Below are 1,114,054 nucleotides of genomic sequence, written 5' to 3'. Positions count from 1 at the left end.
AACTCAACTAGAATTAAATCAATTTAAAACAATAAGAGTCGCAGTTCGCGTTCGGTCACACAAAAGAACCGACGACGATGATGATGTTGATGATGTTGTTGATGCATTACGACACTCTGATAAGCACAGGGAGAGAGCGCGCGCAAAAGTGTGAGAGCGCTATACAAGTAATCTGCAAATAAACGCGATTATCAGCAAGATTACTATAAATTAAATTTGCAAAACTGTACCCAAGGCGTTACGTTGTCTCCGTTGTTGGGGTCTATTGGTTAGCCTCGACTGTTGGCTCGACTGTTTGCTCAACTGCTTGCTGAACTGCTTGCTTTGGGCTCGCCTCACGCTCAAACAAGATGACCAGCTCGGTGTGCGTGGTATGGGGAAACATATCTACAGCAACGGCGCATTTTGGATAGAAGGGTTCTCCTTTGTAATGCTTGGACTCGGGGCGGGAAAGTTCAATAAAGTTGCGCTTGGCGCTGTGAGCATTGCAGGCAACGTAGACTAATCTTTGTAGACCTGAAGCAGAGCGTATTGCAGTTATAGAACGATTATCTGAAATCAAAAAGAAATTAATTTATATAAAATGACTTTTAGTTTTAATGCCTTACGCAGTCCAGCGCGTGGTGGATCCACCACAGCCACCAAATCCAGTTGCTTGCCCGGCTCTTGAGCGTAGACAGCCTCATGCACCATACTCTTGATAAAATCATCAGCATTGCCCGCAATGAACTTGCAATTCTTTATATTATTCGCCTCTGCATTGAACTGTGCATCCTTTATGGCATCAGCAACAATATCTACGCCCAGCACATGCTTGCAGTGCTTGGCAAAGGCCAAGCCAATGGTGCCCGTGCCACAGCATATATCCAACATTGTGGTTTCCTCGGTGGGTGCAACCATGTCTATGGCCTGCTGATAGAGCACATTCGCTGCTGCTGTGTTGACTTGAAAGAAGGCCAAGGGACTAATGCGAAATTGCAGTCCTTGTATGCTGTCCGTTATGTGTGTATTGCCAAGTAGATGTGTGACTGGATTCACCTGTTGCCCCGCCTCGCGATGCTTGACATCCTGATAATAGAGAGAGCTGCATTTAAATTCTCCTGACTGTTGCTCTTCTCGCTCGTAAAAGCTTTTGATCTCTTGCTGCAGTTCCAGCTGCTCTGCCTCGCTGAGATTGGATGAGTATATGCCCGCTACTATCATAACCTCTCCCGTGTTACTAGAGCAGCGCACCATTAACTGTCGAAAGTGTCCGAGATTGCCTACAGGGTTAAAAGGCTGAAATTTGGATTGCCTGACCAGCTGCTGAAAGGTCAGCGCCGCCCACTTGGCCTGTGCTGGCAAATGCGGAAGCTCCTGCACTGCTGCCACCTCCACTGAGCCATGACAGTAACTGCCGAGGCGAAAGCCAACCACAATCTCGCCCTCAGCATTCTTGCCCACTGTAAACTCATTCTTATTGCGATAGCCCTCAATTGTGGGTGAGGGCAGCACACCTTTGAACTCAAACTTATCCAGATGAGGGATTGCAGCAGTATTTAAATGTCGCAACTCCTTTGTATACTTCTTAAGCACAGCTGCCATCTCGTCTTTCTTTTGCTCCAGCTGCTTTTCATAAGGCATATCGGATAACGGACATGTAGCTTCGCCGGCTGTGCGTTGTCGCTTTGGCTGAACATCGCCAGTCTCCTCATCGGCGCGCCTTTTTTGCAGCGGATCAGCGGAGGCCTTAGCCAACATGGCCTTCAATACCTTGCCCTTCCACTTATAGCCATCAAGCGTTTCTACAGCACGCTGTTGATCCTCTGCAGTCCTAAAGCAAACAAAAGCAAATTCCTTGCGTGTTGGCGACTTGATTTTGGTGATGTCAAACTTTAATGTCTTCTTCAGCAGCTTTTTAAATTCCTACAAGATATACAAAGCATTAGCCCAATGTTTACTGTCAGTTTATTAACTTACACCAATGCCGAAGTAGCCCAAATTCTTCACTTCAATTTTATATATCTCCGATGTAAATTCATTGCGCTCCAAATACTCAAACTCATTGCCGGCATTTTGCTTTTCAGTTTCCACAGCTTCTACAACACTTTCTTCAACCTGCTTTGGTTCATCATTGTTCGCATTACTATTATCAGTCTGCTCCGTTGGTTTTTCTGCATTTACACTTTCCATTTTAGTTATTTTAATTAAAACTACAGCGTAAACATGTGCAACACGTGAAAAATCGAAGTTTTAACAGCTATTTTCTACCGGCCGCCACAACTTTTAAGCAGCTAAAGTTGTGGCGGCAGGTCGAAAACAAATGTAGTGACCGCGTTGCCAACCAACTAAAACATAAAAGTTCAGCATCTGAACTAATTATTTTATTTACAATTAGTTTTTTTCTTTAAATAAATGAAATACTTTAATTATTGGACTGCAAAACGTGCCAGAGCCTCATCTAGCAATTGTTTACCTTCCACAAGTAAATGTTGCATCTCTGGCTCAGTTTTCATAATGCTATTAATTTCTTTCAGCAGCTGTGTGGCTTCTTTGAGTTTCGCTTCAGACTCAGTTGGTTCTGTGAGCCGCAGCGCTTGAGTTACAATAGCTTCCTCCAATTCGATAAGCAGATTACCACGAAACATGCTCCACCCGCTATCAAAGATGTTTGCCAGCTGCAATAGTTCCTCACAGAGTTGCACCTTGCGCGTCAAGTCTTGTTCGCTTAGCTCTGCAATGATGAAAATTGAATATCCTTATGGAATATAATAATTCAAGAGCTTACCCTCCAAGGAATAGCCTGGCGCACTACCGTAGAGCTGCGTCAACGCATATTTCGCTTGAAGCACGTGTGTGTTTGTCTCATGTAGCTCAATACGATGGCGATATATGAAATCCTCAAAGACCGAGGGCTGGCTCTTGTCAAGCGCCTCAAGCTCAGATTGCAATGCAGCATCCTTGGCCAAGTACTGCTTTGCATTCACCTTCAAATTGCAAAGCTGGCACTGCCAATTGGCATTGTTTTGCAAGGGATTCATTGAGATTACCTTAAAGACAATAATTAAATGAAGCTACAAATATTAAGCATACGCATGGTGTGACTTACCTTGCCTACTTTGCACTTGACGCACAGCTGCGCGCCTGCAAAGCTATCCAGCTCCGTGGGATCTGCACAACGAGCGCAGGCACAGTCAAAGCACTTGACAAACTTCAGATGCACTCGCCGCTGTATGGTGCTCCTCAAGGCCTGCGTATAGGAGATGCTTAAAATTTCGCCCTTGGCAATTTTGCGCTTGGCTAAGAATATTATGTTCATATCATCATCAAAGCGATGCCGCAAGTTAGGAACACAGTCGTGGTTAATCATGGCAGCGCCCGGAAACAAAGCGCGCACCTTGCGACGCTCGCTTGGCTGTCGCACCTCAAAGGCATTGGTGTCCAGTATGGCAGCAATGCGTAGTATGTCCATCTCCGACCAGTCGCGCAGACCCAGCACGGTTTTGATAAAGGTAATAAGATTAGCGCGCAGTACTTGGTAGAGTGGCGTCTGTAGACGCTCCTGCAAGTGATCCTGCAGCTGATTCATTTGCGCAAAGCCAGCGGGATTGCTGGACTTGAGTTGCAAGCAGCGCAGCAACAATATAACGCAATAGGCGGACTCCTTGCGCTCCGGCTCTACAGCATTGTAGCTAATCTTGCACTCAAAGTTGCTGGCGGCAATGAGACGACACTCGTCTACATGATAGGGCGACTGCTCGCATTCCTTGCAGCACATGGGCCAGCTGCAGCCGCTGCATTTGTAAAAGTCCTTTGCGGGATGCTCTGGTGCCAACAGATTGCGATGACAGCCCAGGCAAAGCGGCGTAGCCGCCACCTTTGGGCCAAAGACCAGCGGCGCCTCTTTCAGTATCTGCTCGCCCATTTTGATGTCGCGCGTGGCAATCAAATGCCTGCCCAGCTGCACGTTGCTGGCCACCTCATAGCACTTGCATTCCAGCTTGTGTCCACGCTTCCAGTGCTCCTTCTGGTGCTCGCGACTGCAGTAGACAACACTGCGGCAGGCGGTGCAGAGCTGCGAGGCCTTGGCCTGACAATAGGCACAAGTTGTGGGCGGCAGTGTCATCTTCCAAACAGCCAACTGAAGAGCCGATGCAGAAGACTTGCGTAACGCTCGACGCTCGACGCTCGAAGAAGAACTAACCGCGCTGCTGCTCGCTGTTTGAAAACAATTTGTGTGAGTGTGGAGCAGAACTTTTCCTTTGTCTCGCTACGCTGGCGGCGGCTCTCTACGCTTTGCTCTGCTCTCTATTGTCGATCGCCTGTTATATCTTCATCTCATGTCAACGCGCTATATATAGAACTTGACCGAGAGAACAGCGCGCGCGCCAGGCGAAACATTTGTTCAACATTTTCATTTACATTTCCATTTAAAACTTTAAAAGTGAAATTACAGTTGCGTTTAAGAGTTTAGCAATTCAATAATTTATTTATTATTTCTCATAAATTTTCTATTTGTATATATAATTATTTATGCATACGCAGTTAATTAATATATTGTTTAATTGGAAATCAGTCTTCTTTATTTAAATAAGAGTTAAATGCATTTTGCTGCTTTCGTTTTTAGTTTTGCATGGTTTGATTGATTGATTGATGGTTAGAAAATGAGTTGAGTTAATTAATAATAAAATTTAACTAAACATTTGTTGCATTGTTGCGTGTCTTGTTGGTTGGTTTGCGTTTAAAAATAAAAGTGGCATATAAATAATAATAAAATGTAAAAAAAACTTAAGCTTTAATTCCATACTATACATACACACGAAGAAAAGCGGCGGCGCATAAACTTTACATATTAATAGACAACAAATTCTCTGCATATTCTGGTAAACAATTTATATATGTTTTTTATAGTTTAGTTAAGACATTTACACACACAGCTATGATATGTGGGCTAGGCTGAAAGCGTCAAGCAAACGTTGGCTATATATATATATCATGTAGTATAATTTCGCTCAGTGTAGGCTAAGGCAAAGGCGCAAACTGCTTAACATTGGAGCGTGCTATGGAATTCAATTTGCATTGACAACAAATAATATCTTTTGGGGCTTTTCGAGTTGAAAGTTAACGGCTAATTAAATTACAAATTGCGCTAGCTTAATCATAAGAAAACAAGCAACATTTAGTATATGTGTAGTATTTCTTTTTAGTATTTGCTTTCAAGCGGCATCCTGCTGCTGCTCCTTGAAGTGATGATAGTGATGATGTATGTGCTCATGCACATAGCGATGTATCATGGAGCTGGAGGCGCTCGTGTCCAGCTCAGCGGCTTCGCAGCCAGCGGCGGGCAGCTCCTCGGCATCCTTGCTAACTGTGGTGACGGCCTCGGCGACAGCCTCGCCCACATCATCGTTCAGATCGATGAGCGTATTGGTGGAGACAACTTTGCGTGGCGTGCTGGTGAGCATGGGACTGGGCGCCAGCTCCTCCTCCTCGCTGGCCAAAAGATGCGCGCACTCCAGCGCATCGCCGTAGATTTTAGAGGCGCCTGAGCTGGAACTGGAGGTAACTGGGCGTGCTGGCTCTAGCTTGGCTGGCAGCTGTTGCTGCTGCTGCTGCAGCTTGTGACGCTGGCGTCGCTGCTCGTGCTTGCTGCTGCGCTGTTGTTGCTGCTGCTGCTGCTGCTCGAGCCGCTGATAGGCCTGCAGCTTGTGCTGACTCTTCTTGGGTATGGGCTGCACGGTGGCCACATTGCTGGGCGTGGCTGGAGGCGAGTGCGCGCTGGCGCCGCCGCCACAGATGGTGGCATGCAGAAAGGAGTCGTAGCCGCAGAGATTGAGCTTGTTGTGGGCGCTGTTGTGGCTATGCTGGGCAGCCAGGACGGCCGGATTAATGGCCAGCTGCTGATGGTAAATGGGAATATGCGGCTGTGGATGATACGCACTGCTGCTGTTGAGCGTGTGCTCGTGTGCGGCTTCGATGTGATTGTTGTTGTTGTTGTTGTTGGGCAGTGGTGCTGGCTCCGCACAGGGCTGAGGTTGAGGCGACTGCGGCGTGGGAGGACTGCAGCTGAGCGGCGACTGCGCGGACTGTGGCAGACTGTGGTTCGCAATAAGCGTCGGGATTTTCGAGCCTGTACTGCAGCGTTGGCGTTGCTGTTGTTGTTGGGCTGGCGGTAGTTGCCGTATGGGACTCACATTGGCTTGGGGTTTTCTGCAAAACAAAGCGACAAAAACTAATTAGTTGTGTTAATCGACGCAAAGTAGGTCGCCATGCAAACTAAATAAAGCAAACAAAATGCAATAAATGAAAAATGGGACTGGGACTGGGACTGGGACTGGGTTGTTGCTGTCGTGTCTGGCTGGCTGGCTGCTTACCCATTCAGTTGAAAACACAGGCGATTCTTCTCCATGCTCTCCCTGATGATGCTAATCAAATCGTTGCGATTTAGCGCCGACTTCCAGCACTCGGCCGACTTGCGCTGCTGCTGTGTCGCCAGCAGCGACTGCGGACGTGGCTGACGCAGCTGCACGCCATCCAGCATCATGTCCGCAGCCAAAGGCGGCGACACCGAAGCGCTCTTGGGCACAGGACTCGCCAGTTGCTGCTGTGTCTGTTGCTGTTGTTGCTGCTGCTGCTGCTGCTGCTGCTGCTGCTGCAGGTGGCGGTTTTGCCAGCAGGCATCGTTGCCCACGGACTGACTGCGTTGACGCGTTTCGAGGCAGTGATCCTGATACTGTTTTGTTGTTGTTTTGTGGTGAGTGGAGTGGCAATCATGCGTAATGAGGCGAGAGTCAACCAAAAATGACAAAAAAGAACAATACAAATATAAATATAAATATAAATATAAATTATAAATACAGCAGGCAGTACAAAAAATGCAATAAAACAAACTCAAAACTGTGGCGACATTAAAGCGAGCGCTGCATAAATTTCAACTTTTAATTAATTTTTATGCAGCAGCTCGGCTGGCGGCTAATCGAAATTGTAGCCTGGATTAATAAAAGTCTGAGGCTGCTCACCTTTTGTTTTCGCGCTCTTCTCAGCATTTTGACGCGCTGCGTTGCCTGCTTCATGTAGATATCCTGGCTATGCTGCTGCTGCTGGACGTGGGAGTGGGAGTGATGTGCCTGATGATGATGATGGCGTGAGCGCTGTGTGCACTCCAATGCGTCGCTGGCTTCCTTGTTGCTGCTGCTGCATTTGAGATTCAACAAATTCTCATAGGTATTGTGCCCATTGTCCGGCGTATGCTGTTCCGCCTGCTGTTGCTGCTGCTGCTGCTGTTGTTGGGCATTGCAGCACGCCTCCAATTTGGCATTGTTCTTCTGGTATCTGGCAGCTTTGCTGGCAGCTGCCGCTGTTGGCTTGCTGCCACTCCCACTGGGCAGCTGCTCGGCCGCGGTGAGTTCGCGCTCCTTGTCGCTGTTGCTGTCATCGTCCTCGTCATCGGACTTAATCAGTTTGCGTGGTCGATGGCGGTGCTGGCGGCGTGCGCCGCCGGATGTCGTTAGCGCAATGCCATTCACTGTTTTTGACATGGACGCCGCCATGCCCATGCCCATGCCCATGCTCATGCCCGTTGGCAGCTTCTTTAGTTTGCTGGCATTGTTGTTGCTGTTGCTATTATTGATGCTGCTGCTGTTGTTGTTATTATTGTTGTTGTTGTTGTTGTGACATGCGGCAGCAGCTGGCTGCGTTTTCGATTTGCCTTCGGGACTGACGGTGAGCCGCACGTTAATTGTCTTGCTGCCGCAGTGGGGCACCACCACACTCTTGCCAATGGACTCGTATATGGTGTACACAATGCCCACAATATCGTCCTTTGTTATTTTGCCATGATGCCCATCCAGATCGTAGAAGGTGAATGAGAACTGCAGCGGCTGCGTCGACTTGCCGCCCTCGACGGAAACATCGCAAGTGAATTCCTAGCAAAAAAAAAACAACAAGCAAAAGATTAGATTGCGCTTGAATATTTAATGTTAATAAACTGGCAGCATAAACTCGACAAAAATATTGGGGAATATTTTATTTCGACGCCCGCAAGTATGCAACAGTTTTGGACTAACAAAAACAATTACAAGCCAACAACAAACCACTGCGCAGTGGGTGTGGCAATGGGGGCGTAACTGTTGCAAAGTCGCACAATTGTGGCCATAATTTGACTAAATATTTAATTTCTCGCCTGCTGCGCCAAAGCCCCAAAGAGAGCGAACCGACGAGCGCAAGCGAAAGTGAAGTAAAGTGTGTGCCATTGATAAAGTGTTGCCCACCCAGAACCACCCCCCCCCCCTCATTAACAGTCAAGTACCCAACTCTAGCTAAAAGCGAAATAAATATAATTTCTTGCTACTTGGCCTGAAGATTTTTAATTGCCTTTAAGTGCTTTCGCCAGCGAGTTTTGTGTTTTTATTTTTATGTTTCACTCGTTGCGCTCTCACTCTATCTGGGGTGCGTTTTTGTTGTTTTTGCTACGCTCTTAATGGTTTTTATTGAATTTTAATGTTTTGATATTTTTTCTGCTGCTGCTGCTGCTCTCGCTTGGCAGTGGGTGGTAATTGAAAATTGCCGTCTACATTGTGTTAATGAAATATTTTCTGACTCCGCACGAAAAGAAAAACAAAATGCTCCAACTTTGCTACGCACCCATTGAAATTTTAATTAAAAGCGCATTTAAAAGTTGAGTTTATGTGCGGCGCTGGCACAGTGGGTCATGAAATATGACCAAATGGTCATGGCGTTGCCAGTGGATGTGGATTAAACTTGACCAGGCAGTGGTTACCTGGCCGGCCGAGCAGGCGGGCGGTGCCCATTACTAAATGAAAAACAAAACACACAACATTTAAATTATATAAATAAATTTGAACAAAAATTTTTAATTGAGCCACAAATTAGCGGCAAACACTAAACAAATGTTGCAAGCTAATGGCAAATAAAATAAGCAAGAGCAGCAGGCTGCGCATAAAGTTTATAAAAAATATACAACAAAAACAAAGACAAATATTGTTGCAACAAATGAATTGTTTACAAGAAATCGAGCAATTGAAGCTGATTAAATGGTTTAGCTAATCAACAAAATTTCAGCATATTTTTATAAAAGTAAATGCAGAACTTTGGGCCTAGAATTTTATAATTTCGCCTTTGGAACACACATAAATTTCTAAGAAATTAAAGCAAATATTAGCAAAGTATATAATCTATATATAGCGTAAAGTTTTTAGCTAAACTGTTGCACTAAATAAATAAGTGGCACTCGAATCCTTTGAAGCAACTGCATTGATTGCTTTATGCTCAACTTTCTATCTCGGACTTAAGCTCACCTCCAAACGTATGCGCTCCTCTTTGTTGTGATGATGTCGCGAATGCGAGTGCTGTCCATGCGGCATGGACATGGCAGCGGCAGCAGCATCCACCACATCCGCATCCTCCGCCGCTGCTGCTGCTGCAGGCAGCTGCATATTTGCATATTTGCCATGCTTGCCACTGCTGCTGCTGATGCGCAAGTGTTTGCCGCTCATGTCCTGGCGCGTTACGTGATGTTGCTGCTGCTGCTGCTGCGGCAATGGCAGCGACTGTGGCTGCGACTGTTGCTGTTGCTTGCTGGAGGCTAAGCCGGGGGGCGTGGTGATTATATTAACGACAGGCGTACGCAGCTGTATATTGTTGTCACGTTCGCTGCCCAGCAGTAAATCAGGCGGAGCACTGCAGCTGGAGCTGGCGCGCACCTGATGATACATCAGCTCCTCGGAGTCTGTGGTGCATTCTTGAACTGCAAGAGGGAGAGAGAGCGCGTATTAGCTTTTTAATTAAAATGCAAAGTGGCATGAAATCGACAGCACATTGTGGTTGTTTAGCTAAATGCAAACCCCCCACCCCACACCCCCCGCTTAAGCTTTCACGGCCTTTGACTGCGTCTGCTACTTGCAATTTATTTGCAATTTGCACAAAACGCATTACAAATAAAAACGCAGACAGCAAAGGAATGAAAAAAAATAGCAAAGTTTATGCCTCAACGCCAACACAAAGCGCTGGCGACCAGACGCGCCACTTGAAACGCGGCCGAGAGAATTCCTAATTAATGACATCGTTCATTTGCGCTCTGCGCTTTGCGCTCAAGTTTTTGATACACTTTGTGAGCAAGCAAATGCACAAAAGGGTAGCAGGCAATTCAAACTTAAACGTTTCCGCAGCGCTTCGTCTGTATGAGCCGCAAGAACTCGCAGCCTAGAGTCAGCATATTAAGCATGCAAATACTTTTAGACTAACTGTAAGTCGAGCTTAAGCTAAAAATTTGAGCTTATTGCTTAAAACTATTTACAAGCCTTGGCATAACTAAAATGCTAAACGATTTATTTTAACTTTCTTAACTATTAATAGTTAACGCTAACCTAGACCTGATTGGGGTGTCAACACACCCAATCTATCTATATATATTTTAAATAATTTTTTAATTTAATTTTAAATATCCTTTAATCCTTTTCTTTTATCGTCGACTGTTCATAGTTGACATTATTATTAATATAAAATATTATTGACAAAGTGTATGCATTGGCTGACTACTGCCCTTTTTTTGCTTGCTGCTTCTTTGCTTTTTAATTGAAAATACTGCTGCAGCGCTTTTGGGAGCACTTTTGTGGTTATAGCTGCGGCGCCGTCAGCGTTGCTGGCCACTTTCATTACTCATACGCCACATGGGCTGCAAATCCTAGCGCAAAACAAAAGGAAATGAAGCTATGCAATTCCCCAGTTGGCGCTAGCTATTGTAGTTAAAGCTTTTAATTAATTAGCAAGCAAAATATATATATATATATATACTTATATTCGAAAGCCGCTGACCTAGTTACAGGACATGCCTTTTAATTGCATAAACGTAAATGTAAACGAGTCGCTTAAGCCGTTCCCTGCAGTAACAATTGCTTGACAATTAGCCAAAGTGCTAGCCAACTTGTTGTTAACTTATTGTTATGATTGTTTGTTAGTCGAGCTGGCGCAGCGCTTGAGCGTGTTGCTGATTGTTGCAGCGCTGCAGCGCAAAAGTGAAAGCAACAATTCAAATGAGCTGAGCCAACTTCCCGGAAATTCTAGCAGTTTGGCTTTAAGCTAAGTTCGCATTCGAAATGTCTTTCAATTAACTTAAGCCACAAAAAGTTTTCAGCTCGCTGCTGCTTTATTTATTTTTGCCATGTGTGTGCTGCTCTGTTGATCTTTATCATAGAGTCCGAACATATTTGTGCGTTTGGCCCTCGGTATGCGACTTCTCATTAATTGTTGTTGCTGTTTCGCGTCAAAAACACTTAACTTCATTAACACTTACATGCGAGATATGAGCGAGTGAGTGAGTGAGTGAGTGAGCGAGTGAGACTAACAAGCGCTGGCTTTTGTTATAAAGTTTATCTTTGCCTTCGTATCTGGCGTTGCGTTCATTTTCTCAAACTGAAAACTGAAAACTTGGCAAAGCAACTTTTCGAGCTTTTCATACAAACCACATTCATTAGCTGTCGTCATTTTTCTTATGCTGCACTTTTGTTTGGGTCTCTCTACCACCTTTTCTAATTAAAGGCCAACCACTTGATGCGTCCCTGGCCGTTGCCTCTGTCTCTGCGTCTCTCCGTCTCTCTGTTCTCGGCCGCTTTGTTTTGCGTTTAATTATCGCCTTTGTGTTTTTGAGCAAATACCGCGTTCGCTTCGATTCAAGAGTCACAGCCTGCCCGCCTGCCTGCCTGGCTGGCTGCGATCGTGGCGCCAAGATAAAACCAAAAAGTAAAAATACAAAAAGAACATGTTTTTTTTTTCTTCTCTCTTGCTCAAGTGGCCCAAACAGATTTCGTTGAGTCATCTTGAAAGCATTTTAGCGTCTCTGATATGAAACATGCCGCCTTGCAAATTAACTTTGGCCTAAGCCACTCCAGTCCACTCCAAGATACATATCGAGGCATATGTAATGTAAATGAGGCCGCCCGACCGCTCAATACACTTTAAGCCAAATGCGCTTTGAATTGAATTCGAGCATTAGGCAAATGCTCTCTAGGCCATTTCGTTGACCACGCACGCACCTGTGCGTAGCGAGAGCTTAGCGACAGTCTCATGAATTTTCTATGATAAACGAACGTGCGGGGCTTAGCTATCACGTTGTACGTGGCGTATGCGCAATGTGTACATAGCACACACAAGTGAAACTTTAAAAAACAAAAACGCAAGTTCATTGAGCCAAGTTGTGCAAAATCAAATTAATTAATAAAAACACAGACAGAAATTAGCATGGCCGACTAACTAAGCAAGTGGCCCAATGCATTAATAAACTTTATTTATGTGCAATCAAAGCTTAATTAAGTTTAAGTCCTATGGCAAGCTAATAAAATAAGAATTAAGTAGTCACTAATAATTGTTAATATTATTGATAAAACAAATGTTAAGCGTGTATAATAAAACATTTAATATTAACAGCAGCTCTAATAGATTCTACGCGTATTAAATTTGTTTAAATTAAATTCCAACTTTAATGTTATGACAATATAAATAACACAGCTAAAAGTCTCTGTTATAATAATTAAAGTTGCTGGTAATCTTTTCGATAAATCGCTTATGGTTAAGCGAACTGCTATGGCTCAATTAATTTTCGAATCTTTTCGACAAATCGCTTATGGTTAAGCGAACTGCTATGGCTCAATTAATTTTCAACAATTTGCTGAATTTCTAAAATTTGCCGCATTGTTTAATAAGCTTTAGACCTCATGCTGCTGCTAATTCAAGTTTTAAATTTTCATTCATACATCAAATTGTTTGCAATTGAGCTTAGAATCGCTTAGCAGCTGCTTTAATCGCTTGATCAGGCGTCTGCTAGTTTTTGTAAATTGTCGCATTGTTTAATAAACTTTAGCTCTGTACTTTTATAAGCTAAAATGCTGCTGCTAATGCGAGTCTTAACATCAAATTGTTTGCTGCTGAGCTTAGAATCGCTTAGCAGCTGCTTTAATCGCTTGATCAGCCGCCTGCTAGTTTCACTTCAATTGTTTGCACTGCTGCATACACAAAACTTTATTTTGTTTATAACAAATTGCTCAAATCGCTGTGCCGCTTGCGTCATTTTTTTGTTTGTTGCTCACTCAACGCTCACACTGCGATCACTGACCGATCATTTAATAACCATAAAGTTTGCACATTTCGTCGAAGTCGCCGCCGCCAAATTGACTATTGATATATATATATTTTTTATATTGCAGCAAACCCGCACCCCATTTGATAATTTACAAGCACTTATCGAAACCCGTGACGAGCAACGGCAAAAATCAAACGACTGCGCCATATACTTTTTACTATCAGCCTAGAAAATCTGCCACAAACTCTTTTTACGCTTTTTTATTTTTTGCTTTGCGTCGAGCGTACTACGCGGCGTATGCGTTATCAGCGTATGCTTTGCTAAATACCAGTAGCAATTAGCTTGGGGGAGTGCTAAGCGGGGCAGTGACTGGCGCTGCGGTGGGGGTTTTAATTAAACGCCGATAATCGATGAGGGAAAACTGTTACAAGTTAAAGTCGCTGGCGTTGCCGCCTTATCAAGTGTCTGAAGTTCAGGGTGACGGCGTCACTAACTTGAGCGAGCGCATTGCAAAGCGAATTTCAGCCAAGTTGTCGGCTTGGCTTTAATGTTGCGACAATGGCAAGTCGCGTTGCTGTCTCAGATTGAGCGTGGCTTTTGTTTGATATAGTAGACGAGTGAGTACCTGGCCCTAGCCCCCGCTACACGCTCAGCTCAGCGCGTGTCGGCAATGGAGGCCTAGGCCTTCATCTTGCCGCTTAGCCTAACGTGTTGGCCAAACGAGTTTGCTGGCCATAAAAATGTCTAGCAGTATATATAAAGCTATATATATGAATATGTAATAATGTTTGCTATAGCATTGAGCAACAACAAAATATTAATAATAAAAAACTACACTTTATAAAAAAGCAATTAAAAGTGCGCTACCTGAGCTAAGCTCAAGCTTCGCATTTGAAATGCAATTGCTTCAATGTGTGTGTGTGTGTGTTGAATTGAATTGAATTTGCTTTTGGGGCCTTGCGGCTGCGGCTGCGGCTTTGGCTCTCTCTCGCGCTTTGCTGCGGTTTATTTAAGTTTTGCGCCCCAAGTTTGTTGCGGCTCTACACAAACGGAAATTAATTACAAACAGCGCGCCGCAGCCCACAACAACAACAACAACAGCAACAACAATAATGAATGGGCGGCATAATGAGCACAAACTGTTGTTGTTGTTGCCTAAGCTAACTTTTGGCTTGACTGTCGACTGCTCGCTTAGTCATTGGCATTAATATTGCTGCATAGGCAAATTTTTAGTTATTGGCGCCACTTGGCTGCGGCATTTTATCGAGAGCAGCAGCAGCGACTGCAGTCATTTCGCCAATCAATTGTCAATCAAACATTGTTCCCATTTGCTTGTAATTTGATTGCTAAAGCGTAGAAGCTGCCACAAAATGTGTAAATATTCATGTAGCAACAAAAACAAACGAAAACGCCAAGATAAGATACATGCTGCTCTAGTTATAACTGTGACAAGAATGTGGCTGCTGCTGCGAGGGCTGCCCAAGTAGTTTCCAACAACCTGTCGCGCTTATATACAAAAACTCATTTACATATGTGCGTATACTTAACGTCTGCCTTGGCATTTACCTAAATTATAGCTATGTGTGTGTGTGTGTGTGTTGCTTGTTTCTTTTTTTATTGTTGGCTCTGGCACTTTTATGGCCATGTAAAAATTGGACCTGTAACTGAAACTGACACCGTAGCCAAGCAGCTCAAGTTTATATATCTTTTTTATTTGATGTGCTTTTATTATTACAAATATGCTGGGGGCAGCAGCCTCAAGATCTTTATGGCCACCTGCAGCAAATAAAAAATTTGTATTAATAATTTAGCAAGCATAAAAATTGTTGTTGTTGTTGTTGTTGTTGTTGGCACATAGAATTGCTAATGCAGTTGAAGACGACGCTGCTGGCTGCTCATAAAATTGCGCAAATTATGAACTTGCAACGTGCCACGGCGACTTGCAACGCGACGACAACTGTTTGTGACATATGCACTCGTAAATTGATTTGCTTAACGCTACATTTGCATACAGTGCACGCTCGCTAAGCAAATCTATATATATATGTTTTCTTTTGATTATAATTAGACAACTTTCTACACACAAGGGGGGGCTGCCCACATAGCAAACACTTCAAAAGCATTCGCAGCGCTATAATAAAATACAAGAGAATTATTTGCTGCCTTTCAACTTTTGCGCCTAATTCACACATTTTGGCTGCTTTTGTTGTTGTCGTTGTTGTTGTTGCTGCTTTTGTGTGTGAAAATTTTATGTATTGCCTTTAGCAGCAGCAGCAGCAGCAGCAGCAAATAAGCAAAGCCAAGACGCCGCTAAAGAAGAAGACATCAATATGAAATTTCTGTCACGTTTGCTAATGTGCCAAAGGAGTCGGCGTAGTGGGTGGTGGTGCTGGGGGTGGCGTTTCTTATGTAGGCGCGAATTTTGGGCTCAAAGCCGCGGGCAGTGGCGTGGGGCTGGGGGGAACTTGTCAAATGTAAGTGTGAAATTGAAATTCATTTTGACGTGATGTGATAAGCAAGCGACGAAGTAGCTTTGGGCTATATATTTACATACATAACGAATTTGCTGATAACAGCGGCTTTAAGCAAATTGAATTACATTCAACTGAGCCCCTCTTTGAGCGACGCCACTGCCTTAGCCTTAGCTGTAGTTTAGCGCTTGGGCAATCTCTTCTTTTTTTTTCTCTTTAGCTTTATCATTTGCAGCCATCAATGTTTTTTATATTATGTTATGCCATGTGCTATTACTTTAGCATTGCCAACGCCCCACACATATAAACATGCCACATTAGCCGCCCCCCACCCACAACACTCATACGCACAGTAGTCACCTCCGCATTCACCCAGCGGCCATTAACAACACACACACACACATACAGATAGAGACACTCACACATACAGTTACGCATGACTATAAAGCATATTTTAGCATGTCAAGCGTTGCGCATCCGCTTTGATGTTTATTTGACAGTTTTTATAGCGGCTTTTATCTGCCAACTACTTGGCAATGAAACGCCCCCCCCCAGCCACCAGCCACCACCCCTATCCCTATCCCTATAGACGCTGCTTCCATAAACTCAATTTATTTTGCAGCTTCTTCCTAGTTTTTGTCCAAAATAAAACAACAAAGCCAAATCAAATAGAAATACTTTTGTGTACAAGTGGCAGGCGGAATGCTTTTGAAGATTTTTTTTGTAAATTGTATTTGGACTCTCTTTGGTGTGTGTATTTGCTTAAACGGCTTTGACTTTGAGCGCAAAATGCGTCACACGCATAAATTCGTTTGCAAGAGAAAGAGAAACAGCAACAACAAAAAGAGCGACAAATTGCCCACACAGTTTACCGTTCATTCAAAACTGCGCTGCTGTAATTGCCTAATGCAGCTCAAGTGCAGTCGCGCCGCTCTCTTCCGCTGCCGCTGCCGCAGCCGCTCTCGCTCTTGCTTTGGCGCGCTCTCTTTGCATTTAACACCTCAACATGCTCTCAAAACTGTTTGCTCTCAACTAGGCGCACATTGCTTGAGCGCTTTAGCTTTGTTGATGAAATTTAAAGCATTTAACGCATGCTGTGCATTTTATTTACAAACTATAAAAGTTATAAATGCTTTGAAGCAAGCAACAAGAATTTGATTTAATTTTTCAGCTCAAGTGCCAAATATTAATTGTCTGAGCTAAAGCAACGAATAAAAATATACAAAGCGTAGGCTAAGCAGCAATTTGATACAAATTTTTTTTTGCTTTGTTAATGCTTAGTCTTAAAATATTCTCTAGAATAGAAGCTCATTAAACCGAAATTAACACAACTTAAGCTTGCATAAGTTTAAGCAAACAAAAGTTTGTTTTTACATTTACAAAATATTATATATATTATAAGACTAAGCCTTGTAAGTTTTTGCTAAACTGCTGCTTTGCTACCACTGTGCCTGGCAGCTTCAACTAACTGTGCCTGGCTGGCGGCTCCTCAACCTGTTTTGGCTTGCGCAATTACTACAGTGTACACTCTGCTACACAAACCAAAAAAATATATTCGTGCAAACTGCGGCAAATTAAGTTTTTCCACATAAAAACCAAATGGCTGCTGCTGCAAACGAAACGCACAATTGGAGTTAAATATTTAATGCAAAATATGTGCGCGCAGCTGAGAATTGGAGACTGGGGATGGCCTGGCAATGGTCTTAGCCTCATGTTATTGTCATTGACTTTGCCTTTTGTATTTTTTTTTTTTTTGGTGGGTTACAATTGCAATTACATTAGCAGCTTTCAGCTTTTTGCGCATATTGCAATGCAATGGATTGGGGCGCGCTGCATTTATTATTCATGCAATGGCCTAAGCGTTGTTGGGGCTCATTATTTTAAAATCAACATAAACAAAAGCATTTGCATAAACTGATTGCATTTATGCCTTTGCTGTTTGTAGTTTTATTTAATTTCTTAAAGCACTTTGCGCAGTCAAGCAACTTTTATTAAATAAACTTTTGAGCAGCAGCAGCAGCAGCGCTGCTTTGGAATTGTAAGCCAAAAAGTTTTGGCCATAAAATAGTTTTTATTGCCAGCGTCTCTCCATTGTCGCAATTTTTGCTTAAGCTACTGCTACTTGTCTGTAATTAACTGTTTTTCGACTCGTAGCCTGGTTGGTCTCTTGGCCGAAAAGTTACGTGTGTGCGCTGCTTAAGCAGTTCGTAACTTTTAGCAGAGGCGTAGTCTAGTGGGGGCGGGGACTAATAATTGACTACGGCACTGCTTGCAAGCTCTTGAGGCTGTCGTTTGTTTACTTTTCATATGACAAAGTCAAGCGACGTTCGTTGTTGTCGGCAAACTTCTTGGCAAAAACAAAAATATTTTTTGTTTATACATTTTTTGCTTTTTTTTTCAGCAAATACTCAACACGCAGCACGTCGCTGCTGCTGCTGCTGCACGTAGCATATTTAAAAAGCCCCCAGATTTACGTACAAAAGTTTGCACATGGAGCTGGAGCTGGAGCTGCTGCCACACATGTGGGCACTGGCTCAAGCGACGACTGCGAATCTTTGGGTAGAGCTTTGACAACTGCTGCCTGCTACTGTTTGCTTTGGCTTGTGTGTTCTTTTTTTTTTTTTGTTTGTGGCTTGTGTGTGTCGACAGCACAAAAAACCAGTAGCCAAGTCAGGCTGCATGCCACGTTGCACTCGAGTGGCAACAACGTTGTTGTGATTGTTGCTATACCCTGTAAATTGGATGGCTCAGCCGTCTGCTGTTTTTTAATTTTGGAGCTGTACTCAAAATGAAATTCTCTTTGGCCTGTTGTGTTTGCTGCTGTGGCTGCCCGCAAAATTATTTTACCAAAACTACAGCTTCCAATTTGATTGCATTTTAACAACAGAGAGAGAGAGAGCGAGCTTGGGTTGCGGGTCAGGCCAATTTCTTGATGCCCGGAAAAACAATAAGCAGCATTTGAAAATTCAATTGTTATTGCGCCCGTTGCTGTTGCCTTTGCTTCTACGCTCTGCCAATTGTTGTTGTCCAAGTCCAAATTGTTTTCCATTATTTTCTGACTCAGCAGAGGGAATGAGTTTCCATCGACGTCGCCGTCTTCGTGGCCACTTCATCAGCTTTTGCTGATTGCTGTCCAGCTGCCTCTTGTGCTGCTTTTTCTGATTTGTCATTATACTTTTTGCCCCACCAAGCTCAGCCCAGCCCCAGCCCCAGCCCCACTCTATGCTCTAGCGCTGCAAATTTATGAGTTATGGCTGCTGCTGCTTTGTTGTTGTTGTTGGCATAACATGATTTCCGTTTTAGGCAAAGGGTCGTCGTCGTCGTCGCTCAGCCTTCGCTCAGCGTGCTGGCAATTAAGGCGCGCAGTGCCTCTTTGGGCGGAAGTCGTTCGAGAGCAGCCGCCGCAGCGTCTTGTAATTGATTTTCTTTCTACAGTTAATTGCCTGCCGCAGACCGCAGAACACGTTCGGGCCCAACCAAAGTGCTATGCAAATAATGCTCAGCGCTCAGTCGCTCAGCTGCACATTGGCTAGAGATCTAGCATATTGGCACTACACTTGACCCAATTTTACACAGTCGCTCATTATGGGAAAAGTTGCCAGCACTCGATTGTTGTTGTTAAAGCTGTGGCCAAATTAAATTTTGTTTTAATATGCAAACAAATCTAAGCGAAGCACACACTTTGCTCATTTTCTTTGCATTTTCATAGATAGTTTGCTCATAGTTTCGTCTATGAAATGAGCTATTTACTTTGTCACAGCACAAAACGTGACAAACCTAACAAATTGACACCCACTAAAGCGTCAACGAGAGAGAGAGAGAGAGAGAGCGAGAGCAACCACCAAAGTTAAAGTTTCTACCCCACTGGCCTGGCAGTGGCTTTAAATTTGATTGAACTAAACGCCAGGCCAGGCAGAGAGCGAAAGGCAAAGAGATGAGTGATAAGACCCTAGAGACTAGCTCCGAGGCACGCTTTTAAGTAAGTGCGAGTGGAGTTGGAGTCGCAGTTCGGTCAAAACGGCCACGACTTTTAGCTAAAAAGTACGACATGCCGGCTTCGGCTTTTGGGAACTTTTGGCGCAACACAAAAGTTAACTTGATTGAACTTTGTTTGGCTTTGCCTTTAGCTGCTTTGCTTTTTTATTTATGGTTTGCCTGCTTTCTTTCTCTCGTCTTGTGTTGTGTTGCTTGCGCTTTATATAAAAATAAACTAAATGGAAAATAAATTTTGTTTGCGAAAGGAAGTCGCAACTTGAGAAGTGTGAAAGCAAAAAGTTGGAGCGGATTATCGCTTGCTGCAGCGTTAAATTTCCAAACGTCGTAATTGTGGCGCATTTCCTTAACCCTTTGTTGCCTTTTGATACCTAGAGACGACGCATTGCGTCATCGCCAGCCGCAAGCCAAGCCCCGAAACTCCCACCAGCAACCCCCAAAAGGAAAAACTGCAAGGCCTGCAAGGTAGCTAACCAACCCCACTTGCTTGGATTTGGGTGGTTGCTGTCGCCGCCGCCGTTTCCGCTGCAGCAAACCTAAGCGCCTGCAATTCCAGCGATAACAATCCTCGACTCTTGTCATATTTCCTGACAATCTCTCTCTCAACTCGACTGGCAACTGGCGGCTTTACTAATTTAGGGACGTTAAAGTCCGCATGCTTTTCATTTTCTTTAAGCATTTCGTGGTCTAAGGGTTGCTTTAAAACTCAACACACTCACACACACACTTACACACACGTGTACGTGACTATTTTTTCGTTGGGCTAGCAAAAGTCACCCTCACTGATTTCTGCAGAGCTCCCCAAAAAAATTTTTTGGAATAAATTTATATATTTATGTTGAACTAAATAGAAATGGTCTCAAAACGTTGACTTGCCATCGATTTCCAAGCATTTATCGCTTTAATGCGATTATAATGCCAAGAATATTCCCAAAAACTGAGATTGCTGTCGTTGTCGTGCAGTTTGTTAAAGCGTGAAATACGCAAACCCCCGAAGCGAAGCCACACACACACACTTGCTTAAGGGTTGCCAAATAGGCAGGGATAAACCTTAAGTCAGTCAAGAGTACATACCTGCAAGAAAGAAAGAGAAAAAGAAAGGGTTCGAGTTAGTAATGCATATGTGAGAGATATAAACAAATCTTAGAGGCTGACAACTGACTGAAAAGTTCAATCAGGCAAGCTATCAATCAGTTGAGAAGCATATAAAGGGTAGTTGCCATTTAGATGGAAGATAAATAATTATATATGAGAATATGGAATACTATTGGACGTCCATTCCAGATTGTGTCCTAAAAATATTTCTATAATCTATTGGCTGTTGAGTACTTCTTCCAGTTAGATAGAAGATAAAAAGTATTACTATAAGCGAAGAAACAATATTCTCTTTAGATAACTATATGAGAATATGGAATATTCCAGAATATAGAAGATTTCTTTTATTGAGATGAAGATTAATAATATGGAATACTATATGAAGGTTTATTTCATATCCATTCCAGATTGTGTCTTTTCGGAAGAATATAGAACATTTCTTTTATTGAAATAGAAGATGAATAATATTTCTATAAGAGAAAAAGCATAAATTTTCCTTAACGTCCATTCCTAATAATATTTCTCTAATCTATACATTCGCGCCTGATTTTCTTAGCCACTTTCTAGTTCCTTTAGCTCTAATTGCACATACGTCAGTTTATCACAATTTTTTTGGCACTTTTATCTTCTCTTCTGTTGTACTTTACGCTTTGCATGGCACACACTCTTTCGCTTTCGGCTGCGCCGTCTGTTGGGCCCATTAGGCCTAATATGCGCTAATGCTATAAATAAAGCGTCCCCCATACGATTATGGCATACTAACAAAGTTCGTTTAAGACAAACACACAAGACACTCTCTCCCTCTCTTCGTTTCTATCTCTTTTGCTGTTTGGCATTCTGTGCTAAGTATGCAATGTAATTTACAGTTGCTGCGAAAAGGCAACAGACACACATGAGCATGAAAGAAATAGCGACGCTTTAATGTCTTTAATCCAATTTCCAGCGACATGAGACCAAGGAATGAATACAAATGTGGCGTACGTGTTAAACTTTACCAATTAAATGGGTTGCCAGCCAGCCAGAGTCGCTGGCTGTGACATCAAGTTGACCATAAGCGCAGCACTTTTGTTGTTAGCCCATGTCTGGCTAAGTGGGCTCAGTCAATTGCATTTACTCCCACACACACACACACACGCACACGCACACTAATCGATATTTATGCTTTGTTTTTGTTCGGCCATTGACTTAATTTCTTTTTTGCTTTTCCAAAGCTGAAATTATGCAATTCAAATTAATGACAACATTACAACGACGCTCAGGGCCAAGATTGAGGCCTGCAAGCAAAACAAACAGTTAGAGCTTGAGAGCGTAAGAGATACACGAAATGAAATTAATCCAAGCTGCCAAATGCCGAGCACGTATCGATGTGGCTTCACTTTTCCATGTTGTGTGTGTGCTTTGTGCCTTCTGCTCTTTAGCCATATGAGTTTTCAATAGGCCAGCATGCTATCTGGCTCGAATGGAAAACAAAAGCTTTGGATGCTGGCTTAATTTTGTGTGCCTTGAAATCGAATTAGACTGCTCGCTCGCTCGCTCTCTCTTCGCTACGTGAGCTTGTTGTCTTGCAGTTGTCATTGTCCTTTCTCAGAGCTTAAATTTATGCGAAGCTGGCAGCCCCTGCTCCAAGCTCCAAGCTGTTTCACACACGTAACCTGGCTGACAGCTGTTGCCTGGAGCGACCTTTTCCACATGCAGCATAGATAACGAACAAAGCGCAAAATAAGCAAAAATACAAACCAAATAGAATAAACCGAAAAGTAAAAATAAATGGAGGCTTTGCATTGTTAGCAGTTGGCAGCAGTTACCTGCAGCTCCAGCCCATGCCCATGGCCATACCCAAGCTGTCAGTCAGGGGGTTAAGGCTGTAGGAGGCTTTGCAGCATAATTGGTTACATTGGCATTTGCCACACAGCAGCTGTGGCAGCTTCAAATTGTAGCATCTCAGCAATATTTAGCTGCTGCCACAGAAATGGCATTAAATTGACCCAGTTTTGTGGCTAAGCGACAGGCGACAAAAGTGGCAGCAGCAAGAGCGTTACAAAAATTAATCAAATCAGTTACGAACTGCAATCAGATTCTCTGCTTGAGACATTTTCGAATTTGTGTCACCCCAGCATATAATTTAGATTTTGTCGCCTGCCGCTCAAGCTTGCCTCAAATTGCTGCACACGCCCACAAGTGCGCCACCTTAATGGGAAATCTTCACGCGACTGGCAGTCAGCAAACCTTGATGATAGGCAAGTGTAGTCTAGAAATCGAAACGTGTGTAGGGACGGAAAAATCTCCAGAGCATAAGCGTCTTTTATTTTATTGTTTTGTCAACGCTTAAGAGAAATGCTTTTCCATTTAGTTGAACACTTATGAGCATTGCCATGGATATGCGTTCAAAACGAACCAAAAAAAAAAGGCAAAAGAAAATGTCTCAAAGTCGGGGTCGGGGTCGGTGTTGGGGTTGGGGTTGGGGTTGGGGTCTGGGTGTGGCGTGTTGTTTGCTCGACGACTTTTCACACCACATCAAAAGCGAAAAAAGGCTGTGAGGCGAGTGCACTCAAGTGTATAAACAATGGCGCTAAGTGTTTAAGTGCACGGAAATATCAGAGCCATGGATTGGTACCCTCGAAGACCCCGAGACGCTCGGCAGCTTTAATATCATTTTATATGGCATTGGCAATTTAGCAAAATGCAGACACAAAGTTTAATTGCCGGGCAACAGCTTGCAAATAGAGCTACAGATACAGATACAAAAAAAAAACAGTTGCAGCTACAAATAGAGCAAGAGGCAAGAGCGAGCCTAACAGCTTTTCATTTTGTGGCCCACTCGTGTGTCTCTCTCTCTGTCGCTTTGAAATGGAGACATTGACTGTATGTATAATTTTATGGTCGGACAGACAGACGGATGAACGAACAGTTGGCGCCAGGATGAAGCCAAAGCCAATGCTGCCAGCTGCCTCTGGCGTACCGTTAGGTCGCTCTTGTTCCCACTGAGAGTCGAGTCAAGAGGAGGCGCTTAGGTTACAAACAGGCAGGCAGGCCGGCATAAAAAATGGTGCAAGGCAACATTGAAAAAGCAATAGTATTTATTTACAGGTGAAGCGAACAGACCACAGAGGGAATTGCTTTTAAAGCCAGCGACAGCGACAGCGACTAAACTTGACTTGGTAGAGTTGGGTTATTAGCCAATGTGCATGTCCGTTAGCTTAATTCAATAAACCAGGTCGGCTTAATCAAAGAACAGACGAGCGAGAGAGCGACTCTGATATCAATGCCAACGCATTGCCTGCGCTCAATTAACTAAAGTTAAGTCATTGATGTATGACAGCCAATTGCCTTGATTAGCAATTAGAGTTAGTTCAAATGCTTTATTTTTTATAATTAAGTGCAAACACTAAATGCGCTTTTTACTATTTTTTATTTGCCTTGCACCTCAATTAATGTCTGGCCTGCGCGTTCGCTCAAGTAACAGTTAATTGCAGCGAGTGGACCCTGAACCAGACACAGATATGGCCAGGCCCATGCCCAGGCCCAACACTTGGGGTTGCCTGCATAGTTGGAAGTTTAAGTTTATTTTTGTAATTAGATGCATGACTTGGCAGCCCTTGGTCTGTGTGCCTTGGCTACTCAATTAGCCAGAAAAGACATAAAACTTTCGCTCAGCTCCCCATGGCTAATGAAGTTACTGCAGGAAAAAAAATTTGAGCGCCACTTTTTAAAGCAGCTGCTAAATTGAAAATCAACTTCAGCTCTCTCCCACTTTACCACACGCTAAACGTCAGCCATAAATAAAATGCAAATTTTGCCAGCAAACAAAATTGCAAGGATGCTGCTCGCTTAGGGTGTGAGCGACTGAGCGGCAAGCGCTTGCGGTCGCCTGTTCGTGTTTTGTTATCGGTAGCTGCAACATATTTTGTGTATTAAATTTTCTGCGCAATATTCACAGCTCGATGAAAATTCTATGGGGAAATATAGCATACAGTTTTTTTTTTTTTTTTCGGTGGCAACAAATTTACAGGCTATACTCTTTCTATATAAAAGTTCAAGCGCTCTATGCTAAATTTATCGCTAAGCTGAGCATGTAAACTAAAAATTCAACTGAAATTGTTAAATGTTGTAAGTTGTACTTTAAATTCAGTAAAAATTATATTTGCCTGTATTAAGGGTTATGAAAAATATTTAAAATATATTTGACCCTATTTTAACATTTTCTACATCAACATTTCATTCAAAAGAAACTTCAAGTTTACAATTTAATATATCTCAAACTTTTCTTTGACTATTTGGGCCTAAGCTACAAACTACTCTAGTATTTCTAGTTCTTACCCTTGGCATTTGACACCTAAAAATATTCCATGTGTAGCATATTTTTTGCATTTTTTAAACTAATTTTATCTCTTCGCTTACTAGGCCTACAACTTAAGCGATTTGAACTTTTAGTGCCTGCTGTTATTTGATTTACGACTTGAATAATATTTACAGCTTAGCGTTATAGTGTGTATATAGTTTGTCGTAAATAATTTTTCACTTTAGCACAACTGTAGTGGATTAACGCTGACTCGGTTGGGGGGGTGGGGGAGAGGTCTCTATGGAGACCATTAAAACTGAAATGCCAGCGCACATATTATGGCAAAAGAAAATAATTTTCAACGAAATTTGTTGTTGAAATAAATGAAACAAAAGCGGGGCAGGCAACTACTATTAATAATCTCGGGGATTGTAATAGGCTCACTCATGCGCTCTCCCTCTCTCTCTCTCTCTCTCTCTCTTTCACTGTTTCTCTAATACAATCAGATAAATTACGCCAGAGCAAACAATCAATCAATGTCAAAGTCAGCCTAGGCGCTCACTCGTTCGTTCGTTCATTCGCTTGACTTGGGCTCGGGCATTTAAGCTAAGCTGGCCCCACGTACTTGGCCGCTCATCAATTTCAATGAGCGGCGAGCGTACGGACCACCAACGCCCTATTAGCACCTAGCTAAAGCTAAACGCAGCGGCATTTGTCAAAGTCCAAGAGAGACAATGACAATGTCGGATGTGACCAAAAAGACATAGACAAAGACGCCTTTGTTTTCCATGTGTTTTGCATATTAAATTGTGCCACAAATGAAATTGAAAATGGCTGCAAAAAGCAAAAGATGTGCAACTATGCGACAAACTGCATGTGTGTGTGTGTGTGTGCTTGTGTGTGTGTAAACGCTCTGGGTGGCATTGCATTGACAGCAAGTCATAAATTCTACAAATGTCAGTCGACAAGTGCTAAACGAGCAGCAGCAACAGCCACAGCCAACTTGACAGTCAGTTTGTCTGCACAATTTAATTTAACAAGACTACACTCCATGCTAAATAGTTTAAATCAGTTGCAGGAAGCGCACAATGGCAAAAGCAAACTCAAAGCAGCTTAGGCTACGGCTACGGCTACGAAGTTAACAAGCAGTTTGCAAAGCTGCTGCAGAGCAGAAAAGAATTAAACAAACAGCGCTAACAATAGAAATTAAAGTCAACGTTTTGATACGCTTTTTTTTCGTGCGCTGAACGGAATAAAATTGTTTAAAAATAAAAAGCAGCTGCAGCGCAGTCTAAAGTGTATGCATAGCAAGTTTAGTTGCACTAGCGCTTTTAGTTGCTGAGTTATTGCAGCTCATACAGACAGAAAGACGTAGGGACTGAGCTATAATGACTCATATTGTGTTGCTGATATGAAATTATGATAACTGTAGCGCTTTTGCTTGCAGTGTAGACCACACAACCAGATGCTTGGACATAAAACCACAAACTGCCAGCAGAACGGACGTGCACACACCTGCCTAAGCGTTGATGGACAGTCAAAGGGAGAGCGAAGGAGAGTGAGGTAGGCAGCATGAGATTTGCTAGAGCGGAAGTGCAGCCGCAGCAGCCAGGGCGAGCTTGCTACCCAGCGCTAATGGCCAAGCATTAGCAAAGAGAGGAAGAGCGAGTAGCTGGGGAAGTATTTTGGAGCAGCTGTGCATGCGGTTTATGAACTATGCAGGCGGAAGTTTTAACTGCGACACACACACACGACACACACAAACAATTAAAATCAATTGCAGTTGTAGTAGTAAACTGAAGTGCAGTTGGAGCAGGGGTAAGCCATAACCCCCTGCCAGTTACGCTCAAGACACACACGACGTTTCTCTCATTAGCTGCATGTCTGTGTCTCTCTCTCTCTCTCTCTCTCTCTCTGTGTGTGTGTGTCGCATAGTTTGCTGCATGTGTCACGCTGTTTGTTGTCCCGAAAATCTCAAAATCCCAAAAACTCGCCATGTGTCCTGGCCTAACCGCTGCTAAGACAACGACGACGACGACGACGACTCCTGCTATCTGCGTCTGCTCGTCTGTCTGCCTGTTTTGCTTGCTGACGTTTTTATAGCTGCCTAACAATGTGTCAGGTTTTCCTGGAACTCACTACGTCTCCAGCCGCAGCTATCGCAGTCGCTTCCTGCCGTGCGCTCTCGCTCTCGCTTCAACCCTGACTGGGTTTGATAATTAGGCGCATTTGCCTTGAATTCTGATAAAAACTAAACTCGGCTATATATATTTGCCCCAAGACATATTACATTGCTCCCTAAGCATATTTTTAGCCTCAACCCAAAGTCTATTTTTGCCAGAAATGAGCGCTACACAAATTATGCGTAAATATCTATACCCCTCTCGCTCTCTCTCTCTCTCACTCTCTTGCTCCCCACGCAATAATTCTCGTTTAACGTTTTGCGAAAAAGTCAATTTTATAACTTCTACGTACCAAAATATGATTTGTGGTTGCCTGAAATTGACTCAAGCGTGTGGGGGGCAAGGGGGTTTGACTGCCGCCCATGCGTGCGAGTCGCGTTCGCGAATTTCTGCTTGCTTGTAACAAATTTGTAATTTGAACGCCACAAATCATAATTTTACATAATGATCAATTCATATACGTCAAAATGTTGTTGTTGTTTTTCAGTTTGCTGCTCGTGAAGTGAATTATGTGGCCTCGGGTCGCCAATTTCGTGGAATTTTGCCTCATTTACTGACAGCTTATGATGCCATTCGAGACGATTGGCCGTGTCCAAACAGCGCGAAGAGTGTCAGAGAGGAAGAGAGAGAGAGCGAGAGCGAGAGAGTGTGCATTGCAAATGCATTACGGAAATATTACAGACCGGATACGCCGAGGACACACAAACTCAAAATGTTGTTGGGCTAAGCTGCTGGCTGCTGGGCTCGTTTGGTCTGTAAAACTTTCTACGAAAACTAATTAAACAAATTGCATTAACTGTGACTGTATTTGTGTGCTGGGCTCTAAAGTAGTAAGTGCAATGCACTTAGGCTAGCTGATTACGTGGGTGGTCAGAGCAGTTACGGCGTAAGAAGAAACAATTGGTGAGTTTGTTGGTGAATGCAGCAATGTTAGTTATAATAGAGTGAAATATTTGAACTGCACTCAAATGTTTTAAAATAAGCAACAAAGGGGTCATCTGTCTGTTGGTGAGTTTATTGGTGATGTTGTTGAACTTATTAGTGCTGACGATGAATTTAATTGTGCTTAGCTTAGTTTAATTTCATTTCTTAAATTCAACAATGTTTCAGCAAAGCAGGCGTCTGCCTGTTGGTGATTTTTCTTGTTGTGTTGGTGAGTTTATTGGTGATGTTTTTGTACTTATTAGTGCTGACGATGACTTTTAATTGTGTTTAGCTCAGATGAATTTCATTTGTTAAGTTCAACAAAGCAGGCGTCTGCATGTTGGTGAGTTTTCTTGTAGTGTTGGTGAGTTTCTTGGTGGTTGTTGTACTTATTAGTGCTGACGATGAATTTAATTGTGTTTAGCTTAGTTTAATTTCATTTGTTAAGCTCAACAATGTTTCAACAAAGCAGGCGTCTGCATGTTGGTGAATTTTCTTGGTGATGTTGTTGTACTTATTAATGCTGACGATGAATTTAATTGTGTTTAGCTTAGTTTAATTTCATTTGTTAAGCTTCAACAATGCTTTCAACAAAGCAGGCGTCTGCATGTTGGTGAATTTTCTTGTAGTGTTGGTGAGTTTCTTGGTGGTTTGTTGTACTTATTAGTGCTGACGATGAATTTGATTGTGCTTAGCTTAGCTTAGTTTAATTTCATTTGTTAAATTCAACAATGTTTCAAAAAAGCAGGTGACTGTCTGTTGGTGAACTTTCTTGTAGTGTTGTTGAGTTTATTGGTGATGTTGTTGTACTTATTAATGCTGACGATGAATTTAATTGTGTTTAGTTTAGTTTAATTTCATTTGTTAAGCTCAACAATGTTTCACCAATGGCAAAAGTAAACGTTGGTGATTGTTAAGCTGTTCACCAATGAGTCATACTGCAGCGAAACTACAAACTAAATGCAAGTTCACTTATTTATTTCTTATCTAAAACTTTTACTCACTTAAAGTTATGACTAACTAACTGCAATGCATCAAGCGACCCACTAACAGTGACAAACGCCATCTAGCGTCTGCTGCTGCTGCTGGCGCAACAACAATGAGTGCCACAAGCTGACAGCTGGCGATGGGTTCCTTCAGGCCTGCAGCATATCAAATTAACACAGACACACAGACTCACACAAGCGGCAAAGGCAAAGGCAAAGGGTATGGGCTGGCAATTGAGTGAGGGAGGGAGGGAGGGAGGGAGAGCTGGAGAATGGGATGCTGTTGCCCATTAACTGTGGCACTTTTGGGGGCAGCGCGCCGCAATTTGTTGGTCAGGTTTGTGCAACACACACACGCACTAACACATAGATACAAAGGGTATATGTAGAATGTATGTTATTTTTGTTTTCTTTGCTTTTTAATGAGCAGCCGCCACAGCAGGCAGCAGCAACGTCAGCCTGCTTTACAGTTCGGACTGCAGTCGCAGTCGCAGCACAAATTGCAGGTTCTGCGTGTTGCGGGCTCAAAAGTGTTGCACTCATATTTTTGTTGCCGCTGTGCGCCTTAATTATATGGCCGCCGACAGAAATTCAAGTGAAAACCATTCGGTTACAGCTCAACGCTAAATATATATGTAGGGCCTAAACACATGTGTGTGTATTGGTGTGTGTGTGTAGCCTAAGCCTATTTCGAGTCGCTGTTTAAAGCATGAAAATTTAATGCCAGCTTAGCGCACAGCACACAATGAAGCAAAGCAATGTCCAAGCTACAAGCGAAGTTGTCGATTCAAAGCATTTCCGCTCTCTCTCTCTCTCGCTCTCACTCTCTCGCTCTACACAGCTTAAGTATTAATTATGCACGCATAAAATATCTTTTGAACCTTTTTCTACTTTTAACAAACTCTCTAGAGCGGGCGACTGTTGAATGGCCAACATCAATGGTATGCAAATTAACTGTAGAGAAAACATAAATAACACTCAAAGAATTCCTGGAAAATATTAGACGCTAGGCATTTGTCAAAGCAATAAACTAACTTGGGCTACTGTTGTAACCTTTTTTTCTCAGTTCTCTTTCGCTGCTCTTTGTGATAAGCATGCTTATCAGGCTCAAAGGGCAGCGCCTTTTGACCCTCAAGTGCTGCTGCTGCTGCTTTTTTTAAATGAATGCCCAGGCACGTTGTAACCTTTTTAGCTACACTTGTTGCTAAGCTATACTATATATATATAGTGTTAATTATAGCGCAGCTTTCAAAAAATTCTTGTATGTATTGCCATCAATTATTCAATCTACTGCAGCACCAACCAACAACCCACCCACCCAGCCCAGCCAACGAAAAAGTAAAATGATTAATTGGCGCTACAAATTTATGACGTTGTTGGGATTTTTGTTTTCTTTTCTGACGCCGATAGCGAGTTGAATGTATGATAAAGGCAGCCAGCGCATTTTCTCTCACTCATTGCGTTTAAAACTTTTCGTCAGACGCGACTCGTTTATGCCATGCGCGTCATTATGTTTGCTGTTATTGTTTTTACATTGTGGCTATAAATTATATAAAACAGTCAATTTAAATTAAAGTTGCAGCAAAGCGACTGCAATTGTACTGAAAAAGTAATTTGGCCATATTGATTATTAATTTCCGAGTCCTGTGATTGCTTTTGCCTGCTGCGTCTTGAGCTTCAATGGAGTCGTCAGCGTTATTATTGAAATGCCAAAATTGGACTGCAAGGCGAGTTTGCCTGTCATTTTGCGCTTGCTATTGTTGTGGGGCTCAAGTCTATGCGTGTGCGTGTGTGTGTGTGTGTGTTTGCTTGTGTGTGTAATCATAACGGCTCGCTTGTTAACATGCTACATTAAATTTTTATCAAGAGCCATGGCAACAGCCAGCGCCAGCGCCAGCGACTGAGCCTGAGCCTGAGAGTTGGGTAGAGACCCAGGCCAGGCCATACATAAATACATAAATATCTAAAATAATGATGCTTTTGTTCTTATTGCTCTTGTTGTTGTTGTTGTTGATTATTATGATTATTGTGGCATGCTTGCAATGTAGCATGATTAACACGGCAAAGAGCGAGAGGGAGAGCGAGAGCAAAATACAAACAGCAAATGCTAAAAGCATTGAACAATGCCTTGGCCACAAATATAATACGCACACACACACACGCACGCATATATAACAAATAAACATAATAACAAAGCAGCATTGAGCATTGCTTGTTACGCATACGACGCGTACGCTGGGGGCAAGCATAAATTCGAGTGCTTTAACTTCTATTAAAGCTTTTCTATCAATTTTTCAATATTTTTTTTCATTGCTGTGACTGTGGCTATGGCAATTGCATATCCATCAACATCATCAAGCTGCCATCCATTAGCTCTTGTCGTGCGCTTTTCCAAAAAGCACTCAGCACTTGCCCAGTTTTGCATTAAAACGCATCAACTGCATCACTCGCCAGCGCCCAACTCACCACCACATCCACTACCCACTAGACATGCCGCAACGTTTTACAGCGTGGGAATTAATATCAATGTCGTTGTCGTTGTCGCTTGTCGCTGTTGTCGCTGTGTTTGCTATCAGTGCTCAGCAGTTTGGCTGCACAGCCACCATGGCGTATGTGTAATGCCGTTTACATTTTACTTTTTTTTTCTATGGCTTTATTTTACGCTGCTGTTGTTGTTGTTGCTTTTTGTGCTTTTTATCAATTAAAAGCCACTTCAAAAGCGGAAAGTGTCTGTGTGCCGTTGACACGCACACAAAAAAGCAAAAGAAGCGAACTCAAACCCAAACAGACAGACGCCCAAATAGCACACACACACACACACACAAGCACACACACACATACAAATGCATTGCTTGCTTTTTTTGTTGTCGCGCTGTACGCTTTTAGTTTTATCTCTCTGTGGCAAATACTTTTGCTGCCACATTTTGTTGAATTGAAAGCGTAAACTAAAAAAAAAAATGATTATTATAATAATGCCGCCAGTTTATGCGACAAAAGCTAAAGCAGCACAAGGGTTTGTATTTATTGGTAGCAGATTTCAAGAACTTTAAATGGGATATATCACATAAGCAGTGAATATCAAAAATGTTTGAAGTGCTGTACAATAAAATGTGTTAAAATGATGTATAAATTGAGTAACAATAAAAATAAAATTATCAAAATGGTTGTAATGAAAAATATGTTTAAAATGATAAGAGCAGTTTCCTGTTTATACAAGTAAACTCTGCTAACTTTTTTATACTTAAATTAACTATACAAGCAACTCTATAATTATTCGCTTTAATTTTTATGCAGGCAGAGCAACAGTTCCATAAAAAACTAAAACAAATTCTACAAGCAATGAGCAAATTCTTGCTTTGATTAATCAATGAACAATTTAAGCTTTAACAATGCGATTCTAATATTTTAAATAATAGTATCTATAATTTATATTTATAGTCTGTTTAACACTCCCAAACTATAAGTTTATCAATTCTAAAAACAAATACATAATTTTAAATAATTTTTAAATTTAAATTTAAATATTTTTTGTAATCCTTTTGACATTAAATAAATAAATAAATAATAAATAGCTTAAAACTCACTTTCTATGCAATTTAGATTATTTTTTGCTATATGGGCAACGCTTTCTGCATTAGGTATGTACCAGAAATTTCTAGAGATAAAGCAGCTAGCTTGATATTATAGCTTAGAATATTAAATACGACAACGAAGATTAATTTTGGGCTTTTTTTTGAAGTTTATTTCAAATGTAAGTAAAGATAATATGAATATTTTGCTCTAAATTTGCAAATTTATAGTTTATAGCGCATTTAACAATTTCGCTAAATCTGCAGCAACAAATTTCTGCATTAGTCTGTGGCGCTTTTGTTGCATGCAATGTCCCCAATGCAATTATTTGTGCAACTGTCGGTCGCACTGTGGGTCGCTGTCTCTGTCTGTCTGTCTGTCGCGCTGTTATTTGAAAATGCGGTTCGGTTTGGTTTTTGGCGGCTTTTCGCTTTGACACAATCAACGTAACCCCAGCGACTGGCAAAGAGCAGCAGAAGCAGCAGCAGACGATCCACCGAAATGCTCGAAATGTCGGCGTCCACTCAAAGAGCTAATGACCGACAAAGCGGTTTTTGTGCTGCTTCTTTTGCTGTTATTTCTTGTGCTTTTCATTTTCACACACACACACACAAATTGTTGGCGGCCTCCAAAGCAAGCGCCTGGCCTGGGCCCTGCATTAAATATTATTAAGATAAGGCATAGTGCGCGCTTATCAATCAGACGTCAGACATAGCGACAAGAGCGAGATAGCAAGCGTTAGAGCGAGAGAGCGCGAAATGACAGCGACATGATATTTCCATCATATTTATTGAAAGTAACTAGCATAAGTGAATGTAACGAGCGTTTCAAACGAAAATTTCTTATTGTTGTCTTTTGTAATTTACATATACATAAGTAGGCTAACAAATACACATGCAAGTGTGGGTGTGCGCGTGTGTGTGTGTGTGTACTTTATAGTTAAGTTATGTGCTTTTGGCTCTGTTTGCACATTGAACTCGCTTGGCGGCACATTTCCAAGAAGCCAATTGCTAAATCAACAAAAACAACAAACAAACTCTGACGAGCAAAACAAAAACCTCAAAAGTCATTACATATATCTTTTGATTCTACGCTCAGTAGTGTGTGTGTGTGTGTCTCTCTCTCTCTCTCTCTCTCTCTGTGGCTGCCGCAAAATGCAGAAGCTACAAGCTAACAGCTTTTTATCTTTGGCAACAGGCGGCTTTGTTTTTGGCGGCCCAGGCCAAAAGCCTGCCCCAGCCTCTCGTTTTGCCACAAGTTGAAACCAGTTGAAACTGCTGGCCGCGCTCTTGGGGCCGCGCAGCTCAGGCCTTATAAGGTCGCTGGCATGTCAGAGCAACAACAACAACAGCAACCATAACAACGGCAACCGCCAACTTCCTGGCTAATATTACGAAAATTGCTTAAAGAGTTCGCTGCTGCTGCAGCCGTCGCTGCAGCCGTCGCTGCTGACCGCACGCGTCTCGTCTCTGACTCCGCGCCTCGCCCAGGATCAGCCAAAAGTGCAGCTTGAGCCTGTCATGAATGCCAGCAACGCGGCTGGCCTGTCTCTGAGTCTCCAAGTTGCCATTGGCGTCGCCTGTTGCCTTCTACCGTAATTCACAGAGCGAGCTGAGCTGAGCTCTGAGCCCAGGCGAATGTTGCGAAACTCGCCAGTGGCACAGTGGGCAGCAAGCTATAGAAAATTGCCAGCAGCTAATTTTAAATATAGTGCTATATATATTTATATTTGATTGGCCACTTGCAGTCTAATTAGATTCCGCAGCGCATTTAGTTTTGTTTTAAAGCTTAATGAAATTAAACGAATTTTAGCAAATAGCTATAGCTATATTTATTATTAAATCTATACAAAAACTCTATGCAGCTTACTTTTAGCTCTGCATATATTCCATCCCGACTCCCCAGAAAGTAATGTAAGTAGAGCTGCTTGCCTAGTAAGCAGTCTTAGTTCTAGTCTTAGTTATACAGAGCTAAAAATTATTTTTATATGCATTTTTATTATTTTTAACATTTATTAAGCCTCAAAGTATTGCATTTTAATTAATATTAAATGCCAATAAATATTAAAAGTATATAAAATTAAATTTCTTAACATTTTACTAAGCTACTAACTCTTTAATTTTAATTTTACTAATTCTTTAATAAAATTGCTTTTTAGCTTTGTCAAAGTTACTAATTATTCAATTTTTAGTAAAATTTGTTGTACTAGCATTTAACATATTGATATGTTATTTATTTATTATAAATATTTTTCAATATTTATATTTTCAAATTCTTTAATTTTAATTCATAAGACAGCTAATTATTATTTTTTTAGAAATTGCTTTTTAGCTTTTGCTAAGTTACTTATTATTAAATTTTAAGTTAACTTTTTTTTGTAAATATATATAAAAATACTTTATTAAAGCTAAAATTTTTCAATATTTATATTTTCTATAGTTTCATTGCTCTTGCTCCACTGTGCGCATACGAACTCAAAGCAAAAAGCGCATCTTTTGAACAGTGCGCAAAGCGCAGCTTGTAACGCGGGCCACTCTGAGGCTACGGCTTAGGCCCAAGCCCAAGCAGCAGCAGCAGCAACAACAACAACAACCGATGAGGCACTCAACGAGCGGTGTGTGTATCTCAAAGATACAAAACAACGTACGCTCGTTTGTCTTTCTTGCCGTCTGTCTGTCGCTTTATGTGTATGTCGGCCTCTCTGTCGAACTGTCTGTCTGTCTGTCCGTCTGTCCGTCGATCGTCGGCTTTAAACCGCTTTTGTGTATGGCCGACGAGATGTTTGGCATAGTTGAAAGCGCGGAACTGGTTGGAACCGCCGCCGCTCCAAACTGAAGTTGAGGCTGCGCGAACAGCGACGTCGACTGCACAAATGGAGGAGTTGCAGCCACTGCCGCCGCCGCCGTAGCTCAGTTATTATTATTTTTGCTTGCGGCAACTGCGCGTTGCTCGTTGTGAGGGTTTTAAAAGGTTTTTGTGGCATGAAGCGCAGCAGCAGCTGCCTCTTCTACCTGCAACAGGTAAGAAATATTTCGCTTGCTCGTTCGCTTCGTTCGGCATTTCAATGTGTTTTTCTACTCGCTTTTCGGATTTTGTGTTTTTCTTTTATTTTTTTTATTTTTTTTGTTTTTTTGGTGTTGCCTCTGCTGCTTTCTTTGAAGTTGCATGCAGCATAGTTCGGCGTGCCTTTGGGTTTCCTTTGAATTCGAATTCTCTTGCCCAGCTATTGCGCTCTCTTTCGCACACTCAAGTTGGTTCTAGCTCTTTCCGAGGAGCAGCAGCAGCAGCAATTAGTGTATGGGGGCTTGTGGTATGCCAGGGTTACCAGCAGACCAGTCCATCCTGCAGTCCAGGGATTCAAAGTGTTGCCCTGGCATTTAATTGGCGCAGCAATTGAAACACCAGCTGCTGCCACATGCCCCAGCCCCAGCCCAAGACGTTTCCACTGAAAGCAACAACAACAAGAAAAAAGCAAAAAAAAAAAAAAATGCGCACATTGATTGATTGATGTTCGGTCTGGACGCGACGGTTTTCGTTTTGTTTGTGCAGAAAGGTCGTCCGCAGTGTTTTTGGAAACCCTTTGCGTACTCTGCTTCTTCTTCTTCTGCTTCGTTTGCCCCCACCCCCCTTCCCCTCCACCACTGCGTGTTGATCACGACTGCTGCATTGATCTCTGCGCACACTTAGTTCACCCTCCAGTTGCGCTCTCCCTCTCCCTCGCTCTCTCTCTCTCTCCCTAAGCACTTTGCTTGCTGCTCTTTGGGTTTTCTATTTTCTATTTATTTTTTTCGTGCGTCGTTTTCTTTTGATGTTTTTCTTTTTATTTGTAAGTTGCTGCCGCTGCCGCTGCCGCCGCCGCCGCTGATGTTGCTCTTATTCTTAGTCTCGTTGTTATGGATTTTCTAGGTTCTATTTTTATGTGTCTTTTTTTTTTCTGCTTCTTCGACCACAAGCGAACGACGACGACGACGCCAGCGCCGCTGCCTCTGCCTCTGCCTCATTCTGTGTATCTTAGAGATAAAGCGCACAGCTCGCTGTCGATTGCCTACATTTCTATTTTTTAGTTTATATCTCAGTTGTTGTTGCTTTTGTTGTTGTTGTTGCTTGTTATTGTACTAGAAGGATGTGGAAGAAGCCCTTGACTGAATGAATCTTGAAAATTTAGCTGCGCCGCATTTTCTATACAATTAATAATAATAAATGCTCTTTGAACTTTTCAAATATTGAATTGGAAATGCAAAATTCTCATGTATGCGCCATTAATAATAAATATATACTGTAAGTATATTGTTTTACTCAAAACAAATATTTTTAGCATTTCACACATTATAGAATTGCAAATAAATATTCAATTATTTTCTACGAATTTTAAATAAATATCAAAAACAAATTTGTGTAACTTTTGCATTATAAATCAAATGTAAATAAATATTTTGAAATATTTTAAATTATTGTGTGCAGCTAAAACGAATTTCATTACAATTAAAACAATAATAAATGCTCTTTGAACTTTCAGTGGAAATATATCATATAGAAATATATATATTTGAACCAATGAAATTGCAAATAAATATTTTATTAAATTTCAAAATATTCAAATAAATTTGCAGCAACATAATAATAAATGCTCTTTAAACTTTCAGTTTAAATATATTACATAAAAATATATGCTAACAATATTTTTTACCACTCTCAGTTGCATATAAATATTTTATTAAATTTCAAGAATATTAAAATTAATTTACAGCAACATTAAATGCTCTTTGAACTTTCAGTTAAAATATATCACATAAATATATATCCTAGCAATATTTTTAGCTTACACTCAGTTGCAAATAAATATTTAATTAAATGCCTAAATATTTAAATTAATTTGCAGCCACATTATTTATGCATTTGAGTGTTAAGAGACTCTTACCTGAGAATTGTTTGTAGCCGCCGAGAATTTTGTGTTTCCACCATTTGACAATGTTGCCAGCCATCTCGAAAGTTTTGTTGTTTGTGCTTTTTGTTGTCTCTCTCTCGCTCTCGCTCTTTCTCCACTGTTGTTGTTTATTTTGTTGACAATTTACGAGCCTGTAGCGGCGACTTTGCTTTGCACAAAAACACAAAATGTTTTACGACTTTTGTGCGCTGTATATGTTTGTTATCCTTTTGTTGTTGTTGTTGCTGCAGCTGCTGAGACTGCGACGCTCTCTCAGGTGCCACACAGAGCAATGTAGCGACCTTAATTTGTATCTGGCATTATTTTTGCTTTTTGCAGTGGGTGGTTGGGTTGAGTGGGTGGGTGTCTGGGGCGTAGTATTAAGCTTGAATCGTAAAACTTTTTACAGCTGTAATATGCTGCATTTTAGTTGAATTTTGCGCATATTGTATGAGCTGTACGCACGTTTTAGCAATGCCCCATTCCACGCTCTTGCTATCTCACTCACACACACTCACGCTGTGTGCCTCTTTGTGTGTGTGTGTTTTTGCAGTTACTTTTTGTATGACGTAGAACGCGTGTAATTTTAATTGTAAATTTCGTTGTAGTCGCTTTGACTTTTGTTGTTGTTGTTGTTTTTGTTATTATTATTGTTTGCGCGACGCGACGTAAATAACTTGGCGAAACGAACAACAACAATGGGCGCTAACAACAAATAACAAACTGCAAAATGCTAAAGCGCAAAACACGATTTGTATTTCCAAATGCGGGCGACTGACGCCAGCAGCGACGGCAGCAGCGACTTCGACAGCAAAAATTTTTGGGGTGTAATTATTTTTGTTGTTGTTGTTGTTGCCTGCAATTGTTGTTTGCTTATTTATGCGGGGGAGGTTTTTACCGTCAGTGCTCACTGCGGGCACTTTCTACGCTGCGCTGCACCCAAAAAATTTCACTTGTTATTCACGTTATTCACTTTATGCACTTCAAAAGCGATAACAACAAAAAATTGTCTCGTCTTGTTGTTGTTGCTTGTTTCTCGAAGTTTCCACGCGCGGCCCGCTCAATTTACCGATTAAAACAAAACGTTTATTATGTTATTACAACTCTTGTGTTTTAAACTATTGTTTACGTTTTAACTGTTGCGATTTTTTACGTCTTGTGTGATCATTCAGCACATTTTTAATTAACGCGCAGCGCACGTCTGCTTAAGGTGGTGGTTAGTTAAAGACTAAATTTGAGCACAAACACAGCTGAGCGCAAGCCAGTCAAAGCGAAACTCAACACAGCACAAATTCACCACAGGCGCGACTCAATTGTATGAGTTGCAAGCAAAGAGCGCGCGCGATAGACTGAAATATGGAACACAGCAGCCACTTGCCGAACGTTCCGGGGCATGACATAGAAACGTGTGGGAGAGCGCAGAGAGTGGGCGGCAAGCTGGGTATTTGGTGTGGGAGCGTATGTTTTGTTTATTTAAGAGCGTGCCAAGTGCGATTGCGACTCTTTGGGGCTGTGTCAAGTCTGTTTATTGTAAAATTTGCTATTAAATAATTATGCGCTGCGGTAAAATTATTGATGCTTAAATTGTCGTATGCAAATTTCATATTTTTAGCTGCTTTTAAGTGCAGCAATAATAACGCATTCGCTCGAAAAAATTTCGAGGGCTCTGACCACCTTTGTTCTTGCTGTTGCCGCCTGCTGAGCCACAGCAGCACTCAGAGCTAAGATAATAACAGAGTAAGCAGAATCCTGAATTACGCTGCAAATTTCACAGAAAAAAAACAAAAACCAAAGAGTTCGATCAGAGAGAGGGAGCAACAAGTGGTGGCAACGGCAGTTGGATACCCGTAAACGTTCCGCGCTGGTAATTGAAGAAGAACACGCGATCGCAGCGGGCAGCAGCCAAAAAGGAGTAACCGCCGCTTCACTCTCGCTCTCTCTCTCTTTCGCTCACTAACAGCGCCAAGGGCTGGGCTCATTCTGCTTTGTTTTCAAAATTCGTTCTACCTTTGAGTTTTTTTTGGTTTTGGTATCGTTTCCTGCAGCGCCTTTGTTCTGGCTTCAGCAGCATCATCAACATCATTATGATCAATGGCAGCAGCCGCAAGAGCAGCATTGATCCATCGCTAGTCGTCTTAATTTCATGCAGTTCTTTTGTATAATTCGAAACCCCCCGCCCCGTCAGCGACACAGCCCAACCTCAGATCTTGTGCTGTATTCTCTAAAGGATGCGGGCAATTTTTGATTGTTCCAAGCACTCATTTAACCTAATACAGGCCTTTGATTGATGTCTCTGCTCTTGTTCCCCAAAGGCAGCAGCAGCAGCAGCCGCCGCCGCACACGCCCCTCACCCACACCCTCGCCCACGCCTCTTGGTCTGTCAGCCTGCCTGTTATTGATTTATGTTTTTCTCTCTCACTCTCGCTCTCTTGCTGTCTGTAAAATTTCACACAAATTTTCACCATGCGCTTGACAAAAGTTGATGAACAGTCAGTCCTGTCGTTCGCCTCAACATTTCATCAGCGTAGTCGTCCCTATCAGAGAAATGTAATTACCCAAAATGGGCGCCAAAAGTGGGCGTTTATGTCTAGCTGCAACTGCAGCTGCAAAAAGTGGGCGTGGTCGCACGCCTGCTGTGACTGACAGGCCATGGCAACTGCTCGAAATCTAATTGACATTGGGGCCATCAGTTGGACAGCCCTGGACGCGCATATGAGGATGAGCGTACATGCAATAATTGGATTTTAAAACAAACAGTTTGTTGGTAAACACAATTTGCAGGTAAAGCTGAGAAGCTTTAATGAGCTTTTGGGCTTGCAAGCTGTTGCATTTTTTGTTGTTTGGTATTTTTATAGTCAAAGTTTTCTTGAGTAGAGTCATCAAGTTAATCGTGTTTTTGGCATCGTTAATCCAACGCCATAAACTAGCCCCAAACCGCAATTTGGACACTTTCCATAGTCTAAGCGTTTGATGAATAAATCGCCTAAAAAGAAAGATACATACATAAAATTGAAATGAGTTGGGCACACAGCTCATAAAAAAACTTTCGAGGCAGCAGCGCAGCAGCTCCAATGACTTTATTTTCTGATTTTTAACGATTTCGGCCGCATAAGCAACAATTGGCCGACAACTCGCTGCGCTGCCGAAAGCCAAAGCCAAAGCCAATCAATCGAACAACTTGTAACAACAATTTCCGCTGCTTAAATATATTTCTTTTTAAAATAGAAGTTTTCCATATGTACGGGCGCGTTTATCAAACTTAATTGGAAATTTTCGTTGATTCTTTTAACGACTTCTGCGTAAAAAGTCATTTGGAAAATGAGGCGAGCTGCATGCACATGTTGCCACATTTTGTTGTAGCTACAAAATAATTTCCTGCTCGAAGAAAAGACAATTCATAATTGCTGACGAAAATAAACAAAAACAACTTCATTTGAATTTTATGACAGGCCTAGCTGTGGGCATAAATATTTATGAGCAGCACTTACAACAAACTTAATTTATTTAATAGTTGCGTACACATATAAATGCAACAATCAAGTGTTTTGTTGTTGCTTTTATTTCTATTAAAAATTATATTTTTAATGAGCACAACAGCCAAACGCTGACGCAAGGCTAAAGGCAATGAGCTGTATCTGTATCTATAGCTGTATCTGTGTATCTAATTTATGTGGCAAGGCATAATTTATTGAAAATTATTACACACACATATGCATACATATATAGATTAAATGTTGTTTCGGCTGCTACATAAAAATATTTATTTATTGTACCAACTGTTGAGCAAGCAATCAATAGCTTACATTTAAAAAAGATTTATCAAATAATATATGAAACAGTGTAGACTGACTAAATAATAAAAACATAATTATTTTAAGTGCGCGCCCAACCCAAAAAAAATATAAAGAACGTGCATGCAACTGCCCCATGGCAGCCTCCAACGGCGTCTGCTGCTGCATTATCTGTCTCTGGGTCTGTCTGTCTGTCTGGCTGGGATAATGATCAACCGTTGGCCAGCGCCTTTGCCTTTTAATTAAACGCGCAAGCCGCGTTGCAAGCTCTCGAGTCGCGTCGTGCCACATAAAGCGGCTGCCCCTTTGACGCGCTTTTCTTACGTTGTCATATACCGAAAAACGCCAACAGACGATGTTGCATGCAGCGCAGGCACAACAAACAAGCGACCGCCACACAACACAACAGTTCAGTCATTCAGTCAGTCATTCATGCCGTCATTGCTTCATTACCCATGCGCACATCACTCAACTCTCCAAGCCCAAACCCAAACCATAGGCAATTCATCCATGTCCATTCGCCAAGGCCAAAATCAATTTTCAGCTTTTCACATCTTTCGTCATTTCACAGACGCAACAAATTTTGTATGTAAAAAATTGATTTGTCTTGCACAACAATAAAAAAAATTTAAATTTAAAATTTAAAGTCACAAATTGTTGCGCAAGTTATTAATATAATAAAAAATATAAGCAGCGTCGCAGCTAAAGATTTATTCTTATTTTTTTGTTGCTGCGCGTTAATGACTTTTTTGGCTGCCAGCGCAGACAGTTTGTATTTTTATTATTTTCGTATATATATAAGGCATATATATATTTTTTAGCGCTGCCATAGCTTGACTAATTTGCAATTGTTTAATATTAATTGAGCTGCCTGTTTATGTTGCGTAGTTTTATTTCAGCGCCTGTTGCTGTCTCAAACGAAATTGTCGGCGTGCTATATATGATATATATATATCGCTTACACCCACTGGACTGCCACTTGAGCAATTTATGTGTTTGCATCCTTGTCTGCGCCTTTGTTGCTATGCGTGGGTTGCAGCTGCGCTGCCTTTGCTGCTGCTCCTTGTCTGTCTGTCTGTCCGTCTCTCTGTCTGTTGGGGGCGCCTTACTGATTTATAACATTGTTTACACGCCACGCCAAAAAATTTGATTTACTAGCCAACGCTGCTGGCCACACATATGTGGCTCATTTGATTGCCATAACTCAGCGGCTCAAACGCATGCGTTGACTTTAGCTGTTGATTAAGCAAATCGCGCAATAATAATTAAGTAATATGCACAATTGCATTACTAATTGGATTTTGGCTGAATCAAGTCATAAAGTGCCAAAACAAAATTAAATTCAATTAAAAAGTTGCAGCTTTGGTATTAGTTTGTATATAAAATATAAAATAAATTTATAGCGCTTTGCTGCTAGAATTCGTAGAATGCATTCAATTTGAATTAATTCAGAATAAGCATTCAAATTGAGTTTAAAAAACGAATTATTTTAATATCAAAATAGTTGCTTAAGCATTCTTAAATATCCACGCAATTTTAATTCAGTTGGGGGAAAAATATTTTAATTCAAGATGTATGAATCAGGCGAATCATCAAACTTTGAAAAAAGTTTTGCTTTTTAAACATTTTTAAAGCTTCAAGCTTTCATTTAAATATAAAGCTAAAAGTGCTGATCAAACTTTTCGATTTTTAAATGTAGATAACTTCTAATGCGTAGTAGAAAAGATTTTCAAGCTGCTATTTCTTTTAAAAATTATTCTGAACCTTCAACATTAATGTTAGTTAAATAATTTATTTTAATAAAGCGTTAAAGTTAAAGTTGCGTTAAATTAAGAATAAGTTGCTGCTAGATGCTTTGAAAAAAGTTTTGCTTTTTACGTTTCAAAAGCTTCAATCTTTTATTTAAATATGAAGCTAAGAGTGCTGATCAAACTTTTCGATTTTCAATTAAAGTTCGTAGTAGAAAATATATACATAGCTAAGCTATTGCTTTAAATAAAGTTTGCTGCGCCTTTTAGCACTAATTTTAGTTAAATAATTTAGTCTTTTAATAAACTATGCTGTGCCTTTTAGCACTAATTTTAGTTAAATAGCTGCATTGCTTTGTAGATTTGCCTTTTGTTTGACAACTGCTCTAATTTTGCAGCAACTGACTGCAGCTAATGCTCTAAACTGCAATTGGAGTTGGGAGCTGGTGCTGCCTATAATTAAACACAATGCTAACTGCAAGTTGCTGACATGTTGCAGTTGCATATTTTTGAGCTGCATTTTTGGTTGCTAACGAATGAACGTGCAGCTTGCTGTTTGGCCAAGTGCAAACTTGAAACTCAGGCAGGATATAGCTGTGTGTGTGTGTGTGTTGCCAGCAGCAATCGTCAAGCATTTCCTGTGGTCGCTCATCAAGCATACATATGTATCTATGTGTGTGTGTGTGTGTGTGTGTGTGCGGCTGTTAGATGCAGATAACGGGCATGCAAGTTGTCAAGACTTTTGCTTTGATGTCTTTTTCATGTACACCGACCAAGTGGAGCCGAACCGAGCCAAGCGACTGTGTGGAGTGGGCGTGGCACTCTGGGTGCGTTGCCTTTGTCCATTGCTGTGTGGGTTGACAACAATTAAAATGTGACTGCGCAGCATGATGCTAACAGGGGGGGGGGGGGTTACATTTCATTTAAGAAGGTCGTCGCAAATACAAATGAAAAAGAAAAAGAAATAAAAGCAAAACACTGATTCGCTTGCAGTTCAAGTTTTCTGCGCTGCGGCTTAAAATAAGCCTCTGCCACACCCACACACACACACACACACACAGTGGAAAGAGAGGGGCGCGCGCGCGCTGCTTTGAAGTTGTCAGTCTGTCTGTTTTATTTTCGGACCAATTTCACGTATTAGCAAAGGGTTGGTTGGTCCACAGCTCTTTGAAGTTCAAGTATAGCCGTAATATGTGCACATACATCAAACACGAAATGTCAAGCGTAACAAATTGAAATATCACATCAATTTGCCATGCGGCGCAACGCGCTTTGTAATAAAAGTAAATAATAATTTAATAAAAGCCGCAAAAAAAAAAAAAGAGAAATAAATATAAAAAGCATTTAATGCGCACGGCAAAGAACAAAGGCGCAAAGCCAAAAAAGCCGCCGACAAACAGCTGGGCGAAGCGCGAAGAGCGCGAAGCTGAAGAGCGCGGCAGAGAGCAAGAGCGCGCGCCCTCTATGTGTCGGTCATGCAAGTGGCTTTCAAACGCCGCGCAGGCGCAACTCACCTCTCTCCCTCATGCGCTCTCTCGCTCTGTGTGGTGGCGAGCGCTTCAAATTGATTTGAACGAGCGTCTAAAGCTTTGGACAACAGTTGATAAGCGAGCCGAGTCGACAGCAACATTTTCGCACGGGTGGCACAGACACAGACACTGACCAGTCAGTCAACTGTTTGGCTACATTCGCGTCGCTGCTTTGGCGGCACATCAAACGCCTGCATGCCACCAACGCCTGCGGCACAAGCAAACTGTTTACAACGCAGGTGGCGTAAAACGCGAGGGCGTCAACGTAGCGGCAGCTGCATTAGTCAAGCCCGAACATTATGATCAGCAGCAGCAACATCATTACAATCGATACTATCGATTTCATTTAAACAAAACAAACTTAATTTAGACATTTGGCTGCAGCTTTTATTTATTTTTTGTCTTCAGGATCCTTTACCACGCCCGCAAGATAAACTCGCTGCTCGTCTTTTATTAGAAATACAAATGGATGATCAATGTTAACTTCGGGTCCAGTTAGACTTTTCCCGCGAGCAAACTGTATGGCTAAAATTGTAAGCAGTGCATTAAAAAATGATTTTTAATAAAAAACATGAGCGTTTTACCTTCAACAGCCGCCGCTTTCGCACCTTGCTCACTAACTTCAATAAATGCCTTTTGCAAGAACTTGGACACATTTAAACCCGTTAGCTCGCTCATTGCACTTAACTCTGCCATGTCAAACAAATCGTTGACGCCCAAGCTCTTTAATATTTTAATGAAATCAATTGCCACATTAAACTTGAATTTCGGCAATGTAAGCGTAATGAAAGTTTCAAACTCTTCCGTAACTGAGCCGATGTCGACTTTACTTAAATTCTCCAAAAGTCTATCCACTCCATCGATGCTCTCAGGCAGCAGTATAACCATTGAAAGATTTGCTGCAAAGGGCATAACAATAGCTGTGGCCTCCACATCCAGTAAGCGGCGATAAGCAAAATTTGCACTAATCTGCATAGTTTCAACTTGTTTGGTGCGTATGAATCCATTTGGACGCGCTATACTAAAAGCGCGTAGTTTAGTATGCAATTTGTTGAATTGTTGCTGCCACTTGGCCTTGAAGTAGATTGCACCAAGCAGCATAAGCTTGGTTTGCTCAGTGGTTTTGTCCAGCAGCTTAGTTATTTTACCCTGAGTTAATGCATTAGCCCAGCGGTTTATAATGCCAACTGTCTTGTCGCTGTCAGCAAAGTTCACATGCTGTATCGTAGCATTAAACACTTCAGCTACTTGATGCTCGTAGTCCTCCATTATGGGTACATTGCTTGCCAAGTAAATGCGGTTACCCATTTTCAAGTTCACATTTGCAGGCGCAATCAGCGTGCGATGCCATTTGTAATAATCTTCGATTGCTGCCGCTTTCAATGTGCATTTGATTTGTAGCAAATTCGCTATTTCCACTGCAGTGTTGCCCTCCGCGCCCATATAAAGTTGCATTAGACCCTCGCTTAGAAGCAGTGGCGAAAATATTGTATTACCCTTTGCTTTTCTAAGCACTGGCGATATAAGCGCACTGGAAAGTGCATCCAAAGTAGCTGACGAAAGTTCAGTCGCTAAAAACAGTAAGAGCAACACGTAAACAATTGAAAGTTTCGACATTTTGTTAGCACTGTGTACTAGTGTTAAATGCAAACGATTTATATAGCCATAGCATTAAATCAATTCGTTGTAGTTATGGCATTATAGCCTTTGAATTTGCTTTATAAATTCGCTTAAATTCGCTTTGCAATTTATACAAAACTTGGTCTTTATTTTTGCTTTAGTTTGCTGACCAATGACCAAAGCTATACAAGCGTGTTCTGAATTATGCATATATATATTATAAACAAGACTGCATGTTGTGTCCAAACTTTGTCCTTGCACATTGCGTATACGTTAAGTCAAAAGTAATTAAATTTCAAACTGCACACAAAGGGCGCACATGAATTTCTATGTGTGGGATTTAGTCGAGCCAAAAGTCAAGTACGCCAAGTGGGATGTAGACGTACAAGCCAAACGGCAACATGTTGACAGCAATTCCCAGTGGCAACTGTGGGCTAAACTTCTAGTTATGATGTTTGCTTGATTTACAGCATTAAGTATTTAGTTTTTAGTTGCAGCCTTTGTGTTGTAGCATGCAATTAATTTCAGCAGCATGCACTTCAAAGGCGCCACAAACCGCTGCCGCTGGACCTTTGATGCAGCTGCTGCACACACACATACAAACGAACACTCCTCGCTCAGTTGACAGTTGCGCTAATGGCTGCGCCTCTGCCTCACTCGTATTCGATCTGTGTTCCCAGTGGTAACCCGAGACCTTTGGTATGTCAAAATGTGCGCCTCACTGCATTGGACTGTCATTGGGAAGACTTGACTTTGTTCTTTTGCGGTTGACATGCGACGAGGCAGCAGCAGCAGCAGCTCCCTGTGGCAACTGCCGTTTGGATATTGATCAACACACGCTGCGAAAAATATTGATTACTCACAATGCACTTACAATTGAACTGCAGGCGCAGCTAAGCACAACAGGATTAAGTGACAGCGTTGCCTAACCAAAGCTATGCGCCTTAAATGGCTTCAAATAATGTTGCACATTAACGTTTTCAACAGCTAGCAAACAATTTATTGTTTTTTAATAGCACACAAACCAAAAAAAAAGAACAGCAGCGGCGCACAGAAATTTTTATAAACAATTTAAACAAATATAAACTTCGATGTTTACCGAATATTTAACAGCTGGCTGAAATGATTGATTTGATACATAAACAAACTTATTTTTGAATTATTTGCAAGCTTAACTGACTAAATAACAATAGCAAGACTTGCCATATGCTTTATTATTTATTTATAAGTAAGCCAAGTGTATAACTGTTATTTAAACCCCCCCCAACAACAGACAGCACAGACATAAGCCTAAAAAATAATATTGAAATAATTTGCTGTTAAGCAACCAACACTTTTAGTTAAAAAAGACATTAAAACGTATGAAAGTAAACAGTAATCTTATCTAGACTAGTTATAAACGCCAATTTAGTAAGTTGTGAAATCAATATGTGTGTGTGTGTGTGTATTATAAAATAGCTTATAGCCTGGCTATAAGAACGCGCGTCCTGCTTTGATATCCTGTGATGCTTTTGGCGTTGCATAAACGCCTTGATTAACATAAAGCTGCAGCGCTGGCACTGCACTCGATGATGTGGGCGTCAAGTCCAGCGGTGTGCTTGATGCCGTCGAGGGTGTTGTGGGCGTGGTTGAGCTAAAGCTGGAGCAGCTGGAGCGCGCCGACAACGATTGAGCGGAGCGCGTGCGTCGCAGCGGCTCCGAGGCGCCACCAGCGCCGCTAGTGCAGCTGCTGGGCTCACCATAGCTATGCATGCGACCCACAGCTTTGAGTGTAGAGCGATAGGGTTGCTGCTGCTGCTGCGCTGCCTGGCTGTAGTAGGAGCGGCGTAAAATGCAGCAGGTGACCACAAAGGGCACTGTCAGTATAGTAAACAGACCTAGCACTATAATAAGCAGCACATCCAAACCCTCGGAGCGCCAAAAGTTAAGCGTATTTGCATGCGATTTGAGAAACTGCGCGCCGCCCGTTTCCAGCACAAGCTCAATGTGATTCAGCGCGCGCGCTGTAGCCTGCGAGTTGATCATGTTGAGACGCAGCTTAAGCGCTGCCAGCTCATGCACATAGCTCTCATTGAGCGTCAGCTGTCGTATGCCATGCAGCAGCGCATCATAGCTGAGACTCTCATAGCTAATGCTCAGCGCTGCGCCCTGCAGCTGCAGCCGCTTGGCCAGCACCTGCTGCTCGGCCAGTATGGGTATGGCAAGTATGGGCGTATCACCCGCAATGGACTCCCAAACGCTCAGCTGGCCACAGCTGCTTATAAACAGCTTCAGCTGCGGATGAGCTGCAAAACAAATGCAAATTTAAAGCTGTCACTTTATGTTAGCTTGGCGCGCTTACCTAGCAACGCTTGCTGTGGCCACCAGCTGCTGAGCATTATGTTCTCCGGCAGCTGCTGCTGCACAAACTCCTCCGTTTCCCATTTGAGCAGAAAGTGAAACTCCTTAAGATGCGCAAACACATCCAGCAGCACAGCTAACTTATCGCTTGGTAGCTGCGCTGTTTGCACATCAGCGCCCAGACTAAAGTATATAACGCCACTAGGCGCTGCTGCCATAAAAGCATCCACATGCTGCAAAGATATTTAGTATTAAGCATAGTAAAATGATATTTAAGCTACCTACATTTGGCACTTGCAGCTGTGACTGCTCCAGTAAATGTAATCCACCCACTTCTAGCATATTTGGCAAATAGGCGCGTGGATAATCCAAGGCGGGATGCGAGTTGATTAGTGCCAGACTTAGATTTCTGCTCAGGTCACGATAGTGCGGCAGTTCCTTATGTGCCAGCAGATCAAAGTGATTCGAGTAAACCGACTGCTGCGAGATCAAATAGAAAAAGCTGCAAGAGCCAATTATGATCAGCTTAGTTCACTTTATAATAAGAGCAGTTTGACTTACTTGTAGGTTAAACGCTCGAAGGTGCTCATGAGCGTATTTATGATGCGCTGGCGTGTGCTCATGCGCTCGGTAAACGGCAGAAAGTTGCTGGGATCCAAGTTGGATGATTGGGGATTGCCAAACATGTGGTTTAGCCATGCATTGGCACCGGTGGGACTAATTGCAACGGTGGGCACATTATAGTAATAAGCCAAGCTGCAATTTAAACACGTCATATAAACATTCATTTCAATTTAGCTGTTGGCTATGGCTCACCCAAGCAACGCATCGCTGAGAAACAGGTCTACAATGAGTAAATCAAACTTTTCTCCGCTTGTAAGCAGCTTGCGCACCTGCGCATCTGACAGCAGCATATCCACATTGGTAGTGCCCGCATAGATGAGTCGCGTAAAGCGCTCCATAACGCTCTGTGCATGCATTTGCTCGGCCTCAAAACTCATGCCCATATCCAGCCAGTTTTGCATTAGATCCTGATCCTCTATACGTATTTCACGTATATTGGGCAGCTCCGAGTCGAGCGAGGCATGCGGACTGATCAGCGTCACAGAATGATTCTGTGGCCCTGCCACCAGCTGTTGCAGCAGCCGGCGTCCGAATAAATAGTGGGAGCGCCATACGCTGGGCAGCACGGCCAGCACATTGGCGCCTGTTGCTGTCTCCAGGCTGCCCAGCAGCGCTAGCGATAGCAATAGCAGCAATTGACGCATTGAGTACGTTGAACTGCAATGTGTCCTTGGTAGTTTTTCCGGTTTGCAGCTACTTCCTCCTTTCCCACTGCGCGTCGCGCTGCTTTTATTATCTGTTGCTACTGCTGATGCTGCAACTTGACTGCATTTCGCTGTTGCCAGTTGTTCCAATGGTTGAGTAATCTTACATTGCGTTTTGGACAGGTGCTAATTAATGCAAATTGCTTAATTGTGACGAATATTTTGCTTAAAATGCGCAACGAAAGTGAAAAGAACAGCAACAACACAAAATAATCGACAATACTGCGCCAGGGCTGCGGCGCACGTCGCTGTTATGCGCGTTGACAGGCGAATGGCAAAAAGTATCGATTGCTTGCGCGCAGAGCCATAACAAATGCAGTTGAGCAAACCTAAACAAACATAAGTAAATGTTTTTATAAATTAACCAAAATTTAAGTAATGTGCAAAAAATGCAATTTGAAATATGTTAAGCTTCAATGAGCTGTTTTTAGTTGTACAAGTTTGCACATTTAAATTTCAGTTGGCGCCCGTTGCGTTTTATCGATAACTGCGCAATTCCAAATTTTTTGCATTGCAATTAAAAAAAAAAAAAATCTGCCAACACGCTTTTGCCATATTTATAACAAAAGTTGCTAATTTAGGCAAGTTGCTCAGCGTTTCACAGCTGCGAATGCATGTCGACCGCAAGCGCAACAAGAACAAGTGAAATATCTTGAATATTTGGACGAGCGCCAAAGACTGCAGCATTGAACTGCATTACATGCAACAAAAAGAAAAGTGGAAACAGAAAACAGCGTGAGAAGTAGCACACCTGGTTACAGCTTATCACAGCTGCTTAGCCCTAGGTAAACAATAGCTCAAGTGTATTATCATCAAGTGGCAGCGGCAAAGGCAGCGCATAAAAAATTAAAGACAAGATAGAGGCTAAGCCAGCAGGAAGCGAACAGCAAACGCAAAAAGTTTACGTAAGCAGGTGCCTGTCAAAATGGCTCAAGAATTAGGTGAGTAGCAAATATTAAGCATAACTTACTACGAAATAATGCTAAACGCTCATTGCAGTGCACATCGATGTGGACAAGCCGCTGTTTGACCTCAAAACGTTTACGGGTCGCTTTCAGTACTATGCCTGGATGACGGATCCGCGCACTGTGCTGCTCTCCAGCGATAGACTGCTGCAGGCCAAGCAGATGATAGACAAATGCCGCGCAGGTGAGCAGCCGGTGTCGCTGCAGCCGCAGGAAGTGAAGTACAACATGAAGTTGTATAGCTCTGCCTTTCATCCGGATACGGGCGAGCTGCAGAACTTTGCCGGTCGCATGAGCTTTCAGGCAAGTGCTAGTCGCGTGGCTAACAAGCTGCCAATACAATTGTTGCATTGCAGGTGCCCGGTGGCATGCTCATCACGGGTGGCATGTTGGCCTTCTATCGTACGGTGCCCGCCGTAGTGCTTTGGCAGTTTATCAATCAATCGTTCAATGCTGTCGTTAACTACACAAATCGCAATGCCAACTCGCCGACAAGTGTAAAGCAACTGGGCATATCCTATGCAATGGCGACCACCTCAGCGCTGGTGGCAGCCATAGGCTGCAAGAACTATTGGTCCAGAAAAGCGCCACCGCTCTTCCAGCGCTTTGTGCCGTTTGCTGCAGTGGCAGCAGCCAATTGTGTCAACATTCCGTTTATGCGGCAAACAGAAATACTCAATGGCATCGATGTGAAGAACAGCGATGGCGAAGTAGTGGGCCAGAGCAGACTGGCGGCCATTAAGGGCATCAGCGAGGTGGTGCTATCGAGAATCACCATGGCAGCGCCTGGGATGCTGGTGCTGCCCTTCATAATGCAGCGACTGGAAAAGTGGCCCGTCTACAACCGCATCAAGTGGATAAATGCGCCATTCCAAACGCTCATGGTGGGCTGCTTGTAAGTATTTCGGTACTATTTATATATATGTTATATATAGTAACTGATTTATTTACAGCTTGTGCTTTATGGTGCCCACTGCGTGCGCGCTGTTTCCACAACAATGTGGACTGGACAGCTCCACAATGCGCCGCTTTGAGCCAGAGCTGTATGAGCAAATGGAGCAGCGCACGCAGGGCAATGTGCCCAAGCGCGTCTACTTCAACAAAGGACTATGAATTAGCCAGAGCAGAGGCTTCAAACAGGACAATAAGTCAATTAGTTGCTTAGGCATTTAGTAAAGAGCGCAACAGCTACGAATTGTTCCTTGTTTAAACAGCAGAGCTATTAGTTATTAAGCCAGAAAGTATCTCACAACTTGCATATGTGTCTCAAGTATTGTACAACAATAATTTATAATCTTTGTTGCCACTAGTCCAAAATGCCATAGAACAAATTTTACATTTACAAACAATTCCGTGTGCTTATCGTTCAAAATAAATGTTGTTAATTGAAATCGAGCAGCTGTGTGTTTTTTATGCGGGCTTCATAAACGGTTTTATTTTGGTATATGGTTGTTTTTTTTTTTTTTTTGTATATAGTATATATCATCGTATATAAGTGTGTATATATAACATAATTAGCAAACATTTGCAGGGCATTTCATTTTCATTCTTGGTTTTTAGAGTTTTTTTTTCGCTTTTTTGGTTTTTTTTCTTATATGAATTTTGTGTTGTAAAGTTTACAAAATGTGCAAAACACAACTAGTTAGATCATAAAGTTTATAAATATTTTAGTTTTAAGGAGACTTTAGTTTTATTGTTCGGGGCAGCTTGTTGTGCAGAGTTTTGTCGACAACAATTTGTGTTTTGGTTTATTTGTTTAATAAGCTTAACTTGCGACAATAAGGTACAATATGAATTTCTCTTTAAGTTGTAAGTATTTTTTTTATTTTTAAATGTATATCATTTTATTTTAATGTATATAATCCCTTTTGTGGTTGGCACTGTTTGCAAAATTCTAAACATTGATGGAAAAAATTCAACACTCAGATGTTAAGTTTTAATAAAAAAAACTTACATACACATATGCGGCCACGCCCACCACAACGTTAGTGAGCGGGGCGTGGGGCGTTGCATAACAACAAATAAAGCTGCCAAGCAGCCAGCTTCGTTTCCAATTTAATTAATGTTGTTTACACACAATTTGTTTTATGCGTAAATAAGAATTTCGTTACAATTAACGAACGGCAAATGTTAATTAAATTTTAAATCTCTTTTTACTGAGAAATACACACACACGCATAATTTGTGCGCTTTCTTGTCTGCGGGGTACACATTTGCTATAATTGTGTTTTTAAAAATTGTTTTATCTTTTGCATTGTTTATTAACATGCAATCGAAAACATTAAATGGCTTTTGCGCTTAAAATTTATGCTGTGCACAGCTTTTTACTAAATTTCATTATATTTTTTATTAATGTGCTTAAATTTTCCAACATCTAATGCAGGAACTCAATCCGTTATATAGCTGCCATAACTTCACATTTCAAAAAAGTTGTTTTGCAATTAATTATTTATAATAATAATAATAATAGCATATTATATTTCGTTAAGCTTACCTTAATGTTTGGGCGCTCTTAAGGTTTTCCATGTTCGTTTAACAATTTCATTTCATTTCGTTTCATTTTTGCACTAAATTTAATGGATTTTCTTTGAATTCCACATATGTATGTTTTGTTACTTTGTTTTGTTTGTTTAATATTTTGCGCACAGCCTTCTTTTTGTTTTGTTTGTTGTCAAAATATTTGTGTGTTTGCTTAAGAGTTAAATATTTTCGTAAACCGTTTTCCATGTTGACAGACACCTGATTTAATTTTTGTACCAACAATTGCCAGACTTCCACTATATATAAATGGAAAGTATATGCAACTTTCTTTCAACAATATGTTCATGTTTCATTAGCATTTGTCATTCGTCATTTAAAAACACTTAGATGCTATGACAATTATATGTAAAAAACGACTTGACAAACTGTAAGCATATTCTGGGTCACTAAAAAGTTGAATAACAATAAATTGTTATTATATTTTTGGGTTGCTGTTTGTTATTTGCTGTGGAGTTTGTACAAAAAAGTTTGTATTTTGTTTTTTATTCATCATTTTAGTGTTTAATATTTTCAACTTCAACTTGTGTTTGTTTTTGTTTTTCTTTTTAATATTCTTTATATGACTTCACGTTCATTATTTTTTAATATATATATTTAGATAATAGCATATGCAATTGGTTTTCATGTATATAACAATTATACATATAACTTAATTAAAGTATTTTTTTAATGAATGCTGTTTTTAGTAAAATCAAAAAAATCACTATATGCTATAAAATGGTTTAAGTTGAAACTTTAGTTTTTTTCGTTTTTCTTTAATAACAAGATATTGTATTTTATAAATTTTTCAACATTATGTTTGCGTTTTTATAATTCTGTTGACTTGGCTTAAGTTTAATTACAAACATGTAAATTTATATAAATAAATTTATGCATATTTATGCGCAATTGTGTGTGAATAAGGTTAAAATTTGCTGCGTTTACAAATCATTTAAACAATTTTTCTCATTTCTGTGTTAGACTTAACAAATTAACTACAATTTATATGTATAAGTAGTTTAATATTATGTTTTATATATATTTATATATGTGTGTGTGTGTGTGTGTGAGTTCCAAACTTGGGCATAAGAGTTTAGAGCTGCGTCTCCTCGGCCATGGCTTCGACAGCATTGGCCAAGACCACCTCAACCACAGAGACTGCCTCGGCTGTGGTCGTAGTGGAGGTGGAGCTGCTGGTGGTGCTTGCCGGCGATATATTGTCGGAGCCATTGGGCGGCGGAGAGCCACTGCTGCAGGCTGTTGTTAGATCCTGACATAGACTGGGCGGCAGCACGAAACTCTTACCCACAAGCTGATCTCATTTAAGCCCCGTATCCGAGGATGGTGTCCAGCGGTCGAATTCAATGCCCGAATCGGGTGAGACGCCCGTTGCCTTGGCCAAATGCGCAGCAATAAATCCGCCAGTTTGCATGCACTTGCAATCGGCGGCAATGCAATTGCAAGAGAATTTAGAGCCGCGACCGCAGCGAGCGGCAACCAAACTTTGATTGGCCGATGAGCAGCCGGCGTCGCTGCCGCTTTCGTCCATGGCCTGGCCAGCGCAGGGACTAAGCCGCAGCTGGGACTCAAAGGACTGTAGCTGCTGCATAAAGTGGAAGTTGGGCGACACATCCGGTTTGCGGGAGCGCACCAGCATGAAAGCGTCGTTCAGGCTGAGCGCACGCGTGTGCATCAAATAGGCGAGCGTCACCGTCACGGAGCGTGAAACGCCCGCCAGGCAGTGGACCAGCACTGCCGAATTTGCAGAGCGCGCTTCCTCTACAGAAGAAAGACAAAAGCGTTAAAAATATGAGTGCTTAGCTTTGTGTCTGTCTTGTGGCGCTTACCTATAAAGTGTATGGCAGCTGGAAAATGCATGGCCAGATCCTGGGAATAGTGATCGGTAATGGGTATTTGCAGATACTTGATAATGCCCAAGTTTTCAAACTCATTTGGCAAATCTGGTGTGACATTCAAAACGTACTGAGGACATAGAAAAATATGTAAGCAACAATTGAATTGTTTATTGTGTGTATAACTTACCTTAATATTGTATTTTTGCAAAGCATTCGAGTCGCAGCTGTGCGTGGCATTGCCTAGGAATAGATGCGGTATAATCTCCACGGGCGCCTCATTGAAACTATGATGATGATGATGATGATGATGATGTGTGGTGCTCTCACAGTCCGAGGACTCGGCGGAGCTGCTGCAAGCCGAATCGGAATGTGGCGTAGAGATGCGCAGCGATCTGCCAAACATAATTAATTAATTCATTTATAGGTTTGAGCTATATAAACTTACCTTAGACCCATAAGCTGATCGGCCTGTGCATTGCGACTAGATTCCATTTCTTTAGTGTGTGCTTGATTATCATCTTCGCACCATTCCGGAAATGCTTGACGAAAACTGGAAAAACCATCTGCAAAGCAAGAAAAGTTTGTTATTTAATATAAAGTAACTCAAGTCAACTCTTTTTTTTATGTTATGCTTCGCCAAGTGTAGCCGCGTAAGAGAACACCGCTCAGCCACGCCCACAACGCTTGCTGAAGCGTGCGTAGCTGCTTCATTCATAAAAAGAAAAGCGTTCCCACTTCAATTAGTAGCGGAAGTGGCTGCCATATAAGAAATTCTCGCTGGAAAATCATGACTCAACATTATGGGCTGTTTCTAAATTTACCTAAGCGCGCTCTCACTCAATTTTGTTGATGATGTGGACTGCTGTGACTGCGAATTGTCATAACACAAAACGGAAGCTTACAATTTCCTACTTGGCGCATAATAAATGCGATTTCGCATTTAAATCGAGCAGCAAAATCAAGGGCTAACAGCGCGTATGCGCAACATAATTCGCTTGCAACTGCAAAAATTCGTACTTTACGTTCTGACCATTAAATAATCTAAAACTCATTAAAATATCTATGTGCTTGGCACATAAATTATGCTACGCATTCATTGTATGTGCTGACAATAGAAATTTGTTGTTGTTGCTGTTGTATAAATAGAAAATTTATTTGATTTTCAATTGTTGATTGTATTTCTTTAGCTTTTGTTTGGCATATTTTGCGCGTGCTACGCTTCCGGTTTAAGCTCAATGGGAGTCGGTAGCAGGCCTGGGCATGAGTACGTGCCCGCTGCTGCGCTTCAGCGGCGGATGGACGCTCCACTTAAAGCCAAATGGGCGCACGCTGTTTAAAGTGCAGCGTGTGTGTTGTGCGTCATTTGCATGGGATGAGGAGCGAGAAAAATTAATTAACCCAAGGGGCTAATATAGTTACAAGTGTGTGCCAATACAAAGTACAGCAAACAAATGCGAGAGAGAGAGAGAGAGCCAAAGTCTTTCTAACTGTTTATGCGGCAACAGCTTTGAGCCTACGTCATATCCGCTGGCAAAAGACAGCGCCCAAGCAACTGAGCAAATGTGAATGAATAGTCTTGGGTGTGTGTGTGTATCTATTTTCTATACTTATCTCGAGTAAGCTAAAAGTTACTTTGCCTCACGTTTTTATGGGCTATAAACAAAATGTTTAAAAGGGTATAATTGACTTGAGTTGAGAAATGATAGCAGCTGCTATTTAAAGTTTATGTTAAGTGGGTTACATGCTGCTGTTAAGCAGTTAACATAGCTGCAGCAGCTGCTGCTGTTAATGCAGTAAATGCAATGACAAGCCGCTGTTAAGCAGCTGTTAATGTGCAAGCTGCTAGCGCTGTTAATACTGTTATTGCCTCTGTTAAGCAAACAGCATGCTGCTGTTAACGTGCTGTTGCTCTTAATGCAATTGCATAGCCGCTGTTATGTTATGCTGCTGCTGCTGTTACTTTTGTTTGCTGCCTGCCAGTTAACAGACTTCTGTTATTAGCTTTGCTTACTCTCACACACATACAAACAGCGCTAGATAAGCAAGCAAACAAATACACAGACATGCAATAAAAGTAAAATAAATATTATAAACAAACAAATAATAAAATATAATAAAGCGCAAAACAATGAATGGAAGCGACCTATAGCTATCTCGCTTGCACAGCCGCCGACTTGTTATTTTGTCAGTTGTAAAAACTTGCATGTATTATTTATAATGTTATTTCGCCTTTTGTTGTTATTGCCATAATAAATAAATAATCAAAATTTTGTGCTTAGCATGACAAGCACACACACGCATACATACAAATAAATAAATGTATGTATGTATGTGTGTGTGTAAATGTGGGCGCTGGCTGAAGTTTTGAGTGTGTGGCAAACTGAGAAACTGGTGGGTGTCTCGCTTATGCGTGGAGCTTGGAGCTTGGAGCAGACAACCAGGTGGCTGCGGATTTGCTGTGGCGTTGGAGTTGTAAGCATTGGCTTAGAAATCCGGTTTTGAAATTGAAAATAGACAAATGACAATAAGTAGACAATATGTATGCGTATTTTAGTTTCGCTGTTCAGCTCGCTCGCTCAGCGCTTACAAATTGTTAATGTTATTATTTTAGTCATTTTTTGTTTTGTGTGTGTATTTCAAGTTTACAATTTTTCACGTTTTGAAGGTCGTTTCCACACTCGTTCGTCATTGTGTGTGAACTCATCAATGAAACAATACAGAGAATGAGCGACAATAAAAAACACACACACACACACACACAGTCTGTCTGTTATATATGTGTATATGTATGCTTTATAAGGTGTGCTGATGCTGATAGAAACAGGTACAAGCGGCAGCTTGATAAACGTTAACAGCAGCAGTTTGCTATATACATATATATTATATAGCATGAATGGGGCTTGTGGGCGTTGTGTGATAAGCACGACCTTTAAAACTAAAAAGCTAATTACACTTTTCAAAAACTTAAATTGATCACACTAGACCACACAAACTTGCAGCACAACTTTGCAAAAGGTCAAACAAGGCGTCGTAATTACAGCAAAGCCTAAGCGGCAGGCGTTGCGTATACGCAACAGTGGCTCGTTCGGCGGCGGCGGCACATCAATCAATCAATGTTATAATCAATCAAGCAAGCGCGTCAACTTTAAATGTCAACGCGGGCATCCTTTTTGGCCAGGAAATTAATATGCAGCGTTGCTTGCATTTAATGTTTGCCACAACTTGCAAACCGGAAGTGGCACCCATTTATACATTTTTCCCGTCTGCACACAAATTTTTCTCTAGCTGTTGGAGCTACCAAAATAAGCGCAGGCATTACTGGAAAATTTGGGGCGTTTGTAAACAAAATGGGGCCATGTCGAACTGACTTGCTTGCTTTATTATTTTTTTATTTACCAATACGCATGCATGCTTTATTTTTCGTAATACATGTGTGTGAGTTTGTTTTCTTAAGCAAACAGCTAGCAGCAGCGCCTCAGCCCCCTTGACGCTTGTATCACTGAACTGACTCATTGACAAATAGCATTGAACTGCAGGCAAATGTTGTCGTCGCCTTCGTCATCAGCAGCAGCAGCGGCAGCAACATCGCTGTGGTTGCTGCTGTCTGTCTTTTCATTCATGAAACATGCCAGCCAGCCGTACTATATACACCAACAGTTCAGTTATGTATACATAAGGCGTTATATATATGCATATTTATAGTACTCATCGCTGCTGCTATTGTAAAAATCGGAAATTTCTAGTTAAAGCGAAAAATATTTCTTAGTATTTTTTGTTATCAATAAAAGCTTGAAATGAAATGATTAAATCATTTGCAGTTTCAAATAAAGCAAAACTAATGTAATTTTTAAGAATTATTGGGTTTGCATAGTCAAAAGATTAATTCGGGTACTTTTTTTATTGCTATGATTCAATTAATGTATGAAGCTATCAAAATTAAAACAATTTGTGTATTTTTTAGTGACTTTATAAAGTTGTATCTAACATTTTGAAATTTTTTAGGTATAGTTTGGAATTTCCGCTATTTTTTAGTGATTTATTTCTATGCATTTGCACCTGTGCTGCAGACTGTGTTAGCTCATATATATGCAAATATTAGGCATTAAATTAGCTGCTTAATTGCATGGCCGCAAACACAAAACTTGTTGAAATTGCACAACTTGTCCCACTGTGCCATGAAGCTTGCAGCACTTGACGTAACGGCGTCGCAGTTACAGCAGCAGCAGCAGCAGCAGCAGCTGCTGCCCACGCCAGCAACAATAACAATAACAAGAAGAACAAGCACACACACACACACACAGCCTCCGAAAAAAAACACCTACAGTCATAAAACCAAAAATGAACGTTAGCTTGGAATTGTGTATGGGCAGCAACAACAACAAAGTAACAGAAAAGAAAAAAGAATTCTAAATAAACCAACGCCCGCGCACAAATACATACACACATATATTATGTTGAAGAAGAGCAAGAGCGAAGCAAAGAGAGCGAGCGCAGCGCGCTGCGTTTTGAGTTTGAGAGCTGAGCTCAGAGCATAGAACTAGAACCGGCAAACAGCTTTGAATGCTGCTGACTGCGCTGCCTGGCTGCACTTTATATATGCATGTGTGTTTGTGTGTGTTTGTGTTGCGAATAAAAAAATGAAAGAAAGAGTTTTGTTTTCTACTTCAAAGTCGGCGGCGGCGGCGGCACCCAAAACGCCAATTGCTTTTTATGAATGAATTGCGCCACATGGCATGAAAGAAAACTATGCATACAAAATGTTTAAATGTATTAGTGTGTGTGTGAGCGAGACAGCGCGCGTTCCAGAGGTGAAGCTTTGAACACGCAACTATTTGTTCAGCCAACACACACACACACACACACACACAATGAATTTGCATTGAAAATGAGAAGCAAAGTAAAAACAAATAACAAATGAACTGTACTCCAAATGAAATGAAATGAAATAAAATAACATTCATGACCCGCAAGTCAACGCGAGAGAGTCTTTCATGCCATTTTCATTCCATTCATGCATTCAATTGAATTCGTCGTTGCCACATTTTCAGTCAATTTGATGCAATTTGCAAAGCTAAAGCGTAACAGCTAGAGCGAGATAGCAATAGAGCGGACGCACGACATCATTTCTCTCTGTGTGTATGTGTGTGTTTTGTTATTGCAGCGCGGCTTCCGCATTTTAGCTAGTTAATCAGTCCGCAGTAAAAAAATGTGTGCTGCAAAGACTTTGCAACCATAGCGAGTAAAAGTAACGAGTAGACCTGAGCAAAGCTTTTCAATCTGTCTTCATTTGAATTTCCCTACTATCATCAACCTACAAATAAACAAAGTAGGTTTGGGCATGCTTTTAGCTATAGCGAGTAAAAGTAACGAGACTTGGAATTCCTCTGTGTCCAACTTTTTAATAAACAAAGTTACTTTTAAGCTTTGATCATAATTGTTTGCTACACACGTGTTTAACTATAGTGAGTAAAAGTAACTAAATTTCCCTTTAAGCAATTTCCAATTTAAGAAAGTTATGTGCTTTAACTTTAGCGAGTAAGTATAACGAATGTGCCTCAGCACAGCTTGTCAATCAGAATTTCCCTTCAAGCTATTTTCAATTTACAAAGCAACGTTACTTGCTTTAACAATAGCGAGTAAAACCAACGAGTGGGTCAATCTGTTTGCTTGCCTTCATTTGAATTTCCCTTTAAGCTATTTTTAAACATTTGGCAGCTGCTCAACAATTAACCAACAAATAAATAAATAAAAACCTGTATAACTATTTTTTGGCCATAAACAGGTCCGCAGAGACGCTTAAGACTAATGATTGACTTAATGTGTGTTAAGCGGTACGCAAAAGTTCATTTAAAGCAAACGCAACGAATTTCATTGCTTCCGGGGCTGAAGTGAGGCACACAGGGCTGCTGTCTTGGCAAAATGTCAAACTGCCTAAGCCAATCAATCAAAATGTAAATAAGCAAAGTGAAGCGACCCCTGTACTCTATTTTTGGGGCCAAACCAAAAAGAGACGAGACGAGACGCGCAGCGACGAGAAAGCAAGACCCATGCCAAAATCAGCAGTTAGCTTGGGCTGGAGAGGTCCTGAGCTAAAAATAGCGTACAAAGCTTAGCTACGCTGCTTTTGGGAGCGTTTGAGGGTGAAAAAGCTACCGCATATTATTAATTAATTATGTAGTATAATTTTGTCGAGAGCAAAAACGCAATTATATGTAGGCAGTGAAGTTTGGCAACATCGCTGCCAGGCTGGGGCTTTGCAGCTAATTGAAAATTCGCTTTGTATCTGCAGCTGTGTAGCAATGTATCTATGTAAATGTATCTGTTACTTTTGTGCCTGGTTTGGGGGTTTTCGGGCAGCTTTTCATGCCAAATTGGGGTCAAGTTTAATGTGCAGAGAGTTTCCTGTTGCGCTCGCTTACTAATTACAGTTAGCTTTCAACTTAGTAGCATGCAACAAGTGCTGCAACACCCACCAACAAGCCAGAGAAAGAGAGAGAGAGAGAGCGAGCCAGAAAGTTAAAGTCGCATTTTATTTCAGATTTATTGATTTTCTGTGCGGACTCTCGGCCACTTCCGTTGCAAAGCGAGCTCCACGCGCTGCATAAAAATCGAAGCAGCTTATGTTGCATGCAACAGCAACGACTACCAAATGCTCTATGCTTGCCACATGCAACGTGTGGCAGGCAGCGCATTGGGCAGTCGCTAAAGCTTGACCAGCCAATCGCCTTAACAAAGGGCAAGAATAACAAATAACAATCCCAGCTCCGTTCCACATACAGTAGCCCACTCCTGCTGAACTTCTGCTTAAGCAGCAGTTACTCAGAATGCGACGCCATTGAGCAACGTGCTCAGAATTTCATTTGGGAATGAAATGGCAAAAGCCCCAAGACAACAACAACAAGTTGCTGGGGAGTGGAGTGAGCTCTTGTCCACTGGCATTTATAAATATTGCATGCTGAAAAGATGAGCGCATGAATTGTAAAACGAATGTGCAGCAGCAGTAAAGGATATCTGCAAGGACGCCATGGGCCAGCTGCTTTCAGTTTATGCAATACAAATGAATTTTGCAATTTATTGTTTAATTTACTTAGTCAAACTAAAGTAAGCGCAATTTAAAGCTGCCTGCTATGAAAATCAGCACAGCAGGCGTGCGAGTAATAGAAAGAGAGAGAGAGAGAGAGAGAGAGAGAGACAGTAAAAGTGTATGTCAAAGTTCAGCGCTAACTAAACTAAAATCTCACATTACTTACGCATGGAAAAAGTAATGCATGACTTAAGCGCAGACACGAACCAAACACACACACACACACACACACATACGCAAGTGAACAGTGAGCATCGTTTGTATTTACGCTGACTGCAGTTTGCGTCTCGTTTGGGCATCCGCCTGCTAATTTGCACTTTGATGAAATGCGTTGTTGTTGTTGCTATTACTGTAGATTTATGCATGCGAGCGCAACGCTAGCGTCGACAGCGACGTCGGCGCAACGGTTTTGGCTCCATTTCATTTTTGATGCGCCCCCTTAAAAGCAAAAGAAAACAAGAAGCAGCAGCAGCAGCAGCATTTCAATCGCGTTGTCTGCCTGCGTCTCTTCCTTTATTTTTTTGTTGCTTTGTCGCTCTGTTTGTTGTTGTTGCTATTTCTGCTGCTAATTCCAAGAATACAACAATTTGCGCGTTCAGCTCCCCCGCCAAGGCAGACAACTTGCTTAAAGTGTGCGCACAATGTAGGCGAAGCAGAGTGGAGAGAGAGAGAGGAGAGAGCAGAGCGCTGACGCTCTTGTATTTATGTTGAATCTTTGACTCACAGCTGAAACTTCCGCTGAAGTCATGTGAGCGACGCTGAGGTATGCAAACCCGCCGCCCGCGCCTGCCTATGACCGGAAGTTTGAATTCGCGACTCCCACTGTTGCCAACAATTATTGCAAATATTTAGTTATGCACATCGTGCTGTCTCGCTCGCTCGCTGAGTTACAACCTCTGCTTTAACAGGTGCTGGCTGCGCTGGGGCTGTGTGGGTCGCCTCGCCGTTAATTAAAACCCACACACACTTTGACCCAAATCCGTAACGTCTACGAAAAATGTTTGTCTCTTGTCAAATGCGAGAGCCGTAGGCTGTGGGTATAACCCACAAGCCGAGAGCCGGGCTCCAAAACGTGGTCAAATGCTTTGCCGGTGTGTGTGTCTCCCTCAATGAAATTAAACAACCATAAGCGTGTGTGTGTGTGTGTGTGATTGCTTTATGAGACGCCAACGTAGCCGTTTGCTGTTTGTCTGTGCCACGTCCATTTGGCCATGTGGGCAGTTGGTGTCGAAAAATTTAAAGCTACAAACAGTGGGTTGGACACACTGTGCGCGCACCACTGTGCGCAACAAATTTGGCCAACAACTTGCAAGCCAAAAATATAAAAAACCTCAGCGTCTGCTACGCTGGCAGCTTTGAGATTTTTTCGGTGAAGGCAGACCAGTTGCAGTTGCATGTTAAGCAAGCAGTGGCAGACACAGAGGGGCAGAGGGGGGCAGGGGGTCGCTTGTACTGCTGGCTGATGAATTATCATCAAATTGTAATGAGGCAAGCGGCGCGGCGCGGCCTTGGACACAGCTTCAGTCGCTAGCGTAGAAACTTTAGCTGCATTTGTAGCTGTGCCACGTGTTGTGTGTGTGTGTGTGTGTGGAAAGCGTTGAAAACTTGTGAAAATTGTTTAGGCCCAAAAACAAAATTAAAGCAAGTTGGTTGCAGGCAGCGCGCAAATGAGGCAAACAACTCTCATCGCAAGTCGACAAATATGTAGAGGAGAAAGAAAAATAAAGCGCAGCTAGTTGGGAAAATGCCATGGGATGAACACACACACACACACACACATACACATACATAGAGAGCTGCAGCTAGACAACGTTGCAGCAAAAGACGCGTGGAAATGCATACCACAAAGTTGTTTTTTATGGTGACGACGGCGTCGCCAGTTTGTGCTGCTTGCGCATGCGCAGCAGCCGCCGTCGCCGCCGCCACCGACGCCGCCACAGTTGCCCGAGAGTTCAATTTCTATAAAAGGGTCGAACGATGCCGCCAGACATCGTTCCAAGGCAGAGCGGACGACACCTCATTGAACAGTGCTGCAGCTTTGTATCCGCCTCGCTATAAAATAACAACAACAAGCAGAAGAGCGTAAAATGAAAATAATAAAAAAAACATACAGCAAGAATATCTGCCAGACAAGTTCTTCGACATCGGGGGCTCTGTCTATAATTTTAACTCACAACTTCCAACTCCCCAATAAAAGTGGCGACGCCGCGCAGTCAGCGTCGACCGCAACGCAGCGTTCGTTGACTTTGCTAGGGCCAGCAGACCAAAGAGCAAGAGAGAGCGCGCAAGAGCGCAAGAGAGCGACGAGTTGATCATGTTGTAGGTATGGCTTTGCTGCTGGGTTTGAAACTTTGCTAAAACTAATTCAATTAAATATTTTGTGCAACGGAAATGCTTAGTTTATGCGACTTAACTCTCCCACACATACAAGCGAACGCGAACTGCCCCTCCCACACACACACACTCTCTCTCGCTCTCTCTCTCTCTCTCTCTCTGTCTCTTTGTAACTATGGCACTTGCCCTCTTTCTTAATTGTTTTAATTCTGAGAAATGCATACAAAGTGGCATTTAATTAAAACGAATTTCGCAGCAGCTTGCAGCAACTGCGCTTTGTGCATGTGGCAAGCTTAATAGAATTATGCTGCTGCCACCCCAATTGTCCTGCAGCAAAAAGGATAGCAACCAGTTATAATTGGCTGACTTGATTGAGTTTCAAGGCTAATTGGCAGAAAATGTTGCAAACAATTGTCGCTAATTGCAACAAAATGAATTGTGTGCCAACTTAAACTTTATTGAATTGTGCGTTGGTTGCTTGGCTGGGCATTATTTATTTGCCATTAGCATTTTGCGAAAGCAAATAAATAATCATATATATGTAATAATAATAAAAGAATGGAACGGATTGCGCGACGCTAGGCATTCACTCAACTCAGCACAGCACAGCCCAGTCAGCCGATAAGATAAGTCGTTCCCCACATATAAAGCACTAAACTGGGCCAAGTGGCAGCTCTGGCAGCAGGGCAAGGTATGGGGGCGAATTTGGAAATAGTATGGGGAATATGAAAAGCAAAACGGGATACGGGAATGCGTTCGCTTATCTCGAAACAACAGTAAATACTTTAGGTACTACAAAAAAAAAAAAAAGTAAAAATAAAAACACCTAAAATACAAAAAAACAAAATGAAATGTAAGGCAAGCGAGCGATTCATAAGAATGAATGCCAGTCAGTCGCTCTCTCTCTCTCTCTCTCTCTTTTGCCTGCACCTTTTATGACCGCCATTCAAGTGGACCAGACCAGGCCGATTTACGTTTCGGACATCATTAAGAAAAACCGATTTGCAACAATAGCCGAACGAGCGTACCACTTGAGTCCAGAATCCTTTTTATGACTTACACAAGGTGCCAGAAATTTCACGCAAAAAATATAAAAGAAAACATATATCCATACATATGTATGTCCAGCAGGCTAAGTCTATTGCTATCTCGCTCTACACACACAGCAGGGAATTTCCAGTCATAAAATTATTTCGTCTGTCCCTTTGTGTGAGCCTTAACTAATTACCTGTGTATGCTGCTTGGACTACAGGTAGCTTCAAAATTAACAGTTAACAGTTGTTGCCACAAGGCACTGACGTCACTGATTTTCGTGGCAAGCTTATGTTACGTTAATTTGTAAAATTAAAAAAAAAATGCAGATGAGTTGAGCAAACACACACACACAAAAGCAAAGAACAGTGGGGGGCAGTAGAACGGGCGATAGACCCGGTCCAGTTGTTGACGTTCTATTGTCAATTTGCTGGATATTAACACAACGAAATGAAACGTGCGTATGTCAAGCCTGCTTTAGCTGCTGGTGGGGTGGGGGTGGTGGGTAGGGGGCGGGCTCGGTCGTGACAGCAGCCAAAGCGGAAAGCATGTTGGGGGGCAACGGGGTATTTGCTACGCTTGTAAGCGAACGGAAATTGAAGTGATAAAAATAAATAAATATATGGAGAAGCCAGCGAAAGGGACAGACAGCAGCTCTGTGGCAGTCGTAGATAATAATTATATTATTCCTTCAAAATAGATATAGCAACCTACACTTGAAGAAAGAAAGAAATGAAATCAAATCAATTGCATTTGAGTTCAGTAATTAATTCAACGCTAATCTCTTGCACATTATTTTTGATTTACATTTTAATATTTCATCATATTTAGCAAACTTTGCCTGCTTATCAATTGGCAAACATTTAAAAATACATTTTGCAACCCAAACAAGTTCAAAGCGTCAAATGAATTATGGGACGTCGCAAAAGTGTTCCTGCTGCTCTAAGTTCTTTACAGAGATTACTTTATATATGCATATATAGCAGATCTCTTTGTTTGTCTGTCTATAACGCTAGATGTGTCTGTCTGTCTGTCTGTCTTGTCTATTCATAGAGCCGGCTAACGCTTATCAGCGTCACAAACACATACAAGGCAACACCTTACGTTAGACGCTGCTGCTGCTGCTACAGCTGCTGCGACGTCAACGTCAGCGTCGACTGAGACATGTGAGTGCGTATTTATAGCCGTGGCCAGGCTATAGCCTCTTAGGCTTGATTATAAACATAATTACACATTTATTTTTGCACTGGGGACTATTAATAATAATAACCGCATATGCAGGCGAGGGCAAATCGTAGAGTTGCGACAATAAAATAAAACAAACTTACCTTGCAGCGAAACTACACGGCAGCCATCCTGCTTGAGACGACGATGCAGTACACTAATGGCATTAATAGCGTCATTGCCATTGCCAAACATAGCCATGGCCATGTCCTGTTGCTGCTGCTGCTGCTGCTGCTGCTGCTCTGGCTGCTGCTCCTGCAGCACGCCCACATCATTGTAGAGTATAAACAAACTGAGACTGTAGCATTTCTCAATGCGCTCCTTCAGCTCCGGCGATTTGATCGTGCTGGCCAAATCAATTTTACCCGCAGCCAGACGTCGCAGCATTATGCTGGGTATGCTAAAGTTAACGGCACTGCGTATATGCGATTCGCTATACTCATGGGAGCCACGACAATCGAGTATGATCAGCTCCTCGGCATCGTAGCTGGCTCTAAGCTTCGATTGCAGCCACTCTTTGTTGCAACACTCGTACTCCGTTTCCGGCATTTTGAAAAAGCTTTCTGCACACTCTCACTCTCACTCTCACTCTCAAAATTAAAGTTTTTGGTTTTTATTTTTTGTTTTTTTTGAAGTTTTAGTTTCTATTAAAGCCGCTCTGCTTACAGCAATAAGTTTACATCATCTGCTGCTGCTGTTGTTGTTGCCTTTGGCTGGCGCACATTTTTTTTCTTTTATTTTGTGTATTTCTGCTGCGACGAGTGCTTCTGCTTTCCTTTTTGTGTTGTGCTTCTCATTCACACGCACACACGAACACACACACACACGTACGCGCGCACACAGCTAAAAAAGCAACAATATTTGTGTTGTGGGCTGTGTTGTGTTTTTCTTTTTTAGTATGGAAAATTATTTAAAACAAACTTTTCGCTCGGTCTATTACTGCATTTGTTTATTGGCATTTGCTTTAAATTGAAATTGTTGTTTATTTTTTGGCAATAGTTACGTTTTATTTGACTACGCACTGTGTTTTTCTTTCGTGTTTATGTTTCACACTCCAATTCTTCTTCGTTTCTTGGTTTCTTGTTTTGTTGTAGGCTCACATTCACATTCACACACGCACACCAGCGCCCGCCAAATCACTGCCGTATGTATGTATTTGTATGCTGTATGTGCATGCTATGCTTCAGTATGTGTATGTGTGTGTGTGTTTGTTGGCATGTGTATGTACAAATGTATGTATCGCTATTACAGATGTAACACAATGAGCTGAGCTGAGCCTTAAACTCAATTTATAAGCATAAATGTTGTTTAATTTTATAAATCGCTGCACTTAAACGTTATAAGCTTTAACACGCTCACGCTCACTGTGTGGCTTAGTTCAAGTTAACAAGATTACTTTTCATAAATTATTCAGTTAACAGCAATAATAGATCACTGCTGCTGCGAACGGAGTTTTTTTTTATTCAATTACCGATTTACCGATTTTTTACAAGCCGCTGCGATGCGTTAATATTTATAAAATGTTTTGCTATATTGTTGTTATATTTGTTGCTGCCGCGCGTTCGCCGTTTCTTATTGTTTATAATTTTGAAAACACCCGCACTAAAAACCGACACAACCTGTCCGTTCAACAGCAAAATTAACAGTAATGTTAAGCGTGAAGAATTTTTTAGATAAAGATATTTCTGCTAACAGCGCTGTTAAGTGCATGCCGTGCTGGCCAGAAAACCGCTAAGCTTGGCAAATAGCTAAAATTAAAAAAAACGCTGAAAATAAAATAAATATTATTTTGGCATACAACATTTGCTTTGTTTTATTTCTCAAAGTAAAATTTCCAAATTATTTATGGTAGTTAGCTCTATCTGTAAGCTTTCAAAGCTATATAGATCAAGTCAGTTATGTATAAAAGTAATCCATAGAAAATTCAAAAGTATTTTGCCATACAGATTGTTTAATTTCTACAACGTAAATAGGAGTTTCCACAAATTGTAATATGCTTGTATATAAATTATGTATTGTACTTATAGAGCTATAAAAATCCAAATTACTGTGAGGAAAATAATACAGATGCAAATAAAAACAATACCAAATTTGCTGGTTGTAAGCAAATTCAAACATTAGTGGACTGGCTGGGCCTAGCTAAAATAGCGCTAACATGGCAGCACTGACTATGTTGCTGTTACCGACCGCCACAAGCATGTTAGGCAGCTGTTAAACCTGTTCAACAGCAAATGGATGAATTTAAAAAAGGCGTATTACTTATTTTAAATATGTATGTTGTTATGCAGACGTTAATTTTGCTTTAACATATGAGTAATAATTTGCATTGTTATTAATTTTACGATGACCATTTGCTAATTTAGTTGGCTTATTAATACGCTCTCACCAATACACACGCTCAGCGGCTTGCTTAAAAGTTCATTGATATTTGCTGTGTGTGTGTGTGTGTGTGTGCATGTGTATTTCTTATGAATGTGAATCCATTGGAGCAGCTTAGTAGGTGTGGGAGAGGGAGATGTTGGAGTAGTGGAGAAATTAGTGAACATGTACACTGTAAGCTCAACTAGGCGAATGTTAAGCGAGGTTGGCTTCAGCCTTCAAGCAAAATGGGGTGTGGTGAGAAGGAATAATTGTGGTAAGCATTTCACCCAACTCATCAATGAAGTTGAAAGCTTACACACACACACACGCACGCATACACACACATATACATACATACATAAGTATATAAGCACGACAGCAGGGTCGTTTTTGGAGACCAAGCGAGTGTTTAAATTTATAACCGTGACCCTGATATTTGCAAACAGCAGCCAACAACAACGAAGAACGAGCACAACAACAAGTAGAAATATTTCAAGGATATGCCTATGCGCGTGCAAAAATTTCTCCAAAAGCTGCCCCAAGCGGCAGACCGACCCCCAAATCAAAAAAAAAAAAAACTGTGCATTACTGCGCAGGCGCTTGGCCAACTAACAGTAAAGTGGGAGCCCCGAGTGAGCGCCAATGTGAACTTGATTCCCAGGCTTACACATACATACATACATACAAACATGTGCGACAGCGACGTCGGCGCCGACGACAGCTGCGAAAGTGCAACTCGAAACAGCAAAATTTTCATGAATGAAAATCCCACGCAAAGGCGAACCAAAGACAGCCCCAAGGCGCTTCCCCCAGCTCTCACACTGCACAGCTCTCGCTCAATTTAGCAAAAATCTATGCGCAGCCCACGCACTGGCGCTTTCCACACTTTGGAGTAACCCAGAGGATAGCTGAAAATACACAGCCAGGCAAAAAGGCGTGGGCCAGGACCAAGTTGTGCAGGCGTCCTTTGAGAAAATTGAAAATTAGGTAAAGCCTGCGGTGAAAATTACGCGACCTAGCAACATCAAAGTGCAGCCTACACACACACACACTCAAAGGAGCGCTACACACAAGGTCAAGGAGGTGCGTCCATAGGCGCGCCAAAAAAAAAAAAAACAATTGCCTAATTTACTTGTTAAGACAAAGCACAGGCCCCAATCCAAAATTCTAGGAAACTCTATGTGTGATTTCATATGCGTAGACATTTGTCTCTTTGCTGACTAATTCGTGGTGTTGCCCTGACTCACCTGCAAGAAATACCTGTACTTTGACTGCTAGCTAGATAGAGCAGTGAATGCGTAGGATTTAATCTATATGCTAACGCAATTACCACTAGCAATATCATTGTTTATAAGCTAAGGAAAACAATCAATCAAATAAATATAGAAATACGCGCTTGTAGATGTAGCAAGATAATTTTGACTTAAGTATTTGTTTCCTACTTGAGGCTTTTACTTTTATCGTTGGCACTAGAAATTCCCAATAACTTAATAATTAATCAATTTAAAAAGAAAGTATATGAACAAAGCGCTGCTGCGACGACTTGCGCAGCTTTTAATTAAAAGACACTCATGCAATTTAATAGCTAATTAGCGTATATATATATTTTATATATATATAGACTGTTACTTTAATGAGCAACAAATTCAGCAGAATAATAATCATATTTTTAGCCAAATATCCAAATCATAGCAATGGCATTGAAAAATACCTAAAAATTTCCATTTCATTGTAGTTCATTGGAATTGTGCAGGCTTTAGATATGGCTACGGCTTTGGGCTGGCTGCTAAGTACTTAATACACTTTAAACAAGTTCTGTGTAAAAGATTAAAACACTATCTAATAGGCAGTTCACATTTATCGTATATAGAACGTTACTGACCTAAAGCAACGCAGCGAGCATTAAGAATTTATTGAAAGACACGCCATAGGCAGCGGGGTGGGGCGGGACTTGCTTACTTCCGGTCTGATCCGCAGCATACCAGGCCAGAGTGTAGCCGGCCTCTGCCCACGGGTATCGCGCGTCTGATTCATGCCAAACGAGCGAGCGAGCGGATGCTGGTGGGCGCCCCAGCTGTGCTCGATCTACGCTTTTGACCAATTTGCAGGCAGTTCTGGGTGACGTCACAGCGGACAGCTTCACAGCTGTCGATTGATTGAAAACAAAACAGTTTTCTGTGTGCTCTACAAACTCTTTTTCATACACGTTCGTTGTACGCTTGTGTTGCACGTTATTGTGTCTATTGTTTCTTGTTAACACCGATGTCGAGTGGGCGAGCTACTGACGCAGCTTGCAAATCATTCAGCCATTCAGTCAGCCTGTGAGTTGGCCAAGCAACCAGCAGCTACACGTGTTATGCCTTCGTGACACCTACGCCCCAAAAATAACACAAAAATCCCTTTGACGTCACTGAGAACAAGACAAGTTGCTGCTGCGCTGCTGCTGCTGCTGCTGCTGCTGCTGCTGTAAAACGCTTTGAGCGCATAACATAAATTTAATTAAATACACGGCGAGACACTTGCAATGCTACCTGAGGACTAGCTTAAGTGGCAGCTTAGTTTTTGATTGAAAAACAAAAAAGTTACACTCGAATCAAACTTTGTTATGCACACAGTGCGTATGAGTAACAGCTTAATATTAGTTATGTGCTTTAAGCTGCAACAATTAATTGTTAGCTTTATATTTTTATAGCTGTTGGAATCAAAATCAATTCCTAACTGGCGGCCTTTTGCCACTTTGTGCTTTTTGTAGTGTTAGCAGCTGTTTGGGGCTTCAGTTTGGGGGCACTTTTCATTGAATGCTCAGCATTGAACAGCAGCATTTTTTTTTTTTTCTCAATTAAACCATGTTGGGGGCTAACGAAGGTTAATGCAGCTGTATTTGAACTCTGGGGTCAAGCCAGAGGCAAATTAATTGCGAGAATTGAGCGCATATTGTGAATGACTGTTGGATGTGGATGTGGAGTGGATGAGTGTGAGCTGTTGTTCCTGGGTGCCTGTAATTGATACAAATGCTTAAAGCTATGTGCTATATACTAAGTTGGGCAATTGCTGCCAATTGAATCAATAAACCAAAATGTCAACTCTTTGCTTGATTTTTAATTGTGAATTGGCTGTTGGTTGGCACTTCCGCTGGCTGCTGCTGCTTGCATTTGGGCTGGCCGTTAATTATGTTGACCCAAGTAATTTGTAAATCAAATGTGGAGCGTGTGCAGCTCTCGCACATTAGTGTGCGTGTGCGTGTGTGTGTGTGTGTGTTTCGTGGGCGTCACTCACATAAAAGTGCGCCGTCATCAACGGCCCAAACAGCCACTTGGATATTGTAATTTGCTACAGAAGGCAAAATGTGCGTCCCACGCAACAGTAACAGTTGGCCTGGCCAAAAATGCGTTATATACAAACAACACAGCTACAGCATATACATGCACGTATATAAATAGTATATGTATGTGTGTGCGTGTGTGTGTATATAGCCAAAAAGTTTGTATTCACTTTATTTTTGATAACGCGCAGCGGATTGAACGCCCACGCAAAGAGCCAGGCCCAGGCAACAGCATTGAGACAGCGACGGCTACAGCAGCAGCAGCAGCGGCAGCGACAGCGACGTTTTCGTTTCCAGCAAGCCATTGCCATTCATTTCCACACACACACACACACATACACGTGCAAACGCCCCCAACACGCCACCCGCTGCCTAAGCATGTATCTGTGCGTGTGTGTGTGTGTGTGTGTGAGTGAGTGTACAAGACAGCAAGAGCCTCAACGTCGACGGCAGCTGGGCGAAACATTTTACGCATTCCAATCAGCCAGCAAATATGCCAACGTGGGCGGCCAGGCATCCATTTCCCTTTTTAACTGCCACAGCGGCACCATGTTTATATATACAGCTACATGGGTGTGTATTGCTATACATACAAACAAACATATACACTGCCTGCAAACGTGTGTAGTAAGAGTAGCAGCAAAAAAAACTTATGAATGAAAAGCTGCTGCGCGTGGGCAGACAAAAAGCTTTCGGTATTGGGCGTTGCAAGTGCTGTGGGTTACTCACACTCATACACACACACATGCATACACACAGTTTAATGAGCTAAAATTTATAATTTAACGTTTAAATAACTTGTGATACTGAAAAGTTTTGTTACTATTAAAGCAGATTTAATAATACATTTAATATATATATATATATACATAATTACCCTAATACAAACACGCAAGAAAAGCCAAATTTAGCTTCAGGTATTTGAAAAATGTCATTGCATTTTTCTATAATTTATTTAATAAACTCGATTCAAACAACAAATTCAAAATTACTGGAACCATACAAACAAATTTTATTTAATTTGCCCATTTGGATTAAATGTGGAGTGGAAGTCTTGAACAATATATATTCTCTATTATCTCATTTCAAAATATGCCGCCCAATAACAGTGTTAGACAATGTGTTTCGCTGTGATACCAGAAAATGTCTTAACAGAAAATGTTATTGTTATTGAGTAAAAATGTTATGCTCATGTTAAAGTGAGCAACGGAACTCTCGCTTGCACGCCCGTCGCACAAAGTTTGAAAGTTCGCTTTTATGTCTCTTTTGCACGCACGCGAAAGTTGCCGCTGTCTTTATCGTACGGGTTCATTACCTTTTCTATCGTCTCCCACCCGCGCCATCCTCTTACTGTGTTACTGCTTACCACCCAAAAAAATCACTTTTGGCTGTATTGTATTGTTTGCATTAAAACAAACGGCGTCGAGGTCGTCTGCCTTGTGATACATACAATTGGTGCTTTGTGAAATACTCAAAATCAGGTTGCAGGCTCTAAGTGAAGATCGCAGCGCAGCATCGCAGACATGGAGTCGGATACGACGGAAAAAGAAAGTACGGCTACGGAACCAGTGGAGCTAGCGTCGCCAGTGCAAAGTGAAAGTGCGGCGGGTGATGCGACGCCGCCGCCAAGCAAGCGCCAGAAATTAGATGAGGGCACAGCCGACGCGGAGGAAGAAGAGGCGCCACAGCTAGTGGCTGTGGAGCGCGTACAGAGCACACAGAGCAGCTTGCGCAAGTTTGGCCGCATACCCGTGTTCATTGTAGACTATCACAACGATGTATTGGAATTTATTTATCGCTGTCTGGCCACGCGACATTTGCCACTGGAGAAGAATATTCTGGTGCACTTTGATTCGCATCCCGATTTGGTGGTGGCACGCGATATACCCGCCAGTGCAAGCTATGATAAGGACACCATGCTGACAGAGCTGAGCATCGAGAACTGGATTATGCCCACACTCTATGCAGGTTTGTGGTTTCTTTTATAGCGCCCATGGCTTAGTGTCTAACTAAAGTCTGTGTGCTCCTCTTTAGGTCACTTTGATCGCGTGGTTTGGCTGAAGAACTCGTGGTGCCAGCAAATACCCACAGGCAAGCACGAGTTCAAAATTGGACACAAGGATGATCGCATTGGCGTAGACTGTCCGCTGGACTATTTCATAGCCGAGGGCAATTATTGCACCGGCGATGAGCTGCAGGAATCTCGCACAGTGCAGCTGCAAGTACACGATGCCGACAACGACAAGCTGAATCCGCTGGACTTTCTCAGCACAGAGGATGCCACAAGCTTTGTGCTTGACATAGACTTGGATTTCTTTAGCACATCGAATCCGTTTTTGGAAATCTACAAGGATGCCAACTGCTATGCGCAGCTCACAGAAATCTTTCACTTTGAGAGCGTGGAGCCGGCTAAGCAGGCGGGCACAGCTACCACAGCGCATTATTGTGCTACGGCGGCCATACGACAGAAGCAGCTGGATGCACTAAAGCGCATCTTTTGGCATCTGGAGGAGCATCGCAGCTTCGATGGGCTTGAAAAGCCCGACGAGGCAGTCATAACAGCAGAGATCTATGCAAAAATTGTTAGCTTAGCCGAGCAGCTGCAGGAGAAGTATCCAGACGATGAAATCGACTGGATGCTCATCTTTGACTCGGGCAGCACCACAGACAACAATGGTTTACCTCATCACATAAGCAGTACCAAGGAGCTGGAGGACTACTTTGTCAGCTTTAAGCGATTTCTGCAGCAACTGCCAGTGCCACCTGTAGCCATTACCATGGCGCATTCGGCGCAGGACGACTATTGTCCACAGGACCAGGTGGCGTTCATTGAGGAGCAGGTGCTACGACTGCTGCGCGAAGTTTTTGGCGACAAGCTGCACGAGAAGCCCATACTCCATTACATGGACGACCCCTACGATGTGATGAAGCTCTAATATACATATACATATAATACTTATAAGCTGGATTCCTAAGCAAACTCGGACTGAATACAGTTGCAAGCTGATTCTAGAATTTCATAGTGATTCACCCACACCACTGCGTAGACTCCAAGCTAATTTTAAATCAACTCATATTGATATAAATTATTATACTATATACATACTTTACCATACAGATATGCTGCCGAGTTCCCCTAAGCGTGATTATAAATTTAACGCAATAAAGTAGATAAAAATGAATATGAGTATATTTTAATTACATTTTGGAATTGCCTACAAGATGTTTCAGTCGCTTGGCAGCTAATACAAACATGAACTTTTTAACTTAAACTAAACATGGTTACTTAAATTCATTGAGTGTGAGAATTGCTCCTAAAGTTCCTCGTTATCACCTTTAGCCTTCTTTTGCTTTTTTGGCTTTGTCGCTGGCAGCTGCTCACTTAGGCATTCGCGTTCCTCCTTCTTCTTGAGCACATGCTCCTCGCATAGATGTTGCGTTAAGCTCTTATCCTCCTGCAGCTTAAAGTACCAGTTGCTTATGGCGTCTTCATATTCCTCCAGCATGTTCTCACATTGCGTCTTCATTTGCGTCACTTCAACTGGCGGCTTGTCCCACAGCTCCATAGGAATGCCCAGATCTACCTTGACGCCCTTGTCAACCAAGCCGTGCAGTGTTTGGAATGTTTGCGACATGCCCTTGGCGAATCTTGTGCTGTCCGTGCGCTCCTTGTGTAGATTATACTCCAGCACACGCTCGCACACATTCTCCAGCGACTCTAGCAAGCGCAGTTCACTGCGCCTATACTCGGTGCGCTTCTTGGGCCGCACATCATCCACGGAGTAGCCCGTCTCAATGACATCGTGCGATTTGCCGGTTTCGCCCAAGCGTGCCTCCAGCTCTGTGGCCAGGATTTTGCAGGCCTCGCAGCGATTGGCATAACGCACGCCCTGTTCCTCCTCCGGCGTCTGTTCACAAAGCGTGTCCCTTATGGGCACAATTAACAGTAAAAAGGCTAACAACAAGTAGCGCTGCATTTTTTGCAAATTGATAACAAAACTGACGTGTATATTGGAGATGGCACCGGCTCATAAAAATAAAGCCCGTGTCCATCTCTAGAGTTGCAGTCAATCGTTATCGGCTGCGCGCGCAAATTAAATATTAAAATGGAGATGGCTGCCAGTGGCAACCTGGACGCCAAAACAAACACAAAAGCCAATATATAAAGCCCCCACTAGTGGCGCCTCTTTTTTCGGCATCTATTATTAAAATGTTGGACAAGAGATTTTATTTGCGTCTACAGCTCCAACTTCATGCGGTAGGTAGCACAGAGTTTTGAGCTCATAAATTTAAATCTTTCTTTTGTGGCATGAAGATCACTTGCCCCGGCGTCTGGCTGTGCTCGCATGGCTATCTGGAGGTTACTCTGAAGACTTTGGGCTACTATTTTCGCACTGGTGCTATGGAGCCACGTTTCCCGTTGCTGTGTCATGACACATTTGTTATGGAAGGTTACTTTAAAAATGTGAGCTCACTCGCAGAGATGCAGCGAATGGTGAGAGCGGAGCAGCTGGAGATAACTTTGTGGCAAAATGGACGCCGGCTGGCCTACTATATGGGCACGCTGTCAATGCTAATGCAGCCCGGAGTGCCACGTCTTAGTTGCGCCCATAGCGATCTGGTGCAGCTGCTTATGAAGGCAACACCTGCTTTTCCCGGTATATTGGCGCCCAAAGTTGAGTTGTCGGCACAGCTCAGCACGCAGGATAAGCAATGCGATAGCTGCTGTGGCAAAGCAGAACGTAGCTTGGGACGTCAGGTGAAGATTTGTAGTCCAAGTCGCGAAGAGCAGCCACGCAAGCAGCAAGCTGTATGCCATTCCAAGCAGTCCAGCTGTTATATGAGTAACTACTCCAGCTGCGATAGTCTGGAGAGCTTGTTGAATGCTCCACAACAGCGCAGGCTGTCCAGCTGCTCTGCTAGCACACAGCTAAGCAATGATTCTCGGACGCTGAGTCAGGATTCGAGCTGTGCCTCAAACAATGGCTGCTCGCATTGCTGCAATTGCTATATATGTAATGCATATGGACGCATGTTTAATTGTGCTTAGGCAGTATTTATAAAATACAAAATTGAGCTTAAATGCTAATAAAGTTTATGATGAGAGCTTGCTCATAAGTAATCTGCAAAGTCGGATTGGCCAAATACTAAAACAATCAGTGTTATGAGCAAATTATAGGGCGCTGCTTGCTTTACATTCACTGGCTGCAGCTCATTGCGCAGTTGCACACAGCTGCGCGCTATGCAACGCAGTGTGCTGTAGACATACGGCTCCAACGGCAGATGCAGACAGACCAAAGTGGCGTACAGCCAACGCGCCAACCAAGCATCTCGCGATAAGTCTACAGCGGGTGGCTGGGGCGCGCTGGAAGTGCTTGGCTCCTCAGCAGCATGAGCTAACAGCTGATCAGCATCTTGTAGCCATTTGCTTAGATTCTCCAGCAGCTGCTCCAGCTCGCTTTGGCTAAGACGCAACAAGGTGCTGAGCAGTGGCTGCTGTTCTCGGCAAAACTGCAACCACTTGCTGGTATCTGTTGTCAGCGGTGGCTCAATTAGTTGATCATATTGCTGTGCCTGCAGTTCCTGACGCATTATAAACACCTGTTCGCGTGCTTCCTTGAAGCTTCCCACCTGCGCATCGCGCCATTCCGGTGTCGGCAACAGGCATTTATGCGGCGGCAGTGCTGGCTGCAAGCAAACATTTATTAATTTGCACTTATCTATATATGTTCATGTCAAACTTACGGCGTCTATTAGTTCTATGTTGGTTACATCGTTTTTGATTTTGCTGCAGCGCTTTGTTACCACAGCCGGGCAACGTTTGCGCTCATACAACATGTGGGTAAGGTATTCCTCACCCGTCATCGGCATTTTCTGTGGATCAAAGTTCTCATCTGGCTCGCGTATCTCCAGTGCCTGTAATTGAAATGTTTCCTCCTCTGTTTGTCGCTGCATCTTGCGCTATTTAAATATTTAATGCGAAGCTGTTATTGTTTATTTCATCAACTGTAGGGTTGCCAGCAGTCCAACATATCGATATTTTCAAGCGATATGTATTTTATAATGTTTATCAACAATATATTACAGCTAAGATTAAAAAAAAAACATATTTAGGCAGCTCTAATTATTATTTTACATTTTGAAAACTTATTTTCTAGTTTAAATCTTGCAATTTTGGAAGACTATCGTCAACTATTATCTATCGAGCATCAATAGCAAGAACAGCTGTTTGCGCGATGTTTATTTTTCGCGCGGCAACGACAAACATAGTTTGGTTAATTTCAAAGCGCGTCTTACACTTTGTGCGTTTTAATTGGCAACGGCAATTGATTATAAACACAATTCTATGGGCAAGCTACAAGATAATTGCGTAAGTTTATGTAAAACTGCTTTTCTAAGTGCTCCTTTTTTCAAAGCGTTCGGCCTGCCCCCCATCTAATTTGAAAACACAGTCATCCCACTTGAGCCAAGCAAATAATAGGCTATAAAAAGGTCATTTCATAATTGTCTTATGAGTACCCAGGTGCCAGCTCAGAGACAAGGGTACCTTTTCCCCCATTTCCCTGTAGGCAGGACCTTTTATGTGCCAGAGCTATAAAACGGTCGTAAGAAGAAAATTTCTCCCAATTAGCTGTCAAGCACAGTGAACAATGTTGCTGCTCCAGCAGACTATGAATAAAGAGACTGAGTAAAAGAGAGTGAGAGCAAGAGGTGCAAGGTGGGCAGCATGTGGAGCTTTGATTGCTTTGCCTCGGCATGGACATGCATTGAATTTGTAGTCTGTTGTGTTGTTGTTGTTGTGACTGTGAATAGCAACATATCCAGAAATGCTTATTAAATTTGCGTAAGTGGAGCGCAATTTAAAATTCATTAAAACATTTGCCAAGCATTAGCCAAGAGCCAAAAAATAACAAAACTAAATTAAATGCAAGAGAATTGAAAATTGCATGGGGGCAGCTGCTGCTAGCCCGAGAGCTTATGCTTATGCTTATGTAAATCTGTCTGTGTGTGTGCGTTTGTCATAAGGAAATCATAAAAGATATGCAAAAACAAACGAACGTGCGAAAGAGACTAAGAGAGGGGAGAGGAAGCAGACAGCCAACGGCAGACAGAGTGTCGCTGTCGTTGATGCTTACGCAGTTGGCAGCGCTGTCCACTTCGCTGCGTGACGTTTATGAAAAAAAAACTTTGCATGCGTCTCTCGCTCTTTCTGAGCACAACAAAAACGAATTTAACGGTTTTTGCTACTGACTCTGTTAAATATTTGTTGCTGCTTTGGCAAACTAATTTCCATTGTTGCAAAGGGCAGTTTTGTTGTGACGACGCATGCATAAAATATTTATGCACACACACACACATACTATAGCAGAAAATACTTGTTCAGCAAAAGTTTTGTTTGGCTAAAATGTTGCGTGTTGGCCACACCAAATTTATTTACACTTTTGAACCCTTTTCTGGCTGTATATCTTTAATCAGCATTAATTGAAATGAAAAAAAAAGCAGCCCGAAGCTCAAATTGTTGCTTAAAGTTGCTACTTACTTATTTTCGCATTTGGCCGCTACACAATTTTTCAATTTTCGCAGGTGGCAGCGGCCTCAAGGACACGAACACACAGAGTCAAGGCCAAGCGTTGGTGCAAAGTGCGCTTTTTGCAACAAGTTTTGGAATTTCATACACATCAGCTGCGCTGCTGCTGCTGCTGCTGCTGCTGCTTTGCCGCTGAATTTGTTTTACTCTCAAGGCGGACGAGCGCGTGTGTGCTTAACCCTTGGCTGTCCCCCACACACTCCGCAGCCAAACGTACGCTTAACTGTTGCCTACCACTTTTCAAATCATCTACATCCGTATTCGCATCCGTCGCTTTGGCAACCTTGAGTGCTAAAAATATATGGCTCAGGCTCAGGTCTGGGCCCTATATAGGCATATCAAAAGGCAAAAAATGTTGAGCATTTTTAATGGACGTGGCGCGTCGGCCTAACACACAAACGTAGCAGCAGCAGCGGCGCATAAAATGGACATTTATATTACACACACACACACACACACGAATACACACGTACATGTAAGTGCATATATATATATTTAAACACATGCGGTGCTTGCATATGCTGTAAATGAATTTCACCACAAATGGCGATTGCTTGTGGTTGTGTAGGTGAAAGCATATTTTGTTGTTTATATTTTTTTACAGCTTAAGTGAATTGCAAGGCAGCGCTGCTTAAATTGCTACACAGCGCACAAAAGCAGGCTATGAAAATATTCTTACTTGCTTAAAGCTGCAAAAAAAGGAAACAAACATCGATACTCACTATTTGCTGCATATATATTCTCATACATATGCACGCCTGAGTGAGTACATGCATATCTGATTATATATACACAGCATGTATATATATATATGAACTCTCTGTATGTCTCGTTTCCGGCTATATGTGGCATTGCCATTGAAATGGTTTTGTTGCTGTTTGTGCTTTTTGCCTTGCGTTGTGGTTTTTGCGCTTAATTATGCTATGCCAAGTCAAACATGCATAGGGGTAGCAATTGTAGCTTGATAGTTATTAATATGTCCTTGCGCTACTCTATCAAACTGTCTTGCCATTTGCGAATCAAATCAACACCAGTACGCATTGCTCTCTCTGTATTTTAACTGACAGCACTAATTGAGTTTGTTTAATTATTTAGATAACAAATTCACAGCCAGCCAGCGCTGAAGGACATGCCAATTTATCAGCAGCAACGCATTAAGCGCTTAAGAGTTGTAGCTGCAGTATATAAAATCGATTTAAATATATAGCAGTTGAGCGTGTAATTTATGTTTGGTCTGAGTAGTTGCTAATCCTACTTGTGTCCCTCTAACAAATCAATTAACTTGCTTCGGCTGCTTCATAAATCTTCATCATCAGCTGTTCCTGCTGTATCCATGTCAGTCACAATTAGTGCAACTTTAAATACTTGTCTCTCTCTCTCTCATTTTAGTTGGCAAACATTGATTTTCCATTTGTGACTTGCAAGTAAAATTCCTGGAATTGCTTTATTTAAAAATTTGTTTATTGTTGCATATTTTTGAAATGTATTTCGTTTTCTCATTGCATGGCATAAATATTTGTTTAGGCCAGCCCCAAACGTCAGCCTCAATTAAAACCTTAATAAACGTCAACATCATTTTTGTTTTATAAATAATTTATGCAAAAAATACAGCAGCAAACTTAATTATATAGGCCAGCGTTTATTTTCCATATACATATATAATATTTGTTTTTTTTTTGTTTAAACATTAAATTTAACATATTTTTTGCTTTACAATTTTATAAAATGTTTTTTTTTTTATTTTTGTTTGTTGAGTTGTTCAAGCTAAGCTCATAGAAAGTGGAAATTGGAAAAAGGCGCTGAGATTTAATTTCTGTGCTCCCGTTATAGTTATTGTAGAAATGCTATAGGAAAGATAAGGCAGCAAGGTAGTATTAAATGAGTTTTCAAGATTTACTTATTGGGAGGAGTTAAGGCAGCAAGTTAAGAGTAGAGTTACGCTATTTTTTTTCTCTGATTTATCCTTTTGTATTCAGCAAGTGCTTTGTCACATTAAAGCATTTTATAAACATTTATACTAGTTTTATATATATTTGTCATTGTATAACTATAAATAACTACCATAAATATTTAAATTCACATACTTATGTCAAAGTATGATAACTATATGCCATGTAATATATTTAAACTCAGTACAAAGTTTTTTGTTGAATTAATTAATTTTCAAATGTTTTCCAAATAAATTGCGGTTATAAAAAAACGCGGAAGGGCTGTGGTTTTTGATTAAGACATATGCATAGAAGACTTTCGGGTACGTTTGACTTACAACATAGTAATAAAAAAAGCGGCAACCCTTCCAACTCAGCAGCATTTAACAAATAGTACTAATATATTATTTATTTTTGACTAACAAAGCGGCTGCCAATAGTTTAGCTAAGTTTTTAAATTCGTTATTCAAATGAAACGTTTAGTGTTTTTTTTTTGTATTGTAGCTCGAAAGTTTAGTTAGTTAGGCACTTAAAATACAATACAATTGTTTAAATTTAAAAGAACTTGGCCTAGGCTACCAAATGCAAGAATGCAGGCGAGCTCTGTGGCTCTTAAGACTAAATTTAACTATAATTACATATGAGTTTATATAAAAATAATGTTTATTTAGCTAATTGCTATATTTACTGCAATTGAAACGCGCTCTGTGGCAAGCTTAAGCCTTCAAGTGTTCCAAGGGCGTGCGCAAAGGGGGGGCTAAAGATGTTTGAGAATTTTTATAGTTGCTAAAGCGCTTAAAAGCTTGAAATGTTGCCAGCCCACCTAAGCATGTGTTGACTACGCCTTTGTGTGGTCATGGGCGTGCGCAAAGGGGAGCTCGTTTACATAATTAAAGTTGTTTAAGAATTTCATAGTTGCTAAAGCGTTTAAATTTTTACTAAAAGCCTGAAATACCCCCTTGACAAAGTGTTGACTACGCCCTTGTGTGTGTGTGGAAATTTGCTTTGTCATTTGAAAAGTTTATCACAAATACTTGTTTACAATTTCCGAGTATATGAGGGGGGCGTGGACTATTCAGCGCCCCAGTCAAAGTCAAAGTCCGCCTGCCTGAGACCAAATTGGCTCCTGAACCCCGACAAGTGTTTGCCCAGACTGCGACCCGTCGATGCGGAGGCGGACGCGGACGCGGACGAGTCAAGTGCTGGCTCGTAGCTCGTGTCCGTGCCCGTGCTCGTGGTCTGATATGTGAGGGCAAAGTCTGGCGTCGGGGCCAGGAGCAAACCTCACGTGCGCACAAACTTGTAGACAATGAGGAATACCATAAAGGAGATGGCCACCAGCACAACGGCGGTGACCACCTTGGCGCAGGTGTTCAGGCCGGACTCGTGCGGATTTAGCGGCCTGGAGCTGGTGTGCGTGGCCGAGCGGCGACGCTTGGTGGCCAAGCCGCGCGCCAGCGCTGGAAACGCCAGCGATTGGGTAAAGGTTAACTTATGTATCGACTCGCTCAACGAGTAGGGGCCAACGGAGCCGCGCGCCGCCGCTCGCAGCAGCACGTACTCCAGATCAAGTGCATCGAAGAGCGAGTAGCGTGCCGTCATTGTCGAGGAGCGCCGGCGGCCATCATGCTGATGACCACGCGAATCGCGATCGGACTGTGGCTGCAGCCAAGGATCGGAGACGCCTGCTGTTGCGCCCAGCCGCGCGACGCGAGCGCGGAGAGCACCGCCGCCGCCGCTGCTGGCGGTGGCACTGCCAGCGGCTGCTACGCTACCGCCCAGGCTGACCGCCGCCACGGATGTCAGCGACGATGTCGTCGACGACGAGGCCGAGCACAGGCGCATATTAGTCGCCAGCCCATTGTCATGGAACTCCGTTGCATCCTCAATGGAAGTCTGATCGGGCGAGGTCTGCGCCCGCTCCAGCGCCGCCGCGTGCTTCATGCGCAGCGCAAAGAGCCGCGCATGATCCGGATGCAGTAGCGCACTGGACTTGCGTCTATAATTGTTGGACACCACACAGATGCTATTGTTGCGCATATGCCGCCGCCCCAGCGACAGATTCGGTGATCCCTGCGTGGGCGTGCTGGTGGGCGAGACATGACACGAGCCGCCGCCGGTTTGGCCCATGGGCAGCACATGCACGCCAGGTGGCGCTATGAACGCATTCGGCGAGGGCGATGCCTGCACGGAATCGATGCCGGAGTCGCCGGCGTGCAGCGTATCACAGTAGAGCGAACTGCGTCTGTCCGTGCTCAGTGTCAAGTGATTGTTGCTGCCTCGTATTTCGAGTCCCTCCGCTTGGCTGCTGTTGTTGTTGTTGGGTGCATTGACACTGATGCTGGTCTCCACAATGGCGGGGAAGATGAAGGATTGGCCATCGGCTTCGCCGCGCGGCGAGTCCTGCAAATAGCAAAACGCTTGAGAGAGGCGACAGGCAATTTGGTTGAGGGAGTTACTTAAGCAATATTCGGGGTGCTCTTTAAGGCTGTGGGGACTTCGTTTTTTATTTATAGTGTGTTGGGTTTTTGCGCGTTGGTGAAAAGTTGTTGGTGAACAATCGTTGGTGAGCAATTGTTGGTGTTTTTTTTTTTTTTTTATTATTTACAGTGGCTTGGGGTTGTGTTTGGTGTACTAAAGAATTTATTGTTGAATACAGCAACAAATAAATTTTCAAAAATATTGTGCATAATCTTAAAAAAATGTTAGACCCAGAAAAAAATGTTAGTCAATCAAAAAAACCTTCGGTTATATGGTTGGGTTTTTTTTTCATTACAACTATACAATTTACAAATAGGGAAAAAAAGTTTTCTTTGTTTGGGAAGAATGAGCTCGAGAGCTGCTTAATTTGAATATTTATGTTAATCAAGGCATGCAAAAAAGTCTAGAAGTAGTTATTAAAAAAATGTCTAGCAGTCTAGAGCGAGTAAGAGTATAATAGTAAGAGAGAGAGAGAGAGAGAGAGAAATAGACTTGATGTGAGAACCATACCCGCTGGCCCTCGGGGCCGCTGTTACGACGCAATTGAACGAAGCCCTCCTGGCGCAAAAGCGGCTACCAAAACCAACCAGGAAATCAGGAAATTTCAGCAAACCAGCAATCAAAACCAAACCGAAAACACGCAACGCACACACAGAAACATTTTTTTTGTATTAAATTATTGTTTTTGTTGTATTCAAGAAGCGGTTGGTTTCGGTGTTAGGAGAGAGAGAGGGGGGCGTATAAAAGTTTCGGGTGTATTGTGGGAGAGAGAAGAGTTTGAAAACAAATTAACACAAAACGTACAACATAACCTCAAAACAACCAAAAAAAAAGAGAAACAAACTTTGTGGCAACAACAGAAAAACAAATACGATTTGGTTTGATTAAAGAGCAGTAACTGTTGCTGCCTTGAATTGCACACACACACACACACACGCAAACAAAAAAGAGAGACAGATGCACATACGCATGTGTGTGTGTGTGTGTGTGTTTGTCTGTGTGCTGCTGTTGTGCCTACCTGGCTGGGCCACACTTGCAACAATGGCAGCGAGCAGGATGGTTTGTTGCTAGTCGACGGCCCACCTCCAGCCCCATTGACATTCGTGGATGAGTTGGTGCCGGAGCCCTGGGAGAGGCTTGTGTAGTGCAGATGATTGAATCGCTGACCATCGCTGGCCGCGGGCTTTGTACGCGTCGGACTCTCATAGCCCGTTGAATCGTCCGATGATGTTGTCTTTGGCGAGCGCCAGAATCGCTTCAGACGCAGCTCGCGTCTTTTTTCTTGTTTCTGCAAAGTGAGAGAGAGAGACAGAGAGAGAGAGAGAGCAATGGATTAAATCATAGGGAATACATTGTATATAAATGTTGCCATATTTTAACTGAAACATGCAATGTTAAGTCAAGCGTTTTAATCTGATAAAATAAACATAAGCCTAATATGAATTTAATTGTGTAATTGTGTTACAATCAAACTCACACAATAAGCGCTAATGGCTTTATATTCTTTATCAAAACTCTTAATTATGACTTCAGCTTGATATTGTTTTTCATATGAAAGGCAGTGCAATCAAAAATATGTAGGCTTGAGTATTTGATGTTATTAAATGCCAGCAAATGTAAAAATAATAACAGCAGAGAAGAGAAAGAGAGAAATGAAAAGAACATGTGCTAAAGAAATTGTGTGCGGTAGCTAAGCAAAGGGCAGCAGCAGCAGCGCTAGCAGCAGCAGAAGAGAGCAGAGCCGAAGAGATCTTAACTCAAATGCAAGCTAAGTCACTTACACTCTCAAAGAAGCAGCAGCGATCGAGCAGAGGCGAAGAGAGCTTAAAATGAATGCTCGCCGTTGCGCTCGCTCAGCAACGAAGCTGCAAGCGTGCCGAGCCTAAAGCGCACGAAGCTGAAGCTGCCAAAGTGAGCTGATAGCCGAACGAATTAATTAGTCAAGCAGCAGTTGCTCAACAGCAGTTGAAGCGATCGCAAGTGCAAGCGGAGCATCGCACGCGCTGTTATTAAAGAGTATAAAATGTGCGCTCTCTCTCTCGCTTTGCTGTTCGTATACAGTTATGTGTGTGCGAGTTTTTTTTTAACTGCACTTTTGTTGAAATTGTGTGGCCAGAGCTTCACAAATGCAATTTTGTGACAATAAATATTTGCATTAGCTTGGCATCCACCTGTCTGCAGTTTACCAATTGGGATTTGGCCCATACACAAGCATTATTATTACATTTTTCTGCTGTCGCTATTTGCTGTGCCCGCATGACTTTCGATGTGCACAACGAATTACATTTGTATGTGTGTGTGTGTGTGTGTGTTATTTGCGTTGAGCTGAGCTTTTATGCCAAATTGTATTTTAAAATGCGCTAAAAGTTGCAATTGCACAATTTAATCCTGTAGGCCACACAGCAAATGGCATTAAAATTAATGAAACTGAATGAACTCGTATTTTTGCTTCGAACAAAAGCGAATGAAAACGAAAAAATAAAAGGAAATGCAAAGCTTGCTTAATGCATAGACAATGGGACTACGTGCCTTGTGGCTGACATGTTGCATTTTGGCTTTAATCCCAGGTGATTGCAATACAGTTGGGCGCTGCAGCATTTGTCAAGTGTAATTTGTTCGCAGAAAGTTTACTTAAAAATATTGGCATTTCACGCAGCGCATAGCGCATGTGTGTGTGTGTGTGTGTGTGTGTGAGTGTATATAATAAATAAATATTTGCATTTCATACCTGCATATTTTTGTAGTATCAAATCCGTTTTATATGTTTGGTATTTCATCCCCAGTCCGTTGTTGGCGCAAGATGAAAATCGATGGAAAGCTGCAGAGGCATAAATTCTGCAAGAGAGAGAGAAAAAAAAAAACAATGAATGGAAAGAAATTGCGCTGAGTGCAAAAAGCAATGAAAAGCAAAATTTTTGTTGTCAGCAGTTGCTTCACAGAGGAATGCAATCATACACACACACACACACACACACACACACACACACACAAAGCAAGAAAATGGTGAACACATTTCAATTACATGCCGCACACACATACAAACAAACAAACATGTCGCATGGTTTATTCGATTTGAGCTGCTACCAAAATGCATAAACAGCAAAAGCGCTTGTCGCCTTGACAGACTCAGGCATTAACAGTTAGAGCGGCAGAGTGAAAGAGACACGCATACAAGGAAGGACAATGGCGACGACGCCATTAGTGTTTGACAAGGACATTTGAGTCATGGTAGATGCAAGCGCACGAAGCAAAGAGTCCCCAACCCAAACCAACACCCACTACAGCCAACTAGACAGTCTGGTCAAGTTGAAGGCCGCCTGCTCTAGCATAAATCAGCAAATAGCCAAAGCTGCTGCTGCTGCTGCTGCTTCTTCTACTCATGTGTGCCTGGTTAGCCTTTGGGCCAGGCTAATTAGTTTCTGCATTGTGCTGCTCAAGTGCAGGAAATTCAAAAATGTCTATTTACATTTATTTACATATTTACATAAACTGATTTATTCGCTGCAATTCTCATTATCAACGCTCGATTGACTGCATCGAATATTGAAGCTTGCGTAGGATATAAAATAGCCTAGTTAGTTGTCAATTTGCATATGCTGCGTATACTTGATGAGGTTGCGGACTGTACTTGATCTTCGACGTTGCCCTTTTTGCTGCTCCTTACTTCGCAGAGTCTGTTCCACATGCACAAGACTATGCCACGCTGATAGTTGAGCTGGCTCAATTAATACCCAATTCACTTCCACAGCGTGCTGCGCACAAATATTGAAACTCCTGACTGCCTACGGTCTACTCCAGCTGTGGTCATGGACGCAGCTCTGTCCGCATTTCACTTGCTTCAACCAGAAACTAGTAGATGGCACAAATAGCCGCATTGTAAAAAATATATATATCTTATAGTGTTTAAATATTTACAAATTCTGTACTTGTTTGTTTAAAGAAAATTACACAACTGAATTAATTATAGCCCAGTTGTTAGCCAAGTAAAAATACATTTGACATTTGACGCAGTCACCTGCTCTAGCCAAAAAATAGTCGCAGCTGCTGCTTAAAACATTCTATAAACATTTAGCGTTATTTTAATGCATTCATTATTTTCCCAACTGAATATTTACTACAGACAGCAGCATTATTTTGATATTGAGTTAATTGCTTTTTTAAAATGCAATTAGAATTTATTTTATTGCAAACTGAATTGTTTCTTTAATTTTTAATTAAATGCACTTCAAGCTAAATAATTTGCTCAATTGTTGTAAGCAAGTTGGCCATGAATTTGTTGCAAATTAACGTCTATAGCGTTAGCCTTACATTAGCTCAGTTTATTTTTACCTATGCTAGAGCTAAGTTCATATTTTCAGCTGTGATATTTTAATTTAATGCAATTTTAATCATTTATTGCACATGGATTTGTAGTTAATTCAAAAAAGGTGAGTGCCAATAAAATTTAGCATTTTATTATAGTTGCTAAATATATATTTATAAACATATATAAATATAAACATATATTTTCAGCTGTGATATTTTAACTGATTAATTCGCTCCAATTGTCATAATTTATTCTCGATTGAGATTGAGAACTTCTGAATCTATAAAGCGCTGGTTAGTTGGCAAGTTGGGTGTGCTGCGTTCTGGTTATGCTGTGGGCGTGGCTGGATTGAGGATGCAGCTGCCTCTTCTCTGCTGTGTTTGGCTATCGAAGAGTCCAGCACACATGCGCAAGACTTCGCTACGCTAATAGTTGAGCTGGTAGATGTTTAAACGTGCGGCCCCTGTCAGCTCCAATGCATTTCCAGGACGAACTTCCCGGAAAGAAGCTGCGCACTGTTGTGGCGCTGATCGCACCTTAGTTGGTTCAACAAGATTCTTAGCAGATTCATAACTTAAGCAAACAGCTCAATTGTAAATATGTAAATAGTTCGCATCATATGTAAATAATTTTTTTTGTATATTTTTGTATATAAAGTTACACAACTCGACTAAATTTAAACGCAGTTATTTATTTGCCAAGTAAATTATATATAATTTTATTATATATTTAATATACTGCTTGACCTCGCTCTGCATTTCCTAGTAGCTCAATTCAGCTGTCTAGTCCGCCAACAAAGCAAAACAAAAACCATAACAAATCAAAGCTGTTGCCACAAACAGACGCCCCACACACACAACACCTGTGGTGGTGTTGGCCGCCGCATCAACTGCTATTTGACTCGACTGGCAACGGGCCAAAGGTGGCGGCGTCGTCTGCTTGTTGCATTCCATGTCAATTGAAGGACAACACGTGGTGCCCAACAAAAACTTAAACCGCTGTCCAAGCTAAAGCCCCAAGCATTGACTACACTGTGCAAAATAAATATTCATTGTTGAAATTTGTTAATAAATTAAATTATTATTAGCTTTGAGCAGTTACTACACTGTTTGTAGAATTTATTATTTTTCAGCTTTTTCTTTTTGTTATTATTTCGCGCATTAAATTGTTTTTAAATTCGAATAAATTGACTTGGCTGCTTTTCAATATGAAATCATGTCAGTAATATAATTTTTGCAGCAAATTATTACATATTTTAATTAATTTAAAATACTTTAAATACTTTTAAATATATTTTTATTCATTTTTCAAATTTAGTATTTGAAGTCATTAAGTTGGAGTTACTTATCAATACTTTTTCGCTACTGCGAGCTACTGCACTTTTTTTTTGCCTGTGTAATAGTAGTAGTAGTAGTAGTAGAATAGTAGTAGTAAATGTAGTCCTCGTGGTCGAACTTGTAGTGGCCTTGTCAATTGTTGTCAACGAGCTTTAGCTCTAGCCATGGTCAAGGACTATTGCTGGCAATATATATCCATGGCTTGGCCATAAATCGTTGTTGCTATCATTTCAATTAGACTGACGTTTTTTGGCTTTTTCTGTATTTTCTTTTTTTTTTTGTTTGTGTTTTCTAACCCCATGTCATGGTTTATCTTTTGTGACGCGTCCTTCAGGCGTGTCATGGCATAAACTAAATGGCGACAAACTTTTGCCTTATGCTCTCTCTCTAGCAATTAGACGAATGACACCCACACCAGACCGCCCAACCGCCCACCCACAACTGTTAACTCGCTCTGTGCGCGTGACGAAAATTTTTAAATTGAAATAAAGTTCTTTTGCTTCGAGCTTGAGTCTTGTTGTCCTTGTTCTTAGTGCTGAGCTGAGCAAAAACATATTGCCAAGCAGACGCGGTCGTTATCGTGTTTGCTTAACGTGTTTTTCTTTTGCCGTTTGTTACCAATTTCTTGTGCTTGTGTTTTTGTTTCGCCGTGTTTTCAAATTATAAGCAAATTGTGTTGCCCCCGAGGCTCGTTCGGCAATGTTGCCAGTTGCCCGCTGCCGTTGCCGTTGCCGTTCGCTAATGCCAAAGGTCAGGGCCAACAGATATCACGTGTATGTTTGTGTTTGTGTTTGCGTTTGCAAGGACATGGCCACATTGCTAACGTGTTTTTACTATTACTACACGCTCTGCACTGAAATATTGACAACTTGGCGCTTTGTCTGCTGCGCGCGTTGGACTATCCCAAATTATATTTAATAAGCAGCAATTATGAATAATTAAATTAAAGGCAAGGACACACATTACCTTTGCCATTAACCCCATGCCCGTCTGCAAAGTTGTCTGCCTAATGACAACAGCACACACATATGATGAGATTTAAGCACATTCGCTCTTGTTTTTGTTTCTAGGAAACACCCAAAGCAGTGCCAAACCAGACAAAAGGCAATTGAAATTTTATTACACGCCATTTAGTCAAATTGCCACACAACACATTTATATGTGTCTGTGTGTGTATGTGCATTATTTATGCAGTTTTTATTGCCATTTTTTACTACGCGTTAGCTTTAAAAAAACCGCATACAAAGTATTTTCTTTTTGTTAAAGCAAAATGACAGTGAAGCGTTGAATTTGTATTTTTTATAAAGTGCTGCATGCTTTAGTGGGCAATGCGTTCGGTCTACGGTATATGAAAAGCGTTGCCTACATTAGTGCGCAAGCAAATGTTATGAGTTCAACTTTTGGTCTTTGGCATTTAGTTGTCAACTTAAGTTGTGTTATGGCTAATCGATGATGCGTACATTGACCTCAACGTACATTTAAGCAGCTTTAATAGTTTTAGCTGCAGCTTAGCTGAGCTTAGCTATTAGTTGAGCTATCTGTGCTGCAAATTTAAATATATATTTAATAACTGCTTTGCGCACTGATTACCAGCATCGTCAGTTGCTATTGCCCATTGGCTTCTTTCGCGTTTTTTCCAGCATGAAGCGCGCGCCAATGAAAATATTTTTTTTCCGCACAATTGAGCAGCAATTCAACTGGCAGGCAACTGGCTGAAGCGCTTCCTTCGCTTCTTTTTTTTTTTATAGCACGCGCATTTGCCTTGCTTTTCAATTTTCTTTGTTTCCCTGCCAGTGGCGTTTGCTGCTTGACGGCTGCTTTATGCAAAAGCAATTAACTTAACTTGTTGTTGGGGCTACCTCACTTTCTTTCATGGCATTTCACGTTCCTCTATTTTTTTCGCGCTGCGCAGTTTGCTGCTTATGCAACAGCTTCCGCTCATAAGTAAGTATAAACTCAATTTTGAGGGCTATATATTTGCATGGCAAACGGCAGTTGGGCCGACACAAGGGTCAGCAGTGTGACCTGCTTTGTGGCTTTTGTTAGTTCTGCTGCTCACTTTACTGCTGTGCTTGCGTATTAACATTTAAACACATTTTATAGCCGAAACGTGACATTTGTTGCCATTGACATTGGCATTGGCATTGGCGAAACGTGTCGAATTTGCCAGACAAAAGCTGCAAACATAAAATACTCGATTTAGCCCCAAAGCCTTTTCCCTGCTTCTTCACACAAGTTTGTGCTGCTGTTGTTGTTGTTGTTGTTTTTAAGGCTTAGCCGTAAGTGTAAATTTAAAATAATATTGTTTGCTTCCGGATCGCCAGGAAAGCGAATTGCATGACTGATTTTATTTTATATTTGATAGCGCGATAAACTGAGTAATTGTTTATTTTATTCACAGCTAGTAGTTGCCTAGTGAACATTAAAAATATTTCTAATATTATTTGTAAATTTTAACTTACTATCATAGTTTATTCTTTTGCAGCAATGGAGGTTAGCATATTGATAGTTTCGATATTTTGCAAACATCGATGACATTGCTGCCCATCCAAGCACAAAGGCTGAGATCATGTGACTTTATTTTATTCACAGCTAGTAATTGTTTAGCAAACATTTATTATAATAATTCTGAATATTCTGTTATTCTAATTGTTTATATTTTGCTAGCAATGGAAGTCAGCACATTGATAGTTCCTATATCGATAACATTGTTAATGTTTCTCACCATTCAAACAACAAGGCGATCAGCTGAGCTATCGATTATTTTATTCCCAGCTATTAATCATCAATTTATATTGATAATATATCTTATATCATATAATATTTTTGAATTCACTCTAATTCTAATTGTTTAATTATTTGCAGCAATGAAAGTCAACACATTGATCGATGTTTAGACCGATGTTTCTTGCCCTACAAACAACAAAGCTGGATATATAAAGATATCTCATGTGAGCTATTGATTATTTTATTCCTATCAATTGCATCCGCTCGGCATTTGCCTCATTAACTAAAACAATTTGCTAAACTCAAACTTTTTGTTGAACTACACTTAGTTGTTGTTACTACAATTAGCGCAACAACTTTATTTTCAAAAATTTGCCTGCTGTTGCATTCAAATTCGTTTCCTGTGGCATAAGCACGTGCAACGAAACTTTTGCTGTTGTTGTGGTCGCTATTGTCTAGGCTATTGTTGGGCTTGCGGCTTATGTTGGCAACCGGAAACGCCAAACACTTTCCGGTCACGCAGCTTGACGACTCTTGGCGCAACCTTAACCCACAGTCTGGCACGCTGCTCCAGCCTCAGTTTGTGCGCCAGTTGTTGCTGCTGCTCTTGTTGTTGTTGCTGTTGTGGGCCTCAAGTCTCGAGCACTCACTTAAACTCAAGTGTTGTTGTGCGCCCAGCCATTTTGTGGCCACAACAATGCGCCCAAAATGGGGTCTTGCCAACTCAATTACTATGCGTGGCACGCGGCCAAGTTAAGAGCAGCAGAAACTTAAAAATTTATGCGACTTTTATTTTCTTTTTGGCTTGATGAATTGTTTTCTAATTGTTACGAGTCAATGGCCTGCGTTAACAAATTGTTATCGATAGTCAATGTGCTTAAATTTAATGCGCAGCGCATTTATTTAAACAGCCGCTTCCGTGTGGAAATTCAATAAAAGCCAAAAGTTAGCCAAAAGTCAAACTTTAGCAAATAGTCAACAGTTGGGCGAGAGCTGTGCCACAACTATGTAAGTGTGTGTGTGTGTATCGATTACTCACAAACTTTCGCCTAAGCCGAATTCAAGCAGCTCAGCTCACAACTCACAATTTTTGGCGTCGTCAATGTCGTTAGAGCTCGTTTTATGCCCGTGTCTGTATATTTGCGCACTCGCTAGTGATTTCAGTTGATGTCATTTTGGCACGCTAATATGGCGTGCTAACCAGGTCATAATCTAAGCTAAAAAAACAAACGCGCCATTTGTCAATTCAATGCGCGAGACTTGCACTTGCATTGCATTCAATTCAATTAAGCGCGTTTACTTTGAAACACTTTTAGCTTTTTAATTAAATTGCATATTTTGTGCAGCTTTGGCAAATTTAATTTGCGCATAGCAACTCAATAATTGGCCATGTTCGTCACACGTCAGAGTTGCAAGCAGCAAAAATTCTGTTGGCCCTAACCAAAACCACAATGAAAATGTAAAAAGTAAAAAGTAACAAGTGGACAGGTTAAAGTTGGGCGCCACCAACATTTAATACACTTTTGACTAGGGTATTCGCAGCAAACACCACGATGCAACTCACAACACTACACACAAAATAGCTAACGCGTCACAGCTCGGTTTCGCTGTCTGTAGCTTCAGCAGCGACGCCGCCGCTGCGTCGGCAGCGACGTTTGTATGGCGCGTCAGCACGTGCACCCCGCTGGCTATATTGAATGTGAATAATTCCTAAGTTATTTATCCGATCGTATTGAAACTTGCACAATCGGTTGAAAACATGACTAGCAATTTTGTGATTTCTAATTTCAGATTGTTAAAGATTTTTTTACTGCTTTATATATCTTTTTTTTCGATTTTGCAGGGAGACGGGGGGGGAAATTAAAAAAAAAAACATAACCGAGCGTTGGTTTGGGATATAGGTAGCACTAATATACCAATTTGGTTGCTCTAGATCTTATAGTGCTTGAGAACTTCAGACGGCAGACGGAATGGCTAGTATCGGACTCAGGCTCGTCGAGTCGATCAAGAATATATATTACTTTAATGGGTCTGCACCCTCCTTCTCCCTTTACATAACATTTGAAGCAACTTCATAATTCCCTTTTTTCATTTTTTACAAAAATGTCAAAGTGTATAAAAAGTAGGCGCCAGCAGATTTTGCTATAAATATATAATGCACTGCATACGCGGCGTATGAGTTTTAAATTGATGACAAGCTTACAAATATGCGACTTATGAAATTGAATTTGAAGCTTAAGCTGTTGCTTTTAAATTTATTTTTCTTGCTGTGCTGCACTTAATCTTAATAATAAATTTGTTTTGATAATAAAATGTTTATCACTTGTTGTTAACTGTTTGCGCTTTAACTACTACAGCAAATTAATTGTATCAACAGCAATGACAAAGCGAGACAAGCGAAAATTTGTGTGCTTAATTTGCTTAAGCAGGCAATTAATATGCGCAGCAACGCAGTAAACATTGCCGCATGGGGCATGCCGCTACACTCGTTTGACACTCGCCGCGTAATTAATTTCATTTGCACTTTTTCACATATATGTATATTATATTTTATTTATTATGGATTGCTTACACGTCCAGCAAAGTAAACATTCGTGTTATCTTTAATATAAAATATAAATGGATGGTTCACATTTATTGTGGGCAGCGCTGTGCGGGCAACGAGTTTGATTTCTACAAAAAAAAAAAGGCAACAGTTAGTGCTGCTTATTGTTGTTTGCTATTGTTGCTTACCGTTTGCACTGTAGTGTGAGCCCACGAATTCATTTATGACTATGCCAGTGGTTTGCCATATGCTGCTCAGTTGCAAATTTGAAGCGGCCGTCATCGTTTGCAAATTGGCAGATTCGAAAATATGCTTGAGCCCCAAGCGCTTGCCCACGCCCATCAAATCGATTTTGTACTCAAATTTGAATCTTGGCATAAACAGCTGCACCACAGTTCGTTCGCTATTGTTGAGCAAGTGCTGCGGATCTGTGTCTGACTGAGCCAATTGCCTGGTCAGTTTGGCGAGGCCATCGGCTTCATGCGGCAGCAGCACAAGCATTGAAAAGTTTAAACCCGAAAAGGGCAATGCAAATATTGTTGCATCCAATTCATGATGCCGCACCAGCTCCAGCTCCAGCTGATTGTGCATCATGTGCACCATGATGTTGCCATCGGGTCGAACAAAGTCCGCCTGCCTTGTTTCCGTTTTGTCAAACCTTTGCGCCCAATCGGCTTGAAAGTAGCCCACAGCTACTAGTATGAGCTTATTAAATGGATCGATCTCGTCTATGGCTTTGTGCAATCTCAGACTCGTCTGCTGCGACACCCACACATTGATTTTCTTTAGCGCCTTCTGCTGCTCAAAGTCAATAAACTCAACAGTGCTGCCGAATAATTTCTGTACTTCTTGCTGATACGAATGAAATATATTCATACCCTTTGCTGCATACAACTTGTTGGACATTTTTATGCGAATATTATGGGTGCCTACAACTGTTTTGCCACGCTGCCTCACATACTCCTCGAGCAGCCGCTCCTTGCCATGGCCCTTCAGCTGCAGCACGTGCTTCAGCTCCTTGGCCGTGCTGCCTTCGGCGCCGGCATACAACTGCATCAAGGCCTCTTGGAATAGGAACGGCGACACCACCACATTGTCGTCTCCATTCCGACGCAGCACCTCGGTTAAGAAACTAGCACACACTTGATTCAGTCCATATATTAGCAACGTACAAGCCACGTTAACTGCCAGCTGCATTTTGTTATTACTTAAGTTCAACTACTGTGCTGAAGTTCGCTTTTTTTATAAATTTGTTTGGCATTCGCTACGCTTTGCTTCATTTGCTGCGGCCTCAATATATTAATCAATTTACCAGCTTTACATTTATTGCAAAAGTTTGCATATACCACCAACTTATTTTAAATGTAAACTTTAATCGTAAAATTCTTGTTACTTGCAGCATTTAAATTCAATGCCGCACAACGAAATTTGAGTGCTCAAAGTTTTAAAGCGCCGCAGCTTCTAAATTTCAATCAACAATTAAAGTGAAATATTTGCAATTAATAATTACAAATAATACAATAATAATTGTTTACTATGAAAAATAATTTACAAACAACTTTAAAAGTGGCTACTTCAATTTTTAATTAGAATAATTTGCTTGTTTTTCATATAATCAAATTAAACTGCGCTCTTTGTGTTTATAATTTGTAATTATTTAAGCTATTTTAATTCATTAATTTTAATAGAATATAATAATCAAATTAATCTTCGGTGTTTCTGCTTACAATTGTAATTATTTTGAATAATTGTAATATATTATTTAATATATTAGTCTTGAACTATTTTTTGATATCATTTTGCAATTGAGCGAGCCCCGAAAGCAACTTAAACCTTTGAAATATAAATAATTGAGTGACTTAGACCTCAGCTTTAGATTAAGCACAAGCTTTTAAATATAAATATTTATTCTAGTGCTCATTAGTGCTGCCAAACTAATGCTAAGCTCCACTTTAAACACTTGTTGATGTCTTTAACTGTTTTTTTTAGTAGTTATTTGTTACCATTGTAATCTAGTTCGAAGCGCCTTCAATAATGTATAGCCATAAATTGAGTTGTGTAATAGCAGCTGTGAGTGTGTGGATTGCATCTATAATAAACTCAACTGCTTGAGCTAACTCAGCTCAGCTCAGCTCAGCTAGTGAGGCTTGCAACGTAATTTTAAATCAGAGCTTAGTCGCTAACGTTGCTGGCATAAAACGTTTTGTGGAGCGCTCATTGCATTTTAATGGGTTTTTCCAAAGCGCTGAGCAGCAGCTACAAACACACACACACACACACACACACACAGACATATGTATGTGTGTAAGCGCTTGCCACTTTATTCCCCAGCGTCATCGTCTGTTTATCTTTGTCGCCATAACCGCTGCTCACCTTGAAGCAGCCGCTAGTAGCTAAAGTGGCAGCTACTGCTGCTCTCTCTATGTATGTATGTGTGTGTTTATGTGTGTGTGTGTGTGGCATGTCAGTGAGCACTTACACTAATTTCCAGTTATTTGCATGCGAAATTAGCCAAAGCAGTAACCAGCAAACGGGCCCTACATATAAACAAGCGCTCAAAGGGGCGGCATGCGGGGGGGCGTGGCATATCCTTACACAGCGTCGTCTGCTAGCGTCTGGGCAATTAAAAGAGCGAGAGCTTTTGCAAATTATGTTAATTTTAGTTTTTGAGCGTCGACGTTTGCACTTTGACCGCAATTGCCGAACGATACTCACATCGTTTATCAGCCTGACCTCTTGACCTATTGCTATCTCACTCTCTAACGCACACGCATGTGTGTGTGTGTGTGTGTGTGTGTGCTGCCTACACGAAAAACTAAGCCGCTGCGTATCAAATGCAAAATAAAACGACGCAATGTGGGCGTTCACACATTGCTCATACGCCCAGTCAGCCGCACAGCCAAACAAAAATCGCCCACACACACATACATATGCGGCGACGGCATCAATAATTTATGCGCACACAGACATTTGATCAATTATTTTCTTTGACGTTTGGCTTTTGAGTGCGTGCGCTAATAAACTGGCAAACAACTTAATCATGGCCAAGAGCGCGCGCACACAAATTGGCTACGCAGACGTCTTTTAGGCGCAAAAACAAATCATAGAAGGCGCTGAAATTGCAGAGCTTAGGTGTTGGAATTTAAGCCTTTGCCTGCAAATCGTGCAAACAGCTCGAAGCGGTTTTAGCCTTTAGTTGATTGGCAGCTAAGCGAAAGGTCAGCATAGTTATCAATTTCTTATGGGTTAACTCTCCATAGCATAGAGTACTAAGAACTTGTTGAAATTTTATTATTAGATTTAGATTAACAACTAAAAGTTCTTAGCCCTTCGAACAAAATGTAAGCTGAACGATTGCAGCAATTTAACTGCTCAGCTTGCGTTTCACTTCAATATAATTCAGCATACGTGTTATATAATTGCTGCTAACCTTATCGATTGATTAGTTTGGCGCGTTCAACTAAATCACGCACAATTGTTCAATCGAATTGTTCGAATTGAAGTGTAATCATGTATAAATATTTAATTTCGCCTTTCGTTTGCGCTCTAAAAACGCCGCTCAATTGCAACTCAATTTGTGCACGAGCTACAGCAAATAAAGTAAGGTAAACATACACAGTTATGTGTGTGTGTGTGTGTGTGTGTGTGTGTAAAGGCAATCAGTGCGTTTGCCGATACCAACTGAAAAACAATTTAATTAAAAATTTATGAGCGTGTCGCTGTCACTGTCTTGGCAAACAAAGCAACAAACTGTTGCTGCACCCACATACAAACACAAATACAAACACAAGCGCACACACACACACACACACTTGTCTACCGGAAATGGCCTGCTGGCCATTGTTGTTGCTTTGGCTTTGTTTGAAGCGTCGCCGACGCTGCATTTATTGTTATGTTGGCTTTGGCTCATTTGTTTTTGAGTTTTGCTCGGCTTTTGTTTGCTAATTACTTTACGCTCACTAACCAATCAAAGTGAGAGCGAGCGAGAGCGAGTGTGAGTCTGCGCTTAATTAGTAAAGTTTTTCTTCTTTTTTTTTTTGGAAAGACTCGAGTCAGCCGCAAAAAGTTTTTGCAACATAATTGAAATGTTTATTTGCCATTTGTTTGTTGTAAACAAGTTGCGCCCCGACTTTTATTTCAATTAGTTTTGCAATTTGTAATTTCTTTCTGGCTTGTTGCTTACTTGTTTAATGAGCGAACTTGCCATTACTTCCGCCACATTTGCCAGCAGCTCTGTAAGCTGTAGGCTAATTATAAATCCACTCAATTACCCACCACCCACCAGCGGCACTTTAGCCTTTTGTTTTTTGCAGTTGCTGCGTAATTTATGGCCCAGGGTTTTTATCTATGGAGCAACGCTTCAAGTGTTGGCTATTTATAATCGCAGCAAGCTTCTTAGTCTGCCCTTCACAATTGACGTTGCGTGTGTGTGTGTGTGTGTGTGTGTGTGTGTGTGAAAGCAGCGCGTGTGTGACATTGAGCAAAACGCAAAGCCGCTTGGCCAACTCAGCAAAATCAGCGCCGCCGTTACGCTCAAATAATCCAATACAAAATATGGCGTGTGTACAAAGTTTGGGCGCAACTTTAATATGGAAATTGTTTCGGAGAAATTCATATAATATATGTAATTGCTTGAGGCGCTAGAAATGATTTAGGGCGGCAATAGAAGCAAAGCATAAAGTAAAGAAAACAGTTTGCGCTACGAAGTATGCTACATATATTTTAGCTTAATAAGTTGGTAAAGTAAGTTAAGTTAAGTTAAGTAAGCATTGCTAAGCTGAACAGTTGACGCTTATACAGAGCATTGTTGAAATTTAAATATACAACAATCAGCAATAAGTTCAACAACAAGCGCTTGATTTGTTTCCAAAAGATTATAAAACAATTAGCAGGCAACTGAACTGATAAAATTCTATAATAATCAGTTAAAACTTATACAAAGCATTGAAATATACTTACACCAATCAACAATAAGTTCAACAATATATACAGCACTTGCTTTGTTTCAAAACATTCTAAAACAATAAACTGGAACTCATATTAGCTAGCATTGGTGATTGTTGAAATCACTTTTATATTTACACCAATCAACAAAAATTCAACAACAAGCGCTTGGCATGTTTCAAAACATTCGAAAACAATGAACTGCAATCGTATGTTTTAATCAAATGCTATATTAGCTAGCGTTGGTGATTGTTGAACAAAGTCAACAATAGCTGCCTAACTAAACTAATACGAGTTACATGTAGAATAAAATGCAAAGTAATTGGGTTGCGTGCTCTAAAGTTTGCTTATATAGAGAGCTTGCCTGTACTTGCTTTGACAATTGTTGTTGTTGTTTAGCAGCGTTATTTTCAACAACAAATAAATCATTTGATTTTAAATGGCAGCCAAAAAAGGAAAGAAATGAAATCCTTTTCATTGTGCGTGTGGCACTCAGTTCCGCTTTATACATTTCTTACAAATTCAATACGCTGAAAATCCGCTTGGCAGCAGGTTGTGGTAAGCTGCGTTCGCCCGCAGCTGTGCTCGAGTGCCCACACACACACACATACACACACCAACATACAATATGTTATTCAATTCTTTTGGTTGCTTTTACGAGCGCAGCTGCCCCAACATTTTTTATATATTGCACGCGCATTTTTTCTTTTTTGGGGTTTTGTTTGTCAAAGCACACTCGAGTCCTTTATGTGCGGCATACTTTTGGTTTCTCGTTGTCTGGCGCCAATTGAGTACGTAGTCCTTATATTTGCATATGCTGCGAGGCTGTGGGCGTGCTGCTGTTTAAAAGCTTTTGACAATTGTTGAATATTTTTGGCATATCTTATTGGCTTTGCTTTGCTTTCGTTTTGTATTTTCCCAATGACGCCTTCAGTCAACAACAACAACAATACAAAAATACATGATTGTTAATTTGTTGTTTGTTTATTTGCTTGCTTGTGTGTGTGGGTTTAATGCTTATTTCTCATTAACAACAGTCGAGCTGCGCTTTTTGTTGGCCTCATTTTAATGACCCAGAGTACGTCTCATGCCTTTTTGTTGTTGTCGTGGTGTTCAGTTTGCTGTTGCCTTTGTTGATTTTTTTCACAAATTAGTCGCACGAACATTCTGCTGTTGTGGCACTAAATGGCAGGAACAAGGCGACCACGACATAGTCCTGCCAGTCGACTCGAGTCGAGGCTCGGCGCGATGGCGGCAAATTGTTTGCAACATGCAAAGCGAAGGCCGCAAATAGGCCAAAAGCGTGCCACCAAACCCCAAAAAACGAAATAAAATAACACACAGCGCACACACACACACACACACAGACACAGTCACATGGACATGGACACAGTTCCCAGCTCCCAGAGCTCCGGGCTAAGCAAACATGCAGGTAGCTCAGGTAGGCAGGCAGACAGTTGCTTATCTGGCACTCACATTGCTGTCCTCACAAAAGCACAAAGCAACATGCCACAGTCACACACAGACACACACACACAGGCACATACACTCGCTGTTTTATTTTGTTGTTGCATACTTTCATGCGCAGTACACACAAGACACGAAATGAATATGGATTTGCTTTTAATTACCAACTCGCAGTCCCCCAAAGGCATTTGAGCTCTTTATGCAACAACAACAACAACAACAACAACAACAACAACAGCAACAACATTTAACAAAAATTCTTCGTTTCGTTGCTATTTATGACTTGCGGCTTGGCTGCAGTTATTTTTAACGCTGCATGCCACGCGCTGCTTATGCTGCCAGCTGCCTGCTTTTGTTTTCATTATTGTTAATTACCGCAATAGATTATGGCTATTCGGAAATTAAAATATTGCTTGTAGTTGTCCGCAAAAGCGTAAACTGCAAATTTATGTCTGCTAATTCATATTTCTGTCTGTTTTAATAATGCTACGAAACTAGTTGCAAATTCAAAAGCCTGCGACAAACATTAAGTAAACAATAAATTCAAATTATAAGCATAGTATTTGGTTGAGCAGTAGCTAAAGTAAATAAATAGCATTTAGCAACTGGAAAATCAGCTAAAAAGCATTAAGGAGAAACTAATAATAATAATGATATGCTTATTGTTGCAGTTTAACTTTATGCTTGCCATAACAAATTGCGCTGCTTAATCGTCTTTAATAAAATGCATTTTGGACTCAATGGGAAAAGGCTCAAGGCTATTTCTATTTGCATGTGCTTTAAAATATTTATTTATAGCCCTAAATAAAATCTTTGCATTGCACTATGGCTCAAGTGAGCTCAAGACCGCATGCTTAGATGGGCTTGCTTAGAGGCTGGGGTTTTTTCCTTTGCACCTAGTGTAGTGTAGTGTGGAGAGCACGTGTGCGTGTAGAGACACGTAGTGGAAAAAACCCAAGCCCCATCGTACGATGCGCTGAGCGCTCTCTAAGCAGCGATTTTGTTCAGTCGCAGCAGCGCAGTCGATCGAGCGCACAGGAACGAATGAGGATGGCCGCGCTCTCTAAACAACGATTTCGTTCAGTCGCAGCAGCGCTTAAGAATGAAAGAGGCGAGCTGCGCTCTCTAAGCAACGATTTCGTTCAGTCGCAGCAGCGCTTAAGAATGAAAGAGGCGAGCTGCGCTCTCTAAGCAACGATTTCGTTCAGTCGCAGCAGCGCTTAAGAATGAAAGAGGCGAGCTGCGCTCTCTAAGCAACGATTTCGTTCAGCCGCAGCAGCGCTGCTCTCGCTTGCTAGCAGTCGCTGTTGCTTAAGCTCTCTGCGTAACTTGCGCTCTCAGCTTCTATTCTTGGACTGAGATCAGTGTGTGGGAGGCTGGGAGCTAAGTTAACGCGCTAGGTCAGTTCCGTTCGGAGTGTTAACGAGTAAGCAAGTGCAGTGCAGTGAGTTGCCGGTGGCTGGACAGAATATTAATAATATGCGTATATATATTAACTAACAATTAAAGTTAGTCAATAACAGTTGCGTAGACTGTATATCTTACATTGTTACATAGATTTCATATAATATTTTAAAAGTAAGTATAAATGCAGGTCAATTTAATTACTAATTAATATATTTAAATATTACTAACAATCAAACTGTTAAGCTAGTCAGAGCAACAGTTTAATTAACATCAGTGTATATAATTCAATTAAATTAATTTGCTACGAGAATTAGCTGTGGTATAATCTAAGTGTTAAAATTGTGGGGGGGTGTATTATAATTCAACGCACAACTATGGATTGGCTTGGATGTTACATTCATCAACAGCGGATAAACTGGTGAGTAAACTTATTATTCTTCTTATATTTACATTCTAAAAATCGTTTTAGCCTAATTATTAAGCTTAAGTTTACAACTGCTGGCTAATTTTACTTTAGCTAGCAAATTCGAAATTTCGCAGAAAGCTTTGTTTTAACTTGGAGCGTAAATTAATAACTAATTAGCATATTAGCATATTAATTTCAATTCATTTGTTTTAAGCAGCTCTTGCATATCAAATAGCATTTAATTGACTGACTGACTAACGGTAAATGTTGCTTAATGTAGTGCTACGTAAACTAAAAGCATTTCCTTAGCACCACTGTCATGTCACGTTTGCATATCAGTCACTCCCCCCCCCCAGCCACCTCTATAGTTTATGTTACAATTGCTGGAAGTTATACGCAATGCGTGCCAACGATATTAAGGATATTGCTTGTCATTGCTGTCGAATCAGGTCAGCAAGGCAGACCAGAGCGTCAACATGGGTAGGGCCACACACACACACACACACACAAAAGCACAAAAGAATGTGCGTTGAAATCTGTTTGCAGCTAAAAAAGCAACGAACATGGACGTAGATAAGAGTCTGACAGCTCTGGAGGCGAAATCTTTTGGCTTAGCTTGCATATTTTATAAAGTACACGTGCTTACAGTTTGACAGTTGCTTTGGCTAACTCGATAATATTGATTGGTTTATGTGTCACGTGCTTTGCGGTGGGATATGGGGTGGGTGGTGGGGCATGCAATTGTTGCAATTGTTACACTTACCCATTTAACATGCCACAAGTCTTAATCCTGCTGCCAGCGCTGCATGGCGCGTTACACTCACTCGTCTGTGTGTGTGTGTGTGTGCTGCTTATAACTGTTATTTTTATAGCCTTTTGTTGTTGCTGTTTTTTTACACTTTATTTGCTGCTGCAACGCACTTTGGGGATGCTGATAAATGGCTCGTTTGTTTTGAATTTTATATGCGCTGCTTGATGTGATTTTTCTTGCATTAAATGAATATTTAATATTTCAATTTCATTACGTGACAGCCAGAGCTGAATGAATGCGAATGAGTCTCTCGCTTGGCCATTTAATTGTCAGGCAACCCCACACAGCAGCCCACCCAATCATGAACTGTAACTAAGCTGCAAACCCTTTCATAGCATCAACAGCCCACAACCGCCCGCTCGCCCGCCCGCTTCACTGTGAGTCTCGAGTGCGTCATTAGGCGTTTGTTAATGGCATTTTAGTGTCGCCAGCAGCAGCAGCAGCAGCAGCAGCAGCTCATGCCTCACATGCCTCAGTGTATGCAACGCGCGTGTAAACTCATTTAATATGCTTTATGACGTCATATGCTTGCCCTTCTATTGTGCGCGCTCTCTCTCTTTTACTCTCTCTCTCTCTCTCTAGTGAGCCATGCGACAATTGTGTTTTTTTATTTGGGCACGCCTCTTTTGTTTACCTTTGCCTTTATTGTTGGCCATTTGAAATGCAGATAGCCTCGCTGCTTAGCCCTGAGCTACAAGATGCACTTTACTGTTGCCCAGCGTTTGTTTAAATTGTTGCCAGCGCAGCTGCCATTTAAAAATAATTTACTTTTAATTCGAGCTTTGCTTGACAGCGCTTTTAATTTAATAGTTTGCAACGCAAACATTTAATTACTATTTGCTTGCAATTACAGCTAATTAAATATAATGAAAACAAAAACTATTTAGTTTAGCATTACAATTCAAATTGCTTTTAATTGCTACACTCAGTTGAAGTTGCTTCCATTAAATTTCATGCATTGAATTCCTAAAATTATTGCTACTCAGCTTAAGTTGAATATAGAAATTTCATTGCAATTGTGAATTCTCAAAATTATTGTGCCTGCAAAATTTTAGCAGAATTTTTATTTGTTCACTCAGCTTATTCCTCAAATAAGTGTAACTGCAATTGTGACAAATTGTTTATAAAAACAGCTGCAGCTGCACTTGTTGCAAAATTTCTGCTTATGAAATGTTTGCAGCATTTTTGCTTACAAAATAAATTATTAAAGTGTTTTACTCAGTTGTTTGTGGAAATTGTAAATTTGTTCGGATTTATGAATTCCTCAACTAATTTTTTCAGCAATGTTTTGTCTGCAATTTCTCAAATATTTGCTGCTTCAATTGCTGCGCAAAAATAGTTTATAAAATGTTAGCAGCATTGTTTTGTTAACATATTAAAATTGTCTATAATAATTTGTAGCCATTTTAAGTTTTGGCAACAATTTTTGTAGCATACTTTTTGGAGCAACTATTTGAGACTTTGCAAAAGTTTTGCATTTGCGTTTTGAGCATGAACTAAGCATGTTTAAGTGGCAGTTGAAAGCTTAGCATGCCTTAAGCTGACAACACTACTTGTAGTTTTTTAGTTCATAATTAAATTACACGATCATTTGGGTAAAAGTTGTTGCCAAATTATTGCCACGACCACAGGTCAGTGCTGCTGACCTTGTGCTGTTTTTTTGGGTGAGCCAAGCCCTAATATGAGTGCTAGACGCAGTCACGATATGAACATGAACACCCAAGCCAGAAGAGTCGTTGATTACTTAGCGCAGCTGGCAACTGTCATTGGTTAGCACTATAGGCAGCGCTGTCTGTATGTCTGTCTGTTCGTCTGTCTATGTGGCTGGCAAACGTGTCTCAGCTGGCAGCTGATTATGTTTAGATTAGACTGCCTACACCTAGGCCAAGTCACGTTTTAAGTTAACATTGCTGCGTGACTTAAGCCAACTAGCCAACCTGGAAAGTCTTCGCACGCTTCAGCTTTGCTTTCGGCTTGAACGCGCTTTAAATACCGTTATAATATGCACACAGCTGCGCAGCTTGAGCTTCACTTTTAGTTCACAACTTCACTGAAAGCAACTGCATTTTTTTTTGGTTTTTCTTCGCTTGACGTGCCGCACTTCTCACTACTGAATTATAACTGAAACTCAAAACGGAAACGGAAACGCTGCGTTGCGTTGCGTTGCGTCGTCGCAACGTTTTGTGGACTTCTAACGTCCGCTGGCATGCAGGCTAAGCAACAAACTGTTGTCGCTTGGCCCAAACACGAGCAAGGACTCCTCGTGCAAAGCTTCGCGCTAGGCTTTTGAGCAAAGCTTTTGCTTTTGCTGTTGTCTTTGCTGTTGTCTTTGCTTTGCTTTTGCAGCAGCAGCGCAGCACGTGAGCTGTGCCCCGTTGTCTGTGGCTTTTTTCAACAAGTGGCGCAAGCTTTCGCTGCGCCATTAATTAGCGCCTCAGCTGCTAATTGAATTCTCAGGGCTCCCCTTTAAAACCAAAACAACAACAACAGCAACAGCAGCCGCAGCAACTGTTTGAAAGCTCAACCTGTTGACCAAGCTGCTGCTGCTGCTGCTGCCTCTGACTGCTGCATTGCATGTCCTTACAGCTTGCTTTCATTTTTTTGCTTTTTTGTGCTCAAGGACTTTGCCTTGCTCTTGAAAACTGCCTGAAATATTTATGCACACACATAAGGTCGCTCAAGCAATTTGTTCGCTCAGCTGACACTAAAAATGTTGCAATGTGTTTGCTACTTATGTTTGTTTGTGTTTGTGTTTCTGTGTTTTTTAATACTTTGCCAAGGACACTGCAAACTTTTGCAACAAACTCTATAATTGAAATATAATTGGTATATAATTGAATGCGGTTTATTTGTGACGTCAGCTCTGCGGCGCGTGATAAATTGACGTAGCGCTTACCAAAAGGTCAGACAGACAGACAGACAGCTAAGCCTCAAATTTGTGCACAACATTTTTTAAATTATAACCGCAACTTTCGTTGGTTAAAGCTTGTGCGCCATCTGGCGTTTGCTTGTTCAACTAAAAGAGCTTTTATATGTAAGCGGATCTGTTTGCAAACAAATCGCATCTTAGTTAATTGTATAAATCATATAATTAATTTAATTTAATTAGTTTCGAAAATCAAAAGTTTAATTTACAGCTATTTTGCATCAGTTATATTTTCTGTATATTTATTTTTTAATATATTTTGGCATACTAAACACGATAAGTAATTTTGCTTACAGTTTTAGCTTTTTCTGTTTTTTTCCTAGGCACAAAATAAAACTCTCCTTTTGACTTTTAAAATAGAATTTTTTGAATATTTTTTCTCACCATATTTTTGTATGCATAATTATATTAAATATTTAATTAAATGATTTAGTGCTATGTTTTCTATAATATTTGTAGGCTATACTAGAACTTAATTGAACTTCTTCTGCTGTTTTTCGATTTTTAAATCTATTGGCTGCTAATTCAACTACAATTAAAGTTGCTAAGACTTTAAGTAATTAAAATTGATGCTGTCTGCACTTCCGACTCAACTTTAGCCAACTTAGCAACTTATCTTAACTGCCCAAACTAAGCCCAAGCTCCAACTCATCCCTTGCTCCAAAAATTGACAAAATTTGTTGATTGCAAATATTTGTTGTTTACACTTTCGAATTGCGGTCTTTTGAAACAAAAGACAAAGTGTAAGCAAACTAAAAATTTCAAAACAACAACAAGTGTAAACACTGTGCAACAAAATAGCTGAGGCCAGTTGGATGTATCTTCGCTTTAGTTGGCTGCAACTTTATTAAATTAAATTGTTGTTTGCGGCTTTTCGCTTGAAATCCATTGAAGGGGAGATTGGCCAAGAGTTCTGTTGAAACAGTTTATTGGATTTAAATGAAAATCGATGCAAACTGGTTATACAATTGACGTAAATTTCGTCAAGCAGATGTTAAAGCGGAAACCGAAAGAGCAAAAAAAAAAAAAACTTATTTAATTTATAATTTAAACTCGTGTATGTAAATCCCAACGTGTTGGCTTGGCCGATTTCTTACTACGCTGGCAAATGTCAAGAGTGGGCAAAAACAAAAAACTAACAAAACTCGAAATAGACAATGACAACTGAAAAAGGTTTGTAGTAGTCGCAGAGTAGCAAAAACAAATAATGTATATAAAATGAAATAAAAATAATAACGATTTGGCACACTTTAAAGTTGAAGCGACGACGCGTTGGCAGTTCGTCACGCCTTTTACCCGCCTCTCGTGTCATTTTGGCCGTCGCCGCTGTCGCTGTCTACGGGCCATTATTGTTTTTAATTTGGCTCTAAACTGATCAAGGTCGCAGCCACAGCAGCAGCCGAAAGAAATATCAAATAGACTTCAACTCAAAAGTGAGCACAAAGTGGCAAAGAACGACTATTAAATACACTTTGCTAGACAAAACATTTTAATTGGTAAGAGTATTAAGTGCAGCTCGAAATTTGAGCTACCAAATATATTAATTACCAATTATAAAATTTATTAGATTTATTACACAATTTATTAAACACTTTATAATACCAAAAGTTGAGCTGTCTGCTTTTTGTATATTTAACTTGCCTGTCACAATTTAAAGCAACTTAACTTAAGCTTATCAGCAGTTGAAGCATTAAACTGACTTATATTAGAAATTAAATTGAATTCATTAAATTCAATAAATTTGGTACGAACTGCTCAAAAATGTGAAGAATGCTGGCCACGCCCCAAGCTTAAGCATTTGTAAAACTTAAAATAAACTGTTCCCGGTTTTATACTAAATGTTAAAGTGTATAAAAAGTGGTTTTTAAATTGGCACAACCAGATGACGACGACATAAGTTTTGATCACCAAAAAGAAATGCAATCATTTGGCAATACAAAATCCGCAACCAGTTGGTACAGCCACTTAATAAATGATAAATGAATTGAAACTGGAATATTACACATCTGCTAAAAATGAATTTAATAAAAATATTTGGCTATCGATGACTTGGCAACACAACGAATAACAATTAACATTAAACAAAGCTTAGCATTTGTCTGAGGGTGCGTCCAAATAACTTCTGGAACTTGCTAAAGAATTTCTATGCGCCTAAGCACGTACTAAGTGCATGGCACAGAAACTCAACACGCTGCACGCGAAACTCACCACAGTTGAATTGAACTGTGCGGCGCACTTGCGCAGCTGAAGCTTTACCCCGCTGCTGTACGTTTTGCATATAAAAGAGTGTCGCGCTCTCTTTCTCTCTTTTTTTCTTTTGCTGCTACTGCTGCTGTTGCTGCTGCGGCTGCGTCGCGTTCGAGTTTTTGAAAGCCTCTTGTGCAATCGCAGCTTTGTGGAACGCATTGCCCCAGTGCGAGCTTTTGGTGCTTGAAACTCAACACAGCGCTGAGCTGCGTGCTGCGAGCTGCAGAGATTGAGAGATCGACGGCAGCGTCGCTGCGGCAGCGCGTGTGTAATAAAAGAAGCAAATGTGAGTTGATTTTCGGGGCTTTGGCAACGGCTTCGAGAAATTGTGCGCGACAACGTAGCAAACAGTGTAAATGGAGCTTTGATAGCGAACGGAAGGACAAATAAAACTGCTGCTCCGCTGTCAAAACTTCGAACTGAGTGTGTGTGTGCGTTTTAAAGTTTATAACAAATAGCATAAATAAATAAGCAAGTGTGCGCGTACGTTTCTGAAACAAAATGGCAAAACTCTTTGTAGTGTTTGCCGTTTTGGCTGTGGCGGCCATTGGCGCAGGTAAGCAAATTAACAATTTAAGTAAATTATTCAATTAAGTGCCACAAGACACAAGTGCAATTTACATTTTGGCCAGCGGAAATTCAAGTCTTTGTGGCCTTCAAAAATACAGAAAAAAAAAAAAACGAAACACAACTGCATTGAATTGGGAAAGTTGAGCTGAGCTGAGCTTGAAGGACAGCGCCCAGACCTTGATTATGCGTAAAAAGGATGAAACAACTGGCCAAACAACTTTCATTTTCTTAGGGTTATGTTCAGATCCTGATTGCAATTAACAGTTAGCATGTTATGCAAAAATAACTTGGCAGCAACTTGGTTGCCAACTGTGACTGCAAAATGTCAAAGTTAGAGCCAACAACTTGTCGTTGTTATTACGCTTTTGATCTGTCTGCTGTTCTTTTGCACTGGTATTGGTGACATCGCATTTCATAATGGCAAACGTGTTTCAGCCAAACCAACCCCCCCAACCAACCAACCAGCTAAGCAACATGCCGTTAGCCACACTCTACATATATCAACATGTCTAAACATGTACGCGCATGCATTTTTCTGTTTTTGTGTAACAGGAAGTGGCAAATGCCAATGTGCCCAACCCACATTTGAAGTCGAAATTCTTCCGGTTTAATGCATATGTCAAAATATTTTACAATTTTCGCAATTTGCAATTTGCAATTACAGCCAATGCCGCCGAGACGCGTACAAAGCGTCAGGCCACCACCGAGGAGCCCAAGAAGGAGGAGTCGTTCGAGAAGGAGCTCTGCAAGGACAAAGATGCCGGCGAATGGTTTCGTCTTGTAGCTGGCGAGGGCGACAACTGTCGCGATGTTATTCAGTGCACCTCATCGGTAGGTTCTCCCACCCAATCCACTACTCTATATATAATCGAAACCTTTGCTTCCAACCTACAACCTACTTTAACCCAAATGCGCTGCGCGCTCTTCTATCATTTTATCTTAAAGGGTCTGCAAGCGATTCGCTGTCCCGCTGGTCTGTACTTTGACATTGAGAAGCAAACCTGCGACTGGAAGGAGTCGGTGAAGAACTGCAAGAGCAAGAACAAGGAGCGACGTGTCAAGCCTTTGCTGCATACGGACGAGCCTTTGTGCCAGGACGGCTTCTTGGCCTGCGGCGATGGCAACTGCATTGAGCGCGGACTTTTCTGCAACGGCGAGAAGGATTGTTCCGATGGCTCCGATGAGAACACCTGCGGTAAGTTTTTCGAATAAGAGTGAAAGCTCTAAGCTTGGGTCGCACCTTAAAACCGGTCGACGCGGCATTTAACAATTTGAATCTATGCAACACACATAACGAGTCGAGTCTCGAGTCTGGAGTCTCGAGTGTGTCTTGCAACAAGCTGACAAGCCGGTTTCGTAAAGCCCTTAAGACTTCCAAAGCTGTAGCTAAAGTCCAAATGTCAGCTGTGTGGCAAATACAAATGTCAAAGCAACAAACAGACAGACAGCTGATCTCAACTGTAGTTTACACAATTCGCGCGCAACATCTAAATGCTAAATAAATCAATAATTAAGCCTAACCTTGGACTTAAAAGAAATAAAGCCAAGCCAAGCGTCTGGTCCGCCTTGTCATAGAAAGGCCCAAGCAACTCATTCCGACCGATTCATGTGTAAATTAGCCTTACATAATCCGCTTAACAAAATATTTTTAGCAATTGCAAAAAACGCGAACCGAACCGACTTTATTTATTTATGTTTATTCAATTTGTTTTGCTCTATGCACAACTAATTTTTTATAATAACAAAGCACTAAGTGGTTGGCCTGCTCGCATATAAATGCGCATTAAGCAGCAAATCAGCAAATCAAATGCCACAGAATGGACAATTCTAATGCCACTCGTTGCCCACGCCAACTGATCTTAGATCATTGCTTGCCCAGATCGGCAGATCGTGTGCGCTTTAATGCGAAAATTGGCACGTTTTGTTGCCTCAATGCTTAGCCAAGCATTAACTTGTAAACAATTGAGCGACTGAAGCTGAAGCTGAAACTGAAGTTGAAATTGAAATTGAAATTGAATAATGCAACAGGCATAGCAATAAGGAAGCGACTACAAGTTATGAGCCAAATTAAATGGCCATCATTAAAGACATTCATCAAAATAAAGTAGAAAACACAAAACGCGACGCGTGCTCAAGTTGCAGTTGCAGTTGCAAGTGTTGATTGTTGCGCTTAGCAAATGAGTAATTAAAAATATACAACGCAGGCTTGCAAAACTTTTAGCTAATTGTTTATTAAACATTAAACATACAATAACTTTAAACTTTATGAATTTTATTCAATTGTTTAGCTAATGCTTAAAGTTACTCAAATTGCTCTAGGCCAACAGCAACTTTTAAAGCAAAGAAAACCTTTTTGTTCTTAAAATTTTGCTGCATATTTGTTTAAGAGTAGCAGCTGCTTTAATTAACCTTAATTTAAAATCTTTAAAATAAAAAGATCATGATAATCGAGTTATAAATCAAAATGTTGCAGCAAACACAAAAACCAGTTGCAAATAATTTTAAAAAATTTCTAAGAAATAATGTTGACATTCAAAATTGATTTAATATGCATAGATCTTATAAAGATATTGCATAAGTAGATGAAAGTTGTGCAGATTGTTGAAACAAATGTTTAAAATTTAACTAATTAAACTCGAGCAAATATGCTGAATGGCTTTAGACTTAGCCAAAGAATAAATTTGGCTATTAGCACTATATAGTCTATATAGCAAAACAAATTGTAGCTGACAAACCATCAATATTTGTTTGTTAAAAAGTGAAATTACTTTCGGCCCATATATATTTGATATGTTGCTTAGCATCTTAAAGCTGCCAGCTCAATTGTAATGCCAAACAGCACTCGAGTGTTCGAGTTTATCACGTAAGCGTGCGCTATTATCCTCTTGAACGGCATGTAAGCCACTCAATAAGCCAACTTACAGCTACAGCTACAGCTTGACTTGGCTTGGCCATGGCGAGACAAAGAAATGGCAGGAAAGACCAAAGACAAGCCCTAAAAGCAGCGAACATTTAAATGCCAGGGAATATCTTTCGACTCTCGACGCTCGACTTGATATGCAGTCGGAGCCAAGCTGCGCAACCGGTTCGATGTACGATGACATAACACTTGGCTTTAACGACAGATTATGGCCAACAAGGTGGGGCGCGAGAGAAAAGAAAAGGTCAGCTCCGAGATAAAAGCCGGCTGCGACCTACTAAAAAGACAAAACGTTTCGGAAATATGAAACCAAATGTGCCAAAAGCTAAAAAAAAAAAACAAAACCAAAAAAAAGCAAAGACAATTTATTTTTAGTTGATTTTATTTTATTTTTGGTATTGCTTTACTTTGTTTGTCTGGCCTTTGCGTGTTTGCTTGGCATTTCACTTTGGCAAGTGCCAAACGAAAATTACGGTAACAAATTTCTTTTTGTAGCGCAAAAAAACTTTCGCAATTGATTTATGCTGATGAGACGAAGTATGGCAATGGAGTTTGTCTTGGCGTTGGCCATGCAAGTGCAAGGCTTACAAATGACGCTAGCTGGCAAATAATAAATAAATAATTTGCATACCAACGTTAATGAATGGCAAACACGTGGACACAAATAATTAGTATTAGAGATAGAGATAGAAAGAGAGGGCACGACAAACCGCTAAGCGAACTCTTGGCTAAACGTTGACTGCATTTTAAACTATTAAGCGACTGCGTCTTCGCTTGATTGACGCTTTTGCGCAAATAAATTAATAATAGTAAGCAACAAAAAATATATAAAAACTGAAATTGTGCAGACATTTTTCCATTCACTTTGCGTTTTGGTGACGGTGGTTTTCCCAACGCCTGCGACCCACCGCGCCCCTCACTCTGTTCATTTGTGATTGGTTTTCCATGGTGTTTGCGCTTGAGGTTCATTGAACTGGCTTTTGTTTCAATAAATTAACGCTAAAGCAAAGTTGACTGCACTTTGGCAACAGAATTTTTAATTAAAAAAGTTGCATACTTAATATACCAGGGAGATTAATTTCCATTTGTCGCTTTTCGTTTACTTTACTACGAACTTTTAGCTTTTCCTAATTTGATATGCTTATTTTTTTATTGCTTGCAGACATTGACAACGATCCCAATCGCGCTCCACCCTGCGATCCCGCAGTCTGCGTGCTGCCCGATTGCTTCTGCTCAGAGGATGGCACTTCGATTCCCGGCGATTTGCCCGCCAAGGATGTGCCCATGATGATCACCATCACCTTTGACGATGCCATCAACAACAACAACATTGAGCTGTACAAAGAGATGTTCAAGGGACGCAAGAATCCCAATGGCTGCGACATCAAGGCCACCTACTTCATCTCCCACAAGTACACCAACTACTCCGCCGTACAGGAGACCGCACGCAAGGGTCATGAAGTTGCCGTGCACTCGATTACCCATAACGATGAGGAGCGCTTCTGGTCGAATGCCACAGTTGATGACTGGGCCAAGGAAATGGCTGGCATGAGAATTATCATTGAGAAATACGCCAACATTACGGACAACTCGGTTGTGGGCGTGCGTGCGCCTTATTTGCGTGTGGGTGGCAACAATCAGTTCACCATGATGGAGGAGCAGGCTTTCCTTTATGACTCCACCATTACCGCACCGCTGTCCAATCCTCCACTCTGGCCATACACCATGTACTTCCGCATGCCTCATCGCTGCCACGGCAATCTGCAGAGCTGTCCCACCAGATCGCATGCTGTCTGGGAAATGGTCATGAACGAGCTGGATCGTCGTGAGGATCCCGCCAACGATGAGTATCTGCCAGGCTGTGCTATGGTCGACTCCTGCTCGAATATTCTGACCGGCGATCAGTTCTACAATTTCCTGAATCACAATTTCGATCGTCATTACGATCAGAATCGCGCTCCATTGGGTCTGTACTTCCATGCCGCCTGGCTGAAGAACAATCCCGAATTCCTCGATGCCTTCCTCTACTGGATCGATGAGATTCTGGCCAACCACAATGATGTGTACTTTGTTACCATGACACAGGTCATACAGTGGATGCAAAATCCACGCACCATCAGCGAGGTCAAGAACTTCGAGCCCTGGAGGGAGAAGTGCGTCGTCGAGGGCAAGCCCGCCTGCTGGGTGCCCAACACCTGCAAGCTGACCTCCAAGGAGGTGCCCGGCGAGACCATCAATCTGCAGACCTGCGTCCGTTGCCCCAACAACTACCCATGGGTCAACGATCCCACCGGCGATGGTTTCTTCTAAGTCAGCTTATGAGAGAATTAAGGAGGAGCAAAGCGTTAGCAGCCGCAATCCAAATTCCTACAGTCAAAACCCCCAGTCCCAAGCCCCAACCCCTGCCCCCATTTCTTCTTCAGTTCAGCTATGAATCCAATACACTCAAGACTATATATTATAACATTTTATGTTTGACTGTGCCGCGTTCTCCAGACGCTACAGCAAAGTTTCTGCTGTGTTACGTTAAAAAAGAAAAAAGAAAAAACTAAAACAAATTGAAAAACAACCAACAAAAAAACTGCAAACAAGCAAAACATATTTGAAATTGTGTTATGTACTCATTTTTTGTAGTTTTACGTTAATTTGTATGTGTATATTTAAATATAAAAACGAAAAAACAATAAAAAAGTAAAAAAATTAATAAAAATACAAAATCAAAACTAAAATTATAGTAAACATTTCATTAGATCTGCTGATGATGATGATGATGATTATCTGCTTGACTAACAGCAGCCATAAAAATGCTTTTAGACTCGCTTGATGAGTTTGGCAATAGAGCCGCCAACCTGGCAACAAACACGACTGCAGCAGTAACCATATCCAGCTACAACTTCTTAGCCCAGTCCAACAATCAACCCAATTTGTGTGTGTGAGTGTGTGTGTGAGAGCTGCGCTACCCACTGACTTACTAACCAGTTTGGGAATTTGAATAACAAAACGCGTTTTTCAGTTTCGATTTCAGTGCATTTATTTCATATGTAAATTTCATTTTGATTTTATTTTATTAGCCCGGACTGGTTTTATTATAACACATATAAAAATATTTCTTCTTTTTGTTGTTGTTGGGTAGCGCTTAGCGTAACTGGTACAGAATTAGACACACTTATCATATTATACTATATATGTGGCTAGTAGGAGGGCCAAACAGACTTATGCAAAATACGCTGAAAGGCTTATTAAAAATATATATATACTATATATTTTTTTGCTAATTTATATGCGCACAAATGAGCAGCCAAATATGCAAATGTTGTGGCTGTGTTGGCAACAGGTTCTGGGCAAATAGTAGTTGCTAATTAATGGAAATACCACAAATATTAAGTATACGCAAATTTTGGCTGACGCTGCAATGCAGGCATGCCTAAGCAATCAAGGCAAGCTAGACGATGACGACGACTGCTGGTTGCTCTATAAATCTTAAACTATGCAAATAGCGCCTAAGATCAATTCTTTTATATGTATGTAAATATTTTTAAAAGCTTCCCTAGTTTGTTGTAAACAAGTTCTCGACTTAAGCCGTTTACATATGCATAAGTAAAAGTGCGTGTGTGTGTGTGTGTGTGTAACTTGAGCTTACTTTTACTTTTGCTGAGGTAAACTAGACAATCTACATAAATTGCACATCAGCTTGGCTGCAGAAGTTGCTGCTGGGCCTTGCCAATTGGCACTTCCTTGTTCTGACTTGCACTGCTCGTGGCTCAGATACAGGAACTTTAGTGGTCAATCAAGTTTGCAGACAGCCTCAGAGCTTAATTACTATATTCAACAAGATAGATTACTTAAGACAGTTGACGAATAGTTCCTAAAGCAGCTTCCGACAGCTGCATTGTTTGCTAGCCAAAGTGTAAAATTGTTAAAGCAAATTTAAATAAAAAGAAACTCAGTTAAGTACATTGGGCCTGCACAGCTATAAATTTCCAAGAGAGCGTGAGCAGGTGAAAGGGAATGCAGCAGCGGCAGCTTATGCAACTTGTGTGTTATTTATTTTGTTTTTATGGTTATGCATTTCTTTAACAGCTCCCCAAGTTTACAGTTTACAAATTGACAAGCGCATCTCTTTGGCTCATTTTCATCATTAACGATGCCGCTTTCGTGCTGGGCAGCAATTTCTCTTTTGGCAAATAAAACTACTATAATTTATAGAGGTAATTGCTTTTAATTATTATGCAAATAATTAGCGTTAATCGATTCAAGGACTGTGTGTGTGTGTGTGTGTGTGTGTGGGGGCTTATAGCGCAACATAATAAAATATTATAATATCGCATAATCAGCTACAAAAGCCCAAATTGAGGGCAATCTCAAATTATGTAAATATCAACGAACCAACAAAAAAAGGTTTTCACTCGTCGAAGAAGAAAAAAAATTAATTTCAATGCCGTCGCATCAACATTTTCACTCTAATTGAAAAACCAGTTTAACAGTTGATTAAAGCCAAACGTAAAAAATATAATACGTCTGCTTATATCATGAGCAACTAAATTAATTGTAACTAAACTACAAAAAAGAAAAAAGTAAGTGCAAGCAACAAGAGCAAGAAGGTAAGCAAGTTTTTTTTAGCATCTTCACCCTTCACTTGCTAATTGACAATTAAACCTTTAAGTGGCAATTGTTATAAGCTGCAATGTTAAGAATGCTGCAAATCACGCATACGTCATGTTGTGCAGCTTAACTATTTCTTGCTGCTGTCAGAACTTGTTTTCAAGTTCAGGAAATAGCAATGCATATATAATATATATATAGACAACGATTTGCAGTCGCCGCCATTCTTTTTCGTACTCAATCTTGCAGCGCAGCTAATTGGCGCCGCAGTCTATGTGATTATGCTGTCAATCGTACAACAATTTTACAACTCTAAACGTTAATATATAATTTTATTGCAACATCGGCAACAAGTGACCTACTAAACTGTGTAATTTTATATTGCAAATCAATTAAAAAACAAAATGTTTCTTTAATAATCATAGCTTACCCAATGTTTACCCAAATGCTCTTGAAAGCAAACACACAAATATTTGCTATGCGTTATTTGTTATTGCTAATTGAGACCAAGCCCCAACGAAAGTTGAAATTCAACGAACTTGTTCGTTTTTGTTCTTATTGTTCAAGCCAGCTCCACTTTCAAGCCAAAGTCAATTTCATATCCGCAAACATGCTGCGTTTTTTCCAATGCATACAAGCTCTTAACTTATTGAATAACCAGCCAGCCAGTCAGCCAATCCAGTCTGTTGGCCCTTTTATTGCTTGTTTTTGTACGTTTTGGTCTTCTGCCTGCATCTTTGTTTACATAAGCAGCTGGGGAATGCAAAAATGTTTACCAATGCATAATCAATTTGGCGTTTAATTAAAAATTTCGTATGTCTCTGACTCACAATTGAGTTGCTGCTTAGCTTTGCTGGAAGCTACTCGATGTGGTCGTTAGTGTGGCGGCAGGTTTATTAACCTTTTCATTGCGGGTCTTAGCCACGTTAACAAGAATTTAATGCGCATAAGCTGTGAGCAGCATAAGCAAGCAGCAGACACAAAGCTTATAAATGCAGCTGGCGTAGGCGTGGCACTTAATATGCGACGCACGTGTGGGTGAAAATAAAAAGTCAGTTGTTATTGCTAAGAAATTGAAAGAAGCGCGCTGGCAATAACAGTTACGAAATCGAGATTTTTGAAAATTAAACTCCACACACACACACACACACACACACACACACACAGAGCGTTGACAATGAGACAAAAGCCAACAGATTTCAGGGTCAAAACTTATAGATTGATGGTTAAGCAGCATTGATTTATGCAGCTGAGTTGGCAGCGCGCTCTGCCCACCTGAGGCTTGTCGTCCAAAGGTGCAGTTAACAATACAAACAATAGTACACCCACATATGCTACGCCTAAGCTAATTAACCTTTCTTCACACTCAAGCAGACACACACACACGCACACATACACGGGCAGCGACGCCTGCGCCTTGGCATTTTACGCAATGGAATCCACATTGCCCCTGCGCAAAGCTTTGAGTTGCGCGCAGGCCGCTGCGTCGGCGCCGCTGTTTTCAACACTCAAACTCACCACAGCAGCGGCAGCCACCTCGGCTTAATAAATAGAACTCGTTGCACGCGGACAACACCTAGTGTAAGCGTGGCTTTGTATTGGATTAGAGTGAACGCTCGTTCCACTCGCTCCCACTTCAAGTTCCACGTAGAGCCGTAGAGTCGTTACTGCTACCACGCCACAAGTAATAATTTATTAAATAAGCAGTTCAAGTGTAACAAAAGTGTAAACAATTTATATATTTTTCGCATTGCAGCCATGGCGCGTTGGTGGCCAATTTTAAGCATAGTGCTGCTTTGCTGCGCTGCTGGTGAGTACAACTAACTAACTCTAACTTTAGCTTAAGCTCAAGCACTTAGACTCGACTTAGGCCACGCTGGCACTAGCAACGCCCACTTGACCTTTAACAGCTGAACAAGCAGCAAAAATATAAACAGAGTTTTGTATAAATTTTCGCACAAGGTTGTTAAAGAAAAAATAAATATCGAGACGACGCGGTCGTTGGCCAAGGCAAATAAACTTGAAAAGAAAAGAGCAGCTGATAAAGTTGTTATAAGCCATTAGCAGCATGCAACAGTTGCCAGTTTCGAAGCGATGATGCAAGTTTAACAATTTCCTATAAAACACGTAAAACCAGCGCATAAAACAGCAACAGCAAAAGCCAATTGTAAAAGAAACTGTGGCAACAGGACAGACATAGCCATGGAGCTGCGGCGCCGTAGCCGGAGCTAACCATATTAAATGACAAAAAAAATTAGCATAGGCTATAATGCTCGCGATCGCGATCGCTGTTCGTGTTCGCAATCGGTTCCGTTTATTATTTTTGGACGCTTGTTGTTTATGCAATAATCGCGCTTGCCTTAATGCTAAACGGGTTTCCATCATTGGCCAATGCACAAACTTGTTTTTTTCTTCGATCCAGCATCCATTAGCGGCAGACATATACTCTAACTTATATACACTACGCCTAACTGGGCGCACCGCTTTCGTTTGCCCTTTCGTTTTCATTTTGGCCACTGCGATATCTGCGCGAGATTATGAATAAAAAATATAAAAAACGAGAGTTGTTTAGTCTCTGAACCGGTTCAAGCCAAACACGAAACGAACCTGGCCATAAATGTTAAGAGCTGTTGAAAGATTGACTATTTAAGCCAAATTATGCGCATAATTAAAACACGCGACAAATTTCGTTCAACAACAAAATTAATGCCACATTAATAATAAATTGCAAGCTCATTAGCTTAATAATGTGCCTGAGATATGAATAAAAAACGCATAAATTAATATATGTCTCAAATCCAAATAGGCTTAAATACTTAACAGTATAATGCAATTAGCTTTAAAGAGAAGCTTCCAGAATTTTACAAAATTTGGAATGGAATTTTATAAATTGCTGCTTATTTATATTTTTAAGTGCAGCTTTTAAATAATTTCTTCTTTTTTATTGATTTAGCACAAAGCCAAGACAAACTTGAGGGCGTTGATGTTGAGGAAGTCTGCGCGGATCGTCCAGCGGATGAGTATTTCCGTCTGGATACCGAGGGTGACTGCCGTGAGGTTTACAGGTAAGCGTTGAATAAAAAAAATGCTAAGCAAATACTGAAACACACACCAAGGCTAAACTGCTGTTTAAGTTGAACTTAATGGAGCTTAATAGTTTTGTTAACACAACAACAATTTCAATTCAAACAAATTTAAAGATGCGACAATGCCGGAGAGGGCACCGGCAATCGCCTGGCACGGATTAAATGTGCCGGCGGTTTGGCGTTCGATGTTTTGCGTCAACTTTGCGATTGGAAGGCGAATGTCAAGAATTGCGATGTCAATGAAAGTAAGCCCCCCCCCACACACAAGCTTGAGTGAAAGTGTCCTCTCTCTCTCTCTCTGTTACTCTCTCTCTCTGTCTCTCTCTAAACATACATGCAGCAGCTGAATGCTATGCACAAACTCTAAACTCTCTAACTCTTGGTTCAATGTATACTAAGTGTCTGTTACTATCTCTGTTCTCTCTGCATATGTGTGTGTGTGTGTGTGTGTGTGTATGTTTGTATCTGTGTGTGTGTCTCGCTGTTCAGCAAACTCATTGTGCGTTACTAAATCAACAAAATTTCCCTATCAAACTCGTATCATTCACCCAAAATCCGTTAAGAAAAAAAGCATAAACCAAAGTTCTATTAGACAAACAGTTTAGACAAATAGTAAAGCAGCTACAGCTAAATCAAAACAAACAAACGAAAAACACAACGCATTTATTTTTTAGATGTACAAAGTCAGGCCTGAAAGAAATTCAGTGCCCCAGCGGTTTGGCCTTTGATGTTATTAAACAGACCTGCGACTGGAAGGCCAAGGTGACTAACTGCGATGAGAAAGAGAGTAAGTGTGGCACACAGACACTAACAACACGCAACATAGACACAGACTTGTACTAAGAACTTGAACTTTGGAACTTTAGTTTTAACCCGCACCCACTAACCCGCCCATGCAACAAGAACACAGCTGTACATATATTTTCCCATTTCAAAATTCTAAACCAACAACTTGTCACTAATCGAAGCACACAGTTTAATCAGCAGCACTAACTAAGCGTAATTCTTAACTTTATACTCAGAGCCACGCAAGGCGCAGCCCATTCTGAAGACCGATGAGCCCATCTGTCCCGATGGCAAGTTGTCCTGCGGCGATGGCGAGTGCCTGGACAAGGAGCTCTTCTGCAACGGCAAGCCCGACTGCAAGGACGAGTCCGATGAGAATGCCTGCTGTAAGTAGCCAACAACGCCCAAAGCCTTGTTAACTGCCCGCTCAACTGTGCTCTGCTCCCTCAGCTGTCGATGAGGATCCCAATCGCGCGCCCGAGTGCGATCCCACGCAGTGCGCTCTGCCCGATTGTTTCTGCTCTGCGGACGGCACACGCATTCCCGGCGGCATTGAGCCACAGCAGGTGCCACAGATGATCACCATCACCTTCAACGGTGCCGTCAATGTGGACAACATTGATTTGTATGAGGACATCTTCAATGGCCAGCGCCAGAATCCCAATGGCTGTTCCATCAAGGGCACCTTCTTCGTTTCCCACAAGTACACCAACTACTCTGCCGTGCAGGATCTGCACAGACGTGGCCATGAGATCTCTGTCTTCTCGCTGACACACAAGGATGATCCCAACTACTGGACGGGCGGCAGCTACGACGACTGGCTGGCCGAGATGGCCGGCTCCCGTCTGATTGTCGAGCGTTTCGCCAACATCACCGATGGCTCCATCATTGGCATGCGTGCTCCTTATCTGCGCGTTGGCGGCAACAAGCAGTTCGAGATGATGGCCGATCAGTTCTTTGTCTACGATGCCTCCATCACCGCCTCGCTGGGTCGCGTGCCCATCTGGCCATATACTCTCTACTTCCGCATGCCCCACAAGTGCAATGGCAATGCCCACAACTGCCCATCGCGTAGCCATCCCGTTTGGGAGATGGTCATGAACGAGCTGGATCGTCGTGATGATCCCACGTTTGATGAGTCGCTGCCCGGTTGCCACATGGTTGACTCCTGCTCGAACGTCGCCTCCGGCGAGCAGTTCGCGCGTCTGCTGCGCCACAATTTCAATCGCCACTACAATAGCAACCGCGCTCCTCTGGGTCTGCACTTCCACGCCTCCTGGTTGAAGTCCAAGAAGGAGTATCGCGACGAGCTGATCAAGTTCATCGAGGAGATGCTGGGCCGCAACGATGTGTTCTTTGTAACCAATCTGCAGGTCATCCAGTGGATGCAGAATCCCACGGAGCTCAACTCGCTGCGCGACTTCCAGGAATGGAAGGAGAAGTGCGATGTCAAGGGCCAGCCCTACTGCTCCCTGCCCAACGCCTGCCCGCTGACCACTCGCGAGCTGCCCGGCGAGACGCTGCGTCTGTTCACCTGCATGGAGTGTCCCAACAACTATCCATGGATCCTCGATCCCACTGGCGATGGCTTCTCCGTCTAAGCCAGCTCTACTCAGTTTCCTTTCTTATCACCAACAAGTGAGCCACACTCATTTGTAGTTCAAACGAGAGTCTGATAAACTAAAACTCCACACACACACACAACTGAACTTTCTAACTCTATCTCTTTAACTGTCCTTTCCTTTCTTTATTTCCTCTACACTCTACACTTTCACTTTCTGCTTTTTATTTATGCAGCCTCTGCTCTCTGACTTTCTTTAATTTTGTGTTTAGTTATTTTCATTTGTTTTTACACTTAATTTTCTTTTTATTTTGTTAATTGATAAAGTGATTTGTTTTTTATTTGCAACAACAAGAAAACAATTTTAAAATCTATGCTGCTTCCTTTGTTCTGTTCAAAAAACAAAAACAACTACAAAACACAAATTTTCACAAAAATCGCGCCAAAAATCGCAAGCAGCTAAATATCTTTGTAATTATATAAGTATTTTTTATAAGAAAAATATAAAAAATATATAAAACATAAGACGAGTGTGTGTTTTTGAATATTTGCTGAGCTCAAATTTGTATTAAAAGTCAGTTTTGAAACAAAATACAAACAACAAAACAACACAATATAAACTACAAGAGCTGCAGACAACATGTATAGTGGAAATTTGTGGATTTTTCTTTTAGTAAGTATAGTTAGTTAAAAGTTGAAACTACTAAAAAACCCTAAATAGTTGTTAGGTATAGCAGAGCTGCTGGCATTTGGTTTAAATCGAAGCACTAGCTACGCAGCTGAAGAAACGCAGCTAAGTATAAATTCCATTAAAGTACCGTTAGTTACACAAACTATATTTGGTCAACGACTGCGCCGCAATAAGAGCCCAGCAGAATTCATCTTGGTAAACCATCGAGTTGCTGTCAGTGCGCGACGAGGTCATAAGAGATTTACCGAGGGACGCCTAACGGTTGATTCGGATCCTGTCAAGCAGTACTATCCAGAAACTGCAAGGCTCTCCGACGTTTGTTTGGGAAGCACCATACCCTATGGCATACCTAAGGTTATGAAGTGGATCAAGCAATTCAATCACAACAATGAGCTAAGTGCGCGGCCATTTTACATTGATCTGCGCAGGAAAATATTCGACGATGGCAATTCCGAGGAGTGCCATAAACTGAGTATGACGCACTGGAAGGCTTTTCAAGAATGCCAGCTGCGTCGTAATCAGCGCATGGAATACAACGTGCCACAATATCCGCATCATCAAAAGCAACTGACATAACAGACATAATTTTGGCTGCTTTATTTTTCCTTTTTTTTGGTAGTGCATTTAATTAAGTTATAATCAAGCTAGTGCTAAATTTGATTAGAGCGCTTTTGTTATTATACGCGACATTGAACTCTGAGTGTGGAGAAATTTAAAGCCAGAGGCGCACCTGTTGATCCCAACTGGTCGAGGCCATACACATGCCATTGGGGCAGAGGCTGATGCAAGTAATGCGATTCTCGTGACCAGACAGCGTGCCTGAAGCAGAGCAAAGCGCAAATGAAATAAATCAATAAAGCTGCCAGCAGTCTACGGCTTACCTGTATGCTTCTGCTTCATCGCATCCCAGGAGTGCACGTTGCCCTCAACGCCGCCGCACATTATGTAGCGTCCGCTAGTCGATAAAGCTAAAATGGGCACACAGCTTAAAAGTCAAGGCAATAGCAAAGGCATAGGCAAAGGCAAAAGGCAAAACATTGGAACTAAAAACGCACCACATGAAGTGAAGCCCGTGTTTTTCTGGGGCGGCTCATAGAGTCCAATTTGTTGATCCGAACGCAAGTCGTACATGCGTGCAGTCTGATCCTCCGAGCAGGAGGCAAAGCCATTGCCGCTTGGATGATACTGCCATATATAATTCATTACTATATTTATATATACATGTCCCAATTTTGTGCTACTTACGCAAACGGAGGACACGTCCATTTCATGGCCAAAGAACATTTGCTTGTGTCCTTGCTCGCGCACATCCCATAGCTTCGCAGTTTTGTCCACTGAGCCGGTTATATAAGTCTTCATATCGGGCGATAAGGACAGACCCGCTATATCACCAGCATGTCCATTAAAATCCATGGTCTTCACACCTTTTTCCAAATCCCAATGACAGCTGTAAGATTCGAATTTAGTCAACTGCTACAAGCTCATGCTCATCAGCTTACATTTTCATATCACCCGAGCCTGTAATCAAATGGCCATCATCTAGAAAACGACACGAGCTCAAGAATCCCTCGTAGCCCAGCAGCTCGCGCACCATCTTGGCCACTCCGGAGGCATCCCGATTGTTAACATCATAGACAGTACATTGGTTATCCATGCCGCCGCAAGCCACAAAATTGCCAGATGGTGAGAAGGCCACAGTCATTACCCAGGCCGAGCGTAATGGAATAATCTGCACCTTGTTTGCAGTCCAGGTGTCCCAGATGATGAGCTTGCCGTCCAGTGAGCCCGTCACACAATGGCGCGAATCGCCCGCAAAGTGCACCGAGTTGACCTTGTTAATGTGTCCCTTAAGAATCTTCTTCGATGAGAAGCGTATTTTGGATACGTCGCCCATGTCGCCGCATTTGTCCGCCAGCGTGCAGTCCGCCTTGGCTTTTTGATCATCCTAAGCAAACAAAATTTACAATTACACAAGATATAGCTCAAGATTTATATCTCAATGTTACTTTGAACTTTTGTATCATGCCATTTATCTCATCATAGAGAGCTTGCGTTTCTGGATCAATTTTAGGCATTTTTGCGCATTAGTTTTTGGCAAGTTTTAATAAATACAGCGATTCCCTTAGCCCACAAGTCTGTTTCAGACCTCTGCAATGCACAAACTAATGTCCAAAAACATATTATGATGTTTTCATTGCATTGCCTCAGAGGATAATGCAATTAACTAATTGGATTAGTTGTTAAGCGCAAGAGAATACAAATTTTAAGCAATGAATTAAACATGCGCGCCAAAGTCAAGCAGACTTCCCAACACTGCTTAGTAACTCAAGCACCGTCGATTTGAACTATTAGTGCAACACACTGTCATCCACAAATAAAATTTAGAATATATAGAGATAAATGTGATATTATTAAGAGTTTACATTTTTGTTAAAGTAAAATTTAATTTTAATTATGGCTAGAATATGCTAGATGAACAACAAAATATGCTATATTTTTGGCATGAAAAATACTAGATCTAGCCATAAACCCGCAAACATTGTTGTTTCTAGCCACATTTAATGGCAAAAACTCCAATTTCGCATTACAATGCTCGGATCTCTCGCTTGCACTGTTGTTGTTGCACTGCTTGCACGTTAAAAACAGCTGTGATTACCAAAACGCGTATCGCCTAACAATTTGCAAAAGTCTTGGCCAAATGCCTTGGCTCTGGCCAGCGCTTGTAAATTAGGAGCAGCATGGACGGCCTGTGCGAGAGCGTGGTCAACATACCCAAGGAGCTGATACTCATATCGCTAGTGTCGCAGGAACAGGCTCTCTACAACCCCAAGCATCAGCACTATCGCAGCACGAAGAGCAAGGATGAAAAATGGTGCGAAATAGGCAGTCATGTGGGCTGGACGGGTGAGTATATGCAATAGCTTAGACAATAAGTTGCTAATTAAGCATTTCAATAGATACACAATGCAAGGCCAAGTGGAAGGCGATGAGGGACCAATATTGTCGCGAACTGAAACGCGCCAAAGCAAATACCAAAAACAATGTAAAGTGGAAGTATTTTAAGGAATTGGACTTTCTGCGTCCCTATGCGCTGGCACGCAAGTAAAATGTGCTGCAAATGCATATGAAACTTGAAACTAATAAGCGTCTTTATTTGCAGCTATCGCTCACGCGGCTCGCAAGGCAGCAATGGAGCTGTCCAATTGACCAATGCTGCAAGCAACAATGCCAGCAGCAGCAGCAACAATCACAACAACACATCGTTCAGTAACAGCAGCAACAGCAGCCAGAACTTGAACTTGTCCGCTGATCCCAGCAAGTTTTCAAATATTAAAATCGAAGAGAGCAGCGGCTCCTTGCTGGACAACTGCACGTTTGTGCCCACGACAACAACGTCCACAATAGCCACAGTGAATGCGCTGAATGTGGAAAAGAAAACGGACACAACGCGTGGCCTGCTCAACGCCTTTATGGGCAGCGGCCAGCTCATAGAGCAGCAGCAACAACAGCAGCAGCCACAGACCAATTGGAATTACTTGACCGATGCCAATAGCAGCGCTGTCAACAACACGGCCATAACTGTAACATGTGAAATGCCCAATACCACGACAGGTGATACGCTCTATAATGATTTTGTTGATTGTGTAAATGCTGCCAGCGCTGTGAGTCAGTCCAATGCGCAGTCACATGGCAATCATGCCGATGAGGAGGATGATGATCCCATACACACATTTCTCAACATGGAAAGCTACTTTGAGAAGGAGCTCATCTCGCTGATACAGCAGGAGGACATGATCTACAACTATAGCAATCAAAACTATCGCAATGTAAAGCTGAAGCTAGCGGTCTGGGATGAAATAGCGCGCAAACTGAAGAAGCCGGTAAAGCAGTGCAGGCAAAAATGGAAGGCGCTGCGGGATCAATATGCACGCGAGTACAAGCGACTAAAGACGCAGCTGCACATCGATGCCACATCGCGCTGGAAGCACTACGATTCATTGAGCTTCTTGCAAAAGTACATACAACAAAAGACGCTGTAAGCCAATAGTTTATTTATAAAAATTAAATGCTATTAATTAATTCATTTCAGCAGCGATGGCGATGCATTGAATATGTTGCTGCCCAAGCACGATGCAGGCTGTGAACTGGATGAGCATATGACGCAGAGCCATGCGGAGCCACAAGCGAACAGCTTGTCAACATCGCCCAATAGCTTACCCAGTCTGCCGCCCTTAAGCGCGCCACACAAGGCTGAGCTGGCAAGCTTGCCGGATCAGCAGCAGCAGCAGCAGCAGCAGACGCCACAGGCCAGTGAGCTGTGTGTGGCTAGCTACGATGAAATGGATATAGAAAACTATATCAATGGCGATGCAGCGCAGGATGACGACACTGAAGAAGATGAGGACGAAGACATGCAGGACACAAGCACAACAGAGCAGCCAACGCAACATCAACAGCAACCACAACATGCTGTAAGCTTTCAAACAGCTGAGGAGCCTGTCTATAGCGCTGTGCCCACGCTGGCCAAAGTGGAGGCGCCTACAAACAGCAGCAGCAACTTGGAGCCGCCACAGCAGCAGCAGCAGCATCAACAACTGCAAGCTAGCACTGACTTTATACAAAAGCTGGAGGTGCACACGCCCACATCGACAGGCGCACGTTATCATAGTGTTAACAGCGCTGCAACTGCCACGCCCTCCACATCCAATCATGCGCTGTTTACGCAAAATGCCAGCTCCATGGCGGAAGAGGATGAAATCGATTTCTTTTTCAATTCGGTGGCCATGAAGATACGCAATGCACAGCTCGAGCCTGTGGCCTTTACGGATCTGCAGATTCACATTTTGCGTGTTATCAACGAAGCGCTGCGCAATCACTAGCCATAGCTAAAGATCTCCCTAACCCAATGCCCAAATATCCAGCTAACTAAAAAAAGGTTTCCATGCATGCTTTGGGATTTACACACACAACAAACAAACAAACACACACACACACACAAACACACGTAAGCAAACAAACATTTGTATAAAATTATGCTATTGTATTGTATATATTTAAATGGGACGCTGTGTCCTAACGATCAGTTGTTTAGCTTTTAGGCTGCTTCCGGTGCAGACAAACCGGAACTAAAACACAAAAAATTGTTGCATGTCTTGATAGCAGGTTTATGTGTAAACGAAAACGACTACAAACTAAGCTTAAAGAAAATCACAACAACAGCAAATTGCATAAATATATGTTTTTCAAATTTATTAACAAATTTTAAAAGCTCCACTCGTGCCTCTCGTTTTATTCATAGAGTATAAAAATCAATGCCTTGTTGAGCACTCCACACTTGTGTCAAGGCTTTAGCTTTTGTCGGCTGCCACCCACTTGGGCAGCAGCAGCACAAACATTTAGACAACTGCTGAGCAAAGCGGCGTATTGGAGCTGCCGCTCAAGTGCAAGCACTTGCGCAGATCCCAGTGAATGCCCCCAACCCACTGCCCCCCAGACAGGGCTAAGCGCTAAAGCATTTACTACATAAGCTTGCCATACAGCTGGGCAATTGGCCACCACCAAGCGAATCGGTTATTAACCGTTTCGCCAGCAGCGTCCAATCAGCAGCCAGCGCAAGCGAGACAACAACACTGCTTGCTTACTGCTTGCTCACTGCTTGCTTTACATAAACCACATGTCAAGTGGGCGGCGCATTGCGTTGGGTGTGGCGCAGCTGCTGCTGCTGCTAAATTTATGTAAAAGTGAAAATTTTTAATAAACATTTTCATTTTCAGGCGGAAGTTCACAGCCGTCGCTGCCTAATCAAACGCAGCAGCGAGCGAGCAAAGCGCCAATGTTTGTTATGAGGCCACGCTTGATTGATTTTCCACATGCATTGTTTGTTTATACATATATATATAAATTTATTTATGCCCATGAGGCTTGGTCTATCAAATGGTAGGCGCTCTGTCTTTGTTTGCAATCATTTGCTATTGCAATTAATTGGCATGCCACTCCGAATGGTTGACTGAGCAGCATTTAATTAAAATTCAAATGAGTGCGGTCACATAGGTGCGCAGCAAATTATTATTATAGCCAACAATCAGCATTAAGATGCAATCAATTGTAATACAAAGCATGAGCATTAAGTATATTATGTAAAACGGTCGTTTGCAAAATCAAATATATGTATTTTTTAATTCAAATTTACACAACTCAATCGAATATATTTCAAATTGTATGCAATTGGTATATATATTTAAGTTTAGTTACTATCATTTCAAATTTATAACTTCTGCTATACATTTTCTTAATTTTTTGTTTTATTATTAAACATTTAATGCAAATTCAATAGGGTAAACTCTTAAATTCCATATATTAGTTAAAATGAATTCCAGTTTAGATTTTCGTATATTCAATTATTTAATGTAATTTCCAAATAACATTTACGACATTTACTTAACTAAGGGTTTATTTATTCTTTTATTTAAAGCAAAACATGTGAAGCTCTTTAAAATTTGTCCTTGTTAGCTATGCAACTTTCTGTTAAATTCCAAAGCAAGTTACGTACCTAAATATATGCGCTAATATAAGCTACTAAACTAACCTTAATAATAACCTAAATAGCTTTACAGCATAACTTGAATAAAATACTTGATATGCATCTAATACTTTTCATAAGCGCTCTTCCTCTCTCTCTCTCTCTCTTGCTCTCGCTCTCAACTCAATCAACTCGGAGTTCCATGCTTGCCATAATCCTAGACTTTGGGAAACGGAAACTATTTTCGCGGCTCATTTAACGGGTTCGCCTGGCCTGGCCTGTGCTGGCAGTCAAGCAACTAAAGTAGAAAGATGAAAAAATGTGACAAGTAAATGCGAATAAATATTTTGATGGCCTGTGGGCAAAAGTTATAACACTTAAACTGCTGGCGCTGCAGTCAGGCTTAAATCAATTTGCAAAGTACATCAAATTTACGAGGATTAAGGACATGGCTCAATGCATTTAGCGCCTGCAGGCCATAAATGTACCACTACCTGAGCTATAAATATTTTTTCAAACTCATTTCCGCTGCGCTTAAGACTTTTTCTTTTTTTTTTAATTTGTGTATTGCCTGCAGCTTTGGGTCGCTCAAAATATGAAAAAAAGGCAGTAAGAGGGGCGCAAACGTAAAGTTAATGCCTGAAAGTTGGCGACAAAATGCTGACAAACTGCAGCAGTGCTGGCCAGGCAGCCAACTTGGCTAACTGCGTGGCAACTGGCGGCGGAGCTGTTATCATAAATAAGCCCAGCCAAATGTCAAACGTTGTCCGGGTTATAATATCATAAAGTAAATGCAAGTGGCGCAGAAATCAAACATGCAACATTTTTCGAGCATTTCGAACGTCGCACGATTTATTGGCCATGTTCATAATGTTGCGACTGTTTCGAGCTGCACTTTTTAAACTGAATTGTTTCCGGGAACTGCCGCAGCAACACCAACAACAACAATGAGCAACAACAAATAACGCAAGCGCTGAAAAGCTTGTAAAACATTTGTAGCAACTGCTGTTGCCTCTTGCCTGTTGCAACTTCGATTCAATTGCGAAGTAGCCAAGGCGGCTGGCTCTTGGGCTACTGTTGCTGTTGGCCACGTTCAGCCAGCAACAAAATGTTTTATTCATAAAGCAACAACAGCGACAAGATCATCGCCGTTTGGGCGATGCTTTTGCTCTTGAGTGTCCACACACAGTCGTCGGTCGGCAGTCGGCAGTCGGCAGTCGGCAGTCGACAGTTGTGAATGTCCTGGGGCTGGGTGCAGGCCTATGCTAATTTCTCAGTTGAGCTTATCGGACGGCGCGCATCTCTGCTGGCCCCCAAAGCATTTCTGCTCTGCTCTTAGACGACAGCACAACTCACAAAGGGGTGCTAATCGCCAAATTTACAACTTGATGCTAACGCTCACACACACACACACACACACACACACATGGACAATAACAAATCGCAAATGGTGCAGAAAACAAAACGACCGCAACAACTGAAGCTGCTACTAGACAAAACTATAAAAATCAACACAGCGCAGCGCAGCTCAAAAGTGTGAGAGAAAGAGAGAGCAAGCGTTGTGTCTGCGACTTTCTCTTCCTATTGCTTTCTTCGCCTAACTAAACCCAAAAGCGCAGTATTTGAAAAATGTACTTTTTTTCTCGCACTCTTTCCTACTACTACGAAACAAACTGAGCATAAGAGAGATGTGTTTAGTGCTGGGAGTGGAGTAACGGTGACACTCAGTAACGCACAGTGGTGCAAGACTGCAGCAACGCAGGCTAAATAAATTTGCATCAAAGCAAGACGCTCTAAATTAATTTTAGAAACAAATTAAAAATATTTAAATATTAATATTAGTTAGTGTGTTACTTATTATTAAACTTAATATTAATATTACAATTGGATTATGTTAAATTTGATTATTTAGTGCCGAAAGATGTGAAATTCAACAACTTAATATATAAAATTAAGCAATTGTTGCTTTAAAATTAACTATTTTACAAATAATTAAATGTTTGCTCAGCTGCATATATTTTTAGACGACATCAACTGAGATTAATACTATTCAGATTTATATATTGTAATATATTTGCTTTCGCTTATATTTTTCAGTTTTATAAGCACAGCAGAGTCTTCTAAAATTTCTAAATAAGCAAAAATTCAGCTTGGCAGAAATTAAATGAATTGCTTGGCACTTTATTTAAATTTTATTATTCATAATAATAATGCCTGCACCACTGTGCCACTGGGCCAAGCAGTTGCAGCATAGGGGGATGAAAGGGTATTTTTTTTTTTTTATGGTCACATAGTGTTAGTTACAAGGCACATAACACTTTGTTATGTGCGCTTGACAAAGTTGTGCGGTGCTAAAAGTGCTTAGTGCCTTAGTTTAAAGCAATTTTTACTGTTCTTTTTGTTGAGCTGAGCAGCGCCGCTGTGTGGTGTGTGGTGGGGTGGGGGGATAACAGATAAACGCACACGCATGTGTTTGAGCTTAAAAGTGGGAGGCAGCTAATATGGTCAAAGCGCAACGCTTGACTGGGAGTGGCGAATTCCTTTGTTGCCTTTTTATTTTGTAATTTCTGTTGTTTGTATTTTTAAATTTAAAGATTTGCACATGCTGATAAGCGAGCGTAGCGAGACGCAACAAATAAATCTCATATAAAGGAAACGGATAACGGATAAAGGATATTTGCGGAATTTGCCGACACGTGTAGGATGAAACAAAATGTGGCAAATGTAACATTGGGTGGCTGCCGAACCGACCCCCAGCTGTTAAGCTGGAGCAGCAGCAGCAGTGTGTGTGTGTGGTGGGGGGGGAGGTAAAAGTGCCAAAATGCGCGGCGCGACAAGTTCAACACCTTTGCGGCGCAAAAGACGCTACCATGATCCACTCGGGCCCAGACGCACAAAAACCAGGCTAACTGTTTTTCGGGCCCGTTGTCACAACTTTATTAAAAGAAATTATAAATTGGTATGCCAGTCAGTTGGCTCGACAGCGCACCAAAGGCACCGCGCGCAAAATTCCAGGCTCACACATCATTAAACGAGCAAGAAACTTGGCCAGCAGTCGCAGCCGCAGTCGCAGTCGCAGTCTGCAGACTTTAAGTGGTTGACCAGGCTTTCAGCCATTACAATTACTGACAAAAAGCATCAAGCTAATAATAAAAACAAAACCAAAACTGTACCCGGAGTCGCAGTCCCAGTCGCAGTCGCAGTCGCAGTCAAAGCTCATGTCAGCCTCTCTTTAGAATTATGATAGAGTTTTTGATGTTGTCATAAAAAAATTTAATTGAAATACCAAAAATGGCAATGAAAGCCGTCGAACGTCGACAATTGCCAAAGATGAAGATGTCGACGCAGTCTCGAGGAGTCGAGCCTTGACTTTTAATGCGTATATTTTTGGTAGGCATTAAGTATTTATTGCAGACAATGTCCACATGTATCACTCACTTTTGAGTAGAGCTGTCCAGTGCCCAGTGGAGAAGAGAAGACTCCGACTGCGCAGCAGCAAGATGTCAAAATGAGGCCACTTAGGCGCGACTTTTGAAAATCAACTTGATAATGATGATGATGATGATGATGTTGATGTTGATACAAAAAACAAGTCTGCGCTAAACTCTTTAAGGTGTCGCCACGACAAACAAGAACTTGCTCCAGTTTATGGCAACATTTCAATTACTTTGTGGGTACGAGCACAAGCAGCCATTTAAATGAAAATGCCACACATTGGCACAAGCCACAGCCAGCGGGCAGCACCACCAACTTCAGCGTCACAGCACAGCACGGGGTAGTGCTCCACACACACATGTGTGCGGCGGCAGCGGCGACGGCGACCAAGGTAAGTAATCATAATCTTAAGGTAATAACAGGCCACATTACATGTCACATTAATAAACGGGCAGGCGCTCAAATTAATATCATAATTCATAACGCAATAATTTAGCATGTTAGCAGCTTGTTTATGCCACTTGCCTGCAGACGCTGCTTATTAATTTTATGTGACTTGATTTTTCTGCACTACATGTGTGTGTGTGTGTGTGTGCCAAAAGTATAGGCAAAGTTCTTTAAGCCTGATAAATGAGTGTGCCAGCTATGCAGCTTTGCCTAACTAAAGCGGCGCATGCGGCGTATGCTTCATATGCATTGCTTACAATTTGCATTAAAACAAGTGCAGTGTGCACTAATTTAACTAATTTTAATACACTTTGTTATAAGATACAATTCTAAAGCGTAGCTTAAAGTTGTTCAAGTGTCAATTGATTTACTACTGTCTGTTTGTCTGTATGAGCAGCAAGATTTCAGCTGCTGTAAGCGTTAGACACAAAATTTTAGTTGTAGCTGCTGCTGCTAACAATGCGCTTTGCTTTAACTAAGCTGCGCTTAAATTTAATGCGCGCTTTTTAACAACTGCTAGCTAAGTTGCTGTCCCAATGCGCTTAGCAATTACAGCAGCAACAACTACACGTAACTTTAAGTATTGACTTAGTCGACAGCGCGTTGCGATCTTTTCGCTTGTATGCATTTCATTTTCATTGACAGTCGCTGTACAAATGTCAGAAACAATTTAAAATACCATTTTTACATGACGATTTATTTGTTGACATGTTTACAGGCACTGCCCCCCCGACCGCTACAAGTTGCAAAAGATTTGCAAGCAGCTGCCAGCCAACCAGCCAGCCCCATTGACCATTGTCAGCATACATACAGCAGCGACTGTAGCTGAAGATGGACGCAGACAGATTACGTGTTTTGCATGGCCAACAACAACAACCACCGAAGGGGCTGTAGTTGTTACAACTACAGCAAGCTAAACACTTGTCGCCAGCCAGTTTCAACTATAAATCTGCTCCAGGTAAAGGTAAGAGCCATAGCATTGTAAGCGCAGCTGCCCATTGACCTTTTGGCCACTGTTTGGTGTGCGTCTTTTAAAACTCAATTTGCGCTAATAAATCGCCGAAAAAACATTTTGACAGCTTATGATGCGCAATGGCGCGCGCATAAATCTTTCGAGCTTTCGAGTTTTTTCTGTTTTTCCAGCGAAAATCACGCACGCGGCATTGCGACAAAGTAAAGCGCGCGCTCTCACTTGCTCACTCATTGCCTCTCTCTCTTTCTTGCTGTGAGCCTTTCTCTGTCGCTAAAGCTGCAACTGGGTTCGGCATTCGTCATTATTTGTTCATTTTTAGCGTTTAACATTCCGCCAAAGTGTTCAAAGCTTCAAAGCCTTGAGAGGCAGCGAAACAATGGGCCAAACTGAATATATTATTAACAATAATTTTGCGTAACAGCTGCACTAGCTGCGCCTGTTGCTTATTTATAAAATATTGCCTACTTTAAATGTTAAAAATATCAACTATGAAAATGAAAGATACGAAAATTGCTACTCAATTTTGCAGTAATATTTACTTTAAAATTCAAAATTCTATTCTATTCTATTTGTTAAATTATTATTTGAGTAATCAGCACTATTAACTTTTGATCACTAGTATAAAAAAGAGGCTCAGCCAATAAGTATTTAAGCCAAAGCAAATTCAATTCAATTTTGTCTATGATGCGAATTTTGTCGCAAGACTTTTATCTATATTATTCTATCAGCGTTCAGCTATAGCAATAATAAAATTTATTTATCATATATGTTAGACTCTTGTGCTTGGGCCCATAGTACGCACTCAGTTTGATCAGTTTCGTTTGCTGACCCAAACTTATTGGGCATGTATTGTATTCAGTATTTTTTATTTTTTCGCAAACTGTTGTCGTCGCTTTGTCTGCCAGAGGCGTGCTGACCCCCTGCTCGTGTTGGCTAATTAATTCCCCATGGGCAACACTTTTTGGTAGCCCATAAGTTGTTTTGGCCATTTGCATTTGGCTGCAGAGAGTTTTGCTCTAGCGTAATACACACAGGTGTGCGATAATAATTTTTGTATGCGAGTTCAAGTTTATGGTGAACAGTAGCTGCAGCAGACTCCTCGCCTGCGCTCTGGTCTGCTCCAGTTTTGGGCCGAAATCCAAGAATTCCAACTGTGCGCTCAATTGTTCAAGCGCGCCGAGTAGTGCTCAAAGATTCTTTATAAGCGCGCGCAAAGTCAAAGACAATCAAAATATTTGCATATTACCAATTTTATATGCAAATACAGCGTGTCAGTCGTGAGCCGCCGCCATCGTCGTCGCTTTGGCTAGGACTTTGACTGAGACGCGGACTGGAACTTGGACTTGTACTTGGGCTGCACTTTTTTTTGTTTGTGGACGCTTTGGCGGCTTGTGGCCAGACTTACATTTTTACTTTACACAAGCAGCAGCAGCAGCAGCGGCAACAAAGGCAACAGACAAAGAGTCTCAACCCCAGCCCAAGTGGTGTGACAATCGCACGTGAAAGTGCATTGGACCCACTGTTTAAGTATCTGTTTCTCTTTTGGATGAGGAGCAGCAGGAGTGAGGCACAGGCTGTGGCTTTGGTGTAAACATAGCGCGTGTTGTCAGTGGTTTTTATAGATTTGTATATAGCAGCGAGACTTATATGAACCATATGGACAATAAACTGAACAATGAGTCATGTATATAATTATATAGAGCGGCAGCTATACATAAGTGTAACAAATTTTGAATTGAATTTCTGCAGTAAAGTAAATTTGCCATAAACAAAGATAGAACTGGAATCAAAGAGAGAACTGTACTCTCAACTGGAGACGCAACTGCCTTCGATGTATGTATTTATCGAAAGTGCGAATTTTCGAACTCGAATGCTTAATATTTTAATAAATTTATAATTGCTAATAAGCAATTCATTTAGTTTATTTTTGCATACAGACTTAACAGCATTTGAAAATATTTATTCAATACTCAGACACAAAAATTTGTTGCTAGGATTCCATTCAGAGCTGGTTTAGTGTTATTCACAGTTTTGAACTCGAAATCTCAACTTGAGTAAATTTGATGCTCGAACGCTTTATAGCTAAAGCTTAATAAATCGTTTTGTTTATCGATTTATATGTCAGTCTCTTCCGCTTTTGTTTATGCGACGTATTAACTTTTACCATTCGCCTTTTACGCTTGCAAATTATTTAATAAATTGCAAACAACATAAATCAGACTATGAATGTCAGCTTGGCTTGCAGCCATTTCCATGCCATATTGTTTTTTATTATTGGCACAGCCATCAATCCATTTAATAAACACCATTTTTGGTTTTGCCAACCATTTTTTAAGCCATTTTTAATGCATTGATCAAGTGCTGGAGCGGACCGCGTGCAAAACCAGCAATTAAGAAGCGAATCGAACAAATCGAACAGCTGCCCAGCAACAACAGCAACAGCAGCGTGTGATCTGCAAGAGTGAGAGGTGTAGAGTGCAAAAGAAAGAGAGCGCAACAGCTTAATGCGATTTATACGAACTGCAAGCGAACGAATGTTCGAATGTTCGAATGTTGCTCTTAATTGGTCGGCAGGCCGCAGTCAAGAAAATAAAGTTGCTTGTTCGACATGAAAAGCTGACTGCCAAAAGGGGGGGCGGCGTGTTGCTGGGGCGTGGCAGTTTTAATGCCATTTTCATAGACAACTCAAACAGACGCGAAAGCGAGCGTCCAGTTTGGCTAAATGATTAATTAAAATGGTTTGCTTTATATTTTTTTTTCACTGTTTGCTTAAATTTTTAGCATAAATTGCACGTTTTTTAAATTTCAAACGCATTACTTCAAGTTCGTTAGCGCTTTGCATACGAAATGTTGTAACTCACACCAATGCAAAGTCTATGGGTGTTGGCCGCAATGCAAATAGCATTGACAAAAAGAAACTGTATAAATATAGACGCCATATCAGTGGCTGACGCGTCTGCTTTTTATGCAGATAAGTTCGACGGCAAATCCGCAAAGTGCTTTGTTGACTTACTTAATTTGCCCGCAGAGTGAGAGCGCAATAGTGTGAGCGAGAGAGAGAGAGCGCGCGCAAGACTGACTGCACAATTTTTAATTTCCGTTCGACTCTTGAACAAACAGCTAAAGCCATAAAAAAAAAGACAGCTGAACTTCAAAAGCCAAACATCTTAGCCAACTGGCCACTTAATCAGCATAAAAAAAGAAGCAGCAATTTCAGCATCTTAAGCGCACAATTTTAATTAAATAATGTTGAACATTTGAGGCCACTTGCACAATTAGCTGAGCAATGCCAAATGAGCAGCTAAGTGGCGACACCTGTGGAACAGACAGTGGCTTAGGCTCACTCAAACAGCGCTAGCTGCCCCCCCTTGGCTGGCACGCCACTGTGTGCGCATCAAACTTCAAAAAGAAATCAAATTAAATGTGTAAAGCAGCTGAGATAAAAATGAGCGCAAAAAACAGTGAAAAAATGTGAAAAGGAACTACGGAAAAAAAAGGTCAAAGCGCGTTAAAATTTTTAAGGGATTTTTTATGCGCCAGGGTTGGTGTTGAAAATTGACACTTGAAATTAAGTTGGTAGTGGTGGGTGGGGGGTGTGTGTGGTGGGGTGGCTTAGCAATCAGACAAGCTGCAAGTGCGCAGTGCTAATGACAATGTGTGCAACAGTCAGACGTTAATGTTGCAACGCTGATTGCAGTTGCATGCCTCATAAAACGGCAGCAGAGCAATATAGACGATATTCAGACTAAATTGCAAAAAATATGCAACTCATGTGATTAATAAAAATACAGCAGCAGAGCTAGAGCAATACATTTGGCGCTCACTGTGCACGCATAAACAACAAAGCAAACAACAAATCGGAAATCAATTTCAGTAACAACAGCAACACTCAAATGTAAACTAAAACGTTGCCCATATGTTGCCAGCTGGGGGAAAAACCACACGCACGCACACACACACACACACACACATAGAATGAGAAGTTGAGGTCGAGGTCTGGCTACGCGTGGGCGTCAAAAGCGTGTGCGGGGGTTAGCAGCTTAGTCTACTTATATCTATGACCAAATGTCTTAACCCCATCTAAATAAACAAATTGCCCGACGCAGCGGCGACGGCTGCGTATGAAAAATATTTAAAATATCTTAAACGTGCAAAGTCTGCTGAACAATAAAACGACAATTTAATTTCATGTTCGCTTGGCTGTTGTCTGCTCTGCCACATGCCACATGCCAATGCTCCAGCATTGACGCCAACGATTAGCGTAAATTTAATTTTCTGTGACACACATTAAGCTGCCCCCACCCCCGCTCAGCCCTCACCACATACTCGCAGTATCAGTGGCAACCCTTGCGCCTGCTTAATTGCGCTCATTATTATCGTGCAGCCCACCCCCCCACTCAGCCCCCACACCCCACACAGCTTGCAGCCCTTTGGTTTTGACTGCTTCATGGTCATGGCCTGACGGCTGTTTGCATTTGGTTTTTATGCTGCTGCTGCTGCGCTTGTTATTTGTTATTGTTGCTGCTGTTTGAGTTTTATGTTTGACGCCACATTAAATTGGCGTTTAAGCAAATTGTATACAGCTAGGAGATAAAAGAGATTGAGATATGCTTGTTAACAGGTGTAAGCTATGGGCAGACTTTCATTCATTCTTACATTTATTTATTTCATAGCATTTATTTAGAATTAATTATGCTGCCAACTGTACTGTTCACTGTTTGTTTAAATACCAAAAGTTCATACACAACTTACTTAAATTATCTTTGAGTGCTGTAGTCTAAAATATTTCAAAGCAATTCGTTCATACTATTCATAACTTTACTTAACCTCAAAGACTCTAAAACTAACTCAAAACTTTGATTTTCTATACAACATATTTCACTAATATTTCAAACTTTAATTCATATTTATTTTCCAAGCTGTTAACTATCAAAACTTTTAAGCACTTTCAATGCTTTTTCGCTTGCACATCCATAAAGTAAATTCCTCAAACGGCTGTTGCATTGTTTTGTTGAACTTTTGACCACCAATTAATCAAAGTAGATTTAAACAAATTTCATTTGTGCAACATATGGCAAACAACAACAACAACAACACAGACTGCTTTTTGTTTATGCTTGTGTCCCCAGCCCCAAATGCGCATGAATAATTCACTTTTAATTAGGTTTTTACACATTTCGTTGCTTTGATTGTTGCTGCTGTTGCCAGTATAAATAATTTTGTATAATTAGAGACAGTTGGCGTCCAGTCAGAGAGTTTGACATATGAGCTCAAACCCAAACCCCAAGCCAACAGCCACCCGCATTGGCTTTAAGGGCGACTGAGATTTCGACGCTTATCTTTGTTGTCTTGCGTGCAAAATTGTGGCTGCTGGGCTTAGGCAAAATCCTTTTAGCCGTTTCGGCTAAATTAGCCACAGAGTCTCATAAATTTGGCAATGACAGCAACGCATTGTTTAAGGCCACACCAAGTGGGGGTCAGAGCCCAACTATTGCCAAGTTATTTTAATTCACTAAGCCAATTAGTGGGCGGCCTGCTTTGGTTTATTTGCGGCCAGGCCCCCGCCCCCGCACTAACCAACAATGTCATCAGGCACACGTGTGTCTGCAGCAAAAGCAACAACAACAACAACAAAAGTTCATCACTAAACGTGTCAAAACTTTTATAATATAGTCGCTCATACATCTGCGCAATGTCTGCTCATAAATCCTCAGTGTAGCATCGAAAAAGAAGAAGCAGCAGTAGCAGCGCTCTCAGGTCATCAGTAAAAGTTTAAATTACTACACAGGCTGTGACAAGGACAACAGCGACAAACACTGAGGGTCACATGTGTGCGGAATCCAAAGCGCAGCATCTTCAGTCGCCAAGGCAGTTTTACTTATGATGATGCATGATGCGCAAACTAGAGATGGACTAGACGAAAGAAAAACAGTGTAAGTAAAATTTAAATTATTTATTGCAAATTTAGCTTAAGCATACGCTAAATTAAGTTAAAGCAACAACTTTGTACTCTCAACTATAAGTTTGCTGTATAATGTTGTTTGAATTTATTTATTTATTTGAATATTAATATATATTAAAGCAACTTACTTAGTTGGCATATAAAATAGTTGGAATATTCAAGCATTTATTGCAAATTAAGCTAATTTTTAATAGCTTCGATGCTTAGTAAGCACATTTATAATACTTAATACTCAATATTTGTGAGCAATAAAAAATTAGAAGTCAAAAGTAATTGTTATTAAAGCTGCTCATATATTTTTAAGCATTAAGCATTATGAACATAATACAACTTATAAATATTAAGCTATATCCTACATATGTTATTCTTTATTAGCTTAAGTCTACACGCTGTCATCACTAGCATTTGGCTAATATAACTTTAATGGCTTTTTGTCGTTGAGTCTTGTGCCCCAAAAAGTATGCAACACAATAAGCCGGCGGTCATTGTAGCGTTGAGTGACCACAACAAATTGAGCTTATCATTGACGGATTAACACTAAACACACACACATACACACACACACACTTAGAGAGTGAGATGGAGCTACTTTCGTATCTGCTTAAGTTTGGGTTAGCCACTTGTTTTTAGCTACGGCCCAAAGGACCAACACATAAATCTGCACGTAGCAGTTGCCGAGGTTGACTAAAGCGTAAATTAGCGGCGCCTGCAAAGGCATATTGATGAAGCGTTAAGACCGCAGCTGACCCAAGGCTAGCTAGCTGGCCATGTCATGTAAGTGGGAAAATCAATGCTGAGCTGAGCTGGGCAAACATGACAAGTTGAGCCCTTTAAGCCGCAAGTTATGCCAGCCACGCAAACAAGCCTCACAAGGGGGCATAGAAGCTGCGCGGGGGGTGGTCTCTCTGTATGTGTGTGTGTGTGTAGCAGTCACTCAGTCAGTCAGCAGGGGTTGAGTTTTGTTTTTTTTGTTGCTCTTGCTGTTGCTGCGTTTTTCTGTCACTTTGTGCAAATGTGTCCTTGCAAATCCTGTTAAAATTGCATTTGGAACATGTCAACATTGCGCTGGCAGCCAAAAAACCACAACGCCAACAAGCAAACCAACCACCCTGCCCGCCTCCATCCACCTGTCGTCAAATATGTTAGCGCTTTGGCTTTTACAGCCATTTCGATTCCTTTTTTTATGAAACGATTTTGCTTTGTTTCGTACATTTATATCGCTTGTAATTCATTTCCATTCATATTTACATGCATGTATCGTTGAATTTCGCCACTGCACATTTGTCGTGGATTTTTTTGGGATTTACGTGTTTTTTGGGTATTTTTTTGTGGGTTCGGACTTTATTTTTTATGTGAGTCGCAGCTGTCTGAAGCTGGAGCTGGAGCTGGTATAGCCATGGAATTGGCTTTGACAGTCGACGCTTTGCACTTGTAATGCGGTTTCAATTAATTCAGAGGCGTGGCTAGCTGTGGGGATTAGCCTTAGATAGAGAGAGAGAGAGAGAGCAGCTGCTGCAGTTGGTGTGTGGGTTTAATCGAAGCGAAGTGATTAGTTGGCGTGGAGAATAAACTGAAGAAAAAGTTGAAGATAAGTACAAAAATGTTCACACTTCAAAAGACAAACTAATCGATCTATCTAGCTATATATACTTTATCTACTTCTTCAACTTACAGCTCAAATTGTATAATAAACAAAATTAGATTCATTTATTAGCAACTGATGTTAAATAAATTACAATACTCTTTGTATAGTTTGCATATTTAGCTAGATAGATCTATTAGTTTGCCTTTGAAAGTGTGTCTAGAAATAAAATTAAATTTTCGTTGGTTTCTTTTCTTGGTTTATTTAGATTTGTGCTCAGAGCAAAAAATAGTTAAATTCAAACTATTTGAATAAAAGTTGAATAAATTGCTTGACATTTAGTTTGTATGCCTAAAATATAATTTATAATCATTATCAAATACTAAGTTCTATAATTTTAAATATATTTTTTTTAATAATTTTACATACTGTCATTATTAAATAAGTAAATCTATATTGAAGAAGAATTTCAGCGGAATTATGGAGAGCTCTTTGAACTTCTTTATTTATAAACTTAAGTTGTGTTTATTAATTGCCGAGTGCAGACTTATTTCAGTCACAGAATCCCTCAGCTATATGCAAAAAGATCTCTGCCATCAAAATATAAATTTACGTACCGCAAAAGCAAATGAAATATGCACACAACTGATCGTATTTTAATTTAATCCACAGGCCACAGACAAGTTCCAATGGAAAATCGAGCAATTAAAAGTCAATTTTCGCCAAGTCATTGTCCAAGTAAGTAATCTATGTATGTGTTTATGTATGAGTGACCACACTAAACTTAACTAAATTATAGAAAATTGTTTGCCAAAAATATTAGAGAAGTGTTTAGGGTGGGGGGCGAGGAGGAGACGCAGCTGAGCAGCTGCCGTCTTGGCCACTACATAAATTAGCTGTCAAGCCAAAATGGCACACGGCTTATGGCCAAGTTGTATATAGAGAGAAGCTATATACAGCCACCCACAGCAGGCAGCACCAGCAGTAGGAGCAGCAGCAGGCAGAGGCAGAGGCAGTCAGCGGTCGTTGGCCATAAAAAACAAAGACAAGTATTTAATTTTGTAGCGAGCAACTGACAAACTGAGCCAAAGACGACAAGCAAAAACTCATTGCTGAGCAATCAGAGACAGCTGAGCGAGAGCGAGAGGGAAGTAGTTGGCTAGGCAGGGAGCACATAAATAAAATGAAAAATCTACTGCCAGCAGCAAATGCAGTTGAGTTGCAAAAAAGAACAGAAAAAAAAAAGAGAAGAGAAGCGAGCAGCTGTACATGGCAGTAGTCTTCTGCTTTGGCACTTGGTTACCTCGGCTCTGGCTCTAGTGGAGTGTCTTCCAACACACACACACACACACACACATATGTATATCTGTATATAGGTGCTGTGTCGAGTATATGAAATAGGCACATAATGTAGGCTACAGCGGCGGGGGCAACGGCAACGCGCATGCGTCTGTCCCACTCAGACACTCCCACTCTCTCGCTCTCTGTCGCGCACTTGGGCGCTGCGGCGACTATCTCTTTCGCTTGGGTAATAAACCAAGCAGTCACAGTGCCTGCAAATTATAAAGTGCGACTCTGTGCAGGAATTCTTGAAATGTAAATATAATGAGCAAAAAATTAGCCAAAGACTACGCAAGACTCTCGCGCTCTTAGCACTCGAGAGCCCCCCACACCAAACATGGTCAAAGCTAAATTTACTAGGCACCAATTAAAAACACGCTGGTGGTGCTGGCGGTGCTGGCCATAAAACATGTCCGCCCGAGACTTTTTGTCGACACTTGGTGCTTCGTCTGTTGTTTTTTTTTTTTTTTTGTTGGCTTCGGCCATTTTCTCATGCCATTTTTTGTGTGTTTCATCAAATTGCAGGCAAATATTTTATATAGTTTGGTGTAAAAAAATAAAATCACAACCCAAACTGTCTGTCGCTTGTAATTGCAGTTGTTGTTTTTATTTTATTAATATGCTGCCGACACCAGCAGCAACAACAACAAGAACAACAACAATTCACTGACATGACAGTGGGCAACAAAATTGACTAAAATATGCACATCAAATTAAGCTTGAGCTCGGGTATTTCAAGCAATTTATTTATAACAATTTAATTAAATGAAAAATGTCAATTGTAAATAAATTTATTACAAGTTAGAATATTATACAAACAATTTTAAGCTCGATTTGCTATGCGCATGAGATCAGCTAATTGATCTAAGTCGACTCTGCTTTTCTAACTGTTCAAGTATATATATGTATAGCAGTAGTACTACGTCTTGCTTAGATTATTAGACAACCGCCACATATGTTTACAACAATAACTCATTCTGTAAGAATATTCGAGCTCAGCTTAATAGAACAAGTTGTATATTTTTTTTTTATAATAAAAGCTCTCAATAAAAAAACGTTTGAGTGATGAGACTTATAAGTAAAGAAGAAGAAACTTCCTTTATATACTTTCCTTTGATTTCTAAACTCGTTCATTTACATAAAGCATGTAAATTATAAATAAATATAATAATGCTCCATAGTCTCTAAGTCTTTGTTGCTCATACAAAGAATGTGCAATGTGCTCAGTTTTTCTCGCCGATCAAAAAAAAACAATAACTTATGTTTATAAATTTAAAAGATTGTCTCTTGCACAACTTTAAGATACCCAGTCTTAGTCAAATTATTTGTTAATATTTTTAAAATATTTAGTTTGCATTTTATTGTTACGTTTTGAACATTCTGCTCTAACATTTAATTCCTTTGCTGCTCAAACTAGCAAAAAGCATATGCAGCTGTCTGTTGGAAACTTTAGCCAACATTATATATCAAAGCCGCAAAGACTTTCTCAAACCAACAATAACAACAAGAAATTGTTCAACATCTTGTGCCATGAATACCACAGTCTTTGGCTATATTAAGTGCCCGGCAAAAAAAAAGAAACAAGAAAAAAAGTGACTTCAAAGATACTTGTAGCCACTGCCCAAGCCAACAGCAATAACAACAACAACAACAAGAAGAACAGTGAGGCAAAGGCAAGTCAAAGTTAAAATGCTGCTCATACGGTTTATTTACACAAGAGTTGCAGAGGCAGGGGAGCAACAAAGAGAAAGAGAGAGCGGGCGAGAGTTGGGGAGCGGGTACCAGGTGCTGGCAGACAAACAGGCGTACAATAACCAGCAGATAAACAGACAAACAGGCAGCAAAAGCAACAACAACAACGAACGTTGAGATGTGCAACCATTTTGGAATAATAATGCACAAAAACAAACTGACTAAAGAGGTAAACATAATGTAAATGCCAAAGCGCTGCTGCGAAGCGTAAGAGCGAGCGACAGAGTGTGAGAGAGCGCGAGCGAGCGCGTGAGAAGGGGAGCTGTGGCTATGCGCGCTCAGTTCGTGCGGGCGAGCGAGAGCGCAAGACAGTCGAAACGGTTAACGACGCTCGCGACCAATCAGCGCTCAGCGCAGGCGGAGGCGTTGACTGAGGCCAGGCAGCAGGTTTTTTTTATGGACTCTCGGGCTGGGCAGGCAGCGAAGCTGAGTTCAGTTCGACTTTAGCTGCGCGTACGTGCGGGTGTCAAAACTGCTCTGCGTCTCTATTTTCTTCGTATGTTTGTGTGTGTTGAGTGTGTGTTCAACGTAATTTTACCGCCGCGTGCGCCACGTTAACTAAATCAAATATAAATAAATTAATTAAATATATATAGTACTTGCATAAATTTGCATTTTATGTGCCAATTAATTATAATTGCATTTATAGTTGTCAATTAAAGTGAAAGCTTGCACGTTATGCTGCAGCCCAGTGCCAAATATAATAAAAACAACAACAGCAACTGCAGCGACAACAACTCGTACAATTAACAACAGCAGCAACAACAATACGACGCGTTGCAGATGGAAAGCAACGCATTTGTTAGCAGCCATTTGCCATCTCAAGCGCTTGTTGTACTATCGGAGGCCGCTTCCGGTTTGCATGAGGCTCTGCGTGGACAACGTCCGTTTCCAGCAAGAGTAAGTCCCCCAACAACTATTGCCAGGTCTAACATAATATAAGCATAAGCATAAGCATATGTATGTATGTCTGTTTGTTGTGGCTGTGATCTGGCCTATAGCGACATATTTATGACAAATCATAAACTCAATTCAAACTTGGCTCAGCCGCAGGCAACGCCAATTCGGCAGCCTCCGTGGCCAGAAGCTCTCGGCTAACCATCAGCTGCTATAAATCAGCAGCACACCGCTGCGAGTCGGCCAAGCCAGCCTATATACATAGCATATAACCAAAACAATGCGCATTGTAAAACAGCAAGCCAAATACACTGCGAGAAATGTATAAAGAGCAGTGCAGCAGTAGCGTAAAATATATAACTAGGCATGGAATAAAGATAGAAGAAAAAAGTGCTTAATTTTTATATTATATTATATATTTTTGACTTAAACTACAGTAGGCAGTCTCCTCTATAAGCAACTTTTACTCAAGCAACATTGAACTATTGAAGCAGCAAAATCTCGGTGTTTCCAACTTATGTGTTGCCAACATTTTTAAACAAGCAACTTTATTATTTATTACATAAGACTGACAAGAACTAATCAAAATTAAGTGCAGAGTATCAATTTCATTTAAAACTAAATACTAGCTCATCAGATGAACTAGTAAAATTACTAATTTCAACTGTTTTTAGAAACTGTTTTCTTAAAATTTGTTTAGTTATAAAATGTTTACTGTATTTAAAAAGTTAGAGCTCTTACCAAAGCAAAAATTAAGCACACAAATTCTATTCTTGCAAATTCATCTATTCAAATATATTTTAGATTTTTAAAAATATTTTAAAGTCAATTTTTAATGCGTATAATTTCAGTTACTAAACAATTTGCACATTTCATTGAGTTTTGAGCAGTGTAATCAGCAGTTAGCAGTTGCAAACAATCGACAGTCGACAGTCAGTCAGATTCAAAGTTTCAGTTTTGCTGTTTTCGGTTGAAAGTTTTGCCCCTTGCTCGAGTCTGAGCCTGAGCTCGAGTCTGAGCCTGCGTCTGAGTCTCTGAGTCTCTCTCGCATTCCTCGATCAACGAATGCGTTTGCAAACGCCCCATTGTGTGTAGATTTTTGCGACGAACAGATTTATGATAGCTTCAGAGCCCAGAAGCTTCAGCTTTAGTCTCAGTTGCTTAGCCTACGATTGATACTCTCGACTGGGATCAGTTGCGAGTTTGGCTTCCGTAGCGCGGCTGTCATCATTGTAAACATGAGCAATGATCTTGACGCTGATGCTACAAATGATGAAGAACTCGTACTGATGATGAGCAGGCGGCTGAAATTCGCATAACTTGAACTGGTTAGAGTGGAGTCGATTGCGTTCTCGATCTGCTGCTGCTGCATAGCATTGAGTAGCGTTAAGATATGTTAAACATGACAACAATATGTCCAAGACTTGTAGATGCAAGCTGGGCGATATGAAAGATACTACACTGCGAATAAAAAGAGAAAGTTAAACCAGTTTGCAAATCTATAAATTTTGCCACTCTTGAGTTATGCACATTATTTATAGCTCTGCAGCCCAAGCATAATAATAAAAATTAATAAAAACAAACCCAAGCCCAAGCATATTAAATGCAATGTCAAATGGTTTAATGCGAATCTCCCCCCCTCAAGCAATTTAACCACCCAGCATAACAATTTTGTAACCACAACAACAATAATAAAGGTAAACAGCCAACTGACCCCACAAACAAAAGCGAGCAACAAAAAAAAAAAAATAAAACATGGCAGACGCTGCTCGGGGAAAACAAAAAGAAAAACCAGTAGCAAGTTCAGTTGCTGGACAAACGTTAAGTGTGGCAAATTATGAGCTAGAGCAGTGTGGCAACATATGAAATGTAATTCTTTACACACACACATGCATGTGTATGCATGTGTGTGAGGCTATAAATATGCTTGTGTGTGTGCTTAATTTAATTTATGGCAATTTATCAAGCAAGCAGCCACAGGCAACGAGGCGTGTAACAAGCCAAAGCAAATGAAAGAGAAGCAGTAAGCAAAAGAGACAACAACAGCTGCTTATAGCAGCTAATGTACGCCTAAACCAGTTGTTAGCTAAAACTATTTATGACTATTGAAGGTTTTCAATTAGAGCAAGTTGCAGTTTCGGAGCTACAACTAAACAGCAGCAACTTTAATGCGGCTTTGGCTATAGCGCAAATTTAACAATTGTAAGTGCAATTTTGAGTTTCAAGTGTTGTAAAGGCTGCAGTGTTGAAAAGGCTGCAAGTTAACTTAGCACTAAATTGTAAACTAATTAAGTTTGTTTTGCATTTTGCTGCAAGTGATGCGAGCTCAGCTGCTGAGTTTTTTCTGCTGGCAACAAATGTTGCATCGGTTGGCATAATATGTTTCCTTTTCATTATTAAAGAACATCAATTTGTATATATTTATTTATTTGAATTGTAGCTACACTAATGTAGAGCAACTAAAGCAACTTTTACATTCATTTGTTGAATGTTTAGTTTAAATCATTGACAATAATTTTCTTGTATCATTGACTGTCTAAATAAATAAATAAAAATATTGTTGAGCACAAAATTCAACATAGTTTAAATTTGTAACTTTACTTAAACATTTGTCACCTTTATTGACTTTTATTTTGAAATGTCACACTCCCAATATTTAAGGTTTTAAAATAAAGATAATAATATATGTATATAATTTACTTTAAAATATTCTTAATGATACTATAGGATTGTTAAATTTTCTTGCTGTCGACTGCTTAGTGACATTAAAATAATAATAAAAATAAAAAAAAATCATTTTATATTTGTTCAATTCTCGGCCAAAGTTTTTCAATACATTAATAATCCGATCATAACTACACATTATTTTACCATTTTAAAACTTGATCCTTTTTATGCCTGCTCCTTTTGAAACACGCCTTTGGTGGTATGACGACACTTGTTAAACTTGTTAGTGCAATCAAAAAAGACTTCCAATGCGCTGAGGGCAAGTTTTGGACCATACACATTTATTGAAAGAGAAATTGCCAATGTGCAGGAGGCAAGTAAACGTTTTGGTGAACTGCGCACAAATATCGGATTTATTTGTAGGCAAGCACGCCATATAGAGAGAGGAGAGGCGAAGGGACAAGTTGTTAGTGATTTATTTGTCTGTTGTGTGCGTATTATTTATTGGCGCTTGCTAAGCGAAATGGCAATTTGCATTTTGTTGGGACCATTGGCTTCATCGTTCGGCGTGTTGTTGTAATTAAGGCTTATTAATTGTTGCTCCTCGCTGTTGCCAAGCAGCTGCTGCTGATAAAAATGCCTAATACTCGTGTTAAAAAGCAAACAAAACAGCAAGAACAAGCGGACAAGGCGGCAAATGGCAAAGGGTCCGGCAAAACCGCGTCCAGAGCAAACATAGTCACAATTAATGTTCGCTAATAGAAAAGCAAATCAATGCGCCTAAAGGTCTGGTCCCGGCTTTGCGTCCCAAGCCAGCGAGCATGGCCAAGACGGCTGAACAACATCCACTAGTGATTTCTGCGAAGCCCTCTTGAAAGGACATATAATAATGTCTGTCAGTCCCCAACACACTCACGCATTATGCAAATCCGCAACCCTCGAGCAACAAATCACATAATGTCGCTAATAGAAAAGCAAACAATGCCTTAGGGGGTGGCAAGCCAGCAGCCAGCAGGCAGCACCTGCTGCACATAAATCAATGCATGCCTCAATTGCATTAAAACCTCATTCGTAATATGCTGACAAATTTGGGAAAAAAAAAACTCAGCTCTCCACTCAAGAGTGGTTGACCACTTGGTTTTGCCGCCGCAGCTGTGCACGTGGCATTTAATCAGTGCCACTCATTGGGGCGCACACAGAAAGTGCAACTCATGCGGTTGTGCCACTTGCTGTTGCATTATTTTGTTAGGCTGACTTGCAATTGTTGCTGCTGCTGATTGGCAACAGCTTTAAAATAAGTCTAGATCTCATTAGTCTTGTTGGCTAATGATGATGTGTGCCAGCTGATATGCTGCAACATGTGGCAAGAGGTGCTAATTTGCAACAATCCTAACGATAAGCGTTAATTTATTGCAGCTACCCCTAGAGAGTTGAGTTCAGTTGAGTTGAGAGTTGGGCAGGCTAAAGCTTTTCCAATTAGAAATATTTAAATTTAAATAAACTGCATTTATTTACAATTTTAAAATATTAAAATTATATATATTCAACTATAATTTTGTAGCATTTATTTAGCAAACTATTCAAATTAAATATTTATTTAATTTAAATTGAAGTTTGCTTGTGCTACGAATTAAAATATAGCTAACTAACTAACTGTCATACAATTTAAAAATAGCAACCACTAAATTATACATAAAATTACAATTTTGTTATTTATTATTAAAGTTGTGGTTTGGACTTTTGCATAGATTTAAATTATTTGAAGCTTAAACTTTATTTGAAGCTGCTCTTAGTACGAACTCAACTAAACATTTTATACATTTTGCCACACTTGCCACATAACTTTGCCCCCTGCCCAACACTCAAAAGCAGCGCAGACAAATTTGTATGTAAATTCCTTTTTTTTTCTATAGAAAGCAAAACTTTGCTGTGGGTGCGTTTAGTACTTGTCACACATGTTGTCGCTGATGTTGCACACACACACACACACACACACATGTGTATTGCAGACGCTTAACACTCATCAGGCTCAATTTGTTATAAACGGTTTGTCTGTTTATCCTTTGCTGTTTTTATCATCAATGTGCCCCGCCCCCCGCTTGCCTGGGCTATCGCTTGTTAACCCACCCTCGAGCACTGTACCCATATCAAAGTGTGTGTGTAAGCTCGTTATTTTACACCCCATTGGTGGCCCCACCCCCACAACCCACACCCACTGTCAATGCTCATGTGACACAGTTTATGTCTCGTATTTATCGCAGCTCTAAAAATCTCTCAATTTTGCGCCGTTTAACATTTATTTGTCGTAAATTAAACATTTGCGTTGCATATTTGAAGGCGGCTTAGCTATTGGCAATACTTTGCAGCATTTTTTGCATAACTTTCTTCATTTGCTTGTGAGTTTGCTTAGCTTATAATTGGCCAAGTCATGCAGCGCGCGTTCGACTCTCTTAACTGCAAGTAATGCCACTAAGTGTTGCAACAATTTCACGGCCACTTAGCTCAGGCAAAAGCAATTAAATCAATGTAGCTTGAGATTTAAGTAAAGATGCGTGTTTAAGATAAACAGTAAACTCTAGAAATGGCAAATCAGCTTATTTTTTATTTAAACTTGCATTTTGGCAAGCTAAAGATTTTAAAATTCAGCAGCAATTTTTTAATTTAATGAGTCGATTGCCTTAGTAGCTAATCTTAATCTTAAATAAATAAAATAATTTAAGTATTCAATTTGAAAGCAAAGCAAACAAAAACTAAATGAAATGTATTAATTCTTAAATTAATTATATTTAAGCAAAGCTGCAATTTAAACTTATAAATCAATTGCTATATAATATTTAGATTTAAAATAGCAAGCAAGCTAATTGTTACTAAAATAAAGTGACTAAAAAATGGAATTAAAATGCAAACTTAGTACGAAATATACTTGTAATATTATTAATATGAATAGTCTGTAAATAAATTTGAAGCCAAGAACGAATTTGGTTTGAATTTGATTTGAATTTATTTCTTTTGATTTAAAGTAACATTTTTATTGAGATATTAATCGTTAGTCATTTAGCCAAAACTTATTTAAATATCTACTATATAATACTTAATATTTTAAAATTTTTAATACTGAACACTAATTCAAATTATATTTATAAATTCCACATTTTGCTGACTGCAACTTCTTCACTTTTCTGCCCCTTTGCAGTTACCTGACGCCAAAGATCTACACAACATGTCCCTAGTCGGCAACTATAGCACACAATTCCTGCATAACTTTCATCCGCATCTGCTGCAGACGCTCAACCATGGGATGCTGGCGGCCAATGGAGCCGCTGCGGCTGCTGCGGCGGCTGCTGGGCCCGGCGGCTACTTTGCCAGCGAGCGCTCGCCGCTGGGCAAGCCGTCGGTGCTGTCGAACTTCTCACTGCCGTCGGCGTTTTCGCCACCCAAGTACATTGGCATATCGCTGGATCAGGTAAGCTATAGCGATATAGAGCGATTTGGGTTCGACACTTGTCATAATTGGAATTTGGAATTTCGTTCTTTGCGTGCAGAATCTTTTCAATGGCAGCGAATCGTTTCGCACAGACTCGGCCAGTCCCACGTGCACATCACACGAATCCATGGAGGGATCACAGGATTACGATGCTGTTGAAAAGGGTGAAAGTCCGCGCAGCAATAATTCGCAGGATCCCAGGGATTTGAGACGTAAGTTGGCAGTTTGCATACAAAATTTGCATGTTGGCTAAGAGATAAAAAAAAATTGCAATTCTGGGCGTTGTTGCTGTTGCCTCATTTTGATCAAAATCTTGGCATATTTGTTTCAATTTTACTTTTCTGCGCAATTTTAACGCTTCACTGGCTTAACTTTGACTGGCAGGCATAAGCCAAAGAGACGCAGAGAGTGAGAGAGAGCAACGCAACAAAATGTTTTTTATTAGTTTCGCAGACATTTAAATCAATTTCAAACAAATATTTACCTGAGGGGTGGCTCAGCCTCCAGCCCTCGCGCACTCAAACCGAATGTAGGCTAAGCAAATTTCAGTCAAATGCGTGGCTAATTGGTCGACATGGCCCAGAACGCTGGCGTTAAGCGCCTTATGTACTCCAGCATATGAAAATGAAAATGATAAATTTCAAGGATAAATTTGTGTAAAGCAGCAGGCAGTTGAGTAAACAAAACAAAAGCAGCGGCGCAGCTGCGGGGGCAGCAATTAGTAAGTTTTTTATTAATAAAAAATAGTAGTTAGGCTTTAAAATATTTGCTATTTATTTATTTAATGCCAATAAAAACGAATTACAAAATATATTTAAAGTTTAATTGAAAAGTATATAAAAATTATGTTTTTGTTTTTAAATTTAATAAGCTTATAGATTGGGAGTGTTAAACAGAGCCAACATACGTATGAATATTTATATATTTATATTTTATATATTTGAGTCCTTTTTAGTGTTATTAGTGGAACATTCAGCTGATTTCCAACCCACAGCTTGTAGTTTTCAATTACTTAACTTAGCATATATTCAACATTAGGCACCCATCGTTATCCTTAGATTGTTTTAAATTCAAAATATATTAATTTAGTTTGCTTTTTGTTTATACGCAGCTCTTAACAAAACAATTGTTTACTAACTCTAACAATTATTAGCAACACTGATTTCAATTAATTAGCTTAGGATAGGGATTGAGCATTTATCGTTGTCCTTGCTTTAAATTCAAAATATATTAATTTAGTTTAGTTTATTATATCTAACAATTGTAAGCAACACTCTCTCTTACCCCCCTTGCAACTACGCCACTGTGCAGCGACAGCTTTTCATGTTAAGCATGCATATTTACATATTTGCTTAAGCCGGAAAACCAGTTTTCCACACACATACAACGCTTGTGTGTGTGTGTGTGTGTTTAACTTTTGGCTTTGACTAACATGAGCCCATAAATTAATTTCAATAAATAATACACTTTTAATTAGCTGCGTGGCAGCAGCAGCAGCAGCATCGATGCTGCCTCAAGCTATGCGAAAAATAAAAAAGCGTCAGGCGTACGTGTTGTAGCCAAAAGGACATCCCAAAAGGGTTACAAGGGGTGGCGCGTAAAGTGTTTTAAATGGCACAGCGGCTTATTGAAATGTAACCACTCACCCTTTATCTCTCTCACTCTTTCGCTCTCTCTCACTCTGCCTGCCACTTGACTACAAAGTCAAACCACAAGCGCAGACAGACGCGCATCCTTTTGCGGCACGGCACGAGTCTCAGCTAATTACTCAGCCCTGCGACTTTGTTGCCACTTGAGCCAATTATAAGGCACACAAACTCAAGCTACCCCCTTAGCCAAACAAAAATTCATAATGTTTGCTCATTTATTCTGCGCAATTCACAATTTCTGTTTTTTTTATTATTATTATTTCAAAGGCTCTGCCGCAAGTGTTGCAAATCGCTTTGATTGCATTGTTGTTATTGTTCAGATGATGTATTATGTTCAATGCACACTCGGAATTTTCATATTAATTTCGGTTATATTAATGGCACACACACACACGCACACAGACACACAAATACAAGAGGCAATGTCATATTTCATGGCTTGCCGCATATGTGGAATGCGCCTCTAGGTTGGGAATTCAATGCGTTGAGCACTTTGAGCCTTGGGGGCATGCAACTTAGCTAGACACACGTGTCCACTGAGGTAATCAGTTTGCATTAAGATTTATAGTTGTTAATCTGCAGCTAAGAGTTGAGTGATGAGCTGAGCTGAGCTGCGCTTTGGCATAAATTTGAGAGAAACTTAGAGGCAACCAATATTCGATATTCAATATTCGAATAATAGTAAATTATATATAACGCATAGCAGCGCTGCTTTTTTTAATAGCAACAATATTTGGGTGTTCCTATATTTTGTATTTAAAAAATATAAATGAATGTGCAGGCTTTTGGCTTAAACACGCTTCGAACTTATGCAATCTTTTAACCTTTTGTTTAACATTTTCTTGCTGAAATTCAAATCAATTAATTGGCATCGTTCATTGAATTTTTAAGCAATTGCCATAAGTTGTAATCACTTGCACTTTGATCTGCTTTAACTAAATAGCAGCAAAAGTACTGCAGACTATTAAATATTTTGAGCTAAACTATAATATTAAATTGTTTAGCTGGTTTTATGTAACTGCAAACTTAAACTGCATAAATTGAATGCCATAATATAATTATTGTTGCTCGCATAAAATTGCATAGAGTTAAATGCTAATTGAAATGAAAGCAAATGTTTATTATAATGTTAATTTATAAGCAGCTCACGTGCGGAAATTTAGAAACTTGTGACTGTTGTTTGGTTGCAGTTGTTGCGCGGTTAACCGTTAACCGCCATATGCAACATATTATGTTACCAAAAACATATAGCATATATAGTATTTTAGCCCAAAACAGCAGCAGCAGCAGCAGCAGCAAGTGCCAGAGATTTTATTTATTGTTATAAAATATTTTAATTGCCGGCAAGTCACGTGCAGAACTTTTGAAGCAAACAGTTTGTATTTATTGTGGTTTATGCTTTTTTCTGCTGCTGCTGTATCCTGCGTCCTGTGTGTGCTGTACGTGCGTCTGACAGGACTTGAAGCCGCAGCAATTGTAGCTGAGCATAAAAATGAAATGAAAATAAATTCAAGCGCGCAGGCTCGCAATTAATTTGGGCTAAATACGTGTGAAAAATCTGTAGCATGCAATTAGAAAATCCGAGTGGAAATTTATAGCGCCAATACGCGTTACTGGAGAGGGGTGCATTGAAATTTACATTTGATTGATGATTGCGCCATGTCTAATTCCAGATCTGCATAATGCGAGCAAAGCGCATACGGTGGCCTCATCCTCGACCGCGTCCAGCAGCAGCAACTCCTCCTGCTCCACCAGCTCCGCAGCAGCAGCAGCAGCTGCGATTAGCTCGGCCGCCGTCGCTGCGGCCACCAGCAGCGCCGTCGTGTCCATGGCCACGCATCTGGCGGCGCATCAGTCTTCGTCGGCGGCTCATCATCATGCCCATCACCATGGGCATGGCCACATAGCAGCAGCAGCCGCTCCACCACCCACGCATCATCACATGGCGCACGCCCATCCGCATCCGCTCTCCCATCATCATCATGCCGCCGCCCATCACGCCGCCCTCGCCAGCCTCAGCATGGCCGGACTACGCGCCGTGCCCGGTGGCCTGAGCTTGGTCAGCGGTTTGCAGGCCGCCGCCGCCGGTGGTGCCATACCCGAAATGTGTCCCGTCTGTGGGCTCAAACTGAATGCGGAGGAGTGGCACACGCACTTCCTCACCGAACTGGATCGGCTCTATAAATTGAGCGCTGGCTTCGAGCGCGCCAATCTCCAGGCCACCTACATGTTTGCGCCGCCCTGTCCAGCCCAAGAGAACGCCATACGCACCAGCCACAATCGCTGGGAGGTAAGCGGCAGCTTTGGTTATGGCCTAAGCATTTAAATTATATAAGCAAAATTGTATTTAAAAATAACGTATACGTAATTTTTTAGAGTAGCACAATTATTTACTTTTACTCCCACTTTGAATTACTTTAGTTTGTATTGTATAATTTTAAATGATTTTTGACTATTTTAATTCATTTAATTTAATTTAATTTAATTATAATTCCATAATATGAAAAACAAATTGAGCTTATTACTGTCCAGCTGGCAATTTTTGATCATACAGTCTGTTTCTGATATATAGCTGCGACTACTCTGGTAGACTATCTACTCAGTCGCATTGCTATACTAACAATTTTGATTAGTAGTAATTAACTAAAAAGTTGCTTTTTGGCTATGGCTGCTAATTGAAATTTTTTGTTGCAGACTTTTCAGCGCATACGCAACAATCGTCAAAATCGTTTGCGTTTGAAGGTGCGCAAGCGTAAATACGGCGAAATGTACATGATGGAGAGTCTCTACTGTAGCAGCTGTCCCATCTGCAAGCGCAAGTATGCGCTGGAAACAGGCAAGCTGCCGCCAGAGGTGCGCACAGCAAAGCATTCAAATTAGCATAAATCATAATTCAATTCAAATGCGTTTTGCAGGAAGATGCCAAGCTGCAGGATGAAATTGAAACGGTGGATGTGGAGAGCTGCAACGATGATGTGCCCGATTCGGGCTCAGAGCTGCCGCGTGCGCCAATTGCCAGCAGCATGCACAACTCGAATGCGCAGCCCGGCAAACTGGATGGCATACTCTATCGCACGGCGTGTGTGATCAACCAGAAGGATGGCCAGCCCATAGAGGAAGATGCAGTTGCTGTGGCTGCCAGCAGCAGCAGCAGCGTCAGCTGGTCCGGCGACACCAGCGCCAGTCAGCAGTCAGCACATATCAGTGGTAAGTCTGGATGAGTTTAAATTAAAGCTACAACTTCAACTTGCTGCGCAATCTGCAGTTAAGAATGTCAGCGAGCTGTCATCGACCACGCATCATTATTACAATGCCGACTCCTGTGGCGAGCAGAGCAACAACAACAACAACAACAGCAGCAATAACAAGGAGCTAATGATGGATACGGCGGCGTGTCAGAACGACAGCGATGAGGATGTCATTGTGGATGATGACGACACAGTCAAACTGTCGGGCAAGACGCACAGTTACAAGCGGCGACAGGACGAGAACGTGGGCAGCAGCAGGTAAATTTAAGCGGAGTAATTAATAGAGCACTCAAATAGCAATAAGCATAGGTAGTAATTTTCTTTACTGTCGACTGACTTTGAATAAATAAATTAAAACTGTGCTAGGCACATTTCATTTGATGAAATTTATTATAGTTGTTAGCTCTAATTTTAAGCTTTCAAAAATATAGCGCACATGCTTTTATATATTTGACATTAATCCAGAGAAAAAATAATGCATATTTGTTGTTTAATTTGTTCAAAGTAAATGCCTTAATTATTATACAAACTTATATAATAACTAAAAGTGTAAATATAAAAACGCTCAACAGTTAACGTAGATGCTGTTTAGAGATTGATTTATAGTTCTAACAAAACTTAATTAATAATTCAACTTTATTGTGGGTAGGTGCGGTGAGAAGCGAAGTGGGTTGTTAACGGCCAAAATGCTGGATCCTCGAGTTGCTAAGTTGAGGGCAGGTATCCAAAATGTGTTGCGTTGATAGTTCTCCTCCGCTTTTGGGGCAACTGAGTCTGGGTTTGCCTTTTAGTTAGCTGGGTTTGCTCTTTTTAGTTATATAAATCGAATTTACTATAAAAATTGCTAATGTTGAACGCTAAAATATTTTTAAAATACTAGCGAATGCTTAAGAAATTTATTTCCACATTCAATAGTTACGATGAACAGTCGCTTAGCTACTTCTCTTTATATATTTATGACACCATTCATTAATTTATATCAAATTTGATTCTCAATTACTCCCAACAGAAGTGTCGAGAACATGTCGCCAGCCATGGAGGAGCGTCCACGCTCAGAGCCGCAAGTGAGCAGCACCGAGCCGGGACCCATGGACATAACACACAACAACAACAATAACAACAATAGTAATAACAACAATAATACAACAGCAACCAAATATGTGGAGCCAATGGAGCATAGCTTGGCGCAGTTGAATTCAATGGGCGTGCCGGGATTAACGCAATTGGACACAAAGGTGGGAATTAGTTCGGATTTAAAACCGGACGATGAAAACAAGTGTTTCATTTGTAAGGTAATTTTCTCAGTTTGCTTCAGTTCTTCGTTTTCTTGTCACACACACACACACACACGCACACGCACACACACTTACACGCTCCTTTAATTCGCTCGCTCTTTGTCTTAATTGCACTTGGTTTTGGTTTTTTTTGTGCATGTCACATTCATTTTACTCTTAGCTATGCTTTCGTTACTTAATTCGTTCTCTTCTGCTTGTTGCTCTCTTAAGACAGGCATAAAGGATCTCAACACGGATGCATTTCTGCGTGGTCGCAACTTTTATTTCCATCAGAGCTGCGCCAACGTCATGAGCAGCTACAGACTCAACAAGGAGCTGCTCAGCCAGGCGCAGGCTCAACGCGAGGCGGTCAATACGGCAACGCCGCGCAGTCTCTCGCCCTCACCTGCCCAGTCGCCGCAGCAGAGCGTTGCCACCCCGGCCATGGAGTAGCCAGTAGCGAACGAAGCAATCAATGCGTGAATTTATTACAGTTAAAAATTAATACAAAACAAAAAACAAAAGCAAAAACAATTAAATGCTAGCTAATGACAAACCCCCCAAATTTCGCTACGTTTAAGATTTTGGACGTGCGCCTAAAGAAGCGCTACGCTCTTTTCTTTATTGTATATTATTATAATTATTTATGTATTATTCGTTTATGTGTAAGTGCTGTATATGAGCCTGAGCTGTTGTTTTAATTTCTGCAAAAATTAATTCATTAAACTTTAGTGCAATTATTTTGTTGCCTTCTATTTGTTTTATGCAAAATTCTTACATGTGCTATAATTGTTAAATAAATATAAAATTTAGTTATGCGCACTAAGCCAATTAGTTGTACATTTTAAAGCAAACAAATATTTATGAAAAATCTAAATAAAAACAAAAACTATAAAGTACTAACGCTAATAAGCTGCCGTTTTCTTTTCTTATCGAACTAATATGCTCTACTGTAAGTGTAGCGTGCCAAGTCGAATTTAAAAAGCTTCCAGCTGAAGCAATGGAAAATTTTTACTGATTGACTGAATTAGCAATAACAAATAACAAGTGTTCATAAAACGCATTAGATGTGCTATTTATAAATAACTGTACTCCCCGCTCTATAACGCAGAAAAAATGAGATAAGCGCTGTAAGACACAGCAGAGCTGTAAAAAGCGAAGCAAAAACACAACAGAATTGCCAAAATGGGAACAAGGCGACGTGTGGATGCTCTAACTAACTAAATAAAGTCATAAAGGTTTGATTATAAACAAATTTCAAAGTGTATTAAAAACAGGTTAGGGATTATCAATGCTAATTATTAATTTAGCATAAAACAAACCATAAACATTAATTGAGATCATGGCAGAAAGACCTAAAAAGCTAAGCCAATAACATTGTGAGTTTAATTTTTTATTATTATTATTATTATTTAGCAAACCAACTCAGCTCAATTACAGCTGCGACTTCAAATCACAAAGCTACTAACTCAAAGTAATACTATTATTACTTTTACTCAATCTTAGGCAAATTACAATAAGAATCATAATTTAAATTTTTAAACTGAACCAATCAACAAATTAAATTCAATTAAAATTGCAGACTTGAACTGCTGTTGTTTGATATGTAGCGAATCTAATGATATAGCGCATATATAGTTCGCAGCCAAACTTAGCACACGTGCGCTCTCTTTAGCTTTCTTTGACTCTCTCGCTCACATGCTGGACGCTATGCTGGGGGTCTGGGCCATAAAAGCTTATCAAGCAACGCCGCTGGGCCCGCAGTATAAATAAAACGCTCGCAGCGTCAGCAAAACTTTCAGTGCGACCGCAGCAGCGATCGAGTGTACAAGTGATTGTTTAATAATAAATAGCCGAAGCATGTTCTCCAAACTGAGCACACGCGGCATTGCCAGCCGTCTGGGCAGCCTCGCCCAGAAGACACAGCCCAAAGAGACGCAGTCCACAGAGGCGGCGGGCAGCAGCGCCTCCGCCGCGGTATTTGCACGTGAGCAGAAATACGGCGCACACAACTATCATCCACTGCCCGTGGCTTTGAGTCGTGGTGAGGGCGTATTTGTTTGGGATGTGGAGGGCAAGCGCTACTTTGACTATCTCAGCGCCTACTCGGCGGTTAATCAGGGCCATTGTCATCCCAAAATAATCCAGGCACTCAACGAACAGGCAACCAAACTAACGCTGACGTCACGGTAAGTTTAGCGATAGAGCAAACAAGTTGACGCGCCCCCCTATTAAAGCTTAGCTAGTTATAGAGCTTTGCCCAAAGCTTTATTTATTTATTTTTGTTGCTGGCCTTGAATTGCGTGCGAATATTTAATGAACTAGAATTTGTTCGCGCTCTTATCAATTAATATCACTTGTAGCTGTTGTCAACCACAAAAATTTGTTGCTAGCTCAAATTAGAGGCGTTTTTTGTGCAGTGTATATAAAGCTATATATAGCTTAGCGATAACGCCTGGAATTACAGCAAAAAGTTCCATAAATTATGGAAAATTTTAGACTTAAACACCGCAACTAACCGCAGATAAGCGTTTGGTTTTATCAATTGTTCCTCAACTTACACTAAGCATTAAACTTTTGCGATATCGGTCAAGCCAAGTGCTAAAAATAATCATCATAATGCCAAAGTGATTAATCAAAATTATCAAAGTTTTGACCATACGACCTGCAAATCTAATGTCTTGCCGTTATCAGCTGCTAAACAAAAGAAACATTTGACAAATTTCGGTTCAGCGGAAATAATATTCGACGTAGTCAAGCAATTAAATTGATTTGCATTATGATTTATAGTTTGTGCTTAGAGTGTGAATTAAGTATGTGCAGTGGGGTTATCATTTAAACTATTTAAATAAAGTTCTTGTCTACGTCAGCGATTAGTTTCGCGTCATGTGACTTGAAAATTATTTTTAGAGATTATATTGACATATAAACAAAACTTGCCACAGCTGATATTTTTTATAATATTCAAAATAGCAGAAATAATAATCTTTCAATCACTTGCATGATCAATTTAACATTCTACATTTCTACATTTTATTTTTCTTGGCTCACATTTTAAGCACATGAAATTCTTTTTTAAATTAAATAAATACCCTCAAGGTAATTAAGTTAAAATTATCGTATGCTAAGAGTTTAACTCTTGAAAATTTGTTTGACTTGATTTCAACTATTACAATTATGAGTTTGAATTTAATTCCTATTAAATTCAATTACATTTAAAAGTAATTTCTATATTAAAATGTTCACTTAAAGAGATTCCAGGGCCTGACTCGGTCTAACAAAGTCAACTATAGATTTATGTTATGGTGGATTTATTTATTTATTTTTGCTTTCTATCCGCAGCGCCTTCTATTCGGATGTGCTTGGCGAGTACGAGGAGTATGTGACCAAATACTTTGGCTTTGACAAGCTGCTGCCCATGAACACGGGCGTCGAGGGCTGCGAGACTGCCTGTAAGTTGGCACGCAAGTGGGGCTACATGGAGAAGAAGATACCCGCGAATCAGGCCAAGATCATCTTTGCCAAGAACAATTTCTGGGGACGCACGCTGGCCGCTGTGTCCGCTTCGAGCGATCCCAGCAGCTATGAGGGCTTTGGTCCCTTCATGCCTGGCTTCCAGCTGGTGGACTACAGCAATACAGCGGCGCTGGAGCAGGCGCTGCAGGATCCGAATGTGTGCGCATTTATGGTGGAGCCCATACAGGGCGAGGCTGGCGTCGTGGTGCCCGACGAGGGTTATCTGCGTCAGGTGCGCGAGCTGTGCACCAAGCACAATGTGCTCTGGATTGCGGATGAGGTGCAGACGGGCTTGGCGCGCACTGGTCGCATGCTGGCCGTGGACTACGAGGATGTGAAGCCGGACATACTCATACTGGGCAAGGCGTTGTCCGGTGGTGTTTATCCAGTGTCTGCTGTGCTCTGCAATGATCCTGTTATGCTTTGCATTAAACCTGGCGAGCATGGCTCCACATATGGTGGCAATCCTTTGGCCTGTCGCGTGGCCATGGCAGCGCTGGAGGTGCTCAAGGAGGAGCGCCTGGCGGAGAATGCCTACAAGATGGGCGAGCTGCTGCGCAGCGAACTCTCCAAGCTGCCCAAGGATGTGGTGTCGGTGGTGCGCGGCAAGGGTCTACTCAACGCCATTGTGATTAATCCAAGTAAGTTAACATAGCTTCCATTTAAATCAAATCGCAGCTGATCTAATTTCTTTGCTAGAACACGATGCCTGGGATGTGTGCCTGAAGCTGAAGGACAATGGGCTGATTGCCAAGCCCACACATGGGGACATTATACGCTTCGCTCCGCCGCTGGTGATCAATGAGGCGCAAACGCTGGAGAGCATTGACATCATCAAGAAGACCATACTCTCCATGTAGTTTAGCCCTAGTTTTAGTTTTTACAGCAAACAACAAAGTCTGAGAATACGCTTTATTACCTGATTGCTTTTAAAGTTATAGATTCGCTCTTATTAAAATAAAAATATTTGCATTTTCAACTAGTTACAAAGTTGGCTTATGGCATAACTAAAATGCCGTCGTCCTGGCGGCAGGACTGTGTCAACAGCATTGTTGGCGTGCCTTAGTTTTTTAATTAAAATATAAAAAACGCAGCCCAGCGCATCGCACTTGAGGGGAACGTGCCGCGGTCGTTAGGCAATAAACTTGAACAACGCGCATCCTGCAGGACAATTACAAGGCGGAAAATGTCGCTACATTTCGGCCTTATCTTTGGGCCAGAGTAAGGCGCCAAGGCATAAAAAACGAATTAACGCCGTTAGACGTCACAGGGTTGTTCACAAAATAAAAGAAACAAAAATGTTGCTCCGCTTATCGTAGAAACTTGACTTGGTTCGCATATTTCCGCTGCTCGCTGCTCTGCACTTTGTTAAATCTTTATTTTTAATTTCAACGCTTTATTTAATTATGTGAAGCGCCCGCTGAGCGGCACAACAACGAGACAACTTCAAGTTCAAAAGTTTACTGCTAATAAAATGCTTAAGGACACTGTCTGCCAATAAAACCCACAAAAAAATGGGCTAAAAATTGCATTTTTTTGCCGCTCGCCACTTTGTGTGCTACTTTCTTTCATTTTTTCTTGTTTTTTAATAAAGACATCAACAGATGGACGGCGATAAAATGCCAAAGATTATGGACAAAAGGCAAAGGACACACACAAAAGGGCAGCCAAGCGGCGTGTGGTTTCTGACACCCACCACCCTGAGCCAGGCCAGCAACAACAACAACAACAGCAATCCACTGTCCTTTTTTTCTTTAGTGCCAACTGTTAGCGATAAGCTTTTGGTCTGCGTATGCAAAGTCCGCCGTAAGACGCTGCACTTAACCCCACAGACACTTGAACTGTCCGGTAAACTTTGATTTAGTTGCGTTTTTATGTGCTTTAAGATAAGCTTTAAGCATTAACACTTGTCTGCCGCACTTTTTTATGTGCCAAGTTTTAATTAGCTTATGTAGTGTGAGGGGGCCGTGGCGCGGCTGTTTGTTAACTGGCATATCGTTTTCAATTGCTTTTCAATTGCTGACAGCAAATTGCAGCAACAATAAAAATCAAATACAGTGCGATCAAAATCACAAATCGAAATGTTTCCCCCAAGGCGTATACTTTACACCTTGTTGACAGCCACAGCAAACAAATGGGCGAGGGTGCAGAAGAAAAAACGAGCTTGCTGAACTAGAAAATGCGCTGGAAATAAAAAATTGGTGCAAGTTTCATAGCTTCAAGCTAATAAAATTTAAATTACATAGCAGCTGATCAAACATCATTAGCTTAGTGTTATCGATAATCAAGCTGCTAATTGCACTGCTTTGCTGCTTAGGCTTTTAGCTATTTTTATTTCAAGCTATTAGTGCTGCCGCTTGTTTGTGTTTCCAGCTGCCCTTTTGAGTTTTGCTTACAGGATATTGTAGCCTACTTATGCGCGAAGTGTCACCTGTTGTGCCTGCCTGACTGACTCGAGGGCTTTATGCCGGCCTTGTTGTAAATCTTTAAAATCAATATGCATGTGACAAGCAGCTGAGACCTGTGCACACGCCCACACACAGCCCAACCCCAAAGAAAGTTAAAAGTTAAATGTTGACTTGACGGTTTGTCAACGACCTGCAAAGCCTTGGGGCCATAGACAGCCAAGCAAATTGAAATGGTTGGAATTACAAGCAAATTGTTGCATCATTCGCTGTAAGTAGTTGGCATTATTACTTAAATTTAAAGTTGCATAAGATTTGTATAAGATTTCGACTAGTTATAGGCATTTATTTTATCTAATCGATGCATCATAAAATCAAAATTTAGAGCCAATCAAATTTTATATTTCTAACAAGCCAACTAATTTAAGAGCTGCGATATTATGTGCCATGCATCAGCATTTTAATAGCAAATGTGCAAATTTATGCTCGTAAATTTATTAGAGCTTAGTCCTGCGCCAGCAAGCGTTTCACAATAAGCCCAAGCTGCGCAAAGGCTCACATGTGTGAACAGCCAATTTTCCTTGATTAAAGGGATTTGCAAAAAGGCGCAAAAAACACACAAAAAAACGAAATGCTTGGGTTTGGGGTAAAAAAAATCAGCAGCAGCAGTGAAAGTCAAATGATAAAATAAAGAGCAATGTAAAAGTAAAAGTAGCTTATTACAAACCAAGAGGGTGCAATGTAGACAAAGACAGTAAGTACCATAAGGGACATGAAAAAAAAAGAAGAAAATATGCGCAGGAACATTTTTATGCTTATGACTTGTGTGTTAATAATCTTGAGGCCACTAAATGGGTTTTTTCTGAGTGGTTTCTTTTTTTCAAGCATGATAATTACATAGAGATTGCGGTTGGACAAGAATATATTTGTTAGATTTGTTTGGCGCATGAAAATTCAATTCGTAGCACAATTAAAAATGGCACACGAGATAAAAGTTTGGGTTAGAGACAGAGAGAGAGAGAGAGAGAGAGGCAGTTGGGAAAACTTGCTTTGCATATTAAATACGATTTGAAAATCACGTAGCACTGAAGTTCTCTTTTTGCAGCACATTTTTAAATGCCTCGAGCCAAGTGAGGCACGTGCATTAAACAGCCCCAAGGCTCAAACAATAACAACAACAACAACAGCAACAAGCGCAGAGTAATTTACAAAACTCGTGTCGACAGTCGGCAGTTGACTTCAATGCGCGTTTGTCTGTCTCTTGCCTGCAATTAGGCAATTGACCATGTCAACACACACACACACACATACATACACATAAATATGCTTGTACGCACGTGGGTGTGAGCATGTAATTGACAAAAAATGACAGTCGTGCATGTACGGCACAAAATAAACCAAAAATTGATTTCCATGTAATGAGTTCAAAAGGGATGCGTTCAACTGTCCTGTACGACTACTCAACGATTTTTGCAACTTTTTTTTGCAGCATGCTGACTGCATATTAATATACGCGTGATGCCAAAGTATTTTTTATTGCGGCTGTCAATTTTTATGAAGTTAAATGAGCGGCCCATGGGGGGTGTGTTGTATTTTGCGCACAAAAGGTGTTGCATGTAATGAAGCGCATAATTTTAATTGGCTTTTGACTTGAATTTAATGTGCAGCCAGTGAACTGCAAAATTGTCAAGCTAAAAAAGCGGAAAAATAAATAAAATACATAATTAATGTAATTTAACTTGTGCGCTTGGGTCAATAACAAAGTAAAATTTGAAACACGCGCCCTAACACTGCTTGCTTTGCAGTGCACTGCTTGCCTGCTGCGAACTGGAACTGGAACCAGCATCTCAGCTGTTCATCAACACACTGTCATATTGTCAATAGTATCGCATAGACGATACGCTGTGACGACGTTAACGTCAACAACTCACTGTCATCCAATAGATAATTAAAGTGAAAAAGAAAATACATCTATGTTGTTGTTATGTTGTTTTATTCATAAACTTAACAATTTGATTTTGACAGTAGCAGGTGCAATTTGTCAACGCTCTCGCAAAGTGAAAAGTTTGTAAAAATGTCACAACAGGGTGACAATGCTAGCAAAACTAGCAAGAAAAACACTAGCCACGGCCAAGAAGACATAAACGCGATTATAAATTTGGACGAAGATGAGGACGAGGAAGTGCAATTTGTTGGAGTTGTGCGTCCTCCGTCAGTCATAGACCTAATTGATCTCAGCGTCTCACCATCCACATCGCAGGCAGCAGCGGCTGCCGCAGCAGGTGGTGCAGGTGATTCATTGAAAACGCCAGACTCGGAAACAGGTAAGCAGCGGGGGGAAATAAACAAAGCTTGCTGTGTAATATAAACATTTGATTTCTAGATGCAAGTGAATCCAGCAGCGGGGTTACTGCTTTAAACCCGCAAGTCATTGTCGTCGATCCGACCGCCGTCGCTCCAGCCGAAGCTGCAGCCGCCGTCCCCACCGCAGCTGCCACCGCCGCCAGCGCATCCGCAGGCGCTGCCCCAGTCGCGCCCGCTCTGGAGTGTCCCATTTGTCTACAGACCTGCATACACCCCGCACGTCTGCCCTGCGGTCACATCTTTTGCTTCTTATGCGTTAAGGTGCGTAACAGACGCGGAAGCGTTTGCGCATGCATGTCGCGACATGATTGATTTTTTGTTTTCGGGCGCTGAGCACGCGTCTATGCTGCGCACGCACACAAGTTCAAGGCTGCTGTGGGCTGTTAACCCTTGTGGGCGACTAGCTTAATAGTGGACGTGCGCCAGCTAAAACTTTATTGCCTTCCGCTTAGAATTAACAAACACTAAAGACGTTTGCCTTAGTTGCGCTTGGCGCGAGGGCAGTGCGGCAAGTTGTAGACATTGTGAAATAGACAAGTTTGCTGGCTGTTGCGGCTGCCCTCGTTGATCAATGCGCAACCAGTTTACAAACAGCTTTTTTTTTGTAAAGCGAGGACAACTAATTTCAAAATTGTTTCTATTACAGGGTGTTGCCTATAAAAATCGACGCTGTGCCATGTGTCGGCGCGAGATACCCGCCGAGTTCCTGGATCATCCCCAGCTGGTAAACGGCATTGACGACATTTGCACCACGCGTGCCACCGAGGACGGCTATCAGTGGTACTACGAGGGACGCAATGGTAAGTGTTGCGCTTGCTGGTGGCGGTGTACCCCTTAGCCCACACACACACCCCCTTTTAGCCATAATCCAAATCACCAAACACACATAAACCGTAGGCGGCTGGTGGGCCTACGATGCGCGCACCAACGAAGACATCGAAACAGCCTATCAAGCCTACGAGACGCACAAGAAAACAGCGCCAGCTGCTCCAGTTGCAGCACCAAACGCCGTTAGACAGCGGCCCTTCTGCAGTTGCCATTTGCATATGGACATCAGCTCCGAATCTGACGACGAACTGGAAGTCAGTTCACAGGAATTCAACGAAAGCGAGCTTCAAGATATTACCGAAGGCATCAATATGGAGCTTGAGGGCTGGTCGACTGATAGCAGCTCGGACTTTGAGCTGGAGTATGGCGACAATGCCAACGAGCCTGGCCACTTGCATCAGCTGATCTGTGGACAGCTGTACATCATCAACATGATTGATATGACGCAGAGCCCACGCTCGGATCCCAGCCGCAAGCGCAAAATAATGCGTTGCAAGAGCTCAGAGCCGGCGCCAGGCGTCAAAGGCATTGCTGGACTCAAACGCAACTAATCTCAACACATCATAAACACAAATCCCATACCTTACCCACACTCCCATATATCCCAAAATCCCCATTTAGTTTTTAAGCCAAAGCTTAATCCCAAAGAATACCGTTACTCAACTGCTTACTGCACAGGTTGGTGGCAATATGACGATCGCACCAGCCAGGACCTTGAGGAAGCCTTCAAGAAAGGCGAACACTCTTGCACCATACTCGTCGCCGGCTATGTGTACATTGTGGATCTGGAGCTGCTCATACAGCAGCGTCAGAACGAGCCGGCGCGCTGTCGTCGCGTCAAGCGTGATCTGGCCACCATAGCCAAGAAAGGCGTAGCTGGCCTACGCATCGAGGGCAACCAGGTGACCTGCGACACCGACTTCAACCGCCCGCCGCAAAATAATACGGCCACCGTTCAGCGGCTGATAAACACATTTGCAGCGCGGGATGCAGCTTTACGCATTGCCAGCGACATCATTAGCTCCACCATTGCGCAGGCGGATGAGCTCTCGCTGGGCTTGGCGGCCAGCAACATTAGCGACAGTGCCAACGACTTGAGCAACGGTGAGCAAAGCCAAACGAATCCCCTACAGTCAACACGTCAACAGACCACGGGTCACGGCTTGGGTCACTCTACGTCGCGTTCGCTTGCCTCCTCGCACTCGAGCTCCATACAAGATCTCATGCTCATTGCTACGACTGATCTGCTGGACAGTACTGAGGAGATTATTGAGAATAATCAGCACACCTTGGATCTCTTTGAGCAGGCCATAAACGACTTTCAGGCGCTCACAGCCTCACAACGACGACGCTTTGCTGACTCGAGTGACGAGGAAGATCCGCCTCCTGGTAATGCACGCAGAGGCAGGCAAGGCGGGCTGGAGGCAAGCGAACCCGATAATGAGCGACTGGGCTTTTAAGTCATCTAATCATGCACACGCACACACACACACACACAGACATATATAACTCGATGTATAACTCGAAATGCGATTGAAGTTCCTTAAGAAATGTCAACTAGAGAAAATGCCGCGTGTACCTGAGTAAACCTATATAAATCGCTATATAGAGCTCAATGCGTGAGCAGAGAAGCGTGTAACAGGGTAACAAACAAAACACACAAACACATATAAACATATATACATATTATAATGAAACTGTACATACCAGGATGGGCAGAAAAGTTGTGATTTGCAAACAGAAATATGCAAGGCTCTTAAAGAATTTAAGGTTTGACCAAGTCGAGTGATCACTATGCATATTATAAACAAATAACTAATCAACAGTTAATGTTAAACTTACAGTAGATATGTATTTAATATCAACTATGCGCATTCGAATCAAACATAAGCCCCCCGACGCCGAGCCAACCAAGCTATAGATCAACTGAGAAAAAAGAAAAACAAAAGCACAACAGTGTGAAATCGACAATACATACAAACATATATAACATATATCTTATTTCGAAGATTTGATTATTTTTATTAAACTTATCGAGTTTATGCAAAGTGCAATTGTTTGAACTTTGACTTCACCGAACTATGCAGCACACTCTGTATTTGTTATAATTAATTATAAGTCCGCCTTTAAATGCGTTAAAGAGCAAAAACATAAAGAAATTCTGTGAACATTTTTGTATACTCTAAGTTAAGGCCTAAGACAATTGAGCATCTATATAATTTATTTAAATTCATGTGAAACAGAACTCAATTGTTTAGTGCACAATCCACACACACTATTTACATTTATATATGTATTAATAATGTATATTCTGTGACTACTATTTTATAGATTCGCTTTGTAGCCCGTCATTACTTCTAACTGTGAAATGCCTATTCATAGCTACCCTTGTATCAACGATATTCCTAACGCTCTACTGACTGCGCGAGAGAGCTCCCACCCAAATTCCCCCTCCGGTAATATCCAACAAATTTAGTTCTGTATGCACGCTCATAGACATATAAACATATATCGAATGCATGAACTAAAAGCAAATCCAATCAAATTCATCTTCAGAATCTCTGCCCATTACTCTTCCTCTCTCTCTCGCGTTTGACTTTGTACTTACTAAACTATATCTTGGGGCTTTCGTATCATTCCAAATTTGTGCACTTTAATCAAAATGTCATTTCTTAATACCAAATTGTGCCAAGCTGCTATAGTTTAACAACCAACGATTTACACTTGTTTCCATTTAAAACCATCGTTAACTTGGTATTTCAATTGCAGTTAAAAACTCAACAGCGCAGCTCATGAAAAGCAAGACATGTTCATTTATTTCTATTTAAGCTTCCAATCTATTGTTGTTTTTAAGTTAGCAAATAAATATTCACAATTTATCTTGAAGTACGCAATGTGTTCTAATGAAATTTAATTATTAATTTTTACCTGTGCTTTAATCCTTCTTCTTTATTGTTTGCCAACGAAATCGAAGCCCCGTCTGTCTACAAATGTTTAACTATTGAGTCATACAACAGCATGGACCAAAAGAAAACAGACGCATGCAGCATATTAATTTACTGGACCCCAGTTCTTGTTGTTGTTGTTGTTGTTAGTGAATAAACAAGAAAACGGTCAACATGAAAAAGGCTTAAAAAAAGAGGCCGAACGTAGCTCTAACAATGGTTGAGAGAAAGAGCCTGGCATGGGGCAAAAGCGTGAAAGAGACGTAGCTGCGATCGTTGCTGTCAGACATAAATATGGGTTCTGGTTGTGGTCCAGGAGTTGGGGGAGAGTTGGGACTGGTCTCTGTGAGTCATCGTTGTTTACATAGAAATTATGCTACCTGCTGCACTTGCAACGTGTTCTACCTGCTGTGGGAACTGTCATTAAGTAGTTAAACGTTAGATTGTTAGCTCGTTGCCGCCTCTTATCAGTTGGTCACATGTTGCAATGTATAAGCATAATAAAGCAATTTAAAAGTACCTTATGATCTGATTCTAATCTGTTTGCCTAAAGAGCAGGCACTTGTTAGTTAAGTGCAAATGTTTGCTTATAAGATAAAAGCTAAGCATATGACAATAATTTCGGAAAAATAATTTAGTATAGATCGAACTTGATTTATTAGTTGTAATAAGCATAGTAATATTTTATAAAACTAATTGAGCATGCATAATTATAATTTAATAGTGTTTAATTCTTTTCCTCCTTCTCTACTTAATCTTTTTGTTTGAGCTTCTAAGTAATTTGTTTTTTTCTGCTTGTTTTTTTTTTCGAAACAACTTTTATTTTTATGGCTGAACGATCTTGTAAAATATTAAGTTCCCATTCTTCAACTTTTTGTCTGCAGGCTGCGGCAGCTTAGCCAACTTTCAGGTAACAGGCAGAACGAGCTTTGGCTTTGGAAACTTTTGAGCTTGCCTGCTCAGCAGCCAGAACAGCGCTCTGGCTCTTGCTCTCTCGCTCGCACACTCACATAGATACACACACACACACTGTTGCAGAGTCTGGCACATGCGCAGTTCAACCTGCGCTCCAAACTGGTTTTGAGGGAGGAAATTGACCAGCTCTGGCACATACCAATTTCGCTCTCTCTCTCTTTGGGCCAGAGCGTGCGCCAGTCGTATTATTTTTTGTTAGTTGATTTGTATCTACCTTTGGTGCGGACGGTTCGGTCGGTCGAAACGCTGCGTTAAAAGCGCCACTAAAAGGCAAACCAGTCTTTGTTTTTGTCAAAAATTGCTGTTAAAATTTAATTAAAATTAAACAAAAACACAAAGCAAATGTAAGTGCATAATTGAGCAATGGAAATTGTGTGTAAAGCAGCATAAAAAGTGCCAAATATACAGTGGGAAAAAGTGTGAATAAAAATTTATTGATTTTCTTCAACTGAACCAAACGAAGCAGAAGAAGCAGCAACAGCACAAAAGTATAAGCTGCGCTGTAAGGTTTCCACACAAGTGTGTGTGCTTGTGTGTGAGAGCGAGTATCTGTGTGTGTTGTGCATTTTGTATGTGTGTGTGCGTTAAAATTTCATTGTTGTTATTGTTATTTAGTAGTATTTGTGAGTTCTAGCCAACTTAAAAGCGCACAGCACCCAATAAGCTAAAAAAAAGCAGCAGCAGCTAAAGGCGAAGAACTGGCAAAAGAAGTGGCATAAAATACACACACAAGCAAAGCGTTTTGTATGTGTGTAGCTGTGGGTGTGTTAGTGCTGTTGTGCTATATAAAAAAAATATAAGGAAAAGCGCTTGAGTTTTATAGTTGGTAACAACTTTTAAATCTTCATTTACATAGACATAAATTTTAGGCAGAATTTTTGAATTGATTTCATTGAGTAGTTCAAATGCCGCTTCTTCTTCTTCTATCACGCGCTTCCGCAGTGGCTCTAAGCACGCGCTCTCTCACTTTTATGTGTAGCGCTCTCTCTCTCTCTTTCTGTGTCTTTGCCTGCGCTGACGTTTTTGCGTGGGTCGTCGCCCAACATCTCTTGTAATTTTTTGTTATTTGCGCTTTTGCTTTTATCTTTCACACGAGGAGAGCGCGCGGGGGGTTTGAGGGTTTGACGCCAATGCGACTGGCCATGCCTGCACCCCCGCTTAGAATTCAATCACACGCAAATACAATTACAGTGCCGTATCCTGGGCTGATCAACTGGGCTATTGATTAAATTTGCTGTATACCCTGCAAACAAAAAAAAGTAAAACAAACTTAACCCACAAAAGAGCGGCGCGTAGATTAGTTTAATTACTTTCGCTGAACAAAGTGTAGAGATAACAAATACTGGATGGAGCTGCTCGTAAAACTGAATGGCATGTGCTTAGTCGTGTATGCCCAACTTTTGATTTCTTTGTTTCATTCATAAGTAGCTTAGTGGAGTGTGTGAACTTTGAACTTATCAATCTCATTTCGCGTCTACAGCCGCCTACCAGCAACGCCGACAACATCATCCATTGCCATGCCCACTTTGCCGTAGGGCGTTAGCAAGTGCAGCCCTAAAAATAACACACACACACACACTACACCTACATACACTAATCAACAACAAAGCTAACGGACAATGCAGCCATTCAGCGACAGCATAAGCAAAAGTCGCGATGATTTGGTTCATTTGGCCGCCTCCAGGCAGCAGCAGCAGCAGCAGCAACAACTCTACAGCCAGCGCAGACATCATGGCAGCAGTCCGAATCTATCTTTGGATCAAACCGACAATTTGCGCAGAAGGTGAGTGCTATTCCATATTTAGAAAATAAATGCCAAGAAAGTTATTGGTCAAGGTCAGGTGCGTGCACATTGCGTGGGCGTAATTATAAGATTATTACAGTTACATGCAAGTCCAATTATTTTTATTTATAGTTGCTATCAATCAGATGTAGGGATGTTTTGCTCCAATTAAAAATTAGTACACGTGCAAAATGCACTTTATTATGAAATGTAAACAAATATGCACAGCAAGAAAACTTAAAGTTATGCACACGCATACTAAGACACCACCTGTCAGCAGCATTGGAAACTTGTTTCCCCGAAAAAGGTGACCAGCTAGCGCTAAGCCATAGGCAAGGCAAAAGCAGCGCGCACTTACAATGCACGCACAGCGAGGTATGGTCACTCTAACAACAACAAAAGCTGATAACACTGAACATGCCAGCCAGAGAGCAAGCAGAGGGAGAGAGCGAGAGTGAGCGTGAGCGTGAGAGCTGCTGCTGCTGATAATGTGAGCTTGTGAGCGCCGACTAAATGCTCGCGAAATTTAGTCTGCGAAAATCAATCGTTTGTGTTGGTTGTCGGTCGCTGGGGCACAATTAAACGCGTTTCGAGCCTGTCTTAGTCGCACAGTCTATCTCTGTCTAACGTGCCCGTTGCTTTTATGTGTGTGTGTGTGTACAACAAGCGCGTTATCGCCAAATCAGTGTAGCTCTGTCGCTAACTTTATTTTTGGTACGTGTATGCATACGTGTGTGTGTGTGTAACTGAGGCTGTCGCGCAGTTTTTGTTTTTGCACAGTTACAAAGGCAAACGTGTACTCCTCCAACACACATCAAACGAAAGTGTTACGCAGACGCTTCTTGTAATTACCGCAGTCGCAGCCGCCGCAGCCGCAGCAGCAACAACAACACCTTAGCCACTTACCTTGACGTCATTTTTTTTTCTGACGACAAAACGCCAAAACCATATTCATTGTTGTTATTGTTGTTGTTGGTGTTGCTGGTGTCGCTTGTTTTGGTGGCTGCCTGTGCTTGGCACGAAGCGAGCGGAACGTTTTTAATCAAGTTTTGTTGTTGTTGCTTTGTAGTCGGTGGGTTTTTTTTTTATTTATACACATATAGTGCGTAAAAAACGTCTGGGGCAAGAGAGTGAGTGTAAAAATTTGCATTTAATGCAGTGTGAACGCGTCGCTGCGCGTCTTTGCATGAATGAACGACAACAGCAACAACTAATTACAAAAACAAACAACAATTAACCGTGAAAATTAGCAAAGAAGCGCGCAAAATTTCACAATGGTCTATTACATACCGATATTCGGACGTACTGAGCCGCCGGATAAAACCATAACGAAGGAGAAAAGGTAATCAAAACAGAATTGCAGCTGCTGGACTGCTGAAATTCAATACAACATTTACCGTTATGCACAAAGAGATAAACAAAGATTGCCAACGCTGCAGAAATTGATTTGAAAAAGCTTTCGGCGCATTCTCTGAGTCACAACTGCGAGAGTTACCGTTATATGCGGTTGCACTTGCTGAGCACTCAAAACTAAGCCCAACAAATTTCCGCGTTCTATGAACGCAGCAAAACGTCGACGCCGACGCCCCCGCCCTGCCAGTACGGCCTAAACAAAGGTCAAAACGTGCTTAATTTAATGCGCTTAAATCTCATATGCATAGTATACAAAAATAACTGAAAGGTTTTTGACTTTATTTAGTCACAGCGTAACATGTGCGAGCGAGATGCCAATACGATCCACAGTGCGAGAACAAAATCTGCAAAGCGCCCATAGCCCATAGGTGTGTGTGTGGGTGTTGCGATCTGCATGTGTGTGTGTGTGTGTGTGTGTGTGCTTATCGCTGGGTAACAGGTGATTTTGCTTGTTCATGCATGTCGCACTTTCTAAGCAAGCGTTTGCTATTTTTTGATGCGCATGTATTTTTTGTCACCTGCAAAAACAAAGTTCGCTCACTCACACGCTCACCTCTCTCTTTTTGCTATTTGTGTGTGTGTTTGTTGTTTGTTTATCTTATCGTGCGCGCAAAAAAGCAAAAACAAAAACAATTATAAACATAAATTCCAAGCTGCTGTTGTTGTGTGTGTGTGTGTGTGTAAACGATCACCAATCAGTCCACATGTCCCAACTATTTATTTGCAAAGCTTTAGTTAGCCTACACACACACACACATGTATCTATATATAAACATTGATAATGGCAGTTAATTATAAAAAGTACCCACAAAAGTTTTCGATACACATTCATGAAATTGATTTATAGCCAGAGCTTTTAATAACTAGCTTTATATATTACATATAGCTATATATTGAACTTTCACCATTCTATGATTTGAATTGCAAACTGGTTTTAGCACTAAGAATTTATAAATAATGCAAATTTAATGATAAATTTTAATCTAAAAATATATGCATATGCAAATTGTTTAGAAGCCAGACAAAGCTTTTAAACGCGCAGAATGGAGTTCAGATTTATGTGCCTTACTAAAGTCTTAATTTGCTTGCAGCATGGCCTGTCTGCAGGATGAGTTTGGACATCTAGGACTGGCCGCCACAGATCTGCCCTTCAAGTCAGCGGACATTGATGCGACGGGGCCGCAGCTGCACACAAACTATGGCGAGATTACGGACAGCAGCGCGGAGAACACTTGCCAACAGCGCTGGCCACCACATGCGGGTGGTGGTGGTGGCGGCTTGGCTGGCGCCTTTGGCAGTCCGGACAAGCCCATTAACTGGATGTACGGCTTGCTGGGCTGCATGAAGCCCGTGCTGTCGTTCATTGGCAAGGCGGGCGTCATTGAGGTGAAGAGTCAGCGCAGCGAGCACTGGGAGATACCATTCGAGGCCATAACGGATCTGGAGTGGCTGGGCAGTGGAGCTCAGGGCGCTGTCTTCAGTGGCAGGCTCAAGAGCGAAACTGTGGCTGTGAAGAAAGTGAAAGAGCTCAAGGAGACGGACATTAAACATCTGCGCAAGCTCGATCATGAGAACATAATTAAATTCAAGTGAGTCGCACACAAACTTTGGCATTAGTTATTAAATCTAACTGCATTTTTGCTGTTTTAGGGGAGTTTGCACGCAATCGCCGGTGTTTTGTATTATTATGGAGTTTTGTCCGTATGGCCCGCTGCAGAATATTTTAAAGGAAGAGCAGGTTATGTTGCCGTCCCGTTTGGTCTCCTGGTCCAAACAAATAGCGCTAGGCATGCAGTATTTGCATTCACACAAGATCATACATAGAGATCTGAAAAGTCCCAAGTAAGTGTTGAAATTACAAAACTTTAAACGAATATATAATTCCTATTCTCCCTTTTTGTTTAGCATACTGATAAGTACAAACGAAGTGGTGAAAATCAGCGACTTTGGCACCAGTCGCGAGTGGAATGAGATTAGCACCAAGATGAGCTTCGCCGGCACCGTTGCCTGGATGGCACCCGAGGTTATACGCAACGAGCCCTGCTCGGAGAAGGTGGACATCTGGTCGTATGGCGTAGTGCTCTGGGAAATGCTCACCTGCGAGATACCCTACAAGGATGTGGACTCCTCGGCCATCATCTGGGGCGTGGGCAACAATTCGCTGAAGCTGCTGGTGCCCAGCACCTGCCCCGAGGGCTTCAAGCTGCTGGTGAAGCTCTGCTGGAAGAGCAAGCCACGCAATCGTCCCTCGTTCCGCCAAATACTCAGTCATCTGGACATTGCCGGGCCGGAGCTGCTGCGCAAAACGGAAAAGCAATATTTCGAGACTCAAAAGTCTTGGAAGGAGGAGGTGCGCTGCCATCTCAAGGAGATAACGCAGAACGGCACGAGCATACACAAATACGAGCAGGATCTGATTAAGCGACGCACCGCGGAGTGGCGGCATGCGCAGGACATACGCATGGTCTACGAGGATAAGTTGCAAAAGACAAATCAGCTGTTCTTCGAGCTCAGCGAGTGCATGACGCAGCTGCAGGAAAAGGAAAAGGAAATTGCCGAGTAAGCGCCACAGCAAAAATTCAATTATAAAATAATTGTTTATTAATTATTGTTTTGCTACTCTAGGCGCGAACGCAAGCTGCCTGGTGGTGGCTACAAGCAAACCCGACGCTTTGGCAATACGCTCAGGAAAATGCAGCACTATCGACGTCGACTGAATGCGCCGCCAGCAATACAATCGTCCACACCCGATCCCGAAACTACGCCAGAGGTAAGTCGCTCAGCTATGCATTGCGCATCCTTCACTAACATGCATCCCTGCAGAGTCCTGTCAAGTGCATGCTGTACGCTCAGCTGGATGGTAACTGTCAGCCCAAATCTTATTGCGCCGTGGGCAGTGGCGTGCTCGTTGGCGGCGTTTTGTCCAGCAAAAACAAAAAGACTTGGCGTCATCGACGCAACGGCTCCGGCTCCTTTGCTGCTCCGCCCAAATACAGTCCAACGCGCGATCGTCGCTACCAAAGCGAGCCGGAGAATCGCAAGGTGCAGCTGGTGGAGCGGCAGACGCAAACGGATGCCATGGATGTCAGCGAAACGGACGTCAGTCCGCTTGCCGAGCATCCAGAGGAAGTGCAGACGCAGCCGCTGCCGCCCACGCATCGCCAACTGCCGCTGCAGCTGCAGCGCGTGCAGCAATTGGCTCAGGCGCAGGCGCAGCAGCAGTCCAACACTTATCCGAGCAGCAGCAGCGCGCCAGTCAATGTCAACGTCAACGTCAACGCCTCCAATGGCAATTCGCTGAGCACCAGCGAGCTGACCTATCAGGATGCCTGCTCCAGTCCGGATCAGCTGATTGACGATGTGATGAACAGCAACGAGCGTCTGGACATCACCGACTGCTGCAGCGACAATGAGAATCTGGAGCGTCTGGGCCGCAAAGTCACCGAGTTTATCAACGAGAACCGCCTGTCCATACAATCGAATGCCACAGAGAACGGCAACAGTGGCGCCATATCCGCCACGGAGCTGCGCGAGGCGATTGCCAACAGCAGTCCCGCTCCCAGTCGCTGCAGCAGCACGCACAGCCGCAGAGCAACCATCAGTGTAACCGTGAGCAATGCCAATGGCGAGTGCACGCAGGAGCAGCTCAACGAGGACAGCTGGTCGGATGAGGAGGGCGAGGACACCGACTATAACTACGCGCTGCGTAGAAGAAGGTGCGTATACTTAATAATTAATAGCTCACAACTAACTTTGCTTTTCTTTGTCAGCATTGGACGCCTGCCAATTGGGCGTGGCATGCGTGCGCGACGCAGCTACAAAGCGCCGCTGTCTCAGAAAATTGCCATACACAAGCGCAGCGTAGTCATTGTCTCGGACGAGGAGAACACCTCGGAGTACAGTCACTCGCCATCGAGTCAACACTCGACGCTGGACAGCAATACGGATGTGCCGGCCGTGCTGCACCAGCATCAGCACCAGCAGAAGGCAAGCCACAGCTCCAGCGAGGCAGACTCCAGCGACTCCAGCGAGGAGGACGAGCAGCCAGCTTCAGCACAGACAACGACAGCTTCAACGGGTTTGCCGCCCATGCGCGCCATACGCAACAGCGACATTATATCCATACCCACATTCGAGGCTGATGGCGCCGTTAACATGGTCTAAGCTATATACCTAGTAAGATTTTCCTACAACAATTAATCGACTACCAACTAATGCCCTATATACTCAATAAGCTCCACAACTGTATGGTATTATCTATGTCGTCGTATATATACTATATATATATATATCATCTATGTTATGTTTACGTTTATGTCCGCAGTCTATATGTGCATTGTCTGTCTAGTTTTATATATACACCCTACTCTATATGCCGTCTGCAGCGTTGAGCGCTCAAACTCCATGTTCACATTACGGGTTAGGGGCAATCTTAATTCATTTCCAATTCCAATTCATTTTATATGCACCTCCTTTGCTGCAATCGTTGGATCATATTGTTTACTTTCTATAAGCTGCCTTTGTAATATATACATAGATACATACACACTATATATTATATTTAATGAACGCCGTAAATCTAGTTTAGTATTTAAGTAGTTTTTCAATCTTAAGAGCTTACAACTGCAACACGCTCCCAACAAAAGCAAAAGCAAATAGTTAAGAATCAGCCTCAGGCAACTAATAGGAAAAATGCATAATAAAATATATATATATGCAAAATAGTCAGGGATATTTTTTATATAACGAAATTTGCCAAGTTTGTAAGTATGAAACAGAGAGTACTTTTTTTTGTTTGTTTTTAAGCAGCGCATCATTTAATTTTGTAGCTCGCTTTTGCATATAAATGTACTCACAATATTTCGACTTGCACAAAATTCAAAGCTTCAGTGCCTTAAAGCAAAAAGAAATATTTAGAATCGACAAAAAAGAAAAACAAAGAATTGAATATATGTATATGTAGATAACTGTAATACTGCTAAACGCGGCTATGACGTGGAAAATGTGCGCTTTTCTCACAAAACACTCAAACTAAGTCTATTTGGTCCGGTCTACGCTGCTCGAAGGCGCACAGCACGCTGCAAAAGAGAAAATTCTACAAATTTAAAATATTTCTATATATACACAATATATACAACAATATATATTTACACACACTAGTTGGATGTTTAGCTTTGCTAAAAACAAAATATAACAAAAAAAAAAAGAAAATTCTCTACATTATGTAAATGCATTCCATATTAAGTTTAAATTTAACAACTCATACGAATTAGTATAAAATAAAAAATACCAAAAAAGAAAACTTAATTTGTTTTTATACGGATCACAGAAGCAGCATCAATTTTTGGCAAAAATTTTACAGTGTTACATCTTCACGTTTTTTGCAAAATATCGAAAAATCGTAAGAACCCAAGTTTGATGCAGTTTTATTCTTTATGGATCCTCACGACTTCCTACAAGCATAAAACTCTTGAAATGGACGGTCAATTTCGCTGAATACGGCCTATCAATTGCGATATTTTCCACAAAAATTTGGTCTTGTTGTTTTACTATTTTGTTCCATTAACTTCGCCAACTTGTTCACACATTTTTAGGCTCATTTTATTTGTATTTTCCGCCACCCAACATAAGGATGGTATAAATCAGTTCAATCAGATTTTTTTAAGCTGAGCTATAGCTTTGCAAAGTTGAAATTAAGCCAAAAAGTAGCTTCTTTGGCATTGTTTTTAATCCATAACTTTGTCAAAACATCTTTTTATTGATCAAACTAACAACATATTTATTTACAATCTCATGATTAAATAAAGGCAAACCTTCAGTCCGATTTTTTTTTAAATGCAGTCTATTCTTATCAAGAATCTAACAAGGCTTGAAACGCTTAAATTGAACGACTTTTCGCTGAGTTGCAGCCTATCAAAGTTTGATTATCCACAGAAATTTCGCTTTTGTTTCTTCTTCTTTGATTCCCTTTTTGTTCATCCACTTAGCCGCCAGGAATTATTTAAACATACCATACAAAATTGTACTCATTTTAATTGTGCTTATAACGCCGACATATACTGGTATAAAACAGTTCAGTCGCATTTTTTCTCGCTGAGTTACAGCCATTCAAAGGTTGGACAACGCAACCATTTGTTATTGATGTAACAATCTCTTGCGATTGAAGTAACTATTTTAAGAGCGGCGATCGTTTCTGTCTGCCAATGAAACAAATACTTACCTTAAATTGCCCGCTGTCCCGCTATAACTTAACTTATAAACTATCATCTCTTTTTTAGTTATACCCAGTTTTAAATAAAAATTTTGTTATGCATTGTTTTATTATGTATCATCTAACACCAGTGGTTGCTTGTTTTTTTACATTCAGCAACCAATGGTTGTTTGTTTTGTACATCAACAACTAAAGGTTTTGTACATCAACAACCAAATGTTGCCTGATTTGTTTTGTACATCAGCAACCATTGGTAGCTCGTTCTATGGTGCCTCTTTCTACCAATGAACTCTCAAAGTATGCAGCACATTTCTGACTGCATATCCGATGTCTCTCTTTACGCAATGCCACCCTTAAGGATGCAGCACTTTCTGCAGTGCAATGATCTATGGTCTCTCTTGTACCCTATGATACCTTTTGAACTTATTCCAATTAATCAATGTTTGCCCGCGCATGTCCAATAATGCATTGGTTGCCGCCGTGCGAGTCCTAAATCCAACTGGTTTTTTTGCCCGCATTCCAATTAATCATGTGGTTTTTGGCTGCCGTGCGTCTATACATATGGTTTGCCGCGCATTCCAATAATCGATGGTTTTGCCCCGCATTCCAATAATTCAATGTTGTTGCCGCGCATGTCCAATAATCATTCGGTTGCTGCCTGTGCAGTCCTCATAATCAATGCTTTGCCGCGCTTTCCAATAATCAATGGTTTTGGCGCGCTATCCAATAATCATTGGTTGCTGCCGTGCAGTCCTATAATCACAATGGTTTTTTTCTGCCGCGCATTCCAAAATTCAATGGTTTTGCCGCGCATTCCAAATAATCATTGGTTGCTGTGCCGTGCGAGTCCTATAGATTCAATGGTATTTGGGGCCGCGCATCTCCAATAATCAATGTTTGCTGCCGTGCAGTCCTATAATCAATGTTTGCGCCGCGCATTCCAAAATCAATGTTTTCGCCGCGCATTCCAATTAATCAATTGGTTGCTAAGCCTGTGGCAGTCCTATAGATCATATGGGTTTTTGCCGGCGATTCCAATAATCAATGGTTTTGCCGCGCATTCCAATAATCATTGGTTTTGCCGCGCATCCCAATAATCATTGGTTTTGCCGCGCATTCCAATAATCAATGGTTTGCCGCGATATCCATAATCATTGGTTTGCTGCAGTGCATCCCATAATCAAATGGTTTTTGCCCGCGCATTCCAATAATCAATAGGTTTCGCCCGCCATTCCAATAAACATTGGTTGCTGCCGTGCAGTCCTATAATCAATGGTTTTTGCGCGCATTCCAATAATCAATGGTTGCTGGCGTGCATCCCTATAATCAATAATTTAGCCGCGCATTCCAATATCATGGTTGCTGCCGTGCAGTCCATAAATCATTTGTTGCTGCCGTACAGTCCAATAACAATGGTTTTGCCGTCGCATTCCAATAACATTGGTTGCTGCCGTGCAGTCCTATAATCAATGGTGTTTTGCCGCGCATTCCAATAATACATGGTTTTTGCCGCGCATTCCAATAATTCATGGTTTTGCCGCGCATTCCTATAATCATTGGTTGCTGCCGTGCAGACCAATAATCAATGGTTTTGCCGCGCATTCAAATATGATCAATGGTTTTGCCGCGCATTCGAATAATCATTTGTTGCTGCCGTGCAGTTCTATAATGAATGGTTCTTTGCCCGCGCATTCCCAATAATCAATTGGTTTTCAGCGCGCATTCCAATAATCAATGTTTTTTGCCGCCCATTCCTATAATCAATGTTTTTGCCGCGCAATTCCAATAATCATTGGTTTTGCCGCGCATCCCAATAATCATTGGTTGCTGCCAAATAATCAATGTTTTGCCGCGGCATTCCTACAATCACTGGTTTTGCGCCGCGCATTCCAATAATCATGTGGTTGCTGCCGTGCAGTCCTATAAGATGTTTTTGCCGCGCATTCCAATAATCAATTGGTTTTGCCGCGCATTCCAATAATCAATGGTTTTGCCGCGCATCCAATAATCAATGGTTGCTCGCCGTGCAGCCTATATCGAAATGGTTTTGCCGCGCAATTCCAATAATCAATGGTTTTGCCGCGCATTCCAATAATCATTGGTTTTTGCCGCGCATTCCAATAATCAATGGTTTTGCCCGCATTCCAACAATCAATGTTTTGGCCCGCGCATCCAATAACATTGGTTGCTGCCGGGTGCAGTCTATAACACCTGGTTTTGCCGCGCAATTCCATAATCAATGGTGTTTTGCCGCGCATTCCAATAATCAATGGTTTTGCCGCGCAATTCCAATAATCATTGGTTGCTGCCGGGCAGGCCTTTAATCAATTGGATTTTGCCGCGCATTCCATATAATCAAATGGTTTTTGCCGCGCATTCCAATAATCTATGGTTGCTGCCGTGCAGTCCTATAATCAATGTTTTTTTTTGCCGCGCATTCCAATAATCAATGTTTTGCCGCGCATTCCATATTCAATGGTTGCTGCCGTGTATTCCAATAATCAATGGTTGCTGCCGAGTGCAGTCCTAATATATCAATGTTTTTGCGCCGCCATTCAATAATCAAGTGGTTTTACCGCGCATTCCAATATCAATTGGTTTTGCCGCGCAATTCCAATAACATCTTGGTTTGCTGCCTGCCTGTGTCGATAATCAATGGTTGGTGCCGCGCATTCCAATAAAATATTGGTTCTGGGCCGTGCAGTCCTATAAATTCAATGGTTTTCCCGCATTCCAATAATAAATTGGTTTGCTGCTCTGTGCAGTCCTTATAATCAATGGTTTGGCCGCGCATTCAATAATCATTGGTTGCTTGCCGTGGCAGTCCCTATATAATGGTTTTGCCGCCGCATTCCACATAATCAATCGGTTTTGCGCCACATTCGCAATAATCATTGGTATTCTGGCCGTTCACGTCCCTAATAATCAATGTTTTGCCGCGCATTCCCCAAAAATCATTGGTTGCTGCCGTGGCATCCTACTAATCCAATGGTTTTGCCGCGCCATTCCAATAATCAAAGTGTTTTGGCCGCGCATTCCAATATCAAAATGGTGTAGACGCGCATTCCAATAATTATTGGTTGCTGCCGTGCAGTCCCTATAAATCAATGTTTTTGCCGCTCGCAATTCCAATAATCCAATTGGTTTTGCCTGCTGCATTCCGCTATAATCAATGGTTTTGCGCGCATTCCAATAATCATTTGTTGTTGCCGTGCAGTCCTATAATCAATGGTTTTGGCCGCAACATTCCAATTAACATTGGTTTTGCTGCCGTGCAGTCCCTATCATCAATGTTTTTGCTCGCGCAAATCCAATAACAATTGTTTTGCCGCACATTCCAATAATCCATTGTTGCTGCCGTGCAGTTCCTATAATCATGGTTTTGCGGCCGCCGCAGTTCCAATAATCATTGTTGCTGCCGTGCACGTTCCTATAATCAAATGGTTGCCGCGCATTTCCAATAATTATTGGTTGCGCCGTGAGTTCCTAATAATCAATGGTTTTTGCTGCGCATTCAAATCATTGGTTCTAGACGTGCAGGTCCCTATAATTCATGTTTTTTGCCGCGCATTCCAAATCATTCACTGGTTGCCGCGCTTCCAAGTAATCATTCTGGTATTGCTGCCGTGCTAGTCCTAATAATCAATGGTTTTGCTCTGCGCAGTTCCAATATCATTGTTGCCCTGCCGTGCAGTTCTCCCTATAATCAATGGTTTGCCGCGCATTCCAATAAATCAATGGTTTGCAGCGCATTCCAATAATCAATGGTTTTGCCGCGTATTCCAATTCCAATAATCAATCGTTTTGCCGCGCAAGACAAATAATCATTGGTTGCTGCCGGGCAGTCTAATCAATGGTTTGCCGCGCATTCCAATATCAATGTTTTGCCGGGGCGCATTCAATAAATCTTGGTTGCTGCCAGTGCAGTCCTATAACTGCAATGGTTTTTTTTGCCTGCGCATTCATAATCATTGTTTGCTGCCTGCAGTCCTATAAGCATGGTTTGCCAGCGCATTCCAATAATCATGTTTGCCGCGGTGCAGTTTCTATATATCAATGTTTTGCCCCGCGCATTCCAATAAGTGCCATTGGTTGCTGCCGTGCAAGTCCTATATCAATGGTTTTTCCGGCGCATTCCTAATAATCAAGCTGGTTTTGCCGCGCGATTCCAATAATCATTGTTGCTGGCCAGTGCAGTCCTAATAATCAATTGGTTTTGCCGGCGGGCAATAATTTCCGATCACCACTGGTTCTTGCCGCGCATTCCAAAATCAATGGTTTTGCCGCGTGCAGGTGCCTTTAATCAATGGTTTTGGCCGCGCAACATTCCAATAATCAATGGTTTTTTTGCCGCGCAATTCCAATAATCATTGTTGCTGCCGTGCAGTCCTAAAATCAATGGTTTTGGCCGCGCATTCCAATATCCAATGGTTTTGCCGCGCATTCCAATAAATCATTGGTTGCGGCGGCAGTTCTATAACAATGTTTTGCCAGCGCATGCCAATAATTGTGTGATTTGGCCGCCGCGCATGTCCAATAAATGCAATGGTTTTGCCGCGGCAATTGTCCCATAATCAAGTTTGGCCGGCAATTCCAATAATCCATTGGTTGCCTGCCGCAAGTCCTTAATCAAATGGTTTGTGCCGGCGATTCCATAATCAAAGTGTTTTGGCAGCGCAATTTCCAATTAATCAATGGTTGCTGCCGTGCAGTCCAATAATCAATGGTTTTGCCGCGGCTTCCAATAATCAATGGTTTTGCGCGCATCCAATATATTGTTGCTGCCGAGCCATTCAACATCAATGGTTTTTTGCCCGCGCATATCCAATCAATCATTGGTTTCGCCGTGCAGTCCTATATCAATGTTTTGCCGCGCATTCCAATAATTCAATCGGTTTCGCCGCGCAAGTCCAATATCAATGGTTTTGGCCGCGCATTCCAATAATCATTGTTGTTGCCGTGCAGTCCCCCTATATATCAATGGTTTTTGCGCGCATTCCAATAATCAATGGTTTTGCAGCGCATTCCAGATAGATCAATGTTTGCAGCGCATTCCAATATATGTGCTGCCCGTGCCGAGCGCTATAATCAATGGTTTTGCCGCGCAGTCCAACAATCAAATGGTTTTGGCCGCGCATTCCAGATAATCATTGGTTTGCTGCGGCGGCAGTCCCTAATAATTCAATGGTTTTGCCGCCGCAATTCCAATAATCAATGGTTTTGCCCGCCTGCATCTTCCAATAATTCAACTGGTTTTGACCGCGCATTCCAGATAATCATTGTTGCTGCCGCCATTCACAACAATCAATGTTTTGCCCGCGCATTCCCAATAATCATCTGGTTTGTCTGCCGCGCATTCCAATAATCAATGGTTTTGCCGCGCATTCCAATAATCAATGGTTTTGCCGCGCATTCCAATAATCAAATGTGTTGGCGCGCATTCCAATATATTGGTTGCTGCCGTGCATTCCTATAATCAATGTTTTGCCGCGCATTCCAATAATCATTGTTGTTGCCGTGCAGTCCAATAATCAATGGTTTTGCCAAGCGCATTCCAAATAATCAATGGTTTGCCGCGCATTCCATATAATCATTGTTTGCTGCCGTGCAGTCCTATAATCAATGGTTTTTGCCGCGCATTCCAATAATCAATGTTTTGCCGCGCATTTCCAATAATCAATTGGTGCTGCCGTGCCAGTCCTATTAAATCATGGTTTTGCCCCAGCGCAATGTCCAATAATCAATGTTTGCCGCTGCATTGCCAAATAAATCGAATGGTTGTGCCGCGCATCTCCCAAAATCATTGTTCTGCCCGTGCAGTCCTAAATCAATGGTTTCGCGCAATTCCCAATAATGGTTTTGCCTGCGCATTCCAATAATACATTGGTTGCTGCCGTGCAGTCCTATATAATCAATGGTTTTGGCCGCGCATCCACATGTCATGTGTTGCTGCGTGCAAGTCCATAACAATGGTTTTGGCCGGCATGTCCAATAATCAACGGTTTTTGCCGCGCATTCCAATAACATTGGTTGCTGCGGTGCAGTCCAATAATCAATGGTTTGCCGCGCATTCCAATAATGAATGGTTGCTGCCGTGCCCTAATAAGCAAAATAGGTTTTGCCGCGCATTCCAATAATCATTGGTTGCGGCGCGCATGCCCATAAATCTTTGGTGTTGCCGCGCATTCCAATAATCAATTGGTTTTGCCGCGCATGTCCAATAGATCAATGGTTTTGGCCCGCGCATTCCAATAATTCATTGGTTGCTGCCGGCCAGTCCTATATCAATGTTTTGCAAGCGCATTCCAAATAATCATTGGTGCTCGGCCTGTGCTCCATATGCAATGTTTTGCTGCGCATATCCCAATAATCACCATGGTTTTGCCGCGCCATTCCAATATCATTGGTTGCTGCCGTCAGTCCTATAATCATTGGTTTTTGCGCGCATTTCCAATAAATTGGTTGCTGCCGTGCAGTCCTATAATCAATGTTTTGCCGCGCATTCCAATTATCAATGGTTTTTGCCGCGCATTCGCAATAATCATTGGTTTTCTGCCGCAGTCCCATAAATCAACTGTTTTGGCCGCGCAATTCCTATAATCAATGATTTTGCCGCGCATTCCAATATCCAATTGTTGCTGCCGTGCAGTCCAATAATCAAATGGTTTTGCCGCGCATTCAATAATCAATGGTTTTTGCCCGCGCTTCAATAATCGGTTGGTTGCCTGCCGTGCATCAATAATTAAGATGTCTGCCGTGACAGTCCCAAATAATCGTTGGTTGCTGTCCTTACTCAAGGTTTTATTGAAAAAGAGACCATCATCATGTCACTGCAGAAAAAGTGCTGCCATACCTTAGGTCATTGGTTGTTTGAGTAAATAAACAATGCAAACAATTTTTTATTTAAACTGGGTATAACTAAGAATTGGATGATAGTTATAAGTAAGTATAGCGGACAGACGGGGCAAGTAAGGTAAGTATTTGTTCATTGGCAGACAGAAACGATCGCCGCTCTTAAAATAGTTACTTCAATCGCAAGAGATTGTTACATCAATAACAAATGGTTGCGTTGTCCAACCTTTGAATGGCTGTAACTCAGCGAGAAAAAATGCGACTGAACTGTTTTATACCAGTATATGTCGGCGTTATAAGCACAATTAAAATGAGTACAATTTTGTATGGTATGTTTAAATAATTCCTTGGCTAAGTTATGAACAAAAAAGTAATCAAAGAAACGAAATTTCTGTGGATAATCAAACTTTGATAGGCTGCAACTCAGCGAAAAGTCGTTCAATTTAAGCGTTTCAAGCCTTGTTAGATTCTTGATAAGAATAGACTGCATTTAAAAAAAAATCGGACTGAAGAGTGGTTTTTTTAAGATTGTAAATAAACATATGTTGTTAAGTTTGATCAATAAAAAGATTGTTTTGACAAATAGGCAATAAAACATGCAAAAAATGTACTTTTTGCTAATTCAAACTTTCAAAGCTATAGCTTTCCAGCGATCCAATGTCTATACCCTTATGTTGGCGTGGAAAGTACAATTAAAATTAGTATAAGAAATTTATGATTTAATAATTTATTGGCGAAGTTATGAACAAAATGAGTGAACAAACAAAACAATTTGTAAAATATCGCACCCTTTGATAGGCCGTAAAATTCAGCGAATTGCGTCCGATTTCAGAGTTTCTTGCTAGAACTCGTGAGATGCATAAGAATAAAACTGCAATCAAACTTGGAAGTTTTAACATTTTCGATATTTTGGCATAAAAACGTGTATGTAACCTGTAATTTTCTTATCACTTTATAACTTTGAGAAGCTATATCTCAGCCAAAATAAATCGGACTGAAGAATTCTTAGGCTTAATTTAATCATGAGATTGTACATAAACAAATGCTGTTAGGTTCGATCAATAAAAAAATAGTTTTGGCAAAGTTTTGTTTACAAAATCCATATAATATCATAGTTTAGTTTAAATAATTGTAAATAGTTAAGGCTCCTTGTACCATATCTCACTTTCCAATTGTTAAATTACTATTACTTTAAAAAAAAATATAAATAAATTAGTCAAGCTATGCAAAATATAGTAAGTATTCAAGTTGAGTATTGAATGAATCAGGGATTGTATTTAAACATTTTTATTGAGAGCCCTAGAGTCAGTATTGTATTAAACTTTCAGCTTAATTGACTCTGCAACATTTTCTTGGCTAAAACGATTTGCATTTTTTATACAAAAGTACAATTTTAAAACAATGAATTTTGAAAAGGAATAACAGAAATGTAAAAGATTTTGTAAGCTAGGCCGCGCAGCTCAGCAGACTTTCAAACTGCTGCTCCTTTTCCACAGGCAAGTTGAGCATTTTCATGGCACGCAACTCGCGTGAATCAATCATATAGCAGACCACGTCGGACTGACAACGAAAGGGCAGCAGACCCGCAGTGCCATAGCTTAGATCCAAATGCCTAAAGCGATCCACATTGCAGGTGCAGCCGTCAAATAAATAAAAAGCATGGCGATCATGTAGATTAGTGGGCATTTTAAAGACCACAAAGTTGCCCCAAGGTGTCATGATGAGCACACGATTTGCCACATTGAAAGCCGAGTTGAGTAAACGATGCAGGCTCTCCACAGTGCCGCTCTCAGAGCCAGCAATGGCCAAATTGTAAGGAAATTTTGTATACACCGGATAGCTGATGTCTTTGGAGGAGTTTTCCGAACTTTCCGATACGTTGGCACAATCAGCAGCCGTTTGGCATGCGGCATTCGATTTGCGCTTAGCAGCTTGACATTTGCACTCAAATGTCTTGGGGCGCTGCAACTGGCAAGGCTCCTTCTTGGCTGATTTATCTTTCCAAAAATCTTTTGCTGGTTTTATGTCGTCTTTTTTGTCGGCAGCCATAGTTGCCTGCCGCTTGTCATTTATTGTCACACCCAAGGGTATCTGATGCTTCTCCATAGCGCGCTGGGCAGCTTTTGATAGCGCGCCACCAGCAACTCGTTGGGACTTGGGGTCGATTGGAGTAGCTACGATGCGAATGCCACCTGCTGCTGGACGATTGGTGTCTATTGTCACCTTCTTGGCTGCCAACTGCTTATTGGCCTTCACTGCTTTCTTTTGCTGCTGCTTCTCCTCTTCTTGCTCTTCTTCGCCTTCATCCTCGTCCAGCTTGTCGAAGTCCTTCTCATCGAGCAGCTTGAATTTCTCTATGTCGAAACCATCCTCCGTCTCGCTCACCAAGTCAGGCTCATAGTCGCTAATCTCACCCAATATGCTTTCACAATTGTTAAGCTCAACGGGAAAACCAATTGCTTCATTTAGTGACAACACCTCCAGGTCCACATCCTTTGGCAACGGCCTCAATGAATAGCCTGCTGGACATTTAACCAAATTCTTGATGTGCACGACGTGTATATTGAAGGGCGCCTGCCGATTCGACTCCTTGAGCAGCTGATGAAACACGCTGAGCAGCGTGGGCAGATCACGAAACATGCGCACTGTAGCCCATTTGGTTACCTCATCCTCGCTGGTCTGCAGTGCGGGACTAATGACTGTATGGCGATAGGGATCGAGTAGATAGTAAAAGTCATCCTTGCGCCAAAGCGCATACATTTGATTATTGATTTGAAACAAGGCATTGCTATGCTTATCCAAAGCGCGGCGTATCTCATATTCAAAATCGTTGCCCTGCAAGCAGCAAGTGTTAGACAGAAGCTCATAGTTTGCATTGCATGCTCACCTGGTAGCGTATGCCACAGCTCCATCTGCCTGAAGCATAGTTTGGCAACAGACGTAGCTCCATAAGAAACTGACCGAGGCGCAGCTGTGTTGGAAACGTGTCCAAGTCAATGGGCAAACGTTCCTGCACACTTGCGCCCCAACAGCTACGACAGAGCTCGACGCCGTAGCACATAAGGCGATCAAACATGTTCGTATTCCACCCGGCGGGATGATCAATTTTGGAGGCCAATATAGCGGCCACGCCCACCATTAGGCTGCTGTGATTACGCAATGTTTCCTTGGGATTCATAGACAAATGCAGCGTGCTCTTCAGATACGCATAGTTCTTGTTAATAACACTGTACTGGACATCGCGCTGATTGGAATCGCGCAAAAAGATGCGACCATCCGGCGTGACCAGACGCACCACACACAGCTCCCGTATGGTAAACTGATCAGTGGAGCTGTGGCTGCTCAAGTTGGTTATCAAATGCGTAACATTGCTGAGATTCTGCACGCAGACAACCGTGGCCAAGCCATTAAAGCGCACGCTGACCAGATCCGCGGCACGGCGTCCCTTAACATCCAGCACAAAATAGAATTTGCGGCGACGCCAGATGAGCAGGTAGCCACCTTTGCTTAGGAACAAACCATGATAGCTCTTGCGAAAGAATTGTTGCAGCATAGACTTCAGCTGCTTCATTTGGTGCATGCTATGCTCTGGGTCCGTACCCCTAAACGCCGGCGATAGTTCTATGGTAAAACTATGTCCTTCTAGCTTAAATTTACGACTGACGCGCTGCTCTATATTTGTATAAACCTGTGACCTGGGCAGGCCCTCTGCATCTGCCTCGGAGCTCTCTTGAAACAGATCCTCGCCCTCGCGCAGCAGCTTGTCTATGTTCTCACCACTCCACTGCCGCTCAGGCAGCACATAGATTAGCGCGAATGCCTTTAGGTAAGTAGCAAAGTCTTGGGCAAATGTCATTTCATGCATCTCCTCCTCCATGCATGCGCAGGGTCGCACTACGGGACGCGTGGAGAAGGCTGCGCCCACTGCAGGACCCATCGAATCGGCCTCCACTCGCGAACGCTTTGGTATTTCTTTGCATTGCTCAGCCAAATCCTCACGCTTAGGAGCATAGTCCCAACTGTCGCATGGATAGTTCTGGCAATATTTGTACTCCACGCACTTGAGGCAGCTGTTCAAAGAGATAAAATAGAATGAGTAGTGAATCTTAGCGGTATAACTTAACTCACCTGTTAGATTTGCTATAAATGGAGCGCTGTCGAGAGCAGTTGCATTGACTGGTTGGTTTGCTTTGGCAGCTTTGCCATTTCGTCTTCGACATTATTGCAATTTATATTTATTTATTTTTAACTTTATGTATATTTTTTTTTGCTTAGCCGTGAAAATTTAAGATTCTCTTCTGTATTAGACGCAAAAATTTTGATAAGGTTTCTCGAATTTGACACTAGATTTTGAATTAAAATTTCACGGCTACTTTTTCATTTGTTTAGTTGTTAAAAATAAATTATATATTCTTTAAGCTTACAAAATAAAACAATATTGTAATTTCTGAGTAAAGTATAGATAAATTTAATGGGTATAACTGCAATAAGTTTTTAAATTATATTACTTAATTAAAGAGCTTTGTTTGTGGGCAGGTAATCTTACAAGTCTCTGCGTGTGTGTGTGAGTTTTACAGTTAGACTGTTCTATAGCTGCATCAACATTCCATGGCAAGTGAATTTGAGTTCTCATTGAGCGCCTTGACACCGTTCTCCATGGGCATGGCCAGACTATTATCATCCATGGCGGCATCGTGATGAATTGCCGCCGAAGATGTGGACGGTCCGTCTTCGTGCATCATTTGTGCATCGTGTCCATTCTCCAGACCATTGCCATTGGTGTTGCCATCATCCCAGTTGATCTTGAAGCGCGTCACACGCGGCTTGCTGGCGAGTATGTTGCGTGTGAGTTTGTCGAACAAAGGCTTGGGTGGCGGATTTTCGCGCATTTCCTGGTCGGCATAGTCATTGTTCACATAGTAGCCCACGCGCACAAATTCTTGGCCTCGATAGGAGCAGGTAAGAAGCACAATAGTTACGCCAACCGCATCGGGTTCAGGTATTTTGCTGACATCCGGCGCATCAGCTTGAAAGACGAATATGTGACGACCCTCGGGCACGGGGCCAACGTAAATAGTGTCCAGCACTTGGTCATGCTCCTCGGACTCAGCCGAGCCCACATAAATCATTTTCCATTCAAGATCTTCCTTCAGCTCCTCAATGCACTCAAACGTCAGCTCAAACTGGAACGGATTGAAGAAGCTGCTCGGGTTGTCCAGCACCACTACGTTTGTGATATGCACCTTGGCCATGTTAACTGTACTTGGATTGTGTGGAGACTCTTCTGAACAATAATGACGATGACGCTAATGAAAGCGGCGCGGTTTTGTGCGGTGCGCTTTTCTTTTGTCGTTGACGCTTTCCAATTTCACAAATTTAGTAAACTCAGCGCCTTCGCAGTCAGCAATACAATTTCTGTCTATTTATAATAAATTTACGTTTTTAAATGACAATTATATTATTAATTTGATTGACCGAACTTGTTTGTTGCAAGGAAATTTCAGAATAGCAGCTGATGACTTCCCGCCAGTTTTTATTGTGACTAAGGAAACAGTATAAGCAGTATATACTAGAACTAACAACTATCATCCACAATATTTTTCATTGTCGTGAGCGATATATCGATACCTGATACCTTGCACTTGCTCAAAAGCAAACAACTGATTGTTAAAATGTTGCAAAACAAAACAAACAAATAAACTCGGCAATATTTTTTGTTATAAATAACTTTACTAATTAATTAATCAAAATGAGCACCAGTGGCTTTCATTTCGAAATCAAGCTAAAACGAGAAAATAAGGTTTATTATGAAAATGTAAGTTGAACACTATAAGAAACGCCAATGATATTATGCAAATTAACTTTTTTGATTAGGAAATGCTAGTGGGTTGCGTACAGTTCCAGTGTCCAGCAGAGACAAAACATGAAGGTATACAGCTAACACTAGATGCCATTGTAAATCTACAGCTGAGTACCAAGACAGTCGGCTTATTTGATGCCTTATACAATTCTGTAAAGCCCATTACATTGCTGCAGAACAGCCTGGAGCTGTCGGCGCCCGGAAAACTATCTGCTGGCAACTCAGAGTTCCACTTTGAGTTGCCCCTGGTCTGTAAAAAGGAGCCACGCAGACTTTATGAAACCTATCACGGCATATTTATTAGCATCAACTATCAGTTGAAGTGCGATGTAAAGCGTAATTTCCTGGGAAAATCCTTGCAGAAAGTGCAGCAGTTTTGCGTGCAATACAAGCCCAATCCGTTTGATGATGAATCGCCCAAGTTTATGCCCTTCAGCCTGAGCATGAGCAATGTAAAGGATCGCGTGACCATGCCAAGATTTCTTATTACGGGCCGCTTGGATCGTAGCGAATACTGTGTAACGATGCCAATTACGGGGAATCTGACTATACAACATACGGATACGCCTATCAAGTCCATAGAGCTGCAACTAGTGCGCGTGGAAACATGCGGCTGCGATGAGGGATACTCCAAAGATGCCACTGAAGTGCAGACCATACAAATAGCCGATGGCAATGTAATGCCCAAGCTGGAGATACCTATTTACATGGTGTTGCCACGACTATTTACTTGTCCCACGCTGTTGACAAAGAATTTTAAAATCGGTGCGTTAAACATAAACCTAATTGATAATTTTTTATGTATATTTTACATTACTTACAGAATTTGAGCTGAATCTGGTGGTGGTCTTCAAAGAGGACACTGTAAGCGAGAACTTTAAAATAGTCTTAAGACGTGCCGTTGGTCCCTTGCCGAGTAAGCTGACAACTGCAGGTCGCTGAATCAACAAAATTAGCTTTATACACAAAATGAATCTTTAATGTACTTCACATTGCCAATGTATAGTCTGTAAGCATAAAATAAAACGTTACAAACAAAAAATTCAAGTTGCTGGCGTTGCCAGCTGACTTTGAAAAGAATAAAATATACTGAAAATACCAAAAACAAAGCGCGAGTTTGAATTAGCATTTGAATTTCTAAAATCAGCTTAAAGCAGTTACTGTTATGCGAAACAAACAAAAATATATGTTTATTTGATGTACGAGCTTATGCAAAAAGCAATGAACGCAAATCTTTGTAACGCGTTGCTTAAGAAGTCGCCATCTTTTGTTTTCAATTGGATTATTATCTTTCAATTTGCAACAGCTGCCAAAACAAACTTCACCCAAGGCAATGCTACTGAAAGAATGTATGTATGCATGTTTAAAATGATATATGGCTGTGTGTGTATATTTTGGAGTTTAAGGTAGCAGCGCGTATAGTATATATTATTCTTATTTTCGTTAGTGCTGCTGCTGCTACTGCTGCTGCTGCTGCTGAGAGCGTCTGCTACCGGTAAGTGCATATCAATTTCCTGCTTGGCATCGTTGCAAGAACTTTAAATCTTTAATAAGCACGTGTGCGTGGTGATGTTTATATATGTAGTAGGTGTGTATGTGTATATAAGTCTGTGTTGCGCTCATTTGCACACATAAGATTTGCTTTTTATGCTACATATATAAATTACTTAGCATAAAATGCCAAGTTGCTTGCCTTGCTGCTTGTGGGGTGTAGGGTCCAGCTCTTTTACATTCAATATATAAATACATATATAAATATTTGTTGCCTACACACAGACATACATACATACATACATACATATGTATGTATGGGTGGAAGGAGAGATAGTGAAGGCAGACGACAGCGTAACAAGTTTCAAGTTCACTAAATTATGTACGCACACACACACACACACACTTGAGCACGTATGTATGTATGTTAGTATATATTTATTCCACTTGGCGGCGTAACTTTCTTGCAAGCACTCACACATACAAACTTATTTATTTAAGACAAATAACAACAAAAAATATATTACCAAAAAAAAAACTGTTGCTTTCTTACTCACGACAATGGCAAGGGGCGACGGCGGGTAGAGAGCGACGCTTTCAAACTGAAATTGAGTTGAGAAGCTGCCTTTCCGCTCACACACACACACACACACACACTCACACGCATACACTGTCTGTCCCTCCAACGCTATTTCCTTTAGTCAGGCTGCAATTTGTGTGTCACCAAATGTACCACTAACAAAAGCATCCACTGACAAACTTTTTCAAGACTTGTCGTATTTTATATTTATTTTTATTTTGCTCTCTGTATGTGTATGTGTGTGTGTGTGTGTGTGAATGGCAGTACGCTTTGGCAGCAACTTTTAAAGTAATACCCCGGCTGAAAATGGAAAGTTTTTCACACCAAATGTTGCCAACATGGCGCCTTGGCTTGTTTTCTGCTCTGCTCTTCACAGATTTCGATATTAGTTTGGCATTCATTGTTTCATGGGCAGCACTGCCAGCTGTCAAACTCTCCCGCTTGTCAACTTCAGGCGTGGATTTGGGTGTGGATTTGGGTGCGGGTGTGGGCTTGCTTTGTGGGTGGGTGTTTAAAGTGGCGTCACGTCGTGTAATTGATTTAAAATTAGCACATCGCTTACAAATTTAAATTGTTTACATGTGCCTGGGGACAGCTGCTGTTACTCTACTGCCGTCTGTGTTTAAGTGTGCCTGCATGTGTGTGTGTGTGTCAGTGTGTGTGTGTGTGTGTGTGTGTGCTTATGCATGTTTAATGAACATGAAACTAGCGCCAGGGCTACTGTAATCGCATTTCAATATGCTGTGTGTAAACCAAACCGTGTGTCCCATTGCGAACTGCTCGCGCCCTCTAAAGCTTGTGCCCTGTCCTTTTGTCGCCTCCTCCCTCCTCCCACAACTGGCACCTCCTTCGCTTTAAATCTGCACGTTGCAACGGCAATTTAGTTTGGCAGGGCAAACTTTTCATAGCTGCTCTGACCCGTAAACGAGGTCAACACAAAAACCATTTTGAAAAATTCATACGCAAACGTATTTGCAGTTGCAGTTGCAGGTGCCAGATTGCAAAAACAGAAAATTCCTTTTTCAAGTGCGCCCAAAAATACCATTAAAAAAAAAAGAAGAAAAAACAACTAGTATAGCAAAACTTTTTAATGGCCGCACATTTTAATAGCTGCTGCTGCTCAGGGTTAGGACACACACACACACAGGCATGCATACATACATGCATACATAGTTTAGCCACAGTGGTAATAGTTCTTGCACTCTTGGCGACCACCGCATGCAAATTGAAACTTTAAACTTGAAAGTTTAAATACCAGCAAATGGACAGTGCTGCCAATTATCGTGCATTTATCGATTACTCAGCAAGTGCAGTCAGTTCGGTTGGGCAAATTGGCCTTTGGCATACGCTACGCTGCTCCTGCTGAGCGCAATTTGAGCCTAGTGTACATTAGCTAATTGCCAGGTAAGTTGCTCAATTGAAACATTGCTTGCTCGCTTTATGATAAGCGCTCGCCCGGCCGGACCTTTGGACCGAGCAAGCGAGTGAGCACCCCCGCCAGCACTTAAGTGCACAAAAATGTTGAAAAAGAGCGTTTTGGAGTGAAACCGGTGTTGCTAATTGTTACACGGCGCTCTTGCCCTTGCCCAGGCGAACTACAAGCTTGTTGGCCATGAGTAATTAGGGTCTGGATTAGCCTGCCTGCTGGCCCAGCCTAGGCTCTAATAAATTTCGGAGGCCCTCAGGGCGTATACGTATTATATGCTACGATACCATCCGGCCGGGGCGTTTCCCGCTACGTTACGTGCACAGGCTCCACAGCCACAGCCCCAGCCCCAGCCAGAGCTAGAGCTACAGCTGGAGGGTTCCAACCCCAGTCTACATTATGCCAACTCGCGTCCGCTAACGCTGATGTATGTACGTGTTTCGGCGTGCTTCCGTGATAATTTCAAACTTTTGCACCAATTATGTGCACGGACAGCGTCGATTCTTCTCAACTATGAGTCTCCGACTATATCTGCATGTCTGTGTGTGTGTGTGTGTGTGTGTGTGTGGCGCCTTCGTTTTTGTGTGCCTGTAGTTTATGCTCATTACGTGAGTGCTGCGCGCAGCAAATTCACAAATTGTTGTACAAGAAATGAAGCCGGCAGCTACAAAGGCGCACTGAATTCACGACACGCTTACAAAAACACACACACACACATAGCAGCAGCACACACACATTCACCTTTAACGTATAACGAGCGTGAATGCAAAGGAATTATTTCTGCTTTTTGCGGCGCATTCTCGAATTTAATTTTCAGGTTAACTGCGCGCCACTTGCAAAAGTTTTCTTTTGGTTCTGCACTTGTAATATGCGGCGTATGCGCGATTTTTTATTTTTGCATTTTATTTCTTTTCATTGCTCATATCGTTTTGTGCCCCCCCAGGGCCGCGAGGTGTGCTCGTTGAGCAATGAGCATCGCTCCCACATTAAATGAGTGGCCATAAATAAGTTTGGCACGCATTTTTAATTAATCAATAAATAAAAAAACACTTAATAAATTAGCTGTCAAAATGCCGAATAAGTTTAATAAACAAGCTGTGCATGTTAACAGCGCTATGCTAAGTTAACAGAGCTATGTTATGGCATCATATATTATGTTGTGTCACATCATAATTTATACATAAGAGATTATTTAAAAATTTAATGCACACTCAGGCTCAGGCTCACAGGCCGCCCTCGCTGCTCTCTAGTCGTGTTAACTACTCAACTTTGGCCACGAGCCACGCCTTGTTTCCTGTGACTTGGCATCTAATTATGGCGGTCGTCTTTGGCTCTGGCTCTGGCTCTGACTGTGGCGCTGGCTTGTTGGCTGCTCTACTTAAGCGCAGATAAAAAAGTTATGTGCCGCTTGATGCGTTTCAAATGTTGACATTTGTAAAGTTTTCCTTTCGTCGTTTTTGTGTTTACGCTTTGGACATATCCTGGCATATATCCTGCAGCATTTGCAGCAGTCACGTCTAAGTTCTATGCGCGCCAGCGCGAATGTATTGGAGTGCCCTCCAAACTACTTGACTTCCAAAGCTCCTGGTGGCTTGCACTTGGTCTAGACAGACTGCCAGGCTAAATAAAATACTACATGCATAAAAATAAGCCAAACGAATAAAAAAATAGTTGTGCAAGTGGATGCTAAAAATTGTAAAAATTCCATTGCTTTATGCTGTCTGTAGGTCTTTATTACGTTCTACTTATTTTTTTGTATATTTTTTTTTGGTGTTTTATGCCTGGCGCGCAACTGCATAAACTATTTGAGGCAACTGAAGCTGAAGCTGAAGCTGTAGCAGTAGCTGTAGCTGAAGTGGGGAGGGGCAGGAGGAGCAACAGAGTAGCTGGTTAAAGGCAAACTTTCTGTCGCATTTTCATTGAAATACAAACTGTGAGCTCGCGCTCACTCCTTCGTTTCATATAAAGTATAGTTACATTTTGTTTGTTTGTTTACTTTGAAATTGTAAATGGATTAGCCAAACAGCAGCAGAGCGAGAGCGAGAGCGAGAGCGAGAGAGAGAGCGCATGAGAGTGTGAGTAAGAGAGAGATTTGATGCGCGCCAAGCCTGACAAATTGAATTTGTTAGAAGCACTCGGTTGGTAGCGAAGAGAAGTTTTTGAAAACTTTTGCTTGCATGGCTGAGGATATTGGACGTGGGTGTCATGCTTGAAGTGTGCCATAGCCATAAGCCACACACAAACACACACAAGCACACACACACATACACATATCGTAAACTTTGCCAAACAGCGAAAGTGTTGCAAAATAAATTGCTCTACTAAAGGTAGCCCTAGGCAAATGGCAAGCAAGTAAACTGTTTGTTGCTGTTGTTGTTGTTGTTGTTGTTTGTCTGCTTCTTGTTATTTGTTTGGCAGGTGCTATTGTATTAGAGCCTGACTGATGGAAAACTATCAAAGCCCAGCGCCATCAATACACACACACACACACACAGACAGGTTAAGCGCCTGTTGTAAAAAGTTTAGGATTGAACAGCAGCAGCTGCTGCTGTTGATGAGGTTTTAAAATCGATAGCACTTAATTATCGAACGTAAGCTAGCGCAGCCAACTTAATTAAGCGCAGCAATTTAAAATATGTTACATGCTTTTAATATATTATTATTGCTAGGGTGTGGGCCTGCTTATGTTAACTAAATAAAGCAGCTGCTTAGCTGAAAGCGCTGGCATGCATTTAGGCTAATTGCAAATCTAATTTATAGCACACACATGGGCGGCACGGCATGTACATCAAATTTGTTGCACATGTAATCCAAAATTTTGCAGCCCCTCCCGCACCCCGCCCCGCTCACTTGGCACACGTACATACTTTAATAAAACCCTTTTGCTAGTTATGTTAAAATCCATGTAACGACCACTCGCCAAAATGTTGCCTGTGTGCTGCTGCTGCTGCTGTTGCCGCTGCTGCTGCTGCTCTTCTCTATATGTCATTTACATTATTATGATGAGATGCAAATCTCGTTAAAGGACACTTCGCCCCGCCAGCATGAGAGTGCGCCCAGTGAGGCAAGTCAACAGCTAGCTAGACTATGTTGTTGGTCCTTTTGGCCATACTTCAATATGTGTGCCATATGCTTCAGCCAGCCTGTTGGTGTCTGCTATGTGAGCGTGTGTGTGTGTGTGTTATTCTTATGCAAATTACATTTCCTGTGTTTGAGCTACAGCTTGTAGCTACACATGTATGCACATATGTGTGTGTGTGTGTGAGGATGTGCGATGTGTCGCTGGGTTTTCTCTACTGTCTGTGCATATTTTGTATGCAGACACACATTTAGTTCAAAATATTATACAATTCTTTTGTAAAAGTCAACGACAAACAGACAGCTCATTTCCCTCCCACGCTCCCACTCAATTGGCGTAGTGTGTGTGTGTGTGGTGAGTGCATATTTGTGTCCCGTTATGACATATTTGTTACTGGCATCGAGTTTGTTTAGCATCTGATTTGCATTTGTAAACTTTACTCTCTGGCATGTGTCCATTTGTTTTGTTAGCTTTGCTTTTTATTTTGCAGATTTAGCTATCAGTAGCCAGTCGGCCAGTCAGTCAGTCAGGTATATCACACAAAAGTCATCTAATCTAAAGCAAACTAAACCATTCAAGCAAAGCAACCCACAATCCCCACAGAGTCCCACAGCTCAGCTCAGTTCAGCTCAGAAGCCTTCAGGTGGGTGTAGAGCGAGAGAGTCTCGTGTATTTTTGAGGTTTTGGCACGCACACACGCACACGTGTGCGCATTTACGCTTTTATTCGAAACTCATTAGCTGCTGACACACACAGAACACAGAACACAGAACAGTGTTCAGTCAGACCCATGGCAGCATTATCTGATTTTTGCAGCATCAGCACATAATACTACACTCACTAAAAGGGCATTGGGTAGCAACCTGCACGTTGCGCGTAAATAAACTTGCCTTAATTATAATTTAATTATGAATATTCTATTCATATGTGGCAGGCAGAAAGGCTCGTTAAACTTAAATAGAAATACTAAGTCGCTATCTTTGATATCAAAGCAAAGCAAATGCAAATTTGTTTTCAACATTAATTAATTATAATGAGCGCTACGTAAACATATATTTATTTTATATATGCAGCTGCATTTAATACTCTAATTGCTGTTGAGTGTTTAGTTTTACTACGAAATTTGCGTTGCAACTGGCGTATGCGTAATTTTTATTCAAACAAAAAGCAGCTGCTGCTGCTGCACTCAATGGTTAGGCGCTTAAACAAACTAATGCGCAATTTGAACATTTTAAATTACCAAAATATTACACTGCTATTTGCTATTTGCACAAAACCCAGTATTCTAGGCAAACACAAATTTCCCAACTTGTTACACTTAATTTTCCTCATCAATAAACTTGAAACTTTGCAAATAGTTAAGCGTTTAATTAAATTAGTGAGCGTATAGCGCATTCGTTTCCTTGTGCATGCACATAATAACACGTATACGCATAGATAGCCCCCCCGCTCGAATCGGTGTATGGCGCTGGTTAATGGCTGACAGGCAGGCAGGCAGGCAGGCAGTCTGACAATTGGGAAATTGGAAGTTAAAACCATTAAATAAATGAGCGTCACACAAGAGTCACCACAGAATCACATTTACTGTTAGCTGTTCGGTTTTTGTTTCTCTGTTGCTGTCGCTGCCGCTGTCTCTGCTGCTATTTGGCATTTTTATCTCTTTCGATTTGCACAGTCATTCAATAACCCGTACCCGGGCTGCTGCCAGCAATTTTTCAGTGCCCGATGGAGGGACGGACGGACAGACGAAGCGAAGCGCAAACAGGAAGCGCTTTTTGAGAGTCAACAGTTTTAACCTAATCACAGTGGATTTTATTGCTTGCCGCTAAATCGATACCCGGACTCGAGCCTGAACCCAAAGATAGTTACCCCCAAATACACACACAGCAAAGTCATTGTGGGTGCGCTCAGTGCGTTCAGTTCATCTAAAAGCTAACAGCGAGTCTAAAGAATCATTAGGATGCCCCCACAGCTCACTTGGCTCGGCAGCTCGCACTAGTGCTGCGTAAGAATTTTTTAGCCTGCGTAGAGTGAACTGTGCAGCGGTAGAAGGGTGACTGCTAAGCCCCAATGTTATTTATCTCTAGATTAAATGGATTTGTGTGCAAAATTGTCTATTTCAGTGCCTGAGCCGACAGACGGCGCAGCCCAAACCGAGTTCATTGTTTGAACTTTTCTCAATGTAAGCGATTTGATTGAGTTTCCACATTGGTTGGGAGTTGCTAGTGGAAGCTTAACGCTTTACAATTTGCTGGTTTTAAAGGCAATTAGAACTGACAAGTGCCTGTCAATTGATTGGCATTGGGACCAACGACGTTCGGGTTTTGTCAAATGGGCGCAGGTTGTTGGTCTAAGTTTCTATGTGTGTGTGTGTGCAATTGAGTGCTTGTCAACAAGCAGGCTTTTAACCCTTTTCAAAGCAATCTATCTATATAGATATATAACAAAGGTAGGACATGTGGGCTCGAAATTAATTAAAATGCGCACTAAATTAAACATGACAGGCGAGCAAATTATTTTTTAGATTTACATGGCGGCCAATTAACAAAGTTTTACAAACAAAATATTTGTTTACAATCAACAGCAGCAGCAGCAGCAGCAACAACAAGCGTAATAAAATTAAAGTTTCATTTTAAAATGGAATTGAATTCACGACTTGCGCGCTAACAATAGTAAACAATTTCTATTTACATTTAGATTCGTGCTAGACAAACTAATCTCAGATATGCCACATGCTTATTAAAAGTTTTCAGTTTGCTGCTATCACGATGCTAACCTTTCCATTTAGACTCGACTATATAAACTTGCCACACACACACACACACACACAGACGCACACACAATGGGCTTGAGCGCAGCTTAGAGCGAGACGCGCACACAATGGTCCAGGCAATTTCAAATAATAGTCTAATAAAGTTACTTAGCTAGCGCGCAACTGATTAGGTTACGTGTATGCCAGCACCCCCCCGCCCACTCTTGGACGCCCTTTCACTCGCAATCTCTTTGTCTGATTGTGTGCTGGGGCGCTGGGGTTTGAGTCTGTGGCGCAGTCTCAGCTTAAAGCCAATTTCAGCAATTTTATTATTGCGCTTTTTTCCAGTTGGACAGCCAGCCAAACCAGCGGCAGCAGTAACAGTTACGCTGTGGCATGCAACAACAAGAACAACAAACAAGAAAGTTGGCAACAACTTGGCGTTGCTCTGTCTAAAATTCAAGCACATAAATAATATATTGATTGTCAATTAATTAGCTAATAAATCAAGTGAACTTGTAATTGAAAACAGATAGTGATGAGTTTTTAGTTTAGAATTACTTTGCTTGAAGCTGCTGCAGCTGCTCAGCTTTATAGCTGTGATGAGCTGCCTTCCCGCAGAGTATACAAAACGTTGATTCGTTGCTGCTGCTGCTGCTGCTGCGGTCGTTTGTGTAATGCGCCGCGTGCCTTTGCTGCTTTGGCTCTGTCGCTGGCACTGGCGTTGGCGTTGGCGTTTTGTCGATGGCAATGGGCGATGGCCTTTTTGTGCTTATGGGTGAGAAATGCTTTCTTTATGTATTAATAGTACTCCCTTCAGCACTCGAGCGTCAATGTAGCCAGCGAGAGGGGTGAGCGGGATGAGCGGGGGCGCTTGGGTTTGGCACTGAGCACATTTATACCGGCGAATGACTTTAGTGTTGTATCACGTAGTAAATAATTCCTTTGTGGCCGCTGTCTTGGTTGGCTTTCGGCTCTGTCTCTGTCTCTGTCTCTGTCTCTGCTTTTGCTGTGTGTCGTCCCCTTGTTTATCGCAAAAATTGGTCTATGCAGTGTTGTGGTTTCAACTGTGTGCGGGGGGTGGTACGGGCGGTTGTTAGATGAGACGTCTGCTTTTATTGTTACGCTGGCAAATACAGCATAAAACGAACGTGTAAATGTTATTTCTTGATTTATTTTAGCGGTGCATGCAGATGCTTACGCTACCGATTTAAAGGTTGCTGTCGCTATATTACGTATACGTAGCGCACACGTCGTCGCAGCAGCAACCGACCGAAATATAAAAATTCAGCTTACCTTGCACAAATATTTATATATTTTGTGCTACACAATATAAAATTATACACGTGTGTGCTTGTGTGTGTGTGTGTGTGTCACATTGTTGAGCTTGGCGAAATTTTTCATTATCTTGTACATTTCTTTTGTTTATGTGCAGCATTTTGTAATAAATGTAAAGAGTGCTGCAGCTATGGCAAACAATTAAATGAAATTAAAAATTACTTCAATCAACACGACTTAATGACTTGCATACAGAATTTAATTTATTGTCCTTTGCCGTTGTCTTTTGTTGACTTCCTAGTGTATATTTGTCGTCGCCTTAAGCTTGTGTGCGTGGCTCTTTTTTATTGCATACCTTGCTGCAAAGCAAATACGTGTACTTGAGTCTTCTGAGTCTTTCTCGGGTGCAGGAGACTTTACATAGCACCTTGTAGACACCGCTAGGCAGTGTAGCCCCGATTTATGTTTGCGTTTCCTCTCAGCTCAGCACACATGGCAATATTTTTTTATACTGCCTGCCTGCACGCTTGTTGTTGTTGGATTTTGGTTTCCATGTTGTGCCTGTTGACGCAAATTGCCAAAATTGCCTGCGGTTGTGTTTACATGGCGAATGTAACAGACAAGTGACAGCCGCACGCACCAAATTCAAATAAAAGCCAATGCCAATGCCAGAGAGAGAGAGCGAGAGAGTGCAAGAGAGAGCGAGCGAGGCTTGAGTTTGGTAGGCAGCAATCGTGCGTTACATTATTTAATTCTGACATGTGCTTGAGGTTTGCTCATACGTGTATGAATGCGTATTCTATCTATTTATACACAAGTATGTGTGTCTGTGTGTTGCCAATTCAAATTTAAGCTAATATGCCTTTGATATATGCTCGGGCTTTTCATTTGTATATATGCGCTATATGCTTATAGATTTACGCCTAAAGTCATTTGCGGGCTATCAATAGATTGCCATCTTTGATGATTTATTGCATTACTATTTAAATGTTGCTTTTGATATATAGACGACACTAATCTCCCCAGCTACAATTATATACATAGCACATATATATATATCTATATGTTCTTGTCACGCTTCATATTTATTTGGCTTTTCATTTTCATCTGAATTTGATTGCTTGTCCCTTTGCTTCAATTGGCTTTCAACAGTTTTTGCAGCTTGTCGCACTACTTTATGTTGACTGCAGCATATTCTCAAGTTTATCGTATGATGAGTTACAAGCGACAGCAAAATTGTGTGAAGATTGAATTTTTGATTTGCGAGCTTGTTATCGAAAAAAGCCGCATGGATTTGAAAGGATTTAGTTAGTGATTGGCTTGAGAGCGCTTAAAAGTGCTTCAGAGCCTTACACTTCAAAGGCTTCGCTGCTAACAGCAGCAGCGTTAATTGGCTGCGCACACACACAACGCATTTTATTCCTGGTTGGAGGCTTTAATTGGATGCGCAAGTTTAGCCTCAAAATACTTTTCTAAGAATTACCAAATGCGCTTAAAGTCATAAGCAGTCAGTCACGTGGTCATAAACAGGCTCAAGTAGTATCTTTTGCATAATATCCAAAGTACACAACATATACATATGTGTGTGTGTGTGTGGTGTATCTGTATCTGTATCTCAAGCCGGGTATTTCATAGTCGTTCGCTTGCCTATTCAATCACTTGATGCTTGGCGTTAGCTCTCACTTTGAGCTGTGCTGCCGTTTTAGCTATTTTCTAGCTTTAAAATTGCTTTAGCTGCAAAAGTTTCATTCAGCAAGTCTAGTCTGTATTTTAGTTGGATATACTTTCAGTTCTTGCTTATTTCACTCAAATGTTTTAGTACATTATTAAATTATTTAATTGGAAATACTAAAATTCTAAACTAAAGAACACTTGACAGAATTAGTTTGTGAACTCCAAACAATTTCTACATTTGTTTCAAGACTCATGTTAATAGTTAAATCATTGAATTCTCTATCAGGTATATAGCATATAGAATTGTCGATAATAATACACAAATATATCTCAAACCTAGCTCTAAATAAATAAATAAATAAAATACATAGATGAATGATGTAAGCTGCTTTAATTACAAGTTTCTTTATACATGCATAATTATTAACATATATATAAGAAACTGCAGCTAATATTAACTGCTACTGTCTGTCTATCCTTGTTTTAACGCAGCTCTATATTTTCTTTTCTTTTTTCTCAGTTACACTTGCCAACTTTAGAGATTTTTCTTTTTTGCTTTGCCGATACAATTTATATATTTTATTTTATTTTTGTTTGAAAGTAAATCTTAGCACAGTGGACGTTTGCTTTGCCTTATCAAAGGCAAAAGCTTTAGGCAAACGCTTTGCACCTTTTTTTCTTCTGTAACTGTTTCTGTCTGTTTGTGTGTGTGTGTGTGTGTAGCCTACATAAATTTAGCAATGCCATAGCTAGGGACGGCATCAACAAAATAACTCAAAGTGTCATCCAGGCTCTTGAAGTCTATTGTGTGATGTCTTTTGTTATTGTTATGCTTTGTTGCTGCAATGGCCTTTAAGTTGCCACCCACACTCAGGCAACCCGCTGGGTGGGTGGGTGTCTGGGCTATTCGCATTGCTTATCCTCGCACAAAACGTTTGACGTTGTTGCAATCGCTTTGAGACGTTACACGTGTAACCTTCTCTAACAATGCGTATATTTGCTTTCAACTTTCAGCGATTGGTCCTTATGTCTGGCAGCCCCCAGCCCGCTTCCCGCCCACTCTCTTGGCACCTTTATAAGTGCGCACACCATTTTTATTAGGTGTGCTTTTCTTGTTGTACATAACGACACGGCTCTAGAGTCTCGACATTTGTAAATCACTATGCTGCCATTTAGAGGGTGCCCCAAGCATCAAGCGTCAGTCCATTGCCACTCAAACTGTACACACATACACACTTAGGCTTACAAGCCAACACCAACACACACACACACACACACATTTGTATATGTTTTTTTATTCATGGCATTTTAGTATTTGATAACAATCTAAGCAAAATGTATGACATTGTTGTGCGCCCAAACTTTCGCTCTCTCGCTCACTCTTTTCACTGCCCACGCTGAGAATTCTCAATTCCCCCAACTGATTTATATTTTTTTCTCGCTTTTTTTTTTGCTGTTTGCCCACTTCAAGTGTTTGGGGCCAATGCCAATGCATGGAAATTATTACATATTATAAATCATATCATGACATCACATTATGCTTACCATACAATTTTCATGCTGCAAAACCTTTTTCCGTTTATTGTTGCCACCCACAATTGTTGGCACAACAATTTCCACACAAGTCCTTGCTGTAGTTTTTACACCTTTCAAGTTGCTTCGCCTAGATGTTTGTAATATTTTTATCAGCCCACTATAAATTATGTTGTTAATTCTGTGTGAGCGGCAGTGTGAGCGAGAGCAAAAATATTGGGAAATATTGATAACACCTACATAAATTTCGTTTTAAGCACACACCACACAATTTATATATTTTCATGTCAGAGATGTTAATCCGTTTCACAAAAATAAACTAAAGCTAATTTATGACATAATTCATTTTTAAATATTCTAAAATTTTGCCATTAACCTCTAACACATACTCATAATGTTGTGAAAATTTATTCAACTTTTATAGCCTTAGTGATTTGAGCTTTTAACTAAACAAAGAACGCAACTGCATTAGCAGACTTGCGAATTTTAATTTCATTAGCACACACACACACATAAATATTAACATTTTAATGGCTATTTTAGCATAAATTAACCTAAATATTTTTTTGTTTTAGTATTTTATTGATGTGAGCAATCAAATTGCAGCATTTGCGATTTTCAAATTTAAATATTTTGTCAAACGAGTCTCAAAAATCAAAAAAAAAAATATAAAAATATTTTAAAATGCACATGAATTTATAGTATGAGCTGCTATAAATCTAAAAATAATACAAACTACAATACGAACTTTCTTAACTGAGCTATAGCCTGTTCAAACTTTAGTTTTAATATTCTAGCCTATGCATAACTCAACTAAATCTCAATCAAATGAAACCAATTTACACTCATTTTAATTGTTTGCTGCATAAGCAACGTAAAATTATTTAAAGCAGTACCATCCATTTAAATATCAATAAGTTAGAGCTTGTCAAAGTTTTCAATGCACAAATTTTTAAACCAAATGTTTAATATACTATGCATAATTAAACTATATATAAAATAAACAATAATTATTAAATATTGTAGTTTGCTTCATAAACAAAAATTGTCTAGTCCATTTAGCTACCTTTGAGTTGAAGTTATTCAATAATCAAAATTGTAACTGGATACAAAATCATTTTCCACATATGTACAAATGTAATTAAAGTGAAAGTAACAAATTCACAAAATAAAATGCTGTTAAAATTGCACTCAATTTAACTAACCTACTTACAATGTCATTTTTTTTCGAAAGCGCAGCATAAATGAAGCTTTTTAAATATTTAGTTGTGTAATCAACTGCAGCGTACTAATTACAAGCGCATAAAGGAATTATCTTACACACACACACATAACGTATACTTGTTGCTAATTATTGTGTGCACAATTTGTTTGAAATTGTTAATATTTAACTGAAAAAAATGTGCAATGCAAAGTCAAATAAATATACATGTTTACTTTTGGGAATACAATGAACTCAGCAGCAGCGCAGCGCATGCCAAAAAGCTGATTCACCGCAAGCGCTGCAGATACATATAAAAGATACAGATACAAGTGCAAAGAATGATTTGTTTGTTTATTGAGGCAATCATAATCGTAATAGTAATAATAATAATTATAGTGGATATACATTAATGGCAACGATCAGCAGCTGTTTAATAAAAATTGATCCAATTGCAATACTTTTTACTTTATTGTTATTGTTGTTGTCGAAGTTCTTATTAACAAATATCACATAGATATTCTAGCTTAGAATTAAAAAATCTATAGACTAAAGCAACTACAAGCTATGGCGAACAAATCGAATCGTATCGAATAGTTATATATATATATATATATGTGGTCGTTCGTCAGTAGTTGGGGGCAGGGTGTAGTTCGTATATGTTTTGGCATTTTAGTTTTTGTGCATATAGTAAATATATATTTATAATAAAACATTGGTGTGCTTAATACTAAACGCAGTTTGTGTGGCATGTGGCATGCAACTTTAATGTGCGTGTAATTCTATGTACAATAAAGTTTGCTGGCTGTTTAAACAAAATAAAAAAAGTATAAAGTGTAGTAACTTTTGTTTGCGCGTAATTTCATAAGAATACTTTTTATATATATTTTCATTTTTGCTGCGGATGTCTGTGTGTGTTTTGGAAGTGAAAGCGAAATTATAAATGAGATCCTTTAGATACCAAAAAAACAAAAAAAAAAATAAAACAAGTTACTAGTTGAAAGTTTTTGCGTTTTGCAGCTTAGACACGATCGATCTTCTCATCGAAATTGGAGACGGGCCGGTAGGAACGTTGCTTGGCTTTTAGGTGGCGTATATAGAAGCTGAGCGCCAGTATTACGATAAGCAGACATAGCACTATATATGGATATAGCTGCTGCACATAGTTGGAGCGATGCACTACCTCGACCACATTGGGAAAGTCATGATGCTGGCAGGGAGTAGTGGCGTCGCCTGCTGGCTGCTGATCCGCGTAGCCAACGTTGTAGCCCTCGTTGGGCATGGGCGCGCATTCGGGCCAGCAGATGGGACAGCAGCTGCCCTTGAGATTCACCTGCCGCTCGACGGGACAATCGACATGCCCGCACATGGGTAGCACGCACTTTTGCTCACCCCCCACACACTCGCACTCCTCGCAGCCATCCTTCCAGCTCTCGCCGTCGCTGAAGTCAAGGTTCAGATCCTTGTCATGGCAGAAGGCATTGTTGTTGCCCTCCTCGCAGGTCTGCTGGCAAATGCGCGCGCCCCAGCGGCACTGGCAGCGCTTGCAGTTCTGCAGCCAAAAGTAGTCCGTATCCCTGGCGGCAGTGCAATTCGGCTCCAGCCGGCACTCGTACGTGCCACAGCAATGACCCGGCGTGCTCATGCTCTCGGGCAGCAGTTCGATGACCACCTCCGCCTCGCCGCTGCAGTCCGGAATATAACAAGTGTTGCATATGCATTTCTTGTTCAGACAGCAGCGCGCAAAGAGCTCATCGCTGGGCAAGGGCATGGGCATGCCCATGATGCTGCTGCTGCTGCTGTTGCTGTTGCTGAAGCTTGGAGTAGTCTCCGCCACGCTGTTGATCTCAAGCATTTCACGTATGGCGCTATCCGGCGGACATTGCAGCTCCGCATCGGCTGGGCACACAACATTATCGCAAGGCTCCGGTATGGGCAGCAGCGCTGGCTCCACTAACAAAATAAATAAAAGAATAATTAGCTTCAATTTTATACTTGCGCATAAATAAATTTTTAAGCTTTCCAGGCAACTCACACACACACATTCAAACGAATATCTATTTTAAGAAAAACAATATTTAATCTTGCAAGCACATGGCATGCGGGTAATTCCTCAGATATGTTAATATGTTCCACACACACACACAAAAAAAAAGAAAAGCGAAAGAAAATGCTTTTAATTGCCAATTTCCTGTTGATTGGCAATGTGTAAACAACGTTTTTAGTAGACGCAAGTATCTCGACAATGGCCCAAACGAAATTATTTATAAAAATATACTATATACCATATAGTATATTAAGCGTATTGCTTGTGAGCCATAAATAAAATATGCCAAAAATTTATGCACATGCCAAAAGGCAACAAAAACAATTAGCAAGCAGCAGCAGAATTTTTTTATATGGGAAGCAAGTTTATCTTGGGAACTGTTAAATTTCAATTACGATTGCTAATCAGTTTACTAATAAATCGTTACGATTAGATAATGCTTGAATTCTTGAGGGTTTACATTAAAACTGTTAAGGTAGTGGCATAATTTAAGTTATTTTGAGTGAATTGCTGTGAATTGAAATTAAAGTGACTAACTATTTAATATTTTATAATAAATATACCAACACAATTTAGACTAAGCATTATTACCAGTTGCTCAATGAACAAAAATTTTAATTTTAAAATAAGCCAATTTTAGTAGCAACTAAAAGAAGCCAAAAATAATTTGTTTGCTTCTTTTGAATAATCCGCATAATTTGTAAACTATTTTGAATTATTTCAGCTAATTCTTATATATTCTCTTATTTTGAGTTACAATCAATAAGTTGCCGCATGATTAGAATTAACTAATCATTATTTAACAAGTATGCTATGGCTATATAGATAAAGTCAACATTAGTTGCTGCTGCTGCTCGTTATGCTTCAGATTAGACTAATTAGGATTCATTATGGCAGCCTACTTAGCTGAGAGTTCTGCCTGTTTGCTGTTGCTGCTTTGGCTGTGGCTTTGGCTGTGGCTGTGGCTTGGGCATTTGCATAATTGGTTAACACTTTTGTGTGAATGCGTTGCAGGAATTAACGCGAATCGCAAAATCGCTGAGCGTGCCGTGCCGAGTCGTTCGCTTGTCGCTTGTGTCGCATTAACTTAAATTGAAATGACAACTTTTTGATGCGCACGTGTGCGTGTGTCTTTCTCTATGTGTGTGTGTGTGTGTGCACACCTTTCACCAAGACATCCCGAAAGTCTTCAATTTACCTTTACACGCAGTTTTGTTTGCCAATTTTGGGTTTGGCAGCAGTTGCGAAAGTTTGCGGCTGCCTTTGAGCTCAAGCTCAAGTTAATTTGTCATTTTCACTCGCCCATATAATGGCCAAATGCCTTGCGTATTTATCTCTCTGCGCTCTGCTTTGCTTTTCTTTTTACTTTCAACTTTATACGTTTTCTGTTTTTTTTTTTTTTTGCTGGTAAACAAGCACGAACTTTGCTCCTTGACTTTGGCCAGCCCAAAGTCAAAGCGAAATGCGCGCGTATCTGATATAAAAATCGACTGGATTTGGAAAGAACAAAACGAAGAAACGAACTGAACTCAACTCCACTCGACTCGAGAGTCAGCCAGGCTTGAAGGCTTCGCTAACAAGCTGCTTACACTTTATTTAATTAAAGTTTTTTTTTTGCTTAAACATATATTTTGTCGTCGCGTCTTATCGGGCAGCGTCAGCTTAGACGCTTGTTTTGTTATTGAGTGCGCCATTTGACTTTGAAGTGTGGAGAGAGCGCAGCGGCAGGACCAAGGACTTTTAGCTGCAGTGTTAAGCACAAGATATGCTAGAAAAAAGACAAAGACTGCGACATAGCGTGAAATGTGAATGAATTAGCCGTCAGAGCTCGCGACACTGCAATGCCAAGCAACTGTCAGACTAGCCACAAACCCAAAGCCAAACCAAAACCCAAACCTGAGCTGAGCTCAGCAGCAGTAGCAGCAGCGTTAGTAAGCCCCGCAGGATGAAAGCCAGTCATATAACCTAGATAACAAAAAACAAAAAAAAAAAACGCAACAAGAAACGAACCGCACACTTGGCTGCCTACAGAACTGGAAAGCTACAGAACAGAACAGAACAGAACAGAGTGCGGCAATAACAGGACAAAGCATACAAAAAAAAGTTGCAGCTACACACAACACCCACATACAATAACTTTTTTTACAGCCACGCTCTAAGAAACTAATTTTTGTATTAAAAGCAGACCACTCTATATATAATATAATATATATATTATATATATATATACGCATATAGCAAGTCGAGTGCTTTGCATTTTATGTTGCATGAAAAAGGGGAAAAACTCTTTAAAGTGAAAACTTTTTTAATAATACAACGACAACGCCAAGCAACAACAACAACAATAGCAACAACAACAACAATAAGAAGAAACTCAACCACAAAGGCGCACTTCAAACAAGAATTTAAATTGTTAGTTTATCTCTTGACACTGATTGGAATCACGATTTTTACATCTCAGTCGCTGTCTGTGTGTGTGTGTGTGTGTGTGTGCACAATTGGTGTTTAATGCCTGAATAGCATCGGTCACTTGAGAATTGTAGCAGCAGCAGCATCAGAACCTGTCTCACATTCACTGAAGCAACAATGACCCAAATTTCAACAGCTGTGCATTTAAATTATAACAGACTTAAATTATTTTTTTTATCGTCTCGCAAATTTGAATATTATACAAATTAAGAAAGTGTGAGAATGAAATTGCCAAACAATTTTATGCATGATTTAAAAATAAAGTTGTTGTTGCTCGCAGTCTTTAGTACGCTTCTTGATGAGTTCAACAATGAAAAGCAAGCAGTGCATAAATTTTTGCTTAAGCCTTTAGTACGGCTAGCAGCAATTGGTGGTTAAATTTCAATTCACCAATGCTACGTATTGTTGAACTATTAAACTTAAACATTTGAGTTACATGTATTGTAATTGTTAAATATGTTTGTTGTTGAATTGAAGTCACAATGAAAAGCAAGCAATGAATTCATTAATACTTCAGATTGTAGCATTATTGCTTAACCCTTCATTGGTGACTTTCTTGGTGAATTTAAATCAGGCAGTAAATTTATTAACGCTTGGTAGCATTTTTGCTTAACCCTTTAGTACCGCTAGCATCCATAGGTGATTTTAATGCAATTCACAAATGCTGTTGTTGAACTTTTAATTAATCAAATAAACTTAAGCTAATTAGTGTTGAACTATTAATTAATCAATTAAACTTTCGTATTATATGTAATTGTTGAAGAATAAGTTGCTTGTTGGTGAATTGAAATCACAATGAAGAGCAGACAGTAAATTTATTAACACTTGATTATTGTACAACTTTTGCTTAACCCTTTAGTAAGGGTAGAAGCGATTTTAATAAAAAGCGCAATTCACCAATGCTAGGCATTGTTGAACTAAAGCTATATAGTATATACACTATACAGCTATTCCTATAAAAGTAATGCAAATATTAATTAAACAAACTTTTCAATTACATGTAATTGTTGAAAATTGTTGTTGAATTTTCTAGTGATTGCTGAGAATTGCTTACGCTTCACATTGGTGTAACCATTGGTGTAATGTGTTGATAAGCAAATTTCTTAACTGATAACTAGTAAAGTTACTACTTTTTCAACAATGAAACGAACTGATTACCCAGTAATTAGTCACTGCATCAGCTACAGCCCAGCGCGCAGTTCTACAGGGTAGTTATCAAGGCTATTTAACACTTTATGCGCCGCAAAACTTGAATTTGTTGAGGTGTGAAGCATTAGTTTATTGTTTATCATATTCCAATAAGCTATAGCTTTGCTTGTCAGCACACATAGCAATAACTAGTATCGAAAATATATATTTTCAATGATAGTTATGTTTGAATGATTTTGCTGCAGCACTTAAAATCATTTTATTTATACACACGGCAATTGAGGTCAGGACCAATGAATATGAATGTTTTGAATTTTAGTTCAGACAGAGTGTGTCTCGCTCACACAGCTGCTTGCTATATAGTGCATTATCTATTTTCCATCTGAACTGCTTTGCGCATAGACGAATTTATTCAAGCGTTGCACAGATTTTCATTCGTTTACACACAGACAGAGCAGCAAACACTTTTGTTTCACTACAGAGCTGAGCTGAGCTGAGCGGAGCTGAGCGTATCCTTCAGTTGGGTTATCTAGCAGCTGAGTGCGCGCACCTTGGAATTCAATCAGGCTAATAGCCAAAGGGCTGGGGTGTGAGCAATTCTGATTCAATTATGAACAAAGCGTAGCCAGACTGAAAGTTTAGTTTGTTGCATTATGCGGCGACGTACAGTACAGTGGCTCACTTTAGTATTTTTACAAGCGGGTTTTCAGCTAACGCGACTGCTTGGACTGCTGGCCATAGAGTCACCCAGTGCGTGGTGCGTACGTTACTCACGCTGCTGGCAGCGCTATGGCTACTGCTTGTTCGCTTGCTTTGTATGCTGCGCGCCCTTTGCTTTCCATATTACGTATACGCACATGGAGTTTCTGCGCCAGCATCAGCTGCTGTTCATTGTGGGCTGCGAGCGCTACGCGCTGCTGCTGCTCTCGGCCAATGTGACGCTTTGGCTGCATGCCACACGCCAGCGTCGCATCATCGCCTGGATCAAGCGCCTGCTGCGCTGTCGCCGGCAATTGCTGCAGCTGCTGCACAAGCAGCGACTGCAACAGTCTGCGCGCCAATTGTGCACCTCGAGCCACTTGTGCTGCATCTACGCGCTGCTCGGCTGCCTCGTGGCCTCCGCCAGCTATGCGCTGTTTCTGCTGCTGCACGACGCGGCGGCCAGCGCGCTGAGCATTTACTTTGCCAGCATTTGCTACGTCTACGCCTGCCAATTGGCGCTGCAGTTGTGCCTGGCGCTCTACGTGCTCGCGCTGCTGCTGCTGAGCCACTTGACGCGCCACTGCCACTACCACTTGCAACAGCTGCTTACAGATGCGTTGCACGTGCAGCGGCAGCAACAGAGTCGACTGCAGCGCGCGCAGTGCCGCTGGCTTTGCCTGGAGCTCGCGCAGCTCTGGAGGTTGCATCTGCAGCTGCAGCGGCTCAGCTGCCGTCTGTGTGCGCTGCTGCGCCTGCAGCTGCTCGCGTTCCTCGTGCTGGCGCCCACAGAGCTGGCCATGCACGCGTTCTTCAGCTACTTTGTGCATCACAGTCGCTGGTGGCTGCGCACGCATCACACGCCCGCGCCAGTCAATGTGCCAGCCATTGCGTCTATGTTTGGCATATTTGGTCAACTGCTGTTGGCGCTGCTGCTCACCCACAGGCAGCGGCGGCTCTTTGTGCACACACGTTGGCGCCTGCGAGCGGCAGCCCTCACATTGCCACAGCAACTCAATCGCTCGCTACACAAATCAGTAAGTGAAAATATTTGCCAAGCAACTTAACATAATGCGGCTATGTTAACTTACAGCTGTTAACTGCAGTTGCTCAAGTATTTCTTTGCTAACCCCAATAAACTTTCTTCAACGCAAACCCAAACCACAAAAAGTTTGCCAACTTCCTTTGTAGCTACAGGGCATTAATTTTTTAAAGAATTTGCTGTTGTTATAAATAAAAAGGCGTTGTCAAATATATGTAAAGGCATTTAATCAAACGATTTATAAGCACTAGTTAAGTTTAGTTTGCAGTACAAACATTTAATTTAATTTTATTATATCACTAACTGACATTTGTTTCCAATTCTATCGCTTTGACCCCATTTCTGTTTATTTCTTAGCAAAAGCAAAATTGCTATAGCATAACTAATTTAAATTCAATTATTTAAGATTGCTAATGATTCCAAGTACCTCAATTCTATATAATTTACTAACAATTTATTATAAAATGCGCTCAAATTATCCATAGTGCTGCTGCTGCTGCTGCAACTACAGCTCAAGTTTACTTAACTTTACTTGTGCTTTTGTTATAAATAAATAAATGTTAAACTTGCGCTCAGACTTCCGTTTGCCAAGTCAAGTGGCATATTTACACATCAAATACAAATGTTATGAACAGACGCACAAAAGTAAAGTTATTTATTATTTGTGCAACATGTTTCATGCTCAAGATGATTGCAACTAAATTGCAGCTTTTATTTCAATCATTTAGATGCCAACGAATTGCAATTGCAATTTGAATTTATTAACAATTTATTGTAAGTCGATTTGCACGCCCAGAGCCAGAATTGAAAATGGTCTAAAATTTAAATGGCACTTGCTTAAGCAGCAGCAGCAGCATTTAAAGCTTTTTATTTATTATTATGCACTGCGCCTAATTAAACATTTAACATGCAAAAGAGAGCGGCGCGTAATTATTTTTATTTGTTTTGACTGATTGCAGTTGTGTTTTTATGGCCTACAACTGAAGCTGAACGAACGATTATACAGATTAAATGTATGCGGATTATTCGAGCTCAACAATCGGCTGCTCTTTGCCATAGTGCAAACAATAATAAGCTACGTCATAATACTTGTACAATTCGATAAGCTGATCAACAAATGAGCAGCTGGACTTGGGACTTACGTGTGGCAGCAGCAGCCGCTGAGACGATGAGCAGTCCATGGAGCAGCAGCAGGTGCAGCTTACACATTTTGGCAAACAAGTGGGATGAATGGGCGCAGTAGTAGACAATCGATATGACCTTGAAGCTTGCTAAAATCATATACGAGTTATGATCGTTGGGGGCTGTCTGTGTGTGTGTGTGTCTCGTTTATGGCAAAATCAAAATCAATTGAATTTCGTTGTCATCTGCAAAAGAGAAAAGAGTAAGAGAAATAAATTGTCACATTTTTTGCTTGCTGCTTGTTGATTTTTATAGTCGCATACCAAACACACACACACGCACACATATATATATTTTAATTTAATTGCATTGCAAAACAAGGCAGTAAAGCGTTACTAAGTCAGCCAGAGCCGTCGCCGTCGCCGTCGTCGCCGCAGCGTTTGACTCGCTTGTATCATTGCTAAAAATAGCAACAAGCATTTGTTTTATGTGCTCTTTTTGTTGTTGTTATTTTTTCAACTGAATGTGTGAGCAGTAGTAGTTTTTAATGACCGCAGGCAACGACAACGACCTGGCAACCATTTCACTTCATTCCTGAGAGATACGAGAACGAGAGCAGCTCAGCCAGCAAACCAGCAAACCAAAAACCCAAAACCGAAAACTGAAAACTGTTTTGTGCACAAATAAAGCAACAAAAAAAAAAGGCAAAACTGATAAATGCAGCTGTATATGTTACAGGTAGCACAGGTAGCAACGCTGCCAGCTCTAAAACTGATTTGTTTTCTCTCTGCGAAGCACTTTGTATGCTATGCATTCATTCATGCAATCAATGCTAGATTTACAGCTGCTGAACTTATTGACAGCAGCCCAAGCTGCACGCACTTTAAGAACTTGACTTTGACTTTAAGCTGCACGCATATTTCATTTCATAACATAAAATGCTTTATAGCGCTTCTCAATGAAGCAGTTAATCGATTTGTTAATTAATCAACACACACACACACACACGCACAGAGGCGGCAAACCGCGCGCGTTTGCTCACTTCCGACTCAAGCTGAATGGAAAATCGTTTGCCCATTATAAATTTTATTTTTTGCGCTTTCTGTCTGTCTGTCTGTCTGTCTGCCTGATTGAATCTAAGTTGCGCGCTATTGTGTGGCAGCGCTGAATGCTTCATTATTTCAATTCATTGCATTCGATGAGCTGCAGCTCTAGCGCTTTTATTTACAATATTTGCTTATTGATGACTTAATCGCATTTCGTACTCAATTTTCAATTTTCAACGTGTGTCTTGCAATTAAAGCCATAATATGAAATGATATCATGTCATATGATTCATTGTCTGCACGCATTGTTTGCAGATTACGTATACGCCACATGCAACGCACACACTTTATTTAAACAGCGCGCAGCTTTAATCTTGTGCATTAACTTTCTTATCTAATTGCTTCGCTCTCTCTGTCTCTACTATGCATAAGCGTTAGTGAGATAAACATTTATCTATGCTACGCTCACATATTTGTATTTGTATTTGTGTGCCTCATAGTTTTTCCAGTTAAAAAATTTCTATGTATGTGTACCAGGTGTACATAGCTTCTCCACTATTTGCGATATAGGTGACTGAGTATATGGTACGGGTCTGAATACCTTGGGGGCATTCTTTCTTAGCTGTAATCTATCTCTGTCCTGCTCACTGCTTCGCCTCGCATATTTGTGTAGATGACTAAACTCTGATAGCAACTGCGTTATGTACACTAGGGTGGCTCGTTGTGATAGGTAAAAAAAAGCAAAATTTTAAGCTATGCTATGAAATAAAATTAGAAATTGAAAGTTCGTCAAAAGCAACAAGACAAACTCAAAGTTTGTTATAATTTTAATAATATATATAATAATAATAATAATTTTAATTTTAATTTTAATTTAAGCGTTCAATTTAGAACTTTTCATAGTTGACAATTATATAAATTTATGTTAATCAGCGCTTCTCATTGTATAACTTAGCTTATGATTATTATTATTATGATTATTATTATTATTATTATTATTACGAGAGTCACCCTAGTGTACACACACATACAAAACATACTATGTAGTAGTTACTCGTTTATGAGCCAGCAACTCGGCTTGGCTATGCTTTGGGGTCAGAGGCGCTATGTTTGTCGGTTTAAAGTGAACAACAACAGCAACAGGAATAACAACAACAGCAACAACAACTCAAAACAACAACAACAATTGCCGATCGGTAAGCATAATGAGTCTCCCCATTGGCGATAAGTACGTCTGTAGTTGAAACGCTGTCGCTGTCGCTGTCGCTGCTGTCGTTGACGTCGCTGTCGAGACGCAGCTTAGCGTCGCGCGGCTCTGTCAATGCTGCCAATGCTAACTGTAAGTTTTTACCTCGAACGCAAGATAAGCTTTATGATTGCCATAAATTTCACTTGAATGCGAAATCTGATGCATCTATTTCATGCCTTCGCTTCAGCTTATTCTACTTTTTTTCGCAGTCGCGCTGCTCACTCTTCGCACTCTTCACTCTTCGCTGTTTTCATTTTGTATTATTTATCTTGAGACGCTACACATGCAAAACAGCAGCAGCGGCAGAGGCAGTAACGTCGATGTTGACGGTCTCGGCTCAAATACAAGTGTGTGTGTGTGTACTCAGCCGCATGCATGTGTGTGTGTGTGTATTTACTCGTGTTCGCGTACAATAATTTCACGTTCAACAACTTTTGGCTTTTTTGATGAGCCAGCAGCAGCAGCAGCAACAGTCGCAGTCGCAAGTTGAAAGGGACTTTGGGCAGTGACGGGGCGTGCCAATGAGCGTTGAGAGAGGGGTGGGTTGTATGTTGATGTTGCTATAGCTACTGCAAAAATTAAGCTTGCCAGCTGCCTCTGAAGCTGAAGCTGACGCTGACGCTGACGCTAGCTTGGGCTTTGGTCGCCAACTTCGCCGCTGTCCCCTGCTCTTTTACACAACACACTCTCTTGCGCTCACTCTTCCCTCTCTCTCTCTCTCTCTGTCTCTTTGCAGCTGCACGCAATACACTTGCAGCTGAGCATAATTGCTTTCGCTTTGAGTTTGAGTTTTACGTTCATTAAAATCTTTCAGCGGCCTTAAAGGTAAAAAAGCGAAAGAGCAGCGCAAAGAGTTTTGGCTGAAAATTCTTGCTGTAATATAAATCAAATGAAAAAAATTTTCATAATTAAAGCGCAGTTTCTTATCTGCTTTGGCTATCTAATATCCAGGCAGCTTAAATTTACAAAAGCAAAGCGAGACAGCAAATGAAAAGAATAAAAAATGAACGAAAAAAAAAAAACAACTTGCGCTTTGTTGTTGTGCTCAGTTGGCAGTTTTAATTCTTAGTTGACAGTTTTTAGCGTTCTGTTGACAGCGTTTTTGAATTATCGCGGAAATGTAATCCAAGACTTGTAAGAATTTAAGGGCACCTGAGTTCTTGGTAAAGAATAATAAAAATATGCGCATATGTATAAAATGTCAACTGATGCAATGCTGATTGGTCAAAATTTTGAATTTATGTAATAAATCATACAGTAAACATTCTAAATGAGCAACAACAATCACATAATCAGTTTTGTGAATTAAATTAGGCAGTTTTTATAGCTAAAAATCATTGATTAAACTTTTTAAGTATTAATTTTTCTTTGAATGAACAGCATAAACAAAATTTGATTGCAATATTCTAGGGATTATTTAATTGTAAACAAAAATTAGCGTGTATATAAATTCTAAAATATTCCTGGAAGATGCAGGTTTACTTTATTACTCAGAATAAAATCTATTTACTCGTTGTTATCAATTTTAAGCGCTTTATGTGAATTATGGAATTATGTTGCTTCTAAGGAAACTTTGCTGCTTGTCTACATGTTGCTTATAAATAATGTTTACTGTATTAATTTTAATGCGATTACGTTTGCCAAATATGAGAGCTGCTGACTTCTGACTCCCGCAATAGACACGCATTGACCTTAAAGAGTTTTTGGGCTGCTTAAAGAGTATGAAAGCTTCGCTCTCAGACTTTGGCGTAAGCTTTACTTTCATGTGTGTGTGCGTGTTGTTTTTATTATTTGCTCTGCTTTCAGGCAGGGCTTAAGAGCTATAAACGCGGGAGAGCGCTACAGCAACTACAACTACAACTACAACTAGTCGGTCCACACGCTGGACGCTTTAATGTGAGGCTTTTGGTACTTTCGGTAAATGCTGGCTCAGCATACAGCGCGCGCGACCACAAACAAACATATGAACATGTGTATGTGTGTGTGTGTGTGCACACACAGATAAATATAGAGACAGCGACAGCGACAGGCAGACAGACTGACTAAAAACACATAATTTTTCGATCATTGCGCGTTTATTGAACGATATATTTATTTGCTTCCACCTTTTTTTTTCATTTACGCATGTCGCTTTGCGCTTTTAACCTTGATTTTTGTGTAAACAAAATGTACAAATACAAGCGCTCTAAACTAAACACACACACACACAGAGACACACACACAATGCAGCATATGCTTGTTTAGCAACAAAAACAAAAAGCTTTCGGCCCAGTGTGCGCGCCAGTGTGCGTGTGTGTGAGTTTTTAATTTGTTTGCGTTTGTTTAGTTTTTTAGTTTACTGTACATTTATTAAGTTACCTATTTATAATTTGTTTATTATTTAGCAAATGCCTGTGAATAATGTTTAAATATAGTGCGTCAAAGACATAAAACTTTGCAATAATTAGCTGGGAACGGAACTCAACCTACAAACATATTCTAAACAACATTGTCTAGCCTAGGCACATTTATTATACAACGGTACACACAGACAGACGTACGGACGGACGGACGAACGTACGGTACATACATAGATATGACGTTATGCGGCGCGATATTATTAGATATGCGCTATCTTAAGTATATAACATATGAGCCTAACCAACTACCCAAGGCCCCAATCAAGCGACTTATATAATCAGCAGCAGCTACAGCTACAGCTAAAAGGCAAAAAAACGTATAAAAAACTACAATTGAAATTGAAATACAATTGGTACAAGTAATATTTTATAACATGGTTAACCCTTCACATGATTTAAACGCGCCCCGTTTGCATGATTTGTTTTGTCGTGTGTCGCCCGTCGCGCTGTCGCGCTGTCTCTGTTTCACTTACGCTGCCGTCTGTCTGTCTCTATCTGTCTCTGTCTATAGATTATGTGCACAATCTGTGGAATGCGCACTGGAGCAGCGCTCTACTCTACTCTACACACCTGCCACGTAAATTTTGTAAGCTCTCCCAAGCAGCATTCAGAGCATAAATATCTTTTCGTTACGTTACGTTACGTTCAGTTACGTACGACGACTTCACATGCTGAACGTTGCCGTTGCCGTTGCTCTAGCTCTGCTTGCAGTTTCTTTCACTTTGCACTTTTCACACTTTACAGCACACACAGCAGCAGTAGCAGCAGTAGCAGCAGCAGCTTGTTTGAATTTATTATTTTCTCTTTGGCTCTGCTCGTTTGTCGCACTTTTCTTTTGCCTTAGCGCCTAATTGTTATATTACACGCACACTTGGTTTACTTTTTTGTATTTGAAATCGTTAAGCATCTTAGCCGCTGCTCACATCACAACAAACAACAACGCGCTAATCGAAACGTTTAACTAAATAATTGCATGCGTTTTCTTCGGCTGCTGCACGTTAACTAAACTGGCATAAGCTTTGCCAGCACAATATAAGCTCTCTGACGATCGTAGCGGCAGCGCACGATCGCTAGTCGTGCGCTCTCGTTGTAGTGCGCTCGCTAAGCGAACCACTGTACGCGCGCTAAACAGGTTGCGCTCTCGCTCTCGCATGCTCACCCACTAGACTCGCGCTCTTGCTAGCTGACCAGCCGGCTTAAGAGCGTGCGCAATGACAACAACAACAACAACCGGCTAACCGATGTGCTCTCGCGCTCTCTTAAACTTTACGCGCTCTTTTTTGTGCAGCGCAAAACGATTAAGCATAAGCGTATGTATGTAAATTCTTGTTAATACATATGGACACTTGTTGATTTGTATGCGTCAGCAGGTATTTGGTATTTGGCATATGTTTTAGCGCGGCGATTGCAAACGATTTTTCGGGCACACCATAAATTGTTAGCCAAGTCAAAACCACCAAAATGGTGCCGCTAAGGAATTTCTGCTTTTGGCAAGTGCCTGGGCCTGGGGCCTGCATCACACGCACTCGTCACGTGCAATTCATTACAATGCCACGACCGATCGATCAATTTAAAAATAAAAGAAAAACATTTTTTAATTTATTAAAGATCGTTGGCTTCATTACAATTTTCAGGCCAAAGCGAGGGCGTGTATGAAATGCAAATTGCGTACACGCCCAAGCTCCAAACTCATGTAACAATCATTTATAAAATCTGCAAAGTGACTAATTGCATTACTAATAATCATTCTAACTGGCAGCAAACTGCCTTAGCGTAGCTTTGATTCAATAGTAGTTATGTTTAAGCCAAAGTTTTGCGCAATGTTTGTTTTTATCTAGTTTCTTGATTGCCGTCAGCTGTTAAGTAGTTCTTATGATCTGATAATGGCCCCCAACGTTATGGCCTTAAATTAAAGTTAATGTTGCTCGCCGCTTGGGCTAGCAGCAGCTAAAAATATCATAATGCGTATAGTTTATTTGTTGAAACATTTAGCTTAACAATTTTCATGGTCAGTGGCCTCCGGTGTCACATAAACTGCCACAGATAACAGCAAAGAGGCAGACAAATCCTTATAATGAAATAAAAATACATAGCCAAATAAAGCGACGAGGACGACAGGACGAAACAAAGTCAAAATGAACATCAGCAGCAGCAGCAACAGCAGCAGCAACAGCAACAACAACAACATTGATTTCACTTTAACGAGCTTGTAATGTCTTGGCGACGCAAGTATATAAAAAGCGTTATGTATACGACATGTGTGCTGTGGGTGTATTTGCGTCTGTCTTTGTGACTCTCTCTCTCTGTGTGTGTGTGAATGAAAAGTTTGTGAGCTGCTGTCACATCCTAATAGGATAATAACGAGCCAAGCGACGGGCAAAGCGTAGCGAAAGTTGTTGCGCCTTGCAACTGCCGAAAAAAAAAACAAAAACAAAATAAAATGTATGTAGCCAACAATAAACGATGATAAGGGGCCAAAGAACGTGTCGGCTTCACGGACTTGGACTTGCAAGCGTGGACCATCTTCTTAGTCATTACGCCAGTCCGTACACTTAGTCATGCGCCTGGTTGGCTTTGGCTTTGCCTTAACTGACGCTTGTCCATTGCCCCAAAAACAGCGACAGAGAAACAAAAAAAAAAAAAAACAACAACAAACTGATAAGCAAACGAGCGCACATAATGCCCAGCATATCCCCAAATATCCCCATGAAGCGGATGCGTGCCACCCACCAAAAACTCCAACTAACATATGCATAGTGTGTGGGTGTGGGCGTGGGCGTTTGCCAAACGGTAATTTATGGGCGGTACGCAGCCAAAATGTTAGGCGTTGGCCAAAATCTTGAAGTTTGCTCCGCTATTTCATACTAATGCTTATTAGCCCAGAGAGTTCCAACTAAATTGGGCAGTCACTTAAGTAGCTTGGCCACTCTAAGCTAAAAGAATTTCACAATTTGTGCCCCAACAATAATAAATCAGCAAGCTTTTTAGATAAAAAGAACATTTAAATATTTACTCATACTCATACTCATACTCATACTCGTGCTTATGAACTTTAGTTGATAGGCCTTTGCTTAAAATTTTTACAAGACATTGAACTGCGCAGCAGCTGCGATTTTTTTATTATTACAATATTATATACACTTGTTAAATTTGTTTGCGCCCAAATTGCGTCAATTGCGCTTTATGCGTCTGTATGAGCCATAAGAACTCAATGACTGTAAGTTTTAAAGCAAAGTAACTTTCACATATAGTTAGAACTCGTTTTGAAGCTGCTTAAGTTGCTATTTGCAGTTTGTATGCGCGTCCCGCTACGCTTCGAACCCAGAAAACAAACAATTTATGCTTGCGCGCTACTCAAAGTGTATCAAAAAGTTGACTGCGCTTAAATTTAAGCCATGACTGTTGCCATACAGTAAACACAAAGTATTGCAATATACACGTTGAGAGGCAAAATATTGAACAGAAAAATGCACAAGGCGAAATTTCGTTGAATGCCCCAAGGTTTGACTCCAACACGTGTAAAATTGCAAAGCAGACAACACAATTGAAAGCCATGAATTCTAGGAAGCAACCATTTGTATGGGCCAAAATGCTGTTTAAGCTTTAAGCACTAAAGTGTACTATACATCAACAAGTAAACAAATGAGCTTTATGGCAACAATCTGTATAAAGCTTCAATTGATGTTGATGGCTTAATGTGAACGCAACTAAATAAACATGTTAAATTGTTTTCATGCCGCTGTGACAGTCGAGCTAACAGATTTCCTAGTGATTACGGGTTTTCAGTGCACACACACACACACACACACACACATACATAGAGAGTGAGCTGACAGCTGTACAAACAAGTCATAATTTGACGGGGAAATCGCTGGCAACGCTTTGATGCTTCCTGCTTCCTGCTACATGGGTCCCTTTTACCGTTAGCTGGCAAAAAGAAACCCCTAAACGTTCATTGTTCAGCATTCTAACGAGTTACGAATCACACACACACACACACACTGTGGCCAACAAACAACGCTTGGCATCTTAGCCTCGAAGCTCATCTAGCTGGCAAAATGTCGCTCATTTATTTTGATTACCTTTTCAAATGGTCGTGCGGGGGGGAGTGGGGCGGGGAGCAGCTTTTATACGCTATGCATTTTCATTTCTTCATTTTGAACATTTCTACAATTCAGTGCGTTTTATTTCAACACGCTTTTAATATACTCTCTGTCCACATTTAAAGTTTATCTGCAGTGCAGGCCAAGGACGAAATCTTAGTTAGAAGTTGAATCATGGCCATCAGCGTTGATGAGCTTAATTCCCTGGTGACACTTTTCCGTACAAATTTAGTGTAGCGCAATTTTACACATTCACAATATTACACAATGGCAATAATAAAGTTGCCACAAGGCGCAGCCCCCAACCCCCAATCCTCCAACCCGCAGCACTGTGGGCTAAAGTTTTCTGGCTTCCGTTGTGTCTTGACTTTTGGCCTGTTTACCAACGAAATTCCATTATGAATCCTTGCTCATTGTTTTGTGTGTGTGCATCTTGTGTTGGTCTGTGGGTTTATCAAGGACTCCCTGTTGTCATCCTTGCTCGCCTCGCTTCTGTTGTGTGCAGACAAAATTAATATAACAATTTTTAGCCCAAGTGCTTGGCTGGGTTGGTCTGCCTGGTGTCGTTTGGTAATGGGTTTCAGCTCAGACTCCGACTCTCTGCCCGCTGTCATATAAGAGTGAAAATAATTTCAGAAAGCATATTTCAAAATGAAATTTTCCTGCGGCTTTTTGGCTAAAACAAATGTTTGCCCATTGGCTGCTGCTGCTGCTGCTGCTCGGAATAAATTTCATTTGCTCATTGAGTCGACAAGCAGGGCAGGCCGACTGCCCAACATGTGTGTGGCCAAACATGCGAAGGAATTTGCATGCTCTACATATGAAAATAGAACAAGGCGCTGGGCTTGGGTTTAAGCTATTAAGACCGAGCGTACCGAATGAATTATGAGTTGGTTGACAAAAGACGCAGCTGGGCCATGTAACATGGCTGCAGCTCAAGGACATGAACATGGCCAACTCAATAGCAAATACAGTTTTTTCTCTTTTTTCATTGTCTACGCGTGTTGCATGTTCCGTCGCTGCATTAAATGCCACTCGCTGGAACTTAACTCACTTCCGAGACCAGCTGACTTCGCGTTGCTGCAACATTTGGTGTCGCCACACAAAAAAGCATAAGACAAGTTGAACTGCATGTACAGCGACTTCATAAACTTTCAACAAATAATCGAAATCAACTTTCAACTTCAATTTCCAGCCGCCGCCGCCGCTGCTGCAATTTATATGCAAATGTGATTAAGTTAAGCTGCGACCCCCAACCCCACCCCACCCCACCCACTCCTTAAGCTAAGTAATTGTAGCACAATTTATATGTATATGCATTTTGACCAGCGCTTTGGCTTAGCCGCTCGGTCCCTTGGCTTAACTAATGTAATTTAAAATGGACGAGTGGCAAATTATTTGGCCCTAAAAATACGCGAAGCGTTTGCCAAACTCCCCCAAAAAGAAACAACACAACGCGGAGTAGCAGCAGCAGCAGAAAAAAATAAATAAAAATGTAATGCCGTTGCGTAAATTGGCCCCGGCGTAAATCCCTTGAAAACAGAAAAATTGTTCAAAATAAATTGTGTGGCGTGGTCGCAAATTGGTTTGGCTTTATGCTTGGCTTAATTTGTAATTCAAATGTTGTGATGGCGTCCCAAGTCTGGCAACGCCAAAATGCATAATTGGCCAAGTAGTGTGTGCAGTGCTGCAAAGTGTTACAACAAAGCGTAGCTCGCAGTTTTGCATGCAATATTAAGTATACGCAGCGTGGCTGGCACTTAAGCGCTTCCAATTAGCTAATATTCTAAAGTTGCCTATAAAAAAGTCTTTTACCTTAATCAAGCGTCTTATGGGCAACATGAAAAATTGCCCATAATTTGGCCATTCCCCCAGCCCCTTCCACTACCATTTGCTATTGCTACCAATGTTGTTATTATATGCAAAAGAAATGTGTTTTACGGCAAAATGGCCAATAAAACTGTCATCAAAAAGTTGTAAAGTAATGAAGCATTGAGGAAAAAAGCATTTGAGCAATAAGTGGCGCACTGGAGGCGAAAACTTTTGCCGCCAGAAATGCTAGAGCGCAAAAAAAATTAATAAGTTAAGACGACTACGAAGTGAGCGGGGGCGGGGCGGGAACGTGGCTGCTGTGCACATTCACAAAAGAGATTTACATTTTAAGCGCTGCTGGAGCAAGCAGCAAGTGGCGCCCTCTACAACAATGTTGCACATTATTTTGCACTCTATCAATTTGAGCTCAAGTTGAGCGCAAGTTTCGCCCAACCAACCAGACTATACAGTTATATATATATATTCATATTGTATATGCGCTCTTTGTATTTTGTTGCTGCCTTGGCTGTTGTTAAAAAGTTTACCGCACTCATAATTCCCGATTGCTCTTTTGTTCAATTGCCAAGATTGATGGCAGCGGTGGCGCTGGCGCTGGCGCTGGCTTAAGGGCGTATCAAGTGGGGGGCGGGGCAACTTGTTTTACGCAACATTTATTGTGAATTTTTTGTTACATTTTTTTTTCGGCAGCAGCGCTGCGTGCTCTTCTTCTTTTTATATTTTGTGTGTTGCTGAGCTAATTGGAAAAGTTGCAGGCGCCGCTTTAGTCGCTGATGTCTTGACATTCAGCTGTCTGTCTAAGCAGTTGCAACTGTCCGCGTTTCTTTATGGCCAAAAAGGCGATGCTTATTAGCAGCTGACACGGCTACAAAAGTTTATAAACCATGAGATTTTACACTGCTAATTGCCCATTAGCCAGCCCCAGTAACAGTCCCAGTCAGTCAGCCCGGCTTGCAACTTCTTTGTAATTACAATAAGCGAATGACTTGGATTTCGTGGGCAGCAAACTCTAAAGCTGAAATTGAATACGGCGTTTGGCGAGCGCGCAGGCGCTGAGAGAATACGGGGAAATTTGTAAATTCCCCACATTAGGCGAGTCGAAGTCGAGGCAACTGGCAAATGGTCTGCGTTTTAGACAGTTAGTCAAGTCAGTCAGTCTCCTGCCTCAAATGGCCGCGTGCGGCAGACAAAAGCGCATGAAAAATTCATAAACTTCGTATCAGCAGCAACAACAGCAACATAATCAACAGCAACATCATCATCAACAACAGCAGCAGCAGCAGCAGCAGCATCAATGTCGAGCGTAGAGCCAATGAACGGCTGCAGTTGAAATAACCAACAACATAGTACAACGGTAAAATAAAAGTCTAACGTCTATAGTATGTGTGTGCGTGTGTGTTGGTGTTAGTGTGTGTGTTTTGACGTTCATTTTGTGTTGTTTAAAAATAAAAGCACGAGAGTCTAAAAATGCCCTCCATCAAAAATTGAATGCCGAATCGAAAAGTGCTTGACAAAAACGAGTAAAAGCAAAACCAACAAACAACAAGAACAACAACAATAGGGACTACAACAATAACTGGGACAACAATTTTCAAGTGTGTGTGCCACTGTCGAACGGCAATACAAATACAAATTGTATATACTATTTATATACTGAAGGTATTTGTATGTATAGAAAACAAAGCGCAAATGTTGATTGTTGTGCTTGGACTAGGGCCACTCAAATATCGACTGCCAGTCGCTTGAGTGCAAACCAAAACAGCTTCAACACCAATACACACACACACACACACATACAATTACATTAAATACAAATTAGTTGTGTATTTGGTTTGCTTTGCATTTATTATAAGCGCTGCTGCCTACTTTGAGGCGCAACATATTGTTTGGTCTCTCTCTCTTGGCAATTGCATTAAACTTGATTGTGTTTTATTTATTGCATTTGGGCCAGCTAATTGCATTGCACTGTTTAAAACAGCAAATGTGACATTTTACGTAATTGCTTGGCACAAAATGCAAATTCAGCAAAATGACAGCCATTGCATATTTATATAAAATAAAAATATACGGCAAATAAACAGCAAAGCAGCAAAAGCTGCGTGGGCCAACATGGCTTGCATATTAAATGATACAACAGCACCGAATAAAAATACAAAAAACAAAACAGAAGGTGCACAAAAGCAAAATATATAAGTACGCCAAAGGCAGCAAAGCGCGCTTTTTTATAAAAATTTAAGCAACATTTAAAGCTGAGCTGCACTAATTTTTATAAATAAATAAAAACATAAATTTATTTATTTTTTATTGTAGCCTAGAATTAAATTCTATGCTACAAATTGGTATTGCTAGAGCAACAAAGGCTGAAAAAACATAAATATTTGTATATATAAAAGCAATTGCTTTATATTATGCGATTTGCTCAACTTTTATTAGTTGCTATCAAATGTTTATAAGTCTTCAATTTTTTTAGTAGCAGCATAAAAATTGCAACTCCAGCGCCCAATGGCGCTCAAAAGTATGCTAAGCTTTAAAATTAGGCAGGACGTCTATATATTCGGCATACATATATTTTATATATACAAACTGCTATGCGCTTGGGCCTTGAGTCTAGCGCTTGAGCATAGTTTATGGCTTTTTAATCATTTAACAACGCTTTGGTTTTGCAGTCAACATGCAAATTGCCTGGCAAGCAACCAAACAGCTACAAACAGCAGCGACAGCGACAGCGACAGCAGGCAAACAATAAAAAAAGCAGCACAACAATAGCAATAAAGCAATAACAGCAACAACAAGCAGCAGCAGCAGCAGCGACAGCTAAATGGGCGACAGCGCAGCCAACGCTTTGGCTTTAGGTGTAGGCATTGCTGGCATGGATTTGCCAGCAAGCAGCAACAGCATAGCAACAACAACAACAAGCACAAGGACATTGAAGCACAGCAACAGCAAAGCTACGCTTCCGTTAAGGATGCGAGCAAACGGAAGTTATTTTGGTCGCTTGAACGTGCGCAGCTATCTCATCTATTTGTGCTGCTATCTGCTGCTGATAATGGCAGCAGCTGGCAACAACAATGTGGTTAACGGACTCAAATGCTATTGCAATCCAAAGGAATGCGACGTCATACGCGCTCTAGACTGCCCCGGCAAGGGTTTGATGCTATGGGATCCATGCCAGTAAGTTCTAATTCATATATATAGCACTATACACATATTTTATTTAACTGATACACATTTTATTCATGTGCTGTTCAGATGCTGTCGCATTTGCGCTAAAACGTTGGGCGAATCCTGTGGCGGTCCCGGCGGCTTTTCCGGACAATGTGAGCCGCCCCTACAGTGCGTGACCAAGCTGCCCATTAGCAGTGGTCTGGGCGTCTGCATGGGTAAGCATTTAATATGACTCTCCATTCGTTTTAGTGCGTCTGTCTGTCTGTTCGATTGCATTGGAATGCGGCACTCATGCAGCTCTAATTGGCTTTGGCGCTAGATTAGAAGTGATTTTGTTATTTAATTGTTTTACTATAATTTGCAACTTCCACGCTCTGCATGCGTTTGAAAAAATTAAACAGAATTTTAGACTTTGCCTGATTCAATTTAAAAGCCAAGTCAAAAGATTTAAAACTGAGCCGCAGGCTTTTAGCCGTCGCTTGTGCAACATGCAGCCAACGAGTCCTTAATTGCTGCAGGCTTCACATAAGAGAAACAAGTAAGAAGCACGCACAGCAGCATTTAAACAAAATAATTTAATCAAGCCATAGCTGTTGGGCTGCTAATTAAATAATTGTTGCTAAATAGTTTATTATAATTATACTTATGTAACAAATTTTGCTAAATATTTGGGCTTAAATTATTAGCAATTGTTTTTGCTTGATTGAAGTAGCTTTTGATTAATCAATTAAATTATTTTTGTTTAATAAGCGCAAAATAATATCAATTACTAATTACTAAGTTTGCATCTAAAGTTTTGCTAAATATTTGTGCTATAACAATCAAAGTAAATCTAGCTGTGAGCTTAGTTTTCAATTGTTTTTGCTTGATTGAAGTAACTTTAATTAAATTATTTTTGTTTAAAGCTGCAACCATATCAATTACTAATAACTGGCAGCTAAAATTGTTTAAATTTAATCCTTTAACCTGGCGCAGTTTCAATTTCCAATTATTTTTGTTTATTTGTAACTTTTGATTATTTGCCCATTTTTGATACATGCAGCAAATTTAATAACAATTAAATGCTAAGCTCAAGCCGTGCAATGTGCAAATGCAAATCAGCTTTTAATACGTTTAATGCATATTTAATGCATGTATTAAGAGCAATATTAAATGCTTAAACGCTCCACTAAAATGCTTTCTAACTAATTGTTGCTGCTGCTGGTCACAGCTGAGTGGACTTTAGTTAATTGTGTTGAAGCTTAGATTGCTAATTAGTTTTGAAAATACAAATTTTGATATAAACATTTGTATAAATAAAAACTTTATAGAAGAATTAAATTGCAACTTCAATTCAACAGCAATAAATTAACGTTGCTAAAATTTCATAACAATTCATTTGTTTTTTTGTAAAGAATTGAAATTAAGTTCTTTTCATATTACATTGCGTATACGCAATTTATTTAGTACACTATGCCTATGAATAGATACACAAGTGCCGCTGGCCTATTGTCCTGCAATATATGCAGCAGTAGCTCAAACTTACACTCGGGTATGAAAGCGGGATATTCATCTGATATTATCGTATAGTTGCGTATCTCAAAGACTTTGTTCTGCAAGCAGTAGCAACAGAAAAAAAAAAATAAAATTAAAGTGCGTAGCGCTTGGGGGCACTCACCGGCTCGACGGGGCACCTTTTGGGCAAATTGCTGGCACTTTGCAAGCGCTTGAAGAACTTGCCAAAATTCACATTGCTATAGAAAGATTCGATGTACTTGCAGCCATCGACTCTTTGCTGAGTAACAATCAGGCGGCTGTTGTCCTTCTTTACCAAAGACACTTTATAGTTTAACTCAAAGGCTGCGAAGCGGCGCTTGAGGCTAAAGCGCACAGCTAAAGTTGGATCATGTTTTTTCTTTAGCACCAGGCAACTTAAATCGTCTGCTGCATCATGATTCAATATAGAGCAGCTCATGTTATAGAGCTCAATGGTAAAGGAGCGCTTATGTCAAATGCAAATAAATTAAATATAAATTAAAGTGTTGGCAAATATTTACCTTAGCCTCAACTATAGCCAGCGGCATTATGAGTATCAACACTGTAGCTGCTTTAATTGCAAATTTGTTGTACATTACGCGATTGTTTATGCCACACTGAGCTGCGCTAAAAAAAAAGAAGCAAAAATTTAAAGGCTTATTAAATCGAAATTCATTTAATGCATATTTAATGTGTGTATTTAATATCATAATAATAGCAACATGAAATGAAATTATTAAAACTTTACGCTCATTAATGCGTTCTAAATAAAATTGCGTGCTTGCCACACACAGACCTGCAACACCTGACGGCGCTCACATACAACCAGCAACTGAGCAACTGCAGCGAGGGCGAGGCCATCGTTTTGGAACCGGGCTGTGAGATTACCAACAAACGCTGCCAGTGCTGGCCCACAATGCGCACCTGTCTCAGTCAGCTGTCCATCGATGGCGCCTCTGTTAGCGATTCGCGTTGGCATTTCAAAAATCTTGAGGTATGTATTTGTTGGATTGCGAGTGGGTGTGGGGTGTGTGGCACATTGTCTGAAATTCTTTTGTTTAGGACTGCCAATTGAATTTGCAAAATCTAATTAAACTCGAATTGGAATTCGATGAAGACTATAAAATCTCACCGAGCAAATTTACATATAAAAAGTTACGCAGAAAGCGAAAATCGCTGCGAAAGCGCATGTAAGTATCACAATTAATCTATAAGTAAATTTCAACTTATTTTTACTACTTTTAGCATCATTTTGCAGCATGATGCGGACAGCAGAGCAGCCGTATAAACGTCCCAAATATTTCGCATAAATAAAATTCTTGTACAGTTAGTATGCTTACTTCTATGAAATATGGCTATTATAAAATATGATAATAAACAATATATACACAACAAGCATATAGAAAAACAAACATTATATACATATTAACATGCATATGTATATATGCATGGCTAAAAATAAACTTAAACTATTGTATGTATATTCCCTAAGACATTTGTTACTTTATGGTTTTTTTGCAAAAACAATGTGTGCGCAAATTTCTATTCCTAACTTAAAGACAACAAATATAACTAAACACAATAAATTTGAAAACATTTTACGTGAGTTGTTGCTTTATAAAATGAATAAAATGCGCATTTGCAAAAAAAAAAGCAGCGAAAAATATATATGTATGCATAAAAAGGCCAAACGAAAAGTGTTTTTATTTCAACAGTGTGCTGCTTGCCATTTTCAAATTACGCGCCATGTACACTGCTTTGCAAGCAGTGCACGCTGATACAAGGCGCGCTGCTGGCAGCAAGCAGTTAACGCTAGCAGGCTCGCTGTTGTGCAAGCATGCAAACTAAAGCTGCTTGCTATATATTTTAGTTTGTACTGCAGTAAGCTATCGTTAATCGATTTTTATTATTTCGACAGTTATTAGTTATTTACAAGTGCACCGTCACAAAAAATTATGCATACAACTTTTTCAGCCTGCTGCAATTTCACTCTCACTTGATATTTCACTGCAGGCAACAATGGCTGATACTCATCAGCGGGCAGCGTAAAGTTGCGTACTTCGTAAACTTGATTCTAAAGCAAACAAATAATAAAACAATTTATTCAATTTATTAGCTGCGCTACTTACGGGCTGTACGGGACACGATTTGGGCACATTGTGTGCATTTTGTATGCGCTTGAACAGTCTGCCCATAACATTTCCCTTCATGTAGCCATTCAAATATTTGCAGCCATCCATTTTGCTTTGTGCCAAAGTCACTTTGTTGCCATTCGTTTTGATAATATCCAAACTCGCAACTATATCAAAGTTATTAACAAGCTTCTTCATATTAAAACGCACATATATTGTGGGAAACGGATACGCCTTATAATGCATGCAGCTTAACTCATTCACATATTCGTGCTCAAAAGTCACGCAGGTAAAATTATTTATGACAATGCTAAGCGAACGCTGTTGTATACATAATAAAAATCAAACTATATTTGGCAAGTGGCTTAATTCACACTCACCTTAGCCTGAGCACAGCTTATAAGCAGCAGCGTTTGTAGTAGCAGCAGCAGCAACGGAACCTTATGTGCCATAATTTATACGCAAAGTTTTCTTTTAGCACTAAGCTGTATTGCAGTTGCAGCAAACTTTTATATGAAATATATGAACATTAATTATTAAACATACATTTAATATTATTATAATGCAATCAGTGTGATTTCCTTGAACATTAATGTGTATTTGATTAATGCTGCGCTCAAGCATGAAATTAACTCTCTCTCTCTCTCTCCCGCTCTAGCTTTGCTTTCTTTTGCTACTCAATTGAAAAATTTGTAAATATGTTCAAATACTTTATTTCACTTTAACACAACATTTTATTTACTTGTGCACACCTTCGAAAATAAATGCACCCAAAAGCGTTTTGACCTTCGAAAATTTTAGTACAACTTGAAAATTTACTGGTGGCATATTGCCGGGATATTCGCCAGCTGTCACCACCGTAAAGTTGCGTATTTCATACAGCGTATTCTGTAAGCGATAATACTTATAATGCATATATATGTTGATTAAGTATACGCACCGCTGGCACTGGACACTTGCGCGGCAAGTTGCTGACGCGTAATATGCGCTCATAGTATTTGCCATAGACAAAATTATTGTACAAAGAGCCCAAATACTTGCAGCCTTCCAATTTGGCATTCACTAACTTCATTACTGTATTATCGCCTCTTATCAAATTCATTTCTATATGAATATCGAAGCTGCGTGTAATATCCTTCAAATTAAAGCGCACGGTAATAACAGGATTTAGTTTTGTATTATAGAAAGAGCAGCTAAACTCGTTTAGAGCTTTTGGCTGATAAATGGGGCAGCTTAAATTCTTCAGAAAAATTATGGGTGCCTGTTGAAATATATAAATTTAATTTCTATTTAATTTATGGTATCAATTTACTTGCCCTGGCCTGCACTGCAATTTGCTGCATAGCAAGTATAAACAGCATGAAACGTAGCCACATATTTTGTTAGTTAGACTGAGCTCAAAGCTAAATCGATTGTTACACTATATAGCAGACATGCATCATTAGCTGGCATTGCTAATAAATAAATTCATTAAGTAATCAAACTTTATTTTCGATTTGCATATATATTTATTATTTTTGTGCCTTTTGCACACCAGCAACAATTACCTCAGCTATAGCCTTATCGTGCTTTATGATTTTAATGCGTAATTCAAAGCTTACGGGCGGCATATTGCTTGGATAATCGCTAGCCGTTATTACAGTAAAGTTGCGTATTTCATAAAGCGTATGCTGAAACATTTTAATGTATTATTTCTAATGTATAAATAGCTAAAGTACATACCGCTGGCACTGGACAGCGCTTGGGTATATTGCTGACACGACTTATGCCGCGAAAGTATTTGCCATACACAAAATTATTGTACATGGAGCTGAGATACTTGCAACCGTCTAAATTTACATTCAACATGGTTATCTTGGAGTTGTCCTTACGCAGCATATAGATAATAAGCTGCAGATTGAAGGCTTTTGTAATCTCGGTAAGATTAAATCGAACGGTTATAGCTGGACCGTCTTTTTTCTGCAAGTAGGAGCAGTTGAGCTCCCCCTCCTTTGGCGCCAAGGTAAGGCAAGTGAAGTTTCTCATAATTATAAGTGGCGCCTTTGGAAAACAAATTGTTACAAATATAATTGTTTTTTAAAATAACTAACCTTTGAGTGCACTGCTTTGCTTATAGCCAAAATAATAAGTATACGCAGCGTTACTTTGAGGCACATTTTGATTGCTTTGCTATTGATAATCAACTGACTAAAAAGCTTAGCAAGATTGTTATGTTAAAATTGCACGCTTCATTAACTAAATATTTTGTTAGATTAACATTGCTTTCAGTTTAATTTAATAATTAAACCTTTTTATATTTGCCTATACCACTTGTACCATAGAATTTAGTTCTAGGCTACAATTAAAAATAAATAAATATATGCCAATTCATTTATTTTTGTGCCTTTTGCACTCCCGCAGCAATTACCTCCGCCATGGGCTTATCGTGTTGTATCAATTTTATGCGTAGTACGTAGTTTACTGGCGGCACATTGCTTGGATAATTTGCATCCGTTACGACGGTAAAGTTGCGTATTTCATAGAGCGTATTCTATGAAATACAAATTAATGCATTAATTATAAAGCGTAGCGAGCTAATGTACGTACCGCTGCCACTGGACAACTCTTGGGCAGATTGCTAACGCGTTGAATGCCTCGAAAGTATTTGCCATAAACGAAATTGTTGTATAGCGATTTGAGATACTTGCAGCCATCTACAGTGATATTGACAACGGTGATTTTAGAGTTGTCCTTGCGCAGCACGTCCAAAATAATTTGTAAATTGAATGCGCGTATTTCCTGCGTCAGATTAAATCTTACGCTGATGGAACTTTGCTTAGCCTGCAAGCAGGAGCAGCTGAATTCGTGCGCAGCTTTTGGCTCATGAGCAATGCACGTAAAGTTCTTTAGTATAATAAGTGGCGGCTAAAGTAACAACAAATTGTTACAAATTGTAGCAATTAAAGTGTGTGCTTAAATTAAATAACTAACCTTTGACTGCACTGCATTGCATTTAGTAGCCAAAAATAATAAGTATACGCAGCGTTACTTTGTAGGCACATTTTTAATGCTTTGGCAGTCGTCAGTGAACTGGCTAAAAGCTTTAGCAATAAAATTGTATGCAAAATCAAACGCTTCATTAACTAGCGTAATAAACTGTTTTTAGTTTAATGTTAAGCCGCTGTTTTTAAATTATATATTGTATTGTCATTGCTCTAATTTAGTATAGCAAACAAATTATTGTAGTGTTGGTGTGCGCTTGAAATTTCTCAAACCAGATTGTAGCAGTTTCAAGACTTGGAATTATTTTATTAAGCGCTATTAATATTAAAAATTTAAGCTGCTTATAACTAAATCAACTGAAACTTGAGCTTAAGCTTTAAGTTAATAATAGAATTTTATTTAAATATAAAAAATTGGCACTTTCATGCGCTTTTATTAAACTTAGCTTAGCTTAAAATATTTTTAAATTTGCTTTGTATAATTTTTGCTAACTAACAAACTATAAATGAAATGTACATCTGCAATAAATAGACTTGTTCTCATTTCCATATCAATAAGGCAAATGCTTAGCCGCAGCCAATGGCCATAAATAAAATTGTGGCAAAATGCACTAAGCGACTTGTTGAAGTGTCATAAATAAAGCAGCGCTGCTGCAACAACCACAACTGCCACAAACTGCTGTCATTTAATAAACAACACACAGTTTGTGTGTGTGTGTGTGTGTTTGAGTTTAGGCCTGCCGATTGTTGTTATACGATTTCATATATCATCAATGCTTGAGCTTGAGCTCTGAGGGCTTTGCCTGGCTGTTGCTGCTGCTGCTGCTGTTGTGGCAGCAACTTGTTGCGCATTGCGCAGGCGTGCAGCATTTAGTTCAGCTTGTCCGCATGCGGCGCTTGTTGTTGTTGCTGTGCTGCGCTTTTTGTTTGCTTTTTTGATAACATTTTATTGTTCGCTTTATAAATTATTGGCGTTTTGCTTTCGAGCAGCGGCCAGCGGTGAGTAGGGCGACTTACCCCGTATCCTTTTACGTGGCGATTTTGTGTTTGGTATGCAGCATGTGTCCAAATTTGTGCAACGCAAAATAAATACTAAAGCATCTAGAACAAGCGAGCTGCGCTGTCTGCGCGTGTTTTGGCCATTTACGGACTCTCGCGATCGATCGAGAGTGTGCGCCGGTGTTTTCTCAGGCAGTGTGAAAGTCGCTTTAAATATCGAGCCACCAAATCAAACCATTTATGTCCCATGCTCGCGACACATTCATCATCGTCAAGTGAGGAGCTGCTGCTGCTGCTGCACTTTGACTGCTCTACAGTGTCTACTAAAATTCTGTGCACAGCCACCTGTCTGGGGAGGACTCGCAAGTTCAATTATACAGCACACCCGCTGTGCCGCTCTAACTGGCCTACACTGCTAGAATTTATATACACATTATATATACATAAGTTTATATGGTATGCGAGCAATGCTTTAATATCGCATAAACTGCGCAGCCACAAGCCGCATGATCAATCGAAATGATATAATTATATGTCCGAGAGCCGCTGTAAATTGATATCAACAAATTACGCGAAAATATTTCAAAAATATTAACGAATGTGAATGATATAATGATGAGCTGCTGAATCTGTGGTACACTGCAAGAAAATCAGCAGCCTATTAATTCAATTTACAACAATGTTAAGCAAATTTAACAACGTTAGTCTGCATTTGCAACTTAAATTGAACGAAATGGGTTAAGCCATAGTTCAACAACACCAAACGTTGGTGAGTTCACTGCTTGGTTTACATTGTTGTTAACACCAATAGCACCAAAGCAGTAGTGCAGTATTAAACTATAATATGTAAAGCTGATCACGAATAATTCAACAACACGAAACGTTGGTGAGTTCACCAATTGCCCAAAAGGATTAAGCTATAAATTTATAATATCTAAAGCTGATTAATTTACGACACGCTTTTAATAAATTAATTCAACAATAATTCAACAATACTAAGCGTTGGTGAGTTCGATAGGTTGAGCTACAATTCTATAATAATAATAAATGAATTCACCAATCGCTCTAATGAGTTAATTTGCAACTATTTTGTCTTGCATTTCTTGCAGTGTACTTGCCTGCCCCCTAATTATGCCCAATTTAAAAAGGGTTAATTAAGGCACAAAACACAGCACACGAAATGCAACACCCTCTCCACACCCCGCCCGCTGGCAATGCGTTATTAATATGCGACATTTCTGATAAGTTTTTGTTTTTTTCTTGCCGCGCCGCGAGTCCTTTTGGAGTGAGATCAATGGAGGAGGCTATATACAATAATTACATACAGCATTTGTCATAACACCAGATATGGACAATGCTTGCTTGCCAATGCCAGCCAGGGCGCGAACGTGCAACAGAATTGGTTGCAAGCCCAGGGCACAAACTATGCGACAAATGTACGCAAAAAATTGCAAATATCATCATCGGGCAGCAGCAGCAGCAAACAGCAGCAGCTTGTGGTTGGTTATGCTGGAGCATTTTATAAATAAAATAAAATCATAAATGCAAGGCCAAGCGACTGAGCGGGGCGCTGCTTTAATAATTACGTTTGAGCCTTGGGCCAACGGAATTCGGAGCATTGTGTCATATTTAATACAGAAATTTTAATTAAACATAATTTGTAAGAAGTGCACGTTTGAGACCAGAGAGAGAGAGAGAGAGAGAGACATGCAATGGCAGCCGGAGCATGTTCAGGCCTATTCCCCAGTCGAAGCGATAGCTGCTGCTGGAATAGAGTAATTTATAGCTGCAATTGCTTTGACAGCCAGCACTACAAACAGTTGGCAGTATGTATGTCATATACTTATTACAGTTTATCAATTGATACATCTCTATATATGAGAGCGGAGCTGCCACTGCCTGTGAAACTTTCACACATGCAGCTGAGTCCGCGTCCGAAGTTTGCAAGGGCCCAACCCAACGATTTTTCAAATGATTTAACTAGTTCACCATGGCTGACCCCAACGGTTGTTATTTTTTTTTTTTCGTTCGTTGCCTACCAAGTTGAACTCCACGTTTGCTTTGGCTACAACGCCGTAGGCCGCATTACATTTGCAAGACAACAATGGGCATTTGGCATTGGCAAACTGAAGCGACTGCGGTGCTGGTGGTGCTGTTGGTGGTGGCTGCTGCAGCGTTGGGCGTTTTTATTTTTACAGATATTGTTTACTATTTTTTCTGCTGCTCTCTCACTCTCTTTCTTTGTGTTGTGCTCCAATCATCATTTTGTAGATATTCGCTTGGTGATATATTTTGGGTTGAGCGCTTCCGGCAAATCGCGAGCGCACAGTGAAAGGTCAACTTGCGGCCAAGTGAGTGAGACTGCGACTTCTGCCAGGGAGCCTGAGATTCGTGTGCCAGCGAAATAAACAAATCAAACTGCAATTCCCCCCCCCGCTCACTCTCTGTGCGGTATGCGCTCAATTTTCTATAACATATTTGATCGCAGCGATCTTTGCAATCGGCGGCGAGCGCTGACTTTCCATTTTGCACAGCTTTGTTGTTGCTACGTCGTGTGTGAGAAAATCTTATCGAAACGTAACTATCAAAAGTCATTGTGGAGCTCGGTGCGCAGCAAATTAAGCGCGCAGGTGACCAAAAGGCCAACAAGCTGACAAGCCAAGGAATTTTCACCGCACGATCAACCAAAAACACTCTCCCCCCCTCAGATGACAACTGTCGACAGCGATCATTGGCAGCTACAGTTCTGAGCTTGAGCTACGTTTAAAATATTTAAGTGCTGCCATTATTAAGTAAAAGTAAATATGACTAACTGCATTCTCCAATTTTCCATTTCCATTTGACCATTTTTTCGCAATGCGTTTTTTTCGGGGCACCCACACACATTTGGCCGAAAACAATGATCACGAAGCTGTTTTCTTTGAGTGGTTCGGGTGCGGTTATGGCCAACAGATTCAGCTGCAGATAGTCAGTCCAGCGAGCCTTTTGGACTGGGCTGCAGCTTTATTTCTTTGCCCTTAGGGCGTTTGAACTTGTTCCACATTTTTGGTTTAGCCAGCCAGCCAGTCAGCCAAGACAAATATGATTTTCAATTTGCTGCGATTGCTTTCACAAGATTTTCTACGACGCTGGAGCTTGCAGATTGCGAGTTGGAGGCAACTAGGCGCAGTTGCACATTAAACACTTGAAGCAGCTGCCAACTAGTCAAAGTTCAATTGGAGTTCGCTACTCATTGCAGCGTTTTTGATGGCCCATCAAATACGTCAAATGCAAAACGGTTGTTTGCTCTCTCGCTCTCGCGCTCTTAGCAGCTGGAGCACAAATCAAAATATTTATGACCCCAGCTAATGAGTCTGCCGTGTGTATAAATGTGTGTGTGCTCGATATACCACCCAAGTGGTTGCGGCATGCACCGCATAAATAGCCACAAAGTGTGTCGTAAACGTCGACGCGATCATTTAATGATATTTTCAGCTTCAAAGCGAACTGCAGTGCTAAAGCCAAATCCAGAGAGTTCTAAAGTTTATCAGTTTGGCGCATTTTGTGCCATAAATGCAAATTTGTTTTGCTGCTAGAACAAGTGCAAAAGCTGCAGTCGCTTTATAACTGTGACCAACTCAAACTGAAAACTCAAACTCAAGCTCTGAGATCTGCTGTAGACTTGAAAGTTTATGCATTTCGCATGCACATTTGAATCAATCGTTCCAGCTGGCCTGAAATTGCGGATTCGATTTTAATGGACCGGTCTAGAGATGCGCGCAGTTCGGAACACGAATGTCCAGCGTGATTATTCAAAAAAACCCAAGAAAAATCGGAAACGTGCCAAGCGAAAAGATGGAAGAAACACATGGAGCAAAGAAATCCGAACACTTATAATATGCTAATTATTAAAATAATATAAGCTGTGGCTTACTCGCTTAAGCGAACAAGTCTTTAATTAATTAAGCTATGGAAGATCTGTAGCTATTTATATCAAGTACAAGACCTTTTTAGATTGATCGATTTGCTTGCTTACCAAATTGGCTTTAAGCTGGGAAATGTTGATCGAACAACTGTAAGGAATGCATAAGAAGAACAAATTTCAGTATTTACAAATACAATTAAAATAAATGTGTTTAATATTGGTTTATATTTTTTCATTATAAAGTAGAGCAAGCATCATGAAAAATTATATATCGAATTTGTACGAATTTCTACTTTTTGTTCTTGTCAATCGATAAAGTAAAATGAATATTTTTATAGCGTTAATAACTTACAAAAAATATGTATATATTTATTTATAGCAGCGAAGCCCATGCGCATCTCTAGACGCATCCGCATAGCCAAAGAGCGACCACCTTTGGTTCGAACTGCACTGCTATCGTTACGTTGTGACATTTAGCAGCGCTAATTCATGGCAAATCACCAGCAGATTATGTTCATAAGCACACATTACGATTACACGTTTATTATAATTTAGGAGTTTAGAGCTGTTGTGGTTGGTTGGTCATGGGAAAGCTGAAAGCGCGCACCGCGCTGAGTCAGCAGTGCGAATTTATAGATCACTTTGAGTAGATTATATTCCGATGTAGGGAAAGTTCGCTGGCCAGGCCAAAGTGCCTCGGCGCATAAAGATACGAGAGACAAGTGAAATGGGCATATGGAAAGTTTCGGTCTGGACTAGTCTAGTCTGGTCCTGTATGTGTCGCACACAAGTGTTGCAATTGGCTTTGGAGGCATTCCATTGTTTGAAGTTCGTTGCGCTCGTTTGTGACATGCGCGCGGTTCCAGCAATCAAGCGACAACATTGGCGTCTGGCTAAGCAGACACGGCTGCGTCTCTTCGCACTAATTGAGCATTTAAATGCAAGGTAATTACTTTTCTAACACCTTCATCAGTTGCGACGTCAGTCAGTCGGTTGAAGTCAACACCGGCGGCCTTTGATGCCCACTGCAAATTAGCATATAAATTGTCCCGTGTGAACATAAAAATCAAATGACATGTGAGTTTGTCAAAAAGCTCAAAGAGCCGCTCCAACGCTCCAACGGAAGACTGTGTAGCCAGGACATGATGTGGTCGAAATTCACAGAGCAGACCCAGTCCCAGACTTGGACCCTTTAGCGAACGTGCAACTAATTGGAAATGGAACAATCGCGCATGAATGGGGAACTGCAGCTACAACTTTGAATGCCAAGTACAATCAATAGACAAATGTTCGACAAAAAGTAAACCCCTAAATTCAGGCGACGGCGCCAGCCAGACGTCTTTATGGCCCCTACTTGTGCTCAAAATGTGAACCGCGTGGGTTTGCATTCAAATTGAGAACGAACCTCAAAAAGGGCAATCAATTAATTAGGCATTAAAACTGTTACACGAGTACCCCACCCACCTTCAATTGACTGTGGTGTTTGCGCTGTGGGCGAGTTTTTTGAACCCGCGTGTTGGGGGCAGGAAATGCAGCGCAGTTCTGAATGCCAAGGCGTAGCGTCAACGATCGTTTTGTTTTGTTGCATGCCTCCGATACTTGCGACCGCGTTGCACTTTGCATATTGAAGTAATCTCTTTTGTGGCGACTGGCGTTATGCACTTGTTGCCACAGCAGAGAACCAACCCACAACTGGGTTTCCAACTTGAGAATGAGAATTTCATGTTGTTGGGCTTTACCGCATTAGAAGGTTTATGGCGCTGTGGGGCGGCGGCGGGCGTGCATCCGGTCGATCGGTCGGTCGGTCGGTCGATCAGTTCGCGAAGATCATAAAAGTTTGATAAGTACATTCATATTGATTATGGATTCATTGAACTGCGTGTGGACCACCTAGGCAATTAAACTGATTAGAATAGCTGCGCACCTGATCGCACTGATTAATTATTTTCTCTCTTACTCTCTCTCTCTCTCTCTTTCCTTCGATGCCGATTATCACGATTATTTATGCGCAATTAGTTATGATCACGCTTTGAGTACTCTTGATTATATAACTTGTAATTTAAAACAATTTTAAATATCGTGATATACTAATTTCCATGCGCATTTATTTATATAAAATGAGTTCATCGCTAGTTTAGAGTTCGGATCAGCGAACAGTTTTCAACTTCAATTCATTTCGTCTTCGGCTTCATCTGCCGCCAGTCTGTGGTTTTTCCCAGCAAACTGTTCATTGACTACGTTATTTCCCGTTAGCTTAACTTGCATGTGGCGTAAATAGATTAACGAGTATTAAACGAGGATCAGCAGCTCATGTTTTGCCTGGGCCAGTCCAGTCAGTTTGTCAGCGTTTCTCACAACTTGTGCAATTTTGAAAATTCCAAAGCCAGGATCTAATCAAACAAGTCCGGCCGCACACACAGCGGATTTAATTGAGATCAGCCAGACGAGCAAGAGAGGAGATCGCTGTGTGTGTGTGTGTGAAAAACCGCGAGTGTATTTTGGAAAATTTAGTTAGCGCAAACCGCAGCTTGAACTTCCGTTAGGGGGTTTTGCCCAGTCAAAGAATAATCTTCAACATGTGGGATACTCTGATATTAACATATCGTTAGTTAGATCTGATCCGTTCCATGCCGTGGGAAGTTTGAATTTTTGGCGAAATCAGCGGAAACTCCAAACGCACGCAAGGATTTGTTCGAAAGGGCTAAAAGGAAAAATGCAAATAGATCTGCTGCAAAAAGGAAAAACATAATTTTCATCGACAAACCAAATGTCATAATTATAGCGTAATTATTATTTATGCTGTCATGCGCGATTAGAAAATGTTTGCCAAAAGAATTAGGCAGCAACCCCTAGCAGCGCTACCCTAACAGCAATCATAACTGCTATTTGCATAAATTCATAATTCTATAACAATAAAAATGTTTTAAGCGTAGCTTGGCGTTAAAACAAGTTTTTTTTTTTTTTCGTTAATAAACACATTACCAAATGGCAATTTGTCAGCGAAGCAAACGAACAACATATCAAAATACACTTTTGTTTGAGAAATTGAGCAAACGCGTTTTATTGACTTTTCTTTGTGCGCCAATTGGTTTGGCAAATAAACGAGAGAGACGAGAGACGAGAGTCGAGAGTCTAAGCTAAACTGTTTAGCAGAATACGCTACGCTAACAAAAGCAACGCCTACGAAAAGATATATACAACACGCATTATAATATAACGACTGCTAAATAGTTTCAACAAGTCATTGCAAATAATGAATAAATCTTGGAGCTATGCGCATTGTAAATCTGTAAAGCTAAAGCTAAACTGACGACGCGTTTGTCAAAAGAGCTCGAAATTTATTTATTTATTTTTATTAATGAGCAGGTTAACGCGACTGCGGGCCCATTAGGCCGCCAGAGCGTCTGTGAGCTGCCATATCTTATCTTTGTGGACCAACATGGTACATCAACTTAATGTTAGCGCAGACACAAACAAATGCAAATTATTCACACATGATTACAATAACAATTCACAAACGTTGGACACAAAACAAAACGGCTAAAACCCCCAGAAACAAAACAAAAACAAAAAAACAAATCAACAAATTGTTGTTGTTGAGCTGGCGAGCTGTTAAATCAAAAATATGCAAATCGCAGCAACACGAGCTACAGATACATATTTGCTATAGCTACAGATACAGATACAAAGATACTGCTACAAAGTTTGCTGATTGATATGTGTACATTTGCTCAAATGATGCAATCAACATTTTATGTATGTAAATTGCAAACGGGTTGACATACGCGAGAGGGCGTGGCACACAACCAGGTAGTAGTAGTAGTAGTAGCTTAACCCTTGTGCTAGTTTAAGTAGTTTGCCTGCTTGCTTTTCTATTTTTTATGGCCGCGTGGCGAGTAATTAAAAAATTGACTTTTTTGCTAACCGTAAAGTCAAAAAGTCAACATGTCAGTTTTTTAACAAATACATATAGCGGCTTATATATGTTTTTAAGGTTGTCCTGATGTCCTTGGCTGCTTTCAACGGAATTTGTGTTTTTTACGCAACTCTTGTAACGGGCAATTGACTTTTTTATGATTTTGCATGGTAATTTTTGTAGCTGCGCTGCCATATGCTAAAGACAAAAAACAAAACGTCGAGAAAAGTTGGCAGTTATCCCTTTTCCACTTAAGCGGAAAGTGTGATCTGTTTTTTTGCTACGTTGCGGACCTGGCTCGGGTTATGCGCATAGTTTGCTCGACTTTTTATGGTTCCGGCTGACTTTATGACTCGTAGCAGCAGCAGCAGCTTGAGCTTCAGTTTTTTAGGCCAATTCATTGCGGGCTACCTAAGCACGCGATTCCGTTACCTAATCGCGGGATCAGCATACCTAAGCTGCAGATTATCCTAGGATCATAATTATGATGAGCCTGCCCCGCAGACGCGACGCGACGCGACGCTCGCTCAACTCGACTATTTTACAGTTTTTCACTTTTTCTTTCTTTAAACGTATTTTTTGCGCTCGCTGCTGGCAAAAAACTTAAGCCGGGGGATTAAACCGGATTAAAAGTCACAATGTCTCGCGCTGTCACTGTTGTCCTTATTTTCTCGCCGCGCGTTTTTTTGCTTTCGAGCTAACTAATTACGCGCCTCGGAAAACTTACCCATTTGCATTGTGCGGGAAATTCGCGAAATATATTTTTTGGGTAGTCGTATAATTTTTTATGTTTATTATGCGAACCGGGCAAAAAGTCAGGAGTTAAATTGAATCGATTAGAAGTTGCTAAAAAGGTCGCTGCGCAGTTTTTGGGTTCTACTTTTTTTTCGACTTTTTTGCAAGCCTTTGTTTAAATGTTTAGCAGGAATTTTGAGCGCATGTTGATGCAATTTCGCAAAAAATGCGTATACAAATAATTCTAAGAAGCGGCGACAGCAAGCGACTAAACTAAAAGTGAAACTAACTAAAGCAAATTGAGCTCAACATGCAATAAAGTCAAAGGTCCAGCACACAATGCTGATTCATAAAAGGGTTAAGCATTGACTGCTCAGGTAGTCAAACAAATATAATAAAAAGAGTTAAGTGTGTGGCATTGTAAAAAAAAAAAGGATTATAATGTTAAAGGATTGTTGTACGGGGCAATAAAAGTGCAAAAAGTAAATGCACACAAATAGGAAATAGGAAATTCAAGCGCAATAGTTTTGACTTGACTCCGCCCATGTTAAAGTGTTGACTGAGCAGCGCTTCTAAAATGAAGTCAACACTGCTTGCTTTAGTATGTGTGAGCAGCCGCCCTTAACGTGTGAGTTTTAATAAATAACCAAATAACGAATAATAACAGAGCAATGCAAATTGAGGCTCCAAACAGTGAGAGAGCGTCGCTCATTCATGCGGCTAACAGCGCTGCTCAAACTTAACAGCGACTTAACAGCAGCGCAGGTAAGAGAGCGCGCTTGAGCATTAAATTGAGTGCAATTGACTTGCGCTCTCAGCGCTGTTAGTGGTTGCTACGATCGTTGCAGTGATTTAGCAGAGCGCAAACTCGTTTGCTTGTGTGTGTTGGAGTTTTTGTATTGGGAGTCAGCCAACCGCACACAAATGCTTCTTGCCAGCGCTCAGTTTGAGCCACAATTCAGTCGTCAGCCAGTTGTCCAGGTGTGAGTTACACATCGTCGTCAGTTGCGTACGCGTGTCAAGTGTCGAAAGTTACAAAAATCACAGAACGTTAGTTAATTACGCTGTGTTCAAACTTAAAAGCAGAGACTGATCTTGCGATCTAACAAAAGTGTTGTGCTATAAAAAACAGTTACGTGTCTAACAACAACTACTACTATACTAAATATAAATACAAGGTAAGGTAATCTCAAGCCCACTCAAAAGTCAATTCACAGTTTTTAGTTTTACACGTTTATTTGCAATATTCTTGCCCGTCGGCAACTTTTATTGCGCTGCTTGCACTACTTACATTTTTTACAGTTTCTGTGAAAAAATTGCCGAAAAAATTATATATTTTTATGACAAGAGACAGCACGTCAAGGCCTAGTGGACTCTATATATATTTTTTTAAGCGTAATGACTTCATGTAAAAAAAAAAACACACACACACACAGTATAATAAAAATTGCAAATTTCTACCTGCGCGCGACTAAAGAAATGCCGCATAGGGTTGCATAATCCCCTAGTTTTTTGCCTGTCGATCATAAAAAATGTGTTCAAAAATGCGCTGCAGCTAATATAAATCTTAGAGCTGCAACATTTAGCAAAGCAGTTGCAACAAAACAGCGCAAACGTGCAGAACACACAGAGCGCAGTGAAGCTAGAAAATTCTAAAGTGCAGCAAGTTAATTATTTAAATAAAAAAGTGCAGCAGTCAATGCTAAAATGGTGTTTAACTTGGTTAGTTTCAAAATGCAACACGCAATGGATTAATTATATAAAATAAACAAGCTTTAAAGAATGAACTGCTGCTTGGATTAACTTGTACTAATTATTGTTTGAATTAATTTGGATTAACATACTAATTTAATTTAATTCATTTTGCAGATGAATCAAACGTGCAAAGTTTGCGGCGAGCCAGCAGCGGGTTTTCATTTCGGCGCCTTTACCTGCGAGGGCTGCAAGGTAAGTTAGCCAGCCCAAGCGCAGCTTTAACAGACGCTGCCTTTTAGCCACAACTGCCAACTAACTTTTTGTTTTATTTTCTTTTGTTGCTTTGCAGTCTTTCTTTGGCCGCTCCTATAACAACATTAGCACCATTAGTGAGTGCAAAAACGACGGCAAGTGCATCATTGATAAGAAGAATCGCACCACCTGCAAGGCTTGCCGCCTGCGCAAATGCTACAATGTGGGCATGTCCAAGGGCGGTTCGCGCTACGGTCGTCGCTCCAACTGGTTCAAGATTCATTGTTTGCTGCAGGAGCATGAGCAAGCGGCGGCTGCTGCTGCTGGCAAAGCGCCAGCTCAGCCGTTGAGTCCTGCGGGTTTTGGTGACTTGGCTGCGCATCTGCAGCAGCAGCAGCAACAGCAACAGCAGCAGCAGCAGCAGCAACAACAGCAGCAACAGCAGCAACAGCAGCGCCACGCACATTTGCCACCGCTGCTTGGTTATCCGGGTTATCATTTGTCGGAGCATTTTGGCGCTCGCCATCCAGCGGATGCTGCAGCTGCTGCCGCCGCTCTGCCCTTCTTCAGCATGATGACTGCACCACAAACTCCGTTCCAGCTGCCGCCGCATTTGCTCTTTCCGGGCTATCATGCCAGCGCCGCTGCTGCCGCCGCTGCCGACGCCGCTTATCGCCAGGAAATGTACAAGCATCGCCAGAGCGTAGACTCCGCTGCCTCTGCCGAGTCGCTGCAGCGCTATACGCCCCAGCAGCAGCAGCAGCCACCAGTTGTGCCACAACCTGCTGCATCGCCCATTGATGTTTGCCTAAGCGCCGAGGACGATCTGCAGTCACAGCATAGTCACAGTCACAGTCACAGTCACAGTCCGCATCACATACACACGCCCGTTGCCATACGTGCCACGCCCACAGCGCAGCTGCTGCCCACAGTCGCTGCTGCTCTGCCCGCCTCTCCTGCTGCGCCCAGCAGCCCGCTCAGCTTTGCCGCCAAGATGCAGTCGCTTTCACCCGTTTCCGTGTGCTCCATTGGCGCCGAAACAGTCACGCCCAACGCTGCAGCAGGCCACGCCAGCCAGGATGGCCCCATGGACTTGAGCATGAAGACCTCACGCAGCTCCGTGCACAGCTTCAATGACAGCGACGCCTGCAGCTTGGAGCAGGATGAGCATGAGTCGTCAGCAGCGCCGCGTCGCAAGTTCTGCCAGCTCGAAGCCGAATGCGCCAGCAGCGTTAGCAGCATCAGCTCCATGGCATCCTCCAAGCGCCAGAAGCTCGAGTCGCCGTCACCCACATTCGGTGGCTTTGCGGTGGCTCATGGCGCCGCCAGCACCATGCGCGGCATCTTTGTGTGCGTCTAGTGGGTGGAGCTTACACACACACACACACACACACGCACACGCACACAATTGTTGTTTATTTTTTTACGTTTGTTTAGTGTTTGTTTGTATGGACAGGTTTGTGCGAGCGAGACAGCTACACACACACACACACACACTATTGAGCTCAAGTCCAAAAATTATAAATAATTGCACAAACAACAAAAGCAACAAAATTGTAAGTTTGTTTAGTTTGGCTAATTGTACAAATGTTTTTAAATTTTTACCTTTCGAAATCCCCGCCCACCAAATAGCGCTCAATTGTATTGTATATAAATGAAATTTGTTTAGTTTAAGTTAGTTTAAAATATTTTATATAAATAGTTTTTAAATCTTAACGAATTGGCTAATAAAAAAGAAAATGAGTTGAAAAATATGCAAATTTGTTGTTGTTTTTTGGGGCGTGGCATGCGCCCCCAAATGGGTTGCTCGATCATAAAACTCGATATAGTAACGCGCGTCTGTACATTATAAATGCCACAAATGTTACGCATAGATATTTTATCGTAGGGCCTATGGCCTGCTTGATATGCTAAAGTGTTGGGCCTAGACTGGGGCGCACTTGATGCTTTGGCTACACCCCGAATCGCCGCTGACAGCACCACGTGCTGCTTCAAATAATAAACTTTATATTAACACATACAAAACTCATACGCAACGTTGTCGCACAGAATTTTAATCACTTAATTAGCCAGAAACTTTGTTTATGGCCTGCCGCGCTAAGTGAGCAGCAGCCAGTCAGCCAGTCAGTCAGTCAGTCAGTTAGTCAAATAATGAATAATGTTTAAAAAATCTAAACTATGCAGGACGAACAGTCAGTCAAGTCAAAATATCGCTTACAATCTTTTGTACTTTTTGTGGCAAAGTCAGTGCGCGCTTGACAACAATAAACTGCAACTGTATGTGTGTGTGTGTGTGTGTGTGTCATCAATATGCATGATGCATGTTGCATTGGGCGTGCGCTGGGGGGGGGTTGCTGTTGCAGCCGCACGCCATTGTTCAATTTATTTATTTTTTTTTGTTTAACTGCCGCACGCTCGAATTCCGATGCGTGTTGTGTCGTCATTGTTTCTAAATTTATTTTTATAGTTTATTAAACAGTCAACAACAACAACAAACAAATACAAAACTGTAACTTGCATAGTTTTATTTTTTTTATAGGCATAACATGCTTGCTGCCCAAAATATTAATAAAAATTCATTTATTTATAGCTTTTATTTAATTTGTTAGTAAACACAGCATTAATTAAATGTTTAGTCTATTCGCTTTCTCAAGTTCGTTGCCCAAGTCTTTTGTTTTGTGGCCTGTCAAACTGAAAAAGTGGTGCATTTGTATCGTCGTCGCCCCAATCTCTCCAATCAAAAAGCCATTTAGACAACAAAAGACCAACTCAGAGGTAACAAACATTAAAAGCGACACAGCAGACAAAAGCGAAAAGCACCAACCACACAAGCAAAAGTATAACATTTCAAAATTTTATTGACTGTCAAAATGCAGGCGCCGCTGCGCTGCGTGTGCGAGCGAGATAGCAGCTAGCAGAAGAAGCGGGTCCGATCACATTACATATGGCGCCAGACAGCGAACCAAACCAGCGACTGCTCCCCACCTGCAAAAGAAAAACTAAACTTTGACTTGAGAGCCATTTAAATGCTTTATTATGCATGTGCACATATGTGTTTGTGTGTGTGTGTGTGTTTGCTATGAAAGCAGCATTATTAATAGAGTTAAGATTAGAGATGGCAGCGGGTTCGAGCCTTAAGCGCTCAGTTCGTTGCAAAAGCCACAAACACAAGCTTATTATATATTTTTTATATATATTTGTTAAGTACACAAAATAGAAAATTGCTATTATTATTATTAAAGTAAATTAGTGTATATATTTTTCTTATTTGTTGCTACTTTAATCGTTTTTGTTTTACTCAAGCGATCAATAAAATGCAAAAGATTGTTGTGGTCTAAAAATCATTATTAGTATTATCTGTCTGACGTTTGATATCAATCTAGTCATAGATCAATACACTCATAACAAATTTAGTACTCTATAGTTAATCCATATATTTATATCTCTAGAACTACACTCATATTCTACTCACTTAGTGTATATATCCTTTAGATCGTTGATAAGTTCATTATATATATATATTTCTAACGCTCATTGCACACTAGTATCCATCTAAACAGAATATTGTTTTTATATATATATGATGTGTCAATCTGCTAAATAAGTTCTTTGTCCGTTGGTGGAATATAATCAAGCACAAGAGGTTAAAAATGCCCTTTATTGGCAAGTACTGATCATGCTGCAATTTCTAAATTATCTATACGATATATTTTTAGGTATATATATATCTTTGAGTCTCATGACTTTTAAAAAATTATTATTTTTCCTTAGTGTCTTATCTACAATATCTTGATAGTCTACTTTATCTATATGACAGTCGCATTATGGACATAGTAGAGATATATATTGTCTACGCTCTGCTGCTGTTATTATTATGTTTTGTTGTCATAAAAACTTAATTGATTATAATTGTCTTGTCAATCCTCTAAGATCGTAATTTTCTTAATTATATACGCTAAGATTGTGGAAGAGTGCGAGTCATCCTGAATCTCTATCTAATGTACACTCTTATATTAATTTTATTGTATAGGAAACATATGTCCACAAATATTGTAATGTCTAGATGAATGAATATTATGAACAAACCCTATATGTCTATAGTGTCTGTTCCTGGCTCCTCTCTCCCGCTCGATCTATTTCCACTCTTCTAATAACATCAAGTTAGTATCTACCATATTCCAGAAATTAATTATCTCTTTTGCGCTATATTTATGCTGCATATTATTAACACTTGCTACATTAATTAACTGTCACACACTGATTGTGTATATTATCTTTCTATCTTCTACGAATTATTATTTATGTATATACTTATACCGTGCACTCTGTACAATTGCTAGACTGTAATGCACTTTTTTATTATATAGTGTATATTCTGGAGAGGGAGCTTGAATTCATCGCGCTCGCTTGTATTTTCTGTCTGTCCATTAAAATATATTAAACTCTTTTATCGCCGGAATGGGGAGTTTGTACGACCTGAGAGCTGAGCACAATCGTTTAAAAATAGGTGCACGCAGCTGGATTTTTAATTATTATTTTATATGCTTAACACTCTAAACCGTATTAACATAAACATATTTAAAACATAAAACATTAAAGCTTTAAGGTTAGCACAGGGCGCTACTGCTGTAACATTAATGTGCAATTAATTTATTAACGCGCGAGAGATACTAATCTATACTTTATACACTTGTAATGGCTGCTGCACAATCGATTGGCTTTAAAACATGTTTATTAAATTAAATACTAATGCAAAATAATTTGCAAAATAATTTGCATTTTGAGTTAAAGTCGAAGTCTAAAGTTAAACTCTGCGCAGCTGCGGTAGCGACCTTAATTACGCGCTGGGGCGTGTTTGGCTGGCTGGCATGACTGACAAATAGTCAAAATACAATCAAGACAAGCGGCTGTCAAAGCCGCAGTTCAAACATTAAATGTCAGGAAGTTAATAACACACAGCACACATATTTATTTAAAACTTGAGTTGAGCAGCTTTAGTAACAATTGGCAGGCCCCAAGGGGCTTAACCCATTTCAAGTTAAGCAAACACTGCACACAATCAGCGCTGCCATCTTTATTGATTTCTTTTTTTACAAAAAAAAACATTTCTTTTGGTCAAGACAGGGCGCCTCAGCTGAGGCTGGCGCTGGTAATTAGTGATCTGGTGCACTTGATATCGAAGCTTAATTTAAACATTTCGTACACACCCAAGCGAGCAGCTTGGAGTTCAGGCGCAGTGGGCACGCATATCCCGTGCGAAAGTATCGAACTGGGTCTGGCTGCCACATAAAACTTGTTGCCCTTAACCCTCTCGAATTGAAGTTGAAGTTGAAGCTGCGTGCAGCGCATGCCATGCGCTTGTTGCTTGTTGTTGTTGCTTGATTCGTTGTGTTCTCGTTTATTTAACTTAAACGAACTTTGCGTGTCGATTAAACTGCAGCGATTAAGGTACGATGCGCGATCTTTAAGCTGCCCCTGCTCCCCCTGCGTGTCCAGTGAACTTTCAGGTCAAACTTTGTTTTTGTTTTACGCATTGCTCTCTCTCTATCTCTTTGCTGTTGACCTAACTCTGGCTTTGCTTTACGACAAATTTGCCCATTGTTCTGCTGCTCTTGATGTCCTTTTGTCTTGCCCCTAACCACACGACCGCACACACACACACACACACAGGGCCACAAAAAATATTAATTTGTGCGTCCAGCACCTTGTGCTCCTAACGAGACGCTGCAGCGATCTTTATCGCCAAATGTTTTGTAGATCGTTCTACGTTCTGTGCCTTTTTTTGTTTTTTAGTGTCTGGTTTTTTGTTTAAATGAAATTAGATTGCTATACGCAGCAGCCAGCAGCGGCTCGTAAAGCAGTCAAAAATTTCTCGTGTGGCGTTTACGAGGAAAATCCCAGCATTAAAATATCGATCGAACGCCACAGTAGGGCGACCAAAATTTATGTTCTAACTCGTTAAATTAGACTAAATGCGGACAGCTGCTAACGGCAAGGGTTGAACATCATTAGTTGTAAACTGGCCTAGAGATCTCTGAGCTGAAGCTCTCGTAGCTGTAGCTGTAGCTGGGCAACGTGTGCGAGCGTTTGCTATCGGCTGAAGCGGCTACCAAGTGCCCCAGACCGGCAATCAACGGCTCTGACACTTAAAGCTTCTTCAGCAGCAGCTCACACAACACTTATGCGCTTGCTCTTTGGCTTATTGTATGGTTAACTGATATGCTTAGTGCACGTATTAAGAACAGGCCAAGCGGCCAGGCAGCCATTCAGCCTAGACTCTCCACAAGCTGCGGAGCCAAGTCGGTGTCACTGTCAATGTCATTTACTTGCCACAGCAGCAGCAGCAGCGGCAGCAGCAGCAGTTGGTGACTCTTGCCTTGCACTTGGCCAAAGCCAACAAAGAGACGCGCAGTCTAAGCTCAAGCTCAAGTTCAAGTTGCCAGCTCAGTGCTCAGTGCTCAGTGCTGGGTCGAGCGGCTCTAGCTCTGGCTCTGGCTCCGTCTGCGTCTTGCAGATCGTGTGATCCATTACCAAACGTGCGCGATCGTTTGCGCCTGTATTTAGTGATATTTATTTACTTTTAGTTGCTCTCTACTATAACTGCTCTTATGCTCTATGACTAACTAAATAAATATAGCAATATATATAATGCAAATTTTGCTTACTTTCAGTTCAAATTGTCTGCAGACTTTGGCTTACCTAGAAATAAAAATGATGTACAAATATATTTAATTAATAAAATAAAATATTAAAAATTATTCGTGAATGCAAGATTTGTTATATATATATATATATATATTTTAAAGAATATATTTAATGCAAGTTTTGTCAACATTTAAAAGCGTTTGATTTATTTATTTAAATTCGCCACCTGCTCAGCAGTTTACGTTGATGCATATAAAAAATTATTCTAAAGCTACCACAGCTGAAAATCATTTTAACAAAAATATGTTAAACTATTTAATGCAAATTTTGTTAATACCAAAAATTTGCTTTATTTATTTATTTAAATTCGCAATTTGCTCAGTAGTTTGCGTCAATGACTTGGTACATATAAAAAATTATTCTAAAGTTAGCAAAGTTAAAAATAATTTTAAAAAAATATGTAAAATTATATTTAATGCAAGTTTTGTTAACTAAATGTTTGCGTTTGATTTATTTATTTAAATTCAAATTTGCTCAGCAGTTTGCGTTGTTACATATAAAAAATTATTGTTAGCAAAGTTAAAAATGATTTTTAAAAAATATGTAAAAATATATTTAATGCAATTTTTTTTAACATTTAAAAGCGCTTTATTTATTTATTTAAATTGAAAACTTGCTCTGTAGTCAGTATTAATAAATGTAAAGAATTATTTTAAACATATTACTAAAGCAAAAATTGCTTAAAAAATATTTAATGCAAATTTTGTTGATACCAAAAATTTGCTTTATTTATTTTTGTAAATTCGCAATTTGCAACTTGGTATATATAAAAAAAATCAATTTAAAGTTAGCAAAGTAAAAAATAAAAGAGCTTTAAATCGCAATTTGCTCTCGAAATAAAAAATTATTGTAAGCATATTTAAAAATATATTAAATGCAAATTTTGTTAATAGCAGCAACTGCTTTATTTATATATTTAAATTGAAAGCGAGCTACGCATTTTATTTCGATTAATTTATATATTTATTGCTTTGCCTTGCAGCGTCTTTGCTGTTCGTCTATGCCTTAGTTTTGCTCTCATGCCTGGCACCTTCCACATTTTGGTTTTGGCTTTTTGCATTGACATTTTGGTAAACATGGCCAAAGAGACGCGCATGAGGGCCATAGACAGAGAGTGAGAAAGAGCGCGCCTTGGTTATGGCTTTGGCTTTAGCTGCTGGCTATGACTTGATTTGACTCTCGACTCGCTTGGCCATATGCATATGGCAAGTTGCAAGCCCCAGCAGCGGGCACTCAATCAAGCCGCCTTTTGACTTTAGCTGCGTATTTTTGTTTGAACTCAACTCATCGAAGCGACGCTCGTCTCGTCGGTAGATTCTAATTAACTGCTCTAGCTGGTCAACACAAATGCGAGCAGCAGCAGCCTCAGTTTGCTTTTTGTTTGGCCTGGCTTTTAACTTTTTAACTTGTGCTGAGCTGAGCTCTTTTTATGACACTCAAAGTGACCGACACAACGCGTCGTACAATAAACTCCTTTCATGCCCATGACACAGTCGCTCTTGTTAGCCAGGGCAGGGAGGCGGTTTATTCCTTTTTGGCCCTGTGTCTATTTGCACTACATGTTCCGGGGCGAGAGTGCGGCGCGGCGCGGCTTATTAGACCAGCCAAGCGCGCATTGTTTGCTCAACATTTGGAAAGGATGCGGCGGCGGCGGCGTCGGCGCAGTTGAAACAGTTGAACCCGTTGAGGCCGCGTGTTTGACAAATGCAAACAATTTTCACTGCCGCGCTTCCAGTTAAAACAGATTTTACCTATAGCAATCGCTTATTATTCTATTTTTTTTCTTCTATACTTCGGCTTGTTATTAGAACACTCTTCACGCTATTTTAACTCCCAAGCTCAGCCGACGCAGCCAAACGGCCACTTAGGCACGAATCTTCCAACTCCAAACTCCAACTCCAACTATGATGTAATATGGCTTTTTGACTTTTGTAGACATGATAAAATACAAAACGTTGCGTGGCAGTTATATTGGCTAATGGCCCGCGCGGCCTTTTAGACCATTTGTGAGGTGTCAGTGAGGCGCGATCGCTGCGCAGCGCTGCGCTGTGGCTTCAATGAATTGACCATGCAACAAGCTGTTGCAGCATACGGCATTGGCGGTGCCAGATCAAAGCCACAAAGAGCTAAACAGCTCGCTCTTGTTCTTGTTCTGCATGTTGTTGTTGTTGTTTGGTCTTTTGGGGGCAAGCAGTTGCCAGTTGGCAGTTGTTGTTGCTGCGCAGATTGCAAGTGCCTCAATAATAATGATGATGATCTGTGTTTCTCTCTCTCGCTCGCTCTTTGTTTGCACTAGAGATGAACGTGAGTCGCACTCGTGACTTTACATTACTTTGACTTGGGGTTGGGGTTGCTAAAGACGCTGTTAACACCTTTAGAGTAGCTGCAGACTTAAGCTCAAATATAACTAAATGATATTAAAATTTAGACAGCACATTAAACATTTTATGTAAACAATAGAGTCGATAGTGTTAATTTTTTAATAATAATTAAATTTTGTAGCAATTTTCTAGCATTTTTTTTATTACATTCATCAATATTTTTATTTGACTGAACTAGAAATAAAATCAGAATGACTTTTGGCATATATTTCTATATCCATAGCACATATATAAGTTTCTTGATTTTAATTTGAATTTCCAACCCCAGTGCTCGATTTGCTTTTAAATTTCAGCATGAGCCACAGCGTTTAGCTCAAAAAGTTTTATAAAATTGGCAAGTTTGACTGAATTAGAAATAAAATATGAATAAATTAATTAGGACTTTGAGACTTTTGGCATATATAGAAATATAGCAGATATGAATTTCCAACCAATTTCAGCAAGAGCCACAGCGTTTGATTCAAATAGCTTGTGACCTAAGGCAACTAAACTAACTAGCAATAATATTTTGATGCTGCCATAAATTAGCTAAAATCAGTTGCTTAACAAATTGAATTTTGTTATAAATCTAAACTTGAGTGCTCAGTTGCTTATATAAAATGTTTACTGTAGCTTCTCTTGCTTACTTCCTTATCAGTTTCGATTGGAGTATCAGAGTTAAGTTTATGCCTTGTCAATTGCATTGGCTTCATCAATTTCCATAAAAGTTATTGCTTTGCATAATTCGCGAGTCGCGAGCTGCGCCCTTTTTGTTGCTTTTGGTTTGTGCCCTGCGCATGTCCAGAACTTGTCCATTGATGGGGCGCAAACGCATGCCCGTTATAAGGCGAACCAAGTGGCGTTCATTTGTATGCGCGGATGTGTGCGCTGACATGTGCTTTATATATAATTTAGGCTTGTGTGTGTGTGTGTGTGTGTTGCAAGTTCGTGTTGTGGCCAGTTTGAGGCGCGTCGTCGTCGCGCGAGTTTGTTGCCTAAGTCTTTTGTTTTATTCACTGGAATTGGCGACTCATTTCCGCAGCTTAAACGACACAACACTCGCTCGCTGCTCTTGCCACAAACAGTGGCATGCTAGTTTTATGTACGCATTATCAACGGGATCACAGCAGCAGCTTTTAAAACAGGTGCAAAAATCGGTAGCCCGTCGATATAGTCGCTCGATATGTCGCTTATGCAGATGCCACAAATGCGTGCAACCTGCGGCATGCAGCAACTGTGTGCGCAACACAATGAACAGCGACCATTTGACCATTTACAAGGCAATTAAATGCCGCGCATAACGAAATGAAATCGCAGCCGCCAGTGGCAGCTTTTGACCCTTGCTGGGTTTAAGCCAAGTTTGCTACCTTAAATGATTGTTGGCCTTATCAAATGCGCTCTATCGTTTACACACACAATTAAAAACCGTTTTAAGAAAGTAAAAACGAGTGTGAATGGGCACACAGTAGCTGCGATCGCTTACAAAAAATTTCATTTCCAATTTGGTTAAAAATTGTAGGAAAAGCTTGGGCAGGCCATGTTAATTAGCTGCAGAGGCGCCAGTCTACGAGCGTTGCTTACAATTAAAACGTGATCAGCCCTGGCAGCAGTTACAAATTTGTTCAACACGCAAAATGTCTGCGTGCCACCAATTGTTGCATTCGCTTTGGTTTGTTTTAGTTTGTCGATTCCCAGACATGGCCCTAAAAATAAAACTAGTTTTGCATACGTAAACGTGCCCCCAACCCCAAGGCACCAAAACAGTGGCACAAACAACAGGCAGCCAGCCTAGTTGGCCTAAACTGTACCACACTCCAATCCAAGCCCAGACGACTGGCGTCAGTGTCTAAACCATTTATGAATTGTTAAGCGACGACAAAGAAACAAAACAGACTGTGGCAAGTGCTTCAGTTGTCAGCGTTCTTTATTAGCTTTTTATTGCTACCAATATTTGTTAGGGTTATGTGCTCAGCAGCGTCTTGTCTTGCTGGCCAAATGTCAGCACATCCGGCCCTGACTGACTCGCACTCGAATTAGTATTCTAAGTCAACAACCAGCGACAAAACGTTGATGACAGCAGCAGCAACAACAACAACATCAGTTGTTGCAACAACTGCTGCTGCTGCACTTGCCTCAAGCTGTTGCTGCCTTGATTTGTCTGCATTTTACATTCATATTTTCCATTCATAGTACACTAGAAATTTATGACCATTGACAATCAGTTAAGACAATCGGATATCTGGCGTAATAATTTCTAATGCTGCTTCTTCTTTACTCTTTTTTGTTATAGCTGCCACAGCTGCTGCCACATCACGTACGAGGATGCAACTGCGCGTTTTTATGCGCGCGCGCGACCTGAAAGGAAGTTAATGGGGTTGCCCAGCGACTAGACCTGGGGCGCTTCCGTTCCAGCCTCAGCACACAACTGACGCTACTAATAACCCAAAGGGTCATAATAAGCAACAAGATCGATTGCTCCACAAAATGCAAACAGTTGACAAGCTTCAATATAAATAAACTACAAAAATAAATTGTTACGCATTGTGTTAAAATTTAGCTTAATTTTCTTTATAGTGCACTCAATTTTTTGTAGCTTTTGTCTAGCTTGCTTTTATTTTATGTAAAAAAGTACAATTATTAAAACAGTAAATATCTGTAGCGCCAAAGAGTTGACAAGCTCCAATATAAATAAACAAAAAAAAAAATTAAATTGCTACGAATTATGTGAAAATTTTATTCATTTTCTTTATAGAGGCAGAAGCTTTTTGTAGCTTTTGTCTAGCTTGCTTTTATTTTATATAAAAAAGTACAATTATTAAAAAATAATTAGCATAAATGTAAACTCTGCTTTGTCCTAACTTTGTCTATTTAATTTGTTTATCTAATGTAGTCAAAAGTAATAATTATATAAAAGAATTTAAGCATAATATTTTTAAAAATTAAATGTTATTTTCTTAAGCAATAATAAATAATACTAGCTGCAGTATATTTTTTGAATCGAAGTGCAAAGATTTTTTATGCTTTGTCAATTGCAATTGCTTCAATTTTCTGTAGACAAAGCGTCTACAAATTTAATATGAATAAATGAACTATAAATAGCAAACAAATTCAATCGAAGTCTAAAGATTTTTTATGCTTTGTCAATTGCATTTTGTTCAACAATTTGCTAAGAAGTTAAACTAAGTCCAGCCAAAGCGTACACAAATTTAATATAAATAAACTATAAATAGCAAACAATTCATACAAATTCTTTGTGCTTTTTTTATAGTAAAAAACCCAAACATTTGACAAATTATGTTCAATTTATTTGAGCAATAAAAGCAGCGCAACTGAAACTAAAAATGCTGCTGCTGCTTCTCATAAATTGAATCAGCGACGACTGCAGAATTCAGCGAAAAGCAATTCAGAGCACACGCACACACATGAAGCAAAAAAAAGCTAAATAAACATTGCCAATGATTCATGCGTTGGCATTGGTGAAGTCGCCAGCTTAAGCTTCAATTCTGTTCGTCTGTCTGTCTGTTGATGTCGCTCAAGTTGATCTCAAGCTGCGCTGGCTGCGCCTAATTGAAAGCGAAGCAGATGCCACACACACAAAAATTAGCTCAAATATATGCGCAAGATATGTAAAGATAAATATGCTGCTCAAATCGAAAGCTGTGCGCGGCTTAAGCTGCCCCAGAGCCACCTCGCTTACGCAGCAGCCACAGCAGCCGCACTTGAGGGCAGGCCACAATAATAATAATAATAATAATAAGGTAAATAAACAACAGAACAGGCAACGCGCTATGACTGAGCGCAAATAATAAATAAAGCGCGCAGTTCAGTTCCAGTTAACTTATATATAGCCATGATATAATTTAGCTTATTAAAATGAGTTGTTAACACCTTTTCCATTAGTCATGGAAAGTCTTGCGGTTAACTCTCTATATATCGGCCAGACCTTTACCTTAACATACTTGCCAAACTATTAAAGTGCAACGCTCCAGCAATTTTAGTTTTGTCAAAGTAGCAAATAATATGAGCGGCCGGCGCTGCCAACGACTTAAAGCAATTAATTGTATAATAATAAATGTTCAATGTGGAGCTTTAGCTAAAAAATTACTGAAGCGTCCGACGACAATTGACTTCCCTAACTTGACCTTCAAATATGGGGAGCAGGTCTCATTAGCGAGACTGAACGAACGAACGAACGACAAACAGAGTTTCGAACAATGCACAATTTCAGTTTCTGTGTCACTGAAAAAGCAACAACAACAACAACAACAAGGCATGGAAAAATCACACAACTCAGCCAACTATAGCGGGTGGGGGGGGCCGCTCATATAATTGACAACAGTTGTAGCTTGGCTAACGAATATTCGTTTGACTGATGAACGCGTCTCGACTTTGGGCAGCGAGTGAAATTGGGCGCTGGCGACCTTTGGTGGCAAGTTGCAACATAAGCTGGCACACTTCTAGCTTGTTGCATTGTTGCACACACACACACACACATGTCAAGCTTAGCGCCAGTTCTTTTGTCTTATTGTTTATGCCAAATTTCTGGGTTAATTTTCATGTTTCTTTTATTTTCAGTTGCTTTGCTGTCAAGGTTGGAATAATTTTCTATCAAAATGCTTGGCGGAAAATTAATAAAACACACACACAGCGGTGCACACAAGCATAAACACGCATTATGCGTTGTGTGTGTGTGTGTAAAACAAAAGACTTAGGCAACAAACTGCTGTGTTTTTTAAGCAATCAAATGAATTCAATTTTCGTAGAATTGCAATGACCTTAGCGACAAAACATGAGCGAACGACCACAATTGCTGGCGCCAGTGTGCACAGTGGTACCAGGCAGCGACCACACAATGCGTAGACTGCACTCAATTGTAGGTGTGAGTGCACTAGTTAAAAAGGATAAGATATGTCTTTATAAAAAACCAACACACACATATCTGAGAGCGACAGCTGTGCGCGCCTTAGGACTAAACAGTAGGTGGGCAGGCTCGTAAGGACAATTAATTGCGTTTCTTTATTTGTTACGTTTTTTTTTTGTTTGTTTGTCGTGCATAAATCAAATTTTCGACTTGAGGGTCGCAATTCATATTTAGCCTAAACGGAAGTTGCTCATAACTCAACAAAGGAAATGCGCATATCCTTTCGCTTTTGCCTGCACGACTTTGACAACTGCTTGCAACTTTATAAACATTAATCTAACTTAAAGTTTGCTCACGCAGCTCGCAGTACGTGAGCAGCAGCAGCAATGCGACATTGAGGTCCTTTTTCCGTTTGCCTGCGTTTATCTTTATTAAGAATTTTTTTCGAAGCGTTGATATCTTGATTCGATTTGATTGTGCGTTTGCTTCGTTTGTTCGTTGCATACATTAATCATATGCAATGTTGCATGTTGCATGCTAATTCTTGCAACGGAAGCTTTTGGCGCAGCGTACAAATTTCTCCGCAGCACTTTGAACTTTGAGCCGCAGCGGAATTTGTCGCGCCTCATGTAGGCGAATTTGTCAAAACGGATTATCACCCATTTTCACCCAAGCGCGCAGGCAGAGCCTCCAAAACTATTTAGACGAACCCATTAAGCGCGCACACCTGATAGCCCCAGACAGCGAGCAGCAGAGCTTGAAAAATTGCCAGCCAAAGCCGAGACAACAACAATGCAACTCTCAATGCAGCGCTGCCCGCGGCGGTCCCAAGCATGTTGATAATTTGAGTATCCGTATGGCAACACATGCCCCCAGAGACGACGACGACGACGACGACGACGCTGCCACCGACTAGACCACAGCAGCAGCAGCAGCAACAAATAAACAACAAAGCGCTGGCCAAGCTGTGGGCTTAAGCTTGACACACAATCATATTAAAAATGGTTGCCGTTTTATTTGCAAACATTTTGAGGTGACCTCTTATGCGCTGCATGCAATGCAAGCTGAGCGGATATGCCAGACTTGCAGCTAAAGCAAATTTGTGAGGCAAAAGTGCAGAATTTATAAATGTCAACTATGTACAGTCGAGGATAAAACAAAAGGTTTACAAAAAATATTTAAAATTATATTTAAAAATTATTTAAAATTATGTTTTTTTGTTTTTAGAGTGTTAAACAGACGCAACATTCGTTGTAAGGATTGAGGAAAACACAAAAACCCAATCACGTCTGTGTTAATGTTAATTATTAATAGTTAAAAAAGTTAAAATAAATCTTTTAGTTAGTGTTAATTATTAATAGTTAAATAAGTTAAAATAAATCTTTTAGTTAATTATTAATAGTTAAAAAAAATTTAAAATACATGTTATATATATAATTAGATATACAATGAAAGTTAAAGAATAATTTAGATTAGCAGCTACTCAGTTAAGTTAATTGCAATTTTCAATGCTTTGCACTTTTTTTTATTTATGCAACTCAAATGGCTGCAACTAAAAATCAAAGCGCTAAATAATTCAAAATAGTCCAAAGCTTAGTTGCTACATAAATATAAATATAATACAAATTGCTTACAATTGCTTAAAACTAAACTAAAATTGCATGTTAATTCGTTTATTTTGCACTTTTATTAATTTAAGTTTTAAAGCAAAGCTTTTAACTGCTGCTACAATTTCTAATTGTTTTTCTTTTTTAAAATAAATGCAACTCAAATGAATTCAATTAAAAATTAAAGCGCTAAATAATTCAAAATAGATCAAAGGTTGCTACATAAATATAAATGAAAAAAAGTGAAACAAATTGCTTACAATTGCTTAAAACTAAACTAAAATTGCAAAAGTTATAGCTTCATTTATTTTGCACTTTAATTAATTTAAGTTTTAGGGAAAAGTTTTTAACTGCTGCTTCATATGCTATAATTTCTAATTGATTTTTCTTTTTTTTTTTAAATGAAACTCAAATGGATTCAACTGAAAATGAAACAGATGAATAATAATTCAAAATAGTTTACACAAATATAAATGTAAAAAAGTAAAACAAATTGCTTATTAATTAAACTGAAATTGCAGTTTTATTAATTTAAGAATTTACAAATTTCTAATTGACTTTTATTTCAGCCGTTTGCTTAACTAGTTGGCAGTTCATTTCACTTAATTAGCCTTAAGCCTTGAGCATCAAAATGAACTTAAAGCAATTCAAATTTACATGTCCTAGGACATGCTTTAGTTCATCATTTAGTTAGTTGTCGTTTAGCTTGAGGCAATGCCCACCACAGCGCAGAGCGCAGCACAAAACGCAGCGCATTATTAATAATGGCCCAAGGAGCGGGAGCAACAACAGTTGGTCGTCGCTTTTTGTCTCCACGCGCAGCGAACGACCCAAAGCAAAGCAAAGCAGTTTCAAATGCGACTCAATGCAATTTTATTAACGCAACGACAAATGATGCCAAAGCCGGACAACACGCCAATGGCCTAAAGATGATGATGGCGATGCTGCTGCTGCTGCTGCTCCCAACGCTGCTTCGTCTGTCTCTGTCTCTCTGTGTGGGAGACCCTATTAAAATTGAAAATGTCGCGAGATCACTTATCAGACGTAATAAAAAGTTGTTGCTTTTAAAAAACAATTTGGCCATGCGGTCATTTATATCAAGTTGCAAGCACAAAAGGTGCTAAACACAAAAAAAAAATTTGAATGCTTTGTTTAAGGTTTAATAAGCGTCTAAATTCGATATTCGTGAAGCAAGTGCTAAAGACGAAAAGTACAACGCGTCGTATGCGCAATGTGGGCGCGGCCTAATGTGCGTGTGTGTGTGTGTGTGGTCTACACTGCGCTACAAAATAATAGCTAAGCGGACAAAATTATGAATGGAAAATCTAAACGCTTGACATTCAATTGCATTCAAAGCCACATCGATGGCTCTTCGGCACGTTTGCATAACTTAATAAATGATTAGCAATGCATTCAATTAGTTGAGATCCGGCTCAAGCAAAAGTTCAATTTTAATATTGGAATTCCCCCAATGGGAAAGCTTTGATCTGTGCACTAAACTAGTTTAGCAAATCACTTGAGCATGACTAAGTGCTACAAAATTCTAAGCTTAGTATGTAATTTAGCCAAAGATGTTGCTGTTGTGGCTGCTATAATTACAAATTGTGTGAACAAATCTAAATGCAAATGCAATAATTTGCCAAATCATGCAAATCCGCAGCTTAACTTTTTAGTTAACATATTAAGAGAGGCTTAGACGCGTATTTGTAACTTGTTAATATTTTTCTCGCAACGTAATTTCTAAATGCAATGATTTCCGGCCCCCCTCGCACTCTCTCGCTCACTCGCTCTATGGAGCTACTGCACCCAGTATTAACGCTCAGACTTGCACACACACACACACACACAATGTTAGCGTCATTCAGTGGCTGAAATATCAAGCGTGAGAAAATCTATTATTATCTATAGCTAGCGCGCTTGATGAGTGCAGCTTGTAGCTTCGTAAACGGAACTAGACGTAGCCCCAGCCAAGCACGTAGGGTCCAGTCAGTGCGGCTACGTCATCATCAGCACTGCCAGCTGTAGTCACTGACTGCTCTAAATTTGCGTCTTTATATTTTTATTTGCAATTTTTATACAACAAGCTGCGCGCTTTTAATTCTTATAATTTACACCCTTTTTTTTTATTAATGCCAGCGCATATTTATTTTTAAATTTATTATGCAATGAGCTCATTGTAAATAATTTTTATTAAATTATATTTAAAAACCACTTAGGCCCACCCCCAAGCTCAAGCTTGGCACAAGGCACAACACGTACCACGACTTGTGTTGCAAGTGACAAACTGCGGCATGGCCAACTTGTTAGCATATGTTAATTAAGTCGCCCGCCTGCCTCAAGCCTGCCTGTGTGTGTGACTTATGGGCTTAACTTTATTTTTTTTGCAGTGCAGTTCACAATTCGATTTGCGCCCAATTTCAACGCCTCAACTGCTGCGCCGCGTATAAATCACAAGTCAAACAATAACCAATCGCTTGAAGTGACTCATTGCTGCTCTACACATGTTTTGTCTATATCTGCTAGATTTATTTGTATCTACGCGATCTGTTAGTGTTAGCCGAACGATTTTCTATAATCATTTCTCAATATTTACACACAAAACATTGCGTTGGCAGCTCCCCCCCCACCCCCCCTACTTATTTGTAATGCATATTGCCTGCACTTCTATTGATTTATATGCATGCATAATTTGTGCATAAACTTTGTGGGTGAACTGTCAGCAACTGTGCAATATGTTTGTGCACTCAAAGAAATTTTGGTGGCAACTTAAGCGGCGCAAGCAAAGGAACTTCAATTCAAACTTGAAGCAATTAAATTATAATTTTAATTTAAATCTCTAAATTTAAAAAAGCTCTAAATCTGTTATGATATCAAAATATGAAATTTTATTAATTTAGTAAATTATAATTATGTAAAGTTGCCACAATTTAACAGCAAAATACACATCTGAATAAATTGGAATTTTATAATTTTATAATAAAAAAGGTATGAGAGTCCATATAATTGATTCCTGTTCAATTTTGGGTTATTAAATGCTTTTTGGGCAATTACGCATTTAAACAAAATAAATCTAAATTCTAAATTAAGTCGAACTATATCGAATTAAGAAGTTTTGTAGCTCTGCTGACTGTTGGTTTTTTTTTATATAAAATTATAAAATTCCATTTATTCAGATGTGTATTTTGCTGTTAAATTAGATTAAATCACCAAATTATAATTTACTAAATTAAACTAAACTGTACTAACCAAATAATTGAACACGATTCATTTTGGGAATGAATATCTTATGCTACTTACCCGAACATTTTACAAAAGTGCAATAAATATATTAGTCCAAAATACAAATGGAGAACCATTAACATCAGTAGCTTACCTTAAAAAAAATTAAAGAACGCATGAAAATTAGCTTCTAGTAAGAATTGTTTACTTAAATTACTGAATTAAAATATTTTATTTCACTAAATGTTGACTCTTATTTAATATTAATTAGCTTTTAAAATATTGCTTATTTTTATTTTTTTAGCTGCTTAACCCTTTAATATTTTATAAATGCTTTTAGCTTATTGCACAACTATTTTGCGCAGTGTTCTATTGCAACTCATTTATCATATTGTGTTCAATGCTATTTAATTTCTAAATTAAATCTTTAAGTTATTTATTAGCCAGATCTACAAATCGAGTTCAAGTTGTTACTGAACTTAATTGGACTGTTGCGTGTAGCGCTAAGTTCACATATTTGGAGCAGGAAGCTGCCAAATGAAATTAGAAGCATTTTCAGTTATGTTAGTAGCTTGGCCTGTTATTCCCATAGCTCATGAGAAAACGCTGCTACCGTTGGCAGCGTCGTTGTCGGGGCCCTCGCGTAATTTGGCTTTGGCCTTTGGGCTCAATATACTTAGAGTTGGTTTTTGGTAACAGGAGCGCTGCTTGGGCTACCGTGGGAGCTGCTGCTTCCGTTTGCTACAATTTCGTTACGAGCTGCGCTATTTGGACGTTGGCGTGACCAGCGCGTCGAGAGTCGAGAGAGCAATTGCAAGTGTCGAGTGTCGAGCGTCGATGTCGAGCACTAAATACATTGAATGGCAAGGCGATCGCGGGGGGCGATAACAATATTGCGCCCATGGCGTTGACGTTTTGCACTTATTTATAACAAGGCTAAGGCAACGCTGCTGATTGGAATCGCAGAACTGGAGACTGTAGCTTGTAGAAATTATGGCTGTCATCAGACGAGCAGTTGACATAAACACTCAGTGGCCACAGGGGGTCGTCGGAGCTCGACTCGTGGACGCGTCTTTTGTTTCAAGCGATTTGCATGCAGCACACGCAGCGTGCGTCGTAGCTGCAACGTTGTGGCACAAACTAAAAATATAAAATATGCTTTTAAACACATTTCACATTTCCGTTCGTACAAATAATTCCACACGAAACTAAAGTAAATCATTTGGAAATTTATGTGCCAGCGTCTCACTCTATAGTTGCCTCATTAATATGCATGCCACATTTGTTTTATAAAATCCATAATTGGTTCTACTGTACTTACGCACTTACGTTGGTGCGTATGATATATAAACAATCGGACACTTATGGTCAACACTTTAGAGCCAGATTTGGGCCGAGTGTCCAAAAGCCAAGCATTAAGTGGGGCTCCGCCAAGAGCCAATGACCCAACTGAGAGCTTAGCTCACGGCTCACGGCCCCCTATTTGCTTAGGTCGCCAAAAATGGGCGCAGACTGGCTTCAGTCATAAACACACACACACACACACAGACATACATATGATTTGATATGCTTTGACTATATATTATATCCTACTTGCGCTCTTGTTAGCTCCTTTAGCTCATTTGTGCCTCATTTTATGTGCGCTACGTGCAGCGTTTTGTCAATGAGCTTGAGCCAGCAATTCGATTTCGGTTTGAATTGAATTGCAAAAGCAGCGACAGCGACCGGCGACCAGCAACACATTTTCGTCAATTGTCGTTTTACCTTTTCGCTTCTTATTATTGCTGCAATTATGAAGTTTTAATAGACGCCGTTTATTGTTGTAAATCAAAGCACATTGTGACACTTATGACAACTAAAGTAGCTCACATAACCGTTTTCATAGCCCGCACTACGTGCCTCGTTCCATTTGTCGCTCGTTATGGTAATGAAATCGATATAGACTGACTCACTTGGGCAATCATAATGCGACATTATTTTTGCGATCTCCCAAATGCAGGTCAACCACATAATGGGCAGAGTTAAGCGCTTAAGGCAAGCGAAAGGCTTCGAGCTGCGCCATTTCATTTATAATAAATATTAAACAAATATTTTTTAAATATAGAAAATGTTAAATACTATGCACAATATATTAAAAAAAAATATTTGAATATTTTTAAAAAGTAGCTACAAATATTTAAAAATACTAAGCGTAGCACAATAATAATTCGCAATTATTTTTAAAACATGGAAATGTTATAAAATTATAAGTATTAAAATATATAATATGTTGGATCGTAAGCATTTATTTTAGCAAATTATAGACTGTTGAGAAATGAGCACAATAAATATAAAAAATATATATAAATATATGTATATATAATGAGCACAATATACAAATATAACATATATTTTAAGCAGAGTTGTAAAAAATATAAAATAAGTTGCAAAACATGTTAAAGCACAAAATACAATACAATATAAATTTAAAAAAAAATGTTGGAAAAATTTTCAAATAATTCCAAAATGCTCAAAAAGTTGTAAAAAAAATTTCGAAAAACTTTCAAAAAAATGTTCGAACATTTTCAAAAAAATGTTCAAAAAAATGTTTAAAAATTTCCAAAATGTTTAAAATATTGTAAAAAAAAATGTTAAAAAAATGTAGAAAAATTTTCAACATTTAAATTGATATTTAATAACTTGTTACAGCTGCTTAAAGATTTTCCAACTGCTGCCTGCTCAATTTTCCCTTTTGCCATGCCACACACACAAAAAGAATTTAGCTCGCCAATTTATCAAAACTGGCGCTTAGCCACACATTAAATCCAGTTCAAATGACGACTTGACGACTCCTTGGCGTGCATCCATCAAACAAAAGGTTAAGGCCACACACAGGCCGAAGGGTCTGCACAGGTTGCAAACTCACGCTACCTGCCGCACAAATTGATGTCTTACTCTCAAATTTGCTACAATTTTCAATTTGAAATTGAGCGTGCGAATTCTCTGCACCCAAATTACGGGATAAGATGTTTAAATTTTTGACTGTATTTCCGCCGGAATTAAATGTTGCTCTTTTTGCTTTGGCAATTGTTTTTTTCATTTCGCTTTTTGTTGTGTGCGCACATTAAAGACTTTAATCCGCTTATGGGCACAACTACTGGGGGCGTCAACGGAAGTAAGTGGCCCGGTCCGGCCACTGGCCACCTAGACAGCTTAGTTAGTATTATGTGTAGCCGTAATTGTTATTTTTGCTCACTTGGCTTGGCACTCGCCTTTAATTGAGTTCAATAAAGTTATTAAATATCTATAGGGTCTAATGAAGTTATTTTTGGCTGGCAGCTTAAGCGCGAGTCTGACTGCGACTGCGGCGGCGGCGGCGGCGGCGGCGGCAGCGACTGCGATTTAAAATGTAGTTTTGCCGACTACCGAATCACGATTAAGCAGTTGCCAGCTGCATTTACATGCAAGCGCATTCAATGCTTAAAGGAATTCAGTAGCAAATTGTTGCGTGCGGGCCACATTTGCAACACAAGCAGCAGCAGCAACTTGCAACTGCACCTGACATTTGGCAGCGCGGGGGAGCTTTGGCATCAATTGTCCACGATGTTGTGTCGCTTTTGGAAATTTGCGCAAATACTCAAATTAAATTCCAATTCATTGAGGGGCACACACACACACTGACACACACACACACACACACAGCTAAACAAAGAAAGAAAAAGTAGTCAACATTGTAGACTAAGAGAATTGCAATGCGCCATGCTCAGCATTAACATAAAACAAATTATTCCAACGTGACTTAGCCATAAATGAATGAGCCTCGCTTACAACTCTGCTCAATTGGGTTTAAGCCACTAAAAAACAGCAACAGAATCGGAATCAGAATCAGAATCAGCAAAACCAAAAAGCAGCGCAGTTCATAGTTAGCCCCCCCCCGGACTAGTTTTAATCAAAAGAAGTAGCAGCTGACGAGAGACGATAATATAGAAGAGAAGCGAAGCTAGTATCGAACTTATATCAAATGGTATGACCAATTGTAAGTTTGAACTAGTTGGGAATTGTAACAGCATTTGCAAGGAAATTTATTTTTTAAATAACTTTTGTGTTTATTAAACGATTGCGATAAGATTAACAGCATATAAACAAATGATTACAAGCTTTACATTAATATATTATAATTAAAGCTGTATGAACTGTACACAGTGCATTTTAACCAATTTATTGTGAGCTAAGTAGCAAATATCAAAATTCTAAGCTAAGCTTGCTTTTTGTAAGGGCAGACAGCGAGCTATGTAGCAAGTTTGGTAACTCTAGCGCTTACAGTTGCTGAAATCTTGACGCTCATACAGCCAACACTTTTGTGTTTAACAGCATATAAACAAATGATTACAAGCTTTACATTAATATATTACAATCAAAACTGTATGAACTTTGACAGTGCATTTTAACCAATTTTTTGTGAGTTAAGCGCCAAATATCAAAATTCTAAACTAAGCTTGCTTTTCTAAGGACAGACAGTGAGCTATGTAGCAAGTTTGGTAACTCTAGCGCTTACAGTTGCTGAAATCTTGACGCTCATACAGCCAACACTTTTGGGTTTAACAGCATATAAACATATAATTACAAGCTATGCATTTATATATTATAATTAAAGCTGTATAAACTTTGACAGTGCATTTTAACCAATTTTTTGTGAGTTAAGCGCCAAATATCAAAATTCTAAACTAAGCTTGCTTTTCTAAGGACAGACAGTGAGCTATGTAGCAAGTTTGGTAACTCTAGCGCTAACAGTTGCTGAAATCTTGACGCTCATACAGCCAAACAGATGGAAATACAGCGTTAAATAGGCACAGCTCGACTGCTTGAGCTGCTTGCTATGCACAAATTGCATTTGACATAACGCTGTAAGTTTTTCCATGTAGCTGGCTCTATATTTAGTACGGCTAGAGTTTATTATTTTGTTGTTTAATAACTGCAGTCATGTTATATCACCTTGTGACATGACATCACTAGCAACGGGTGCCCAGACACAGGAACTGCAGCACGTACGTCACGATATGAAAAAAAGCAACTTTAAGCGACTTGCTGTGGCACACAAAAATATAAAAGAAATAAAGACAAGAGCAAGAGCGAGAGCGACAAATATGTGCATTGGCATTAATCGCTGATGCTGAACCGCAAGCTCAAAGATACAAATATATATATAAATGGCATAACTGTTAACATAACTATATCGGTCATGTTCCAGTTGCCCTCGGTGGGTGCACAGGCTACGGCTACGTGGAGCGACTGCGACTGCATGTTTTAATAATTTATAAATGCTTATGCTAACTGCACGTATGTGCACCAGAGTTGCCGATTGAACTCGGCAAGGACTTTTGACACAATTGCATGCATTAGCATGCACAATTAGTCGACAGCGCTGTCGTGAGCGTGAGCGTGAGCGTTGCTGTCTTCGTTTGTAAGCATAACTCAAGACTGGCAGCTACTGTTATTCTTTCATCAATTGTGTAAACAGGATCAAGGACTGCTGCAGGTGCTAAACTGCCGTCTCATTACGTGACAGCACAATAACAGTTCAGGCCACATGTAATTGGCAGCAGTCCACAACGTTTATCTAACTGCGACGGCGACTGCGACTGCGACTGTGGTCTGTGTGGTCTGCACTGTGGCCAAAAATCAAAGGCTTCGAGTCTCTGGCGGCTATTCAAACAGCGCGCGAGTTGAGAATGTAAACAGCGGCAAGCGACTGCCAACTGCCGACTGCCGACTGCCGTCGATCGGCGGCTTGTTGTCCTAATAATTGTGTAAACAACAATGACGCACCGCTCTGCGCTGCGCTGTGGTCTACACTTTAGACTGGTCTACTCTACTCTCTAAGGAGCGAAGGCAAACACCCAAGCGTTGCAGCGGCTTTCTTTTAACTTACGGACGGCCAGCCAAGTGGGCTCGCTTGGCTTTCGGGCCAAGCCAACGCAAATGCATTTGTCTGTCAGTTAGAGTTTGGCTAATTTCTGTGCTGCAGCTGGCAGCTCTTGCTTCTTGCATCTTGAGCGGTAATAACAATAATAACAAATACTAATGGTGAACAAATACATTTGGCCATAATCCTGCTCTCTCCCCACACTCCTCTAAAAACTGTGCGGTCATTCGGTTGGCTCAACAAACAATTCACAAAGTCCAAGCCAAACAAGTGCAGTTGCAAATGCTGCTCACATAACTGTGTGTGTGTGTGTGTGTGAGTGTGCAACATCAAAGCTGAGGCGCGTCTATATTTGTAAATCACACTCATTTGCCTATGCGCTTGGGCCCTGTGATGTCATTGCCAATAATTAAGTTATTACAAGTTCAATACACAACTTCCGTCTTGATTCTAGAAAAAAAGGCAACAACAACGCTTAGTTCTTATCTGATCTTGTTGTACACTCAACACGGATTACGTTTTATTCGACCGCAGCAATTTTAATTAGAATGCATAAACTAAACAATGAAATAATCGATTGATGAGTGCAATCGATTGAGAATGTTAGTCAAAGTTCAATAGTGAAATTCCCAAGCTAAAAACGTTTCATTAAAAGCGGATTAAGGATATAAATAATTCACATTTTATGATAATTCGCTAGCGTCGTCGTGAATAGGCCAAATTAAAGGGGATTAGGAATACACAAGCTATTGTTTAAACTGATTTGTTAAAAAAATAATAATTTAAATATGTTAAAATAAATATTTATATAAATTGACAGCAATGTATTAAAATATGCTTGGAATATTTTGAATTATTCCGCATTACTACAATTATTTTATACACAACAGTTTCACTCAATTATGAAAATTAAGTTGCAATTATTTTACACAAAATCATAAATAAATAAGAAAAATATATAAATAATAAATAAGAAAAATAAAATAAGGTTTGTCTCAATTATAGTAAAATTTAAATAATAACTAAGCAAAATAAATAAATTTAAATACTAGAAAATAGCGTAAAAAATATTTAGCGATTTTCTTAAAACTGTTTTTAATATTTTAAATTATTTTAATATTTAAATTAAGTTGCAATTATTTTACACAAAACCATAAATAAATAAGAAAAATATATAAATAATAAATAAGGTTTGTCTCAATTATAGTAAAATTTAAATAATAACTAAGCAAAATAAATAAATTTAAATACTAGAAAATAGCGTAAAAAATATTTAGCGATTTTCTTAAAACTGTTTTTAATATTTTAAATTATTTTTAATAAATTTATCTAGTTCAATCTGCATATATAATTAATCTACTTGACAATAATTACGATTTAAACAATACTAATGTACTCTACTTTCAGAGTGTTCACTGTACTAACTCTAGAGTTGCTGCCATATTTCAACTGCTTTATTTTGTGTACTTACAGTAGCTTTCTAATAATTCTAAAAATGAATACTTAGCTGCAACACGCACACGCATAAATCCATCAACTTGCCTCCCCCAGGGCGCATAAACATAATTCAAATGTCATAAAACGTTTTGGCTTGTCTATGAAAATAGAATTCGAAAAACAAAAAACACATTTTCAATGCAAGGCGCAATTTCCTGTCGTAAATATTGAAAATTGTGGGCCAAACAGCCAAGCCCAAGCTCCAATGTGGCCAAGAGCACGTTACCAAAAAGCTAATAGCTTCATTACCACTTCATAAAGTCACGTTATTATTACGTTCGCCTGTCAGTGCACAAAAGAGTTAACAAAATGCGCTCAGATTGACGTGCGTGAAGTTGAAGTTTGAAGTTAAAGTCAAAGCCGCTCAGCACATCTGCCAAATGCAAAACGACTGACTGAACTGACTGACTGACGGCCAAATAATTGAGAGATATGGCAAGAACAAGAAATGGGGGCTTTAGACATATCGCTTATGTCTTGGGGTTATTATGCGCAACTTGTTGGCGTTGCATTCATCAAAATCAAACCAACCGTTCGTTGTATTGGCCAAGTTATTGAACTTACCGCAACAATTGAACAGGTCGAACAGTTTGGACATGTGTACAGAAGAAAGCTTCAGCGTCGTCGTCGGCGGCATTACAAACGCAAATGTAACTGTAAATGCCAAACAAGTCAAATGCGCGTTTAATGAAATTAAAATATTGTATTAAATTATGCGCTTTATGCTAATTTCTCTCTCTTGGCTGCTTTACAATTAAATGCACATTTCGTAGTGCCCCCCGAATAGCCCAAAACCGAAATTAATCAATATGCAACATGAGCTTTTGGCCCATGCATCATTTTGCCCCACAGCACAGGAAATTAAGCATAAAAATGCATGTAAAATATATTTGTTGTTTGATTGCTTGACTGTGTGTGTGTATGTGTGTGTGTGTGTGCTTACTTTGATTTTAATAGACAACAACAATAGGCAGCTATAGCCTCAATATGCACAGCAAGCTTGTTGCTGGGCAGGGCAGGGCCAAGGGGTAGCAGCCTACAAATATTTTCCCACATTAACGATTGGCAAGGCAAGTTTGTCGATTCGTCTCAATGACAATGAGTACACCAAACTATTTATGCACTACGACATACGCTATAGCATATATATATAATATTTCAATTTACAAAATTAATATGCGCCAGCATAATCCACAAATAATGCAATAATATAAATAAAATTGACAATAATTGATAGAAATATATTAAAAAAAAATCTGGAATATGCTCAAATAAAATATAAGCTACTGGCAAATAAACTAAAACAAATTAGTGCGAACTAAAATATTTGCCCTTGCAATGCAAAAGAAATTTATAAAGATCTATGGCTTAAAAAAAAATTGAGAATATGCTAAAATTAAATTGAATAAATATAAGCGACTACTATAAAAAAATCTTGAATATTCTAAAATTAAATTGGCAAATAAACTTAAGCAAATTAGTGCGAACTTAATGCTTGCTAAAATATTTCCCATTTCTGATATATTTTTTTATTATTTTTAAACAATTGATAGCTTACCAAAAACTTTAACATCATTTTATTATGCGCTTACCTGTGAATATAAAAATAATTTAAAAGTAATGCTAGCAATTATTTATAACAATTTAATAATATATTTATTTATAATTTTAAATATTTTTTGTAATCTTATCTTACATAATAAAATAAATCAAATATGCATAAATATAAATTTAAGGTTCGATATACCCTTTGCTACCCTCTAGCAATTGTTACAGTACTTTGCATAGCATCTTTAATCACGTTTTTATTGTTTGTTGCACAAATGAAAACGAAGCAATCGACCAAAATATTAACACCAGACCTGGACGACCTGAGCAATTATAGCCAAGTTGTCTTGATTGGCCTTACACACAAATCGCAGCAGCTGTTGTTGTTGCTGATTTGCTGGGTGGGTGTTAAAAGAGCTGAATAATGATTGAATGTGGCTAGAGGTCGACATGGATGATGGATCATGGGAAGCGGCGACCACACAACACAACAATTGGTAAATGCAGCTAAAAAGCTTTTCACTTGCTCGCTAAATGAAACTATCAACAGCCCAAGCGGTCGGTCGGTCGGTCGGTCTATTAGCCAACGATATAATTAAAATGCAAGCGCTGCCAAGTGCAGGAGAGAGCGAGCGAGTGGGGGGAGCGGCATAAGTCTATGCACATTCGATACGCTTGTTGCGCGCTTTTATCGATGAATTGTCTAAATTATCACACACATATAACAAAGCACAACAAAAGCAGCAACAACAACAAAAATTATCAACAACTGATTGCCTAAGCAAACAGTCAAGCCAGCCAGCCAGCCAGCCAGCCAAACATAAGGCATACTTAACACTTTTTGGAGCCCAACAAACAAGCCCAAGGGGGCGAGTCTTGGGGTCACACATACATTTGGCATTTGTTTCAGCAACGCACGAGTTGAGCGGCGATTGCGCATTGATTTAAATTAACTTTCAGTTAAGTTGCTGCTGCTGCTTCTTCTTCTTCTTCTTGTTGTTTGTGTGGCAGGTGCTAATTTTGTTGGACAACATGTTGGCCCCTAAAATGAAAGACAATTGTCGTTTGCACTGAATTTGAGCGCCTAACTGTACGCGCTGCTTGTACGACATACAAAGAATTCGTTGACATTAAACAAAAGACTTAAGACACAAACTTGCCGAGAACTCATATTTTATTTAGCAGCCTCACACTGATTGCCATTTGTCTTGAAAATTATAAACAATATACAGTCAGTCGATTGGCTCGGGCTCAGCTACCTAATAAGCATTTAAAATACATTTCTGTATGCAATCAATTAGCTGAGAATTCTGAATCGCAGCGTGTGGTCGACATTTTGTGGCGTCGTTAAGCGAAGCGTCGTCGTTGCCCACAACAATTTCATTTCATTTGCTGGAAATAAAGTTATTAATCTCGCCCATCGATAACACAGCATATGATTATTAAATGCTAAAATCTTTTTTATTAAGATTGCGATCGCGTCGCGTTGAGTTCGAGTTGAGTTGACGAAAATGAAAATACTCAGAACTCAAACATAGGTGTGAATTAGTCGTAATGACATCATTGAACTTTAACTTGGCAATTGCTTATAATAAGAGGCAAGCGCAGGGGTGGGGGCGGGGGCTATAACTGTAGCTTGGTACCACACCTTATACAATGAGAAAACAATAGGTTAGACTAGCTAACAGACAAGCTATAAGATTAGAGTAGAGCTGGCGGATTGGAAATACTCTCAACTAAAAATGGTAACTAAATAATGTATATGAAATTTGCATACAAAATAATAAACTTGAAGCTTATGGCTTTAATAATGATTAGATTAGTTTTATTTACAAACAATAATTAACTAAGAATTCTTATCGATTGCACATAAATGCGAAATAATTATTGCAGAAATGTTAAAAAAGAAAAGAAACTATGAAAATAAAGTATGTACCAATATGATCCGTATATATAACAAGATTTAGTTCCCCCAGCGCTTGAATTAAATAAAAATAAATTAAATAAAATATGAAAAAAATTTAAAATAATGAAAAATAATCTTAAATTATTTTAAAATTGAGCAATAAGTAATTTTAGAAAATATTGCATGATATTAACAAATAAAAAAAAAGAATTTCAGCCAGAACGCTTTTGTTTCTTGTTTGTTTTCTAGGCTACAATTATAATAAATAAATGAACAAATAAAACCTATACTATAATTCAAACAATTTTAAATTAATTTATATTATTTCTTTAAATTCTATTTGAATTACTAGATGTTTTTTATTTAATTTTTGCTTGCTAAGTTAACCAAATGTGCATTTTATCAACTATTCAATTAATTTTTCTTCATGTTACATTTGCAATTAGCTAAGTCGCATACTTTTTGCAGGCAGTGTAGCTGCAACTTGCGCAAATATTCAATCAGCACAAAAAGCTTTAACAATTGCAGCTCAATATAATTGTTAATGTCTCAACAAATTTCTGTTGAACGACAAGCGATCTACATTATGAATTATGGAATGAGCAATTATCTGGATTCCATAGAATCCGCAGCTGACTAAAGAGATTCCAAATAAATTGTAACTAAAAAAAAGGTGTTAAGTGCATTAATATATTGAAGCAAGTTTGAGTTGAGCTGCGCGCTAATGAAATTCTAAATAGCTGAGAGTATCAACTGCATATTGTTAGTGAGAACAATGAAATATCGTTGCTACTATATTGAACAGGATTCAAAGCCTTTTATAATGCATATATCGGCTGCGGCAATAATAAATCTATGGGGCATTTATGACAAGCGGCGTTACAATTAAAAGATAAACTGCCGCATAGTTTAAATTTAAAGAAAACCGGTTAAATGCATTTTGTGTAACAATGTGTCAACTAAGAAGAAGAAGCAGCAGCGGCAGTGGAAACTAAACATTTCAATTTTAATTAAGCATGATAAATGATTTCACTTGGACGCATAAATCTCTTTTAGAGTCGCGATGAAACAATGAAGTTCTTTTGTTTAACATTGCTCCACCACACGACGCCACAGAGCAAGAAAAATAATGCTGTTGATTTGGGTCCTCAGCGTTGGGTTAGATAACCCAAGCATAGCTGTGAAGAAAATTGATTTGAAATTAATGCAAGAATTTGTTATAGAAACACAACAAGCTCGCAGCTCGCAGCATTTGGGGGAAACGATAGAGTAAAAGCTGTTACAAGTCAATAAGCGCCCAGCTCTGATCTCAAGTCGATATCGTTTAAAAAAGAAATGCCATACAGATTGTGTTACCTTTAGCTTAAATAGGCAATGACGCGCGTTCGTATTTCGAACGAGTATTTAATAAATATGCATCCCAAGCAAATGGACAAACCTGCTGCTCCACACGCACACACACACAATTGTTTCTATCCCCATAATAATATTAGCTAAGTAGTTTTGTCTTTCTGTGTTTTTTTTGTTGTTAATGTTGTTGTTGTTTTTTTGTTTTCTGACTTAGATAAGCAAATGTTTATGGCACTTCAGTGTAGTTTTTATTGAGATATCACACACGTTAGCAGGGGCTGGTGGGGTGGGGTAGAGACATAACGGTAATAGCTGCTTAAGATAAGCGAGTCTACGGGTTGAGAGCGAAACAAGTGGAGCTGGTCCAACTGCTGAGGAAGCTTAGTTTAAGTTCTGATAACTCTCGAGCTATAATAAATTCCTAAAATACGAATATTAAGCAACTCGGCTATTTATAGAAAATAATTAAAAAGATTATAGCGCCATTAGTCCAAAAATAATTTGATATATACAATTATTTGCTTATATACAAAATAAAAATAAAATATATAAAATAATAGAAAATATTTAAAAAATTACAATTTAAAAGCAGTTGTATAATTTTCATTTGTTTAATATATTTAATATTTATGGTTAAACCAAACTGAAGCTTGCAAATGTCTTTGGCTGGATTTTGATAGCTCTGAGCTATAGCATAATAAATTCCCAACAAAAAAAACGAATATTAGCCAGCTCAGCTATTTATAGAAAATAATTAAAAAGATTATAGCGCCATTATTCCAAAAATAATTTGAGTTGAAAATAATATAAAATAAACTTTTGCAGTGCTTTCAATTATATGCTTGTATATAAAATAAAAATAAAATAAATAATAGTCCTAAAATAATTCGGTTGAAAATAATTTAAAAATAAAAATAAAATAAAATAATAGTCCAAAAATAATTCGGTTGAAAATAAAATTAAAATAATCGTTTGGATTTAAATTATTTGCCTATATTTATTTAATATAAGAAAGCGATTGATTATTTTGCATATGGGTATAATAAATATTAAAATAAAATAATGATAAAGTAATTGAAAGTTTTTAAAAATTATTTAATTTAAAAGCAGTTGCATATTTTTTACTTTTTTAATATTTTTAGTTATTGGGTTAAGCCAAACGGAAGCTTGCAAATGTCGATGGCTAAATTTTCTTTAAAATTATATTTATTATTCATAAAAGGTATATACATCGTTTTCTCAGCAATTTTATTGTTAAATAATCCTGCATTATTTTTCGATTATGTGTAATTTGAGCTGCAGCTTAAATTTTAAATAAAAATAAAGTAATTACTTATGATTAGTAGCAGCTGTGGAATGCTCTAAACACAATTTAGTTGAAGCGCTTACATAAAGCTTTGAGCTGCAGCATTTAACATTCCTGGCCGGCCGCTCAGGGCTGCGTTAATGGCACTTGCTCAAGAATACAAGCGGCTGAGCATTAGTTGCAGCAGAGAGTCCTCGAGGTAAGCGCTAATAAATTGTAATACAAATACATTAAAACTAAAGACTAATTAAATGACTGTACTTAACTGGCAAATGGAGCTGAGCTGAGCGCACATGCCTTAATCGCCAGAGAAGCTGCTGCGACGGCGGCGGCGGCGGTGGCGGCTGCTGTGGCGTAATCTCTGCGCTGCGCTGCTCGCTGTGTGTGCTCCGCTTTTTTCTGCAGAGCGTGTGTGTGTGTGTGTGTGTTGGAAGATAGAGCGAGCGGCCTTTTGTGGTCATTAATTCGCACTTAATATGCTTTTTATGGCCCGGGCCGGCCAGCCAAGTTGGCAACGGCGTCGAGGTTATGTGTGCAAAACAATTATTCCGCAATTAAACAGTTTGCACTTCGCAAAGCGCAGCCAACAGACCAAACAGCAACAGACAACCGACATACATATTAATGAAGTCGCCTGCCCCCCTTGGGAAAGCGGTGCGTGCTGAACAAATCACTTAAGCGGCTGTGGCAGCGGCTGTGGCAGTTGCAACATGCGCTGCATGCACCCCAAGGCAAATGACCACCAAGCAGCAACACTCACAACAAACGACGGCGACAATGCGACAACAGCAACTACTACTTGCAACATATGTGTCTCTCTCTCTCTCTTTATTTTTTTTTGCTGCCTAGTTTCGCGATATCAAAAGGGAGTGTTAAATATGTTGCAAGCTCAGCAGCGCTCAGCAGTCTAATTGCTGTCGTGCATCTGGAGCCGACTGCATGGCCTGGCCTGGCCTGGTCTGGCCTGGTTTGCTTTGATTTTGCTGCCCAGTTGGCCTTTAATGTCTGCTCATCATGGCTGCTGCCATCATTTGCTGCGCTTATGTGTGTTTCTTTTTTTTCATTTTGCGCTTTAAGCTGCTTTTTTTTTTTTTTTTTGTGGCAATTATTCACTTAAAGCATCAGCGGCATCAAGTGTCATGCTGAGTTGCAAGCTCGTGAACTACGAGAGCGCACATGTTAACAACGATATATCAGCTACACTGTGCTACAGCTTAATATGCCCAGAGATTTAATGTGCATATTGTAAAGTTAAGTGCAAGCAAATAATGAGTAAAAGAGTAAACAATTCAATTTATAAAATAAAAGCTGCAGCGCATTTCTTACTTACTTATATATAAATTTTTATTTTATAATTTAACCACAACTAGACTAAAGAAAATTAAGAAAAAAAATATTGAAAAAATACGAGCTTAAGGCCTCTGCTAGCTCTTTATAAAAAATAATGTTTATTTGTAAATATCATAGTTTCAATTTTCAAGAGAGAGACTAAGTGAAAAGAAGAATTCAATTATAAAAATATATAAAGAATTTTAGTAAATGAAAAAAAATTGCAAGTTCAAATGCTTAAATTCTTGTATAAAAATTTATATTCAATTTTTTTTTGTAAGTAACATAGTTTGAATTTTAAATTTGTAAAATAAATTCGTAAGAGTAAAAAAAAATATGAATTCAATTATAAAAATTTATATAATTTATTGCAAGTAAATTGCTTAAATTCTTATATAAAAATTTATACGCAAAAATTATTTTTTATTGTTATGTTGTCAAGTTGTAAAAATAACTGCAATAGGTAAAGAAAATGTATCAGAGCTTTTATGTTCAATATCACTTTATATAGAATTTCATACAATAAAATAAAAATTGCAAGTAAAATGCTTAAGTTCTTATATAAAAATTTATATTCAATTTTTATTTGTAAGTAGCATAGCTTGAATTTTAAATTTGCAAAATAAAAGAAGCAAGAGTAAGTGAAAAGAAGAATTCAATTATATAAACTTTATATAGAATTTGAATTAATGTAGTAAAATTGCTTAAATTCTTATATAAAATGTGTATACACAAAAATTATTTTTAATTGTAATGTTGTCAAGTTGTAAAAATAACTGCAATAAGTAATGCAAATGTATCAGAACTTTTATGTTCAATGTAACTTTCAATGTAGAATTTCATTTAATAAAACAAAAATTGTAAGTAAAGTGCTTAAATTCTTTTATAAAAATCCACATTAAACAATTATTTTTAATTGTTGTGACTCAGAGTTGTAAAAATAACTGCTGCTAATAAATGCTCAATAGAACTTTTTGTATAATGATTTAATTTTATATGAAAATCAGACATTTTATTATACACAAATTTATATTAGAAATTATTTTTAATTGTTGTGATTCAAAATTGTAAAAATAATTGCAATAAGTAATGCAAATGTATCAGCACATTTAGCCTCAATATCAGTTTTTGTATAATGATTTAATTTTATGGACAAGTCAGTCATTTAAGTATTTAAATTCAAAAATTATTAAATAAAGTTTGTTATACAAATTGTTTGTTTTTCTTACTAATTCAGCTAGCAGTTTAATTTTCATGCAGTCATTGGCTTTATGTAAATTAAGAATTTAAGTCTGCGCTCTCTACAGATTTTTTATCTCAACTCGGCGATATCTGCGCGCCTCTCTCTCTCTCTCTCTCTCTCCCTCTCCCTTTAATGCTTACAATTGTTCGCTATTAATAAAGCAATTCCAAAACGATTAAGAGCAACGGGCAGGGCAACAAAGTGACCATAACACTGCCAACTCTTGCAGTCTCTAGCGGCTGCTCTGGCTCTTCCCTTTACAATGCGTAGCTCTGGCTGTGGCTCTGGCTGATGGACGTTTATAGCCAAGATGATGAGTGGTCACAAATGCGTGGCAATGCCACCAAGCGTTGCGCTTTTACGACGGGGTGTGGAGTAGTCTATGCCCCGTCGTCAGATATAAGCAACGCAACAGTTATAAATCACTCGCTCTGGCTGCTGCTGCTGCTCTTAACCCGCTGTAGAGATCTAAAGGCTATGGGAGCTGCTGCTGCTGCTGTGGCAACATTGGCGACGCTTTCCATTCCTGACGTTCGGCTGCGGCGCCATAAATTTAATTTGAAATTAATTTTTTTTGCTGCTGCTGCTGTAGCAGCAACTGTTGCTGCAACTACTTGTGGCACAAATGGTTGGGTCATCAAAATGCTAAGCTATGTAAATGATAAGCACAATACACGAGCCTGCCGCCTTGCCACCTGCCCCCGTTGCCACTAGAGCGAGACAGCATGACTCTTTGGCTTATTTTTGCACGCCAACTAAATATGGTAAGGCACGCATTTGTTGTAAAATGCAAAATTGAATATCGAGTGCAACAGCAGCAGCAGCAGCAGCCACAAAATGTTGCAGGCACAGTCGTTGTCGCTGCAACTGCTTTTGGGCTTTTGTAATTATGAGCAATGCACTCGATAAAAATTGAAGTTTTCATTTTGCGAAAGTTGCTGCCACATTTGAATGCAACAGCAGCAACAGAGTTGAAAACATTTATTGTTCTGCCCGTTAAGGCAAGCAGCGCCGCAAGTCGCTGCTTTGGGGCAACCGCAAGGGCATGCGAACTAAATTTCGTACAATTATGAAGACCGAACCGAGAGCATGAAACGGTAGCAAAACAGGCCGCAGTCAAAACAATCGAGTTGCAGCAACATGTGGGAGGTCCTGACAACAACAACCGCAATGGAGACCACCAGCTAAGTCAGTTGCATGCAAATGCGCTGCGGCAGCGGCTTCAACTGCAGGCGACAAACTTACGAATTGCTCATGTCAAGGCTCGTTCAGCGCCCACGCACGGGCGGGCGGGCAGGGGGCTGTTTGCTGTTCAGGAAGCGGAAAACGCGGGCGCCATGATCATAATCTCTATGGGAAGCTACTGGCTGCAAAGTTGTTTTCTACTCTTTTTTTTTTATATATGCTGATTGGCATTAATAATGGATTATCACGATCAGTGTAGAGTGTATGGAAATATTGAGCAGCGCTGCTGCTGCTTCTTCTTCTCATATCGTGCGATCATCAAATAATGTGAACGTGTGATCAACGCTTCGCGCTTTTGTTGGCGCTTTTTGGGCTTGGACTGTGGCTTTGGCTTTGGCTTTTGGGTCTCGTGTGTTACACTAACTTATTTATGCGAAATATTTTGAAATCGTGTTGCAGTGCAGCGTGCGCTGCGGACGGACTCTCCACCATACGTGCCCCAACGATCGGGTACGCTGCTCGGTCCAGCATCGTCTGCTGCTGCTTCTTCTTGGGCAACAGCAGCAGCTACAACGTGACCCTCTTTTTGCGCCTGTGGATCACGAATTATTCAGAATTTTTGTTACTTTTATTTTGTGTTTCACTTTTGACGCTCAGGCGCAGCATGTTTTGGGGTATGCTCGACAACTTGCCACACTTTGAATGCGACTCTAAAATATGCGCAAAAGTTTCGACCAATTTAGTTTTATTATTGTTTAGCGCTTTTGTTTATCAAATGCCGTTTATTAGCATAAATTATTAATGTTGTTCTATTTATTATAATTGGCAGCTATACAGCTTAAAAATAAAAAAATATTATATTACAGTTTAACGCACAAATCAATTTAAGTTTTAGTGCCTGCGAAATTCGTTTTTTCTGTTTGTGGCATTGAGTTTGCTTTGCTTTTGGGGCTTGTTATGAGTCATGTGAAAGCGGCAAAAGAAGAGTTCGAAGCAGATGCGGCGCAGATTGTGCAAAATTATGTTTGCTCTCTGCTGAGGACAGCGGCAGGCAGCAACATTACGTGGCAGGTTCATATGGCGGTGAAAGGCTTAGCCTAATCGTCATTACCATTGTTATTAACATGATTATCTGCATTATGCGCCAAGAGGCCCCAAGAGAGCTCAAGTTGAAAGTTCAGGCAGCGTTTAAGCATGATTATGAATTGGGTCAACGTGCGGTAACTATCAGCTTGCAACAACAAGTTGCAACAACGCTCAATTATGCCCAGCAGTCGGCAGTGCCCAAATGCGTTTAAGGTTTTCATAACCTGCTGGCCAAATCAAATGAAAATGAGACATATCGCATGGAAATTTTTAACGTTTGCCCTTCGATTGACTGTGCCGCTCTCTCACTCGCGCTATCTCTTTCGCGCACAAATCTGAGCGTAAAACGTGTTTTTCTATATGCAAATTTCAGCAAGTTTGCGTATCTATTTAACTGTCAGCGGCCTGTAGCCTGCGTAAATTCACAAACTATTGACACCGACTCGACATTGATCGAAATGTGTCTTGGGCTCTGACAATGGGCACAATCCTTTGCGTGCGGTTTGCTCCTCTGTTGACGTTTGTTGCTTAACAAGAAGAAAATTGCTGCAATTCTTTAAAAGTCTCAGCCAAACGTGTTTCCCAGGCTTTGAGCCAAATCCTTTGCTCTTGTTAGGCTCGTCGTTCGCCATGCGTTTGTCATGCCAAAAGTGTAGTAAATTGTGTGGCACTTAAGTCAACACATGCAACAACAAGCTGCAGCCAGCCAATTTGCATGTGCAACAAGCTGCTTCGTTTGTTTGGGTGGGTGGGTGGAGACGCTGCGCTCTACTTTGACTTTGATAGATGTCGTCGCATGTCCAGGCTAAGTGAATGAGATGTGAGCGCATTGATTATTATGCCAGACGACGCTGCACATTTGGCTAACATAAAGTTATCAAGCAGCGCATTTAATAAGCCAAGTTTTTAAGCCTAAGCCGTATGCTTATGATATAAGCAAAAAATGTATTAAATTCAAGTCAATTCAAGCATTTTTGTTGCTAAAATCAAATATAATAATTATATTTCAATTTATGTAGACGAATTAAATTATAACTTTGGTTAGGAATTGCATAAAAATTGAACTACTTCAATTAGTATTAAATTCAAGTCTTACAACATATTAAAATTAATTTAAAAGCTTTAATGAAATATAATAATTATATTTGCATTTATATAGACGAAGCTTTTGCTTTAAATTGCATAAAAATTGAATTACTTGTAAACATTTCGTTTGAACTGAAATTTTTAGCTATGCACTAAACTTTAGCACAAATTCGTTAAATATTATAGCTTTAATAGCTAACTTTTCAATTTTGGCATGCAGAAAATTCAAAATTTCAAGCTAAACTGCAGCTGCGTTGATTATAAAAGTAGCTAGTTATTAAATTTGGTCTCTATTTAGTGTAGAACTCAAGTTTTAGTTGCTCATACAGACAGACGAACAAGCAGAAATGCCGCAATTGACTTAAAATGTGAGTAAAAATTAAAATAAGAGTAGCTAGTTATTAAATTTGGTCTCTATTTAGTGTAGAACTCAAGTTTTAGTTGCTCATACAGACAGACGAACAAGCAGAAATGGCGCAATTGACTTAGAATGTGCTTATGAAGATTGAGAATTGCCTCTTTATGCATGTAACATATATTTACAACTTTATAAAACGCTTTGTAGTATTATAAAGTTTATACTAAGCTCATTTTAAAGACTGTATATTAAAATTATGGGCATATATCATAACAATGTTATCAAGAACAAGCATACTACATATCAAAAATTAAAGAAATTCATGGTATATATAAATAATATAAAGCCCATAGTTCAAACTCCATCGCTAGCTTCTAATTTAAATTAATTGTAAGCTCTTTATGCATAAAAAAAATAAATATATTTTTTACTAGCTGTTAATTTAAATTTGTAGTGCCACAAATTTCGCATATATTTGCTAGTTTAGTCGCCAGTCTATTTAGTTATGCATTGCTTGCTTGCTCGGTCTGCTGCTTTTGACCTCTTGGCTTGGTGTGGTGATTGTGGCTTGTGTTAAGCTCATTATGGCCCCAAAATGAATGCAAAGCGGCGGCATTAATGTCACAGCCATTGGGCTGCGCAATTAAGTGCACTGCGTGCCACATCTGAGCGGCAGCTTCAGCTTCAGCTATCTGCCGCTGCCTTATCAAGCCGCCACACTCTCACTCGCTTAGTCTGTGTGTGTGTGTGTCGTCGTCGTAGCACAAAATTTGCAATTATAATTTTGCGCCCAGAGTCGCTCGCTGCGGCGGCGTTTTCCTTTTTCCTTTGGCTCTGCACCGATTAAATCTCCTCCACATCGACTCAGACTCGCGCTTAGCTCCAGTCTAGGCAGCGGCAGCCCAGGTATGTAGCGATTTTTTGGGTCCAACCCGCTTGCCAGCCCACAGAGCGTAGTTCAACAATTGAATTTTTTTTTTTAGCTTAAGCCGTAGCATGTAGCATCAGTACAGCCCCCCAAAGTCCTTTGCATAGCCCCGCACAACTCGCGCAACTAATTGGATTTCTCTCCTGGGAGAGCTTAGCTCTAGCTCCAGCCACAGCTCCTGCGCCAAGACTACGGAAAACATATCGATAATGTCTTGATCAGACAGCAGTTGCGGCTGTGGCTGTGGCTGTAGCCTGAGCCCAAATTGTAATAGTAAAGCACACAGCAGAAATTGTTGACTCACTCACACAGCGAAGTTTTGTTTGAATTTTCTTGCTAGATGAGCGATTTGGTCTTTGCCGCCGCAACGCGTGTAAAGCTGCAATTAATTTGTTGCAACAACAAAAGCGAGTGCGCCACACACTCCAGAGCTTGACTGCGTGACCACGAAGTTCATCTTCAGCTGAGCTGCGTGCAAAAGGTTACAAAGCAATTATAAGTCGCGTAGCTATAATTCGCTTATATGAACGTAGAGCGAGAGCGAGAGCGAGAGCGACTCTGACCGAAAAAGTTAGCACAGTTTATATTTTTTGTTTTTGTAATCTACGCTATAATCATGCGCTGAGTAAATTCGCATAGCCGCCCATTAATCCACCCACTTTTTGGGCAGCGAGTTTTTCGTTTCTTTTGATTTTGTTTTTGGCTCGAGAGCAAAGCATTCAATTTGTTGTTGTTGCTTTTTATTGCAGGCCAAAATACACTTAATGCCGCAATTCAAGCATTTCACATGGACCCCGTTGCGTTGCCGCCCAGCTGCCCGGCCCCGAACCCAATCCCGATCTGCCCAAACCCTCGCTCGCTTTTGTGCATCAATCGATCGAAGCGGCGGCGGCGTCCGCTAAGCGTCTCAGCGCCGCAAGATGATCTACATTAAGTGAGCGAGACAGAGCGAGAGCGACCTTTTGTGGCGAGTGGGCGTGTCCTGTTTGCCATTCCGTGCGCCTGTGCCCATGGTACAGATTTAAGTAATTGCATTATGTTTAAGTTGGTTGTGCTGCAATTTTAGTGGAGCAGCAGCAGCAACTGGTTCGCCTTGAAGTACAAGAGTGGGCGGCAAAGCTTTAAGCAAATAACAAAAAATTTATAACGCAAAGGTTATGCGATGTTAACGTTAAAGTTCAAGCAGCTGCACACACACACACAAACACACAACAAAATGACCGCAGACCCCCCACAAATCGAGCAGACTAATTAAAACTCATATTACGTTGGGGCTATTAACATGACAGCGAACACAGCGCCAGGCTCAGGCTATAAAAAAAAAAAACAAACAGAAAGAAACAAAAGCTAATGACCAGAATCGGAATCAGCAACAGTTACTATAAACGTTAACGATTCAAATCAATGTGCATATTTCGAAGGCTACTGCGAAAATTTAATCCAATTAACAAGACTCAAAATTATCGAAATCGAAGTTAACCCACACAGCAGCCAGCGCAGTCGCAGTCGCTTGGCATCCAAAGTCTCTCGCCGAGATATTGTCACTAATGAGTTATGAGGCACAGACGACGCGCATGCAACACACAGCTGCAACGTTCCAACGTACAACATTTTAAACCATAACATTTTATTAACATAATAAAATCAAAATTATCAACAAAGTCGTCAATGTCGCCAGACGACAGAACAAGACGAAGTCTCGTAGCTGAGCGTTGATTGGCATCAGTTCTCTATGTCGCTTGTAGCGCCAGAGCATAATATATATACTAAATAGCATTCATTTGTGTCTAAAGAGCACAGTTGATGGCGTTTAAACTTGGCCCACACACTCATTGTCAGCCCAGCGCCGTTTCAACAATAACTTGCCATAGTTTAGAGTTAAGTTCGAGCTGCCACCACATGCAGTGCTCAATGTTGAAAATTATGATTTACTATAATGATATCAGGCTACGATAAGCATCGCGCCCAGTCTAGAGATCATAAAGCTGATGAGTTGTTATAGATTTTTAAATAGCCAGACGATTTTCAGTTGAAAATTAACGCCCCAACCTCAGAGCTTGTCATAAATTTTATTATGAACTTTCCAAGTCGCGAGTCGCGAGTCTTGCTCTCCTCCCCCCCTGTTGTGCGCAGTTGCTCATAAACAACATGCAGAAATTACTTGTTTAAAATTTGTCACACCATTAGTAAAAAAAAATCAGCGGCGAAAGGACCTCGCTGTGCTCCAAAGACGCAGTCCATGTGCCTGGCCTGGCCTGACTTGGCTTGGCTTGTTTGCTCTTGATTTTATCAACCGCAAAACATCTACTCAAGTGTCAGTGTCACTGGCACAGCGGGCGGGCGGCGACGACGCAGACAACGCTCAGCTCGGAGCAGATGAGACCCTGGACCAACCCAGGCGTTGAAAAATGAAGAACAGACAACAAGAATGCCAAAAAGCAGTCGCGGGTCAGTCTCGCGGAGTCAGCGAACGAACTTTATCCAATATAATGAAAACACCCTCAACTTAAGTGCATAATTTATAACGAAACGAGCCAGCGAGACAATGAAAAGGTTGAAATACCAACGAGGAGCCTGCCTTGGCGTTGCAGTTGCTCTTGACCATTGGCATGCCGGACTGAGCTCTGTTCGTTTCGCTTCTCGCTCTCTCTCTCTCTCTCTGTGTGTGTGTGTTAATAAATTTCTTAATAAAACATGCAAATTCAAATGCATTTATCTAGATCAGAGCCAAAAGCGACAAAATTTTACGCTCATACCATTTATCAGACGAAGCGGCAGTTTGCCTGCTGCCTCTGCTGCGCTTCATCATTTGGCACACGTCGTCCTGCTTAACTTGGATTGTGGCCCAGCCCCGTTTGGCTTGAACTCAATAAATATTTTGACTTCTGACAAAGGCGTGAACCACAAAAATTGCAACAATAACATTTTTAGGGGCAGTTTTTGTGCGAATATAGTTGAAAGGCCGCCACAGCTGACAATGGAAAATTTGTTATAAATTTTAATAGAGGCGGACAAACTAGTTTGCTTTGACTTTAATCTATTTAAAGAGGGTTCGGGTTCGGGTTCGGACCTGTTCTCAACTTCTGTGTAAGCTGAAAATTTGTCTATAAACAATTATGAGTTAACGCGCGCATAAAAAAACGTTTATAACGTTTCCGCATAAACTTAACACCCGTTAAATATTATAAATATGACAAACAGACAAACGGATCAAGCAACTCAACTCAACTCAACTCACATTTGCATATTTCGTTTGACAAACGCGGCGGTGGGTCCCACCAAACAATGAGAATGAGTCGCTCTCTAGCGTGAACTGAAAAGCGTGTTAATTTTCACTGTGCATTTATTGGAGGAGCCCGCGAGCAAACGAAAATCGAACGTCTTATGTTAATAGCGCAGGGATCGCCCAAAAAGTTTCACCAACACTAAAAATCGCTGCTGCTGTTAAAAGTTGTTAATTAAAATGAAGCAGCAGAGACGACATAAAGATTTCGGTAGACCACACAAATGTATTTGATTCCCACCAAACGTAGTAGACAAAAAAAAATAAAGTCAAGTCAGGCAAGCAAGTTTGTTGCCTATTCAACTCTTTTGTTTTGGCTGCATTGCACTTGTCGTTTGAGTTTTTTGGGCAGGCAAATTTGAATAATTTTGCCCGCTGTACTCGTTTTATTGATTGATATACCAAGCGCAGGCCCCGACCCCAACCCCAACGACAACGAAACATGAAACGCGAACAAGTTAAAGTTAAAGCTCCAAGCAGGTTTTGCATCATTTGTGAGTTATCAATCACACATAGAAATTTCATCGTTAGATGAAGCGCGAGTTTGACTGACTACGCCTGGGCCTGGGCCGAAATGTTAGTCATTAATTATGCGACGTCGACGTCGCCGTCGCAGCACAAACAAGACCAAGAGCCATCATCAGCGTCAGCGTCAGCGCCTGAGCGTCAGCGTCAAATATTGACAGCACGAACATGTTCTTTAAACTTTTAGCCTTGAAATGGCAGCAGCAGCAGCATCAGTTTGCACATTTAATATTAATTCTTAGCAACAAAAAAATATGCACAAATAATTAAACAAAAAATTCGCTGCTTATTTTTTTGGCTTCTTTTTTTGGGCTGCAGACTCCTCTCTTAGCAGCTGTTTATTCACATAATTGTTGGCAGTTTTTTGTTTGTTTATATTTAATTGCTTAAAAACTATAATTCTGTCAAGTTTATTATGAAAATAATTATAATGCACGTTTTGTTTGTTTGTTACCAACGCGTGTTGCCATTGTACTGTGAGTTTATCTAAGTGCGCATATCTGTGTGTGGATTCGCAGACAATGGACGCGGCTTGGCTGATTTAGCGTTATAATTACCCTTAGACACAAACAGACAACCGAATATAAACAAACATAAAAAAATTGTATGTAAAGCTTGTAAAGAACTTGTCTATTGGGTCATTGGGTTAGTGTTAAGTCATTTTCATTGAAATTAACTGAGAATAAAAAAAAGCAGCAAAGAGCAGCGTAGACTATGAAATACGCTTTGAATTGCTTAGCCAATTGTTAAAATTGTCAACCCTATTCCACTGAAATTAATTCAATGACATAAAATTACATAAAAATAAAGAAATATATAGAAAGAAAATATATTAATGATCTATTTGATAATTTATTTGATAATTTATTTAATCTAAATTCTTTATCAAATGCACAGTTTATATTTTCAAATTTATGTCTCACTACTTCAATTGAAGCAATAGAAATTCGCTTATGAAAATCTTTCTTTGGCTAAACTTCAAGCATTCTGCACTTAAAACTCTCGAAGTTATCCCCATAGACCTCATCAACGATATACCAAGAAAACTTCCTTAATTAAGCAATTGAAAATTCAGTTATGGGTTTCATTTTCTTGTTGTAAAATCGTAGAATTCCTTAGAGACCTCAGCGCAAAATCGAGGGTTAATAGTTGGTTAACTTTGATTACAATTTAGTTGCCATTGCAGCTGCTTAAGCCCGAGTAGCCGCTTCATGGCCACACTTGATTAATTTCATAAAAGGATTAAAAGTGTCAGCTGTTATTAGTTAACTTCCGTATATAATCTAGATACAGATGAAGTCATCAGCAACAGACGCTGGCGTGTCGGATGCTGAGCAGGAAATTGACATTTATCACACACAGACAAACATTATGCTCATTTGCTTTTGTTTTTTTTACCAACGGTCGTTTTTTTATGCGCGCGCAGGCTACAATATCCTGTTCCCATTTCAATTGTTGCCCCTGTCCAGAGATTCGCGCCAGTCGTCAGTCATTATCATAATTAATGTGACTTAATCAAGAATAATGTGTGAGCTGCTGCTGCTCTAATCAAGTTGTTAAGGCAAAAAAAAAACTTGTAGTAACCCCTTTGAAAATGCGGTCAACCGCATGTTGAGTGCTGCGCAGGGTTGAAGGTCAGTTGAAGGAAAAGCAAAGAAAAACGGATTTGCATAATGGCAATAAAAATGTTATAGAAAAAGGAAAAAAGATTTATGCAGCTAGAAAAATATAAATGTAGAAATTGCAGGGAAATTAAAGTAGTTTATAGCTTGACAGTTGGTAGCTAAGGGAGTTGCTGCTGCTCCTGCTGCTGCTGCTGCTGGTTGCTCATTATGCGCACATTGTTGTGGTCGCTGCAACATTCGCACGCACACAGATCGACGCTCTCTGTCGATCTCGCTCTTTGTTTGCTTGATCTTTATCAGTTTTCGCTTCGAAGAACTAGACATCAATGCTATTTGTATCTTTTGCTTGCTGTTTTGTCTTTTTTTTTTTTGGTTGCAACTACTGTGTGCGCAGCAGATCGCACATGTTGACACATTAATGTGTCCTGCGTGTGTGCGTGAGGCCCTGGGGCATGATTCTAATCAGCGTTACTAACAGGAATCGTGGTTGTATCTGCATTAATTTACTATTGCACGATTAATACGATTGTTCTGCTATGATTTCTATGCGGGATTCGGGCATCCGCTTCCGCGATCGCTGGACGAGATTAGAAGAGCCACACAATAGGTGTGAAAACTGCACACTGATTGAATTTTGACATACAGCAACTGTACTACGTTCGCTCTATCTCTCTCTCGCTCTCTCTCTCAATTTGGCGGGCGTTGCAGCTGCTTAGCTGGGGCATAAACAAATCATAACAATTGCTACACGTTGTGGCAGCTTGCCAGCAATTTATCATCGCTGCAAACTAGACACCAATACAAACAATAGCTCGAAGGACTTGCCTTTGTTCTTCTCATGCCTCTTGCACATCTTGACTCCAACTCTCAGTTATCAGCGTCATATAAACATCAAAAACATTTATGTTTTTTTATTTAGATGAGTTTTGAGTTTTTTTTCCCAGCCCCGACGACGCTCGACTTTGTTTTTACGACTTGTCCTGATTTCCAACTGTGCCCAAAACAAAAAACAGTCCGAACCCATCTATAAATGCTTGTTATTGATTGAGAGCGCGTCTCTCTCTCGCTCTCGACTTGGGGCGTTAATAAAAAATGAATTAGTGCAGCAGGATTTGAGTGTTTCAGGTACAAACTGCTGGTGTAGATTTCCTTTGACTGCTCTCATGGCCCATGATTTATTATCAATCGTAAATTGTTAGAGTGTAGATTTTATAGCTCGATAAAAAACTAAGCCAAACTGACAAAACTTACACTGCACTGCAAGTTTTCAGTTTGATTTGTTTGACTTTTTCCCAAGCGTTTACTTCCGCACTTAGCACAGTTTACATCTCGCACTGTTATTTATTCTTTTTGTTTTTATTTTCTTTTGTTGCGCTTTGTTTTGTGTGTCAAAACCAAATTTTAATAATGTTAATTTGCTGCGTTTCATGGGATTTGAAATTTATGGATACGTACGCCCCCCGTTATAAACAAAATCTCCAGCAGCAGCAGCAGCAGCCAAAGGTGTGTTCGCCTGTGGTCCACTAATCAGAGACACTGACCAAGCAAAAAGGCGCTAATTGCTTGACATGGCGATTAGTTCAAACTAAATATGTTAAGTTAATTGAGTAAAGCTATCGATTGAGTAAACAAAACTCACCGTGGAGAAAGGCGCATAAATTCAGCCATTCAGAATTATGAATAAACTGTAAGAGCAATTCGGCAGCGTTTACTGTACTTACTTTAGCTCGAGAGGTCAATAGCCAGAATGTTTAAGCAATAAAATATAAATTAGAGATGGCAACGGGCCTCGCACGTTCCTTGAAATATTCGAAGCACCCAACCCAAACTGTTGTTGATTTTACTATACTGACTATAGCAATTAATATTAAAATAAGTTCATTGCTTTTCAAACAAAGTGGGTACCCGATTTCGTTAATTTCACAACACGAAACCCAAACGGGTCTCCGTTGCCATCTCTACTACAAATTGATGGATTAAACGCATTATAAAGTTTATAAAATGAAGAAGAACAATACACACACACACACATGCATGAAATGCAAGTTCAATTATTCAGCTCACATGATAAGCGAGGCATTCATAAATTACCCATAAACTCGCCAGCAAGGCATAACCGAAATACAAAAATCAACCACACAAATTTATGGACATTCATTGATCAGTGCATTTTATGCTTTATGTTGTGTCGTATGTGATTTCCGTTCGGGAACTGCTGGTGGTCAAACTCAAATTCAAAACCATTGAAGAAAAACTTGGAAAATTCAAGCTGCCAATATGCAGTCTGCATACTAAAACAATAGCTTAACCGTTTATAGTTTACAGTTGCCAGAGGCAGCTGCTTGGCTTGTAGCTCCTTCAGCACACACACATGACAAATGAGAGTTGAGGCCCGAAAGTTGTCAAAACATGCGACTCTGAAGCGGTAAAAACAATTAGAAAACAGTTGCAAAATGTGCAAAACTACTTCAAGTTGGCATAATCAATCATTGGCTCAAGCCCAGGCCCAGTAACGAAATCAAGCCACTTAACGCATTGCTGAACAAGGCTTTGGACCCTGCGCTCCTTGAGCGTTTTCGTCGTTTTAAACGTAACCAGATTGCAGCTAATGTTTGTGTTTCTTTTTTCTATTGATTGCTTGCTACACATTTGGTCATTAATTATGTTTTTGTTTGTTTGACAAAATTCAGTTTCGAGTGCAAATGTTGAACGGGTTAGGCACACAGACAGACAATTGAAATCTAGGTAGAGCCGACGCCTAGTCTAATGCCTATGAATTTCTAATGTGGCATCATTAATCAACAGCTGTATGCTTTGATTTTGGCATACGTTCAAGGCCCTAGCAACAAGCAAAACAATTGCCACACTCAATGCCGAATCCAAATCAGTGGCAACTTCACAAGTTTTTTTTATTTTTTTGCATGCAACGCGAAACTAGAACGCGACTGAGAACTTTTAAGCCCATTAACTAGACGCTTTGTTTAGCCAAAAAAAAAAATGGAAGCGGGTGCAAACAATTCTTAGCTAAGGTCAATTTTAATAGTTTTTGAGCCATTGAACTTGTTGTTGGCCACCTTGACTTCGTTGGAAGCGACAGCTAGAGAACTTGCAACAGGGCTGCATTGTTACGACGGCTATGTGAACAGCTCACGTCAGCAGCCTCAAGTCTTGTTAACATGACAAGCCCCAAAACTCAGTAACTATATATGCAGCTCATGGTTACAACACAACGACGCACAAAGTGCGTTAATTAACTGAAATATGCAGCGCCCAAAGCAACGCCCAACAGCGGCGAAGTGCCGGGGAGGGAGAGTTAAGACGGACTTTGGTTACGGATATTGAAAGTATATTGTCTATAGCAAAGTCTTGTTCGCCTGCAGGCTTATAATTTATGATTTTTCGCATAAATTTACGCGAACGCTCGTAAAACTTGCGTGAAATACGACATTTTGAGTTCTGTGAAAGTGTAACAGAGGCTTTGGACTTCGGGGAGCTGTGCGTGTGAGCGAGAACGCGCTAGAGTCTTAGGACAACTTAGCGTGAACAATGTGCCAACATAGCTGTGATTTGTTGCTTGCAGCATTAACATTGGCAACAATGTTGCTAATAGATGTTGCTGCCGTAACAGCAATCGCAACAGCAACTGATCGGTTTGCTAGCTGCTGGGAAAAGCAAAGTCCTTTTGGAAGAAACGAATACACTAAAAGAAGAATATCTATGAGAAAAAGTCGAACGAAACATTATCCAAAGTGGCAAAGTCCTTTTGGAAGAAACGAAGACTCTAAGGCGAAAAAAAACACATTAGAAATTATCTGTCAAGTTTAGTAAAAGTTAAGCGTAGTTGTCATTTTGGCTGCTTTCTTTCAGGCACCACCGACCCGAATTGTTCGTTTGTGCAGACACGTCTCAACGCCCCACTTATCTTGACGTATAACACCCGCAGTGGCACAGGGTCTTTGGACAGACACACGACGACCTTGTGCGCACCCAGTCTACCACGCCACATTAGCATTAATCTGTCAGTTAATTTAAGGCGTCAGTTAGTCACGTTCAGCGGCGTTGTCTTTTTTGGCTGCTTTCTTTATTTGACACACGCCACGCATTGTTCGTTTGTTGTTCCACCTACTCAGCCGCCCTAATGGACTCAGTTACCACGTTGCCCTTTGGTGGTGCTCATCACAGGACTTTCGCAATCTAATTTCATTATATACTGGGAGGTTTGGTTCATAGTTCTGTTTTAGTCATCGGCTAGATCGCCTACGGTTAGTGCTGCTGGCGGTGCTGTGGTCACGCTCAGCGGCAGTCCATGCTGCGTGGCCGAGGCCCAACTGCGTCGGGGCAGTATGCGTCCAAAGTTGAAATACTTCTGACGCAGCTTGTCCTTGATTTCATCCTCGTTCATTATGGCGCTCGCCTCGCGAAAGTTTAGAAAAATGCGTCCCTTTTCGTCGGTTTTAATGGGCAAAATCTCAGTGCAGACATTGCGCGCTTTGAGAAGAAAACCCTCCTCATCCTGCTCGCCATTGAGCAGCGTAGCCGCCGCCTCAGGCAGCACAGCAACGGCATCCAGACGTGAGTCCATGGACAGCGAACGTGGTGGCGGCTTGGTTAGCGCTGTGTGATGCTTCTTCTTGCGCAGGCAGAAGGGATCGCGATCGCTGGCCTTGACGTACTGCACCACGGGTCGATTGACGCCCCATTTGGGACGATCGTCCATTTTGTTGGCCTCCTTGTCTTTGCTCTGCTGCTTTTTGTTCTTCTCTTTGTCCTTGCTTTTGGCCTTGAATGTGGTCGTAGTTGTTGTTGTTGTAGTCGTTGTGGTCTCATGATCCTTTTCCGCTGTGGATTCCTTAGCGGGTTGAGTCTGCGATTTGCAGGTTTGCGTTGTTGTGGTAGTGGAGACTTCACGCTTGAGCAGCACCTTGTAGAAATTATCGTGAAATAGACACAAATCGCAATTGAGCGGCAGTTCCGTTTGTGTTTCCACATCCGTTTGAGTGGCGCCACCTGCAGCACGCGGAGAAGTCTGCAGCGGCATCAAGGCTAGTTTGTTGGACTCCGTTGCAGCAGCGGGCGTTAGTTGCACCTCAAGTGAGTCGGGCGAGAAGCTCGCCGAGCGCGCTGTCTGCACTTCTTCCTCCTCCTCCTCTTTCTCCGCCTGATAGCCGTCCTCAGTGTAAATGGAATTGTCAGTGCGCTGCGTCATGGTCGCTTTGGAATAACTCTGCGCTGTGCTTACCGCTGGCGGCGCCTGCATTAGGTAAGTAGCAATCTGTAGATTGCCAATGGTGTTCTGCAGTCCGAAAATGTCGCTGGTCACGGGCAAGGGTATCAATGTGGCCGGCTGCATAAGCAGCGCCTTTTCCTCGCTAAACTGCGCTGGAGAAGGCGCCGGCGAAGACGCTGTCTCCTCCTTGGGCTGCAGTATGGGCTTGGTTATAGTTCTGCGCAGATTAATGGGCGTGCCGATGAGCACTTTTTCCTCAGAGACCAGCACGGGTTGTTGTGCCGGCGGCGCACGTGGCGTATGCGTTACCTCTGCTGACTCTGGCGGCTGCTGCTCTTGCTCTTCTTCCTCCTCCACAGATAAAACTTGCAGCAGCTCTGTCTTCGCTGTTGCCGCGCGCTTCTTGCGCTGCTTTTGCTTCTCCAGCTTGGCTGCCAGCTCCGCCTTGGCTATGGCATCCAGCATTAGCTGCTGCTTCTGCTGCGCCGCCTGCTCGCGTTCCAGCTGCTGCTGTCGCTCATACTGCAAACGCTGCTGCTCCAGCTGCTTCTGTCGCTGCATGCGCTGCTCCTCCAGCTGCTCCTGCTGCCGCTGGCGATCCAGCTCCCACTTGCGTATGAGCTCACGCTCATGCAGCTGCTGCTTGATGGCGTTATGATACTCCGCCGCCTTGCGTCGCTTGTCCATGCGCTCGGCCAGCGTGTGCGCATCCAGCGGCGCATTCTGGCCACGCAAATAAGTGGAGCTGGACTGCAGCGACTGCACATCGTCCTCGCTGTCCTTGAGGTCATGCATGCCGCGATTGAGCCAACCAGGTGGCGGCAGTGCATCCTGCACTGGTGTAGCAGGCGCATAGTTGAGCCAGCGTGCGCGCTGCTCCTGCCCATAGAAATCCTGCTCGCAGGCATTGCTTATGGCCACCTGGTAGGTGTTGCTAGTGGAGACATCGCGACTAACACTCAAGTGGGAAGAGCTGGGCAAATAGTAGTGACCATCGGCCAAGTAACCATCAGCGGCCAGCGGTTCATAGGCGGGCGTCTTATTGATAGCGCGTCGCAAGCGTCTGCCTGGCGCAACGCCCACGCCCCCACCCACTGCAGCGCTTATGACGCTCTCCGCTTCAGCCTCCACTTCCATTTCCACTTGACTGGCGCCATCGTTGTACCAAATATCGGGCGTATGTATATGCTTGGGCGTGTCGCTTAGATAGCCCGAAGTGTCTTCCTCCTGGCAACCAGCAGCGGGCACCAGCGCTTGTCCCGCATTGTTTAATCGATGAGTCGCTGTCACGTTGCCAGGATCAATGTTTGTGCTCTTTGTGGCGTTGCCAGGTTGATTGGCCGCCTTTTGCTGCTGCGGCTGTTGCCTTTGCCGTATTGTAGGCAAACTGGGACTTCTCAAGCGTTGCGCTTGGGGTGGCGCATGCTGCATGCGCGCCTTGGCTGTCTGCAGCGCAGCGGGCGCCAGCTCCATGTAGCGTCCAGTGGGCGGCAGCTGCATGCCAGGCGCATAGCTGCCACGACGCTGGCGCCGCGCGCGATACTGCGCCTCATAGTCGCTGCTGCTTGGCGGCACATCCAGCTCCTGCATATAGCGCTGCAACTGATGCATATAATCCTCGCTATGCTGACGTCGATAATCCGCTGGCGCTGGCTGCATGGGCGGCGCTTGACTGGCGCGACTGCTGGCGCTTTGACTTAAATCCAAATTGGAGTAGTAGGTGCGTATGCTGGTGCGCTCAATCTTGTGATGCGATGTATGCTGATGATGATACATCTCATCCATGCGCGCAATTTCCGCTGCCAATATTAAAATTTATAAACTTTGCTTGCTTTTCTTTTTTTTTAGACGCACCTCGTTCCTTTGCCCATTGCTGCTTTTTCAAGTCCAACAACCTATGCGTTTGCCTCGCTTCCGGTCCCGTCGTTATCATGTCTTCAGTTCATTGCTCCAGGGTCTACAAGGACTACAACTCAGACCAAGGCTAGCTTCAGCACTGAATGTAAGTCACAAAAATTCCTTCAAATCCGCACACTGCATGGGAATTCATTTAAGTTGTTATTGTTGCTGCTTTTTATTGTTTTGTTTGACGTTGTCCTGGCAACGGGCAAAGCGTCAACAAAAACTTTTGGCTCAATGGCAAACACATTCAGCCCTGGGGCTGGGGCACAGTGGGTTAAACCAATTCGCGTGTCTATCTGTCATTGCGCAATTGGTAGCTCTACCAGGGCTGCCCAAAAGCTTTAACATTGAGCACGAAGTGTAACTCACAATTATATTTAACTAATACTTTTAATAAATTTATATGTTCTGTTTAACTTTAATCGTTGTTAATCAAGCTAATAAGCGAGCCAATTTTTATTTAATTTGCTTTGGCTTTTTATTTCGTTACACTGCTTGACATCATAGTCCAATATTTTCCACTTTATTTACTTCTCTTATAGATTCACTATCACGTTATTAAGCCCACAGCTGCTTAACTATCACTTCATGCAGCTATGCACCACTTTATTTTTATGTTATTATTGCTTTCATAATTCCAATTTTTTTATTTTATTTTTATTAATATTTTGCTTTATTTAGTACTTTGTTTATATTTAAGTCTGCATTGCAGCCCTAACTTGTTTACCCTCCAAAATTATAAATAGCATATTTTAATAATGCGCTCAAAATAGATATTTGCCACGATTGATATATAAACTAAGCAGCGCAGCAGTTGGTTTGGGGCTTTGCATATTTGGTTATTTGTTATTGATTAGTCGTTAGAGCTGGAGGCTCATTAGCTATGCAAATGGCTTATAAAGCGCCAGCAACAAGTTCAAAGTGGGCCTAACCACCACCCGAGGCTAGAGTCCAATTGCGCGTAGGTGTAAAGCGTCCTTAGCAAAAGGCAGCTCGATTAAGCGTAGATAGGCAAAAGAAAAAAGAAAGAAAGAAACAACAGCACAGAAATTTATTTCCCATGGTCAAATAGCAAATGGCTAAAAGATAAAAGGAAGAAATATCTCATAACCCATTTTCCATAAACATACATAAACCACAAAAGCCACCAGATCGCATTGTTGTTGTTGCTGTTGTTGTTGCAATGTTGCTGTTGGGTCTGCTTTATACGCGTGGGCGTAGAAATCACTGCCAGTCAAAAGGTCATGTTATGATCTTGAGCGAACTATGTGTCTAAGCTGAGAAGCATGGGAGCCCAAACGAAGTCAGAGGCGCGAGTCGCGAGTCGAGAGCCAAAGACACAGGCCAAGGCGCGCACACAGACAACAACCGAAGCAAAGAAGAAGAAAGAAAAAATGAAGATCAGAGCAAAATGTTGCAACGAAGCAGCAACGGCAATCAAGAAATCCCACTTGATACAAGTGCATTTTATAAGACATTATAATGAGTTTTTATAAACTTAAACAGGGTCGCCTCGCTCACAGTTCGCAGCCTTAGGGCGTCACTTAACTAGACTTGGAACGCTTGGACAGGCACTCCAAACGCAGCATTGATCATGATGTAGATGATAATTGCTTTGGGCGCTGCTGAGAGCAGCCAACATGTCACCAATATTTGTGTTATCAGCTTTCGAAAGTGATCGCTGATCGCTGATCAACTCAACAGGCTAAGACGTTTAGTCAAGCAGAGATCAGAGATCTCTAGAGATTTCACTTGTCCGCTTGTCCGATTGAACGATCAGCCTCGATCGCTCTATTCGAAGCACAAACTATGCATCATTTAGTGCATAACCTCAATAAACAAACAAGCCAACCAAATGTCTAATAATTGTAATTTGCCATATTTTTGTCGACTATATAGCCAAACACGATCGCGCTGCTGCCCCCCAAAGGCACTGGCAACTGGCACTGGCACTGGGAGTGGGCCAAGAAAGGAACCGTAACCGTTTAAATGGACAACAACAACAACTCAACTGAGCTCAACTACAAACTCATGTTTAGGCAATACATATTGATCAAAATTGATGATGTTGACACGAACTTTGAACGAGCTTGAGTTGGAAACCTCAATCGCTGTTCGTTGTCTTCATTTCACATTCGATTTTTTCTTATATTTCAAGTGATTTTCATAACAACTTTATGTGTGCAGCTCTCAAGTGAGTGTATCACACTTGAGTTTCGCTTTTCAGCTGCAGCTAATTGAAGATCGCCTTCGCTTAATTGACATTTGGCTACGAGTTGTTTGGCTCAAGAATTTCAACTTGCCACAGTATTTCTAAGCTAAACAAATCTTTTTTTTCGCATGTGGCAAGTGCGTGTTCCAGAGACCTGGCGACGCGTCGTTTGCCAAAAATGGTGAACAAGCCAAGCAACAACTGTTGCTGCTGTTAGCGCCAACAGCAACTGTCAGGTGTTTGGCTGCCCAGCCTCAGTTATTGTGAGCGCCACGAGTTGCATTAGCCAAATGTTAGTCAAAAAGGAGTAACTAGGCTAGAGCATTGAGTTTGGCAGGCAACAAATAGATATAAAAATATAAATTAAATTTAATTTTGCTATTATGATGACTAATCAATTAAATTAAATTAAATCAAAACGATTACTAAACAATTCAAATATTATAGAATAGCATATAAATAATAATAATAAAAAATAATAGGAAATTGTCTGTATAAAATATTTTCAGTTTGTAAAAGTCGAAAATAAATGCGGAAACATTTTGCATTATTAAAAATAATTGTACAATCGCCGAGTAAAATATTTTCAACTGTTTGCATTTAGAGAAAAAAATCCAGAAATAATTTGCGACTATTCGAAATAATTTCAAACAATCGTTTGAAGCAAACAGCTTTATATTTAATTTAATAAAATGATTATTTTTTAAATTACTTCATTATATTTTTATTGTTATATTTTTTTTAAATATTTTTCTTTGCTATAAAGTGCAACTAGACTTCGTCTGTGTGGCAGCTTAAAGAACTCGCCAAACTGTCATGTTGCAGCTTGTAATTGTTGCCACTCATTGTTGTAGCAATTGTTGTTGTTGCTGCTGCTGCTGACGCCGCCGAGTGTTTGCTGTTTGTTGTTGAGTTGATGTTGCTGTTGTCCTCCAGCTGACAACATGCTACACTTTGGTCACTATAATGAGCCGTAATTAGTGCTGATGTGTGGACACTTAGATGGCGGGCTTTAAGTGCCACACGAGTATGTGGCATGCCACGTCTGCGCGTGTGAAAAGTTGCGCGCGTTTTTGATAATTGCAACCAAAGAGTTGTCGGTGGTCGTTTGAAAGTGCAACAAACAAACCAAAGAGACACACACACAGACACAGACACAGACACCGACTAAGACTCTAAGCTATAAATGTGTGTGTGTCTCATTTAGTGTCAGTGGCTGACATGGGCCATGCATCAACGTCGGTGTCGTAAATGTCAAACTAAATGAAAGGAAAACTGATTAGCCTTGACAAGTTCAAATTGCTGGCCATGTCGTAGGGACTGTAACACTTTGCCAAGAGAGTGAAAGCCACCAAGGAACACACACACACACACATACGTATATAAGTGTTTTCCCAGCAACAATATTTGAGAGAAATTAGAAAAACCAAAAACATATCGAAATGTCCACACTGATTGCCAATGCTTGTCGTACGGGCCGCCAGCTAACGGTTAATACAGTCCATCATTATCAGCCAACGCCACCACCTAGCAGTAAAAGAAATGCGTTGCCAACAACCAAAACAACAACAGCAACAGCAGCAACAGCTCTAAGGTCAGTTGCACACCAAAAAAACAAAAATTGTTGTGCACACACGAAAAAGCGCAAAAGATTCTCACAAGGCTGGTTCTGCCACACAGAAGAGGAGCCTGCAACATGAAACAGGTGTGGCACATAGCGTCCACACAATGTGTGCTACGTACTTGCAACGCGAGGCAAGCAACCAACATACATAACAGCCGCAAAACTGGGAGGCAAAGGCTGTGGCTCTGGCTCTGGCTCTGGCCCGTTTGCTGGTCAAAATGCATCTCTGAGGTTTGGCCTCGCTGCTGCTGAGGCAGTAAGTGTGCACTGCGAGAAATTGATAACAACAATTGTTAAATGAATAAATTAATGTACCGCAAATGATGACTAGCTAAATATTATTTGAAATTCTAAATGTATAATGTGCATCTAATTTAAAATTATTATGCGAAAATATGTTTTTCGCACTTTACTTTATGTTTAAAATGAATAAAATATTTTTTTATAATTAAAATGAAATATTTTTTAACTTTCATTCAATCTAATTGAATATTTTTGATAGACATAGTGACGAATATCAATTTAAACTAATTTAATTTATATGAAATTATAGAGTACATCTAAGAATTTTCTTATATATTGATCGTAGACTGTGCTTGACTTTAAATATTCCATTTTATGAATTTAAATATAATAAATTTTTTGATTTTAAGTGTAAACTTGCTAGCTAAAATTTTTTAAATATTTATTTTCATATTTTTTCTTTCTATTCCATTTAGTTTGATACATTTTTTCGCTACATTTTTGCGCAGTGTAATTTTGGCGACGCTTTTACCGCACGTTCGTTATTTTTTCGCAATTTTTGAGGTCACAATATGATCATCGCTGGAAATCTGAGGCCGACTCGGCGGCTGCTGCTGCCGCTGCTGCTGGGTCTCTGTTTTTGACTCTGTGTGTCTCAGGCGGCTGGAGCGCTGCTGCTGCCTCTGGCTCTGGGTTGAGGTTTGTTGTTTGTCGCCTTAATGAAACACGCGACATGCGCACACAGCACAGCACAGCACAGCACACATGGCAAAACCTACGAGTGCGCGAGTCCGAGAGTGCGGAGCACACATGAGATGGCGATGGTTTCAACTTTGACCCGGGTCAGGCCAACTGCTGGAGCTGAAATTATGTAGCGTGGAGCGTGTGTGCAGCTTTTGCGCGAAATTAAAAAGATAACTCAGATGTGAAAACAATTGATAGTCACAGATATTGAGCTTTGACAGCAGAAACGATAGACAATGCATGATAATTTCAGGTTTAAGCTTAAGCTTAACTTGCGTAAAGTCAATTAAGGTTATGAAGATGAAGGCTTCAAGATGCTGCTGCAGCTGCTGCGACTGAGGCTGGCAGGTCTTGTTTGGTGAAGTCTCTGACATTTGAACTGCTCAAGCGTCGCCATATTTGGACACTAAGTGGGCAGTTTAGTGGCCCAATCCGAGACTGCGTATCAAACCGATTCAACGCCCGTAGCCTCTCAGACACAGTTAAACGAACTGTCTTTGAACTTTACTCATCTCTCTCTCTCTGTTTTTTAATGATTGATTGCTCGCTTGCGAGTTTGAGCTAATTTATTGTGGAGAGACCTTAAGCGGGGCGCTCCGTCTGTCAATATGAAATCAAAATCTTACAAATCGTACAATATATATAGAAAGCGTTGCTTGATCCTTTTGTTTGCCAGCAGCATTTTGATTGGGCGGAAATCCAATTCAACAAAGGCTCATCGTCAACGCCGATGACTAATGACGCTGGTGGAAAGTGGACGCAGTTGCTCAAGCTGTGTGCAAAAAAATCCAAAATTAAATGCAGTCAATCGACTACACTTTACACCTTCGATGATCCGTCATAACTTTTAACACATGATATAATTTTGTTGCATTGTCTGTCTGTCGTAGATTTGTTTGTTTGCTTGTAGCCGTGATTGATGAGTACCCGCCCCGCTGCCGCTCACCCTCTCGAAATTAGTACAAACAAACTGTCAATGATGTGTAATTGCATTTTCAATCATTCACCCAAATTTTTTTTTTTTTTGAGCGCTCAGCAGCCTTCACACAAAAAAACAAAATTAAACAAGCACAAGAATTAAAAATAATATTATTAAAAAAAACCGAAAAATCAATTCCAAAAGTTACAAGCAAAACGTGACTCAAGTCGAAACACTTTCAATAAAATATACCCTGGAATTAAAAGAAGTTAAAGCTGCCCATGAGCATATGAGACGTGGACAACAATTGAATTTGGCAAAATGGCAAAAATAAAAAATTAAAACTAAAGCAATACTTGTTAAAAATTATGGCTATAAGCCAAAGCCAAGATCGATAATATATAAATTAATATGTAGATAAGCCAATTTATAAGTTTTTTTCTTTTTAAAAAATTAATTTTATTTTAAATACCAAATTTTGAATATGATATTATTTTTATCCCATCGAACTTCCATTAATATGTTATCTTGCTACTAAATCTTAAATTCTTTAATATTTATTCTTTATTTTTTTATTTATTTATTCTTTAATTTATGTCTATATATTTACTTTTTTATAAATTCTTCTTCTATGCATCACTTCCGGTCGTAGCCCTACTGCAGCTGAATATTAAAGGGTAGGGTATCCAGCTAGGCCGCGCAGCTTCCTTGACCCGCCACCTTGCTGACTTGTCTGTTTTCATATGGCGCCCAGTTCATTTTCAAACTGTTGCTCTGCCTCTGAGCTGATGCACCACAATGATAAGAAATTTAATTGATTACCTTTTGTTTTTCGATATTTTCGTTTTCGTTTGGCTGAACAAATATATATATAGATTATATAGTTGCGCTGTTGATTTCAATTCCCACGCCAAGTCAACAACTGTGGCAAGTATTTTGATTTATTATTGAGAAAAGAGAAAATTGTATATCATATAACTGATTGGATCGTTCGTTTGTTGGCTCGTTTTTGATTTGGATTTCAGTTTATTAGGCAATGCGGAAATTTTCGTGGCTAATACACAGGTGTTGGCTACCGCCCCGGCTAATAATAATCATAACTCGTTGGTGTCTATGATATATGAGCTATGGAAATAAATCCATGGCATGACCTCAGCTATCAAACTTCACACGAATTTCGAAAATTTATCACCCCACCACACACACACACACACACACAAATGCGAGTGAGTGAGCAACACAATTCAACGAGTTGGCTCATTAACAAGAAGCTGCTGCTGCTCTTTTGTGGGCTTATGAATAATCAGTTTATTAATCAATGTACTGAGTGTGTGTGTGTGTGTGTGGATTGCAAATAAACGATGATGCTATTATAATGAGCGCACTATTACGGATTATACAAATGAACAATAACATATAGTATGCAATATTAGGGAGAGTCCATTTGATAGCAGAAAAAACTACGAAATTCTGTGCATATGTTAAGAAAAAAATTTCAATAAATTGTTATGTTAAAAATAAATTTCAATAAATTGTTAAAAGATTGTTTAAAAATTAAACGATTTAATGCTAATTTTGAGCGCGTCTTCATAACAATTTACAATCAATACATTTTCAACTTTTGAATTTATTTAGGGTTTAGTTTATAATATGTCAAATTTTGTTCAAAAATATTGCTAAAAAATTAAAAAAAATTAACAAATGCATTTAATGCTAATTTTGAGCTCGACTGGATACCAAAGGTTCAACTTTTCCATTAGAATATGAAAGCGATGCGTTTGATTTCAATTTGATCCGCAGGGCTTAGTTTATAATATGTCAAATTTTGTTAAAAAATATTGCTAAAAAATCAACAAATGCATTTAATGCTAATTTTGAGCTCGACTTGATACCAATTTTTCAAATTTTCAATTTGAATTTGAAAGCGATGCGTTTGATTTCATTTTGAGCCGCAGGGTTTAATTTAAAATGTGTTAAATTTTGTTCAAAAATATTGCTAAAAAATTAACAAATGCATTTAATGCTAATTTTGAGCTCGACTACCAAATTTTCAACTTTTCAATTTGAATTTAAAAGCGATGCGTTTGATTTGAATTTTAGTTTACATATACATATATTGCGTTGTTGCTAACGACTCACCCTAATGCATAATAGCGTAACTTAAGTTAACTAACTAAAACCTGTTGACCTATGCAGTTCTCTCTTGTCTCAGTTTGCTCACACCAACACAAATTTGTTAGTTTGCTTGTCTTTTTATCTTCTATATCTATCGCTATCCTTTTTAGCAATTAAGTTGTAGTTTAATGGCTGCTGCTGCGGCTGCTGTTGACCCTCACGCTTGGTCACTCAATTAGTTAGACGCTGCTCTGGGCCCACACACATGGCGCTGGACCCGAACAGCTGTTGTGCCTGCTATTTTATTTTATTTCAATTCGTTTCGTTTCTTTTTTAGCCGTCAACACACATTTGAGCGCTGAAATTTATGTGCGTGTGGGCGTGGCTGGCAAAAAGGGCAGCTAAATTGAGCTGCCAGAGATTGAAGCGGCAAATGCAAAACAAAATGCTGCACGTTGCAGTGACTGATGCGAGAAGTGCGTGTGCCAAGCGGCTTAACAAAAAAGCAGCAGACAAAGCGCAAATAATAAATACAAAATTGCCTAAACAAGCAAAATAAAATACAAAAATATTTCCCCAGCATTATTTGCGCATTTAGAGCGGCTCATGCTTGCAATTAGCATCCGTCCGGCCGTACTGGACTCGAGCTAAATCCGTTGTGCGTGTACTTAGCAGTTAAGTACGAGTCCGAGTAACGACAAAAGGCTTATTTGGTTGTCCTAAGTCCTGTCACATGTCAACAACGAATTTTCCCCGACTTTCTTTTTTTTTTGGCTGCCCACACAGCGATTAGCTAGCCGGAAATTTTGCTACAAAAGTCACAACATATGGTTGGGAAAACAGTTGGCGGTCGGATCCTGCGTTCGATTGATATAGTCATTAGGCTACCGAAACGTTTTCGATCTTAACCCGTGTAATTATAGCAAATTAGGCTGTCATCATCAATACACAAAACTTGCCACACGCATAAACTGAACAGCAAATTGCAATTTAATTTTCCAACTATTTTTAATTTTTTTTTATAACTAGTCGACACACCCAAGCGACTGTCATTAGACGTCGTTTAGCATAAAAAATATTTGCATTGACTAACAATGCAGCCTGTGGCATTATCAATTGCCACACTATGTGAAGATGAAGCCATCGCAAGGCAATACAAATATGGAGCTCGTTCAAACCAGCGATCAATCGATCGATACTTCGATTGTTGTTCTTTTTGTTGTTGTTGCATCACGACTGTTGCTTTATTGACTGGCACACATCTACATATTTTAATTCTAAGCTTTGCAAAAAAAAATCTTATTAAAATTTTATTGCAACAAAATGGAAAACTTGGCTGAAGCTGCTGCTAAAAACGGAATTCGTGCGCATCTACAGCTTCAATTTGTTGCTAGATCTTTTGTCTAGCTGGAACACCTGCTGCAGTTCAGCGTGTTGACGTCCCAAGCGCGCGCAGCTGTGTTGCTTGCAGACCGGAGCTGCAACTCAGAGTCAGAGTCAAGTCTCAAAGTGAAGTCAGAGGCTGTGTCGACCTTCTTACCGCCCCGTTCAAATTCGTAGCCGCCCCATCAGCAGCAGGCCGCATACGACCTTAGTCATTTGTCAGCCAACCCAACCACGAGTGTAAAGAGCTGGGAACCAACCAGCCAACTACTGCCTGCCACTTTCTTAGACCAAGATCAAGCCACACAGCCAAACAGTCGTCATGGCAATATGCCTAACTAAATATCATTGGGTCAAGTTCAGCGTGGCGCACATTTAAAACAATCTTAGCCAGCGAAACCTTTCAAATTGCAAAAGCTAAAGCTGCCAGCCAGCCACATCTGCATTGAGAATTGAATTCATATATATTTTTGATTTATACATTTTCATGTGTTTTTATTATCGTCAGACGCCTCTTCTTCTGCCAGTTCCAGCCATTAGATATATGATTCATTTCAAACTGATTTGCAGGCTCTTGTGGTTGTTCGGCAGGTGCAGCAGCTGTGAAGTTGACGCCCCAAAAAGCATTCGAGAGCTTTTATTACCACACAAGCAACAAATTTAACCGCTACTTTCTCACTTAACGAATTCATAACGTACGTTTGGGGCAAGCTGCAAGCGTAGCTGCCACATGCTGCATACTCTACAAATGAAAGCTGAAATTAACGGCGCGTATTTAAGTTGAGTTTTATAATTTTTGAGCGTATATAGCCGAACTTTTATTTCACTAGCTCTTCTGATATTAATTTATAATTAATTAATTAATAATTAATTCATCTGCTGTTCTTATTTATTCAAAATCTCTTTCTCATTCGTTTTCAAGTTCATTTTTAAGCTCCTATTCCAGTAATCCTCGCACTATTCAGTATTTCTTATATGAACCTCCACCTAGTCTAACAAATGCTTCAGCTTTGACTACTAAGAACTCAATTTTATGCTATTTAACTATTAATATTAAACACTAAACTGTTTTAGCTATATACAATAGCAAAACAAATGTTAGTAATACTTCGTATATAAAAATAATTTTTCTTTATATATATTAATTATATTAAATTAGCTGCAAGTTATACTTATAAATTTTTTAAAATTAAATAAGCTGCATATGCTTTAAATATTTTTTGACGCTCTGTGAGTAAAACTTTCATTTGCTTGTGGACTTTCCATGCTCAACATTAAAATAAATAAAATAAAATAAATATAAATGTTTTTTTTTCGAATGTGTTTAAGTTGAGGCAGGTAAACCGCTGCGCTTGCCGTGGATCACAATTAGGCCCCCTTGGGCAAAGCTGTGAACTTGGCAACGGAGACTTGGAAATGTGGCATGCAGAGCTCTGTGGTGCGCACATTTCTCACAATCAGCTGTGAAAATCTTGCCCATTTATGAGCCACTAAAAACGCCAAAAAAACAACAAATAAAAAAAAGTGAGAAGAGGAGACTCAAACTCATTTCTTCTTTATTTGGGGCAGTCAAACGTTATGAATTTAATGCATGTACATTATGCATAAATTCACGAAAAGAAAAATTTCATTTTGTGAAACAGTTGAAGCGTTTGTGCTGCTTTCTTGGAGGTTAAGCACCTGCCCCGAGAGCTTCAACACTACACTCGATTTCATAGTCCATTTGAGTTTGTGGCCGCGGTCTTAAGGTGTTAATAACAATCACAAAGACGTTACAATTACGCATTGAAATCGGTCCGTTCCGAACTCGATGTGTGATGTCAACGCAGCGCAGGTTCCCACAGCTGCCGCCAAAGTTAAAGTCAAAGCCCAAACAAAGCCGCAACTATGTGTGTTGAACAATTGTTAAATTGGTTTTTAAGCGTTGCTATTTTATGACCAACGACAAGACACAACAATGTGCAGCTTTTGTTGTTGCTCGAGGGGGAAATGCTAATGAAAATTCACGTGGAAATGGAACACGGAAGCTGTTCTTGGTCACAATATTTGATTTTAGCTTTTATTTTGGGTTTATTTGGCTTAAACCGGTTGCAATGCCATAAAATATGGTATAAGCTGTTGGCAGTAGAAACTTTCCCGTAATGGCGCGACCCGTAGCTGGAGCATTATAGTGCTGCCGATCCAACGACCATAGGCAATCAGATCTGTCAATTTATCACTGTCCCCGTAGCTAGAGAAGCTTTAATTCATTTCTGGCGCTCCATTGACAAAATATAATTAATTTGATTACGTTAACAACAACAGCAACAAAAAGCGTTCAAAGCATAACTTGACCAAATAGAAATCCAAATGAAGCCAAACTAACGTCAACTTGACAAGCTTACAGATATATCTGCATATATAGAGATAGAAATATTTTGTATATTTTGGTAAATTAACATTTCTGTTGTTGCCGTTTTCGGTTTGGCATGCGCGGCGACCCCTTAGGGTCAAATATGATTTCGTTTCAAGCTGATTGTGTTTAGTTTTTTGAATTTTATGTGGCACGCACCGCTGCCGCACCGGCTGCTGTCTTCAAATACAAATCGATACCAAAACAGATCAATGATCTCATTTGCATACGCAGAGCAGCCAAAGCAACGACTAAGATGATGATGATGATGATGATATAGCTGCCAAAACTGAAACATGCCAAAGAGCAGCGAAAAGCCGCAAGGTGGAAATCAATTTTAGGGGCATTCAATCAAAATCAAAGAAACACAACGACAAAAAATACAAAACAAGCAGCAGCAACAACAACAACAAGTGGCATTATGCACAAGAAAAATCATGAGCGCTAATAGTGAATAACAAATACACTAGCCTAACTTTAAATAATAAAATAGTTTAAAATAAAATAATACAAAGCAAAAAGTGGATAATTGCTATAAAACAAAAACATAATTTTAAATAATTTTTAAATTTAATTTTAAATATTTTATGTAATCTTTTCGTCGACTGTTCATAGTTGACATTAAATAAATAAGCATATTAATTATTATAGTATGAATTTAAATAAAATAATAAAGAAAAATATAAAAATATTAAATAAGCTAACTTTAAATAATAAAATAGTTTAAATAAAATAACAAATAGTTGATATTTGCTATAAGCATATTAATTATTATAGTATGAATTTAAATAAAATAAAGAAAAAAATAAAAATAATAAATAAGCTAACTTTAAATAATAAAATAGTTTAAATAAAATACAAAACAAAAAGTTTATATTTGCTATAAGCATATTAATTTTTATAGTATGAACTTAAATAAAATAAAGAAATTAATAACATAAATGTTTGCAAAATATTTTAGAAACAAATTAATTATTATAGCGACAGAATTCAATACAAAAGAAATTTGTTTCAAACTATTTGAAATTAATTAATACAAATTAATTAGTAAAGCATTGAATATTGCTTATATATTTATATTTTTTTTTTGCAATATTTTAAACATGTTTTGCATGTTATCAATTTGGCCAAGCTTTAAAAAATAACTTAATTTGCTTTATGCATTTTGTTTGCATTCATTATGCATTCAACTTTTGATTTGTAGGGTATAATTAAGCTGGAAGCTCTGACGAGTTGACACAAGCTGAGGAGAGCTCAGCTGAGCAGCTAAAGACAAACGGCTGAATCTTTATATACGGAATCGAACGCATAAATTAGTCAGAAATAAGCGCGAAAACGTGTTTTAAATTTTTGTTTTCATTTCACGCGCTCAAGAATTGATACGAAACGAGAGACGCGAGAGGCGCTGGCGATGCGTTGGGGACTGCGATATGAAATGTACGACGAACGCTCATGTCAGTATTTGTCAAAGTTTTTGGCAGTGATTAATGCATTTATAATTAATTTATTGTATATACAAACAGACAGAGAGAGAGAGAAAGAGAGAGAGAGAGAGAGAGACGAAATTGGGCTCCAACTATTTTGAGCGTTCATGACATAAGAAGAAAATTGGAACTGCGAAAAAAAATGTTAACTGGCTGGCTGGGTAACCTAATTTCGCCAGAAAATATTTATATTGAGCAGAATGAATGATTGATGATTTGGTTGGTTGTACAAAAAGGACAATGCCACAAATTTCGCAAGTCACTTAAACGGCGGCAAAATGTTTGAGGCGCGTTCTGCTGAGCACAAAGTCACATACATTAGAACGCATTAAAGTGTAACCGAAAAGGGGCGAAGAGAGAGCAGCGCAGCGCAGTCCCTTGCGCTGAACCATTGTTGCAATTGTTAAGTTCAGCAGAAGGAGCTGGCTGGGAGCTGGAAACAGCGAGTGCCAAAACACAAACAAATCAAGCAAACAATTGTTAGAGATAATCTGTTGCTCAGCAAGGATTAGCCAGGCCATCAGGCAAACACACACACGCATGCGCATGTATGTATGCAAATTAAAGCATGAAAATTTGTCAAAAGGCAAAACGAATGCCATGCACTTTGACCTCTGCTGCGGCGTGGGTGTTGTCCTCAAAAAAAAAAAGGTAGCAAGCTGAGTCTATGGTAAACCGCAAGGCAAACCACAGCGCCGCTGCTTGCCGCTTGCCGCTTGCTACGCCAGCTAATGGGTTTAAACACCCCTTTTAAAAAGAAAGTCGAGTTGAGTTCTCGATTTCTGTGTCGCGGGGCGTTGCCAGGGCCAGCCTTGACTTTTTCCGCAAAGGGTTGCGCGGCCCTAGCAAACGATAACGAAAATTGGATTAACTTCTGCTGCTTAGTGGGAAAATAGTTAGAAAGTTGGGCGTGCTTGCTGTTCTTGGCTGCAGCTGGGAAAGTCAAACTATCAAAGCAAAAGCTGGCTGCTATAAATATATATTGCTATGACTGCCATTTAATTGTTGTACAATAACAATAAATATGGCTGCTGACTTAATGTTAAACAAGTGTTGTGGCTTGGCTATCAAACAGATAACGCTTTTAATGATCAACGCTGACAGCTTGACAGTGGCAGCAAAGATGGCGTGCGAGCTTGTCAATTGCACCGTTAGGCAGCTTAACTAACTAACTAAACTAACTTGTAAGTCAAACAAATCCAGTTCGTCTCAAAAAATAAAAAAAATTATATACGCAATGTTTGTGCTTTGGTGTGGGGAGTTGTGTGGGGTACATAGCAACAGTAAATAGACCACGCCCACTCGACAGCGACAGCGACAGCGACAGCGACAGCTGCTAATGTGTTATGACACACACACACACACACACACACAGACTGAGTGTGTGCGCTTTGCTCTGCTCTGCATTGGTCAATGAAATGAGTAAATAAGTTCGCGCTATGTATAGCGCGCACTCGCTCTAACGCACAGCTTGCTCTTTATTTATAACACGATCGGCTGTTGCTGCATGTGTGTGCATGTTGCGCTCTTTGCATTTGTGTGTGTGTGTACTGGTTTACAAACAGCTGCTCCGATTGTGTTAATCGAGCCAATCAAATGTCGTAACGCAACAAGCGCGCGAGAGAGTGAGCGCAAGTGAGAGAGCGAGCGAGCGCGCGTGTTGAAAAGAGCGCGCGCTTTGCAGTTCTACAAAATGGAGTGAGAGCGAGTGGGCGCTGTTAACTTAACAGCTGCTGCTGTTAGCGCAATTGAGCGCAACTGTTAGCCGCTTAACAGTGACTTAACAGCACTCAAACTGTAACGACGACGCTCTCGCGCTCAAATGTCGCTTCAAATTGTCGACAACGACGAGCACCGTTAGAGCTGAACGTGCGCGCCGCTTCTTCTGCTTATTTTTTTTTCATTGTTTTGCGCCTGTGCCGATGAGACAACCAGTTTGTACTTTAATCGCAGTTGCTGCTGCTGCTGCTGCTGTTGTTGTTGTTGCTTTAATAGTCATAGTAGTCGCTTCTTAGACGTCGTCGTTGTGTTCAGCTATTGTTGCTGCTGCCGTATGGTAGCTTGGGCACGAAGACGAAGCTGCCGTTCGCATCTCGCAGCGCTCACAGAGACTCTCAGACTGCTGGCCGAGACCCGCTACCAGGTGGCGGCATTTTGCAGAACTGTTTAACATCAGTCTTTAGTGATAGCTCGCGCTTCTTGCTCGCACGGCTCGAATCGCATGTCGCACACGTTCGTTCGTCTCGTCGCGTCGCGTAAATAAAACAACAACAACAAAAACTAAAACAAGCGTAACAACGATCGTTGCAACAATTTTAATGTGTCTCAAGTGAATTACTTTTCACACCTTTGGAAAACAGCCGAGAAAAAAAGAAAACAGAGGCGCGCGCTTGTTCGCCATTTGCGCATATCAAGTCCAAGTGCCTTTTCACCAAACAAAGGTGTGGCCTAAAGTCGAAGCAAAACACTTGAGTTAAAAAACAAAAAAAAAAATGCAGCGCGCTCAACTGGCAACTGCTATTACACTATGTTCTATATAAATTAGACGGGCAACGAAATTGAAAAAGCAACACACACACACACACATGCAAAGCACACTGTATGGCTGTGTGTGTGTGCGCGCGCGTGTGTGTGTTTTGTCTATTTGCTGTGCATGCTTCACGCTCGCCTAAAGTTCTAAAAGTCAAGTGCAATTTAGCCCCAACAACAACAACAACAATTGCTAACAGACTCTACTCAAGTGACGTTTTATTGGCGCAAGGTGAAAAAACAACAACAACAGCAACAAATGTTAAATACGACAAAAATATTTTACAAACAACTTAAATGATTTTTGTCGTCTCAGTGCGCCGCAGTGCAAATTCGCCAACAACTAACAAAGTTTACTTAACAACAACAACTATAAGTTTGGATTAGCGGCTGCAGTTCAAAGCCAACAATTTGTTGATAAGGTACAGACTTTTTATACGCATGCTAAATAGCTTTAAGCCTAGTAGATAAGACTATAAACGCACTATCGGGCGATTAACATAACCATAATACACTGGGCTCGATAAATTTTTGATTGGCAGAACTTAAGCTTGAGCCTACATTCATCATGCATATAAAAGATGGCAGCAGTGGGGCATAAAAATCGAATCATGTGAATTTCATTAACGTTCATCAAATTCAAAGGCAAAGATGGCGAGACAGATAACAAAACGACAGAGCGACTGACTGACAATTGAGAGGCTTGGCGATTGAACATTGAGCTGTGAGAAAGTTTTGCTTTTTATTGTGCACTTTTTAGTGTGGCCATAAAAACAACAGAAAACAAAAACAAAACGCGAGCAGCGCATAAACTTTACGACTTTATAAACAGGCACAAGAGCAAAGCTTTGCGCGCAACAAATTGTTGCACATATTAAATCATCACACACACACACATCACACATTTTCGCGCAGTGCATTTGCCAGTTTGTTTGCTTTGACAAGTGCCTGAGCTGTTTGACTAAATTTCAAAGACTCGCCAAGTTAGTGGAGTTAGAATTATAAATATAACTACGGCTATGTTCAATTGTTGTTGTTAGCCAGTTGCCAATGAAATAGTTGCAACTATAACTTTGTCTAGCCAGCTGTCTATTTGATATATATAACTTTAACTAAAACTATTTTTCACTATTTGATATATAGAACTTTAACTATAACTATTTTTCACTTTGCCCAGTAGCATACTTTTGAGCTATGACAATAGATCTGGCGTTTAATATATGCACCTTATGAACTTGTGATTATTTTGCATTATTGTTGCTAGCTATTGTTTAAACAATTGTGCAGCTAATTGAAATTTGCAGCGGGGCAGTAAGTTCGCGACTTGTGTGCGGAGATTAGCGCACACACACACACACACACACACACACACACACACACACACACAATATGGGCTAATTAGTTAATTAGGCTCATTAGATTTAATAGCAAGTTCGTTGTGCGCACACAGTTAACACATCAAGGTCGTTGCATCCTTGTGGGGCAACAGCTGAGAGGCACACACACACACACACATACACATAAGTGTGAAAGTATTTAGTATAAACGCGTTAACTGCAGCTAAATATAAAATGCAAATCTTGGCAACAAGCACACCTGCTGTCAGTCTTGTTAACACACACACACACACATAGACAAGTGTACTACAATTAACGTTTAAGCCGAGCAGCATAAATTTGTATTCTAAACGTTTCTCTCTCTTTCTCTTTCTCTCGCTTGCAGCATCTCAGCGCTGCGCTCAGCTCTCATCCCTATAAAATGATGAATCAGGACAATCCGTATGCGGTAAGCTCACTCCCATATGCTTTAAAAAATTATGCGCTAAGCTAGCTCCGCTTCCAACAAAAATTTAAATATCTTGTTTATATTTTACTGCGCTCAAATCAGATAAAAAATATTTTTACGAGCGTCAAAAAACCAAAAAATTAAAGCACTTTGCTTAACGATTTTTGATATTTGATTTTTGATAAATATTTTGTTTTTTTTTACTCGTTTATTTGATAAGACAAGGCAATGAAAATTTAAAAGCAAAATCAACAACGAAACATTTAGCGCTTCCGCATTTCGCATATGGGCGCAAAAGTTTATGAATTATGAGTTGGAGAGCCATGCATAATTACCCAGACACACACACACACACACACACACACATACATATATGTAGATGCGCTGTAGCAATAATCATAATGCGAGTAATAATAAATAAAAAAATTCGGTGGCCTAAACCAGTTTACAGCAAAAGGCAGCGAAAATATTTAAATGATGTCATAATTTTTAGTAGTAGGGGATACAAATAAAAATTAAACACTCACCTGTTTTTTTAGTTTTGCGCGCTGTTGCTGCTTCATGTCAACTGAAATTAATGCAGATCAATTAGTTAATATTAAGCCGCGCTTATTTTTTTTTGAAAATTAGGTATGGCATCTAAGTTGTTGCTAACATGCCACTAAATGTCAATATTTGAATATTAAAATTTATTTAAGTGCGTTTTTTATGAGGCTAAGCCGATATTCGTTTAGTCGGCAAAGCTCACAAATTTTAGCTTGAGAGCAAAAAAGGGGGCGGCAACTCAAATAGTGTTAATTAGTTGAAATGTGAGACAATAAACTAAATTTTTGATTTGAACTATACAAAGAGTTTGGCTTAAGCCAAGTTGCATTTTTTTATTATAGCCAAGGCTTAATTAGTTACAAAAGTTGCAATTTTATGGTCGACAACTTTGTAAAAAGCAATGGGCGCAACTCTTTGCCATATTGATAATCAAACAAGCTATATATGCTATATATATAATGTTACGCCTACAATACAACAACAAAAGACTCAGGCAACGAACTTGTAACAATGTCTTACAGTCAAATGCACTTTGGCTCACGCAACTCCAACTGCAGCTTCAACTTTCAGCGCTTTGCTATTTTCTATTTGCAGCAGCCTGCTGACCATTTTGGTCATAAACATTTGCGTAATGGATTTTTTTCATATTTTCTTTCTCTCTCACACAAAGTAAATTAATTACGAGCCGAAACATATTTGCACGTTAAGCTGCAAAGCTTCGGAAAAATTCTTAGGCAGACAAAAAGTTATAAATCGCCTAAAAATAAATAAGCCAAAGTCGAAGATGCAAAAAACAGAAGCAGCCAGCAAATTAGCAAAAGGCCCAAAAAGCATTTGCCGCGCACCAAACTGAAAATGTAATTACAGCCAAGCTAACAACAGCAACAGGCAACAACAGGCAACAGCAACAATCAGTTGTTGCGGTTGTAGACGTAGCCGGTTGCAATTTTTCACATGCGTAGCCAGCAACAGCAACAGGCACCAGTTTGGCTTGCTGAGATGGAAAAACTCAGCGAGATGCTGTAAAAGTTGTTGCATCTCATGTTGTTGTTGCTGTTGCTGTTGTCGACTCCTTGTTGGAATTTTTGCTTGTGTGTTGTTGCGGTTGATAACTCAATTAGAATGTTAAATTTATGTTCGCCACAAGAAATTAACTTGCAATTAGAAAATGCTGCTTTGCCGAAACGAAAGACTTAGGACACGAACCAGCAACTTGATATGGAAAATGCGCTTGCAACGCGGTAATTAAGGCGACGTCGACTGCGCATTACAAATTGAAACAATTTAGCAAACAGACAGACGAACGAACGTTGGCAGACAAAACCAAAAGCTGATGATTTGGCCATTCGAGTCGAGACAAGTTGTAGGGCAGACTGCCAAGACAAGTCTATCCGAAAGCCAAAAACTAATGATGATGATGCAGCGCACGCATTTGCACTATTTATAATTTTAGCTTGTAGGCTGCAGCCTAGTGCCAAAAGATCAATGTGCAATCCTTGTGGCTGCTGCTGCGCCTTGATGACTTTACTAGTGCACAGCACAGACAACTTCATTTGTTTGCGTATACATTTCATAGACTTTGCCAAAATACAGCTAAAAAGCCTCAAGCGCGCTGTCTCGCTCTAGCGCTTAGCTTTGTGGGCTGTGGCTGTTGTAATCAGTTAACTTTGCTTTGATGATTAATGAGCGAAATTAGTTGGGCGTAGATTGAAAGTCATTGCAACATGCGAAGCTGCGCTGCTTGCCAAATGACTTGGGCAACAAACTTAGAACAATTACACTACATTTAAGCCGTAACCAAAAAAAAAAAAAAAATAAGCGCTACGCTTCCTCTCTGATGCTGCCACAGCCTCAGCTCAGCTCAGCACATGCATCAAGTCATTATATCCGCCCGCTCGACGACTTGACTATAAACTATAAACAACTTGCTAACCTTGACAAAAATCCTACACAGCTGAATGCATTAGTAGTTCAGAAACAGCAACAATTGAAAACTAACGACTTGCAAATGCGGCACAAGCAGCAACAGCCAAAGCCAAACCGACAAAGTAACCAAAACAAAACGCTATTAAACTTCTATTATTTAAGTACTACATTGTGCACTGATACTGAAAACGAAAACCAAAGAAGAAGCAGCAGCTAGCGGGTCAGCAGTGGCAACGATAATGAGGCAGCAGCAGCGACTGTGTAGCTAACAGAGCATAAATCCCAAAAAGCCAAAAGTACTTTTTGCAAATTATGCAATATTATGTAATTATAGCAGACAATCAACAAAGCATGCACTCGAAAGTTTATAGCTCGCTTTAGTTAAATTTATACACTTTGACATTTATATGTAAAACATGGCAAGGAGCACACAGTAGGCGTGGCATAGCCTAGCAATTCAATTAAAGTCGTTTTGAGCTTTAGCCTGTATGTATGAGCTACAATATCTCGCATACTATAGCAGCTGCATTGGTAGCTATATGCTATATATATACTTCTATATGCGTAGCAGCTTTATGTTGTATCAAAAATTGGAATTTGCTTAGAACTGTTGCTAAAATTGCATATATAAAATTTAAGCGCATACTACACTATAAAAGTGTATTACTAAGCTGGTTGCGCACATTTTTTTAATTTTTTTTGGCTTGTCTAGCTCAATGTGAAAATGATTGAGCGCATTATTTTCAAATTAGCGCGTGGCTGTGTCAAAGATAAAACTTTATGCTTAAAGGTTGCGTGTGTGTGTGTGTGTGCAACAAAGTGTGGCTGCCACCTTACTGAAGTCGAGTCGACCTTGTGGCGAAATTAAATTGTTTATCGTATCAACAAATTTCAAGTGCGCGCGGCGGAGCTTCAACGCTTCAAATTCATATTTAATGTAGAGTTGTTGTTGTTGCGGCTGCTGCTGCTTTCGATTTCAAGTTCAACACTTGTGGTGGTTCCAACTGGTTGCGCCACGCCACTTTATTACGTGAACTGTTGACTAGCGACTTGGAGGGGGTGGGGGGGGGCGGCAGTCTCAAAGAAGCGTAACAAAATTGTTATAATTTCGGTTTGTAATCCATAATAATAATAATAATAGTACAGCTAGGGTCAAGGTTGCAACGCTTATTGGTGGCAGCAGCAACTTGTTGCTTGGTGGCATAATGAGCTGCCAAATTGTTAGCCGCAGTTGCTGCTTTTGCAATTAATTGGCCAGCTGGCTAAGTTTATAGAAAATAGTTAAGCACGACTTTGCCAACTAAACAATTTGGCGCAGCAAATTGAATTAAATTTATATAAATTGCAAGCTATATATACTATATATTCTAGCAGCATATTGATGCTGCCGCTGCTGGCGCAAATTTGCGTCTATTGTTTGGTTTGTTTGCTTAGCCTGGCGCAGCGCACAAAATGCGCGTATCACTTGCTATTATTACGTTTATTATTTTGTTTATTGTTACAAGTTATTAAGTGAAACAAACACACGTGTCAGTGTCGCTCGCTGTGGCATTGAGAGCTGCAGATTATTTGCAGCCTCTTCCCACGCCAAAGTCTAGGCTAATTCAAATTTAATTAACAAACTTTGCGCAACGCAGATCGAAACAAACTTATAGAAACTTTCGCGTTGTTTTCCCATGGCCTAAATAATAGAATTTGGTGCATACCACACAAAAAAAAATTTAGTAAGCTACGCTCATTAGTTGGCATGATTTCAAAATTATTGCAGGCCACTTTAATTGCCATTTAATTAGCACATCGTATGTGCATCAAATCATGAAATCAAAGTGCGCCAAAATAATTCCCACGCCCCGGGTAGTCTGTAGATCAAATTCGCTTTTAATTAGACGCATTACGTATACGTAAAATTTTATTTGCCCACCCTTGAGAGAGAGACGAAGCAAAAATGTTGCCAGTTGCACATTTACACTTTGTGGGCGTGGCTGTGGGCGTTAAGGCAGCTTTCTTTGCCTGCCGTGAAATGATTCATGCAACAAGCCAATGCGGCTGCAACTCCTGCTGGCTTTTTAGCTGGTTTCGTTGCTATGTTTCTATGTGTGTGTGTGTGTGTGTTGTTGTCTCGCCATGGCGCAGACTATTAACTTTGAAAGTTGTTTAAACAGGCGCTGCCAACAGCAGCAGCAGCAACCTCCACCTCCAACTTCTATTTCGTTTTTTTTTCGTTGTTGTTGTTGGGCGCGCATCGTTGTCGTCTCCAGCAATTGCAGTTGCAGTTGCAGTCAGTGTCAACGACGGCGACGAGGACGGCGTCGCGGCTCGTGGGAATTGGATCATTAGAAGCAGCAAGCGGCCGCAAGAAGTTGGTCAAACTGCTGTGCGCTGCTTTCAGTTTGCTGCTAAAGTTTTGCATGTGTTTTGTTGTTGCTGCTGCTGCTGCTGGTTGCTTAAAGAGGCGCGATAAGTAAATGTGTCCGCGTCTCTTTTATTTGCACTTGTTGCTGTTGTTGGTCTTTTTGATTTTTTATTTTGCTTATTGTTGTTGTTGCCCAGCCTGGGCGACCCCAACATCGTCGCTTCGCTGTTGTTGTCGCTGCTGTGTCGTTGTCGTTGTCTTTGTTTGTTTATTTGTTTTGGGTTTTTGCTGCAAACTGCGCTGCTTTAGCTTCGACTCTATGTTGCATGCGATTTATTTGTTTGTTGTCTCGTTGTTATCTGCGCGCAGCGTTTTTCGCTTTTTTGCTGCTGCTGCTGCTGCTGCTTGTTCGCTTTCTGCACTTTTTGCAGCATCGCCTGATTTCGGGAGTCAAAAGTCAATTAAATAAGAGCAGTGCACAAGCTTGTACTTGTTGCTGTTGTTGTTGCTGCTGTGCAAAACGAGCAATTTGTGCAACTATGTGCTGCTTGTTGGGGGCGCTATGGGAACCATTTCAGCCGCAACAGCTACAAGTTGTGTGCGCTTGATTTATGAAAAGGTGGCAAGTTTGTTGCCCAAGTCTTTTGTTTTTTTGAAATCAAAACTGCTGCTTGGCCTTTCAAAACTTTCGCTGCGTACTTTCTACTAAGTTCTGTCTCAACAATTAGTCGCATACACTTCAAATCAAAGTCGCAAAGTCGCTGCAGTTGCACACAAATCATGAGAAACGCTCCCCAGTTGCAGTTGCTGCCCCCCGTCGCTGCGTCTGTCTATTTGTCTGGCTTGTCGTTCAATCTGTCTGTCGCTTTGAGCTTGACGTGTTGAGCGTCGTTTGCGCTTTTAGCCTCTTTTGATTCGCATGTGTCAAGTCATTGGCATCTAGTGCAGTTAAATGCTCATTGAATCAACAGCCTAAAGCCAACAGCAGCCAAGCAGCAGCAACATTAATTTTATGCCAATTCATGGTCAGCGCAGCAATTTGCTTTAATGCGATTTCTTTGTTTTATTTTTATTTGCCAGCCAAGTGCGCTTGCCCTTTAGGCCAAAATGTATTTCACTGTCAATTGCTTGCGTTCGTTTGGGGGAAGCAGAGGCGCGCGCGCGCGCGCATGCTAAAATGTCAAGCCAAACACTTGTTGCAACAATTGGCACAAGCGGCGTGCGGCTGCCAAACGTTTTGCCAAACGTTAACATTTAAAATTGTAACAAATGCCACAGCGGCTAAGCGAACGTGTGGCGACGAGCCAACGAAACAACGAAAAGCAACAGTCACAAGTCACACACACAGCAGTGAATGTTGCATCAACAAGCAACAGCAACAGGCAGAGGCTGAGGCTGAGGCTGGCACAAATGCTCAGCGGAAAACCTCGCACATTTTGCACGCATTTGCATAACATGTGAGCAGTGAGCGCTCAGCAACGACTGCTAAATACGCTGCAGCTCAAGCTTAACTCAGTTAAGTTGCAAGGCAGTTGCTAAAATTAGTTGCAATGCTATAAAAAGAGCTGCATATTTTAAAATATTAACAAATTACTTGCAACCCTAAAATGATTAATCTAAAATTAATTTTGTATATTCAAATATTTTAAAAAATGGTTTGAGCTGAATAATTGATTAATCTAAAAATAATTTTGTAGATATGCAAATATTTAAAAAATGCTTAGAGCTCAATAATAACATAATATATACAATATAAATAGTAAGAATTTATTTTTATTATAGAATATATTTTAAAAAAGGGTTTAAGCTGTGTAATTGATTAATCTTAAAATAATTTTGTGTATGTTCAAATATTTAAAAAATGCTTAGAGCTCTATAATAACATAATATACAATATAAATAGTAAGAATTTAAAAATAAAATATGTGCATGAATAAAATAAAATATATAACATTTTATATTTATTTTATTTTGTATAAATATATGAAAAATAAGTACAATAATAATATAAGATATGCTAAATATTAAAAAGCTTTAAATCAATTCAAAGTGCTCAATTTTATTTTTATAAATATTTGTTTATAGTTTTTCATACTTATGTACATTTATTTTTTTCTTGTATTAATATTTATTTATATTTTGTAGTACTTTATATTTCATTTGCTAGTCTGCTTGCATTTCTAGGCTGATCTATTGAGCTGCACTCTCGACTTGCTGCTGCTGTTGTTTTGCCCACACGTAGTTTGCGTTTTGGCTTTGAAGAAAAATTGCTTTGCAAATTTGTCGTGTTGGTAAATCATACGTGTGCACTCGTATTCTATTGAAAATTAGATGCTGCTGCTGTGTGTTGGGCTTAGCATAAATTGAGAAAAGCGTTTGGCGCATGGCTACAAATTTTAAGCGGAAATTGCACAAGCACTTGACACTTGGGCACAGCCGTTAACAGACGCTGACGTCGCTGCCGTCGCTGCTGCTGCTGCATTCTGGACAAAGACAAACAATTGCTGCATTTAAATTTCACATGAGCTCATAAAAATAGTTACAAATTAATTATAATGACAAAAACAAAGCTAAAGCTTAGACTTAGACTTAAGCTAAGTCAGTTGTTGTTGTTGCTGTTGTTGCTGTTCGCTTTGACTGACAGCAGCTCTGTACATATGAGCACATTATAAATCTAAACATTTCCTGCTTGACAGCTTGAAGAGCGCGCTGATGCGATGATGCTACAAGTCACACTAACAACTACAGTGATGCATACTAAAGAAAATAAAACGTTGCTTTTCATCATCATAGCTCATAATTATAGTGTTTTAGTTATAGTGGACAGGCAGGCAGGCAGCTTGAGTGGCGAGCAGTGCGGCGGCAGCAATTAGCTAAGTACAAATCAAAAACGAAAGACTTAAGCGACAAACGTGACAACAAGGATACGCAGCCATTTATTAGACACAGACACAGACACAGATACAGACACAAACACACGCAAGCGCATACAAATTGTAACAAATTTAAAAAAAGAAAGACTTAAGCAACAAACTTGACAAGTTGCCAAAGCAAAAGGACGCGCATACACACACACACACACATACACACACACTCTATAAATGCAGCAATTAGCTAAGTACAAATCAAAACGAAAGACTTAGGCGACAAACTTGACATGCCAAAAGGCTACGCAGCCATTTATCACACACACACACACGCATACAAATTGCAATGTGTAACAAATAATAATTCTGCACGCACATGATTTCAAATGATTGATCACTCCCCAAGGAGCGCTTGGCCCTCAGGGCTGCAGCAGATTCTTTGACAAATTACACGTCTTCTGCCATGACTAAGCTGAACTAAAAATACTTTTGGCAGGCAGCGGCTTATTGCAAAGAAAGCAGCCACCACGCTATATAACAATTTTGACAATTTCTTAGACTAAGGCGTGTGTAGTGTGTGCGCATCGCTTCAGTTCAGCTGTAAACGAGTTCGCATTACAGCATGACTCATCATCAGCTTAGCAGCAGCTGCTGCCTGCCCGTCCTCGCTTGCTCATCTAACTAGTTTTGTATTTTTATGTTCTGCGCGAAAGTTGCAACTAATAAACATTTGCTATTCCGTGTGAACTGCACACGCAGCAGTCGGCAGAGGTTACAGTTAAATTCTTTATGATTAATGCCAAAGTAACGAGCAAAGAGTTTGACTAAATTCATTGCCAATTGGCAGCACTAAATACACTTGAAGAGGATGCACGAATTTTATACGTAAAAAACAAATTAAATGTATTAAATTGCTTTAAATTCGTTTAATGAAGCATGAAAACATTTTGAAGATTTTTTACTAATTATTAATGCTGCATGACGAATTTAGAAATAAAACTAAAGCTTAAGGCTCATAATTTTATATAGAACTTAATTACAGCTAAATTTAAAGAAATTTATTTATTTGATTTGATGCATTTTTTGTGCATTTATTAATTTAATTAATTTTTTTTTTAAGTGCTGTATAAAAAATTGCTGTCCGAATTTGTTTGTATATATTTTATATTTTTTATATATATTTTTAGCTGCTTTTTTATTTAATTTAGTTTAATTTTGGTTTTTTTTTGATACATTGCCTTATGCATTTATTTCAGTGTAGGAATAACTAATATGCGCCCAGTTTGTTTTTAAAGCATGAATTATAATGTAGCTTTTGCTTTTTATTTTTATACAACACACAAGGCAACGTCTTCAGTGTCGACGAGTCATGCATAAAACAAAAACAAAAACTAGAACAATTTGTTGTTGAGCAGCAGTTTGCGCGCACAATGAACAAAGCGAGGCAATTGCTTTGTGCATGATTTCATTTTAATTAAATTATGTTTATATATATATTTTTTTCGTTTGTTTTATAATTGCATGCAAACAATACCAAGCTGAAGCTGAAGCGTTGAGTACCAACTTAAGCTTAGCAGACGTTTATGGATGTGCAAAAAAAAAAAATTGTGTGCGCCATGCAACGCAAATTAGATTTAGTCTTAGTATTTGTAGCAGCTGTTTTTGTAGTCAAGGTCAAGTTGGGCAATTATCATAATTTTTTCTGTTTTTTTTTTTTGAGCTGTGCGGTCACATTAATGGCACTTTGCTTGGCACTGAAACTGGAGTAAACGTGTCTTGAATTAAATTTAATAATTTTTTATACATATGTGTACATGTATTTATAATTAGCCAAGGTAAAACTTTTTAATTGCATCATCATCGGTATAAAAATTCTACTTGCTATTTTTATCTCTAAACAGCTTAAGCTTAAGGTTAACAACAAACAACAAGCTGACAAACAATTAATCAAAAAATAACCAAAAATCAAGTTGAGCTACAAAAATATGAAATTCTTTGAATTTCGAATTTAAACGGGGGGAACTTTTGACGCAACCAACTAATTAATTCAAATTAAGCTGCGTGCGTAAATAAACATTTGGCTCATGTTTTAAAAATAAATTGCAGCGTATAGTAACACTTTCACTTAATGTGCAAACTAATTGTTGTTAACTTTTGTTTTTAAACCTGTCGCATGGAACTGAACTTGTTAAGAATAAAGCTGAAATTTGATATTATGTGGCACACAGTAGCGTCAGTGGATGCTTTAAATGAGAAAATATTGGAAATCAAAGCTAATTTGCAAGTTGTTTCAAATCAAGTCTCGAAAGATTTAAATTTAAATTTTAGCCGAGCTCGCAAATCATGCAGCCTGACAGCTGCAAACAAGTTCGGGGCATACATGGCGGCTACTTAATGCACAACTAGACTTAGTTTATATTGTGTGTAAATTAGGCAAACTGCAGCAGCAGCAGCAGCAGCGCTCGCTGCTTTCTTTAGCTTTGATACTTGTCGCGTTCTGTTGTAAAATAAATGTTTATTGCTTTTTAATATTGCACATTGTCTGCATAAATTTCATGCTCAGAGCGCTGATCGCAGTCTCAGGCAACTTTGTTATTATAACTCTTGTCGTTGTTGTTGTTGTTGTTGTTGTTGCTTGATTTAAAATCAAACTAAATCTGGCTGCCGCAAGTTGTTGAAACTTGAAACTCATAATTTTTAATTTATTTTATGCGATTTTTATTTGTCGATTAATCCCAACAACAAGCAGCAGCTTCAGGCCTCAGCTTATGAAACCTAAACGTACGAAAATTTATTTCCTCTCTACACAAATGGACAAATCGACAATCGAAGCGAGTGGAGTGAGGACAACTCAACACATAACACGAAATCAGATTAGCATGTTTTACAGCCCGAAACAAGCCGCAAGGAGAACCTCTGAGCTGAGCGAGCGAACTAAGCCAATTGGTGTGGCATTCTTTTGTGGCAAGCAGCAGAGAAGGTTCACAGGTTGGCTCCGGCTCTTGGCCTGGCCAAAAGTGAATGTGTTGAATGTGCTTTCTCTACTTTGTAATGTGCCAAATTGTTTGGACAGTTGGGCAAACGGACACACAGCAAAATTATTGCCACCAATTGGCAGCGGGGCAATTGAGGCAATAAAACATTAAAAAAAACGCTGCAACAGGTGGCTGTCCAGGGGGGTGGGGGGTGGCTGACCTTCAGTTCAAATCGAAATAAGTGTCCCACGGCTTTGAGCGCGATGCGTGTTCGTTTTGCTTTGCTCCAGTTTATTGCCAGCAAGCTGCATGCCACAAAGGTTGTGTGGTTGCAACAACAATTGTGATGGCAATTTGTTGATAAACATTTCGCTCGCAATAAATAAACAAATGCGAATGCGGCTACAAGTTGCGCCTATTGCTAGCGACAGCTTCAGCTTCAGCTCCAGCTCCAGCTTTTTGTGGCAACAACATGCGCTGCTTGCAACTTGCAACTTGCCATATAAATGCAAATGCTTGTTTGCTCGTTCGCTTGTTGCTCTGGGGCAATTTTTCATTTGATTCCATCTTCATATTTTATTAGGCCCCAGACCCCAGCGACCATTTCCAACTTCTTTCTGCGCCTAGCAACGTTTTGTTTGTTTGTTCGTTCGTTCGTTCGTTTGATACCAATTTAGCGATATGACAAACTATGTTTGCATTTTAATTTTTAATGCGTGTGAATTTCGCTGGCGGCGACTGTAGCTGAAGATGCTCGTGTCATGATTTGCTGTTGCTTTTAATTGAAATTTTATGAATTTATTGCTTTCGTTTTTTATGCTGCACGCAAGCGAAACACAACAAACTGAGACAGTTTCTAGTTCTCAAACAAAACTAAATGTTCTCTCTCTCTCTCTCTCTCTCTCTCTCTCTCTATCGACAGATGAATCAGACGTGCAAGGTCTGTGGCGAGCCGGCGGCTGGATTTCATTTCGGCGCATTCACCTGCGAGGGCTGCAAGGTGAGTTTAAGACAAATCGCATGTCGATTTGTTAAGCATAATTAATTAATTATTAATACAAAACATACAAATTAAACAAACAAAACAACAATCAACCACATTTTGTTGGCCAACTTAACAAATTACGTTCAAAAATATTTTTAAAATTCGCTTCATTTATTAAAAACTTAAACTTTACAAATTGCTGCAATTTTAAGCTTGACATTTTTTTTAATTTAAATAATATAAAATAATTTTTGGGCTGCATTTTAAAACTTAAATTTAACTCAACTGTAGTAAAAATAAAATGTCTAAATAATTCGATTATATTTTCAATCTGCTTTAATTTAAAATCACAAATATTTTTGTTTTGCTTAATAAAAATTAAAAATAAATCTAAAACAAATATGCAAATTAATAAAAATTAAATAAATAATTAAAACTAAACTGTTTTGCTCAATTCGTTGAATAAAAATTAAAAATAAATCTAAATTAAATTCAGAAATTCTTCTATAATATTAATTAATTTAAATAATTAAAGCTAAACTGTTTTGCTCAATTCGTTTAATAAAAATTCAAAATAAATCTAAAAGAAATTCAGACTCTTCTATAATATGCAAATTAATAAAAAATTTTGTTTAATAAAAATGAAAAATAAATCTTAAACAAATATGCAAATTAATAAAAATTAAATAAATAATTAAAGCTAAACTGTTTTGCTCAATTCGTTTAATAAAAATTAAAATTAAATGCAAATTAATTTAAATAATAAAAGCTAAACCGAATTTTAAGACTGAGCGACTGTTTTGAATTAAAAATTTTGCTTAAATTCCTAAACGTTTCGCACTCAATGATTTCAAAACATTGTTATAAATCTCAGTAGGTGTGTAGAATGAAGTGCGATTGATGAGTCTATTTACATAGCTCGTTGCATTTATAGCCTGACCTTATATAGTTAGGATAAAAACTTAACGATCGACAAACAATGCACATGGCAACGATAAAAAAAATATAAATCGCACAGCATAGAGCGAAAAGCTATTCAAGTAATTTTCCATTAAGAAGAAACGAAACTCATAATAATCGACACTGAGGCGCCTCCCTGCGCCAATATGAATAATAGTTATCGATCGCTAGTAAGCTTGGCATTCCATAATAAATCGCAGAGCTTCGACTTCGACTTCGACTGCGACTGCGACTTTGGCGCATCGTCGTGACACAGCCGTAGAGCAAATGGTGCCATACTAAACTGGAATGTTGAGTTCATTACGAGCAATATCAAACGACAACAGCAACAGCAACAACAACAGCAAGATAAACGACAACAAAGAACGCCTCAGGCTAAGGTCAAAGTTAAGCAGAGAGCGAGAGAGACTGAGAGAGAGCAGCGCGCTCTACAAAATGCATAATTGATTTAAACACGAGTAGAGCGTCTTAGTCTGTGCTGGGGGGTTTGGGGGGGTGGGTTGCATCTGCCTATTTGGCAACGAGCGCAAAAAGGTCAACTAACGTACAATTTGTGGGTCAACATTATTTGATTTGTGCGCCATGGACGTAGGCGGGCTAATTTGACGCCCACAAAAAATACACAAAGACGAAAACTAAAATGCGGAAAGTTGTGCGCAGTCGACTTGACAACCACAGTAGCAACGAAAAAACAAATAAAACAAATAAGAATGCAAATAACAAATATAATAGAAAAAAACGAAAAATATATGAAATTAATAAAAAAACAAAATATAAATTATAAATAAAAAGTATAAAAATTTATAAAAAAATTGTATGAAAAAGATATAATAAAAAATAACAGATTGAGCATTTAATAAGAAATAGCATTGAGCTTATGTTAAAATAAGAATAATAATTAGAAAAGCAAAAAATATAAAATTATAAAAAAAATATAAATTAAATTATAAAATAATTCAAAAAAAATATAATAGAAAAACAAAAATATAAATAATAAATAAACAAAATAATGAGTATAAAAAAGTACAAATAAATAAAGTAAATGTACAAATAAAATTATAACAAATAGGCTAAAAATGCATAAAATAAAAATAATTAAAAAAAAAAGAATATATAAATTTTAAAAAAATATAAATAACATTATAAAAATTAGTATGAAGTTAGAATAAATTATAAATAATAAAATAAAAACAAATATAAATTATAAATAAAAAGTATAAATAAATTATAAAAAAATAGTATGAAAAAATATAATAGAAAAACAAAAATATAAATTATAAAAAAAAAGTATAAATAAATTATAAAAAAATAGTATGAAAAAAATAATAGAAAAAACAAAAATTATAAATTATAAATAAAAAGTATAAATAATTTATAAAAAAATGTTCGCTTACATTTTTATGCTTAGAACTTGGAACTTTTTGGCATTAAAATAATATAAAAAATAAATTAAATTGAGTTGGACTAAACTAAAAGACCAAAGCACATTGTAAGGTACCGGGTCTCGCTGTCGACGAAAAAAACGACGCATCGCTTGAATGATGCAGCAGAAGGCTAAGCTGGCAAAGCGTGGAGACAACAAACGCGAAACAAAAACCAACAAAAGTGAATTTGCTACAAAAATTGCTTGTAAATGGCCTAAACTGCCAGCAAGTTCGTCCGGTCGGTCGACGGACTTGGGCTGCTCTTTCAAACGAAACTGAAACTGAAACGAAAACAAATAAGCGAGAACTCTAAACATTTCCATTTCCGACCCACTAATCTTGATGCCCAATTAACCTTAAAAGTGAATATAGCCGCATACAATTGGCGCTCAGTGTATGCAAGCTACAGCTACAACTAAAACAGTTGCAGAGTCAAGACTCTGAGTTGAGTGACTGTCGCTCGCTACGTTTGTGTGTCTGTCTGTTGCAACTTGTTGTTGTTGTTGTTGTTGTTTGTTTGCTTTTGTAGCATTTAAAATTATAAATTAACTTTAAATCTTCTTTAACTTTTTGCAGTCCTTCTTTGGTCGCTCCTACAACAATTTGTCCTCGATTTCGGACTGCAAGAACAACGGCGAGTGCATCATTAACAAAAAGAATCGCACTGCCTGCAAGGCCTGCAGGCTGAAGAAGTGCCTCATGGTGGGCATGAGCAAGAGCGGCTCACGCTATGGACGTCGCTCCAACTGGTTCAAGATTCACTGTCTGCTGCAGGAGCAGCAGCAGCAAGCGGTGGCCGCCATGGCGGCGCATCATCAGCAGGCGGGCGGGCCGCCAGGTGGCGCCACTGCCAATGGCTGCATGAAATCGATGGCGGCGCCTTCCTCAGCGGCAGCGGCTACAGCGCTGGGCATGCTGGGACATGCCACTGGCGGCTATGCGGGATTATATGGCGGCGGTCCAGCGCGCAGCAAGGAGGAGCTTATGATGCTGGGCCTGGATGCGGCTGCATATGATGCAGGCATTAAGCATCCCTCGCTGGTCGCATCACCATCGGTCAGCTCACCCGATTCACACAACTCGGACAGCTCCGTTGAGGTGAGCAGCAAGCAGGCGACGGATGCAGCGGGCGCTGCGCCCGGACGACCGCCGCATCTGCGCAAGGAGCTCACAACGTTTTTGCCTTTGCCCTTTCCTGGTCTGGGCTCCATGCCTGTGATGCCGCCGCCTGCATTTCTGCCGCCCTCGCATTTACTCTTCCCTGGCTATCATCCTGCGCTCTATACGCATCATCAGGGACTGCTAAAGCCCACGCCGGAGCAGCAGCAGCAGCAGGCGGCAGTGGCGGCGGCTGCTGTGCAGCATTTATTCAACTCCAGCAATGCAGCAGCAGCAAGTGGGCAACGCTATGCGCCACAGCTGAGTCCCAATCACAACAACAACAGCAGCCAACAGTCAACAGAGCTTAGCAAGCGTTTCTATTTGGATGCAGTGCTTAAGTCACAGCAGGCGCCGTCGCCGCTGGCAACAAAGCTGAGCACAAGCAAACAAGATTACTCCATATCGGCGCTAGTGACGCCCAATTCGGAAAGTGGACGCGAGCGCGTGAAGAGCAGACAAAGCAATGGCGAGCTGGAGGAGGAGGAGCAGCAGCAGCAGGAGGAGCAGCAGCAGGCAGCGCAGCAAGCGAATGAAGAAGAAGAAGAAGATTTGGTAGTGTCCATGACGCCGCCTTGTTCACCAGCTACAGAGCAGCAAGCGCCGACGCCGGCACATCAAGACAATCCCATTGATCTAAGCATGAAGACCACAGGCAGCAACAGCAGCAGTCAAAGCCACAGACGTCGACGTAGCAGCAGCAGCAACAGCGACGACGACGACGGCAGCGACGCCGGCAGCAGCAGCAGCCAAGCTGAAGCTCAAAGCGAGCAGCAAGAGCAGCCGCTGCATATAACAACAGCTGAGGATTCAGCTGAAGCGCACAACAACAATAACAACAACAATATTAACAACAACAACAACAATAGCAACAAAAGTGATAATGAGCCCAGCAGCGAAAGCATCAAACGCAAACTCAACGCGCTGCTGCAAGAAAGTTCAAGCCAAAAGCGTCAGCGCTTAGAGCAATGTGCCACGCCCACAAAGGCGCATGCTGCAGCGCTTGATTTAACCAACAAAGTTTGAATGTCGCTCTCTCTCGCTCTCGCTCTCGCTCTCTCTGCGCTATTGCCAAATAAAATTCTTTTAAACGTGGCTTGTGCCATTTGCTTGCGATGTTATCACATCGTTTAAAATAACTAACGAAATGGCAAATATAAAACAATAAAACAAAAAGAAAACAATAACAAATTAGCATACAAAACAAAAAGTATAACAAACACACACACACACACACAAATGTTGCCGCTTAATTAAATGCAAACGCATTATAAACCATAAAAAAAATCAATTTGCTATAAATAGATGTGTTTAGCCAAAATACAATTTGTTTAAACAATTAAATGTGTGTTTGTTTAGTAAAAATTGTTAGACTCTAAGTTAGACTAGTTACCGTTTCTTTCTAGTATTTTAAAAGTTTAAATTTTATGCATATCAATTAATTTGTTTAGCGAATTTGAACTGTTAGTTTTGCGCGTTATTAGTCACAATTAGCAAATTCTATATTTAAACACACAATAAATCAATAAATGCAAATCAAACAGCATAGCATAAATTATTATTTTTATTACGATACAAAATTAACAAAACTGTAGGCCACACAATATATTATTAAATAAATAAATAAATTTAGTACTAACTTTGTGTTTTTTTTTATGTGAATTGGGTGCGTCGAAGCTACAAAAATGTGTGTCAAAGATCGTTATCGGCATAAACTATATAAATTTTATGCTAATGCGCAGCAGACTGAGCTTAACTATTTAGAGAGCGAGAAACTAGAGTTGCGATCTTAAACTCTTAAGCAGTCCCCAGGCAGTCGTCGGAGCAAGTGCAAACTGCTGCTCAATTCCCACACTCAGCAGCTCCAGCAGCTGTGTCAAGTTGCATACCAAGCAAGCCAATCAATCCGAAATCTATTTCAATCAATCTTTGCGTAATTGTAAATACTTTCAACATATTTCGCGTCTGTGCTGCCAGTTGCAGTGGCAAGCAACGCGCAGTTGACAGCAAATGGCGTGAAAATTATAGCGAGAAGCAGAGAGGAGAGACCTGAATTCGTTTCTATTTATTTCACACTTGAATTGATGCACAGCCAATAGATTGACATTTTGCAAATGCTTAGACGCTGCATGCCCCAAGCAATTGGCAGACACACACAGAAGAGCGAGCGACTTGCCTGAGACTAGACAGAAGCCCAAACGATTTTCGCGTCAAGCGACAAATGTTGCCTTTGGGGCCTTCCCCAGTCACTGCAGCGGGCTTGGCTTTTGGCTCAGAGATCTAGTCACAGCCATTGAAGCGTAGCTCTTGCGATCCCTTGGCGCATTGTCAGCACTGAATAGTAGTGCAAATAAATTTCAATTGCGAGACACATTCTCCCACTCTCGACATTGTTTGACACTTTGACTGCGCACAAACTTCAGACTGCAGCTTCAGTTTCAAGCGAATTTGCATGCAAATGCGTTCGACACGGCCACAAACAGTTTGAGTTTGCGCTAAGAGAAAGAGCCGCATTGCTTATTGTTTGATCTGCAACTGATTGGGCCAACACCCAGCGGCGTTTGCTAACAAGCTCAAGTCAAGACGCACCCAAGTCTAACTCTCTAAATGCTCCAAATGCAGCCAAATAAAGTTAAGCGCATGAATTGTAGCAATAGAGCAACTAAAATTTAAATATTCTAAGCGAAATTTATTAAAATAACAAAAGTTAGCAAACAGTAGTGTATATTTCAGTTTAATATTATAATTAGCGTGTTGTATATTTCAGTTTAATATTATAATTAGCGTGTTGATTTTGAAAAATGTTTCTATAATTTATAACAACATTTTAATATAACAAAATCTGAGTTGAGCATAGAAGATTTGATAGCTCTAGCTCTGCTAGTCTCTGAGTTATGCTCGCTCATACTGACAAGACTTGGCTTTTCAGTTTGAAATCGTATATGGCGCAAATATATTAAAATAACAAAAGTTTGCATAGATAGCAAACAGTAGTGTATATTTCAGTTTAATATTATAATTAGCGTGTTGATTTTGAAAAATGTTTATATAATTTATAACAATATTTTAATATAACAAAATCTGAGTTGAGCATAGCAGATTTGATAGCTCTAGCTCTGCTAGTCTCTGAGTTATGCTCGCTCATACAGACAAGACTTAGTTTGATATCGTATATGGCGCATGCCACGTCTACTGCTGCCGCTTACACACAAATTTTAATTGTTTTAAGAAATCATTTTTGCATTTTTATGTATAATATAGAATTTTTTATAGCATGTAAATCAAAAAATTAATTTTACGCAGTCGTTTTTTTCTTTATTAAGTTGTTAACGCTTTGCAAATTGGTTTAAAGCGCCAGCTAGCCTCAACTCATATCTATAACTTTACGCTGGCCATCACTACAAAAATTAAAAAATTAATACAATATTTTATATATAAAATAAGTAAACTTACAATTCCACAACAGCTGTAACCCTTTTGGAACTGCAAAATTAAATGCTGCTATATTTATTTTTAATAATTTTTAAAATACATACTGATGACCATGATGACGTGCGTGGCTTAGCTGCATAAAAAGCAAGCAGAAGCAAAGCAAAACACAATTCATTGCAAAGAGAGTTAACTAACTACTAAAGTTATAGAAATGCTTACAAAAGTTTTGCCAGCAGCGTAACAAAAACAATTTTATGCAAACTTAGCGCTTGATTTGATTTGATTTGCAGCTAACAAGGCGACGCACCCAGCTGCTGTAGCTCTTACTCCATTTATTATATTTATATGCTCCAAATGCATTAAGTGCAACCCACACTCGAAAGTTAAGAGAGACTACACCCCGAAACAGTTTCCGCACCTACAACAAGACCAAGTTGTGTGTACGCCAGCGCAACTGGCAACTGGAACTCCCAGCTTGGCGCAACTCACTCACACACGCATTTGTCTTAACACCAAAACAGTTGATGCGTTGATTGCTGCAGCAGCGTTGCCTTTAATGCATTTTAACAAGTAAACAACGAGCGCATATTGAGCGCTATAAACAACGCCCACGCGCAGTCTCTAAGACATTTGATTTGGACTAGCCTCAAACAGGGCTTGCTCTAACTGGGTTAAGCGTTGTAACTGAACGGAAGTTGTTGAGCAATTGTCATACGAGAAAGAGCGTCAGATCCTTAGTAGTAGCTGTCGAGCGTTAAAACCGTCGCTAAGTGACAAGCAGCGCAGCTAAAACTGAGAGCGGCGAGCGGCTTGGACTCTGTGGGAGCCATTGGCATGACTTTGCTCAATGCCAGGCGCGCATACCATGGCCACATTAACTACTCCATAAAAGGTGTAAAGAAATCACTTAAGTACTTGTATGTCACTCCTTTGTCAAACTAAATCATAGTGCCCAGCTGCCCGGACAGGTTTTTATGGTCGACGACCCAAAATTCAACAAGTGGCGGCATTAAAATTGAACGCTTCCAAATATTAAATACACTTTGAATTCGATGACTGTTTATATGTAAAATTAAAATGAGCATATATATTAAACTATATAGCAAATCAACTGAAATTTATGGCATTGGTTAAGAACAAAGATTAATTTTTTTAGAATTTTTTGTAGGCGTACATTGTATTTTTTTTTTATTTTCAATGTAGAAGTTAAGGAAAAATATTTTTTTTAAATATAAGCGTATTTTCCACAATTAGCAGCATCTATATGCCAAATTTAATTGCTCTAACTTGCTCTAAACTATATAGCAAATCAACTGAAATTTATGGCAAAGATTATGCATTTAATTTAATTTTTTTAGAATTTTTTGTAGGCGTACATTGTATTTTTTTTCGATTTGCAGCGTAGAGTTAAGGAAAAATATTTTTTAAATTAAATTCCACAATTAGCAGCATCTTTAAGGCAAATTTAATTGCTCTAACTTGCATAGTTTTCGAATTCTTGTCGCTCATACATACGCATTTTGCATAAAATATGTGCAAAGTGTATAAAAAGCGAAAACCCCCAAAGCTATATAGATTTATATGTGAAAAGGAGTAGAGCGAGCGAGATGGAGCTAGAGTTAGGCGTAGCTTTGCTTTGGGTTATAAAGAATAAACGGGGGAGTTTTATTGACAGCCGCAATTACCACATAATCATGCAACAAATATGATGCTTGCCACGCTGACGTCGTCGCCGGCAACTCCAACCACTCAAGTAGTCAAAAGGGGGCTTTCAAGCAAACGTGCTGATCCATTACGAACAGCAGCAGCAGCAACAACAACAACAAAAGCGACAATCATAGCAACAACAACAGCAACACATTTTGTCTAGACTTATTGAGTGATCGTGGCAGGAGCCAAGCACCAAACTCAACAGGCCAAGGCGCAGTCGTTGAATTTTTTTTTTGCTTTAATGGGGTGGCAATCACTTGCGACGACGTCGACCAGGTACAGGCCCCAACTTCAAATTATGGTCAAGAGGCGAGCTGTGGCTGCTCGTTTTGTGCTCTGAACTGGGTTGGCAGATACTTAAGAAATATGTTATTAAATAATAATGGAGTGCGTGGTTAATAGATACAACAGCAGCAGCAGCCACAGCCGAAGCAGCAGCAACCAACAATAATAACTGCATTCAATGCTGCGCGCGTTAAAGAAAGAAGTGTGCGGGCCCCATAGGCGCAATCATTGTTAACAATCAATTAAGGAAATAAGTTGTTTATAAAATGTTGCCAACGAACGCGCAGCCATAAATACTAGCTATATATTTTTCAACAATTACACTCGACTACAGGCGATCACTAACACTGGCATAATTCAGTTAATTGCAAATCGTGCAGCAGTCCAGCAGCTTTGAGTTGTCAAAGCGAAGAATTTAGCTGCGTCTAACTCAAGCTTGCTTTTAATTAAATTAAAAAATTCAATTAAATTATTTACTTAACTTTTCTTTTGCTTTGCAGTGTAGCAAACATTTTAGTTTACGCTCATATGTTTTAATTAATGTTCAGTTTATGTTTTTTTTCTTGGGTAGACACTTAATGAAACTGTTATAGTTCTACTATATAATATTACCATATATGTAACAAAGTTTATTAACCTGTAGCTTTAGCTCCAAAAAAGGGCCCCGAACTGACTTTGGGTCGCAGATCATTAATCAAGACACCCAACCCAGCAGGTGCGGGCTCGACTACTGAACTGTACTATGTCCAGACTACAAAAGTTCATGATTAGTAGCGCTGGTGTTGGTTGGTGGTGCTGGCTACTTTAATGAGCGTTAACTGCGCCGCGCAGCCACCAAAAGTTCATTAAGTGCAGTGAGCAGCAAAACTTTTTGGCGCACATGGCGTATGATTGATGCCTGAACATCAAGCAAGCAACGCTGGAAAATTCAAGCCAAAAATTGTTGTTGTTGTTTAAATGAAAACATCAATCAACAGCCACGCTGAGTGTTAAAGTTAAGAATGTTGTGTGTAGTTTTTTTTATTATTTTTTGGCATTTGCATTGGCTGCTCAAAATCAATGCGGAAATTCAGCTACAGCCAAAAGTCTAAACACACGCACACACGCACACACCGCTCGAAGCATGTGGCATTAATTTTGATTAATGGACAAAATACGCTGAGCTAAGCAAACTTTTAATTGTTTTCAAATCGGCAAACGGGGCGAGTCGCTCAAGAGTTTTGAAGCGTCGCGCTAAACTGCGCGTTCTACAAATAATTATAAGCAGTTTTTAATGATAATCAACAATCGTCTGGGGTTTTTGGCCCAGCACTAATTGTTACAGATCTCTGGCGAAGAGGTAGCAAAAGTTGCTACCAGCTACAGTCTACACTAAAAATCCACACACACACACACAGAGTTGAAAGCAAGTGCCGCCAAAAATGGCCCCAAGCGGTTAGGCAGACGCTCAAGCACGCGCTAAGACACAAAAGCGTAAAAAACAAAGCAAAGAGTTTGGCTCATATTACATATAGAACATTATATATTTTATTCTATTATTTTTTTAAATATAATACAATACGACGACGTTGTTGTCGATTTTGTTGTTGTTGCCAGTAAGGTTTATACGTTGGCTTATTTAAACGACCGTAAATGCACTTGCCCGTGCACTTGCAACATGCATCGTTGCACGTTCCCACCGAGCAACATCTGCGAAAGCTGCCGTCGCCACATTTTCCTCTATACGGATGATTACAGCACTGCCAAAAGGAATACGCGTAGCTCGCTTGCAAATGCAGCAGCAGCAGCAGCAAAATTAAACAACACCAAGTTGCAAGGCGCCTCATTTCGATCAGCGCAGTTTTAACTTTAACTATAACTAAGTATAACACAATTAGTTGCGTTTTGCAATTTAGCTATGCGGTAATATATATAATATATATATAGTACTTTGTTAATAGGCATAAAATATTAAATTTGTTAGCAAATTTCAGTAGTGATTCGTTGTCTATTAAGATTTAATATTAATTTTTAGTCTCTTTAGTAAAATATATAAATAAATAAAAGAAAAAAATCAATTATGCATGCTTGACATTTTAAAATGTATACATTTTAGTTAATTATAAATAAATTACTTTTCAAAAACAAACAATGCATGCATTTTAGCAATTTATTTATTTATTTATATAACTGTAGGCTTAAAGTTAGCCAGCCCTAGCTACTGTGTCTTTCGGCTAGGAATGTGCGGATGTTTTGCTTCCCATTATTTTTTTTTAACTAGTGTTGAGTGACTTTTATATATCGACGCATTTCCGTGAAAGTATCGTATGTCGCTTTGAGATTTTGATGCAAACATGTTCTAAATCCTATATCTTATAATCTGGATAAATATTAGAATGATATTCTCTATACAAACGATTTACTTCCTTGATTTTGTTCAATGCAACACCAGAAATAAATCATTATAAACGCTCTCCTGTAAAATTTGATTTTTTGACATACGATACTTTAAATTTTAATATATTTACATAAATTAATAATATTAATAAAGTGGTTAAATACATACAAAAAAATGCACAGAGAGTCAAAGTTTAATATGCAAAGCAGTTTCAGTTTTAAAGTGTTTTCATTTTCAGCTGCAAATTTTGATTTTTATTACATGTAGCAAAAATTTCTTATTTACTCATTAACTCTTTGTAATTTTTAAACATTTCGTATTATAAACTTTTTGTATAAGTCTTGGCATATTTTTCGTTTTGGCACTCGCAATTCATGCAGCTCAACATTTCAATCGATCCGAGCAGAGCTTGTTGATTGTTCTTAATTGCTGCCCACCAAGAAGATTCAAAAAAGAATTGAAAACTCCAAATGACTTTAAAACAAAATCGAAGACAGTTGCTGCTTTTGTTGCTGTTGTTGTTGCTGTTATTGTTGCTCTGACTAAATGCTGTAAATTCCATAAATCTGTCAGGCCAAGCCACGTCTGCACTTGTTCGGCTTACGGCCGCGCCTCACGCTTTAGCCCGCTTTGCGCTCTTGGTCAGAGGCAGGCGCAGCGCCTTGTGAGAAGCGCTTGACATGTGAAATACGCAGATTTGCAAAGTTTTATGGGCCAAACAGACAGCGCAGTGGAAATGGAGCTGAGCGCATAGCGGGGGCAGCTGCGTGTTCAGTGTTGGCAGTTTAGCTTATTTCAGGCTTGCTAGCTTAGCTTGCATGAATTTATTTGCTAGCTAAAAGTTGAGCTTGCAAAATATTAAAATTTAAGCCAACACTGGCTGCTGCATTCCGTTGCAAGCGCTGCCCAGTGCCATAAACTTGGGCTAAGCGAAGCGGCTGCCTTTTGAAAGTTGCCAACACGTGCAGAGATGTGGATATGGGGATGTGGATATGGAAGTGGATGACCCGGCCACTTGAACTGAACTCAAGCAGCAGAGCCAGCCGACTATATAGCGCTGTGGCATGCCACATTGCTTGCTAGATGGATTGATGGATTGTTGGCATGGTGGCCCCGCGTCGTCGTCGTCGTCCCAGTGTAAATGAAGACCTGCACTTTTAGTTTGACCACTTGTTGCAGCAGCAGCCGCAGCAGCAGTCGCGGCACCAAAAAGCAACCAAAAGCTAATTTAAAGCAATTTAAGTTTGAACGCGCGCGCATTTCCATGCCACAAGTTGCACGAAATGAGGCTGAATGATGCACGACAGCCAAAAGAAGAAGAAGCAGCAGCAGCAGCCAAACTGCATTGCCAGGCAGAACATTTGGACAGACATTTATTTATTATATCAATGGCTATAGCTCTCAAGCTCTGCGCTCAAGTCTCTCAGACGCTGATGGCCATGAGCTGATAGCCCAACAACAATTGACACAATGGGCAATAGCCAAGGCAGCCTGCCTGCATTTAAAAAAAAAATCTTAAATTCAGTGCAATAATGCGATTAGAAATTCCGCCCGCTCAACAGCAAACTGCACATTGTTGTTAATTTGGCGGCTTAGCACAACTAGTCGTATACTTAATGTCGCGTTAGCGCTAGCTAAAATTGAACTATTATAAATATATTGCCAGCCACAACTAAAACTAATAAAAACATCGCAAGTTCGTTGTCCAAGTCTTTTGTTTGGCACACACGATTTAATGGCAATTGCTTAGCTTAAAATTGATTAACGGCAAATTTAATTAATTTTTACGCCCGACCGTTGGCAAGACGCTGCTGAACTAACAAATACACTTTGCTAAACTTTTGCATTGAGTTAAGTTCAAGCTGAGCTAAGCCAATTGCTTGAGCTACGTCCAATTGCTTTCAATGGTGAAAGCTGCATAGACTCAACGCTTTATATATTTATTTTAAAACATAATTGCTTTCGATTTTTTGTGCACTACTTAAGGGGGGAGACCTCATTAGAATGTTGAAAAAATCGATTTTTTTTTTGCTTTATATTATTTCTCAAATATTTAAGAATGCCCACAAAAAATTTCATTGTGGAATTTGCAATATTTCGGAAGTTATAAGGCAAAACGTAAACACGGCCAAGCTAAATTACCAAAAAAAAAACCGTAGTCGTGCAGCGTAAAAAAGTCCAAGCTAAATTTGTCATGCAAAATTATCCAAAAAAAAAAAGCCATTCAAATCCGCAGCGCCATTCAGGCCGCATAAGCGTAAATATCATGGCAATCAATTTTCAAATGATGAAGACAACGAAAATAGTGATCCTAGTGCGAGTGCGAAAAAATTGTCAACTGCCATTACTGATAACGAGTAAAAAGACATAACAAGCGGCAGTCATTATCAAGCAAAGAAAGTCGTACAGCTCGTAGATTGGAACAAATGCATCAATATGAATTCTTCGAGGAGTGTGAAGGCCTGCTCTATGGGGCTGGAATAGCTGATTAATGAATAATAATGCAAAAAAAAAAAAAATTAAATAAAAAAAATTTAAAAAAAAAACTTTGAAGCGCATTTTTTCCGCTTTAATTTTTTATATTTGCACTGCACTTGCCTACACGATTAAAAAAAAAACTACACAACTTTTTGAAATGAATTTAAGCTCATTTTGTAGGAAATTACTAAATCTTCTATATGAACCTAAAAAATTTCAGAAAAAATAATTTTAAAGTGTCTTTACAGTGGGTCAAAATACAATTTTTCGTTCAAAAACGACATTTTTGACTTTCAAGGTTCACAACTTTCCCAATTTTTGAAAGTTTTCCAATTTTTTAGGTTCATATAGAAGATATACTAATTTCTAATGTAATGCAATTTGGTTTCCGCTACGACCTGCATCGTGTACGCAAATAGGTAACCTCGGCAACGCGACCCTCTACATGTGTGCGTGCGCATTCAACACAACATGATATTTAAAAAAAAAAAAAAATATTTTTATATAGTTTAAACATATTTCTAAGCACAAAAAAAATTTGGTTGAGCTCAGTTTATTTTTTCCCTGTCAAAAATTTTTTCGAAAAACAGGCCATTTTTAGGTCTCCCCCCTTAAACTGTTGCAATTTAATCTAAATCAGCTGCATATTTAATTTAAATCAAATGCTTGCTTAGCTAACAATTTAATTGTAAGCTCAGAATTCCAATTCGAGTTGTTCTTGCCACTTAAGACGTGTTGAGGCATCAAATTGCTACTGTCCGGCACTGCGGGGCTATTGAACCAATTACTAGTTGAGGCCTTAAAAATCGCTACAATGCGATCCACAGCTTTGAATTCCCACCGAGCGTCCGAGGCAAGAGATTTATATGCATTGAGCGAGAGACAAAAATCATGGCTGACCTCTATAGATGGCAAAACTGAAACCGAAATGCAGCGACCTCAACTAGACCAAGGATTGGCACAAGCGTTGAATCGTTTTGGCTGCGGCATCGTTTCGTTTTGTGGCACGAATGAAAATGCGCCTACACACACAAAGATATTGCGACTGTCATAAAACAATATTATTGGCATTATTACATTTAAGTGTTGACAGCATAATAAAATAATTGTCGACAGACAATTTACAACAACAACGAGCGAGGAGCGCACAAACGATTGCGCCTCGTATCGTTTGCAGCAGGAATTGGGGGGGGGGGGGAGCGATATCAACCTCATGTCTTTTCCCATGTAAAACACTTTTAAAAATCACACTCACAACTCAAAGTGCAAGCGACAGCAACAACAACAACAAGCAAAAGAGTTTCAGTTTTTCATAAAGACGAAGACGCTTGAAGATCAAAAGAATTGTGCGGCGCTTAACACTAGAGAAAGAGAGCGCTAGCTAGCTAGAGAGTGAGAGAGCGAGCGCGCATTTGCTGCTCATTCATATAATTCACCCTCATTTCATAATAAATTGCTCTCAATTGATCACGACAATCGACAGTCGATGAAAAGTCATGCCAAAGTTTGAGTCTGAAACGAAAACGAAACACGGCGCGCTAAACTTAAATTGGCAAAGGCAAAAGGTGCAACAACAACAACAACATTTTGAAGTCATTGATAGCATCGTCTTGATAGTTGGCGGCGTTAAGTTGTAGGTGCAAGAGTCACAGACTGGACGCTCGGCTTGCAACTCGTTGAGGCAAATAAGTCATACGGCAAATGAACGTGGCAAACAGCCAAAGGTTCGACTCTAGGAAATTGCTCCAATATTTTGTCCAGCTACAGCTACAGCATCGCCTGATTGCAAATATTGCAGACATAGACACAATGGCAATGTTGTTGTTGCTTTTGTTGCTCTTGCCCGCAGGAAGCGTTCACTGTGGCAATCGGCAAACTCCAACTGGCAGTTGGTGTGGATTGATGATGAATTATGTAGAGCACGATAAACTTGCTGCCGCTGCTGCCGCTGCTGTCGACTTCGGTGTGGGAGTTGTGCTCATTTTAAGCTCAGCGCACAGCTCACGAAATATTTCGTGGAATTTTAATGAAAAACTATGCACAAAGCTCCCTCCGCGCGCAGCATTTGTTGTTAATAAATGTAAAAAGGAAATTTCAAATTGTAAAATAGTAAATTTGATAAATCTGTACAATTATTTGCAGCCATGAATTGAGTAAGCAGTTTGTAGTAGGCGCCAAAAGCGAAATTCAAAAACATTTATTAGCCCCCCAAAATCGAAAGTTAACAAGGCTCAAACGATTGGCAAATTCAAAACAAATATAAAAAAAATGCAATTCAACTAAGTTGAATTTCAATTACTAAATTATATTAATGCATAGCTGAAATATTTGCAATTATTAATGGATTGCGTTTTAAAAATAAATTGGTATTAGTTCAGTTTATTCAAAATAGTGAACGAAAAAAATCTTTTAAAGTGTCAAAGTATTTATAAGAATTTTTTATAACTATTTTCAATTATTTTTAATGAATTTAAGTAATTGCTGCTTATTTTACAACAAAAAAATTAAAACATATATATATCGTATATATGTATATGTTACTTACCAAAAATAAAACTGCGAGCTGAAAGAATAAACGAAAAATTAGTTGAAATTAAATAATATGAAGAAAATTAAATAATTATATTAGAAAAGTACTTGCAATTGAAATACAATAAGAATAATTATTATTATATATAAGGCGATATTTATTTTATTATTTTGAATAAACTCAAAACATCTTCAATTTTTCATTTATTTGTAATTATTAAATTACTAAGATTTGAATTACAATAAGAATAATTATTATATATAAGACGATAGTTTTAGTTTTTTTTTTTAATAAACTCAAATCATCTGCATTTAATTTTCATTTATTTGTAATTATTATTAAAAATATTAAAAAAATTAAATAATTATATTAGAAAAGTACTAGCAATTGAAATACAATAAGAATAATTATTATTATATATAAGGTGATATTTATTTTATTAAATTGTAATAAACTTCGCTTAGTTATTTTTAATAAACTCAAAACATTTTCAATTTTTCATTTATTTGAAATTATTAAATTACTAAGATAAAAATTACAATAAAAATAATTATTTTATATATGTATATAATTTAATCGTCGATTAAATTGCAATAAACTGCGTATAGTTATTTTGAATAAACTCAAATCATGTGCATTTAATTTTCATTTATTTGTAATTTATCTGCAATTGCAATTTAACAATTAGCACACATTTAAAGTGAAATGAATTTAATTAGTAACGATTTGCCATCCACTAAATCCTTAACAGCTATGAAATGCAACTAAGATTGAGCGCAATAATTGCCTTTTTTTATAGCTCTTGGCATTCGCAACTATTTTATATGCCCAGGACCGTTGCGCGAGTTTACAGTGGGTGCCAAAAGGTCAAGTCAGGTTGTTGGCGGCTTTTAACGAGCAGAGCTTTATGATATGCTCGTGTTTACATTCCCAGAGTGCTTTGGGACTTTGATTACTGTGCCAATTCCCATAATTTCGAGAGCTGAAAATATCGAGCAAGCAAATTATATGGCAAACATATCTAAAAGACCCAATTGGATGGATGGGTGGGTGGTTGGTTGTTTATAGCAAATCACTTGCTGCAATAAAACACTTGAAAGAGCGACGGCGCCTCAAGAGAGAGCGAGAGAGAGACATAAAGCGTTTTACGATTGCATGACGAATAGAAAAACTAACCCAAAAGTCACGCTAATACCAAATTGAGCTCAATTCCAACGCTCAGCAGTCGTCGGCATGCAACAGGCATAAATTGCAGTTCAGCCTTCGTTCTTCATATGCAACAATTGACACCCTCTAGGCACACGTCGTCATCAGAGCCACAGAAAGTTCCCAGCTTAGAGAGTCTCGAGTCTGAATCGTGTTGGCAGCAGCAGACGACGACGACGACACAGCTGATGATGATGATGATGATGATGATGATGATGCTGCTGATGATGATGATGGTAAAGTGGATTAATGTGGCATGAAATGATTTGCTGAAATAATGCAGCCGTGAGTGTTAGTTTGAGTGTTTGGGACACACAGTGGACATCGCTCTCAGCTTCCTCTGCTGCTTCTTCTACTCACACGCAGCAGCGCGCTGGCCACTCTAACGAGTTTTTCTTTTTTCGTTTATAGCAGCAGCAGCAGCTACCAGTACAAATTCTTTTCACAATTTCCCTGGCCCGTATGAGTTTCGATTTTTGCTGCTGCTTTTTCGTTATTTTCTTCCTTTTTTTGCTTGCTGTGCATTTCCCAGGCTTTGATAACACAATTTGCTGCCTCGACTTCATTTACCGCAAAGTGCATGTGGGTTCAACTCGCTGCCTGCGCTTGGTGCGTGGTGACGTCGTCGAGTGTGTCCCGCGGTTATTACCACTAATAACAAAGCCACACAACCAACAACAACAACAAGCATGTAACGGACTCTTCTCTGCATGTTTGGCATAGTTCCATACTTGTTTAGCCATTTGACTACGCAGCTGAGTCAACTGTTAGCCAATGCCACTTGCTCATCTCATCACATCACATCACATCACACGCTTTCCCTCAGCTCAGCGCAGCATCCAAGAATGTTTGCAAAAAATCTAGATTTTGGAATATTTTGTGAACCAAAAAAAAAAGCTCAAAATAAATTGCAAAATGCTTTCTCACAAAAAGTAAAGAGCGTGGAATTGGGTTAGTTATAAGCAGAGACCGTAACTGTTATAATTTTTATTAAAAAAATTAAAAAATAACACTTATTTTTTATTTTATTAAAAAAATTATTTTTAATTATTAAAATCGATTTAATAAAAAATTATTTTCAATTTTTATAATAACAATTTTATTTGAAAATAAAAGTTATGACTTAATTTTTATTAAAAAATTGAAAAATAACAATTATTTTTAATTTTTATGAATTAAATTAATTTTAATAATTAAAAAAAAATTTTAACTAAAAATATTAAAAAAAAAGTTTAACTGGTTTTCGAATATGCCGCAAAAAAATTAGTTATGCGTACTTTTCCCACCCTCCTCCGAGGCTTTCTTGAGCTTCAATTTTTTTAAACTCATAACATTTCTAGCATTGAAATATTTATAAATTCAATTTATTTATTTGCTAACTTTAAGCCTTTTAATTTTAATGCTTAGTTGCGATATCTAAAACCTTTAACTACCTTAATAAAATTTTAATGAGCTTGTCAGACACTTGAAACCAGCAAATCAAACTAAAGCCTGCACATTAATTTTATTTTATGTATAACACACATAAACGATCCTTTGGCTTGGAGCTACCATATCAAGTTACTCCTGTCTGCTGATGCTGCTGCTGATAATGATGAATGTAAGTTTTGTAGAACAAACAGCAGCAGACAACATAAAACTGATTGATCGTTAAAGGCTTTTTATTAAGTCATAGACTCGTTCGTTCGTACGTTTTCCTTTTAAGCCACATCTGTTGATCATATGTAATTTATTTGTCATATCACGTGTTAAACATTTAACAACTCATGGGCTACGCTAGGCCATAACTGCAGGCGAGAGCGCAAAGCAAGTGCACTCGAAAAAACTATATATATATATAAACAGCTATTTATATATATATATATATGTGAACAAAGATCAATCTTGTGGCTGTGGCTGTGGCTGTAGCTTGGCAATAAGTCAAAACAATGGCCTGTCGCCAATGTCGTCGTCGTCGTCGTCGTCGTCGTGCTAGTCACAGTCACTAAGCAGACCGTGCCCAAGTCTGGCTGCGACTGCGACTGAGTCTGCTCGTCACTCAAGACGCAAGATTAGCCTTTGGGCTGAGCCATGCTAAACGAGCTGAATGAGTTGGGAATGAGACAGTAATGGGGGCTGCCTGGACTTGAGATTGTGAGACAAGCGCGCAGCGTGGGCGCAACTTGGCCAACAGGCTGGCCCAGACGACAGCTGGTAATAGATATGAATAGATGGTTAAGTTTCCTTTAGCTTAAGACAGTTGATAATGCACATTTTAATAAATTTATAATAATTTGTGTCGCAGCTTTTAATCAATAACTAACTAAAGTGAAACTGTTTGGCTTTTTGTGCTTTATCAATTTAGTAAAATTTAAATATTTCAAACTGCATTACGATTTTAATAAATTTATAATAATTTGCTTGGCAACTTTTAATCCAATAACTAATTAAAGCAAAGCTGTTTGTGCTTTTCTCAAAACTTTTAAGACAATTTAGAAGAATTAAAATATTTCAAAGTGCATTTTGATACGAAAATTGCGATTTTAATAAATTTATAATAATTTGTGTCTGCAGCTTTTAATCAATAACTAACTAAAGTGAAACTGTTTGGCTTTTTCAATCAATTTAGTAAAATTTAAATATTTCAAACTGCATTACGATCTTAATAAATTTATAATAATTTGCTTGGCAACTTTTAATCAATAACTAACTAAAGCTGTTTGTGCTTTTCTCAAAACTTTAAACACAATTTAGAAGAATTAAAATATTTCAAAGTGCATCGAAAATTGAGATTTTAATAAATTTATTTACGCAAATGCGTCGCAGCTTTTAATCAATAACTAACTAAAGTGAAGCTGTTTGGCTAATTTAGAGGAGTTTAAATATTTCAAACTGCATTACGATTTTAATAAATTTAAAGCCATTTGCTTTGCAACATTTAATCAATAACTAAATAAAGCAGAGCTGTTTAGGTGTTGGTGCTTTTCTCAAAACTTTTAAGACAATTTAGAAGAATTAAAATATTTCAAAGTGCATTTTGATTCAAAAATTGCGATTTTAATAAACTTTTATATTAATTTTGCGGCGCAGCTTTTAATCAAAAGCGGAGCTGTTTGGGTAATTTAGAAGAGTTTTTAATTTTTAATTAATTTTAATTTTAATTTTAATAAAAAATAAAAATAAAGTAATTTGCTTGGCAACTTTTAATCAATAACTAACTAAAGCAGAGCTGCTTAAACTTTAAACACCATTTAGAAGACTTTAAATATATTAAAGTGCATTTTGATACAAAAATTTCGATTTTATAGCCATTTGCTTGGCAACTTTTGACTTGTTACTGTTGCTGGGTTGCATGCATTACATGCAACACGCCACAAGTGCGATGTCAGCTGCTGCTGCTGCTGCTACGCTTTGGTCATTCACACGTCTTGTTAGCGCATCTTAATAAATTGCACGCAATCAAGTGGCGCGCTTAGCCGCATTTAAGTGAGCGCTCGAGCGAGTAAATCTTGCCCCAGCAGCATCAGTTGCAGCACCACCTGCTGTGCTGCTGCTGCTGCTGCTGCTGGTGGCTGGCTGGACTTTTACTTATGGCCAGGCCAAGAGACGTACTACCAAAGCCAAAGCCGCTGGTGCAGTCGGTTGGGTAATTGATTGCGCTTCAATTGCAATTACTTGCAACAAGTGTGGCAGGCACTGAAGCTGCGGCGCTTGCAACAAATAATTGTGTGTAAGCTGCTCGCTGCTCGCTGCTCCATTTACCAAGCGACACTTTTAGCCCACATGCTGGCGCCACCTATGTGGCCAGGCCAACTGACTAAGCCTCAGCTCAGCTCAGAGCTCTCGGATGTTCCCACGCAACGCGCGTACGTGTGGCAACAACACCTCGACTTTAAGCTAAATTAAACTTCTTTATTTCAATTAAATGTACGTCCGTCCGTCCGTCTGTTCGTCTGTCGCGCTGACTGACTGTTGCACAGTTTGTCAGCAGCCGTGCCCCATACATGTGTGTGTGAGGCAAAGCCAAAACAAATCAAAAAGGAAATGGCAATGGGTGCTGGCAAGTCTGCGTCTGGGCTCTGACTCTGACTCTGTGTTGGGAATGGGAGCAACGCGAGCAGCCTTTTAACTAAATGTTCAAGAGACTCTCTGCCTTGGGCTTGGGCTATAAGCTGCTCGCTTTTGTTGCTGCTGCTGTTATTGTTTTATTTTATTTTTTTTGTTGCTTGTAACCTCACCTTTAACATCCCACATGCGTCGCCAGTTTCTGCGCCAGACTTGTTGTTCATTCTTTTATTTGTGTAAGCAATACTCTTTATAAAATACAAAAAAACTTGCAGACAGCTTTGAAATTATTGAAAATTATACACAAATTATTTTAAAATGTATTTAATCAACTCTGCTTGCTTATCTTAAATTTATAATAAAAAAAATGCATAGCAATAGCATTTGTTAATTTTAAAATAACAAAATGTAGCAAAAAATTATTTTAATAAATTTGATCTAAGCAAAATGCTGCTTATTTCCATGAATTAAATTATTTTAAAAATATATATTTTAAAAATAATTATTTCTATCACTATCTGTTTATTTTTTACTCTCATTTGCTTTTGTTCTGAAATTGAAATTATAAAAAATTATACACAAATTATTTTAAAATGTATTTAATCAACTCTGCTTGCTAATCTTAAATTTATAACAAAAATTACTACAAAAATTCTTTCAAAAATTAATATTTTATAAATTCTGCTCTCATTTGTATTGTAGAATTTTTTAAAAAATTTTTATTATTTATTTAATAAGTTCTGCATACGTAACACGCTCATTGGTTAATTTTATAATAACAAAATGTATAAGCAAAGTGCTGCTTATTTAACTTATTTGAATGAATTAAATTATTTTAATAAATTTGATCTAAGCAAAATGTTACTTATGAAAATTATTTGCATGAATTAAATTGTTTTAAAAATGTATATTTAATTCTTTGTATATCTATCTGTTTATTTTTTACTCTCATTTGCTTTTGTTCTGAAATTGAAATTATAAAAAACTACATACAAATTATTTTAAAATGTATTTCTTATTTCTATAACTTATAATAAAACAAATGCAATAGCAAAAATTACTACAAAAATTCTTTCAAATATTAATATTTAGTAAATTCTGTTCTCAAGTATTATTTTTTAAATTTATATTATATATTTACTAAGTTCTGCATACGTAACTCGCTCATTTGTTAATTTTATAATAACAAAATGTATAGAAAAATTATTTTAAAAATTGTATCTAAGCTGAGTGCTGCTTACTTAACTTTTTTGCATGAATTAAATTATTTTAAAAATGTATATTGTAAATTTAATGCTTTGTGCCTCTATCTGTTTATTTTTTACTCTCATTTGCTTTTGTTCTAGCAGCGGTAAGCGCATTCTCTGGTCTACTTTATTGCAGTTGGTAACGCCAGCGCGCTTTGTTTTTTTATTTTTTTATTTTTTTGACTGTTTCCTCAAGAGTGAACTTCGCAACATGCAACGCGCGCGCAGGCAACACGTCATCGGCAGCTCGGGGGCATGTCATTGCGTCCAATTGTCAATTAAGTCAATGCAAATGTTAAATAAATAAAGTTAAGCAACATAATTCGACGTGAGGAAATAAAACTCGTAGCAATTTAAAGTTTAAAATCTTGAGACGCTGAGCTGATGATTAGGCGAAGTTCGCAGTTGTGGGCTGCAGCAGCATCGTGGGCAGTGCCCCAAGAGGCTGCCACCACCAAATGGAGCTACTGGTTGCAAGCTAATTAAAAGCCAGCGAGCCAAACCTTGAGCTCAATAAGTTGAGTGTGTGTGTGTGCGCCATAAAAAGCTGCAACATTTTGTTGCATGGGCTGTGGCTATGGGTGGCCGCAACACAAACACACACAAGCGGACATATGTGTGTGTGTGTGTGTGTTAACAGGAAGTTTGCCACACGCAATCAGGCAAAAGTCTTCACACTAGGCCGGGTCGTGGCATGCCACATTCCAGCTCTCGAACTAGACAAATATTGATGGCCGCTCATCAATAGCCAAAGCAGCAGCAGCAGCAACAACAAAATCAAACGCAGTCTTAAGCGCAAGAAAATTTGCAGTACGATTGATTTATTTACCACGGCTTAGATTTACCGCCTAGCCTAGTCGACTGGCATTTTGGCATTGTTGTTGATGATGATGATGTTCTGCCTTGCAACTTGTTGCAGCAACAGTCGAAGCAGCGCTTTAAATGCTGCGTTTGATTTGCTTAGACCGTCCGTCCGACGTTACACAAAACCACAAACAATTTATATTCCCATCCAAACATTTGACCGCAACGCTGATTCATCTTAATCAATTATAATCTTTTGGATCGAGTTTTTCCGCGTGTAATGAGCCCGAAAGAAAAACTCGCAAGAGGTCGTCGCCACGACTCTGCGTGTAAAGATTTGCGCCACAGGCGTTGCGCAGATAACAGAGCGTCCGTATCCTCCGCTCCTCCTCGCTGCAATTGCTAAACGAGATGATTGCATGCCAAACAATGCGCCGCCGCTTTGAGCGAACTTTGTTAGATCTTTCAGATCTGTTATGGGGCTGCAGTTATGGCATACATATCGCCCAAGCAGCCAAAGCCATTGCAACTGTCAAAAAAGCTTAAGCAACATTTGAAATTAATTATCACAAGTCAAAGCAACTATGTATGGACTTAAGTCTAAGCTAAAGCCAGCAAATCATAGCATAGTTAAATAATATATTAGTTTATTATTTAAATTATTTTCATTACAATTATTTATTATTTAAATTATTTTCATTACAATTATTTTCGCTTTGACTTTGATTTACATTTGTTGACGCTACTAGAAATTGCTGCTAAGCTTTCAACTATTTAAGTTTTCAAAGCCACTCCAATTATTCTTTTATCTTGCATCTTTAATCTTACGCGCACTTTGAATTTATCGCTCGCTTTTGTATAGACCGCAGCTAATAATCATAATAAGTAGCTTGACCTTGACTAAATGTTATAGCAACAATAATTACACAATTGTTAGTCAGCCCCTCCCTCTTTAGCCATTGAGTGCGCAGCTGTCAAAGCTCAACGTTTTCTTCATGCACAATTTTCAATTAGAATTGAAATTGTTTAATTTACAAATCATGTGAACCAATTAAACACACAAGCAACAACAACAACGGCACGAACACGCGGCTTAAATAGACTTTACTTGTTAACAATTATTAGGCCGAGAGCGCGCCAATCAAAACCAAATCAAATGATAAATGACAACACAAAAAGCCAACTAACCCAACAGAGCGAGCGAGCGAACGAGCGAGTGAGTCCAAGATCCATTAAGCGGCTCCAAGCGACTCCACACTTGACGGATGAGTTTGAACTCACATGTCTGACCCAGAGGCGGCGTAGGGCTAGGGACTCGTTCATGTATCATACAGCCAAATGAAACTCACACCATGAGCCACAAGCCAACGCATCCAGTCGCGCAGACTTCATCTCTATTTCTGTTTCTATTTCTGGAGCTCGAGCTGGTTACACATTTTATTTGATAAATGGCACACAACCTTTTCGAGGTTGATTATTGTGTTTTGTTTAGAGCTACAATTTCAATTGTTTGTTGTTGTTGCTGTTGTTTTGGTTACAAAATTGGCGAATTGAATTAATCGTTTCCATTTTGTTTATTTGTTGGTAATTAAACACCTCTGTGCTCTTTGCTTTGATTTCTTGTTCAGCTGTCTGTGAGCTCAGAGCTCAGCAAATGAATCATTTACATTTTGGGAATTTATTTGGGCGATCTTTAATGTTGAATCGTTGTAACTCATAAATTTGTTTTGTTATTTTTGGTTACGCTTACGTTTGAGGCCATGGGAATCTTTTGATTTTTTAAATTTTGACAGTGTAGAGTGAGGGGGGTGGGGTGTGTATTTAACGCATAGCAAATGGCGCCTGTTGTGAAATTATTAGGGCAGAATTATGGCAAAAACGAATCAGTTAATGAAGTTTTTGCCTACAAATTGAGGCTTGGCATATGAATATTATGGGTATATGGCTTAAATCATGCGATTTGACATTACTAAATTTATTTATTTATTTTAATTGTAGTCTATAATTAAATTCTAAGGTATAGCCAGAGCAACAAATACCATCAGGCTAATAATATTGAATAAAATGAAATGTAATTGACAAAATGTTAATGCAAAATAAGAAATATACGGAAAATTCAACGAATCGCATCTGAAATTAATTATCAAACTTTCAGTTTTAGCTTATTCTAAATTTATATTGAGTGGATTTGAAAAAAGGGAATTGACAAAATCAGAAATATACGGAATATACGAATAGCATCTGAAATTAATTATTAAACTTTCATTTTTAGCTTATTCTAAATTTATATTGAGTGGATTTGAAAAAAGGGGAAATCAGAAATATACGGAAAATTCTACAAATAGCATCTAAAATTAATAATAAAATTTATTTATTTATTTGATACATTCCAAATGTAAAATGTGCATGCTAAAATTAAAGAACTCAAAGCAAATATTTATATTTTCATACTCCAAAATTTGAATTTTAAATTAAAATATCAAAGCTGTAATTGCATTAAATATAAATTAATTTATATGAGCAATACACATTTGCTTAGCTTGTTATATAAATAAATAGCTTAAACTAACTCTTAGTTCATGCTCTAAATTTATTTCTCAATCCTCAACCAATCATTGACTTTACTCTTCAATTTCCCACTCAATTGCAGCTCAGTAAGCGCATTTAAAATTCGACTTAACTCTCTCTATCTCTCTCTCTCTTTCGCTCTTTCGCTCTATTAGTTTCAACTGCTCATCGCTGTATTCATATTCAGCCTTGTTTTGTGCAACTTTGCTTTTCAAATTTCAATTTATAGCAAAATGTTAGCAGCAGGTGTTCAAGCAACAACAACAACAACAACAAATAGAGAAGAAGACGCTCTGGCAATCGCTGCCTCATCAGCAGCTCTGAGCTGAACCCAAAATAAAGCAATTTAATGTACGCCATTGGTGGTGCTAGTGGTGTTGGCCCCATTTGGCATTTGCATTAAGTATGTTTTTTTTTTTTTGGGAAAGTTTTGGCGTTTGAAAAATTCTCCAATGTCAAAATGCAAAGTTAGAGAAGCAGCGAAGATTTGCATTAACTGCGGCAGACTTGGAGACTAGGCTTGGGTTAAGCTGAGCTGAGCTGAGCGCGCGCCCTCGGGCATTCAATTACAATCGATTCTGGTGTGAAAAAGTTCAATTTCTTTCGAAGACGACGACGACGACGACGACCCGTTCGCTAAGCGAGTAATGAGGAAATGGCAAACGCAGTCGCCAGTTTGCAAGCGCGTAGTAGTGTGTGGAGGGGGGGAGGAGCGTGGGGTTGACCATATGGAAAATGCAACTCATGCACTTCCTAGATTGAACAACTGGTTGGTTGGTTGGTTGGTTGGGCTTTGGCTGTAGCCAGCGCGACTTGGGCTGCGGCTTTGGCTCTGCATATGTGATTGCCATATTGTGTAGATAATTGTGAACCCCCCGCATAACCCCCCTTACTGTTAGGCTATAGCTCAAGCTAGTGAAGTGCTTAATGCTTTGTGACTATTCATGGGCACTCAAAGCGGGCAGCAGCATCAACAGAAGCAGCAGCTACACTTGGCCACATATGCAAATTCACACACAGGTGAAGTTCGCCAGCCTGGACAGGCCACAAAAGTGCAGCACTCCAAGCTGCGCAAATATACGCGGGTAGGGGGAGGGGCGGGCAGGCACTCAGCCATTGACAGCTGGAGTGGTCAACGTCAGCAGCAGCCGCAGCAGCCGCAGCAGCGTCAACAACAATAATTACCCACTTGCCTGCACTTGATATTAAAATCAGACAAAAGGCAAAACGACTGCTGCTGCTGCTGATGTTTACAGTTTGAACCGCAGCAGCAGCAGCAGCAGCAACGACTGCAAAAAAAACGTGCAAAATTATCAAAAATCGTTCATCAAATTACCAAAAAGCGAGCGCAACGTTGCCCACTTAACGACTCTATTACGAAATGGCAAAAAATGAAGACAACAACAGCAGCAACAAGTCGAGATGCTGCTGCTCGGGCGTTGCAGCTAAAAATTGCAAAAGCGTCAACACAAAAATTATTTTAAATTAGAACTTCAAACTGCGCTCACGTTTTGCAATTTTCGCTTTTTTTTTTGTTGTTTTGTATGGAATGTGCCAATTGAAGTGTTTGGCAAAATAAACAAAAGTCGCTGCTGCAACAACAACAACAACAACGAGAACATGAAAAATAAACTGAAGCATCATCAGCAGCAACGGGGGGTAAGCAACGGTAGCAACAACAACAAAAAAAATAACAACAACAATAACACGACTTTGAATTCAAGTCGTTTGGCTGCTTCACACTATTGCTATCTCGCTTGCACACTCAATTATATGGCTAGTGGGGGCCTGAGCCACTGGCAATCAACGCAAATAGCTCAAACGCCTCAAGTGTTTGCTGAAGATGTCACCCACACTTCAGTCGGCAGCAGCAGCAGCCAGCAGCAGCAGTCAAGTCAAGTTCGTTGCCTTAGTCTTTTGTTTAGACAGTCAGCGAGATCTCAGTTTGACTTTTGCAATTTGGCACAGCAGCAGCAGTAGCTAAAAACAACAACAACAACATAAACACAAATATTGGCAATATTTCGATGCAACAACAACAACTGAAGCTAAAGCTGCTGCTGCTGCTCGCTTACAGTTAAATGGAAATTGATGCACTTAGCTGACTCACTGGCTGTTCCACTGGCTGTTCTGTGTGTTTGGGGCACTGGTTATGGCTTCAGTACTTGTTGCTATGAATGCGCCTTTGCGACTTTTTCTATTCGTTGCAGGCAACGTGACTTTGAATAAATTAAGTGCATATCATATGCATGTGACGCTTGCCTTTGCCTTTGCCTTTTGGTCCCTTTGCACCACAAATAGAGCGTGCTACATTTACTGCTGCTGCTTCTTATTACGAGCAATGTGAATGTTGCCAACAAGTCATGACAAAGGTCAACGTAACAAACAATACGAAGCAACAGTTGCCAAAGCTGCTGTATAGGCTGGAAATGAGCTTAACAATCAGTTATGTTGAATATATCCAGCATTATACAAAAGCAGTTGGCAGACAATTAATTTAGCATGTTAGAAAAAATATTTGAGCATCACAAGAATTATTAAAAAAATACTTTTAATACTATTTGTATGAAAGAATATTTTAGTTATATATTTTATATGAAAATATGTAAATAGAGTTAATATAATATTTATTACTTTGTTATTTTTATGCATCATTATGTTAAAAAAAAACATTTTTAATAAAATATAAAGAATAATATATAAAAATAAATTGAGCAAAAAGTGTTGAAGGAAAATCTTTCAACAAGTGCAGACACACACATGCATATGTATGAGTATTTTCTCCAAATAGTTTATTTTTTTAGGACTCCCGCTCTCGACATAAACAAGTTTGACTTGAGTGAATGCTAAAAATAGCAACAATTTAAAAATAAACTTCCTGTTAAGTGCAATGCACTTTGGCTATATAGAATAGTTACAACTTTACATTTAAACAAAATTCAATTTTGTTGCTTTAACCTTGTGCATTTATCAGTTACAATTAGCTGCACTTTATCTATTATTTTTATTATTTTCTTTGCCGCAATTTTTCACACCACATGCCTGCAATAATTGCAATCTGCAGCTCTGTGCGGCAAATTTAATCAAAGCGCATCTTTCATAATTTTTTAATGCCTATTGATAAGCAATTTGACTGCTATACTGCCCATAAGTTTTAATAGTTTCGCTCTGGGGCTGCTGTTAAACAATATGTCTATTGATTGCAACTAATTGTTGTAGAAAACGCATAGAAATTTATCAAACGACCATAAAAACTATATCAACAGCATTGAAACTAAGCCGCTAGCCCTAGGCGCTGCTCTAAGGCTTGGTAATCATTCAAAAGCTTTTGGCTTACAAGTCGTTAAATCGTTTCTAAATTATGAAAATATATGTACATAATGAGTTCAAAGCGCGCCGGTTAGCATAGGCAGCCAAAAAAAAAAATATATGAAAAGCGTTGTTGATTATTAATTTATTAAAAGAAAAAAAAATATAAAAAAAATATTTGGGGCTTTTGTTGGTCACAATAATTAAATTTAGATTAAGTTTTCGAAACGAGCTGGCAACAGTGAGTCGCAACAGTAGTTTAATATATGCAAATAACATGCTGTGTAGCCTCCGCTCGCCCCGCTCCGACCTCTGACCCAAGCAAGCAACTAACTGCCTGTCGACATTGAGCCGAAGCCCTTTAAATGTGACGAATCGATTCCAAACGAGACATTGAGCATACACTACATACGATTTGAATAATTTCTATGGAATTTGTAACACATTTTTCATATAAAATATTTGACTTTATTTCGATTTTTCTTTGCGTGTGTGTATCTCATGGTTTATGGCCTAGCAACGCCCATTTTCTCAGCTTTTCGACTTTAATCGCGCTCCGCAGCCTAAACGCTTTCCATTTTAGCCAGCCCAAAATCTAAACCGTATTCGTAGGCGTTGCTAATTAGTAGTTGGGAAAATGAGCGCGATTTGATTTGTGGAAAATTTATGTGCAGCTACGGCCAAAGTTGTGTACAAAGTAGTTTTGAGCATTGTTTACGATGTGTGAGAGCTTTGGGGGCCGAACGCATTTTAATGAGCATAAATTTTGAAGTTCGTAATGCGTTCAAATATTTAAAGTTGTGACTCTTTAGTTGAGTAATAAATTTGAATAGTTACGACTTGTGTTTAGTATTTAAAATTAGAGCTTATTGGAGGTATTTAAGTTAAGTCTCAACTTTTGAGGCTAGAGCTGCAGTAAGTATCGATATCACGCGTTTGCTTTTGCTCAATCTATCGATAATTATGCATTTTTTGTAATATATAATGCAAAACAATCGATTCTATCGTTGCCTGTTCCATAGCACCATCGAAGAAGAAGATCTGCTAAATCTGAAGAAACTATCGATAGCACGCATTTGCTTTTGCTTAAAGCATCGATATTTATGGTTATATGCCATTTTTTTTTTTTTATATATATAATGCAAAACAATCGATTCCATAGCACCATCGATAGTTCTTCAATTCTACTGCAGCCTTAAGCCGTTGCATATTTCAGTTTAACCTTAAGCGCGAAACGTGTCTGAACCGCTGGCTTGACTTTCAATTGCCGACAATAACTCAATAAAAAGCAGCAGAATAAGGCAGCAGTCTCTAGTTTAAGTTTTTCGGACACACATCAAATTATGCATGCGACTGTAGCCAAACTACGACCCGACCTGATCTCAACTACATAATCGAAGCGAGACGAGAGAGCCGCAGATCAATCATAGGGACTTAGACTTTGGTAATTTAATATGGCTAAAGAGCAGTTCCCGCGAACTTTTGCCTCCATGCGCACTTGCCACACAGTCCAAGTCCAGGCAGTGTCTATAACTCAAGCGAAATGCTTTGTGCTTTATGCTCTCTGGTTCAATTGATTTCAAGGCAGCATCGCAGCATCGTTGCATTGAGCGCAGGCGGCCGTGCGAATGCAGTTTGATCATCTCGGGTCATTGCTACAAATTTTGAACGTTCGGGTCAGAGTCATAGTCACACGCTCGCTCTCGCTCTAGCTCTCGCTCTCGCACTTGTAATCAGCCGCAGCGAATTTGTATATGAGCATGCATGACGTGTGGGCCCGTTGGATGATGATGAGTCTGTCTGTCTGCCTCACACATCAGCAGCGATCGGCTTGTCTATATATCCATATCGTCACGTCGATTGAAATGTTAAAGTTCCAGCAAACAAAATCACGATTGAGCGCCCCATGTGAGCTGCACAAAATATAATTTCATAATTTTCAATTTTGCTATGCGCAATCAGCAGGTCAACAAAATTAGCGTGGCCAAAAAATCATAAAAAAAAAAACGACTATTGATTGCCCCGACAACAGACAAAACAATTGGCGCTCTATGTGATCTCTGCACTTGCAATGATCATAGTTCAGCTATATATATAGCTATAGCTATGTGTGTGTGTGTGTGGAGCGCGCCTGCGACTAATCACAACTTATGTCGCGAGATAAGCATAACTCATCTATGGCTGTGTTAGTGTGCGACATTTTCATTTATATAAATTGCAATTAATTTAATTTAATTAACACAGAGCAGAGCGCGGCGTCTCGTTTTTATTATCAACAGGCTGACAAAGTTTGCGGCCATTTGCCATAAGCTTGGCAACTTAATGTTGTCGCGCGCGCTCAGCTTGAGTTCAGAGCTTACAACAAATTGTGGCAGCAACTGTGGCGGCTGCTACTTGGCACTTGGATGATGATGCCTGGCGTCGCCACAACATTAACTGATTGTTTTAATGGCCAAGCCTTGGCTTATGATTTTTTAAAATCTATTCAAGTGGACAACTAACAAATTAAAGGCACTTTTATTAGCCAAGTCAAGCGACTTGTTCAGCAGCCACAAGGCAACTTCAACTGTAAACTGCCGTTTGCTCAAATATGCGAAATTAACAAGACACAATTACAAGACACAAAACGCAGACGCAAGCAAAACACGCCTCAGCCAACTTGCAACAGCTACAGCTGTGCCCCCAACCTATGCGCCTGTGTTATCGTTTAGTCTATGGTTTTATTTTTATTGCGCCAAGAGATGCGCCAAGTCAGCCAGACAAACCGCCAAGTCAGCCACTTGGCCATGTCCAGTGCCTGGACTCAAAATTTGCGAGATTGTTATCAACGGCAGAGGCAGCAGCAACAAATGTTGGAGGCGTTGCCCACGTTGGTAAGGTGAAAACGCAGACGCGCATGCAAAATGGAATTTATTGTATAATTAGGATTTGTCTTATTGGTAATAAGCCAAGTTACAGGCAAAAATAACGAAACAGCGAAAAGTTTTTGGTGTGCGTGCCACTTGGTTAGACGCACCTCTCTTCATATTTTTAGTTGCCAAAGGATGTTTTTGCTTTGCTTGTAATGTAAGCTCATTAATGCATCGCTGTACTTGTTATTGTTGCAAGTTGTTGTTGCTGCTGTCGCTGGGGTGTCGAAATGTACAGCCAATTACATGCGACAACAACAACAACAACAACAACAGTTGTTCGCGTAAAAAGGAATTTAAAGCAATGTCTGCGCATCGAATTTCATGAGTTCTCTCGCTCTAACTCTATCCTCACTCCCTGGTCAGGCTTAAGCGACCACTCGTAGCTTTTAGCAGGTTGCGACCTCAACGACGCTGCTAGCCACTAACTTATAGTGCGTTTAATTACACTTATTGGTGTCTCTGCTGCTGCTGCTGAGAAAGCTATGAGAGAAAATGAGGTCGTGTGCATCGTTGAGAAAATGCAAAGCATTAGAAATATGCAATGCGCTGTTCTAATGCTGCTGGCCCATGGCTTTGAGCTATATAATTAACTGATCAAGTTGTTTATAGCTGAAACTGTAATTCTTATATTAATATTTTATTTATATTTTCAATTAAAAGTTATTTAAATGATTATTGCCTATGAATATTTTAGTAAATATTTTTTTATGTACTTTATTCATATAATTATGCTAAACGTAAAGCGATACTGTTAAAAAATTTATTTGTTTATAACGCTCATTGCCACCAAACTTAAATTTTAAACAGCTAAATATTGTTAAAGCAAAAATTAACAACAAAATGCAGTTAAATACTTTTAATGCTTTATAAAATGTAAAATTTGTTGCATAAATTGAGTTTTTTTATTATATTATTAAGTGAAGTATTCAATTTAGTTAGCATAAAGTTACAACTTGCTACAGAAATATTTAGCTGCTTAAAAAATACGTTAAATGTTTAAATAATAAAAAAAAATTGTACTTGATTTTTTAAAGAATTGTTTGTTAAATTAAATGCTTATTGATTTTTGTGCTTATCTTGTTGTTAGAGCAGCACAGCAACTGCCCAAAAGTAACTGTTCAACTGTCTCAGCTTAATGCGCATTTGGTTTTGATTGTCGCACTGGCTCAACAGTTGCTCAGCGGTTGATTGAAAACTCAACCCCACCCCACGCTTGTTACGCCTTTAAAAAACAATTCAAAACATTTGACCAGCGCAGTCGCCACTGTGTAAGCTAAACAGACACATCTCCCCCACTCTTCAGCTCCCAACTCTCCAGCTCGGTAATTAAAAAACGCGCAAGTCGTAAAAAGAAAAGCAACCAAAATAAAACATACAGAGAAACAGAAATCAGTTGAGTTGACTGCAGGTCGCTCTCTATGGCGTGTATGGGGCGTAACACACAAGTAAAATTAATTTTGCGCATAGCTCTCTGGAGGAGGAGGAGGAGGTTGCTGTGGGGTTGGAGGTTTGGGGAGAATTGGAATTTTCTGCAGTCTTTTGACGACTTCAATCACATGAAAAATGTGCTAATTGCAATAGAAACACAAATTTCTATCGTAAAAAAGTTTTCAAACTAATGAAGCAAAAAAAAAAAAAAAGGCAGCAAAAATTAGTTGTTGAAAATGAATTGCACTAATATCGAATTTCACACTGTTGCGCTAATGGCTGACAGCAACAACAGCAACAACAACAATAAATAAGCCTAAACCTGTAGTGAGCAACAACAAAGCAAAAAGGCGCAATAGTAAAATGCAATCAACATGTGTGTGTTGTTTTTTTTTTTTTTTTTGCTAGCTAATGTGCAAAGCGCTGATTGGACGAAACCTGAGCGCAAAATGGAAATTATGATGAGACCACGTTTGGAGTAAAGAGCACAGCAAATAACGCAAACAGAGACAACAACAACGCCAACAACTTGTCGACGGGTTTCACTTTTTTGTGTGTGTGTTTTTTTTTTTCAAAGTTGGTTTTTTTTTTATCGAGCTCATTTGGCCAATTCTCGGTTGCAACAGCCAATAACAAACTATAACTAACAACGTAAGCTGATATCAAGCTGCAAGTTTATTGGTCAATCAAAGCGCCGAGAGAGCTGAGCGAGTTAGAGAGGACACGAGCTCAGGTACAGCGCCATAGACAGTTGGACAGCTCTGTATTTATTGTTAGTGCATAACAAGTTGACGAACGGGGCGTGCATATTAGAAAAGGCAATTATCACACAGCTGCAGTTAAAGATACAGATACAGATACAGCAAGATCTATGCTTGTGTATTAAAGATAAGCAAACAACAAGTTAAACTTAAGTTTAAAGTTTTATTTTGTTGCTGCACTATGAATGCAAATTGCAGCTTTTATTTATATATTTATTTGTTATTTGTATTGATTGTTCACATTTTTAATCCAAACTTATGAACTTTTTGTTTGCTGTCTTTATAAATTGCATTAAATTTTCTTGCGGCTATAAAAAGTATATAAAACATTAGTTGCACACTTAAAAAGTTTAACAAAATGAATGCCCAACACTTTCAGCTGGCTGAAGTTTCACTACAGTTCGAAGATTAACTGAAGATCATTAAAATGGCAACTGGCTGGCAACTTGGCCAACGCAATTGATTCGCATACATTAGCAGGCATGGGCTTTAAACTAATGATGAAATTATAAGCAGCAGCAGACACAAACCACAAATTGTGCTCATGGCGGCCTCTTGAGCCCGCCCCAAAGCCCGTTTTAGTTTAATTTATGTAGCTGAGGCGCAAACGTATAAACAAATCAATTGAAGCCAAAGAAGTCAATGGAGAACGAGTGAAGCATTTAATTGGCTTCATTTGCAATTGGCAGTTGGGTAGGTGGAGTCTCTTGAAGAGTTAAAAACGCAACTTTTTGAATATCAAAAAGTTTCATACTTGTGTTTGTTTGTGTGTCTCATAAGCTCCGCAAGCATCTCAAGAATGTTCAACTCTCAACAACGCCGCCGCACCCAATGTGACCCAGTGAAGAGCGAACAAACGTCGAAAAATAAAAAAAAAAAACTTTCCATTCCGAACAACTGAAAAATGTTATCAAATCACAGCAAACAAACGAGCGACCACAAAACTAAGCAAAGCCAATTTTAGCTCATATTAACCCGCAGCACAAAGGCCAAGCTGCCAAGCTGGTAAAGGGGCCATGCTACGGCCTCTGGGGCCAGAAGAAGAACTGGACAGGCTGCAAAGCTACACCAGAAGACTGCAGACAGAGTCTCTCTCTCTCTCTCTCTCTCTCTCTGCCCCCAAAGAGCCATTTCAACTTTCTCACGCACTTCAAATTTCAATTGGCAATAAATGTAATGCAAAGCAACACTTTAAATCATTTGCGAGAAGTTGTGGCGGCCAACAGACAACGCCAACACCAATAAGCCAAAAAAAAAAAAAAACGAAAAGCAGGTACAACAGCCAAGAGAGGTTTAAGGCCAAGCCTGATAGCTTGTATCTGTATCTGGCTGTAGACCAAAAGCTGCTGGTTGGACTGCTGGCTGGCTTGAATAAGTTGGCCGGCCTGGCTTGGCTATTTGGCCCTCGCGCCCCCGCAGCTCAAATTTGAAACTGCTGCTGCTCTCTACGCTTCTTCTTCTACTACTACTACTACTACTGAAACTGGTAATTAAACGTTACGTCTAATTGCCATTGCTATTTGCCATATATGCGCCAAAAATTTGCCACTCATAAAAAATACTGCAAACTGCAATAATAATGAAAAGAAAGCCAACGCAACAAATTTGTATACACCACCTACTTTTTTTTTTTCTAATGCAAGCATAAATCCTACAGCGAAATTCCTTGCCACACACTCAGCCTCACTCAAATTATATCTTAAGCGCAATTTATAGTATATAACAATAATTTTTTATAGCCATTGTTAGTCGAAAGCCTATAACAGATTTTTATGTTGATTCGCGTATATTAAATGCGTGTCTGCTATAAAATAACGTTTGCCATATTTATGCGTAATGTGTCTAGGTCGGCTGCGCTTAGTTAGGCAACCAACTGTGCTTCTTACATTGGTAGCCACTTGCAACCTAATGTGGCACACTTAAGCAATTGCAGCATGTACAAAATTTACACAGCATTACTTTATGCATTAATAAAAGAAACAAAAAGCACACAATTAAAAAAAAATAAATCAAATATCTTTTAAATTTGTAGTGCTAATCAGCAGCGTTTGGCTAAAAATAAGTATAAATATAAATAAATGTATAAGTATAAGTAAAGTATATATATAAAGGTATGAGTATATAACTATGTGTAAAATAAATTATTGATATATTATTTCACTACTCAACTGCTTAACTTTGCTTATTATAAACTATTAACTGAACCTAACGCTGGCATTTGTCTTACCAAAAAAAAAGTAGTTCAAACCATTCTAAACCTTTCAGTGCATGCAGCGTGGAGAAATCAAATGAATGCTCCAATTTAAATAGCTGACTGCCTACCGCTAAGCAAATGAATTTAATTCGAACTATAGTGCTGGGCCCTGCGGCTGCTGAGAGAATGTGAATGTTAATTTTCGATTACCAGATGAACTGCGTCCATGGGTGCAAAAGAATGGAAAGGTCACGTTCGAAATGCTTGCGCGCGAACTTGAACTAATTTACATAAAAAGGCAAGTACCAAAGACTGGCGAACTGAGCCTGAGAGACTCGACTCGAGCAACAGAACCACGCGGCAGACTGAACGACGACGCGTCTGGGACAAATGACTGACAGTTGCTGGCCTGGGGGGCAAGCGGCAGCAGCAGCAGCAGCAGCTACTTCAGTAGCTAAAGCCGACAGGATGATTGCAAAGTTTTTTTTTTCTACAGCTGAAGAACTGCAGACTTGACTTGGAGAGCAGCAGCAACAACAACTAAAACAAAAGACGCAATGACTTCAACTGTGACTAGGCCCTGTAACCCCCGCATCCCTCGAGCTATTCTAAATGCGCGTTAAATGATGCGCGTTCGTTGCGCCTGCACTTGGCTCTGACTTTGACTTTGACTTTGACTTTGACTATGGCATTGACTGCTTGCTGCCTCTGCTCCAGTCTCATGGGAGAGCCCCGACATTGCGCTCGTAAAAATCACGAATTGATGGAGTGTCCAAAGAGCGATCAGAGCAAATCATTTTCAGGCCGCGCAAAATTGCCGAAACATATGCAGATGAGTAGCGTGGTGAACGTTCGGTTCGGCTCGGTTCGGTTTGCTTCCTGAGCAGCAGCCACAGAGCCTAGACCTGACTTTAGTCTTAACGTTGAAGCCCTCAGGTGCACTTGGTGCTTGCCGCCTGCCCCACTTGTATGCAAAAATAAAAAACAACAAGCAGTAGGAGTTAACCGATATTGAAAAACCATTGAAACATTAAATACACTAACAACGAAGGCGGCAAAAATTTTATGTGTTGATTTTAGGCTGAAACTAAGCACCAGAGGCACTAAGAAATGTTGAGCAAGGAATTTACATTCTAAAAAAAATCAATTTTAACTTAAATGCGTAGCAAATTTATTAAAACATAATAATTTAATATGTCGTATTAAATAATATTAAATTTACTTCATAAATTTGAATTTGTAGCATAGCCAAATAATTTATTTTATATTTTTTTGTTTTATTTTATATATATATTTTTTTATTTTATTTTATTATGGCTGCCAGCTTGCCACCTAAGTCAGCTAGTCCTTTTAGTTTTAGCGTAGCGTACTAAAAATCAATTCACACTCGATGCCTGCACTGACTGAAGTTCTTCTAAGCTTTTGTTATTTGCTTTTGGGCTGCTGCTGCTGCACTCTCGAGTGCCGTGGCAATGGAATGCCACTTGTCTGTCTGGGCAGCAACAACACCCCCCCTAAAAACAGTTTGTGGGCCTGCGCTTTGGCTGCTGAATTTATGTTTAGGTTAGAGGGCGCAATGCTCGTCGATGAGCCGTTGAGTTAGTCGAGTTGAAGTTGCAGTCAGCAGTTGTAAGCGTGGCATAGCGAAATGATTTACATTTGCCACAGCGTAGCCCGTTGAAGCAACATAAATTTCGCATTGCAGTCCGTGTAGCTGCTGCGGAGCAAGCAAGGATCTCTTGCTGTAATTAATTCTGTAATTTTATGCATATTTTTACAGAACATGAACAATTTGCTGGCGTATCGGACTGTGGCGATCGTTAAGACCGGTAGCTGGTAGCAAAATAAAAAAAAAACACTAATAAAAAATCAACTTCTAACATTTCATTTGGCACAACAAAATTTCCTGGTAGCTCTCAATACGGTGGCATGTTGCACAGTTGAACGTACAAGCGCTGACCCTTTTTGCCACACACTCGAACGCTCTATCTCTATCTCTTTCTCTTTCTAGTGCTATGTGCAATTGTTGTTGTTGTTGTTGTCTTTGTGGCTCGAAAAATATCGATTACATGTGAGTCGCACTGTCGCTGCTGCTGCTTGCTGCTCATGCTTGGAAATTCAATTCCAATGAAAACAGTTAAATTCCGGTAAAAAGGTCTGCTTGCTAGCCAGGCCAGCAGCCACGAGAACGTTTCCACCCAAAGTGGGCTCTGCTTTGTGGCCATGGTGGTCCCAACGATTATCATGAATTGATCTGTAAGATGTCAAAGCGCAGACGCAGACGCAACTGCAGTTGGCCAAAAGAATGGCCAACACACACACACACACACACAGAGAGACATACTCTAGCAAGCCTAAGCCTTAGCCACTTTGTCTGTGGCTGCTGCTGCTGCTGCTGCTTTTGCTTCGTTCCCATGTCCAAGCCAAAGTTAAGCTTAAAGTCTTGGCCCAGTCAACTCTTGGCCAGACCCAGGCCCGGGCACACACACAATGTTGTTGTTAGAATTGCGCGCAGATAACAGCAAAATGTTGGCAGCACTGTTGACATTATGAATGACAGCGGTTATTTATTATGTCTTGGCTGCTGGCCTGACGGGCGGGCGACAATGGGAAATGGCCAAATGGTTTGCCCACAGAGCTAGAAGCTGGGAATGCAGTTTGGAAAACAATTGCATTATAAAAAATGCAAGCAACAAATAAACTTTATTTTAAGTATATTTAAAAGCAAAGCACGAACATTTACGAAATGCTCTAATAACATTAAAAAGTCTAATAAAGCGTTGACTAAATGAATACTAAGGAAATAAAAGAATATCCCAATCCGTAAAATCCTTATATAAATATTATAACAACTACAACAATAGAATTATATTTTACATTGAAACTGTACTAAGAGCTGCGTTTGCAGTCAGCAAAAATTATTTGTATGTTCACACACATGCAAATGTGATTACATACATATGCATAAGCACAAAAATGAAATCTAACGGACGCAACAAGTCTCGCAAGTCAAAAGCAAAACACTCATACATATAATACATACGTCATTGCATATGTATGCATAAGCACAAAACTGAAAACAAATAAAACTCAACAAGTAATGCGCAATTAATGCAACGAAAATTGCCAAAGCATAACAAATGATAAAAGGACAGCGTGACTTACCATGAGAGAGCGAGCGAGAGAGCAACTGCAGGCGACATCGGCACACTAGAAAAAGAGCACAAAGCACATAACAAAAATGAAAAAAAAAACACACACACACACACACGCACGCACACTGCACTTAATTTGCCGCCATGACACTTTTGAACATAAGGAGCGCTAGGGCTCCTTTGACTGCGGCACACGCTTTTTTGCGCCAAATTTATATTTTATTATTAAAAAACATTGCACCACGCACTATTACAGCATATTTATGTATTATTATTAATTAAACATGGCACACAGCTTTTTTAACAACACTTGCAACAAAAAAAAAATAAATAAATAAAAAAAATCTGCAGCCACGCGCTTTACACAATATAAATGTATTATTATTAATTAGGCACTGCACATACATAGCTTGAAATTAAAACACATTCCAATTTGCACACTAAAAAATTAAACTAACAAATTAAGTCACAGGAGCAGCCAAAATTAGCGACAGGCGAATAATCAAGTTCGCTTATCGATACTTACGCATGCAAGTATCGATACTTACGCATGTGAGTATTTATAAGTATTTAATTAGGACACAAACAGTTCCTATTCATATCGATAAGCTCCTTTTGGCTGAAGTTGGAATTTGGAGCAAAGCTAAATTTGTCAGAGCAAGTTGTGCATAATTATTTATACAGTATAAAGTTATTTATTGTTAAATTTAGCGCGCATCATAGCAATAATAGCTGCTGGTCAAAGGCAAATTGAGCTGTTGCGTAATTATTCTTGTTTATTCTATACGCTGCTTCCCCGATCTGCAGACGCCTCAATATTAACTGAACTAATTGCGGCGCTACTTGCACATGGTAAGTAAAAATCATTTTAATATTTTATATTACTTATTAGACTTCTGCATGAATGTATACCATAAGGGAATCATTAATTCTGAAATGCTGCTAAAATTCAGCACTTTTTTTCTGCAAATAAGTGTGAGTGTTAGGTAATGTTCACAGTAAAGAATGCGCGCAGTAGTTTTAACAACACTACGCTTTTCTACAGATCTGTCAAGTAAGAGCATGCACGTGCTTTATTTTTTAGCGCTTATATATTTAATTTTATTTACACTGAGCTTTAACTAATGGTACCATCTATTTTAATATTTATGCTACAGTTTTTATGGGGTCGAAACGAAACAAAATCTACGAGTATTAATTTTAGCAAGTTGCACTTTACGTACAATAAACCAAGTTTATTTATTAGCAGACAAATAAATATTTCAGTTTGCCTAGAGGCCAGCAAAATTTAACGCTTCATTTGCTGGCAACTACATCAAAATTGCGTAACGAAAGCCACTAAAAAAAATGTATAAGAAGAAGAAGCAGCGAAGCAGCAGCAACAAGCTAACAAAGCTGGCCAAAGAGTAGAAAACCGAGATAAAGGCAGCGCCTCCTCCTCTAACAACCGTTAAGTGGCAGGCTCGACTTCATTAGATTGTAATAAACGCGCGCCGGTTACAGCCCCAACAGCAACAGAAACAACAACAGCAGCAGCAACAGAAAATAAACTGACAGCAACATAAAAATGTAAGAAAGTCTAAGCTCAGCTTATAAATGCAATTTCGTTCGCACAAACTTCAATGGACTTCATTAAAATATGCGAAACACAAGCAGTTTAAGCACAAGCCAATGCCACAACCCGCTGCCCACTTGCCACTTGCAACACACACACACACACACACACCCAAAACTTGTCAGACGCACTATAAACTTAACGTTGCCTGCAAAAAATTTTAATGCATGTGTATGTGTGTGTGTGTGTGTTGCTACAGCAGCCCAAAGTCAGGCAAGTCCAGAGTTCAGAGGTCTAATTGAAAATGCGCAAACTTGAAGAAATATTGAGAGAGCTGGAAAAAGTCTCCATCGGCCATTAGAACTCAATTTGCTCGCCAAGCGCACGCACACACAAAAGACGCCCACAAGCACTCTTAATACTCTTCCCAAGCCTTGCCCCCCACTCCCGCTCCCGCTCCCAGTCTTCGTACTCCTTTGTATGTGTGTGTGTATAATTCTCTGGCATGCAAATTTATAACACGGCAGGCAAATTGGGGCCAACTTGTGACAATTTACGATATTAATACTAAATATTTGTGCCCCGTCGTGATTTACGGACTGTGGGCCCCAAATACAAAAGGCAACAACCACATAACAACAACAAAAGGCAGCTCGATAAGCTTGCTATAGTCAACTGCTTAAATACCCTATATAAAATATAGCCTAAAGAATTATTCACTGCCACAAAATTGTGATGTAAATTTTAGTAAAAATTCTTTAGCATTGAATTTATTTTTGTTCATTTTTGCAATTATTTTAAATAAAATACTCTTCAATTTGTTGTTAATGCAGCGCATGAGCGAAGCAACAAATATCAAGGATTATTTTGAGCTTTATGAGCTTTTATTGTTTGCTTTGCCATAATTTTAGCGCTTAAGCGTTGCCAGACGTTGCGCATAAAGTGGAGCAGATCATTAAATTTTATGATAATTGCAGCCTGTGGCGAGCAGCGAACTGACAAATGAAGTGATTTTAAATTTGCCATTTACCAATGGCTTTATATTAAAAAAAATAATCTTCTTCGTTTTTAGCTCGAGTGTGTGGCAACCGCGCCCCATGCACTCATTTGTGTATATCCCAAACGATTTCACCAAAAACAAAAACCTCAAGCGTAGAAATTGCTGTGGCTGCAATTAAGAGATCAGCGCTGAGTTTGAGTATATATTATTTTTGATTGCTGGGAACTAGTCAAAGTTGAAAATATGAGGCGTACCACATTTTGGGTCAATGAATTTGTTATCATCAAACTGTAACCGAAACGAACTTCATGCACATTTGCATGCTGGAACGCGGAACGCAAATTACAACGAACAAAATTCAAATAATATGAGACCAAACAACGTTTAATAAGGCAGCAGCAGCAGCAGCCTCATAAAGCTTTTTAAAATACAAGCTGACATAGAAATCTGCACCGTCGGCTATTAGCAATTAACTGGGGCTATTATGAGCTAAAGCCGACAGCGCAGCGCTTTGACTTTGACGTGCTACAAGCAGAAGAAGATCGAAACGAATCGATCGTAGTTGCTGCCAAAAAACGATCAAAGGCGGGGCGCATGGCTAGGGCGGAGGGCGCTGGGGGCGTACACTTGGTTGTGTTTGTTGGGTGAAACTTGATGGTGTGTGTGTGTGGTGGGCAGTGCGCATAAAATAAAGCCAAAATGCCATAATAGCCAAATTAATCAGTCACAGGTAACAAACCAGCAACAACAACAACAACAAGGCCTCAAACGACGTCCCGTTGTCTGCGCTGATGACTTAACACAAATGTCAAAAATTAGTCAGGCCAGAGTAGCAGATAAGCAACAGAAGAGAAGCAAATGCAATAAAGACAGAGACTGAAGCGCGACTCAAAGCGAAATTTGAATGCTCTAACCAGGCATAGAAATCAAATTTGATTTGTATTTATATTAGCTCAAACTTAAGTTAAACAAAAAACTAAATACATTTTAGACTGTCTAGCTGCAATTTATTAATTCTTTGCGCCTTCGATTAGAAATCGAACTTACTAAAAATATTTGTAACTAAAACTAAATGTTAAAGAAATTCCGTTGTACAGTTTGTGCTTTTTACAGAATTTGATGACAGCTGAGTTGACAAACGCTATTGTTGACATGAAGCCGGCGGAGCAGGCGGATTCTGATGCGGCTGTGAATGCAGAGCGTGCCAGCAGCTCAGCTAAGCCCGCCCAACAACAGTCGATGGCACTCGCTTCAAGCTCTTCAGCTCTCAGGGCAATGCAGCTCGAATGTAGAGCTAATCCTTACTCTTCAGCTGCCAGTGCGCCTTTATTTGAGCGTCGCAGCAGCGATGCAGTGCCCAAGCGCTACTCAAATCCATCGCCGCCCAGAAATTCGCTGGCAGCGCAGTATGCAGAGAAGCGCGCCCGCTCGTCGTCAGCGTTGTCGTTATCGCTGCCGTCTCTGAGAGCAGCAAAGTCAAACAGAACGTGCTATACACTGCCCATGGATTTAAATGTAAATGATCCGCGTGGTCAAAAGTATTGGAGCCTGCGCAACAAGACGCCAGCAAGCTCAAGGCCGCCAGCAGCAGCAGCAACTTACAGCAATTCGCCAAGCGGTGTGCCAACATCCCCTCACTGGAATCCTGCAAGGTTTCAGGCAGGCGTTTGTTATCCTGCGCAAGTCAATACTATGAGCTGCACTAACAACAAGAAGCACGTGGCACGCACCTATTTGGAGCATCGTCTAATGAAGGCGGCTGAAGCAGAGAAGGAGAGAGCGCGTTATACAAGTACCCAACAGCCCATGAGCAGCAATCCGCTGATGTATCGCGAGCAGCTCTTCAATACTTCGAGCAAAGATGAGCAACAGCCTAAACAGGATATGAGCAAAGAGCCAGAAAACTGGGATGAAGTGGAAAATGAGCCACCAGTAGTAGCAGCCCAAGAGAGCAGCGAGCAGCCGCTGCCTAAGATTGCAAAACTTAAAACGCATCGAAATTCAAACAATAGCAATAAGCAACAGTCGAAGCCGGCTAAAGCAAATAATAAGCCCATAAGGCAGCGAAGACGCTGCTTGCTGCCCATGAGCAGCGAAGCGCTTTCCTATAGTGAAATTAAGTCACAAATAGAAGCAGCAGAGTCTGCAGCCAAAGCTAAGCCAACTATGCAGCAGGACATAAGCAAGGGTAGGTGTGATCTAGCTAAGAGCAAAGTTAAATTGCCAGCAGCAACTCCGAAGCGTAAACGAGGTCGACCCAAACCTCGTGCCGATGGCAATAAGCTGCAAAGTTTGGCAGAAATGGATACAACTGATGTCAGTGCGCCGAAGCGTTTGTGCGTGCGCATGGAACTTTGTCAGCAGCTGGATCAATTGCTCAAGGAAACAGCAACAACAAGCACAACAGCAGCAGCTGCAGGCCTGGCCAACTGTTTAGAGCAGGAGTATGACACAACGAACAGCCAATTGCTGGAGCAGGCGCCAGTTCAGTCAGTTGCACCTTTACCACTGCAGATTACTAAAGTGGAATCGCTTGCAGCGTTGCAGTCTAATGATGCAACTCCAGAAGAAGCAGAGCAGCTAGCAAATGTCAAGCAGCAAACAGTGCAAAGCGCAACTCAAGCTACAGGCAAAACAATTTTTAGCGCATACAAAAAACTATGCGACAGATTGAAACGAATCTCGCGTGTATACACAAGGGTAAGTAATGAATTTAGTGCCAACAATTTGAGCCTTTGGCTGCATTTAAGTTTAAATTTAATTTATATACGATATGTCTAAAGCAACATCGATTCGAGACAGTGCACGTTGGACAGGAAGCGGAAACTCAGAAGGAAGCAACTAACTTAGCTGAGAATGCCACAGTGAGCACTGAAACGCCGATCGAAAAGCAGAAGATGCCTCAGCTAAAGCAAGAACAACTCAAGGATAACAGCGATACCTACGGCCAGCTCGCTGGACAGATAAGACATGCACTAGGCATTGAGAAAAAGGAAACTGCAGTTGCGCTGGAAACATGTGAACTGGCAAAGCTTCAATCCGAGCAGACAACTGAGCGCCAGCGAGCACTAGATATTGAAGCTATCAGCAGCAAAAAGGCGCAGGAAAAGGCAAGGACTAAAGCTGCCACAGAAAATGTAAGCGCAACTTCTGAACTAGCAACGCAGCAGTTGCCTCAGTGCGAAATAATCGAGCTCAGTGACGAGGAGCAACCACTAGACGCAAAGGAAAGAACTGAGACTGAAGCTGCCACAGAAATTGCTGTATCGCTGCAGTTGGCTCCATGCGCAGAGATAATCGAGCTCAGTGACGATGAAGAGACAGCACTAGAATTCGAAGAGGAAAAGCAAAAGACTGAAGCTGCGGAATTGTCTCATTGCGCTGAGATAATCGAGCTCAGTGACAATGAGAAGCTATCACAAGTTACCAGCGCAGCGGAAACGGAGACTGAACTAACCATCTCGGTGGCCGGCAAGCATGTGGTGCGTTGTCCACTCCATGATTACGTGCCCAAGGAGCAGCGCTTTGTATGCGGCGTCACTGATTGCCAGCAGCATTTGGCCAGCGAGGATGCAATGCGCTTGCATCTGGTACGTGAGCACAGCTATGCGCAGAGCTTCAAGTGTCCGCATTGCAAAAGGCCGCGACGATCGCAAGTGTCGGCGGAGACGATAATGGAGCATTTGGCCATGCACAAGCGGCATCTTTATCAATGCGGCGCCTGTGCTTTGTTTCATCCCCATCGCAGCCACATCGAGCAGCATATTCGCAATTATCATGTCAAGGAACTTGTGGACATTGTGATGCATAGACGCGACATGTCCACGGAGCTGCGTCGTTTCGTTGGGCAGACGCGTTGGCTTCAAGTTCGTAAGTACCAGAAACGAGGGGTGTATCTAATTTGATTATATATTGTTTGATATTGCTTATCGAAAATGGAAAAACGTATTATGAGTAGATATAGCTATGTCCGTCTGTCCGTCTGTCGCTCCGTCTGTATGAGCAACAAGAACTCAGAGACTAGAAGAGTTAGAGCAACTAAATTTTGTATGAAGGTTCTCCTGGTTCTTCTACGAAGTTCATATAAACTTGTCGTCTGTCGCTCGTCTGTATGAGCAACAAGAACTCAGAGACTAGAAGAGTTAGAGCCACTAAATTTGGTACGAAGGCTCTCCTGGTTCTTATACTAAGTTCATATATCGTTGTCCGTCTGTCTGTCTGTCGCTCCGTCTGTATGAGCAACAAGAACTCCGAGACTAGAAGAGTTAGAGCCACTAAATTTGGTATGAAGGTTCTTCTATTGAGAAGGTTCTTCTACGAAGTTCATATAACCTTGTCCGTCTGTATGAGCAACAAGAACTCAGAGACTAAAGTTAGCGCAACTAAATTTGGTAATAACGGTCCACTATTGTGAAGCTTTTTATAAAAAATTGAATAGGGTATTATGAAGTTCAACCGTCCATCCGTATGAGCAACAAGAACTCCTTCTCCTATTTACATAAGCTTTGTCATGTTCTCGACCGCATATATAACTCAGTATTAGTTTTCCATATAAACTGCCTCAAAGTGTATTCAAATGTTAGTTGCGACAAACTTTAATGCGCTTACTTTTGTTGTATTTCACAAATATTTTTGTATCTCTCTTTCCCTCTCGTTTATCATGAGCAACAAGAACTCAGAGACTAGAAGAGTTAGAGCAACTAAATTTTGTATGAAGGTTCTCCTGGTTCTTCTACGAAGTTCATATAAACTTGTTCGTCTGTCGCTCCGTCTGTATGAGCAACAAGAACTCAGAGACTAGAAGAGTTAGAGCCACTAAATTTGTTACGAAGCTTCTCCTATTTTCCATACGCCTCCTACACCCATTAAAAAATCTGAAATCACATTTAAGCTTTGTCAACACATAAGCCGCAACTTTAATGGTTCTTTCTTTTCAGCTGCTTTTCGCATGGATTGCTGGTGTTGCAACATCTGCAGCTTCCAAGCACCCGAACGCGACGCGATGTTGCTGCATGTGCAGCAGGCGCATGGCCATTGCGCCCGCTACATTTGTCCGTACTGCTGCGAGGGCAGCGACGAAGATATGGAGGTAACTGTATGCCACATTTTGCGGCAGCATGCGGGCAAGCGCGTGCAGCCGCTGGAAAGCTTTCAGCATCGCTCGCACAGCAAATGGAGTAAGAAAAGTGTTTGCTACTATTGCCACGCCTGCCGACGTGTAAGTCTCGGCTATCACTCCAAGCTGGGACACTGTGCGCAGCATCAGCGCTACAGGTGCGCGCACTGTACTTACGGCGCTGCCACAGAGCTGCCGGTCAAGCAGCATATGCGGCTTGCTCATGCTGCGCTGCTTGGGCTGGCGCTGCAACAGTGTGAGCTGCTGTGCAACGAGCTGCCCCATTGCTATAGCTGGCAGCTGGCGCAGCCAATGCAGCAGCAGTGCTTTGAGCTTTGCTGCGCGCATTGCGCGTGGAGCAGTGCACTGCTGGATGAGCTGCGTCAGCATTGGCGCTCAGCGCATGCGCAGCTGCCATTTTACTTTAGCATTAAGCCGCAGCTCGCTTGCCCCCAATGCATTGACTACGAAGACGATGCGCGCAGCTTAGTGCTGCAACATTTGCAGCAGCAGCATGATGCGCACTATCTGCTCGTCTGTGATGCGCGACGTCGGCAGCAGTGCGGCTACTGCGGCTTTAGCTACGCCAATCTGCTGCAGCTTGCGCAGCACATTTCGGATGCAGCGCATCAGCTGAACGATGTGAAGCAACTTACCGATGCCAACTTGCAGCCGCTGCTGCTGCAGCAGCCCAGCGCATACTTTCAATGCAACAGCTGCCGCGTCCTTATGCCCAGCATTAGCGCCATGAGCCAACACGGCCTGGAGGAGCACAGCCCGGCTGCCTTCTACTTTCAGCGACTCAGCGCGCATCTTATGTACCACTGCTACTCCTGTCAGTTCGCCTCCAGCAACGAACTGGACACACTGCGTCACATGCTGACGCACTACAAATCTCAGCGCATCTGCAGCTACTGCCATGCGCAGCAGAGCGGCGACTTTGCCGCCTACATCGAACATTGCTATGCCGCACACAGCGCGCAAATGCTGCAGCTTGCTGCTGTTCATATATTCAGCGAGCTGAGATCCTTTCTTCAGCAGATTCTGTATCACTTCAGCAGCGGTCTGCTCATCAGCAAAAGCAGCTTGCGCTTCACTCGCTACAAGGATGAGCGCCTGGTTCGCCAGCTCTTCAGCGAATTCATGCGCAATCGCAGACAAACTTAGATTGGAAAATTTTCAATTTTTATTGAAGCCAAATTGCTGACAGCTCAACGCGCTTTTTCGCATTGGTCTATAGAGAAACTATAACTATGTAACTAATACCATAAGCAGTTTGCTTTGAACAAATTATTTTTTAATTCAAATATTATTATTATAATTTTTCCATAAGCAACACTTATTAAAAAAATTTAATTGGCTTTATGAAATGAAATTAGGCTTAGCTATATATATAATATAATATAATAAGCAGTTTGTACTAAAGAAATTATTTTTTCATAAGCAAAACTTATCAAAAAATTCAATTTTCATGAGCTTAAGAAAATGAAGCTAAAACGCTTAACTATGCTAAGCTTTAAGCAACTTTATTAAAATATATGCGCACCCTTAAAATCTTTATTTAAATTCAAAAGAGAATTTAAAGCAATCCAAACATAAATCATATTTTAAAATGTACTTACAATGGGCGTATTTTTTGAGTTTTAAAATATTTATGCGCTGCACTGAAAATCAAAAGCTTTATGCTATTTATAAAATATTTGCACTAGTTTTATGTATTTTAAGTACAAATAAAAAATTATTTGCTGTGCCTGGCAGCTTAATTTATAAATATTTCAAATACTTTTGTTGATTATTACGCAAGAGCATTAAAAGGGTTTTTGTTTTTTTTTATTTTGGTACGACATGTGATTGGGAATGTATGCAAAGTATTGTGAACTGTGTGTGTGTGCGTGTGTGTGTGGACTATTGTTGGGCTTTCAATTGAAGGTGGGCGGTTGTTTCAATCGGTTTGTTTGAAGTGCCCGCGGGGCATTGGCTACCGTTTTGACTGTTCAATTGAACAGTCAGCTCGGCTGCTCGGCTGCTCGGCTGACAAAATGTAATTGTTATATAGGCGCAAAAATGGTCTTAGTGGTGCCATCAATAAAGGCGGCTGTGGCCAGAGCTTTGACAGCTGGACCGGACCGGCAGACCAGACCGAGTTGGCAAACGGGAAAATGCGAAGCTTGAATGTTAATTGAAATATGCGTATGACTGATGGACGGACAGTTGGTTTGGTAGGCGACTGAGGCGACTGTACACTGCGTAGCTTTCACAATTATTGATTGATTTATTGATTGAAATCTGCGCGCGCGCAGTGTGAGCGTAAGAGAGTCTCAGAGAAATGATCAGCATGATGATGATGATGTTCGAGTTGTTCGCTGGCTGGACTGGGAGTGTGTTTGTGGCACAAATTGTGCGTTGTTCGCTGCCAAGTTCGTTGCCTAAGTCATTCGCTTGGGCATTTGGCGCCCAGCCGCGACAGTTGGCAGCGTCGTCGCCAGCGTGGCGCAGCAACCAAACAATAAATAATTAAAGCAATTAAAAACGCTAAAAACAAACATTTAACAAGCAGCAGCAGCAACAATAACAATAACAACAACAAACTTTAAACTTTACTTACTTTGTAATCTCTGGCCCCAAATCGCGTCTAAATGTTGCACATTCATCAAAAGGCAGCCCCAAAAAAAGCTGGCCAAAAGCGTAAAAAGGTTAACGCACAGTTAGGCCATGTTCTTGTTTGTGTACAAACTATTTCCGCTGCTGGATCTGGGAAATGGCTGCGCAAATCTCTAACAACGCGCTTAGATTTTTGCACATGAAATTTCATCTGATTTTTTTTTTGGTTTTTGTTTGGCACAGCCGAAATTAAACTGAATTTTGTACTAGCCACAGATACAGTATCTGTATCTTATACATAACAGCTTCGTATGCAAATGTTGCGTGAAAGAAGCAAAAGCAAAAGAACATGCCCAGTCGTCGCTCGATCGTGTCGAAGCTAAAGCCTCGTTATCTCGACAGCAGCGATATGCAAATATCGTTGATATACAACATAATTAAATTTCATTACAGCAACGCCCCGTCGACCTCAAGCTCCAGCTCCAAGCTCCAAGCTCAAGCACACACATGGCATGTAACAAATTGCCAGCAATTAGTAGCCTTACAGATCAGCAGAGCAGCAGCAGAGCAGAGCAGCAGCAGCCGCAGTGCTGGGAGATGCAAATGAGTTGGAGTTGCAGATGCTGTGCGTTCGCTTAACCTGCGCCAACTGCAAATTGATGAGCAAAGCTAAATTGGAGCTGCAATTCATTTGCTTTGCTTCAAACATTTGCATATGAAGTTAAATTCCAAAACCATTAATGAACTCTTAAAGGCAATAAAACAAAATTTTAAGCACAATACAAAAAAGAAAAACAGCAGCAGTTCAAAAGCAAAATTGTTGTAAAAGCAACACTTAAACAAAGTATAGTTTAACTAGAATTTCTACTATTCATAAAACATGTGTTTAAAATTTAATTCTTGCCTGCAAATGCGAATTTGATTAACTGATTTTGAATTTAAGTATTTATATAAATTAAATAGAATATATATTTTTACTATTAAAATGTTGTATATTTAAGCCTAGACCAGTGTATTATAATTTTCCAGCATCTTCACTCCAATTTGTAGCATCTCTGCTCCTCTCTTGCTCCATCAACTGACTCACACTCTCAGCGATAAGCAGAAATGTTTTTACTCACGCCCTTGCTGGCCAAGCGACAACAAAGAGGCCACCTGAAAGTTCCAATAGTTGGCCAATTAATCATATTACTCAACAGTGTCTCCCACACGCTCTCTCTCGCTCTCCCTCTCTCTCTCTCTCTCTCTCTCTGTCTCTATCTCCGCACGCTTATGCTGACAATAGGTGCTGATTGCTCTGTGTGCAGCGAACATGAAACGAGTGGAACTAAAGCTTCGAGTTGGAGAGCAGCCTGGCAGTCGCCCTGGACGTGATAAATGATTTCGATTAGTTTGTTCTTGTAATTCGACGCCTATAAATGGGTCTATGATTGAGCGCAGACGACTTCGTTTACGTCAGGCCGTTGTCGTCGTCGTTCTAGCTGCACCCTGTGCTTGTTGCTGTTGTTGTTGTTGCTGTTGCTAGTGTTGCCTGTAAGTCATTTGACAAATTGTCTATAATTGAAAGATTAGCTTTCCACACACACACACACACGCAATGATGTTGACGTTGAGTAGAAGAACACGTCGCTTTAGTTGCAGCTCTGTCTTGTTTGCTTTGTTGTTCTTTTCTTCTGCTGCTGCTGCTGCTTGTTGCTGTTGTTGCTTCTTTCGCTGGCCACTTTGTTGCTGTTGCTGCTGCTGCCTAGGTAAACTTATACGTTCCTTATCAGTTGGCTTGCATCTGTGGCGCTGTTGGCGCGAGGTTTTATTAATCAAATTCACAAAATGGTTTTAGGGGCTGGCCAAGTAGGTGGAGCGCGTTTACATAGCCAGGCCCAGGCCCCAGACCCCAGACCCAGACTCAGGCACAAGTGTCTGTTATACGTAATTGGAAATGGTGTGAAATTCGCGTGCCAACAACGAGCAGAGATCGGTGACTAGAGATGGGAGAGCTGGAGAGCTAGAGCTAGAGCTAGAGCTAGAGCTAGAGCTAGAGCTAGAGCTGGAGAGCTAGAGCTGGAGCTAGAGAGCTAAACAGCTAGAGAGCTAGAGCTAGAGCTAGAGCTAGATCTGGAGCTAGAGCTAGGCACGATTCGGAATCGGCCAGGCCTGACTCAACCAAATGTTCAACAACGTCACCCCAAAATTTATTAATCATTGAATAATTATTACTAAAATAAAACTTTATTAAATTATGTTTAGCAAGATTTTATTATGTTTTATCAATTTATATAAAAAGTTTGATTCTGTTCGTGTTATTTGTTTAGATCTGAGCTCTCATTAAAAAAATATTCCGTTTGCTATTTACAAACATAAACATAAATAATATAGATAAATAGATTATATTATTTATTTATATATTTTGTTTATTTAATGTCGACGATAAAAGAAAAGGATTACAAAAAATAATTAAAATTATGTTTTTGTTTTTAGATTTGATAAACTTATATATATGAAAATTTTATGTTTGACTTAAACTTTTTCTTTGCTTTCACTGTTCAGCATATTCAAGCACGAAATCTGGGGATTGGTTTTGGAAGAGACCCATGCCCATCTCTAGCTGGTAGACCCACCGCGCTGGAACGCAGCGAAACGGAACACGGAACACACTCATTGTTGCTTTTGTAATGCGTGCAACATGTCAGCGCAATGCGATAGTCTTATCGCTGTCAATTATTCAACAGACATTCACCAGGACAGGCTTACAAATTACCCTCTTAAGACATAACAACAGAGACAGAAAGAGAGTGTGAGAGAGAGAGAGCGCGTTGTATGTTATGCTGGCGGCTTAAGCTGCTCATTACAGTTTGAGAGTGACTGTTTAATTGATAAATGCTTAGCTCTTAGTTTGTCAAATCTGCTTGGATATTGTTCTAATTGTTGCTGTATGGCTGCAATTTGGCCAACTTAAATGTTGGCCATCAATTTGCTGCGCGCAGCTTCAATTGAAAACTATTTAAGCCAAAGTGTTGCGCTATTTTGTGCGCATGATTGTTACAAATTGTTCAATTAAAGGCTTAAAGCCAGCGCAGGCTCCCATCGGTAGCCACTTGGCCAACACACACACACACACACACATGCTCAGCTGATAATGTATGTGCATTTAAGCAGGCAACTGATAAATCGCTGCCTGAACAGCAGGTGTCGTTGCCTCTGCCTGCACCTCCCCCTCACACTTTGAGTGTGTGGAAAACTGTGAGAATGTTGCGTGCTCAGAGTTTTCTCCTTAGCTGCTTCACACAATTTATTAAAAAAAAAACTCGCAAATGTGCATATAAAATTGAAGTAAATAAACAACAATAGTTGAAACTCAATTGCCATGACCCGAGCTGCACTTTTGCTGTTGCTGTTGTTGGCTGTTGGCTGTTGGCAATTAGGGGCGTGATTTTAGCCATTGTGCATTTAGCATAATGAAGCGCAATAAGTGTTAATTGGATTTGCACAAAAAAAAATGCAGTTGGCTTGATTTAGTGCAGCGTTGCGCATAATTTATAACTAAATAATATTATTAAATTGCCAGTTTTCGTATGCGCAACTTAAACAAATTGCATTCATTCATTCAAGGCGCAAAGCAATCAACATCACGTCAACATTATGCATATTTTATAAATTTAATCATTAAAAAAAGCAGCACAGATTTTTGAAATATGTATTTTAGCATAGAATTATATAAAACAATTAGGAAGATTTATTTATTTGTTTATTTTTAATTGTATCCTAGAATTAAATTCTATGGTACAAAGTATTTGCCAGAGCAACAGAGGCAATTAGGCAGATATTTTAAAGCTTGTAATTTAAAGCAAACTTTTTTATTTATTCATTTTTTATATTATTAGTTTTAGTATAGAATTAAACAGCTGTGAAAATAGCCGAGCAATTGCCCTAATAATGCAAATTTTATAGATTTAATATTAATAAGGCATGAAATTGTAATATTTGTATATTGTTTTATTTGTAATTAATTGTATGTTTTTTATACCAACAACTTTAGTTAAAATGTACACAAAATTATGTATGTAGAGCTTATGAAACATCACATTTTATACCTTAAAGCTCAACTTTTCTTTTATATTTTTATTTTTACACTATAAACTTAAGCATAATACAAAATCCTTAAAAATACAGCACATTGAATTATTTGAAGCTCAAATAAATATTTTTTTTACACTATCAACTTAAGCATAATAGAAAATAATTTAAATATAGCACATTGCAAGCTTTTGTTTTTTTTTATATGAAGCGAGAGCAGTTTCTATAAATCTAATATATTATTATTAGACTACAAATTTATTATTTAAGCTGTACGTAAAGTAAATAAGTAATTATTTTTCTTTTATATTTCTTTTATTTTAATTTTTATACCAACTTTGGTAGCTGTAGTTGAAAGCTCATTCACTCGCTCGCTCATCAGGCAAGTGCCCTAAATGTTGAGCAGCGTACACTTTCAATGGAATGAGGCTATAACTTTCCATGACCCGAAGCCATCAACGGGCAACAGCAAGAGCAGCAGCAGCAGCAGCAGCAACAGTAGCTGAGGCTAAAGACACACATAAATCAGGTGAAAATGGCAATGCCAACGCTTTTCACGAAAAATCGTAGAGTCAACTCTTTGCCCCGCTTATCGCAATGGGCAATCAAAAGCAAAATAATCAACTACAATTAAGTTTTGTGGATTTGGCTTAAGTAGCACAGGCGGCTAATGAAATTTGAGCGCCAGTCGCCACACGAGAGCGACACAGTAGACAGGGCATTGGCATTGGCCTGCATCCTCATCAAGGCCAGAGGCGACAGCAGCAGCAAAGTAATCAGCACCCGGTTGAAAGGCAAAGCTCGTCTCGGAGATCAGCTGAGATGCTTATCAGCAGAGACAGGCTCAGAGACTCGCGAGACTGTGCAGACTGTGTGCACCAATTTATGATCGACAGAAGGCTACAAGGCAACAGTCTGGTAGGCGACTGGCTGCTCCTGGCTCTGGCTCTCTCGCTCCTGTGCCAATGATAAATTCTCATCAAAAAAATATTTCACACTGCGGGACATCATCAGATCAGATCAGTTTGTTGTTTCTGTTTTTATTTTTTTTTGAAATTATTAAAGATCATGCAAAGACAAAAATCCCAAACACGCGCCCATTTTAGCTTAATTAGTGAAACATGAGCTGCCCCCAGCAGCAGTTGGTTCAATCTTAATCTTGAAATATCTTAAAAATATGCTAGACTGCAAGCTTTAATTAAAATTTATCTAGTCTGAACTGAACTTCTTTTGCTTTCGTTTTGTTGTATGCTCGACTTAAAAAGAAATTTATATATTTGCTTTCGATCTTTTTTTCATTTTCTACTATTTCTATTATTAGTGTTGTCGGCTTGTTTTTGGGGCTGCCATTGAACTAATAAATCTTTAAGATAATATGATTTTATTCACTTTTAAATAGATACAAATATTTGGCGCCTGCATCGTTAGACAAATCACAAACTGTTGTTTTCGTATTATACTCTAACAAAGAGTCGATGGGTTTTGATGCATAGTTTGGATAAGCTAGCAGATTTATTTAAATAATAAAAGTAAAACAAACATAATAATACCATGAATAATTTATAAGAACTATTCTATAACAAAAATTTCTAAGCAAACAATCCCAATATTTTTCATTCTTTAATAATTTAATTGAATTTTTAAATCACAAATATTTTAATCATTCAATTAATAAATTCAAGCAAAGATTATTAGATAAGTACTTTGATAAAATCAACACTTTCCATTTTAATTAACTTTTTACTAAAGTTGCTTATATAGAATGTTTACTGTAATCTAAAATAATTTTGTTACATTTATTTATAATATATTTTATTAACTATAGCTAGCGCATTTAAACTTCTGCTAAACCCTCAAACTTATTTCAATGCTGCTTTGCTTCATTTCTTGTTTTTCTTTCTTTGGGGGATTTCTGAATATTTAAAACTGTAGCCGTTTTGACAACCAAATTAGAGTACACACTGTATTTGTTGTTGTTTTATTGGTGTATATGTATGGTTTTTATTTTATGTTATTTTGTTGTTACCTTCGGATTGCATATTTAACGTTTTGGCTTTGGCTTACGTTGAATTAATTAAATATGCAAATGTTGATCAAGATTTGCGGTACTTGCCACGCACCAGCATCCATAAATTTGAATAACTTTAGGAATTTAGTCCGAAAATTCTTCAAGCTATTTTTATGAGGTGAGCTCATAATTTGTTATTTTTGTTATTGGGTTTTCTTTTGACCCAAAAGGTCAGCAGCAGCGGCAGCAGCAACCAGAAGTGATTAGCGCTGATTTCAAATCTGTTTAACATTTGCTGATTGAAGCAGCGTTTATTTATTAGATCAGCGATTATAATAGGCGTGCTGCCTAAATGCTACAACTCGTTAGAGAGCTTATAAAAACGATTTATCTAATTAAATAAATCTTACAGCTAGTATGCAAACTATTGTGTCTCTGCTCTAAACTAAGCTTGACAACTGTCAATTAAAAATGTCTCAACTTTGGCTGCAAATAAAAACCCCATGGGGGCCAACAACAACAACTATAATGACAAACGTAGCAAAAATAAGCAATAAAATTTGTTGCTAAAAATTTCACCAAAATAATAAAAACATGTGAAATATGCACGAGCAATGCAATGGGCAACCGATGCTATACCGATTTTCAGATTTTATGGCCTATTAAAAAGCCTGAATCATTAAGCGTTTCTTTCTTTGCCTGGGCACCAACCAACGAACCAGGCACAGGCTACAGCTTCACACACACACACACACTAACATACACATACACACACTTATGTTTGAATACACCTTCAGCGTCTATTCGCGTCCTAATTGATGTTAGTTCATAATTTTCTTTTGGAAAATGTAGCAATTAATTGCGTTGTCCATAAAACGCGTCGGTGTCCCACTGTGCGGCGCACATTGCGCAATGTGCCGCATAAAATTCCCAACGATCGTCCAATAAAAGTTTACAAGCCAACAACACAACACAACAACAACAACAACAACAACATCAGCAACTAAAAGTATTAAACAACAACAGCAACACATAATAGAGCATCAAATAAACGCTCAAGTCGAAACTAAATATACACTTAAGGGAGAAAGCTACAAGGAAGAAATCAATAAATGAGAGAGACAGAGAGATTTAACAGTTAAAAAATAAATATGAGTGTATAAATAATGCTTAGAGACAGCAAATTGCATTATTTAAATTATGATGATGGTATAAATTGAAAAGAAATATAAGCAAATAATAAAAACGGTTGTTAGCTTGATTAATAAATAGAATAACATAAAATAATTGATATTGCAACATTTTTTAAATTAGTTTTATTTACATAGAATTTAGAAAAAAAAATATTTGCATACAAATAATATTTTTCCTTTATTTAACTATATGCTCCAGCCATATGCTAAATGTCATATACCCTTTGGCCCATAAACAAATGTAACGAATGTTGTTGTTGTTGCTGTTGTTGTTGCCATTGTTTTTTGTGGGTGTAGCATGCAACATGACTTAGAGCTGAGCCTTGGTGGGCGATGCCTAACAACCAAACAAAACGAGTGTTTAAATAATTAGAACAACAGACAACCCCATGACATGTACTAAGCCAAACATAAACAGCAACAAAAATATTCAGCAACAGCAACAACAACTAAAAAATAATAATAAATTCGCATAATGATTTGTGTGGCGCATAAAAAATCGTTTGGCTATTTAAAACTAATAACGTTGAAGTTGTTGTTGTTGTTGTTGTTGTTGTTGTTGTTGTCGTTGGGGTCAGTGCCTGGGGGTTCAGCGCTGCTGCTGCTGCTGCTTAGACTAGAGCACTGTTGTTGGCTTGATTTATGGAAAATTAAAGAGCGAACGAGAGAGAGAGAGCGAGGGGCAAGTTAATTATGACTGCGTTTAGTGGGCACAGTTTGGCAGTCATTGGATGCGCAGCTAATTTGCAGTTAATTAGTATTACGTGATGAGAAAAAGTTTCTTCAACTTGATGCTGCTGCTGCTGCTGATGGGTGGTGCCACACACAGCTGCAGCTGCAGCCAAAACTATAAACAATTGACATGTGCAATGCATATATGTGTGTGTGTGTGTGTTAGCCAACAAATTGTGCACAATTTTCACCAATTTACAATTTTATGATATTGCAAACAAAACACACAGACAACAACAAAAAAGGCAGCAAAGCAAAAACTTCATTAAAGCAACTATTGCAAATAAAATTTATGTAGGCAATTTTAATACACAACAACGAAAAAATATCAACAACAACAACAAGCAGCAGCAGCAACCAAAAATAAATAGCAAAATAATAAAGGAAGGTGTAAAGACTAAAAGGCTGTAAGCAAGCCGCCAAGCAAACAGCAAAACAGCAACAGCAACAACAACAACTAATCGAACTGGTCATCAATTGGCCAAAGCCTCGGTAATGGTCGCTCCAGTCAAAGTCCCAGTCCCGTCCCAGTCAAGTCGCCAAACGATACGATCCAGCGCACACAGCGCCTCTGACTCTGAGCCAGCGACAGAGCCAGAGCCTCAACAGATCGATCGACACACACAGAGAGCGCTCAATACACAGGCCAGCGATCGATCTTCGAGCAGCAGCAAGGAGAGAGAGAGCGCAAGAGAGGCAGAGATAAAACGCTGGCCAAAGTGGGTGATGCGCTACGCACACATACGCACTGTGGTACAAAAGAAGATTATTGAAATCCTATTGTTAGTTGTGCTTAAGCAGCGTAGGCATGAGCTTGGTGATATAGCCAAATCGTAAGCTCTACACTAATCTGCATATTTATTGTTAAAAATCTGGTGCAACGCTTACATTTGTAACTAGTTATTATTGCTAGCTTAGCTTTAGTTGTAAGCTTAAAAATATATGCACAAGGTCTGATATATATGATATTGATCTATAAAGAATTCGAATTTGTTGTTGACAAAGGCAAAGTGGTTTATAATAAGCTCAAAAAAAAAATTACTATAATAGATAATAAATAAATAAATAAATATATAAGTTTAGTATAGAGTCTGGAGAATATTTGTTCAACTATCAAATCGACTCATGCTAATGGGCAAATTTCAGTTTCAACAGCTTGGCTCATTGACTCTAACGCAGTTTCGAAGTCTTGAGCCGTTAAATTTTTAATTGTTTAGTATGCATATAATTTAATAATGCTTTCAGGTTTAAATTTCTAGAATTGTACGTACATTTTATTTAAGCTCTGACTGTTCAAAATGCTTTTGATTTTGTTTGTATACAAATTTAATGTATTATACAATTTGCTTGCTTTGAGTAATTTAAATTGATTTTTTGTCTTAACCTGCAGCCCACTGTGCGCTGACCCGCCCTGGCCTGGCTAAAACGTCGGGGCCACATGTGAACGTCAAAGCGAGAGAAATAATAAAACAAAAACAACAAACACACACACACACACACACACGATGGCGAATGCGGCCAAGAGTTGGGAGTTTGGAGAGCAGCAAACATCGATCGTTGCACGTCGCACGTACGTTGGCCAAAAAAAAAATAAAGAAAAAATCCAAGTATGGACCGTGGCCTGACCGTATGGGGCAAGTCAACGGGCGGCCGATTCACCTGTCGCGAATTTTGTTTGCTTTACGCAGTCAAAGATGCAGCAAATGCAAATGGGTGGAGCACTGGAGACACTTGTGCCTGCCTAGAGGGGGGGGGAGGCGCTGAAGTGTGTGTGTGTGTGTGTGTGTGTGTTTGGAGAAACTGTGACCAGGTCGCTGCTTTATGCGAATTCCATGAATTTGATCATTTTGGTTGCAAGCGTATTAGATATTTGCAACAACAGCAATAGCAACAACAATTGTTGCACAAGTGACTGACGTACAATGCAAAAAACTTAAACATTAAATGCGCTGCTTGTCGCTGCCGTCGCTGCTGCTGCCTCTGATTGTTGTTGTTGTTGCTGTTGTTGTGGCAAGAGGTCAGCGCACACATGTGACCTCTGTGTGTGTTGCATGATCGATGGTATTGCCCAGGCAGAGAGTCTGGCAAATAAAATGGATTATAATTATTATGCCAAGCACACGAGAAGAAGAAGCAGCAGCAGTGGCTCTGACTGTGGCAGCTGTAGACACTTGGCTCACTTTTATTGTCAACCAATAAAACAGGCAAAGACGCAGACAACGGCTTACAACATGGCTGGAATTGATTTGGCCCGCAGCGGCTATTAACAGCAACAAAGCAGCGACAAAAGCATAAAGAAGCAGCAGCAGCGGCAGCAGCAGCAAACCCTCCAAGTCGGTTGCAAGTTCATGCGGCAGCCACAACCAGTTGACATCAGGTGGCCCACAGTGCCAATCAACTAAAGCAAACCAAATTGATTTTGAATTGTTTGATGTGCACCCAGCCGCGCTTCACTGTAACTAAAAATTCCTGCAAGCATTTTTGTGGGCCAAAAGACACAACTGCGCCATACTGCAACAACAACAACAGCAACAACAACAACAACACTGAGCCATGTAACAACATAAACAACTGAATACTATTTGGCCTTTTGCACCTTTTTGGCATGGAACATCTTTGGCAGCAGCAGATCCAGGCAAGTAGGCAGGCACACACACACACACATACATACCTAGATAAGCTGTGTGTGTGTTGCTTGCCGCAAAGATCTTTATTTTCGTATCGTAGGACTCTCTTGCTAGCGACGTCAACGCCCCGAAAGACACAATTAAAATTTCACGCTTTTGTGGGTTGGCTGCCCAAAAGGGGACAGGCCGACTAGCCGACAAAACACGCGTTGACCATTTTTGGATTTTCGGCTAATGCAGCCGAAAAGGTTGCAGCGGTGTTTTTGCTTTGAGGCAAGCTTGCAGCTTGAGGCAGTGAGTTATGCCACGCGCGTAACTGTTTTTAATTTTCATTATGTTAACTGAATTAATTAATTAAATTTAAGCTTTAGCTTAAATAAATAATATTAAATGAAAACCAACACAGTTGCTTTATAAGAATAAATAACATTTGTGTAATAAAACTTTCTATAACCGTCAGCCGTTTCAAGCAGCTCTTGACAGTTATTTGTATTTCAAGCAGCTTGTGCCAGCGAGCAGTCTTTGTTAGCAAAGTTATGTTCCAAATGGTTGCTGCATCGGGAAATTTAAATTTAAATTGTGCGCCAACATATCGATAACGTAAGCAGTTGAAATAGCAGCAAAATGTTCTGCGCGCTGTAATGTTAAGCTTGAGCACTGGTAACCCTGAAATGTTAGCGCGTACCTTTAAGTTTTAAAGTATACTATGTGTGTATTATTTAAAGCATTGTGCCTCTTTTAGCTATTCACTGCTCACTTAGCAGCTCACAGTTTAATATTAACCGCTTAACAGTTTGACAATCACTACTACACTATCTGCGCTTAACCGTTTGCCACCAATTCTGTTAACCGCTAAACGACGTTTGAACGATTTGTATCTTTTGGATCTTTGTTTACATTTTTTATTCTTATCAGACGTCGGTGGGAGCAGGTGTTTGCTGCTCGGCGCGATCAAATCGTTAAAAACTAAGCGAAAAGTGTGTGCAAGTGTTTGAAAATTCATAAGCAAATGAAAAGTAATAAATAAATAAGAAAATATAAATTAAAAGCAAACGTGCAACGACAAATAAAAAAATTAACTGCGCTGTGATTTTTTTTCGCTACAATAACAACACAACTGCTGCGCTTGGCTTGTGAGAAAATCAAGTAAATGCAACATAAAACCAAAAAATTTGTGCATGTGTGTTTAAATTGTTTAAAGAAGTGCTGCTATGAAAATGGACAGGCATAAATTAATTGACAGCAAAGACGATATTATTTAATTGTAATTGTGCTGGAAAACAGTTGAGACTACTACGTATGCGCAAAAGGTAAAAATCTGATGATGATTGTTGTTGTAGTTGGCTATAATGGAAAATTGGGGCCAAAGCAAAACGCAGACACACACATGTGTGTGAAATGAATTTTTAGCACAAAACAAAAACAGCAATTTAATTACAGTTTGCGGCTTTTTCTCTCGTTTTTAGTTTGTTTTTTGGTTATTTGTTTGTTGCCCATGACTAAGACGTCATTTATTGTGCGCGTTTGCTGCTGTTTCTTTCTTTTTTTTTTTTTTTGTTTGTTGGGCTACAACTAAAATTAACGCCGTGGTTGCGAAATTGTTTTTTCTTTTTGCTGCGCAGGTCGCAAATGCTTAAAATTGCTTTTGTTTGCAGTATTTGATGTACAGACTGGCAGAAAGTCGCCTTAAGTTGGCCAAAAGCGTCAACAGTTGACTATCAAATTATGCGCTACAGAAATATGCAATTAAATTGCAAAAAAAAAAAAAGAAAAAGAAAAGAAAAACACGAAAAGTTTTAAATGCCATTTTTTGTGTTGCTTTATTTTTGTTTTCTGTCTCACTTGCACTCGGCACAAGTTTGTGTTATTCTGTCGATTCAAAAGAGATAGCTTATCATGGCGCACCATAACATATGCCAAACTTATTGGGCTAGATAACTTAACGCTCGATAGCACATTATACGCCCAACATGAAATCTAGCACTCAAAGAAGTTCCCAATGCCAAATAATAGTCGTTAAGCGCATACCTTTTAAACAATTCCAAAATGAGTCATCAAATTTAATTTAAACGCAGTTTGCTCAAAAGCTACTTAAACTATTAAATATATATTTGCATTTTTTTGCACAAGCGTTTTAATTACCCCAACCAAGTCAAAATTATAGGGTAGCCCGCTTGGAAACCTTGCAGACTTGCTTACGGCGCAATAAAAAAATTATTGTTAATTGCAACGTCTAGCGCCACGCCTACTAACACTCCAACACGCCTACACACACGCAAATGTTTAACATTATCAATGTGCAATAAAAATTAAATGATTTTGCTGTTTGTTATTTCATTGCAGGATCTCTGATTGAGTTGTTAACGCAAACGCTTTTTTAACAATTTTTGATTAAAAATAAACCAAAAAGCCAACTAGACTATAAATAACAAAAAACACAAGTGCGATATGGCGTCGATCAAATTTATAAACATAATCTGTCTATGCTGCTGCCTTGTTGCTGTGACGAGCACATTGTCAGGTGAGTTCCTATGAACCGAATCATGTGTATTTATAGATAACTAACATGGCTATGAGCTACCTAAAGATATGTATATATATCGGATGCATAAAGCTCCAGATTTCAATACAACAATGAACTCATTTATAAACCCATTCAAGTGACTCATCGACGCTTAATTATCTCGTCAGATGCTGCTGCTGCTGCTGCTGCTGCTGTTGATGATGATGCTGACGATTGCTGTTTTTTATAGCTTATTGTGCTTATGGCCAATATAGCGCACACACAGCAAAACTGTCGAAGATCGTTTTTGGCAAACTCGAGATTCCCAACAACGAAACGACGTCACAGCTGAAGCATGACGTCAAAAGTGAGCAGCAGCAGCCCCCAAACTATGCGCTGATCTATCGAAAATATTTAGAAACTATAGCTGTTCGCTCAGCTGGGCATTTGTTTGGTTTTTGCACAAAACACATGTTTTTTGGTTGTTTATTATGTAGGCTCACTTTATTTTTCGTATTTGTGGCTGTGCGTTGCGTTGCTGTTGTTTCTTTTTAAACAATTTCATTCAGCTTTTAGATAGCGTGCGTGGGTTTATTTTTGTTTGATTTTTGTGGGCAACGCTGCCAATGCTAATGATTCAATTTGTTTATTTGCACGAGAGTTGCCCTTGTGCCAATGCAAATAGCTAGATAAGAAAGGCAGGGGGGGGCAGTTGGTCCAGTTATACATATGTATGTATAATAACAGTTACGTGACGTTGGGAAATGTGCGCACTGCGCAGTGGGTTTTGGCCAAGTTACCTAAAGATGCGCAGGCAAACAAAACTCGGTCAATTGCTCGATTGAAAACAATTTAAAATTCGCTAGCAAAACTCATCAAATCAAAAGCTGCTCCCCTTTTGCTTTCGTCAGTTTTTGTAGCAAGCAATCAATAGCTGGAGTTGGGGTGGCCTGGCGCCAAGGCCAAAAGAGCAATTTGCATAAGCCACCACCAAAAAAAATATAGTTTGGGGCTTTGTGTGTGCTTGCTATCCCTAACAGCTAACAGTTGACATTAGGCCCAAAGTAGAGTTGACAATTTGCATAAAGAGGAAGTTGAAAGCCACAACATTAGGCAAAGAGCGCTTTGGCTTTTGTTGGCTTAGCTGCGCTAACAAGGTCAAAATGTAGCACAATATTAGCCAAGAAAAGAGCGAGAGCGAGAGAGAGAGAGAGAGAGAGGGCGACAGGTAAGACATGTGTTCGTTGCTGGTAAAAGTGACAGCTGAACGAGTTAAATTTAGTTTTGCTAAACAAAAAGCGAAAGGTCTTAGGACTCAACAATTTCTCCATTGCGAACGAACGAGCGAGCGAGCGAGCGACCATTATAAGATATGTGGGGCATAAATCAAGAGAGCGTAGCATTTACGTATTTATCTCGAATTGTACTTGTGTGTGTGCGGAATTTATTAGTTAAACATTTTCGCTCTCAACTTAAATAAATTCACCAACTATTTGTCGTCGTAGAATATAAAAAGAAAAAGCCAAACAAAATTCCGAAACGCTTCCGCTCCGCCCGCGCCGTAACGCCGCTTACCGTGACTTAGTTGCTCGCTTGAGATAATACCAAGATAATAAGCAACTAAACAACATTCCACAGCTCAACAAAAAAGCGCAAAAAAGTACAATTTCTATATAAAGTAATGCCGGTTTGCTAAAAAACGAAAATAAACAAATAAATGGCGACTCAGTGCACACTATTTATACTACTGCTATATATATATAGCAATATATAGATATGTATATAACAAGCATATTACGCATTAGAGCGCAAAGAATATTGATAAGCGAGTCCACAAGAGTTGCATGCTTCGGACTGATTAGCTGCCCAAGTTTGCAGCAGAGATTTATATAATGATGAACAACTTCAAACTGCATGCCAAGTATATAATATGTATATGTATCTTCAAGTTCAAAGTCTATACTCTACACATGTAATTCAACAAACTTATCTTATCTGCAATGCAAGTTGGGATTACTGCAAGTGCAAATGCTAAAGCTTCCAGATTCCACTCAGAGACACCTACAGCTTGCCTAATTAGGCATTAAGAGAAAGGCGTTTATAGCTTGTTTTTGTTTCTAACTCAACCGCTTGTTTCATTAGTCTGTCCAACTAAAAGCCGGCTCAACTCTGCGTACTATTGCACCCAATATCTTAATCTCTATACATGCGCTATATATTTCTTGTTATGCAGTAATGTCCAGTTATAGCTCAATTGTTTAGACGCGACGTCATTTGCTTTATTAAATTAGCTGATTAGCGTTTAATCTACGCATGTCTCTCTGCATTTAACTAAACGTACTTTGACTTAACAAATACACGAGTTTATCAAAGCAAATACGCTTATCAAACGTAGCCCATATGTATTCGTATGTGTATTAATATCATAGAAGAAGCGCATGCCAACTGCATTAGTCAGCTTACAAAAATGCCAAATTGATGCGTAATGTTGGGCCGACATAAATATATATTTATATTGTTGCCGGGGCACTTAATGTCTGCCTGTTATATAAATTTTTGATCTGCAACAACAACAACAACAACACCACTTAAAGAAAATACTTACCTTACTTACCCAGTCTGTTCCACATACTTACCTAATCCATAGCAGCCAGCTTTTAGTTATGCCCAGTTCAAATTGAACTGTTACATTCAATTTAAACTTAGTTCTTTTCTTAATTCTAACTTGACAGCAGCATTTGTTGTACATCAGCAACCCCAGCAATTTCATCAGTATTCAACTTGTTGATGAAACAAAGTTGCTGATGCAACAATGTTGCTAATGTTCAAATTGGACAACAACAACAAACGCTTATGTTATAAGCAATCTTGTGTTGCTGATGTACACAACAAACAACCATTGGCTGCTGATGTACAAAGCAAAGAAGCCTTAGTTGTTGATGAACAAATGTTGCATTGTACATCAACAACCAAAGGCTGTGCTGAGTTAAAGTTTCTTAATGTTCGTATGCCGCAACGTTTATTGTTGTTACTTTATTTGTAACAAAATTCTGTTGGCTGCATTGGTTTTTTAGCCATAACTTGCTTAAAAATCATACGTTACTTAAATATGTCACTGCGTTATGCTCGTATTAATGCCAAAAACAAAGTTGCATCATTACATTTAGTCATTAATAACTTTAAAATTTTTCGCATTTTTGAAAAATAATCAAGGGGTAACACTGCATTTTCTGCCAAAATCTCGAAAATTTTAAAACTTCCCAATTTAAATGCAGTTTTATTCAGATTAATCTCACGAGTCTAACAAGGCACGAAACTTATAAAACAAACGCCATTTCGCTTAGTTATGGGCTAACAAAGTTGTATATTTCGTAAAAATTGTACTTGTTTGTTTACTATTTTGTTCATAACTTCGCCAAATAATTTTTGTATCACACATTTTATACACATTTTAATTGTATGCTTTCCACGCCAACATAAGGACGTATAGGACATTATTGGATCGGATTTTTTTTAGCTGAGCTATAGCTTTGCAATGTTTGAAATTAAGCAAAAAGTACTTCTTTGGCCATAACTTTGTCAAAACAATCTTTTTATTAATCAAACTTAACAACATATGTTTATTTACAATCACATGATTAAATTAAGCCAAACCACTCTTCAGTCCGATTTTTTTCGGCCGAGATATAGCTTCGCAAAGTTAGAAACTGATAAGAAATTAGGACGGCAGATCATTTTTGGCAAAAATTTACATCACGATTTTTGCCAAAATATCCGAAAATTTTAAGACTTTCAATTTTAAATGCAGTTTTGTTTAGCTGCATCTCACGAGTCTAACAAAGCTTAAAACTGTAAAAACAAACGCCATTTACATAAGTTACAGCTTATCAAAAATTGATATTTCGCAAGAAAGTTTTCTTGTTTGTTAACTCTTTTGTTCATAACTTTTCGAAATCATTTTTTAAAGCTTACATATTTATACACATTGGAATTGTGTTTTCAACACCAACATATAATGGTATAATATAGTTTAATCGGATTTTTTCTCGCAGAGTTAGAGCCTCTGAAAGTTTGAAGAACGCAATTTTTTATTGATGTAAACAGTTTTTGTTATTGAGGTAACTGATGTTGCTGCTAGCTGCAATTTCCAAACATTAAAGAGCGCAGTGTTATGCCTTTTTACAATCACATATATGCATATATATATATATTTTTAATTTATTCATTGTTGCCAGGGCAACTAATGTCCGGCATGTCGGGCGAAAAGAATGCAAAAAAAAAGTAGCCTATCAAAAAAGAGGGGAAAATATTGCGGAGACAAGCGAAACGTTACAGAAATTTGTGAAATCACTTGGCGCAGCTGTAAATAAAACCTTTAATGTATATAAATATAAGCCGGTGTGTATTTATGGGAATTGGTTATGCGCAGAATTGATATGAAACAAAATTGAATGCTAAGTGGCATCGATTACATTACATACTAACCCAGTGTGTGTGTGTGTGTGTGTGTGAGCTAAAAATGTATCTTTTACATATGTCGCGCAATAAATATAAGCTTACAATACTTGTAATTGCAGCAAATGTTTAAAAATATAAAATGTAATAAAGACAGCGGCTTAAAGTTCTTTTTGTAGCAAAAGTTTGGCTGCAGAATTGCAAATTAGTTTATGTGGATCGTGTGGATCGCATTGGCGGCCAAGCAAACTTTTTTGTAAAGAAATCATTAAGCATACTATAAGCCTTTGTTTGCTGACACGTAAAACCGCCCACACAGACAAAGACGCACACACACACACACACAGGCAGACACACGTATGAGCTAAAATTAAATGTGAATCATCTTAAGCTTAAGCTTAAGAAATAGTGCGAAATACAATTTCCCAACATACTCAGTTGGCCATCAAATTGAGGTCACTGCCCGCGGGCCGTTGAACAATCTAGACCACAATCTGCAGGCATTTTAATGGGTCGCCCACCAATAAATACACAGATACAAACGCGTACATATGTCTACATATAGTTAGCAAGCGATATATATAAATAAATAATCCCAGCGCTCATTAAATAATTTATTTAAATATATTCGAATAATTGGCACAGCTGGCGTTGTTATTAAACATATGCTCATATTACACATTTACTGTTATTAATCAGTCAACGTTGCCGTTATATGCCGCATAATTAAATTGTAATTGTGGCGCTAATTAATTGTCAATGTGCAAAGTTCAATCGTTTGATATAAATCCGAGAGCCCAAGCTACACACACTGAGGTTAGTCACAAAACGTTTCAGATTTCTTGCTCGCTCTCATTCGATGGCGCTCTGAGCATTTGTTTTGCCGGATAATTAATAATTCAGTTAGCTACTGCTTGGTACCATTTATATAATTGATCTATAATTAAGATAAGCTTTAATATACAACTGTCGTCGCTCGCTCGCTGGCTCGACTCTCGACTCGTGTGGACTGTTGGCCCTCGCCTATGAAATATGTTTTGTTTACGCAATTTCTTTAGAATTGCGCTTATAAACCTAAAATACACACAACTATCAAATAAACACGTATATATACGTATGTGTGTGTGTGTGTATTTTCTTTCACACATTATGAGCTTAAGTCTTGGCATTAAAAGAATAAAAAATCATTTTCAACTTTAATGCCACAAACTACGCGATTTCTAATTTAGTTTTTAGGGAATCGTCGCCAGGCGGAACCAAACTTTGATTGATCAGTCATATATAGTATATAATATATGGGTATACAGACAGTAGCTTATGGCACTTCATAATCAGTTTGTTTAACAAGCATTTAAAACTGTTTTGTTTATTAATTATTATGGCGCTGTAAGTTAAACGCTTTGTTTGCTTTTTTTGCACTACAAATAGATGAGTGACTGCTTTGGCTATAAAGCTATGAAGATCTTTAGATAAAAAGCTGACAGTAGCTGTAAATACTTATATTTTATGGATCTGTTATCCAAGTTTATATATTTCCTATGTGCCTGCAAATCAAATCAGAGCACATTAACTTGAGTTAAGTTAATTACTTTTTGCAACAAAAAAAAAAGTGAATGTGCCATGTTAACTTTGACCTCCTCTGTTGAAGGTCAAACTATATCATTATTCATTGCGCATTTTAGATATATGAGCAAACATAAATTCTAAATTTATTTAAACAACCGTTTACTAACAAAAAATAAACTTAATTAATTACTAAACCTCGCTTTGCTTACATCATTGCCATAAACAAAAGCCATAAATTTGTTGTATGCATTATTTTATTTTTTTGCACTGCAATTAAGATTCGCTCGTGATTGTTTAAAATACGCTGTCAGACGAAAAATAAAATTATACGCTTATGCGATAATTATGTGCAAAACAATTTTCAACAAATATTTTTGATTGACACCTGAAATTAGAGGAAGCCCAAGGGGCGGCGAGACGTGCAATTTGTTGTTTAACAAGCCAGAGAGTGAAACTACTACAATTATGACATGTACAGCAAAATTGTCAACTACAACAACAACAACAACAAAAAGTTTGTAACAACAGTTCTTCTCGTAGCTGAAGCTCAAGCTTAGCTGTTGAGTAGTTAGAGAGATTTGATGGCATTTCAGCTTGTTTTAAGTATTTTTATTTGTATTTTTTTAAGTAACTTTGCATGTCTGTCAACGAGGCTGACAGGCGGCGTGTCAACAAACTTGTCCGCTAATTGTACTAAAATTTGTTGTTATTTTTATACTCTACTGAGTGGGAAAGCTGGTTGTGAAAGAAACTTTGTAGAAATTAAAGGAATTAAAGTATAAAATATAGCAGCTGCAAATTTGTTTATGCCAAGCTATGCTATGTTACATTATTATAAATCAATCTGCACTTTATGCTAACTTCATTTCATTTATATGCTATAAACTCTTCTACATAATGTCTTAGCATTTATTATAGCGTATCTCAACTTCTGCCTTACTATGCTCCGCTCAGTTTATTTGTTATATTTCAAAATTGACAATGATGCTAACAGTTTGCTTTGCGGCATTTATCTCCGACACAGAGAATACGAATTGCACTTTTGCATGCAGCCTTCGACTGTAGATCAATCAAAAAAATATATACAGAAAAATGAGGCAAAAAGCACAGCTAACTTATTTATGATATATGTGAAATGTGTTTTGTTGTGAACAAAACACAAAGTGACGTAATTAGCACTTAAAGTTTACGTTATTCCTTACTAGTAGTAAGCGATATTCACACATACACACACAGACATATATTAGAGACGTTATCGCAGATGCCACCAAACTCAAACTCCCGCATCAGTCATTCGCTAATGAGAGCAGAAAGAGAGAGAGAGAGAGAGAGAGAGCGAGCCCCAGACAGTTTGAGATATGTGCCTAGTTAATTTGCAGTGAATTTAAAGACCTTTGAACGTAACCAACTCTAGCATATGCGTGTGTATTAGTCTGTGTGTGTGTGCGTAGTTTTGTTTACCTGGTTTAACTGCGTATCGCTGCTTTTTTCTGCTGACCAATGAACAGCAGCAGCAGCAACAGCAGCAGCAGCCGCAACCAACAAGCAGGTCAATAAACTCGCCAAAATACAAAAAGTAAAATAATATAATTTACAAAAAAGGTTTTATATACCAAAGCAATGAAAAAGAAAGCACATTAAGCTTTTATGCTGAGCAAAGGCATAAAGTAACGCTTTTCCAGCGCAATTAGTTTCAGAATGAATTTCTACGTGGGCTGGCAGTTAAATAAAAAAAAAAAGCGAAGTTGAATTCAAAAAGTATTTCGAGCAATATAAAAAACAGTTTGCAAAACCTAAAGCAATATCAACTTCAACGCATTTGATTTAATAATTTTATATAAACTGTTGGCTATATACAATTTTTTTTTACCTCTGTTCGCCAAATGTCTGCAGGCGTTAAAAGCCAATTACCACAACACTTTTTCTAGCTACAATACATATTTTTTTATTATAATAAAAGTTCAAGTCATTGGCTGCGGAGAGTGCTCTGCTCTGGCAAAGAATTTCCTTTTGACGAGATTGATATTTTTAGCATTTGAAATGTTTTGGCATACCAAAGTTCTGGGCACAGACCAAATGTCTCGCTATTTTTTCGCAATTATATTTTTCGAGAGCCAAGCAACTGGGCTGTAAACGACCCTCGCAATTATTATATGTATATTTTGCAATTACACTTGAGCTTGATTGATTCTTGGCTGGGCAGGCAGCTTCAATAGCCACAGCCACATTCCACCACAATTTGGAGCAGTTTGGGTTGGAGACCCAAAACGCAACTGGCACGCCAAGTTTCGTGACTTGTGCGCCCTTCTATGCGCTTCGCAATAAATAGCCCCTGCGTTTGTCATATATAGATCATGCTTGTCTGATAGCGTTGCCTATATCTATTTTAAATGATGTTCAATTGAATATGCGCTGCGCTTCTTCACCTATGTATATATGTATGTATTTGCCGTTATATGACGTCAATTTGTCTTGTGTAGTTTCAAAAACAAACAACAAAAGATAAATAAATAAAAGAAAATAAACAAATCAATAGCCTCGATAGTATTTGGGAGAGTTGAGAAAAACAATTGCGACGTACTTTATATAAAGGGCACCCCACACACACACACACACACACACACTACTATACAAATAATAATAATAATAATATTATTTAAGCACGTTCCATGGCACAGCATTCGGCATTTGGGGAGGCCAGTAGGTGAGCACCTTGAAAATGATTGGAACGAGCCAAAGAGATCGATCCATATCGATTGGCAATAGGAGCGTTCAAAGAAATTCTTGCCAACAAAAACAAAAATCAAAACAACAAGCAACATAATAAATAAATAAATTTTTTGTTCTTGTTGTTGGAATTTACATTTCTCCGTCCCCTGTCCATTGCCATTCTCCAATTTACTAATTCAATGATAAAATGTCAAAAATCAATAACAATAAATAAACGATAAACGAGAGCGTGCCGCTGTACTTTGTATCCAAAAAATAAAATATAAGTTTCGACTCTTTTATTTGTGACAGACAGTCTGTGGGCAGTTGAATCTACTGCTAATCAAATTGCAATTTTTATAAATTTAGCTAAATATCTATTGAGTAATATGAGGTCTTATTAAAGGCAATCAGCCAGGCCAATTGGAATTGGAATCCACATAGCATACACTAGCCTACTAAATGTCTAAACTGCAGATTAGACTAACAGTTATCTATTAAACAATTAAATATAATACAAATGAAATATATTTTGCTTAAACTTAGGTTAGTCTATAGCAAATTCGCATCCGCATCCGCAACTAAAATCCCCACTTAACGCTAAGCATTCCAACTAAAAATATTATACATCAAGCGCCGCTTACTTGTTTATTATCTACGCAAAAAAAAAAACTGCCAAATTCCAAATAGTTGTATAAAAAATAAAGTAAATCCGGTTGAGCGCTGACCTACTTCTTATTTTGTTTATCTATAAACAAAAAATCCCCGCCTCTTAGCGCTTTGTAATTGAAACTTGTTGAAATTTTTGTCACTTGGGTGTTAATTAAGTTTTCTAAAAACGCCTTCTCTCTCTTTCTATTGCAGATTTGGATTTCATTGCTATTGATAAGTGCGCCGGCGTCGTCTGCGCAGAAAAGTGCCCAGAAGACAGAAGACTCGACAGCTTGGTGACTAATACAAATTTCGAAGAGAATCTAGACTTGGTGCCATTGGTGCCATTAAGCCGCATCAAGCGCCAGCTGCAGCAGCTTTGCTGCACCATCGAAAACAAATGCCCAGAGCCGCCCACTTGCCAACAGAACGAAACGATAATCGAACTAAGCGTGGGCACTGGCCAGCCCGGCAACTGTTGCACCAAATACGCATGTGCGCCAGAGCCAACCTGCGAAGGAGCCGGCATCAATTACTGGCCAGATAAGTGCACCAAATGCAACAGCTGCCAGATACCCAATTGCATTAGCATCAAAAACTGTGCACCACCCACACATGCCAGTGGCTGTCATCACGAGGATGGCACTCAATCGCTCAATGGAGAAACCTGGCGCGAAGGCATTTGCACTCTCTGCAAGTGTGAGAATGGAGAATCGCATTGCTGGCCAGATAGTTGTCCCAACGAGGAGGAGACGATCACCGCTGTAAATGCCACCACGGAGGGCGTCAGCAGCTCCGCTAGCACCACCAGCGTGCCCACGCTTGATGCACTTGATGCATTCGACTATTATAAGCAGTTGATAAACTATTTTATCAAACGACAAACGCTTGAGGGTTCAACTGAGTCGACTACAGAGCCAAGCAGCACCACTATGGAGGAGCAGTCTACGCAGTCAACGGAGGGGAGTACTTATCAGACGGAGCTGCCCACAGAACAGCAGCCGGCAGCTGTGGAACTGGAAGCAAGCAGCACTACTGAAGAAAATGAATCAAGCACAACAATGGCATTGGAAACTACAATGATGCCCCAGGATGTGAGCTCCACTGTAGCTAGTTCAACTGTAGCTAGTTCAACGGTAGCTAGTTCAACTGTCGCTAGCTCAACAGTCGTCAGCTCAACTGTTGCTAGCTCCACTGTAGCCACCTCTACTTCAGCCAGTTCAACTGCAGCTGAATCAACTGCACCCAGCTCCACCTCAAGCCCTGATTTGTTGACTGAGTTTGAGCTTTGGCAAAGCAGCAGCGAGCAGCCTGCTCCACAAACTGAAGGTAGCAGCAGCAGCAGCAGCAGCGAGGCTTACTTTACCAGCACAGAGGGTTCCGTAGCTTTTATGTCGCCGCAAGCGCCCGTGTCCATCAACTATCAACGTGATGCAAATGTCAACGATATTGATTATCATTTGGCCAATGAGGCGCAGAGAGTGGCGCCCCAGGCTTACAATATTAATCTATTGCTGCAGATCTCGCTTTTTGCAGTTGCTCTGGGCTTTGTTTTTATGCTGGCATTTATTGTTTATAAGCGTTTGACGCGCAAAGGTGAAGTCTACTGCTCGGTGCCCAATTCGGATTTGAATCTGAGCGAGGACACAAATGCCACGGATATGGCTTAGGGCTCTGCTTGCCTCAAAGCGAAGAATTATAGTATACAAAGATTTGTATAATCATCTTTGAGCCTATAATAATTTTTGCTAAAAGTTTTAAGAGATCTGCATTAATTTTAAATACACAAAACGCTTAGTTTGTAAGTTTTATGCTTAACTTATTGCGAAATTTCATTAACAAATTCTTTCAAGCTAACCCTTAAAGATAATGCAACGATTTTGCAAACTGCTAAAGTTAGCAAACAAAACAAAACTACTTATAATTATTTATTATTATTTTGTAAAGATCTTTCTTTTAGTTATGCATTGTGATAATATGGCGTCTGATTGAAAAACAAAAACAAAAAACATGTTAATTATTGAAGTATCAAAGCAAAGTGGAACGACAAATGCGACATGCTAAATTAATTAGATAACATTGCGTTCCCTGCTAAACAAATAAAACAAAAAAAAAAGAACATAGTATTAAATTAAAGAACACAGCTTAAATTTGAGCTGGTCCAGCTTAAGTTTAACTTTAAGTCAGTAAATTTACCAAACTTTGTAGCCAGCTTAGCCTTTGCTTGAAAAATGCAATTGTATTTAAGTCTCTCACATACATATATACATAAATATATACACACACACGCACACACACACGAAAGCGCTTGGCACATACAGTAGACGCTGAGTAGAAAGTTCGTCTCTTTGGCAAAGGAACTGCAATGCACTGATTACACATTCCTTTAAAGCGTTTTTTCCATTTTAATTACATATATTTACATATTACGAAAGTATAGTAGCAAAGAAAACAATAACAGCAACAACATCAAGTTGAATGTTAATGAAATACCAAAGCTCTTAAAAATTATCGTTGTCTCTGGTTAAATTGTAAATAAAGATAACGATATCGAATGCACAATTTGCGTTTTATGGGTGTGGGGCTATAACAACAATGTACTCGTCTATACTATTTATGCAACAGTCAGCGCATCCAAGTGCTGTACTATGCCCCGCATGACTTGCGCCGTGCTGGAATCGGGTAGCTCGTTCAACACGGAAGCGGTGGTGCCAGCTAAGACCCCCACACGTGGATCGATGGGCAGTGTGCCCAAGTGTGGCACTTGTGCTAAATTCGCCAGCTCAATGCCGCCATTGGAGGAGAAGATATTTGTGCATTCGGTGCAATGCGGACAAACAAAACTGGAATACCAAATTTTAAGTCAAATGTTTAAAATATTTATAAGCATGCATGCTTACCCGCTCATGTTCTCCACAATGCCCAGCAACTTGATGCCAGTCTTTTTGCAAAATGTTATCTCTTTGCGCACATCGTCTAAGGCCACACCTTGCGGCGTGGTTACAATAATAGCGCCATTGCATGGCACCTCGCGCAAGCATTCCATAACCGTTATATGCTCATCGGATGTGCCAGGCGGTGTATCAATAATCAGATAATCCAGCTCCTCCCACTTGACGTCTGTAATGAACTGGCGTATCATCATGGTTTTCTTGGGTCCACGCCAAATGACCGGATCGTTGCGATCTTTCAATAGAAATCCAATAGACATTACTGCCAGCGTTTTGCTTTCATCCGTATAAATGGGCACCCAGCCATCGTCGCACTGATAGATATCGCTGCCTTCCAGACCAAGAAGATACGGCACACTTGGACCGCACAGATCTATGTCCAGCAATCCCACCTATCAATAGAAAACAACAGCAGTTGACATGCGAGCAAATATGGAAGCTGTTTACACGTTTATTTACCTTGTGTCCCGTGGCGCGCAGTGCTAGCGCTAATTGCGTGCTAACTGTTGACTTGCCCACACCACCTTTGCCCGAGAGCACTACGATGACATTTTTCACTTTATCCAGCATTATTACAAATAATCTTCAACTTAATTTCATCAGCACAACAAGTATATCAGCTGTTTGGCTTACATTTTTTTACAACACTCATATTTTGCTCATATGGCAACGCTGTATATATACTTTTCTTAAAGAAATTTGAACTTTTCGCTGCATTGCGCGTTTCAAGCTTTTACAACACTGCGCTCATCATCGATATCATCGATGGTCGATGCATCGATATTGTTTATATCAATACTAACAACAACAACATTAACTTAAGTAGCATTAAGTAATCACATTAATACATTAAATTAATACAAAGCGTGCTGCGCTTATCTCAAAATACCCGCTCATCGAAACAGTCGCCAGTTGAGAGCGTCAAGGGGTTGTAAATATACAAAGTACAATAAAATTAGGGCCACGCAATTGTAAATGAATTTAGGTTGCTCTCAAACTCTCAGCATGCTTGTCAGTTAATAAATAATCAAAAGGAGAATCGCAGCGCACGGCAAATCATAACATAAAACATATACCAATTGGCTGAAACGTTAAATTAATGAATTAAAAAGCGTTGCCGGCTCAAAGTTATAAGCAATATTAGGTCCTGCCGTGTGGACACATCCTATAAAACGTGGAACGAATGTTGCGCAACCCGTTGCTCGAACCGCGTGCTAAAACAACAACAACACAATTATATATACTATCACGCCACAGACGCAAGTGCCGCTGCCTCTGCCACTGATAAACATCAAGCGCCATGAAGAAACGTTCCAACTCACGTGGCACGCCAACCAATGGCGGGGAAGGGGAGGGCGAGGGTGAACAGAGTGTCACTAGCGGCAGGTACAAATCTGGCGCCGCAAGTGCGCCTGCCTCGCCTACCAAACGCAGCGGCAACGACAACAATGGCAAGAAGCGCAAGGAGGAAATCGCACAGACCTTTGTTATTGTCAATGAACGTCCCGTGGATGATATCTCATTGGATTTCTTTTACAAGCCACATACCATCACACTGTTGGCCGTCTCAATTCTGGCTGGCATGTACTTTGCCTTTGTCAGGTAAGTTCTTATTGGAAGATTAGGCATGCCATTCACATTCTGATATCGATCTGTCTATTTTTGCGTGTATGGGCTAAAAATGGGGGGCGCTAGCGGGTGGTGGGGCGGTCTTTAACTTGGCCAATTGTTGCGCTGCACGACGTCAACCTTGCCCGTCTTTTTTAAGTATTTTTCGCATGTGAAATTCTCAATGTGAAAACTTTGCCTTTAGCTTATTTAGAAATCTGAGCAGCTGCTTTATTTATCATAGAAAAATGACAAAACAAGTATTCTATGTTAAGCGTTAGCATCCTAAGCCTTGAGCTTACCAAAAAAAAAAAAAAAAACAGGCAGGACTGATTAAAACTGAAACGAGACAAAATCTCGTTTTATTTATCAAGTACGCACGCATAATCGCCTCGTTTAGTACGGAAAACAAAAAGGTCACTCAACCCGGTCACAATCCGTTCAAGGTCCACAACTGATTAGCTCGCAATCCAAATACTAGATGGAAATTTTGAGAAAAACGAAATTCATTCAATTGATTTTACAATCTCCTACAAATTTCAGAAACGAATCCAATCTTGATGATAATCTCTGGTCTGGCCTCTGCTGCATTGTATTCTTCTTTTTGATCATATCCGTAATTGCATTTCCAAATGGACCATTTACACGACCGCATCCTGCGGTCTGGCGCATACTATTTGGCTGTTCGGTATTATATTTACTTATGCTGCAGTTCCTTATGTTCCAAAACTATCCAACCATACGCAATATATTCTATTGGTTGGATCCCAAGCTAAAAAACTTTCAGATTGATATGGAAAAGGTATGTAGACAACAAATATTGTTTGATAACTTACTAATATTCACAATTTGCAGGAATATGGCGTCAATTGTTCAGACGTTAGCTGGGACCGTGTCAAAGGACACTTGGATGTCTTTGCCTGGGGCCACTTTTTGGGATGGGCCTTTAAGGCTATTCTTATACGTCACATGGGCATACTCTGGGCTATTTCGGTCATGTGGGAAATCACTGAGATAACCTTTGCACATTTGCTGCCCAACTTTATTGAATGCTGGTGGGATGCTCTTATTTTGGACGTCATCATTTGCAATGGCCTGGGCATTTGGGTGGGTCTAAAGATCTGTCAAATTCTAGAAATGCGCGAGTACAAATGGGCTAGCATTAAGGATATCTCAACAACTACAGGCAAAATTAAGCGTGCCATGCTTCAATTTACGCCGGAAAGCTGGTCAGCCATACGCTGGCTGGATCCCAAGTCAACTGCCATGAGATTTGCAGCCGTTATACAGCTGGTGATCTTTTGGCAAGTCACGGAACTGAATACGTTCTTCTTGAAGCACATATTCGAAATGCCGCCCGATCATTTTATAGTTATCGGACGCTTGGTATTCATAGGATTGTTTGTGGCGCCGTCAGTAAGGTGTGTAGATCCAACATATATTCAAAAAATATGCTTGCTAATTTGTTATGTTGCTTGCAGGCAATACTATGTATATGTCACCGACACGCGCTGCAAACGTGTTGGCACCCAATGTTGGGTTTACGGCGCCATTATGGTCTCCGAGGCCATTCTGTGCATTAAGAATGGCAAGGAATTGTTTGAGCGCACGCAAGCGATCAACATTGTGATTTGGCTAACCGTGCAGGTGATGATATCGGTGTCATTTGTCTATGTTGCCGTCTGGTGGCAGGTAAGTTCACGAAATTCACTCACAGAGCTTAGCTAAACAAATTTTCTTATGTCCCAGCAACGTCAACAGAAAAAGGTTTCAAGTACGCCAACGAAAAAGCACGGAGATGTTGCATCTACCTCACCTAAAAAAGGTAAGTTTAGCTGTTTAGGATAGCCCGCTAGCCATGTAGAAGTTGCAACGTTATGGAAAACTAACTAACTGAGCCAACTTGTCTAAGTTAATTCTAATCTTAACTTTTCTCTTGCTTGCCTGTGTTGGGATTGCATTTCTCCCGTTTCCGCGTATTAAGCACACGTGCCACGAAGTAATTACATAGATGCCCCTAGTTCTGCACACTACGATATTAAAATTAAAATAGTTTAATTTATAATTTTGTTTTTAACTCACTTTTGTTTTTGTTTTTCTAGGTAATTTGTCGCCCGCTAAAGAGAAGAAACTCAAATGAGGCCATTTTAGCAAAACCAAAAATTTAACAAAAACAATTTCATACTTAAAAAATCAAATAGTAATAAAAAAAAAAAGACAAGTTTCTTAAAATGTACATACAATTTATACAATCTGTACTGATTAAATTAATTTCTATTGTGTATATGTATGTATAAATGATATTAAACCAACGAAAACTTGTTAATAAGCAAACGTTCTAAATACTAAATTAATACAATATGTTTGTTTAGATACAGATAAAGATACAGTTATAGATACAATTAGCTATAAATTGAAACGAAAGAGTTTTATGTACAAAATAAGACTACTATACTTCAAAGCAGGCGGACACTGTGCTCCGAACCGCATCTCTTGCATAGGGTATGTATGAAAGCGAGTACCAGGTCATTGCCAGGGATTGTATGATAATGAATATTAGCGTGAGTCCGGCTTTTTTCAACTAAAAACATGACAAAATTATATACAAAATCAACGTAAACACAATGCATATAAAAATAGCATTAAATGAAAATAATATATATATACCACAATTGCTGATACGAAAGTCATGACTATAGCAACTATAACAATGCTTGTGGCAATCAGACGCGTTTCGGCAAACATCTTTTTGATTTGTTTGAAAGGACCCATGAGAAAACAGGTGCTATTATAGAGTAGACATTAGCAATTAGCCGGTATATACTAATTATAATTACCTCGCCATAGAGATCACATTGCCCAGAGTGTAGAACACTGCAAAAACAACAATACCTCGATGCAGAAAGAGCATTATAGAGCCGAGAAAGGAGAGCAATATGCCGAGCACGAAGCATATGATAAAGCCCTTAATACGCGATTCCCAACTTAGAGTGGACATGTCGTTGATCTATAGTTTATAACAATAAAAAAGCGTTGAGCGGTTATGAGTCACAGCTCTTGTCACACGATCGAGGGGGTGTATTCGAAGAAGTTGCAGACCAATATGGCCCACTGAAAACTAGTTAATACTTATACAAGCACAAAGAGGCTTGCCACAACATAATAAGTCAAACATTGGTTAGCTTAATATGGTTTCACCTGAGTAATTATACTGCTCTCCTCCTCCGGCGATGGCTCATTTCCACTTAGCACACGACGCAGTTTCTCCATGGCTGTTGTTTATATTTTGTATATTTTTGAAGAAATGCGGTTTAAATTAGCAAAATGTACAAATAAGTCGCGTTGCCTTTGTGTTTTTATTTACTTTATTCCAGTTAGAATAAAACAAGATCAGAATGTGTGATACGTTGCTAGCTCGATAACGATGCCAACTATTATAAATCTGTGGCGGCAGATCAACTTGTTGCTGATTTCTGGCAACGCCGTCAGTCAGCTGTTGCTATTAGAAGTGGAGAATGGCATCACATAGTTCTAGCTGCCATGTTTGGCTCGTGGATACGTAACATCGCAAGAAATGCAAAGTTAACACAAACCACAACAAAATACAATGTAGTCATACAACAATTATGTCAACTACGTGCCTTAAGAAGTGCGCCACGTGCAGTACAAGTGACAGAGCCGGCTGCAAAGGTTGCTGAATCAAGTGACACCCCAGACGCATTGCCACCCTTAAAGCAAAACAACAAGCAAGCAAGAGAGCTTGCTCTGGATTTCGGGCCACGGGAGGCACAGCTGCCCAGCTTTAATTTAGCCGCATATGTTAACGATTCACAGACACTGCAACAGCTGCTTCAGCTGGGTGTAGATCTCAGCAATATAGAAAGACGTAAGGGCCTGGGACAATTTGTTCTTAAGCTGGATTTTGAGCAGGATGTTAAGCCATACTTGATGTTTCTGTCGGATCAGGGTGTCTCACCAGATGACTTTGGTAAAATGATAACCAAGAATCCATTGCTATTTAAGGAGGACTTGCAAGATCTACAGACACGTGTCGAGTACCTGAAAAGTAAACGCTTCTCGGATGAGGCGCGGCAGCGCATCTTCACACAAAATCCCTATTGGCTAATGTTCTCAACGCGACGCGTCGACCGTCGACTGGGCTACTTTCAAAAGGAGTTTCAGCTTACCGGTCACGATCTGCGACTAATGGCCACAAGAGAACCCCGATTGATCACGTATAAAATGGAGCACATACGCAAAGCTGTGTTTACGTTACGTGAGGAAATGGGCTTTAGTGCCAAAGAACTTCAAACTCTAATTGTGCGCAAGCCTCGACTAATGATGACACGTAAGTTTAAATCGTTTTCAATATGCAAACAGCATTATTAATTTTTCTGTTTTAACAGCTGCCGATGTCCTTGTGGAACGCTTCAGTTATGTGCACAACGAAATGGCCCTGAGCCACGCACAGATTATCCAGTGTCCGGAGTTACTAGCCTCACGCGAATTTCGCCTGCGGGAGAGACATGAATTTCTCAAGTTATTAGGCCGTGCTCAGTATGATCCTCAGAAAGATTTGTACATTTCACCCAGCGAGATTGTGCAGGGCAATAATTTTTATTTTGTGCGCAATGTGGCCAAAAGTGATTTGGAAACGTTTGAGTTGTTTTTAAAAAATCGTTAATAAATTTATATACCACAACTAAAAGTTTATGTTATCATTTACAACAGTCTGGCAACGTCACAAACTGGTTTTGCCGAACTTAACAGTGCACTAACAGTCGACAAAATTTTCATTCCGCTTTGTTTTCATATCCGTATTTTTGTTGTCATTCATCTTCGTGTGTTTCAACGAACCGTTACCGCTGGCTGCGCTTAGCAGCTTTTAAAGAACTACGCATTAGGTATTTTGTAGTGTGCGTAAAAGAAAATTAAGTATTTTTATATTGCATTGAAAGAAAATTATAAAACTAATACGCGTTGAGCAATTAAATTTAAGCAAAAACCTGAACAGGCCGTACTGCAAAAAGTAAAACGCATATTCACGCATACGCTAACACAACACAAAGACAACAACAAACACACACAGACAAATAAAATAAAAGGGCCGCTGTGGCAAAAAGTTTAGTTTAATCTGCATAAATTTATTCGTATACCGCAATAACAAAAACGAGTTATCTATAGAGGACGTGTTTAGTTAAAAAAAACAAACTAGTAAAAAACAAAATGTCTACGACACCGAAATCAGAAGATTTGCTGGGTGGTAAGTTAACAAAACATATACACATACATATATACAATGTATACGTATGTAGTTATTTGTCAATAATTACAAAAACAATGCAACCCGCGACTGTGACGTGGTCGCTTTTTATTATTGTTATTGTTTGCAGTTATTTATAGCCGTTCTTTTGTATGTATGTATGTAACTTTCCTGTATATGTACACATTTATGTATGTATGTGTATACTTATATGTATGTATGTTGCTACTGCATTGCACTTGATTTTTATCTAGTCATTGCTGCTGCGGTTCAAGCCTTGACTGGCCCACCTTGTGTTGTTTACATACATAAATCTTTCTCTTGCGCATCAGAGAGACAAAGACTCGTTGGCCAGCTTGGCTGCAGACAAAGAAAGAGCGCAACTTTTTTTTAGACCTGCACTTGCAATTTCCATTATAATTTTGTACTCATATCACTTGTCTAATTGACGTCACGCGGTTTATTTTGACTTAACTTGCCTGTGTGTGTTTGTGTGTGTCTGTTTATGCAAATTTCGTTTAAAGGCAATTGCTGGAGAGAGGGCATTTGCCTTTGATTTGCTTGTCCAGAAATTGCGACTTTAACCTAGTTGCTGTTGCTATTTTGGTTGAACGACGCTTTCATTATCAAAAAATAACATGTGCAATTGTGTGTGTGTGTATGTGTGAGCTTGTATGTATGCATGATAAAAGCAAATCTGAATACAATACCTCGCAATAACAAAAGGCGGTTCATTGGGCTCCTGACATCCAGCGGCAGCTACAGCTCAGGGTTTAACAGCTGCGCCTGCTGCACACACCCACACATATACACACAGCAGCTGTATATACAGGAAAACAAAGAGAGAGCAAGAGACTGCGACTTCTGGCCTACGTGCTGTGAGTCAGCAAGCCAAGTTAACAGAGCCTACCCTTATTACTACAATTTGTTATTTGCCGAAGCTACCTGTTTGTGGGTCAGGCTTTGTTTATCTTTTGGGTATTTTTTTTTCTGTTATTCTACCTGTTACGTTTTCATAATTTTTGCATTTTACTGCAATTTGTCAGTCTGGTTGTGAGTTTCAGTATTTAAACATGAGTAAGTGTGCATTTTAGAACCGTGGCGTAATTAGCTGCATACATTAAATATACTTAGTTGTTGTTATTATTACCGCTTATCTATCAGCCGCTTGGCTGTCACTCTCATGTAGCTTGCACGCTCTTTTTTTTAATTGCAATCATCGCCTGTTTGGTTTAAAATGAAATTTGTTGATAGCGCACAGACAAAACAAATCAAACATGTGCACATTACAGCAAATGGAAATTGTGTGTGTGTATTAGTGCATTTTTATTTTGCTTATCAATGAAACGCGCTTTATTGCACGCACACGTAAACAGACAAACTCACACGCACACACATACATACATATAATACATTTTGGGGGCGGCATTTTGTTTTAGCATAGTTTGTCGCTGTTTAACAGCACTGTTAATGTAATGTTAATCTCTGTTTACTTTTTACAGAATCTTGGATTGAGCTAAGCACAACAGCTGCCATGGCAGGCATTAAGAGTCCCGACAGAATCACACCCTTGCCTTTCAGCAATGGTGAGGAATATTTGCGTTTGTTGCGTGAGGCGCAACGTGAATCGAATCAGTCCAGTCGTGTGGTATCCTTGGCCAGCTCCAGACGCGATACGCCACGGGATAGCCCCAAAAGTCCACCAAACAGTCCACAGTCTGAGCTTTGTCCGGACGACGAGCTGCGAAATGTGTACATCAACTATTGGACTAAGGTAAACAATAAGCTAAACGGCCTCGAAATTGGCACTTGTACTAATTAAATATTCATAACCCACTCACAAACACAGGCTGGCGATAAACAAAACACCGATAATGGAGATTGGTTGCAGAACTGGAATCGCGGCGTTGAGGAGCTGCCGCCCAAGTATGTATACACATTGATTTGCTATTTAACAATCATAATTATGTATGCATTAATTAATTTGTTTACCTGCAGAGAATGGAAATTCGAGCGTGGCCCAGAGAGTGATGATGATGAGAAAAAGAAGAGCACAGGTTATTCCATACGCTTAAAGCGTCTGGGCGCCAACTCCCTGTTCTCCCGCGAAATTCTTTACTCGCTGCTGTTCACCAATGTGCTCTCACTGCTGCTGGGCGCAGGCTTTGGGTAAAGTATAACAAAGCTTATTGTAGCTTAATCTAAATTCCACTTTCAATTACAGCTTATGGTTGAGCAAGCGCGGCATACTTCTAACCCGTGTGGTCATTGACTGAAAGACGCCATAAACAATAAACGTTTTCAATCTACAATATGCACACACATCAGTAAACAAAAACATCTAGGAGAACAGGACACGAAACGTTCCAAATTGTCAACAATAACCAGCCAACCGTATTCCAGCTCATGCGTATTTCTTAAACTCTTTATACACACATAATTCATATACATAAGCATAATATGTAATTTGTAAGCAGCAACAAGCTAATGCTAATATGCCTAGGCAAGGGGTTCAACAGATTTTCTACATACATATACTTATATGTTTAATACATTTTTTATATATAGAGAATTTAACGAAAAGAGGATACAGTTTGTAGGTGCATAGAGCGCCAATCATTCGCCCAAAAAAAAATATATGTAAACAATAGCAAACTTAGACTTTGACTCATAACAGTTATTAACGAAAATATATATTATATTAATTGCATACATACATCTAAATAGACATATTGTAGTTGAATCATACATATATGTATATCGAACATAATTCTTATGCGTCTTACATGTTTAGTTTTGTTTAATTTCGAACATTCAAAAGTGGAACTAGCAAAGTTCGTTAAAAAAATGTGGGCTAAACTCCCAAATAGAAAAGAATACACATACACACACACACAGTAGTTGTAAGTTACCAATGTAATCATTTTTATATTAAAAACTATTTTTCAATATTATATTTAAAAAACAATTGATTTTTCTATCTGGGGAAATACCTATTCGTAATATGAATCATATTTGTGAAATTCAAACAGTGCTCGCTGTCAATATTTGCGCTTGGCGTATCAATTGCCTTAATAATATTATTGCTACGTTGTTGTTTATCAGCGGTAGCCGCTAATTGTTTATAATGAATCAGGTGCATTAAAACGTTAAATCAAAATAACAAACAGTGCGATATGCTTAGTAGTATTGTCAAAAAACAAATTCAAAGGTCTTGTTGCATATCATTTAGGTTTTATTTTTTTTTTTTTAATTTGTTTTAAGTAATAGTGACTAAATACTTAGGTGATTAACACAGTTTCAAATCTAATACATATATGTGGCATATATTACCAAATGGGTACAATCTTTTTATTTTGTTTTTTTCTTCCAAATTTAAAAAGGAATAACGCAGCTTTTGCGCAAACGATCGCCTGGTGATCGTTTGTGAGCTTTGATTTGTTGCTATAATTGAGTAAATCTTTGCTTTGTTTTGTGGCAAATTGTTTGCCAGAAATTTAAGTACAGCAATTGCTAAGATATAGCTACATTTATATAGGCTAAGTATATATCAATGGGTTTGGGTAAATATCATATAACTACGTTTGAGCCTGTTGCGTACACATTGAGAGAGAGAATAAAACGCCTTTGACTAAATATATGTGCTAATTGCTTGGGCTGCAGCCTGGGCTATTCCTGTCCAGCATCGGCGCCGCTTTGTGCGTTGCATGTGGGTTCGAGCTTGACTTCCGCTGTTGCCTCTGGCGTCGGCGTACGCAAGGCGCGCTCAAAATCTGCCGCCAGCTCATCATCATCCACATGCTGTAGTTCATCCGGCTGCCAATTGTCCAAGGCAGCAGCTATATCAAATTGTGGCGACTGCAATGTTTCGCCAGTGACATCCACCAAACGCGTGCGCAGTCTTTGCGAGATTTGCTCCAGTTCCGTGAACTTGCGTTTAATGGCCTGACCCAGCTGCAAATGACGCAGCTCCAAGGACTGCTCAAAGTGTTCGATGGCATTGTCTACATTAGCAGTGTCTGTGCCTGCGCTGGCACTGGAGCTGCTGCTGCTTAGAGCTTGCACATGCAGCTCCAAGCCGCCAGTGACACGCCCATTAAAGTCCACAATGTTGTGCCAGCCGCTGGGCAAGCTGCCAGCGCTGGTTTGATTCAGATTCAATGCGGCAAAGCCAATTATGGCATCCTCCAAAGGCGTTGGCTCCGTGCCTGCACTCAAAGCGGTTTTCTTCCAAAGCTTAAGTATGAATAGCTTTTGTGGCTGCAGAAGACAAAAGTTAGTTTGAATAACAATTCACAATTGCAGCTACTCACGTTGCTTAAATAATCAGCGCTGACTGTCACCTGGAACTTGCTGTGCCACTGTGGCGTGGTGGAGCGTTCCACAATGTGCGTGGCATAGACTGCACCTTCGTGCGATTTGTAGGTCTGTGCATTGCAGCTTTGTGCCTGAAAGCTTACATATGTATTGGGCGGCTCATTGGGTGGGAATCGTTTGGCTGCCGCTTGACGCTTGGCCTGCTTTTTACCGCTTTTGCCATAGGCCGGGTTTAAAGGCAAGCCGGCAGCGCCTACAATATGCAGACTAAAGCTAAAGACGCCATCAGCTGCATGTGGCTTTGCTGCAGCTGCTACTGTGGGCAAAACGGAGGAGACGCCGGCGGGTGCAGTCAGTGCAGTCTGCAGCATGTCCAGCAAATCTGTCGTACGTTGCGGCTCCGGCTGGAAGCCACGTTGCTGCTTGAGCTGTGTTATTTGCGTTTCGCTGCCTATGGCCAGCAGCACCTTAAGCTCTCCCAGCTGCTTTTGACTCTCGGCGTGCAGTATGGGCGTCCAGCCGTCTATGGATATAACAGGCAGCTGCAAAAGCCAATTGTTAATATATATTTTATATTTATACTTATATTTAGCTACCTTGCCCTTGCACAAATGATTGGTAATGCTGGCATCTCTGTATGCTATGAAAAACTGATGCAGTGGCAGCTTCACTTGGCCACCTAGTGGATGCAGCTCCAGCTGCAGCTGCTGACGCTCCATGCTATGCAGAAACTTCTCATCATTGATTATGGCAAACTGCTCCTGCAGCTGAAAGCAGCCGTGGGCATTCATCTTGACGCTAAGCGGCTCGGTTTGCCAAAATGGTTGCAGCAGCAGCTCCTGGCAGGCATTTTGATGCTCCACGCTGAGCTGACGTGTCTCGCTGGCATAGATATAGCCACGCAGCAGGCGCACCTTGTTTGTCTCCGCCATAAAGTCCAGGCTGTCTAATGAGACTTTCCTGTTATCGTTGTTGTTGCTTAGCGAGGTCGTGGTGCAGGCCTTGGCGTTAAGATTGTTGTTGCTCTCGTTGCTGGCTGTAATAGAGAAGACAGTGGTAGTTTAATAAACTGATAGCAATCAATACGCAAGCAATTTGCACTTTGAACCCCCGCGAGACGCCAGTGCTGATTCAGCGTTGGGATGAAGCGAAGCTCTCTTATCACCTCCGCCTGGCAACACGCAATTGGCCAATGACGCTATCGCCACGGATCAGGCTATCAGTGGTTAAAGCGTGTCCGAACCGAACCGGGCGTAAGCTGTTCAGCGCACGAGCTCATGGAGTGGGCATTAAACCCAGAAGCCAATGGAAAATGATTACATATTATGGTTTTTAATTGTGTTAAGGTAAAGCACAGAGGGCAGGGATTTGTGAATTGTGCAAAAGAAAAGATTAAAAAATATCAATTGCTGTTTGAATTCTTGCAATGATTAATTATAAAGTTTGCAATTTAAAACTTTTGTTATTTTTCCATTGATTTCAAGCGTAAGCAACTTAATAAAATATTAATTTGGAAAACTACATTATATAAATTAATTATAACGCAATCCCTAATCAGTAACAAAGTAATATTACTTAATGAAACCGGATCAAAGCTCAATCAAAAAGTAAAACACTTATTGATTATTATTTAATCTAAACTATAGTCATAACTGTACGCAAAACTTTCCCTGGCTTATTTATTTCAAGCGTAAATCTAATCTGAACTCTCCTACCCACTGTGCGGCAACTTAAGTGATAAATCAATTTTATATATAAATAATAAATAAAATTTTAAAAATTAAAATTAAATTAAAGAAAATAGTTGAAACAAATGTTGTGTTTTGTTCGTTTGCAAATAAAATGAAAATTTTTATTGATTTTAACATGATGGGCAGCACTTTTATAACGGCAACCAATAAACGATAAATGCAGAGCAAGAGGAAGAGCGAAGTTGATAATATAGCGACATCAGTGTGCATATTTTTGTTGTAGTTGTTGTTGTCATGTGGTGGTTGTTGGTGTTGTTGTTGTAGACATTGTTGTTGTTGTTGTTGGAGTACTGGTGGTTGTTGTTGTTTGCAGCAACGAGAATTTAGTCAAATATATTCACCTGCGGCAGCCGTGTTGTGATTGTTGGTCTTGTTGTTCTTGTTGTTGGTGGTAGAGTTCTCAGCCGAATTCTCATTGGCCAAGGACTTGGCTTGCAGACTGATCTTGACATACAAGCTAGCCAAATGCTGATTGCGACGCTGTACCATAATGCACTTGCACTGCTCCAGCAGTGAGGCTTCATAGAGCTCGGAGAGCGGCAGGATACCCATGCCGAGCATCTCGTTGAGGCAAGTGCCAGGCTCACGCCACCAGATTACAAAATGAACGCTGCCCATATCCTCGTTGGCGCCCAAGGCAGGCAAGCGCACCTGGCGCTGCTGCGTCTGACCGAAACGGGTGCACTGCGTCAAGCTTTGGAACTTCTCCGACTCGAATAGCATGAATTGATGCATGGAAGCACTTGGTACAGTCTGAATCAAATCTTTGGACAGCTGACACTCGACAGTGAAAATGGGACGCACTTCGTTTTGCAGCAGTTCCATGCGCTTGGTGCCCTCCGCCTGCAAGGTCAATGCCTCCAAGTGCAGCTGCAGCGTATTAACGTTCTGGAACAGCTCCGGTGTAGCCTGCTCCGGGCTGGCCGTGATCAATGGCAATTCCCCGTCAGACCATAGCTGCGGCTGCTGCTTCTTCTGCTGCTTTAGCTGCTCTAGAGAGGGCTCAGCGGCCGTGGCGAATAGCGCCACCAGATTAGCGTCCAGTTTCTTCATGGCCTCCATTAGCTCGACTTTGGCTGGTGCAGCAACTGTGGATGGGATTGATTTGCCTGCTTTGGCTGTGCCTGCAAGTTCAAAAGCAAATAAAGATTAATTTTGAAACGCTTACAGCACATGGTGAAAATTATAATTACAATTGGACTATATTTGACGCAAAGCGCGCGATTCTATAACGTTCCGATCACCACAACGTGGATTTATAAAATGAACGCATAGCGGCTTCTGTTTCGCCTCCACATGCTCTGCCTCTTGCTCTCTCGCTCACTTTCTTACGCTCTTCTTATCTACAAATCTCACGCACGCCCGCTCAGTGCTGAAAGCTTCAGATAACCGATATTTGTACACTCTAACAAGTAACAAATGCACAACTTGTTATGCTTACATTAGTCACTAACTTATCATGTTTATTTTAAATTTGGCTTTTATCGAAATTTGCTTACAAAACAATTTTGTTTAAATTTCAAAGTCAAAATAAACTACTCATATTATTGAATATTTTCAATTAGAACAAGCTGTCAGCTTAGCAGAATAATAATTTAACAAACGTAATTGAAGAAGCAAATGGCTCAATTACTTTTATCTACAGGAATTACTTTGGTGAGTGTATATGACACTGGAAACTTTTCAGCAATAAATGGAAAATATTTAATTAAGTTTTGGCAAACACAGCAATTTGCTACATACACTTAGAAACGTAAGCGTTGATAAGTGTTGCAATAAAATACACTAAAATAGAGCCAGACTTAATTTATAATGTAACCTATAACTTTCCCAAAAAAAGGTTTTATTCGATTTGATTGCATAGCAACATAGCATATAGTACATACTAGATAAGAGTTGTCTGGTTCAATGACATAACTGTTAACTATGTGGAGTGAGATTAGTAAGAACCAGACGTAACCAGCTGGAAGACGAGGTCAGCTCGCCTCAAACTTTCGCTGTAGATTAAAAACCATACAAATTCGCATAGAATGAGAGAGAGAGGAGGTGGGAATGGAAATGAAAGCCCACATAAAATTTAAAAGTTAAAGGCAAAGGGACGACAGGGCAGGCTTTTATCAAGGCCTTTGTGTGTTATGTACACACATACAAAGTATATTGATTCTCAGCTGCTGTTTGTGTTTTTCCAGTGTCTTAACAACAAAAGTAACACCTATACATTCGCACCTACTTATGTATCGTATGTTTTGCTTTGAAATCTTATACGCTGTTAGTTCAGCATACAGCTGCTTTAAGCCTCATGCATATCGAATTATCCAAATAGGTGTTGTTTGGCTTGATTTATTTTTTTCGGTGTGCAAAGCTTTCTCATTTGCCTTCGAGAGATTCAATGCCACAATCTGAGCTTGCAAAAACGCCGGTAAACCAAAGAGAGAGAGAGCGCGCGCAAGAGAGCAAGTGACGCAATACAAACAAAGCATCATGTATTGAGCATAAAATAAAAATAAGATAACAATTCTCTTCTGTGCATGTGTGAGAATTTGCTGCCCCGGCTCCATTAGCGCCCAACCCTTCATTTTGGCTGCGCTTATGTGAACCGGTTAAGCAATACTTAACGAGTCGCCTCTCTGTCTCTCTTGGCGATATGAGTGCGCCAACACGTGTTTACTAGTTCGTACATACATATGTATGTGTAGCCGGAGGGCTCTGAGATTGCGATTTCGTTTTCAGTTGCTTATTCGTATTTCTAGGGGTTTTCTTTGGCAGACGATCCGCAGTGGAAAGTTTTGAAAAGAGTCCGCTAGATATACAAGAATAAATCTTGGTCTGCCAAATCAGTGACGCTGCTAAAAAGCTTGTGTGCCAAATATATTTGTACACACATTTGTTTGTGTCTAGAGCTATTTTGAGCATTGAATTTGTATTTTAATAAAAATAAGTCTTTAAAGAAATTTAATTACCAAGGCGAAGGCTATGCGGCGTCTCTTACGTAAGAGTCAACAAACTTTTGAGAGCTTGGTGCTACCTTTCAGATACACACAACACATATAGAAATGTATAAATAAATAAAATGCCGCATTAAAAAAATCAAAATAAACAGAATTGCATGCGTCGGCAGCGACGGCAACGAACCCACGAGCGTCACAACTATAACAACGTTGACCAGAGCGCCAGCAAGCGAGAGAGCTTTTTGCCTAGTGACAATCCTAGATGGAGGGATGATTAGCGGGTGGGAGGCTTATCTTACCTGCTATACGCTGATGATCCTGCAGCGCTGCTGGCACAGTCTTATTGGCACTGGCAGAGGCTGAGGCGGCGGCAGCGGCAAATAACATTTTGACGTGCTGTTGTAATTTGTCGCCTCTCAGCTGCTGTTGCTATTGCACTTTAACCGACGTCTCGATGTGACGATATAAAGCATAAATTTAGTGGTAACTTTTACTGCAGATCCTAGGCGTAGTGATACCGCTGACGTCAATGCTAATGCGTCACCTGCTGCTGCAACTGGCGACAATTTCGAAATATATTTTCTAAGTATAGCGTCGGGGCTTTTTGGCTTTTGAATATGATTATGCAGCAGCTTCTTTCTCTGCGCTTTTACTTTGGCCTCCTCACAGCTGATTACAGCACTCAAACGCCCACAACACCCACAGCTCGCTCTTCAGCGTGTGTACATATATGTGTGTTTGGACGATGACGAGGCCTTCGGTTGCCTTGGGCTTTTGTATAGGGACACTGCCGACGCCGACGTTTGCGTTGGATCGATTTATCTTCTATAAAATTGATGCACTCTCACTTTGATTTTTCAGATATGTAAATTAGTACGTACGACTTAGTATTCAATTAATTAGTTACACTAAATTAATGCACATTTCGATACCGTTGGCTTTCAAAACTATTTATGCACTTGCCATTTTTTATTTTTTGCTTAGCGCGGCGTTGCACTTACACACACAATCACGTTAGTAGCCCTCTCTCACACACACATACAGATTTTAGAACCAACTTTTTCACAGGCCACTGCATGAAAGAAGTTTGCTCTGCTTAAATAGAATTTTCAGACTGTTGGCTGCCGTACAGCTTTTCCGCGTTTGCACGGTTTGCACAGGCGTAAGGTTGAAGGAAAACTGTAAAGCTTTTCCCGCTAGGAAATTAGAATTACCTCAAAGTACGTTCAAGTGTTGCCTGCATCTGTCGAAATGTGCCTTTGTTTTGATTCTTTTTTGTAGGGTTGCAGGGTTGCGTAACGATCTGGCAACGCTATTCCAGTATTGTATAATGGCGAGCGATGTTGGCCAGCACAAATAAGCCAAAAATTTCGCGCTAAAATCTTAAACAGTTGCATTTGGTTTCGTTTAATTTATAGACTTTAATATTTCAATTGATAAACGCACTAGAAATTTCCAATTTACAACGGATTAGCAAACAAACGAGTCTCTTCACGCGCCTCAATTGCTTTTGGCGGTGATGGCGCCTCAAATTCTCCCAACTCAGCATCATAGTACAGAGCAGCGCGATAGGGGCGCAGCTCCCAAGGCACCTGATCCTCCATAGCTGTCAGATGCACACCCAAATCCTCCAGTGTGGGCACGCCAGGCAGCACCTTATCAGTGATAGCTTCACGTTCAATGCGTTCTGCATGCAAGCCACCAACAGGCGCTCCGGGGCAAATTAAGCTAGTTAACTTGACCTTCATCATGAAAGTGGGATCCAGACGCATGTCGTAGCGCATATAGCTCCAACGTTTCTGATCCTTGCGCATCACACGATGGAACCAGTCGACCAGTTCGCTGAGCTGATAACGCTTAGGTCTGAAAAGTGACATTTTAGTTTTCAATTAACAAGAATTAATGAAGAGATTACCCCACAGCTTGGTAGATGCGACCTGCACTATCTGGATCCTTGATGGCATTGACAATGGCCTGTGCGACATCCGAAACAAACACCGGTTGCTTAACAGTGCGCTCGCCCTTATGCCACAATGGCATGGAACGGAACTGGCGACGCCAGATGTGCGCATAGTAACGCAAGAAGCGATCCTCGGAGCCATATATATCAGCTGGACGTATGATTGTGGCATTGGGGAAAGCATCACGCACTTGCAGCTCACCGTCGTACTTGCTCTTCAGCCACTTGGCGTTCTTGACGTACAGTGGCTTGGGATTAGCCTCAACATTGAGAGAGGAGACATGTATAAAACGCTCCACGCCGGCATCACGGCAAATGCTAAAGATAATTGAGTGTCATTAGTGTTCCAACATAAAGCAGACGTGCTTACCTCGCTAAGCGGGCAGCGCCATTGACATGCACATCCTTGAATTTAAAGTTCTTGGTCTCATAGTCACGACCGACCAGATTGATGACCACATTCGAGTGCTTCACAGCATCGCGTATGGAACGTGGATCTTCCAAATTATAGAAGTGGAAAAGCACCTGGCCCAAGTCGCCGCAAACTTTGAGACGAATAACATCGGAGTCATCGCCGCGATAAGGCAAGATCATTTGGCTGCCGGACTTGCCCAGTTTGTTGCACACATAGCGTCCCAAAAAGCCAGTGGCACCGAAGACTGTTGCCACAATTCCATTAAAGCTGCTACGTCCACCTGTGCCGCGCTTCATGGCAGCCGGATTGGTTGTCTTTAGCGGACGCGGCGCATCCGCATCTGGAGCAGCAGCGGCATAGCCGCGCATGCACAGCACACCCACGACTCCGGTGCCATGGTGCTCTACAAATAAAAATCAGGCAGATATTCGAGATCAGCAAAAACTGCAAGGTACATTACATAATTTCTGCGAGACGCTCTGTTGGCGACTTGCCGTGCAACTTACTCGCCAGCTGCATGTTCCTTGTCAGTACAATGGCGGCCATTCTGTTGAGGCGCACGACACACCCACTAAGGTAAGTTAACTTGCAATTGTTTTAAAGTTTTCCACACAGATTTGACGTCTGGTGGTCGCAAGTAGAAAACACAATAACAATAAAAAAAATACTTGGGTGCTGGTGCTGCCAGATAACCGTAACATAAGGCAACGTTGGCAAAGAGCTGCCAGTTTTTTTTTGTAAGTTGCCAGGTCGAACAAATAGTTGGCAACGCTATTAGCTATCAGTTGAATTTGAATTTGGCGCCTGCTTCTCAACTGTAGATATTAATTGTATAATGCTGCTGCAATTTGATGTATCAAGCAATGGGCAGCACTTGCCAAGCTTCATGCTATTACAATTAAGCAGCGTATTCAATGCATAAGTTACATTTAATTTTCTTGGACATGGCTTCATAAAAAATAAACGCACAGTTTGTGCTATACCTTCTTCGTGATCGAGTGTGCAGCGCAGTTCGTGAATACTGTCCTTATCTGCAATAAAACCAAAAGCTAATTACAATCAAACAAATGTTTTTGCAAAAGTGTACAAATGCGCTCCTGGTAACATACATTGTATGTGTGATATAGTGCGTGGATAGTGAGTTAGGCCAACCACAAAAATAATTGTTGATAAGAGTGCAGAGATTAGCATATGTATGTACATATGTTTCTAGGTACAACATTGATTTTATCATTTTGCATGTTGAGACCTAATTCGTGATAACCAACGCGCATAAACATGATCGCGGTGCTAGGGCAATAAAAATATTTGTAGGCAGGCACGCACTACAGATAAAAAAAAGTCTCTCCCTCGCTTGCTCTCTAACTGCTCAACTACCTGGCATACGCACTCCCCCGCATACGCACTCTCTCTCTCTCCCTCTCATTCTTTTGCACTAATTTTACGCTCTCACTTTCAATTTGATGCACGCCTGATTTGTATTTATTTCGGTACATTCGTTTTTTTCATGTCATTATCATTGTTACGCTTGATCTGCGATCCTCGCTTTGAACGCAAACACTCAATTTGTTCATTTGAGTTTGAGCCGCGTAACTGTCAACATCGTAACTGTCGGACAGGTGTCGCTACCGTTGGTTGTCGTAGTGTGTGAAATTTAAATGTTCAAGAAGAAATTGTGTTAACGGCGCGAATAATCATAATACAAATTAAAAGTTGGACGCAAATGTTTAATGTGGTTACACACTATAAATAGAAATTAAATTATTGTACGTATCAAATTTAAAATGTTAAGTCAAAACACGCGCACCGGGACTATTTTTGCGTTACGCAGTGTAGTCGCTATGCCATATCTATAGATTATTTTTGTTTATAAGCCAACTTATTTTTGGGCGCCGCAACAAAAGTTAGCGAGAGAGCACGCCAAATATGATAAGATTCTCCAAAAAGTCTGGGGACTGGCTGGTGGTATGGAAAACCGGCTACAGAAATATTCCATATTGTTGTGAAACAGTTGTTAAAAAAAGAAATATCATATGTATAAAAATAGGTTTCCAACTTGCAGTATGTGGTCAGGTCCAGTGATTTGATAAGCAAACACCGAGTGAATTCATTTAGCAAGTGATTATTGGGGCGCTTGGTACCAAAAATACGCCAAGTCACAATAAAAATTCAATTGTGCGCCATAAAGCTTCTCAAAATTAATGCTAATTCCATTCCAGCCAAGACTTTTCATTCACAGCCCATGGCTTTGGGGCATTTAACTTTTCAATACAATTCAATGCAAATGAAGTAAGAAAATCGCTGAAAAAAAAAACTTGAAAACTAACTGACAGTTGTTGCTTATAATTAAAATTGTGTGTAAATAATTTACGAAAATTGAAATATTTTTTATGCAATTTGTCTAGCGTGCCGCTCATTAAATGTAATTTAAAAGCTGCTTCAATTGCCCAATTATAAAATGCAATGCACTGCCATTGTTGTGAATATAATAAATTAATTTAAACATTTTATAATGCTGGGGAGAAAGTGCCTGAAGGACTTTATAGTTATTTTTACAGATATCACGTCTGTTCGGACAACAAAAATAAGCAAAGCAGCATGTCAGCTGTTAACAATATTTATAAGAAAATTGTGCGATTGAAAAAACAGTTATGACTAACTGAGGCATGCTAAGTGGGTGTGCGGAATATATATCATTATTATTATTATTTAATTCTGGCTTTATTGCTGTTTGAGTTTGAAATTAACAGTTTATAGCTAAGAAATTATTCTAATGCAGTAAAAATAATAAAATTAAAAACTCAAAGCTATGCCAATTTATAGAGCATAATCTTTTATACTATACAAAAATCTTATGCACTTGTTACATATACAATTCCTTCAATTTATGTAAAAGCTTTCAAAACCAAAGTCAAGCCAAAACGTAACTGAATGTGAATTTAAATAAATTGGTATGCCAAGTAAACTGCACATTTCTTTTGTTGAATGATTATTAAATGGACTCACTGTCACTTCATCAACTTCGACGCACTTTCTGCTAAGCGCATTTGTTTATGTTTTTTTCTTTTTGCACAAATACATTGTGTTTTGGTCATCAAATGCAACTTTTCTGACTTGCATACAAATTAGACTTTGCATTGGCAAGAAAAAAAAAATATTTTTTATGTAGATTTGTAAATTTTCAAATGCTTTTGGGTCCCTGACCCCTTTGCAATTTAATTGTATACTTAATGCCAAACAACAACCCCCTAATGTTAGCCCCATATAATTTGAACATTTCGAACACGTTGACAAGGTCAAAACGTTATTTGAATTTGGTATAAGTTAAATGAAGCATGAGTAGGACAGTACAACAGCAGCCAAGGATTGTGGGGCAGCAACCACATACTGTTGGTTTTGTACATCAGCAACCATTGATTTTTGGCCTGCACAACAGCAACCAACGGTATTCGACCCACTCAACAGCAACCATTGATTTGCTGATGTACAAAGCAAACAACCTTTGGTTGCTGATGTAAAAAACAAGCAACAAGCTGTCAATTGCTTATCAACATGGATCTTTGCATATGTTGGGATTACTAAGTATTCAAAGCAGAGCCTAACATATGCCACACTGTCTGCTGATAAGCTACTGCTATCTCTGTTTATCTATATAGCTGGCACGCTCTAGGCTACAGTTGATTAAAACTGATAAAAGTGCACGCAGACATGAGTCAAATTTCCAATAACAAACAGCATGTGATCTTGGCTCAGGGCTGTCTGAACTTCTAAGCCAAAATTGATTTCACACTTGCAAGCGCGTACTACATAAAATATCAGAAATAAGCTCCATTGAGGCGTAGCTTTGTTTGTCCAACAGATTTCGTTTGCCACTTGTATTACGTTCGACGTTCATGGGCAACTAATTGAACTCTATACTATGTGCTTATCTTTTGTTATCGACAATGCTCTCTTACACTGACTGCATAAGTCAAGCACAACTTGCCCACCACCCCACCCCAGCCTCGTGGCTGCTGCTGCTGCTGCTTTATTCAATGAAAGCGAAATCTAATTGAGGAAATGAACGTTTAGCAGCTCTATCCAAAATACTCGCTATAAGTAGGCACGTCAGACAATTTGAATAAATGAAAATTGTTTTATCTGCGGCGTTTGCTTGAGCGTTTTTAACGCTTCGCAATTGATTTGTGATCATATTTAGCGCATGATATAAAAACTACAATAAATTGGCAAAGATCGCTACTTGATTTATGCACCCACGAGTAATGTTTAGAATGCAATCAGCGATCACCCCACCTTGAAAGCTGTGCGCACGTAAATTGGATGAAAGATATATGGGTTGAAGCTACTTAGTGCTGTAATTCTGGGCAAGGCTCAAAGGCAGAATATAGTTAAATGCCTAGCAACATTTTTATCACACACGTAGACGATAAGAAATTGAATTATTATACCGTTTAGGCTATCTTAGTTGCCGCATTAATTGTCAGCCATAGCTTAGTGCACGTTTCATGGTTTATCCGAGGCAATAAAAGTCCAATGTAATCGCCATAATTGCTCGTATGCGTACATATGTGTGTGTAAAGGGTTAACCTTGGCTTACAGACAGAGAGCCCAGAGCCAGCAGCTGACGCTTAACGATCACGTATTGTTACGTCAATGTCAGGCAAACGTTGTTTAGGCTACCCCACATACACCTACTGCGTTGCCACAGGTAGTTAATGTGCTTGGGCATCTTCATTTGCATGCTAGACTGTCAGGCAGGCAGGCAGGCAGGCAGGCGGGTGAGCAGATGTCACACAGCCCACAATTAGCTAAGGCGTTACCTGAACTCAAAACTGCACATAAGCCCAAGCGACTTATATGTTCAACAAGTGTAGTTACCTATTTGGTATGCTAGTTACATCTATAGCTTGAACTTGACATGCTTTATATACAAAAATGAGTTCTATATATAGCTCCCTAAGATCAACAACACTTGACATTTTTAACCGGAAACATCCCTTGACTACTACAATCTTAATTTATCACAGCTTGTTTTATTAACTAGCAGTTTTATTTTCACGCCTTTTGCCTATTGTTAAATGTTAATATCAATAGTTTAAATCTGTAGCAAAAGTTCGTTGACAATTTATATGTGCGTCAGTTCTTCTATTTACACAATTTATTAACATGCTTGTTGTTTTTGTTGTTGTTGTTGCAGCTTTAGCCATTTAACTTTGGTGCACAGGTGTCGGCGTTTGTCATGTCCATCAAAGGTGTTTTGAGTCGCTGTCAGCCCGTACCGCTCTACGTGGTATTGGGTCTATCGGTCTGCTACTTTGTGCTCCAGCTGGTCCTCAGCCATTTGACGCACGCACTCACGCTGCTCATGGCTTCCTATCACATGTTGTGCAACATTTTTGCACTCGCCGGTTGCATTGTTACAATTAAGGTAAGTGGCACACAAACAATTAAGTGGCGTGGCGCTCATTTTATTTTTATGTTTACTTTTATTTGGGTCTGTGCGGTAGAACAAGTTTTCTTCATATGCAACCACATCATGCTGATAAGCAAATTGCTATTAAATAAACGCAGCAACAACAAAAGTAAATAAAAACAAGCTGTCGTGCATTGAACTTTTATATATTTCGTATTGGATGCCAGTTGTAAACGGGTTTCGTTTAATTTGATTTCAAAGATATTGATTCATGCCTTTGCGGCATTTCAAATATTTAGTTTTGGCGCATGCCACGCATTTCCGTCAAAGTGTATGGCTTAGTTGAGTACATACAACTACAACAATCTAACAATGCTAAAATTAAAACTGAAGTGCCAAAGTATCAAAGCCAGATACAAACTTATCTGTAGCTTGGCTAGATTTGTCTGTCCGTCAACGTTATCAGTTTATATTTTAGTTTGTACGCCCGCCCACACTAACAAAAGCCTATCTATACAAAGATAGTCGCTGTTATTAAAAGCTTATTAAGCTAAATACGTTTATATAGAAATTACAAAGTAATCAACTCATGGCTAACTAGGATTTAGATTAAATATATATATTTTGATAAGACTTAAAAAAATTATGCAGTTCAAAAGAGCGTTAAGCTTGCAGTTCTCAGCGCCATGCTTGACCCACTTTGCTAGATGTGAATGTTTATTTCTACAAATTTGTTAGTATAATTTATTTAATATTTTTTAATTTATCTGCGAACAACAACATAAAAAGAAAGAAAGAGTAAACCAAATGCAAATTCGTTTGGACGTCATCGGTATTTCAATTGGGGCACTATAGGAAAGCGTGCCAAGCACGTTTCGCCAAAAAAACAAAAGCGGCTTAAAGCCTACACAACAAACTATGGCCAAAATCCAAGCTGCGCACTAGTTATAGATAAAACGAAAACTTTTGCTGAGTGCCAAGTACTGGAACGAACTGAAATTATATAATTTATACAAGCCGAAGTCCAGTGATTGAGCTAAGCGAAGCGTTTAAATATACATCAAGTAATTGGTTGGCAAACAAAATGATGACGCGTCTATAGCCAGGGCCGATGTGCAATGAACTTGCTGTTGTTGCTATATAATTAAAAGATTTTTAACTTCTGCTACTTACAGTATCGAAAACAGAACCAGTCTGTACGCCCGCTGCATCATGGCGCCGCCAATCCTGCAGAGAATAAAATATCCGTGGTGCTTACACTCAGCCAAAGCGAGGAGCAGCAATTGGCGAAGCGTGAGTCGCGTGAGCAGAAGCTACGCAACACCTTTGGCTGGGCACGCATCGATATTCTCACCATGTTGATTGTATTCATTATACTGGCTTCGCTCTCCTTTTCGCTAATTGTGGAGGCGCTGCAGACTTTGGTGCACATTGACCACCAGGATACGATGCATATGCCGGTGCAGGTGCTTGTGCTGGGCTTTTTTGGACTGGTGCTTAATGGACTGACCTATCTGCTCATTGGCGGTTATACTTTGCATCAGGGCAGCTTTTTGCATCTGACGCCAGCTGGCAATGTTGTGCTGGATCGATCCATGTCCAGTCATTCGGATTTGGCCGCCAAGCCCATGCAGCAAGCGTTAAGCAGGTCCAGCAGCAGTGATCAGCAGCTGCGTCAGCAACTGGAGGCAGATGGTGCCAAGGTTTACTTTGCTAGCAAGCGTCAGGGCGCTGTGGAAATGCTGCGTGATGTGTGCAGTACCATCTTTGTTATTGTCTGTGCGGCCATTGTCTATGTGGCGGAGGACGAACAGCATACGGCGAAGTTCATAGATCCTGTGCTATCAATATTCTCCTGCGTGCTGTTGGTTTCGCTGAGCTATCCTTACAGTAAGTCATTAGCTATTTGCTAAATATATAATATTAATGTCTGCTCTGCTTACAGTGAAAGAATCCTGCTTGATTCTGCTACAAACCATACCCGCCTCTATTGATCTGGAGATCTTTGAGCGCACATTGGTCAGCAAGTTTCCTGAAATTGTTAGCTATCATGATCTGCACATCTGGCAACTGGCCGCCCATAGTTATGTGGCCACCATACACATACAGTTCCAGAATCCCAAGCTGTATCTGAAGATCATAGAGCAAGTGCGCAGCTATTTCCATGAACAGGGCATCGCAGCCGTTACCATACAGCCGGAATTCCATGCATCAACCAACAAGAATGCCTCGGCTTCCTTAGAGTGTCTGATGCAGTGCCAGGCAGCTGAATGCATTGAGAAAGTTTGCTGTCGCGATTCTCGCACGGATCTGCGTGAAGTAAGCGAGAGTCCTGATGGCAGCAAGGTCAGCAAATTGAGAGTTAAATCATGTGCCGAACTAAATGTAGTGGTGGTGGAGAAGCCACGAGAGCTAAGCGTTGCACAGCTCATAAAACGTCAGGAGCAGGGAGCAACAGTCTGCGCCTCGCCATCCAGCGTATCTCTGCCGAACACATCGACAAGAGCTGAGGAACCATAAATGGTTATAGATTTAAGTCTGCGATTTGACGATTTTAGTTAGTGCATAAGTCTAGTTGTTTATTGACTATTACTGCGTTTACATTTTTGATTTTCTGCATCTAAGACTTAAGTATTACAACTACTGCTTGGCAAAAAAATTTAAACCATAAGCGCAGTATTTGCCATACAATTTCGGGAGCTAACATTTTAACATGAGACGCTTAATTAGATTTTAACGAATAAGTTACATAAGTTATGTATATGTGTATTTGTGTATATAAATAAATTTTTACTATAAGACAATTGCCACCAATTATTATATAAAAAATATTGCATGCTTTGCTTATGTTAAGCCAAAGACGAGTCTTTGGTTGAGCGTAAGTCAGTTTAACAAAATATATATACAGACGATTGCTTATATACTACATACAAAAAGTAACTTTCTTTTATCTGAGCAGGTCACAGTGATAAGGCCTTCGATTGTTCAAAGTTGTGCGTTTCACCTACTTGCCACCTAGCAAGTATTCCAGCGTAAATAGTCTTAGTATCAGCGCCAAATTGTTTGTTGTCGCATAATCAATAACGTGCTCATTATCATTTGGCGTATGCCAGACACTGGGAAAGGGCAATGGTATAACGTGTAGAATGGGTACACCACGATCCAAAAATGGTATGTGATCGTCTTCAATCATGCGTTCCCTTAACGTTTGTGGCTGGAAGTATTGCGTGGGATCTTGCACCGACACACCGCTGCTCATGTAGCGTTCCAGCAAGCCTTTTTGCGATAAACGGCTTTCCAAATCCACCATGCGCATATACCACAGCTCCGTGTTGGCAAAGAAGCTGTAGAATGTGGGATCGGGTGCGCCGAGTAAATCTAGCAACACTAGCAAATCTATGCTGTTTAATTTTTTCTCCTTTTGCCAACGCTTTGCCAAGTGGCGTGCTCCATAGATGGAATCCTTGGGACCCCATTGATCAAAAGCTTCCTCGCCGTCGAAGAAGAGCAGCATAAGACTTAGCTTTGATTGTTTCAGCGGTTGCAGCTGCTGCTGCAGCACCTTGGCCAGATTCAGCAGCATAGCACATGGCACAGCGGAGTCGGTAGCGCCCACAAACTCTTCGTTGGGCATGTACTTGCTGTCGTAGTGACATGCCAGCACTAAATAGCGCTCCGCTTCTGGATTCAATGTGGCTATAATATTTTGAAAATGCAGCTCTCCCATAATAGGCGCTGTATCATGAAATTTATCCAGTTCCACATGCCAATCCAAATCGCGTAGACTCTGAGCTATATATTGTCTTACAATGCTATGATTCGTTGTGCCCACAACTCTGGGTATTAGTATATTACGTATGGCATCGTGCATATGTTGAGTATCCGATAGACCACTGTACTCGAGGAACTGCTCATTGGAAAGCTTGCTGGGATTGTAGGTAACCTGCAAGATTAATAATTATATGAACAGCTCTTTGCATTAAAGCAACCACTACCTGTTGACGGCCTACAAAATGTTCTGCTGACGTTGCGATTTTTAACGAAATTACAAAAACTATTGCAATCAAATATTGTGGCAGCATTTTAGCGTTCTATTGTTGTTTTTCACTTTCAATAAATCTGACAGGTGGTTTTAACCTCACCCCTGACGCTTCAAAACATCTGTGCGCTTATGGTTAATATGTGCAGGTGACTGACACTGCTTAGGTTGTTTATATCAACACGCCTTATGATTTGGTAAACGACATTACTTATCAGTGTGACGAACGTTAAATAATATAAAAGCAAAACAAACAATAAGATTTACCGAAAGGTTGCCACACTTTAAAAAGTTTTTGTTGTAGCTCATGGTGGCTAGCCGATAACAGTGCTGTTAAACTTAACAGAGACTTAGCTGACAGTTATTTAACAGTCGTTACATTTACAATAATTTACTAATGAAAAAACTAAATACTGCAGCAACATAGGCGTGGCAAGAAAACTCGTACCCTACTTACCACATCTTCAGGCTCAAAGCAAACACCCAAGTTGTAAATTTTCTTTTTTCGCTTTGGCAGCAAGTTTCTAACAGCATCGGACCATGCGTATCGCTGTATGGATTTACCCCAACCGAACAAACCGCGCATGTTAAGTTTTTCTAAGTCTTTTTTAATACACAATCTTGGACACAAAACACTGACAACAAAGATGGATAGGTCTGGCGAGCAAATATACAATGTGTGTAGCGCGTGTTTTGATATCGAAAATTATGCAATGGAAATTGATTACACACGTCACACAACAACACACGATTACAGCTCTCACCCTACCTCGCGCAACAGTGGCAGAGTCACAACTAAATACATATGTTGTAAATATTGTACCTAACACTTATGCTACTAAAGCTTAGAAGAATTCGCCTAATCCTCTTTATATTGTGACTTGGATGAAGATGCACCGAAGTATGCGCGATAAATATAAATGCCCAGGGCTATATGCAATGCGGCTACTGCACCAACTGCAGCTGCAATGTTGACGTTGATTTCTGTCATGGTAAAGAATCGATCCAACACAAAGCCTTTTAGCACGAAAAACGTTCCCACGGGAAGGAAAACAATAAGTGAGCAGTAGAATAGGACCACTTTGAATGAGCTGTAGTCCTCAGAGTCCTATAAGAAAAAAGTGATAAACAAAAAAGCCGGCACAAAGAAATCCTACCCAGTGAACTGAACTTACATGTGAACGCTGTTTGGCCAGCTTATTGTTGCCGCCATCGCCATTGGTATTCTTTTTGGTTTTGTTGCTCATATTTTTAGCTTAAATCTCTTCAAGTTTCAATTGGAGTTTTTAATATTTTTGTTGTCTTGCTACGATCTGACTTGACAATCACATGATAGTTACACTTATTCCATAAGTTCCACAACTGGTTCACAACTATGCTGGATGATACTTGATTGCATTGTTGCCATGTTGGAGAGTATCACCAACAGTGTGAACGGTGCAGCAATAAGGATTTCAAAAGTGTGAGCGAGATGCAAGTAAAATGTTTCAAACATAAGCGTGCGCGAGTCAAACAAAAACATTCTCTTCAAAATTTAACAGTATATTTATTTTTATTTATTAAACAATTTAAATTGTTTATCTAAAATCTATCGAAATAGCCCCAAGTCAAAAGCTTATTGTTCCAGAATTAACTAAAATCACCTAATGTTTATTTTTAACAACTGGCGTCAGCGTCTTTTCTGTTGTTGTTTCTCGCGCGCGTTAATTTATTTCAACAACGCCGACAGCGCTGCTGCTGCTTACTTTACAATAATTAACTAAAATCAGCTGCAGTTGAAAAAACAACGCTGCCGGCGTCACATTTGTACAGTACGCGTCGTTCGAAAAACATATAGCGCGCGGGTCGTATACGTGAGCAAGTTTTTTTTGTGCTGTATTCTTGGTAAATTTCCATTGCGCGCACACAGCAGCGACAGCAACATGGTCTTGACAAATTTCGAGTGCTGGGCACATGGCGAAGCTGATGCTCCCAATTTCGAAACTGGGCCGCGGCCGCGTCACAGTAACGTTGATCCATTCAATGCACGTGTTGTGGCAAGTTCCTCCAATGGCTACTACGGCTATGCAATTGTAAACAATGCAGCTGCTGCAGCGTCCGATAATAACAACAACAACAACATGCAGGATATGCAAATGCATGAGAATGCTGCCACAGACTCCTCGAATGCTGCAGCACGTTGCAATAAGAAGCGTTGTTTTGTTATGGGACTGGATGAGCAGCTGGATATGGAGATGATGGATAATCTAACAACTGTAAAGCGCTGCCGCTACGATGATGGTGATCTGGTTGCGCAGTATTGTAATGGTAATTATGCCTAAAATTAAATTCATTGGCCTTGACTTTTTCACACCGCACGCAACAACAACAATAACAGCAACAACAATTAAATGTGCGCTTAACGGGCATTGAAGATTGCAACATTTGGTTGCGAAACTTGCGTTTCGCATGTAATTTTTAGTAATATTTTTATTTGGGTCATACTTATAAGCAAGTGTAACAGCTTGTTATCTACAAAATCTAAATACATAGGTCTAAAAGAAATATGTAGCTATGTTTGTATGCATGTGTAATGGGAAACAACATCTGAATTTTTATATCAATACACTTATACAATAAGCAATTAATTAGAGCACATGCATATTTAATACAGTTACAATTAGAGCAGCGGTTAAAGCTTTTAAGCTTACGTATGCCAACTGTAAAGTCAGCTATAATGCCCCAAACTTAAACACCTCTAACCTGTCACGCGATAAGAAAAAACAAAGTTAAATGCGTTGCATTTTATTACTAAGTGTTGAAATTTTTTGGCTTTCCAAGCAGTTGATAATAATATGACATTTTGGAATGCTTATCATGGGAGGTCAGGGACTAATTAGCTTTGATTAAGCTCCTAGTTTTGCTTACAGAGTATATCAGGTATGGTGTACTACACATTTGGCTTATCAGTAGTCGACCCCCCGCTAGACAGAATGATCAATAATACTATATTTATAAGTTATCTACGATTTTTTATATTGGACGCTAAGTGTGTGCCTTAGTATTGTGTTATCGCTGACACACAAACACACGCACACATATACAAATAGCAACTTTATAAAAACCGGTGCCGATAACCGTTGACAGCGCTGTCGCAGTTGACGTCAACGTCTGCGTCGCTTGCATTTACCGGCTATTTATAAATGTAACGTAATTGGGACACTGTCAGTGCCGCTGGCAGCGACGTCGACGCCAAAGCAGCGGCAAATTGTATTCGGCAGTCATTAAAGTAAATTTGTATAAAATTTGTTTACAAGTGAAAAAATTAAAATGCTAAATATTATATTAACATATTTCATTTGCTTTTATAGATTTTTTCTCCTTGCCTGCTACACAAGTCATTGGCACACAATCCTGTCTAATGGAAAGTGATTACGATATGCAAGCAGAGCAGCCGCCGCAGCAGCAGCAACAACAACATCAAGAACAACAACAACAACAGCAGCAGCAGCATCCACGCATACAACAACACTATCAAGGTCATTTGCAGCGTGTGAGTCGTTGCATGATGTCGCACATGATCTAAAAACATGCACACATTGTCTTTACATATGTACTTATAGCTATACGTTTATACATTTATATATACCAGACTCATATACTTATACAACATGCAACAGTTCAACCACGCGTCTCACTCTGTCAAAAATTTTCCATTTGCTTAACTCAAAATATATCTAGAGAAGAAAGAAGAAAAAGCACAGAAATCAAATTGTGCATATTAGTCGACACCGCAGGCAGAAATACAAAGAAACAAAGCATTTGCATATAGATGGATGCCAGCGACGTGCCAACGCCGCGTATACGTAATTAAAGTAAAAGCAATTTGAAAAGCCAAAGTAATTGTTAAAAATATACACATTTAAATGGCAAACGTATCAATTAATCAATCAATATTATAAATATATACATAAGCACGGTGGGAATTGTTGTATATCGCCGCATTGTACAAAGCAAATTAAGAACGCAACTGAAGAAAAAGTTGTATGTAAATTGTTTAAACAAACAGAAATTGAAATTAACTACAGTTTATGTACTTAACAAATGAATGAATAACTACTTAAATGTTGCAAGCAATCAAGCATCAAGCTAACACAAAAGCAATAACAAATTAAGTGTAAAGCTTATATATTAATTAATTAGCATTAAGTTTAAATTGGCAATAGCCTTTCACAAAGTGTTTGTAACACTCATTTAAATGAAATTTACTTCTCCTGTCTTTCAAACTGTCTGTCCTATCTTATGCTTTCTTAACATCTACGCAAATTCCAAAACCATTTTTATATTCATTCCATTTTCGATTAAAGTTTCGCAGAATTAAGTTCTGGAACATTTTTTCGCAGAATGATAATATAAATGATTTCTCCTTCTACAGCATAGTTATATGCTGTATATGATCTATTCATCTATGCTCCTGTTTAGAATTTCATATTCTTATGCCTTATTTTAATATCAAAGAAACTAATAGGTATAATTTACTTATAAACAAAAAGCTACAAAATATAAACAAATTGTATAGTATACCATTTGTGTTTTGAACCATTTTGTAAATATTTTAAGTAATTGCTGAGCGAGAACGCAAATTACAAAAATAATTAAAAGCAGCTGTTGCTAGCAAACTTTGTGAAAGGCGCAATTTGTATAGAAATACGAAACAAAGCAAAACAAACAAATATCAAACTCTGATAGCGAAACAATTCTTTGCTCTCTGCTCGTTCACAGACCGACCACAACAAGAGCAACAGTCACAAGTCTTGCGCATAGAGTCCTTAAATTGTAAGGATCTTAAATTAGCAAAGAAACACAGAATTGAGGCAGCGGACTTGTATATTGCCACACATGGCGGTTGTTTGCATCATCTGCAAACGGACCTAGAGCCCGATATATAGCTTATACCTTTTATACACATTGTATTAACTTTAAACTAAGTCTAAGTAGTTAGTTAAGCTGCCTTAACACACAAAACTGGATTTGTTGCAAAATCCGAAACCCCAAGGTGCTTAGTTTTAATTTTAATTAACTCAAGTTTGCAATGTAATTCAAAAGCTTTAAACGCAATCATAAATAAATATTTTGTAAATTTATTGTTTATTTGTTGTTTTTTAATAGTATATAAATGCATTTAAATGCCTTTTAGCTTCTTCTTTTCGTCTCTGTTGTTGGAATACTCGTTGTGGCTAAGCAGCTGTCGCTTTGGTTTAGTTGCTCAGCGTTTGGCGTTCGCCATTCTCCACATTGATGTAGTTCTCCTGCACATCCTTGACCATGAAGTCCACCAGATTGTTTAGATCATACTTGTGCTGCCAGTTCCAGTCACGACGCGCATCGGAATCATCAAACACCTGTGGCCAGGAGTCGGCAATCGCCTGTCGACTGTCTGGTTGGTAGGTAACATGCAGATGGGGCACATGCTTGCTCAGCTTATCCACCAGCTCCTCGGGCGTGAATGACATGGCGGTCACATTGTATACGCGACGCTTCAACTGCTCATTGGGTGCACGCATAAACTCCAACAGTGCGCTGTATGAAATATTCAATATTTCAGTTAAATATCTTTATATAAAATGCAAGCTTAAGTTAACTTACCGCAAGCAATCTTCAATGTACATCATGGGCAGGCGTGTATCCGGCTTCAGGTAGCAAGTATATTTGCCATTGCGCAGTGCTTCATGGAATACTGCCACAGCATAATCTGCAGAGAATTAAAAAATGTGAGGTTATGCACGTTTTTTTTTGTATAAAAATGTTAAAATTAGTACAAGGTCTGCTGTGTAACTAAAGTGTCAATGGTTTAACAAATATGCGCTTATAAAAAGTCATTGCTTACTATATACAAAGTGTGCTAAAGTATGAGAAAGCTAATTCAATTGTGTTTTGAGCTTACGCTTGGTAGAACTTTAAAATTATGCGCTGATATGGGTTAATAACTAAATCATATAGAAAATTGATAGGCACACATTTGTCATGCTATTGCTTAGTTTAAACTACTATAAGCAATTGAGTTAAATAAAGCTTGTTTGGCGAAAGTACGCAACTTACCCGTAGTGCCGCCACCTGGTGGATCACTTGAAATAACGCCCGGAAAACGCAGGCATCTGAAATCCAAGCCAAATTTATGGTAATAATATTCACCAATAAGCTCAGCATGCACCTTGGAGACGCCATAAATAGTGCGCGGTCGTTGAATCTAGAGCAAGCATAATCCATATGAATATCGAACCAACAACAATGGGTTAAACTTAAGGACTTACTGTTACATTCGGAGTGGGATTGCGTGGACTGTCGGGTCCGAAGGCGCCAATGGTGCTGGGCACAAAGATGCGCAGCTTATACTGTTTGGCCAGCTCAATGACATTGTGCACGCCCTCAATGTTTACTCTATAAAAATCAATTGATATGATAACTGTACTTTTGAGTGGTTTTGGGTGTGGGTGGCTACCTGACGGCCAGCGGCACATTTTGTTCGCCGACAGCGCTGAGCAGCGCCGAGAAGTGTATTAGCCAATCGATGCGATGATCTACAACAATCTTCTGCAGTCCCTTGAAGTCCAAAATATCCGCAAAGATGTACGGACCGTTCTCCAGCACCGCCTGGCTGGGCTTGATAATATCCGAGAGTATGACACTCTCATTGCCATACTGCGAACGCAGCAGCTTGGCGCACTCAATGCCCAGCTGACCCAGACCGCCAGTGATGAGAATCTTGGGCGGACGACTTAGGGGCTGCTGATGCAGCATGCGCAGCACGGGCTGACGTTGGCATTGGCTGGCCACCAGCGTAGTCAGGCACTTGCGAAACATTTTCGAGAGTCTGTTGGAGGACGCGCCGCAACGCGCCGAGTTACAATTTTCAACTGATTTCGAAAGCTGGCGAATAATTTTCACCAGCTCATGTCAAAATTTCCTCTCGGGCTCTATACATAGTATTTAGCCCGTACTACAATATCGCGTGAGCATTCGGAATTTATTTTTTTTGATTTGTTCGTTAGTTTGCTCTGCTCGGCACTTGGCAAACGCTCAATTTCAGCATAATTTTTCACTATTTTGTTGTTGTTGTTATACTGTTATTGTTGCTGTTGTTGCTGAGCTTGTCGCCATGGCAAAAGATTTGCTCGATTTTGCCATTTATAATTTAATAAAAGCGAAAGCAACGGAGGCCTGTCAATTGACAACAATAACAACAACAACAATATTAACAACAACAACCACTGCTACTGCAAGAAAATTATTTAACTGAGCGGGTTTCCTTTTCAGAGGGGGCCTGGTCTGCGCTAACACATGTTACGTATACGTAATATGCGTTTAAAAATTTGCAAGACTACAGAAACAAGTTTATATGGAATTTCTTAGTTACCTAAAACTTTAGTATAGCAATAAATAAAACAATTAATATTGTCTATAATCCTCAGATATTTATTAAGCAGTTTACTATAAATATTGCGTATACGCTATAAATGTTTGTAATTCTTTGACAATAAAACTGTAATAAATTTTGATGTATCTCGATTTTCTCTTTGCTTCATATTTTTAGCCCCCTCCAGAAAGACTTTCAGTCTACGCAGCTGTGTGCTCTCTTTCCTGAATCGCAATAATACTTTAGAACATAGATTTTGGTTTAATTCCCCAAACGAAATGAAGCGAAATTGAATTAACCTTGAAAGCGAAATTGAATATGAAGGGCATTTACATATTATAATGCTTTAATTTAATTGCCAGCTAGTGTTGTGTGTGTGTAGTGAAACCCATAGAATAAAATCTTAAAATCGAATCAAATCTCAATCTAAGATGACAGCACGTGGCAATGATTGTAAGAAAATGCATTTAACATTTATAACTTATCAGCATATTGCGTATACAGGGTGGGGTACAAATATTGCGAATTGTTTTAAAAACAATATTTATTGTAGCCTTGAGTGTGCTGACGTTTGCACTTTGAGTAAATGAAATAAATAAGTAAATAGTATTTATAGATTTCAAATAACTGACAGTTGGGTCTCACAACTGTGCATATTTTTTCATGCTTAAATATACATTTTAGTTTAGTCTGTGTTTCATATATAAGGGAAGCATGCCCAGTTCCATGTGCAGCCAAGCAATCGAAAGCAAAACTGGCGACGCTTATTGTTATGATTTATGTAACTAACGAAAAAATAAGACAAACAAATGCAAGAGACTTATGAATCAAGCGCGCTATGAGGCCTTTAATTTAATTTGTCTAAAGTTGAGCCGAGCATAAAGCGGCCCAGGAAATGACAAAGAGATACTGAAAGCTTAAAAATGAAAGTGAAAACGAAATGCGCACATTTTAAAGTTGGGCACACATTTTTAATATATGTAGTTGATATATTATGTGTTACAATATTAATTAACAAAAACTAGTATGCAGAATTTCAATTTAAAGAGAATGAAACTTATCTGTGACTACAGCAAGGCATTGAGGATAAGATGAGTAAGCTTGAAGCACTAGCAGATTGCTGTTCAGCGATGTTGAATTGACTGAAAATAGAATGAATTGAATGAAAGATAATACGCGAAGATTTGCCTGCCTACTTAAAAAATCGTTAAACTAACTTAACTTGACTTGGCTGAGTACCTTACTGAACTTTTAATGATTGCTAAGCAGCTTTTACCAGCAAAGCACTTAAATAATATTCAAATTAAAGTCAGGGCTCGTTTGGCCTTCATTTTTCAACAAGCAATTTCCTCACATAATTCGCTAATTTCACTTGCAATTTCAAGGCATCCCACACAGCTATGACCCCAGCTTAGCATCCACACATGCAATCCACACGACTCAAACGCTATGAATTTGGTCTTAACTGAAGTGTGAGTGCGAATCAGCCAAGTGTGGCACTTGGCTATATTGCACAGGCAGGAAGCATAGACGGCGTTACGCCCCCGCATTCCAGTAAATGCTCAAAAACAGTTGACTTGAGTAATCTGTTGGCTTGGCTAACGTTTTGAAAAACAGTTTTAACGCGCATTTCAAACGAGACGGTTCGGCACAAGAAATAAACAATTCGCAGCTCAAACATAAATAAAACTAAAGTGTGTGTATTTTAATTGAATTGCAAAAGCAAAAGTGGGCTCGAAAGTGAAGTGTATTAATTAACAGTGAAGTGAAGTGCAGCTGCAACAAAGTTGTTGCCAAACAAACGAGCAACAGTGAATAAATAAAACAAACAAAATAATATTAATAAGCTGCAGGATATACTTAAGCCTGTTTTGCTGTAAAAGTAAGCTTAAACTAAAAATTTAAATGCAAAACTAATTGCAAGTTAGTCTACTAAATTATTATTATAATAATCTGACTGAATCGATCTTTGCTATGCAAAAAACCGTTTTAATGGCCAAGTTATCTACAATGTAGTATAAAGAACTAACAGTTATTTAATTAGTTGCGACTCGAAAGAAATCAGAGCAAAATATAACAAAACATGGTGAAATTGTCTCTCTACATTTAGACCTTCAAGATATTGCACTTAGTTGCGGCAGGCAGGTAGCTCCAGCTCAAAGTCTCACTGCTCCAACTCAGAGCTGGAAGCCCAAGAAATTACAGACAATGATGAAAACGACAATAATTTCAAGGTTCGTTTGATGTAAACTCGCCGACGCCGCCGCGCATGCGTAGAAAGAGACAGAGAGCGGGAAGGCAGCCAGGCAGCCCATTCAGTCAGTCAGTCAGGTGCCAAACAGCAGTATTAGCTTTAACTTTGGCTGCTGCCGTTTCACTCCATGTTTTGTTGCTGCTTCTTTTTTAAATGATTACAAAATTTTTGTTGAAAAGCCATGTATGTTACGCTTCTTGGCGCAAAAAGTTTCTTTTTTTTGTGTGTTACGCAGCTGCATTGAGTCTTATAGCCAAGATATGTTTAGCCATAGCCCTAACTAGTGGTTGGTACATATTTTGTAGAGCTTTGTTTATTAAAGTCTTTGGCTATTGCACAAGCTGGCTTACAACTTCCTGTGTTGTGCGTAGTCCATACTTATGAACTTTTGTAGATCAATCTATAAGATTTCTAGACGAGCGCTGTTTGGTAATCTAAACCACAGTCTGCTTCACATTATGGTTTGAGGCCAAGAACTAAGTTAATTAAATTAATATAGCTTGATTAACAAAGCTTAAGATTTTGAAATTGCTTACGCCTTTTCTCTTCAATAAATTTCCCTTTATGTGCGTCAAAGTTAATATTATTGTTAATCAATCAGCAGCAACTTGCTTAAAATATGTTTTATAGCTGCCTAATCTACGCTTCAAAAGAGGCAGTTACTATCTAATCTTTAGGCTAACATAAATTAACTAACTAAGCAGTTTGCTTATCTCGCTGCATTTATTTGAAATATTATTTAGTTTTCATATTTATTCATGCGTTCCACAACCAAATCGTTGATCAGCTCCTTCATATTCTTGGCCACTATAAAGTCCAGATGATTGAAGCTCTGCAGCGGCACACGATGATCCTCGATAAGTTGCGGCATTTTGGCTACCAGTGTATCCACATCCTGCGGTCCACACAGCGCATCATTGTTGCTGGAGTAAGAGTATGTGGGTGCGCTAATGAGACTCAAATCGTAGTCTGGTGGCGTATCCTGGCCATAGAGCTGGCGATTCTTTTTGATGCCCCAATCGTATTGACGGAATTCATGCGAGGCATAGGATTGTATATAATGTATGCCCTGATTGCTTGAGCTGCCAGCGGGATGTGTTTCAATCAACACCTGCATGGAACTCTGCAAGCAAAAATTATATTAAAAACAATTTTAAATGGGGCTTGTTGCACTTACAATATTCATGTTCTCATAGCCGCCATTGGCAAAGATTAGAAAAGCATTTTTGCAAACAGAATCATAGGCACTGCCAGTGCCGCAGCTGTTGTCCGCCAAGCGATTGATCAGATTGTTGTGCGGTATAAGCTCCGTGTCCACAAGCAGCTGATTCCACATGCCACCTGGTGTGCCCACCAAAGGACTTAGCAGTTTGAAAATTGGCGATGTGCCGTGCTCAAAGAAAGCGCAAGGCGCCAGCAAATGTCCTGACTTGATTTTCTCATTATACTCCGGACGCACGCTGAGCAGCGTCATGTAAACTGTTGTGCCCTGCGAGTGACCAGCATAGTGCAGCTGCTTGTGGCCCGTCTCTGGCAGAATATAATCAATCATGGCAGCAATGTCGATGGTGCCAATCTCATGCCAGTCGAAATGCCAAAACTTGGGACTGTTGATGGAGATGAAATTGTTAGCCCTGGAGTAAATGTTGCCACGCGCATTGCCCAGCCAAACGTCATAGCCAGCATCGGCTAGCAAATAGGCCAGCGAGTTGTCCGGCCCCGAAGACAGCCAACAGTCCGAGTTACTAAACAGTCCATGCTGCAGCAGTACCGGTTGACGTGGCTTATTCTGATTCTGCAGCTTGTGGGAATAGGGTATGCGGAAGAGCGTCAGCACATAGCCATCCTCAGTGACCAGCTCATGCGTCTCTGCGGGGTAACCATGTGAGCGTATGCGCTCATCCGACTTGACAATCTCATGCAGACAATAGCGTGGATCGTCTACGGCCAGCACCAGACCCAGACCTAGCACCAGTAGTCCTAGAAAAACGTAGAGACCCATAGTTTTGAGAGAAGAATGCTACTGCTTAATTTTAACAACTGAGCACATTTATATACAGCGAGTGGGCAGCTCACTTATCAACATAATAAACCATTCACTAATTCTGCAATCACAGCTGATAACTTCATTGATATATCTGGCTTATATACATATAAGTACATACTGTATTTAATAAATTTCTTTCTTTCAAATTTAAGATTAGTTGTAATTAAATCAAACAAATTGATAGGTTTCATAATTAATGTTAGAATTTATTTCTATATAAATTCTAAATCCAAACGAGCTTAAGAGCTACTTTGAATCTAAATCGAACCAATCTAAACTAAGCGTATACTTAATATTATCACTAAAATTCATTCTCCAGTTACTTAGCAATGTTGTAAGCCGTCAATGCATAATGCTGTTGGTACCTACGATACTGTTAATCAGCGCCTGGTCTCTGCTAGTCAGCGCAGATAGTTGTCCACCCTCTGAGGCGATACTGCCCTGTCGCTGCTCGCTGCGTGGCAAAGAGATACAAATATGGTAAGCACATGCAACAGCAGCAACTTAAGCGTGCAACTTACATTTCATTTCCATGCCACAGGTGCTCCCACAGCAATCTGCCGCAGATTATGGACGGCTTAAAGTCCGTGGAGCGCAATATCAAAAGTAAAATCGATGAGCTGGTGCTGGAGAACAATCAGCTGCCGGCGCTGCCCGGACGCTTCTTTGGCAATCTGCAGGTGGTGCGTCTGATGTTGCGCTACAATAGCATCGAGCGTGTGTCCAATGGCTGGCTGAACGAGCTGGAGAACAGTCTGGTGGAGATATTCATAGTGGAGCCACAGCTGCGCAGCATTCCTGTGGAGAGTCTGAACGGCATGATTAATATGCTGGCCATAACGATACAAAGCGATGAGCTCAAGCATTTGCCAGACTTTTCGGGGCTGTTGAGCTTGACCTATCTGAGTGTTCAGAGCGCTTCGTTGACAACACTGCCGGTGCACAGCTTTCGGCATCTGCCCAAGCTGCAGCATATACATATCCAAGGTGGCTCGGGTCTTACGCGCTTGGAGGCGGGTCTCTTTGATGGTTTGATCTCTCTCAAGAATCTGGATCTCAGTCGCAATGCGCTCAACTGGATTCATCTGCGTGCGCTGTCCAGGCTGCCCAACTTGCTGAGCCTCAAGCTGAGCTACAATCAAATCAGCGATGTGGGCATGATTGGGCGCATTGTCAAGGATCTGGAGCATCTGAAGAAACTGCGCCTGGATCACAATGCCATCAACATCATCGAAGATGGCTCCTTTGTGGATCTGCCTAACCTAAGTGAGCTGCATTTGAATGATAATCGCATTACGGAGCTGCAATACGGCGCCTTCCTGCGCACGCCGCAGCTCAAGACAATTTATTTGCACAACAATTTGATACGGCGCATACATCCGGAGTCGCTGCTGCAGGCTTCGGGCAGCGGCGTCGAGTCCGTGCATATTTACAACAATGAGATTGCTCATGTGGAGGCACTGCGTGCGCTGCTGGATGCGCTGCCGACGCTGCGGTTTCTGGACATGTCCAGCAATCTGCTGCATGAGCTGCCCTATGGCGCGCTGCGTGGTCATGGCACGCTGGAGCAACTGCATCTGAACAACAATCAGCTGCGTTTGATTGAACGTGATGCGCTGATGGCCATGCCCGCCTTGCGGGAGCTGCGCATGCGCAACAATAGTTTGAGCTCGGAGCTGCCGCTGCCCTTTTGGAATCTGCCAGGTCTGAAGGGTCTGGATCTGGCGCAGAATCAATTTGTGCGCGTGGATTCGCAGCTGCTGGCGGGCTTGCCTTCGCTGCGTCGTCTCGATCTCAGCGAGAATGGACTGAGCGAGCTGGCTGCCAATAGCTTTCGCCACAACAGTCTGCTGGAGACGCTCAACATCTCGTACAATGCCTTGAATCACATACAGCCCGGCACGTTTAAGCACTTGGAGCGCCTGTTTGAAGTGGATGCCAGCTATAATCAGCTGAGCCAGGTCATACCTGGACTGCCGCAGATTGTGGAGCGCATTTCGTTGCGTGGCAACCGCTTGAGCAGTTTGCCTGCAACCGGCAGCAAAGCGCTGCAGCTGCCCAATCTGCGCATGCTAGATCTTAGCCAGAATCGCTTGGAGCAGCTGCCACGACATGGTTTTCAGTCAGCGCCCGAGCTGCGCGTGCTTAGTCTGGCGCAGAATCAGTTGCGCCTGCTGGAGGACACCGCGTTCATTGGCATACAGCGCTTGGAGCTGCTGCATTTGCAGGATAATCAGCTCAGCCAGGCGGATGAGCGTGCGCTGCTGCCGCTGGCCGAGCTGCGCAATCTTAATTTGCAGTCCAACAAACTGGAGGCCATTACGGATAACTTCTTCTCCAACAACAGTCGACTGGAGCAGCTGGATCTGTCCAGAAATCTTATACGCAGCATTTCACCCACAGCCTTTGACAATCAGCGCTCCTTGGAGTATTTGGATCTGTCCGGCAATACGCTGCAGGACATATCAGTGGGTCTGGGAAATTTGCGCAATTTACGTGACATTGATCTCAGCTACAATCAAATCTCACGCGTGCAATCCGATGTCATCAATGCCTGGCGCAATGTCGTCGAAATACGGCTGTCCAATAATCTCATAGCGGAACTCCAACAGGGCACGTTCAAGCAACTGCCCAAGCTGCAGTATCTCGATCTGAGTAGCAATGAAATCTCCAGCGTGCAGCCCGGTGCACTGCAGCAGCTCGATGAGCTGCAGGAATTCGTGCTGGCCGACAACAAGCTGGTGGAGCTTAAGGATCATGTGTTTGAGCAGCTGCCCACACTGCTGGCCTCGCATTTTCAGTACAACAAACTGCGCTTCATTTCCCCTGAGAGTTTCCACAATGCCAACTCGCTGGTCTTTCTCAATCTCTCCAACAATCAGTTTCGCAATTTAGAGAACACAGGCTTGCGCAGCATGCGCAATCTTGAAGTGCTCGATCTGTCCACCAACGGGGTCAAGCTGGTGTCCACAATGCCGCTCAAGTCGCTCAATTGGCTGGTGGAGCTGAAAATGGACAACAATCAGATATGTAGAATACAAGTGAGTGACTAAATCAAATTAAATACAATAGTTAATTTAATAAGCTAAGTAATATTATATTAAAAGTTTTTAATGAAATCCTGGCTGTGCCCATTGTGCCGACAGTTCTTTGACTGCTCAGCAGTCACTGATGCTTTTATTTCTATTGCCTCCCTCCCCTACGCATACACGCTCATTGCTTTGCGCTCTCACTTTTCTGCTCATTCGTTGTAGTGGCGCTTTGTGCTGTCTCTCTTTTCCTACGCTCCAACGCTGCTACTGCTGAGAACTGTAACTGTAAATTTGCGTTGTTGCCTTTGTCAAGAGCGCTTTCTTTTAACTTACAAACAAACTAATTATGTATTGCTGTATAATGTTAATAAACAATTTAACTATTTATCCTTTTTATTTACTGTTTGCTAGGGCTCTCCATTTGAAACCATGCCCAGACTGCGAGTGCTCTCTATGCGCAACAATCAACTGCGCACCATTAAAGAGCGCACTTTTCGTAATTTAAGAGGGAACATAGCCATACTCGATGTGGATGGTAAGTAAATAGCATCCAACTGAATAAGCATTTAATATCCACATACATGCCACATTGCAGGCAATCCCATTGACTGCAACTGTGAGATGCAGTGGCTTTCTGTCTGGCTGCAGGAGACCAATTTTCCGTATGGTCCTGGTCCAAAATGCCAGGATGGTCGTCTGCTGCGTGCTGCACGCATGGAGCGCAGCCTGTGCGCTGGCTTGGATCTCTACCAGGGTGAGGGCAACAATGAGCGCATTGCCGGCAATCAATTGCCGCTGCTCAATGAGCATGGCGATGTGTTTCAACGTGATCTGCCCGAGGAATTCAATGATGAGTGCGAAGCAGGCGAGCGTCCCATGGTGAGCGAAAGCGAATACTTTTACGATCAGTATGTGGACTCTACAGATGCGCCGGAGTCCAGCAATGTGGTAGTCAGCAGCTCACAACGTCCCAAAGCGACGCCACCGCCAATAGATCCGAACAACACTTTGCTGCACACCAAGTACTTCAACAGACGCCCACAGCCGCCGGCAGGAGCGGGCTCGCCCTTTACCTTCTTTGGTTATCCCATACCCAGTTTGAGCTTGGGCCGCTTCTTTGGCTTTGGCGAGCGCGGACGCAAACAGCGCACAGATCAGTCGGATGAAATGCCTGCCACGCATCGCATGGCGCATATCAATCTGCCCACAGGGCGTGGCAAAACGCGCATGTATCAACCCAACAGCGCCGAGTTTGAAAAGTATTTGCAGCAACAGCGAAAGATAGACGCAAGTACGAGTAGCTCCGTGGAGGAGGCGTCGTTGAGCAATGAGAGTGTTGGCGTTCTCGGTGGTGGGGCCACCAGCACAGTAGGCGTATTTCGCACCACCTTTCGGGAACCGGCGAGCATTGAGCGTGGCGGCTTTCGGCCTATTGTGCCCGCCCATGTGGGCGGTTTTATGCCAGTGCATGATCCGCAGCAACGTCGCGGTCTGGTGGAGCCGGTGAACGTGACCAGCAGCAAGCCGCATCCAGAGCGACACTTTGTGCCCGTTGCAGTGCGGCAGGAGCATGTGGAAGCGTCGCCTAGACCACAGCCAACAAGCAGCGCTGAGAGCCAAGAGACAGCCACGTACTATGTGACCGAAACCACGCCGGATGTAACCACACAGATGCCCATTATGCGCAATACGAAGCCCATGACTACAGCGAGTAGCAGAGCAACGTCAACTACGACTACGACCGTTGCCAGCATCAGCAAAAGCAGCGAGCAGCAGCTTGAGGATTCACAATACGACGATGAAGATCTGGAAGCACAGTCCGTAACACTGCTGCGGCCACCCAAGCTGCCGCAATCAACCACAGCGGAGACCATTTTATTAATACCGCCGCCAGAAGAACATGAAGCGCAAATCAAAAGTCAATCCTGGCTATCCAGCACCACGCCTTTAGTACCCAATGACTACCAGCTGACGCCAAGCACTCCTCGAGCTGCTGCTGCTGCGCGTCCAGCTGGCGGACGTTCAACCATTACCAAAGTATACACGCCACATCAGCAGCTGGCGCAGCCCACTGCAGAGGAATATCAGCGCACCACGCCCAGCGCTGACAACGAGAGCTTCGCCAGCGAGCAAATAACCAGGCAGGCGCAGAAACGCACGGATACGGAGCCAGTGCCTGCCGAGCGTAAAGATGGCATGGACTGGTATTATGAGAGCTTTAAAAAGAAACGCGACTTTACAGACCGTAGTCCAACGGTGCATGCAGCTCCAGCGCACAAGGAGGTGCTCTATGGCCAAGTGGCGCCCGAATTCAGTGGCAGCCACAGTTGGCAACAGTTGAATAAAAAGGAAGTAATCTTTCTTTTGTTGTGGCTACTTTGGAATTGTTAAACAGTTGTACACAAGAAGTTTTACTCATAAGTTTATTTTTATTATTATTTTATTCCATTAGTTAATTATAATTTTGCAATGTGAATTTTTTTAATAAAGCCAGTGGTCCAAACTGTAAAAAACAAGAAAATAACCACTGTTAATAAATCATTTAAAACGACTTTTGATTCAAATACATTTTAAGAAAAGTACTCAATGTCAGATGGTGATGCATGTTAAATTAGATTTCAACATAATTGCTCTGATGTGGGTTATGAAGTTATCATCAGTTGAGTTTGGATTCTTAAAACTTATTTTATATAGCTGGGAAGCTCACCTTTAGAAAAAGCTTGCATATATCACTAAGTTCTTCAGTGTTAACTGCATCGTATCTAAAATTAAAAGAAAAAACATTCATTAGTATGTTTTATACTTAGTGCTTAAATAGTTTACTATATTAAAGCAATTCAGTTGGGGAAAGAAGACAAGACAGCATGGCTTTGAGTATCTCAGTAGAAAAACCCGAATGGGGTATTTCATCATTTAGAATCTTATCTTGTTGTACTATATTTTAAAGAGGCTCACCTTAATAATTGTTTGAACACCAGAAACAGTCAAACCAAGCAGTTTCACAAGCTGAAATTATAGAAATAGTAATTTATAAGTAAAATTTACAAAAAATCTTTGTAATATCTTTATGAAAAAATTTGTTCAGTCGTTGAAAGATTGACCGCATGGTTTTTATGGGTTCTGCTCAGTAGAGGGATCCTGATTGAGGATTGCTCATCAGATAATTTATATAATAGTTAAATCTAATAGTCAACACACCTTTTATCCTATAATCCAAATCGATGCGGAGAGTATTTTGTAGTACATTCAACCACTGCAAATTAAATTTTTCTATCAGTTTCGTTCTTAAACATTATTAAATAATGCATTGCAAGTTTGTAATCAGACGTTGTAAGATTGACCGCATGGTTTTTAATGGGTTCTACTCAGTAGAGGGATCCTGATAAAGGATTGTTCATCACCTCAATCAACACAACAGTCATATATCGGTTTGAAACATACCTGTAATATAAAGAAATATATTTTATTAATTAACTGCTTGTTACCAAAGTAATTTTTGAACATATAACTAATCAGTTAAGAAAAGTTGTAACATGTGTGTTTCTAATGAACTATACTAGGGTAACATCATTTAAAAACATAAACTATTGTGTATGTGTGAATGTGAATGAATATTACCTTTTGTGTAATTAAAAGTGCTCTCCCATTAATAGTGCGATTTTCACTTCAGTTCAGTCTGAAAAAGAAATAAAATTCATATTATAGCAAACTCTTGTTTAATTTAAAAGTTAATTTGTAATATGACTTTATCAGTATCCTTTTGGTTAATTTTGCTTTGGTTGGTCAGCATAGCTTTCAGAGTAAAATTCTCATCAAGAAATGATTAATTTTTAGTTTAAAAATAAATTTAGTAACTCACCTTAATACCCTCGGCTGTTAGATAAATGCTCAGAAGTCCATTGAATCAAACTGTAAGTAGAATTTAAATATGGTAAGTTAAACTTGTTGTACAACACACAAAGTATTTTGTTTAATTAAGTTGTCAGAAAATTTTCTCCGCATTTTCTACTCAGTAGAACGAAAGTTATGATAGATAAGGGTTATTCATCATATAAATTGGACTACCTAACAAAAAAACAAAGTTAAAATTACCTGTAAAATGGAAATCACAACTCGTTGCGCAGCAGACTTTAATATTCATTGTTGAACTTGAGCTGTAAGTAAAATAAACATTAATTAATTAATTGATAACGTTGCTAAAGCTCAATTGTTTTTTGTAAAATTCAGTTGCAAAAATTGCAGCCATGGGGTTTAAAAGCACGGAAATCATACGGTAATTACTTTCATCAGACTGATATTAACAAAAACTGAATAAAATAAGAAACTTACCTTGTAGAAGCGCAATAAAAGAAGATAGTTCATCCCATTTTGCTGCATGCTGTAATCAATAGAATCTAAGCATTAACCAGTTGCCAAATTTAATAAGTTAGACTTAAATAAATATTTATCAGTTGCAATAATTGCAGCCATGGGGTTTAAAAGCATGGAAATCATACGGTAATTACTTTCATCATTTTAGAAATTCCATTCTAATAAACGCAGATAAACAAATACTAACCTTAAGTTTCAAGTGTCGCTATGCCATGAGGAATATGTACGAACTTGTAGATCAGCTAAAATAGAGATAAAAAAAATAAATTGAGGTTAGGCTCGACTCATATCTTTACTAAAAATAGTTTAAATTTTCTTTTATTTATCAGAATCCTTTTGGTTTAAATTTTAAGTTGTGAATCAACAGCACTTTGTTCAGATTGAACTTATCATCATGAAAAATTAACTAAAAGATGTAAACTTATTTAAACTTACCATAAGGGGTGCTCCATAGTGCAAGTGCCGGCATTTGCAAGCCACGTGTGTAGCTATAAAAGATAATGAACAGGTTTATATTGGCATAAATAGTTTATAAAAATACACTGTATATTCGTATTTATCAGTTGGCCGTTCTTATTCTTTCTACAGGAAAAGAATGCTAGCTAGTCTTTTGCAAGATTTCGCTAACATTCGACTCTTCAGATCAAGAACATTCATCAATTAAATGAAATATTAACATGCATTTCTACACATACTCACTTTAAATCTTCCAATTCCATTGGCATCCTGTACTTTTATTAACTCTTCTTTGCCTTATAGTTATTGAAATTGTTTATATTTTTTTGTAGCACCGTCATTTTATTATATTTCATTAAATTTTTAATAAATGTGCCCCAAATTTGAGACACTCAGAATCACGTCTTCACTGCTTGACAAAATGATTAGGAAAGGAGAATTGAGCAGATTTGGACAGCCAACTCGAAGAAAATTAAGCAAGTATCATCCACAAGTGTGTGACCATATGTTGCTCATTGGTCTATTGCGTTCACGGTTCATTTGTGATGAACTATTTCCCAACGCGATAACCAGCACTGGTTGTTAATGTTAGTAAAGAAAAACAATTAGGGTAAAAAATAAAAGAATTGGCGCACTTTTGGCAAACAAAACTAAGCAATATAAAAATAGCTAAGCAATCAGCAAGGTAAATGGCAGAGGTCACCAACAAATGCTAAATGCATGGAAGCAGTGCAAACGAAGAACAGTTTTGGCTTGTAAACGACTTCAGCACTAGAGTTGTGGTATATCCTGTAAAACACGGATAAAATAATAAAATCGACAAAGCTTACAATCAATATCTTTGTATTTCTTTTTCGTATGCTACAGGGTTTAACAATGACGACCACAACACCCACCCTGCAAACGCGCATTGCACTTGCTGAGATTCCTGATCGCTTGGAGGCGCTCCGAGTGGGCGTAACGCATACACCGACAAATGCTCGCCGCCCACCTGATGAGCCCACGCCAGCCACAACAGCCAACACTCCCACGGGAACAGCCAACGGTGGCCTGGGACTGCGTGTGGACAACGATATGAATGTGGCTCAGGCGCAGGACTTTAGCTTCTCACCACTGCCATCGCCAGATGAATTGATTATACGCCAGCGCGGGCGTCGCCGTTTCACCACAACCTTCTCGCCAGACAATTGCGGCATTGCAGCCGGCAGCAGCAGCACGAATGCTGTGCGTAGTCCCTTCCAGCGCACACCCACCAAAAATCTACAATTAACCAGCGGCATGATACTGCGCAGCTCGCCGCGTAAACGTCTAACTATGGGCAGCACACCACCTGAGCCAATGGCCATGGATACATATTCGCCCCTTAAATTGAGCAGCACCAAGCAACAGCTCTGGCCAGGTACGCCGATTGTCAAGAAACTAAAAATGGACGATCACCCAGTGGCGCAGAGCAATAGCGATGTGCCGCTGCCAACGCTGCTGCAGGGTCTCTCACAGCAGCAGCTCATCGATATAATCATGTGCAATATTAAGCAAGACACAGTGACGGCCACACAAAGCGCTGAGGAACAAATACGCACACAACTGCCCACACCAGACATAAGGTAAGCGTACAACTAAGCAGCAGCTCGTACTTTACGTAATTCTTAATTATTCGCAGTTTGTTGGAGCAGGAGTTACACTATGCCAAGCGATTAATCTTCAAATCACTGCCTACCTCGCGCCTGTGCAAGAAAACAGACGCCGCTGCCTACTCCAAGGCAGCCATACACCTGCACGAATTCAAGCGCTTGCTTCAGACACAAGCCAAGCGCTTGCACGACTCCACGCACTGGGATGCGCTGATAGATTATGTAAACATGGCCTGGCAATGTGTGGCCAGCACGCCCAACTGGGAAAGCAATTCGCACAATGCTGTGCGACGTCAATGTTTCAAATTGTTGGCCTGCTCCTGCTATGCAGCAATCAAGAACGGCGGCATACGGCTGGGACAGACACGACTGGAGGCTCTGGAACGCAATCTGCGCGAGTGGTCCAAGGACTATGAGGATGTGCTGTCCTGTGTGAATGTGCTGCAGCGCACGCTGAACAATCGTACCAGCTTATAGAACTCTGCAAGTTGGTTAGACTACTACGCATAGAATTAGGACCGACTTGCTGAGCTTGAGGTTTAGTGGACCGTTTTAGCATTTAAGCCAATCATATTTGCCATGTTTTTAATGACTCCATGAGCAACAACGAGCAACATTTACACTTTTAATTCTGTTTATGCACTACGTGTTGTTTATTTGTACGCTTAATTTGTAATTTTACTGCATGCAAACGATCACAAAACAATCTATGTAATATTTTTAAGCTATAGTACGAATGAAACTAAAACTAATACACATATATATATTATATAGTTATACAAATCTATATTTATTAACGCTTAAATATACATATACATATATACATACACATAAAGCTTAGCGACTATGTTTTGATTTGCGTTTTTGGACACTTTGAACTAAGTACACTTATCAATGGCGGGCCTGCTCTATTAAACTATGACTATATGTGGAGGATTTGTGGCAACAGCTTTAACGTTTATGCCAACTGGTTCGCCAGTGCAGTAGACTAAGCATAGTTAGCGTTGTCGTAAGTGCGATTTTTGGTATATTCCATGTAGCTCCCGAAATGTGTCGCCCTGCAAAGTTTAAAATGAATTTAAATGTCTAAAAATTATAGATTTATAGTTATAGCCTTAGTTTATAGCTGACAATCAGAGTTAACAAATTATTTTATTGCTACAGGCACAGGCACGAGTTTGAGCCAGTTATGGCCATATGGTGAGCTTTACTCATATTTATTTATGAGCACACACTGCACATTTAGCTCAAGTGTTATGTTTATTTGTCTGGGCACTAGTTCTAAAGCGCTATAATAAACAATATACTAAACTAGAGGTTAAAATAATATACACTGGCATTTTCCAATTACGTCTACAATTTATGGCTTCAAATTTCTTATGATTTAAGCCCATGCGAATTGTTGGGCATGCTGTAGGCTAAATCAATTAGTATAAACCAAATTTCAATTAACATGATTTGATTTCGAACGTATAAACTTGCTCTTGGCTGCTTTTATTTACTTTATAAAATTAGCATTGCTTTGTTAATCCATTTTGTAGCTGGAGTGGCCCTACTCATGTGTATAAGTATTTTATGATCAGTCCAAATAAAAAATTGTTTGTAAATAAACAATATTTCTTTACTTACACTCTTTGGCCAAAGCGGATGCACAGCAGCATTCCTTAATCTCCTCGAACTGGTAGCAAGAGCCAATTGAAGGTTTATAGACCTTTTCACCCACATAGCATATATGGGGCACATAAGGTAATCCCTCTGCAAAAGTAACAAAGATAACGCATGAATATATAAATAAGTTTATGATCTACAAGTAGGTTGCAGATGTGGTAAGCAAGCGGGGCTAACTATAAATCGATCAAATGCATGAAATTTCAACAAAACAAAATTATTTTTTTGGAAATTTTTCAATATTGTGAATCAGCTCGGATATATACTATAACAATTTATATATACAATAGATGGTGTTTGATTTTCTAATTTGCAAACATTTAAAAAAATATTTGCTAAATATATATTCGCATTGTAATATTCTCATATTTATAGCCCACATTTTGTAGGCGCTAGTTTATACTAACTTGAATCCAGGGATTTAAGAACTGACAACTAGACACATAGTTTGATGCAGCTGTCGCTGTCAATCATTATAAATAAACCCATTGACTAAAAAGTATGCCAAAGAAGGCATTTACTCCAAGCCTTGACCTCAAATCCGCTGCATGCTAATAAATTTAGTAATAAATTTTTTATTTAGTCTTATTGCTAAGTAGTTAAAACAATTTCTATACATTTAGGCTGAGTAGAAACGGAAAACAATAAAAATGGCAAAACATACATATAGTATGGTATATAAATGTTTATTGAGAGCAACGCAGCTAAAATCAACAAAAATTATTTACGCAAAGGCAAAAACAATACAAAAATTGTATCTGACTAAATATTCAACTTGACTTTAAGGCCTTTGTCTAAGCATTTGTTTATAATAAAAACTAAATGTGTTGATTTTCATAAATGTTGAGAGCAACAGTCTTGCGTGTCACAAAAATATTTATGCAATTATGTAATTATCTGCTTAAAATAAATGCAAATCGACATGTAGCGTTATTGTTATAATAATTTTTGATCAATTTACGTTACGAGCAATTGCGTTATTAATCTATTCAGACAGTCTGACATGAGCGACGAGGACATGCTGCGAATATTCAAATTAAATTGACAGTTTAACAAAAAAGCTAACAGTGTTTAGATAATAAATAAATTGCTAACAAATTATGCTACAAAAAGTTTAATCATTTTAGCTATATTTCCTGAATTTTATTAGTATTGTTGCTGAGTCATGAAATTACAGTTTTAAATGCTATGCAAATTAGTTTGTTAACTACTCAAAAAATAAATTGGCGTCAAATACAGCGCACATAAAAAACATTAGTTACAGCATAGAATGGAAGGCTGCCCTTAACCCTTTACCACCCAGCGCGTAGTAAATATATATAGATTTTCATTCATGAAGCAGGTGTCTATAGCTTAGTTTCAAATGCCAGGCACGTAGGCTGGTTATAGTCAAAGCTAAAGACGTTGCATATTAAATAAAAAAAACAGTCGCGTCAGTTGCAAAATATTTCTAAACGCATTTGTTGAGATCGAAATGATTATATTATAATATATATATAAAAAGCTTAAGAACAGTGCATTTAATTGTTGACAGCTTTGTTTATTGATAGCAAATATTTTGAACAAAACTTTGTGAGTTTATAAAATAGAGCGTGATTCATTGATGGAATTAACTTGTCAATCAGTCAATACCTTTAACTTGTTAGTCTAAAACGAAGGCGAAGCGCACCTTGAGTTTGCTACCGACTTAGTAAATAAAACTACTTAGCGTAAATTAAATTTAATGAGTGCACTTAGTAGAACACACAATAGAATTTAACTGCGAGTGCATTTGAAAATAATAATAAAATGCAGAGTAGAGAAAAACAAACTAAATGCGAAACGGCAAATTGTGCACGCCTTGAAGAAACCCATTCAAGTGTAGAGAATCTAATGTGGCGAACCCACAGAACGACCAACAGAGACGCCACTGCAGGCAGGCGTAGGAGGCAGGGGGTGTGGCCATAGTGCGCTTGGAAAAAAATAAATAAACTACTAAACCAAAAAAGCAAATGCTTGGACATTAGGAATTTTATGATTAGCTACAGTGGAGCTGAGTTAGAGAAAAAGCTAAAAGAAATGCAAGGTAATATAAATAAAATTAGCTTAAATTAAGACATTATGTACTTTATAGAAAATAAAAAAAAGAGCAGATAGTTAGCTAATATACATAAATAGCATATAATAAAATAAAGTTTTAGTTTTAGAGTCGAATTTAGAGTCTATATACATTCTATTCTTTACTATTCTATATATGCTATTCTCTTTGATCTGTAATTAGTCATTGGCGCCTTTAGCCAGTTTCCACTGTAATCGAATGCAAATCAATGCAATGAAGCGTGGCTGCGGTTAAATCATGTGGACCAACAACCCCAACCACACTCTCAACATAACTAACTTCCGCACTAGACACGTGCTGAGCAATCTAAAGAGCGAAAGAGAACACAAAAGAGAGCAAGCGATTGCATTAAATAAGAGTAAATCTAATTAGTCAAGCTGCGGACACAATTCTTTCGATGTTGCGTGCCTGTGGCTTATTAACAAATTAAATTGTTGCCTGGTAAACGTAATGGGCTAATGAAGCTTTACTTAAGCCTACGATTACGTCTGTGTCTTGAGCCCAAGTGGGTTAGTAGCACTGCGGCATGAGAATTTATGGAATTTGTTGCAGCTTTGTTTGCTTGCTTATTGTTGTTAAGCGCCATGTGCATAAACAATTGTGTGGGTGGTAGTTGCAACTTACCTTCTCGATGCTGCAGCTCGCACCAGCAATGATCGTTTATAAACTGCGAGCCCAAACAATATCTAATCACATCTGCGCTGCATTTTCGCGAATTGCAAGCAATCTGTGTGCTAAAATAAGCAGCTAAAGTAAACAAATGTTACAATCAAGTTAATTAAAATTTAAGTTTATGCTCACTTACAGTCATTAAACTTTTTTAGCGCTGCTATAGCCTCCTGGCGCGACACTTGATGATCGAATGTAAACTCCTCATAGCTATTGCTTATGGTTGGCTCTCTAGGACGCAGATCCTCTTTATCACAGAGTATGCAGCTGCTTTGTGGCGCCGCCAGCGTCAGACCCAGCAGCAGCAGCAACAGGCAACAAAGACGCAGGAATGTGTTGCAATCCAAAGGAACAATAGCTGCAGCTCTAGCTCTGGAGGCTGCGCCAGTTGGCTGCAGTCTTGGGCAGCAGCAAGAGTTTCCAATTGAATTTGAATTGGAGCTATGCTCACAGTTTAATGTTGCATGCCACATTATGCTGCTTGTGTGTGTGTGTGTCACTTTAATTGTGTTGCATGTTGTTTAGCATTAGTTTTTGATGTTTAGTTGTTATTCGATACGTGCCTAAAAGCAAAAGTGCATACAAATTTTCAGTTAGTTGTAGAAATGTCAACAATGCGGTCGTCTATAGATTTTTTACTCTGTAATATAATCTATGTGTAAGCTGTATGTTCTATGTTTATATTATATACACTTCAGTACACTTAGTTTGTCGATTGAGCGGCATTTTCTATTAGATTTTATAGCTGATTGCTTCTTAGTTATTTTTTTATTAACTCGTTGAGCACTTCAAATATTTTCTTTGTCGTCAATATTTATATTTTTATCAAGCTGTTTTCTATATATTTCATTCTATATATTGCATTTCGTCACAATTTTTAAATTATTAGATTTTCATAATATTGCCACCAAACACATTTGTTAGCGTCATTCCGCTATTCGCTGGAACTGATAAATTAGTTGGAATTTTTATTTCAAACAGAACTATGCGCTTGGTATTTGGCGCATAATTTATTATTTTTTTGGGACTCACACGATAAAAAGCAAAGACTCACAGTCACTCAGCACTCTGCACATAAATTTTAAGTTACAAAAACTCATTTGATTTTATGTTATTTATGTAAATTTTTGCTTAGCCATAGAACTAAACAGCAACAAAAACAAATAATGCGTAACGTAATATTTTTCTTTATTTTTTTTGCATAAAGAATGAATAAATAAATACGCGGAGACCAGCAGCGCACGTCCGACTCGCAGCCAATGCAAATTCACTCTGAGCGATGCGCGCCAACGTCGCCCAAGCGACGCGGCTATAAGTCTTACGATTAGTTCTTCGTCTGAGAGCGAGCGGGGGGAGGGCTTGGGAGAGTGGGAGAGTGTTGCGCTTTTGAGAGTTTGCAATTTGAGCTTATCAATGTTTGACAAGTGTTAAGCAGCGAAACATTAAATCAATATTTAAACCAAATGCAAAAATATAACTGTAAAATGTTTGGGGTTAAATAAACGAGCGATAAGCTAAAAATGGGGGCTTTAAATTTATAGTGAAGGCAACTCTAGACAGTTAGACTCATGTACAGTTACTTTATTTTACTTGGAATTGAAAACAATAAGCAAAGTTTGCGGAACTTTTTATTTATATTTTGATTATTCACTTAAAAGAAAACTAAAGAGTCTAATTCATTTCTTTTTAATATTTATTGCTATAAAAAGAAAATTTGAGCATTTCCCACTTGAAATCAATTGGCAGCTAATATTTAAAAATTCAATACCAATGCCCATAGTTATAAACAAAAGATTATTCTATTAATCACACATATTGCTGCCTAATTGCTACCGCAATGAAACAAACTATTTGGTTTCCAATTCATGTGTAAAATTCTTGGTATGCATCATTAATAAACACAACACTTAATAATTTGTTTAAAATGATGCAGAACAACTCAAAAATGTTGTTGTTGTTGTTGCTGCTGCTTCACCGGGGCTCTAATCTATTTGAATATTTGACATACTTACATTTTGTTATAATTTATGCTCACCCTTTAAATAGGCTGAGGAGACGCTACCGGGCATAAAAATTCTATGGCGCATCATAATTTCTATAAAAATAAACGCAGCTGAGGAAGTTCTTTACATGATCTCTTTTGTTTATTTGCCTGCAACCTGTTATGTGCCCCTCAGCCACTGTGTGCCACACTAAATGGCCACATCGTAAATTTTAAAGCGACTTTTCACTTGGATTTTATGTGCTTTACTTTCTAGTATTACACAGAAGTCTATTAAATGCAAGCGGTGGGCGGTTATTGTTTTGTTTGCTCAGCTTTTATCTTTATTTACAAAATCTTGTTCTGCACAAGCATAAAAATATCTTTTTTACATGACTAATAACAAATGTAAGCAGCTCACTCACTATAAAGGATATTGTGCTGGAAATACTCAAAACTATGTCAAGGTGCAGCATGTGAAGGGAAAGCGCTCCCCGGGCGCTCTTGAGGATGGGCTAATGCCAAAGCCAAGCGGCAAATATTGTTGAATGGGGCTTGACGTTCGCTCTGGCAGCCTTGAATGTTTACTCGGCACGCAAACTTCAATTATATTATTTGCAAAAATTTGCATAAATATTTACAAGCACACAAACAGCAGTAAAGAGCTTAACAAAGAATTAATTGTTTAAAAAATAATTTTATATTTATAAACAAATAAACAAACAAACAGTATTTTAATAAATAAAACAAATTTCTGTAAATTTGAATTAAATTTCTTGGTAAAAACACTTTTCGTACTAATTTTACAGTTTTGTCTGCTAGCGCCACTGCAACAGTTTGACAAGCACTGTCTAGCATTGACTGCAGCAGCAGCTGGTGTGGCTATGAATTTAATTAACAGCGCCATGGCAACTTTTTGAACTGGACTGGACACTGCGTAAAATTTATATATACAACTGAGTAATCCATCAACAAATCGGCCTACTTGCCCAACTTTATCATAAAATCACAGCAGCAGCAAAACTATTTTTAAGAGTTGCGCGCTCTACACTGAAATGCTCTTAGTGAATATTTAAAATATTTTGGTTTGTGCGATCTTAATCGCAATGTGTATTGTGCACAAATTTGTCAAACGCAGCAGCATAATAGAAAAATAGCTGACAAACAAATACAAATGATATTCAATTTTTAAGCTATTTTTTGTTGTTACAAAACTGGCGACAGTTCAAGTACGTTTGGTTTATAATCATCACTCACACATAGTTAGAGCACGCATAAACATTAGTAAGTTTTTTTTTTGTTGAACGCACTCTTTAAATAAAATAAACAAATTTTTATACAAAAATTGTTAAGTTGTTTGCGTAGCGCATTTAGCGAGACTCTGGCGATGACTGAAAGCGTGACGTAAACGGCGACGTTGCGACGCCGACAGCTTGCGGCTATGACAACAACAACAAGAACACACAGACACACACACATACACACAAACGTAAAGAAAGCAGGCATCCTTTGTGTGACAGGCAGCCAAGCATATCCTTGTTTTGCACCCTCCAAGCACTAAAAAGCAACCCCTGCAACTTTCAACTCACGACTGGCAATGCCCTCGCATAGACAGCAAGAGATTCTCAGTTCGAGAGAGAGAAGTGAGAGCGTTTGTACGTTAGTATGTGTAATACAATATCCTAGTCGTTAAAAGCAACAGGCTACCCACATCAAACCCAAAACAAACCTGCGCAACGGCGCAAGAAACCTTCAAGCCAAGGACAACAATGTCAACGCGCTGCCTTTGGAGTTTGCTTCCACTAATGGCCATCATCATCATCATCATGGAATGAGCAGCGAGGTCTGCGCTCCATTTGTTAAATATTATATATTAGACTATGGCTAGGGCAAACATAGGTCACAGACAGTTTTTGGTGACAGGTGCATGTGCTAAGTAAACAAAAGAAATTGCTTAAAGCAACTGATAAATTGAAGCAGCAAACGCTAACGGGAAATTGCTTTAGGATATTCGATTTCTGCTATAATTTAATAAGAATGTCACCCTTGAAACAATGCAGCACAATTTATCTGCTGACTGATCAAAGCTGCCAACAACCCTCTCAACAATTTGGGCTAGGGCAGTTTATGCTGCTGCCAGGTGTTTGGCAATCTTTAAATGCAGCTACTTAAAACATTCCATGCGCTACGCATAAATTTGCGTTTCGTCTCGCGCCGTACGCAACGATTTATGCTAACTAAAAATATCAGAGCTAAGCCAAAAGCACACATGGCGTATGCGCTACGCATGAACTCAAGCGGTTAAGCGTTAATGATTAGCCCAGACGTTTGCCTCAGCTGCGACGACGTCGCTGCTGCTGATTAGTTAATGATGAACTAAGGGTGGGCGCCTAGGCGTTCGCTAGAATGGAAATGAAAATGGACGACTAGGCGCACAAGTGGCCATTGGCATGAAGCCAATTCGATGCTTGACATTTATTATGATTGGCTTATTAGGGCCGCATGATGGGCAGAGACAGCTATGACACATGCCTAAAGTGCTATTAAAAAAGGGCTTGAATAAAAAATATATATGCACATAAGATTTTGCTAATAAGACTATTTAATCATAAATTGCTTATCAAAATTATGCGCTAAATCTAATCTAAATCTAAAAATATTAATATTACAGTCAGCTGTTGTAAAAAGCTTAAGCTAAACCAGTTAAATTACTCGCTTATATAGCATAGCGCATTATTTATTCTGGGGGCTCGAATCCAGTTCAAAGTGATATGAGACGTGTGCCGATAAACACGCCCAACTTGTAGAATTTAAATTCATGCATATTAAAGTTGAATAAAGCAGCAGCATATTTGTTGCTGTAGATAAAAATAAAATAAAAAATTTAATAGCATACAATTTTTTTTTTGTTGTTGCGTGCCTAATGAGCTAGACTTTCTTAAATAGAGCAAAACTCTTTTGATTATGATATAGCATTAGTTTTAGTTTTAGTTGCCAAGCTAAAAAGTGGAGAAAAGAAATTTGCAACTCATGGCTGCATAAATTTAGCGCCAGGCCAGGCACCTGTTTTCTAGTAAACAAATTCAATAATATTTTTATACAAAATATGCGCATATCAAAAACAATAACAACAGCAACAACAACAATGTCAGCGAGCTGGGTAATATAGCTCTCCACGCGTAAACAAAATACTAGTTTATCTTATATTTAAATGAGCCAATAACTAATACAGGATTTAAAATCTGATCACCAGTTCAGTGCCTATATAAAGCGCAGCTTCAGCATGAGCTTGGCCAGAATCGTTGTGTTAAGTCTCGTTAACAGATCAAAAAAATATTTTACGCGTGTGAGAAGAAGTTATATAAAAATTGAGTCTGAGTGATAATGGTAATGATAATGTGTTCAAGTGTTTAAAAATAACCAAAACAGGATATTGCAAGCTATTTATAAAGTGAAAAAACTTAATAAAGAAATTTTACAAGAAAATTTAAATGAACAAAAACTGTTACTGTGCTGCTTTCTTCGTATACAAATGATTCTAATAGCAAACTAAATACAATTAACATTTTAACTTAATAATAACATTTTATAATTTCTATTTCAACAGACCAGCTATACTGACAAAGGAACCAAAGTAAGTTCTTAACAAAATCAACACTTGAGAGAGCAACCGCCATTAATTTGATCTGCTTACAGCCTGAAGCCGGCAAATTCTTAAGCTTTGATCATCTAACGTTCTACGTTGGCAACGCCAAGCAGGCGGCCAGCTATTATACCACTCGTTTGGGCTTCGAACCACTTGGCTACCAGGGATTGGAGACAGGAGAGCGACGCTTTGCCAAATATGCAGTGCGTCAAAACAAGATTAAGTTTGTCTTTGTCTCGGCTTATACGCCCGATGACGAGGAGCACGGCTTGCATTTGATGCGACATGGTGATGGAGTCAAAGATGTAGCCTTCGAAGTGGAGGATTTAGATGCAATCTTTACTCTGGCCGTATCCAGAGGTGCTGAAGTAGTGCGCGACATTTGGGAGGAGAGCGATGAGCAGGGTGTTGTGAGATTCGCACAGATTAAAACCGTAAGCATGCAATTGTAAATTAAAATGACAGCCTTACTCACCCTAATCCGCTTTGGCGAGGACAGTATGGCGACACTACGCACACTTTTGTGGAACGCAGCGGCTATAAAGGTGACTTCTTGCCTGGTTTTGAGCGTGCTAAGGAGGATGTGCTGCTGAAGCATCTGCCGCCTACTAAGCTGAACTTCATTGATCATGTGGTGGGCAATCAGCCTGATATGGAAATGGAAAGCGTTGCCTCCTGGTATGAGCGCATTTTGCAGTTCCATCGCTTCTGGTCGGTGGATGATTCGCAGATACACACTGAGTACTCTGCGTTGCGTTCTATTGTCATGGCCAACTATGAGGAAACAGTCAAGATGCCCATCAATGAGCCTGCCAATGGTAAGAAGAAGTCACAGATACAGGAGTATGTTGACTACTATGGTGGCGCAGGCGTGCAGCATATTGCGCTCAATACGAGCGACATTATTGAAGCTGTGAGCAACTTACGTGCACGTGGCACCGAGTTCCTGACCATACCAGCTTCGTACTATGAGATATTGCAGGAGCAGCTCTCACGCAGTCGCACTGTTATCAAAGAGGATATGGAAATATTACAGAAATTGAATATACTTATTGATTTCGATGAGAATGGTTACCTGTTGCAAATATTCACCAAGAATTGCCAGGACAGACCCACGCTCTTCCTTGAGGTCATTCAGCGCTATAATCATAATGTAAGTTTAAGTCTATATCTCAGGCACGTTTGTCACATTTATAAATAATTCTTCTTTTCGCAGGGCTTTGGTGCTGGCAACTTCAAGTCGCTCTTCACTGCCATTGAAATCGAGCAGGCCAAGCGTGGCAACTTATAATAACTTAGCATGTCTATGTAATGTTATTCATTGCAGTCTATTAAAAAATGTGCATTTAACTTTTGTCTATTATTTAGCAAAGCGTCGCTCGACAAGCACTTTGCTGCGTGGATCGTCTGCTGCAAAGGAAACCATTAGTGGATTCCAAAACCCGTCAGGCGTATTCTGCTCACAGGCACGTTCATTGATATGCTTGCAGCTACTAAGAAACTGGCGTATTCTGTCATCGCTTAGCTTGGAGCCCATTAAATTGATATACTTTTCACACTGCTCGCAGTCTATATTAAAGCGCTCCTTGACACTTTGCTTTTCCTGCTTGACTATTATAGGCCTTGGAAATACTTCTTCCTCCTCCTCTTCGCTATCAGGTAAATCAAAATCATCTGGCAGCTTGGTGGATTCATTGCCAGCTTCAATCTGCTCTGTAAGCACTTCCTTCTTTACTTTCACCGGCTCAGCAGCTGGCTTCTTCGCTTGTTTTTTACTTTTTACCGCATTTTGCTGCTCTTCGATTAGCTTGGCTTCGTATCGTTGCAGCTTTGATAGCGATACCTTGTCCGCCATAAAGTCCATTGTATTCAAGTCACTAGGCTCTTCCAAGCTATCATCTACAAAGACTATTTCCTGTGTTTCTGGTGTGAGAATCATAACGCTGGGTGAACCTGAAGTGCTGCTTAAGCTAGGCAGGGCAGTAGCTGTTGATAGCGGCGCCGGTGGCAACGTTGGTGCTGTTGCATCTGGACATAGCGAAAAGAACGAGTCGTCATCATCGTGCAAGACAAAAGCGGTCTGATTATTGTTGCTGGTTGTAGCCGTGGCTGCGTTGCTGCTGGTGCTTGATTCGCTGACGTTGACGTTTCTGCAAGCTTATGAGTGTTAAAATAATGTAACCTAAATATGCCAACTACTTACTTTTGCAGCAGCGAGCGTGACTGGCTAGCTTGCTTAAGCGTTGCATACAAATTTGGACTGGATTCTATGATATCCTTATCGCCAGGCTTACTCTCTTTGCTATTATCAAATTGCAGTCTTGTCTGCTTCAGTCTAGGTGAAATATTTTGTGCTTTGCCTTTGCCCAAGGTCAACCTATTTAACGGAGTCTTGCGCAGCCAATTGGCTTCAGTTTTTGCCGCTGGCTGCTCGTTCTCCGCATTGTAATTGTTAAACTTACGCCGTGTGCTCCAGGGCTTGTATGGACTTACAGGCTGTTCTGTCTCTGCAATGGATTCTTCCTCATCATCGCTGGGCACTAGTGCTATATTCATATTAAGCGAATTTTGGCTCTCGGCTACAAATGGTGACGTGCTATGGGCGAAAACGCAGCTGCGTTGCTTTTGTAGCTTCTTTGGTGAGAGTCTCCGCCGCTTGGGGCTATTTAGTTTCTGTTGCAGCTCCAGCTGGCCATTACGCTGTTTTAGTTGCAGTATTTCATGCGCATTTTCTACGCACACAGTCTGCATCACTAAAAAACAAAACAAGCTTACCGACAAGAAAAATTAAAGTTTGTTAGAGGACTTACTTAAAAAATGTTGCCTGAGTGTATCCAGAGCTTTGAGAACGCATTTGGTACTCTGGTCGCTTTTCCCCAAACATTTGGCACAATTAGACATTTTAACTTATCTATAAAACAATTTTATATTATTCTTTTTGCTTATTTTGCTTGTGTCAATCTAACCAGGGCTGCTGATATGTAAAATAAAACAAATAATTGGCGCTTATTTATCTAAAAACAAGTGGCAACGCTTTTACAAGTGTTGCAAATCGCATGAAAACGGTGCTAAACACTGATTGGAAAACAGTGCCTTGCTCGTGCTGTGTTTTCTTTTATTAAAAAGTTAGTTTAATTAATTAAACAGCCAATGGCAAACTTACGCGATGCCTCAGATAAAGCGCTAAAGCTGTTGCGCACTTTACCACGCGTACAAATTGGCAATCTGCGTCCCAATCCCAACTCTAAGAAACCTGTAAGTTTTGTCAACCGGTTGAATAACAACATATGCAGAGAGAATTTACAATTTGATTATTTTTCTTGATTACGACAGGATAAGCGTGGGCGTGCTCAACATGGTGGTGATAAACACGGCGCTGGTAATAAAGGCTCTGGACAGCGTCAGAACTTTATGCGTCTGGGCTATGAAACAGGCAATCAGCCCTTCTATCTGCGTTTTCCATACGAGCCCTACTACAAGGGACACCACATGCGTCGCCAGTATCCACCACTGTCGCTGCTTCAGCTACAGGTGCTCATTGATACCAACCGCATAGACATTAGTCAACCCGTTGACATTACCACATTGTGCAATTCCGGTTTACTAACGCTGAAACCGGCGGAGATGGAGTATGGCTTTCAGCTAACAGACGAGGGACTCGACAATTTTAAGGCGAAGATTAATATTGAAGTGCAGCATGCCAGTGAGGCAGTTATAGCTGCTGTTGAGCGCAACGGTGGTGTCATACGCACCGCCTACTACGATCCACGCAGCTTACACATACTGAAAAATCCTAAGAAATGGTTTGAGAAGGGCATTCCCATACCACAACGCATGCTGCCTCCACAAGATGCCATTGAGTACTATACAGATGCTAAGAATCGCGGCTATCTGGCTAATCCAGAGGAGATCAGCAAGGAACGTTTGGTGCTGGCCCAAAAATATGGCTACGAACTGCCCAAAATTGAGGAGGATGCTAGCTATGAAATGCTTACAGCTGCTAAGGATGCGCGACAGCTGTTCCTTGGCCTGGAGCCTGGCTGGCTGATTAACCTGGTGGACAAAACCATAATTAAGGCAAAGACTACATAAGCTTTTGTTTGTTACTACGTCTTGTTAAATAAAGAAAATTTATTATAAAATGTCTTTTTTTTTTCTTAGTTGGGATTACAATACCGAGACGTCTTAGAGTCCGCTGAGGTTATAGTCTTTTAATTATATAAACACCTGCTTGGCCGATAGATTTTCCATAAAGGGCTTGACCACAGCGCTGGTGGCAAAGCAAAAGATCAGACCAAATGTTATAGAGATTGGCAGAGCTGGCAAGGCTTTGCGCCAAATGGCTAAGAGTAGCAATGTTAGGCAAAGGCCAATTAGTATAGCCACAAAGCAGGCAATGGTGGTGGTCCAGTCACCATAGCTGGAGGCCTTTCCGACTAGCACAGAGTAGAATATAAAATCGCCAAGACCCAATTTGATGCCACCTAATTAAACATAAATAAAATTAACAAAAGTAATAAGACGATGCATGTATAATCAACTTACGTTCTTCTTGTGCCTCCATCTGGGGTTGGTTGGGTGCGGGAACAGTTCTGTATTCATTAGGACGATTTCCATTGCCACTCTGCATGCTCTGCACTTCAATTTGACGACGTGCTGTACGTTCCCCACGCTCTGCAAACCATTCCTGCGTAAATCCAGCGGCCTCAGCTGCAATTGAGAGTGGATGAATCAAATATTTTAATAATTTGTAATACATATTTAAAATGGAACAAAGTACTAGCAGCAGCCATACACCCATACACTATAGACAATACAAAAGCACTTAAGTTTGAGGTTTAGAGAAAATAATAACAAAAAATAAATGCATATGTACCGTTTCCGTGCAAATTGCTTTTAAAAGTCACAAGTGGCATACCTTCAGCTGCCGTCTGATTGTCCTGATTCTCACGTGAGTTACCTGAACGTGAGCTACTAGATGCAACTGCCGGCTCTGGCGATGCTAAAGAGTTTTGTGTCGCACGCGTTGTAGTTGTAGAATTGCTGGACGAGGGCGAAGACGTGGCAGTTGGTTCCGACTGCCCGACAGTGCCCATAAACGCGTAAATAACAGTTGCTAATAACAAAGATAATAATTAAGTTTATGCTATACCAGACAATCAGTATACATACAGGAATATATAAGCGCAGGAAAGATTTGTTCGTTGCGCTCCTGAGCTGTTTCGACCAATATGCGTAAAGGTCCGCGTGGTGACAACACGGCTATGAGATCTATAAATATTCAAAATAAACTTGTAACATAAGAATATATAAATTGAGTATCAAAAACAAACCCCAAATGGAGATGGCTGCCAAGACAGCCCAGGCGGTCCACTCCGGTAGATATTTTATGAACACTAAAGCCATCAAGGCGGCTACAAATATTAGATAACCTTGCTGCAAACGCAAAGGACCCTGCCAATGAATGGACATCATGCCGGCCACACCAAAGTTCCACATAATTAGCACAGCAGTTGGATAGTCCATGGGAATGTTATACGCCCGCAGCAGTTCCTCCAAGTATAAGTACGTGAAGATAAACAACAGCATGAACGATGAGAGTATAAGCCAGCCATGTATAATGCGATAGCAGCGCTTCTTGTACAAAACAATGAGCAGTATGGTCATGACAACAACAACGCTCATTAGTATAAGAGAATTGGCTACTGCATTCCACAGCTTGACCGTTGGCTCGGGCGAAAGCTCGTGAAACGGCGTATACAGGCTAACAAAGAAAGAAGACGTTATTTGGCGCTCCAACTCTTAGCCCAATAAACTTACAGGTAGACATCCGTGCTATTGTAAAAGCTTATCGAGTTAATGGTGGCCACCACAACCAGCATGCAAAGTGAAACGGGCACAAATAGCTTAATAACATGCTGAGCGCCATATTTTAGACCCTGCTCTTCCTCAATGTCTTGTTGTGTTTGTCCATCTGGACCGCCCCCACTACCACCTGCACTTAGTCTTGAAGGGTGGGCACTTGTACCAGCATCACGTATAAGCACGCTAGGCACGGCAAGTACTGCTCCATCTGCCTGATCTCGATTACTGCTGCTGGGCGTTTCTGTGGTGCCATAATTGGTATGTTGTTGCTTTTGACGCCTTTGAGGACGCTCCACACGATTTGCTGTAACGCTGGGGGCATCGACGTGTACAACGTCTATGTCCTCCATTAGCGGTGTGCGTTCGTTAGCCGCGTCCTCTGCGTTTATTAATGTCCCCTGCGATGCCGTAGTTGGTAATAATATTATTGAAAAACAGAGCACAATGGACAAAAATACAGGACGGGACTTTCTATTGTTTTTGCAAACGACTCACTACTAGAGATGCGCTAACTCATCGTTACTTGTCACGATTAAGCAACAGAAACGAGTGGCAACCCTAAACTTGTGCTGTCCCAATATTAATTCACTGTTGGCTAATTTTTCTACCGCTCTTTGTGTTTTTTTATATTACATTTTATAACTGTGCTTTATGCACGCCAAACGCGCAACAAATTGATATTAAGCATTGCCTTATATTTTACAATACACCAACACACTCTTAAATGTGCAGTTGCAGTTAAAGTTTGTAAGTTGAAATGAAAAGCGATTGTCTGCTATTCTTGTTGTTGTCGTGGCTGTGTTGCGCAGCCGGCGACAGCAATTCGGATTCTAGCAGCGGCAGTAAACGTACACGTCGCGCTTCTATAGAAGCCAGCAACAATGCCGCGGCAGCGCAGCAACTGCACAGCATTGTGGATTTACCGGAATGTCAGGATTTGCGCAAATATTGCACGCATCAAACGACCAGCGATAATCTGGCTATGCTAGAGTGTGCGCTAAGTTTTAGCTCTAGCCAAGTAGAGGCGTTGCCCGATCGCTGCCAGCATGCGCTTTGGCTGCAACAGCGTCAGCTGCAATCCAGCACCTGGTTGGAGCAAACACTACTGCCCACTTACTGTGCCGCAGAGCAAAGTAAGCTTGTCACCTGCTTTAATGCGGTGGACATGTGGAGCTGCCTGGAGGATCAGCGTCAACAGCTGCCGCAGAGCAACAGTTGCCAACAGCTTCTAAGACGCGCTTATGCCACGCTGGGTCAGGATTATGCTAGCGTAACAGAATTTTACTCCGCCTGTGGTTCCTTGGTTGAGTCGCAGCAGTGTGGACGCATGAATGTCGAGCACTTGCACGCACAGCTTTCCCAGCTGGGCACGGCACAATGTCTAATGGCGCATTCCAGCCAAGCCAAGCCCATTGATATCAGCTGTAAGCTGGCCATAACGGGCATTGAACAACAGCATACCATGTTGGAGCTTATGCGCGTCTGTGCCGATGAGCATGCAGCGCTGTGTGGACAGGTAAGTAGCGTAACATATATAAAATCTAAACATTAAATTCATCATTTAATGTATTAGGAAAGCCATAGTCCTGCCGCTGGCTACAAGTGCCTCATAAAGCACAAGAACGATCCACTGATGGGCGCTGCTTGCGCCGCACAAATAGCGCTGCGTGATCAGCAAATGGGACACGACTATAGAGTCTCGCATGGTCTGGCCAAGGCCTGCAAGGATGATATTAAACAGCATCACTGCCGACGTGGCGTATCCGAGGATAAGCAAGTACGCTTGGCTCAGATACTGCTCTGCCTGGAGTCTGTCTCAAAGAATGGCACCAGACTGGCGCCCGATTGTTTGGTAGAGCTGTCCGATCATCGCCGCATGTTGATGAGCGACTATCAGCTGTCGCCGGAGCTGCTTAGCGACTGCGCCGATGATATACCCAAGTTTTGTCCGCAGCAGCACAAGGCGCAGCTGGTGAATGGCTTGTCCAGCTCTGGCGGCGAGATTATACACTGTTTGTTGGAGCATGTGCGTGCGCGGCGTCCACAGCGTCGGGTGACAGCGCAATGCCAGCGCGGACTGGAAATGCTGATAAAGGTGAGCGACGCTGGCGAGGATTGGCGTGTGGATCCAGTGCTGCGACGAGCCTGCAAGCCAGTGGTCGATGTGGCCTGCAAGGATGTGGAGGGCGGCGAGGCGCGCGTCATGAGCTGCCTAATGGAACGCATTGGCACGCCGATTATGCTGCCCAACTGCGAGCAGGCGCTGCTTATCATTGAATACTTTGTAGCGCGCGACTTCAAGCTGGATCCACAGCTGTATAAGCATTGCCGCGATGATGCCATCAAGTACTGCCGCGCCAAGCGTCAGTGGGATGATGCACAGGACGTGCAAATGGATCCGGAGCGTGGTCCCATGATACTGCCGTGCTTGCATCGCATGGCGTACAGCGATGATGACAAGCAGACGCTGCGCAAGGATTGCTTTAGGGAGGTGAAGCGCGTTATGCGCCAGCGCGCCATTTCAGTGGATTTAATGCCCGAGGTGGAGGACTATTGTCTGTCGGACCTATCGCTGTTCTGCGGAGAACGCACAGAGAAAGGCGCCGAGATGGAGTGTCTGCAAAATAAGCTAGAGGAGCTGCAGCCTGAATGCAAGGCCATGGTCACCAAGTACACCGAGGAGGAGGCAGCCAATGTGGAGCTGAATCCTGTGATTATGTCCGTCTGTGCGGAGGCAATGCAGCAGCATTGCTCGGATATACTGCAAAGCGGCAAGGACAATGGCAACATGATGGACTGTCTGATTGCGCACAAGAATGATGCGGATTTGCGCAAGGATCTGCGCTGCCGTGCGGCCATTGAACATTTTCAAATTATTTCGCTGAAGAGCTATCACTTTACCACTAAATTCAAGGACGCCTGTCGTCCATGGGTCTCGCGCTTCTGCGTAGCCAGCGCCACCAAAAACGAAGTGGTCGCCTGCCTCAGCGAAGTGATGCGCAATGATACGATCAAGGCGCAGCGTCCGCAAATACCCAAGGAGTGTCGCCAGCAGGTCAAGGCGCAGCTTTATCAGCAACGCGAGAGCATTGCGCTGGATCCCAAACTGGGCCAAGCCTGCAAGTTTGAGCTGGAGCAGTACTGTGCAGATCAAAAGGCTCCCGGTCAGGTGAATAAAAATGCAAGTCCAGCAATCCATTATTAACCTACTAAACAAACACAAGCACTTAAACATTACAATCCATTGTTTCTATTATTATTAATATAAAACTTCTTGCAGGCTCTAGAGTGTTTGATACAAAAGACTTCGCGCTTGGGCAAGGCTTGTCATCATGCCATCTTTATGATCAAGAAATCGGAGCTGGCGGACAGCGGCACAGACTATACGCTGCTGAATACCTGCAAGGAAATGGTTTTCAAATACTGCCCCAGCACAGACTCTGCCAAGCTGCTGGACTGCCTCAAAACCTACAAGGATGATCGCAACTTTGATCAGCGCTGCCATTTGGTTGTGGTCAATCGCATGATTGAACAAAATACAGACTTCCGGTTCAATCCAACGCTGCAAAGCGCTTGTGGCAAGAACATTGATAGCTACTGCTCGCATATTGTGGCCACAGCGCAGCCCAATGAGGAACTCAACGGCAAGGTGAGTGATATGTAATGTAATGGGTTAAGCTTACTCTAAACTACATCTAACTAAAAATTGCAACAATTTGAAAGACAGCAGCTAAAACTCAATATGTCTGCGCTGCAATCGTTCATGATTCGGATCATCGATTGTCTCAGTAAACGTCTCTAGCAAGTCCGGCCTAGTGCTGGTGGTTAAACCAAGTCTGTTATACGGACCACTAGGACTGGTCAAGGGAGCCAAACCATTGGGCCTGCCCGTGATGGCAAATGAAGTCCATACTTCAACCATGCGTTGAGCCATGCGTACATCATCGCCCTCCAGGCGATGCGTGCTAAACAAATAGATATTATCATCTGAATGATGCACTCCTCCATTAAACGGATAATGCGCATTGCCAAACTCGTAGCCAAAGCGTGTGTGCTGACCCTCATGCTGAAAGTTGTAGACATAGATAGGCGTGGCAGGATGACGCGAATAGAAATTGCCAGCCAGCGTCATCACAGGCGATTTCATAAAGATGTCATTGGCGAGCTATAATTAAAATGCATTAGTTGATGTCACTTTGATTAGCTTCAACTTACATCAAAGTAGGAAGGCAGTGCTTCTCTATGATTATGACTGTTCAGCAGCTCGGGCGTGTAGAGCAGGCGATATAGCAAGTGATCTGTTAGTCCGGTGCCATCTTTACCCCAATCTATTAGACCCTGGGAGAATTGACGCACAGTCAAGCTGCGCAAGCTGGGCACCTTCTCACGCACTTCATCATAATACACTGCAAAAAAGAAGAATTAGTTAGAAGCCTTAGAGTTGTTTATATTTAAGATCTATTAAATCGTTTTGATGGAAGTGGCTTTAAAAGTTTCGAAAATTAATTAAATATTATTACGCGTTCGTTCACTGCTTGTTTACTAGCCAAAAGTCTAGGCAGTACTGATCTGTTGTTTTATCTACCAGTCTCCCACACATGTAAGATACTCTTCCCTCAAAAGCTAGTGAGAGCGTATTTCGTTCGTAGGCGATCGACCGCTCAGCGCTGCTGCGAATAAACGAGAGCGCCGCAGATTTCTTGCTGAGAGAGCGTCGCTGCTTTCTTGCTGAGAGAGCGTCGTCGCTTTTTTGCTGAGAGCGTTCAAAGTGCGCTCATCGTACGATGGGGGTGGGAGCTTAGCTTTGACATTAAGCGACATTTGTATTCAGGTAGAAACTGCCTTTAGGCTTATCAAAAAATCACCTGCTGCATTAATTAATCACCTGCTGTATTAATATTGTTTTTGAATCTTTAAATATACTCAAAATACATCAACAAATCTATAGCGGAAATATATAAAGAGCTCTAGGGCAAAATGACTGAGTGTTAGTTGAGGTCTATTAGATTTCTGTCTATTTTTATGTGCTGCACTTACTTGCCAACGCAAAGGATCCATCATGTTTGGTAAAGCCCGTCATTACTGGCACACCTCTGTAATTCTTGAGAAGTCCCTTTGGAGATTCCGGCAATATGCCCAGCTGATCACCGATACTAGGCGAGAAGCTCTCCGACTTGCTTGCCTCCAGCAGTTGCCGCACACTCGCCCCACGCACACATTTGTCCAGCTCCGAGTGTTGTTCGCACTGCTGACAGCCTAGATTGCCACAAATGCGTCTCGCTTGACCCACTGCATCCCTATTTACTGCCCAGCTGGCAAATATGGAACCGGACTGCACTATGGCACTTCGAAAATATTCAGGCTTGGCGCGTGGACTCAGTAGTACAGCGCTGGTTACACTTGAACCTGCGCTTTGACCAAAGATAGTAACACGCGCTGCATCGCCACCAAAGACGTGTATGTGCTTTTGCACCCACTCCAAGGCCAAGAGTATATCGCCTATGGCTACATTACCCGGATGCTCCTCCGTGTATGTTGTCATCCAGCCAAGGGCACCAAATCGAAACTGTGGCACCACCAGCACAATATCCTTCTCCATCAAATAATGGGGTGGATGATCAGACGAGGAGCCATTGTAGTAGCCACCGCCGTGAATATAAAACATAACAGGACGACGATCCGTTAGCTGCGTTAGAGAATGTTAAAAAAAAATATGAGCCAATTTCAAATCTCTAGATTGTATGAATACTCGACCGGTTTAGGTAATAAACGAGTATATGTGTTTATAATTAGCAAAAGGTAAATAATGTGGCATTAAAATTTAACAGCTCTTTATAATACACTTGACCAAACAAGATAACGGCACATATATTAGCTTAGAATCTTAACTAATTCACTTACATTCTTTGAGTATACGCATAGATTGAGGCAATCCTGCAGCTGATTATCTGTTGCGCCCTCATTTAAATTTGACGTGACCGGACAGCGTTGTCCATAGTCCAATACATCGAGAGTTTCATTCCATGGCAAACGCGCCACTGATTTCTATTCGGCCACGTTGAGTTTTAGCGAAACAAATTAGATGTAATAAAAATTGTTATCAACTTTGCTGTGACTTGGCAAATTATGCCAGACACTTGACTCACTCGAAAACGCAAAGGTCCAACGGGCGGCTCTGCATAGGGAATGCCGCGAAATTGCATAAAGCTCTGTTGAGTCCAAGTAGTCTGACCGTAATTACCGCGCACTTCACCTTGCTTGTCCGCCAGTGCAACTGTTAACGTTGACATGGCCTGAGCACCATCTACTTCTGGACTCATGGTGACCAGCAGCCAGCCGGCAAAGCCGGCGCACAACATGCCGCACAGAGACAACATTACGTATACGCCGCGTCTACGCATTGAAATCAACTGACTGGTTATACCGACAGGCGAAGCAACGTTCGCTCTTAATTGTTTCTGCTGACGCGTTATCGGCGCGAGTACGTCTACAGCTCTAAAGCATTTCATCAAAATCTCTGAATAGGGAAGCGACATTTTGTTAACTGATTTAAAAAAAACAGTCCAATTATAATAAATCTTTAATTGTTTGCGAATTGCATTAATTTAGATATCGCTAATTGAAATGCACTTTGCATAAACATTTATCGTGCGTCAGCCAAAAAGTTACAATACAATTTTTTAAAAGTTTTCCATAATTTTGTATAATTCTAAATCCTAAAAACAAGTTTACTTTGTGTTTTGCAGGTTATCAAATGTCTTAAGGACAAATTCAGACAATCAAAACTGGACGAGAAATGTGCAAAGGAAATGATCAAAATATTGCAAGAGCAAGCACTCAATTATAAATTGAATCCAGTGCTGCAGCATTTTTGCAAGTCGGAAATTCAGGAGCTGTGCAAGTCGCACATGGAGGCCGATGAGCATGGCCAGGTGGAGGAATGCCTCAAAGCTGCCTTTCTGCAAAAGCAATTAATCAATCGCGAGTGCCAGATTGAGGTGGCATCGCTTATAGCTGAGTCCAAGGCGGATATACATGTCGATCCCATATTGGAGTCGGCTTGCACTGTGGACTTGTTGCGCTACTGCTCGAAGGTGACCAACGGCAATGGCAGAAGTGAGTTGATAATTTACTCAAACAAGCTTATATTAAATTTCTCTCCTGCTTGCAGAATTAAGTTGCCTCAAGACGCTGCTGCGTGAGACGCCAAATTCTTTGGAAGCAGATTGCCGTGAGAAGCTGCAGCGACGCATTGAAATGTTTCACAATGCGGATGACGCACTCGCTCTCCCACCGGAGGATATGCAACAGCTGGTGCAACAGGTGGTCGCATCGCCAGCGCGCAAGTTCTTCCTTGTGATATTAATGAGCGCCACGGGCTTGATCTTTTTAATGGGTCTTGCGCTGGGACGCGCCACCAAACGTGCAATGGGCTTAAAGAATAAATAATACAGACTGTAGTTGATATGAAACTAGTAGCTGCGAATAGCTGATTTGTAGTAGTTGAAACGTATGTGTAGGTTGATTGTGTGCGCTTCCCTTTATTACACGCGCTTGTTTGTTTTGAATTTTAAAAATTGCCCTTTTCCACTGCAAACAGCTAATTTTAAAGTCGGCGAATTGTGGCTTAATCGTATGTAAGACCAAAAATAAAAAGTGTAATTAATTTCACAGAAAACCCTAATTAGATAAGTTAAATGTATGTTTTTGATTTAATCTGTCTTATGTAACTGCAATTGTAAAATAAATTGTATTTTTATAATGAGCTAACGAGTTTTTTAAATAAGTTCATTATCAACATAATCGGAAGTCGATTAATCGAACATCGTTTGGCAACTTGTCGTGTTTTGTTCGCAGCGTTGCCACCTATTGTTTGAACTATTCATTGAGAAGGCTGAAGAAAATTTTGGCTGCTGCCAAGAAGCTCATTTTAAATGGCTTTTAAAACTTTAATTTAAACAAAATAAACTTTAAAGTGCAAAGACACAATAACCAGTGATAGCATAAGTTAAAAATTATGTTTTTAAATGATATATAGTGACTTTCTGTGTTCTTATTGAGAAGCGCACACACGCACTACTTGCTTACCCCACATTCTCATACACACACATACAGTCAAACAAAAAACAAGTTCTAATAAGAAAATCAAAGTACTACACAAAGAAAAACGTAGCCCCAGAGCTTGCAGTTTTCAACTTGACTTTATGATGGGCACAAGCAGTGGCTTTAAAACTGAAGGCACCAGCGGCAGCTTTAAAACCGAAGGTGAGTCAAAACTGGAAATTCAGTGTGCAGCAAGCTAACAAACGTTGCTGTTGTTTTTCATTTTATTGCAGAATCACTATCAATGTCATTAAATAGCAATGCAGCAGCCGTAGCAGCAGGCAATGCAGCGAGTAGTGCTGCTGCTGCTGCTTCGCTGTCCTCCGTTGAGCTTTGCCTGGTCTGCGGAGATCGTGCCTCGGGACGTCACTATGGCGCCATAAGCTGTGAGGGCTGCAAGGGCTTCTTCAAACGTTCCATACGCAAGCAATTGGGCTATCAATGTCGCGGCGCGATGAACTGCGAGGTCACCAAACACCATCGCAACAGGTGTCAATTCTGTCGGCTACAAAAGTGTCTGGCCAGCGGCATGCGAAGTGATTGTAATTTTCGTTTAAGTCGTCGTCTCAAGCAAAACCCAACACGCACCTGCACGCACCCTTCCCCCTTAGCACTCAAAATTCATTCAACCACAACCCGCTCACACTCAGGCACACACAAACATACGCACACCATAAGTCTTGTGGGATAACAGCACTCGTTTTGATAACTGCATAGAATCAAAGTCACAAATGTTTACTCTAATTGTTTAACTTTACGTTCGCTTGTGCTTAACCAATTCTTTAAAAAGAGTATTTAAGATGCGTCATGCTCATAACAAGTGCTGTGGCCCCCAGCTCCATTTAAGTGCTTGCTAACCGACACACACACACACACACACACACTCATACGCCCATACAAACATTACAAGCATCATAACAGAGTGCCGTTATTGCCAGCTACACACGTTAATTGCTTTCAATCTCTTTCTTTTGCTCACTCTTTCTCCACTGCAGCTGTGCAGCATGAACGCAAACCCATTGTGGACAGACAAGAGCGTAAGCCTATTGCGGACAGACGGGAAGCGAGTACAAGCAATTGTATTGCAGGCAGTTCCAGCGTTGGCTCCAATGCTGCTGCAGCGAGCAGCAGCAATAGCTCATCCAAGTCGTGTTATCAGCAATCACGTGTGAAGCAGGAGCAGCAGCAGCAGCAGCAACAACAGCAGCAACGGCAGCAACATGCAACTGCAGCAGCGCTATTCCAGCACGCTGCCACGCCTCCTATGGGCAGCGCAGCCAGCACGCCTTTTGGCTTAAGCGAGAATATCTTTCCCATGAGCCTAAACTTTGCCGAGCTTACACAGACGTTGAGTAAGTTTTGCTTTTAAATAAAATGTTTCTTGAATTTAATAATGCATTTTATATTTTTAGTGCTTGCATCGCAACAACAACAACAGGCTAGCAACAGCAGCGCACCGTTGTGCTACTCGCCCGAGCTAAGCAAGCCAGAGGTAGAGGACGATGATGATGACTCCATGGATAACAGCAGCAGCTTGTGCCTGCAATTGTTGGCCAACAGCGCCAGCAACAACAACTCCCAGCATTTGAATTTTAATGCAGCAGCAGCCGCCGCCGCCGCTGCTGGCAGCGATCCAGGCAGCGCGCTGCCTACACCCGCTACAGTGGGTCTCATACAGAGCTCGCTGAACAAGCGCATCATAGATCGCGCCCTACAAATGCTGCAGCCCATACAGCAGCAGCTGGAGCGGAATCAAAGCGTGTCGAGCAACGCCACAAGTTTGAACATTAAGCCCGAGTGTGAATCAGATGCAGATGATAGCGGCACAGAGGATGTAGACGCTGATCTAGTGGAGCATATGGAGTTGGACTTTGATTACTGTAATCGCAGTGATTTTGTGGCCAATGAAGCCATCTTTGCACAGGATTTGTTTGTAAATGAAGCGCAGTGTGCGTTCCATGTGCAGCCACCAACACTAGTGCATTCGTATCTGAACATGCATTATGTCTGCGAGACTGGTGCACGCATTATCTTCCTGACCGTGCACATGCTGCGCAAAGTGCCCGCTTTTGAGCTGCTGGACACGTACACACAGATGAAACTGTTGCGCGGTTCCTGGCCTGCTTTGTTGGCTGTGGCGCTAGCACAATGCCGCCAACTGGCTGTGGGCACCATCATTGGTCAGCTGGTGCAGAGCGTGCGTCAGTTAGCAGAGCTTGAGAAGATGGAGCCACAAAAGATAACTAAGCTGGCGCAGATTACACACACCTTGCATCACTTTGTGCAGGAGATGCAATCACTAGAGCTTACAGATTTGGAATTTGGGCTGCTGCGTCTGATAGTGCTCTTCAATCCGATGCAATTGCAACAGCAGCGACGTGAACGATCACTGCGCGCCTATGTGAAGCGCGTGCAGCTTTATGCCATGGCCACATTACGGCGTCAAGCTGGTGGTGAGGAGCGCGCCAATGTGCTCTTTGCTACTCTGCTGCCGCTAAGCGGCCTGGAGTCGGAGCTCACCGAAGAGCTGTTCTTTGCCAATCTGGTGGGACAAATGCAAATCGATGCTATGATACCATTCATACTAATGATGTGTAACAGCAACGGACTCTAGACACAACATAAAAAGACTGCGTTAATCGAAGCAGCGACCAAAACTGCGGACAATACTTAGCTTATGGCATATATAACATATTATATACGTACGTACATATATATTTTTTAAATGAACTGAACTGTAATTAAGCTTATTTTGAAATGTTTTTCCTTTACAAATATACACATACATATATTTGCAAAATGCACTTTCTGGCTTGTTTAACATTCTTCAACAAATTTGCTCGTTTACTAACTAAACTAAAAACTAGACAGTCGGACTGACAGTACACTTGATCATTCCGTCGCCTCTGCTGCTGCTGCTGTGGGTAATTTCTTGCCGGCTCTGTATCTCTTGTGCACCTCATCATTGCAACCTTCACGATTGCGTGCTATTTCTATGGCCAGAAACTGCACGCGAAACACAAATATTGAGTTGTCTGGTGAGAATTCCATGCCGGCATCAGAACGCATCAGTGTGCCATATGAGTAGTCATCCATTTTATTGAATTTCTCAGCAAAAACACGCCATTTCAGTTTCTCTGTAGCTGATTTAAGTGTGTCGTCGCTCAGCTTGGCTACCTGTAGATCGGGAAAGTCTTGGCGAAAGGTGTCATAGATTTGATCATCGTAGGGTGTTAAACGCAGCTGCGAAGGCGGTACACTGGTCAAGAGCTAGCAATATAAAACGGAAATAGTTAACAAGAGCAGCTGTTATACTTGTTTTATATTGGCACTTACATTAAAATATACTTCAGCATGCTCCAAAGCTTTGGCAGCCCACATTTCCTCCACCATCGTGTCATTGCCGAACTCCTCCGCCGGCCTGGACAGCAGTGATGCGCCTTGCTATATAAAATAATTGATTGAGCAACTAAATAATAATTCTATACCCTTTAAATACCATTAACTCCATAATTTGTTAATTATACACAAGTTTACAGCACGTTTCTTTACACACAGTTCGTCGAATATGCCGGAACAAGCAAGTATCATCCACAATAATGTGGGAGTAGCAAAGCTATAAGAGATTAGCACGTATCATCTAGGAAATATAGTTTGTGAGCAGTTCGGCAACAAGGTGCGCGTTTCCACATTTCAAATTATAGATTATAGTGCGCGTTGTATAATTCGTAAATTTCCAAAATGTAACTAAAAATCTCAACACAGATTTTGTTAGATTAGTTTGTATTGCCATTGCTTTACATTCGTTTCAATAAATTGTTACAATTTTTTTTGCTACACTATGTTACAAAACATAAGTTTCAAGTTCTTGTGCTCATTGGCGTTTATGGCTTGGTCAATGTTATGCTATCTGCATTTCATTGAACAGGAACAAAGGAAAGCATCTGATGATTACAATGTCGAGCTTTACACAGGTAATATATATATATATATATATATATATATACATATTATATTAAGAATATTTAACAAGCATAATTGCAATTTCAGAATATCCAGCATTACCATACGTGTCTCAGTACTGCCCGCATCAATCACCACCAAGTTCCTTGGTCAATCGAGCATTTGAATTGCTCATAAATTACGGGCTGGTTCTAATAGGCACAATTGCCGTAACTCGTCTGCTGAGTCGGCTGGAGCAGCAGGCCGGATTATTCAATCAGACAACGTCAAAGCGTCCATCCGAGATGTCCCTGGATTTTGGCAGAACCAGACAGGACTTGCCGCAAGAGCAGCCTGCAAATTTGCCAACTTGTGTTCAGCAAAGTAACGCTCTGACAGAGCAATTGGATAACTTGCAGATGCGTTTCCGTGAACTTCAAGAAATTATCAAGCAAGGCGTTAGCAGCGGCAGTGTGAGCAGCAATGATGATTTGGCTATGAGCTTAAGCGGCAGCGTTGGTAGCTCTGAGCCATCGCTCAGTGACAGTTCCAGCTTACATTGCGATGATGACAGTCCGGATGTAATTATGTGGAGACAGCCTTCCAGCACCACTTCCAGTTTCAACAGATCCTGCTTGGATGGCAAAGTATATGTTACCCATAGTCATATACATTTAAATTTCAACGGACCAGTGCAGCTGTCTAAAACCAATTTCAACATTAACTCGCAACGCAGAGTTTGCAATTTCCAGCGTAGCCAAAGCGAATTCCTGCAAGTTTGGAAGCCTTTTATAGAGTATCCACAGCAGCAGAACTTGTTGGCCGGCTTTAATAACATGCTTATCTAAATTTATTGGTCCTCCAAAAGAAACTAAACATTGAACAACAAAGGTACACGCTCTTTATTACTTGACAAGTTGTTGCAAATACAAAACTCTGAAATGACTTAGTTCGTCATCAGTCTAATTTGAAAAATACAAAACTCGCGCTTCCGATGAAAAAAGCTAAATCTGACGGGATAGCCGCGAAATTTACGATATAACTAAATCGTCAATTGAAACAAAATAATCGACTATTGTGTATCGTTTGATTAATTGTGCCATCACCATTTGTGCCGGATAATATGTGCTAAACTGTTAATGTGTCGAACGGTAAAGTCGGAATGTGCGCGGACAAATAAAGACGTTTTCAAAAGTGCACGGGTCTAAAAACACACGGTTAAATTGAAAAACTTAGTTTTTAAAGGCCTCAATAGGTCGTGTTCTGTTTATACTTGGCATATACACGTGTGGATTTTAAATTCCAGCAAAAAACATAATTTGCTGTAAGTGTAGTATAAACTGTCTTAGGCTTGACCACCTGTTTCGCTAGTCACGTTCGGTGGAAATATATTTGCATCTGCAGTTTTTGTTTGGATTACAAATGTAATGGCAAATGTTGTTATTGCAGGCCCACGCGCTTTTTGTGCCTTGCATATTTGTCATTGCCATTAGTTTTGATAACTGCGTGATCTGTGCTGTTGCTTCTTATTATTGTTATTGCTTAGCTCGGTTTTATCTCGTTGCATTGTTTGTGCTTATGTGCCTGCGTATGTGTGTGTGTGCATTATCACTCCCACACACAAATTGCTCTCTCGCGCTCAGCCAGTGTTGCCATACCTCAATGCAATTGCAGTTAAGTGCATTTACAAATTAATTTATTAAATTATGTTATTTTGGGGACACTCAATTTTTGGTTGATGTATGTATGTATACACTAATTTATGATCGCCTCACTGTTATTTGAGTTTTAATTCTAAAAATAGCCAGCCGGCAGCTGATAAAGCAACAGATCACTCTCACTATCGGTGAGCGCGAGTTTCTCGCTCTCTTTTCTTCTCTCACTCTCTGGGAACAAATCTTGCGGCATTTTTTTGTACATGTATGTATGTAAGTATGTAATAAAAACACATAAACAGCTGGGAGGCGGCTCAGGAATTTGCTGACAGTGGCAGTTGCATTTCTAAGTTTAATATGCTACTCGGCAAAATGTAAAATTTGTTTATTTTTAATTCTGCACTGCGGCGGCAAAAGTTGTTGAATCATCAACAAGTTGTTGTTGTTGAATTGTTTTGATGTTTTTCTTTGCGCGCATAAATAATCGTGCACCTCTATTGCCAATTCTTAACGGAAGTGACATATTTGTATGTATGTATAAAAAAAACACACACACACACATTTGTACGTACATCCATATAGATATGTTTTGCAGCTTAACTGCGTCGCTGACGTCGACGGCGCGTGTAATAAAGATTAACGCATTTCTTATCAAGCCTTGATAGCAAGAGTCTCCAGGGTCGGACTCTATTGAAATGGGGTATCCAAGGCTAGGCAGTGCAGAGTGCATTTTATTGAAATATTAGTCATGCATTTCAACAGAAGAAATAGTCGGAGCTTATCATGCATGTTATTACTTAAGACGCGCCAAGCATCACAAGCATCACTTTGCTCAATCCGCTCCTGGCGCGGTCGAGCACAATAACAACGACAAGAAGAGCGCACATTTGAGCTCGGACTTTAAAGGCACTGATATCTCACGCGTTGTCGTTGACTTCGCTGATTAGCATTAACTAAGCCACAGCAACAACAACAACAACAACAACAACAAGAGCAACAGGCGCGTCTAGTTTCTGTGTTACTATTTATTTGTTTTCTGGTTTTTCTGCTGCACACCCACATACATGCAAACACATTGACACATGTACGTATGTATGTATGTATGTGCATATGTTAGTTAGTTGTGAGCAGCGTGAGAGCGGGAGCGAGAGAGGCTGTCGCAGCAGCCGCCGTCGGCGCTTTATTTTTCGCGCTGTCGCTGATAAAATAAAGAACAATATTAATTTAAGTTTAAAAATAGAATTTTGCTGCAGATGTACATATGTATGTAACCCATAGTATCTGTATCCGCACTTATGTATGTATGTACGTATGCCTGTGTGTGTGTCTGTGTGTGTGTGTGAGCTGCTCACGCATACAGCAGCAACAACAACTTTGCTTGATCTGGCTGACAGTCTGTGATTGCGCTCTCTGCATTTACGGTCTCGCGCACTCTCTCGCTCGCATGCTCGCTCTCTCAGTCGTTAGCGCTCCGCTCCCCATTGTGAGAGCGCGCTTTGGGGCCGAACTGCGCGCTGTGCTTGCTGCTCCAGCTCTTTTCGTTTTATTTTTATCTCTCAGTATTATTCTATTCGCCTGCCTATCAAGTTGGTTTCACGGATTGCAGCAGCAGACGCGCTGGCAGTTTAATACACACATATGTATATACAAACGAGATATATACGTATACGCATGTCTGTGCATATGTATGTGTGTGTATAAATGTTTACTATATGTATTTTTCATTTTGATTGGGGCTAAAGAGTGCGATCAACGTTCGCGGCGTGTGTGTTTCTTGTTTCTGGAACAACAATAAAAAAGGCAACTAATAAAAAGTTAAAACATTTTAAAAACATTTATGCAACGCTTTTCAAATGCTTAAGCGGCGACGGCGACTCGTGTGTGCCTGTGTGTGTGTGTGTGTGTGTTTATTAAATATTCTTAGTAATTGACGTAAAAAAATAGCAACAACAAGAAATGTGTTAACAATTATATTTGCGTAAAAAAGCACAAATTTGTGTTAATTATTATTACTTTTTTTTCCTAGCTTGCTAGCACTAGTTGCGATGTTTTGCATGTGTGTGTGTGCAATCATAAAGCATGCGGAAAAACGTTTGAAAAAAAAAACATTAAACTGCATAAAGCAAAAGTAATTTTGAGAGCGTGAGCGAGAGCGTATGAGAGAGAGAGAGAGCGAGAATGAGCGAGTATAATAGAGGCAGCAAACCGCGCAGACAAAAAATGCAAAAAGATAATAGAAGTAGTGATAAGCGCAGCTCTAAGTTCTGCTCACTTTATCAGAGAGTTGTAAATAAATGTTATTAAAGTGAACAGGCCTAAATTATACAAACATACATATCTACAAACAAATATATAAATTGTACTCTGATAGGCAATCACAAAAATTAATAGTTTATTTTAGTATTTGATTAATCTGTAGTAGACTAGACTTATTAACAGCTATTTCATTTTTCTATATAAAAAACAGCGCATTGAATTGAAACAAGTAAAGGGGCAACCAGCAAGCACACAATCGAATAAATATTAAATACGACAACACAATATAACAATAATAATAATAATAAGTATAACAAAATATCAACTGCGACGCGATAATAACAATAACAACAACAAAACCGCAATAAATGTGAACAAGTGTTGAAACAGAAACCAAAACGCAAATCAATTATAAAACAAGAATGCACAACAGTGTAAATAAATATGCATATAGTATGTAAATCACATTAAAATGCAAAACAACAAAATAGAAATAATTATAACAATCACAACAACAAACAAATAAAGTTGATCCAACTGTAAAAACGGCAACGTGGGCGGCGGCAGCGGCGCTAAGAAGAGAGCCCCCCACCCCCCAATAAAAATAAAAGAAAGAGCTTGCCTTAGATTTTTATAAACAAATATACAGAGACAGTAGCTGGCGCACAAAATTTCGAGATCGTGCCAAAGCAACGCACAAGGCCACATCCAATAATGTGAGTAAACCCCAACTGCCTTTATTTCTATATATACATATATATATACATACATTAGTGTAATCTCTTGCCTTTGTTTATTTTCCTTTTAAGATGTGTAACAATTTTACAAAACGTTGGAAAGCTTCAAAGCGCTTACGAGACTTTAGATTAAAATAGAAGCACTTAAGCTTTTAATAGAAAAGTTTAGTCTATATACATTGTAGATTAAATTTGGCAATGCAAACATAAGTTGCTTATAATGCGACTTAAAAAAAAAAAAACTGCAGGCAACTTGTTGCAAATAAACAGAAATATAAAATTTCAATAAAAAAATGTTATCATACTACAAATTTAAAATGTGTTATATGTGGCCATTAGTTATTGCTTGCAACTAAAAAGTAAAACATTGCATTTATATTTTGGCAGCCTTGTGTTTGCTTTTTAAAATACATTTACCTGTATATATAGGCACATATGTATATATTGAACTTTGACTAAAATAGATTTCTTTTTTACATGTGCAAAATTTGTTTACAAACAATATGTAAATAGAATTTATACATACATACATGCTTATGTTCAATGCAAAAATAAACACAAGTTAATATATTGGTATTTGGCTCTTTTCTTTGGCAGTTGGCAGCACCTACGAATGGAAACTTTTCATTTTTGGTATTAAATTTGCCAGAGAAATGCAAACAAACAAAAAAAACATTTGCATATGTAGCTTATTTGCTAACAAATAAGTATTAAGTAATAATGACAAATGGCTTTTTATTTCAACTGGCAATAGCTGAAACACAAACCTAATTAAAACAGATGTTTCCATTTGAAAAAAACCCCCCACAAAATGTTTGCCCAAAATTACAGTTAGTTGCTAATCGAATTAATTATGATATTGTTTATTCCAAACATAAATTATTTTGCTTAATGCAATATTCAATTACGAAATACTTGTCTATCAGTTCAACGGTATTTAGAAGCGTTCAGGAATTTTGTTTAAAACGCTTTTGTTTATAATTAGTTTGCAAATCGATGCACAAAAATAAGCTTTTAATTGAAAATAAATACGAAAAATGAAAAGAAATTCCAAACATGCAACAAAAAAAATTGTAAATTCAATTAAATTTTATAAAACAGTTTGTAATAAACTTGATTTTTTATTTGCTGCACCAATACATACAAATGGCTGATATATTTTTTTTTTGATTTTTTGTATAAATACAAAAATTTTTTTTGTGTTTATTTTGCGTTAAAAACCGCAAAGTTCTGCGCGTTTGCCTCAGCAATCTTATCATCTAATATGCTAAAAATAGCCCTGGCCGCCCCTGAGTGGTACCACACACATGTATGTGCATGTGTGTGTGTGTGTGTGTGTGTATGCAAGTACATTTAATACATATGTCTGGTCGTGTCTATCTGTCGGTTTTCTGGAACTTCGCGCCCAACCTTTTTTTTTTATATTTTTCTAGCTCTATCAGTATCTGTATCTATATTGCCTAGTATCTGTATCTGTGGCGTTTATACACAAATTGTACTTGTATCTTTCACATTTTTTCTTAGTCGCCACATACAATTTTCGCTAACCAAAAAAAAAAAGTTGTTTATTTTTATGTTTTTGCTATATGTGTATATATCTTTTTTTTTTTTAGAGAGACCGTGTGATCATTTAGCGCTGTGCTAATTCAATTTGTCTGCGTTGTGTGTGTGTGTGTATAAAATTGAAGTATGGCAAAATATGCAGCAATAAAAAAAACAATGTAGAATTTTCAATGATTTCTAAATGAGTCAGTACTAAAGCGTGCTGTTATTTTTGATTGTTAATGTAATCGAACAGATCCAAAAAATTTATGCCGAGTTTGCATTGTCAATTTTTTTGTCAGCTACTATCTTTATACATTCAGCAAATTTCACGCCTATAATTAAATTAGAAGTTCTATACTAACTGAAACTAATAAAAACTTGCCATGCTATTATTATTATTGTTGTTGTTGTAGCACTGGCAATGAATTTATTTTTATGCCAAACTATTTCAACTATATGCGCATATAAAAATAAATATACTTATTATTTCAATTCATTTAATTAAGATTTGCAATTTTTGAAAGCTGGCAAGAAGAAAAAAAATTCCACTGCTCTCCATTTATTTACACACATACGTTTATTTTTTTTTTTTAATGTGCATGTGTCTTGAGAACACACAATAAATAATAATAATAATAAATAAAAGCAAAGCAACAACAAATTTTTGCATTCATAATTTGACTGCGATTTGCTGTTTGCTCAAACAGTTAACAGTAAACTGTGGATTTTTAATAAGAACTTGACAATTGTTGGGGCCTTTAACTATATTTCGTGTAGCAAAAATTCCATAATAAATAATTTCACACTCCACAGTGGGCAACAGCAATTGTTGGTTAACTTTATTTTTTTTGGAAATTTATGCGCCTAAGCTGTGTGTTATTAAAATAATAAAACAGTTTAATAATCTAATTTATGCTGTCGATAAAAAAAAAAATGCTAATGCTAAAGCACAATTAATTAATTCAGCATAAAATGCAAAGCGACTTTTTTGTTTTTACTTTTGCTTGCTCTACTAACATTATTAGAAAATCGGCACGTGTTTTAGCTTAAAACGCATTTAAAACAATGCCAGACAGAATTTATTACTTGCGTATGGATTGCAAATCTAACTGTAAACTACTGTTGACGCCCACTAACAAATACAACAAGCCAAAACCAAAGCCAAAGCCAAAGCTCTGTGTGCTGTCAATTTGCATGTGACACGCCCACGACAACGTCCGCCCCGCCTAGGAACAATCTAATAGTCGTAGCTAGTGCACTTTGATGGCTTTTGTGGCAAGCAGCAGCAGCAGCATCATCATGAAGCAGCATGTGGCATGCTACATAAAATAAAATAAAATAATAAATGCTGTTTGTTTGCTTGCAACGCTGTGATGCCCACAAATTGTGGCAAGTTACTAGGGGTAACTAAGCTATTACGCATGCATGTGTCTCGCTCGCTCTTCTCACGCTCATGTGCCACATTTGTGGCTTTTTAGTAATCTAAGCTTGCAACATGTTAATGCCACACGACAATTGCAATTAGCAGCGAAATTTAATTATGCCCAAATTCATTATAAATTAACTAAAAGCACTGCAAAAAAAAATAAACATGCTGAGAAACTGCAAAAATTTGTTTAAAATTTTATTATAGGAATAGTTGAAAAGAATAAAGCTTAAAGTAAATTATTGTAATTGAAATTTATGCACATTAGTGTAAAGTTCATATTAAATATTATTATTGACTTGATACACATGCCAAAAAATAAGAATAATAAATAATATTTCCATTTTTCCGCATTAGTTATTTTAGATTTTTTTCAAGACCAACTTTCAATAGAAATTGTTAGATATTTTAAAGCTTTAAATCTCTGTTACTTTTTGATAATTTGATGCCATTGATTTTGCTCTACATATGCCAATTATGCAAGTGATGCATTGACCGACTGATTGCCAAGCAGCTTAAAATTTGTGACGTGGAAATTGAATTTCGGTTGTAAACCAAACGCACAAGGGTTCGCTCTGTGGGTGCACACGCCCACCCACTTGCAAATAATTTTGCACACATGCTGGCAAAACTTTTAGAGAGAACTCTTTGTCTTTGGCACTTCTTTATTACCCCACCCACACCCCCCTGCTCAGTAATTTGCAATTGCCAATTGACATTTTATGCTTTGTTAATAAAGCCAGTAGCTGCTGCTGCTGCTGCTCGTGCAACATTTTCCATACTCAATTAAGTTGTTTAAAGAAAAATTCAATTGAACGCAGTTCAACTTGTCGCCTCAACAAAATCGAATTACTTAATTTAACTGATTTAATTTAATTGCCATAACGTTTGTTCTTGGGCTTTGGCATTAGACAGCAAATTGTTGTTAAATCGACTTTTCAATGAAATTATGGCTTTGATCATAAATGGGATTTCAGCTGCCACTTGAGCAGGCTAAATGCAAAGTGAGGCTAAACTTTGAGTTTATTGTTCGCTCAAAAGTTTGCACAATTTGTTAATTTGCTGCATTAGTTTGCAAAAGTTGTAAGACTTGCTGGGCTTAGAGATTGCAGCTGCATTTCTCACTTAGCAAAAAGCGTTTAAAAATTTACAACTTTTCATTAAATGGGCGAATAAATAGGGCAGCAATAAATAGTTATGAATGTGCAACTAGCTTAAATTTGAAATGTGAGCTAAGAATTAATAAATTTAATATGATTATTATAATATTTATTACTTTAAGTATTTATTTATTTGAATTTTAGAGTAGATTGATTGAGAGCTACATTTATTTATGCAAATTAAAAGCCTTTTTTAATGAGTTTGAAATCTGAGTCTTAGGAATTAATAAATTTAATTTGATATTTATAACATTTATTACTCTTAGCATATAGTTATTTTAATGTTAGAGTACTGATTATATGAGAACGAATTATTCAAATTAAAATCCTTTTTTAATGAGCTTTCTATAAACCCGCTTAAGTTTCTTTTCTTAGTGCCGCAGCCTAATTAGTCTCACCCTTTAATATGCTGCAGTCAGCTTATTATTATTATTATTAATTGTGTGCGGGTAAAAACTTTTTGTTATAAACTTTTTGTTTACGTGTTGCTGGCATCCTGTGGCATCCTTTGTTTGCCAATCTAAATGCCAGCAGTGCAGTTAGCAGTTTATATTTTCAGTTGTTTCGCAAGCTGCTGAACTGTGTGTGTGTGCGTGTGTGTGTGTGTGTGGCTTGCATTTAAGTTTTAATTTCATTTGTGCACAAGTTGTGCTCAATGGCTTCATTGTGTGGCAAGTTGCACTGGACATTAGTTGCGTAGCTCTAACTATTTAATTAAATTATGTCAAAAACGCATAAATTTTAATGCTCTGGCCTGGGTGCATTGAAATGCATTGAAGCGCGCGCATAAGAAATTCGAGGCTTAAAGCCAAATGACAAACTGGCAAATTCCCCAAGAGACAGAGAGAGAAATATGTTGGCGCTGTGGTTGACAGCCTAGAACAATTGACGCCCACTCCCACTCCCAGTCGCTCTCTATCGCTCGCTTCAACCAATTGCTTGGAATTAGCGACAAAAGCTTCTGCATAAAAAAAACAAATACGATTGTTAACATGCTCTCGACGTGGGTGTAAGCTTATTAGTTTTTCTTTTGCCTTTTGCACTCTGTTGTCCACACAACTCATTCATACATATATATATATTTTTTTTTTAATACTTGTAGCTTATGCAAAAGCTGCACATTTTAATAAATGAAAATTCTTGGTATTGTTATGTCAAATCAATGGCATTAGTTTTGCAGTCAGCGCTTATTTTATTTTATTTAATTGAATATGCCACATGCTTTGTGCCGCTCTTAAGCTACGATTCATGCCCCCAACTATTCATTAAGCTGCAGTGCAAAGATTTGCATACGCAACAGAATTTTTGAGAGCCTTTGATATCGCTTTTGCTTAAACTCTACAAAAAAAAAGCAAAGTCTATTTTTAGTTTTTTGATGCAAAAAGAGTAAAAAGTATTGCAAGCATTTTCCACAGGCCGCGCGGCCGGTTTCGGGGCTGGCAGCCTTCAAGTTTATTCAACTTTTGTGTTTCAAGTGCACACACAGCAACAATTATTATTATTATTATTATCAAAAAAAGCAAAGCAGGCAACAAGTTGTACAACAATAAATTAAATCAAGGCCAGGCAGCAAGTGCATTACACAAGAGTTGACTTTGCCTGTTGCTCAGTTGCTTTGTTTTTTACATAACTAAAATGAGCATAAATAAATTCTCTACTGCTTGTATTTGTTGCTATGCTTTATGCTAATATTGTTGTTGTTGCTTTGCTTATTGCTGTTGTTTTTGCTGTCATGGGCCTTGTTTGTGGCCCAGGCACTAAATTATGTTGTTTTATCCAAAGCATTAAACGTTGGACTCTCCTATTGACCGGAAGCGTTCAGACGTACGCAGAAAACACCGCAATTGCCCACTTGCCACTTGCCACATTGCTTGTGGCAATTGTTGTGTTGGCTTTGTCAACAGCCGCCTCGCTGGCTGCATTACGTATACGCATAAATTAGGTTTTTATTGAAGGCATGCTCAACATCCCACGCAACAGGATAAAGCGACTGCCGTAGGTATTTAGCAAACAAATTCAGTTTTTGCATTTAATAACGGTTAAACTATTCAATTGAGTTCTTAACAAATGCAATAAAAATACTTTATTAATTTATCTGTTGTACAAAGTCTTAGAGAAAGTTTTATAGTCAAGTATTTTATAAATTTTTTTATTAAACAAAAGTATTCAAATGTTAAATTGAATGCTTTTAATTGATAAATAATTGCTGCTTAGCAATAAATTTACAATCAGTTTGTTAATATACAAAACTTGCATATTTTTATAGAAATTTTTACATTGTTTAGTTGTTCGAACGTTTTTTATTTTACTACTTTACTTAAATCAAATTTGTTTATTTATAGTAATTTAATTTATTATTTTTATTATCTATTATTTATAATCTTTGTAAGTTTATGCATAAAAATACTTTTTAAGTTGCGCCCTAAGCTCAAAACAGAAAACTTTCCATGCAAACTTGAAGAAGGCAAATCGCAGTTAACTTTAGTATCAGCCACACTACCTGAGGCTGTTGGCCAGCTTGCTTAGCTCTCTGTGCTGTGACGCCGCCGTCGTCCTTCGGCATGGGCTTGTCGCCTAACAATTTGAGTGTTTTTGTTTAATAAACAAATATGAAGTAGATTGGCGAAAACGACGCCAGGCAGGCGGCTAGGTCGGTCAAAAGGGTTTTTTTTTTTTTTTTGTGTCTTAGGGCGCGTTCTATCAGCGTGCAGCGGGGCGTGAGGGGGGGGGGGGGGGGGGGGGGGTGTATGTGTGTGTGTTAGACACCACGAAAAAATTTACGACTTTGTGCAGTTTTAACAGCTGTTTACTTTGCAATTTTGTGTATATTCCCCGCGCTATTTACGCAAAAAAGGAACAAGAAGAAAATTATGAAAATGTGTAGCTGGTTTTATGGGCTTGTTTGTGCAGCATTTATGTGGGCGTGGCAGGCTGCAGTATGCAAGCAAATTAAAGCTAAATTACATAAAAAGAAAAACAGCAAAGAAAACTTTGCTCATAACTTTTTTTGTTTGCGCCATGGTTAGATACTAGAGTTGGATAAAGAGCGAGTGAGAGTGCGTGTGTGTGTGTGTGTGTGCAAATTCAATAAGTCAGCACGTCAACACTTGGGCCATAGCATACTTTTCAGGGCTAACAATTATATTAATGCGACTGGGCCAAAGTGTCGGCCCGGGCGGGCACTCACGCTCAATTAGCTACGGTGCGGCGTCGGCTTTTGTAACTTTTTTCACATATGCGGCAGATGTGGCAACATGTTGCCTCTAATTAAAATTAGTTTATGCTAGCGCAATGGACAACAAGTTTGTTTTCTTGGTAATTGCGGTCACAGCAATAACATTGGTTTTTAAATTTGTTCGGCTGCGCTTCAAATTTGATAAAAACTGCAGCACATGCATATTTTATATACAGTTACGTTACGTTTTATCTTTATGTGGGCGCATTAGGGTGGGTCGAGTTGATGATTACAATGTAATCCGGCTAAAAAAAAAAATGAAAATTTAAATCTGTAAAATGTATTGTTACAACTTTAGTAAGTAGTAAAGTACTTGATATTTGCATAATTTCTAAAATAAATTATAGCAATTTAGCTAAATATTTGTTAATTTAAATTTGAGTTGAATTTCAGCCATTGTGGCTATGAAGAATATTTTAAGTAGCTGCTGTGCATTGCTACATCAGTCTGTAATTATTTTTCATGTTCCTTAAGCCCACCCTAGTGTAGCAGTCAACAGGACACAGGCTTTGAATTGTTGCCTTCCATTCAAGGTTGCCAGCATCCTGGCTCTGCTTTATCGTCGTCGTCGTCGTCGTCGTCTTCTTTTTGCCTGCTACGAATTGATTTACCTTGATTGACAGCCCATGTGGGTGCTATCAGCTACAAGCAGGTGCGTGTGCATGTGTGTGTGTGTGTGTGTGTGTGTGTTTACAGTTAACAATACTGTGCCAAGTAATTTATAGTTATATAAATTGTAAGCTTTAATTTAAGGCGCTCTACAAAAGCAAAGCGCACGTAGGCAGGCTCTACTGTAGTTTCATTCATAAATTTTTTACATGGCCAACTGACTGCAGTCAGCTTAATTAACAGCTCTGTTTTTTTGCTTTTATTATTTCTCAATGATTCTTTTGTAACTTAAAGAATTGAAATACATGACATATGTACTCCTTCTCGTCCTTGCAAAGTTTTTCCCTTCCTAATTGGCTTATTTAAAACAGAAGCATGGACAAGACAATGTGAATACAAATTTGCTTTGCTTTGTTGCCGCTGCCATTTGAGCCTTAAAGTCGAGCATTTTGCTATTTACTGTTAATATTAAAAGCTTGAAATAGAAAGCAAAGACCACTTAACATTGTTTGCAAATGCAACTAAAGGCAGCATTAAAAATTCTCTTTATGCCATAAACTTTAACAGTTTGGCTGTCATGCCCTTTTTTTTTTGCAAGCAGTGTAATCATAATGCGATTATTTAAATTTCTTACTATATTATTTATATCGATTGCGTATGCAATTTAAATTAACATTTGCTTTGGTTTGCTTTTACAGTTATATGGATAAATGTATGCAACAGTGCAAAAGCAAACAAAAAATAATAACAACAACAACAACAACATACAGTTGGGATATTTAAGCGCAACAGCAGCAGTAGGAGCAGCAACTATAAAAACAATAACAACTTTAACCGGAACAGCATATAAAAATCGCTTTATTTTTAATAAGAGCAGCGATTGCAAAAGCCGACAGTGTTGTTATTACAACAACAATAACAAACAAATCGAGACAGCAACATTAACAGCAGCGACAACAAGTGCAACAGCAACAACAACAACAACAAAATCAAATAATAAAAATATATCGCGTGAGTAAAAAGAATTTTCTGCATATTTCAGCAGCGCGTGTTTTAACGCTTTAATTTATTATTTTATAATAATAATGTTAAAGCATAAACATGACAGCTTATTGCCAATTTGTAAGCGAAAATATTAATTATGCTACAGCAGATGTGCAAAAGCGAGGATTTTAATGAAGTAGAGATAAACAGTTGAGCTTTAATATTAAGTGTATAGCAGCTGTTATAAATATATAGCAGTTTAAATAATTAAAACATGGCTCGTTTCAAATTTGGAAATGTTTTTCTTATAGAAAAAGGCAATACGCTTAATTATTAGAATTCAAATACTTGTTTCAGTTTAATTTAAAATATGTATATGCTATTCTAATACTAATTTGATTAATTTAAAGTAAATATATGCGTTCACATCAAGTATACGTATTGTTGCAACCATATCTCGTGCACATTTATTTGCTAAAAATATGTGTTAATTGTTTAAACACTTAATCGCAGTGTAATGAATGACACGCGCAACTCGTTCGATTCGATTTTCATAGACACAATGCAGAGAGCGCGTAGAGTGTGTTGTCTACATGGCGTATGCGCAATTTGCATACGATACGTATTTACCCGCTGTGCTTCTGTGTGTTGTGCGTCAAAGACTGATTCAGCGGTTTGAACTTGCCACTGGCATTTTGAGCCAAACAACTTTGTAAATTTTGTTTGCCGTTGCCGCGCGCGCAAGTTCAACAAGCAGCACAAATAGCTTAGTAGTAAATTTAAAAATTAGCATGGAGAGAGCCAGAGAGAGGGAGAGCGCTTTAAGTCTATGGGAAAAGTGCACAATGAATTAAGATGAATTGCAGGAAGCATTTAAATGAGACTCGCATTGAATTATAAGCGAGCGCGTTCTCGCTCTCTTGCTCTCTCTCTCTCTCTCTGTGTCGCTTTGTGTTAATGAAAGATCAAGATCAAAGATATGTGTGTAGCAATTAGACGCGAGATTGTGATAAAGCTACAGACTAATTCACACTTAGTATATAGCAATAATAAGTAGCTGTCTCTATTATTTATAATGTCGCTACATTTGAGACAAGCCTAGATCTTTGCTTAATCCACGTTAGCTGCTTGATTATCATTTAATTCAAGCAAATCAATTGAACTTTAGGCCGCTGCTTTTAACTTTCTTTCACCGCCTAATGCCTTTTTCAACAGTAGCTTATTTATTAACTAATTGATAATTACCAATGCTTCAAATCTAAAGCTGTCGTCATTTTGATTGATGAACTTAGCGCCACCGAATGTTTGCTTATGGCATTTATACTTTAAGCTAATTAACATGGCGCCTTTAGCATGAAACTTAAAAAAAAAACAAAAATACAAGCTAACGTTATCGCTTTTAATGCTTAAACAATAACACAATGAAAACAATGCGAATGACAACAACAAAAGCAACATGTGAAAAACACTTGATAACTGACTCAAGATAATCAAATCGTTTCATGTCGAACAAACAATGCTTATGTAGGTGTGTGTGTGTATATTTCTATGCATGTGTGTGTGTGTACTTAACAACATTTAACAATAATGCGCGTAATCACTTCAAAATGCCAGGTAATATACTCCAAAGCGTTTCAAGTGCTGCTCATTGGCGCTTAATTACGATTTTAACAAATTCATTTTAGGATTTGCCTAATGTGTTGATACACTTTGCACATTTGAAGTATAAAAGGCAAGTCTAAGTTGTGCTATGCAGTTAGTTAAATCAAAGTGTATTATGCAGTTGGCTGCGTGCATATTTTAGGCAACACTTGTAAGCTTAAATAAATATTGAGCTGCAATTTAAAACAAAGTGTATTAAGTAGTTAACAGCGCGTCTGCTTTGTGACTAAAAATTTCATTCACTTATTAAAAACAAAGTGTATTGCCAAGCTGCTTATATCCCACCTTAGTTTTCGTGCCTGTTTTGACCCACAGCTGGTGGCTTTTTAATGAATATTGAGCTGCTATTGTTCACTTCATTTAGCATTTGTAAACAATTTTGTTAGGCATTTGTCAAAATAACAACAACTTGAGCTAATAACAGCGCAACTGAACACAATAGAAAGTGTTTCAAGCTGTCAAAACTTCAACTTCAACTTCAACTTGAACTCACATGGTCGTCTGAACTGGTTGGTCTATTGCCTTAAGGGGCGAACACGCGCTTAGCGATTTCCGCTTGTCCGCATTGTCTCTATGCCAATGATTAATCGAAGACTTCCCTATGAGTTTGAGCGTTGCTTGAACCTAATTTTTTGGCCAGCATTTTGGAAAGTTTATACAAATTTATGAGTAAAAGTTAAGCTTTAAACGTTTGATTTAAAGCTATAAAAATTGTTCTAAATGTGAAAGCCAAACAAAAAGATTTCATTTTAAGCTAAAACCCAATTAATTGATGGTCGCTCTCGCTCGCTCAGTTCAAGTGTTTTTATTTATAAAAAATAGTACAACAATTTATCAAAGAATGTCAAAGTTATTTTGTATTGCGGGTTTTTTTTGTTTATGTCATGTCATGTGTTTTGGCCCGGGACGCCGCATTGGCTGCGCACGTTTTTGGGCAATTGTTGCTGACGCGCTGTTAATTAATAACAATAGCGTAAAGCAAGAATTAGTGCTGATAACTTTTATTGTTATGTAGCGCGAGCCTGTTGAGTTGTCTTAATTAAGTTAAGCCCACCCACTGTGCAAACAAATTGCACTAATTTGTGTCTTATTATTTAATAACTAAATAAATAGAGTATAGCCAGCAGCTATATCCAATTATCCGCCTTTTATTCAACACTTGTCGGCGCAATTATTTTTATCCTTTGCTTCCAATTAAGCGGCAGTCGGCGACGCACCTTGAACTTTCAACTACTGCGTAGAATTCGCTAACACAACTAAAACTATAAGCGCATAAATCAATATAAATTTCAAGATTTGTCAAGTGTTCTGAGTTCAAAGTTGTGCCTTTTGTTGTATAAAATAAGTGCCCAACCCTTTAAACTTGTTGCCCTTGACTTTGTTTTATTCGCTCAACTGTCATTAAACCATAAATATTTATTTATTGCGCTCTCCGATATACTATATGTGTATATATTTGGTCGACAACTGCATTATGATTACGTTTATCGTTTTTCAGCGCTCAGCGCTGCGTTGCAATCAGCAAATGCCCGGCGAGCTGCTCGCCCAAGTTGGATGTTGGTTTTTATCGGCACTATTAATATATAAAATTTATGTGCAAAAATATTCCAATCAAATTGGAACAGCGGGACTGTGCACTTGGGATTGGGGGGGGGGCTATTTGCTGATAAAGGCGGCAAGTTTTATTTTTATTTTGTGTTTGAATATCCATTCAAAATTAGCGTCTATTTATAGCAGAGAGAGAGAGAACGAGTGCTCATAAATAAAACATATGCACCCAAGCACATTATAATCTCAATTTCGATTCTAATAAGCGAGCGCGCACTACGTCAGACAAATTTTGGGCTGACTGAGACTCGAGACGCTGCTTGTTGTTATCGTTTGAGCTTTAATCAGCAGCTATAAATAGAGCTTAGTATATTTTTAAATGGCCTTGCTGCGATCTTAAAACTTTAGCAGATCGACTAGTTAATATAACAAATGCAGCAACTTCTAACGCTAATGCTAATGACAGCTGAACGAACAACTTGAGCGCTCAGATTTCAATTGCGTTTGCTTTAGTTTTCTCTTTCATTTTGCGCCCAGTCAGCCAAATTGTTGACTCGACTTGCTGCTGCTGCTGCTGCTGCTGGTAGTTTTAACAAGTTGACTGGACAGCTGCTGCTGCTGCTGCTGCTGCTGCTGCTGCTGCTGCTGCTGCTGCCTGGCACATCTCGCCTGCTGGTCTGGGAGTGCAATCTAAGTGAACTGAACTGCAGTTGCTGCTGCCTCGTTGTCTGCCGCGGCACGCAAAGTGGTTTAACTGGTATTATTATTAATATTAGTAATGCCCAGGCGCGCTACACTGCATATCGCAAGTATATATATATATATAGTTTATCGACTGCTTGTAATACATTTCAAGTTGCTGCATTCCAAACGCCAAAACGTATACGTAATATATAAGCGTCTGCTTCTAGCTAATTATACGTATGTTTACCGTTAAGTGCTTAAGTCAACTGACTGACTTCTTGTTATTAACACGTGTGTTGGCTGTAATCGTATTGATTAATAAAGCTGAAATGTTGTTACAACAAATAAATGAATGAATGCATGAAATTTAAACGGAAATTGTATTTCCTTTGCTCATTTTTTTTTTTGGGTAGTAGTTGCAATCCTAACGAGCCTGTAGACTGTGATGTGCTGCTCTTCTTCTTCTTTTTTTGGTTGCACGCTTTACGCATATGTTGCCTGTGGCATGCATTCGAAAAAAAAAAAACAAAAATCTATTTTTAGAAAATCCAGTTTTTGAACTGTTGCCTTTGGAGAGCTTAGAGTTCAGTCAGCCGCAGATCTCATTAGTTTGCAAGTCGTAAATACAATATTTTCGTTATACGCTGGCGCCATTTAGTCATGCACTGCACTCAGTCAGTCACTCAGTCAGTCAGTCAGTCAGTCAGTTAGCCCTTCACTTTCACACAGACGCAGGCACAGACAGCACCAGAGACTGTTGAGCTGAGCTCAGCTCTCCCCAATATGGTCGAAGCTGAGACTGAGAGTTGTTGGCTGAAATGCCAAAACGTTGTATTGCCAACATGTGCAGTCGCCTTATACGGACAACAACAACAACAAGTGGCGCCTCTTAAAGTTGCAACAGTTGCTGCTGCTGCTGCTGCCTCAAACCCTCAAGCTCCTTTCTCTGCAGTCACGTTGCTCGTTTGAAAGTGAAATTTTCTGTGTCGCAGTCAGAGTCAGTCAACAGCCTTGGTTATTGTCATATTGCTGAAGCTGCTGGCTGGCAATAGTTTAAAAGAATTTTTGAAGTTTAACACTACCAAAGTTTGTTTGCCAACTATTTAAAGTTTAATACATTTTATCGCATTGTGTTAGGCAAAAAGGATAAGTAAGCAAAACTCGTTACGCAGTTTGTCGCTCGTGTCTGCCTAACAATATTCTAATCAACAGATTGTGCCATGTGTGTGTGGGTCGAGGCCAATGGCCCATGATTGCATCATGCCTATTGCCTGGGTCTTACCCGGGTCTCGAGTCTGTCACCATTTGCAACAGTTGAACAGTTCTCGTTTGTCTTGTAATTCGATTTGAATGCTGTCTGGCCTGCCAAGCGTTGCGGCATTATGCTAAAAGTATTAACAGCTGCCCCACCCCCCAAGACTCTTTCTCTCTCTCTCTCTCTCTCTCTCTCTCTGAACCTGCGTATCCTTGTCAGCTGCCCGCAATTTAAAGCTGTTTATATTAATTAGTTGGCTTTGCTTTCAATAAACAAATCGCACACTTGGGTACGCTTATCGAATCGTGTGACGACAAAAACTTGCACAATTTGTAACATTAGCTGCATGTCCTTTAAGCCTTGAACCCTTTTTGTTGCTCCTGCTCCTGCTCCACATGCGACACTAAACAAATGTTGACAATGTTTTATGTGTGCCGCCTCACTGGTTGAGTGGGTTTTAGTAGGCGTGACTATGTTTGCTCCATGTGTGGGGGCGTCAACTTGTTGATGATTGATGGTTGCCATGGGCAGTTGCTGTGTCCTTTGGAAAAACCGCAAGTGCGTAAAATTTTCAATCAGGCCTAAACTATATAACCCGCAATTTATCAAGCTTAGCCCGAGATTATATAACAATATACAAAATAATATACAGGCACTTTAAGTAAATTAACAGTAGTAACTTAACGAAACTGGCGATACAGATTTGTATTTAAAATAATTTTTTATAAATGGTAGAAGCTACTTGGAGTTGTAACTTAATGTTACAATCAATTGCTTATTTATAGATTAAAAGTTTATGCAAAACATTGGTGAAACTAAAATGGGCAATTAATTCACCAATAAGTTCAACAACAGCTTGATTTATACTCATTTCAAAATATGCATTGGAATTCATATGTTTTTAAATCTAAAATTTACACCAACAAATTCAACAATCCAACACCAATACTTCGCCACAAACATTTCAGTTTGACATGTATAGATTTCTGTATAAAAAACAATAATAAAATTGATGTGGCTTATTTATTATATATATATTTTTATCATTATTTATAGCTAATAAACACAATAAATGTGCCAAGCGCTAAAACACGCCTTGCAATTTAACTTAAATTTTATACAATATTTATATACAAACTATTTATTTGTTTGTCTGTCTGTTCGCTTATCTGTATGCATATTAATGAAACTACAGACGCACAGACATGGGGACTGACAACCCGGTAGTCGATTAAATTTGTCAACGTTTCACGCAGTTTTTTTTTTTCGTATTTATATATCAATGTACACACATAAGTATGAGTATTCGCTTGACTGCGATGTGTGTGTGTGTGTGTGTTTGTCATGTTTGTTTGTAAAAAATATGTAATGTCGTGTTAGTTTATCCAGTGGCGTGCTGTCTGGCGTCTATTTTTAGTGCACAGGTTTTATTTTTAGACTGCCAGTCGCAGTCGCAGTCGCAGCAACTTCAACTTTAACAGCACAAAGTGCAAGCCGAGCAAAAAAAAAAAAAAGAAAAGAAAAGAAACACAAAAGAAAAACAAAAACAAACGTCTTGCATTTGCTACTTGTTGCGCTTCAGCAGCAGCAGCAGAGCGAGAGAGTGTGAGAGCGGGAGCGCGCCAAAAACAACTGAGTTCCGTTCATTGGGTGGTGCATTCAAGAGAGCACACTAATGCACGTTGTGGCTACGTGATGATTTTGCTGCTGTTGTTGTTGTTGTTGTCCCTGTTACACAACTTCCAGTCTTGCTCACACTCTCCCAAGACTCTCCGCAACGTGTGGTCTCCAATTTGTGCTCTCCTCTCCCGCTCTCTTTGCTGTTGTTGTGCATTTGCATTTGTATTTGATTTTGTTAAACGTTTTATCACGTCGTCGTTACGTTTAAAGTTTACTATTTAGCTGTTGTTGTTGTTGTTGCGATTCTTGTTTTGTATTTTGTTTTTTTTTTTTGCGCTCGATTTGTTTTTCTCATATTTTCTTCTTAATGTATGCAAGTCCGTTTCGTTCGTTTTGTATATTTGTTTGTCTAGCTATAAAGCTTACAATACATGCTGTATTTCTATTTTTAGTCCATTGGTCGTTTGTCTGCTGCTCTCTCGCTCACACTCATTCACTGTTTACATTAAAAATATTTAAATTGTTGTCACGTACCAAGTTCTTAATAGGTTACGTTATGTGTTTATTTAACTCATTTTGATTAGCAGTCGCGGAAAAGCACAACAAAAGACACGCGTTATTGTTATTGTTATTATTGTTGCCCATTGCTATATTTGTCCTACACAACACACAAGCCAGAGTGGGTTGGAAAATCAAAAAACAACAAACTGCTTAAATCCTTAAGCAAATTTTTGGCAAGAAAACTCTCCAAGGCGCTGTTTACTCAACTGTAATTAAGCAGCAATGCTAAACATGCAAAACAAGCAAACGTTACAAAGAGAGAGAGAGAGGGAGAGAGGGAGACAGCAAGCAGCTTTCAGGCAATAAATAAACAGAAATTAAGCCTAAGTCGAGTTCTATTTATGTACCCAGAAGTGCGTCGTATCTTAAAGCTGCAACATATGGCTAAGCCTTAGTTAAGCTTTTCCATAAACTATATGAACGAATTAAGATTTCAATTGAATTGCTTGGCTTTATACACTTTGCAGCTAAATTCATTAAAGAGGGAGTCTAGCGAACATTAATAAAAGTGTGTAATGAAATTGTGCATGATTTTTTTTTAAAGGCGAACACATGCGAATTAGCTCATTTTAAGAAATTGTTTTTGTTAAAGTGTATTTCGAAGTTGTGCATTTTTTCATTATACATTTGATTGCTAGAGAATTGTAGTTCTCACTCGATCAGCTTATTTTTCTTAACTTTTGTCTTGCTAAAGTGTATTGTGAAGTTGAGCATGTTTGCATTATACATTTTAGTTATAGTTAGTTGGTTGTTATTTTTTGTTAGCTTTAAAGCGCTTGTTATTTTTTTTTTGGTTGTTATTAGAAATTTATTGAATTTACTTTTTTAATTTAATTTGCTTATAATTTTTCGAACCAAGACTCAGCCTGAAATTTGTTAGCCCAAACGATTTAGCATTAGCTCTGCTGCTTCTTTTGCTGCTGCGCGTGCCGCAGATCTTAGCTATGGGAGCTTATCAATTGACAGCGTCTAGTGTATCTTTGAGGGCTTCTTGATGTCATTCGCAATCTTCTTGATGGCCGGCGGTATGCGCTTGGCCACGCCCGGCTGCGAGCTTAGAAATGAGATCTCGAAGAGGGCGGGCCGGCTGGAGTAGACATTGTGCAGCATGCTGATGAACCAGAATAGCAAATCATCGATATTCTGTATGGTGCACTGGGCAAAGACGGCGCCCGCATCGCGGCCATGCTGATGCGAATCGAAGAGCGCCACTATGGAGGCGCGAAAGTCAAAGGTCATCATGACCGTGCGACTGTCCGCAATGATGGCGGCAAACAGATTCGATGGCATGTCCCTGTTGCTGCCAGCGGCCTGCTGAAAAACCTGCAGAGTGATCTGGAAGATGCGCGACAGCTGCATGGCCACATTGCGATTGTACATGGGAGTGGTGGGATCAGCCTCCATGTGCGTATAGAACCACTCCTCCAGCCGAAAGTTCATCTTGTGCTGCGAACGTATCGCCGATATGGCATCGGGTATATTCAGATTTAAATTGCGAGCCATCGGCGTGTGGGCCGTAATAACATTGTGATAAACACTGTTGCCATCGTTCATAGCATTGCCAAAGATCTCCCAGCCACGCGGTGGCAGCTCCGCAACCCGATGATAGAACCTCTCCGCCTTGGCCACCTTGTCGGCGAGTATGAGCGAGATCAAGGTGCACGAATTGGTGCCGCTCTGCTGAAACTCGCCGAAGCGCGACTGGCAGAAGTCGCGCGGGAACCACCAGATGTTCAAATTGTCGATCTGCTCGTGTATGGCCATGCTAAGAAGGAAGAGGATGAGGTTGAGGAGGATGAGGTTGAGGAGAAGCAGTAGCGGTGCTAGCACGATGGACATACTTGGACTATTAGCCAAATTGATTGCTGGTTCCACTGGCCTCTATCTATCTATGCTGAAAGAAGAGAGATCTGGGCGGGCGGGGGGTGGTGGCAGTTGGGTTGGGGGCAATATGGGAAATCAGTTGGCTGTTGGCTGTTTGGGTCGAGCTGTTACCGTGCGCTGTGGCCCCTGATCCGGCGCTGCTGCTGTCACATAATTCACGTGGGTCACCTTTCCTGGACACTGCACTGCACTGCAAGAGCGAGCTTCACTGCTTGTTGATTTGCTTAGCTAAACATTGAATTTTTTGGGTGTCTTTTTGCCGGAGGAGTGTCGAAACGAAAACGAAAAAAAAATTTTGATAGAAAAAAACAAACGAACGACAAGAATTTCTAACAAATAACAAACATCGTTTGACATTTGTTAACAGACAGCTGAAGCTAAAGCTAAACACAAATTTCACAAACATAAAAAATGCTTACAGCTGAAGTTTGCGCCACGTGGCGTATACGCAATATAATTGCAAATGGCGTCCGCTACTGTCGTGTCAAATAGCAGCGCAAATATTTAGCAACGTTATGGCGCCCGCACTTACTTTGCAGCAGCCCCTTCTAGCAAGGTCCCCCCCCCCCCCCCCCCATACTGCTTTATAACATTGAGATTGATTCTAATTCGAAACTGCAACATTGACAAAAGCAATAATAGAATAACAAGCGCTGGCAAAATGTGAAGTGTGTCGAATATGCTAATTTCTATATATGTAGAGCTGGAGCTACAAAAGCTAAAATAGATAACAAATAATTCGGGGAATTAGTTAGCTGATTTTTTTGAATGAGTTGAGTGCAGGGACTCATAAATTTCCACATAAATTGGACTTGAATGAAAATAATATGTATATAGATGCAATATAAAAAGTCTATTTACAAAAAAAATAAACGTGAAATTATTTCTATATCTATTTTAAAGACACAGCCAATTGCTGGCATATTTTTAATTGAATTTTCTCATTTAACCTAATTAAGCTTTAAGCGCACAAATAAATATTAATATTATATGTTTTGGCATAGCAATGCTGCTTTCAATAAATAAACAAGCTAATTCCCATGTTTACTTTAAGCGCTTGCATATTATTATTTTCAACATGATTATAATTAAATTGGCATCGTAAGCTGATTAACTCAAGCGTTGGGCAAGGACAATGGCTTGACGTTCGACTTGGCCTGCGCCCGTAGGGGGGGTGGGGGGGGATAATACCACTAAGAGTTTATATAATGGCGAAATCAGCGTATGCATAATTAATTCATCAACTGAGAATGGGAAATTGTGTGAGAGAGCGAAGAGATTAAAACGTATGCAAAAGACAATGCCATGCCAACTACCGTTTACTTATTTTCCCATTTTATTCTTTGGCATATGCAGCTGGTCAAATATGTGCGCACGATAAGCGTGGCAAGTGGCAAGTGGCAAGTGTTGCATGCAGCAATAAAAACTGTTACGGCGCCCAGGGCTGTTGCTTGGAATTTAAGAGTTGATATTTGCTGCTCGTACAGGATGCAGCGACAGGATATTTGCCTGCAATTCTAATAGAATCTCATTTGTTGTATGCATGTGTGTGTGTGTGTGTGTGTGTGTGTGTGTGTGTGTGTGACTGTGTTAACTTTGACAAACATGCATTTCATTTTATGCACAGCAAACTTGTCCCACTCTCTATCTCACACTTTATACATTTTATTCATTTCTTTTTCTTCTTGCCTTTGCCTTTGCAGCCTGTAAATCTGTTGCTAACCAGAGGCGTCGCGCTGAACGGCCCCGGCCTAAGGGGCCATGACGCGTTGGCCCTTTAATCTATTACTATTGCTGTCGGTGGCAGTACGCGACTGTAGCAATCGTACGATACTCACTGTTGGCTATCTGACGGCGCTAACTGGCGACCTTAAGGATCGCCAGGGTCTGGCCATATCCGGTGCACTGACTATGGCACTGGAGGAGATCAACAATGATACGAATCTGCTGCCAAATGTTGAGCTGCAATTGCGCTGGAATGACACCAAGGGGGATACGGTGGTGGCCACCAAAGCCATCACCGAAATGATTTGCAACGGCATTGCGACCATATTCGGACCCGAAGGACCCTGCTATGTGGAAGCCATAGTCGCCCAAAGCCGCAACATTCCAATGATATCCTATGTAAGTTACAATGCACAACTATTTTATGGGTGCTCACACACATATTTGCTCAACAGAAATGCGCAGAGAATCGAGCCTCGGCAATTCCAACATTTGCACGCACTGAGCCGCCGGATACGCAGGTATGTGGAATGTGGGCGTGCCCTTGTCTGTTCAATGTCAATTAAATTCTGTGCTTAAAGGTCGTCAAGTCGGTGATTGCATTGCTGCGCTACTATGCCTGGAATAAGTTCTCCATTGTCTACGAGGAAGTCTGGGGCACGGTGGCCGAGCTGCTGAAGGATCAGGCGACCAAGCGCAACATGTCCGTCAATCACATGCACTCCTTCATAGACGATCGCGCCAAGTGCTGCACCCTCAAGATGCCCTGTTGCTATAATGGCTATTGGTATCAGGTGAGCTCCATGAAAGCTATAGCCAACCAACTTTGAATTTACTTTGTATTTAATATTGCAATTGGCTTACATTAAAATAGAAATATATATATGTATAAATAATAGCACAGGCTATAATTATAAGAATTATAACTGCGAAAGATATTTGTATTAAGATTTTACAAGAGATTGGGGTTTTATTTTATATTATTTAATTTTACTTTTAAATAGTAAAAATGTGTTTAATATTTACAATGCTGAAACTTTCTTAATTTCTTCTTACAGATTGTGCAAAATACAATGAATCGGACGCGTATTTATGTCTTCCTGGGCACTTCGAATGCTTTGATTGATTTCATGAGCTCCATGGATACGGCTGGACTCTTTGCTCGTGGCGAATACATGGTTATCTTTGTCGACATGATGGTCTATGTGGAACGGTTAGTCAGCGTCTTATTCTTATGCTTATACTATTATTAAACATTTGCTTTTGCTTGCAGTGAGGCCCACAAGTATTTGCGCAAAGTGGATCAGATAAATCGCATGACGAATTGCAAGAGTACGGAGAGTTTTAATCAATTGGCGCGCAGTCTTTTGGTGGTGGTATCCACACCACCCACCAAGGGCTATGATGAGTTTACGGAAAAGGTGCGAAATTATACTGTTAAGCCGCCATTTAATTGGGAAATACCGCGACTCTTTTCGGAAAATCAATTCACCAAGGTAAGTGCGCTCTTCCATGCGCTTCTCAAAAATGTAATTAAACGTTTGCTCTTTGCTTTGCAGTTCATATCGATCTATGCAGCCTATTTATACGATTCGGTAAAGCTTTATGCCTGGGCATTGGATAAAATGCTGCGCATGGAGCAGCGTCCGCTCACGGATGAGGTCATCTATGAGGTGGCCAGCAATGGAACGCGTGTAATAGATACCATCATTAAAAATCGTACTTATATGAGTGAGTAATGCATACACACGAATTATACAAAACATTTTCTAAATGACTTTCTGCTGTAAAAGGCGTGACGGGATCGACAATTAAAATCGATGAATACGGCGATTCGGAGGGCAACTTTTCTGTGTTGGCCTACAAGCCGCATAAGTGGCATATGGATAATCAGTACAACATACGCTGCAATTATCACATGGTCCCCGTGGCGTACTTCATTCAAGCCGATGAACTTCCAGTGAGTGAGTCGTCTTATCTTTTTTAGTTTTGCACACGTCTGCACACAAATCAAGTCACAAGTCTGCACCAAAGTTCGCTAAGCATTTGCGTTTGATTCTAATTTTAGGAATATAAGCTCATCAATGGCTCCATCGATTGGCCCTCGGGCAGTGAGAAGCCCATGGATGAGCCCATGTGCGGCTTTGCCAATGAGCTGTGCAAAAAGGACGACACACATTATACGTCGACAGTGGCGGCCGTGGTGCTGGGCGTGCTGCTCTTCTGCTCCGGCGTCGTCACCATGAGCATCTATCGCAAGTGGAAGATTGAGCTGGAGATTGAGGGTCTGCTGTGGAAAATTGATATATGCGAAATCAAAGGCTATTCGGGCAATGAGATTGTCGCCTCGCCCAGCAAGGTGAACACCCAAAATTGATTAGATTTTGATAAAGTTTGATTATATATTCTATGTGGCTTTCAGGTCAGCCTGATGAGCGCTCAGAGCTATGGCTCGCGTTGGTCGCATCAGTTTGTTACCTCGACTGCTCGTCTGCGTGGCGCTGTGGTGCGCATTAAGGAGCTGAAATTTCCACGCAAACGCGACATTTCGCGCGAGATCATGAAGGAGATGCGTCTGTTGCGCGAGCTGCGTCATGATAACATCAATAGCTTCATTGGCGCCTGTGTGGAGCCCACACGCATACTTATCATAACGGACTACTGCGCCAAGGGCAGTCTCTATGACATTATAGAGAATGAGGATATCAAACTGGATGATCTGTTTATAGCTTCGCTTATACACGACCTGATCAAGGTGCGTTAAATCAACTGTCGCATTTGCTTATTACTGATGCATTTTTCGTTCGTTGCAGGGCATGATGTATATACATAGCTCGCAGCTGATCTATCATGGAAATCTCAAATCCTCGAATTGTGTAGTCACCTCGCGCTGGATGCTCCAAGTGAGCGACTTTGGTCTGCACGAGCTGCGACAATGCGCCGAAAGCGAATCCATTGGCGAGCATCAGCATTACAGAAGTGAGTCGCTATTTATATTTATAACTGACTTATTAAATTTTGCTCTTTGCTTTTAGATCAATTCTGGCGTGCACCGGAGCTGCTGCGCAATCATCATCTGCATGGCACTCAGAAGGGCGATGTCTATGCGTTCGCCATCATTTTGTATGAGATATTTAGTCGTAAGGGTCCGTTCGGACAAACCAACTTTGAACCAAAGCAAATTGTGGACTTAGTTAAGCAGCTGCCCATGAAGGGCACCGAGCCATTTCGACCTGAGGTCGAGTCTATAGTAGAAGCCGAATCCTGCCCGGATTATGTGCTTGCCTGCATCAAGGACTGCTGGGCGGAGAATCCCGAGGAGCGGCCCGAGTTCAGTGCCATACGGTAAGCGCTCACTTTATACATCAAAATATAAATATTAATTTTGAGTATTTTGGAGCAGCAATCGCCTGAAGAAGATGCGAGGCGGCAAAACCAAAAATATCATGGACCAAATGATGGAAATGATGGAGAAATATGCCAATAATTTGGAGGATATTGTTACCGAGCGTACGCGTCTGTTGTGCGAGGAGAAAATGAAAACTGAAGATTTGTTGCATCGCATGCTGCCACAATCGGTGGCAGAGAAACTCACAATGGGTCAGGGCGTCGAGCCAGTCTCCTACGATTTGGTTAGTTAGTTACCCAAGCGTTAAACCAAACGTTATTAACAAAAACTTTCCAATGCAGGTTACCATCTACTTCAGCGACATTGTGGGCTTTACGGCCATGTCGGCGGAGAGCACGCCACTCCAGGTGGTTAACTTTTTGAATGATCTCTACACAGTGTTTGATCGCATCATACGCGGCTACGATGTCTACAAAGTGGAGACCATTGGTGATGCCTATATGGTGGTAAGTAGTCCGAATCATAGCTGAAACAAAAGTCAGAAAAATATAATACACAAGCTGCAAATTAAATAGAGCATATAGCATTTCATTTATTAGCTTCGATTTGCCAATATTTATTAATAAACATAGCACAAATTGAATGCAAGACACAGCGCTCTGCTATCCCAACATGAAAGCAGCGACGCTTTTGACACAAGCAGCGCTGCTCTGCCTCTCTCTCGCTCTCTCTGAGAGCCTTGCGCTCTCTTCTCAGTTCAGTTGTGCAGTCTTGTATGGACTGTTGGCGATTGCAGACATAATAATATTAAATAATTTCAATATTAAGTATTAAATAATTTAATCAAATGCAAAGCAAACTAATTTTATTTTGCTTTTGCATTTTTGTTAATTATTTTATGTGGCAAATGTTTTAATTAACATCTCTAATATACATATACATCTCTAACACATTGAACATGTTTTGGTTTTATTTATTTATTTACAACTAATATTTGTTTCAATTGCCTGGCAGGTCTCTGGCTTGCCGATTAAGAACGGCGATCGTCATGCGGGCGAGATTGCATCCATGGCGCTGGATTTGCTGCATGCGGTGAAGCAGCATCGCATAGCCCATCGTCCGAATGAGACGTTGAAGCTGCGCATTGGCATGCACACGGGTCCGGTGGTGGCCGGCGTGGTGGGTCTCACCATGCCCAGATACTGTCTCTTTGGCGATACAGTGAACACGGCGTCGCGCATGGAGAGCAACGGCGAGGCTTTGAAGATACACATATCGAACATGTGCAAGCTGGCGCTGGACAAGCTGGGCGGCGGCTATATAACGGAGAAGCGTGGTCTGGTCAGCATGAAGGGCAAGGGCGAGGTCGTGACCTGGTGGCTGGTGGGCGCCAATGAGAAGGCCATACAGAAGAAGCTGGTGGATATGACGGATATGCCGCCGCCGCTGTTTAGTCGACCACGCAAGAGTCCCAAACTAAATCCGGACTCCAGGCAGCCCAGTCTGCTGGCCATGCATCACTATGGCACTGGCTCGAGGCGACAGAGCAGCGTGCCGCGTGGCGCGGATGTGGAGTCCACATATAGTCTGCAGGGCTCGGTGTATCAGGTGGCGCGCGAGTCGCCGCGCATGTCGATCAAGCGGGATAGGGAGCGGGAGCGACCATCGGTGAATGGTGATCGTCTGAACTTTGTGGGCGGCGCTTTGCTGGAGTCCTTGCAGGCCTCACTGAGCACGCTGAATCATTCCGAAACAAATGAAACGAACTGTGATACTAACGATGCCGCCATACTCGATGGCGAGCTGGAGCTTAACGGCGGCATTGCTGGCCAGCAGCAGCAGCAGCAGCAGCTGGTGCGCCAGCCGAATGCGCTGCACAAGCCGCTGGCCATGGTGCGGCCGCATCGCATCATTAGCGCCGCCCAACTGCTGCCCGCTCTTCAGCAGCATCAGCAGCAGTCCAGCTCGGCGGCTCATCAGGTGGCCGAGCTGCTGTTGCGCGAATCCCGCTCGTTGGATCCCATGCCGCTGCAGCAGCTGCGCAAGCGTCATGAGCGCAGCAAGCTGCCGCCCTCGAAGCTATCGAAGAACAACTCGCGTTCGTTGGATACGGGCGTCTCGCTCATCAGCGGCAATCCCAATGGCGAAGCCAGCGTGGAGGCTGAATCATCGCAGGACCTGACAGGCAATCCAGTGGATGACGATGAGCTAGGTCTGCTGATGCGCCATGACAATGGCCAGCTGCCCACGCTGCGCTACTCCAATAGCTTTGCCAATGCTCAGCCGAGCATTGTGCCCGCCGGCGCGAGCAGCGGCCGTCGCACCAGCAATGTATCCACCGGCAGCTGCACCAAGCATTTGAACAACAATTGCAACGGCGGCATGAGCATTGAGGATGACATGCATTCGCCGCTGCTGCAGCGTCAAGCATCGCTCACCACACCGCCCGAGGAGCTGCTGTCGCACACCAAGCGCTGGCACTCGCTGGAGCACATGGATCCCGGCGTTGGACCGCACGGCAATAGCGTAAGCTATGCCGCCGACATTGGCGCTCCGGATATGCAAGGCGATGGCCGTACGGCTGCCACACGTAGCGGCAGCAGCAAGCTGGGCAACTGGGTGGCCAGCTTCTTCAAGGGCAACGGTCTGCTTGGCAGCAGCAGCAATGGGGAGCCCGCACTACGACGCGTGGGCATCTTGCCCGGCAGTGGGCAGGGCGTGCGCAGTGGCTTCAGCGATATGACGGCGGCCGCTACGGCGCGGGATCGGGAGAGTATTGTGTAGTTTGTGTAGCAGGAGCAGCGCTAACCATTTTTTGTTTAATTGTGGGAGGGGGAAAGTTACTCAGGAACTGTGCGAGAAGTAAAACGAACGTCTAAGGTTTAAATGCACACATGCAAACATATTAAAAGTATATAAACTATATATACATATATTATATACTAACATATATAGAACTTTTGGCTTTTTATGTCGTTTGTGTCGATTTATGTGTCTGTGTTTAAACAAATATATAAATATATACATATACATATACATATGCATACATGTTAGATAAGCCGTTAATGCGAAGAAGGAGAAACCGTCTAGTCACAAGGGTCTTCAGACTAGTTATTGTTTTATATAAAATTTATATGCATACCTATTAAAACACACACACACACAAAGCATAAAGCACACACACACACCAACTGCACTAAAAAAATCCATAAATGATTACAGCTTTTAGCTTCCACAACACTTTATGCGCAGCTTAAAAATATATACATACATATATATATTTAAAAAATTATGCAAGCAACTAGTTAATTTATATTTGCACATCTGTAGCAAACGCATATTATACAACAAACAAAAATATATTTACATATAATTATGAAATTGAAATGTGTTTTTGCTAGTATATAATTTAAGTCCGTGTGATTGTACGTAATATTTAAGCCTAAACTAAATAGATGTATATGTAATTTTATTAGCTACTATATATGAAAATTAAAAACAAAAACAAAATCTATATTTGTGAGCAGAGTAATTGCAATGTGGGCAGTGAGCTGTTTTTAGCTGTATGTATGTATATTTTTAAACAAATCAAAACTTGTTAAATTTGCCATATAATAAAATATTACAACAAAATTTCATGTAACTTTATTGCAGCTGCGTTTGAGCAAGCTAAACCCAATGACTTAGGCAACGAAACTTGACATTATGTGTTGAGCAAGTTCGCTGCTTGAAGTCTTTTTTGTTTACATTTTGTATGCCAAAATTGCCATGGACAACAATCGTTTTGTTAGCTCCTTCTCCTTTGTTATCCTTCTGAATTCTCAAAAGGACATGCATTTTCGTGCTCCTGGGTATCGAATCTATCGAAACTGCATACCAGGAATATTCCAGGATTGCGCAAAAAAATTTCTTAAAAAAATTTACAGGGGGTTTGTCGCAAATTTTGGCCAAAAAACACAAAATGTCGGTTTTCTCGGAAACTACAAGGACTATAAGGAGGTCCTTTGGCATGCAAGTAGTGCTCATTGATATTCTTCACAATATCCCACCCAAAGAACGAAAGTCCTTACAGGAGCTGAGTAAAACAGCTTTTTTCATATACAGAAAAATGGCTATATCTCCCGTATCCTTTGCAGGATCAGGACGAAATTTATGTCAAACGATCCTATTTGAAATAGACTACCGACTGACCAAAGGACATCCGGATCGTCCTTGTAGTTAAGGAGAAAATGAGCTATTTGTGATTTTGCCCACTTTCCTTGCGCCCCGAGGCGAAATTTTTTTAAGTTGATGGACAATTAGATGAACCCCCATAGTCTTTTTTGATAAGCAGATCGATAGAGTCTCGTCCTGTGAGTGTCGCAAACCAAACATTTTGGAAATGCGGCAGGATTTGGCCGAGCTATGGCCCATTTTCTCTGGAGGATTGCTCATGTTAAGTAACTGCTTGCCAATGAATTTAAACTGCTGTTACTTAGGGTGACCACACTTTAACAGTGCTGTAAAATAATAAATTACCGATAGCGATAACTTATGTCCAAGCACAAAACATATGATTTCTCTCATCTCTAATATTATTTGTTGATTATTTAAGAATTCATGTGCTAAATTGTTGTAGTGCAAATATGGCCGATAAAAGCGCAAACACACAAGACCCAGCAAACAAACCTGGCGACGGCATACGTTCCATTCGCAGCACAGGAGTTTTTAGACTGATTAACTTTGAGCTTTATACAAAACCGGTAACAATATTACATGGTCTACATAGTTCTCGTCTATAATACATTCCATTTACAGAATAAAGTCATTATGGGCCTGGGGCTGACAGCAATAGCAGGCGTTTTTGGTTATATAGCTTATATGCGCCACAAGTACGAGAAGCTTGGCTATTATGTGGCCGTTAAGGACGATGGCAAATACGAGTTTACCAAAAAGAAATCCAATTGGGAAACATAGGAGCGTATTGCTGGGCATGTTGGAACCGACTGTTGGTGCGCGTGGGTGTTAGTTTGTTCTCTTACATAAATTCTTTGTTATTTAGTTGCACAAATTTGGTACATAAATTGTTTTTTTTTTTTTTGTGAATACGAACTCGTATTCACAATCAGAATTGTAAAAAATGTATCATGTTTTTAAAAAAAAGCAAGAAACTTTTGCTTACCGTTTGTATCTGAGCTCACGCTGGATATTTGTACATTTTGTAGATAGAAGGTGCGTCTTTGGCGCCCGGCCTGCAGTATGCCAAGAACGGTGAACAATGATATGGGATATCTCCGCTGTCTTTTGCAGGGTCAGGATCAGCATCATGGCAATGGTGCTCTAGACGAAGGACTATCAACTGTCCAAAGCGCATTCAAATCCGACCAGATTTGTCCGAGTTATGACAACTTTCTCAGCAGGCTATGTTGGCTGTTGGTTTATATTGTTGTTGTCGATATGTTTTGTTGTTGTAATTTGCAATCGCTGCAAATCGCATCTCCCCATACAGCAAATTTTCTGAGATACCAGGCGAATAGAAGTCAGCAGAAGGTGACTGCAGAGACAACAACCAAAACGCCCAGTGCAACCCGAGACATAAACCAAAAGTTGGCCGCGACACAGCCCCAGTGCAACTCTGCTGCTAAGAGTATGCAGTAATAGCCGCCCGCATTTAAACAGACGCTGGTTAGGGCCACGAACCAACTTTTAATTATATAAACAATAACAAATGAAAGATAGCGTAATAATATACAAAGCTTAACTAGATTTCTTGGCTTTGATGTTCCTGCTCTGCTGCTTTTCGTCCCACCATTTGGCGTACCATCTCGCGCTGCGCTCCGCACTCACGTCCGGATCGTAGAGTGGCATATAGTCCATGTGTATGGAAGCTCTTAGGCGATTGTACATCAGCATGGATGAGGTGAAGGAGGCAATTGCGCGTAGTGAAAAGCGTAGACGATAATTGGTGTAAGGATAGAGCAGACGCACAAAGAACTCCAGCAGAAAAGCCAGAAAGAAGAAAAAAAAGTGTGGCAGATACCACCAGCTGGTCTTCACCTTGAAACGCTCTCCCATGAGTGCCATCTTCTGCACAAAGCGTGAGACATCGTTGATGCCTGTGTCATCTGTTACAAAGACAGGCAATCCGTTGACCGCCTTGCTGGACACCTTAAGCGCTTTGTAGGCGCATATGTGACCCCAGGCCACATTGCCCGCATAAACCAGCTGCTGCTTGCCGCCTACGCCTGCAATTCTAGGAAAAATCCAGTTACGCGTCGAAAGATAGTCAAAAGCATTAGTAATAAAGTGCGAGTCGCATTCGCCGTAAGTCAATGGCGCACGTATGGCGCTGGTGGCTAAATAGTCTGCAAAATACAAATGTTGAATTGAAGAACAACATTGGCTCAGCAATGCTTACCTAAATGATTGTGTAAGGGTGCGCCATTGGAGCTAAGCACAATGTTCTCTGCGCGGAGTTTACTCGAGGCATAGCCTGCAATAAGAAATTCATTGTCCTGCTCCCAAAGCTTGGAGCTATCTAGCCTGGGTGTGTCTGTCTTGGATTCTGTGCTGTTGATAATCGCTGAAAAGGTACTACGGCCCTTGAAGGGAACAAAGCAAACCGAAGTGCAGCTGCTGTAAACCAAACGCTTCACATTGTTTTCGATGCAGAGATCCACTACAGCTAAGGTACCTGGGAAAGCAAAGAGTAAATAATAAGCCGATGATTCATATATAAGTTCTTACTTACCATTTATATTCACACGCTCTAGCTCTTTATAATTTGGGGGATACTCAATTTTAACAGAAGCAGCGCAATGGAAAACACTGTCCACACCCGTAAATATCTTGGCCAAAGCCTCACGATCACCGCTGATATCCGCCACAAAGCTGCGCAGCATCGGCGACTCTACATGACCAATCTTATTCTCATAAGGTACAATATCCACAGAGCGTATCTCCTTAATATTCAGCTCTTTACGCTGCTCCAGCAGCAGCTTGATAATATGTTGACCCAGAAAACCGCTGCCACCTGTGACAAGCAGCACATCGCCATCGCTAACGCTGTTACTCATGATTGCAAAAGGCTGAAGGGAAAAATGGAAAATGTAATGAAAATAAGTAGACATATGATATATGCATATAATAAAAACTTGTTAGTAGTTACGCCGTAACAACTGGAGCAGCCGCTTCAATTAACTAATGCTTGAACTTTATAACGTAAGAAGAAGTAGCTTGCCATGGATTGCTGCAGACCTTCGCTTGGGTCACACAGTTGATTTTGATGTTGTTGATGACTTGGCGGTTTCTTATCCGCTTTGTTATGATAATGAAGCTACACGCAAGCCAAAGTTAGCAAGTTTAGGTACAACACACATGCGCACCTTTAACTTTAAGCTTGACTGCAATAGAAACTTCTTTGTGAGCTTAGTTAACTAATTTTTGCACTTTTGCTCACTTGGCCATGGTCAGCAGCGACAAAGAGTTACTTTGATTACAACACAACACATTAGCTACAGTGGCAGCAGCACAACAACAATATAATTACTACGAACTGGTTTCCGGGTCTATTGCAACATCAGTCAACGATTGTGAGCTTTAGCTGTCCAATTTAAGACATTACAAATAAACCTTTGATTGCTGCCTGTAGACACTTTAATGCAATTGACCCGCGTACGGCAATAATGCCAATTTTACTTTTAAATCTTACCGTTTGGGTTTAAGCCGTTGTGAACTGTTTGTTAGCCGTCTTGCTTCTATTTTAACGGGTTTCGCCAAGTTTCAAGCCAAAGCTTGGTCTACGTGCCAGAGGTTGCGGCAATGAAAAAGAGTGTTGTATAATAGCTTTCGACCTGCCACCACTCTTGCCCTTAGTGCTTGGCGCATTATTTGAATTCAAAACAGCTTGAACTATGGTAAAATTCAATTTTTATTCAACAACAATGAAATGAGTGTAGACATTAAATATGCTTAAAGTTTACATAAATAGTTGGTAGGTGTTTGCTTCTTGAACAGGCATATTTCATATAATATTCAATAAGTACATTGGTAATTGTTTTCGTTGCAACTCTCCTCAACTCTCAACAGTTTATAGCTTTGTTCACAAACGATGTGTGTATATTTTATATAAATATATAAAGTAAAGTGAGAAGTAAAGGCCGTAGATACAAATATGACTTTGGATTAATTTTAGGCGCGCTTAACAATTAACAACACATACAATATATGGAATACAAAATGGTGTTTTTAGTACAATTAAAAAATTCTGTTCACATTTCGGTTTGGTTTATTACAACATGTTCATGTTCAGTTTTAGAGTTTTTAATATATTGTATATATATATATATATATATATATATATATATATATATATATCTGCAGTTGTTGTTTTTGTGTTTACATGAAACTGTTAAGTACTGAGCTGTTAAGTACAGAATTTTCAACTGCTGGCTTGCATAGGACATAAATATGTAAATTTAACATACAAACTATAAATATATTAATTAATAATTACAATTATCTAGCAATTTCATTTAGTTACATATTACAAAACACAGTTAATTTATAAACGTATCTCTATTGCATTTAGATGCATAATTGGAGTGACATGAAGCAATGAAAACGAACCTCTCTACAAATATATCATGAATGTTTCGATTGTAGGTATGTGTACATTAAACTAATTTAGGTGTATGTATATAGCTCTGTATATAGTTTAGATTATTGGTAACATTATTTACGCTTTAACTATTACAAGTACATTTTTAACAGCTATTATTGTTGTTATTGTTTTTCCATTTACTTTAGTTATTTGGGTAGGGCGAGCTATAATGCTTGGAGTTCAGTACGATAAAGCTGAAGGCGAACGCGAACCAACTGTAAAATCTTTATACACCGAAAACACTGAAATCTGCCAGAGAGAGAGAGGGAGAGAGAAAACGGAAGTTCGCAGAAATATTAAAAATAGTTCATAAATCATACATCATATATGTTTATCTATATATATTAATATTGTGTACGGGTGAGCGTTGGCTAATTAAAATTGGCAACTTGCGTCACAGTCAAGAACTGCATAATGATGTGGGCAGTTTGCCAATAACTAAATAAATACTTGGCATACACCTTAAATGGGTCGCATAGGTTTCCTTATTAATTCGAATTCATACACTTTACCTTGTCTTTCAGCTGTTGGCATAGCTTTTGGCCATTCATCAGCAGGAGCAGCACATCGTTGAGCCACTGCACACCAATCTCGGCTTGGCGTGAGTCAAACTGCATGGTGCCTTGATTATTCAGCAGTTGGTAAACGGCAATTATGAGCTTATGGCTTTGCAGATAGAAGCTAACAGCTAGGTCTTCCGGCAAATTGGGCACCAGCGACTTCATATTGCGTCCCTTGATTAGCTCCTCAATGGGTTTCTTCTTCGGTACTAGCAGACTGTTTCGTCCACGTTGCAGTGCATCCAGAATATTGCCTATCACATGTAACACTTCATCCGAGGTTCTGTTGGGAAAAACAAAAGTTATAAATAAATATGCAATATGCAATCAACAGATTACTCACAAACAAGCACATACACACACACACACTGACACACACACACACACTGAGCTGGGACTTACTTGAAGTGATAAGAGTCATCAACGTCGTCAATGTGATTGATTGCTGTTTGCAGATGATTGGCGGCATCTTGAACCTGCTGCAGCTTCCAAGGCGAATCGTGGGTAATTGAGGTACGTTGCGTTTGACTTGGCGCCTTGCACAGTTTAAAACTAATATCCTACATAAACACAATAGGATAATATTTTTGCTTGGTTTACTCTCGCTACTTCAATACTTACCGCCTGTGTAATGGCATCACCAGTTAGAGTTAGCACCGCCTTCAGCTGGTCCGGCGAAACGCTGAGTATAAACTTTTCAGTCTTCTTGCCCTCATTGTCGTACAGCGGCACGGGAAATCTATGCGCGCACTCCTGCCAAGCAAAATAAAAACAGGCACTTATGAGCAATGGTCGGGACTTGAAGCTGTGTGGGGGAGTATACTTACAACGAGTATAGATCGCAATTGCTTTAATATTGCATGTACTTCTTGCCGCAGCACCCATTCAAATTCAATTTGCTGCATTACGTGTGTGTATGAGTGTGTGTTGTGTGGGGGTGGGCACGTCCATGTTTGCGCGTGTATGCGTTTGTATTTTTTGCGATATCGTCGTCGCCAAACAAAGGGCACGGGCACGTTTCGTGTACAAATCAATAAAATCGGCGTTTGTTAGACATAGCGGAAAAGTAAGTAGACAGAACAAGACAATCAGTAATCAATTAACTTGATACAGTCTCATTGATTTTTAATTAGACACATACCAAATTTAGCGCCTCAGCCTCCTCCGTATCCACGACAAGCATTTTCATAGTGCTTTTGGCCTTCTTGCGCGTTGTTATGTATCTGCGTGTTGTTGTTGCTGTTTTCATGAATGAACAAACAAATGTAAATGTAAAAGTCAGCAGTGCAGAAATCAGTTTGTTATCGATTGTCTATCGATTGTAAATTTGCCATTACTATTCTAACAATCATACGTTAACGTGTGAGTGGCGCGCTTAAATTCAAATTTGAGTGCTACTGATAGCGAACGAACTTCTGCAGGTGACAGACGTGTTTCGAGTGCTTAAACAGAACGCTCCTGTTAGGTTCAATTCGGCATAGGGCATCCCTATGTTGTTAGGCTAAAATTCATTATATAACTGTGATGTTATAGTACGCTTTTGATTTATTGGTTCTTCATTTAATAAATAAAAAAAAAAAAAAAACTGATAGCACATACCTTTTCGCAACGGCGGAGGTGTGGTCAGCACAGCCGTCTCCGGTACCGAATTGAGCACATGGTGCTGAAACTGCCCGCTGCGCTGACGATGAAGCGGCTGGAATGACCAATTTGTTGTTGGGCTGCAAAATGTTATTGTCCAAAAGAAATCACAAGTTTATTATTTAGTTAAGCAATTTATTTGACTTTGCTTATATTATTCACTGCGCGCAAATTTAATAAACTGTATTTGCAATATTGAAATTTTATTTGTATTAGATTTTGGCGTGATTTAATTCAAATCAATTCAATGTGGAAGTGCTAATTGCCATAATGTATAAACGTATAATATAAATGTATAAATGTATTTGTTATTGTTATTGGTCAACGGCGGCAGCGCGCTATGAGTCAGCAGCCAAAGCCAGCTGTTGACGCTACTGCCTGGTTTTGGTTACAACCGATTCTAATCGTTTCGCTTGAACTTCCCAAACGGCAGCAGGTTTAATGGCATTGGCTTTTGGGCTAAAATTACAAAAGCGCTTATCAAGCTATGCTGCCAACCGCGATTGCTGACGTTTAGCACACACACACACACACATGTAAAACACGCGCATAAATTTACACAGCTCAACAGTTATCATATAAGCTCATTTTGTTTTTGCTTTTGTTGATTTGATAAGCTAAAAGGCATAACATCTATTTAAGTATTTATATCTGGCCATAAATTTTTGTAGACTGTCGGCAGCTCATTTTTGTTAACACATTCTTAGGCCAAAGCAAACAAAGCACGCAAATATAATATATTTCATATTTCATTTCGTTTACCTCTGCGGCATTTTTTTATTTACTCGTTTATTGTATTAATTTGTCTTGACGGCTTATTATCAATTGCAAACACTTGAGCAACGCGCGCTATCACGAGACAATATCAAAACACAAGCGAAAATTCGAAAAGAAATAAAAATGTTACTGCTGCGCGGTTATACAGTTAGAGTTGGAGGTAGGCTGCGCACTAAAAAGCAAGAAAGCGCGTTAAGTTTAAAGCCAGCGACTAAGCATAGCGCGGCCGCGAATTGGTCAATGGCAAAAGCAGCGCAGCAGCAGTCGAGGCCAGTTAAGAGCGTCATATACTGTAACTCAGTTAAGTTAGTTAAAAAAAGCTTGAGCTTTTTTCGTGTTGTTGTCGTCAGCTTTCTTCAGCTGTGTTAAGCTTGTTTGCTCTCTGGCCTCTCTCCCTCTCTGTCGCTCTCTCTCTTCTCTCTTCCTCTCTCGCTGCACCCACACCAATTATCAGCTGTGTATGTTTATTTGTGTGTTTGGCATTGACAACATAATATTATGTACTTTAACCTAGTAAGAGTTGAAACTAATTATTTATTGCTGGTTTTTGTTTTTTTGCATACACAGTATTAAATTAACATTTTTATTTTTATCTCTCTTAATTTTTTTGTTTGCTTGTTGTATAAAAAAGTAGTACAAAAGTTGTTAATGCTAATTGTTGTTGCCTTTGCTTGAGTATGTGTGTGCTTAAAATTGAATGTCGTCGATTTGTTTATAAAATGAAACAAATGTACAAATATAAACAAATAAACGTGTGCTCAAACAGGTGTGTTGCTATGTGTATAGTGTGTATGTGTGTGTGTGTGTGTGATTGTGTGTGTGTGTAAAAGTGTAAGTGTGTGTGTAGATGTGTCAATGTGGATCTGCTACTTTAATTTACTCGCCAGTCATCATCTCCATGAATTCTGTAAATAAAAATAAAAAGTTCATTTTAAAAATATTCTATAAATAGTAGGCATTAATTGTTTTTCGAAATACATATTTGTATGTAGTACATACATATGGTAAATATGTATAGTATATAATATGATCTTGTTAAACGTATTTCAAAAATGTTCTACGCTGTCGTGCGTATCTAAAAATATCTTTTGATCAAACTTGTCATAATCAAATCCCAAGATCACACATACATATGTACTACATACACACCCAATGTTCATGCTTATGTTTATGTATGTGAGTCTATGTGGGGGCGGCCGCTAATGATGTCTTGCAAACAGCTGGAAATTTGTTTTTCTAGCTTTTCCAACTTACCATCGAAATCAACTGTACCGGAACCATCACTATCGATTTCCTCAATCATGATATCCAATTCCTGCTCGGTCAGCTGATCATCAAGCTCCTTCAGGATCTCCTTCAGGCAGGTGGTGGGGATGAAACCATTGCCCTGCTTGTCATAGAGACGGAAAGCTTCGCGCAGCTCCTTCTGCATGGCTTCAGCATCCTCCTCCACAATGAATTTGGCAGCCAGTTGCACGAACTCGCAGAACTCCAAGCGACCGGACTCTGGAATTATAAATATAAACATGGTGAAATATCTGTAAATCTATATAAATATAATTTATGACCGGATTGACTAGACTATCAGCTTATATAAATATTAAAGCTGATAGTATATTTTGAACTAATCTCAAGTTGAGCAACAAGTAAATAAAAATAAATCAAAATACAATGACGTTACTTACTGTCCTCATCGACCTCCTCGATCAGCTCCTCAAGGATCTTCTTGTCAAAGGGTTGACCCATCAGACGCAGAATATCGGCCACCATTTCAGTGGGGATACTGCCAGACTTTTGGTGATCGAAGCTGTTGAATGCCTTTTGGAGCACAGCAATCTGCTCGGGGGTCAGATCCTCATCCTGTTTAAGGAGAACTTTGTATTAATATTACATTTCTATAATTGTGGCGCTAGTTCACTTACAACGCAGTCCATTTTATTTTTATTCCAAAATTTGTGTTGAACTCAAAAAAATTTCGAACTGATCACCACGGAGAATTCGTGCCTACTACACAGCTTCATGGCTGTGTTTTCCAAAATATAGCACAAGAATTTTTAGATCGATTGTCACACATACACACACGCATATATTTTTCCACGCAAGATGCCAGTATCTTTGTATTTTTTTTTAGAAAGAACTGTAAATGTGCCATCAAAATCAAAATAAAGCGGTCTTTCTCCAACACGGATGAACTCAATGAGTAGGCGAATGCGATCCGTATAGTGGTTTGCAGCAAGCACAGAACTTGACACAAATACTAGGTAAAATATATACGATAAATATCTTATTTAATTTCTATATATAATTAATTTAAATTGTTCATATAAAAAATCACGTATGTATTGTTTGTAAGATTTACAAACATGTTTATGGCAAACATTGGCAGTTGGCAAATTATATTGTGAATTATTGTGAGTTTCAATGAAACCGCCGTAAGTAATCATATATAAACACTTTAAAATCATTATAAATAATTGATATCAGCTTCCCAATGTAAACATAATATTCATTTTCACTGGTGCGTACTTCATTGATGAAGAAGTGTAATAGTAGAAATAATTACTAATTACAATAAATGAAACACACAGACGATTAGTCCATGTGGCCATAATTGATGGAACTCCAACGAGTGGATAGTTTTTTAATTTAAATATATTTATGTATATTTTATCTTACATTACGTGAACATAACTTTATGTTTAAATATTTAGGATTACATTCAAATAAAACCGTTGAATTATTTTAAACAATTCGACTGTCCGATACATAGATACTGATGTTATCGAGAATAAATCTTGGCGTGGTTGCCACCTTACCTCACAGTACAAAACTTTGCAAAAGCCGCCGTACGACGGAATGTAATTCAGGAACAGTCTATTTACAAAAAAATAATACATAGATTGCTTATAATACATATTCTGTGAATATCAATCTTAATATATAAGTATCGCGCTATATGTGATCCAAGTGACAATAAATTTTTTACTGCAGATTGTTTATATGCGTACACAGCACTATGGGAAAAATTACCAGTTTATGAGGCTAAAATTAATAACACAAAAACGGAGCAAGATATTTCAGTTTGTTTTTTGCATTAGGCTTATGTGACCGTAAGCTATTATATTTTAAAAAATTGTGGGCGTGGAACCGCCCCTTTAGGTAAAAAACAACAATTTTATTTTTGAATTTTTTACAAAATAATATAACACATGCTAAAATAGTGTTTTAGTATATTTTTTGACGACAGTGGGCGTGGCACACCTTTAAAATACTTAAAATTGAATTTACAATGCTTTCGCATTGTGCTCAAGCGGTAGCAAAATTTTTTGATTTCATCCATTATATTAAAAAGTAAAGAAATTTTTTTGTTTGTTTATCCTGGGAACTGGATTTCAACATTAATAAAAGCCAGAATGTCTTTCTTAAATTTCCGTATACCTTATTTTTTTTTTTTTCTATTATTTATTAAGTGAGGAAACCGTACAGCATAAAATGTACCTTAACAACACATGGATAGAAATAGAGAAATGAACCAAACCTCAATACAATATGAGGATTACATTATGGATATGTCATCTTTATTGGCCCCTAATGGTTTTGGCAAAGCCTTGCCGTTTGAGTCGTCTCAGAGGTCTAGCTGGAAGTAAGTTTCTAGCAAGTAGGTTGCGGTGTCTCAGGAGTCTCTCACTGTATCGGCTTGTGTGCCTACCAATTTGCTCTTCTACAGTATGTAGTTTTAGGTCTTTATGGAGAGTGGTCCCGCGCACATACCAGGGACAGTCTGTTATGCTCCTCAGTGTCCGGTTCTGCAACACCTGGATCCTTTTATAATTGGATTTGTCTGCGATCCCCCAAATCTGTATTCCGTACAGCCAGATTGGCAGGATGCAATGCGCATATGCCGCCCTTTTGCATCTAAGCGGCAAGGTGCTCTTCCTATTTAGAAGCCAACGCATTTGCTGGATCCTCATGTAGCATTTTCTAGCCGTGGCTTTGAGATGTGGCCCAAAGGTAAGGCGCTTATCCAGGGTAATGCCAAGGTATGTTGCTTGCAAAGGCTGCTCCAGAGTGACTCCCTCTAGCTGTATTTCAGGCGTATTAGGTATGTACTTCTTCAGTGTGAAACAGGTGTTCGTTGTTTTCAACGGATTGATCTTCAAGTTCCACTGTTTGCACCAAGCTGCGAGAGTTGCAAGATACTCCTGCAGGCCATTAGCTGCTTCTCTGCAACAGCCAGAGTTGTAAATAACTGCAATGGGTATCTGCATAGGGGCAATGTAGAGCTTGTGGGGGGAGCTTACAATATTGTGATTGTTGGGGGCTGGGGGGTAGTATTCAGGCAGGTATCGGCGAGAAGTTAGCAATGGTTCCCCCGAGGTTACGTTTGGCCGTGCGGAGAGTATACCTATTAAATATTATAAAAATTTAAAATTATAAAAGAAGAATTTCGGCGTGAACTGGCGTCTTGTTGTGTGCTGTTTGTGGTACTGTGCTATTGACTGCTGTGAACTCGTCAAAGTGATTGGTCACATCGTTGATTCCTCGGCACGTGGCTGCTGCATGTAGTGCGTTAGTGGTGTGTCCTTGCTGTGCGGAATCGTTCTGCATTGAGTAGACGGTCAATGCACAGTGTTCTCTCTCCGGTTGTTGTATCTCTGTTTTGTATTATCTGCTGTACCTTGAAACGGAGACTTCACTGGCGGCTATTATTATAGGAGTGATGTGCTGACCTACTTAGTGGCAGCGACGTGTGTCTAGCGGGCGAAGTTAACGAACTCCAGGTCTTGGCTATGATGCTGAATGTTAAGTGATTGACATGATGGTGTTTCAATATTTGAGATGGACTGGTAGAGTTTGTAGGCATTTACGGATTTGTTAGACACTCGGCATATGAAACTTGTAGCGGACCGGCCTCTCGACTCGCAGGGATTCGCTTCGTATTCAAAGGGTGCATGGCGGGATTGATTAGTTGTGCCATGGCGGGATCGTTGTGCTCTGCTACCCAAAACCAAGTAACAATTGTGTGAATTTAATTGGATTTCGAGTCTCTCGCGTATCGCTGCTTACGGCCACCAAACATTGCTACTCTCGGCGGGAGAATGTCTGCTCGTAAAGGAGCGTTGCTCGCCCTCGCGGCACCGCTGTGGGGCACTGGTGGCACCTGAGCCACCGGCGTGGCACACGACGCAGTATTGTCAATGATCAGTGTGACTGCGGTGCTCTCCGTTGGACAGCAGTACTCTCACGTGTTATTTGGATAATATGCTGTGCTCGGCAAAACTTTAGATTGATTATATGTGAATGACGGCGGTCATTAAATCACATGTTGTGCTTATCTATGGATTGAGATGCTCTGCGCTCGCGTTCCCGCTGGATTTCATGCGTTGTGGGGAGACAACTAATGGTGTATTGATTGTAATTGGATTGCTATGCGGCTCGATGTTTGCGACATATCAGATTGAGTTATTGGTGAGGGCTGATGAGCGGCCTGGGGGCAAATTCGAACCAGTCTGCATTATTAGACATGCTGTGCGTGCAAAAACGATTGGATTTATGACGAGACCGCTGGCACGAGTTGAGCAACTTAAATCGCTCTTATCTTTGACGATGCGCGGTCTCAAAGAACTTGATTATATGCGAATTTACGCTCGCGGGCTTAAACCACGTTTTGGATTATCTGGAGGAGATGGCTGACTCTCCATTGGCTAAAAGCCGAATTGATTATTGGAATGCGCCGGGCAAAAAAACCATTTGATTATTGGACTGCACGTCAGCAACCAATGATTATTGGAATGCGGGGCAAAACCATTGATTATTGTGCGCGGCAAAACCATTGAATATAGGACTGCACGCCAGCAACCAATGATTATTGCAATGCGCGGCAAACCATTGATTATTGGACTGCACGGCAGCAACCAATGATTATAGGCTGCACAGCCAGCAACCAATGGATTATTGGAAATTTCGCGGCAAACCATTGATATTGGAATGCGCAAGGCACAACCAATGATATTGGAATGCGCGGCAACAACATTGTTATTGGAATGCGCGCAAACATGATTAGTAGGACTGCACGCAGCAAACAATGATATTGGAGATGCGCGGCAAAACCACTTGATATATGGAATGCGCGCAAAAACCATTGATTATTGATTGCAGCGGATGGAACATTGATTGATATAGGACTGTACGGCAGCAACAAGATATATTGGAATGCACGGCAGCAACCAATGATGATTGGAATGCGCGGCAAAAAACCATTGTTTTTGAATGCGCGGCAACAACCATTGATTTATCTGAATGCGCGGCAAATCCTTATTATAGGACTGCACGGCCAGAACCCAATGATTATTGGAATTGCGCGGCAGCAACCATTGATTATAGGACTGCACGGCAGCAAACAATGAGTTATTGGAATGCGCGGCAAAACCATTGAGTATTGGAATGCGCGGGCAAACAACAATGATTATTGGAATGCGCGGCAAAAACCTTGATGTATAGGACTGACGGCAGACAAACAATGATATGGAATTCGCGGCAAATCCATTGCATTATGTAGGACTGCACGGCAGCAGCAACCAATGATTTATTGGAATGCGCGGGCAACAAAAACCAGTTGATATTGGAATGCGCGGAAATCATGATTATTGGAATGCGCGGCAAAATCCATTGATGTATTTAGAGACTGCACGCAGCAACCATTGATTATTTGAATGCGCGCGCAAAAACATTGATTATTGGAAAGCGCGGCAAAAACCATTGATTATAGGACTGCCCGGCAGCAAGATTATTGGATATTGGAATGCGCGGCAAACCATTGATTACTGGAATTTCGCGGCCAAAACCATGGATTATTGGAATGCGCGGCCACACATTGGATTTATTGAAGCGCCGGAAAAAACATTGGATTATTGGATGCGCGGCAAAACCATTGACTATTGGCTGCACCGCAGCAACCAATGATTATTGGGATGCGCGGCAAAACCAATGATTATTGGAATTTCGCGGCAAAACCATTGATTATTATTGGAATGCGCGGCAGAAACCATGGAGTTGATGGATGCGAGGCAAAACCATGATTATTGGAATGCGCAGGCAAAAGCCATTGATCTATAGGACGCACGGCAGCAAGCAACAATATGTATTGGAATGCGCGCAAAACCCATTGATTATTGGAATGCGCGCAAACCATTGATTATTGGAATGACGCAACAACCAATGATATATTGGATATGCGCGGCAACAAAACCAATGATTATGTGGACATGCGCGGCAAACCATTGATTATAGGACTGCACGCAGCACTCAATGATTATTGAATTCGCGGCAAAACCACTGATTGATTGAATGCGGGCAACAACAATGATTATTGAATTCGCGGCAAACCATTGATTATTGGAATTTCGCGGCAAAACCAATGATTATTGGAATGCGCGGCAAAAACCATTGATTATTGGAATGCGCGCAAAAACCATTGATTATTGGACTGCACAGCAGCAACCAAATGATATTGGATGCGCGGCCCAAACCAATGATTACTGGAATTCGCCGCGAAAACCAATTGATTATTGGAAGGCGCGGCAAAACCAGATTGATTATGGAATGCGCGGCAAACCATTTGATTATGGAATGGCGGCAAAACCATTGATTTAGGACGCACGGCAAGCAAACAATGGATTATTGGAATGCGCGGCAAAAACAGTGTTATTGGAATTTCGCTTGCCAAAACATTGATGTATTGGAATGCGCGGGCAAGCATGATTATTGGATGCGCGGCAAAAACCAGTGATATTGGAATGCGCGGCAAAACCATTGATCATTGGACTGCATGCGCGGCAAACACATTGATTATTGGAATGCGCGGCAAAACATTTATTATTAGGGGAATGCGCGGCAAAACCATGATTATGGAATGCGCGGCAACACCAATGATTATTGGAATGCGCGGCAAACACCATATTGATTATTGGAATGCGCGCAAAAACCATTGATTATTGATGCACGGCAGCAACCAATGATTATTAGAATGCGCGGCAAAAGCATTGATTATTGGAATGCGCGGCAAAACATGATTATTTGGAATGGCGCGGCAAAAACCATTGATTATTGAAATGCGGCGGCAAAACATTGATTATAGGACTGCAACGGCAGCAACAATTGATTATTGGATTTCGCGGCAAAACATGTTAATTTGGATTTCGCGGCAAACCAGGATTGATTCTGGAATTTCGCGGCAAAACCATTATGGATTATTGGAATGCGCGGCCCAAAACCATGATTATTGGAAGGCGCGGCAAAACATTGAATATGTGAATGCGCGGCCAAACCATTGATTATAGGAATGCGCGGGAACAACCAATGATTTATTGGAATTTCGCGGCCAAAACAATGAATTATTTGGAATTTCGCGGAAACCATTTTGATTATTGGAATGCGCGGGCAAAACCATTGTTTATTGAAATGCGCGGCAAAACCATTGATTATAGGACTGCACGGGCAGCAACAATGATTAGGAATGCGCGGGCAAATCCATTTGATTAATAGGACTGCACAGCAGCAACAATGCATTTTGGAATGCGCGCAAACCATTGATTATTGAGATTGCGCGGCAAAAACCATTGATTATTGAAATGCGCGGCAAACACCATTGATTTTTGGAATGCGCGGCAACAACCAATGATTATTGGAAAGTATTTCGCGGCAAAACCATTGATTATTGGAATTTCGCGGCAAAAACCATTGATTATAGGACTGCGCGGCAAAAACCATTGATTAAAGGACTGCACGGAAGCAACCAATGATTATTGGAATTTCGCGGCAAAACCACTTGAGTATTGATTTCGCGGCGAACAGGTTGATTATTGGAATTTCGCGCAAAAACAGTTGATTTTGGATATGCGCGGCAAAAACCAATTGATGTTTGGAATGCGCATACAGCACAAAAAACCATTGATTTTATAGACTGCACGGCACGCAACCAAGATTATTGGAAATGCGCGGCAAGATCCGATTGATTATAGGGACTGCACGGCCAGGCAACCAGACTGATTTTGGAATGCGCGGCAAATAACCATTGTTCATTATGGAATGCGCGGCAAAAACCATTAATTTGATTTTAGGACTGCACGGCAGCAACCAATGATTTATTGGAATTCAGCGGCAAAAAACCCATTGATTTATTGAATTTCGCGCCAAAACCAAGTTGTTATTGGAATTTCGCGGCAAAACCATTGATTATTGAATGCGCGGCAAAACCATTGATATTTGGATGCGCGGCAAAAACCATGATTATTAGGACTTGCACGCAAGCAACCAATGATTATTGCGAATGCGCGCAAATCAGCTTGATTATAGGACTGCACGGTCGAGCAACCAATGATTATTGGCATTCGCGGACGCAAAAGCCATTGATTTATGGAATGGCGGAAAACCTGATTATGAATGCTGGCAAAAACATTGATTATAGGATGACGGCAGCAACCAGATGATTATTGGAAATTTCGCGGCCAAACATTTGAATTATTCGGAAACTTTCGCGGCAAAACCATATTGATTATTGGAATTTCGCGGCAAACCATTGATTCATTGGAATGCGCGGGCCAAAAACCATTGATTTTGTAAATGCGCGGCAAAAAACCATTGATTATAGGACTGCACGCAGCAACAATGGATTATTGGGAATGCGCGGCAAATCCATTGATTATAGGACTGCACGGCAGCAACCAAAGATTATTGGAATGCGCGGGCAAAACCATGATTATTTGGAATGCGCGGCAAAACCATTGATATATTGGAATTTCGCGGCAAACATTGAATTATTGGGAATGCCAGGGCAACAACAGATGATTATTGGAATTTCGCCGGCAAACCATTGATGTATTGGAATTTCGCGGGCAAAACCACTGATTATTGGAATGCGCGGCAAAACCATGATTAAAGGACTGCCGGCAGCAACCATGATTAATTGGAATGTCCGGCAAACCATTGCATTATTGGAATTTCGCCGGCAAAACCATGATTATTGGAATTTCGCGGCAAACCATTGATTATGGAATGCGCGGCAAAAACATTGATTATTTGGAATGCGCGGCAAAAAAACATTGATTATAGGACTGCACCGCAGCAACCAATGATATTGGAAGGCGCGGCAAATCCATTGATTATAGGACTGCGCGGCAAAACAATGGATTATTGGAATGCGCGGCAAAAAACATTGATTTGGAATGCGCCGGCAAAACCATTGATTATTACGACTGCACGGCAGCAACCAATGATTATTGGAGAACACGGCAGCAACAATGATTATTGGAATTGCGCGGCAAAACCATTGATATTGGAATGGCGCGGCAAATCAATTGATTATAGGACTGCTCGGCAGCAACCAATGATTATTGGAATTTCGCGGAAACATTTGATTATTGGAATGCGCAGGCAACAACCCATGGATTATTGGAATGCGCGGCAAACACATTGATTATTGGAATGCGCGGCAAAACCATTGATTATTGGAATGCGCAATGGTCCGAGTACGCTGCCCTGCGGGAGTATACCTTATTAAATATAAAATAAAAAAGAAAAAAAAATTTCGATGGTCTCTCTTTGTACCAATCAACCCGGCAAGTATGAAAGCAGCTTTTTTTCTACCGTTGCATGATGCGATGGTCTCTCTTAAGTAACAATTCACCCTCTAAAGTATGCAGGCACTTTGTTCTGCAGTAGCATCGATCGATGCGTCTTCTCTTGTAATCAATCAACCCTTAAGTAATGCAGCACTTGTTCTGGCGATGCATGATCGATTGGCTCTCTTCTTGGTTCAATTAACTCTTAAAGTATGCAGCACTTTTCTGCGGTGCATGATCGATGGTGTATGGTATGTTTAAATAATTCCTTGGCTAAGTTATGAACAAAAACAGTAAACTAAAGAACCAAAATTCTGTGTGGGATAATCAAACTTTGATGATAGGCTGCAACTTCAGCAAAAATTTTTGACAAGTAATTGGCAATAAATGCCAATGCCAAAGCAGCAAGCTTTCTTGTTAATTTCAAACTTTTGCAAAGCTATACCAAAAAATCCGATCCAATGTTTCTATTTACGTCTTATGTTGCGTGGGAAAATAAATTAAAATGTTAGGCTAAATATGCGCGAGTACAAAAATTATTTGGCGAAGCTATGAACAAAATAGTGAACTTTGATACCAAATTTTCAAACAAACAAAACAAACTTGTCAGTTCTAAGATTTTCGATATTGGAAAAAAATCGTGATGTAACCCCGTGTAAAAATTTTTCCCAAAAATGATGCTGTCTTCATTTCTTATCATTTCTAACTTTGAGAAAATATATCTCAGGCCAAAAAAAAACACTCAAAAATAGTCTCTTGAGGATCAATCATTGATATTGTAAAATAGGTATTTCAAAAAACCGATCAATAATAAATTGTTTTGACACAAGTTATGGCAAGAAAACCATTGCTGGAGGAGTAACTTTTTGTTTAATCAGACTTTAGCCATAGCTGTAACTCAAGCCTAAAAAATCCGCGTCATTGCTTATACGTCAATTTGTATGGCGCTGGAAGCACATTAAAGGAGTTTAAGAGTTGTATGAAATTAAAAAATTATTTGGCGAAGTTATGAACAAAATAGTAAACTAACAAGACAAATTTTTGTGAAAAATCGCACTTTGATAAGCCGTAATTCAGCGAAATTGCATCCGATACCTGCGTTACTTACCCTGATTGTCTCTGAGCTACAGACTTTTGCGTGTAACTCTATTTATTACAAAAAAAGTATTACTTACAATGCTATAACTTTGCTGAGTGCCTAACTAGTGTTTCCAGAATTTCCTGAGCTTAAATAGCTAGAATTAATTAAAAAATAGGCATTCTAACGTGTTTAAAATAAAAATGTTAAGGTTACTGAGATAGTTTATATTTTTATTTGTTCCTAACAAATACCATGTAAATTACAAATCAATGTCGAGGGAGACAATTGATTGAATTATGCTGGATTGCTGTGGAAGCCTCAATGGTAAACCGTTTTTTAACGGTGACGGCGGAGCACGCGACGCTTGTGGGTCTTGTAGCGGTAGCCATCGTTGGACGAGAAGGTATGAGCTGGAGCAACGTTGGAGGAAGCGGTCTCATAGCTCTCTTGAGCGTAGGATTGAGCTGGAGCAGAGTAGGTCTGGACGGGAGCAGAGTAGGTCTGCACGGGAGCAGAAGCAGCTTGTGTGTAGACTGGAGCAGGAGCGGAAGCAACTGGTGGCAGGTATTCGCTGGATGGAGCAGAAGCAACTGGGGGCAGATATTCGCTGGATGGCAGATGGCTCACATCACGACGATGGCGGCGGAGCACAACACGACGTTGGGTCTTGTAACGGTAGCCATCGTTGGCGGAGAAGGAGTGGGCAGGAGCGACATCGCTGGCAGCAGACTCGTAGTTCTCAAAAGCAGACTCAGCATAGGTCTCAGCGGGGGCGCTGTAAGTCTCAACGGGGGCAGAAGCGGCGGCGTAGTGCTGGACTGGAGCGGGAGCGCTGTAGTGGACAGCTGGAGCGGGGGCGCTGTAGTGGACTGCAGGAGCTGGAGCACTGTAGTGATGGACTGGAGCAGGAGCGCTGTAGTGGACGGCTGGAGCTGGAGCGCTGTAGTGGACGGCAGGAGCTGGAGCGCTGTAGTGCTGGACTGGAGCAGGAGCACTATAGTGGACAGCAGGAGCAGGGGCGCTGTAGTGAACTGGAGCTGGAGCCGAAGCGGCGGCAGTGTAGCTCACAGGAGCTTCGTAGCTAGGAGCGGCATAAGAAGCGGCTGCTTGGTGATGCACTGGGGGCAGATACTGGTTGCTGGGCAGATGGCTGACATCAGCAGCAACAGCGGCGACGAGGGCGCAGATCAACAAGAATTTCTGAAATAAAATCAACAGGTTATTAGTTATCCTGCAGTGGCGTTTGGTGTGCTGTTAAGGGATCTTGGTACCATTTTTGCTAGCTTCTTAACTGGTACCCAGCTGTAGAATCCAAATGGAAATGATGCTCTAACTACACTTTTGTCGCATATTTATATGATTCTCAGCGCTGATGCTGTGTCAACAAAAATTTGCATTTAACTTTGCTTAAATTAATTATTTTTGATGCTTTGTACAAAAAAAGTTCAAAGAGACAATAGATGAAATTGAACATAAATCTATTATAGTTTTGCCGATCAGGTTTTATTCGAGTTTGCAATTTTTGGCCGCACTGAGTCCGACAATATTTTTAACTAGCGCTGACAATGAATATTGATGTTCACATTTAATTCAAATCTATAATCTACCAAACTGGCGGTGACTTTTTTTAATTCCAAATCTGGTTTACCGACTTCCATCTGCAATACTTGATAATTTCACTTCAAAACGTTTATGAAACATATTAATCTCTATCTAATAATCTAATCAACACGAAAGCTAAGACTTCATTTGCATACACTCAAGCCTCCAAATTAAGCAATTGAGTTAATTTACCAGACATTTTGGCAGACATTTTGTCAATAAATTATTTCACAGGTAAAATAAGAACAGTGCCGGCAATATTGCCAATCTTTGATGCTAAAAAGTTAAATATTGTGGCCAGCTGACTAGGATCGGTAGTAGGTCAGCTGGCCGCTCGATATTGGCGATCTATCGATACTAGCTGTTAACATAAAATGTAAATACCGATAACTTAGTCTGTAAGCATAACATAATAATTATCAGAGCGCAAAAAGGTGAACAGTTTAAACTTATAGACAGACGAAAGGCAATATCTAATGTCAATAGTTGTAATTTGAAACATTATAATTAATTACACTAGTTACTTATCATTAACTCTTATTGAATTGATGCATAAACGCATCCATTTAAAAACAAATCAGTTATTTACCATCAAATATTTAAATACATAAAGTGTATTAGCAAACTACATATGAAATAATAAAGTGATCAAAATAATAGGTTGAAACAAAAAATTAAACGCCAAAACTATAATAATATGTTAATATTGTATGCTATTATTTTTAGATTCCCTTTTAAGGGACATGCAAAATTCTTTTCTAAATTTTGTGGTTGTTGGCTTAAGGTCTTGGGGCAAACCTAATTTTATCTTACCCTTGTTCTTATACAAAATCAAAGGAATTTATGAGTTACTCCAAAGATGGGCATATCATAAAATTAAATGTTTAATAAATTTTGTTTTCAAAATATTTTATTTCGATAATGATAATCGGATTTATTCTTATATCAAATATTGCACTCCAAAATGAGTACAATTTGATCACTTAGTTAAACATTTCGTGTAGGAATGAAACTTAATGACGACGGTACACAACACGACGGTGGGTCTTGTAACGGTAACCATCAGCGGCGAGCTCATGAGCGGGGGCAGCCTCAACGGCAGCAACTGGAGCAGCCTCAACGGCAGCAACTGGGGGCAGGTACTCGGAGGTTGGGGCAGCAACTGGGGGCAGGTACTCGTTGGTGGGCAGCTCGTTGACATCACGACGGCGACGGATCACACGACGGACGGTCTTGTAACGGTAACCATCAGCGGCGAGCTCATGGGCGGGGGCAGCCTCAACGGCCTCAACGGCAGCAACTGGGGGCAGGTACTCGGAGGTTGGGGCAGCAACTGGGGGCAGGTACTCGTTGGACAGCTCGTTGACATCACGACGACGACGGATCACGCGACGGTGGGTCTTGTAACGGTAACCATCAGCGGCGAGCTCATGAGCGGGCTCAGCATCAACTGGGGCCAAGTATTCGTTGGTGGGAGCAGCAACAACGGTATCCTGAACTGGGGGCAGGTATTCGTTGGACAGCTCGTTGACATCACGACGGCGACGGATCACACGACGGACGGTCTTGTAACGGTAACCATCATCAGCAAGAGGAGCAGAGTCGATGGCGACGTCCTGGGCAATCGGAGCCTCAACTGGGGGCAGGTATTCGTTGGACAGCTCGTTGACATCACGACGGCGACGGATCACACGACGGACGGTCTTGTAACGGTAACCATCATCAGCAAGAGGAGCAGACTCAATGGCGACTTCCTGGGCAATTGGGGCCTCAGCAACTGGGGGCAGGTATTCGTTGGACAGCTCGTTGACATCACGACGGCGACGGATCACACGACGGACGGTCTTGTAACGGTAACCATCAGCGGCGAGCTCATGGGCGGGGGCAGCCTCAACGGCGGCAACTGGAGCAGCCTCAACGGCAGCAACTGGGGGCAGGTACTCGGAGGTTGGGGCAGCAACTGGGGGCAGGTACTCGTTGGACAGCTCGTTGACATCACGACGGCGACGGATCACGCGACGGTGGGTCTTGTAACGGTAACCATCAGCGGCAAGCTCATGAGCGGGCTCAGCGTCAACTGGGGCCAAGTACTCGTTGGTGGGAGCAGCAACAACGGTCTCCTGAACTGGGGGCAGGTATTCGTTGGACAGCTCGTTGACATCACGACGGTGACGACGGAGCACGGTGCGACGGTGGGTCTTGTAACGGTATCCATCAGCAGCAAGTTCGCCCTGCTCGACGGTGTTGGCCACAGGGGGCAGGTACTCGTTGGTGGGAGCAACAGAGAAAGCATCCTGCACAGGGGGCAAGTACTCATTGGTGGGCAGGTGGCTGACATCAGCGGCCACAGCTGCGATCACAGCGAAAGCAACGATAAACAGTTTCTGCAAATCAAGAGTAGAAATTGTTAGATTAGAATCCGTCACTGCAGCACTGAAATTAATCCTTGGAGATGGATATGGAGGTGGGATAGGTGTCGTACCATTTTGAACGATTGAGCTGCTTGTTCACAACAGGAAAACCGAAACTCGAATGATGAAATACGCAGAACGTTTGGTATTTATACAAATTCTCCGCTCTAGCCAGCGCAGAGTGAAGTTACAGCGCTACGTAGCGCTGCCCTGCATTTGCGTCATCGAAACGTCGCTGTTGGCTGCGACGCGAACGTCGACGGTCGACGGTCGACGGCGACGGCAGCGTAAGCGTCTTCACACGCGGTGTAAATTCGCACGGCTCTGTCGCTCTGCATGAGTTCTAAGTCGCGGCTGTGGCTCAATTAACTCGGAGCACACAAGTGACCAGCTTGCTCAGCAGCTTATGGCGACTGCGGCAGCGACGTCGGCGTCAACGCTTACATTCGCACAACAAGCTTGAGAGATGCTGAAAAGCAAACACAAAAAAAAAAAGTTTATTGGCCAAATCGCTGCGGACGGATTCTCTTAATTGTTTTCTTTGATCTTATGCAAAACATTTGATGGACATCACGCTCACACACTGTCGTTTGCTATTGGAGCATTTGAAACACAACAACAACAACAACAACAAGAAGAAGAACAACAACAATAAAAACAAAAGCAGCTACAAAAACTACATTTATTTGAATCAAGCCGGTTCAATATAAATTTAAATGTCCAAAAATATAATAAAGTCTCTTATTTGTATCAGAATACAAACCGATATCTGTATATATGCACATCTGCCATATAGAAACATATGTTATGTTAGTTTTGTACTTGTGTTATGTTGCTGTATACAAAGTATTGTTGTCATGTCGTCGTTGTTCATTAATCATTTGCAGGAACTGCGAAGCCACGGCATTCAATCAAACAAAACGCTGATATAATGTTGCCATATTTCGTTATAATTTATTTAGTGCGTATATTGTATGCCGGATATAAAGTATATACGTATATAAGAAGATGTTGGCAGACACGCGCAATATTGCCATTGGTCCATTGATAGTTTTATTTAACAATAGGCAAATCGCTTAACAAAAGCTTGCAACGCCAGAAAAACTAAATTGAATTTTAAGTGAGCACACATTTATTTATAAAATGTAAATGGCAGCGCTAAAACGATCCTTTGGGAGAAGCATACAATCGCTTTTATTGTTGCTTAACATTAAGTATACGCATCGCATATTTATCATTGCAGCTTAGCCGAGCTTGGCACGCTTTTGTGCACACACTTGTTTGAGCGCATTAATAGATTTGTTAACTATATTAATCTGCAATCTTTTGTTATAAATTAGCCATGAAATCGATAAGGCAATTTTAAGCTCAAGCTGCGAATAGTTAAGCTTTTTTTTTTTTGCATGATTAATGATCGTTGCCAACTCAAAAAATCGATAAGGAATTGCAAACGTTTAAGTGCTATCAACATCAATGCTAAATTGTGCCATTAAAGAGCCAGGCTCGTTAGTCTAGCGCCAGGTAACTAATTGGTTCCGTACAGTTGAAGGATGACTTTAATAATAATTTCCAGAAGTACACAAGAGCAACAACAACAATATAATTATGCACGGCTTCAAGGCTTTAACTTTGCACTTGAGATTCGCTCATTGTTAAGTGGGTGGTGCTGCTGCTGCTGCTGCCATGTCAGCATTAAGCTCGGTAACTTGGTAATTTGGTAAATGCTGGCCAAATTGTTATTGCTTTTTTTTTTTTTTTTTTGGCAACCAGTTTGGCTAATTGAGTTGTGCTATAAACACAGTGTAGACCGGGCCATAAAATAGAATTTCTATTCAATTTAATTTTGATTTGATAAACAATAGATTTCCTGTATGCGTGCAACATTAGACTAGAAAATGGCAAACAATTGATAACTTGACTAATTAAGAAACTAATCTATGTACGCATCAGTCCCGCTCTAGACCTGTTTATGCCTTTCTTTACGCAGCTAGATACTATTCTATATAAAACACTATTCCATTCTATTCTATTCTATACAATTCGAAGACAATACATCACCAACGCGTTTATTATATGGCAAAGTGTTGTAGCAGTTTTTAGTTTCTTGTATTTTTGGTTAGCCGGTCCGAGCACTTAAAAGTGCCATTTCAAAATTAATGTCTATGCTGAAATGGCATAAATATGCAAATTAGTGAATGGCAGTTTAGACTCGTCCCACCATAGAATCGAGAACACACACACACACACACACACACAAGCATCATAAGAATTAAACATTATATTGTCAGCCGATAGCGAAGACATACTATTTATAAATACGGCTGTGCACATATTACGCATCTTATTATAGCCAGTAGCTCTGGCTAAAACTGGGAACACAGCAGCTTAGTTGTTAGTTGATTGTGTTACCAACTGCGTCTTAGCCGCCTTGCCGCTACGCTTCAGCAAGCCCCAAGCCTAACTTCAAATGTTTGGCAGTGCGCTTAGTTAGTCTGTGTGGATAATTTGCAAATTGCTGGCCAAAGCGTCGCACAGTCTAACCAAAACCTTTTTACGTCGCCTTTTATTTATGCAAATTCTATTATAATTAATTTAATACGCTTTGAATTATGCAGCTAAACTCTTACTCGCTTCCTTTCCTAAAAAAAAAAGAAGCACACGCGCGACTTCATTTCGCTGCGTATACCCTAACCAAATAAAGTTGCATAGACTTACGTTAAGCCAAAGGTCTTGCAGCTAACGCATAGAAAAATAAACGTTTGTATATTTTATGAGCCAACATTAATACATTTATAAGTTGATACACAGTTCGTTATGTTCTCTTGTAAGTTAGAGCATTAATAAGCTTACTTTGCTTGCTACGATTTAAAGTTCTTGTTAAGTACACGTTTTAGTCTTTTATGATAAATTAAGCTTTTGTTTTTTAATGCTCTTTTTGCGTTTATGTTAAATGTATGATAAATCATTCTGAAAACCAGTTTATCTTCAAGCTCTGCTGGCAGCAACTAGAAAGTGCCGCCATCAACATCATCATGTAGCGCATCTTCAGCTCCCACTAGCGAATAAAAAAGAAATAAATACCTACTCAAAATAAGAAATTAAATAAAAATAATAACCATAAAACACAATAAAAGCAAAACACAAAAACAGAGCTGCGCACACTTCCAACACGCGGCGAGCTCATTATAAATTCATACGCGTGGCACAACAAAAGTTTTTTTTCTTTTGCTTTCAACTTGCTTGCTTGATCGATGGCAACAAGTGTGAAGATAGCTTGAGATTTTGGTAATTGTATTTCTAGTTTGAAATTACAACATATTAATCATGACCGAGAGCTCTCGATCTATGTTTGAGCATGACGCAATCCATGTAAACGCGGCCCTTTGGCTAAGTTCCCAGGGTTTTTGGCTACGGAGCTCATAGGCAATGTGCCAATTGAGCGGGGCGTATAAAATTACTGCGGGTACTCTATCTATGCGGATCATTGAACTCCAGCACTACTCGCCTAGAAACAAGCCAAAAATAAATTTGCAAAAATTATACTTGAACTTGCCACGCAGCCGCAGCGGCAGCGGCAGCGGCAGCGAAGTTCAAGTCAACGCTCTGTTATTCTAATATTTATGCAAAGTGCCATAAATAATAATAAATGTAAATAAAACGCATTTGTGCTGATTTATAGCGCATGCTTAAGAGCTTTCTCAAGCTCAAGATCTTGATGCGCAGTGTACGCAACAGTGGCTGCCTAATTAATTAGCTAACGAATCGCTTTGCATGTGTAATGACTGAAGCTGCAACTGAAGCGGAGCCAACAACTGTGGCTATGATTGAAGAGCGAGCTGACAAATATTGACAATCAACTGTGTGGGCTTGGCTGAATTTAACAAACATAAACAACACTTGGTAAATATATGCTATACCTATATCAAAATAAATATCTATAGCGCTATGTAAGCTCGTATTTGTGTAGAGTTTGTAGCTTTATTTTTTTCCTACTTGTGTTTACAGCGTCGATTGTTCGAGCTTAGTTTGGCTTTTTTTGTATTTGAAGCTCAAGTTTTGTATCATTTGCATGAGAATCGCATCTAAATGAACGCATTAATTTATGCTGACAATTGAGCGCTGCTTGCTGTGTTTGGATTTTGATAGTTGGATGGGGCAGCCAAGATGTGCTCATCTTCCTTTCTATTAACGCTCACTGTAGCTGTAGCGCTTGCCATTATGCGAACCACTGAACTAGTTTTAACTTACTTTTTGCGCCGGCCAACACTTAATTTGTTAGCCCAATTGGCTGAGTATTAATGACTATAATGTTAGTCCACTTGTAGTTCCTGCTTTTGCTCGAACAATGTGTACAAATTGCAACGTCAATTTCCATGCTAAAATCACTGAATTGTTAATTTGTTAAGCCAATTAGTTTTCCATTAACACAAAGCTCGAAACCGCATTTTTGTAGCGCTGTGTAAAGCTGCGCTTAGCTTGTTTTCAAGCCAGCTTAGCAAGCTTAAAGCTTTTCGTAACGGAAACGGATATGGCCAATAGCTGTTGACGCCCCAAATTATGCAATGCTTTAAATTATATTTATATGCTGCTCTTTAAGCAATTGCTGCTGCTATAATTTATTTACAATTTATGATATATATATAGTATATTCGTTCGTTTGGCTTACTTTATGTGCTTGGGACTCTTGTAGCTGTAGCCATGCTCCGAGCCTGCTGCTTGCTGATCCACGCTGAAGCTCTGCGTGCTGGCAGCGCCCACAGCAGCAGCACCGCCTGTAAAGGCGACGCCCGTGGTGGTTACCTCATCGTAGTCATCCAAGTAATCATCACCGTTTAGAAATATATTGCGTTGATTGCCATTCACGCGAACTAGACCGCGCTGCCCGGGATATCTATAGAAATTGCCATCGATTATGTTAATATCCTGCTGATTGCCCGCGGAGTGTGTAGGACCCTGCAGCTGTGGCTGTCCAAAGACATGACCGCTCAGCACATTGAGACCTTGATAGTTGGAGCGATTGCGCTGGCGTCCACTGCGACGACGCGAGCCAGTGCGCAGCACAGGCTCAGGATTGGCCAAAGGATTAGCGACGGCGGGCAGCTGCGCGCCGCCTGGAGCTGGCGCAGCAATGGGCGCTTGCGCAGCTGGAATTGGAGCTGGTGCTGCAGCAGGCGCTTGTGCACCAAAAACAGGATTAAATAGATTCTGTGGCACACGCGCTGCCACAGGCAGCTGCGCACCCAAAGCGGGTATAATGGGTATGACTGGCGTTTGCAGGCCAAACAGCAGAGCTTGTCCTGCATTCAGCGATGGATCAAAAAAACCTTGCTGCGTCTGTTGCTGACCATTGCCGTTAAACTGACCATTGCCATTTCCTTGCTGCTGATTATTGGGCACGCCCTGATTGGCGCCGAGCTGAGCGCCCTGCGGTGGATTGTTGCCATTGCCGTTGAAATTGTTGTTGTTATTGTTGTTGTTGTTGAAATTGTTGTTGCCATTGCCATTATTTTGTGGTTGATTGTTGTTGGGCACAAAAGCATTTGCAGGCAGCTGAGCACCGCCAGGCGCTGGCTGTTGTCCTGGTCCATTGTTGTTGTTGTTGTTGTTGGGCACGAAAGCATTTGCTGGGAGTTGAGCGCCAGTTGGCTGCTGGTTATTTGGCACAAAAGCATTGGCAGGCAACTGATCACCACCTGGTGCTGGATTCACGTTGCGACAGTTGAGCGGCGGATTGCCTGCAACTGGAAATTGGCAATTAATGGGCTGCGCATTGGTTGGCAACTGGCCAGCAGCTGGCGTATTATTGGCGGCCAACTGATTGGCAGGATCTAGCACAAGTCCTGCAGCGGAGTTGAGCTCGCTGTCCTGTGACTGCAAATTGATTTGAGTGTGGAACACCGAGTTGGGCGCACTGGCGTACAAAACTCTGGCGCCAGGACGACGACGTCTGCTCACCACTTGACGCACTGGCGTAAAGACTTCAGCAGTGCGCACTACTGGCGCCTGCGGCTGTTGGTAATGAATGTGCTTGGTATGCACGTCGGGCTGCTTGTCGTAGTGATGGAAATGATCGACGCGCTGCTTGGGCTGATGATGATAGACGTGCTCGTGCTCCGGCTCCTTGTGGTAGCTAGAGTGCTTCTGGTTGCGATAGTGAGAGACGCGCTCCTCATGCGGCAGATAATGATACTCATGCTCCTCATCGTAGTACTCGCGCTGATGGCGCGGATACTTATGCGGTGTGGCTAGGCAGCCAATGGCCAGCAGGCAAAACAACAAGGCTTGGGACACGAACTAGAAGTTATAGAAAAAAGGGATTAGTTCTCTGCTGCACTTGAGCTGTTATTCCACTGTGCTCTTACCATTGTACGTCTGTATCGATTCTGCAATTGCCAGTTGATTTTATAGTGAAATCTTTGCAGCCCGTAAACCCGTTTGTGCAGCGTGAGAATTTTCCCTGTGACCCATTTGTTTAATTGGGTGACTGCATTGAAATGCAAATCAGTTCAGTTCACTTGGCATGGCAGCTTTTAAATTTATTAAGGCATTGCGCATACGCCAGCGAGTTCAATAACCAACAGCAGTCGCTACTTTTGTTCAGCTAAGGTTCTTTATTGTGCAGCACTGTGGCTTAAGCGCGATTTCTGTACACCTTGCGTCTAACGGTTCTATACTGGTAGCCAGCATGGGCAGCAGCAGGAGCAGAAGCGGCAGCCTCAAAGCCAGAGCCAATGGACTCGGCAACAGCAGGAGCTGCATAAGACTGCACAGGCGCTGAAGCAGCAACATGATGATGAACTTGTGGAGCGGGCGCAGCCACATGCTGTTGCGGTTGTGGTGCGGGTGGCACATAAGTTCTAACAGGCGCTGGATGAGATTCGGCCACAGCAAAGCTTTGAACTGGCGCTGAGGCAGCAGCGTTATGATGAACTTGTGGGGCGGCAGCTGGAGCTGGTGCAGCAAAATGTTGCTGAACGGGCGCAGTGGGTGGCACATAAGATCTGGAGACAGCTGGTGCTGGCGCAGCTTGAGCAGCATGAAAGACAGGCGCCGGCGCTGAGGCAGCTGCAAAATGCTGTTGCTGTGGTTGTGGTGCGGGTGGCACATAGGTTCTCACTGGAGCGGCCACTGAAGCAGCTGCAGCAGGAGCTCCATAGTTGTAGCCCGACTGAGCGTTGGCGCATGCCAGTGCAGCCAAAGTTAGAAGCAAATATTTCTGCCAAGCAAACAAATTACAATTATAATCCGCAAAATAGTTAGCGACGTGTTTATTTTACCATTTCTGCTAAACAGCTGACAAGAAACGAATAATATTTTTGCCAATGGAACGCATTCCTTTTATACCCGCCAGCAAGTCCTAATACTTGAACGGAAGTAATGCGAGCCATCAATCAAAGCAACTGCAAATTATTAAAAATAGACAACTATTGCTTGTTTATATTTAACATTTAATCATTTGTTGCTGTGTCAAATGCGAAAAGTAATATCAGTGCATGAATATTTATAAAGTTGAAGCAACATTAAAAAGCAAAAGCCAGAACTGCAAAATTGTTAATTGACCAAGAATATATTAAATTGTTTTTAATTGTTTCTCAACACTTAAGATCAGTTTGAAGCTACCATTAAAATTATACACTACAGCATAAAATGAAGTAAAAGAAATTTTTATGTTATGCAGATGTAATCGAATTTTTATATGTTAGCGCACAGTTTAAATTTAAATATGCAAAGCAGATTTAGTCACTTGAAGCAAAAAGTAGTCACTCTAGATTTGTATCTTGAACAAAACATATTTGTTTTGATATGCAAATGGCAGCATGAGTGGGCTTATCTACGTTAATATTCTTCATGATTAATTAATGGCCTAAAAAGCTATAAGGGATAAACGTCATAGCAAAGGTTATTGCCTTGTTAACATAAAGTTTTTCCATATTTTTAGCTATTCATAATTTATATATATATATTGAAAATTGTGTGTTTGTTTGCTTTTTGTTATTGCTTTTTCTTTTTATTATGCGTTTGGTTTCGGTAAAATGCTAATCAAGTTGAACATTTCTTCTTGGCCGCGGCATTTGCATTTGAATGAATCTCAATCTGAGTGCTTGCGGTGTGGGATAAACCGCAAAAACCAGTTGGATGTGCTGCTCTGTCTATTTACGGCTTATTTACGGTACTCGGCGTTGGGTGGCAGATAGGTGCGAGCCAAGCCACCATGGATTCCGTGTCCGGCGACCAGACCAGTGGAGTACACAGGAGCAACAGCGCGGTGGACAGCTGGGGCGGTGTAGACAGCGCGCTGGACAGCTGGGGCGGCGTAGACCTGTTGGTGGACAGCGGGGGCGGCGTAGGTGCGGTAGGTGTTCACCTGAGGCACAACATGGCGAGTCACATGGCTGGTGGTGTAGGCGGGCACATGGGCGGACTGCACGTATGCGGGACGCTGGACAACAACACGGGGTTGGGATACAACATGGGACACAACTTGGGAACGGGGATACACGGCCTGGGCTTGGGGATAGTAGGCAGCGCGCTGATGCACGGCTGGCACCACTGAGACCACTGGATTATAGCCACGAGCTGGGGCCAGATAGGAGCCGCTAAGAGCATCACCACCATAGGCAACGTGTGAGGCGGTAGCACAGCCCAGCAGAGCCAAAGCGACGGTCAAGAGTTGGAAATGCTGGAAATGGAAAAAAATTTGCAATTTATGTGCCTGGCGCTTGAGAAATTGCGATCGCTTTCTACTCACCATGTTGTTCCTTCAAAGTGTAAGCTATGAATTGTATGTTTGCTGCTAAGTTGGGCGTATATTTATACTGAGTACCACTTGAGTTCTGGTAGAGCCAAAAGTATATTTAAATGATATACTTATGTATGTGAGTGCCATTAAACTAGAGATTCCAATTTAAGCAATCAGTTAATGCTTTCAAAATGTTGCAAATCTAGAAGCAGCTCAACAAGTCATTAAATGCCATTAAGGCTAACTGTAAAAGGTATATTATATGAAGCTGATATTCTTTCACTTTTGTCGCTTTCAAACAAAATACGAAATGCTTTTATTTCTCAAGCAAGTATTCAATAAAATAATTCTATAAACAAAATTTAATCAGCAAACAAAGAGAACTTATTAAACATTAAACCAGTTGGCAGTTAACAGTGGCACTTAGCGAAGACACAAACCGCGCTGTTAGCCTGCGCCTAGCCTTTAAAATTTATATGTATTTGTTTTGATTGCGCGTTATGTTGTATATAATGCTTAACAAATTATACGATTTGTGTATAATGTTGTTATTTATTTATTATGCAAATACACGCAAGACACACATTTGGTCTACACGTTCTATGGCAACATATTTGTAGTTTAGTTAACATAAAACTAATGGAACACATGGCATTAAACTTATATCTAATCAGAGATGATGTGAGTCGAAAAAAAGTTAAAAATAAACGTAAAAAAAACTAATGGAACAGGTTGCATTTGCCTTTTTTTCGGATTCTGGATTGCCATTGTTACGATTGCTTTTTGTTTGTTATCTTCTGTTGACAACAATATTGCAAATTTGTGTGTTTTTTTCCGTTTTGTTTTGAGTGCTGACACGAGTATTAAAATATGTATATTTTATTTTATTTGACATTGATTACGTAATTTATCCTGTGACATAGAATAATGTAAAATTAATAAGCTACTACTTACTATATAAATTACTATTTATGAATGAATTTGCGTAGCGTTTGTTTGCTCACATTGACATTGTTTGTTGACATTCTTTGACACGTGCTCTACTTTTTGTTGCCATTTATGTACAGCTTTTGGATTAAGTGCCGGAAATATTTGCTGAATTAATAGATTTAGCTGACAGCTCTGATATGGTTTTAGTTAGAGTATAGTTTGATGACTTTAAAAAGCAGAAACCAATGAAAGCAAAAGTGTTGCTCAGGGCCAATGTGATTCCGAAATTCCAATGACTAGTTTGCTTTATTGCAGGTTGATCCATACTCTTATGCCTAGAGCTAAATGAATACCACAAGAATAATAAAACAATTCGATGACGATATCATATTTATAAAAATAAACGCCAGCTTTTGCAATTATAAATTCAAATTTTGATTGCTGGCGATTAAGCACTCAAGAATTTGTCTAAAGAAAAATCCCCTTTTCATAACATAAAACTATAAAATATGCTTTACCATTTATGATTCAAATATGCGTGCTGGTTTATAATTTTTAAGTCGACATTAGTTAACTTTGAACTTTATGACTGCTAAATGAAGCGACGAGAACATTTAAAAATTGTGGCAAAAATAAAAAATAAAATTAAAATGTTTGCGTGCTAATTAAGCGTTGGCTTTAAAAAATCAGAAATTAACGACACAACAGAACTTTTTTTATTGATATTAAGCAATTGATAATATATTTGTGTGCGAATTAAATTTAAAAGCCGAACTTGTATTATTGACAATTGCCAGAAATCAACAGCTTATTTATTTTACTTTCATTTAAACAGCCGGCAATCAACACTTATAGGTCAAATGTGAGCTGAGAGCCTGCCATGCATGCAGCTGGTGTGTGTGACAAAGGTCAGTGCTGTCCCTTCATTAAAAACTCGTTTCCCCAAATATATGATGATACGCAAATTGAGCTCGAAGGCTGTTTAGGCCAGTCTCTGAGTAATTGCAGGCTCATAAATGCCTACCACACCTATCCACGAAAAATGATGCATGTTAAATTTGATAGCAATCTTTAAGTTTAAGCAGGCATAAGAACTGAATTTAAGACGTTCTCCAATTTCATTAATTGCAATAAAAGTTTATTATACACTTTTTATGATAACTTGCGTGCGAAGTACTAAAACTCGCTTGAAACTGATAAATACATTAAGTATTTGCCAGATTTATCAATAGTTCTTTGTTGGATTTACAAACAATAGCTTATTTAAATTTGTTTAGTTTTTTATTAGGCTTATCGATCGTTGAACGCCAGTTCTTGTTTTGGCTGAGGCATAGATAATTTTATTTAAATACATACACAAGCCATTTGTTGACAGGCCGTAAAATTATGAATATATTACGTTAACTTTAAGCTAAGAGCGTATACACTTTAAGCTTCGTTTGGCACAACATTACACTGAGCAATGCGCATGCGTATACGTAATATGAAAGGCTGTATTGCTAACAAACAAATTGCTACAAATTCAAGCAGTTGTTAGAGTATCCACAGTTTGCATATTGTTGTTTACACATTTTCTTTTAGTTACTACACATATTTGCATTTCATTGTGCTTAAAATCTATAACGCTTAGGATGAGCAGAATAATTTTATGAGTGTGTTCTGTCATAGCCGGTTAGCCAGCCCAATCAGGTTCGTTAAACATTTCGACTGTTTTTTTCTCTTGGGTTTTTTTGGTTTTTCGAGACTCGGCAACGCGAATGAATGACGATCCGCCTTAATAACTGTTGCCTGCTTGCTCGCTGTTGCCGAGAAGCTTCTGCTTTTGGCATGTTTGGCTTTGATTGCTGTTGTTGTCGCCGCTATCCTGAAGCAGACGACGACGAGGTATAAATAATCAGCTAGTCTTTAACGCCAGCACAGTGATATTTCGACATTTGTGTTGTGAATTTCAAGCTGAGCAACATGGTAAGCAACCCGAACACAGATCGTTACAGAGGATAAACCACATGTGTTCAACAAAAAATTCTCAAAATATATAAATGTGCAACACTGTGAAATTAATTTGTGAATTAGTGCAACACTCGCCTGGATTATTTAATAATTAATTGTTCAACTCACCGCTTGCTTTGCAGAAACTTTTGATCGCCCTCGCTTTGGTGGCAGCCGTCAGCGCTGATGTCTCGCATTTGTTCTCGCACAGCGACAACTTGCATGAGGATGGCTATCACTACCAGGAGCCACTTAAGCCCTTCGTGATTGACGTTCCCAGCGTGCCAGTGGTCCACCACACTCCCATCGTCCACCACACTCCCATCGTCCGTCAGCCAGAGGTCATCGTGCACAAGCCCGACAATGAGTACCTGCCACCCGCACCAGTTGTTCACCACCCAGTGGCTCCAGTTGTCCACCATCCAGTGGCTCCCGTTGTCCACCACCCAGTGGCTCCAGTCGTCCATCATCCAGTGCCACTCCCAGTTGTGCACAAGATCAACAACGAGTACTTGCCTCCTGTTCACAAGATCGTGACTCCCGTTGTCCACCATCCAGTGGCTCCCGTCGTCCACCACCCAGTTGCTCCAGTTGTCCACCACCCAGTGGCTCCAGTCGTGCCACCATCCAGTGGCTCCCGTTGTCCACCACCCAGTGGCTTCCAATTGTCTATTGTCACAACCTGTGCCCAGTCCCAAATTGTGCACAGCCCCATCGTCGATGTCCAGGCTAAGAGTCAACAACGAGTTACTGCCTGCCCGTTGCCAACCACCAGTGGCTCCAGGTGTTCCACCACCCAGGTGGCTCCAGTTGTCCACCACCCAGTTGCTCCAGTTGTCCACCACCCAGTTGCTCCAGTTGTGCACCACCCAGTTGCTCCAGTTGTCCACCACCCAGTGGCTCCAGTTGTCCACCATCCAGTGGCACCTGTGGTTCCTGTTGTGCACAAGCCTGTGTTGCCCGTCTATCACCCAGCTCCTGTCGTGCGTGTGCCAGAGCCTGTGTATCACCCAGAGCCTGTCCACAAGGGCTACAGCTACCCCAACGACCCTCAGCCCGCATTCAACTTTTAAGCTGGAACCAGGCATCCATCCTGTAGTATTAGACACATTCCTTTCAAAATAAACAAACAACGAAATTTAAATATATACATTTGTTCTTACTGGGAATATTACATGTGGGAATTAGAAAAACAAACAATAGCAGAAAAGTTTAGCCAAGTCTTAATAAAAAGTCTTTGTCATGTTAATCAAAGTTAAGAAATTTATGCTTATGAGTTTCCGTTAAAAACTTCTCTCAGCAAATTTAAGCTGCTTAAAAAACAAAAGTTAATAATATACAAAATACAAAAATCAAATAATAATTTACATAAAAAACTGTGATACAATCATTTTTGACACATATATATATTTTTAGATTTATTGGCTAATTTAATTAAATCGAAGTTTATTTTGGCTCAAGTTTGTCAGATCTAAGCCGATCGATTCGTTGCGGCGCAGAAAATAAACATTTGAATATATAAAACGCTTGTTTGTTAAACAGTTGCGCCCTCTAGCGGCTAAGATTTGCAACTAATACACCTTGGCATATGCTACGTTATACAAGCAGCAAATTAAAGCCTGCAAATATGCAAGCAACAAGCTGCGCATGCGCTAAAATAAATTCGATTTAGACTTAAAGTATGCAGCAAATTTAAACTGGCAACAGGTGTCTCGACTAGAGATTGCTGATTGGGAGTGGGACTAAGGCGGATGTAGTAGAGCTGTCTTGGTCAGCAGATTTAATGTCTGAGCTTGGCTGGCATAGACAAATGGTTAAAGCCGAACTCGATTGGCATTTGAAAACGGAAGTTTTCTTAAGCTGTCAACAGGCCAGAGTTTGTGTTTATTACAAGCTGCCCGCATTGTCTAGTGATGGATGCTGGGAGAGACCTGACAGCAGTGCATAGAATCATTAATTCGAGTTGTATACGAAATGAAGACAGCGAGACGCAACGTAACGCACTGACACTTGACCCCAAGAAACATAAACAGGTATTGACCTTGGCAGTGAGCCAGCGATGCTTTGGCTTTTGATTTCCAGTGCTCAGTCATATATGCATAGATTATTATTCGTCTATCTAGGGCCGCTCGCTTGCTAGATTGGCGCAGCCAGATTCACAGATTCACAGATTCGACAGCCACAGCAGCATACACATCAAAAGCAATTAATAAACTATGGCAAAGCAAACACGCTCAACATACATATAGAAGTATAAATAGTTTGAGTCTCTACGCGTTTGCCTGCATTCGTCTTGTGCTATGTTTGCTCGAAGCAACAAATATCGCTTGAGACTTGAAAAAACAGCAACAAAAATGGTAAGTGCAGCTCAACCGATCGACACGGCATTCATTATTAATTTCGTGTGAAGCGCTTCTTTGGCTTGGGCCTGCTGGCAGTGCTGCTGCTGAGCTTGCAATTGGCTGCGGCAGATGTTTCGCAGTTGGTGCGTTCTGGTAATGGCTTTGTCTACGATGTGCCGCGGGTTACGCAGCTGGAGCTGGAGGTCAACAATGAGTTTCCCACAGGCCAGGAGTTTCCACAGGACGCCATACCCGTAGCACCCTCAGACGCTGAGCTGGGCGTAGCCGAGCCAGAGCCAGACGCATATCCCGACAGCTCCACCTACGTTTCGTCCAAGGATCATGGCTATGCTTATCAAGTGCCCAGCAAGCGCTTCAAGAGCTAAGCTGCAAGTTTTCTAATCTATTAACTGTTTGTACCAAAGTCTGAGCGCACTAAATAACAAAAATTTGGAACTATAAATTATAAAAACAAAACTAAAAATAAAACGTTGTTTTAAAATGTGTAGAAATCCCATAACGTCAGCGATTAGAGAGCAATATATATGGATTTATACACAATCTAGTTGAAATATTGCTTTTTAAGCAGACAGACGAGTCGTCAACATAATCAAGAACACAACATCAATTTGGGCGGGCGCACCTTTCACCTGGGCGAGCCCTTGATGAGGGCTTAGACTTGCCTTGGCGACTGCTTAGAATCAAGCCACACACACACACACACAGATGACAAAAATAAAAACAAACACATCACTTTTTATGGTCTAGTGTTTATTGTTTTTAAATCCAAACCGGTTGCTGACGATTATGCGTCTTTTTGCACATGCTATTGGCATCTGATTTAGTTGGCTTAGCTATTAATTTGCGCGCTATGGCCAACACCATGTAGCCTTAAATGAACGTACAGAGTGCGCGCGGGGTTAGTTAATTAAATGATTTGCAAACTCATAGCCTAAATGTGGCAAAGATGTTTAGTTTTTGATATTAACTCAAGCCGTTGGCGGTTCAACAACCCGCATACATTAGCAAACTGCAGATGATTCGAAATCCACACACACCACACACAGCCACCAAAAAAGTGATAGTTGTAGACAACAATGTCAGCAGCAAGTTTTTATATTTAAACGCTTCCAAGACTGCTAATCAAACTGAACTGAAACTGAACTACAAATTCTTTTAGACTGCCCTAACTATTTGGGCATACTCGATGTAGGTGTTAAGCTGGCATTTGATAGTCTATTAAGCGTTGCTTCCGCAAGCTGCAAGAGCTTAGGCTAAGTGCCACAGACAACTCTATAACAAGATGAGGGCCAAAGCTGAACAGCTGAGCAGCTGTACAACAAGCAGAAGCTTCAGCGTAATTATTATAAATGAAGTCTAAATGATTTATGAAGCGCTTACAACGGCTGCCCAGCGGCCAAACACAATCAGCTCGGAAGCGTTTGACACAATAGCAACAAGAACAGCGAGCTGAGCGACTGACTTAATGACACTGTTGATGGAAACGCTCACAGACATTTACGAGTCAAAGACAAAGAGCAGCAGCAGCAGCAGCAGCCCTCGACAGCAAACCGTAAATAATGCATGTGAGCAAACAAACACACACAAACACAAATGCAAGACAAAAAGAATATATGTATATCATAATCGAGAAACGGCCAAATCGATTTAAATAATAATAATTGGCCTTATCGCGAGCCATGGACGAGCGTTTTAGAATTGTGACTATAAATAAACAGCAGTCGCTAAGTTGGACCAAACACTTACGCTTCAAGAGCTCAAGGTGTAAGATGGTGCGTCAACTTCTTCAAGTCCAAAGCAACGTGCAGACTAATTTATAGAAATCTATTTTATTTATTTTGCTTGCAGCACGCGTCACTTAAACTTGCTTTGGTCGGTTGTCTGCTGTTGCAGCTTGTGGCTGCGGATGTTTCCCATTTGCCGCTGGAGCAGCTGGAGCAGCATCATGATCACCATGGTTACGACTATCCCAAGCCCAAGCAGCCTTTTGACATAGCGGTGACCACAACGCCAGCGCCTACTCCAGCACCCACTTATCTGCCTCCACCTCCACCAACTCCTGCGCCCACTTACTTGCCTCCTGCGCCAGTCACCAGCACCACCGAAGCTGCCGTTCCTCTGCCCCCTAAGCCTGTGCCCACCTACTTGCCTCCTCCACCACCACCAACCACCACCACTACCAGAAGAACCACAACAACCACCACAACCACAACGCGTGCGCCTACACCAGCGCCCACCTATTTGCCACCCATTGTTGTGCCAGATCCAGAGCCAGGCTATCACTATGACGCGCCTGCCCAGCGTTTCCTATTCTAAGACCCTACGCCATCTGCTCTTTGACTGTTGACCTGGACTTTTGTTTTTTACTAACTTTAAGCTTCAAAATTTTCAAATACATTATAATTGTTAACAAACTTTTGTGTTTTATATGAAAATAGAGACAAGCTAATGATCAATTTAAGCTAAATGTTTTTTATTAGAGAGTTGTTATATTAAAAGTATTTATTTATACAAATGTTTGGCTTAAGATTGCAGCGCTGATATGTTAAAGTTGAAACGACTTAAATTTATTAAGTATACGTCACATAGCGGCTACTTGCAGTTTCAAGAATTAATAGCATTTGCATAAACTATTAAGATGCCGCCCACACTGATAAAATTAGGTAGCTTTGGCTGTTATATAACTTTCTTAATGTAAATAAATACGAGATTTAAACAGCTGATAGCTTGTTACAGGCAATCACCATCAATTGTCCCATGCCACAAACTGTCTTGCATATGCATGAGTTGGAGTTGTGTGGAAGTTTTCGATGTTATGAGATCAACTAGCTATAATTGTTTTCACCAAAACAACACATGTTTAAAAGATATATATAGTTTTGGAACTGGATAGAAGACACACGCCGATAATTGTATGCGGCTCAAGTTCATGAAAATCAAGAAAAGTGTGAAGAAAACACAATCAAAGCAGCGAAACAACAATAAACGCAGGCAAATTATGCATTGGCCTTTGTCTGTCAACAAAAACCGAAACGAAAACAACAACAATATTGATTGTTTCCCAAAAAGTTTAACTGGAGTTTTAGGCAACAACAACAACGAATGCAATCGCTGGTATAAAAAGCGTCACATCAGCAACATAAACATTATTTCCAGTTGCCAGCCACAGCGGCTAACACACAACTCTAACAAAGATGGTAAAATATTTATTTTGGCAAATAGAAAGCAATAAATAAAAAAGAAATTTTCGTTTTAGAAAACCTGTGCCTTGCTACTGGCCCTGCTGGCTCTTGGCGCCTGCGTCAGCGCCGATGTTTCCCACTTACATGGAGCGCAGCATCATCATCATCATCACCATCACGATGATCATCATCATCATCATGATACACACCACTTTGATCCTCATGCGCATCATCACGATGCGCACTCGCATGCGCATTTCGATGCGCATTCGCATCATCACGACTCACATCAGAATGGCCACTTTGGTGGCCACAACAGTGCCTATTCCCATGGACATTCCCACGGCTCTCAGTCGCATGGGCATGGCTTCAACCAGCGGCCCAGTGTGCACATTGACTTCCACTTGAAGTCTCTGGATACAGCTGCGCCCAGCTCAGGCTCAGGCTACAACTATGCCGCTCCAGCTCCAGCTCCACAGCCCGAGTACTTGCCGCCAGCCAAGCCAAGCAACGCTTATCTGCCCGCCGAGCCTGAGAAGAAGTATCTGCCACCCAAGGTAGCTCCTAGCTTGCCTCCACCACCACCACCACCACCAAGCAAAGCACCAGCAGCTGCTTACTTGCCACCACAGAAGCCACGCACCAAGTACTTGCCGCCCGCTCAGCCAGAGTCCAAGTATTTGCCTCCTGCTCAGCCAGAGAAGTCTTACTTGCCGCCAACTCCAAAGTACTTGCCGCCTAAGGTGCCACCCAGCCTGCCACCACCACCACCAAAGCCCGCGCCAAAGCAAACTTATTTGCCACCAGCTCCTAAGGAAACTTATTTGCCGCCAGCTCCTAAGGAAGCGTATCTGCCACCAGCGCAACCAGAGCCGCAGTACTTGCCACCAGCTCAACCCGAAGCGCAATATCTGCCTCCCTCTCACTCTGAGTCCTTGCCGCTGTCAGCGCCCAACTTTCACATTCCTGTGCCCACTTATGCTTTGCCTTTGAGCTCCTCACCTGCGTTGCCTGGTCCACAGGGTGATGGCTATCGCTACAATCAGCCACAGCGTCGCTTCAAGTTCTAGAAGAGCAGCAAAGAGAGTTACACACACACACACACACACATACAGTTAATTATTATTCATTGCATTTTACTTTAAGTTGCGCAAATAAACAAACACAAACATATTAAATAATTAATCTATTTAGCAGCGGGAGCTGCGCTTAGGTGCAACTAGCCGTGTCTAAAGCCTTTACAAGGCCAGGCGAGTGTTAAGCTACTTGAACTAAGCCTCATTAATATAAGCTGCGCTAGTTAGTTTCATATGCAGATTTAACTATCAAAGAAATTTCACTTGCTGTTCGCGCTTTTGTTGCAGCTTTCAACAGCGCGCCAAAAGCCACAACAGACTATTTCATAAACCAATTAGTTCGCTATAAAGCTATACAAAAGATCGAACGCGTTTATTATCAAATCTGTTTCATGCGTAGCCCCCGAAGCACGCGCGGACTTTGCTGCAGCAGCGTTTTTAATTATTGTCGTATAGCCAAAATGATAAATGATGCTGCCGCTGCTGCTTGGCCATTGATTAGTGCCGAACTATTTGTGTAATATAGCAAAGCGAAAATCGTTAATAGTTAATTGCCAATTGCAGCCGGCAGCAATGATGCGTACAACATTTGTGCTGACCTCTTTCAATGGCAAGGCCACAGCTGCTCCAAATCTAACGTAAATCATAAAGCGGTTATAAGTTGGCCATAAAAAAAACAAAACAGTTATGCAAGCAAGTTGCTTAAATAAATATTTAAATCAACACACTTATAATTTATAACTATATCAGCGTTAGCTTGACCAGAGGCGTTGATAGCTACACTATAATTATGAAATAACAAATTTGTCAGCATTATGCAGCTCAATCAAAGTCTTGTACACTTTACGCTTGTCACTTGTCGTGCCGCCAGCTTGAATGAATGAATAAACGCGCTACCGTGTTTAAGCTTAAGCGCAAAATACTAAAAACAACAAAGGCCAAGCACCCAAGACGATTGGAAATTAAAAGAATTAATAACATTCTAGACAGACAGACACCGTTCGAGTTTAGTTGGTTTTTTTTTGTTTTTATTTTTTATGGTGTGTTCGATTCTTAGCAGCGCTGCTACTGCGGCCGCATATAAATAAAGAAGCATTTTACGGAAACTGTATCATTTGCTAACAGTCGTCGTCGCAGTTAGAACTAAGGAATAAAAATGGTGCGTATGGCTTAAATTTAAATTAAACTTTTAGCTAAAATGTGTGTTTATTTTAGAAACTGCTTGTGCTTACCCTGCTGAGTGTATCGCTGGTGGCTGCTGATGTGTCGCATTTGCTTGGACATGAGCATCATCATGAGCATCCCGGTTATCACTACGATCCGCCAGCAATTCCTTTTGACTTGCCCGCACCATCGCCCACTTATCTGCCAGTCAAGGTAGACACACCCGCGCCCACTTATCTGCCACCCACGCCCACTTATCTGCCGCCAGCACAAATCAAGGTGGAGTATCTGCCTCCAGCACAGCCCAAGGTGGAGTATCTGCCACCTGTCACGCCCACCATCGCCTATCTGCCACCTGCACCCAAAGTGGAGGAGCAGCTTAGCTTCGAGATTCCCATTCCCTCCTATGCTGAGCCTTTGGCACCTCAGGAGCACTCCGGCTATCACTACGATCCACCAGCCAAGCCTTTCTTCTACTAAGCCATTTTAGTATATAGCCATAAGTATTTGTCATGTTAAATTATTAAATATATAAAAAGCTTAAAGCTAGACAAACTTACCCAACTTGCATCCTGTTGTTGTATTCAGACGTCAGCGGCCTCATTATCTCAAGCTGGTTTAATTTTAGCTCAACAAGCAGCCTTCGATTTGGTCTTCATCCACTTCTGTCAAGCTTCACGCCTACTATTCACTATAAATTCAAGTTCGTGATCTTGTTGACTGAGTTAAGTTTCAAAAAATTCTTGACCAAGCCATAACTTGATTTATTGATCATCTGTTAATTGAGCGTGAGTAATTGAAACCACATAAAAAATTTAATATTTGAACACGAACAAAGGCGGGCATTGTTAATGTGAAGATTCCCGTTGTGCGCCGTTGACGCCCACTGTGTTCATATTGCTGTGAAAGTGAAACAAAAGCAAACAGGAAATAAATAACGTTATTTGCCGAAACTATTGGCATTTTAGAATGTTCTGTGGCTTGGGGCTAGCACTAGCCGTTGGTACTTATGCAAATTTCTTGCTCATGATTTAATGCTGAATTAGTGCTGAAAGCAGAGTGCTCCATAACCAGTTTTGCCTATACGCTTGCCCCATCAATATGCAGACGCAAATTTATTAATCTTTAGCTAATTTTTATGTTTCTATTTTGTATTATTTTGCAGCAGCTGCTGCTATTCGTCGCACTGTTTAAACATACATGGTCTATAAATTAATTACTTAAATATCAACGTTTTATGCTTTATGCATAAAATGCGCCGAGCGTTACGCAAGTTTCGTTTTGCAACTTGTTTGCATGAAAATATTTCTTTCTATACAAATTGCTTTGATTTATTGTGTTTACGCTGCGTATGCGTCATTTTTATTTAATAGTATGCTGCAGCTTTAATAACCAAATTAGTTTATTATGTGCTATAAAATTAATATTTAAACACTTTGCTGTCTATTGTTTATTGTCTGAACTATGTTCGTGACATAAACAAAAGTCGGCAGTCGAATATTAGCTTAGAGTGTTGCCAAAAAAAGTGTTGGCTAGCTTTAGGCGTTTATTTAATACTACCAAAAGTATGCTTTAAATAATAATTTGTACAGCTGTATAACAGTTTCGAGCATTAGTGGCATATAAAATGTTTTTTTGATTTTGGATGTTTTATAATATCAATCAAACAAACAAAGCAATTGACAAATAATATAAGCAAGCAGCCATGTAACTTTACATTAATCAATTGTTTTTAATAAAACTATTTAATAAATGAAAAATATAAGCTGCATATTGTTAAGTGATTTTAAAAATATTTGGCGGTTAATCACTTACCGCTCTTATTAATTTGCACTCATTTCAATTTTCCCACGCTAAACTATCGCCTGATTAGAGCAGCGACGCTAATTACAAATGCTCACGCATACAAATGCACGCACGCTGTCAACGAAGCACTCACTGAGCGGGAGGCAGCAAGCGAGGGCCGCGCATTGAACGAAATCAAGCGCATCGAGTGCAGTGCTCTCACTGCTAAGAAGAGAGAGAGGCAGCAAGTGCAAGCGCCGAACTGAACGAAACTGAACGAACGATGCGCTGCGCTGTGTCGCAATGAGAGAGTGAGAAAGGCTTGGGCCACCCAATGAGCGATAAGCAAGTGAGCGCAAGTGGCGCGATGCTCTTCTTAGCAGTTTGAGAAGCATTTATATATTTTTTATTGCACAGACAACATCTTCAACATTTTCTTTTTATTTTGTTTACTGTTTTGGCATATTTGCTGTCAATTACAATTATTACAAACTGTCTGCTAATATGTAAAACTTTTATAAAGCTAAAATTACATTTGATTGACTTGTTGAATTGAAATGTTAATTTTAGAATTAAGAATTGTTCTCACATTAGAGAAGTGAAGTCAAGCACTTAAGCATTACGCGCGCTTTCTGTTTCAAGTGTCAAACTGTCTCATAAGCCGATCTCACCTGCTTTGATGTAACAATATAAAAATCATAATAATTCAAAGACAAGGTCAAGTTGCCGCTATTGTAATGATGAGCAGAGCGGGGAGGGGAGTTTCCATACGGAAGTCTTGGGGGCTAACTTCACGCCCATGTAAAGCTTCATTAATACGCTAAACTTGACATTAATAGAAGCGTATTAAGTAAGAGCTGCTGTAAATAGGCACTGAGGGGGCTTAAACAATAAATCGTTCAATCGTGCGTATAGTTAAAGCGACTAACTAACAAAACCACTTTAAACTGCTCTAAAAGCCAAATTGACTTTACACTTTTTTCTTCTTTAATTTAAAGACGAATCTAGCAACAACAGCAGCTTGTAAACCGGTTGAATTAATGTATTTTGAAAGTATTTTTTGTAAGATTTATACATTTGTTTGTGTTTACTTGCAGACAGACGTTCGGACGTTAAAGACATTCTAAATTATTACGTATACGTCTGGTTAGCGAAAAATGAATGAATACTATTTAGTGCTGCGTAAATAGTTTAACAAGTAATAATTCGCTGTCAGCAGCAAACAATTGGCATCAATGTGTGCTGCAGAGCTTCCGTATGTATGCAAATAATAGTCCAGACCAGGCCAGGCCAGGCCAGGCCAGTCTAACTTGATATTCAAAAATTTCGTGATTAATGATGAGTGGCAGTGGCGGTCGACTGTGCCTCATGGGGGTAATAAGAACGCATTCGACACATTTATTGAATCGTTTTGATGAGCTGTGAATCTTATAATTAAAGACATGCGTCGATATTGCAGCAGCAGACCTTGAGCAAAATGAAACATAGATATTTTCTAGGAATTTTACAAATAATTTATTTATTTTTTGTTTATTTATTTCTCGTTTTTCGTTCAACAATTGGGGCTTTTTTTCTTTTTTGGAATACTTTGATTTTCGTAGTGTGTCTTCAGAACTTCATTTGTCTCTTTGTACTTTTTGATTTGTTTTACTAGCTAAGCGTTGCGTGGGAAAAAAAAGTTAAAAAACGTCTTGGTTTAGGGTCTTTGTTAGTGTGTAAAGTTTTGATAGTCAAAGTGTGTGTTGGTGGTGCGTAGTGGAGCGTGATATATGTGCTGGGTTTAAGATAGTTTTGGTATTTGGTTAATGCTAGAGTGTCGATGCGGTTCCATGCAGATAGAGATATGGCGTGGGGGGCGGGAGCGAGGCGAATGATTGTGAAAGAGAGAGAAAGAGAGAAGAGAATTGTTGAGTAAATAAAAACGGCAAGTACAAAGTTAAAGGTCGTAAATTATTATATTAAATAGTGCAAAAAAAATTAATTGGCGCCTCTCTAATAGCGCTGGCGATAGAAGCGTCTTACATAGACTGGACGACGGTATTGGTAGCCGCTCTGGCTGTTGTACGCATGTCCTGACACCTGTTGCTGGAACTGCTGCTGCTGAGGAGCCAGATATTGCTGCTGGGGCTGCACATACTGCACACGCTGAGCAATTGGCTGCTGGAAGTGCATGATGATGGGCTGGGCAACATGCTGCACATGCTGAGCGAAGGACTGAGCGACGGGACGAGCAATGGGACGTGGAGCGGCGGCAACGGGACGTGGAGCAGCGGCAACAGGACGTGGAGCAGCGGGACGAGCTGCTTGTGCCTTTGGTGCTGGATCCTCAATGTCGATATATTCCGGTTCGGGTGTGGCAATGTCCTGGGGATTGGGTCCCTGCGTTGCCGAATCGGGCAGCTGAGCGCCAGCGGCGCAGCCGAGCAGAGCCAAAGCGATAAACACAAAGAATTTCTGTGCGGAAACAAGAGCAAATATCACACTTTAGAAGGAATTTATTTTTAGCGTAAGTTTTTTTTTTTGGGCGCGTTTGGTAGCACTTGAGCACAATGAAGTTGTTCACTTCAGTCGTTTGCACTTGAAACACAAAAGGCACTGAATTGTCTTTATAAATATTTTGAATATTTCCTTTGGGGAGCACTTGATATCCTTGGCGCACATACCATTTTTAGTTTGTATTTTTTTGTTTAGTGTGTTGGGCAACAAAATTTCTCGTTCGTCAGCGCACGAGCAATTTACACTCAAGAAGTTCAAAGCACAAATGATGATGAGCTGGGCAGTTTCTATTAAATTTATACTATATCTGAGCGTTGTGGTTCGGCTAAGAGTAGCAAAAGCGTTGAAGAAGCAAAGCAACAACGACCGCCAAAAACTCGATGAAACACACACATACCGTACTATGTGTTATAAATAAAGCAACAACAGCAGCAGCCAAAGCAACAACTACCACATTAACAACATCAAACAAATTCAAATCAAAATTTAAATTAAATAAAACGATATTGGCGGCATAGCCATAGTCAGAAGTGAATCGTTCAGATGCCGTCCCTTGGCTCACAGACACACACACATAAGCATAATCAGTTTGTTGTCGTCACTGTACATGACGCATACAGTTTAACGAGCTAAGAGCAAATTCACTCTCAGGCTCTCTTAAGTCAGGCTGGCGGCTGGTGCTTGGCACGGCTCGTGTCTCAAGTGAAGTTTGTTGCCTAAGTCTTTTGTATTGAGTTCTGGTTCTTTCGCCTTAATTTGCATATCATTTTGTTAGCATAATATTTTTGCACCAAAGCTCTTAAATATTATGTATTTTTGCCCATAAATCTGAAAGGCAACTGCCACACGCTGCCTAGAAAATCGAAAACAGAAAAGTTTTAGGATTTGTTTTGGCTCTTGGTGTACAAACATCAAACTTGATGTTCATGACATGTTGAGGAGATTGTCTGCTCATCAATTTGTGGCCTAAGCTCACTTGACCTCAACTACTCAAGCAAACAGCAACAGCAATAGCAACAGCAACAAGCAACAGTTTTTACGACTCTTTGGGCTAGACAAACATCATTTCCGTTTACAAATTCGTGCAACTGTGTGGGGGAAATACATTCACCTACAAGAGAAGTGTCTCAAGTGTTGGTGTTGGGCACTCGAGCTGAGCTATGCAAGGCTGCAACAAAAGAACTTTAACTAGTAGCCCATAAACAAATTAGTGCGTTAATAACTGGTTCTCGCCTAAGCAAGTGACATCATTGCCTTTGCCTTTCACCAATCGAAAAGAAGCAGCAGCAGCAGCAGCAGCCGACGCAGCTTAATATGCCATGATTAATTGAATGTTTGTCAACGCGCATAGATGAAACATAAACCGTTGCTGCGCATTTATTTAACTTGTACACGCAATTTATTGTTATTTTTACGCTTATTAGAAAATTTTGCAAAAAGCTATTAATAATGTCTTTTTGTGCTTGGCGTATTAAATTTCAATAACTAAACGCTCATAAATCTCACATTAGTCATGGCAAGCCAAAACAAAAAGAAATCAGAAACGAACGCCAACAGTTTGCCTTGCACACACACAAAAAAAATTTGTCATTTAAAGCGCTAGAGATAATTCTTATATGCAACGATTTATTGTGCTCCAATTTAGAGCAGCAGGAATTAGATTTAAATTTAATTTATGCTTTAATTCCTTTCATATCTTTGACAACTTGTTGCCGCACCGGAACCCAAAAAAAAAAAATAAAGTCGTTGGCCAATTAGCATAGCTGGCGACTATCGGCTATCGTCAGTGGAATCTAAGATTTATATTTATTATGGAAAATCTAAAGAAACAAGTTCAAACTGCACTCGGCCGAAAAATCATGACTTGCTTAGTCATTAACCTTGCAGTTTATATACTCGTATGAAATAGAGCTGGAACTTTAAAACAATTAACTTGTTATCCAAGCCATGTTTAGCGCACATTTACATGCGATCCAATTGATAAGAACAAAGCCAAGCCAATCTTTAGGCAAAACATTGAGAAAAAAAAACCCAACAGAGAAACAAATAAATGTCTATATAAGGTGCACACGCCTCGTTCTCAAGCGCTTAGCATTTGAATAAGTTAAAAGTTAAATAATAAAGCTTGATAAATGTGTGTTGACTGAGCAAAGTGTTGTTTGTTTGTCTATTGTTCACACACACACACAGGCACACACACATACTAGCTGCGTTTTTCTTTTGACATTTTTATCAAAACATAGCTAACAAGGCGTATGCGCAATGCCAAATCTTTGACTTGTTGTCGCATTTTTAGCATAAATATACAATAACTAAAAACGCAACAATTTAACAACTTGCAGTCAGTTAGCCAGCAACCTTCAGGCTGGGGGCAGCATTTTTTACAAATTGCGCATACCACGCATTGACAGCTACAAGTGTGCAAAATGATATAAAAATAAAAATAAAACAATGCGTCGTAAATTGACAGGCTTCCGCACATTCACATTCACCGTCTGCCAATTAACGTCAGCAAATATAGCAAATGTTCATAAATTACGCATAATTAAAAGCAGAGCAGAGCGCTGATCATGTGAATCTGCACAGCTCGCGGCGACGCACTTGAATTGATTTATAAGAGTGAAAAACTAAAAATAAATAAATTTATAGGATTTCCGCCTACGCTTAGCTAATCGCGCAGCCTACTTTTGGTAAGCAGTGTATTCCGTTGAATGGCCTAACTAATTTTTTTGAAAGTTATTTCATTTTTTAAATGTCAGCAGCTTGTTCTTAATAGCTAGACACAGCGGCTGCTAATTTGAGTCAAAGAAAAAACACGCGCTGTGAAAGTTAATAGCCAATTTAACTTTTTTATTAAAAACCACACAAACATCCACATCCACATCCACATCCACATCCATTATGCAAATTAACAAATTGAAAACAGCAACCAAAAAAAAAACACAGAACTCTATCAAATGATTATTTAACTTGATCATTAAAATTTCGCAAAAACATGCAAAATGTTGTATATAATTATGCAGGCCTGAGCTGCTGATCTGCTGCAGCAGCTACGATTGCCATAAGCTATTGAATAAACAATTTAATTAGACTCTGTGGCACCGGCTCGCGCCAGCATTTGCATGTGCATATGAAATGAATTTGCTTTGAATTGAATTGTAACTTATTTATGACTTAGAGGAAGCATATTAATAGAACTTTTGTTTTCGTTTTCAAATACTTAATTGGCTATACATATATGAATGGATTGGTGACAAATCTAGTTCAGAGCGACGAAATGATGGCTATCGATTTATACATAATATGCCATAAGTCTACCATAAATAGAGCTAACTCGTTCTAAGCTTAAGCACTTTAATTTGAACGCAACAGCGGCAGCGGCAGCGGCAGTGGCAGCAAACGAGTTGATTTAAATTTTAAAATTGCCACATTCAAGTTAATTTGCGCAAATTCAAATGTTGAGAGAATCTTAGAACCTGTTTAGTGGCCCAAGCAAAGCAAAGCAAAGCAAAGGCTTGGCACGTGATGTGGCCGAAAAGTTCTGGCCAACAACGCCGAACTGTCTGGCGCTGTAATATAAATATGAGTCAATGGCCTTTACTCTCTCTCTCGCTTACTCTCTATACGGACTTGAGCTGACATTGTTTTCAATGTTTGTTTGTTGTCGTCGTCGTCGTCGTTGTTGCTGTTGTTGTTGCGCTTTTGTTCGCAAGTCAGCTCTTTTGTATTTGTCTGTGCAACTTATAAATGACTTGAATGAAGTTGTTGCGGTAAGGCCAAGGCTAAAAATTTGTAAAGAGATTGTAAACATTGGATCATTTAATTTTTGGTCGGTTGTAGCCAACTATGCGGTGGCTGCTGCTCATTTGCATTTTGTTGGACACAAAACACGCTCTTGGCTACTTTAGCGCTGATGTTTTTGACACGCATTATGGATGGCTGACATTTGACAAGTCGGCTGACAGTTGAGCTATTGTTGCCCCCCAAAAGCAGCAGCGACCCACATTGTTGTTGTTGCTGCTGCTGCTGTGGCTGCTGCTGCAGTTGCCACTGACGTGCCGTTAATTGTTTCACACTCAGCTCAGTAACAGTAACCAGCAACAGTTGCTGCCCGCGCACACTCTACAGTCAATTGTTAACTGTCAACAATCCAACAATCAACAAGATTTGCGTGACAAAGACGCCCAGCGGCAATATACGACCTAAAAATTAAAAAAAATGAAAAAATTATTACTCGGATGTCGTCTGTCTGCGCATTGTCTTTAGCTCTAGATTCGTCGCATTTGTAATTAAAGCCTAATAACGTCGAGTGCCTTGATCTTATGCTAATCTTATGCTGTAAGAAAAATCAGTTTACAGTTTGCGTTCCATTCAAGCCTAAACAATAGATTCAATAGCTAATGAACTGCCATTTGTCTTGTATATTTCTTTGTTTTTGCACGCTTCTGGAATGGCACAAACAATTGGCAGCTAAACGATTTAAATTTTCGATTTTGATTCGCCTTTGTTTATAATTCATAATTCGCAGCTGTCAATTGTTATTTGTTTCGGCTACTTAGAAGAGTTTGCAGTTTTGATTTATATATAGTTTGCGATTTGGCACTTGAACGCCTGGAAGGTTAATTGCTGTTAAGCGTCTATTAAACTATTGATTAATTTATGCATAATGCGACTGCGCTTAACGATCAGACATAACATAGCGTGGGCTGTTAAATTACTTGCAATATCGGTCAATCGCAATGCCATGAGGAAGTTAATTTATGCGCAAGATCTAACAATAAGTTATGGTACATTAGTTGCGCTAAAAATAGCAATAAATAGCAAATAAGCTGATTAGAATAAATGCTATTAAATTAACAGACTTAATATAACTAATTAATGAATAACAATAATAATTAATAGCGCAAACAGTTAAGCTTAGTTAATAGCTTAGCTTGACTGCTTGCTTTTAGCACTACATTAAGCATACGCACAGTGTGCTTTTAGTCTTGCACTAAGCTTTCAAGCAAAGCTTAGCTTAGCTTGTGAATCCACCTTAACTGCTTATTTAGCTGCCTTAAAGTATGCAGCTGCTTTAAGCCAAGCTTACATAACAAATTGCAAAAGTTTTTGCGGCATAATTTATGGCAAACAATTTATTTGTTGCTTGCGCAATCGCTGCCAACGCATGAGTTAACAATTTTTGCATGCGTGAGTGACCAGCAGTCCATTTTTTGTTTAAAACTCATTTACATCTGAGTGAACTGCAGCATTTGTCTTACGTGGAGTGACGTCTACACAAATCATCATACGCAATGTTTGAGCTCATAAACGGCTAAGTGCGTTAGCTGTTAACAATGTTGGCTACAAACTGTGCCAAGGGCAATTTCGCTTATGATTGATTTATAAAGAGGCGTTGGCAAGAACTGGGCTTGGCTCAACACATTGCGTATACGTTAAAGCAAATACTGACAGTCACTCGCAATCAGTTCTTAACAAGAGAAAGAGTTTGGCTAACTGCTAAACGATTAAGTCATAATTATAAGTTTGTGGCTTAACAAATTCTTGTGGGTGAGCACTTTGCCGCTGGCGCACAACGTTTAATTAAGCTACAAGAAAAAAATCGCATACTTGCGTATATATAGAAATTTATAGATATTTTTTAAATTTACATTTGCGTGTTTGCGGCGCAGAGCAGACTGCTCAATATTAATTGGCATTGCTGGGGAAATTACACCCGGATGAACGAGAACTTAGCGCTAAGCTAGCGTTTGTCATAGGCGGACTAGCGACTAGTAACTTGGTTAGGCTAATGAAACTTATGTTGACTAAGCGCAGAGCGTGCCAAAACTTTTGACAAACATAACAAAAGCGTGCGGCAAGTCATAAATCAAAGCAAACAGCTGCAGTTGCAACTAAGCAACAACAATGAGCGCACATAAGACACACTTTTAAAACATTAGAGCAGCCGTCAAAGTGCAGCGCTTGGGTCGTGTGCTAGGGCAGACAAGTATATGTCCAGCTGCCAAATCGAAGGTCTCTTGCTGTTAATTAGTAGCAGCCGCAACAGCAGCCCCCGCCCTAGCCCTAGCCCTAAGCAGACTCAAGCATTGCTCAATGCAAGTTGCAATTCTGCTTATACACTCTGCCATTTATATAAGACAAGCGGGTATATTAAAGCTGCGCAGACAATATATTGTTAATATAGCTGCTATTGATTACAATCTTTGTTATCAAAGTGTATACCAAACTCAGCATTCCTTTGCTTTAGCCGCACACTTGTTTAATTTTTTATTATTTCTGTGGCTGTTTCTTGCTATTTTAAGCGTTAACAGCAACACTGTCTCAAGTATATTGACTAAATGACTGATGCACAGCGCTGCTGACAGCTTGTGGGAATTGAGTTAAGACTAAACTTTGTCGCCACTGCCACTGGCGCTTAGCTATATTTATTTATTTACTTTTGGGCCGACGAGAAGTGCACCTTGAGTGCTGCCAAGTATGGAGAACCAGCATTCGCCACTCTGCTGCTCCGGCTGCCTGCCATTTATTTAGACATTATGGATTTATGGTTGCGCCAAGCATAAAATCAAGCAGCAAATCCCCCGTGAGGAATTTCCGCCTGTTGATTTATGGGCGACCCAAAGCTGATTGATTTGACCCCATGCTGGCGGCAGTGGTTTGCCTCAACTCCAACTTTAGCTAAGAACAACAACAAGCAGTTGCAACTGCTGCTGCTGCACTTGGCGCATCTGCCGGCGCTAATGACCGTCGCCATTTATCATGGACGCGTCAGCTTGGACGCCCCACTGAAGGTCAGGCCTTTTGACTACTAATTGCTGTTTGTTGCTTTATTGTTGAATATTTCGATTTACAAAAGAGAACTTCTCTGTAAGCGGCTTGGGGGAAATACTTTAGGCTAAGGTATTACTAAGAAAGGCAGCACTACGGTTGCGCCCACGTTGCTCCGTCTAGAAGGTAAAGGGTCTGGCGGGCTTATTGTAGTTGTAACCATCGGGACCCAGCGAGCCGGCGTCCGTTGGAATGGGCGCTGGCGGAGGTCCGTAGCCAGGAGTTGGTGCAGGAGGTGCGGGTGGCTGATAGGTTGGTGGTGCAGGAGGCGCTGGAGGGCGTGGCTGGTAAGTTGGTGGAGCAGGAGGTGCAGGTGGCTGATAGGTGGGTGGTGCAGGTGGCGCTGGAGGGCGTGGCTGATAAGTAGGCGGCGCAGGAGGTGCGGGTGGCTGATAAGTTGGTGGTGCAGGTGGAGCTGGTGGGCGTGGCTGATAAGTAGGAGCTGGTGGTGGTCCAGAGGGAGGCAAGTACTCCGGTGCGGGCTGCGTTGGGCGTGGTGCTGGTGGCTGAGGTTGCGGCTGCGTGGGCGGTGGACCATAAGAAGGTTGTGGTGCTGGTGGGCGGGGGCTTGGGGGCTGTGGCTGCGTAGGTGGTGGACCATAAGATGGCTGTGGTTGAGTTGGGCGTGGACTAGGCGGTTGTGGCTGAGTGGGCGGCGGGCCATAAGATGGCTGTGGTGCTGGTGGGCGTGGACTAGGAGGCTGAGGCTGCGTAGGTGGTGGACCATAAGTTGGTGTTGGCTGTGGTGCTGGTGGCGTCGGCCTTTGAGGCGTAGGGCGTGGCTTGGGTGGTTGCGGTTGATCAGGCGGCAAGTACTCCGGGCCGGCAGGTGTTGGACGCGGTGGCTGCGTCTGAGGTGGTCCATAAGAGGGCGCAGGCGCTGTAGGCAGCGGCTGTGGAGGCGGACGTGGAGGCTGCGTCTGAGGCGGGCCATAAGATGGCGCAGGTGCTGTTGGAATTGGCTGTGGTGGTGGACGCGGTGGCTGCGTCTGCGGTGGGCCATAAGAAGGCGCTGGAGCTGTAGGCAGTGGCTGTGGTGGCTGCGTCTGAGGCGGGCCATACGAAGGTTGCGGCGCCGTGGGCATGGGAGCGGGTATTAGCCCGTTATCCTCAATGCCATTGCCAGAGGGCGGTGGTGGGAAGGGCAGCGAGGGCTGCTTGTAGTGATAGCCATCCTCCTGCAGATCGGTATCCAAGTGCGAGACATCCGCTGAGACGCTGCCCAAGGCGAGCAGCGCCAGCAAAGGCAATAAAATGCGCTGCAAGAGCGAGAGCAAGAGAGAGAGAGAGAAAGACAGTTGAAGTTGTTTCCTGGTTGCAGCAGCAGCGGCACTCACCATGTTGCACACACTAAAACGCGAATTTATCCGTGAGCTGAACACACAAGACGCGAGACCAAAATCCAACTGTTTACCGGTTTAGCAGTTGTGGCCGCAACACACGCGATTTCTATATATGAGCAAAGATATATCCAGCGGTTCAGCTAGCACAAGCGAAGCGACGTCTTCGTTGCAAAATCAGAAAATCGAATGATGCCCAAATGTTCTCCCTTGTGGATTTTATACCAAAGCAGCCCCTAAGCCTGCCTGAGCGCAAGCTCAAAAAATTATATTTTGTGAGCCGAAGCGAAGCTTTGAGCAAGTTTGTGTTTGGCAACAAGTTTTGGCTCAGAGCGCGACTCATTGCTGCTGTTGATGATGCTGCAACCTTTGTTAGCTTGTAGTTGCTTTTGTTGTTGTTGCTGCTGCTGCTGTCGTTGCTTGGTAATCAACAGCGATTGTAAGTCAATAACAACGCGTACTAGTTAGTTTTGTTTTTTTGTTTAGGGTTTGCTGCTGCTGCTGCTGCTGCTGCTGCTGCTGATGATGAGTTGCCAACTGGCCCTGGCTTGTAGTGTTAACCAGGAACAGCTTTGGTGTTAGCTATTGCTACTTTGAACCGAACGCGTGGGTAATTTGATTAACATGTGAAATGCTTTTTGACATTTGCATGCGGCGAAACATAAAACAATAAATCGTGCCACTGCAACGTGCAGTCAAAACAATTCAGCCAGGCTCATAAATAAAGTGCCAGCCAGCCAGTCAACTGCCAATATCAATTAATAAGCCAATTAGCTGCGGCTACGCGGCGTATGCGCAATGCAGCAGCTACAGTCTGCTGAGCTAGTTTATAAATATAGATTTTGCATTATTAGATTTTTTATTAATTAACTTTTTGCATTCTTATTGATTGGTGTACTGTCTACAGATTGCTTCGTGTGTGTGTGTGTGTGTATCTGTGTGTATGTGTTGGTGTGAGTGTTGCCTGAAGCATTTACAAACTTGTATTATTAAACTTTTGGTTGCTTACTTAAGTGTCTAGCATATAACAGAGTTTTGCGGAAATTAAATTCATTCTCATATTTAGTTTAATTATAAATTATGCGCGTTATACATATTAAACAAATGTTAATGCACAATTCCTCTAGTTGAACGCGTCCTTTAACAATTTTATGGCGTTTGTTATTTGTTATAAATGTGTACTATGCCTAGTTGTTTAAGCGTTTTGTGTTTAGTAAGGGTTTTCGTTTTTGCTGCTGTTTAACTTTTGTTTGTTTAATTTACTAATTGTTATTATTAAAATCTAAAAATCCCGCTTTATACTTCTCATTAAGCTTTCGTTTATTGTTGTTTAACTTTTTGCCTTTGAATTTGAAAAAAGGTGGCGCCCATTTACTTGCCACGATAGATTTCGATGATGCGATCCTGATCCACGTACTCAAATATATGTGGTGCATCCATTAGAATGCCCACTGTACCAGCTGTAGTCACTATGAAGAATATATACAGCTGCAGTCGATCAATGACCATGGCCACATACTTCCAATCCTCACGCGTCTGTGCAGCAAATGTTAGAAATAAATGCAATATTTTGTTTATAAATTTATATTGCTCACCTGTATGTAGAGATCCTCGTTGCGCAGATGCTCTGCTATAAACTCCACCGCCTCGGTGGCCTTGCTGGCCTCTGGGGACAGTAAAATGGAATCGGAAGACTCGCTCTCACGTCGACAGCCGTCGCCCAGGCCTAGCTCGGCGCCGCTGTTGACCTTGCGATTGATTTTGCAATTGGGATGATGCAGATCGGACAGCTCCATGACCTCCATCTTCGACTGCTTGCCGCCAATGGCGCTAATATGCTTGGGCAGCTCAGCGGGCGAGCCGTAGGAGGGATGCGGATGCGCCGGCATGCTCATGCCCGGCATTTCCATCATCCAGCGTAGGCGTGTCTTGCGCGGACGCTTCATCAGCAGAAAGGCGGGCAAGTAGTGCAGAAACACCGAACGTATCCACATGGGCATGCGATGTGTGCGCGGACCACGGAAATTCCAGTTGATGATGATGACCGTCACCAGAATGGACACGGTGTTCATGATGAAGGTGAACAGCAGATATTTGGCTATAAGCGGCAGCACCAGCGAAGTGGGCGGCAAGATTTTGGATACGAGCAACAGGAACACAACCAGTGACAGCAAAATGCTAATGCCCAGTGTAACCTGACAGCAAAAATAAAAATGATAAATTCATGGGAAATTTGCTTGCAAGCGTGAAATATAAATAGCTATGAGCTTGAGTTACCTTCTCGCCGGCTTCGGCGGGCAGATAGAAGACGAGCACGCAGAGAAATGAGATAAGCACCGTGGGTAGAATCAAGTTGACCGTGTAGAACAAAGTCTTGCGACGTATTATAATATAGAACGTAATATCCGTTTCTGTGGGGTGATTGCTGTCGCCTTCGTAGACATTCAGATAGGCGGGCACTTCGATAATGTCCCATGTGCCTGATTTCCAGTAATCGGACAGATCCACAAAGTTCTTGTTGTTGTAGAGCGCGAGTGACACCTGATCGCCATTGAAGGTCCAAGAGCCAAACTTCATAATGCACGTCTGCTGATCAAAGGGAAAGTAGGTGACGTCAATGGTGCAGGAGCTCTGATAGATTGCCGGCGGCACCCAGAGCACTTCACCCGTCGGATAGATGAGCACGTTGGACTTGTAGCGCACCTCGTAGTTGCCATCAGCGCTGCGTGTGTTGTAAAAAGAATAAGAAGCTAATTTAGTGGCAGTTCAAGCGCATAGAATTGTTAACCTTTATGGAAATTTACAGAGCTTTACTAGAGTTTCTTATTACTGTAGTTGGTGCAAGTAGAAAGAAAGTCCATTTACTCACTTATTGAAGAGCACAATGTCCGGCTTCCAAACCTTATCCGGTGGCAGACGCAATACGCCAATACCGCCGTAGTCAGCCTCGTCCCACTGTAGCTGATAGTCGTACCAAACCAAACGTAACCAAACGTTTGATTTCATAATTTGATTTTTCTCATTCTTTGCATGGATGCAATTGCAATTTTTTTCGTTTTTGGTTTGCAGTTTCAATTGGCAATTGAAACGCAACAAAATTTTGATTGGTGGTGGTGGTTGATGATGATGGGGGTGGTGGTGGTGTTGTTGTTGTTGTTGGTTTAATGGTTTTTATTTTGATTTATTGTTTGTTTGTTTGTTTTTTTGCAGAGAACGTTTTGAACAAGACACACACAATCAGTTTACAGGTTTAGATTGATATTTTGAGTTGTTTCAAAAGCGTTTTGAAACGAAGTATGTTTTATTTTATTTTGATACGTTTCGAGCGAGCGAGACAGCGAGATAGAGAGAGAGCGGGTGGGAAGGTCATTATTTGTATTTGTTACGCAATTCAGTTTCAGTTTTTTGTTTGCTTGCAAGTTAGTTTAAATTTGTTAGCTTGTTGTTTATTAATTAGCATTAGTAACTTTGGTATCACTAGGCAAGAATGCTCACTACAAATACTAATACAAATACAATTACGAATACGAATACGAATACAAAGTCAAGACAAGAGCAACGTGTAATTATTTACAAAGCATAATCGAAACTCATAAAAGAATACTGACAGTCGCCGGCACGCGGGCCACGCCCACAAAAGCAACTTGGCGTGGGCGTGGCAGCGTGCAAAGTGCGTGTTTAAGTGTATGTGTGTTAGTGTTAGTGTGTGTGTGTGTTAGCAACAAAACTCAAGAACAGAACTCGTAAGTTAGTTAGTATTACAGTTACACGCTACTACTTATAAATTAGTTTTAGTATTAGCTTTATATTTGACTTGTTAGTTTGTATTATTTATTTATAACTTTAATGTTGTTTGTTTGTTTTTTTTTAGTTTTTTCATAGGATTGTTTGTGAACACTTACGACATTGATTAGCTGTACGAACGCCAAACCAAATCTTACTCCAACTTTTTGTGTCATATTCTGTACGGGTCGTATAAGTTTATTGTAGCCTCGAAAGAGGTCACGCACCAGGCGCTCTTCGTCTTCGGATGCACCGACTATATTCCAAAACATATAAGAAATTAAGAAACCGAACAGTGGAACCCAAATCAGAAAATACAGAAGAAACAAAGACGTAGAATGTTATGAGCCAATTTGTTTGTTGTTTGCATCGCTTTAAGATTATTTTTGGTTTGTTGTTGTTGTTGATGGTAGTTGGTGTGTGTTAGTTTGTTATGATATAGCTTATGTTAGACAGAGAGTTGGACAGAGAGACAGAGAGACAGAGAGAGAGAGAGAGGCAGAGAGTGAAAGATAGAGACAACAAATAGTAGTAGTACACTTAAGGCCGATTTATTGTTACAGCTAAACAATTTTGGATTTACATTTTTGGTTTTTTTTTTGCATATGAAAGTGAGAAACGACAACACGTTAAGATCGCGCAGTTGTGCGTGTGTATGTGTGTGTGGTGTATGTGTGTAAGCAGTACATATGTTTGTTCGTTGTGCCTACATTGCGTATACGCCGCATAACCGGCCTTTGCGCGATAACAACTGTAAACTATAGCTATGACTATAATGCACAGTTGCTGCAAAGGCCGCAAAAACAGAGAACAGTCCTAGAGCTACAATTATATACAGAGAGCGAGAGAGAGAGAGAGAGAGTGCCAATTGTCAATGTATGTGTGTGTGTGTGTTTTTAGCTATTAAAAAACGCTAGAAATTTGTTTAGCTACAACTGTTTAAAGGCTACAACTTTAGCTTTATTATCCGACAGCTACGAAAAGGGAGCAGCACACAAGAGCGAGAGCGAGAGCGAGCGAGAGAGCGCATACGCAAACTGGATGCTGTTTATTGCTCAGCCTCAGCTGTAGGGCATGGCAATGTCCCTGTGCTGGTATGTCTATATATGATTATCTATATGTGTATGTGTGTGTGAAGTATCTAACATGACCGGGTTATGCTTGTCTATGTGTATATAGCGCTTTTATTTTCTTTTTTGGGCAAACTTGATTGCAGTTGAACTAAGTATTTGTTGTAATGGGTGGTTGAATGCCAGTATCTATATACTATATGTGTGTATGTGTGTGTGTATACCCAAAAAGCACTACACTTGAGTTTGAGTACGCCTTCTTGGTTTTTTTTTTTTTTGGGGGGGTATTTTGTCATTGTGTGCTTTAAATTTCTAACTAAAGTTAACTTCTTTTGTTTTTATTTTTGCTGCTATACTTTTCGGACTGCTCATCAGCACAGAAGGAGTATGAATTAAGATTCGGCAGTTGATACAGAAATCGTTACAACAAAATGTTTGTTTGTACTTTGTTCTTTTATCGTTTGATATTTGATTTGTTGCTTTTTCTTTGCTTTCATTTCTTTTTTGCGCGTTGTGTATCCAGCAGCATCAGGACTTAAAGTTGTTAACGTTAGGTTTAAAAATGTTAATTACAATAAGCAGAGTGAGAGAGTTAGCTAATGGAAATAGTAGTAGTAGTAGTAGTAGTAGTACATAGTTAGGTTTAGGTAGTAGTAAAGAGTTTTGCGAGCTTTAATAAATTCTAGAGCTATGGGCAGCAGCTATATAGGCAAGTGTTAAGACAGTTCTAAGCGGCAGTAGAGAATTACGTAGAGAGAGAGAGAGAGAGAAAGAGAGAGACAGAGCGGGGTGCTAGAGCTTGAGCTAATGACTAATAATGATTACAAATTGTTTTAAAAAATTTGAGTGAGTTTTTTTTTTTTTTTTTGCTTTTATGAATGGCGCAGTTGTTGAATTTTCAAATTTCAAATTTTTTTTCGGTTTGCGGCAGCGGCGACGCTTTGACAAATTTCCACAAGCTTCAGTTCTCTATATAGACTAGTCTAAAGTATATACAAACAGTTGGCAGCGGCTGTGTGGCTGTGGCTGTGGTTGTGGCTCCGTTTTTGTGGATTGAAACTTGTCGAATTTGTCAAGGCGCCGCTGCTTGCGCGTTTTCATAAAATTTAAGAAAAAAATCAAATCATTGCTGTAAAAATCATTGTTGCTAAAGAAAAGCCTGGCGAGGTTGGAAGACTGCTTAAGAAATTCATTAGCTTAAAGTTTGGTATACTTATATAATATATAAAGTAGCGTATATAATAAATCATATAATACTAAATCGAAAGGAAGCACGCACCTGAGTTAATCAATAGCAGCGCTGCGAGCAGCAGCAGCATCGAATTGCTGGGCCAGTGTAACTCCATTTTATTGCTTCGAATGTCCTTGCTAGTCCTTTTAAATATGCACGCCTGGCATACTTCCACTTAATTGCTTTGGTAGCAGCCCACGCCCCACATGCTGAAAATTTTATATATACAGCTAAGTTTATAAGCGAATATTTGGATATGCTATGCACTTATTGTTAAACTGATGCTGCACCTTTGTTAAACAAATGATTGGCTAAGTTTTTATTAATTTAATGCTATTTATTATAGACTTTTAACAGCGCGCTGCAGCTTGGATGCTGCGACAGTTTTGGGTGCGGATTAAGAACTCTGCTGGCAAAACTCTGGATAAAATCAATGCTGATGAGATTTTTTCTTAGGGTTGAGCAGCTGAGCTATGCGCAGACGCCGGATAACTGAGCAAGGGGTGGCACTTTCTCTCACACACACACACACACACACACTCTTACACTCTCTTTGGTGTTGTTGGCCCGGCGCAAAAGTTTGTAAACAAAGGCATGTGCTCTAGGGGTTGGCCTGCTGCTTAACCTTTGGCACAGCAGTCAGCTGTTGATTGCTTTTGTTTATCAAACAGAGTTGTCAGCATACTTTTAGCAGCGCGTACAGTGCGTGAGAAAAGTAATGCTACGCTCAGTTTTGATTGCCTTGTTTAATTAAGACTTGGCAGGCAGTTTAATTATGACACAATAGACAAAGCCTATAAATTATAGCAAACAAGCGTAACGCATGAAAAGGCCAAGTGGGCGTGGCACGTCTACAAGCTTGTGCTTTGTTTAATTTGCTACGCCTAATCATTAAGAGCCAGAGGCGTTAGCTATTAAGCAGCTGCTAGTTCCTTATGGCCAGCAAATGATATGCAAAATCAACTTTAGTAAGTGTCTGAGTGTGTTAATGAAAATTTTGTACAGCATTGAGCTAAACTCAAACTCCAACTCAACTACAAATGCTAAGCAATTAAAATGGGTTTGATCTTAGCAGAAGTTATGGCAATAATTCGTGCAAAGTTAGTTTTATTTTTAGCTCGCTGGGCAAATTAAGTTGTATTCATGCCCATGACTAAGCGTGAGCAGCGGCTAGTTGAATGGCTATTGATTGATAGCAGCTAGAACAATGGACTAAGCACCAATGCATGTGTTGACGATAAATGAAATAAATATTATGCATGGCAAACGTTTGGTAATGAAAGCATATTTTAGCATTGTTCAAGTTGCTGCTGTTGCTGCTGCTGCTGCTGATGATTTTCATATGCGCATGACAGCGCAATACAATGCAAACGAAAGACTCAGGCCACGAACGTGCAGCCGCACACAAAAACGTTATGAGGCATGCAGCTTGGACGCAAAGAAAAAGAAATAAGCAAACGCGCTGCTAAGGTCGCCAGCGTGCATAGTATAAAAAAAAAACTCAATTTGAGGCTTTTGTTGTAGTTGGCGCAATTTGGGTGCCGATTTGGTGTCACCACACACACACCACACATCATTGGAGCTGCAGTTGCAGTTTGTATTGAGTCAGCAATTCATATATTATGTACTGATAAAATCGTTGGCAACGCCAACGCAAAATTATGCGATATTAATTGTATTTACTATTTGTTTGTTGCTTTGTTGTTGCTGCCTTTGCTATTTGTTAATAAAAACTTTATGTTTAATTATGACTGCATCTAATTGAAACACTTTTGGGCACAGCTGCTGTGGCTGCTGCTGTTGTGATTTTTTTCAAGGTCTGCACCACACGTCGACGTGTTTGAGATGTGCGCTTGAAGATGGCCTACAAAAAGCGCTAAACACCCAAGAGAGCTAAAAAAAAAAAAGCGCAATGTTTTTTCGAACAGTTATGTTTTAAGCTTAGAGGGCGCATGCCTAAGCATATTGATGCTGCTTATGCAATAGCCAAACAGCTAATTTCACATTTTGTTTAATTGTTTCATTTTGCATCCGCTTGACAATTTCGCCTTTTAAACTGCAATTAATCATAAATGTACGACTTCATTCTATGCAAATTGTGTGTGAAATTGAGAAACGTAATGTGATACCATAAACATTATAGTCTGTGTCTGTCTTTGCCTTTGTCTCTGTCACTGGCGACTGCGCTTTGTTTCTCATAACTAAATAAATTAATTAGCCATGGCAAGACAAACATGGCAAGACAGCCAGCAAAAACTCTAATGATTCCGTGTTAATTTTTACACCAAAGATTCTTGCGCATATGCTAAAACAAAAAACGAATTATGAACACTAAAATGAGCCAACTCACCGAAAATTGCACAATTAGCAAAAGTCTGTTGTTTGCTGCTGAGCTGAGCTGAGCTGGCAGTTGAGCAATATTAAAAGTCCTCAACCATATTAACACTTTGGGCAATGTTTTGCGGCGCGCCGCACACAAATTTGTGTCAGCCACAGAGGCAACAGCAATGAGCAGCAAATGTGTAAGCTGCACGAACAAAACAGCAAAGCATAAAAGGCGAATGCTTAGCACATAAATCGTTCATGTTTCAATATCCATTTGTTTATGTGCAGAGAGTCGTGCAATGAGGAAGTTGCCGGCGACGATGTCAACAGCGTTTTGTGGCTGCTTCCTCATGTGGCAAGCATGCGGCGGCATTAATTTACCTGCAATATTAAGCGCAGCGCCTGAAGCTAGGCAGCAGTTGGTCACTGAGCACAGCAGCTGCAAGTTATGCTACAGTTTTTCTTTAATTGCCACAAATTTATCACTTACACTAAGCTACGCACAAACAAATATTATTAAACTATTTACAATAAAGCCACATACACTAATATCAATCGATTTGTCCCTTGTGCGCTATATAAGAATCATAAAGCGTCGACTGCTTGCGTTGCTTCAGGCGTGAGCAGGCTATGAACAGGCTTATAGTCAACACGCCCAGCAGCGCTGAGCAGCTGGCGGTAAGCGCCGAGAACGTCGTTGTCTTAAGGCAAGTTTGCTGCGTTAGCTGCGTCTTGGACTGCCGATGCGCATAGACATCGTCGCCATCCGTTTCGCCCTCCTGCAGCACGCGCAGCGACTGAAACAGATTCACATTCTCTGAAAGCGCAGGCTGCGCAGGATTATCTGTAGTGTGCTCAGGCGCTTCACTCAGCGGTGGCAGCGACAAATTTGTAGCTGTTCGATTGGAAATGTCGCGCTTGGTTATCGCCTTCAAGTTGCGCCAGTGACAGGGCTGACTCTGCAAGCAAAAACAACAAATTAACTAAAGTTAACTAAAAAGTTTGCTCAACTTACGGGACAGCGACCATGGCACATGCGCACATCACACTCAATATATAAAGCAGGCGAGCCTGTGAATCTGAACGTCTTCATATAGGCATAAACTTGAGTTTCATAGATGCCTGCATCTGTCCAGGAGCCTCTAAAGCGCGAGATGAGCTTGTCGTCCACGGGACAGCCATGCTGATCTATGAGCTGTATGCGCTTGTTGGCGCCATTGTGCGCAAAGCAATCATTAACGACTATATCAAAGCCATCTGCAAGTTACACAAATTGTTTATAAGCTGCTCAGATTACACTTAAATCTAAAGCTAACCATATTTGCTGCGCATGTAGATGATTAAAGTTAAAGGATCGCCCACGCGCACTGGGCCAGTTACACGCGGCCCACCTATGCCATAGCCATTCTGTATTTCCATATAGCACTCGGGTGGACTTAGCGTAAACACAACAGGATTGCCTGTAGCCACTCTGCAAAGCATTAGATTGATTAGTTGTAGTGTTTGGCAGCTGCTAGCTTCACTTACTCTACATCCAAAAAGGGAAACGTAACAGTTTTCCAAAAGTCATAGCCATACTCGCAGGTTACTTTAAAATGCTCATCGTATTCCTCCTCTATAAGCGGATTGTACTGCACTGTGACTGTATTCCACATAAAGTTCTGCAAATGCATTTAATTTAATTCAAGACGCTTTTAAGTTACGCATACGCACTGTTGGATTCTTGCGACTTTCCTCCTGCAGCGAATTCTTGCCCAAAGTGCCGCAGCGATTTAGCTGTATATAGAACTCGTAGTAGTCACGACCAGAGCCGTTTATATACATGCAGTCCGGATCGTATGCATAGCCAGCAGAGTAAAGCAAACCGCTGAACGAACCATTAAAGCCTATGCGTATTTTCATATAATCATCCTGGCACTCAGCTTCAATATCTGTGAATAGCAGAGCGATTTAGTTTGGCTATAGTTTTGAAATAAATGCTCTGCCCTACGCTGCACTCTGGTGCTGTTGTGTAGAAACTGCTGACCACTGTAGTCCTGCTCCCAGTACTCCTCATGCCACTTGTTGCCATCATAAGGCGCAGCATGATAGCCAGCGCTGCCAGTGGGCGCGCCGCTAGAGTCCACGCCTGTAGAGCCGTAGTCCAACTGCACTGGATGTCCCAAACGCTGCGGCACATAGCCCGAGGAGTCGGGCACATGATCGGGCTTAGCAGATATATAAATAAAATATATAGAGTCTGCATTATTGTTCTGAGGGTTAACTTACCACATTATGTTGCAGTCCATTGCGTTCGACGGCCAAGCTGCTGCTGCGATTGCGCACATCCTTCAAGAATTTCTTTGAAGCTGGCAACCCAGCGCGCTTGGACAGCTTGGAAGCCTGTGTAGTGGGTCCAGATATATAAGACTTGGAGCTCAGCGCCGCCAGCTGCTGCTGCTGCGCCTGCTGTGCCTCAGTGGCCAGTGGGCGACTCTTGCGCTTGCTGCCTGGAGCTCTTGGAGTTGTGGTTTGTATGCGCGCCTTGAAGCTGCGCACATTGGGCAAAGTAGTGGGTTGGGATGGTGCTGGTGCTGCAGTGGTGGTGGCTACAGCTGCTTTGCTTACTATCGCATACTCTGTGCTAAGCTCCAAGCTCCAACTGTGCTGCTGTTCAAATACAGAGATAGGAAACGTGATTCATTGTGGTTAAGCATGGCGTATGCGCAATAAAATTTGAAGATTTGAAGCCAGTTATCGCGGCTGCCATCTGCGCAACATGACAACATAATTTTTGAGCCGCTGCCAACTCTTCCGCTCGCTTGAACTTACAATCAATCGCCGCATGCGGGGCGGCTACGCAATATGCTGTGGCCGCATATCCGTTAAGACTGCTTTGCCTGCAGCGAGCGATTGGCCAACGATTGTTAACGGTTCATGTGGCTCATGTGTTTAGCATAATCAGCTAAGAATGCAACTTAACTGTTAAATAGATTTGTTTTTTTTCTAGCTAACAAAACAAAAGACTTGGGCAACAAACTTGCAAACTATGTGTGTGAAAGGCAAACTTACCTGCATTAAAAGCAGCAGCAACAACGTTAAGAATCTGCACAGCTTCATGTCCGCCACTCAACTGACAACTGCAAAAAACAATAAGCGCGCAATATGAGAATCAAAGTCTATAATGGAGCTGGAGCTCGACCTTGCTAGTGGTCACTCAAGTGCTGCCACAATGGACATGCATCAGTTACAGCCTATGCGTAATAATCTGAGGAAGGAAGTACGTTTAGCTTCATAAATTAATTGTGGTCAATATGCAGATAGCTCGAGCTATAGCCATAACTTTCAGCCACAATCTACGCTTGACAAAGCCGTCAAGCGCTTCAGCCTGTCAGGCGTTAAGGTCAAAGGCATAAAACTAACATAAGAACTGTCAGCCACTTGCAACGCTTTAATTAGTTGAGACACAGCAGCCGAAGCAGCCACACAGCATTTAAACTTAAATTAGTTTTTAATGAAAGCTGCGTCCAACGCACCCACAACAACTAAAAGCAACAGCAACAACGCAAACTGTTGTTGGCTGCTTGGTTGCCTCTTGCGCTTAGCTGTAAAAAACGCACGCCGTTTGCTTAATTGTTGTTATAATTACTTAGCGCTGACTTTGCCTGCCTCGTTTTTCTTTTTTTTTTGTTTATGTCTTGGGCTTTACAGCTGTGTGTTATGCAATAGACACGGCTGCGGCTTCGACTTCGACTTCTGCTTCAAGTTTAACTTTGGTTGCGGTTTTTGGCTTTCATTAATTTTGTTTAGTCGCTTGTTTTTAGTTTTAGTTTGTTAACTATTTTGCGTTCTTTAACGCTGCCCACGCTTTGCTCCTCTGCTTTTGCGTTATAATTATTTTTAATTGCTCACTGCCTGACCTTGAGCTGTTTTATTGTTGTTGTTGCTTGCCACCAACTAACGGTAACATATATGTTATGGCCAATAGCACGCGCGTCAGTGTCGCGCACCGTTTAAAATGTGAGCATTGGGCGGGCGCGTTTTGTGGTTTGTTGACCGCACTCAAACTATAAATAACTAAAATTAATTGCAACTAGATTAGAACTGTCAAAGTCAAGTGATTGCACAGCCAAAGACGAAGGCTTCATTAAAAGAATGTACTAAGACTTTAAGCTTGGCAGTTGGTAAAACTAACAAAAATATATATAAATATTTGTTGATGGAAAGTAAATCAAGGGGCAGCATTGGAAAGCTATAATAAAAGGTGATTTACTATAATAATTGGTGATTTTAATTTAGTTTTATATTTTAATTCAATTGTGAGTAAAAGTCTATACAAATTAGTTAGTCAACTTGAATATTCTGTTTTCAATTTAAATAATTTAAATATAAATAAATATAAACAGTCCAATAATACATACTATAAAATATAAATTTAGTAAAGTATTTACGCATTAATGAGAAAAGCTTCAAAGAACAATTTGTTGTTAAGCTTAAAAGTCTGTTGCGTAATACAGTGCGTATAATTAATAATCATTAGCATTTTAGCTCTTAATTAATTAAACGTTATTTCAAATAGCAGCGCAGACATCTTTTTAACAAAAATAAGCACAGCTACTTAAAATAAATTGAGCTCAGTAAGAATATAAACTGAAATGACTCATCAGTCAAACAGTCAATTAATTTATCTACTTTAAACTTTAGCCTAAGCAAATGCGCAGCTAAATTTAAAACTATTGTTAGTCTACTTAAATATATGTTGCTCATTAGAGCTAAGCTTACCTTTTGCTAATCTTCTAGCTGCTTTATTTTCACTGTATATAGCACAGCTTGTGTTACTTGCTGCAAGTTGCTCGACAAACTGACCTGCCGCAATTTGTTGGCTGCGCTCACTTTGAACTGATTATGTATTTTGCTTTAACGCGCTTTTCTCACACACACACACACAGACGCAAGCACGCTGACCAACTGACATCAAATATTATGTTGGCCCATTTCTTATTTTGTGATATCCTTTGCACACATTAAAGTTGACGAGGCGTGGCAGCAACACTTGACGCTGATTTTCACTTTCAAGTTAACAGTTTTTTGTGGTTGTTTTTTTTGGGTATTGCGTGATATTTTGTAGTTATTGTTGTTGTTTTTTTCTACACCATTTATGCCATTTAGCTGGGTTTGCTTTACATGTTGCACGTTTGTAAAACTTTTGTTGGTTTTCCGTTTTGGGCAGAAATCACTGAAGTGCAACTTGCCAAAATAGAATCAAAGACCGCAGCACATAGTAGTATACACATATATATATATATGGGGGGATGTTGCCTAATCTTACATAATAGCCCTTCTCTAACACTCGAGCGTTTGGACTGTTGAACTCTTAGACGCTGCAGACTTGTGCTTTATGCCGTGGCGGCTATGCGAACAGGTGTGAAGCGAAGCGCGGTTGCCGCACAGCTTTATAGAGTTTGCTGCTTCTTTAAGGGGCAGGCTATTGTGAAAGAGCAAGAGAGTGAGCGTGAGTGAGAGAGCAGTTGCTACAGTTTTGCTTTAATTTACTTTCGTTGCTTTGGCTGCCGCTGCCGTTAGGCGGAAGTGCAACAGGAGTGCGCAACTTGCAGCAGCGCCACTGTTGACCCATTACCTTTTCAGCCAAGGTCAACGGCATCTAACTGTAACTGTGTTGTTGTGTTGCTTGCCAAGCGTTAAGCTGCAACTAAGCCCAACTTGCTAATTACCCCTCTTGCAGTTTATAACAGCTCCAGTTAATTTGTTAAACAGCCACCACAAGTTGTGAAAGGCGACAACGAAAACGTCCACGCCCACCAGCGGCTTGACCCTGAGCCAGCTCCACGGCCAGCGGCTGCAGTCACAGTGGTTGACCGCCTAGGACGCTGTCTCAACTTAACACGATTTATGATGCGTAATTTATAGCTCACTTCGAAACATATCATAAATTACTTAATTTGTAACAAACTATTTAGTCGTGTTGTTAATCTAAAGTAGTTTGAAACTCTTGCCTCTTTCAATATAAATTTGTAACTTTGATTACATACTGCTCAACCAATTAAAACTTATTAAAATAACTCTGTGCTGATTGCAACAAACTTTATTCTGTTATCAACACAGAGGCCTCTGATTGTAATACTAAAAGATTTATTTTAACTTTTTTAACTATTAATAATTAACACTAAGCCAGACCTGATTGGGTTTTTCCTAATCCTTGCAACGAATGTTGGGTCTGTTTAACACTCCCAATCTACAAGTTTATCAAATCTAAAAGCAAAAACTAATTAAATAATTTGTTTTTAAATTTGATTTAAAATATTTTTTGTAATCCTTTTCTTTTATTGTTGACTGTCCACAGTTGACATTAAATAAATAAATAAAACTTTTATCAGTGTAAGTCGCCAGTACTTTACACCTTTTAAAATTTAATATTCAAAAGAGTCCTTGCTTAGAGGCATCAAATTGAATTAAATTCGAAATCAATCCACATTCAATAATTTAGCAAAGAGTCTAAAATACAGTAGCTCGATTTTTATGCTCAAGAATCAAAGAATTTTAATGGCTGTAAAATCAAGTCAAGCAGGCTAAAGACTTCCATTTAATTTATGCATTTTAGCATAGCAACAACAACTGGCTAAAGAACAGCTCAATTATTTATAAGCAAAACTCTAGCTTATGATGTTGCAAAATTAAAATTCACTTGTTAATCAAAAATTGAAATTGTCAGACCAAGTTTTTAGCATAATAATTTTTTTTTTATTCATTTTTTGTTGTTTTGCACTATTGATAATCATTCATATATGTTTTATATCATCATTTTTTTTTTGTATTTTTTTCACACTTTGCATACGCTTTAACATAATTCAGGCATACAGCATTCATTTCAACAGATATATACTTCGCCAGTTATTTATACTCGTAATACAATACACATACACATAGGTAAGTTTACACAAATACATTCATCAATCGCTACATTTCAGTTGTTATCATCAACATAAACTAAATTCACTTGCTGTGTTGCAATTCATTAAACATAAAACAGAAGCTACTAAGTATAATAGTTAAATACAAATAAATAAAATATATATGTTTAATATCTGGTTTTGTATTAAGGCTATGATTAATAAAATTTAGCATTTTTTTGCATGTTTTTTTTTTGTCATTTTTCGTGTTGCATATTTTGAAAATTTTTATTGCATTTTATACGAGTTTTGTTTAAATTTTTGGTATTATAATGTTTTTTTGTTTGTTTGTTGTTTTTGTAACTGTGAACAATTAAAAACTACGCATTTACATTGATTTTGTTATTACTAATTGTTAAATTGTTTAGTGTTTAAGTAAGTTAGGTGCTAGAATTTTGATATTTTTGCAGCATTTAAATTTTTTATAATTTTTTTGCATGATTTTTTGTAGTTTTTGGCAATTAAAATACTAATTAAAATTGATTTTTTTGTATGTTTTTTGTTTGTTTGTTGTTTTTTGCCTTGATTGTTTGCATATGTTGCTGTTGCTGTTGCTGTTGCTGTTGTTGCTCCGATCAGTTAGCAGCACTTGCGATTGTTGTTGGCACCGCTGACGAGCTTGCAGTGCTGCATATCGGAGCGGCGCGGACGTTGACCTTTAGCCTGAGCGTCGCGCACCTTGTTGCCACGCTTAATGGCGCTGCGGCCGAGCTGCTGCTGCTGCTTCTTGGTGTTGCTCTGTGATAAATGAAATCAAAATCGATTAGTTATACTTTCGGCTAGACTGACTCGACTGACAGACTTACCTTCTGGCTCTGACGTGCCAGCGTCTGCTGCTTCAGCTCGGCAGCTGCATGACGATCATAGCGCGCGCTATGCGAACGCTGCGACTGCGAGACGGCGACAGTTGCTGCCTGGGGCGTGGCGACAGCGGCGGCGGACTCAGTGGCCTCTGCTGCCGCGAGATCAAGATTTACAAAGCTTTCGGTGCCTGCCTGGCTGCTTCTAATACTGTGATAAACAGACATGCTGCCAATATAAACAAAAAAAAGAAACACAATTAATAAGCAAATATTAAGTATACGCTGGGTGTGTGCGTGGGTTTTGGGGCGCATGTGTATAGCAAAAATCACCAACCTTGGATGCTCAATCAATAGATTCTCAAAAGGTGATGCTTCCATATTGATTGGCCCAATCGAGGTGAAGCATGGTGGCGGTGTTACGTACCAGGACTCCTCCATCAAAGCGCCCGCTCCAGCGCCAGCTGCCAGCTCGCTGCCCGTGGGCGATAGTGACGGCGCATAGAGCGACTGACTGATCAGCAGACCAGTCGTGTCAGAGTCGCCAGCGGCGGCGTGCACACTTCTGGGCGGGCTTAGGGTGCTGATGCTCAGCGGGCGTGCGGCGGCACGCGTGCGCTGCAAATAGTTGCGCTGCTGCTGCGGCCGCGGTCCGCTGTACAGGGAATGCGTATTGACATGCTGGCGACGTCGCGCGGCTGCTGCTGCAGCTGCCGCAATGGCAGCAACATTCGGCTTGGGCAGCAGCTCGCCCACAGAGAGCTCCTCCTCGGAGTCGCTGCGTGGCAGCGAGTCCGACTCGCCATCCTCCTCGTCTGTAAGTACAAAGTGAGTTAGAGATTGAAGCTGAGCTACCAGCTGAGTGGACGTACCTTGCTTCTCTACAATATACCATTCGTCCTCGTCAAAGTCTTCCTCCTGATTGGGGCTGAGCAGCTTGCTTAGATTCGGCTGCTGCTTGTTGCTGCCGCTGCTGCTGCTGCTGCGTTGCTTATTGGCCTTGCCACGCTTGTTCTTGCCCGCAGCACGCTTGCCACGCTGCACTGTGCCGCGGCTGTTGCCTGCCACCGAAGGCGTCGATGAGGTCACTTCAATTACATCGCCCGCTGTTGGCTCCTGGGCAGGCTCCTGGTTCGACTTGGCGTTGGACTGCTGAGCTGCGTTCGCTTCACTTGTATCAGTTGCTTGCTGCGCTCCAAATAGAAACGTTGCGAGACTGCTAAGCATTATACAAATGAATTCAAAGGCTGCGGCGCTGCTTCGATTGAACGATTGTTCGATTGATTGCTATGCTTATTGCTTATCGTTTGAGTTTTGAGATCAAGCTATATATATTTGGAGATTGCTCGGTGTGTGTGTGTGTGTGTGTATATTATATGTTTTATATGCTTTATTTAGTTGTCAGTCTTTTATTTTTCCTTTTTGTTTTGTACGCTTGTGTGTTCGTCTTTGTCGTTCAGCGTTGGATTTGTAACTGCAAATAGAATAGAAAAGAAACAAAATGAGCTTAGCAAATTGTGTGCACAAAAGAAATTGCGTAATTCGCACAAATACAAACAGAGCAGCGTACAGAGCGTGGGCGTATGCGGCGGCTACTTAATATTATATATTTAATTACTTTGCAGCGCTTATGAAAGTGAAATTGGTTATTTATGTCATTATTTTGTTGATTACGCCTGTATTTAAATCAATACAGTTTGACAAGCACTGCACTGACAGTCGCTGCCAAGTTGATAGCAGCCCCCACCCCCCAGCCACTGCTCAATCGCATTGGGTTCAAGTCTTCTGTGCATGCGGCTAGCATATGATCAAAGCAATTATATACGAGTCTATATAGACACACACACGCACACACATACACTAACGTCATTTAAATTGTGCGCACGTCATGACAATAGAAACATCTGTAGCTGTAGCTGCAATTTGTATCTGTGTGTGTTTATTTCTATCTCTAGTGCCACTTAGCTGGCTGAATTGAACCAAAGCGTTTTGCTATTTCCAGTTTTTGTTTTGTTTGAAATACATAAAAAACTGTGCCAATGGGCAAACGAATACGAAAAACTCTGCGCTCTGGCAATTTGATTATTGTTAGTGAAAACTCTGCTGCTGCTGAAGCAAACAAAAGCAATTTAGCTGTAGTTGACCGCAAAACTAAGACTAACTAGCTAACAAATCTTGCTTTAGGTACGCGGCTGCAAGTGAAATCTGCAGACAAATATAAACATAAATAAAACGTAATTTAAACCCAAGCACGACTGCTGCTGCGACTAACTAGAGTCAACGCCAAGTTAGCCACAAGCAATTTGTTGTTAAGCCCCAGCACAACGCTGAACTGTAAACTTTAGCCTGAGCGTAATGTGAGCGAAAGTGGAAAATAAATGCAGCAAAAAATGTAAACAAAAATATAAAATATATAAATTTTAATTAGACAGCTATCATAGCAACTAAAACTAGATTAAACAAAGCATTGAAATTATTAAAAAGAACTCTGAGTAATTTGGTTGTATATTTTTTAAGCTGCTATAAAATTTAAAAAGTTATTAGCACTTAGTGTTTGCTTTTTTTCATAATTAATAAAAAAATATGCACACAAAAATATATTTAAATATAGCTTGTAATTAGACAGCTAACAGGCAATTTAAATAATATTTTTGCATTGCTTTTATATTTTTAAAAACTAAGCGAAGCATTCACATTTTAAAAAAGAACTCTGAGTAACTTTGTTGTATATTTTTTAAGCTGCTATAAAATTGATTATTATTAGTAATTAGTGTGTTTCTTTTTTGATAATTAACAAAGTCTGAGGTAAAAAATACGCACACATAAAAATATATTTAAATATAGCTTGTAATCAAGCAATTTAAATAATATTTTTGCAACGCTTTTATATTTTTAAAAACTAAGCAAAGCATAAATCATTTAAAAATAAATGTGAATAATTTTGTTGCATATTTTTTAAGTTTTAATAAATTGTTTGCTTTTTTGATAACTAAAATATGTTTAAAAGCTGCTATAGTTGGCATGCCCCGCCTTAAAATATAAACAATAGCAATTGACTTTGACGTGCGGCATGCCGAGCATGCATATTGCAAATATAAAAAGAGCATATATATGCCATATAGTATTATGGCAACCCCAATGGTTCCTATTTGGGAACTGCAGTTCGTGTTGGCATTAAAGTGTGTGGCACGTTTCGTTTTGCTATTGCGCTTCAAATGTCAGTGCAGCGCTTTTACTTTTATTTTGAATTATTTTTAATATTCGCCAATTTACAGCTGATAACCCGAGCAAGTAAACAAAAGCCAACGACTGACATGCGAATGATATGGACGGACATATAGACATGTAATCATGTAGCGTATGAATTTCACTTTTGTCAGCTCACAGTCTTTTGTCTTTTGACAACCTTGAAGTGCAGCTAGGAGCTGCTGCTATTTTATTTTAGCCACAGCAACAAGACCTTGAATTGCTTATGCAACTATATATAAAGATATATATGCGATATATATGTGCCATGGCCTTGGCATTGTAAAGTCAACAAACTGGCGCACTTTAGTGCGAATTGATAAGCTGCAACTCAGTCTATATGCTATAGTATAAACTGTATCAAAGTCTGGCATGTGTGCCAGAGTCGAGAGTTCACAAACGATTAGGCTAATGAACTTGAACTAATTGCAAAACTATCAATTGCAGCAAGTTATGAAATATTTATTAATAACAATAGATAAGCAAACAAAGGCAGCTTGGTGGCTATATCTAAAAGTTGCTGCTTTTGTTTAACAGTTAGTTCTGCTGCTAATTATGCAATAATTTGACAAATGACGTCAGTGGCGCGGCCTTGTCTACTGCTTTTTGCAATTTATTACAAGTTGAAACAATCAGCTGATCGACTCACCTGCTATTGCAAAATTAATTGCTAAATGTTTACACACCCACACACACAGACGCAAAACAATAAAAACTGCAGATATTGCAAAGTCGACAGTCGTTTGCCAACTGAAACAGAATCAGAATCAGCGCAGCGTCCAACGGCAGCGGCCAAAGCAAATGCTCAGCTGTTTGACTGTCTGTGTGTGTGAGAGCGTAAACTAACAGTAAACTGTTTAGTTGCAAATTTTAACACTTGTATAGCTTAGCTTAGCTTAAGTTTAGTATTTACCCAAATGAACGCGTTTAGTTTGGCCGCCTTTAGTTGTTTTTCACACTTTTGTTATTAATTTCTTTCAGTGCACTGCTCTGCTGCAGCGCCGTTTGACTTGCGTTTGCTTTCGAATATCAAAGACAACTGACGAGCGCGTTCGTTCGTCAGCAGCAGCTCAAGTCATGGTCTCGCCCATTAACAAGTGCGAGAAAGAGCAAACGAGCGAAAGCGCGAGAGAGTGAGCGTTACTAAACATATAATTATGTATTTTTTTAAAACGCAAAAAGCCAAACGCCACAATAATAACAAAGAGAGTGCGCGCGCGGGGGGCGTTGAGCGAGTGCAGCTGGTAAACAAAAGCGAGAGAGAGATACACACACACACACCCAACTTATGCTCTGAGCGCACAGCTGAGCAGTAGTTCAGTTGTTGATCATACGCAGAGTACGTGTTAGTATTTGTTTAGGAACAGCAGCGCCCCAACATGCGCGCTCTCTCGCTCTCTTTTTCTATGCGCTCTCTCAGCGATCAGCTGCGCCAACGTTTGCGCACTGACACACTTTTTTTTTATTTTGCTGCTTCCCCCACTCCACACTGTTTGCTGCTGCTCTGCCCTCTTCTCTGCCTTCACTGTTAGTTTTGTGTATCTTTTGCTGTCGCTGGCAGACGTCGCGTCGCTGCTCTTGGCGCTGACTAAGCTGAGCGCCATAAAAAAAAGCGTTACAGCAGTAGTTGGCACAGCTGCTGCTCAGCCCCACTACACCCCTCCACCAACTAGTTGCTCAAAGTTCACTTTGGCGCATGTTCAATACAATTCTTTATGTTTGTTTAATGCCAAGTCATGGTTAGAACTGCTAAACTAGCCGAAATGCTAATCAATAGTTGCTGCTATTTTGATATTCAGCAATTGCCAAACGCTGCAGGCAATCTAATTAATTAAATAATATTATTGCATTGTTTTTTTTTAAAGTTTTTTATGCTTCACAGCGTGCGCATGACTTGAAATAAAATTAAAATGCTAAAAGCTGCAGCTTTGTTTTATTAAATTCATTTATATGCGCTGCTACTTAAAAAAAATAAATAAAGCGCAGCTGAGCTACATTTTTAATTAATAAAATTGCTGCTTACTTTGAAAACTAATTATATATCCATATCAACTGTCTTGCATCAGCTCAGTGCATATAATAAAAATCAGCTTAAAATTTATTGCTTTTATATACAAAACAGCTACAGTTCCCATATGCTATATACTTGCAATAATATAATTATGAACGAACCAAAATTCTTTTGGCAATAGCTAAACAACCTCGTCAGCAGGTTCAAGGTTATATACACCCCAAAATTTGTGTGTGTGTGTGTGTGTGTATTTGTTATATGCAGTTAGCTTGCTTGTTATATATTTATAGAAATTTTCTCATGCAACAGCTGACGAGAGCCAAGAAAGAGGCCAACAGGCAAAGTTTTGTATACAAAACAAAATGTTGTTATTTTATATTTTTTTAAAACGAAAACAAATTTTTTATAATTTACACGCGTCATGCGTAGAGCACAAAACGTAAACAAAATTGGCGTCAATAGAAAATGCCAAAGCGAAATAGAAAACAACGCAACGTAAACTAAATAAACAAAATAAGCGAATGAAAGTTTTTTTTATCTAATCAATGTTTACTGATAAACAAACTGCCAGCAGCTTTTGGAGTTAAGCGTTCCAAACATAAACAAATTCGTTTATAACAAATGTTTGCCAATGACGTTGGGCGGGCGGTTTAACTTCAAAAAAAAAAAGGCTGCGACGCATAAGCGCCCAACCACCCCACGCAGCAGTCAACTCTGCCCCAATGCTCAGTTTATAATTAATGCGCAGTTGCCTACATAATTTTGCTCTACAGTGTACACTGCGCAACAAACTTGCGACTGGCAGCAGAGCGCATGTGGTAATCTGAGCTAGAAACGTGCGACTTTATAATGTTTCTAAGCTGACGCAAGCATTTATAATGCGACATATGTCACTGCATCTGATACAGATACAGATATATCTCTAACTTATAAACAAAGGCAGCTTTGTGTGTGTGTGTGTGTGTGGCAAGCCTTTTGGGCAGGTTCATTGTATTCTGCGCTTATCACCTGATTGCTGATAATTATATATATGGCCATAAGAGCAGGTTCCAGCAAATACAAATACATGCAATTAATTTTACTTATAGACAGCAGACAGCAGTGCAAGTATTTCAAGTTTTGTGCTCATTGTTAAACACTTAACAAAAATATGCATATATCATTTATATATATCGTATCAAATGACGCGACAATTTAATTGCGACGCAATTTATGTTTAGGTGAAATTCGCTGGACAGACAGCACGCATTTTATTTTATCACTTTGTTTATCAGTTTTAGGCCAGCAGGTCAACTGTCTGTCTGTCTATATAATATATGTATATAGTCAGTCAATTAAGCAATGTAACTGTCAATCAGCGATTACATCAGTGAGTGTTATCAAAAGTAATTAAAAGCGCAGCTGTTGCTAATGGCAAATTAAATAATACCTCAGTTTGAAACAAAAAAAGTAAAGTAATGTATAAATATAAATTAAAGCTGTATAGTGCGTCAAGCTTTGATTTAAGGGTTGAAATTTAATAAGATAGTAAGCGTAGCAAAAAAAAACCAATTACTGTATTTGAATTTCAATATCTGTTAACCCTCTTGGCTGCTTGGCTACGCCACTGCGCAGAGCATAGCTGCCAGTAAATCAATAATAAAGCACTAGCTATATTTAATAGCATCTAAAATCTTTTTTAAGCCATATAAAGTTATAAACTTATTGTTGCTGCAACAAATTGACAAACTCTGGCTACAAGTGTAAAAATTCTCATGCTCTGCACTACAAATTAATCAATACATAGACACACATACACACGCATAAAATTTTGCAAGCAGTCTGCAGCATAATTATAAATAAAACTAAGCATAAATTTATGCTTAGCAGTCCCCACTCCTCCCTTCAGCACTGACGCTGCCATAGCCTGGCACAGTTACAAGGCCTAAAAATAGCTTTGGTCAAATTGCAGTTAACGTATAATTAGCGCTACTGTTAAACGCATTTTCTCTCTCTACATTTCTCTCTCTCTCTTTCTCAGCCTGCCTCCTGGCCACCCTCTGTAAAGGCATTGGCACTTTTGTTTACAAACAAATTGCTTGTGTGTTTGACCTGCGCAGTGCGCACACAAATCCAATTTTTTTTACAGTTAGTTACAAAGTAACAAGCACACACATGTCTATGCTATATATAAGGATATGGGTTTTCCACTGCAGTTGGCATATACACACTATATATGTTATATATAGAGAAGCGTTTGCCGTAGCCTAAATTTAAATTTGAAACTGGCTTTGGGCTTTGGGCCGTGTTAATTTTGCAGTCTATTGATTATTGCTACTGCAAATCAGCGCTCAATGGCTCAATGCCAAACCAGCAAGCTACACGTCAGCTATTAACATATCAAGCTGATGGATATATATATATAATACAGTGGTGTAAACTACCCCACAGTGGGCAGCAAGAGCGGCGCAGAGTATGAGAGTGCGCCCAGCTAAGTACAATAGCCTCTCTCTCTCTGTTTCAATTTGACAAGCAGCTGCGTTTAGAAATTATGACGTCATTTTATATAAGACAAAACCCTAGAGATTGCATAAGTTACACATATGCATGTGTGTGCATGTATGTGTGCAGTTTGGCTAGCACTGTAAACAACTCAAAAGAAAACAAATTTACTTTTTGCCTTTTCGCCTTTTGTTTACAGCCATAAATCAGCTAAAAAGGACACAAAAACAAAACACTTGAAGCCTTTTGTATACACTAATGCATGTGTGTGTGTCTATGACTGATAGACGTAATTACAGTTAGCTGCAGACGCTGACTAACTTTCTAATTATAGCTAAGCGTATTAACAACGTTTGGTTGGTTGGCCCTTAGGAATGCGTGTTGCCATTTTGTTGCCTTAGCCTAAACCTAAACCGCTTACTTTTTGGGCTACTACCTGGTTGGTAGCACAGGTAGCGCGCCTAATGATGACTTAATTGTTGACGCGTCTCTAAAAGTTGCAAGTGGCAACAACAAAAATAGCCAAGTTGGCTTAGCTTGTTGTTGCCAATTAAATTGGCTGGGCAGTGGCTGCTGCTGCTGCTTCGTTAGTTCAAGTTTAAGTCGTGTCTGATCTCGAGCTCACACACACACACACACATCAGCTGTTTGCTGTTTATGTTTTTTAGCAGCGCTCAAACTTGATTTATCTTTTCGCTCTCCTGCTCTAGCTGCAGACAATGCCTGCTCCTGGCCTCAAGACCTGTTCCTTGCGAGACCTGCATGATTCACTTGGGATCTCTTTTGGCTCTTGTCTGTACCCTTGTCTAAAATATATAAAGGTTGACTGGCTATATATTTTTTTATTTTGCGGTTTTTGCTTTTATACTTGGCACTTGTCCCATAAATTTTCAATTTATAACAAATTTTAACATTGCTTAGAATTTGAGGAAATTAATGTAAGGCTGCCAAACAAGGTGAAAAACAAGCTGCAGCTCATTGTTTGTTAGTTAGCACAGTGGCGTGCATAGCAATGCACAGTGGGGATCAGCATATTGACTTTGGATACGCCACTGCAAATTGATTAGAATCATTGCAAATGTGCAAAACGTGATGCAAGTCAAATTTATGTCTTATAGGCAACAGTTTTGCAGTCACTTATACATATGTATGTGTGTTAGTGTGTAGACAAGTTCTGGCCAAACTACAGTGAAGCAAACTGCATATATATTTATATTATTTTTATGCTTGGCTGCTCTTTATGCATTCAACTAAATTCAAAATTTCACACACATACATACACAACACTTGCCTTTGTATGTGTGTGTATGTAGATTTCCAAATGCGCCTCTTGTAGCTTTTTCTTTATGCCATTTTTTTATGTTGACTTCCGCAAAAGTTTTGTCTTTGCTTTTTGTCTTTTGCGTTTTGCTTTTTGAGATTTCTGTGTGTGTGTGTCTTTGATTGTATTTTATGGGGGTTAAAATTGCACTTACTTGCTGCTTAGCTTTTATTGATCCAGAATAGTACCACAAACTTTAGCTTTTTGCACAAAAGTATTTATAAATGTTTTTAGTTTTATAAATTTCAACGCACTGTTGTGTTTGTTTTTTGTTTTATTTAGGCTGCTCACAGGGGTGAGAGAGAGTAGAGTGTTTGTCTTTGTGTGTGTGTGTTTCTGTTTGTGTTTGTGTGCAAGAGTGTGAAGTAATGGATGCAAGAGTAAATAAAACACAACACAAACTCCGTGACGTATGCTAACAACGACTGACGACGAGCGAATGAAGGCAGAGGGCTCCAGTTGCCAGTTGCCAGTTGGTGGCTTGGTTAGGTTAGATTTGCTATTGCTGCTGCTGGTCTGGTCTACAGCTGAGCTCGACACACTTACCCTGATTATTGCTGCCACTGCCACAAACGTTGCTGCGCCTGTGCGAGCGAGCGAGAGAGAGGGAGCGAGACAGTGCAAGTAAACACTACGCAGATACTCTACGTTACTCTTGTAGATACGAAATTGTTAATTGCCTTACTTATTTACTTTACTTTTGCCCTTTATTTACTTTAGCTTAGTTTAAATGAGCAAACACTCTTTCTAAGCGTATCAGCAAGTCGTTCATGCTCTAATCAACAACGTAATTATTTTGCTCTCTTGCTCTCTTGCTCTCTTGCTCTCTCTGCTCTCAAACAGCTTAGCAGCTGACTTTTGTTTTGTACACAAAAATCATATTGCATTTGCTGAGAATGAGAGTGAGAACAGGTTTTCATGTGCAGAGCAATGATGATTATTTCTTTTTAACACACAATAAGTACATACAAACTTATGTACACACACAAAAAGTTTCTGTTAGCTAGAGTGCGGGGCTAAAATGTATTTTGGTTCATTTATTTTTAAATTTAGCAGCTGAGCAAAGTGTAGACATACAATATATAATTATTGTGCTGTAGTCTAAAATGTTGAAATCAGCATATGTTGAATTTGCTATGCAAACTTATTTTACTTTAACGATTGATATTCAAATTAACGCTAAACAGCAGTATGGCAACGCTAGCTATGCGCATATTTGCGTTGCGCGAAGTTGGCTGCACTTTAAAAACCTATCGCTTATCGATACATTTATATGTGATAAACATATGTTGCTCTACTGCACGTGTTGATAGTTTGCAACGCATATTATTTTAAATTGCTATTTAACTAAACAAAATGGGCCGCAATAATCGCTCGCGCAAGCGCCGCGATGAGATGAACAAGATAAAGAAGGCACGCTACGATGCCAAGGAGCTGATACGTCTGAAGAAAACGCTTGGACTGCTGGACGCCGATGGCAAAGAGATTGCAATGGAAGTTGCCGAAGTAGCAGAGATTAAGACAGCCAAGGAACTTAAGAGAGTAAGTTTGCAACAATTAAAAATGTGAGACTTGACTAAGAGTTACAACTACAGGCGGCCAAATCCAAAGAAGAACAAGAATTGCGCTTTGAACACCAAGAGAGTCTGGAGAAGGGCAGCCAAGTGGTGCAGGTCAACGAGAAATCAGGCGTAGAGCATGTGTTCAACAGCAAAACGCTTAAAGATCAGTTTGGCAACTACCCAGCCTGGTTTAAGAAGAAGAAGACTGCCAAGCGCCTACGCAAGAAGCAACATTCGCAGAAGAAGAACTTCAAACAAGCTTGGACTACGGTCAATGTGCCGTTGTAAAAAGCACCTCTAGCTGTTAAGTTTATAGCATAGGAACAGTCACTGAATTGTTTAACATTAAGAGTTTATATTGCGATTAAAAAAGCCTTAAACTAAACAAAATGGCGGGAGTAACAAATATCATATTTAACGCTTAAACAGTAAATGGATGCTACTAAAAGAGAGCTTGTAAATTTTGTTTTCGAGAATGTGTCGTGGCCTAGACAGCGTATGAATGAATAGATCACTTAAAGGTACTGCATTGCACATAAAAAATCACACTAAATACGAAAAAACCAACATACCAACAAAGATGGAACTCCTCCTTATTGTATGGAACAATAGCTGCGCACGCTGCAGAGCACGCCCGTGGTGGCGGCTTCTATGCGTTGCGTTCTGCTAACTAAAGCACGACAGTTGCTTGCAGGTCATTCAGACTTTTCCGCCAGCTCCAGTGTTTCAGTAGAGTCGCCCTCCTGTTGTGCCTGCTGCTCCTCAATGCTGCCATGCAGAACACTTGGATTGCTTTTCAACACCGAGCCACCAGTAAAGCCAAGAATGCCGCAACCAACGGCAGCCAGACCGCCAGCTTTCATGCCCGCTACTAGGCCAATGGGACCGCCAACACAGGTGCCCAGCATGGCGCCCACTAAAGGATACATTGCTTTTTTATAGTAGAGCGCCCTGCGCAGCTGCTGCTCGCCCTGCTGCACATTTTCCAAAGCCTCCTCGGCATTGTCTGCTATGGACTGCACGCTGGCAGCTTGCTCCTGGGTTAGCTGATGCATTCCATGAAACATGCCATGCAAGTCCTGTATTTCATGCTGCAGATGCTCCATTTGTTCCAGACACGACTCACGCTGCATCAGCTGATGCTGCTCTAGTTGAAAATCTGTTTGTAGCTGTGGCAAGGCTTGTTGCAAAGCGGGCAGTTGATCTATATCCGCTGCGGGTGCATCATCTTCAGACGCGGTGCTGGGAGACTTTAGCTGCAGCTCTAATTAAAGATTGAGGGTTAAGATTTTTAGCTTATGCATAAATCGCAGCCACTCACCTGCAAACTTTTGCATGCCTGCGAAGGCCTTGTCCTTGCCTGGCTTCATTAGCTCATCGAAGCGCTGCTGATCTTGCTCAGCCAACTTTTCACGCAAAGCATCCATTTCTACCAGCAAATTCTTTATCTGTTTGATGACCCGCATGGCATTGAGTTCCTCTTTCTTGATCTTTTGCCAGTCGCCCAACGCCAGACTCTTTTCTATATTGCTGCGATGATTTTGCAACAGACTCAAGTGATGTGGCACGGCCATATCCTGGAAACGTTGCACCGATAGCTCGGCCTGTTTTAGCGGCAGTCTATCGCCCACCATGTTGTAGATTAGTATGAGATGCGTGTGAAAGTGAAATTATCAATGAATGGCCTCCTCCACCCACAAACGCGACCGCAGCCCACAAAAAAGACGCAATTACACACTATTTGCAAGATTTCTCTGCTTTGACGCTCCAACGCGATGAGTGTGCAATGAATTAGCTTTTCACAGTTGGACTTATTATTCAATTACGTTGCTGATAATATTTTCTTTTGTTTTGTGTGCACTCCAATTGCAGCTGTTTATTTTCAATAACAATAATACTGCCCGCATAGTACGTTAATGAAGATCACACAACAATGCTTAAACTGACGTCACAAACTACAAAATACACAATTATATGCCTTTTATTTGATAAATATTGTTGCTGTTCACAAAAGCACAAGTAATACTAGCACATATCATCTAACATGTGACGAACAAGTGCAGAGTAGCGACTGTCATCCAACATTTTAAGCAGGGCTGCATTTAATATAGTGGCAGCACTTTATCGCATGCGCGCACAATCTTTGGCGGTTTTTTGAATTTAAAATTATGTTAATGAATACGAAAATGTATTTATTGTGACGCTACTTTTTCATATATATTATATACAAATACATGCAAATACTAGACACATACACGTAAATAGCAATGTTTAGGCTTACAGCTAAGGCATTCGTTTGTTTTTTTAATACATACATTTATGACACGTTCGCTTAAGTACTATGGTATATAAAACTTGTTTTTGTTTTTGTTTCTATGAACTACAGAGGCACTTGCATTTGGGAATGGCTTACAAGCAGGAGAGCGGCACGGCACGAAAAGAAACATAAATCTTTAAAATTAAACTAAAACTTGTATAAATTTCTAGTGTTAAAAAAATGCAGTTCTGTGTTGGCACGGTTGCAGCCCACTGTAAATCTTAGGGACAATTGGCGTTGGGGCCGTTTCGACACTTGAGCAACATGTTGAGCATCCCCTCCAGCTTGTTGGTGCGCGACTCTGTCTTGTAGAGATTCGTTTGCATGCGATTAACATCCTGTGATTGCTTCTCCTGCAATTGAAAGAACGGATTAATAGGGATAAGTTTTAAAGGAGCTTGGCATGAACTTACCAGCGTGCTGAGCCTGCTCTTAAGCGTGTCCACTACGCTGTAGGTGGCTTGCAGCGACTTTTGCAGCTCATTTGTATGCACACGCTCATTGGCCAGCGAGCGCTCGATCTTTTGCAGTCGCGTAGCCACCTCCGCATCTGTATCATCTATATCATTCTCCAAATCCCGCGCCTCAAAGGCATCATCTGCGTGTGAGGAAAGCTTGCGGCAGCTCTGCTGATCCGCCTGCAGCACAAAGCCTTGACGACAGCGGCAGTAATACGATCCCTGTGTATTGACACACTGCTGATCGCAGGGCTTCTCCGTATGACACTCGTTCACATCCTGTTCGCAGTAGCGACCTGTATAGCCCGCCGGACAGCTGCAAGTCTGCGGCGCCGTGCAATTGCCGCCATTCTGACAGCGCGTGGTGCAACTAGCTGCAATTTAAGCCAAGTTAGAATATATTTATATATCATTTGATTGTACTAACGTTTCATGCACGCATCGGAGCGTGGAGTTTCACGGCTCCAGCCGCTGCAGCAATCGTAAGTCATTTGCTGCGCCGGCTTGTGCTTGATGACATCCCTAAAGGCCTGCTCATGCACCACCTGCACCTTGGTACACATTTGGCCCGCAAACGTGGGCGGCTGACAAGGCGTGCTTACATGTTTCCAGGTGGGTCGCGTGTACACCTCCGTTGTCTTCACTGGCATCGTGATAGTGCGCTGCTGCACGCAAATGTGTCGTCTGTGGATTGAAGCAAAGAGTTTAGTTTAGTGTTTATTTTATTTTTAATAAAAGTGAAATTGTAGCTGGTGCCACTGAAATGGAAACTAACTTTTCCAGCTGCACAGACAGCAGCCAATTACTGTCATAATAAAAAGACTGGTCAACAGCTTTGAATGTTGACCAAGCGCCCATCTGTCGGCAATTGTCACAAATGTTTTTACCATTTTATTATGCGCTGTCTTCAAATTGTCAAACAACATGTCACGAAAAGCAAATTTAAATAAATTATGTTGCAACTGTTTAGTCTTTTGCTGAACTTTTAATGCAAGTCAACACTTTTATTAACTTACGCATGTCCATTCAATGACGTTTGCAATAAAAGCACAACAGTTTAGCATGCACAGACATGTTTACCGTTTATATCGAATTAAAGACGCCCACACCAGCTTTAACGTCTAGCCTGTGCGACCTTTCGTTAGGCACTGAAGCCTACCTGCATGCTCTCTCCCTTTTTCACACGCTCAGCTGCTGCGCTGCTTAGGCGATAAGGCAGCGACTCACCCACATCGTTGTGTGTGTGAGCTAGGCGATAGTTGAGCGAGAGAGAGTGCAGTTGACAAATCAAAACAGGAGCTGCGCTCATATCACTTGATCGCTCTCTGAGAAGTTTTTATGCATGCTGCTGCATGATGGAATATTCCATCACTCAAGTTAACTGTAAATGCCAATTTCAATAAACGTTTACTCTATTTTAAATGCTCTGGTACAGCTGCTGTGCAAGTTATAAATGTTTTGATATTACATTTATTTATTGCTGCCATCAATCCATCAATATTCAAATAAACTGTCCCTATCTAACGGTTTATATTTAAATGCCATTTAAAGCGCACAAAACTGTTTGGCAATGTGTGAAAATCATATTATGCTAAATTGCTTTGAGCACAGTGGCTGCCAAACTGTGCGCAACTGTAAACACACAGAAGAGACCTTTGCCCAGTTTTGCCGCCAGGGCTTCAAAACACATAAACGCTGATAATAAGCGGTTTTTGATATTTCGATTTTTGTGAATTGCCAAAAACAACAACAATAACAATATTGAAAAACCAAAAAAACACTACAACAAAAAATATAAATAAGCATAAAAGAAGCCAAGGTGCATCCATAAATTGCAAGTAGCGCGACTTGGCAAACAATTGCTGCTGCTGCTGTTGGTTGCCGGTTGCTGCTGCTGCTGCTGTTGGTTGCTGGTTGGTGTCGTAATTGGCAATGCGGGCCGCGCAAAAGCCAAAAACAATTGCAGGCGCGTGATGTGGTCAACAACTGAGTGACGGCTGTGAGTTTGGTACTTCAAGCTGATAACTGGGCTTGTAGCCTGTTGGCCTAAAGCAAAGCGCAGTCAACCAACGTGGCCAGCTTTGTTACCACGCTTTGTTTTTTTAGCTGCTTGTGTTTGTGACTTGGCCAGCATAATATAAAAAACAAAAGCGGCAGCATAAAGTGGCACAACGGGTCCTGGTCCTGTTGCAACAATTTCTTTAAGGTTGTGGCCACATGCATATTTATGCATTTGCAACTGCCTCAAACATAATTCTCACGTTATTTATGCGCAGTGCGCTGCTCTCGCCTTTTTTATTTAAGGGTGCCATGAGTAGAACAACAAAATGCGGAAGTTTACGCTGTAGCAAAACAAACTGTAAACTGTGCCAACCAAAAGTGCAACATGAAATGTTGTGCTCATTCCAAAAGATTCTTTCTCGTTTTTTTGTATATCTTTTTTGTTGCCGCATAAATCATTGGCACGGCGGATACGTTGGCAGCCCGCTGCGCCAGACAATGGTCTCAGTGTCTGTCTGTCTGTGTGTGTGTTTATATATATATGTAGATTGGCTTTGTTTAGAAACGTTTAGACTAAAATTAAATTTGAATTTTTAATTGCAGCATGCAGCAGCAGCAGCAGCAACACCTGTGGCATGCATAAAAGCTAAAGCAGCTGCTTGTCTTATGAATGTTAAGCGCAGTTTTTAAAACAATAAAACGCTGCCGACTACACAAGACTCTGTACATAGAACGTATACTTAATTTATTTGATGAATGCAATATATTATCTTATCCTACAACAGCTAAGCGCAGTTATTTTAAAGAGCTAAGCGCTGTACCTAAGGCGTATACGTTATTTAGCTGCAGAATGACTTTTCAAAATTATAAAAACATCAATCAAAATAAAGCGCATAATTTCTATCTTTTTTTTTTTGGTATTTTTAAAGTTGAAAGTGTGCAATGCAGGCCAATTAATCACATAATTTAAAACTGTTAAATTTCGAACAGCAAAATGCAGCCAAGCAAACGAAAGTTGAGTTCCAGCTGCGCTTGAACTTTAATTTATTGATTTACGATTTATTTTTATTGAACCAAAGCGGGAATTGATGGCTGAGTCAGTCTCCCAGAATTTCTTGGTCTACCAAGGGCCAAAAGGTGATACAAAGTGCGGGTGTTTTTATATGTGTGGGCTAATAAATGAACGAGCAGTGTGCTATATAAAAAAGCCTAACTAAGGCATTGCTTAATATATTTAAGCGCTTAACTTGTTAATTAAGAGGCTGTAAATTGCAACAATAGCATGGAATTGCTTAATCTTTAACTGAAGCTCTTAAGTTTGCTTTGTAGCTGATTGCTTAAGTTGTTTTTAATTAACATTTCTTTTGTTCCTGCGCTGCAAACAAAAGCAGCAACTTGCTTTTGGTATTTTAAACGCTTTAAATCATTTTTATTATAGCTGCAGTTTTCACGCACACAACGAACCCGTTTACAAAGAAAATGTAAAACTGTAAAAGCTTGAAAGTTGGCGACACTTAACAGCTGTAAATGACTTTAACTTTTGGCTTAGGCCAAAGTCGAAATATGCAAAACGCATTTCAAATAACAACAAATGTATATAAAACATAAAAATATTGTTGCTGTGCGCACATAAAAATGCATTTTATTACCAACATGCTCAACATGGTGAAAATGTTTACTCTTTTTTCTTTTTTGAGGCCAAACGCTGCTTGGGCTGTTGACCAGGCTCTAACTGTACTGACCATTTGAACTGCAAGCAGGCAGCCTAATCTGATTTGTTACATGAAATTAGAATCTAAATTGGCCAACAGACTTAGAACCAAAATGCATCATTAGGCTAAGCAACAACTCCCACTATGCAGTCATGCATATATATATATATAGCCTGGGTATATATATAACACGACGACGACAACGACAACGACGACGACAAGACCACGACTAGAACAACAACAAACAAGCTTTGCCTGCAATTTTTAGACTTGCTTCCTGGTGGTGCCACACAGCTGCTCCAGCTGCTGGTCCCAGAGACTGAGGCACGCTTTAGTTGGCGTTCAAATTGCTAAAAAAAAAAAGAGAAGCAAGCAAGCAACGCCTCGACGCACTGCATCCAGAATTTCTAATAATATTTTAGCCCAGGCAAGGCAAGTGCAGTCAACGTTGGCCAAGCTTTTAGTTTTTATATGTTTCTTTATTTTAGTTGCAACGCCAAAGAATTATTACAGCACTCAAGTGAGTTGAGCAATTTGCAACAAGTTGCAAGACTAATGCATGCGCTACTGCAGCAGCGCCATCTAGCGGCGTAGAAAATAACATACAAACTTTATATAAGATAATAATATAAATAAGTATGAAATAAAATTAATACAAAAGTTTAAGCTAACAATTAAAAATGTAAGTTTAGTTAGCATTGTGGCGCCATCTAGCGACAGTAAAATATAGGCTTATATAAAAACTTTAAAACTTTTTTATTTTTGCATTTCAAATGTAGCTCAAAGTTACTTGTGCAGCTAATGCAGCCATAAAGTCGCTTAGCCTAAGCGACGCTCTAAGAGCCATAATAAACACTGAGCACTAGAAATTTTCGCACAGTCATGCCGCCGACGTCAGTTCTAATTTGGCCGTAAATTTGTCTTGGCTCGCTGATTATGCAATAACGACTCTTCCGGCGAGTGAGCGAGCGAACGAGCGTTGGAAAAGTGAAATGAAAATTGCAGACAAACTGACTGTGAGCGCGCGAAAATTGAGTTAGCCAAGTCACCAGGCACAAGTGTTGCCGCAGGCCAAACACACAAAGAGATTCTATAGAGTTCACTGTACGCTGCTGCGTTGTGGCCACAACATAATCGCACGATAAGCGATCTTTGGGCCAACACGAGCTGTCAATGCGTTGCGCCCTACTAATGCAAGCGGGCAGCGCAGGCAAAGGCCTCAAAGCTTGTAACTGAAACTGGCTGTAAAGCATGATTAATGCCCCAAAAACTTGTTTAAACAACGAACAGCGCTGCCCAAAAGACGAAAGAAACGAAAATCCGATTAGTGAGTTGCAACGTGAGCTTTGGCAGAAGCTTCGCGCCGCTTCGCTCTGAATTAAAAACCAAAAGGGAAAGACACGATTTCCATTTTTATACGTTCCATAGAAACGGCTAACAAAAGGCGCACACACACACATACAGACTTACAGTTGCTGCTATAAATTGTTTACCAAATTAACATATTTCCAGCTGTTTGAGATTATTATCGAAAATCGCGTGTCGAACGATGAGTGAAATGGCTGCAGCTTAAGCTGCCAATCTCATTTCGAAAGCGATTCGTCTAGCGCTTGTCTAGGCTAGACGACAATTTACAGTTTGCTCAAGTAATTGTTGCACCCACATACATGTGTGTGTGTGTGCAAATGGGGCAAGTTTTCTAGTCATCTCATATGCAATTGCAACATAATTAAGTAAGCCAAATGGCGTGCCAGCCACGGCTGCTTATCTGTTGCTGCTACATGTGGCATGGAATTTTGTGCGTCATGTTCGTGTGTGGCGCGCAGTCGCAAACAGTTTTGTTTGTCTTTTGTATACAACACACATTCGCTCAATCGCTCGCTCGCTCGTTCGCTCGCTGCCCGCAAGACAAAAAGCAGTGCAGCGCCCCCCCCCAGCCCAACTGCTGAACAAGTTTACATGTAATATGTCTCAGCTGGCCAACTGTCTGTCCGTCTGTACGTCTCACTGTAGCTCAAGCCAGTGTCTTTGGCTGCTGGCAGCATTGCATTAACCCAATTTTCATTTTGAGATGCGTGATTTGCAAATTATTGTGCTGTCCGTCCGCCTGTCCGTCTTTCTGTTCCACTGTCTGCAACTTTTGTCTCAATTGTTTCGCTCTCTGTGTGGATTTTGTGATTTACTCACTTTTATTTCTTAGCCACACTAATTGCATTCAACTCGGACTGTCTGTCTGTCTGGCTTGCTGAGCAAACACTTGTTGCAGTCTAGGCCGTCTCTTATAATTGTTGCCCATTTGAGCTATAAATTGCATTGGCTGTCGCTGTGGCAACTTTGTTTAATTTTTATTGTTAACTCTCGTCTTGGCCTTTAGCTTTCATAAATTGCCCAATCTACAACTTCTTTAACTTGGCTAGAGCTTCAATTGTTTAAAAATTATACAGAAAGTATTTTTCATTTAAATTTAAACTACATTAATAAGTTGTCTGCTGACCATACAAATTGCAGCAAGGCTGAATACTTCTAAAACTTCTCATACTAAGCTCCAACTTTTTATTAGCAAAACCCATACCCAGTTGCCTCAAACGCGTAGGAAAACTATGAACGCAACACATTTTGCATACATGCCCACAATTTAGCAACTCGAGCATCCAGCATTTTGGCCAGATCCAATCAAAATCGCTTCTTACCGCACCTACCCACAATAGCGTTAAATTATTAATTAAGTTCTTAGACTATAATAACATACTAAGCAGCATCTAGTTAACTGTCGATTCGATGGCCTTAGTACCTAGCACTCAACACTTTTAGTTATTATATTAGTTTGTAAAATATTCATCTGTAAATAAATAATTTATTTTATTTATTTATAATTGCTGCGAAGACTTAAAATGTAAAATAAATAGATTTATTAGAATTTTAGTATTTTTAGGCTTAGAATTATTATTTAATCTATTAATTGACTTTAGCCAGCACCACACTGACTTTTACAACAATTAGTATTGAGCGTTGGATTAACATTGCCATTGTCATATATTTATTTTAATATAAACTGCGCTTTTATTTAAATTCAATTAATTTTTGTTACTTCAGTTTGCGCACATTCATTTAAGTTTTTTTTCGCCTTGCACAGATTTGTAAGAACATGAACATGAGCGCATTAAAATATAATTAATAAAAAAGTGATTGTTTTTTAAATGCGTTTTCCTGTTAATTTTCTTTCTTACCATGATTTGGCGCTCTACAATTTTCTGCCTTAATCTTTATCTGTTAAACTGCAACTTTCTTTTCGTTTCAGTTTCAGCATGCAATTCAATTAATATTGCTTAGCTCAGCTGAGTTGTCATTTGTTTGCTCACGTGTGCCTTAGCCAAAAACACCTACGAACAGTTGCTCGCTTGCTTACAAAGATTTCCCAGCATTGTGAAAAATCTGTGGAAAAACTCATTAAAGACGCTTGCTGGCTGGGCCAAGGTCTACCCTTGATGGCATGACTGGGGCTTGATAGATAAAAAATTAAAAGGCTAGACTTGTTAAAGGGGGGGGCGTTGGCATTAGGCACGTGTAGGCGTAAACACATTGAGCGCACAATACGTCACGTTGGCTACGCTCAACTCAACTCAACCCAGCCCGGAGTTAACGAATTTTCCATTTGCAAGCAGCCAGAGCCAGAGCCAGAGCCAGAGCCACGAGCCGCATCGAATCGAGGCTCGAGCTCGTAATTATTACAACAGGCATAAAGAACAAAGTCAGAGTCAGAGTCAGAGTTGCAACGCCTGCATTGAACGTTGACAAGCAATTTAGAGGCAACGAGTTTGCTTAGGGTCACACAATGTTGCATAAAGTGCACATAACTCTTGTTGTCGTTGTTTGATTTAAACAATTGTTTGTTGCAAATTGAAGTCAAGGCTCTGCTTTGTTGTGAGATTGCGCGATTAGTTTGTGAGACGCTGTGGCAAGTGGCCTTTCGATTTCGATTTCGATTTGCCTATAGCCCAACATAAGTTGCTTCAATTCAACACCTTTATAATTAAAACATTTGCCACACACAAAGTGACGCAACGACGGCGGCGCCGCCGCCGCAGTCTGCAAACTTCAATCAAACATCCATCAATTGTCAAAAGTCAAGACAGCAAAGCAACAATAACAAATTGCTGCCTAAAATTGAAATCATCAGCTTGCCATCTATATATATATTTATTTTTTTTTGAGCTAGTCAGCAAATAGTTTTTTATCTGCGATTCGTTGCATATGACGCTGATTAACGCGGCTGTTGCTGCTGCTGCTGCCGCCGCTGGCGCAAATTGCAATTGAAACGTTGCACTGTCCATTAAACAGACGTTGGCGTTGCTGCAACGTCGTCGTCGTGGCAGTCATTTACATACTTGCAACTTTAGCTGCTGCACGTGCAACGCTTGAGTAAATAGAAATAGAGGCAAGGCTGCGAACGTTATTGTTGCTGCTGCCACAGTGGTGAGCATTAAAAAATATAAAATATTTATAGCAAAATATTTTATGAAAAGGTAAAGCTAAAAATGCATTCAGGTTAAGTTGTTAAATTAATGTTGTTTGTGTATTAAAATAAAATAAAGTATTTATAGCAAAATATTTTATAAAAAGGTGAAGCTAAAAATCCATATAAGATTGAAATAGTTTGTTAAGTTCTCCTAAATAGGATAAGATATTCAACATCAAATATTAATTCAATAGCAATTTATTTTAAATCAATGCTACTTAAGCATTAAATTGACTTGCTTGATAACATATTCAATATAACAAAATATTTTATAAAAAGCTTAAAGGTGTAGCTAGAAAAATCCATTCAGCATTAAGTTGTTAAACTTGAGTAAATAGTTCGTTAAGTTCTTCTAAATAGGATAAGATATTCAATATAAAATATTTATACCAAAATATTATATAAAAAGGGAAAAGGTAAAGCTAAAAGTCCATTCAGTATTAATTGGTTTAGCTTGAGGATTTAAATGACTTTCTTGGAATAGTTCCCTTAAATAGACTAAAATATTCGATATACAATATTTAAAATAAAACAAAATATTTTATAAAAATTTAAAAGATAAAGCTAAAAATGCATTTAGCATAAAGTTGTTAAATCAATGCTGTTTAAGGCTTAAAATCAAATCTTGATATGTTCATTAAAGTTATTAAGTTCACCTAATTGGCATAAAATATTAAATTTACTTTAAAGCTTTATAAACAAAAATATATATAAAAATAAAATACAAATGCTAAGTGCACTTGGTACTGAATTTAAGTATATAAGGCATATTCATCTCTCACTTTTTTAACCACTGTGCCTAGGCAAATGTTTATGACTGATGATGTTTGTGGAACGTTTGCCTGCTGGCGCTTTTTGGCAGTTTCCGTTGTGGCTGCCTCATAAATCAAAAAAAGTGTCATAATTTGCAACAAAATAGCCGCAGCTACTAACAGCAACAGCAACAACTATAATTGGCAGACTAAATAATGTGCTTAAGATTGCGTATACGCAGCGTATTGCAATTGCTGTGCCCTTAAGTAGCGTCACATTAATACCAATTAGGCCAACAAACAGCAATGCAACTGGCAATTGAAAACTCGTTAAAGTTCATTACCTTAAAACGAGACAAGAGCAAGAGCCGCACAGCAATGACAACGACAAAGACTTGGACTTGGACTTGGAGTGTCTTGTTGGCTGCAGTTCAATGCCATTTGCTATCTAAGCTGAAGATCGCTGGCGCGTTTGTTACATTTAAGGAGCGCACTTGCACTTGATTTGCTGCAATTGTTGCACAATTGGCAGCCCAGGCCTTAACTACAAACATTTGAAGCGCGCGCATAAATTAATGCAGTTGACATTGAAGCCCAAGAGCTGCGGCGGCGACGGCGACGACCGTCAGACGTCATAAGTATATGTTTTTCTTATATTTTATAATTTATGTGCGGCAAGATAAGCCGCAGGTAAAGTCTACAGCCTTGAATGTTGACCTCTGTTAAATGCTATTAAGCAGAAATATTAATCATACGCCCCTTATAAAACAAATTTCTTACCTTTCCATCTCTTTGGCATCTGTGGGATAATGGCGACTGATTGTATTGCTATCCAAGCTATCCTCAGTGGTAATGCTGGGCGGTGCGCTGGTGGTGTAGCTATAGCCACGTCTAGCGGGCACGAGGGGGGGCACAGTGCCGCCGCCTAGCGAGCGACGATTGAGATTTGTGGGCGGCGCTGCTGTAGTTATGGCGGGCACATAGTCATAGCCACGCCCACGCCCGCTAACGCCTATAAACTCCACATCCTGTGTATTATCCTGACCCTTGCCCGCATAGGGTGAAACAGGCGGCGGTGGCGGACCAAAGGTATTCGTATAAATGTTATACGTATTGTAGTCCCATTCGCCTGCTCGGGCGCTGCTCGAGTGATGACGTCGGTTAAGCTGCTTGTTGTTGTAAGGATTATGTGGCGGCTGCACGCGTCGCAGTCGCGTCGAAGGCGCCAGCGTTGCACCCGGCAGCAGTTCCGCATCTGATTTAACACTATGCCGATGATGAGCTGGCGCATGATGACGCTGACGCTGCTGACGATGTAGATGATGCGAGTTGGTGTTGTTCAACCTAAGCGCTGTTGCCGTTGTGGCAAGCAGCAGCAGCAGCCAAAGCAGTCGCGTCATTTCTGTCAACTGTAAGCTGCAAAGATTTTAAAGTAAAGTCATGACTTTAGTTAAGTTCAAATCAAGTTTTGTTCTGTTGCATTCACTTTCGCTCAAGCGTTAACAAATTCATAGTCGCTTAGCACGCGTACGCAACGCTTAAAGTAAATGTAAGCAACAAGACGGATGCAAGCCTGACTGACTGACTGACTGACGCTGACTCTTTATCCCTGTCCATCTCAGCTTGGCTCATTAACAATTCCTTTGTCTCAATGCACTGCCTGTCCATTGACTTTAATTTAAAGCTAGCATATATATTAAGTAGTGCAGGCAGTCAAGACAGCTGCATGCTCTGCAAAAAATTATATTAAACTAATTTGTAAGACGTAGTGTCGTATACTTAATTTTTAGTTAGAAGTACTGCAGCTAAATATTGAAATTATTATTGATAAATAAATAGGCAGCAAGCAATGCTCTGGCTGTCATAATTTTTTATTTATAAATAATTTGTTTATTGATGCAGAAAACTTCCGCTACAGCCATTTGGACTGACTGTTTAAACAAACTCTTAAGCTAAAGGGCTACACAGAAGTGGCCAGGAACGCAGGCAAGCTGGCCCATTGGCGTTTTCATGGTCGAGTGGGCAACACTTTTGATCAGCAGCGTGAGTGAGAGTGAAGGGGCAGCCAACAAAGGCAATTTGTACAACATGACGCGTTTGCCTGTAGTATGCCGAATCTCTTGTGTCGTATAAATCAAACAAAACGTAAGTCTAAAAAATACAAAAAAAGGCGTTAACAGTTAAGTGAACCTGGCAGCAGGCTGAACTCGCAATAAATTGAAATGAACCAAAGCCGGAAGTGTTTAAATTTTTTGTTCAGCTCAAAATATGCATATTTATTTTTTGGGGCATATATTAATTTAATGATTCGTGACGCCTTTTGTGGCAAGCATTTGTCAAGCAATAAAACTATAATTATTTGTAATTGTTCAATGAGCTTATTAATATTCATGCGCTACACAATTTAAATTTATGTTAGGCGCTAATTTTCAATTGCTTTCAATTATTAACAAGCTGACAGCCAAATGAAAGCTCAACAATTGCTAATTAAAAATTGCTGCATATGAAGGGTTTTCTTTATTAAAAAACTGTTGCTGCAGCAGCTTGTGGCAACATCAGGTGCGGCCTTAAGCCGCTTAGTAAGTGAAACCCTGTCGACCAGCCAGACAAGCCTGCCAGCCCAGAGCTCAGTTGTCATAACTTTGAAAGTTCCACGAAATACACAAAATATTATAAAATTTAAAATAAAGGTTGACCGAGCGAGCGCCGCTTAATCAAAGCTGCAGACGCATACAAAAAAAAAATATGAACACAAAAATATTGCCAAAACCATTTCCATTGAAATCTAAGTTTGAATTTGCGTTGACAACTTTGCCTTGACCTTGTGCGCTTTGCCAAATTTGGTCAGTCCTCAGATAAATCAATCCACGATGCCCACAGCCACACACACACATAATCCACTAAATATACACTATATAGTATATAAAAAGCGCCGGCAACGCTAATATTTTGATATATTTCTAATTAATAGCGCTGGCATTGGCTTATAAATCAAGTTTGGGCTGCAGCTTAGCCCGAATTTAAATGAATGCGAGTGAGAGGGTGTGGGTGAGCGTTTGTGGCATGAGGAAATTAGTGCGTGTGTTAAATGTTATTGATTTGTTTTCCCAGCGCATAAATCAGCCACCAGCTCCAAGTCATAGATATAGATATATAGCCGAAGAATCAACAGCAACAGCAACAGGGAAGCGGCATTCGTCTCAGCATGAGAATGTCAACTTTATTTTTGTCAGACTAACAACAACAACAACAACCACTGTGGGTGTCCATAGACGGTGTGTGTGTGTGTGTCCATGTGTGTGTGTTGTACATGTGCTGACCCAGACATGAGCTATGGCCAATGAATCACAAAAGATGCGAGCAGCAGAAGTTGTACACATATATATATGTATAACTGAAAGCCACAGACATATAGTATATACCACATGAGCTGTTGATGGAATACAGTGAAGCCTTTTTGATTGTCATGCGCTCAAAAGTTTAAGCTCAAGCAATTCAACTGAAGCAAGTTCGACTGCATTTGAACTGAGTAATTTAAGAATTAATTGATTAATGGTATATGTAAATTTATTATGCCTGCAATCATTATAAAATCTACTATTTATAATACATTTTTTTTTTATTTTTTTATAATGCTAACTAATTAATTTTGATACATTTTTTTAGCTGTAGCTCTAAGCATTAAAATATAAAAATCAAACCAAGCACATTTTACTTATAATTCTAATTTTTATTTTAATTTATTTTAGTAATTCTTTGAATTTCTATGCAACTGCAATTTGAAACTATTTTGCGTTTTAAATTTCTTTCCACTGAACAATCAGCTATGAAAATCTTAGACTTGATTGTTTTAGCTAAACAATGTAAACACAAATTTACATAAATTAATTAATAATTGATCACATCTTGGCACATTATTCTTCTCTACAATCCTATGCTGCTATCATTTCCTGCTTCTCCACACAGTTTTACCCACTGTATCTAATAGTTTTTTTGGTTTATATATATCTTCGCTACATGTCAGTTTAGCCAGTTGATATTATTTTTTATTTTGTGCTTGTCTTGTGTGTTTTTTTTTTTTTTGTGGCATGGCAGTGAGAAATGTTTCGTAGAATGCGCTTAGCTAAGATTTTTATTAATAAAAAGTTGAGCATTTTCAACATTAATCATGAGACGCTGGCAAGCAAAATGCAATTGCTTAATTATATAGTGGGTACCAAATAAACTCAACCTGTTTAAACACACACATACACACTCAGCATAAGTGTGCGTATACGTATTTTATGCAGCATTTGTTGGCGTAATTTAAAGTAACAGCTACTCAGCTTGGCCATTTAAATGTTAATTAAATTCTCGACTGCCTTTCCCTCAGATTTAAAGACTTCAGCTTAAGAGTGTAGAGGAGAGACATATCTTTTTGCTTTTTATATTTTGTATTTATGCAATGCAAACAGCTGCGTTTTTATTTATGTTTTTGTGTAATCGCAGCAACTGCAACTGCAACATGTTTGGGCCGCGCCTCTCAAGTTCTTATAAAGAGATAAACTAAAAGCTTAACGCCGCCAACAACAGGCAACAAATGGAAATATTTGGTAACACACACACGCACACACACGCACTGGCAAACGCACATTTGTAATTAATTTTGTTGCGATGAGCTGTAAAATGTTTTAGATCTCAAACAATTGACAGCCTGTGTACGCTTTGTTTAAATTTTTCAATTGTTGTTGTATTTTCAGTTCAATAACCCATTGAAAACCAAACAGCAGCTGTTTGTTTTATATTTTGCAAAAAAAAAATATATATATACATATATATGTGATCTTATCTGACAGCTAATCAAACAGATCTTCCTTAAGCTTGAGACAGTTATTTCATTTTATTAAGCCATAAGGCTCTTATCAACTACACATGTTACCTCATTTATTTAATTTATTTATTGACATTTATTGACATGTTACAGTTTTTTATTTACACTTTGTTGTTTCAATTAAACGGAATGTGTTTGAAGTTTTCACATGTTCGAGCTTTGGACAGACAGTTTGACATTTTGGCCAACAATGACAACAAGTGGCCAAAACTAAACAACATAACGAGACTTCAACTTCAGACCCTAACAAGTTCAAACTTCAAGAGTATGCAAAACAAAGCTGTGCACAGCCGACAGTCGCGAACGCTGTACGCAGTACGCAGCAACTTTTGCTGCACTAAAAGACTGCTACGCTTTGCTTTTTACAGAGTCTGGCTAACATGTATGGCTGTCGCTGTTTGCTAATTGCTTTTGCAGCTGTAAATGGGCGTGGCTCGAACGCCCACGCATAATATATAGACATAGACAGTTGCAGTTGCAGTTGCCTGCAGTTTGCAGTTAAACTCGAAACTCTTTTGCTTAGTCTCTGACCCAGAGCCACAGTCCTCGAAAAGACATAAACCTCGTTTACCGTTAGCTGCGTAATTCATGCAAATGACTTTTGCTTAATTAACAACAACAAGAGTAACAGCAACAGAAAATTAATGACTCGTGTTTGCAGTTTACAAAAAGCAAAAATTTATACACCAGCCAGTCAGTCATATATAATATTATAAACATATTTTGATTATGTTATACTATATATTATTGTTGTTGCTGTTCGCTGACAAGCGCTGTCAACAGTCACGATTATAAAGCTGAGCGATCGTGACATTGTCACAATTTTACATTTTTGCTATATCTATATGGCAACGGAAGCTTATTTTAGGATCTACGGGTTAACAATAAAACAGACACTTTTGGTCATTTCCTTGCACGTCATTAAAAACACATTCGAGTGTTGTTGGCCATAAGGAAGCCTAAACAACGTAATTAGTAGTTAATGATTAACGAGGTGTTGGCTCAAATATTTGTGGAATTCAATGACAATTTAATGCAGCATATGATTGCAGCTTACGCTAATTGCAATTGAACTTTAAGCTTATTTGCATATTTAATTTATAATTTATAAACGCTTAAGCTAAGCAAATCAGTTTGCAAGAACTCAGGCTAACAATGGCCATAATCCTATGCAAATTATTAGTTGAAATCTGTTTTTGATTAAGACGAATGTACGAGGAAATGTCGCACACTCAGTTGGCATATAAATAATTGAATTTAATTATAATTAGCATGCATTTGCATTTACTACTTACATGGCAGCGGCCTCAAGTCCAAGCGAGTTGTGTATGCTGCCAAGACAATGGACCCGGCAATATAAATCACAAGCACACAATTATGTCAAAAATCACAAACAATAAATTGCAGCGAATTTATTTATAACAATAAGCAGCAGTGCAATAAATCACTTAAGAGTATTTTTCAATTAATTTTTGGCTACAGATAACTTGCTAATAAGCTCCAATTGCCGTTTGCTAAAACAAATAATTTCGTTGATCTCGCACACTCACACACAATATTTATTTTTTAGCCGCGGCACGAACACAGCAGTCAACTGAACGCAACAAAGTTCCGAGACTCACTGAACTTGCCGTATGAGCAATGTGAGCAGGAGACCGAACGTTTTCAAAGCGACGCTTGAGCCGACGACGACGACAGCGACACGATCGTGCGCCACGAACAAAGGTGTGAGCGCAAGCAGCAGCGAGAGTGCGTGTCTTCGTTGGCTGCAGCTGAGCAGCGAACAGAGCGCAGCAGCTGAGATGCGTCGACGCTGCTGTCTGTGGGAGCGTAAGCAACAGAGCGAGAGTGCGTGCCAGGCTGCTGCCTGCGTTTGACTGCGTTGGCTGCAGCAGAGAAGAGAGCAAAGCGCAGCAGCTGTGCTGCGTCGACGCTGCTGTCTTTGTTTTTGTTTCAATGCGTAATGAACGTTGCTGCTGCTTCTGCTTCTGCTGCAGCCCCCGCAAGCTAAACTAGAAACATTTTTAGCTGCTGCTCTTGTTGTGGCTGCTGCTGTTGTTGTTATTGCTGCGCCTTATGGTTTTTACGTTTAGAGCTCTGGCTGCCTTCTTTGCTAGTTGTTAAGTTAAATATTTGTCTTATGCCCATGCTCAGGCCAGTTTTAGTGCATTGCCCATGCTGCTGCTGATCTTACCATGGAGCGAACGCTGCTGCTACAAGAACTTGTTTTTATGCCCTTGCCCAATTGCGGCGACAATGCCAAAAGCTGTCAACATAGTCACGATTGCTATGCGCATATTTGTCAAAAGGATTTGCAGGCAAGAGTTGCGCTTAGCCACAGCTATACAGTATAGCAGTATTTATTGGCCTATTAGCTGCACACACACACACCTACACACTTAAAAGCGCTGATAACAACTGCAGCAACTTGTCTTTGGGACGCTCACACAATTAACTGATAACTGATTCATTAGCATAACCTACGCAATGTCTGTTTATGTGTGTGTGTTTAGTTAATTTGACAGTCGTTTTGATGAGCGGCAAGATCACTTCAAGTTTTTGGAGGAAGCAGCGTGTCTAAATAAAGCCAAAACACTTAAGTGGCAATCAAATCGAAAAAACTGTGAGAAGAGAAAAACACTTGATATAAATAATCTAACAGCGACTTGTATGCAAATCAAGCAGCTTTACGAATATTTTGGTTAAACGCTGTTTTTTATTGATTTACGGTAGTAATATTTTGTATTTCATTCATTGCTGAGAGCTTAAACACATTTGATTCTCTTAAGCGTGAATCAGTGAAGCTGAGTGAAAATTTAATAAGAAAATCTTAAGCACAAGGCATAAACATAATTTTAACTTTAACGATTCGCATGAAGCGAGAGCCTGGCCCATTCAGCTGTTATAACAATATAACGACGCCCATAATTGTTTAATCAAACGCTCTTCAATTGCACTTAGGCAAAAATATCCGATAGATACTTTTAGTATTTGCATATAAAAAAGCCGCACATAAACTTAGAACAAGTTGGGGGCCATGTGTCAGCAGAATTCCGATGGAGTTGCAGGCTTGTGCCACAATTTGTGTCTGTCTGTGGGGCTGGGCAGTTGCAGTTGCTGTCAATTTTCGGAGCAATATGCAATGTCATTTTGTGGCAACAGAAGACTTGACTTGGCCATAAATTTCGCAGTCGCAGTCGCAGTCGCAGTCGAGCCTGGCAAATTGTCAAATGCAAGCTGCAACTTCAAGTTGCAACTGTGGCTAGATCTTTTGACACTGTCAAGTCGGCAAATAATTTATTTGATCACGATTGCGCAAGTTTTGACACGTTTTGCGGAAACTAAAAGTAAAATGATTGTGCATCTCGCGCGATCTCAGCCTTGCTGCCTTATTAAGCATTATAATCAATTTCCACATTGCTTTGTTTTGTTTTGTTTTGCTGTAAACAACACTCGTTGAGTTATTTAGCATTTTTATTTCGGTACGTACTTTCGATTTGACACTCTCTATAAGCAACCAATAACACAAACGTCTTGGCAATAAAAAACAAAATTCTCAACACACACATTTGAGTTTGTAGGCGAGAAACAAAACGTGAAAGGCAGCCAAACAAAAAAGGACAATGTTGTCATTTGCCTTCTGGAAATACGAGACAAAGAAAGCACAGCGAGATAATGTCTCGCAAATCTGGAAGGATTTGAATGCAACATTTGTAGCGTAAGTAGCTCGAAATGAAAAATGAATTGAATTCAACTCTGCCCTGCAGCTTTCTCGGCTGGAGCTGGTTAATCTACTCCATCGCCGTTGTTGTCATCTCAATTTGCGGTTATTTCGCCTACTGCGAGAGCTGCCGTAGAACAGAAGTTGTACGCCGTAGACGTGTCATTCAGCGCGCTCAAGAAAGGTAAGCCAAAGGGCTAATTAAATTTTAGCTGCAACCCAAAAAATGATTTTAGTGATGCATTTATCGTAGACCATTTGCCCATTCAGCTTGCCCATCAACTTGTGCTACTTTTCTTTTGTTGCCTTTCAACAAGATTTGTTTATACTAAACGCTGCTCTTTTTTTTTTCGTTTATGGCTTCACTTTAGACCTCCACAAAAGCGACGCCCCAATGCCGCCTACCGTGATCATCAGATATTTCGTTACATCATCCTCAGCCTGGCCAAGTATATGAAGAATCCAGAGGGCGTGCGACCATTTATTGATCACATGGATCATTTGTATCCGCTGCGGCACTCACAGGCCGAAATGGCGCTCAACATTGGTCACAATAGCACAGAGGCTAACGTTATGGAAGATTGAGAGTGTGCACGCTGTTCTTGCCCAGCTCTAACTACAAACTGCTGCTATCAACGCCAAGATATTTGTTTAAATTTTTTTTTAATAGATATTTGATAGACGAAATTGTAATTGCTTTGCTTTTTGGTTAGAACATAAAAAAATTACTAAATTCAGTAGAAAGAATGCGCTGCTTCCATTTGTCGTTTTTTCTATTGTAAAGCGCAAGCCTAAAAATATGCAATTCTATTTTTATGCCGCTTCCAAGGCAGCAGCACGCCTGGAACGACACAAATATAAACAAATGCCATGTGCTTCACACAGCTTCAGCTCTGACCGAAATTAGGCGAAAGCTTTCGCTCTCTCGCGCTCTCTATTCCTGTTGCTGCAGTTTTTACTCACGCGCGCGCGCTCTCGCGCTCTGACGCTCTAGCTGTGGTGAGTACTGCATGTAAATTCACCACAAGCAGCAAATATAATTATAGCAATCAATAACAGTTAAAATTTAAAACAAAATGTTGTGCACTACGAAAAATTAAAATAAAAAAAAGTAAATTATTTAAGCAATTAAAGCTCACTCTATCTTTTGTACAAAATAAAATTAAATAAGCATGTAAAATGAAAATTATAAATTCGTTTACTATAGCATATAAATTTTTATAAATTATTACTATACACGCACGTTCGACTGCGCCAAAGATCACAGCTCATCTCTATTCACCTTCATGTGAGCTATAAACAGCTGTTGGCTCAGCTCAGCGCTCAGCGCTCTCTGCCATGTCATATAAGCAGCAAAAGCTTGCCAGCTATGCTCAGTTGCTAGTGAAACCGTTAGCGCGTCGCACGTTCGCACGCAAAGAGCAGCAGCAGCAGCAGCAGCAGCAGCAGCATAGCAGGCAGGCAGGCAGGCAGCAGCAGCAGCAGCAGCGCGGGCGCGTTCAGTGGTTGTTGGAGCATATACTATGCACACACCTACACACACACACACACACACACAGAGAAAAACTTGCAGACAAGCGGCCAGCAAACCAAAAAGAAAAAAAATTAAATAGCTAAAAGAAAAAAACTTTGCTGTTCGCTTGGCCACAAACATTTTGCGTTTTGTTTTTCGTTTGGCAAACATTTAAACAAACGTAAATTTATGCAAATTTATTCAATTAACTTGTGTGTAATTGAAAAAAAATCAAGGCGCACACCTGCGCACATGTTCTGCTGTATGTGTGTGTGTGTATGTATGCGTCTGTGTGTGTGTGAAAAAAATGTACTGTGTATATGTGTTGAAGGCTAAGGCAAGCAGTCGAGCTAGCAAAAGAAAAGCCAACAAGTAAAGCAAATATTAAGAAAACTGCAAGAGAAAATGGCCAAGAGATTGCAGCACGTGCGTGTGAAAGTGTTAAAAAAGCAGCAGCAAGCGTGAAAAATGAAAAGCAAAATGAACTACAAAACTTTTGCCGCAGCACAAATTTAAATAATTTACATAAATTCTTATATCTTATCATTTGCTATCGTTTTAGTTAAATGCATGTACTTAAAATACCAATTGATTAATTTTTTGTTTTGTTTGCGCGCAGCTCTTTGATGTGGCTTACGCGTCGTATTAGTAATAAAGCATATTAAGTAACGCAGTTAGACAATTTCTGAAGTTTTTCGCAGCCAAAAAAAACAAAATCAAGTGATAAAGCGTGTTCAATGACAAAATGTAATCTATACATTATATATATAAGCAAAAAAAACATAACAACAGCAATGTTTAATTAAACTAATGCATAGAATATTTCTAAAAAAAAAAAACAAATATTAATTGTTGGATAGCACTCTAAAGAAACTGTCATGTCAAAGGTGAGTATGACAAAATGTTTTTTTGTTTTTTGTGACACACCTAGTGATACACACACACACACACGCACACTTATACATACAAAAAAAATGTAGCGCTTGGGCGCATCCTACCTCAACACAAAAGTAGAAAGCAATAAAGCAACAAAGCAAAACATAAACAACCCCAAAAAATTTCGTACGCAAAAAGGAAATAGCAAAGCGAACAGCGTACAGCGCAGTCGGCGCCGACGTCGGCGTCAACACAGAGCGCAAGAGTTTTGGCTTCATTTGGCTACATGTTTGCCCAAATAGTCGCTGTGGCTAGGATTAGCTTAAGCTTAAGCCAGCCGGAAAAAGGCGAAAGCTCATTTGAAGCTTACTTTAAACATGTTTGCCAAAATCATAAAAAACTTGCAGCAATGTTGCAACAAACAAACATTTTTGATATTTTTTTTATTGCTTTTTATAGGCAATTTGTCTTGGTCATAAAGATATGTCTTGGCTTATCTATGCAGGCGCAGACGCTGCCGCCAACTTGTTTATTTTGTCGTAAATTTGTTGCCCTTCAAGGACACTCACACACACATATATAATATATAAGAAGTCAATGGCAGTTTATCGATCACACAATGGGAAACTTTACACCTTGTGCGCCTATAAATGAAACAAAAGTACGCAGCTCGCGTTGCAACACACATGTGTGTGTGTGTGTGTGTGGCAAGTTGCCTAGGCTACTTCAAGGTTGCGCCTCTGCATAATTCAAAGGCAGATCGCCTACACTTGCGTTTTCGCTTTTTGTGCGACATGCAACATTTTGCTCATGTCCAGCTTGCTGCAAAATATTTTATTGCATACTTCAAGGTCCGCGCCGGCGTCTCATTTACATGCCAAATGGCTCTTGCCTGCTTTGCTTGGCTTTTCAGCCACTTTGCTGCAGCTTTTCCTCTTTCACTGCTTATGAGCTGTAGCGTAATTGTTTCAGTCTCACGTATTCAATTAGCCGCTTGCAACAGCTAAAGCCGCCGTTCTTTTCAGGCTTAAACGCAATTTGCTTGCAGCCTTGGCTTACATACGCGTCGCTGTCTATTTAAAAATGCTTACAACTTATAATTGATTTAATGCTGTGCACAAATTGCTTTAGCATACATTTATTTATAGCATATATATATCTTATATATATAAATTATATATTATGTGCTTTGGGTACAAGATTTATGGGCAGCTACTTGCGTCGCGTGTGTGCCGCAGCTTATCAACCAAACTCAAAGCACAGGCAGGCAAATTGAAAAGTATAAATACACAGATATATATCTTTATATATATATGCTATGCTCTGGCAGTAATAGTTTGACAACAAATAATAAACAACAACAACACTGAAAGCGACGAGCTATATTTACTTTTTGAAGCAATATTTGAAAACATATATAAATATGCTGGCGTATAAATTGTATACATTGTATATATAACAGCTGTGACATAGTCATGATTCCTAAAAAATAAATAGTTGAATTTTAAATGCTCTGTAATTTATAAGACAGAAATTTATCAGTGATTATTCAAATCTGATTAAGAAAAAAAAGTCAAATTAAACAGAAACCTTTGTGGGGCTTGACTTAAATCAAAGACTGTATTCTATATAATTCTATAGTATTTTTTTAATATTATTTAATGCAAAAATGAAAGACTATATTCTATATATTTCTCTACTCTACATGATTCTATAGTCTGTAATATTTTTTTATATCTTTATTCACCTTTTCTTCAGCAGTGTATTGTTATTAATAATTCTTAATCGTTAGGCAATTTGCTGCTTGAGCACAATTATTTATTCATATTTATAAAACAAGCTCCGCCCACATATTTGCCAGATAAGCCAGCCACTAAATACGCCCAAAAATAGCAGCGAAAAGCGAAAAAAAAGAGAAATTACTTAAGCAACGTTTAAAATACGCCAAAATAAACAAAAGCTTTGGCAACAATTGACGCTGCTGCTGCTGCTGCTTGACATTGAAGGGGAAAAATAGCTTTTCCTGCCTGGCGGTCTGGTCTGCGCTGCTCTGCGTGTCCTGGAATACAAACGCACACAAATTGCTTACTAAATTGACGCTAGTCATGATTCAAGACAAGGGCATGGGCGTGCTCAATGTGCGTGCTGATTTATACTATACTATATACCATATATATATATATTTAGCGCTGGGAGTTGGAGGCGTGGCGCCAGCAGCACAACTAATTGCTATAATAGAGCCTAGCGTCAGTCACAGTTTAGTGTTTATGTGTGTGTGTGTGTGTGTGAAATACAAGCAGCTGTTAAGTGGATTGCATTAAGCATGTTGCAACAAACTGAGCGAATGTCAAAGTGTCGTTTGCCGCACAGACGCAAGAAAAAAAAGCACAAGAGCCAGAGCGAGAGACGCTGGAACAAAGGGGCGCATACGCTATAAACAAAAAGTAACGGGTATATCAATAAATCAATCAAATATGGCAAGTTTATATTTTTTATGCTATTTGGCAGGCCTAAGCTGACTGCTTGTAAAAAATTGAGCAAGATCTGTTAGATAATTTGAGCTGTGGAATTTTTTGAAGTTCAGCATGTAGTTCAAGTTAGACTGAAATAATTTTTAAACTAAGGCTGGCTTATAGATTTTTTGAGCACAGAAAGTTTTAGTGCAGATTATATTGATTATAGATTATATTATATATAACTAAAAGCTTATAAATAATTGAGCAAGATCTGATAGATAGTTTAAGCTCAGGAGTTTGCTGAAGTCGGTGATCCCAGCTTGACTAAAATAATTTCTGTATTAAGACTTGCTATAGATTTTAGCTAATAGATTATTATTTCATCACAGAAAGTTTCAATGCAGTGCACTTCACTATAGATTATATTGAATATTAATTATATTAAATGCTTGAAAATATTTGAGTAAGATCTGATAAATAGTTTGGGCTGTGGAATTTTTAGAAGTTTACAATGCAGTTCAAGCTTGAGTGAAATAATTTTTAAATTAAGACTGGCTTATAGATTTTAGCTAATAGAAATAATTTAAGCGCAGAAAGTTTTAATACAGTGCACTTAACTATATTTATATACTATATATTGATTATAGATTATATTATATATAGCTAAATGCTTTCAAATAATTGAGTAAGATCTGATAGTTAGTTTGAGCTCAAGAATTTGTTGAAGTTCATCAAATGCACTTTAAGCTTGACTAAATTTAAAAATTATATTAAGACTGACTTATAGATTTTATATAATATATAGTTTGAGCGCTGTATATTTAGATTTTTGCAGTGCACTTCTATAGCTTGACTATAGTTTAAATTGCTTAAAGATTTTTCTACAAACTTCATTAGCAGTTAGCAGAAATTAAATGAAAGTATTTCAGTAACGAAATTTCCCATTTATTTACTTGCTTAGGGTATCTGTGTGTGTGTGTGTGTAATTTTATTTCAATTGTCATGCAGCACACATGCCAGCCACACTCCTCTCTCACCCCCTCTCTGGGGCGATCAATCAGACAGCGCATATAATAAGAACAAATAAGCAAGTTTCGAATGCATAGCTGCCAAACAATACAGAGAGAATGACAACAGAGCTGCCAGCAACTGCAACTAGTTTCAACAAATTGATGCATTGAGCTATTGATTGGCTACACAGCTGAACTGAACTGACTGCCTTGGCTGAATGTCAAGTTGCAGGCATTGGAGGCAACTATTTTGTTCGTTCGTGCTGCCAACTGCTTTTTTATTGATTGTGGCATGCAACACACACACACACACACAGACACATGTGATAGCTGCTATCAGGCGTACGTTTGTCCTTAGCCTTAGCGCTGGCTTTATTTATTACGCATACGTCATGTTGCCACTGGCAGCAGCTGCAGCAATCTAAGCAATAATTTATGTGTTGCAGCATTCGCCGTTTCCAGGGAAATCAAAAGTCACAGCAGCGAAAGCAAAGCCAAAGCAAAGCAAAGTGTGACAAACTAATAAAACTGCAAAGTGCGCGCAGTAAAACAAAAATTATGTATAGAGAAAGAGCAAGATGAAACTAAATACGTCGCCAAGGCGCTGCTGCAAGTGTCCTTGAGCCAGCTAGTTTGTGCCAATTGGGACAATTCAGCTAAAAGTTGCGTATACGTCATGTTGCTTTGACAAATTTATTTAACTGTAGCAAGCGCTCAAGCAATTTCCGTTTACGGTCAACAGCGCCAAAAGGGAAAGAAGCAAATTATGCAAAGTAACAGACAAAAGCAGTTCACTGCTATTAAAGTGGCAAGTTAAGAGAGAAAGTAGAGCTTTGAAATATATAATAATATATAAATGCTACAAGCTGCTATATTAATTAAATCTCAAGCAAAAACTTCTACAATTCTGTAGCACATAAAATATTTAACACACTTAGTACGACTTGAACTATTTTAATTAAATTGCAAGCACTTGCTTAAGTCTATAACAATTTTTGTAGCAGTGTAGTTTCATTAATAGAATGCACTTTTGTTTGCTGTCATTTTGGCAAGAGAGAGAAGACAAAGTTTTCGCTGCAAAAAGTTGCAATTTGACTGCTGTGTGCTGCGCCTTTGGGGCAAGCAACAGGCACAGCTTTGAGCTGGCAAAAAGTTTTGTCAAGTCTTCTGACTCGCTGCCACGTGCAACGCGCTGTGACACAATTGTACGGCCGCCATATGTGGCAGGCAAACATGCGTAGGCATAAATTATGCAAATAGCGGCTATTAACTTGGCAAACACACTAAAAATAAACAGCATAAAAAATAGCAATGGCAAATAAGCCAGCGGAGAGTGCAAAAAACCCAAGAGGGAGAGTGAGAGAGAGAGAGAGGGGGGAGCGCGCTGTAGTCAAGGTAAACAGCAGACACAGCGTGTGGCAGTCACTGAGGTCATGCCTTATATAAGCCTCTGCCGCTCTAATGACGTGCTGGCTGCCAACCACCCCCACCCCGGCCTCTTCGCACGCCTGCAGCAAGTAACAGCTGCCAACGTCATCAACACAGCGTATCCTGCTCTCTTCTTAGCACTTGCACTTGCCTTGGCCTTCGCGCTGCGCTCAGCTCTTTTGTCTTTTTTATTTTTAGCTCACTTTATTTTTGGGGCGCACCTGCTACAATTTGAATAAGGCAGGCAACTTTATAAATCAGTTAACTGACATTGCTGGCGTCATGTGGCCAGCATGACAATACATATACATGTGTGTGTGTGTGTGTGTACGTGTGTGTGTGCGTTTGTTGCGACCATAAACACGCATGGGCTACATATTTTATAGCTTCACATGAAATCTACAAACGCAGCACACAAAACGTAAACGTAATCACACGTACGCACACACACACACACACACACACGCATACACTCTGCTGCATTTGAATAGAAACTTTTAGCTTTTGTGCAATAAATTTATCTATGCTTACATTTGAACAAACTTCACAATTCTATGGCTTTGTTAAATGAATTGAAAAGCGCTTGCATTGAATTTCAGCATTGCTAGTGAAGCTTCACTGTAACAATGTAATTTTATAGCGCGCATTAGCAGCGCACATGTCGCTTTTGTTTGGCCCTGACACATAAATAAGCCTTTAGGCTCAACTTACTACCGAACAAAAAATGAAAGCAAGCCTCAGCCCAATCGTGCGTATACTTAATTGTGCCCCACAGTCCTCGCATAATGAGCTGCGCCATCAAAGGCTCATCAACGGCAATTGCCAAAACGGCAATAAAACAAAAACAAAACATAAGTTTGGCTAAGCATAATATATATTCATAATTAATCAGCAGCGTGCACGTGCTTATTGATTTTCTTGAGGTTCGCTGAACCCGTTCGGCAGAGCTCTCATTATGTGCGTGTGTGTGTGTGTGTGTGTGTGTGTGGGTGACACAAATCGACGCGCAACCATAACAGTTAGTTTCTGTGTAATTGCCAGGGCAATGGCAATGCCTGAATGGCGACTCAATGGCGTTGGCGCCATCAAACCATTTGCACAAATGACATTTTCACGCCCCAACCAACAGATGACGACACGACTGACTGCTGCAGTCGCTTACGCAATGATTGACAAGATGTACGAGAGGGGGTGTGGGGTGTTGGCAAGTGCAATTCATTGTTATTTATTAGCTCTCGTGTGCAAGAGCTGCCAAACCCTTATGGCATTAATTAAATTATCAAGCAAATGACAAAACTTGTTACAGTCGCCAGTTAGTAACGTTAGGCCACGCCCACTCTTGTGTGTGTGTGTGGCGGATGCTGCACATGCTTTGATCGATGGCTTAGGCAATATAAATAGGCCAAAGTTGGTCACTCATAAGTTTGACAGGCTTTAAAGCTTTGCCTCAATCATCAAGTGACTAATGCATGCCAAACTATGTGACAGCAAATTAATAATATAATGCGCTTTGTCTATGATAAAGCAAACGCTTGGACTATCTTGTGCTTGTCTGTCTTATCGTAGTTTATATTGATTTAAAATCGTAGCAGCTGACATTGTTGACAGCTTGATAAGAACGTAACTACAATTAGCATAAATCACAATAATATAAAGTAAAGATAAAAGCAAAGACTGTGGGTAAATATTAATAATGGCAAGACAATAAATCAGTTAAAGCAAAGCTATATAGGTATTACTAACTTTTTAGTACAACATTTCTTTTCATTTTTATGTATTTGAATTTTTATAAATTCAACTCTCTTTATCAAATTAACGTAGCAAGCGTAACATTCAAACAGCTGCTGCTGCTTGGTGCTTACAGTTTGACAGCCACTGGTGCACTTGTTTTGCAGTTAATGCCACTTGGATGTCGCTTTGTTGGTCATTTTGACAGCGATGGCTCTCAAACTGTGTCAAGTGCATAGCCCAAAGTGGGTCAGAGGCATGCAGCTCAGCTAGAGAGCTGCCTGGTGGGAGGTGGTTGTTGGGTGGGTGGGCGCTTTGGCAGGATAAGCGTGCTTATGTAAAAAGAAAAGCATTTTGCCGCCTGCCAACGTAATAAGCGTATTAATTTATTGATTGCAGCTCAACTAAACACAAGTGTAATTAGCTCATAACTATTTTAATATTTATTTCCAGATGCGCACAATTAGCTTAAATTGACTTCAATTTTCAACTATGCAACAACAACAAAAACAAAGACACCAACTACAGCCAGAATTTACATGCAAAAGGATAATCACAAACAAAATGCAGCGAAAATAAATAATTAAATATTTTAAACTTTAAACAAAAACGTAGCACATCAAAAGCCTTACGAATATTTCAAAGCAAATAAATATACATAGAGTAAATCTAAAATTTGTGCTGTGCTCTAATTATAGTTATTTAACACCAAACTAATAAAAACAACAACCAGAAGCAGTACGCGTCAAGCTAAAAATCTATTTAAACAAATTATATACTTGTAATCATTAATTCTTCCACTTTGAAAACAAAATTTAAAACGTGTAATTTTTAAATTTAAAACTAATAACAACTTATACATGTATTCAAACTTTTAGTAGCGATATTATATAACAAAACAGAAAAACAAAATTTACTTAAAACTAGCAAAAGAGCGTTGTGAATTTAACTAACAAAACTATAAGAACTTAAAATATTGGCGAATTCTTATTACAACAAACAACAAAAAACAGAAAATCTATTGAACCGATTGTCTATTAGTAGTTTTTAAAGTTACATTTTAAACGAAGAGAAACATTTTAAACGAGCTTCTAACACACAACGCGAAAAATTGCATAAAACATTATCCTTAACCTTAACCGCAGCAGTGACTATAACGAAAAAAAAACAGCGAGCAAGGCAAGTTGGCACGGCGCCAGCCTAAAAGCAGGCTACAACAAAATATTATACAAATTTTGGCGCGGCAAACGTCGCGACCTTCGCGTGTGCAGGTGCTACACACACCAACACACACACACACACACACACATACAGTCGTTTATAGAGCCTGACGACGCTCTGGCCGTCATGAGCGCAACTGTTTCAAGTCTGAGGGCCTTTGCATAACCTTAAGCCAGCGGCGCTTTCACTGCTGTGTGTGGTGCAGTGGGCCATTAAAAATGCAGGAAATGAGCTACCTGCAGGATAATTCCAAATTGGAGGCACTTACCAAAGCTGTACTCATCTCCATACTAGGCGTAGCCATAGTGCTATCAAATCTGCTAATTATAGCCACATATGCCAACTTTAAAGGTAACAACACCAAATGGCATGTGAAACGCTAATGAAATTTAATGTGTGTGATTTTTTTTGGTCGTAGGTCCCACAGAGGTCATCAACTACTATTTACTATCGCTAGCTATAGCTGACTTACTATGCGGTCTGCTGGTCGTGCCATTCTCCGTATATCCCGCGCTCACCGGCGAATGGATGTACGGCGATATCGTTTGCCGCTTCACCGGCTATCTGGAGGTCACACTCTGGGCTGTGTCGGTCTACACATTCATGTGGATCTCGGTGGATCGCTATCTGGCGGTGCGCAAGCCGCTGCGCTATGAGACTGTGCAGACTAAGACGCGGTAGGTTTCTATACAATCCAATCCATTACTATTCTATATCTCTATCTGTTTTCTTAGCTGCCAATGCTGGATGGTCTTCACTTGGATATCGGCAGCGCTGCTTTGTTGTCCACCCATTTTGGGCTATACCATGCCCATAGAGAATAATGTAACGCATATTTGTATGCTCGACTGGGGCAATATGGCGGCCTATACTGTTACATTGGCCATATTAGTATTAGGTCCAAGCCTCATATCGATTGTACACAATTACGGCTATATATTTGTTATGATGCGTAAGTTAAGATCCGGCGAGCCCATACATGATAAAGAATATGCAACTGCATTGGCTGAAAATTTATCGAATCCTAGTCATATGATGTCATTCGCATTAGTCTTTGCATTCTGGATGTCGTGGTTGCCTTGGATATGTTTACGTCTATATGAGGTAGTCACGGGTGAGATTATCCAAAGTACTCTTATCAATTTCGCAGTCGTTTGGATTGGCATATTGAATTCGTTTTGGAAAATTTTAATTATGACCGGCATGTCGCCGCAATTTCGTATCGCATTGAGAGTATTTTGCTTAACAATATGCTGTAAGACTAAGGGCAGATTGCAAGCGGAGCTAATCGGGTTGGACCCAGATGACTAGAGCCGTTAAATTTTCAAGTAAACGATTACATAGAAATTGGTTGTAACATTGCATCTTGTAAATCAATATATCTTGAATTGAACTGCAATATACATAGTTTTGCGCCATTAATATGAAAACAAATACTTGTACCCCAGGCCACATAGTTGCATATTTAGTGGTACGCCTGGCACCTACGCAAAACCAAATCAGCAAAAACCCAGCCCGAACACCACAACATCAACAACATCAACAACAACAATAATAATCACAATCAACAACAGCAACAACAACATCACAACAACAACAACAGCAATCACAGCAACCAATACACTGACAAGTTGAAAGACATATTCATTTAGTAGCGAGTAAGACTAAGTTTTTGTTAAGAGATCTTTTAGCATACGTATGTATATGTAATTTATGATTATATAATTCAAATTGAACATTTATTATTATGAGCTTATGAACATATAGAATTATATATATATATATATGTATAGCTACTAATATCAAAGGCATACACACTACGAAATCAAATTCCGTTTAACTGCATTTCCTCTATGATTTTACGAAAATCTTTCTATACCACATACGATACACATATGCAAAACGTGAGCGCTAGGCGCTTCTAAAGATTTTTCAAAAAGTCCATATTAAGTAGCATTTAGTATTTTACAACTCTAGTGTTGAATCAATAATTGCCAAAAAAAAAAGACAAAAGCTCATGCCGAATTCGCACGCTTCAGTAGCGTTGGTTTAACGTCTATCGATGGTATAGATTAATTTCAAAACTATAAGTTGTCTTTCATTAAATAACTTGATTTGTATAGTTACCATCGTTAGTGTTCCAACTCTGCGCCTCAGCGCTTTCAAGGCATAACAATAAAAAATTAACCACCTTACCACTACCACTGTCCCTAGAATTCTTTACCTAACTGCAAGCTAGTTTCTTATAAAGCCCCTGTAATGAACATTTCCAGTAGTTTTTAACATTTAACAAGCATTAGTTTTAGTTCTCGAGTAGTAGTTAATTGAGAGCAACTGTAATAATTGCATACAAATCGTAAATATAATAATCATCTAGTTTACGTCTAATAATTTAGAGTTTAGCCCATAAGTTCGTTAGACTATAGTTTGATTATGTATACAATTTATCATTTGCCTGGCGCTATGTGAGCGCAGCTTGTTTCAGATTTCAACAGTTGTTGCAATTTTACCTAGTTCCCTTAGTGGGTAAAATTCAGTTTCTAAGATCTGTGACAGTGGTGCGCTCATATGTGTGTTCCTTGGCTCATGTTTGTTGTTAAATATTGTTATGGAAAAAAAAAAGAATTATTGAAAAATGTTATTCATAAAGCAGGCCAACAGAATCAACCTTGTACCATATTGTGTTATTTGTATATTAATTTATGTTTAAAATTAATTTTAGTAAAGCAAATGTTGTCGATTTGATATGTAAGTGAATGAAAAGCAAAAAAGTGTTGAAAAATATATAACAGTAAATAATGTGGTAAATGAAAAGGTAAAAATCTCAAGTGTGTTTTCATTTCAAAAAATATAAATACTTTAAAAAAGCGCGCCTACCTTATGTACAATTGTTATCGGCGGACCACCACAAGTCACAGCAACAGCAAAGTATCGATGCCAGTATGTTACTGCAATGAATTTAAAATATTAGTTTATTCACACATTCAAATTGTTTTTAACATTTATTTGAGCTCAAAAGTTATACCTTTAAACAATTTTATCAGGCTTACGTTAATTAATATGTTGTGTCCTTGAAGCAAGTGCAGTTAACTCAATTATTTTAAATTTAGTGCATGGTGCTTGAGTTATTTAACTGTATTTGGATTGGTGGTTGTTACGGCAGTTGCTTAAGTTATTAACTTTTTATGGAATACACGGCGATTTTAACAATGTAATTTCCTTTTTCACTTACGCGAATTGGACAATAATTTATTTATGATTTCGACATAATTCACTTTCGATTAGTTACTTCATAGACTTTTTGCTTAATTAATTAATAATCTTGTTTGCTTCGCATTTAACTTTCGCTTCCTCAATACCACTCTGAGTCGTACTTGTGGTACCTTCATAGTTCTGTCACTTTCTTGTTCAATTTGTTGGCATTAATCTAAACTAACTCCAGGCGCTTCATCTCCTTGAACAGCTCATGGCCCATCTTGGCAGGACTTCTGGTAACAATAACGCCAGCCTTCTCAAGCGCAGCAATCTTATCGTTGGCACCGCCCTTGCCACCCGAAATAATGGCACCAGCATGACCCATACGACGGCCAGGAGGCGCCGACACGCCAGCAATAAACGAAACCACAGGCTTGGCCTTGATGCCCTGTACAATTTAAAAAAAAAGGTATTGATTAGTGTTAGTTTGACAGCAGCTGCTGGCGTTCACTTACCGTATTGAACTCAGTCAAGTAATCGGCGGCGTTCTCTTCGGCAACACCACCAATCTCACCGATTAGAATAATGCCCTTGGTGTCGGGATCCTTGAGGAACACTTCCAGGCAGTCAATGAAGTCTGTGCCGTTGAACGGATCACCGCCAATGCCAACGCAGAGTGTTTGGCCCAGACCCACCTCGGTGGTCTGATGCACAGCCTCGTAGGTGAGTGTGCCCGAACGCGAGACGACGCCAATCTTGCCACGCTTGTGTATATGGCCGGGCATAATGCCAATTTTGCACTACAGAAAACAATGTAAGGTATTAATATGTATTATAAAATTAGAGCATTATTATAAAACAGCTTGAGGCGTTAACAATTTCAGCAGATAAGCTTAGCTACATGTATATTGAAAAATGCACAAAATACGTGCAAACTGTAGCAACAAGCTAATTTCAACGATAAAGCCATAAAGCGGCGTCATAAAAAAGCAAACAAGTAAACAAACCGAACTGTGGAACGTATACGCGATTGAACTTTGAACCCCTCATACATTCAGCGCTTATCTTGCTGCTGTTGTTGTCTTTACGCATCTGAGCTGATAAGGTTTCTGTTGTTGTTGTTGCTACAAACCTGTTCGGGTGCAATGATGCCGGGGCAGTTAGGTCCAACCAGACGTGACTTGCTCTGGCTTATCAGCGCATGCTTCACCTTCACCATATCATGCTGTGGCACACCCTCGGTGATGCAGACAATCAGGGGTATCTCAGCATCGAGCGCTTCCATGATGGCAGCAGCTGCACCAGGTGGTGGCACATAGATAACCGTTGCATGGGGATCCGTTGCCTTCTTGGCTTCAGCCACAGACGCGAACACAGGCAGACCCAAGTGCTGAGTGCCACCTTTTTTGGGCGAAATGCCGCCAACCAGTTTGGTGCCATACTCCAACGCCTGCTGGCTGTGGAAGGTGCCCTGTTTGCCGGTGAAGCCCTGGCAGATTACGCGCGAATCGCTATTGAGCTTTAGATTTCCACGCGTCTTGTTGTATTGCGAATTGCAGCGCACGCCGGCAACGAAGCCATCTAAAGAGTAAAAAAAACAACATTTGAAAAAGTTACTCGAACCAGTTTTATTTGTTTATTTGCCAAGTGGGTCACATGCGAACCTTGAGCATCGCTGACTACCACCCACACCCCTTACCATTCCCTCTTTTATTCACACTCCCGCTCTCATTCTTCTACTTCTCGCTTACTCACTCTAACCACAGACATTCACACATATGTACATAATTGAAATTGCTTTGCAGCCACGTTGTTTATCATTCATTGACAATTGAAAGTTGGCATTAATTAATAAATCCACTTGTTGCCGCACTGATTTATCCACCTTACAGTTATGTATAACAATTTGTATAGCAAGTTATATAATTTTCACTTTCAATTCTTTTTTGCTTCACGTTTCGCAACAGCAGTTTTCACTTACCGCGTACTTTAAGAAGCGCTCTCATTGAAGCAGCCATTATTTGTCTGTTGCTCTTCTAGCGTTCGCTGTGCAAATTTGCCTGAAATATACGCTTTTGTTTAAAACGCGTTTAATTAATTCAGGCAGACGACTAGGGATGTGTAATTTAGAGCTGAAAGCCAATTGGATAGTAAGCACGTATCATCCACGCTAATATCGAGCAGCATTAGTGTGAACGATATGGATGATACTCGCAACTTTTAAGGCAAAATGGCACATATCATCCACAGCCAAAGTGAAAAACTATGGCGCGTCATTTTGTCGCAAAGTGCTTAAACGTGAATTTATTTTATTAAACAGGTGCAATCAAGTGTATTTTTGTAATTTATTCAAGTGTTTAGTGTTTTGTGTAGCGTGTGCAATATGATTTATAAGAAAATAGGCTGCGATGGCTGCTGCTTAATCAGTAAACTGATTCTTGAACGTAAACTCAGGATGCTTTTCAACGCTGCAAGTAAGTGAAATTAGGATAACTGTATTTTAAGTATATGCTGTCTAATTACCCGCGATAGAATGCAAAATCGCAAATGCGTATATTCTGATCTAAGCCACAAAGCGTTTCCAGCTGCTCAGATGTTAATTCAAAGTCGAAAATATCAAAATTTTCTTTCAACCGCTGCGCGTTTGCGCTTTTAGGTATGGCCGCCATTTTGTTTGACTGAACGATCCAGCGCAGGAGCACCTGCGCAGGCGTTTTGTTATGAATAGCTGCAATCTCTTTGACTTCTGTTATGTCAAATAAATCTGGCAAATCGCGTGGCACGCCTGCTGCAGCATTCATCCTGGCAATGCCCTTTGACCCCAATGGAGAGTATGCAGTAATTGTTATATTTTGCGCCTGGCAAAAGTCAACCAGCTCACGTTGCTGCAGATACACATGATGCTCTATCTGATTTGTAGCTGGCGGTATGCTGCAGCTCTGCAGCAAGCGTTCCAATTGCTCTTGGCTAAAGTTAGAGACGCCAATGGATTTTGCCAAGTCCTTCTCCACTAACTTTTCCATTTCGGCCCAAGTGGCAGCATGATTAGTAGTTGGATCTACTTTTAAAAGACCCGCTGCATCAAATTGAAAATTGCCATCTGCATTAATAAGCACAGTGAATGGCGTATGAATGAGATACATGTCCACATAGTCCAGCTGCAGATCCGCCAAGGATTTGGTTAGCATGGGCAACACTTCGTGTGGGCGATTGGCTATGGGTGCGGGAATATTAACAAGCGTTTGTTATAAATTACAACATGTATTACCTATAGGCGGTAACTTGGTAACAATGTACAAGTCCTCACGCTGAACTTTGCCCGCATCCAGCCAGCGCTTTAAAACATTTCCGATAGCCTGCTCATTGCCATAAACAGGAGCTGTGTCAATATGACGATAGCCCAACTCCAGGGCTAAATCTACAGCTAACTCAATCTCCTCATCGCTAGCCTTGTATAAAAGAAAGAAGAGCAATGTCATGTTCATGTACTTGCCAGCGCCGTCATCGCTTTTAATAATATAATTACCTGCCAGGTGCCAAGGCCAAGAACAGGCATTTGCTCCCCATTGTTAAGCGTTAAGAACGGTGTACAAGCCATAAATAATTTAAAATAGCTTTGTAACTAATAATTTTACTGTCAGTTCCTTGAGAAAACACAACCGCGCTGCTCGAGCTCGCTTAACCAACTGTCAACAATTCAAAGCAGCTGCGTGTCCTTTTCAACATATGTGGTCTACGTAACAAATTAATTATTATAACTACTACTTAATTGCTGGAGAGTGTGAGCAGAGTTCTCAAGGAAAGCATATTTTTTAAATAGAAATTTGAATAATTTATTTCAAACGAAACGCTTTTGCGTTTTAACTTGCTCACTGTTCTCAGTATTGTATATAAATACTCCATAGATGGCGCTAATATAAAATCCCAACTTCGTGACTGCTGGCATACATTTGCAAGTCTGGCAACTCCAACAACTTTTAGCGGCAATTTGAATTAGCATAAAGATCACATTTGGTTTATCACAGCGCTTGGCGTTAGGCTGATAATAATCTGAGTAAAACGGCAAATCGCAATAAAGTTAAACTGGTTTAAGCATTAAAAATAAAAAACAAACGAAACTAGGTAATAATAAAAATAAAACGCTGGGGTTATAATAATTAAGAGCTGGTTTAGCTCACGATTTGCGACTAATGAAGACGGTCTAACATGATATGTCCGTAATTAGGAGCATATAAATGCTTAATTTTAGCTGCTCAAGCAAATTCAATTGCAGACACACGTTAACTAATTGAAAATGCAAACGTTTGTAGTTTTCATTGTCAAGCTGTGGTATTTGTTTATGCAAAATAGGCATTTTGAAACTTGTTTGTTTTAAATTTATGAGTTGAAGTCAAGGCACCGACAGCAGTCGAATGCTTTATTTAAAGCAACAGGTGCACTTTAACCTGGCTGGAAAGGTAAACTAAGCTTTTGCTACAGCCAATAGCATCATTGGCAAACGGAGCGTGTGAAAAATGCAGCAATAAAATAAACCAATGCACAACAGAAACAGAGAAGGAGGAAGGGGTAGAGGCAATTGCCCATTAAACAGATTACACGGGGGCTTATACAGTGGCGCTAAAAGCCGTTTAAGCCCGACGACAGCAACGACGATAACAACAATTGCAATTGAGAATGAAATTGTGTGTGAGCGCGAGAGAGGGGAAGCGACTGCAATAGCAAAGTAACACAGACAAACAGATGAATGCGCTGGCATGTGCCAACAGTAAGCACCCAAAAGAGAGTGGGAGGGAGAGTGAGGAGTGGTCAACATGCGTGCCGATGCGATGATGCTGTTGCTGCTGCTGCTGCTGCTTCAATAAACAAGGCACAGTGGGACGGACAGCGAGACAGACAAACAAACAAACCGCAGCCGGCACACGAGAGCGCGAGCTCAAAGAAAACAAACGACAGCAAACAACAAAATGCAATGCGTTGATAAAACGTGCGCGCTTTAAAACAAAAAGTTTTGCATGCGAGAAAGAGAGTGGGAAGAGAGAGCGAACTACATGTGTCGCGCTGATAACGCTGCTAAGGATGCAGCTGACAACATAACGTCGACGTCGCAGCTAGCGTCAGCAGCGAACGCGCTTGCCGGCTTACGTGCCTAAATTTCACTCTCACACTCACACTCTCGCTCTCGCTCTTGCTGCTTGGTGCGCGCTGCCGGCTTTAGCAGCAACTTGTATGAATGCTTTGAGCACCCGGCAGCGTTTTATTTGGTTTGTAATTATTTATAGAATTTTAAATTAATAGCAGTTAGTTAGTTTTTAGATTTGAGCTGCTTTACTTTATTACTACACATTAATAATTGAAGCATATGTGGAACTCACTAGGAGAAAATCCTTTTGCTAAAAAGCTTTTAATAAGCAATTAAAACTAGCTGGCCCTTTATGCTTGGTTATCTTTAACGGAAATTACTAGCACACAAAATATTTAAAATATTCATATACGCCTATATATTATTTATTTGCTATCAAAAATGCAACCGCAATTGGTCTTCCAAACTAACTTCGCACACACACACATATATATACACAAAACAAATTCGTCAGAGCAAGAGCGCCAAAGAAAGGCGCTAGCGGCGGCGGCAGCGCAGTCAGCTTTAGTCGCCAACGCCAACGTTTTTGCTTTCAGTCTGACTTGTGACGTTCAGCTGTACAGTTCGTGGGCGGCGGCGGCATACGCGAATTTTCTCAAACAGGCGTGCGTTTCAAATTCTCGTAATATAAAATTAATAATGTGTTGTATATTTAATGCATATGCTGCAGTTGCTTAACATAAATAAGTGTTAAACTAAGCAAAGCACTTGCTAAGAATAATAACTGTGTATGCGTGTGTGTGTGTGATAAGTGCATGCGTATGTGTGTGCATTGCCGGCTGTTGTTGATTATATGAAAATTGTGCGTTTCGCTTTTGTGCGCTACTTCACTTTTTGCATTTTGAGTGCGCATCTCGTTGCGTTTTATATTTTTATTTAGCTTTTTGCTTTGTGCTATTGTGTAAAGAGCTCTTTGTCTCAATCAAGCGCCAATAAAATGCATAATTTACATAGTTGTCATGACCGTCAATAATAAAATCAAGGCCAATGTTAAAGCAACCACATAGTTTATAATCTCAGCCGTTTAGTGTATTTAACCAACATATATGTATTACAGTGCATTTCTGTAACGAGTGCTAACCCAACTCAGTTAACGTCAAGCGTTAAAGCCGCATCCGCATCCGTGTCTAGCGAGCTGCCGGAATACGGAAACTGCTGACCAAAAAGCAAAGAATTGCTATGCTGCATTAGCCCAACCACTGGGCCCCCCAAAAGTCTTTTGCTTAAAGACACAACAAACGTTTTTGTCAATTAAAGCCTGAGGTAAGCAATTCGATGATGCTGATCTTGACTATTTATAAATATTACCTTTTGGCTCGCTCAATTTCAAAAGGGTACTTGAAGTCTGGCAGTGAATGCCAAAAGAGATTTCAAGTTCAATAGTGCTTTTAATAATGTACATTCAATTTAAATTTTGTATTGACCAAGATGATAATTGTTATTTACACAGCTAATACAGCAAGCTAATTACACTGGGCAACAAAGTTTTAATAGCGTATATTAAGTATACGCTGCGTAAATTCAAAACTTGTGCTGCAGTGTTATATATATAGTATATAAGCTGTCGCTTCTTTTATCAATTCATTCATTCATTCATGCGCTAGTCTAAGCAAATACTATAAAAAAGTTTGAACGGAACTACGATATATAAGCATATATTATGTAAATTAGCAGTTATCATTATTAAGTGCACAAACGCAAAAGGTTAACGACTTTATAAATACACTACTTATACATAAAGAACATCAATCTCAATTGTAAAGAATATTTGCGTGCTTTTCGCAGAATGAAATGACATTTCATAAATCATTTTGAGGCAAGCCTTATGCGCAAAATGCATTATAAACATTTTTTATACAAATTTTGCATACATATTCGTCTGTCACTGAAATCTAATGCGCTGAATCACACATTGATGACGTCTACATTATTTTTATAAATTTTACATACTCTCGAGCACTTTTCAAGTTTACATTGTGGCAAGTTTTATTGATTTATCGCTGTTAATAAAGTGCACTGCACATAAACTAAACATTTTACAATTATTAACTGTCAGCCAAACACACGAGAGCTGAATGTTGTAATGTTCTAGTTTTGTTATTAATTTGCAATCAATTTTAATTAAATTTCAAATTCGACACGCACTTAGCATCAAAATCAATTTTTGAAATGTATATGTATGAGTATAATTTTACATTTTATTATTGCATTCACTTATTTTTAGTAATTGCTCTAGACATACATTTTGCAATGAACAGCAAATTTGTAAACAATTCTTTTTTATTGCTGAATAATTGCTTTTTAAAAATATACATGAAAATAATGATTCAAATATATAGAAAATTGCATATGGTGAGTGTATGCAAAGTATTTATAATTATTTAAAAATAATTGTTGAGTACTGCGGTTAGAATTTTGTTCGAATTCAATTTGCTGCAGTGTTGGCTACGCTCTTAACTCTCTTTAAGTGAGTTATGCACAAATTATCAACAAACATATTTACATTAAGCCAACATAAGCCCCACCTGTATTGTAATAAACAATTGTTGTTGTTGTTTTTACTGGAAATACAAACTATCTCTCCCTATGCGGGTCTCTATGTTTGCTCATCTTAATTAAAAGGGAATCTAGTTGTTGCTGCAGTCTCGTGTAACTATTTATGTGTTATATTTGCAGTTGTTGTTGTTGTTGTTCACTGTGACATATACAAATGAACATATTAAGCCTTTGTAGTTGTGCGTTTGTTGTTGTTTTTAGCAGCAGCAGAACAGGCATGTACTTTGATGTAGTAAAAGGCGCACATATATTAAAAAAAAAAAAATAAATTTGGTTGCGGAAACGAAACCAGAGCAAAAACATATATATATGACTAAACAAATGATAACACAAATTAATCAAAAGTTGCAAAAAATAGAAATTAATGTTTTGAAAAATTATGCACACAGACCTAGTGAATGAGTCAATTAGAATTACGTTGAAATTGTATGCAAAGTTCTAATTGCAAATGTTGCGCCTTCAATGACACTTGGCTAAATGGCTATGACACGCCTAGTTAGACAGAGGGAAGGGGAAGCAACAGCTGCTGATGCTGCTGCTGCTGCTGCTGACTCAGCCAAAAAGTTGCTGATGACAAGCATTAATTGTTGCTGCAGTTTAGCAACAAAATAGGTCAACAAATGACTTAAGTATTTGCGTGGACAGTTGCGCTATCAACTTGTTGCATATTGATTATCGCATTAGAAAACGCAAGTGAGTGCCCACTGTAAAATGTCAGAAATTATGTCTTTTGGCCATAACATAACATAACATGTTTTAATGAATGAATCAACACAAGCAGACGGCAGTCAAAATGCAGTGGGGGCTCAATTAAGCGCTGAGTTTGCAGCTTTGGCGCCCCCCTCTTATAAAATTCCCACGACGCTTCTGGTGTAAAATATGCGCGTAAGCAAAACAGAAAGAGAGCAAACACGTTAGTAAGCACTGCAGTGCTTCTCAAACTGTTTACCTACTCACTTGCATATTTGCATTTATTATGCGCATAATTGTGTAAGCTTAAGCTTAAGCATTAGCTGCTGTGTTTTTTGGACTTAAAGCATTACTAAATTATGCATATTCCAAAAAACACTTTCCCACAGTCTCAAACTCAATATAATCTACATACAGTAAGTATAAAAAGTATTGGTATCATTTTTTTCGTCTTTATTGTCAACATCTTTTAATCTAATTTATTAACTAACAAAAGCAGTAAACAATTTATTGATATAAAGCCGCTCAAATCTTTTTGTTAAGTTTGCTTTTAACAGTTTTACGTTATTATTATTAAATTTTATGTATACAGCTCCCACACGAATCTAAACATGCGTCCATATCTTTTTTGACTCACTGTATTTATTTCTTTAAAGCCCGCAACCTTGACTGGCAATTCTCTTGAAAAAAAAAGTGGCTACAACATTAAATGCAATTTTTGGTTTATTATTGCTGTTGCACTTTGCTTCCTTTTTACTTTGTTCTCCTCTTTTTGTTGCTTTGTTTCGTTAGTAACACAATGGGCATTATCTTTGGGATATTCGTGTGTTTACGAGCGTTGCAGCTTATAAATTATAAGCAAAGAGCATTAAACAAAAGAGCTTCAATATGTTTAATGCTTTTGTTTATTATTGCAAATGACGTATTTTATATATTTATGCAGCTTAATCATGCAGCCAATCAATGTACGCGCTATAGTCCATTTACCTTTTAATTGCGCATTGTACGTTTAATTATAACAATTTTAAAAATACGTGCCAAACGTTTAGCGCCTTTGAAGTGAGCAGCTTGGCGCCTCTAAACAGCCACGCCCACTGTACGTAATTACAATTGCAGTCGCTAGACGCAAGCGCAACGCGTTGCATTTAGACTACACTGAGCGAAAATTGCATGCTGCATATAATTTTATAATTAAAGTTGGCTTATAAAATTGCGCTACTTGTTTGTGTATTTTATAATTAAAGTTGCTTGTAATTGAGCAACTTATTAGCGTTTATTTCTGTCAGTGTATAATCAAAGCTACAGCGCCTAATAGTTTTTGTCTTTAGGCTTTGGTTTTATCTGTCGAAAAAACGACAATTAGCCAAATGAGTTGGCAAACGTTGTCGATGTCAAGCGGCGCTCTTAACTCCCAATCCCATTCACACCCCCTCACACTCGCTCCCACTCTCGCAGCTGTTGTTCGTTGGTGTTAAAACTTAATTAATTGGCATGCATTGTGTGTTGGCTGGCGCCGCTTGATTTGGCTCATTGCCCGCACGGCTTGGCAGCCCCAGATTGACAATCGATAAGCGCCATTAGCTCTGGCGTATTGATAAAGTTGTGCAAACGCCGCCACTGCATACAAATTGAGACTGCACACACACACACACACACAATCTATTATGCATATGTGTAAATTTAGTCATTTTGTGTAAATTGTCATAAATCTTGCATGGGTTGTTCATGTTGCAAGTTGCAACAAGTCCCGCTGCTGCTGCTGTCAGTTAGCAAAAAAATATGCGAGCGATTGTGGTTGTCCTCCAACGGTTTTCGGGCTAATAACTATTCTATGCTAGTTATGCAAACTCATTTACTGCACATCAATTTGACGTAATGTGAAACAGTTTATTTATATATTGCAGCAAAACTTGTTTTCAGTAGCGCAGGGTCTAACCATAGAGAGATATTTATGTTGTCAGCAAGTCATTCCAAATTGCGGCAATGACATGACAGTTCAGATTGTTATATCCCCCAGACTACAGCTCAGTGTGTTCAGTTAGATGTCATAGTAATTAAAATAAATGCAGTCGCTGTTTATATAATAAATAAAGTTAATGATAACAAAACGTTTTATACACTTTAAAAAATGTAGCGGGGTATTTTGGTGTGTAATCGAAATCAAAACAAAACAAAACGTTTTAAAAAGTTTCTGAATCTTTCACAGATACTCTTTCTCTATCCTTCTCTCTCTCTCTCTCTATACCTCTCTCGCTCTCTATCCCTCTCTCTCTATACCTCTCTCGCTCTTTATCCCTCTCTCTCTATACCTCTCTCGCTCTCTATCCCTCTCTCTATCTCTATTTCTATCCCTCTCTCTCTATATATATATATATATATATATATCCCTCTCTTTCTCTCTCTCGCTCTCTATCTCTCTCACTTTCTTATCTGCGTTTTTGTTCATTATGCATAATAACAATTTGAATAAGTGACACTTTGAGCATTGCCCAACCTAAACTTTAAATATAATTCAGCAAAATATAAAAAAATTATTTAAATTCTCTATACAATTTTTAAAATTTTCTTCAACTTTGTAGGTCTATAAAATTGAAATAAATTTCTTATCACATTTTTCTATCAACAAAGTGTATATTGTAGCTTAACTACTGCATTTATTATTGCAAGCTAAATATTAATTTGCATAATATCAACGCTATCGCATGTTTTGAGCTAAAATCTAAAATTGTGACATAATTATCTGAAATTTATGCTATCAAGTGTGGTAGCAAATTGGGCCTAATAAGACAGCATTAATAATAGGCTTTTGTTATTGCGGCGCGATCAACAAAATATATATTTTAACAAAAAAAAAAATTCAACACAAAAGTGAAGAGCGTAAAATCGTGTGTGGTGGCCTGTCATAAATTTTTATTTTATGCCATGCACGCAGCGCTTACATAATAATTATTTATGTCTGTCTGTTTATATAGTACTATAGTCTCGGTCTAGAGTTTGGCCAGCGGCGCTTGAGTGCCAGATGTCAGTGTTGTGCTTATCACATAAATTACAAGTGCTGAAAATGCTGATGACTTAAAGAGTAAATGTAAATAAATAAAATAATCTATGAGCGCAGAATTTCAATTATTTTTTATTGTAATCTTATATTTAAAAACAACAAATGCTAATAGGCTGTGACTTTGCGTCGGCTGACAATGATCTAAATACCAAGTACAGCACAGCACAGACTTTTCTATATATATGTATATAACTTTATTTTATTGTCGGCACACGTCATTAGCGCAGACACGTCATTTGTTGTTATTTGCTGTAGCTGCAGGCGCTGCTTGTGTGTGTGTGGATGCTACAATTTCAATTAAGGCAAGTAGTCTAGTCCTTGCCACTTGACTTGTCCTGTATGTGACTTATCGACGAGCCAGCGTGTAATAACTTCCGTTTTTCCTAAGCACACTCCGTTCTAATGGCAATTTTGTGTGGCAGTCAAGTGGCAAGTGGCATGTAGCATGCGGTGCTTGACCTTTTGTAGCAACAGCAGCGCCTACTTAGTCAGGTAGAGAGCTTGAGCCTTATATATATTTGTCTGCATTAACTTCCGCACAGGCAATAACTAATAGAATCTTTCATCAGGCGACTGATTGCCAATCAGAGCTGCAGTCAAATTATTTACCCTAGAGCCAAAGATAAGCAACGGGCATGCCCCGTTTAGAAGGCACAAGTGTGTGCATAAAATGTGGCAAAATAATATTTTGATAGATTTGGAAATGTGTGCCATATTTGCATTAAAATTAGCTTTAGTTTTCTGCAATATTTTGAGGATTTTCCTATCTTTAAATATTTTACATTATTGCTGCAAAATTTCTAAGAATGTTTGTAAGCTTATAGAGAAAACCTGACGACTGCTCCACAAATAGTTTAATATTCATTTTGAAGCCCGTATGAGCAATTTGCGATTAAGTATACGCCTAGTTGTGAGTTGCAAACAATTAGTCGTCTGCTATTTAAAGAGCCACTTTCTGAGCTCTTGCTGCAAAAAATAAATATAATTTAATTTTTGTTTTCAATTTCTTTTAGTTTGTTTCACTTTTAACTTAAACGCACCGCAATTAGTCGTCTGCTATTTACAGACTGCTAAACGTTGACTTTCATTACTCAACTTTATATTTGGCATCTTATAGATTCACATGCTTATATATTTGTTGTTGGAATTATAATGAACTTTTGCTCCAGTTGAAAGCGAAATTTGCTGGCCAGCTGCCAGCTTAAGATACATTTGTATATATGCATGCTATATATTCCAGTCTGTAGGGAATTGTCGAGCGTGCATAACCTTGAATAAGTTGCCCAAAGGTAAAAGCAAAATGTAAGAGTTGCCTGCAAATCATGTACGAAACAACAGCCAAACTCTGCCTTTTAGAAAGAGAGAAAGAGAGAGAGAGTGAGAGTGAGTGAGCTGGCTATAAATAAATAGCAGTCAGCTTATAATGACAGCAATAAAGTAGATGATGATGTCTTGGGCACACCCCATTCATCAATATGCGCTGCAATGACTTGCAGCCCAACCGAGCTACAGTTTCTCTCTCTCTTAATGCTTGTTGAAAGTGTTTTATTTTGTTGTTGCGACAACATGTTGCACATGGCTGCTGGACGACGCCCACAGCAACTATAAGTGCAATATGAGTAGCACTTGATGCTTCAAAGATTATTTTTGCTCGAGCATTCCCTTTGCTCAAATACACAGACAGCTGTTTGCAGCAAAGGGCGCAAGCAGCAGCAGCAGCAGCAGCAGCAAATGTGCAACAGTGTGTGGCAAGCAGCTGCTGTGCTTTGTGGCTAATTACCAAAAACAACACACAGACTGCCAGGCCACAAACCAAAGCCAATCGGCTACGTTAGTGTCTGCCCCAACTGCTGGCTGGCCAAACAACTTTGCCAATTGTTCCATTTTTGGTTGGACGTATTTATAACTCGATACTGTTGTTGTTGTCTTTATGTCATTGTCTATGCGTTGTATTTTATTGTTGTTGCTGTTGCTGTTCCTGTTGTTGATTTTCATTATACAAACTGACGTCTTATTTAGCTTGCTGTGTTTAGAGAGAGAGAGAAAGAGAGAGCGCGGCACGTTGAGCAAATTAACCTAGTTACATAAATGAGCGCCAGACGGAAATCTATAGGACGCCCTAAAAGTTCTTTAGACATTCGTGCATTATTTTAAAACTTTATTTATTAATATTAGCATGTGATTGCACTAGTTTGTAAACAGTTTGCAGCAACAATTTAGTTGCAATTTGTAGCAATTATTAAAAGAAGTGAGTGAATGGTGTTAGCTGCTAACTATATATAACTTTTGCTTAATAATGAATGTATTAATATAAACAAAAGCAAGTTTAGTATAGCTAAAGCTTAGACTTAATACGTAGCAACAATTGAAAGCAGTGCCATTAACATTAAAACAAGTTAAGTAAATAAATTGAACAATTGTAGTCAAGTTAACATAAGCAACATCAACAGGAGCTGCTGCTGCTTCAAATTAAGAATCAATTGGAATTGTCAGCTGGCAACATTTATATTTGTATTTGTTGATCTCTCAGCTCTCTTGCTCAGCGTTAGTTGCTAGGGCCGCTATTACTTTTATATAATAAATAATTATTTAATATATTTATATTTGTTTAAAGGCAAGTTTAGTATAGTTAAAACTAGATATACATTTCTAGAAACCATTTAAAGGAGTAAAATAAGGTAAAAGAAGTTTGTAGTAAAGATTTGTAGTTAAAGATTAAATCTATAAGAACTCATAGTTCAGTTAGCATATGTTACACCCATTAGAGCTGCTGCTTGAAATAAAGAATCCATTGGAATTGTCAGCTGGCAACATTTATAGCATTTGTTGATCTCTCTCAGCTTTAGTTTACTTTATATTTATTATAATCTTACTTAAGGGCTAAGCCTTGGATCTACATCAAAGCTCTGATGATATCAGGTTACAGTTTTAGCATTAATCGTGATTTACTTTAGCACACACACACAGTCACACACACACGCATTTGTATGTATGAACTGTAGCATGCAACAGTTGGGGGGAAGCTGCTGCCACAGCCGCCCGGTTAATGCTCCGTGTGGCAACTTGTTTTTGTTTGCTGCACTCCTTTTCGCTTAAGTCGTCTAAAGGCCCCGCTTTTATTTATGCAAATCCGTTTGCACAAATATTTTCTACCTTGACTCTCGCAGTCGAAGGCACTTAAATTGTTAAGCAAAGCCAAGTGTCAAACCTGTTGATGTGTGTGTTTGTCTGTGTGTGTGTTTGGCCATAAAAACAAATGCGAAAACAAATAAAGTCAAATTTGGCATGCAAATCCTTTAAATCAAACAAGAAGCAAAAGCAAGCAAACAAAAAACGAAAAGAACAAATTTGCCAACGCCTGCCTGCCTGCCTGGCCAGAAGGCGCCAATAAACGTTGAAAAACGCGTTGAGCTGAATGACAGCGCAGTTTTCTTGCCAGCCCCCAGTCTGCCACACGCTGCAACAACAGCTGCTGCTGTGGCAAGTACAAGCAACAAATTGAAAAACATAAAATCAACAAAAGCTAATAGTTCGTTCTTTGGGGTTCTCGCCTCTCTGCATGTTTTGCCATAAGGGTAAGGCCCTCCGACTGTTGCTTTGACATACTGGCATACATTTGCCCCACAACTCACACACACACACACGAATTTTGAGCCGCTTTACTATTGAAAATAAATTTTTATTCGATTTTCTTTGCACGCGCGTCTTAACCCGCGCCGACGCCTATTTGCTTATGCTTGAGCTTTTTTGGGTCTTCCTCTGCGCTTTGCTTTTGCAGTCGTGCAGCGCTAACTCTAACGACTTTTTGAATGCGTTGTGGAAGTGCGTATGCTTATTTTACGCTGCTTAGTTTCAGTTCCATACACTTTGACATGCCCAAAAAGATTTGGGGGGCAGCTCAAAGCAGCAGAACGCATAAAGTGCTTATAGAGCTGATCAAAGTATTTGGCTTGATTGTAACTATGCGAGCGTATAACAAAGTTGAGCACATCTATTTGTTGCTGCTAAGTTTTTGGCATACACTTTGACATTTCCAGAAATTGTTAGGGTAATCTTAATGAAGAAGTTATTAAGTGTCAGTAGAATAAAGTATAAACTTGAGTAGCTAGACATTGAATCTACATTAATTTCTGACTGGGCAAAGCGTATATATAAGTTGAGTGTATCGAGTTTTATACTAACGCTGTTTCAAATCCGTTAAAATAACTTTTGAGGGCATCTCAACGAAGAGGAACTCATAATGTGCCTAAGTAAAAATTTGATTAACTACAGAAATCAAATAAATCAATACGAACTTCTAACTGGGCAAAGCGTATATAGACGTTGAGCATATTTATTTTTAACCTTACGCTTATTTTGGTTCAAATTTGTTCTACTAAATCCAAATTTGAGCGCATCTCAAAGAAGATGAATTCATACAGTGCCAAATCATAAACTTGATTAGCTAGACATTGAATCAGCACGAGCTTCTAACTGGGCAAAACGTATATAAAAGTTAAGTATATCTACTTTTATACTCACGCTTATTTTGTTTTAATTTGTACCAATAACTTTTGAAGGCATCTCAAAGAAAAGGAATTCATCAAGTGTTAAAGCATAAACTTGATTAACTAGACATTAAATCAACACAATATAAAAAAGTTGAGCATATTTATTTTTAGCCTCACGCTTGTTTTCATGCAAATTTGTTGCGATTTACTCACCACACTACTCAAAGTAGAAGAATACATAAAGACATATATCAAAGCAAAGCGTATAACAAAGTTGAGTACCAGCTATTTATTGCTGCTTAGTTTTTTATATACACTTTGCCATTTTTGAATATTGCTTGAGGGCTTCTTAAAGAAAAAGAATTTATAAAGTGTCACAGTCTAAACTTAATAAGCAAAGCATTAAACACAAAGCGTATATCAAAGTTGAGTACCCAGCTATTTGTTGCTGCTTAGTTTGCTTTCATACACTGCCATTTCCAAAAATTGCTTGAGTTGATCTTAAAGAAAAAGAATTTATAGTGTCAAAGTCTAAACTTACATTAAACACAAAAGCGTATAACAAAGTTGAGCATACACACATTTGTTAGCACACACACACTCAACCAAACGCATAAGCATATTAAACAATTTTGATTTGCTTGACCAGCAGCTGCTTCTGATTTCCATAAAATAATCTACAAAAATTTGTTGCTATGAGCAACATTATTGCACATATGAGTCATAAAATGTTTAAACTGAACTCTTTCCCTTGAGTAAACTTTAAGTTTTAAAATTGATTCCATTGAAAAGCGTTGACGCATATAGAACTCACTATAATTATGACTTATGCTGTAGTAGCTCAGGCGCTGGCTCAGGCGGTAACCAAATGCTGTTGGGCTGTTAGACTTGAACCCTATTAATCGGCATTACGTGCGCTACATGTCAAGCAGATTCAGTGTGGAACGCGTTGACAACACCCAAGCTGGCAATTTTCGTATGTGCTCTGGACATGGACACATTGCAGCCGGAGGCGAGGCGCTGTCAGTTTGTATTGTGTACAGCATACATGTTGCCTTATTAGATAGATAGATGTTGCAAGTAGGCTGCGTATAAACGCCAATAAATTGCCACTTTGCAAAAATACAACAAATTTGCAAAAGCTTCGAAAGTGGCAGCAGCTCATAGACTTAAAATATATAAAAGTCTATATGTTTTTATAAGCTAATAAAAATGTAGCTGGCGCGGCTTTCTCGCATTTGTTATGACAGCCTTAATAAAAAAACATTTGTTACTCAACTTTATGCTGTCATTCAATTAGAGCAACTATTGTCACTCAATTTTTAGAGAAATGCCAGCATCAAAATATTATTAACAAATGTCAAATGTGTTTGTTAATTAATAGAATAAAACACTTTTACTGCTCGCTCTCTCTCTTTATTAATGATACGCACAGTTGCACGTCATTTGCATAAACAAGTAAACGAGTGTGAAAGTCTTTACTAGTTCGCTGTCTCTCTCTTTCTTTGTTTGTTATGTTCTTGTCATGTGCGTAACCAAAATGCTATGCTTGATAAATATTAATTATGTAACTCTGTCCCTCTCTTTGTTTCACTGTTCATTGACAATTTGAGGTCAGTGTGCATTGCTGCCAGAGGGAGTGTCTCATTAATTGTCCAAGATTATGCACAGCTGTTGAGCTAAAGGGTCCGAGCGATTCGAATTTTCAATTTGAATTTAAATTTTGTAGTAGTTTGCCTGTCGTCTGCTCATTCTATATAATTAAGCGCCCAGCCCTGTTTTGTAATGATTTATTGTTGCACACACATTATTAGTTTATGATGATGACAAATTTTTCAACAATTGCTTGAACTTTGACTTTCAAAACTGCGCTGCGCTGGGTGTGTTAGCCCAGGCTGAGCTTAAGCCTTTGTCTTTGTTTCTTTGCTGTAAGCCAATGCCAAATTGTTTGGCTTCAAGCAAAAGGGCTACTGCGGTGCTAGTGGGCGCCACAATTAGCAATTGGCCCAGCTGTACCACTCCTTGTGGTAGCTCGTATTACCAATTATTGTGGCTAACTCATTGTTGTTGTTTTGTCTGTGTGTCTGCGGTTGGTTTAATATGCCGCACAGGTGCAAAGAGTCAGAGTCAGACTCAGTCATGTGTTAAATATTCAAGTGCCACACACTTGAGACTGTAGCAACATTCTAAACTCAAGAATAACACCACAATATTTGTAATTATTTATAATCTTTTCTCTTTGCAGCGCTTTTAATTTATCAACATGCGCAGCCTACAGCTGACTCTTTGCCTTGGCATATTGTGCCTCACTACAGTCTTGGGCTCCATAAAATTGACAGGTCAAGGCTTCAAAGGTAAATAAATATATTTTATCAATAATTACAGCGTAAATAATTGATAGCGCCAGCTCAGTTGCTTTTGACAATAAAAATAAAACAAGATATGTGCATTAAATTTATCTTAAACCAGTTGATGCAAATTATTTTATTTTGAAAGTATTTTTTGACATTCATTAAAGAAACATTTGCTAATTTTGCCTAATAACCGTAATAAAATAAACTAGTTCAATTTTTTACTCAAAATAACAAGCAAAGGCAGCAAAATAAATTAACAAGTCACGCAGTCCTCAAAAAAAAAATAAGAAAAAAAATGTAAATAAATTTATATTATATATATTATATTTAAAAAAAATATATATTTTTTTCCAATTTATTTAGATGTGTATTTTGCTGATAAATATAAAAAATATTTGTGCTGCTAAATTTATAGCATACTCTAGGGCAGTCTTAAAATTTTGAGATTTATCAGCAACATTTACATACAACTAGGCATAAATTATAAATAACTATTTTAATTAAGCATTAAATTAAATTATACGATAACTATTTTGATTAAGCATTAATTTAGTATAAATATTTTATACTATAAATTGTATACTAATAATTTTTCTATCCTAACACAGATGCTCTTGGAGAACACATGCTAACGGATATAATGAATAGCAATCAATACTCTGGCATCGAATTTGCCGACGGCGAAGATGGATTTCCAGCGTTTAAACTACTGCCCACGGCGGATGTGAAATCACCGTATAAAGTGTTGTTGCCGGAGAAGCTCAGCGAGTTTGCCGTGCTCATAACCTACAAACTGAGCTCCCTCAAGGGCGGCTATCTGTTCAGCGTGGTCAATTCACTGGACACATTGGTGCAGCTGGGCGTGGTGCTGTCGCCAGTTGTTAAAAACAGTTACAATGTTACGTTGGTCTATGCGCAGCAGGATGAGCCCGTTGGACGCAAGATAGCCAGCTTTGCGGTTACGCATGTGCCAAACAAATGGAATTCGATTGCGTTCCAGGTGTTTAGCGATAAGGTGAACTTTTACTATGACTGCGAACTGGTCAACTCGACAAACGTCGTGCGTGAGCCACTTGAGCTGATCTTCTCATCGGCCGCAACACTTTATATTGGCCAAGCGGGCTCCAATATCAAATGCCACTTTGAGGTAAGTGCCCCGACATCCGATTCTATAAAAAAAACATAATTATTGCAACGTAAACGGATTTGAAGTGGCAGCAACAGCTGCTAAAGCATTTAATTGAAATGTGCACTTGTAACGCTTTTGAAATATTTCTAAAGTGTTGAAAAAGCTTTTAAGCTTTTCACCACAGTTCACCACAGCGCCATTTCTAAACGCAGCGGCCAACTTTGGCAACAGCTTGCGCTCAATTTGTCGCTCAGTTTGAGTCAAAGGAGTTTAGTTAAACAGTTGGCAGGCATAGCAAGTTATTTTTTTTAAATAAATTAATAATATAAGAGCAATAACTTAAAAATTTAAGGCATAAGTATGCAAATGCTTTATTATAATTTTAAGTAATTTAAACTAAAGTGAATTAAATGCAGCAATGCATTTTGATTTAAGCGAAAATAATTAGATATTTAAACAGCTGCGGACATATTAATTAATAATGTTAGACGTAACATTTAAAAAAGCAAATCTTTGCTATATTATATATTCATTTATAAGCCAAGAATCGAAAGCTTTGATTCAAAACGGACTTAAGCAAATTAATTTAAACCTAACATCTATTAGGGCAATCTATAATAATCTAATACTAAAGGTAAATAGGCAAAAAGTATAAAAATGCTTTATTATAATTTATTCAATTCATTAAATTTATTTAAACTTAACATCTATTAGGGCAATCCATAATAATCTTTTCGTAAAGCTAAAAAGCCGAAACCTATAAGAATGTTTTATTATATTCAGCAATTAATTTTTGCTATATTTAAAATTAAATTAATTTGATTTAACTGCAACATTTGTTAGGCGTATGCTTAACAATTCGATCTTGTTTTAGATTATAATGTTTAAGCTAAAACTCAAGTGCGCTCAAGAGAGTTCAAGTCAAAAATCAAAGTTTGCTCTTGAGCGTGCTGCTCTCTCTTGTCGCTCTCTCGCTCTTTTCACATTCAGCAATTCAGCTGCAGTCGCAATTTCAGTTACGTTGTGCATGGCAGTTCGTCCTTACACTTGTGTATGTGTGCGTGTGTGTGTGTAGTACGGCCATGTTGCTTTGATTTTTGGGCGCACACGAGACGAGTGCGTTTACCTTTCTGTGAAGTCGACAGTCAGTCGCGTTCGTTGCCGCAAACCGTTAACATGTGCGTACGGGCAGCAATAAAACTGCAACAATTGTTGAACAGCAGCAGCGCGTTGAACGTTCAAGTTACCGTTACGCTTGCCGCTGCCACTGCCACTGCCGTTTACCGCAAACGTCGTGCGTTCTTCTGAAGTGTAGCACTCGGGCAAAGAAATAAACGCAATGTGATTTATGCCCAAAAATTAAAAGTAAAAAGGCAAAAGTGCAAGCGCGTCAAGTGTCCGTGTCAATTAAAATTCAATTATGCGTGCAAAAATGAAGGAAAAGCGACGCAAACGTTTGAAGTTCATGCAACAATCGACAAAGTTGCTTACTTAATAATAATAACTGCCAATCCGTAGAACAAATCATATCTGCAATCTACTTATCGAAATAAACATACAGCATGCATATCAGAGCATATATCAGGCTAATCATAAGCCAACTATAAAGCAAAAAAAATCTAATTTGTTGCATATCGCGTGTAGCAGTAATGGTCAAGTATTAAAAACTAACGGTTACTGTCGTCGTCGTTGAAACAAAAACAACAAATAATTTGTTTGCCAACAAACATACGCCGCTCGTTTATTGTTGTGCATTTTTTGCGTTGTTGTTTGTTATAATTATAAATTATTGTTGTACGTTCGTTTATTGTGTGTGTGCGTGTGCGTTGTCGCTTGAGAAAATTTTGAAAAGCCGCTAAAGCTAAATGCATGCGGCAAATGAAAATCAATCAATTGCATAAAATGCATGTGCTGTGAACGAGAAAATTAATTGTGCACAGCGTGGAGCAGCAGACACAGACACTCGCCTATTGCTGTCTCGCTCTGTCAATGCCACAAACAAACATCACAACACAACACATCAGTTGTGCATATAGCAAACAAATTTCTGTGTTTTTATTTGCCTTTTTTTTCATCGTCGTCGTTGTCATTTGTAATTACAAATGTGAGCGCGTTAATAAAATTAAATTTTTTGACTACAGTGTATTTAAATTATCTGTGATTTTTTAACAAAAAACAAAAACACATATCGTTTAAACAAGGTAACTATAAAACACACACATATATATATTATATATGTATGCGTGTGTGTATTGTCATAATGGTTTGAATGTCTTGAGCTCAGGCTGTTGCCTATTAAATTGAGCATTGGCTGCGCATAAATTATGACGAAAGTCCTAAGCTAAGGTTCAAAGCATGCTAAGGGGTTCACACACACACATACGCATATTGTTTATGCGTTTTGCTTCAAATCAAAGGCAAACTCATTTAAGTAGCACAGCAGCTCAGCTCAGCTCAGCTCACAACGTTCGTTCTGAGCTCTATAAGCAGCATATGCATATTAAAGCAGCACATGCTTGCCGTATGTGTTATATTGCGTATACGCAATGCATACACTAGCGCATGTGGAAAGCAATACTTATTATTTATTTCTGTGGCAAACAACACAACGTTCAGTTGGGCTGCTTAATTTATTGAATAAAAGCGTTCAGCTTTTTTAATGAAACACACACACACATACATACACAGATAGCAAACGCCTATTATTGATTATGAATTTACTTCTCTCTATATATAGTGTACATAATAATTAGGCATGGCTTCATAATAAAAGTTCTTGCTGTTGTTGCTACAAGTTTTGTAGATTTAATTAAATAGCTTGCGTTGGGCTGTGCAACAATAAAAGCCAAAGCTAGCGTCTTAAATAGTTTACTCAGTCAACCAACTTAGTTCAGTTGTCTGTACTTCTTTTGTTTGCTTGTGTGTGTGTGTTGTCTTTCATTTAACTAACAAAACATGCGCTGCTTGTTTACAACAATTTATAAGTTGCTTAATATCGTTTAATTGCATTTAACTAATAAAACAGCATTCGATTTAAACTTGACAAGCTGCGCATATTTTTAAAGCTTAAGCAGCAGTTTTGTAGTTGTAGCTAGTAGTACTATAAGCTGTCTTAAACTATCAATAAACTGACAGCCTAACAAAAAAAAAAAGGAGAAGAGCAAAGGAAAATTCAAATAAAATTTAGTACATGCATTTTCTGCTGTCGCAGCTGTGATAAAACCCAAACGCATGCAAGACTTGCAGATGCTGTAGTAAAAAGGTCTTTTAGATTAGCATAGCAACATATAAATTGTAGACAGTAGCGTGCAAAAGTAAACAGACTGTTTAAAAATATGTTTGCTGCTTAGTTTTTTACTTTAGAATATAAAAACTGAGGTGAGCGTAAGTATGCTATCGCGATACCGCGAAAGTATCGTATATCACGAAATTGAGATTTTGATGCAAACTTGTTCTAAAGTGCACAATTTATCATCTGGATAAATATTAGCATGATATTCTCTATAGTTATAAAGATAGAGTGAAATTACTTCTTTGATTTTGATCAGGGCTATACCAGAAATAAATCATTATAAACGCTCTTCTGTAAAATTTGTTCTTTTGACATACGATACTTTTGCGGAAATGCGTCGATATGTCTTAGAAATTATTTATATTTGTTTTTGCTGTTATAATTGTTTAGAATTCTTTAAAAATTCCCTCTTTGTTTTTAAATTTTTGCTTACACTTTTTAGCTTAAGTTTGAAAAAATGCTGCATTTATTTAGAGCCAATGAAACAATCATTGAAAATATATTTTTAGCAACTAATAATGCAAACATAATCATATGTCTGGCTTAGAAAAAATATACAACAAAAAGAAAATTATTTTTTTGTTGTTAAAGTTCTTTAAAAATACCAACCTTGCAAGCAACTTTTTTTTTTTAAATTTTTTGCTTACACTTTTTAGCTTAAGCTTGAAAAAATGCTTCATTTATTGGCTTTAAATGAATAATGAAATAATCATTGATGAAATTATAATTTTAGCAACTAATAATGCAATGATAATCATATGTCAGACATATTAGCAAAAATATACAATAAAAAGCAAATAGTTTCTTTGCTATTAAAATTCTTTAAAAATTCCAATCTCAAGACTAACTTTTTATTTTTTAATTTTTCGCTTACACTTCTTGGCTTAAGTTCATAAAAATTCACAATACATTTGAAGCCAATGAAACAATCATTTATCCAAAAATATTCTTAGGCTTTTATTAGCGTCTGAATAACAAGCTGCGCCCATTAAGTTCCAATTGTGAGCTTAAATGTTAAACAACTTTGCCATATTTAGTTTCTAAAATTGTTACAGCGTCTGTTACAGTCGGTTAGCGCTCAGCTGTACACTTTTTATGTAGTTTTATTGCAGCTCGTTAAAAGCATAGCCCAAAAAACATATAATATATATAGCATATATACATTGAACTATAGAAAATTTTATGTTATGCTCAATCAACATAAATTATGCAAATGTGAGCGACTTTAATTAACGCTTAGAGACTTAAATGTTTAGTGATAGTTACGCTGACAAAAAAATGCGTACAAGCGCTTAACTTGTTATTAATTTAAGCAGCGCTTACAATACACACATGTGTGTGTGTGTGTGTGTGTGTGTGTGTGAGTTTGAAGTTTTGAAGGCGACTGTCAAAGTCGTTGGGCCAAAGTGCCTGCTATCGATCAAACTCAGTGAAGCAGTCGCTGCTGTCTGCCCTAAAGGCCTACTGTTGACATTTTATTGTGCTTACTGCTAGCTCCTGTGACTTGCCCCACTACGTCCTGCGTCGCATGTGTGACACATGCTTAAACCTTGCCTCAGTTTGTACTACATACAGCAGTTAGTCATTGTTACTCGTGTTCTTACACGCTGTAGAACAAACGAAAAATGTCGCATTGTTTAGCAGATTTATTTCTAATCAGCTCAGTTATATATCCATGTGTGCTATATGAAGAGTCTTGCGCTGTCGACTACGCACTGCGCTTAAGTTTTTTCTGCTGCTGCTTGCCTTTGACAAAAGACATGCGAAATGAAATTATGTTAAACGGAAATTTCCTTTTGTGTCTGTCTCTGTGTGTGTGTGTGTGTGTGTGACAAACGTTGCTTATTAAAAATAACATGTCAAAGTGTGTCAAAAGTAAATGCGTCCGCCTCTGTAGCCTTAACATGTTGCATACATTATCTTCATTAGCCGCTAATGCTTTGGCCAGCTATAAAACTGAAAAAAAGGGTCCAAGGACTCACTGACATACATTTACCCCCTTTTGACAACTTGGCTAAAAGTCATTACTCATTTCGGGGCGTACTTAATTTGCAGATATGAACATTTTCTTATCGCCCACGACGTAGCCGTAGCCTTAAAGTTTCTTTTTTCGTAGGTAATTTCATTAGGCAAAACTTGAGCCATGTCAAAAACTTTAAGCTTAAACAGTGCTGCTGCTACTGCTGCAGCCGTAGAATTTTAATGCTGCGTTAAGTTCGCGTGCAGGGGGTGCGGGGGCCAAGAAAAAAAACTTTTTCTTTGCGGCAGCCAAAAAGAAAGTTGGTTTTAACACCAGAACACACACATACAAACAAAAGAGAGCATGAGCAAGCAGCTGTAACTGCGGCTCAGTCAATAAGTACATCAAGGTGTTTGGGTCAGGTGGGCGTGGCAGCCTCTTTAGTAGACAGACACGATTATCGTAATTATGTAGCATACTTTTATGCGCGCGGCCTCTTACGAGCTACAGAGCTAAGCTGCCGCTAAGTATTGTGTGTGCGCTTGTATGCGTGTGTGTGTGTGTGTATCCTTTCTGTGCATGTGCGTGTGTGTGTGTTTGCTGTATTTCAACTTTTACCGCAATTATGTTGCTTGAAAAAAGTTGGCACTCGTGCCTTTTTTACTTTTTATATTTATTTTTTGTGCGGCTCAAGGACACGCCCTTTGCCGTTTTTGCCTAAATAAAGCCCCAGTTAGGCTTAAGCAGCTAGGCAACGGCAACGGCAACGACTTTCGCTTTGCTTCTTTCTTGTGCACATAATTCAATATTTTTGCAAATAAACTTGTTGGCAGCTTAACTTTTCATAAAGTTTTACAACAGCTGACAGGCCAAAAAAATACAAATAAAATAAAAATACGTGTAGCTAAAGACATTCAAACCATTTTGTGTGTGCCAAACAATTAATTTAACTTACATCTATGCATTTATTTACAGCCGCGCGTTGTAGTGTGTGTTGTGTGTAGTTTAAGTGCGTGTGTGCGTGTGTGTATGTGTGTGTTATAAACAACGAAACGCATTAACAATGGCAATGGTCATTTCAACGCGCGCGAAACTCGTGATAACCGCGCTCATACTTTTCTTTCTGCTCGGCGTTGTGTTGGTCACGGGATCAACCAAAGGTTGGTTCATACCCAATCGCTATAACGGCGAACGTGTGGCAGCCAGAATACAGGTAAATGTTAAAGCAACAAGTTTGCTGTTGTTGTTGTTGCTACATTAAGTATGAAAAAATACTCGACAATTAATTATAATTATTGTAAATAACATTTGTGTGTGTGTTAAACTGTGTAATTTGTAATTTGTAATGTTTAATGCTAAAAAATGTTTGACTGCAAGCAACACGCACACAAGCGGCGCATGCCACAATGTGTGGCAAGCAAATGAAATATGCAAACTAAAGTTTATTGTGACAAATGCGGCATGACAGGCCGCCCAACTGCTGCCCCAACTACAAATCTACACTTAAATAAAAAACACATTCTAATTATGCCAACTTTGACCTCTGGACACATGTGAGATAAATTGATAAGCTCAGGAAAATTATAAAAAACTTGCAAATGAGCGTAGCTTTACACATGGCGTATACGCAATGTGCTCCTTTTTATGTAAATGTGCGCTACTTATGTTTGTTATGCTCTTTGACTTGTAGTTAGCTCAAGTGGAATTTTAAATAAATGAAGCTGCTATAACTTGGATTTTTAAAGCTTTTAAACAATCGATGCTTTTAGTGCTAAAAAGCATTAAATGCCATATATATTTATATCGACTAAAAGTATTTTTGGCAGCCACAACATTAATATTTGATTTATGCAAAGCAACAAAAAATAAATGCAATATGCATTTAAATAAGAGCTGCAAAATTGTTGTTAAAGCAGAAGCAGCGCATATGCAATTTGCAATTTACAATTTACAATTTTCAATTTGTTTAGCGCACTTGCAACCAACTAAAAGCAAAGAAAACAGCGCAACTGCCAATCAGCAGCAGCAAAGTGCTGGGCCCAGTCTAATACCTGCATAATTGTTGTGCTAATTTTGTTAGCACACGCCCAGTTAATGTTTCTATTGACACCCGTAGCAGCAGTAAGGGGCGTGGCTGCGGCTAACAGCATTTGCTGTTTGCCTGGCACTGCTTTGACATTGTTTAGCGCTAAGGCTAAGCTACGCTGCATGGTGATTAAACTAATTTAATGCAGCGCAAAGAAAACGAATAAAAAACAAACCACAACTGGGCGTTGTGCGCAGCTAATAAAAAAAGCAGCACAAAGTGTCGCAACACGCAGTTAGCTAGACAAACTGACTATTTGATATATAACTACAGTCAATATGTCGTTTGTGTGTTACAAACTTTTGCAATAAAAATCTAAATAAAAAGCGAGCAGCGAGCAGCGACTGTTGCGATTGTTAATAAACTCATTTGCGCTCTCTTTCTTGCAGGCGGCGTTGCCCTTCAAGTTCATTAGCAGTAGCTAACATTACAAGGACTTGTTGTTGCTGTTAATTATGCGCTGGTGTGTAACTTGAGTTGAGGTAGAACGCCGCGTAGCTGGAAATTTATAAAAGTTACACGTAGATTGACAGGCAATTTGTTTGCCTGCATTGAAACGGTCAAACTTACAACACTCACTCTATCCCTCTCCCACTCTCTCTCGCTCTCGCTCTCTCTATGTTTGTTTGTTTGCTTGTGTTACCGCCATTAGTGTAGCTGCCTAGCAAGAATAACAATAACCACAAGCACTATTACCTTTCATTAGTGCCTAATTACCTAAAAGCGAATTTTCGTACGTAAGGCAATTATTGTAAATGGCAAAATGCATTGAATTTGACTAAACTGATAAGCTCTTCTAGTCTGTCTGTCTGTCTATGTGTGTGTGCGTCGTTATTAGCTGTGAGCAATAGAGTGACATGAACACTTAGTGCCATAATTTGTGGCTTGTTCAGCTCTAATTGACAGCACATCAAACATACTTGTGCTTTAGTTGCTGCGACTAGCAGTTACGCTTTATGGCCTCAGCTAAGCTGCTAGTCACTTGAGTCATTTATTAGTTAACGTACACGCTCAAGTCTTTAACTAAATTGTTGCCTAACTAGCTGCAATTTAGCTACATTAATTTTTAACTTGAATTAACTCCAAGTGGGAAACCAACTCCAAAGCGCTTCGCTTATTGTTTTTCATATTTTACTTTAGACATTTCAAAGCTTTTACTTTTTATATCACTATAGATATATTAATTTTTAACGTACGATATGCATTAGTAGAATTTGCTCTAGTTGACAAACCTTTTAACAATTTCTAGCACCAACTTCTAAGCGCTTCGCTTGTTGTTCTTAATATTTTACTCTAGCAGTTTCAAAGCTTTCACTTTCTGAATTATATATATTAGTAAAATTTATTCTATGCCAAACAGCTTTGAAATATGTTTCAGTATTAACTCTATGCCGCTTCACTCAATGTTTTGCTACTTCAAAAATGTTCAAAGCTTTGAATTTAGCATTAGTAGAATCAACTCTATGCGAAAAACCCTTTAATAATTTCTAGCACCAACTTCCAAGCGCTTCGCTTAATATAATATAATATTAATTAATATTTTACTTTTAAAATCCCAAAGCTTTTACTTTATAAATTTCAACTCAAGCCACATATAGAGCAGTCAAATTTATTCTAAACCAAACAGCTTTGAAACATATTTCAGTATCAACTCTTAAGACGTTTCCACTCAATGCTTTGCTACTTCGAAAGCTTTGAATTTTTGTTTCAGGATCTACTCAGAATTCTTCAGAACTTTCTACTTTAAATTTGTCTTTTAATTTTCTGAGTATTTATTGCATTTATATTTATTTTTTATGTCTAAAAATATTTTTTGGATTCAATATCGCTTCAGAATTTTCTACTTTCTTTTGCTTCATATTTACTTCAGCATTTTTGAGTATTTTTTGTATTTCTATTAATTATTTTTCTTTTAAATTGTCTAAAGCTTTGAATTTTTTATTCAAGATCTATTCAGAATTCTTAAGGATTTTCTACTTTAAATTTGTCTTTTAATTTTATGAGTATTTATTGCATTTATATTTATTTTTGATGTCTTTAAAAATATCCAAAAGCTTTGAAATTTGGATTCAGAATTTTCTACTTTCTGCTGCTTCACATTTGTCTTTTTATATTTATTGTATTTCTATTTATTTCTTATGCTTTTAAAAATGTCCAAAGCTTTGAACGTTTGATTCAAGATCTGTTCAGAATTTTGTGCTTCAATTCTTCAGAATTTTCTACCTTTTTCTGCTTCAACTTTGTCTTTGCATTTCTGCTTGAGCATCTTTGAGTATTTTTTGTATTTCTATTTATTTTTTGTCTTTTAAAATGTCCAAAGCTTTGCATTCTTTATTCAAGATCTCTTCAGAATTTTATACTTTCTGCTGCTTCAACTTTGTCTTTGAATTTTTACTTGAGTATTTATTGCATTTCTATAATTTGCTATGTCTAGCATTTAGTCATTAGCTTTAGTTATTGCTTGTTTATTGATTATCTCTCTATAGATTCAATCTCAGTCCTTGACTTTCAACAACTTTTCAACTTGCTCAATACTAAATTAACTGCAATTTATAGTGCCGTGTCAACAGCTGCACTTGATCAACTATATATCATGCATAATATATCTAACTTAGCTGCTAAAACGTTTGCTAAACAAATTGAGCTCCCAACTGAAGAAAGACTGTGCGTCTGTGTGTGTGTGTGTGACATTGTAATAAAGTAACTAAGCATAACGACTACATACTCGCTGATTTACGATGCTCACTCTCGCACACTCTATCTTTCTTTCGCTCTCTCTCTGTGTGTGTTACGCCCATTCTCAGCTGGGCAATAAAAAACTCAAGGAAGCGCCACACATGCCATTAGATTTGCTCGAGCATTTTTGCTAGTCATATATTTATGAATGTAGTCGCTGCTACCTGCTCCCCATTGCTGCTGCTGCTGCTGCTGTTGCTGCTGCCTTTGCTGGCAATAAATAATGAAAATATCAAAATATGTGAGCGTACAACTCCCAGCTGAAAGCAAACTACAGCACAAATAGTTGTGCATAAACATATGACTGCATTACGTTTATAATAATATTTTATTAAGCAGCCAAAGTGCAGCTCCAACTTCTAGTTTGATGTCTAAGATAGCAAAGTTTTGCTATCTGTGACTTCTGGTGGTTTTGTCTTTGCCTATCGCGCCCCGAAACTTTTGCATGTCAGCTAAATGTTCGAACGCAAAACTTGTTGCATTGACAGTTTGTACAACTGGGGGGGGGGCAAATGCCACATGCTGCACGTTGGCGATAAGATAAGCGATGTTGCAACCTGCTGCAAGTTTTCGTTCGTTCGCTTCCCCATTTTATTTTTCGGTACGCACATTGCAGCGGCAACCTAACTGACTCGACCTGCTTACAATATAAATAGCACTGATTTGTGCACACTTTGGGGCCACGCCCACAAGCGCCCACCACAGGTTTTTAGCCTCAGCACGTGCATATCTTTTATCAGTGCCTGCTCTAACTGCCTGGCAACCCAAAAGTTAAGCCAACCAAGCATGCAACCCATTTGTTTATTATGAAAATACTGTGTGTGTGCTTCGCTCTTTATGTGTGTGTGTGTGTGTGTGTGTGTTAGCGCTCTGGGAGCCATGTGTGTGGCCACAAAAACCTTTAAAACGTTGACACACTTCACATGTAGGTTGTGTTCGCCGCTGGCGCCTCTGCTCAGCCTCCTCAGCCTCGACTCAACTCAACTCAACTCGACTCGACTCGACTCGCTCGTTGCTGTTTTGGGCGCTGCATTTCCGGCTGAATGGTGTCTCGAACTAAGCTGACAAGGCGTACAGTATTTATCCGATAAATGCAATTTAGAGCTGCTAAGCAAATGTTGCTTATTATACGTTAAAGTATTTTAGCTGCAGCTTTAAGTGCGTCTAAAGTTTGCTTTAGCAGCTTGGCTAATGTTCATTAGCTGTCTTTTATTTTTATAAATTTAAAAAAAAAAATCGAAAAAAATCCCAAATAAATTAAGCAAAAGCTTTATCATGCTCACGATCTGTTCTTTGGAATTATTCACTTATCAATTTGCCAATCGTTGACAGCATTATTTTATTTATATAAATACTTAAATAATAAATCAGCTAAAGTTTCAACTATGTCTAAAGTCTGACTTAGCAGCTTGGCTAATGAGCATAAGCTGAGTTTTATTTCTATAAACTTTAAATGCCAAAGTTCATAATTTAATTTAACAAAAAGAAGTTGACAGCCTTGCTTATTATTTTATTTAAATAATTACTTTTAATTCATTAAATCAAAAGTATTTATTTCAACTTTGTCTATAAAGTGTGTTTAAGTAACTTGGCTAATGAGCATAAGCTGGGTTTTATTTCTATAAACTTTAAATGGCAAAGTTTATAATTCATAATATAATTTAACAAAAAGAAGCTCAAATAAATCAAACAAAAGGCACATCATGTTCTCGATCTGTTCAGAACGTAACTATGAAATTATTCATATATCAATTTTCTATTGTTGCCAGCCTTGCGCATTATTTTATTTAAATAATTTCATTTAATCTACTTAAGAACATTTTATTTTATATTGTTGACAGCTATGCGCATTATTTTAGTTAAATAAATACTTTTAATTCATTAAATCAACTTGAGAACTAAATTTGCTCGCCTGCTATGAATTCAATTAAATATTTACAAATTCATAGCTAAATAAACTTTAATCAGCAAGCATTGGAAATTAGATAACGAGCCCAATTTGCACACCCATTAGTGGCTTTGTTTTTAATGATAATTGAGAGTTGCAAGTTTTGTTGTTGCACATCGCGTGTGTTTACTGTAGTTGTCACTTTAAAGCCAACTATATTGACTTTGAAGCATAAAAAGCTTTTACAGATTCGCTAGGGAGCGCTGTGCGCTTTATTAACATGAGAGTGAGATTGAGAGCAAAGTGACGGGAGAGGCAAGAAGAACTCGCTGCTAAGTACGTATGGGTGTGGGCTCGACCAGCATGGACTCGACTGGCTCCAGCGCCGGCAGCAGCGGCAGCTGTTCCACCTCAAATAAATCACAAATGTTGAGTAGAAAGTGTTTCAAGCTGCTCATGCGTTTGTGCAGCTGAAGAAAGCAGCGCTCATCGAAGATTTTCAAGCAGACGCGTGCCTGCGTATCCTTTGACTCGGCGCGTTCGCAGTGCAAACGTCGCTGTTGCAATTGCTTGCTGCACATGCGATTGCAGCAATTGATGTAATTAATTAAATCCTTTATCAAACTCTGAGCTAAGCGATAACGTCCGTGCAGCTGCAACTTTAACTCACGCTGATGCATAAAGTCGCGTAATTTACAAACAATCGCCTGCAGTTCGTCGGGCAAACCCTTCAGCACGCTTTGTGTTAAATAATATAAGCCCTAGAATAAAGCATAAATAGCATTTATAGTTTAAATAGCAATTGTTTAGTTAGACTTACATGCATATCCGTCATTTTGTGCAGCTGCGAGTAGAGCGAATAGTCGGGCCACCAGTCGCCGGTGTTTGCCTCTTGCTGCGGCTCCGCCAACATGCGAGTGCACAGAATCTTTTGCAGCCGCTCGATGCGTGGCACCAACAGCTCACCAATCAAACGACGCACGTCTGCATTAACAGTTAGCGTGGCACGCGGCTTGCTGCCAACAGCTTGCATTTTAATGGCTGCCATTTGGCAAATTTAAGCTTAAGTAATAAACTAAAATTAAATTGACTGCTGTCTGACTGACTGTGTGGATTTTTGTTTTATGAATGTGTTGCTTTTGTTTATAAGCGCTTAACATGTAAGCAAAAGTCAACTTGAATTTTTAAAAGCTTGCTGCTTCGAATATCGTATTCATAATATAAGCTATGAATAGCTCAAGGATGCCATTTGCATTCAGTTGCTGCTGCTGCTGAGCAGCTTTGGCTTAGCATTTCAAAGGTATTTGAGTTTCAGACCCCACTCTCTCTCTCTATAATATAAACATTTAAAAGCGCTCATATATATAATAGCTATGTGTGTGTGTGTCTTTTGTTTAAACTACGTGCTGGCATAAGCAGCTCAACGCTTTCAGTTATTGCTTGAATTGGCATTGCGAAAATTGCATTTAATATTAAATAGCTTATGTTATCTACTCGAGTTGTTGCACATTTAGCATAAGCATATTAATTTTACATTCAATGCGACGACTAAATTGTTGAAATTTATGCCTTAATCATGCATTGAAACTGTACACGCTGCGTATGCGTAATATTTGTGTTTCAAATTACGGATATTGAATACATTGTGTCATAATAATAATTATTTAATTTACTACAGATCAAAGTACAAGCATGTATAATAGCATTGACTGCTTAAAATAAGTAAAAGTTAAAGCAAACTGCAACATGCTGCGTATACGTAATATTTTTGATAAAATTACACATTCGAATTTACTACATATTAGACAGATTAACATATATTTATATTTGTTTTAACTACTTAAAATAAGTAAAAGTAAATGCAAACTGCAACACGCTGCGTATACATAATATTTTTGATAAAATTTCTCATTGAATAAGTACATTGCGTATGCTTAATATATGAAAAAATTACTACATATTAGACAGATTGGCACACAAATATTTATAATTGCATTGACTGCTTAAAATAGGTAATAAAATAAGTATACGCTGCGTATACATAATATTTTTGTTAACATTGACAGATTAACAAACAAATATTTATATTTGTACTAACTAATTAAAATAAGTAAAAGTAAACGCAAACTGCCACACGCTGCGTATACATAATATATCTCTATTGAATTGCATACAGCCTATGCTGCGTATACTTAATATTTTGTTAATTTACTACATATTAGACAGATTAACATACGCAGCTGTATAATTGCATTAACTACTTAAAAGTAAGTAATCAAAACTAATGTTAAATGCATTGCGCATACGCCGCATGGGTCCAGCACAAACATTTCATTTGTATTATGTCTATAAAGTTTTTAAACAAAAACTCAAACACACATGTGCAGTTAACTTGTTGGTTTATGCCAAAATGAAATGCGTTTTTAGTGTAAGTGTGTGTGTGTGTGTGTGTGTGTCGCTTAAAACTAATTGTAGATGGCGCTTTGGCCAAATGCTTGTTGGCCATTGTAGCTGCTGCTGCTGCCTGCATATGTTGGTTTTTTGTTAGTTACTAGCCACATGCACATGCTCATGTGTGTGTAGCAATGTCTCTGTATGTGTGTGTGTGTGTGTGTGTGCATTGTTTGTGCTTTAGCCACAAAACAACAAAAAGTGGCAAGAGTAAAGAGCAAAGAACAGAGCACAAAACGCTTGCAGCAAGACAAGCGACAGTGATAGAGAGAAAAGCGACAGAATGGTGACAGTGCTAGGTAACTATATATATATATATACTATATAGTATATAGTTGGCATAACAACTTGCACAGATTTGTGTCAGCTCGTTTGAGAATTAGTTGTAGGTTTTAGTAAAATTAAAAAAAAATATAGAACGTTCGTTCGTCTTTGTTACTGCAGTCGAAAATTTTCACACATATGAGAGCAGACACCACTACACGCTTAACTTGAATAATTTATGCGCCGCAAAATGTGCAAAGCGTAACTTATTTAGATTATATGTCAGCCAAGTCGCTCATACATATAAAAACGCGCTTAGCCCTTTTTTTTAACTTTTTAGTCGCTGCCAAGTGTCCAAAGTCAAGTGCAAAAATATTAAGACTCTGCAGCTGGCTGCGCTGTCTACAACTTGGGCCGTTAAATTTTATATTGCTATAATAATTTAGCTTTAAAAACACAGGGCGCAGGGCGTGGCGCTTGCCCAAAAAAAAAACTTTAGCGCACGCATTTTAAACGGAAATAAAATAAAATTACAAAAAACACTGCGCAACTTTTTCACTGACGTTGCGATTGTTATCCCTGACAGGCCAAGTGATTTAGAAACTATGCCGCGCTGTATACGGTTTACCTTTTACAGTTATACGGCGCATGATAAACATCGCATGGGAGTGGGGGTGACTGCCTCATTGTCAGCCATAAATGTGAATTTATATTTGGCACTTGGAATTTCGTAGTAGCACAAGATAAAATATGTCATTAAAATAAGTTTGTAAACGAAATTGAATTGAAATTAGAATTTAAGTTTTCTTAGAAGTTGCTTTAACATACGCTTAAGCTTTTAGTCATATGTCTAAACACTTAAGTCTCAAGTCCATAAGCCAGGCGCACAGGATGGCACTTGGAATTTACCAAAGCCCGTAACTGCCTAAGTAAATATGCTGGGAAATTGTTAGAGCGGCTGTTTACATATTAAATGCGCTTCCATCGGCTTAATCAGCATTACAAAGTAATTAGAGTTAATTCTTTTGTGCGTGACACACACACACACACACACACAGACAAACACACACCTGTCTGCTTTTGTCACAAGATGATGCTACTTGGGAAAATATTTGACTGTGTTGGGGGGTGTTGGCAACTGTTGCGCGCGCTAAATTTACATGGTTAATTATCTATTAACTTGCGCATAACTTTTCATAAAATATATTAAGTGTATGTCGTTGCTTGGGGGCGCGACGCAGGAAGTTACTTAGTCACTACGCACGTTACGTATACGCATCCGTTTCCGTTGTTGCTTTTATGCATTAAGCGAATGCTCAAGCGCTGAGCGTAATGAAAACAAGTTATGCTAATCTTAATGCAGCATCAGCAGCAGCAGCTCTGGCTGGCATTCATTATATAAATGTATAAAATGTTTGTTTTGCGCTTTTGTTTTGTGTAATTTATGCTTATTTAATATTTGAGCATAATTAAAGTTTAATTTTAATTGCGCAGCCCGCAGGCAACGCAGGCAAAAGTTGCTGCTGCTGCTTTGTCAACTGTCAAAGTGAGGTCAAGAGCGATAAGCGACTGGAACTTTTGTTTAAATGTTGATTAGCTAGCGCTTAAAATCAGTGCTCTATCTATTTTATTTTTACAATTTGTACCCTTTTAGCCAAAACTCTGCGCAATCAGTCACAAATTTTTACGCATTATTGACACATTTTTGACAAATTGCTGGCGCGCATGAATTCCGATTGCGGGTTTGATGCGAACCTTTTTTTGTTATATTTTTATATTGTCTACGTGTTTGGCATGCACTACAAACTTGAAAGCCGCCCGCCCCCCCTTACCTGACAGCGTTAAGTTTTTGGACAGCTATGAAAAGTGGGACAAGAGGTCAACGTTATGGGTTTTTATTTGTGGAGCGCTTAGGTTGCGCTTGTTGTTTTCGTTGCTGCTCGACCCTTGTCAGCTTCTTCCTGCTTGAGAGAGCAGTTGTGTGTCCTTGCGCTGCTTTACCGTTGGCCTTAATTACGTGAGCCGGGCCAAGACAAAAACAAACTCGTGTGTATTTCTACACAGCAGTTAATTGCTCGTGGCGCCACTTGACCGAGCCGAGCTGCTGCTGCTGCTACTGCTGCAACTTAAAACAACAACAATACTTTTTTGTTGCTGCTGCTGCAGTCACGTTTTGATTACTTAAAGCAACTTTGCCTTTGACTGCGACTTGACCCACGCCCACGTCTTTTTTTTATGTGTCTGCTTTGATGTGCTCGCCTTGCTATCAGTTTCGTCTCTATTGTGTCGCCAGCGCAAAAGAAAAGCGAGAGAGACTTGAAAAGGGTTTCACATTTTTTGAAGCTATATGTATTTAGTATTGTCTATGTGTGTGTGTGTGTGTCTTTTAAGTAAAGCCTGCAGGCACAAGCTAAAGAGCAACTCACATGCTGTTACTTAATTCGTTTCAAGTGAATTTGCAATGCCAAAGCAGCAAACTTAAGTCAGTGAACTGTTTAAAAACAAAACTAGGCAGCCATATGTGCACTAGTTATTCTCTCAGTGCAGGCAGCTACATGAAATCAAAGCAAAGAAACAATAGAAAGCCAAAAGGAAAGCATAGCAAACTTTAAAATGGCGACTCCAATAGCAAAAAGGACACAGGCAACAAGCCGAAGCAGTTGCTAACGTTAGCGCAAGCAAATGGAGCACTGTGAGTTTTCACTTCAATGTTTATTGGCGGCCATTTAATGCACTCGATGCACGTTACGTATACGTAACGTTAGCCAAGTTTTGTGGGCCTGCTGCGCATATTAAGCCACGAAAACTACACGCAGCAGCAGCTCAGACTCAGACAGAGAGAACTTTTTAACTGGCTTGCATAAAAGCAAGTCCTGGGCTTGGTCTATGCCCATTACTATCAGTTACAATACTCGAGCCAGCCAGCCAGACAATAACAACAATGAGTGGAGTCTCTTGTGCTGCTCTCTAGTCCATTGTGGCCGAGTGTTTGCTGCCATTTTTATTTGAAAAGCTAACGGAACCAAGTTTATGGCAACTCCAGCTCTACCTGTAGCTTTGTCTGCATTGTGCATGTGCCTGCTGCTGCTGCATTGTTATGTTGTCTGCGTTTAGCATTCGTAACTAGCTTAGTTCAAGTCCCAGCTAAGTGCTCCCCACTCTATAGACTGTGTGTCAATGACCAGCAAATTAACATGCATAATTAATAACGATTTGCTGCCATAAAATTGCAGCCAACAATACAAATTTAATGCCTTACAAATTGATTGATTTATTATGCTCTGGCATATTTAGCAGCAGTTTTGTTGCTGCCACATTTACAACGTTGCAATAATTATGCTCTGAATATTATTTGTGCCTCTATCAATGAAACTTTTACCCCCCACAAACAATGCAGGGCTATTTAGAAAAAATCTATGTTTATACTAATCCGGATGCCATTAGTGTGGCATGCATGCCGCCACAAAAGCCAACAGTAGCAGTCACACTGCCACCGGTAAGTAAATGCACAAAGCAATGAGACGACGCTGCAGCTAAAATAGTTGAAAATTTAATATTGTATAAGCTGCAATTTGTTATATACGATTTAAATTATTTTTTATACATCATGCATTAATTTCGTTAAGTGCTGCGTACTTTAAATTAAGTCAATGAATTAAATTCGAATTCAGTTTGAAATGCATCAAAATCAAAGTTATGCGCTCAAAATTCAACAAATGCATTTAAATCGATGCATTCTTTTAAACTTTGTTGCTTATAAATTTTAATTTTTTATAAATTTTGTTTATCAAAATACTCAGAATCTGAATTAAACAAAGTTACCCAGCGATGCTTTGGAATTTGAATTAAGCCATGAATTGAAAAGAATCAGAATCAAAGTCAAAATTCAAAAAATGCATTTAAATTAATAATTTCACTGCATTCTTCACTCATTTTTAATTTTATATAATTTTGTCTATTAAAGGATTCAGAATCCAACAATGAGTTACCCAGCGATGCTTTGGAATTTGAATTAAGTCAATAGCATGAATTGAAAAGAATCAAAATCAAAGTAAATTCGTTAAAAATGCATTCTGAGCTCAAAATTAAAAAAATACATTTAAATTAATGCATTCTTTTAAAATCTGTTGTTTTTTTGATTTTTAATTCTTTATAATTTTGTTTATCAAAAGTCTCAGAAGCTGTTGGAATTTGAATTAAGTCAATTGAAAAGAATCAAAATCAAAGTTATACGTCAAAAATGCATTCTGAGCTCAAAATTCACAAAGTGCATTTAAATTAATTCACTGCATTCTTCACTCTGTTGTTTATAATTTTTAATTCTTTATAATTTTGTTTATCAAAGGACTCTGAATCCGATTTAAACAATGAGTTACCCAGCGATGCTGAATTTTCAGCATTACCCGATGAGTCCATGGTACGTTCCCCATTTATGAGTTTATAATTTAGTTGTGCTTATAATTTATGTTTATTTTATTATGCTGTTAATGTTTTTTGGTTTAGCCCCTTTCACCTGACGCGGAGGGTAATGAAATTGATATAGCAAACGATGGCGCATGGGCTGCTGGCCTTGAGGTTTGTGTGATGGTAGCAACAACAACAACAACAACAAACACAATTTGCTTGCCTTGGCGTTTAATGAGTTTTCAATAATGTTGTGCTCTCTCTACCCCTAACAGGCAACAGACCTATACGACGCCAGTGGCATGCCGCCGGGACAGACCTACGAAAGACGTAAGTATAGCTCAAAGTTGGCCTAATTGGTTCTGCCTGCTAATGCGATGACTTTTCATTTCGTTTAGCTTATCGCGGCATCAAGGGCGAGAAGGGCGATCGCGGACCCAAGGGCGACAGCATACGCGGCCCGCCGGGTCCACCAGGTCCGCCTGGTCCCAAAGGTGAATCCGCCGCATATCCGCCCTTTGTGGAGTCAAGCAGTCCCGGCGCTGTAAGTAGAAGCCACAAACTGCTTTCATTTTGTGCCTGCAGCAGGTGCTTGGGCTCAAATATTTGGCAGACAAACGTTGACAATGGACAAAGCCAAAGCCAAGGCAAATGCAAATAGCACTGAGCTGAGCTGGGCTGAGCTTGAGCTGCAAACTGCAATCACAAAATGAAAATGAAATTGTCAATTAGGCAGCTGCAATGGGTTTCAATCTGTTGTGTGTGCTCTTCTTGCAGAAATACACTGGCGAATGTACATGTAATGCGTCTGATATTCTGGATGCTCTCAAGGACAATGAAAGTTTACGTGAAACGTTGCGCGGTCCGCCCGGTGCACAAGGACGAGATGGTAAAACTGGTGCCCCAGGACTAACCGTAAGTACAGTTGAAGATAAAAGCAGCAGCAGCACAATGGACTTGGCCAAAAGGCAATATTTGACATGGAGCTAACGCATTTTCAATTTCATTACACACACACACACTTGACTCTCTCTCTCTGTGTGTGTGTTGGCCATGTCAAACAACATAATTTCGCATGTGCGTGTGTTAACGTGTGAGCTGTAGGAAACATTTCTTTATGGCCAGCTCACGCTTAAACACTTAGCCACTTTGACTCGGCACTCGTTATATTATCACAGCAACTAGACAGACAGTACTATGGGCATCAATGGCTGCTTTTCAACGCTGCACTATGGTCCGAAAGTCGAAATTTAAAGTAAATGACTAAAAGTCTCTAATTTTTCCTTCTTCTCATACAAAATAATAAATTTCAAAAAATCATAAAAAATATAAGCAATAGGATTTTTGAAAAAACTTTTTTGTAGTCACTATTTATATAGATAGAGGCAACTTTTTGCATTCCAATATTTTTTAAATGTATAGAAAAAAATTTCGAAAACCTGTAAAAGATGCAATTCTTTAATTTTTAATATAATTTTGAAGACCTTTCCATTGATACCAATATGTCAATAGCAAATGCTCAATTGCTCAACTTTAGTTTCGTCTAAATATTTATGTGTAAAAAATTTAAATGCGTTCACTACTTTTCGTAGATTGTAACTGAGCTGAGGCTTGCTAAGAAAAACTAATAACGTATGTTTTTTCTTATAAGTAACGTATTTGAGCGCCCAGTAATAGGTTTCTCCCTTTTCGATAAAAACTCACATGTTGCAGATGAATTTTTTATCGAAAATTGTTGAAAAAAAAAATGTTAAATTGAAATTTGAAAAAATACAAAATTCTAAAATATTCTTTAGTTTAACATATTTACATTTATTAACGTTGATCAACCAACTTAATGGCTATAAAACGTTGGAACTAGACCTACTAACTAACATAACATGAAGTAACATGTACAACAAATAGCAATAGGGACTCGAGTAGTGTGTGGTCCTCTTGTTCAAAGGATGCCTTCGCTTCAGTCGCCTTCTGATTGTCTGCGTGGCCAGAGATGCCGCTAGCCGGTTGTATATTCTAAATAAAGTACATGCCAAATTTCAAGTCCCTTTATCGACTTTAGATCAAAGCGCGCTGCAGCAAAAATTAGCTGAACAGTTCCATAGTGCAAACTGCTTGAGCGCTACGCTCGCTCACTCTTTCGTTCTGTGTATATTTTGTTATGTGTATCTGCTGGCAGTTCAAAGGCTAAGTCCACATTGAAATGTTGGCCGACCAAGCACTTCACTTTTTGCTATAAGTGCCCATGTCACGCTACAGCCCCCAAAAAAGAAGCAGAAGAAGAAGAAGAAACTTACTCGTTTGTTCAAGTGCGCACTTCTAGCAAATCCCATAGAAACAGCAAAGAAAAACTTTCGTTACATCGCTCATCAAAGTGAAATGCATTTAACGAGTATTTTTTTCAAGCTTTGACACCGCTTGAGTTTTTTTGTCTCTTTCGCACTCGCACTCGCACAGCATCCGGTGGAACGCAGTCTTCACAATACTTTGCAATACATCAAAAGAAAAGCGGTATGCAAAACATTTGCGGCTAGCTCAAAATATTCCAAGGCTCTGACCTCTCTCGCTCTGTTGCCAATTTGCAGTCTGTGTAGAACCCCAAAGAACATACCGGAAATTCCTGCGACAATTTTTCGTTGCCCGTACTGCTAATCCCTTAACTAATAGCAATTAATTTAAAAACGACGACGATAAGCGAAACACGCAAATGCCGCACAGCGTGACCATTTCACATAAGATTAAGGACATTGAACAGTTGTTCCCCTCCCCCCCAACTGCTTCAACGCTTAGATTAATGAGCTCGCAGCGTTTATGTAAATCAAGCGCCAGCCAGTTAAAGACAACAATGCTAGAGTTGTATATATAGCTAGACATCGATATATATGCACGCCCACTAATGTGATTTATTTGTTGTACTCTCCAACGTTTTGTAGGGTGCCACTGGTGTGACTGGCGCGCGTGGTCCGGAAGGTCCTGCGGGCGAGAAGGGCGAGCCAGGCGTCGACGGTATGCCCGGTGTGTTGGGTCCGCCCGGACCACCAGGGCCGCCTGGCTTGCCGGAAAGCTACGATGTAAGTACAAAATTCCAAACTATGCACACAATTTTTAATTATAGCGCTTACATTAACTTTTGAGTCATTTTCAAAACAAATTTGGTTTTAAATAGTTTTAAAGTCGCTGCAATCTTTTCATTTATATGCTGCCAATATTTAAATTTATAATTTTGTATGTTTTTGCAACAATTATGCGAGAGCAACGCAACTTCGTTGTCTACAGCGAAGTTTAGCAAACACCTTGAATTTCAATTTGTTTGTTTGTTTATTTTTTTTTGTTTATGCCACAAAATTGCAGCTCAAGTCTTTTGCTTGTGCTTCGTGTTGTTTCGACCCTTGGTCCGTTTGCTATACATTTGGCTGCTTATCCGTTGCGGCTCCATCACGCACACACACACACACACACGTCGCTTTATGAATTGTGAGCTGAGCCTGGCGCGCGGTAAACGTCGCTCATGTTTTACTAGCCACACAATTTGCCTAAAACCAATTTCCTTCCGCCGCCTGTGAATGCATTCGGAGTGAAAAATTGCGTCGCCGATGCGAACTGACTGGAAAGTCGACACACAACATGCTTTGTCGCAAAATGGGTTATCTCTGCTAATAATCTTAAAACCACAAAGGTACAACAACAACATCTTAACTGAAATGCCGAATCGTCGTAAGTGAGCGCAGCACGCAAGTTGCCAAGCCCAAGCCCAAGCCCAAGCCCGCAAGCCCAAGTGTAATGTGTGTGGGTGGGAAGCAGCTAGAACCTGTCCCAGTAAGCTCTGCGGGCTGCTGCTGCTTCAGTCTGTATGTGTGTGTGTGTGTGTGTGTGTGTGTGTGCGTGTGTTTGTGTGTTTGGCATGCCAGCTTGTGGCAATTACTGTTATCAGCGCATGGCGCGCAGTTCACGCGGTTAAACGCGCTAACACGCATACTGAGATACAGACAAACCCACACACACACACACACATGCACAAACATGCTGGCGTGACTTTTAACCCTTTTATGCCAACCAGAGTTTTGCTGCTACATTTTTTCGCTGCTGCGTGACGCTGTAGCTCCAGTTTAGAGACAGTCTATTAAATCGAAGCTGCAAATCAGCAACTAAAATTAAACTAACTAAACTAGCTAGTTGTTTTGTTTAGTAGCTTGTTTAAGTTAAAGCTACATTCGCTTTATTACGCGTTTAGTCAATTGCTGTAGCTCTGTTATGTTTACACTATGTAATGTTAACTGATAACAGTTTATGTTAAAGTTAGCATAGACTGGCTGTTAATATAAAGCGGCGACTGTAGTGAGCTTTGAATTTTCATACTCATGCTAAAGTTAAATGAATTTTAATTAGACAAAACGCTCTAGACAGTTTGACATTAATATTAAATTAATTTATTAATAACTCAATTTATTTAAAAAAAAAGAATTAAGGCAATTCAAACAGCTTACACTTTGTGGGTTGGGTAGATTCCCCCGTGTCAGAGGAATGTCTGGTCTAGCTTTGTATAGAAAGAGAAACGCAGCGATCTATAGTATATAGATATAGATTCTATACTTAACGACAGTTTATTCACTACTGCTTGTGCCTGTTAATCTACAGTGTACACTTAACATAAGTAGCTTAACAGTAACATGTGTGCATTGTATGTTATTCTAACAGATTTTCAACACACTTAAGAATTGAGTAAGTTTTTCAATTGCTAACAGTGCTGCCATTTTAGGCTGTGTCTATTTAGCATTTAGACTTGTCCAAAAATTATGAATTTTAGCAAATGAATTATTCCGTTCTTATTTAACAGTTATATATTATATAAAGTATACGCAGTGTTATATTTAATTATTAAAAAAAACCTGAGTAGCTCTCTATATACTCAAGCTGTACTTTCTTTTACAACTCTTACAGCGTCTCAGCAATTCGTTCTTACCCGTTTTGAGCTTGCCAAAATTTTTTACTCTCACTCTCTTTTTTTTGCTGTTGTATAACAAACTGCGCTTTATCAGCGCGCATTTCAACGCCGTATGCTGCCAGCCTCAGCTTGACTAAGCTAGTGTGTGTGTGTGTGTGTGTGTGTGTGTGTATCTGTGTGCGATTGTGGTCGTAATCATTATCGCGCTGTTACGGTTATGAGAGTGTCAAGCTACTTATGGGCTAATGCGTCAGTTAAATCAGAAGCGCTGCTGCGCCCCTCTGATTATTTTCATGCTGCGCCTACCCGCCCACCCACTGTTTGGTTTTATTTTATTTACATTAACTTTCGGCGCTTCTTTTGTTTATGCATAATACGCTGCAATTTTGTGGCCTTTTGTTGTTAACCCCAGCAGCAAAGCAATCTCTTGTTTAACATCTAATAATACGCTTTAATTTAACGCTCATTGTTCTATGCCCACATATATTTTATTGTAAACAAATCGTACAAACAAAACCAAACCACAAACACACACTCAAATATGTAATACATAAATAACAGATAAATTGGAATCCTACCAGGACTTTTAAGGTATAAACATTTAACCATTTCTTTAACTAATAACAACAAAAAAAACAAAAGCGTTGGGTAAGCTACAAACTAATGGACTAGAACCCTCACATTAGTGCTGCGCCACAAGCGTCGTATACTTTATAAAAAGGGGCGCCTCGAATCATTAATCAAATTTCCGTTTGGGCAACTGTGTGTATCCTTAGCTGGGTCACCTGCTGTGCTCAACTTAAAAAAAATGCCCAAAATACATGTGTATCGAAAATAAATTGTACAACAAGCAAATATTTAACAAATTACTATGCTTACCCCACAATCGAAACACACAGGAATCCTTAATGGGCAACTCGATGGGCAGCCTACGCAACACGGGAGCAACACAGGCCGGAGCGAAGGGCGCAACTGGCGACAGAGGTGAACCCGGTAGGCCAGGAGAACGCGGTGAAAAGGTAAGTCAAAGGCTAAGCGGCCGTTCAAAATTGGCAACGAGCAGAGTTGGGAATGTGTGTTGTTAATAATTTCTGCGCTATTGATTACTCAATTGTTTTCAAGGCACTGGAGCAAAGCAAATCAATTGTGGAGCATGTGTGAAGAATTTATGTAGCTTAAGCGCCAAACATAGTTAAAGTCTTATACTATAAGCCGCGCTCAATTGACTTGTTTACGTTTTAGACGCAGCCAACTAGCCCCAATGAACTAGGCACATAAATTTTCATCCATTTTCATTTGGAGACTCACATGTCCTTTCGTCGTTTATAGCTCATTTGCTTGGCAGTTGTTATGATCGAGAGCTGAGCAAATTGTGAGCTGCGTCGTCTGTCGCTTCTAAATTCCATAATAAGTTTTTGGTTATTTGTGCTGCAGCTCATCCTGCTTAGGCGTTTCCAGCCATTACGCTTCATGCTATTTGGCCAAGCTTAGCGCACACCCACACCAACAAAAAAATAAAGTCTGAAACCAACTTGAGTTGCTATTGTATAAACTGGACGACCCCTCGTTAGTGCAAGGCGACGAACTGGAAAAAGTGGTGCGCATATTTCTTTTATGTGTGAAGCTTGCAAAACTTTAAGCTGCCAACACACACACACACACACACACACACATAGATATATATCTGTAGTTTGTTGTTAGTCCAAGGTGTGGGCGTGTCAGCGCTTGTGGGCGTTGTTACGTTACGTTTGTCAAGCCAAACTTCCGACGCTTGGGCCATATATAATGTCTGCATACGTAACTAGCAACACCTAAGATTTATTTGAGCTTTGATATATTGTGTGTTTATTTGGAATTTGCTGCTGCCTTCATATATGTATCTGATATGTAATTCTCGTAGGTCTAAGCTTTAGTTAATCGTGCGTAAAATGAAAAGAAATTATACTCATCGATTTACATTTTATGATAAATTCACGCTCAATTTGCGCCAAGGCCGAGGCAACAATTTGCTTATTACAAAGAGACACAACTAATATGGAAATTAGCATTTTAAGCGCATGAATATAACGCACAATTAGCTACAAGACAAGGCAACAGCTACAGCCAAAGATAACACCGCGAGCTATAGCGCGTCGACTTTGTCTCGACTCACTCGCGCTCGCGTCTCATGTGTGCGGCTTATTAATTATTCATTAGTTAGCATTAAGTTGTGCGCAAGCCCCGCAGCTAACGCAAGCCCACATAAGGTCAATATAAAGCTGCTACATACGCCCAAAACCAATCCACACACACACGCACACATGTAACTGGAGCTGCGCACTGTTAACCGCTTTGAAATTGTTAGTAGGCGCGCGCAAATTTATGGCAAACCATTTAAGGCGCTGATGATGTGGAAGACGACACTGGGGATAAATCGGGAACACTTGGCTTGGCTTGGCTTGGGTGTGTGTGTAGGCCCAAAAGGCAAAAGCGTTGGCAACCAAACTGAATTAATAACAAAACATTAGGCGACTGTCAGTTGCTCTTTGCTAAGGCAGTTAGATAGAGAGATGTACAATAGACAAACGGATATGCTATAGATAGATATACTATGAATAGATACATAAACAAACTTTAGATACAGACATATAGTAGAACATATAGTAGCACATATAGTACTATTAGCATTAGTTCAATTTCAATTTAAAGGCAATAAATTATTTTTAATTTGAATTTTTTTTAAGCTATTTACACATTTCTTTTTTACTTTATAGGCGCTAAAAGAAATAGATAAGAGCAATTATATACAATAGACAGTTAGTTATGCTATAGATAGACAGATTTACTATAGATAGAGAAATATATTATAGATAGATAGATATAATATAGGTATACTATAGATAAATATACTGTATATAGATAGATATATTATATAAATATATATGTACTATAGAAAGTAGGCTAATACTATAGATGTATAGATATGTTTTAGATAGATCTATACACTACTAATAGCATTAGTTCAATTTAAATTATTGCAGCCTTTACATTATTTTGAATATTAAGCTAATTTTAATTGGATTTACATTTCTTTATTACTAAGTGAACGTTAAAGAATTTGAATGCAAAAATGATTTAATCAAAATAATTATTTAAAATACAATCTTTGAAAAAATACTAAATTATTTAAGCTCATATATTGAGAGCAACATTTGTTGCTAGCATTGGAAGAAGACGCAAAATCAATCATTGCCTTTAAATTATTTTTAATTTGAATTTTCACTATGCTACACATTTCTTCTTTACTGTATGGGCAATAAAAGAAAGAAATGAGAGCAAATATTTAAAATTAATTTTAAAAAATATTTAAAATATAAACTTTTTATATTTTAAAGAAGTACAATCAAATTTATATAAGCCAGTGTTAGATAGAACCAACAATTGAGCAAATGAATGATAAGCTGCCAATCAGTTCTCACTTATTAATGCTTAAATAAGTTAGCATACATTTAGTTATGCACTATTAGCATTAATACAATTTAAATTTGTGTGCATAACATTTAAATTGTTTTTATAATGTGTAGCTAATTTCAATTTGTATAATTCTATTCACACATAGCTTTGCAAAAAGAAATGAAACGAATTCGCTGGAATTGTAATTGAAAACAAGTCACTGTAGTGTACTTTATACGACTGCGTAGCACCACTTCCCACTTTATGCCACATGAGGCAGCGTATGAAATTTTTGCTTTGTAGGCCTCGAGTTCAGTTCAGCTCGAGAGCAGTTGGGTGTGGGCCAAACGTCTTTTCGGCAATGGCTTTGTGTTTTCAAGCTTGTCACCAGCATTGCATACACACAGGCGCATAAATTGCTGCCTGCCTGCGTATGTGTGCGTGTGTGTGTGTGTGTATTGTGGATTTGCGAATTGATTTGATTTCAAAATGAGTTTGAATTGAATTTTTTTCTCTTGCTGCTTGTTGCCAAACGACAAAACGTTTGAAATTGAGTTTTACGGCCCCAAATTAGGCGTGAGTTGCCCAGAGAGAGGGAGAGGGAGAGACACATCAGCCTGTGGGCATATAGCGTATATTTAATGCCGTAAATCATTTCACTAACACACTTACACACATTCGCAGGGCCACAAAGGTGCACATGGACCCGCTGGACCCAAGGGTGAGCCTGGCGCACCCGGACTGCCCGGATTGGCTGGACAGCCGGGCGATGGCAATGGCACCAAGGGCGACCGCGGCGAGAAGGGCGAGAAGGGCATGCGTGGCCGACGCGGTGGCACTGGCGCTGCAGGACCCATTGGCCCACCCGGCAAACCTGGCCCCGCCGGCGATATTGGACACTCGGTAAGGCAATCTACTCAACGCATTCGCTTGCATATGCATGAAGCGTGGCCCAGAACTCACATATACATATATATATATGGCAGACAGCCTAGTTTTGCTTTTTTTTGTTGGCCGCATTCGCGAACTAGACAGAGGCATGCACAATAGTTTTGTTTGTTTGTTGCCAAATGCGAAACGAAACGCAGCCAAACGAGAGTGAGAACACACACATAACTTGGCCAGCATCAACTCAACTCAACTCAAACTCAAAAGTATTTTAAGTGCATTTTCATCATAGTTATTCAAGCTCAGATACTACAGTTGCCAGAGAGCTGCGAGCGCCATTATATTGCAATAACCAGCAGAAAGTTTTGTCTGTTTTTATTTCTGTTGCCAGTTGGCAGCGCTTAGCGCCGCTTGAAATCAAAGTCAAGTAAAATGTATTTACATGAAATGAAGCCAAAGCAAAGCGAGCGCTTTTTTTTTGTTTTAGACTCTGCATAGCAATGTGCCAAAGATCTTTTAGTTTGCATTATAGTTTAGATGTAGATTTACATGCAGTGAAGCCAAAGCAAAGCTCAACGCTTAGACTCTGGTAGAGTTGTAAACAAAGCGTCTTTCAGTTTAGTTGTAGCCAGACGCTATTGCTAGTTTAGATTTCGAGCTGTGCTTAGATTAGCGCTAGGTACAGCGTATGGCACTGAGCGATTTTAGACTAGACTAGCTTATTTCTGTTTTAGCAATAGAGAGATATACATTAGACAGATAGATATGCTATAGATAGACATACTATGAATAGATAATATATATAAATATACAAACTTTAGATACAGACAGATAGAAGATATTATTAGCATTAGTTCAATTTAAAGCTGGCACTGAGCGATTATGAGCGATTTTAAACTAGACTAGCTTATTTATGTTTTAGATGCTGGCAAGAAATGTACAAAAGATCTTGCAGTTTAGTTAAGTGCTATGCTATAGTCAAGTTTAGATTGCCAATTAATGCTTAGTTCGCTCTATACAGAGTCTGGCACTGTCGTTCATGAGCGATTTTAGACTAGATCAGGTTATTTCTGTTTTAGATTCTGAGAAAAAATGTACAAAAGTTCTTGCAGTTAAGTTAAATGCTTTAGTTTATATAGTTTAGATATTTAAGCTGTGCTTAGTTCGCTCTATACAGAGTCTGGCACTGTCGTTTATGCGCGTTTTTAGACTAGACTAGGCTCTTGCTGTTCTAGACGCTGAAATGTATGCAGCAACTTTTTATTGTTTTGAATGCTACATGCTAATTTAGCATACCAAGCTGTGCTTAGTACAGAGTCTAAGCTGTTCTAGCTACTGTAGTCTAAGCTAGTCGTTCGTACTAAACTTAAGCGCATTTTAATATAAAAATACTTTGCTGCATTTGCCTAGGGACGTCCCGGCGTAGCTGGACCCAAAGGCGACATTGGCCCCAAGGGCATCAAAGGCGATGCAGGCGGACGCGAGGGTGTAAGTATTTAACTAATCACTAGCAATTGGCCACATTTAATTGTTTTATGCGCTTTAGGTCAAGGGCGACAAAGGTGATCGCGGCAGTGATGGACGCGATGGTTTACCCGGCCCACCAGGCCTGCCGGCTACAACAATTTCAGGCGATGGCGATAGCAGCGGCGTGCAGTATATACCCATGGCTGGCCCACCTGGACCGCCAGGACCCCCTGGATTGCCTGGATTGTCTATATCCGGACCCAAAGGTGAACCTGGGATGGATGCGCGTGGCTCGTTCTTCGGCGATGCTGCTTACTACGGACGTCCAGGTGCGTATTGCCGCCGCTTAAATCGCTTAGTCTGTATATAACTGTTTAGTTAGCTTTATGTTAAACTCTGTGCATAACAAAATCCATTTATTGTACATACGCCTAGTCAAACTATCATTCTGTATATTATACTCGCATCAAAGGTACGCGCTCATCTTTAGACGAACTTAAAGCTCTACGCGAACTGCAAGATCTGCGCGATAGACCCGATGGCACTGCCGGTAAACCAAACCAAACTCCATCTACACCACTCCTTGTAGCACCATACGACTCTCTTCTTCTTGTTCTTGTTGTTGCCATGAAAATTTTAAATTCATTCACTAAGCATGCGCTTAAATTATTACAATTGTTTTTGTTTCCAGTGCATGCAAGGCTCGCTCACATTATTTTGCCCAAACAATCATAATCCCATTTAATGTTGAGCATGCTCTTCATACTTTTGTGCATAGTCATTGCATAAAAGCCGCCGCAGTCGCTTAAAAGAAAAGCACATGAGATGTGCTGGAAAATGCAGAAAATATATTTAGCTTGATTTGTTAATGTTGCAAAAGTGTAATAAGAGTTTAGTTTGAAGTTCAGAGTTGATAAAATAGTTTGGCACTTAAGCAATATCAATTGAATTTTACTATAATTTATTATTAAGCCAAGTCGATATACTAAATATATTTAGCTGGACTGCCTCTAATTTAAATTTTAATAAGACACAAGTTTAAAGTTAAGCAGTTAAACGACTGTTAGCACTTGCTTTAAATTTTGCCATTTAATTTTAATAATATGCATTTCATTTTAGTAAAGTCTTTAACATTAAATGTCATTTAAAATTCAACTAATTGAAGTGAAACATAAATTTGCACACAATTTAAATTGAAGATTGGTTTAAAGCTAAAAAGTTTATATAATATTTTTAGCATAATATTTATAACTCCCAGCTGCAATTTAATTTTAATACAATAAATTCAAGTCTATAACATTATATTTAATTTAAAATGAAACTCATTTGAACTAAAACATAAATTTGCATACAATTTAAATTAAACATTGGCTTAAAGTTAAAGAATTCATGCGCCATTTAATTTGAATGCTATAATTTCAAGCCTATAACATTACATATTATTTACAATTTAACTCATTTAAAGTAAAACATAAATTTGCATACAATTTAAATTAAACATTGGTTCAAAATTTAGCTTAAAGTTAAAGAATTCATGCGCCATTTAATTTGAATGCTATAAATTCAATTCTATATCATTACATATTATTTCAAATTTAACTCATTTGAAGTGAATTATGAATAGCACACAATTTAAATTAAACATTGACTTAAAGTTAAATAATATTTAGTACGCCCAACTCAGCTAAATTCAATTCTCTATCATTACATTTAATTCAACTATATTTATACTAAATTAAACGCAACGAAATGTAAATTAAAGTGCAGCAGCGAGTCTAAAGCGCTTATTTATGTTTCTCGCTTGGCAATATTAGTTGCACTTCAGTTGAATTCAGTAATATGCCAGCTCTCGCACACACACACACAACTAGTCAGTCAATGAATGCATATTGAAATCAATATTTAAGCAGCACGCACATCAATTGCAGAGCCGCCGCGTCAAACTGCACATTCGCACAAACATGAGGAGGCGCTGGGAATGGGCATGGGCATGGGTCTGGGCAGTGAGGAGCTGCCTTATTTGTCGGCATCATCATCGAATATGAACATGAGAATTGTGCCAGGTGCTGTTACCTTTCAAAATATTGATGAAATGACAAAGGTGCGTAGTGTCTAAAGTAGTCTAAATATAATTAACATAAAGTTAAATATAAATAACAACGTGACGTATGCGCTATTTTTAATAGAAATCGGCGTTGAGTGCGCCTGGAACTTTGGCATACATAACAGAGGAGGAAGCGCTGCTGGTGCGCGTCAACAAGGGCTGGCAATATATAGCGGTAAGTTCGATTTTCGATTTTCTATATTTGACAAAAGGGCTGAGCCTGAGCAGGCGGCTGCTGTAAAAATATTTGCTGAGCAGCAAAAAGACAATATAAAATGCATATTAAATTATAGCTGTATATACAAACAAGCAAACAAACAAACAAACATATGTTTGTTTATTTAGCAAAAGGCACAGTGAAGCAAACGAACAACTCAAAAGTAAAGCAAGCAGCAGGCAGTTATGCTATGTCTAGTCCCACTGTAGATTGGAGGCTATAAAATAGGTTAAATTTTGGCATTGTGCTTGTCTTTTTTTTATTTGCACATTAAATGTTGCAGACGCGCTGACTGATTGCCCATGTATTGGCAACATGCCGCAACACCCCCCACACCCCTCTCTGTGCTGCTGTTATTCAATTATTTTGACTGGCGTTTTCACTTTAGGGCAAGTTAACGATACAAGGCTCGTGTCTTGGCTTTGAAAACGTATTGACGCAGGACAAACGGATTGAACCAACAGCTGTCAGCGACTACTCTAGACAGCTAGAGAGCGTCTCAAGACAGTCAGTCAGTCATGCAGTCAGTCACTCAGTCAGCAGCTGTGTAGCTTAGCGTTCTTACATATATTTTCTTTATTGACAAAGCATAAAACATGGCACACACTCTAAGTTCGTCGCTTCGTATGTGTGCAATAAAAAACAAGTGTACAAATTAAAGTTGGGCGCCACCAACTTTTCAATACACTTTGATTAGGGCATCCCACTAGTGAATAGTGATTTATTTCAGTTTTAAAGATTTTTTTACTACCTTATATGGGTTTTTTCGATTTGCGTGGGACGAGGAGGAAATAAAAAAAATAAAATATATGTATATAGGATATAGGAGCAGCTACATACCAAATTTGGTTGCTCTAGCTCTTATAGTTGCTGATAAACACGCGCTCATACAGACGTACATGGCTATATCAACTCAGTTTGTCTTGCTTCAAGAATACATACACTCTGTGTGGTCTGCCACGCCTTCTTCTCCCTGTTACATACAACTTCATGATACCCTTCTTCCATTTTTTACAAAAATGTCAAAGTGTATACAACTGCGTTGTTTAGATTAAAAATAATATTAAACGGAAATGGAATATTTGATGTGTTGACTTGCATTAGTCACCAATGCCAATTAATCTTTGTGGCAACCACAAATTACACGCAATATTAAATGATGTTACAATAGCTTAAAGTAGCCACAAATTGTGGCAAGCGCTGCTGAAACTGAAACTGAATTGAATTTTTGTTTGAGCTCAAGATTCGATTTCCGCTCTGCACAGAGCGCACAAAGCAGCAACATGCCAATAGCACAGCACAGCACACATGCCACACAGCACAGGCAGAGAGTGGGCGTGGCCACAACTCAGCCAAGTGGCAACAGTGTCTGCCACTTGCATGTTGAGCACAACATAAAATTACAAAATTTTACAAAAGCTAAAAATCTCAGCAGCAGCAACAGCAGCAACATTTAAATACAATACGTGCCTTGCAACTTGCCTTGCCCCACTTTTGAGCTTGCTACATTGTCTCTTAGCCAAGTCAGTGTCCTTTCACTTGCTGCCGCAAGTCGCGACGACGACATTCTCTTTGCTAATTAGATTTTAGTACATGAGTCGCCTACTTAAAGTTCAAAATAGTAATTAAAACTTTTGTCAGACAGTCGCTTGCAACATTCAGCAGTGTGGCAGCAACAGCAAAAGTGAAAGACTAGTTATGAGTAGTGTTGCCGTTTATGAGTTTGAGATTTATGCAAATGCTTAGGAGCTTTCAAATTAAATGATTTAATAACAATTGTAAGCCAGAAAGAGAGAACAGCAGTTACTAGTGGAAATAATATAACCAAAATGCTCAAAAACAAATCACTATATTAATAATTAAATTAAACATAAAAATATATAAAAGCGCAGTCTGTTTAGTTTGTAAGCTATAATAACAACAAATAATTAAATATGCAATTTTATGTTATTTTTTCAACAGCTGGGCACACTGGTGCCGATTGCCACGCCTTCGCCGCCCACTACTGTGGAGCCTCCGATGCGTAACTTTGGTCTGCAGTCAAAGAATCTGCTCAACAGTCCGCCACCTTTAGTTAATACACCCACGGTAAGTGTAGCTTATAAATATTTAATTTCTGCACAATGAATGCGTAGCTAACATTACAACGAAATATAAACATTGCTTAGGCAGCAGCAAACAAAACAAAGCAAAAATGAAAATTGTGAAAAGCTTTTTGCAACAGCTAATTGAGCTGCCTAAGTGGCGTTCTATATTATTCGCCAGCCACAGCTACTCGAACAACCTAACAATGCATACAAAACTTGCATTAAGCAATTTCAGTTAATAAACTAACTAAAAATCTATTTATAATTAATTGTTATTAAATGCAGTTTACAACCGCGCCCGAATACGAAACGGTAATTAAATGAAATATCTAACACACAACACACGCACAGCAAATACAACAAATACTATATGTGTGTGTATGTGTGTGTGTAGCTTTGTTTATAATCAGATTTTGGTTTTTGTTGCTCAATGTGTCAGCTTTACTAATTAAAGCGCATTGCGTTTTGAGTTTTGTCAATGCAGTTTGACAGTCACTGGTTTGGCTTTTCCATAAATATATATGTAGCTGTATGTGTGTGTGTGTATTTATTTATGTTATTAGCACTCAACGCTTTAAAACTTTTGCATACTTAGACAAGCGTTGAGTTTAAATCTAAACTGAATTTAAATGCTCAACAAAGAACTTTTATTTTTCTTATGCTTACACACAAACTGGAATAATAATAAATTTACAGTGGTATCCGCGCATGGTAAGTGCTGCAAAAAAAAAATATAAAATTAGCCCACTGTATATTCTGTTTATTTTAGTTGAAATTGAATATTATTTTTCGCCCAAGCACTTAACATTGTTTTATCGCGCAAACAACAAACAATTTGCTATATTAATTAGTTTTTTCCTTGACATAAATTTCGAAAATTCTTATATATATATATTTGTGCTTAGCTACGCGTGGCCGCGCTCAATGAACCCGGCATTGGGGATCTGCAAGGCATACGCGGCGCAGACTACGCCTGTTATCGCCAAGGACGACGCGCCGGACTGCTGGGCACATTCAAGGCTTTCCTTACTTCCAGGTGAGTGTTGCTGCTTGTCTTATCTGCGCTTAGATTTTATGTTTAGTTTGGCACTCGTACTTTTGCCACATTGCTCATACGCCGCATGGGTACGAAGCTCATTAAACTGGCGCCGCCTGCAGTATAAACTCGCTAATGCGTACTTTAAGCGTAGCGTAGTCAACGCTGTTGTTTTCAGAGTTTTTACTGTAACAACAAAAGCCGCTACACGTGCAATTTATTTATGCTTTGCATACAGACAGCGCTTTGTAAATAATATGCACGCAAACATAAATAAATAAGAAATTATGCGCAACATAAGCGCGCAGGCAGCGAAGCCTTACGCTGCTAACATTCTAAAGGTTTCCTACAGTTAATAACTTTGTGCTACGCTTTGCTTACAGAGTGCAAAATCTGGACTCCATAGTGCGTCCAGCTGACCGTGAACTGCCAGTGGTGAATACACGCGGCGATGTGCTCTTCAACTCCTGGAAGAGCATCTTCAATGGCCAGGGCGGCTTCTTCTCGCAGGCGCCGCGCATTTACAGCTTCAGCGGCAAGAATGTGCTAACAGATCCGCTATGGTAACTATATATTATAACTATATATTATATTATAATTGTTGCTTTTGCAGGCCACTCAAACATGTTTGGCATGGCTCGCTGCCGAATGGCGAACGTTCCATGGACACTTATTGCGATGCCTGGCACTCCAGCTCGCATGAAAAGTTCGGCTATGCCAGCAATTTGCTGGGCAATAAGCTGCTCGATCAGGAGCGCCAAAGCTGCGATGGCAAGTTGATTGTGCTTTGTGTTGAGGCCTTGTCACAGGATCGACGAAAAAAACGTGATGTCAGCAGTAGCAGCAGCAGCAGCAGCAGGTAAGTGATTCTGTCTATAAAAAAAGCAAATACACGTGTATTATTGATTTGGCATTAAGTTTTTATGGCCGCACACAACACAACAACAACAAAACTTTTGCTCATTACAGTCACAGTCACAGTTATAACGACAGCCACCACATTGAGTTTCGCAGCGCCGAGGAATACGCCAAGCATTTAGACAATTTACGGCTGTAAGCAGTGAACACTCAACAACAACAACAACAACACACCCCACCAGGCTAATGTGAACTGTAGCTGGAGCATTCGAAACAAACTGTAAACGTAAATCATGGCCATGCATATAATCAGCGAATTCCAAACAACACACACACACAAAACCAAAATACTCAACTTAGTGAGGCGAGGTATAAACAATTTGCTTAGTGCCATAAGTAACTACGAAATACACATATATAGACGATACGATAATATTATTTGTAATAATCCTATGTTTTTTCAAATTTTTGTACAACCCACTAATATACGCGTAGTATCTATATCTAAGCTAGTTTAAGTCACTGCCTGAAGTTAAAAGAAAGCGAGCGCGCAACCCTAACATACTGGCCAAATTAGTCTCATATCGTTCAAAAGGCAAAAACTTACATTTCACATGGGCTGTCTACGTGTATAAATGTATTTTTGTCAAAACATAAAAAAGACTTCTAAATGTGTAAATGTCTAAGCCCCCAATCCAACACACACACTTTGTACTACCCCCTTTGGCAAGCAGCAGTAATGTTTTTAACTATTGAAATTTATTTAGATTTTCTATTCAAACAACTCAACCTTTTTATACATATACTTATATATATATACATGTGTACTATCTATAGTTTAACTTAATGCTAATGTTCTAGTATTCGTTTGTATGTAATGTAACTTATTGTAATTCTAGCGCGATTACTTGCAACTACTCGTAAACGTAAATTAATATAGTTAGCTATATAGTACGACGATGATAACGACGATATGCAAACGTATTGTGTATAATTTCTTTTGCATTTAAATTAATGCATTTCCAGCATAATAATGTTTGTAATGTAATTAAGAACAACTAAATAAGTTATTTTATAACATCAAGCGTCAGTCACAAGCATCAGAACGAAGCAGCAACTAAGCATTAACTATTCACTACATATGGAATGAATTAAACAATTGCAATGCAAATAACTAAATTTAGTAAAAATCAAAATTAAACACACACACACACACATGAGGACGCAACCGCGCAGTTGCAGCATTAAACAAAATCTATCTAGTCCTAAGTCTATATGATTGTATATGCTAATTGCAGCAGCATAAGGAGTAACAAAAAAATTAATAATAATAATTGCTAACATGCGTACGTATGATAAATAAAAATTAAACTATCAAAGTCACAAAGCAATTTTTTATTTTGGTCGCAAAAGCAGCAGCAATTAAAAATTATATTGCCTACATTTGTGGGCTACTACTGAGTAGCTATATCAAAGAAAATTGTGCATAACTCGGCCATATCCTTGCGCATTTTAAAAATTCCTTGTCTACTAAATTAACAGGAGCTGCCTCTATCGAACTGCATTCAAGGATTATGGGCTTATAGTGCTGCCAGGAACTGCAATTTTTCAGCAAGAAAAATGCTGAAAATCACAAAATGGTCGTTTTCTCGGAAACTACAAGGACTACGTGCATGTCCTTTGGTCAAGTGATAGTCATTTTGATAAGCATCATTTGGCACTAGTTTCGTCCTGATCCTGCTAAGGACTCGCGAGATATAACCGTAATTTTCTGTATACGGATTTTTGCCCTTTTTCTCAGCTCCTGTAAGGATATTCGTCCTTTGTGTGATATATTCTGAATGGTCTTGATGAGCGCTACTTGTATGCCAAGGCACATCCTTGTAGTCCTTGTAGTATCCGAGAAAAAGGACATTTTGTGTTTTTTGGCTAATTTTTGCGACTAACCCCCCATGAATTTTTTTCAAAATATTTTTTGTGCAATTTTGAAAATCTTTGAATGCGGAACGATAGATTCGATGCCCAGGAGCTCAAAAATGCATGTCCTTTTTGAATCGGAAGGACAACAGTGGAGCAGGAGCTAAAAAACGGCCATACAAAATGTAAACAAAAATAGACTTAAACAGCGAACTTGCTCTCAATTTATTTTGTGCAATCCTCGATATCCTGGTATGCAGTTCCATAGATTTGATACACAGGAACACGAAATAGCAAGTCCTTTTGGTGCTGGAAGAATAACTGCGAGACAGGAGCTTAAAATAGAATAGTTGCGTAACTCCCAGGACGTGCTGATTGAAGTTTTACTAGTTGATTATCCTTGCTCATGTGCTTCATCTAAAGGAATTATAATTTACTTACGTGTTAACAACACCAATCCTTTGCTGTAGTAAAATAACATTACTAAATTTAAATTAAATAACATTTATAGCACTTTATTAAATCTTTCTTTTGAATCTCATACAACTGGTAGTAAAACTAATTTAAAATTAAATATTGGCTTGTGCGCGCTTAAAGTCCAATTTGTGTTAGGGACAAGCTGCCTTTTTGCATATTATTTGTGTTTTGGCTGCGTTTGCTGAAATTACTTTGATCAATATTTTGTGCGTTTAAGTTTAAATCAATTTTCATTTACATAACAAATTCTTGCGGCAATCACAATAGAAGTTGGAGAGGAAATCAAAGAAACGCTACAGCAGCAGCAGCAGCAACAACAACAACTGAGACTGAGAGCATGTTTTTAACTGTGTGCACGTTTGATTATCAATTTAAATAATTTTTCACTTGAATTAAAGCAAATGATTTCAAACAAAAAGCGCCATAAATTACAGACGAAGCCAGCCAGCCAACCACCCACTCAGCCAAAGCTGACTTTGGTATATTGATGCTTTATGAATTTCAATGGCAGGCCACATAGTTTCGGCTACGTTACAAAATGCAAATAAATAAATGAAAGCCAGAGAGCGTCAGTTGCTGTGCGTTTGTATATATATATATATATATATAGCATTTATCAGTTTGGCTAAAGCAGACCGAGAACAAACAAATAAACATGCCGACGAAAGCTAAAGAAAGCCAACAATTGCGTTTGCGATTGGAATTGGGCTTTGGGATTGGCAACTGAGTTTATTTTTTTTTCTCCTGTGGGGGAGGACTTGGGTAACGGTACACAAATGGCGCACTGGAGGCGCCTGACAGTCACTCAGTCAGTCGTCGCGTCAGCCACTTGGGCGCAGAGCAATCAAACCAGATGAGCGGGATGAAATTTTAATTTAATGAATGAATACGAAAATTTTATATTAGTTGATTAGCTGAGCACAACTGACAGACAGTCTGAGAGGCCGCAGAGCAGAGACCTTTGCACCCGGCAAGGTGCTCCAATTCGTTTACACAACATTAGTTTAGCAGAGGTTGCCAATGACAATTGGCAGAGAAATTGAAAAAATAAAACCTTTTGCTGCTGTGAGTTTAATTATTAATTGATATATAAACAGTAGTTGCAGTATTAAAGCAAAGTCGAAGAAGTTGTGGGGCTGCTCGCTATGGAATTTGAAGTTTTCAATTACTGAACTTGTTGGTTGGTTGGTTGGACTTGTTGTTTGGCATTGCCCTCTGGACGCAAGTTTTAAATTCCGAGTGCGGCTGACAATGTCATTCATCATAACACGTTTAGCCGTGAGCTTATTAGATTCCACTTTTGTGCCCAGGCGCGTTTACAAGTTTCCTCTGCATGTTCTTTTTGTTTTGCTTTGCTTCTCTCTTAACATGTAGACAGATAAATTTTTTTTCGAAGCAAAACACAAACCACAGAACTTACGCATTTGCTAAAGTTTCTGCTTTTGCAACTTCAAGTGTGTGCACGTATGTCTGTGTGTGTGTGTGCACATGTCACGAATAAAAACAATTTATCATTTAGCTTATCAAGCGAAGGCCTAACGTCCATTATTTTGCGGACGCTCCGCAGCTGAATTGTTTTTTGATGATAGTCACTCCCTGCCAAGTGAAAAAACAAAAGCAGTAGCCGAAGTCGAAGGTAAATGTAAATAGCACAAAGAAATGCCAATACAAAGTGAGCAAATGTGTCTGTGGTTTTAATTAAAAGGCATTGAATATACGTATACGTTATATGTAAATATAGCAATTGCACTCCTTTGTGCTTGCATGTGTGAGTAAGTCAAACATAAAAATTCCTTTGCCATTGGCTTGCCAATTTTTATAAACGTATTGCAGCCTAACGTGTAACTAAAAACCAACAATTATGCATGCCAAACCGCAAAAACCATTGCAGCAGTGGCTACACCGGCAACACCAACATCAAAACCAACAGCACGGACAGCAACAACAACACTGGTGTTGGCATTGGCGACGTCAACAACGAAGTCCACAGCAGAATTTGCATAACTTTGTATGATTTTTCAACAGCGTAAAAAGTATGTGGGGCTTAGACAAAAGCTATATCCTGTAATGTGAGTAAAGGGCTAAGCTGCGCTGTGGGCTGTAATCCGATGCCAGTTGAAAGTTAAACTTGACTGTGGCTTTGCTTTAAAATACAGTAAATATAACGAATTTGTAGTCATAGTTTCTTATAAATATTTAATTCTAGCAACTTTACTAGCATGCCCAACCATTTTTTATAAAATATATAGCAGGCTGATGCCTTATATTTATAGTATAAATGCAGTTATACGCTCACACACATACAGAGGCGTGCTACGTGCACTCAGACTGTCAGTAAGCCGTCAACATTTCAACTTGTCATGCGAACACACACACACACACATAGACACTTTGGATATAGAAATGCAAGCAAGCTTACCCCAAGAGCTGGTGCAGCCAGTAGCAGAAGTCAAGCGACGAAGACATTGCATTGCCTTTGGCCTACCTTCAATTTGTCTGGGTTTGCAACATTTGATACCATACAAGCTGATGTTGCCGCTGCTGCTGCTGTTGTTGCTGTTGTTTGCGGCGCTCCGCTTGACAGCAACGTATTATTTCAGTTACGTTTTAGGCGGAAATGCAACTGAAAACTTGCAATTTGTTTGACGTTACGATATTTTCGTATGAATTTATAATGGCTCTGGACTTCAACACCTGCCCGACTGTCAGCCCAGGCTACGACTCCGACTCCAGCGTATGGCTGCCATTCCATTGTTTGTTTGCTGTCGTTGATTGTTACTGTTGATTTACGCGCGCGCCATGCAAAGGAGTCGCTGCCTGAGCTATTTAGCATGCAGCAATGATTAGAGTCACACACACACACACACACACTGACATATAGAGCCAATACATATGTGTATATGTGTTTGTGTGCTCAATCAGCCAGTCGTCCGCTCTCTCTCGTATGTGCACATATTTATGTTTTGCCGCCGCAGTAACACAAAAAGGTAGCAACTTTTAATTGAAAAACTTGAGCACTTACAACTTGCTGCCAGTTGCTGGGCGCGATAGAAAGAAAGAGCGCGCACCTAAAGCGAAAGAGAGTGCTATAGAGCAGTAAACGAAATATATTGTATTTTCGCGCTTTGCACTCACATTCTCATTCCCATTCTCACTCTCACACGCTCTCACGCACTCGCCGCCCGCTATTAGCAATTGTAAAAGTAACAGTTAGAGTAACTGTAACAAGAACAACTGTGTGAGCGGGAGCGTGGGCGGGGGCTACGTTGTCGCCGGCATTACTCAAGTTGTTAGCAATGTTTACAAACACAATAAGCAAATATACGCTGACGATAACTGGCTGCACTGTAAGCGAGTAACCCGCACAGGTGTTGCAGACTTCAAGAAACCAACGCCAACTCCAACGCCAACGCCAGCGCCCGCGTCGACGTCTCAGCTATTGCCATTGCTGTTGCTGTTTACACGTGAAACTTTTTGCTGCGTGGGCTGACTTTGGCGAATCCTAGCAGTAGTTATAGTAGTTGCCACTGTGCAAGCAGCGCGAGCACCGCCAGCAGCAGCAGCCTAAAGTAAAGTAAAGTCTCGACTCAACGCTGAAAACGTGCGCATAAGTTTTCCATTTTGTTAGACTGGATGCCAGTGCAAATATTTACCTCTGTTTGCCGTTGACTCCGTGCACTAAGCAGACTTACTGATTTTAGTCGTCAGTGAGCCCTTAATTTTGACATGCTTATATGTATTTTGTTGTTAATTTAGTTCACTTGTGGTTTTAGCATTCGCTTATACTTAATTGCACTTAATTAATGACACAACTTTACTTTGATTTTATGTTTGCTTACATAAGCCACGTGATTTTAACTTCACTGCGCTTAGTTTACACTGAACTCTAAACGCTGAGCTTAGTTTACACTGAACTGTAATCGCTGATCTTTGCTAACACTGCACAGAACATAGCCGCTAAGCTTAGTTGACACTGAACTGTAATCGCTGATCTAAGCTAACACTGAACTGTGCATAACCGCTAAGCTTAGTTTACACTGAACTCTAACCGCTGATCTTATCTAACACTAACACTAACATATTTACATAACCGCTGAGCAAGTTCCAACAGGCGGCTGTTAAGTTAGGAGTGGTCCGCTCGCTCACCTCAACTTACGCTCTTTTCACTCTTTTTTTTCATTTGCAGTGAATGCATAAGAAGAAGCATAACTAAACTAAATTGTGCATGTAATCGCTGCAACACACATTTTGTTCATATTTGATATGTTTTTGTATTTATCAAAACATTTACGCAACAATGCAATCAACTATGAACTGTTTAGCAATTGCAACTTTATTCTCGCATATTATAGCGCTTATAACAAAAATGCTTTGCAAAATATTTGCCAACAATTGCATATTTTCGATTGCACGTTGACTGTGTGCAGCATATTCTATTTACGTAGGCGTAATTGACATTCGATTAACGGTTAAAGCTACGAACTTATGCAAGCAGCAACAGCCAAGCCCATGGCATATGCAAATTGCAGCGCTCAGCACAGCCAACCGCACTGATTATCAAGTGCCAACAACAACAGCCAGTTCCGCCACCTGACCACCCACTGTGCCACACTCTTTTACCAACACTACTTGCTAATGCCCAAAGCCACACAGAAACACAGCGCACAGTATATCATCATATGGGAGAGTATAAGCCTATTAATAGCCGCTGTCTGCGATCAGGCAAACAATTAAAATTGACGGCACTTAAAGCGCACCTAACCCTTGCTCAATTGGGCGTGCTGTTGACCAGCAGGATAACGAGCAGGGGTTGAGAATATTGTGCAGTGAACTGGAATTGGCAATTAGTTTGTCCCGTCGCGTTAATATAAATTCTATTTTTTCGTTAAAAGCAAGTTGCTGTAATTGGGTAAAAGCTCTTGACAGGTTTCATATCAAAGGCAATGAAATATAAAGCATACGCTATGTGTCCAACTGAGCTAACAAAAGCTGCTAACGCAGTGAGCTTTAAGCTTAGTAAAAAGCTGCCAGGACGAAAGCTTTTAGACATTAGCCAAGGCAAACACCATTTTGGAAGCTTTAAAGCTCTTGAAAAGCACACAAAAGTTTATTTTTTGCTTGAAATTCTTTATTTTTCTTTAAACAATGCAAATCCAAAGCATTTAAAATGTAAACATTTTACTTAACATACTTAGCAATCAATTGAGCATTGCAGCTCTATGTTTTATTAATATTGTTGTTGTTGTTGCCACTTAGAGCTACTAATAATTTAAATTGTTTAAACAACTGTTGAAAATGTTTTGTAAATATTTTGCACTTAACTTAATTAAGCGACAAACGCTTTGAAATTCAAATAACTTTTAATGTTAACGCATTTTTTTATAATATGTATATATAGTATAGTATATATGTATAAGTATATAGTATTTAATAGTAATTTGGTCTTTGTTGCATATGTTGAATTCCTTTTACTTAGGTTTAGTGGCATTAATATTGTTTAAATTGTTGCGAACAAATTGTTGTTGTTGTTTGAAAACACGAATTTAACATATGAAATTCGGTTTAATGTTTATAGCAGTATATATGTATATAGTATATGTATTTAAGTAAGTATATATAGTTAGCATATAGAGTTTTTGTTGCTCGGTGTACTAGGTTAACATTAGATGCTGCTCTTTGGACCCCTTAGGTCAAGTTTTGGTTTAAATCGGTGTTTCAAGTATTTTTTTGATCTTTGGCTGATATGCAACTGGAATAGAAGCTCGCTGTATATATGTATGTGAGTGTGTGCGTGTTTGGTATTAACAACAAATAAGAACTTACGAATTATATTAACTAACAATGTTATAACTAAAAATTATATAAATCGCATAACAATTACCAATTCCATCATAACATTATTGTCGCCTGCCTTTGTGTGTTGGGTGCACAAGTTAAAAAAATATAAACAATACAAATAGAGAGACGGTAGCATGAGCTGGGGCTTAGTGGTTGATTGGGAGGTAGTTAGGGAGTTTGTTGCCTGTGTTTGATTATGCATAATTTTTATGAAAATTGATTTGTTTGCTTAGCGCTTTGGTTGAATAAAAATGCGAGAAAAAAATATGCATATTTGATTAATTTAGAATAAAAACATGCACTTGTTTGCGTTTTATATATTTAAATGTATATACTATGGTAGTAGTTATACATACAGTGCAAACTTACAGAGTATTTATCTTCAAACAATTGTTCACTTATAGAGCTTGCACTGTATTGAAATCACCCAAACGCTGCTATTTAAAATTAAATTACGCACGCCGCCTGCAGATCGCTGCTCACTACTATCACAAGATCCGCAGGTGCATGAAAGAGAAGCTTACATGAGCACACAGCGACTCCAGCGCGAAGTACTGCGCACAGTTTCGCCTTCATTCAATGCCATGGTCTTGGAACGCATTAGATTGAGATCAGTGCGTATGCTGGGACGTCGCGCATTGGGCGTAACCACCCCGCAGGCATCGCTAAAGCGTCGCTTAATAGACAGCGCATTCTTCTTGCTGCCACCCACTGCTGAGCCATGCGGTGGCAGCGGCGAGGGCGCACCAAATACCGAAACCAAGCGACGATGATGATTGGGTGTCATTTCCAGCGGCAGATTGGAGACCATAAACAGAGCATAGAACAAATCATCAATGCGATAGTTTTGCTTAGCTGAGCACTCGACAAAAGTGCAGCAATTATCCTGCCCAGCTATGTAGCCCATTACCTCATCCAGCTGCACAGTTCTGCAAGCAAACAAGCAATAATAAATAGCTTGAAATTGTTTATAACTTAACTTACTTGAACTCGCGATCACATTTATTGCCAGCCAATATCATTGGTATCTTGGGCAGACTTTTCTTTTTGAAACCCGAGCCTGGATTGAGCGCTGCCCATTTGGTTTCCAATATGTTCTCGCGTAAACGCACCACCTCCTCAAAGGATTCGCGTGAATCCATGCTAAAAACCAATATAAACAGATCGCCTGTGTACAGAAGCGAGTTCATATTAAGTGTCATATTAAACAAGCGTTTGATTTAGCTAATGCAAATTTATTGCTTATTTATTAACAAACAAATCTATGCATGCGGGTGTATCTGTGTGTGTGTGTGTGTGAACAAATAACTGCTACAGCTGAGCCCTCAGCCAATGCTTATGATAATTTATAGCACATTTAATAGCGCTTTAGCGCTGAGGCACTCAGACGCTTAAGTAACGAAACGTGCGCTTTGTGGTTAACACACACACACACAGAGACATGCATAGACATGTGGTAACGCCTGCTTACCCGTTAGAAATGATAGACGACGCATTGCGGGAAACGGATGATAGCCAGAAGTATCCAAAATATCCAATTGAAAGACTTCATTGCGTATGCGATACAATTTACGATGAAACTCCTCTATAGTTGGAGTATAGGCTTCCTCGAAACGATTGCCCAAGAAACGTGCCACAATCGATGATTTTCCAGCGCGTGATGAGCTGGGGGAGGGAGAAGTTAAAGTTAAATCTGAAGTCGAACAATGTGTGGGAGTAATTCGCAGAAAATGAAATTAAATAAATTTTAAAATAGTTTACAAGTTATGTTGGACTTGCTTTGACGTGTGCTTACCCCAGCATTACCAATCGGTAGCAGTTCTTGGCTGAGGGCAAGCTGTCATCGCATAGCGAGAGGCCAGCGCCAGGGCCATAGATGAAATCATCCGCTTGTTCGATGGCATCCAAATTGGAATGATGCTCCAGCAAGTGAGCCTGATGCAGTTCGGCTGTGGTGACAATGCGGCTGCTGGTTACGCCGTTGCTGCCACTAGGCGTATCATCCAGAAAGGTGACCACATGAGCTGCTGCACCTGCTGTGCTGCTGCTGCTGGCTGGCTCATCGCTTTGGTGGTGGGGCGGTGTGGCACGTTGGTTGATGGCATGACCGTTTGCCGTTTGCTGATTGCTGCTGCTGTTGCTGTTGCTGTTGCTCGCTTTGTTGCGTCCTCTTTGGCTGCTGCCAGTGTTGGTGGGTGGTGCTGGTGTTGGTGGTGTGGGTGGCTCATTTAGAGCGACATCGACGTAATTGTTGTTGTTGCTGCGCGCACAGAACCAATTTTTGCAACGATACATTGCGTCTGTGGCATTGCCGCTCACCAGCTGCATCGCCAGCGCGCCTCAATTTGATGCAAGCATGTGCTGCCGCTTATTACGCATACGCAGCGTGGCAATGTGCCAAAGTTAGACAGCTGTGCTGCCTGCTGTTGATTGCTTGCAACCACAAAATTCGTTCAGCGCGCCCTTTGCTCTACGTTTTGTAATTTTCCACGCACGAACAATTCAAATGTTTCCTGCCAAAACTTGCGCCAATTGACTTGCTGCTGCTGCTGCAACGAGTTGAAAAGGGTTTAAGTTAAAGCATTTAAAGGCAATTAGTTTGCATGTCCCACAGCATCCCCCCAGCATTAACTGATTGTTGTGGCATTAGCATAGCTAGCTGCAATTATTGCCATGCCCCATGCCCCATTCGTTCCAACCGAGTACACCACATAAAATGTCGCTCACAAATTTCAAATTGACTGCACTGCACTCGACTCCAGCACTCGGCGGCACTCGGCGCTGTGTCCATTAAAAAGGGCTAGAGCCCGCGCCCTCAACGCGCGCAGTTTGCTACAGTAATGAGCATCTTGCAACAAATCTAATTAACTTTGTTTTAACTCGCTACGTGTTTCAGCAGCGAGCACGTATACGCACTGTGGGTTGCCAACAGCAATTTTAGTGCGAAAACTAAGCTGCGTTAATTAAATAAAATAATGCAAGTAAAATAAACAACAGACACATTTAAGCCTCATTAGGCATATTATGAATTTAAATATTATTTATATGTTAATGCTGCAAATATTTTATTGTTTAGTTTAAATGAACTTGCAGCTCTTAAAACTTTTACTGCTGTCAGCCAACGCTCATAAACATGTGGTTTATTATAGTTGTATTATTATTTGTCACATAAACTTGGTGGCTGTCCCATTGTTATGATTGCCCATTCACATGCAGACGAGGCAATCAAACCGGAAAGTGCCGACCGTAATCGAGTGCACCAAGTGCACAGCAGCAGCTCACATTTCGCCCATTTTTGTGCATTTATAGTGTTTTGTTATTTTTTTTTTACTTTTTTTGTGTACTTGCGGTCGTTTTGCCATTTAAAATGCCAGCACGAGTGAGCAGCAGCAGCCAAAGGAATTCGCTTGGAAAATGTTTGAGGTGAGCATACAGCTAAGTGAGCATATATTTGCATTATAGAAGATTCAATAAAGTTTAACAACGAAGGGCGCAGCAGCTTAAAGCGCTGTTAATACAATAATTTAGTTAATGTACTAACACACACACATATGGCAATTGTATGTTTGTTTAGAAAGTTTGCAAGCCGCAGGCAGCAGAAGTTGATAAAGACTAAGTACTGTGTTTTCTCGGAAGACACTACTTCAAAATGATTTCATAATTGAATTCGACTTAGGGCTACACACTCATGTGTTTTGTTAGCAAGCGCAGTAGAGAGAGAGTGAGAGAGAGCGCAGCAGAAACGCCCAAAGACAATTTTGGAAAAACAATTGCAGGCAGTGACATTAGAGTCAAGCATAAAATATACTACGCACTAGTTTTTTGAGCAGAGCATGTATGCTTAAGTTTATTGTATAATTTTTAAATAAATTGTGCGCAGTGTTTAAAGCGAATTGGGTCAAGCATATGCAAGTCAGCATAAACATGTTGCAGGGTATACTACAACAAAAGCGAAAGCAAAAGCGTATGCGAAAAAAAAGAAACAATCAAGCAAATGACAAGACACTTTTTGTTTTTGTAAGCTAGCGCTATTATTTGCATGTTAAGCAGCAGAGCAGCGCAGCTGGAGCTGAACCCATAGCTGAGTGGGAGGATTTGTCAGATTGAGAGGCAACGGACAATGCGCATTAGCAGCTGCTCTGGCTATATATCGTATGCAGAGCCATTAAGAACTGACAACTGACAAGTTTGACACAAATAATTCAAGGTGCGCTTTGCTTGCACTTGCTAAAAGCAATTTCAACTTACCCCCCGCCCAAATGCCACATGCCACTTGCCACACGACACATGTGTGTGTGTGTGTGTGTGCTACTCATATTTGCTTACAGCATGCGCATACAAATGCGCAAGGTGTACCCTTTATTGAGAAAATAACATAAAAAACGCCTCAAGTCTGAGCAGCGAACTAAAATGAAATCGACACCTAATCTAAAGCGAACATCTGTGCACAACAAAAACAAAGTCAAAGCAAGAACTAAAACGCACAGCAGCATAAACTGATAAGCAGTGACAGCAGCAGAGAGTGAGAGAGAGAGCGGCAGAGCGAAACCGCAAAGACAAAAAAGCAAAAGCAAAGCTAATCGCAATTGAAGCGCAAAAGAAGAGCAACAAACAGCTGTGTGGAATATCAATAACAAGTATTTATGTATGCACAGCGAGAAAAACTTTGGCACTCAATTGGGACTTGAGCGCAGTTTTAATACAAATAAAATGTTGTTGTTGTTGATGTCTGCCATGTGATTTCAAAAACGAAAAAAGTTTAAATTGTGTGCTCAGATTAAATCTTAGATTTCGCTTGCTGCTCTCTGTGCTGCGGGTTATCAACCTCAAGCACAGCCTCAGACTTAGTACCTGCCAAGCTGTTGCGAAAGCAACACTCAACTTATATAGCAATGCCCAAGCCAGCTGCTAATGCTAACGCTAATCAGGTGTTGCAGCTAGAGACGCCAGCAGCAGCAGCAGCAGCAACACGCAGCGGCAGCAAGAAATGCAAACTAAAAAACTTGGTGAGCACTTTGGCCATTTGTTGTGCATTGGCGCTTATAATAGGCGCCATTTATATGCACTTACGGCAAAAGCATCATCTGGGGCGACTCAACGTAGAGCACAGAGAGCAACCCGCAGAGGTAGTTGATATAGCGGCAACAATTGGTAAGTGCAATTAGCTATGACAGCTTTGATAACTAAGCTTTGCTTTATTGGCAGCTGCACGTAGCGCTTACCAAAGCGAGCAGTGCTTGGCCTGCATTGCAGCTGCGGCAACAGCAAATAAACGCGTAATGTGTCGAGATGAGCCTTGCGGCATCTATCGCATCTCGCGTGGCTATTGGCGCGATGCGCAGCTGGCAGTGCCCGAGCTGGCGCTGCAAGGTAAGTGCAGCTTTAATTTATGTTACACTTGGCTTACTACATTTTGTTGCAGGCTATGATAACTGCGTTATAGAAGACGAATGTGCTGCACGTGCAGTTAGCGGCTATCTACAAGTTTATGCGCATGACTGCAATGGCGATGGTTTAATTAGCTGCAAGGACTACATAATGCTGCATTTGCTAGGACCCACCGCTTGTAAGAAACAACAACAGCTGGGCGCTATGCACAGCCAACGCGCTCAGTTATGTTTATTGCAGCATCAGTTGGAATAGTAAAGACAACGAAATATTAACTTGTGCGTATTTATTGCTTTGGGCGCCAGTAAACGGTTAGCATAAACAAGGCCAGAAAGTCATGAAACAATAAAAGCGCGGCCAGCTTGTCATCCAGCAGACTTGTCTTAACCAAACCATTGCCCAGCACGCACTTGACATGATACAAAAGCAGCTGCAAGTAACAATAAGTAGCAAATAGAACAAAAGTTATACGCTGTAAACTAAAAGGCAAAGCAGCCAGCATAGCTGCTAGGGTATTTGCGCTTACAGGCAGCACCATCAGCACTACAACGCCAGCGTATATACAAAAGGGCCAAATCACTTGCAGCATCACATACAGCACAGCGCCATAAACACTCATCAGGAATATGCAAAAGGCCAGCAAGAATACAAAGCTTGCATTTCTGGTTATGTCGTACTGCAAATGAAGTCATAAGTCATAGTCACAGTTTGCTTCTGCTGCTTACCGTCATACAGAACGCTATGAACACAGTTATAACCACAAAGAGCGCCGCCATCAGAAAGCCCAGACCCATGTGCAGCAAATCCGTTAATATAATCAACACAGCCAAGGCCAATATGTTGCCCTCCACAATGCAAAACGTTAACAGCCAATTGACGCAGTGCATGCCACGCAGCTCAGCGCTCAGCGCAAATATCATAAACAACAACAAGCAAATGCCAAATAGCACAATGCAGCTGGGAGCCATGCGTTCCACTGCTTTGACAGTTTCGCTGCTGCAAGTTCAGCACAGTTTAGTTCAAGTTATAGTTGCTTTGTTATTGTTACCGCGGCAACAGCAGCAGCACCACCCACTGCACCGCAGCCATCGCCATGAACACCAGCAGCTCCAGAAAGGTTTGAAAGACAAAACTGCGACGCTGCTCGGCCGTCTCAACGCTAAAAGGCCAAAGCTTGAAATGCAGTTCAAACATGTTTCAAAAAAAAAATATATCAAAAGAAAACTTTGAATTTTGCTCACTGCTATCAAAACAACAACCAACTAACATTACAAGCAAAGCTACAGAGAGCGAAATGTGCTTTGCTTTTAAGCTTGCCTGTCACGTAGCATAAAAAACAAAAGCGTAGTAACTAACTTTATAAGCTGGCCCTAGACATTGCGATTTAATTGAACTGCCTGCGTCATAATTAAAACTTTGTAAAAGTTACAAGCTCTACTACTTAATCATGCAGCAAGCCAGCTGTAAGCATTCAAGCTGCAATTTGTACAGTCTTAATTGTTAACAGCAGTTTAATTGTAGGCCAAAATATTCAATACACAATTAGGCCACAAATAAACTAAAGTTATGTTGTAGTTGACACTTGCCGCTGTCGCTGCTGTTGCTATTCCCAACGCTGCAACACGCAATGTCTAGCATATAGTTTATTTTTAGTAACTCCCCTGTTGATTAAGCGCCACAATTCAATAGATAGTGTAACCAAAAACTGAAAAGAAATACAAAACGTGTGGCTGTTGCTGTCAGTTTTGTATAGCAGCAAAGAAATTTTAGCGCTGTCGAAATTTATTTAATATTCGATTAGCTGTCGTTGTAACTTTTGCATTTGACAGCTATTTGAGCACTTCACTTTTTTTAAATTTGCAGCTTACATGTGCGTGAGTTGCAAGTGTCACTTGTAAAGCGCTTACACTTGCCACATAAGCTTAGCCCCGGCATTACTTTGGCTTTAACTTGGCCTTAACGGCTTGAACTGGATTTAAAGCTATTAAATGCGAGCAGAACTGTCAGCTGCTTTACACACATATGTATGTGTGTTTGTCCAGTGAGAGCAAAAAAAAATTTATTACACCGCAGGGCGTATGCGTAATTTCAAGCAGTTGCATTTTCAATTTGTGTAGCCAAGTTGTGGCTGGCTGACTTTTTTAATCAAAAACTGCAAGCGCTACACACATGATATGTATATATATATATATAGAGCGTGAGTGGGCATAATCTTGGAATTGCATGACAGTTGTGTATTCCTTTTATTTCAATCAAATTGCAACAAATAGAAATGTTTTTAGTATGCTAATGAACTTGACTGCACATTTTTATACATATAGTATTGTTTAAATGGTTTAAGCAAACAAAAACAATTACAAACACACACAGACAAGTGTAAAAACCACAACTGTCGCTATCTCTGTCGCACGCTGTCGCTGTGTGCGTGGTCTCTTGTCAAAAGGTGTGGTGCTGAGAGCACCGAACTGTGCAAATTGATTGCTTTATAGCGCACGAAAATAAAAGCACAGTGAGGCGCTAACGACATTGTTAGACTCTGCATATGATACAAAGCGCTGTTAACATACTGATAATATATCAAGTATACGCATGCTTGATTTTTTGGCTACAAATTGCATAGACAGCCGCTAGTGACATTGTTAGACGCTGTATTTAATACAAAGTTATGCGCTGCAACATACTGACAACTTATCAATAACTTAACATACGTATACTTGATTTTTTGAATACAAATTTTATGCATGCAAATTAATGAATATACAGACAGGCACTAACAACATTGTGCGACTCTGTATGTGCAAGAAACTCAAGCGCTAATCATTGCTAAGTCAAACTGACAACTTTTCATGAAACGTATACTTAATATTTTGATTACATATGTTAGACACTGCATATGACACAACAGATTTAACAAGAGTATATATCTCATTCACATAAACTAATAGCATCGTTTACTTTGCCTGCTGCAGCGTCTACAGAAATTTACTGGCAACTGCAAGTTGTTAAAAAAAGAATTTTGCAATTCTTTTAGCTGTGCAGCTCAATTTCAAACTTTTTTGTAGCTTCTGCTACTAAAGACAGTGGCGTCGTGCATGGGGCGAGGGGGTTACAGCTACTGCTAAACTTTTTTTGGGCAAACAGCTGCAACTTTTTTAACGCTTAGCCTAGCTCGAGCTGGCTTTAACCCCCCACCCCCCAACAGCTACGCATAGTTCGCCTGGCACTTTTAGCGCACATTTTTTTCTTTATTGCTGCTGCTGCACCTTGAAAACAAAATTCAGTGCACTTTAGCGCACAGAAATTTTGTTTGCACAGCCAATGAAATTGTAAAAAAAATTGTGTGTGTGTGTGTGTGGGAGTCTTGCGCTCGTTTTTGGCTAACAAATTTAGCCAAATGCAATTTGCATGCACAGAAAGCATCAAAGGATAACAAATTATTTATGGCGCGCTCAGCTATGAAATATGCACGCAGCTGTACTTTATGCCTGCAAGTTATAACTTTGACAGTGCTACACATAATTAAGTGTACATCAGAGATTACGGGACTACGGCTTAAAAATCCTTTTGTGCTTGCATATTAAATATTGAGCTAGGCCCAGAGCCTGACAATGCTTAATGGCAATGGCCGCCGCTAGCCGAAACCAGCAAACTGAAGACGCTTCATTAATTTCATAGTCAAGGCAAGTCTGACAGTCAATGGAGTGGGCTGAGTGGTGCTCCGTTTGGTTTCCTTGTCGTGCCTTTTGCGGTTTGTTTTGCTGACTGCCACGTTTGAAGCGTTTGAAGTTGTTGCGTAGGGGGCGCAAAAGTTTTGATTGTCTAGCCATGCCCCACATGCGTGTGTGTCTGTGTGGGTGGGTGGCTTGAGTATGTGGGCAACTCAAGTGGTTAAACGTAAAAGTTTTTTAATTAGTGCTGTTGAGGGCAGCGTGCCTAGGCATTGTGTAAACAATTTATGTAATCTTTGCGCACATAGTTTCGCTGGCTGCTTCCTGTTTGTGTCCAAATTGGCAGCGTGGCGGCGTCTGCTTTTGCTTTTCGCTTTCTTTTCTTTAGCGCGCGCGAGCGCTGAACAAAATTCATGAGGCTTTCAGTCATAAAAGCGTATTTGCCACACAAAAGCGCCTCGAACCTTCAAGCAATGCCTCAATGTAGCAGCTGTCACCACTTGGCATTGACAATGGCACCCTCGAGACAGCGGCGCAGCGTCCAAAGCGTAGCGCATAAATTTCTACAGACAGCTTTTGTTGCAGCACGCCAAAAATTCACAACAGTTTGCATTTATTTAATTTTGTCTATTATCAAAATCACAAGCAAAAAAAAAGGCTTTGTGCTTGATTGAAGCAAGTCGCGCACAGTGGGGCAAAGCGCGCAGCAAAGCTGTCGAACGCAATGAATTGCAAAGCGTAAAATCGACTGCTTGCTTTTCGCACCACTGTGCACTCAATGCCTGCTGGCCAAACTAACAAAAGTGTCACAAAATTAAGCAGACCCGAAATGCAAATTAAAATTTTACGCTCCGACAGCAACAACAATAGCCAAAGAACAAGAAAATTACAATGGAAGCGCATAAAATGCATTTGAAGCCAAGTTGAGCTTAATAATAATCAAAAAAACAGAGTCTAGCTGTAGATTTTTTAAATTTAAGCAATTTTGTTTTTCTCGGTGTGTGTGTGTGCGCCACAGAATATTTAACGCCTGAGCGCCGCTGTTTGTTGCAAATATCCGCAGGATGCGTGGCTGTCAATGCGATTTTTGCCAATGTAATCAGACAGTTCCACCCACTCCCACTCCCACACTCTAGCTATCTCTTTCGCTCTGCTGGGCAAAGCAATCTACATTTTGTTTGGCTGTTATGTTTGTGGCAATTTTATGCTTCCAATTTTTATACGCACACACGTCTGTGTGTGTGTGTGTGTGTGTGGCACGTCTAAACACATGTGTGTATAATCACAATGGTCCATAATAATGCCACAAATCGGTGTCTTGTTTGCGTATCAATAAAGAAATTCCACGCTTTATAGTCGTCAGCGAAAGGCTCTCACACACACACACACATACATACTTATACAGGCAACGCAATGGATGACAAACAATTTCCGTGTTGCTCGCCTTGCAACTTCCGCTGTGAGCAGCGACCACTTTTTGTGCGTCGATATAACAGTCAGGTCACATTTATGCTTATATATATATATATGTATGTGTGTGTGTGTGTGTGTGAAGTATACATTAATTATGGCTATTTACTTTTGCGTCTGCTGCCAATTATGCGCACGAAATGGCTTATTATTGGTCCATATACATATACCAAAGAGAGCGAGACACACACACACATACATACACATACAAAGACATATTTATTTAGATAGCGACCACGTGGCCAAATCAGCACACAAAATGGCCTTAACAGGCCAATTTCATTTGGCCCCTAAAAGCACCATCAACATGCCAAATAACAACATGAAAAAAAAGCGACTAAAACAAAAAGTAAACAAGCGACAAGTCGAGACTAGAATACACTATATAGCTATTGGTCATGCTTTGTGGCGTACATGGCGTATGCTCAATAAAGTTTCAACATGCATTGTGCTGCAAACTAAAAGCAAACATGCATAACTTTTTATCAAGCTATAATTTTGTAGCTTTAGCTGACATGTTCATAAAACTGTTTGTTAATGAAATTGTTAATTCCAGGCCCAAATACACTGCCAATGTATTTTCTGTGTCGGCGTTAAAACAACTTGTCGTAGTAGCCGCAGCACTCTGGTCAACAAAAAGAAAGAAATTAGATTGTGTTTACACAGCAGTGTACTGCTGCGGCCACGACATTTGTTGCTGTCATCTTCTATAAAGTTGTATATGATGGATGTTATTATAATGTGCTGCTGCTGCTGCTGTTGCCTTAAGCCTTATACATAGAAGCGCGCCCACAGTTGCCAGTTGAACCGCAGCTAATTCATTGCCACCGGCCGCCGGCAGCCGACAGCCGCTCATTAGTTAGATTTTGTGCCTCTCTAACTGTTGGAGTGGAAGTTATGCTTCAAGTCAAGTCAAGCAGAGCATAAAAGCCACTTGAAAAGCTAGAGAGAGAGAAAGAAAACGCTCTCGTATTCGTTCAAGCCTTTAGCCAAACAATAGGGACATGCAAGTCTCAAGCATTAACAACATAATTTTAAACTGAGTTTATTTAAGCCACAGTGTGCTTCTGTTTCATGTTCTTTTTTTCCTTTTTCTTTGTAAACCCAACAAGCACTCTCTCTGGTTAATTACGCTAATTGCCGCTGTGTGGCAAGTCCTTTTGCTGGCAGAGAGCGCATCTTTTGTGCAACTGCAACTGGCAGCAGTAGTTACAGCAAAAACACAGTTGATTTTTACTCAGCACAAAAAGCAGATAATTGGATTTATGGTTGCAAGCAATGTGTGAGTGTGGTAAGCCAAGAAGCTTATGTGATTAACTCGTATAAAAACTAATGGCATTAATTTATGACATTTGTGAGGAAATGTAATGTATTTAGCGTTTTTTTTCATAGCAATGCTACACACACTAATTAGTGCACTAATACTCGTTTAATATGTGTGTACAAATCGTTATATGTAAATACAATTTGTTAAACCCTTGGGATAACAGTCAATCTCTTTTTCAGCAGCAGAGTTGGGTACAGCAATTGAAGTAAAGAGAGCAATTGCAGCGCTGCTTTCTGCTCCAAGCAGAGCATGCAATACAAAATGCTCTTCCAGCAAAAACAAATATGCGCTCTCACAGTCGCTGCAGCGTTAGCGACAGCGATCCTGGTACAGTAAAGGCAGCGCTGCTCCACATACGCGTTCTCATTACAAACACAAATATGCGTACTCATAGTCGTAGCAGCGTTAGCGACAGCGATCCCAGTAAAGTGAGCAGAACTACCGCAAAGGCTGCGCTACAGCGCGCTGCTCTCTGCTCCAAGCAAGGAACGAAAAAACTTACGCTCCCACAGACGCGCTCACACTGTCGCAGCAGCGTTAGCGGCAGCGATCAAAGACATGCTGAAATGAGTAACCAAAAGCAAAAACAAAACTGCATAAGAGAGCCACAGGCAGCGCTGCTTTTGCGCTTGGGACTTTTGAGCCACAGGTCAGTACAGTAAACGAAGTTGACAGCGCGTGATGTGAGGCACAAAAATTAAACAAAAAACTTATTGTAAACAATTAGTGCAGCTAAATGTCATGTGCAATAAAACAATTACAATACTATAACGTTTGCGGGATGTAAGCAAGCGGTCATTGCAGTTTATAAACAATTAGTGAAACTAAAACAATAACATACAATTTCAACTGCCAAAAACAATAAACATGTGCAGTTACCAAAGCGGGATGTAACTGAGATGTCAGTTTTGTAATTGAAATTGACAGCGCTTAATGCGAGGCACAAAAAAAGTTTATGATAAACAATTAGTGAATCTAAAAGTGAAGTGCAATAAAATTTCAACTGACAAAAACAAAAAGGAATGCGAAAGTACCGTAAATGCAACAAAAAAAAGTGGGTGCACACGCGCTCCCATTATAAAAACGAATATGTGCTCTCATAGTCGCAGCTGCGTTAGCGACAGCGATCCCAGTACGGAGAGCAGAAGTACCGCAAAGGCAGCGCTGCTCTCCGCTCCAAGCAAGGAACGAAAACAAACCAATGCTCCCACATACACGCTCTCACAGTCGCAGCAGCGCTGGCGACACTGATCAAGGAACACAGTAAACTAGCTGGAGTACAGTAGCCAAAGACAAAAACAAAGCTGCATATGAGAGCCTGGGCAGCGCTGCTTTTCCGCTTTGTACGTTTGAGGACAAAAAGCCACAGGTCAGTACAGTAAGCGAAGTTGACAGCGCCTGATGTGAAAAATTTAGCAAATTAGTGAAACTAAATATGAAGTGCAATAAATTATTAACTGTCATAAACGTATGCAGTGAACAATACTAAAACGTTAACGGGATGTAAGCAAAAGTGCATTGCAGTTTGTAAACAATTAATGAAACTAAAACAAATTTATACAATTTCAACTGCCAAAAACAATAAACATGATGTAACTGAGAGGTCAGTTTTGTAAATGAAATTGACAGCGCATGATGCGAAACACAACAAAAGTTTATTAAAAACAATTAGCGAATCTAAAAGTGAAGTGCAATAGAATTTAAGCCAACAAAAACAAAAAGGAATGCAGAAGTACCGCAAATGCAGCGCTGCTTTCTGCTGCAAGCAAAGCACACAAACAAAAAAAATTCTGCTACCACATACGCGCTCTCAAAAAACAAAAACAATTATGTGCTCTCATAGTCGCAGCAGCGTTAGCGACAGCGATCCCAATAAGGAGAGCAGAAGTACCGCAAAAGCTGCGCTGCTGCGCCAAGCAAGGAACGAAAAAAAAAACCAACGTGGGAGCAGCGCTGGCGGCAGCGAGGAACAGAAGATTCCAGCTGAAATGTGTGCGAGCAGGCGAGTAAAAAAGTACAGTACAAAAACCGAAATGCATATGAGAGCTACAGGCAGCGCTGCTTTTGCGCTTAATACGTTTGATACGTTTGGGAGCAGTAAGCCGGCGGTCAGTGCAGTGAGTGAAGTTGACAGCGCATGATGCAAAGCACAAAAGTGAAGACAGAAGTATTTTTTGGAGTGCAATGGAATGTCAGCTGCCAAAAATAATAAACGAATGCAGATGGATATATCACAGCGCCAAAGCAACACAGAAGTAAGGACCTAACGAGCATGGCGTATTTTTTGGTAAGTCTGCTATTTTTCGTCTCTTTTATACACAACCCTTCGTTCGAATTGTAGAGTTGCCATGCTGATTGAGCACTTTACCCATCTCTCTGCTTACATACATATACCTGACTCAGTAACAGTTAATTAGGTTACCTTACAAAAAATTATAAAAAGCTTATGTGTTTATCTATGTAACTCTAACCTAAACCTCAATCAAACGCTGACAAAGTGAGTTAGCATCAGCAAAACACAAAGACGTGTATTTATTTACATGTGTATCCTTTCCAAATCTAGCTGCAAGCCACAAAGAGCTGTAACAAAAGCCACTTGATAGCGTTAGGATTGAAATTCCCGCTGAGAATTCCCAGAGTTACATACCTTGAAGCAAATACCACAAGATATATGAGGCTCCCTCTCTCTCTCTCTCTGCTTGTGTTTGTGGTAACTAATCTTTGAAATTGCTACGTAAATTCATAACAAAGCGCAGACAGCAATACACATAAGATCTATGCTGTTGTAGTTATGTTTTACAGCTTGTTCGCACATTTAGCAATAAAGTCAAGCAATAATTTTGGTAGCTTGCCACATAAAAAACAGAGCAAAGAGATGGCCATAATAAGTGAAATGTATTAAGAATAGAAGCCATGATTGATGCCTTTAAAGCTGTCAGCAACAAAAACATGCACATGTATGTAGGAATAGGATTTTTTCGGCAGCGTGTAAAAATCTTAATTCGTGTGCTTGTTGCCTGGGTTACATGACGGGTCCGGGTATGGTTACAATGACAGCTGCCAGTAAAAGGGGGAGACGCCCACGCCCACAACGAGCGCCGAAATACGAAATATACGTTTGCAGACAAAAACATTTGCAGAGCTCAACATTGTTGAAAAGATTTATAAAAGTACACACCCCCACAAACACACGCACACACACACACGCACAGATGGAGATTGTGTGTAGCGCTAAAAGCTGTGTGAAAGTCGTCAAGCGGCCAAAAGGACAACACGTTGGCGGAAACAAAGGCTTGCGCTGGCGTTAAAGGTTAGGCACATATATATACATATATATAAGTATAAAACAACTTTTGAGGCGTACGCACAGCTGTTGAGCTCTAAAAACAACTCTTCATAATTTTTGGATTCATTTTTGGCAATGCCTAGGGACTAGCGGGTGGGTACAGCAGCAAATGCCAAGGATATCATTTGATTTGTGGCGCTTAACTTCAAAGCGCACACACACACACGCGCAATTAGCAACACACACAGTCACACACACACTAATTTATTAATGGCTTATGTTAAATTTTTTGGCTGCCTTTAAATGACATTGAGAAATTAGCTACAGTGTGTGTGTGTGTGTCTAGATTGTATGCTAGTGTGTGTGAATGTGTGCTTAATGGGTTGACAGTCTCTTAAGCACTTGTTGGCTGCTCTGTGTGTGAAAAAAACAATTTAGATAAGCAGGCACAGGACGCAGCAACACATCATATGCCCCACACACACACACTCTCTCACGTTGATATACAGTGCCGCCCATAAGCACAGAGCCCTGCCCCCAAAGCATTTAATTTTAAAGCGCATAACTGCTAAAATGTGAATTTATGTTTTAAATGAAAATTGTTGAAATTTGCCTTCGGCTACGGCATAAAAGTTTTCTATAAATAGTGCAATATTGCTTTTATTAATTTATTCAAACGACAAAAGTGTATTTCAAATTTTTAAAATTGCCACAAATTGACCAAATAATTTAATATTTATAACATATTATGCTACTCTTAATTAATTGGTTCAGAACTTCTAAAGTTATATTAAAACTCAGTAAGAAAAAGGACATGCATTGTCAATTCATACATTTTTAAAGGTAAGTTCATTTAGGAAATTTATCTTTGCGGTTGGGCTCTAGTCTACTGGGCGTATGTGTAATGTATGTACATAAGTCTGGTAAATTTAAAAGTTTATGCCCATTTAGCTCTAATGTGCTGTCGTTTGTTTACAACTGGCTGCTTAATTTTTTATATTTACTTCTCTCTCTCTTTCTCTTTTACGTTTTTGGCTGACTTGGCAGCTTCATCAGTTAAGATTTACGACTTTGCATAAGCATATGAACAGGTCAACTATAAAAAAGCAATTGAGCACTCTAAAAGACAAAAGCGAAAGCAAACACCACTTAAGAGCTTGTTGTAAAAGAAGAAAAAATACTGAGTTGAGTGCCACTGCTGCTGTTGCCTTTTCGTTTTTATGGACATTGGTCAGTGGCCAGCAGCAAAAGCTACAAAGGCACACTGGCACACAAAATCAAATATAATAAATAAAACGAACATAAAAAATAGTCAACAAATTGCATTTGGCAGGCTTAGGTGTTTTTTGATGCCTAGCTTTTGTTCGCTCTAACGCAATCTAACAATCTTAGCCCATTAGGCGAACTCACCTGTGTGTGTGTAAGGACAACGAGCAAATTGCTTCTACTGTTTGCAATTATTATGTATTTTTTATATTGGAGACACTTCAATTGCTAGACATCAACACACACACACATAAACACACACACGCACACTTGTCTGCGCGCGGAAAGTGCGTTGTCCTTTTTATTTATTTTTTTTTTTTTGGTTTGTGGCCGGCTTTAAGTATTGTTTTGGTCTTTTGCGCGTAATGTTTAGTTAACAGTCGGAACAGTAACAAGTTGTAGCGTCGTTTTTACCGTTAGTGCGTGCTATCTTGAAGCCGACACACGCTTATCTGAAAATGTATTGCGGCCATCGTCAGGAAATTGCTATGAAATTCAATTGTAAATGCATTTTGCGCCTGCGCTTTTGCTTAACAGCCAAAGAGCGTAACTTAGCAGCGCGCTGTTAGCCTTAACAGCATTGCGATGCGATGTTATGTTAAGTTATGTTGACAAGCAGTTAAAGCAAACAAAGGCAAAAGTCAAGCTTCAACATACTTTGAATGAAAAGCCGCTACACACACACACACGCACACACAGAGTTACATTTCTAGACACACATAATTAAGCAATGCTATGCTTAGATATCTCTGTTGTTGATTAACAAACAACATTTTTGTTTATATTTTTGTTTAGCAACAAAATACTTTCATTTCATTTAGCTGGAGACACACAATTAAGTTGACAAAGCGTCCAAAGCAAAGCAGCAGCTGTCGAGCTTCCTCAAATCTAACTGCTCTTTATGCCTGGCTAAGACTTTAATTGCCCGCCTGCGGTCTGTCTGTTGTAGGACTTCAGTTAAACGCCACTAAATCCGCACATTAAGCAAGGTGTCGACATTAAGACCTTTAAGTCATTTAAGCTGGCGCTTAACAACTTCAAGTTAGACAAAGCGTTTGAGTGAGGGAGCAAAGTTAAACAAACTGCTGCCGCTTGCTGCTTTTACATTATAAATCAGCAACTTGCTTGCGCTTAGTTTTGGAATTCTTACAAAGCGCCCAAAAGTGTGCTAGCAATTATTGCAAGTTTGAAATTCAACGCTCGTTGCACTTTTTAATTAAACATAAAAAGTATCCCAACTGTGCAATTACTTTTGGCTGTTAATATTTTAATGAACGCTGCACATAATTGAAAATTATGCAAATATTTTGCAAAGCTATTTGCTAGAGAAATAGCTCACATAAATATGATAATGTGTGTATTAAAATGCGTATAGTTAGCCAAGCTTTATTAGGACTATAAAGAGTTAAGGTTTGGGGCACTTAAAACTAATTAATACCTTATATAGATACCACAATGAAAAGCAGCTCGACTGCTCGAACTATCGAGATTGTGCTGCATATTGATTTTTAATATTTTTCAATTGACTGCGTACTATGTATAATTGAATTGCATTCGAAGATACTGTCACTGACAAATGTGTTTATTGGCATATCGATTAGATATTCATATCTGAAGGTTATGCAGCTTCAGTTCATTCTGATTGACTGATTTACTTTGATGCTGCACACATATGCCAAAGAACTTATCACGCATACGCAACAACAATGGGGGCGAGCAACAAAGAGAAATCAGATTTAATATCAATAAGCAGCAAGCAATGCTGCAAAATGTCAGCAATAGTACTGACTGATGTTTGCAGGCTAAACTAACTAAATGTGTGGGAGAAACTGTGTGTGTGTGTATTGGCATTCACTTAAATAAAACACACATGAGCACACACACACACACACACAGCGAGAGGCGAACAACAAGCGCGTGTTGTGCATTGTTTGTATGTAAGGGGGGCAATGTAATGCTAAGTCAGTCATTGAACTGAATGAATGCGGCCGCTTCAGCGCTGAATGCAACTGTTTGCTGCCAAAGTGTTGAATGGCTTACACACATACATACACAGTATGCACCTGCTGAACAATTGGCTTGTATATACAACAAACAAGCGTTAACGCTATCAAAAGACAGGCAACAAGCTAAACTTGATAGCGTACACTTAACAATTGAAATGAGTAGCACAAAAGCGAACACTGTAAATGTAACTGTAACGCCATCAGAGTGTGTGCTCTGCCCCCTCACCACGCCCCCTCTCAATTGACTGAATTGCATGTGCGCTTGATAGACACTGAGCGCTTGCCGACAAGTTCATAATCAGCAATTCTTGCGTCGCTTGTCAATTAGCTTAAGCATAGGGAGAGCATTAGAGACTCTCTCTCGCTAGCTCTAAAGCGTTTAGCAAATTAATTGCTCTTCGCCAAGAGCTAATGACAATATAAGGTAATCATAATGCGGAACAATTTCTGCATTCATTAAAAGCTAATAAAGCTTGAAAATTAACAACAACTTGACGCCTTAGAGCGCACTATGGGTCACAGTTATAAGATGACTAACAACAATAGCAAATAAATACAAAGCAACAATTTAAGCTATAGCTAGCTCAACAATTAAACAACATGCTTAAGTTTTTGTCATAAAAAGCAGTCACTTTGCCCATAGTGCATAGGTAAACGCCTACGCTTTGTCTCGCCGCTTGCGCTTCAGCTCTCGCTCTCGCCCCCAACTGCAAGCGCAATTAATTGTTGAAGGGAGGCCAGGCCTAGCACTTGGCCAAACTCAATTTGTTTTAATTAATTGCAGCCGCAATGGCTATTGACCAGCTGCCAACCCCTCAGCCACTTCAGCTCCATTTTCATTGAAGCTTTTGCTCAGCCAGATTGACAGGCACTGAGATTTAATGCTTCCCACTGCCTAGCTGTCAACATTGTCAACTTGCCAGAGAGAGAGACAGAGAGTCTAAGCCTCAAATCAAGCGTAAAGTGATTGGCAAGCCAGGCACGACAAAACTAACTTTGGGTGCACAAGAGCCAGAGCCAGAGCCCAGCGCCCAGCGCCCAAAGGCCCATCAAATATTTACATATGACATCAGTTCAGTGTGCTATAGAGAGCTAGAGCCATAGCCATAGCTCGTTATCGATTTAAGTGGCTTTTGGCCAAAAGTTAAGCGTTACAGCCAACATTAAGGCAGTAGTTAGAGCCTGCGTAAGAGCATTTAAATATTTCTGCTGCTGCTGCTGCTGCTGCTGCTGCCGCTTAATGGAGCTGCCCCCCAGGCAAGAGTATTTCCGTTTGTATGTGTGTGTGTGTGTGTGAACCACAACATGTGTTGTCGGGCGTGAACAAAAGTGCTGCGAAAATCACATTAACAGCCTTGCTAAGTGAAGGTGAAGGCGGAGGCTCACACACATTCACAACTTGAGGCTGCTGCCAAATGTGTGTGCCTTAATGTGCCCTAAAGTTGGTGTAAATCAGCTCTGCTTTTAACTAATTTGCCGCCATTTGAAGCTCAGGTTAATACCTAAGCTCTGGCTTGGCAGCCAAAAGCAATCGAGTTGGTAAACTGAACTAAAACTCGACTAAGCCGCAACTTGCCAAGAATTTTAAATTAAACGAGCAATTGAGTTTTAACACAGACTGCATGCTTATGTATACACTGAGAGAAAAGTATAGACAGCAAAGGTGTAGCAAATGTAATAGAATTTTCAATACGATACAATGCGCTGCTAGCATAAGTTACAAATAATATTTAATTTTAAACTTTTTAATGCACATAGTTTGAGTTTATATGTTAGGGGAATAAAAATTTAAAGTGAGGAAGGGCATTGTAATATTTACAAAATTATACATAAAAAAACTTATGTACCTAATAATATTTATTTGATTAACTCAACTACTCAAAATAAAGTTAAATTGCTAATCGAATTCATCAATAACATAACTAGCATATAATTTAACTGTCGAGACGTCCTACTATTATTTTGTATAACAATTTATCACGTAGATAATAATAATATGTTAGCAACATATGAGTTTTAAATAAATCATGCGCCATGTAATTACAATTAAAATAGATTATTGCCCTACAACACAGATAATTGTTCTGTATCCAATTTTCTCCTTTCGCTGTGCATGTGTATGACCATGTGTGTATGTGTGTGTGTTTGGTCAGAGTATGCAAACTGCAATAAAGTTTAATGCTTGAAAAAACTTCAATTCCCTTTTTTTTTGAAGTAAACAAGTAATATATGCCAAAAGCATATATTACTGCCACACAGTCACACACACCACAGCTCGTAAGCAACATTGTTTGTGGCCTGCAATCCACGCCTCGCCCTATTGCCACGCCTCCCCACACAAATAAATCCAGCTTCAGTCTCAGTCGCGTAGACAGCGCCAATCTAACGCAGCGCGCGCGCAAATAATGCAATTTGTGTGTGAACTTTTTAATGTATGAAGTACTCACAAACTTTACACCCACACACACACACACACACACAGACGTAGTCACAGTTAGCTAGCAAAGCGAGCTTATCAAACATTAATATTTACGTACACAATAGCATAAAAAATGCTGTAGAAGCGACAGCTACTTGCACGCGCAGCAAACGAATTGAAACTAAACGAAGCGCCATTTTGTGTACGGCTACAAATGGCGCGTACTGTCTTAACAGAGCGCTGTTAAGTCAATGTTAAGTCACTGAAAGGAAGTGCGCTGCATTGTATGCAACATAATGAGGAAATGCAAGCGGCAACAACAATAAAGTTTAAATCAAAAACGTGAACAGTGCACAGTGGTGCAAGCTCAGCTAAAATTGATTAAAATTAGTTAAGCTGTTGCGCTTGGCAGTCGTTAGGGGGCTGAGTGGGGGTCACAGCTCAATATATGGTCAATGTTATTGAATTTCATCGCATGTCAAATGCATATTTTAACAAACGTGTGTGACGCTATTTCTCTCTCCCTTTCTCGCTGTCTCTGTATCGCTCTCTCACGCTCTCCTAGAGCCATTGTGACACACTCGAAATAGCTTTGCCGGTTGTAAGCAGCACAAAATGTTGAACGTGTCGAATCCCAAAAGTGGTTTGGGTGTCTTCAAGAGTCGTAGCGCGCGCTCAGCTATTTGTGTGTGTGTGTGGGGTTGTGTGTGTGTGTGACACGTTCACACTTTTGACATTCACACACTCACACTTTAAAGTTTTGCGTTTTTTAATGGCCGCAGCTGAAGCGTTAGTTGAAGCAGCTCACTGTCCAAGTGTGGTTTGCCTTTGGGCTATTGATTTTTACTTTTGAAATAAATTGGTTTCGTTTGTCTGCGTAGTTTTATTATTTTCCCCCACCCACTCAAGCGCGTGCTTGTGCCCCAAAAGTTGTTTTTTCTCTCCTCTCTTTTTGGCAATTATTGTTTGAGATTATTTTTCATTTCGTCGCCCTGCTGCATTGGCTGTCAGCAGCCTGCTCCACCCCTTTTGATTGTTGATTGTTATTAATACACATATGCAGGCATTGCTAAAAAATTGCAGTCCAAATGAAAAGTGATGTGTGTACAGTCCACGCTCCCTACCAATACCACTCTCGCTCTCTCTCTACCACTTTAATTTTAGCCGCAACCACTTTTAGCTTAATTGAAATGCTTTGCTGGCTGTACTACTAGCATTACCATTTGTTAGAACTACTTCCGCCGTTGATGGCTAGTGGCTAGTGAAGTGGACGGGGTACGGTCGACGACCAAAGCCGTGTCATTTTCGGTCAGTTGGCTACCATATTTTGTCGGCTACGTGACACATGGCATTATCCCAAACCAATTCAACCCTAGAGCTTACAAACAAAGCCATTTTTTTGGGTTGTGGGCTAAAAAGAAAAAAAAATAAAACAAGCGGTGGCCACTTCAGCAAGTTCTGTTTGCATTCAACAAGCAGCTACCCCAAATAAAAATATGAGGGGTCGCTCTCTCTCTATCTCTCTCTCTATTGCGCTCTCTCTTTGCCTGTTGTTAGTTGTTAACTGTCGTTTTAATAGTTTTAGTTGTATGCCCTAAAATTCCTTTGACAAGCTAACATAAAATATCAACAATTTAGCTTTAATTAAGTTGCTCAAACCTGTAGTCGGTGGAGGTTTCTTCATCGGATGAGACTTCGAACAATTTTTTATTAAGTCCCTTCCACCATTTGCGTATCTTCTCCATGTTCTCTTCCATTTTATCCATTTTTACAATTTTTAATGTTTGTGCTTAAAGTGTGTGACAGTAAATGCTTGAACTTTTGAAATATTTAAACAACAATAACAACAACGGAAGCAACACATAATGTTTTATCTTTCTGCACATTTGCCTGACTACGCAGCTATTTTAATATTTTAAATAAATATGTATATATGCTGCTGGCTGGCACCTACGCTGCTTCTCATAAATATAAGCACAAACAAATTTGCAATGCTTTTGTCATAAACAACAACAGAAACATATAAAGCATTTATTGTCAAGTTGAAAATGTTATGGTTGTGAGTAAGTTTTTGATTACACAGCAGGCATTTGTTTTGCCTTTAGGAGGCAGCAGCAGCAGCAGCAGCAGCAGCAACTGTGTGGCAAGCAGTCCCTAACAAAGGTATTTCTTATACACTTTGGCATTTTTTATAAAAAATTGAATAGGGTATTATGAAGTTCAACCGTCCATCCGTATGAGCAACAAGAACTCCTTCTCCTATTTACATAAGCTTTGTCATGTTCTCGACCGCATATATAACTCAGTATTAGTTTTCCATATAAACTGCCTCAAAGTGTATTCAAATGTTAGTTGCGACAAACTTTAATGCGCTTACTTTTGTTGTATTTCACAAATATTTTTGTATCTCTCTTTCCCTCTCGTTTATCAGCGCTCATTTGCATAAGTGTTGGCAAACGCTGCAAAATAAATTAATGCAAATTTTAGCAGCAGGCATTTATAAATTCGTAGAATTTTCATATGTAAATACAAACATAGAGATATAAAGCTTTAACTATCGCCAAATTGTTGCCTCAATTACACACACTGCCTACTAAATATTGCTACCCATCTCTCTCGATGTCTGCATTAGTTAATTAACTCACGTGCTTTAATCTTTTTAATTAACTACTCATATCCGCCACTGAGCACTTCTAATTGATATGTGGGATATGCCTGCCCCAATGATTTAGCATCGCATCTATTGTCTGTCTGTCTCTCTGTCTGTGTGTGCGAGCCCGTCGGGCAATAAATTTCCAGTTGCTTAGCTAACCCCAAAGCTATTGCCAGCTAAACTCAACGCACGCCCGCTGCTCAAATCTGAATCTGAATATACCCAAATTGTTTAATGTGACCTTAATTTGAAAGTATGCAAAATTTAAAAGTTTTTGTATAACAAGTTAAGTCAATTACAAATATTAAACAAGTTTCTTTAACAAACTTGCATATGGGACTGGGAGCATAAGTTCCAAAATTTGATTTTCTATTCAATTTTAAAACTAATAAAAGGCATTGAAGGTCTTCACATGAGCTCCATAAAGCTTTGACCTTGCTGAGTGCAAGTCTTTGGTTTTATTATTGTAATAAAAATGACTCTTGGATTTGTTATTTACACTAAGCTGTCAATTGTTTATTGATGCGAATGAAAACTTAAATTAAATTGTACTAAACTCCAACGATTGAAACTTCTTAAAATTGCTGAGCGCGCACAGAACGATCGGCTTGCTCCTCAGGTGTGGGATGCTCCTGAATGAACTGCAGAGCACGCAGAATTTCAGCTGGAATGGGTGGTGGTGTGGGCAGAGCATCGGAGTTGGGATGATAGCCAGTGGCATCGGCTGTGTAGGATACAACAATATGTTGGCCTTCAGGCGAAACCCAACCGAATGAACCCTGAGCGCCGACACCGCCTTGACCTTGCTCCTGTGCTCCAGTGCCATCGGTTTGCTCATATGCATAGGCATAGCTGCCATCTGGATTGACCTCCGAACCGAATTTAGTAATGCCAGTCTCCAGATCAGCAGGCGCAGCAGCAGCGCAGCCCAAAAGTGCAGCAATCAGCAGCTAAATATGAAATTTATTGTCAGTCCTCAAGCACTTCATATTGATATATCCCTTTATACTTACAAGCTTGTACATGTTGGAGTTGGAAGTGGAGTTGAGTTGGCGTTGACTGTAAGTGACCAAGTGAAGAGATTGCCGTGGGCGCTGCTCCATTTATAGTGTAAGCAAATCGGCAATCAATATGCAAATCATTTATAGGTGTGAGCCAATCTGAAATGCTTACAAACGAAATTCATAAAAAATGTTAATTAAATCAAATGCGACGAATTGACAAAAGCGCTGCATGTTCGTACATGTTGCAACATCGAACTACAAAAAACGAGTTGCTGTTGCCAATAGCAGCAGCAGCAGCATCAGCAGCAGCAGCAAGCGAAGCAGCAACAATAATGCATTGTATTAAATTTTAAGTTAATTAAAAACATGTAAAAGTTATGCATAGAGAGCGCTACTTAAGCAAATATGCAGAGGCGTAGCAAGAGGGGCAACACCCACCTCTAAATAATACTTAAGATGCTATTACACTGAAAACAACGAGTTGATTTTAAGTTTGGCCCCTTTTAGCAAAGGTTAGCGCCGCCTCTGCGCTCTGACTTCAGCTCTGACCATATGGCTTGCTCTTAAGTGAAGTAAGTGGGCGCTCTGGGGTGGGGGGGGGCACATGCCTGTAACACCATTTGTACATACTATTAACAACAATATTAAATTGTATTTTGTTTTTTTTTTTTCTCTTTCTTTTATTACATTATTATTATCTCTGGCAATAAATGTCAACGTCAGTCGAGCCGACAAAGGACAAGCTAAAGCAACACTAGCTACGGATGGATGTATATGTACAAAATGTATGTGTGTGCGTGTGCGTGTGTGCGTTTGCGTGTATGTGTGTGTGTGTAGGTGTGCGTATAATAGCCCTGTGTGTGCGTTGACTGTTGGCAGTGATTGTTTGCTGCTTTGGTTCATGCAAACAAGCATGGGTAAAGGACAACGACAGGACACGACGCACTCAGTCATGTTTTGAGACACACACACAGACACACAGCCACACACAGTGGAGAGCTAAAGGCGACAGAGTGAACTACAAAGTTTAAATTGTTAGCTTAAATCTTGCGCTCATAGGGCAAACCCGATGCTGCGGGCGCTGCTGCTGCAGCTGGCGCCTGCAAATACTGATTAGCCTGATCGGCATGTCCTCCATGCCCATAGTGCTCCTCTTGCTCCTCCTCGGGGTGTGCACGATTCCATTCGAGCGACTTGAGTATAGCCTCTGGTATGGGATGGGGAGTAGGCAAATGTTCACCTTGTGGTTGGAAGCCATGCTCGTCAGCCGTGTAGGTCAATTGAATGAGCTGGCCCTCTGGCGCATAATACTGCGATGAGCCGCTGGCATAGTAGCCACCCACGCCCTGCTCCTGCTGAGCGATGCCATTGCTGGTCTCGAACTGATACTTGTAGCTATTGTCATCCACCTTGGCCTCGTTCACAAAGCTGCGAATCTCTGCGTGAGCGTCCGCAGAGTCCGAAGGCGCAGCATAGACGGCGCCCAGGCAAACTGCAGCAGCCACGCAGATGACGACAAGTGGCGACTGCCAAAGCCAAAGAGAAATGTTTATTTATTTTGTATTCAAAGCCTATTGGCTGCCACTTACTTGAGTAAACATTATTGCCTTGCTTGGGGTTTGAATTGTTGCTAAGAGATAAAAGTTGCTTGTTGTAAGCCTAAACTATGTTTGATGTACAATCTGCAGCTGACCCTGGCTTTATATAGCTACCAAAAAATTATTAATTTTCTGGTGTAAAGAAAGTGCAATCATTAACAACAACCGTACATAATCTTGGCTCGAAGGCACAAGCTACCTAAACGCCAATTATCACAGCTTAGTTGAGCTTAGCTCAATTTTCATTAAAGTTGCAGTCCAAAGCTTACCAATTGCCCTTAGGGCGCGCTGCCCGCTTCGCCTCCCCCCCCGTTGCCTTGCTACGCTCTGTTCGTTTAAGCAATTAAATCGCAAGCTGGTGTTAATTCATTAATTATAGCCATGTATAGAAAGCATGTGTAGCCACATTTCATAATTTTTACTGCCACTGTTAGCTTTGCTCCAATTTGTTTACGTTTAGCGCTCTACTTTGAATTCTTATACTTCATTCATCTATTACATATGCCGTTTGTGCTATAAAAATCAGCCAGAGCTTTTTGTTTGCTTGCGGTTGATATTCGCAGCTTTTGTTGTTTAAACAACAATTTAAAAGGCAAGCTAAGCTAATAAATATTTTAGATTTTATTTGGCTGCAGACAGCAGAAATTAATTTGTTTTATGCAAAACTAAAGATATAAACAAAACTAAGAGCACGTTAAATAATTTAGTTGAAATCATTGCCATTGAGAGTGAATTTATAAATTAAAACTTGTATTCATTGCAAACGTGAATGGCTTAAATATTTGTAGCATATTTTCAGACTGAGCTCATAAATATATATAAAAAACATTAAGTTAAGTTTGTTTATCTTTAATGCTTTACCAGTGCTGCTCAAACTGTAAGCTAACAACAAACTGTAGCACACCTTTAAAAATCGAACGATGGCTTACTTCATTAGGTGCGATTTGTGTTAAACAATTAACGGTGAATTCAAATATTTTAGCCCACGCCTGACCTTGGGCCATAAACTAATATAATGTCTGCATTGAAAGTAGTTGACATTGTCTTTGCCCTAAGCTGGTGAAAGGTGCAAATATTTGTTGGTTGATAAAAAAGTAGAGCAAGCTTAGTTACATTTTATGGCATTTTCTAGCTCTTGAAAATATTATTTTTGCAAAGCTGTTAAGCGTTTGTGTAAACTACAAGACAAACTTACTTACTTACTTACTAGTATTTACCTTTGGTACACAAACTTGCGTTGAAATTCATTTACATTTTAATTTAAAGTTACGCCAAAAGAGCAACTTTTGTAACATAAACAGCGCTGCATATAAAAGTTACAACTTTGGTGGCTGTGTGTGAGCCAATATACATATGTATATGTTAAATGTATTGATGGACTGGACCCAGGCCAGAGCAGACCAGCTGCAAAGCTAACTGATGCTGCTGCTGCTGATGATGATGATGTTTAAACTTAAACTAATGTTGAAGAGCCCATAAATGAATGAATGAATTAAGCAGCGCGCACAATTGTACAAGAGCTAAAAGCTACAACCAAAAACGCTTGCATATATAATTAATTAGTTATAATAAATGCAAACAAAACTAACATAATGTAGAGCAGCCGACAGCGATATAAAAACCTTTAAACCGGGACTAGAATTGAAAGTGGTTTTTGACCTTGAGGCCGCAACTTGTCGCAGGCTGCGCCTTATTTGGGTCAGTATGTAATTGTTATTTGTGTGTGGCAGCCACCGAGAGCTCAAGCTTAACTTGAGCTTGAGTTTGAGCTTGTGCAGCTGGAAAAAGGGCAACGACAGAGACCCGAGAATCTCTTAACAAGTTTTTCCTGCCATTTAAAGTCAATCGAGCGGCAAATATTTCGAAGCGTACAGCCGGCGCTATATTAAAGCAATATTAAAAGCAGCAGCAAAACAGAAAAAAACAGCAACAAAAACTAAATGAAAACATAAGACAACAGAAGATGCGAAGCATGTTAACGCCCCAGCTCAACTTGAAAGCCGCTTGGTATTGAGTTTTAAGTTTTTTTTCGGCAACTTACCTTACAGTCTGTCTGTCTGTCTGTCGCTCTGTCTTTCTGTCTCTTTTATAAATGAAACAGCATGTGGTTTTTTGAGTCTGGCTTTGTTGCCTTTTCATTAAGTTGCAAGTTTGTCTGGCACACGCCCGCATTTCCTTAGATCTGGTCAAGCTAAAGCTAATTATGTCATCTAAACGCTCTCATGCATATTTATAATCGAGTGTTAATAGCTACGCGTGAATAGCATGCTATTAAAATACTATTAGCTAGAACTTGGCTTTAGACAAAAACTAGCAAAAATGTTAAGCATGTCACTTTGAGAACAAACAAAGTCTCGAGACTGCCAACAAAATAAATTGCATTTTGGCATTGCCAATATTCTTATCAAAACATAAAACAACGCAACTTGCTCATCCCGTTTTCACTCAGACAGTCAGACAGACACATGATGTGGCAAGGTCAGAAACAAACGACGGCAGCAGCGTCTGCTACAAACTTGCAGCACAGGTTTCTTTTTTTTTTTTTGTTGCTTGTGGCACGCTCTGCGATTTTATAATAAATGAAGCCGCTGGATTCTGTGCTGACCTTTCTTATGCATCATTTATAACGAATCTTTAAATAATTTAGATGCGGGTATATAGATACTTCGGGTTCAGAGAGCTGGCTTTAGTCTGCTTTAACATATAATTTAATTTGTCAACAGGAAATGTGTGGCAACAATTGGTGCTAAGTGTTATAAACTTGCTAATTAATAATTGCTTCAAGTCTAAGCCGAGGTGTTGTAGCTAATTTGGCCTGAGAGAGCGGAGCAACAAAATAAATTGATAGCCAACACAAAGACAGCCTAAGAATCAAACTGAAGTAGTTTATGGTCGTTTTATAGACGGCAATATTAATATGTTGAGGCAAGAGATACATTTGCATGTAGTAAAGAGCGTTAGAGATGGACTTCATAAAATGGAATAAAAGATTGTAATATAAAGAAAGATATACAAATAAAGCATATACTAGACTTAAATCTTTATCTCTTTATCCTTTGCCATTTGGTTCTGAGTGTTTCAAATAATTATTTTTTTTAATTAAACTTAAGAAAATATTAGACTAGTGCAAATAAGAGTAGTAGGGGTATGAAGATTCATCTTTTGATATTATATTATTATATACATATATATTGAAATGCGATATCTTTGTCTTATGCCTTTAAAGTTAAGCAGCTTTCCTTTATTTAAAGGAGAGTACTTAGCCTTATATTTCTCTTGACTGCGCTCATTTGCTCTAGAGCTTCACATTTACCAATATCTTGGTAAGTTTTAACAATGGCTTTTTCTATAATAATAAATTATGAAATATAACTAAATTGTCGTGCCTGCTCACGCTGCCATCTCTTAGCCAAAAATTCACAGTTTCGGCCCTACTAAATACCGCAGACGAAGCTTTGCCGGTGACTGTCGATTGTAGTTGTTGCTTCTCAGGTTCAGGTTCAATGCTAAAAACTTATAAGAAACACAAGAAAAAAAAGCATTATGGATGTTGTTGCTGAGCAATTGGGCCCACAAGAAACGCTATAAATTCGCCAGCCGGCCATGCAGGCGCATTCATTAAAGCGTTGACTCCAACGTTGACAACAAGTAAACCAAGAAGTCCAAGAATGAAATACGTAAGTGCAGCAGACCGGAGCTTAGCAAAGCCAAGACTAATCTTTAAATGCCTTGAAAGGTAATCTTAACCATTGCCCTGCTGGCCATAGCTCATGCTGGCGCGGACTCCTTCGATGCGGCCGCTGAAACGCGTGATTTCAAATCTGATGTCAGAGAGGATGGCAGCTATGCGTATCAGTATCAAACCTCCAATGGCATTGCCCAGCAGGAGCAGGGCATTGGTGGTCAACATGCCAGCGGCTCATCGGCCTACTATGCGCCCGATGGCCAACTGATTCAGCTAACCTACACCGCCGATGAGAATGGCTTCCATCCTCAAGGCGCTCATCTGCCCACTCCACCACCAATTCCTGCTTATATCCTCAGATCCTTGGAGTACATACGCACGCATCCGCCCAGGGAGCAGCAGCGCCATCAGTTCTTCTAAGTTATTGATTCAAATAAAATAAAAGTATTTCAGCTTTTTTTAGCTGCATATAAATAAACAATAAAATTGTATTTTTTAATAAATTTCAACAAACTGCTATAAAAAGCGACAGTTGCTCCCACTGGAACCAAATTGCATTTGGTCATTTCCATTTCATTAAATTAGACATGCCCAGAATTTATTGCAACTCACAATTGACCCGGAAGCAGAACTTGTTTTCCAAATTTCGCATTTCAAATGCTAAAGTTAAGCATGTTGTTTTCATAATTTATGTATTTATATTAAATTGTGGCTTAATCTATTTGCTTAAATATAATTTGTGCAAATCCTCGCTGCCTTTAGAATTGTGATGGAAGCTCTGAAATTCGACACGCGCAGCCATCAAACTATTTGTTTCAAACTGGTTGCATTTAAATTTCTTTATAACAATGCTTAACGAGTGACAAGCCAATTAACTTCTGTAACCAATTTTTTCTTTAATATTTCGATTATCTATAATGTAGGCAATCAAAATATTTAAATTAGCTATTGTGCGTCAACATTAAGTTATTAATGTTGCCGAAATGAAAACACAAACTGGTTATAAAATTTTATACGTGTGAAATTAATAAATAACTGTAAGCAAGTCAACTATAAATTAAAGTAAATCTCGCTTAAAATGGTATTTTATTGCGATTTGTTGTTGCTTATGCCTTTGCAGATGAGCAAATATTCTGCACAATTAGCATATAAAACTAATCGAAAATATTAAAACTCGTGCAAAAAGTAAACCTCTTCCATATATCATGTGTAAACCAGTTTATGCGCTTTTCGCTTTTCAAAAAAGTTATTAACATAATGTGAGCTGCTATTGTTGTTGTTGTTGTCTCATAAAAAATGGTATTGAGTTTATTTTAAGCAAAAAACTAAAACTATTTTACAAAAAAAACATTGATTGACTTAAATCAAAATAATAATCAAATAACTTGCAAGCCGCTCTTTGACTAAAATGCAATCCAGGGTCTTATGTTTATTTAATTTATATATTATAAAAATGTATGCTTTAATTTATATATTTCAAATGCAAATAGAGCGAATGAAGCAAAGAAAAATTTAGGCAGCGAATTCTTAAGTCGAAAGCCTAATACACTTACTAATTCAAGTTAATAGAGCTATGCAATAACTCAAATATTTTCAATACAAGCGAAAACCAGTATATTATGTATGGCCTAAACAAATCTTTGATTAATTTATAACAAATCCATCAACACTTTAAAGACAGCCGCAGATAAGAGCAGAGCACAGATTTTTATTGCCTACGAGCAGATCCTGTTTTGTTATCTGATTTCAAGCTCACAGCACTATTAGCTCAATGTTATGGCCAATTTGTTAATCTAACTCGCGTTTAGCGTCTCAGTAATCAGAAAAAATGAAATAACATTTCTGCCTGACCGACCGACCGACCGAACTGAAACCGGACTATGGAAATTCAAAATAAAATAAAAAGTAAAACGGCTATAAATTATGCTAAATTTGTGTATATATGTATGTACGTTCAAATTAGCCAAGAGTTGTTTTTTTTTATTTTGGGTGTGTCGTCGGGCTGAGTATCGGAGCAGGGACTGCCGCTCGGCATTGACAACGCGCCGCATGCGGCGTTGATTTAGAGACTGGCAGACTTGTAGACTGACGGCGATGATGGTGATGACGTTAGTGGCAATGCGTAGCGCACATTCTCTGCCGAATCGAACCAAATTTGGTCTATTGAGTGATTTTATTGTTATGGTTATTTAGATGAGTTTCCTTAAACACGCTGCCGATGCGCTGAGCTGAGCTGAGCACAGCACAGCACACAGGTTATGATGGCTTTAGACCACTGAGAGCAGGTTTGAGAATCTGAGACAGATTTCTGTATAAATTCGCCCTCAATCAGTGAACAAGTCAGCACATCAGCTTGTCCCACAGTTGAAGACACACAACCAATCAATATGTTCCGCTTCGTAAGTTTACCAACCAAAGGATCCAATGGGATTAGTCTAATTCATCGATTATTCTTGCAGCTGCCTTATTGCCGCCGCCTTCGTCGCCTGCGCCTATGCGCAATACGATCATCAGGCCACCAGCAGCCAGTCCCAGGACATTCGCCCTGATGGCTCATATCAGTACAAATACGAGACCTCCAACGGCATTGCTGGTCAGGAAGCTGGTGTCGGTGGTGAGTATGCCAACGGTGGCTACAGCTACTACTCCCCAGAAGGTCAGCTGGTCCAGGTGGCTTATGTTGCCGATGGCAATGGCTTCCAGCCTCAGGGCTCTCATCTGCCCGTTGGCCCAGCCATCCCACCAGCAATCCTCCGCTCTCTGGAATACATCCGCACTCACCCATCATACGAGTCAACGGAGCAGGCTCGCTTTGTCCAGCAGCCACGCTTCGTCCAGCAGCCACGCTTTGTGCAGCCCCAGCAGCAGTTCCGTCAGCCAGCCCGTCGCGGTTAGACTTAGAATACACAAGTCTCTAAATTCGATATTTAAATTAAATAAACAAATGTTTTGTAAATAAAGACAAATACATTAAACAACTGTAATTTAAAAACATTTTTTGACTAGAACTTGACTCTTGAAATTAAGTTGGATTTTTAATTATGAAAGCGGCTTAGATCGTGTGATGATACATGTCTAAGGATTGCATTCTTTATAAAAGAATGAACTTTTTTTTAATTACTTTTGCACATTATGAACAATTTATGGCTTTTAAACAAACACTATCAAAATGTTTTAAAAATCTAAAATGTATGAACATTCAAATGTCTTGAGTCTTGAGTTTTTATTCAGAACAAGCTCGAAATTGTTAGCCAAAATGGATAATGAAATGATTTTTATACTACTACTTATATTCTTACTACTATATTTACCACTACTAGTATGACTAACATGCTACTACTTTATACTTAATGCTATTCTACATACCAAATGAGCCACTGATCAAAGAAACTAGACTGATTAAGTCAAGTTTATTATATAGAACCAAGTATTTATTTATTTATTTTAAATTAACAATGATAGGAATAAATTAAAGCTAATTAGAGGGCGAGCGTTGGCAACAACGCCTTCAGCTCTGTTATACATATATACAGCTGTATAAAATTTACATATGTTTTTTAAATGAGCTACAGATAATTGCAGTTTTTGTGGAAATTATATTTATATTTTGTTGATATTTTGCGTGAAAATTGATGGACCGAGAAAACAGAATTTGGAAAATGTGATGCCTAATACGCGCTAAGAGAACTAATTAATTATTATAATACATGCATAATATAAGAGTTACTCTTTTGTTTTGAAAAGTAATAAAAGTTATCGCAAAACAATGTCACGATGTAAATATTCGTTGACAGACTTTGTGACATTAATACGTAACGCACTTCTCTGGGGCAGCGAACCAAATTTGGTCTATTAAGTGATTTTATTGTTACTGTTATGGCTATGTAGATGAGTTTCCCGAGCCACCTGAACCAATCACTGAGCCAATGACTTTGGGACACATTTGCATTTGTGTATAAATTCACTTTCAATCAGCGAAAGAGCATGCACATCAGCTTGTACAACAGTTGAAGACACACACACCACACCAAGAGCCACCAAGATGTTCCGCTTCGTAAGTTGAGCACAGGATTGGGGATCCAAAAGGATTACTCTAACCAAAATCACTTTTTGCAGCTCCTTATTGCCACCGCCGTTGTTGCCTGCGCTTATGCCGCACCTCAATTTAGTAGCCCGGATCATTTGGCCACCAGCAGCCATGTGCAGGATATTCGTCCTGATGGCTCCTATGAGTACAGATACGAAACCTCCAACGGTATTGCTGCTCAGGAATCTGGTGTTGGTGGGCTTATTGCCAATGGTGGCTACAGCTATTACGCCCCAGATGGTCAGCTGATCCAGGTCACCTATACCGCCGATGCCAATGGCTTCCATCCTCAGGGCGCTCATCTGCCCGTTGGTCCAGCTATTCCAGAGGCAATCCTCAAGTCCTTGGAATACATCCGCACTCACCCACAATATGTCGACCAGCAGCAGCAGCAGCAATTCATCCAGCCCTCAACTCGCCAGCTGGCCCCCGCCCTCGGTTAGACTTAGACTATCATTGAAATCATTTAGTATGTAAATTAAGTAAACGAATTGTTATGAAATTAAACCAAAATATCTAAAAACAAAATTTAAACTGTGTATTGACTAGTTTAAAATCTTCAGTCAAAATGATAGATTGCAAATTTTATTATTTTGCATGTTTGGAATTTGTCAACTGACTTGACTGCCTTTATATAAATTTAATTTAAATCTTTAAAGACAATTTTCTATGTAACTCTAACTGTAAACTTATATTATATTTAGCCAAGCTAAATTAAGCACTAGACCGTAGTAGTCGCAGCTATCGGTCCACTTGTCAAAATTGATTGTGACACGCAAATATTTACGCACATAGTACGGATGTTAGGATGTATCTAAATGTTTGCCTGTGCATTTCATTAAAATCACAAATCAGTAAACAGCAAAGTGGGGTGGGCGGTTGATTTGGGCTAAAATGAGCTAGAGCACTTTAAACTTTGGCAAATGTTATAATTAATTTACGTCGAAGCTCAAGAGCAAAAGCTAAGTGGATTACAAGGCAAAAGTTGAGTCATTGGGCCAAGTTTAATATTGTTTAAGATTTATTTCAAATAAATTGTACTACGGTTTCAATTTTGTCTATTTATAGCTAAGTAACTTCATAACTTAACAGTTTAATTGCCTATCACTTATTTCTGCAACTGTATTCTGGCAAAGGGATGTGCCTCGATATAAGCAAGCGACCTCAAAATGTAATCCGGTATGGGCGGAGGCGTGGGCAGATGATCTCCACGTGGCTGGTAACCATTCTCATCGGCAGTATATTCCAAGTGTATGGGTTCGCCATTAGGTGCGCTATAATCCACAACACCCGAGGCATAAGCGCCGCCTACGCCCTGCTCCTTAGCCGCGATATTATTAGATGTTTCATATTCATAGCTATAGCTGCCATCGTATTGCAAATCTGAAGTATACTTGGTAATAACAGCCTGTGACTCATCAGCAGCAGCAGCAGCAGCATTAGAGCTAGCTATAAAGCACAGTGCGACTAGAACAAGCAGCTAGAATGAATAGTTTAAATATTAGTTAGTTGCACAATAAAAATTTATTAAGCTTACCGTTTTGTACATCTTGCTGAACCTTAGCTAAGTTTACCGTTGCAGTTGGTACTGATTTCGACATCTTGGCTAGCTTTGCTTTTTATAACAGAAACGGTGACCTACACCTACAACGCTAACAAGGGTCGCCGTCATGCTTAATATTCATATTATACGCTTTTATGACGTCGAATTATTAATTTATACCGCTTAAATATGAATATGTGACCGCGTTTTACGACCGTAAATGCATTACAATAATCTTTAAGCATAGCCTATAACACCAAAGATATGTAAATATCTATGCTTTGTGCTATTGTTAATGTCAAGCATAAAAATATGCATATTTTTTTACAAACCGCTGTTGCTGACTTTGACAAAGGTCAAGACTTTGTTGATAACAAAATGCATATGCGCCCCATTCAAACAAAGCTGTCATTCTTAAGATTTATTAAGGTTGAATACGCACTATGCTTGCGCTTATTCTTAGGGCCACAAAATAGCAAATTAATCCCATACTTAATTATTGTATAGTTAAAATTAAAAATAATTTGCAAATTACGTTTTAATTGCAATAAGCCGCGACTTTTAATTTTAAAACAAAGTTCCTTGTTAGCCCTGGTGTAACTGCTAGCCGCAATGTTGACTCGTTACTTTGTGATTAGTGAGTATTTGTTAACCAGCACTTAAAACGATGCACAGCATTGCTCTCACGAGTGCTAACAGCGCAGCCGAAAGTATTAACAGCGCGCTGTTGAGCACTATTAACAGCAAATGTTATGCTGTGTTTTAATGTTAATGCAAAAGAATAAAGAGAAAACGTAAGAAATTCGTATTTTCGTTGGTAATTAATTTATACGCAAGCAAAATAAAGTAAATAATGTGTACGATGTGTAAATATGCAAGCGCAAACAGTCAAATTAAGTGTGGACGTGTGAAATAAAACAATTTTATAACTTTTGCAAAGAATAAATTTTCCCACAAGCGCGCGCCATTTTGTTTTTGGACTTTCTACCTCGCCGTGTTTTCTTTTGTGCAAAATAATATCAAAAAGCACGAAACTAAAAATGTGAAAAAAGCAATCGAAACAAAAATAAGAATGAAATTATGTATAGCGTAGCTAGCAGGCAGTGCGGGGCATAAAATTAATCATAAGGAATGCATAAAAAAAAGTCTGCCTGAAAAATGTCAATACGATGAATAAACGAAGCAGCGATTAGTACAACGACCACGACAACAACGAGACCGCCGCGGCAGAGGGTCGTCTCTCTGACGCGCTAATTACGTCATAACAATCAAAGAAAATTCAAGGTCTCGGTGGCGCGTAGCTAATATGAAGCAATCCAAATGTTATTAATTTTTTATCTGCAACCAAAAATTGAGTTGCGAAAACCGTAAGGCAAGCCATAGAGTGAAATTCCCAAACCATCTGGCTGTGTTAGTTAATTACACTGATGTTATTGTTGTTGTTGTCGTTGTTGTAAGCAGCGAGAGCGCGGCGCAGGCTGTAAATACCAGGCAGAAGAAGAAGAAGAGCAAAAAGAGTGCTTGCGCGCGTAGACAAGAGATACAGAGATACATATGTATATATATATATATATATATATACGTGCGTATATATATAGCAGATGTATGAATGAAAAAATAAACTCAAAAGAACAAGCAGCAGCGAACAAAAAATATTGTAAAAACGTTACGCTTATTAAATTTGTGTGTTTACTTTTGTATTTTCTTTGCAGCCGTACATAAGATGCATGCATCTGTGGGTGTGTGAGACGGTGCGGCATAGAAACCGAAACCGCCGCCAAAAGCAGCAGCATACATAAATATAAAAGGCGCTGCCGAAAAAATAACACAAAACATATATATTGTACACAACTTTTAATTAAAGCAAAGCAACAACAACGAGCAAAATCAATAGGCGATAAAAAAAAGTGTTATCAGTGTTTTCGTCATTTCGCGTTGGAATTAAAAGTTGTTGTTGTTGTTGCCCCTCTATCTCGTTCGGTACGTTTTTTTTTTTATTTTTCAAATTCTGTTTGTTGTTGCTGGTGCGCGAGTTCTGGGAGCGCGGGCAGCGGCAACGCTGCGACGCTTGAGCAATGTCTATGCAGCAGTTTTGCCTGCGCTGGAACAATCACCAGCCAAATTTCATATCTGTCTGCTCCTCGCTGCTGCACAATGGCACCCTGGTGGATGTTACGCTTGCCGCCGAGGGACGACAGCTGCAGGCGCACAAGATTGTGCTCTCCGCTTGCAGTTCGTACTTCCAGGTGAGTTTATACTGAGACGCTGTACGCTTTAAAAGCTCAAACTAATCTTGCTTTGCATTTTGGCAGGCATTGTTTACCACAAATCCATGCCAGCATCCGATTGTCATACTGAAGGATGTGCAGTATGATGATCTCAAGACCATGGTGGACTTTATGTACTACGGCGAAGTGAATGTGTCGCAGGAGCAGCTGCCGCACATACTCAAAACGGCCGAGATGCTCAAGATCAAGGGTCTCGCCGAAATGCCCACGGATCCGGCCAATCTCACGAAATCGGACAGCAAATCCTCCAGCGAAACAACGGAGCTACTTGGTCAGACGGCCAATGTAGCAGGCACGGGCGCTGGCGCTAACGCCTCGAGCTTAGGAGCTGCCAGCGCTGGCAGCGCTGCGGGCGACTCGCTGTGGAGCAATACGGAGGCGCAGCAATTCCAACAACATCATCAGCAACAGCTGCAGCAACAATTACAACAACAACAGCAGCAGCAACAGGCGCAGCAGCAGCAGCAACAACAGCAGCAGCAGCAACAACAACAGCAGCAGCAGCAACATCATCACCATCATCATCATCACCAGCAGCAGCAACAGCAGGCGGGCAGCACGGCGCAAGGCTCGCAGACGCATCATCATCAGCTCAGACGCACGCCGTCGCCACTAAGTGCGGGCACCTCGCCAGCAACTCGACGCAAGCGTCTGCGCAAATCCTCGAATAACGGTGAGTGCGAAGAATTGGGTAAAGCATCGTCGGTTGGAGCGTTATTTATGCTGCGAACAACTTTTCTAATACAATTATATTTTGCACAGGCTCTGGCGAACGCAACAACTCGGAGGAGCAGCACAGCGGCTCATTGGATGCTGCCGCTGCAGCGGGCAGCGCTGGCGTCTTGAGTCTGGGGCAGCTAAATCAAATGTCTTTTGGAGCGGGCGCTGGCGGTAATGCATCCTCGCTGGGAAATCTTACCGCACACTCGCTGCATGCCGCCAAATTGTTAAAAGAATCAGCTAGCACGGAACTGGATCAACAGCCGCAGGACTCGGATCTAGATGACGCCCATGGACACATACATATGCAAATTGTAATGAAATTGGTCAAGTTGCAGTTATCAGCTACGCATTGAAACATTTTATTAAAGTATTATTTCTTTTTTATGTGTGCAGAAGCCCGAAGTTGATATTGGCAGTGTGAATCAATCAATGCCTCTGGACATTTCTGGCACAACGACGCCTTCGGAGCATGATGCACCCAATTCACAATCTTCGCATTCAGGTGAGTCTAGCATATTAATACAGTGAACGCTCGTTAAGAAAGTTTGAAACGCAATGATAAGCACTAGAATCAAATAGTATGTGGGGCATATCGTATTTTTTTGAATATCGTATACGCCATTACTTTGATTCTGGGGCATGCAATTGTAAAAGTGAATTTCGAGTGCCTTTAGCAATTATATACAAATCATACAAATAGTTCATGCTTCATTGAGGGCGGGATCTCTTCTCTATTACTTACTATTTCTACTGTACATATTTTGGAGTTGCGCTCTATTTGCTCCCCCACTTTTCGTTTTTTGTGTTTTTATTTGATTTTATCATCATTGTCATTTTTCATTTTGCGGCTTGTTGCAGTTCATCATGCATATATCAGACACACACACTCACACACACACACACAGTTGCAAAAAAAATAAAAGCAATTTAAAAAAAAAGAAATGAATGCTAAAGCTAAATATGAGACATAAGCATACCGACTACCGTTTAACGTTTAAGTGCGAATCTAATAATTTTATGAAAATAAATTTGTATTTATGTAAATACGTATGTGTTAACTATTGTGTATATTCGAATCAAAAACTATACAAAAAAATCCAACTGAACTTGGGAATGGGAGAGAGCTAGCACAGAGTCCAAACAAGAAACTTGAAAATTTTAACTTGTATTTTGATAAATGCCAAACAATTTGAGTTTTGATTTTTACTTTTTACCTAATTACATATTAATTTATTGAACTTTTGTTATGCATACTGTGGGAGCAGCAGCAGCAATTGCCAAGAGCCGGTTGCCCAGTTGATAATGATTTAGCATTAGCAATCTTTCTATACCCTACTATATACTCTATACTCTAACTGTTGTTTACAATGGCTTGCGAAACGAACTGAAAACGAAACGAAATGTTATGAAACTGAAACGAGAGCTTCTTTTTGCAAATAGAGCGTAAATTTCAAATATCAAATGCCAGACAAAACCAAAATGAAAAAAAAAAAACAATACCCCACTCTCACTCTCTCTCTCTCCCCTTCCCAGGTCTGCAATGGACAGTTGTTGATTCAAACTATTCGCGCTTCTCCATGCCCGCCTGCCAGTCCAACTTGCTGGGCAATGGCAATGCTGGCAATCAAAGCGGCAGCGGCACAAATAGCAGCGCTAACGTTGGCAGCGCTGCCGGCAGTAATGAGCAGCGCCAGCAGCAACAGCAGCAACAACAACAGCAGCAGCAGCAGCACGATGCGCAGCAACAAGCAACGCAGCAGCAGCAACACCTGCAACAGCTTCACTACCAACAGCAGCAGCAGCAGCAACAACAACAGCAACAGGGCGCCGCAGCTGGCCAGGCCTACTCATCGCAGATCATAACGGTTAACAATCTGGTTAGCGGCTATGCGACAGCGGCACAGAATCTATCGCCCACCTCACCCAACGAATCGAATATGGTGCAATCGGTTTATAGTCAGGGACCCACGCCCACGCAGTCGCCCGTGCACTCGGGCACAGGTGGCGGCGGCGGTGGCAGCGCAGCTGGAAGTGCCAGCAGCACTGGTGGTGGCAATAGCAACAGCGGCGCAGGCAGCGCCGGCAGTCAAGTGGTTAAACGCAAGCGTTCGGTTAATCCGCAAGGTGATGAGAACTTCATACGCGCCCTGGAAGCGGTGCGCATTGGTGGCATTGGTTTCTGCAAAGCAGCTCGTCTGTACGGCGTCAACAATCGCACACTGTGGCTGGAGTACAAGAAACGTGGCTATCCGGTCTCCAGGCCCAGCATCAAGGCGCGCGTCGTCAAACAGGAGCCCAATCTGTCGCCCTCGCCAACGCCCTCCACAAACCCAGGCGACGACAACACCAACGAGACTTATGATAACCTAACGGCAGCTGCGGTGGCGGCTCAAACGGCCGCACTCAATATGCAAATAGCACCGCAAACGGAGGCGCAGGCCACGACGCCCTCGCTCATGTGCACGCCGCATCATTCGAGCAGCGCAGCGGGCGGCACAGCTGTGATGAGTCTGTTCGATGCAAGGTACATGGACTCGCCCACCAGTGTGCATACAATGCCGCGCCAGCGTTACATCGACTCGACGGGCACGGGCGCCACGCCAGGCGCTTCTAGTGCGGGCACAATCAATGTCAATCCGGCCGCTGCAATGAATCTACAGAGTATTAATTTTAACTCAATATAGAATACAATTTCGAGTCAAATGGCCAGCGCACTGTCGGTGCTGCAAGCGGACGAGTTAGACGTGGCTGAGCTGCAGGCAGCTGCAGCTGCTGACAGCGAACCATTAAGCATATCATCCGTCTCCGAGCCCACTTCAGTTCTAGCCATGAGCGCTGCATCGGCGTTTCTGTTCAACAACTTTGTTATGACAGCGCCATCGCCATTGACCTCGACATCCGCTTCCAGCAGCAGCGGCCTGCATTACTTAGACAAATCGTAAGCCTCTCCACCCCTCCCCCCCCATTAGGCTCAGCCCCCCTACCCTCGTAAATCAAGTGGAACTCTGAATATACAGGTATTAGAAGCGCAACGGACTGGCCAGAGAGCCGAGCCAGAAAAGAAAAGAAAACAAAACAAAAGAAAATGAAGACGAACTTGAGCCTAACTTAATTCCTTAAGCTGAGCATTAGTTTTGACCACTGTTAACTAAGGAATCGGTAGTACAGATATAGTTATACATATATAAACCAATAATAATGATATATATATTATGTATATGTAATCACAGTTTGTATGTGTATATATATATATATAAAATTTATACAATTTTATTAGTGTTAACGCAAATCTTTATATATAAGTATATAAGAAGCAAAGTAAACCACACAACAAAAAGAAGTTGATGAAAAATAAAAGATGATTTTTATGTATGTATGTATTATCTAACAGCTATAAATTGTACATAGAACCTTTTTAAATATTAAAAAATATATACTTAAAAGCAAAACGAAATTATTTTCAATTTGTATGTAAAAATGTTCTGTTTCATATATGCCCGGCACTCATGTTACAAACGCAAAAAACAAAACAAAAAAAAACATTCTATTCTATATATGTAAATTCTATGTGTTCTGTGTACAGTCAACAAGCCAAAAAAAAAGAAAAGAAAAGAGTTTATTAACTAAATGAAAGAGAATCAAAAGCAAAAGCAGTCAAGCAAAATTAATTTAAAAGCGACTAAACTATATTATATTATATTATATTGTATTGTATACTATTGCATTCATTTATAATATGCCGTTCCATAAGCTTATTTTGTCAAATCTTCTTTATTTTACTTTATGATATCATTTCTTAAGTGCAATCTTAACTGCAAACACATATCTTGCTTAGAAATTTAACCTTTGTTTTTATATAAGCTACGTTTTCGATTGCAAACACTTTAGTTGTATAGTGACAGATATTTATTTTATATAGAGCATGCATATGTGTGGAGTAGGACTAAATGGGCAAGCCATATACGCAATATACAAAACTAAGAGATAACTCGTAACCACCCAATAATCCTTGAACGGGGAGACTGCAGAAAGAGAGAGTATAACGAAACGTATATAAGTAGCGTGTTTTTAATACAATATATGATATATATATATATATAAACATGTATGTACTAGCAAACTTTTTATAAACTAACAAAAAAATGAATGAAAAAAAAAAACGAAAAAACTAAGAGTGATTTGTTAGCAGTCATTTGTAATTGGTAATTGCATTTTAAATTCCTACATAGAGCATGCATCCTTGGATGGTTCATCATCAAAAAACGTTTAGCATAAACAATAAGTACGACTAACTCTGTTTCCTACGATTACAACAAATAAAAGAAATGAATACCAGTAACTAATTGGTACACACACATAAAAAGAAAATAAACAAATATTTATATATATTTGATCATTACAAATTAAATATATAAATGTACTATTAGTCAGCGTTAGTAAATGGAACGACTGTATCTTATAAGTTACGCCGATATTGTACGATATAATGTAACTAACTGTAATTGTAATTCAACAAACAACAACAAAACAATGAGAACGAACCTTTTAGACTCTAGGGCTTCGATGTGCAACAAAACGAATAAAATTAAAGAGAAAAAACGTTGGAACTATCTTTTCACCATACATACAACATTGTCATTAATTATAAAGTTGCAACTACTTGATTTTAAAAAACTTCTTACTAATATGTTTATTTTTTTCAGAACCGAGCCCGGCTCATACCATACAGCCGCATCCATTGCTGGCCATTAGCCAGAGCAGCAACAACAACAACAGCAGCAGCAGTGGCGGCGGCAGCTTCGAGCGCACGGCCAGCGAAAGTGAGGCACCAACAGATCTGCAGACAACGCAGGTGAGCAGCGTCATGGGCACCAAACGCAATCGTGTGCTCACCAGACAGCCGCGCGTCAAACGTGATAGCGACAGCTTATCGTCGACGAATCAAATATCACCGGATACGGCTGCCACAACGCTGGACTTTGATCCCTTCAACGCAGCGAGCACCACCAGCGCCAGCACCGCGCGTGACTACTCCACGCATCATCATCATCAACACCAATCGCTGTCGTCGCAGCAGCAGCCGCACCAGCAGCATCATCTGTTAACTGTGCCCTCGCGCATACGAGCGTCATGCATCGGAGCCTGCGCCCAGCATTATCACCGGCACGCCGCATTTGTTGAGCGTGCCGCATAGCACGCCGTACTTGATTAAACAGCACTCGGATCCGGTGCTGCAACGTGGACATTCGCTGCATGCTAGCTCGAGCAGCAGCATATCGGGCAGCAATCCGTTCAGTACGCTGCATCGTCAATACTCGCATCCGCTGTCTGGCAGCAGTGCTGGTGGCTATGTGCCGCCTGTGGCACTGCATCATCCGCATCATATCTCGCTGCCCGAGTCGATTTATGCCTCGGGCTCGCCACCGCCGGCCGGCTCATCGCAGTACCTGGTGCCCACGCGTGTTGTAACCTCGTCCAGCGAGACCGCCGCCACGCCCATGAACTCCACATGCACACCCGTCTCGGTGGTTACCTCGCCCAACAGCAGCAGTAGTCTTCATCGTCAGCCCTTCTCGCCCACTTATGGCAGCAGCACCGAGCCAATGCCCATTCCGGAACGTCACTCACCGCATTCAACGCTGGAGCACCAGCAGCAGCCGCCGCCGCAGCAGCAGCGCCTATGCGCCAAAAGCGATGCAGCCAATGGCAACAAGCTGCGCAGCTCTAAGTCCACCGGCAGCACCAGCAGCAGCAGCAGCTTAATCCATCCGGCACAGACAACCAGCAGCAACTCCTTTGAGCATTTGCCCACGTTGCGTGTTAAGAATGAGGAACTGCAGCGCTCAGTGTCATCACCACAGGTAGCAAATGAATGAATGAATTGCTCTCAATGAAACGTATATCAATATTTCTTTTTGTCTTACAGACACAACGCGAACGTGATATCACCTTAGAGAAGCCACGCTCTAGTCATTGCCCCGTTATACGTCCCGGCCCGGCATTGGGCTGTAATTTTTGTTGGAATACCATTGATGGACATGGTCGCATTTTGCGTCGCAAAACCAAATACCACTGTCCCGAGTGTCAAACGAATTTATGCATTGTGCCCTGCTTTCAGGAGTACCATGAGCGGCTAAACAATGAAGCTGCTGCCGCCAGCAGCAACAGCAGCAGCGGCCCCGAGCAGCAACCACTTGGCAGCGGCGGCGGCGGCGGCAGTAGCAGCAGCAGCAAAGGCAACTCCTACATATCAGCTGCTGCAGCTGGTACGGGCGGACGTCTCTATACAAAGACCGAGTCCATATAAGCAAACGCCTTGCCACACACACAATTTGTATTTGATGCGCGACACGGAGGCGGCGGCGGCGCCGCCACACAAGATTGCTCAATTTTAGGCCGCCGCCCACCCGGAACGCGTTTTGTTATTTGTCGCCAGCAAAAGCTGGAAAACTTTTTTGGAAATTTGTTGCAGTACCACTGTGCTGGAGCACAAGTACTGCAGGCGTCCTACAAAGCGCATAAACGAGAATTTGTTTAACTTTTTTGTTTTGGTAGCTACGCCTGAACTTGAGGTGCAGCATATATACATATATACCTGATGTATCTATGTATATTGCATATATATTTGCAGATTTTTAATTGTAAAACTAAAAACGAACTAATTGTAAAACTATTGTTGCATATACTATGTGTATGTGTATATTCTTGTACAAAAAGTATAAAAAAAAACCTAAAGAAACAAATTTTAATAATTAAATTAAAATGTCAGCGGTGCGTACTAACTAATCGAAGCTCGAATTAACAACAACTTAAAAGAAAATGAAAAACAATCAGGTATTCAATATGCATAACAATTTTTGTTCTCTAGTTGCATACGTATACGTAATATTAAGATGAATACCCGCCAAAAAAAACATTTATTATTGAAGAGGCAAACGCTGCGCAGGCGCACGAGTTACTAAAATATTTAGCTATACGTTAGTCGTCTGCCCCTTTGTACGCATACCGTTTCTTTATAACAAATACACATATATTATATATTGATGTTTATATAAATGTATGTGAGTGTAAATGTGTGTTATTCAAATGGAAACTATTTGTAAAACTTCGCCATGTCGCAAGTAAACCAAAATTCAATAAAATTGTCAGCATAAATGTTTTAAAAACAAACGAAAACTATAAACAATGCATAATGTTTGTTTAAACAATAGAGCGCACAGTACAAAATGCTGAACATTTCCTGGGGAAAACGTTGAACGCACCGTTACTCAATTTGTAATAAACGCATTGTTTTTAAATTTACAATTTCTATTTATCGGTTTTTATTAATTATTTACCATTGTAACATTTTATTTATATAAGCATTTACTTCTTTTCAGCTGGCTGCACCACCTCAGTGGGTGGATTGGCATTGCGGAAATTGGGAAACTGCTCCCATGGTGCAGACAAATCGAATTTACGGAACTCCTGTGCCAACTCCAAGGGCTCGCATACCACACGTTTCTTCTCATCATCATAACGCAGCTCAACATAACCAGACAAGGGGAAGTCGCGACGCTGTGGATGTCCCTCGAAGCCGTAATCGGTCAAAATGCGACGCAAATCGGGATGATTGGCAAAGAAGACGCCATACATGTCCCAGATCTCACGCTCATACCAATTGGCTGCCTTGTGCACCTCGCAAACCGAATCCAGCGGCGTTAGCTCATCCGTGTAAGTCTTTACACGTACGCGTGCATTGTAACGCAGCGACAGCAAGTTGTAGATAACCTCGAAACGGTGCTTGCGGCAAGGCACGTCCATGCCAGCAATATCAATTAGATTGGTAAACTGCGCCTGATGATGATCCTTAAGGAACTGCAGCACAGGCACAACGCCCTCGGGCGCAATCAACACCTCCAGCTCATCACCAGCCGTCAGTTGTACCTTCTGCACATACTTTGGCATGCACTCGGCGACATAGCGACCGAAATCCGAAAGATGCGTGCGAGCAGCTGCGTCTGGCTTGCGTACAGTTGCTATAACACAAAGATTTGTTTAATTTCCGAGTACGTTATACACGTAACACTTACGTTTCTCTGCAGGCTTGGCTCCAGCAGGTGCGGTGCTAGAGAAGCGCAGCGTAGTTGTGGCAGCGGGTACTACTGCAATGGAAAAATGTTAATCAATCTTATACAATACACTATACAGGTAAGTAAACGCACCATGCTTGGCCGCCAAAGTAGCGCAAGCAATTCTAGCTCCCAAATTGCGAATTATTGCTGCCATCAGCTTTATTATTTAATAAATTCACACAGATTCTAGTAGTTTATATAATAACAAGCTGATTTTGTGTTGTCAAACGACGTATGTTAAAGCAATGTTAAGGAAACTGTAAAAAAAAATGTGAATGTGGATGATATGTGCTAGTTTGGGCAGACTTGACAACCCTGCCACTGAAATAAAATAATAAACAAATATAAAGCTGCAAACAAACGAAAATGGTAATAGATTGTGTATTTATTTTGTTGTTTAAATTTATTTACATGTGACTAACGTTAATCTATTGACAGAATCACCTCAAATGGATGGGGCACACGTCCACCATAATGGATATACAACGCGTGCTGCTCAATCAGCAAAGCCACAATCAGAGCTGCGAGGTAATGCTGGTGGCCAAAGACGGCGTTAGCGTGCGGGCGCATCTCTTCGTGCTGAGCACATGCAGCGACTTAATGCGTAACTTACTGGTGGATTTGCCTGTTGGCCAGGAGGCCACAGTTATACTTCCAGACATACGCGGTGAGCTGCTGGAGATCATGCTATCGTTTATTTATATGGGCGAGACCAGCTTACCTTCAGCGCTCCTCACCGATTTCTTGGAGGCCATCAACCTACTGGGCATTAAGTCAGCCATAAGTTTCGAAACCAATCCTTCAGCTATGAATACGTCTAGTGTTAGCGGTGCCATGGCATTGGAGAATGCCAAATCCATATCTGGCTTGCATATTGCCAACTCTGCGCTTATGGAGGAAGAGGAGGAGGATGATAGTAATGCTATGGTGGGTAAGCTGGAAGTTGCAAATACTGTGGAGCAGGAGCAGACAGCTCGACCCTTGGAATTTCTAGACGTTTATGGCGATACACCTAAGATAACATACTCCATAGAGCATATGAGTGGCAGCGCGTCTGGCAATCAATATATTCTAACCGAAAGTACGGGCACATATACCATAACACAATCCGCAGCACCGCTGACCAAGCTAGAGACGGCAGTGGTGGCGCATCCGGAGCATCCAGTGGTCAGTGCCAGTGCTGAGCTGCAAGAGGATGAAGCTGAGGCAGAAGTAACTGACGATCATGAAGAGTCCGAATCGCAGATCATTGAAGAAGAGTATGTGCCAGCCGATCCCATGACAGACATGGGCACCGATGCAGATGTGGATATGCATGATGAAGAGGAAGAGGAGGAGGAGCAGGAAATGTTGAATGTCAAACCACGCAAAATGGAACTGGATGTAAAAGTACTCAAAAGCAGACCACGGCAACGTGCCACAGCCGCCGCAGCGGTAAGTACACCCAAGTGCGTCAAGAAAACCATGTCAAAGCAACATCAACAATTTGCTGAGCTCAAAAAGGAAATCAAAGAGGATATTAACGATGCACTTGATCTCGCCGCCGATGCGGTGCTGCACGAAGGGTTAAGCCTACAAAAGGCCGCGGATCGCTATGACATATCCAAGACAGTGCTCTGGCGAAGGGTGCGCTCCAATCCCGCCTATATGAGGATCAAACGCGAGAAGCCATCGCTTTCTGAGGCATACGAACGCCTGAAGAATGGCGATTCACTAAAGAGCATAAGCCAGGATCTGCACATACCCATGTCAACGCTGCATCGACACAAGGTGCGTCTTGCGGCACAAGGACGTTTACCCGAGTTTGTTGCCTGTCGACGGCGTGACAGTACTCCGAAGGACGAGCTCCGTGACAAGTTGGCCAAGGCGGTGCATGCCTGCATCAACGATGGCATGTCACAGAATCATGCGGCCAATCTCTTCGAGATACCCAAGAGCACACTTTGGCGACATCTCCAGCGTCACGTCGCCGAGGCGGAACAAAAAATCAAGGAGGAACTTGAAAAGGACGACGATGCAGAACTTAATTAGATATACATAGTGTTAGACATACAGATTCATCTTACATTACGCTAAACCATCTAGACATCATTTAGTCCTAAGTTATGTTATTAAAAGTGTTTTACTTACAAACTAAGTTACACTTTTTGGCACTTTTAAAAATGCACAGTGCTGCATAACTATGCATTTGTTACAACTGACTAACATTAAGCTAACAGTTATAAGATCGCAGCATTTTCTTTTTGAGTAGTTGGCAGCATTGACACAGCTACTGTTAACAGAAACACGTCGCACAAGCCCGCGAAAACAATTTAATTTATTTTAAATAAGTAATGAAACTAGGATTATTATGCCGTTTCGAAGTAGCTATATACCTAATCATATATATGCTCTATCTTGGAATTGGAATGTATGAAATCTACGCACTACGTGACCGGATAGCAAATGATGCCCAATTTGGATTTACACAGGGCTGGCCGTTCTTGGATCGACCCCGCAACATTATCAGCCACGAATATAAGGACTTTGCTGAGTTTATGATCATCTATTGGCCATATTTCATAATACATGTGGTGGTGAGCAGCATAACAAAATGGAAATGTCCACAACTGCAGCAACATGGACACGTGGCTGTAAGCGCAATTGCATTGCTGTTGACGCTGCATTGGGCTTCCCTGAGCATAATTGGAACGTTATTGGCAAGCTATTATTTAGCAGCAAAGTGCCACTCAAAGCCTTTAACTTGGCTGCTAACTATAGCGTGGTTAATGTTCATGGAACTGCCAAAGACGTGGCTGACAACATATACGAGCGGTTCTGAATTTATAACTGTGATAGTGACATTCGGCTTTAGTTTGTTGCGTGGCGTCAGCTACTCCCTCAGTAAATCTGACTCTCGTAATTTGGTTGACTTTCTAGGTTACATGCTGTATTTTCCCAGCCTGACGTCAGGACCAATTATAAGCTATGAACGCTATTCGGCCAGGCGGGAATCAAAGGGATGGCTTTGTTTACTCCAGTCGCTGCTGCGTTGTGTTTTCTGGTGGATGGTTGTCCAGTTTGTTTTCCACTACATCTACATATATCAAATGACGCAAGATGTGGAGGTGGTCAGCTGGATGTCTTCGCCCTTGTGGTGTTATACGATTGCCTATTTTTTGGGCAAGTTTTTCAATATCTTTTATATGATCATCTATGGCATGGGTAAAGCCTTTGCCGAACACGATGGTATTCCGGCGCCTCCAAACCCACGCTGCATTGGACGTATACACTTCTATTCGAACATGTGGAAGCACTTTGACTCCGGACTCTACGAGTTTCTCTTTAAGCACATCTATAAAGAGGTGTGCAACAAGGATTCCTCAATCTTGGTCAAAGTTTGGGGCACTACGCTCACATTTGCATTCGTGTATGTCTGGCACGGCAGCTATGTTAACGTCTTTATATGGAGTGCACTCAATTGCCTCTGCATATTAGCGGAAAAGTTCTACAAGATTATGATCTCTACAGCCGCCTACCAGCAGTGGATGCATAGGCATCTGGGAATTGGCGGCACACAGCGGTTCAATGCGTTGCTAGCTACACAAATCTTTATACCGGCTGCCTTTTCCAATATGTACTTTATTGCCAGTCCTGAGCTTGCCGATGTGCTTTTGCGCTGTGCTTACTTAAATGGTGTGGGAAACTATTTGGCGCTGACTTTTTCCATTTATTGCTTCTTTCAATGCTCTGTTATTGTGGAAGAGAGCATGAAACATCCTCAACTAAAGGACAAACGGACTTGAATAAATTGCGATGTAAGTGCAAATATTTATATAGTCCCTAAAACTAACCCATGCCAAGTAAAGCAATAATTAATACATAAGTGATTTGTATATTTGTAAAAATACTTATTCTTCCAACTAATATCCGTTACTTGTTTGTCTTGTAACTCGTTCTAATTCAGTTCGTAGTGTTGTAAAATGCGTGGTCAATGTTGAAGCTCACGTCTGTAAGATCAGATTTTTTTATGTAGTTGGCAACAGTGGTGATTAATATCAAGCAGTAGCACAAACCGGCGTAAACAATTAGTGAACTAAACTATGAATTTGGGCTTATTACACCGATGCGAAGTAGCTATATACTTTAGCGTCTATATACTCTACATTGGAGTTGGACTATATCAGATCTACTTGTTGCGTGACCGTATTGTGAGTCAAGCACGCTACGGATTCACTCCTGGTTGGCCGTTGTTAGGGCGTAAGCGCGACAACACTAATGATGACTTTGCTAACTTTCGTGATTATTTGGGCATTTATTGGCCCTACTTCATAATACATTTGCTGGTGAGCAGCATAACAAAATGGAAGTGGCCGCAGCTAAAGCAACATGGACACGTGGCCGTCAGCGCTTTAGCGCTACTGGCGAGTCTGCATTGGACGTCGTTAAGCATATTTGCTGCAGTATTGAGTAGCTTTTATTTAGCAGGAAAGCGACGCTCGAAGAAAGTAACTTGGTTGCTGGCTATAGCGTGGTTGTGTTTTATGGATGTAGTAAAGAACAATGACTGGTGGATGCGACAGGTGGACTTTGCGGAAACTGTAATGGTGGTAGTATCTTTTGGCTGGAGTGTGTTGCGAGGCTGTAGCTACTGTCTCACTAAATCATCCACTAATAATTTGGTTGATTTTCTAGGCTATATGCTGTACTTTCCCAGCCTAACAACAGGACCCTTAATTAGCTATGAACGCTATAGGACAAAACGAGAGACAAATGGTTGGCCCCACTTACTGCAATCGCTGCTGCGCTGTGCCTTTTGGTGGCTTGTGGTGCAGGTTTCTTTCCACTACATCTACGTGCCATATATGACCAAACATGTCGAAGTCGTCGGCTGGATACCTTCGGTCTTCTGGTGTTATGCTGTTGGCTATTTCCTTGGACAGTTCTTTAATACTTACTACATGATTACTTACGGAATGGGCGTTGCTTTTGCAGAGTTCGATGGCATTGCGTCGCCCTCAAAACCACGCTGCATTGGACGCGTTCACTTTTACTCAGATATGTGGAAATACTTCGATGAAGGACTCTATGAGTTTCTCTTTAAGCACATTTACGTTGAAGTATGCCGCAAGGATTCCTCGGTCCTGCTCAAACTCTGGGGCACGACGCTCACATTTATATTTGTGTACTTCTGGCATGGCTGCTATACTTTCGTCTTCATCTGGAGCGCATTAAATTGCATCTGCCTGATCGCTGAGAAATTCTACAAGGCCCTAATCGATATGCCCGCATATCAAAATTGGATGCATAAACATTTGGGATTTGGCGGCACACAACGTTTTAATGCACTACTTGCCACTCAAATCTTCATACCGGCTGCCTTCTCCAATGTCTACTTTATTGGCGGCCTGGACATTGGCAACTTTCTTATGCGTTGTGCATACCTAAGCGGCGTGGGAAACTATCTAGCACTCAGCTTTTGCACCTATTGCTTCTTTCAGTGCTCCGAAATTGTGGCTGAGAGTAAGAATCGTCAAAAAGTAAAGGAGAAATTGACTGAAAAACAATTGTGATCTAACTTCCAACTTGCCAGAGGATTTACCTCAACGACTACAGTATGTATTTCATAAATAACTTATTTGTATATAAATATACATATATATTTTCTAATGTATGAATTTAAACTAATGCTGTTGTTGATATTCGACGCTGTCTGCCGTTTCCTGCCAATCCAACCATCTTGTTTGGGTGCAGGTTGACTGAAAGTTCTCCAGAAGTTCATCCAGCATTTCATCGCAGGTCTGCGTTTGTTGTGTATTATAGAGACCATCTGACCAATGGGTTTGTGTCTGTATATGCGACAAGCCCAACTCCTCAAAGAGCTCATTACAGGTCTGGGTCTGCATATGTGTTGAGGTCTGTTCACCAAAGATGGGCCCAAAATCACAATTGGTGCCAATATCACGTTGCCCAGACTCTTCCACAGCTTCTAAGTCTAGCTCTGTCATGGTGCCTTGGTTGTGTCTATTTTCTAGCTCCACAAAGAGCTCATCACAGGTCTGGGTATGCATATGTGTTGAGGTCTGTTCACTAAACAGGGGCTCAAAATCACAATTGGTTCCAATATCACGTTGCCCTGACTCTTCCACAGCTTCCAAGTCCAGCTCTGTCATGGTGCCTTCGCTATGTCTATTTTCCAGCTCCTTAAAGAACTCATCACAGGTCTGGGTATGCATATGTGTTGAAGTCTGTTCACCAAATATGGGCTCAAAATCTGATTCTTCCACAGCTTCCAAATCTAGTCCTGTCATAGTCCCTTGGTTGTGTCTATTTTCTAACTCTTCAAACAACTCATCACAGGTCTGGGTATGCATATGTATTAAGGTCTGTTCACAAAACATGGGCCCAAAATCACAATTGGTTCCAATATCACGTTGGCCTGGCTCTTCCACTGCGTCCAAGTCCAGTTCTGTCATACTCCCTTGGTTTTGGCTATTGTTTAGTTCTTCAAGAAGCTCATCACAAGTCTGGGTATACATATTTGTTGAGGTCTGCTCACAAAACATGGACCCAAAATCACAATTGGTGCCAATATCACGTTGCCCTGACCCCTCCACAGCTTCCAAGTTCAGCTCTGTCATACTCTCTTGGTTTTGGCTATTGTTTAGTTCTTCAAAAAGCTCATCACAGGTCTGGGTATGCATATGTGCTGAGGTCTGTTCACAAAACATGGGCTCAAAATCACAAGTTGCATCCAAGTCCAGTTCTGTCATAGTGCCTTGGTTTTGTCTATTGTCTAGCGTTTGAGTTTGTATGTTACGCAGTAGAGGCGCCAGCTCCTCATTATTGAGATCAATGCCATCCAAATCAACGTCATCTGTTTGCGTTTCCATGTCACGCAATAGTCGTTCCACTTCCTCAGCGGTAAAGTTGGGAATGGGTTCATCCATAGGCTGCACTTCCAGGGATACATCATCGACACTGACAGGCTGCATTTCCACGGGTACTTCAATGAAATAAGGCATCTCAATAGCTGGTATAGTATAGTACAGTGGTTGGATTGTTTCTTGTGATATACTCTCCACAGCTTTTTGAGCTTGCTGTGATTTTTTCCAAGCCTTCAATGTAGGCAGTGCCACCTTTGTAGATATCTCATTGATTGATTGATTGATTGAACCCATATGGCTCTTACGTCTCATATGCGTTTGCAGTGCAGCTTTGCTGCTGTACTTGAGCTCACAAACAGGACACTCGAATGTAACACAACAGTGGTGCTTCTCCAGCTGACGTGGGAGTAAAAACGTTTCCAGGCACTTGTCACACTTGTTCTCCTTGGCCATGTGCACTTTCTGATAATGCTGGCGCAGAAAACGCAAATTCGAAAAGCTTCGGGCGCCTCGCATTTCAACATGGTATATGCACTTCTCAATTGGACAATGATAGCTAGTCTGCTCCTTTTCCGGATCCTTTAAGATTGTCACATTGTGTCGGCGTCGTAGATGCACTTGATAGTGACTTTGATTGCCATATACCTCTTTACATCCGTATTCGCAACGATACTGTCGCGTGGGCAGCAGCTCCGCAATATCGGGCGTACATTTAAGGGACATTTAAGCAATCATAACATTCCCCTATTAAAATGTAAACAAACGCATAGAGTTGCCAGCATACCTAAGTACCTGCTTTATTGTGGATGATACGTGCTCGCTGTCACGCTGTTTGCATCTCGCTCACATTCGCACATTGCTTATTATAACAATAAATTTTAAGCGAAATATACGTACTTAGCGTCGCGCAACAGTTGTAATTTACTCTGCCTCAACAAATTATAGGTAATTTACCAACAATGTAAAAACGACAATTACAAATATCAGGTGTTTGTTGGCGCAAGTGATTTTGCATGAAATTTCAAGATCTTTCTTGAAACTACTTAAAATATCGTGAAAATTGTTAGCAACTGTGCAAATATACAAATGTGTACACATACATACATAAATAAATAGTTAAAGACGCGCATAGAATACAGATATTGCAACATAAGAAAATACAAGTTATACACATGTGTGTATGTGCCTGATTTTTTCTATTTCGGTCTCGCATAATTTTCTTGCGTTAATTTTTTGTCTGATTGCGGAGTCTAGCATCGCTAAAAATATTTATTAAATTGTGTGACGTCATTGTCGACATCTGCTTTAATTAAGCTGTGTAAAAAGCACACTTCGCTCTCCCCCGACACCAAGATAACTGTATGTGAGCGTGTGTTTGCTTCTTTGGCGTGATCTTTCAATTTAACTTTTGAATGCTGATAATTTAGCAGATTAACAGTTGTTGACGTAGAAATAATATGTTTTTTCAAATGAAATCAATTTGGCATTGATTTATAAAAAGTGAAATCTTATACATATGCATTTTTTCAAAGTGCATAGCTAAACTTTGAGTTTGTGCGACGCAAAATGCTTCAAATTGTTGAGAATTAATTCTTTATTGTTTGCATGCATTCAATGACGTCACATAAATGTAATTTCTAATTGATGCATAAGAGCATTCATTGAGTGAAATCAACGTGCGTGTGTGTGTGTGCCAATCCCCCTCAAGTCGCCCACTTAGATTTCCGTTGCAATGCAACTTGTCATGGTCGTTCTAGGCCCAGGCAGGCAGCCATGAGATCTGGTTTACACTGTGCTTTACTTCCGGCTGCGGTTTCAGTTGGCCATCTCTTAGTCCCTGTATGGGCAGCAGCGTGGGGAAAGTCGCATTAACCCATTATGTGCCTGGCTTAAAGTGACCACAATTCGTGTAATTAATATTGGTACAAAGCAAGTATATCTATATACACACATACATGTTTGTAGGTACATATTATTTACCATTGTGTGCATTGTTAACTTATCAGTAAAACAAGCAGTTAAGATTCAACGCGACTAATTAATGTTTGCGTGCTTAAAAACACACGTCAACCAAAACATTTAAAACTCATTAAAGTGAGAATACTATTTATTGTAATGTAGTATATTTGCTTAATTAATTCTTTACTCTAGAATGCCATTTTTAATCAATTTTCAAGCAACAAATAAGAATTGCCCAAATGTTTGTTGAATGTGTATACAAAATGTTCCATTTTACGCACTGTTTATAATTCGGAAAAGCTTAACCTTGCTGCTCTCTGTTGATGTTTTGTGTATACATTTTTCATTCTTAGTGAGCCAATTCTTTTTATGCGCTCTCGCTGTGATTCATCGACATTGGGGCTTATGCTATTTTTAGTCTACTAAACAAATGGTCAACTAAACGCAATTGTTTTTCTTTTTTGCAGTTGATTACGCCACGTGCATTTAAATACAATCAGCAATAAAGAAAATGAGCAAGTCCACAAGTAATGCACCGCCATTCACATACGTTCCACCGCCATCGGCGCCACCATCTTATCTGGAGGCAGTGGGTGGTGTGAAGCCAGTGGGGCCATACACGCCAGTCGCAGCGCCAGCTACAGTGGGTACAAACATATTGACAACTGTGGTGCCCATTGGACGCACTGCGACACACATGATATGCCCCTCATGCCATGCCGAGATTGAATCTACAACACGCACGGAGCCCGGCATGATAGCGTATCTATCTGGATTTGTAATTGCATTACTGGGGTAAACAATTGATAATTAAATTATTTGCATGGTTTATATAATTAAACTCTTTTTCTTTCTTAGTTGCTGGCTCGGCTGCTGTTTGATACCTTGCTGCATTGATGACTGCATGGACGTCCATCACACATGCCCCAACTGCAAGGCTTACTTGGGACGCTATCGACGATAAATACAGCTAATTGCCACGCACACTTCACGCACAGCCAGCCTCTAGAGGAGCTAAGCAATTAGCAGAGCGTCATGGATTTAAATCGAAAGATAACCTGAGCAATCTCATTCGCGAATGTTGAATTACTGCAAGTGTTTTGCCTTTAATCTAATTGTAATAATATATCTTGGTGTTCAAGCGCTTTTTTCTAATCTTAACCTAATACTTGCTAAATTGCTCAAACGCTGTCAGCTTTAATTGTAGTTCGCATACTTGAAAAATGGTTTTTGTAATATTTTCTTAAAAACGTTATATGTAAATGAATCGCCATACATTTGGCAACGAAATTTAATATTATTTATATGTGTATACAACTGTTGGCTTACGCATTGCGCTCTTCTTAGTTAAACAAAAGACAAAAAAAATTGTAAACTTATTTTTGTAATGCACCTGCAAATATTTAGCTGAGAATGTACCGCACAAACCATATATTATGTACATATAAGTGTATGTAACAGTTAATCCCAAATATGAATGTCATCTAATTTTTTAAACATACATAATAAATGTAAAAAGTTAAAAAGAAAACAGTAAACTATTGTTAAGCATAGTACAATTGTCCAAAATATATAGCAAATGTAACCCTGCAGCTCTGATACCAGGACTTAAATATATGTACATATCATCTTAGCTGTAGCCAATAGATCCATTGTATGATTAGAACCAAACATATACAGGTAAAGCTTCTTTGTAAGGACTGTCGCCTAGCCAAAGGACAATTAATACGCACCAGTGGTTGTGGCACTATGGCCAATTTTCTTTTGCAGTAAATCACTTGTTTTAAGGTCCTGCTCATTGAATATCCTTCCGATCCCAAAATGACATGTATTTTCGTACTCCTGGGCCTCAAATCTATCGATCTGCATTTAAGGATTTTCAAAATCGCACAAAAAAAATTTTGAAAAAAAATTTTCGGATGGTCGAAAAAAGTGACCAAAAAACACAAATTGTCCTTTTCTCGGAAACTGCAAGGACTACAAGGATGTCCCTTTGGCATGCAAGTAGTGCTCATCAAGACCTTTCAGAATATACCACTCAAAAGGACGAATGTCCTTACAGGAGCCGAGAAAAACAGGTTTTTTCTATACAGAAAATACGCTATATCTCCCGTATCCTTTGCAGGGATCAGGATAAAATTAGTGCCAAACGATGTTGCTTTAAAAGGACTATCAACTGGCAAGGACATCGGGATCGTCCTTGTAGTTCCGGAGATAATGACCATTTTGTATGTTTTTGACCATTTCCTTGCGACCTGGAGCTGAAAAATTTCTAAGTAATGGTACAATTAGATGACCCCCCAATATTTTTTTGACTGCAGATACGATAGAGTTTTCGTCCTGTGAGTGTCGCAAACCAAAAATTTTGGAAATGCGACAGGATATGCCAGATTTATGGCCAATTTTCTATGCAGGATTGCATTGTTAAGTACCATGCGCACATCAATTTACAATGGCAATATATCGAGGGTCCTTTGCAGGATCAGGATCAGGATCATGGCAAATGATGCTCTAGATCAAGTACTATCAATTGTCCAAAGGGCATCCAAATCCGACCACATTTGACCGAGCTATGGCTACTTTCTCGACAGGCTATGCTGGCTGCTATTTTCATGTTGTTGTTGTCATTTGTTGCCGTTCTTGTTGTTGTTGTAATTTGCAATCGCTCCAAATCGCATCTCCCATAGCGGCAATTTTCTGAAATACCAGGCGAACAGAAATCAGCAGCAGGTAGCTGCACTAAACACACTAGCCAAGACACGAACCAAAATATAGCCGCGACACCAACCCCCTGCAACCCTGTGTACAGAGTTGTAATTGCGAATTTAAGCGCTCCGTTGGGCGCCAAATTTGAATTTTCAAAATAAATTCGCCGTTGGGCGGCCAATTTGAATTTTCAATAGAAAGCAAACGAAATTTGGCGTTGCATATTCGCTGTTCATTTTGAAATCTTTGTTTATTTTCTTTCACATAACATTGTACAGCATGCACATGCATTATCTTAATTTGTATTTATTGTAAACATTAAATACGTTATGTCACACTGACCTGTTGTTAACAATTTGCGTTAATTTATGTATATTTCATCAATAGTATTTATGTAACATCGTTTATATTGCATGCTATTTTCCATATTCGTTGTTTAATATATTTTAATGTTTAATTTTCGTTATAGCTATGACAGACAATCGTATTTAAACTCTGAAGAACGGAACACACTTGTCGTTGACCATTGTAAAAACTTAAATATACAAAAAATGATACCTACATATTAAAACTAAGAGTTTGCTTAATTACTAAATGCTAATCATGTCTGTGTCTTTCTATGTTTGTATATAGGTTTGTTTGTTTAACATATGTTATTTATAAACAGTTGTATTAATTTAAATTGTAATATGTTTTAGTTTTTAAATTACTCAATTGCTTTGCATGCCATTTGAATTGTTAACATTGTTCACCCTCTTTTCAAATATATATGTATGTATGTTTGCTTTATAATAATGCTTTAGTTATAAACTGTTTTCTCAATATGCGATTAGTTGGCTAATTTTTGAATGCGTAACGCCTTAAGGTAATAATTTTTTTAGTTGCTGCCCGTTGTAAAAACTGCAAGTGTTTGAGAAATTAAAAACCTAAAACTAAACGCTGACTGGCCAAGAATGGAGTTAGAAGCTATGCTAGTTACTACGGCTAAAAACACAAGCTAAAAGCACTAAATGGTATTAATTGCTTTCTCTATATACAAATTGTAAAGCAGCTCAGACTATGGGCGCGCCAGCAGAGTTGGACACAGACTGCTTGGCCGACTTGACCAGGCAAGACTGCGAGCTGTTGCCTATGCTGGAGTTATAGCCATCCAAGCTGTCCAGGTCCAGCGCCGTATCAATCATGGTGGTGTCATGCAGCATACGCAGCCGATCCGCGGACTTGAGCTGCTCGCTGGTGTGCGTCGACTTGCGTGTGCCTACAAAGGAAGCGCTAACCGGATCATCCAAGTCCAGATCGTCGCTAAGCAGTGTGGAAGATAGCACAGCGCTGGCTTGCAGCTGTGCCGACTGCTGGCGCTGCTGTTGCTGCTGCTGGGCACGTTCGTCTATAATGTTGGAGTAGACATGCAGCGTAGAGTCTGTGGGCGTGGCTTGTGGCACATTGCTGTACATGTTTTCGGCCTGTTTAAGCACATGCTGCTCACCGCTGATGGCGGCCGCAAGAAGTGCAGCGCCAGCTGATGGCTTCTGTTGCAGGTTGCTGCTGGCTGCTGTTGCTGTTGCTCGTTTAGTTGGCGCATTGTTGTTGGTTTTCACTAGCGCCGCATCAAAGTCCGCATCCGAAGAGATTGCTGGTAGCTGCCGCTGCGGTTGCGGTTGCGCAACTCACGCGCCTGACTGGAACTGGCAATGGCTGACACAGCGGCAACTACCTCAGTGCCAGGCACCACCACCACCGTGGCATTGTCCAGCTCGGGCTCGCTGCCTGCGGCTGCCAGTTGATTCTCATAGGCCATATCGGTAGCATCAGTGCCGGACAACTGACGCTGCTTGTGGTGACGGAATTGACGTGTTTGCTGCGCTGTTTGTGGCGCATAGGCCATGGGCATGTCCATTTGGGAGAGCGGAATCTCGTTGTCCACCAACTGGGCTAGACTATTGGAATTACCTGCGAATGAATTGGGGGGGAGAAGCGAGAGTTGCAGATTACAAAATGTTTATAAATTTGCATGTTTAATTAATGTGAAACATTTATACTATAAATGGTCAAACGCACATGACAACAAATTGTTTTGCAACAACTAATTATAAATTTGTAATTTGATTTTAAGCAATTTGTTGCTCGTTTTGTTTTTTTCTATGCGCATTTGTCATGAATAAACTGAAAGAAATCAAAATCAAATTAAATGCTGCAAAAGCTTTCAATTAAATAATTAAATTGCCAATAAAAATAAATATACAAATACAGTGAACGCTCGCAAATTATCATTGCTTACAGAATACATCGATTTATCGATAATTTTTGTTTTACAAGCGTCTAGCGTATTTAACTTTTACTTTACATAAACAATTAATACAGTACTTAAATTGCTAAATAATAAATGCGATTGCAACTGCAATTTGAATGAATTATTTTTCCAATTATTTTGAGGTGCCAATTAGAATGCATGAACAAAAACAAATGCAAAACATGCAGCAACAATTTTTTGTGTGTGGTTTACAATAAATAATTCAATTCGATATGCAACTGAAAAGAGTTTTGCATTGTGTGGCTTACTTTTTGTTTAAATTATAAATACGAAAATGAAAAAGAAATAGTGTAATTAATGCATTTTTTTTTTTAATGTTAGACGATTGCTTTAAACAGTTATAATAACGTTATAGACTATGAACTAATCTTAAGCCAATTTGATAATATATAATATATAGTTAATATTTATATAAACCAAAAACACAAAATGCCAAAAATTAAAGCAAAGTTACGTTACTTATTTTGCTGTTTACTGGAAAGCGTGTTTAGAATATTTATTACATTGTTGGTATTTGTGTATGTGTGTGTGTAATTGTATTTTGTTTAGCACTCACCGAATTAAGTTAAAACGCTTTTCATTTCATTTTAAGTTAAGCTTAGAGCGGCCCTCGCAAACTTGCACTCAAAATTACAGTTAGAATTTGTTCAAATTACACAAAATAAATTTAAGTTTTGTTTTTGTTCCATAGTTAAGGCAAAGACATACAAAAAAAGAGTTTTGGCATTAGTGTGTGTGTCTGTCTGTGTTTGCTTCTTCTTCATCAAATTTAAGCAGTTAGTAGCAACCATTTTGTAACTGTCTGTGTGTGTGTGTGTTTGTTTATATGCTTAACATACATACATAGTATATACTTAAGTTAAGTCTAACTTGCCACTAAGTGTTACATACAAATAGTTTTTAATCTTTAATTCTTGTTAACATTCTCTTACGTTTTTCGTTATTGCCCAACATTTAAATATATATATATATATATATGTATATATATATGTGTTTATTTATGTGTAAGTGTATGCATAACATTTCCATGGCTAAAAAGGAACTCATTTATATATTTATGCATTAATTGTTTTCAAGTTTCGTTTGTTAAAGCCTAAGCATGTATAATTTTTATAATGCGCAACATTTATATAGATTTGTATATATATATATTTATAGATATTTTTTCTTAAAGACTGCACAGTGTGTTGTGCTTTGTCTTATTGTTCTCTGCAAATAAAGGCGCAACTTGGGCTTAGATTTTTAATTGTTTAAAGCCACGATTATAATATTTGTTTCAGACTGTGTTTCAATGCGCATTGATTTTTATATTTTTCATTTTACGACATTTTTGCAGTCACTTGGCAATTACTTATTAAATGTATTTAGATTTGTTACTAAGTTTTGCTAATCTTTAAAATTACATTGTTTAAAATTTTGTTATACAAGTTCCTACACATATCAAAGGCTTATTAATTGTAATCGTAAAAAATTAAATACAAATAACACAATTATTTCTCATTTTTAATAGTAATCTATTAAATGGCAGTTGTTTGGCTATTTATTGCTTTAAATGTTTTATCTGTTTAAATGTTAAACGCTTTAATTTTTATTCTTCAGTGAAACCTGAAAATGAAAATCTTCAAATAAAATTGCACAAGTGACTGCAGGCGGCAGCAAATAACAACGATTTACAACAAGCTTGTGGCATGCAACAAGTGTCACCGACTAGGATTTCTTTGTTTTACAGCTATTGGAGGTGGCGGCGTTATTTTTACGGTTTTCGGGGATTTTAAGCACTTACAACAAACGTATTTACACAATTACAAATACAACTGCGACAACTCAAAAATTTCATATATATTATTATTTGGTTTTTGTAGCCACAATGCACGCCATGCATCCACAGAGTGGTGCAGTGGTGCGGCAATGTGGCCTGGGGCCTTTGATATATAAGTGCTACATAAACGCAAAAGTTTAGATGAACCAACGTTTAGGGCTTAGCTCTAGCTAAAGTCAACGGGAACGGGTAGAGGAACAGGAAGTGGGCTACATACAAATTAAAGTTAAAATATAAATAAATACGCGGCTGCTGCGATTAAGCGTGCTTTAAACAATATGCTAAAAATTATAAGGCAAACATATATAAAGTAGATATCGGTCTTGAGCAAATAATTTCAGTTTAGCTGCACTTACACTAGTTGGCAAGTAGGTCAATTCAGTTGACAATCAGCTGATTAACAAACTTGTTGGCAACATTGACTAACTTGTCAGCTAGTGTAAGTGTCTATTAATTTCTTATTAATTATGTTTTGGCTATTAGATCAATTCAATTTGGCTTTAACGTTTTCAAATTTATAAATGTATAATCGATAACCGATAGCTACTTGATATGCTTGCAGTGAAAATAATCATTTGTTTACATAACTTTCTAACAAATTTAGAATAAGCAGCGTTTGTTTTTTTTTTTGTTTTGTTCTTTGTCTATAAATTTTGAAATATGCTTACAATTTAGATTTGTTTATATAGTAATTTGAATTAATTGCTAGCGACAGCAGCAATTGCTTTGAACAACCAATCAATATAGTCTTGTGGCGAACTGTGGTGGCGCCACCAACACACCCAATACACCCAACATACGTGGGTGGGTTGCGAGTGGGGCCACAGTTTGCCACATACAGCGGCAGTGCGTGTTTTTGTGCGTATTTTGATCTCGAACTGGATCGAACGAGCTGCGGCTTGTGGGGAGGACAATGATAACGAGATACCGATAACGATAACGATAATGAGAGCAACGACTGCGTACTAGGACGAATCACTGCCCGCCGCATCCTCGATAATCGAGTTGAGATCAATATTGAATGAATACTCATAGAGATTGGAATAACGATCGCGCTCCTTCCACGGCGACCGATGATTCATATAAAGATTTCGTTTACTAACACGAAAGATCTGGCTATCCTTAATCGACTGATCGTCGTCGCAGGGTTCGCCGCCACCGCCAAAATCACATTCACGTATAGTCAAGCGATTCGTTGGCGACTTTAACTCGAACATCACCTCCTGGTGCTTGTACCGCGATCGCATGGGCAACGGCTGATAGCCGGCGATGTTGACCTTCTGTGAGTCCACGGACTGCGTCGACTGACGCCGCATGCCACGCGCCTGCTTGGGAAAGGCGTACTTGTGCACCTTGGTGTCGTGCTGGCGCTGCGGCGAGAAGTACTTGAAGTCGCTGGGCGCGGGCGCTTGGGGCGCTGATGTTTGTATGGTGGCCATGGTGCTGGTGCTCACTGAGATGGCGGCGCTGCCTTGCAGCTGCAGCGTTGAGGGACGACGCGGCGCCAGCGCGGGCGCTGTGGCAGTGCCGATGGAAGCTGAGGTGGGCGCGGTAGTGGAGGAACTGCTGCCAGCGCCGGCGGCGGCAGTGACGCTGCCTATGGCTGTGGTCTGCTGCGCATGCATGTGATGATGCAGCAGCGGCAGCGGCGAGTTGCGTGTATCATACGAAGGCGTGAGCGGCAGATGCAGCGAGCGCTTCAGATTGAGTCGATAGCTGGAGGTGGCAGGTGAACGTTGCAGCGACGGCGGCGTATGCAGTCCATTGACCAACGCCTCCTGTTGCAGCTGCAGCTGCAGCTCGGCGGCCAGCAGCTGTTGCTTTTGGTACTGCTGCTGCTGTTGCTGCTGCTGCTTTTGCTGCTGCTTCAGCTGCTTGTGCTTGTTGGCTTTGAACTGCTGCTGCGCGCTCGCAGGCAGCAGCGTCTGTAAGGAGCAGCGCTGATGCTGACGACGTGACTTACCGTTTTGCAGCATGTCGTAGCTGGGCGGACGATCGAAGCCATTGCCCATGGCGGCCAGCGTGGCGGCCGCATTGCTGTCCAGCGTCGAGGACGAGGGATTCGACTAACGATTTGTACAGTTTGTGTTTGATATTTGATTGAGTTCAGTGAGTTGTGGAAGTTGTAGTACCAAAAATAAGAACAGAAAATCGAAAAACAAATCAAATAGTTTCAAAAACAAGTCAAAAATTGGTGGTGCGTTTCACACGCGAGAGAAGTATAGAGAGAGAATGAAACAGAGAGAGAGAGAACGAGAGAGCAGTTTCGTTAAGCAAGCACGGTGCGACGAGAGAGAGAGAGAGACATTTAGATGTGTGTGTAAGTGTGTGAAAAAACAAACTCAAGTTTTCAAGTAACAAACAAAGCGCTTACCTCATCATAGAAACGCGGCTTGAGCTCCGCGTTAGCTCCGCCTATGCTGATGCCACCGCCAGCGCCTGAAATGCCGCTCAGCATGGGCTGGTTGGTGGTCACCAGCTGTGAGGCGCTTATGACATCGCTCAGCGCATGCCGCGGACTGGAATGTTGCATCTGTTGTATGTACTCATCGGTGGCAATGCCGCGTCTGCAAATAAAATGCTTAGCAAGTTGCAAGCAGCTGCAGTGGCCACAATTGTTACCTGTCTATAAGCGAGGGTGTCATGGGACCGCAGAGTATGTGACAGCAGTTGAGGCAAATGTTGCCGCGTGAGTAAGGATTCTGCGTGCGTGGACCGCCCTTGGAGGAGAAGCTGCCTTTGAGCTGTGGCAAGCAAAACAAATACAAAATGTTAGCATACTTTTGTGGGCCAGCTACAGCACTTGAATTCAATCTCAACTATAAGTTGGCTTAATGTATTTCGTTACTACTTACATCCTCATTCGTTGTCTGATCGCTGGTTGTCAGATATGTATGAAAACCAGCCAAGCCAATGACCGACCAGATCGAGAAGAAGCAAATGAACACAACAATCACAGTGAATGGCGCCTTCTTAATTACTTCGAAGACCTCCTGTTCCGTTTTCATCACTTCTCGTCGCACACACAAATATTAATTAATTAATGAAGTCATCAAATTTGCTGCCAGCTTATACTTACATAAAACTAAATGCGTCACAGAGCACGAGAATATAAATACAGCTAAAAATGCCAATGAGACTAGAAACAAATAAAAGAAGCGATAATTGCGCTTGCCCACGCAGTTGCCCACCTGCAGAGAAAGAAAGGAGAGACATGAGTTTTTTATAAATTTAATCATATATATATGCTATGTTTGCTTTCAAGCTCAGCCACATGGCCAAACCGCGACACAAAATGTGGCAGGCGCGCACAAATGACCTTCAGCAGTGGCAGTGGCAGCAACAGCAGCTCATTATCGCAAGCGAAAGTGAGTGAGTGTGCGAGGTGCAGCAATGGAAAATGAGAAATTCAAGCCACACTCATCAAGCAGCGCGAGCTGCAAGCGACATTAGGGCAAGGCAAAGCCTTTAATTAAAAGGGTATGCCAGCAGCAGACTCTACTCTACGCTAGTAGCTAAAAATAGTACTTCATTTAGTTTACAAACTGCAGCAGCAGCAGCAGCAGCAGCACATAATTAAAAATAACTACTAATTGCTAGACACAAGCCAACCCACACTCAACCTTCATTGATTGCTCAACAACAAGCTCAACAGCCGCTACAAGTGCTGATCAATATATAGATTATATATCTAGTAGTTTGACAAACTGCCCATCAATAGACCAACAGCCTGTTTAGCATGAGCACAATGAGCACTTGTTCGGCTATTCGAGGGTAATAACAGGCCGTTGACAATGTTCAGCAAAAAGCGCGTTATGCTTAATGCAACAAACCTACTAACTAACTATCATACACACAAACACACAGACAGACACACATACATATATACAAAGCAATGCAAGTGCAACTACTTAAGCGTGTATGTGTGGCTGTGTGTGTGCGACGTGGTTTGCATTCGCTTTTGGTGGCGCAGGCGGGGAATAGCCAAACCCACATTTTGCAACTATTAAAATTGCCAAAGCTGTGCAAGGGACTGCTGCTTGTTTGTGGGTGTGGTTAACTGAAATTAGCAAACCTCAGCAGCAGCAGCAGCAGTAACAGCAGCAGCGCAAAAAAATTGGGTGAAAGTCAGGCGAAAGCGACAGTTGGGTTGGCATACATTTTTTGTTGTTGTTGCACGGTCAAATGTTTGCATTAAAATATGCTGGCAAATTAAAAAGCAGCTGCTTCGAAAGCTCTAATTTAAAATAAGAGTTTAAAATACAGCATATTTTGAGTGTTGTATTAAGTTGCAATTATAGTTTTAGATCAGTGTTGACAGCTTCGGTCCTTTATCAATTGGCATCTAGCTAGAAAACGGACAACATTTAGCTAGCGTCTTATCGAATCGTTAAGTACACGTTCAATTGAACTACTACTCAAAGTGATCGACCGAAAACTGACAACTGAACTACATAACTTATTAGTTCGTTCAGCTGAGCTTAATCCTTCAATTGAACATTTAGCGCTGTCTTAAGGTTTGTTGTTGCTTTTTTATCTTTTGGTATTTGAAATCTCATAAGTTTGCTTTACTTTGCAGCTCACTGGACTTACCCAAGGACAGTGATGATCAAAGCGATCCACACAGTTGTCGCAGAGACTGCAGTGCGAGGCGCGCGGTGGTCTAAAGATCTTGCAGGTGAAGCAGTATTTCAGCTTGACCGTTTGGCCCTTAACGAGCACCTCCTTGGTGCGTGGCGGCGGTCGGTATGTGGGGCTGTTAAGCGAGTTTGGCACTTCTGGTGCGGCAACGGCAATGGCAAGCGGAAATGGTAGCAACGTCAACAGCAGCAGGAGCAGCAACAGCAGCAGGAAATGCAGACGGGCGTCGTTGTGGTTGTTGACATGCAAGTAAAGAGCAAAAAGTTTTCTCATTTTAAATAATTTTTTTATACAGCAAGCTCAACTCATTAGTGTAGAGGCGGCAACGGAACGCGCAATGCTTCGCTTTGATGATTTCCCAGCGTCGAGATTTTTCTATATCATGCTGTCTCGCTCATGCTCTGCTCATTACTTTTTATGTGAACACACACACACAGGCACAAACTTAATGAAGTGAAAACAAATATGTGTACGTTTGTTTGTTTGCCTGTCTGTCTCTGTCTGTGTGTGTGTGCCATTCAACAGGCACGACACGACCTTGCCCACATTCGCTTTTGAGGCACACACTGGACATGGACGCACACACAGCACGGGATTAAGGCTAACGGGGGGCTTCGGCTTCGGCTTCACTTACCAATTTGCTTTTCAATATAGGCAGCCTCGTCGTTGGAGGCGCGCGGTATGACGCCCGGATCCGTGAAGGTTGTGCGCAGCAGGGAGCTCATTGTGAAGAAGTAGAGTACAGCGCCAACGATGGGTATAACCGGATTAATCGTTGTCGCCAGAAACGGGCAGCTGCGAAAGCACAGGAAATTAGGTTAGATAAGCATAAAATAAAAAAGTTGAAAAAACTTTTCATTTATTTCAAGTTGGCAGCAACAAGAAGAGCGTTTGAAACAATTGCTAATTAGTTAAGCTTAAATATAAACAAGGCAGCAGTGGAAATTGGGGAGTGAGAAGAAGTGATGTAAGGTTATTCATGCTAGAATATTTTGCATAGCAGCAAGCTAAGCTTCAGTAAATAAAAGTTGCAAATTGATTGATGCAACTTTATACTTTGCATTGCGACACACACACAAATAATTAAAATAATTATGTACAATCAATATTGTTAATGTACATTTTTGCTATGCTGCGCTTTGCTTTTTCTATCAATTTGACTTTTCATAAACTTTTTGTATCATAAATTGAATCGCATGCAGCTCTTAAACAATTTATCAAAAACACGTGCTTAACACGCTCAAGACATAAGTAAGCCAGCATGTTATCGCTTTAGTTGCTGGTTAGGAGTGAATTAAATCCCATGTGGCATGACATAAGAGGATTATCAATCTGCTCAAATGCATTGTGTGTGCGGCTTTAAGGCGATATTAAAGTTTTGTCAGCTGTTGGTGCCCAAAGATGCATGCGAGAAGTTTCTCCCTTTGGAGTTTTGGCAATGCAGCACAAATATGCAGCTAGGGAATGATGTGGCATGCAACGGCAGCAGCAGCAGCAGCTGGCAGTGGGATTTGTGTTTCAAAATTGTTTAGTCGATGCTCTCCCATGCATAACTACAGGTCACAAAGGACATATGGAGCATAATGAAAATAATGTGTGACAAGGCCCCAGAGCACACACACACACACACACACACAGTCGCATACAGGTTTAGAAAATTTTGAGGGCAGTCGTCAATGGATGCCAAAAAATAACACAGTTAAATACATTTGTCGGCACAATGGCAGCGGCAGCAGCGCCCTCGATGATGATTCCCCAAAGCATTTTTGCCACTCGCCTCGCATAGCGTTAAAGCAAAAATATTTCTGCTCTTGCATTCAGCTGGCAAATCGCTGACAATGCCACAAATAAAAAACGTAGACAGCCATTGTATCCATGTGTGTGTGTGTGTGTGTGCTACCTTTTTAGCGATTTGCATTGCGAACGCGTCGAACGGAATACAATTTGGCCAAAGCGCCGCAGGGGCAGACACAGCTCAGCCCAGCCCAGCCCTGGGCTTAAAAGCATTGTGGATATTGCTCTAACACAAGCAATGAAAATAAAATAGGGTTTGCTGCCCCCGTCCCACGCTCTGCTTCAGTCTTTTGTGTGTGCATCTATTTGGGAAGCTTGCAACAACAACAACGCGCTGCTCATGTTGCAAATTTTTCAATTCCTTGCTACACACACATGAATACGCGCAATTTCCTTCAAACCGAGAGAGTTCTACGTGCCTGCAAATGTTCAGCATAATTTTGTCTAATCGCGCAGTGTTGAAAAACGCATTATTACACACACACACAGCAGCAAATACATGTGTATGTGTGTGTGTGTGTGGTTTTGGCAATTGGATTTGCTATTTTATTTGTATTTGCTATACGTGACGTATATGCTATTTGCTCACACATACATAAAGCGGAGGTTATAATAGTTATTGCGCATACGACACGTGCAACTAAATGAAATTGGTTACTCGACTAAATCGCCTAGTGGCTGCCTGCTGCCCATTTATTTAGTCAAGCGATCAAAGTGCATAGATAAAGTGTGCCAAAGAGCTCACAATGATAAATTGTTGGGTGTGTGGATCTCTCATTCGATGTCTATAACAATTTAATGCAATATTAATGAGCAAGAGCACATAAACATGAAAGGCAGCGAATCGAATTGTATATATTATTTATAATAATAAAATGTGCACAAGTGAAAGTGAAATTGGTTTACTAAACAAGTAAAAATACTGCAGGCATTATAAACATAATTGTATATTAACTTGCAAAACTATAGCAGAATTTAGTTACAACAAATTTAAGCTTAAACTAGCTTTCATTTCCTTAGCTTACTGACCTAAAATGCATAGTTTACATTTGTTTCAATTGAACTTTGGCAATATATTTGCAATAAGCTGTGGCTTTAAATGAAATTCCAGCTCAGGCTTCTACTCATTATATCGAGCTGTATATTGCATTTGGCCTACTAATCGTAGACTTGTGCACTTAATAGCTCATTTTAAGTTTGCCAGCAGCTAGCTACTAATCAAGTTTGCAGTGGCAATGCGACGATTTGCGCCGGCAGCAACAAATTGACAAATCGAAAGAGCTTAAACTATTTTCAATCTGTGCTCACCCCAAAAAAGAGATGCAAAGCAAAATGAAAAATCTACGTGTGTGTGTGTGTGTGTGTGGGGTGCTTTGCCTGGCCAAGCATAACGCATGCAGCACATTGCACGGCAATAATTACATGCCATTGGATACAAGAGCAATGGACAGACGGACGTACAGACATAGAGAGACCATTAATGTGGGCGTAATTGGAAGCCAGAGCAGTGCTAGGCAACGAGTGAGCGAGAGAGAGGGAGAGCGACTGCAACTAGGGAAATGCTTAATTAGCAACGTATTCATTTTGCAAACAATGTAACCGCAACCAGTGAGCGGCTATGTAAGAGCTAAACCTGCAATACTCACTCGAAGGCAAAGAAGAGCGCACTGGTGCCGGTAATCAGGATGCACGTCAAGTAGAAGACACCCGTATGCGGTGCGGACATTAGCAATCCATCGCAGTAGAATTTATTGCGTCCGGCAAACAGTTCCCATTTGCGTGTGATGCGTTGATTCGGTGCCATGTTAGTGCAACAACAACAGCAAAGCAGATTCATTGGACCAGGCGTTGGTTACGAGAGAGTCCAAAGGAGCGATGCGGAGTACTTGGTGTGTGTGTGGGTTCTTGGCCTGAAGTGACAAGCGCTGCTGACTTGGATGTTAATGCTGATTTGCGGTGATGTGTGAAAGAGTAAAGTGCGCTTCTCAGTGTGTGTGTGTGTGTGTTGTGTGTATGGTGGGGTAGGTAATCGCTGTGGCTGACGTGTTTGTGCCACGTTGTTGCTGCTGCTTCAGCTTCCAGCTGCTGCTGCTGTTATAGCCTGACACTGGCAGAACTTGCCGCTTGGCTGCAACTTCAGTTGTCTCTGCTTACAGTGCAACTGTCGCTGTCGCTGTCGCTGTCACTGTCGCTGTCGCTGTCCCTGTTGCTGTTGCTGCTGGCGGCGACTTCAGCGCGTTCATCTGTAGCTGTTGCTGATATCCTCACACTTTCGTTTAATACTTTGCCTGCTCGCTCGTTACAATTTTAACAAATTATTACAGCAAATGCCTGCCAAGTTTCTTTTTATTTGCTGTCGCTGCTTCTTCTTCTTCCTTGTTGCAACTGGCTGCTGCTGCTGCTTGTAATAGGTAAATGTAATCAAAATGTATGAAATGATGCTCGTTCAGTTCCAAAAGCAATTTCGTCCACTTTTCTCTGTTGTTGTCGTCCTTCTGCTGTTTGTTGTTGTTGTTGCTGTTGTTCATTGCGTTTCAATTTCCTTTCGCTTGCCGCTGGGTGGGAGTGGCGCCTGCTCCGCCTGCTCATTCTACTGCGCGCCGAGACTTTAATTAAAGCAACACTGCTGTCATTTCTCAGCTGCCATTCCGCGCGCTCTCTCTGCCTCCCTCTGTCTCTCTCTCGCAGCAGTTTGCAACAATTATTCGCTTGGCTTTGTTAACATTGCCCCCGCAGCAGCAGCTGCCGAACTTTGCCGTCGCCGCGCCTCGCCGAGCGTCTCGACCCTGCGTCCTTATGATTCAATTATGCGCTGGCGCCTCAAAGCTGCAGTAGTTAAAAAATTTGCGCGCGTCTGCAACGAGTAGAAAAGAAATAAAGAAAGTCTCGGCATTAGTAACAAGGTTGCAAGCAAATATAATCATTAAGTTATTTTGATTAAGCAGCCAAAAGCAAAAGCAAAGCATGCCAAAAAGAATTTTCATTTTCATTTCCCCCATTTCCGTTTCAGTTTCAGTTTCCGTGTGCACACAAAAAAATAAATGCAGAACAAATAAAAACGATTTTTAAATGTTGCTCTTAATAATAATACGCTCAGCCAACGTGCACACACTGATTGAGCTCGTTAAATTGCTGTTTGCGTATAATGACTTTTAATTAGCCGAGCTGAGCTCCGTGCTCTGCTCTGCTCAGCTCAGTTGAGTTGAGTCGGAACAAATGCGCATCATAAATAGTAAATGCGCTTAAGCGCCAAGAGATAATCTCATTGCTTTTTAATATTAAATTGCGCTTGGTGTGTTAATAGACTTGTTGAGATTCAATTGGGTATTAAAGTTATTTATAAAGTTTCTTTATTTGTAATTAAACAGCGATAGCCGTTATAACGATCCAGCATCAAACTGGCCAACCAAACTGTCAGCAGAAAAGCCAGAGCCGTCCATTGTGTTGATTGTAGAAGTGAAAACTCAGTTGAAATAGCAAATCCTGCCAGGACTATGCTCCATCAACATATTTGTTAATAGTCAAGGTCCCAACGTGCCGCACAGAAGTTTGAAATGATGCAGCAGTCACATATTTAGTATATATGCTACTCCCAAATCCGATTCATCCGATTCGAATTCAGACCAAGAATTGGCCAACCAAACTGTCAGCAGAAAGGCCAGGAATAGGCTCCATCAACATATTTGTTAATAGTCAAGATCCCAACGTGCCAACTCACAGAAATTTGAAATGATGCAGCAGCAGCAAATCCCGATTCGAATTCAGACTGTTCCCAAATAACGGTAATACATGAACAACTAATAAGTGATGTTGATTAAAATTAAAATAAAATTTAGTAAGCAGCACTGTATACATACGAATGTTGGTTAATAGTCAAGGTCCCAACGTGCTCGTTTATATTTAACTCAATGAAATATTGCGGCCAACATAAATTTACTTTAATTTTCACACAAAAAAAATAAAAAGTTGAGCAGCACACAACTTTTTTAGTTATTACTTTGTCGAAAATCAGCCGAGTTATGAGTTGGTTAAGCATTTTATGCTACTATATATTGCATTTTTTTCTACAGATTTTTGACATTTGAAGCAAGGGTTGCAAACCTTAACATTGTCAAATTTCTCATGAGTCATGCTCATGAAACTCTAAAATCGAATAGCATTTTGATAACTTGCAGCTATTGATATTTGAACTGCAGCTTAACGTTTTTCTCTATAAATATACAAAACATTTAAATGCTATTTAAATAATTCAAAGCTGCATTTATCGCTTTTGCTTATTATTATAGCATATAGCACAAGTTACAAAAGGTAACAAATTAGCTAAATTTATGCAGACAGCTTAAAAGCGAAAACTTTGCTTGAGCGCGCCGAATTTTAATTAAACTCGCATAAATCATGATCTAAACTGCAGGCATCGACACATGGCAAATTATAGTGCAATCGCGTAGTTCATAAATTAAGCTTACAGCAACACAAACACACACACACACACACACGCGGACATAATGCGCTAATTTAATGCCACAGTGGTTGGGGCTGGCAATGCAGAACGTAGCTAAGCTAATTTACGCTAATAAAGTTAAGCATACGCACTGTTGTGCGATTGCCACTGCAGGCAGACAACACAAATGTTATCTCAAGCCAAACAGCTGCACACATAACACAAATGAGCGTGAGCGTGAGATGAGAGTGCGCAACGCTTGTTAATTAGACAGCACTTAAAGCTGCAAAAGTTTATGCAAATTTAATCGCACTCAGGCGCAGTTGAATTATGTTATTATATGCATATGTATGCGTGCGTGTGCATTTAACAGGCAACAAAACAATTAACAACAACTGCGGCAAGCCTCTACTCAAGCCGTCAAGTGCCAATTAGCCAAGCACGAAAAACGTTTAAAGTTCGTTTCGAACTTGAGCGCTATGGCAAAATATCTCAATCAACTCTCAAGCAAACAACAAGAGCAAGCAGCAGCCGCAGTAAAGAGTGTGGCAAAATAATAACAATAAAAGCAGCAGCGAAACAAACCAGCAGCAGCAGCAGCAGCTGCCGCAAGGCTATGGCTATGGTGGGGGGGCAAGCAGTTTGTAGTGGGCACTTGGCGCTCACAACGCGCAAATATGTAAATAAATGGCCACTTATGGCAATTTCAATAGTAGCGCAAGCCATGCGGCAGAAGCGGCGACATTTAATTCAAAGGCACACTGCAAAAAAAGAAAGCAAAGTGAAGAGAAAGCAATTAATGAATGCCATAGAATTAAGTGTTAAGCAGGCATATGAGCAAAAGATTAAAGCGACAGCTGACAATTGCAATTTGCAGCTAAACAAATGTAAATTCATTGACTAAGTAATAGTTTGTAATTGTAATAAACATTAAAATAAAATAAAAAGCTGCCAAGCTGCTAAATTTGCTGTCAGTCTCTGCTCGATACTAACAGCCTATCGATTGTAGCTTTAACATAAACTGTAAGCAAGCATAACATAGTCTGTTAGCATAGCAGATTTTAATTTGTTGAGCTGTCAACATTGAACTGCTGCTAGTTTTATTTGAATTTGAATTAACTGTTAAGCCAAATTCATTGATTAGTTAATAATTAATTTGCCTTCAGACTAGTTTGCAATTGTAAGTTAGCTTATAAAATTAAAATAAAATAAAGCTAAATTAAGTTGAACTCTGTTCGATATTAAGACTTCGATTTTAACTTTAACTTTTGGTATAACAGTTTGTCACTGCTGGAGTTAACTGCTGCTAGTTGCTCTAACATTTTTTCTCGCTGTGTATGCACAATGGCAATGGCAATTTAATGTTTATTAATGTAATAAAAACAATAGACAACAAGACGCGCACATGTTTGCATTATTAAAACAACAAATACAGACGGACAGACAAACTAAATAGCTACACACATTAATGTAGCGAGCGCTTTCACACACACACACACAGACAAACACGCAATGGGCAGCACACTTGGCATTGTAATTGCAGCTGCGGTTGCGTATACGTAATATGTAATACATCAAACACACACACACACACAAACAGAGACGAGACGCACACTTCACTCACTCTTGTGTGTGTGTGGCAAGTGCACTCGCTGCCACGCGTCCAAGTTCTGTGTGCAGGACTTTTGTAGGACTGTGTGGCGAGGCTCAGCCTGCGCTTGACTGCGCTCATTCATTTACGCCTCACACATACAAACACATGAGTATACTTGTGCGCCTTAGTACACATGTCTGTGGGCCTGGCCTGCGCTGGCCTGCAAATGAATAGTGAATACAGTTCAAGCAGCAGCAGCGAGTGTTGCAAGTGCAGCGCTTTGCAATCCAAGCCAAGCGAGCTGGCAATCAAGCCGCCGCAATCAGCAGCACCTCAGTGTCTATATACACATATATCTGTTTGCTTGTCTGTGTGTCTGCCTCTTTGTGTGTATTGCATGCTATGCGTAATTGATTCCACATATTAGTTTCGAGTTTGCCAGCGCATTGGGCTTGGCATTTGTTATGCAATTAAATGAAGTAGAGAACAGTCTGCTCATCAGAAAACAATAAACTTCGAATGCAGCTCAATCTTTTAAGCCCCCAACTATGCTAAAATATGAAAACATATGTAGGAAATTTTGAAACATTTGGCGCAACAACAACGACATGAACACTTGTGCGCATCCGACATGGCGTCCATTTCCGTTAATGCAACAAAGCGCGCCACACCCATCACACACCACGCATATGCGCTGGCATTGCCATTGTTGTCGCTGTCGAAGGCAACACGTCGCGACCGGCGTTGACGCCGCCGCCGTCGTTTGTTTCACTTTTTTCTCATTCACATATAGAAAAAAGAAAAACAATAAAAGCCAAAGAATTGCTGAGCATGCACGACTAAAAGTTTAGTTTGTTAACATTTTGAAAAATTGTTTTTAAGCAACACAAATTTAGCAACTTCATGTATTTACAATTATTTGCTTAGAAAAACTTGGCACGTACATTAAGAACTTACAAAATATACACCCTACAAAAAAGAAAGAAAAAAGTTTCGCTGCCATTGTCATAAAATGTTGAATTTTATGTGTATGTGTGTGTGTGTGCGTCTATCTGTTTGTTGTTAATCTTTGGTCATTGTTTTGCTTTAATTTCTAAATTCCTGTCCATTTGGCAGTTGCCAACTTTTGTTTGTTCATTTTGTGCGACTGTCGCTTTTAGTTTGCGCCAGAGAGCAAACTAACTATTCTAGTCTCCTCACTGATGAACTGCCAGCTTTATTTGTATATGTGTGTGTGTGTGTGTGTGTGTGAGCATTGAAGCGCATTAAATTAATTGCCGTTTGCTTTAGCATTTGCAGACTTTGCATAAAGCTCAGTCGTTGGTTCGTGGTTCTTATCGCAGTTAGCGTTAATTTGGCTGGCAAATGTTTTGCTTTTTTTTGTTGTTAGCGCTTTGCTCAATCAAATGGAAGCATCAAGATTTAAGCAAACTTTATTGCTAATAATTTTTGCAAACTTTGTGTAATTACTAAGCACAGAAAGTTTTGTCAAGCACAACAAATATATTTAAAATGAATTATATGCCATTAGGCAAACTCAAACTAGTATAAAATGAAACATTAAAGCAAAAGTCAGCACAACTTTCACTATAAGCTTATAAAATTATTTATTATTGCGCTCACACAAACCTCAAATTAGGTTTTTGGCAACGCGTGTGTGCTTTATATACGCCCCAGCAATCCTTTTTAGTAATCGTAATAACGATTTGATGAGATAAGCCAACATATTGCTTAATCTGCTGCGAATGCTTTGCACGCAAAATACTTTCGAATTATAGACACCCCAAAGCAATAATAATAAATGACCCACAAACAGACACAAACACACACACACACAGTCATGGGCACATAAAATTATGTTTCTTCTAGGGGCAATATCTATTATGTGCAAATGTTTATACAGAGCTACGGGCTGTTTGCTTATCTACAATGCGCGTTTGGGTTTTTGTTGTTGTTTTTTACAAACGACTTGGAATTATTGCTTATAGCAGCTTTTATTTATCAATCGATTTGGTGTTTAGTTGTGTTTGGGGCGCACATTTTTTGTTATTTATGCCTCGTTGCATTAAATTCAATTTCAATTTCAATTGTGCGCTTGACCCGCAATTTGTGCTCGCTCTGCTTAACTTTTGTTTATGCTCAATCGAATTTGAATAATAATTTAATTAAATTTTAAAACAATAAGCAATAAATGTGCAGCAGCTGCCGTAGCAAAGCGACAAACTTTGTGCTACATGTGGCCCCAAAAAAGTATGCAACAAAAAAATCAAAATTGCTATGCTATGTAAAAAGCTGTGTACGTATGCGTGTGTGAGCTTGACACGAAAAACTGCCAAACATTTCAATAAAGTTGCGCAGCGCAGCGCAAAGATTGCCAAACGCAGATTGTTTAGAAATTTAGTTTTATGAGCTGACGTCGACGTAGGCAGCGACTGCGACTGCGACTGCGACTGCATTGACAAACTGACACAAACATATGTAAAGCGTATGCAGGGCTGCAGCTGCAGCTGCAATGACGTCCATTATGAGCAGCGCCAGCCATTTGTCAAACAGCTTTCTCTGCTGCTGTCTCTGCCTCTGCCGCTGTCTCTGCCTCTGTCTCGGGCCTGGCGCTTGCTTTTCATGCAGATTTGTGAGCATTTTGTTTGTCCTGCCTGCGCTTATATTGTTGTTAGCAGCTAACAGCTACTCATGTTCTTGCCACACACACACACACACACACACACACACATACAATGCAGGCCTTTTGTGTGTGCCACAAACTTTATGCGTTGCTGCTGTTGTTGTTGCAGTTGTTGCTGTTGACAGGCATTGTTTGAATTTTATGCCAACTGCTGCAATTTAAGTTTAGACCAGCATAAAAGTTAATCAGCGTTCCCAATAATACGCTCATCACACACAGACAGACACGCAGCTAATTTGCCTAACTTGCCACAAGCGTAAAAGCTACTCACGTTCAACCAACAGTCCCCAACTTTGCCGTAAATTGCTCAAATATGCACATCAAACGAAACACACACACACACACACGCACACACTACCCATAAAAAAAAAAGGTCGCACTCATTTTTTATGCAGCTTTTGCTTTAAACAAAGTGGCAACACTCAAAATTCTATTGTTTAGCAACAACAAACACATGTAAGTGTATGTGTGCGTGTGTGTGTGTTGAACAAAACTTTTTGCACGCATTACACGCAGCAGAGAGTTGTGTGAGGTTAAACACGCCGATTTATCAATGTGACAAACATTATTTCGCTTTAAGCTCTACTACGATAAGGTAAACAGTTCATTAAAAGTTATTGCTCTGCCAGTGAAATAAAGTGACTTGTAACTGCTGCTAACAAGCAATAAGAGATGCTTATCGAAATGCAAATGACTTTGTCGACTGCTAGCTGCTGATGAACGCACTGAAGGCTGAGCTAATAATAAACATTAATTTTATTATCATTATTTTATTTTATTTTGGTTTAAACAGTTTGTTGTTATCGATACAATCGATAGTTGAATTCGTTCATTTGAATTCAAAAAAGCAGCAGCAATATAAGAATAAAGGAATTGGAAAAATCAATGCAGCAAATTATTTAATAAAGAATTCGTCTTATATATTTATATACATACATATCTTATATACATTATATATACTTGTATGTAAGCTTTATTTATTAATTATATTTTAAGTAGCTTTTTCTCTTCCTCATCGATTTACAATCGAATTCGCATAAACGCAATAGATCGTCTAGCAATATAAGAATAAAGCTGGCATAGAAAAAAGCAATGCAGCAGCTTATTTAAAAAGAATTTGCTCAATTTATTTATAATATTTTAATTAGCTTTTTCTCTTTCTCAATTTAATAGTTGCAGCTTTCAAATGATTTGACAGACAACTGAGCTGAGCTGTGTTGAGCTGCGAGCTAAGCTGAGTTGATTGACAGACCTTAACAAGCGCAATAAGAGAGACAGCAAAGCACTTTGTATTTGTTAGCCAAGTTCTTAGTTTACTTAGACCCTTAAGCTGCTAACAAGATATTCAATTACTTGAGTTATCATGGCAAACAAATTGAAAAGTGTAGTCTAGTCTATTATTCTAGCACCTATTGCTTCAGTTGTCGTTGTCTTGTTGTTGTTTGTGCAGTTTTTCAATAAACAAAAATTGAATTTTTTTGCTGAGCTTGAGAGAAAAACAACTTAAAGTGAATGACGCTAGAGCAGAAGCAAATGGAAAGCTTTGGCTGCTGCTGCTGCCGTCTTAACGAAATGACGTTCGAGGCAAAAGCTAAAGAGCTGCAGGTGAGCAGCCATAAGGTGATGCTGCTGGCTTGGCATGTCGTAAGCTTAAAAAAAGTAAATTGATTTAGCGCGTGCAAGCGGAAACAACTGAGGAGAGCGAGTTGATGTTTGTTGGTGGCACAAGCCAAGTTGGTGGCACGCCTGTTGAGGCAACTAAGCCAAAGCAATGAAATGAGATTAATGCAAAACAGCGCGCACAGCTGTCGTGCCCGCATAAAAAGACCAAAGAGCAGAAGCCAGCAGCTCGAGGAGCTCCAAGAGCACGAGCTCTCTGGCTTTGGAGCATGTGGCAAATACAAAACTCGGCAATTTCCCCCTTTACTTTGGCCTGTCCGCACACAATTGGCAGCCAAACAAACTGCGGTGCGCGCAGTGGCATGGAAAATGCAATTTATTATGCAAAATGAAAAAAGACAGCAATGGCGGCTAAAGGAGTCAAGCGCAGACAGACAAACAAATCCACAAAAAGCAGACAATAATAGCAGCAGCAGCAGCAGCAGCAGCAACTGCCGGCATACATATACAATAAACATAATTCAATTTTTATTTAATTCTGTACAACAAACACAATAATTTCTGCACGACTTGCGTTCAATGTGCAGCCCGCTGCTGACTTGACGGAAGCGTCAGTTGCTGTTGCGCATTGTCACTTGGCTGGATGTTGGCCAAGAGAGAGAGAGAGCGAAAGAACGTGTGGCCACAGCACTGTGTTGACTCCATTTCGAGCTTAAAAAAGCGTCAACGTTTAACCACGTTCACCAACATAGATGTGGGTGCAAGTACACATGACATTTTGGGCAAAGGTTAGTTGAGGTAGTGTGACCAGCAACTGTTAAAGTTGCTCTAATTGGTTTAACCTTTAGCGCTCTCCATCGTGTGCAGCATGTGGACATAGAACTAGCCAAGAGATTAGTAAATGTTTAATGTGTTTGCTTTGCACTCCATTTAAATGCAATAAGCTCAAAGTAAATTGCTTGCGTGCGCGACTAAAAGCTATATATAAAACTAGAAAGTAGAAAGTAAGCACGTAGCAAATCTTTATTAATACAACTGTACTAAGTCTTGACTGATTGCGTTGCGCGCAATACTTCAAATGTAAGCAGCTATATAAAGTTTAGTAAAAATATGATATAAACTGTTTATAACTTGGCAGACTTTCTTGTATATTCAATACAGCAGCCACAGCATTGACTAATTGCAGCTGCGCTTAATAAAAATAAACATTAAATATTTGCACAAATTTTGCTTTGTTTAAATTAATTTTAAATATTTTTATTAATATTCTTTTGCCTTCAACTGTTAATAAGTATTGAATAAAGATTACATACAAAATTCATTGCCTACATTTCAGCGCAGCATCATTTGCCTGCTTCATGACAATAAATTCATTTAAGTTAACGCTTTGCCTTCTTAACTTTCTTGTTTATAATGGCAAACTATGCACAAAATGTTAACTACCATGTCCAAGCTGCTTTTAATAGTTTAGCTTAAGCAGTTTAAGCTCAAATCTGCAGTCGCTGCTTCACTTTCTAATCAAGCCTCAAGCCTTTAAGCAAATCAACGCCCTTACCCTTTGCTTATTAATAAACCTTTAGCTCACACAGGACGCAAGTGAAAAGGCTTATTCGCAGCCTTTGCTAATTGTCAACCCAAATCAAGCGTTTTTGCTTAGGCTACCAAAATTACATAAAATATTTACACGTCAAGTGTCACGACGAGCGGGCCCATCAGCTAAATATGCAAAGGCAATAACAACAGCAACAATAATAAACAACAAATGTGTTGGGCCAGCAAAAGGCGACGCAAATTGTTTATTTTTAGCACGTTTATAGGCAAACAGCGAAAAAGGTTCGCGCCACCGCCCACTGAGTCGTCCTTTTGCTCATGAATATGACAGGCTGGCTGCCCGGCTATTCAGGCTAATGCCAACTGTTGGCTTAGGTCACACACTTTGCATAATTAATTTCGTATTGCTGGACACGACAGTAAGCGCTAAGAAATTGCTTCAAAAGGACTTTAATATTCAAAGCGTTGAGCCAACGATTTTTGGCTAAGCTGCATTTAACTCGCAGCTTGAGAAAAAATTATACAAAGTGTGAATAGATTAGGGCAAAATATAATGCGTGCTATGTGTGCAGCATTTGAAAAAGCAGCTTGAGGACTGATACATAAATTTGTTGTGTTGTCTGAAATATTTTGGGTCTAGCTTTAGTCTTTAAATATTTTGTTTTAGCTGCTTATATTACAAATACCAACGCTTGTGTTAAATTCAAAGCTATTTATGCATAAACATGCGTCGAATTGGGCAGCCGCACACATCAAAAGCCAAAGCCAAAAAGCAAACGCGCTGTGGCTGAAAATTAAATATTTGCTGTACAGTGTGCACACGTTGAAGCGCAACGTCTAAATAAATTGTTGTCATTGCTTAGCTAAAGAATTTCCCAAAGGTGACATGTTTAAAATGCTTGCAACAACGACAAGCGCTGGGGGTCGAGGCTTTAGAGCAGCCAAAGGGGTCAGACTTGAGCTGAAAATCAAACCATTTGTCAGGCAGTTTGACATGACAACATGGCATGTATTACTCACACACACACACACACGCACACTAACCGCAATGTACGAGCATAATATATTACTAGCTGAATTTCTTATAGGCTGCCACATTGACCCTCAAAAATGCAGCAAGCAGCAGCAGCAGCAGCAGCCACTGCCCTTCATATGCGCTAGTCAAGGGGGTAGGCTACGTCTCTGGGTCAAAGCGAAAGTGGCACAATTTTGGTTTTCGAAATTTTGTGCGCTTATCTAGGTTACTGTGACAACAACAACAACAACAACGAGGAGCAGCAGCAGCAGCTACGACAAACGCTGTCGCTTTCCCTAGTGTAAAGCGGCATATAGCTTTAGCTATAGTTATTGTTCTACCTCTGCTGCTGCCTCAGCTGCTGCTCCTCGTTGCTGTTGTTGTTGTTGTTAGTTTGGCCTACTCGGCTTTTTAAACGAATAAAACATTACACTGGCGCTGGCTCTCGTACGTAGCAAACGCGTTCACGTGTCTGCTGAACTTGTGCGCCATTTTCCTTTTTTTTGCTGCTGCTTCTGTTGATTGGCGACGCCATTGTTTTTAGTTGCTGCTGCTCTTTGCTTGTTGCTGCTGTTGCCGTTTGCTCGTTTAGCTCAAGTTTTTGGTTTTTGTTTATGCAAGCTGCAAACTTTTGGCGCTAAAACTTCTTAAAACCAATTAAATGCAATTTCATGCGTAATTAATTTAAGCTGCATAAAAGAGATTTCAAGTTTAGAAATTTTAGAACTTGTAAATAACAATTAAGCAGCTCCAGTCAGTGGCGTAGCCGTAGTTTGTCAGTCTCTGTTAAGTGTCCAAAAAATAAAGTCATATTACGGCCCAAGCTGACGTTGAGCGCTGCTTGCGCTTAAATTAGGTCATTTGGCCAAAAGCGAGTGCGAAGAGAGTGCGAGAGAGAGAGCGCAGGCACTTGCACTTTCAATAGCAGGTCATGCCACGTATCCGTAATGCAGTCAACTCAACCCTACGCTACGCTCGTTTGCCGGCTTTGGCATTATTATTTTAACCTTATAAATTGGGCGGCCATTTGCCGGGCGGCCTGGGCTTGGCCATAATTTTGCAAACTTGCGTGCAACCAAAGCGACAGCCCCAAGTGACACCCAAAAGTCAAACAGACAGACGTAAAGTGAGACGCATGCGACGCCCGCACATCCGTCGAGAGAGCTGCACAAGTAAAACTGACAAAGTAGCAGCCCAAGCCACTTCCTTTTGTTAAAGCTCACACACACACACACACACACACACACACACACATATACACATATATTTAAGCACATTGCATATAATATGCCTGCAGCTCTCGTTTGCATTTATGTTCATATTGAATATTGCAAAAAAGCGGCCCGTGTCCCTGTCCTCATTCACATTCTGCCCACCCCCCTCGCTATCTCCCTCTCTTTCGATCACTGCTATTGCCTTTCACTGCCACGTGCCATGTTCACTTATAAATTGACCGCATTATTTTGCTCAATTTAACTCGAGTTTTGTGGCCAAAGTAAAACTTAATATCGCTCTCTCGCTCTCTCTCGCTCACTCTCATCAGTGCTGAGTGTGCAAGTCTCACCCCTTTTTGCTGCTACGCCACTGCTTGAACGTTTATCTCTTACTTGCACGCTTTTTGCTCGTTGCCCCGCCCCCCATTTACCATTTAACATTTACCGTTTTGGCGTTTGCCTCTTGTTTTCTGTTTTTTTTGGCATAATTTTTTTTATTAGGTCACGACATGTGGCAGCGGCCATTGCAGTGGCAGCGACGCCAGCAGCGACAGCGACTGCACTTTTACTCTCATTTGAGCTCCGCATACTTTCGCCTCGGCGTGTGTGTTGAAAATTTTATGCATTTCGCTTGCCCCCAAAATACAAAAAAATAAATGAAAAAATGTGCAAATTTCACAGCTTTTTGGCATTTTTATGGGGGCGGCAAGTATTTAATTGCAATACTCTGTATATTGAGTGTGAAACTTGCACAAATTTCAACTATGTTGAAGCAATAATTTAGCAAATAAATGAAGCGTACGCAGCTTTAATTGTTGTTGATTGAATTCGAATTTTAGTAGCATATTGCATAATTTATATAAAAAATACCGCCTATCAGTTTCACTTTACACACATTAAAAATTAATTATATTAAATGCACTTGACAAAGGGCTTAAGTTCATTAAGTAAAATATTCAAGAGCGTATTGAAGCGAAAAAAGCAACAATTATATTTTGAAGCGCACTTTGTGCTGAATGGCAGTGGAAACTCATTAAATAAAAATGCGAGCGAGCGAAAAAAAATTAAATGATAATTTAGAGCGCCCTAAGTGGGCGGCGGCAGGGCCTTCAACCTGACGCTGCCTAACTAAAAATTTAACGAATTTAGCAGGTCAGTCAAGTGCGCCGCCCCCGCAAAACTCAACCCAAGTGCTGTCATTAAGCCTGCAGTTAACCCAAAAAGGCAATGGGTAGGGATTGTTGCTGCTTGGTCAAATCAATGTGGGGGGAGGTGCTTTGTTTATTTAGGGGCAAGTGCTGAGCGGCTGTGGCATGGGCATGTTTCAGCAAATTAAATGAGCGCCCAAGTGTCACGTTGCAGTTAGTAGGGGGGCGGGTTGGCAAATGAAGTTCACTGCAGCAAAGTAAAGGCCAAGAGTTTGTGGCGGCCCAGGCAAAGGCCGTTGGCAACATAGAAGAAGCAGAGCGAGCAGCAGCGTTGAGCTGAAAGAGCAACAAGCGCATACAATGCAAAAGATGTAACGAACGAACGAACGAGGGTTGGAGTAACTGCTTTGCTTGTTGTTATATTTTTGCCTTTTTGTGGGTTGGGCAGCTAATGAAAATGTGAGCCTCGCAACGAAAGTTTTTAATATAATTTGGCATTAAGTAAAGTGCCAGCTGCGCTTTGTAAAGAGAAGCACACAAAATTTAGTTGCGTATACGCAGCGTGGCGCCTTTAATTTGGCCTAAATAAGCGGCGTAAACTTTATGTATACAGCTAGATAAATTTTAAAAGCGCTCTCAAGCCTTTGCGTGTGCATAAATTCCAGACTAAAGCCAAGTAGCTGCTATTTTATTTAAATAAAACTCACTGCACCACTCAACTCAACTCAACAAAGTAAAGTCCACAGCATTAGAATAAAAACATGCAAGCAAATGCAAACATTTCCTACGCACTTTAACCTTTAGTGGCAAAAACTTGCTGCAATGCAAATCAAGTCAAGTTCGATGGCTGCAAAGGATATAGCAGCGGCTGTCGCAGCGTTGTCAGGCAAAAGTTTCGACTTATCTGTTAAGCCGCATAACTTTGCATAAATATAAAGCTATTCAGTGCTCAAACTACCACAAAAGCCAACGCAGCAGCAGCAGCAGTCACAAGCAGCATAAAAACATAACAAACTGCCCTTTGGACCGCCAAACGGTTTTCATGTCAACAGCAGCAGCAACAACAACAAACCATAAAGCCCAAACTATTGTATAACCCCACAGAGGGGAGCAGTGGGGTGGGCAAATATCCTGAGCCATCTTATTATATTTATTATATTAAAAAGAACAACAACGCAGCAGCAGACAAAACTATTCAGCGACTGTGTCGACAACTTTCTGCGCAACTTCAAGAGATTTGCATAAATTTGTACGAAAGAGAAGTAAAGTAAATGGAATTGGCCACCCCCAAGCCACCACACAGTTCATTTATTCAACTGTCAATGTAATAAAAAAATATAAATAAAATAAAAACAATATATTAACAGTATTCATGACGCTGCCTGTCTGCGTTTAATATATGATTATTATGAAGGTTTGTTTTCACAGCGGGGCAGCTTAAATTTATACGCTGGCGTGCATTTTTTTTTTCAACGCTCGCCGCCCACAACAAATGTGAAGAGTTATCGATAAATTTACAACGCACTATGCGTGTTGCTGTTGTTGTGGTGCGGCAGCTGCTGTTTTAAAAGCTTAAACACACATATCTCAACTACAGCATACACTTTGGACAAAAAGTGCGAAGAAAAGTGGGAACAGCTTTTATACTTCAGTTACTTCATATAGAGAATATATACATCGTTAGAGTTGGCAATCTATGAGAGTTAACATATATAGCAAGTGAATTGCTGGTTATATACATTAAATACATTTATATAGCTCAGATATCTATAAGCTATCCTTTCAACTACACTTGCGATAAAAATTGTGACAAAGTGAGGAACAAAATGTGAATAGCTTTCATACTTAAGATACTTCACATAGAGAATAACTATATGATATCGATAGAGTTAGCAATCAATGAGATTTTACAAATATATTTATAGCAAACAATTTTTCAATTTAACTACAGCAAGGAAAGAGAGTAGAAACTGGATATTCCTTCATACTTTAGATACCTCCTCGGAATTACTTTAGAGACCAAACGATCTGTGATAATATAAAGAAATAATTCCTTTATCATATTTAAAACGTGTGACCAAGAGACAATGTGAATGTCTGAATAGTAGTTGCCATATAAGTCGATAATTAAAAACCCAATTTCACTTACAAATTGCTTATAGTTGCTGTCAACATTGTCCTTACCTGGGATAATGAATATCTATACTGTCACTTAGCTATCAATTGACTGTAGCAACATTTGCTTAAATTGCAGTAATCAACTTGTCGAATAAACGAGTGAGCCAAAGAGAGGAAGAAAACAGGGCATAGCTTTTATACTGCAATACCCGTTCAAATAGAGATATCTATAGATATCGATAGAGCAGTCTATGGACTTTTCAAATATAAGTAAGGAAATTGCTGGTTATATACATTAAATACATTTATATAGCTCAGATATCTATAAGCTATCCTTTCAACTACACTTGCGATAAAAATTGTGACAAAGTGAGGAACAAAATGTGAATAGCTTTCATACTTAAGATACTTCACATAGAGAATAACTATATGATATCGATAGAGTTAGCAATCAATAGATTTTACAAACATATTATATAGCAAACAATTCCATTTCACTCAGCATACATTGCAATAAAAAGTGTGACAAGGGAAGGTAGAAAACTGGTATGGCTTTCGATACTTTAGATTACCTCACATGGAATTTTAGGACTCAAACGATCTGTGAAACTATAAAAGATAATTCTTTATCATATTTAAAAAGTGTGCCCAAGAGACTACGTGAATTGCTGCATAGTAAGTTGCTCATAAAGTAAATGTGGACAGTCGATAATTAACCCATTTTCATTTACAGAACTGATTAAGTTGCTGTCAACATTGACTTACTTTATATAGAGCATATCTATATGTCAGCTTAGCTATCTATGGAACTATAGCAAACAAATTCCTTTCAATTACAGTATAAACTTGCGATAAAACGAGTGACAAAGAGAGGAAGAAAACTGGGCATAGCTTTATACTTCAGATACCTTCAAATAGAGAATATCTATATGATATCGATAGAGCAATCTATGAGACTTTTCAAATATAGTAAGTGAATTGCTGGTTATATACATTAAATACATTTATATAGCTCAGCTATCTATAAGACTGAACCCAACAATTCCCATTCAACAACAACTACACACTGACAATAAAAAGTGCGACATACTTATCTATAGACTCAACGATGTGTGAAACTAAAGAAATAATTCTTTATCATATTTAAAAAGTTTGCTGGATAGTAATATGCCTCAATGTTAATGTGGATATTAGATAATTAACCCATTTTTCTTTCACAGGATTGATTAAGTTCATGTCAACATTGACTTAATTGAGATAGAGAATATCTGTATGTCAGCTTAGCTAGCTATAAGACACTGTACCAAACAATTTAACTACAGTCGACAACAAATGTGCAAAAGAAAGAAAGAAAACTGGGAATAGCTTTCATACTTCATATAGAGAATATAGAATATACATAATATTGATAGAGTTAGCAATCTATGAGTTTTAACAAATTAATGTGAATTGCTGGCTGGGAATATACAGCAGCTATATTTATATAGCTCAGCTAACTAAGCGACTGCACTAAACAATTCTCTATTATTTATAATTTGTTACATTTTAAGCCACTCATTTCAACTTTATGCTATAACAAAGTGCATGCGGACTAACTAATGTCTTAACATAAATAATTTGTTACAAACTTTGTTGTCGCTTTAAGCTAACCCATTTCAATTTTTGCTACATATCAAAGTGTGTGTGTGTGTTGTGGGGGTATAAAAAATACTTCATTTTATCTCTGACAGACGCGCGCGGCACGCGATATGTGAAGTGGCAGGCTGTGCTGGCTGCTGCTGTCAGCCTGCGGTTGACATCAGTCTAGCTGATTGGGGGTTATTGGCCGGCACATGTCGTAGGTCATGCCAAAAACTATGTTGTTGACGCTTTGGTTATGGATTTATGACACTTTTTAGTCATTGCGGTTGTCAGACTACGACAAGCGGCTTATGGCTGACTAATCAGACAGCGGCTCAAAAGTTTAGCGCAAATCTGTTAACGCTTTATATATCAAAACATATGTAGACTGCTTACCTTGATTAAAGTGCTGGCCACGTTTGTTGCTGCAAATAGAGCAAGAGAGTGAGTGAAAGTTGAAAAATCAGTTTATTAATAGTGCGCACGTGACACGAGAGACACGCACACAAGTCATTTATCAATACATAAAAATAAAGCATTGTCAACAAAACTTTGCCTGCGTATATCCGTTGAAAAGTTGGCTATTAATAAACTGGACAAAAAAAAAAGAAACTATATAAACTATAACAAGCGGAAACGCTACAATTCATGGCCATTAATAATGCAACAGCTTGGGCTGTGGACTTGTCAATATTAACTAAAACCAATTATGCGTGCTGCTGCTGGAAAAAATGTGAAATTACGTATACGTCAAGTGGGCCATGGCAGCAGCTAAAATGCAATTAAATTACAAAAATTACATGCATGCATGCAAACAGCGTCAGACACACAGACAGACAGTTCGTACAAACATAAATTTAATGCAATTTTGTGCGCTACAAAGAGAAGAAATCAGCGCAAAATTCAATGAACTCGAAATAGCCAACGAAAAAAGCATTTCAAGTGAGTGTAGAGCAAACGAGACACATACGCTATGCTTGCTATATACGAAAATAGTTAAGCCTATATAGCCTTTTGCTTTTTATGTCGAGAGTAGCGTTTGTACGTGTGAGTTCGGCGTTATGGCCTAGAGTGCTTGGCCAGCACAAATATTTACACTGCAGGCATAAAAACTGCATAAATGTGATTATATTTTCATTGGGTTCGGTCGCGCTCTTGCTATGAGCTCAGCTGAAAGCGCTTGGGCTTGACCGTGTGCCATTTGCCATGTAATTCGATTGCGATTTCAATTAGCGTAAAAGCTAACTAAGTAATCTCTTAGCTTTAACTTGGGTAAGCTAATCATATTTGTTAATAATTATCATTTAATTGCTGCTTAAATAAAACACAATATAACGTTACTTACAGCATCATTACAAATTGATGCCTTCCTGTTACAAAAGCTACGAGACAGTTGACAATTGATTGCAATGCAACTGCTGCAACTACTTGACAGCGAGCGTGCGACTGTGTGTGTGTGTGGCAAGCATTGCTTATAGCACTTGCAGTGTCGCCAGCGTTAGTCTCGGCAGCTTTGCTTTACTGCAAATCCCGCCATAGTAAATGTTATCTTTGCAAACATTTGACAATCAGAAATGCTCAAGCCATTGTTTAAAGTAAAAATCGAGCAGCAGCCAAAGCGTATATCTATGTGTATGTGTATCAAACAGTAACAGTGGTTAGAATTGAGCAAAACACATAAATAAATGAATTGGGCAAAGCAGTAAAGAAATTTCAATAAATTGTAGCATACATTTTAGGGCAGCATAAATTAGTCTGCTCAAGTGTAAAGAGAATACATCCCACTGATCTCTCTACCTGTATAATATCATAGTTTTGTACATTTTTTTTTTTTTAATAATTGTAAATAGTTAAGGCTCCTTGTACCTTAACTCACTTTCCAATTGTTAAGCGTCCGGTTATGTTCAGCAGACCCTGAATCGTTCAGGAGAAAATTAAAATAAAAATTTGATAAAGACTAAGAGCAAAGTTTTTAATACAATTAAACTCATACCAATTGCTTACTTTAGCTACAGTTCTGCGCTGCTTTTGACACCACTGTGCTGGAGACGTTGCTGCTGCCCCGCTGCGTTGCTTTGCCGTTGACAAGCTGAAAGCCAAGCTACAGCAACTCGGCAGTAGAAATGCAGCGATATATAAAGCAAGCAAGCGGGGTGGATGCGGGGTGTGCAGCGAGAGTGAACAATTGGCGCAACGTCGCCAGCGTCGTCGTCGTCATTCTCGTTGATGTCGCAGTTGGGGTTAAGTTGACAAGAGAATGAGATTGCATTGCTGCCAGCGCAAGCTCCGAGTTCAATTCATTTCCACTTGAGCAAGTGCACGTCTTATAGACGTAGCTCAAGCTAACAGTTTACACACCCACACAAACACACACAGAGACACCACCCAGCAGCTTGGTGCGGCGTCATAAAAGTAGCTGAAAAACAGTCAGTCCGAGCAGTGGGAGATCTTGCCTTGAAACGGCAGCGTGCTGCAGTTTGTTTGTTTTAGTTTTCTCTATTTTTTTTTTTTTTTTGGGGACTAGCAGTGACAGCAGCAGCATCAAATTGCAGCAAGGATATGCTTGCTGCTGTTTGTTTGTTTGTTGACAATTGTTATTTTTGCTTGATGCAGTAATGGAAATGATTATTGTCAAGTAACTCGCCTGGACTCGCGTAATAGTTGCGCAGCTTTAGTCCTGTCGTCCTGCTTTTAACACCTGCTAGAGTGTGTGTGTGAGCTGTCAGTTATGCTTAGCGCGCTGTCTTTTTACAGTGAGTGCAAGTCTAGCAACTGTCATTGCTGCTAGCATTTAGGTTAATTGATAATTGATAAAAGCAGCTGCCGCTACCGCCCAGTAGCTTCACTTAACTTCAACTTCTGTCGCATGAATATTTAAGCACGCGCTGTGGGCGTCGCTTAGCAGCCTCCGATGTCGCCACTGCAGCAAAATCAATAGAGAGTGAGGGCGAGCGGGGGCAGCCGCAATGAGGTCGCCACATTTGACCCATAAAACACACGCCTATGCACTCAAAGCTCAAATCTCATAATGAAGTTACGCACACACACACAAATCATTTATAATGTACAACAGACAACTGACAATGACTTGCGTATTAATTGATGTAACCATTTAAGACACTCGCACGCATTTGGGGAATTTAATTCGAGCTTATGCGCTGCACACATTTAAATGACATTATCCATCATTTTATAGCACAGCCTCAAGTCAAAATGTTGAGCGCACACACAAGCGCCAGGGCTGGGTTGGCATATTGGCTTGGATTTATATACAACAAATTGAAATTTGGTTTTGCAGCTAACAAAACCAGCGCACAATGGAGCAAAGTGACGCATTTGTGGCAGCTATGCGCATTGACTAACATTTGTTTAAAAATTGTTGCAAATTGCCCATAGTACATAACTATGCTGTGGCATGCAGCTTAAGCTTAAAGTTATAAACACTTAGCCCGAGATAACAATAAATTTCATTTCGATTTAAGCTTGTTGAAAAATTTTACTGTTATTTAATTGAAGTATTTATGCTGTAAACTTTGTCAAACAACAATAAGCTGCGTAAATTGAAAAATGTGCAAGAAAAATGCAATTGCCAATTAATTGATGAGCAGCACACACAATTATAATGAAATAAATCAGCAAGCGCATAAAATTAAACGTAAAGATAATAAATTAATTAATTGCTGCAGCTATAAAGCTCAACTTAACTTAGACACAATTTAAATGCTGTACTACTTTTTAACAAATATTTGGCCAGCTGCACAAAATGCGAAAATTCATGGAGAACAAAAAAATCTGTTGAATAGCAAAAGCAAAATTGTAAACAGATTTTGCAACAAAGCAAACAATTAGGCGTTGCAAAGTGAAGTCAAGGGTCAGCAATGAAGCTGAGAGCAGAACCTCAAGGGGGGCGTCAAGTGGGTGGCTGGCTGGTGGGTGGGCTAATTGAACACAAAAAGTGCATTAAACGCTCACAATGGACGTAGCAAAGTGTTGGATGGACTGTCAATGTGAAAAGCCAATAGAAGCAGCTTAAATATTTTATGAGAACTCGTACTAAATGTAAGTGTATGTGTGTGTGTTAGTGTGTGTGTGTGTGTGTGTGTGCTTTGTTGCAGTGTCAACAAAAGAGACAAACTTGGCTTTTAAAACAATCGAGTGACGACATGGAAAATTAGTTTACGCAACCAATGCCAAGACACGTTGCAACAGAGCGAGAGAGAGCGAAAGAGAGAGAGAGCGAGCGGCATGTGGCAGCTGTGCTAAGTCAACTTAATGCAAGTCAATCAGGCGGAAGTCGAAGCGCAACAACAACGCACTGGATGCTGCTGCAGCTTTGAGTACGAAGCGAGAGTAAATCTAAACTTTGCCAGCGAGCCAGCGTGGGCGTTGTGGGCATTTGTGGGCGTGTCTTAGGTTAGCGCCAAGCAAGTGGCAACTTTTGACATGGCAGCTGCTGCAATTGTTGGCACTAAACTTGCCGCCATTGAAGTGAATTTACTTGCAACACTTTTTATACGCTACAGCAACAAAATTGCCAACAGCAGCAACACGCACTTCCCCGCACTCTCTGCACTTAATTGAGTGCAAAGCTGCTGCATGGATTTAAGTTTATACAACTTGCATTGAATACAAAAGTTTTTCATTGTTGTGACTTGTGCCATTGACAAGCGCCTTGCACTTTGCATGGGTCAGTTGAATTAATGAGGCAAGCGCATTGTTTAATTTGTGCTTAGCTTAAGCGCGCAGCTAATTAGACGCGCGCTGCCATTACGTATACGCCCCGTGTGTGTCTCGCATTAAAGTTGAGCTATATATCAGTGACAGAATTTATTGCACACACGAACAATTACAATGTGCAGTCGTAAGTCTGCTGGCTGACAACTAAGAAAATATATCGATGCACAAATTAAACTGCAAGTGCCACACAAACTGAAATAAAACTGTTGAGCTGCTGCAGGCAGCAAAGAGAGAGAGAGAGAGAGAGAGCCAAAGAGCAAGACGCACATAGAGTCTGGTAAGCTGTCAGAACGTGTGGTATTTAATTTTGTATAATAAATTCTGCACTCTGTGTGGAAACAAATAAAGCAGTGCACAGTGTAGAGCAAGAGAGAGTTGGAGCTCGATTTGAATTTGTGGCCAAGGCAAATGTCTGAGATTAGGCTTAACTAAATTGCCAGTGTCGATGACTGAGACCAAAATGCTCCATAATATGCTCATTAATAGCTGAAGCACGCACAGCGACGCTTTTGTTTTTGGTTTTGCTTTCGCAGGACCTCAGGCTCATAAATAAATATGTTTGCCTTGTGGGCGGCGGCGGCAGCAGTAGTGTTGGCCATGTTTCACACTAGGCTGACAGTTGTGCCGCCATAAATAATGAAATCATTTTTAACAAGGCCAAAAGCAAAAGCAAACTAAGCTGGCAAAATTCTTAAAAACATAACAAGCTAAAAACTTGTTCCAAGTGGTTTGAAAACAACAACTACCAAGTATTTAATTAATAGCAGTAGGGAGTAGGGCATATGCGACTTGAGCAAAGGCAGTGATATAAATGATAAGCGAGCTACTATAGAAAGTTTAGCTAAGCTGAACACAAATATATCTATTGATAATGAGAAATAAACTAGCAGAGCTTAATAGAAAAGAATTTGACTCTTTTCTATGCTAAAAGCGAATAAGTAAAAAGCTGCATAACTGAAGAATTAAGTGGAAAATGTTTTAATATGGGAATTGGTTTAAAATGTGTTGATCAGAGTTAATATAAAAGTAAGAGAGTTACAATCAGCGCTTTTGCTTATGAACAGAATGTATAGGCCATGTTAGCATAGTATATATAATAATATGGCATGAGCTAAGTTGTTAAGCCAAGGACTGAGGAAGTTGCTAAACAATCCTTAATTTGAAAAGTTGCTAAGTAGTCGTTAAGTAAGAAAGTCGCTGAGTGATCGCCAATAAGTAAAGTTGCAAGCAAATTGTAGCACTAAAATATTGTCTCATTAGTTCAACTCACATTTTATATAAGTAAAATATATATTATTATCCCAAACAGTAATCCAGCCAATCCGCTACAAATAAGACGACTAAATAGAATCCACCCATTAGTTCTACCTAATAGGAAGATTATATAAACACCAATAAATGTCAACTTAGAAGCACTAAAGTGCCATAATTTGAGTACAGGTCAAATTCAAAGAGTGAATGATTTAATTTACACAACAAAAATAAGTAAAATAATCTATAATACTGCCAGCAAGCAATAACAATAAATGTACAAAACCAAGATCAATTAGAATCTTGAATTGGAATTAGAGACTTGTTAAGCTTAAAGTGCCAAGCTGTAGTTAATTCTACAATTGAAGCCTCGCCTAATGTGTTGCCTCGTCATATTTAATAATGCAACATACATTTAATATTCCTACATTAGTTCAAGTAGTAAGTAAATTAATCTATAATACTATAAGCAAACATTGTTATCATACAATATACAGCAACAATAAGTTAACATTATAAACAAGATCAATTCAAATCTTAAATTGAAACTAGAGACTTGCAAGCAAGTGGCAAGCTTTTGTTTAACCAAATGTCTAATTCCAATTTAAGATTCTAATTGATCTTGATTATTTATTATGAGCGGGCATTAGGCGAGCCCTCAATTGTAGAATTAAGTGGCAAGCTTTAGTTAATTCTAATTAAATTAATTGAAGTCTCGCCTAATGTGATCCCTTCTTATATTTAATAAAGCTACATTTAATATTCCTACATTAGTTCAAGTAGAAAATAATCTATAATATATAATATATAATTCTATTCTATAATATATAATATAATAATTGGCTTATAAGCAAACATTGTCATGCAAACAATATCCAGCAACCATAATCTCAGTAGAATCTATAATTGAGCTAGAGACTTGCGTTAAGTGATAACATTTCATACTAATACAATTGAAACCTCGCCTAATTTAACCTCATTATATTTAATAATGCTACATTTAATATTTCTACATTGTTCAAGTAGGTAAATAACTATCTAATATGACTTAAGCAAAATATAGTATCAAACAATATACAGCAGAGAGGCACGCATAAGATGTCACACACAGCGGGAGTACTGGGAGTGGGGCGGGATTGAGGAACAACCCGCCAAGACCAATTAGATTAAGAATCTTAAATTGGAGCTAGAGACTTGCGTTAAGTGATAACATTTCATACTAATACAATTGAAACCTCGCCTAATTTAACCTCATTATATTTAATAATGCTACATTTAATATTTCTACATTAAAGACTCAAAACTTTATCAACTTTTAACTGCTGCACACTTTAGTTTTGATTTTTGCTACCAATTAACTTCAAGTTTCAATAGCCATGGCAAAGTTTCTAAACCAAAGGGTATATAAATGTCCTTGCTGCGGCTTGGACTGCGGTCTTGGGCTGCAAGCGACAACACAAGTAATTTTTTGGCGCACCTTTGGGGCGTGCATGTTTGCCGAAGGCCAATGCAGGCCATAATAGCTGTAAATCACAGCTGGACAACACAACAACAACAACAACAACAACAGCGATAGCAACAAAGTGCGCTTTGGCCCATATTAAATATATAAATTATGATGGCCAAAGGTTGGAGCGTTGTTTGCCAAGTAAATAACTTTATAATAAAATCCGCTTGCTGCGCAAAGTGCGTTAATAAAAATCACAAGCACGTCAAAGTTGAGAGCGAGTCGCCCACTTAGCGCAGCGCGCTAATGTTTAAACATTGTCTGGGATTATCTTTTGGGGTTTACAGCGCTGCGGGCGCGCGCGCGCTCTCTGAAGTTTTTGGCAAAAGTAGCTTAAAGTTGCATGTTAACTCGATGTGCGTTGGTTGCCCACAGCCTCAGCCAAGGTGGCTTGCCGAACTTTGTTTGCTAGCGAAATTGAGCAATAAACTTTTGCAACACACTTGCAAACAGGGAGGGGGAGGGGGTGTAGATACATGCGAGTTGCGTCAGCTGTGAAATATGTAAATATTGCGGTTTAATTAACTCGTCGCGTCTCTCGCTGAGTAAACGCTGCTCAAGTTACTTTTAATTGCGCCAAACACGCGGCGTATGCGTGATAAACACAATAAATTATGCACAAATAAAACACTCGAGTGAAAGAAAAGTCATTGCCGCCAGAGAACAACAAAACACTCAAGAGCGTGAATGATGCCACTTGCCACTGAGAGAGACACTAATGTAGCCCAATTTGCCACCCACAAACGAGTTGGGCGAGGAAAACTTAAGCGCCAGTGTAATTTTCATTCGTCAAAAGCCAAATGCTCAATGTGCTTGTTGTTGATTGGCTGACTGACTGACTGTCTGTCTGACTGTCTGTCTGTTTGTCAGTGCAACCACAAGCGCCAAGTGGCGTTGGGCGCTCCTTTTGCTTTGTGTTAAATTAAATTGCAGCTAAAGACAAAACGCGCTTACAAGTTTGTAAAGCGGCCCAGCAACAACAAATAGCAAATGGCGCCAGCAGCTAAGGAAATTAAGTTTATGGCGACTGCTGCTATTTCTGCTGCTTCTTCTTTACTTCCTTCAAATATGCTAAATAAATGCGCAGCAAAAGAAATATAAATAAAAGTGCAGGGCTAAGACGTTAAGTCTTAAAAATGAAGTTGTGCACTTTGCCATGCCACGCCCACAGCCCAGCGCACACCGCAGTCTGCAGTGAAATGAAACGAAACGAGACGAAACGAAACAAGTGCATTATTTGCATTAAATTATGCATGCGACGCTCGCTGGCCGACGAAGCGTCAAAAACAAGTAAAAAATAAAAGAAAAAAAAAGCTCCAAAGTTGAGTCCAAGACGACTGCGTGATGCGCTATAAATAACATAATATTAGTTAAGCATTTAAAAAAATGTAATAGTAAGTTGAATGTTTTCAGAATAGCTTAGCAAATTTAACATTTAAGCTAAAAAATTCTAAAAAATTTAAACAATTAAAAATTTGATTTGAGAGTTAAAGCTTAAGCAATTGTTGCTAAAATTTAATACTATGCTATGAAAATAAAAGTAAAAAAAACTATAAATATAAATAGCATTTATAAAAACTAATTGCTTGAGTTAGACTTTATATTAAGCCACGCACTTATATTTGATAACTTTAGTAGCGCACTTATTTTAATAAATTTTATATATATACTATAAGCCCGACTGCTGACATTAAACATTAAATATTATAGCAAATATGCACAAATATACGTAAGCAAACAAAAGCTGCAGCCACAACTTCAAACAAGTGCGGCACAGGTGGCAACCCTATAGGGTATGGGTTACAACAAAAGTGTCAGGCAGCCGCATGGATTCACACGCCGTGTGCCAACATTGAAGCTTAAGGCGCCAGCACAGAGTGAGAGAAAGAGAGAGAGAGAGATCGGAGAGCGGTGGGAGTTGAACCGCAAACAAAGCGCAAACAAAGAGCGAGCGCGCGTGAAAAGCTGCCGGCGGGCGTTGAGCTATAAGGGGTCGCCTCAAGGGGAACTCAAGCCACATGCAGTTAGCGTTGCAAAGTTGCAGTTGCAAAGAAATTGAAATTAAAGTGCTGCGAAAATTGCAGCGAAAACTGTGCCAAGTGCAACGATTTTTGATCGCAAACTAATTGAACTGCATTCACTTTAAGCTTGTTTTAGTTTATTAATCTGTCTACACTTTTGTTTGTGTATAAATTTCAACTAGAGTTGTAGCTAAATCGCAGCTATTGACAGCTTTATGGTTACGCTCTTAACCCCAAATAGCCAAGCACTGACTTTAGATAATAGCAAACAATTTGTAATCATTTGTTGTGCGCTGCTCGCTCCCCCATGCAGACAAATTGGCACGCAAGCATATTGCAACTGCCACAGCCACAGCCACTGCCACTGCCACTTGGGGGGCAAACATAGCGACCACTAGTGTTGACTGACTGACCAAGCAGTGGGGCAGACGCTCATAAGCAACTAAAAGGAAGCTGAATGGCTGACAAGCAGCAGCGCCATAAAATGCAATGCCAACATCAACAAATGTCAAGTCAAACCCACAGTTGCGTTCTCTGTCGCTCTCAGACGCTCTCAGACGACTGTTTGGCTGCTTTGCATAGTCAACTGATTTTGATGGCATTTTCGCCAGAGCTTAAAACAATTTGCCATAACGCTTTTAACAGCAGCGTGTGGCGTTGTCATGATGTCAGCTGTGTTATATTAAATGCTATAGTGGGGGAGGGGGGTTAACGTTAACTTTAACACACGCATATATAAAAATTGCTTTCTCTTGCTTTCTTAACTGCGCGCTGTAAATGCATTTCCGTACAGCCTGCGCATGTGTGTGTGCAACGTTTAAAAGCAATCAACAGTAGCTGCAATCGCTGACTTTTGTTTAAAACTTGCAGCTCAAAAGTTGCTACATACACTTTGATTTAAAAGCAGCGCAGCAGTGTATATTCAATTTGCGCCGCAGCTTGCTCTAGCTCTTTGTTTAAAGTGTGCTAACCCTTAGCTTAGCTGCTTTTCTTTCTACTCACATCAAATAAGCCAGAAATAATAATAATAATAATAGTCTAACGAGCTCTGGCAGTTTGGCTCTGTGCGCAAAGTTTTGCCCTCGGCTCGAACTCGACTTTTGGCCAACTTTTGAGCAGCAACAAGCGCATGCTATGGGGACTAGCAGTGAGTTGTACTATATCCTGGTTCAGAGCACGCGCACACGTTGCAAAAGTTATAAGCAGCTCAACAGCCAGCTCGACGCCAGCTGCAGGTGAGGATTACCAAATGTTTCTATTACTGCTGCCTGCCCCACAAACAAAAAGTAGCAACAACAAAAAAATCTATTAAATTGCATGAGCTCTTTGAGTTAAAAGCCTCAACGCAATAAATTGGAATTTCTTGTTTAAACAGCAAGTGGGCGCATTTAAATTGTTTGCCAGCACAACTAGCCCAGATACTTATGGAGCTCTCTGACTCTTCTCCGCTAAATGTCTGCGGCGCACGAATCACTAAAATGTTCACAAAAGTTAAACTTCCGCTTCCTGCCGCTGTCAGCAGGAAGTAAGTAAAGCTTTTCAACATTAAAAAGATGTAAAGCAATGCGAAAAAAAACGCCCAAAAAAGAATGTGGCAGGCATATACAGCGAGAGAGTAGCTGGCACTACTTGCCACGCAGCACGCAAACACTCTTAAAAATAAAAGAAATATATGGCGACAAACTAAGTATAGTCAAAAGATATAGGCAGGCTGCGCTTAATATTGACAATTCTATTGATTTTAGCATTTAACAGACTGCGCTCAATATTGACAATCGATCTTAAGCATATAACATAAACTAGAAAGCAGCACAACTTAGTCTATAAGCTTAATATAGCGTCCACTTCTTCTAAAATTGTAAAACAAAAAACTCGAAAGAAAACTAAAACTATAAAGAAGCATAACAAAGTCTGTAAGTAAAATTTAAAAATAAAGAGCTCGCAAATAAATGGAACTGCCTTATATATTATCAAATATATGTATATAATCCAAGCAACTGTTGGTGCGAATATTTTCTACATATTTTAAATGAATATGTTCACTAATTTGTTTTAATAACTTTTGATAGATTATCGCATCTTATATAAAATGAAGTCCACTAACTTAGTGCATGTTTTAAATTTGTTTTACTTGTTTAATCTGTAAGTAAAATTGTGAAATAAACAGCTCGCAAAGAAAGATGGAAACTGCCTTATATAATTATCAAATATATAATGTAATATATATAATCCAAGCAACTGTTGGTGCGAAGATTTTCTACATATTTTAAATCAATAACAAATGTGCACTAATTTGTTTGATAGATTATCGCATCTCATATAAATTGAAGCACACTTACTAAAGTAATGTTTTAAATTTGTTTTTACTTGTGTAATCTCAACTTTCATATAAATTGAAGCGCACTACATTATATTTGATATGCTTCTGCCTTTAGCGTAGCGCGCTCTTCATTAAAATAATGCCCAAGCTATTGAACTCTCATCCGCACTTTATGAGCCACAAAAGCAAAGTCCTTGCATTAACTAGATTATACACGTAGCTATACGTGCGTGTGTGTGTGTGTTTTTTATACGCTTGCAAACATTGTTAAAAAGTTGTAATACCCGCTTACAATGTGTGTGTGTGTGTTTTTTTTTTTTAAATTGCAAAGCAGCTGCGGCAAACTGTGGCAGGCAAAAAAATTGTAGCTACATACCATAGACTTTGTTACATATTGTATAATCATATATATATATATACGTAAGCTATGGTATATAGAAGGCGCGAGCTGACAGTAGGAAGTATGTAGATAAGCTGCGTCAACTTGCCCGTAAAAAGTACAAGTGCAAAAAAACAATCTATGTGTGTGTGTGTGTGGAATATTCAAAACATGCGCTTAAAAGTATTTTGCAGCACATGACGCATTAAAAAAACAAAATTTTGCTTGGGGGTTAAAAAGTTGCTGCGCGAGTTTAAAAACATGCTGCATACTTAGCAGCGCAGCTAGCGAGCGAGCGAGTCACGCGTTTGGCCAGGTAAGCTGGGAGCTCTGACCACGCATTTGTGGCATGTGGCAGGCCAGCAAGAAATCAAATCAATCAAACGCAGCAGCAGCTGAGCGCGCTACAAATAAAAAAATGAGCAGGCAGCAACTGCAAACGTGACAAAATTAGTGAACAATGAAGCGTAGCAAACGGGCGCCCAATGAACTTACACACAAACACACACATATATGTATATATATGTGCAGTTATACAATAGCTGTACAATGACAATGAGCAGTGGCAACGACTAAGTGTGGTCAGCTTAGAATCTGTTGGGGGGGGCGCACACAAAAGGCAAAGCGCGCAGACAATGGGCAACGAGGCTAGTCGAGCTGCCAGAGCATATTTAAAAAAGCATAAAGTGCACACACACGCACGCACATGCCAAACAAAGCAAAGCTACACTGCGCCAAAAGATATAGCTGTCAATATTTAAAATGTATAACAGCTGCTTGCAACTTGCGCTCAGTGTTTGTTTGTAGCTTTTAGGTAAAATTGAAAGTGAAAACGCAATGCCAGCAAATCAAATGCTTGACCTTTAATGACTCAATCGAAAGTTAGCCTCGAAATCAAAAAAAAAAGAAAAGAGTGTGGAAAATTCTCAAACCCAAGCCACATGTTTGTCAGTTTGCGAGTAAAAAAGTTTTGTGTGTCGCACTGACACTGGCTACGAATAGTTTTGGGCCAAAAGTTTGCGCTCGTTGCAGGTAAAATGTCAGTCAGGCCAAACATTATATTTCAACTGCAAGAGCAGTTGTGGGCGGTGGGCGTGGCTGGCAAAGTATTTCAGGCACGCGCGCAAAATATGCATTAGAAAATGTTATAACATAAATTGAATAAACCAAAGCAGCGCAAATCCAAGCACAGGCAATATCACGTATACGCAGTGGTTACTGCTGCCTTGGCATAAAATGTATGTTTTCCTTTTATTTTTGCGTGTTTTATGACATGTGGCATGTTGTTGTTGCTACTGCAGCTTTATAGATTTTCATACAGCACATTTGTCTTGCTTATCACACAAATTGTAATTTCTCTCTCTCTTTCTCTTTCTCTCGTTTGTGCTGGCGACATAATCAGTCATCTTGTTTGGCATTTGAATGATTAGATAAGCTGCTCCCATTGGGAGCGCTCGTTCAACTCATTTGCCAGCAAATATGCAAAACGAGCTGCTAATAAACAATTTTCGGTCAAGCAATTCGCCATGGGAATTCATTTGACAATCGCTGTCATTAATCAGTGCTAAACAAATTGCTGACATATACTAGACATGCGTTTAAATTATATATAAAAATGTTTTCAATTACTACAAGCAATAAATCTTTTAAGTTAGGCATTTATTTGCTTGATTAATTTATAGCACAGCCAGTAATGTCAAAAGGTTGATTTATTTTCAAGGTGTGCGTGGCATGATTAACTCACAGCAAGCGCCAAAGGACAAGCTGCTGCCCCAAAGCGACAACGAGCTTTTAATTAAAAAGTCCAAGAAATTAAAAAACACAAGGTCAGCATTATGAGTCGATTAAGCGAGCGAGCGAGACAGCAGCTGAAAAATCTAATCAGCAAATTGTTTAAATAACTACAACAAGGCAGCGGCGATAAACTTGATATAGGGGGCAGCTGAGCGGCAAAGAGAGTTTGGCAATGTTTGATAAGAAATCAAAAGTTGCTGATGTGTGTGTGTTGACATAGCTGATAGCGCTAAAAGCTGGCCAAAAGCAATGACTAAGAATCAATACACAGCAAAAATGAAAACTAAACTGAAATTGAGCGAAATTCTTAGCACTTAGCTTATCGTTTTATTTTGTTTTCAATTGAGTTGAATTTAAGTAGAGTTAATTATAGCCAAACAGCTGTAGTTTGGCTCTTTAAAAAAATGCAAAAATATGCAGCCCAAGTGCTTGACACATTGCGTATACGCCTCATTGTTTGTTTGTGTGTGTGAGACAGTTTAGGCACAGCTGCACTGACAAGCTTGGGAAATCAATCGCTATAGCCACACGGCTAAAAGTTGCCAAAAGATAGAGAGAGAGAGAGCGCAAAAAACAAAAGGCAAATGCAAACAAATCTGTTAGTAGCAAACACGCAATGCGACCAGCACGCCATAAAGTATGCAGCAAAAGCCAGCCAGCACTCACTCTCTCTCTCTTACTCACTTGCTCTAGGGAAACTGCCAGCGCAGCGCTTTTGTAAGCTTGTGATTCATTCATAGCACTGACCAATTGCTCACCCTACCTGCCTGCCCAGGCTGCCATCCCTCTCTCTCTTCTCTGTCTCACTCTGTATCACTGTCAGTCGCTGTCGCAGTCAGCGTCGAAAACCGCATTGGCAATGGCCATGCATCAACTACAGTAGTAGTGGCCATAGCCAAACCAATTTGAGTCAAGTGCCTGCGCACGTAAAAATCGAAAATAGTAACAAACATTTTTTTTATTTTTTTGTTCTATTTTGCTCGTTGCAAATAACAACCAATTTATTTTTTCGGTGCTCTATGCTGCAAAATTGTTACTCAACTAGCGTTCGATCATCGTTCAGCTTCATCATCATCATCGTTGATTGCAACAAAACAAATTGCATTTTAAGTCGATTACAAGAGCTCGAACCGCTCAGATTTTTCTCTTTTTGCATTGACCTTATGCATTGCAGTGTGTGTGTAAAAGTTAATAAATCACACTGTGTATGTGTATGTGTGTGTGTGTGAATTGTATGCCATTAGCAGCTTGTCATAAGTTGAACTATAACAAATGATTTTACAGGTGAAACCAAAAAAGTCAAATGCTTGCATTTATTATTTATATAAATGCTTAACACATTTAAAATGCTTTAAGCTTTGTTTGTCAACATTTTGAGCAATAACAAATAAATAAAATATGTAGCTTATCAATTTTGCTGCTTAAATGCTTTGCTTATAATTTTTAACATTATTTATTTAATGTTATAGTCAAGTGTTGACTACAGAACTGTCCCCTTGGAGCTATAAAAACATTTGGCCCAATGTTATGCGCACGGCGTGCAACGGTAAAAATAAACGCACTCGCGGGACAAAAAACAGGAACTGAGTGTAACACGCAACAAGCCGCAAGCACAAAACAAAACAAACACACAAAATAAAAGAAATAAAAACGACGCACAAGAAATTATAAAAAATTCATAATGCAAGGCAGTAAACAGCGGGCGGAGTGGTGGGTGGGGTTGGGTATATCCCTTAAACAGTTAGTTTTTCTTGCATTGAGTCAGCGCCTGGGAAAAACACGCGAATTAAACGCAGCCAACAAAAAGCGACAGCAGACGCCCCAGCCCTGCAACATAAAAAGATTTAAGCATGCAGCAAATAAGCATTGGGGGTCCAGTCTCAACTGTAAATGGGCATACATATATTTTTTATATGTATAAGTGTGAATGGCTGTGTCTGTGTGTGGAGTGCATTATTAGCTTTGAAGCCTTGACTCGTTTATGGCAGCGAGAGCGCGCATAAAGTTGTGTAAATAAAATGCAAACAAATTGCAGCTAACAAATGCAAGTTCGCTCTGTCTCGCTCTCGCTCTGGCTGATGTGACGCTTGGCGCACAACGTGGCGTATTAGCAATGTAATTTGATTTGATGTTTAATGCGCTGCGTGTGCTGAGCGCGCTTACTGCGAAGTGAGGAAGCATAGTACGCGACTATGGTCGCAGCTCTGGCATTGAACGCACCTGTGACATGTACACCACACACACACACACACACACACATGTTATTTTTATTGGCAATTGCAATTGCTAACATGGCACAAGTGATTAGTTTAATTGCAAAATAGATAACAAAGCTGCTGCAACTAGCGCATACACTTTAATTACAAAATGTTTTGTCAAATTCATCAATAAAAAAAATTGAATTTTATTCAATTTATATAACAAATTTAAGCGCTTGTTTTATCTCGCAGCAACAAAACTGTTTACAAAGATAACATTTGTGCAAGCTGCAAAATATTTGTTTGTTTTATCGTTTAAATGTCAATAAAATTACATTTATAGTCAAATAAAAAATTATTATATGCGTGGCACTTTTTCTAAATAATTTGTATGTGCAGTGGAAATTTTTATTTTGTATTTCCCCTAGGAAATTGTAAGCGCCGGCTATCATGAATAAAAAATAATACACAGAAAAAAAAAACTGAATGTAGATATGCCAAAAGCACTTGAACTAAGCGGCTTTGTCATGCAAATTTACGCCGGGGTGAGGGTCAGGAATCACACACACACACACACATGCACACACATAGTACGTGCGTAGTTCAATAGTCAGCAATTGGCAAACATTTGAAAGCCACTTTTGCAGTTTGTATTAAACGCTCAGTATGCTGCAAAAAGTTATTGCAAAAAAAACACAGACAACAACAACAACAACAACAAGAACATGGCATAGAAACTATTTTGCATGCGTTTATTTACAATAGAAGGCTTTGAATTTATATACGCACATATATTTAAATTGAAAGCTAAAGTATTTTCAATTTGCCTGCCATTCAAAGCAATTTTTACTTTCTATGGGCAAACAAATTATTTTAATAAATACTGATTGCCATTTTATGCGCACATATTGCAACAAATTGCAGTAGTGTTCAGTTTCTATAAATATTTATACATTTTATAGAGTGTGTTTCCATGTAAAAACTCCCACCATAAAAATTCTTTATGAATTTGACATTTATTATAGTGGTTTCAATTTCAATTGCCAAGCACGGCTTGTGATTAATTGCAATGCAATTAAAGTCAATTTAATAATTAACACACACACATAATTGCAAATAATACGCTTGCTAAAAATATAACAATTGTGCTGTTTATTTATAAGCTGTATAATTACTTAATTAATAATGAATATTAAGCCGCGTAGGAGTGAGTTAACTGTTGTTAAGGTGTAGGCTTAATCAACTCGCCTGTCGTTACTGTGTTTATTTTAAATTTATGTTTATTTATTTCATGTGGGGAAGTTTGAAACTCAAAGCGACAGACAAATTATCAAACAATTAAATTGAATAAATAAAATATTTTGTTATATGTATATTAAATAATTAATAATGTTCACTTACCGCACTCGGGGTTGACCTCTGTTTATATTTTTCCAATTATTTGTTTTATAGCAGCCACAATTATATTAAATTTTCACTTTTTGTCAGATTTTTAAATGTAGAATTAAAAACCACAATGAATTTAACTGCAGTATAGATAAATATAAATTTATAAAATTTTTAAATGAACAAGTTTTGTGGTTTTGTTAATGAACACGATAATATAGCGACACTTGGTTCGTTCATAGATTGCACTTTGACTTTTATTGTTTGGTTTTTTAATTGGGGTAAAAGAAACCGAAAGAGACAGAGAGAGCGCAGTGCAAAGAAATTAAAAGCCACGAGGTGTGAAATGAGGTAATTTTTGTATTTAAAAAGCAATAGCAACAACCTACGAATTGTTTTAGTCACAACAAACAGGTTTTTATTAAAGCGCGGGCATACTAACAAACACAAACACACACACACACACACACACACACATGCATATGTAGAGAGTCTTGAGAAGATCTGTCTAGAAACCGAAAACAAAACCGGAAAGCTAACGAGAAAAGAAGCGGGCGCTGTGGTTTACAACAAATTACAAAAATGTTACAGTGAAAATAAATGCAGTCAAATGCAATATAAAAAGCACACACAAAGCAAAGCCAAAGCAAATGAGTAGCAAAGCACAAAACAAAGCAGACAATAACAAAAAAAAGAAAGAAATAGGCACAGCGTAAAATCAAACAACACGAAATCACAGCGAAAAGATAAAATGCTTAATCTTTTGCTGCAAATGTCGCGTAAATTGAATTAGCATAAGTTTTGTATATTATTTATAAACATTACAACTTAATGACAGCCACATTGCTTAAGTTTTTGGCGTCATCGGCATTTGACACAGTTCTCTTTATGTTTTTTCATTTGCTTTTGCTTTTTTTTATGTCTTTGCACTCCACGTTGCGAGAGCAGCGAGCGCTCACGCTATTGTTGTTTTTGTATCTTTCATTGTTATTGCTGCTACAATTGTACAATTAACTAACGTTAACGTGCACAATCATGCTTTATTTTTTAAATAAGCTATGCTCTCTTTTTTGTGCTGCATTTAACGCGTATGCAACAATAAGTTTTATTGAAAAACAAAAACACGTTGGCAAACACAAACAGAAACACACACACACACACAGGCACACAGGCGCGCACGTTTACAGCGAAGACTCACTAACACATGCATGCAAACAAGCAAGCGCTGCTAAAAATTAGTTGGGACAAGCAACAACAAATTGCGCTGGCTGAACAATGATTCATAAGCAATTCAATGCGTGTGTTAATTTCTTATAAAAACAAATTGCAATCCATAAATGTTGTTAAAATTCACACACACACGCAACTGCAGTATAATTGTATTTTGATTTTTTTTCGCTATAGCTTTTACATTAATACTTTATTTTTTTTGTACTATTTTAATTGTCGTTTAAGTGCTTGTGTTGTTAAATTATATTATTATTAATTGTTTTCGAATATTGTTCCGCGCTTACAAGTCACGACGGCCAGTAGAAGAAGCAGAAATTATTGCATAAATTAAACACGCGTTTATGAACAACAATTATTTGTTGATGCTTACCGACGGCTACGACAATCTTTCTGGTGATCGACAACCATATAATATATACAATTACTTTTAATAATTTTGTAGCAATTTGTTTACAATTGTCACCTGTTGCGCGTGCATATAATCAATTCACTTTAATTTCCCATTCACATTGCACGTCTTCACTCGTTGGAAATTATTTTCTTATTGGTTTCATCTAAACGTTGCCGCTTTGTTATTGTTATTGGTATCGCTATGTCTAATCGTTATCGCTGTTGCACATATCATCTACAATAAAAGAACAGTGCAGCAACATAGCGAGCAGATGAAATGCCGATAATTCAACAATCTCGCGACTATCATCTATTACAATATTGCGCGAGCAATGCTGCTGCCATAGGTGTGAGCGAGCGACCCGATGTTCGCTGTTCTTTAGTAGTGCTGTAAGCCGCTCCAAGGTTCAGCGCAAAATTTAAAAGAGTAACAAAGTGCAAGCGTCATCTAGTCATAAAATCTGCCAACCAGTGTTGCCATTTGAGCAATTATTTAGCTATCATTATTTTCTTTTTAGCTTTTTTGTGAAATTCTAACAGCGCGGTTGCCAAGTGCACTAGAAAATAAAAACAAACAACTAAAAACTAAAATGGACAGAAAACTACACAGTGGTATACATCATCCAACACTGCGCCTGCTGCAGGAATCTGGCTGCGAGATACTGCCACATAATTTGATGTACCCTGTGTTCATAGTGGCCAACGATGAAGACGAACAACCAATTGCCAGCATGCCCGGTATAACACGCTATGGTATTAACCGCTTACGTGAGCACTTGGAGCCCCTTGTACGCAAGGGACTTAGCTCGGTGCTACTCTTTGGTGTGGTGGAGTGTGAGCTAAAGGACGAGCTGGCAACCAATGCAGATTCGGCCATCAATCCTGTAGTGCGTGCTTTGCCCAAGCTGCGTGAATGGTTTCCTGAATTGCTAATAGCCTGCGACGTTTGCATATGTCCTTATGCATCGCACGGACATTGCGGTCTGCTGGGTGATGCCGGCCTGGAGAATTCACGTAGCATCAAAAGAATAGCAGAGATTGCTGTTGCTTATGGTAAAGCGGGCGCACACATTGTGGCGCCGTCGGATATGATGGACAATCGCGTGCAAGCTATAAAGCAGGCATTAATCGATGCCGGCTTAAATAGTGTCTCATTGTTGGCTTATTCCGCTAAATTTGCATCCAACTTTTATGGTCCCTTCCGGGAGGCAGCGCAGTCGGCGCCTGCCTTTGGCGATCGCCGTTGCTATCAACTTCCCAGCGGGTCACGTAATCTAGCCATGCGTGCCGTGCAGCGTGACGTCAGCGAGGGAGCGGACATGTTGATGGTTAAGCCCGGCATGCCTTATTTGGATATACTGCGTCAAACCAAGGACAGTTATCCCTATCACACACTCTATGTCTATCAGGTGTCTGGCGAGTATGCTATGCTCTATCATGCTGCCAAGGCAGGTGCCTTTCCGCTACGCGAAGCTGTCCTGGAGTCCATGAAAGGTTTTCGACGCGCTGGCGCGGATTGCATCATAACCTACTTTACACCGTATCTGCTGGACCTCATGCACGTCACGGCTTGTGTTTAATTAACACCTGTACTTAAATTTAAATTAATATCTGACGTAGCATTCAATGACAAAAAAAATGGGCTATCTATAAGTTATAGTTATCACATTTGCCTCGCTTTTTTATCTTTCTACGGGTTAAGTGCATTACTATATTTAGGATTCAAAGCTTTTCAATTGAATAAATTACTCAAAAGAACTGCCTATGAACAATTGTAAAGGTCAAAGTACATTAATTAACTATACAGCAAGTAAATGTATTTTGTATTTTAATGAAATATACAAATTGATTTTTGGTGAAGTGTGCACAAATGTAAAGCGATCTTTCAATATGTTTGTAGATCTAGAATTAAATCAAGTGCACTTAAGTACTTGGGTCTAAAATCTTAAATGCTTAAACTTGGACCTCAATTGAGAAATATGTGAATTTGACTGTAAACTCGAAGACAATAGAATTCTCTAATCGATATATAGAATTTCATAAACTTTGATACTTGATACTAGTTTTGCAATATGTAGTGCTTAAGGAAACTAATGATAAATAAACGTGTTGTTATAAATACTGTGTGTTCAAAGCGATTAGTTGCTTTCGCTATTGTTTATGTGACTGTGCTCCAGTATATCCGTATTTTGCATGGGCTCCAAATCCGTTTCGGATATAATCTCTGCCAGCCATTGCTCGATTTGCACCGGATGAAAAGAATCCTCGTCGCCGCTATTGGCTTCCAAAACGATTTTAAGATTTTCAAAATTCTTTAAAACGAGACGTTTGCCCGGCTGCACCTGAGAAGAGAGTATCGATTCACTCTCCGCCGTGCTGGAGACAGGTTCAGCCGCAGTTGTCGTTGTGGCAGCCGGCTCTTGGTATTCAGGCTTCGGTTGTGTTTTTAAACTCTTTTTGATTTCGTTAAGCAAACGATTGTAAAAGTCACAGGCATCGTCTTGAGAGTCCGAAGTACTGGCTACAGGCTGCTCCAAGATCTTGTTGTTTTTTTGTTTCTTTGATTGCGAGCGTGAGCTGGCATTGCTGGAATAAGTTGAACTGCTGGGCGTGATGCTGGACTGTTCGGTGGGACTGCTGCTGGAGTCTGCAGGCGCCTGCGTAGTCAATGGCAATGCTGCACTTACCGCCTCCTCACTGGCACAGTTGATGGTCAGGCTGGCAATATTGCGAAGATTGATGGTGCCATTGCAATTGTTAATAGTAATTTTGGGTTTGAAGCGTGGCTTGCGTGCTTTGGGCTTGCTTTGATTTGATAGTGGGGCCTGCTGCTCGGAGCAGCTGCGTCCTAGACTGGAAACCGCCTCAGCTATAGATGATTCCAGCTCATCATCAAGCTCTTCTAGGTTCAATGGTGGCACATATGTTTCACGCTTGATTTTAGCTCGCCGTATCAAGTCCTTTGCTTCCTGCAGTGTTATGTTTATAATCGAACGCTTGGCATTGTCCTCCAGCAGCGCCTTGTTTCGTGAAAAGTCTACCACTATAGACTCTGCTTGTGCCTCATCATCATTTAGCTTGTAGTCCGTTTCCTCCAAGCATTTGTACATAGTTTCATGATCATCTGTTGGCTCTATATAATCTTCATTGCGTAATCCTGCCGTACGATTGTCCTGTGTTCTATGCAGCGCCAACTGCATGCTGCTATCCAGCTGAAAGTGTCCAAAGCGCCTTATAGCTGACAGCAGCAATTCTTCTTCCTCTTTGCCAGTCACAAAACACATTTCACACTCTTTGTTATCGCCTTCGCTTTCCGTATATAGTGGCGCTGTCTCCTGCTGCCTTTGTGTATTGGCAATCACCTCCAGCTGACGCAGCAATAACTTTTCGCGCATCAATAGGGCAGCACGTATTTCATTGAATTTATCCTGCACATTTGCTTTCGCCTGAAAATTGCACATCTCCTTTAAGAAACGCAATTACAAGAATTTATTCAGCGTACCTGCTCTAGTAACTGCTCCATTTTGCCTAAATCTATGTTTTAATGCTAATTACGCCACATTGTATTGCAAAATAAAAATTTGTTTTGTTTGATCGAAATGCAGCGCGAACATATGTTCAGTGCTGTCAAAATAACTTTTTTCCGTCAGATCTGGCCATTTAGAAAGTCCAACAGCGGGAAAATTAGAGATAACTGGAAATGGAAATATAGGTGTGGATTTATCAAAACATAAGTTCAATTTAATTGTGATGTAATGAAATTCAGAAATGATTGCTTCAGGAATTAATTGGAGTCTTATGATGAGAATCAAAGTGACTCAATTTATTTAAAATGGATATTTAAATGCTGCTTACATCAGCCATCATACCATTTATCGATTAATTGGTCAGTCATATAAAGCGCATTTAAAAGATATATTCAAAGTTTGAATTTGAAACATGCAATAAATTTTATTAAAATAATGTCACTCTAAAAGATGTTATTAATCGTTTCTAATCGCTGCCAATATTTGGTTTAGAATGACTTCAATATTTTGAAACTGGCTGTGTTCCTTATTTTCCTTTGCTTTTTGATCAATTTTATCAAAAAGCTTTTTGAGAGTTGCATTATCAATCGTAAATTCTTTATCACGATCGTTTGGTTTTATGTAAAGCTTATTCAACCTTAAAGGTTGTTTGCTGTGCATTAAGTAACAAAAACATTCACGTAGATGATTTAATGAACCCCAGGATTCAGAAAGAAAGATTTCATAAGCACTTAGCAAACGGGCACGACAAATGAGAGTGTTGACCTCCGCCTCAGCTTGGATTACCTGTAATAGTTGAAAGTTTAGTATAGATTTAATCAGACGTATCCTAGAACTTACCTGTGTATCGCCAATGGCTAGAGCAGTAAGCAAGTTCATCAACACAATTGAGATTAAAATGACAAACAACAAAAAGAATAAATTCACATAGATGTTGCCCTCAATCTCATTTGCATTAAATTCACCAGTTGACATAATGACCGTCCGTATAAAAACCTCTATTAAGCCTTTTGAGTTCAACTGGTGTAAGTTTAACACATAGAAGGATAAAGCAAAGGCAATGACAAGTGCAGAATAAGACAAGCAATCTTCTTGAAGTTGAAATTAAAGCCAGAACTTTCTTTAGCATTAGACTATGCGTGGTAAAGATTAAAAACACGGCAACTGTGTATCCGAACCATTGTGTTAAGCCAGATCTATCATAATGTTGAGCGCCTGTGACAACAGCCATTGTCATCGAGTAGGAGTAAAGGAAATATAGACGAGCAATCCTTGTGAAGAGATTCATTCTAGTTGTGCGATTGTATATCAATATGCTATCGGCTCTAGGAACTAAGTCCAATGAGTTCACAGAGGGCAATGTAGGACAGACCAATAACTGAGAGCACATTAAACAAGGTAACAACAGAATCCGTTTTTTTAGCAGTATAGTTAAGCATTAAATGCGTCAAGAGACAAATGCTGGAGAGTACATAAAACATGAAGTGGATATAGAATATGCGCGATAGACTGTGCCACTTGAGCATGATGAAACTGCTAATGAGCGGATGCTGCAGCAAAGGACGCAACGCTGCAAACTTTCCCATTTCACAAATGAGCTGCATTTCACTAGCGAGACCGGAGTCACCACGCAGGCGAAAGTTGATATAGTTAAGCTGAATCTCGTAGGCATCATGGCCTCGACTGTGTGAACTGCTGGTGATGCAGCTATCCAGATGCTGCTCCAACAATTCTGGCTTTATATCTTGCACGGCTAACTGTTTACAATCGCTTCTCATGCCCAGATATGCCCCACTTTGTAATAGCTTTTTGACTGCAACATCATGATGAAAGTAAATAGCTTTATGCAATGGTGTGCGTCCAATCCCATCCCTTTCATGTAAACGGGAATATTTGCTGGCTAACACCAGTTCAAAACATTTAACATAGTTGGTAAATTCACTTGCTGGTTTATCCAGACGATAGATCAAAGGATTAAGCACATCCATGTCTTTAGTAATAACCAGCTTTTCATGCTTGAGCAGTTGTTCAAGTGCAAACCAGTGGCCTACGGTGCAGGCATATTCTACAAACGTTAAAAAAAATAATTCATAATGGGGTTCGTTTATATCCAAATCTGACTGCAGCAGCAGAATTTCCAAGGCTTCGTTGTATCCTTTTGTAATGCTTTCCACAAGTAGCTTGGACTTGTCCTCCTTAAACTTTGGCAACATTTCTTTGAAGAGCGGTATATCCTTATCCATAGAATAAAGAAGATTGTGATAATTGACTTCCTTATCCGCATTTTCTCGCACCGCTGGCAAATTAAGGTTCGCATCAAATTCTAGCAGCGCCTTACGCAGGCTTCCTCCAAAGCTGTCTATATCAAGGTTTGGATACTGCAGAAACATTGACACTAGCTCGCTCTTCTGATTCCTCGTTAAATTTTTTTTTAACACATTTCTCAGAGGAAGCATAAAATTATCATCTGGTATATTAGGTGAGGCACCATAGTCCAGCAATAAGCGTATACACTTGATTATCTCACTCATATTCTCGAGATCCATGTTTCTGGTTAAAGAGATTAAGGGTGTGGCGCCATAATATGCTGCATTCACTAGCACTCCCTTCTCACTTAGTATTGCCTCCAAATTCTCACAGCATTGCGAGTCCGTTGCGTAGTCGATTGCATACCTCCCAAGCATAATTCATAAATCTAGCAATAAATAAAATGTTATTAAACTTAATCATTTAACATGGGTTGCGAAGATTTTTGATGTGGGATAGACGTTACTAGAAATATATACAAACTATATGACTATTTCATCTTAGAACTACTTACATAATTTGCAGAGCATCCATATTGCAAACAAAGTTTAATAAACTGTGCACAGCCAGGTTGAGACAACGCATCCAGATATATGCTATAATTTCTATTTTCCACAATATTGGGATCTGCGCCTAATTTCAGCAGTTCCTCAAATTCTTGTAAATCACGATCTTTATATGCAATTTCCAAGGCCATCTGTAAGTCTATTGATCCATGACTTGTGTGTATCTTCCTTCGACTTGAGGTCTCCATCTCAATCATGTCCAGATAGAAGGTTTCAGCTTCTGCGGGCTCACAAGATTTTTTGCTAGTTGAAGGCTTTTCCATATCGCACACAACTGTTGTACTGCAACTGTTTGTATGCTACGGGCTAACGCTTATATATATACAGAAAGTTATATAAAAATCATAATGTATATGCCACTATGTGGTTAGGTTCAATATATATCAGACTCATATAAGTAATATATATAACAAAAATTAACTAAACTAAAATTTTTAAAATTTAAAACTAGAAAAAGTCAACTGCGATTTGAAATCTACTTTATATATATATATATATATTTATATAGTGTCTACACGTAGTCATTTAACGGGAATTTAAAAAAATTTAAGAATATAACAGGTATATTGAAACAGGCAATTAATTTCATTAAAGTAATGTTTCAAATTTAAAGAATCATTTTTTTTCTAACATTTGCTTCAGCATTTCTTCAATATTTTGAAGTTGGCATTGTTCTTTCCTTTCTTTTGATTTTTGATCTATTTTATCAAAAAGTTTTTTGAGTGTTCCATCATCAAACTTAAATTCTTCATTAGCATCGTTTGGTTTTATGCATAGCTTATTCGATTTTAAAGGTTGTCGGATGTGCATTAAGTTACGAAAACATTTACGTAGATGATTTAATGAACCCCAGGATTCAGAAAGAAAGATTTCATAAGCACTTAGCAAACGGGCACGACAAATGAGAGTGTTGACCTCCGCCTCAGCTTGGATTACCTGTAATAGTTGAAAGTTTAGTATAGATTTAATCAGACGTATCCTAGAACTTACCTGTGTATCGCCAATGGCTAGAGCAGTAAGCAAGTTCATCAACACAATTGAGATTAAAATGACAAACAACAAAAAGAATAAATTCACATAGATGTTGCCCTCAATCTCATTTGCATTAAATTCACCAGTTGACAAAATGACCGTGCGTATAAAAACTTCAATTAAACCTTTTGAGTTTAATTGGTGTAAGTTTAACACATAGAAGGATAAAGCAAAGGCAATGACAAGTGCAGAATAAGACAAGCAACTGCTCAGGAAATTAAAGCAAACTTCCCTCAGCATTAAGACATGCGTGGAAAGATTAAAAACCGGCAATGATCCCACCATTTGTGTTAAGCCCAGAGCTATCAATAGAATGTTGAGCGCTGTGACGACGGCATTGTCATAGGGAGTAAAGGAATTAATAGACAGAGCTATCATTGAGAAATTCGTTACTTTGCTGATTGACCAAAATTCACGCCTAAAAAAAAGTCCTATGAGTTCACAGAGTGCAATGTAGGACAAACCAATACCAGAGAGCACGTTAAACAAGTGGAAAGCCGAATGCGACTTTTCAGCAGTATAGTTAAGCATTAAATGGGTCAGGAGACAAATGCTGGAGATCATATATAGCATAAAGTGTATATAGAATATGCGCGATAGACTGTGCCACTTGAGCATGATGAAACTACTAATGAGCGGATGCTGCAGCAAAGGACGCAACGCTGCAAACTTTCTCCATCTCGAAATGAGCTGCCATTTCACTAAGCGAGACCGGAGTCACCACAACGCAAGGCGACAAGTTGATAATAGTTAAGCTGAATCGTGCGTGAGTCATCATCGGCTCAGACCTGTGTGCCACTGGTGATGCAGTTGATCTTTAGCAATGCTACTATCAACATTTACTGAGCTTTATATTTGCATTACGCCAATCTAGTTTTACAATCAGCTTCTCAATTGCCTCAGATATTTTGTCACTCTTCACTTGTGTAGTGATTTGCTTATTTTGACTTGTGCAATACGCATACATCATGATGAAAGTAAGATAGAAATTATGCATGTTGTTGACGTCCATATTAGCCCTTTCATGGGGTAAACGGGAGTATTATGCTGGCTAACACCAGTTCAAAACATTTAACATAGTCGGTATATTCACGCTCTGGTTCATCCAGACGAAAGACCAAAGGATTAAGCACCTCCATGCTTTTAGTAATAACCAGCTTCTCATGCTTGAGCAGTTGTTCCAGTGCAAACCAGTTCCCAACTATGCACGCATGCTCTACGAACGTCAGAAAATTCTCATAGGGCTTATTTATATCCAAATCCGACTGCAGCAGCAGAAGTTCCAAGGCTTCGTTGTAACCTTTTGCAATGCTTTCCACAAGTAGCTTGGACTTGTCCTCCTTAAACTTTGGCAACATTTCTTTGAAGAGCGGTATATCCTTATCCATAGAATAAAGAAGATTGTGATAATTGACTTCCTTATCCGCATTTTCTCGCACCGCTGGCAAATTAAGTTTCGCATCAAATTCTAGCAGCGCCTTACGCAGGCTTCCTCCAAAGCTGTCTATATCAAGGTTTGGATACTGCAGAAACAATGACACTAGCTCGCTCTTCTGCTCCCTCGTTAAATCACTTTCTAGCACATTTCGCAGAGGAAGAATGAGATCATCATCTGGTATATTGGGTGAGGCGCCATAGTCTAACAATAAGCGTATACACTTGATTATCTCACTCACATTCTCGGGATCCATGTTTCTGGTTAAAGAGATTAAGGGTGTGGCGCCATAATATGCTGCATTCACTAGCACTCCCTTCTCACTTAGTATTGCCTCCAAATTCTCACAGCATTGCGAGTCCGTTGCGTAGTCGATTGCATACCTCCCAAGATATTCATAAATCTAACAATAAATAAAATGTTATTAAATTAATCATTTAACATGGGTTGCGATATTTTTGAAAATGCGGGTATAGGCGTACTAGAAATATATACAAACTATATGACTATTTCTTACTTACATAATTTGGAGGGCATGTATATTGCAAACATGCATGTATAAACTGTGCACAGCCAGGTTGAGACAACGCATCCAGATATATGCTATAATTTCTATTATCCACAATATTGGGATCTGCGCCTAATTTCAGCAGTTCCTCAAATTCTTGTAAATCACGATCTTGGTAAGCAATTTCCAAGGACAGCTGTAAGTCTATTGATCCATGACTTGTATGTATCTTCTTTCGACTTGAGGTCTCCATCTCCTTCATGTCCAGATAGATGGTCTCAGCTTCTGCAGACTCACTAGATTTTTTGCTAGTCGAAGGCTTTTCCATATCGCACACAACTGTTGTATTCCTGCTACTGCTTTAATACTACGGGCTAACGCTTATATATGCCGAAAATTATTTAAAAATCATAATGTATATGCCACAATGTGGTTAGATTCAATATATATCCGTCTTATTGATTCATTATATGAGATTTCCAACGTTATGTTTATTTTTACACTTTATACACATATTTATATATAATATATGTCTTAATGTACATATTTACAGCATTAAATAATTTGTAGACTTCATACTGCAGCTAAGCCAAATTAAACTAAATTTGTTGTTAAACGTTGTGCTTAAACTTAAATGCGATTAAATGAAAAACGAAAGAAATGCAGACTAGAGCTTTCTTAGCTAAAATGCAAATACTTTAAATGCTTGTTAGTTTGCTTTCGATTATAAAGATTGTTAGTACGAGTTGTTGTCGTGGCTATTAGATAGTCAGGCACTTTAGTGTCTAAGTCCTGGCTAGAATACACTATTGACTACTTTCTATTTTAAAATAGTTGGCTTGCTTCAAAAGTTGCCATGATTTCTTTTTGGTTTGAATGCAGAATACATCTTGTAGCTGATGTCATTTTTTCGATGGGCTATGCTAATATTTCTTAAGCTGCTCATAAGTGATAAAGAATATTATGTTCCAGGGTCCCATGCGCACCCAGGTGGGTATGAAGCCTTTATACAACGCCAGCACACCCTCATTGCGTATCGTTTGCACTGCACAGTCAATGCTGCCACTATATAGCTTAGGGCGTGGGAGCGGCGGCAGCGGGTTATGCCACCATTTAACACAGTTACATGTCTTTGGTTCATCAGACGTGTCTAGATATAGAGTCAGTAGTTCTAGATTAATCTGAGACACAAACCGGTCGGTTTCGACACTCTAGTGTCAATTAACCTAATGTTAAAACAATTATTAAACTTGCATAACTTACACGTATGACATCAATAGGTGTGGAGGCCACAGCGCTGCCCAAGCTGGCTATGAAACTGGAGCTGCAAAAATAGCTTGGATTAGAGATTTTGCCAATTAACTAAACTTGCCACTTACATAAAATGATTGGCCACATGATCACCAAAGGCGCTCATTAATTGCAGCTTGCAGAAATCATAAACAGGCAGCTCCACAGAGGCTATGACTACAGCACGTTGGGCCGTTGGTCCAACACCGCGCCACAGTCCACGCATGCCTTCAAATTTGTAAATTTCCTTAAAGCAGCCCATAAGACCCATTTGGTCGGTGCCCTTGCCGTGCACCTGCATGCGCACCTTAAGCACATCAGTAGGATTTGCAATGGCCGAGGAAATGGCGCCTGCTCCAGCGGCACAAAGTATATTACTCCAGACGCGTTCGCTGCCATCGCTATCCGTTAGCAGGCCGCGTTCATTGGCCAGCTTTTTGAGCGTATAGTAAGTGCCAAATTTGATGGTGCCATAGGTTGCCTGGCGCAGCACTGCGGGCCAAATGCTGCAAGTAAACAATTGATTAACAATTTATCTACAAACAAAGTCTAAGTAATTGCTTATCAACGAGACCAAAGTTTGCAGCCGCGTTATTGTGTCAAGGTCACTCACCCTGAATACAATGCACGCAGTCCCTCCTCCTTTGAGATCTTAACAAACGCATCCGTCATGCCGGTATAGCGCAACTTGGAAAACGTTTGGTCTATTTTCTGCCCCTGTATCTGCAGGCGTGTCTTCGTGGTATCAATTGGAAATGTACCTGTGTACGCAACAGAAAAATGTTTGTTTACGCCAGATTTATAAAAGCGATAAGCAATAAGAATGTTCTTGGCTGCATTCAAGTCTTACCGAATTCGGCTGTAATAGACGCCATGCCGCCATAGACGAAGGGCCGCCAGTCTTTTACCTCACCCATTGATGCACCTGTGGAGTGCTTGCAGCTTATTAAACAACAAAATCTATACAATTTACACAATTTTTAATCACGCAACAACATGCCGTCCAATGATAAGCGCAATTTTTATAGTGGATGACAGTGTGCTGCTGCCAATTGCAACAGTTGCTTAAGCAGGCAATCCTTTTTTGTTATCGATCATATTGGCGGTTAAGTTTTGAAAATTGCCAAGCTGTTAAACAAGAAGGCATATGCCTTTGTTAATTATAAACTTTCTTGCATTTTTTATTAGTTGTTAATTGCATTGGTCGCAGCTTTTTGGGTTTATCCTCAAAACAAAACAATCTATGTTTATAATAATGCATGTGTAAATTGGCCTTATAAATAAAATAACTGCGTCGTGCATTGATTTGTGCAAATGCAAATTAAGCTTAACACAAATCGAAAACAAAAACAACAGATTTTGAATGTTTTTATTTGTAGCTTTGGGGAATTCCTAAGCTGCAAATAAACACAGTTAAGCCGAGTTCTCTGGCCTTCGTAGTGTTTCGCTTATTTTCTTTTTTGTTGCGCTGTTTGGCTGATAAATTCGCCTAATTTAAATTTAATTTGTTTCTTTCTTTCTTTTTGTTTTCTTTGCAAAAACTTTAAACAGTATACAAACACATGCATATGTATTTATTTGTGGCTTAAAAACGTCACAATGCCCAGACCGGATCGTGAAAGTCAACGGCGTCACTGTGCCGGCGTTTTGGACTAGTTCAACTTGGTTTATGGATAAGCGCGGGGTATGCCGCCGTCTCGACGCTTGCGGGGGCAAGCTGTTTTGACTCTGTTTTTGGGGTTTAACCCGACAAATGTTTGCAAATAAAGAATTTGTCAAATGAATTAATTTGCCCACTCAAATTTTTAAAGGCAAAAAACATGTAATTTAAAAGTTTATTATTTAACAGTTAATTTCATTTGCTAAGTGATTTTTGCCAGTGGAGCAGAGTAGCGCTAAAAGTCGAAATTACTTCATTCAGAAACAATTTCAGACTCGCTGCTTTGACTGATAAGGTCAGATATGGAAAAACTGTTGCAGCTTAAGTTGCTATCAATCAAATCTAGTGATATTTCACTGGATATATCGTTATCCGCTGTCTCATTCAAATATGGTAATATATCCTGCACATGAGTGGCAGCAAAATAATGTCGCTTCTCCTCATACACATAACCCATATCTTTTGCTAGTTGCAGCAACTCAATCATTTTAGCTTTAATTTCTTTTACTTTGTCTTTCGACACTTCGGCTGCGCCCAATAGTCCATCGATAGTAACAGGTTGATTGATTTTACGTAGACACTGTACCAACTGTAAGAGTACAATATTTAATGCCTGACTGGCCATTGTTTCAAAAATTTGTATTATCAATAATTTTAACAGAACCTGGGAATCTTAACTTTTTTGTTTGAAGTCTTATTCGAATTTTAAAATATAGCTTGCTTTGATGTTAAAAGTTTGTTTTAATGTGTCATATAACCCATATCGTCATTATAATTTATAGTGGCGACTCTTAGACGTCGTATGTTGTCGCACTTCGCAGAATTTATAGACGTCTACAAATTCCTGCATAATTTGTTTATAGTCTTATAGACCGGTATATATTTTGTATGTGTAATAAAAATTTTTACGCAACGTTCGCTTGGAGCACATGGTGTCTCCGAGAGAGGCTGCAGAGCTGGTCCAGTCGCTGTAGCTTGATGGATTAGTGGCAATTTCTATGGCGCCAGACATATGCATAGCTTCTATGCGGATTTTGAATTTTTTTATTTTGGGGTTTTCAGCTCTTAGTAAATGGCAATAAACGTGCTAAATATGCAAATTTTGCTTTAAATTAATTAATAAAGTTTTTTTGATAAACATGCTGAAATTTCTTTAAATGAGACATTTTCATGGGGAGGCACTGAAATTTGAAGCGTTTACCGTTACAATTTAAAGCTAATTTATTGTTCAAGCCATTTAAAAATGTAACACACGTTGTCTGCAATTAATCAATAATTAATTGTTTACAGCTTGCCTGTAATAGAGTAAGGCTACCAAGAGACAGAGCCGGAGAGACTTGTATGGACAGCTAGCTACTGTTTACGCCGTGTTGTTTATCAAGCTACAATTAATTTTATAATTATGCGCCTTGTCAAAACAAAATAAAAAATCCGAAAGCCCATAAATATTTAACAATTTAGTAGCTATCTGATTATTTATATTTTTTTTTTAGTTACACTGCTAAATTGGCGTTGGCACGTAGGCCAAAATAAGCAATAATATTAAAACGTATAAACAATAAATCAACTGCGAAGTGGAATTTTTAGCATAGTTCTCAAACTAGCACCCCTCCCCTTCCCCAAGTCCCCCTGCTATAATTAATAAATTCCAGCGTGCGCCTCAAAGGTGAATACGGTTTAAAGCCAAACATAAGCAAACAAAACAACAACAATACAACACAAATTGACGTCACACTACATATCGTGTATATTTATATATATATGTATATATATATGTATATTTGTGGCTGTGGCTTGTTGCAAGTGCAAGTGTGACATGCGTAGCAAGCTATGGAAACAAGCTTAACTGGTTTCTCACAAAATAAAGAAAAACAAAACTTAAAATGTTTATAATAACAACAAATGCGTTTATATCAAAGCGTAATTAAACTTTAATAAATTTTCAAAACTAAAATTCTATTTTTAAAAACATTTTCTATCAAATGTAAACAAAAAAAACCCTTTGTTTATTTGTCTGTTTATATTTTTCTTTGTTGTGAAACGATAAAACAAAAAAAAAAAACACACCTCTGAAAAATGCCGTTCAATGCCGTACCTGGTTGATATTTAAACGCTATGGTATGCAATAAAAAACAAAAACAGTAAGACAGAAAAAAAAAACAAGCCGCCAGCAGGCGACTTGTTTCCATTTAACGTTACGCCCTCTATATAGCTATGAGCATCTCCTTGCTGCTGCCAAATCCCTTGACGCTACTCCTTGCTGCCGGCGTCAGGTTGGCGTCAGTAAAATGGGATAATATGAGACTACTACTAGAACTAAATACATATGTATGCGTAGACTGTCTAGGTGGCAGGTTCATCAAGCAATGGATGGTATAATTAAAGAAGGGCAGTTGTAGCATAGGGCAAGGACCTCAGCTGGACAGCTTTACAAAAGAGCCAGAAATATGAAAGGAATTTTTTGCTGGAAAATGTAATGGAAAATATTGAGAGAGCAGAAATGAAGACACAAGCCGCAAACATTTGAATTAACAGATAATTCGACTAGGCTTAACTATAAATAATTTAAACTATGCAAATAGAACTTAACTGCCATGATTCAGCCAAATCAAATTTAGAAATGTAAAGAATTAAGCATTGTTAGTTGAGAAAGTCGCAGTGTGGGCGAGCAATTACCCACACACAGAAACACACACACTCACGCACACATTTACATACGCTGAGCAATTGAGCGAAGCTTGCGCGGCATTGCCATTTGAAGTAAACGTACAATTAATTACATAAATTGCAAAATAATGCAGAACAATAAGCAAACAATGCAAAGCGTGGGCGTCATTAGAAAGAGACGGCAAGACCGCGACAGACAGCGCGAAAGAGAGTGTAAAAGCATTCACCGGCAAAGGCCATGTTGATGATATTTGAAGGGAACTCTGTATGGGTGTTTGTTGTTTAACCTGGAAAGATTTATGTAGCGCTTTAGTCTTTGGAATAACCCAAGACGCAAAATATTTGTAGCAAGCAAAAAGAAAACATGTGCTTTTGCCAAACGACAAACAAGTGAGCGCCAAACCGATTTGGGAGAGCGCGCGCAAGTGAGAGAGCTCGTGTGTGTGTGTGTGTGTTTGTGTTGGGGCTTTGCCTTAAATATGAGCGGCATTGGCTGCGTTAGCTTCAGTTGCTGATCGTTAAGCGCTGTGTGCAGAGCTAAAAGCACTAAGAAAAAATTATCTGTTTTGATAAGTAAAAAGTTCTGTGAACGTGTTGTGTTAAAAATAGCGTAAATTGTTAAATTTGCTAGCTCAACACTAAACAATTAAAATAAAAACATTAAACAAGATGTACGCGCAGAAAAATGTTTGTGTCTCGCTCGCGTTGATTGTCTGTCTCGCCTGCCTTGCTGAAGCGGCAGTTTATACGCAGCCGTCGATCTTTCATCCTGGTTAGTATTAAACAAAAGAAATTTTAGCCATGTTTCAGTTAAAAACAATACATTAGCAGTACACTCATTGGCAAGCATTCCAAAATTCAGGCCCACATTAAAGTAGCTTTTTATATTGCTTGTTTTGATTTATATGTATTTTGTTTTGTCTGCTGACGTCAAAGCGCAAAAAGATACAAAAATGTCATAATAAAAAAAACAACTGAATATTGCTTTTGTGGGTTTTTCGCAGCTGCCAAAAATTAGCATAAGAAATGTGCTGCTGATTTTATTTTCTTCTTTTTGGGTTTTTTATATTTTTTTTCACTTGATCTCCCGATCTTTTGTGCTAATTTGCATAGCTATGCGGATTTGTTTGTGTTACAAAAATGTCGCGACTGTTTTGAAAAATAGTTTCTTGATTTCTATTAAGTTGTTGTTATTGCTTTGAAGGTCGCTGCGATTGCCTTGCTTTGGCTGCTGCTGCTGCTGCTGACCGGGTTAGTTTGCTTAAAAATAGGCGATGAGTTCATGAAAATATTCACATTATAGCATAATTAGCGCAAGCGAACTGTCATTAATCAAAACTTTAGCAAATATGTTGAGTGCCGCCACAGCATTGTTATAAATACAAGTGCGCTCCAAGTCTAACAATTGATTGTTAACCACAAAGCAAAATGCGAACCGCACTTATTTTTAGCTCTTTTCTGTTACCTGAGCTCAAGTTCGTGTCTTAAGTCTTTTCATTTTTATTTTTTTTTTGCTTGTCATTTTTTTTTTTTTTTTTGAAAGCAGAGCCGTAAACACTTAACGCTCCAAGTTTATTTATAGTTGGCTGACTTATTGTAGTTGTAGCTTTACAGCTTTTGCATAATGCGAGCGATCGAGCATGCGCATCCCCCTACATTATTTATGGCCACTTCCCTGTTGGCTGAAACATGATTTACCAGGCACAATGCACTTCCGCTTTTAAACTAATCGTGATCATTTTTTTTGCTTTTATTTTATAGCGCATCCAGGCAAATGCTACGACAAGCTCACCAGACGCGCCATGTTGCCCAACAAGGAATACAAACCGAAGGGCTTCTGCGCCGTCATGACATGCGACATTGAGACGCGCCAGATTAATATCGAAACTTGTCCCTATATCGAAATGCCTGGCTGTGAGGAGCTGCCTAGTGACCTCAACTGGAGCTTTCCAAAATGTTGTCCACAATTCAAGTGCGTCGACTTTAAAACCGGCAAAGAGTTTGTTGTCTCCGTTTAGACGCACAAACTACGCTACTATATAGTGTATATTGAATCGTGATTTTTACAACAAATGTATTCGTAGTTTTATAGATTTATATATATATATTTTGTGTATGCCTGTGTTTTGTTTGTTTTTATGTGTGTGCATGATTCATTTAGCTGTTCTTAATTTATTTATTATACTATTTTGTAAATAACAACAATTTGCATAACTATTCAGCTCTATTTTTTTCATATATCATGTGTGAACCCTAGACTTACATATATATAAAAAAATATTTGATTTTGATTTATTCAAAAATACTTTGTATGCGATATTTGCAAAATATGACTCACGCTGTATAAATTGTTTAGTTTTATTTTTAAAATATGAAGAAAAAAAAAACACCCATAAAAAACTCAATAATAATAAAAAACAGAAGATAATAAATTTGCGTTTATAATCGGTATTAGCTCTGCACCAGTTTTAGCCCAAAGCTAAATATCTTTCGTCATTTCCATATTTGAACATCTCTCTGCGTCACGCCAATATTGACCACTGGAATTACGCTTATGTCTACCCGTCTATTTAAGGAATTTTGTCAACAAACGAACGGTTTCTTCAATTGCCCAGTCGACTGATTCATCATTGCTTTTAATTTGGCAAACAACACACATACCATACATATAAAGTATACTCTAAATACGTTCGCCAAATACGAATAAATGTTTATTGCTTTGCTAATTTGAATTTTCAATTAGCTAAAGGCTTTTAACATATATATACTGCAGGAAATGCCAAAAATAAGTTCACAACTCGGTCGGAAATGAATTGCAAAACGAATGTTAAACCTTTCTCATATTAAACATACATAAATCACGGCAGTTTTGTTTTTTAAATTTGGCGCCCAACTCAATGGAACTGTCCATCTATTACAAATGTGGCGGCATGCAAAGTAAACAACACACTCTCATCCACTTTGTGTTAAGGGCGTTGCTCTAGCTTAATTGTTAATTTGTGTTATTTTGTCTAAAAACGCGTTTGTAATTGTTTAACTTTTGGTCTTATAAATCAAAAACATTCTAAAATGCAAACTTACGTTCAAGTTACTGTCCTACTGCTACTTGCAGCTTTAATACACGAAGGTACATCAATTTAGCTGAAGAAGAAGAAGAAAAGCAGCATATTGTAAACAAAACCAACTTAAATCATCACTTTAAATCAAATTTAATCAACAGGTGCTGCCATTTGGTGTTACCGCTGCACTTCTGCAACACCTGGCTGTGCGGATCATTTTAACTGGCGCGGCATTGGCTTTCTGGGTGAGCAATGCCCCGAAAGCAATGATGTGTGCGTAAAGGTAACAGAACGACGTGAAGGCAGGGAGACGATAACACGGGACTGCCTTAGTGCTTTGAGCTTCCGCACCGATATTCCAGCAGACAAATACGAGGGCTGCAGACCCGCTGCCAAGGATGTGCGTCTGGCGCACTATGTCAACCACACCATCAAGGAGCATGATGTGAAGCGCGATTACTTCACAGATACAACGTTCTGCTTCTGCTTCCTCGATCATCGTTGCAATGGCGCGGGCGCGCTCAAGAGCTCTACATTAGCGGCTGGCGCTGTTGTACTCCTGCTGCTGACCAAGATGTGTCTACTGTAAACCATTTCCAGGTTTAACAAAGTGCCTTACTTTGAATCTCTACAAATTGCATTCCGTCCGCACACTTTGTATTAAGCATTTTAACAATATTTAATAGTCTTTCTCTTACGACTTATGCAATATACAATTTTTTACACAAAAACAACAACGAATAAAACTTGGAAATCGTTGACTTACATGATGCTCTCCAGCTGACGCTACTTGGGCGCACGATAATCATATTTGGCTACCTCAGGATAAGCTGCAACATGTTCAGCATAAACAGTTGCAAGACGAAGGCACTCCTCTACAGATAGCTCGAAAGGACGCAGTGTATCCTTAACATCGGCACGCTCAAACAGCAAATGTGTGTGCTCCTCGCGTTCCTCTGGAGGCAACAAGTTGCTATAACCACGACGACAATACTTTTGACGCATGCTAAATATATGACGCACAACGCGCTCGACAAGCGAAAAGGGCAACTGTGTCTTGGGCTGCTTGAGTGGTATAAGCTTGACCACGCCTACATCAACCTGTGGCTTGGGCACAAACGCCTTGCCGGGTATAATAAACTTGAGCACGGGCTGTGTCCAGATTTGAGACATAACTGAAAGACGACAGCGCTGCTCGCTAGCCAGCGGGGCACAGATGCGTTCGGCTACCTCCTTCTGAAAGGTGAGCGTCATGCAGGTGTCATTGCGTCGAAAGGCGCCCCGTCTAGCTGCCAGATCTGCATACCAATTGATTAGTAAGCGCGTAGAGATGGCAAAGGGCAAGTTGCCTATAAGATGTAGTCGCTGCGTTGTGTCTGGCACATGTTGCTCGATGTTAAAGCGCAAAATATCCTCGTGATAGATGTCCAATTGGATGTTTAGTGGAGCTGCACACTCTCGCAGCAACTGTAGTGTTTCGCCGAAGCGTTGATCTTTCTCTACGAGCATCAGACGCTGCGGTTGGCGACGCAGTATGGAACGTGTTATGCCACCCGGACCTGGACCCACCTCCAGCACTATGTCATTGCTATCTATGCGGCCCGCTGACTTGACTATCTTATCTGTAAGGCGCTCGTCCATTAGAAAGTTTTGACTGAGTTGCTTCATGGCTTGCAGTTTATATAGTTTCACCAGTTCTCGTATGGTAGGCAATGGTGGCAGTCTCATGCCGCTGCTTAGCACGCGCGCTGCGGGTTGTGACATCTGGCAAAAGGAAAATGAATTAAATAGGTGCTTCTGCACATTTACCGTTACTTACTTTTAGTTTTGATTGTGCAACGATTTCCGAGTTTGTTGAAAAGTAACTTAATCTAAATGTAACAGTAAAGTGGCCGCCTTAGTTGGTCGGTCACCTTCTTGGGCTCCTCAAAGTCGTCCAAGAACTTTTCCTGCTGCACCGAGAATATAGAGTAGCCGTATATGGCCAGCACTGAGAGTCCTAGGGCGCCGGCTGTAAGCAAATTGTTTCTGCGCACACGTTTTAGCTTTTGCACGCGGTCCAAATTTTGTTCCTCAATCAGTTTCATGAACTGCAGTTGGGCCCTGTCCAGCTTGGGTGCGCTTTCTCCGTATTTGATCTTTGGGGCTTGCTCCGATGCAGACATTGTTATTCAATTCAGGTTATATATTTTCCTTTGCTCTCGCCTGACAAATTGTTGTTGTAATAGTGAACAAATCACAAAAAGAACAAGTTCACAATGGTTGTAGTTTGACAGTTTCGTCGATTTATTCGATAACAGTTCGATATAAAACTTAAAACGGCGAGCATCGGACTTCTTGCTCACACCAATGTTGCTGCACCGCTCACTCTTATTGCACTTCTGTTGCTGCACTACTCGCAAGAATCTGGATAATATGTGCTAATTTGAACAATTATTCGAAAGTAACGGGAAAACAAGAAAAAGGGCAATTGACAAAGTTTGCAAAATGAGTGAGTTTTAGTTTTGTTTTTAACGTTTGAAATGCACATACCTAATACGCATTACTATGTAAACACTACTTTGGACTTGGAGCACACATTCGTGTGTTAGTCGTTAACGAGTGCGCGCGCGTTTCTTTTTGGAGCTCCAGTCAGCATTTGTTTGAGCTAGTGGAGCATTGTAATTTACGCAGAGTTCGAGTGCTATTATTTCAAAAAGCGTCCGTAAATATTAGCTGGGCTGTTGCCACTGCCATTGCTAAATAAAAGCAACTTGGTACGTCAACTGCATGTCCAGAGCAGCCAATTTAAAGTGCGTAAAAACAAAAGTAAATGTGCAACGATAGAAAAAAAACTTTTTCTATTTTGTTTTAATTAGGCAACGAACATACATAGCAAGATTTATTATACACAAAGTGTGTGAAATTGAAATTATGACTTAATTGCGGAAATAAATGCACAAAGCATGTCTCTAATGTTAAAACACGAAATTTTTTGATTGCGTGCTGAAAATAAAAAACTGAAAAGCTGAAATTATAACAACAAAAGCAAAACAAACGCGTAATTGCAGAAATCAGCTGTGTACCCACAACAGCTACACACACACACATATACACTTGTATCCCAAACAAGCCTCCAACAGTATTCAAACCATAAACTCAGCTAACAGCTGGTAGCAAATGCGCGCTCTCGCGCTCTCTTGATTTCTTTGTGTGTGTTGTTGGAGCTCTCTCTCTCTCTCTCTGAGGCTGAAGAGCTTTGTCTTTATATGGCTCGTTTACGTTTTGTTTTGATTCCGCAATGACATAAAGTTGTGAACACTCTGATGCTCTAACAAGTGCGCAGCACAAAGCAATACAAATTATTAATAAAACTACTTGAAATTAATTTATTTAAACATTTACTTAAATTATCCATTTCGTGCTTTAAATGAAGCACGCTTTGTTAGGCAGCAAACAGTCAAATAAAAGCAAAATAGCTTTGTGTAGGGTAACACTGAATGTGGTTTGATTTGCTTCGAGTGAGGGAAAATGCGCAACAAATTTTAGAGTGTGTGATTGAAAATTGCATAAAAATATAACATTGTGAAATTGACGTTTTTCTTTCTATTGCAGCTGACAGTTACTTAGGAGACTCTCAAAGCCGTCCGCATAAAATAATCATAAACAATAAATAGCTAAAAGTTAATTGTTAATCGAACAAAACAGACAATGGCGTTCATTTCGAAAGATTTTCGTTCACCTGGCGAGGCTTGGGTCAAGACCGACGAAGGTTGGGAGCGTAAAAAGGTGCTCGAGTGTGGAGGCAAACGCAAGCGGTGAGTTAACGAAATCAAACTATAATCGAAGACAAAGAAAATGGTGTTGAAAATGTTGTAAACCAAAGTGGGTTAAGTTTTGGGATTGCTTTATTTACATAAAGCACATGTATCGAAGCTAAAATACATCCTGCGCAATTTGTTTATCGCTTAGATAACTTTCAAGTCAATGTGACTGATTAAAAGGCCAAGGCCAGCGGAACTGCTATATGTTTTAGCTAATTAATAGCAAGGTCGAGCTGCGACCTAAAAACATGCGTAGCTTATCAGTCATGTAAATTTTGAGCAATATGGATTTCTTTGTTTTGAAATTACAAGCTGGAAAATATAACATTATGGCAATCGATGTTGTCTTTTAATACCATAATAATTCTCAAATTTTATTACATCTTGCAATCAAAAGAAAATAAAACTTGCTGTGTTAACTGTTAATAATTGGCTTGAAGAATTGCCCAAATAAAATCACCTTAAAATGAATGTGAAAGCAAATATCAGCTGATGATGGGTAAGGGAAAGGGCAGGGAGAGGGAACTGCTTTAATGACTGCAATCGCTCCAAATTACTTTTTATATAGTTACTGACAGTGAAACGAAACAGAAAGTTGTAGAAATATATTTTTTACGTTTTAAACTAAAAGCTTAACGCGCACTCGACGCAATTTAATATAATTTAAATAATTTCTACACTCATTATGCATGAAAATGCTGTGACCCAAGAGCAATTTTTAGATTTATGTATTTCTATCTTTTATATTCAAGCAAAGCGTAACAGACTGCAACGAAAATGTCTGAAGCTAAAAATATTGTAGAGACTCAAGTCCATTTTAAGTGATTATTTTGACAAGTCATAAATGAAAAAAGATTTTTAATGTAGCGCAGCATAGAAAACTATTTTTAAATATGTTGTCAGGCTTGCGTAATATGCGGAAGTTTGGAAAATTTAAGTTTATAGAGTTTTGGATTTCATGCTGCCAACTTTTTTAAGGACACAGCTTTAGCAGCCTTACAAGAATTTACATGCAATTAAGTCAAAGACACAAAAGTCGGTCAAGTTTAGACGAAAGTGCGTGGGTGTGTGTGTGTGAAAGTTTCAAAAGCTCAAGGCTTACTTGCTCTACACTTTAACTGCCAAAGTTAAATAGGAAAAAACTTTCAAGTTATTACGTTGTATTTTAAATTTTTGCATAATTGTGTTACAATTTTTATAAGTACTACGTTTTCCTGCATTTAAAAATGCAATTGCATGGAAATCTTAATTAAGAAATCAAAATTGCATAAATATATTTAACCAAAAAAGAAGCAAAGTGCACACACACACATATATACAAAGCTACACGTACGTGCTTGGACCACTTTCACTGCACTTACCACTGAACAGTGTTAGCCTTTGGAATTGGCTTTCTGTTTCTTGCTTTCTTGCCTTTGTTTTATACACGAGCATTTGAGATTATCGAATGCAGCCAATGGAAATGTGTTCAATTCCGTTAAATGCTGAAAACACTAGACAACATAAATGGGCAAGTGTAATCGGTTTTAAGCCGCAGCTGTAGCGCAGTGTAACAATTGCTTGGCATTAAAGTTAGCACCCACATTATTGTTTATATGCTTGAAGTGCTGCGTAACCAGCGTTAACTTCACTTGCTGCTGTCGCTGCTTAACTTCTTCTTCACTAGCCAACAAAATAGACACACAACTCCTAGCCCAGTCTATAAATATCTCTTTATGTTGCAGTTGCTGTTGAGACTGAGAGCGACAGCGACATGTGATAGCTTCCAACTTCCACTAAATTTAGACTTAGAATTTGAGTTTTGTGTGTGCAACATGCAACAATAATTTATGTTGAAATAAAAACAACAACAACAAAAAGGTCGCAGGTTTATAAAAATAGCAAAGCAAATTGCCAGCCTCTCTGGGCCTCTAAAAATTGTTGTTTAATTTGCCTGCGAAGGTAAATGAACGCTTGATGATGACGTCGTTGACTGATTTATATGAATCACGTGGTTTTGGTTCGTCGGCCTGTCTCTCTCTCTCTGTCTGTCTAACTTAGCCAGCCAAGCTGCTCTGGTTGGCATGGCAATCATATGCATCGCTGGACAACATTGCACTTGGAGTCTGTTGACTGCAAAAGTCACAGCAGCAGCAACAATTTCTTTGTTTAAAGCGGCTATAATTATATTATATATATAAATTGTATAGCTGTCGTAGCTGCAAAGTGTTTGCACTTGCTATCTAGCTAAATAATATATATTAAGCATTTATTATTTATGAAAATTAAGAGACAAGCATAAGTCCTTAACTTGACACACTCGAACTCGCTCTTGTGCTATTGAGTCGTTGACCTAGTTTATTCTCTCTCTCTCTCTCGCGCATCCCTAAACTGCAGAGCTTTGCTTATCTGTTGAACTTTCGAGCTTGGCTGCCTATAATTTAGATATAGCTTCCATATTTTAATAGCCACACATCCCTAGCTCAAGGTAAGTCAGATCGATGCGCCTTGACCATTTTCCATATGCTCAACTATGCGCTGGCTTTTCACTCAGCTGGGCAATGAGGCAATGAGGGCATGTCCTTGGGCGTCTGCATTTTCAGTTTCAGTTTTTATACCAAAACTGGGTCACAATTTCCACTGGGCGTTAGTATGAGTGTGTGTGTGTCCCTTGTTACTTTAGTTATCACTCAGCTGCAATTGAAGTTGACAGTAAATAAGTTTGGCAGGCTACAGTAAACGCTCGTAGATTGAAACTGTAAGCCAAAATTATGCGATTTATTTTTTGGGGCGCAACGATTAACGTAATTCCAATTGTGCAACATTGTAATTAGTTAAAACTTGACACTCGACTCGGCTTAGCGTAATGCTTAATTTAATAAACACGCAAACTAGACAACTTCCGTCTTTTAAAAAGCAGTTTAAAAGCGTTTACAAACTTCAAAGCCGTAGACAAGAAAAACTGGTAACCAAACATTTCCGATTTTTCAATTGCTTTTGCAGTCACAGCTCTTCGGGCAGCAGCTGCCAGGGTGACGACGAAGAGGAAGCCGAAACAGAGACACCAATGCCACCGCATTATCATATAACCATACGCTGCACACGTGAAATTGCAGGCTTTAATGGGTTAAGCGAGGCTGTAAAGCGTTTGGATTTTCGTCGTTCGGTGCGTGATCGCAAGCGTTTTCACTATATCTGCGCATTTCTGCTGCTGGTGTCCAACAAGGGCATTGCCAGTCTGCCCGGCAGCGCACAGCGTCAGCTGCTGCAAATGGTCGAGGAGGTGGCCTCACATGGTGGGTTAAGCAAGCTGGAACAGTAAGCCTTAATTCAAGTTTTTCTATTTACTACAGTCAACGACAGTCAGCAGCATCCGAATGTGCTGCGTGGTCTGGCCTTGAAGCTGGAGCATATTGTTAACCAGGAGAATCAAAAGTGCTGGGGCAAGCCACTGGGCAGCACCTATCTGTGGCAGGAGCATTTGGCTCGCATTAAGCGCATCCAGCGCGTGGCCAGTCAGATTGAGATTAAGCAGGTTAGTTGTACTCAAATCCCTGCCATGTGTGTGCCTTGCTAATCTTTGTATTTGCAGCCTGATCCGCAGGTGCGTCCACAGCTGCATGAGCTGCCCGAGGAGTGTGTGCGTGAGATTATTCTCTGCATAGCCGATCATCGTGATCTGGAGTCTGCTGCTCAGGCCTGGGAGACTATGGCGCGTCTGGTGTCCGAGCAGCGCATTTGGCGTGAGCTAACACGCTTTCACTTTAACCAGGCGCAGATTAACACCATTCTGGATTTGGATAAGATTAAGCAAATGGGCGAGACCAAAGACTGGAAGCAGATCTATCATTTGTTGCGTCGCACCTATGGCGTGAATGATGATTACAAATACGCTGAGGTGCTGGCGCTGTGCCGCTCCTGCTGCTGCCTCTTCTGGCCCTCCGATGGACATCCTTGCATTGTGGATCAGAGTCCGGACTACAAGCAGCGCGTGGAGGATGCTGGTGGTCAGCTGGCCTTGGCACAGCCTGTGCCGCCTGCACAGTTCTTAAAGTATTTCTCATTGTAAAGCCACGAAGACTTAATGTAACTGACCAAAACTGTTTTTGGGAGAGAGAGAGACATGCAGCGAGCAAAGTTGCTTACTTGGATAACTTGTGGGTTAAAGTTTCAGAGAGTGAGAGGGAGTGAGAACAGGGAGCGAGAGGCAATGAGCGCAAAGTGATAAAGTTTTAACAACACTAACTATTGTATTTTTTAGTTATTTGTTATTAGTTTTTCTTGATTTCTCAATTAGAAGCTCAGTTTATGGGCTTAAACGATTATACAATTTTGAATTCTACAAAACTATATACGTATACATATTAACGGTATTTTAAACAAGATGCAATTGTAACTGCCACAAAGAAAACAATACAAAAACGTAATAATTTTTCGTTGAGCAACAACAACTATTTTAAACAATACAGTTAGCAAACTCTTGAATCAAAAAAAAGTGAAGATTTTTTTAAGCGATAAAACGATCTTAGTTAGCAATTAAGCGTAGTTACGTTTTAACGTTAATTTTTATTGTCAGCTGCTTTTGGTGCTACATAAGCTTAAACCAGTTACCAGTTATGCTTGTCCATTTGTTAATAAAGTAAAAGTAAAAATTGTAAAACAAGAAAAAACTCTATTTACACATTAAACAGAAATCATGTGATGTTGCAAGGAAGCAAAGCTAGTAACGAATACACCTAACAAAAAATAAATAAAACAAACAAATGCAGTTTAAACTTACAGATTGTAACTATATCAGCAACAAATAAAATTATCCACAGTCAGTCTACAATTGTTTAGCATAAGTATATCGAAAAATTGTTAAGCAAATATTTTCAAAACAAAAACAAAGTCATGAACAAATATCTTTGAAAACGCATAAGCTAAGATATAGTATGTAATGCATAAATATTTCAAATGTAGTTGTGTCCGTAGAGCAAAAGCTTTGCTAAAGTTTGTATTATACAGCAGTCGAAGCTAAAACTTATTTTCATTTAACGGCTCCTATGCATAAAACATTGATTTTATCTCTATCTATATTTAAGCTGATTGCATATTATTATAATTTTTGTAAACTGCATTAACTTATGCATGATCTATCATATTTCTATGTTGTAAAATAAAAATCTTGAATATTTATGCAGCAAATCCGATAACGTAATTGATCAAACAAACGTTGGTTGCCTTAGTAACCAGTACAACTTTATCCTTTGTGTATTTTCCAATGTATACTTAGTGCAGTCGTAATTATAAGTTCTGCTCAACATGGAATATATTTTTAAGAAGGAACGTCGCACCTTTGGAGCACGCGTGCACTTTGAGGATAAGGATGAAGTGGTGTTTAGTGAAAACTCCAATCCCGAGCTGGTCAAGAATTACATACTCAAGAATCCTGTGGACCGTGTTACACAATACGCTGGGCAAACTTCGCTGAGCGTGGCCAACACGGAGCGCGCTACCTACAAGAGCACAGGCATAACCCACAATGAGGGCGGCTGGCCAAAGGATATCAATATGCAGGATCCGGAGCAAACGGTGCGCTATAAGCGTAAGATTGAAAAGGATGAGAATTACATAACGCAGGTTATGAATCTAACCAAACCCATGGAGCATTATCTGAATCAGAATAATGCTGTTAATATTTATGAGAACTATTTCGAGAACATGGATCCAGCTCCGTTGCCAGAGCCTTGCAAGTCGCGCACAGTGAATGTCTACCGTGATCCGAATCCGATTAAGGTGCCAGTGAAGCATCTGTCCTGGTCGCCAGATGGCGGCATTAAAATGGCTGTTAGCCATTGTGATATGAAATTTCAGGGTGATAAGACGGGACAACGTTGCAATTCTTATATTTGGGAGGTGGAGAATCCCAATGAGCCGTTTCTTACGCTCGAGCCCAAGGTGCCTTGTGTCTGCTTGGAGTACAATCAGAAGGATCCTACTAGCTTGGTCAGCGGCATGTACAATGGTACAGTCGCTGCTTGGGATACACGTTATGGCAAGCATCCGGTTGTGATTAGCGAACGTGAGGTCTGTCATCGGGATCCAGTCAACTCAGTGCTTTGGAACAACTCAAAGAGCGGCACAGAGTTTTTCTCTGGCGGCTCTGATGGGCAAGTGCTCTGGTGGGATACGCGCAAGTTAACCGAGCCGCTGGATCGCTTGCTAATGGATCCAATAAAAAGCGATGAGCAGAATCTATCGCGTTCTTATGGCATCTCTGTGCTGGAGTATGAGACGACCATACCAACCAGATTTATGGCTGGCACTGAAATGGGCATGCTCTTCTCCTGCAATCGCAAGGGCAAGACGCCAACGGAGAAAATACAGATTAGGGTAACTACTCCAGCATTGCATCATCAACTTTTCATATACATCTTTTGCCTTGCCAGATGATTTGTCACTTAGGTCCTGTTTATGCCATTACACGTAATCCGGCGTTTGTCAAGAACTTTCTTACTGTGGGTGACTGGTGTGCCCGCATCTGGTCAGAGGATTGCCGTGAAAGCTCTATTATTTGGACCAAGAGCAGCTCCTCCATGCTCACAGATGGCGCCTGGAGTTATACCAAGTAGGCACCAACAGCCATTTTTGATTTCAAATACACTTATCGATTTTTTTAGAGTTTCCCAATTCTTTATTACACGCATGGATGGCGTCCTGGATACTTGGGATCTGCTGCAGCAGCAAAACGAGCCTGGTACTAACGGTGAAAGTTTGTTGATGAGCCGCTGTATTGTGTGCGCACCAATGAAAATGGAAAGTTCGTTAGCTGCGGCAGCAAATTGGGCGCCACCTTTCTTATCGAAGTATCCGACAATATGGTCATGTCAGCCAAGAATGATAAGCCGCTGCTAACTGCGGTAAGTTTTAGTTATTTAAAATATGTACACCATTAACTGTATCAAGTCTTACAGATGTTTGAGCGGGAGAATCGTCGCGAGAAAATATTGGAAGCCAAGTCGCGCGAAAGCAAGCTGAAAATTAAGGCTCATGGTCAGGAGCAGGCGGATCTGACCATGTTGAATGGCAAAGTTAACATGGCTCCCTTTGCCAGCGCCTGTGAGCAAGCGGCCAGTGAATACTTTGCAGCTGTGGAGCAGGAACGTCAGCGACGTCTGCCTGGAGGCAAGCGTAGGTGAACAGTTGTATTTAGTACTATTATAGTCTATTTTCTAATTTTATTTTAATTTGCAGAGGATGCGGAGGAAGCTGATGTGTCGGAGGCAGAAAGCTCAAAATTATAGAATCATATAATGCTATAGCTCTAGTTTAGTTGTGTAATAATATTACAAGCTGAATAAAATATAAATTCAAATTTAAGCACTTGCGTTGCCAACTGCATTAAATATATGCTCGCTTGTAGTTTGAGAGTATCGACTCTCCAGTTTGAGAGTCACTGCTCGCAAAATCGAACAAACTATATTGCATGTGTGTGTGAAACAAATACCGACAAATTTATCGGGAAAAAAGCGATGTGGGCAGCCCTAGTTTGAGAATAACTTAAGTTTCTATTTGTTGTTACTGCCTGTTACTTAATAATTAAAGTAAGTTGAAAATATAAACAAATTAGTCAAGTGTGTTTACAATATTAAGCATGCCATAAAAGAATTGTCATGTTGCTTGTACATTTTTGAAAACTCGCGCGTACAGGTATAAAGTATGTACACATGTTGCACATTTTTGGCCTACGTGACTCAGAAACAGTTATCAATGGCGTTGCATGCTTCAAAAGTTCAGTGACCAAAAGGCAACACCAACCCCTGTGCAAACGCATTCAATTCAAAACGTCGAGCTGATAAGGTTGCTGTGCATTAGTTTAGTTACATTTTGTATTTAGTTGTGAATTAATGCACACACGTGCTCTCATTAAATAATCAACAACAGCAAATAACAGGCTGTAACTACAATAACAACAACAACAAGAACATAACGTCAAAGTGAACGTAGCGGAAGTGCAGCTAAGAAAAACCTTGGCGCTTAAAGTAAATTCTAAAGTGAAGGTGAGCGTTTAAAACAAGCTGCAGTTAACAATAATTAGAGCTGACCAAAATAAAGTGCTTTGTGCTAAATTAAGCTGAGTTTACTCATTTCTTGTTGCATTTGCAATCAGTTTTTACGCCCTGCCTGAAGTCACGTACACCTGAAAATTTTTCTTTCAAAGACTGATCAATTTTGCTTAGGCTATAAAATATTTATTTATTTTATTATCTCTACTAAGCTTGTGTGTGAGTAAGCAATAACTTAACTGCGTCTTAATATTAAACAAAACAAAGAAAATATTGAGAAGACATAATTAGGGTGGGTGTGGTAAATTTCAGATTTTAAATTTTTGCCTTTTGCAGTTCAACATGTTGGACCTTGTCCAACCCAGCGAGCAGCTAAGTGGCTCCAATAACAACAACAACAATGAGGTGGTGGTCATACGCGCTAAGCCCAAGAAAGTGTTTAAGCCCAAGGCACGCATCAATCGCATACCACAAGAGCTTCTAGATGATCCACAACTGCAACAAGCTATCGACCGCCTGCCATCCAACTATAACTTTGAGCTGCACAAAACTATTTGGCGCATAAAGGAAACAAAGGCAAAGCGTGTGGCGCTGCAGCTGCCCGAGGGACTGCTGATGTACGCCATGGTCATTAGCGACATTATAGAACGATTTACTAGTGCCGATACGGTTATCATGGGTGATGTTACATATGGCGCTTGCTGTGTGGATGACTATACGGCGCAGGCCTTGGGCGCAGATCTGTTGGTACATTATGGACACAGCTGTCTCATACCTGTCGATCAAACCTGCGGCATTAAGGTGTTGTACATATTTGTGGATATCAAAATTGATCCGCTGCATTTCTTGGATTCTGTTAAGCTTAACTTCAAGCCCGAAGTCGGACAAATAGCCTTGGTTAGCACAATACAGTTCGTCACGACGCTGCAAGCGGCTGCTACAGAGCTAAAGGCAGCTGGCTTATGACGTGTTAGTGCCGCAGGCGAAGCCCCTTAGTTCCAGGTGAAATTTTGGGCTGCACTTCACCGCAGCTGCCTGAAACAGCGAAAATGATTATCTACCTGGGTGATGGACGCTTTCATCTTGAGTCTGCCATGATTGCAAATCCGCTGCTTAAGGTAAGAAATTGCATTATTACAATCTACCAGCTCTTGCTCACTTTAACTCTCACCCACCAGGCGTACAAATATGACCCCTACGAGAAAAAGTTTACAGTGGAGCAGTATGATCACCTGGCCATGCAGGATATACGCTACTCAGCCGTGCAGCGTGCCAAGCAGGCGCGTCGCATTGGCATCATCTTGGGCACACTTGGACGTCAGGGCAGCGCACGTGTGCATCGTTTTCTGGAGAAGCGTCTGCATGCCAAGGGCATAGCCACCACGACCATTTTGCTGTCTGAAATCTTTCCACAAAAGCTGGCGCTGTTTGCCGACATTGATGCCTTTGTACAGGTTGCCTGCCCGCGTCTAAGCATCGACTGGGGCTCGGCGTTTGAGCAGCCGCTGTTAAATCCTTACGAGCTTTCGGTGGTGCTGGGCGATGTGGAATGGACGCCGCACAATTCATCTCCACGTACTAATGCCTATCCCATGGACTTTTATGCCAGCGGCAGTCTGGGTCCCTGGACGCCCAACTTTAAACCACCCGCGATAGGTGAATGCGAGAATCGCCCCTCAGCAGACTGTTGTGGTCGCTGCACTCGCGCTGAGCTGGAGAAGGATGACACTGGCAAGGCCGCAGCATTAGCTGATTTGTTAGACTTTAAAAAGGGATAAAGCTTTAACTTTCTAGGCTTGGCCAACTATTTATCTCAAGCGTAGCGTTGCAACTAAGTGATTTAATTTATGTTCTCGCCAAAACCCCCAAAATGTAAACCCAATTATTTAAGTTAGTACAAATTTGATTTCTAAGTTATATAGCTATTATATATATACTTTTTAGCTCCAGATTTTGTGTTCAATCACATCACACAGACAACAACACCAACAACAAGTTAACGAAACACAAACACGCAGCATACAATTGTCTAGTAATAGTTTAGATATTAATTTGAGCTTCACTTAATTAACTTGCAATGTAATTATTGTTGAACATTAAAAAAATGTTTTAAACATATAAAGCTATCTTAGTGTTGATCCTTGCAATTTTGAGAAAATATTCATATATTCTGCTGAAAAAATTGGCCATAGCTCTTCCGTATCCTGCCGCATTTCCAAAATTTTTGGTTTGCGACACTCACAGGACGAAACTCTTTCGATCTGCATCAAAAACAATATGGGGTCATCTAATTATCCATTAACTTGGAAATTTTTCAGCTCCAAGTCGCAAGGAGATGGCCAAAAACACAAAATGGTCATTATCTCCGGAACTACAAGGACGATCCCGATGTCCGTTGGTCAGTCTATAGTTCTTTGGAAACAACATCGTTTGGCACTAATTTTATCCTGATCCTGCAAAGGATACGGGAGATATAGCGTATTTTCTGTAGACGAAAAAAGCTGTTTTCTCAGCTCCTGTCAAGGACATTCGGCCTTTGAATTGGTATATTCTGAAGGTCTTGATGAGCACTACTTGTATGCCAAAGTACATCCCTGTAGTCCTTGCAGTTTCTGAGAAAAAGGATATTTTGTGTTTTTTGGTCACTTTTTGCGACTAACCTCCCATGAATTTTTTCAAAATATTTTTTGTGCAATTTTAAAAATCCTTGAATGCAGATCGATAGATTTGATGCCAAGGATTACGAATATGCATGTCTTTTTGGAATTGGAAGTATACTCAAGGAGCAGGGGTCTAAAAACCATGTCCATGTCCTACGTTTTACAATTAAAAGCCATTTTCATTGGGTTGCCTGAAGGATTTTTGTCCTTTTTATTATATATGTACATAAACATAACAATTTGCAACGTATTTGTATAACATATAAATTAGTTTTGTAAATTACATTTAATTGCAACAATTATCACGTATATTTTATAAATATACAAAAATAAATGTAAATTTGACTAAAAAAATTTGTTGTCTACCTAAATGTATATACAATTGAGAGCCTATATAATATTGACTATATACAAATTAACTAAAATTTACAATTGACTACAATTTGTTACTAATTTTGCTGACATTACAAGTGTGCAGGACAAGCGATGTCCTTTGATGCTAAGTCCCAGGCAGTTTCCAATACAGCTTCCCGTTGGGATCTGGTGCCTGTGCTTGGGCCATAGCTCTGTTTATGCTTAGCTTCCATCTGCTGCAGCTGAGTCCAGGACGAGCACGCGATGTTGGTAGGCTAAGCACAATGCTTGTAATGCAGACAGTTCCAAAGTTGAAGCCTAGTTTTATAGTTGATCAGGTAGCTGCATTTTTCAGGCAGGCAAACTAATAACTTTGACCTTTGGAAAATTTCGCGATAAGCCGAAACATTTGTGTTTTCTGCCTGAACAAAAACATTAGACACAGATGTTGAGTTTTATCGCGTTTTCCGGTGAATTCCCTTTGTCTTTTGTTTGCCTCCTAGGTCTGTGAGTGGCGTCAACATTTTGAAAATTGTATTTTCACAGATAGCAATTATTTAGTGATTACTAAAATTCTACTGAAGCTTGTAAATTATCAATGTTATTTGCATTAGGCATAACTGTCATTGTGTTTCTTGATAATCTGAAATTGAAAAGTTATAGATAAATATTATTTAAGAACTAGCCTTTATGGCTATCACTCCTACACACATACTTACATATGTTATGTATGTAGATATCACTTCTTGAGCCAATAATGCCGGCTTTTATCAGCGTTGTTTTGTGCGGTAAAACCTAAGAATATTTGTTAACTTATATCGTTAGTCCCTTATTCCCAATTTATATTAAGCTCATATACTTTAATTTCATATAAATACTCCTAATATATTATACCTTAAAAAGCACATGCAGCTTACAACTTGTACATACCTGTTGATTGTTTATTTTGTCGCGTACACAAAACTATAACAATTTTTAAATCTGCTCTTCACAACTGCGAAGAGGAAAATAGCCTATTGTTTTTAATGCAATTTATTTTGTTCTTACCACGATTATAAACAGCACAGCACGTTTTGATTAATTAACTTTTTATGGTAAACGCAGCAAACTAACAGCTGTTTTCACCCTGTAGTTCTATATTTGCGCTATTATGCGACGCTGTAAAGTTAGCAGTGTGCACTTATCTTGAGAACTGTAGGGTCAACAGAGCTATCGCAGAAAGTATCGATACTTTCAGTTCTATTAATACACAGCTGTTATTGATTTTTGTATTCGTTTCACGATGTTGAAAAGTAGCAATTTGAACAGGTAAAATTAATAAATGAATCTGATTAATTAGAGTCTTAGTTGTAGAAAGGTATGTATATGCATTTTTGTAGTGTTATGCATAAGTTGGATGAAGAGCAAACAGACAACATGCAACAAGATGCTCAAACTGACAATAATAACGCTGCGCCCAAAGAGGCAGCAACAAATGAGAGTAGCGCTAGCATGGCCGCTTTAAACTTATCCGATGGGGTGCTGCAAGTAGTTGAGCCGCCCATAGAACGAGCGCGAGGGCAGGTCAAGGAGTTGATGTACATAAGTTCTGGCTAGTAAAGGTAGTTGAAATGATAAATAATACATGCTATTTTACAGTGGCAAGCAAAATAAAATATATATAGATCTGTCGAAGGAAAAGTATAAATTAGACGCCAGTGAGCTGGCCGAGGTAACTGAAATGGTAAATCATATTATACATATACTCAACTGATAAATACTTAAGAACATTCCTTACGTTTAGTTGAACAATGTGAAGCGCTACCAAGTTAAGCTGATGAAGTTAAAGAAGGACATGACGACCATTTATCAACGTACTAAAATGTTGAGGGTAAAAACGTTTATCATGAAACCCATAATAAGTGTAACTTTATTGAGGCATAAAACCATAAAAAATAATGGTTGTTATTAACTACAGACTATAGCACAGGCATAAGCTTAAAGTTAACTAAATGGTACGACAATAAAATTTTTTTATTTTTGCTGATTACAGAAACGAGCCGAAAATGTAAAATGCTGCAAATACCGCGACTGTCAGCGCAGACTGGACAAACAAAAGCAGGAAGAGTCGCTCATAGGCAGTCAACCGCAATAGTTCACTAAGTACAAACATTAATTAAATAAATTAATCAACAAATATTTCCATTACTCGTAGTAGTTAAAACTAATAAAGCATATGTCAACATTAGGTTGAATAATATTTAAACAATTGTTGCATTTTAACTAAATTAAAGTAAACCGCATGCAGCTGCGACAATATTTAACAAATAATTAACTAGCTTAGGTGTAAAAAGAAACTTTTAAACATTCACAGCGCAAAAATTTGCTTAATTTCATGCCAAAACTACAAGTACATGCATATAATATAAAACTTGTATCTAATTTGTTGCTATTATAAACTATTAGAGTACGATTTAAACATTAATAAGAATTACAATAGTAATAGTATTTAAAATTTGAATGCAACATGCAGCAGCATAGCGTTTTTTGTTTGTTTTTGTGGAAGAAGTCGACAAAAGTGTAGATCTTTCATTCAGGTTGTTCTTTTTGTTGTTGTTGTAGTTGGTGTATCCGAATCACAGCTTAGCTTACACTACTATATTCCTGTTCATTCAGCATGTGCATTGCATCTGTCGGTGCAAAATATTTGACAGTGCCTAAAAGTATTCAAAAGTATTAGTTATTGCATAGTAATTTGTATAAATACCGTTAAAAAGTGCATTTATTTTTGTGTGGGAGGTGTTAGTTGAATGTGCAGAGTGTTATATTTAATATCTTTATCCAATTTTATTTTCGTAAGCTTACAGAATGTAAAAAAAATTGTGACGTTTTCAGCTACACTTAAGCCTAAGTTATATTTTAAGTTATTGTTAAAGTCATCATATGCCAAAAGACATAATATATGGTTGAAGGAACATTCTTCTAGGTAAACAATGTTTTAATTCTAAAACTGTAACTAAATTCGTGCGCTTAAATAATTTTCAAAATTATTCAAGTTCTTTTTGGTATACAAATGACAATTTAAAGTCATTCTTTTATACAAATTCAAAGCTCAATTTAAATCAACATCACTAAAACCGTCGTTAGTCTTGCTGCTAAACGGTAGCTCAATGTCTTTAGCTTTTGTAGAGGCTGTAGCTGAGGTTGTAGAAGTCCTAGCCTTACCATTTTCAGCTGGCCCATTGCGATTCAAATACATTTGGAGGCACACATGTATAATAAACACAATAAAAGCGGCAATGCCAAAGATTTCAAATGTAGTGCGGCCACTAACTGCTTCAAAAAGTTGACCACCAATTTGGCTGCCCATCGAAACGCCTACTCCCTCGAATATGGCGCCCACAAGACTCTGCAACACAAAGATAAGTTAGCATAGAAAAGTAATTGTAGAGTATCTGTAATCTGTAGCTCACCTGCATAGTTGCCTCGGTGCCTGGTGGCGCCACAATGCTAGCATATGAAGCCATAGTGGCATAGAAGAGTCCAAATGTAACGCCATTCAGAAGCTCGATGGGTAGTATATACCAAGGATCTTGCAGCATGGAGTAAAGTATAAAGCGTACACCGAAGCCAAGCAACACTAGACTCATGGCATTCACATGTCCAATGCGTTTCAATATCCAACCAGACATAAAAAAGAAGGGTAGCTCGCCGCCAAAGCATTGTATGCCCATAACCAAGCCTTCCAAGGTTTTAATGGAACTGCTGCTGCCATGCACCACGTTCAGCTCCTCCAGATAAATAAACAAGAAGTTCCAAATGAGGGCTGTGCACAAGCCTATGGCCACGCACCAGAGAAAGAAGACAACACAGCGCATGGAGAGAAACATTTGGCCAACATCTTTCAATATATTCGCTGACATGTGCGTTTGTGTGTGCTGCAACAATAAAAAGCTATTATAAGTTTCAATAGCAATAATAGTACTTACCTTTAGCTTGGTTGAAGCCAACATATCAAAGCCTAGAATAACCAAAGTCATCCAGAAAACAATTGTATAGTTTTTATCACCATCGCTAGGGGACATTTTGTCCACCAGCAGACCCGCCAGCACGGCAAACAATCCCCAGCCCAGTGAACCGCACAAACGTTGCTTGCCATAAAGATGATGGCGCTCGCCCAAGATGCCAAAACATATGGCATCGCCTATACTTACCACCACAGCCATGCCTATCCAGCTTACGATGAGCATGCCAAAGAAGAACCAAAACTCCGGCTGTGCCATTGCCTCGCTTGTATTCATAGCCCTTGCTTGGTTAAGCTGTTGATTGAGATACGCGTCATGGCAGTCCATCGTACAATTGACATCCATCTCACTCTTGTTCTTGGGACAATATAGCGTAATATTTTGGGCATTCCATGTGCCTTGATCGCTTGGTATTATAAAGTTAAGGCACTTGACTTTGCTATGAAGCTGAGGTAGTTCCACAATATCGCGCGTGCTTATATAGGTGGTAAAGTTAAGCGAGGCCTGCGTGCGATTACTGGCGCAATTGCTCGTCTTATTCGCCAACCAGTTGTCACAGACAATGTCCCAGTATTCAGGCTTCATAGCGCAGTGCATCTGGCAAGCTAATGTGGTATTGCCGTAATAGTTTTCCAGTGTCTTTTCCATCTGCTTCTCATATATATCGCAGTGACGTATATTGGAAATACCAGCATGGCAATGGAACTGTACTTCTGGCAAGGGTTTGTCCACAGCAGGCACAAACATGATGAGAAAAAAGGCCACAGCGGTTATGAGCTGACCAGCCAGAAATAGAAAGCGATGACGATTGAATCTGTAAATGTTTATATTAGCTTTTAATTTCTTTCCAAATTCTTCATTGACTTACCGATCGGCTATGTAGCCGAAGAGAGGCTTGGCTAGCATTCCAATTATAGGTAATATCATGTACATCGTGCCCACCACTACAGATGAGTAGCCCAGTTGCCGCGCCAACTGCGGCATAAAGGGTACAACGGGTGCGGTGCCTATTAGGAAGAAACAATTAAGCAAACAAAAACAAGTTTATTAGTTTGTTGTGTGGGAGGTGTTTGTTGAATAATTACTACGACCGTAATTTGCATACTAAATGGAATGAAACTGCATATATACCCTTTAATCTTCCTAGATCCTGACATCCATGTATTTATTATGAAATATTATTCAACAGAGATATTTTAATTAAAAAAACAGAATACCCCATTGTACAGTCTATATATAACTAAAATGCTTAGTAATCACTATGTGTGAGCATCATTTATGAATTGTGGGTGTTTATTAGCTGATAAGCAAAAAGTGTACAATGACAAAAAGCAACGATCTACATTTATCTGAGAACACACACAGATTCATATTCATAAATATACACGTATTAACTGCTTACTTAAGCATTTTAGATTATGTCGGCTTTTACAAGTGAGCGTTTACTGTACTTAATGGCAAGCAAACATTTTTTCTTAATTAATTGAAATGATAAAAGGTTACTTTAATTGCTTTGCGTACATATTTAGGTCAGTGCATTCCCTAGTTGACACCGCTGTCAACTTTGGACTTAACCTTGTCAAAGCCACTTTAAGTTACCATGTGAAACAATTTTTAAAGTTTATCGTAATGTCGTACGTACATTTAACTGATAGACGCTTTATCTATTATGGCCAATCAGTACTTAAAATTAATTTCTTAATTACTATATTTAACTAGTATAATTACCGCCATTGAAGAGAAAGTAATGTGCCTTCATAGGCACCAAGTCCTTATCGATTCGCAGCTTCATGTTTGCGTTGTATCGTTCTGCTTTGTGTTAATTAACAATTCATGAAATTCAATTATTTTGCAGACGACTTTAATTGAATAGATTCACACGCTTATTTATAAAAATGGCAAATGCGTAAAAAACACCGCAAGTTAAGTATATCGTGACTTTATTACACACACAAAGAAACAATGCATTTGCACTTGTATTTTGTTGTTGTATTTGTGGCTTAACGATCACGTTTCCTCTTCTTCTTCCAAAAGGGCTAACATTACTTTTGTTAAAAATGTAGCATTTTCCATGCTATTATATCAGCGTCAGTCTCAACTCGCGCGTAGGTGTAGTGAATACACTGTAGTCAACGTTATTAGAATATCAACTGATAGCAACACGATGTGTGCGTTTTTTCATAGTTTAATTATTTGTTGTTTGCACTTGCCGCTTATCTTCAAGAACAAATTGGACGCCCACTCAACAGACAAAACAGCTGATTGCTCTAAATTGCGCAGCCAGTGCTGCCAGATATTCATGAGCAATAGCCAGAAAAAAGCTAAAAGCTTAAAACTCTAGACGAAATGTATTAATTGTAAATGCTTCACTTGACTCTAATTCGTTCATTTTCACGCAGCTTTCAGTTATAGCAACATATAGGAATACATTATTTACATAATGTAAATCTTGAAAACATTTGTGCGTATTTCTACGGATCAGCATCAATTCGCAGCCAACTTCACTCGACGCAAAATTGCGATTGTTTTGTGTTGGCGCCAGGTTGTAATAGTAAAATTGAAGCAGATTGTAACCTTGTTAATTGTACTTCATTTTATATACGCAAACTAAGCTAACAATGAGACTAAAAACTTAATGCACTAGTGTGAGAAGTATCAGTCGTATATATGGCTATAGTGCTGCTGGTAGACGTGTATATAGTTCTCCTTCTCCTGAGGCGTCATCTGAGCAATTAGCTTATCATCCAGCTTATCCAGCGGATGCGGTCGTCCAGCCACCAGGACTGTAGGCACATCGTCTTCCTCCTCTTCTGATTCCGAGTTGATGTAGTTGTCAAAATCAACATTTGCTGCAATTTATAATAAAAAGGTAAGTCAAAAAGTTGAATATTGCTAATGCGACTGGGACTTACGTATTTTAGTATTGTCAATATCGTTCTCATCATCACTGGAATCACTAGAGTTGGCATTTGAGGAGCCTTTGCGCATGCCCTTCATGCTAGCGTCCCGCTGTCCAGGTTGCTTCTCATGCTGCAACAGCACAGACATAATATCTTCATTCTCCTTTTTATTGCGATGGCCAGAGGTGCCAGCCGTTGGTGCTGTATCAACTAAATTGCTGCCATCGCCGGTATCCGTTTCGGTTATCACAGTGCTTTCGGTCATCCAGATAGGTCTTGACTTGCGTTCCACCACAGCATCAGAGCTATCCTCACCGCCAATGGTAACATCCACGCGTGTCTCTTCGACAGCAAAGCCTTGGTTTCTGGTCGCCTCACCAGACCATTGCAGGCCATCGGGACGCAGCGCATTGGGCTTGTTAATGCCACGTATAGTATCAATATCCACAGGTTCGGGCTCAAGCACCTCTGGTGCCAACTTAATGCCCTCCACCTCGCGCAGCAGATCATAGAGCGGCTGCAGCTGTTCATTGAAGTGGGCAAGCATCAGGCGTGAATCCTTCTTGGGCATGGCCGCGCTATCTTCCTCTACAGAACTGCCGCAGTAAGTACATCGAAACTCCAGCGTCGCCATGTCAAATAATTGATCCGCCTCCAAGTCTGTAAATGTTTTGGAGCACGAAGAACACTTAAAGCTGGCGCGGCTTGTCGCATCACGTTCCTCTGTCTCCATGCGTTTTCGCATCAAGTCCAGCTTGTATTTAACCACATTCACATAACGTTTTGTAGTTGATAAAGTAATAGTTCACTTTTTGCGCTTTCCCATCCGGCCCGGTCTCCATCTTTAGACGTATCTGTATAAACTTGTCCGTGCGCAATGTTGTTATCCTTGCTCGCAGCTGTTTCTTCTCAAAGCGCAACAGCTCACCTATGTCGTCCTCTTTCATACAAGGATTCCTCACAAGCATGTCTATGATAAGCGCATCCTCTTGCGAATAGAAACCACGTCACTCAGCGAGAGGCGCGCAAAATTTGCGTCAGACTGCCTAAGGTTTTGTTTGGTTTCTTTTTGAGGAGCGTGTTGCGGGTGGCATAACTTTCGGGTACAGATCGGCTGACTTTCTTGGTTTGTGGGCGGGCGCTGCATTTGATGCAGCCGCCGATGTTGAGGACATTGTATTTATTAACAATTAACTCGGTTAATTATTGCTGTACTTTTATTAAACGCGCTGTGTTTATTAGTGTTGCGAATTTAGCCATTTTAACGTCAGAACTCGTAGCTAAATATTGTTGTGAATGATACGTGCTAATTTAATGCTTGTAGTTGCGTTATTTGCTTCTCGCTCGCACTTATTAGTAATTTGTGTTGCTGCACTGCTCGCACGAAGTTGTTTCAAGATTTGGTCACTCTAAAAATGAAAATATCTCTTGTTGGCGTTCGCTTCACAAATATAACGGTTCTTGTTCTTGGTCGTCGGTGTACATACGGTCGGTTTCTAAATTATTTTTGTGCAAATAAGTTAGCACACGACGCTCGACAATTATTAATGAAACACACACACACACGCGCACACAAGCAAACAAAAAACGTGCTGTATAGTTTTGTGATTGTTTTGCGGTTTTACTGCAAATGCACTTGTAACGCGCGTTGCTACGTGAACAATTTTTAGCGCGACGTTAACGGTAAATATTTGTTTTGCTACGAATAAAACACAATGGCAAAGAAGCCATGAAGTAAAAAATAACAAAAACGTCGAGACGACTGTAAAATTGATTTTTATTGTGCGCGACAAGCTAAAAGTATTATTAAAAATATATATTGACAAAATATATATTGACCAAAAAAAAAAAAAGAGCAACACATATCAAAGGTGTGTGTGTGTGTGTGCGTGGGTTGTCTGCAAGGTGTTTTTCAAAGTTGTTTAAAACATTCATATTTTTTGATGAAATTCTTACATTTGAACGGTTTCAACATTTAGGTTGCACGTGATTTGTTTGCGTTTGCTTTTGCTTTTGCCTCTTTGTCTGTTCTGTTGTTTGCTTTGCTACGAGTTAGCCTCTGCACCACCAGCCCATCCACAGCCAGGGAGGCAGGCACATCTTTCGAGTTGCAACCCCCAAGCGAAAGCCGGGCGCGCTCCAACACTTCACTTCACTTCACCTCCCCCCAAGTGCTGCACATGCTATTGGGGGTGGCTTTGGTGGCTAAAACTTGTGATGTCATACCATTGCCATTTACCCATAATAATAAAGGACTTTAGACAGGCTGGCGCGGCTTCTTCGTTACTTTATGTGTGTGTGTTGTTGTGTTGGGTCAATGGGACGCACACCTGCGCAACTCTGAACGCATTTACATATATGGCTTATAATCGAATAAGGCTCAGTTAATAAACAAGTTATCGCTTTTTTATATACTTGGGTAAAGCCTTAGTTGATTTGCCAACATTGCATTCGGGTCAAAGTTGCATAGTTTTGACCCAGTTCCAAGTGACGCGCAGCTGTCTGTCGTTATATAGAAGCTGTGGAAAAGAAATCTCAACAATTCACTGCGAGTTATACGCCCCAAAATACAAAAGCAACAACTAGTTTAGCCTTCCATTACTTATGTAAGAGCATATCGACCCTTTTTACCAAGTTATCATGAGTTAAAAAGACTCAATTTTATGCTGGGAGTTATGCCATTATATATGCCCAACTCTGTTTGTTGTTATATATAATAGCATGCGTTCGCTGATAAAGGACATTAAATTATTTTGACTGTTGTTCGAGCAAGTTAATTTATCAAAAATATAAAAAAGAACTCAATTATCTAAACAATAGTATAATAAGGTATATCGATATCACATGCTATATCAGCTATAATGAGCCATTAGAGCATAAATATGTACTGGTATAGTCATTAACTAAATTGACAATAGCTTTATGGTTCGCATGAGATTTATTTTGTTTACATCGCTTTAGATCAAAGCAAAGAAATGTGAAATAAAAAGCAAGAAGGGAACAACGCAGCAAAGAAAATCAATATTGCTGGGCATATACTACTAACACGCATACAAATACATACACACAGACATGTAGATGTGGAGCCCTGACATAGCGCAACAACGATTTAAAGCAGTTAGGCAAGCGGTAGTTACCGTTATGCGAGACTACGAAGCGAAAATCCAATAAACAGCAGGCAAAGAGCACGCAAAAGCAAAAGCAACTCGCAACTCGCATAATACAGCAAACTCCAAAAATAGACACACACACACACACACATACAAAGCTCAAGTTCTCATAAAAATGTACTAAGTACACACACACACGCGCATACACCAATACACAAACAGCTTGCTAATGGGCGCTCGCTGTGCTGTTGGTGGTGGTGACAAGCACAAATCCTGCCCCTTAAAGCTAAAACAGATCAAAGCCTTCGCCCAGCTGTGCACAGTATGCAACTTGTTTTCCAGATTTCCGCACGCAGTTGAAACAAAGTTACTATTTTTTGTTGCCTGCCACAAGGCGCCAAAGCGCAGTCACAGCTGCTGCGACTGCTGACCAAGCGTTCGCTCGCTCTCTCTGTTTGCCTAGAGAACATTAATCAAGTTTTTCCAATTGTAATTGCAAGTTATTTTGTTAAGCTTGTTGCACACTTTGTTATAAATTTATTACTTATTACTTAAGTTTAAGTTGTGGGCACACACAAATACATTTAACGCTTATTTGCAGTGCATTGGACTTTGCGTAAGCTTAACAAACTTTGTTTTACTACTCATTACTTTTATTTAACTTGCACAGACGCTAAGGCTGCCCATTTATCAACATGGCAACCAAAATGAACATTTTTGTGCACCGCAAATGAAATATGAATCAACTATTTAAGTCTTTTACTTTGATTTGTCTTGACCTTGCCTCACACTTTCGATAGGTCAAGTGGCACAGACGGCTACAGTATGAAATACAAAAGCCTGCGCCGCTAAATGAGCTCAAAGATAACAAAGTCGCTGGCATTATAGCGCTGGTTACAGCCTCCGCCACCCGCTGAGTTGCAAGGCTGCCCCCACACACCTTTGCCCCCCCGCTTAGCTGCGTAGTCGTGCCTTTGTTTGTGCGGCATGCTCTAAAGCTCAGCAGGCGGAAATACAGCAACTAGAACAACAACAAAGACAAGGCAAAAAAGGATTTATGCCGTTGCAATAATGCTCACCTTCAGTGTTGTATGTGTGCGTGTGTTTGTGTGTGTGTTGCTGCATTTATGGCAATTAAATTGTCTTTCATGCTCGGGCTCTTAGCTCGCTTGATGAGGCGCTTTAAGTGAAGGTTGCAGCGCATTTTAATAATCCCCCCCGCAACACATTTAACTTTGGAATTGGAAGCAGGTTAAGTTGTTGCTTTCCGTCTTTTACACCTGCGGACACAGCTGCTTGACATGCTTAGCCTTTGGGCTTGAGATAAAATATATTATAATTCTTGAGAGCGCATTGTCTGAAGAGCTTAACAGTTGATAATTATTGTTAGCTTATCTTTTCATAGCTTGCCAGCTGTAAAGAAAATATTGCTAGGCTAAATTTGTTGCGTTTATAAACTTTACTTTATTTAGAATAATTTTCTTAGCAAATAGAGTTAAAAACTTTGAGCTATTAAGATACTATTTCAGTAATGTATTTAACTTAGAAGTTAACAAATTTGATCAGCACATTTATAAATGATATCAAGCTGAACATTTTATTCATTTATTTTTTTTGCTACTGCATTTTTATCGATCCTCACTTGCATTTCTAATACACTAACATCTAACATTGTCGCTGAGCTCAGCTCTTTTGCTATTTACCTTGGCATAGTTTTTGGTTGCAGTTTTCATTTTGTTGCATTGTTTGCTTTATCGCGTAAAGTTTTGTGGGGCGTGTTGGGGGCAAGTCAAGATGGCGTGCAACATTTGCCACACTAATGAATGTGGGCTATAAATTCGCGTTGGGTTTTTTAGTAGTAAATTGCAAACTAAAACGCAAATGCTAATATCTGTGTGTGTGTGTGTGTTGCAGGTGAACTCGCTGCTGGCAAGGTCAACAACGTGCAACTCAAAAAAAGAAAATGCAGCTTATATAAAACGTGTGGGAGTAAACAATTGAGAGAGCGACACACACACATACATTTGCAACAATTGTGTGTGTGAGAGCGAGACAAAGTGAATTTGTTTCAGCAGACGATGTCATCGATCTCAGCGCAGGGCGTGGTCGAGCGTGCCTCCGCTGAATTATCGAAGCGCATCAATGGTTTAGGCTTACGCTCGAAGCATCATCATGGCAACAGCAGCAGCAGCACAGACGGCAGCAACTCGGCCAATAGCAACTCCAACTCCAGCTCCAATACGTCCAGCGGCAAGACTTCAGTAATGGAGCGTGTCACCAATGCGCTCTGCGGCGGCAGCAGCAGCTCCAACTCCCAAACCAACTCCAACTCCAATTCAAATAATAGCTCAAGCCAAGTGCTGACGCCAGCCACACCTGACAAACCGCTACGTGGCAATGCTAGCGTGCCGCCTGTTGCCAACACGCACATTATAATGCCTGCCTCCAACTCCAACAACACTTTGCCCGCCGCGCACCACACAGCTGCAATGCTCATGCAACAGCAGCAGCAACAGCAGCAGCAGCAACTGCAGGCCATGGCTGGCTCCACGCTCATTAACTCAAATCATCATGTGGTGCCTGTGCCGCCTGTTAACATGCCGCTGGGCGCACCACCCACACCCACAGTCAAGTCCATAGCCAAGCAAATGAACATCACCATACCCGCGCCAGGTTCACCCACATTCAGCACCATGGGCTTGGCCGCTGCACAGAAGGTAATTGAGACTTGGCGCCCATTTGCCGAACTGCTTGCTGTTTTTAAAGCATTTACTCTTCTCCCCACAGATGAACCAGCACATGTATCAGCAGCAAGGCACCAACACCACCGCTCAGGGTTACGCCTCGCAGCTGGCTGCAGCGGTCACCCAGTCCGCGCTGATAGTTCACAAGCACCCGCCTCACATACACAACAGCATCGAAGCGCTGCTGCTCGACGATCGTTTCCTCAATCGCTTCTTTCAATACTTCTCGCCCTACGAGCGGCGCGCGCTCGCCCAGGTGTGCATCAAGTGGCGCGACATTCTCTATCGCAGTCCACGCTACTGGTCCGGCCTGCTGCCCACGCTCCAATGCCGCGAACTGCGCCTCATGCCTGCCTGTGAACGTGGCAAGCTCTACAACTCGCTCATACGTCGTGGATTTCATGCGCTGGGCCTGGTGGGTGCATCCGACGAAGATGCGCTGGATGTGGTGCACTCATTTCCGCTCGCCTCCAAGCATGTGCATTCGCTTAGCCTGCGCTGCTCCTCGATCAGCGATCGTGGACTGGAAACGCTGCTGGATCATTTGCAGGTGAATGCAGAGAACATTAAGTTAAGATCAATATAGTTAAATCAACTCATGTTATATATGTCGCGACCTGCTCGCTTCAATTCCCACTCGACTATGTTAAGTTGCTGTTAACCTTTCAAATTCGCCCAACAGTGTTATTCACATGCTACATTGATCAGTTGGCTATAAGTTTCTTACCTGTGCTATCATTTATACAATTATGCTCGCCTGCCCTGACCGTGGGCGTTCTAGCCACACCAAGAGTTGACGCTGGTCAGTCACACGGCACGTTGCGAAAAAACTGAAAATAAACTTAACAAAAAATTCCTGCACACGCCTAAAATTGAAAGAAAAAACTATTTTTTTATATATATGTGCGCATATCTATTTGTTGCTTATTTTATTTTTATGCTGCGTCGCACGCCAGCGAAATGAAACGTGTCAAAACAGAAAGCAAAGTGTGTCATCAAAAGTTGCAAAAGCTTAGGCCACACCCCCACCCCGCAGTCTCCTGTGCTAACAAATTGATGCGATCAATTGCAAGCGCAAATCACTTCAAAGCTTATGCTATAAATTCTATTTAAAATTATGCGCTTGGCGTAAAAAATAAATTAGTTAGTTAATGGGCCGTGTGCAGTGCTTTATAAAAAGCAAAATATATAAAGCAATCTAAATACAGCGAGCTAAACTAGAATAGCACAAAAGATAGTTAAAGAGAGAGAGAAGCAGTTACAAAATACAAATAGACTGTAGAGTTGATAACCTATATACTTTGTATAGAGTGCAGCTGAATAAATGCAGCAAAGTGTATGCATAATGTTAGCTCGCACTGTCTATGCCGCGAGTTGTGTAATAGACTTTGGTGCTTTATCCTTTTTTTTAGTCGCACACTGCTTAGTTCATTCGTCAGTCGATTGAGACTGCGTGTCAATGTTGGAAATTAATTCAATGTGCATGCATGTCTCTCTCACACACTTATGCGCGCTCTCTTTCGCTCTATGTGTGTGCGCACGTTTGTCGACAAATGGTTTGATTGCAAATTGTTGTCGCTGTGTAATGTCAACAACAATGGCGGCCCCCCAGAGTGCAACAGAGTCAAGGGAATCTAACCGCAGCATATATATATTATATAGCTATGACCTTGGGCAGGCGTGTGCACTCGATGCTGCTGCTGCTGCTGCCATCCTTTGTGTCTTTATTGCTGCTGCACTTTTATTTCCTTTTTTTTTTCGCAGCCTTTGCTTGTAATTTGACATTAACATCACTTGTCTCTGTGGCTGAGTGAAAACGCTGTAAAATTGCGACGGAAATGCGACGAAACATTTCCATATGCATACATATTTAATGTCAAATTGCTGCTGGCAGCCATGTGCTGCATGCGGCGTATACGTAATTTCCTTTTTTGCTGTGATTGAACCCGCTTGACCTATTTAATCGCCTGGGTCTTAAGCCACAAATTGCCAGTGTATCGCTTAGGGCTTGGAAATGTTTTACAAAATTATGACAGAGCATTGTAACCCGAAGCCGAGCAGCAAGGATAATTGCCTGGGAGTCGAACTGAAGTTGCTGCTGCTATATTTATTGCTTTGTTGTTGTTGCTAATCAGCGTTACTTTGCTCGTTTTGCTTTGCGCTTGGCATTTGTTATTGATTTTGAAGCAGTTGACATGTGGCAAAAGTTAGTCCTGGGCACAAAAAAGTTTCGCTTGTTGTTCATAAAAGCAAAAATAAGCCAACAAAAAAACAAAATTGTGTAACAACAACAACAACCATAAAAAGTAGACAAACATTTAGCATTAACAATGAAGTCATTTCGCAGGAAATCAACAACAACAACAACAACAAATGGAAACGACAGCTGCGTCGTCAGTGAAGGCAACAACAATTAGTGCGTAGCTAATTACAAGCAACACCATTTACATATTAACTAAATGATTGCGACATATGATTAGACAGTCCAATAAATGAGTGGCGGGGGGTGGAATTCTGGGAAAAGTTATAGCGAGCATAAGCTCATCAGACTAGTTACATATGGGCAGCTAATAAATAATTAGTATGAATGCTTAAAGATTAAACAATAGGCAATGTGTTATGCGCTTTTTACCTATTCAATATTACGTATACGCAACTTCAATTAGTTTGTAGCACTAAAATGAATTTATTTCGCCTTTTTAACTATTTAATATTACGTATACGTAACTTCAATTAGTTTGTGGTTGTGGTTCAATAGTTGTGAATTTCTGTTGCAATTGCGCAAATTGCTCATACGCAGTGTAAGCTCTGCTTGAGCTTTGCGTTTTGGCCTATTCTAATATATTTCTTTACGTAACGTTAGTTTGGGCACTTCAAAATGACATTTCTGTTGCTTTGTTTTGACTATTTATATATTACGTATACGTATACTATTTAACTCAATTTTAATTCATCGACTTTATACTTTTTAAAAATTTATCTTTTGCTGCCTGCCTTTTTACTTTTGTCAAATTCGTTTAATTTGGTGTAGTTGAGCGATAAAAAAGCTCAAAATTGAACATACTGGCCGCTTTAGGGATTTCATGCTGTGACAGTCATTTATAATGTATTTTCCGTTTGGCTGTTCTGCTAAGCAAATTCTTTTATGCTACTTGCGACCTGAGGCGAAAAGGCAGCGCGTGCTACACACACTTATTTTAATTAAAAAACTTGGCAGACAGCTACATACTATAATTCTATATTAAAACTATTTCGCAGAGTCTGTTTGAACTTGAGCTCGCTGGCTGCAACGAGGTGACCGAGGCTGGCCTTTGGGCCTGCCTAACGCCACGCATTGTGTCCTTATCGCTGGCGGACTGCATCAACATTGCAGATGAAGCTGTGGGCGCCGTAGCACAATTGCTGCCATCACTCTACGAGTTTTCACTGCAGGCAAGTACACATGTGTGTGTATTTAATTGAATTGCAACTCATTTTTTATAACGCTTGCAGGCTTATCATGTGACAGATGCTGCCTTGGGTTACTTTTCACCAAAACAAAGTCACAGCTTGAGCATATTACGCTTACAGTCATGCTGGGAATTAACCAATCATGGCATTGTTAATATAGGTAAGTGTTGCTAACTTGATTAAATAAAAGCAGCGTCAGTTGGTTGCTTTAATTTAAATATAATAGGCGTTGAGCATAGCTGAATTGCTTGGTTTCAGTTTTAAAACGCAGCTGACTAACGGCAAAGATGTTTACTTCAACTCACTCTGAACATTTGTTTATTATAATGCTACAAGTTTTAATAGTTATAAAGCCGCAATGCTTAGGATATCCGCCTGGAGTGTGTTACGAGCTACAAAATTTATAAAAATTGCTGCTGTTTTTAATTAAAATGTGTGTGCGCACAATTCATATCTATGCCTATCTAATATCTACAACTTGACGTCATAGACAGACGAACAGACGAACCCTTGTCAGCCATAAAACTCAATTGGCAGCTCTCTGTGTTGTGTGTGCTCAATAGATAGCCCAACCCTTTAAGCTAAGTAAAACGTGTTAGTACAAGCATTGGCGGCTTACTTTAAACTTATGCATGCATACAAAGTCGCTGAGCATAAGGTAAGCCTTAAGCCGCTGGGCTGTTTGACCTTTTGCCAGCCGTCGACGCAGCTGAGTTGTTTTTTGAGTAGCTAAAGCTGCTGCTTTGCGCTTTTATGCTCAACGTCTCGGTATTTTTGCTTGCCTTAGCATTCATGAAGGGCGTCTGAGTTGCGCTTAAAAGTTTGCAATCAATTTTATGGCAATGTTTTATGGCTAAAGTGGTGAGGGGGTGAGCAGCAGCATTTGTGACATTTATACATTTTACATTTAATGTATATACTACAGAGTCTTGCGCTGTCGTTGTAATTTGTTGCATTCACTTTTTTGTGCTTTGGCTTTAGCCTTAGAGCGTCAGCAGCTGTTTGTGCTGAGCTGCCAATTGCTGCAGGCAGCCCAAAACCAATTGCTTGCCACTTGACTGAGACTTACAGAAAATGCGCATACGCAGTGTTGTGCCGCTTCAACGCTTCTGTGCACACAATTATGTGCACATACATGAGTTTACATTATGCGTAACATAAATTAGCGCAGCTCAGTGGCTTTATATAAATCGATTATATTTTTAGTTAATTTCACATGCGCTAAACTGCAGCCCTGCAGCATTTTTAAATATTCAAAGCTTCAATTTAAGCGCAATTAGCATGCAAACAAGAATATTTAATAAACTTGTGACTGTGCTAAATGCAAATTTAAGAGTTGCCAACTAGCCTAAGTTTAAATAATGAAATTTGAGTTTGTTTACACAAAGCATAACACAAAGTGTCAACAGCAAAAGTTAAAACGACCAGCAACAAACAGCTAAGACTTAGGTTTAGGCATATGTATCCATGGGCGTAGCTAGCATGTTACTTAAGGGGCTCCTACAACTTGCATAGCTCTTATTGTCTTTAACTTTCAGCATTTAAAGCTGGCAGCTGGCACTTCCCTTTTGCTTGTTTATTTTCTATTCTATTTATTTGCTATTCTATTTTTCCCTTTGCCTCTGCATCATAAAATCTAAAGCGACAGCAATTTATGTATATGAAAAAGTTTATGCTTATGTATTTATTTAATATATGCATTTTAATTTAAATGCTTTTACTTCTGCTGCGTTGTCTAATATGTAAAGCTACATTTTGTGTGTGTGGCTACGCCAATCAACTGGAATTATTTAATTAATTGTTAGAGAGAGCCACAAATATGTGCGCAAATATGTATTGATTACGCTCATGTACGTGTGTCTGTCTCTGTGTGTGTTGAGTTTCCCAGAATTATATACATAGGCTTGGCCCAGAGATAATTAAGCTGATAGCTTAAATATAATTGAGCTTTTGGGATTAGTTTTGCATGTGGCTATAAAAAACAAAAACAGTGTGAGTGGCTTTAATTTAATTTGTGCGCTGTTTGCTTTAATAACTTGCAACTTTCTGCGTTAAAAGTTTTGCCAGCAAGTTGCTACTCAAGTCTCGACTGTAAAATGCTCGACATTTAGCTAATTGCATTGCGTTTGTAATTGAATTTTAAAGCAAAGTCAAAGTTCAAATGCTGCGTCTCTCGTTGGGCTTTGATGACACTTCAAAGACTCGCTTGACACACAATTTGGCACGCGAGCCTAAACGCAGCACGGAAACGGAAGTGTCCGCCATGTTGACATGTGAGAAAAAATAGCAAGCGCCTACGGCACAATTGGCAGCCAGTTCGTTCAACTGGGCGTATGCGCGTTTTATGCGCACGCACAAACAGCAAACGGCAAACAACAAATAGGCGACACTTTTGAATTATAAACTGTCGCAGTGCTTTAGTTAATCCCACATTAATTAAGACTGTCAACAAAAATGCCGCAACTCATTTAGCAATTCAACAACAAAAAGAAAAGCAAGATATACTCTATATATATATATAATAGATATAGCTATGTCTTCTCAGCATTTTTTGTCGCTCTTTTGCTGCTAATGAAGTGGTTTGCTTTTGGCTTTTGCGGTTCGTTGCGCGCCTGAACAATTGCAATTGTCATTAATGTCGACGACAAGAACGTAATGTCCATCAATTTGACCACAAGTGCCAGAGAGCAGGCCTCTCATATATAAACAGACTACCAACCGCCCACTTGTCTCTCCCTAGATGTTTATTGTCGCCTCGCTGACTATCTCAGTCGTTGCGCTAGAGCAAGCTATGCAAATCAGCTGTGGGCACAGTGGTTAGCAAAGAATTAGAAAGGGCAGCAGCATTTTAAACTTAAAGTCTGTATGGGTTTAAATAAGCTTAAGTTAGTGCACTTTTTGTATATATTTTATTTATTTATTTTTAATTATAGCCTGGAATTAAATTCTATGGTACAATTGGTATCAGTGTTGCCAGAATTTGCGAGGCAACATAAGCTAGATTGAGGAGAAAAAGCTAGAATAAGCTAGATTCAAAATCTAGGTCGCACAGTTGAGATTTGAAGTCGAAATTCATGAAATTACGAAATGATGAATAGTAAGTAAAAAAAAAAAAGCTCAGCGCCTGCAAATTTCATTCAATTATGAAGGCAATTGACCACTGAGCTTAGTAAACCATGAAGCTTTCAAAAAGGCTATATTTCCCGCTAGCCGCTAGTTTACAATTGCTTTTGAAAACAGCCAGATATAGCGGGCAAAAGGCTAAAATGGCAACGCTGATTGGTATAGCCAAAGCCACAAAGGTCTTCAGGCTACTTTTCTAATATAATAGTACTTATAATATGAAATATAAAATATATAGCATTAGATGCATTCCATTTGCCGTAAAGCTGCAGAATTTGCTCAGTCAGAGTTACGACTATACAAATTTCATTGCATTTAATATAATTCATACTAGGGTTAACATAAGCTGCGATTTTCGTATTGAATTTGTTTTATTTATATCGTTAGTGTACTTTTCTAATATAACAGTAATTATAATATGATATTTATAATAATATATTTGCATTCCATTTCGCTTAAGGCTGCAGAATTTTCTTAGTTAGAGTGCATTTAATATAAATCGGCATTGAATAATTCAAGTAGCTCATACTTGGGTTTGTATTAAATTTGTTTTATTTATATCGCATCTTTTTGTTTATTGTGTTTGCACCACTGTGCCAATGACACATAGGTCGAGGTTAGCTAGCAAAAGTATTCCAATAGCTGCTGCCTGTTTAAATATTTTTCTATTTCTTTTTTCAAACAACCCGCGCTGAGCACTTGCACTTGTCCCAACTGTTTATTCTACATTATTTATCTAGATCTTAAATTCCCTTTTGGCAAACATTGCTGCTGCCAATTTACACAAAAACGCCAAAAGCAAAGAACAAGCGAACAGTTCGTTACGCCCACAAAGGGCGTGACAAGCAGAAATTCATCTTAGTCAGTGGCAGGCAGCATTATCTAATGACTGCGCTGCAGTTGCAATGTGGCAGCTTTACTTTTTCACTTGCCACACACAGCGCGCATATTGCTTACACACACACACACAGTCACACGTTTGACATTTTTATTTAATTACAATTTTTGTTTCAAGGTGCTGCTTGTTGTGCTTTTTGTTTGTCAACAGCAGCAGCAGCAGCAGCAAACTGTGATCAACGCTGTCAGTTGCTGAGCGCATTTCACTCTCTCTCACTCTTTGTGTGTGTGCAATTTTTAATTAACTTATTTTTACACTAGCTGCACACACATAAATTAAAAGCACTGCGAGCGGCGGCGGCGGCGGCGACGGCGCCTTGGCCAACTTGTCAATCAATTGTCTGCTTACGGCCCTGAACTTAACATAATTAACGCCCAAAGACTTTGTAGTTTAGCAAGTATTTCAAGTGTGTTTTACACAAAGCTTTTTAGCCTTGTTCGTGTAATGGCCAATAACCCCAAATGTGTTGGCTACACCACTAAATGATTTTCCAAAAGCCGCACATCCTGCACATCCATCACTGTCAACTTGAATGTGCCTGATGTAGGGCAGCTAATCAATGGCAACAGCCACTCGCATTCCATTGGACCGAACTCAAAAGGTTTGCTCCGAACTAGAAGAGAAAAGCGGTAGCGTATTTTATTTCCTTTGCTACACATGACGCGCATTATGCGTATAAACTATTTTAATATAAACTTTGCTATTTACATTTGCATAACATAAACAGTAAAGTTTGTTGCGCAGGCCAAAAGTTTAAGCACAAAGCTCATAAACTAAAGCTGCTTAAAACTTTCCACTAAATCTACATTAATAGTAAGCAACACAACTGCTTTGCTTACTATTAAGTTTATAACTTAACTAAATGATTTTCATAGCCTGTAGTTTTGTTTTCTTGCCATAACTTTCTTCAAAATCAGCCGTTTATTAAATGTTTGACTGTTTTATGCTTGTATTGCTGCTTAAAACAAAATTGCAACATTACATTTGTCATTTTAGCACTTTGAAATTTTTTTTGCATTTTTTGCCAAAATATCGAAAATTCTAACTTTTCCAAATTTGAATGCAGTTTTATTAATATGCTGCTCACAAGTCTAACGCGGTATAAAACTGCGAAATCGAACGCCATTTAGCTGAGTTAAAGCTTATCAAAGTGCTATAATTAACAGAAAATTTGTCATGTTTGTTTACTATTTTGTTCATAACTTCGCTAAATAATTTTTTAATCATACATATATATGCCCATTTTAATTGTGCCTTTCACGCCAACATATGGACGTATATAACATTTGGATTGGATTTTTTTTAGCCGAGTTATAGCTTCGCAAAGTTTAAAATTCAACAAAAAGTAACTCTTCAGCTTTCGATTTATAGCCATAACTTTGTCAAAGCAATTTTTTTATTGATTAAACACAACAGCATATATTTATTTAGTATCTCATGAGTAAATTAAGCCTGAAAACACTTCTGTGCGAGGATATTAGCTCTCAAAGTTAGAAAGTGTAAAGAAACTGAAGACGGTCATGCATGTTGGCAAAAAAATTACAGGGGTTACATCACGTTTTTGCCAAAACATATCGAAAACGCAGACGTTTCCAAGTTTGAAATGCAGTTTTAATTGCGTATGCATCTCACGCGTCTAACAAGGCATAAAAATCGAAAATCTCGCTGAATTACGGCCTATCAAAGTGCGATATTTTACATTTTCGTCTTGTTTGTTCACTATTTTGTTCATAACTTCGCCAACAAATCTTTTAATCATACTTTTGTACACCTATTTTTAATTGTATTTTCCACGCCAACATAAGGACGTATAGAACAATTGGATCGGATTTTTTTTAGCCGAGTTATAGCTCTGCAAAGTTTGAAATTGAACAAAAAGTTACTCTTCAGCATTGGTTTTGTTGCCATAACTATGTCAAAAACAATTTTGTATTAATCGAACACAATAGCATATGTTTATTTAGTATCTCATGAGTAAATTAAGCCTGAAAACACTTCTGTGCGAGAGATATAGCTTCTCAAAGTTAGAAAGTGATAAGAAATGAAGACGGCCTCATTTTTGGCAAAAATTTACAGGGGTTACATCACGTTTTTTTGCCAAATTATCGAAAACTAACATGTTCCAATTTGAATGCAGTTTTGTTCTCATGTATCTCACGAGTATAAAGAGTATAAATCGGACGCCATTTCGCTGAGTTACGGCTTATCAATCACAGAAATTTGTCTTGTTTCTTTACTATTTTATTCATAATTTGGCCAAATAATTTTTTAACGCAAACTTTTTGCACCTCAACTACAAAACAATGTTCATAAACGACAATCAAAGGGCTGTTTGTTTGTACATTAGCAACCATAGGTTGTTTCTATGTACATCAACAACTAAAGGTTGTTAGCAATGTTCATCAGCAACCAAAGGATGATTGTCTGTACATCAACAACTAAAGGTTGTTTGTCTTGTACATCAGCAACCAAATGTTGCTTGTTTTGTTTTGTACATCAGCACCAATTGGTAGCTTGTTCTCTGGTCTCTCTTTGTATCAATTAACCCTTAAAGTATGCAGCACTTTTCTGCGGTGCATGATCGATGGTCTCTCTTTGTACCAATTGGACGCTATTTCGCTGAGCTATATCTTATCTATGTTGAATATTTCACAGAAAGCTGTTTTGTCTTTTTATTATTAGAATCTCATGAGTTTATTAAACCAAAAAACGCTGCAGTTCGATATATTTTAGTTGAGCTATAACTTTTTAAAGCTTAAAACTGATGGAAAATGAAGATGGCAGCTTGCTCTGTCCTAAGAAAAACCTATTGCTTATACTTTTGAGCTAATAAAGTGTCAGTCTGTATTATTGATGCCTTTTTTGAAATTTAAACCGCAAATTAAATGCTGGGGCTACGCTCATGACCCACACACAGAGCCGAATTGCAGATATGTACGAATGACGCAAGCATTTATAGCTGACGCAGAGAACTATGCAACGCAAATTGCGCATACGCCATGTAGAACGCAAGCTGTGCAGACAGCAGCCGCTGCCTACGCCTAAGCCAGAGAGCTGATGGTTAGCAAATGCCAATCGGCAAATGTTATAAAGCTCAAACTGCACACACACACACACACACAAGAGTTATTACAACAAATGCAACAACAACAATAAATAAAGTGCCTGGCAATTTCCTTGGCACAGCTGCCAAGCAACAACAACAACGCCGCACAAGTTAACAGTGAAAGTGACGTCTGATAAGCAACTTTCACTAACTTTCAACACACACACATAACTTGTATATAAAGTTATATTATACGTTAGTGTTGTAAGCTTAGTTGTGGCTTTGGCCTGCACTTTAATTTAATTTATGCAACGAAAATTTAATCAGCTACAAGTAACACTTTTAGTTGCTCACCCAAGCACTTGCGCTGTCTTATTAAAAATGTATGAAAACGCTTAGCTGAAGCTTCAACTGTCATGAAGTAAAAATGCGTGGGCGTCATTCAGCTCGACTGCGTTTTTCCCCACGCGCTACGCTTTTTAGCTGAGTTTGCAAAGTGTGCAGCAGTCGCTCAGTTAAGTTGCTATATGCTACAGAGTTTTGCACTGTCTACTGCAACTGACTTTACTCATTTAGTTGCGTATGCATTTGATTGGCAGCTGCTGTGGCTGCAGCTGTGGCTGTGGCTGCTACTTATCTTCTCTAGCACTTTAGCAGCTACAGATGTTCCACTTTATTTCTATTTATAAAGCTGCTGCAATTTTTTTATGCCATGCGCATAGTTTTAATGATGTTTGCTTTGTAACTAGCGCACAGCTACGCTCGCTTACCTTTTGCTACGCTTTTTATGCTGCGCGTTGCGTAATGCGATATGAACAAAAATCATTAGAGCAGAAGTTTTATGCCCAGCCAGACAGCAAAGCATAAAAATGCAATTTGTAGCGCAGTTTTATGCTCAAAACGCTCAGCGGCAAGCTTAAATTATAGATGCTGTTAGTTTAGAGCATTTAAAGAAAATAAACCTATAATATAAAGTAATATATTTCGCCTGATTTACAGATTATGTAGTAAGTAAGTCTAAGTAGGCCAAATCCATTCATTTAAAACACATAATTCAGGATTATAAGGTAATATATTTCGCTTGAGGCTGTTTAACTTTATTTTTATTTGTATGTTATAGATTTATATGTCGATTATTATAAGAAAATAGTGTGCAGTTCGCTTGTTGTTCTTGTTGTTTATGCCGTGTCGTGTATATTCAGCCGAAAGTTGTCATGAGCTACAAAGATTTAAGAGTAGGCGTGTGCTGGATCCTCATCGCATTGTAGATGTCCAAGCACATTGATGAGCACAACGCCATCGCAGGTGAAAACTCAAGCTCTGCACTTTGTCAAGTATCTTCGATGCGCCTTGGAATTGGTGTCCTTCGAAGGTCATGAACGAGTCAGCTCAGCGGTAGAAGTTTACCACGTTAATCTATCGAAAATGGAATAATATTGCTGAACAAAACGCTTGCCAATGTTTTCGTATTGTTCAATAAGCGCCATTATATAACAATTATTAAAGCAGTTTACAGCAGCTTGTCGCTTGCGACAAAAAATGAATTGTAACAGCTACGCAGGGCTGCAGACTCTATGCCTATGTTAAAGTTATAATCCAGTAGTTCTTCGCTCTTATATATATATATGTATAATTGATATGCCAAATGCATTCATTTCATGCTCTAGGCATTCAAATTCCAAGATATACTATCGAGTTAATTTAAAAGGCATAGAATGCAAACATTTGTTATGCATTTGTCTGACGGCTAATGCAGCTGCAGCTTATATTTATTTAAATTAAATAATTAATATTATAAATGTCAGTTATAGTTAACCCAGCATCAATTGTTTTTGGCTACACACAATTTTCTATATTGGCCACAAGCTGCACTCGTAACAATTGCAAATTAAAGTTTTTGATTGAAATTTAGCCAAATGGTTGTCAATTTGCCAAATTGTAAACTGTCTAACATTTGTCAAAGTTTAGTGTCAGCCACAAATATATATATATATATAATATATGTATGGCAAGCGCCCCCAAGCTGCTTGTAATGGCCAAGAATTGTTTTATGTTGCTCTCGCGAGTGTCGTTTGCTGTTAATTATACAAAAGTCGTCGCTGTGTGTTTAATTTTTAAACGCGCCATAACTATTAGCGTGCCCTCAATAGACTTAAAGCCAAGTTACGTAAGCCTTATGTTTGATTTAACATAAATGAATGCTTTTAAGCAGCTGGCCTATTGCTAAGCAGCACACCGCAGGACTTTGACTTCATTGCCAATTAGCCGCAACGAAAATTGAACTTTAACTTTAAGCAGCTTTGCTGCTTGCAGCATGAATAAATTTCAATTGTGTAAGCAGCTTTTGGTATTTAACATTGTACGCATTTACACTAAACAATCTATGCACAATATTTTATTCAAATGTAGCCGCTCTCGTACTTTAAGCACTCCAAGGACAGCAAAACTTTTGCGCACTGCAAGTTGAAACTCGTAGCAATAAAGCAGAGAGAAGCAAAAAACTGTGTTACATGAAACTTTTGGCGCATGTTTGTTTAATTAAACTAAGGGCGTACCCAAAAAGAAATATGTTGCGAAATGCAAATAAAATTAAGCATACGCAACGTAGTGTGTGCTTAAATATTATACAATTAAATATGCAAATGAAGTTACATTTAATATAAAGTGCATTTAATTAAGCATGTTTATGACTGCTTTAAAACTCACCAGTCCACAGCTGCTGCTTGACTTGTCAAAAATCAATATAAATGCTGACAGTTTGCCAAAAAGTTAGCTGAGATTAGAGCAGTCTATAGTAGGTCATGAATATTTATGTCCAATAGCAGTTTGTGGCTTTGTGGTCTTGTGCTTTGTACAAATGCTTGAGAACAATTTGAACTTCCAATGTGAAATGCATTAAAGCAAATGTGATATTTTTTATACAAATTGCCACTGTAAATTGTCAAGTTATAGCTTTGGCCCACGCACACACACACACACACACACATGCCGCAAAATGCCGTTAGCTATTATGGGCGAAACTACACGCGTTACAAATTGTTAACTTGGCTCACACACACACACACAGACGAACAATTTCGTGCTCATGTTCACTATTTTGTTTCGCATATTTTACCAAACGGAAAAATTTCCATTTACATATCAAGTAGCTAGCTCTGGCTCTCTCAGTGTGTGCCCTGGTAATAGGGCAAGCTGTTACCGTTAGCTTTTGACATTTTCCACAAACAGCAAATTCGATTTAGCTCTCGCTACATCAAAGCTAAAGGTTTTTGGCCTAATTAGATGCGTTGTCTGCTGCTTTGATCCTTAAATTGTATTGAGAAAGAAAGAAGCTCAATAAATATTAAAACTGTTGCAAATTTTACTTACGCTATTTGTTAGTTGAGGCTGCGAATTGTAATTGGAGCTGTGAACAATCAAGAAAATATCTCACACATTTGCAAATTTGCCACATCACTGACTCTGACACAAATACTAATAAATAAGACACACAGACACAGCTTGTCGCATTCACATTGACCCTCTGCGCTGCCCTCTGTAGACGCCAACGTTAGATTAGATCACAAATATGTTTTTTTATTTAAATTTTGTTGCTTGTCTCGTTGCTTGTTGTTGCAATTTCAGAATTTGTGATCGCAAAAACGAGTAAAGTGGCTTACTCAATATAAAAGAAATACCCGTTAGTGTCGGTCACAAACCGAAACTGCAACACTATAAATCCTGCTTATATATATATAACTTTATAGCACGTACTACGTTGCGTTTGGTTGCAGCGCTGATAATGACAATGAATTTCCGTTGCGATTACAGGCGCGATAAATACGCGCAAAAAATCAGTTTACAATTTCCAATTGATCTACAAGCGCTGAGCTGAGCTAAGCTGAGCGCCAATGCAATTCTTAACAAATGTAATTTAATCTCTGATTCGCGCTCTCTCTCTCTCTATGTCTGCGCTTACTGTAAACTGTAGTTGTAGCTGTATCTTTATCTCTAGCTGCAGGCAGCTGCTGAGCAGAGGCAGCGTATGTATCACAATTGCACATATTTCTCATAATTGTAGGCCTTTGTTAACTGTTAGACTCGTATACTATGTATATGAGTGTTGTGGTTTTATTAGCTTTGAAGTGTAGCCACAATTTGTTGCAGCTTCCATTGTTGCCAATGGATACAATTTCAGCTAACTGTAGACTGCTGTTTAGCCCACTTATAAATTGTCTGCTCCTGCCTCCCACACTCTACTACGCTTTGTTGTGGTTTGTGTCTTCGCTAAGCGTGTATAAGCAAAGTATAAGGCTAATTGTTAGTTTGTGTCTAAAGCGTCGTCTGTTATGCCATTTAATATTAAGTTTAACAATTACTTTTTGTACTGCATAATTCTGTTAGTTTTTCATTTACTTATTGCTTTATTGCCTTTCATGCCATTTGTAATTCAAATCGTTTTGTGGTTTTTTTGGTCAGAAGCCACACAAGCGTTGCACACACACAAAAACGCGCTCAGTCTAACAAACTGCCCCAGTTTACATACATATACACATACAAATACATAACTATATGTATTCTATATGTAAAGCCGCTTAGTTACTGCACTTTTGGACTTCAGCTTCAACTTCCTACGCTGTCTTCAAGTTGTTGTGCTTTCTTTTTAGCTTTGTTCAGCACACAAATTGGCAGGCAGCAGTCAAAGCACGTGGCCAATGGCAAAGCGACGTCTTAGCAACCCTTTTAGGCCAAAAGTGTGTGTACTTACCTGGCCTTAAGCAGCTTACGTATCGTAATTGTAACCGTATGCTAATGTTACCTGACTGCCTTATCAACTGACTGCAAAGACAACACAATCTTTGTTGCCTGCAGGAGCTCGCGGAATTTTAAGCTTCGAGTTCAAGTGCAACAGCAAAACAGCACACACTTCAAAAAGAGTTACAAAGTCTTAGGCAGCTTGTGTTTAATTATTTAGCATTTGTTTTAGTTCAAAAAACTAAACAATGCAGCTTTCATATAAATGAAATAGAGCACGAAAAGCAAAAAGAGACTGTGGCAGACACAACTGGAACAAAGTTGTCATTGTCAGGCAGAGCAGCAGCAAAGGAATCTACTCAAAGCGAAATAAAACCAAGCTCATCTGTTTTGTCAGTTTATATAGGCTTAGGGGGCTTACGACAAATGCAATTTGTCTGCAGTGAAAAAATCTCTGCAAATCTTAATGCATTTAAATAATTTCAATATCTGGGCAACTCAAGCTGCAACTTTATAAAAATTTAATAGCTGCTGGGCTGCAACCTACTTAAACTTAGTACCCGTTGCAGTCATATGCTCATCATTGAATCAAGGCAGGCAGGCAGGCAGGCCAGCTAAGGACGTGCGCTGTCAAGCCAAGTGGAGCAGCTGCAGCTGCAATATTTGCTGTAGTTGCTGTAGAAACTTTTGCGTCAGAGTTTTTGTTGCACTTGAAGTTAATGTAAACTTTTCGCTTTTTGCTTTGCAGTGCACTCTTTGCCGCATCTAACGGTACTCAGCTTGTCCGGCTGCAGCAAACTAACCGACGATGGCGTCGAGCTGATTGCCGAGAATCTGCAAAAGCTGCGTGCCCTCGACCTGTCCTGGTGTCCGCGCATCACGGACGCCTCGCTCGAGTATATAGCCTGTGATCTGAACCAGCTGGAGGAACTGACGTTGGACAGGTACGTACATATATATATGTATATATTTCAGTTTGTGGGTGTGCATAACGTAATTATTCATGAGTCAAATTCAATTTCCGTCGAGCGAGTGCAGTTTGCCTTTAGCTTTTAGTTTCTCTCGCTGCATAAATTTCAATTGCTCGTCCTTAATTAGCGCCCTTTGCTCACAGCATAAAATTTATTTCAAACAAACTTTAACAAGTACATACTCTTTACATTTCAGATGCGTGCATATAACCGATATCGGTGTGGGCTATATATCTACCATGCTCTCATTGACGGCGCTCTTTCTGCGCTGGTGCTCTCAAGTGCGAGACTTTGGACTGCAGCATCTGTGCTCTATGCGTAATCTACAAGTGTTATCCCTCGCCGGTTGTCCACTGCTCACCTCATCTGGACTCTCTAGTCTTATACAGCTGCGTCATCTGCAGGAGCTGGAGCTAACTAATTGTCCAGGCGCCTCGCAGGAACTCTTCGATTACTTGAAGGAACATTTGCCGCGCTGCTTGATAATCGAATAATGGATGCCATAGAAATCATTTAAACTATGTTTTTCAAACTATTTAAACTATAAGTTATATCTCTTTATGCGTTCTAGTCAGAGAGTTCCTTTAGTTTGTGTTTTCTTCTTTTTGTTTCTACTGTGATTTCAAAAACACTTGAACTAAGTTTAGTATATAAAGCAAATCCTCGACAAAGTTATTTATTTACAACATGCAGTACAATACATAAATTATTTATATTATTGTAGTCTTAATGCAAACACAATTTTAATTAAACTCACTGTAATTAAACATAAACAAAACTAAAATATTTGTAAATGTACATTTAAAAAAAACATTGCGCCCAAAAAAGACAAGCAAAACAAACAAAATGTAAAATCAAAAGAAATCTATATATCTACATATATATATATGCAATTTATTGTTCAAAGAAATACCTTACAAATGGCCGACATGAAAAAAACTAAAATTATTTATATGCAGTATTGCTAATCAGCTTTATAAACTTAGCTCACTTTTGCAGCCCCCCTGACCACTTAGAAAACGTCAATAATTGTAACATACATACTTTAACTATGCTAAAACCAAACAAATTCAATTCTTTAACAAATACAGAATTAGTTAAAAGAAATTAGACAAAAGTGAAAGCACGCTAAAAACCCAAATAGCAAAGAAAATTTTCTCATATGCAACTTGTGCAATGATCAAATGGTATAAACTAAAGTCCCTGTGCCGCCCTTCCTAGAACTAAGTCGCCAAACGACAAAAAGAGTTAAATATATACATAAATATATTTAAACCAAAGCAAACAGTTAAAGCTTAAGAGCTGCGCTACCAAAGATAAGAAGTAAACCTACATATATGTTTGTTTTTAAACAGAGCGAAGATAATTGCTTGAAGTTAAGAATATTGAACAAATGCAATTTGCAAAATCTAAAATAAACAATTCTAAACGTACTTGAATAACAAAATTGATCAAATACTAACTTTGTACAAATATTTATTAAACTTAGTCTAAATTCATTATTCTTCGCAGGCCCCTTCGCCATCCTCATCGTCATATTCTGTATTATCTTCACCATCATCATCCTCCTGCTCATCTTTGTTTTGCTGATCCCACCAGGAGAGTACGCCCAGGCCAGACTCATTAATGGCGCCCTGTGGAATAACAAGCGTTACTATGTTTAATGTTGGAATTTGCACTAGTATTGCTTACTATGATTTTGTACGGCGTTTTGACATCCTGCGCTGTTGCAGTGGCTGCTGCTGAGGTGCTGGAATTGTTTTGAGAAGCATTCTCGGTCTTTGGCGGGCCTATCGGAGAGGTCTCCTCGAATATTTCGCGAGACACGCGAAATTTAATAGGCTCGCCGACGTCCATAAACAAATCATGCTTGCCACCATCCTCTAATGGATATTCCCATACCCATGCCTGTTCCGCCTCATCGAAACGCGAAGGATGCTGCAGTGCAGCATGTGGTATAAGTATGTCATCAAAGAATCCGAGTGTTACATTAACGCCCTCGCGACTGCAGTTGCGTATTTTGCCGGTCATAACTGTGCCCACCATGGGACGAAACACCACATACCGGAAAAGCACTTCGGTATGCGAAGCGCCGTCACCAGGCAATATAATCGAGTCCTTCAGCGAAACAATCTCCTTAAGCGCTATGCACAGCCCCACGTTTAACAGTACCTAAAATAATTGTTAATGTTTATTAATTATGTATACGGATAAGAATGTAAGCTTACCTTATTGGCTAATTTGCGATCTATTTCATCACGTACGGCATCTACTAGCTTTAAGTTAAATTGATCTGGTGCAATGCGCACATTGTCTTTCAGCTCCGCCAGCACAAACATGCTCCAAAAACATTTATTTCATTTAAAATTAATAAGAACTAAATGTTGTTTACGTTTTCAAGCATGTGTTGTAGAGCTGCGAAACTATCGAAGGCGCTATCGATATATTTCGAACACTATAAAATACCAAATACGTTCCGATACGTACATGTGAATGGCAAAATGCAACAGCTGTTCAACTACACGTGCCGCGTATTTCACAAGTGTTTTTAATTAAAAGCAAAAGTTTAAAAGCTTGTAAAGCATATAAAAATACGCTGCAATTGTAGCCAAGTTATTTATAAATTAATTAAGAGCCTGAATTTTCATTTATTGTGCAATATGGACGATTTGCATAAATATAGCGATGCAGAAGAAGATGAAAAGGAATTGGAAAAGGTGCGTACTTACAAATATTTTTAATTAAGATAAATTTAATCTTTCGCTTTGCAGTCGGAGTGGCAGGAGGATTTTAAAGCACTGACGGTCGGGCATGAAATGTTTAAGGATATAAAGTTAACAGAAAATGAAGCCATAGATGATTTAGGCGAGAAAGTTATAAATGAGGCTGAAGAGGAAGAGGAGGACTATGCATATGAATCTGGGGATGACGATTATGATTTGCACGATGATTATGATGCCTATGAGGAAACTTACAGTGGTTTTAACAAACACAATGCACAGCCCCAGTTAACAACTGGAGGCGGCGTCGGCGCTAGCAATGCTGGCTCAACTGGTGGCGCACAGCGCGTAAGCAACTATCAACCCAATGAGAAGGTGCTACGGCGTTACTCAGCGCGTATAAATGTAGAAAAGTATGATCCAAATGCCAAAATGAGTGCGCAAGCTGCAAATCGTTTGGTCAGCTTCGATCGTCGGCAGGAGACAGAACGTGTGCGCGTTCGTGATAAGCATGATCGTGCTACAGCGGAGCAGGTAATGGATCCACGCACACGCATGATACTCTTTAAGCTGCTTAATCGTGGACTTATACAAGAGATCAATGGCTGCATATCCACAGGAAAGGAGGCAAATGTTTACCATGCTGTCTCGAAGAATGGTGAGGATGAGTATGCTATAAAAATCTACAAAACGTCTATACTGGTGTTTAAGGATCGAGATAAGTACGTGTCTGGCGAGTTTCGCTTCAGGCATGGCTACTGCAAGCACAATCCACGCAAGATGGTCCGCACCTGGGCAGAAAAGGAGATGCGTAACTATTTGCGTATGCGCAATGCTAATGTGCCCGTTCCGGAGCCAATACTGCTTCGTTCTCATGTGCTGGTCATGCGTTTCTGTGGCAAGGATGGTTGGCCTTCACCCAAGCTTAAAGACGTGGAGATCAGCACATCGAAGGCGCGTGAGCTCTATCGGGATTGTGTGGTCATCATGTGGCGTATTTACAATCAGTGTCGTCTTGTGCATGCCGATCTGTCCGAATTCAATATACTCTACCAAGATGGTCAGCTGATCATCATTGATGTTAGTCAATCTGTGGAGCATGATCATCCACATGCATTTGACTTTCTGCGTAAAGATTGCACGAATATATCGGAGTTCTTCCGCAAAAAGTCCGTGGCTACCATGACAGTCAAGGAGCTGTTTGATTTTATCACAGATCAAACTATAACGGAGCAGAATATGGAGCAGTGCCTGGAAAGCATTTCCGAACGCATCAAGGATCGCGATTTCGATGCTATAACAGCGCAGGAAAAGATTGATGAGGCAGTTTGGCAAAATACATACATACCAAAACGTTTAGATGAGGTAAGCTAATGAAATTTTGTTAATTTTGAGCCCAAGATTCAAATCTCACTTGCCACAGGTGCCGCATTTTGAGCGTGATGTAACGAAAGCCAAGCAAGGTGTGCAGCAGGATCTGGTATACGCTAAGATTACAGGACTAACATCAGCCTTGAGTGTGCAGCAACAGCCTGATGTGCTGCATAAAGAAGGCGAGGAGAATGAAGAGGAGGAGCACTCCAGTGCAGACGAAAGCGGTGATTCTGATAATGAAGACGAAGAGAACCCCAAGTTTAAGAACTCGGCTCGTCCTAGAGACGAATCACCAGAAAGCAAGAAAGCTCGTAAGAAGGCTGTAAAGGATGCAAAAGCAGAGCAGCGTAAAGTAAAAGTGAAAAAGCATGTGAAGAAACGCAAAGAGAAACTAGGCAGCATGAAAAAGTAAATGTAAATTCGATACAAAATTTATTTGTATAAGCTCGAACATAGTTAAGTAACTGCCGATTAGTAACTTGTAAATAATTTCAAATCTAAGCAATGTAAAATATTTTAAAATGATAACAATATAAATTGTTACAAGACTTACGCACTGTCAAGATAATGTGTATTGTATATTTAACAACTGTCAAATTGTAAACTGTCAATAAGGACAACTCTAGTGAAAACTTGTAGAGTTGTGTATCTAGGTTGTCAAAAACTTGCTGCATAATATTTGTAAAAATACTTTTCAACTGGAGCTTGAGCTGCCATATAAAGAGGTAATAACTAAAGTTGACACAACGATCAACGCCTTAACTTTGTGAAATAGAAATTAATTGAAACAAAAATGTCTGAACATTTTACAGATACTGCCGCAGAGACAAGTCGGGCTAACGCTGTGACGCCGCCACAATTAGCACAGTTTGGTTTACATCGTGTCAAAATGTCCAAGTCCAGTGCAACGCAACGTTTGCTACGCTCCCAAAAGGGCGACAAGTCGCAGGACAATGAATTGTTTGTGAAGGTGCCCAAGTTTAAAAAGCGAGCACAAAGCACAAGCAAAGGAGCGCTGGATGGTCAGGAGGAGCTGCCGGACAGCGTGCTCAAGGATGCGCAGCAGCTCAACAATCAACGTGTGTATAAATATCTCAAGCAGCCCTATTGTCAGCGTTGGATCTGGTGCGAGTTTATGGAGTCCTTTGTAGACAAGGCGCTGCTGGCTTGCGCCTATGACATACATAGCTATATGCATGCCTGTTTTCCACAACTGCAGACGCGTCAGTTGCCACGACGCGCTTGGCAGCTCATACGCCGCAGCATGGGCAAGGCGCGACGCTTCTCGCCGGCCTTTATAGACGCCGAGCGCATAGAGCTGGAACGCCTGCGTTGCCTGCTGCGCCAGCTGCAGCAGCGTAGCTTTAATCTGGAGCAGGATGGCGAGCTGTTGGCGCTCATGCCCAAGTTTGTGCCGCAAGCCTTGGCCGTGGACACTAAGGTTATTAGTTTGCTGCATTTGCCGCTGCTGAGTCTCTACAAAGGATGCATTGTGGACTTTGATCCCAAGGATAGCAGCTATTTGGTTAAGTTCGACTACAATGGCCAACAGATGCTGCTGCGTCTGCCCGACTGCTTGCTTTGCACTCTACACGAGGGCAAGACTTTGCCCTTGGCCTCCATTATGCAGAAGTCGGATGACAGTGATCCCGCACAGCTGTCCAGCTTCGAGAGCAGCATTGGCAGCTCAGAGCAGCTGTTGGATGCTTTGCTAAAACTACAAAAGCTGCTGCAGGTGAAGCGCAAGACAGTGGACGACATGGCCAGCATGAATGAGGAGCTGGAGGCCAGTGGCATGCAACTGCCTGCCAGACGTGAAACACGCTTAACACCGCAGCGTGAGAAGCTGCAACGCCGCTATGCCACCAACATGATCATGCTGCACCGCGTCAATGTGGACATCCTGGAGCCGCTGCATGTGGTGCACACTCATCTCAGCGAGCACGAATCTAATGCCCAGCATCGCAAGCATGTTTCACGCAATGAACTCTATGAGAACTGTCGCACCTTGGCGGAGCTGGATCTCAAAGCTGCCTCACTTAAACCCGAATCGGAGGCTACGCGTGAGCTTGTCCTGCGCCTGCAGACTTTGCTTTATCTCTGCAGTGAGCTGGGCAATGGCAACAATGTGGAACTGGATGCCATTATGGATGACTTTTTGTCAAATTTGCTGGACAGCTATCCTTCGCAGCTTAGGGATGCCATTGGTGGCATTATCGGCCTTTTGCAGCCTTTGCGTGAGCACATTGTTACCCTATCCAGGAAGGAGGCCGAGCGCTGCGAGGTTGTTTTACAGTTCGATGTTAATCAGCATCTACTGCATGAGGAGTCCGATATTGATATGGGCTTATAATAAGTCTTATTTATAAATGTATTGCATTAAATGTGTTAAATAAATTGAATTGATTGGCAAAGGACCAAAGAACATTCTGTTTTTACTTGTGGGAGCGGGTCTATGGCCAATTTTTTTTCCCAGCAAATTATAATTTTTAGACCCCTGAGTATCCTTCCAATTCCAAAATGACATGCATATTCGTACTCCTGGGCATAAAATCTATCGATCTGCATTCAAGGATTTTCAAATTTGCAGAAAAAATATATTGAGAAAAAATTCATAGGGGGTTGTCGCAAAAAGTGATCAAAAAACACAAAATGTCCTTTGTCTCGGAAACTGCATGGACTACAAGGATGTCCTTTGGCATGCAAGTAGTGCTCATCAAGACCTTTCAGAATATACCACGCAAAGGACGAATGTCTTTACTGGAGCCGAGAAAAACAGCTTTTTTTGTATACAGAAAATACGCTATATCTCCCGTATCCTTTGCAGGATCAGGATCAAATTAGTGCCAAACAATGTTGTTTTAAAGGACTATCAACTGGCCAAAGGACATCGGGATTGTCCTTGTGGTTCCGGAGATAATGACCATTTTGTGTTTTTGGCCATCTCCTTGCGAGTTGAAGCTGAAAAATTTCCAAGTTAATGGATAATTAGATGACCCCATATTTTTTTGATGCAGGACGATAGAGTTTCGGTCCTGTGAGTGTCCGCAAACCAAACAATTTTGCAAATGCGGCAGGATACGCCCGAGATTATGGCCAGTTTTCTATGCAGGATTGCTCTTGTTAAGCAGCATGCGCATAGCAATTTACAATTGCAATATCTCTGAGGTCCTTTGCAAGATTAGGATCAGATAATGCCAAATGATGCTCTAGACCAAGGACTATCAATTGTCCAAAGCGCATCCAAATTCGACCACATTTCGCCGCGCTATGGCTACTTTCTCGGCAGGCTATGCTTTTTCATGTTGTTGTTGTCGTTCTTGTTTGTGTTGTAATTTGCAATCGCTCCAAATCGCATCTTCCGTAGCGGCAATTTTCTGAAGTACCAGGCGAACAGAAATCAACAGAAAGTAGCTGCATTAAATACACAAGCCAAGACACGAACCAAAATCTAGCCGCGACATCAGCCCCCTGCAACCCTGTGTACAGAGTTGTAATTGCGAATTTAAGCGCTCCGTTGGGCGGCAAATTTGAATTTTTAAAATAAAATAGCCGTTGGGCGGCAAGTTTAAATTTTCAATCGTATGCAAACGAAATTTGGCGTTTATTAAACTTTGCATATTCGCTGTTCACTATTCTTTACAGTTGAAATCGTAAAAAAAAATTGCTGTTATTACTACAACAAACATTCCAGCAGTAAGTTGCTTAACAATTGGATTTTTAGGGAACGTTAAATTCATACATTTGTCATATTTTATTTTGTAAAGCCACTTGCGCTGCCTCAATAGAAGGCGTTAGCATTAAAGCTTAAAATTGCGTACAAATTGGATTAGAACTTTTGGTTCAGTTACTTTTAAGCATACAAACACAATTGTAAAATATATTCTTTGTCACTCTAACCGAAAAACACAAAGCTTAACTTAATTAATATTAAATACGAGTATCTATGCACCAGCTTAAACTGTAGTGTCTAATTGAAGAGGCAATCAATGTGTAATACATATCTTAAAAAAGGCTTTTGTTTTTGTACTTAAACACTAATATTATATGCACGTACTTGTGTTCACATCACAGCAATAGACTTTTGACTTTTGATACAAAAAACATAAAGCTAACGATTATGTATAGCAACGCTTGCGCAGACTGATGTACATAAGCACGCGAAAGAATATCATTAGCATGGTCAGCAAGCCGAATTGATGCAGTATCGAAACCTTATCCACATCCAAGAATTTAAGCAGCACTCGTGGATCACTAAAGTGGCAATAGATGTCATCGCAGTCCAGGTCCTCGCGTTGAAAGCCAAATACAGCGAGTATTAAGGAGACAACGCCGACGCGTACATAACTGAATTTCATGAGGAGATTCATGCCAACGCCAATTTGTGGCGCAAAGTCAAAGCCATAAACAGCCAGACCCATTAGTGGTGCTATGAGCATGGGACCAACAACGCTGCCATTCTGCAAGGAGTAACAATTGATTAATAAATTTCTATATATGTATTATGTTGGGATTGGGCTTACTGTAATGCTAAAGGTAGCGCCTATGGCCAGGCCCATGCCCTCAGCCACCAAGGAGATCATTAGGCCCACAGCAGCAAATATGCAGAAACGCCAAAGCTGCTCCGGCAAGCCAGTCATCCAATAAGTCATTGCCATAAACGTTAAATTGAGCAGCACCTGCAGCGGCAAGCGTGAAATGGTCAGCGCCATGTAGTAGGGCATTAAGCTATACCAGCGATTAAAGGTTTCCTTGCGCACTACCTTGACATCTGCAGGATCTGCAAAGGCAACACAAGCTTAAGCAAGCATATATGTAGTTAATAGCAGCTACTACTTACAGCTTAGTATGGGCACCATAACCTGCGTATAGACAATCATGAGCACAGCGCCAATGCAGAACTTGAGATGATCAAACATGCGCGCACCCTGATTGCCCAGCTGAAAGAAGATGAGTCCGAAGAACAGGCCGCACAGCATATGATGGAACAGCTGTATAATCAAAGCCAAGCGCGCACGCATAATGCGCAGCAGCATGACGCGCATCAGCACCACGAATTGCCGCAGTCCGGATATGTCACGTCGATCGCGATAGAAGCGCTGCGAAAGCGCCTTCATTTGCTCCAGCAAAGCACCAGCGCCGTTCATTAAGCTGCCATCAGTAGAAGCAGCGCTGCCAGCAAAGATTGTAGGCAGCAGCGGGCGCTTAGGTTGCTCCACAAACAGCGTTGTTATAGCCTGTTGTGGCTCCACATACTGCGGCGCCTTAGCGCGATAGGTCAGCTTGCCATTGTCTGTGAGCTCGATAAGCCGCGGCACCAGCTCCCCATCGTCCACAACTTCTATAACTATAAACACACTTTAGTAAAGTTTAGTTGCACATATATTGATACTTACTGTAATCTGAGGGACTGTAGTAGCGTGGGCAGTCAAGCTGCGCCAATCTTAAGAACGGTATAGTTGCCTGTGGAGTGCCTTGGTACACGCACTGCCCCTTGGCCAGCACATAGATGCTATCGAAGCAGTTGTATATTGTTGCCGACGGCTGATGTATGGTGCACACCACAGTGCGTCCCTCTTTGGCCAGCGCGCTGAGCAGGCGTATGCACTGCGCTGCTGTGACCTCATCCAAGCCACTGGTGGGCTCATCCAGAAAGAATATATTTGGATTGTCCACCAGCTCCAGTGCTATGGACAAGCGTTTGCGCTCGCCGCCGCTTAACTTTTCAGCGGTTACGCTGCGACGATGATTGAGATTCAGATTTGTCAATATATCTGTTATAATTTCTTCCTTTTTCAAGCGCGACTTTAGCTTCAGATCGCAAGAGAGATTCATGAGCTCCTCCACGCTGAGCAGCGTCTGATGACAATCGTCCTGTGTTATATAGCAGGCATTATCTCGTTTGATCTTAATGCTGCCCTTGACGCCAGTGGTTCTGTATAGCAAACATAAGAAAACAGTTAGTTTAAAGTGTAATCAATCCAAGACTAAGACTCTGCTCTTAAATATTAACTATTATATTATATACTAACGTGTTTCTAATAGAACTATATTGTTTTAAAAGCAATTTACTGCTGCTTTGGCCTTCACATGTCATTTTCATAATTTTTGTTTAAACGAAACCCCCGAAAAACGTTTATGATATCACAATGACTAAGCATAACTGTACGCCGAAAATAAAAAGTTATTATTAATTGCCGATTGTTGGTGATTCTATTTTGAGGAAGGTTTTTGAAGCGTAGCGTATAAGATCTTCAATCTATTTTCGCATTTACAATTATTTTTATAACACAACCGGTTTAATTGTCAAATGCTGTAAAGTTAAGTTAAGAATTTATATATATACTAAATTCAATGAACGCATTATTATTTTTTTTGTGTAGCAAACATGTTCCCGTTGCTTATAACTTTATTATTGTTATTGTTTATGTAGAAGAAGTTTGTACGTCATCGCTACGTTTTCTCGTATACAAAATGCGTGTTTTTTTTTTTTTGTATCGTAGCTTACCTGAAACCCGAAATCGCGTTTAGCAAACTGCTTTTTCCGGCCCCCGAGGGGCCCATTATAGCCGATAGTTGTCCATTACGGAAACTACCGCTGACGCCTTTTAAAATTTGCCGCTGGCCGGTTGATCGCACTGCAAAACAGAGAAAAATATTTAGAAAAAAAATCTATACAGAATTATTTAAAATGTTGTTAGTGTCAAGTTTTATAAAGGAATTTATTTGTTTGTCTCATTAGTTTCTTGTTATGCTAAAAATAAAGTGTGTAAATATTCTTTAAACACACCTCGTTGCAAAACAGTTAGTAAAACTATTAAAAGAACATTAAACATTAACTTTATGAGCAGTTACATTACAGGCAGTTAAATTTAATCGCAGCGCTTAATCAAAACTAATTAAATTAAAGCTGCTTGCTTTTGAAAAGAATCTGATTAAAGTTGAGCTCATAGGCTGAGCTGCATATAATCAAATTAATTGATTTTAATAATTGTCGGCTGGGCAATTTTTCAACTCTATATATAGTATATATTCCAGATTCATATCGCTTATAGCCACCACACGTGTTTACAATGTTTGTAGCCAAGTATGTCAATGTCCAATGTTCTTATCAGTTTAGCCCTGAGAACGTGATGGGAATTCAAAAGTAAGTTATTGGGTTATAGACAACAGACAACAAGTTGATGGTTGCGCCTCAATTAGTATTCATATATTTAATAATCTATATATATTAGCAGGCAATTATAGTATACAATTATAATTAGTAGGGCAGGTTAGTAGGGACTGCAATTAATTGTTAATGCAGCAGCTGCGCTTATTAACGAGTAAAAGTGTAACTACTATAATTTTATTACTATAAGTGTGCTCTAACCAGTTAAAAGATTAAAATACAAGTTCAAAGCCTGATTTGGTTTAGTCAGCGCTTCAACGAAATTTTTTATATTTCGCATGCTTAGTGATAACATGACTATGCTATATATATATATATAGACATGCTAGCCGGAACTTTGCTCGCAGACATGATTATAAACTTTAGCTTTGCGTTGTGATTGCTTAAAAATAGTTGCAATGCTTTAGTAGAGACTGAAATTGAAGAAGAGTCAAAAACAAGTTTGAAAATTAGAATCTACAATTTACTCAAAATCAATTAGTAATTAAATCTTAGCTTGAGAAAGCGCAGCTAAGCATTAAAATATAAACAATGAATGCGCAATTCCATGGTCAGCTTATAAATTGTTTGTTGCTATGCGTCAAAATATGTCAAGCTTATCAATTGAGAGCAATATTTAGACTTAGCAACTATAATTAAAAACTAAAGCAACAAGGAAACTTCAAATTGACCTCACACAGTTTGTTGCAATTGAAATTCCGCGCGCAAAGTGCAATAAATCAAAGAAGGTCAGACTCTGACTAAATATTGTAGACATATATATTAGCAATTTAAAAAACCAGTGGCCAAGTTTACATACCAATTAGCCTGGCTAGTCAACAAACAAACAAACAGCAACAACTTCGGGGCGGCATTGTTTGAGCTTGTTCAATATACAACTCAGAACAGCAAACTGAAGCGTTGCTCAATATTTGACAAGCACATAGCATAAGGCGCCACAAGCATTAAAGACCGAACGCAATCATGTGCCCCAAGCCACAATCAAAGTTCACCTACTACGAATCTGAGTCACAGTCCAACTTATATGTAAATACTACGAGGCGACGTGACCGAAATCTGTTTTGCATTTACAATTAGTCTGCGTGGTGGGCGGAACGTGTCGAAGTAAAAAGTTTGAGTTTTTTTTTTTATAAAGCAATTGCACTTGAAGCTTGTGAAATTCGCAGCAGCTTCAATTTAAAGCTTAGCTGTTAATAAGCTGTTACTTTAATTAGCAACTGTTAATTTAATTAGTTGTAATTGAAATGCGTCTGCGCATGTTGAAACGCAATTTATTTCAAATAAAAATTGAGCAGCACGTGGACTAACATTTAGATTAGTTTGATATTTACGATCAATTAGAAAGTCAAGTTCGATAATCGAACGCCCTTTGCATTAAGTATTTAATATATAAGCAAATTTAATTATCAAGCTGCAGCCATAAACTTGTAACATTATGGAATTAATTAGTTAACTGACAGCGCCTTTGCCCTTAGATTACATTTAATAATCAACTTTATAATAAAGTCATTGATTTATTTAATGCTTTGTTTACAATTATTACAAAGTTGGTAGCGCCTGAGAAAATGCATAAACTATAGAGATCGAAGCAGCTTAAGTGCTTGAATTTGAATTACAGATGCCAAGAATAAAGCTGCAACATGTCGTATACGTAATCTGTTTAAAAGCTTTGTGCGCAGTCGTTGTCATAAATTGTTTAAGTAGCAAAAACATAGACAATTTGTTATAATAGATTTTAGTAACTGTCACTAGCAAAATAATTGCTTACTTATTGTTATGTAAATAATTAAAATATTGTAATGCTGCCGCTGCGATTGTTGTTTTTTTAATTTATGGCAATTTCCGTCAGGCTATCATCAAGTTGGTGACGCACTCATCACAGAGCTGGTGCTAAGTCCATATAAGTTATATGCCAAGATTAGAAAGCAGCGGCTTGAAGCTTTTGAAATGAAATTCTTGAAAAACAACATAACAAATTCCATTGTGACTTATGTCAACTAATTTGTGTGCAACTCTTAATGTTGTCACAATTGTTTGCGCAGATTGGAAAAACTAGTGGAAATGCCAAATTCAAGCAGCTAGTTTTTAAATGAAAGCAAGCAGCAAATTATTCAATCAATGTTGGTCAATTTAAGCATTTTTTTTCACTCGAGCATAATCTGGTTATTGTTGCCGCTGCGGCGTTCGCTTTGCCTGGCACTAATGATGTTTGCATGCTGATGATGATGATGATGTTTCATCAGCTACAATAGTTTGAGGAAGTGTAAGCATTGCAACTGTGCACAATTTTTAGTTGATATGTAAGCATACATACACACACATACTGTGGATAGACATTTATAAGCATGACTGTTTATCGCCTATTGTTGTATTTGGCGACAAGTCGAGCTGCGGCTGTTGCGCTGCACGTTGCACATGTCGTATGAGTGACGCTGATTAATTTTGATTACACACTCAAAAAAAAAAAAGCAACACTAGACTTTGGAATCTTGTGCATAACTAAGCTATTGAGCTAGTTTAGGCTAGTGCTATATATAGCGCACACATTTTATAAGTTAACCAAAAATTAAGTATACGCAGCAGCAGCTGTAAATCAACTGAGCGAATTAATTATGTTACGTTCAATACATTTACAAGCACACTTAACACTTAAGTTTGAGCAGCTATTTGATTTGATTTGCTTTTGAACTTGAGTTGGCTGCCAAAAGTGCTTGAAATCCACTAAGTCGAGCATTTCAAATTCAATTTCAATGTATTTCTGCACTTAAATAAGGCAATACGACGTCTGTGTCTAACGTAAAACTTGTTTTATTTCGACAACAAGAAAATGCGAGGATGCGGCACAGCAATAAAAATTGCATTTGACGCGCCAAACAGCAGCAGCTAAAAAGGTCACTACTGCTTTGGCTTTGTATACAACAAATACAACATTTTGCAATAAACATTTACTGCTAAGGCAATAGTAGTAGAAGCGCAAATTGCTTTTGCCTGCCTGCCCGTCTTGTAACTATAATTATAGCACTGAGCTAGGCAAAGAAGTTGCGAAAATGTGTAACAAGCAGCAGTAGACTACTCAACTATAATATACACTTTATGCACAAGTAATAGCAAACAAGTTGCAGTAACTAAAGCTATGCGCCCATAAAATAAAACAACAAATTGACCTACATTTTTAAAATGTAAACTAACCCATAACAAAATTAAAAGCTGTAGTTACATTTTGTAATGCTTTTTAAATAATATAAACAGCATTTAATATGTGTGTCATTAACATGCATTGTCTAATGTTTTAAACTGCTCTGAGGTTTCACTTATCGACATAATGCACAATAAAAAGTTCAAGTGTGAAATAGTTAGGGCTGACCTACTAACTTAGGCACTAAAATATTCGAATACTTACAGTAGCTTGTGCGTTGCTGCACCGTATAGAAAACATCCTGAAATTCCACATCCTTGGAATGCTTGGAGAGCAGGCTCTTGGTTTGCTCCATATTTGTTTTGATTTATGCAAATTTATGTATTTTGATACATAAGCGTAAATAGCTTTGTAAACGCGTTTACAAATTGTCGTTCTATTATTTTGTGATTATTTATCTATATTTTCATATGTTAATCGCGTGTGTGTGTTCCAGCCTACGTGCTAAGCTTGCAAACAGTTTTATTAACTGCGATAAGAAATTAAACTATTTCTGTTTACGTTTTAACTTTTTTGTTTGTAATGTTTGTAGAGGTAGGTTATAGCTGAAGGCGTAAGGCGGTTTGCTATTGTTTTTGTTTAGCGACACGCATCGTAAATTGTTGTTGTTTATAGAATTACGCGCTGAAAATATAAAATTAATCATTAAAAATATGGCTGGATTTTGTTTTTCTTTTTATTGCTGTACTGTTAAGCAGCGTGTCAGCAACAACAACAAATAAATGTTATCAGCATAGATTTTGTGTTTTATTTTTTGTTATTGCGGCCTTGACTATAAACGTTAATAATCCGTTTCTCTTTGTTGCTAAACGCTGCATAAATTCGCAGTTGGCATTCCTAGAACCACGCGCCCATTGCTTTGACACCACCACCACCCCCCAGTCCAGCCGCGCTGATCCGCTGGTGGCCATCTATGCATTTTTATTATCTACTTAACGTATTACTATTATTTATACATTTTTATTGTCAGCAAGCTACAATAATTCTTTAATTGATTTGGCTTTGTCTGTGCTGTAAACTTTGGCACTAAAGTCAATGAACTAAGCAAACAAAATGTTATTATAAATATAATGATCCCGGATTTGTGCACTCTCTTTTCATTGAAATTAAACTAGTTTAAAATAAATCATTTTATGCTATATCAATCATTTTTAATATGCATCTAGTACAAGTACAAATTTGATTGGCTTTCACTTTTGTCGCTCACGCAAAGTTTCTAATTAAACGGAAATCAGTCTAAGCGATAATTTAAAAACAGAAGAAATCATCATCCTGCTTATGCAAATATTAAATGCGCAGCTGCAACCGGTTGCTAGTTTAAGTAGTTAGTATAAATCTAAATCCTAATTGGATACGTCAGCACTAAAACCTGTTTGGTTCTTTACGCTTGTAGCTAATTATTGTCCTGTCGTTATGTTTTTATAGTTACTAAAAAAAACGCGCAAAAAATAAAAATAAGCAAAGCTAAAAAACTGCCAAGTCACGCGGTCCATGCAAATAGCAAAGACAATCCAAGCAGACAGCTCACGATTCGATGTGTCTGAGTTTCGCGTGGTGGGTGAGGTAGGGGGTGTGGGGGGAGTCTCAACAGCTGACAGTCACTGACAGTTGAATCACGTTTGTTCCGCTTTTAGCACTGATGTCTTTTATCCCAAGCAGAGATCTATCTATCAACTCGGCTCTATCAACTATTTGCTGCTAACTAATTTAGTTGCTGCTGCTTTTAATTGTATTAGCATTTAGCAAATGCTTCCGACATGCGCTAGTGTAATAGAGAAGTGCTAGAGCTATTCTAGTTGGCGTCACCCTGTATTCTGCTGTAAACAAATACAGCACTGGGCACTGCAGATCACTGTGGGATTTGCTCTGCTGCCATTCTTCCCATTTGCTTATTTAAGGTACTTTATTTGGCGTCGTCTGCTGCCCAAGGCAGGGTGGGGGGAGGGGGATTATCATCAAGCGTAGCTGTGGGGTTTAAGTGCAAGCACGTGTGTGTGTGTGTGCGAGTGTGTGTGTGCGTTTGTATAAAACTCGTTTTGGATTTTTATATCGGCAAAGAAGCCTTTTATTAGGCTGAATACACATGCATATAGAAATATACAGTAGAATCTTGATAATGGCAACAGCGGAACATTCTGGAAATGTCAGCAATATGAAATTTGTGCAAGATCTTGTCATTCTGGATAGAAACTTACAAAATTTAGTATAGGTAACAATAATTTTATTAAATAATTATAAATAAGTTTGTCCAATCTAACGAGTTTGTACTGTATGTGAGTAAATATTTCTCAAACAGTTCCAAGTGTTGACTTTGACAATTTCGTTTTCAACAAGGAAATGAGCGCTCCAATTTGAATCTATTGGATAATTGCAAAAAAATATTTGAATATGCAAATCTGGCTGTCCCCAAAGCAAGCGTTCTATGCTAATTGTTTCGATACCAGGCACTATTATTTATATAAAAGCTGAGAGAACTTGCGTAAATATTTAATTTGTTTATTTATGTATGTATATTATTAACCACAGCTGACAACGATTTTTAGCTATTGTCATTTTTTCATTGGAAATCCATAATGTGTTTGCCGAACGCTTAAAGTGTCTGCAGCTTCAACTGTTGTTGCATTTAGTTTGAATTATTTATATTTTTGTTGTTTATTTTTTTTTAATTTTGATATTAATTGCTGTTAGTCACGTTTATAAATGATGAATTATTTTAATTCAATAGTTAATTTTCTGTTGAATATTTATGCAGCAATTGTTTTAAACTGTGCATATATAAATAAATTTAAAATCGATTATTCTTTTAATGAAATACCAATTGTACCAGCGCAATAATTGCCCTTTTTTTATATAATTCAATTCTTGTGCTAATCGCAACTCTTTAAACGATTTGAGAACAAAGCAAATTGCTGGGAAAGCCACAGAGAGTTCAAGAATCAAATAATGCGATTTAATCACATCAATCAGCCAAACAGCTTTTAATAATTTGTGTGCAAACAGATTCACTCAAAATATAATTAAATATTCCTTTCAGTAGAGAATTTCATGTCCATGCACTGATTCATTTGCTATATTTTAAATGCGTTTATCTTATTTGCCAGTATATAAATTTGCTTGTCAATGTTGCTTATGCTAACACACACACACACATGTGTAAGAAAAGGGCGCACAAAGAATTGGTAAACACTAAGCAGAGGGCGCACAAAGTGCCGTTGCTTAAGAAAAATCGCACCCATACACATGCATTGCTACTCCCACACTTCGCATTTCTTTCATTGTGTGCAAAATACAAATAAACGCGCTTACGTTGATTAAGTCCAATGTGAAAGATTGCACCGCAACACTTCTTAAGCTTTATACTATACACACAGTAAATAACAAATAGACTGCAAAAATAGATAAACAACAGCGAAACAAATAAATTATATTTGTGTCTCCTTTGCAGCGCAAAAAAAAGGCGCGCCGAGCGTGAAACGAAAGTGCATTAAAGCAAACTGCAAACTTTCGCTTTCGCACAACATTTACTACAACGAATTCAACTATTAGCACTTGCACTTTACCATAAATTATTACATTTCAATTTTACAGGCACTAGCACTGCACTTACACTTTGTTATTTTCAATTTGTTTCCGTTCTTTCGCGAGCAACTATAAACCGAACCGCGTAACCGGACAACTTTTCAAACAATAATCTCGACTTTCCGCGCGCTGCTTATTTTGTTTATATGTATTTTGAATGTCGTGCCGCGGCTGCTAAGTTAGTGGTGTACGATATTTGGCGATATTTAAAATGGCACATATGGCAACACTGTTAAAGGTTGCTCTCAAACAGATATATCGATGATTGTTTTTGACGATATTTTGATACTTGACCGCTACTATTCAAAATTTAGTTTTATTTATTTAGTATTACAATTGCAAATGCTTAGAACTAGTTTGGCAACTTTGTGGACATTAAACAATTACAATTTTCTAAAAAATCAGATGCTATTTAAGTTTAAGCTTACAGCTAAATGTATTAAAAGGCGTTTTAAAATTAAACGGTGGGGTACATTGCAGTTCGATGAGCCTTGAAAAAGTTATTGCATTACAAAATTTAGATTAATAAACTAACTGCAAGTATAGTATAAAAATGTCAGGAACGCGTGGAGGGCGTAGAGCAGCAGACCATGGAGACATCTAAGGGAGCGCACTCCTGGGAGCACGCAAAATTCGAGGTGGTGCTGCTAGTTTCATTGAAACCGCTGTCAGTCCGACAAAAACCAATACGTTGGACAGTTTGTATAGAGTCTGTAGTAGCACTTGGAGCTGGCTTATCAGTCACTATTACCTCTTCAAGTAGCTCCTCTGGCTCATCCAGTAGATTTGCGCTAAACGATTGCGACAGATTCTTGCGATTAGCAGAGCGTCCACGACGATGACCACGCGGCGTGTCGGAGTTGGATGAGCTGCAATTAAAGCTGAGGGTAGACAGCTGCATTGCATCCTCATCTACGTCATCTGTGTCATAGTCTGTCTCTGGCTCAAATAGCTGTGGCTCCGACAGCTGCTTCACCTGGCCTGACGATTGTTTGATGCTATTCACGTGCAGGCGACTCACTCGTTGATTAATGCTGCAGTCTGTGGAGTACTCCAAGGCCATAGGCGAGCTGCTGCGATCGGGAGTAAACTTGCAGGCAACTCGCGCAGTGCCAGTGAGTTCGGATAGCGTCATGTTGTTATTGTTGCTACTTGTGCTGGGCTGCTGTGTGCGTCGACTTAAATGCTCTGAGGGCGCAATGGGCGAAGGTATATCCTGCATATCTTGAAACAGATGTTTCCGTTTCCCATTGCCATCGTCAGGTGTGCCAATTGGTAGACCACATAAATTGCGTATGGGTGACAGGCAGCCAAAGCTGCTAGAGCCTTCTTCGCCGGGGGAATCCGAGAGCCTGCCTGCAAACAAGGTCTGCTTACCCTGTGGACTCGAACCCACCATATGTATTTGCTGCTGCTTGATCTAACTCACCCAACACCACTATGTTCTGCAAATCAAACAATTTGCGACGCATGGAGCTGTTAAATAGATCTACGCTGCTCCCAGACTTGCAGTTTCGTGCTGCTAAATGAGGGCTGTAAGGTCTGGACGCAATGCCTCCTCCAGCGCTGGTGGCAGTACGGGCGGTAATGTCAACTCTGTTTGCACTTCACAGTCGCGGCGACGGGGCTTGGTTTTGTTAGATATTGGCGTATTATCATCAATTTCGCTTAATATAATGCGTTGCTTGCGCAGCGGGCAGTCGACCGGACTTGGCACTATGTGAGATTCCTTGAAGAAGGTGCTTATGGCCAGCTGTGCCTTAGATTCTTGCTCTGGATCTGGTGAATCGTGAAATTGTGTTTCATGTGGCTCCACATCTGCAGGCTTGAGCTGTGATACTTCTTCTATATCCCATTCGAATTGTGTGGAACACAGTTGAGGTGTGCGTGTGCGGCACTGAAAAAGCGATGGACTGGCCACACATAACGGCATTTGAATGATGTCTATAAATACACACATTTTGATACTCACCTGGCAATTAACGGCAAGTGCAAGCGTTCCGCCAGAGCATTTTCAAATGGATTCCGCACCTTTTGTTGTCTTTTGGGGGGCGGTGTGCATACCGTTGCCGACGAACACATTTGGGGACTTGCATTTGGTTTGGCGCCATCGGTAGGCGTTGTAGACGCCACTTTTGTCAGACTGCTTGTGCTCATGCGCCGCCCACTTGCAGTTATTCTGCATTTTAACTCGGAAAAGTATCTTGTCTTGAGTGCCTGGGGAGTGCGCACCTCATCCGTGTACATTTTTCATAAATATATTTACTAATTTCCACTTTTTAACACAAGTTTTTTTTACAAATTTTCGTTTGAGCAGCAGCTGTCAGTTTTTTAAATGACCAGCTATATTCGATACATTCTTATCGATAATAAGAACATAATACTTCGCTTGGCAAATATTTGCGTTAGGAGCGATCTGAGTGTATTAAATTATTGAAAAAACATTCCACGGTGATGCGGCTGACCTATTGAGAACTTTCATTTTCACAATAGGAAAACTTTAATTAATGGCATTTTAAGTGCGAACAAGGCTTCGCTTACTTCGATTTGGCAGCGTTCAATTGACTGAATAAGTTCATTTGATCCTTTTTAATCAGTCAAATAGTTCTTTTTGCTCGTTTGTTTTTGTTCATCATTCGTATGTTAATTTATAATCCGTTATATGTATATATTGAATATTGTACCACAGATAATGAATGTTTACACTATAAAAACTTAGTATAATTTGTATTTCATACGTCATTAAATGACATAAACAATGCCAAATTGAACGATTTAGTTCGCTCACTTTTGTGAATACGTTTTGTTCGTTCGTTTGTTTGCTCGTTTGCTGGTTCGGTTATTCGCACACCGCGCAGCACTATTGTGAATTCTTTTTTGGGTTTCATTCTTTGAAACCGAATCGAGGAATCGGCACCACGGCCGCAAAGTAAGTGAAAAAAATTATTACTATATTTCGGTTGCATAAGAAATACTAATCACATGTTAAAAATTAGATAAAAAAAATTTCGGTTTTGATATATTGGTGTAAGTTGTGTACGGTGTATTGCTTTGCGAATGTGAATTAATGCCCGGGCAGCTGACGTAGTCCGTAGTGCACGTCATTATGTAACCTAAAATTGGTGATTGGGCATTGGTGAAAAATATAGCCGACCAGCCAGGCAGCTGATTAAATTAGACAAGTGTTAATGGTGTGCTAATTATAAACGCTTATCTCTTATCTCTCTTGCAGTTCTTTTTAAGCTCAACTAACTTTAAAGTACATGACCATGTTCTCCTCGTTCTTTGAGACCGCAAGGAATTCGCCATTCCGCTCGCCCTTAGCACGCGTCCAGTGCGAAGAGAGCAACAAAAATAGTATGGCTCTTTCGGCTGTACCAGCAGTGGGCACATCTCCTGGCCCCGTGCATGGACGCGAAATTGCCGCAGCTGCCAGCGCTGCAGGCGATTCCTGTGAATTCGGCAGCAGCAAGTACTTTGCATTGTGCGGCGTTGGTGGTATCCTGAGCTGTGGTACCACGCATACATTTGTCGTGCCATTGGATTTGGTCAAGTGCCGTCTGCAGGTCGATCAGGCCAAGTATAAGAATCTGTTCCATGGCTTCAAGGTCACCGTGGCAGAGGAGGGCGCTCGTGGTTTGGCCAAGGGTTGGTTCCCCACCTTTGTGGGCTACTCGGCTCAGGTGAGTGTCATTACCGTTCAATTGCATAATTATCGGCGTAATCTATAAAACGTGACTGATTACAGGGCTTGTGCAAGTTTGGCTTCTATGAGATTTTCAAGGTGAAGTACGCAGAAATTTTGGGCGAGGAGAAATCGTATCTGTATCGCACCTACTTGTACTTGGCTGCCTCAGCGTCGGCTGAATTCTTTGCTGATATTGCATTGGCTCCATTCGAAGCGGCCAAGGCTTAAGATCCAGAACTATTCCTAGGATTTTGCCAACACATTCCGTGAGGCAGTACCCCAAGATGTTGAAGGAGGAGGGCATCAATGCATTCTACAAGGGCTTGGTCCCATTGTGGATGCGTCAAATTCCCTACACCATGATGAAGTTCGCGTGCTTCGAGCGCACCGTCGAGCTGCTCTACAAGTAAGTTCCCAAATAGAGCTGTGAATAACAAATTGTTAACACATTTCTATTGCCACAGATATGCAGTGCCCAAGCCACGTGCTGAGTGCACCAAGGGTGAGCAGCTGGTTGTCACCTTTGCCGCTGGTTATATTGCTGGTGTCTTCTGTGCCGTTGTTTCCCATCCTGCTGATGTGGTTGTATCCAAGCTGAATCAATCTAAGGGCGCTAGCGCTGTGCAGGTGGCCAAGTCGCTGGGCTTCATGGGCATGTGGAACGGTTTAACGCCACGTATTATTATGATTGGTACACTCACTGCCCTGCAGTGGTTCATCTATGATGGTGTCAAGGTTGCCTTGGGCATTCCTCGTCCACCACCACCAGAAATGCCAGCCAGCTTGAAGGCCAAGCTGGAGAAGAAGCAGTAAAAAAAACTCAATAGGTTACAAAATCAATAACCTAAAAACAAGAAAACAAAACCCGTTTTGTTTTTCCGCTAAGAATTAAAATATCTATATTGGGTCTAAATCAGAGTCCTAGCAACAGAACCGAATGGCAACCACCGTGGGAAGCAAAATGAGCTGGCGAAACTAACATACTATATACATATATATATATAATTTTATATAATTGGATTCTTTCTCGCCGCACACATCAAAAATAATATTGTTTCACTTTCATTGTTATGCGCATTTTCTAAGGCACATGACCATTCCACAAAAAAGATAACGATACCATTTATATTCTATGCATTTCTATCTCATCTGCTCTATAAGAACGCAAAATACATTCTTTACTTTGTAAGCTATACATTTTCACGCTTCAAGTATTCCAATTTATAAATCTTTTGTATGTTTTAGTTTACGCTGATATAAATTGTTTGTATGTTGTTTCCCAAAACTCAGATAAGGATTGTTAAAAATGTTAGACATAATCATGATATGATATGATATTACGCAATAGTTATGATACGCTATTTAAATTCAAATTAGTGCAAATTAAAAACCAATGCCGATAAACACTCTGAAATAAATTAAATTAAAAACAAAATACCATGAATGGTTTTATTCAATTTTTTAATGAAAACTTATGGAATCTCCAACGGATGTGCACTGGGGTATGGAATTGCATAAACACAGTCAATAAACCTATACTATAAAGCCAGATAACGACTATAACGATAACCTGTGAGCTGCTGGCAAATATTTGCTGATATTGAAAAGCATTATTCATATAGTATACATAGTTTACGTCAGTAAGCGCGTAACGGTAGTATTAACTACAATAAAAGTAAGCGCTGACTTTTGGTTGAAATGAAAAACCTTTTCGCATGTTTATTAAATATATTTTTTCAAAATTTTATTTTTTGTTTTATATTCAGTTAAAAACTAAATAAACATAGTTACAGTTACAGTTAAGAAAATAGATTGCGTATTTTATTGTCAGTTTTATTTTTGTAGGGGAAATAGGTTGTATGTTGGTTGGGCTTAAAACTAAATAACCTCTAAGCACTACAGCTAAAATATTTATTAAACTAAACGCATATAGTTTATATAAATGTATTTAACAGGCAATTTTCTGGTATATGTTTTATCTCTTTGTATGTACAAATTGCTTAAGAACTAAGTTACAAAGTCGGGCACAAAATAGAGACATAGATGTACATATATTTTGTTGTTTAGGTGATGTTTACGTTTTTTTATAAATCTTTTAATTTGTTTTTGTATTGTATTGAAGGACGTGTTTTCTCCATAACAAGCCATTTTCAGTCTTAGAGTTTCAAATAACCAAAAAAAAATTATAATAGTCGAGCACTTTGACTCATATTTTTTTTTTGTCGTTTTTGTAAAAGTTTTCATAAAAACTTAAAGCTATAATTCATATTCGTTGTATGGGTTTTTTTTAATAATGGTTTCTTTTCAGAAAATTTCGAAACAATGGTTTGCTAGGATAATGCACGCTATAAGTTGTTACTGAATAGTGTAAATTTTTAGTGTATTTATTTGTTTTTTTGATCGTTTTTTAAACTAATATCAGCTTTATATAGTAGACAATCACACAGGCATACATACAAACATAAAATTTGATAATTATAACACAATCAAACATAAACTTTGTAAAGTTATAGATAGTATATGATGTACAAGAGTAAAATAGGTAGAAATTGTTATTGAAATTCCGTTGCGTTACGTTTTTAGAAAACTCACTTAGATTTTTGATTTGTTTTGTTTTTAAAGTAGTTTCTGTTTGATTGTACCAATAGGAAACTTGCTAACAAATGGCACGCTTGAAATTTGTACCAAGTTTGGTTTACAAAAAAATAAAGTTGTATTTGAACAAATAACAACTAAAGTATATAACCCCCCACTATAAAATTCAATGCTTGATACCTTAGTCAAAAATCAATTTTAACTAAAGAGAGCGACAATTACTAGGACTTGGAAGCAGCGCTAAGGTTTACCAATAGGGCGTATTTGCTTCGGGACTATTGGGTCCATTGGCTTGCTGAGCTTTGGCTATGGCATCGGTTAGTGTGGAGCGCATTTGACTGGAGTTGCGATTTTGACCCTTATCATAGGGTGACAGAGCATTATAGTAGAAGGGCGAACGCTTGCTGATGGTATAGTTTTTACCCTAAAGAAAGAGAAAGCAAAAGTTAAATAGAGGTACTAATAAGGGTATTTGAAAGCTTTCACTTACATCATTATTATCCCAGTATTCCTTTTCGTTGGTGCGATAGCAGATGCAGAACTCCAAACGCTTTGAGCTTGGCGGCAGCGTTATTTTGAATGAGAATGTATCAAAGACGACATGTGCACAGGTGGCTGGACCATAGGCACGTGCGAAGGTGCAGAAGATGTCCTGCTGACTCTTCCAGTCGTCCCAGGTGACGCGCACTATGATCTCCTTTTGGAAATCAATATTGCGCACCTTGATGGTGCCCACCACAATCGATTCCTCATCCTTGACAATCACATTCTCCAGTGAGACATAATCGCGTTCGATTTTTTGTCTATTTGGCGGAAAGAATGTGCGTATTGTAGCTCTAATAGTGTTACAGTGTTAACTCTGTTTAGCTACCTAAATGTCAAATAGTCTGAGGCTGGCTGCTTAAAGTCCACGGTCCATTGATCGGGCGGATGTGGACTGACCAGTCCCTGTGTTATCTGCTCCAGGAACTTCATGCTCCAGTAGGGCGGCACATTCGAGGGCTCCGACATGACACGCACCTCGGTCAAGGACAGACCCTCATCATCAGCAAAGATCACATGTTTTTTGCGCAAGCGACTGCAAGAGAAGAGAAGAGAGAGAGAGCAATGAAATTCAAATTCAAATTCAAATTCAATGTGTTTAACTAAATTAAGAGCGCGAGCAAGCGAACCTGTGATTTTTATTTTAAATAGACTAACCTTGAACCTGGCCTTATCAGCTCTCGTGACGGCCCCCTACCTCATTTTTTTTTATTAAGTCAGCAAAGTCAAGTATCATTAAACATTGCTCTGCTATATTTATGCAAAGTGCTTATGGGTTTGTTTATATTTCATATATTGAAACTGCGTCGTTGCAATTTGGAATATGAGTTTTATTTTTAGCGCATGCCAAAATAAAAAAAAGTTTGTTTAAATTTGACAAATAAAAAAAGTGCAGAGAATCTTTTTGGCGAAATTTTCTGGGCCAAATCGGAAGCTGTCGACGCTGCCATTGCCAGTAATTTGGCATTTAATATATATTATATATATCTCATTATTTTTACTGCATGTGACAAGTTCGATATAGCCATGGTCTATATAAAAACATTTTATGTTTTATATACTTTTGCGTCACAGTTTTCTCCCGAATAATAATTATATATATATTTGTTTGTGCTATTTTCAACGCCACGTACGAATTTTGTATTTTGGCAAAAAATATAAAAATATTGCTACTGAAAAATAACCAATAAAAACAGTCTGGAATGCTTTTTGTAAATAAAAACACGCCCAGCATAGGCAGAAGGTGTGAATAGAATTATGTTTGAAATGCTGAAATGCGTTTAATTTATATCTTATTGTTTATAATTAGCCTTAATTTTTTTTTAAAGCCGCACATAAAAATTGCAAGCTTGATAAGGCAATAGTAGCGATAAGATAATGTGGCTAAAAACAGTTCTTAGGGGCTTGTTAACGGTTTAGACCAGCTCTAAAAGAAATTCTATTGAGGCGCACAGCAATAAACAAACCGCAGAGAGAGCATCGTCTCTCTATAGTTGTGAGCTATTTGGCCCAAAGTTGGCCTGTTCGCTTATTAGCCAACGTCAATATCAAACAGCCCGCAGCTGTTGGCTGAACATATACGACGATGATCACGCATCGTTGGCGTGCAATCGACGCTGCATTTTCTTCAACAGGTTTTATATTTTTTATAGTCGCCTCGTCGATCGGGCGATTGCTTATCGTATGGGGGGGCACATAAGCGAGAGGCAGTGGTGAGGGGGGCAGGCAGCGTCTCGATTTATATTTTATTGTAACGCGCTTTTCTGCTCTCAACTGTCTTGACAACTGCGGCAACAAAAATTATGGCTAAGAAAAATTGTTAGGCTGTCAGGCAATTTACATAGTTATATGTTTATTTTTTTTCTGTAAGAGGCGTATGCGTTTTATAGGCCACACGTCTGGGAACGAGTTTCATTTTACATGCTTTTCTCAGTTTTTTTTTTTTTTTTTTTGGTTGCACTCATTTATATGCATTACCATTGGCTTGGGTGTCCGGTTTAAAATCAAGAAACTTGTGTCTGGGACTGTCAACGCATTTAAAATTAAGCGTGAAAGCAAACGCGTTTACATAAAGGGCTTTATCCTATTACCAACGCTTTCTAAATAAAGTCAATCACCTAACTAATAACGCAACTAATTTATGTCAAGAACTTGCTAAAAATATTTAATACAATTGCTCGCCTTAAGGTCAAAAGCGTTCTGAACTTTTTACAAAAAGCCTTCAACTGATTCTAGTTCCGTCCATTAAATTTATAAATAATTTAGCTTATTCAGCTAAGCGTAGGTGTTTAGTATTAATTAGTCAAACATAGGCGTTAAATTTATGCTTAGAAATTTTCTTAGCACACAAATTTTTACAGCTTTATACATTTTTGTGTGTGCGCGCCTCGAAACATTTACAGAAATTTCAAAATTTTGAACACGTGCTGTGTGCATGTATTAAAAACACGCTGTCTACATATATTACACTAATATACATAAATTCAACATGTAATACTTGAATACAGCAAATGAAAAGCGTAAAATTAAAAGCTACAGCAAGTTGTTTGAAATTTTCATCAGCTCAGCTGTTTTGGCCTTGGCTCGTACCTTGCCTGAGATCTTGTCAGTTTAATATTTTGGGTAATTAAGCAAGGCGTTATATTTAACTGACAGTTGTATTCAATTGTGATTAATGTTGCTGCATACAAAAATGTCAAAGATCTATTAAGCTCGCAGCCAAATCGAAGTGTGACGTGGACTATATATAACACTAAGTTATAGCATGTCTCACTTTATATATAACATTCCCTTGCTTTAAACTATATATAGCTTGAATTTGAGCTTTTTAGCTGCTGTCAAACTCGAGTTACATGAGTTAGTTGCGTATTTTTTCAGTGTAGTTACCGCAAACATTACAAATGTGCGTCTGGTTTACATTGATAATTACTACATGCATGTTTCAAAACATGCTATATATAAGGTATATATATATAGTTGCTATCAGTGCTGTCTAGACATTGCCACACCAAAAATAGTGTGCGCTATATACTTGTTGGGTAGACTGCACTTTCAATTTCATATATATGTATTTTTAAACATTTTTTAAAATGTCAAATTCAAGTGCAGAGGCAAAGCTTTTAAGATAAATGATATGGCTAAGCGTTAAGTTTGGGTATTGTGCAAATAATTTCAAGTTTTTATACGCTGGCTAAACGCCTTTGACGTTTGTTGGACTTGTACATTATTTTAATTTAGTTTGTATATTATTTGCATTGCAATTTTTATTATAGCCAAGTCAGCTTTATATATAGACTGACATATGTTGGCGGCGTTGACGTCTGCGCAGGCAAAATATTTTGTTTAATTGCCAACGGATGCTGCTGTTTAGTTGTTGAATTTGTTATACATTTTTTTTTTTGTGCTATTGACATTATCAAATGACAGCGCCCTAACCACAAATGTAGTTCAATTTGTGGTCAACACCCACTAAAGCTGTCGGCGCCGCCCATTGGGCTTGACGTCAGCTCTCTGGGCTGCGGTTACTTATGCAATTGGGACTTACCTCTGCTCGCAGCAGTTGGCGGCAACTCCATCGTCTGAGCTGCAGCATTCGGTGGTCGATGGCTGCTCCGTGGGCGCAGCATCCATTGTGTTGGCTTGGTTAGCTTTGTGCAGGCAGGATTTGCGGCTTAGACACGACTTGGGCTGTGTGTTGAGCAGCGGCGCGGAGACCATGCGCTCCAAGTAGCTGCGTCCGGAGCGACTGCCCACGCCCAGTGGAGTGCCGCCCGTCTTGGCGGGCAACTGTTGTGTAGCATTGGCAGCATTGTTGACCATGGCTTTGGAGGCCAGCGTCACCGCCTGAGGGCGGCAATAACGCGACGCTCTATTTGCCTCGTCATTGTAGCTGCAAGAAGCAAGAGCAAGAGATTAAAATTAAAGGCTGTGCTAATTTTTGTGTCTTTTAAAACGAAACAAACTGTCTGCCTGCCTGCCTGACAATTGTAAATCTTTGCTTTGCCCGCTTGATAAGCTTGTCGCTTGTCTTTTATGCGATAATACTCAACATGCCATTGTTCCAAGTACTTTTTACATACTATATATATATATATTGTTATACTATACTTTACTATCTATAGCTACTGTAAATTGATAAGCGTGTTGAGTCGACCTACGCACTTGATTTGTACTATTCAAATGAAATGCACATATTTGTACTTTGTTTGTCTTTCGGGTATTCCATGATTCATTGTTGGCTAAAGTTTTTATTTTTAGCAGCCAAAGACATTTGTTTGCAGTTCTTATTTTTTTCCTATTCTGCTGATTCACTTAGCTCATATCAATTTATGATTATTTCGGCTAGTCCGAGCCTAAAGTCAATGGCTGATAAGATTAGCATAGAAATCTAATTTAAATATTACAATTTATTTAGTGCTCACTTTTAATCTAAAGCAGTTAACAAAACTTATTACAGCCAAATGGATTTTTTAACAGCTTAGTTAGATAAGCTGTATTTAATTATAATAACAGCTGAGTTACTTGGGATTTTATGCGTTTTTAAATAATACATGCGCCTTAAATATTATAAACATTTTCGTGCCATTTATTTATAGCTGTTTATAAATATATTTATGCCACTGCATTAAGGGCGTGTGCAGTCACTGAAGCAACCAAATTTGGTCAAGCATCGTTTAAAAATCAATTGCGTCAAGAGATCTCGCCGAGTGACCTCCACCCAGAAAATGAAGAAGAATTTATTTCTTTCAAGCGCCACGCGCATTTTTGTCGCCAATCAGCATCAGCTGCTCTAGACATGTTCAGCAAGCAGGCAAATCCCCCCCCACCCCACCAACCACCCAACGCATTAATTGTCTAAAACTTAGCAACAAAAAAAAAAGTTTGTTTTGATCGCTCAGCGCCTTGATCTTGAAGTGAGAGCAAAAAGTTTATTGCCAGACTGTTGTCAACCCATGGAACTGACTGTTTATATATTTTTAGAGTGTGCAAATATTTAAACAAATGTGATTGTGATGTTTGCTTAAATCCTTGCTATATCTTTGCTGCAACTGTTAATGACCTTAACGCAATTGTTTAACAATTAATATGCAAGCACTTTGAACAATTCAATGTAAATTCGTTTGTTTACAATGCTTACACTTTTGATTTTTAAGTGAATGCATAACGAGTCTGTTTTGTTTATCATTAACTTAATTTTTTTCAATCAGCACTTTTTTTTAATACACTTTAAACACGTACACAAGTGTTTTTTGTAGAATGCACTGGCTTAATCTATAGATAAATGTGATTAGTTAACTTTTTTTTAAAAGCTTACTGCAAGTATTTTAATTAATGTTTATGCATTTCTAGGCTGTTATCTATTTTTGATTGCTTGCCGAATATTTTTGTAAGCCACTTAATTGATTTAAATTTTTTATTGATTTGGTTAACTTACTTTAGTGCTTGACGCTGATGTCCGCTCATGTAGTCCGCCAAGAAACTCACGGGCGGACTGTGACTGAATATGGGTGGACTGTGTGAAATCATTTTGTTATATATGCTTTAGTCCGTCGATTCTCTGTTTTTGATTAACAAGGAACTTTGTTTGTTGTAATTAACTGGCCTGTAAATAAAAAACGCATAAATTGATTAAGTTTGCACTCAATACAAATATTTATTCTAGCTGAGAAACTAACCGTTGCTTGTAATTTGAATTTTTGTTGTTTGTTCCTCGCTCTTTCTTTTTCTCTCTCTCTCTCTCTCTCTCTCTTTCTCTGGTGTTGCTTAATAAGGAACTTTAGTGGTAATCACTTTACTTCTTTGCTTTATTTTGATTTCTTCTAGCTTTGCTTTTTGCTCAACTTTCTTCTATGTAGATTTGATTTCATTTGTGCATCACGCGCGTTGTTCATGGGGCTTCAAACGCGCGTCAGACAATGAAATTTTCTTTTCGTTGTGTAAAAGATTTTTAATTTAAATATTGAATACACAAAAACAACACACAAAACGGTTTTTAGCAGCAGCAGCGGCAGCCACGCACAAAACAAAACGACGATCGTATTTTCTTATATACAATTTACAAAAGTTGATATAATATTTTACGCGCGTTTTAGTTAAACTATATGTATTTGGTTTTGATTTAAGTTATTTAGTTGTGGAAAACGACACGAAAATAATTATGCCCGCATCGCGTTTTGTTATTGTTTGCCCAGTTGCTGGTCCGGCTACTAGTACCGCACGCCTAGACGTTCCAGAAACGAATGAAAAGTTGATGCCAGGCCAACTAAACGACAAGTCTCCTCGATCGCTGCCCGCGAGAGCGCGCTCTCTTACCGTTTACAGCGCTGCTGCTGCTGCCTTTGCGTAGGAGTGTAACTCAGGCAGCGACGCGCGCGCGCGCTCTCTCGCTCTCTGTTGCTCTCTACGCTACACCTTTGCTTCTGCTTGCGGTGAGAGTAACTGCATAGCGATTGCAGCGATAGTTGTCGTTGTTGCTTTAATTTAGTTTCGTTTCGTTTTAGTTGCTATTTCTGTTTGTTTTAGTTTTAGGCGCCGCCGCAGCACATTGGAGACAAAGTCACAACAGTTGATTGTCAGGCCTGATAGACATGATCAGTGAGCGTTATAAATATTACAATCATTAGCTCGTGCGTTCGCTTTTTATGATCAAATGTGCATAATTTATAAACGTATGTATTCACAGTTATTCAGCAAACAGCTGTTTTTCTTGCCTTTCTCTTTGCAGCAATTCCAACTTCAACCAATGAGCGCCTCTTGCGTTGAGTGCGCACTCAATGTGCATTGAGTACCTGCACTTTGAGTGGTTTTTACCTTTAAGTGGAGCTGGTGGGGAGGGGGAGACACCTACAGACTGTGTAAGTTGCCTACGCTTTTCTTTTTCCACTGCAATTTATGTTTCTCTCACATTGTCTATGGCGGCTTGTCAGCTCTAAATCAATTATGCTTTGGGGGCTATTGTGTAAAGATTGTTAACTCGATAAAAAAAATATTTTAAGCGGCTTTCTTATGTGCGCTCTACTTTGTAATGTTAAGTCGAGTGCTTTCCAACTAAATACATATTTGATTTAATAAGCAAGCAAATGTGCATAATATTTATTAACTGTGCGTTTACTTAGATGCTTCCAGCAACATATGAAAACCCACATGCTTGCTAAACGTTGTTTACCCTCATGATCATAGATGAATTTTGGGTCTATGCAGCAGGGGAAATGGGCAGCTGTATCTATGAATGCGTGTGCGTCTGCGTGTGTGTGAGTGTTGCATGTGTGTGCGTGTTTGGTGTGCGTGACTCGTTGACATTCCCTCATGGCTGCCTCTTGCGTTAGGTAGTCGCTAGAGATTCGAGAAATGCTCTCACCCAGCGTCTGTCGCTGGCGTCTTATCGCTAATGATAATGCAGGTTTTGTGATTTTTTGTTTAAAGGGTGCACGATCTTTTTTTCGAGTGTGATGTGCCACTTTCTATACAAGTGCATAAGTGTGCGAAAGAGATAGCGAGACAATGGGGCGTTACAGCCACTGCAAGTAATTTATTTGCATTGAGGCCCGCAGCGATCAGTGAAGTTTGCTTTAAAGATTTTTGCCGGCCGGCCGGCACTTGTTCGCCTAGACATGCTGCCCCTGCCCCTGCCCCCCCTCTCCACTGGCCATAACCAACTCTTGAAAGCCGGTTTAACTTGGCTCGTTAAAGCTTTTTGCTTTTTGCCGGCAATGCCATTTAGGAAATGCTGCACATCTGTGTATGTATATGAAGCTGCTGCCTGCTCAGGGTGATCTGGCCTGGCCTGGCCTCTCTTTTCCTTGCAGCGCCTCTCGGTGCACTGCCCTTTCAAGTGGCTGCCTAGCCATGTGGACTTGAAATTTTTCTGCAGCATTTCTATAAATTTTTAGTTTTCATACTACAGCTGCTGATCTATTTTTATTGCAGTTTTAATTGTTAATTAAAATTGCAATCTAGCAGCGGATGTAATGCATAATTAACAAAACAACTTGGCAAACAAACATCTTGAGCTGGAAAACAAAATCCTCCCTCACTTTGCTCGCTGATGAAATCAATGTAGCTGTCAAAATCAGCAAACCTCAGCGGCGCCATAAGTATTTTAGATTATATTTTAGATTGCTAAAAAAAAACACAGCTGTAACCACAATTTGTAGCAAATAATTTATATATGCACAAAAGTTTAAATTTAGAAACGTGGCGCGCGTCCCTTGCTTATCAACACTGTATCTCTCTCTATCTCTATCGTACGGAATCCTCCGAACATACATATATAGCTAGGGAGCTGATGTACTACGCAGCATAATTTTTGGTAGATATAGTAGATATATATCATGCTTGTAACTGACCTAGAGCAGCTGCCCAAGGCGTGATCAGCGCCAAATAAAACTTTTGGCAATAGAAATTTGAATTTTCTTTTTGGCAACGCAATTAAAAACTATTAAATTCAACTAAAAATAAATATATACTAACCAAGTTATACTTGAGTTCAATGCAAAAGGCGCTTAGCACAAATTGCACTCTAATCAATCATCAATATATGTTTTGTTTGTTTTATTTATTTATTATATTTGCATCGCGTAATAAGAGCCGCGTAATTTTCCATTGGCTGTTCATCGCTTAAACTTAATTATGCGATTTATTATGCAAATATTAAATGCGTGTGTAGGCGCAGAGCAGACAGCATTAAGTCTATTTAAAGACTTTACAACTGTCACTCGATCTGGCCCGAGCACGAGCTGATCACGTTTAACGCTTGTGGACCACAATCGATAGTAAAGCCCATAAATAAATACATATGAGTATATGTTTGAAAAACTGTTTCATTGACATCAAGTACGGCGCGACGTCGGACTATAATAATTATGCTATAGACCAGCTGATAACAAACTCCCATCCCATCCCATGTTTGTTAAAGCAAACAGTTTTGCTTATCTAGCATTGCAGTTTTTTTCGGGTTCTAATTAAAGTGGCAGTCTAGACTGTTTGTTTAGCTGTCGATAGACGCGTTCAAGTCTCGTTTTTGCATTTACCTTAGATAATGTATATAGCTTGTTTGTCCATATAAATATTTGCTATAAGTTTACTTTCGCTTTAGCAGGCGTTGACTAATAGACTACAGCACTTTTTTACAAGTATATACAAAATATTACAAAATATTTATTACTATGAACTTTTAACAATTATTTTGCATTTAGCGCAGTATTCTTAATTGAGCCACCTTTATCGGCTCGGAACAGACAGTCAATACGATCAGTTTCGAAGAAAGCGTAAACAACACGCACATTATTGGTAAAGCCGCCGCCATCCTTCCAGGCACTTACTATAACTATGGGATCTCCATCATTTATGAGCTCATTCTTTTTGGCATTTATTAGTGCAAACTTCACACGCGCATCCACATCATTGGCATAAATTTGATTGCATTCCGCGTTATAGAGCAGCGGAAAGACTCCACGATGCAAATAGATCCAACGCGCTGCTTTTTCGCATCTAGTAACAGCTAATATGGGACAACGTGGTCGAAATTTACTCAAAAGCGCTGCCGAACGTCCTGAAGTTGTTAGTACTATAACAAGCGTCGCTTTTACGCGCTTCGCAGTTTCCACCGCAGTTATGGCAACGGAATGTGAAGCATCCAGTTCGCCGTAGGTTTCATGCACCAAATCTTCGAATAGATTGCGATACCAAACAACCTTCTCTGCTTCACGACATAGCGTATCACACATTTCGACAGTTTCCATGGGATAAAGTCCGATAGCCACTTCGGAAGAGAGCAGTATGCAATCGACGCCATCGATTACAGCATTTGCCAGATCAAAGGATTCAGCACGTGTAGGGAATGGATTATAACGCATCGATTCGAGTATATTGGAAGCAATTATTATGGGCTTCCCAGCTTTATTGCATTGACCCAACACTGTCTTTTGTGTAACGAATAACTTTTCTATGGGTATCTGTGTGCCCAAGTCAGCGCGACTTAATAGAAGTCCATCGGCAGCATTCATTATCTCCGGTACTCTGCTTAGCGCTATTTTGCTATCAATTTTGGCTATTACCTTAATATGCTTGCCCTTTTCACCCAGCACCGAACGCAGTTCTTTGATGCTTTTGGCATTACGCACACCCGATGCAAATATTATGTCCACATTAGATCTGACGCTGTACTGTATATCGTCCATATCCTTTTCGGAAACAGCAGGCAAGTCGATTTCCACTTCAGGTAGTATAACATTGCAATTGGGTCCAAGTGTGCCACCCTGTATTACCTCACACAGCAGTCCGTCCACACCAACTTCGAGTATTGTAAAGAAGAGTTTGCCATCATCGACGAAAACGCGATCTTCTGGTTTTGCTACATTTATAATGTTCGGATAGTCCACATAAACGGCTTCCTTGCCGCCCTTATCATATAGATCTCTATTGATCGAAAGCCGTATGGTCTCTCCAATGCGCAATACAATGCTATTACCACCATCCAGTAAACCCGTGCGTATCTGTGGACCTCTGGTATCTACAGCATAGGCCACTGTTATAGTGTCACCTGTCTCGTTCTTTATGCGTTGTATGCCATTTTTTATCATTTCAATAGTCTCTGTGTGCGCTTCATGCGATTCATGCGAAAAGTTTAAGCGAAATATCTTCACACCCTTGACTAACATTTGATAAATCATTTCTGCATTTCGACTTGCTCTAGATATTGTTGCAATAATGGTAACCAGACGACGTCCTGGCAGCTTTTTCGGATTAGCACTGAGCTCACACAAATGGGCCAATTGGGTTGAGTTCTTCTTGCTAAGTTCCTTGCTTGCCATCTTGCATAAAGTCAAAATTTATAGTCACGAAAAATTTAGTTTTATATATGTTATGCTACAAAAATATTTATTATTTAAATATGAAGTTTATACCGCTGCTAGTGCGTCTTATATTGTTTACATTACACAATTGCTTTGGTCTAATTGATTCACTAATTTGATTGCCAATTTGCTTAATTTTTGGCAAACACCTCAAGTGCTAAAATTTGAAACTAAAAATACATGACCGACCTCAAGCGATTCCGCCTTTCTTTTACACTTAAATTAAGTTGAATATAGGCGTATATTATATGAAAACTGGTACGACTTGCTGCCGGTTTCCGGTTTATGTCACAATTAACATAAAAGTGCAACAAGGCAAACATAACTCGGCATGTTGCAGTTGCAGCTCAATGCTGAACGCGTGCATTGCACTATGAGATACAAATGTATCTATAGCGCGGCACTAGACGCAACTAGAAAACGCGTAGACTAGCGAGAAGCTGACTCAGTGCTAACTATTTGCCAAACGTGTCGCGCAGGTAAATATTTAATTTTTCTAATGTTTTGTTTGCTTTTGAGTTTTCACATTTGCGCCTTGCTATTTGTCAGCTGTCGCTTAAATTTTTTGTTGAATTTAATTGAATTAACCTTCGCTATAAGGTCGACAGACATGTGTATATATATATTTTGGCGCCAGCAATTGTTTTATTAGTTTAACATATAAAATTTATTGTGCCAAACTTTGTACTACATTTTCTTGAGGGCACAATGAACTTTCAACTACAATTTGCAGTTAATTCGTACTACAAATAGTTTTGTTTAGCTTCAGATTCTTTTCTTAGAAGTTTTGTTTACATTTTCATGAAAATGCGAGCAACAATTAGAGCAGCAGCTTTAAGAATTGCAGTGTAGTAGCTATATATTAAAGATTTTATGAATAGAAAGAGTATTTCATTAGTTAATCTATTTAATTTTAATCTTTTGCGAACCCCAATAATTTTTTAAAACACTCATTAGTCTCAACTAGGTCACCTTTTGGCTTATCAGGGAGGGTACTTAAAAAAAATTGTTAAAGGCTGATTAATAATCTTCTTTTTTTTAACGTACACACATAATTATGTTCATACATATAGTATATGTAATTAAAACTGTGTATTAATAACTACTGACATGATTGCAGGCTTTGTTGTAAAAAAGTCAACGATTTATAAAAATTGCATTGAAAAATTTTCCACTGTTGACTAAACATGTATTTGAAAATGTTATAAAAATTCTTATAGTGCATAATCTTAATTTAATTTAATTTTATAGTCCTAGTCCTGCGCAGTAATATAATAAAACTGTATAAAAGGTCAATAATCTAATCTAGCTAGAAATCAATTGCAGCGACACTTGCTACAAATTATTGCAAAATATATTCGTAACACGCTAGTGACGTCAATCGCACAGACTTGATGTCTATGATTGACAGTATCAATTATTATTTAAATAGTTGTAGGTGTCAAACATTTTCACACGTTTAGTACGTGATTTTGGAATTTTTTATGCAGCAGTTGCAATAATTTGTGCATTGATAGTGTGTGGGGGGCTTAACTGATTAGAAAATCTATGCCCACTTATAAAGCAGCGCTATAAATCAAATGCAGTTTTTCGAAATCTGTTGCAAATATTTTAGCGCCCACACTGCTAAGGCCACCTGGGGGCAGCAACCGACAGAAATTTATATTTTATTGCATGTGGGTGCTCGCTCCATGAATCTCACGTTATCTGACGCTCTTATGTTTATTCCAGTCTTAAAGAGCAATGCCTGAGCTATAAAATCCTAATGTTTTTTGTTGTCGCGCGACAAATGTTGAACTATGAAGTCGTCTATCTCTATCTATGACTATTGGGCGCCGTCTTGCTTTGCCAATGTTAAGTTCAATGACTAAATTTAAGCGTAATGTGCTGCTGTTGTTGTTGCTGCTATGTGCTGAATTTTTTTCGCTTTATATATATTTATTTTTTAATGATTATTTTTGGACTATGTTTAATCTGCTGCCGAGCTCTATGTATATGTTGCCCTAGTTTCTGTTTATATAAGATGAAGAAATGACTGTTAGCATGAAAGTGGTTGGAGGTATTTTGTATCTGCTATCAAATTATTTTTTGAAGTCAAAAAGTTGTGCCCCCCACAGCATCCAATTGCGTTCTAACTTATTATTATCATCTCTTTCATTCACATAAAACATTATTATGTTTTCTTTTCTTTTGTTTTGTTTGTCTGCTGCATTTGAATAAGCATAAGACGATAGGCATATCATTTTTTGAAATTTCTTTATACATGCAAATTAATACAGACAATGAATGGAAGACTTCATTTTATTTTTTCTTACTTTATTTGGAATTTTCGATTGCCTATTTTTTTAAGACGCGGCTTTTGATAATGAGCGGCGATCCTCCTTAATGCATTTTTTGGTGTTATATGATTTATGGCGCATATATATACCTATATGCAATTTCCGATAGCCTCCGGACAGGGCCTTGAACTGATCATATGGGCATGCCACTGACTGAGCCATGTAATGCAGCTGGGCGAAAGCTTTCCGGGAAATGTTCCGTGTTTAAATTGTGCGCTTCAGAAAATATCAAGTTCAAGAGATCAATTAGTATTTTTACCAAGTTCGCAATTATTTTTAGAACGCTTTACATTTATATAATCAGTTTGACTTGCAGGGCTGTTGTTATTGAACATCCGCCCACCTAATCTAAGCTGCAGTCTAATCTTAATCTACATTTAATCAGATGTTTATAGTTTGCCCGAGAAAACCCCTAGGCTTGAAATCTCGGCGCCGTGCATCTTGACAGTCGAGAATAAAAAATAATATTGCAAAGCGTTATATTTACATATTTTTTGATTAATTATAAATTGTTTTAATAGGTATGCGAAATTAGATTTGTAGATTTGTAGCTTGGGTTAGGCGCGATTAGTTTAGCATTTGTTTTCAGCGTGTCTCTCATACTACTGAGCCCCTGAACTGCTCTGAGATGAGATAATTTAGTGCACATGCAAAGCGACTGACTGCCTCTTTCTCATATTTATAGACAAGGCTCTTATATATGTGCACATATACCTTTTTTTGTGCTGTGTCGACGACCACGTTGTACTACTAGTAGTGGACTCTGCCTAACAGGTTATCTCAGCTGCAATATAGCGCCTAAAACTGGGAATTTTGTTGATAATGCACTTTCGGGTGAGAGGTTGCTGGAAATGGGTGTGTGTTAAGAGGCGTTGTTAGCAGGGCATAGCTATTTTTAAAAGGCGTGCATCCCAGTGATAAGCGCCAGACTAAGTTCAAAATGTTCTTTATTTACATGCGCTTACAATGTGTTTACAATTGCATATATTGAAATAAACCTTACACAATGGGTATCATTTCGTTTTCCACAAAAACACCACATGGTTTTCATCGATTTTCATAATATTCAATATGAACAGATTACAACAAGCAATTTCAAATAAGTGAAATTTTTGCGCCAAACAAAAGCAGCTGCTCGATAAGTGATCGGTTGGCTTATCGAGCAGGTGTAGACTTTTTATCGCGCGCGCCATTTTTGCTCAGTTTAGTGCAGCCCTGGCGGAAAAAAAGCAACAATATTGCAAATTAAAGTATTTACACAAAAATGGTGAGTAACCGTGGCAATTTTATTGTAATAGTTATTTAAATATTAAGAGTAAGTGCTGCGCTTAACCGTTTAGTTGGCGATTCATACATTTTTGGATTTTAAAGCAAAGAAAAACGAAAGTGGCAAAAACGTCTTGCGTCTTCTTATTGGAGCCCCGGCGTCTGACGGCAGCTTACAATCCAATTTGCTTAATTAGTTGGAAATTTATAGTAATAATTATGCTCGCCTGTGCCAGCGCCAGTGCCAGCAGCTGTTAGCGTCTCTTGCGAATCCGGCGAGCGTTTGCCACCCCATGAGTGGAAGCGTTGCTTCTTGCCCAGCACAACGGAATTTCGTTTGTTGTCGCGTTGCAGCTTAAAGCGGCAGCGTTCCAGCACTGCATCCCTTATTATGCCAGCGAATTCCACATCATTAAACTGCGCCATAAGCAGCTTGAAGAAGGCCCAGATCTCGCCGCGTTGTGAAGTGGGTGGTGGTGCGTACTGATGGAATAGCCAGCTGTCGCCCTCGCTTGGATCTTCCGCCGTTACTGGACGCGAATTGTAAGCATCGCATACATCCTCAAAGCTTAGTATGGCTTGCAGTATAAATTTGCGATACTTGGCCAGCTGCAGCTGGCAGGTGGTCAATTCCAGATCCGAGGCGGCATGTGATAGCGATAGTTGCGTGCATATGCCCAGCAGAAAGAGCAAACGCCAAATGCTCAACATTTTTGTTCTAGTATCAGTTACTCCAAATGAACTGATGTGCACTCCTTGATTGGCTGTGAGCAACTGTGCAGGCAATTGGCGCAGTCCAAGGACTTTATATAGCCGACCAGGACGCGTACATACACCCACAGACAAATGGCAACGTTTGAAGTTCATAAAATAATTATTTAAACGTTTGTCGTTTACATTTCTAAACCGTTACACACGGCTAAGAGCAGTTGCTACTAATAAGCAAGCAAACGCACTTTGTTTTTTTTTTTCGTCTGCAACAAGTGTCATAAATTTATGGCATGCTCTTAAGCTTATAGCAGTTACTTTTTTCGTACTCCCCAGTTGAGAAATTTATAATCCTTGCCCATAGATAAACGTGACGCGCCGCACATGAAACTTGTCCCTTGTACATGTAACATGTCGCTATAGCTATAGCTGCTCATTAGCTGCTTGCCACACCCCCAGCACCCAGCCACCCCTTTTCTGGGTAAAGCTGTCAAGGCACAGTTGTACAAATTGCTTGCTGATTAGCAGGCAAGCGTATGAAATTAATCATATGCAAATATGCTACACTTTACGCATTTCTTTTCGCGTGCCACTTGTTGCTGCGTCGTCGTGGTGCTCCTGCTCTTTAATTTAATGCTCGCCCCCAGACGTGTAACGAATACTCAACGCCTTGGCGTTGGCGTCAAGTGGGTTTGCACTTCATTGTTATCTATTTATTAACGCACAATTTCCTTTGCAATTTTACAGAAATTTCGCTTCTGTGGCGATGGCGATTGTCCTGATTGGGTTTTAGCTGAAATCATTGCTACTCTTTCCAATCTCAGCGTGCAGAATCTGGAGCAATTGGCGCAGCTGGTGGCCAAGCGTATCAGTGGTGAGCAGTTTGAAGTAAGTAAGCAGCTACAATACACTATAACATTGAATAACTGATCTACTTTTAGGAAGCTGCTATCAAATCTCTCACAGCCTCAGCTACAAATGATGGCAAGACAGCTGTTGCCTGCGTTCACTATATGCTCACCAATGCAGCACGTTATAGCTGCTCCGAGGCTATCTTTGGTGAGGAAATCCAGCAGCTAGGCCTGCCAAAGGATCATGCAGCTGCCATGTGTAGTGTGCTGCATGAACATGCCGCCAGTATACGCCAAAAACTTATTGATAAGACCTTTAAAAGTAACTATGCCAAACTGTAATGTTTATTTTAATTGTCTCATGCGTTCTTTTCAGTTAATGAACTACAAAGTGTACGTAATATAACCTCGCAGGGGGATACTCCTCCAAATTGTGCAACCTTGGAACTAAAAATCTCGCAGGAGTTGGTAGATGGTTTACCAAAGGATACCACACATATTGTTAATATTGAAAGTGCTCAGCTGGGTGCTTTGCTGGATGAAATGAAGATGGCGCGTGATATTATGCTTAAATATGAAAATAAAAATAATACATAGTGATAAAGTAATGCAGAGAGCATTGGATGTTGGAAAGTTGGAGTTTGGAATGTGAGTTTGTAATTGAAATACATTTTTTTCTTCATGTAGTTAACTTAACTTAGGTATTATAACTGGCTAAATAAGTATCACATCTTGTATATTGACAATAGCTGCAACCAATTTCAAAAAGTCCGCCCAGCATTAGACCTAAATTCAATGAACGGTTAATCGAATAGCTGCCAGCCAAAGCACAATATGCTGCTACACCAGGGCTGTTAAAAGCTGGTTTGTGACTTTGCTATGCAAATGTTTGTGTCTTGGCTACATTTCAAAAAGTACAAGCTCTATAGGTATTTCTTTTATTTTTAGGTATTTCTTAGTTATCACTTAAGTTTTTATTATTTAAATTACACTTTTTTAAATGCTTCCCTTTTGTATATGATTATTATAATTTTGCTGATCTCTAGCCTCGTTTCTCTTATCGTCTTTTAACCATAAATTACTCATATAAATGTCCCCAAAAATCAACCACAAATTTAACCCTTTTTAATGCAAAAATAGACCAAGCACTGCACCCTCCCGTTGCTCTCGCTCAATTTACCTTGAAGTGTGTCAAATTTAATCAACTGGCGTGCAACCTGTGCAAAGATTTTTAACCATGTACCTCTGCCCAATTAATAATTATAACGTAACGTGCAGTGAAATTTGTTAATAAAAAGATGGAGCAGAAAGTGTAGCCTTTCACCCTCAAACTGAGGTGAATTTCAACGCGCAGTGCCTTTCTTGTCCTTTTGCACAGCAATTACTGGCGCATCCTTTTGCCTTGTGCACAGGGCAGGTTATTAAAAATTATCTGCAGTAAAAACAAAAAAAATGAGAATGAAGGAGAATTTCAAATAAAAAATACAAAAAAAGAATAAATTAATTTCGCAGCGTTTTAATATTTCTAATTAAGAGCAGCTGCGCAGCGTTAAGTGTCAGGCCAAAAGTCACGCTATGTATGAATATAGCATTTCTTATATTTTATAACAAATTTGGTCTGTATTATTTTTTCAATTAAACTTGACCATGTCAGCAAATGTCTCAAGTACGCGCAAGCAGCAACAGCAGCAGCACTCAAATATTTTTTTCTAATTTGCGTTGATTTTTTATGCTTTTTGGCAGAAATTTTTTTGTTTGGCGGCCACATGTTGCTCTGACACTTGCAGCAGTCGTTCTCTCTCTGCTCTTTAGCATTTGCTTTTTTTCAAATGCTACGCTTAAGCTTTGATTTATGATGGTCTATAGCAAACTTTCAGAGATTGTCACCTGTGCGCGCGCCCTTAATTAAATTTTCTCCAATAAAGTGCAGCATTGATTTGAGCACACACACACACACAAAAGCTATAGGTAAATAAATGTTGCCAATTACTCGGGCAACTATTTTGTTAACATTTAATTTCAGCTGTTGGTATTTACACCAACAAATGCTAACTAAACATTTGCGCGTGTTAAACAGGACGGGACAATGTCAACAATATGAGCAGCAATGTCACGTAATTCCGGATACATGGAGATGGGTGCAGATAGAAAGGATATGGCAAGCTGAAACTTGTTTGATGCCTGCCAAAAATATTTCCACAGCGAGGGTAGCTTCAAATATCTACTAAGCGTGGTCTTCTCTGCGCTTCTCAAACTCCAAATTTCCCTGTCTACCCTCGCTATGAGCTACGTCATAGTGTGTCTCCTCCTCCATTTGTAATCTGTCGCTGGCTGGTAACGCCTAAACATGTGTACTCTATTCTGACTGTCTGTCTGTCTGTCTGCCGCCCCTAACAACGGGCAACGACGTTGCTGTCACATTACGCGCCTTTTACCATATCTTTACAACTGTATCTACAGTTTCATCTCCACGCACTTACGCATATGACAAAGCAGAAAACTTAAAAACCGTATGCATGTGATTTGAGCAGCGTCCCTCTCTCTCTCTCTCTCTCTCTTGCTGGTAGTTGGGGTAGCACTGCTTGTTGTTGGTGTCCTTGCCCGTTACGGCACTTAGTTTCTGCCAGTCCAACCCCTGTGGGTGGGTGGGCTCGGTTTAGTCAACCCTCGTTTTGTTTTCATTGTTTGGGGTTTCGCGCTCAAATGCCGTACAACACTTTTTGACTTTTTCAATTTGACTTTTGTGCACTTGCCGTATTTTTCGCCCTCGAGCGTAATAATGAAATAAACGTTTCGCTAAATGCCTAAAGGGGGCAGCAACTGTGGCATTATTTAATTTGATGAGCTTTAGTTGGTTTCGCAGAGTGTGAGCGACCAACTATTTGCTAAAATAATTTCATAATTTATAAGCTTAGTCATCTGGTAAGAATAAATCATCATAGGATATGCGATCAAATATATCCTTGACCATGCTCAAAAAGACGCCAGCAAATATTTTCAATACCTTTGGTTCCCATTCGTTCCAAATTTCAATCCAACGTTCATTGATTACACGATTCAGTGTTATAGTCATATCCATGTTTTCTCGAAACAAACCATCCAGATATATAATCCAACTGTTATATATACAAACAATTTATTAACTTTATAGACTATAGACTGTACTACTTACCGATCGATTTCGACGCTTGGCGTCAGCTCATAGATTCTCAGATAACGTTTGTTATTACGAAAGTCCAGTATAACTTTTAACTTTAGTGTAAACATCAAGTTGAGAAACTCCGATGTCGCCTCACCTGTCATGTTCATTTTCACCAGCCAAATATGTGAACTGGCGGAGAAATCAGCTCTGTGCACCAAGCTAGGTATGCGTCCGGATATAGTTATCGTTTGTGAAGTGGGATCTTTAGCCAGTCCCTGAACTTTGGTAACTGTGGTATTCTCAAATCCATAGTTTGCTTGATTCGTAAGCGAAACGTCCAACCAAAAGGCACCCACGTGAACTGATTTTATTAAAGGCGCATCCGCAATATTGACAACATCAATTGGTCCTAATCCAATCTCCGGTATACCCTTGCGATAATGCTTTATAACAAAGTTTATGCTGTCGACTAGACATTTTTCATCACCAAAATGACATTTAGTTACGTTCTGAGCTGTGGCAGACTTTTGTTTAATATAAGCTGCAATATATTTTTATTAAATACTTACGCAAGGCTGCACAAAAAGTTGCTATAGCAATTATATAGCAAAAATTTAATATGTAAAACATTTTTTAGACGATTTTTGCTTTGGAATTTGCGTGCTATGCGCTCAATAGTTGTACTAACAATAACTAGATACTATTCAATGAACAACTATTCAACATTGTAAATTGAATTTAGAACCAGTTTGTGTACAGCGAGTGCACTAGCAGAGCAAGCTCTAGCGAGAGTAGTTATATAAAAACGATTTTAAAATATACAGTTAGAGAGAGACTTTAGTTTATTAACCTATGCTCATCGACTGAGATTGCTGACTCACTGCTCATCGGAGCCTTGAGAACTCGCAATAAACAACAGTCAAGACAAGAGTTATGTCAGCTTATAAATTATTTACATAGTTTACTAACGATATTAACTCTGAGTTTTATATAGTCTGCACTTTTAGTTAATACGCTGGTAGAAAGAGAGCACCGTAGGGGATTTTATTGAATACTCCATTGACTTTCTCAAATACTTTTAATATTCTGGGCTCCCATTCATTCCAAACTTCTAGCCAATGTTCATTAAGCAAACGATTTAGTGTAATGCTTAAATCGCTATTATCACGAAACAGTTCATCCAGATAAGCAATCCAACTATAAGTAGAATAGACAGCTGTTAATTTATCTATTTAGACTCTCTTTTGGACTACTTACAGATCAATTATTTTCAAGCAACGTTTGAATGGAATACTCGAGTTCTTTCGACTTTAGCTCAAATGTAGCTTAAAATTCATGTTACAAATTCGTCTGTTGCATCATTTCACCAGCCACGATGTGTCTTGCAGTTGAGTCTTCCTTATGCACTAGACTAGGTATATGTCCAGCTATAGCATAAATATAGCCATAGTTTTGCCTGCAGGATCTTTGCTCAAACTCTCTGCCATGGTAATTGTGGTGTTCTCAAAGCCACAGTTGATTGATTGATTTGTTAGCAATGCCGTTACCCAAATAACACCTACCTTATCTGGTTATCTGTTTATCGACAACATCGATGAGTTTAATTCCAATCTCTTGAATACCTTTGTGGTAACGCTGTATCACATAGCTCATAACGACATTTTGTTATGTTCCCTGCTGTAAAGCAAAGTTTTGTTAATAAGACTTGTTTATATTTTTATTAAAAACTTACTTAACGCTGCGCAGTGTAGAGTTTAAAGTGAAATACATATTTTTAATTAAAATAATCTTATGAATTCGCGTGTTGTGCCTCTAATAGTTCTATTAAGAATAAGTAATCAATGCGCTGTAGGCGAGTTTTCAAAGTGAACTTAATCTATAAACCAGTTTATAAAGCAACTCATAAGAGAGAGTATGAATTTTAAAATATTCAGTTAATAGTTGCTCTTAAAAGCTTTTGTTTTGTTTACAATTAACTGAGACTTGGGCTGAGACTAAACTTAGTTATGCTTGAGAGCAAATACTAGTTAATAGACTAGAGACAAGTAATTGCAGTAGCAATTTGTCAATTAACACATCGACTTGTCACAGTGGGGGTTATTATTAATTCTATGACTCATGGCACATATTTTTAATTCAATATTGTAGCATACTTTGAGGCGCTAGAACAGAATATTTAACAATTGCTGCTTTTCTATGCTCAAATTAGTTAGAAAATCTGTCACTATAACTATAATTTATATATTTATTGCCATTTATTTAGTTTTTTACTTTCATTGCTGATGTAGCTCTCTCCTACTCCTCTCTTATTTTAAATAAACACCCACATAACGTCAACGTCAAATATTCATATGAACTGAATGCTGTGCTCTCAGCCTGGTGGCAACACCTGAGCATAAAAAAAAGTTATTTTACGCTTGCCAGCGCAGTAGATTGACTGCTAGGCATTAATCAAGGCATAAATTTAACGCATTATTATTTATGTGCCTGCCTGCTTTGCAACTTGCCCAACTCCCACTGCCAGGCGCGCTCTACGCGTTTGTTATTAGTGTTGTTGTTATTGCGGATTTCATTTCGAAAATAGAAATTGTTTTACAAATGTCACGCGGGGGGTGGTGGAGTGGGTGTGGGCAGAGCAAAATAAATGGCGCTAAAATGATTCAATTACGCAAGCCAAAGGCAATGTAGGGAAACAGGTGGCGACAAATTTCAAGCGACAAATACTTGAAAAATATATGTTTATTTTTTTGTTGCTGTTGTTGTTGTTGTTTTTTTTGTTTTCAACGTGTTTATTGGCGACGCCTTGCAGCTGCGTCAGAGGCCAAGTAATAAGCGCAAATAAGATTTTAATTGCCAGTTTATGGGGCATGCGTTGAATGTCGTTTTAATGCCACACACACACACACAGTCAAGGTAAAAATTCTTGCAACAAATTTGCGCATCAAATGTTTATTTTAAATGTTGTTTGCTTTTGCGCATTCGTTTGCCTAATGCGTAATTTGCACTTACGCAACAATGTTGCATGCCTCAGTGCACAGCAGAGATAGAAAGAGCGAAGAGCGAATGGGAAAGGCTGAGCTCACTTAGGGTTAATGTTAGCCCTTTTTCTGACTTTGGGGCAAGTTAATGCACTTTATTTAATGCTGGCTGGCAGCAGCAATAAACGCAAGTAAATCAAAGTTCATTTCATTGCCAAAAATTTTAAGTTACAATTTTACAAGCAAACAACAACTTTAAGTTTAACAGTTTTACAACAGCAACATTTAATAGTTAGCTATAAAGCTAGATAGATAAAGATATAGAATTGTAATTTCTAAAACGTTTCAAATTGTTTACTGTTTAATAGATAAAGCTAGATAGATAAAGATATAGAATTTGAATTTCTAGAACGTTTAAAATTGTTTACTGCTTAATAGATAAAGCTTAAGCTACATTTTCAAGATAGATAGATAAAGATAAAGAATTGTAATTTCTATAACGTTTAAAATTGTTTACTGTTTAATAGATAAAGCTTAAGCTACAATTTAAAGATACATATAAAGATATATAGATATAGAATTGTCACTTCTAGTAGGTTTAAAATTGTTTGCTGTTTAATATATAAAGCTAAAGATATCTATAAATATAGATATATATGGAATTTTAATTTCTACAACGTTTAAGATTGTTTATTATAAACTTTTGTTGGTTGAAGTTCAAACTTTGCTTTAGTTTTCATTTAATTGTTGCCGCTAAATTTTATATTTGCTGTGTTGCTAACCATTTTTTGTTTATATACGTAGTAAGTTCTATTATAACAGTAAATCAAACTATATATTAATTTACTATTCTATATAGACGCATGTGCTTTGCTGCATAAACTGAAAATAGTTTGTTACATAGTCAAGTCTTTGTCCTTTCACTATGCGCATGAAGTGTTGTCCTTATGGCTGTGGCATTCCAGTGCCCAATGGCTGTTGCTCACCTTGTTCAGCTTGTGGACCTTGCTGTGCTCCCAGTTGCGCTCCATGCTGTGGTCCCTGCTGTGGCTTGCATCCCGAAACTTGCTGCGGTCCCTGGTGTGAGTCTTCCTTTGATCCAGCTTGGTTCTCCTGGCTTGCGCCGCTCACATGCAGAGCCTGCTGCTGTTCGCGTGGCTGTTGTTAGCTCAGCAAGCTGCAATCGAAGTTGAAATCAATATTAAAAATTAATTGGCAATAAGTTGATTGAATTTTGATATAAAATAAGAAGAAGGCTGCAAATTTATTCAAACACATGACGCATATGCAAAACGCTTTTCTATAGCTCAGTCGCGCTTAAGACTCTGTAGCAATATGTACAAAGGGTCTATAGTCTATTATTTATTATTAGTTGAAGTAAAGTGCGCTTAGACCCACTGCTAGGTGAGTTAAAGTTATCTATCCAGCCCTATGTCTATAGTCTATAGTCTAGGCAGCAAGTCCAGTTCAATAATAATTTCTAACTACGCTCATTTCTTGTAGCATTAGCTCTACTAATTTTGAATAGCTTATAGCGTCTGCTATGTCGACTGCGCCCAACTCTTGTAGCTTTGCTCTTAATGATATTATTTGCCAACTGCTTGGCTCCTTTACCTGTGAACCCCAAGCAAAGCTAAAAGTTCAACATAAAATAGTCATAAATATTTATTTACAACAATGCATGCTTATTATTGTTGCTGTTGTTGTTATTGCTGCTGCTGCTGCGGTGGGGCATGCAACACATGTAAGGATTATAAAAATGAATTTTTATTGTTGACCAAGCCAAGACATGCAAAAAAATCTGAACGAACCTTATGTTTTAAAATCAAAAATTGACGATTATGCAAAAATACAACCACACACACACACACACACACACACACACACACCTTGAGCTCAAGTATGACATTTGTTTTATGCCTACTTCAGGCTGCGGTCGCATAAACTCCCGGTCCTCCCCCTTTGGGGTTTTCACATGCGAACGCCGCACATAAAAGTTAAATATGCAAAGATGAAAATCTATAATTTTTTATGTGCTTTTGTTGCGACACGTTGCAACACACGCGCTCAATGTTGCCACATTATGTCGCATTTTTATGTTGCAAGGCGATTTGGAATCGCGTGTGCAAATTTTTACGATACGTATATTTGCACGAATTATAACATAAATATATATTTTATAGTTTTACAATCTGTTGCCACAACAAATTCAATTAGATTAGTATTATGAACAACTGCGCTGCCGCCTAAAATTAGCTGCGTGTATATCATAAGCTAAAGCCACGCTGTCAATAAAGGCGTAATACCCACGGATTTAGTTGAAATTTCAACACGTGTTGGCTTTAACACCCCCCAAAAATAACCAAAATAACAAAAAACAAACCGCCCACTTTTTGACTTTGGTTTCCATTTTTTATATATAATGTAAGCGTTTGGCTAAATCCCACGATTTTGTTATCTCGAAACGCTTAGAATTTAAAATTTGGCGCATAATTTACATGAGATTTAAACGAGCAGGAAACCACGACAACATTTCACATGAATGATGAGGCGTCGGCACGCGGCCAACCGCAACTTCCTCCAACCACCCACCTCCCCCCCTGCTGCTGTCAATGCTTGGGCTGCCTGTTGGCAACAACTATTAAATGCTTAATGGCAATTTCATTGTATATGTCCAAAGGATATCAGCGTGTTCCGATAACTGCCGCGACTGATGCCCACATGTTTGTTGTGATTACAGTCGCTTCTGGGGGCGTCAAAGCCACGTGACCAGTCACGTGCACGCAATTCAGAGAGCACAGGAATAACAAAATGCTACAAGTTTCCAGGCATAATTTGTTTGTACCAGTGTACAAAGCATATTAACTTGGCTAGAGTGTTGGCAACAAAGGGTCGCATACCCTTTTTTTAATATAAAATATAATAATTAGTTTAATGCTAGCAACTAGATATTTTAGAAGCGATCAAAGCGTTGCTATATTTAATGATAACTAGAACTGCGCTAAAGAGTTAACAAGACTTTTGATTTGAGCTTAAAATAGTTGGAAATAAATCAAAAGGCTTAGAGCTTATCAAATTGATTTTGTAATTGAGCTCAAAGCGAGTTAAATATAATTCATTAAACTGTTAACCAAATTATAGTACGAATAATCTAATTTTAGAATACATTTTCGAAGCTTAGCCAATAATTTTTGAATATAAAGCGTATAGAAATTTATTTGCTAAACCTTGAGCGAATCTCTAATTATTGATAATAGGCTGATGCGATCAAAGCGTTGCTCATACTTAATTACAACTAGAACTGCCCTAAAGACTTTTGATTCTTATTGTTATTGATATTGTTGAACTCAAAGCGAGTCTAATGTAATTTATAAAATAGTCTAAGCTGCTTTAAAGAGTTAAACAAATTATAGTACAAATGATTTAATTTTAGAATCTATTTCAAAGCTTAGTACACAATTATAGAGTCAAAAGGGTATAGAATTTTATTTGCCAGAATTTGAATGTCTTACAGCTGATCTCATGATTAAGTCAACAAAACTCTAGCACAAATATTATAACTTTGATTTTGTTATTGTTGCTAAACCTATTTCCGCTTCAGCTGCTTTAAAGAGTCAACTAAATTATACTAACAATGATCTAATTTGAAGAAACATTCAAAGCTTAGCAAATATTTATAGTATATAAAGGGTATAGAAATGTATTTGCCAATCCTTGAGCGAATCTCTGTTTATTGATAATACGCAGAACGTCTTCAATCAACAAAACTCTAACCTTGGTTTTGTTATTGTTGCTTACTCTTTGCAGTGTATTTCAGCTTCGTCTAGTCTCGCATTTGCTGCTTCCGTTTTGCTGGTAATGTAATCAAATTATGAAAATAATATGAGAGCGTTAGTTAAGTCAAGTTGCTGCCAAAAATGTTGACTGATTGTTTTCGCACGGCATTTAGAGCTGCTACCCCCCCAGTTGAGTGAGAGCCTTGAGGCTTTTTGGGCACGCCGCCTGCTGTGATTCACTTAGGCGCACCCCTTTGTGGGCTGGAGTGGGCTGCAAGGGTAGAGCAAACAAATTATATTTAAAACGCTCGCTCGGCTCAGTCCCTTGGCGAGTCGCTCAAGTCCCTGTGGGTGGTTTCTATTTCAACACTTGCTATGTGCTCCAATTGGATTTACGTAATGCCTAGAGAGCGAGACAGACAGAGAGAGAGAGAGAGGCGGACCGCCCACGAGGCTTACGCTTATTACTTTTAAAAACATTAAACTTTTGCTTGCTTCTTGGGTCTTGTCTGTTGTCAAAATGACACATTGGGAACTTTTTTAATTTGTTTATGATAATTTACGCATTATATAATGCTGTTGGACACATGTCTGCTAGTCATTTATTATACGGCATGATGATAAATGTTAGTAAAGTGTAATTGTTTTATAAATTAATAAACAAGTGCATCAAATTGTTTCATATACCAAAAAGTATGCAACGTATAATTTACTGTAATCAATCTACAAAGGATAACAAATGTTGGAGCTGCAGTTTAATTAATTTGTATTAACATACACAAGCACACATGTGTGTGTGTGTGTGTGTGTGTTTGTGTGTGTGTTAAGCTGTGTTGTTGTACATTAATTAATCAAATCAAATGCACAAGTCTCGGGCTAGCTGCAAATCAAATCAAGCAGCTCTGACGCTACAAAATGCATGTCAATTACAGCTGTGCGCTCATAACTAGCAACCCACCCACCCCCAAATGGCAGCTAATATTCAAAGTCAATCGGCATGAACTTGTCGCTTGCTATAAGAAGAGTACGCTGTACGCTCGCGAATTATGCATGCCACAAATATATGCAAATCGAATTGCGTATTGTAAGCAACATAATCAGCATAAGTGAACTCGCTCTAGTCCGAAATTGGCAGCAGTTTGCGCAATTTCATGCTAAATACGTTGACATTTGCGTTTAATAGTTGATAAGCCCATACTGTAGTGCCGAACTATAAACGACTGCCAAATACTCTTTAAAATTTATTAACAGCAGCGCTGTTGCATGTTCACTGCTTGCCTCGTGCAACTCTTGGCTGCAACATTTGCTATTTTGCTATTCAATTTCTTTGCAGCACTGCAACGAATTTGATTTTATTGAATTTTGCTTGGCTGTGCCTATTTTTTTATCTCTGCGCTCTCGCGTATAATTTGTGCTAAAAAATAGTTTGCTAGCCAAAAGATTTATGCACACGCAGCTGTGTGTTGTAAATTTTTTGAAATAGATTTCTTTTTTTTTTTGAAATAGCTCGCGATTTATTGTGCGCGCTCAAAAGAATTTTTTTGTGCTTTTTTCTATCTTTGTGCAGTGGACGGCGCACATTGAAAACGAATCACGTGAAATCTAAATAGCATCATAAATCAGACAACGACGGCAGGTTGCTTCGCTTTTGGCATACGCTGGGTATTGCATGTGGATTCTCGGACTTGCGCGCCAGACAATGATATATGTGCCTCCAAAAAAAAAAATAAGTAAAATATAGAAGAAAATGGTGGCGTATGCGTTGCATGTATATGAAAATTGCAAATCGCTAGACGGCCTTTGATTGCGAGCGAGCGCCACCCACAATCGTTGCAGTTTGTAAGGTGTAACGGTCATTTGCTCTCAGCCCTGGCCCCAAAGGCGCAACACAAATGCAAATGCCTCGAAGCCATAAATAGCGCGAGCGCTGCCATTGGGGAATTTTTTAGTTGGTGTCCTTGGAGCAGCAGCGTAGCTACCTCCATAGCCTCTATATTGCTCTCTTTTTTGTTTATTTATTGACGCTCTGTAGCTTGCCAATTCTTATAACTTGTGTGTGATAGTCTTTTGCTCTATGATTTATGCGATTGCCAGCATAGGCTCTTTTTATTGCTTTTTATTTAAACATTTCAGTCATCAATATGAAGTTGAATTTATATTAACTTGTAACAAGTTTGTGCGCTTAACAAACCCAATCAGCTTAGCAATAAGTTTTTAATACTTAAAGTTGCTTTTATAGTCTCGATCTGGCCAATTAATTTGGCCTGCCATAAACCATTTTAATGTGCTGCACATAAGGCGACAAAAAGCAGCAGCGAGACATATTAACCAATATTTTAGCTGAAACTATGTTTAATTTTGTGCTTACCAAACACACACACACACACACGCACATACACAGCAAAATTTCTAATTCTAATTACAAACAATAAACGGCAAAACTCAAAGCTGAATAAATGGCCTAACATATGAGCGCTGCTGAGTTCATAATCCCATTTCAAAATGGCCTGCAAAATTAATATTCAGATTTATGTATTAATAACATTTGAGAGCGGCCACGTACAATTTACTTACAAGTGTTTGTATGTGTGTGTGTTGGGGGGTGGCTATTACAGCTTGGGGGTCAATTTGTGCTTATCGCATAATTAGAGCACAGCCCTTAGTCGTCATAATCATCATCATCATACTAAAGGCGGCAACCACATGTGCAAATCTGTGGCGCTGTGTGCGCTGCAAATGGCAAAAGTCAGCATAATTAATCTGCTTATATATGTGCTGGCCAATGGGTGTTCTGTGTGCGTGTGTGTGTGTGTATTATACGACTTTGGGTGTGACTAAGTAATTGCGAGTAATACTCGTTAGATTAATAAAAACAATTTCATGCTGAAGAGCAACAACAGTTGCTTGTGCTGTAAATCATTTAGGAGTAAGAACTTTTATATGCTAATCAAGGCCAGGCAATAATAATTGTCAAGAGCTGCTAATTAAAATTAATTAAGACAAGGCGCTTAAACAAACTCCAGCTGCTTAGGAAATTGAAGTACCTAATTTGGTGTTTCTAGCTTCTATAGTCTGTGAGTTTTTGTTGCTCATACAGACGCAATTTGTATGGTGTCAATGCTAAAATAAACTCCAACTGCCTTGGAAGCGTGAGTAGCAAATTTGGTGTACCTAGTTGCACTAATCTTCCAGATCTTATTGCTCATACAGTTGGAATTTAGGCAAAAATAAGCACAATCGACGCTGAGAATAGTAGATACAATTTTGGCGTCTCTAGCTCTTATATATTCCGAGTTATTGTAGCTCATACAGTCGAAATTTGTACGCAGACAAATCAAAAATAAACACAATCTACGGTAGAATAGGAGTAACAAATTTGGTGTCTCTAGATCTTATAGATTCTGAGTTTTTGTAGCTCATACAGTCGAAATTATAACGCAGCCAATGCGAAAATAAACACAATCTATGGTAGAATAGAAGTAACAATTTTGGTGTCTGTAGCTCTTATAGATTCTGAGTTATTGTAGCTCATACAGTCGAAATTGGGTGCAACCAATACAAAAATAAACTCGAGTAATTGCGGAAATGGGAGTACGAAACCTGGTGTCTCTAGCTATTATAATCTAGGAATTCTTGCCGCTCATACAGACGATCAATTCACTTAAAACTCATTTGACTCATTTATACAGCAGCTCTAAACAAGTTCTTAATTTAAAACTTGAACTCTTGCTCAATTATAAATTCCAAAAAGTTTTTATTTAAGAGCTCTCTGGCGCTTTATTTGTCTATTTAGCTCACTTTGTGGCAACAATGCAAACAATTTGCACACACCACAAAGAAACAAATAACTCAGAGCAGTCCTTTTTCTGCTGCTTCTTCTGCTTTGGTAGTGAGTCCAACTAATTGCCATTAGAAACTGATTTACTTAATTTGTTTACATTGTGGTGTCGCAAGCTTTGTAAGCCAAGTTAGCTAAATTTATGACTGTGGCCATATATTTTTGGCATATTTTTTGGCTCAGAACGTAACTTTAGACATTTTGTGGTTGAGCATGCGACAATTGCCAAGCAAGCAAATTGATAATAAATATATGTGCGTGTGTGTGTGTGTGTGTGTTATATAAGAATTAGTTAATGCTTGGCATTGATTTATATGCAAGTTGTGAATGCTACAAGTATATATCATGCTCAAGTAGCTACTAAATAAGCGTTGCTCTAACATTTTTCTAAGTAGCCGCATATATCAAAGCGTGGCCAAGTCTCTTGACGTTTGCATTACCACAAAAGTCGCTGACAAAGCTTTTAGTGTCACTTGTAGCAATTGCTGCTGCTGCTGCCCAAAGTGATAATTGAATTAGAATATGGCGACACACACACAGACACGCACATTAAAATACAAACACACATATGGGACATCATTTGGTTTTGTTGGTATGAGTGGATTTTGGGGTGTTAGCCAAAGAAATATTATGCTTTTAACAATTTTAGCATTTTGTGCATTTACATACATCTTAATTATTTCTCAAGATGGTTTTTACACACATGACTGTGTGTGTGTGTGTGTGCTAAGGGTTGTAAAATGTAACTGGTAACATGCTTTTGGCTTTGGCTTTGGCGTTCTCGTTGTCGTCGTCGTCATTTTTACATTTGCATGGCCCCCAAAGCTAATTTGCTTAAATGTTTTTAGGTGCCCTCGAGGGGATGGGGAGGGAGCTTTGGGGTGCTCTCGACTCTTGTGAATGTTGCAATAATAATAACTTGCTACTTTGTCGTTCAACATATTTTTACGATTTCGTAGATTACGAGCACAAAAGAGGATTTCGCTAATTACTTCTACACACACGCACGCTTATGAAGACATGTGTGTGTATGTGTGCGCGTGTGTGTGTGAAGTTTAATTAGCGCTGGCACATTAGCGTTTGCAGCTTAATTTTCATATGCGCGTCTTCAACTTGTATTAATGGCAATTTAAATGTTAATTCAGCATTTGAATTTGGCGCCAACATACGCTGCCTCTGCTTCTTCTTCTTCTGCCGACTGTTAATGATAGCAATCTTTTATCTGCAGTCTATGCTTTTTATTGAAAACAATTCAAAAAAGTCACAGCGTCACAATTAGACAAATGACAATGCCACATATGTATATGAAAAATCAACCCTTAATTATGTGCTTACCCTAAATATGATCGGTTAATGATAGCAGCAGCGAGTTAAAGACTGCGATCCAACAACCCTCCCCTCTTTGGCTTAGAGTCTATCGGCTTATGCGTCGCTTGTCCAAAAGTCAATTGGGAATTTAATTTGGCACAGATATAGCCCTTTGTCCATATAGTGTGTGCCATAGAGTGTTTTGCCACGATTTGATGAGGGACTGACAGTGGCAGTGAAAAGTAATTTGTGCAGCAATAAGGCGGTTCTTACACCGCATAAATAGTACACTGCAAAAAAAATATATGAGTATTAAATTACTAAAAAATATTCTTAGCTAATTTCAAATATAGTAATGCAATTTTTATAATATGTTATTATAATTGATATGGTTAAAAGCAAAATGTTCGTTATAATGTTGTAGCTTTTGTTATCGATAACTTGTAAATAATTCAACTTTTAGCAATTGCCATTCTATAAATTATTTAAAAATATTATTTTCTAGTTACTGAATATGCTTAAAAACAATGTGCGATATACTGTTGTAGCTGTTGTTATCGATAACATGTATGTATATATAAATCAGCAATAATAATTAAACTTTTAGCAATTATCATGCTATAAATTATTTCAGAATATTTTTTCTAATTAATTGATTGATATGTTTAAATCAAATGTTTGATATGCTGTTGTAGCTGTTGTTATCGATAACTTGTATGCACTAATAGCTAAACTTTTATCTATTTATTTATGCGCTAAACAAACTACACACAAAGTTAAAAAAATATTCAATAGACTATTGTAGCATCTGTTATCGATAACTTACTTGTACGTAGCCTAGCTTAGCAATTTATTTTCTACCCACAAATTTCTCTCACTGCATTGACTTTCCCTACTGCAATTGTTTATATGCTCACACTCATATACATAATCGCATTTACACTAATTGGGTGACGGTGATCAATCAAGAAAAGAACAACAAGCTACAAAGGATAGTGGGATAGTGACAAACTCTCCAAGTAACGTGCGCATTGTCAAAGCAACAGTCGCTGCCTAAACCTGAAATCAAACTCAATGAACCGATTTCCGGTTGAGCTAGCCAGAAGAGCGAAAGAGATAGTTGACTTACCTGAACCAGATTGTGCATTTGACTGAGCGATCAACCCCTCGTAGAAACGGAAGCACAGCTGAATCTTGCTCCCCTCTCGCTCCTCTCTCCCCTCTGCATGTGACTCTGTTGTCACCGCTGCCATTATCCTTGCTAATTTCGCAGCTCAATGAGCGCTACGACTGGTTGATCTTTAATTGCGCAGCTTGGCGCAGAGCGCATTACAAGCAAAACGATAGACCGAGCGACCGACTGAGCGACCGATCCCAGGGTTATAAAGTGTGATAAATGCGTTTTTGAAAGGCAAACATCTTTTTGGCATAATTAGTTATCGTCTTGTTTGTTGTTTATTAATTGCTTTGCAGCTTATGATATGTTGATTACGATCTTTGAAACGTGTTTCTTCAATCTTAAGTCGGGCAGCTGTTTAAACTTGTAACTTTAAAAACATAAATATAGCAAATTGATGCGCTCAAGCATAAATGCGATAAATTGTGTGGAAATATATTTTTGAAAATCATAACATCTGCAATTAATCCGACTATTGCACACAAAAGTCATTTAAGATGCCAAACTGGCGCGTGAACACAAAATTGATTTTTATAGATATTTATAGAATACCAAAAAAAAAAAAGCAGCACAAAATGCGCAAAATATATTTACATTTATTTTTTTATTTGTTGCAACCCTCATGTGTGGAAACACATATGACATACCAACTTGAAATGGTAACAGTAGTCGTGGCAGACCCACCCGATATAGCTATATATACTCGCATTTATAAATGAGGGAGCACTTGGCAGCCCAGCCCATTAAATTAAAAGGCCATAAATTTGAAGTTTCGGGCTCTAATGTCTATTGAAGATTTTTGGCCAAAGTGTGAATTGCAGCAATTCGCGTATTGAGTAGTCAGTAAACTATTTTATGTGTAATTCATTATATTAACTGCAGGCTTAACTTAAAGCCTGCTATGGATTATATTTGATATACCTGTGCTCTGTTAGTTATTTATATTAAAAACGCTGCGCTCTATTAATTTGCTCAACTCAATTAGCAACCCCTAGACTTCAACTTCATGCTTAACTTGAGCTAAAAATCAATTCGTTGTAGTCGCTTATTTAAAAACTTAATGCCTATTAATAACAATAGCTGTCACGCTGACTGTGACTGCGATTTGAGGCATAAAAATGTGCAATTAATAAACTCACCAATAGTAGCGCGCTTAGCGCTGCTGCTGCTCGCTGCTGTTTGTAGAGCGAGAGGTGACAAACGCTTAAACAATAGCAAATTGATGAGTTTGCTGTAACGCATGCATTATATGGCAAATTAATTGCATTTGTTGTTGTTGCTGCTGCTGCCAAATTGTCAATCAAAGCGCAATAAATTCAATTGGAGCAGGGGGCAGCAAACAAACGCGCGTGTGTGTGTGTGTAGAGATAAAAGAGAAAGTTGTAGTATATATTTGTTAAAGTGTGTTTTTGCTTAATTTCTATATATTTTAAAATAAAAAAGCTAGCGCTGCACACACACACACACACATGCATGCATGCAGCTTATATATTTGTATAAAATGTTCAAATCATCAAACAATAAACTCAAAATGGACTCCATCGCTTGTCGCACGTTTCATGCTCATTTTCATGTCGAGCGCGTTAAAAAGCAAAGCGAGAGCGCCCCCCACTCTCTCGCTCTCGCTCTCACACAGCAGACGCTGCGCACTTGCTGCGCAACGAAACGGAATTGAAACGTGGCACAGGCCATTTTTGATATGAAACGAACTGCGCATGGCCCAACACGTGGGCGTGGCTTGAAACTCACTCAAAAACGCTTGCACTTGTATGCGCGTGTGTGTGTGTGTTGAAGTTAATGAGCTCTTAGCTCCATTGCTCTAGGTCTTGATTACATTTTGACCTTCTCAGCGCCAAAGTTGCAGCAAGTTGAAGTAAGCAGCTTGGCTGCTTGCCACTGCCACTTGCAATTTTTGATAGGCTAGCTCATTAACAGTTTGACATGCACTGCAGCCAATACAATTATTACAATTTGCTTAACATTAGCTTATGTTTAATGCTATTCCATTATTTTAACATATTTTATGCGCGTTTTTCTTACAGTTCATGGCACATAAATTCAAGCGACGCTCATTAAAAACGCATATGTATATTGTTTTGCTATAAACATAAACAATAATTCAATTTAATGTAAACAAGCCAAGCAAAAACGAAAAGATAGCCCAAGCTACAGCAAAAAAAATACAACACGGCATAATCAATGTCGTCTGCCAGCAAAAAATGACACACACACAGACACACACACACACACACAGTGAGAAAAAAGCAAGCAACCAACTTGCTACGCTCGTATATCAGCATTGGAATCCACCCGGCAAACCCAAACAACGAAAACAATTTGGTAAGTTTTTTGAAAATTTGCTGCACAAGCGACTAACATTGAGAGTGTATTGAATGAATGAATGAGAGAGCGCGCACACAGACATAGTAAAGTGTGGGTGTATACCTAATCCGCTGTGTGAGCGAGATAGCTGTCGGTTAGTCCATGTACAAAGCTTAGAAATAGACAGACAATAAAAGCTTCATGAAGCGACATTGCTGCCGCCATTTGCTGCTGCTGCTGCGAGAGCAAGCGAACCAACCATGAAGTTTCTGTTGATTTTTATCATTTATCGATTTCGAATTTGTGTCGAGGGACAATTTAGTAGCCCTAGCATGTACATTCATGAGGTGTCATGCAGGCAAGAGGATGTTGCTGCAGCAGTTCAAACAATTTGATGGGCGCACACTCTGTGCTGCTGCTGTCTGCAGAGGATTGAGCATTTGGCATAGCGGGCCAAAGCTTGTCATTGTCAGCCTAAATGCCAGTACATTTTTGGCCACGTTTATAAGTGTGTGCATGTGTGTGTGTGTGCTATTGCTATTTATTGGCTGTATGTGCTCGTAATTTAGCCAACGCTTTCTAACGACGATATTTATGTTTCTACAATTGAGCGTGGCCTAGTCTTTAAACCAGGCTTTGCAGCTGGCTAACGCTTTGGCAGTTATAGACTATTATGTTATCAATATTATAACTTTGATCGTACAGCTCAAATGCGTCTAAAAATGCACTAAAAATTTGCTTTTAATGCTTAAATTCTATGCAGATATTTGCCAAAAAATTCTATAAAAAATTTGCTTTTATTGCTTGCTGATTGCTTAAATTCTAGCTTTGATTTTATATGGAATGCTTAAATTCTAGCTTTGATTTTATATGGAATGCATCAAATTTTTATGCAATATAAATTTGTCTAAAAATTCTATAAAAAATTTGCTTTTATTGCTTGCTTAATGCTAAGCTTATAGCTTTGATCTTATAGAGCAGATATTTGCCTAAAAATTCTATAAAAATTTGCTTTTGTTGCTTGCTTAATGCTTAAATTCTAGCTTTGATTTTATTTGAGATGCATCAAATTTTTATGCAATATTTTTTAGCATAAAGTATTCTAAAAATTCTATAAAAAATTTGCTTTTATTGCTAAGCTTATAGCTTTGATCTCATTTGAGATGCATCAAATTTTTATGCAATATTTTGAGCTCTAAAAATTCTATAAAAATTTGGCTCATTGCTTGCTTAATGCTAAGTTTATAGCTTTGATCTTATTGAGCAGATATTTGCCTAAAAAGTTCTATAAAAATTCGGCTTATTGCTTGCTCAATTCCAAGATTCTAACTTTGATCTCATTTGGCATTTAGCTGCGCACGTTAATCTTTTTTTTATGCAATGCTGCGACTGTTAACTCAACAATGCAGCAATTAATCAATTTTATGGACACACGCACACACAAAGTGAAAGAATTTTTGCCAATTTTTCAGCAAGAGCAGATTAACAGCTTCGGTTTGTGTGTGTGTGTGTGTGTGCAACTCAAATGATACACCAGGGACCACGTTTCGTTTTATTGTGCGAAATTCTAAGCGGCTTAGGATTTACCTGAAATCGGCACGTAGTCTATTTGAAATACGCCTGCGCAGCTGGAAGCGAAATGCAGTTGGCAAAAAGGACAATTCACACACGCATGTCAATTGCGGGAAGTTGACTCTAGGCGCGTACTAAGGAAGTGCAGCGGAAGTTAACTAAAGCAAACGTGTCCTATCGAAATATATGAAACGTAATACGGCGGCACTTAAGCTGGTGAAATATATAAAGTGCGCTAATGGCTTCACCTAGGCAATTATCATGGCTATGCTAATGGCATTTTGAATAGACACAAATATGAACTACTCTAACTCTACTCTAACTGCATTTAAATGTATTTGCTCTACGCTTTGTTTGCTTAAAGCTGCCATAGACTTTAAGCTGTTGATTAATGTGCCTCAACATTAGAGACATTGCGTTAGTTTTAAACATTGCAGCAGCTTCGTCATTAGCAGCGGCAGCGCTAACAACTCAGCTGAGCTCTCTCTCTTTTGTAGTCAAGTGCTCTGCTCTCTGTTTATAAACTGATTGTTAACCTGTTTCAATATTCATTCATAGTTATAGCTTTGCTCATTTGATTGACAGTTAATCAATCTTTGATACTTTTCCACACATTGTCTCTGCGTTTGCCTGGAAATTCTCTAATCCTTTTCACTTGCATTTGACAGTTCTTGTTCTTGACTGATTGACTCAGTGACTTCTATAAGCAGATTTCCGGTCTGTGTAATTGTTATGAGCCCTAAGCCAGGCCCAGACAATTGTTGCTTAGTCTAAGTCTTGGGTCTGGGTCTGGGTCTGTGGGTGTTGCTGAGCTGATTTGTTGTTACCACTGTGCCTAATACTTTGTGCACTGTGCATATGTTGCCTGGAGTTTTGTTTAGCAATTTCATAAATTGTTTTGGTACCACTGTGCCAAAGCGTATTGGTACCACTGTGCAGCCAAACACTTTGCATTGAGATTTGTATGCTTAGCAATTTATTTTTAATCAATTCGAATTGATTTGGTAACACTGTGCCTGATACCTTTCATCATATTGGCACCACTGTGCAGTCAAACAGCTTGTCTTGAATTTTTTTTATATTTTTAGCATTTTATTTTGTATCAATTGATTTGGTACCACTGTGCCTGTTACCACAAAGCGTTTTGGTACCACTGTGAAGCCAAACACTTTGCATTGAGATTTGTTTTGATAAAATAAATTGTTTTGGCACCACTGTGCATCATATTGGCACCACTGTGCAATCAAACAGCTTGTCTTGATTTTTTTTTATATTTTTAGCAATTTATTCTTTATCAATTGGAAATAATTAAAATTACAATTTAATTTAAATACATTTTACATAAATTACGCGCATTAGCTCATTTGTTATTAATTTTTAATTATTATAATTATTGGAATGCGCTTGCATTTTAGCATATATATTATTAGTTTAAACGAAATTACTTTTAATCAAACTAAATACAATAAATTCCATAAAGTTGTTTGACTTAAATACGAAACTTATCGAGTAGAGAGCACATTTATTAAATACAAAATACCTAAATTAAAATATTTACATTATCGAGAAACAAAGTTTGTTCGGTTTAGTTTGTAAGCAAAGTAAATCTTAAAAGAATTGGTTACGCGTCTTCAGAAGACTGTAAAGTGGCAAAACCGTTTTAATCGCGTTGCTAATCAACTCAAAAGTTTAAACTGCAAGCGGCAAAATTGCAGCTGCTTTGTTGTTGTTGTAATTTATAATGTTTATTAGCGCTGCTGCTGCTGCGAATTTATTTTAGTTATAATATCCTTGCCCGTTCTCATTTATTTGTAAATTCGTTTTAATGACGATAATTATCCTGCTGCTGCTGCTGCTGCTGCTGGGAGCTGCTGCTGCTGCGACTTCTTTTGCTTTGGGCCGGCGATTCGCCCATGTCCAGACTTTCATTATCGCTATCCATAGTCTCGCTGCAGTCGCCATCGTTGTCGCCACCCATGTCGTCCTGTTTCCGCTTGGCCGTGGCCATTTCCGCCGCATGACGTTTGCGCCATTTGGTGCGACGATTTTGAAACCAAACCTGTAAAAGTCCAAAATGAAATTACCAACTTTAGAAATATGTAAAACAATTAAAGTTTAAATAAGCCAAGCCAAAGTTTCCATGTGTAATTAGCCACACACACACACACACACAAACACAAGCACACATTGTCAAAGTCATTAAGTGCAAAGCCCCGTTTGTTGGCCCGTCTCACAGCCCATAAGTCGCATCATCAACGCCGGTTAACCCTCAATTAAGACAATATTAAGCTCTGGACAGCAGCGTTGGCTTTGGCTTTGGCGTTGCCCAACAGCAGTTACAAACGGGGCAAAAACTATGCAAAAACCATGACTAACGTCTTTGGTTGCGCTTCATTTTCCATTTTGCCAGCCAGCCAGCCAGTCAGCCACTGCTCTGGGGCACGCTGGCAACATATGTTGCATGCTACCCTGGCTTGCAACCAGAGTATGGGACTCCTCATAGGCCTAACCACGTAGCCGTAGCCATAGCCAGTTGCCAGTTGCCAGTTTATGCGTGTGCTGCTGCTCTAAAGTTCAGCATAATTTCAGAATTTGCTTGATGATTACGCACTTTTTGTTTTGGCTAGACGAGAGCTCATCAAATGAAACATTAAAAGCGCTCAATACACATTAAACCAAAATATAATGTGCAGCAGTGCTCAAAAGTGTGGCTAACTTGGCTTTAAAGCGGAGTTACTTGGTTTGATTTTAAAGCATGAGCATTTAAAATATCTCTAAACTTCAATTTTAAAGTTTGGATATTTATAAGCTAGAGTTCAATTTTAAGAATTACTTGGGTTGCTTATTCAATGGACCGCATTTAAATGTTTAAAGGCTACATAGTTTTCTTTCAGTTTAAAATGTATTCAGAGTTCTACAGTCTATGGAATAGAACGCTCTATAGGTCTATTCCATGGGAATATAAAATGCTTAAAGGTAACTTGTTGCCAGTTGAAAAACCTTCACACTATGTAAAGGATTCAAAGTTTGTTATATTTAAATCATGTATACACTAAAGTTCATTATAATAATTTTTTAAATATAATGTAGCAACTTTGTGGCTAATTTTGCTTAATGTTGAGTTACTTGCATTGATTTTATAGCATGAACTGCATTAAAATGTCAGCAGAAAGAGCTGCAGACTTCATTTAAAAGTTTGCTATATTTAAAACATTGATAAGCTAGAGTTCATTATAATAGTTGTTAAATATAATATATGGAAACATTGTGGCTAACTTGGTTTGAAGCTGAGTTACTTGGGGGGAATTAAAAATTTCCAGACTATGAAAAGAATTTAAATTTTGCTCTATTTAAATCGTTTATAAGCTAAAGTTTCATTCATAATCATAATCATTAAATAGAATTTGTAGGCACTTGGTGGCAAATTTTGCTTAAAGCTGAGCTACTTGCATTGATTTTAGAGAATGGGCTGCATTATAATGTCAGTTAAAGTATCTCCAGACTTGTTTGATATATTTAAATCATATAAATGAATAAACTTGGCATAAAGCTGAGTTACTTGGGGGGAATCAAAAACTTGCTGTCAGTTAAAAAACCTTCGGACTATGAAAAGCATTCAAAGTTTGCTATATTTTAATTATTTATAAGCTACATTTCATTATAATAGTTTTTAAATAGAATTTGTAGGCAATTTGTGGCTAATTTAGCTTTAAGCTGAGTTAGCTGGATTGCTTTTAATAATGAAATGCTTAAAGATAATTCAAATCAGTGCTTAAACTTCGTCAGTCGCATGATTTTAATATTTCGACACTTTTCAACTGTTTTCAATTGAAATGTTTCTTATGCTGCCGCAACTTAAAATATTTTCACAGCTACTACTTTAAATTTGCAATTATTTGAATTGCATATAGAGCATTGACTGCGTCGCTCTGCCATTTATTTTAATTAGCTGCTGTGCGTATTTAATTAAATTATAATAAATGCGCTGTGGTCGGACTAAAAATCAGCGCCACGCTGTAGCCCAAAGGTGCAATTAAAGCAGATACAACATAATTTACAACTTCATTTGCACATTTGTGTAATTATTATTTGCAACATTATGCGAAATAAAAGTACAATTAATATTTAGCATTTTTTTTTTCAAAAGCAACAGCAGAATATAAAGTGAAGCTGGGAACAGAATCTTTTGGGGCTGTGTGTGGCAACAACATTAGTTGGCATCATTAAGGCTGCTTTTCATGGTCATTATTTTTTGGTAACAGCTGTGCTCATGTTGTTGGGGATTTGCTTCACCAAAAGCAGAAGCAACTTCTGTTTGTTGCTGGGTGGGGTGTTGGGCTTGGGTTTGTGCGTTGTCGACATCATAACGATGTTGTATGCGTCATGTAGCACCCACTAAAGCATAGTTTGGTAACAGACTGTTGGCGGCTTTAATTTCGTTTGAATTTTCACAACTGCTTTTCATTTTAGTGACCACACACAGCAAGATCAAGATCAATATAAAGTTAGAGCTGCCGCTCCGCTCTCGTTTATTTATGACATGCAACATGTCAAAGTCAATCAAATATTGTACCAAATCCATTTTGACTGTGGCAACGTTACGCTTCGGTATTTATTTATGGCATTTGCCAGGATATGTTATAAAACATATGCCAATGTTACCTTTGCCAACGCAGCGGGCTGTCCGGTCAGGTGTAGCGTCCAGATAAGGAATTGTTACGTTATGTAAATTTCGTAGGAACGAATGTCAAAATCAAACCTTTTTTTTTTTTACTACTATTATGGCTGCCTGTCTGGCATATATATGACTCTTCGAAATTGAAAATTTATTTGTTTACGCGTCCTGTTCGCTTAAAAGTCATGAAAATTTACAACACACCTTTAAATGAATGTTGCCCACACCAGTGAACTGAGGGCTCAGCTCAGCTTCGAGTTTAGTTGCTATTGGTTCAAAGTTGCTCGTAAATTTAAAATTCGAACGCCATGCTTAACATTTATGTGAGTTTCTGATTTATCGCATATAGCTATATAAAGTTTGCTCGACTAATTGTTAGCTAGCTCGCTCTTGCATTCATTAACACACAATCAAAATCCATTAGCGTCTAACAATGCCGAAACTCTGCTATGGGATATTCCTTGTATAAAATCAATTAGACAAATATTTTTACTCTTGGAGCTGTCATAAGTTTTATGAGCTGCCTGCTCTATTGTCAACTTGTCGGCTTGTCAATGGCTTAGCGTCTGGGGCTATTGTTATTGGCCAACTTGTCTTATATGACAGTTGCGACGAATTCGATTCGCTACACTAGCTTTCAATTTATATATGTGCTAAGTATCAGGTAGAATGCTAGGCAGTTAAAAAACTAAACTAAAGTTGCGGCTTTTAGTTAAGAATTCGTAACTCTATGAAATTAAATTAAAGCACAATTGCTTTTCAAATTTTTCGTCTTAATATTTTATTATAAAATTTAAATTTGTTAGCCACTCACTCTCACTCTTTATACTCAAATCCTTGCTGGGTATGCTTAAGTTGAGTAGTCAACTATTTTAAGTGCTCTATTTGTATTTTTTATTTATTTTTTGTTCGAGCTCTCGGGCATTTATTTAAACTATTCATTTCGTATACAAGACGTCTATACACAGTCGTTTGTGACATATTGAGCACTTTTAGTTAAGCCTTATAAGCTAATGGGCTATTAAACTCTTTAGCTCAAGCAAAACAAACTGCTTAGACTAACTGGCTGCTCATATTAATTTATTAGCATAAGCACAGCTTTGACTCTTTCTCTGCTTGCTGTTAACCCCAATTTGAATGCATGTACTTGCAACAATCAGTTGCAAGCCACAAAATTTATGCAAAAGCCAAAATCACGAAAAAGCTATAACAACAATCATGGCAATAATATTATGGCAGGAGCAGCAACTCATGTCATTAATAATACAAGCAGACGCTGTAACTCACACACACATGCATATGTGTGTGCTTGGCTAACAAAATGGCGACCATTTGCATTAAATGATTGCTAAAATTTCATGTTGCTCTAGCGCTGGGCAAGTCCAAAAACGCTTTTAATTATGATAACAGCGCAATTATTCTTGTCAAGATCATTTGGCAGGCGCACAGCACAGCCACGCCCACGCCCATACGCCCACATTGTGTCTAGCAGTTGTTTTGCAACTCTCTCTCTCTTTCTCTATTGTTCGCTCAGTTGTAGCTGTGAGTTTTTGTTTGTCAATTTGCATACTATCATCGTCATGGCTGTTTTTCATCTTGCTCACACACACACACACACTAATTGAATATGTATGAAGCACTGTTGTCGTCGTCGTCGTCGTCGTTGCTGCTGCTGCTGCACACAGAATTTAATTTACACTCACCCAAAAGTCATGCAGTCATTTTGGGCATGTCTATCAGCCAGAGCCAAACCCTAGACCACCCACCCACCCACTGCCCATTTGTACTCGTCAGCAGGCGCAGGCTCTAGCTCTGGGCTTCTATCTGTTTAGCCCTCCACACAAATGACGCATATTTAGCTGCAGCTTAAGCCATCAATCCTGTCGCTCTCTGTCTGTTCGTTTCATATGCCTTGCGCCTCATTCATTGGTAATTAATCATTTTGCTCATCATAAACGTGATTTCTTTTGCGTCCTGTGATTTGTGCACAGTTGTTGAGGTTAGCGCAAGAGATTTGCACTCAACTCCACTGAGCGAGAGGGTTGAGCGACTAGCGAAATTTATGGCAACAGCGTTTTGTTCAAAATGTTTGCAACTTTTAGCTGCCAGCAGCGTAAACCGCAGCGCACAAACCAATTAACTAGCACAGCTTACAACTAATTTAAATGACAAGACGCTGCTGAGTCGCACACGCGACACGTGACACGTGCGCTTGGCTTTGGAGTGAGTCCGGATTACGCGCACGGCAACAAATTTGACGACACTGAGGATTTATTTGCTGATAACAGCAACATAACAAATATAAAAAGTATAAACTTTAAAATGTGTGCGGGCGGGCGACGTGTGCACTAAGCCTTTTGGGCATAAACATAACCCAAATGGGGTTGGCCAGACCATTGGCGCCATTTTGTTTACCGCTTTTGTTTTTTTGCGGCACTCACATCCGTCAGCTTTGCGTTTCAATAAAAATGCAAATTGCCACAAAAGTCAAATGGGGTTTGCTTCATACCTGGGCTTGTGCTTTTGCTCTCTCGCTCTTCCCTCTCTCTCTTTCTCCCTCTCCCTCTCTTTCTGTTGTTTGTTTTCTAAGCGACGCCATTTTATGGCTTTTTAATTTGCATTTCGTTTCGGAAACTTACCTTAACCTGCGATTCGGACATTCCTAAGGCATATGCCAACTTGGCACGCTCCGGCCCAGCCAAATATTTCGTCTGCTCGAACGTCTTCTCCAGCGCAAATATCTGCTGACCACTAAATGTTGGGCGGGTGTGTTTCTTCTTGCCATCCTTGTCGTTCGATGGATGATGCTGATGCGATTGTGAGAGATTCGCAGACACTGCAAAGCGCAAAAAGCAGCGAAAAATTTATTAGTACGAAAATAAATAAATATTGGTCAGTCGACTTTAGACTGAATAGCCTTGCTGAACTGAAGCCAAGAGCTGAAGTTGGGCATTCAAAAAATTGAAACTTAAAGGGTAACTTAGAAAAATAAATAAATACTGCTTGTAGATCTTAAATAAAGTATACAAGAGTATACAGAACTGCTACGAACTCATGCGACTTTAGATTGAAGCTAAGAACGGCCAAGACCTGAAGTTTGGCATTAAAAAATTGCAAAGTTTTTAATTGAAACTTACAAGGGCTGACTTGGAAAAATAAATAAATATGTTATAGATCTTAAATAAAGCTATACAACATATTCTCGTGGTATCTGCTGGCGTAAAGATGTCGCCCTTAACGCGTCTACTCGTGCTAGTGTTTGCTATTGGCGCTGGTCTTGTATATAAGCAATTGAATCAGTTCTGGGGTGATCTGCAGGTGCCAAAGCAGCAATGGTGGGGCGCTGAGGCACAGTCCAAAGACTATGCTGCTTACTTGGCCAATAGCATGGAGATAATAGGCAATCGTTTGGTCTATCTTTTGTTTTATAAAAAGCAGTTTCGAGTACTGTTGAGCTAATTGCAGCGCATTGAGGATCTGGCGAAGCTATTGAAGCGCACTCTGCGTCTAACGCCGCCTCTGGAGAGCGTTGCCTTTGCATATGGCTTCAATAGCAACTATCTTAAGGTTATCTATCTTAAGGCGTGATGATTATTTGCCGCGTTCAGATTGAATAATCAAGCTGAACTTGTTTAAAATCAGTTAAGAGCTGCTACTTGGCTGTTCAAAGCAATTTTAGACATTTTATTTTATCTAATTTTGAATGCAATTTTATGCGGCATAAATTCTTTTAAACAGTCTCATTTTATCTTATTATTATTTATCGATTTAATATTCTAACTCAGCTTTTTATTAAGGAATTCTGCATCTAAATCCCAAAGTCATGCAATTTATTTCGCTTAGTTCTTGCTACTGTGTGCGCTCTATTTTAATTTCCAACAAATCGCTTTATATATAGTTAATTCTTTAATTTATATACTTGCTAATCGCTTCATATATAGTTAATTATTTAATTTAGCTTACTTGCTCAACTAAGTCTGTTATAAGAACTTTTGTTTAAGTCTATTCTAAGCTTGCTGCCCAATCGCAACTTATCTATTCACATTCTATGCTTAAACTTTATGCCATTAAATTCTTAGTCACATCAGTAGTTTGCTATAGTATATAACGCTACTATATGCATATAACTAGTTGAGCAGTCTATTCTTAGCTACGAATATGCCAACTGTAGCCGTGAAGCATTTAAATTAATAAAGCGTAGAGCACTGCACCAAAGTATCATAAAGGGAAAGCAATTTGCCAGCTAGCGAACTCCGCAAGGACACAACCCACCCCCTTGCTTGGCAACATTGTGGCTTTACCTTTTTGATGTGCCCTGCGCATATTTAGTTAAATCATTTCACATAATTAGGGATCATTTAATAATGGGGTGACATTAATTGAAAGCACACAAGGGCTGCTTGCCTGCCTGCCACCCCCTCGAGCGCTTGCTACCGTTTAATTTTATGGCCACCCATAGCTGGCTCATGTCCACTTAACTGCCACTGCCGCTGCCTCTCTTCAGTGGGGGGCACGTAGTCGTTTGAGTGTTTTTAGAGGCGTGTTGGCTGCTTTTGTTGGCCCACTCGGCGCTTTTATTGGTCTCTCGGTCGCTTCGTGCTCGTTTTGGCTAATTGTTTATAATGAAAGCCTCCGCCAACTCATAAATTGCTGTGGTCAATTTGGGTTTGTTAACTGTAGCTCACCTCTGCTAACTGTAATTAGTGTCGTTGTGCAATTGATTTAATGTAAACTAGTTTTCATTTTCACGTATTTAAGCAACTTTTGGCTTAAAATATTCAACAGCTGTCGCCAAAGCTGCGCACAACATAAACAATTAATAAATGTCAAAGAACTTTTGCCGCAGCAGCAGCAGCAACAACAACAACAACAACAACAAATGGCTTGGGGTGTCATAATTAAATTTAAAAATAAACTTGAGGCAACTTTTGCGTGTTTACAACACACTTAAATATTAAATTAGCGCTACATGCGAAAAGTTTATGATAAAAGATTCAACTAAATGTATGAGGCTATAAAATTTATGTTTTTTTGTGAGACAATTCACAGAGCTTAACAAATGTTTCTATCACTTGTCAATAGCAGCGCAGGCGGCCATGTTAAATATTTAGCGCATAGCCTGTGGGGGGGCGCGTCGTCCTTCAAGGCTCTAAACGTAACAAGCTTAATCCTACGCAAAGAAAAATTGTAACAGTGATAATTTTTTTTCTCTATGGGGCTGCTGCTGCTGCAGCTGCGTCCCAAGGACCAAGGACCCTCATAAATAACCGACAAATATGAAGCGTTTATTTGCTCATGTCACGGCCCTCAGTGTCGCTCGCTCTCGCTCTGTAGCTAGAGCAAATGAAATGAATTGGAATTGCCAGTGGGTAACAGTAACAGGCTTACTGTGTACCCCCCTCCCCTCTCTGCTGTTGCAGCAGCAGTTGTCTATAATCGCATAAGTCACCCTGTTGGCAGCGCTGCATTTGCACTTTTTGTTTAGCCTATTCTCTCTCTTTTTATGGCATTAATATTTTGTTATGGCTTTTATATTTTTTTTTGTCTCTTCGTAGCTGTTGCGTAAGGTGGGCGTTGTTTTGTTTTCTTTTTTGGCAGCATTATTGAAAATATTAAAAAGTCATTTATAAAAAGGTGTCAATGGCAACTGTTAATAAACAGCGGGACAAGCATTAATGCACCATTAATAAGCAATAATCAATGCGATTACAGCTTGAGATTAACAAGCCAAGTCAGCTGAGTAGCAATGAACTCACTCAATAGCAATAGTCAATATGATTATAGCTGAAGATTAATAAAGCAAGTTCACCAACACTCCATAGACTCTATAGAAAAAACTAAATTTGATTACTCTTCTCCTTCTCTCTCTCATTCCGATACTAGTATATATATTTAACTGATCTAGTGACAAATCAATTGTTGTATCCGTCTCTTTTTCATATGCAGTAATCAATATGATTACAGATGAAGGTTAATAAAGCAAGTTAGCTAACTCAATAGATTTTATAAGAAATACCTTAGGTGATTTAACTTCAATTCAATCAATTCTCAGTCTCATTGTGCTTTTTATATATTTTATTCAACTGAATACTCTGAGTAGCAAATCACTTGTTGTCTTCTTTCCTGCCTCATAATACACCTTAATAAGCTAAAATCAGATGAAGCTTAATAAAGCAAGTTAGCTAACTTAATAGATTTTATAGCGAAAGCCAAACGTAATATATAATTTAAATTTAATCACTTGTTGTCTTCGTCTTCCTTCTCTCTCTCTCTTAAAAACTGATATCATAAATTTTTAGCTGATCTTTCTAAGTAGAAAATCACTTCACATTGATTATCAATATGATTAAGGTTTAAATAAAACAAGTTAGCTGAGTATCAATGGATTCTATAGACAAAATGAGCAATAATCAATATGATTAAAAGTGAAGATTAATAAAGCAAGTTAGCTGACTCTGTAGCAAAAACTAAATGTGCTATTTAATTTCAATTTAATCAATTGTTGTCTTCTTTTTATCCTTCTCTGTCTCATTCTGCTTTATATATACCATTTTATTCAACTGATATTTCTAAGTAGCAAATTCAATTTGTTGTCTTCGTTGCTGCCTCATACATTAATACACATTAATAAGCTAAAATCAATGTGATTACAGATGAAGCTTAATAAAGCAAGTTAGCTTAACTCAATAGACTCTATAGGAGAACCAATCGTGTTATTCCACTGTAGCCTAAGTGCTCTTGTCTCTCTTCTCCCTATATCGCTCTGAATCTGATCGTCAGTGTCTACAAAAATAATTTAGCTGAGCATCAATTTTGTTTTCAATTGGAACTCTGTAGAAAATTTTTAATGTGATCTTACTATAAATTCAATTGATATTCAACTGATTGATCTAACCAAGTAGCAAATTAGTTGCTGTCTTCCTTTTCCTTCGCTCTCTTTCTCTCTCTCTCTCTCTCTCTGTGTTTCATATATATATATGAATATATATCTAGCTGATATTTGTAAGTAGATATTTGTAATATAAATTCAACTCATATTTTTAGAATAGCAAATCAATTCCTATATCCCATTATCCTTCTCCTTCTCTCTCTCTCTCTCTCTCTCTCTCTCTCTCTCTCTCTCTCAATCTCTCTATACTCAATTTTATATATCTAGCTGCTATTTGTAAGCAGCATATCAGTTATTGTTATCCCTCCCTCCCTTTAACTCTCTCTCTGTCTCTCACTCTGTTGCATATAATAATCTTGTAATATGTTAATGCCAATCTCAACAGCAACAAGATGAGCCCATGTAAGCAGCTTGTGTATGCGTGTGTGTGTTTGTATTTACCCTAATAAACTTAACGACGCCTCGACATAACTCTCATCAAACCCTGTCAACTGTACACTTGAGAAGCTTTTATAAACCTCACCATAGGTAGCAGCCGAGCCAGTCGGTCGCTCATTAAGTGCCTGCCTGCTGCTTCATTGCATTGTTTTATGGCCTGTTTTATGCGCGATTATATGCTTAAAGCCAACTTGTTGTTGTTGTTGTTGTTGCTGTTTTGGTTTCCTTGTTTTGGTTAAGCTTGTTTGGTAGAGAGAGAGACCGAGAGAGCGACACACAAAATGCCACTTGAATTTTAATTAAACGCAACAGCTAGCAAACAAAAAGAGAGGCAGCTACAGTTAGTCTGTCTATCTCAGTTACTCGCCAGTAACTTGTTTTTTTTTCTCTGCTGCTGTTTGCTGGGCGGCTGTGTCTGTCTTCATTAAGCTTAATGAATTGTGTCAAATGTAGACTGCGGCGGCCATTTGCTTTAGTTTGCTTCTCCTTTTTTTGTTTGTCGCTGCTTATTTGCTTATGGTTATGTCGAAAGCTACGGACGAGTATATAACCATTTGTATTTTTAGTTGCTGCTTTGCCTTTTATGTTACGCTTTTATGCATTTTGCTTTCGGGCAGTGTCTTCTGCTCATATAACTATTTGTTTTATGTATGCCAGTTAATTATTTTGGTGGCGTGGAGAGAGCGAGCGAGCAGCAAACAAAAATGAACTGAAACAAAAGCTTAACAGAAATGTTAGGCGCATCTAATAATTTCCTTATGGCAAATTCTCATATTTGAAATAGAAGCTTAGCTTGATATAAATTAAAATGCTTATAACTATAACAACAACGTTAAGGAAATGTTGAGCGAATCTTAGAATTTCTTTATGACAATCTCTCAAAAATAAAATATAACAAAAGTATAGCAGAAATGTTCGACGCATTCAATAATTTTCTTATGACAAACTTTCATATTTTAAATACAATCTTACAATATTGATTCATATAAATAAAAATGATTAAAACTATAACAAAAGTATAGCAGAAATGTTGGACGCAGCTTATAATTTCTTTTTGTTAAACTCTCTTATTTGAAACATAATCTTACAAGATGATTGATATAAAGAAATATTGGGTGCATCTTTAAACTTTCTTTATGGCAAACTATCAAAAATTAACTATAGCAAAAGCGTAGCAGAAATGTTGGATGCAGCTTTTAATTTATTAATCGCAAACTTTCATATTTGATATACAAGTTTACAAAATGATTTACATAAATTTAAATGATTGATTAAAACGTTGGGCGAATCTTAGAATTTCTGTATGCGACACTTTCAAAAATAAAATATAACATATAACAGAAATGTTGTACGCATCTAATAATTTACTTATAGCAAACTCATTATATATGAAATACAAGCTTACAAGATTAATTCATATAAATAAAAGTAATTATAGCTTTAATAAATGTTGGACGCAGCTTATAATTTCTTTATGACAAACACTTATATTTGATATACAAGCTTTCACAAAAATTGATATAGTATAAAATGATTATAATAATAACAAAAGCGATGAAGAAATGTTGAGCGAGTCTTATTAATTTCCTTATGACGAACTTGCAAAATAAAAATATAACAAAGGTGGACGTTTCCAATATTTTCCTTATGGCAAACTCTCATGTTTGAAATACAATCTTACAAAAGTATTGATACATATAATTAAAAATGATTATAACTATAACAAAAGCGTACCAAAAATATTGGACTCATCTTATATCTTATGGACTCTTATATTTCAAATATTAATGATTGATATAATTTCAATTATTGATAAGAAAAGTGTAGCAGAAATCTTGAACGCAGCTTATAATTTCATCTTTATGATAAACTCTCATATTTGAAAGGCTGCAAAAATCAATAAGTTCCATCTATATGCACACACCCATGTTCGCCCATAAATTCCAATTTAAAAAGCGAAACTTCAAAGATACATGTTTAAGTGCGCTTGTCGCTTGTTTTTGCTCATCGTTTCCACATAATTTTGCAGCACGCATAACAATTTTGCCATATAGCACAGCAAATTTACATAAAACACACAAAATCTACAATGTGCGTTTATTATTTACATAAAAATATATATATTTTATTTATTTATTATTTATATATGTGTGTATACATGTATTTATGGCTGAAAGATGCGCGCCAATGTCGACAGCTGCTTGCGGCTGTGGCTGCGGCATGCGGCAGACAAATGTGTACAGCAAAAATAAAGAGAAAAATAACTTTGAGCAGCGTGAAAAGCAAAAGCAAAAAAAAAGTTAAAGGGGGGAGTCTGTGGCACATAAAAAGCTTTGGTTGGGCTTCATGTATAAGATAAAGATAGACGCAGACGCTGCGAGAATATGTTGCCACATTATTATCTAGACGTAGCCTGGGGGGCTCAGCAGCGACAGTTGCGGGTGGTTGTTACTCACACACACACACACAGTCACAGTTATGCCAAAATGGGGCAGCTGTGTGTTTGTATGTGTGTGTTTATATGCTTGTAGGCTGTCATGTTAACAAGGCAGCAAAAGCTTTATATACACACATGCATATGTATTATACGTATGTGTGTGTGCCAACAAAATGGCGCTCGTTGTTGCTTCATTTAAAAAACGAAACTTTTATATGACGCTCAAATGTATGCTATACATTTTTTTGCAGCCGCTTGTTTTGTTTTGATTTCCAGCGCGCAGTTGTTTATTTTATTTTGATTTTTGTTGTTATTGCCGCCGCCGTCGCCGCCGCTGCATTTTTTTATGCATTATTAATAATGCGTTTGGCATTTTATTAGCTGAATTTGATAGAGATTTTTATGCAGCATTATTTACATGTTGATTAAGCCTCAACTGCGCTCTTTATTAATATGAGTGTGTGTGTGTGTGTTGGTTTTTTGTTGTGGTAGTTTAATTAAATGTGTGGCAACACCTGGCATTGTTTATTATGCGTAATAATTGCGCGACGTGGCAATTTAAATGCCGCATTTTTTATTGTTATCTTTATGATTATTAATATTTGCAATGCAATTTATTATTGCAATGCAGCCGAAGTTCATTCGCATATAAATATTAATTAAGTTGCTATCAGCTATAGCGAAAATAAGTGCGCTAGGTTAGTTAGCAAACAAAGTTATCAGCAGATAAATAGTTTGTTACTCAACTTTCAATTTGAAGCAACTCGCTCAGCTTAAAAAACAAACTCTCTACTGCTTGCCAAATCAATTAAAACAATATTTACTTAATCAGAGCAAAAGCGAACATGCCACGCCACACTTCAGAAATCAAATCAGACACACAAGTGAGCGTTCTCTCTCTCCCTTTCGCTCTCTCGCTCTTGAGCGTAAACTGCTGCGTCATGAGCGCAATTAAAAGGCAAACAGAGGCAGCTTGGCTTGGCTCTTAGCAGTAGCCAAAGCACTAAATCAAATCAAATCAATTGCCAATGCGAACGATCATTAAGCAGCGCGGGACGCGCGAGACGTTTAAATAAATAAACAATATGAAAACGAGTTCAAGCCTAGAGAAGCTGCTCGATTACTTAATGAACTTGAGCGCGAGCGGGCGGCGGCTGAATCTTATAAATAGATGTAATAATGAAGTAAGCAGCGATCTATAGCAACTGAATTTTATGGCTGTGGCTTGCAGGCGTGCGAGTAAATTAATTTTTCATATGTCTGACTGGCTTGCTGCTGCTTTCTGTAAAGTCATGCAGCTCAGACTGAGGCTCGTTGATCACTGATCGTGTTAAAGTGAAAGAAAGAAAAAAAAAACTCTTTTAATGAGTCGCACAATAAGCCAAATGCACTGTCGTCGTCACTGTAAATCATATTGGTAATCACTTGAGCGAGCTCATGATCATTAGGGCCAAACTGAAGCGACTGGGACTGACATTCGCTGCGCTTTGTTAACGGTAACAACAACAGGAAGTGCCGGCTGCGCTTCAATGGCAACCCAAGGTGTGTTTCGCCCCATTGTTGACAAATCAACGCGCGGCAGCAACAATTGCCAGCAACAATTGCCAGCAAATGATGTGGCACATCAATTGCCACCGATTCAGCTCGCTCTTTAAACAATTTGCAAATTACTCACTTGTATTCGATAGACGCTCACGCCACGCTATAGGATTGGCCACCAGTCCTTGCAGTCCAGGCCAGTAAAGATGCGTGCGATCCACAATGTGTCCAGCGTGTGTTTTCAATGGCGCTCCTTGGCTTTGGGACAAATATTGCGCCATGCCAGCGGCTGCGGCAGCAATAGAGAAGCGTGGAATGCCAGCTGCCAAAAGAAAGTTAAATACATCAATTAAATAGTTAGAAATATTTAAATAGAGAGCTAAACTTTTGGCATTATAATTGAGCTAACTTTTGGTTTTCAAATTCAATTTCAATCGCTCATTCAAATTAATTTTAAGCTGCCCAAGCAGCTGTCAATGCCTACTTAGCTTGCATTTTAATTAAAAGCCATTAAATAATTTGTCATACAAATAAACAAATCACATAAACGACGCCCTCGTTTTAATATAATTAAAAATTGTCAACGCCCCGTCGTAAACTTAACCCCCGCTTCTACCCCCGCTACTAAATACTAAACACATTTGTTGACCCACACTGCGCTTTGTTGTTGTTGCTGTTGCTGTCATTTTACACAATTGCTCCACATTTAACTGTCATTTATTGAAATGAATTTTTAGTCAAAACGACAACGTCATAAATGTCGCTCCCCCCCACCCCACCCACTCAATTTTCGTTTGTCATTTTGATTTAATTACAAACAATTTGACAACTAATTGCCGAACGTTTAAGTCCCACATAGATCGCATTACGCTTTTGCGTACAATTTTCGCAATTGCTTATTATGTGATATGTTCAACTAAAAGCGTTAGAGCGAGATACAGCTAGTTATTTGTTGTTATTATTGTTATTTTATTGTTAAACGTAATCATGTCAAACCGGATTTTGTGCACAAAACATGATTTTTGAACGAACCAGTTGCTAAAGCAAATCATTTAAAATATTTTTGAGGGCATGCCTAATTCATTTTTCAATACTCAATACATTTGCATTGCATAATGTTTAGAAATTAGCGCAAATGGCTTATTAACAAGCAACTAAATAATATAAATATGCTAAATATTTTATATACGAGAATGAGCTAATTAACTAGCAGAAGTTATAAATGCTCATATATATATTTGATATTCAAGTCTGCGCTCATTAACAATTTGTTTAATGGCTGCGCAGATCAGCAATATAATTGGCTAACTGATTTATATTTATAAAAAACAAGATTGAAATTTGCTTAAATGGAATTTATATTTAAATACTAATTTGTGTCTTTGATTGGTTTGAAATACATTTGGCTAAAAATTAAATCAAATATAAAATCTTTGGCTTGCTATAAAATACTTAAACATATATAAAGACAATATGTGGGCAAAGTATGAGATATTAAAGGAGCTGGAATTACTTTTAACTATAAGAAATATTTAAAAACTTAAATGTGATTTCACAGTTTGTCTCTTTAATATGCGAAAAGGAGTTAAATTGTATTTAAAGTTGATTTGTATTCACCTTCCCACTCACCTCCCGTTAAAGCACTTAGACCCGCCGATGTGACCGGCGGTGGTTTCGATAGTATCGTATCGATGCCATGCGGATTGGCTGCGCCTTGTGTGTTTGTTGTTGTTGAGCTGCTCGAACTGCCGGAGCCGGACACGCGATCGCTGATCAAATGTGAATTGGGACTGTGGCCATAGCCCAGACTATTTCCACTGCTAGCGCCGCCGCCTGCAGCGCCCATAACACCAGCCACGCCCACGCTCTGTGCAGTCTTCATTTCTGTAGTCATCGAATGCAGCGCCGCCAGCGGCGGACCCAGAAAACTTAGCGGCAGCTTGTGCTCCAAGTTGTTGTTGTTGTTGTGTTGGTGTACAGCATTGTTGTTGTTGTTAATGTTGTTGTGGTTGTTGTTGTTGTGATGTAGACTAAGCGGATTGAGCGCGCTGCTCTGATGCTGATACTTGCGACTGCTGAGATTCTCCGGACTGTAATCCGGCGGCGGCGGACTGGACTCGCTGTTCTGACAATGATCCTCTCCGCCGCTGCTGCGTTGACTAAGCGCAAACGACTTGGCGCTATCCACACCGGGGCTGGAGTTGTGCTCATAGCGCGGCGAGGGCGACGACTCCGAGTGCAGACGCGATGTGTTGGGCGGCGGCGTAGTCGAGGGCGAATCCTCTGCCGATGACTTGGCGTCCAGTCGTGCCGCGCCCTGTGCCGCCTTCAGCAGCATCAATGGACTATTGTTGCTATTGTTGTTGTTGTTGTTGTTATTGTTGGCATAAGCAGCCGCTGCAGCGGCAGCGCTGTGATAATCCGCCAGCTGTTGCTGATAGTCCGCCGCGGCCATGGCATGGGCATGCACATCGGCGAATCCATTGCTTAGACCCGCTGCAGCCGCCGCTGCCAAATGATGACGCGCCGCCGACGGCGGACTGGCCGAAGCGGCAGCGGCAAAGCTATGATGACGCATATAGGGATTGATGAGATCCATGTCCAGGTCAAGCGCGTTGCCGCACTCTGTACTGCTAGCTGCGCTGCTTACTGCCGCAGGCTGATGATAGAAACTATGCGGCAAGGCTAAATTGAAGGCCGAGTTGGCCGATAGCTGAAAAGTTTGTGCTAATTGTTTGGCCGCCAAGGCTTGACTTGAATTGTTGTTGTTATTATTATTGCCAGCTGCGGGCGTTGAATGCAGATATGGACTACCCAGCTTGCTGCACTTGGCTTCACTTCACTAGACACTTGGCAACACACAAAAAGTTCGTTAAACGGCTTTGGAATTTTCTAGTTCGAGGCGCGCGCGCGTCCGTTTGCTTAGGCCTAAGACTAACGAATGATTTCGAAATTGACTCTCGCGACTTGATTTCACTTGGACCAACGCTAAAGCAGCAGCGGCCAGCAGCCAAATCTCAGAAACAACCCTCTGGCTTGCTCTTGCTCTTTTACACACACAGCAGCAGCGCAGCGCGAGAGCGAGAGCGCGTTTGAGCGCGCAAGCGAGCTAGCCTATGCTGCTGTCTCAATTTGCATAGCAGCCAAATCTCAGTTCGTACGTTCGTTTGTGTGTGTGTGTGCAATCAGTGTAAACATGCATTGGGTAGCTTGGAACGCATTGGCATTGGCACAAAACGAATGGGAATTTTATTATGTACATCATTAAAATCAACTATTTCGGATTGGATTGGAGCTGGAGCGCAGCTCGTGTGTGTGTGTGTGTGCGAGAGAGTTACGTGTATGTGTGTGTGTGTGAGGTTGAGTGCATTTTCATGCTGCTGTTGCCGCTGCTGGCCCCACTGTGAATGCTGTTTATTTGTTTAAAAAGCTATAAATATTAAATGAAGCTGTAACGCGCACAGATTGAATAACAGTAACTGTATTTTTTTCAGTTCAACTGCGGGTTAATTCATTTAAATAATTAAAAGACTATACATTGATTTTAAATAAAGCGGCGGCTTAAACCAATTTGAGTAACACTCAATATTAAATGCGCTGCGAGATTTTAAAACAAGCAAAATCACACTTAACTATAGCTAACAATATTTTAATAATATTTGCTTACTATTTTTAATACATCAGCTACACTTTAAATTAATATAAATGCCATAATTAATGCGCTAATTAACATTTGCACATTATTTTGTGCATGCCGCAGCGAAGCAACAATAATTTGCATTATACTATATGTATATTAGGCTAAGCCAACGATAACAACAACAACAACCACAAGGTGTCTGCATGGCCAAGAGTCTCGCATACAAATACAAAAATGCGCTTCATTTAATAATAAACTACACAATTTTAATTTACTCACACAAAAAGAGCAACAACAAATGCCTGTAGTGAAACGAAATGGCATTTGGAACAGCGCCGCAGCATAAGCCACACCTACCACACACACATCGAGCTTGAGTGAGAGTGAGAGAGCGAGAGCGTTGCCAGACGCCATTGCTGGGCCGCAGTTTGAGTGAAACTCAACTCAATGTTGAATTTCTGGCTTTGAGCAACTTTTCACCACACAGCTGTTGATTTTCGCTGTTTAATAGACTTGAGCGTTTATTTGAAATGTTTATGCGTGTGTATGGGCTCCAAGTTTATTTGCCCCGCAGCATCTTTGATCTTTCAATACAAATTTACAACACACAACATTGTGCGTTCAGTTTTATCGCACTTAACAGATCTAAGCATAAAGAAAAAAAGTTTTTTAAACATAAATAGCAACAACTAACAGGCAGAAAAATCTAACAAGCTACTAAAAAGTTGTATAAAGATAAGACAACAATAGACGAGAGCAACCCTAACTGTGATTGATTTATTGTTTTATAGCGCAAAAAACAGCAAGAAGAAGAATCACAAGCAATGGACAGAAAGGCAGTTTATATATAGTTTGAGCTCTCTCGGTCGGTTCGAGCGACCTCATTGCGTTGAACGAAAAGTTGGGGTAATTAATAAATAATTTGTGAGTCTGTTGTTATTTTTTTTTGTACTGCTGTTGGCATTATAAAAACCAAAAGGTAAATAGCCATGGCTAATGTGATGCTGCGGCTGCGTTTGTTTACCTTTGCCCATGAAGTTCATTAAACTGAGCAGACAAAGCTACAGCTGAAGAATTGAATTTAAAGTTTAACAAAAGTTTTAAGCGTTACCCCTTTGGGCCAATCAAATCAAATGCGAGCCGCCCCTAATCCTTTGCATTTCTTGCTGCTAACAAGCAGCTGTGACCAGCTTTAGTTTCACACCTCTTTGAGATTTGCTCTCTAGTGTTATTATTATTATGATGTTGTATTATTATAATAGGAAATTGGAGCAGCCACCACAACAAGCTGGGGACACATGTGTTGCAACATTTGATTGGTCAGCACATAAAGTGAAAGCCAACAACAACAACAGCAGTTGGCAGCATTTGCATTTTTTCTACGACTGTGTGGGTTACAGCGGATTTTGATGTATGTGCAAGTTACGTGCGCGTTAAAATCTTGTCTAATTTAATAACTATAAATCCCAGCTATGACAGCGCTAACCCTTTATGGCCTGATAAAATAAAAAAAAATACAAAAAAAGGGTTGCGGTTTAACCTTATCAACGTGGCAAATTGATTTCGGCTCGTTATGCGGTCATTGGGGTGTATTCTGGCGTAGGCTTAGGCATTTGGTCAAAATATATAAATTGTAAAAAATTCACAAAATTGGCCAAACGTGCGTTACAAATTGAAATACAAATATTAATACAGGTCATAAAACCCTTTTATACTTCAACAGCGCAAGCGGCTGATGCCGAGTTATGTGCTGCAAATGGGGGGAGGGGGGAAAAAGGGTTGGCTTATTGATAAACAATCAATATGGTATTAGTTGGGCATGTCATTGATATGACAGGCAGCTATAGCTTATTGAAATTGATAGCTGTAGCTATAAAATTAAAAATCCAAGTTATATAATTTTTAAAAACAATCTATACCGCTTGATAAGCTGTCATCAAAATTTTGACACGCACAATTTTTATGTGCGCTGCCGCCGCTCTATGCGCTTCTCATTACATTTTTATAGCACACTTTTGTGCGCGCTCTCGACAAAGTGTCCCGCCCTCTGTGATTGCTTTCTTATTTGTTTACATTTCCACGGGGCTATTGACAGCGCATAGTACAGCGCATAACAAGTAGACGTACGTCCAGTGGGTGGGTCGGGGGGTGGTGCTGGGTGGTTAGACATACGTGAATGGCATATCAAAAGCGTTCAAAACGCACACGACACATGTTTCAATCATTTTCCATTTCCATTCATTTTTTTTCATGCTCGCCTTTTGTTTTTTATTTATTGTCAGCGTTTATTTCTGCTGACACTTTTCGTTTGTCTGTGTGTGTGTGCGTGTGTGTGTGTGTGCTTAGAAAACAATTTGCAAATTGGCTTAAAGCTTTCAATGCCAAATTTGGTAAAGGCTCAAGTGTTTTTTTGACGCAGTAATTAAAATAAAATGCCACCCCCACGCTCTAAGCTTAAGAAACTTGCAATTTTAATTACTTAAACACTAGAAGATAGTCGAGTTTTAAGTACACGACTTTGTAATACACTTTGCATATAAATCACATTACAAATTGCATTCAAGCTATAAGCAAATTATTTATTTTTCAACTTATTATTATTATTACTGCATTTTCATTAATGTAGAATATAAAATATCAAGAGTGATAAGTTAGAAAACAAACAGCACGACTTAGTGATACAGTTTGCATATAAATTACATTACAAATTGCATTTAAATTATTAGTGTATTGCTTTAATTTATTATTATTATTATGAATGAATAAACTTCAATGCAATTTCTTCTGATTTAGTGTATTTTATATAAATAAATCGGTAAACAAATAGCACGACAATTTAATACACTTTGCTTACTCGCATTAAGAATTGTTCTCAAATTATAAGCCAATTCTTTATTTTTCAACAAATGATTATCACTGTAATTTGTTCTAATGCAGAGTATATAAGAGTGTTAAGTCAGCAAGCGAATAGCACGACTTAGTGATACACTTTGCATACAGCTCACACTCAAAATTGCAGTCAAATTATTAGTAAATTCTTTTTATTTATGAATTTATTATTACTTATAATTAAATAGACTGACCTGCAATTAATACTTATGTAAACTATAGCAGCCGCACGACTTTTTGCTACGCTTTGCATACGCAGCACATGATAAATTGCATTTATATTATTAATAAATACTTCTTATTTATAAAAATAAAAATCATTAAATAGTCTGCACTGCAATTTCTTTTTATGCAGAGTATTATTTCAAGCTACTTTACAGCTTTCTTTATAACTGATATTTTGCCGCATTGTTGTTCCCTTTTGCCAATTTGTGTGCAAAGTGTTTTTGAGTGTTGCTGCTGCTGCTGCTCTGAGTGGGCGGTGGGTGTGGCACCGTTTGGCATTCACATTGTTGCTCATGCAATTTCAATTACTTTTGCTGTCGATTTTCGAATACGTTTTGCTGTTTCAATTCGATTTGCAAGCCTGTTCACCCCACCCCACCCCACCAGTCAAGCCAACCACTTAGCCAATATATTCAGCTGATCCCGCACTGTCCCCCCGCACTCATGTTGGCCGTCTCAACTTGATTTCAATTAAACTGAGTTGGCATTGGCGCTTGCGACGCTTTTCGACGTGTCGCAAAATGCTGCAACCCGCCCAAGTTTATTTGCTTGTTTTCCTTTGCAACCGAACGAACGAGCGAACGACGGCTGCTTGGCATTTAATTGTTTTTCTTTCGTTTTTCCATTTCGCTCTCTCTCGCTCTCTACAGCTCTGACCACTTGCATTTTATGGCGACGCGAAAAAGCTGCTTTTCCCCACTATAAAGCGACAGGTCGTGTGGTGCGGGGCGTGGGGGTCAACAGCCATGTTGTTGATGATGTTAAGACTTGGGGAGTGAGTGAAAAAATGAGTGTGAGTTGACTTCTGTTAAACAGTGTGGCGATTGTTGTTTGCATAGAATGCTAAAGAATTCAGATTTACGACATTCGTATAAAAAAATTAAATAAAACTATTGGAATAAACTACAATATGATTTTGTTTCTTTTTAACTATTCTGTTTTATGATATAGAGAAATTAAGAAAGAAAATCATAGTTTATTACATTTATTTTATATTTCTATTATATTCTTGGACACTCTTTGCCTCTCAAGCTGCTCTTATGATCGTTCAGTTAGTTCTCTTAACTTTCGCACCACTGTGCAGCAGCTCACACCCGAAAAACTGTTGCAAATCGCAGCCAATCGGACGCTTTCCAATCGCCCCAATCGAGCTACACAAATAAAAAGCAATGCGCTGCTTGTTTAAAAACAAAGAAAATTGCCATTGTAAATAAAATAAAAAAAAGAGAACAAAAGCGAATTGAACTGAGAGCAGAGCGCAGAAAGCAAAGCGCCAAGAATAAAGTTTTTCAAAAGCGATAAAAACGAAATGTCGCATATTTTTATGACATTTGCCGACACTACCACCCCCTTGCCACCCACCCACTGTACACATTGGCGCAAATTGAATTCGTAAAAGCAAAAGGCAAATAAAAATCATGTTAAAAGATTCGCTGCGCATTCGTTTCGAGACTTTTACTTTGCCATTGAATATAAATATAAATTTTTTAATTTTAATAAAGCAACTGCAGCAATTTATTAGTTTATTAAAGCTTAGCAACTCTTTATGAACAAACTCTTAGCAGTCTTAGGCGCACATTATTCATTGTGGGGCTGCTGCTTAAGTTTCATTGTTGCCACTGCCACTGCCACTTCGAATGTGCCACTTGGGTGCAATTAAAATTCGGCCTCGAAATTATTATTATTGCTTATGAAAAACACTTTGCTTGGCGCAGCGTTAAAACTTTTTGGCCAAACCCAACACACACACACACACACACACACACACAACACATCAACTCGTTGGCGCAGGCTTTAAAAGCACTCTGAGCCACGCCCCCAGCCCCTTACTGTAGCATTGACTGCCACACGCTGTGCGTTGCGCGCTGTTTTATTTTTCATAAACTTGGCAAATGCTTTGGGAAATCCATTTAGCCAAAGCCAAAGGCAGCGCATTACTTTATCTCAAATTTGATTTGTGTCCTCAGCAGGCCAAAGGGCATTACCACATGGCCGAAATGCGTATGTTGAACTTTTCTTTAGGCCAATAACAAAAGAATTTACTGCAGCAATTAATTGCAGTAAATTGCGCTATTGCTAAATTTAATCAATCAAGCAGGTTAAGCAAACTTTATGCTTAGCATTTGTTACATTAAAATTAATTATTATACTTATATGAGTTTAAGGGTTGTGTGGGGTGTCAGGTGGCTGCCACAAAAAGGGGTGAGCCACTGCCTTTTTTTTTCTTGTATTATTATTATGGCGTCGTTTAGCGGCGTCTATTGCGCTGTCGCGGCTTTGGCGCCAAGTTTCATGCTCAATTAAAACGTTTGTTTAATGAAAACAAATGCGCTTAATTAATAAACACGCATTTTGTGGCTTTTCTCGGGCAGCAGCAGCAGCAGCAGCAAAGGGCTAAATATAATTCCGCAAACCTGTCGCAGCTGTTTATGTCGTGGTTTATGTTTTGCTTTTATTATTGTTCGGCTTGTGCGTTTAATTACATTGGCGTCATTGCGATTTGTACAAATTAAGTGTTTGGCTAGCGTAAAGCATAAATTTTCACCTGCAATTTGTTTATTTGCGTTAAAGATTTAAGCGCAATAGCTGAGAGCAAAAATAGCATTGCCTACTTTTTGGCTGCTGAATTTTTTAAAACTGCTTAGTACTAAAAACTGCCGACGGCGCTTAGTGCTAATGCGCAAAAATAAAGCAAAATTGCTATAATAATACAATATTTTATAAATAATTACGCTTTAAATTAGCAATATTTTGTGTGTACATAATATTTATATATAAAGCTTGCAGCTTAAGCAAAACGTTTGACTTTGATGCTATAGCAAACGCTTTTGTTTTATTACTCACACCCACATGCTATGCGCGCCAATTAAGTATACGCAGTGTGTGTAACGCACGCTGCTTATCAGTTATTAAACTAATGCGGGTACTGTTTATAAATATTACGAAATTTCGCATGCAAGTTGCATTTAATGCAAGAAGCGCAAGAAAGAAACCAAAACGAATTGCATTAACCTAGAAAAATGCTATGAACTGCAATTGTAGACAAGCATTCGTATGTCTGGGCGCTCGCATTACAGTATATAGCGCCATATATCGAGAGCTATGCCAACAAATTGTAACGAAATATTTTGACCTATGCAAAAAAATGCAGAAACTGCAGGCGCTGCATAAATTGCAAGCCTGAGAAAGTGCGCTAAGCAAACTAAATACTTGGAATAGACTGAAGACAAGTTCAACCGCCAAGGCGGAAATGCAATTTACAATTTACATGCATAGATTGATTGCTTGTTGTGCAAGCGAAATTTGCGTTTTAAATATATTTATAAATAGCCACAAAATTGTTAAAATGCTGCTTATCAACGAGTAAACTGGCAATAAATAATAAATGAATAATAAACTACGCACAATAAGCATGACAAGAGATAAGTAGAGAGTGAAAGAGAGCGCGAGAGACACACACAATGAGCAGTCAATTTATTAATTATGCTACACTTGTATAATAATAAGCGTAAAGGGCCCACTCGGCGAGCAGCAGCAGCAGCAGCGCAGCTGGGTCAAGTTCAAGGACAAGCAACAATGCCGACTACAACGACTGACTGCGTATGGAAATGAATGAGAGCATGAGGGGCAAGCATGTGTGTGCATGTGTGTGTGTGTGTGTGTGTGAATGAATGAAGCAGCCAGCTATAGTGTGCGTGTGTGTGTGTGTCTGTGTGTGTGTGAGATCATGTAATACTAGATTAAGTTGCGATTCGTAGCGCTTCGCTGTTGTAGTAAAACGCATTGATTGATTTCACTTTTTTTTTCATTTCTTATCAACGTTTATTTTTTTACAGCTGCCCCGCACCCTTTTTGTAGATCATTGGGTCACACACACACACATGCACATGCGTGTGTGCTCGTGTGCGTGTTTGTTGGCCCTGGCCCTCAGTCAAAGCAATTTTACCGCTTACAACTGGCACAAAACTGGCAACGTTGCCTTTGGCTGCTGAGGATGCCAATGAAATGAGGATGAAAACAAAGACAAGACAAAATAAAACTGCAAGAAGAATGAATTTCGCAGCTCGTGTTAATCAACAGCGAAGCAGCAACAACAACAACAACTATAAAAACAACAACGAATTGCTTACATATACAGCTAAAGCTACAGATATATTTATGGCGAGTACTCGCATTTATGCTCATGTGCGCACTCAGACAGCGTGGAGCTGTTTTGTGAGTAGGCTGAGCAGTTTGTTGTTGTTAATTCTGGATACTCTATATATGAAGAAAATGCGTGGTAAGTTCACTTTACTATTATATTCAATCAAACTTTGAAACAATTCAGTTGAAAGTATTTTTTAAGAATTTTTAGCTCGCTGGGGAAGCATTTTATTTTACATTTTTGATTACAAGACATATCTATGTTATAACTTAGGGTCTTAAAGTTATACACTCGATCGATAAATAGATCGCATTAAAAATAATACGAATTTTGATTGTTCTAAGTTTTGAGCACTTTTGGTTTCTCTCTTTGGGTTTTCCCTAGCAAATTAATTAGGTTTCATTTTCATATTAAAATAGTTTAATATAAGTTAGGATCAATGCTCATAAATAGTTTCAATAGCTCAACTTTCTTTTGGGTTAAATGACTTAAGCTTGACAAATTGTTGAACCAGCTCATCTGATTTGATGAGAATCGCAAAGAGAAGCGCATTGGGTTTCGTTGTGAGCAAATCGGCACTGGCGGCGGTTTAAGCTGCGCATACTCCTCATTCTTGGAGCTCTGCTGCAAGTGGAGCATTCTTGCTTGTTATCAATTGTTGTTGTTATTGCAGTTAAGTGCAGCTTGTTAATGCTCATTAAATGTTAAGGGAACGCTGAGAGATCGCAACTGGCAACTGTGGCAACAGCAGCCAAGAGCTGCCGGCAGCTCCCCCAATTGTAATTGCTATGTGGCTGTGGCTGTGCCTGTGCCTGTGGCTGTGGCTCTGGCTCTGCCGCAGGCCGCAGCTTGCAGCTAAAGTTGATGCCAAGCCTGTCGGACTGTCGGCCTGTCGGCCTGCCTGCCTGCCCTGCCCGTAGTTCGCTTTTAGTTGATATTATGATGTGAGAGCCGAAAGTGTCGCGGTCGGCGTAAAGTACTCTTGGCCACATTTACATGCAAGCAAACAAGCAAACAAACAAAACACGCTAAGAAAAAAGTGTAGCTAGAAAGAAAAGTTCTAAGCCACGTCTTGACTTGAGAGTCGTAAAATGAAAATTCAAACGGAAATCGTGAAAACACAAACCTCAGCACATAGCACATTGATGCGCGTGAAAAACCTGTTCGTTGTATAAGAATCAAAAGAGAGGCTTGATCTCGGTTTGTTGTTGTTTTTGTTGTTTTTTTTTATAGTTAATTGAAAAAGCGCATTAGCTGCCTTTTGTTTTTCGAGAGTCGCTGTTGCTTTGATTGAAAACGGGAAGGGGGCAGCAGCAGCAGAAGCAGGCAGGCAGTCTGGTATGGCATAATTGTGGGAAGAAGAAGCAACAACAACAATATCAACAACAACATCAACAATAATATCAAAAACAACAGCTATAGTCAAGTTAATTATTATTTAGAATTTAGCACAGTCTTAACTTTGTTGTTGATTTACAATATTTATAAGAAGAAGATCGATCAACAACAACACCAACAATATCAACAATATCAACAACAGCAACATTGGAGTTAATTATTAATTCAGCCCATGCTCATTCATTCTGCAGTTAGCCCAGTCTTAGCTTTGTTTTTGATTTACAATATTTATAAGAAGAAGATCAGCAACAACTTCAACAACAACAACAACACCAACAATATCAACAACAGTCGAGTTAATTATTAATACAGCCCATGCTCATTCATGCTGCAGTTAGCCCAGTCTACACTGTGGCTAGTTGAGTCTACTTAGAAGTCAATAAGGTAGTAGCTAATAAAATGCTAGTAGTATTAGCTAACAGCTTAAGAGTTGCCATACTTTAGTCACTGACTTATTTATAATGAACTGAAGTTGCTCTAAATTCTATTTAAACTCGCTCAACGCTCACGCTGTCTCTCGCTCTCTCTCTCTCTCTCTCTCTCACTCTCTCGTTTTATTTACTGCCTGCTTTAATATGCATTTATTCTATAACTCTAGCTTTATCTAGCTCTATTAAACTATTACTGCAGACACTTCAGGCACTTAATTTAATGTACGTAAATCGCGTATCGCGTCTGACTAAAAACAACAACAAGCAGCAGCAACAACAACTTCCAACTCAAATTCGCATTAATTTAAAACTCAATCAAGGCAATTAGCGCGCACTGCAACAACCGGCTAAGCATCCCCGCCCCACTCCTCACTGCCCACATGCCGCCACATAGAGATTTTCATGCCTCACATGATCCTCCATCCACCTCCTGCCACTCAACACATGCACACAGACAGACGCGGCGGACAGACACGCGGACGCACGCACGCATACAAATCACATGCAACATTGTAGCAGGTCAGACATTGAGACATAGAGACAACATTATACAGCTGATTTGTGCCTAGACGCAGCGAACCAGTTGTGTTAGAGTCCAACCTACCTCACGCCAAGCCAAGAGATAGCGAGATAGATAGAGAGAGCGGCAGAGAGCGTGAGCAGCGCTGCTTGGGACTGACTGCAAGTAAACATATCAATAACGTCTTGGGATTAGCCAATTGTAGGCAATGCGCAAACTTTCATTGAGATTTTATAATATGCAAAAAGACAATGAGAAGAGAGCGACGCAAAGAGAGAGAGAGGTGAAGAACGTGTTGAGTTCTTATCAGCAGCAGCAGCAGCAGCAGCAGCGGCAGCGGCAGAGAGAGAGAGCGAGAGTTAGAGTTAAAAGGCATGCCTCTGCTATCATATCTCAGTCTGTCGTGAGACCACAGCAGAGCCCACACACACTCACACACACATGCACACACGCATGCTGAGCGTGTGTGAGAGAGCGCGCTTACTTACCTTACTCACAGAAACGGATTCGAACAGCTGGTCGGTCGCTCGGTCGGTCGGTCGGTCGGTCGTTCGTTCGTTCATTCGGTCGGTCGTTGCTGATTGTTGATTAAACGTTCGGCCCAAGCCGCCTCAGCGATCGATCGAAGCCACAAACACTTGTTGCATCTGTTGTGCTCTCATTATTGTTCTACTCGTTGTTGTTGTTGTTGTTGTGGTTATTAAATCAGTTGAAGAGTTTTGCTTGCGCGAGTCGCGCTCAAACAGCAAACGTTACGCTACGTTACGCTGATCGTTACGTTACGTCGTACGCTCGTTCGTGCGATCGTCAGCGTGCTCAACATAGATTTAACGTTTCCCATTCATATTCAGTCAGTCTTTGACTAAGCGTCGCAGTGGGCACGGACACGGGCACTGTGGTTCCAACTACTCGACTCGACTCTACGTCAACCCACTGTGCATTGAATTTGAAAAGCAAACTCGAAACGGATACGGATGCGGTTTTGATTACAATTCCAGTCAATTATATTCAAACGCGAGCGAAAAGTGCAATCAATGTCTGCTTCTGATTATAAAGAAGTTCCACAGTATTCTATTGTTTATTTCGGAGTCATGTCGATCAACAACAACAACAACAACAACAGCAACAAGTGCAGCTAATGCTGATTAGACGCCAGTGCATAAAGCTTTCCATATATGTAAATCAATGTGCAATAAAAAAGCTAAAATATTTTTAAAATATTCTAGAAAGAAAAGCGTTTATAAATTAATGAAAATGCCGCTTAGTGATAATAGTTATTAAATATTTAAAAGCAGTGCAATAATTCAACATTAAATTTATAAAATTTAGTGTCTAACATGCAAACGCCACAAATATATTTTAAATAATAACGCTCAACAAAAATTACGCTAAAAAAAAAAGGTAAATAGCAGTTTAATTTATTAAGAATTTATTGCAAATGTTCAAAGTTTAGTTCACAGTATAATTGCATATGTATATGTGTGTGTGTGTGTGTGTATATGTGTCAAGGTCGCGCTGATTGAATTTAACAGATTAAAGCAGCATTTACAATAAAAATAAAGCGTGCTATGTTTTTTACATAAAAAAATTCCACTGAGCCTAACTCTCGAGTTGAGCCTTAATCCTCAAAGTCTGTGCAAATTGCTGATCAAACAGTTTTGATGCAGCTGATCATTATATATTATTTATATATATATAAATTACTTTGGCAAACAAACGCATTAAATTGCAATTAGCTTCACTCACGGCTGCTGGCCTCTTGTTTATTGATTACGTCTATCTGTCTGTCCGTCCGTCCGTCCGTCCGTGTGTTTATTTAATTTTTCGCCAGCTTTTTTATAATTTATATTATTTTCTTTTGTTATCAATTATATGCGTCTCAAGTTCATTATCATCATTAAATACACAGGCAGGCAAAGAAATAAAATACAAACTCCATCAGCTGTAGCAGCGCTGCCGACGTCGCAGTCGACTGCACACACACACACATGTAAACATTGCGTAATTGACACTCCTTGCCTTTATTCTGATTTGTTTAAAATATAATTTTTGAAACAATTTCAAAGTGAATGTCAATTGCATTCGCAAACGAGCATTGACCGCCAATTTCCGAGGCAATGAATTTAAATTTAAATTTAAATGTTTATGCTGGGAGTGAGCGAGAGAGCGAGAGAGAGAGTTGGGATCTTTGATTCATTCAGTTTAGTCATGTGTGCACTGGTATTTGTCGGAATTTGGAGTGTGTCAACTCAAGTTCAAAGACTTTCTTTGTTAAAAGAGAATCTTAAATAAAAGTTAAAGCAGTTAAAATTAAGAACTTGGCTTTATATCTGCTTTATTAAAATTCAGGCGCTGAGCCTTTCTTCTTTCAGCTTATGCAAATCTTCGGAAATTATTATGCAATGCATGTGGAATTATTTAACTTTTGATGGTCTTCAGCTCGTTCTAACTCGTTTCAGCTACTTTAAAGTTCTTTCACTTTTCTTCGCCATGGCCTTTCTAACGTCGAAGACATGGCAACGGCCAAAAAAGCAGAAGAAATAATAAGAAAGAGATACAGACAAAGACAAAGCCACGGCCAAAGCAAAAGCAAACTTGCTTCAAAGCCGGCTTTGAAGTTGGCTTAAAACAGAAAAAATCTAATGCGAAATTTCTCTATTATGCATGCAGCGGGCGTTAACCAGCGGGGGTGGGGGTGTGTCTATTTAGAGAGAGAGAGAGAGAGATTACGGTGTTTGTTGCCTCATGCGCGTCGTTGGGCGTACATTGAACTTGGAGCTGAGCTCAAGCTCAAGCCTGGGAACATCAGCTGACGGCCAAAAGCTTATTGGCCCGCCTCAAAGCAGAGAGAGAGCCAAAGAGATGGCCGTGACCATGAAGACGGGCCAAGTCTTTTGTAGCTTCAACTCCGTTGCGTGTGCAATATATATATCCATATATATATAACCGATTTGTTGTAGTGACATAATCTGCTGAGCTTGACGCGTTCTCTGCTCTGTAACTGCGCAGCGTGTTTTATTATCAGTTTTAGTTTTATTTTAATATTGATTTTTGGTTTGTTTGCTGGGTCGATATTTGGTTCGATTTGCATAAATCTGATGTGAAAAAAATGTGCCAATAAAAATAGCTGCGAACCAAATAAGAAAAAAAAAAACGATACAAAACTTATTGTATGTAAATTCTGATAAAAACACAAACTTGTTTATTTTGCAAAATAAACGGCAACAACAGTAAACCGTTTAATTGGTAGAACATTTTGTATATAAGCATATATAACATATATTTTTTTTATTATCACCGATTTTTGTTTTTATTGTGTCAACCTTTTGGCAACGTGAGCAGGCCAGGCCAGGCCGGCCGCCTTGAATCCAGCACGAGCAACTAACTAAGCCAAATGCTGATTTATATTGCTATAACAATTTATTTTATGTAGGTGTCAACATAATTTTGATTTTTAAGCATTGCACTTGATTTCGATTTTCGACGTTCGTGGACAGTCTGACGCCAAAAAGGAATCAATTTATAAAAAATGCATAAATGCTGAATATGTTTAAATTCAAGCCACATGCAAAATGTATATATATATATTTTATATATGAATATGTATGCTTGAGTAAAGAAAGCTGCAGAATGTTTAGGGTGGAAGTAAAGTTGAGTATTTTATCAAAAGCTACGCATGGGTTATAGATTAAATACATAAAAATTAGAATTAAATTTATTCTTACAAATATGAAGATTAAATTTAATTCTTACAAATATGAAGAATAAATTTAATTCTCATTCAACTCTCAAGTTTAATTTCTCAAATTTAATTATTTTTACTTCACACTTGCTGCTCAAATTAATTCTTTAACTTTAGAGCCTACCAAACTTTTTTTTCTAGAGTTTAACAATCAAACTCTCAAGTTGAATTTCTTAAATTTAATTCAATTTAATTCTTTACCTTTAGAACCTACCAAACTTTTTTTTCTACAGTTTAACAATCAATTTGCTTTGAACCTGTCTTGTCTAATGGGCCTGGCAGGCATGTCAAACAGAAATAATGATTAATGTTCTTAGATCAATATCCAAAAATAAAGAAACTACTTCCTAACTCCTACCACTCCCCGCGCCTACAATCAAACCCAAAGCGATGACACAATACTATTTGCACAGCCAACAAACATTTGGTGTACTCAAGTCAAACCGGGAAAAACCCTCGAAAAAATTAAAAGAACGATCAAATAACAAAACTCACGCTGAGGTAGCCACGAAATTTATTTGCAAAGAAATTTAGATAAGACAATTCGAATTTCTATATATATTGTGCCTATAATTCTACGTGACTTTGGGCTATTCCTTAATGTCCGACAACTGCTTATATAGCTTCTTATATGGTCAGCGCATTAGGCGGGATTTATTTTATAATTTTGTTGCTATTTGCAAAAAGTGGAAACACAAGAAATTGATTCACACAGTCAGAGTCAGAGTCAGAGTCAAGTTAAGCACTTCCTTCTTGGCTGTTAATCACTTCCTCATCTCTGGGGCAACGCGTGTGCCGTTCTTGGCGCTTCTCACTTTTCCAACTGACTGCGACTTGGTAGTAGAAAAAACTCGCTTTTTTAATAAGAATTCTTGCGAATTCTTCGCAGCTCAGTGCGCGGCGGCGGCGACTCAGCTCAGCGCTGCTGCGGTTGCCGGCATGCCAGCCAAGCCATGATTAATATGCACACACAACTTAGCTACAGCTACAGATAGTATAGCATACTATACTATATAGTTTGGTCTGCCTGCCTTTTCAGTCGCTTGTCGCGGCGTTAGAGCCGCATTAGAAGTTTGTCTCCATCTACAAGTTTGTTTAGAAGAAAACCGGCTCAGCAACAGAGCGGAGCAGAGCTCAAGCCGAGCCGATCCAAGCCTAATGGCTAAAACGAAGAAAGCCTTACTAACCAACCGCACAGAATGCGGCGGCATTAGAAAGCATATTATGTAATTTATTATTATGTAAAGCGAGACTTTGGGAAAGTTTTGTTTCCTTTCTTGGCTCGTAGCTGCGACTTGACTCTTTGTTTTGGTTTAGAATTTCACAATAGCAGGCAATCGAAGAATTTAATAGGCCAATGCGCAAATAAATATTTTGTTTATTGTTACGGTTTTGTTTTTGTCTAGAAATGACGCTTCAACAAATTTTTTGCAGCGATTTTTTTTGGTCAAAACAAGTTGCGTTTTTTGTTATGCAAAAGAGACGCTCACGTGATTGGGAAGCTTCCAAGCTTAGAGAAAGTAAGCTGGAATTTTATAGAATATTTGTGTATTACGCTTTAGAAAAATTAGGGAGGGAGCTACGAACCCATAGAATATATAATTGCTTCAACAGTTGATAAACTAAGTCAGTTGAAGATTGTGTGTGAATCTAGTCAAAGCGCATGCTTAAGTTGTCTATAAAATAATAGAATAATATGTTAATACGCTTTGAAGATAAAATAAAGGTATAGTAAACTCAATAAGAAACTAAGGAATTAGCTTCGTATCCATAAAGTATATAATTGCTAGATCAGTATTGCAGATTCAGTAAACTCAGTTGAAGATTGTGTGTGAATCTAGCCAAAGTGTATACCTAAGTTGGTCAGCTAGAATAAAATAAAGATGTTGTAAGCTACTGAGGAATCTTCGAAACAGACTCAGAAGATTCAGAGGACTCAGTTGATCATTGTGTTTGAATCGAGTCAAAAGTATATACTAGAGCTGGGCAGCCTGCTTGTGGAATTTTATAGAATAATATATTGATACACTTTTTTAAACTAGAAAGTCATTCGACTCTATAATAAATATGTATGCCAGATCAGTATTACAAGCTAAGTCAGTTGCATATTGGGTGTTAATCTAGTATAAGTATATATTAAGGTTGGTCATGATTGTTGCAGCCAACTGAGCTTTTGTCAGTGAACTTCAATGTTTTGCACCATTTGACGAAATTTCTTTATCATTTCTTTCTTGCCATTTGTTATTTTTGGCAATTGCTCCAAATATTTTATGGCTTAACCTTGAACTGAGTCAGTGTTATGTTTATCTTATCTGGCAAGCTATATGCCCCCCCTCCCCCCCCTCTATACATTTATTTGTTCTTGCTCATGCTGAATATTTGAATGCGAAAGCTGCAGCACAAGTGTAAAGCTTATCACACACTTTTCAAAAAAAGAAATATCATTGGCAAAATCAATGATTAGCAAATGTTTTAGGCCATAAGTTCTAGCCAGTTGATAAACGCGTCTAACAGGGACCGGTTTTGCTTTTGCTCACGCTCATGACTTCAATTAAAAGCCTAAAATTGCTCAAGTATGGGAAACGAATTTGCATAAAAACTTTGAAAAGCTTTTAAAACGCCATAAATCAGCAGCAGCACACACGAACGAACACCCAACCAACTATGTAGTGTATATAACTAACTTATTTATTTTCTATTTCTACAGCTTCCAATGGTAATGGCCGTGATACTGTTGCTGGCGCTGGCAGTTGTACTCGGTTGCTATTGCGCTATACACAGGCAAAAGATTGGCGCCATCTACTTGAAGCCATTGCTGACGCCGCTGGAGGATTGCTACCATGCCACGCCCATTGAGCAGCGCAGGCGTCGCACCATCTGGGACATACCAGGACCCAAGCGCATTCCCTTTCTGGGCACCAAGTGGATTTTCCTGCTCTTCTTCAAGCGCTACAAGATGACCAAGCTGCATGAAGTCTACGCAGGTGAAACCCACGCACTTTTAATTAGCACAAACATTAAACTCGACTCTCTCTCCTATGCAGATCTCAATCGTCAGTATGGCGATATAGTGCTCGAGGTTATGCCCTCCAATGTGCCCATTGTGCATTTGTACAAGCGCGAGGATCTCGAAAAGGTGCTCAAGTACCCCAGCAAGTATCCCTTTCGTCCGCCCACTGAGATTATTGTTATGTATCGCAATTCACGCCCGGATCGTTACGCCAGCGTGGGCATTGTCAATGAGCAAGGACCCATGTGGCAGCGTCTGCGCTCCTCGCTTACCTCCAGCATTACCTCGCCGCGTATACTGCAGAACTTTTTGCCCGCGCTCAATGCAGTTTGCGATGACTTTGTGGAGCTGCTGCGCGCTCGTCGCGATGCGCAGACCAACATAGTGCCCAACTTTGAGGAGCTGGCGAATCTAATGGGTCTGGAGGCGGTCTGCACTTTGATGCTGGGACGCCGCATGGGTTTTCTGGTACCCAATGCTAAGCAACCGGAGAAGATTAGCCAGCTGGCTGCTGCGGTAAAGCAGCTGTTTATATCACAGCGCGACTCCTACTATGGGCTGGGGCTGTGGAAATATTTTCCCACCAAAACTTATAGAGACTTTGCGCGCGCCGAGGACTTGATCTATGAGTAGGTATATTGGCTTAAAATTGCGCCACAAGGCAGTCAAATTTAATCCACGCTTGCAGTGTTATTTCAGAGATTATTGATCATGAGCTGGAGGAGCACAAGAAGTCAGCAGCTTGCGAGGATGAGGATGCCGCAGGACTACGCAGCGTTTTTCTCAACATACTCGAGCTCAAGGAGTTGGATATACGCGATAAAAAGTCTGCCATTATAGACTTTATAGCTGCAGGCATTGAAACGGTGAGTGCACCATAAGAAAAGAAAGAGTTGTGCATTAATTAATTTATTTCTAAATTAACTAGCTAGCTAATACGCTGCTGTTTGTGCTCAGCTCTGTCACCGGTGAGCCGACGATCATACCTCGCATACTCAACGAGTTTATAGAGTATCGTGATACGAACATACTGCAGGATGCGCTCACCAATGCCACCTACACCAAAGCCTGCATACAGGAGTCCTACAGACTGCGGCCTACGGCCTTTTGCCTGGCGCGCATACTCGAGGAGGATATGGAGCTCTCAGGCTATTCGCTCAGCGCAGGCGTAAGCTTAGCTCTTCTCTTGCTTGCAAACATTTTCTATATTTAACTGATTCTACAGACTGTTGTACTGTGTCAAAACATGGTTGCCTGTCACAAGGACAGCAACTTTCAAGAAGCCAAACAATTTACGCCCGAGCGCTGGATAGATCCTGCCACGAGCAATTTTACAGTGAATGTGGATAGCGCCAACATTGTGGTGCCCTTTGGTGTGGGTCGTCGCACTTGTCCTGGCAAACGCTTTGTCGAAATGGAGGTAGTGCTGCTGCTAGCCAAGGTGAGTGCACATTTCCAGCTGCTCAACATTTATTTAATTTTTTTTTATATTTGTAGCTTGTGCTGTCCTTTGAAGTCAGTTTCGTTAAGCCGCTGGAAACTGAGTTCGAGTTTTTGTTGGCGCCCAAGACGCCTTTAAGCCTTAAGCTGCGGGATCGTGAGTACTAAAAGTTGTTGTATTAAATACAATATCTAAAGTTGCAACTAAATTGTACATAAGTTAAAAGCTCATTTTGTGCGCTTCTCTAGCATTTTAAACAACTAATTTGTAAATATAAAACTAAACTAATTAAAAGTAGCATCAAGTTTGATATTTGATATTTGTAATTGTAATCTGTAAGCGTTTCTACATGTTGTTTTAGTTAGTTTCTTAGACATAAGTAGCGACAATTATATTTGTGGCGTGTAAACGGAAAGACTGTGTTTAAGTTTTGTTGTTCAAACGATTTACAAATAACTAAAAGCAAAAAGACAACTATCTTTTTAATCCTCTGTACAGTTAATAATTTTATGTACGTATTTATTCAAGTTTTTTTCGACTTGCTAACGTTTTTTTATCTGTGTATATTTTTTGTTAACTAAAGAGAAAAAAGAATTGAAAATCAAGAGTTAAAAACCCATATTGAAGAACAATAAAGCCATGCTTTAAACTGTGTTTTGTAATCCTTTTTTTTCCTAGCTATAGCTTATTTTCTATTTATTTCGCAGCTGACATTTAGTAGTCCTTGCTGTGGTAAGATTTGGTAACAAAAAGGATAAAAGTCCTTACAGATTGCGATATATAAGCAATTATTTTGGTAAAAAAATGTGCCACAAAGTCAAATGTCCTTTGAAGGATCAACACCAAACTGACCCAAAAGAAACATCGTAGCAAGGACTATCACCTGGCCAAAAGACATTTAAATCGCACTTGTGGCTGCAGAACTATGACCAAATATATTTTGCATCAAATTACTTATTTTAAGCTCCTGCTCCTTAAATATCCTTCCAATTCCAAAAGGGCATGCACTTTCGTACTTCTGGGACTTAAATCTATCGATCTGCATTTAAGGATTTTCAAAATTGGACAAAAAATATTTTGAAAAAAATTCATGGGGGGTCAGTCGCAAAAATTGGCCAAAAAACACAAATTGTCCTTTTTCTCAGAAACTACAAGGACTACAAGGATGTCCTGTGGCATAAAAGTAGGGCTCAGTGAGACCTTTCAGAATATATAACTCAAAGGACGAAAGTCCTTACAGGAGTCGAGAAAAACAGCTATTTTCGTATACAGAAAATACGCTATATCTCCCGTATCCCTTACAGGCTCAGGACGAAATTAGTGCCAAGCGATGTTGCTTCAAAGGGACTATCAACTGACCAAAGGACATCCGTATCGTCCTTGTAGTTCCGGATATAATGACCATTTTGTGTTTTTGGCAAGTTCCTTGGGACCTGGATATGAAAAATTTCTAAGTTAATGGACAATTAGATGGCCTCCATATTTTTTGCATGGCAGGAACGAAAGAAGTTTGTCCCTGTGGTTGCGCAAACCAAAAAATTTTTCAAATGCGGCAGGATATGGCCTGATAATACTTGCCAATTTTCCTATGCAGGAATTGCTCTGTTAAGGCCAGATGCGCATAGCAATTTACAATTGCAATATCTCGAAGGTCCTTTGCAGGATCAGGATCAGGATGATGTCAAATGATGCTCTAGTCAAAGGACTTTCAACTATCAAAAGCGCGTCCAAATCTGACCACATTTGACCAAGTTATGGCCATTTTTCAAGCAGGCTGTTATTTTCCATGTTGTTGTTGTCATTTGTTTGTCGTTCTGTTTGTTGTTGTAATTTTGCAATCGCTGCAAATCGCATCTCCCATAGAGTAAATTTTCTGATGTACCAGGCGAACAGAAGTCAGCAGAAGGTGGCTGCACTAAAATTTTTAGCCGCGACACGAACCAGACCTAGCCGCCACACCAACCGAATGCAACCCTGCGTGCAGAGTTGTAATTTAGGTTTGAGTATGTGCTCAATTGGTCACGCTGCTTGGCGCCAAATTTGAATTTTCAAATTAAAATACCCGTTGGGCGGTAAATTTGAATTTTCAACAGAAAACTTTTTATTTATATTTTTTTTACACAATTTGGAATATTTTACAGTAAAATTAATAAAAATAAATACAATTGAGCACGTGTAAGCATATTTTCGTCTGTGGCTGCATATTTCCGTTCTGTTGGATGGATAATTCCAGACATAATTAAATTTCAGCGGAGCAGCAGCTATGCGTCTATGCTGTTATCTGTAGACGTTTCTGTGATGTCGATCCCTCAGTCAAAGTTTATCAAATATGATCCGTTCTTCGATCCGTAATGCTAATTTTTCATTTTAGATTCGTAGATTCTGCGTTCTAGCGCCTAAGGCCTAGAATAGAAGAAGAAAAAAGGTTATTATTTAATATTTCTGTACTAAAACTTTGCAAGTGGTCATTGCAGTATTTCAAATTGAGCAGTGATTGTAAAACTACGCGCAGTGGCTGCCAAACGGTTAACAGTTGGAATTTGAATTGGTTTCCAATGCTCACTGCTTGCTTAGTGAGCAGCTCAGTTTCCAGTGAGCTAGCTGATCAGTTTCCAATGACTTTCCCCTACGCTTTTATAAGAGTTACGTTATTTGCGCCTCGCTTGCACACTTGCATGTTTCTAGCTGCTCTGTTCGCTCTTATAAATTCCAACTAATGTAAGCCAAGTGGTGGGAAACTTGTTGGAATAAACACAGCGCGGCGCGGAAATTTAAAGCTGTTGGTTACACAGTTGACGTTGGCGTGTTGTCGGTTTCAGTTCGAAAAGGTTTTGAGCGCACAGAAAATTTAACTCAAAACATTTGTTTTGCGCGCCTCGAAATTCATATTGTTGTTAACGTGTCTGTGCGTGTGTTGTGTGTGAAGTGTAAATAATACTAGAAGCTAACAACAAATTGGCTGCACTTTCTGCACATCTAATAAGTATTACTAAAACAAAAATGTACGCAAGAAAATCTAAACCATGTTGTAATACAGCACACAACTAAAAACCAGTTCTCAAGCTTACATATATGTAGATGTATATGTAAGAAAAGAAAAACTAACTCAAATGCAATGTACCTAAAACGCAAAGACAACAAATAAAAAAAAACCAACACACACTTTTGTCAAACTTTAGAGATCGGCGGCGCTCTCGAATTCGAATAGCAATAGTTGCGGTTGCGCTGAGAGCGTCTCTGGTAGAGCCCCACCCGAAAATATATAACTAATTGCGAGATAATGATGATGATGATCATGTTGATGTGGATGGAGAAGAAGAGCGTAGCCGATTCAGCACTATTTCAATAACAAATTTGTTTGTTTAACAAATTCACATGGCTTGGGAGTATTACTCAGCAATAAGTTAGAGAGTTAAATTAAGCTGAACCGAACCTTTGGTATTTTAGCAGTATTTTATATTTTGTTGTATTGTTTTAGCTTGACAAGTTAACACTTTATATAGCCAACGACACTGACCTTGGAGGGCTTTGCAATTGCTTTGGCATTGAATTCGCCAAACGAGTTGCCGCCCCTTTGGAACTGCCTAGGCAACCAGTTCACCCCTATGCCAAACCCCAGCCCACCACCTGTTATTGCCCATATCAAATTGCCTGACTGGCCAATGTTTAAAACAAAGCGTCAAACGCTCGTCCGTTCGCGTCTGTACGTGGGTGAATTTCAGGGTGTGGGTGCAAATGAGGTCAGGCTAGGAAATCGCAATAACAAACACACCCCACACACACATACACATATATAAAATAAAGGGGACGACAGGCCAGCCAAACTGCAAACAAATAAGAAAGCAAGCAAAGTACAGTAGGCGCCCTAAGCCAACGCCGACGCCAGCGCCACGTCGTAACCCCCTTAGCCAGTTTGCTTTACCAGTTTGCCAGTTGCCAGTGTGTTGCATGCATATCAATGCAGAGTGGCGGGGAGAGGGCGGGGGTGGCTATGGAGGCGTTATGACGTTGTTAAACGGGTTTTGTTACAATTTTTCAAAGCTGCTGCTGCTGCTAGCCACGATTGGCTCTAAAGGAAATTGCAAATCAGCTTTAATCAATGCTTTAATTAATGACACACACAAGTCACAGCTACTACTACTACTACTACTACTATAAAAACAAACTACATGTTGTTTAAGAATGCGCGATCAAAACAAAACGAAGGGGAACAAAAACATCAGCATACATAACTGGCAAGTCGTTGACCCAATACGGAGACCAACAAACAGTTGAGAGACCAGTTTATAGGGCTGCAACTAATTCAACTCTGTGGCCTGCACACAGATCCCTGCCGCCCACCGAAAGCGAAACGAGGTTAAAGCACACTTTCGGTCAAAATATTGTGCCTACTGCCAAGAGAGCGAGAGAACAGACGCGCAGGTGTGGCCGCCGCCGCTCTCTCTCTCTCTCGCTCTCTCGTAATGCGCTCAAAACCCGTTAAACTGGTCAAGCTGTTTGTTTACATTTATTTTTTGTGGTTGTTTTGGCAGCTTTTTATAGGCTTTCTTCTAAAATTGTTTAGCTCACACAAAAATATAAAATAGAAAATATATTCAAATCGTGCGCAATTGTTTAACAGCTACATGAAAATTGCTTAAGGTTCGTGGCTTGTTGGCTACACTTGAGTTAAGAAATCTACCAAAATTATAGAAGTTAACACGCAATAGCTACGCACCACCTTTTGCTAGTTCCAGACCCTAGACACTATAATATTTAATACTACCACCAAGTTAGTGTTAATAACAAAAAACAAAAGCTAACTCACGCTCTCACTTCTACACTTTGTTTACTACGAAAGTTCTAAGTGGGGGGACTGACTGTTGTTTTTTAATTAGAGTTCTGGACTTTCCAAGCTTGCACTTTAATTGCTTGGGTAGACTCCATTATGGCGACATTGGAGGTTACGTAGGTTAACTATACATACCCCCACCCCATTCCCAGTACGTGCCTGCTGCAATTTATGTTTATTTCTTTAGCTGTAATGCAATTAGCCTTAATCAAAGCGACTCGCCCAATGGCGCATGAATAAATGCCCAAATAACTGAAGCATTAAGCAAATACAACAAACAATAGCAAAGTGAAACAATACGGGTGTCGCATTATTTATGCACTGAACTGTCATTGTTAACACATTGCAAATGATATTACAATAAAGAATTTAAGCTCACATGACATCATTAGCTCTAACCCTTAGTTAAGCGCATATTGCGAATCAATTTAGCAGCTGCTTCATTTGAAAGTTATGTGGGAGTCAGACAGACAAACAGACAGACAGACCTTCAATTGACACACATTCCACAAGAATTTTACACGCTACACTGCACTTGATGAGCATAACAAATAACACAGCTCCAAACATAGACTGAAAAAACATATGTCAAGATCTATTTCTATATTGTAGGCTCAGCTCTAAAAGTTACCATGAGTTACTTGCGTTCCATAGGTACTTATGCTGCTCCAGAATTGGGACAACAAATTACTGCTTAATTGTCTAGCTTACTAATTTATCTGTTATTAACTTATTGTTACTTTTACAGAAATCTCACGCGTCGAAATGTCGCCGGCTGATGATAATTCGTTTGCCACAACAAGTGGCAACAAAAAGGCAACCTACACCATTATTTCTATTAAAATAGTCGAACTGGTGAGTAGCAAACTGCGTAGTTAGTAAGGCAACAGCTGTTGACTTTACTGCATTTAAATTAGTTTATGGCAATGTAATAACAATTGTTGACTGTTGCTAATTGCATGTGAAGCAATCGCAGTGAAGATTCCTCTTTCAATATTTGTTTGACTCACTCTATTAATATTTAAATTTAATTCACACTCACTTATTTGCACAGTGTCTGCTGATTTGTTGCCTGGGACTTATCGATGATCCTGCTACCAATTCGCACCTGCGCGTGTTCATCTCGCCGCGGGTTATGGCACTCAGCTATGTTACCTTTGGCGCTCTGATCATCTACACTGCCATCTATTTGATCATGGCGCTCTTTGGCGATCTGTAAGTAACAAAGTTTTAGTAAAAATTCACATTATTTAATTTAATTTCACTTGCAGCACTCCCTGGCGCACTGCCACGCTCTGGGCGCTCATTGGCTTCATTTTGTTTGTGGCTGTGTGCGCTTTGCTGTTCCGCGATTGGAGCTCCACCAAGGATCGCAACTACTGGCATCCGAATATGCATCGATTGGATTTGGTTATGGCCACTGCTGCCATTTCCTTGGTTACTGCCTTGATCTATCTGCTGGATGTGCTACTCACCATTCGCTTTGGCGTGCACGGCGATCTGGAATGACATGGACGCGGCCTGTTCCAGTTGCTGGCCTAGACGACTGTAATATTTACAGTTTGTAGTCATAAGCACCACCCCACCCACCAGCACCACCCACTGCTAATTGTAACAAATTGTTCAGCAAGCACACACACACACATCGATATCGATACACATCAAATCCAGATCATAATTGCCATCATTGAATTGAACCATGTACAAAAATCAAATGTTATAGATGCTCGCTCATCTACTACATATGGAAAAAGTCGCTTACAGTCCTTGTTTTGTTAGGCTAAGCATAAATATTATGTGAGACACGTATGTTTTTTTATAAACTAATCCAACTAAACATAAGTTTTTACACTGAACATTTTTTGTAACGCAAAACGAAATCAAAATAAATTTTTATCCAAGTTAAAAGTGAGAATATGGCAACACGATTTGGCGACAAGTCTGTGTTACAGTAAGTTAAGGCTAGCCTTTAATGTAACTGTAAACATATGTAGTAGTAGGTACTCGCTTGCTTATTTAATAGCAATTGTAAAGTATTTCTTAATGTCCTCATCGTTCTCAATCATTTTGAGACTGTGAAATGTTTGCTTGATGTAGTGTTTGCATTTGTCGCCACTTGCTATAAGAAAAGAGCAAGCTGGTTTAAAAGCTTTTAAATTATTATCCTGTGGACTCACCCAAACTGCCATCGATGACGCGCTGCGTCAGCAACTTGGCCAGCGCTTTGAACGCTTCCTTGTTGGCAATTTTGCGTTTGTAATACGGATTCAGCCACTCCACAACGACTTTGCTCACATCTTGCTTTTGTTGACTGATTTTTGGCTTCGCTGGTCTGCGCTCCTTGCTGTCCTTGCTCTCTTTCGTTTTCGTTGGCAATTGCTCTGGCTTGCTTTGCTTTTGCTCCAACAGCTCACGCGCTGTGGTAAAACCAAATGAATTTGCTTTGTCTTTCGTTTCAGTTTGCTTCTCATCACTCAGCTGAGGTTGCTGCTCCTTGAACATTTCCAGCGCCGTTGCAAAGCTCACTGAGTTCTCTTCTTTCTCTTCCTTTATAGCTGCTTCACTTTGCTCAGCAAACATAATTTTGTCTGTTGGTGTTCTAACTTCCTTTGGTCTCTGCTTTTCCTGCCTTTGCTGATGCGATACTCGCGACTTTCGATGCATATCAAAGCTGCCGTCGTCATTGGACATGAGTTTATATTTCTTATCGCCTACTTCGAGCTCCAGTGGTGTCGCTTTCTCTTGCTCCAAATCTGTGGGTTCCTCTTTAGGCGTTAGCTGCTCTTCTTTTATCGCTGCCTCTGGCTCATGCTCAGGCTCAGGTTCTCCCTCAGGCGTCGTCTCAGCTGGTTCTGTTTCGATCTCTAAACTAGCCTCTGCTTGCTCCTCCAGCTCTTCTTGCTTCACCTGCACTTTGCTAAAGTAGCTGGCAATGGACGTTTGTTTGCTTTGCTCTTGCTTGAAGCCTTTGCGTTCTCGCAGCGCTTTGGGTGTTTCCTTAAGCGACTGCGGCTTATTTTCCTCCAGCTCCTTTAGCTTGCGCTCAAAGTAGGCCACACTGCCGCCTGTCCAAACACCTTTGGCGCTAGTCTCTGGTCGCGGCACATAGTCTGTTATCATAGGCAGCAATGTAAGCTTGCCAGTCAACTGCCTAATGGCAGCAAGCTAAAAGACAATGTTTAATTATAAACAGCTATATTATTTCAATTAGAGACGCACCTGCTTAGCCAGCGCATGTCTGTACATGTTGGCCACACGCTGCTGCTTGAAGACTTCATACTCCAGCTCCACGGCCATGGCTTCATAGTCGTTATGCCTAAGCGCGCTCTTTGGTTGTTGTTCCTTGTCCACTGAGCACTTATCCACATTCGTTTTGAGCGCATCTATCAAAGCATCCAAGTACTTTTCTCGCTGTGTATGCTGCAGACCAGAGACTTTGGTGTCTGTGGAGTTTGCCTGACGCACGCGCGCGATCTGAGTGCTGGTCTCCTGTTCCAGCTGACGAGCAGCGCTGATTTGCTTGCGCAGCTTAAACTGCTCGCGTATGAAACTTTCGGTTTCCTTCTTGGCACGCTTGGCTAGAACGGCATGACTTTGACTGCCCTCGCTGTCGGAGTCCTCATTGGCATATTCTTGAGCTGTGCGTTTGCTGCCAGCGCGACCACCTAAGAGAAACAAATTAGTTAAGCATAGGAGCCTAAATGGATTACGTACCCTCATAAAGATCAGCGCTATCTTGCAGAGAAATGTGCGATTTGAACTGCGCATCCATACACAGCCGTTGAAACATTTCGAGCGCCTTCTCTGCCTGCTTGGGACGCTTGCAGACATCACATTGAGCCTGACAGTCGGGCGGTGGATCACCAAAGTAGTCAGCAAAGAGTTTGTGCCGACAGCGCGTCTGCTCACAAAACTCCACAATGCGTTCAAATTGCTTGCAGGCGCGCTCTGTTAATAGCTCCCGATCGCCTCGACCACGCGCACGTTGCGCATCATTTTGCAGCAGAAATCTTATGGACTTAACGTCCTCGCGTCCGTAGTAGAGTCTGCAATAGGATTGTTGACCATCGCGTCCAGCGCGTCCGGATTCTTGATAGTAGGCTGCCACATTTTGTGGCACATCCCAGTGTATGACAAAACGCACGCTGGGCTTGTCCACGCCCATGCCAAAACTATTTGTGGCGCATATAATGGGCTTGTCACCACGCATCCAAGCCTCCTGCACCTCAGTGCGCTCGCTGGTCTTGAGCCCAGCATGGTAAGCAACTGCGCCCACGCCTTGCTTGGATACGCCCACTGCCACACGCTCCACTTGATCACGCGTGCGGCAGTAGATGATGCCACAGCCACGTTTTGGTTTGGGCATTGCCTTGAATTCCTCCTCATCGCCCAGACAGTGCTGCGCAAAGTCTGCCAAATGTTGAAAGTCATCCTCTATGGAGTTCTTGTAGACAATATCATAGTAGAGATTCGAACGAAAGCTGGGCGTGCTATACTGCGCCACAGGCTTTTGTAGCTTCAGCTGCTTATAAATATCGTCGCGCACCTCCTTCGAGGCTGTAGCTGTTAATGCTAGCCACACCACATCTGGATACTTGGCACGCAGCTCGCCTAGCTTGAGATAATCGGGACGAAAGTCATGTCCCCACTGGGACACACAATGCGCCTCATCCACTGCAAAATACGCGAGCTTTCTGTTCTTGTAAAGCGAATGCAGCAGCTCCTGGCAAAACTTTGTGGCCGCCTGCTCTGGTGTGATGTATAAAAATTTCATGTTTGTCCTCACCGCACGCAGATCCATGATGACACGCTCACGCTCCTTTGTGCTCATCTTCGAGTTGAGTGAATCTGCCTGCACCTTTAGCTTCGCCAGATGATCAATCTGATCTTTGATGAGCGCCAATAATGGTGAAAATACAACCGTCAGCTTATTTTCGCACATGAGTCCTGGCAGCTGAAAGCACAAGGATTTGCCCGAGCCCGTGGGCATGCATACATACACATCCTGCTTTTCTGTAAAAAACACTGCGTGCTACTAAAATTCGTATTTCATTTTGTTGCTTACTTACTTTTTACTGCACATTTTATGGCCTTCTCTTGCAGCTCCGACTTGAAACACTTGTGGCCAAAGTGTTGCTTCAGAGCCGCATATATATCACTTTCAGCTGCCATCTGCTTAAATAAATACACACATTATAAATTAAATGACACAGAGTTTGCAAAAAAAAAAAAACAATAACACAAAACAACACAGAACACGCGACTGGCGCTGCTAACTTTACTAACTTTTGCCGCCAATTAATGTCGAAGCGCGCTGCATTAGCACATGTCATCCCGCATTACTTCCAGCTGATTGCTCAAAAACTGTTGATCGGCCAATATCGAGCAGCGATACGAGCATCGGATCGCTCGCTCTAACAGTGTTGCTGCAATGCTCGCACGCGAGTTGCACAATTGAGTCGAACATGTTCGACATAGCAATGTTATGTTCGCTGTTGCTTGACAGCACGTTAACATATGTTGCTGTTGGCGCTGTAGTTTTAACATGACATTATATTAAAATTTACAGTCATTGTTGAAACTGCTGTCGAAGTGAAAGGTGCGTCGAAATTTTGTGCGGGTTTGTTTCAAACATTTCATTTCAAAACTTACGCAAACATATAGGATTATACAAAAACAGCGCGAGTTAAATGCAAATGCCCCGTTGCGGGCTTAACAACTGTTGCTGCTGCAAGTAAAGTAAAATTAATTGTAAATTAAACCAAAGAGCAGCAATTGCAACCGGCATATGCAGCAATAACAACAACAACAACAACTACGACAACAGCAAAGTAGCGAAATGCCGGCAACAACAACGTAATGTGTGAGTTTTAGTGCGTGTGTGAGTGTGCGTCGCCAAAATAAAAGAAAGATTTACCGAAGTAACACGCAAAGCAAAAAATAAGGAAAACAACAAAGAAGCGGCGCGCGTGTTTCTGTCTTTGTATAAGTGCATTTAATAACAAAATATTAATAACCAAAACAACAACAAATAAACAGTGAACATGCCGGCTTTAAGGTTTAGTTGGCGCTGCAGAGCAACAACAACAAATGTGATATTTAACAGTCTACTGTTGTTGCTGTTGTTGTCTTCTGGAGCGGCGCAAGCTGAAGAGAGCGGCACGCCAGCAATTGCGGCTGCCCAGACGGCTGCCCTGGCTGCACCTGGACCAGTGCCCGGCGCCAATCTGATTGGCGGTGGCTCCTCCTCCTCAATACTCGATCAGTTCGTGCCCAACTGCAGCGCCGTCTCGCACATCTTCCAAGCACGCGGCATCGTTGCCAATGAGATACCACAAAAGCCCAGCAATGGTGAGTAGAATTAAAAAGAGCCCCAAGGCGAATGCAACAGAATAATGTAATGTAAATAATAATAATGTAAATGATGATACTGAAATGTTACGAAAACTCTTTTGCTGTTAATTGCATAAAATAAATATAAAATATAATAAATTTTATTGTGTTAGGACTTTGTTTAATTATCAAGAACTCTATAATGTTAATTAGGGCACCAGCCGGTCTACGTCAATATGCTTATCAGGCACAGAACTATGCTCAGCTTCAGCCTGGGAGGTTGAGCAATTGGCATCGATACCATTACCGAGAGCTTTATCTAAACGCTGGCGCTTATCAGCAGCGGCAGCAGCAGCAGCGGCAACAGCAGCAGGTAGAAAGAGTGAAAGAAGCAGAGCATCAATAAAAATTTATGACTCACGCAACAGCAAAGAGCAGAACAGAACAGAGTGTGAGAGAGTGAGTGAGAGCGAGCGAGCGCATAAATTTCATCTTGCAACAATCTACATAGTTTTTGGATAACTTATCTCACCAAAAAGCAGTTAAGCAAAGAGCCAAAGGGACAAAGCAAGGTTCACAAAAATGCCGACAAAAGTAAAAAGTAAAAAAAAATGCTCAACTGTAGCACTGGGGAGTGCATAATTTAAACGATTTCAATGACACCTTGATTAATATCAAGTCCAGGCACTTTACCTGTTGTCCAGCCGCTCTCGCTCTCCTCTCGCTCTCACACTCTCTGCATTTCCATGAAATTATGAACGAAACGCAGCGCGTTGCATTTGCCCAAAAGATAAAGAGAGCGAGAGAGAGAGAGAAAAAACCAATCAAGCAACGTTGAAAACCAAAAATAAACAACGCAGCAGGTAAAGGGCGCACAAAAAGGGAATGGGGGAGAATGGAAAGAGGCAAAAAGGCAGAGGCTGCAACAGTTTACCTGACAACAAATCAAATAAATGTAAAGAGAGCGAGAGCGAAAGAGAGCGCACGGCAAACTTATTGCAATTAAGCGTGATTAATTCAGGCTTTATACAAATTAACTAAAAAGAATCTACAAAAGGAGCTCACGTACCAACAACAACAACAACACGAAACGACAAGAGCTTGGCCTAGGCACATAAACCAACAACAACAACAACTGACTGCTGGTCAGTGTGTGTTTGTGTGTGTGTGTGTATAAAGCGGTGTGACAACATTTTTATTTTTCTTTTTTTGCCGCACCGAAAACAGATTTCTTTGATTTTTGTTTTATTTTTTGTTGCTACGTTTTATTTCCACTGTGCCAAAGGAATTTCTTGCTCGAACTACGCTGAGTGGCGGCTGCGGCGCGGGGCTGCAACTGTGTGGACTGTGGACTGGTCTTGAAACTGGTACCCTTTTTTTTATATCTGTCTACCCTTTGTGTCTGTCCGTCTGTCTGTGTGTGTGTGTGTGTGCGACAGAGACGCAGCGAGGCGTTGACGATGAGCAGTCGACGCATGCGCCAAACTCGCTGACTGGACAAGGCGAAGTACGTGCCTCCCCTTGCTGCCCCCTCAAGCTCTTGCTTGGGTTTGTATATCATTGGTTTGCGTGGAATTTGATTTGCAGCTTTTTATTTATGTGTTTTGCTCTTTTGCGTTGGTGTTGCATGCCGCATGTTGTTGCAAGCAATAGCTGACCTTAGGTTGCTTTCTTATTGCTGCTGCTGCTGGGGCAAGTTATTAAGTTACCTTGGCAGCCGCATTCCCACACTGCTTGCCACTGCAACAACAGCTGGGAAGCTCTGACACCTACCCAAAAATAACAAAAGCAACAACAACAACTGGCACTTAAACGCTTCATTAAAGCTGCACTTCCTGTGGCATGCAACATGTTGCAACAGCACTGGGCACTTAGTTCAAATTGTTTGCACAATTTAAGCAGCAACAGCTCACCAAAAACATTAAATCGTTTAAATAAGCAACGAACTGAGCAAGAGAGAAATCTTCACACAGACACACACACACATGCAGTTAATACAACATTCTCACAGTTGCTCGGGCACTGGCAAAGTCCAAAACTTCGAACGTTGTGTGCTCTTTTTTTTTATTTTGTGGCCAAAGGAAATTTACAGCGCCGCTGATTTTTCTGTTTGCTGCTGCTGCCACAAGTTGCTGCTGCTCCACTTAGGCGGCGGCGTTGCATCCGCTGTGCGCTTGTTGCTGTTGCCAGGGCCAGGGCTGAAGCATACAGGCACGACTATTAATCATTTTCCAGCGACCAAAACTAAATGGCCCTAAACCTCGCTCTCGCTCTCTCTATCTGTCTCGCTTGCTCTTTAGCTGGCCCTTTTTTGCGCATTGTTGGCTGGCATGGCCGCATTTTTGTGGCTGAGATTGCAACAATTACAAGCTGCAACTGTTGCTGCTACTTAGCGGTGTTAAAATATTTGTTAAAGGAATTGCCTTAAATAAATGTATAAATATTTATTTGTTGCTATTTGCGCCACTTTGTTGCAACTTTTATATGTCAAAGTAAAGCATAAATATTTATTTAATTCAAATAATTTGACTCTAAGCCTGTTTGCCCCACTTATCTTGCAGCACTTTGTGGCAGTTGCACGCTTTTGTGCTTGGGCAGCTTTTTTGCTTAAGTTTTCTCACAACTTGAACTCTCGACTTGCTCATTATGTAAATGCTAGGGCGCCCCATAGCACCAGAACACGCCCCAAACTATTACAACACAGTCGGCATTCTAGGCTTAGTTAGTTAAATGTTAGTTACTGTTGTTGCTGTCGCTTGTTTGTTTGCACGTTTTAATGCTTCATTTGCCAGTTGGCTGCCCTTTGAGGGGGGGTGGTGCTTGGGCTGTCTAGTCTTAACTACTTAATTATCTATAAGTTCCACTTGCTTTGCCTCAAATGTAGCCGACGCATTGGCCTAAGGCCTTAGGCCTGAGCGCTTATTAATAAACATGTAAAGTGTAATTGTTATTTGGAGCTGCTGCTGCTGCCGCTGCCGTTTTGCCCAGTGGGCGTGGCTAATTGCCATGCTGTGTGTGTTGCCCAAAAAAAGATTCTCACAAGCGTGAGAAAATGTTTTGCGAGCTTACCAAATGCAACAATTAAAATGCATTTTATGCGCATAAAACATGAAACATGTGCAACGCTCTCTCGCTCGCTCGCTCTATCTCGCTCACTCTCGTATGGTTAGCATGTTACAAAGGTGTTAAGGCTCTGCGACCAAATTGGCAGCAAGGCACCAAAATCGGGCAAACCAGACAACGTTGCATGCCACAAGCCCAAGCTCCAAGTCCTTATATGCGCGACTCTTCGACTACAACTAAACAGGGGCATGCAGGAATTTTTTCAAGCTTCCAACTTGGCGGGGCATAGAACTTGTTTAAGGAGCTGCCGCTGCAACAATTTTTACATTTCATGCAACGCAGAGACCACACACCAACCAGCAGTATTGCTCTCTCTCTCACTCTCTCAAAAGTGGCCACGTTTGACCTTTTTTGTACCTCAGACTGCGACAGACAGTTGGGCCCTTGAGAAATATGCCGACAAGCATTCAGTTTGGTCTCTCTCCACGCTGGTCTGTGTAAATTCTTTATAGGCAGACACTACTTTGCCCTAGACCTGTGTGTTAACTATTTTTGGGCTTCGACACTTGTGCCGTCCAAACTGGAAACTCAAAACTCGAAAGTCGCTCGCTGGACTCTTTAGCAATTAAGTCGTTGCTCAGCTTCAGTTTCTCAGGCTCTCGTTTTCATTCCTCGCCTGGTGCTGGCTCTGGGTACTGGGCCTGGCGTCTACGTCTACTCAGCATGATTCATTCTTAGAACCTCGCAGCAGCCCCTTGTCTCGCTTTGTTGTCATCTTTTGTTTTGATAGTCCCCGCGCTCTGCTCTTTACGCTTTTGTTCTTGTTTTATTTGATTTTTTGTTAGAGTTGTGAAATACTTTGTTAACAGTCTTGTCAGCTAATTATGCGATATTGCGAAACTCCGAGGGCGTCAAAAGCAGCAACTAATAAATCTTGCTTGCAGTTTTTTATGCTCTCCCAAGTATGACAAATTTTTATTTATATTTTGCAGCAAGTAGCAAACGCTGCAGTCTGCACTGCAGTCAGCTGCAATTTTCAATTGAAGTGCGCTTGAGCCTTGTGCCCCCCACTTGGTCACAGCAACTTAAACTTTAGTTACAGTCTTAGTCTCTCGGCAAACAAATTTCAGACTGGGCCTGCCCGCTGCTGCTTTTGTTTCGCCTTTGCCTTTGACCACCACTTGGGCACTTAAATGAGCTTGCAACTCATACACTTTGCTAACTAAGAGAAAGAAGTAGAGGAGGTCAAAGTAACAAAGCAAATTCAAGAGGTACAAGCGGAGCAAAGTGTAGCGCCTAGTCGACAGCACTGCACACACTTTGAATATGCAGAAATAAGAAAAGAGCAGCTCAAAGTCAAAGCTTTCACGCCTCAATTGATATTCAAACGAATTGCTGAGCAAAGTGTATCACATAGTTGAGCTACATGCAAATTGCAGCCCTCCACACACTTTGGATATTCAAAAAGAAGAAAAGAGCAGCTCAAAGTTAAAGATTTCACGCCTCATTGAGTTCATATTCAAGCGAATTGCTGAGCAAAGTGTATCACATAGTTGAGCTACTTGCAACTTGGCAGCACTGCACACACTTTTGGTTATACAGAAATAAGAAAAGAGTAACTCAAAGTCAAAAATTCTACGCCTCAAAGTTTAGGCATACAAGCGAATTGCTGAGCAAAGTGTATCGCTTAGCTGAGCTACTTGCAACTGCACTCTTACTGCTTGCAGCTTCTTCTTTGTCGTTTTTTTTAGTTATTTCGCTTGGCCCGTGAGCATGACGAATGTTAAATTGCCAGCGTGCTGAGTGCTGCAGCCTCCTCCAGCATCTGGACGTCTGAAGTCTCTGAAAATTCAGCCAAGCTGTAATCGCATATATATTGGAACGACCTCGCGTTGATTTAATTAGGTCACATGAAAGATTTGTTAATTTACGCCACCTACTTTGATGGCGCGTTTGTTGATAAAAACGCTCAAGAATGCTGAGAGCTGAGAGCGACTGCTGTAATTAATGTAGAGAGGCCAGACTGAGAGCAGCAAAAGTATCTCAAGCCATAACGTGCGTAACTAAATGTTCATTAAAAGGCAACGCTTTATCCCGGCAGGCAGGCAAGACTGACTGACTGACTGGCATCAAAGGTCGTCAAGTGGCTGCTTGGACTTGTACTTGGACATGGACTTGGAGTGGCAACAATAAAATGCAATTGCCTGCTCAGGCTCCGGCTCAGGCTCTCATTTCAATTCTCTACAGTTCATTACAGCTTATGCTAAGCCAAATGCAAATCTACAGCTTAACCTTGGCCATTTGTTTTGGGCCCTAAGCTGGCAAATAATGGCATTCAATTAGCTCAGCAGCTGCTGCCATCAACTGTTTGCTCACAATTCACTCGCATGAGCAAAAGTATTTAATGCTGATAAAAGAAAACAATTTGTTTCTACTGCTTGACCTTATACAAAAGACGCATAAATTTGATTTTAATTCGTTTCTTTTCTTCGGGGCACACCCAGAGCCCAAGCATTTGAAATTGTTTAATAGCCACGGCCTATTAACTTTAGTGACAACGACGCACATTAAATGCACATAAAGCGAAGCAACAACGAAATTAATTTTTATAAAATATATATATGGCCAGGCCCAAGCAGCTACTGAAAACTAATTTTGACAAGCCGACACATTTCATAAAAAAATATTTTTCGTGTATCTATAAATTTAAAAGACAAGCAGCCCACACGACAGCGGCAAAAAAAAATATTAGGCGCTTAATATTTTGTGGGTATATGTTGTCATCTGCGGATTAAAATTTTTATATATAGTATTGCCTTTGTTAAAGTCGCTGCTGGTGGCATTGTCGGTAGCTCAAACAAGTTTTTTCATTCCATTTTTGCTGCTGCTGCTGCCCACGCAACGCTGCCCAAACTGGCTGCGAGATGAGCTAAAGCTAAAGCTTGAAAATGAAGCCGACTGGAGCAAGGTTTTGTTAATGGTAAGGCGGCGTTAGGGAAAGCGCCAAACTACAGGTTTGGCTGCTACTTCAAATGATAAAGAGATAGCAGGCAGCCAACCTTTGTATACACTTTGGCCGCACTTGTGCCTTTTTAATGATCCAACTTGGCTAATAAAGTACAAAAGCCAAAGGCAACAAAGGCAAACTACTTAAATGCTAAGTATACAAGCTAAAGTTGAATGCAGCCAACTTAGATATACACTTTAAAGCAGCTTGTGTCCCTTTTTGAAGGTTCAATTTGGCTAATAAAGCGAACTTGGCGTAAGGGAAGACTAAACTACAGCATAATGTTTAGATAGAAGCAGCTAAAGCTGAGTGCAGCCAACTTAGTTATACACTTTAAAGCAGCTTGTACTCTTACGAAGGTTTAATTTAGGCTAATAAAGCGAACTTGGCGTAAGGGAAGACCAAACTACAGTTTAGTTGCTTCTTTAATGAGCAACTAAAGTTGAATGCAGCCAACTTTGCTATACACTTTGTCTCAGCTTGTGCTTTTTTAATTAATCAACTTGATAAAGTACAAAAGCCAAAGGCAACGGCATACTAAGGATTCTAGCTAAACTTGAATGCAGCCAACTTAGATATACACTTTAAAACAGTTTGTGCTCTTACGAAGGTTTAATTTAGGCTAATAAAGCGAACTTGGGTTCTTTAATGTTTAGATAGAAGCAGCTAAATCTTCATGCAGCCAACTTTCTCATACACTTTGACTGCCTTCGACCCTTTTTAAAGCAGCTACTAACTTAAATGAAGTGCAAAAGCGAAAGGCCAAGCATAACCCAAAGCAGTTAAAGCAACTGTCAGTTGAGCGAGACTTTTCCGGCGTCGTATCAATTCAAAAAAGGAAATTAGCTAGACAAATACAAAAGTTGCTGACAAATGGTTCCACAATTACAATGCAAACATATAAAGCAGTTTGTAAGCAAAGGAAAGCAAGGAATAGAAATTGAAAATTGTCCTGTCTGTGCTGTGAAATGTGAAACCCTCGACGATGGGGAAAAGTGAATGTAATAGTTTCGTTATGTGTGTATCAAGTTGTCTGTCTGTGCTGCAAATCCTCGTGAGTTGTGTGTATCTTATAGATACGCTTAGTAGTATCGTTTTTTTTTTTATCAGCTGTTTGTTTTGTCTTTTGCACTTGCAACATTTTGTGTGTCGAGTTCATTGAAATCAAATGAAAGAACCCTAAAAGAAAATCTCGACTGCTTTGTGCAATGCCGACTAGCGCTGTCTCTTTCTCACTGTGTGTGTGTGTGTGTTTATTTTGTGCCTGTCTGTGCATGTCCATATCCTGTCTCTGGCTCGCTTGCGCTCTAGCGCTTGCCTAATGTCTGCCTGTACCTGTTTTACAGTTGAGTGGACTTGGCTAACACACACGCACACACACATACATACGTTATGTCTGTACTTTTGTCGGCAACTCATTTCATTTCATTTCATTCATCAGCGTGGAATTGTGCAAGGATGCGTTTTGGCTATGCAAAACTATGGCTTACAAAATTGCAGTTAATAAATGGCTAAGAGTGCAAAGAGAAAACAACACACACACACACATACTCATTCATTATTCATTCTGTGTGTGCCACTCGAAAAGTTATTTAAGCAAACTGCTCACGCTCACGATCGATCGGAACGCTTGGGATTGCACTTGAGTTGAATTGTTGCTCACCCAAGAAGACGGCCAAAGAGCCAAAACGAATTTATGTGTTTCATTAAAACCGTTATGAGACGCGTGTACCAACGCCATTAAGCCAAGAGCTGGAGCTGGAGCTGGGGGTTCGTCTGAATTGCATTTACAATGTCCACCAAAAACAAAAATTTAATAATGAGCTGCGTTTGCGGCTACGTTTTTATGGCATGCTTAAGATTGTTTTTGTTTTTCATTTTCATTTTTTGTTTTTTGGGTGTTTTTTGTTGATTGTTGAAAGGCGTCTAAATGCTGGCGATTTGTGGTGCTCCACTTTTGTCTTGGAAATTGCCAGAGATTTGTGCAGAGAGAAATCTGTGGAGAGCCAGAGAATTTTTTAATAAGCAGCAACTTTGTTGTGCCTGAAGATGCAGCAGCAAACACAGACACAGTCACTTGTGGTAAGCAAATGTTGCTGCCGCATGTGTGTGCAACAACAACACCTTTTACCAAGAAACAACAACAATTACAGCAGTCATCACCTTTGGTGGTTTGCTGTGCAGTCTGCGTCGGCGCCTTCTGAACCTTGCAACGTGTTGCAGCCACTGCCAACTACCTAAGCAGCCCGAAAATATAGCCATGCATGCCAGAATGAGATAGATAAACGTTGTTTATTATCTTACGGCTTTGGAAGTTATAAAACAAAGCGTCAATTGACTGACTCTGCACCATGACTTGAGCCCACGTTGCAAGCAGCAAGCGGCAACAACAGCAGCGTTGAGTTGCTTTCTGTGTAATTTACATGCATGTTTACACACACACACAATGCATACTTATATATGCATATATTGTGTGTGTGTGTTGGCGTCTGTGTAGCCCCCCTAACGGGTGAGTTGGTCGTTTGATAGAGAGAGGGGAGAGAGAGAGCGTGAGAGGAAGTGAACTGCATTATTAAGTGGGCCTAAAAGCTTACAAGGCTACTTAGTTAATTGTTGTCAGATTTAGATAGCATAAGCTATAGTATGGGGATTTAATAATTACTAAATCAATAGAAAGCTGGAAAATTAAATAAACATGTAACGTTAATTCTTATCTAAGAATTCTTTTAATTAAATAAAAAAATATTTAAATCAAAATAGAGAGCATTTCAAAATCAGAAATAAACTATATTTACTTAATTGCTATATCAATAGAAAGCTAGAAATGTAAATAAATAAAAGTAACCTTAATTCCTAAGAATTCTTTTAATTAAATAAAAAAATATTTAAATAAAAATAGAAAAAAATCAGAAATAAAATGTATGAGAAATTAAATGTATGTATAATATTTACTCGAGCTACTAAATAATTTGTATCAGGTTTGACTTTTCTCAACTCATTATGATGTGGGGCTTAAAGCTTACAAGGCTACTTAGTTAATTGTTGCCAGATTTAGCTATATATGTTATATCAATGAAAAGCTAGTATGATAAATAAATATGTAACCTTAAATTTAATCTTAGAATTCTTTTAATTAAATAAATATTCAAATAAAAATAGAGAACATTTCAAAAAAAAATAAAAAAATCAGAATTTAACTATATATTATTTACTTAATTGCTATAATTTAATAATTGCTATATGAATGAAAAGATAGAAAGCTAAATACAAATTGAGCATTAGTGCTTATCTAAGAATTCTTTTAATTAAATCAAAAGTAAATGAAGCAAAAATAGAGAGAACATTTCAAAAAAAGCAGAAAATAAAATGTAAATTAATTACTTTAGCTATTAAATAATTTGTATTGGATTTGATTCTTTTGAACTTCTAACTCTTATTTGCCATAAATTAATTGCCTGCAATCTTTGATTCTTTTGAACTCCTCTCATTTACAATCAACTGCTATTTTGTCATAATTTAACCTGCAATCTAAAACAATTTCTCTCTTTTCTCTTACAGGTAAGTTAACGCAGTTGCAATTGCACGTAAGTTCTTTGACCACTTCCTGCCACACAAAGTAAACAATATTTTACTTTAATTTCATAACAATTACACGTTGCTCGTCGTCGTCGGCGGCGGCGGCGGCGTCTGCAAATTAATAATAATCAAGCTCCAAATTATACAATGACACGCACTTGAGATCTTAAGCGTCTGCGCTGCTTTTGTCTCTCACATTTTCGGGGCTTCGAGAGACTCGAGACTCGAGACTCAAACGCGTGTGCGAGCTGCTTGGCTCTATCAATTAGGCACATCTTTCAATCAAAAGAGCAGCAGCACGAACGAAGCTTCGGCATGATTTAGCGCTAATAATTAAAACCGAGCAGACAGACAGACAGACAGACAGACAGTCAAAGACTCTGAGCGTAGATAAATATCTATAATTATGTTTATTAAAAGCGACGCCAACGTCGCTTCACACTCGCGCAAACATTGTCAAGTGCATAATAATCATAATTTGTGGCTGCCACAAACTACAGGTGGCACTTGTGTTATTCCCTGCTACGTCTCTAATGAGCAGCTCTAATAACTGAAATAAAAATTTATGTTAATCTTTGGCATGTCATGCCGTCTCTCTCAACTGTCGTCATAATTAAGGCGCAATCAGTTTTACATATTTTTTATTATTTATGACCGCCGCCCTAGCAGCGCGCGTTGCATGTGGCAAGTGGCATGTGGCAGGTAGGCACATTAATTAAATTGTAATTTATGTGCTACTAGCTTGATAAGCCTGTTTGGTATAGTAGTTAAAATATATATTACGTTCCCGCTGAAGTTTGGACTGCATTCCATTCCCATGTGAGCTCCCCAATTATCGTTTGCCTTGCTAATTTGTCAATTTCTGCGCTGACTTTCGTTTCATTAACAAATTATGCAATCAAACGACTCTGCGCGGCTGTTGCAACATATTACAGCTGCAATCCTTTCAGCTGCCACAGCCACTCGCACTCTCACTTAATTAAGAACTTCATTTAGCACCTTTTGGTCGAAGCCGGTTTTCATTTCGTTGCTCTGGAATTTTATCGCGCTTTGCATATCGCTCCACTGTGTAGAACTTTTTTGTATCAATATTTTGCTTTCTCACGCTCCCAACTCCAAAGTTCGTTGGAGTGTGTGCAGCTTTGGAATGTTTGAGCCCACAATTGGCAACAGTTTTTTAGCCTGATTGCTCCGACTGCGAACTGGGCAACTACTAAATGATATCACATGTCGACTAGCCCCACGACACGCATGACTTTGCATGCAGCACCCAGAGAATCTTTAATGCTCTATTTGGCATGCAAAAAAAATATAGCAAATTGTTAAAATATGTTTAAGAAATATTTGCTGACTCAAATTTGTCTAAGCAAATCTTTGATAGCAAACTCGCAGCTTTAGTTCATTAGAATACAACTTTCTAAATTTAAATAAATTTCTAGTGTATTTAGCAGCAAGAATTCATAAGAAATATATTAGAGCAGCAAACCCGCATGCCAAATATATATAAATAGCTTTAGTTTCCAAGTAAACTTATAGCAAATTCAAACATGCTGGTGTGCTACATTTTTTCTTTAAGTGTATGCGCACTTCTGTGTGCAAGTCGCGCTTTTCTATAGCTGCCGCAGCAGCTGCCGCTGACTGCATTTGATGATAAATAGGCGCAAAGGTAAAAAGCCAAAACGTGAATACGAATTTTTGCGCTACGGTCTTGGGTCTCGGGTCTCTTATGTCTGCAATTCTCAATGGAGTGGCCCATAGAGTGCGCGCAGCTCAAAAGAAAGAGAGACAAGGCGAGTAAGAGAGGGTGGCTGGACTAACAGGCAGGCAGGTGAGTTCCACAGCAGGCGGAACTTGTGTGCAGCTTTCAAGTGCAAGCAAGAAGCAGCAGCGAAGGCGAGCCAAAGGCATTCAAGTGCCTCTACTCGCGCTTGACTTTGGCACTGACTCGTTGCTGTTCTTGTTTTATGCGCTGGCATGTTTGTCAACCTACAGCAGCAACAACAGCAGCAGCTGTTGCCCACAGGCAAACCCAAAGGGGGTATAAAAAAACAGGCAGCAGCAGCAGGAATTGCATTCAGTGTTGGCGACAGGCGCAGGCGCTGGGCACATGGCAATATTTCATTACCCCACGGCTTAAGCCGAATCTGACTGTGGCCGTCGCCGCTGCTGTTGTCAAGCAGCCTTTGCAGTTTCTTGTTCTTGCTGCTGCTACGCCTTTGTGCCTCACTAGTCTGGACTGCCTTATCTGCCTGCCCAACTGCCTTGGCCATACAAAGATAGTCGCGGCAACAGCTGTGGGATTGAATTGTGCATTGCGAGACCCACGAGATCTATTATCTTATTTAACGATAAGTGCAAAGCTTAGACTGCAAATCTCACTCATGTCATTGCTCCTTGGAGTGCAGCACTGCTAAATGCTAAAATACAACTTAATTGTTTGTAGTTTAAACTACGTGTATATATAAATTATATTCTAGTTTGCTTAATTGACAAACTCTCTCTCTCCAACTCTCTGTTTGTTGCCATAGACACAGCTGTGCACTCGCCAAATAATTTCCATACCAACGTGGCTAACAATAAAAACGCGTTTGTCATACACTTTGTCAATAGGAAGTTGCAACAAGGCATATAAAAGCTGTAAAGTGTATTTAGGTTTGGGCTGCATTTCAAATTTGCCTTTGTTAGTTGCTCAATATGAAGCAGTGTTGCCAGTTTAGCATATTTCAAGCTAGTTCTAGCATATTTCAAAATCGAAAAGCTTTTAAATATATATATTATATATTACTATACTTATTTTAATGAATTTCGACTTTAAATTTTAACTTTTTTTAGATCTTCACAAATTTCGCATCTAGCTTATTTTTTTCCTCAATCTAGAGCTATTCAGCTATAGCTATAGCTAAACAATCAAGTGTATTTAATAGTTGCATACACTACAATTTTAATTTAGACAGTTTTTTACACAGCTAGTCATTAAACTATTAAACATTTAATGCTTAAGTTGAGCAACAATCAGAGCTATACAGCTATAGCTATATAGCTAGTAAAGTGTATTTAATAGTTGCATACACTACAATTTGAACTTAATTAGTTTTTTGTACTTATTCAATACTTATGTTAGGCATTTAATGCTTAAGTTGAGCAATCAATGCAGCTTAGACTAAAGTTAGCCTACCAAGTGTATTGCATAGTTGGGTTTGGCATGCAAATTTCTAGCCTGCAAGCTTACGCGCATCTGCAAATTAAAAACGCATTTTATTTTTTATACAGACAGACAGTCAGTGAGGCTTTGAGACTTGTCAACGGGCCGCACCACACACAGAACGAAGTAGAGACGGACAGACAGACAGACAGCTGCATACACTGTGCAACAAAGTTGACAACATATGTTACTACTATATGCAGCTGCCTTTTATGCATATGTATGCGTTTTTGTCTGCTCTGTGCGCTCTATGCGTAATTATTGTGAAATAAAACACAAAGTTTTGTGTGCTGTCGTCTGTGCTGCGCGCTCTACGTGTGTTCCCTGCTACATTTTAGACTTAATTGTTAGCTGTAGGATGCATAACACGGCAAGAAGAAGAGCCACAACAACGCACTCGACACAAGAGACACACTGAAGTGCAGAGAGAGAGAAATCAAAGCTTTGATGCCGACACACACAGCGAGAGGCTCTTGCCACTGCTGGCAGCCGCTGCATATGATGATGACAGGTAGCCCGAGTGTTTAATTTATGTCTTTTTAAGCACTTGCCTGCATAGACAAAGCTGCAACACACACACACACACACACACACACACATAGAATTGCAACTGTTTTTTGCTAGGCAGCCAATTGCAGCTGTGGCAATTTTGCTGCAACGTTATAAATCAATAAACAAATTTAATAAAAAAAATTCAAGCCTCTGTAACTTGAGTTTGGACTTTTATCTACCCCCCCTACCCGCACACAACTTGATCGATTTGTTTAAACAAAACGTTGAGCATAGCGCCGATAACAATATAATATATATAATTGATTAAAATGCGTGTGCGCCACATTATCGAAAAATATATAAAAATAGTTTGCTTGCTTGTAATTCAATGGAACTTTACTATACAGATTTATGTGTGGCATGGGCGTGGGCGTAGTGGGGGGTACCACACACAGATTAGATTACTGCAAATTGACACATTTCTTTTATTTTATTTGTAGTTTGGTTGGGCTGACTGTCACTCAATTGAAAATGTGTCTCTTGACTCAATTTGTTGCGCTGCTGCAACTTTAAATGCTGCCACATTTGCTGCTGCGGCATGCAACGCTCACTCACACACACTTTTGTGCGCCTCATTATGCGTTACGCATTATCCTTTATCCTTTGCCCTTTGTTATGGTTTTAGCAACGCCTCTTCCTGGTAACCCGAATACCTTTACCTTTATGCTCGCTGCGCTGCTCTGCTCTGGATTATTAGCACACACCTTTTTCTATTTCTCAGCTGCCACTGCCACACTATGTTGCATGATTAGCACTAATAATCTCTCTTTACAAGCATTTGAGTGTGCGTTGGGCGGAAGCCAGAAAAAAATGCTTTTAGTGCTAAGCAGTTTTTGTTGCTTTTGATTAATGTTTAATAGATTGCCAAAGGATAAGAGAAATATATTTATGTTATCAGACTTATGCTTTGATTAATGCACAAGCAGGCACAGCTAACTAATTATTTTTATTTTATTTATTTATTTAAAATATTTAAAATTAAATTTAAAAATTATTTAAAATTTAGATTATAAAGAGTTAGCTACGATTTTTGCTTTCGACAGCTGCGAGGCCAACAACATATTTTTTAAATTTTTGGCAGCTATTTATGTTTAAGGTGTTAATTAATTAATTGAAATAGCGCCGCATATATTTTTATGTATGAGTCAGGTTTTTTTTTTTTTTTTGTGGCTAAAGTAAATATTTACATTCGATTTGGCCGTCTCACAATCATAATAAAAAATAAGTTTATTTGATTTTATAATTGTCGGCGCGTAGTGATATAAAAAAAAAACAGTTTGCTAGCCAGCTTGGCTACAAAAATGTGTTAATGGTTTTAATCGGATCTTAAAGATCTTTTCAAGACACTGCACTGAACGTAGCATAAATTTGCCAAGTCATAACCCAAAGGCAACGATCGTCAGCATCAGCGTCATTGGCTGTTATTAGAGCGAACGATCTTATCAAGCGTTTGGAAACTCGATTGGGAGACTACAACTTAATTCTTCGCTCTTTTTGTGTGTGTGTGTGTTGATGAGTCGTCGGCGCAGTGGGAGCTAAGACAGTTGCTGAATTCTTTACTGAATAGTCTATTGATTGTAGCGCATACACAAAAAAATGAAATAAATAGTTGTCTATCATCCAATCACGTCCGGTATTTGTTTACAGTTTGCTTGTGTGTGTGTGTGTGTGTGTGTGTTAGACGCGTTTTTAATGGCTTTTCAATTGAGCCAATAGACTGGTTTATGGCCTGACTTTTGTCACAGCTTAGACGTGAGAAGCAACTAAATAACTATTATTAATTAAATTAATTTCTTGCTCAGCTCAAGCTGCAGACTGACACTTCAACTTCAACTTGTTGTTGCAGCTGCATCTGCAGCTTCTTCACATATTTAAGCCTATTAGGCGCTGCCACATTAGCGTGGCAAGCGGGGGGAGCTAATAAACTAACACCCAGGCCCAGGCCCAGGCACAGTCTTGAGGCTAATTAGACTGCCAGCACGTACTGCAATTCAAACAGCAAATGGACGACGATCTCTAGCCCCAGCTGCGTCCTCATAATTGCACACAAAGCTCAAAGATTGTACGCTTATAATACCAACACGTTCAAACGTCAATTAAATAAATACAAGATACCAAACTGCTGTAAACGCCCCAAAAAAAAAGAACACACAGCCCAGCCCAGCTCAAGATCGTTACACCCAAGCTATAGTCATGGGTTGCAAGATTCATTCAGCCCGAACGATTCATAAATTCAAGCTGCAGCTCGCTCGTTGCAAAAGGAATGCGCTGCTGGCTGTGCCGAGTTGCTGACTGCAGCTATTTTTGGTCTACGATCGAGTACAAGTTTCCATCTCAGCCCCCACTCCACTGCACTCTTGACTGGGCTGCTGCATCGTTAGCTTGGCTGCAAAAATATTTTAATGGCAGCTTCCTGTGGTCAAGTTCTCTCTGTCTCTACAGCAAGCAAATGAGGCTGCTGCTGCTGCTCTCAGCCGCACAAACTTGTCATGAAATTAATCAAAGAGTCCACTCTTCAACTTTATTTCGCACGTAATGAGCACGTAGACTGTAGACGGCTCTTCAGCGCGTTCTTCACTTTGTTTATTTTGCTTATTTTGGCCGGAAAGGCAAACTAGACGCGCTCTCTAAGTGTGTGTGTGTGGGGCCTTCTGTTTTAACTCTGCGCTGCGCGAAAAATAATAAATTAATATTGTACGCCCACTTGACACGCCCACTCTTAGCCTAATGTGCCTGTCTGTCCATTTGCTTATTAATTGTGATGAATTTTTAATACATTCTATGCAAATCAATTTGACAATGCAAATGAGCTAAAGCCACAAACTAAATTCTTGCACAGCAATTTCAACGCTTAAATTAATTAGCTAGAAATTTCAGCTAAATGCAAATTTAAACTGCTGTTAACTGTTAAACAAATTGTGGGCATGAATAGTTAGTTAAAGTTTATAGAGGATGCCAGAAGATTCGACATGCATTCCCACAATTTTTCCCATTTGCTGTGGCAGTGGCAAGCAGCAGCTGAATAAACTAAAGCGTAAGGCGTTCGCTGTTAATGTGCTACGGGTGCATGCAACATTTAGCATGCTCCACCTACTGCATGGAGTCGGCCCCTCCCACTATTCACCAACACACACATTGCTTTGTGTAATTACGTGTCGTGCCAGGTCGTTGCATAAATGCAATGCAAATTGAGTCAGAGGGCAAAAAACGAAAAAAATCAGAAAAAGAAAAAGAGTTTTGCTGCCTTGGGGGGTGGCGGGCAATCGTTTTTGCTTTTCCTTTGGCTTTCCACACGTACACGCAGCTCTTTTAGGCGTAATTAAAATTACTTTGGAACGTCTAGGAACAAAATGTTTATATGCTGCACGTTGCATGTAAACATAGCTGCCTGCCACACATTGCCACAGTCTGTCTCGCTCTTCAGCTCTCTTGCTGCTTGCATTATGAAGTGACAATGTTAGAAAACTTTGATATTTGCTGCATGTGGCAATCAGCAGCGGCGTCTGCTCTGTCACTTTTAGGCCGAGTGACAATTTCAATGCGCAAATGTGCGAAAATATAGTTCAGACTATAAAAATAGCACAGCAGGCAGTCTAAATTTCAAAATTTGTTGCTGCCATGTGCGCTGCCTGCTGCTGCTTCTTCTTCTTTTTATTTATGTGGCATATCGAGTGCGTGGCAAACTGCAGCTGAACTTTTCTTTATTATGACAATGAAATATGCCAGCCAATCGATTTATATACAAAAAGCAGCTGTCAAGCCGAAAAAGGGCCGCCAAATGTTTTATGCATAATTGCTGCGCATTTATTTAAACTTTAGCAGTGGAAGTGTCAACAACACATGTTGCAGCTTTGGGGCTGTAATTAAAATAGTCTAATTAGGCATTCATTTGTAGACGCTGCTGTAGAGTCAAAGTTCATATAAATTATGAACAGAAATCAAAAGTACGAATAGTAGTAGTCAATAGTAGTATATTAATAGTATTAGTAGTAGTAGTAGTTAATAGAATATAAATAATAGAAGAGCAAAGAGTCATATAAATGATACGCAGGAAAAAACAAAAGTGCGAATAGTAGTATTAGTAGTAGTAGGTAATAGTAGTATATAAATAGTAGTATAAGTAGTATTAATAGGATATATAGGCTAGAAGAACAATTAGTTATATAAATGATGCGCAATAACACAAAAGTACGAATAATAGTAGTATTAGTTAATAGTAGTATATTAATAGTAGTAATTAATAGGATATATAGCATAGAAGAACAAAGAGTCATATAAATGATGCGCAGGAAAAAACAAAAGTACGAAAAGTAGTATTATTAGTAGTAGTAGTTAATAGTAGTATTAGTAGTAGTAGTCAATAGGATATATAAGATAGAAGAACACAGAGTCATATAAATGATGCGCAGCAAAAACAAAAGTACAAATAGTAGTATTATTAGTAGTTAATAGTAGTATATTAATAGTAGTATTAGAAGTAGTAGTTAATAGGATATAGGATATAGAAGAACAAAGAGTTTTATAAATGATGCGCAGAAGAAAGAAAAGTACGAAAAGTAGTATTATTAGTAGTAGTAGTTAATAGTAGTACATTAATAGTAATATTAGTAGTAGTAGTCAATAGGATATATAGAATAGAAGAACTAAGAGTCATATAAATGATACGCAGGAAAAAACAATAGTAGTATTAGTAGTATTAGTGAATAGTAGTATATTAATAGAAGTATTTCAAAATTGATTAAATTAAAAATCAAGGCTTAAGTTGCCAATTTAATGCTTTTTTACGATAGAAATGATTTATGAAATGATTTACTTGGCATTAAATTTAATGCTGAATTGGAAGAGTAAAATATTTCATATTTGCGTCAAGAAAATCTGAAATTAACTATGAGATCGTATTAATTGGAATTCGTGCTATTTATTCCGGATTTCCTTTCTGTGTCTGTACAGCGCTCAATGCTGTCGGCTATGCCCACCGACTGCATGACAAATTTCTGACTCAAGTTCAAACAGCAGATAAAATATTTTGCACATAAATAAGCCGCGCAAATGAAAGATTAAATTATAAATAATTGTCAAAGGCTACAAGCTGCGGATTTCTTTTGAATTCTCTCGCCTATTTTTGGCGATTTGTTTATTTTGCTATTGTTCGACGCGCTCGTTCGTTCGTTCGTTCATGCAAATGAAATTAATTAAACAATAAAATTTGATTAATGGCCAGGCCAACGCATACACATACGTAAGTTGTTTACATACACGGCTATGATTTGCGTTTTGTTTATTTGTGCACACAGACGACGAGAAAGGCAAATAGAGAAAGAGAGAGCAAAGCAGCTGGCCAATGTGGCGTATGAGCAATGCAACTCAATGTCGCGGTCACCCAAACTAACTATAAACATTTGTAAAATTGCAATTGTGGCCAACAGCAGCTCATAAAAACTGCTAACATAATTTTCACGCCATTAAACAAATCAAACCAAATTGGAGGCGCGCTGTGCTGTGCTGTGCTGGGGGCGTGGCGTCTGTCAGTTAGCTTGGACACAATCAAAAGCCGCCGCCGTCGTCGTCGTTGTCTAACGAAAGTCATTGGCAAAACATGTTGATGTGTTCGCTGTGTGGATTTTTAAATTCGATTTTGGACGCGAGATAAAACGCGCGACAGAGATTTACAGACGAGGCGGCGGCAGCGGCGTCGACTATGGCGCTTTATTCAAAGCACGTTGTTGGCTTGACTTGGCTTTGGCTTTTTAATATTATTTGCAATGTTTGTCGTTGACGTGTGGCTGTCAACATGCGCAGCATTTTAGATTACACTACAACGTCCAATTAAGCAGCCGCTTGGCTGTGTACGACAATTGAAAATTATTGTTGGCCATAAAAAGCATTTTAGGCCATTTAAGCTACGAACGCGGCCTACAGCTCTCACCCAAACCGCAATGTAAACGAAACCCTTTGCCAACCGCAATGAGAAATATCAAAATAAGTTGAGAAAAAAAAACCGCAAAAGCCATAAAAGCAGCAGAGATTTTTCCACTCAATAGCAAAGGAAAAAAATATAAATATATATATATATATCTGGCAAGACAAACCACAAAAGCAATTCGGTTAAAATATTTATGCGCAGCGTAAGAAAAAGAAACCCAAGCAGTGAAATTTGTTAACTGAATTAATTTGTTAAATTTACGTTTGAAATTAATCGTGTGCGTAACAGTTTGCAATCAATATTTAAATAAAGTTAGCGCTGCCTTGTGGTTTTATCTCTGTGTCTGCCCACCACCCACTTTGACTGCAATTGACATAACGCGCTTGTAGCTATGACAGTTAACGCTTGAGTGCATTTAAATGCGTTGCAGAGACATTTATAAATTTAAAACATATTTTTCAAGCTTAAGAATTTGTTAACTTAACCTCTAAATGCTGCATGCTGCCACAATTAGTGGCATTTTATAGCTGCCCCTTCGATATGTCAGCTGCAGCAATAAATCGTTTAGACTTTAGACGCCGCCCACTTGTTGCATGCCCCACTCACTCACTGAGAATTATGCTATTAACTTTGCCAAGCAGCAATTTATTTAGTTTATACTTTGGCACTTGTCATTAAAGCATAATTTATATGACAGACACAAAGGCTATAACACCCATATAATCTGCAATCGAGTCGGCCGCGTGGGCTGTGTGGCAACCGAACTGTCGCCGCCGCACTCATGTTGCAACTCAATAAACTTGATGAGTTTTTAAGTGCTATAAACACACCAATTGTGCGCGTGTGTGTGTGTGAACTTAAGACATGTCAGTTGTTTATATGAGCATTAAATGTCAAATAAATTCGTTTGGCGACGCGACGTTGCCTAAATAAACTTCATTAAATATGCTGCTGACCAAGCCTAAAATAAATGTGATTAATAACCAAACAGCAGCAGCCAAACCCACGAAATTATGTTGTCATATGCAAAACGTTGCGCATACGTCGCGTTGTCCAACAAATCCTGCGCTACCTGCTTCACACATTCGTTACATACGCGCTCTTGCTCACTCTGATTTTCTACCTGCCCTCACTTATAGATTTTTGGTCAATTTTCGAGCATTTTTGGTTGCGCTTGATTATTTACACATGGCTGGGCTCAACAATTTAGAGTTTGTCTCTCCGGCTACAGTCGATTGCGTCTTTTGTTCAGCGCTACGACGTTTATTGATTAAATTAATTATCAACGCACTCTGTGTGTCTCTGCCCTTTGACGCAGCTGCGAAGCAACCTGCTGCGATTTTATTTATTAATAAATAATGTGTCGCTTTCAATGGCTTCATTGGACTGCTGGTGGGCAAAGCCATAAGCCGTATTATTATAAAATTTGTTATAAATTCAGAGAAAACTATTCACACGATTGTAAATTTAAAGTTTAAAAACGCGTAAATGAAGAGAAATGCGCGCCAGACCCACACAGTCATTTATTTAAATTAAAATGCAACTGCTACTAGTAGCAAACGCTTTGGCCTACGCACACACTTGCCACATGCCACAAGCTACGCAAATTTATTGCAAGACGGCGCGCGCAAACTTGCAGCTGACTTTAATTAGCAGACACTGTAGCTGTTGCCAATATCAATCAAAGCCAATTTATGCCAATTGAAAGCAAACAAAGTCGCAGCAGAACTTATATGAATTATTTATTATTATTTTGCGTTTATTAGCGGCTAGAACCAAATCTAGTTGAATTTATTATTATTTTCGCTTTTTATTACCGACTTTAGTTTACTTTGGCCAGTTTATTGAGCCCAAAACTATTTGCCGCAGCAAACAAATTTATTTACAATTTCTTTTGTTTAGATTTTGTTGCTTCCTGCATGGAAAATTGTGCAAGTCGCTGGGGCAAAGAAAATTAATTAAATGCAGCCTTTGTTTGACTTTTCCGTTGCCAGTGGGTGGCAATTGAGGCTGCAATTTAATTTGTTGCTGATGGAATTATGCGCCACAAATAAACAAAAGGCCAAACACAAAGTGTAAAGCAGAAAATTTTGTATATTCTGCTTGCTCCTTGCTGTGCATTGACCCAATTAAGCATAATTTACAATTTTTTAAAAGGCCTAAACCCTTAATAAAGCGTATGCAACAACCCCCAGAACTATTTGGGTGTGTGTGGGTTTTGAAATTTGTTGCTGCTGCTGCTGCGTTGCGCTCATTTTGCTGTGCGCCTAATTAAAACTCATTACCATAAGCATAAAGTTGAGCAAGAAACTTTTTAACAAAAAAAAAATCAAATCACAGCTGTGCGCAAATTTAAAGTTCTCCAGACTTTGACTTAACCTATTGCGCGCCTGTCTTGGGCGTCTGCTTCACTTAATGCAATTTCCTGGCCAGACGGCGGCTACAATTACATTCAAGTGTCTGGTCAGGGGGTGGGTTGGATGGCGGCTGCTTGTTGTGTCAACCATTTTGTTTGCAACTATCAGCAACGCGCTCTCAACTCAACCCCCAAAAAAATTTTAATGTGCTGCAATCGAAAGCGAAAGCTTTTGCAACTGTGTGCGTGCAACGACCCCTTTGCAACTTCTCTCAGTCGCTCTCTCTCAGACGCTCTCTTTAGTTTGCCTTCTGCTTTGCTGTGCATGCAACAGTTGCCACGTGCTGCGGCTTGCTGTGCGCCTGGCCAAGTTGCCGCCTCGCATTTTTGTGCCAAGCCAAAAAGGACGAAGCGTTGAGTGAAACCTGAAACAGTCGCTCTCTCTCTATCTCTTTTTTGCTCTCGCCTGCTGTTTCAACTCAAAAGTAAAGTTTTGAATGTGTGTGGGGCGCACTTTTAGTTTTTGGCGTCTGCTTTTGTCTCTCGCCATAGACCCGAATGCAATGTTTTTAATGCTTTTGATTGCTGTGAGTTGCTTTTGTGCTTGGCTTTTCACTCGCAAACTGTTTCGAAATGTTGTTGCCCGGTTTGCGCTTTTATCTGCAAGTGAAGCACACTTATTGTTTAGCTTGAGTGCGAGAGGAGAGCGAGCGAGGGTTGAGACTTGCATTGAATGGAAATGCATGGGAAAACTTTTTGACTTGACTGTGGTGGGTGCGAGTTGAAAAGGCTTTGAATAGGGCCAAACTTTTTACTATTAAATATATTTACAATAATTTTTGTACAAAATGCCATTTACTTTAACTTTTCACCCACTGTATTAAATTTATTTAAATATATAAAATATATTTATAATAATTTGCATATTTAACTGACTTCAACTGTTTGCTGCTTTGAATGCATTTTAGCCTACTGTATTAATATATAAAATTTATTCACAATAATTTGTTGCTGTATTAAATTTATTTAAATATATAAAATATATTTCTAATAATTTGCATATTTACTTTACCTCAACTGTTTGCTGCTTTTTAATTTTTGTGCATAATTTGTGCTAAATTGCCCATTGTATTTTTTTTTACTACTTGCCTGCTTTACTACTTTTTTGAATTTTAGTATTATATTTAAAATATATTTACAATAATCTGTTTAAAATACATTTATTGCTACTGCCACTATTTGTGCACTTTAGCCCACTGTGCAGCTTACCGAACTTAGTTTGGTTTGCAATTTTTGGTGTCAAGCGCTCTCTCGAGCTACTCAAGAGCGACTTTAACATTTCAACAAGTTTACTTTTGTTTATTTTCTTTGGCAAACATTAAAATTAATGTCATAAGACAAAGAGCCCCCCAAACTTGGCAGACAGCAGCCACCTGCCTAGACTCGAAGACTGAGCGCCCATCAAACAACGCACCCCACCCCCACCCGCCTCACGAACTTCCTGTGTGTGTGTTCCTGTTATCTATTGCTAGGATTTTTGGTTACGCCTGGCACAAACTTTCGCACCCTTTTAAGAGCAGCAAGTAGCAAGAAGAGAAGCGAGGGGAGGCAGGCAAGTTAGCCTTAGGGGTGGCTATGGTCGCCGCAGGAGTCGTTTGTTGATCGTTACAGTAAATCATTTGAAATGAAATTCGCTTGCACCCCCCACACACACACACACACATAGACACACACACACACTAAGTAAATTGCGTGTGTTTGAGCCACACAACATGTGACCAGGTTTTGCTTTCTAATAATGCGGGTTGCTGCCTTTTGTTGGGTGGTGGGTGTTGCTTTTTTAGAAATTGCTTTGCTTGCCTTTAGTTTGTCTGTTTTTTTCTATTAGAGGGTGCTTTTAGTCAGCTACAAGACTCTGGCATATCGCTCAAGCTAAGGTCATTTATTATAGACATGACACCTACGAACGCCTGGCAACATTTGTTAAGGCCGCAGCTTCAACTTTTTGTTGTCTGTGCTTGAGAATTATGCAGCAATTCATAAAGAATAGCCCTGGCTGGCTTTGCTCGTTATTTTAATGCTCTAATGTAATTTTAACATAGATAAACCATAGCTAAAGGTTTATCGTTTATGGCAGCACATGTGTGTGCAGATACACTTTGGTATTACTAGAAAATAAAAGGGGTATGCTGGTGCTAAGCGAATGAGTGAAAGTATGAGCAGACAGCATATAAAGAATTTGAATTTATCAATTACTAAATTTACTTAATTATATTTTGCATAAAGTGTATTTGAAGTTTGTACTTTTTTCTGCTGTACATACACTTTGAAATTAGAAAATGGCTATGCTGAAGTTGTAAAAGAATTAGCAGCCAGCATATAAAGAATTCTAATTTATCAGTTGCTAAATTTACTTAATTATATTTTTCATAAAGTGTATTTGAAGTTTGGACATACACTTAAAAAGTTTTCTAGCTTGCTATTTTCTATCTTCTATTTTCTTATTAAATATACTTAATTTCATTTTTCATAAAGTGTATTTTAAGTTTGGTATCTCTTCGCTCACCTTTGGATTTCTAGGCTGTACATATACATAGAAAATAGAAAAGGGCTATGCTGAAGTTGTGAAAGAATTGAAAACCAGCCTATAAAGTTTACTTACTAACTAATTTTTTGGCATCTTTTAAAACAAAGTGTATGTACAGTTTGGCAGCTGCCTGGTACGACTTTGTTAGCTGTGCTTCCATTAACTTGCTTGCTTTTAACTGAAGCATACCAGCTTATAGCTTTGCTATTTTCAAAGTGTATTTTAAGTTTGGACATACACTTAGAAAATACAAAAGGGCTATGCTGAAGTTTAAAAGAACTAGCAGCCAGCTTATAACGAATTCTAATTTAGAAATTTACCTAATTATATTTTGCATAAAGTGTATTTTAAGTTTGGACTCTGCTCTCCTTAGAAATAGAAAAGGCGATGCTGAAGTATTGCAAAAGTGTAAAAGAATTAGAAGCCTATTGCTATTTTCTATGCTTATCAACTAATTTTATGGCATCTTTTAAACAAAGTGTATCTTTAGTTTGGCAGCTGGCTGCTCCGACTTTTGTTAATTAACTTGCCAACTAATTTGCTATTTTCAAAGTGTATTTGCAGTTTGAGCTCATCGCACACACGCCTTTCTCTTAACTGTGTTTCAATTAACTTTCAAGTCACAGTTGCCAAAGCGAGAAGCGTTTGCCATTTGGTAACGCGCCCAATTTAGATAAGCGAAGCCAAAAGGCTTTTGGTTTTGTATGCTACACTTAATTCATATCTTGTGCAACATAACAATTAGTTCAGCTCATAAAAAACGTGCAACTGAAGCGAACAGTGAGGCGCAGCCACAGCAGGAAGCGTAGAAATGTTTACAATGTTATGTGCACTAAAGTAGCTAAATTTATATTAGAAATAAACAAAATATGTACAATACATACAGACAGACGTCGCTATATATACTGTGTAGATGATGCACAACTATTTGAACAAATTTATGAGTCAAGTCGAGAGAGAGAGCGCACAAAATCCAAAAATAAAAAATCTATACAACTTCAACTTGTTTGCATTCAATTAGTGTTGAACTTTTGACTGTGTGCAACGCGCTTGTGTTTCCATTCATGAGAATTATCTAAATAAACAAAATAAAGCGCAGCGTTCAGTACAGACCATAAAAGCAGCTGCCTAGAGGAGGGGGGGGAGTTGACTGGCTGGCTGCTTGGTTAGCTGATTATATCGTTGCATGGAACTAATGCATAATTTTTCTCGCTTTTCAACTACCTGAGCGCCAAAACGCTCTCGAACGTGTTAAATGTTTGCGTAAATATATGAACTAAAAGAATGCCGCAGGCTAGAGCGAGACAGCGGGTTAGAGCGGCCACGCCCGTATGCGCAGAGTTCAGGTTACGGTCGTCGATGATGGCGGTTGGTAGTAGCTCAACGCTTGGTTTGTTTTCTAGCGAAAAGAATGCGCCTCTGTTTTGAGCCTCGACTGCGTTTTTGGTTACCATGTCAAGTGGCAAGTGGCAGCTTCTTGGAAATGTCCCAATGCTCTCCAAACTGCGCTGGCAAACAAGTCGCTGTGACTCTCTTTAGAGTTTGGTATGCGGGCGCTAAGTTAATAAATCAGTTGAGCATTAAGTCTAATTGAGCTAATTGAATGTTAACTGAATTGCGTATGTATATGTGGCTTAGTAAATAAGCAGTCGCTCTTAACTTGCTTTATTTTTAACTATTTATTTATTCTTCTTCTTTTGCTGCTTGCAGAGCGCGTGCTACGCTATTGTGAATCCCCCTCGGTGGGCACCTGCTGCACCTACAACATGGAAACGCGCATGGCGGCGCAGTCGCGTCAGCAGCTCGAGCGGCACACCAAGGAGCAAATTGACAAAATGTCCAGCTTGCTGGGCGGCAAGGCAACAAAATTCAACGGTAAGCACAAATCTCTCGAGCCACTTGAAGCTGTCACCCAATTAGAATTTTGTGTGTGCCCGCATCATGGTTGCAATGTCAAGTGGCAATGCGTGTGACAATGCGGATGCTCGAGTTCGAGAGCGGATGCCACAATACGATGAACAACGGATGTTAATTATATATAATTCTCTTCTTTACAGATTTGTTCCGCAAACTGTTGAAAGAGTCGAAGGCTCAGTTTCATGCAATGTTTACACGCACTTACGGCGCCATCTATATGCAGCATTCATATGTCTTTAGCGATCTGTTCAACGAGCTGGAGAACTACTATGCACGCGGACGTGTCGATCTAATAGACGTCATGGATAAATTCTTTAGCACGCTCTATCAGAAAATGTTCACAGTGCTCAATCAGCAATACGCCTTTGACGAAAAGTAAGTAAACCCATCAACTCTCTGGAGAGAGAGAGAGAGAGTCGAGTCAACGCGACTTGACTTGGCTTGAACCTCTGGCATTTGCTTTGTACGTGTGAAACCGCAAAATGACTGAAGACTGCGAGTCGACGCGGCTTTGAGCCTCCTCCTAACTGGTGTGCAATTTCAGCTTTGGCAATTGCCCTTTTGTTATTGCCTCTGGTTTTTTGTTCGGCTGCTGCTGCCTGCGGTTGAAGCACTTAACAAACTTTTGCACTGAAATTAGGCACAGGCGACAGTCAGACCCTGAACCTAACGACAGCTGCTCACATGTGTGACTTGAAGTCCAAGCTGCGCCAGAAATTGCGCCCACTTGGCTCTCGGCTCGTGTTACCCACGCGCTTTTCTTGCTGCTTTTTATTTGCTTCCCCCAATTGGTCGTCTGTTCCGTCTGTGATTCAGTTTTATTGTCATCGTTTTAGTTTTGTCGTACGTGCTTTGGCACGTTGTCCGTTTTATTGCGCCGACAACTACAACAGCAACTACAACTACCAACAATAATTGCCGGCACTTGCTGCGGTTGGTCTGCACTCTATGTGGCACTTAATAACAGGGTTCACTTTCATAGTTGTAGCTGCTACTTTATTAATTATTTATGCTTAACTTGCTAAACTATCAACAGTCGGGAATTAAAAATTTAAGCATTGAATTTCAAAACATTGTTCATGTGCAAACTTTAGTCATAGTTAAAGTACTACAACTTTAGTAGCTAACCTCGTTGCCAAGCTTAGCATCCTTGACTACACAGCAAAAATGCTAAGCACACTTAGTTGTAATTAAAAAAACATTTATATAATGTAATCAAATATATTTATAAACTTACTCAGCATAGTAAAATTGAATTGATGGCAGCTGAAAAATAAGCAGAAGAATAAATTAATTAGTTTATATACGCAGGAAGATAAATCAGACATAAATAAAATCAGCGCCCGCATTCAGTCCAAAACGATATCAGAATATGAATAAATTTCGTATTTTCTTATGACAGTCGGCGATAAATGAAAAGGATTACAAAAAATATTTAAAATTAAATTTAAAAATTATTAAAAATGATGTTTTTGTTTTTAGATTTGATAAACTTATAGATTGGAAGTGTTAAACAGACCCAACATTCGTTGCAAGGGGAAAACCCAGTCAGGTCTGGGTTAGTGTTAATTATAAATAGTTAAAAAAGTTAATTAATCTTTTAGTTAGTTATTAATAGTTAAAAAAGTTAAAGTAGATTTTTTAGTAATACAATCAGAGGCCTCCGTGTTGATAACAGCGATTGAAATACTTGATTTTTTAAATACCAAATATTCTTAAATTAAATTCCAACTAATTCAAGAAAGTCAGTTTAGTACTTAATGCTATGAAACAGTTTAAAGATAAATAGCCCGCATTTAGTACAAAACGTTGTTTGAATCTAAATAATCTACGATTTTCTCAAGCCAAGTATTAAATATTTAATTTTTTCAATACCAAATATACATAAATTAAATTTCAATTAATTCAAGAAAGTCATTTTAGTACTAAAAACTTAATGCTATGAAACAGTTTAAAGATAAATAGCCCGCATACAGTCCAAAGCTATATCACAATATGGATCATCTTCGATTTTCTTAAGCCAAGTATGAAATATTTAATTCTTTGAATCCCAAACATACTTAAATTAAATTCCAACAATAGTTGAAATATCAAGAAAGTCATTTTAGTACTCAAAACTTAATGCTAAGACACAGTTTAAATACTTAACTTATTCCAACTTCTGTTTTTTTGTTTGTGTGGCTAAATTTTCTACAGTGTGTTGTCTATGGCTTTTGCTTGGACTTGCGTTCCCTTTAGGGCCAACAACTTGAGCGTACTCCAGCACTGACCAACTGTTGTCTGTTGCATGCAGCAGCCATACAAGTGCAATGCCTGTCATGCCTCATGGCTGCTGCCTCTGCTGGCAGCACATGTCGAAAGCGTCGTCAGTCAGGCGGCCCGACCGGCCGACCGACCCGGACAAACAATTTTTATGCGTTTTTCTACTAAATAGAGAGAACTTTGCCCATAGGCCGTTCAGCATTTTGCCATTTACAAGCGCCAATTTCCGCCGGCAACTAAACTTATGTGCCATGTTATGTTTATGCCTTTTGCAGATACATGAGCTGCGTCAGTCAGCACATGAAGGACCTGAAGCCATTTGGCGATGTGCCCGACAAGCTCTCGGTGCAAATCAAGCGTTCCTTTGTGGCCACACGCACCTATGGCCAAGCTCTAGCTACAGCCGCCGAGGTGTCCAAGAAGATTTTGAATGTAAGTGCATATCACATAGAAGTAAAATTTGTTATTCTAGAATATTTTGGGCTTGCAGATTCACTTGAATCAAGACTGCACTGGCGCGCTGACGAAGATGCAACATTGTGGCGCGTGCAAGGGATATACGGAAAAGCCTTGCACCAATTATTGCGTCAATGTTATCAAAGGCTGTTTGCATTATCTGCATGAATTCGATGCCGAGTGGGAGAACTTTGCGCTCAATATGGATAAAGTGGCGGATCGCATGCTGGGCGCCTTCAACATTGTCATGGTGGTGGAGCCCATCAACATTAAAATCTCCGAGGCCATTATGAACTTTCAGGTGAGCAACAAACTGCGATCTGCTTAATTAAGCAGTTTCGAAAATTAAATTAGCATATGCGACTAATTGAAATTAAATCAAAACATATAACTTTTGTTAGTGGAAAAACCTTTGCCAAACAAGTTTTTCATATGCAAAATCTAGACAATTATTTATATTCATGCTTATAATTTATTGAATTTTGATTACTGCCCCATAATTTATATATGCGCCGTTTGTTTAAACTTTTGCAAAGATTTATACAACATTTGGTTCCCATATGCATTTAATTTATAATTTTTTATGCTACACACACATAGACATAAATAAAACATTGTGTGTGTGTGCGCTAAAGTTATAGCTATTGTTGTTGTTTTTTATAAGTGCGGCATTTGCCTTTTAATGTGTTTATTTTGCGCTTTTGCTATTTAGACGCTGTAGACGTATTAACAACGGTCTTATAGTTTAGTGGAGCTGCGCTGCAAGCTACGCACAGCGTCTTGTGCTGTCGTTTGAGACCTTAGCGTAGTCAAAATAGTTTTTAATTTAATTCTTATTAGTTGCGCGACTTTTGGTCATTTAAATTCAAGTTTGTGTTAAATACTTGCCGCATTGGGCTGTGGGGTCAACAAAACAGTTAAGGCTATCAACAGTTAGTGCGCTAAGGGGTCAACAGTTAGAGCTACTGATAAACACGCGCTGATAAAAAGGCAAACAGACAATTCGAAACACGTTGTCCGTGTGTGTTTAGTCAGAGCAACGAGTCCAAGTCTTATCTATAGCTATGTGCATAGCCGATAAGTAGCTGCCAATAGCGCGCAGATATGCGTGATATGTTGATATTAAATGATAGACAACAGCGCGAGTTTATAAATAAAACACATGACAACTAACTTTGCTTTTGACGCTCAACAGGATTCGGGACAGGATATAACCAATCGTGTGTTCCAAGGCTGTGGCAAGCCGCAGCTTGGCTCAATGGGTCGCTCCAAGCGCGCTATTAACCCCAAGCTGCTGCTAGCGCCTGCAGCTGCTGCTGTGCACGAGTTGCATGCCACACATGCCATCGAAGCCGATACGCTGGACATTGATGCCACCTTGGATGAGGCCATAGTGCTGCGTGAGCGTCGCGCTGCTGAGCCTGCCTCACAGGAGGCGCCACAAACGCAGGAGCAAACCCCAAGCAGTGGCAACAACAACAACAGACGCCAGCAGCGACGCAAGCAGCAGCAGCAGCGTCGCAAGCAGCAATCGCAGCAGCAGCGCAACGACAACGACGATGATGATAACGATAACAATGGCAATAGCCGTGAGCCAATCCTGGATAAAGTAGTGCGTGATATTCGGCAGCGTGTGAAGGACTACAAAAAGTTCTGGTCCAACTTGCCGCATGCAATGTGCAGCAATGATGCCATAGCTGCCTCATCGGATGTGGATGGCATGTGCTGGAATGGACACACCATTGATAGGTAAGCATAGAGCATGGACGAGCGCATATAGCAGCCAAATTTGGTAGCTCCAGCTCTTACAGTTGCTGAGTTATTGCTGCTCATACAGACATTTTTTATAAAAAGTATTCACTACCTGCTGAGCTGGTTGCTCTATATAGTATATAACTGTATTATCTTTAACTTTTTAGATATATGCACTCGGTTACCACAGAGCATGGCTCGAATCCTGAGTTCAGCGGCAATCCTGCGAGCACACGTCCAAACAGCGCAAATCTCCACGCAGCTGTTTCATCTGCGAAATGCCATCAATCCATTTGCGCAATGCCTACAATGGTCAAGGATGTGGACTGGAGCGAGCAAGGTAAGTCCCAAGTCTCACTTTTCTGTCTCGCTTGCTCTAACGCACTGCTTCAATTTGCAGAGGAGCCTTATGTAGGCAGTGGTGCTGGCTCTGGCTCTGGGTCGGAGGATGATGAAGACGATGACGAGGGCTCCGGCTTGGGCGCCTTTGAGCCCAGTCACAAGCCCGATGTGGAGCAGCCGGCGGTGCGCGTTAATGCCGATAACGATGATGATGAGGATACGCATCCGTCCGTTAGCACACACACTGGCCGTCCCAATCTGGAGGACATACATCCGGTGGTCACGCAAGATCACAACGATCTCGACAAGCCGCATGGCAATGGCCACGACGACGACGATGATGATGACTCTGCGGAGCAGGAGGAGGACGACGCTGTGCACAATTCATCCACAGATGATGCCACACGCAGCGGCTGGCGGCGCCACAGAGAAAATGACGCTGCGTCGCGCTCTCGTCATTTATTTGCTGCCACTTTATATGGCGTGGTTCGGTGGCGTCTGCGCCGATTTGCTGTGATTTACTCAAAAATAAAAAATGTGTGTGGCACATATCACGCCGGCCCCCCCGCCCCCCCCTCACACCTCTCTCAGTCATTTCAAGCATGAAACAAAAAAGTGAAAACTGCTTATATACGAAAAAATGCAAAGTCCAAAATTTTATAAAAATACAAGCAACATGTAGCATGCAACAAGCAACAGGCTGCAAGGAATACGTAACGAAAAAAATGCCCATTTAGTTGTTAAGGTAACAAACGCTCTAGAAATCTAAGTGCGAAATTTTAAGCTCTAAGTGCGTGTGTGTGTGAGTGTGTGCATGTGTGTGTGCCTGTTTCAATGTGATCGTTTAGCAAAAATTAACTATATATATAGCATTTAGTTGTAGCTGTAACAAAAGATAAAAAACTTATATTTGTATTATATTTATACACAATACGTAACAGTTGCCCCCACGCATTATAAAAAAATGATTAACAACAATAGTATACATAGCATAAGCAGCAATTCTAATACTAACTGTACTGAATTCAAAAACAACATAAGCATTTAAGCCACACAAATTGTGCGCACAAACAATGAGAAATTTCTTACAATATTTGCAACTTTTAATAAAACGCTTTTTATTTCGAGTAAATGTTTATTAAAATCGTTCATGAGTATTTTAAGCAAAGTCTTATATCAAAATCTTTAGTTTGAGAATTTGTTTAACTAAAAAAGCCAAAATTTCTCATTTAGTATTGGGCACATACATATATATATATATATATATATATATATATTGATTAGTATGCATGCGGCGCTTGTGGCTTTTGCATTATTATTTATATGTATACATATTTATTTTAGAATTTTTTTAATTACTTTTTGTTTACTGTATATGCTAAAGTGTAAAACGAAATACAAACAAAAATAACACCGAATACTACTACGTTGTATATTAGTTTATTAAAGTGTGTGTGTGGATTTAAAATCAGTTCTCAATGGGCTTCAATTGCACTTCGACGAAACGTGTGCTCCAAAGCTCAAGATCGACGGGATCGAATATGATGTGTAGCTTGGCATGCTGCAGTGCATCGATGGTCTGCAAAAAGTAGGCAGAGATTAGCAATTGCAATTGTGTGTGTGTGTGTGTGTTACCTGCTGCGCAGAGTTGGCCAAGAAGGTTTGATGCAGCTGCAGCGTGAGGCAAGTTTTGCGTCTATAGAACACACGCTTTATGGCCATTTGACTTAGTTCCAGAAACTGCGGATCCAGCTTGCTGTGCGACAGATTCAGCAGCTTTAGGCTGCCACAATTGCAAACCATATCCCAGATTTGTGTGGCTGTGGGCAGCTCACGCATTTTGAGCAAATGCAGCTGCTTCAGGCGCGGCAGCTTGGCGCACAGCTTGGCCAGCAGCTGCGTCTCAATATCATCGTCGTATAGCACCAAGCGCTGCAGATTGGTCATGGCCAGTATGGCGTTGCTCACATGTGTGCTGCTCCAGAAGGCGTCGTTGAACAGCAGCGACTCCACGCGCAGTGGCTGCAGCTTGGCTGTGGTTTGCAGCAGCCACTCGTGATAGTCGCGCGTGTAGAAAGCCAAACGCTGAAAATTGGGCAGCTCGAGCAGATTCAGCAGGAAGTCGCCCAGCAAATGATGATCGTCTATGACCAGCTGCTCCAGCGTGGCACAATGCGAAGCAGCTATAACCTGCTCGCCCAGATTGGCGCTGTAGCCATAGTAAAGCAGCGAAAGCTTGCGCAGCGGCAACGTGCTAAAGATGCGTCCAAATGTGGAGCTGTCCAGCGACTCGCAGCATATCAAGTGCAGCTCCTGCAGCTGCGTCCACAGCCATAAGTACGCGCCAGTGCAGCAGCTGTTCAGCGTGAGGCTTATCAAGTTGGGAAACAGCTGCGTCAGCAGCAGCGTCTCGGAGTCTGCCTGCTCCACCTCACAGTAGCGCAGATCACAGTCGAGTGTCTTCAGTTTGGCAAATTGCGCCGTCTGCCAGCACTTCAATTGCTGCAATGTGGCGCCTTTGATTGTTAGTCGCTGCAGCGCGCCACTGGCGCATTCCAGAAAGTCCTCCAGCTCATCTGGCTGCCGCTCAAAGCGTCGCAGCACTTGCTCGCTCACCAGCGCCTGCTTCAGATGCCGCCAATGCAAATGCACCGCTGTATTCAAAATGGGTGAGATTTCGGTCAGCGACAATTGATCCTTCAGATCCACGTATTTCAATATGTACAGCCAGCAGTCGATGTTCTCTAACATTTTTCACATTTATTTCACGACAACAAATTTATTTTTGCAAAGCACCAGACACAGACTTGTTTTTGAATGTACATACTATAAAACAGCTGTTCGGCCAGACGTAAAACGCTGAGCTCGCGTCAGTGAGCGCGCTGCTCACTGACAAAAGCTTGCAGACTTCAGCTGTTGCCAACTTGCAGCAAATTTTCAAGAAATGCGCGTGTGTCACTTTTTAAACTAACAAGTGTTATTAACAACACTAGTACGAAACAATTTAATCAAGCTGCGGTTAACTTAGCACTATTATGAGCAATCAATTGTTATAAAAACAATATTCAAATGTCTTTAACTTTTAGTAGCTTTTGTTTATTACACAATTAATGCAGCAATGTTGTTCAAATTAATTTCACTGCTTTTAGTTTGTGCTGCTGCAGGTAATTTATTTAAACAATATGTTCGGCTTACTAAAACAATTACTACAATTTAAGCTACGGACATTATTGTAACTCACAGTTACAATGCGTCCCTCGACGAATTTGCAGCAGACTTAACAAAAATTGGCTCCAAGTATTATTACATATCCAAGGAGAAACTCAATTGGTTTCAAGCTCTCATGAAATGTCATCAGCTTGGTTACAATATGATTAATTTTGAGAATCAAGCGGAGCTAGACAACGTTATCAAGCACTTGGAAGCAAAGCAAAATTATTGGACAGACATGCACGATATGGGTAAAGAAAATGAATTTATATCGATTACCACAGGAGCGCCTTTGAAAGATTTTCCCAAGTGGGTGGTCGGACAACCCGATAACTGGCATTCCAATGAGCATTGTGCGCATCTTACATTTTACGACCAAACTCTTTTAAATGATTATACTTGTTATAAAGAAATGCTTTACATTTGCCAGGCTAAGCATCCATCTCTAATAAAAGCTATCATTTGGTAAATTTTAAGACAGAGCGTCGTATTTGAAATAAATTGAAAAACGACAGCAGTAATTTTTAGCTTAGAATTAAATAAAAATATGAAGCTTCGTTTAATTTTGTTATTCTATGAATTATTTATTCATTACAAGAGTAATAAAATGCTATAAAAACATATTTTATAGATCTGATATAACAAATGATGTTGTATTTTATTTTTTAATGTATGTAAACCATAAAATCTGTACGAAAATAAACATTATGCTTATTATTGTGGTTTGTACATATATTATGACTAACTTTCTGTGAACTCAATGAAAAATTGATTTGTTATTGCTCATAATGCGTGTGAAAAAAGTTATTCATAGCTTTGCTATAGAGTTGTAGTAACAACATAAATAATAAATTTTTAATTACGTTCTTTTGATAAGAATCTATTAGAACTTTTTGTTAACGCAAATAATTGGATTATTTTATTGAGCTGGCAACCCTAACTGATATATGCATAAATTGTATTGTATAAAGCCTCAGTTTAGTTGCATGGCTATAGCTGTGCATGCCTATTGTTGCTTAAAAAAATGAATTTAATTCTTGCTTTGTTTTATATTTACTACATTTTAATACAAAGTGTTATATATACTAATGAGCAAGGTAAGTTTGGAATTTGTACTTGATATAAACTAAATATAAACTTTCTTTTTAGTGTACATAGAGCGCACAAAAAGTCTGGAAGATCATGTGCAAGCTAATGCCAAGCCCTTTGAAAAAATACTGGATAAATATTACTATATAAGTCACTATAGTTTGAACTGGTATGCAGCATTGCACAAATGCCATGAGCTGGGCGCTCAGCTTGTTGTTTTACAAAATCAACAACAATTCGATGCCATTGCAAAGAAATTGCATAAGAAGCAACGTTATTGGTTAGATCTGAACGATTTGGCTGAGGAGGGTAAATTTGTTTCAATGACTACTGGTCGTGCTGCTAACTTTACGCGTTGGGCTAAAATTGAGCCAAATAATTTAAATCATAATGAGAACTGTGCTCAGCTGCTGTATGAAAAAAAACATAAGCAACACTTTCGCATGAACGATAACGAATGCACTGATTTATGCCATTTTATATGCGAAACAAATAGTCCCAGCACAATCACAATTGTGGTTTGGTAATCTTAATTATACATAAACTACAGTAGACGCGCGATATGTATACCAGATTGCTTAATCTCAAAAAATGTACATGATTTAAGCTTAAATTGCATTATTAATTATTAATTACATAACTAATACAATAAATTGTTTAATTTTTTAACTTAAAATGCGCATATTATGCTTTATTTAAATGTTAAGCTCAATTTGTATTGAGCGGCAAGCAGTATATGCGTTTGCACTGCTTGCGCACTGCTTGTACATTTTGATAAGCAGCATTTTGCTTTTGTTTTATTTTGCACAAATTAAAAATTGAATTGATTTGTGTTAAAAAAAGTGCATTTTTTTTTTTAATATGACAATGAACTTTGTTGAACATAAGCAATTAATATTATCTAAAGCAGCGCGCCAAGTTAGCAACATATAAAAGAAGCTGCAGGCATTGGCAGCAAAACAGTAAGAAACTTAACAATGAAATGTAAGTAAGCTGCAATTTTTAAACAAATTTTATAAGCAGCTTTAAATCTTTACAGTGCTGCTGCTGTTGATGACAACAATATTTGCAGCAAACGCTCAAAATTTATACGAGGTAAGCATTTAATTATATAAAAGTAAGTTATTAATTAATGGCACTTTTAGCGCTGCGCTGGCAAACAATTGGAGATGCTAGCGCATCCCACTGAGCAAAGCAAGTTTATTATATGTGTGAATGAAGTGCCAGAAGTGCGAGAATGTGCCAAGGAGACAGTCGAAGGACGAAATGACACGATTAGCTGCTTTGATGCTGCAGCGCGCAAATGCAGCGCAGACGCTTGTGCGCCAACTAATCCCAGCGACAGCATTAAAAGCCAATGCGCCAGCTTGGAGCATCTAGCAACTATACCTGAGCAGGACTGTGTGCACTATTGGATTTGCTTGGGCAGCTTAAGCGAACCCATCTATGCTAGCTGCCCCAGTGGTCAGCACTACTCGCGCTCCGAGCAGCAGTGCATATCAGCGCCTTTGGCCAAGTGCATGCCCGATAAGAATTTATGCGCTAATAATGCAAATCGTACCTTTGCTGCTGAGCAGTGCTATCAATATTATGTTTGCCTGCATGATCAGCAGCTAGTGCAGCGCACTTGCGACTATGGCCATGCTTATAGTCAAGCAGCTAATGCTTGTGTTGCCGATCGCAATTGCATCGCCGATGACTTAAAGCCCGACTGCGCCGATGCTAGCAACAACAACAAGTACTTTGCACTACAACAATGCGATCGCTTTTACTTCTGCGCCAAGCTGCAGCTGCATGAAGGCATTTGTGGCAAGGGCTTTGTATTCGATGCTGCCAGCTCCACTTGTCAGCCAGGTGTGTGCTAAAGCTTAAACAAATATATATGTTCAGCAACTGCATTTAATGCGCTTTTATTTAAACAATTTAATCATCTGGCTCCTCAAGCTTTGATATGCCCGCCAAATCGAGCTGCTCTATTTCTGCTGGAATTTCATCCTCATTAAATTCTATATCGCTGCACTCAGCAGAGCTTCCCGCAGCTTCTTCGGCTTCGCCATTAGCTTCACATATTTTCTTATAAGTTTCATTGCTATTCAATTCATTCATCATTGTTTCCACTGCATTAACGCGATCCAGCAGCGCCTGCAAGCGATGATCAATTACATCAAACTCATCCAGCTTGCGCTCAGTTGGTTCATTATCTGACTTATCCATTTTAGTAAATATATATATTGTAGTTTGCCTGCCAAGTATTTGTTGTATGTAAAACATTTACTCACAATGCCTACTATGAAAAATGTTTCTACATCATCTCGCGCTCACGCTCACCAAACTCCAACAACAGCAACAATTGAGCACCCGAGACAACAACGACGCTGCCAATCTCTGGGAGTGATCAGCTCTTGGCGGCTTTTTCAGTGAGCGCGCGAGCGGCAAACGGTAAACAACAGCTGCTGTGAGCTGCGAGCGAGCAGCGAAAAAGAAAAGCTAATTTTTGTAGAAACTTGCGGCGCCCTACTTGCTACAAAGGCCAAGAGAACTGGAGGCGCATTCAACTGCAACCAGCTAAAAGAGAAAAAGTGCAAGAGAGCGCAGCGCGCATTTGTGTATCCAACGGATGCGCAAAATCTTTCGTGTGACAAATTTAATAATTACGCAAGACAACAGACGGCAATAGCAATTAACGAAAATTGCCAACAGCGACGCTTATCAATGCTATCAACTGTTGTTTAACTTATATACGCACCGTAAGTTCTATGAGACAATCTATACAAATAATTTAAGCAAACAATAGACGCGGGCAAAAGCTTCAGTGTTCACATTTGACTTTTTCATACTTCAGCAAACTGCGAGATGCTTTAGCTCTTCAGTTCTTGATTTAACATTTAGTTTGTTATATTTACAGCTGTTTGAGCGTGTGTGGGGGTTCAAAACCAGTTTGCCGAGTTTCTAACGTTTGTTTGATTTTCGGGCCAAAGTGTTTAAATATGAATCTAAGTGCTGCAGCAAGCGCAACTTGCAACCGACTTATGTGTGTGTGTGTGTGTGACTAAGAACCTGGCATGTGCTAATAAGTAAAACTAATACAAGTGGCGAATTGAATTTAGCCACGACTAAAACAAACAAGCGTTGCGAACTTAAGACCTGTATTATCTAAGCTCGCCACGCTGCTAGTTCCTCAAAAACAGCTGCTTGGGAGCACCAAAGTCTCTCTCTCAACTCTCCTAAACTCAAAGCAAAAGGTAAACATAATGAAGGTTCGAAACAATAAAGTTTGAGCGCGTGACGTCACAAATGCTTGCGCAGCATAAGAGTTGGAATTAAATATCTAAAGAAATCTAAAAAAAAAATATGTGTTGAATATGCTATGGAAATTATTTAAATTTCATGAATATTGAACAATAGAGTTTGAGCACGTGACGTCACAAATGATTTACTCTTTAGCAGCATAATTTCAATTAAACTGATTATTAAATTCATTCATCCCGTAACTAATTAAGTTTATAAAATTCTGAGCAAATCTCAAGAACTTTAATAGTAAAGTATGATTAAAAAAATATTTACTTTTGCAGCATAAGAAACTCAATTAAAGTTATAAATAAATCCAAATAAAATTTGTCGAATTATCAAATATACTAAAGTAAAAGTTAAATGCATAAAATTCTATACAAATCCAAACAAATTTAATTGTAAAATTCTTGACCATTCGGTTAAAAACTTCTTTACTTTAGCAGCATAAGAATTTCAATTAAAGTTATTATTAAATTCATTTTCAATTCGTTGAATTATCAAATAAACTAAAGTCAGTATGTAAATTTATAAAATTCTCTGCAAATCGAAAGAACTTTAATTGTAAATTTACTTTAACAGCATAAGAATTTCAATTAAAGTTATTATTAAAGTCATTCATTCAGTTACTTTTAAGTGTTTAAAACTCTCAGCAAATCTCAAGAACTTTGATTGTAAAAAGTATTTAAACATTTCTTTACTTATGAAGCATAAGAACTGCAATTAAACTTATAAATAAATCCACATAAATTTGTTGAATTATCAAAGTAACTATTGAAATGTATAAAATTCTCTACAACTCCAATGAATTTAATTGTAAAGAGTGATTCAAAATTTCTTTACTTTAGCAGCATAAGAATTTCAATTAAATTCATTCATTCAGTTACTATTAAAGTTTATAAAATTCTGAGCAAATCTCAAGAACTTTAATTGTAAAGAATGTTAAAAAACTTATTTGCCTTTGCAGCGTAAGAATTGCAATTAAAGTTATAAATAAATCCAAATAAAATTAGTTGTTAGTAACTATTTAAACTTAAAGCATTGCGCTGCAAATAGCTTCAACTTAAATTGTAAATAATTAAAAACTTCTTCGTTACGTAACCTAAATTAGCATTAACTTTATTCAGTTAGTTTTGCGCATATTTTTTGTTTTGATATAAAAGTACAAAAAGTAAAAGTACAACTAGCGTTAGTTAGAGACTTAGTAGTCCTCGTCGCAGAAGCAGCCATCCCGCGAGTTCTCCACAATCCAGTCCAGATATTTGGTCACTCTGGTGTAGACACCAGGATAATTGGGACGCGCACAGCCATTGCCCCAGGAGACGATGCCGATCTGCTCGAAGCGCTTGTCGTCGGGACGCAGACGCACCAGCGGACCACCCGAGTCGCCCTGGCAGCTGTCGCGACCACCCACGCCGGGATAGCCGGAGCACATCATGTTCTTTGTAATCATTTTCTGTGTGTAGTTCGTCTGGGCCACGCACTCGTCGTTGTCCAGCACTGGCACCTCCACTTCTTGCAGCAGGCAGCTCGGTTTGCCATCCTCTTTGAGCGTGCCCCAGCCTGTGGCAATGGCGCGTGTGCCCACAAACAAATCGTTGCGCTGCTCCACACGCGGCAGACAAATCGGACGTATGAAGCTGGTGATGGGCACGCGATCGTTCAGACGCAGCAGCGCAATGTCGTTGTCAAAGTTGGAGAAGCTGAACTTTTGGCTAAAGGCGCGCAGCACAAAGCGCGTCTCGGGACGCTCCTTGTCGTTGCAGCGATCGTGCTCACCGAAGGTCACCTTGATCATGAACCACATGAAGCCTTTGACGCAATGCGCCGCCGTCAGCACGTAGCGATCGTTGATCAGCGTGCCGCCGCAGTAGAAGCGATTGAAGTAGCTCAGCCGAGCCATCCAGGGATACTCGCTGACGCCCGTGGTGGTGCCACCAACAATGCGAGACTCGTCATTGCGCTCGCCGCATCTACATAGAGGATTAGAGTCGGGGTTAGTCGATTGAGAACGGAACAAATTTCCTCTTTTAGTTGAGAATGAGTTCAATGAATAGCTGCTGGTTTCTTTTTTTCGCTGTTGTGGGATTGTGTTCAAGGCTGAGAATATTTAATTTGTATTCTAGTTGGCTCTAGCTCCCGTCTTATTCTATGTATTCGATTTGAAGATCCCTTTAGATCGTCGTATTTCTGTTCTTTGCTTAGCATTGCCTAAAAGTTCGTTTGATTTGCTTTCAGATCAGTTACTTAAGCTATTAGGTGGCTAATCTTTAGCCTGGTTTCTTTTTCATTGCTGTTGTGGGATTGGTGCAAGGCTGAGAATATTTTCAATTGGTCTTCTATTAGGTAGCCCAAGTTTATTCTGCTACTGTGTCTATTAGGCTATGTATGTTCTTCTATGTATTCCACTTGAACATCCCTATGAATCCAGTGCCTGTTACTGTTTGCCTAAAAGTTCGTTTGATTTGCTTCAGCTTGGCCTAAAGCTCTAATCATTTTTAATCTACAGCCTAATGAAGTTGGTTGCAGACTCTGCTCAGTCTACAGAGTTCACTAACCTGTCTCTTTCTCTTGGTCTTAGTCTCTGTCTTTAGTCATTAATAATGTCATAAAGAAAGTGTCAGCTTGTTTATTTTTAATGCGCATGTCACCAGCAATTTTTGCATTTGTGTTAACCTTTTTTTAATGGCAATATTGTTACATTAAACTGGTTTCTTAATTGTCCAAAATGCAGTCGAGCTACAAAGCAGGTTTTGCCAAAATAAATTAAATGGAAAGGAAGCGCTTCAAGTTCTTTTTGTTTTGGTATTAATCGAAAGCCAAGAACGATAAATGCGCTGAGTCTTTAATCGAGTCATTGCCCCAAAATTATGCGACGAACGACTAAAAGCCAAGCCAAACAAATGTGCGACCCATTTCAGACAATATAATTAAACCCCCTCCCCCCCTCTCCTATACAAAAACAAAATGACGCATTGGGCACGGCTCCAAAACAACTTTTGACGTCTGTTATCAAATCGTATGCAAATCAAACTCATTTCAATTTTAATGATATATAAATAAAAAGTGTATAAAATTCAAAAACTGGCTTAGGCTTTTACAAATTAAACATTTATGCATTGACTATTAATAAAAAATTATGTATAACAAAAATTATGAATTTTCAAATTTATGCGAGAGATGAGAACTTTCTTTAAAGCTTTATTTATGCCTGAGAACTGACCTTATCTAATTTGATCTATAGAAAAGAAAAACTCTAAATTTGTGTAGCGTGTAGATCATTAAAATTCCTTAACCATGCTGAGCTAGCGACTGCACAAGTCCCCAAAGTCAAAGCCTTGCTGAGTATTTATGCAAACAGTCGTCGCCATATACCCAGGGGTACTTGACAATGCCAAATGCCAACTGTAGCTGCAGACCCAAAGATCTTATGTGTGCATGTATGTGTGTGTATACGAAAGAATGCTTTCAAGAACTGCGGCTCTGGGCACAGTGTGTCGGATTTTAGTTGCATTTCTTCTTCTTCTTGCCGCTAAGCGTTGTGCATGTGACAAATGCTTGAAGAATCGGCGTGTAACACGTTCAAATATGGCAAGCCGCACACATAAAGGCAAAGGCAATAGTTTGCAGTTGCAACTAAAGTTAATAGTATATGCCATATTAGCTAAGAGAATTGCTAAAGAAATATAAGAAGTTAGTGAAGAGCATTGCAAGCTTATGAGCTGCTCAATTGCATAGAAAGTCTCATTAAATTGATTAGCAACTTCAGAGAGTCTAGCAATATAATAGAATACTGCATATTAGCTTATAGAATTATTTAAAAAATATATAAAGCTTTTAAGAAGTTGTTTGGAATATTTCCAAGTCTTTACTACAATTCTTTTTAATTTGATTAGCATTCAAGCAACTTATGAAAAATCAGAGAGTCTTGTTCAGAATTATTTAAATAATATAAAAGGAAGCACTAAAAATTTAGTAGTAAATTCAATAGCAAGTCCTTTTAATTGGATTGGCTTGGCTAGCAAACTTATGAAAATTCAGCGTCTTGTTTAGCAAGTAAAATTATTTAAATAATAAGTAAACTATTTGCAGCAATGAAAATTTAGTAGCAGTTCAAATCTGTTTAATTTGAATTAGCATTCTAGCAAATTCAGAGGAGTCTTGTTTATCAATATATATCAAATTAATATATAAAGAAGCTGAAAATTTAGTAGCAGTTCAAATCTGTTTAATTTGATTAGCATTCAGAGAGTCTTGTTTTATTAATTTATAACAAATAATATTATAAAGAAGCTGAAAAATTTAGTAGCAGTTACTTTTCTTTTTAAATTTGATTAGCGTGCTCCTTACTTATGAAAAGCCAGAGCGTGTCTAGTTCATTATTTATTTACTCAGCTCTTAACTTTAGACACAAATCACGCAATGATTTTGAAGCTTTAAGAAAACTGTTAGCTCTCGTTCTATTGATCGCGTGTTTATTGTTGCTGCTGCTGCTAACTGTAACTGCATTTTGGCTTTGTATGTGTGTGTGTGTGTGTGTGTGTGTGAAGACAGTGACAATGACACTCAATGAATTTGTGCTGTTTGTTGTTCTATAACTTGGCTAACTGCATGCCTTTAGGCCTGTCATGGTCATGGACAACTCCAAAGTGGAACCTACTCTTGGGTTCGCTCGTTCGCTCTCACCTGCAGGAACATGTCGGCGCTGTTTGGTTATGAGCTGTCGGCGAATTATTGCGATTAAAGACACCAAACCAATTCTTGATCGGATTTTGTCGGTATACTGGTTTATTGACAGTGTCGTTCCCACCAGCTCCAGCTCCAGTCAGTCGCAGTTTCTTGGGCTGATGTTGACTGCCATAGGCTTGATATTTGCCTGGTATGGAGGATGCTGCTGCTGTCGCTGCTGTTGTTGTTGCTGTTGTTTTAGTTGGTGTTGAGGCGGCAACAATGCAGGAAGCGATAGCCAACGCTAATGGCCAGTGATGTAAGTGGATCAGCAGCATCTTCTTCTTCTTGTCGTCTGACTTGCTTTTATGCAATTTTATGCACTGAAAACTTAATGAGAATCGAACTAAACGGTGTCGTCGTCGTCGTCGTCTCTTGTATGCGCCGTTAGTTGAGATTTTTCGTTTAGAGTTCTTCTGGTATTTCCTGTTACACTACACTTATTAATTATGTTAATCACATGCATAAACTTTGCTTTTAAACTATTCATCTATTTCTATTTCTCGCCACCACTCGCGACCACTTGCCACATAATTCAAACTGTCAACAAGTCGCGCCTAAATAAAGAAATTTCAAACCACGCACGTTTTCGTTTCTTTTCGTTTCGTTTCGTTTCTCGACTTTTATTTATATTTGATTTCGTGTGTGTTAAGCGACCGCACACGCGAAAGTCTGCAAAGCAACTGATACCAATGCCTGTTGATCTGTTGGCCAAAAGCAAGTTGCGCATGCGTCGCTGCCAGCTGCGACAGCGCAGTCGACGTCATTGTTGTCGCAGTCGCAGTCGCAGTCGACGGGCAAACAACAGAGACCAAGTCGCATTTTTTACGTTTAGCCCGTTGCGTTCTCAATATGCTAATGTGACAGTTTGCCAGCTATCAATGTATGTGTTACTTTCCATGCGTGTGTGTGTGTGTGTGTGTGTTTAAGAACTGTCTCTTGGGCATGGCCCTGAGCGGCGTCTGCTTAACGTTTGTTTATTACGCCTAAAGCGTCAATACACGGCAAGAATTTCAATCATTTCAAAAAATAGATTAAAGAGATACGAGCATTTCCCGTAATAAAATATATATAATAAAGTTGATAATTAATGCTTAAAATATAACTTAAAGTTGTGCTAAGCTTGTATGTGTATTAAAATTAATTTTTATAATTAAATTAATTATTTATAACTTGTATATGTATTTAACTTGTATTAAATTCATAGCAAATTTCATATTTATATTTAACTTAAATTTAATGCGTGTAAAGTTGTTTTGCCGCAGTTCATATTAAATTTTTAATAATAAATAATATTTGCCTTTATAACAATGACATTTGTTTATAAACTCGTTAACCTTTGTCACCACATGGCAAACTATTTATATATATATGCATATATATAAAGGCGTTGTACTCGCATTTTACTCCTCATGGCGTCCATTTGTTGCTTTCATGTTTGCCGACACTTTTCACTTGCACGCCAAAAAGCCCTGAGGGCTACAGAAAAAAACACAGAGAGAGAGAAAGAAAATTTTTGCATTTTCATTGTACAGTTAACGTGACAGTTTATTCTTCTTTTTTGTAAGCCATGAATTAACAAATTTTTGAACGGCATATTTAACATTATCGAATGGCAGTTGGCGCGACATTAAATATAAATTAAATGCTAAGTGTGTGGCACATAAAAGAGAAATGTATTAAAATAAGTTTGTTGCAGCAAATTTGTGATTTCTTTGCAACTTTCTTAGCCCAAATTATTTTTTGATTAGCAACTTTCCAAAGGCACTTTATGTGGCTGCAACTATCAATCTTTGCATTTGCCACAAAGTCAACAATCCGTAGCATGTGGGGCACACCCCGTTTTCGAAGTTCCTTATTAATGCAGCACATGCAAATTTTTGCCAATTTCTTTTTTGCAGAACGAGCGAGTGCAAGCAGTGGGAGGAAGGAGGTGGGGGGCGTCATGCCAGTGACGAGCAGCGGCGCAGTCACGACAACAACATTCTCCATTACATAATTGTAAATATCAACAGCCATAAATATTTACTATGAGCGCACGTCAACAAGGGTGGGCTGCCTGATGACGCAGCACAAAGCGAGGACTGCGCTGCGCTGGAGCTGGAAGTGGGCATACATGGAGGCATAGGCAGCGTTAGCGCCGTTCTATACAAATCATTTCGAGAACGCTTCATGAGCAACGCCGGCAGCAGCAGCAGCGACGCCAACTATCGTGTGCTGCGGCAGCGCGACGCTGAGGCAGGCAGCGTGGCAGCTGAGCTGAGCTTAAGTGACAGCAGCAGCAGCTCAGACGAGGCAGAGCTAAGCAGCAGCGTTGAGGATCTGTTTGCGCATGAGACGGCGCGACGCAAATGGCCAAGAAAGCTGCCAAAACGTTATACGAAAAGAACCAAGGTAAGTGCTTAGATTACTTGATTGCCCAGCCAAGTGTCCAAGTGCTCGACTTTCCATTGAGCGCTAGTTTAATTATTCCAGTCACTTGTTGCTTGCGTTGTTTATGACGCGAATTTGGCTCAAATCGTTGCACGAGTATCGATTTAATTTACTTTTGCTGTTAACTTTCGTTTGCTTGACAATTTGTTGGCAAAACGTTTTAATTTGTTTAAATTGTTATTTATGCTCTGTTTAATTTTTAAATACAGTTGGGTCAATGTTAATTTTATTTTGCAATTATATTCAATTAGCGTTGAGCGTTAGTTAACTAAAGTTAATGAAGCGCATGCTCATCAAATAATATAAACTATATTTAGCTTAAGATATTAACTAAGGTATACAGCTGATAAAGCTGCTAATCAAATTAATTCACTTAAGTTAAATGAGTTGCAATTAAATTTCAAATTATTTGCTGCAACTTTTTCAATCTATTGTACATCAAATTCGCACCACTGTGCCGCACAGCTGTGGCCAAAAGCTTTCTACTTTGTTGGTAAACAAACAAGTGAAGACTAAAAGCTGCTGCTGCGCTCTTGCCAGCGTTCGCTCTTAACTTTTGGGCCCACATGCTCTTGAGCGTTTTGTTGGCCAGTTTGGCTGACTTTTTGTTGGCCAGGGGGGGGCTTAAATCTCGGTTAAATCTTGGCACATTTTGTGCTTCAATGAACTTTAAAACTGTGTGGGCTGCTTTAATTTGTTTTGAGTGGACTTAATATATGTATATTTTTTATTTGCGGGGATTGCAAGTTTTTGCTATTTTGCCAAGTCGCTGCTGAGGCTGAAGCTGCGGCTGAGGCTGTGCTTAGTTTTATTTTTATATATACATTTTATTTTTTGGGCGAGAGCTGCGTGCAACGCTTGACTGCACAGGCTCAGGCAATTCATATATTTTTACTTTTTATTCTACGTTTTTTTTTTATAGTATATGATGGTATATGAAATTTTATGCTGTTGTTGTTCTTATCGTTGCCTGGCGCTCTGGCTGCGCTTGTTGTGGGAATTATTTAACTAGGCGCATTCATTTTTCTCGCAGCACACACTTGGCGTGGAGTAAATGCTGCTGCTGCTGCTGCTGCTGAGCAATCTTCTTTGTTGTCGGAAGTAGTGGCGGCTGCTGCTGCTGTTGCTGCTTTTGTCGCTGTGCGCTGAACAGTTTGCAAAAAAATGTTTAACAAAATAAAATGGCCAAAAATGTTATGCAGCGCGCCAGTGTGTCGCCAAAATTGCAATCAACAAGAGCCAGAGATCCGTGTCTGCTTGCAGAGGTGGAAGGGGGGGGGTGCTTGGTGCTTGGCTGCGCGTTTGGCAATTTTAACTTGTTTGAGCGACTGCGTTTTGTTTGCCCAAAAGAGCAAGCGACGCAGGCAACATCAAATTATCAGCAATGGAGACCAACAACTCAACGCCAGGTGCTGACGCCACGCCCATTTGGCCATATGTGTGTCTGCTCAGCATACAATGATTTATGCAAGGCTCTTAATGTCTTCTTAATTACGCTTTATGTGCTACGCCATATTTGTTACCAAAAAAAGTAGCAAACTTTCTGAGACTTTAACTTTTGGCCTAATCAAGTTTATTGAAATGTGCCACAAATCACAAGCGACAGTGCCACAAGCATTAGCTCTCGCTTACGTGCCTGAGATTTGTGTCGTACACATGTTAAAGTTCAACTACGTGCATACGCATACGCAGTTTAAGCCTGGCTTACTTCCCCTACTTCAGCTTAGACCACAGCATTAAATGCCTGTCAATTTAACAAACTGTGCACCAAATTGCTTTTGCGCTCTTTTTTTCACTCTGTATACAGTCTCATGTTAAACAAATTAAACACAACACAGCAGCAGCAACAAAAACAGCGTGTAAAAAATACAGCACAGCAAAAACTATAAGCGTGAAGACTGAGGTGTGCACAAGTAGCATATACACTTGCTAGAGTTGAGGCATAACAATTAATCAACTAATCAGCAAATAATCATAAAGTTCTATTGGGAATTTGGGCTGGATTTAGTTTGCTAGAGATGTACAAATCCTTTTGGAATTGAATTCATTTTGAATTTACAATTTACAATTCATAACAGAACTGAACATGAAGTTCTTATGGCAATTTAATCAGAATTTGATGCCAATCAGAGTACAGACTTCTTAACATTATTTGTTAAGTTAGTTGTTTGAATAAAATCTTTACAAAATTTTTGTTAAGTTAGTTCTTTGAATAAAATTTAATTTGATTTTGCAACTCCTTAAATTCGAATTCAATCAATTTGAATAAGTTTTTGATTGTCAAATTTAAGTTGAATGTTACTTTTTGACTTATAAATCAAATTTGAAAACAGCAATCGAAATAAGCTGTGCGAGTTACGCCATTATATATATTAATATATTAATAAATAAACTCTCATGCAGTTTTGCAGTTCAGTTTGTCCTACTATATAGCTCAGCTTTATATTCTGAGCCACCCTTTTGCTGCTAATTAATTGGCAAAGTGTATCGAAACACAACATCAAGCGCCGCCACAACGAAACCGAAAATCCTTTTTCATTCAACTGTGAACCAGCAGTAGCCAGTCAGCCAGGCTATTGTGTTTTGGCCACGCTTTTGCTGTGTTTACTTTACAACGGACACGCTATTTTTTTTTTTTTTTTGTGTTCGCGCCTTGTGGCCAACAACATGCAAATTAGCGTTCTAACTGCAACAGCGAGAGGCGTGTGAAAAACATACGCAGTTGGCCATGGCCAGCAATCAAAAATTGAAAAGCTTACGAAGGTCAAAACATAATTATGCAATTTATGATTTACAGCCAACAATTGTTTTGGACACTCAGAGAGAGAGAAGAATGCAGGCCAAAAGTTTTTTAATTGAAAAGTGAAACTGAAGTGTCGTGCAACAAAAGCGACGATAAATGGTAAAAGTTACAATTGGCATGAAAGCTGAGCTCAATTGAAAGAATTTGTAAGCCGCCAAGTGCATTAGCAATGTGAATTTTGGCAACAAATTTATGTATTGATTTTTTGTTACTCAACTTTAACATACCCTTTAACATTTTTGTGTGTATTTTTCTCATCAACTTTGCCCCTTGGCTTATGCATCAAACTTACGTTGCCATGTCAACATAATAAACAAGTTACAGCTGCTCCCAAGTTTGTGTTTTTTTTTTCTCGACTTGAACAAAAACTCATTCGCTTAGTAAACGACAAGCGTGCCAAACAAATATAGAGAGCGAGCTAGTAAATAAAACAAAAGCATAAAATATAAAATTTGTTAACAAAAAAAAAAAAGCGATAGAGACGCAGCCATGTCGTTGTTTGACAATCCTGAGCAGCTGCGACAGCTGCAGAATTTGTTGTATCCCAGCCGCAGGCGTCGCGGTGGCGTCGACGCTGGCAGCAGCAGCAGTGAGGATGAGGGCGAATCCTTGGTGGTTCAGCATAAGCAGAGTGAGTTAAGATTATCACTATGGTAACGCCATTTCACGCGCCATATAACAAACAGCACCGGGCAGCATTGGACCGCAAGACAAGCAGAAGAAGAAGCAGAAGGTAAATCTGCTGGCCACGCCGCTGCAGCAAGAAGCAGCAGCGAAGCCGCCGCCAACGCTGGAGGAATGGCATGAGCAGCAGCAGCGCGAGGATGCGGACGCTTTGGACCAGCGCAAGTGTCCCGAATATACAATGACCTATCGCCAGGCTGTGGGCACTGAGGATGTTTTCTTGCAGGTTAGCCAACAACAGTCGATTAAGTTTTCTTTTTTATTAGCTGGCGCTTAAATTTGCATTTAGATGGGTCAACGCACGGGCGCGTCGTCCAGCTGTGAGGATCTGGTGCTGGAGATATGTTTGCCCGATGAGCAAATGTCGGCGGACAAGATGAATCTGACGCTCAATGAGCGAGACTTGGATTTGGGCACAGCTTTGTATAGACTTAAGATGCCGCTGCCACATCCAGTGGATGTGGATCGCTGTGAGGCGAAATACGACAGCGAATTGAGAAAATTGCGCTTGACGTTGAGACTGCGTCGCGAATTGGATTATGTGAATTTTTAAAGTTCAGTTTTAATATTAATAATTATAACAAATTTGGCAAGCAGTAAATAATAAATTCGCAGTGTAAGCTTAACGACTTCATTGCGTATACGCAGCATGTACCTTTCAGTGAATTGGTTTATGTGATTTTATTTCATTTTTAATTATTAATAAACTTATTCTTAGTGCAAGCCTAACGCCTCCATTACGTATACGCCACATTGAACTTCAAGTTTTTCACTTTTAGCCCCAAATGTTTGACAAATGTTGCTCGCATATAAAAAAGCAAACTGAATTTCCTTGCCAAGCAGTTTTTTTCTAAGCATTTGCTTTGCTTAATAGACCAAAGCCAAGACGCTGACCTGCTGCTGTGTCTGCGGCTACGTTGCGCCTCATTTACTTTTGACTCAGGGGCGAGGGCTGGCGGGTAGGCATTTCAATTTGTGCAGACCGCTCAGCGACAGCGACTGAAAGACATTGATAAAGTGTCGTCGGACAGTCAACGCACAAAAGTTCATACAACTTTGGGCAAGAAAACGAAAAAAACATTGATAAAGGCACAAAAGTTTCAAAGCGTGCTGCGACTGTCGTTTAGTTTGTTGCTGCGGGGAGGTGAGGGCGGGCTCTAGGCCAAGTCTGGGCTATTTAGCTGCTTTTGTGTTTTTCTCTGTTTCAGTTTCAAATGTAAACCGCAAGCGCATGGAATTTTCAATTTCAATTTAAATTATTATATAATTTTAGAAGATTTAATTAAAATAAACAAATTAAAGTAATTTTAAAGCGATTAAATATAAAATTGCTGCCATTGTTTTTGCAATTAAACTGCAAAGTAATCAATTAGGTCAACTGCTGTAAAACAATTTTTAACTTGCAGACAAGGCAAACGCCAATAAATTGAAGGCAAAATTGCACAACAAAAACTAACAACATTTATAATGGAGAAAGGGAGAGTGCAACACTGCTTTTTGATTGCATGCTTTGCTTCAAAAGTGTCGCAAACTTTGGGCACATGCGTTCATGATATTCAACATGGCATGCGAAAACTTGGAGGTTACAACAATATAGAAGCAAGAAAGAAGAAGTGAAATAGGCTAGATATCCCTTTGCGCAAACGAACAAAATGAGCGAAAGCAAACAACCAAATGATGAATAGAGCAAGTGGGTGCGAATAACTTTTGTTACACTTTTGATGTCTGTAATGATAAATTAAATGTGATAATTCAGCTATAAGATTATAACAAGCTTATAGCTTTGAATAAAAAACGATGTCACTTAAAAAAAAATCGGATAAATCAAATAAATTTCACATCACACTTTGTATGTTTTTAATGATAATTATATTACTGTGTGTAGATTTTATTTAGATTTATTCCGATTATTTGTATCGTACATCGGTTTTTGTATTTTTTGAGGAGGGGGGTGCAAAAAATTATCAAAAATATAAGCAATTTGCTTTCGTAACTAACTACAATTGGTTAGTCTAGTGTTTATAGTTCGAGTTCTGTATGTCATACAGACGGCTGGAATAGCATGTTTTCTTGCTGCCTTGTTGATCAGCATCATATATTAATACCTTCCGCTGTTACTACTTTCCAAAACTTTATGCCCCTTTACATTTATTAAATTATCAAAGTGTTAAAATGCTAGTAAACTTAAACAATGCAGTTTGGGCCAAAGCAAACTAAATATGTGTATGCAATGCATATATATGCGCATTTTTCTATGCGTTTGTTTTCGTTTCTCGACTCATTTACACAGCGAGAGCGGCAGGTTTTGTATTCAAACTCATGCACATGACAGCAAGGGATTTAGCTTATTTGTGTGTGCCCCACTCCCTGGTCCACATATATTATTTTCATCAACTCTTGGGCTAAAGTTTCATCAACGCAAATAGAAAATTTGCATGCCGAAAAACTTGCGCACAGCAAACTTTTGTTGGTTTGGTCTCTTTTTTGCGGAATTGTGACTTGAATTGTGTGGCAAAGCGCAATTTGTATTTATGACTGATTAAAGGCACAGAGGCTCACCACATAAACTGACCTTGCCGCCTGCCACAGGCTTAAGCAAAAGCTATTGTTATTATTGTTGTTGTTGTTAAGGCTTGAATAAATACTATGCAGCCCGAGCACTTGAAAAATGTAATAAGCTCTACAATAACCAGTAACAAGCTGTAGGCAGTGCTGGCAATTTAACCATTTTGAAGCCAAATTCAATAAATGTAGCTAAGGCATAAGTATGAAGCATTTGCAGCCCTTGAGAAATATTTGTAACAAATTCTTACGCATTAAATAGATAACTATATAGACTATACTACTAAATATACATTCAAATTTACTACAATTCTTTAGCTTTGGCTTTTGTTTAAGTATATATTTATATATTTGGCTACTTTTATTTAACAATAGTGAGCAACACTGTCTGCTAGCCAACACCAACTCTGGGCATTACTGCCGTGTAGACTTTTATTCATTTCATTTCAAGCACTTAAGCCGCAAAAATGGCAAACAGGTGCAAAAACTGGCAAATGAGGCTTTAAGTTGCAAATGTGTGTGTATGTGTGTGTGTGTGAAAAATATTGCATATGGCATTGCCTGCCTTAGTTAGAGATTTGTGCTTGGTCTTAAATTTCTGCAATTTGCGCATTTACATTTGCTTGCTTTAATTACAATTTGTTTTGCATTTATTAATCACATTTAGCTGGGCAAGCTTAAATCCGCCAGCAGGTCATTAAATGTTAAACAAAAGCCAAAGAAGAAAAAAATTGTTGTTCAGGTTTTGTTTGGGGCTTTTTCCGTGGCACATAAATCTGCAGTTTTTAATTACCGCAGGCCAAAAATAAAAGAATTTCCGCTGTGTTGACGCGCCGTACAGAGTTTAAATGTAAATATATTTACATGAATTCACATTCACAGGCGCGCTTAAAGTTCACAGGCTAAGCATAAATATTAGGTATACGCCATGTGGCACACAATGTTGTGCACTAATTGGTGCAGCTCGTGAAAATCATTGTGGAATTTAATTAAGTCAGTGTAAGCTAGACTCAGAGTCATGTAGTCGTTGCCATTAACACACACTTTTCAAGTTAAATTCGATGTAATAACAAATTTTGCAAGCATGTGGCAAAGCCAGACAAATACACAAACTCAAGGGTATAAATTACAACTAGCTGAGTAAGTGAAACAGAGAGAGAGAGAGAGAGAGAGAGAGAGAGATCGAGCGAGCGCAGCAGCCGCCAAGTGTTGCCGTAAATCGCACACGTTTTGTCAGTTACAGGAAACACATTAGGCCCCCAAGAAGAGAAAGAGAGCGAGAGCGAGAGCGAGCGAGCGAGGCCACAAGCATTTTAGTCAAGTGGCAACGGCAGCTGTCTCATAATTAAGACAAATGTAAAAACTAACCAAAAACAAAAACAAAAACTCATGCCAAATGTCACAGCAGCAGCAGCAGCGAGCGAAAAGCAAACAAAAGATACATGAGGCTTTTACCTCTGTGTGTGTTTTTAAGGCTATAGAAATTTCACTTTCACTTTTGCTGTCACGTGTGCACGTGTGTGTGTAGTAAAAGTAAATGTCTATGTTTCAACGTGACTATGTGAGCGTGAAGCTCTTTTGCCTGACCTTAACGCATTAATCTCAAGTAGCTGCCACTTAGATGGGGATCGGAGCATGGTGCTCTCAACTATAGTTATTTATGATGTTTCAAATAACACTAGACGACCTTTTGTAGTTGTTTTTTTTTGGGTTCGGCGCCGTTCAAAAATGTGCCAAACGACTGCCAAAGTCATAAAAGCAAGCACAACTGCAACTGCTTAATAAACAATTAGATCATCAATTAAAGCTCTCTAGAGCTTATTGATATTGGCTTAACTCAAGTTTAATGGCCAACATAAATAAGTCAGACGCTAAGCAAAGCTAAAACTGTTGCCTACTTAAGAGCGCATAAAATTGTTGCCCACTAAAATAAATAAAATTCTTTGCGCTTTATGCTTGTAGCCAAATTATATATTCAACAAAAACCAATTGGCGACAACTAACAGATTTATTGCGAATCTGCGCGCTTTTGTATGTGTGTCATGTATTTAGCACAAGCAAAAACGAAACTGAGCGCAAACTGAGGCCTTGAGTTGGAAGTAAATATGCGCAGCTGGCGGCAGCGGCGTGAAATGAATGCTGCATTTCCGCCTTTTGGCCTTTTGTCTTCACGCCCCCACACACACCACCACGACATTTTAAGTTATAGACTTTGATTTCGTTTCGGCTTTATACGCAGCCATAAAAGCCTGCAATTTATATAACTCTGGACCGCAATGCGCAGCAGCAGCAGCAGCAGCAGCGTATTTCCGTTCACCCATGCATTGATTGCCTGTCACTGTTTCCCTCTCTCTCACTCTTAATTGATTTTCAGCATTCATATTTTAAGGCAGGCGGCCTGGCTTTTAGTCTCAGCCACTTAAGGCAACAGTCGTAACTATTTGTTCACAGTCTCAGCAGCAAATAAAATTGCGCTACGAACAACAAATTCTCTTATTCTATATTATATATAAAAACAAAATTGCTATAATGTCTGACGTTGAGAACGAAATGCAAGACAGTTCCGAAGATGATTTTGAAGAGAACATTATGCCCAAGTCTGAACCGAAAACGTTGAGAAAACTAAACAATATACATAAGCGTATTTCACGCATAGTGAATCGCGTTAATTTTATATCCCAAAGTCTCAAGCAAGTGCATACAGAACTTAAGGTCTATGAGAAAGGTGAGGGCGAGCAACAGGATCGCAAAGCTGGCGGTGATAATGGCTCCACTCAAACGGATCCCATTGCCAAGCCGGAGCTCAAGATGCTGGCCGAACGCATGGGTGACTCTGTAGCCTGCCAAACCATTGAGCATGGCAACTAATTAACAGCAACAATAACAAGTTTTTGGGGCTGAACGCAAATTATTTTAGTTTACAATTTTAAACAAACAAATGCGAAAGGGGTGGGGCTTAGTTTTAAAAGATATATAAAAATGTAATTTAATTTAAATTTAAAGCAATTTTGAGTTATTTGAGTTTCAGCTCTTGTTGTCTAATTAAATCAACATATCAATCAATATTTCAACTTTGACCAATATGCAAAGTCAGAGCTTTGACATTTGGCTGCAATTTGTCTTTGGACTTGGCAACTTTTGTCGTCAAGAAAAACTTTCAGCTTGAGTTGCAAGCCAATCAATGTAAGTTGTATAGACTAGCCAAATATTTATGACGTTGCTTTAAGCTTAAAGCAGCCAAACCTTCTGAAATCAATTTCAATTAGAAAATGACACAAGCGTAGCCAGATATGAACCTAAATGTATCTGTCACAAACAGAGTTCAAACTAAAAAAAACACGCACGCACAAGCAGCGATAGAGAAAGAGAGAGAGAGAGAGAGCAAGGAAAATCAATTCGTAATGAAAACGAAAACGCACTGGAAATTGAAACTGTAACTGTAGCCCCAAAAAAAAAAAAAGAAAAATATCGAGTGATAAGCGGAAATACATTGATGAGTTTTCAAATGATGAAAGCGCAAAGCGCAGAGAGAAACAGAAAAATGTTAAACGCAGCGTCGAATGACTAAGTCAATATAATAGACTAACTGGGAGACTGACTGGCAGTTAAACGAGCAACTGTCCTTTGCTCATCAAACTTGAGTCAAATTCTTTGCTTATGCTAAAGAGCCACAGAAATTCTTTTCTTGTTGGCAGCAGCATTGGGCGCTGTCTACCTATGAAATTAGCATTTCAATCAAATCAATTTCATGTGTCTGACTGACGCCTCAACAGCAGCAGCAGCAGCAACATCATCATCATCAACAGCAGCAGTAATAAGATGAAAATGTATCGTTTAAGCTTAAGCAGTCTGACGAGCGGCCCAAAGAGAAATTCGTCGAAGCTGATTGATTAAATATTTATTCATACGGAAGGGCCAAGAGCCGCACACACTTAGTTATGACTGCATTGTCAGCAAAGTTCTTATACCCTCACAACTCTGTATGGGCTTTGAGCAACCCTAAGATTTTTTAATAGCCAATGGACTGACCTTAGTTCATTTGCATTGCCCAACTTAAGTGGCTCTAACAATATTAATTTAACATATGTAGTATATTAAACAAAGCGCGTCCTAACTGGGGCCAGCGAGCAATCAAGCAGCCCGCAGGACATCTTAATTAAACAACTTGTAAGGCCAAATGCTTTATAAATGGGGCCAAACAAAGGAGCAGCCCTATGGTAAACAATGCCCAGTGCGTTGGCTATTGAACAAATGCCAACAATTTCCAAAGCTAGAGCCCACACACACACACACACATAGACACACACACATAGACACGCTCGCAGCTGTGTGGCAAACACACAGTTTGGCGGTTTTTGCACAATTTCGACTTTGATTTCAGCTTCGAATTTCAGGCAGTCGCTTCTCTCATATCGCTGCAGCTTCCTTTTTGGCTCAAAACTGTTTTGTTTTGTTTTGTTTCGTTGTTCGCTCAATGAGTTGCCTCTCAGCAAATTAAAAGCGTAGCCCAGCCCAGCTTTAAGTGCTTTCAAATGTCGAGCACTGTGTCAAGGATATAACGTTAGCTCCATTTAGTGGTCGCTCTTGCAGCTACGGCGACCATTAAGAGCGCTTAATACATTTTCAGTTTTCAATCGATGAGTGCGCCAAGACATATTTGTATCAATGTGTGTGTGAGGCAAAGATATTTGCAGCATGCGTCACTCTTTGACACGTTGCAACTGTTAACGATTCTTCAGGCATCAAATTCCATAAGCAGCTACCATTAGACATTTTGAGCGAGTTGCTTTAAGTTGCAGCTATGCAGAGCTTCATTGAATTCCATTGATATGTAGCGAAGTTTGGAGCATAGAAATGTGTTGGATGCTCTTTGGCTATTTTAAGATTTTTTTGCATTTTAATTGCAAAGTTAACGCACTAATAATTACATTTTGTCTTAAATCAATTCATGGCTTTGAAGCACTTTCAAATTAGATTCAATATTTAAATAAATAGACAAGTAAATTTTTTGAAAATTTCTAATTTTTAAAAGCTGTAACTTTGTCAAATGGCAACCGATTTTAGAGTTTTATGTCTTTTTAGACTCGTGGCATGCAGCTGAGCAAAACTGCATTAAATTCTAGCAAAGTTAAAATTTTTAATATTTTGACACAAAATCTGATGTTACTCCTTGCTTAAAATGCCAAAAATTTGCAAAATTTCTTAAATGTAAAAATGCAATTTTATTTTAAGCAGCAATACGCGCATAAAACAGTAAAATGTGCATAAATCGATTAAGATTTGCGCAAGTTATGACTAAAAAGCTTGAGCTGTCCCAACTAATTTTTATTTTAAATTCAAGCTTAAATTAGTTTCAAATCATAACTAGTCACTGGTTAAATAATAAAATATACAAATTTACAAAAAAAAAAATAAATAAAATATTTGTTTGCTTCCCAAATGTGTTGCATATAACCAAATATAACTACTCAATATCCAGAATTGCCTTTGAAGTATAAAATCGACATATAATCAAACATTACATTTTTATATTAAAACTTGTACTGCTGACGCTCCGAGCTATACACAGCCCAAATATAATGATGCTGCTATCCCTTATTAAAGTAACCTCAACGACCCACTTAACTGCAGTACGCACACCTTTAACCAGTTGTAATTGAGCAGCAGCACACACAACAAAAAAAAACTTTTCAATGGCCGCTAACCCCTGGGGCTAAAAACAAAAGTGAATAAAGCAAACTTTACTTTTTTTTTTTGGGGGGTGCTGGCAGCGACTCCAATATATACTATGCAAAAAAAGAAAAGCGCACGCACACTAGTAGCTTTATGTGTGTCCTTGCCAGTGGCTAGTTACTTGTTGTTGTCGTTAACGAAGCGCTGGCTTACTAAAGAAAAAAATACACACAATTGGTTTTGTGTGTTGCTGTTTGTTGTAGTAGAAAAAATGAATATATAGGTAGCAAAGAAATAAAAAGTGAAGCAAGTTGAGCATGTTATGCTAAAAAGTTAGTTTGTCTCTGGGTCTGAGCCTGGGCTTGGGCCTGGGCCTTGGCCACTTTTACATTACATTATCTCTCTCTAACTTTTTCGCTGGCAATTTCTCATGTTCTGCCACAACTTCTCTGCTCTGTTGCTACGTCTTCTGCTTCTACTGCTTCTACTTCTGTCAGGCCGGGCCCTCGTATTCATATTTGTGTTATGGCCATTGTCGTTGCCATAAACAAGCGCAGCGCAGTTGTTGTTGTGCTGTTGGCTGCTTCAGTGGACGTGCAGACAGTTGGCGCTTGTATAAGGCTACATGTAAAACTTGCATTTGCTACATGTTGCAAGAGTGTCGTCGTTGGCCATCATCATTATCATCATCATCATTGTCAGTTGTCAGTTTGGCGCTGCGTTCAGTTCAACTTTTGCCTCATTTTCATGTTACAAAACTTTTGCTCTTAGCGCTTTAATTTTCTTTAGCGCCAAACTTGCACGATACAAAAAAAAAACATAATAAAAAGAAGAAATACTGTAAAACACATGAACTTGAAAATTTGCTGCGTTTAGAAAATATTTTTCTAAGAATTTTATGCCTGCTAATTTAGTCTTTTCTTGGTGGTGGTGGCAAGCGTCTGTAGCTGGAGACACGCTGCGGCGCATTGTTGCCCCAATGCTTGCAGACAAATGTTTCCGAGCTTTGTGCATCTTTCAACATGCGATGTTGCACTCGATCTTGCCGCAAGCTTAAGACGGCCAAACGCTGCGCCTGCGCTGCTGTTGCCTCCAAGTCGCGCCGCAACTTGATGCATTTACTTTTCAAATCAACAAATACCATATTAAGCTCATGCGAGCTGCGTCCTTCGACTCGATCGCCGCCGCCGCCGCCGCCGCTGCGACTGCCCCTGGGCATGCTCATGGTGCGTATGAAACTAAAGCGTGGAAAGCTCACCACACTGGGCGGTTTGGCTGCTGAATCCACATCGAATGGCTTCATATTGATGGCATAACGATATGGCTCATTGTATTTGTTATCCAGGCGCTTCACTATGCCCACACAATAGGATAGATCCTTTTGTATAAGCTTGCAAAGGTCCAGCGCACGATCGAGTTCGATATCTTCACTTAGCATCATCATTGCGGTTCACTTAATATTTAAACGAGTGTATCCAGAGTTGTGTATGTGTGTGTTTGTGTTTTTTTTATTTGTTTTATTTTGTTTCACGCGCAACAATTTCGAAAATGCCATTTAATTCGAAATTTCAAGGCAAGCTGCTTCGCTTGAACAGAACCCGGCACACAACATAACTTGTTAAATATATAAATATATATGTGCATATACAGTTGAGTCAAACTTTAGTTCGAAGTCAGCAGCGCTTGCTTGGATTATTATTTTTAGTATGCAAATCAAAGCTAATTAGATCGGCAACTATAGTTTGCTATATTGTAAATCAGTTGGCCTTAACTTTTTTTTTTGTGTCTCCTGCGCGCATTTAAATCCACACAAAAGTTAAAACTGCCGAGTTGCAATTCGTATGGCCGCCCCCTTTTTGCCAAGGTAAGCGAAGTGGGCGTGGGGGCGTGCGGGCGTCGTCGCTGTCCCGTGGGCTCAAATAGAAAACAATTTCAGCTTGCGCAAACAGCAAGCAGCAAAAAGTAAAGCAAATATTAAAAAATGTAAAAAATATGATTACAAATAGTACAAAAAGCAGCTTGCAACATAATTGTGCAACTAAAGGCAAGGCCAGCAACACAAGTTTGTCTGCTGCCTCGAGCTTACTTTAATTAGCCGACGCGCTGGGCTGGCTACGGCGTAATCTACAACGTGAGCTGGAAATATTGGCAGTGTGAAATCAATGCCACAAGCTATTTGAACTTGCGGCACGTAGCCGCAGCCAGCTGATGCTGCTGCTGCTGTTGACACCTGTGCGGCAAGACGAACTTAAGCTTGAGCTAAAGTTTTTTAAGTAGTTGCAGCAAAATGACTTTTGGCTGCCACCAACAGCAGCAAGCAGCAGCAGCTAACAAACTCACTCATGCCTCACATAATTTGTTAATGACTAAAGTTTTAAACAAATATTTGCTGCGCATCAAATTGCAATAAAAAGGCAGCTAGCTATAACAAAGATTGTAAAAATTAATAAAAAATGCCTTCAAGCGTGTAAAATATAAAAACAACGAGTACAAGTTATTTAATCAAGCGTAGCAAATGAAAAACCTTTTGCTTATTGTTGGCAAGAAAGAAAACAAAAAGCAGCTTAAAAATAATTTAAAATTTAAAGCTTTAAATATTAATCATTTTGCTTTTCATTACAGGTAAGCTGCACACTTTGGCTTAAGGTAAGTGCATAAAAATGCATTAAACAAATACCAAAAACGCTTCAATTATTCACATAATTGAATGCACTTTTTGTAGAAAAGTTAGAGGCTTAAGCTGCATCAATCGACAAACAGCATTCACTTAAGCCATTAAAATGGAGAATCGAAATCAAGCGAAATCAACATTAAGCTGGTTTAAGCTTAAAAGCGCTGTTCAGCTCAATGGGCACAATTGTTGGCGCATTATCGGCTTATAAAATGCATGAGAGACTCACACACACACACACAGATACACACACATGCACAATTTCAGTTACAGTTACAGTTTTATCTTTTGGCAAACACTTTGCATGCTAAAGTGTTGGCAAATAATCTATCACATTGCGTATACGCCACGTTTGCGCTTATTAATTGTAGCCAGTTGATTGATTGACACACGCAGGTTGACTCAAGTTAACTTTGACTTTAAATTAATGCGTCTGGCTTGTGTAATTTATTGTAAACTAAACCCAGGCAGCCTTTTGATTATGCGACAACAAAAACAATTTTACAGCTCAATCAACGTAAATTGATGACATCCATTTGATGCGTTAAATTTTTGGCAATTTATTAAAGCCTGCCTACACTTAACAAAATATATAACTGAGTGTTTATAGTTCAACATTGAGCGCCGCTTCTTCAGTTGCAGCCTCTGCTGCTTGCAGCTCATCAAGCTCACTCATATTGGAGGCGAGCGCAGTTTCCACCGTTTGCTTAATCTGCTGCAGCTCCACATTGAGCTGGCGAATGCTCAACATGCTGGCACGAGCACGCACCAGGGCATCGGATAATGCGTTGACGCAGCTGCTGCTGCTCCAGACGCATATTCGAGGCATTCTCCTTCAAACACTCGAGCACCATTAGACGATTCTTTACATTGTTCATGTCCATATTTAGTATTAGAAATATATGAATATATAAGAGACAAACTGTTGTAGTTGTTGTTAGAAATTTTGTTAGACTGCAAGTAATTTATAAGCCTACTAAATTATTATACAAATTAATGTATACAGCATTGACTTTAGTCAATTACTACTACTTAAGCTATGCACTTGATTGATTCGACATTTGTAATCCGATTAATTTGCCTAATGTCGTTTGACAAAAATCAATGCCATATTATACGCATAAACAAATTAAATTTGAGCACCTTAAGCTGCTGCTGCCCCAACCCCAACCCATTCATAATTGTTTATGCTCTGGGCGCTGTCCTTGGCATTCTCTGCTCTATCTATTCGTAGTTGCCTTTTTGCTTTTGCCAAGGGATAAGCATTTAAGCTTAATGATGGCAAATGGTTTAATTTTCATTTCAAATTGCGCTGACAACGACAACGGCAGCGGCTACGGCTACGTGCAATCTGCAGTGCTCGCTGGTCGCTTGGCTTTGGCATTTTTATAACAGATTCTTATCTATTCTTGTGGCAGCTTGCCCTTCTTTTATTTTTTTAATCATATTAAAACACATTTGCATGCTTCGCGTATTTTAAAAATTTCTTGTGCTGCATAAATGTGCAAAAATGTTAATTGCTCAAAGCAAGTCAAACCCTACTCATTGTAATTGTTTAAATCGATAAATTTTTGTGAGCTTTAAAACTATTTGTAAGCACAGAAATACTTTAAGCTGTAGCTAAATTTATGTTGGCTTAAGCTGCGCGCAGACAAATTGCCAATGCATAAATTTTACACACACACACACACACACACAGGCACACACATGTGTGTGAGCACTGACAGGCTGTGGCCACAGAACGAACTAAAAACTAAAAACAACATACAAAACTATAATCCGCATCATGAAACTTGCATAGAGCAAAAAACTCTAAACCGTTTCTAAACAATTTGTTTATGCTCACACATACAGAGAAACATAAATAACACGTATACGCAATGTTAGCAGCACCTGTTGCCCTACGTTTTACACTCAAAAGCTTTGACTCTATCTCTCTCACTGCTTTGCTCTCTTTGCTGCGTTTGTTTTGCTCGCCAGCTTTGCCGGCAGCACCAACAATTGGTCCGACGCTTTCACTCGCTTGTGTTTCACTCGCTTCTGTTTTCACTCAATCTGCTCCAGCAGCGTTGTGAGTTTTGGCGCAGTTTACAGTTTAGTTGCCGCTTGTTAGTCGCCACGTGCGGTTCGGTTTCGCTTTCGCGCTCTCATCTCCAGTGCCAAAAGCCAAGTAAATTAAATACGCTCGCCTACTTTAGCGTCTCTCGCAGCATAACGCGTCACTCCCAGCGTCTGTGAGTGTGTGTGAGTCTTGTTTTGTGTGCGTGTTTAATAAACAGTGCAAGTGTCAGTGGGACAAACAGACAGACAGACAGAGAGACAGTCTGGCAGACAGTTGGACAATCATTTTCATTGCGTTGGCGTTTTTGCATTTTCTAGTTGCGTTTTATCATTTGCGGCATTTTTCATTAGTTTTTTTTTTTTTAATGTTTATATTTCCCTCTTGCTTGTCAATTTGTTTGTTTTGTCTCGCATATTTGCTGTCGCTATCAAATTTCACGTTTCATTTACAACTCGTTATAATATTTGTTGTGGCTTTATAGACAACTTTGACAGTCGACTGCGATTTTATTTGCTTGGCTCCAGTTTGCTGCTCACAATAAACAATAAACAAAAGCAAACGAGCCACGAGCCATGAGCCACGAGCGAAAGCAAGCATAGTTCAAACTGTCATGTTGTGGTTACGACAAACTTGGCTCACACGCTTATAACTTGGCCCAATGACAAGAAATCTTTTGGCATTCCAAATAATTGTAAACAATTTTTCAAGTGTATGAGAGCAAATAAATTGGTAAACAAATTCCAAGTGCTTTATAAATATTTATACATGCAAAATATTGCTGCAGCTATTAATTTAAATTTAATAAGTGTAGTGGCAAAGTGATAAGCTCGTGTGATTAACAATTATACAAATTGTTATTATACGTGCTACAAGCTGAACTTTGTTTTATATATTAAATTGAGTAGCTGTGTGAATTTTTAAACTTAAATTCTACAATTCTGTTAAACAGTGCTATGTTCGTTTATTGTCCGCACGCAGATATTTAAAAGCTTTACCGCAAGCTGTCCAAAATTTAGGCCGTATGCATATATGTCTATATGTATCGAAAGCATCTGCTCAACAAAAATATGCTTTTTGCTATTATTAGTTCAACTTTAGCCAAGATAAACACTCATGGCGCTCAGCCATTGCCTGATTGATAAACTGGCAAAATAAATCAAAATTGATTTAATTAAATTTGCGCATGTAGCAAAAACAATGAAGCAAACTTATTTTTTGTTTAAATTAGTCAACAAATTAAGTGCGGGCGCTGCAAACGAACAAATTTGTGTAGTGTAAAAATTATAATTAAATGCAAAGCCTTATCAGCAAAGCAAAAAACCCGTAAAAGCAAAATTCACATCCCAGTTGGTAGTTCACCTATTTGTTGTTGTTCTGTAATTGCAAACACAGCGCTTAATTTAGCATAGCAAATAATAAACAATTACAATTTATACTACAATAATTTGCTTGTTTAATTGTAAGCCAATTAAGTTGCAAAAAAATATAATGTAATATTATATGCATGTATATATTTTTTTGAATTGAATGAGCGTATAAAATTTCTAAACACAATATGTGCAATCGTTAAACATCAATGAATATGTACATAATAAAAATATATGCACAATATGTGCTAACAAGCTTTAAATGATTGTAATAAATGCACTTACCCATAAAGTTAACAGGCCAAGCCCAAGCTGCAAGCAACAAAGCAAACATTTTATTAATATTGCAATATTCAAAGTTTGTTAAGCAAAATGAATTAATTAATTAATTCGCAATTCTTAACAATTAGTTAATAGCATTGCAGTCTACAATTTGGCAAAATCTTTTAAATTTAGCATTTACTAACGCTTAATTAAGCCATTGAGCTACAGCAAGTTAACAATTAATTTATTAAAAGCCTTGCAGGCATTTAAATATACATAATTGTCGCCCGTTTGCAGGCGTTTTAAAACATTTTCATATTCAGAGGCTTGAAGCGAATGAAAAAGAATGAAATTAATTGATAAAATTAAATGAGCGGCCGAGCGACCGCAAATGACAGCAGGCAGCCACTTAACGCGGACAACGCGCTTAAAAAGGAAAAACACTGCAAAAGGAAAAAAATTATAAAAAATAATTAAGCCGCCAGCAACAGCAGCGACGTCGACGACGGCAGCAGCAGCAGCAGAGAGGGCTCGACAAAAGCTTGACAACTTAATGCTGCTTAAAATGTCGACATCCGACTTTTTGTGTGTGTATGGGCGCTTAATTAACACTTTCGTTTTTTTTTTTCTATGGAGGCGTGGTCGCGGGGGCGTAGCACAATAAGCTGTAAGCGTATTTTTGCAGCTCTGTTGCACTTGCCAGTTTTTATGAATCTCAATTCAGAGATTTGTGCCAACAAATCGCTGCCAATAGTCGGCTACACAAATTTTTTGTGGAATTTATGCTAAAAAAGCGAATTTCTTTTGCTTTTTTATCAGCTTCATTGCGTATGCGAATGGACGTGAAAATAAACATAAACATAAAGCCAAAAGTCAAAATGGCAGCTGAAGTTGAAGCTGTCTATTGTGCTTGTTTTAATGTTGGATGTTGGACTTGCTCATTAGCTAGCATCAAATTATACATTTCGCTGCCTAATTTCTGGCGTTTGCTCTATTCATATTAAGTATGCGCAACGTGTTACGCGCTTTGTATTAAAAGTGCGTTAAAAGCCAAATAAAAATGCTAATAAGCAGAAACAACAACAACAAAAGCCAGACTCATCAGCAAAAGGTAAACAAAAGTCAAAAAGGCAAACCCATTTTGTTTTTCGAAAATGAGCTAATTACAGCGCCATTAAATTGGCATACATATAAATTCCGTTGTAACATTTGCTGGCCAGCTCGCTCTCTCACTCTCTTTTTATTCAGCGCGCTGCTGAGTGATTAATTTTCATATTAATAACGGCTGTAAAAAAGGGCTCGAATAAAAAGGTGCGTGTTGCCTTGGAAAAGAAAATATGCCATGCTCACTTTTATATATTTATGCATAATGCGAGTGTCGACGAGTATAATTAACATTGAAAGCAAAAGCACACACTAGGACTAAAGAGTAATGTGCACTGGCCTTTTAACACGCCCACACGCCCACATGCATATTATGCACACACATCGTTTCATATTTAAATTAAATGCCACATTAAAAATATGTTTCTGCTTCTGGTTTAGCCTTTGCGGCTTGTTTGCCAGCCACTTGCATTAATCACATTAGTTGTTTTTTTCTTTTTCATAAGCCTTTTAGTTAAATTAATGCTTACAATTAGTGAAAGCTACGAATTGCACAGCAGTTAGCTTTTGTATGCCAAGCATGCATAATGAAGCTGAAATGCTCTCTCTTTCTCTCTTAGATTTATGCTCCTTGCATTCTCTTATGCAATTCGTAGACGCTACGAGTTGCACAGCAGCGACCTTTTGTCTGTCAAGCGCGCTCGCGCTCTTAAATTGATGCTCCTTGCTTTCTCTTTCAGCCTTTGCAAGCTCCGCTCTTCAGCGCTGATCTTGCTCTTTTGCTTTTGCTACTGCGCAGTTGTAATTTAGCAAGTTAATTGTTATCACTGTGGCTTTCCTATTATACACCTGCATACATGGACACTTTATTATGCACTCAATTTAATTATGCACAATTTGCGTCTGCGGCTTTTGTGGCTAGCCAACTTCACACACAAAGCAAAAACAAAATAAACAACACTTTCGCTTATTAGCTCTGAATCAGGACTGCGACCTTTTTCACAAAAATTAACAAATGCGCGTTGCACTTTCACAATTAGCCACTGCACATTACAACATTATTTTATTAAAACACAAAACATTAGTAACGCGATTACTCTAATAATTAAAGATTTTAATGCAACTTTTTAGCAGCGTGTTGGCCACCCGCGCTTTTTACACAAAAGAATAAACGATCTGGTGGTGAACTTGTCAAGTTGTTCATTGAACTCAGTTGCCCTCAGCAGTTGCGCAACACTTTTCAAAAACAAAATAAACAACACTTTTTGCTTATTAGCTCTGAATCAGGACTGCAACTTTTTTTTTACATAAAATCACAAATTCGCGTTGCATTTTAACAATTAGCCACTGCAGTGAACACATTAATCACCTACAACATTATTTCATTAACATAAAATACTTTGGTAACGTGATTACTTTAATAATTGAAGATTTTAGTGCAGCTTTTTAGCAATACGCTGGCCACTCGCGCTTTTTTCACCAAAGTACAAACGAACTAGTGGTGAAGTCGCTCGTTGAACTCAGCTGTTCCAACTGTTGCGCTCAGCGGTTGCGCAACTGTTCTCAAAAATAAAATAAACAGCACTTTTGCTTATAAGCACTGAATCAGGACTGCGAGCACTTGCACATAAATTAACAAATCCGTGTTGCACATTAACAATTTGCCACGATACTTAACGCATTAATCGTGTACTGCATTATTTTATTAAAACACAACACATTGGTAACGCGATTACTTTAATAATTGAAGATCTTAATGCAACTTTTTAGCAGCGCGCTAACCACCCGCGCCTTGTTCACCAAAGTACAAACGAACTAAAGGTGAACTTTCCAAGTCGTTCATTGAACTCAGTTGATCGAGCAGCTGCGCGCAGCAGTTGCGCAATTTATCGAACTTGCGCTCGATAAGTCACTGCTCTCAATTGCAGCAAATTAAGATTGTTTTTGAGAAACTTTTCCCAAAATGTAATGCAACTAAAACAATTGGAAGGCAACAATACATTTTATTAAGCGCTTAAAACAGCATAATGCCAGCTGCGCTGCCCCCAATGACGCCCACAAGTGCCAAATTCCGCCACATTGAGGCAAATGCTACTGCTGCTGGTGCTTTTTATATTTATTTGCGCTGCGTTTTCTTTTTGTTACTATAGCACTGGCTGCAGCACTTCAATTAAAATGATTGTCTTAATGCTGGCAAATCCAACTGAGCGAGCTGCTCTGAATGTAATAACAAAGCGTCGAGTTGATTCATGCCATACAGTTTGTAAGACTCTGCGCCCACTATAACTAAAGTGGGGGATCTGTGGGGCATTCGTCAGCGTGGGCAAAGAGACAACAACAACAACAACAACTTTTAAAGTGCTGAAAAATAACGCACTTGCACGTACTTGTCTAATTTATGTAATTACGCTAACAATTGCAGCAGCATAGTTTGCCTAATTTCATTTCCGTTTTCCACAAAAATGAGAAAATTGCATTAACACTAGGCATTGAAATTATATAAAGCATTTGGGCTGAATATAGAACTCTAATCTAATCGACTATGCCAGCTAATAAAAAACATACATAGTACTTATTGTATGTATCTGCAAGTCTTTTAAACTCTAAGTAAGTCACACAAATGTGAAATAAAAAACATTTTATGGCAAGCTGAGAATTTATGCCTTGACAATGATATGACATTAATCAAGCGAATGGGCTTACAAACTTATTGCAAGAAAAGAATAAAAAGCGTGCAGAATAAATTTCAGTTTTTGCTGCAGTTTGTACATGAATTATTAGCTTAATTGCTTGTAGAACATAAACGCCGACATTTCCATTAAATATATTTTTGGCAAAGGCATTTTCGAATTTGTAACGAGGCCAAAAAAGCGTACAAATCGATAAGCTATGTATAATTCCCCACTACTTGGAAGCTATTAAAGAATATATTAATGTCATGTGCTTATAGCTGATAAGATTGCTATGCGCGTGCTGTATATAAGATTAGCTATCGAACAATAGTTCTATAAATTAAGTTAGCCATATAATAGCCGCTGGCAGCTTTAATTGAGAAATTCAATACACACACAGGTAATGCACATTAGACATGCCAATAATAGACAAAGAGACTTTGGCTATGTGATGTGCAGATTAGCTGGAGAGAGTTACCTCAACTAGAATCAAGACAATGCCGCATTATAAGCTAATCAATATTCAAAATTTAAAGCCAGCATACATTTTGGCAACTAATGTAGCAAATAGACGCATACAAATGTATGCGACTGTCCCCTAGGCTGCAAACAATAGACACTCGAGAACCTTGTAACAGTTTTTTTTGTTTTGCAATGGGCCAAAGCCAAAAGCTGCTGCTCTAGACTCTGCAGCAAAGCAGCACAAATGGTCTTATAATTTAGTACACAGCCGCTTGTTGTGTCTACAGCGTTTCAGTTATGCGCTTGTAACTTTGTTTGTGGCAAGCGAGTTGTTGTGGCTGGCCAAGCACTTTGGTATTGGCCATGTCCTTTTGCTGTAGCACAGCTTTTGCCTATTGTTTTTATTAATTAATAGTTGCTATTGTGCTTTGGCAATGAGCTGGCTTTTACTTTGATTACAACTGCAATCGAAAATGAATTTATTTAAGCTTTATATGCCATAACGGCTATAGTTTCATTTATCCAAAGTTTGCATAATGCTAAGCCATAAAATTGAACTTTATCATTTAGCAGACATTTTGCAAAAAAGTCATTTAAAAAGCCATAACACTAAGGCAGTTAAATCGTCAGCTGTCACATAAATGCAGCAAACAGTGCGAAAAAAAAGTTATAGTCCAACTATAAAGATGCGTGCGGGCGTGTGAAAGGTTTCACTTTACTTGTGTATGTGTCGCCAACTGTTGCCACATTTATTTGTTGCTAGTTGCAGGCATATAAAATTTCATTACTCATACGCACAGTTGTCAAAACGCCGCCTTGTGTTAGGCAACATAAAATTTGTCAAGGCGTGTGCACAATGCTTATTAATGTCAAGCCCATAAAAGGCAGGCAAAGTATGTAGAACCCCCAGGTCATAAAAATGAGCAGAAACTTTTACTCAAGCCGCAAAAGTTTCTGCTGAGGGCCAAATTAAAAGCAGCTCTGAGTAACTGCAAAGTGTAGCCAAAACTACTTTTAATAATGTGAGGGCTCATGTCCAAAAGTGAAACACACAAAAGTATTTTGATTAACTTGCCAGCAACAACAACAACAACAACAACTGAAGGTGCAAAACTGAAGTCAAAGGAATAATAAATTAAATATGCATAACACACAAGTTTGAATACAAATGTATTCAATTTAAAGCACACACAAGTCTGTAGTGTAGCCCTCGAAAAATTATAGCATGTGCTTAAAGCGTCCGCCGCCATCGATAATTATTACAGATTATAATTTATAGCAAGTAATAATTATAGAGCAGACTAATTTATATGCTGCCATTGTCAGTTTATCTGTCAACATTTTGTCTTGGACATAATGGTTGCGAACAAAAAGCCCAGTCAACTTGATAAGCTGATAAGTAGACAGAGGCGCAAACTAACTCAGCATTGAAATTAAATTGCGTGTGGCACAAAGTGTTGCCCCCGATTGTGTGATTGGGTTAATGCTAATGGCCCCAAATGCCAGCCAGGCGCCAGTTGGCCTATACGTAGTTCGCTAATTGGCTGGTGCCATAAAACTTTATTACTTTCGAATCAGTTTGCCATGTGCAAGTGCAAAAAAAAAGTTTGCACGAAAAAGAAACTTGAAATTTATATGCAAGTTCAGCTCAACTTACATTTAGTTTTTTTAAATGCATTAAGCTACTGACAAATTAAATTATTTTATGCACATTTATCTGTGCGCAGAGCCTTTGATATTGTTGCAACTCTAAATGCCATAAATTTGCAATCAACAATTAAACAACAAAAGAAATGAAAATTTCATTGCACTTGAGTTGGCCAACAAATGTGCTGGCCCATGGGCTATGCAGAGAGTGCAAAGCAAACTGCCAAACACACATTTTACACGCTGGCACGCCCACATTTTACAAGAGGCGTTGCTGCAATGCGACGAATGCATTGAAATAATTTTTATTAAAATGTCAACAGTCTTTGGCAATGAACATTGGAACAGATAGCACATTGCCCAAGCAGAGCGAGATAGCGTGAGTGAGGGAGAGAGAGAGAGAGAGCATCATGTGTGTGTGTGTGTGGCAACATGTCAGATTGAAGTTGCATGCTGCACATATTGAAACACTTGAAGCATGCGAAGAAAGCAGAGAAAAAAGGAATTTAGAGCAACTGTCTTTAACTTTGCTTTGTGCTTTAAGCCACGTTTGGCAATTAGTAGGCCAGGTTGATAATTCCAGGTGTGTGTGTGTGTGTTCGCTTTGAAGCGCATTACACAGCAAACTTGCAACTACTTCAGCATACCAATTGCCCAAACATTGCGCTAACTGCAATTCCAAGTGCACTCGCTACATTTAAGCTGGCAAAAAGTTTTTAGACAGCGCAGCGCACTAAACATAACAAAAGTAGAAAATAATAACACAAGTGGCCAAACATTGTGTTGACTAAACTTAAAGATACCCTAAGGCAACATTTTATACGCTGCGTATACTTAATTTTTTTCATTTATCTTACGCTCCGCTTTTATTGCTATTTACCAATAAGTTACTTTATCTATTTTATAACTGAAATTGCTGTTTTAAATCTTTGCAAGTTGCCAGCAGTGCGCACTTCAATTAACTGTAACAACAACTTGCAAAATGGCCGCTCAGCTTGAAATAAAAGTTTATGAAAATCGTAAATATTTATGTTATAAGCGCGCACTTGGCCAACGCAACAAACTTTAAGTTAAAAGTCAATTTGGACTGCGAGTGGCGCTTACGTTTAATCTTGTTATTGACTTGAGGTTATTGTGGTGCGGCTTGGGGCAGGAGGCACTTGCTGCGGTTAGTTGCTGTAGCTTATAAAATTTGAAATTTATCTGTCAATTAGTAGGATTCAATTTGGGGCAGACACATGTATAAATGCCAAGTGCTTTGTGTGGCGCTATTTGTGGTTTGCCCCAGAGCAAACAAAGAATTTAATAACAACAAATTGAGGAGTTGCATAATTATAGCGCACAATTAATGTTAAAATGAGTTTAATAAACTGACAAGAATTTATTAATTAATTTGTAAGTAAATAAAATTAATTCTAATTGTATTCCGCTGGTTAGACAAATATTAAATTGATTTTAAATGCAAAAAAAAACCCAAAATTCGCCTACGAATTCAATAAGCGATTTTTTACAGCTCACACATAAAATATTATGTGTGCAATAATAAAGCTCAAATAACGGTACAAGTCAGTGTAGTGTGAGTGTACATATAAAAACACAAATAAATTGCATTATGCTTGATTTTGTAAATTTATTGCATGTAAACAAATAGCAAACGCAACAAATCAATTGTTGTTGTTGTTGTTGTTTTGGCAGCGACAGACAGTCGAGCTCTGGAACATCAAATAGCAATCAAATCGCTTAAGCTTAAGCAATATAATCCAATTTTAGTAGGCATATAAAAAAGCAAATGACAAACGTAGCACTAAAACTGTCTTGGCAGCAAAACTAGTGCAACATTTTGAAAATGAAACTTAAATGGCAGCAAATATTTTAAGTTTTCAAAATTATAATTCGGCTGTAATCTTACAGCGAGTTTTATTTTGAGCGAAAAAAATAAATATCATAAATAATCATTATTATATATTACTTATAAAATCAATAGTGAGTATAATGGCATTATAAATAAATTTCTTAAACTGTAAGCAAACGCTATAAAAACCTTTTTGTAAAATATTATCAAAGTAAATATGCCTTGGTTTCAATTTTCAAGCACACAAAGCATTGAAAAGAAAAAACAAGCAGCTGCCCTTTAGTACAGCTTACTATTGAGCAGCTAGTTACTGCACTAGCTACTGCTCAGCAGTTGACCCTTCAGCAATGGGCAATACAATTATCCATAAATTTAGCAACATTCACTTGCTTTGTTCAGTGTTGCCAGATTTTGAGAGGCTGAATTGAGGAAAAAAAGCTAGAATTCAAAATTTGCGTCAAAACTCAAGTGAAGACCTTATAAAAAAAAAAGTCGCACAGACGAAACTTGAAGTCGAAATTCATGAAATTACGTAAAGTAAAACCTAAAATAAAATAAAAGATGTAAATTATGTAGCCAATTGACCAAAATTAAAATATGCCAGATTTCAGGCTAAATTTATAATCCTTTCCATTTTGAAATATGCTAGAACTAGCCTCAAATATGCTAAACTGGCAACACTTTGATGCTTTGTTGCTTATTCTTTAAAAGTCTGCAGCTCGCATGTTGAAGCTGAAACTTAAATTTTACACCTTTGATTGTTGAATTTACTGCTTGCTTTTCATTGTTGAAATACAGAAGTTCAAGTCGCACCGTAGGGTCGCTTGACTTCATTTTTTTTTTTGTTAACGCAATCCTTTTTTTTTAGCCATTAAATAAGAGGCAAGGCAAACGTATAAAATTTACACTTCTTGAATGTTTCCGCACCGTTTATTTCTGCCGGCACTTGCACTTTTCATTGCCAGCAGCGGCGCAATTGGGGTGCGTTGCTCCCCAAGGGCTGCTCAGCGCTAATTTGTACGCATAAATTTTGCACGCACAACAATTTGAAAAAAAAAATAAATAAATGAAAAGCAAAGCAAGCCTAAAATTTTAAGCTGAAATTTATAGGGCAACTGAACTGATCTCTCGTTAGTCGTCGTCGTCGGCGCGAATAAACAAATTGACATTGGAATTAATTTGTGCGTGGCAAGGTAAAAACATTTGAATTGTTAATTCAACGTGTAAAGCGTAAAAACTACGTAAGAGATACAACAGCCGCGCACACTAAAACGTTTTGTGTGCGTGTGTGTGTGTGTGACTGTGTGTGTGTTGATGCCACAACGGAAATTGCCTTTTTTGCACGCCTTCCGTTAGCATTCTAACACCTTGCCCCAAACATATTTGCCGCATCGTTTGGCAGCAGCTGCGGCAGCCAGCGCTTCAAACTGCTACTGACATCGCCAGACCCAGAGCGCAGCTTCTTTTGCCACTTGCCACTCGACACTCGGCATGCCACGCATAAAGCTGTCAATGTCAATGTAACGTGTTAATTTCAAAGTGGTTTAGTTTGTTGACGCAGCTTGTTAGCAAAAGACACAGCAGCAGCAGCAGCAGCAGCGGCAGCCGTAACGTAACTGAGTCAACAACAAGCAGCAGCAGCCGCCCGCAGAGCTACGTTTTTATACACTGCGAGAAAGCACATGTTAAAGTTGCTATATTTATTTATACAACTGTAGGCTTAAAGTTAAAACTTAAGCTTCAGGGCAGGCAGCCTTAGCTACTGAGGCTTTCGGCTAGGAATGTGAGCATATTATTTAACTAGTGTTGAGTAACTTATTTTACTTTTACATATTTACATTTTAACATGTGTATATATAAAATATAGCCTAGCTCACATTTAAATATCAAAATTGTTGTATTAATTTTTTCACTTTCAAAATTTATTAACCTTACTAACTTGGCTCACACTCGCATGCAATAAATGTGCTTTTTTTCTTAGTGTACTGCTTCTCCTTGCACTTAGTTAAAGCAGCATAACTAGTTAGTTATGACTTTTAACTAAAGTCTTGTTCTATAGTCTTTGGTTAAATTTATTCTCTTCACTTCATATATTTAGCAATTGTTTTGTTATTAATGCTACTAACTTGGCTCGCACTTAATGCAATAAATGTGCTTTTTTTTCTCAGTGTACTGCTACTTTAGCATTCACTGCGTTAAAGTGTTAAAAACATTAGCCTAGCTCACATTTAATTATCAAAATTGTTCTTATTTTTGTTCTCTATTAAAAAAGTTATTAACTTGGCTCACACTTAATGCAAAGACTATGTTTTTTTCTCAGTGTACTGCTGCTTTAGCATTTCATGTTAAAGACATTACCCTTGGCTCACATTTAAATATCCAAAGTGTTCTTATTTTTCTTCTCTATTGAAAAAGTTATTAACGTCACCAACTTGGCTCACACTTATATGCAAGCAATGTGCTTTTTTCTCAGTGTACTACTACATTTTCATGCATTACTCTTACATTACTCTTGGCTCCCATTTAAATATCAAAATAGTTCTTATTTGTCTTCTCTATTGAAAAAGTTATAAACGCCACTATCTTGGCTTACACTTCATGCAAAGAATATGTTTTTTTCTCAGTGTACTGCAGCATAACTATAGTCTAACAGCTTGTTCTGCAGTCTGCTAACTTTTCTTTCTTTATAACAATCAATTGCTTACTTTTCTCTCAGTGCAGCTGCTCTTAGCCGCTCATAAAAATGTGGCACATGTGGTTTTAATGCCTCCACCCCCGCCACACACAGCTTAGCAAGTTAACCCTTCTTTTTTCTTTGCAAATTCTGTCAGTGAGTTGACTGTTGACGATTTCTATCGTGGCATTTGATTGATTGAAACGCTTTTCATGCCGCTCTGCTGCTGCTGCTGCTGGCCTGGCTAACAGACTGTGCTTAAGCGTCTAGCAGCTCTGGCAACTATTGACGTTTGCCTTTTGCATTTACAATCTCTATTATTGATTAGTCAGCAGTCAGGCAGGCAGACTTATAAACAGCAGCAGCTGCTCGACTAAATATTTGCATTTTAAATGATTAATTAGCTGCAGCGGCTGGCCCCAAGGCAGTTGCCAACTTTTTCAGGCTGTGGCTTTAATATGCGCTGTAGAGTTAAAGCTGCGCTACATGTGTTTATATCCTGCATAAGCTGCACAGGATCAACCTGTGTCAACAGCTCGTTTTTTTTAGCTGTGCTGGCTTAGGCTAAAGCCTATGCAAAGCTTTGCTTAGTGCAAATATTTATGTTAACTATTTATATTTTTTTCGGCTAGCTAACAGCAATAACAAAAAAGTATAGCATGCCTTTTGGCGCACTGCTTTTTTAATTAAAGCAGCAATTTTGAATGGAATTTGAAACTAAAAAAGGGGTAGAGCTTGAATTAATATTTCAATCAATTTGTTATAAATGCTTAAAATTGAAAGCTTAAAGCAAACAATAATAATAGTTAATATTGTAATGTATCTTGTTACAGTATCTGTAACTTTCTTATGCTGCTTATCGCTCTCACTTTTTAAGTAAAGCAGCAATTTTAACTGAAATTTAATACTAAAAATGCTTCGATTTGTGCTTTAAGCTTGAATTTAATAATTTCAATCAATTATTTGCAATAAATACAAACATAAGAAACTAAAAATGATTTGATTTGTGCTTTAAGCTTGAATTAATATTTTAATTAATTTGCTATAAATACAAACATAAGCTCTTGTTGTTTAAATCAAACAATAATAATAGTTGCAATTGCTATAGAAAATGTATCTTGTATCTTTAGCTTGTATCTATGACTCTCTATATATTCTATAACTCTGACTTTTTAATTAAAGCAGCAATTTTAACTGGAATTTGAAACTAAAAATGCTTTGATTTGATTTAATATTTTAATCAATTTGCTTTAAATACAAACTTAGGCTCTTGTTGTTTAAATCAAACAATAATAATAGTTGCAATTGCTATAGAAAATGTATCTTGTAGCTGTAACTTGTATATGTGACTTTCTTATGCTGCTTATCGCTCGCTGACTTTTTAATTAAACTGAAAGTAACCGAAAGTTGAAACTAAAAATGCTTTGCTTAGTGTTTGAAGCTTGAATTATTATTTCAATTAATTTGCTATAAATACAAACTGAAGCTCTTGTTGATAGTTGAAAGCTTAAAGCAAACAATATAGGATATAATTGTATCTGTGACTTTCTTATCGCTCACTAACTTTTATTGCACTCATAACTTTGACTTACAAGCTCTGCTTAAATGTAATTCCCCGAAATTATACAGCCCATGCTAATTTTATTGCCAATGCTTGTCTTTGCTCTTATTATTAGCTGTGACTGGAAACAATGAAATGTTGTTGCTGTTGCTGTTGCTCTGGCAATGTCAGCATGCGACACATAATTGGCAAACGCTGCTCGAATTTTTGTGGTGCTAAAACACAAGAGCAGAGCCGAGAGAGCCTGGCTCAGCTCCATTGTGCTGGCTTGCATACAAATAATTTGCAGTTCAGTTTTAAGCTGCTGCTGAGTCTGTATTTGGTTTTGCTTTGCTGCCAGCTGTCGAAATGATGAGCAAAGAGCATTGCTCGCATTTTGTCCGTTTAACAAGTTTATGAGCTTGGGCATGTTCATGCATTTAGATTTTGCTTGGACTGCATTCAAATGTCCGTAAGCTAAAGCAGCTATATATTCATGTTCCATTGTAGTCAGCGCCATGTGCTCTTGTTGTTCATAAGTCATACTGCCGCCGCACTTGTTCGCCACACAGTTCGTGTCAACCTGCAAATTCTCGCTCTCGCTCCGAAATGTTATTATGCTTCGAAATTTGCTGCCACTTCAGCACAGCTGCCACCCAAACCCCCCACTCCTACGCTATTCCATTTGCCAGCTGCTTTTATGCTGCTTAACGTCAGCCCATTACAAGCACACAAAAATCAAGAGCAGACATTCCATGCCACATGACACTTGGCGCGTCCTCCGCTTGTAATGAGCCGCGGCTGAAGCTACCGCTTGGCTTACGGGCCGTACAGGCAGCCATACATTTTTACAAGCTGCTAATGTGGGGGCTTTATGCACACATTTCTTTTTTTGTTGTTAGCCTGTTTGGCTTGGCTGTTTGTTTGTTTATTGTGCGCGCCAAGCTCAGGCGCCTCAAAATTGGCTGCAATTTAGTTCAGCTCTAAGCTTAAGATAAAGCAAACTTAACGTTGAGCTGTAGCTTCGATATATTGCAGGGCATACATAGCATTGCTTAAAAGAGAAGCACATATAGTTAAGCATAGCTGCTAAATAATGATCATCAATTGTTTAGTTTTACTTAAAGGGCAAGCCAAACACTCAATTTGAAGTAAGCAAAAAATAAATGAAAAACAAATTTTTATAATAAAAGATTATTTTTAATTATATAGAATTAATTAAGAATTATTAGTGCTTGATTAATTGTCATAGCAATCAATTGGTGCTTGAAAATATTTCAACTGAGATCGTAGAATCCACTGGGAATTATTTTAATCAAACTATTTAATTGATTGGTAATTCTAATTTAAAATTAATAAATTAAAAGATTTAGCCCAACGCTTTACCAACTAGTCTAGTCTAGTTTTGAAAACTTCTCTATCTTTACTAATAAATAATTAAGTAAATAAAAATATTTATAAGCAAAAGTTTCGCTTATTAAACCAAAACTCTATTTCAGCTTAAGCTTGAACTGAAAATAAATGAAAAACTAATTAAAATAATAATAAAAGATTATTTTCAATTATGTAGAATTAACTCAGAATTGTTAGTGTTTGATTAATTGTCATAGCAATCAATTAGTGCTTGAAAATATTTCAGCTGGGACAGGAATTATTATACTCAAACTATTTAATTGATATATTTTAAATAAAATATTTACAAACAAAAGCATCGCTTATTAAAGCATATATCTAATTTGAAGACTGTACTTCAGCTTAAGCTTGAACTGAAAGTGCATTTAAATTTCCATAAGCTGCAGTCAAATCAAAGTGCACTTCACCCATTTTTAATATACAAACGAAATGTGCTGCATTAAATTGTTTGCAGAATTTTATGCAACTTTTGAGCTATTAAATGTAAATAAAATGAAATACACTCGTTACTGCAAAATGCTGACAATACGAACATTGCGCAGAGCATTGCGGCAAAAGCATTTTTGGCATTTAGCTAGTTGACCGCAATATACCGAAATATGCTCAGCCAGGAGCCCCAAAGGCAGCAACGTATGCGCAATATAAATAAACGTGGAAATAGACAAAACGCGACTAACTGAGTGAATGACTGACTGACTGACAGCTATGTTGCAAGTTACGTTCTTTTTATATGTGTGTGTGTGTGTGTGTGTGTGGCAATTTGTCTTGCCCAACATACGTGACTTTTACTTAGCGAGCTGCGTTTTTTTTTTTTTTTTGGGATTTTTGGCGCACATAAAAATATATTTTTCGCCCATTTTGATTGCATTGCTCATACGCCGCGTGTGTGTCAAGGTGCGCGGCGACAGCTGCGAGGTCAGCACTTTCACTGCTGAGAGCATGAGCATGAGCATGAGCATGAGCATGAGGTTGAGCGTTAAAGCGGAAGCTGTGTGCGAATTGCATAACAGAACATGCAACAGAGACAAACTGAATACGCATTAATTGCTGCAGCTGCTGATGTTTGCTGCTTCCGCTTAAATCGCTGCTCATTAGTTTATGCAACGAGCGCAGATAGAGAGAGTGAGAATCGCATTAAGTAGAGCTCAATGTCAATTGCTTAGACTGCCTTAAAGCTTACACTTTTAGTTGCTTTTAGTTGTGGCCACAGATAAGCAGCAACACACACCAAACAGCAAAGCCTTAAGGTAAACAGTCAAGAGATAAGCGCACAGCCACGCCCTTCTAAAAAATATCAGTGCACAGTTACAAGCTTGTAAGTTTGTTCCAGCTGCTGCGCTGCATTTGTCTTAATTCGTGGCAAATGGCAAGACAAGACCCAGGCCACTGCAAACAAACAAACAAACAAACAAGCAGTGAGTGCAGCTCGAACTGCAACTAAAAAACAAGACAAAGTGACAACAAGCGAAAGCTGCACACAGTCGACAGTGTGAGACGCTGTAATAAAGAATTGAATTAAAGTTTATGAAAAGAATTTATTCAAGCGTAATTCAAGAAACTTTAAATTAAGCAAATGAATTTCAGTCGATTCCATTCACTACTGAATGATTGAATGCACTGCATAAATTCTTTAATTTATTGATAAGTCAAATTGAATGATACAATTTGAATTAAAGTCAAAAATTGCATTCAATTTAAATGAGAATTTAGTTTAAATTAAATTAGGTGCATGCATTCAAATTAAAAAGTCAAACTGTATAATAAAAAAAAGGAATTAAATCAACATTGAAGTAATTCACTAAGTGTTAAAATAAGTCAGTTTAAATTAATTAAATTGAATTAAAGTCAAAAATTGCATTCAATATGCATGAGAATTCAGTTTAAATTAAATTAAGCATGCATCAAATTAAAAATTCAAATTGAAATTCAATAAGCTTTAAACTAATTCAGTTTGGAAAAAAAATTAATGCGTATATAAGTCGATTCATTCACTACAAAAATCCGCGATACATAGCCCCGAATTCAATTAGAAACGATGTCAGATTATGAACAATCTCGGTTTTTCCTAATCCAAGTCAGCTTCCAAGTGAAGCGCGCACTCAACTGAATTCTTAGCTGCTCTTACTTAAAATTCGTCAAAGAGTGCGCACTCTTGAACTTTCTGTCTTAGTGAGAGCAAGAGCGCAGACACTGCCGAATGAGCCTGCCGAATTTAAAGAGAGCTTGATCGCTAGCAACAAATCGTTTGTGCACTCTGGAACTTTCGTACAAGAATGTACCTGCAATCTAAGCTATGTGTTAGTTAGAGCGAGTAGGCATGCGTTTTAGTGTGGAACTAATTTAAAGAGAGGTCGCTCTCATAACTGCTGCGCCAGGCAGCTCGCGTCTGTTGCTGGCAACATAAAATAGTAAGAACTGAAGTTTGTATTCTCATGTGTTTGTTTCTTCCTTTGAGCGTAAAATATTAAGAGCTGAAGTTACAGTTACAGCAGCAGTAATTGACTCTATCAGCCCCGAATATTTTAAAATTCAATACCAAGTGGACACAACAATTTTGTACATATAGTAAATTTTCAGTTATTAGAGTATCTTAACCCAACTATAAAGTAATTGACTTTATTAGTGCCAAATAGTTTTAAATTCAATACCAAGTGAACACAACAAATTTTGTATTTATAGTAAATTTTTCGATTTTGCAGTAAATGGAATATTTTTTATATTTATTATACTTTGAGATTTCATTTTATAAAAGTTCTTACTCTAGGGTATTCATTACCGATTTGATTTTTTGTGTGTAGCCAACTAAAAGACCGCTGTGCTTGCTCTACAGAGTCTTCAAACTCATACACTGAGTAGCAGCTAGCTAAATATATTTGCACAATGGGGGGAATTAAATTGAAATGTGCTTGAGCTTTGAAAAGTCAACTGAAGCTGTCAGCTCACTCGTTTTTAAATTTCTCTAAATTTTAAATTTCGATCTTTAAATTCAAATTTTCGTACCCATGGCTGCTGCCAATAAACCCAAGAAGGTTATAACCATAACATCCAAGGCGGACTTTGAAAAGGTTGTAGCCGAGGCGGGCAACAAGCATGTGCTGGTTGAATTCTTTGCCGCTTGGTGTGGCCCTTGCGCCATCATCGGCCCCAAGCTGGAGGAATTTGCGCAGGAGTATGAGGATTGTCTGCTGATTGTCAAGATCGATGTGGACGACAATGAGGATCTGGCCGAGGAGTACAATGTCAGCAGCATGCCCTCGTTTCTTATTATAAAAAACAAAATAACGCTCGAGCAGTTTGTGGGCAGCAACAGCGAATTGGTGCAACGTACGCTCAAGAAATTCTGTCGAGCCGACGAGAAGAATGCAACAGATGCGGGCGGCTCAAAGCCAGGCAATAAAATTGCCAACATGCTGAAGGTTGTGGCGCCAACGAAGCTCGCAACCACATCCAACCAGGCGGACACAGGCAAATCGGCAGCAGTGCCAGATAATAAGAAATGAAATGGAATTAAAGCCGCAGCCGCAGCCTCAGCCTCAGCCTGTGAACTAGTTTGGTAACAGCAATGAAATTTGTTGAATAGTTGAAAATCAATAAATTTTGTAAATATTTTTGTTGTAAATTAATTTGATTTTCAAGCTAATTTTGAGCATATGGCTGCAGCTTGATCAAGCTGGACGTTTCTCTTGAATTCCTTTTGACTTGAGTTCATCATCATTCATGTCAACGCTTGCTCTTGGCTTATTGAAAACTTATTTGTCTTATTTGCTTTGCTGTTGTTGTTGTTGTCGTTTGTGTCTTTTTGGGTAGGGGGGCATGTCATGTTTGTTTTTTAGACGCCAAGGCGAAAAATCGAAAAGTTTTTCTAACGTTTAATATGAGGCAAGTGCCTTGCCAGAGAGAGCGAGAGCGAGAGCGGAAGAGGAAGAGCCGAGCCTGGCACTTTGAGCAGAGACAGAGACATTTGCATTTTTATTAAAATGAGAAATTGCAGCAGCAGTCGCAGTCAGCGTTGATGTCAGCGTTAGTTTGAGAGCAAATGCAACGGATATTATCGTATGACAAAAACAAAAAGGTCAAAGGGGTGGGTGGGTCGTAAGCAGCTTGTTAAGCAAGTTTTTAATGAAATTACTTGGCCAACTAATTATACTAATATAAATGACGCGCAAGTGGCAATAAAGCAGCAAACAAAGGCAAGACTAAGTTAAATTTTTTTTTAAATTAAATCCACACCAAATTCGCACTCCAAACAAACTACTCGCAGAGGTCACCAACATAAAAGACTTTATGAAGTTAATCAACGTATTAAAAATATGAAATTAACATAACAAAAAATCAGCCTGAAGGCCTTTGTTGCTCTGGCTATACACAATTAAATAAATACAATTAAAATAAATAAAAATAAGCAAAATGCATAAAATGTTCAAGTCATATTCAATCATAAAATGTTGCTTTGCACTTTATACTTTTATACTTAGCTTAAGCTTAGTTTAGACACTAAACAGCAGGCAAAACTGTTTGCCACATCAAACTTGCCACATAACCTTAGTGAGCAACTGCAAACTATTGCATTCATATATGCTTATCAGCTATACAACTTGTTGGGGCAGACAGACAGGCAGACAGACAGCGGCTTAAGCTCCCCTTTCAGCAGCAACACGCGCGCGCCTTAAGCTGCTGCTGCCTTTTTTTATTTTGAACTTGCCCACGAGTCTTTTATATGACTGCTGTTTATACAGTTAGTGCAGCTGGCGCTGTTGCAACCACATGCTGCTGCTGCTGCTGCTGTTGGTGTGAGTTGCAAAATAATAATGAATTTGCGGCATGCCACACAGACATACGAACAACAGCAGCAGCAGCTCTAACGCCAACGCCTCCAACGCCAGATTTAGACCAAACCATCAAGAAGCTGCACATAGTACATCAGCTAGCAACCCCACCCCACCCCACCCCACTCCGCACTTTGCCCAAATACTCTCTCATGTGTGTGTGTGTGTGTCTGTGTGGCAGCTAATATGTTGCCACACAGCGGCGTTGAAAAATGCAGTGACATGTGCTACAGCCAAAGCTGTTACCGATGCTCACCCATACCCCCCTACAGCCACGCCCACACCCACACCCACACCCACTCTATTATGCTGCGCCCACTCTTACGCTAACAACAGCTGCTGCTGCCTCTGCTGCTGCTGAAACAAATGCGTAGGTGCCTGACTACGGCGTAGTGAGGAGCTTGGCGCTGCGGCATTGCATATAAAGCTTTGATGCGCTGAACAATAGTAGCTATAAAAAGGATTAACTTGCATAACAAAAAAGTATGGGGGGCGTGTTGTCTATGCAACTATATGCATGTGTGTGTGTGTGTGTGTGGACAGCCCTGCCTGGCAAATAAATTTCAGAGCACCAACCAAGTGCCAGGCACCGGCTACACGCCGCTGCAAAATTTATAGTCAAAAAATACAAAAACCTACGCTCGTTGCTCAGATTTACCACGCCCCCTTTGCCACCCACTCACTCATGTTTGTTTTGTGGCTGCATTTTTCAATTCGCAATTATTTAAGCTAAATTATTTTTGAAGCCAACAAATTGCTTAAAAATACATGACAACGTAAAGCGTCAAGGAATTTATAATAAATTAAGCTTTTAACTAGTTGCGGGCTTTTGCAAACTATGACTATGATTTATGTAATTGCATAAAAATTACACGCGAATGTGCAACTAAATTTGCAATAGTAAACTGCAGCTTAAATTAATATTAAGTAATTTGATAGGAATAAACGAATTAGTAAGCTAAAGCATAAACTTTAGAAAATACAAAACAAAACTTGCTTAGAATTAAATTACAAAGGACAGAGACTCAAGAACTTAAGCCATAAAGGAAATACACACTCAAATACGAAACGAAATTTGCAATAGTAAAGTGAAGCTTAATATAATATTATTAATTAATAAGCAGTTGCCATTTGATAGAAATTAAAGACTTGCTAGTTATGTTAAAGACTTGATAGTTAACTTACTTAGAATTACAAGCAATCAACTAAAGAGCTTAAGCCATTCAGAAAAATAAGTATAGGGCATAGATATGTTAATACATGTTATCAACTTTAAAATATAGCATACAAAAATATTTGCAGCTAATAAAAAAAATTAATTTTTGATGAATGAATGAATGCTTGGCATAAACAGTGCGTACTTCTGTATGATTGCAACTTAATTAACTTAATTGATCTTAATTTGCTTATAGTAGTTAATAATAATTAATAAACAGTGGCCATTTGATAGAAATTACAGACTTGCTAGTTAAGCTAAAGCACAAACGTTAGAGCAAAAAGTTGTTTAGAATTACAAAAGCAGATAAATAATAAGTAGTTTATAAAGTAGTCTTTATATAAACTACTTAAGCTTAGGAGAAAAAAAATTAAGAAAAATGTTAATATATGTTTTAAGCCTTAAAGTAAATTACTGCATACAAAAAAATAAAAAAAAAAGTGTGGCTAAGCATTCAGGCATTGAAATAAAGTGTGCTTATAAAATGAATACATTGTTGTAATAATAAATGCCTTGCATAGAATATTCTGCACTTCTCTATGACTTGGAAAATTAGTTTGCAAAATTATACTGAATTATAAATTATAAAATAAAGCTTAAAGTAAAGTACTGCATACACAAATATAAAATAAAATTAGCGGCTAAGCAAGCAGGCAAAGAACCAAAGTGAGCTTATAAAATAAATTCCTGCAACTTAGTTTGCAAAATTATACAGAAGTCTTACAACAATAATTGTTAATTAACAAACATAACAGTTGGTAGATAATATGAATTAAAGACTTGCAATAGAGCATAGGAAATATGTAGAAAATTCGAATTAAGTTGCTTAGCTAAACAAAAGAACTAAGAGCAATGCGCTTTAATATTTGCTTACAACATTAAGAACTATGTTAATACATTTTAACAACTTTAAATAAAGTACCCCATACAAAAATATGAAAATTATAGCCAAGCAATCAGCCAAAGCACAAAATGTATAAATTGTTGTTGTTTATATACGCTTTGCATAGATCATGCGCTACTTCTAGCTTAACATTCTTCATAACTCAGATCACAACTCAAATATACTTTACATAGAACATTTTGTTAACATTTTGCAACTTTAAATGCACTAAATTTGTATAAAACACTTTGCGTATAGCAAACAAAGCACACATACAAATATTATATATAATGCCATAAGCTTGTAGACGCCTTGAGATTTGTTAGCGTCGCCACTGTCCACTGTCGCTTGCTGCTGCGCCATATGCTGCTGCTGCGGCTCCAATATCTCTGGCTGGGATCTTAGCGGCCTGCGCGGTCTGATTAACATGAGATTAGACCAATCGCTCAAATCGCTTATAGCCAGCAAAGGCTGCGCAGCATCCACACTCCAGTTGGGCGTTGCTGTTGCTGAGAATCCACTGGAGCTTGTTGTGCTGCGCATTGTTGTTGTCGTTGTGGTTGAGGGTCTGCGGTTGGGCACAGGCACAAAATTGAGAGTGTCCATAAATATGTGACTAACTTCAGCAGAACAAGAATCTTCGCTATCAGACATTGTAAAGTTTTTATTTAATACGTATAAAGCACAATGTGACTAGTGACAGTTATCGAGAGCAGCAGTGCGCTGCAAATTAATCGATAGGGCAGCTCAGCGTGCGATAAACGGCTCGTCATCGCTGCTGCACTGACTGCAATCGCTAATGCTATTGCCACGTCTGGGCACCATAGCCAGCGGCACAGGCGGCGGCTCCGCCTCCTCATCTGTATCCGGACGTATGTAGATATAAACGCCATACTCTGGATCATACAGCAGCGGCAGCTGCAGCAAACTTGGCGTGCTGGCGGCTCGTTGACGTGGAGCTGCTGGCGGCTGCGTTGTCAAATTTGGTGTCACTGTAGTGCGTGCGCGTGCATGATAATCAGCCCAGGAGCTGCTGCTGCGTTGCTGCTGCTGCTGCTGTTGCTGCTGCTGGCGCGTTAGATCCACTGAAGCTGGCACAGTGCGCAAATTGAAGCTGTTGCTGTTGTTGTTGTTGTTGTTCGACGGCGCTTGATAGCTTGGATTGAATAGTATGCCATAGACTGTTGGCTGCTGCAGACTCAGCTCGAAATTCATTTGCGCTAGGAACTCGCTGCTATAGTCATGAGCATGCGCCACTGGTGTGGAGGGCAGTGCCCAGCTATAGCTGCCGCCAGGCACGGGCCAGGATTGCAACACGCTCTCATTGAAATCCACATTGACGCCCGTGGAATGCTCATCCGGCTGCGAAGAATCAGCGAAGCTTTCAGTTGGCTCCGTTTCCAGCGAGTTGCTATCAGTAGTTGAGTCCAAGCTCCAGAACGGCAGCACCATATCGGATGGCGGGCTAGTGCTATCGCCATCATTACCAATGCGTGGCAAATCGTTAGCGCTATTGCTAGAATCCGACATTATTATATAGAATTGCTTAATAAATTTTCACTACTCAACGCTTTGACAGCTCAACAAACAGTGTTGTAAATTAAGCTGACATTTTAAACTTAGCAGCTTCTATTTAATTACAACTTAACAATTGCTTAACGATAACTATCGATTACATTTGGCGCAGCAACGCTGCTTCTTCTTTTTCTTCGGTGTCCGTTTCGCGTTAAGTGAATTGCACAAAATTGATGAAAGTTGTGAGCAAGCAGCTTTGCTTTTTATGCTGCTGCCATTTCCGTTTGTGCTTACAGCTGCCAACTGTCAATGCCACTTGCCGTTGCAAATGCCATCAACTGCATTAGTTGAAAGTCCACAGACTGTGATATGCTTTTGCTTTTATGCTCCATTCCTTGTCAGTCTATCAATTTGAAACTGAAACGTTTTGTCAGCGCATTTTGTATTTTCTTTGACAACACAAATTGTTAAGTCGCCCCTACACGCTCATTAATATTTAATGTATTTTAGCTAAACAACAGCTGTGACAGCAACTAAAACGGGGCCTATTGTGAATTGTTTGGTCAATTTAAAGCAGACGTTGATTGATAGCCGCTCATTAGTGGCTGCAGATTTTAAACAAAGTCAAGTTTAAGTTCTTAACAAACACTCAAGAAAATTAGTAACGACTAAGACTTGTTATTAAACTCAGCTGCTGCAGCGACCAACAAAAAAACGCTCAAGTGTCTTACTTAGCGACATTAACTGCACATTTTAATTAATTAAAATGTCAACTGGTAATGCTTTTAAAATTCTCTGACTTTACCCAAATATTTATCTTACCCCCCCAGCTATAAAAAAGAAGAAGCAGCAGCTCCTCAGCTGCAGCATACATTGTATTTGGCACATTAGCTTTGAGGTCACAGCACATTTATCACATTTGTTTCTTCCTTTTTTTGGGGGGGCTGAGTTCTTGGCTGTTTACATTACTTTTATCTTGCGTTTTTTTCTTACCTACAAGCGAACGTACGGAACGATTGCGTTTAAAGCAGAAACGTAATTTCAATTTATTTCGTATTTTATATTTATCTTACTTTTGTGCGCTCCCAAAGCTGCTTGACTCTTATTATTGTGTACAATGTGGCGTATGAGTAACGAGTTATATGCAATGCGACGCACTCGTGTGTGTGTTTTTGTTTGTGTTTGCTTATATATTGTTTATTGTGTGTTTTCATGCGTCTTTATCTTTGGCTTAACCGCAAATTTGTATGCTATATGTTTTATTTTTGCTTTTCTATGCTTTGCATTATTTGTTTATTTATTTAAATTGCTTAATTTACATTAAACGACAAGCAGCAGTGACTGCTCTACTTGACTGCACAGCTCATTTGTGTGTGTGTGTGTGTGTGGGGGCTAAAAGCGGAGACAGCTAACAAATGGCTTTGGTGTAGTCTGAGCCAAATACAAATGAAACTTATTTATTTGCAAAGCAAAATACAAAATACAACACACTATATTGAATTTGCTCTAAGCACACACTTTGAGCTCTAAAATATTATTTGTTTAATGCAAATAAAAGATTTTGTGTCGCTTTGCCATAAATCAAAACTAAAGCAAACAATTGAAAATTGTATAAAAATATTTGACAACTGCCAGACGTACGGCATAAATAACTCAACTAGAAACGCGCAGTGCATAAACAAATAAAAACTAATAATATAAAAAATAATAGTGTTTTTTTCCTTCAATTTAGTTGCAAAACTTATGCATTTATAACCCAACATTAATAATTATAAACAAAAAGTGTTAAAAAATGTCTGGCAATGATGTTTCGGTTACAGAAACAGCACAAAGCGATCAGGTATGTTATATATATAGACTATAAGTACTTTAGCTTAATATATACACAAAACAATAAAAACGAAACAAGTTAGCTGAGCTTGCGCTTATGTTTTTTAATTAAAGTTGATAAATATGTTGCATGTGTTTTGAGTTTTAAATGAAATTTATGCACACTTTGGCTACATAAATCATTTGTCGTTGATGTTTATATTTGCTGGCATGTGACATTTTAATATATCCTGCGGGCTTTGTGCATAAAATTATAAAAGGCACAATCACTGCTTGAAAAGCTAAACAAGTAGTGCGCTATATGTTTTATATTTTACTTTAAGTAGCGCTTGATTTAAGTGTATTTAGAATTCGTTTGTGCTGTATTTGAAGCACACACAGCAAACGTTTTGACTTTGCCCGTAACCAATTGTGTTTTGCATATTTAATAGAATGAACGTTTATTTTTATTTTTTTTTTTTGTGATTTTGCATAAATTAAAAGTGGATTTAAGTCAAATTTTTAGCTCAACGCATGGGGCAGAGAACTTGAAAATAAATATATGCATTTATAATATTTTTGCTTCTGTCTGTGACTGTGTCTATCGTTGTGTGTGCATGTTTTTATAGCCTACATTTGGGCGCAGCAAGCGTGTGCTAAATATAATTTATTATATTTTGGCGCAGTTCGAAATTTTTGCTGTTTGTTCATGCATGCGGAGGGGCAATAGAGTTAAAGTTTTTACTGCAGGTAGCGCATAGTTTTAAGTGCCCTGCTGCATATATTTATTAGCGCGCTATATCTATTGGCCATACTTTGTTAAAGTGCAATATATAAAAGTGTGCAATTTAGGCCATATTAAGTGCTGCTGCACCAAGGCTTAATCCTAAAAGTGAAATTTGTCCTAGAAACGGCAACAGTAACTTCATTTAAGTGCTGCAAATGCGACATCGGATCAATCACTAATCAAATGAGCACCCCTATCTCACTCCTGCTTAGTTCATGGCAAATTGTTTGGTATTTACATATCATTTGGCAAGTTAGACAAGTGCCAAGCCATGTGCACTCCTCTCGCTCTCTTTGACCGCCGCCTGCTTTGCTAAAAGTAAAAGCTTTGCTCATTACGACCTAGACGAGGCCATCGTGTGACACAGTTAAAAGGGCCGCTATGAAATTTCCTGGTGCTCTGCCAAGTGGGCTAACGATTTTAGCCAAAGCCCATACCCGCTTCTACCCGCTTAAGCTTCACTTACCCCTTCTTTGCTGGGCCGTTATTTGATCATCATTAGCGATACGTATCGGAGGAGCGAGGACTCTCTTTTGCCTGCATGTGGGTGTCCTTTTTTGGGCATCCTTTTTTGCGGTTGCTGGCTGCGCAACTTGCAACAAAAGTTTTGTCGCTCTTTTGTGCACTTTATTTTTGTTGTTGTTGTTGCTATTGTCTGAACTTGGCTTGGCTCTTTGATTAAGCCTTTTCCCGCCTGGATGGCAGCCAAGCAGAGAGCAGCAAACCAAGCAACCAATTCGTAGCCACTGTATAATTAAATAATTGCGGTGAGCCCGCTACCAAATCGAGCTAATGCATTTTTTGCCCTCACTTGCTCATATTTGTTATGAAGTTGTTCGCCGCTTTTCGTCCATGTTTGTTGCCTTGGTTTCGTTTTAGTTTTCTTTATTTGCACTGATTTGCACAGTGAAAATTACATTGTATAACTTGGTTTTGTTTGCGCGCTGCCAGCTGCAGGCCAAATTAGGACCCGTTATGTGTTAAGTTGTGCAATGGCTTACGACACATTTACTTAGTTTGAGCTTGTTTTATCTAATAAGTCTTTTGCACTGCATGGTAATTATAATTGTCCTAAAACACTTACACTTCACTTTAAACACTTTAAGCTAAACTATTACAATAATTTATTCACTACAAGCCGCGCTTTTGCATAAAACGTGGTTCCGATTACTTTACTGCTCGATAACTTAGCCTTTGATCATTTGAACTTGAACTTGTTCTTGTAATTGTTCTAGCTTTTAATTACTGTTTGCCTGCCCAACATTACACATTACAACACTTAGCAGCTATCGATTAATTTGCTGCTCGATTACTTAGCTAGCGATCAGTTCGTTCACTTTTGAACTTTATGTAGCTCATTTTTGTTGCTGCGCGCCAAAGTGTTTTAAATTGTTGCTTGTTTGCTTGTATTTTTGTTTGTTCTTTTAAACGTTTATGTGCTAAAGTAAAGCAGCAGAGTTTCTGCACCTGCACACGTACACACACACGCACACATTGTTTAACAAAGATTTAAGAGCGACACATTTCTGTCAACATAAACATTTTTATGGCTCTTTCCATTCTTTACACTCGCTGCCTGATTTAAAGTATCTGCCCGCGACTGCAGCCACAGCGCATCATCAATATTATCGTTACCACAACCACAAGCAGCAACTACAACAACAACAACAGCAACAGAGTTGCCTGCGACACATACCACTGCAACAGCAACAGCAACAGCAACAACGGCAATTGCAACAATTGGTCAACAACTCGGGCGAGTTTGATGAGGAATTCCATTGGCCAAACAAGCAGCTGCTACAACAGTCTGGAGTTGCTGGCAAAATCTATATAACACCAGCGGATATACCGCCACCTCCACCACATCCACACAGCAGCGTTGCCAACAACATCAGCAGCGTCGGCGGCAGCAGCAGCAACATCAACAATCACAGCCATCACAATGGCAACAAAGGCAGCAGATACCAGCAGCAGCATCAGCAGACACCACATCGCACTCCACCGCATCGTTGCAAATGTGACCATCCCATTGAGCTACTGGACTATGACTATGAGGATGTGGCCGCCGCCACCACAGCCACAACCAACACAGTTTCGGCTTTACATACGCATCGACAGCAGCAGCAGCAGCAGCAGCAGCATCCGCATCAGCACCCGCCCTACTATTACAAGCCATCGAGCAACCCAGCTGGCAGCTATCAGTTGAGGCGCCACAGCGCCAAACTTCACGAGTCCATGCTGGGCGCCGGCAGCAGTTTGGATGATGATGATTTGCACAGTGCGGGCAGCTTTGGCGGCAACATGACGCGCTTCAAGGTAAGTGTGCTGACTACTGGCCACACTAATTGGAGTTGCCAGTTTGCTGCTGCTGGTCAAGGACGAGGCCAGAGCGGCGCACTAAAGTCTGCACTTTGCCACATTTCATTTGTCACTCCATATACATATACATATACACATATATAGTTGTGTATATGTATGCGTGCTGTGTTGTGCGTGTGGCATGCCACAAGTGTGTGTTGGTTTATTTGTTTATTGTGCAAAATTAATTACGCTAGCAGGACATGCGACGGAGGATGTGACACAGCAGGGATTTATTAGGCGATTAGCAAGTTGACACACATCAAATAAACTTCCAGGACATGAAATGCTGAAATGGATGCTTAAACTTAAAGCAATTAAACTGCAAATCAGCTGAACTAACTCTTGAAATAAATCTTGCAGTGGCTGCTTAACTTGGTCAAAACTCAACTAACTGCATACTAAATTTGTCTTTAAGCTTACAGCCCACAAATTTGTACATAATTAACTTAAGCTTGCTGCAAATAAAGAACATTTCTAAGCACGTAATAAACTTCTAGCGTAGCCTAACTCCAGCTTAGAATTTATGTGGGCACATTTGTTAAAGGCGCTTACAATTAGTAAAATTGTATTAAAAATGAACCATAAATATAAACAGCAGCAGCAGGACCAGGCAGCACGCCTAGCTACAGCAACAATAGCAATAAAAACAACTAAGTGACTTTGTCAGTTTAATGAAAAACTAAACGACAAATGACAGCAGTCAGCCAGGCCCCCAAGGAAACAAGCAAAATAGCAAGAGAAAGGGTTTGGCAGCAGTTGAGGTCGTCGACCTCAAGTTTTAAACTCTGCCACAAAAACTGGCAACAAGCATACGACATGTGGTGCAGCAATATTTGCTGTCGGCTACCAACTAATTGCCGGAAGTTCAAGTGCAGTAGCAAAATCTAAAAATTGCTTATTGCCCTGTTACGATATCCCCTGAGGAAAAATGGAAACTATGCTAAAAGCTTGCTATGCTTGGCATATTTATTTAATGAATTTTGTTTGATTCCGGGCTAAAGCCAACGCCACTAATTGCGCCATATTGTGCATAAATTCAATACACACAAATTCCCCAAATATCCCAGAGCCCCTAAAGCGCATAGCTCTCGGGTTGAATTGCTATTCAAATCAGTGGCAAAGATTTTTCAATTCCGCTAGCCAACAACACAAATTGATTGGTAACTATTGATGCTGCTAATGGAAAGCGCAAAAGTTTTCATTTATGAAATGCGCTGACCCCGAAAAAGCAGCGAATAGAAATAACAAATCTCGCTTAGATTTATTTTATGGGTCATAAAATTGTACAAGTTGTAACTAACATGTCTTCAATGTTGCCAGTTGCCAGTTGCAGTTGCGCCACCAAGGTGCTATATATTACAGACGCTGCTGCTGTATCCATTGGGGGGCTGGAGCTGGGGCTTGTGTGGCAGCCACACGTGTCGGTCCCTAACGTAACACAGACTTCGATTATATTTTCCTTTTCTTTGCATAATTTAATGCCATATGTGCGTGTGTATTGTTGACTGTAAGTGGAATACATATATGTAGTCTAGTGTAAAAAAGAAAAAAAATCTATAGAAAAATTTAAAGGTCAGAGCCAAGTGTGCATAAATCTTGCAGTTAGTCGACAGTTGGCGTATAAAAGTTGCAACTGCTATATGCAGCAAATAGTAGAAACTTGTTTGAGAACAAGAATCTGTGTAGACATAGACATAACACAAATTTAATCTACTAACGGCTATATGCAAAAATGCATACCAAAATATACTTTATTGATATTCAATTCAAATGTTATATAAATATACGTTTGATGCATTAAAAACACAAAAGAAATTCTCTTTTTATGCTGAAGCTAATAAAGATTTTAATAGATGTTTTGTCTTGTCGTCAATGTCAAGTTTATAACAAAATATAAACAAATTATTTCAAATTGTCAGCTAGCGGACTTTAAGCTTATTATAATTAAACTGACAACCTTGCGCTAAAAAATTAATAACAAGTCTTAAATGTATTGTCAATTCAACTAATGTACTCGTGCTCCCATTTGTTGTGTACAGTTCAATTAACACGCTTAAATGAATACGCAATCTTACATAAAAACAACAATTTCTTTGTAAACAATTTGTTATGGACCTTACGTCATGGCACAATTGTAGCCTGCAAAAAACCACAATCTTGAGCTGGACATGACAAAGCAAACCCGTTTCAAAACAACTCAAAACTACTTTCGCTTTCAGACTACACGTTGAGCTTTTGTTTTAGCCGCTGCTGCGCTCAAGTTGGCAGCAATGAGTGAGCTAAGAAAAAGTGCGGGAAGAGAGAGTGAGCCTAAGGTAGTCATTGCGCATGCGTAACGTGATTTTGTCAATATACTTAAGTATATATATATTGGTATGCAACGTGCTTGTTATGCCTAAAAAGTTTGTATACAGCAATTGGCAATATGCGCATTAGGCCAAGTTTCAAGCGTTGATTTGACTAGCCAACTGCAATTTGGGAAAGTTTGTAGGGGCAAGCTAATGAAAATCAAAAATATAATTGAGGAAATGTGGCAACAATCTGAAGCTTTGCTAATGAGGAAAGCAATGGTTCAAATGTATATAATAATAATTAAATTATCATTATAAGCATAAACTCTTATAAGAGTTAACTATCTATAATTATTTATTTATAAGCAAGAAAAGTTCATAAGCCTTACCTTTAGCTGTAAGTAAATGAAAGCAATGCTGCAGTTTCGAAGCTCCAATGATCTTTTAACTAATTGCTGCTCTTTGTTGCTCTAGAACCTCATGTACTCCAAGGAGAAGCGACGGCGCGTGCGCATCATTCTCTGTATTGTGGCTGCAATTGTTGCCGTTGCGCTCATAGCCACCATGATTGTGTTCATAGTGGGTGCTGATCATGGCAATAGCGCCAACGATGACAACATGCCAGATAAGGGCATTAATCTGGAGGATGTGCTGTCAGGTCAGCTGTATGCCAAACGCTTCAATGGCAGCTGGAGCAATGGGCACAGTGTCATATTCAAACAGCATGCAGTAAGTTAGTCTTAATAACATTAAGTATATATATTAAATGTATCATACCTTAGAACATTCTTGAGCTGGATACGCGCACAGGAGCTGTAACGACGCTGCTGGAGAATGCAGCGCATTATGTGCTCTATGAAAAGTCCGCCGATGGGCAATATCTGCTGCTGGCCAAGAACTACAAGAAGAACTTTCGCTACAGCTTCTTGGCCCAATACGATATATACAACTTGAGCAGCAAAGACATGAATCCATTGAAAATAACCGATGAGCACAACGATCTGAGCATGGTGCAATGGTCACCTGTGGGCAATGCACTGGTCATTAACTTTGAGCGCCATTTGTATTACAAGAAGAGCGTTACCGATACTGCCATACAGCTGACGAACGATGAGAATGGCAAATTTCTGAATGGCATTCCCGACTGGGTGTATGAGGAGGAAGTGTTTAGCTCCAATGTTGCCACCTGGTTCAATCCTTCGGGCACACAGCTTGCCTTTATACAGTTTGATGATTCGCCCACGCATACTATAAAGTTTGCCTACTATGGTGAGGCGGGCGATGTGCGCTTCCAGTATCCATTGCATCAGGATATAGCCTATCCAAAGGCAGGCTCACCAAATCCACGAGTAGAGCTCATACTGCTGAATCTCACCAGAGCTTTGGCAGGCAGTGAATTCACCACACGCATGCCAGTGCCCAGTGCTCTCAATACAGAAGCTGATTATATAGTTACTGCTGTCAGCTGGCTGGATGATGCCAATGTGCTCTCCATATGGATGAATCGCGAACAGAATGAAGCCTACGTAGTGAGCTTCAATGATCTAGGACGCAAAGTGGTGAGCATTTTCGCTATAAATTAGAGTTGTTCATTTGATTAGCTTTACTAGTTCAGTGAACGAACCAAGCAACTCGTCAGTTGTTTAGTCCGCACACTGTCGATCGTTATATTTAAATATAAAAAAAGCAATGATTTAAATAAAAAACAATTAACTATATATGACGCATGGGAACTAAGAAATAAGCAGTAGTAGTTCAATTGAACTAAATCTTAACGATTCGATAAATATATTTGTTTACATTTGCAGCTCTATGGCACCGAGTCCAAGACTGGCTGGGTGGATCTCTATACAGCGCCGTTCAAGAATCGCAATGGCTCACTCTTGGCCTTTGTGCTGCCCCATGAGAACTACAAGCACTTGCAGCTGCTCTCCACAGATGTGATCAATGCTCAGCTGGAGCCGCTTACCAGTGGCAAATATGTGGTGGACAGCATATTGCACTGGGATGGCACACATGATATTATCTTCTATATGGCCAACACAGAGGAGCATCCGGAGCAGATGCATCTGTATGCCATACGCGCTACGGCTGCACGCAAGCAAACACCAACTTGCTTGACTTGCAAGCTCATGAACTCGGGCAATGTGGAGCAAAATTATTTCTCTGCTATATTCAATGACAATAATGAAATTGTGATAAGCTCACTGGGACCCGGCATACCCACCACGGCTATATATGAATGGAAATATGCAAATTGTATGTAAACACAACTAAAGCTGCGCAGCAAAAACTAATTTTATAACAATTATAGCTAAAGTAACGCTCAATCTGCTGCTGAACTGGGAAACAAATGAATCGCTGCGTGCTAAGCTCAAGGGCGTGGCACTACCTACGCATAAAATACTTACAGTGCCAATTGATGGCGGCTTTCAGGCCAAGGTGCTGCTACAGCTGCCTCCCAATCTAGACACAAGCGGCAAAACCAAATATCCTATGCTGGTGGATGTTTATGGTGGTCCGGACTCTTACTCGGTAAGAACCACAAGCTATGCTTATGTTCAACAATTGCTTATTTAATTATTTAAGGTAACCAACAAATGGATGCTGGACTGGGGCAGTTATTTGTCCTCGAATCAATCTGTCATCTATGCCAAGATTGATGGACGTGGCTCTGGCTTGCGTGGTGAAAAGTTACTGCATGCTATATATCTAAAGCTGGGCACAGTGGAAATTACTGATCAGATTTCGGTTACGCGGTTAGTTTGTTAAACATCAAATTTAACCAAAGCATTAATTAATTTTATAATGTATTGCAGCAAACTGAGCGATATGTTTGACTATATAGATGCCACACATATTGGCATTTGGGGCTGGAGTTATGGTGGCTATGCTGCTGCCATGGCCTTGGCTAATAATGAAACCGTATTCAAGTGTGCTGCCTCCATTGCACCAGTGACCGATTGGACTTATTATGGTAGCAGCAAAAGATTAATTAACAATAAGCATTTATTAATAACACGCTTACTTTAGATTCTATTTATACGGAACGTTATATGGGCCTGCCGGATAAGAATGCCGTAGGATATGCCAACTCACGCTTGAGCACACGCGCCCACAAGCTGCGTGGCAAGAACTATTTGCTGGTGCATGGCACGCTGGACGACAATGTGCACTATCAGCAGTCCATGATATTAGCCAAAAATCTAGAGCGTGAGGATATACTCTTCAAGCAAATTGTATGTCCAACATATTTTAATTTAAAACACTGTTTAATATACATTTTTTATTGCAGAGCTACGCAGATGAGGATCACGGCTTGGCCAATGTGCGTCCGCATTTATATCACTCATTGGATCGCTTCTTTGGCGAATGTTTTGCCAGCAGCCGTTTGGCGAAGAGCGCCAAGTAGAGCACAATAAACTAAATTAATAACTATTAATGCTAAGCGTATTTATAAACAAAAATCGTAGCATGCATACAATATATATAATTGGTACTTAAAATGTTGCATTTCAATTAAAAGTAAATTAAATTAAATATACGCGTAGTATGCTTCACAACAAAATTAAACTTATGCAGGTCCAAAAACAAGTGTTATATGAAAACTTGAAACAATAATCTTTGAAATTGCATTTTAAAACATTTTAAATTAATCAATGCAATAAATAAACAAAAAAACTTAAAGCTGAAAAGAGAATTATTTTTAGCGAGCTAGCTACAGTTACAAAAGTAGTTAGTGCCTGTTATTAAATATAAACATAATATGTAGATAAAATTTTTGAAATTCGTAAGAAGTTTTATAAAAAACGTAAAAGATTTTATTTGCGCAATTGTTAAGAACAACAATAAAATTGTCTTTTGCTAACTAAATTTATTGTTAGCTTGTAGCTTAAAGCTTTTAATTTGCCCAACAGACTTTGTAAATAAAAATAGTTGTTAAACGGCTTTTGTAAATTAGTTGAAAAATAAATTATATAAGAAATGTGAAACAAATTCAATAAATTATATGCAATTAAAAACAAAATGTATTGTGACTTTTTCAATTAAAACAATTAAATTTTTTTTAGCTTTCAGTACACAAACCGTTACACTTTATTTTTGGATTGGCCCCTAAGCTGGATTTACATTATATGAATATATATATTGTAGCCCCTGGGCGACTGCCAATTGCCAACTTTCTTTCAACAGTTTTTCTTTTTCAATTTTTTTGTTGCCAAAAATGTATTTTTTTGCTTAAAACTAAACTTTGCTTATATGCCATTTAATATATATGTATAATTTATATTTTGTTGCTACTATTTTGTAATTGAAATTTGTATATTACACTTGATATTGTTTAATTGTTTATGCATAAACTGTGTTGTGTATATATTTGAAATTCGGAGCTTAAGCTTTTATATGGTACAAAAATAAATTTCTATATGCCTTCAAAAACGATCATAATTTGTTTAGTAAACCAAAACTTGACAATTTGATTTACGTATTTTCAATTTATACAAATATAAGTATACAAACTATAGAGAAATATATGCTTAATAATATTTATTTTATGTATATACAATACAAATGGGGGGGGTGTTTGAGGAAACTAAGAAATTCTAAGAGCTTCAGCACGCTATACATCGGTATCGATTAAGTTATAGAGTTTACATTGATTCTGTCAATTGTTTGGATAATTACTACATATTGTAAATTGTAAATTGTGTGTGAAAATGTTTTTAAAACTTACAAATTACTAACAGCTACACATACATGTATATAGATTAGATATAACATTGTTACTACTGCAGATAAACTTCCTGCACATCATGATGCTGCTGTGGATCATGTTCCTGCATTTCATCCTGCAGCTCTAATTGCTGATGTTGATGGTATTGCTGCTGCTGGTGATGTTGCTCCTCCATAATAGCCTCGCTATCATCATATTCTATTAACTGATCATCTACATCCTGTTGCTGCTGCTGCTGTTGTTGTTGCTGCTGCTGCTGATGATGATCTATTATAATATGCTGTTGCTCTTGTGTATATTCCTGTTGCTGTTGCCAGCGCAGCGGCGGCGGTGTTGTGGGTGTTGCCGCTATATGTTGCACAGGCTCGTGCATAATTGTGTTGCTAGTTGCTGTGGTGGTTGCTGCTGCTGCTGCTGTGGTCGTCGTCTGATAAACTGTTTGCTGATTCCGTACAATATGACCGGCGGATGTGACATTGGTAACGCTGGCGCGCTGATTGGTGCGTGTTAGCGTTACGGTCACCTCAGAGCCAAGGCCAGCAAAGGATACGTTGGGTGTTGTTGCTACGCTCGTTGCTGTTGCAGCTGACGCTGTTGCTGCTGCTGCTCTGGCCTGAAGTATTTTGCGTGTGGGCAACTGATGTGAACTGCTGCTGCTGCTGTTAGTAGTGTGTGTTGCTGTTGCTGCTGCTGCTGACGCTGTTGCTGTTTGTGGCACATAATTTATAAGCAATACGCGTTCGCCGTTGGTTGTTTGAGCGGCATGACCGCGTAGAATGCGTCGCTGTAAATTGCTGCCAGCTGTTGAAGTCGCTGCTCCAGTTGATGTTGTTGCTACTGTTGATATATTGCTGCTGTTCACTGTTGTTGTTGTTGTTGTTGTTGCTGCTGCGCTGCCGCTACTGTTGCCGTTGTTAAGCTGCTGTTGTTGCTGCTGCGCTTGCTGCCCACCGCCCCCGGGTCCACCACCTCCTCCAGGGCCGCTGGTCATATCGTTGGCTCATCATTACGTATTATTACCGCCTTTCAAAATGAAAACCTTCTTTACCAAAATGTTCTTATTGTTGCCCTAGGGTTGATTGATACGTAAATGATTTGATTTGATTTGATTTTATGAATGATTTGAGCGACATTTATATTTGTTTTAGCACAATTTGAGGTTAGAGTTGGTGAGTTAACAACGAGGCAGCGATAAGAGAGAGAAAGACAAGATAAAAAACGGTTCGTTAATGATTTGCTTATGGGCAACCAAGTGCATGAGATATGGGATAATGCGCAATCTTTTACAAGATTTTTTTCACAACAACAAATGGAGCGTTTGTATGAATTACAGTTAATGCTGCCAAATATTTAAAACATGCATAAAGAGTTAGTAAAATAGAGCATAAGAATCAAAAAAAAAAAAAGGATACGTTTATTCAAAATATAAAAACCAACACCAAATAGAAAACAAAAAAAAGAAATTGTTTTGAAAATTTTTTATTTATTTTTTTTTTATTTTATTTATAAGTATTAAGGTATTTTTGTTAGACAGCTTACATACTTATTAAGTAAGCAAACTTATCTAAGAAAACATAACTTACTTAAAAGAAAATTTGCAACTATTAAAATAAAAATGAATTAATTGTATATGTATAAGTTTTTGTCTATAAAAGCGCATAGTTTTTTTTTATACAGAGCTGCACTACAACAAGAACTACCCACAGATAGTTTCGGGCTCAGAACTACTACGGCTTATACATAGATATCTGTGGCTTGGGGTTTTAAGCAGACAATTTTGGCTTTTGTACAATTATAAAGAAATTATATAGTATGTCGACAAAGTTGAAAATTAATATTGCATAACTATTGCACCATTCGGGATGCCTATGAACTACATAGGATAGGAAAAAGGAAAAACTACAGCACAGTAACCATAACGCGCGCACTTAGAATTAACTAAAATATTTAGATATGAAACCAAACTAATTGTAGGCGAAACAAACAGTTAAAATTTTACAAAATTGTACAACAGAAGAATTAAATAACCAACATTTGCTTAAACATTGTAGAGCAAACTTTGTGAATGACACTAGCTTAAGGCTAAAGTAAATATTATTAAAATAACAAATTCAACAACAATTTAAACAGGTGTCATAATCGAAAAATAACTGATACAAACTGATACAAAATTTGCTCTACAATTGCCAATTGTTAGATTTTTAAAAAACAATAATTTGACTACACGCACATTAAATTTAAAACCAAGTCAAAAGATTATTAAGCTATCAAATAGTGGAGCTCTACTATATAAATCGGTCCGTTGCGTCATTCAAAGTGTCTGTTGTGGTTGTTGTGTTTGTTGCTGCTGCTGTTGTTGTTGTTGTTGTTGTTGCTGCTGTTGAAAGTCTGTCATATTCACCTGATTGATGTTGCCAATGATTTGATGACCTTGCAACGTCTGCACTTGAGCTATAGATAAGGGCGTGCCACTCTCGCTGCCATCGCCGGACTGTGCCACCAATTGCTGATTGCTCGCTTGCTGCTGCGCTGCTGCTTGTGCGCTGGTGGTTGCTGTGGTAATGTTGCCCGACGAGTCAATGATTTGATGATGCTGCAGCTGTTGCTGCTGCACTTGCACCTGCTGCACCTGTTGCTGCTGCTGCTGCACTTGGCCGCTGTTGCTGCTCACTGTCATAGCTTGTTGCTGCTGCTGCTGTTGTTGTTGCTGCTGCTGCTGCTGTTGTTGCTGCGCATCGGGATCCTTTTTGACTTGCACACTCTGCAGCGGATGTAGAGATTGCACGGTCTGCACTTGCGGCACGCCGCCGCTGGAGCTTAAGTTGCCACTGCCGCCTGCAGAGCCAGAGGTGCCGCTGCCACTTTTCTTACCACTGGTTGCTGCAAAGTTGGGAAAACCAAAAGTCAGAATTGTGTGGCCAAGACAGAGACAGCAAAGAATCTAAAACAACGTAGACTAAAATACAATTCAAGCTACAAGCTTAAATTGAAAGAGCTTTAGCAGCATAAAGTATAGTGTAGTGTGTGTGTATTGTGTGTGTGTGTGTGTGTGAGTGAATGCATGAAGGTTAATAGAAAAATTTGGACAAACAAATGTTTACAAGTTAATGGGTTAAGTGTTAGCTTTACAGTATTTTCTTGCTAATTAAACAACGCACACAAATTAAGTAGCCAATTGTACAATACAAATAAGAATTAATTGCAAAAAAATAAATTTTGTTTATGTAAAAATGAAGTACATATATATTTATTAAACAATTTGTAATATATAACTAAATATATATTGTTTTAAAAGTGAAAACTTAAAATGAATCTTTTTGCCACAAAACTTAGAGTTAAAGTTTAAGTTGTTTTCGCTTTTTTACATTGATATTCGTTACTTTTCTTTTGTTAAATTGTAGAGTATTAAGCGTTTATATGCAAGAAAATACTGCATAACAAATTTTGTAGTAGTTCGGTTAGAAAATGATGAAAAACTTACAACAAAAATTATGCAATGATGAAAAACATTTGCATTTTGTTATATACAGAACGTGTGTGTGTGTGTTAAAATGTGCGTATGTATGTGTGTGTGTTGTGGTGTGGTGTGTGTATGGAATGGAATGATTTGGCAGCTTGCAGCAGTCGGCGCAGCTTTATTGCGTCTGCTGCTGCTGCGGCAGATAAACTTGATCGCCAACAATATGTATAACATTCTGTAGGCCTTGCGTGCTGTGCTGCTGCGACTGCTGCTGATTGCCACTGCTCTCATGCTTAACGCTAACACCCATGAGATGACCGCCACCCGCTGTATTAAGTGTTGTTGTGCTCAAGTGTTGTTGCTGTTGTTGTGTTTGATGATGTTGCTGCTGCTGCTGCTGTTGCTGCGGCAGCACTGTGCTGGCCATTATAGTATTACTATTTGCAGTGGGCGTGGCAACGACTCTAGTGAGCGGAGTGCGTGCACCGCCTGCAACAGGCGTTGAGGTGGCTGATGAGGTGGCTATGCTAGTGTCGCCCTCCGTTGTTGTGTTAAATTCGCTGCTGGTGTCAAATGTCGTATCATTATTACCAGACTTACTTTTCTTCTCCTTTTTAATGCCCGGCTTGGCAAAGTGCCGCAGCTCGAGATGGCGACGCAAATTGCGCGATTGACGTATGACGGCATAACAAATGGGGCAAGTAGCTGGTTGTTCCGATTGCGAGCGTGAGCGTGGTTCTAAGCATAAACGAGGATAAGTAAATAGAAAGTACTCCTAGCTCAGTGGCACTTACTTTCTGTTCCAGGCGGATGTTTGGTGCGCTTGGCCTTGGGTGTTGCCGTCGTGCCGCTGCTGTTGCCTGTAACTGTTGTGCCTGTTGCCGCTGTGATTTCGCCTGTTGCCGCATTTGCCGCTTGCACTGGCATCATATTGTCCGGATCCATGGTTACAATTGAGTCGACCTTTTGCCCCTCGCTTTTGATGATGGGTGTGCTGCTTAACAATTGTGCTTCGGCGCCATTTTCATCCAACACTTGTTGCTGCACCACTTGCTGTCCCGACGAAGTTGGTGTGCCCATTATAGTATCCATGCCGTCCATTTTGCTGATTTTCGGTGCCGCTGCTGCAAGCAACATACACAATTAGTTTAAAATTACATTAATTAATGAACTTTTGCACATACGTGACATTTTTTTAACACGTGGCTTGCGTTTGCGTGCGGGCAAAAAACTTTGTATAACGGCCTGATCATGTTTGGCTGCATCTGTGGTCACAATCGTTTGCTGGTGTCCGCTGGCATTGTTCTGGTTCGTCGCTTGCAGTATTTGTCCTTGATGATGTATATCCTCCACAACCTGTGCGTGCACAGTTTGCTGCGGAGCCGTGGCTATGGTGGCGATTAGTTGATCCTGATCATGATGCTGTGGTATCATATGCTGCAGTTGTATCGAGTGCGTGGTGTAGTCATCTTTAGTCACTGTCTGCGGTGCGAGTCCTTGTATATTGAGGCACTGCGCTGCCTGCAGCAGCGATGGCAGCTGCGCATGATCAACGCTCACCTCGCCGCGATATACAAATTCCAGCAGCGCCTCCAAATCGTTGGCATTAACGCCAGCCAACATTACCACTGGATGCTTGCATGGTGTGTTCTACAAAAGCAAAATAAAGAGCAATAAGAATAACGCAACGCCAAGAGAAAGTTGCTTACAAAGCCACACACTTTGGTATCGAAATTTCATGCACACACTTTTAGCTGGGTAGCCATACAAGTTTCTCCTGCTTTCTTGTTTAGGCGCTCCAATTGTCGTTGCCGGTTGCTGCTCAGCGAGCGCGTAAACAAAAGCATTGGCCATCAACAGAGACCCAAAACGCAAAGCAAATGGACAAAACACAGTCGTTAAAACTTACTCGCACACACTCACTTACACACTCTCGCACACACACACACACACACACACACTCACACAGCAACACACTCTGAGCATAACAATAAACCGGCTTTTGATTACGCGCGCTCTGCATTCTGCTGCAGGATTGAGGGGATGCTGTCTGTCTGTCTGTCAGTTGGAATTGAGTTTTCCCAAAAAGAAAGAGCGGCCCTCTCGCTAAACATTTAATTAGGAAGCATTTCCAGAGGTGCGCTTAAAATGCTGAGCGCATTGAGCGCTCACCCTCAAGCAAAACGAAATATTTTTTGTGCCTACACTCCCGCTCCCGCTCTCTCACGCTCGCTCTCGGCTCGCTTCGCTCTGTCTTACCCAAACTCAATCTCTTGAAAATGTCATACAGCCACTGCGTCGCACATACCACACGCTCTTTGAACTCTACACTCCCTTTTACTTCACGGCCTAACAGCCAGCCTCTCTCCCTTTTGCCCGCTTATTCTACTCTGCTCTGCCCGCTGTGCTCTGTCGCGTCGCTCATCGATTTTTTCAGAGTATTAGTGGTTGTTGGCTGGCTGTGTTGTGTTGTGTTTCCCCTGGTTGCATTTTTCGCTTTTTTCGTCTGCGGGAGCGGGAGCAACCAAGAGCACTGTCTACGTATTCTGCGTGTGTATGTGAGTGTAACGAGATCAGTATTATTTCTCTATGTAGTATCACTCTTGCAGAGTTCACACACAGAGCAGTCGACCAATTTAAGTTCTTTTCTGAGCGACGTTTATAAAAATTACGCTCTGTTTACTTTTTGTATGGGGGAGTGAGCGTAAAGCCGTTACCTCAGAGCCCAGCCAGCCAGCCAGGCCAGTCAGGTGTTGGGAGACGCTCTCTGTTTTGGTCTGGATGCATATGAATAACAATGAGTTCGGCTAATTGGCGCGCAGCTCAACAAGAAATTAAATGTAGTAAAAATAAATGCAACGAGTACGCATATAGATTAACGTTTTATTAGATATACACATACATATGTACAGTAAAGCCCACAGCAAATAAAAAGCATATCATGTGCACAAACAATCGAATGTACATTAAATATTTTATATACATGCCAGCTACACTATTTTATCAGCAAGTTTTGTTAGACAAACTCCCCTTTCTATTATATGCATGTACATATTTGCCCCATAGTCAATATCAACTGTACAATTCAAAGCACACACACACACACACACAGCCAACAATACATACATAAATACATATAAGCAAAAAAGAGGTCGCGCTCGTGTGCACCCAACAACAACAGCAAACAGCTACAAGCAAAGCTGCGAGCAAGAGGCACTCTGTCGTCAGTTGGCGCTCTCGCTTGCGCTCGCTCTAACACATTTGTGTTGAAAACTTGGTGCTCCAACCTTTGCGCTCCCTCTCCCCACACACCAACGCACACTCTCGCTCTCTCTGTCTTACGCTCACGCGCACTCCCATCAAAAGCTTACAAGTTCTTATATGTTGGGCTCATGCTGCTGCTGCTGGTGGTGGGGAGAGAGGCGCAGCGCAAATGGTGAAACGTCAGCGCACAAGAAGAGTACGCAACTCATTCAACTCAATTGACAATTGAAAACTTGTACGAAAATCTCTAGAAAACTAAAAAGACACCAAGTAGGAGATGATTTTAGGCCGTCGATGTCTCCGTTGCCATGACCAGAGCGCCAAAAATTCAAAGCCAGGAGCAGAGCAGAGCGCGAGTGTACACGTCTCCAACTCACACGCACGCACACAGATACTCACACACACTCACACACACACATTAACCTATTTGGCAAAGGCGAACAACGACTTTGGGGTTTCTCTGTTTACAAACTGTACGCAAGTGGGCACAACACATGCCGAGTTAAAGCATTTGTTGAGGTTATGTGTGTAGTACTACTCACCTTTAGCAAGTCCAGCAGAAATGGAGAGGCGGCGCATAGCACGATTTTGTGGGCCGGAAAACTGCGTCCGCCGGCTGCCAATGTGCAATCGACTAGATCGCCATGGCAGCGCAACAATTGTATGGCCGATACCAAAGACGTGCCATAGTCGCCCCAAGTGAGCGAGTACAGCGAATTCATTGGCAACGACATTAGGGCTGCCGCGTCCAAATCCAACAGTTGTTCTCCAGCGTTGTAATTGTATTGATTGCTATTTGTGGCCAACACGACGAGGCTGTTATTGCTACCGCCGACACTGAAGGAAATATTTTAAATAATAGGCAGCAATATGAATGCTGCCACTGAATCTCCGACGACGTTCACAACGAGAGCTCCAACACGGAATGGCGCGCAGCACAGTGTCTCGGTGTCTCCCCCTGCAAAATGAGTAAAGAGCATAAGCAGATGAGCAAACAAATAATATACAACTCATGTGCTCTCGCTCTCTCGCGAGAAATGCTTTTTTATGTCAGTCTCTGTCTCTGCTCTGCTCTGTATATATGTATATGTATGTGTGGGGCGCATATTCTCCACGTTGCGCGCTGGCCCCCATTTAACCTCACACACACACACATACATAGACTGTTTAGTTTTGCGCTGCGAGCGCGCGAGAGCGAGACAACAAGAGAGCAAGTTTTACAGCTCACAGTATGAAATGTGGGCCGCCCCAACGACCGACCCCCCCACTCAGACACACACACACACACACACACAGACACTCTGAGCAAATGACGAACGTATGGAAATGCATGACTTTAGACTTGGAAGAAGAAAAAAACACATTGAACTGACAAATAAAATTTTGTTCTTTGCATATCAAATATAAATAGCGCGCCAACAACACTAACACCAATAACACAAGCACACACACACAAACACATATATATATGCGCTTCACACACATATGGCAATATGCATATTTCGTTCTGGTTTTTCTTATATTTCAGTCTTTTTTTTATTATTTCGTTTTGCCTCTACGCTTGTACAGTTAACGCCACGCATTTGGTTTTTTTCTTTTCTTTTTGCGTTTGCAATTGTTTTATAACTAAACTTTATTCACTTTTCTCTGTTTGTTTACACGCCGCTGCTCCCGGAGCGAACAATTTTTATATGCATGTTGAAATTATCTTCTCACCGGAGCGCAAAGAAAAATCTGCTTGCTATGTGTATTTAATACACACTCGGTTGGTTTGCTTTCCCTTCTTGGCCGCCGTTGCGCTCACGGCTCTGAAATCACTTTTTGGCTCTTAGCTGTTTTTTGCTGCTGCTCGCCAACGTTGAATAACTCAAACTGAAAACACTGAGCATTCGATCGAATTACGTTTTAGTTAGTTTAAGTCTCTATACGGAGAAAATTTCTGATCATGCGCACAATACACATACACATAAAGTTGTTTGGTGGTGGTTTCTAATAGAGTTGTTCATTGCAGTTCAATTGAACGATTGAGTTCAGTAGTTCAGTTGTTGGTGAACGAACTAATCAGCTGTATAGCTGAGTCGTCAGTTGTTTAGTCACCACAATGGCGATCGTTATGTCCAAAAAATAAGCAATGATTTAAATTAACAATTGATGTATTATATGACGAACGATAATGCGATTGAACAGCAAGCGGAGACGTAGTTCGTTCGTTCACTTCAATAAGTAGTTCAATTGAACTTATTCTGAACGACTCGACACAGCTCTAGTTTCTAATCCATGTGCATGGGCCTGTGTGTGTGTGTGTGCGTTTGTATGAAACTGTTGCTAAGGTGAGCGCCTGAGAGTGAGAGAGATGGCTGGCGCTCTTGAAAGTACAGTTGACTAGCGGCGTAAACGCAAATGGAAGAGCAAAGGCAGATAAACAATATAAAGCGTATATGTATACAGAGTATGCACATACACATGTGCACATATTTACATGCATACGTAGAATTTACATACATGTATACACATATGTGTATAGCTAAAAACAGGCTTGTCTTGTAAAATAAATATAAATGTTTAGCTACATTAGAAACGATCATTGAGATTATTATACATGCATATGATGTGCCGGGTGCGCTCTTTTTCTGGACGTGCTCTTCTCCGACAATCACCTGTTACTTTTGACATTGCATCCCAGAGACAGCGCCGCGATACTGCCGCTCGACCCTATTTTTATGCAGATCAAGTCCCGCTTAAGAGCATTACACTCACTCACACACACAAAGAAAGAAAAAACAAGCTGTTGCTGGCGGGGAGAGCATGTGACCAGGAGAGTTCTAGGCATTACTACTCAGAGCGCATATCAAACAACGCAAGATTACAAAATTTCTCTGTTTTGATTTTGATGCGGCAGCAGCGGAGGCGGCGACGGCTGCTGCTGCTGCTGGTGCTGGACATGAGAGATGTTGCCGGTGCCTCAAAATCCAATCAGTACCCCAACACAGTTGGCATTGCTTACGTGAAAGTTTTGGGTGGCGCACAAAGCAAAACAAAAAATCTGCAACAAATCAATTTTGCGCCAGTGTGCAATTTACTGGCACGACATTACTTGGCCTCGCCCCGTCACATCCACTGCCCCCCTCCCCACTGATAGACATTAACGTTTTTGTTCTTGTACGCAGTCTATTTACTAAAAACTAAATGCTATAGGCACACAATAGAAAACAAAAAAATACATGAAATGGTGGTGAATTTTTCATTTACATACAATTTGTAGTTTTTTTATTTAATACAATTGGGTTTCCCGCAAGCGCAGACCTCAAACATCTCCACGTTGTGAATGTCGTAGCAATAATAAACTCATTTTTACATACAAGCAATTTTAACCTGTGTCTGCTGTGCCAGTTTCCCTCTCCTGCTGCTGCTGCGGCTGATTGTGAGATATAAGCTGAGAGACACACCGCACAGTTGAGAGGAGAGGACGCATGTACTCCAAGAAATTTTGAAAAGCGTACCACAAACAACGCTATCCAAGAGTTTTTGTTATGCTTGACTTTCCCATAGCATTATATGAGTGCGCGCACACATACATAAACGCACTCTGAGCGCGACAAGGGAGAGAGACGACAGCTCCGCTCTGTTATTGTATCCGATTTCCACAATAAAACAAATCTTTTCGAAATTGCAGCATGAGATCTGCGCTCAGAGCGCGAGCACGAGATACAAAAGAGCCACGTCGATTTAGAGATACTCTACAAAAATGAAGAGCATGACTCTTCACTCTAGCTAAATCATTTGCTTGGATTGCACCAAGCGACGGTTTGATAAATTATTTTCTTATTTTCAGCTTGCTCATAAGCAAACACACAGCTTTTGTTTACGTTAACAGACAAACGCACTTTGGCGATGAGCTCCAAGGGCGCTATAACGGGTGTGGCCTGTAGTATAATTATGTGGGAGGCGTGGTAGAGCATTGGATCCCCTGGATAAACAAGAAAATCTGCGCCAAAAGCATCGCCAGCAGTAACAAATTTGCCAAGCTGCCAAAGTTCATGGAAAACTCGATATTTCAGTGAGCTGCTGTCGAAGATTGTTTCGGTATAGAGCTGTCCAACTATATAATAAAATAAAGTTATTAACGACTGTAAACATTAATCGGAGCGCGTATTCTTACTGTGCTTAGTGGGATGTTCACAAGGCAACTCCACTAGCGCATTTTGTGTATCAAAAACAAAGCTCCTGTCAATCTCTTCGAGCACATCCTTGGCAGTAAGTGAGGCCGCTATGTAAGGCAATAATAATAGTATATTCGATTTCAATCTATATCGGCTAAACTCACCCTCCTGCGTTTTGTTTTGTTTCAACAACTTGTTGCGTTTGCCCTGTACAATTTTGTCCAAATGCCTCTCCGTTTCGCGCAGCTTCTCCGCTCTTAAAGCATTCCCTTGTGCATGTATGCGTGCAGCTGCCGCTTTTTTATATGTCTCCAAGCTCTCTGGAGTTGGTTCCTTTGTCAAATCCTTGGCTTTGCTAAGCAACACGCAAATGCCTTCATCAATGAGTAACTGCGTTTCCCATTTGGTCAGCGCCACAGGCATAGCTGGAAGTTCTTAATTAAGTTAAATTTCATATAGCAAGTAAGGTTAACCGACCTGTCCCACTGCTGCTCCAGCCTTTGCTATTGGCGGTTCCCACGAAAGCTCCTATTATGTGGTATTTTCGCCGCAGCTCCATATAGTCTGGAATACACTAAAAGTTACAGCATATAACACAAACTATAATAATAATCAGTTACCTTCCACATTAAACACATAACCGGTGCCGTTTAATAGAGTTAAATACATGTTTAGTCAAGTTTAATTTACTAAACTTTATTACAATTGCGTATAGAATGACAGTGTGCTGCAGTGCTGCCACTTTAGCTTTTTTTCTCAATTGAAATTTAACTAAAATCCGGCTAAATTTGTAACAAATTGTGCAGAATAAGTTCGATTGAACTACTTCTTAAAGAAAACGGAACGAACTATGGTGAGCAAATCTAGTGTTGACTGCCAAGCTTTTTATGGCTGACAGTGTGTTGCTCAGCGTTTTTGCAAATGCTAAGGTTATAGTATTTAAAGTATGACCAGCTGGTCATACTGCTTGTTATTGTTGCTCTCGCTCGCATTGTTGCTGTTGCTTTTAAGGCGTTAAATTAATAATTTTAACTTTCCAAAAGCAGTGCACAAAATGAAAACAAGTGTTGCTGCAAACAAGTGCTACCAAATTTGAAACGCCATGTAGTAGTTTTTAAACAACAAAGTGCGTGCGAATATTTGCCAAGGCGTATGGCAAAAAAAAAAAAGAAAAGCAGCAGCAGCGACAACCACCTAAACAAACAGCAGACACTTTGCGTTTTAGATTATTACAGTCCAATCAGTTCCTATTAACGCAATTAGCGTGTCTGTATCGTTTAACTAGAGTTGCGTAAATTACGCACTGATTGTTGGCATTATTTGTTAAGGCACAGCAATTACGCCGAGTACAAATAACAGTAAGTAAAGCGGGTGGTGGTTAACTGTGCGGGTGTGTGGGTGTTTTGCATGTGGGTGCCCCAAAGGGAGTACATATATGGATACAAACGTATATATATATACTAAATATGCTGTTTATTTATTAATGTTTGTGTTTATTGCTTTTTGTGTATTTCTCTCTGGGAACTGTTAATGTTCACACATGCCATATGGGACTGTTGGCCTTAGTGTAATTAGTGTCAAATTAGTTCAAATTGTTGGCAGTTTAAGCTAGAATATTATAAACAATTGCCAGTATTAGCAGCTTAAGTTATTAACATCCATGCGCTTATTTCTTATTTTTCTTTTTGCACTTGTTTTTAGCACCGCCGCCGCCAAACCCACCGAAAGGCAAGACGCAGGCAAGCGGAGAGAACAATAGCAGGAACACTTTTGTCGCTTGGCCCTGTAAATAGATTTCACATATACACACAGCTATATACACACCAATGTACATATATATTATACAACTATTGTTGCTTGCAGCTAGTGCTGGTGGCGAGAGAAAAGCGACAGCTGTATTATACTCAAAGCTAAAGACGTTAACAAACAATAAAAAAAAACGGAAAAACGGTCGACCGACCTTCGCCTGGCGCGCTAAGTAAAAATGGTCTATAAAAATTGTGCATTATAGACTGAAATTAGTCATAGAGAGCTGGTGGAGACTGAACGCCTGCTGCAGCATTAGCCCTAACGAATTAGCAATGAGGCGGCGCTTGGTAAATAAAATGGATACAATACAAGCTCGATAAGGCAAACACTAAAGGCCTGCCAATGCTTAAATAGTTACTGTAACGCATTCATAATTAGCATTGACTAAATATGAATATATACAAGGATTGTCTGCACTAACGAGTTTGTACTGTTGGCTCTTAAGTTGCTGCTGCTTTTGTATACTCAAGTGTTTTGTTGGCCTTTAAAATTAAACTCTCTTGCCTTTTGCAGATGTTTACCTAGAACCTTCACGTGCCCAGCAAAATGTTCAAGATACGTCAACGTAGCTGCATGTTAATAGCCACGGTGCTAATACTAGCGCCTTGTGTTATAATCTTGTTGGTCTTGGGTCCGGAACTATCCACCGAACAGTCGCTGACGCAACGTCTTAGGCCGAATGCCACATGCGTTTGCAATATTTGGAGTCCATGTATCGCGCACGGCAGGAGGATGTTGGCTTTGCTTTCACAGTATCTTGGGCCAGCTGCAGTATAACAATGGCAGCAATGTTACGGTAATGAGTCCGCCACCACAGCCAGTGGCTAATTTGCTGGATGCACTCAGTCCGGAGGCGCGTCAGCTGCTGCGCAATGCATCGCATGTGAGTAAAGCTGTAGCAGCAGGAGCGGGACGCAATCAGAACATACGTCTGCCCAATGCGTATCACTTTTTGCCGCATTTGTTGGATGATCCGGCCTCGTTGCGACCCGCTTATCTACAAAGCAAAGGACGCAGCGATGTCAGCATTGTGCTGGGTGTGCCCACAGTGCGACGCGAGAAGCAGTCCTATCTGCTAGGCACACTGCATAATCTCATTGAGAACATGAACGAGGAGGAGCAAAACGAAACGCTCATTATTGTTTACATAGGCGAAACGGATGCGGAGGCGGTGCAGTTTATAGCAAAGCAAATCGAGGGTAGCTTTGAGCCGCATTTGGAGAGTGGACTGATTGATATTATAGCGCCGGCGCCTAGCTACTATCCCAAACTTTGAGCGTTTGCGCATTACGCTCAACGATCCGCTGGAGCGCGTCAAGTGGCGCAGCAAACAGAATCTCGATTTTGCTTACTTGATGGCCTATGCGCATGCCAAGGGCACGTTCTATGTGCAGCTGGAGGACGACATACTAACCAAGCGCCAGTTTATAACTACAATGAAAAAGTTTGCGCTCATCAAGAGCGCGCTGACCAAACCCGATCAACCTGCCTGGTTTGTGCTGGACTTTTGCCAGCTGGGATTCATTGGCAAAATGTTCAAGAGCGCCGAGCTGCCTTATTTAATCACCTACTTTCAAATGTTTTACAATGACAAACCTGTGGACTGGCTGCTCACCTACTTCATTGAGTCCAAGGTGTGCCGCACGGACAAGGATCAGAAGCATTGCAATCAGGAGAAAGCCAAGTACTGGCAGCACTTTCGCAAGTCGCTGTTCCAGCACATAGGCACCAGTTCCTCGCTTAAAGGCAAGGTGCAAAAGCTAAAGGACAAACAATTTGGCAACAAGGTGCCCACATTCTATGCGCATACGCACAATCCGCCAGCGCTGGTCAAGTCCAACATTGCGCCCTATAAAAATTATCTCATCAAGCGCGCCTATCGTGGCGAAACCTATTTCTGGGGACTGCTGCCGCAGCCCGGCGACATGGTGCAGTTCATCTTTGAGCAGCCCACACTGCTGCGTCATTATCTCTTTCGCAGCGGCAACTCGGAGCATCCATCGGATCGTTTCTACAACACCACCGTGGAGCTGCTGCCAGCCGACAGTCTGAGCGAAAACTCTTCGGTCTGGAGCAGCTACAACACCACAACAGATGGTTATTTAATTGTGGGTGCTTTTGATGCCATGGGCGTTGCCGAGGGACTGCTGGATGCCAAGATTGGCGCGCTCAAGGAGCTGCGCTTGCATGTGCACAGCGACAGCGAGAACTGGGCGCTGCTGAGCGAGATTAAGCTGGAGGAGGTGGGCAGCAATGTAAGCAACCTCCGATGCTAATGCGGCCAAGCCGCGTTATACTGCAGGCCGGCTGATTGCTGCATCGTCATCAGCTGCCATAGCAGCGGGATTAGCGTTAGCACATCCCAATCTATTTTCAATACAATCTATAATAACCTAAGTACGTAAAGTAACGGTAATTTTATTTCAGCAATGGCTAAAAGACTTTCGCATTGAGTTTCTAAATTATTCCAATATTTGTATTTGTTAAATTGTTTTAATTATTAAGCTAGATTTCCCGTTACTTTATGATCTGCGGCTCTATATTTGTATGTCTCTATATGTCTATGTGTATACTGTGTATATTTTTGGAGCGCTACTTTTAAAGCCCACACTCTACATGTCTGTAAATAACCAAAAACTAACCATTTGTTTAAAAGAATTTTTGATAAACAGAAATCTCAACTGTGCAACAAGTGCCCCTTCAAATCTTAAATAATACTGTACATAGATCAACAAAATTTAATAATTTGTTGTGCTATGCAACTTTTCATTTAATTCCTAGATGTTGTTATAATTTCAAAAATTATGCTCTAGCATTCCAATTTGTTAAAAACGTTTTGCGTCCCAAGTTTATGTTTTTTTTTAAATTTATTCTTAAGCAGCCATAAGCAAACGAATAATAACTTTAGCATTGTTGCTTTTGTTAAATGTGATTTGTTAATTTTTATGCATTAGCCCAATGCATTAAATACTATAATATAAATAAAAGCTGATTAGTCATTAAAAATAACTAAAAATTCGTAACAAAATTTATAAAATAATTGGATTGCCAAATTTATTGTAGCCATTAAAATATTTTACACAACGACATAAAAAATATTTACACTTGGTTCCTGTTTGCTTAAGAAACAAAAACTAAACGCTATTATTAATTACTTTTTGGTTATAGAACAAATATTAGACTGCTTTAGTCTGGCTTGCTTAATTTTTGCATATATACATATATTTTTTTATATACATGATATTAATGATAAACAATAATTTTTTGCACAGCTGATTTGAATTGAAATAAAAACAACTTAGTAAAATGCAATAGTAAATTAAAGTAAAATACAATAAATTAGCCGCACTTAGACGAACAACTGAACAGCATTAGCAAATGTTTAATAATGTTTTATAAAAGCGAACAAATTACAAATTCTCAAGCGCCAATAATAAACAAATGAACCACGCACGCTTAACGTATTCGAAACGATGTGTGCTATATACTAAATGTAAGCTTAATAAATGTAAATAAAATTAAAACAATGTTTCTATTTTTTATTTAAACAGGTGAAGAGCGAAAAAGAATTAATAATAAACATAAAATTGAAACTAGAGTATGGAGTGATTTTCAGATTAAGCAGCAGCTGAAGCAACTGAGTAAGTACTAAGTATAACTAAACTAAAGTAGTTAGCAAAGAAGTTTAAATTGTGTGATAAAGTGTAGTGTATAATTAGTATAAAGTGCTGTGACAAATTAATTAACTATGGCTGTGCTTAACATTCCCTTTATTTTTTTTTTCCCTTTTTTTTTTTTTTTTTTTTTTTTTTTTTTCTTTTTTTTTTTTTTTTTTTTTTTTTGTTTTTTTTTTTTTTTTTTTTTTTTTTTTTTATAGTAGTTGCTCTTGTTTTTTTTTTTTTTTTTTTTTTTTTTTTTTTTTTTTTTTTTTTTTTTTTTTTTTAATTAACTATGGCTGTGCTTAACAGGAAAATGAATTTAAAGTGCAGGCAGTTGGCAATAAAAATGTGACACAGTGTGATAAATAAATATGTCGAAATTAAAGTTATTAATAGCAATAGCGCTACTAGTGCAAATTGCTGTATTTGTTACATGGCTTGTAAGCTTTAAGCCGGAGGAAGAGATTGCTCTAGAGAAGCTTGGCGGCAACGCTTTTCGCTTTCCACCGCATTTGCTGTATAAGGACAACTTGGAGTTTGGCTACATCAGCAGTAAGAATAGGTCTGACTATAACATAGTTATAGGCGTTACAACCAAATGGCATCGCAAGGGCTGGCCGCTGATGCGGCTGCTGCACAGTCTTATGGAGAATATGAATCAGCAGGAGCGTGAGGAAACGTTGATTGTTGTGTTCATAGGTGAAGTCAATATGCTGATAGTGCAGCGCATAGTGGATGAACTGGAGCTGCGCCACAAGCAGCACTTGGAAAGCGGCTTGATAGACATAATAGCGCCGGATCGGCATTACTTTCCAGATCTTGAGCAGCTGCGTCTGCAGCCAACAGACACGTACGCGCTGGTGAAGCAGCAAAGCAAACAAAACTTGGATTTGGCATTTCTTATGAGCTATGCACGCAACAAAGGACTGTTCTATGTGCAGCTGGAGGATCACATGCTGAGTCTGCAGCCGCAGTTTGTGAGCACTATGAAGCGCTTTGCTTATATCAAAAGCGCCTTGGGCAATCCCAAGCTGCCCAGCTGGTTTGTGCTGGACTTCAATGCAGCCAGCATAGCAGGCAAGCTCTTCAAATGCGCCGAGCTGCCTTACTTTATAAACTATTTACAAATGTTTTACAACGATATGAATAGTCTGCAGTTGCTGCATTTTTTTATACAAACTAAAGTGTGTTATCATCAGAAAATGAGCGAGCTGCGCTGCGAGCGCAACATGCAGCGCTATTGGCTTAAGTACGACACAGCGCTGTTTGGCCAATCTATGCTAACCAAAGTGAGCTCCACCACAACAGCAGCGGTGCCGCAAACGCGCGTGCTGGTCAGCAGCAGCATGTCCGCCTATCAGCATTACATTCTATCAAGTGTTTATCTAGGCGAGCGTTACTACATAGGGCGTCTGCCCGCGTTCGAGGAGCTGCCGCAGCCTGGCGATGTGGTGCAGTTCATCTTCCAGCAGCCCACACTGCTGCGTAGTTATATCATACGCAGCGGCAGCACAGCGGAGCCGCTGAAGCGTCTCTACAATACCAACGTGGAAGTGCGTCCTGCGCTAGAAATCGGCGCACTGCAGCTGGCTAATGAATACAATGTCACCGAGGATGAATTCTTGATTGTAGGCGCTTTTGATAGCCGTGGCGTAGCTGCGGGCATGTTGGATGCCAGCATAGGCGCTTTGCAGGAGCTGCGCTTGCGCATCCAAGACTTTAGCGATCATGAAGTGCTGCTTAATGAAATCAAACTGGAATTAATTGAATAGCATTTAATAGACATACATATGACGGTTACCAATACTTTTGCTCAACAATTGTTTTTAACATATGAGCGATAGTCGTTAAGTTGTATAAATATAAGAATTACAAATGATTACAAATTTTAAAGCGCTGCTGTGGTTCAGTCGTTGTTCATTTCATTTTCCACAATGCATCCAGTTCGTTCAAAGGATCTTTGTTCTCCTGCTGCTCCTTTGCAGTTACCTGCGGTGCCATTTTCATTTGATATGAGGTTATAATGCCGCCTATAAAATAAATAGCTAGAGTAAATATTAAACTTATGGGCCGTACGTACGTTTGTTGAGCACATTGTGCGCATTGCTAAGCACAATTTGCATCGATTGCTCCAAGCTGGCTGCATCACGTAGCGAGTGCTGGCGCTGCATGCAAATGCGCGTCCACACATCCACCACATCTAAAATGTAAACAATTAATATTTATAATTTTAATATGCGCTTACTTACTTATCAAAATGGGACGCTTGACCTGCGTGCCTGTGAGCGCACAAATTCCTACAGCCAGCAGCTCCGAACGCTCCGAGCCTGTTAGGCAGCTCAATATCAGCGGCGATGTGGGCGCATTGGCAGCCAAACAACGTTGCTGATGTGTCTGCAGCGCATTCTGCGCTATGCTTAACAATTGTGTAGGCAAACTAAGCAAACAGTACATTGATTTAAATATTTAATTAGTTGTATAATAAACCTACGCCTTGGTCCATTGCTTAAGCTGCAGCAGCGACAAATCCAGCACTGCATCGGCGCCATGCATGGACAACTTCAGCTGATACTCAGTGCAGTGGCTCAGCTGCTGCAGCTTAACGCAGTTCACTGTGTAGTCATCATAGTGTGTGGGCTGCTCCAGCGCTTGTGGCCAGTATGGATCAAAGAGCTGCGTGACATAGAAATGTTTAACTGTTGTGCAATTAAATTTATATACTTACCTCATTTGTTGTATGCAAACAAACAACAGTGCGCGACTTTTGCGACCAAATCATGGACCAAAAATCGTTTATAGTATTCGCTTGTGGTGTTTGGGCTATAATAATGTGTGGACAGCCGCTGCTTAGACTCTGTTAAAGCAAAATATATTTAAATACACAGCACAGCTGCTAGTTTGCACTACTCACTTCTATTCTGGCTGCATTAATATAATCATCAGTTTGCTTGTCCAGCTTTACTCTTGCATGATCGTAGGGCAAGCAGTCCAGCGAGCGATTCTTCTCCGGAAACAACTTGGCTATGGTGGTGGTGCGCTTAACGCTTGCATCCTTTTCCAGCTTCTGCTGCAGCTCCAGCCACTTAGCGCCCAGTTGCGTATTGCCATTTAGCATTTTAACATGCAAACTTTCCACTAGCTTTTCATAGCTTTCTACTTCCTTGTGAAAATATTTAAGTGTCTTTTCGTCGTTGAAAGCATCATGCGCACGCATTTGGAATGTATTAAGTGAATGTCCATTGCTAGTTTGTTTCTCATTGGCGGAATGTGTTAATGAAACCGAATCCCAATCAAAGTTCTCTAGCGAGCTCAAATCAGAGCAGTTACTAAGATTGCTTAGACTGTTTTTGCGTGCTGCTGCTGCTGCTGCTGGTGTAGGCGAAGCTAGCGGCGAGCTGGCGGCAAGCACAGGCGCTTCCACAACAGTTTCAACAGCAGCCACTTGGCTAGCTGGTGGCGTTGGACTGGCTACAATTTGTGGCTGCAGCAAGGGCGCTGGCACTGCTGCAGCACAATCAATATCCAAGTCACTAAGCAGATCTACATTGCTGGCGGCTTTGGGTTTAACTGCTGCGGACTGCGCACTCGATGCATATGGCGCGCTGCTAGTGGTGGTTTGGGTATTGGCAATGCTGCTGCCGCCGCTTTGCATGTAAACACTGGACGTGGGTGTGGGTGTGGGCATGGGTGACGCCAGCGCTTGCGGCTGTTGTTGTTGTTGCTGCTGCTGTGGCGCCTGTGCGGGCGTCTCGCCATTGGAATGATAGCCATAGGGTGGCGTATAATAGTTGGCAGCAGTATCCTGAGCTGCTGCTTCTTTGTCAGCAGCTTTGGTGTGTGACACAATTGGTGACTGCGAGTGAGATTTTTATTAGTTTTAGTATTAATATTTTATTGTTTAATTACTTACATCAAAGCCTGTGGCTACATTGCTGCGATTGGCCGCCTCAGAGTCTGTGGTGCCAACATTAAGCTGCTGTCCGCTTTGCGTAAATTGTCCATAGCCTTGAGACATTTGTGTGGGCTGCTTGTCCTGCTGATAGCCGCTGCTGTACTCATAGATGCCCGTTTGTGGATTGTAGCTGTAGCCAGGGATGATTGGAATAGCTCAAGTTGTTTGCGGTATAAGCAGCTGGCTGTGACTTGGAGCTACAGTTGCGAGTTGCTGCTGCTGCTGGGCGCTGGACTTGCTTGTTGTGGATACTGCAGCTGCTGTGGTGTTTGAGTTTGAGCATAGTTAACTGCTGTAGCATAAGTTGGCGCAGTTGCTGCTGCTGGCTCGTACGTTGTTGATGTTTCTATTAGTACTTGCTTGTCTGGTGTTGTGGGTGCACTAAGCTTGTTGTGGTTCGTCTTTTGTTGCATCATAAGGTTGTTGTGATTTATGCTAATGGCTGCTGCTGCTGTTTGTGTGTCGCAAATAAAAGCTGTAGCTTTGGTGCTTTTGTTGTTGCTGCTGTTGTGGGGCAACACTGAGGCAGGTCGGCTGTTGGTTGTGTTTTTGTTGTTGCTCTGCTTTTTTACATACAATATATTTCTTTTATTTTTCTCTCTTGTTTGTAGCATAAGACTGCTGGCTGGATCTTGTGTGGCTCTGCTGTTGCTGTTCTTGTTGCTTGCTTATAGAGCTTGCTGCTGATGTAGCCAATGGCTGTGTTGGCATAGTTGCTGCTGCATTGCTTGTTGTTGCTGTTGTTGCTGCTGTAGTTGCTATGAAGAAAGTTGTCTTGAAACTTAAGTAACACAATCAATTGTGTCTAGCCTGAAATTCTTTATTTTTTCCTCTCTCTCTCTCTTTTTTCTCTCTTGTCTTTTTTTTTCCTTAATGGTGTGCTGCGGTTTTATAATTATATGCCAACTGTCTGTCATTAAGCATTTCTTGTCGCTTTGTTTGGTTTGCTGTTCTGTTGTGTTTGTTGTTGCTGAGCTGACTGCATGCTAAGCTGCGCCATGGCGCCTTGCAAGGTTTGAGAATTTGGCGACGCCTGCGCTTTGTAAGCTGGCGGCGCTATATGCTGCTGTTGCTGTTGATACATGGGATTGGTATAGCCTGCAGCTTGTGGATCAAAGTATTGCTGCTGCTGCAGACTGTAAGGCGGCGGTGGCTCATTGGGTGCGGCAGCAGCAGCAGCAGTCGCAGTGGCATAGTTGGAGCAAGCAGCTTGCGTAGGATTCTCGGAGCCAACTGGCACTGGACGCACTGTATTGACATAACTGCTGGCATCCAAACTGGGCTGTTGTTGCTTGGCTTTGAGATAATCACGCAGCTTGGGCGTAGCGCTAATAGGCGTGGCAGTTGGCACTGCAGAAGCTGCTGGCGCTGTTGTTGTTGCTGCTGCTGCTGTTGGGGGCGTGGCTTTGACGCTTTGCAAACGCTGCTGACGTTCCTCGGTTTGCACATCACGCGCTGATTTGAAACGCGTTAGCAGCTTTTGCACATTGCCCGCTAGTTTCTTATAGAACTCCAAGCCCTTGGCAGACTTGGCCAGCAGATCCTCATAGACATCATAGCTTACCGACAAGCTGCTGTAGAAATGCTCGCGTTTTTGTTTAACATCCTGCAGCGTCTTCAGCACAGGTGCAGCTCGCGCATAAGCTTCGGTTAGCGCTTGTAAAATATTTTGCTGCGCCAGCACATTCTGATCCAGCAGCTGCGTCAAACGCTCATGCTTGGCCAGCTCGTTGGCAAACAGCACTTGCAATCCCTCCTGAGCGCCATGCGCTATTACTTTGCTGGTGATATCATCCTCATTGATAGCAATGCGCAGCTCGGCATGAAATTGTGCGCGCTGCGCTTTCATTTCATTCACTTTGTTCACAATCAGTTTGACATCCTTGAATATTTCCGCTGTGTTTAGCTCACAGCTTAGCTTGGGCATTAGTTGTTGTATTTCAGGCAGCGGTCGCGCTAGGATTTTTAAATTGTTTACATGCAAACTCATAGCCTTGCGCAGTGTATTGTTGGATTCGCCTGCTTTGGCATGCGCTTCGCTATACTTTTGATATTCGCGTGTTAGTTCGGTTATGTGCGCATTGGGCGTGCGCTGCATGCCGCTGGCAGCTTGAAATTCACGCTCTGCCTGCGCCTCGGCGTCCAGCATATGCGTTAGCTCGTTCAGATTCGTTTCCACATCGGCTGTTATCTCTGCCAGCTGCGACATGGCTTCAATTAAATCGCTTATTGCTGTTTTATTCGCATGCAATGCAGCACAGCGGTCCACAATGCCCTGGGGCAGCTTGTTGGCTTGCTCCTCATTGATATTCAAATTATCCAAAGTCAGTGAGCTCATGTAGCTATCCAGCTGCGCATCCTTTTCCTCCAGCAGCGCACCGTATTTACGCAGCACTTTTGCCTTTTCCTCACTGTACATTGAGCTGGCCTCGTGCGCTTTCATGGGCACCAGCCGTGCAAATAGATCAGTGCCAGCTACTTCTTCGTCGGTTATAGCAAAGCCTATGCCATTCACCAGGTTAGCGCCTTGCACAGCAGCAATTGTATTAAGCTCTGGCACCGCCTCATGATATATAAACTCATTTTCATTTTTGGCATTTTTGCGCTTAGCCTCCACCACATCCGCTGTAAAGCTCAACGAATCATTGATTTCCTTTTGATCCGGCAAGCCTTTGGACTCCTTGCGCGCCTCCTCCAGCTTGTCCCAGGCAGCCTGCATTATACTACATTTAATTGATACATATATTAAATTAAATATGTGCATCAAACCTGATATAGCGTTACACGCTCGCCCATTTTACGCTGTTCCTCTGCGTGCTGTCCTTGATACAAATATAATATGCAATTCAAATAGTTTATCTTGAAGCGCACATATTTTTTCCATAATTTGTAAACAGAGTTGTCTATAACTTGCGCCACGGCGCCATCGTCGCCGCCAGTGAGCAAAGCTGCCAGAGCAGCGCCGTAGTAAACCACAATCTGCGCAGTCACCTTGGCCACCACATGTGGCTTGCGATTGTCTATGAGCGACTTTTCCAGAATGCATTCCTGCGCTTGAGCCAAGCACACTTGCTGCTGGAATACCAACAGCTCGTTGGTCATAAAGTCACCGCCACTGCCAACATTTGCATAACGTTCTCTAAGCTCATTATAAGCCCAAGCAGCTGCCTACAAGTGTATTTGTTAATAAATTTTAGATCAAGCGCATAAATTTGTTACCTGGAAATGCGTGCAGGCCATTTTCATGCCGTCCACATCGCCGCGCGTTACTGAAGCGCCGGATTGTGTATGGGATGCTGCAATATTAAAGAGCACTGCAGCGCGTTCATAACGCAAATCGCTTATCTCATGCACTGCGCTATGGTAAAGCTCCTTCCAGCAAAAGGTGAAAATACTGCGCTCGGCTAGCTGTGGAAAGCGATTCTGCAAGGCGTGTAGCTGGCAATAATAACGTTTCATTATCGGTGCACCATCCTTGGTGGTGCGCATAGCCTGATTGCGTAGTGTTTCCAAAGCATGAACCTCTTTGGAGAATGCCTCCGGATCCTCATGATAGAATTCAGCTATATACTAAAAGAGAGCGCGTGATAATTGTTTATTATTGTATTGTTTGTTTATCAGACAATGACTGCTGCGACAAACGCAATTACGATGACTCAGTCCGACTGTCTATGGGAGGCTCACAACACAAAGGCAGCCACAAGCTGTGTGTGGGCGAGAGGTGTGGTGTGTAGGGAAAGCCGACAGACAGTTTAAAACCAATTAGACTTTTTCTTTGGCTGCTTTACCTTTTTCAACGCTGCAAACGATGTGCCCTCTGGACTGGATTTGAGCGCAAACCAGAGCATGTGCAAACGCGGCACAGCCTCCATTGTTTTTTCCAATTTTATATTTTATGCTGCTGGAGGAATTTATTTGTATAAATACTATAAACGATTTCAAAGAAAAAATAAAACTGCAGTGCAGTGTGCACGTATTGCGTTAAATGAAAAATACCAAAAGTGCACATGAAAATATACTGACAGCGCAGCTTGACCAACACTGGTTGAGTACCAAGGCAACTCTGTTTTAGTACAACGCGTGGGTGGATCGTAACAAAATTATAACATATGCTTTATTATGTAAAAAAATTGTTAATAAAAGCTATTGGTGCATGTCTATGATATTGTTATAGCAATTCATAGCTAGATGGTGAGATAGCTAAACAAAGTTTCCATTTTCCATACATGTGCCAAGGTGCTGCAGCTAAAACTCGCTGAGCTGCGTTTGCTGCCTTGTGCGATCCCCTAGTTAAAGCTTTTAGATTTAAATACAGCAGCTACAGCATTTTAATTAATAATTGCAGGAACAATCGGCATATACAGAATATGTTTTAAACGATGCAGAATGAGTTCAACACTATGGAGAGTAGAGACAATAATAAAGCGAAACTACGCACTTAAATGGAAATCAGGCAGATGTAACAAAAGCTTCTAGAGCAAATGATAGATTCCACTCCTTAAGACGCGTAACCCTTCAGGCTCTCTTCAACTCCATAAGCAAAAAAGTGCTGCGCCACGCAATTTCCTTGACATGGTGAGTCCAATTAGCAACTATTTATATTTGAATGCACATTGCAAACAGTTTTAAAAAGGGCACGCAAATTTGATATACAACAGACCATAAATTTGGGTGGATAAAAGGGTAATACACCTTTGTCTTAATCCAGACTAAAATTAATGCACAAAACTAAATTATGGTTGTGCCAGCATAAATGAGAATTTACATTTTTACCAACAAGCGTTGACAGCAGCAAACAATAAAAGCGACAAATGGTCAGAGGGCGGGATGCGGGGGTGGTGATGCTAAAATACTTGTAGTTTTATTTCAAGTGGGGTTAGGTTAGTGGTGGGGGGGGTGCAGCCTTTTGTTGTGCGGCAAGCGCTCTTCAAAAACACTTTTAGTTAATTTCATTATTTATATAAACATTTTTTCGACATGCTTGCGGTTTGACAAAATAAAATAAAAACGAGTAAATGCTGCTCTCGTAATATTTTTAGCACTTCCTGTGCGAAATGCTAGCCGCATACTACGAGAGAGCGAGAGCGAGAGCGAGAGAGAGCGAGAGAGCGGCAGGCCAACTATGCACTTCCTGTCATTGTCTTTGGCTAAGCGCCACTCCCTCTGTGAGTTTTGCGTAACCCAAAATGTTGTTGTTAACATTTCCGCTGTTGTTGTTGTTGGCCACATAATTCGCATGGCTAACAACTGCACAAGAAGAATTTGCTGTGAAATTATTATGAAACATTTACAATTTGCACATGGCAAGTGTTGCTCACATACATTTCTCTGTGTCTTTTGTGTGCTTTGGTTTTAATCCATGTTTTTACTATATATGCAATGCGTTTATGCATTTAAAAGTCAAGTGAAACTTGCTGCATTGTTTAAATGCTTTAAGTGCATTTAAGCCAATTTGAAATGTTTTGCTGGCAACAGTTTGGCAAAGAAACTCATTAAACTTATCACCTTGGGCTAACAAATAACAAAATGGCGCTTGACCATAAAATAAACAGCAATAAACATTATACAATGGCCATGTTGGTCTCATATGCGCGAGTGCAATTAAAAATAACAAAAAAAGGCAGTTAAATTTCAAATGTCCACACATATGTTCGTTATGCGGGGCTTAAGCAAAGCACAAGATAAACAGGGTCTAAACCACAAAAAGCCAAGGCTTGTGGTCTCAAATTAATACGAATTTATGACAATTTCAAAATGCATTTGAACACACACACACACACACACACTTGTACACTTAAGCATAAAATTTTTATGTGCAAAAAAAACTCACGCGCAAATTCTTTTCGAAAAACATTTTTATGTGCCGACGCCACGCCTACCAAAAAGTGCTTTTTGCTCATGTGTTTGATTTCTGAATACCAAGCCTGTTGTTTTGACCATTTTTATGACCCCCACACTCTTCCCACCCCTTAGTCTTATACTGACAGGCTTTGTCTTACGAGCTTCTCGCGCATTCTTATAATTTTTATGACTCGCTGTCAATGTCATTTCCACTTCCACACTCTGGCTTAAGCATTGCCATTGCCATTTTCATTTCCACTTTTGGCCAGCACGTTCTCACCGAGATTTTATGCACTTTATGCACAATATAAATAAATTCGCATTAAATTTTTGTGCGAGTAGTACAACGTACATTTGCTTAGCTCATAAATATATTTGATGATCTGAACGTTTTGGATTCTGGGCGTTTTTATTAATTTCTCACAGCTGCTTGGGCTGGGCTGGGCTGGGCTGGAATTTAAGTAGCCAACGGCGAGAGTTTTTGCCTAATTTGTTGCACACTTTATTTTATATAGCAAAATGGCATAAAAGCTTAATTGGTTAAACATTAGGCTTTGGTTACAATCATTTTACAAGTGCTCGTAAACTAGACAAAGGGTTCAGATTAAGTGAAATTTAACACTTGCAGCATATAAAGTACGTTGCTTTTATATAAAACAATAATATTTATACTCAATTTTGTTTGCTCTGTTGTTTGTTAAACTTTAAATTAGTTGGACATAGAAAAAATTGTGCACGTCCAATTGACAGGCGTCCAAAACATTTGCTAATACTTTTCACTGTTTGCGCAAAAAAATTTTGTTGTCACTTGGCAAATGACAGAATTTTAATGGCAGCGTGAACAGCGTGAACAGATTTTATGCCGGTACAAAAATAAGAAAATTAACAAATAAAAAATAAGCAAAACTTGCCGTAGCTGCTTGTCAGTCAAAAGCAGTGAAAATATTTACCATTTGCTGAGAAAATTGCGCGCAAGCTGCTGATTATCGCTTTTTTGTGTGTCTTTGGCATAGAAATTTCGTCTCGAATGTCAATTGATGCGAAATTCGTGATAATTTTCTTGTTTTCCGCATTAGTGCGTTGGCTACTAGAGAGAAAAAGAGCGAGAGCGAGCGAGAGAGCTGCAACTCATACAAAAACAAAATTGAATTTCATTTGCTGCTCATTGTATTAAAAATAAAAAGTGTAGAAAAAAATTGTATTGCATTAAAAGTTTAAATTAGAATGAAATAGTTTTGGCGTAAAATGCAATTGATTGCATTTCGAGCCAGATTTGTTAACAAACAAAACACTTTGTTGAAACTACTACAACAATTTGAATGTTCAACATGCGCTTTAAGCGCAATCTTACAGTTTAAAATGAAATTAGTTGCAGGCCAGGCAGACAGAAAAATTTCAAGAGCGCACAATTCAATTACAAAAGTTAATGTTGTAGTCACAAACTTTAAAAAGTCGCAGCCAACTTTGCTGTAGCCAAAGACAGACAAGTTGTCAAAATAGCAGCAGCAGCAACTGCAACGAGAGTTGCGTCTGGAGACGTTAAAATTGACATGCGAGGCATAATTTAGTTTTGGCTGCCGCAACTAATTGAAAGGTATTTGTTTAGTGTGTGCAAATGAAATTAAGTTGCAACACACACAGAGCAGCAGCGGCAAAGCCGCAAAAGTCACATGCGACGCGCTCTAGCAAAAGCAGCGACGACGACGACGACAAGTTAACTGTGTGTGGGCGCCTGTAATGGCAACGCGGTAATTTCTTAGGTATTTGTTTTGCTAATTGGATTAATTTTGTGAAAATATTAAAGTTAATGCAGCTTATAGCTCAAGTGCCTTTGGCTTTAATTAAGGCCAAGGCAGACACAAAGCAAAAGCAGCAGCGCACAAATGTAGGCAATGCTTTGCGTTCAACGCAAGCAAAGCTCAAAGTGCATTGACATTTGGACTAACTGCAGCTTAAACTCAAAATTCAGCGTAATTTTATGCTAATTAAATGTTGCTAACTTTAGCTAGAAAACAAGTTTGCTTAACTTGAACAAAAGCGTTTAACAAATTGTTAACACGAACTTTTCGGGGCCAGCAATGTCAAGCAGATTAATTAGCAGCAATGCAGTCGATGCAGTGCACAGATAAACAACAAGCAAAACAAGCACACACACACATGCACATGCACATACATATATATGCATGTGTGTGTGAAGCATTTTCAATTGAACTTTTGTCTGCTTGGCAATTTTTCGCAGCTTGGTTTTTGTCGCGCGTCTCGTTAAATGCGTTGCAATGCAGTGGGCATGGCATTTGTGTGTATGGGGGTGGGTGTAAGGGGTTGCGTATGCGGTCTCGTGAAACTGATGCGTTAATTTGATAAAGCAGCTTTAGGGCACTTTTGGCGCATACCAGGCAGTCAGCCAAGCAAGGATTGCTTTCTATTACAAAACTCTCGTTGCGCTAATTAGAGAACATGTGTGGGTTCGACGCCCAATGAGTAGCAACTAAGGCAGACATGAGTATGTGTGTGTGCTCGTATGTGTGACTCTAATGGTGTTGCAAGGTTTACGATGCGGTTTTCATAGCGGTTGGCGCTGCTACTGACCAAAGTTTTGGTTGTTTTGATTTAAAATTGCGTAGTTACGGTTTTAGTTGTAGTTGCTTAAGCTTAAAACAATGTAGACAGCGGCTTAAGTAATTATTCCGCACACAGTCAATTGAACAGCAGCAGCAATTATATCATTTTGTATCTTTGCATGTTTTTAATTAAAACTGAGCTGCCTTTTTGCACGCTGCACTTTAGTTGGATTTTTTCTTTTAATTAATATTTGCATGTAGTGCAGTTTATGAGCTTCGTTCTGGCTTAGTTTCTTATATATATATATGTTACGTAGTCTTTGGCGTGTGGGTGGCTGCGTCTGGCCTCGCTTTTAACCGCATTGCCGCGACTTGATTTCATTACGCGTCCTTTTGGTGTTTTAATCAAGTTTTATAAGCAAAAGCACAACAACATAAAGCTTGCTATTTTTAATATCAGTATGTGTGTACGCTGCGTATGCGTAACGTTTAATATAAAAATTTAGTTTTGCCGCTTCTAAGTAAGCAGCATAAATTTTTAATAACAAGCCAAAGCTCAGCTACAGTTATAAAAGTTGCACAAATATTAAGTTAAGTTTTCGTTTTAATAACAACAAGAACAACTGCATTAAAAATTATGTCTCAACATACATATATACTATAGTTATATATATATTTGCTGGGCGCCAGACGTTCTGTTTGTCGGCGCCTTGACGTAGGCAACAAAACAAATAAAATTAAAAAGAAAAGAAAACATTGCGACATTCAAAAATTTGTGGCCATGCACACACATGTGTGTGTCTGTCTGTGTGTGTGAGAGAATGGAAATGCCAAGCAGCGACAGTGCATGTAATAAATATAAAGATTTGCAAAGCGGAAAATTGTTGCGAATTTCTTTTTTATGCTCTATGTCTCGCTCGCCTCCGCAGCAGCTGACACTGCTCTTGAAATAATTTTGTGTGCTTGGCAAGCGCGAGATGCATTTTCTCTTGGCAAAGTGCACTGCAAGAAACTTATGCGCAGTTCAAAATTAACAAAACTTGCTTAACTTTGATGCTTGCAATTTTATTTGTAGCAGTGCACAAAATTTACAATGACGCGTCGCTTGATTTCAAATAAAAATATAAAAAATATGCTTGTATTAATAAAGTAACAACAACAACAACAACAGTTGCAAATAAAAGCAAATGCTAGTTATATAAATCTAAAAGGCAAATCAACAAATAAAAAGATGCCAAGCTGCAGGGCGCTGAGCGTATGTTTATGCATGTCTGTGTGTGTGTGCGGCTCTAAAGGAATTTATAGTAGCAGCGTCTACGCGGCGTATGCGCAACATGCGCAAGGTTTGCCAATGTGCAGGCACGTGCATGTGTGTGCAGGCAAAACTATTGCGTTTGTAAGCGTATTTCCGCTCTTATGACATGCAGGCAGCAGCAGCGTGACTAAGAGGGGGCGGGGGTAGGACGCTGCATGTTGCAAACAAAAAAAGAATCACAACGGGGGCGTCTCATGTTTGTAGAAATTGCAACGCAGACACAGTCAACGTTGTCTGCTTTACTTATCGACAACAACGCATGATGATAATAATGATAATGCGCATCATGATGACAATAAAGTCGACATACCCCACCCCCACCCCAGCTCTCTCTCTCTCTACAGCGTTCAACGTCTACGACAATTGCTATTATTGCTCAAGTGTAATGCCAACAATAAAGTAGCTGTTCATATCTACGCCATTTGCCATGCAATATTGTTTAAGCACACACATTGTAAGAGCGAAAGAGACAGAGTGGGAGAGAGAGAGCGAGAGCGAGCAGCAGTTGGCAATTTAAATGTGCATTAAAAATATAAATAAAATGTTGAGCTTGACGGTTTTGTGCCTGCCTATGAAAGTAGGTAAAAGGCAAAATGTACACACACACACACACATGCAATGCGAATTAATCATGAGCCTAGAAATGTGCAATAAAATATTTAAGCGCTCATTGTAAAAGTGGGCGTAGGAGCTTGGCGTACCCATAGGTATAAATGCTGGCATTACTTGTTAAAAGCAAAGGCGCAACAAAGAGTGAGTTAGGTTACACATATATAGCGGATATCATGTATATGCGCTTAAAAGCAACTTTAAAGCGACTGCATTGAATGAAATTATGCTGCTATAGTTTGTTGTTATCGATAGTAACGATATATGTGCAATGCTAGCTAAATTAAATCAATTTAATGACAGCAAAGGCACAACAAAAAGTGAGCTGAGCTAAGGCTATATAACAGATATAGCATAGATATACGCTTAAAAGCAACTTTAAAGCGCCTACGTTGTAAGAAATTAATGCTGCTAATTATTTGTTGATATTGAATAGTATCGATATATGTGCAATGCTTAAGCTTTTGATTGCTACTATAGCTTAAATTAAATCAATTTTTGGCAAGTCGAAATGCCAACAACTTAATTTACTTTGATTATTTGACTGCACTGGTACATTAAAATTTGCTTCATATGGCCCAACAGCTAAGGTTAGGATATTCATATATAGCGTATATAGCATGTATATACGCTTAAAAGGAACTTTAAAGCGACTACATTGTATGAAATCTTTCTATTATAATTATAGTATTGATGTAAATAGTATCGATATATTTGCAATGCTTAAGCTTATGGCTGCTACTCTAGCTAAATTAAATCAAATAAATAAACAAGATATATCATATATAGAAATCTTTCTATTATAATTATAGTATCGATGTAAATAGTTTCGATATATTTGCAATGCTTAAGCTTATGGCTTCTACTCTAGCTAAATTAAATCAAATAAATAAACAAGATATAGCATATATATACAGCTTAAAAGCAATTTTACACAGTCTGAATTGAATGAAATGTTTTTATTATAATTTGTTGCTATCGATAGTATCGATATATGTGCAATGCTTAAGCCTTTAGCTTTTAAATTGATTTAAATTAAATCAATTTTTGGGCTGTGCAATTTCGAACTGCCCAACAACTTAATTCATTTAAATTATTTGACGCACTGACATTTAAAATTTGCTTCATATGGCCCAACACCTTGACTAAGACGCCACAAAAATGTGCAAAATCAATGCACAATATTTGACAAAATGCTGCAAAAAACCGCAAGTGTTAAGACAAGATAGCAATCTGTATATGTATGTGTGTGTGTGTTCGTGTGTGTGTTCGTTAAGTATGTAACAGTAATTGTAGCCCATGTTGTATGCACTTTGCGGTTTGCACATTGCAGCACTAATACTAATAAATTTCGAGTTCATTTATTAAAGTTACTGTGCGCAGAGCAGAGAGTTTGCCATCAAAAGTCTAATCATGCTGGATTTGTGGTTATCTATAGCAGTGCTTATCTCTGTGTGTGTGTGTGTATCTTGTAGATACAAAAACTCAACACAGTGCTAAAAACATAACATAAATAAACAAAATGCCACAAAGTGTGGCTGCCACTGGGAGCCAATGGAAATGTTTGCTTTGCTGTAGTCTACAGTCTATATGCCTTTGCATGTGTGTGTGTATATACATCTGTGTGTATACGTGTGTGTGTATTTACAGCTAAAAGCAACGCACATTCAATAACATGTCAATATGTCGAAGCAATTTGTTCATTTACTATATGAAAATATGAAACGTTGCATTTCTTTTTTCGTTGCTGTTGCTGTTGTTGTTTATATATTGAACACACGATAATTGCAATAAACAGGCAATGAGCTGAAGGCTGTTGGTATAAATTTAACAAATTACAAAATTCCACACCCGAGCCAATTGTAATTTCAAATGTAGTTTACATTTGATTATGCCATTTGCTTGATTTTAATCCTATTTTCGATTTGTGTGTGTTGTGCGCAATGGAATTTATGGCTCAAAAACAACTTGACGCTAACTAACAAAATCATAAATAAATTCAGAGCCAAAGCAAATCAGCAACTCAATTAATTTCAGTACAAAATTGCTGCACACTTTATTTTGCATGAATAACAATTGAACAGATGAGTGTGTACTTTAAATTCACTCAGCTTAGCGAAAGTAAAGTTAAGTTGGAAATTAGTTAACAAACTAGAGTTGGGTGTGGATCTATGGGTATTTACAGTTTATTCTTCACTGCCATTAGCTTGACTTACTAAACAAATCGATAACTTTGTCTATCGAACAGTGCTCCATTCATTCTTAGAGTTGCTTTAAGTGATAGTTATCGACATATGTTAGGTTTGTCTAATAGAAAGAATACAATGATAATATTGACTCGGGCTTGGGTCTGTTTTAGTTTCTTTTAATCTTTTTCAACTCTTTCTCAATTCTTTCTCAATTCTCTTCTTTTAATCGTGCTCAATTCTTTCTTAGAGTTGCTTCAAGTTGTAGTTTTCGATGTATGTAAGATTTGTCTAATAGAATAATAATATTGACTCGGGCTTAGGCCTGGTTTAGTTTCTTTTAATCTTTTTAAATATATATTTTTTTTTTGAATTGGCATGTCCGTTTCCATTGCTACAACAAACTATTGTTAACTGTACTTAAGCAGTTCAACTATTGCAACTATTTCTTGTTTTTTTCTGCATATTTTGAGCTGCCGAATTGGAATTAATCACACTAAAATTGCATTTAAATTGACTTTGTTACCAGTTGTTACTAAACAGATCGATATCTTTGTCTATCGGGCTGTGCTCAATACTTTCTTAGAGTTGCTTTATGTTATAGTTATCGATATATGTAATAGAATAATAATATTGTCTTGAGCCTGTTTTAGTTTCCTTTAATCTTTTTGCTAATTTTTTTTTCATATTTCTACAACAAACTATTGTTAACTGTAGCTAAGCAGTTCAATTGCAACTATTTCTTTTTGAGCTGCAATTAATCACACTAAAATTTCATTTAACTTGACTTTGTTGCCAGTTGTTGAGTTGATGGGCGCGCCGTGTGTTTAACAAAGTTGTTGAGTTGCCTTTTTTTATGGTCTGTGTCGTCGTCGTCGTCGTCTTGGCGTCTTTGTCGGCGTCATCATAAATGCCATTAGGGCACACACGTTGCAACCCATTGCTGTTGCACGCTCTGCTGCCATTGCACTCTAGCTAATGCAACAAGACCAGCACCAGCAACTTACCTGCCTTAGTTGCTTTTACTTTTTTTTGCTTTTGTTGTGTATTAATTTCATAATGTAATTTTTACTGCTTAGCGCAACATTTAGCTCAACATGGGGCAGCAGCAGCATAAAAAACTAAGCCCCAATTGAATTGAGGGTTGCATGCTGTTGATAGTTGCTACTTTGTCTGCTCTGGTTACTAATTGAGTTAATTATATGAAAGCTTTTTTTTTATAATTTAATGATTACAAAATTGTGCAGCTCTAATATTTATTTGTTAGAAAATCAGTTACTGCAAGTTATGTGCGGCAGTCTCTTGACTTATGTGCATTATAAATTGCACTAAACAAATCTTTTGCACACCTGCTTGACAAAAAAAAATGCACAAGAGTTGTATGCAGTCTATAAATTTAGCACAGCAATAGGCATTGATATATAGCGCTATATACAATATTCAATCCTTAAATCAAAGTTGACTTTATCGAATTATTAGTATTAAATTTAGCTGAGATTTTAATACGCTAAATCAAAATTGAGCTGAATCGTATTATTTGTTTGAAATTTAGCTGAGATTTTAATAGTATTGCTTGTTCACATATTTATGATTTTCTAATATGCTATATACAATATTCATTCGCTGTGAATTAAATTGACTTTAAGCGTATTATTTAGCTGAGATTTTAAACATATTTATGATTTTCTAATACATTTTATTTTCAATTATTTCGTTGTGGCCTTTGCTTAATTTATTGCTTTTCAATTGAACTCTCAACAAAGTTTTTGGCGCACGCCAAAGGCAGTAATTGAATATAAATATTGCCTGTCATGTCTGGGGCGCATATATATATATATATATTTATGCCTTGTAAGCATATGTATTATACAGCCCCTCCCCACTCCCCACTTGTGAAACTTGGCAAGTTGTGCACTTTGGGTCTTCTTTAGTTCACACTTTGGCGCAGGCGGCGGCAACCGTCGATGAAATTTATACGCTCTGCAGATTAATATTTAATAAATACAATAACGTTGGGAAAATTTCTAACCATTTTGAGCTGGCTTTGAAATTAATTCCGCAGCTTAACACCCAAACCCAACCCAACGCCCAACGCAGTCCACTGAGCAGCAGCAGCAGCGCCAAAGCAAGCAAAAGAAGTTTATATGAAAGTCATATACAAAACTTAAATATGCACTAGCTATGTACAACTGTATGTGTGTGTAGTTTGTGTGTGTGTGTGTGAGCTTAGGGATTTCTTTATGCAAATTTGCCAAAGCAATGTTATTTTAGCCATGGCAAAGAGTGAGCGAGAGAGCAAGAGAGCGACGAGCAGCTCTTTGAGCTGTACAAAATTGTGCTCAAAATGCATAAGAGCGTATATTAGTGAGTACTCATAAATATTACCATATGCACATACGTCTTGCTAGCCCCGCTGCTCCCCCCTTCATTCCCGCTGCTGCTGCTGGTTGGAAAATAAAAATTTAAATATGCTTTAAGTAAAGTACACATAGATTTAGCGAACCATAAAAAAAGCTGCAACGATGCGTTATGTTATGTCTCTCTGTGTGTGCCACGCCCACTTTGAAAACAATGCCATGCATGCAATTGTATAATAAGCAACAGATTGGCATAAATGCAAAACTGAAAACTGTAACCCAAGCTTCGTTTCTATTTCTGTGCCATTAAAATGAAAATTGTGCGCTCTGCCAAACGTAATTGCAATTTTAGTCTCTGCTCTTCAATTGGCAGTACTTTTTTTCCTTCTATTTTGGCATTCTCTTTAGCACTAGTGTCCATTTTTATTGTCTAATTGTTTCTGCATTCATCCTCACTTAAACATTCATTCCTTTTGCAAATATTGCCTTACACTTTTTTTTTGTTGTTGTCACATAAGCCAATGCCAAATGATTCTTTTTGCTTTTGCTGTCAATATTTGTTTGCTTAAGTGTTTTTTATTGTTAGTCTGCAGCATGACTAAAAATTTTAAATAAAATATACGAGATTTCTTCTAAGCAACAATAGCTAAAGTCAGACATTTCGAATTAGTATAAGAAATAGTGAGTTGACTAAACAATAAATGAAATTTAATTAAGAAAATTGCGTGCAAGTGAAATTATTGCATAAAATATTTTAGATTTCTGGCAAATTTAGCTGAGCAACAATAGCTGAAGTCACACATTTCTAAGAATTAAAGTAGAAATATTTAGTTGGCTGAACAATAAGTATGAAATTTGCAAGCAAGTGAAATTATTGAATAAATTATTTGCAAATAAAGCTGCAAAACAAAAACAAAGACAGCAATGTATAAAAATTAAAATAAATAATAAATAATAATAAATAAATAAGTAAAGAAAGTTGCATGCAATGAAATTTCAAATAAAATTAAGCTTAAGCTTAAAACAAACATAACTAAATGAATAAAAGTATAAAAATTTCAAATAAAATTAAGCTTAATCTTCAAACAAAATTTACTCAATAAAATAAAGTAGAAATATGCAAATATTTCTTTAATATGTAATATTCTAATTTGCGCTAAAATTTAAAATAAATAGCTAAGTAATGAAAGTTGCGTGCAATGAAAATTCAAATAAAATTAAGCTTAAGCAAACATAAATAAATAAATTAATTAAAGTATAAATAAGTAAATTTTAATGTAAATATTTATATGCTCATTTGCCTCAACAAATTTTGCGCAGTGTACTTATATTTAAACAGCTTTTGACTTTAGCATTTTAGCCATAAAACGTTTAGTTATTAAAACTTGACGCTATTTTCATAGCATTTTAGCAAGTTTTCTCACACTGCACACTTAGCATTATCATAGGCCATATAACTATACAATCATATGCGCATGTGTTTATGTCTATGTGTGTGTGCGGCTTTTATCATCAAGTTCCTTTGTCGTTTTACTGGTTTTCACTGTTTGTTTTTCTGCTCTACGCTCGACGCTCCAACAGCAAACGCACTTTGTATTTAATGTTTTTTAATGGAAAAACTTTGTAATGCCAGCGCCAGCGTCAGCGCGTTGGCAACGTCTTGGCAGCGCAGGCATTTGTCATAGGCATAGTCTACACCCTAATAGCTGCCAAAAAAGAAAAAAAAAAAGAATGTAGGGAATACACATATGAGAGAGACTGTATGCCTGCTTGGCTTGGCCTGCGGCAGCCGCTTAAACCACTCGACTGCATTTTGCAACTCGGCAATTGTTTGCTTTTGCCTTCACTACTACTACTACTACACACACTAGTATTTGCCACACTGCGTATGCGTATTTTTTTTTCTCTTTCTACTAAAGTTTTTCTCTTTTAGCAGCAGCAGCAGCAACTGAACTGAACTCTGAAGCCAAGAGGCAGCGCCTGACAAACAATTCTTAAGTGCCTTCCAATATTTAAGCAGGCTTCCAATTCGATTGCTGTTTGCTGTCATCAAATGGCGTTGTCTACGCATGTGGCATGCAGCATGTGGCAAGCTGTGGGTAGCTGTGGGTGAGCCGAGCAAGCGGGTAAGCCTTTTAAGCACTTTGGCTTCAACTTGTTTAGAGTCAATTTTTTATTTCGGGCCGGGCTGTTTTAAGTTCTCTTTGAGTGCTTGAGTTGCTTGCCATTCATATGATGAATTATTGCAGCTAAAAGTTGAGACTGACAGCAGCAAAGCTTTATGGTTAGTTTTATAGTTTGCAAAAAGCTGCTTAACTGACATTTTTGGGTGACAATGTTGTGTTTTATAAAGATGAACACAAAGCGTAGCTTAAGAAGATTTAAGGCAAGACTTAAGCAGTTTTTATTTAAATATAATTAAAGTGAATAAAAAATATATTGTAGATGATTTGAAAATACTGCAATTATTATTTAAATTATTTCTGTGATAGAACTAAACTGTATTTTCTATTATTATATAGCTTGATAAGATTTAATGAAATACTAAGCAATTTCTACATTTTTTATTTATATTTTGAGCATATTTTAGCTGATATTTAATTTACTTTTTGTTTCTTATATTATTAAATAGCTTAACAAGATTTAATAAAATACTAGCAATTTTCTGGATTTTTTATTTATATCTTAAGCATTTTTAGCTGTTATTTCAATTACTTTTTTTTATATTATTATATAGCTTAACAAGATTTAATGAAATATTCTAGCTTTTTTATTTATATTTTGAGCATATTTTAACTAATATTCCAATTAGATTTGGTCTTTTATATCATTATATAGCTTGACCAATTTGAATATTTCATTAAGCAATTTTCTAGATTTTTTATTTATATTTTGAGCATATTTTAACAGAAATTTAAATTACTCTTTGTTTTTTATATTATAATATAGCTTAACAAGATTTAAGCTCTTTTTATTTAAAAATAATTAAAGTAAACAAAAAATATAAAGTTCATTATAAATGTAGTAAAAATACTGCTATTATTATTTAAAATATTTCTTTGATAGATAACTGTGTTTGAAAAAAGTTAGCTGCATTTTATATTATTTTAAAACTTAACCAGATTTAATATTTTTTATTAAGCAATTTTCTAGATTTTTTATTTATATTTTGAGCATATTTTAGTGGTTATTTCAATTACTTTTTGGCTTAGTTTTGTGTTTAAAATAGATTCTATCTTTTATATTAGTAACATCAAATTCTTTAGTTTATTTTACTTTTGTCAAAGTGCAGCTTAAATTATTTTTGAACAGCGCTGCCAAAGGCAATTGAAATTTTCACACACACACGTGGCCGTAATTTAAGCAGAATAGAAAAAATGGAAGCCAGCGAATAAAACAATTTTTACGCTCCCGCGCGCGTGTGTGTGTGTGTGCGTGTGTCTGTTTTAGAAGCTCAAGCTGCAATGCAATATTTTTTGAAGCACACACACAGACACACACACACACATGCGCACATTTGTATGTGTGAGCTGAAGGCGTTTACAAAATGAAGTCAGCATTTTTATGATAGTCGTCGTCGCATTTATGACATAGTCCAGGGGATATATGCATGTCCACTATATGGCGCTTATGTATGTGTATGTGTGCGTGTGTTGAAGTAGTAAAGTGGGCTTGCGTATGTTTGTGGGCGTGATGTGTTGTGTGTTTAGTGGATGCTTCAAATGCGGATATTAGTTGTAGTAATGTGGCAGCCACAGACACTGCGAGAAATTAAGTTGATATTAAAACAAAATGCAACAAAATGTTAAGCGCAAATTTAAAGATATAGACAAAGCTGCTAAGCAACATGCGCTATAAGTTTTGTTAGCTGTTTTAGTTGCTTTGAGTAACTAAACAACATTTATTAAGCGTTTTGTTGTTTTTAGATATTTTGTTGCATTAGTTGCGTTGTCGCTGCTCAAATAACAAAAGGTAGCAATTTTTATAGCTGCCACAAAATGCGCGTTTGTATTTGCAATGAACACACACACACACACACAAGCAGCGGCACACACATACATGCAAGCAAAGCTATAAAAGTGCGAAATACTCATTTATTAACATGAAGCTTACGAAAATGGTGTAGGTGCGGTTAAGGACATGCCACGGACAGCAGGACGGACGGACAAACACATGAAAAGCAAAAAGAAAACCACAGCCAGAGCAACGGCAATCAACAGCACTAAAGCAAGATAGTTGCATAGAGAGAAAGGGGAGAGAGAGAGAGACTGCGACTTGTCCAGCTGCTTGTAAATGTGTTTAAAATTGAAATTTCAATTTCAGCACACACACAAACAAACAAACAGACAGACAAGCAATTGCAACTCAGCTCAAGCTCAAAGTGCTGCAATCCACAACAGCAGCAGCAGCAGCAACAACAACTGCAACAAGCTGTGGCAGCATGTTTTGTGCACATTGTTGCAACGTCTACAGTTATGCAATGTTGATCGTCATCACCAACAAACTTTAAAACAATTTCCCGCACAATTTTACTGCCAGGCCACTTGACAATGTAAACTGCAAGCGGAAGCAAAGCCCCGCCCACAACCCCCCAGCAGCCTGCTCGACTATCGATAATGCCAAAATGCTTTTGATTTGTGCGAACGCGCGTTAGCTCTAGCAACAAATTGCTTAATCGCCTGTGCATAATGCATGCGCTTCACACACACACGCACACACACACACACCTATACTAGTGGCAATTGCATTACATGTATGCAAAAAATTGCAATGCAAATTTCCAGCACAAACAAATTTTTACTGCTGAGCCAGCGGCTCGAGTTTAGGGTTTAATTATGCGTGCGTAATGTTCAATCAGAGTTTGCGTAAGCCACACCCCCCACACACCCCAGGCCGCTGCTAATCACAGCCTAAACCTAAACCACATTTGGGCCAAACAGCAGCTAAGGCGGCGCAGTTGTTGCGTTTGACAGTTTTATGAGCACTGCTCATAAAACACTTTTGAGCTGTACAGCGAATTTGTTGCAACTTGCGTTTGAATTTGTTGCATTTCTATAATTAATAATAATTTTACAAGCTTAAGCAGCTTAATCCAATTGTAGCTGCTGCTGTTTGATAGTCTGCTGCTAATATATTGAATTATATTTGCCCACTTTGGCACTTAAACTAATCATTTTAGGCTTAATGCATTTATTCATTTGTGTCTCTGGCTTTGGCCCAAACATGACCTAATCATCTACACAAGCATATCAGCCCATAAATTTGTATTTTAAAGCCAAAGTCGTAACATGAATCAATTACAAATTAAACTGATTAGTATTAGTAGAGGCAGTTTGTTGGCCAAAATCTATGCATGCATAATATCGATTACTACTATATGCGAGACTTATTGAGTGTCTGGCAAGCTGTGCAGCTGGGCCTGAAATGCTTTGCCGCAAATTACATGACACAAACAAAGAGCAGCAGCTCCCACTCGCTCCGCTCTGTATTGTTATTCGCTTGGCCTACCAAAAACCCCCAAAAGCATGCAAAAGGACACTCAATGCATGTCTGCTGCACTTGAGTCACACACACACACACACACGCATACGCACACACAGCTATGAGACGCTAATTAAATATGTGGCATGTCAAAATGTTGAAGCCCATAAATTTCCTGCTAAATTATAATATTTTGCCGGCCAAGCAGACAACAGAGACAACTCAGACAGACAGACTGCCAGCCAGCCCAGCCCAGTCCAGTTCAGTCTGCTGTGCTGTGTGCTTAGTCCTTGTGTTTTCCATGTCCGTGCTCGCTTCATTAATGTGAAGTGAAATCAATTACATGGCTGTCAATTGTGGGAAGCATTAACACCTGTGCAAATATTGTAGCAAAGTTTGTAAATTGTAGCGGCTAAGTTGCATAGCAGTGAGCTTTGCGTCAGGCAGTTAAAGCAGTGTAGTTAGCTTTGTTCGTTGCCATATAGTCTATAGATAGACTAGACTTTTTATATATTTATTGCTATATAAACTCAGTTGAACTAATGCGCATGCATAGCAGCGAGCTTTTAGAAGTGTATAGCAGACAGCTTAGCTCATTGCTGTCATTTTCGATAAACTATTTAGCAATTAAACTCAAATGCGCATAGCAGTGAGCTTTTTAGCAGGCAGTTAATTGTAGTGGAATCAGCTTAGTTCGTTGTTGATAAACAATTTTGCAAATATACAATTATAAATTTGTTAAATTGTACAGCGACTCATAATCTAAAATAGCTTAAGGCTTTTGCTTGCATAGTCATTATTTAAATTACGAGCTGTGCAAACTCAGCTGATTATGAGATGAGCATAGCAGTGAGCTTTTTGGCATGCAGTTTATTGGAGTGGAGTCGGCTTAGTTCGTTGCTGAAATTCTCTATAGATATAGACTAGACTTTTTATACTATTTAGCAAATCAACTTAGTTGAACTAATGCGCATAGCAATGAGTTTTGAAAAGTGTGTAGCTCGTTGTTAAAATTTTCTATAGATAGACATTCAGCCTTTAAGCTATTTAGCAATTAAACTCACAATTAGATATACAAATGCGCATAGCAGTAAGCTTTTTGGCAGGCAGTTAATTGGAGTGGAGTCAGCTTAGTTCGTTGCTGAAATTTTCTATACATAGATTAGACTATTTATATATATTTCAAATAAACGCAGTTAAACTAATGCGCATAGCAGCGAGTTTCTAAAAGTGTTTAGCTCGTTGCTGAAATTTTCTATATAATTTTAGCCTCTAAGCTATTTAATTTACTATTTACTTTTACTATTTACTATGCGACTTCCTCCATTAAATGATGAACAGCTGAGCAAATGCATACAGCAGTGAGCTTTTTGTCAGGCAACTTAAATCGTTGAAGAAATTTCTATAAATATATTAGTAACAGCAACAGCACTCAGACGAACTGCAGCTCATAGTACTGAACTTTTGATTGTGTATAGCAGCCAGCTAATTGTACTGAAGTCAGCAGCTTAGTTCGTTACAGGAATTTCTATAGATAGACTTGATTACTATTTAGCATAAACCACTTAGGTCAACTTATACACATAGCAGCGAGCTTTTTAAAGTGTGCAGCTTAGTTCATTGCAGAAACTTTCTATAGCTTCAACACTCACTTTTATGGACTATTGAACGCAATTGCAAATACAGCAAATTATGAGCATCAAGCGCAGCAGCAGCAGCAGCAGCTCACTTATTAGACCATTGAAAGCAACAATAATTTCAAATCAAGCCAAAGCCAGTGGCAAATCACATTACCAAACTCGCTGTAAGGCAAGCAAATTGCGCTGAATTCTAAGAATGCCAACACACAAAAAAGGGAGCAAAGAAATGCTATGTGGTCAGCAGAATAAGCTAAGAAAATCTCACACAAAGAATTCTTGCCACTTAACAAAACGCAAAAAGAAGAAGAAGAAGATAAGAAGCACAAAATGCCAAAAGTCAAAGTCATTTTTTTGCTTTGCCTTGGAATTATTTGTGTGTGTGAGCAAGAGCAAGCAATTGAATTTGACTGTGCATTACATACAGTGCGTATGCGTAATATACGACAATGGCAAGCAATAGACAAGTTGAGAGCTTTGTGTTGCTGCGAGCTTAAAAAAGTTTTACTGATTTTTATGAAAGTTTCTACGGCTAATCAAAACCCTTTTGACCACACACACACATACAATCGTGTGTATGTGTGTGTGTATGGACAGCTGTTTGGGTTTTTGGTATTATCAATTTGCTGCGAGTTGAGGCAGCAAATAAAAATAAATTAAATTGACGCGCACAACAACAAAAAACTGGCATAATCTATGCTTAGTTCCGTTTTATAGTAGTGTAGCGCTCTCTATTTTTTCATTTTATGGCGCGTACGTGTTGCACGCAGCTTCGGAAAATCAGCGAAATGTGCGCCAAATTGTTGCAAACTATTACAATTTGATATATGCGCAATTTAGTTGAATGTATGTAGTCCAGCCCCAAGCATTTGCTGTTGCTGCTGCCTTTGAGCTTTACCATGTTATGCGGCCATTTTGCGGCCTTGCAGCAGCAGCAGCAGCAGCAGCTGTTGCAAATTCGCTCATAAAAATAAATTCTACTTA

At 39.7% G+C, this 1,114,054-nt stretch overlaps 150 protein-coding genes, 4 long non-coding RNA genes and 3 other non-coding genes across 229 annotated transcripts; 71 read left to right on the top strand and 86 right to left on the bottom strand.

The window, feature by feature from the left end:
• Positions 1–73: 73 nt before the first annotated feature.
• On the bottom strand, positions 74–2,237 carry LOC108600366 (tRNA (uracil-5-)-methyltransferase homolog A). Its single transcript, XM_017987902.1, has 4 exons — positions 1,960–2,237; positions 609–1,905; positions 231–552; positions 74–172 (listed from the first exon to the last, which is right to left on the bottom strand). Exons 1-3 carry the CDS (start codon positions 2,170–2,172, stop codon positions 263–265), a joined length of 1,800 nt encoding a protein of 599 aa, XP_017843391.1. The 5' UTR covers positions 2,173–2,237; the 3' UTR covers positions 74–172; positions 231–262.
• A 111-nt stretch (positions 2,238–2,348) lies between these two features.
• LOC108598702 (SET domain-containing protein SmydA-8) lies at positions 2,349–4,355 on the bottom strand. The gene is made up of 3 exons (XM_017985427.1): positions 3,089–4,355; positions 2,768–3,029; positions 2,349–2,713 (listed from the first exon to the last, which is right to left on the bottom strand). Exons 1-3 carry the CDS (start codon positions 4,103–4,105, stop codon positions 2,409–2,411), a joined length of 1,584 nt encoding a protein of 527 aa, XP_017840916.1. The 5' UTR covers positions 4,106–4,355; the 3' UTR covers positions 2,349–2,408.
• A 315-nt stretch (positions 4,356–4,670) lies between these two features.
• Positions 4,671–38,702, bottom strand: LOC108600317 (protein naked cuticle). Of its 2 annotated transcripts, XM_017987815.1 has the most exons (5): positions 37,492–38,702; positions 9,297–9,745; positions 6,999–7,904; positions 6,354–6,712; positions 4,671–6,189 (listed from the first exon to the last, which is right to left on the bottom strand). In XM_017987815.1, exons 1-5 carry the CDS (start codon positions 37,553–37,555, stop codon positions 5,196–5,198), a joined length of 2,772 nt encoding a protein of 923 aa, XP_017843304.1. In that variant the 5' UTR covers positions 37,556–38,702; the 3' UTR covers positions 4,671–5,195. The 2 variants fall into 2 exon arrangements, with proteins under 2 accessions (XP_017843304.1, XP_017843305.1); XM_017987816.1 differs by lacking the exon at positions 6,354–6,712 and having other exon boundaries at positions 5,779–6,189.
• A 6,224-nt stretch (positions 38,703–44,926) lies between these two features.
• On the bottom strand, positions 44,927–46,203 carry LOC108598590 (leukocyte elastase inhibitor). Its single transcript, XM_017985284.2, has 2 exons — positions 45,150–46,203; positions 44,927–45,090 (listed from the first exon to the last, which is right to left on the bottom strand). The coding sequence occupies exons 1-2, from the start codon at positions 46,180–46,182 to the stop codon at positions 44,957–44,959; spliced, it is 1,167 nt and encodes a 388-aa protein (XP_017840773.1). The 5' UTR covers positions 46,183–46,203; the 3' UTR covers positions 44,927–44,956.
• Positions 46,204–47,100: 897 nt separating this feature from the next.
• On the bottom strand, positions 47,101–53,884 carry LOC108600611 (UDP-glucuronosyltransferase). Its single transcript, XM_017988289.1, has 6 exons — positions 53,313–53,884; positions 49,342–50,182; positions 49,087–49,281; positions 48,811–49,027; positions 48,527–48,758; positions 47,101–48,470 (listed from the first exon to the last, which is right to left on the bottom strand). The coding sequence occupies exons 2-6, from the start codon at positions 49,791–49,793 to the stop codon at positions 47,656–47,658; spliced, it is 1,911 nt and encodes a 636-aa protein (XP_017843778.1). The 5' UTR covers positions 49,794–50,182; positions 53,313–53,884; the 3' UTR covers positions 47,101–47,655.
• LOC108600612 (sideroflexin-2) lies at positions 50,390–52,213 on the top strand. The gene is made up of 4 exons (XM_017988290.1): positions 50,390–50,794; positions 50,853–51,121; positions 51,175–51,713; positions 51,772–52,213. Exons 1-4 carry the CDS (start codon positions 50,779–50,781, stop codon positions 51,929–51,931), a joined length of 984 nt encoding a protein of 327 aa, XP_017843779.1. The 5' UTR covers positions 50,390–50,778; the 3' UTR covers positions 51,932–52,213.
• A 343-nt stretch (positions 53,885–54,227) lies between the features above and the next one.
• Positions 54,228–67,739, bottom strand: LOC108598446 (dual specificity protein phosphatase Mpk3). Its single transcript, XM_017985084.2, has 5 exons — positions 66,973–67,739; positions 55,640–55,757; positions 55,382–55,586; positions 55,186–55,321; positions 54,228–55,117 (listed from the first exon to the last, which is right to left on the bottom strand). The coding sequence occupies exons 1-5, from the start codon at positions 67,415–67,417 to the stop codon at positions 54,657–54,659; spliced, it is 1,365 nt and encodes a 454-aa protein (XP_017840573.1). The 5' UTR covers positions 67,418–67,739; the 3' UTR covers positions 54,228–54,656.
• Positions 67,740–73,812: 6,073 nt separating this feature from the next.
• LOC108598698 (UPF0489 protein C5orf22 homolog) lies at positions 73,813–75,714 on the top strand. The gene is made up of 2 exons (XM_017985421.1): positions 73,813–74,519; positions 74,586–75,714. The coding sequence occupies exons 1-2, from the start codon at positions 74,075–74,077 to the stop codon at positions 75,485–75,487; spliced, it is 1,347 nt and encodes a 448-aa protein (XP_017840910.1). The 5' UTR covers positions 73,813–74,074; the 3' UTR covers positions 75,488–75,714.
• A 43-nt stretch (positions 75,715–75,757) lies between these two features.
• On the bottom strand, positions 75,758–76,559 carry LOC108599200 (protein canopy homolog 4). Its single transcript, XM_017985996.1, has one exon. It carries the CDS (start codon positions 76,526–76,528, stop codon positions 75,866–75,868), a length of 663 nt encoding a protein of 220 aa, XP_017841485.1. The 5' UTR covers positions 76,529–76,559; the 3' UTR covers positions 75,758–75,865.
• Positions 76,560–76,761: 202 nt separating this feature from the next.
• LOC108598972 lies at positions 76,762–77,609 on the top strand. The gene is made up of 2 exons (XM_017985745.1): positions 76,762–76,809; positions 76,867–77,609. The coding sequence occupies exons 1-2, from the start codon at positions 76,762–76,764 to the stop codon at positions 77,599–77,601; spliced, it is 783 nt and encodes a 260-aa protein (XP_017841234.1). The 3' UTR covers positions 77,602–77,609.
• Positions 77,610–77,641: 32 nt separating this feature from the next.
• LOC108598971 (protein Gemin2) lies at positions 77,642–78,596 on the bottom strand. Its single transcript, XM_017985744.1, has 2 exons — positions 78,297–78,596; positions 77,642–78,239 (listed from the first exon to the last, which is right to left on the bottom strand). Exons 1-2 carry the CDS (start codon positions 78,504–78,506, stop codon positions 77,664–77,666), a joined length of 786 nt encoding a protein of 261 aa, XP_017841233.1. The 5' UTR covers positions 78,507–78,596; the 3' UTR covers positions 77,642–77,663.
• Positions 78,597–82,296: 3,700 nt separating this feature from the next.
• Positions 82,297–104,542, bottom strand: LOC108601000. Its single transcript, XM_033293606.1, has 4 exons — positions 104,451–104,542; positions 87,277–87,383; positions 85,567–85,836; positions 82,297–84,470 (listed from the first exon to the last, which is right to left on the bottom strand). Exons 2-4 carry the CDS (start codon positions 87,280–87,282, stop codon positions 83,352–83,354), a joined length of 1,395 nt encoding a protein of 464 aa, XP_033149497.1. The 5' UTR covers positions 87,283–87,383; positions 104,451–104,542; the 3' UTR covers positions 82,297–83,351.
• On the bottom strand, positions 95,476–96,660 carry LOC117134772 (serpin B3-like). The gene is made up of 2 exons (XM_033293442.1): positions 95,652–96,660; positions 95,476–95,591 (listed from the first exon to the last, which is right to left on the bottom strand). Exons 1-2 carry the CDS (start codon positions 96,658–96,660, stop codon positions 95,476–95,478), a joined length of 1,125 nt encoding a protein of 374 aa, XP_033149333.1.
• Positions 104,543–109,972: 5,430 nt separating the features above from the next.
• LOC108600481 lies at positions 109,973–115,743 on the top strand. The gene is made up of 4 exons (XM_017988100.1): positions 109,973–110,227; positions 110,906–111,072; positions 111,187–111,436; positions 114,324–115,743. Exons 1-4 carry the CDS (start codon positions 110,173–110,175, stop codon positions 115,469–115,471), a joined length of 1,620 nt encoding a protein of 539 aa, XP_017843589.1. The 5' UTR covers positions 109,973–110,172; the 3' UTR covers positions 115,472–115,743.
• Positions 115,744–119,338: 3,595 nt separating this feature from the next.
• Positions 119,339–123,468, top strand: LOC108600570. 2 transcript variants are annotated; one of them, XM_017988238.1, is made up of 6 exons: positions 119,339–119,447; positions 119,520–119,573; positions 120,717–120,828; positions 121,524–121,636; positions 121,872–122,021; positions 122,086–123,468. In XM_017988238.1, exons 2-6 carry the CDS (start codon positions 119,522–119,524, stop codon positions 123,234–123,236), a joined length of 1,578 nt encoding a protein of 525 aa, XP_017843727.1. In that variant the 5' UTR covers positions 119,339–119,447; positions 119,520–119,521; the 3' UTR covers positions 123,237–123,468. The 2 variants fall into 2 exon arrangements, with proteins under 2 accessions (XP_017843727.1, XP_017843726.1); XM_017988237.1 differs by lacking the exon at positions 121,524–121,636 and adding an exon at positions 120,964–121,094.
• A 315-nt stretch (positions 123,469–123,783) lies between these two features.
• Positions 123,784–124,476, top strand: LOC108598666. The gene is made up of 2 exons (XM_017985379.1): positions 123,784–123,869; positions 123,918–124,476. The coding sequence occupies exons 1-2, from the start codon at positions 123,837–123,839 to the stop codon at positions 124,461–124,463; spliced, it is 579 nt and encodes a 192-aa protein (XP_017840868.1). The 5' UTR covers positions 123,784–123,836; the 3' UTR covers positions 124,464–124,476.
• Positions 124,461–125,962, bottom strand: LOC108598665 (guanine nucleotide-binding protein subunit beta-2). The gene is made up of 6 exons (XM_017985378.1): positions 125,894–125,962; positions 125,387–125,832; positions 125,133–125,334; positions 124,943–125,072; positions 124,769–124,855; positions 124,461–124,706 (listed from the first exon to the last, which is right to left on the bottom strand). Exons 1-6 carry the CDS (start codon positions 125,960–125,962, stop codon positions 124,600–124,602), a joined length of 1,041 nt encoding a protein of 346 aa, XP_017840867.1. The 3' UTR covers positions 124,461–124,599.
• Positions 125,963–126,521: 559 nt separating this feature from the next.
• Positions 126,522–129,138, top strand: LOC108598455 (probable basic-leucine zipper transcription factor R). Of its 2 annotated transcripts, none has more exons than XM_017985098.1 (4): positions 126,522–126,791; positions 126,845–126,989; positions 127,048–127,923; positions 127,981–129,138. In XM_017985098.1, the coding sequence occupies exons 1-4, from the start codon at positions 126,626–126,628 to the stop codon at positions 128,765–128,767; spliced, it is 1,974 nt and encodes a 657-aa protein (XP_017840587.1). In that variant the 5' UTR covers positions 126,522–126,625; the 3' UTR covers positions 128,768–129,138. The 2 variants fall into 2 exon arrangements, with proteins under 2 accessions (XP_017840587.1, XP_017840586.1); XM_017985097.2 differs by having other exon boundaries at positions 127,978–129,138.
• Positions 129,139–146,423: 17,285 nt separating this feature from the next.
• LOC108598712 (protein Teyrha-meyrha) lies at positions 146,424–159,674 on the top strand. Of its 4 annotated transcripts, none has more exons than XM_017985440.1 (9): positions 146,424–146,799; positions 152,657–152,926; positions 153,006–153,159; positions 156,270–156,886; positions 157,291–157,449; positions 157,512–157,803; positions 157,862–158,102; positions 158,854–159,079; positions 159,350–159,674. In XM_017985440.1, exons 1-9 carry the CDS (start codon positions 146,683–146,685, stop codon positions 159,569–159,571), a joined length of 2,298 nt encoding a protein of 765 aa, XP_017840929.1. In that variant the 5' UTR covers positions 146,424–146,682; the 3' UTR covers positions 159,572–159,674. The 4 variants fall into 4 exon arrangements, with proteins under 4 accessions (XP_017840929.1, XP_017840928.1, XP_017840931.1 ...); XM_017985439.1 differs by having other exon boundaries at positions 158,854–159,136; XM_017985442.1 differs by having other exon boundaries at positions 159,354–159,428.
• Positions 159,675–160,919: 1,245 nt separating this feature from the next.
• LOC108598770 (ornithine aminotransferase, mitochondrial) lies at positions 160,920–163,616 on the top strand. Its single transcript, XM_017985511.1, has 3 exons — positions 160,920–161,307; positions 162,461–163,275; positions 163,334–163,616. The coding sequence occupies exons 1-3, from the start codon at positions 160,979–160,981 to the stop codon at positions 163,492–163,494; spliced, it is 1,305 nt and encodes a 434-aa protein (XP_017841000.1). The 5' UTR covers positions 160,920–160,978; the 3' UTR covers positions 163,495–163,616.
• Positions 163,617–167,005: 3,389 nt separating this feature from the next.
• Positions 167,006–171,100, top strand: LOC108601005 (E3 ubiquitin-protein ligase RNF146-B). 4 transcript variants are annotated; one of them, XR_001915212.1, is made up of 5 exons: positions 167,006–167,363; positions 167,423–167,664; positions 168,050–168,203; positions 168,910–170,001; positions 170,058–170,655. XR_001915212.1 is itself a non-coding variant. In XM_017988872.1 (5 exons), the coding sequence occupies exons 1-5, from the start codon at positions 167,114–167,116 to the stop codon at positions 170,649–170,651; spliced, it is 1,161 nt and encodes a 386-aa protein (XP_017844361.1). In that variant the 5' UTR covers positions 167,006–167,113; the 3' UTR covers positions 170,652–171,100. The 4 variants fall into 4 exon arrangements, 3 of the variants coding, with proteins under 3 accessions (XP_017844361.1, XP_017844360.1, XP_017844362.1); XM_017988872.1 differs by having other exon boundaries at positions 168,910–169,335; positions 170,563–171,100; XM_017988871.1 differs by having other exon boundaries at positions 168,910–170,655.
• A 1,296-nt stretch (positions 171,101–172,396) lies between these two features.
• On the top strand, positions 172,397–180,508 carry LOC108600691 (mitogen-activated protein kinase kinase kinase 13). 4 transcript variants are annotated; one of them, XM_017988405.1, is made up of 8 exons: positions 172,397–172,495; positions 173,632–173,934; positions 176,439–176,936; positions 176,998–177,189; positions 177,253–177,906; positions 177,973–178,117; positions 178,171–179,063; positions 179,118–180,508. In XM_017988405.1, the coding sequence occupies exons 2-8, from the start codon at positions 173,771–173,773 to the stop codon at positions 179,509–179,511; spliced, it is 2,940 nt and encodes a 979-aa protein (XP_017843894.1). In that variant the 5' UTR covers positions 172,397–172,495; positions 173,632–173,770; the 3' UTR covers positions 179,512–180,508. The 4 variants fall into 4 exon arrangements, with proteins under 4 accessions (XP_017843894.1, XP_017843895.1, XP_017843897.1 ...); XM_017988408.1 differs by lacking the exons at positions 172,397–172,495; positions 173,632–173,934 and adding exons at positions 174,478–174,648; positions 175,004–175,276; XM_017988406.1 differs by lacking the exon at positions 172,397–172,495 and having other exon boundaries at positions 173,526–173,934.
• A 9,173-nt stretch (positions 180,509–189,681) lies between these two features.
• LOC108601144 (CG4669) lies at positions 189,682–192,691 on the bottom strand. The gene is made up of 3 exons (XM_017989072.1): positions 192,539–192,691; positions 191,298–192,480; positions 189,682–191,245 (listed from the first exon to the last, which is right to left on the bottom strand). Exons 1-3 carry the CDS (start codon positions 192,628–192,630, stop codon positions 189,857–189,859), a joined length of 2,664 nt encoding a protein of 887 aa, XP_017844561.1. The 5' UTR covers positions 192,631–192,691; the 3' UTR covers positions 189,682–189,856.
• Positions 192,692–192,903: 212 nt separating this feature from the next.
• LOC108598994 (histone chaperone asf1) lies at positions 192,904–193,902 on the bottom strand. The gene has a single exon (XM_017985769.2). It carries the CDS (start codon positions 193,660–193,662, stop codon positions 193,009–193,011), a length of 654 nt encoding a protein of 217 aa, XP_017841258.1. The 5' UTR covers positions 193,663–193,902; the 3' UTR covers positions 192,904–193,008.
• Positions 193,903–194,111: 209 nt separating this feature from the next.
• On the top strand, positions 194,112–195,364 carry LOC108599044 (vacuolar protein sorting-associated protein 26C). The gene is made up of 3 exons (XM_017985824.1): positions 194,112–194,225; positions 194,285–195,035; positions 195,094–195,364. The coding sequence occupies exons 1-3, from the start codon at positions 194,160–194,162 to the stop codon at positions 195,210–195,212; spliced, it is 936 nt and encodes a 311-aa protein (XP_017841313.1). The 5' UTR covers positions 194,112–194,159; the 3' UTR covers positions 195,213–195,364.
• Positions 195,365–209,645: 14,281 nt separating this feature from the next.
• Positions 209,646–223,498, bottom strand: LOC108600843 (cysteine-rich motor neuron 1 protein). The gene is made up of 3 exons (XM_017988641.2): positions 223,077–223,498; positions 217,833–218,057; positions 209,646–211,237 (listed from the first exon to the last, which is right to left on the bottom strand). Exons 2-3 carry the CDS (start codon positions 217,969–217,971, stop codon positions 210,306–210,308), a joined length of 1,071 nt encoding a protein of 356 aa, XP_017844130.1. The 5' UTR covers positions 217,972–218,057; positions 223,077–223,498; the 3' UTR covers positions 209,646–210,305.
• Positions 223,499–229,604: 6,106 nt separating this feature from the next.
• Positions 229,605–234,507, top strand: LOC108598959 (cysteine-rich motor neuron 1 protein). The gene is made up of 6 exons (XM_017985729.1): positions 229,605–229,793; positions 231,106–231,610; positions 231,689–231,819; positions 233,914–234,113; positions 234,182–234,309; positions 234,365–234,507. The coding sequence occupies exons 2-6, from the start codon at positions 231,258–231,260 to the stop codon at positions 234,405–234,407; spliced, it is 855 nt and encodes a 284-aa protein (XP_017841218.1). The 5' UTR covers positions 229,605–229,793; positions 231,106–231,257; the 3' UTR covers positions 234,408–234,507.
• Positions 234,508–248,760: 14,253 nt separating this feature from the next.
• LOC108598824 (zygotic gap protein knirps) lies at positions 248,761–251,173 on the top strand. Its single transcript, XM_017985574.1, has 3 exons — positions 248,761–248,964; positions 249,656–249,733; positions 249,831–251,173. Exons 2-3 carry the CDS (start codon positions 249,656–249,658, stop codon positions 251,091–251,093), a joined length of 1,341 nt encoding a protein of 446 aa, XP_017841063.1. The 5' UTR covers positions 248,761–248,964; the 3' UTR covers positions 251,094–251,173.
• A 47,706-nt stretch (positions 251,174–298,879) lies between these two features.
• LOC108598321 lies at positions 298,880–301,869 on the bottom strand. Its single transcript, XM_017984938.2, has 2 exons — positions 301,724–301,869; positions 298,880–301,668 (listed from the first exon to the last, which is right to left on the bottom strand). Exons 1-2 carry the CDS (start codon positions 301,800–301,802, stop codon positions 298,880–298,882), a joined length of 2,868 nt encoding a protein of 955 aa, XP_017840427.1. The 5' UTR covers positions 301,803–301,869.
• A 15,212-nt stretch (positions 301,870–317,081) lies between these two features.
• On the top strand, positions 317,082–335,593 carry LOC108600871 (knirps-related protein). 2 transcript variants are annotated; one of them, XM_017988682.1, is made up of 4 exons: positions 317,082–317,838; positions 319,139–319,201; positions 330,791–330,868; positions 333,814–335,593. In XM_017988682.1, exons 2-4 carry the CDS (start codon positions 319,175–319,177, stop codon positions 335,419–335,421), a joined length of 1,713 nt encoding a protein of 570 aa, XP_017844171.1. In that variant the 5' UTR covers positions 317,082–317,838; positions 319,139–319,174; the 3' UTR covers positions 335,422–335,593. The 2 variants fall into 2 exon arrangements, with proteins under 2 accessions (XP_017844171.1, XP_017844172.1); XM_017988683.2 differs by lacking the exons at positions 317,082–317,838; positions 319,139–319,201 and adding an exon at positions 327,106–327,796.
• A 2,075-nt stretch (positions 335,594–337,668) lies between these two features.
• Positions 337,669–338,018, bottom strand: LOC108599427. The gene is made up of 3 exons (XR_001915142.2): positions 337,932–338,018; positions 337,849–337,878; positions 337,669–337,793 (listed from the first exon to the last, which is right to left on the bottom strand). It is a non-coding gene; the product is annotated as an uncharacterized LOC108599427 (long non-coding RNA).
• A 36,524-nt stretch (positions 338,019–374,542) lies between these two features.
• Positions 374,543–379,756, top strand: LOC108598320. The gene is made up of 3 exons (XM_017984937.1): positions 374,543–376,090; positions 376,174–377,260; positions 378,328–379,756. Exons 1-3 carry the CDS (start codon positions 374,543–374,545, stop codon positions 379,671–379,673), a joined length of 3,981 nt encoding a protein of 1,326 aa, XP_017840426.1. The 3' UTR covers positions 379,674–379,756.
• Positions 379,757–392,792: 13,036 nt separating this feature from the next.
• On the top strand, positions 392,793–405,722 carry LOC108600954 (flocculation protein FLO11). Its single transcript, XM_017988801.1, has 3 exons — positions 392,793–393,048; positions 394,082–394,259; positions 403,836–405,722. The coding sequence occupies exons 2-3, from the start codon at positions 394,187–394,189 to the stop codon at positions 405,290–405,292; spliced, it is 1,530 nt and encodes a 509-aa protein (XP_017844290.1). The 5' UTR covers positions 392,793–393,048; positions 394,082–394,186; the 3' UTR covers positions 405,293–405,722.
• Positions 405,723–406,174: 452 nt separating this feature from the next.
• LOC108600955 (cytosolic Fe-S cluster assembly factor NUBP2 homolog) lies at positions 406,175–407,209 on the bottom strand. The gene is made up of 3 exons (XM_017988802.1): positions 407,033–407,209; positions 406,523–406,965; positions 406,175–406,465 (listed from the first exon to the last, which is right to left on the bottom strand). Exons 1-3 carry the CDS (start codon positions 407,141–407,143, stop codon positions 406,237–406,239), a joined length of 783 nt encoding a protein of 260 aa, XP_017844291.1. The 5' UTR covers positions 407,144–407,209; the 3' UTR covers positions 406,175–406,236.
• Positions 407,210–407,371: 162 nt separating this feature from the next.
• LOC108600762 (phosphatidylserine synthase 1) lies at positions 407,372–410,414 on the top strand. Of its 2 annotated transcripts, none has more exons than XM_017988522.2 (6): positions 407,372–408,175; positions 408,725–408,983; positions 409,037–409,602; positions 409,663–409,873; positions 409,931–410,006; positions 410,166–410,273. In XM_017988522.2, exons 1-6 carry the CDS (start codon positions 407,874–407,876, stop codon positions 410,237–410,239), a joined length of 1,488 nt encoding a protein of 495 aa, XP_017844011.2. In that variant the 5' UTR covers positions 407,372–407,873; the 3' UTR covers positions 410,240–410,273. The 2 variants fall into 2 exon arrangements, with proteins under 2 accessions (XP_017844011.2, XP_017844012.2); XM_017988523.2 differs by lacking the exon at positions 410,166–410,273 and adding an exon at positions 410,284–410,414 and having other exon boundaries at positions 407,374–408,175.
• A 134-nt stretch (positions 410,415–410,548) lies between these two features.
• On the bottom strand, positions 410,549–411,608 carry LOC108600764 (vesicle transport protein SFT2A). The gene is made up of 5 exons (XM_017988525.1): positions 411,546–411,608; positions 411,380–411,453; positions 411,019–411,188; positions 410,849–410,966; positions 410,549–410,762 (listed from the first exon to the last, which is right to left on the bottom strand). Exons 2-5 carry the CDS (start codon positions 411,449–411,451, stop codon positions 410,631–410,633), a joined length of 492 nt encoding a protein of 163 aa, XP_017844014.1. The 5' UTR covers positions 411,452–411,453; positions 411,546–411,608; the 3' UTR covers positions 410,549–410,630.
• A 12-nt stretch (positions 411,609–411,620) lies between these two features.
• LOC108600763 (transcription termination factor 3, mitochondrial) lies at positions 411,621–412,876 on the top strand. The gene is made up of 2 exons (XM_017988524.1): positions 411,621–412,529; positions 412,588–412,876. Exons 1-2 carry the CDS (start codon positions 411,722–411,724, stop codon positions 412,863–412,865), a joined length of 1,086 nt encoding a protein of 361 aa, XP_017844013.1. The 5' UTR covers positions 411,621–411,721; the 3' UTR covers positions 412,866–412,876.
• Positions 412,877–413,013: 137 nt separating this feature from the next.
• Positions 413,014–415,768, top strand: LOC108598409 (BCL2/adenovirus E1B 19 kDa protein-interacting protein 3). 3 transcript variants are annotated; one of them, XM_017985033.1, is made up of 5 exons: positions 413,014–413,097; positions 414,947–415,218; positions 415,294–415,370; positions 415,443–415,613; positions 415,669–415,768. In XM_017985033.1, the coding sequence occupies exons 2-5, from the start codon at positions 414,979–414,981 to the stop codon at positions 415,718–415,720; spliced, it is 540 nt and encodes a 179-aa protein (XP_017840522.1). In that variant the 5' UTR covers positions 413,014–413,097; positions 414,947–414,978; the 3' UTR covers positions 415,721–415,768. The 3 variants fall into 3 exon arrangements, with proteins under 3 accessions (XP_017840522.1, XP_017840521.1, XP_017840523.1); XM_017985032.1 differs by having other exon boundaries at positions 413,024–413,444; XM_017985034.2 differs by having other exon boundaries at positions 413,045–413,085.
• Positions 415,769–416,754: 986 nt separating this feature from the next.
• LOC108600635 lies at positions 416,755–423,635 on the bottom strand. 3 transcript variants are annotated; one of them, XM_017988325.1, is made up of 6 exons: positions 420,954–421,043; positions 420,706–420,891; positions 419,854–420,636; positions 418,358–418,797; positions 417,758–418,303; positions 416,755–417,704 (listed from the first exon to the last, which is right to left on the bottom strand). In XM_017988325.1, the coding sequence occupies exons 3-6, from the start codon at positions 420,572–420,574 to the stop codon at positions 417,114–417,116; spliced, it is 2,298 nt and encodes a 765-aa protein (XP_017843814.1). In that variant the 5' UTR covers positions 420,575–420,636; positions 420,706–420,891; positions 420,954–421,043; the 3' UTR covers positions 416,755–417,113. The 3 variants fall into 3 exon arrangements, with proteins under 3 accessions (XP_017843814.1, XP_017843811.1, XP_017843812.1); XM_017988322.1 differs by lacking the exons at positions 420,706–420,891; positions 420,954–421,043 and adding an exon at positions 422,760–423,635; XM_017988323.1 differs by having other exon boundaries at positions 420,706–420,982.
• Positions 423,636–423,861: 226 nt separating this feature from the next.
• On the bottom strand, positions 423,862–425,495 carry LOC108598626 (NADH dehydrogenase [ubiquinone] 1 alpha subcomplex subunit 9, mitochondrial). Its single transcript, XM_017985325.1, has 4 exons — positions 425,342–425,495; positions 424,791–425,238; positions 424,376–424,738; positions 423,862–424,323 (listed from the first exon to the last, which is right to left on the bottom strand). The coding sequence occupies exons 1-4, from the start codon at positions 425,379–425,381 to the stop codon at positions 423,921–423,923; spliced, it is 1,254 nt and encodes a 417-aa protein (XP_017840814.1). The 5' UTR covers positions 425,382–425,495; the 3' UTR covers positions 423,862–423,920.
• Positions 425,496–426,277: 782 nt separating this feature from the next.
• On the top strand, positions 426,278–432,792 carry LOC108600063 (zinc transporter 1). The gene is made up of 4 exons (XM_017987415.1): positions 426,278–426,601; positions 430,033–430,263; positions 431,424–432,138; positions 432,194–432,792. Exons 2-4 carry the CDS (start codon positions 430,075–430,077, stop codon positions 432,766–432,768), a joined length of 1,479 nt encoding a protein of 492 aa, XP_017842904.1. The 5' UTR covers positions 426,278–426,601; positions 430,033–430,074; the 3' UTR covers positions 432,769–432,792.
• Positions 432,793–433,226: 434 nt separating this feature from the next.
• On the bottom strand, positions 433,227–434,892 carry LOC108600066 (glutaminyl-peptide cyclotransferase). 2 transcript variants are annotated; one of them, XM_017987417.1, is made up of 2 exons: positions 434,745–434,892; positions 433,227–434,191 (listed from the first exon to the last, which is right to left on the bottom strand). In XM_017987417.1, the coding sequence occupies exons 1-2, from the start codon at positions 434,871–434,873 to the stop codon at positions 433,253–433,255; spliced, it is 1,068 nt and encodes a 355-aa protein (XP_017842906.1). In that variant the 5' UTR covers positions 434,874–434,892; the 3' UTR covers positions 433,227–433,252. The 2 variants fall into 2 exon arrangements, with proteins under 2 accessions (XP_017842906.1, XP_017842907.1); XM_017987418.1 differs by lacking the exon at positions 434,745–434,892 and adding an exon at positions 434,244–434,552.
• On the bottom strand, positions 434,884–435,639 carry LOC108600069 (vacuolar ATPase assembly integral membrane protein VMA21 homolog). The gene is made up of 2 exons (XM_017987423.1): positions 435,463–435,639; positions 434,884–435,395 (listed from the first exon to the last, which is right to left on the bottom strand). The coding sequence occupies exons 1-2, from the start codon at positions 435,532–435,534 to the stop codon at positions 435,147–435,149; spliced, it is 321 nt and encodes a 106-aa protein (XP_017842912.1). The 5' UTR covers positions 435,535–435,639; the 3' UTR covers positions 434,884–435,146.
• A 258-nt stretch (positions 435,640–435,897) lies between these two features.
• Positions 435,898–439,410, top strand: LOC108600068 (probable serine/threonine-protein kinase yakA). 2 transcript variants are annotated; one of them, XM_017987421.1, is made up of 3 exons: positions 435,898–436,594; positions 437,638–437,819; positions 439,049–439,410. In XM_017987421.1, exons 1-3 carry the CDS (start codon positions 436,210–436,212, stop codon positions 439,088–439,090), a joined length of 609 nt encoding a protein of 202 aa, XP_017842910.1. In that variant the 5' UTR covers positions 435,898–436,209; the 3' UTR covers positions 439,091–439,410. The 2 variants fall into 2 exon arrangements, with proteins under 2 accessions (XP_017842910.1, XP_017842911.1); XM_017987422.1 differs by lacking the exon at positions 439,049–439,410 and having other exon boundaries at positions 435,901–436,594; positions 437,638–438,380.
• LOC108600067 (L-threonine 3-dehydrogenase, mitochondrial) lies at positions 439,392–441,159 on the bottom strand. Its single transcript, XM_017987419.1, has 5 exons — positions 440,766–441,159; positions 440,578–440,704; positions 440,366–440,513; positions 439,913–440,018; positions 439,392–439,846 (listed from the first exon to the last, which is right to left on the bottom strand). The coding sequence occupies exons 1-5, from the start codon at positions 441,125–441,127 to the stop codon at positions 439,525–439,527; spliced, it is 1,065 nt and encodes a 354-aa protein (XP_017842908.1). The 5' UTR covers positions 441,128–441,159; the 3' UTR covers positions 439,392–439,524.
• Positions 441,160–443,535: 2,376 nt separating this feature from the next.
• Positions 443,536–451,404, top strand: LOC108598319 (protein artichoke). Its single transcript, XM_017984935.1, has 5 exons — positions 443,536–443,562; positions 446,301–446,461; positions 446,523–449,022; positions 449,425–449,548; positions 449,609–451,404. Exons 2-5 carry the CDS (start codon positions 446,334–446,336, stop codon positions 451,402–451,404), a joined length of 4,548 nt encoding a protein of 1,515 aa, XP_017840424.1. The 5' UTR covers positions 443,536–443,562; positions 446,301–446,333.
• On the bottom strand, positions 444,639–445,945 carry LOC108600065 (lipase 3). The gene is made up of 2 exons (XM_017987416.1): positions 445,112–445,945; positions 444,639–445,057 (listed from the first exon to the last, which is right to left on the bottom strand). The coding sequence occupies exons 1-2, from the start codon at positions 445,934–445,936 to the stop codon at positions 444,674–444,676; spliced, it is 1,209 nt and encodes a 402-aa protein (XP_017842905.1). The 5' UTR covers positions 445,937–445,945; the 3' UTR covers positions 444,639–444,673.
• A 78-nt stretch (positions 451,405–451,482) lies between the features above and the next one.
• Positions 451,483–454,252, bottom strand: LOC108599277. Of its 2 annotated transcripts, none has more exons than XR_001915129.2 (11): positions 454,084–454,252; positions 453,820–453,872; positions 453,572–453,626; positions 453,343–453,391; positions 453,106–453,167; positions 452,873–452,922; positions 452,632–452,689; positions 452,212–452,454; positions 451,969–452,019; positions 451,721–451,775; positions 451,483–451,516 (listed from the first exon to the last, which is right to left on the bottom strand). It is a non-coding gene; the product is annotated as an uncharacterized LOC108599277 (long non-coding RNA). The 2 variants fall into 2 exon arrangements; XR_001915130.2 differs by having other exon boundaries at positions 452,212–452,266; positions 454,084–454,248.
• Positions 451,597–451,682, bottom strand: LOC117134829. The gene has a single exon (XR_004458876.1). It is a non-coding gene; the product is annotated as a small nucleolar RNA Me18S-Um1356 (small nucleolar RNA).
• Positions 452,757–452,834, bottom strand: LOC117134811. The gene has a single exon (XR_004458858.1). It is a non-coding gene; the product is annotated as a small nucleolar RNA Me28S-Cm3227 (small nucleolar RNA).
• Positions 453,704–453,786, bottom strand: LOC117134810. Its single transcript, XR_004458857.1, has one exon. It is a non-coding gene; the product is annotated as a small nucleolar RNA Me28S-Cm3227 (small nucleolar RNA).
• A 144-nt stretch (positions 454,253–454,396) lies between the features above and the next one.
• On the top strand, positions 454,397–456,214 carry LOC108598897. 3 transcript variants are annotated; one of them, XM_017985659.1, is made up of 3 exons: positions 454,397–454,525; positions 454,708–455,444; positions 455,501–456,214. In XM_017985659.1, the coding sequence occupies exons 2-3, from the start codon at positions 454,717–454,719 to the stop codon at positions 455,946–455,948; spliced, it is 1,176 nt and encodes a 391-aa protein (XP_017841148.1). In that variant the 5' UTR covers positions 454,397–454,525; positions 454,708–454,716; the 3' UTR covers positions 455,949–456,214. The 3 variants fall into 3 exon arrangements, with proteins under 3 accessions (XP_017841148.1, XP_017841147.1, XP_017841149.1); XM_017985658.1 differs by having other exon boundaries at positions 454,397–454,631; XM_017985660.1 differs by having other exon boundaries at positions 454,402–454,427.
• A 52-nt stretch (positions 456,215–456,266) lies between these two features.
• Positions 456,267–466,091, bottom strand: LOC108600847. Of its 3 annotated transcripts, none has more exons than XM_017988647.2 (5): positions 466,009–466,091; positions 460,043–460,469; positions 459,862–459,984; positions 457,101–457,226; positions 456,267–456,529 (listed from the first exon to the last, which is right to left on the bottom strand). In XM_017988647.2, exons 2-5 carry the CDS (start codon positions 460,377–460,379, stop codon positions 456,423–456,425), a joined length of 693 nt encoding a protein of 230 aa, XP_017844136.1. In that variant the 5' UTR covers positions 460,380–460,469; positions 466,009–466,091; the 3' UTR covers positions 456,267–456,422. The 3 variants fall into 3 exon arrangements, with proteins under 3 accessions (XP_017844136.1, XP_017844135.1, XP_017844137.1); XM_017988646.2 differs by lacking the exon at positions 466,009–466,091 and adding an exon at positions 460,939–461,036; XM_017988648.2 differs by lacking the exon at positions 466,009–466,091 and having other exon boundaries at positions 460,043–460,549.
• On the top strand, positions 465,172–466,893 carry LOC108600846 (4-hydroxyphenylpyruvate dioxygenase). The gene is made up of 5 exons (XM_017988645.2): positions 465,172–465,274; positions 465,495–465,521; positions 465,584–465,967; positions 466,033–466,686; positions 466,750–466,893. Exons 1-5 carry the CDS (start codon positions 465,272–465,274, stop codon positions 466,822–466,824), a joined length of 1,143 nt encoding a protein of 380 aa, XP_017844134.1. The 5' UTR covers positions 465,172–465,271; the 3' UTR covers positions 466,825–466,893.
• Positions 466,846–468,411, bottom strand: LOC108600844. Its single transcript, XM_017988644.1, has 3 exons — positions 468,344–468,411; positions 467,737–468,286; positions 466,846–467,683 (listed from the first exon to the last, which is right to left on the bottom strand). Coding segments are annotated over exons 1-3 (1,341 nt in total). The 5' UTR covers positions 468,345–468,411; the 3' UTR covers positions 466,846–466,893.
• A 188-nt stretch (positions 468,412–468,599) lies between these two features.
• On the top strand, positions 468,600–469,679 carry LOC108600050 (39S ribosomal protein L15, mitochondrial). The gene is made up of 2 exons (XM_017987397.1): positions 468,600–468,788; positions 468,867–469,679. Exons 1-2 carry the CDS (start codon positions 468,684–468,686, stop codon positions 469,623–469,625), a joined length of 864 nt encoding a protein of 287 aa, XP_017842886.1. The 5' UTR covers positions 468,600–468,683; the 3' UTR covers positions 469,626–469,679.
• LOC108600049 (presenilin homolog) lies at positions 469,645–471,903 on the bottom strand. Of its 2 annotated transcripts, none has more exons than XM_017987394.1 (6): positions 471,354–471,903; positions 470,867–471,297; positions 470,706–470,804; positions 470,410–470,649; positions 470,079–470,243; positions 469,645–470,017 (listed from the first exon to the last, which is right to left on the bottom strand). In XM_017987394.1, the coding sequence occupies exons 1-6, from the start codon at positions 471,746–471,748 to the stop codon at positions 469,749–469,751; spliced, it is 1,599 nt and encodes a 532-aa protein (XP_017842883.1). In that variant the 5' UTR covers positions 471,749–471,903; the 3' UTR covers positions 469,645–469,748. The 2 variants fall into 2 exon arrangements, with proteins under 2 accessions (XP_017842883.1, XP_017842884.1); XM_017987395.1 differs by having other exon boundaries at positions 470,452–470,649; positions 471,354–471,902.
• A 127-nt stretch (positions 471,904–472,030) lies between these two features.
• On the top strand, positions 472,031–479,163 carry LOC108600046 (Golgi apparatus protein 1). Of its 2 annotated transcripts, none has more exons than XM_017987391.2 (5): positions 472,031–472,914; positions 472,972–474,579; positions 474,679–475,047; positions 478,145–478,514; positions 478,570–479,163. In XM_017987391.2, the coding sequence occupies exons 1-5, from the start codon at positions 472,156–472,158 to the stop codon at positions 478,845–478,847; spliced, it is 3,384 nt and encodes a 1,127-aa protein (XP_017842880.1). In that variant the 5' UTR covers positions 472,031–472,155; the 3' UTR covers positions 478,848–479,163. The 2 variants fall into 2 exon arrangements, with proteins under 2 accessions (XP_017842880.1, XP_017842881.1); XM_017987392.2 differs by having other exon boundaries at positions 472,032–472,914; positions 472,972–474,567.
• Positions 475,049–478,075, bottom strand: LOC108600048 (carboxylesterase 5A). The gene is made up of 5 exons (XM_017987393.1): positions 477,545–478,075; positions 477,300–477,443; positions 476,436–477,084; positions 475,614–475,804; positions 475,049–475,563 (listed from the first exon to the last, which is right to left on the bottom strand). The coding sequence occupies exons 1-5, from the start codon at positions 477,932–477,934 to the stop codon at positions 475,129–475,131; spliced, it is 1,809 nt and encodes a 602-aa protein (XP_017842882.1). The 5' UTR covers positions 477,935–478,075; the 3' UTR covers positions 475,049–475,128.
• Positions 479,164–479,292: 129 nt separating the features above from the next.
• Positions 479,293–482,133, top strand: LOC108600831 (nuclear hormone receptor HR78). Of its 2 annotated transcripts, none has more exons than XM_017988626.2 (4): positions 479,293–479,663; positions 479,735–480,037; positions 480,497–480,853; positions 480,914–482,133. In XM_017988626.2, exons 1-4 carry the CDS (start codon positions 479,603–479,605, stop codon positions 482,113–482,115), a joined length of 1,923 nt encoding a protein of 640 aa, XP_017844115.1. In that variant the 5' UTR covers positions 479,293–479,602; the 3' UTR covers positions 482,116–482,133. The 2 variants fall into 2 exon arrangements, with proteins under 2 accessions (XP_017844115.1, XP_017844113.1); XM_017988624.2 differs by having other exon boundaries at positions 479,294–479,663; positions 479,735–480,043.
• A 244-nt stretch (positions 482,134–482,377) lies between these two features.
• LOC108600832 (protein PBDC1) lies at positions 482,378–483,078 on the bottom strand. The gene is made up of 3 exons (XM_017988627.1): positions 483,001–483,078; positions 482,838–482,945; positions 482,378–482,771 (listed from the first exon to the last, which is right to left on the bottom strand). Exons 1-3 carry the CDS (start codon positions 483,010–483,012, stop codon positions 482,394–482,396), a joined length of 498 nt encoding a protein of 165 aa, XP_017844116.1. The 5' UTR covers positions 483,013–483,078; the 3' UTR covers positions 482,378–482,393.
• A 190-nt stretch (positions 483,079–483,268) lies between these two features.
• Positions 483,269–484,515, top strand: LOC108599760. Its single transcript, XM_017986775.1, has 2 exons — positions 483,269–483,475; positions 483,552–484,515. Exons 1-2 carry the CDS (start codon positions 483,343–483,345, stop codon positions 484,289–484,291), a joined length of 873 nt encoding a protein of 290 aa, XP_017842264.1. The 5' UTR covers positions 483,269–483,342; the 3' UTR covers positions 484,292–484,515.
• Positions 484,516–505,176: 20,661 nt separating this feature from the next.
• LOC108599761 (CG42529) lies at positions 505,177–506,606 on the bottom strand. The gene is made up of 2 exons (XM_017986776.2): positions 506,222–506,606; positions 505,177–506,145 (listed from the first exon to the last, which is right to left on the bottom strand). Exon 2 carries the CDS (start codon positions 506,142–506,144, stop codon positions 505,350–505,352), a length of 795 nt encoding a protein of 264 aa, XP_017842265.1. The 5' UTR covers position 506,145; positions 506,222–506,606; the 3' UTR covers positions 505,177–505,349.
• Positions 506,607–508,025: 1,419 nt separating this feature from the next.
• LOC108599757 (receptor-type guanylate cyclase Gyc76C) lies at positions 508,026–514,293 on the top strand. Of its 2 annotated transcripts, XM_017986771.2 has the most exons (14): positions 508,026–508,388; positions 508,445–508,510; positions 508,571–508,783; positions 509,048–509,202; positions 509,263–509,485; positions 509,549–509,720; positions 509,783–509,949; positions 510,058–510,348; positions 510,412–510,744; positions 510,803–510,968; positions 511,025–511,334; positions 511,393–511,621; positions 511,680–511,844; positions 512,353–514,293. In XM_017986771.2, exons 1-14 carry the CDS (start codon positions 508,026–508,028, stop codon positions 514,120–514,122), a joined length of 4,623 nt encoding a protein of 1,540 aa, XP_017842260.1. In that variant the 3' UTR covers positions 514,123–514,293. The 2 variants fall into 2 exon arrangements, with proteins under 2 accessions (XP_017842260.1, XP_017842261.1); XM_017986772.1 differs by lacking the exons at positions 508,026–508,388; positions 508,445–508,510; positions 508,571–508,783; ... (1 more) ...; positions 509,263–509,485; positions 509,549–509,720 and having other exon boundaries at positions 509,905–509,953; positions 512,353–514,288.
• A 1,622-nt stretch (positions 514,294–515,915) lies between these two features.
• On the top strand, positions 515,916–516,388 carry LOC108599763 (small integral membrane protein 8). The gene is made up of 2 exons (XM_017986777.1): positions 515,916–516,080; positions 516,136–516,388. The coding sequence occupies exons 1-2, from the start codon at positions 515,964–515,966 to the stop codon at positions 516,292–516,294; spliced, it is 276 nt and encodes a 91-aa protein (XP_017842266.1). The 5' UTR covers positions 515,916–515,963; the 3' UTR covers positions 516,295–516,388.
• A 624-nt stretch (positions 516,389–517,012) lies between these two features.
• Positions 517,013–519,106, bottom strand: LOC108599758 (NADPH-dependent 3-keto-steroid reductase Hsd3b5). Its single transcript, XM_017986773.1, has 4 exons — positions 519,029–519,106; positions 518,069–518,405; positions 517,736–518,011; positions 517,013–517,682 (listed from the first exon to the last, which is right to left on the bottom strand). The coding sequence occupies exons 2-4, from the start codon at positions 518,391–518,393 to the stop codon at positions 517,075–517,077; spliced, it is 1,209 nt and encodes a 402-aa protein (XP_017842262.1). The 5' UTR covers positions 518,394–518,405; positions 519,029–519,106; the 3' UTR covers positions 517,013–517,074.
• A 589-nt stretch (positions 519,107–519,695) lies between these two features.
• On the bottom strand, positions 519,696–523,125 carry LOC108599759 (protein rogdi). Its single transcript, XM_017986774.1, has 8 exons — positions 522,943–523,125; positions 522,139–522,260; positions 521,681–521,778; positions 521,367–521,438; positions 521,161–521,292; positions 520,942–521,099; positions 520,492–520,822; positions 519,696–520,228 (listed from the first exon to the last, which is right to left on the bottom strand). Exons 1-8 carry the CDS (start codon positions 522,951–522,953, stop codon positions 520,160–520,162), a joined length of 993 nt encoding a protein of 330 aa, XP_017842263.1. The 5' UTR covers positions 522,954–523,125; the 3' UTR covers positions 519,696–520,159.
• Positions 523,126–523,755: 630 nt separating this feature from the next.
• LOC108598751 (troponin C) lies at positions 523,756–524,985 on the bottom strand. Its single transcript, XM_017985487.1, has 4 exons — positions 524,880–524,985; positions 524,643–524,817; positions 524,212–524,463; positions 523,756–523,862 (listed from the first exon to the last, which is right to left on the bottom strand). The coding sequence occupies exons 1-4, from the start codon at positions 524,889–524,891 to the stop codon at positions 523,834–523,836; spliced, it is 468 nt and encodes a 155-aa protein (XP_017840976.1). The 5' UTR covers positions 524,892–524,985; the 3' UTR covers positions 523,756–523,833.
• Positions 524,986–534,899: 9,914 nt separating this feature from the next.
• On the bottom strand, positions 534,900–536,533 carry LOC117134802 (cuticle protein 16.5). 2 transcript variants are annotated; one of them, XM_033293747.1, is made up of 2 exons: positions 535,929–536,024; positions 534,900–535,857 (listed from the first exon to the last, which is right to left on the bottom strand). In XM_033293747.1, exons 1-2 carry the CDS (start codon positions 535,929–535,931, stop codon positions 534,994–534,996), a joined length of 867 nt encoding a protein of 288 aa, XP_033149638.1. In that variant the 5' UTR covers positions 535,932–536,024; the 3' UTR covers positions 534,900–534,993. The 2 variants fall into 2 exon arrangements, 1 of the variants encoding a protein (XP_033149638.1); XR_004458852.1 differs by lacking the exon at positions 535,929–536,024 and adding an exon at positions 536,452–536,533 and having other exon boundaries at positions 535,776–535,857.
• A 641-nt stretch (positions 536,534–537,174) lies between these two features.
• LOC108598318 (early nodulin-75) lies at positions 537,175–538,780 on the bottom strand. 4 transcript variants are annotated; one of them, XM_033293745.1, is made up of 3 exons: positions 538,742–538,780; positions 538,158–538,643; positions 537,175–537,545 (listed from the first exon to the last, which is right to left on the bottom strand). In XM_033293745.1, exons 1-3 carry the CDS (start codon positions 538,742–538,744, stop codon positions 537,273–537,275), a joined length of 762 nt encoding a protein of 253 aa, XP_033149636.1. In that variant the 5' UTR covers positions 538,745–538,780; the 3' UTR covers positions 537,175–537,272. The 4 variants fall into 4 exon arrangements, with proteins under 4 accessions (XP_033149636.1, XP_033149637.1, XP_033149635.1 ...); XM_033293746.1 differs by having other exon boundaries at positions 538,173–538,643; XM_033293744.1 differs by having other exon boundaries at positions 537,178–537,976; positions 538,118–538,643.
• Positions 538,781–543,278: 4,498 nt separating this feature from the next.
• Positions 543,279–546,058, bottom strand: LOC108598317 (putative uncharacterized protein DDB_G0291812). The gene is made up of 4 exons (XM_033293441.1): positions 546,035–546,058; positions 545,815–545,886; positions 545,323–545,745; positions 543,279–544,964 (listed from the first exon to the last, which is right to left on the bottom strand). Exons 1-4 carry the CDS (start codon positions 546,056–546,058, stop codon positions 543,333–543,335), a joined length of 2,151 nt encoding a protein of 716 aa, XP_033149332.1. The 3' UTR covers positions 543,279–543,332.
• Positions 546,059–546,681: 623 nt separating this feature from the next.
• On the bottom strand, positions 546,682–547,501 carry LOC108599299. The gene is made up of 2 exons (XM_017986101.1): positions 547,420–547,501; positions 546,682–547,350 (listed from the first exon to the last, which is right to left on the bottom strand). Exons 1-2 carry the CDS (start codon positions 547,420–547,422, stop codon positions 546,832–546,834), a joined length of 522 nt encoding a protein of 173 aa, XP_017841590.1. The 5' UTR covers positions 547,423–547,501; the 3' UTR covers positions 546,682–546,831.
• Positions 547,502–550,204: 2,703 nt separating this feature from the next.
• Positions 550,205–551,402, top strand: LOC108599198 (extensin-1-like). Its single transcript, XM_017985994.2, has 2 exons — positions 550,205–550,305; positions 550,473–551,402. Exons 1-2 carry the CDS (start codon positions 550,303–550,305, stop codon positions 551,400–551,402), a joined length of 933 nt encoding a protein of 310 aa, XP_017841483.2. The 5' UTR covers positions 550,205–550,302.
• Positions 551,403–552,619: 1,217 nt separating this feature from the next.
• Positions 552,620–553,133, top strand: LOC108599376. The gene is made up of 2 exons (XM_017986182.1): positions 552,620–552,686; positions 552,740–553,133. Exons 1-2 carry the CDS (start codon positions 552,630–552,632, stop codon positions 553,055–553,057), a joined length of 375 nt encoding a protein of 124 aa, XP_017841671.1. The 5' UTR covers positions 552,620–552,629; the 3' UTR covers positions 553,058–553,133.
• Positions 553,134–554,371: 1,238 nt separating this feature from the next.
• On the top strand, positions 554,372–555,037 carry LOC108598315 (extensin). The gene is made up of 2 exons (XM_017984932.1): positions 554,372–554,464; positions 554,541–555,037. The coding sequence occupies exons 1-2, from the start codon at positions 554,372–554,374 to the stop codon at positions 555,006–555,008; spliced, it is 561 nt and encodes a 186-aa protein (XP_017840421.1). The 3' UTR covers positions 555,009–555,037.
• A 1,131-nt stretch (positions 555,038–556,168) lies between these two features.
• On the top strand, positions 556,169–556,944 carry LOC108598314 (proline-rich extensin-like protein EPR1). Its single transcript, XM_017984930.1, has 2 exons — positions 556,169–556,258; positions 556,354–556,944. Exons 1-2 carry the CDS (start codon positions 556,169–556,171, stop codon positions 556,942–556,944), a joined length of 681 nt encoding a protein of 226 aa, XP_017840419.1.
• Positions 556,945–558,065: 1,121 nt separating this feature from the next.
• Positions 558,066–558,670, top strand: LOC108599312 (extensin). Its single transcript, XM_017986115.1, has 2 exons — positions 558,066–558,109; positions 558,166–558,670. The coding sequence occupies exons 1-2, from the start codon at positions 558,107–558,109 to the stop codon at positions 558,592–558,594; spliced, it is 432 nt and encodes a 143-aa protein (XP_017841604.1). The 5' UTR covers positions 558,066–558,106; the 3' UTR covers positions 558,595–558,670.
• A 2,801-nt stretch (positions 558,671–561,471) lies between these two features.
• LOC108599316 (DNA translocase FtsK) lies at positions 561,472–562,719 on the bottom strand. The gene is made up of 2 exons (XM_017986119.1): positions 562,563–562,719; positions 561,472–562,353 (listed from the first exon to the last, which is right to left on the bottom strand). Exons 1-2 carry the CDS (start codon positions 562,563–562,565, stop codon positions 561,892–561,894), a joined length of 465 nt encoding a protein of 154 aa, XP_017841608.1. The 5' UTR covers positions 562,566–562,719; the 3' UTR covers positions 561,472–561,891.
• A 6,478-nt stretch (positions 562,720–569,197) lies between these two features.
• Positions 569,198–570,760, bottom strand: LOC108598670 (extensin). Its single transcript, XM_017985386.2, has 2 exons — positions 570,564–570,760; positions 569,198–570,485 (listed from the first exon to the last, which is right to left on the bottom strand). Exons 1-2 carry the CDS (start codon positions 570,564–570,566, stop codon positions 569,346–569,348), a joined length of 1,143 nt encoding a protein of 380 aa, XP_017840875.1. The 5' UTR covers positions 570,567–570,760; the 3' UTR covers positions 569,198–569,345.
• Positions 570,761–571,481: 721 nt separating this feature from the next.
• On the bottom strand, positions 571,482–577,035 carry LOC108600281 (acetylcholine receptor subunit beta-like 1). 2 transcript variants are annotated; one of them, XM_017987750.1, is made up of 7 exons: positions 576,918–577,035; positions 576,699–576,859; positions 574,469–574,605; positions 573,436–573,590; positions 572,844–573,288; positions 572,162–572,761; positions 571,482–572,102 (listed from the first exon to the last, which is right to left on the bottom strand). In XM_017987750.1, the coding sequence occupies exons 2-7, from the start codon at positions 576,763–576,765 to the stop codon at positions 571,938–571,940; spliced, it is 1,569 nt and encodes a 522-aa protein (XP_017843239.1). In that variant the 5' UTR covers positions 576,766–576,859; positions 576,918–577,035; the 3' UTR covers positions 571,482–571,937. The 2 variants fall into 2 exon arrangements, with proteins under 2 accessions (XP_017843239.1, XP_017843238.1); XM_017987749.1 differs by having other exon boundaries at positions 576,941–577,035.
• Positions 577,036–579,455: 2,420 nt separating this feature from the next.
• On the bottom strand, positions 579,456–581,801 carry LOC108598313. Its single transcript, XM_017984929.1, has 8 exons — positions 581,787–581,801; positions 581,244–581,624; positions 580,966–581,182; positions 580,689–580,906; positions 580,503–580,636; positions 580,292–580,446; positions 579,991–580,232; positions 579,456–579,934 (listed from the first exon to the last, which is right to left on the bottom strand). The coding sequence occupies exons 1-8, from the start codon at positions 581,799–581,801 to the stop codon at positions 579,527–579,529; spliced, it is 1,770 nt and encodes a 589-aa protein (XP_017840418.1). The 3' UTR covers positions 579,456–579,526.
• A 4,641-nt stretch (positions 581,802–586,442) lies between these two features.
• Positions 586,443–596,241, bottom strand: LOC108600942. Of its 4 annotated transcripts, none has more exons than XM_017988782.1 (5): positions 595,936–596,241; positions 587,595–588,196; positions 587,060–587,537; positions 586,729–586,951; positions 586,443–586,660 (listed from the first exon to the last, which is right to left on the bottom strand). In XM_017988782.1, exons 2-5 carry the CDS (start codon positions 587,947–587,949, stop codon positions 586,502–586,504), a joined length of 1,215 nt encoding a protein of 404 aa, XP_017844271.1. In that variant the 5' UTR covers positions 587,950–588,196; positions 595,936–596,241; the 3' UTR covers positions 586,443–586,501. The 4 variants fall into 4 exon arrangements, with proteins under 4 accessions (XP_017844271.1, XP_017844270.1, XP_017844274.1 ...); XM_017988781.1 differs by lacking the exon at positions 595,936–596,241 and adding an exon at positions 590,882–591,012; XM_017988785.2 differs by lacking the exon at positions 595,936–596,241 and adding an exon at positions 590,882–591,011 and having other exon boundaries at positions 587,150–587,537.
• Positions 596,242–597,063: 822 nt separating this feature from the next.
• On the top strand, positions 597,064–597,657 carry LOC108600457 (protein LLP homolog). The gene is made up of 2 exons (XM_017988046.1): positions 597,064–597,323; positions 597,377–597,657. Exons 1-2 carry the CDS (start codon positions 597,138–597,140, stop codon positions 597,629–597,631), a joined length of 441 nt encoding a protein of 146 aa, XP_017843535.1. The 5' UTR covers positions 597,064–597,137; the 3' UTR covers positions 597,632–597,657.
• A 359-nt stretch (positions 597,658–598,016) lies between these two features.
• On the bottom strand, positions 598,017–599,421 carry LOC108600456 (syntaxin-17). The gene is made up of 2 exons (XM_017988045.1): positions 598,665–599,421; positions 598,017–598,607 (listed from the first exon to the last, which is right to left on the bottom strand). The coding sequence occupies exons 1-2, from the start codon at positions 598,975–598,977 to the stop codon at positions 598,039–598,041; spliced, it is 882 nt and encodes a 293-aa protein (XP_017843534.1). The 5' UTR covers positions 598,978–599,421; the 3' UTR covers positions 598,017–598,038.
• Positions 599,422–599,518: 97 nt separating this feature from the next.
• On the bottom strand, positions 599,519–615,598 carry LOC108600455. Its single transcript, XM_017988044.2, has 5 exons — positions 615,265–615,598; positions 609,880–610,515; positions 600,546–600,802; positions 600,074–600,492; positions 599,519–600,013 (listed from the first exon to the last, which is right to left on the bottom strand). The coding sequence occupies exons 2-5, from the start codon at positions 610,497–610,499 to the stop codon at positions 599,882–599,884; spliced, it is 1,428 nt and encodes a 475-aa protein (XP_017843533.1). The 5' UTR covers positions 610,500–610,515; positions 615,265–615,598; the 3' UTR covers positions 599,519–599,881.
• A 1,857-nt stretch (positions 615,599–617,455) lies between these two features.
• Positions 617,456–618,400, top strand: LOC108599262. The gene is made up of 3 exons (XM_017986057.2): positions 617,456–617,687; positions 617,737–617,874; positions 618,062–618,400. Exons 1-3 carry the CDS (start codon positions 617,593–617,595, stop codon positions 618,273–618,275), a joined length of 447 nt encoding a protein of 148 aa, XP_017841546.1. The 5' UTR covers positions 617,456–617,592; the 3' UTR covers positions 618,276–618,400.
• A 9,188-nt stretch (positions 618,401–627,588) lies between these two features.
• LOC108600761 (G-protein coupled receptor 52) lies at positions 627,589–630,733 on the top strand. Its single transcript, XM_017988521.1, has 3 exons — positions 627,589–628,273; positions 628,341–628,599; positions 628,657–630,733. The coding sequence occupies exons 1-3, from the start codon at positions 628,141–628,143 to the stop codon at positions 629,231–629,233; spliced, it is 969 nt and encodes a 322-aa protein (XP_017844010.1). The 5' UTR covers positions 627,589–628,140; the 3' UTR covers positions 629,234–630,733.
• A 390-nt stretch (positions 630,734–631,123) lies between these two features.
• LOC108598489 (succinate--CoA ligase [ADP/GDP-forming] subunit alpha, mitochondrial) lies at positions 631,124–633,250 on the bottom strand. The gene is made up of 4 exons (XM_017985144.1): positions 633,099–633,250; positions 632,250–632,698; positions 631,633–631,917; positions 631,124–631,565 (listed from the first exon to the last, which is right to left on the bottom strand). The coding sequence occupies exons 1-4, from the start codon at positions 633,133–633,135 to the stop codon at positions 631,350–631,352; spliced, it is 987 nt and encodes a 328-aa protein (XP_017840633.1). The 5' UTR covers positions 633,136–633,250; the 3' UTR covers positions 631,124–631,349.
• A 193-nt stretch (positions 633,251–633,443) lies between these two features.
• On the bottom strand, positions 633,444–634,883 carry LOC108600008 (1,5-anhydro-D-fructose reductase). Its single transcript, XM_017987311.2, has 4 exons — positions 634,644–634,883; positions 634,386–634,566; positions 633,641–634,331; positions 633,444–633,585 (listed from the first exon to the last, which is right to left on the bottom strand). Exons 1-4 carry the CDS (start codon positions 634,713–634,715, stop codon positions 633,537–633,539), a joined length of 993 nt encoding a protein of 330 aa, XP_017842800.1. The 5' UTR covers positions 634,716–634,883; the 3' UTR covers positions 633,444–633,536.
• LOC108600006 (collagen alpha-1(XV) chain) lies at positions 633,576–687,999 on the top strand. Of its 14 annotated transcripts, none has more exons than XM_017987298.1 (25): positions 636,794–636,862; positions 637,315–637,520; positions 649,297–649,405; positions 650,014–650,552; positions 668,609–668,707; positions 669,557–669,628; positions 669,715–669,786; positions 669,891–669,945; positions 670,014–670,159; positions 670,393–670,530; positions 672,546–672,683; positions 675,454–675,573; positions 678,671–678,889; positions 680,285–680,362; positions 680,421–680,670; positions 680,814–680,891; positions 682,270–682,442; positions 682,528–682,620; positions 684,625–684,750; positions 685,035–685,061; positions 685,446–685,460; positions 685,655–685,785; positions 686,169–686,348; positions 686,399–686,644; positions 686,755–687,999. In XM_017987298.1, the coding sequence occupies exons 3-25, from the start codon at positions 649,315–649,317 to the stop codon at positions 686,840–686,842; spliced, it is 3,174 nt and encodes a 1,057-aa protein (XP_017842787.1). In that variant the 5' UTR covers positions 636,794–636,862; positions 637,315–637,520; positions 649,297–649,314; the 3' UTR covers positions 686,843–687,999. The 14 variants fall into 14 exon arrangements, with proteins under 14 accessions (XP_017842786.1, XP_017842787.1, XP_017842785.1 ...); XM_017987296.1 differs by having other exon boundaries at positions 682,252–682,442; XM_017987297.1 differs by lacking the exons at positions 636,794–636,862; positions 637,315–637,520 and adding an exon at positions 633,576–633,591 and having other exon boundaries at positions 682,252–682,442.
• On the bottom strand, positions 662,627–663,598 carry LOC108600009. Its single transcript, XM_017987312.1, has 2 exons — positions 663,317–663,598; positions 662,627–663,257 (listed from the first exon to the last, which is right to left on the bottom strand). Exons 1-2 carry the CDS (start codon positions 663,542–663,544, stop codon positions 662,829–662,831), a joined length of 657 nt encoding a protein of 218 aa, XP_017842801.1. The 5' UTR covers positions 663,545–663,598; the 3' UTR covers positions 662,627–662,828.
• Positions 688,000–689,079: 1,080 nt separating the features above from the next.
• Positions 689,080–692,890, bottom strand: LOC108598564. The gene is made up of 3 exons (XR_001915096.1): positions 692,691–692,890; positions 692,173–692,630; positions 689,080–692,105 (listed from the first exon to the last, which is right to left on the bottom strand). It is a non-coding gene; the product is annotated as an uncharacterized LOC108598564 (long non-coding RNA).
• A 2,297-nt stretch (positions 692,891–695,187) lies between these two features.
• LOC108601009 (GTP-binding protein Rhes) lies at positions 695,188–711,716 on the bottom strand. 2 transcript variants are annotated; one of them, XM_017988879.1, is made up of 5 exons: positions 711,425–711,716; positions 696,671–697,424; positions 696,347–696,540; positions 695,860–696,043; positions 695,188–695,804 (listed from the first exon to the last, which is right to left on the bottom strand). In XM_017988879.1, exons 2-5 carry the CDS (start codon positions 697,201–697,203, stop codon positions 695,396–695,398), a joined length of 1,320 nt encoding a protein of 439 aa, XP_017844368.1. In that variant the 5' UTR covers positions 697,204–697,424; positions 711,425–711,716; the 3' UTR covers positions 695,188–695,395. The 2 variants fall into 2 exon arrangements, with proteins under 2 accessions (XP_017844368.1, XP_017844369.1); XM_017988880.1 differs by having other exon boundaries at positions 696,671–697,421.
• LOC108601011 (invertebrate-type lysozyme 2) lies at positions 699,704–700,528 on the top strand. Its single transcript, XM_017988883.1, has 3 exons — positions 699,704–700,026; positions 700,081–700,245; positions 700,298–700,528. The coding sequence occupies exons 1-3, from the start codon at positions 699,768–699,770 to the stop codon at positions 700,516–700,518; spliced, it is 645 nt and encodes a 214-aa protein (XP_017844372.1). The 5' UTR covers positions 699,704–699,767; the 3' UTR covers positions 700,519–700,528.
• LOC108601010 lies at positions 700,535–717,509 on the bottom strand. 2 transcript variants are annotated; one of them, XM_017988881.1, is made up of 5 exons: positions 717,365–717,509; positions 701,312–701,422; positions 700,989–701,259; positions 700,790–700,939; positions 700,535–700,693 (listed from the first exon to the last, which is right to left on the bottom strand). In XM_017988881.1, exons 1-5 carry the CDS (start codon positions 717,469–717,471, stop codon positions 700,550–700,552), a joined length of 783 nt encoding a protein of 260 aa, XP_017844370.1. In that variant the 5' UTR covers positions 717,472–717,509; the 3' UTR covers positions 700,535–700,549. The 2 variants fall into 2 exon arrangements, with proteins under 2 accessions (XP_017844370.1, XP_017844371.1); XM_017988882.1 differs by having other exon boundaries at positions 700,548–700,693; positions 700,997–701,259.
• Positions 717,510–718,933: 1,424 nt separating this feature from the next.
• On the bottom strand, positions 718,934–719,392 carry LOC108598312 (pupal cuticle protein Edg-78E). Its single transcript, XM_017984928.1, has 2 exons — positions 719,372–719,392; positions 718,934–719,308 (listed from the first exon to the last, which is right to left on the bottom strand). Exons 1-2 carry the CDS (start codon positions 719,381–719,383, stop codon positions 718,934–718,936), a joined length of 387 nt encoding a protein of 128 aa, XP_017840417.1. The 5' UTR covers positions 719,384–719,392.
• Positions 719,393–720,402: 1,010 nt separating this feature from the next.
• Positions 720,403–720,963, bottom strand: LOC108598311 (pupal cuticle protein Edg-78E). The gene is made up of 2 exons (XM_017984927.1): positions 720,952–720,963; positions 720,403–720,888 (listed from the first exon to the last, which is right to left on the bottom strand). Exons 1-2 carry the CDS (start codon positions 720,961–720,963, stop codon positions 720,403–720,405), a joined length of 498 nt encoding a protein of 165 aa, XP_017840416.1.
• Positions 720,964–724,599: 3,636 nt separating this feature from the next.
• LOC108598310 (pupal cuticle protein Edg-78E) lies at positions 724,600–725,065 on the top strand. The gene is made up of 2 exons (XM_017984926.2): positions 724,600–724,637; positions 724,697–725,065. Exons 1-2 carry the CDS (start codon positions 724,629–724,631, stop codon positions 725,063–725,065), a joined length of 378 nt encoding a protein of 125 aa, XP_017840415.1. The 5' UTR covers positions 724,600–724,628.
• A 1,674-nt stretch (positions 725,066–726,739) lies between these two features.
• On the top strand, positions 726,740–727,550 carry LOC108599339 (pupal cuticle protein Edg-78E). The gene is made up of 3 exons (XM_017986142.2): positions 726,740–726,767; positions 726,978–727,044; positions 727,105–727,550. The coding sequence occupies exons 1-3, from the start codon at positions 726,740–726,742 to the stop codon at positions 727,538–727,540; spliced, it is 531 nt and encodes a 176-aa protein (XP_017841631.2). The 3' UTR covers positions 727,541–727,550.
• A 1,137-nt stretch (positions 727,551–728,687) lies between these two features.
• On the top strand, positions 728,688–729,175 carry LOC108598309 (pupal cuticle protein Edg-78E). The gene is made up of 2 exons (XM_017984925.1): positions 728,688–728,699; positions 728,762–729,175. Exons 1-2 carry the CDS (start codon positions 728,688–728,690, stop codon positions 729,173–729,175), a joined length of 426 nt encoding a protein of 141 aa, XP_017840414.1.
• Positions 729,176–729,752: 577 nt separating this feature from the next.
• On the bottom strand, positions 729,753–730,858 carry LOC108599876 (larval cuticle protein LCP-17). The gene is made up of 2 exons (XM_017987032.2): positions 730,270–730,858; positions 729,753–730,212 (listed from the first exon to the last, which is right to left on the bottom strand). The coding sequence occupies exons 1-2, from the start codon at positions 730,279–730,281 to the stop codon at positions 729,841–729,843; spliced, it is 384 nt and encodes a 127-aa protein (XP_017842521.1). The 5' UTR covers positions 730,282–730,858; the 3' UTR covers positions 729,753–729,840.
• Positions 730,859–731,040: 182 nt separating this feature from the next.
• Positions 731,041–740,550, top strand: LOC108599873 (longitudinals lacking protein, isoforms N/O/W/X/Y). Its single transcript, XM_017987025.2, is given in 8 exon segments — positions 731,041–731,069; positions 731,988–732,521; positions 732,588–733,236; positions 733,326–733,597; positions 733,680–733,788; positions 737,990–738,408; positions 738,410–739,147; positions 739,213–740,550. Coding segments are annotated over 7 exon segments (2,739 nt in total). The 5' UTR covers positions 731,041–731,069; positions 731,988–732,350; the 3' UTR covers positions 739,594–740,550.
• Positions 740,551–740,591: 41 nt separating this feature from the next.
• Positions 740,592–741,616, bottom strand: LOC108599875 (NADH dehydrogenase [ubiquinone] iron-sulfur protein 3, mitochondrial). Of its 2 annotated transcripts, none has more exons than XM_017987031.2 (3): positions 741,491–741,616; positions 741,359–741,427; positions 740,592–741,304 (listed from the first exon to the last, which is right to left on the bottom strand). In XM_017987031.2, the coding sequence occupies exons 1-3, from the start codon at positions 741,552–741,554 to the stop codon at positions 740,652–740,654; spliced, it is 786 nt and encodes a 261-aa protein (XP_017842520.1). In that variant the 5' UTR covers positions 741,555–741,616; the 3' UTR covers positions 740,592–740,651. The 2 variants fall into 2 exon arrangements, with proteins under 2 accessions (XP_017842520.1, XP_017842519.1); XM_017987030.2 differs by having other exon boundaries at positions 741,359–741,430; positions 741,491–741,614.
• Positions 741,617–741,620: 4 nt separating this feature from the next.
• LOC108599874 (modifier of mdg4) lies at positions 741,621–743,526 on the top strand. Of its 2 annotated transcripts, XM_017987029.2 has the most exons (3): positions 741,621–741,769; positions 741,839–742,067; positions 742,128–743,526. In XM_017987029.2, the coding sequence occupies exons 1-3, from the start codon at positions 741,767–741,769 to the stop codon at positions 743,429–743,431; spliced, it is 1,536 nt and encodes a 511-aa protein (XP_017842518.1). In that variant the 5' UTR covers positions 741,621–741,766; the 3' UTR covers positions 743,432–743,526. The 2 variants fall into 2 exon arrangements, with proteins under 2 accessions (XP_017842518.1, XP_017842517.1); XM_017987028.2 differs by having other exon boundaries at positions 741,839–743,526.
• A 467-nt stretch (positions 743,527–743,993) lies between these two features.
• On the top strand, positions 743,994–745,185 carry LOC108598308 (protein-cysteine N-palmitoyltransferase Rasp). Its single transcript, XM_017984923.2, has 2 exons — positions 743,994–744,033; positions 744,320–745,185. The coding sequence occupies exons 1-2, from the start codon at positions 743,994–743,996 to the stop codon at positions 745,183–745,185; spliced, it is 906 nt and encodes a 301-aa protein (XP_017840412.1).
• A 231-nt stretch (positions 745,186–745,416) lies between these two features.
• On the top strand, positions 745,417–746,988 carry LOC108598943 (protein-cysteine N-palmitoyltransferase Rasp). 3 transcript variants are annotated; one of them, XM_033293608.1, is made up of 2 exons: positions 745,417–745,807; positions 745,868–746,988. In XM_033293608.1, exons 1-2 carry the CDS (start codon positions 745,483–745,485, stop codon positions 746,950–746,952), a joined length of 1,410 nt encoding a protein of 469 aa, XP_033149499.1. In that variant the 5' UTR covers positions 745,417–745,482; the 3' UTR covers positions 746,953–746,988. The 3 variants fall into 3 exon arrangements, with proteins under 3 accessions (XP_033149499.1, XP_017841201.2, XP_017841202.1); XM_017985713.1 differs by lacking the exon at positions 745,417–745,807 and having other exon boundaries at positions 745,919–745,986; positions 746,075–746,988; XM_017985712.2 differs by having other exon boundaries at positions 745,418–746,988.
• A 75-nt stretch (positions 746,989–747,063) lies between these two features.
• On the bottom strand, positions 747,064–748,989 carry LOC108598307. Its single transcript, XM_033293440.1, has 2 exons — positions 748,071–748,989; positions 747,064–747,326 (listed from the first exon to the last, which is right to left on the bottom strand). The coding sequence occupies exons 1-2, from the start codon at positions 748,987–748,989 to the stop codon at positions 747,064–747,066; spliced, it is 1,182 nt and encodes a 393-aa protein (XP_033149331.1).
• A 135-nt stretch (positions 748,990–749,124) lies between these two features.
• LOC108598675 (cell death-inducing p53-target protein 1) lies at positions 749,125–751,802 on the top strand. 2 transcript variants are annotated; one of them, XM_017985395.1, is made up of 3 exons: positions 749,125–749,211; positions 750,693–751,020; positions 751,084–751,800. In XM_017985395.1, the coding sequence occupies exons 2-3, from the start codon at positions 750,737–750,739 to the stop codon at positions 751,187–751,189; spliced, it is 390 nt and encodes a 129-aa protein (XP_017840884.1). In that variant the 5' UTR covers positions 749,125–749,211; positions 750,693–750,736; the 3' UTR covers positions 751,190–751,800. The 2 variants fall into 2 exon arrangements, with proteins under 2 accessions (XP_017840884.1, XP_017840885.1); XM_017985396.1 differs by lacking the exon at positions 749,125–749,211 and having other exon boundaries at positions 751,084–751,802.
• A 1,352-nt stretch (positions 751,803–753,154) lies between these two features.
• Positions 753,155–756,149, bottom strand: LOC117134762 (palmitoyltransferase app-like). Its single transcript, XM_033293403.1, is given in 3 exon segments — positions 753,155–754,553; positions 754,556–754,881; positions 755,799–756,149. Coding segments are annotated over 2 exon segments (843 nt in total). The 5' UTR covers positions 754,829–754,881; positions 755,799–756,149; the 3' UTR covers positions 753,155–753,983.
• Positions 756,150–757,771: 1,622 nt separating this feature from the next.
• LOC108600303 (palmitoyltransferase app) lies at positions 757,772–765,559 on the bottom strand. Its single transcript, XM_033293402.1, has 8 exons — positions 765,143–765,559; positions 762,337–762,497; positions 761,655–761,839; positions 760,141–760,252; positions 759,917–760,071; positions 759,684–759,805; positions 759,436–759,628; positions 757,772–759,127 (listed from the first exon to the last, which is right to left on the bottom strand). Exons 1-8 carry the CDS (start codon positions 765,331–765,333, stop codon positions 758,027–758,029), a joined length of 2,220 nt encoding a protein of 739 aa, XP_033149293.1. The 5' UTR covers positions 765,334–765,559; the 3' UTR covers positions 757,772–758,026.
• A 29-nt stretch (positions 765,560–765,588) lies between these two features.
• On the bottom strand, positions 765,589–800,227 carry LOC117134761. Its single transcript, XR_004458834.1, has 3 exons — positions 800,109–800,227; positions 782,897–782,925; positions 765,589–766,350 (listed from the first exon to the last, which is right to left on the bottom strand). It is a non-coding gene; the product is annotated as an uncharacterized LOC117134761 (long non-coding RNA).
• A 1,933-nt stretch (positions 800,228–802,160) lies between these two features.
• Positions 802,161–803,306, top strand: LOC108601073 (delta-aminolevulinic acid dehydratase). The gene has a single exon (XM_017988968.1). It carries the CDS (start codon positions 802,304–802,306, stop codon positions 803,291–803,293), a length of 990 nt encoding a protein of 329 aa, XP_017844457.1. The 5' UTR covers positions 802,161–802,303; the 3' UTR covers positions 803,294–803,306.
• Positions 803,307–803,834: 528 nt separating this feature from the next.
• On the bottom strand, positions 803,835–805,326 carry LOC108601072. The gene is made up of 2 exons (XM_017988967.2): positions 805,216–805,326; positions 803,835–805,159 (listed from the first exon to the last, which is right to left on the bottom strand). The coding sequence occupies exons 1-2, from the start codon at positions 805,234–805,236 to the stop codon at positions 803,852–803,854; spliced, it is 1,329 nt and encodes a 442-aa protein (XP_017844456.2). The 5' UTR covers positions 805,237–805,326; the 3' UTR covers positions 803,835–803,851.
• A 546-nt stretch (positions 805,327–805,872) lies between these two features.
• On the bottom strand, positions 805,873–807,921 carry LOC117134771 (transient receptor potential cation channel protein painless-like). Its single transcript, XM_033293439.1, has 4 exons — positions 806,571–807,921; positions 806,081–806,328; positions 805,939–806,026; positions 805,873–805,877 (listed from the first exon to the last, which is right to left on the bottom strand). Exons 1-4 carry the CDS (start codon positions 807,784–807,786, stop codon positions 805,873–805,875), a joined length of 1,557 nt encoding a protein of 518 aa, XP_033149330.1. The 5' UTR covers positions 807,787–807,921.
• A 3,697-nt stretch (positions 807,922–811,618) lies between these two features.
• LOC108598901 (mitochondrial uncoupling protein Bmcp) lies at positions 811,619–813,415 on the bottom strand. Its single transcript, XM_017985663.2, is given in 6 exon segments — positions 811,619–812,179; positions 812,182–812,238; positions 812,352–812,412; positions 812,468–812,884; positions 812,992–813,139; positions 813,229–813,415. Coding segments are annotated over 6 exon segments (918 nt in total). The 5' UTR covers positions 813,296–813,415; the 3' UTR covers positions 811,619–812,011.
• Positions 813,416–817,225: 3,810 nt separating this feature from the next.
• Positions 817,226–818,820, top strand: LOC108599062. Its single transcript, XM_017985842.2, has 2 exons — positions 817,226–817,477; positions 818,467–818,820. The coding sequence occupies exons 1-2, from the start codon at positions 817,375–817,377 to the stop codon at positions 818,721–818,723; spliced, it is 360 nt and encodes a 119-aa protein (XP_017841331.1). The 5' UTR covers positions 817,226–817,374; the 3' UTR covers positions 818,724–818,820.
• An 844-nt stretch (positions 818,821–819,664) lies between these two features.
• Positions 819,665–820,374, top strand: LOC108600553. The gene is made up of 2 exons (XM_017988214.1): positions 819,665–819,832; positions 819,926–820,374. Exons 1-2 carry the CDS (start codon positions 819,775–819,777, stop codon positions 820,351–820,353), a joined length of 486 nt encoding a protein of 161 aa, XP_017843703.1. The 5' UTR covers positions 819,665–819,774; the 3' UTR covers positions 820,354–820,374.
• A 50-nt stretch (positions 820,375–820,424) lies between these two features.
• LOC108600552 (dimethyladenosine transferase 1, mitochondrial) lies at positions 820,425–821,528 on the bottom strand. The gene has a single exon (XM_017988213.2). The coding sequence runs from the start codon at positions 821,526–821,528 to the stop codon at positions 820,551–820,553; it is 978 nt and encodes a 325-aa protein (XP_017843702.2). The 3' UTR covers positions 820,425–820,550.
• An 83-nt stretch (positions 821,529–821,611) lies between these two features.
• On the bottom strand, positions 821,612–822,007 carry LOC108600555 (cytochrome c oxidase assembly factor 3, mitochondrial). Its single transcript, XM_017988215.2, has one exon. The coding sequence runs from the start codon at positions 821,927–821,929 to the stop codon at positions 821,636–821,638; it is 294 nt and encodes a 97-aa protein (XP_017843704.2). The 5' UTR covers positions 821,930–822,007; the 3' UTR covers positions 821,612–821,635.
• A 291-nt stretch (positions 822,008–822,298) lies between these two features.
• LOC108600551 (F-box only protein 25) lies at positions 822,299–827,741 on the top strand. 3 transcript variants are annotated; one of them, XM_017988211.2, is made up of 5 exons: positions 822,299–822,520; positions 823,359–823,561; positions 826,550–826,842; positions 826,900–827,081; positions 827,139–827,741. In XM_017988211.2, the coding sequence occupies exons 2-5, from the start codon at positions 823,455–823,457 to the stop codon at positions 827,613–827,615; spliced, it is 1,059 nt and encodes a 352-aa protein (XP_017843700.1). In that variant the 5' UTR covers positions 822,299–822,520; positions 823,359–823,454; the 3' UTR covers positions 827,616–827,741. The 3 variants fall into 3 exon arrangements, with proteins under 3 accessions (XP_017843700.1, XP_017843699.1, XP_017843701.1); XM_017988210.2 differs by having other exon boundaries at positions 822,299–822,556; XM_017988212.2 differs by lacking the exon at positions 822,299–822,520 and adding an exon at positions 823,164–823,293.
• Positions 827,742–828,828: 1,087 nt separating this feature from the next.
• On the top strand, positions 828,829–830,870 carry LOC108599229 (dynein intermediate chain 3, ciliary). The gene is given in 7 exon segments (XM_017986026.2): positions 828,829–829,921; positions 829,978–830,156; positions 830,209–830,284; positions 830,286–830,306; positions 830,308–830,448; positions 830,503–830,719; positions 830,783–830,870. Coding segments are annotated over 7 exon segments (1,755 nt in total). The 5' UTR covers positions 828,829–828,850; the 3' UTR covers positions 830,833–830,870.
• A 219-nt stretch (positions 830,871–831,089) lies between these two features.
• LOC108598515 (2-(3-amino-3-carboxypropyl)histidine synthase subunit 1) lies at positions 831,090–833,698 on the top strand. Its single transcript, XM_017985193.2, is given in 5 exon segments — positions 831,090–831,132; positions 831,931–832,554; positions 832,556–832,591; positions 832,593–832,712; positions 832,773–833,698. Coding segments are annotated over 4 exon segments (1,374 nt in total). The 5' UTR covers positions 831,090–831,132; positions 831,931–831,936; the 3' UTR covers positions 833,373–833,698.
• A 2,145-nt stretch (positions 833,699–835,843) lies between these two features.
• On the top strand, positions 835,844–837,016 carry LOC108598757 (biogenesis of lysosome-related organelles complex 1 subunit 6). The gene is made up of 5 exons (XM_017985494.1): positions 835,844–835,916; positions 835,988–836,185; positions 836,247–836,331; positions 836,392–836,478; positions 836,641–837,016. The coding sequence occupies exons 1-5, from the start codon at positions 835,891–835,893 to the stop codon at positions 836,740–836,742; spliced, it is 498 nt and encodes a 165-aa protein (XP_017840983.1). The 5' UTR covers positions 835,844–835,890; the 3' UTR covers positions 836,743–837,016.
• Positions 837,017–837,082: 66 nt separating this feature from the next.
• LOC108598428 (major facilitator superfamily domain-containing protein 6-A) lies at positions 837,083–840,812 on the bottom strand. 2 transcript variants are annotated; one of them, XM_017985056.2, is made up of 6 exons: positions 840,341–840,810; positions 839,481–839,619; positions 838,577–839,426; positions 838,061–838,525; positions 837,813–837,996; positions 837,083–837,304 (listed from the first exon to the last, which is right to left on the bottom strand). In XM_017985056.2, exons 1-6 carry the CDS (start codon positions 840,402–840,404, stop codon positions 837,231–837,233), a joined length of 1,776 nt encoding a protein of 591 aa, XP_017840545.2. In that variant the 5' UTR covers positions 840,405–840,810; the 3' UTR covers positions 837,083–837,230. The 2 variants fall into 2 exon arrangements, with proteins under 2 accessions (XP_017840545.2, XP_017840544.2); XM_017985055.2 differs by lacking the exon at positions 837,083–837,304 and having other exon boundaries at positions 837,314–837,996; positions 840,341–840,812.
• Positions 840,813–841,194: 382 nt separating this feature from the next.
• LOC108600441 (general transcription factor IIE subunit 1) lies at positions 841,195–842,519 on the bottom strand (the record flags this gene model as incomplete). Its single annotated transcript, XM_017988027.2, is given in 3 exon segments — positions 841,195–841,461; positions 841,525–842,290; positions 842,292–842,519. Coding segments are annotated over 3 exon segments (1,188 nt in total), but the record flags the coding sequence as incomplete, so codon positions are not given.
• A 169-nt stretch (positions 842,520–842,688) lies between these two features.
• LOC108600440 (F-box/LRR-repeat protein 16) lies at positions 842,689–864,297 on the top strand. Of its 4 annotated transcripts, none has more exons than XM_017988022.2 (7): positions 842,689–843,195; positions 846,537–847,339; positions 847,410–847,916; positions 850,625–850,798; positions 850,859–850,976; positions 863,366–863,561; positions 863,785–864,297. In XM_017988022.2, exons 2-7 carry the CDS (start codon positions 846,701–846,703, stop codon positions 864,080–864,082), a joined length of 1,932 nt encoding a protein of 643 aa, XP_017843511.1. In that variant the 5' UTR covers positions 842,689–843,195; positions 846,537–846,700; the 3' UTR covers positions 864,083–864,297. The 4 variants fall into 4 exon arrangements, with proteins under 4 accessions (XP_017843511.1, XP_017843515.1, XP_017843514.1 ...); XM_017988026.2 differs by having other exon boundaries at positions 842,690–843,195; positions 847,413–847,916; XM_017988025.1 differs by having other exon boundaries at positions 842,981–843,000.
• Positions 858,944–861,568, bottom strand: LOC117134783 (nuclear transport factor 2-like). Its single transcript, XM_033293549.1, is given in 4 exon segments — positions 858,944–859,191; positions 859,193–859,301; positions 859,304–861,188; positions 861,253–861,568. Coding segments are annotated over 3 exon segments (306 nt in total). The 5' UTR covers positions 859,371–861,188; positions 861,253–861,568; the 3' UTR covers positions 858,944–859,061.
• A 122-nt stretch (positions 864,298–864,419) lies between the features above and the next one.
• LOC108600782 (DNA-directed RNA polymerase III subunit RPC8) lies at positions 864,420–866,018 on the bottom strand. The gene is made up of 3 exons (XM_017988551.1): positions 865,817–866,018; positions 865,281–865,760; positions 864,420–865,222 (listed from the first exon to the last, which is right to left on the bottom strand). The coding sequence occupies exons 1-3, from the start codon at positions 865,925–865,927 to the stop codon at positions 865,088–865,090; spliced, it is 726 nt and encodes a 241-aa protein (XP_017844040.1). The 5' UTR covers positions 865,928–866,018; the 3' UTR covers positions 864,420–865,087.
• Positions 866,019–866,226: 208 nt separating this feature from the next.
• Positions 866,227–868,181, top strand: LOC108600780 (serine/threonine-protein kinase RIO1). Its single transcript, XM_017988549.1, has 3 exons — positions 866,227–866,305; positions 866,360–867,673; positions 867,732–868,181. The coding sequence occupies exons 1-3, from the start codon at positions 866,249–866,251 to the stop codon at positions 868,092–868,094; spliced, it is 1,734 nt and encodes a 577-aa protein (XP_017844038.1). The 5' UTR covers positions 866,227–866,248; the 3' UTR covers positions 868,095–868,181.
• Positions 868,182–868,268: 87 nt separating this feature from the next.
• Positions 868,269–870,094, top strand: LOC108600781 (protein lin-9 homolog). The gene is made up of 2 exons (XM_017988550.1): positions 868,269–868,407; positions 868,495–870,094. Exon 2 carries the CDS (start codon positions 868,572–868,574, stop codon positions 870,033–870,035), a length of 1,464 nt encoding a protein of 487 aa, XP_017844039.1. The 5' UTR covers positions 868,269–868,407; positions 868,495–868,571; the 3' UTR covers positions 870,036–870,094.
• Positions 870,095–871,269: 1,175 nt separating this feature from the next.
• Positions 871,270–881,726, bottom strand: LOC108601125 (ATP-binding cassette sub-family G member 1). Its single transcript, XM_017989046.1, has 7 exons — positions 881,657–881,726; positions 878,254–878,673; positions 874,191–874,320; positions 873,079–873,617; positions 872,523–873,029; positions 872,206–872,462; positions 871,270–872,142 (listed from the first exon to the last, which is right to left on the bottom strand). Exons 2-7 carry the CDS (start codon positions 878,342–878,344, stop codon positions 871,801–871,803), a joined length of 1,866 nt encoding a protein of 621 aa, XP_017844535.1. The 5' UTR covers positions 878,345–878,673; positions 881,657–881,726; the 3' UTR covers positions 871,270–871,800.
• Positions 881,727–881,980: 254 nt separating this feature from the next.
• Positions 881,981–883,961, bottom strand: LOC108598672 (protein aurora borealis). Its single transcript, XM_017985389.2, is given in 4 exon segments — positions 881,981–883,031; positions 883,033–883,169; positions 883,172–883,541; positions 883,601–883,961. Coding segments are annotated over 4 exon segments (1,629 nt in total). The 5' UTR covers positions 883,876–883,961; the 3' UTR covers positions 881,981–882,184.
• Positions 883,962–884,452: 491 nt separating this feature from the next.
• Positions 884,453–886,745, top strand: LOC108598417 (phosphate carrier protein, mitochondrial). The gene is given in 6 exon segments (XM_017985044.2): positions 884,453–884,557; positions 884,861–885,311; positions 885,377–885,538; positions 885,540–885,593; positions 885,595–885,722; positions 885,781–886,745. Coding segments are annotated over 5 exon segments (1,113 nt in total). The 5' UTR covers positions 884,453–884,557; positions 884,861–884,891; the 3' UTR covers positions 886,130–886,745.
• A 345-nt stretch (positions 886,746–887,090) lies between these two features.
• LOC108600569 (protein phosphatase 1 regulatory subunit 3C-B) lies at positions 887,091–894,682 on the bottom strand. Its single transcript, XM_017988236.2, has 6 exons — positions 894,130–894,682; positions 893,889–894,056; positions 891,999–892,343; positions 888,783–888,989; positions 888,402–888,714; positions 887,091–888,335 (listed from the first exon to the last, which is right to left on the bottom strand). Exons 2-6 carry the CDS (start codon positions 893,978–893,980, stop codon positions 888,159–888,161), a joined length of 1,134 nt encoding a protein of 377 aa, XP_017843725.1. The 5' UTR covers positions 893,981–894,056; positions 894,130–894,682; the 3' UTR covers positions 887,091–888,158.
• Positions 894,683–894,986: 304 nt separating this feature from the next.
• Positions 894,987–905,162, top strand: LOC108600906 (COMM domain-containing protein 4). Of its 3 annotated transcripts, XM_017988733.2 has the most exons (5): positions 894,987–895,122; positions 895,179–895,308; positions 904,368–904,508; positions 904,562–904,793; positions 904,848–905,162. In XM_017988733.2, exons 2-5 carry the CDS (start codon positions 895,228–895,230, stop codon positions 905,066–905,068), a joined length of 675 nt encoding a protein of 224 aa, XP_017844222.1. In that variant the 5' UTR covers positions 894,987–895,122; positions 895,179–895,227; the 3' UTR covers positions 905,069–905,162. The 3 variants fall into 3 exon arrangements, with proteins under 3 accessions (XP_017844222.1, XP_017844221.1, XP_017844223.1); XM_017988732.2 differs by having other exon boundaries at positions 894,987–895,308; XM_017988734.1 differs by lacking the exons at positions 894,987–895,122; positions 895,179–895,308 and adding an exon at positions 902,877–902,913.
• On the bottom strand, positions 897,597–899,330 carry LOC108600904 (pyruvate kinase). The gene has a single exon (XM_017988731.2). It carries the CDS (start codon positions 899,263–899,265, stop codon positions 897,634–897,636), a length of 1,632 nt encoding a protein of 543 aa, XP_017844220.2. The 5' UTR covers positions 899,266–899,330; the 3' UTR covers positions 897,597–897,633.
• Positions 902,920–903,700, bottom strand: LOC108600907 (leucokinin). Its single transcript, XM_017988736.2, has one exon. The coding sequence runs from the start codon at positions 903,621–903,623 to the stop codon at positions 903,102–903,104; it is 522 nt and encodes a 173-aa protein (XP_017844225.1). The 5' UTR covers positions 903,624–903,700; the 3' UTR covers positions 902,920–903,101.
• Positions 905,163–907,262: 2,100 nt separating the features above from the next.
• On the bottom strand, positions 907,263–908,278 carry LOC108599224 (circadian clock-controlled protein). Of its 2 annotated transcripts, none has more exons than XM_017986020.1 (3): positions 908,183–908,278; positions 907,644–908,127; positions 907,263–907,587 (listed from the first exon to the last, which is right to left on the bottom strand). In XM_017986020.1, the coding sequence occupies exons 1-3, from the start codon at positions 908,241–908,243 to the stop codon at positions 907,383–907,385; spliced, it is 750 nt and encodes a 249-aa protein (XP_017841509.1). In that variant the 5' UTR covers positions 908,244–908,278; the 3' UTR covers positions 907,263–907,382. The 2 variants fall into 2 exon arrangements, with proteins under 2 accessions (XP_017841509.1, XP_017841510.1); XM_017986021.1 differs by having other exon boundaries at positions 907,644–908,082.
• An 18,082-nt stretch (positions 908,279–926,360) lies between these two features.
• LOC108598226 (homeobox protein Nkx-6.1) lies at positions 926,361–943,161 on the bottom strand. The gene is made up of 4 exons (XM_017985941.1): positions 942,192–943,161; positions 940,699–940,884; positions 931,899–932,095; positions 926,361–926,643 (listed from the first exon to the last, which is right to left on the bottom strand). Exons 1-4 carry the CDS (start codon positions 943,159–943,161, stop codon positions 926,407–926,409), a joined length of 1,590 nt encoding a protein of 529 aa, XP_017841430.1. The 3' UTR covers positions 926,361–926,406.
• Positions 943,162–951,547: 8,386 nt separating this feature from the next.
• On the top strand, positions 951,548–962,271 carry LOC108598814 (ecdysone 20-monooxygenase). 3 transcript variants are annotated; one of them, XM_017985560.1, is made up of 7 exons: positions 951,548–951,595; positions 960,259–960,535; positions 960,596–961,190; positions 961,250–961,427; positions 961,490–961,729; positions 961,787–962,002; positions 962,059–962,271. In XM_017985560.1, exons 2-7 carry the CDS (start codon positions 960,265–960,267, stop codon positions 962,167–962,169), a joined length of 1,611 nt encoding a protein of 536 aa, XP_017841049.1. In that variant the 5' UTR covers positions 951,548–951,595; positions 960,259–960,264; the 3' UTR covers positions 962,170–962,271. The 3 variants fall into 3 exon arrangements, with proteins under 3 accessions (XP_017841049.1, XP_017841050.1, XP_017841048.1); XM_017985561.1 differs by lacking the exon at positions 951,548–951,595 and adding an exon at positions 955,181–955,210; XM_017985559.1 differs by lacking the exon at positions 951,548–951,595 and adding an exon at positions 960,039–960,124.
• Positions 962,272–964,791: 2,520 nt separating this feature from the next.
• Positions 964,792–968,912, top strand: LOC108600606. 2 transcript variants are annotated; one of them, XM_017988284.2, is made up of 4 exons: positions 964,792–965,004; positions 967,582–967,688; positions 967,888–968,048; positions 968,105–968,721. In XM_017988284.2, exons 2-4 carry the CDS (start codon positions 967,599–967,601, stop codon positions 968,340–968,342), a joined length of 489 nt encoding a protein of 162 aa, XP_017843773.1. In that variant the 5' UTR covers positions 964,792–965,004; positions 967,582–967,598; the 3' UTR covers positions 968,343–968,721. The 2 variants fall into 2 exon arrangements, with proteins under 2 accessions (XP_017843773.1, XP_017843772.1); XM_017988283.2 differs by lacking the exon at positions 964,792–965,004 and adding an exon at positions 967,431–967,487 and having other exon boundaries at positions 968,105–968,912.
• Positions 968,826–972,068, bottom strand: LOC108600590 (ATP-dependent DNA helicase Q5). Its single transcript, XM_017988282.2, has 5 exons — positions 971,903–972,068; positions 970,548–971,846; positions 970,053–970,498; positions 969,011–969,998; positions 968,826–968,952 (listed from the first exon to the last, which is right to left on the bottom strand). Exons 1-5 carry the CDS (start codon positions 972,003–972,005, stop codon positions 968,846–968,848), a joined length of 2,943 nt encoding a protein of 980 aa, XP_017843771.2. The 5' UTR covers positions 972,006–972,068; the 3' UTR covers positions 968,826–968,845.
• A 357-nt stretch (positions 972,069–972,425) lies between these two features.
• On the top strand, positions 972,426–1,004,678 carry LOC108601152 (glypican-6). Its single transcript, XM_033293732.1, is given in 12 exon segments — positions 972,426–973,184; positions 999,143–999,307; positions 999,490–999,724; positions 1,001,887–1,002,043; positions 1,002,102–1,002,368; positions 1,003,263–1,003,816; positions 1,003,987–1,004,056; positions 1,004,058–1,004,105; positions 1,004,107–1,004,136; positions 1,004,138–1,004,159; positions 1,004,220–1,004,560; positions 1,004,592–1,004,678. Coding segments are annotated over 12 exon segments (2,283 nt in total). The 5' UTR covers positions 972,426–972,877.
• A 907-nt stretch (positions 1,004,679–1,005,585) lies between these two features.
• LOC108598888 lies at positions 1,005,586–1,006,988 on the bottom strand. Its single transcript, XM_017985649.2, has 2 exons — positions 1,005,797–1,006,988; positions 1,005,586–1,005,740 (listed from the first exon to the last, which is right to left on the bottom strand). The coding sequence occupies exons 1-2, from the start codon at positions 1,006,910–1,006,912 to the stop codon at positions 1,005,630–1,005,632; spliced, it is 1,227 nt and encodes a 408-aa protein (XP_017841138.1). The 5' UTR covers positions 1,006,913–1,006,988; the 3' UTR covers positions 1,005,586–1,005,629.
• Positions 1,006,989–1,007,531: 543 nt separating this feature from the next.
• On the top strand, positions 1,007,532–1,009,018 carry LOC108598228 (C-type lectin 37Db-like). Its single transcript, XM_017984844.1, has 3 exons — positions 1,007,532–1,007,680; positions 1,008,404–1,008,468; positions 1,008,521–1,009,018. Exons 1-3 carry the CDS (start codon positions 1,007,532–1,007,534, stop codon positions 1,008,985–1,008,987), a joined length of 681 nt encoding a protein of 226 aa, XP_017840333.1. The 3' UTR covers positions 1,008,988–1,009,018.
• Positions 1,009,019–1,009,423: 405 nt separating this feature from the next.
• LOC108599026 (peritrophin-48-like) lies at positions 1,009,424–1,010,358 on the top strand. Its single transcript, XM_017985807.2, has 3 exons — positions 1,009,424–1,009,444; positions 1,009,500–1,009,555; positions 1,009,606–1,010,358. Exons 1-3 carry the CDS (start codon positions 1,009,438–1,009,440, stop codon positions 1,010,323–1,010,325), a joined length of 783 nt encoding a protein of 260 aa, XP_017841296.1. The 5' UTR covers positions 1,009,424–1,009,437; the 3' UTR covers positions 1,010,326–1,010,358.
• A 2,527-nt stretch (positions 1,010,359–1,012,885) lies between these two features.
• Positions 1,012,886–1,017,141, bottom strand: LOC108598534 (venom protease). Its single transcript, XM_017985217.2, has 2 exons — positions 1,016,435–1,017,141; positions 1,012,886–1,013,721 (listed from the first exon to the last, which is right to left on the bottom strand). Exons 1-2 carry the CDS (start codon positions 1,016,752–1,016,754, stop codon positions 1,012,950–1,012,952), a joined length of 1,092 nt encoding a protein of 363 aa, XP_017840706.2. The 5' UTR covers positions 1,016,755–1,017,141; the 3' UTR covers positions 1,012,886–1,012,949.
• Positions 1,017,142–1,022,042: 4,901 nt separating this feature from the next.
• On the top strand, positions 1,022,043–1,023,035 carry LOC108600178 (protein PIH1D3). The gene is made up of 3 exons (XM_017987585.2): positions 1,022,043–1,022,343; positions 1,022,399–1,022,622; positions 1,022,686–1,023,035. The coding sequence occupies exons 1-3, from the start codon at positions 1,022,202–1,022,204 to the stop codon at positions 1,022,947–1,022,949; spliced, it is 630 nt and encodes a 209-aa protein (XP_017843074.1). The 5' UTR covers positions 1,022,043–1,022,201; the 3' UTR covers positions 1,022,950–1,023,035.
• An 8,213-nt stretch (positions 1,023,036–1,031,248) lies between these two features.
• On the bottom strand, positions 1,031,249–1,032,253 carry LOC108598232. The gene has a single exon (XM_017985696.2). The coding sequence runs from the start codon at positions 1,032,073–1,032,075 to the stop codon at positions 1,031,542–1,031,544; it is 534 nt and encodes a 177-aa protein (XP_017841185.1). The 5' UTR covers positions 1,032,076–1,032,253; the 3' UTR covers positions 1,031,249–1,031,541.
• A 21,030-nt stretch (positions 1,032,254–1,053,283) lies between these two features.
• LOC108600179 (thioredoxin-2) lies at positions 1,053,284–1,053,982 on the top strand. The gene has a single exon (XM_017987586.1). It carries the CDS (start codon positions 1,053,362–1,053,364, stop codon positions 1,053,857–1,053,859), a length of 498 nt encoding a protein of 165 aa, XP_017843075.1. The 5' UTR covers positions 1,053,284–1,053,361; the 3' UTR covers positions 1,053,860–1,053,982.
• Positions 1,053,983–1,060,510: 6,528 nt separating this feature from the next.
• LOC108600177 (venom dipeptidyl peptidase 4) lies at positions 1,060,511–1,069,538 on the top strand. Of its 2 annotated transcripts, XM_017987584.2 has the most exons (11): positions 1,060,511–1,060,639; positions 1,062,724–1,062,726; positions 1,062,983–1,063,711; positions 1,066,522–1,066,776; positions 1,066,830–1,067,606; positions 1,067,856–1,068,306; positions 1,068,362–1,068,582; positions 1,068,637–1,068,806; positions 1,068,867–1,069,024; positions 1,069,081–1,069,286; positions 1,069,343–1,069,538. In XM_017987584.2, exons 1-11 carry the CDS (start codon positions 1,060,592–1,060,594, stop codon positions 1,069,457–1,069,459), a joined length of 3,135 nt encoding a protein of 1,044 aa, XP_017843073.2. In that variant the 5' UTR covers positions 1,060,511–1,060,591; the 3' UTR covers positions 1,069,460–1,069,538. The 2 variants fall into 2 exon arrangements, with proteins under 2 accessions (XP_017843073.2, XP_017843072.2); XM_017987583.2 differs by lacking the exons at positions 1,062,724–1,062,726; positions 1,062,983–1,063,711.
• A 1,045-nt stretch (positions 1,069,539–1,070,583) lies between these two features.
• LOC108600427 (AF4/FMR2 family member 4) lies at positions 1,070,584–1,071,794 on the bottom strand. The gene has a single exon (XM_017987995.2). It carries the CDS (start codon positions 1,071,768–1,071,770, stop codon positions 1,070,832–1,070,834), a length of 939 nt encoding a protein of 312 aa, XP_017843484.2. The 5' UTR covers positions 1,071,771–1,071,794; the 3' UTR covers positions 1,070,584–1,070,831.
• Positions 1,071,762–1,079,383, bottom strand: LOC108600425 (transcription factor GAGA). Of its 3 annotated transcripts, XM_017987994.2 has the most exons (7): positions 1,079,220–1,079,383; positions 1,078,046–1,078,461; positions 1,075,424–1,075,889; positions 1,075,034–1,075,363; positions 1,074,840–1,074,977; positions 1,073,181–1,073,659; positions 1,071,762–1,071,848 (listed from the first exon to the last, which is right to left on the bottom strand). In XM_017987994.2, exons 2-7 carry the CDS (start codon positions 1,078,235–1,078,237, stop codon positions 1,071,786–1,071,788), a joined length of 1,668 nt encoding a protein of 555 aa, XP_017843483.1. In that variant the 5' UTR covers positions 1,078,238–1,078,461; positions 1,079,220–1,079,383; the 3' UTR covers positions 1,071,762–1,071,785. The 3 variants fall into 3 exon arrangements, with proteins under 3 accessions (XP_017843483.1, XP_017843482.1, XP_017843481.1); XM_017987993.2 differs by lacking the exon at positions 1,071,762–1,071,848 and having other exon boundaries at positions 1,072,382–1,073,659; positions 1,075,034–1,075,360; positions 1,079,220–1,079,382; XM_017987992.2 differs by lacking the exon at positions 1,071,762–1,071,848 and having other exon boundaries at positions 1,072,382–1,073,659; positions 1,079,220–1,079,381.
• Positions 1,079,384–1,080,741: 1,358 nt separating this feature from the next.
• On the bottom strand, positions 1,080,742–1,082,363 carry LOC108600428 (tRNA-splicing endonuclease subunit Sen34). Its single transcript, XM_017987996.2, has 5 exons — positions 1,082,284–1,082,363; positions 1,082,141–1,082,227; positions 1,081,828–1,082,088; positions 1,081,663–1,081,770; positions 1,080,742–1,081,602 (listed from the first exon to the last, which is right to left on the bottom strand). The coding sequence occupies exons 1-5, from the start codon at positions 1,082,330–1,082,332 to the stop codon at positions 1,081,280–1,081,282; spliced, it is 828 nt and encodes a 275-aa protein (XP_017843485.1). The 5' UTR covers positions 1,082,333–1,082,363; the 3' UTR covers positions 1,080,742–1,081,279.
• A 301-nt stretch (positions 1,082,364–1,082,664) lies between these two features.
• LOC108601075 (alpha-1,3-mannosyl-glycoprotein 4-beta-N-acetylglucosaminyltransferase B) lies at positions 1,082,665–1,086,454 on the top strand. The gene is given in 8 exon segments (XM_017988969.2): positions 1,082,665–1,083,021; positions 1,083,365–1,083,448; positions 1,083,527–1,083,759; positions 1,083,986–1,084,144; positions 1,084,147–1,084,215; positions 1,084,218–1,084,736; positions 1,084,738–1,085,730; positions 1,085,732–1,086,454. Coding segments are annotated over 5 exon segments (1,845 nt in total). The 5' UTR covers positions 1,082,665–1,083,021; positions 1,083,365–1,083,448; positions 1,083,527–1,083,759; positions 1,083,986–1,084,018; the 3' UTR covers positions 1,085,870–1,086,454.
• A 1,048-nt stretch (positions 1,086,455–1,087,502) lies between these two features.
• On the top strand, positions 1,087,503–1,088,903 carry LOC108598231 (alpha-1,3-mannosyl-glycoprotein 4-beta-N-acetylglucosaminyltransferase B). The gene has a single exon (XM_017984847.2). It carries the CDS (start codon positions 1,087,503–1,087,505, stop codon positions 1,088,901–1,088,903), a length of 1,401 nt encoding a protein of 466 aa, XP_017840336.2.
• Positions 1,088,892–1,095,013, bottom strand: LOC108598230 (tyrosine-protein phosphatase non-receptor type 23). The gene is made up of 11 exons (XM_033293435.1): positions 1,094,872–1,095,013; positions 1,094,303–1,094,653; positions 1,093,853–1,094,251; positions 1,092,026–1,093,796; positions 1,091,042–1,091,238; positions 1,090,043–1,090,984; positions 1,089,857–1,089,985; positions 1,089,623–1,089,804; positions 1,089,381–1,089,568; positions 1,089,212–1,089,331; positions 1,088,892–1,089,161 (listed from the first exon to the last, which is right to left on the bottom strand). Exons 1-11 carry the CDS (start codon positions 1,094,953–1,094,955, stop codon positions 1,089,049–1,089,051), a joined length of 4,476 nt encoding a protein of 1,491 aa, XP_033149326.1. The 5' UTR covers positions 1,094,956–1,095,013; the 3' UTR covers positions 1,088,892–1,089,048.
• Between the last annotated feature and the right edge of the window lie 19,041 nt (positions 1,095,014–1,114,054).

Source organism: Drosophila busckii, chromosome 3L (assembly GCF_011750605.1).
Source record: "Drosophila busckii strain San Diego stock center, stock number 13000-0081.31 chromosome 3L, ASM1175060v1, whole genome shotgun sequence".
NCBI classification, from domain to species: domain Eukaryota; kingdom Metazoa; phylum Arthropoda; class Insecta; order Diptera; family Drosophilidae; genus Drosophila; species Drosophila busckii.
The sequence above is the reverse complement of the archived record's forward strand: the minus strand, read 5'-3'. Positions and strand labels throughout refer to the sequence as shown.

Coding starts and splice junctions, on each gene's coding strand:
- LOC108600366 (XM_017987902.1), bottom strand. CDS start 2,172: ATGGAAAGTGTAAATGCAGAAAAACCAACGGAGCAGACTGATAATAGT. Junction 1,906..1,959: donor TGGGCTACTTCGGCATTGGT/GTAAGTTAATAA, acceptor TATATCTTGTAG/GAATTTAAAAAGCTGCTGAA. Junction 553..608: donor TCCACCACGCGCTGGACTGC/GTAAGGCATTAA, acceptor TTTTGATTTCAG/ATAATCGTTCTATAACTGCA.
- LOC108598702 (XM_017985427.1), bottom strand. CDS start 4,105: ATGACACTGCCGCCCACAACTTGTGCCTATTGTCAGGCCAAGGCCTCG. Junction 3,030..3,088: donor TCAAGTGCAAAGTAGGCAAG/GTAAGTCACACC, acceptor ATTGTCTTTAAG/GTAATCTCAATGAATCCCTT. Junction 2,714..2,767: donor GCCAGGCTATTCCTTGGAGG/GTAAGCTCTTGA, acceptor TCATCATTGCAG/AGCTAAGCGAACAAGACTTG.
- LOC108600317 (XM_017987815.1), bottom strand. CDS start 37,555: ATGGCTGGCAACATTGTCAAATGGTGGAAACACAAAATTCTCGGCGGC. Junction 9,746..37,491: donor CGGCTACAAACAATTCTCAG/GTAAGAGTCTCT, acceptor TCCCTCTTGCAG/TTCAAGAATGCACCACAGAC. Junction 6,190..6,353: donor CTGTGTTTTCAACTGAATGG/GTAAGCAGCCAG, acceptor TTTGTTTTGCAG/AAAACCCCAAGCCAATGTGA.
- LOC108598590 (XM_017985284.2), bottom strand. CDS start 46,182: ATGTCGAAACTTTCAATTGTTTACGTGTTGCTCTTACTGTTTTTAGCG. Junction 45,091..45,149: donor GAAAGCGGCGGCTGTTGAAG/GTAAAACGCTCA, acceptor TTACAATTTTAG/CCATACAGTTTGCTCGCGGG.
- LOC108600611 (XM_017988289.1), bottom strand. CDS start 49,793: ATGCGTCAATTGCTGCTATTGCTATCGCTAGCGCTGCTGGGCAGCCTG. Junction 49,028..49,086: donor TTCGAGCGTTTAACCTACAA/GTAAGTCAAACT, acceptor TGGCTCTTGCAG/CTTTTTCTATTTGATCTCGC. Junction 48,471..48,526: donor GCCACAGCAAGCGTTGCTAG/GTAAGCGCGCCA, acceptor TTTGTTTTGCAG/CTCATCCGCAGCTGAAGCTG.
- LOC108600612 (XM_017988290.1), top strand. Junction 51,122..51,174: donor CCGGTCGCATGAGCTTTCAG/GCAAGTGCTAGT, acceptor GTTGCATTGCAG/GTGCCCGGTGGCATGCTCAT. Junction 51,714..51,771: donor ACGCTCATGGTGGGCTGCTT/GTAAGTATTTCG, acceptor ATTTATTTACAG/CTTGTGCTTTATGGTGCCCA.
- LOC108598446 (XM_017985084.2), bottom strand. CDS start 67,417: ATGCCGGAAACGGAGTACGAGTGTTGCAACAAAGAGTGGCTGCAATCG. Junction 55,587..55,639: donor GATCAGCTTATGGGTCTAAG/GTAAGTTTATAT, acceptor TATGTTTGGCAG/ATCGCTGCGCATCTCTACGC. Junction 55,322..55,381: donor TGCAAAAATACAATATTAAG/GTAAGTTATACA, acceptor CTATGTCCTCAG/TACGTTTTGAATGTCACACC.
- LOC108598698 (XM_017985421.1), top strand. CDS start 74,075: ATGGAGTCGGATACGACGGAAAAAGAAAGTACGGCTACGGAACCAGTG. Junction 74,520..74,585: donor TATGCCCACACTCTATGCAG/GTTTGTGGTTTC, acceptor GCTCCTCTTTAG/GTCACTTTGATCGCGTGGTT.
- LOC108599200 (XM_017985996.1), bottom strand. CDS start 76,528: ATGCAGCGCTACTTGTTGTTAGCCTTTTTACTGTTAATTGTGCCCATA.
- LOC108598972 (XM_017985745.1), top strand. CDS start 76,762: ATGTTGGACAAGAGATTTTATTTGCGTCTACAGCTCCAACTTCATGCG. Junction 76,810..76,866: donor TACAGCTCCAACTTCATGCG/GTAGGTAGCACA, acceptor TGTGGCATGAAG/ATCACTTGCCCCGGCGTCTG.
- LOC108598971 (XM_017985744.1), bottom strand. CDS start 78,506: ATGCAGCGACAAACAGAGGAGGAAACATTTCAATTACAGGCACTGGAG. Junction 78,240..78,296: donor ACATAGAACTAATAGACGCC/GTAAGTTTGACA, acceptor GTTTGCTTGCAG/CCAGCACTGCCGCCGCATAA.
- LOC108601000 (XM_033293606.1), bottom strand. Junction 84,471..85,566: donor TGCAAGTGTGGCCCAGCCAG/GTAGGCACAACA, acceptor TGCTATTTGCAG/GACTCGCCGCGCGGCGAAGC.
- LOC117134772 (XM_033293442.1), bottom strand. CDS start 96,660: ATGCAGCTGGCAGTTAACGTGGCTTGTACGTTGCTAATATATGGACTG. Junction 95,592..95,651: donor CTCACACTACAGTGCAAACG/GTAAGCAACAAT, acceptor TTTTTTTTGTAG/AAATCAAACTCGTTGCCCGC.
- LOC108600481 (XM_017988100.1), top strand. CDS start 110,173: ATGGCAAAACTCTTTGTAGTGTTTGCCGTTTTGGCTGTGGCGGCCATT. Junction 111,073..111,186: donor TTATTCAGTGCACCTCATCG/GTAGGTTCTCCC, acceptor TTTATCTTAAAG/GGTCTGCAAGCGATTCGCTG. Junction 111,437..114,323: donor CTCCGATGAGAACACCTGCG/GTAAGTTTTTCG, acceptor TATTGCTTGCAG/ACATTGACAACGATCCCAAT.
- LOC108600570 (XM_017988237.1), top strand. CDS start 119,522: ATGGCGCGTTGGTGGCCAATTTTAAGCATAGTGCTGCTTTGCTGCGCT. Junction 119,574..120,716: donor GCTGCTTTGCTGCGCTGCTG/GTGAGTACAACT, acceptor TTATTGATTTAG/CACAAAGCCAAGACAAACTT. Junction 122,022..122,085: donor GTCCGATGAGAATGCCTGCT/GTAAGTAGCCAA, acceptor CTGCTCCCTCAG/CTGTCGATGAGGATCCCAAT.
- LOC108598666 (XM_017985379.1), top strand. CDS start 123,837: ATGTATAGTGGAAATTTGTGGATTTTTCTTTTA. Junction 123,870..123,917: donor ATTTGTGGATTTTTCTTTTA/GTAAGTATAGTT, acceptor AACCCTAAATAG/TTGTTAGGTATAGCAGAGCT.
- LOC108598665 (XM_017985378.1), bottom strand. CDS start 125,962: ATGCCTAAAATTGATCCAGAAACGCAAGCTCTCTATGATGAGATAAAT. Junction 125,335..125,386: donor GGCTCGGGTGATATGAAAAT/GTAAGCTGATGA, acceptor CGAATCTTACAG/CTGTCATTGGGATTTGGAAA. Junction 124,856..124,942: donor CACGGGCTTCACTTCATGTG/GTGCGTTTTTAG, acceptor TGCCCATTTTAG/CTTTATCGACTAGCGGACGC.
- LOC108598455 (XM_017985097.2), top strand. CDS start 126,626: ATGGACGGCCTGTGCGAGAGCGTGGTCAACATACCCAAGGAGCTGATA. Junction 126,792..126,844: donor CAGTCATGTGGGCTGGACGG/GTGAGTATATGC, acceptor GCATTTCAATAG/ATACACAATGCAAGGCCAAG. Junction 126,990..127,047: donor CCCTATGCGCTGGCACGCAA/GTAAAATGTGCT, acceptor CTTTATTTGCAG/CTATCGCTCACGCGGCTCGC.
- LOC108598712 (XM_017985439.1), top strand. CDS start 146,683: ATGGAAAGCAACGCATTTGTTAGCAGCCATTTGCCATCTCAAGCGCTT. Junction 146,800..152,656: donor AACGTCCGTTTCCAGCAAGA/GTAAGTCCCCCA, acceptor GCCCCTTTGCAG/TTACCTGACGCCAAAGATCT. Junction 159,137..159,349: donor ACAAGTGTTTCATTTGTAAG/GTAATTTTCTCA, acceptor TGCTCTCTTAAG/ACAGGCATAAAGGATCTCAA.
- LOC108598770 (XM_017985511.1), top strand. CDS start 160,979: ATGTTCTCCAAACTGAGCACACGCGGCATTGCCAGCCGTCTGGGCAGC. Junction 161,308..162,460: donor AAACTAACGCTGACGTCACG/GTAAGTTTAGCG, acceptor TTCTATCCGCAG/CGCCTTCTATTCGGATGTGC. Junction 163,276..163,333: donor CGCCATTGTGATTAATCCAA/GTAAGTTAACAT, acceptor TTTCTTTGCTAG/AACACGATGCCTGGGATGTG.
- LOC108601005 (XM_017988871.1), top strand. CDS start 167,114: ATGTCACAACAGGGTGACAATGCTAGCAAAACTAGCAAGAAAAACACT. Junction 167,665..168,049: donor TTTGCTTCTTATGCGTTAAG/GTGCGTAACAGA, acceptor TTTCTATTACAG/GGTGTTGCCTATAAAAATCG. Junction 168,204..168,909: donor GTACTACGAGGGACGCAATG/GTAAGTGTTGCG, acceptor CTTACTGCACAG/GTTGGTGGCAATATGACGAT.
- LOC108600691 (XM_017988405.1), top strand. CDS start 173,771: ATGCAGCCATTCAGCGACAGCATAAGCAAAAGTCGCGATGATTTGGTT. Junction 176,937..176,997: donor GAGAACATAATTAAATTCAA/GTGAGTCGCACA, acceptor TTGCTGTTTTAG/GGGAGTTTGCACGCAATCGC. Junction 178,118..178,170: donor ATCCCGAAACTACGCCAGAG/GTAAGTCGCTCA, acceptor GCATCCCTGCAG/AGTCCTGTCAAGTGCATGCT.
- LOC108601144 (XM_017989072.1), bottom strand. CDS start 192,630: ATGTCGAAGACGAAATGGCAAAGCTGCCAAAGCAAACCAACCAGTCAA. Junction 192,481..192,538: donor ATTTATAGCAAATCTAACAG/GTGAGTTAAGTT, acceptor CTCTTTGAACAG/CTGCCTCAAGTGCGTGGAGT. Junction 191,246..191,297: donor GCTGTGGCATACGCTACCAG/GTGAGCATGCAA, acceptor TGCTGCTTGCAG/GGCAACGATTTTGAATATGA.
- LOC108598994 (XM_017985769.2), bottom strand. CDS start 193,662: ATGGCCAAGGTGCATATCACAAACGTAGTGGTGCTGGACAACCCGAGC.
- LOC108599044 (XM_017985824.1), top strand. CDS start 194,160: ATGAGCACCAGTGGCTTTCATTTCGAAATCAAGCTAAAACGAGAAAAT. Junction 194,226..194,284: donor ATAAGGTTTATTATGAAAAT/GTAAGTTGAACA, acceptor TTTTTTGATTAG/GAAATGCTAGTGGGTTGCGT. Junction 195,036..195,093: donor GACAAAGAATTTTAAAATCG/GTGCGTTAAACA, acceptor CATTACTTACAG/AATTTGAGCTGAATCTGGTG.
- LOC108600843 (XM_017988641.2), bottom strand. CDS start 217,971: ATGATTTTAGCAAGCTTCAAGGTCATATCGATTGTCTACTACTGCGCC. Junction 211,238..217,832: donor AGCGGCTGCTGCTGCCACAC/GTAAGTCCCAAG, acceptor TTATTTTGTTAG/TGGAGCCAGCGCTGCTGCCC.
- LOC108598959 (XM_017985729.1), top strand. CDS start 231,258: ATGGGCGACAGCGCAGCCAACGCTTTGGCTTTAGGTGTAGGCATTGCT. Junction 231,611..231,688: donor ATGCTATGGGATCCATGCCA/GTAAGTTCTAAT, acceptor TGTGCTGTTCAG/ATGCTGTCGCATTTGCGCTA. Junction 234,310..234,364: donor AAATCGCTGCGAAAGCGCAT/GTAAGTATCACA, acceptor TACTACTTTTAG/CATCATTTTGCAGCATGATG.
- LOC108598824 (XM_017985574.1), top strand. CDS start 249,656: ATGAATCAAACGTGCAAAGTTTGCGGCGAGCCAGCAGCGGGTTTTCAT. Junction 249,734..249,830: donor TTACCTGCGAGGGCTGCAAG/GTAAGTTAGCCA, acceptor GTTGCTTTGCAG/TCTTTCTTTGGCCGCTCCTA.
- LOC108598321 (XM_017984938.2), bottom strand. CDS start 301,802: ATGATAACGACGGGACCGGAAGCGAGGCAAACGCATAGGTTGTTGGAC. Junction 301,669..301,723: donor GCAATGGGCAAAGGAACGAG/GTGCGTCTAAAA, acceptor TAATATTGGCAG/CGGAAATTGCGCGCATGGAT.
- LOC108600871 (XM_017988682.1), top strand. CDS start 319,175: ATGATGAATCAGGACAATCCGTATGCG. Junction 319,202..330,790: donor ATCAGGACAATCCGTATGCG/GTAAGCTCACTC, acceptor CTCTATCGACAG/ATGAATCAGACGTGCAAGGT. Junction 330,869..333,813: donor TCACCTGCGAGGGCTGCAAG/GTGAGTTTAAGA, acceptor AACTTTTTGCAG/TCCTTCTTTGGTCGCTCCTA.
- LOC108598320 (XM_017984937.1), top strand. CDS start 374,543: ATGAAGCCGGCGGAGCAGGCGGATTCTGATGCGGCTGTGAATGCAGAG. Junction 376,091..376,173: donor TCTCGCGTGTATACACAAGG/GTAAGTAATGAA, acceptor ATATGTCTAAAG/CAACATCGATTCGAGACAGT. Junction 377,261..378,327: donor GACGCGTTGGCTTCAAGTTC/GTAAGTACCAGA, acceptor CTTTCTTTTCAG/CTGCTTTTCGCATGGATTGC.
- LOC108600954 (XM_017988801.1), top strand. CDS start 394,187: ATGGCGTCGATCAAATTTATAAACATAATCTGTCTATGCTGCTGCCTT. Junction 394,260..403,835: donor TGTGACGAGCACATTGTCAG/GTGAGTTCCTAT, acceptor TTTCTATTGCAG/ATTTGGATTTCATTGCTATT.
- LOC108600955 (XM_017988802.1), bottom strand. CDS start 407,143: ATGCTGGATAAAGTGAAAAATGTCATCGTAGTGCTCTCGGGCAAAGGT. Junction 406,966..407,032: donor TGCGCGCCACGGGACACAAG/GTAAATAAACGT, acceptor TTCTATTGATAG/GTGGGATTGCTGGACATAGA. Junction 406,466..406,522: donor ATTGTGGAGAACATGAGCGG/GTAAGCATGCAT, acceptor TTGGTATTCCAG/TTTTGTTTGTCCGCATTGCA.
- LOC108600762 (XM_017988522.2), top strand. CDS start 407,874: ATGAAGAAACGTTCCAACTCACGTGGCACGCCAACCAATGGCGGGGAA. Junction 408,176..408,724: donor ATGTACTTTGCCTTTGTCAG/GTAAGTTCTTAT, acceptor TACAAATTTCAG/AAACGAATCCAATCTTGATG. Junction 408,984..409,036: donor TTCAGATTGATATGGAAAAG/GTATGTAGACAA, acceptor CACAATTTGCAG/GAATATGGCGTCAATTGTTC.
- LOC108600764 (XM_017988525.1), bottom strand. CDS start 411,451: ATGGAGAAACTGCGTCGTGTGCTAAGTGGAAATGAGCCATCGCCGGAG. Junction 411,189..411,379: donor AGAGCAGTATAATTACTCAG/GTGAAACCATAT, acceptor TATAAACTATAG/ATCAACGACATGTCCACTCT. Junction 410,763..410,848: donor CTTTCGTATCAGCAATTGTG/GTATATATATAT, acceptor TCATGTTTTTAG/TTGAAAAAAGCCGGACTCAC.
- LOC108600763 (XM_017988524.1), top strand. CDS start 411,722: ATGTTTGGCTCGTGGATACGTAACATCGCAAGAAATGCAAAGTTAACA. Junction 412,530..412,587: donor GCCTCGACTAATGATGACAC/GTAAGTTTAAAT, acceptor CTGTTTTAACAG/CTGCCGATGTCCTTGTGGAA.
- LOC108598409 (XM_017985032.1), top strand. CDS start 413,408: ATGTCTACGACACCGAAATCAGAAGATTTGCTGGGTG. Junction 415,219..415,293: donor ACATCAACTATTGGACTAAG/GTAAACAATAAG, acceptor TCACAAACACAG/GCTGGCGATAAACAAAACAC. Junction 415,371..415,442: donor GTTGAGGAGCTGCCGCCCAA/GTATGTATACAC, acceptor GTTTACCTGCAG/AGAATGGAAATTCGAGCGTG.
- LOC108600635 (XM_017988322.1), bottom strand. CDS start 422,847: ATGTTATTTGCCGCTGCCGCCGCCTCAGCCTCTGCCAGTGCCAATAAG. Junction 420,637..422,759: donor GGATCATCAGCGTATAGCAG/GTAAGATAAGCC, acceptor TTGAACTTGCAG/GCACAGCCAAAGCAGGCAAA. Junction 418,798..419,853: donor TCACAACACGGCTGCCGCAG/GTGAATATATTT, acceptor TCTCTATTACAG/CCAGCAACGAGAGCAACAAC.
- LOC108598626 (XM_017985325.1), bottom strand. CDS start 425,381: ATGGCCGCCATTGTACTGACAAGGAACATGCAGCTGGCGA. Junction 424,739..424,790: donor GGCGCTGCCCGCTTAGCGAG/GTAAGCACGTCT, acceptor AATTATCTTTAG/CATTTGCCGTGATGCCGGCG. Junction 424,324..424,375: donor CGCATCTACCAAGCTGTGGG/GTAATCTCTTCA, acceptor GTCACTTTTCAG/ACCTAAGCGTTATCAGCTCA.
- LOC108600063 (XM_017987415.1), top strand. CDS start 430,075: ATGTCCATCAAAGGTGTTTTGAGTCGCTGTCAGCCCGTACCGCTCTAC. Junction 430,264..431,423: donor GTTGCATTGTTACAATTAAG/GTAAGTGGCACA, acceptor TGCTACTTACAG/TATCGAAAACAGAACCAGTC. Junction 432,139..432,193: donor TTCGCTGAGCTATCCTTACA/GTAAGTCATTAG, acceptor CTCTGCTTACAG/TGAAAGAATCCTGCTTGATT.
- LOC108600066 (XM_017987417.1), bottom strand. CDS start 434,873: ATGCGCGGTTTGTTCGGTTGGGGTAAATCCATACAGCGATACGCATGG. Junction 434,192..434,744: donor GCTTTGAGCCTGAAGATGTG/GTAAGTAGGGTA, acceptor TTAATCTTGCAG/GTTACCTACAATCCCAGCAA.
- LOC108600069 (XM_017987423.1), bottom strand. CDS start 435,534: ATGAGCAACAAAACCAAAAAGAATACCAATGGCGATGGCGGCAACAAT. Junction 435,396..435,462: donor TGGCCAAACAGCGTTCACAT/GTAAGTTCAGTT, acceptor TTTTTCTTATAG/GACTCTGAGGACTACAGCTC.
- LOC108600068 (XM_017987421.1), top strand. CDS start 436,210: ATGGTCTTGACAAATTTCGAGTGCTGGGCACATGGCGAAGCTGATGCT. Junction 436,595..437,637: donor GGTTGCGCAGTATTGTAATG/GTAATTATGCCT, acceptor TTGCTTTTATAG/ATTTTTTCTCCTTGCCTGCT. Junction 437,820..439,048: donor ATCAAGGTCATTTGCAGCGT/GTGAGTCGTTGC, acceptor GCTCGTTCACAG/ACCGACCACAACAAGAGCAA.
- LOC108600067 (XM_017987419.1), bottom strand. CDS start 441,127: ATGTTTCGCAAGTGCCTGACTACGCTGGTGGCCAGCCAATGCCAACGT. Junction 440,705..440,765: donor AATGTGCCGCTGGCCGTCAG/GTAGCCACCCAC, acceptor TGATTTTTATAG/AGTAAACATTGAGGGCGTGC. Junction 440,019..440,365: donor ACCAGGTGGCGGCACTACGG/GTAAGTTGCGTA, acceptor AATTCTCTGCAG/ATTATGCTGTGGCAGTATTC.
- LOC108600065 (XM_017987416.1), bottom strand. CDS start 445,936: ATGGGTCTCTACGTTTTTCTAGGACTACTGGTGCTAGGTCTGGGTCTG. Junction 445,058..445,111: donor GCTATGAGAACATGAATATT/GTAAGTGCAACA, acceptor TTTTGCTTGCAG/AGTTCCATGCAGGTGTTGAT.
- LOC108598319 (XM_017984935.1), top strand. CDS start 446,334: ATGCTGTTGGTACCTACGATACTGTTAATCAGCGCCTGGTCTCTGCTA. Junction 449,023..449,424: donor ATCAGATATGTAGAATACAA/GTGAGTGACTAA, acceptor ACTGTTTGCTAG/GGCTCTCCATTTGAAACCAT. Junction 449,549..449,608: donor AGCCATACTCGATGTGGATG/GTAAGTAAATAG, acceptor GCCACATTGCAG/GCAATCCCATTGACTGCAAC.
- LOC108598897 (XM_017985658.1), top strand. CDS start 454,557: ATGCATGGAAGCAGTGCAAACGAAGAACAGTTTTGGCTTGTAAACGAC. Junction 454,632..454,707: donor CTAGAGTTGTGGTATATCCT/GTAAAACACGGA, acceptor CGTATGCTACAG/GGTTTAACAATGACGACCAC. Junction 455,445..455,500: donor CTGCCCACACCAGACATAAG/GTAAGCGTACAA, acceptor AATTATTCGCAG/TTTGTTGGAGCAGGAGTTAC.
- LOC108600847 (XM_017988647.2), bottom strand. CDS start 460,379: ATGTGGCATGCAACATTAAACTGTGAGCATAGCTCCAATTCAAATTCA. Junction 459,985..460,042: donor GCTAAAAAAGTTTAATGACT/GTAAGTGAGCAT, acceptor TGTTTACTTTAG/CTGCTTATTTTAGCACACAG. Junction 457,227..459,861: donor CGAGCTGCAGCATCGAGAAG/GTAAGTTGCAAC, acceptor TTACTTTTGCAG/AGGGATTACCTTATGTGCCC.
- LOC108600846 (XM_017988645.2), top strand. Junction 465,522..465,583: donor ATACTGACAAAGGAACCAAA/GTAAGTTCTTAA, acceptor ATCTGCTTACAG/CCTGAAGCCGGCAAATTCTT. Junction 466,687..466,749: donor TTCAGCGCTATAATCATAAT/GTAAGTTTAAGT, acceptor TTCTTTTCGCAG/GGCTTTGGTGCTGGCAACTT.
- LOC108600844 (XM_017988644.1), bottom strand. Junction 467,684..467,736: donor TCACGCTCGCTGCTGCAAAA/GTAAGTAGTTGG, acceptor ATAAGCTTGCAG/AAACGTCAACGTCAGCGAAT.
- LOC108600050 (XM_017987397.1), top strand. CDS start 468,684: ATGGCAAACTTACGCGATGCCTCAGATAAAGCGCTAAAGCTGTTGCGC. Junction 468,789..468,866: donor ATCCCAACTCTAAGAAACCT/GTAAGTTTTGTC, acceptor TGATTACGACAG/GATAAGCGTGGGCGTGCTCA.
- LOC108600049 (XM_017987394.1), bottom strand. CDS start 471,748: ATGGAGGACATAGACGTTGTACACGTCGATGCCCCCAGCGTTACAGCA. Junction 471,298..471,353: donor AATAGCACGGATGTCTACCT/GTAAGTTTATTG, acceptor TTTCTTTGTTAG/CCTGTATACGCCGTTTCACG. Junction 470,018..470,078: donor GATGGAGGCACAAGAAGAAC/GTAAGTTGATTA, acceptor ATGTTTAATTAG/GTGGCATCAAATTGGGTCTT.
- LOC108600046 (XM_017987391.2), top strand. CDS start 472,156: ATGAAAAGCGATTGTCTGCTATTCTTGTTGTTGTCGTGGCTGTGTTGC. Junction 474,580..474,678: donor CCGGTCAGGTGAATAAAAAT/GCAAGTCCAGCA, acceptor AACTTCTTGCAG/GCTCTAGAGTGTTTGATACA. Junction 478,515..478,569: donor GACCAACGGCAATGGCAGAA/GTGAGTTGATAA, acceptor TCCTGCTTGCAG/AATTAAGTTGCCTCAAGACG.
- LOC108600048 (XM_017987393.1), bottom strand. CDS start 477,934: ATGTCGCTTCCCTATTCAGAGATTTTGATGAAATGCTTTAGAGCTGTA. Junction 477,085..477,299: donor TATGCGTATACTCAAAGAAT/GTAAGTGAATTA, acceptor TCTCTAACGCAG/CTAACGGATCGTCGTCCTGT. Junction 475,805..476,435: donor TGGATCCTTTGCGTTGGCAA/GTAAGTGCAGCA, acceptor TCTTTTTTGCAG/TGTATTATGATGAAGTGCGT.
- LOC108600831 (XM_017988624.2), top strand. CDS start 479,603: ATGATGGGCACAAGCAGTGGCTTTAAAACTGAAGGCACCAGCGGCAGC. Junction 480,044..480,496: donor CAGCGGCATGCGAAGTGATT/GTAATTTTCGTT, acceptor TCTCCACTGCAG/CTGTGCAGCATGAACGCAAA. Junction 480,854..480,913: donor CGAGCTTACACAGACGTTGA/GTAAGTTTTGCT, acceptor TTATATTTTTAG/TGCTTGCATCGCAACAACAA.
- LOC108600832 (XM_017988627.1), bottom strand. Junction 482,772..482,837: donor ATGCTGAAGTATATTTTAAT/GTAAGTGCCAAT, acceptor TTATATTGCTAG/CTCTTGACCAGTGTACCGCC.
- LOC108599760 (XM_017986775.1), top strand. CDS start 483,343: ATGTTACAAAACATAAGTTTCAAGTTCTTGTGCTCATTGGCGTTTATG. Junction 483,476..483,551: donor CAATGTCGAGCTTTACACAG/GTAATATATATA, acceptor TTGCAATTTCAG/AATATCCAGCATTACCATAC.
- LOC108599761 (XM_017986776.2), bottom strand. CDS start 506,144: ATGGCCATACACGAGCAGATCGACAATTTGAACATCTGGTGGTTCCCG.
- LOC108599757 (XM_017986771.2), top strand. CDS start 508,026: ATGACGCGTTGGCCCTTTAATCTATTACTATTGCTGTCGGTGGCAGTA. Junction 508,389..508,444: donor ACATTCCAATGATATCCTAT/GTAAGTTACAAT, acceptor TTTGCTCAACAG/AAATGCGCAGAGAATCGAGC. Junction 509,486..509,548: donor CGGAAAATCAATTCACCAAG/GTAAGTGCGCTC, acceptor TTTGCTTTGCAG/TTCATATCGATCTATGCAGC.
- LOC108599763 (XM_017986777.1), top strand. CDS start 515,964: ATGGCCGATAAAAGCGCAAACACACAAGACCCAGCAAACAAACCTGGC. Junction 516,081..516,135: donor TTGAGCTTTATACAAAACCG/GTAACAATATTA, acceptor TTCCATTTACAG/AATAAAGTCATTATGGGCCT.
- LOC108599758 (XM_017986773.1), bottom strand. CDS start 518,393: ATGAGTAACAGCGTTAGCGATGGCGATGTGCTGCTTGTCACAGGTGGC. Junction 518,012..518,068: donor AGAGCGTGTGAATATAAATG/GTAAGTAAGAAC, acceptor TTGCTTTCCCAG/GTACCTTAGCTGTAGTGGAT. Junction 517,683..517,735: donor ACCCTTACACAATCATTTAG/GTAAGCATTGCT, acceptor TGTATTTTGCAG/ACTATTTAGCCACCAGCGCC.
- LOC108599759 (XM_017986774.1), bottom strand. Junction 521,779..522,138: donor ACCTCCGCCGTTGCGAAAAG/GTATGTGCTATC, acceptor TCATGAAAACAG/CAACAACAACACGCAGATAC. Junction 521,293..521,366: donor AATTGCGATCTATACTCGTT/GTAAGTATACTC, acceptor TTTGCTTGGCAG/GAGTGCGCGCATAGATTTCC.
- LOC108598751 (XM_017985487.1), bottom strand. Junction 524,464..524,642: donor CGAGGAGGTCGATGAGGACA/GTAAGTAACGTC, acceptor TTATAATTCCAG/AGTCCGGTCGCTTGGAGTTC. Junction 523,863..524,211: donor CGGTACAGTTGATTTCGATG/GTAAGTTGGAAA, acceptor TTTTATTTACAG/AATTCATGGAGATGATGACT.
- LOC108598317 (XM_033293441.1), bottom strand. CDS start 546,058: ATGGCTCGCATTACTTCCGTTCAA. Junction 545,746..545,814: donor GCTACAACTATGGAGCTCCT/GCTGCAGCTGCT, acceptor CCACAGCAACAG/CATTTTGCAGCTGCCTCAGC. Junction 544,965..545,322: donor ATAGAACCGTTAGACGCAAG/GTGTACAGAAAT, acceptor TATAACTTCTAG/TTCGTGTCCCAAGCCTTGTT.
- LOC108599376 (XM_017986182.1), top strand. CDS start 552,630: ATGTTTGCTCGAAGCAACAAATATCGCTTGAGACTTGAAAAAACAGCA. Junction 552,687..552,739: donor AAAAAACAGCAACAAAAATG/GTAAGTGCAGCT, acceptor TTTCGTGTGAAG/CGCTTCTTTGGCTTGGGCCT.
- LOC108598315 (XM_017984932.1), top strand. CDS start 554,372: ATGGACGAGCGTTTTAGAATTGTGACTATAAATAAACAGCAGTCGCTA. Junction 554,465..554,540: donor AGAGCTCAAGGTGTAAGATG/GTGCGTCAACTT, acceptor TTTTGCTTGCAG/CACGCGTCACTTAAACTTGC.
- LOC108598314 (XM_017984930.1), top strand. CDS start 556,169: ATGGCCACTTTGGTGGCCACAACAGTGCCTATTCCCATGGACATTCCC. Junction 556,259..556,353: donor TGGCTTCAACCAGCGGCCCA/GTGTGCACATTG, acceptor CCAGCTCCACAG/CCCGAGTACTTGCCGCCAGC.
- LOC108600281 (XM_017987750.1), bottom strand. CDS start 576,765: ATGGAGTTACACTGGCCCAGCAATTCGATGCTGCTGCTGCTCGCAGCG. Junction 572,762..572,843: donor CCGCCGAAGCCGGCGAGAAG/GTAACTCAAGCT, acceptor TTTTGCTGTCAG/GTTACACTGGGCATTAGCAT. Junction 572,103..572,161: donor ACGAGGATCTCTACATACAG/GTGAGCAATATA, acceptor TTTGCTGCACAG/ACGCGTGAGGATTGGAAGTA.
- LOC108598313 (XM_017984929.1), bottom strand. Junction 580,637..580,688: donor AAAGTCGCAAGAATCCAACA/GTGCGTATGCGT, acceptor ATGCATTTGCAG/AACTTTATGTGGAATACAGT. Junction 580,233..580,291: donor CTACATGCGCAGCAAATATG/GTTAGCTTTAGA, acceptor TGTAACTTGCAG/ATGGCTTTGATATAGTCGTT.
- LOC108600942 (XM_017988782.1), bottom strand. CDS start 587,949: ATGCTTAGCAGTCTCGCAACGTTTCTATTTGGAGCGCAGCAAGCAACT. Junction 586,952..587,059: donor CTATTGATTGAGCATCCAAG/GTTGGTGATTTT, acceptor TTATATTGGCAG/CATGTCTGTTTATCACAGTA. Junction 586,661..586,728: donor TGGCACGTCAGAGCCAGAAG/GTAAGTCTGTCA, acceptor CATTTATCACAG/AGCAACACCAAGAAGCAGCA.
- LOC108600457 (XM_017988046.1), top strand. CDS start 597,138: ATGGGCCGCAATAATCGCTCGCGCAAGCGCCGCGATGAGATGAACAAG. Junction 597,324..597,376: donor CAGCCAAGGAACTTAAGAGA/GTAAGTTTGCAA, acceptor TTACAACTACAG/GCGGCCAAATCCAAAGAAGA.
- LOC108600456 (XM_017988045.1), bottom strand. CDS start 598,977: ATGGTGGGCGATAGACTGCCGCTAAAACAGGCCGAGCTATCGGTGCAA. Junction 598,608..598,664: donor AGGCATGCAAAAGTTTGCAG/GTGAGTGGCTGC, acceptor ATCTTTAATTAG/AGCTGCAGCTAAAGTCTCCC.
- LOC108600455 (XM_017988044.2), bottom strand. CDS start 610,499: ATGACGCGACTGCTTTGGCTGCTGCTGCTGCTTGCCACAACGGCAACA. Junction 600,803..609,879: donor GATGCCAAAGAGATGGAAAG/GTAAGAAATTTG, acceptor TTCAATCCACAG/ACGACACATTTGCGTGCAGC. Junction 600,493..600,545: donor CTCCGATGCGTGCATGAAAC/GTTAGTACAATC, acceptor CTTAAATTGCAG/CTAGTTGCACCACGCGCTGT.
- LOC108599262 (XM_017986057.2), top strand. CDS start 617,593: ATGTTGTCATTTGCCTTCTGGAAATACGAGACAAAGAAAGCACAGCGA. Junction 617,688..617,736: donor TTGAATGCAACATTTGTAGC/GTAAGTAGCTCG, acceptor TCTGCCCTGCAG/CTTTCTCGGCTGGAGCTGGT. Junction 617,875..618,061: donor ATTCAGCGCGCTCAAGAAAG/GTAAGCCAAAGG, acceptor GCTTCACTTTAG/ACCTCCACAAAAGCGACGCC.
- LOC108600761 (XM_017988521.1), top strand. CDS start 628,141: ATGCAGGAAATGAGCTACCTGCAGGATAATTCCAAATTGGAGGCACTT. Junction 628,274..628,340: donor CACATATGCCAACTTTAAAG/GTAACAACACCA, acceptor TTTTGGTCGTAG/GTCCCACAGAGGTCATCAAC. Junction 628,600..628,656: donor ACTGTGCAGACTAAGACGCG/GTAGGTTTCTAT, acceptor CTGTTTTCTTAG/CTGCCAATGCTGGATGGTCT.
- LOC108598489 (XM_017985144.1), bottom strand. CDS start 633,135: ATGGCTGCTTCAATGAGAGCGCTTCTTAAAGTACGCG. Junction 632,699..633,098: donor AGCGCTTCTTAAAGTACGCG/GTAAGTGAAAAC, acceptor TTTACTCTTTAG/ATGGCTTCGTTGCCGGCGTG. Junction 631,918..632,249: donor GCATCATTGCACCCGAACAG/GTTTGTAGCAAC, acceptor TGTTTTCTGTAG/TGCAAAATTGGCATTATGCC.
- LOC108600008 (XM_017987311.2), bottom strand. CDS start 634,715: ATGGCTTGTACACCGTTCTTAACGCTTAACAATGGGGAGCAAATGCCT. Junction 634,332..634,385: donor TACCAAGTTACCGCCTATAG/GTAATACATGTT, acceptor CCGCACCCATAG/CCAATCGCCCACACGAAGTG. Junction 633,586..633,640: donor GATTTTGCATTCTATCGCGG/GTAATTAGACAG, acceptor ACTTACTTGCAG/CGTTGAAAAGCATCCTGAGT.
- LOC108600006 (XM_017987297.1), top strand. CDS start 649,315: ATGCGCAGCCTACAGCTGACTCTTTGCCTTGGCATATTGTGCCTCACT. Junction 669,946..670,013: donor GGGACAGACCTACGAAAGAC/GTAAGTATAGCT, acceptor CATTTCGTTTAG/CTTATCGCGGCATCAAGGGC. Junction 672,684..675,453: donor GCTTGCCGGAAAGCTACGAT/GTAAGTACAAAA, acceptor CGAAACACACAG/GAATCCTTAATGGGCAACTC.
- LOC108600009 (XM_017987312.1), bottom strand. CDS start 663,544: ATGGCAGCCATTAAAATGCAAGCTGTTGGCAGCAAGCCGCGTGCCACG. Junction 663,258..663,316: donor ACAAAATGACGGATATGCAT/GTAAGTCTAACT, acceptor GCTTTATTCTAG/GGCTTATATTATTTAACACA.
- LOC108601009 (XM_017988879.1), bottom strand. CDS start 697,203: ATGCAGCTGGTGAGCGGCAATGCCACAGACGCAATGTATCGTTGCAAA. Junction 696,541..696,670: donor TACCGATTGGTAATGCTGGG/GTAAGCACACGT, acceptor TCCCTCCCCCAG/CTCATCACGCGCTGGAAAAT. Junction 696,044..696,346: donor TCGTCTATCATTTCTAACGG/GTAAGCAGGCGT, acceptor TTCTGTACACAG/GCGATCTGTTTATATTGGTT.
- LOC108601011 (XM_017988883.1), top strand. CDS start 699,768: ATGCCCAAGCCAGCTGCTAATGCTAACGCTAATCAGGTGTTGCAGCTA. Junction 700,027..700,080: donor TGATATAGCGGCAACAATTG/GTAAGTGCAATT, acceptor CTTTATTGGCAG/CTGCACGTAGCGCTTACCAA. Junction 700,246..700,297: donor GCCCGAGCTGGCGCTGCAAG/GTAAGTGCAGCT, acceptor ATTTTGTTGCAG/GCTATGATAACTGCGTTATA.
- LOC108601010 (XM_017988881.1), bottom strand. CDS start 717,471: ATGGATAAAATGGAAGAGAACATGGAGAAGATACGCAAATGGTGGAAG. Junction 701,260..701,311: donor GTGCTGCTGCTGTTGCCGCG/GTAACAATAACA, acceptor CTGAACTTGCAG/CAGCGAAACTGTCAAAGCAG. Junction 700,940..700,988: donor TCATAGCGTTCTGTATGACG/GTAAGCAGCAGA, acceptor CTTCATTTGCAG/TACGACATAACCAGAAATGC.
- LOC108599339 (XM_017986142.2), top strand. CDS start 726,740: ATGATGGTGATGACGTTAGTGGCAATGC. Junction 726,768..726,977: donor GATGACGTTAGTGGCAATGC/GTAGCGCACATT, acceptor GCCCTCAATCAG/TGAACAAGTCAGCACATCAG. Junction 727,045..727,104: donor CAATCAATATGTTCCGCTTC/GTAAGTTTACCA, acceptor TTATTCTTGCAG/CTGCCTTATTGCCGCCGCCT.
- LOC108599875 (XM_017987030.2), bottom strand. CDS start 741,554: ATGGCAGCAATAATTCGCAATTTGGGAGCTAGAATTGCTTGCGCTACT. Junction 741,431..741,490: donor TACTTTGGCGGCCAAGCATG/GTGCGTTTACTT, acceptor TTTCCATTGCAG/TAGTACCCGCTGCCACAACT. Junction 741,305..741,358: donor AGCCAAGCCTGCAGAGAAAC/GTAAGTGTTACG, acceptor TTTGTGTTATAG/CAACTGTACGCAAGCCAGAC.
- LOC108598308 (XM_017984923.2), top strand. CDS start 743,994: ATGGAAATGTCCACAACTGCAGCAACATGGACACGTGGCT. Junction 744,034..744,319: donor AGCAACATGGACACGTGGCT/GTAAGCGCAATT, acceptor TTGACTTTCTAG/GTTACATGCTGTATTTTCCC.
- LOC108598943 (XM_017985712.2), top strand. CDS start 745,483: ATGAATTTGGGCTTATTACACCGATGCGAAGTAGCTATATACTTTAGC.
- LOC108598307 (XM_033293440.1), bottom strand. CDS start 748,989: ATGTCCCTTAAATGTACGCCCGATATTGCGGAGCTGCTGCCCACGCGA. Junction 747,327..748,070: donor AGCACATATGCATACCCAGA/CCTGTGATGAGC, acceptor TTGGCACCAATT/GTGATTTTGGGCCCATCTTT.
- LOC108598675 (XM_017985396.1), top strand. CDS start 750,737: ATGAGCAAGTCCACAAGTAATGCACCGCCATTCACATACGTTCCACCG. Junction 751,021..751,083: donor TTTGTAATTGCATTACTGGG/GTAAACAATTGA, acceptor TTTCTTTCTTAG/TTGCTGGCTCGGCTGCTGTT.
- LOC108600303 (XM_033293402.1), bottom strand. CDS start 765,333: ATGAATCTGCTTTGCTGTTGTTGTTGCACTAACATGGCACCGAATCAA. Junction 762,498..765,142: donor GCGCTCTTCTTTGCCTTCGA/GTGAGTATTGCA, acceptor GTGCTTTCGCAG/CTGCCCGTTTCTGGCGACAA. Junction 759,629..759,683: donor ACACCCTCGCTTATAGACAG/GTAACAATTGTG, acceptor TTTTATTTGCAG/ACGCGGCATTGCCACCGATG.
- LOC108601073 (XM_017988968.1), top strand. CDS start 802,304: ATGGACAGAAAACTACACAGTGGTATACATCATCCAACACTGCGCCTG.
- LOC108601072 (XM_017988967.2), bottom strand. CDS start 805,236: ATGGAGCAGTTACTAGAGCAG. Junction 805,160..805,215: donor TGGAGCAGTTACTAGAGCAG/GTACGCTGAATA, acceptor TGCAATTTTCAG/GCGAAAGCAAATGTGCAGGA.
- LOC117134771 (XM_033293439.1), bottom strand. CDS start 807,786: ATGGATCTCGAGAATATGAGTGAGATAATCAAGTGTATACGCTTATTG. Junction 806,329..806,570: donor TGAACTCATTGGACTTAGTT/CCTAGAGCCGAT, acceptor AACTTCAAGAAG/ATTGCTTGTCTTATTCTGCA. Junction 806,027..806,080: donor TAGCCATTGGCGATACACAG/GTAAGTTCTAGG, acceptor CAACTATTACAG/GTAATCCAAGCTGAGGCGGA.
- LOC108599062 (XM_017985842.2), top strand. CDS start 817,375: ATGTACGCGCAGAAAAATGTTTGTGTCTCGCTCGCGTTGATTGTCTGT. Junction 817,478..818,466: donor GCCGTCGATCTTTCATCCTG/GTTAGTATTAAA, acceptor TTTATTTTATAG/CGCATCCAGGCAAATGCTAC.
- LOC108600553 (XM_017988214.1), top strand. CDS start 819,775: ATGCAAACTTACGTTCAAGTTACTGTCCTACTGCTACTTGCAGCTTTA. Junction 819,833..819,925: donor TGCAGCTTTAATACACGAAG/GTACATCAATTT, acceptor TTTAATCAACAG/GTGCTGCCATTTGGTGTTAC.
- LOC108600552 (XM_017988213.2), bottom strand. CDS start 821,528: ATGTCACAACCCGCAGCGCGCGTGCTAAGCAGCGGCATGAGACTGCCA.
- LOC108600555 (XM_017988215.2), bottom strand. CDS start 821,929: ATGTCTGCATCGGAGCAAGCCCCAAAGATCAAATACGGAGAAAGCGCA.
- LOC108600551 (XM_017988211.2), top strand. CDS start 823,455: ATGGCGTTCATTTCGAAAGATTTTCGTTCACCTGGCGAGGCTTGGGTC. Junction 823,562..826,549: donor TGTGGAGGCAAACGCAAGCG/GTGAGTTAACGA, acceptor TTGCTTTTGCAG/TCACAGCTCTTCGGGCAGCA. Junction 827,082..827,138: donor GTCAGATTGAGATTAAGCAG/GTTAGTTGTACT, acceptor TTGTATTTGCAG/CCTGATCCGCAGGTGCGTCC.
- LOC108598757 (XM_017985494.1), top strand. CDS start 835,891: ATGTTGAAAAGTAGCAATTTGAACAG. Junction 835,917..835,987: donor AAAAGTAGCAATTTGAACAG/GTAAAATTAATA, acceptor GCATTTTTGTAG/TGTTATGCATAAGTTGGATG. Junction 836,332..836,391: donor TGGCCGAGGTAACTGAAATG/GTAAATCATATT, acceptor CCTTACGTTTAG/TTGAACAATGTGAAGCGCTA.
- LOC108598428 (XM_017985055.2), bottom strand. CDS start 840,404: ATGAAGCTGCGAATCGATAAGGACTTGGTGCCTATGAAGGCACATTAC. Junction 839,620..840,340: donor TTACTTTCTCTTCAATGGCG/GTAATTATACTA, acceptor TCTTCCTAATAG/GCACCGCACCCGTTGTACCC. Junction 839,427..839,480: donor TTCGGCTACATAGCCGATCG/GTAAGTCAATGA, acceptor AAACATTTACAG/ATTCAATCGTCATCGCTTTC.
- LOC108600440 (XM_017988022.2), top strand. CDS start 846,701: ATGTCATCGATCTCAGCGCAGGGCGTGGTCGAGCGTGCCTCCGCTGAA. Junction 847,917..850,624: donor CGCTGCTGGATCATTTGCAG/GTGAATGCAGAG, acceptor ACTATTTCGCAG/AGTCTGTTTGAACTTGAGCT. Junction 863,562..863,784: donor GAGGAACTGACGTTGGACAG/GTACGTACATAT, acceptor TTTACATTTCAG/ATGCGTGCATATAACCGATA.
- LOC108600782 (XM_017988551.1), bottom strand. CDS start 865,927: ATGTTTGTGCTGGCGGAGCTGAAAGACAATGTGCGCATTGCACCAGAT. Junction 865,761..865,816: donor ATCGCAAATTAGCCAATAAG/GTAAGCTTACAT, acceptor CAATTATTTTAG/GTACTGTTAAACGTGGGGCT. Junction 865,223..865,280: donor AAACGCCGTACAAAATCATA/GTAAGCAATACT, acceptor GTTATTCCACAG/GGCGCCATTAATGAGTCTGG.
- LOC108600780 (XM_017988549.1), top strand. CDS start 866,249: ATGGACGATTTGCATAAATATAGCGATGCAGAAGAAGATGAAAAGGAA. Junction 866,306..866,359: donor ATGAAAAGGAATTGGAAAAG/GTGCGTACTTAC, acceptor TTCGCTTTGCAG/TCGGAGTGGCAGGAGGATTT. Junction 867,674..867,731: donor TACCAAAACGTTTAGATGAG/GTAAGCTAATGA, acceptor CACTTGCCACAG/GTGCCGCATTTTGAGCGTGA.
- LOC108600781 (XM_017988550.1), top strand. CDS start 868,572: ATGTCCAAGTCCAGTGCAACGCAACGTTTGCTACGCTCCCAAAAGGGC.
- LOC108601125 (XM_017989046.1), bottom strand. CDS start 878,344: ATGGAGCAAACCAAGAGCCTGCTCTCCAAGCATTCCAAGGATGTGGAA. Junction 874,321..878,253: donor GCAGCAACGCACAAGCTACT/GTAAGTATTCGA, acceptor TCTGTTTTGCAG/TGCGATCAACCGGCCAGCGG. Junction 873,030..873,078: donor CTACAGTCCCTCAGATTACA/GTAAGTATCAAT, acceptor GTGTGTTTATAG/TTATAGAAGTTGTGGACGAT.
- LOC108600569 (XM_017988236.2), bottom strand. CDS start 893,980: ATGATTTCACACAGTCCACCCATATTCAGTCACAGTCCGCCCGTGAGT. Junction 888,990..891,998: donor GCCAACTGCTGCGAGCAGAG/GTAAGTCCCAAT, acceptor CTTCTCTTGCAG/TCGCTTGCGCAAAAAACATG. Junction 888,715..888,782: donor TCAGACTATTTGACATTTAG/GTAGCTAAACAG, acceptor TCCGCCAAATAG/ACAAAAAATCGAACGCGATT.
- LOC108600906 (XM_017988733.2), top strand. CDS start 895,228: ATGTGCATTGAGTACCTGCACTTTGAGTGGTTTTTACCTTTAAGTGGA. Junction 895,309..904,367: donor GGGAGACACCTACAGACTGT/GTAAGTTGCCTA, acceptor GCAATTTTACAG/AAATTTCGCTTCTGTGGCGA. Junction 904,794..904,847: donor TATTGATAAGACCTTTAAAA/GTAACTATGCCA, acceptor CGTTCTTTTCAG/TTAATGAACTACAAAGTGTA.
- LOC108600904 (XM_017988731.2), bottom strand. CDS start 899,265: ATGGCAAGCAAGGAACTTAGCAAGAAGAACTCAACCCAATTGGCCCAT.
- LOC108600907 (XM_017988736.2), bottom strand. CDS start 903,623: ATGTTGAGCATTTGGCGTTTGCTCTTTCTGCTGGGCATATGCACGCAA.
- LOC108599224 (XM_017986020.1), bottom strand. CDS start 908,243: ATGTTTTACATATTAAATTTTTGCTATATAATTGCTATAGCAACTTTT. Junction 908,128..908,182: donor AACTTTTTGTGCAGCCTTGC/GTAAGTATTTAA, acceptor AGTCTGCCACAG/CTCAGAACGTAACTAAATGT. Junction 907,588..907,643: donor CCAAGCGTCGAAATCGATCG/GTAAGTAGTACA, acceptor TATATATAACAG/TTGGATTATATATCTGGATG.
- LOC108598226 (XM_017985941.1), bottom strand. CDS start 943,161: ATGGATCTCATCAATCCCTATATGCGTCATCATAGCTTTGCCGCTGCC. Junction 940,885..942,191: donor TCTAAGTGCTTTAACGGGAG/GTGAGTGGGAAG, acceptor TTCTTTTGGCAG/CTGGCATTCCACGCTTCTCT. Junction 932,096..940,698: donor TGAGCGTCTATCGAATACAA/GTGAGTAATTTG, acceptor TGCGCTTTGCAG/TGTCTGCGAATCTCTCACAA.
- LOC108598814 (XM_017985560.1), top strand. CDS start 960,265: ATGGTAATGGCCGTGATACTGTTGCTGGCGCTGGCAGTTGTACTCGGT. Junction 961,730..961,786: donor GCTATTCGCTCAGCGCAGGC/GTAAGCTTAGCT, acceptor CTGATTCTACAG/ACTGTTGTACTGTGTCAAAA. Junction 962,003..962,058: donor TAGTGCTGCTGCTAGCCAAG/GTGAGTGCACAT, acceptor TTATATTTGTAG/CTTGTGCTGTCCTTTGAAGT.
- LOC108600606 (XM_017988283.2), top strand. CDS start 967,466: ATGAGTTACTTGCGTTCCATAG. Junction 967,689..967,887: donor CTATTAAAATAGTCGAACTG/GTGAGTAGCAAA, acceptor TTATTTGCACAG/TGTCTGCTGATTTGTTGCCT. Junction 968,049..968,104: donor ATGGCGCTCTTTGGCGATCT/GTAAGTAACAAA, acceptor TTTCACTTGCAG/CACTCCCTGGCGCACTGCCA.
- LOC108600590 (XM_017988282.2), bottom strand. CDS start 972,005: ATGGCAGCTGAAAGTGATATATATGCGGCTCTGAAGCAACACTTTGGC. Junction 971,847..971,902: donor CATAAAATGTGCAGTAAAAA/GTAAGTAAGCAA, acceptor TGTTTTTTACAG/AAAAGCAGGATGTGTATGTA. Junction 968,953..969,010: donor CGTCATCGATGGCAGTTTGG/GTGAGTCCACAG, acceptor CTTTTCTTATAG/CAAGTGGCGACAAATGCAAA.
- LOC108598888 (XM_017985649.2), bottom strand. CDS start 1,006,912: ATGTTAGAGAACATCGACTGCTGGCTGTACATATTGAAATACGTGGAT. Junction 1,005,741..1,005,796: donor TGGCCAACTCTGCGCAGCAG/GTAACACACACA, acceptor TACTTTTTGCAG/ACCATCGATGCACTGCAGCA.
- LOC108598228 (XM_017984844.1), top strand. CDS start 1,007,532: ATGATTAATTTTGAGAATCAAGCGGAGCTAGACAACGTTATCAAGCAC. Junction 1,007,681..1,008,403: donor CCTTTGAAAGATTTTCCCAA/GTGGGTGGTCGG, acceptor AAAAATGAATTT/AATTCTTGCTTTGTTTTATA. Junction 1,008,469..1,008,520: donor TATATATACTAATGAGCAAG/GTAAGTTTGGAA, acceptor CTTTCTTTTTAG/TGTACATAGAGCGCACAAAA.
- LOC108599026 (XM_017985807.2), top strand. Junction 1,009,556..1,009,605: donor ACGCTCAAAATTTATACGAG/GTAAGCATTTAA, acceptor TGGCACTTTTAG/CGCTGCGCTGGCAAACAATT.
- LOC108598534 (XM_017985217.2), bottom strand. CDS start 1,016,754: ATGCTGCTGATCCACTTACATCACTGGCCATTAGCGTTGGCTATCGCT. Junction 1,013,722..1,016,434: donor GCGCCGACATGTTCCTGCAG/GTGAGAGCGAAC, acceptor TCCTCTATGTAG/ATGCGGCGAGCGCAATGACG.
- LOC108600178 (XM_017987585.2), top strand. CDS start 1,022,202: ATGTCGTTGTTTGACAATCCTGAGCAGCTGCGACAGCTGCAGAATTTG. Junction 1,022,344..1,022,398: donor GGTGGTTCAGCATAAGCAGA/GTGAGTTAAGAT, acceptor TATAACAAACAG/CACCGGGCAGCATTGGACCG. Junction 1,022,623..1,022,685: donor CTGAGGATGTTTTCTTGCAG/GTTAGCCAACAA, acceptor ATTTGCATTTAG/ATGGGTCAACGCACGGGCGC.
- LOC108598232 (XM_017985696.2), bottom strand. CDS start 1,032,075: ATGATGATGCTAAGTGAAGATATCGAACTCGATCGTGCGCTGGACCTT.
- LOC108600179 (XM_017987586.1), top strand. CDS start 1,053,362: ATGGCTGCTGCCAATAAACCCAAGAAGGTTATAACCATAACATCCAAG.
- LOC108600177 (XM_017987584.2), top strand. CDS start 1,060,592: ATGTCTGGCAATGATGTTTCGGTTACAGAAACAGCACAAAGCGATCAG. Junction 1,063,712..1,066,521: donor GCAACATGACGCGCTTCAAG/GTAAGTGTGCTG, acceptor TTGTTGCTCTAG/AACCTCATGTACTCCAAGGA. Junction 1,066,777..1,066,829: donor TCATATTCAAACAGCATGCA/GTAAGTTAGTCT, acceptor ATCATACCTTAG/AACATTCTTGAGCTGGATAC.
- LOC108600427 (XM_017987995.2), bottom strand. CDS start 1,071,770: ATGACCAGCGGCCCTGGAGGAGGTGGTGGACCCGGGGGCGGTGGGCAG.
- LOC108600425 (XM_017987992.2), bottom strand. CDS start 1,078,237: ATGTCGTTGCCAATGAATTCGCTGTACTCGCTCACTTGGGGCGACTAT. Junction 1,075,890..1,078,045: donor TTCTGCTGGACTTGCTAAAG/GTGAGTAGTACT, acceptor TTGCTTTTGTAG/AACACACCATGCAAGCATCC. Junction 1,074,978..1,075,033: donor ACATCCGCCTGGAACAGAAA/GTAAGTGCCACT, acceptor GTTTATGCTTAG/AACCACGCTCACGCTCGCAA.
- LOC108600428 (XM_017987996.2), bottom strand. CDS start 1,082,332: ATGTATTTAACTCTATTAAACGGCACCGGTTATGTGTTTAATGTGGAA. Junction 1,081,771..1,081,827: donor ACAAAACAAAACGCAGGAGG/GTGAGTTTAGCC, acceptor TGCCTTACATAG/CGGCCTCACTTACTGCCAAG. Junction 1,081,603..1,081,662: donor TGAACATCCCACTAAGCACA/GTAAGAATACGC, acceptor TTTATTATATAG/TTGGACAGCTCTATACCGAA.
- LOC108598231 (XM_017984847.2), top strand. CDS start 1,087,503: ATGTCGAAATTAAAGTTATTAATAGCAATAGCGCTACTAGTGCAAATT.
- LOC108598230 (XM_033293435.1), bottom strand. CDS start 1,094,955: ATGGAGGCTGTGCCGCGTTTGCACATGCTCTGGTTTGCGCTCAAATCC. Junction 1,090,985..1,091,041: donor ATGTAGCCACAGGCTTTGAT/GTAAGTAATTAA, acceptor TCTCACTCGCAG/TCACCAATTGTGTCACACAC. Junction 1,089,986..1,090,042: donor TTAATGCAGCCAGAATAGAA/GTGAGTAGTGCA, acceptor TTGCTTTAACAG/AGTCTAAGCAGCGGCTGTCC.